The sequence below is a fragment of the Mus musculus genome, chromosome X, assembly GCF_000001635.26.
Source record: "Mus musculus strain C57BL/6J chromosome X, GRCm38.p6 C57BL/6J".
NCBI lineage: Eukaryota > Metazoa > Chordata > Mammalia > Rodentia > Muridae > Mus > Mus musculus.
The window spans coordinates 168,784,935-169,677,571 of record NC_000086.7 but is presented as its reverse complement, the minus strand read 5'-3'; the positions used below and the strand labels follow the sequence as shown (position 1 = coordinate 169,677,571).

Sequence of the window (892,637 nt, the reverse complement as noted above, 5' to 3'; positions counted from 1 at the left end):
CCAAAGACTAACATCTCTCAAGCACTCCTTCAGGCCTGTTGGCCCAGATCTGGACTGGTGAAACATCCAGCCTTGTAGACAGGGTAGCTATCAGGTTCTCAGCCTCTCCACATATTGCTGAAGTACCAACCAATACCATATAAGCCAATCCCTTAAATATTGCTGGTTCCAAGATAGGAGAAAGACCTACAATCCAAGGAATCTGGGTCATTTTTAAAATCTTGCAAAGGCCAGGGACCAAATTTCCTCCTAGAAGAAAACTCACACAAGAAACAGAGAGCAGCTGACACATTGACTTTAATCCAGTGAAACTTGTGTTGGATTTCTGATCCTGACAACTGTAAGGTAATATAATTGGTCTGTTTTGAACCACTAAATGTGTAATGTGTCATTACAGTGGCCATAACAATGATTGATCAGCTATTTTCATTGCTAACACCTCAAACTTAAGGTTCAATGCAAATGTCTTCTCCAGTATTGCCTACCATGTTAACCATTACTGACTTGATTTTCCATTCTAACTCAGCTTCCATATAAGTTTTCCCATTAGACATCCCCTTATACCTCTGACCACTGTATACCTTCAACAGAGTTAATTCATAGATAAGCAAAACCAAAAACCAAAAGCAAAAAGAAAAAAAAATAAAGAAAAAAAAGGAAGAAAGAAATCAAACCTCAAATCCACCTAAACAAAAAGTAGAAAATAATGACAAACTTAAAAAATAAAATAAAGTAAATATGGTGGTCATTTTGTATGCCTTGGGTCAGGAATGTTGGAAAAAGAACCAGGTTTGAATTAAGTAAAGACCGTTTGTGTTGGATGAAAAGAAATTTTTGACGGTAGTTGGAGAAATTGCACAAGGAAACACGCTGCCAGGAAGGGCCATAGAGGCCTAGATTGTGGCAACACTCACAACAGAGATTAGATAATGCAAGTCAGAAGAGTAAGTGGAGCTCAGCCTGCAGCATTTACTGCACGACCTGCTTGTTCTTCCTCCAGCTTAAAAATGTATGTAGCACAAAGCAATGAATCACAGGACAACATCTGCATGTAATTGCATTTCTGTTCCAATAATAAATGTTTCAACTGCTACGCTATTTACAAAAGCTGTTATCATAAAGAGCCAAGTGGGGGAAATTTGAAACACAAATGCTTATCTTAAGAAACCTTTCCTTGGCAATCGTGTGTCTGAGCACCCAGTGCCAAATTTACTGTAGTGTTTGAATTGTCAGGAGGAATTTATCTTTTAAATTCTCTTTTAAATTCATTTTCAGGTGTTTGATTCCATGCAAAAGCCCCTCTTGTCAGTCATGGTTTTCATTATGATTTTTTTAAACCAAATGACGACAAAGTACTAGAAATTGTACATAGCTCTTGCATGAACCAGTCATTGAGACCTACTGCCACTCTTAGAGAGAAGGTGATCTACATATTCTGTTTTTGAAGTTTTGGATTTTCACATGTATCTATGTATCTATCTATGTATCTATGTATCTATCTTTCTATGATCTATCTTTTATTTATTTATCCATTGTGTATGTGAGAGAGAGGGAGAGAGAGAGAGAGAGAGAGAGAGATAGGGAGCGAGAGAGAGCGAGAGAGAGCGCGAGAGCGAGAGAGAGAGCGAGAGAGAGAGCTAGAGCGAGAGAGTGAGAGAGAGAGAGAGGGAGAGAGAGAGGGAGAGGGAGAGGGAGAGAGAGAGAGAGAGAGGGAGAGAGAGAGAGAGTTAGTTTTATGTGAAGGTGCATGTGTGGATGTCAAGAGACAATTTAAGGTAGCTTTTTTCCTTCTACCCTGTGGTTTCTGGAGATGAAACTCTGGTTCTCAGACTTGGTGGCAAGCTCTTTTAGCCTCTGATCCCTACAAGTTCCTTTTAGTGAACAATTATCAAGACAAAGAACTAACATGACATTTTCTTTCCTTCCTTCAGAAGGAGTATAAAATGATGACAAATGCAGAAAACAATAGGAACTAAGAGAAATTGATGTTTTCTCAGGTCAGCCTTATGCTCCTTAGCATCCTATAGTGGTGGGAAAGCAATTTGGGGTTTTAACCCATTCACTTATAATAATTATAATAATAATAATAATTATTATTATTTATATAAAAGTCACTCAGGTGAGGAAAGCATAAAATTTCTTTAAACTACACACATACAAAGAATGAAATTATAACTCTTAAATGATTCCCTCTTTCCATTTGCCTAAGCAGATGTTTCAAGATGAAGTTGAAGTTGAGAGCTTTTTAAAAAATAAGAGAGCAAAAGAATAAGAAGGCAAATTATGACAGCAGAAAAAAATATTCAAACAACAAAAGAAAGGAATAATTTTCTCATGGTAATTCTAAAGCACATGGCCATTTCCCAAGGTCTGTATATCCTATCTCCTAATACTTTGTTCTCACCACGTTAATATTGTTTAAAACATCACAGTTGAATATTAAAACCAAATGAAAACTTAGAATGGTCAGAGACATATTCGGGAGGGCAAGAGGTTTTTGAGATAGGGAAGACTTCTTTGTAGCTCTGCTTATTGTTGAGTTCACTATCCTGCTTTAGTCTGAATACTTCTGTGATTACAGAAATGAACTACCAAGTTCAAGCCCTCAGAGATATCATAAACTTTACCATTTATTTATTGTGCTTCTGTGTATATGTTTGGGCATGTGTATCATTGCATTGATGTAGAGTCAGAAGATAACCTGTAAGAGTTGCTTCTCTCTTTCCACTATATAGATTCTGGGGACCAAACTCTAGTTACTAGGCTTGAGGGGCAAGTATCTTTACCAGCTGAGCTCTCTAAAGTTATAATTAGTGAACTGTTTATATTTTTAATATCTAAACATTTGTTGAACTATCAAATGATTATCTTCTAGACAGTATACAATTTCTTTATCCCACCCAGGTACCCTTATCCATATAGTATATCTTAGAGTAGAGCTAGATAAAAAGATAGCTCTCTCTTCATCAAAGAATATTGGGTAAATTTTTGTGTTCCAGACACAGTCGTAGATCAAAGCAACTTAAGTAAAGGTTGGATGAATTGAAGAAACATAAGGCATCTCATCTTCTCCTTTTTTGAATTAGAGACAATGTAAATTTCATAGTATTGAAACACATGGATATGTCGTGAGTAACAAATGATTTGCATAGCATGCGTCCCTTTATCATATAATAAAAAAGACACGTATCCTCCCTAGAATATTGTTTCAATACTATGGTCCCAATCTAATCATGCAAGAACAACAAAAATAATCTACAAAATACCTGACCAATCCTGCTCAGAACTAGCATGGTCTTACAAAGTCAAAGGAAGAAAGAGGCATATTGTCATGGTTCTGCAGGGAATGTGAAAAATGTGATGGCTAAATACACAGTGTATTGCTTTGCATGGGATCCTAGAACAGAAAGAGGACAATTGTTTGGAAACTGTAGAAATCCAAATAAAGTCCAACATTGAGCTAGAAGTAATAAAGTAACAGACTTGGATTTCTTAAATTCTTAAATTTTGAAATATGTATGATGTAATGCAAGATGCTGGCATTAGTAATAGCTAGGTGAAGAAATATCGAATTTTCTGTACATTCTTGCTAAAATTTTCAGTAATTTAACATTATTCAAACATTAAAAAGAAAAGAAATACAGCCAAACTCTATGCAGTAAGCAGCAGTTATGACTTACAATGAATCAGTTCAGGAATTTGGCTACATGATTGCACAAAGCACTATGCATTCCATAGAAACCATTCTTACAGTTGAGAGTTGTGGGCTTTTCCTAGACTAAGGAAATATGGTAGGATCCCTGACATTCCTACCCGTGGTGTGTGTGTGTGTGTGTGTGTGTGTGTGTGTGTGTGTGATGGTTGTGTTGTGAACATGTGGTATATGGACTTATTGCAGTGAGTGTAGGCATGTGTGCATACAATTGTGGGTGCATATTTGTATATGAATGTAGAGGGTCAGAAGTCTGTTGGTATTTCCAACCCCCCTTTGTTTTTTGAGACAAGATATCTCACTGAATCTGAAATACACCAATTTCACTAGGTAAGTTAGAGAGTGATTTGTAGCTATCTGTCAGTCTCTACTCAGTCATCTATCTTTCTAGGCAATACTGATTTATTCTTAGTAAATTCAGAGAACTGTAGTCCCTAATGAGCCACATGATCAAGAGGGTGAACAATGTATATTCTACTACATTCTGTAAAGCTAAGCTCTTTGATAATGGGTGTGTGATAGTTAAAGCTTATGATGATTTCATCAGCAAATAACCCTGTTATAAGCCAAGGAGCATCTGCATCACATTAATTTTACATTGTGGTCAGAGAAAGAAAAACAAAGTGGAGGATAATCCATCAGAAGGCAAGAAGGACAAAGACACATAAGCAGAAACAGGCAAAGTGAATCAGACAGAAATAGAAATAGACTAATGGCTTCCTTGATTGTGTCAGAGCTTAGTGGCTTAGTTATAGGACTTCCTGATATTGTCTTATACTAAAGGTCAGAAAGGGATGGCTTTAAACACTAAGCAATTTAACATAGACTCAAAGCATACAAAAAAGTACAGAAAGTTTTTCGTCTGAGTTACTTACTTTCAAATTTGAGTACTATTTTTCTACATGATTCTGATGGTTTTGCATGCTTTGTGACTATACAGCTTTTGTTTAGCAAGTTTCTAGGGAGACTTGAAGAGATTGGTTACCAAACTTTTGATAATGAAAGCTGTCATGTGCCATACAGTTGTTCTCTGAGAAACTTCCATTTTCTATTGTCCAATTCCAGCAGGATAAAATATAGACTTGACCTTGATTTCTTTCTAACAAGTAATTCTATTTAGAAATCTGTCTAGTTTTCCTCTGTTTAATATACCCTGGAATAGATATAATAAAAGATACTTGTTTTTTTCTGTACAAGAAGTTAAAGTTTCATACTTACATAAATATATACATATTATACAATATGTGTGTGTTTGTATGTGTGTGTATACATTATCCATATATTACATAACCTTTGTGGGGGAGCTCTGAGACCAACATGTGTATTTATACACTCACACATTTCAGAGTAAACTGCTTTACAGAAGAGACTTGAAACACTCTTAAACATAAAAGAGGATAGTCTTTATGAGGCTGTGAGTTGTTAGTGGCCAATCAAAGGGATTCAATTGAGGTATCGCATAAGTAAGTTTAAACATGTACTTCATGGATAAGTCACATCTCATATCCAGAACTCTAAATTTTTCATGTTTCAAGGAACAAACTCACACATAATACAAAATAAATTCTTTATCTAGAAATTGAAATTGTTGGTAATAGATGATGAGTTGGAATGAGAAGAATGAGATAAATCTGTGAAGACAGAGACGTGACAGATAGATGCTAATTGTCCCTGTGTAACTTCTATTGTAAATACAGAGTTCATATCATCTGGAATTTAATCTTTAAGGCAGCCAATTACATAGACTCTTTAGTAAGGGCTAAAGTTCTAAATTGCCCCTTTCCACTGATACAGCATACCAAATAAGAGTCTAATTAAGCCTTTTGAATTTGTTATCACTATTAAGAACTATGTATTCTGTCCAGAAAATTAACTGCACTTAGGAATTTATGTTTTGATGGTTTTTCTACAAAAACAAATGATGACTACAAAGGCAACAAATCTGTAAAACAAACAAACTTCATTTCTTCCTGATAAAGAATTGGTTTCCCTGTAAGCTGAAAACAAAGTTAGGAATCTAAGGTATGACAATGCACACAGTGAGTTTTACACCTAATTAAACTGTTCATGGTGCATTGTCCTGGCTCTTCTCTGCCAAGCATGGTGTTTAGTATTTAGATAATATCCAACATTATTTCTATAGCTTCAAGCTTCTCACCACTAATATTATTAACATTCTAGATCCCATATTTCTTTTTTGAGTATGTTTTGATAGAAGCATGTTCTGTGTATTGCAAGATGTTCTGCAGTATCCCTGTGTTCCACTCATTGTAGGCAAACAGTACCTCTACTCACACATACTTTTTAATAATAAGCAAATATATCTCCAGACAATTCCAATTGTTCCATGGGCTACAGAACTCCATCTGTTAATAACCACTATTTTCTGGCTGGCACAGAGAGTAAAGATATTTTCCTTCTAAGTCTGACAACCTGAGTTTTATCCTATATGGTAGAAAGAGAGAATTGATGTCTGCAAACAGTTCTCTGAGCTCCACGTGCATGCATGCCATGCTACATGTGTGCCTTCTTGTCCTATAGTAAACAAATACATGTAAAAAAAGAACCAAGAAAACACTGGTATCTCTTTATGTATCTATATCTGTTAATATGCCTCCCTATAAATGGAATACACAAATAAGTTGATTTTGTAGTAAAACATTCATGTTTCCATTGGGCATGACCAAGTGGACACATGAGAAATATGAGTGAGTCTTATTATATATTAACACATATGTTATTAATGCACAGTAAAAACAAGAAAATCTTTTGACACCAATCATGCATCTCCATGCCTTATATGTTTTATTTTCCTGCCTCCCAGAGAGCAATATGCTTTTTCTGTATACAGTTTTCAGATATTCCTTGGGATACAGAAGTGAATTGTTTTGATGATTTGAGTTTGGAAATACATAACTGATCATATATAATATTGCTGGATATATAAGAACCCACATTGTTTTAGAGGAAAACTAGATGATTTCTTAATGTAAAAAAGGTTTTCTTTAAATATCAAGACACAGAACCCTAGTTGGTTCAGACTACAAAAGTGTGAAAAATGAGATTTGGTTTCTGAAAGTCAAGAGAGGTAGGTTCTATTTCCAGTCTGAGATGCTGAGAAGAGTTAGACTTGTAGGGTACTCTGTCTCATTATAGGGTATCCAGAATGAAACAGAAACAGAGGAAAGATTTCAGCTGGCTGGCCTCAAGTTTTTCTTGGCTACTCGTTGATGAGGAGGAAATTGGAGATATTCCTGTGTCACCAAGAGTGCTATGGATGGAGTGGCTGGAATTTGAGAGCTGGAAACATGCTAAGAATTATGTGTGGTGTAACTCTAGAAAAGTGGTACTATGCCAAATGCTGCTATGAGGGGGGCATTACAGGCTGGGAGAAATGAAAGGATGAGGCTAAAGGTCAAGAGTATTGCCAGCGCTACCCTTATAGATGCTCTGCCAATAAATTAGCCTTCCTCACTGTCTTCTCACAGTAAGACTACTCTTTTAAGATAATTTAACTGGTCATTAAAAAATAAATTCTCAAGTAGGTTTGGTTTGAAGTCTAAATAGATCATATTCTGAATAAAAATTAGCCTTTCTTGTTGAATGAACAAAGAATTCTTATGCTAAATAGAAACATGGGCTATAGTTGAGTTGACTTTATGGGAGAGATTTTTCACATTAAGGATGTGATAACTTTCAAACTTCCTACAAGTACAGATTTTATTAGAGTAGACATGTTCAAAAAATGTTAGAGAATAACATATACAAAAGATAATTCAGGTAGATACATTATATCCTAAAGCACCTAAAAAACTGGTAATCTGGAATATTTTGATTAATTTTTTAAAATGAAGGCACAGTTGGTAAGAGTAATCAGATGAACTGAGTTAATTACTTTTGTTTATTTCTTTCTTTACTGTTCATTTCCATACTGTCTGTGCATGTGTGAGTGTGTGTGTGTGTGTGTGTGTGTACATGCATAGGTATACAGAAGTCATAGGTCAACTTCCACTATTGTTTTTTTTGAGACAGAATCACTAGAATCTTGGACTAATTAAGAAAGAAAGGAGGGCTGATTTTGGATATCAATATGGCAATTTCTCAGAAAATTGGAAATCAGTCTACCAGCTACACCACTACTGGCCTTACATCCAAAGGATGCTCCACCACACCACAAGGATACTTGCTCAATTTTGTTCCTAGCAGCTTTATTCTAATAGTCAGAAACTGGAAACAACTTACATGTCCCTCAAGCAAACAATAGATAAAGAAAATGTGGTGCATTTACACAATGGAATACTGCTCAGCTATTAAAAACAAGGACACCATGAAATTTGCTTGCAAAGGAATGGAGCTAGAAAATACATCCTGAGTGAGATAAGCCAGATGCAGAAAGACAAGAATGGTATGTACTCAAGTGGATATTAGCCATAAAGTAAAGGATAATTATGCAATAATCTACAGGCTAAAAGAAGCTAAGTAACAAAAGGGGTTCAATAGAGGGACAGGTAAATCTCAGTGACAAGGGGAAACAGAATAGACATAAATAGAAGATGAGAAGAGGGAACTGGGCATGACTGGGGGTGGGGATGGGAACAGGAAGGATCAGGGATTGGAAGGACAGAGGAAGAATGTATCAGGAGTGTAACTGGAATTGAAGCAGGGGCATCTCTGGGACAAACTAGAAATGTAGGGCAATGGAAACTCCTAGGGATCTATGAGGGTGAACATAGCTAAGACTCCAAGAATTGGGAAGTGGGGGTGTTGCGGAACCTGAAATAGTTCGTCCCCTCCTGTAACCAAGCAAGACTTCCAGTGGAGGGATTGGTACAGCAAACCAGCTACAAAACCATCAACCTACAATTTGTCCTACCTCCAAGATGTGCTGAGGTAAAGGTGGTGCAGAAGTGTGCAACTAGCTAACCAATGACTGCTTCAGATTAAGACCCACACCAAGCCAGGAGGGCTCTGCCAGAGCAGGTGGGGGAGCTATCTTGGTTCCCAGATCCCTCAGAGACTAGTCTGGGCAGATGAGAGTGCTGAGTACAGAAGCTACACAGCTTCTGGGACAGACCCCATTTCGGGCTCCAGACATCCGGGCACATTCCTCACCAGAGGAGAGGTGTCCACCTGGGAGGGCTCTACCTGAGCACCTATGGGAGCCATCTTGGGTCCCTAATCCCTCAGAGAATAGTCTGGGCAGGTGAGAGTGCTGAGTACAGAAGCTACACAGCTTCTGAGACAGGCAGAAGCTACACAGCTTCTGGGACAGGCCCTGTTTTGGGCCTTCATCTACAGCCAGGAGGCAGGTCCGAACGCCAGATATCTGTGCACCTTCCCTGTAATAGTAGAGCTTGCCTGCAGAGACTACTCTGACCACTGAGACTCAGGAAAGATCTAGACTCCCAGGTCTGCTGACAGAGGCTAACAGAATCACAGGAGGAACAAGCTTCAACCAGAGACAACTATAACAACTAACTCCCGAGATTACCAGATGGTGAAAGGCAAACGTAAGAATCTTACTAACAGAAACTAAGACCACTCGCCATCAACAGAAGCCAGCACTCTGACCTCAGCTAGTCCTGGATACCTCAACACACCCGAAAAGCAAGACTCAGATTTAAAATCATATCTCATGATGCTGGTAGAGTACATCAAGAAGGACTTTAATAACTCACTTAAAGAAATCCAGGAAGAACACTGCTAAAGAGATACAAGTCCTTAAAGAAAAACAGGAAAACATATCCAAACAGGTGATGGAATTGAACAAAACCGTACAAGACCTAAAAAGGGAAGTAGACACAATAAAGAAAACCCAAAGTGAGACAATGCTGGAGATAGAAACCCTAGGAAAGAAATCTGGAACCATAGATGTGAACATCAGCAACAGAATACAAGAGATGAAAGAGAGAATCTCAGGTGCAGAAGATTCCATGGAGAACATGGGCACAACAATCAAAGAAAATGCAAAATGCAAAAAGATCCTAACTCAAAACATCCAGGAAATCCAGGACACAATGAGAAGACTAAACCTACAGATAATAGGAGTAGATGAGAATGAAGATTCTCAACTTAAAGAGCCAGCAAATATCTTCAACAAAATTATAGAAGAAAACTTCCCAAACCTAAAGAAAGAGATGCCCATGAACATACAAGAAGCCTACAGAACTCCAAATAGACTGGACCAGAAAAGAAATTCCTCCTGACACAGACACATAAAAATCAGAACAACAAATGCACTAAATAAAGATAGAATATTAAAAGCAGTGAGGGAAAAAGGTCAAGTAACATATAAAGGCAGGGCTATTACAATTACACTAGATTTCTCACCAGAGACTATGAAAGCCAGAAAATCCTGGACAGAGGTTATGCACACCGTAAGAGAATACAAATGCCAGCCCAGGCTATTATACCCAGCAAAACTCTCAATTAACATAACTGGAGAAACCAAAGTATTCCATGATAAAACCAAATTCACACAATAACTTTCCACGAATCCAGCCCTTCAAAGGATAATAAAGATAAAACACCAACACAAGGACAGAAACTACACCCTAGAAAAAGCAAGAAAGTAATCCTTCAACAAACCTAAAAGAAGACAGCCTCAAGTACAGAATCCCAACTTTAACAACAAAAATAACAGGAAGCAACAATTACTTTTCTTTAATTTCTCTTAACATCATTGTACTCAATTCCCCAATAAAAAGACATAGAATAATAGACTGGCTACACAAACAGGACCCAAAATTTTGATGCTTACAGGAAACCCACCTCAGGGAAAAGGACAGACACTACCTCAGAGTGAAAAGTTGGAAAACTATTTTTCAAGCAAATGGTCTGAAGAAACAAGCTGGAGTAGCCATTCTAATATCGGATAAAATCGACTTCCAACCCAAAGTTATCAAAAAATACAAGGAGGGGCACTTCATACTCATCAGAGGTAAAATCTACTAAGACGAACCCTCAATTCTGAATATCTATGCTCCAAATACAAGGGCAGTCACATTCATTAAAGAAACTTTAGTAAAGCTCAAAGCATACATTGCACCTAACACAATAATAGTGGGAGATTTCAACACCCCACTCTCACCAGTGGACAGATCCTGGAAACAGAAACTAGAGACACATGGACACTAACAGAAGTTATGAAACAAATGGATTTAACTGATATTTACAGAATATTTTATCCTAAAACAAAAGGATATAACTTCTTCTCAGTGCCACATGGAACCTCCTCCAAAATTGACCATATAATTGGTCACAAAACAGGCCTCAACAGATACAAAAATATTGAAATTATCCCATGCATTCTATCTGATTACCATGGACTAAGGCTGATCTTCAATAACAACATAAATAATGAAAAGCCAACATTCACATGGAAACTGAACAATACTCTACTCAATGATTCCTTGGTCAAGGATAAAATAAAGAAAGAAATTAAAGCCTTTTTATAGTTAAATGAAAATGAAGCACAACATACCCAAACTTATGGGACAAAATGAAGGCAGTCTTAAGAGGAAAACTCATAGCCCCGAGTGCCTCCAAAAACAAGCTAGAGAGAGCATGCACTAGCAATCTGACAGCACACCTAGAAGCTCTAGAACTAAAGGAAGCAAATTCACCCAAGAGGAGTAGATGGCTGGAAATAATCACTCAGGGGCGAAATCAACCAAGTGGAAACAAGAAGAACTATTCAAAGAATCAACAAAACCAGGAGCTGATTCTTTGAGAAAATCAACAAGATAGTTAAACCCTTAGCCAGACTAACTAGAGGGCACAGGGACAGTATCCTAATTAACAAAATAAAAAATGAATAAGGAGACATAACAACAGAAATCCATCAATGTAATCCACTATATAAACAAACTCAAAGAGAAAAACCACATGATCATCTCGTTAGATGCTGAGAAAGCATTTGACAAAAATCCAACACCCCTTCATGATAAAAGTTTTGGAAATATCAGGAATTCAAGGCCCATACCTAAACATGATAAAAGCAATCTACAGCAAACCAGTAGCCAACATCAAACAAAATGGAGAGAAGCTGGAAGCAATCCCACTAAAATCAGGGACTAGACAAGGCTGCCCACTTTTTCCCTACCTATTCAATATGGTACTTGAAGTTCTAGCCAGAGCAATTCGAAAACAAAAGGACATCAAGGGGATAAAATTGGAAAGGAAGAAGTCAAAATATCACTATTTGCAGATGATATGATAGTATATATAAGTGACCCCCAAAATTCCACCACAGAACTCCTAATCCTGATAAACAGCTTCAGTGCAGTAGCTGGATATAAAATTAACTCAAAGAAATCAATGGCCTTTCTCTACACAAAGGATAAACTGAGAAAGAAGTTGGGGAAACAGCATCCTTCACAATAGTCACAAATAATATAAAATACCTTGGTTTGACTCTAAGGAAGGGAAAGTTCTGTATGATAAGGACTTCAAGTGTCTGAAGAAAGAAATTGAAGAAGATCTCAGAAGATGGAAAGATCTCCCATGTTCCTGGATTGGCAGGATTAATATAGTAAAAATGGCTATCTTGCTGAGAGCAATCTACAGATTCAATGCAATCCCCATCAAAATTCCAACTCAATTCTTCACTGAGATAGAAAGTGTAATTTGAAAATTCATCTGGGAAAAAAAAACCTAGGATAGTGTCTTAGTCAACATTTCTATTCCTCTACAAATATCATGACCAAGAAGCAGTTGGGGAGGAAAGGGTCAGCTTACATTTCCACATTGCTGTTCATCACTGAAAGAAGTCAGGACTGGAACTCAAGCAGGTCAGGAAGCAGGAGCTGATGCAGAGGCCATGGAGGAATGTTCTTTACTGACTTGCTTCCCCTGGCTTGCTCAGCCTGCTCTCTTATAGAACCAAGATTACCAGCCCAGAGATGGTCGTACCCACAAGGGGCCTTTCCCCCTTGATCACTAATTGAGAAAATGCCATGCAGTTGGATCTCATGGAGCCATTTCCTCAACTGAAGCTCCTTTTCCTGTGATAACTCCAGCTGTGTCAAGTTGACACAAAAGTAGCCAGTACAGATAGCAAAAACTATTCTCAACAATAAAAGAACCTTTGGTGGAATCACCATGCCTGACATTAAGCTGTACTACAGAGCAATTATGATAAAAAACTGCATGGTACTGGTACAGTGACAGACAGGTAGATCAATGGAATTGAATCAAAGACCCAGAAATGAATCAACACACCTATGGTCACTTGATTTTTGACAAGGGGGTTAAAACCATCCAGTGGAAAAAAAAGACAGCATTTTCAACAAAATGTGCTGGCACAACTGGCGGTTATCATGTAGAGGAATGCGAGTTGATCCATTCTTATCCCCTTGTACAAAGCTCAAGTCTAAGTGGATCAAAGACCTCCACATAAAATGAGAGACACTGAAATTAATAGAGGAGAAAGTGGGGAAAACCCTCGAAGAAATGGACACAGGAGGGAAAATTTCTAAACAGAACAACATTGGCTTGTGCTGTAAGATCAAGAATTGACAAATGGGACCTCATAAAATTGCAAAGCTTCTGTAAGGTAAAAGACACTGTCAATAAGACAGAAAAGGCCACCAACAAATCGGGAAAGGATTTTTACCAATGCTAAATCTGATAGGGGACTAAAATGCAATATATACAAAGAGCTCAAGAATCTGGATTCCAGAAAATCAAATAACCCTATTAAAAAATGGGGTACAGAGCTAAACAAAGAATTCCCAACTGAGGAATACCAAATGGCTGGGAAGCACCTGAAAAAATGTTCAACATCCTCAATCATCAGGGGAATGCAATTCAAAACAACCTTGAGATTCCACCTTACACCAGTCAGAATGGCTAAGATAAAAAATTCAGGTGACAGCAGATGCTGGTGCGGATGCGGAGAAAGAGGAACACTCTTCCACTGCTGGTGGGATTGCAAGCTTGTACAGCCAGTCTGGAAGTCAGTGTGGAAGTTCCTCAGAAAAAAATGCACATAATACTACCTGAAGATCCAGCAATACCTGTCCTGGGCATATACCCAGAAGAAGTTCCAACTGGTAATAAGAACACATGCTCCACTATGTTCATAGCAGCTTTATTTATAATAGCCAGAAGCTGCAAAGAACCCAGATGTCCCTCAACAGAAGAATGGATACAGAAAATGTGGTACATTTACACAATGGAGTACTACTCAGCTATTAAAAAGGATGAATTTATGAAATTCCTAGGCAAATGGATGGACCTGGAGGACATCATCCTGAGTGAGGTAACCCAATCACAAAAGAACTCACATGATATGTACTCACTGATAAGTGGATATTAACCCAGAAACATAGAACACCCAGGATACAATTTGCAAAACACAAGAAAATCAAAAAGAGGGAAGACCAATGGGTGGATACTTCATTCTTCCTTAGAAAACGGAGCAAAATACCCATGAAAGGAGTTACAGAGACAAAGTTTGGAGCTAAGAGGAAAGGATGGACCATCCAAAGACTACCCCACCTGGGGATCCATTCCATAATCAGTCACCAAACCCAGACACTATTGCATATGCCAGAAAGGTTTTGCTGAAGGGACCCTGTTATAGCTGTCTCGTATGAGGCTACGCCAGTGCCTGGCAAATACAGAAGTGGATGCTCACAGTCATCTATAAGATGGAACACAGGGCCTCCAATGGAGAAGATAGAGAAAGCACCCAAAGAGATAAAGGTATCTGCAACCCTATAGGTGGAACAACAATATGAACTAACCAGTACCCCCAGAGCTTGTGTCTCTAGCTGCATATGTAGCAGACGATGGCCTAGTCGGCCATCACTGGGAATAGAGGTCCCTTGGTCTTGCAACTTTATTTGTCCCTGTACAAGGCAATGCCAGGGCCAAGAAATTTGAGTGGGTGGGTAGGGGAGCAGGGACGGGGAATGGTATAGGGAACTTTCGCGATAGCATTTGAAATGTATATAAAGAAAATGTCTAAAAATAATAAATAAATAAAAGGACACACACCGAAATACAGAGCCTACCCCTGACACTAGCTACCCCATGGCTGGTTGATATCCAACCAGGCTAGCCATTTTCTGAGGAGATACAGAGGAGGAGTGGAAAGGAGGTGGGTTGGGGAGGGGAGGTATTGGGGGACTGGAGGACAGGAAAAGTGGGAAAACTTTGTTTGAAATGTAAAGTAAATAAATATGGAAAAAGAAAATAAATGACAGGAAGGCTGGCCAGGAAGACCCATGGATAGAGTTTTGTCTATTCCTCCAAAACACTGGAATTTTCAGTATATATTACCATCCTGGCTTTTTAAATGGAAGAAAGAAAGAAAGAAAGAAAGAAAGAAAGAAAGAAAGAAAGAAAGAAAGAAAGGAAAGAAAGATTGATTCTAGGGACCTAATATGGTTTTTATTTTTCATAACAAGCATGTTACACATGAAGCTACTTCTCCTGCCCCTCATTCCAGAATTTTCAACAAGTCACTTAATGGCTCTGAAGCTTAGTTTCTTCATTTAAAAATGCAAATCATATCTACCTCCAGAAATATTATGGGGATGAAATAAGACTATGGAAAATATTCATTTTTTCAGATTACAGACAGAACATACATAAACATATCATTTCAAGTAAGTCCGAAGGCAGATGTGACTGTATGCCCCTTTATTTTTAGCTACTGGGGAGGATGAGGTAGAAGGATTATGAACTGGGCTACAAAGTGAGACATTGAATCTAGAAAATAATCATGAATTTTAAAGAATGCTTGACTGGTACTTTTAATCCTGACATCTTAAGCAAATTCATTATTTAAATAACTTTGTTATATCTCTTTGAATCAAAACTTCTGAGTTCATATTTTCATTACATAGATCAGATTCCTTGGTTCCATTAGTGTCATCTAATGAGTAGAACATAGATATCAGACTCTGATGTAGACAAATGACCTTGGCTAGGATGCCCATTAAAATTTGTTGTGAGTTTTTAAAATTTTATCATTTTAAAAAAGATGTTAATTTGTACATCTCATGCTTTTTTTCCTGAGGATGAAATGGCTTAAGTAGAGCAAGTGTCTTATCATTACTTTTTGTTATGTATTTGTTATTTGTCATATCATCAGCCAAAATCAGGAAAAAACTATTTGTTTCAAGTTGCTCTGGCTTTCCAAACCTTATAAGTCCTTGCTTAATGTAGAGAACATGACATACTTGACTGTTCCTTTCTACACTAGGTGACTTCTATGAGCTTGATCCCTGGTTTAAATAATCTTATGACTTTATTTAATCATTCCATTGTTTATTTGGTCAGCCATCCACTAATAAACTATATTTAAAGTGTAGTTACACAGCAACGTGGAGTCTTGTGGGAGATCCAAGAATTGTTTGGGGACTCATTAAGTCATCAAACATACTAGAACTTGAACAGGAAAGAAGGTACATGTAGTTAGCAAATAGATTTGTACTATATAATGATTACCTTTATGCATATACTTATGCATATATAGAAGATAATCAAGACAAGAAGAATACAAGTAAAATGTTCTTAAAATTAAATAAGAAAGTGATTACAAATAATGTACTCTCATTGAAAGGATTTTTGAGCTAGTCTGAGCATAAAGAGAAAGTGGCTATGCATATATTCATTCTAAGAATTTAAGTTGCATATATATACATATATGTTTAATTACAAAATATTTTGGCAGATATCAATGTAAATCAATACATTTCTCAAGTTGGCACTGAAGTCTGTGCTCTTTTGCGTATTCTGAAATGTGATATCTGAAATACATATTTTAATTAGGCTAACAAAATTATTTTGTCAAACCATCCTAACAATAATTGGGCACACTGATAAAAGGGAAAACTGAGAGGGATTCATCCATCTAAGTCATCGAAAACCCTGAAACCAAGATAATTTTCTTAAAGAAATAGAATCTGTACCTCTCTGTCTGTATTCTTTGACTCAGTATTTCCTCCTATAACATATGGATAATATTATTCATCCCCCAGAGGTGTGTGGTTATTACTGGAGATTCTAGGGCAATTTGTTCAAGTACTTTAATGAGTTGAGTGCATTTGAAATCAGTTCAGAAGATATTTCTTCCATGGGCAAGCAGACCAAGAGTTCAAGGCCCAGTTAATTCATCACAGCACAAAGGATCTTAGCAGAATCTACAAATGGGTGGAGGGTGACCTCTTTATGCACAGTCCTTTGAGGGAAATTGGCAATGGATTGTAGAATGGCTTAGAGGGCTAGGGACAACTGTGTGAAGAATAGGGAAAGAAAATTGAAGTATGATATATTACAGAGGAAGTCAGGGGTGGGGACAAGAAGTAAGAAAAATGTTGAATTGGAAGATGGAAGGTAAGAGATTAAGAATCAGAAGATCTAGGGGTTAACCCTAAATTGTATAGATTTGTATATCCTATATATGTTTCAAAATAAGTGATACAAACAAAATACAGCCAATTAAATAAAGATAACAGAGAAAAAGAAAGCAAAGTGTAGCAGAGTGGTTAGAACCGAGCATAGTGTTTACCTCCAAGAGTCATAATAACCAAGGTCAAAAGGAAAACAAGTTAAATAGTTTCCATGATACACGGAAATAAAGAAACCACTTTAGTACCACCAATCCACAGCTATGGTTTCAATTAGTGGTCATTCCATTATGAAGAATTATATCCCTCTTGTGATGATCTTGATTGTTAACTTGATAGGATTTGGAATAGAAACAAATCTCTAGGTATTTCAATGAGGTGTTATCTATATTGGATTAACTGAATTGGAAAGACATTGTGTGAGTCAGGTACAGGCTGGTGTCCCAGAAAGTATAAAGAGGAGAAAGTGAGCTGAGCACTAACATTCTTCCCTCTCTGTGCTTCCTGATAACTAGTCTCCTCAAGATCTTCAAGATCCGTGAGTCATGCCTTCTGTGCTGTGTGCTTCCTGATAACTAGTCTCCTCAAGATCGTCAAGATCTGCGACTCATGCCTTCTGTGCTATGATGGAATGTATCCCTTTAAACTTTAAACCAAATGAAACCTCTTCCCCCTAAAATAGCTTTTGTTGGATAACTAATGGTACAAAGAAGACAAATGCCTTTTAGCTCTACCAAAAACATTCATCTCCTAATATTCAAATCTGTGAATATGACCCTACATGACAAAAAACGTTTTCACAGATATTAAGAATCTTAAGATGGAACCATTGTCCTAAATTATTATCACAGCACTGGTGTCATTACAGTGCTAGAAGCTCCTGCTGTAACCAGTGCCCCAGAGACAAGAGAGCTCCTGCCTTGATACTTGTTTGGTCTAACCCTAGGTTGGATTAACAAGCTGGTTTGGATATAAAGAATAACATATTCTGGAATGCTCAGCCCTGAACAGGACAACTATATCGTCCCTCCCTACCCCTGCAAGCCTCAGGGATCATTGCAAAAGAAGCAGGTGAAAGATGGCAAGAGCCAAAGACAGTGGCTAACTGAAAGAAACAGCATTTATGGACACAGCAGGGCAGTTGCACATATGAACTCTCAGTAGTTGAAACAGCATGCACAAGTCATGTGAAGGCACAAGCCAGGAGAAAAATCCAACACTGGAGGGGAGTGCCAGCCACTAGCCGAGGAGCAAATGGAGACAGGTAGCTACTAGGAGATTCACTCTTCTAAAAAGGTGCAGGCCCTGGTAGATTGACAATACTCAAGTGAAGGGCACACACCTAAGGGTATACAGGCAGCACAAATTGGACTTCATGAATTAAAAATAGAGAGAACACAAAGAAAGAGTTATTAAGGGGTAAATACAATCATAACACATTACATGGATTTCACAAAGAACTAAAAATAATAAAAAAAGAGGATGTCTGTGATACTTGTGGCAATGTTTATATTTTATTTACAAAACCATATGAATCTATATGTTAAGTTAAAGAAAGTATAAATTCCAAAACAATGTCCCTGCATAGGAAAAAACATTGATTACACATGTTAAAGGTGAATATTTCAGCTCGGAAACATTCTTATTCCAAAACATAAATGTGCTCAATTAGTGAATTTACTATGCAACATGTATATTTTTAAAATATTGTTTGTCAATTAAATCACATCTGGATTTTCACAAAATAATCACACTATATGGTAGTGGCTAGGCGTAGTTTCAAGAACAATAACAAAACACATATAAATGAAAGCTGAAATTCTATATCCAAACTTCCCAGTGTTATCATTGCCCATGAAGTCCTCTCAACATATCATTCTATACTTATCTTCTCTTAATAATTCCCTAATAAGTTGATTTGGAACCAAGACATATTATTTCAGGCTCCAAGATCTTCAAACCCAGCATGAGAAAGCGGAGTTGGCTTTCATCTGCCTCTTAACTCTCCTCTCTAATACACATCCAGTAATCCAATTTTACTCAGTGTTTTAACATGAGGTATGGAATGTATCCTGTTCCCTTGCTACCCAGGTGTCCAGCGTCAGAAATGTCTTCTTATTTTCAACAGTATGTGTGTGGGTGTATAGGGGGGTGTGACTTGAAGTAATTAAAGGAAAAGGAAAAAATGAGATTCTATTCAATCTACTATGCCATATTTCAGTTTGTCTTATTTAAAAGGAAGCAGAATGAGACTCTTTTTGCAATGCAAAGTAGAATTTTAAAAATCTATGTAGAGTCTGAAAAGATGGCTCAGCCATTAAGAGTAAACACTCTTAATTGTTCTTACAGAGGACACCCAGGTTTGATTCCCAACCGTTATGCAGTGGTTCACAACTGTCTGTAACTCCAGTTCCACGGGTCCTTTTCTGACCTCAGCAGGAATTAGGCATGCACATAGTACACAGACATACTTGCAGGAAAAGCATTCATACACATAAAAAAATAAGTCTAATAAAAACATATTTAAAGAAGGAATTTTCTGAGTTCAAAAATTGACTGTAAAGGGGCTATCATGGGATATTTCAGAGAGAATATCTTAATTTAGTAATTAAGTGGAAAAGTCCTCGCCATGCTCACTTTCTTGTACTATCTCACAGTAAATGGTACCTTAGAGAGCAGCATATATTTGCCCCTTTTCCACATAACTCTTAGCTTAGATAGGTAAGTCCAAACATCTCCCTCAATATAATTTAACAGAAGGAAATATCTTCCTTTAAATTACATGTCCCTTGTCTCTGCTTAGAATCAAGAACGTGCTATGGAGCAGAACTTCATTCCATCTACCTATCAGCTTCCAGAAACATATACACATTGATCAAATTTTGTATCAGAAAGGTACACAATTCTGAATGCTTAGAAGAGAAAAGGAAACAGAAATCTGTCAAGAGTGAAACAATGCCTAAAGAGTGTTCCCTTTTTTATCCTGCTCTAAATGCCCCCTAGTCCTGTTTTAAATTCTTAAGTTACCTTCTAATTCTGGACTCCCAAGTTTAGCCTTCTCATGTTCTTGTTGTGGCTTCTGACCTTCCAGCCGATCTACTGATAACCCAGCATAAGACAGCTTAGCTAACCATATGCTGAAAGGTTCAACCATCCCTTAGGGGGTATTGTGCTACTTGGAAAACTCCATGTCCTAGAAGGGAAAATACAGTCTGACTGAAATTTCTTATCACTCCTTGTATTTCACAGGTCTGAGAAAACTGGATCTTCTTACTTGTTTTACCAAATTCCATCAAAACAAGACTAGGTGTCACCTAAACAACTAATCAAAGTGGGGTTTTATTGTGACTCAAGGGGGAAAGCAAAAAGAGCACTGACATTTTCTTGGCACTAAAGATGCCTTAGGGGTCCTTCCAACCCAAACATTCTCCAAGGGATACCAAATGTCACAATATTAGATATTGAAAAAGTATTAACTCTAGAATGCAAATATACTTAGTATTATTTTTACAAAGATTGACAAACATGAAGAGCATCCCATTTAACAGATTGCGGCATACCTGTTCTTGGCATCTTCATAAAGTTCTATTGAGGTAGTTTTCAAAGGCTCTGTTCTGATCCCAGAAAATTTGCAAACGCTCTCTGCATTCACATCACCAGGAAGCTACTCTTTAGTCTGAAGCCACTGTCACCACCTCTTCCAAACTTGGAGATCTTTTTTTCCCAACTGAACAAACATTAAGTAACAAGACAGCAAAGGTGGCCAAGCTGAAGAATTTTACCGTCATCACAGCCAACTACAATGGCATCAACAGTTTCAATCATGTCTCTAGTTTTCATCCTCAATGTACTTTTCTTTGGTTGCAGCCAGCATTCTATGTTTCTTACATTACCACAGTAGGCTTTTTAATGCCATTACCTAGGCAACATATAGTCTATACATATTTGTCTCTTCTGGATATTTTGTAGATGGAATTCTATATTAAATAACTTCCTGTGACCAGCTTCTTTAGTTAGAATGATCCCTTTGAGTCTAATCTGCAATATAATTTGGCACTTTACTCTTTTTATGGCCAAGTAATATTCTACCATACAGATATACCACATTTTTATTTATCAATATACCCACTGATAGACATTTAGGGATGTTTATACTCTTAGTTATTTTGAATAATACTTGTTTATATATGTTATTTTTAGCATTAGAATTTCTGGATCCTATGGTAAATGTATATGGTCTCTTAATCATTTTACTTTACAGCATATAGCATCTTAACCATTTTATTTGTGTCACACCTTGCACGACTTTAGCATTGCCTTTCTCCTGCCGTTAGAATTTAGGCTTAATTTTGCATGGTGAAAATGCTTTGGCAGCCTCCTATAAACTTCAAATTAAATCCAAAACTTTTCATCACTGTTTATAGGAAGTTGCAAAGTATGTTTTCACCTCTTCAATCTCATTTTCTATATCAACCAGAGTAAAAATTTACTTTAATGACTACACGTCATTTTCTCTCTACTGAGAAGTTTCCTATATTTAGTATAGATGTTTACAAGGCAAACGAAAGTATTTGCATCCCCATCATTTAGCATATAAAATGGCCATTTAACTGTTATTATAAATCCAGGTGTGTGGTAGTGCATATCTTTAATCCCAGCACTTGGAAGACAGGTGAATCTGAGTTCAAGGTCAGCCCTGGTCTACAGATGAAACCTTATCTGGAGGTCTACAAGACACCAGAGTTATACAGAGAAATCCTGTTTCAAAACAACAGAATAACAAAAACAAAACCAATCAAATAAACTAAAACTAGGAAAGACATGTTTTTATTTGTTTGGGTGTGTGTGTGTGTGTGTGTGTGTGTGTGTGTGTGTGTGTGTGTGTGCAGTACTCATTAAGGCCAGAAAGGAGCATTGGATCCCTAGAGTTGAGGTTACAAGCGGTTGTGAGCTGCCTAAGTTGGTTCTAGAAACCCAACCTCAGGTACTCTTAAAGAGCAACAAACACTCTTTACTGCAGAGCCATTATTACAGCCAGAGCATGGCAGTAAAAATAGAAATAGAATTGAAATATGTCCACAGTCTTCAGGTCCCATCCATTCTTATCCTATTTTGGCCAGTTGTCTCTCATAGAGGGACCTCCATTGAATGTTGCATCTTCCTAGATGATTTACTAGTAGTGTTAAGAAGTTTTACTCTATTTATGTAAAAAGAGACTGAGGTAAGAGATAGATGGGCAATGAGAAAGAGTGATGGGTAGTAATTATCTTTGTCATCCCTCTGTGCCTTGGTTTTGCCTGTGGCTACATTGCTGAAGTTTTGTCAGGACCACACATTTCTGTAGTTCCCACTTTGTAATGTCAGTAAGGATATAGTGTTCCCTTGTTTCTATAGACCTAGCAGTTTCCCACTGTTGTTAATCCTTTTGTGCTCTCCCATCCTATGTCAATCTTTAACTGTGTCCATCCATCTGTAAAACATTCATTTATTGCTCTCCATGTTAACTCATTTGGATGTGCCATCTGTTTCCTGTTGAGACCCAAACAGGTACAATGACTGAGCATACTTACTGCTTCGGAGTTCACATTCCTGCTATAGGCCTCAAGTAGTAACAAGGGTCTACTATATTTTTTTCTGAAGAGGTGGTAGTGGAAAATAAAATGTTTTCACTATTAAAATAGCTTGATATGTTTACAGTTCTTATTTTATATGTATACATGTCTGTTACCATATGCCAAGGATGCATTGTTGCCAATGATTTCCATATGGGTTCTTTGTAAGGCATTTTGCTGCAGGATCATTCTTTCCAGTGTAGTATCCACTGAAGATTGGGTAGTACTACTTGACTTATTAATAGAAAAATTATAGTCCTTCGAAAGCACTAAGACTCTGCAAGTATCATAGTTCTTTCTACTTTTGTGTGGTGATATATCTCCTAAGTTATTATTTTTAAGTCTATTTGAGAAACAATACTGGACTTATGATTACGTACATTCTATTTCAGAAGGAAGTTTCATACCAGAATCTGAAAACAGGAAATAGCCTAATGTTCAAAGTCCATGCATGTACATCTGGGTCTTTTGTGTTGTTGAGTCAACATGCATTTGGCATATACTCCTTATATAGCATGGTCATCTTTGCTGTGTTCTTATGACAAAGGAGAATAATAAGACAACCTTTAGTGTATTCTAACATCGCTGTTGCTTTGTGTCATATGAATGAAGAGATACAAACAATCTTCATCTATGAGACCATGACATTGTTATTCAATAGATGTTTTGAATTTTTTCTATAGATGTTTCTATGAATGAATGTTTTCTATAGATATTTTTTCTTCTGATGCCATAAAATCATTGGACATATTCTGCTACATTCAAGACATACTATATTTTCTTGAGATAGAAATTAACCCAACCACTTAAGAGGGTTTTTTTTTTTAATTTTAAGTGGCCAAGATAAGTAGAATGTTGAAGGTAGAGAAAGTGATCAAAATAGTTCTCTATACATTGCATGTGACTTTATATGTACTTTAAAACACTAGAAAAATAAATATTTAAATACCAGTAATTACAGTGGTTAATCATTAAGATGTCATTTTGTGATTTGAAGGGCTGCATGAAATATTTTCATAGTCTATATCTTCTCATCTTCAAACTTAATTTAGGAGAGACACATTTTTTGAGCCTACAGGTAATTTTTTTGTTACATAATATTGGGCCATTTTTCTATAGCCTATAAACTAGAATGATCTGTGGTACAAGTTGGCAATTCTTTCCCAAGTTCACAACCCACCCATTATGGTGTTGCCTGTCAACTTGAGAGAATCTAGAATCACCTGGGAGATAGGACTCTAGTATGATAGGCTTTATCACTTGACCAAGGTAGGAAAGTCTGCTCCACTGTGGGTAGAACCCTTCCTTCCGCCTGATATAGCCAGACTGCACAAGCAGAGGAAAAGAACTGAGCAGTAGCTTGCATTCATCCATCTCTGTTTTTTCCATTGTCTTTAACGTCACTACTGTATGAGCTAAAGTAAACTCTTTCTCCCTTAAGTTGCCCTTGTCAGTGTGCATGTATGTATATATACTTGTTCAGTTGTACTCATCAATATGAAAGACACAAAGTGACCCCCGACTTCTGTGGCCTTCTTTGGGCTCATTGTAATTTCATCAGATGCTTTTGAGGTACTCTGATGCTTGCTTAGTTTAACATATTTTTAAGAAAAAGGTTGCTACATTATTTGGCCAATATCCAATGAAATTCATAATATAATCACATGTATGCTTACAAGAAGACTTAAATGTATTTTAAATGTTTTTTTTATTGTAGGTGGTATTGTGTTTGTCCTTAGGCATAGATAGTTTATGCAGCAAGTTCTCAGATGTTCCAATTCTACCTGTTGCCTATGGTAACTAAAAACTGATAATTGTGAGCAATTTCTTAGTGACTTAGGCTGAAGATAATCATATATGAATAACAAAATGTGTTCCCAGAGGTAAGAGACAGTGGAGGTTGAAAGGTACCTTAGAGCTTTCTCCCTTTCTCCATATTCCTTTTCAGTTATTATACTTTCCTGGAGAGGGAGAGGGAGAGGGAGAGGGAGAGAGAGAGAGAGAGAGAGAGAGAGAGAGAGAGAGAGAGAGAGAGAGAGAGAGAGAGAGAGAGAATATACACTTTGGAATATAGAGACACTTGTGAGACACTTGTTCAAGAAACATGAACATGACAGGGATAACATCATCATTATGGAGATTCAACCTGACAATTCTCATATTTGTTATATTTTATTATAATTTTTTCTTAATTTCTTTACCATTGTATGCTTTGAAGTCTAATGTTAAGTAGAGAATGCTATAAGACTTGACATACTGCTTATTGGGTAAGAGCCCTTGTAACACAAGCATGGGGATATGAGTTCAATTTCCCAGAATATGCAGAAAAACTGGGTGTGGCCACACATAACTGTAACTCAAATGTCATCGAGGGGTAGAGAAAGGAGAATCTCTAGAACTTTTAGGCTGTCACCCTAAATCCAAGTTAAGTGAGAAACACTAACTCAGGAAATTAAATAATTAAGTACACATGTGAGTACATGTTTCACAATTCAGCACACACAGACAGACAGACAGACACACACACACATCGCTAATGAAAGCATCCTGTGTATGTGTGTGTGTAAATTATGGTGTACAATCTTTTTAAAGAGATAGATAACTTTATGGAATCCTAAGAAAGATCTTTTTCATTAAGATAACTTCATGGTGTCCTAAGAAACGTACTGGTCTGCTCACTGAGGAGTGGTCATGGTAGTGTATGCATGGATCTATTTATATGTATTTGCATCCATTCATTCATATTGGCTAAGAGAAAGGGAATAAGTTTTCATAGAAAGTCAACTTCCTCATACGGTGGGAAAAGAAGATATGTTAAAAGTCCGTTGAATTACTGTTTATAATATTTATTTAAGTGCCACTTGAGAGCCCATACTAGACATGAGGAACTTATGAAAGTGGCCTGAATGAGCTATGAAAAGTATACATTTGGATCTGATTAATTGTTCCTTGGAGTTTTTCCTATCCCTTTCTTACTTTTCCTAAGTCTGCCCTGAAGGCAAATTCTGGGTTGAAGGTTTGAGAGATCTATTAGTTCCAAATTTATTTTAATAAAAACATTTCTGGTTCTAAGCAATTTGGAGTCAATGAAAAGACAATCCCCATCTGGGTGATGTGGTTGGTTCAGGATGGGACAATGCTGACTTGACCAGTGGTAGAAAGACAAAGGGTGGTGAAGAAGCCTATTAGTTAATTTGTCCTATTTCTTTTTCTTAGAGACCACATTGTCACTTCCTTCACTGTTTTTTGAAGTCCAAGTATACCTCATTCAGAGAGGACAACTTCCTAAAGGATGTCCAAAGTCAATGTCTTAAAAGATAACCATGGAAATGCAAGTAACCTGCTCCCTACCATGTAATCACAGTGCATATGTACCCTAATAATTTCTTTTGAATATAGATGATTTTTTAAGACAGGGACCCATGCAGCTTAATGTCTATGGCCTTGAACTTGCTGTGTAATGGAGGATGACCTTGAACTTATGGTCCTCCTGCCTCTATCTCTTTAGTGCTGGAATTAAAGGCATATGCCACCACACCCAGTTTATGTGGTTTTTGAGATTCAACTTAGACCCTCATGCACTTTAGGCAAGCCCTCTGACAACCGACTTCTATTTCTAACTTCTTATGGAAGACATTACATTTAAAGTTGACTGTGTACACAAGTTCACACACAGGCAGTTTATGATGAGGTGGCTATGTCATAGAGCACAAATATTTCAAGTGGATCGAAGATTGGAAAGCAATTTTTATATAAAGAAGAGCTGGCCTACAAATGGTAGATCCTTGGGAATTTAAGATCCCAAAAAGATAAAGGATGCCTAGCATGCTATTCTCATAATAATAATAATAATAATAATAATAATAATAATAATAATAATAATAAAATACTACCATAAGAAAAGCCTACATATCTGTCCTCTAGCTTAATCTGTTTAGACAAAATAGCAGTCTGGAAATCATTGGAACAGAGTGTTTGTTATCTGAAGGTAAGCTTTTTAAAAAACTGAGTATTTCTCTACTTTTTGATCTTTCTCTCAGATCACATACTGGCTTGATTCCTTTTGATCATAATTCAAGGGTTTTTTTTTTTTAAGTTTCTGAAACAATCAGTCTCAGGTACCTCATTTTTCTGAATGAAACTCCTTTTCTCCTGCCTAGACTAGTCTCACAACTTCTGGCTTCCCAGGGAGCCCAAATCTGTTAAAACTTGCTCCTCTTTCACGACCAAGAATTTGATATGGCAATTAGAAAATGTCTATAGAGAGAATAATCATGTTTTTTCACAAGTATAATTTTTTCACAAATATAATGCTGTAATAGTACATACCAAGACTATGTAAAATTGACCCTACTTTGATTTTGACACTATTGACAGGAATATCACAACAGAATATATTTCAAGAAAGCCAAAAATTTATAATTTTACTGACTGGAGAGATGGCTTAGCAGTTAAGAATAGTTGTTGGTCTTTCAGAGGACCTGAGTTCAGTTTTCAACACTCACATCAGGAGCCTCACAACTTCCTGTCACTCTAGTTCCAGGGGATTGAACCACCTCTTCTTGCTCCAAGGGCATCTGTATGTATGGGGGGCATACAAACTTACACTCAGGTACATACACATAAACATAAAATAACTCACTGAAGAAAAAAAGTTTTGCCATATTATGTTGACAGCAGTGTTTCAGAGTTGTGGTTGCTCCAAATACATGGTAGTATTTGAAATAATCAGTTGGGGTGTGCGCTTTGATAGTTTTTTTCTCTTAGTGTGTATGTGGCAAATTGTATTAGTTATGAGACGCCAAACCTACTCCATCTTGGAACTCAAGTTACACCCAAGTACCAAGAAGGACCCTATGGCTTGTCCTTGGCCCATACTCCAGAGTTACTCCCTAGCTATGTCCTAACAACAGTCAGTCAAAGATTAGTCTGATTGTTTCAGACCATTTGTGACTGTTCATGGTTTTGCTGCCGAGCACCCACCCATCAGCTTACAATAGTCATACAATTAGATGCTTGCCAGACTGGACACCATCTCACTTGCTCTGATTCCCTAAAAGATCTCATCCTGATCGTGGCTATGGGATGTTCCACTTTCCCATCTTGCTGTGGGTTGACAGAGAGCCCAAGATCGAGCTTGTAATAAAGAGACCCTAATGTGATTACACCGGAGTCTTCTTGGTGGTATTTCCGGGTTCATGTTGTACCCTTCCTAGCACAACAGTTACACGAATAAATATTTCTTCTCACTCACTTGCACCTTCATTCTTACCAGCAAGCTAGTAGTGTGTTCTTGGTCTATGTGTACCACATATTTTACAATTCTACTCAGTGAGGTGTAAACCAAAGTCAACTGGGGCCTCTTGAAGTTAGGATTTTCTTTATACGATAAAGAGACTAGTATGCTAGCACTCTTTCCTCCCTTTGATCCTTGCTCAATGCTGATGAAAGCGGATCTGGATGCTGGTGCTTTGGGTGCAGCTTACCAGTGAGAGGGAAAAGTCAAGAGGACCGTAACAGACAATGACAGCACTGAGCCACCAAATTATTAATGGCCTAGGTGTGAAATTTAAATTTGTGAGAAAGGAAAACCTTTGCTTACTTAAGCCACCATATTCCACAAATTCTCTCTATAGAATCAACTAAACAATCTCAATTCCTATCATTTACACAACATGAAAGAGGCCTGATAGTGGGCACCTTTCATGAATGAGAATGTCTATTGCTCTCATGCCCTCATTTTGTCTAATATGCTCTGTGATTTTAATGTAAAAACTAAACTTTGTTAGTTTAACATTCAAGCCTTAATTCTGACTGTGACTATAACCTCATTTGGCTAAAAGCTACTTAATGTTTTGGGGAGTAGTATTGTTCAATAAAAATTATTTTATTTTAATTCAATAGTTATCATCTAATACTACAAGAAAAAAATTTTGTTTTTAGTATAGCATATTTAGATGTGAGATATTCTATGTTCAAATGCTGTTTTCCACCCCCATTAGTTTCTGTGTTTCAGGATATATTCTTCCACTAAACTTATAGGTGAACATTATTTCTAGGGTTCTTTAATGATAAATTAATTAAAACATACACTATTACCTATGTGTAACAAGCATATAAATGTGAGGTTGCCTCTATTTTAATTTATGATGGTGATATTTATGACAATATCAGGGTCAAATTGTATCCATCTAAATCTTTTAGAAGAGTCCAAGTGTTGTTGTGAAATCTACTTTAATTATAAAACTGGGTTTAAAACATCTTAAACCTTTGTGTATGTGTTCTCTCTCTCTCTCTCTCTCTCTCTCTCTCTCTCTGTGTGTGTGTGTGTGTGTGTGTGTGTGTGTGTGACTTCGGGGTGTATGTGTGCATGTGCTTGTTCATATTTTGGGGCGTGGTTGTAAATTCCAGCACTTGGGAGGCAGAGGCAGGCAGATTTCTGAGTTCAAGGCCAGCCTGGTCTACAGAGTGAGTTCCAGGACAGCTAGGGGTACACAGAACCTGTTTCAAAACAAAACAAAAACAAAACAAAAGTCAGCTTTTGCATATATGGTTTTTCCTTTTGTCCTTGTCTGAAACAAGGTTCTGTGAAGGCAGGAAAGCTTTTAGAAGTGCTTTTCTCTGCCTTCTATTTCCTGTAGATCTGCTGCAATTAGAGGCTTGAACTTCTGCATCCACCTTTGTTTTGGGTTTGGAGTATCCAAACTCGAGTGCCAGGCTAATGTGGCAAGTGCTTTATGCACTGTACTACACCATCTCTCCAGTCCTCTTCTCTTTTGCAATATTGCTTTCTATTGTTTATAAAGGTTGTTAGGACTACCATAGGAAGATTTTTGTTGCAGTTGAACAGAGAAATAAATGGCAAAAAGTATAAAGAATCAGGGATTTTTTTGGGGGGGTGGTGGTGGCGGGAGATATAGAGTAGGGACAGATGTAGAAAATGGTTTTATCTGAAATTTTTGTAGATGATTGGACTAGCATGAAACACATGAAGCTCAAGGATTTTGTGTGTGTGTGTGTGTGTGTGTGTGTGTGTGTGTGTGTGTGTGTGTGAGAGAGAGAGAGAGAGAGAGAGAGAGAGAGAGAGACCAAGGTATATTCTTGAGTAGGAGATGTTAATACAAAAAGTCTTGAGAGGTGTTTGTTTCTTCTTGTAAGCTGTATGTGTACATGCTATGGAGTCTTTATAAGGAGGCATGCATACCCTGGATATGCACCTATATAGCTGTATAATCTAAGGACCAAACAGTGGAAAGGTCAAAGTCATGTGGATATAAATGAATATTCATAATTAGAAATCTTCAGCAACTAGTTTGTTAATATTTATTAAGAATATATTCCTTTCACTGCAATCCCCATCAAAATTCCAACTCAGTTCTTCACAGAGTTAGAAAGGGCAATTTGAAAATTCATCTGGAATAACAAGGAGTTATAGAGACAAAGTGTGGAGCAGAGACTGGAGGAATGGCCATCCAGAGACTGCCCCACCTGGTGATCCATCCTATATACAACTCCCAAACCCAGACACTATTGTGGATGTCAACAAGAGCATGCTGACAGGAGCCTGATATAGCTGTCTCCTGGGAGGCTCTGCCAGTGCCTGACTAATACAGAAGTGGATGCCCCCAGCCATCCATTGGACTGAGCACTGGTTCCCCAGTGAAGGAGCTAGAGAAAGTACCCAAGGAGCTGAAGGGGTTTGCAGCCCCATAGGAGGAAGAACAATATGAACTAACCAGTACCCACAGAGCTCCCTGGGACTAAACCAGCAACCAAAGAAAATACATGGTGAGACTCATGTATATGTAGCAGAGGATGCCTAGTTGGTCATCAATGGGAGGAGAGGCCCTTGGTCCTATGAAGGTTCTATGCCCCAGTATAGGGGAATGTCAGGGCCAGGAAGCGGGAGTGAGTGGTCTGGGGAGGAGGGCAGGGGGGAGGGTATAGGGGACTTTCAGAGAGGAAACTAGGGAAGGGGATAACATTTGAAATGTATGTAAAGAAAATATCTAATAAAAACAATAAAAAGAATATATTCCTATGCAATCATTTGTTTGTGAATTCAAGTCTCAGCTTCTCCACATCATATGTTACATTACTATGAGAGATTATTTACTATCAATGAGGGCATTTTCTCCACTGTGAAACTGGGGAACTATGATGAGTGTCAAATGCAGTGTACTTAGCATAGTGTTAATCTTGGGTATGTGCTAAGCATCTGTAGTGATTTGAAGAGGATTGGCCCCTATAGACTCACGTGCTTGAATGCTTTTCCCCCAGATACTGACATTGTTAGGGGGTGTTGCCTTGTTGGAATAGCTGTGGCCTTGTTGAAGGAAGTGCGTCACTGTGGGGATGGATTTTGATGTCCTATGCTTAAGCTCTACCCAGTGTAGAACAGACCTTCCTCCTGGATGCCTGAGGAAGATAATCTCCTACTGGTTGCCTCTGTTGAACTCTCAGGTCTTTCTTCCAGTACCAAGTCTCCCTGCATGACACCATGCTTCCTATCTTGATAGTATGTGACTGAACCTTTAAACCTGTAAGCCAGCCCCAAATTCAATGTTTGCCTTTATAAGAGTTGCCTTGATCATGTGTCAATGAAGCCCTAACTTAGACAGTATCCAAAAATTACTATTATTATCCACACAGAAACTCCAGGTGGATATTACTTATCTCTTTGTATGGACAAAGAGAGTACAGTTAGTAGAATGGTTTTCAAGGGCTTATTGTGTCAAAAATTGAATCCAGGTCCACTTGACTCTAAACTCCATGCCTGTTCTGCTCTATATTGAAGTATCTCTAACTCCCTGTTTATTTACTGCTTCTTGGTTTATAGCTATACATGATATATGATGCATTTCTGTTAGAGAAATCAAAGTGTGGTTGTAGACAGACTGGCTTTCTTTAATATTCACACATCTGATCTTTATGGCAACTTGCATCTCCTATGACTTCATCTGTACATTTGGAGTAGATATGTGGATCATCATTCCAACCGAAATACAATGGTGGGGAGGTGTGGGGCAATGGGATATACACAGTCAACTGAGGACATGAACCCCAGTACCTGATGGTGCTAATTCACCTACATGGGATGGTAGGTGTTCCCTCGCATCTCCTGGACTCCTGGCTCCTGTCGAAGTTACTGCCCTCACAGCCTCCACAGGAGAAGTTGTGGCTAGTAGTCACATAGACAATGTCCCAAGCTTCTGACCTTCAGGCTAAACTCCTCCCAGTTACCTAGCAACAGCAAGATAATACAATGCCACTATAAGAGGGACTGCTTGGCCCCTCCTCAATCTCTTTTTTTTTATTCTAGCATTTTTTATTAGATATTTTCTTCATTTACATTTCAAATGCTATCCCGAAGGTCTCCTATACCCTCCCCCAGCCCTGCTGCCCTACCCACCGACTCCCACTTCTTGGCCCTGACATTCCCCTGTACTGGGGCATACAAAGTAAGCAAGACCAAGGGGCCTCTTTTCCCAATGATGGCTGACTAGGCCATCTTCTGCTACATATGCAGCTAGAGACACGAGCTCTGGGGGTACTGGTTAGTTCATATTGTTGTTCCACCTGTAGGGTTGCAGACCCCTTCAGCTCCTTGGGTACGTTTTCTAGCTCCTTCACTGGGGGCCCTGTGTTCCATCCAATAGCTGACTGTGAGCATTCACTTCTGTATTTACCAGGCACTGGCATAGCCTCACAAGAGACAGCTATACCAGGGTCCTTTCAGAAAAATCTTGTTGGCATATGCAACAGTGTCTAGATTTGATGGCTGATTATGGGATGGATTCCCAGTTGGGGCAGTCTCTGGATGGTCCATGCTTTGATCTCAGCTCCAAACTTTGTCTCTGTAACTCCTTCCATGAGTATTTTGTTCCATATTCTAAGGAGGAATGACGTATCCAAACTTTGGTCTTTCTTCTTCTTGATTTTCTTGTGTTTTGCATATTGTATCTACAGAGCAATTGTGATAAAAACTGCATGGTACTCATACAGCGACAAACAGGTAGATCAACAGACTAGAATTGAAGACCCAGAAATGAACCCACATACCTATGGTCACTTGATATTTGACAAGGGAGCTAAAACCATCCAGGGGAAAAAACACAGCATTTTCAACAAAATGTGCTGGCACAACTGGTGGTTATCATGTAGAAGAAAGCTAATTGATCCATTCTTACCTCCTTGTACAAAGCTCAAGTCTAAGTAGATCAAGGAACTCCACATAAAACCAGAGACACTGAAGTTTATAGAGAAGTGGGGAAAATCCTAGAAGATATGGAAACAGGGGGAAAAAATTCCTGAACAGAACAGCAATGGCTTGTGCTGTAAGAACAAGAATCGACAAATAGGACCTCATAAATTTGCAAAGCTTCTGTAAGGTATAAGATACTGTCAATAAGACAAAAAGGCCACCAACAGAGTGGGAAAGGATTTTTACCAATGCTGTATCTGATAGGGGACTAATATCCAATATATACAAAGAGCTCAAGAAGCTGGACTCCAGAAAATCAAATAACCCCATTTAAAAATAGGGTACAGAGCTAAACAGAATTCTCAACTGAGGAATAAAAAAATAGCTAAGAAGCACCTGAAAAAATGTTCAGCTTCCCTAATCATCAGGGAAATGCAAAACAAAACACCCTGAGATTCCACCTCACACCAGTCAGAATGGCTAAGATCAAAAGTTCAGGTAACAGCAGATGCTGGCAAGGATGTGGAGAAAGAGGAACACTCCTCCATTGCTGTTGGGATTGCAAGCTTGGACAACCACTCTGGAAATCAGTCTGGCAGTTCCTCAGAAAGTTGGACATAGTACTACCAGAATATCTAGCAATACCTCTCCTGGGCATATACCTAGAAGATATTCCAACTTGTAATAAGGACACATGCTCCACTATGTTCATAGCAGCCTTATTTATAATAGCCAGAAGCTGGAAAGAACCCAGATGTCCCTCAACAGAGGAATGGATGCAGAAAATGTGTTACATTTACCCAATGGAGTACTACTCAGCTATTAAAAACAATGAATTTATGAAATTCTTAGGCAAATGGATGTATCTAAAAGATATCATCCTGAGTGAGGCAACCCAATCACAAAAGAACTCACTTGATATGCTCTCACTGATGTGTGGATATTAGCCCAGAAACTTAGAGTACCTCCTCACTCTATTACTCTCATTCTCCTTACTGTCTTAAGCTTTTACTTTCCTTAATCTCCATCTTACTTTCTTTCCTTGCTCTTTCTCTAACCTCTTATTCTTTAGCCTTTCCTCTTTCTCTCTTTCCCCCTTCCCTCCTCTTGGCCGTGGCCAGTCTCTCCCTCTCTTTCTACCTTTTCTCTTTCCCCCTGCCTTTCCACAATAAAGCTCTAAAACCATAGACTGTCTCTGCTCATCAAGGCCTGCTGTGCTTGGATGATGGGATAGGCTTTCTCCTAATGAGCCATTTCTAATCTCCTGTCACAAGGCCTTCATGTGCTTCAGCCAAGGACCGGACTAAGGACTCTCACATGCATGTGAACCTCTCTCCCTCTGCCCCTCTGCCCTCTCTCTCATAACTCCTGGGCCAAGGGTGTTGCCCTGGGGCCCCTAGTATCAGGGGCTGCCCCTTGTCTACCCCCTGCAGTGTGGGTCAGTGGCTTCACACAGCCTGATGCCCACCCTGGGCCGAGTGGAATGTGTTTGGCAGTCCTCCGGTGTCTGCCTGCCCAGAGTACAGGAACTCTGGCCGGATGCGGGCATTCTCTCCCTCCCCACTCTTTCCCCCACACCCCACAGCCCCACACGGAGGGCACTGGCTCTTGTTGGTTTATGGAAAAATGGTACTTACGTTACTAAGATTTTGTAAAATTGTGGCTGCTCTTTGACTCCATATCTAGGATCATAGTTCATGTATAATAGACACATATTGTATTCTCCAAGCAAAATGCAGTTCTGTTTTGATGTTCTCTACTAAAATAATTTAGTTTATGAAATCTTCTAAGGTCATCACCAATTAATTTCAAATTTGTTACAACATAAATTAACAAAAATGTAGAAATTCTTAAATCTGCATAGTTTGTGCTTGTCTTTATTCTTGATGGTCATATAAGAGTGGTAGTTTTATTTTTTCAATTATATAAAATTAGAATTTCACACTATGCACCAAACAAAATTAACCTTTTCTGTGGAATTAGACACAAAGTTCCACCCCTAAAAAAGAAGCCATATACAAGTAATATTTGAATGGAAAGGGAATATCAGTCTTCTTTAATGAAATGTTACTGGGTATATCAACCACATGATAGAGCAGGTCCCAGTTGATTAATACAATTGGACCCTGTTTTGGTGTGTGTGTGTGTATACTTTTTAGTTTTGTTATTTTTTGTCTTCATGTTTTGTTTCCTTTTATTTTGAGGCACAAACACACACACACACACACACACATACACACACACACACACACACACACACACACACACACAGAGAGAGAGAGAGAGAGAGAGAGAGAGAGAGAGAGAGAGAATAAATTTTGTGGAGAGGGAGGTTAAAGGATCTAGGAGTTGTGGCAGGTAGAATATAAAGAATATACTGTATGAAAAAATTTAAATAAAAATTAGCCTTTTCCTCAATCTTATACATTTTAGACTGTCATTTTCTTTTGACATACATTTGAAAACGGTTGACATTTAAAGATGGCATTTTATCCTTTTTTTGCATCTAGATGTTCCCAAATGGCTTTTTCATATACTAAAATTGTAATTCAGTAGTGCTGAATTTACCTTGGCAGTTTTATTCCTTGTAATTTAGTTATGCCATGATATACTGAAATATATGTATAAAATGTTTATTTATTGTACATGTGTGGAAATGTGAGTGGGCAAGAGGTATAAGGATGGTCTGTCATACTGTTAATTTTAAACAACAACAACAACAACAACAACAACAACAAAAAAGAGTGGAAGGTACTAAACAAAAGTAACGTTAAGAGAGGGCAAACCAAGTGTAAATTTCCAGGTTAAGTGTTGACAATATGGTAGTTCAATCCTTTCATTTTTAATGGAGAATAAGCAACATTCTTTTATGTGTTCAGTATTTAATTTTCAGAAAAATACATTCTGTTAAATCAACAACTGGGTATTCCTACCAGCTATTCTGTGTCAATTTAATTCTTACACATTTGAAATAATGTAACTGCTACCCATGATCTCTAACAGAGGATGACTCCATCCCTTCCTTTGAAAGTAACTAGGAATGTTATTGGCCAGTCAAGAGTGACCATTCTACCATTTTGTTTGAGCATAAGAGTATGGTAAGATGACCAATTATTCTATTAGCTTGGGATTGAAAAGTTTCCAAGAGATGGGACTTTCAGTACCCTAAGAAAGTCTCGACAAACCACAATGAGTTGGTTAGCCTAGAGCAGGGAAATTTGTCATGAGTGTTACAAATTACACCCATCTGGGTTTGATATTCAAACACATAACCATTCTCCAAGTGCCCAGAACTGAGATCATCCCTGGAAATGTGCACAGGATCTAAATGGAGGAAAGAATCATGAAACCACAGCAAAATCCAAAAGGTTTTAAATGGTTAAATTGTATATATTTATTGCTCAGCTCGATTTCTACAAAATAGCCAGGCTATTGATGTGAAAACAAGGAATAAACCAAATTCAGTAAGCAAAAACCAACTCCCAGTAAGATAAGTGTCAAATTTAATACACGCACCAACCTAATGATTTACAAAAACGTAAACAGGAAGTTTACAGTATAGTATATATAGGTGACACTGCAATCCTGTGTTCAGAAATCAAATTAGAAAGGAGCTTTTATCATCATGAGCATTGCATTCTCTGAAATGACCAAATACCCATTTTATGTGAAAAATCAACCATGACTAATATTCTGTAGGGAACTTAACAAGAACTTGTTAACAAACCTGTCTGAAACTGTTTATCATTGCCCACATTCAGCTACAAGCAAAATTGGGAATCATTTGCAATGACATCTGTAGGCAAGCAATCAGCTCTAAATGGCTGGGGTTTGGTTGCACACGCCTTTGATTCCAGCATTTGGGAGGCAGAGGCAGGCGGATTTCTGAGTTCGAGGCCAGCCTGGTCTACAAAGTGAGTTCCAGGACAGCCAGGGCTACACAGAGAAACCCTGTCTCGAAAAACAAAAACAAAACAAAAACAAAAACAAAAAAAAGGAAGAAGAAGTAAGCTCTAAATGGAAGATATTTACTATTACAGACAAAATCTTAAGAATTTTCAAAAACAACCAATGACCCTCACTATCAGTCATTTTTGTAGAAAGGGTTTTGCGTGAGAGCTTTATAGTCTACTTTTGAATTGATAGCACTAACTGAATAATGTATAGAGAATGAGAGACTGGCTACAACTTTCTGATCAACTTGCAGGCAGTTCAATATGTGTGAGAAACCTACAGTGATGAAAGCTCCTCCAACCTCTGCTCTTTTCTGCTTCTATAACCCTGGGTAGGGATTCTATCAGTGTTTTCTCCAACATGTAAAGTTTACTTCTTGATGTTCATAAGCATCCAGTTTTTCCTCGTCTTAGTTTGGATTTCTATTGCTATGATGAAACATCGTGAACCAATGGCAAATTGTAGAAAAAGGAGGTTTATTTGGCTTACACTTCTTTATTGCTACCATCAAAGAAGGAAGTTAGGACAGGAGCTCAAACAGGGCAGGAACTTGGAGGCAGGAGCAGATGCCGAGTCTCTGGAGGGCGCTGCTTACTGGCTGGTTCTTTATAAATTGTTCAGCCTGCTTTCCTATAGAACTGAGGACCACCAGCCCAGGGATGGCAACACCCACAAGCTGGGCCCTCTCTCAATTATCACTAATTAAGAACCCCCCAGTATAGAACTCAACCCCCCAAAATAAACTCAAAAAACAACAACAAAAAATAAAATTGCCTACAAGAGTGCCTGCAGCTGTATCTTAATGGAGGCATTTTTTTCAATGGAGGTTCCCTTCTCTCAGATGACTAGCTTGTGTCCAACAGAGATATGTTTTACTTGCAGAAGAACTGGCAATCTAACACTCCACTCCTATCGCCTCACACTTAATAGAAGTCTCTCTAATACTTTTGTATTATATATAAAAATAAATATACTATCCACAATGGAAGAAATCAGGAGATGCTTATTTGTCTCGGTCTATATCATGCTTAATATGATGATATCTAGTCCCATTCACTTTCATGCAAATAACAAGATCTTGTTCCATATATATACAATTCCACTTTTGACATATAACTAAATCTTACTTATTTATCTGTTGAAGGGCCTTGAGACTGATTCCATCGTGTGGCTATTGTGAGTAGTGTCATGTAAAACATGCAACATAGGTACTGTTTTAGGTATTGACTTTGTTTTGTGGTATATGTCTGGATCATATGGCAATTCTATTTTTAGTATTTTAATCATTGTTCAAATTGATTTACATAGTGGATGAAATAATTTACACTGCCAGCCTTTGGCACTTATGGTGGCCTCCATGCCCCCTCATCCTTATCAGCACTTGATATCTCTTTTCTTTTTGATAATAGCCATTTCCAATAGGGTAAGATAGCACTCTTAATGTAGATATGGGGAAAGCTTTTTCAGATACTGCCAATTTGAACTTGTGTTGAGAAATGTCAGTTCAAGTCACATGCCCATGTGATGATTGGGTTACTTGTTCATTTGGTGCTCAATTTGGGGATTATTGGCAGATTTATATATTCTAGATGTTAGTCTTCTGTCAGATGTAAAACATGGCAAATCATTGTCATTTCTTCCATTACTGTTGTTTCCTTCACTCTACAGAAACTTTGAGTTTCACCCAATTCCACATGTCAATTTTGTTTTTCCTGAGCTCTTTGACTCCTATTCAGGAAATTATTGTCTGAGCCAATATCTTGAAATGTTTCTCCTATGTTTGCCCCTAGTAGCTTCAGAATTCCAGGTCTTATATTTTAAGATACTTGATTCATTGACTGTTGATTTTTTTTAACAACAAGAAAAACAGATTTAGTTGAACTTTTATAGATGTGAATATCTGGTTTTGCCTGCATCATTTGTTAAAGAATCTATTTTTAAAAACTATCTAATTTATTATTTTTCAATGATTGTTTTTATTTATTGAATCACCCCCTCATTCCTCTTTCCTATCCTCCCTCTAGACCCTCCCATATGCTCCTCTTTGCTTTTGTTCAAAAATATTTCTCCTGCTCTCAACCCTTTTTAGTTGCCTGTAGTTCTTTGACTAAGGTTGAGGGTTCATGCCCTTTCCCTTGCCCAAGCTAATACATCCACGTTGTTGTCCTTTTTAGCTCATTTGTAAGCAACCATGCTGGTAAGACATTGTGGGTATAGATTCTGACATCCCTAGGTGACACAATCTCATATCAAATTCCTTGATCCTTTGGCTCTTAAAATATTTCTGGCCCTTCTTTACACAGTAATCCACGAACCTTTGGTATGGGAACTGTTTTGCAGATATATCAATTGGAAGTGGATTCCATGACTGTTTTTGTTGACTGAGGATTTCTGTAGTCACCTTTCTGTGTCTGTTGCAATGTAAAGTTTTCTTGATGGGGATAAGGATTACACTGACCTATGGGAATAAAGATGAATACTGAGAATGTAGTTACAGATTGGGGTGGTTTACTCGAGTAGTGTTTTTAGGTTCTTTTCCAAGATCCATGACTTCAATTAGCACAGAGTTGTTGATTTGGTATTCAGCACCAGGCATGCTTTTACTCTTGCTAGTGGCTCTTAAGTGCAATTAGAGACCACCAAGATATAAGTGTCATTACTGCACCCTTAAGGTTATCCAGGCATGCTAGTCATTTTGGTTCATAGGCATCATAGCCCAGTAGTCATGTTGGTTGCTTTCTTCCTTTGGAAGGGCATCTTCTGATTCATAAAGCCACTACCTAGGGAGGAGGCTTAAAATATTTTCTCATGCAAAATTGCTCAGTAATTTTTTAGCAACATACTCTAGTCAACAAAATCTCTACTAATTTATCATTCTATCTTTTCCCAGAATATAATAATAATAAATAAAGAACCTCAAAAAGGGGGTAAGAGAATGTGGCTAACCCAAGGCCATGATTCACATTAGAAATGTACCTCCATTCAACCATAGCTAAAGTTGATTTTAAAATATTAAATTCTAGTCTCTTAAAACCTCAAATTGGATCATTCAGAAGGAAGTCAGAAGACAAAATGGAAGAGCAAACAAGCCTGTCTTAAGTATTTGAAACCTTAAGAATAAAACTGCTGCCACACCCTGACTATTTCAGCCTAATATCCAATGTGTCAGTAAGGTTCTTCGACATAAAAATGCTGAGTTTAAACAGTGCTTTCTACAAAGAGGATTATAGAGTAGATTACATTATAGTTCTTGATGCAAATGATAGCCTACTACCCACAATTGATTGTAAATATATTTACTGCTCTTTTCTCCAAGGCTTAAAATTACTCAGTTGTTGGCCCAGGGGGGTTCTATCTGTTGTGTAAACAGTTTGTTTTTGATAACAGAGCAGGACACTAATCCCAAAGAAGTTGAAAGGTGGTAACACTAAGAAGAAATCAGAAGATCAGTTATACTCTTTTACCAGGTTGTTCTAAGTATTTTTCAACATGTTCAAATGGGTTAGAACGTTACAGGTGTTTAAACAGATGTGGCTTGTCAATTTATACCATAGAGTGTTTACCTAGGATCCAAACTGAATATATTATGTCTCAAGGATAAACAGCTGGTACTTGTGAAATTTTTAAATACTATAATGTAGTCATGTGTTTCTCCAACTGGAAATCTGATCTATCAACACCTTATGGATGTTGGGCATGGCTCAGTGGAATGTTCTAATACTTGTATAAGTCAAAATGTGGAAATAAAAATCAAAACAAAAATTGGGGAGTAGGTAAGGCTTCACACCAGAATCCCTTTGTCATAGACACGAAGTAACATGTGCTCATTATTTTCATGTCCCTAAAAACCCAGAAATGCATTTTAAGTTTAAGTATAATTGAATTTAAAACCCCTATGACAATTCTAAGCCAAATACCCAGGTATAACGGTGAGCATATGTTTTTACAGCTTTATTCATCACACTCAAAAAGAAGAAGAAAGAAGACCAACTATGAAAGAAGTATGTGTGTTTGTGGGATACATTCACTAACAGTTTTAAAAACTTACTATACTAGTGGTATACCAGTGCCTTTAAAAAACAATGAACTGATACAAATTAAATGGCAATATATTAAAAGGATAATATATATCATGTTCACTCATGATTGATCTCAGAAATGTAGGCTGTCATAAAGTATAAAAATAAATTAATATAATCCACTGTATTAACAAACTTAAAAACGAAAAGAACTATTTGATTACCATAACGTGCACAGAGAAATTATGTTGGAAAACTCAACATCTATATCTGAAAAAAAATCCTTCCAGCAAATAGGAATAGATGGAAACTTTTTCAATGTTATAGTGGGTATCTTTGTAAATCTATAGCTACAATTGTATTTTTCATTGTGAAAGAGTGGAAATTTTATAAAATAAAAAAACAAATTAAGGGCATCTATTTTATCACCAGTGTGTAACATGGCATAGGAAACTGGAGACAGAGAAAAAAAAAAAGAGTAGAGGTATCCATGTTAAAAGGATGCTTGTATCCCAGATGCCATAGCAGCTTGATACAGAAAAATTCAAATCCACTGAAATATATGTTAGAAGCTTCTGGGAACTATTGAGTGAGCTGAATAAAGTTTCAGGTTACAACAAGAATATCATACAAAAAATTAATTGTACTATGTATTGGCATGCAACAAAATAAATTAAAATAAATAATCTAGAATAGAATAATCATATGAAATGCTTAGGGATGGATTGGAAAATGTGATGGCTTAAAGGTGAAATAACCACCACATCTGATGTGCTGAATCTTGGTCTCAAGTCAGTGACACTGTTTTGTGAAATTCTAAAAACTTTAAGGTCTTTGACTTGACCGAAAGATATAGTTATGTTTGTCTCTCCTTGTGGGTTGTTTCTTGTCTTGTTCTTCTCGCCTCCTCACCTATTTTCTCTTTCTTTTTTCTCCTCTGCTTTCCACTCTTCTCTTCCCCTCTTTCCAATGTTTCCTGTAGTACAGGAGCTAAGAGTAGTCTCTATTGCATATCACTGCCACGTTGCCCTGAATCAGCAAAGACTCAAGAACCAATTAAAGCAAGGGCTATGACCTGAACCTCTGCAAGACTGAGAGCTTCCTCAATCTTTCCTCCCATTATTTGTTTCTGTTAGGTACTTTTGTCATAGCAACATAAATATAACTAATATAGACACCCTATATGTAAGATATGCTCCAATAACATGAAAACTTTCCTAAGATAATCACCTACATAAATGTTATAGAATTTTCAAGGTTTAACAAGTTAAGATCATTTAACCCTTTAAAGTGGTTTATAGATATAATACAATTCTAATAAAAAAAATCCCAGTAGAAAGTTGGGATTTGAAACTCCAGCATCCACATGAAAGGTTGAGCATGAAAACATACAACTGTATCCAGTGTGGAGACAAGAGAATTGTTGGGACTATGAGCTGCCAGTCTAGCTCCAGTTTTGTTAAGAGACTCTATCTCAATAGGTGGAGATTAATAGAAAACAATGCACATCATCCTCTGGTCTCATCTCTTCTCTCTCTCTCTCTCTCTCTCTCTCTCTCTCTCTCTCTCTCTCTCTCTCTCTTTCTCTTTGATATAGTACTTGAAGTTCTAGCCAGAGGAACAAGAAAACTAAAAGAGATAAAGGGGATAAAAATTGGAAAAGAAGAACTATTGCTATTTATGGTTGATATGATAGTATACATAAGTGATCCCAAAAATTCTACCAGAGAACTTCCACAACATCCACAAAGTGGCTGCATACAAAACTGACTCAAGGACATCAGTAGTCCTCCTTTATACAAATGATAACCTGTCCTAGAAAGAAATTAGGGAAACAACAACCTTTATAATAACTACAAATAATAAAAAAAAATCTTGATATAAATCTAACCAAGCAAGAGTAAGATCTGTATGAAAAGACTGTCAAGCCCCAGAAGAAAGAAATTGAAGAATATGTCAGATGATGGAAAGTTATCTCATGCTCATAGATAGGTAGAATTAACATAGTGAAAATGGCCAACTACCAACAGCAGTCTATAGACTCAATGCAAGCCCCATATAAATCCCAACACAATATTTTACAGACTCTAAAGAATCGCTTTAGAAAGAAGAATTCTCAAATTCATCTGGAAAAATAAAAAACCTAGGATAGTGAAAGCAATCCTAAACAATAAAAGATCTTCAGGTGGAATTACCACCCCTGACCACAAGTTGTACTATAGAGCAGTAGTGATAAAAATCTGTGTGGTATTGGTACAGAAAAAGACTTGTTAAGCAGTGGAATCTAATTGAAGACCCAGAAATAAACCTACATACCTATGGATACTTGATTTTTGATAAAGAAGCCAGAACCATACAAAGGAAAATAGAAAGCATCCTCAACAAATGGTACTGGTGTAATTGGATGGCTGCATGTAGAAGAATGAAAATAAATCCATGTTTATCACCCTGCATGAAACTCAAGTCCAAGTTGATCAAAACCTCAACATAAAACCTGGTACACTAAATTTCATAGAAGAAGGTGGGAAATACCCTTGAATGCTACTTGTATAGGAGACAACTTCCTGAGCAGAACACTAATGGTTCAGGCTCTGAGATCAACAATTGATAAATGGGACCTCATGAAACTGCAAAGCTTCTGTAAGGCAAAGAACATTGTCAACAGGACAAAAGAGCAGCCAAAAAAGTAGGAAAGGATATTCACCAACTCTACATCTGACAGAGGGCTAATATCTAAAATTTATAAAGAGTTCAGAAAGTTACACACAAACCAACCAAATAACCCTGTGAAAAATGGTGTACAGAGCCAAACAGAGAATTCTAAACAGAGAAATATCAAATGGCTGTGAAGCACTTAAAGACATGTTCAAAGTCCTTAGTCATCAGGGAAATGCAAATCAAAACAACTCTGTGATTCCATCTTACACCTTTCAGAGTAACTAAGATAAATAACTCAAGATACTTCTTTGTTGAAGATTAAGTGTGTGTGTGTGTGTGTGTGTGTGTGTGTGTGTGTGTGTGTGTGGTTTTATTTCTGGGTCTTCAATTCTATTCCATTAATCAACACATCTGTCCCTATACCATGCAGTTTTTTTCTGCTCTGTAATATAGCTTGAAATCAGGGATTGTGATTCCCCCAGAAGTTCTTTAATTGTTAAGAATTGTTTTCACTATTCTGGGTTTTTGCCTTTCCAGATGAATTTGAGAATTGCTCTTTCTATATCTTTGAAGACTTGTGTTGAGATTTTGATCTTTAACAAAGAAGCCAAAAATATACAATGGAAAAAATAAAGTATCTTCAATAAACTATGCTGGTCTTGAAAGAAAGATGAAATTTCAAGACTTGTAAGTCATATAAAGTACTCAGAAATTGCTAGTTGTTTGTGAGCCTAGAGGCTGCCTGTGGCTGAGAAAAAAGAAAAACAAACCTGGGTATGCCCCTTAGTTAAAACATTCCTGGGAACAGCTTGACCATAAGATAAAGAGGAATGTAAAGGCATAACAGGGCTATCTGAATTGAGTAAAAAACTCACAGAACTCTGACACCCTGCACGTACATGTAATTTTTCTGCTGATGTTTGAATAAGCCAATAATGTGTCGCTATGCTAAATTCCACACCACTAAGCTCCTTACACCATAAAAACCCCTAGCTTTCGAGCCTTGTGGCTGACATCCGTTATCTCCTGTATGGGATGCATGTCGGTCCAGAACTCTGTAATTAAAGACCTCATGTAATTACATCAAGATGGTCCTTCGTGATTTTTTTGGGTGCACGCCGAATCGGGAATTGAGTGGGGGTTTCCCCACTAGGTTTTATCAGTCTAACTGGCTGTCTGTGTGTATAAAAATGAAAATGGACCCATATTTGTCACCTTTTACAAAGTTCAAGTCCAAGTGGATAAAGGACAGCAACATAAAACCAGATACACTCAATCTACTGGAAGAGAAAGTGGGAAAGAGCCTTTAACTCATTGGCACAAGGGGAAATTTCCTAACCATAACTAATGGATCATACTATAAGATCAAGAATTGATAAATGGGACCTCATGAAACCGGAAAGCTTCTCTAAGACAAAGGACATAGTCAATAAGACAAATAGGCAACCTACAGATTGGGAAAAAAAATCTTTACTAACTCCACATCTGATAGAGGTCTAATATCCGAAATATATAAAGAACTCAAGAAGCTAACCACCAAAAAAAACAAAAAAAAAACAAAAAAAAAAAAAACAAAAAAAAAAAAAACAAAAACCAAACAACTCAATCAAAAAATGGGGTATAGCACTAAATAGAGAATTCACAACAGAAGACTCTCAAGTGGCTGAAAAGTACATAAAGAAATGTTTAATGTCCTTAGTGATCAGAGAAATGCAAATCAAAATGACTCTGAGATTTCACCTTACACTAATCAGAATGGCTAAGATCAAAACCTCAGGCAACAGCACATGTTGGCAAGGATGTGGAGAAAGAGGAACACTCCTCCATTGCTGGTGGGATTGCAAACTGCTACAACCACTCTAGAAATCAATCTGGAAATTTCTCAAAAAATTGCAAATATATCTACCTGAAGAGCCATCTATACCACTTTTGGGTATATACCTAAAAGATGTGCCACCATGCCACAGGGGCACATATTCCACTGTGTTCATAGTGGCCTTGTTTGTGATAGTCAGAAGCTGGAAACAACCCAGATGTCCCATGACATAAGAATGGATACAGAAAACGTGGTTCATTTACACAGTGGAATACTACTCAGCTATTAAGGACGAGGACATCCGAGTTTTACAGGCAAATGAATGGAACTAGAAAATATCATCCTGAGTGAGGTAACTCAGACCCAAAAGGAAATTCATGGAATGTACTCACTAATAAGCAGATATTAGCCAAGAAAAAGTACAGAGTTCCCAAGATACAGTCCACAGATCTCAAAAAGGTCAACAAGCTGAAAGGCCCAAGTGAGGACACCTCAGTCCTACTTGGGAGGGAGAAGAAAGCAATAACAAGTGGTGAGGGAGGGAGGGAGGGACTTGGGTGGGAAAGAGGAGAGTTAGGGGAAGAGGAGAACAATCATGTTCTGGGTGGAAGAAAAGGACTGAAGCCTTGAGGGGCAGCAGAAAGAGTGGAAACAGGCAACCTCAGGAAACAGGAGGTTGGGAGCCCCCGAGAATGCACCAGAGACCTGGGAGGTGAGAGACTATTAGGATGCAAAGGGAGGGACCTTAGATGAAATGCCCTACAGTGGGGAGAAGGAACTTGTAGAGCCCACCTTCAGCAGAAAGACAGGGCATCGAGTGAGGGGTGGGATTGCCATCCCACAGTCAAAACTCTGACCCCTAAGTGTTCCTGTCTGAAAGAACTGCAGGGATAGAAATGGAGAGGAGACTAAGGAAAAGGAAGTCCAGCAACAGGCACAAAGTGGGATCCTGCTAAAAGGGAAGCCCCAAGGCCTGACGCTATTACTGAGTCTGTGGAACACTCACAAAAAGGGACCTATCATGACTGCCCTCCAAAACACCCAACAAGCAACTGAAAGAGTCAGATGCAGATATTTGCACCCAATCAAAGGACCCTGTGGTTGAATTAGGGAAAATCTGGAAGGAGCTGAAGAGGAGGGCATCCCTGTGGGAGGACCATCAGTCTCAATTAACGTGGAATCCCAAGATCTCTCAGACACTGGACCACCAACCAGGCAGCATACATCAGCTGATATGAGGCCCCCAACGCATATACAGCAGATGCTGGGTCTGGGTTCATTCAGAAAAGATCACCTAATGCTCGAGAGACTGGAGGCCCCAGGGAGTTTAAGGATCTGGTGGATGAGAGTTAGAGACATCCTCAAGGATACACAATCTTACTTAGAAGGAAGAATAAAATAGGTTTAAGAGGAAGATGGAGGGGGAGGTGTTAAGGAGGGAAGTAGAGGGGTTCAGGATCAGGTGTATTGAGGATAGGAGGAATGTCCAGATGGTCATAAGAATGAATAGAAATCTGCAACTCATGGGAGTAGGGAATTTGGGGCATCTCCAGGATGAAACAGAGATCTAAGATAAGGGAAGTACCCAAGAGTCAATGGGGATCCCTCAAGCTGAGACTCAGAGCACTGGGGACATGGAACTTGAAGAGTCCACCTCCTCTAGGCAGGCAGGAACCACAGTGGAGTGATCTGGATCACCAACTCCTCCACACAACTTTTGACACAAAATTTATCCTGTCTACAAGAAATGCAGCCATAGAGGATGGAGCAGAGACTGGGAATAGCTGACCAATAACCTGCCAAACTTGAGAGCCATCCCATGTGCAAGTACCAATCCCTGATACTATTAATGATAATGTTATGCTTGCAGCCAGGAAGTTGTCCTCTGAGTTCAACCCAACAGCTGACTCAGACAGATTCAGACATGCAGAGCCAAACAGTAGATGTAGCTTAGGGACTCTGATGGAAAAATAGCAGGGAGGATTGCAGCCCCAAAGGGGATAGGAACTCCAGGAAGGCCAATAGAATCAACTAACCTAGACCCTTGGGCCTCTCAGATACTGAACCACCAAAGAACATACATGGTCTGGACCTAAGCCTCCATGCACATATGTCGCAGATGTTCAGTTTGGTCTGCATGTAGGTCCTGAACAACTGGAGTGGGAGCCATCCCATAAAGTTGTTTTTTTGTCTGTGGATATGTTTTTCTAGCTTAGCTGCCTTGTCTGGCCTCAGTGGGAGAGGATGAGCCTAGCCTAGCAAAAACATGATGTGCCAGGGTGGGGAGATACCCAGGATTCCCCACCTGCTCAGTGGAGAAGGGGAGGGGCATGGGGGAAAATGATAGGAAGAGATGATCCTGAGGGTTGCAGTGAGCAGGATGTAAAGCGAATAAGGAAAATAAATAGATGAATGAATGAATGAATGAATGAATAACAAAAAATTCACTTGAAATAAGAAAAGACCCCAGATGGCCACAACAATTTTAAGCAAAAAGAACAATGCTGGGAGAATTCCTGATGTTAAGATAATTTTCAGAGTTATAGTAATAAAAAGCAATATTGCACAGGCACAAAAACAGACATAGAGACCAATGGAACGAAATAAAAGACCCAAACATGAGTACAAATAAATTCGGGTATTTAATGTTGGCAAATAAACCAAAAACATAAAAAAAGAAACAATAAACACTTCAACAAATGGTTTTGGAGAAACTAGATATATACGTGCACAAGAATAAAATTAGAGTAGTTTCTATTACCTTGGGAAAAAAAGATAACTTCAAAGGGATCAAAGACCTAAGAATGAAACCCAAAACACTGAAAGTATTAGAAGAAAATATAGGCAGCGCCCTACATGATTTTGTGTCAGAAAGAAATTTCTGAATAGAACTTCTTTTCACTAAGAATTAAGGGTAACAACTGACAAGCAGGACTTCATACAACAAAGGCTTCTGCAAATCTAAAGAAATAATCATTCTGGTGAAGTGGAAGACCAGAGAATGAGAAATTTTATTTGTTAGCTGTACATTAGACAGGGGATTAATATTAGGAATAAAGAACTAAAACTAAAAATTAAAAAAAAAAAAACGACAAACCATTTTAAGTCACAATACCCAGAGGGTCCTCAGGTGCAACTGGCCTGAAAGCCTCCTATCAAAGAATTAGCTCTCATCTTACTTGAAAGCACCATGTAAGTTTCCATAAAAGAAAAACAACAACATCTGCTACTGAGCTATACATCCTATGAACCACAATATCAACCATCACTAAAGAAAAACCCTAGAGACAAAGTAGTGACATGCATACCTTAACATCAACCAACAGCTCATTAATTGCACTAAGGACTCACTAACAAGAGGGAAATCATCCCTGGTACTGGAAACCCAGTCAACAAAACTGAGCTAGGGATCTCATGGGTCTTGAAGGGAAACCTATAAATACCACTCTATTAAACAAGAACAATCACTAACTATATTCTAAATACCTGTACTTGTCTTTTATTTATTTTAAAATTTATTTATTTATTTATATTAGATATTTCCATCATTTACATTTCAAATGTTGTCCCCTTTCCTAGTTTCCTCTCTGAAAATCCCCTATACCCTCCCCCCCCCTTGCTCCCCAACCCACCCACTTCTGCTTCCTGGCCCTGGAATTCCCCTGTATTGGGCATATAATCTTCACAAGGCCAAGGGCCTCTCCTCCCACTGATGGCTTACTAGGCCATCTTCTGCTACATATGCAAGTAGAGACACAAGCTCGGGGGGGGGGGGGTACTGGTTAGTTCATATAGTTGTTCCTCCTATAGGGTTGCAGACCCCTTTAGCTCCTTGGGTACTTTCTATAGCTCCTCCATTGGGGGCCCTGTGTTCCATCCAATAAATGACAGTGAGCATCCACTTCTGTATTTGCCAGGCTCTGACATAACCTCACAAGAGACAGCTATATCAGGGTCCTGTCAGCAAAATCTTGCTGGCATATGCAATAGTGTCTGGGTTTGGGGGCTTTTTATGGGATGGATTCCCTGGGTGTGACAGTCTCTGGATGGTCCTTCCTTCTGTCTCAGCTCTGAAATTTGTCTCTGTAACTCCTTCCATGGGTGTTTTGTTCCCCATTCTAAGAAGGAATGAAGTATCCACACTTAGGTCTTCCTTCTTCTTGAGTTTCATGTGTTTTGCAAATTGTATCTTAGGTATTCTAAGTTTCTGGGCTAATATCCACTTATCAGTGAGTGCATATCATGTGAGTTCTTTTGTGATTGGGTTACCTCACTCAAGATGATATCCTCCAGATACATCCATTTGCCTAAAAATTTCATAAATTCATTGTTTTTTAAGTCGAGTAGTACTCCATTGTGTAAATGTACCACATTTTCTGTATCCATTCCTCTGTTAAGGGACATCTGGGTTCTTCCCAGCTTCTGGCTATTATAAATAGGCTACTATGTGCATAGTGGAGTATGTGTCCTTCTTACCAGTTGGAACATCTTCTGGATATATCCCAGGAGAGGTATTGCTGGATCTTCCAGTAGTACTGTGTCCAATTTTCTGAGGAACCGCCAGACTGATTTCCAGAGTGGTTGTACAAGCCTGCAATCCCACCAACAATGGAGGAGTGTTCCTCTTTCTCCACATCCTCGCCAGCATCTGCTGTCACCTGAATTTTTGATCTTAGCCATTCTGACTGGTGTGAGGTAGAATCTCAGGGTTGTCTTGATTTTCATTTCCCTGATGATAAAGGATGCTGAACATTTTTTCAGGTGCTTCTCAGCCATTCGGTATTCCTCAGGTGAGAATTCCTTGTTTAGCACTGAGCCCCATTTTTTTAATAGGGTTATTTGATTTTGTGGATTCCACCTTCTTGAGTTCTTTATATATATTGGATATTAGTCCCCTATCTGATTTAGTATAGGTAAAGATCCTTTCCCAAACTCTTGGTGGCCTTTTTATCATATTGACAGTGTCTTTTGCCTTACAAAAGCTTTGTAATGTTCTGAGGTCCCATTTGTCAATTCTCGATCTTTCAGCACAAGCCATGCTGCTCTATTCAGGAATTTTTCCCTTGTGCCCATATCTTCAAGGCTTTTCCCCAATTTCTTCTCTATAGGTTTCAGTGTCTCTCGTTTTATGTGGAGTTCCTTAATCCACTTAGACTTGACCTTAGTACAAGGAGATAGGAATGGATCAATTCACATTCTTCTACATGATCACCGCCAGTTGTGCCAGCACCATTTGTTGAAAATGCTGTCATTTTTCCCACTGGATGGTTTTAGCTCCCTTGTCAAAGATCAAGTGACCATAGGTGTGTGGGTTCATTTCTGGGTCTTCAATTCTGTTCCATTGGTCTACTTGTCTGTCACTATACCAGTACCATGCAGTTTTTATCAAAATTGCTCTGTAGTAAAGCTTTAGTTTAGGCATGGTGATTCCACCAGAGGTTCTTTTATCCTTGAGAAGAGTTTTTGCTATCCTAGGTTTTTTGTTATTCCAGATGAATTTGCAGGTTGCTCTTTCTAATTCGTTGAAGAATTGAGATGGAATTTTGATGGGAATTGCATTGAATCTGTAGATTGCTTTTGGCAAGATATCCATTTTTACTCTATTGATCCTGACAATCCATGAGCATGGGAGATCTTCCATCTTCTGAGATCTTCTTTAATTTCTTTCTTCAGAGACTTGAAGTTCTTATTATACAGATCTTTCACTTCCTTAGTTAGAGTCACGCCAAGGTATTTTATATTATTTGTGACTATTGAGAAGGGTGTTGTTTCCCTAATTAATTTTTCAGCCTGCTTCTCCTTTGTGTAGAGAAAGGCTATTGACTTGTTTGAGTTAATTTTATATCCAGCTACTTCACTGAACCTGTTTATCAGGTTTAGGAGTTCTCTGGTGGAATTTTTAGGGTCACTTATATATACTATCATATCATCTGCAAAAAGTGATATTTTGACTTTTTCCTTTCCAATTTTTTATCCCCTTGATCTCCTTTTCTAGTCGAATTGCTCTGGCTAGGACTTCAAGTACTATATTGATTGGGTAGGGTGAGAGTGGACAGCCTTGTCTAGTCCCTGATTTTAGTGGGATTGCTTCCAGCTTCTCACCATTTACTTTGATGTTGGCTACTGGTTTGCTGTAGATTGCTTTTATCATGTTTAGGTATGGGCCTTGAATTCCTGATCATTCCAAGACTTTTATCATGAATGGGTGTTGGACTTTCTCAGCATCTAACAAGATGATCATGTGGTTTTTGTCTTTGAGTTTGTTTATATAATTGACTACATTGATGGATTTCCATATACTAAACCAACCCTGCATCACTGGAATGAAACCTACTTGGTCATCATGGATGATTGTTTTGATGTGTACTTGGATTCCGTTAGCAAGAATATTATTGGGTATTTTTGCATTGATATTCATAAGGGAAATTGGTCTGAAGTTCTCTATCTTTGTTGGGTCTTTTTGTGGTTTAGGTATCAGAGTAATAGTGGCTTCATAGAATGAATTGTGTAGAGGACCTTCTGCTTCTATTTTGTGGAATAGTTTATGAAGAACTGGAATTAGATCTTCTTTGAAGGTCTGATAGAACTCTGCACTAAACCCATCTGGACCTGGGCTTTTTTTTGGTTGGGTGGCTATTAATGACTGCTTCTATTTCTTTAGGGGATATAGCACTGTTTAGATCATTAAAATGATACTGATTTAACTGTGGTACCTGGTATCTGTCTAGAAATTTTTCCATTTCATCCAGGTTCTCCAGTTTTGTTGAGTATAGCCTTTTGTAGAAGAATCTGATGGTGTTTTGGATCTCTTCAGGATCTGTTGTATGTCTCCCTTTTCATTTCTGATTTTGTTAATTAAGATGCTGTCCCTGTGCCCTCTAGTGAGTCTGGCTAAGGGTTTATCTATCTTGTTGATTTTCTCAAAGAACCAGCTCTTACTTTGGTTGGTTATTTGAATAGTTCTTATTGTTTCCACTTGGTTGATTTCACCCCTGAGTTTGATTATTTCCCACAGTCTACTCCTCTTGGGTGAATTTGCTTCCTTTTGTTCTAGAGCTTTTTGGTGTGTTGTCAAGCTGCTAGTGTGTGCTCTCTCTAGTTTCTTTTTGGAGGCACTCAGAGCTATGAGTTTTCCTCTTAGAAATGCTTTCATTGTGTCCCATAAGTTTGGGTATGTTGTGGCTTCATTTCCATTAAATTCTAAAAAGTCTGTAATTTCTTTCTTTATTCCTTCCTTGACCAAGGTATCATTGAGAAGAGTGTTGTTCATTTTCCACTTGAATGTTGGCTTTCTAACATTTATGTTGTTATTGAAGATCAGCCTAAGTCCATGGTGATCTGATAGGATGCATGGGACAATTTCAACATTTTTGTATCTGTTGAGGCCTGTTTTGTGACCAATTATATGTTCAATTTTTGGAGAAGGTACCATGAGGTGCTGAGAAGAAGGTATATCCTTTTGTTTTGGGATAAAATGTTCTGTAGATATCTGTTAAGTCCATTTGTTTAACTTCTGATAGTTTCACTGTGCCCCTGTTTAGTTTCTGTTTCTGTGATCTGTCCATTGATGAAAGTGGTGTGTTGAAGTCTCCCACTATTATTGTGTGAGGTGCAATGTGTGCTTTGAGCTTTACTAAAGTTTCTTTAATGAATGTGGCTGCCCTTGCATTTGGAGCATAGGTATTCAGAATTGAGTGTTCCTCTTGGAAGATTTTACTTTTGATGAATATGAAGTGTTCCTCCTTGTCTTTTTTGATGACTTTGGGTTGGAAGTCGATTTTATTAGATATTAGAATGGCTACTCCAGCTTGTTTCTTCAGACTATTTACTTGGAAAAAATTTTTCCAGCTTTTCATTCTGAGGTAGTGTCTGTCTTTTTCCCTGAGATAGGTGTCCTGTAAGCAGCAGAATGTTGGGTCTTGTTTGTGTAGCCAGTCTGTTAGCCTATGTCTTTTTATTGGGGAGTTGAGTCCATTGATATTAATAGATATTAAGGAAAAGTAATTTTTGCTTCCTTTTATTTTTGTTGTTAGAGTTGGCATTCTGTTCTTGTGGCTGTCTTCTTTTAGATTTGTTAAAGGATTACTTTCTTGCTTTTTCTAGGACATGGTTTCCTTCCTTGTATTTTTTTTTCTGTTATTATCTTTTAGTCTGCTGGATACGTGGAAAGATAATGTGTGAATTTGGTTTTGTCGTGAAATACGTTGGTTTCTCCATCTATGGTAATTGAGAGTTTGGCTGGGTATAGTAGCCTGGGATGGAATTTGTGTTCTCTTAGTGTCTGTATAACATCTCTCCAGGATCTTCTGGCATTCATAGTCTCTCGTGAAAAATCTGGTGTAATTCTGACAGGCCTGCCTTTATATGTTACTTGATCCTTTTCCCTTACTGTTTTTAATATTCTATCTTTAGTTAGTGCATTTGTTGTTCTTATTATTATGTGTCAGGAGAAATTTCTTTTCTGATCCAGTCTATTTGGAGTTCTGTAGGCTTCTTGTATGTTCATGGGCATGTCATTCTTTAGGTTTGGGAAGTTTTCTTCTATAATTTTGTTGAATATATTTGCTGGCCCTTTAAGTTGAGAATCTTCATTCTCATGTACTCCTATTATCTGTAGGTTTGGTCTTCTCATTGTGTCCTGGATTTCGTGGATGTTTTGAGTTAGGATCTTTTTGCATTTTCCATTTTCTTTGATTGTTGTGCTGATGTTCTCTATGGAATCTTCTGAACCTGAGATTTTCTCTTCCATCTCTTGTATTCTGTTGCTGATGCTGGCATCTATGGTTCCAGATTTCTTTCCTAGGATTTCTATCTCCAGCATTGCCTCACTTTGGGTTTTCTTTATTGTGTCTACTTCCCTTTTTAGGTCTAGTATTGTTTTGTTCATTTCCATCACCTGTTTGGATGTGTTTTCCTTTTTTCTTTAAGGACTTCTACCTGTTTGGTTGTGTTTTCTTGTTTTTCTTTATGGACTTGTAACTCTTTAGCAGTGTTCTCCTGTATTTCTTTAATTGAGTTATTAAAGTCCTTCTTGATGTCCTCTACCATCATCATGATATATGCCTTTAAATCCGGGTCTAGCTTTTCGGGTGTGTTGCGGTGCCCAGGACTGGCTGAGGTGGGAGTGCTGAGTTCTGATGATGGTGAGTGTTCTTGGTTTCTGTTAGTAAGATTCTTAAGTCTGCCTTTTGCCATCTGGTAATCTCTGGAGTCAGTTGTTATAGTTGTCTCTAGTTAGAGCTTGTTCTTTATGTGATTCTGTTAGCCTATACCAGCAGACCTGGGAGACTAACTATCTCCTGAGATTCAGTGGTTAGAGCACTCTCTGCAGGCAAGCTCTCCTCTTGCAGAGAAGGTGCACAGATATATGGCATTTGGACTTCCCTCCTGGCAGAAGATGAAGGCCCAAAACAGGGCTGTCGGAGAAGCTGTTAGCTTCTGTAGTCCACACTCTCACCTGTGCAGAGTAGTCTTCATGGGATCCTGGAATAAAGATGTCTCTGGAAGATGCTCTGGCAATCCCCTCCCAGGCCGAGAGGACACCTCTCCTCTGGCAGGGAAGGTACCCGGATGTCTGGAGCCTGAAATGGGGTCTGCCTCAGAAGCTCTGCGGCTCCCGTCTGTCCCAGAAGCTGTTAGCTTCTGTAGTCCACACTCTCACCTGTGCAGACTAGTCTTTGTGGGGTCCAGGAACCAAGATGGCTCCTCTTGAAGTTCTTATCATACAGATCTTTCACTTCCTTTGTTAGAGTCACGCCAAGGTATTTTATATTATTTGTGACTATTGAGAAGGGTGTTGTTTCCCTAATTTCTTTCTCAGCCTGTTTTTCCTTTTTGTAGAGAAAGGCCATTGACTTGTTTGAGTTAATTTTATATCCAACTACTTCATTGAAGCTGTTTATCAGGTTTAGGAGTTCTCTTGTGGAATTTTTAGGGTCACTTATATATACTATCATATCATCTGCAAAAAGTGATATTTTGACTTCTTCCTTTAAAATTTGTATCCCCTTGATCTCCTTTTGTTGTCGAATTGCTTTGGATAGGACTTCAAGTACAATGTTGAATTGGTAGGGAGAAAGTGGGCAGCCTTCTCAATTCCCTGATTTTAGTGGGAATGATTCCAGCTTCTCACCATTTATTTTGATGTTGGCTGCTGGTTAAGGAACACTCCTCCACTGTTGGTGGGATTGCAAGCTTGTACAACCACTCTGGAAATCAGTCTGGCGGTTCCTCAGAAAATTGGACATAGTACTACCGGAGGATCCCACAATATATCTCCTGGGCATATATCCAGAAGATGTTCCAACCAGTAAGAAGGACACATGCTCCACTATGTTCATAGCAGCCTTATTTATAGTAGCCAGAAGCTGGAAAGAACCCAGATGCCCCTCAACAGAGGAATGGATACAGAAAATGTGATACTCCATTTACACAATGGAGTACTACTCAGCTCTTAAAAAGAATGACTTAATGAAATTCCTAGGCAAATGGATGGACCTGGAAGGCATCATCCTGAGTGAGGTAACCCAATCACAAAAGAACTCACATGATATGTACTCACTGATAAGTGGATATTAGCCCAGACACTTAGAATACCCAAGATATAAGATACACTTTGTGAAATACATGAAACTCAAGAAGAATGAAGACCAAAGTGTGGACACTTTGCCCCTTCTTAGAATTGGGAACAAAACACCCATGGAAGGAGTTACAGAGACAAAGTTTGAGCTGAGACAAAAGGATCGACCATCTCGAGACTGCCATATTTGGGGATCCATACCATAATCAGCCTCCAAACGGTGACACCATTGCATACACTAGCAAGATTTTGCTGAAAGGACCCTGACATAGCTGTCTCTTTTGAGACTATTCCGGGGCCTAGCAAACATAGAAGTGGATGCTCACAGTCAGCTATTGGATGGATCACAGGGCCCCCAATGGAGGAGCTAGAGAAAGTACCCAAGGAGCTAAAGGGATCTGCAATCCTATAGGTGGAACAACATTATGAACTAACCAGTACCCCTCGGAGCTCCTGTCTCTAGCTGCATATGTATCAGAAGATGGCCTAGTCGGTCATTGTGGAAAGATAGGCCCATTGGTCGTGCAAATTTTATATGCCTCAGTACAAGGGAATGCCAGGGCCAAGAAGTGGGTGTGTAGGGGAGTGGGGGGAGGAGGGTATGGGGGACTTTTGGGATAGCACTGGAAATGTAAATGTAGAAAATACCTAATTAACAAAATGAATAGTAACAAATTTCGTGAATACATCATGTTTAGGTACCTGGATTATTTCTTTCATTGCTCTGCTCTACTCCACAGTTACACGTGAGCCAACAGAAATATGATTTCTATCCTTACCCCACTTTCATGGCATCATCTTTTTTTCTTTTTTTTTTTATTACTTTTTTTTTTTTTTTTTTTTACAGTTCACCCTGGTCCCATTCCTGGTCCATCCTCCTACATTTCCTCATCCCATTCCTCCTTGCCCCTATCTCCAAAAGGATGTCCCCAACCCCACCCTACCCCACTAGACCTCCCCACTCCCTGGAGGCCTCAAGTCTCTCAAGTATTCAGTAACATACATCTATCACTGAGGCCAGAGCAGGCGTTATATGTTTCAGGGGCCTTGGACCAGCTGGTGTATGCTGCTTGGTTGGTGGTTCAGTGCTTGGGAGATCTCACAGGTCTGAGTTAGTTGAGAGTGCTGGTCTTCTTATGGGATTGCTCTCCTCCTCAGCTTCTTTCAGCCTTTCCCCAATTCAACCACAGGGGTTTTTGTCTATTGGTTGGGTGTAAGTATCTGTTTCTGTCTCAGTCAGCTGCTTGTTGGGACTCTTGGAGGGCAGCCATGTCTTTAAGTACATCATAGCATCAGTAACAGTGTCAGGACTTGGGCCTCCCCTTGAGCCTGATCCCATTTTGCGCCTGTCACTGGATCTTCTTTCCCTCAGTATCTTCTCCATTTTTATCCCTGCAGTTCTTTTTGACAGGGACAATTCGGAATCATAGTTTTTGACTGTGGGATAGCAGCCCAATCCCTTCACTTGATGGCCTGTCTTTCTACTGGATGCGGATTCTACAAGTTCCCTCTCCCCACTGTTTGGCATTTCATTTAAGGTCCCTCCCTTTGAGTCTTGACGTTACCTCAGCATCTGTATCTCTGGTACATTCTAGAGGGTCACCCCACCTCCCACCCCACCTGCAGAGGTTGCATATTTTCATTCATTCTTCTGTCCCTCAGGGCTTCTCTCTTGTTCTCCACCCCCAATACCTGATCATGTTTCCCTTTTCCCCTCCCCTTGAATCTCCCATCCAGGTCCCTCCTTTCCTCTGTGTCCTCTCCCCTGCCACCCATGATTGCTTTCTTCTCTCTCCCAAGTGGAATTGACGCATCCTCACTTGGGCCTTTCTTTGGCTTGTTAAACTTCTTGAGTTCTGTGGATTGCATTGGAAGAAACATGACACTGTTAATCTTAGGGTTCTATATGACTTAGTCTGTCTCTTGGAAAACACTCACAAGACTAGACACTACCCTAGACTAGTCTTTTGTATGAGGTGGCTGGGGTTTGGGTCAAAATATGTTTTTTCTGTCTATTGCTGGCTATCTTAGAACTTGCTTTGTGGACCAGGCTGCCTCCAAACTCAAGAAATCTGCCTGCTTTACCTCCAGAGTGCAGAATGTGGGGATCAAAAACTTTAGACTAGTCTTAATGTATATTTGACAAGTCACTTGTTTTAAATATCAGCCAACATTTGCAAGAACACAGAAGAGTCCAATTTCAAATCACCCAAATCAAAAAGAAAGAAAAAATGCTTAGAAAAATTGATGAGCAAATTAATCAATAGATAACCTTGAAATCAAGGTTTGTATGCTGTCCGTGTCTCAACATCCTCCTTTGTATAATGACAGGGTTTCAAATTCTCACTTTGGCATTGCCTCCTGAAAAGTTGTATCACTGTGTTTTGTGTAAAAAGGTTATTTTATTTAGAAACCAACTATCATAAGAGTAAAATAAAATGATTTGGTAAAAATTGTCTTTAGGTATCCATGAATATATTGATAAGTAGTAAAAAGAATTGTTTGATTTGTTAAAATCATTTTTGATTAGCTCCTCCAAAGACAAACTTATCAAACCTCTGAAAAAAAATCACATTTTTAAACTTGGCAAATGGCATTCCAAAACTTTCTCAGAAGATCTGATGCCTAGAATCATAGATTTTTTTTTCTCCTATACAAAAATGATATGATGCTTCAATGTACTCTAATTCTGCAATCAGTCTAATGGAACCATGGTTTTACTTCATCCTGTTTTTATTTTCAGTTTTGTTTTAATTTACTGAAGTTCTTTTATATCTGGCGAATGTCTTTATGTTCCAAAGAAGAGGGAAGAGGATGAAATCAGAAGAGGGAAATTAATTTGGTACTGAAGGAGGAAGGTTGGGATGAGTTCCAGAAATATTTTCCACGCAAGTTTCCATAGTAAGGCGATGGTAATGAGGACTCACTAACACACTAAATACTGGGTGGGCATACATGGCACCATGCTAGCTGGACATCAAGGAGAGAGCCATGAAACACAACAGCTTGGCAGATGCTCCTCACTGAAAACTCCATTTACACCAGCTTGAGAGAGCTTCTTTTCCCCTGGGGAGGCTTTGGCATGGCTAGAAGAAAACATCAAAGATGTTTCAGACTTCAAATTTCCTCCAAGGGTACAGTCAGCAGGACAGGAAATGGGAAAATCACCCTAGGAAGGCTTTGGAAGGGAGGGGGTTGATCCAAGGATGCTCAAAACCCTGTAAATGAACTCGTATGTTGTGGGTATTCAATAGATGTGATATAGTGGACAGCTTGGCACCCAGTCAGTAGCAAGCCTTGCCTTAGCCTCATGCTGAGAAACTGCATAACAAAGGCTACACAAGAAAAGATAATTCAATAAAGATGTTTTATCTTTTTCACAGATAACCTAATATTTTGAAAGGATATCATAAAAACAGAAGCCTACATTCTAAAACAGAAGCATAAATACATTTCCAAAGATAGATGTACAAAGGCCTATAGGGTGCAACTAGAATTTGCCTAAAATGATATCTGACCCGCTAGACAAGAACTCCTAGTAACCCAGCAGGGTCTCCTCAGACTTATAAATACCTCAGTGTGACTGAGGGAACAAGAGTTGCCAACAAACACAAGGAAAGGCCCTTGAGTCTGTGTCACTGGCAACTAATAACAGATTATAAAATCCATACATGCTTAGAACCAAAATAAAACTGAAATTTCACATGTAGCCTGCCACTGAAGTTAGAAAGCAGAAATGAATATCGACAAATTTTGCTAAAGCAGCAAAGAATTGTTACATAAACAAGACAGGAGCTTCTATGAAGAGGTAGAAATGAAAAACAAATGTATAGTAGTGATACGTTGATTTTTGTATATATTGCATGTGTGTTGGTGGAAATAATATACTACATGTGTATGTGTGTATCCACACATAGACATTTAATATTTAGCAAAGATGGGAACTTTTATAATGAATCAGATGCATAGATACCTGTTACGTTGCTGAGCTATGTGGCTAAGGTTTCGTAATTCAGACTCACAGTACCACAGCACTTACCTTATATGAGCATGTACAAAGTGAGAAAAGAGATACAAAGCATGCACTAGAAGTTCAGTAACTATTCAATATTAATATAAAATTCTATGATAGCCTTTTGTCTGTATATTTAATAAATCTTGATTGTTTTATTTAGAAACTAGAGGTGCATACTTCATTTGATGTCATAAATTCTACACAACATTTTATATGTGTGACATATAAAATGGGTGATTTCTTTCCTTCCTACATAGTTATTTCTGCCAGGTAGTAAGAGCATTTTAAAATTGTATATAATTTTCCAAGTTGAATTTCAGCTTCTTACAACAAAGTAAATGTCTGTTTCTTGTTATCAGTATTTAATTTCACAAATGTGCATTCTGTAAACAGAAAATAATAACATTAAAACAGTGTTCCTTAAGATTTCTCCAAGGACCAGACTCTCCAGATGAATAGGTATTTCTAGTTATTTCTGTTTTTAAAACATTTGGAATTACTTTGAAAACTGTGGTTAAGCTATGTTAATCAGACATGTAGGAGGTCTTACCAAAGTCTAGATAGTCTGTGTGCTGTTTATCTGTAAGTGATGTACATAAAATGCTGCCCCCACAATTGCTTTCACACACAACGATTACTCTTCTTAAGGAATAATCTCTCTTGCAAACTTCTGATCTTCAAATGAAACAATTACTTCCTGGTAAGCATTTTGGCAAGCTTATATTATAGGGGTGACATGAGATCTATTTATTTTAACCTGCAAGGGGACTCACCATCTTAAGGAAGCACAATCACTTTCTTGCTTCTATGCACTGTATAGAAAGAAATGATTGCCAGAAAATATCAGTACCCAAATTTCAACTCTTGTTCTGGATACTTTGACTGATTGGGTCAGTGTTCCTATCCATTTGTACCATTCCATGTATAGGTCCCTCCTGCATCTACAAGCTCAGAAAGGCCAAATTATTCAGAAGATAAAGTTGGAACTGTTCAATCAAATTTATTGTTTGTTCTAGGGGCATGTAAGGTCGAATGTGGCATCAGTGGACACAATGGGCAATAAGAAATTATGCAATTACATTATGCTTTCCATAGTCTTTTGTTTGTTCAATGATCCTATCCAGAACTATATTTTGTATTAACTTAACATGTCTCCTTAGACTCTTCTGATTTCTGAGGGTTTGCCATTTTTTTCCCTATGTCTTTCAGCATCTTGATAGTTTTGAAGTGTATCAGCTACTTCTTTGGAGAATGACCTTCAATTTAGTTTGGTTATATATTCTGCCATGTCCATTTTAGGTATGCATTTGGGGTAAGAAAACTACAGAAGAAAATACTTTGCAGTATATCATATCTGAGGGACTTGATGTTCATAGCCACTACTAGTAATACCAAGACTGCCCACTTGGCTAAGGTAATGCCTACTAGGATTCTTCAATATTAGTTTACCATCTTGAAATGAATATATAGGTTGGGAGGGATACTATTTAAACCAATATCCTATTCTAAAACCCAGTGGTATTTCAAGATGACTTTTTCCTGAGACAATAATAGTATTGACATTATAACTCTGATGGAAGCAGTTATTTCCACCCATTATCACATTACCTCCAGTAACAGCATTCTTACTCTAATTTAATTTTTCAGCTATTCAATTTTGAAATATTTACATCATATCTACTTTTATCCATTGTAATCCATGGTGGAAGAGCTTTTTGCTTCTTCCTCATCTTAGAGAAGAAATTGAAATAGTAGAAACATGCTACATAACTTAAAATACATCAGTAGGACAGCATTGATCACTAAGAAATTGATGCCTTACCACTATTTCTGATGGTACTTTACTTTAAAAACAAACAAAAAAATGCATAAACATACATAGAGAGTAAGGATGAAGCTAATAGACAAAGAGGTTGTTCTTCCTCTTGCTCATTAAGTAATGTGGAACTGACAGCCAAGGACAAATAATTTCTGGACATCAGAGAGCATATGTACAGAATCGGCTAAAAAGAAATTGGAAATTTGGTATTTACCAAAAAGATTAACTGGCGAGAATATAGCTTAGTGAAAGTGGGCTGGCCTAACATTCACAATGCCGAGGGTCCAGTCCCCATCCTTCGAAATTATCAAGCCACTGCCAAAAGGGTAGAAGGAAAAGCAGGCAGGGTTCATTAGAACAATCCTAGAAAGATCATAAGACAACCATCTCAAGGGGATTAGAACTGAGTGCAGAGTCCGAGCGAAAGCAACATAAATGTGAAATATTTAAAAATTAAAACGATTGGTTGGTATCCACAGAACTATTGTGTATGAAAAGCCAAAGAGTAAGTAGTTCGATCTGTGTAGACTTTACAGTCTCTGGTCACTAGGTCAAATCTGGAACAGTCTCTTACTGGAGATATACACAGAGGAATAAGCATGCTGAATCCATGGTAGTGGACCTTAGTCTGCCAAGTCTGAAACAAAGTGCTTTGTTGGCCTCACTTCGCTATTATATCCAGATTACCTCCTGTCTTGTCTTATATGCCTATGAAGAGACCGAGAAAAACACTGAGCATAGTAATTTATAACAAAGCAAAGCAATCTGGGAATGCTGGTTAAGAATTGATAGGTCTTTGGTTCTCTTTAGTTATCTTTTTTTTTTCCTAGATAGAAATGTAAGCATTAATTTGGAGGTTAACTAAGTAATTGTTTATAACTTATTTCCCTAACAAGCATATTATACATTTATTTAGAAGTACTTTATATGAAGTTTTTTTTTCAGATGGCTTGATCCAAACTGATAACAACCCACTGTTATTAAATGTCCTCTTAACTTGGAATTTTATGGCATGGGAAATTTGAACCCAGTTCTTGCTTTGAATTATTTTAGTAAGTTGTTGTAAAGTAAACACTAGCATTCTCTTCATCTTTTGATACATCTCTGGCCTGCCTTTTTGTGTAATGTTCTCCTTAATATTTTACCTTTGAAATATAAACTTCTAACATTGAATTATGGCTAAATAGAAGAGGATGAACCAGGGGGAGAACTTCAAATAACTTGATTCCAAGAAAAAAAATATATATATGCGAGTGAAGTATCAATTTTATTTTTCTTTTACCCTCTGGGTTTTTCTTGAATCTTTGAAATCTTTTGACTAGAATTGGAATCCTTGTGAAGATATTTCTGTGTATTTATTCTCAAGTAGCATTAAAAACACTTTAGAACTCTTTGTTAACTTAATAAGATATTTTACAATTTTAACAAACTTGGAAGTGATATAGTTGTAAGCAAAATGCAAGATAGGCAAAAATCTGTGGTTATTAACTACAGGATGAACGAAAAGAGAAAAATAATTGAATATTTTCAGTGCCCACAATGTCCTATCAGGTGTCTGGAAATTCATTTTCAATCCATGCCACATTTTATATAGATTTGATTTGAAGTAAAGGAATCAGTTTCAATAAAATATCAAATAGCTGCTTTCATATTTTATATTTCATTAGAGTAAATATTGGTGTAAGATGTACAGGATCCATGTCTTAATGTACTATTTTTCAATATTGGAATTCACATATTAAGTAAAATTGTTTTTCATCTGAGAATTTTGTTAGCAATTTGCTTCTACCTTGTGAAAAATAAAAGGCTTTTACCACCAAGCAGGAAACAGACTAGAGAATCATATACTGATGATGAGATTCATGCATTCCTTTGGGCAGAAATTAAATAAGCCACAGGGCAGATTTGGTGAGTGGCCACAGCAAACCTTATGGTTCAGCAAATGTGGTTGTAAGATGTGGCTTTACTGAAAAATATTCACCACTAAGCAATTTGAGGACTCTCAGGATTTGGCTTAAAAACCTGGATTTTAAATACAAAAGTAGTAGGGTTCTCATCATACTGGTTTGGGGTACAGAGATATTCAGTTGTCTCAAATAAGCCATTATGTGAATGAAGAGTTTTTCAAATTATAAGATTTTTACTAATCTGGAATTCATAGGCTGAGAAAAGTTTTAGAACATGCAATGAGTGTGTTTTCATTTTGTTTTGCTGACTTTTTGTAAGGTGGTATTTGGAGTGAAATCCAGAGCCATTTGTCTACTAGACAAGTACTATACCACTGTGCTACAATTTCAGTTAAACATATAACATCTGTCAGGTTGTCACATTACAGTCTAACATTTCCATTAAATGGAGGTGCATTGCTGACAACGTAAAATGACTAACATTTGCAAAGAAAATATCAGAAGCTGGATGGAAGAACTCTGTCTTCATTGTGACTGCTTCCTGAGATTGGAGCTAACTCTAGCTGAGTGAAACACCTCAGTCTCTTGAGTGGTGGAAGTTTCAGATTTACAGTCTTGTGGAATACTCTCAATTTTGATTACTGGTTCTTTTTGCTCGGACACTTTCAATGCGTAGTCACAGTATTCATTTTTAAATGTTTCTATCTATATTTAGTGTCATTGAATACCAAAGTATGAAACCCACTTTACTCATAAAGATGATGAATGAAGACCAGGAAGATGGAAGTCTTATTTCCATTGTCTAACAGTTGTCTCTGTTGTTTCATTAAACTCTATGCTCCACAAGGGACAGTATCATCAGTATTGGTAAAGTCGTTTGCACATAGTATATGAAATCAATAAGTGTTTTGATTTTATCTGGGGCTATCAGCTAGTATTCCTGGTGTTTCTTCTATTATGGGTTGCCATTTACAATTGTTTTTCAATTAGGCAGCATTAGTGTTATTTTATAAAGTCCTAAGGTCACACAGCAAGAGAACAAAAGAATTGAGACTAGAACCCATGGCTTTTTCTTACAAATTCATACTCCTACTTTTATCAGTTGATTGAAGGAATATCCATAAGAAATGAATAGGCTCAAAATCTTTTCTTACTTCAGAAAATAAAAGTTTCTGTTTCTGTGTATTTCTTCCCCTCTCCTTATCTTTCACCTAGATGTTTAATACAGGAAATCCTTCCCTTGATCACAGAAAGCCAAGAATTTTGAGATTCATTGTCTGTGTTTGTGTTTTTGTTTTTTTATTTGTTTGTTTTGTTTTTCAATTGTGAAGGAACAGAAAAGGCCTCTCAATCCTCATTTAGTGTTCTCCCAATCACGTTCCTGGTTGAAACATAGACACTGAATTTGGAACCTGGAGCCCATTTCCTGTCTAAAATGGGCTTCATTCCTTCAATACAAACACTTGTTTTTTATTGAAAAGTTGTTTATAAAGCTGAACTGCTGGAATAGATTTCTTTTAATGAACAAGAGTGATGGAATATTTAGCTGGAAGAAATTCACAGAGAGTTGCATGTAACTAACAAATAGTTTTAAGATGAAAAGAAAAATCCGTTTGAATGCAGGCTTTGATTCCAAACTGGAAGAACACACAGGTAATACCTTTGAATGAAATAATCGAAAAATAATAAAAAAAAAAGTTTGACAATCTCTTTCAACTGCATTGCTTCCTGTCATCCCCATTGCTTCCTGTCATCCCCAAGAATTATTCAGTCAGTATTAAGAAATAGCAACACTATAAGTATTCAAGATTCAAAGTGGTCTACACCCCTCACCTAAAAGATCATTATTACTTTGTATTTTCATAAAGTGGCAAATAACTATTATTCATCTTATTTAAATTTTATTAATATCTATTAATTATGCCAATTAATGAAAGTTACTCTGACATTACCATACATGCAGAGACTGACTGTGCTAATCTCCCCTTCTTACCCATAAAGCCTTTTTCCCAGCAGCCTTCCCAGTCCCTAATAGTTCCTCTTCATTTCTTTCTGTATCCTTACCGTTCCATCTCAAATGTTCAGTCCTCCATTTTGTATGTTACATGATTGATACTGGTTTCCATACATGAAAGACAACATGGGTTATTTCTCTTCCTGTGTGTCAGGTGTCTCATTCAACGTAATATTGTTATCCAGATCCATCCATGCTATTATAAATTATAAGACTTCCTTTAGCCCTAAGGCTTATTAAAATCTCCTTCCATTTGTATACCAAATTTTATTTAATTTTATTGATATTTTTTTAATGTAGATACCTGAATGCATGTCTGTGCACCACATTCTTGCAATATCTCAGCATACACAAAAATTCATTCTCATTATTCTGCATATCTGTATTCATTTTTCCTTTACAGCATGTTCTTGGAGTCTTATTAAAAATCAGTTGGCTGGATGAGCATGAATTAATTTCCAGACTCTCTGTTTTGTTCTATTTATATGAGTGTCTGCTGCCATATTTATAGCATGATATTTCAGTAACTGTAGCTTTGCTGCCTTTATTCTTTTTAAGTTTATTGTTTGCTCAGGATTTCTTTGGTTTCTGTGACCCTTCTGTAGTTTCTTCTCAGTTTTAAGAAAGTCATTGTAATTTTAGGGGAATAACATTGAATCTAGAGAATTTTTTGAGTACTATGTCTTTTTAACAATGTTGATACTTCTAATACATGAACATTGATTGTATTTCTACTTTTGTGTGCCTTACAACATATCTCACCCAGCTTTCTGGCTTTTACTACAAAAGACTTTCACTTTCTTGGTAATTTTTTTCCTAAACATTTTTAGATATTTTCTAACTGTCCATCAGACTGGTTTCATTTCTTGATTAGAGTTTCCACTCCCTCTACTATTACTAGCTCCTTCTGCCAGTTTTGTGCATGTGTCATTAAGGATTATGGTTCCTGATTATTGCATTTATAAAACTATAGTAGTGGATCATCAGTTCTCTCAGCTCCGGATACATGAACAATGATCTTATTGTAAAGACTGTTGTTCTGAGGCTGGAGATGCAGAGTTACCTTTCTTAGAATGCACCAGTAAAGACAGATACTTCCAAATCACTGATTTTAAACAGAAATATCTTCTTGGTTCCCCAGAATCTCAGCCTGGGCGTTCTGCCCCTTCCTTACCAAGGTCTCCTTTTAGTTATCATACTTGATTTTTGTGTGATCATAAAATTTAATTTTTTTCTGGATGAGTGCCAAAAAGTGATACAGTTGATAATTTCATATTTAAATATATAAGAAACTGCTAAAATGTTTTAAAGATGCCCCACTCTTTTGGATTCTCAATAACAATATTTAAACTTTCCAGGTGTTTTGCATTCTGGCCAATATTTAATATCCAGTTTTGTGGCAGGTCCTTTCTTTGGGATTTAGATATTTTGTATAATATTATGGTATTATTATTCCTTTAATAAAATTAAGTTATATTTTATTTCTTTCATCTGTGTGTGTGTGTGTGTGTGTGTGTTGGGGGTGTATGTGTGTGTATGTGTGTGTGTGTGAGCAAGTGTGCACACTTGCATGCATCCATAGCATAAATGTAGAGATCAGAGAAAAATTGGGGGGACTTGGCTCTTTCTTTACTCAACCGTCCCAGTGCCAATCCTCCATTCAAGTTTTAATTATTCAAACTATTCTAGATTGGTTTTAGTCTTATGTTTTTTTTTTCTAGAAAATAATTCAATTTGATATTATTTTTATTTCAAACACATATGCAGAAATAGAAAAGGCATAATGCATTAGTGAAAACTGAACAGTTTAAATGATTATCAGTGTTAATCGATTTATTTCATGAAGCATCTCCACCTGTTATTATTTGTTTTTGCTGTAACCCTTTAAAGCATATCTTGGTCCAGTAGTATAGCTCAGTAGTAAAGCACTTGTCCAGTATGTGCCAGACGTTGGCGTTGGGTTCAACGCCTAGTACCACAGCATATACATAAATACCTCACACTTTTTAATTCACTAGTAAATATTTAAGTATGAATCTACAAAAAGACTTTAAAACTAAAGAAAATTTAATCACGTATACAAAATAATAATATTTTATCAGTGTCCTCTGATACTCTATGATCCAATATCTTCAATTACAACAAACGCATCTTTTAAAATATTGCTTTGTTTAAATTTAATTTGCTCATGACATGAAGTGGAAGCTAAAATTCCAAGGTTCTGCTTTTCTCAAATGTTTGTGGTTACACTCAATTTTCAGAAAGGGATTGAAGTTAATTCAAATTTTATTCAAGCTATAGTTTATCTATCACGAATTATATTTTTATTACACAGCAGCATTTGAGAATTATAAGGCTGATATTAAGAATACTGAGTTGGCATATCATCTAACCCACAAGTCAAAATATGTAAAAGATGTCTGTTATGATTGGACAGTGTAGCCAATTGGATCTATTGGCAGCAAATGCATAGCTTGGCACTACCAGCCTAGGGTAGCAGAGAGAGGACAAATTCAGAGGTAGGGAATGGAGGAATTCTTTTTGGATTACCAGACAGATGGACTTGCTTCTTCTGCTTGGCATTCTTCCTAACATATATCCTTCATAGTAGCTCCCCAATGTAACTATGAAATGTATAAAACATGTTTTTGTGTGTTGTGCTTGTCTCTCTGTGAATTGTCCTAGGGGGTCCAGCCAAATTAAATTTGAAGTTTATTTTACATAAAGGAATTTTTTTATTTTCATTTCACTGTACTTAGGAGGAAGACACGATTTTATTTTAAAGAGACTCACATCTTTATTCAATAGTTAATTCATAGTTAAGTCGCATGGCATGATGAAATTAATTTTCAGGTTTGAAGATCAGCAGATTGGTGTTTTCTAATTTTTCACATTGATGGTTCAGTGTGAATTTCTGCTTGAGTCTAAACCTTAGTCATGTGTTACATGGATCCCTCTAGCTTGTGGGCCAATTTTCAACATTGGCACAAATGCATTTGCTTGCTCTATTACGACTGAGTGCAGATAACAAGGCTCAAGCAAATGTGGACTGCACAAAAAGAATATAATCACTGTTGAAAATCAACTTCAGAGCAGGTCAACATGGCATAATCTGCTGTCCAAATGATCTGTAATTTGCCTCTCCAGATAGTAATCTTTGCCCTGGCATAGTTTAAAAGGTAGTGGCTGCCAAAAACTGTTAACCATTAAACAAAGATTTGCTTTTCTTTTATGTGGCAGGAACAAAGGTGCACTTCTGAGTCTAAAAATTACATTGGTTTTCAACTCAGTCCTCTTTACCAGCCTTGTTTTGGTTTCCAGGGAGATCTTTTTTAAAGTGTTTAGACAAGGGGTCTTTTGGTGTATGCTGTTGTTGTTGCCTTGGTATTCTTTCTGCCTTCATCGAATGACTTGTGCCAAAGAATATGAGTTTTATCCCTAGAGGCAAATTTGATATAAAGAAAACTTGGAAAATCCACAGTCCTAAAAGGAAAATGCATTAAATTGGAATGTAGTTCATCTGTTGGCAGGGTACTTATGAACAATGCATCATCATGGAGAATAGCCCTTTTCTGAGGATACTCATAATGTTTCCACCAGAAGTATGCCAATCTCCTATTGAGCCACAGTGCAACTTAGCAATGTGCTTACTTGCCTTTTAGAGCAGCTAAAAGGAATAGAATATTAGCATTTCTTGCTTCTTTTCAATTTTATAAAGATGTTTACTGCAGTTGCTTCAAGCTTCATAGAGTTCTGTACTTTTTCTTTTCAGGCAATTCCAGAAAATGCAGCATGTTAAGTACCATGGAACTCAAGATGCATATACACTCAGCATCTCATGGATTCAATTAGGCACCATTTGAAGCAGAAGGTCCAAGATTCTACTTAGATATCTGTTCTCAAGGCAGGTTTCTCCCAAGGCAGTGGGTCTTTTCATAATTACATTTTGTCTTTGCCAAGTTCTCCTTTTAGGATTCAGAATGTCTATTTCAACTTTCACTGGTAAAAGGACAATGCCAGGTTTTTCATTAGAGTAATTCACCCATGTACCAAAGCCAATGAGCTATCATGTTACTTGTCAAATTTTTTGGAGTAAACCATGTTTGCAAAAATACTGCTTTCTTCTAAGTATTAGTGTGTTTTCCTGACAGATGAAAGAGGGAAAAGATACATATAGTAATCCTTTCCTTTCTTTATTTTCCTTTTCTATCCTCCTTTGCTGTTATTATACTTCAATTTCTTCCATTTTTTAATGAATTTTTATTACTTTATTTATTCACTTTATGTCCCAATAGTACCCTATTTACTCCTTCCTGTCTGCAAACATAGCAGAGTACCATTAATAGTGTCAAGAGCTGGCTCTTGCCCATGAGATGGGTTTCAAGTTGGGCTGGTTATTGGGTGGCCATTTCCTCTGTTTCTGCTCTACCTTTGCCCCACACATCTTGTAGGAAGGATACATTTTGGGTTGAAGGTTTTGTGGGTGTTTTACTGTCCTTATTCTTCCACTAAGAGTCCTACCTGACTACAGGAAATGGCTACTTCAAGATCCATATCCCCTACTGCTAGGAATCTCAGCTAGAATCACCCCCATAGATAACTTGGGGCCTTCACCCTCTCCCCATCCTAGGTCTCTGACACATCCTAGAGGTGCCCCCTCACAAATTTCTCCCCTGCTCTCTCTGCACCTGAGTTCTCCCCACCCTAATGTCCTCCCCTTCCCTCTCCTATTCAGCTCCCTCCCTCCTTCTACCTCTGAAATCTACTTTATTTCCCCCTTTGAGTAAGATTCAACCATCCTATTGGGCCCTTCTTGTTATTTGGCTTCTTTGAGTCTGGGGATTGTAGCTTGGATATCCTGTACTTTATAGCTAATATCCACTTATTAGTGAGTACATATGCATGTCATTTTGGGTCTGGGTTACCTCACTCAGAATGATATTTTCCAGTTCCATCCATTTGCCTGCATGGTTTCTGTTGTTGTTGTTTTTGTCTTTTGTTTTTGTTTGTTGTTGTTGTTGTTTTGGTTTGCTTTTTGTTGTTTTTTGCTGCTACCACCTCCACTTGGTGATGTTTTTTAAATTACTTTTATTTTTTTTTACAGTCGAATCATTACCTGCTCCCAGTCTGCCCTCCCCACATCCCATCCCTCCTCCCCACTGTCCCCAAGATGATGTCCCCACTCTCCAAGCCTCCATGGGGCCTCAAATCTCTCAAGGGTTAGGTGCATCTTCTCTCACTGAGACCAGACCAGGCAATCCTCTGCTCTATATGTGTCAGGGGGAGGGGAGTTTAGACCAGCTAGTGTATGTTGCCTGATTGGTGGCTCAGTGTTTAAGAGATCTCAAGGGTTTAAGTTAGTGCTGGTCTTCCTATGGGGTCACTCTCCTCCTCAGCTTCTTCTAGCCTTTCTCTAATTCAAGCACAGGGATCCCCAACTTCAGTCCAATGGTTTGGTGTAAATATCTGCTTCTGCCTCAGTCAGCTGCTTGTTGGGCCTCTCGGAGGGCAGCCATGTTAAACCTCTGTCTATAAGCACATCATAGCATCAGTAATAGTGTCAGACCTTGGTGCCTCCCCTTGAGATAGTCATACTGAGTTTCCTAGGTGAACCTGGAACTTGCTAAATAGTGTAGGCTAATCTGAAAATTGTGGTTTTCCTTCCTCTGCCTCCTGAGTGCTGGCATTATAGGTGTGTATAACAATGCCCATCTGGATCACCGGGCCCCCAATAGAGGAGCTAGAGAAAGTAGCCAAGGAGCTAAAGGGATCTGCAACCCTATAGGTGGAACAACATTATGAACTAACCAGTACCCCTGAGCTCTTGACTCTAGCTGCATATGTATCAAAAGATGGCCTAGTCGGCCATCACTGGAAAGAGAGGCCCATTGGACTTGCAAACTTTATATGCCCCAGTACAGGGGAACACCAGGGCCAAAAAGTCTGAGTGAGTGGGTAGGGGGGTGGGGGTGGGTATGGGGGACTTTTGGGATAGCATTGGAAATGTAAATGAGGAAAGTACCTAATTAAAAAAGCAATGCCCATCTGAAATTATATGATATAGTGTGCGATTTTCATCATTTCTCTGAACATTTAGATCTGAATAATTATTTGCTGTATATGAGGCATCTTGTTACGTGGTGTTTAGTAGCATTTCTGGCCTCTAATACTTACATGCCATAGAGATCTCAGGTCACAGCAACCACAAATACCTTTAGACATTGCCAAGTTTCCCATGACTGTCATAATTTTCTCCTAAAATATTTTATAAATAGCAAGTCGGGTATTTATATAAATATATTTGTTAATACATTATCCAGTGTTGTGAAACAAGTGGTACTTGGCATGTTAGATATGATATTTGGGTTTGGGATGTGATCAGTTGTAAAGCACATATTTAACATGCATGTGGCTCTGAGATTCCATCCCAAGCAATACATAAACACACACAGGCTCTGTTAGTACATGTATGCACAGTCAATTTCTAGATAGGATTCCTACACAATGGATGGACTCACAGATCTTAACTTGAAAGTTCATGGTGCAACCTCATTTAATGTTTCTAGTAAAAGCACTGAAGTAACCCAATATAGGTGAGGACCCATTCTATGAACTCCCATTTGTTTGGTCTCATAAAGTCTCCCCCCCACCCCAGCTTTTTCCCAAATATCCAAAACAGAATACATATGCAGCTTCACTCAAAGTTTCTTGAGGGGTGATCCCACACTTTTGAGCTCTCTAGGGAATTTGTACTTTTATCTATTTCCTAGTTTATAGATATTATGCATAATTTATCATTTTCATATTTCTAATAGCCTTTTTGTGTAAAGATGCTTGGATGGCTGCCCAGATGGCTGGTTGAGTTGATTATTGTGGAATAATTTGGCAATAAAACTAAAAGTGATTGGAGACATTTTAAAATATGAGAATGATACAACTGATTACTTAGTAATGTTATCCATGATTGTCCTGAAAAGACTTGGATAATGGAAAGCCTGAAGCCAAAGATGCAATAATGAAATTATTTTATAGTCTTCCTAAGGATCAGTAAAACATAATACTACAACAGTAGCAATGTTAATGAGAAACAAAGGAATAAAAGGGAGAATCGTTTCATAGAAACAGTAAGATTTTGAAAAAGGAAAACAAACATTGCAGAATATTTTAAAGTTAAAGGAACTCTAACTTTAGAGCACAAGGGTTGAGCAATGTGGTTTTTTCCATCATATACAAATAAACAATATGAACATTAGTGAAAAAATATTCTAGTATACTGCAGCTAACATTCTTCATGCGCATTTCTTTACTTGAAAAATAATACTCATGATCTTTTTACTCTAACTTTGAGTTCAGCATCCAAAGGATGCAGAACGAATCACTTTTGGGTAAAGAGAATATGTAGAAAGAATGAATAAAGCAATAAAATGTGAGTAAAAAAGGTGAGAATCATAGTTCATATAACTTGGATGCCAAGACAATCAGTGAGAAGCCTCACATGACATTATTCACCTCTCCACACAGGAAAAAAAATGGCATATTAGAAGTGTTTCTTATGATGTAATAATTTTATAAAAGTTTATTATAGTGTTGCATTGCTCATTACCAATATTCAGGTAAAGACTTTCTATGCAGAATTACCAGTTAGGGCTCTGACTCCGGGACACAGGTGAAAGCACCATCTTGTATCCTGGGTCTCAGAGACCAGTCCACGCATGAGAGCTCATGGGCCACAGAAGCAACAGAGCTTCTTGGATTGGGTCCCTTTGGGCCTTCATCTTCAACCAGGGGGCAGGGCTGAGACCCAGACATCTGGACACCTTCCCTGCAAAAGGAGAGCTTACATGCAGAGAGTGCTCTGACCACTGGGACTCAAGAGAGAGTTGGACTCACAGGAGTGATGACACAGGCTAACAGAATCACAGGAGGAACAAGCTCCAGCCAGAGACAGCTAGAGCATCTAACACCAGAGATTAAAAGGCTGCCAACTTTCTCCCTACCTATTGAATATAGTACCTGAAGTCCTAGCCAGAGCAATTGGACAACAAAAGGAGATCAAGGGCATACAAATTGGAAAGGAAGAAGTCAAAATATCACTATTTGCAGATGATATGATAGTATATAGAAGTGACCACAAAAATTCCACCAGAGAACTCCTAAACCTGATAAACAGCTTCAGTGAAGTAGCTGGATATAAAATTAACTCAAACAAATCAGTGGCCTTTCTCTACACAAAGGATAAACAGGCTGAGAAAGAAATTAGGGAAACAATACCCTTCAGAATAGTCACAAATAATATAAAATACCTTGGTGTGACTCTAACTGAGGAAGTGAAAGACCTGTATGATAAGAACTTCAAGTCTCTGAAGAAAGAAATTAAAGATCTCAGAAGATGGAAAGAACTCCCATGTTCATGGATTGTCAGGATTAATATAGTAAAAATGGCTATCTTGCCAAAAGCAATCTAAAGATTCAATTCAATCCCCATCAAAATTCCAACTCAATTCTTCACAGAGTTAGAAAGGGCAATTTGAAAATTCATCTGGAATAACAAAAAAACTAGGATAGCAAAAAATATTCTCAACAATAAAAGAAACTTTGGAGGAACCACTATCCCTAACCTCAAGCTGTACTACAGAGCAATTGTGATAAAAACTGCATGGTACTGGTAGAGAGACAGGTAGATCAATGGAATAGAATTGAAGACTCAGAAATGAACCCATACAACTATGGTCACTTGATCTTTGACAAGGTAGCTGGAATAATTCAGTGGAAAAAAGACAGCATTTTCAACAAATGGTGCTGTCTCAACTGGCAGTTAGCATGTAGAAGAATTCGAATTTATCCATTCTTATCTCCTTGTACTAAGCTCAAGTCTAAGTGGATCAAGGAACTCCACATAAAACCAGAGACACGGAAACTTATAGAGGAGAAAGTGGGGAAAAGCCTCAAAGATATGGGCACAAGGGAAAATTTCCTGAACAGAACAGCAATGGCTTGTATTGTAAGATTGAGAATTGATAAATGGGACCTCATAAAATTGCAAAGCTTCTGTAAGGCAAAAGACACCGTCAATAAGACAAAAGGGCCACCACCAGATTGGGAAAGGATGTTTACCAATCATAAATCTGATAGGGGACTAATATCCAATATATATAAAGAACTCAAGAAGCTGGACTCCAGAAAATCAAATAACCTCATTAAAAAATGAGGTACAGAGCTAAAAAAAGAATTCTCACCTGAGGAATACAGAATGGCTGACAAGCACCTGAAAAAATGTTCAACATCGTCAATCATCAGGGAAATGCAAATCAAAACAACCCTGAGATTCTACCTCACACCAGTCAGAATGGCTAAGATCAAAAATTCAGGTGACAGCAGATGCTGGCGAGAATGTGGAGAAAGAGGAACACTCCTCCATTGTTGGTGGGATTGCAAGCTTGTACAACCACTCTGGAAATGAGTCTGCCGGTTCCTCAGAAAACTGGACTTAGTATTACTGGAATATCCAGCAATACCTCTCCTGGGCATATTCCCAGAAGATACTCCAACTGGTAAGAAGTACACGTGCTCCACTATGTTCATAGCAGCCTTATTTACAATAGCCAGAAGCCGGAAAGAACCCAGATATCACTCAACAGAGGAATGGATACAGAAAATATGGTACATTTACAATTTGGAGTACTACTCAGCTATTAAAAACAACGAATTTATTAAATTCTTAGGCAAATGGATGGATTTGGAGGATATAATCCTGAGTGAGGTAACCCAATCACAAAAGAACTCACATGATATGCACTCACTGATAAGTAGATATTAGCCCAGAAACAGAATATCCAAGATACAATTTGCAAAACACTTGAAACTCAAGAAGAAGGATGGCAAAAGTGTGGATACTTCAGTCCTTCTTAGAATGGGGAACAAAATACCCATGGAAGGAATTACAGAGACAAAGTTTGGAGCTTCAACAAAAGAAAGGACCATCCAGAGATTGCCCCTCCCAGGGATCCATCCCATAAAAAGCCACCAAACCCAGACACTATTGCATATGCCAGCAAGATTTGCTGACAGGACCTTGATATAGCTATCTCTTGTGAGGCTATGCTAGTGCTTGGCAAATACAGAAGTGGATGCTCACCATCATCTATTGGATGGAACACAGGGCCCCCAGTGGAGGAGCTAGAGAAATTACCCAAGGAGCTGAAGGAGTCTGCATTTTATAGGAAGAACAACAATATGAACTAACCAGTACCCCTAGAGTTCATGTCTCTAGCTGCATATGTAGCAGAAGATGGCCTAGTTGGCTATCATTGGGAGAAGAGGCCCTTGGTCTTGTAAAGATTGTATGCCCCAGTACAGGGGAATGCCAGGGCCAGGAAGCTTGTTGATGAATTTAGAGCAGGGTGGGGTGGGGGGAGGAGGATATAGGGGACTTTCAGAGAGGAAACTAGGAAAGGGGATAGCATTTGAAATGTAAATGAAAAAAATATGTAATAAAAAATTAACATTAAAAAAAGAAGAAATTACCAAAAAACAAACAAACAAACAAACAAACAAAAAAGAATTACCAGTTAGTAATTTTAAGTAAATACTTAGTGAATGAATATAGACACATTTTTAGACCCTAGTAATACAGTAGCTAATGAATAAAAAGATGCAATTTCTATCTTTATGGAGTATGCATTCTGGTAAAAGTGGTAGTAAACAGATGAAGGAGTGAAGTTGTGTCACAGCGATGTGAGTGCAGTGAAGAAAACTGAAGCACTCTGAAAGGACTGGGGACAACTGAAGTGTTATTTTCGATCAAAGAAGTGATATGTGAGTAAAGACAAGAAAGAGATTAGAAAGCCAGTCAGACAAGTGACCTGAAGAGGATCATTCTACACTAAACAATCCCAGCAGGTGCTAGGGACTATTGGGCCCTTTGGGAAAGTGTATGAGAGGTCAGGTGGATGCAGCAGCATGAGTTACAAGGGGGAGCAGAAAGGAAATCCATTGAGGGTTTTAGAAACAATGGAATAAACAAGTTTTTCCCCCTAACAGGATAGTAAAAAAAAAAGAAAAAATGAAAGATTTTGTGCAGTTGAGTCAAGGAAATTTTTTATTTATATAAAAGCATACAAATTTATCTTCACGGCCTCTATAATTAGAAAGTAAGCTAGAGTGATCTAAAAGAAGTGTGATATAAGTCAACTTGCTGTTTTTGCCTCATTAAGGCACTGTGACACAGTTGGTATTGCATTTTTTTAATATAAAGCAGGGAGGAGAGAAGGATAGCTGATGGGATGAGCCCAATGCATCACAATATTTAAATGTCTAGTAAGGTGAGTAAATAAGATCAAGTGGCAGGGAGAACCAGAAAAGGGATGTGTCCTAGAAACCAAACCACAAATGTTTTCCAGGGATTAATTGACCATCATTGAATGGTGATTTTAGATCAACTGAGGACAGAAAACTAACCACAAACTACTGAATCTGAAAATATGGAAGTCATTCATTATTATGAACAGAAAGAGGTTAATGAAATTATTAGAATGGATGCAGCATGCTTTAGGAGAGAGTGAAGTAGAGACTAACTATTTTTTAAATGGATAAAAATATGGTCTGAGGAATTGGAAATGTAAATAAAGAAAGCCTCTCTCAAATGTGATAAGATGGCCAGATTTCTGTCACTATTTCAAGGATGCCTAAGAAAAGACAATTAACAGGAGTAAATATTTCCTTTGGTTTATGATTTCAAAGACTTTACCTAAGGGTTTCTTGTTCACACTTTTTTGTAGGTTTGGGTTGATATATTACATAGTGAAGAAGACACAGTAGAACAGAGGCAAAGAGAAAAACAAAGGGACCAGGCAATGTAGGCCCTACCTCCTAAATATCTACCACCAATAAGGCGTTAAACTTGAATATATGAATGGTTTAATTCAAAGAGGAATTCAAATCCATAATTCAATCATTTGCAAAAGTCTCATTCTGAATACTGCTGTATTTAGATCTAACACACAGCAAGGAGAGATTTGAAAATTAATATATGAAGCTTAAGCATTAAGAGACGGGTATAACAAAACCACATTTTCAACCAATTTAATTAAGTTGTATTTCAAAACTTCTTTCCTTCACAGAAGCTGCTTGGTTTCCTGATCTTTGCAAATATTGTATTTTTAACCATTGGCTCCAATCATTTGAAAGGTCCTCATGGGAATGCCAGGGGATGTCTGGTTATCAGCTCATTGACCTCTGAATGACACAAAGATTTTCATCCTTTTGCAACTAAGATCCCTGGTACTATTCAAGGTTCTCCTAAAACACCCCTCATTTTAACTTTGCCTAACTTTGATAAAACAAGCTTCATCAGAAAATACACTCTGTTATCCATAAGAGCTGAGCAAGGAAAGTGTTAGAATCTGAAGTTGATTTAATAACATATATTTCATTACCTGCTGAGGCACAACTAAAATGAAAGCAGAATAACCACTTCCACTTGCCTCTCTCTACTCCACTAAAGAGGCCACATTTGGAGAATTAAGTGATTTGGTTCCATTTAATACATTTTCATTTCCTTTATATTTGACAGTTCATGTACAACAAGTTCTTTTATTTATTGTACAACAAATTCTTCAAGTCTTTCGCTTGGAATCTCTATCTTTTCAGGAAATATTTTTAGTTATATCATCTTGCCTAAGGAGATTAGGTTATTGCTATTACACATCAGAGAAGATTTTAAAACATGACAGTAATTTGGCAACTTTAGGAGTATGTACTCATTTGGGGGGTTAAAGTCAATGAGATTTTTCTATTTATAAAATAATGTCGTCTACGAAGAGTCCAACTTCCTTTATAATCTGGATTTTTTTTTCTTTCTCTATTGTTCTGTCTAGGGTTTCCAGCAATGTGTAGAAGAGATGGGGACAGTGGGCATATTTGTTTTGTTTCTAACCTCAGAAGAAAAGCTTTCAGTTGCACACCACTGTGTCTTTGGTGAAATGTGGGCTGGCCATATAGAGCATTTACTATTTTGATATAAAGTATTTCCATACTCAATTTATTAAGTTTTACAAGGACAGAATGCTTTACTTTTAGTTCATCCTCTTCATATATTGCTTTTATCATTTATTCTGCTAGTGTAGTACATTTCCTGTATTGATTTGGTATGTTGAATTGTCCTTTCATCCTTCTGACTAATTCCATTTACTTCATCATCATATACGCTGTATATGATGATATTCATGTACTGTTAAATTTGTGTTACTAATATTTTGCATATATTTTCAATTCCATTGCATTTGTGTAAGCTAATTCTTATGACCCAGAATAAGGTCTATAAGTATATTCATCATACTGATCATACTCATTTTATATATATATATATATATATTCATGTGATCAATGTCTAGAGCTACTTCTGACTTTGCCATGTTTCATAAACAGTACAGGCATCATACACAGTACAACATTCCTAAGGTCAGAACAACTGTGAACTTTAAATACACATGGTAATGTTGAGAAAAAGAGATGAAAAGATAGAGACCTTGATTCTCATCCTTTGGCCAAAGTTAGAAGTGCCCTGACTCTGTCCTAGCCAGCAGCCAGACAGAAATGCTAGATGCGTTTACTGGTTCAAGTTGCTGGTTTGAAAGTACCCACTATAATCTTCTTCGTCATTAATTAATTTATTTACTCCTTTTACATTCCAATATCATTCTCCCCCTCTCCTTCTAGTCCCCCCTCACACAGCAGCTCTCCCAATCCCCCTCTCCCTTACTTCTCTGAGAAGGGAAGGCCCCATGGATATCACCCCACCCTGGGAATTCAAGTCCTTCTAGTCCCCCCTCACACAGCAGCTCTCCCAATCCCCCTCTCCCTTACTTCTCTGAGAAGGGAAGGCCCCATGGATATCACCCCACCCTGGGAGTTCAAGTCCTTCTAGTCCCCCCTCACACAGCAGCTCTCCCAATCCCCCTCTCCCTTACTTCTCTGAGAGGGGAAGGCCCCATGGATATCACCCCACCCTGGGAGTTCAAGTCCTTCTAGTCCCCCCTCACACAGCAGCTCTCCCAATCCCCCTCTCCCTTACTTCTCTGAGAGGAGAAGGCCCCATGGATATCACCCCACCCTGGGAGTTCAAGTCCTTCTAGTCCCCCCTCACACAGCAGCTCTCCCAATCCCCCTCTCCCTTACTTCTCTGAGAGGGGAAGGCCCCATGGATATCACCCCACCCTGGGAGTTCAAGTCCTTCTAGTCCCCCCTCACACAGCAGCTCTCCCAATCCCCCTCTCCCTTACTTCTCTGAGAGGGGAAGGCCCCATGGATATCACCCCACCCTGGGAGTTCAAGTCCTTCTAGTCCCCCCTCACACAGCAGCTCTCCCAATTCCCCTCTCCCTTACTTCTCTGAGAAGGGAAGGCCCCATGGATATCACCCCACCCTGGGAGTTCACGTCCCAGCATTACTGTGCACTTCCTTTCCCACTGAGGCCAGAACAAGGCTGCCCAGTTAGGGGAACGGGATCAACAACCAGGCCACAGATCCATGGACAGACCCTGCTCCAGTTGTTGGGGGGCCCACATGAAGACCAAGTTACACATATACTACATATGTGCAGGGGGCTTAGGTCCAGTCCTTGCTCACCCTTTGATTGGACATTCAGTCTCTAGGGGCCCCCAATCAATAAATGGGACATCATGATACTAAAAAGCTTCTAAACTAAACTAAAAAGTCAAAGGACACTTTCAGTAGGACAAAATGACAGCCTACAGATTGGGAAAAGATCTTCACCAATCCTACATCTAAAAGAAAGCTAATATCCAAAATATAAATAACTCAAGACGTTAGACACCAAGAAACCAGATAATCCAATTTAAAATGGGGTACAGAACTAAACATAAAATTTTAAACAGAGAAATCTCTAATGTACAAAAAGCACTTAAAGAAATGTTCAGTGTCCTTAATCATCAAGAAAATGCAAATCAAAACAACTCTGAAGTTCTACTGTGTACCAACTATAATCTTAGTAGCAATGTTATTAATCTTAAATTTAACTTCTGTCTTACTTTTATCTCCCAATTACAGTTGATTCCCACTTAAATGTCTTACCATAATCTAGTTCTATCTGTCTGGGTCCTCTTAATAATTCTCTAAGGTATGAAGTCAGCAAGATTAGGCATCCTAAATTATTCTGTTCTTCAGTTTCACTCCATTTCCAAAATTATTTCAACACCCCAGATCTGGAGGAAGAATGTTACGAAGCTAGATAAGTATTATCTAATTTGGAGTTCAGTGAAGACAGCCCCCTCCCTCATATATCATCCGCTTCTCTGGCAACCTACAGTCTGTGTCATAGCAGCTGTCGTTGAATATTTTGATTACCATGTGAAAAGGTAGAGATTTGAAGGCTTAGTTGAGGACCATTAAGGGAAATCCACTTCCTCTTAGTCAAAATAATAGAATCTGGAGTCTACTTCTAGTCTTGAGAAGAGGCATGACATCTGATCTGCTCCAAAGAGTAAAGTACTGCATACTATTGTCTCTTCTCTTAAGAGTTAATCCATTCCATATACAGTGACCAAACCCAGACACTATTGCGGATGCCAAGAAGTGCTTGCTGACAGGAGCCTGATATATGTGCCACAGCCTGACAAATACAGAGGTGGATGCTCAAAGTCAACCATTGGACTGATCATGGGGTCCCCAAAGGAGGAGTTAGAGAAAGGACTGAAGATACTGAAGGGGGGTGCAACCCCATAAGAAGAACAACAATATCAACCAACGAGACCCTCCAGAGCTCTCAGGGACTAAATCACCAACCAAAGTGTACACGTGGAGAAGCCCATGGCTCCAGCTGAATATGCAGCAGAAGATAGCCTTCTCCGGCATCAATGGGAGGAGAGGCCCCTTGGTCCTGTGGAGCCTCCATGCCCCAGGGAATGCCAGGGTGGGGAGGCAGGAGTGGGTGGGTGGGTGAGGGAATACTCATAGAAGCACAAGGAGGGGAAATGGAATATGTGTTTTCTGGGGTTTGGGGGAGGAACCGGGAAAGGGAGAAACGTAAATAAAGAAAATATCCAATAAAAAGAGTTAAGCTTTTAACACAGATCAATAAGAAAGAGTTAAGTTACCATTCCTTGATGAATCATAGAACAGTATAAAAGAGTTAAGCTTATTTTTTAGCACAGAACAGCAAGATAGAGTTAAGTAGTAAATTAAAGCATAGGAAGTTATAGAAAAAAGAAGCCAGCAGTTATCAGTCACAGAATGAGAGAGTGAGGAAGAAAGTCTCCAGAAGCTATCAGCTCTAACATCTACCATAGTTATCAGCTTCCAAACGCTGACACCATTGCATACACTAGCAAGATTTTGCTGAAAGGACCCAGATAGAGCTGTCTCTTGTGAGACTAGGCCGGGGCCTAGCAAACACAGAAGTGGATGCTCACAGTCAGCTATTGGATGGATCACAGGGCCCCCAATGGAGGAGCTAGAGAAAGTACCCAAGGAGCTAAAGGGATCTGCAACCCTATAGGTGGAACAACAATATGAACTAACCAGTACCCCCCTGGAGCTCGTGTCTCTAGATGCATATGAATCAGAAAATGGCCTAGTCGGCCATCAGTGGAAAGAGAGGCCCATTCGTCATGCAAACTTTATATGCCTCAGTACAGGGGAATGACAGGGCCAAGAAGTGGGAGTGGGTGGGTGGGGGAGTGGGTGGGGGAGGATGTGGGGGACTTTTGGGATAGCATTGGAAATATAAATGAAATAAATACCCCCCCCCCCAAAAAAAGGGAAAAAATAAGAAAGTTACAAGGCCAGAGATCATGAAATTTTTGACCTGCATCCGTACAACATCTGAGCCTGAAAGTCCCCCTGAAACGGGAGGGACCCTCACTCAAGCCCTGGGATGACGCAACACCCAAGAACTCACAAGAGACCGCTCTTAATGCAAACAGCAAGAGGTTTAATCGGGAAAGGCCAGTGCACTGGGAACAACTCATATCCCATGCAGGGGTAGAGGAGTCGACCCTGAGCTCAAAGGGTAAGGGGTTTATAAAGGCAGAAACCGCAAACACCTGGCATGGGGCTATAGCATTTGGCAAGCATAACGGGTTCAAGAAAGGGTTGGAGTATTCTGTACGAACATTTCCTAAAACAATGGAGCAAGTTAAACTTCTACTTTGTGGTTAGTACATCCTGGAACAATGGGGCAAGTTAAACTTTTACTCCATGCCACTAGTGAGGTCTATTCTGGACCCAAGTCTAGGGGCTAACATAATTTTTCACTCTTCCCCTTCAGGATCTTTCAAGCCCACTTCAGCTTCTTCCCCTAAGACCAGGCAGAAGCACCCAGAAAGACTCTGTCTCAGAAACAAAACAAAACTTAAACAAAACAACCTCAAATTAAAAAAAAAAAATAGGTGAGGGAAATCATTGACATTCAAAGGTAGAAGTCAGGTCTTTGCTTAACATCCCTTAGTACACAGAGGACACACACACACACACACACACACAGACACACACACACACACACAGACACACACACACACACACACACACACACACACACACACACACACACACACACACACACACGTCATCCAAAGATGGCAAGCATTGAGATTGATGAACCTAGTCTAGCCTGTACGGTAATGAAGGAGCTAGAATTGGAGCAGCTTGTCAGAGGAAGTGGTACTTGATCTAAGTGGATCTAAGTTCATTTTTGTATATGGGTGAGAGGTCTGGTTTCATTCTTCTGTGCACAGATATATGTGTTTTGTTGAAAGAGGCTCACTTTTCTCCAATGTATTCTTTTTACTTCCCTGTTGTGGATAGCCCTGGGGCTAATTACATTTGATGTTAATTCCATTCTCCTGTGAGTGGTTGTGAACAAGGAATGAGTCAGCACTCAGGTGATTTCCTGTAAACTTGCTTCCCACCTTAATTTGTAAAATAAAGGAGAGCTGGTGATTGGGCAGATAAAAAGGGAAGGTGGAGCAGAAGGTGGGAGGGAAAAGAAGGAGAAAATGGAAGAGAGAGAGGATGCAGAGGAAGAGGGAGAAGAAGAGCAGAGCAGAAACACATGGCCTGGAGAAACCGCAAGTTCTAAGGGGTCTCATAGATGTGGAAGATGGTAGTATAGTGGTAGATTTGCCCAATCTAGGCGTATAGTATGTAATCATATTAACTGTGCTGTGTTTTCATTGCTGGGGCACATTTGGGAGGAGATTTACCACAACACTTCCCTGTCAAAGATCAATGGTTAGGGGCTGGAGAGATGGCCTAGCGGTTAAAAGAACTGGCTGTTTTTAAAGAGAGCCAAAGTTCAAGTCTCAGCACCCACATGGTGGTTTACAATCATGTACAACTCCAATTCAGCAGATGCGAAGCTGCTTTCTAGCCTATGCAAGCAGGATTATCTCATGTGCACAAACATACATGCAGGCAAAAAAAAAAATACACACAAAATAAATATTTAAATTAAAAAAAAGTGTTAATCCCAGCTGGACTTGTCATTTGCCTGGCCAGGAGACCACCCATAAAAAAGCTGATTCAACTGAAGACATGCTAAAAAGAGGAGAGGAATAATTATTCTCCAAGTGAATTCTAACTAAAAAAACAAACAAACAAACAAACAAAACAAAATCAAAATCAAAACCATGGTTTTTCCTTTCTCATCTTTTTATCATTTTTTTCTTTTGGATATTAAAACATAAATTCCTCAACATTCTGGTCTTTCCTCCTTCATTATCTGATGCCCTCCTCCCCCTGCCATATAGTTGCTTGTAGGTCTCCATTCCTGAGTCTGTCTTCTATGGACCCAAAGTCAAAAGGAATTACTTTATCTCTCCCTCTTCCCAATCTCCCTCCTCTCTAGCAGATGCTGATATTTACAGTTTGCCTGTCCTGTTGATTTTCTTTCAAGCTCCAAGAAAATGGTCTTGGAACTTCCTTCCAACTATGTTCCTAAATTATTTTATTAATGACACTAAGAATTCATAAAGGAACTCCATTTTCCTCAAAGCTTTTGAAATAAGAATCCTTGGCTTTATTATTATCTTTGTGATCCAGAATGTTACATATTTTTGAGATGATCAACAGCAAAAAAACATATAAATTTTAAGACATTCCTGGGAAATGTGGTGGTTTGAATGAAAATGGCCCCTATAGGCTCATAGAAGTGGCACTATTAGGAGTTGTGGCATTGGTGGAGTAGATGTGTCCTTGTTGGAGAAAGTGAGTCACTAAGGCTGGTCTCTAAGGTTTCAGAAGCTCAAAATAGGCAAATGGCTCACTCTTTCTCTCTCTCCCTACTGCCTGCCAATCCAGATATAAAACTCTTATTCTCTTCTCTAACACCATGTCTGCCTGTGTGCTGCCATACTTCCTGACATGTTGATAATGTACTGGTAAGTCAACCCCAACAAAATGTCTTCCTTTATAAGAGTTGCCATTGTCATGGTGATTCTCCACAACAAAAGAAACTGTAAGAAAGGAGAATTCAGAGATTCTAATGAATACTTTTATGGAACATGAAGTTCATGGTTTCTAGTATAAAAAAAAAAGCAACAATGATCAATTTATAATGTAGTAATGCTTTTTCTATGCTATAGCTGTTTTTCCTCAGCAAAGATGTCTTTTGAAATGCTATATTAGCTTTCAGGCAAGCTTGGTTGGCACTGTGTGTGTGTGTATGTGTGTGTGTGTGTGTACCCACGCACACACACATGCAGAGGGAGGTGGTGAAGCAGGACGGGGTGAAGCGGGAAGGAATATGATCAGAACTGTCATAAGTAATTTTCCTGCTTTTCTGTGATGATTACCAAAGTTTTCATGGAAATCCTTAAGGGCATGGTAAATATCAGTTCCATTTATATCAGAAATCTCTTGCTTATGGCTTTCCCATAATTGTGTGTTGGAACTAAAAAATTTGTTATTGAAACAAAAAATGTTGGCAGGTTTAGGAGAATGTATATCAACACCATTCTGAATTTTTGGTAATGAACAGGAGGCTCATTTAAATGTACTTATAGTTATAAACTTTAGCTTAGACTTAAATAAATTATACTGCTCTTTATAAAATTTATTTAATGAACGGATCTATCAACAGGGTCTCTATTTTACTGAAAGGAGAAAATGCCTCATAATCAGTTATTAGGAATGGAATTAATATATTCCATAGATATTGTGAGGGCCGGCCAAATGTTCTCTCAGCAGAAAGGCAAGAAACAGAGAGACAAAATTCTGTCATAATTTAAATATTTCAACTACAGAGCAATTGCGATAAAAACTGCATGGTACTGGTATAGTGACAGACAAGTAGACCAATGGAATAGAATTGAAGACCCAGAAATGAGCCCACACATCTATGATCACTTGATCTTCGACAAGGGAGCTAAAACCATCCAGTGGAAGAAAGACAGCATTTTCAACAAATGGTGCTGGCAACAACTGGTTGTTATCATGTAGAAGAATACAAATCGATCCATTCCTATCTCCTTGTACTAAGGTCAAATCTAAGTGGATCAAGGAACTTCACATAAAACCAGAGACACTGAAACTTATAGAGGAGAAAGTGGGGAAAAGCCTTGAAGATATGGGCACAGGGGAAAAATTCCTGAACAGAACAGCAATGGCTTGTACTGTAAGATCGAGAATTGACAAATGGGACCTCGTGAAACTGCAAAGCTTCTGCAAGGCAAAAGACACCGTCAATAAGACAAAAAGACCACCAACAGATTGGGAAAGGATCTTTACCTATCCTAAATCAGATAGGGAACTAATATCCAATATATATAAAGAACTCAAGAAGGTGGACTGCAAAAAATCAAATAACCCCATTAAAAAATGGGGCTCAGGACTGAACAAAGAATTCACACCTGAGGAATACCGAATGGCAGAGAAGCACCTGAAAAAATGTTCAACATCCTTAATCATCAGGGAAATGCAGATCAAAACAACCCTGAGATTCTACCTCACACCAGTCAGAATGGCTAAGATCAAAAATTCAGGTGACAGCAGATGCTGGCAAGGATGTGAAGAAAGAAGAACACTCCTCCATTGTTGGTGGGATTGCAAGCTTGTACAACCACTCTGGAAATCAGTCTGGCGGTTACTCAGAAAATTGGACATAGTACTACAGGAGGATCCAGCAATACCTCTCCTGGGCATATATCCAGAAGATGCCCCAACCGGTATGAAGGACACATGCTCTACTATGTTCATAGCAGCCTTATTTATAATAGCCAGAAGCTGGAAAGAACCCAGATGCCCCTCAACAGAGGAATGGATACAGAAAATGTGGTACATTTACACAATGGAGTACTACTCAGCTATTAAAAAGAATGAATTTATGAAATTCCTAGGCAAATGGATGGACCTGGAGGGCATCATCCTGAGTGAGGTAACCCAATCAGAAAGGAACTCACACAATATGTACTCACTGATAAGTGGATATTAGCCCAAAACTTAGGATACCCAAGATATAAGATACAATTTGCTAAATGCATGAAACTCAAGAAGAATGAAGACCAAAGTGTGGACACTGCCTCTTCTTAGAATTGGGAACAAATCACCCAGGGAAGGAGTTACAGAGACAAAGTTTGGAGCTGTGACGAAAGGATGGACCATCTAGAGACTGCCATATCCAGGGGTCCACCCCATAATCAGCTTGCAAATGCTGACACCATTGCATACACTAGCAAGGTTTTGCTGTAAGGACTCAGATATAGCTGTCTCTTGTGAGACTATGCCAGGGCCTAGCAAACACAGAAGTAGATGCTCACAGTCAGCTATTGGATGGATCACAGAGCTCCCAATGGAGGAGCTAAAGAAAGTACTCAAGGAACTAAAGGGATCTGCAACCCTATAGGTGAAACAACATTATGAACTAACCAGTACCCCCGGAGCTCTTGACTCTAGCTGCATATGTATCAAAAGATGGCCTAGTCGGCCATCACTGGAAAGAGAGGCCCATTGGACACACAAACTTTATATGCCCCAGTACAGGGGAACGCCAGGGCCAAAAAAAAAAAAAAAAATTGGAATGGGTGGGTAGGGAAGTGGGGGGGAGGGTATGGGGGACTTTTGGGATAGCATTGGAAATGTAATTGAGGAAAATACGTAATAAAAAAATACTGAAAAAAAAAAAGAATTTGGAATGGGAACAGATAGACCAGTGGGAAACTGCCTGTATATCAGAAAGTTTGATCTCGCAATTACTCTGCTACATTTTCGACTTTACATTGCTCAGAATCTAAGAGTTTCACCCAAGAGAATGTTAAATGTGACTCTTACTTGAATTGAGTGTTGATTATGTGCTGCTTCTCCTCTAGAGTCTGGTGATGCTTCATGTTAATTGAAAAAGGTGATGTGGTTAGGCTTTGAAGTTGAATCTCATGATCTGCCTTGGATTTCTCCTAATGAAGAAAACATACAGGAAGCCATAGGAATCTATACGAAGGACTAGTAACAGAAGCCTCATTTCAGAGCTCTGTGCAGTATATGCGACAGGTATCAGTTCCTCCAATATTACAGTGCTTCCAACACACACTTTGAAATCAAGGAATTATTACATGGAAAGTGTATAAAACTAATATTACATCTTTTGACCGGGAGCTTACTTCATCTTGTATTTTACCTAAGTTTTAAAACAGCAGCAATGACTACATCAACATTTTCAAAAACAAAAAACAAACAAAAAAAAAAAACCAAAAAACAAAAAAAAACCTGTTACTAAACCCAGCCATTTTTCAGAGAGATGACACAGAAAGTCCTGTTCTCATTCCCTTCTTACTTTAAATTTCAGAAACATATTTACTGCTCTGCCTCAGTTTCCTTCTCCATGTGTCTGATGCACAATGGAAGTTTTGCTGAGTAAGTAGGAGGTATGCACAGAATGCTTTAAAGAGGGGAAAGGTCAAGTCAAGTCAGTGCTAGAGGCAGTCAAGAGGGAAATCCTAAGTCCCCGGAGAAAGCAAGCTGAGCATGCTCCGGCCTGTGCTGTAGCAAGTGGCTGCTTTCGGTGAAAGCAAAAACCAACTCCGCAAACTGAACTGTGCACCTGGATGCTCTAGAAAGTGCTCTTTATTTCTTTTTCCTTCAAAAACCAGGTAAAATAATAGAACATATGGGATTCATTTAGTTCTTTCGTGCTCACCGCAAAAACTAAGAGCATGGTGAAGAGTGAAGATCTCTTGGCTGTCTCTGTTGCTTTCCTTTAATCTTACTTTATTTACTAAGAGCTAATAAAAATCTGAAGTGCTTAACTCTTAAGTGTTGCTTTTCTTTTGGGCATTAGTATTTGATTTGTTCCTTGGCTTAAGCTCCATCCCCTTTTAACCATGATACGTGCCATTATTAACAAATATCACTTTTAATGTTATGTGCATTCTCTCTCTCTCTCTCTCTCTCTCTCTCTCTCTCTCTCACACACACACAACACACACACACACACACACACACACACACATTGGTTTTTTTTAGATTAGTTTGTAATTTGTTGTTATTTTAAACATTATTTGTTATATTTATTTTGCAGGCACACAGTATATTTTGACTATATTTACCCATTGCTTTCCCTCTCTCCAGGTCCCCTGGGACCTTATAACCAAAACATCTCCTCCTCACTTCATGTCTTCTTCTATTTTTATTATACAAGTAGTGCTTTCCATATATATGTGAGTGTAGGCCATGCACTGGAAAATGAATAACCTCTTAGTATTCACATCCCAACCCCCACTGCCCTGCTAAATGCCCTTACCCCAGCAACATCAACTGCTAATATCACTCAGCAAAAGTTATGACCTCAGGAGCATCTTTCCTGTCCATTGAGGAATTTTGACTGAATCGATCTTGTGCAGGTCTTATGAGTTCATGAATGTAATGGTCACATGTCATGTCCAGGAGAAAGTGTTTTATAGAATTCCACCCCACCTTCTGGCTCTCACATTCTTTCTGTCCCCTCTTTCAAGATGTTCTTTGAATCTTGGATAGAAGGTTATATGCTGATATCCCATTTAGGGCTGAGCACTTATATTCACTCATTCTCAGTACTTTTAACAATTCTGAGTCTGCATTAACTGAGTGAGACTCATGGCAGAAAGAAACATCTCTGAGCAAAGAAGAGAGCACCAGAGATCTTCCTCAACACTTTTCTCCCCCAACATTTCTTGAATTTTTTTAAACTTTTTAGATATGATGTCCTTTTCCTTTGTGGTTTAAATCATCCTAATTTTATCATACAACTATATTGGGTTTATAAAATGAAACCATATAATTATAAAGGTAATATTTCACAATTTGACAAATAAAAAAATTTTGATCTTATTTCACAATTGCAATAGCTCTTTATTCTCCTTTAATATGTACTATATAATCAATTCTGATAGTGTTCAAGATTTTCACTAAAACTGTCTTTGATCCCCTCTACCTAGAAACATGGTTTCCATGTTCACTTACATGGCTTTGTAATTATTAGATTGAATGTTCTAGTCAGTGGCATTGCCTCAGTTTACTTAACCATCTTACCATCAATTTGGCATTTAAATAGGTAATAAGACCCTGAAAGGCTATGTTATCATTAACAGGATTTTTTCCCAATTTTTTTATTAGGTATTTTCTTTATTTATATTTCAAACGCTATCCCGAAAGTCCCCTATACCCTCCCCCGCCCCCCGCTCTCCTACCCACCCACTCCCACTTCTTGGTCCTGGTGTTCCCCTGTACTGGGGCATATAAAGTTTGTAAATTCAAGGGGCCTCTCTTCCCAATGATGGCCGACTAGGCCATCTTCTGCTACATATGCAACTAGAGACACGAGCTCTGGGGGTACTGGTTAGTTCATATTGTTGTTCCACGTATAGGGTTGCATACCCCTTCAGTTCCTTGGGTACTTTCTCTAGTTCCTCCATTGGGGGCCCTGTATACCACCCTATACCTGACTGTGAGCATCCACTTCTGTATTTGCCAGGCACTGGCAAAGCCTCACAGGAGACAGCTATATCAGGGTCCCTTCAGCAAAATCTTGCTGGCGTATGCAATAGTGTCTGCGTTTGGTGGCTGATTATGGGATGGATCCCCAACTTGCACAAAATTCACATGTAAAGGCTACCTATTAATTAGTCTTTGAATAAGATAATGTTGACAAGTTGAGGAAAAAACTTTGTGGCATTTAATTCAACTGAAAAAACAAAAAACAAACAAACAAAAAAACCAAAACAAAACAAAAAAAACTTTCTCCTTGCTCCTTTTCCAAGCACACAGAATGGCAGTCTGAGGAAGTGAGCATAGACATAACTTGAGTATCAGCATTCTTTTATAGACACTAAGAATATTTGCTATAAATACTTATGGAATTTATTGGCTGCCATATTTTCTCCACAATATATCTTTGAAAATATGATGCTTTGTATACTCAATCTCCAAGTCAAATTTCTTATTTCTTTATCAAAACCTTTAATTTTTATACAAGATAAATGTTTTCTTATGAAATGCTTAAAGATTTCAGGGAGCTTGCTGTGAGTTTGTGACTCTAAGTAACACCAGAAGCTATAATGTCTCACCAATATGACTCCTTAAACAATAAAAAATAATGAAAAAAAGAGGCCACAAATTTGAAAAATAGCAAGAACTGGGTATATGGGAGATTTTGGAGGGAGAAAAAGGAAATGAGGAATATTATCATTATAATCTAAAAAGTAAGGAAATAATTAAAAAATGATTGATGAGAGCCTTTTCAATGTACTGCAGCAGTCTAATATCCACACAATATACTGTTGTATTTGAAATTTTCTAAAATTTTAAATTCTATGTTAGAGAGTTTACAATTCTATGTAGATGCTATAATCTGAAAAATCAACAATTAATAAACCCTAGTTCCTGGATATACTAAAGTCTTTCTTCTATTATAATCTGAGAACTGAAAAATACAAAGCATGCTATTTATCATTTGTATTTTATCTACTGAACTGTGTCATATACAATGTTATGTTTCTTACTCAGACTGAATAGCAATTTTCATTCTTTGAAGGACTCTCATAATTTGTTAATGAATGTTTGAACCATATAGAAATCCTGAGACTTTTGCTGCAGTTATTTTCTAGTCAAACAGATCTGACTGATACACAAACTCTTTAGTAGTTTTCTTTATTCATGATTTTAGTATATCTTCCATTTTAATATATTTTTGTTAAATTTGCTTTCATTCATTAACATGTCTGTTTGGCAAATAGATCCTCTTCTGGCTATCATTTCTAACCCTTTTATTTTAAAATATTTTGTTCATTTTGTTTCAGGCATTTGTCTTCTCCGTAGAATGTGGAGACCTTTTATTTTTATCCAATAAATTTTGCAATTGTATTAATTTTCCATTATTTTTACTTGTAAAATTAAGTTATTTGTACCATGTTTGTCTCATTTATTTTATTATTTTGTATGAATGGGTATTTTCCTACATATTTGTCTGCACACTATATGCATAGAGTGGTGATGTTGTCTAGAAGAGTCTAGAATCCCCTGGAACTGGGTTACAGATAGTTGCAAGCCATGATTTGGGTGATGGGAATCAAACGCAGGGCCTATGGAAGATCAGTCAGTGCTCTTGCTTTTCTCCTGTGTTGGGGGTATCTGGGGCTTAATATGGAGGAAGAACTGGGTTCTGATGTTGCCAAGTAGCCTAAATTTTTGTTGCTTATGTTCTTGCCCTTGCCTCTTGCCATATGGTTATATCTGGTGTTAGCTGGTCTTGCTGTCTCTGACTGTGACTTGTCCCTCCTGCAAGCCTGTATGTCAGAACTCCTGGGAGACCAGTTCTCTCCAGGAGCAATTTGGGTATGGAGAACTGTGGCACAGGGTCAGCTCCGGCTTGTAAACAGAAACTAGGATTCTGTCCCAGGCTGCTCCTCAGTTCCTGTAAACTGAGGGCTCCGGGAAGGTCCCTCTGTGCAGAAGTGGTGGGCTTACCTATGCTCACAGGCTTGTCAGCACTCCTGGGAGACCAGCTCTCTCACAGCATGAGAGAGCTGGTCTCTGGGTAAGGAGCATTGTGGCACAGGGTCAGGAGCAGTTAGTGCTCTTAATCACCAAGCAATCTTTTCAGCCATTTTTTTCCTTTACCATTTTTTCTATGTTACTACTCAAGTTTTATTTTCCTGATTTTTGTAGGGTTATTAACTTATAAAACCATCCTTTTGAAAAGATGAACATTTACTTATATTAGTTTAGTAGATACTCATACATGATAGTATACATAAAAAACTTAAATGTTTCTTCTATATAATTAGTCTTCATTAATAAAAGAAAAAAGAAAAAAAAACACACAAAATGAAGTCCATATAACATTAAGGTTATTTTATAGCACCATCTTTCTCTAGGCTATGGGACAGAATTAATTCTTTAAAATTTTTTAACCCTCTTAGAAACTTCTACATTCTCTCTTATTATTAATGTCTATAATTTCATTTTCATTTTTTACACAAAAATAAATTTCATGTCAGATTTATGCTTATTTCCTTTCCTTTTCTAATGCTAGGGCCTCATGCATGCAAAGTAGGTACTTTACTGATGAACTATACATCCAACCATTACTTCCATTTTTATTAATCTTATGCTTTCTATTGTTTCTTATATATTTGTGGGTCAGTTGCATATTTACTTTAACATGAGTTCTTTTCTATCTTTTAGTTTACTCACTGTTAAGTAACAGTTAACACTATATTTCAAAGTGAATTTTCAAGGTTATTTTAATAGAAAATTTAATCACCTTTGGAAATACAGGAAATAGTTTTTTTTTTTTACGATAACCAGCTGCTCTTCATTCTCCTGCTGCCTCCCCTGCACCTCCATCAGACTCTTAAATCACACAGGTAAGCTTCCCTGCTGGTTGAACCCTCAGGGCCAAGGCAAGCTTCACTGAACAGCCTGCCATCCCAGTGGGAGCTCCATTATCCTGCTGTGTCTTCTCCACCCCTATCAGACTCCTGAATCATACAGGTAAGCTTCCCTGCCCCCACGCATCTTCCCCCGCTGACTGAGCCCTGTGGGCCAAGCAAAGCTTCACTGAGCAGCCTGCCATAGTAAGGGACATCCACTCCCCTGCCACCTCTCTGGCCACCTTCATTGGGCATGAGGATCCTGAACCATACAAAACTGCAGATCCAGAGCCAAAGGATATCCATGATAGGCCTGTCACACTAGAACCATCGAAGTTCGCCCCCTTGCAATACTACAACAAGAACATCCAGGGACTAAAACCATCTAGATGGCTAAAGGCCCTCAAAAAAATATATAAGAGCCAGGGCAACATGATAAATCCAAAGCACAGCAAGCCCTGGATATCCTAACAACAGAAACACAAGAAAATGACCTTAAATCCAATCTTATAAAGAGGAAATGAATAAATCCCTTTAAAAATACAGGAAAATACAGTTTAAAAAAGATAGAGGTCTTTAAAGAGAAAACAAGTAAACCCCTTAAAGACATACAGGGATAATAATTAAACAGGTGAAGGAAATAACTAAAACTGTAAAAGACCTGAAAGTTGAAATAGAAGCAATAACAAAAACACAAACTGATGAATTCCTGAAAATGGAAAACCTAGGAAAGAAAACAGGGACAACAGAAACAAGCATAATCAACAGAATACAGGAGATGGAAGAGAGAATTTCAGGCTTAGAAGATAAAGTCAAGAAAATGTTTAAGCTAAAAAAACTTCCTGACCAAAAAAAAAAAAAAAAAAAAAAAAAACAAAAAAAAAACAAAAAAAAAAAAAACAAAAAAAAAAAAACGAGGAAATGTGGGATGCCATGAAAAGACTTAATCTAAAAATAATAGGATTAGAAGATGTTGAAGAGTCCCAGCTCCAAGGCCCAGAAAATATTCTCAACAAAATCATAGACAAAAAAATCTCCCAACCTAAAGTAATTCCTATTATGGATGCAACAGAGATTGAGAGACTTGGCCAACCAATAACTGGCCCAACTTGAGATTCATCCCATGGGCAAGTACCATCCCTAACACTAGTAATGATAGTCAGTAATGCTTGCAGACAGAAGCATGTTGTCCTCTGAGAGGCTCCACCCAGCAGCTGTCTCAGACAGACACAGACACCCACAGCCAAACAGTAATGGAGCTTGGGGATTCTTAGGGAAAAATAGGAGGAGGGATTGTGGGTCCTGAAGGGGATATGAACTGCACAGGAAGACAGAGTCAAGTAACTTGGACCATTGGGGCTTTCAGAGTCTGAGCCACCAACCAAAAAATATACATAGGCTGGACATAGGTCTCCCAACTCAGGTGTAGCAGTTGTGCAGCTTGACCTTTTTGTGGGTCCTGAACAATTAGAACATAGGCTAGCCCAAAAGCTGTTGCCTGTGCATGGGATATGTTCTTCTAGCTGGGCTGCCTTGTCTGGCCTCAGTGGGAGAGGAAGCACCTAGCCTCTCAGAGATTTGAAGTGCAAGGGTGAAGGGCAGACTGGGGGAGGGGTGCCTGTGCAGAGGAAAAAGGAAGGGAGAAGGGGAAAAGGTTGTGGGAGCAGGATTTAAAGTGAATAAATAGAAAATTAAATTAAAGATAACATGCTGCAAAACCTCAAATTGGCTGAGATTAAGTTAATTTCATAATATAAACCCATTTAAGATGATATCATATATTTAGTAGATATTTTGATACATAATTATGTAGGTCCCATATTCTCCTTCACCTTACCTCATCATTCAAGAATAGATAGAGCATAACATTATGTTAGTTGTTATCTAGTATCATTGGGCTAATGTAAATTAAAAGTATGATCTGATTAAGCTAACTTTCTTGTAAGCTCTTTTTCTAGACTGATCACAATCTCATATTCCTTTGCTTAGTTGTCTTTATTCTTATTGTAAATTCTTTCTATATCCTAAAATATGACAATTTAAAATTAATCCATTTGATCAGATCTTCCAGTTCATATTTCGGTTAACATTTTCTTCCCTAATATCTTCCTTCTTCATGTTCCATTAGGGCAAGTTGGTTTTCTTGAATCTCTAATCATTGCTTTTTCAAAACATTTATTTACTATTGCTTTGGGAAGTTGTTCCTTCTGTGTTTGACCTACTGTTTCAAATCCGTATTTCTTTCATGATCCACTATAATGCTGCTCATGTTCCAGGGATTCACTCTCATTCTTAGTGAATAGGACAGCTGATATAGGATTCTTAGTTGGCAATTATTTTCCTATACAGTGTTTGGAAGATATTGTTCTATCTCCTTCCAGAAACAGAGTTGATAAAAATGGTTTTATCCCTTGTAGTGGCTATTCCTGGTTGTCAACTTGACTATATTTGGAATGAACTACAATCCAGAATTGGAAGGCTCACCAGTGACCCTAATCTGGAGGCTGGGAGATACAAGTTTCTGACCTGGATCTTGATATGGAGATCTTGAAGACAGGGAGATCTCCGAGTTCAAGGTCATCTTGGATTAAAAGTTTGGTGGCACACACCTTTAATCTGGGCTACACGTTCTGCTGGAGACCATATAAGGACATTGGAAGAAGGGAGTTGTGCTCTCGCTCCTTCGCCTGCTTGCCATGTGGGACTGAGTAACTGCTAGATTCTTGGACTTCCATTCACAGCTACTACTGAGCCATTGTTGGGAATTGGACTGTAGACTGTAAGTCATCAATAAATTCCTTTACTATATAGATACTATCCATAAGTTCTGTGACTCTAGAGAACCCTGAATAATACAGCCCTCATCTTTATTTTTTATTTAATTTTCTCACTTAACATCCCAATATCAACCCCTCCTTTCCTACCAATCACTCCCTCTCCCAGATCCTTTCCCCATTCCCCACTCTCATTCTCCTCTTAGAAGGGGGAGCTCCCCCATTACTCCCCAGTTCCCACCCACTCCTGTACACTTATCACTTACTGCAGGACTAGGAGCGTCTTCTCTCACTGAGGCCAAACAAGGTGATCACGTTAGGGGAATAGGATCCATAGGCTGACAACATATTCAGGGACAGACCCTGCTCCAGTTCTTGGGGAACTTGCATAAAGATCAAGCTGCATATCTTCTATATATGTCCGGGGTGGGGGCTAGGTCCAGTCCATGTTCACTCTTTGGTTGGTGGTTCAGTCTCTGGGAGCCCCCTGAGGTCCAGGTTAGTTGACTCTGTTGCTCTTCCTATGGAGGCCCTATCCTCTTTGGGTCCCTCAATCCCCCCCCCCCAACTCTTCCAAAACACTACCAGAGTTCCATCTTATGTGTATCTGTGGGTCTCTGAATCTGTTTGAGCCAATTTGTGGGGTGGAGTCTCTTAGAGGACAGTTATGCTAGAATCCTGTCTGGAAGCATAATGGAGTATTATTAATAGTGTCAGGGATTGGTTTTTCCTGATGGGATGGATCTCAATTTAGGGCAGTCATTGGTTGGCCATTCCCTCTGTCTCTGCTCTAGCTTTGTCCTTGCACATCTTGTAGGCAGGACACATTCTAGGTTGAAGGTTTTGTGGGTGGGTTGCTGTCCTTATCCCTTGACTTGGAGTTCAGCCTGACTACAGGAAGGGGACACTTCAGGATACATATGAGTTTCAGGTAAGGTTACTCCTATAGCCACCCTGGGGCACCCACACCCAGGTACTTCCTAGAGACACACCCCCACTGCTTATTTATGTTTTCTCTCCCTTGCTCTACCTATACTTGACCACCCCCTAACCAGTTTTCTCCCTCCATCCACCTCTGATATCAACTTTATTTCCCCTTCTGAAAACAGATTCAAACCACTTCCGTTGGGTCCTCCTAGGTATTTGGGTTCTTTGTGTCTATGGATTAGGAGTGGTTATCCTGTACTTCATGGCTGATATACACTTATCAGTGAGTATATACCATGCATGTTCTTTTGGGTCTATGTTACCTCACTAAGGATGATATTTTCTAGTTCCATCCATTTGAATTCAAAATTCATAATGTTCCTTTATTAAAATAGCTGAGTTGTATTCCATTGTGTAAATGAGCTATATTTTCTTTATCCACTCTTCAGTTGAGGGACATCTAGGTTGTTTCCAGTTTCTGGATATTATGAGTAAAGCTGCTATGAACATAGTTGAACAAGCTGTGGGATGATAGAGCATATTTTGGGTATATGCTCAGGGGTGTGTTATCTCTGGGTCTTGAAGTAGAGCAAGTTCCAATTTTCTGAGAAACCACCAAATTGATTTCCAAAGTGATTGCACTAGTTTGCACTCCCACCACTAATGAAAAAGTGTTCCCCTTGCTTCATTGCTTCCCGTCCTTTTTCTGTTTGTTTGTTTGTTTGTTTTTAGCCGTTCTGATGGGTATGAGGTAGAATATCAGAGTTGCTTTGATTTGCGTTTCTCTGATGACTGAGTACTTTGATCATTTCTTTAAGTGTTTATCGAACATTAGAGAATTGTGTTTAGCTCTGTACCCCATTTTACTTGGGTTATTTGGGTTGTTAACTTCTCGAGTTCTCTATATATTTTGGATTTTAGCCCTCTGTCAGATGCTGTCACTCATCTTTCATATTGGAGTTGATTTTGCTTTCTAAAAGACATTTGAATCATGTTTTTATAACCATCTAAGTTCTGTTATATCACAATTATATATCATGATATATATTTTTATTAGTTGAATAATGTTGTACATCTTTTCATTTTGGAGATCATGTACTTGAATTCTAGAGATCATCTTCATTCACGTAGCAGAGACACCTGAACTCCCATTGAAATTTGTTTTCTCCTTCCTAAGTTTAGTCCTTCAGGCCCTACACCTTGTGTCCAGTTAAGCAAATAGGTGAACAGAAACAATATGTTTTCATCTGGTCTAAGGCAGTAAGGTCATAAATGAATAAATTTTCTTTCTTTCTTCCCCTTTCAGGATAAATTCATGAATGTCAACATGTAGGGATTGTAGAGAAAGAGATTATCCAGATGATGGCTCCTTTAGTCATATGAAAAGGAGCCTTATAGAAAGTACAAAAAAAAAAAGGTTGTGAATTTTGATAGGCTACTGATGTTTAAAGTATTCTATGACTGATTTATTTCTTTAAAATATCTTTCTAGTTGCTATCTTTATTCTATATTTTCTGCAGTGTTCATCATTGCAATATTAGAGATTCGAGATTAATTTTCTATGTTATTTTTTCTGTCATGATATCTATCGCCAACTTTTTTCCCCTTTCAAATAAGAGTGTTTTGAAATTTTTATACAGAGTCTGGGGAAATGGCTCTGTGGTTGATAGCATGTGTTGCTCTTGCAGAGAACCAATGTTTCATTCCCAGCGCCTACATGGCAGCTCACAACTTTCTATAACTGCAGTTCCAGGTGATCTGATGCCAACTTCTGACTGCCACAGGCACTAGGCACACATGTGGTATACATACATACATACATACATACATATATGTAGGGAAAACAGCTGCACACATAAAATACCTTAAAAGAAAGTTTCATATAGCCATTTTTCAAACAAAATGAAAGAAAAGGCAAAGACTTATCATTTATTTTGTTTTCCAACGATATTTTCCTTGATTCTTCTCTTTTTATAATTTATATTTCTCATTTGATTGACTCAATATTTTGTTTATCTCTGAGATGATTTTTAGATGATTTTTTGTTTATCTCTGAGAATGCAGAATTAAGTGGGCTAAATGCTGGTGGATAGTGCTCTCATCATTTAAGGTATACTCATACTGTACCATCAGCTCTATTTTAAAGCACGAGGTGTACCTTAATGTCATGAGCTTCTCTAGCTTAGTATATAAAAACAATATGACCATTGGCATTATTACAGGATTTGAGGATAAAAATGTTTCCTAGATTTAAAAATAAATGGTATGGGTGGGCTCTAGAAGTTAAGCAGTTGTAACTGACTGGGACACTGCAGGGTTTTGTGGAAAAATTGTATGTTCATAGGTCCTTGCCCCAAGACATGGGAACATGGAGAAACAGAAAGTGGCATTTGATTTTGGCTTGCATCTAATTAGTCTCCCAACAAGGTAACAAAACAAAACAAACAAACAAACAAAAGCCCTGGCAATAAATGAAAGTAACACAGAGTTAAGCTTTGGGATTCCTCAAGAAAGAACTTGAGGCAATAAGTTGTTGAGTGATACTGTTTGTGAGACTGTACTGGAAACAAACAAACAAACAAACAAACAAACAAACAAACAAATAAATAAAGGTGGAGACTAGTGGTGGAAAAGGGGGTCACTCTTTGGTCAGTAACATCCTTCTCATACTTGAGGGCAATAATTGTTTAAGGCCTAAAGTGTCTTCTGCTGCTCTGGAGAAATTCTCACATACCTGACCAAAGAGACGCTGAGTCCGAAATGTGGAATTCAGGTAGAATGTATGAAATGTCTAACCATCCAAGTTGTGCTCATATCAGTTATAGTAAGTTATGTAGTGAATGACACTATGAGAAGATAGTAGGACATGCTAACACATGTGACCAAATAGAAAAGAAGCACTTGCCTAGGAGGATCAAAGTCAGGGATTGGATCAAAGGGTATCAAGGGAACCTCAAAATCCATGACAAAGGATACCTTCCAGCATAGAGAAGGAAAAGCAAGTGGTTCCTCAAACAACTACATTCTTTCCCAAGTACCTCAGTTTTAATTGGTTCAACTGAAGTACTGGAAAATTGGAATAAAGGAGAAATCCAAGTTCATGCCCCAGTATTCTGGAAGATTCATGCTTGGTAAATTGTCTACATTTATCATTTATATCTTAGGCTAGAGTAAGATTTATGAACTGAGACTTTGCAACTGTCTATAACCACAAGAATTACATTCTACATAAGAATGAGCAGAATAAAATTTTATTAGACTAGGAATGTTTAACCCTTCCTCATAAAATTCCATCAGGAATGTGAGCAGTAAGAAATAATGGTGCATTGTGGTAGTTATACTGGTTTTCCTTATTTGATTTATATGTATCTTCCACATTCCCTTTCCCTGGCAGATAATATTTTCCAAAATGAAACAAAAATATGATGAAGAAAGGAATAGTCAAAAATATCTGGATGGAGGCTATAAGAATTAATCTGAACCTTTTGCCAGCAGTCATTTGACCTGAATCCTGTTGTCGTCCTAATTGTGTGGCCTTTTTTCTTCACATTCTGCAGTGTGGCAGGAGGAAGATTCCATTCCTCCCTGCAGAATACCTTCACATGCCCATGGTATTATGTTTTATCCTTTTTCTTCCCTCTCATTTTGTTCTTTTCTAACTACTTAGTATTCACTAGTTCTCAGCTTAACTATGGCATCCTTCAGAAATGTCCATGAAGCAAACAAGCTTATATTACACATTCTGACATAATTCACTGTGCTCTGTAACCTGAAGCACATTATTATTTTATTTATCTGTTCATTTTCCAGTATACTTCCTATCTATTTCATAATATCTGATACAGTGTGTCAAGTTCATGTCTGCACATCCACAATCTTGCATATAGTAGAATGTAATGTTAAATGAATTAATTTGTATGTGTATGCACATAAAATATCTGATAGATATGTATAAGATAAGTTAAATATTTCCAGTGGGTGTTTGTGTGCATGTATTTGTGTGGGCGTGCTCCTATGCATATGTGAGCATATGTGTATAAAGGCCAGATATGAGCAACCACAAATATCATTGCTCAGGCATGGGCCATCTTGCCTTTTAACGAGAGGGCTTCTTCTTGGCCTTGGAGTTGCCATGTACCATAGGGTAGCCAGCCAGCAAGACCCATGGACTCACATATCTCAACTTCCCCAATACTGCCTACCACAACCTGGAACTTTTATTTGTATTCTGGGGATTAAACTCATATCCTAGTGCTTGGAAGGCACCTTGCCAACTGGACTACCTTGTCAACTTTATAGAAGAAAATGACAAGGTCTTAAAATTTTATGATTTTTGATGACCATAAAATATACATCACTTAAGGAAATATTTCTCAAAGTGTAATTTTTGAAGTGGTATGATAATTCTGGGAGTTTGTTGAAAATATAAATGAATTGCATAGCATACAACACCACTCAAAAACTGTGATGGGGGGGGCAAGCATCTGTACTCTACAAACCATTCAGGTCATGATCAAGCTTATGAATCATTATTCTAATACATGAAATGCCTCCTTGAATCTAGCAAGGAGCTTAAGTCATTCTTAGGAGAAGATGCTATATCAGTTAAGCATGCCAGGAAATTAAGACCCATATGACCCCTTTCTTCCTAACATTCAAGAAAACCATCCAGAACTAAAGACTGGCCAACACAGTCCATTACAAGAGGACTCTGCTGGAAAGGATTTCGAATGAACACTACTGTCAACATCTACAGTCTCCAGGTGTGTGTATCTGATAATTCTGGCTAGGAAATCATAGGATTACTTGCTTCATTTAGTTTTACATTTTAACAGTCTGATATTTTAAACTTCATAGCTGTATTTTTAATCAGACTGGATGATTTCTGTGCCTATCTTTGTACAATAATTTACTTTGTAGGAAGTTTGAATTACCAAAGGTGTTAAGCTCAGTGTTTCAGCAAGGAAAGGGGAAATGATACTTAACATGTATGGTCAATCCTCATGGCATCTGAGATCAAAATCTTCTGTTTAGACAGGGGCAGTGGAGAGCCACAGAGAAATTATCTAGAAACTTCAATTAGTATTTGTTGATCCCTTCACCCATGGAAGTAGTATATTCTTAAATTTCTATCAAGCTAAAGAATAAGGGACATCTTAGACCATAATGCATCTATATTGTCTATTAGATTCACCAATAGGATCAAGGAGACAGATAAAAAACACAAGAGGAAACATGTTTTTCTAATTAAGGAAGATAGCAACAAAAAAAATCAAGAAGGGCCAGTCAATTAGACTAACAAAAGTACTAAATAATAAACCAATTTAGATCACCAGCCACGAGAGAGAGGCAGGATGAAGAATGATGACTAACAGGACCATCACCTAGGTGCTAAAGGCTGTACGCTCATCCTTGGGAATAACTAAGTATCTGCAATAAGGGGGCTTCTAGCTACACGAGAATACTGAAATCAACATCAAGAAAGGTTTAAAAAAATAAAATTTCAGTGCCCAGACCACATATTAATTGCTCAATGGCCACATGTGGCTTCCATATTGAAGAGAGTAGATTCAAATATTCTCATCATTATTAAAAATATTACTGGATCATGCTGCTCTAAGATCAAACATACTTTTCTGTACAGTTACAAGAATATTTAAATTCCAGAAAATGGGCAATAAAAAGGTAAGTAGTCAGTGTGCACATAATTTTTCCTTGCTTATAAATTACAACCCCCCATGAGAATCAATATGGCTCTGCTCAGCTTTATATTTTTATATACTTCTCATGCACTTATTCAACATAAACATTGTTACATGCCTGCTCAGAGGAAACACTTACTGTGGGTCATGAATCATGGATGCCTAAAAAGTATGTGTGTATATATATATATATATATATATATATATATATATATATATATAGAGAGAGAGAGAGAGAGAGAGAGAGAGAAGAGGTAGATGGGGGATGTATTTGTCATATCCTAAAGTCCAAGACAAAACAAAGATATGAAATGAAAAAAATGGTATGTTAGGAAAGGTATAAATTAAGGCATATGTCTCCAGTTTTAATCTTTATATATTTGCATAGACACAAAATATGATATCCAAAGAGCAAAACCAATTGATAGCTTCTGGCAGAGGAAGAGTTTTTTTTTTTTCTTTTTTTTAAGTGTAGCCTCTGGTAAGGTGACCACACTTCACTGAAAGGTGATATGTCCAATACATATGAGCAGTACAAATTGGACTTGATGGGTATTAAAAACAGAAAGAAAGACAAATGAAGGTATGAAGATAGGTGGATGGTAAAGGAAGATGTATTTGAAAAGAGTTGAGGCAAGGGTGAAAATGATCAAAGCATTGTACAAAATTCTCAGAGAATTAATAAAGTATTTTAATTAAAAAAATACAAGTACTCCAAACCTATCTCCAGGCAAATGTATTTGTTGGCTTTACAGGAGGATCCTAACATTAGGCTTAAACATCCTTAATAAAGGACATATACTTGTAAGGTATCTATTAACTATGAAAACATAGAGCAGCATAAATGAATGACCTGCTCTAAGATCTATATGATTGTGATATGAAGATAAAGAGTAGAAAAATTTATAAACTACCCCTGGTTTTAAAAAATATGTATATTGCTGGTCAAACCACTTCAGCCTCTTAAACAGCAACTTTTATAAAATGGCTGGTTCTACATGCTCCACTATGTTCATAGCAGCCTTTGTTTATAATAGCCAGAAGCTGGAAAGAACCCAGATGCCCCTCAACAGAGGAATGGATACAGAAAATGTGGTACATTTATACAATGGAATACTACTCAGCTATTAAAAAATGAATTTATGAAATTCCTAGGCAAATGGATGGACCTGGAGGGCATCATCCTGAGTGAGGTAACACAATCACAACGAAACTCACACAATATGTACTCACTGATAAGTGGATATTAGCCCAGAAACTTAGGATACCCAAGATATAAGATACAACTTGCCAAATGCATGAAATTCAAGAAGAACGAAGACCAAAGTGTGGACACTTTGCCCTTTCTTAGAAATGGGAACAAAACACCCATAGAAGGAGTTACAGAGACAAAATTTGGAGCTGTGACGAAAGGATGGACCATCTAGTGATTGCCATATGCAGGGATCCCATAATCAGCTTCCAAATGCTGACACCATTGCATACACTAGCAAGATTTCGCTGAAAGGACCCAGTTATAGCTGTCTCCTGTGAAACTATGCCGGGGCCTAGCAAACACAGAAGTGGATGATCACAGTCAGCTATTGAATGGGTCACACGGCCCCTAATGGAGGAGCTAGAGAAATTACCCAAGGAGCTAAAGGGAACTGCAACCCTATAGGTGGAACAACAATATGAACTAACCAGTACCCGGGAGCTCTTGTCTTTAGCTGCATATGTATCAAAAGATGGCCTAGTCGGTCATCACTGGAAAGAGAGGCCCATTGGACTTGCAAACTTTATATGCCCCAGTACAGGGGAACGCCAGGGCCAAAAAGGGGGAGTGGGTAGGTAGGGGATTGGGGGGGGGGTGGGTATGGGGGACCTTTGGGATAGCATTGAAAATGTAAACGAGGAAAATACCTAATTTAAAAAAAAAGAGTTGGGAACAAAACACCCATGGGAGGAGTTACAGAGACAAAGTTTGGAGCTGAGACAAAAGGATGGACCATCTAGAGACTGCCATATCCAGGGATCCACCCCATAATCAGCTTCCAAACGCTGCCACCATTGCATACACTAGCAAGATTTTATCGAAAGGACCCAGATGTAGCTGTCTCTTGTGAGACTATGCCGGGGCCTAGCAAACACAGAAGTGGATGTTCACAGTCAGCTATTGGATGGATCACAGGGCTCCCAATGGAGGAGCTAGAGAAAGTAGCCAAGGAGCTAAAGGGATCTGCAACCCTATAGGTGGAACAACATTATGAACTAACCAGTACCCCGGAGCTCTTGACTCTAGCTGCATATGTATCAAAAGATGGCCTAGTCGGCCATCACTGGAAAGAGAGGCCCATTGGACACGCAAACTGTATATACCCCAGTACAGGGGAACGCCAGGGCCAAAAAAAAATGGGAATGGGTGGGTAGGGAAGTGGGGGGGGTATGGGGGACTTTTGGGATAGCATTGGAAATGTAATTGAGGAAAATATGTAATAAAAAATATTTAAAAAAAGATGCTTGTAAAAAAAAATGGCTGGTTCTAGTCTAGCATGGAAGGTCAGGGCCTCATTTCTCTGCCAGAGTAGATATAGCCAGATAATGGCATCTAGGGAAGAAACCGATGGTTCTCGTTAAGGGTGCGTTCCACACCCAGAAGTATATGGACAGTACAACTAGGACTCAGTAAGTTATTCAAATAAAGATGGCCTGAAGTCAGGAGAGGTGAGTACATGGGGGTGGATCTGGGAAGAATGGGGAGAGAATATGACGTAAATACATTGTATGAAATTCTCAACAAATTAATAAAATTATTAGATCACAAAATAAAATGGTTAGCTATAATTTACTTTAAAATATCCAAGTGCTAAAAGACTAAAGCATTGAATAGAAAAATAAACTCAGGGGTTTGTAAGATCTCAACTGAATTAATTGAAAAACCAAATCTAAAGTCATTAACATTATTTAAAAACCTAAATCCAGATTTGACTACAGTATGGAGAATTCCTTGAGCATACATGAGTCATTTGTTATATACTTTAATCTACTAATCAAAATAAATCAGTAGCCATTAAGGGTAAGACATAGTTTTATAGGTAGAACAACTTTGGAGCACAGAAAAATCATTCTTGGGAATATAATAGAAGGCTGACAGTTGCTGAAAAAAAATCCCAAAATGTTGTATTTATTAGTAAACCATAGAGCAGCAGTCTGAACTATGAATAACTTCCTAATCCCACACCGTCAATACTATCTCCTAGATCATCTCCTTGCACATAACCAATTGACTTCATCTACACTTCTACTGGTTTGGTAAAAGTCAGAGAAATTGGCCTTACATTTATAGGCTGCATCCATAACACTGTAGCCTAAAAACAATTAAATATAAAAATCTGAACTATATTCTCAAGTTTCAATATATTTTTATTATTTACATATTTATTTTTCCATGTGTCTGTGTGTGCATGTGTGCGTGTATGTGTGTGTGTGTGTGTGTGTGTGTGTGTGTGTGTGTGTGCGCGCGTGTACAGGTTTGTATATGTTTGTGTGTGCGTGTGTGTCTATTTTAGGATATTGCAAGTTTTATTTCTCTCTTCCTCCCTTCTTTGTTCTTCCCCTTGCATCCCCTCCTTTCTTTATGTGTGTGTGTTCATGTGTGCATGTGTGCATGGTTTATGTATGTGTGTATAAAATGTATTTTTAAAGAGTGTGGTAAAGAAGATAATGTACTAATTTCCTTTTTATTTTTAGTTTTTGTTCACTACCATCAGAAAATATTCTCTCATGACAATTTCCTGCTGTTTCAGATTCCAAAACATTAAACCTCAGCAAGAGCCATGCAAGTGTTAGATTGGTAAGTTACATGCAGTTTTCTAAGGAATTTTTATTGAGTTTTATTGAATATGCAGGCTAAAATGCCATTTCTGTATTTTATTATGCACCAGAAAGTCTGTATTTCAACTAACTCACCAAAGAAAAATTTGGTTGCAACACATAGCAGATGGGAGGAATGCTATCATGTAAGACTGTGTCAGTTGTACAATATACAATTACAAGAAAAAGCATCTACAAAGCCTTGAATGTGATTAGTATCTCCTAGAATTATATTGCTCAACTACTCATGATCACCATAAGAAAAATGATTCTATATAATTGTTTTATATTATTTGTTCATGAAAATAAGTATTTATTGCTTGCTGATCATAGGCAAGGATCTGTGCAACGGGCTGGTAAGTTATACGGATAAAACTTTTGTCCTTGTGGTGTTAAGACTATATTAGGTGATAAAAATAGGCAAGTATTCATCATAAAACATAATAGGTATGATGACACAACAAATACATAATGAAATGAAGTACATAGAATATCATTTAGAGAGGAACCAGGTGAGATTCCTAAAAGAATTGACAGTTAACTTGAAATATTCAAAGTTAATGGGAATTAGGTCAATTAACTGATATAATGGATATAGTGAAGAGATATAGAGAAGAAAGTTGAAATTGTTGCAGTCAGAACAAGAACAAAGTATCTTTGTTCTTGCCAAAGACTCAACCATGGTGAAATATTGAGTTATCATCTATTTCCTAACATGATAAAATTGGATACTAGTATACTTATATTAATGCCCATGTCAGAACTACTCCTAGGTCTTACCTGGAAAAGATGTCATCTTTTTTACTTTGCACCTGCTTGGTGAAAACTGTCCCTAATATTTATGTTTTGTTTCAAAGTAATTGGAGTATTTTATACCCTACTCAATGGTGGAAGCCCAATTAAAACAGGGTATGTATTTTATGCTGTCTTTGAATTTGGTAGATATCCAAAACTATTGATAGGAAATAATGAAATAGACATCTATCACAAAGTAAATTAATGTTAGGAAAAGATTATGGATGTTCCTCTCTTTTTATAACCTTTCAAGAAGTGAAAATATGGACTTCCAAGCCATGCTGACTTTGAGACTTTTCCCCTTCATTTCAGTTATGTTATTACTGAACATATATGGAATGATTCCCTGATATTGTAATGTGACAGAAAAAGACATTTAGGCAAATAGTATTTTCAGCTAAAGACCCATGATAAAGTGTTTTGATTCCAATTATATAAACAGTTAAAAGTAGCTTTTCAGCTATCTTGGAATAACTCTGAAAGGTGTAGTTTTCTGCAATTGGTGGAAAGAGATATCTTGTTCCAACAAAAGCCCTTTACACGTATGTAACATTTGTACAGCTTGGTCTTCATGTGGGAGTCCTAACAGCAGGAGCAGGAACTGGCTTGGATTCTGTTGCCTGCTTATGGATCCCTTTCTCTAACTGGGCTGCCTGTCTAGCTTTAATAGTGGAAGATTTGCTTAGTCCTATTTCAAATTGATATGCCAAGGTGGGTTGATATCCATGGGAGGCCTCCCATTTTCTAAGGAAAAAAGGAGGGGTGGGGGAGGAAAAGTCAGAGTGGGGAACTGGAAGGAGAGGAAGGTCAGGAAACTTGAAATGAAAAGTAAGTTTATTAATTAATTAATAAAAATGTTTCAGACTTGCATTAAATCACGTTCATCCTTCAGAATGTAACATTAGGTGATCAGTTTGGGTATAGCATTTGGTAATTTAATTGAGACACTATGTGCAGTTGCCATAGCCTATGTATCTACCCACAGTTCCAAAGGCAGCTCGATATTAAAACAGAATGTGACAATGGCATGCAGTTTCAAACAGTAACTTACCAATGAAAATGACCATTGCCTTTGACACTGTGGATGTAACTTTTGTGAAATTTCATAAAATACCTTCATTTCCCCATTGAAAAGTTTATAGTGGGAGTGGAGGGAGTTCTGAAGTTAATTTATTTGGTTTAAGCATTGTGTGTGTGTTACTCTTAAAACAGCATCTCATGTAGCCCAAGTGGTCTGGGAACTGTGTACAGGATGACCTCAGCCTGCTGATCTTCCTGCCTCCTTCCATGTTAGGCTTACAAGTGTACACTACTACAGCACCCAGTTTATGTGGTGGCAGAGAATGAACGCAGAGCTTCATCTATGCTAAGTGTGCACTTGCCCCTTAAACTGTTCAAATAAATTTGATTGTAAGAATGCACACTGTTGGTCTTCCTGCGGAATCCCTGTCCTCTTCAGGTCCCTCAATCCTTCTCCCAACCCTTCTACAAAACTCCCTGAGCTTCCAGAGACTGATACAATACCAAAGAGTGAGCATTGGCTGGACCTAGAACCCTCATACACATGTAACAGATGTGCACTTTGGTTTTCATACAGACCCCGAACAACTAGAGTTGGGGCTGTCCCTGAATCTGTTGTCTGCCTGTGGATTCTCTCCCCCTAACTGCCCTGCCTTGTCTGGCCTCAGTGGCAGAGGATGCACTTAGTCCTGTTGTGACTTGATGTAGCAATATAGGAAGGGGAAGGGGGAGGAGCTATGTGGGGGGAGGAATGGAAGGAGGGGGTAGATTTTAGGATGCAAAGTGAATAAATAAAGAAATGAATAAGTAAATGCATGAAAAAAAACCACACACACCTAATTCAGTAGTGCCCTTTCTTCCTCATACTGGTGAACAATAAGGTGGAAGGACGGGGAGCGAATATTGAGATATAAAGTGAATAGATTAATGAAAAAGTGCACATTCACCTAACTCAGTAGAGCGCTTCCATCTTCTTATTGGTGAGCAATAATGCAACCAGAAAAGTGAAAAGTAACCTAAATGAGTGGCTTTTGATAATTTGGCTCCTATTTTTGGCTTGCATTTAAATCAGAAAGTTTTTACTTTGAATTTTCTCCTGGCTTTTGGAACATTGTAATTTGCTAAAGGCTCTGGTTCCAGAATAATTGTGACAGACTTGATCATTCCTGACAACAGAGTTATTACTTATAGAAATAGAACAAATGGAGATTTAATTTGTTTCTAGTGCTTCCGATGATCCATATTTCTTCAGGGATATATCTTAGAATCTTTGTTTTTGATTATAGGGATATTAAATAAAAATGGATACACTCCACTTTAGAGCCATTCATATTCTCTTGACTTTAAATTTTATGATCTTGGATTGTATTTGGTCATTCTAATACTCAATTTTCATTGTTTCTTGATACTTCAAACAAGACAAACAGTTCATAGGTACAAATAATGATATGTTATAGAGCAGATGTATACCACTTTACCATTGAACATCATCCTACAATTGGTTTGCATATAATTGCCCAATGAGGTTTTTCTGCAAAAATGAGTATTTCTATAAATACTAGGTTAGCCAAAATATTATGGTCAGATTGGGACTTGTATAATTTTCAAATAACATACTTCCAATTAAAAACAGCAGTTTAACCTACTTAGCAATTCCAGTCCTCATAGATCTCTTTGGTTCTTTCTTTTGCTAGTCCAGCACCCAGAAATGGCCACCTCCGTTGATTTCCCCATTCTCTAAGCTAAGTATATGCTATCATGAAGCTTCAAATTAAATCCTTTCTCTTCCACGACTGAACCACCATGTATCTTTCACTATAACTAAAAGATGAATTGTATACTAGTGTCTAGACTCAACTTTGATCTCCAGTGAGAAGATTTAAGGATATCTGGATTAATCTTTAGAACATCATTTCATACCTTTGGGCTGTCACTTTGGTTGTGATTTCATCCTTAGTTCTGTAACTTCATTTCTTCTTTGTGTTCAGTATGGATAGCTCCCAGATCATAGGTTGTTTGAAATCTGTACTCTTGAATCAACACAGCCTCCTAAGAACTATTTATTATTCATCCAGCCAACAACCTTCAACCGATCTCCTACCATCCTGCTGCTGATAATGCACTTGCATCATTTACTAGTATTTCCCCTATTTTTATACACTCCACTGTATGGCCATTTATACTCCCTGTCATGGTTTGAATATGGCTAGCCCAAGCAGTGGCACTATTTGGAGGGGTGGCTTTGTTGGAATAGGTGTGTCACTGTGGGAATGGGCTTTAAGATCCTCATCCTAGCTGCCTGCAATGGAATATTCTGCTAGCAGCCTTCAGGTGAAGATGTAAAACTCTCAGTTCTGCCTATACTATGCCTTCCTGGACACTGCCATTCTCCCACCTTGATGATAATGGACTGAACCTATGAACCTGTAAGTCAGCCTCAGTTAAATGTTTGCTTTATAAGAGTTGCCTTGGTGTCTGTCACAGCAGACACTCCCATTTTCTATGTTTCTATGTTTGCTTATTGTTATCTATATCCATTAGTTCACATTCTCTCAGAAGCAGATGCCATAAGTATATGAGAAATAAAGACGCACACCTACACAAACAGAACTAGAATTGGAAATGGAGAGGGCTGATAATTCATTCAGTTGTAATGCACACTGATTTCCAATGTAAGAGAGGAAAAGGAGTATGATTCTAGACTTTCACTTAGCCTGAAGATTGTACCCAAAATACACCAGGGTAAGTAAAAGTAGTCCATTAAAGGATGCCATGGTTCCTGAGGATAAGCCAGCCTCAGAATCTTCCCATCACATTAGGTATCATCAGGGAGTACTCTGGGAAGCAGGTCTTGGTGAAAACCCAGAAATTAACTTTAAAATACAGGGAATCTTTGGCCAGTTATGCCGTTACAAAGCAGCAAATTTGCCAGGTACACATATGCATGCACACAAACACACACCCTACACCACTTGGTGCACATGGCTTTCACAACATATAAAGCTCTCTTCTACACAAAAGGAGGGTCTAAGCCCCACAAACCTTATTCTACTCAAATGTGACAATTTGTCTCCAGATTCCAGTCTTTCTACCTTATCCAGCAAAGTCAGTAGAGAGTCAGGCCAAGCCTTACCACAAACAGTATTTTCCACCTCCTCAAATTCTTAAGTTAATTTATATGTAGCTTTTAAAATTATTTTGTAGTGCTAGGGATCAAACTTATGCTTATGCTTGCTAGGTCAAAATTCCATAAATGAAGCATAACCCCAGCTCTATGCAGTTAAATTCTTGGAAAATAAATTGAGACATCCAGGAAATGAGAAAAGCTGTTATAATTTTCCTCCGCAAATTAAAACAGAACAGTCTACATAGAGACAGAACAGATTTGGAAGAAGCCACTGACACAAAGCCAAAAGCAAAAGCATGGAATTCTGAAACAGAGACTCAAAAGTCAAGGTCAGGAGAGCCAGAATCAGGACCGAAGTTCAAAAATGATCATGGGTGAGTCAGTCAGCCCTGTTCATAGCTGTTCTCATCATACATGAATGAGTTCATGGCAAAGAAAATAAATCTTTAAAGTGCCTAGCATTCTTCATTCAATGTCAAGATACTACTGACCAATTGATTCCTGGTGATGTCTGTCTAACTTCATGTCTTGCAGATGGCCAACTTTGTACTATGGCCTCACATAGTCTGGAGGGTGGGAAGGAAAAAGGAAGAAAGAGAGTAAGCTTGAGTATGTATGTGTGTGCTTTGTTTTGCTTTTTATCTTTTCTTATAACAGCACTCATCCTAACATGAGGACCCCACCTTATGACCTCATCTTAGATAATCACCTCTTAAGAGCTTACTAAAAAACATAACATGGAGGTTAAGACTACAACATGTAAATTTTATAAAGAACCAAAGACTTACTCCTAAACATCCAATTGTCGAGAGACCACAAGCATCTCACAGGAAAAAGGGGGTGGGTTCCAATAAGGAAAGAGTGACTGAACAACTTCTACCTCTCTACTTAGTACTTCTTATTCCTCTTTATGCATATAGTATCTTCAGTGAGCCCCTCTCTGAGACAGGGGGCAAGTTATGAGGAGAGCACAGATTTCCATGTATTAAGAACAGATTTTGTACAGGCATTTCATAACTTCAATTTCATCTGGCCAGCATCTCTTTTGTGAGCCTCTCTTCTGTTTTACTGAAGAGAGACATTGGAGCTTCCACTGGTTATAATAATTCACATGCTCAGGTCAAATGTTTTAAGCAAGGGCTAGGCCTAGTTTTCTTCATGATAAAATTCACATACTGTAAAATTCAATGTTCTGAAGCATATACTTCAGTGGTTTTTAATATAGTCAGCAATTTGTATGACCATATCTACTGTCAAATTATGGAACATTTACATTACCCTTGATAGAATCCCATACCTACCCACTATCAGTCACACCCATCAGCTTATACCTAAAGTGATTCCAGATACTAATATGCTTTCTGCATCTATGAAAATATTTGGGGATGTTTTACATCAATTTATACAATATTTGATCTTTTGTGCACTTAGCATTATGTTCAAAGTCCATCCATGTTATAGCATGAATCACTACTTCATTCCTGTTTATCGTTAAATAATATTCTGTCATATGATAAATATATCATATCCCATTTACCATTCACCAAATTCTCATTATTTCTGTCATCTTTAATCTTATGAAAAATGCCATAGCTAACATGTTTCATTTACTTGAGAACATATCTAGGAATAGAACTCTGCAGTTATATATATACCTGTGTTGAACTTTCGGAGAAATTCCCTATAGACATAGTTTCAACTAATTTGTATCTAAGTTAATAGCCATCACACAGGTATCACAACCCTTAAAAGGTTTTGGTTCAAATCAACTACAACCCTTAAAAATATATGGGTACCCATGTGTTTTATTTTTGAGTTTTGAACTTAATTGGTAGAAAGTAAGGCTCAAGCATAGACATCTCAAAGCTCAGAGTGGATTCAACACAGAAGCCACAAATGAGAAGACCTACAATCCCACCCCTCAGAAGTATGAAGCAGGATGACTGAAATGAGTCTGAGGCTAGACAGTACTACATAGTGATTTTCTGGGTAGAAACACTGTTTCTAAAGAGGGAGGGAGAGACAAGGATGGCTCATGGGGGAAAGGTTCCTGGTAACCTGAGCCCAATCCCAAGAACAGTGAAAGAACAAAGCCAACTGCTGCAAGTTTTCTTCTGACTTCTACATGTACTCTATTGTGCATGTACATATGCATGTGTACAAGCACATATATAAACACACACAACTATGTAAAATAATAAACAGAAATATAATAAACAGAAATTTTAAAACTCGAAAAGAAAATGAAAAGGATGTATCTCATTTTGCTTTGTGTTTTTCAGCTCTATGGAGCTTTCAACTGAGCTTGGAAGAGAAAACGTCCCAGCTATCAGAGACTGATCAACTGTGAGTTCTCTCTTAGCCACATTATAATTGAACAGAATAAAGATTGTCAGGTCCATTACAGAGCATTATAGTTATCTCTGAAGCATAATAAAAACAGAATATGCCAGCAGCCCCCTGTTGCCTCATGTATATCCCTAGAGCTAAGTGTTCATTTGTTTTCTTGACTTAATGTTATAGAATACTGAAAGACACTATCATATGCTAATTCACAACTCTCTAAGCTAATAATAACCATGACCACTATTTTATAGAAATATATTCAAATATCATCTAACCCTAATCTCAACGATCTGTGGCATTCAGCCCTTTCTAATAACTAAAATACCTCAGTTTTAATGCAGATTAGGTGAGGTTTCCATATTAGGGACTTGATCTACAATGTGGAGATGATGGAAAGTTTATGAGGTATAAATAAATGAGATGTCCTTAGGATCTTAGAAGTGTTGCCCTCAGAATGAAATTTTGTTTGCTGCAAGTGAGAGCTCTGGTATAAAAAAAAAACCCAAGCCTGACTCATGAACCCCTCTGAAGCTTCTTATTAGCCAATGTGATATTTGCTTATGGTGATATCATATTCTTGACTCTCCAAAACTGTAATCAAAATACCTTTCTTGCCTTAATAAAGTTAGCCTGTATCAAGTCTTTCATTACAGTGATATAAAACAACTGTTATACAACTTTAACAATGACAGGAAACATTTCTTCATCTTATTTACTCTAAAAATATCACAAAATGCAGTGCTCTAGATAATGAAAATACTAATAAAAATACTAATAAATAAATTCTGAGGATTTGGATTATAATAATGTCTTATACATAACATAACCCCTCCTGAGTCTAGAAGGACCTTCCAATGTTGTAAAAAATTCAAACTTGACCATGGAAAAAATTACCAAAAAACTCAAACTTGACCATGGAAATAACTAATAATATAAGATTATTTCAGATGCTCTTGATGTAAAGCTTATATTTGGAACATGAGCCTAGAATCTAGGGTATATTTTGTCTGTATGAATTATAGACATATTTAGTTTTTTATCTTTGTTCTGAGGATTTGGATTATAATAATATCTTATACATAACATAACCCCTCCTGAGTCTAGAAGGACCTTCCAATGTTGTAAAGCTTGCTAGAAGTTCTCTATTACAGTATGGACTGCTTTGCCTTCTCTGTCCACAACAAAGCCCTATCAGTTTCTAAACCATCATTCTTTGTTACCTCTGCTTTTATTTAGTTTACTGGCCTTGGAATTTGATAAGTTCTTGACTAGGCTTCACACTCTCTCACCTCCTTGTAATTTCCATATTCTCTTTCAGCTTTTGTTTCTTTAACATTTCTAACAATACAGGGGAGGGGGGATTCCTTAAGACTTTTATCTCTGCAATGCCTTGAAAACATGGAGTCAAACACAGACATGTACTCTTACTTGGGGATATCATTTGGGACAATAAATTCACAGTGAGAAAGACTGACAACAGGCAACTGCAAAACGAATGTAAACATTACGTTGTATCTGTCATATGGTATAACGTAAATCTGTGAATGATGCCCATTGCACATACTGCAGATTCCAAGGAAGACATTATACTGTAGTTTGTATGATATGACATGTAAAGAAGAAGGTATTCCAAAAGGCAAGTAGATGTCCTCAAGATATCAGATTGTTAGAGTAGACAGGATTTGGGCATAAATTCTTTTTTGGAATTCAACTGATGTCATAAAAATAACTAATCTGTACATGGTTTTACTATGTACAATATGTAGGACTTTCCTTGTAATCATATCCATTAATTCTACTCCCTGGGTGGTAAGAATTGCCATTTTCTTATTTAAAAGGTAAGAAAACTAAGAAAGAATGAGTGCTCAATAAGGTATAAAACTAGGGATTTGAAATAAGGTACCTTCACCTAAAGTCAACATTTTTTTTGGGAGTGGGGAGGAGAGGAAAGGGTTTATTCAGCTTACACTTCCACATTTCTGTTCATTACCAAAGGAAGTCAGGACTGGAATTCAAGCAGGTCAGAAAGCAGGAGCTGATGCAGAGGCCATGGAGGGACGTTACTTACTGGCTTGCTTACCCTGCCTTGCTCATCTTGCTTTCTTATAGAACCCAGGACTGCCAGCCCAAGGATGGCACCACCCCCAATGGGCCCTCCTACCATTGATCACTATTTGAGAAAATGCTCATCTTGCTTTCTTATAGAACCCAGGACTGCCAGCCCAAGGATGGCACCACCCCCAATGGGCCCTCCTACCGTTGATCACTAGTTGAGAAAATGCCTTACAGCTGGATCTTATGGAGGCATTTTTTCAAGGCAGGCTTCTTTCTCTGTGATAACTCCAGCTTGTGTCAAATTGGCACACAAAGCCAGCTAGTGCACATCATTAAGCCCTTTATTTGTGCTCTTTCTGAATTTTTTCAATGTAGTTGTAAGATTGCTTTTAATGTACTCTAGACAATTTAATCCCAGCAAAATGGCAGAGTATGAATTAGACTACGAATAACTTTGCAGTCCATAGTATTCAAGCATCCATTCCTTTATTCATTCAGTGCTACCAAGCTCACCAACATAGAAGACAATACAGATAGAGCTTAAATTCTATCCTCAAGCAATGGTATAGGCAGGACAATGGTGATTCATCATTTGATTAAGATGCAAATGGAATAAAAGACATATGGACAATGTCTTCTGGGTTCCCAAAGTCTAACAAAGAAAGAATACTGGAAGCATAGAAACTATTTCAACAGATCATTTCTTTCAAAAACAATGAAAGTAACTTAAGTCTTGCCATTGGTTCTAATAAAGGTAAATTTCATAATGTATAAATGGGCTAAAATTAAAAAAAATATTTATTGATAAAGAAGTGTAAGGGATGAGGTTCAAAGATGCCTGGTATAACAGTAAAGGTAATATGATTTGCCATTAAGAATGACACAGGATTAAAGACAGGGCAAACTTGCTAGACTAACACATGGCACCCAAAGTACCAGAATACTCGAGTCTCTGTCTGAACTCATCTTGACTTCTCTTGGAGCATCTGAGGATGCTGCCAATACATACTAACATCTGGAAGCCAGGCTTGAAAATCCTGTCCTTTCCGGATGACCAAAGAAAAGTACTGAGCTAATGGAACATAATTATGAATTCTCTCATGAACATACCCAATTCATATACTCCAGCCTCAAATGATAATGATTTCAGCAGACTAGGCAGAAAACATGTGATCTCATCAATGCCTGACAGACTGACTTGCTTCCAAATGAACCTTCTTTGACCTCACCCTCCTCTTAAATTTGTCAGTGACAGAACAGATGAAACTATCGAGTTAGAATGCTTTCCTCTAAAATTAAAAAGAAATGAAAGAAAGGAAGGAAAGAAAAGGAAAGGAAAGGAAGAAAAAATGTTTTGAAACCTACTTTCTGAACTCACACTGTGACAACACTTTGGGAAACAATTTCCAAAGCAATTTTTTTTCCTGCTTGACCAAAGGTATAATTTTTCCTCCAGGAAGTTAAGGCACCTCATGCTGGTGTAATTGAGTTTCCCTGGGAAGAAGCTGTTGGCCCCTGGGTGGTCACTACTGTTGAAAAATTAAAAGCAGATGTTTGGCAGGTTTACTCCCCATGCATCACACTCTATGCTTTTCCTATTTTAGACTGAGGAAAGTGGATGCAGGACATCCTTAATGCTAGGTCTCCATATTCATCATACTCTTGTGTCCATGCAGTATGCTTTTAATTGAAACTCAGAAAACAAACCGCACATACAAAGAATTATTTAGCTACCATAGTATTGTTTATCCTTTCATCCTGCCATTGATATGACCAAGGCCCATAACAAACATAATGGAGGGATTTTCATTGAAACAACAATTGGGCAAATGAAGATTTTTACAAGTGTGTTCATGTTAATATCTTAGAAAACAAATATCTCTGATTTTAATCTTTCAAATGAAGGTGGAAACCAAAGATAATCTTTGTTTCCTTTGCATGATACTATTAGATGAGGATAATCTGTATTCATGTGTTAGTGCATTCATCTACTAACAGTGTTTAAGAAACTATGCATTTGGAAGAGAGTAGGTAAACATTTTACACTATTTCTTCTAATTTTAAAATACATATTTACTTCAATTTCAATTTAGCTACTACATGCTTGGCTTCTAGTCATCTATAACAGAACTCTTCTAAAGAACTGTTAATGTTCCTTGGCTCAAGTTCTCCTTCTCTTTGTATTTTGGAGCTCCTTGAATTTCTTTCTCTTGCAATAAAAATTGGGTTTCATTTGCACTAAAACACTCTCAGTAAACATATACACATGCTTTTTCTAGCCCATCTCACTACCTTTAGAGTAGGCTTGTGCATCACTTCAAGCTGGTTCCTTTTATTATCTCTATGTTCTTCAAAAGTTTCTCTTTAAAGAAGTTAGCAGAAACCAAACTATAACTTCATTCTATAACAAAAAGTATTAATGTGCTATATTAAATTTGTATTTGTAGGTAGCAGTATTTATAGGCAGAAATATTCCCTAATACCAACAAGCTTTTCTAAATAGGATACTTAGCCAAGAACCAACCATGATACACAATTAATGTGTTTCAAAGAATGGATCTAGAAAAGATCATCCTAAGGTAGTTACCCCAGACCTAGGAAGACATTCATGATACCTACTCACTTATAAGTAGATATTGTCCATAAAGTACACATTAGCCATGTTATAATCCACAAACCCAAAGAAGCTCAGTAGCAAAGAGGGGTCAAAGGAAGATGCTTGAATCTCACTGAGAAGGGGAAATAAAATTGGCATAGGGGTGGAAGGGATGGATGGAGGGAACTGGATTTGGGAGAAGATGTTGGAAGGGAAACAGGAGGGATCAAGTGTGGGGAGAATGGAGAGAGAAAAGAACACAGAAAGAAAACTGGAATAGGTGGTAGAATGCATCTCTAGGATGGTCTAGAAACCTGGAACAATGTAAACTCCCTGGAAGTTATGAGGATGACCCTAACTAAAACTCCCAGCAATAGGAGATATGGAACCTAAAATGGTCACCTTCTATAACAAGGCAATTCTTCCAGTAGTGGGATTGGAACACCAACCCAGCCACAAACCTTTAGACCCACAATTTGTCCTGCCTACAAGATATTCAGGGATAAAGTTGGAGAAGAAAGGGAGAAGGGGCAAAATAACCTTCTGTTTTGAATATGATTTCAAAGATTTGAGTTATTCTTCCCTGTATCCCAAAATTAGGCAAACGTTACTGACAGTGGGAGGACTGAGAGGTAAGGAGGGAGAGGAAGCTGTGATCAGGCTGTGAAGTAAATATATAAATTAATTCATGGAAAAATTAATGTGTTTCTTCCCACTTTACACAAGGTTAATAAATACAGTACAAGTGAATGCATGCTCTGTGTACATATTAAGTATTGAAATATCACTTGATAATCTTGCAGTTCTATAATTATGCTTAGTTGATGTCTTGCTTCCTTAAATGATAATTGTAGGCTAGGTGATGGATTGATTTGCAAGAATAATCAGTCTTCAACGGTAAACCCTGTCAGCAACTTTTGACTAATTATTGGATACAGGGAAGAATAAATCAAAGCTTTGAAATCATATTAAAAACAGGAAGTTATTTTGTCTCTTATTCTTTCCTTCTCTAGATCCTGCTGTATCATTATAAGTCCATTTACACGACTCTTCCAAGTGCCCTCCCTCCTTCCTGTTTCCAGTTTTGATTTTTTTTTTTTGGGTTGTTCCACACAGTCTCAGCAGAAATCTGTTCTAATAAGGGTCTACTTACATCTATACATTACTAAATACAATGGTTTTAGTCCAGGCTTCTTTTGAATGCCTGGAGTTAAATGAGATTCTTATCTCATCCCCTCAACATGTTGGAGTGATAGACACTCACCACTATGCCCAGTTTTAAGATGCAACTTATATTAATTACTGTTCTGCTGTTTTGATAAAAATAAAATGACTAAAACCAAGGAAAAGAATAGTTTATTTGGGTGTATGGTACCAAAGACTATATGTCTACAATGGTGGAAAAGGCATGATAACAGGAGAATTAAACTAAGAGTTTAAATTCTAACCACACTTAATGCCTTAGTAGCTGTTCTATTGCTATGTAGATACACCATGACCAAAGCAATTCTATTTTTTCTTTTTTAAGATTTATTTATTATTACACATAAGTACACTGTAGCTATCTTCTGACACACAAGAAGAGGGCACCATATCTATTTACAGATGGTTGTGAGCCACCATGTGGTTGCTGGGATTTGAACTCAGGACATTCAGAAGAGCAGTCAGTGCTCTTAACTGCTGAACTATCTCACCAGCCCTGACCAAAGCAATTCTTATAAGAGAAAGTATTTAATTGGAACCTCACATGCTGTTTCACATGGTGGTATGCAGGCGTGCATAGTTGTAAAGAGCAGTAAGCAGTTTAGAGGTACTGTGCAGGCAGAGGGAGGGAGAGAGAGAGAGAGAGAGAGAGAGAGAGAGAGAGAGACTGACTACTGTGTCTGGCATGAGCTTTTGAAAGCTGAAAGTCCATCCCCAGTGACATCATTCCTCCAATAAGGCCACACCAACTCCAACAACGTCCCACCTACTCCAACAAGGCTACACCTCCTAATCCTTCTCAAGCAGTTCCACTCCCTGGAGTCTAAGCACTCAAATATATGAGCCTATGGTGACCATTCTTATTTAAACCACCACACTCAAGAAGTCAAGAACATAAACTAGAGGTGGGATACAGCTACAAAAATGTTAAATCCTGCCCCTAGTAACACACTTCCTCGAGCAAAGCCCCATATCCTAAACTTATATAGCACTGCAAACTGGGAATCAAGTGTTCAAATTCTAGGAAGAAATTTCTCATATAAAGTACAATATTCTTTTCCTTATCCTCCCCCATGTGCCATTTGCTGCCATTCCTTTTCCCCAGCATTCTGCTCCATTGCATTTAGTGAGATCTCTCCATTTAATCAAAAGTTCTTCTGCTGAAGAACTTGGATACATCCAGGACTTGTCCCATATTTACATTTGACAAACTAAAAAAACCTGTCATCTCTTCTTGTAACCTCCTCCTTCTTTATCAGTCAGGTCTAAAGTACAATGTCTCTATATGGATGATCACATTGGTCCTAACTAGTCTTTCTGATTCTGCCAAGGATCACAAACACACATACACACACACACACACACACACAAATAATAAGATAAACTTTTAACATCCAAACATAAATTCCTTTGGTCTTTATATATTTTTAGGTATTTTCACAAATTATTGTCATGTATCTTATAATTTTCTTACAGACAGAAGTAGTTTGGAGAAAGCTCTATCACAATATCAGTTACTAGAACTTCTCTTCCCAAATGAAGTAATTGTGCCCAAACTGACTTTGGTGTATTTTATTTATTTTTAAATGTACTAATTTTCTACATTTATTTTTCCTCGATTCTAATACTATAAGGGGAAACTGGCATGAATTAAGATCCTTTGGTCTACCTCCAAAGGAAAGGAACAAGTTCTTTCTCTAATCTTGATAGTAACCTCTCCTCATCTATTTTAACTTATAGGCTAACTCTTAATTACCTGTCCAACTTCTACTCCACATTTGCAAAATGATTCCATGTTGCCTAAATATTTTAAAAAGCAACAACTTAACCACACTCACAAAATAGAGTTCAAGATGTCAGCACTAAAATGTAAGTCAGAGTTAAATTAGCAATTAGAATTAAACTATTTTTGTCAACTGTATGATTATACCACCATTATATTCAAGAAAACAAATGTTATGATGTAAAATCATCAATAACTTACTTTGCCATGAAACAGTGATTTTGAACTGGGGTGAGGTTTGCAATTCTCCCGATTAGGCTCATTTGGAAATACCTAGACACATGTTTTTATATGTTAAGATGAGGGTAGTGGTGCTACTGGAATCTAGTGATTAAAAACAAAGACCATTGCTAGGTGTCCTATAGTACTTAGGACAATGTAACAACAAAACATTAAATTATCTAGTTCCAAATGTCAAGTATTTCAAGGCTGAGACTCTCTTAATAGTATTATATTTATCATTCTGTGGGTTTATAGATGTTAATATAAGTCCTAAGCTTTAAAATTTATAGACTTTTTGATATCTCCATTGAAAGTGCAGCTTTGTTTTCTTATTTCTGAAAATGTTATACATATTAACATATGTCATTTAAGTGACACCCAGATAGCATTAAACTGACTTCTAGAACAGTCTGACAATCAAGCAATGGCAACTAAATTCTCCTAACATCAAACTGATATCTTAGAGGTTATTCTTATAGCATGAAGCAAAGTACAATGTATAAAGGATGTATAGGCAGAGAGTGTGTGGTTAGTTACTGACTCCAACTCCAAGTACGTTTGTAAGTATGGCTTCTAAAATGGTTTGTTAAAATGATTTTTAATAATAGGTTTCTCTATTTGATGTATTCAATCCATTTTGTGTCGAATATGGTCCTATGACTTCTGTAATTAAAGGTGATGTAAGATAACTTAGAAAGCTTTCATTCCCAAACACTCAACTCTCAAGGCCTAGGAGTATATTTAAGTTCTGGCTCCCTGATAGAACACTTGTCTGGCATGAATAAAGCTCTGAATATAATACTAAACACCACATACAGAAACGTCTCTTTCTGACCTTGTGTTACATGTATAAGCAAGTTTTAGTACAATTTGTAGTCAGTGGGGTCATATCAAATTAGAAATCCCACATGTATTGTAGTCTCCACTTTAAGAGACTAAACAAAACATTAGCTTCATAGAACATGGATATTTAGACTTTAATGAGTATCTACTGTAACCATTCCCTTTCTACTACAAATGAGGAATGAGTCCTCCCTGAGGACATGTGACTTTTCTAAGGCCACAGAGCTGGTTAGCAGCCAATCCTGGATAACAGCTTTGTTCTTTGGTTAGACTACTCTGGGATTTTTCCAACAGACTAATCTTTCTTTGCTTGACTTATTTGGAGTCAGTTGTTCCAAAACTGCCGTGTAAAGTTGTGTTGGCTAATTTATTATGGGTATATAAACTTGGCCTACATCCCTGAGCACATTATTTACTTCCATCCTTTTGTCTGAAATGAAAGTCTTTCCATTAAGCAAACAGTACCATGCTCTCTAAAGTAAGCTGAAAATTATTTACACTACATACTTAAAAAGAATACTATATAATACATAATATCTAATATATAATGCTGTGTAGTAAATAACTCTTTTCGTAACAGTTTTGAAAAAGTTACATCATTTTTCTACAATTCACTTTTTTTTCTCCAGAATATGAAAATGTCCATTCTAAAACACAACAATACATAATAAGTGATTTGTCAAGTTCATCAATTTAAGCAAACACATACTTGACAAATGTACCTCATAGAATTGGTCAAAGACTATGATGATATGTAACAAATTTCATGTGTGCCATGTTTGGATGAACCTAAAGAATCTTGCTTGGTCCTTTTGCCAGGCAGAAAGGGATAAAAATGTTGATGGCTGTTGACCATATGTGTGATTTTCTTATTTTGAAATATAATCACATTTAACTTTAATGTTTATCCCAGAGCATATTTCTGTGTTATAACTTTGTTGTGAATAATACAGACATAAGCTTTAAATGATGAAAATTTACAATCAAAAATAGGTTGTCAAAAATAAATGTCATAACAAAGCTTTATAACATATTTTGGTTCAAAGTCCATATTATTCACCTATTCAATATATATCTAATCTAGTCAGTGAAACCTAGTTATAATTAAATAACTTTAGAAAGGAATTAAGGAAAGTAACATGAGATTTTTCTCTTATAGTTTACTAGCTATGTGCCCACCATACCCGTCCAATGGATTAGCCCTCCTTAGACCCTGTAGAACTAATTATTAGAACATTGCATTCCAGATCTTTCCTTATTGTATTTTCCTATCTTCCATTTATATCTTTTCTTGTGAGCTAGACACTGAAATATTGTAACAGATACTTCAAAAATGCCTGGAGTCAGGCATGCAGCTTTATTAGAAGACTCTGGCTGGAGCACTTTGCAATGAAAACCAAATAATTCTGGGTTCAAATGCAAATGGAAATATTTCATCTTGAATTATCTTTACAAGATAATTCCAGCTCTTACATATGAAAATAACAGTGGAGATTTTTATCTGTAAATTTCTCAGGAGCTCCATTTTCAGACTATGTGGTCTATTTTAAACACACCATATGGATTATGTACTCTAAGATCTACTTTCAACTAAAAAAAAAATCTGTGCAAACACAAACCACCCAGCTCTAAAGTCCCAGCTAGCACTTCTGTTACCCATAAGTGCTCTTTTGTGTTTATGTTTCTTACACCCATATGTATATATGTTTGCAGTAGGAATCCTTCACCCTTGTCTTTTAAAAATTCCTTGAGTAACAAGGCAGCCCAGAGCAGGGCTCTGCTCCATATCTCAAATCACTGAAAAGGCCAACTGCACAGGGAAAGGCCTACTGTGAGTATGAAGTCCAGCATTCTCTCCTTTCCCTTTTCTATATGAATTTTCTTCTCTTATATTTTGTTTCCCTGAATCCGAATTTTTCTTTTGTAGATGCCTTTTTTGTTTGTTTGTTTGTTTGGTTGGTTGTTTTTGTTTTTGTTTTTCGAGACAGGGTTTATCTGTATAGACTTGGCTGTCCTGGAACTCACTTTATAGACCAGGCTGGCCTCGAACTCAGAAATCTGCCTGCCTCTGCCTCCTGAGTGCTGGGATTAAAGGAGTGTGCCACCACGCCCGGTTTGTAGATGTCATTTTAAGCCAGCATTTCCCCCCAAACACATATCCCTTACTGTCCTTCAAGAAAAAGTCTCATGGATTAAGGTTGAGAAGTCAAAACTTCTTTTAGAAATTTTTATAAACAGCTTTCTTCATGTTAAGGTACATGAGAAAATATGAGAGTTGAGAAATTATAGTTCATTTCTCTTTCAATGTGTTGAATTACCAAAAAAATCTAATTTTTCTGAGTTTCCTCTAGAAAGAATACATCCCAGGACTCATTTGGACAACTACTACTAATTTTAGTGTCATAAAATTCCTTTTCAATACTAATATAACATTACCTAGTTGTGGTTACTTCAGTAGTATTTTCTGATTTCTTGGGTGACCACTCTGGAGGCTTGTATATATTAAGTAGAACAATGGGTAAAGGTGATGGGTAATTTTACCTCTGATAATAGACGATTGACACAGTTACATTATTACACATTTAGAAGCAGAAATAATTATTTTTAAGGATAATTAACTACATGCCAGGCAATGCAGAAAATAGATGGAACTTTTGTTAGTATCATTTAGAGTTGATGAATTGCCAATATTAAAAATACTTTTGTTTTCCCACCACATAATCCATTGTTCTGAGAATTTGGTGAATTGGTGATTATCAGATTTGGGCCTTGAATTAATTTTCTCTTTCTCCAATTTCAATAAGCATTTCCACAGATGATCATATGAATCTGCCAGTATGAGACCCAAGGAAAACATCTGGTTGATTATATGTTCTTAGTCTGAAAGCTGCCTATATTAGGCATTAGTTAATGAATATCACTTTTACTTTAAAATCTCCAGTCAAAATTGCTTCAAAATAACCCTAGTATCATATCCCCCAAAATGGATAGACATTACCAGGAAAATAATCTTTATTCATAATTTATATCTATGCACTGCTGAAAGGCATCAGAGAAATGGCAGCTACTTCCCTGAACATATCAGCACTAAGGATGTTTTGCCAAACCTTCACAAAAACATCAAATCATAAGTTTTTGCTGTTACATGAACAGGTAAAAGAAATTCACTGAAATCAAATTTCCATTCTCATTTTAAGAAATGTATGTCTATTACTGGGGGAAAAGCAACATCTTCAATTAATAGTGCTGGTCAAATTGTATAGCTGCCTGTAGAAGAATCAAAATAGATTCATACTTATCACCTTTTAGAAAACTCAACTCTGAATGGATCAAAGAATTCAAAATAAGTCCAGATACACTGAACTTAGTAAAAAAGAAAGTGGGAAATGGCCTTCAACTCATTGGTGCATGCAAAGACTTTCTCAACAGAATACTGCTAATACAGTTAATAAATGAAAGCTCATGAAACAGAAAAGCTTCCATTAGGTAAAGGACACTGTCATTCAGACTAAGTGGCAGCCTACAGAATGGCAAGATTGGTATTTATTTTACCACTACACATCCAATAGATGTATAATAACCCAAATATAGAAAGAACTTAAAAACACTAGATATCAAAAAATAAATAACCCAAATAAATATGAGGCATCAGGGAAATGCAAATCAAGACTATTTTGAAATTTCACCTATGCCTTTCTGAATGACTAAGATCAACAAAACAAGTGACACCTCAAATTGACAAGGTTGTGGAGTAAGAGGAACACTCATACATTGTTGGTGAGACCATAAACCAATACAGCCACTCACTATAGAAATCAGTGTGGTGGTGGTGTGGATAGCCCTGGGGCTAATTATATTTGATGTCAATTCCATTCTCCTGTAAGTGGCTGAGAACAAGGAATGAGTCATCACTCAGGTGATTTCCTGTCATCCTGCTTCCCACCTTAAATTGTAAAATAGAGGAGAGTTGATGATTGGGCTGATAAAAGGGAAGATGGATCAGAAGATGAGAGAGAGAAGAAGGAGAAAATGGAAGAGGGAGAAGACGCAGAGGAGGAGGAGGAAGAAGAAAAGCAGAGCAGAAGCACATGGCCTAGGGAATCTGTAAGTTATAAGGGGTCTCATAGATGTGGAAGATGGTAGTATAGCGGTAAATCTGCCCAATCTAGGCACACAGCATGTATTCATATTAATTGAGTCGTATTTTCATTGCGGGGGCATATTTGGGATGGAGAGATTTACTGCAAAGTTGAGAAGTAAGAGGAACACTCATACATGCTGGTAGGACCATAAACTAATTCAGCCACTATAGAAATCAATGTGGTGGTTCCACATGAAGACAGGAATCAATCTATGTTAAGATCCAACTATACCAATCTTTGACATCTAGCCAAAGGATGTGTCACCCTACCACAGAGACATTTGCTCAACCATGTTTACTGGTGCTCTATTCATAATGGCCAGACATTGGAAACAACTTATATGTTCCTCGACAGCAAAATGAATAAAGATAATGTGGTAATTAACACAATAGAGTATTGCTCATCCATTTAAAAAATGGCATCATGAAATCTGCAGACAAATGGATGGAACTAGAAAAAAAATCAGCCTGAGTGAGATTTCCCAGACTCAGAAAGATGAATATGGTATATATTCACTTATATGTGGATGTTAGCTATGAAGGCATTGATAACCAAGCTACAGTCTGTAGAACCACAGAGGGTAGGCATAGAGTAACAGACTAGAGGGGACATGTTGATCTTGATAGAAAAGGAAAATAAAATATATAACTAAGCATAGATGGGGGCTGGAATGGAAAGATCAAGTGGGGAGTGTGAAGGATAACAGGATGGCTTATGAGAGGAAATACAGGGAGAGATGGCTAAAATTAGGAGGTATTTGAGGGTTAGTATGCAAACCTAATATAGTAAAAACTTACTGAAATATATGCATAAATGAAAGTGTTCTAAATGAAATTGAAAAATAATGGTGAAGACAGAGTCTGTTTTCGTCAGGGTTTCTATTCCTGAACAAAACATCATGACCAAGAAGCAAGTTGGGGAGGAAAGGGTTTATTCAGCTTACACTTCCACATTGCTGTTCATCACCAAGGAAGTCAGGACTGGAACTCAAGCAGGTCAGGAAGCAGGAGCTGATGCAGAGGCCATGGAGGGATGTTCTTTACTGGCTTGCTTCCCCTGGCTTGCTCAGCCTGCTCTCTTATAGAACCAAGACTACCAGCCCAGAGATGGCACCACCCACAAGGGGACCTCTCACCCTGATCACTAATTGAGGAAATGCCTTAGAGCTGGATCTCATGGAGGCATTTCCTCAACTGAAGCTCCTTTCTCTGTGATAACCCCAGCTGTGTCAAGCTGACACAAAACTAGCCAGTGAATATATCTTGTCACTATGACAACATTCAGTACTGGGAATGGTTTACATCTAATCGAATTGTTGACTAAAGGGGCCCAACAGGTATCTCTAAATACCTAGGTTATTGCAAAGACTATAGGTTGTTCTCTACAAACTGACAGCAACCCATTGTTGAAGACAATACTTACACAACTCATTAAACATGGAGATATTGAATCAGTGTCTAAATAAAGTCATCACTATATTTCAGTGGCTTTGGTATAGGAAGGCACTTTATGTACACTCAAAAGAGAAAGATAAACACCAAGCCATCAACAAACCTTTACCTCCAATTGTGTACTGCCTGCAAGTTATACAATGTGGCACAAAGCTTGTGGGAGTAACCAACCAATAGCTGATTTGACTTAAGAGCCATTCCACAAGATGGAACCCACACTTGACACTTTGAGTAACCAATTCCTGACACTAGATAGCCCAGGGACAAAAGGTAAAAGCAAACAATGCTGATCTAAAAAAAAGAAAAGAAAAGAAAGAAAGAAAGAAAGAAAGAAAGAAAGAAAGAAAGAAAGAAAGAAAGAAAGAAGGAAGGAAAGAAGGAAAGAAATGTAAGGATGCAACTCTTAATCATATTCTGCTGACTTGTAGATCAGTGTCTTAGTGATCTATGAACGATGTAGTACCCCCCAGTAGTGGATGGGAGCAAATATATAGACCCACAGTCAGAAATTATACAGAGACTGAGAGAACTTGGAACACTCAACCCTACCCGGGATGTCTCCATCAAATCTCTCTGCTCAGAGTTCACAGAATCCCACAGAGGAGGATTTAGAAAGAATATAAAAGCCACAGGGCATGGAGAACAGTAAGAGTATAAAGCTCTCTATATCACCATGATCAAAGCTCATGAACTCATGGATGTTGAGGCAGCATACATAGCACTTGCACAGGTTTATATCAGGCCCTCTGTACCTGTGTTATGGCTTTGTGTTTAGTGTTTTTATGAGATTCCTGAGTGTGCAAACACATGGATCTCTGATTCTTGAGTCTTCTCTAGGGCACTTTTCCTTTTCTTTAGTTTTCTTGTCCAATTCCAAGGTGATAGTTTTGTTTTCTTTTATATTTTATGTTGTTATATTTAAAATTAATTATTTAATAATTCATAGCTGTTGCTTTTTATCTTTAGATATGGTTTTATTTTGTTTTGGGGGGCATTATTATTATAGAGCTTTTGTGTTTTTTTGATAACTTAAAATTGTGTAGGTAGGGAGGAGGAGAGCATCTGGAAGGACTTAGGGTAGGGGAAGAAGATGATCAAAATATATTTTAATTTGAAAATTATTTTAAATAATAAAAATACAATAAAAACAAAAAAATGCATTAATATGTGTGTGTGTGCTATAACATTGTTGAATCATATAGCTTCATCAGTTTAGTCATATTGTGTTCTTGTTCTATAAACTTTGCTCACTTTCCTGCTCAGTGAACTAAATGTATACTGTTTCTAAAATAATGCTCAGATATATTGCAACTTCTCCGAATTACCATATCGTTCAGCCTTTATTTTCTCTTATACATTAGGAAACAAAGCATTGTGTATACGTTTCAAAGGTTCCATCCAGTATCTGTATGGTACTTTTTATTTTTTAAAATATTTTTTCATATATTATTTAATGTCTGCAACAATTTATTGGACTACTCACACTTGGTCTGTCTATATATATCTGACGTCATATTGAATGGTAAACAGTGAGCTCAATGTTCTACAGCTAGTACTTTCTCTGTCCACTTATTATGCTTCTCTATACAGTTCTTTCTTTCTTCTATGTGTATTATGACATTAGATATTTTTAAGGTAAAAATTAAAGAATAGCTAAAAAGAAAATGTTAAACTTTGTCTGTACCATTAGTAAAGTCATATGCATTTATTAATAAATATTAATATTTGAGATCTGCAAAACATTAGCATCTACTGGTAAAAAAAACAAAGGTAAGTACATCCTACTTAAAACTAGTTAATTAATACTACAAAAAATATTTACTCCCTAATTACTAAGGGCATATTGACAGGAATGTTTTCCATGGAAAATTTCTGACATTCTCTAATGGTTTGGAGTGACTAAAACTGCCTGCTGGGTGAATAGATTTGTCCCTGCTTTCCCCCAAGCATAGGATATATTTTCCAATGCGTCAAGTTGTTAAACCTTGTCCAACCTACAAGCTTCATCTCATTTCTCCTTTCCCTGTAGCTTGCTGTTAAATTTCTCTTAGACAATTCCGCAAACTCTCTACTAAATTATGGCTACTAAAATAAATAGCCTCCACCATTAGATAATCATGCATTCATTCGCTAAATTAATAATAAACTTTTAGTATTACTACCATGTTGAACACTCATCATGGTTCCAAGATAATAAGAAACATCTCGCGTCAAAAGTACAGTCTTAGATGAGAAGCTATCATGTCGTGGTGTTAACTACAGCAATGAATAGTGTTGCTATATGTGAACAGGCATATCTTATATTGAACTCCAATGTTAGATAATGCTATTTACTTTCATCTCTTTAGTATGGACTGTAGTTATAAATACACCAGAAAGAAACTTAGCATTTCAGTGTCTCATGTGGCATTTAATAGCTTAATGTGCTTCAAACAGACTGTTGCTTCTACTGAGAAAGAGATATGATCAGACCCATGTAATTTTAATTATACAGCTCAAAGTTGTGATATTTGTAGAGAAGTCTGCCACATCCACAGTTCTTTTAAAGTAACAAAATATGGTAATTTAAATATGCTTGTCTACAGGAAGTGGCACTAATAGGAGGTGTGGCCTTGTTGGAGGAAGTACATCTCTGGGGAGGCGGGCTGGAGCAGGCCTTGAAGCTCTGCCCACTGCTGAAGAGACACTCTTCCAGCCTGTCTTCATATCAAGACATAAAACTCTCAGCCCCTTCTTCAGCACCACACCTGCCTGGAAGTTGCCATGCTTTCTGCTGTGATGATAATGGACAGCCCCAATTAAATGTTGTCCTTTATAAGAGATACTTTGGTCATGGTGTTTCTTCATAGCAATAAACCCTAAGATACAAACTAGTTTATATTGTAATTTATATGGAAATGAATTAATTTTACAAAGTATACTAGTTGAAGATAAAAAATATCCATACACATTTTCTTTTCAGTTCTTTCTTTCTTCCTTCCTTCCTTTCTTTCTTTCTTTCTTTCTTTCTTTCTTTCTTTCTTTCTTTCTTTCTTTCTTTCTTTCTTTCTTTCTTTCTTTCTTTCTTTCTTTTTTGTATCTTTTTTTGAGACATTTCTCCATGTAGCTGTTGCAGTCCTGTAGGATGCTCTGTACACCAGGCTGGCCTCAAATTCACAGAGATCCATCTGCCTCTGCCTCCAGAGTTCTGGGATTAAGGGCATGCCCCACCACCACCTGGCCATGGCATCTTTAACAATTCAAAGCAATTGTTTGCATGCTTGGTGTTAATTCTAATTGTCATTCATCATTTATGTAATAACGTTTTCGAAGTTCTCTTTCTAAACCCATCACAAACTACATGCTAACTAACAGTTGAACAAAGAACAAGACATCTTTCAAGTAGAATAGTACGTACTCTATCCACTTTATGTTTTGTCCATTTTTTCCAAGTATTTTTGAGACAGTTTACAAGTGAAAACACACATTTCAAATAAACTAAAAAGAAAGGTGGAGTGAAGTAAAGACAAAATGTGTACAATACTTTTATTGAAACTAAACAGTAAGGTTAATGTGGAGCTTCCAGTTGGCCAAAGCCAAGAAGCATTCCTAGTAGTTGAAATCTGTCTAGCAGAAAAGAATGTGTTTGTGTGTGTGTGTGTTTCCTCTTAGAAGTTGTATGGCAGTTTACTCATCTAAGAAGCTAGAGAGATGATTGCTCCGTGGTTAAAAGCACTGGGTCCTCCTCTAAAGGGCCCAGGTTCAAGTTCCAGAACCGAACTTGCCTCTTAGTGTATAAACTGGAACTCCCTTTCCTAGTAGAAGTTTATGTTTCATTAAATGTTACAAATCTACTTATGTAATTGGAGATAGCATTGTTTTACTAGCTAACAACAGCGGCTATTGTCTTGCCTCCTGATCTTCTTAATTCCTTCTTTAGAGAAAAAACTGTCTATCCTCACAAACATATCAGAGCAGTTCTCTCCTACACCCATCCCCTTTTCATGACATTCCATTGCATAAATTCTAGATTTCTATAGCTTGTCTCCCAAGAACCAAGAAAATCTGACCTCTATCATAGTATCCTTCATCTTTGAACAATTCTGCCTTAAACACTATTGAAATTTCTTGTTTAGGGAATACATAAGTTTATTTTCTCCTGTATGTCTAAGCTCTTGATCTCACTTCTATATAGAAAACTTCTGCTTTTCACATAACTTCTCTTTCATATGATCCAATTTAGTACAAATATTACTCAAAAAGTACTCTCCTGACTACAATGGGACTATTCTGTGTACCACTTTTTAATCACACCACTCTGCCTTACTTTCTCTAGTCTGCCTCATGAAGAGATTTGGTTCCTGTCTTTGTTTGCTACTTTGTCGATATCATGGCACTAGCATAGAAAGCCACAGAAATGACAGGTATTCTTTAAATCCCTCCACAGATGTTCTTGGCATGTGAGATATCAAATAAAGCCATGATGAAGGCTATTACATATAAACAAATTTTAACATAAAATGTACAAAATGAAAGAGAAATATACATCTATCCTATTTAATTCCCTTATCATATTATATGGTTAATGTATAAACCTGTGCACTCATTTAGCATAGGACTTAGCAAACTTCCTGTAAAGGGTTAGAGAGTAAATATTTTGGACTTTGCACACCATATGGTCCCACTTTCTATTCCTAAAACCTGCCCTAGTTCAAAGCAACAATACACATATGCTGTAAACACATAGGGGTGTCTATGCTTAAAAACAATGTTCCTTTTTCCCATAATTTTTTAAATTTAATTTTGAAGAGTCCCGAGCCCTAAAATTAAAGTAAAGAGGACTAAGTTGCAAGCACCAGATTACTCTAGGCTCCAGGTCTGAAGTGTGACTTCTACCATGACAATGAGCTACCATGAAACCTAAAAACACAAGATGCTCTTCTTGCTCAGCTGTGAGTCATTTTGTGAAGCAGTCAGCAATCTTCTCTGCATTCAAAGCCAGAAGGGATTTGGTTTAAAGTTGCCTTTTTTTTCTGTCAGCCTCTCCTGCCTGGAGACTTCTCAAAATGCTGGTGGGAATCTGCAAGTCCACACATCAGTGTTGCCAACAGCCACTAAGGACATTTGTCTTCCCTCTGTATGTGTTAAGACAGTTGTTTCCATACGGGCGAGTGAACAAATATTATTTGACTTGAATTCTTTCCTTTTATTTTTATTAGATATTTTCTTTATTTACATTTTTATTTACATTTAAATGTTATCCCCATTCCTGTTTTCCCCTCCGTAAAAACCCTTATACCCTCCCCCCTCCCTCTGCTCAGCAACCCAACCACACTTGCTTCCTGGCCCTGGCATTCCCATACACTGTGGCATAAAGCCTTCACTCAGCTAAGCACCTCTCCTCTCATTGATGAACTACAGGCCATCCTCTGTTACATATGCAGCTGAAGCCATGGTTCCCTCCATGTGAACTCTTTGGTTGGTGGTTTAGTCCCTGGGAGCTAGGGGGTACTGACTGGTTCATATTGTTGTTCCTCCTATGGGGCTGCAAACCTCTTCAGCTCCTTGGGTCCTTTCTCTAGTTCGATTGGCGACCCTGTGCTCAGTCCAATTGTTGGCTAAAAGCATCCGCCTCTGTATTTGTCAGGCACTGGTAGAGGCGCTCAGGAGACAGCTGTACCAGGCTCCTGTCAGCAAGCACTTGTTGGTATCCACAATAGTGTCTAGGTTTGGTCACTGTATATGGGATGGATACCCAGGTTAGTCAGTCTCTGGATGATCCTTCCTTCAGTCTCAGCTCCAAGATTTGTCTCTGTAACTCCTTCCATGGGTATTTTGTTCCCCATTCTAAGAAGGAATGAAGTATCCACACTTTGCTCTTCTTTCTTCTTGAGTTTCATGTGTTTTGCAAATTGTATCTTGAGTAGTCTAAGTTTCTGGGCTAATATCCACTTATCAGTGAATGCATATCATGTGTATTCTTTTGTGATTGGGTTACCTCACTCAGAATGATATCCTCCAGATACATCCATTTGCCTAGGAATTTCATAAATTCATTGTTTTTAATAGCTGAGTAGTACTCCGTTGTGTAAATGTACCACATTTTCTGTATCCATTCCTCTGTTGAGGAACATCTGGGTTGTTTCCAGCTTCCGGCTATTATAAATAAGGCTGCTATGAACATAGTGGAGCATGTGTTCTTGTTATATGTTGGAGCATCTTTTGGATATATGCCTCAGGTAGTACTATGTACAATTTTCTGAGGAACTGCCAAACTGATTTCCAGAGTGAAGGTACCAGCTTGCAACCCCACCAGCAAAAGAGGAGTGTTCCTCTTTCTCCACATCCTTGCCAGCATCTGCTGTCACCTGAGATTTTGATCTTAGCCATTCTGACTGGTGTGAGGTTGAATCCCAGGGTTGTTTTGATTGGCATTTCCCTGATGACTAAGGATGTTCAACATTTCTTTAGGTGTTTCTTGGCGGGGTTTCCTCAGATGAGAATTCTTCATTTAGCTGTGTACCCATTTTTGAATAGGGTTATGTGGTTCTCTGTTGTCTAACTTCTTGAGTTCTTTGTATATATTGGATGTTAGATGTAGGATTGGTAAAGATCTTTTCCCAATCTGTTGGTTGCCATTTTGTCCTACTGACAATGTCCTTTGCCTTACAGAAGCTTTACGATTTTATGAGGTCTCATTTGTCAATTCTTGATCTTAGAACATAAGCCATTGCTGTTCTGATCAGGAACCTTTCCTTTGTGCCCATGCCCTTGAGTCTCTTCCCACTGTCTTTTCTATTAGTTTCAGTGTATCTGATTTTATGTGGAGGTCCTTGATCCACTTGGACTTGAGCTTTGTACAAGGAGATAAGAATTGATTGATTTGCATTCTTCTACATGTTGACCACCAGTTGAACCAGCACAGTTTGTTGAAAATGCTGTCTTTTTTCCACTGGATTGTTTTAGCTCCCAGGTCAAAGGTCAAGTGATCATAGGTGTGTGGGTTCTTTTCTGGGTCTTCAATTCTATTCCATTGATCTACCTGCCTGTTCCTGTACCAATACCATGCAGTTTTTTATCACAAATTCTCTGTAGTACAACTTGAGGTCAGGGATGGTGATTCTACCAGAAGTTCTTTTATTATTAAGAATAGTTTTCACTGTCCAGGATTTTTGATATTCCAGACGATTTTGCAAATTGCTCTTTCTAACTATGAAGAATTGAGTTGGAAATTTGATGGGGATTGCATTGAATCTGTATATTGCTTTTGGCAAAATGGCCATTTTTTACTATATTAATTCTGCCAATCCATGAGCATTGGAGATCTTTCCATCTTCTGAGATCTTCTTAGATCTCTTTCTTCAGAGACTTGCTCTTATCACACAGATCTTTCACTTGATTAGTTAGAGTAATACCTAAGTATTTTATATTATTTGTGACTATTGTGAAGGATATTGTTTCCCTAATTTTTTTTCTCAGCTTGTTTGTCCTTTGAGTAGAGGAAGGCTACTGATTTGTTTGAGTTAATTTTACATCCAGCTACTTTTCTGAAGTTATCAGGTTTAGTAGTTCTCTGGTGGAATTATTTGGGGACACTTATGTATACTATTGTACCATCTGCAAATAGTGAGAGTTTGACTTCTTCCTTTTCAATTTTTATCTCTTTGACCTCCTTTTGTTGTCTAATTGCTCTAGCTAGGATATCTGTAGTGATATCTCTAGTAATATATGTAGTACACTATTATTGGACTATTTATTAAAGCTTGAGTGGACCTTCAGGAGCAACATCCCTAAAGAAAATGGACTCTTCCTTCTCCACAACTATCAATAGCTTCTTATCCAGAGGTATAACTTCCTGAGCCATTTCCTGAGCCATAAAAGTATTTTATTTAGCTTTGTCTTATGAAAGTCCGTTATCCTTATTTTATAACAAAAAACAAAAACAAAAACAAAAAATAAACAGAGGGAAAAAGAAGTGGCCTGGATAGACTAGTAAGTAGTAACAACAAACCTGGCATCAGGAATTGTGTGAATGTGAGTTCTAATTGTGATTTGAGTACCAACTAGAAAGAACATTTCCTGATCAGGTACATCTTTATGACCTCAAGGAAAAGTAGATTCAGAATTTATAGCTCTACATAATATTTATATAAATCATTTTTTAAAAAGATTCTTTTGGGGCTCTGCCTTAGAATAATTAAGTAAAGACCCAAAAGGGTGTGGAACTTGGAAAGCATCAATTTTTAAATATTCCAAATTATCAACATATTAGAGAAGAACAGTACTCTAGTACAAGAGTTGACAAATATTTTCTGCATAGGACAAGCTAGTCATCAACTTTATGCTTTGATGGATATATGGTCTATCATACTATTCAGCTGTGCTATTACTGGCTAAAGCAGCAAATAGGCATGACTGTGTGCCAATAATACTGTGATTATAAAAGCAGGCAATGGACTTCATTTGACCTGAAGGCTGTGCTTTGCCAACTCCCAATGTTTTAGAGCCATTGTACCAATAAAAGGCCTGGAGACAGTAATTATTTTGTCAAGACATCACTGTTCATCAATGACTAAGTCAGTGTTAAATTGTATGCTTGTGCTTACTGGCCTGCTGAGGTTTCTTTAGCTCTTCTCAGTCCTGTAGACTTTGGACATACTATATTCTATGTTCCACAAGCTTATGGCATTAGTTTGGAATAGAACAAGTCTGACATCGATTTCGTCAACTCCACTCTCCTAAATATGGTTGCTAGAATAAGCATCTAAATCTAGCGCTAGTTTTCACTGAGCATAAAAGATAATATTGCAAAGATTGGAGCTGAGACAAAAGGATGGACCATCTAGAGACTGCCATATCTGGGGATCCATCCCATAATCAGCCCCCAAACGCTGACACCATTGCACATACTAGCAAGATGTTGCTGAAAGGACCCAGATATAGCTGTCTCTTGTGAGACTATGCCGGGGCCTAGCAAACACATAAATGGAGGCTCACAGTCAGCTATTGGATGGATCACAGGGCCCCCAATGGAGGAGCTAGAGAAAGTACCCAAGGAACTAAAGGGATCTGCAACCCTATAGGTGGAACAACAATATGAACTAACCAGTACCCCTGGAGCTCGTGTCTCTAGCTGCATATGTAGCAGAAGATGACCTAGTCGGCCATCAGTGGAAAGAGAGGCCCATTGGTCTTGCAAACATTATATGCCTCAGTACAGGGGAATGCCAGGGCCAAGAAGTGGAAGTGGGGTGGGGGAGTGGGGGGGAGGGTTTGGGGGACTTATGGGGTAGCATTGGAAATGTAAATGAAGAAAATACCTAATTAATAAAAAAAATAATGTTGGTCAAAGCATAACTTCAGGGTTCAATGGACAGTGCAATACTTACACTAGTACATTAGTGTTAGTGAAATTTTTTACTTTTTCATGGGCTCTAGGTTCAACATCAAGCCACCACTGATATCATAGTCTTGTCATCTTTGATTCAATGAAGAATGGGCATATGACTGTATTGGAGCCAATTAGAGATGAGATGAAATAAGGTAATGGCTTCTGTTAAAGATTTACTAGTTCTAAAAGAGCAACAAACAACGTCATCTCTTCTTTTTCTTTAGAAAGCATAATGTCAGGCTTTAACACACCCATGTAAAAATTTTTTGTGGTATATGCTTACACTCTCAGTGCTGAGGGACAGATAAAGTAGGATTCCTGGAGCTCACTGGCCAGTGGCTCTAACAGTATGCTCCAGGTTCAGTGATAGACCCTGTCTCATAAGAGAACGAAAGTAGAAGACATTTAAATTCACTTCTATCCTTCTAATGCATGTGCACATACATACACATGCACCCTCACACACATGTATGTACAACTTCCCATACACACACACATGTAAATGTTTATGGAGATACAAAAGGAAAGCATTCCATCTACAGGTGATACCTAGATCCATCAGCTTGACTAAAACTAATCTAATAACTCAGCATTTCCTTCCAATGAACCTTTTCTTTGAGTAAGCACCCCTCCCTTGGTTTAAACCAGCTTGATTGAGGATGCTGCAATTCCCATGCAGATTTTCAATGAGTTTTATTTGATGTCACTTCTGAGTTATATTGATCTCCCAGCACTTGTAAACTTTTTGCAAGTTGTTATTTCAAAGTATAAAATGCATTTGGTAACCTAATGCTTCATAAGGAATGTAAGCAACGTGGCATTGTGGAGGGTAGCAGAAATATGATCATTATTAATAAATTTCTACAGGAAAATCTCACAGATGGATAGCAGAACACATGGAGATAATAATCATTGCCTTTGGAGCCCAGACAACTTGAATACATTAATGTTGATCAATCTTGTACACAACTCAGAGAATCTAGGCTTTAATCCACCAGTTCTAATTATTATCAAATGTTTTTTCAGGGCATTCAAATGAAAGAAACACATTTATAGCTTCAAAATAATACAAATTATAAATTATTTTGCTCATCCTAGTATTTTTATTTCTTGTATTTAATCACCCCATAAATACTGAGCTCATACAATGTGTTAGATGTATACAATATAGACATAAATTCACAATCAGTCCCTTTAGAGAATCAGAGGCCATTTCTCCATAGGAACTACTCAGGATGATATTTTCTAGTTCCTTCCATTCACCTAAGAATTTCATGAAGTCATTGTTTTTAATAGGTGAGTAGTATTTTATTGGATAAATATACCACATTTTCTGTACTCATTCCTCTGTTGAAGGACATCTGGGTTGTTTCCAGCTTCAGGATATTATAAACAAGGCTGCTATGAACATAGTGGAGCATGTGTCCTTGTTATATGTTGGAGCAATGAGTTTTCTAATTGCTCACTCCACACTTAATCCAAAAATATTTTATGTGCAGCATATTTAAATTAAATAATACTGTGAAGAACACGTGCTAATTTAAGCTAAAAACTGCTGAATTTTGGCCAAGTGCCTACTATCTCCAAAATAATTTTTATTTGAACTCGATCAGTGCACATCTCCCTGCCTATTCTAAACAATAATTTTCAAATTGTTCAAAATATATATTTGAAAAATCATGCTTCTGGTACAAAACAGTAAGTGTACCACATACTTTCAGAGCTCTGAGTTCTTTCTGAAGTCATGAGGCCTACTCTCCTCTAAATCACAACAGAAGTGATGACCTTCATAAATTTATTCCAGGATATAGGTTCTATCATGCTGTTATAAGGTGGATCTTGTATGAGATGTAGACATCTAGTGATGATGTAGAGTGTATATAGTGAGAAGGAGAAAGAATTGTTCATTCTGAAAAGAGATTCATTCAAACAGCAAAGTGAAATGATGGCTGAAAAGTGGGAAGCCACTGATAAACTGTGACAGCTAAAAATCTTAGTCAGGGAGTGAAAGAAGCCCAGGGTTCCTGACACAAAGTGACAGTTACAGATTTAAGAGAGAGAACACAAGATGGAAGCTGCCAATGGACTCAGACTTGAAGATCCTGATAGTCCCCAATAGAAAATAACTGTTTCAGTTCTCAAGTGGGAACAGTAAAGTAGCTTCCACCAACCACAGAGAAAAAGGAGAGATCCTGTAGGTTCCAGATACAAAGTCTGAGACTGGAAAGGAGCATTACAACCGCCCATAGTGAGAGTACAGGTACCTAGAGACTGGGCAAAAACTCACAGATGGATAGCAACAGAGAAATACCAGCCACAAACAGAAAAGAACAAAATGACAAACTTTACTAAAACAGTCAACCTTTCCCATCCAGGGGTTGGGAGGGCCCTCATCAGTAGGACTTCCTTTGGGGCCTATGGGTACAACTTTTTATAGACTTCTGGGTGCCCTGTATGCTCCTGACTTCTTCTCATTCCTGATTGATTGTTCCTGCCCTGGGAGTTTACTCTCTGCTCAGCCCAACATTTTATAACAGTTGCAATGGAAAGCGAGTTAGGGACACCAGAGCAAGGAGCAGCAGCCCTTTTAAAGGGACCAACGCTTATTTCCTTGATCAGCTCAAGATCCTCTTCAATGCCCTCTATTGTTCCTACACACACATTTTGTTTTTCCACCAAAGAAAGGTGCTTAAAAATAGTTGAGTTTCTAAGCAAAATGGGCTTCAAAGCCTGATAGGTGTGGAGTAGGGAGAAAAGATGTAAACAGAAACACTACAGACAGCGCTTCTGATAGTTAGCGGAACCTGGTAAGTGCTGAAACTCGGGAGGATGAAAAGGCTTGAGACAAAGGTGAGGACACACAAGTATCAAGTTGGAAACACGTGAAATTCTGTAACATAGTCAATATCCAAACTTTAGAGTAGATACTGGAAAATGTGTGTGGCCCTTAGTATAAAATCATGGAGGATGAGGTTATACCTCTTTTAAAGGTAGGGTGAGAGTTTTCTGGATTTGAAAGGCTATGAGAATGAAAATGTGAAGGTCAGTGATAAAGAATTTAGAGACCTCACTGAAAGATGCAAGGAAGAACAAAACAAGGTGTAAGAGACAACAGAGAGAGTAACCATGCAAACAAACTGAAATGATGTTCACAGGAGTATCTTCATCTTAGAAGAACCTACAAAGCCTAAATGGCTGAGACATTTAGTTTAAGCAGAGAGATGGAACAAGAATGGATGGCAAATTTCAGTCCTCAGTTTCCCAATGAAAAAGTGGAAGTTATAATCCTAGAAACTTTCTTCAAACAGAGAAGTATGAAGCTAAGGTTAAGCCCACAGTCAGTTAAGATCTTTTAGAATTATATTTCTGTACTTTCCTGACTATGGGACTTAGAGATATCAAATTACCTTTCTGTTCCTCAGTTTCCTCATCATTCTCTAGTAACTACATTCCCTGAATGAAGCAAATTATTATTTATAATGTATGGATGAGACAGTTAAAGTGACAGAAAATGAGAAATGATCTTTCCTAGCTAGAGTTCTTAAAGACTCAAATGATTGACATTTAATACCAAAGCGTCACACATAAGGAAGAAAATTATCCCTGCTGTTTGGTTTTTCCTAGGGAAATGTATGACAGTTATTCTCTCCAGATAGGGCATTGCCAACAGATGAAAAAAAAATTCCACCCAATTCTATCTTGGTGATCTAGTTTATCAGGGTTACTTACAGGACTCTAGATAGGAGATAAGAATGGGTGGCTAAAAGGCATCTGAGTCACCAAAACAAACAAACAAACAAACATCATGCAGCTGGGGTTGATGACTCCTGAAAGCTACATCAATGGAGCTTACTGTCTAGCTTTCAGTCAACTCCACTGAAAAGCATCTTCTTTCTTAGCAACTGTTTACTCCTTATACCAATTTGAAAAGGGACCTTGCTAATCTTGAAACTTTCTATGCTCTTTGTGTCTTGTATATTTTGTGATCTTTCTGAGCGTTATGAATCACCTTCCTTCCTTACTTCGAGAAGTAATGCTTTGATTCAAGGAAAATAATTGCCCCAGGATCTAAGCACCTAGGTTTGGCTATGTCAGTGGAAAAATAGGAATTTGAAATTATAGCTTGAACCTTCTGGAGTCTTTGTTGGACTATGATGACAATACCAAAAGGATGGCAAGGAAGCATGAGGAAGAAAATAATATTCATGACTTAAAGATATTCCATGTTGCTTTCTGTATCAAAATCCTAAAAGAGTACACAGTAGCTTGCATGCCTACTTTATATTATTTTAGATTTTTTCATTGAACTGGGAAAACTCTGCTTCGAGGAAGGATAGAATTACCATTCTGATTGGCTTTAGTCTGGCAGTATTTTATATACTCATTTTCTAGCTTAAAGAGTTATTCCCCATATATTTCCATATTCATTTTGAAATGTGCAGAACTGCATACCCCCCTTCCTAACAACATGTCATTATAATATATGCCATTTCATCCCTTTACCAATTGGAAAATGGTTTTCTGGAACCCAGTCTCTTGGCAATTGATGCACTATGTTTTTTTTATATTAAAAAGAATATCCGTGAATTCACTAAGAATTAAAGCTGCAAAGTGGTTGGTAATCATCTCTGGTTGCTTGTCAAGAAGCATTTCTGGCTGAACATGAAAATATAATATTAATATATATGATTTATACACATTTTACTAGTTCTTAATTTTTTCCAGCAATGCAGAGGAATTTTGTCTCATATCTACGTTCTAAGACAGATGCTCACTGTATTTGTTCTTTTCTGGAGGTACATCTTCTAAGTCTGACATAGGAAAAGGCAAATACAAAAATGATCCAAGTAATCCATCTAGCTCCATCATTTTTTTACAATGTATTTTTATTAGATATGTTCTTCATTTATATTTCAAATGCTATCACCTTTCATAATTTCCTCTCCAGAAATCACCTATAACCTCCCCTCAAACCTTGCTCCCCAACTCACACACTTCCGCTTACTGGCCATGGCGTTCCCCTATATTGAGGCATATAATCATCACAAGACCAAGGGCCCCTCCTCCCATTGATGGCCAACTAGGCTATCCTCTGTTACATATGCAACTAGAGACACGAGCTCTGGGGGTACTGGTTAGTTCACATTGTAGTTCCTCCTATAGGGCTGCAGACCCCTTCAGGTCCTTGGGTGCTTTCTCTAGCTCCTTCACTGGGGACCCTGTACTCCATCCAATAGATGATTGTGAGCATCCACTTCTGTGTTTGCCAGGCACTGGCATAGCCTCACAGGAGACAGCTACATCAGGGTCCTGTCAGCAAAATACTGTTGGCACATGCAATAGTGTCTGGGTTTTGTGTAGTTTATGGGATGGATCCACAGGAGGAGCAGTCTCTGGATGGTCCTTCCTTCAGTCTCAGCTCTGAGATTTGTCTCTGTAACTCCTTCCATGGGTATTTTGTTCCCCATTCTAAGAAGGAACAAAGAATCCACACTTTGCTCTTCTTTCTTCTTGAGTTTCATGTGTTTTGCAAATTGTATCATGGGTAGTCTAAGTTTCTGGGCCAATATTCACTTATCACTGAGTGCATATCATCTGTGGTTTTGTGATTGGGTTACCTCACTCAGGATGATATCCTCCAGATTCGTCTATTTGCCTAAGAATTTCATAAATTCATTGTTTTTAATAGCTGAGCAGTACTCCGTTGTGTAAATGTACCATATTTTCTGGATCCATTCCTCTGTTGAGGGACATTTGGGTTCTTTCCAGCTTCTGGCTATTATAAAGAGGGCTGCTATGAACATGGTAGAGCATGTGTCCTAATTACAAGTTGGAACATCTTCTGGGTATATGCTCAGGAGAGGTATTGCTGGATCTTCCAGAAGTACTAAGTCCAATTTACTGAGGAACTGCCAAACTGATTTTAAGATTGGTTGTACCAGCTTGCAATCCCACCAGCAAAAGAGGAGTGTTCCTCTTTCTCCACATCCTTTCCAGCATCTGCTGTCACCTGAGTTTTGATCTTAGCCATTTTGACTTGTGTGAGGTGGAATCTCAGGGTTGTTTTGATTTGCATTTCCCTGATAATTAAGGATGTTGAACATTTTTTCAGGTGATTCTCAGCCATTCAGTATTCCTCAGTTGAGAATTCTTTGTGTAGCTCTGAACCCCATTTTTAATAGGGTTATTTGGTTTTCTAGTGTCCAACTTCTTCAATTCTTTATATATATTGGATATTAGTCCCTTATCAGATTTAGGATTGATAAAGATCTTTTCCCAATCTGTTGGTGAACTTTTTGTCTTATTGACAGTGTCCTTTGCCTTACAAAAGCTTTGCAATTTTATGAGATCCCATTGTCAATTCTTGATCTTACAGCACATGCCATTGCTGTTTTGTTCAGGAATTTTCCTCCTGTGCCCCTATCTTTGAGACTCTTCCCCATGCTTTACTCAATATGTTTCAGTATCTGTGGTTTTATGTGGAGTTCCTTGATCAACTTAGACTTGAGATTTGTACAAGGAGATCCGAATGAATCAATTTGCATTCTTCTACATGCTAACTGCCAGTTGAGACAGTACCATTTCTTGAAAATGCTGTCTTTTTTCCACTAGATGGTTTTAGCTCCCTTGTCAAAGATCAAGTGACCATAGGCGTGTGAGTTCATTTCTGGGTCTTCAGTTCTATTCCATTGATCTACCTGTTTGTCACTGTACCAGTACAATGCAGTTGTTTTTTTGTTTTTGTTTTTTACAATTGCTCAGTAGTACAGCTTGAGGTCAGGCATGGTGATTCCCCCAGAGATTCTTTTATTGTTGAGAATAGTTTTTGCTATACTAGGTTTTTTGTTATTCCAGATGAATTTGCAAATTGCCCTTTCTAACTTGGTGAAGAATTCAGTTGGAATTTTGATGGGGATTGCATTAAATCAGTAGATTGCTTTCAGCAAGATAGACATTTTTACTATATTAATCCTGCCAATCCATGAGCATGGGTGATCTTTCCATCTTCTGAGATCTTCATTGATTTCTTTCTTCAGAGACTTGAAGTTCTTATCATACATATCTTTCACTTCCTTGGTTTGAAACACAGCAAGGCATTTTATATTATTTGCGACTATTGTGAAGGGTGTTATTTCTCTAATTTCTTTCTCAGCCTGTTATCCTTTGTATAGAAAAAGGCAACTGATGTGTTTGAGTTAATTTTATATGCAGCTATTGCACTGAAGTTGTTTATCAGGTTTAGGAGATCTGTGGTGGAATTTTTAGGGTTAATTTTATATTCTATTATATCATTGGCAAATAGTGATATTTTCACTTCTTCCTTTCCAATTTGTATCCCTTTGATCTCCTTTTGTTGACTAATTGCTCTGGCTAGGACTTCAGGTACTATATTGAATAGATAGGGAGAAAGTGGGCAGGCTTTTCTAGTCCCTGATTTTAGTGGGATTGCTTCAAGTTTCTCACCATTTAGTTTTATGTTGGCTACTGGTTTGCTGTATATTGATTTTTATTATGTTTATGTATGGGCCTTGAATTCCTGATCATTCCAAGACTTTTTATCATGAATGGGTGTTGTATTTTATCAAATGCTTTCTCAGCATCTAATGAAATGATCATGTGGGTTTGTCTTTGAGTTTGTTTATATAGTGGGTTACATTGATGAATTTCTGTTTATTAAACCATCCCTGCATCCCTGGGATGAAGCCTACTTGATCATGATGGATGATTGTTTTGATGTGTTCTTGGATTCTGTTAGCTAGAATTTTATTGAGTATCTTTGCATTGATATTCATAAGGGAAATTGGTCTGAAGTTCTCTTTCTTTGTTGGATCTTTGTGTGGTTTAGGTATCAGAATAATTGTGGCTTCATAGAATGAGTTGGGTAGAGTACCTTCTGTTTCTATTTTGTGGAATAGTTTGAAGAGAATTAGAATTAAGTCTTTGAAGATCCGATAAAACTCTGCACTAAACCCATCTGGTCCTAGGCTTTTTTTTTTTTTTTTTTTTTTTTTTTTGGTCGGGAGACCATTAATGAATGCTTCTATTTCTTTAGTGGATATGGGACTGTTTAGATAGTTAATCTGATCCTGATTTAACTTTGGTACTTGGTATCTATCTAGGATATTGTCCATTTCGACCAGGTTTTCCAGTTTTGTTGAGTATAAGCTTTGGTAGTAGGATCTGATGATGATTGGTATTTCCTCAGGTTCTGTTGTAATGGTTCCCTTTTCATTTCTGATTTTGTTAATTAGGATACTGTCCCTTTGCCCTCTAGTTAGACTGGCTAATGGTTTATCTATCTTGTTGATTTTCTCAAAGAACCAGCTCCTGTTTTTGCTGATTCTTTGTATAGTTCTTTTGTGTCCACTTGGTTGATTTCAGCCCTGAGTTTGATTATTTCCTGCCATTTACTCTTCTTGCCTGAATCGGCTTCCTTTTCTTCTAGAGCTTTCAGGTGTGCTGTCAAGCTGCTAATGCTCATTATAGCTTCTTTGTGGAGGCACTCAGAGCTATGAGTTTTCCTCTTAGGGCAGCTTTCATTGTGTCCCATAAGTTTGGTTATGTTGTCGCTTCATTTTCATTAAACTCTAAAAAGTCTTTAATTTCATTCTTTATTTCCTCCTTGACTGAGTTGTTATTAAGTAGATTGTTGTTCAGCTTCCAGGTCTATGTGGGTTTTCTATTATTTATATTGTTATTGAAGACCAGCCTTAGTCCATGGTGATCTGATAAGGTGCATGGGATTATTTCAATATTTTTATATCTCCTGAGGCCTGTTTTATGACTGAATATATGGTCAATTTTGGAGAAGGTACCATGAGGTGCTGTGAAGTAGATATTTCCTTTTGTTGTAGAATAGAATTGTCTGTAGATATCTGTTAAATCCATTTGGTTCATAACTTTTGTTCATTTCAATGTGTCTGTTTAGTTTCTGTTTCCAGGATCTGTGCATTGGTGAGAGTGGTGTGTTGAACTTTCCCACTATTATTGTGTGAGGTGCAATCTGTGCTTTGAGCTTTACTAAAGTTTCTTTAATGAATGTGGATGCCCTTTCATTTGGAGCATAGATGTTCAGAATTGAGAATTCATCTTGGTAGATTTTACCTTTAATGAGTATGAAGTGTCCCTCCTTGTCTTTTTTGATAACTTTGGGTTGAAAGTCGATTTATTTCGATATTAGATATTAGGCTACTCCACCATGTTTCTCCGGACAATTTGCTTGGAAAATTATTTTCCATCCATTTTCTCTGAGGTTGTATCTGTCTTTGTTCCTAAAGTGGGTTTCCTGTATGCAGCAAAATGTTGGGTTCTGTTTGTGTAGCCAGTCTGTTAGTCTATGTCTTTTTATTGGGGAATTGAGTCCATTGATATTAAGAGATATTAAGGAAACGTAATTGTTGCTTCCTGTTATTTTTGTTGTTAGTTGGGATTTTGTTCTTGCAGCTGTCTTCTTTTAGGTTTGTTGAAGGATTACTTTCTTGCTTTTTCTAGGATGTCATTTCCTTCCTTGTGTTGGAGTTTTCCCTTTATTATCTTTTGAAGTGCTGGATTGATGGAAAGATATTGTGTGAATTTGGTTTTGTCATGGTTTGGTTACTCCATCTATGGTAATTGAGAGTTTTGCTGGGTATAGTAGCCTGGGCTGGCATTTGTGTTCCCTTAGAGTCTATATGACATCTGCCCAGGATCTTCTGGCTTTCATAGTCTCTGGTGAGGAGTTGAGTGTAATTCTGATAGGTCTGCCTTTATATGTTACTTGACCTTTTTCCCTTATTGTTTTTAATACTCTTTTTTTTTATTTAGTGCATTTGTTGTCCTTATTATTATGTGTCAGGAGGAATTTCTTTTCTGGTCCAGTCTATTTTGAATCCTGTAGGCTTCTTGCATGTTCATTGGCATCTCTTTCTCTGGGTTAGTGAAGCTTTCTTCTATAATTTTGTTAAAGATATTTACGGGCCCTTTAAGTTGAAAATCTTCATTCTCATCCACTCCTATTAGCCATGGGTTTGGTCTTCTCATTCTGTACTGGATTTCCTGGATGTTTTGAGTTAGGATCTTTTTGCATTGTGCATTTTCTTTGATTGTTGTATCCATGTTTTTTTTAAATTTATTTTAATTAGGTATTTCCTTCATTTACATTTCCAATGCTATCCCAAAAGTCTCCCATACCCTCCCCGCCCCCCACTCCCTAACCACCCACTCCCACTTCTTGGCCTCTCTTACCACTGATGGCTGACTAGGCCATCTTCTGATACATATGCAGCTAGAGACACAAGCTCCGGGGGGTACTGGTTAGTTCATATTGTTGTTCCACCTATAGGCTTGCAGACCCCTTTAGCTCCTTGAGTACTTTCTCTAGCTCCTCCATTGGGGTCACTGTGATCTATCCAATAGCTGACTCTTGCGCGCGCCAGCTGGCCAGGAAGAACGATGCTGCAACAGGATCCTTCTGCACACGTTTATTCAGTCCTGTTTCTTCTTGTTTATATCTCCCTTGTTTATATCTCCCCTGAACCCTGGGCCTCTCACTCTTTTATACTCTCAGTTCCCATCCACGCACAGCAGGCCACACCACCTCACCAGGCACGCAGCTTCAGCTAATCAGGGCAGCAGGGGCATATCTTCATCAAAATGGATTCACCAGTATCCTGGTACACCTGCGCAGCTCTCAAGATGTTTGTGGCTTATATGAGGAAGTCAGGTACAAGTCATACGACTTAGCTGCAGTCCCTGGTGCCTTTGGGACTGCTGCCACACCTGCTCCTCACAGCTGACTGTGAGCATCCACTTCTAGACAGCTATATCTGGGTCCTTTCAGCAAAATCTGGCTAGTGTATGCAATGGTGCCAGCATTTGGAGGCTGATTATGGGATGGATCCCCGGGTATGGCAGTCTCTGGATGGTGCATCCTTTAGTCTCAGCTCCAAACTTTGTCTCTGTAACTCCTTCCATGGGTGTTTTATTCCCAATTCTAAGAAGGTGGAAAGAACCCAGATGCCCCTCAACAGAGGAATGGATACAGAAAACGTGGTACATTTACAAAATGCAGTACTACTCAGCTATTAAAACCAACGAATTTATGAAATTCCTAGGCAAATGGATGGATCTGGAGGGCATCATCCTGAGTGAGGTAACCCAATAAGAAAAGAACTCACATGATATGTACTCATTGATAAGTGGATATTAGCCCTGAAACTTAGAATACCCAAGGTATAAGATACAATTTGCAAAACACATGAAACTCAAGAAGAAGGAAGACCAAAGTGTGGACACTTTGCCCCTTCTTAGAATTGTGTCCATGTTTTCTATGGAATGTTCTGCATCTGAGATTCTCTCTTCCATCTCTTATATTCTGTTGGTGATGCTCACGTCCATGGCTCCTGATCTCCTTCCTAGGATTTCTATCTCCAGAGTTGTCTCCCCTTGTGTTTTCTCCATTGTTTCTACTTCCATTTTTAGATCTTGGATGGTTTTGTTCAATTCCATTACCTGTTTTGTTGTGTTTTCTATTAATTCTTTAAGGGATTTTTGTGTTTCCTGTTTAACGACTTCTACCTGTTTAGCAGTGTTCTCCTGTACCTCTTTAAGGGAGTTATTATTGTACTTCTTAAAATCCTCTACCAGCATCAGGAGATATGGTTTTTAAATCCAAATCTTGCTTTTCGGATGTGTTGGGGCATCCAAAACTCGCTGTGGTGGGAGTACTGGGAGTGGGATTCTTACAAGACCAATGGGCCTCTCTTTCCACTGATGGCCGACTAGGCTATCTTCTGATACATATGCAGCTAGAAACAGGAGCTCCGGGGGTACTGGTTAGTTCATATTGTTGTTCCACCTATAGGGTTGCAGATCCCTTTAGCTCCTTAGGTACATTCTCTAGCTCCTCCATTGGGGGCCCTGTGATCCATCCAATAGCTGACTGTGAGCATCCACTTCTGTGTTTGCTAGGCCCTGGCATAGCCTCAGAAGAGATAGCTGTATCAGGGTCCTTTCAGCAATATCTTACTAGTGTAGGTAATGGTGTCAGCGTTTGGAGGCTGATTATGGGATGGATCCCCGGGTATGGTTGCCTCTAGATGGTCCATTCTTTCGTCTCAGCTCCAAACTTTGTCTCTGTAACTCCTTCCATGGGGAATGCCAGGGCCAAGAAGTGGGAGTGGGTGGGTAGGGGAGTGGGGGGGGGGTATGGGGGACTTTTGGAATAGCATTGGAAATGTAAATGAAGAAGATACCAAAAAAAAAAGCCCATAGCCAACAACTATGGAAGACATCTCATTCAAATCACTATATTCCCCTTGCTGGCCCTTATCATTTTACTGCTATATTATACTGTAAATGTACTCAGTACAAATTCAAACATTTCCAGGGTCTTTCAGTCTCAACACTATTTAAAAGCCCATAGTCTGAAGTATCTCAGCTCTTAATTATAATCTCATGTAAAATAAAGTGAATTTTATATTGTCAAAGAAAAAAAAAAGATTCTTACATTTGCCTTTCACCATCTGGCATTCTCTGGTGTTAGATGTTCTAGCTGTCTCTGGCCAGAGCTTGTTCCTCCTGTGAGTCAGTTAGCCTCTGTCAGCACTCCTGGGAGACCAGCTCTATCCTAAGCCCTGGGTGTCAGAGCACTCCCTGGAGGCCAACTCTCCCCTGGCCAGAAAGGTGCATAGAGGATTGAGGATCAGCTCCACCTTCCAACTGAGGATGAAGGCCCGAAGGGACCCTGTCCAAGAAGCTCTATTGCTTCTGCAGCCCTCGTACTCTCCTGTGTGAACCTACCTCAGAGAGATCACAGATAGAAAATGGTGATCTCACCTTATCTCCATCACTTTTTAACTCTGATTAACTACAAGGCTGAAAGTATTCATAACTCGTTGAGCTAAAAAAACTCATTCCTAAAAAATGTAAATAAATTATTGACAGATAAATCTAAAATTCCCCCAGAGTAGTCAACATAAATGTCAGCAGAATAATTGATCTGAAGTAAAAATATTTTCTTAAAAAGCACCCAAAACTCATCTGAGGAATTCTCCCATAATCTTAGATAGTATTTAATTTGTTTCAAACTAATTACAAACAAAACAAAACAAAAAGACCATGTAAAACACTCTGGGTTTTTTTTTTTTTATTGGTGGTGGTGGTAAGTTTTCATTTGTTTGTTTTGTTTTGTTTTGTTTTGTTTTGTTTTGCTATTATTTACCACCCTTCATTTTACATGTATTTAAGAGATTTAAACACTGGGCTAACAGCTTCTCAAAATCCCACTAAACATTAGTAATTAAAGGAAATCATTCATATACATAAAAATAATTAAACACGTATGATAGGTATATAATTATCACTATTCACAATATCTAAGTTAAGAATCTAGAGAGGGAGCAATGCATTACTTCCATTTTGTCCATCTGAACTTCCATTTAGTTGGCCAAAGTACAGACTCAATTATACCAAAATTTTTAAATGAGGGCACCTTAATATGAAATGGTTGTAATTTCTGTGCTTCTATTTAAAGAGCTCTAAATCGAACATACACATATACACAGAAACACACACACACACACAGAGAAAGAGACAGACAGACAGAGTCAAAGACAGAGAGACAGAGAGACAGAGAGACAGAAACAGAGACAGAGACAGAGACAGAGACACAAAGAGACTCCACAGCAGAAACACTGGTAAATCACTTTGTACTTTCAGGATCATGTAGGGATTGCTTCAGCTCTTTTTCTTAGGAACATTGCCTGCCTTTCTGTTACTTGGCTCTCCAGAATTTCAGCATCAATACCACATGAAAAATTTCTCAGTCAACTCTTTTCCAGTTTACCACAATGTGAAGAACAAATCAACACACTGTCAATAATTTTTTTTCTTCTGATGCTTTGTGTTATCGTTTTCATACTGCCTTCTAAGCTTAAAAATTATCATAAACGCCTTCTATCCCTTTGTGTTTAAAACCAAATTTTAAATTATCTAGTGCTTTAACAAACTTCTTTTATTTTACTAATACACCCTTCATATGTGCTGTCCTATTTAGCACATTCTCCTTCCTGGAATTGGTGGGGGAGGGTATACTTAGATTATGAAAATTGGGGATCTGCACAATTCTGCCATTTCTTTTTTGGTCATGTGGCCTGTAGCTGTCCTGGAATCTTTCTCAGCCTAGTGGTCTTATCTGTAAAACAATAATCCTAATAATACCTGTTCAATTAACTAGTGGTCTGTTCAAAGAAACTCTTTAAGTACCAAAAGTCTATGCAAATTCCTTTCAAAAACATCTTTGTTTCCAACATTTGGCCAAAGCATGCACTGGGTTTAACTACTCTCTAGGAAAATAAACAAGCAAACCAACCAACCAACAAACAAACAAATAAAAAAGTTTTCTCAGATGTCAGCACTTTGTTCCAGACAAATTCATGTCTTCCTTCAGATAGCCAAAACAATTCCTTTTTTGTAATTAAAAACAATGCCAGGGCTGCCTCCCAAAATCTAACTCTATTGTTAATAATTTAAAGTCCATGACTACTGATAACATTTCTTTATGATTTCATATATTCTAACTCCTTTGCCCCCTACCCCTGTTCATCCTTGACTATTACTGATCCTCCAGCCTTTACATTTCTTTTTGACCTTGACAAATAAAGATAGATACCTTTTTACACATCCCATGTTTTGGGAATAGTTAGAAAATGAATAAGAGAAACTGAGTACTTGTCTATCTGTGTATGCTGTACATATGTATATCTAGGTGTATGTAGGTATGGATACCCCTATAAACACATGTAGAATCCAAAGGCCAAAGTCACATTTCTTCCTTTATTGTTTCCCATGTTATTTTTTTAATTTAAAGAAAATTCATACCATGTATTTTGGTTGTGTATTGCGTTTTCTCCTCTCCATTTACCTCCAGAGCCTCCTTACTGCCCTAATTACCCTACTCTCTCTCTCTCTCTCTCTCTCTCTCTCTCTCTCTCTCTCTCTAACAGAAAAAAAGATATATACATGCAAAAACCCCACAAACACAAAAATGGAAATCAAAATAAACAATAATGAGGAAAGCCTCAGATAACATTAAATGAGACAAAAGCTCACAAAAATAGCATTAAATTCATTCTCTGTTGTTTAATTACTGTTGGCCAAGGGGGCTGCCATTAAATGTGGTTAATATACCCAATAAGACTTTGTTAGAATGAATAAATAAATAAATAAATAAATAAATAGACTCCATTAGGAGAAAACCCCGATTTTTCCTTTACCAGCATGTTACAGTTACAGATAGCTTCTTGGTTAGCAGTGGGATCCCATGTCCACGTCTCCCTCTCAGTACTGGAACTCCATCTGTACTGATCTTTGTAGGCCTTGTGCATGCTGCCACACAGCCCTCATCAGAAAAGCTTCTTCATGCAGTAGATGGCAGTTAACACAACGGCACAGAACATGGCAAAATGCAGAGTGACAGTGCTCAATACTAAATGGGAGAGACTTTGCCTTCGTGGTAAGGATCCTTCTATCACTATCCCAGGAAATTTGTGAGTCAATAATATTCTAATTAACATTTAATTTTTATTATGTGGTTTCCCATTTGGAAACAATTATATATTCTTTATTGCTGACATTAGCATATGCTTGCCATGGGCCTCAGCAAACCTCACATTCAACTATTTTTCTTGGCATTTGAAGTTCCCTAGATGAAGATAACAGGCATATAAGTAACAAAATATATTTTGTGAATATATACATATATATCTTACATGTATATAAATGCATGTATATATACATATATGTAATGTGTAGATAGCTAATATGTGAATGTTAAATATGTAAACATTTTTAAAATGGCTTAAACTGTCAAATATTTTAGTCAGTGTCAAATATTATTTTAGGAAAATAAAGAATAAAATTCTTGCAGATATATAATCCTTGTAGAAAATAGATGTAAGTTTTTCATATCACTACTTTCTTTGGTTTAAAGTAATTTTTATGTATATCAAACTCACAGAAATACTATGTTTTAAAGTGTATTAAGTACACTTATCATCTCAAAATTTATATTTTTAATCTATAAACTTAAATATATATGAATTGAATATATGAGCTTCCAGGATCATTCCTGTCCCCATCTATGCCCCAGAGCTAAGGTTGTCCCACAGACCTCCTTACCCAAATCCTCCCCGGAGAGAGTTGGTCTCCCAAGGAGTGCTGACATACCTAAGAAAACAAGCTTACGGGCACACAGGAGGGAAAAGCTCCAGTCAGAGACAATAAGACCAACTAACACCAGAGATGAGAGGCAAGCACAAGAAACTAAGCAAGAAAAACTAAGGCTACTTGGCATCATCATAATCTAGTTCTTCCACCACAACAAGTCCTGGATATGCCAACACACTAGAAAGGCAAGATTCTGATTTAAAATCACATCTCATGATGATGATAGAGGACTTTAAGAAGGACATAAATAAATCCCTTAAAGAAATACAGGAGAAAACAAGGAAAGATGTAGAAGCTCTTGAAGAGGAAACACAAAAATCCCATTAAAAATTAAAGGAAAATACAACCAAACCAGTGAAGGAATTGAACAAAACAGTACAGGATCTAAAAATGGAAATAGAAACAATAAAGAAATCACAAAGGGAGACAACCTTGGAGACAGAAAACCTAGGAAAGAGATGAGGAGTCATAGATGTAAGTATCACCAACAAAATATAAGATATAAGAAGAGAGAATCTCAGGTGCAGAACAGACCATAGAAAGCACTGAAACAACAAAGAAAAGGCAAAATGCAAAAAGATCTTAACCCAAAAGGTGTAGGAAATCCAGGACACAATGAGAAAACCAAACCTAAGGATAATAGGTATAGAACAGACTGAAGATTTCCAACTTAAAGGGTCAGTAAATATCTTCAACAAAATTATAGAAGAAAACTTCCCTAACCCAAAGAAAGAGATGCCCATGAACATGCAAGAAGCCTACAGGACTCCAAATAGACTGGACCAGAAAAAAATTCCTCCTGTCACATAATAGTCAAAACACCAAATGCACAAAACAACATTAAAAGCAGTAAGGAAAAAAGGTCAAATAACATATAAAGGCAGACCTATCAGAAATACATCAGACTTCTTACCAGAGACTATAAAAGCAAGAGATCCTGGACAGATGTCATAAAGACCCTAAGAGAACACAAATGCCAGCCCAGACTACTATACCCAGCAAAACTCTCAATTACCAGAGATGGAGAAACCAAGATATTTCATGAAAAAAAAATTTACACACTATCTTTCCACAAATGCAGTCCTACAAAGAGGATAATAAATGTAAAACTCCAGCACAAGGAGGAAAACTGCACCCTTGAAAAAGCAAGAAAGTAATCTTCTTTCAATAAGCCCAAAAGAAGATAGTCACACAAACATAATTCCACCTCTAACAACAAAAATAACAGGAAGAAATAATCATGATTCCTTAAATCTCTTAATATCAATGGACTCAAATAAAAAGTCATAGACTAACAGACTACATACATAAACAGGACACAGCATTTTGCTGCATACAGGAAATGCACATCAGTGACAAAGATAGACACTACCCCAGAGTAAAAGGCTGGGAAAATTTTTCAAGCAAATGGTCCCAAGAAACAAGCTGGAGTAGCCATTCTAATATCAGATAATATCGACTTTCAACCAAAAGTCATCAAAAAAGATAAGGAAGGACACTTCATACACATTGAAGGAAAACTCACCTGAGAAGAACTTTCAATTCTGAATATCTATGCTCCAAATGCAAAGGCACCCACATTCATAAAAGAAACTTTACTCAAGCTCAAAGCACACATTGCACCTCACACAATAATAGTGGGATACTTCAACACCCCACTCTCACCAATGGACAGATCATGGAAACAGAAACTAAATAGAAACACAGTGAAACTAACAAGTTAGGAGGCAGATGGAATATATATATAAACATTTCATCCTAAAACAAAAGAATATACCTTTTCCTCGGCACCTCATGGTACCTTCCTCAAAATTGACAATATAATCTGTCACATAACAGGCCTCAAAATATACAAGAAGATTGAAATAATCCTATGCATCATATCAGATCACCACAGACTAAGGATGGTATTCAATAACAACAAAAACAACAGAAAATCTACATGCACATGAAAGCTGAACAACACTCTACTCAATGATAACTTGGTCAAGGAAGAAATAAAGAAAGGAATCAAAGACTGTTTAGAATTTAATGAAAATAAAAACACATCATGCCAAAACTACTTATGGGACACAATGAAAGCAATGCTAACAAAAAAAAAAAAACAAAAAAACAAACAAAAAAAAACCCTCATGTCAATGAGTGCCTCCAAAAAGAAACTGGAGCGAGCATACACTAGCAGCTTGACAGCACACCTGAAAGCTCTAGAACAAAAAGAAGCAAATATACAAAAGAGGAATAGACAACAGGAAATAGTCAAACTCAGGGCTGAAATAAAAAAAAAGTAGAAACAAAAAGAACTATTCAAAGAATCAACCAAACCAGGAGCTAGTTCTTTAAAACAAAAAAATCAACAAGATAGCTAAACCCTTAGCCAGACTAACCAGAGGGCACAGAGACAGTACCCAAATTAACAAAATTAGAAATTAAAAGGGAGATATAACAACAGAAACTGAGGAAATGCAAAAATTCATTACATTCTACTATAAAAGCCTATACTCTACAAAACTGGAAAATCTGGATAAAGTGGACAATTTTCTAGACAGATACCAGGTACCAAGGTTAAGTCAGAATCAGATAAGGCATCTAAACTATTCCCTAACCCCTAAAGAAATAGAAGCAGTCATTAAAAGTCTCCCAACCAAAAAAAGACCAGGACCAGATAGGTTTAGTACAGAATTGTATCAGACCTTCACAAAAGACTATTACACAAAAATAGAAACATAAGGAACACTATCTAATTTATTCTAAGAAGCCACAATTATGCTTTATACTTAAACAACACAACAACCCTACAAAGAAAGATAATTTCAGACCAATTTCCATTATGAATATCGATGCAAAAATACTCAATAAAATTCTCACTAACCAAATCTAAAAACACGTGAAAAGGATCATCCATCATGATCAACTAGGCTTCAACCCAGGGAAGCAGGTGTGGTTCGACATACAGAAATCGATCAATATGATTCACTATATAAACAAATTCAAAGAAAAAAGCCACATAATAATTTCATTACATTCTGAGAAAACATTTGACAAAATTCAACACCCCTTCATAGTAAAAGTATTGGAAAGGTTAGGAATTAAGGGCTATACCAAAATATAGTAAAAGGAATATATTGCAAACCAATATCCAACATCAAACTAAATGGAGAGAAACTTGAAAGAATCCCACTAAAATCAAGGACTAGACAAGGCTACCCACACTCTCTATCTATTCAATATAGTACTCAAAGTCCTAGCTAGAGCAATTAGAAAACTAAAGGGGGTCAATGGAATACAAATCGAAAAAGAAGAAGTCAAAATATGACTGTTTTCAGATGATATAATAGTAATAGTATATTTAAGGAACACCAAAATTCCACCAGAGAACTTCTAAACCTAATAAACAAATTCAGCAAAATGGCTGGACATAAAATTTACTCAAATAAATCAGTAGCCTTTCTCTACTCAAAGGATAAATTGGCTTAGAAAGAAATTAGGGAAACAACACCCTTCACAATAGACACAAATAATATTGAACAACTTGGTGTGACTCTAACCAAACAAGTGAAAGATCTGTATGACAAGAACTTCAAGTCTCTGAAGAAAGAAATCAAAGAAGATCTCAGAAGACAGAAAGATCTCCCTTGCTCATGGATTGGCAGGATTAATAGAGTAAAAATGGCCGTCATGCCAAAAGCAATCCACAGATTCAATGCAAAACCCATCAGAACTACAACTCAATTCTTCATAGATTGAACCATTTTCAAATTCATTTGGAATAACAAAAAACCGTAGGATAGCAAAAACTATTCTCAAAATAAAAGAACTTCTGTGGAAATCACCAAGCTATACTACAGAGCAAAAGTGATAAAAACATGCATGGTATTGGTAGAAAGACAAGCAGATAGATCAATGGAATAGAATTGAAGACCCAGAAATGAACCCACACTATTATGATCGTTTGATTTTTGACAAAGGATCTAAAACAATCCAGTAGAAAAAAGACAGAATTTTCAACAAATGGTGCTGCTTCAACTGGCAGTCGTCATGTAGAATGCAAATTAATCCATTCTTATCTCCTTGTACAAATCTCAAGTCCAAGTGGATCAAGGACCTCTGCATAAAACCAGATACACTAAAACTAATAGAAAAGATAGTGGGGAAGAGCCTTGAACACATGGGCACAGGGGAAAAGTTCATGAAAAGAATAACCATGGCTTATATTCTAAGATCAACAGTTGACAAATGAGACCTCATGAAATTGCAAAGCTTCTGTAAGACAAAGGACACCATCAATAATACAAAATGGCATCCTACTGTTTGGGAAAATATCTTTTAAAAATCCTACATCCAGTAGAGGGCTAATACTCAAAATATACAAAGAACTCAAGAAGTCAAGAAGTTAGACCAAAACACCAAATAAACCTATTACAAAATGGGTACAGAGCTAAACAAAGAATTCTTAACTGAGGAATATCGAATGGCCAAGAAGCACCTAAAGAAATGTTCAATCTGGTTCCAGGACTCTGCCGATAGTAGTCTGGCATCGGTGAGAGTGTGGACTACAGAAGCTAACAGCTTCTGGGACAGGCGGGAGCCACAGAGCTTCTGAGGCAGCCCCCTTTTTGGGCTCCAGACATCCAGGCACCTTCCCGGCCAGAAGATAGGTGTCTGCCCAACCCGGGAGGGCTTTGCCTGAGCATCGGCAGCAGGCACCTTGGTTCCTGGACTCCGCTGAGAGTGGTATGCACAGGTGAGAGTGTGGACTACAGAAGCTAACAGCTTCTGGGACAGGCCAAAGCAACACAGCTTCTGGGAAAGGTCCTGTTTTGGGCCTTCATCTTCGGCCAGGAGAGAGGTCTGAACTCCAGATATCTGTGCACCTTCCCTGTAAGAGGAGAGCTTGCCTGCAGAGAGTGCTCTGAACACTGAAACTCAGAGGAGAGAGCTAGTCTCCCAGGTCTGCTAGTAGAGGCTAACAGAATCAGGAGAGGAACGATCTCTAACTAGAGACAACTATATCAACTAACTCCAGAGATTACCAGATGGCAAAAGGTAAACATAAGAATCTTACTAACAGAAACCAAGACCACACACCATCATCAGAACCCAGCACTCCCACCTCGACCATTCCAGGGCACCCCAACACACCCGGAAAGTTAGACCCGGATTTAAAATTGTATCTCATGATGATGGTAGAGGACATCAAGAAGGACTTTAATAACTCACTCAAAGAAATACAGGAGAACACTACTAAACAGATAGAAGACCTTAAAGAGGAAGCACAAAAATCCCTTAAAGAATTGCAGGAAAACAAGACCAAACAGGTGATGGAATTGAATAAAACCATCCAAGACCTAAAAAGGGAAGTAGACACAATAAAGAAAACCCAAAGTAAGGCAAAGCTGGAGATAGAAACCCTAGGAAAGAAATCTGGAACCATACATGCAAGCATCAGCAACAGAATACAAAAGATGGAAGAGAGAATCTCAGGTGCAGAAGATTCCATAGAGAACATTGGCACAACAATCAAAGAAAATAAAAAATGCAAAAAGATCCTAACTCAAAACATCCAGGAAATCCAGGACACAATGAGAAAACCAAACCTATGGATAATAGGAGTAAATGAGAATGAAGATTTTCAACTCAAAGGGCCAGAAAATATCTTCAACAAAATTATAGAAGAAAACTTCCCAAACCTAAAGAAAGACGTGCCCATGAACACACAAGAAGCCTACAGAACTCCAAATAGACTGGACCAGAAAAGAAATTCCTCCCAACACATAAAAATCAGAACAACAAATGCACTAAATAAAGATAGAATATTAAAAGCAGTAAGGGAAAAAGGTCAAGTAAAATACAAAGACAAGCCTATCAGAATTACACCAGATTTTTCACCAGAGACTATGAAAGCCAGAAGATCCTGGACAGATGTTATACAGACACGAAGAGAACACAAATGCCAGGCCAGGCTACTATACCCAGCCAAACTTTCAATTACCTTAGATGGAGAAACAAAAGTATTCGACAACAGAACCAAATTCACACATTATCTTTCCATGAATCCCGCCCTTCAAAGGATAATAACAGAAAAAAAACAATACAAGGACAGAAACCATGTGCTAGAAAAAGCAAGAAGGTCTGAAGAAATAAGCCATTCTAATATCTAATAAAATCGACTTCCAGCCCAAAGTCATCAAAGAAGACAAGGAGGGGCACTTCATACACATCAAAGGTAAAATCCTCCAGGAGGAACTCTCAATTCTGAATATCTATGCTCCAAATACAGGGGCAGCCACATTCATTAAAGAAACTTTAGTAAAGCTCAAAGCACACACTGCACCTCACACAACATTACAATATTAGTGGGGGACTTCAACACACCACTTTTACCAGTGGACAGATCATGGAAACAGAAACTAAACAGGGACACAGTAAAACTAACAAAAGTTATGAAACAAATGGATCTAACAGATATCTACAGAACATTTTATCCTAAAACAAAAGGATGTAACTTCTTCTCAGCACCTCATGGAACCTTCTCCAAAACTGACCACATAATTGGTCACAAAACAAGCCTCAACATATACAAAAATATCGAAATTGTCCCATGCAGCCTATCAGATCACCATGGACTAAGGTTGATCTTCAATAACAACAGAAATAATAGAAAGCCAATATTCACATGGAAACTGAACAACACTCTTCTCAATGATACCTTGGTCAAGGAAGGAATAAAGAAAGAAATTACAGACTTTTTGGAGTTTAATGAAAATGAAGCCACAACATACCCGAACTTATGGGACACAATGAAAGGATTTCTAAGAGGAAAACTCATAGATTTGAGTGCCTCCAAAAAGAAACTAGAGAGAGCACACATTATCAGCTTGACAACACACCTAAACGCTCTAGAACAAAAGGAAGCAAATTCACCCAAGAGGAATAGACGGCAGGAAATAATCAAACTCAGGGGCAAAATCAACCAAGTCCAAACACGAAGAACTATTCAAAGAATCAACCAAAGCAGGAGCTGGTTCTTTGAGAAAATCAACAAGATAGATAAACCCTTAACCAGACTCACTAGAGGGCACAGGAAAAGCATCCTAATTAACAAAATCAGAAATGAAAAGGGAGACATAACAGCAGATCCTGAAGAAATCCAAAACACCATCAGATCTTTTTACAAAAGGTTATACTCAACAAAACTGGAGAACCTGAATGAAATGGACAAGTTTCTAGACAGGTACCAAAGTTAAACCAAGATCAGGTTAATGATTTAAACACTCCTATATCCCCTAAAGAAATAGAAGCAGTCATTAATAGTCTCCCAACTAAAAAAAAAAAAAAACCCAGGACCAGATGTGTTTAGTGCAGTTCTATCAGACCTTCAAAGAAGATCTAATCCAAGTTCTACTAAACTATTCCACAAAATAGAAACAGAAGGTACTTTACCCAACTCATTCTATGAAGCCACAATTACTCTGATACCTAAACGACAAAAAGACCCTACAAAGATAGAGAACTTCAGACCAATTTCCCTTATGAATATCGATGCAAAAATCCTCAATAAAGTTCTCGCTAACTGAATCCTAGAACACAACAAAACAATCATCCATTCTGACCAAGTAGGTTTCACCCCAGGGATGCAGGGATGGTTCAAAACACAGAAATCCATCAACGTAATCCAGTATATAAACAAACTCAAAGACAAAAACCACATGATCATCTCCTTAGATGCAGAAAAAGCATTTGAAAAAATCCAACTCCCAATCATGATAAAAGTCTTGGAAAGATCAGGAATTCAAGGCCCATACCTAAACATGATAAAAGCAATCTACATCAGACCAGTAGCCAACATCAAAGAAAATGGTGAGAAGCTTGAAGCAAGTCAATGGCCTTTCTCTACACAAAGGATAAACAGGCTGAGAAAGAAATTAGGGAAACAACAACCTTCTCAATAGTCACAAATAATATGAAATACCTTGGCATGACTCTAACTAAGGAGGTGAATGATCTGTATGATAAGAACTTCAAGTCTCTGAAGAAATTAAAGAATATCTCAGAAGATGGAAAGATCTCCCATGCTCATGGATTGGCAGGATCAATATAGTAAAAATTACTATCTTGCCAAAAGCAATCTACAGATTCAATGCAATCCTCATCAAAATTCCAACTCAATTCTTCAACGAATTAGAAAGAGCAATCTGCAAATTCATCTGAAATAACTAAAAACCTAGGATAGCAAAAACTCTTTTCAAGGATAAAAGAACCTCTGGTGGAATCACCATGCCTGACCTAAAGCTGTACTACAGAGCAATTGTGATAAAAACTGTATGGTACTGGTATAGTGACAGACAAGTAGACCAATGGAATAGAATTGAAGACCCAGAAATGAACCCTCACACCCATGGTCACTTGATCTTTGACAAGGGAACTAAAACAATCCAGTGGAAAAAAAGACAGCATTTTCAACAAATGGTGCTGGCACAACTGGCAGTTATTATGTAGAAGAATGCAAATTGATCCATTCCTATCTCCTCGTACTAAGGTCAAATCTAAGTGGATTAAGGAACTCCACATTAAACCAGAGACAGTGAAACTTATAGAGGAGAAAGCGGGAAAAGCCTCGAAGATATGGGTACAGGGGAAAATTCCTGAATAGAACAGCAATGGCTTGTGCTGTAAGATCGAGAATTGACAAATGGGACCTCATAAAATTGCAAAGCTTCTGAAAGGCAAAAGACACCGTCAATAAGACAAAAAGGCCAACAACAGATTGGGAAAGTGTCTTTACCTATCCTAAATCACATAGGGACTAATATCCAATATATATAAATAACTCAAGAAGGTGGACTCCAGAAAATCAAATAACCCCATTAAAAAATGGGGCTCAGAGCTAAACAAAAAATTCTTACCTGAGGAATACTGAATGGCTCAGAACACCTGAAAAAATGTTCAGCATCCTTAATTATCAGGGAAATGCAAATCAAAACAACTCTGAGATGCCTTCTAACACCAGTCAAAATTGCTAAGATCAAAAATTCAGGTGACAGCAGATGCTAAAGAGGATGTGGAGAAAGAGGAATACTCCTCCATTGTTGGTGGGATTGCAAGCTTGTACAACCACTCTGGAAATCAGTTTGGAGTTTCCTCAGAAAATTGGACATAATACTAGAGGAGGATCCAGCAATACCTCTCCTGGGCATATATCCAAAAGATGTTCCAACCGTTAAGAAAGAGAGATGCTCCATTGTGTTCATAGCAGCCTTATTTATAATAGCCAGAAGCTGGAAAGAACCCAGATGCCCCTCAACAGAGGAATGGATACAGAAAATGTGGTACATTTACACAATGGAGTACTAGTCAGCTATTTAAAAGAATGAATTTATGAAATTCCTAGGCAAATGGATGGACCTGGAGGGCCTCATCCTGAGTGAGGTACCTCAATCACAAAAGAGCTCACGTGATATGTACTCACTGATAAGCGGCTATTAGCCCAGAAACTTAGAATACCCAAGATACAAGATACAATTTGCAAAATACATGAAACTCAAGAAGAACGAAGTCCAAAGTGTGGACACTTTGCCCCATCTTAGAATTAGGAACAAAACACTCATGGAAGGAGTTACAGAGACAAAATTTAGAGCTGAGATGAAAGGATGGACCATCTAGAGACTGCCATACTCGGGGATCCATCCCATAATCAGCCTCCAAACGCTGACACCATTGCATATACTAACAAGATTTTGATGAAAGGACCCAGATATAGCTGTCTCTTGTGAGGCTATTCTGGGACCTAGCCAACACAGAAGTGGATGCTCACAGTCAGCTATTGGATGGATCACAGGGCCCCCAATGGAGGAGCTAGAGAAAGTACCCAAGGAGCTAAAGAGATCTGCAACCCTATAGGTGGAACAACAATATGAACTAACCAGTACCCCGGAGCCCTTGTCTCTAGCTGCATATGTATCAAAAGATGGCCTAGTCAGCCATCACTGGAAAGAGAGGCCCACTGGACACACAAACTTTATATGCCCCAGTACAGGGGAACGCCAAGGCCATAAAGTGGGAGTGGGTGGGAAGAGAATTGGGGGGGAGGGTATGGGGACTTTTGGGATGGCATTGGGAATGTAAATGAGGAAATTACCTAATAAAAAATTTTTAAAAATTAAAAGCAATGTACAGCAAATCAGTAGCCAACATCAAAGTAAATGGAGAGAAGCTGGAAACAATCCCTCTAAAATCAGGGATTAGACATGGTTGCCCACTTTCTTCATACCTATTCAATATTGTATTTGAAGTCCTAGCCAGAGAAATTAGACAACAAAAGGAGGTCAAGGGGATATAAATCAGAAAAAAGAAGTCAAAATATCTCTATTTGCCCATGATATGATAGAATATAAAAGTGACCCTAAAAATTCTACCAAAGAACTCCTAAACCTGGTAAACAGCTTCAGTGAATTAGCTGGATATAAAATGAACTCAAACAAGTCAATTGCCTTTCTCTACACAAAGGATAAACAGGCTGAGAAAGAAATTAAGGAAACAACAACTTTCTCAATAGTCACAAATAATGTAAAATACCTTGGCATGACTCTAACTAAGGAAGTGGAAGATCTGTATGATAAGAACTTCAAGTCTCTGAAGAAAGAAATTAAAGAAGATCTCAGAAAATGGAAAGATCTCCCATGCTCATGGATTGGCAGGATCAATATAGTAAAAATGGCTATCTTGCCAAAAGCAATCTACAGATTCAATGCAATCCCCATCAAAATTCCAACTCAATTCTTCAACGAATTTTAACAGGCAATTTGTAAATTCATCTGGAATAACAAAAACCCTAGGATAGCAAAAACTCTTCTCAATGATAAAAGAAATTCTGGTGGAATCACCATGGCTGACCTAAAGCTGTACTACAGAGCAATTGTGATAAAAACTGCATGGTACTGGTATAGTGACAGACAAGTAGACCAATGGAATAGAATTGAAGACCCAGAAATGAACCCACACACCTATGGTCACTTGATCTTTGACAAGGGACCTAAAACCATACAATGGAAAAAAGACAGCATTTTCAACACATGGTGCTGGCATAACTGGTAGTTATCATGTAGAAGAATGTGAATTGATCCATTCTTATCTCCTTCTACTCAGGTCAAGTCTCAGTGGATCAAGGTACTCCACATAAAACCAGAAAGAATGAAACTTATAGAGAAAGTGGGGAAAAGCCTTGAAGATATGGGCACAGGGGAAAAAATTCCTGAACAGAACAGCAATGGCTTGTGATGTAAGATTGAGAATTGACAAATGTGATATCATAAAATTGCAAAGCTTCTGTAAGGCAAAAGACACAGTCAATAAGACAAAAAGGCCACCAACAGATTGGAAAAGGATCTTTACCAATCCCAAATCAGATAGGGGACTAATATTCAATATATATAAAGAACTCAAGAAGATGGACTCCAGAAAATCAAATAACCCCATTAAAAAATGGGGCACAGAGCTAAACAAAGAATTCTCAACTGAGGAATACCAAAGGGCTAAGAAGCACCTGAAAAATTGTTCAACATCCTTAATCATCAGGAAAATGCAAATCAAAACAACCCCGAGGCTCCACCTCACACCAGTCAGAATGGCTAAGGTCAAATATTCATGTGACAGCAGATGCTGGTAAGGATGTGGAGAAAGAGCAACACTCCTCCATTTTTGGTGGGATTGCAAGCTTGTACAACCAGTCTGGAATTCAGTCTGGAGGTTCCTCAGAAATTTGGACATAGTACTACTGGAGTATCCAACAATAGCTCTCCTGGGCATATATCCAGAAGATATTCCAACTGGTAATAAAAACACATGCTCCTCTATGTTCATAGCAGCCTTATTTATAATAGTCACAAGCTGGAAAGAACCCAGATGTCCCTCAACAAAGGAATGCATACAGAAAATGTGGTATATTTACACAATGATGTACTACTCAGCTTTTAAAAACAATGAATTTATGAAATTCTTAGGCCAATGGATGGATCTGGAGGGTATCATCCTGAGTGAGTTAACCCAATCACAGAAGAACTCACATGGTATTCACTCACTGATAAGTGGATATTAGCCCAAAAACTTAGAATACCCAAGATACAATTTGCAAAACACATGAAACTCAAGAAGAATGTAGACCAAAGTGTGGACCCTTTGCCCCTTCTTAGAATTGGAAAGAAAACACTAATGGAAGGGGTTACAGAGACAAAGTTTAGAGCTGAGACGAAAGGATGGACCATCTAGAGACTATGACACCTGGGGATCCATCCTATAATCAGCCACCAAATGCAGACACTATTGCATACGCCAGCAAGGCTTTGCTGAAAGGACACTGGCATAACTGTCTCTTGTGAGGCTATGCCAGTGCCTGGTAAATACAGAAGTGGATGCTCACAGTCAGCTATTGGATGGAACACAGGGTCCCCAATGGAGAAGCTAGAAAAAGTACCCAAGGAGCTAAAGGGATCTGCAACCCTATAGGTGGAACAACAATATGAACTAACCAGTACCCCCCGGAGCTTGTGTCTCTAGCTGCATATGTAGCAGAAGATGGCCCAGTTGGCAGTCATTGGGAAGAGAGGCCCTTAGGTCTTCCAAAGTTTATATGCTCCAGTATAGGAGAATACCAGGGCCAAGAATTGGGAGTGGATGGGTAGGGAAGTAGTGGGGGTAGGTTATAGGGGACTTTTGGGATAGCATTTGAAATGTAAATGAAGAGAATACCTAATAAAAATTGGAAAAAGAAAAAGAAAAAGAAAAGAAAAATCCAGTCCTGAACTCAATAGGGCTAAGGTTAAGAAATATAGACCTAGATTTAAACCTATGTTTAGGACTGAGAGTGAGTTTAGAATGTGCTATCATCTAGGGTCTCTACATGAACCCTTTCTTGGAGGTGTTTTCACTTTAAATATGGCTTACTGTCAAAGGCCTGGGGTTAACCCATACCTCACAGCATTTATTGGCATCTGGGTGGGGCACTAAGACAATTAGGGCCTAAAAAAATCAGGATTTTTTTTTGCCATTTTGAATATATATATATATATATATATATATATATGTATATATATATATATATTCTGAAATGGAGATATAACAGAGAATCAAGTTAATAATATTACACAATAAGAAAATATAATCTGTTCTAGGAAATGGAGAATGATGCATTAAAAGATTAAGAGATCAATAGATTTTAAGATAAGATTAATGGATACTGGGGCAATAGCTCAGTGAGAAAAATGCTTGCTTTGCATAAGGACCGGAGTTCCATATTCAGAACTCATCTAAAAAGAGCCAGGCATGAAACTGCACATGTATAATCACATTTTTTGAGGAAACAGAGACAGGAGTATTCTAATAACCTAATTGGTGAGCTCCAGGCAAGTGAGGGAACCTGTCTCAAAAGAGGTTAATGCCATTCCCGAGGATGGAAACCAAGGTTTTCATCTGGCCACTGCACACATATGCACTCACAAATCCATGGAAACTCACACTCATAGGTGTATCTACATATATACAAACACATTCATATATACACTAGAAAGAGACAATTAGATGAAACATTAGAAAACCAGTCCTGAACTTCTGTGAATTTCTAATTCAGTAACAACGAATGGTGGGAACCTGTTTTTTTGTTTTGTTTTGTTTTGTTTTTGCTAGATCTTTCCTCATTGATAATGTGAGAAGCCAAAGCCATGTATTTCACAATCTTTCTCAATGTCAATATGCAATTATTTGATAGGAACCCACATATTCTACTTTAAAAAGTAATTTCATTACCTTCCAAATATTTGTGACAGTATAATGAATAAGATAATATAAAATCGTTTATGTAAGTTACTGTGTTTTATTTCTTTAAGCTCTTAACTTGTCTGCCAAATGCAAGACGCACTGTTGTCTTTATTATAACACCAAAATATGTCTTTCTAAATTGTTGATTTAACTGTTTGGCAAAATATGTTCCAGGTAAAAGATAATAACCACACAGAGATGTTTAACATTTGTTCCTAATGTTAACTTTCAAACTTTGCTTAGAAAAATAATTCTGTTCAGAAATTTGATCTCTTTGCTTTTCTTTTGTATTACTTTTGGCTCTTCGAGAACTTCAGAAATGTCAATTTGTTATTCATGTTGGCCTTTGCTAATCCTTCTAAAGAATGTGAAAAGGCTCAGGCCTTTATATTCGGAAATACCTGTGATTAAAATGGATTGTCTGAATGCCTTTCTCTTGATCCATGCTGAAGTAAGGAGTGTTATGGCAGTATTTATGAAGGCAATGGGGTTTATGCGCTAAGCAATCATTTCTTTGTGTGAACATTCAGTGTGGGCATTGATACAGTTAGGCCTGGAGACTTACTTCAATTTAAATGCCAAGATCCCACAGTGTTCTTGCAAAGTGTGGAATTAAGTGGTAGATGGGAAAGGATGAGAAACAGAAATGCATATAAAGTTAAAGAATGATCAGACATGGCTATGGGCAAGTATAACCAGTTAGGGAGTGTTTGATGGTGAAAAAGTCCTAAAGTGTGCATGTGTTAAAGAATTGGTAGTAGAAGTATTCATATGGATATTTTCTATATTGTGCTATTGTTTTGACAAAGTATGACAGAATAACCTCTTCTTCTATTGAAGGTGCTACAGAATTCAAACTACGCAGATAGCATATACTTTATCTTCCAATAATTTCAAAGAAAATAATTTTCTTACCACATCTTTTCGTGTACACCTATTTAGGATAAGACACTATGGTACAGGGTCAAGTCAACCAAACTACAGGAATTAAAACACATGTGTCATTAGGCTGCATTTGTATCCCCAAGCAGATATATTGGAGACTTTAGGGAGAGTATATATCATGTTACATGCTAGTTTTCACTCCACTATATTATCCAACCCAAACCTAAGATAGTGTGGATACCCAAATCTCTCAAAGATAGGGAAAACATGTTCCCTTCTTAGAGACTAGATAAAGAATGCCCCTTGTCCACAGAAAAATAGAAAAAGTATTATTGATTCCTCAGTTGCACTTCCCCCAGTGGAAAAGATTTTGCTTTGATAACTGATGTCTTTTGCCTCATAGTGACTTGCCAGCTTACATCCATTTCAGGGAGCAGTCATAGAAATTGTACCATGTTATGGTTTGATTGGGTAACTTCCCCCCATGGGCTCATGTGTTAACCTCTAGCCAATGACACTGTTTGAGGAAGTTGTCAAACTTTTTGGACTTGGGACTTAGCATAGGGCTGTCAGGGGCAAGGCTTGAGGGTTGTAGATGGCTATGCTTTCTCTCCAGGCTCTGCTTCCTAGCCAGTGGCAAGTTCCCATTGTCATAACCTACAACCATGCCTTTCTCACCAAGATGGACTGTATCCCCTGAAAGATGAGCCAAAATATGTCCCTTCCTTCCTTCCTTCTTTCCTTCCTTCCTTCCTTCCTGCCTGCCTGCCTGCCTGCCTTCCCCTCCTACCTTCAACTTTTTTTGTCAGGTGAGGTCTGCTGGAGCAAAATGAGAAAATATAACACAAAAATACTATGAGGGGCTGCTAGGGCCCGGGAGAGGAGGCTTTTGTTTTGTGAAGAGGCAGCTTTTCAAGCTTGGTAATATGGTTTACAATCCACCATGGAGGAAACAGGAAACCAAGTGAATTATCTTTTATGGTTTATGCAAAGAAATAATTGTAATGCCAAATTAATGGTAAAGGCTCTACTGGGAATATCAGACTTGAACTTCTCTATACCATTGAAAAATCAGCTAGAGAGTGTGCAAAGCAATCAGTTGTCTCTTCTCAGTGTCTATGTAACCAATGGTCTTTTTTTTCCCCCCGCATCTCTTTCATTTCACTTGTCTAATTGTTGAGATGTTATTATCTTTTATTTCATGGCTAGTACATTAACTGAATTTTACAATTCAGTAGAAGAGCAAGGGGAAGAGCATCTAATCTCTCTCTCTCTCTCTCTCTCTCTCTCTCTCTCTCTCTCTCTCTCTCTCTCTCTCTGTGTGTGTGTGTGTGTGTGTGTGTGTGTGCCCCCACAGACACAGAGGCTAGAGCAGACTGTTGAGTTCTATCGCTTACCGTTGACTTATTGCATTGAGACAGACTCTCTCACTGCACCAAAATCTTGTCTTTTTATCAGGGTAGGTAGCTAATGAGGTCTTGGAAGTTGCTTGTGTTTTCTTTCAGTGCTAGAATTACAGGTGTGGGCAATCATATATGGATTTTTTACATGGGTGCTGAATATTTGGACTCATATCTTTGTTGCTTGTATGACAAATACTCTTACCTACTAAGCCATCTTCATTGTTCCCACTTTTTACTGAACAAGTTATACCTTACTTTATTTATATTACTTTTTCTTCCTCAATTGTCCCTACTTTATTTCTTAATTTTGAGATTATAGTTTAAATGCAACATTTCTCCCTTCCCTTTCCTCCCTCCAAACCATCTCATACTTCAAATGTGTGGCCTCTTTTATTTTTACTAATTGTTATTGTACACACACACACACACACACACACACACACACACACACATTCCTAAATATAACCTGGTCAGTCTGTATTATTTTACTTACATGTATATTTTCAGGACTGACTGTCTGGTACTGGATACCCATTTGGTGTGCTCTCATTTCCAGATTTTCTCAGTTTCCTATAGTTCTTTGGATAGGTTGGAGATTTTAGTGCACTTTCTCCATCCAGTTTGGCATATCCATTGGTGTCATCATTATTCAGTTCACATTTTAGCAGTCATGGTAGTAAGACATTATGCATGTTGCTTCTGATATTTCTGGGAGACAGCAAACTCCTCGATCCTTTGACTTACAAACGTTCTGCCTCCTCTTCTGGAAGGTTTCTCTGAGCATTAGGTGTGGAAGTCTTTTGTGGATGTCTCCACTGGCTCTAGGCTCCAGAACTGTGCATTTTTATTGGTTGTGGTTTTCTGTAGTAGTCTCTGCTTTGTTGCAAAGAAAGATTCTTTGATGAGGCATGAAGAGTACACTTATCTGTGGGTTATATCTTACTTTAAATAAATAAATAAATAAATAAATAAATAAATAAATAAATAAATAAATAGAGTGCTTTGGGTCTAGAATGCCTCACAAAGAGTCACTAGTCTTGCTATTTCAGAGAAGATTTTGCCTGATATTTTAGGGCCTGATTGGTAGGCATTTGAAAGACTTGGCTCTCAGTGTAACAAATTTCAAAGGTGGGACCTTTGAAATAGTATTGGATTACTAGAGTGCATCAACTGATTTATTTATAATTAAATGTAAAATTAGGAGATGAGACCTCATTCAAGGGAAATGGATTTTTAGGAAAGCTTTGGGGGCTATATTTTGACCTTGGCTTATTACTATTTCTTTGCCTCCTAGCTATCAGGAGGTACTCATCTTTGTTCAACCACATCCTCCCTTCTGTGACATTCTGCCTGGCCATAGTCAAGAAACAATGGAGCCAATGGATTATGAGTTTTGAAACTGTGAGCCAAAACAAATCTTTCTTCTATTAAGTTGATTTTGTTGGATATTTTGTCATAACAATGACAAGTTAACTATGGCATTTTAAAAAGCCCATTTAAATGTTACAATAGGTTACAGCATACAAATTTTTTATTGCTATTTCAGAGAAGGGTTTGCATGATGTTTTAGGGCCTTGTTGGTAGTTATTTATCAGCATAATCATATGTTCCACACTTTCCTGTCATAAGCTTAAAAAGAAAACAAATTAAATGCAGACAGAGAAGGTAGTATTTATTCCTGATACTTCAAACCATGAAATTTTCTCTAATATCAATTCACTTAAGGCTTGTATTTAGGAATTGTCTGTAATATGTTTTTATGATAGCATTGCCTTTTCTTAGCTCTCACGCAATGCTCCAGCCCCATGACAGTACATTTGGTTGGCCAAGTTCTATTTAAAAATAACTCTGTCTTTATTTTTGTGACATGTAATTATTTTTCTTTTAGAATTTTTTGATTAGTTGGTTTTTCCCTCTCTTTTTACACCTATCTCCCTTTTGGTCATTGTCCTCCCTCCCTCTCTTAGTGATTCTGTGTAATATAACATTTACTGCCATCCTTAAATAGAAAACCCCTATCTTCTTTATTATTTATCTATGTCTAGATCCTTTTAGACAAGGATTTCTCAACCTTATTTGGGGGCTAACCTCTATCTACGCAGATGTCAATAGCAATTAGCAGTGTGGCAGCCAAAAACATCTCTCCAGATGTCATCATGTACATCCAAGAACTACTCTAATAGATATTGATCAGCAATGGATACAAAAAAGTGAACACAGGACTTAAAGAGATGACTTAAAATTAAGTATATTTTATTCAACAATTATATTAATTGGTAAGTCCTCTCTTTATTAACAAACATAACTCTTTTGTTTTCTAACTAATTAGGAAAGACATCTTTGTCATTTTTTTCACAGAAGATAGTCAGTGTTAAAAGATTTTGTTTCATATACTTATTTGGCTACTAAAAGATAAATTATAATGAAAATAACTGCTGTCCTCAGAACTTTTATATTATTTTTATATTAAAGAACATTTGTTTGACTTTTTCCATGTAAGAACAATACATTCATTAGAAAAATTCTGGAACATGCCCAGTACCAAAGAAAGAATCGGGTGGTTTAAAGGTTAGACAGAGTACAGAGTTAAATTTTAGACATTCTAGTTAATCAAGGCTAACATTCTCCTTTGATCCAAATGTCTGTTTTGATCTCATCAATTTATTTTTTTTAGTTTTATCTAACTTTATGTGTGTTAAAGAAACCATGTTGATATGCAAGTATTATCTGTATATAGTGAAGGCTTTTGGGTTATGGGTCAGTGACAACTAGGAAAGTAAAATTATCATTCAGTTCTAACAGATAGCCTTTCTACCTAGGGGATTTATTTTATTTTAAATCATAATTTTCAACATTAAATTATTTATGTATAGGTATATAAAACAAAACTGGTATGAACTTTCAACTGTTTTTATTCCAAAGATAAACCCTATTTTCAACTAGCTTAGCATATTCTATTTGGATTTTCACTAGTTTTAAAACTATTTGTTATAAAAGTAAATATTACTAAGCTACTCATACAGTTACTGGGTTCCCGTTGCTGCTGGAATGTGTTGCCAAGGGCATGGAATAGAATAGCCCAGAAGTCTCCAGCTCTGTAGTAAAGAAGCTGAAGTCAGCATGTCTGTTTTTCTTGCTTATCAGATGACAAAGCTGAAATCAAGTTGTCAGCCAACTGGGTTCTCCTTGGGAAGGTTTGGAAGAATCTACTAGCTTATTTGAGTTGTCCAATTCTGTTCCATGTGTTTGGAGGCTCGAGGCCTCTTTTTGTAGTGGAAAGCAAGTTATACCATTCTCTAACTGCCTGTGATATTGTGTGTCCTCTGCGACCCTTTAATATAGTGCCTCATGAGTAGGGGCCTCCCTCCGAACCATAAAATTATTTGCATTGCTATTTCATAACTGTATTTTTGCTACTGTTTTGAATTATAGCATAAATATTTTTGTAGAGAGAGGTTTGCCAATGGGGTCATGACAGGTTGAGAACATCTGCTATGTGACCTTCGGCTCTATGGTTGAGTTAAGCCCCTCTTACTTTCAGAATCTCTTTACCTTCTCTTTCTTACATTTCTATAGACTCAATGTTTGTCTATTCAAATTCTTATTTTAAACCCCAAGACCAGGTTGAAAGGCAGGCTCAAATAATTATGCCTTATAGATATTTTTAAACCAATCTTAGCATGAAAATTTGTTGTTTTAATTTGTATATTCTAAAGAAAAAAATTAACTTTATGGCCACAGGTTTTGCTAAATAGTATAATGTTTTAAAATATTTTTTTATATAATAGGATATTACTTAGCCATAAAAGGAACAAAGTACTGCTACATGCTGTGACATGGGTAAACATTAAAAATGTTATGCTAAATGAAAAAAGCCAGTCCCAAAGAATCACAGATTATATGAATATATTTATATGAACACAATTAAATAGCTAAATTTATACAGATGTGAAGTAGATTAGTGGATTCTTTTATCCTTGCAACATCCCTTCTGAAAACTTCACTTCCCTTTTACAAAAGAAACACATTTGGGGGTCAGTCAGAATCTATAACTCATATCCTCACATCACCCAAATTGTAAAGATTAGACACAGACTGTTTTTAACAGGTGTAATTTATGCACCATATATAATCTGTCTACAGTACACGGAAGTGTTTTGCTCTTCTTCACTTACTCTCCATATTCCAGAGGAAGGTCTTATGAGAACGCTAATGATATAGTTCCTACATGGAAATAAATAGAGGTATGGAGAAAGGGTGGGCATTGTCTAGTTTCAGTTTCCCAGGGGATTCTTCCTGTGAGCTAGTTCTGCTCTCAGAAAAAAACCATGCTAGAATAGAATCTTAAGTAACTCTTCAGAGGGATAGCTTGTTCATGTAAGTTCAAGTATTTGACATTTTTACAGCAATAACAGCTAAAATGAGATATGTTCCAATTAAATATGGTTACTTTTCTTTTTAGCCATATATTTAAAAAGCCTCCATAACAGACAATAATGTAAAAGAAATTCAAAATGTGATGTTCTTTTTCCTTTCCCCCCAAAACCTCCTATCCCATCCCCTATCCCTCTGCTTTTATGAGGGTTGCTCCCCCAAGCATCCATTCACTCCTGCCTCCCTGCCCTAGCATTCCCCTAAACTGGGGCATAGAGCCTTCACAAGACCATCCTCTCCTCCCATTGATGCCCAACAAGGCCATCCTCTGTTACATATGTGACTGGAGCCATGGGTCTCTCCATATGTACTCTTTGGTTGGTGGCTTAGTCCATGGGAACTCTGGGGGGCCTGGTTGGTTGATATTGTTGTCCTTTTCCTATGGGGTTGCAAACCCCTTCAGCTCCTTTAGTTCTTTCTCTACCTCCCCCATTGGACCAGGTGCTCATTCCAATTATTGGCTGCGAGCATGAGTCTCTGTATTTGTCAGGCTCTGGCAGAGCCTCTGAGGAGATAGCTATATCAGGCTCTTGTCAACAAGCACTTTTTTTTTCCTGCTTAAAATTCTTTTTTTTTTAATTCTTTTTTTTTTATTTTATTATTAGGTATTTTCCTCATTTACATTTTCAATGCTATCCCAAAGGTCCCCCATACCCACCCACTCCCCTTTTTTGGCCCTGGCGTTCCCCTGTACTGGGGCATATAAAGTTTACAAGTCCAATGGGCCTCTCTTTGCAGTGATGGCCGACTAGGCCATCTTTTGATACATATGCAGCTAAAGACAAGAGCTCCCGGGTACTGGTTAGTTCATATTGTTGTTCCACCTATAGGGTTGCAGTTCCCTTTAGCTCCTTGGGTAATTTCTCTAGCTCCTCCATTGGGGGCCCTGTGACCCATCCAATAGCTGACTGTGATCATCCACTTCTGTGTTTGCTAGGCCCCGGCAATAGTCTCACAAGAGCTATATCTGGGTCCTTTCAGCAAAATCTTGCTAGTGTATGCAATGGTGTCAGCATTTGGAAGCTGATTATGGGATGGATCCCTGCATATGGCAATCACTAGATGATCCATCCTTTCGTCACAGCTCCAAATTTTGTCTCTGTAACTCCTTCCATGGGTGTTTTGTTCCCAAATGGGGCTCAGAGCTGAACAAAGAATTCTCACCTGAGGAATACCGAATGGCAGAGAAGCACCTGAAAAAATGTTCAACATCCTTAATCATCAGGGAAATGCAAATCAAAACAACACTGAGATTCCACTTCACTCCAGTCAGAATGGCTAAGATCAAAAACTCAGGTGACAGCAGATGCTGGCGAGGATGTGGAGAAAGAGGAACACTCCTCCATTGTTGGTGGGATTGCAAGCTTGTACAACCACTCTGGAAATCAGTCTGGCGATTCCTCAGAAAATTGGACATAGTACTACCGGAGGATCCTGCAATACCTCTCCTGGGCATATATCCAGAAGATGTCCCAACCGGTAAGAAGGACACATGCTCCACTATGTTCATAGCAGCCTTGTTTATAATAGCCAGAAGCTGGAAAGAACCCAGATGCCCCTCAACAGAGGAATGGATACAGAAAATGTGGTACATTTACACAATGGAATACTACTCAGCTATTAAAAAAAGTGAATTTATGAAATTCCTAGGCAAATGGATGGACCTGGAGGGTATCATCCTGAGTGAAGTAACCCAATCACAAAGGAACTCGCACAATATGTACTCACTGATAAGTGGATATTAGCCCAGAAACTTAGGATACCCAAGATATAAGATACAACTTGCCAAACGCATGAAATTCAAGAAGAACGAAGACCAAAGTGTGGACACTTTACCCTTTCTTAGAAATGGGAACAAAACAAGCACTTAACATCTGTAATAATGCCTGGGTTTGGTGTCAGTATATGGGATGGATCCCCACATTGGGCAGTCTCTAGGTGGCCTTTCCTTCAGTCTCTGCTCCATACTTTCTCTATATATTTTTTCCCCTTGAGTATTTTGTTCCCTTTTCTAAGAAGGACTAAAGTATCCACACTTTGGTCTTTTTCTTCAGCTTCATGCAATCTGTGAATTATATCTTGGGTATTCAGAGCTTTTGGGCTAATATCCACTTTACAGTGAGTGCATAACATATGTGTTCCTCTGTGACTGAGTTACCTCATTCAGGATGATACTTTCTAGTTAATTTGCCTAAGAATTTTATGAAGTCATTGTTTTTTAGTAGCTGAGTAGAACTCCATTGTGTAAATGTACCACATTTTCTGTATCTATTCCTCTGTTGAAGGACATCTGGGTTGTTTCCAGCTTCTGGCTATTATAAATATGGCTGCTATGAACATACTGGAGCATGTGTCCTTGTTATATGTTGGAGAATCTTTTGGATATATGCCCAGGAATGGTATAGCTGGGTCCTCAGGAAGTACTATGTCCAATTTTTTTTGAGGAACCTCCAGACTAATTTCCAGAGTAGCTGTACCAGCTTACGATCCCACCTACAATGAAGAAGTGTTGCTCTTTCTCCACATCCTTGCAAGCACCTGCTGTCACCTGAGAGTTTTTATTTTTTAATTTTTATTTTAGGAGCTTTTCATTCAGTTTATTTTTGTCTGTAATATTAAAGGGATATTTTATTAAGAAATTGAAGATAAAAAACAAAAGTATCACAATGCTAGGAAAGAAGAGTAAAATTCATTGAAGATATTCAATATCTTGAGTAACAGGAAATTCAAACTGTAAAATTTTATTTATTATAGCTTATTTTGATTTGCTTTGGTTGTTTTGACTTTTTCTTTCTTTCTCTTTTAAGACTGAGTATCAATGTGCAGCCCAGTCTGGCTTAGGATTTAGGATCCATCCATCTGAGCTTCCCAAGTCACCTGGCTTGATTCATCTTACTAGTAAGTGTGGCTGCATGTATATTTAACAATTATTCTTTCCTGATGTATAAACTCTATAAGTATGAACCATTGTAATATAATTATCTAAAAGAGGGAAATTTGTCCCACTCTTGTGTAGCTAGTACATGCCACACTGAAAAGTTTGGTGTCCTTTTGTTATTTTTTTCTCTGTCCATATCTGTGTCACTTCTATGCATGGGTGGGTGTGTTCCCATTGTTAGAAGTTTTGCAGCAAAGAATCACAATGCCTCGAAAATGCTGCTTGTTTATATTACTATCATGGGTGCTGGGTATGCACTGATGTATAACTTACAGAGGTCACATGAGATTTTGATTTTGGCCATCCTGATTTGGTGTGAGGTAAAATCTCAGGTTTATTTTGATTTGAATTTTCCTGATGATTAAGGATGTTGAACATTTCTTTTTTTTAAAAATTGGGTACTAAAGCTGTACTACAGAGCAATTGTGATAAAAACTGCATGGTACTGGTATAGTGACAGACAAGTAGACCAATGGAACAGAATTGAAGACCCAGAGATGAACCCACACACCTATGGTCGCTTGATCTTTGACAAGGGAGCTAAAACCATCCAGTGGAAAAAAGACAGCATTTTCAACAAATGGTACTGGCACAACTGGCAGTTATCATGTAGAAAAATACTAATTGATCCATTTCTATCTCCTTGTACTAAGGTCAAATCTAAGTGGATTAAGGAACTCCACATAAAACCAGAGACACTGAAACTTATAGAGGAGAAAGTAGGGAAAAGCCTCGAAGATATGGGTACAGGGCAGAAATTCCTGAATAGAACAGCAATGGCTTGTGCTGTAAGATTGAGAACCGATAAATGGGACCTCATAAAATTACAAAGCTCCTGTAAGGCAAAAGACACCGTCAATAAGACAAAAAGGCCAACAACAGATTGGGAAAGAATCTTTACCTGTCCCAAATCGGATAGGGGACTATATCCAATATATAAAAATAACTCAAGAAGGTGGACTCCAGAAAATCAAATAACCCCATTAAAAAATGGGGCTCAGAGCTGAACAAAGAATTCTCACCTGAGGAATACCGAATGGCTGAGAAGCACCTGAAAAAAATGTTCAACATCCTTAATCATCAAGGAAATGCAAATCAAAACAATGCTGAGATTCCACCTCACACCAGTCAGAATGGCTAAGATCAAAAATTCAGGTGACAGCAGATGCTAGCGAGGATGTGGAGAAAGAGGAACACTCCTCCATTGTTGGTGGGATTGCAAGCTTGTACAACTACTCTGGAAATCAGTCTGGCGGTTCCTCAGAAAATTGGACATAGTACTACCGGAGGATCCCGCAATACCTCTCCTGGGCATATATCCAGAAGATGTCCCAACCGGTAAGAAGGACACATGCTCCACTATGTTCATAGCAGCCTTATTTATAATAGCCAGAAGCTACAAAGAACCCAGATGCCCCTCAACAGAGGAATGGATACAGAAAATGTGGTACATTTACACAATGGAATACTACTCAGCTATTAAAAAAATAAATTTATGAAATTCCTAGGCAAATGGATGGACCTGGAGGGCATCATCCTGAGTGAGGTAACCCAATCACAAAGGAACTTGCACAATATGTACTCACTGATAAGTGGATATTAGCCCAGAAACTTAGGATACCCAATTATAAGATACAATTTGCTAAACGCATGAAATTCTAGAAGAACGAAGACCAAAGTGTGGACACTTTGCCCCTTCTTAGAAATTGGACGTGTTACTACCGGAGGATCCAGCAATACCTCTCCTGGGCATATATCCAGAAGATGTCCCAACCGGTAAGAAGAACACATGCTCCACTATGTTCATAGCAGCCTTATTTATAATAGCCAGAAGCTGGAAAGAACCCAGATGCCCCTCAACAGAGGAATGGATACAGAAAATATGGTACATTTACACAATGGAATACTACTCAGCTATTAAAAGGAATGAATTTATGAAATTCCTAGCCAAATGGATGGACCTGGAGGGCATCATCTTGAGTGAGGTAACACATTCACAAAGGAACTCACACAATATGTACTCACTGATAAGTGGATATTAGCCCAAAATCTAGGATACCCAAGATATAAGATACAATTTGCTAAACACATGAAACTCAAGAAGAATGAAGACTGAAGTGTGGACACTATGCCCCTCCTTAGAAGTGGGAACAAAACACCCATGGAAGGAGTTACAGAGACAAAGTTTGGAGCTGTGACGAAAAGATGGACCATCTAGAGACTGCCATATCCAGGGATCCACCCCATAATTAGCTTCCAAACGCTGACACCATTGCATGCACTAGCAAGATTTTATCGAAAGGACCCAGATGTAGCTGTCTCTTGTGAGACTATGCCTGGGCCTAGCAAACACAGAAGTGGATGCTCACAGTCAGCTAATGGATGGATCACAGGGCCCCCAATGGAGGAGCTAGAGAAAGTACCCAAGGAGCTAAAGGGATCTGCAACCCTATAGGTGGAACAACATTATGAACTAACCAGTACCCCGGAGCTCTTGACTCTAGCTGCATATGTATCAAAAGATGGCCTAGTTGGCCATCACTGGAAAGAGAGGCCCACTAGACACACAAACTTTGTATGCCCCAGTACAGGGGAACGCCAGGGCCAAAAAGTGGGAGTGGGTGAGTAGGAGAGTAGGGGGAGGGTATGGGGGACTTTTGGGATAGTATTGGAAATGTAATTGAGGAAAATATTTAATAAAAAATATTTTTAAAAAAAGAAATGGGAGCAAAACACCCATGGAAGGAGTGTTGCTTGGGCAACATAGCATATAAGGTCAGCCAGGGCTGAATAGCAAGATCCTGATTCAGAGACAAGCATGGGAAAGGAATTAAGGTTGTACTTTTGTCATAGTTTGTATTACCTCCTTGAATATACCTATGATTACCATACTGTTTTAACAGAATTGCTTAATAGAATTTTATAAATTACGATATAATGCTATGATAAAATCCTCAAATCTGAAGTATAAAGCTTTATGGCTTTTACATGTGCATATGCTTGTGCTACCATCTCTAATAAGATATCAAAGACATCTCTCATTTAAAATGTTTTCCTTGTTTTAATTTGCATTTCCCTGATAACAAAGGATGTTGAACATTTCATTGGGTGCTTCTTGGCCATTCAGGGTTGCTGAGTTGAGAATTCTCCATTTAGCTCTGCACCCCATTTTAATTGGGTTATTTGGTTCTCTGAAGTCTAACTTCTTGAATTATTTGTATATATACTGGCTGTAGGATTGGTAAAGTCCTTTCCCAATCTGCTGGTTGCTATTTTGTCCTATTGACAGTGTCCTTTAACTTACAGAAGCTTTACAATTTTATGAGGTCACATCTGTTGATCGTTGATCTTAGAGCATACACACTGGTGTTCTGTTCAGGAACTTTTCCCCTGTGCCCATGTGTTAGAGACTTTTCTCTACTTTATCTTCTATTAGATTCATTATCTGGTTTTATGTGGGGTGTCCTTGATCCACTTGGGCTTGAGCTATGTACAAGGAGATAAGAATTAATCAATTTGCATTCTTCTACTTGTTGACCACCAGTTGAACCTACACCATTTGTTGAAAATGCTGTCTTTTTTCCACTGGATGGTTTTAGCTCCCTTGTCAAAGATCAAGTGACCATAGGTGTGTCGGTTGATTTCAGGGTCTTCAACTCTATTCCACTGATCTACCTGTCTGTCTATGTACCAGTACCATGCAGTTTTTATCACTATTGCTCTGTAGTACAGTTTGAGGTCAGGGATGGTGATTCCCTTAGAAGTTCTTTTATTGTTGAGAATTGTTTTTGCTATCCTGGGTTTTTTGTTATTCCAAATGAATTTCCAAATTGATCTTGCTAACTCTATGAAGAGTTGAGTTGGAATTTTTATGGAGATTGCACTGAATCTGTAGATTGCTTTTGGCAAGATGGCCATTTTTAATCTATTAATCCTGCCAATGCACGAGTATGAGAAATCTTTCCATCTTCTGGGGTCTTCTTCAATTACTTTCTTCAGAGACTTGAAATTCTCGTTGTACAGACCTTTCATTTGTTTAGTTAGAGTCACACCAAGATATTTATTTTGTTTGTGACTATTGTAAAGGGTATCATTTCCCTAATTTCTTTCTCAGCCCATTTATTCTTTGAGTATAGGAAGGCTACTGATATATACATACATACATACATACATACATACATACATACATATATATATATTATAATTAATATAATTTTATATTTGGCCACTTTTCTGAAGTTGTATATCAGTTGTAGGAGCCCTCTGGTGGACCTTACACCAGTCAGAATGTCTACGATCAAAAACTCTAGTAACAGCAGATGCTGGTGAGGATGTGGAGAAAGAAGAACACTCCTCCATTGCTGGTGGGATTGCAAGCTGGTACAACTACTTGGGGAATCTGTCTGGTGGTCCCTCAGACATAGTACTACCTGAGAAAATAGCTATCTCACTCCTGATATAGTTAGGTATGTATGGCATATACCCAGAAGGTGCTCCAACATGAAATAAGGACACATGCTCCACCATGTCATAGCAGCAATATTTATATTAGCCAGAAGCTGGAAACAATCCAGATGTCCCTCAACAAAAGAATGGATATAGAAAATGTGGTACATTTATACAATGGAATACTACCCTGCTTTTAAAAACAATGACTTCATGAAATTTGCAGGTAAATGGATGGAACTTGAAAATATCATCCTGAGTGAGGTAACTCAGTCACAAAAGAATTTACATGGACTGTATTCACTGATAAGTGGATAGTAGCCCAAAAGTTCGGACTACCCATCATTCAATTCACAGACCATATGAAGCCCAAGAAGAAGACCAAAATGTGGATGCTAAAGTGCTTCTTAGAAGGGGGAACAAAATACTCACAGGAGGAAATATGGAATCAAAGTGTGGAGCAGAGACTGAAGGAAAGGTCATCCAGAGACTGCCTCACATGGGCATCCATCCCATATACAGTTACCAAACCCGGATGCTATTGTGGATGCCAGGAAGTGCTTGCTGATGGAAGCCTGATATGGCTGCCTCCTCAGAGGCTCTGCCAAATCTATCTGGTGGTTCAGAGATGGATGCTCGCTGCCAACCATGGACTGAGCACAGGGTCTCTGATGGAGAAGTTGGAAAAGGGACTAAAGGAACTGAGGGGGTTTGCAGCACTGTAGGGGGAGCAACAGTGTCAACCGGCCAGGACCCTGCCCCTGGAGTTCCCAGGGACTGGATCACCAACCAAATACTACACATGGAGGAACCCATGGCTCCAGCCACATATGTGGCAGAGGATAGCCTTGTTGGACATCAGTGGGAGGTGCACCCCCTTAGCCTGAGGGTGTTCGATGCCCCAGTGTATGGAAATGCTATGGTGGGAATAGGGAAGTGAGTGGGCAGGTAGGGGAGTACCCTCACAGAGGCAGAGGAGGGGGAATGGGATAGGGGGTTTCCAAAAGGGAGACCTGAAAAGGGAAAAACATTTGAATGTAAATAAAGAAAATATCAAATAAAAATAAAAAAAATTTAAAAATAAATGTTTTCCTTGTGCGGCCCAACTTAGCTAATATCTCTTTCATCACTCAAAGCAAACTATTCTATGATTTCAGCAAAGAGGATTAGTTTGTTCTGTTTCTTGGTCTATACTTAAGTTGCACAATATATACTCTTTGCATAATTTTATTCAATGTTGCTAAAGTTCATTTGTGTGTACTTTCATATCAGCAGGTTGTTATTTTGTGTTTATATCCTATTTTTCTTCATAAAACACAGACTTTTGTCAATAGATGTATTCATGGACTGTTATGAATAAAACTACAATGAAAAACATTGTACAAATCATTGTATGAACATTTGTAGCTATTTTTCCTAGCTATATAACAAGATTAAAATTCTAATATTAAATAACAGGCTATATTAACTATCAAAATGATATTTTTATTTGCTGAAAGACTTGAAGGACACAATGATATCTTCTCATTTATTTTACACAAAAGAACAAGAAATAGATGAAATGTTTGTTAATTATTTATAGGCCAGCACAGCTTAGCATTAAGCCAAAAGTATAATTTCTTTTGAAACTGGGAGATTTTCATATAGAAAGTGGTACTTTTAACATTTACACTGGAGCTACTTAACCTGGATTTGCTGAGAAAACTGGTTCTTCCAGCTATTCTTTGGAGCTCTGACTGAGAAGACAGAATCTGGGGCCATAGATCTAATCCCAGCATCAGTACTAAATTGTTTTTTGACCTTGGCCAAATTGTTTAAACTCTTGTCTTCTAATCGAGACATTGGTCAGAATCTTCTCCACTGAAATTTTATAGGGGTTCCATAAATGGCAAGCCATAAATCCTAAGATTGCAAGCCAATAAAGCTGTCAGGGAAGGATTGAGAGCTAGAGTGCAGACTCCAGAGTTGAGATGTATGCTTACAAGAGCCAGGCTATACCTGCATCTAAAATGCCACCAAATTAATTTATGAGGTTCTCTCTTCCCTTTCATTTTCCCTTCCAGTTCTGAATACATTCTGACTTACAATAACTCTCAGCTAGCCACATATGCTCTATGTTATTTCATTAAAAAGAAGTGAGCTGCAAATTACATCAGCGGTTGTGACACATTTGGCAATATCTTTCTTCTTCATGTTTCAGTCACTGGACTGGCTATGTGATGAGAATCCCAGAAGTCCAGTACCACAATCCTTGAAATTTTATCTAAGCCAAATACTATAAAATTATTTCACATAGCTGAATCTCAACATTGGGTAGCCTTCATAAGCGAGTTTTCTTAAATTCGTGATAGAGCACATTTTTTTTATTTCTGCCATATTTAAATGCTTAAAAGCAAGATATGACAATAACAATTGAGTAGAAACGCTTTTGAAATAGGAAAGACTGATTATTTTGAAGGCATTTAAAACAATATTCATCACTAATCTGGGAAAGTAAAGTAGAAGAAAGAAGAAATGAAAGAAAGATGAAAAACAACATGTATTGTCTATTTTACCACATCCTGACACCATTTTTTAAATATTTAATTGCACAGGAATGTTCAACTTAGGCAAACTAATGATAAGGTGCTCCAGAGGATAGTGTTTCCTACCTCAGGCATTCACATGAATTCACCAGGAGCCATACTGTATCACACAATTATAGGTTAAGACAGAGACTAGAAGTACAGTATAAAATTTGAAAACTATTATAACCTTTATAACATGAATTTTATGGAAAAAAACTTGTTTTGTAGAACTATCATCACTGTAATGTTACTTAACTACTTTGCGATGGATCTATACCATCTGGCTAATATTTAACAATTAGCTAATGTACTAACACTTTGAATTTTTTAAAAAAATCTACACCCAAACTAAAGTATAATCCAGTAACCACACTTTCAGTCAGTAATTTAAACAAAAATAAAAGTGAAAGTCTACATATGCATTTTTATATAAATGTTCATAGTAGTTTTAATTGTACCAGTTAAAAAGTGACAACAGCCCCTCCATTCATCACCTGATGAACAGATAAAGTGTGACATATCAACACTATGGAATACATCCGGGAAATAAAAGGTAACAAACTCTTAATGCCAACAACCATTTGGATGGCTATCCATGGAAATATGCTGAGTATTAAAAAAAGGTCATCTTGAAAGGTCATAAACAAATATGATTTCATTTCTATGGAGAATTTTAATGCATTTATACTACTATTACAACATAACTGGTGTTAGGTAATCGTTGACAAACAGAAATGTCTTTCATCATAGCTCTGATCAAGGTATTAGCTTGTTTGGTGTCTGGTAAGAGCTCTGATCTCTATTTACAAAGTTTTCCTTGAACACAGTATTCTAAAAAGAAAAAGGAATAAGAGGGGAAAAGATCATGAAAATGTTTTTTATGTGGTACAAGAGCAGAACATGAGCCCATTCCCCAAAGTCCTTCTACAAGAATCCTAACCCCATCTGTGAGCACTCTGCCCTTATAACTTAATTATCTCCTAAAGGCCCCACCTCTTGATTCTGCCATGGTAGCAGTAAAATTTCATTCTAAGAACTTGGGAGACCCCATTCAGACTGAAGCCTAAAGTTGCCAAAATAACAAAATATGAGATAGAGTAAAAGTTAATAAAAAGAATGAATTTATGAAATTCCTAGGCAAATGGATGGACCTGGAGGGCATCATCCTGAGCGAGGTAACCCAATCACAAAGGAACTCACACAATATGTACTCACTGATAGTGGATATTAGCCCAAAACCTAGGATACCCAAGATATAAGATACAATTTGCCAAATACATGAAACTCTAGAAGAATGAAGACCAAAGTATGGACACTGTGCCCCTTCTTAGAATTAGGAAAAAATCACCCATGGAAGGAGTTACAGAGACAAAGTTTGGAGCTGTGACAAAAGGATGGACCATCTAGAGACTGCCATATCTAGGGATCCACCCCATAATCAGCTTCCAAACGCTGACACCATTGCATACACTAGCAAGATTTTGCTGAAAGGACCCAGATATAGCTGTCTCTTGAGAGACTATGCCGGGGCCTAGCAAACACAGATGTGGATGCGCACAGTCAGCTATTGGATGGATCACAGGGCTCCCAATGGAGGAGCTAGAGAAAGTACCCAAGGAGCTAAAGGGATCTGCAACCCTATAGATGGAACAACATTATGAACTAACCAGTACCCCGGAGCTCTTGACTCTAGCTACATATGTATCAAAAGATGGCCTAGTCGGCCATCACTGGAAAGAGAGGCCCATTGGACACACAAACTTTATATGCCCCAGTACAGGGGAACACCAGGGCCAAAAAAATGGGAATGGGTGGGTAGGGAATTGTGGGGGGGGAGGGTATGGGGGACTTTTGGGATAGCATTGGAAATGTAATTGAGGAAAATATGTAATAAATAAAAAAAATTAGAGGTTGTTAAGACTTGAGACCATATTATGTAACACATGTATGTGATAATAACCAGTACCCGCCCCCCAGAGCTTGTGTCTCTAGTTGCATACATAGCAGAGGATGGCCTAGTAGGCCTTCAGTGGGAGGAGAGGCCCTTGGTCTTGCAAAGATTATATGCCCCAATACAGGGGAATGCAAGGGCCAGGAAGTAGGAGTGGGTGGGTTGGGGAGCAGAGCAGAGGGGAGGGGGTATAGGTGACTTTTGGGATAGCATTGGAAATGTAAATGAAGAAAATATCTAATAAAAAAAAGAAAAAGAAAAAAAACATGAGGGAGTTTTGTGATAGAACAGTTTTATATATTATTATAGTGGTAGTTACACATTTATAGGTGAAAAAATAAAAATAAATGGATACATTATACCATTGTCAATTCCCTGGATTTTATCATATTTTGTGTAAATTAGAGTACATGGAATCTCATATTTTAGCAACTGCCTATACATCTACAATTACTTTAAATTAAGGATTTTTTTAAAGCTCTATGTCTTTATTAACCTCTAAAGACACACACATATCACTCAGAAACATAAATATACACACACAGGAAAGCAACTTTCTAATTTTATTTTCCTTTTCCTTCTTTTTTCCCTTTGAGACAGAATCTCACTGTGCAGTCTTGGCTGGCCTCGATCTCTATAGACCAGCCTAGCCTCAAACTCACAGACACATGTCTATCCCTGCCTCCCAAGTGGTAGGATTTATCTACCTTCTGAAAAAGTGTGCTTCATAAAATAATTAATTTTCATAAAGAAAATATGAAATCATTATTGATATGGAAGGAAGTTTTTTTAAAGTAACATCCAGTCACATTAACATGAAAACATTGATTTCAATATTTGTTTTGTGTATGTGTACATATACATGTTGATGCATGTATGTGTGTGGACATATATATCTGTAAGCCAGAGTTTTACATTAGGCATCTATTTTTTTACTGTACATTATTTTTTTCCAGGCAGGGTCTATTCACTTTCAGAAGGGTTAACTGCCCAAGAAGTTTGAAGCATCCTCCTGTCTTTATTTCTCTAGCACAAGGATTATAGATACAGAGTATTACATAACATTTTACATTAGAGCTAGGGATCTCAACTAAAGTCCCTGTGTTTGCAAATCTAACACAAGTTGTTACAATAAAACAAAGAAATGGCACCTTGTTTAATCATTAACATGAATACCTTTTGCCTATGTTCCATGTTATTCATTATTCTGAAAATTATGTGTCCTACATGGCCTATGGCCATAGTACATTCATTAGACCTTCAATAATTTATCTTTTTTTCAATTTTTATTAGATATTTTCTTCATTTACATTTCAAATACTATCCTGAGAGTCCTCTATACCCTCCCCTGCCCCCCCCCCTGCTCCCCTACCCACCCACTCCCACTTCTTGGCCTGGTGTTTCCCCTGTACTGGGGCATATAAAGTTTGCAAGACCAAGGGGCCTCTCTCCCCAATGATGGCCAACTAGGCCATCTTCTGCTACATATGCAGCTAGAGACATGAGCTCTGGGAGTACTGGTTAGTTCATATTGTTGTTCCACCTATAGTGTTGCAGACCCCTTCAGCTCCTTGGGTGCTTTCTCTAGCTTCTCCATTGGGGGCCCTGTGTTCCATCTTATAGATGACTGTGAGCATCCACTTCTGTATTTGCCAGGCACTGGCTTAGCCTCACATGAGAAGGCTATATCAGAGACCTTCAATAATTTCAAACTGCCCATTTAATTAAAAGTAAAACAATAATAATAAAACTATATGTGATTAACATGAAAATGGTGCTTAGGATCATCATTGTTCACAACATGAACTAACTAGTACCCCCAGAGCTTGTGTCTCTAGCTGCATATGTAGCAGAAGGTGGCCTAGTCAGCCATCATTGGGAAGAGAGGCCCCTTGGTCTCACAAACTTTATATGCCTCAGTACAGGGGAACACCAGGGCCAAGAAGTGGGAGTGGGTGGGTAGGGGAGCAGGGGAGGGTATAGGAGACTTTTGGGATAGCATGTGAAATGTAAATGAAGAAAATACCTAATAAAAAATCAGAAAAAAATCATCATGGTTCAAAACTAGCTAACTCAGAGTTCTATTTGACAAGACATTTGTTGCTATGAAACCAATAATTACACCATCAAAAACATTAGTCACTCATATATTTGTGCCATCTGATAAGCAAGCAAATTCCCTTTCGCCTATCTCCACTTAACTGAAATCATCAAGACTCGATTGCTCTTGTCTGATGTCCTTTAAAGGCAGTCCAGCAGACACAGGAGTGCTGTCTGCAGAGGTTAGTGAGGACCTCATCAGAGATGAGGTGTGTTCTGAAGCTGTTCCACACTAAGAGTTGTCTAGATAAGGCAATAGAGTAGAGGAACAAAAATATACTGTTTTAGTTGAAGCAAAAAGATCACTCTTTGTGTTAAACACATGTGTCTGTGTGTGCTCTGATGCATCTAATTACAGTTATCAAATGCTGCCACGACTTTGGCTGAGCTAAGAGAGTTTTCATTGGAAGGGAGTAAAGCCAATGTAAAAGACGTACCACTTCCTGTGATACAAAAATTTTACCTCACCAGGAAGTGTTTCCTTTTGCCTAGGATTACTAAAATCTTTAAGAAGTGGCAAAGTAGGAAAAAGGTAAGGGACATAGGAAACCCAGGGCTAAGATGTCACAGTAATTTCGGATAAAAAGTCCAAACCCATGGAGGATAGGAATGAGATAGGGTCAATAGCAGACATGCTTTTACATGTTTCTCTTTCTCTTTCTCTCTCTCTCTCTCTCTCTCTCTCTCTCTCTCTCTCTCTCTCTCTGGCTAGAGAGGGAAGAATCAGAAAGGAAGGCACTAGAGTAGCGTCTGCTCATTTCCAGAGGTTTCTGACATTCATCTCCTTTGGGCAAGTGGGTCATACTACAGGCCTTTATTTTTATTTACACTTAATCACAAATCTCTGAATCCAGATATTGATATGACAGTATAACTGTAGTACATGACAAGAAAGCAGTAGTGGAGCAGAGTAGAGTAAAATAGTCATCTATGGTGAGATGACTTGGACTAGAATTCTTCAATCAGTGATTTCCAGGCAAGGATAATATCATCACTAGGCAATATAGAATAGAGTGTGGTGCTATCTTTGATTTGAGCTGTCAGAACTCAGCAAAACTAGGGGGAGATATCACTGGTTTCTACTAAATAGGAACTCTGATAAAAAACACAAAAACAGCCGGGCATGGTGGCACACGCCTTTAATCCCAGCACTCGGGAGGCAGAGGCAGGCAGATTTCTGAGTTCGAGGCCAGAATGGTCTACAAAGTGAGTTCCAGGACAGCCAGGGCTATACAGAGAAACCCTGTCTCGAAAAACAAAAAACAAAAACAAAAAAACAACAACAACAACAAAAACCCATAATCCGAGCCAGGTGGTGCATGTCTTTGATTCCAGTACTCTGGAGGCAGAGGCACATGGATCTCAGTGAGGTCAAGGCCAGCCTGGTTTACAGAGAAATTTCCAGGACAGCCAGAGTTACACAAACAAACCCGTCTCAAAAAACAAAAAACAAAAACAAAACAAAAGAAATCAGTAAATACATGCATACATATATGCATACATACATACATACATACTCCCAATTGAGCATAGTGGCACATGCTTGTTTTCCTAGCTTTAAGGACATGGGAGCAAGAATATCAAAATTTGAAAGTCATCCTTCCAGCCTGTATCTCTGCCTGGGGCAAAGTCAGCAGTGTTCCAGACAACCTTCCATACCCAGAGACAGTTTGACTCCCAAGACATCCATCATAACCAGTCACACAGGTGAGCCAACTTCCTTGCCATTATACCTGGCCTAATGGGAACCCACACAGGGCCCAGAGGATGCAGGACCTATCTCCTCTGCAGGGGAAACATCATACTTCAGATCCACAACTGCTCTTGGGGGCAGATCGGATGCTCCAGCACCCTACCATGCCGATCCAGAAACAGCTTGACTCTCAGCTGGTCTGTCATAACCAGCCTCTTGGGTGAGACACCTATCCAGCCCAGTATCTGGTCTAACTGGGATTCCCATGGGGTTCAGTGGAAGCAGGACCTGATGGAGATACATCTTCCTTCCTTCCAGTCCACAACTGTGCCCTGGGGTAGATCAGATGCTGCAGCACCCCCTTACACACACACTCATCGACATCTTGACTCCCAGGAGGTCCATCATAACCCGGTTCTAATATTGGGAGCTCCAGACCCCTTCCACACACTGACTCAAGGTGGTCTATCATAACCAGACTCACAGTAGGAACAGGCTCCAGTCAGATACATCAAGGCCAGTCAACACCAGAGAAAACCAGATGGGAGGAAGCAAGCTCAAGAACATAAGCAAAAGAAACCAGTGCCACTTGGCACCCTAACACACATAAAAAGCAAGATAATTAACTAAAATTCCATCTCATGAAGATAATAGAGGACCTTAAGGAGGATATAAATAACTCACTTAAAGAAATACAGGAGAACACAGGTAAACAGGTAGAAGTCCTTAAAGAAGAAACACATAAATCCCTTAAGGAAATACAGGAAAACAAATCAAACAGATGAAGGGATTGAACAAAAAATGTACAGGATCAAATTTGGAAATAGAAACAAGAAAGAAATCACAATGGGAAGCAATCCTGGAGATGGGAAACCTAGAAAAGAGGTCAAGAGTTACAAATGCAAACATAACCAACAGAACATAACAGATAAAAGAGAAAATCTCAGGCTGAGAAGATACCTCAGAAGATATTGACACAACAATCAAGGAAAACACAAAGAACACAAATCACCTAACCCAAAACATCCGGGGAGTTCAGGACAATGAAAAGACAAAACCTAAGAAAAAAGAGACTGAAGATTCCCAATTCAAAGGGCCAGACATCTTTAACAAAATCCTAGGAGAAAATTTCCCTAACTTAAAGAAAGAGATGGCCATAAATTTACAAGAAGTCTACAGAACATCAAATAGATTGGATCAGAAAAGAAATTCCTCCCATCACATGATAATCAAAACACTAAATACACAGGAAAAAAAAGACTTGTAAAAGCTGTAATGGGAAAAGACCAAGTAACATGTAAAGGCCAATCTATCAGAATTACACAAGAAGCTTGGAAGTGTTGGTGCATGCCTTTCATCCCAGGACTTGGAAGGCAACTGCAGGCAGATTTCTGAGATCAAGGTCTACAGAGTAAGTTCCAGGACAGCCAGGGCTACACAGAGAAATCCTGCCTTGGGAAAAAAAAATATACCAAAATTCTCAACAGAGACTCTAAAAGCCAGAAGATCCTTAGTAGATGTCATGCAGATCCTAAGAGAACACAAATTCAAGCCCAGGCAACTATACCCAGCAAACCTCTCAACACAGATGGAGAAATCAAGTTCCATGACAAAACCAAATTTAAACATCTTTCCACTAATCCAGCCCTACAGAAGATAACAGAAGGAAAAATCCAACGCAAGGAGAGAAACTACACTGAAGGAAAACCAAGAAAGTAATCATCTTGCAACAAACCCAAAAGAAGAGAACCACATAAACATAACTCCACCTCTCACAACAAAAATAACAGGAAGCAACAATCATTGGTGTTTAATATCTCACAACATCAATGGACTCAATTCTCCCCCTCCCCCCCAAAAAAGGTGTAGGCTAACAGACTGTATACTTAAACAGGACCCAGCATTTTGCTGCATACAAACACACCTCAGTGACAAAGACAGACACTCCCTCAGACTAAAAGGATGGAAAATATTTTTCCAAGTAAATGGTCCCAAGAAGCAAGCTGGAGTCACCATTCTAATATTGAATAAAATAGACTTTCAACCAAAAGTTATTTAAGGAGATGGAGAAGGACACTTTGTACTCATCATCTACATTGTCAGGAAATCAGCAGTTCAGTTCACAGGTCAGCAGTGGCAGCTCGATCCACTCTCAAACACTTCTCAGATATATCAGCAGTCCAGTTCAGTAGTGTCAGGATAGCAGCAGTGGTGGCATAACTAAAAAGACCAGCTACGCCGCAGTGGAATCAGCATGAGTCAGCAGGAGGGATTCGAACCAGGAGACGTTCTCTCAGAGAAGCAAAGATCAGTGGCGACTCAAGCCCAACAAGCCTGATGAGCATTGCACAGCTAGCTCTACCAGCAAGCAAGCTCCCCTTACAATCCTTTGAGTCCTATTTATACTCCCTCAAAACATCAGATGTCCTCCATGGGTCTTGCCTCACCATGTGTCTTGTCTCAGCACGTGAGTCTGTTTCAACTGACAACAAAATCCCCCAAGAGGATCTCTCAATTCTGAACATCGATGCTCCAAATGCAAGGACACACCCACATTTGTAAAAGAAATGTTACTAAAACTCAAAACACACATTGAACCTCACACAGTAATAGTGGAAGACTTCAACACTATGCTCTCACCAATGGACAGGTCATTGAAACAGAGACATAGTAAAACTAATAGAGGTTATGAACCAAATGGATTTAACAGATATCTGTAGAACATTTCATTCTAAAACAAAAGAGTATACCTTCTCAGCACCTCATGGTACCTTCTCCAAAATTGACTATATAATCAGACACAAAACAAATTTCAACAAATACAAGAAGATTGAAATAATCCTATGCATTCTATCAGATCCCCAGGGACTAATAACAACATAAACAACAGAAAGTCCACATACTCCAGGAAACTTAATAACTCGCTACTCAGTGATAACTTAGAAAAAATTAAAGACTTTATAGAATTCAATGTAAATGAAGGCATAGCATACCCAGTCTTATGGAATACAGTAAAAGCAGTGCTAAGAGGAAAATTCATAGCTCAAGGTGCCTTCATAAAGAAATTGGAGAGATCCTGCACTAGCAACTTAACAGAACACCTAAAAGCTCTAGAACAAAAAGAAGCAAACACACCAAAGAGGAGTAGACAGCAGAAAATAATCAAACTCAGGGCTGAAATCAATCAAGTAGAAACAAAAAGAACTATACAAAGAATCAACAACCAGGAGTTGGTTCTTTAAGAAAATCAACAAGATAGATAAACCTTTAGCCAAATTAACTAGGGGGCACAGAGCCAGTATCCAAATTAACAAAATCAGAAACAAAAAGGGAGACATAACAATAGAAACTGAGAAAATTCCAAAAATCATCAGATCCTATTATAAAAGTCTATACTCAACAAAACTGGAAAATCTGGATGAAATGGACAATTTTTTAGACAGATACCAGATACCAAAGTTAAATCAGGACGAGATAAATTGTCTAAACAGTCTTATAACCCCTAAGGAAACAGAAGCAGTCCGAAGTCTCCCAACCAAAGAAGAAGAAGAAGAAAAAGAAGAAGAAGAAGAAGAAGAAGAAGAAGAAGAAGAAGAAGAAGAAGAAGAAGAAGAAGAAGAAGAAGAAGAAACAAAAAATAATACCTAATTTGTTCTATGAAACCACAGTTACACTGATACCTAAGCCACACAAATACCCAGCAAAGTAGGAGAACTTCAGACCAATTTTGCTTATGAATATTAATGCAAAAATACTCAGAAACATTCTTACAAACAGAATCCAAAGATTAACAAGAAGATAGGCAAAGTGTGGATGCTTCAATCCCAATTTGAAGAGGGAACAAAATAATCATGGGAGGCAAAGGAAGGGACCCCCAGAGCATTTCCATTCACATGTCATGCTCCTCATGACCTCTTCAATGAAAATTAAAAAGCAGAGAAAGCAAAGGGATTAGCTGATCTTCCCAAAGCCCAAAATTCTGCAGGTGCCTTGGACCTTTTTTGTCTTTTATTTTTCTTTCTGCTCCAGAAGAAGTGAGACATTCAATCCATCAGTAGTCATGGACTTTCAAAAGGCTTGAAGTAACCCCCCTCCTTTTTTTACATGGTTCTCCCCACCCCCACTCCCGAGAAATAAAGTACTACCTGGAATCTATGAACTAAGGGATTTAACTCTTGGGACATTGTTTACCCTGAGAAGACAAAAGGTCAACAGAAAATGCATACTTCAAACAGCAGGCAGTCTTTAAAGATAAGAGTAATTCTAAGCATACCATAAATCTTGTCCTTAGAACTGCTCCCTCAGTCACATCAATTCACTCTAAGCCTTTGCAAAAGTAAGCATTAATGAATGCATATCCAAAAATCCCTAATGTTTGACATGAAAAACCCAATGGCTAATAAAAGCACAAAAATCAGTAGATCTGTAATTATGTAAAAGGAGATTCTGACATTAGTAGAAACATTGGTAACTAGTGCACCAAATTAATTTTGGTAAGCAGGCTAATGGTATAGTGATCTCTACACATCTCATACTCTTGATAGTGAACACTGGCTACAGCTACAACAGCAATATCCTCACAAAACTCCAGTAGTATAAGTAGTATTTTGGAGGTACTAAAAGCAATCAAATCCTATCCAACAAAGTCCCAGAGAATGGGAGGAGAGAGATGGCATGTGACTCACACACCCACAGTACTGAGAAAAAACCATGGTAACAAAAAGAGTCTATATCCCAAGAATTTCCAATATTATGCAGAAATAACTTGAATAGTAAAGACAAAACAGCTAGAGAAATACTTTTGTGGGTCATTATGTGACACATCTTTTTTTAATATATTTTTTATTAGGTATTTTCCTCATTTACATTTATGTGACACATCTTAAAACAGGTATAACCAAGATTACATTATAAAGAGTAAACAGCTATTAGTCCAAAATATCTCATAGGTATACCTCTGTGTTGTCACAAAATATGGATGGTGTGCTTCAACTGTAACATTGGAACATGTGTTAAGTCCCTAGAGCCATTTAAATTCTAAATAGTCTAAACCTACATTTGCAAATCTTTGACAGGCCAGGTCCATCATAGTGCTGGGTGGCCTTGAAAGTGGGATATAAAGAGTTACTACTCTACTAGCCTTATTGAGACTGTTGATTTTTCTGCTACTTCATCCTTACTTCCTCACTTTAGTTAAGAAAACATATCAAATCCAGATCTTTCAGCTTTGGAAACAAAAACTAAGGCCATTCAACTTGCTTTACAGGGTGCTAAAAGGCATGTACTAACACACCTTGCTCACCTCACCCTTGCTGTTGTTCATGGTTTCCCTCCAAATGAGACAGCATGGATTATACACACTGTATATAAATATGTAAAGAAACATGAGCCCTGGATCTCTGCCATATTATTGTTGCATGTACAGTATTAGACCTAAGGCTTTCAGGATAAAATGCCCATGTTCCTTTATTCTAACCTGGAGCTCCTTTTTTTTTCATTTTTGTTTTGTTTTGATTTGGTTTGGTTTGGTTTGGTTTTTGATGTTTTTGTTTGTTTTTGTTGTTTTGTATGTGTGTGTGTGTGTGTTTGTGTGTGTGTGTGAGTGTTTGCAGACAAATGTTTATGTTAAATCAAGATTGCAAAACTAACATAGTTAAAAATACGTTCATAAAGCCAGGCATAGTGGCGCATGCCTTTAATCCCAGCACTTGGGAGGCAGAGGCAGGCAGATTTCTGAGTTCGAGGTCAGCCTGGTCTACAAAGTGAGTTCCAGGGCAGCCAGGGCTACACAGAGAAACCCTGTCTCAAAAAAAAAAAAAAAAAAAAAACAAAAAACAAAAAACAAAAAACAACAACAACAAAAAAAAGCTCATGCTCAGCAAACAGGTTTGACAATTCAAGTCATTTTTTTTAAATAAACTTTTCAATGTGATTCAATAAATATGGCTTCAAGTTCCTAATTCAGTTCTCAGTAGGTACTACAATGCTTCTAATGGACAACAGTACTTTAGTTGAAGTCTCTTACTCTGTAGTTGTTAGCCACCAGGCACCTTCATGTTCAGCCCAGCAACCACAAGACAAGTCACCATTAGCTTCCCAGGGGCACCGCATTCCTATTCTTGCTTCTGACTCATGTTCTCCTGTGCATGCTCCATGGCCAATAAAAAGCCATGCTTACCCCCCCCACACACACACACACCTTCCTTTATTCCCTTTCTCCACCCAGTTGTGCTCCCTTACCCCCCCCTCCTGTTAATAAATCTTCCATCTGAGACCTGCTGCACTCTGTGATTTTGTCAGAATCCTCTGCTTAGTTCCATCAGAAGTATTTCGTGACAGTTTAATTACACTTTAAAAAACCATATTTTCTTTTTTAATTATTAAAAATACAATATATTTTGGTTATGTTTTCCCTTCCCCAATTCCTACCATCTCTTCCCCAATGCTCTACCCACCCAACTTTTTGTCCTTTTTCTTTCTTTTTTTAAAGTTCTTTTTTATTTATTATTTTATTTATATACTTTTTAAATGCTATCCCGAAAGTTCCTTATACCCTCCCCCTGCCCTACTCCCCTACCCACCCACTCCCACTTCTTGGCCCTGGCGTTCCCCTGTACTGGGGCATATAAAGTTTTCAAGACCCAGGGGCCTCTCTTCCCACTGATGGCCAACTAGGCCACCTTCTGATTCATATGCAGCTAGACACATGAGCTCCGAGGGGTACTGGTTAGTTCATATTGTTGTTCCACCTATAGGGTTGCAGACCCCTTTAGCTCCTTGGGTACTTTCTCTAGCTCCTCCATTGGGGGCCCTGTGTTCCATCCAATAGCTGACTGTGAGCATCCATTTCTGTGTTTGCCAGACATTGGCATAGCCTCAAGTCCCTTCTGGTTGGCACCAGCACTGGGTCACCTTGTGCGTGGAGTCGGCAGACACCCCCAAGGTCCCTAGAGGACTCTCCTTGCGCTCTTAGGACCACTGACCAGACAGCTCCACGCTCCTCAAAGGAGACACCACTTCCAGGCTCTGTAACATGCCCGGGATCTTTGACAACAGGATCCCAGGATAAAGAGCTTGGTCACACCAGTATTTCAGGGTCTCAGAGGAACTTGACTGCCAAGAACTCTGACACACCCAGAATCGCAGGTTCACAGGAGCCCACAAGCAAAGGGTCACAGAGAAAGCTGGACACTGAGGAGTCCTGAATCAACTGGGATTATAGGAAAGACAGGCTCCAATCAGATATATTGAGGACAGCAAATACTTGAGATAATCAGATGGCAGGAGGCAAGCATAAGAACAGAAACAACAGAAACCAAGGTTACTTGGCATCATCAGAAACAAACTCTCCCAGCATAACAAGTCCTGGATACACCATCACACCAGAAAAGCAAGACATGGATCTAAAGTCACTTCTTATGATGATGACAGAGGACTTTATGAAGGAAATACAGGAAAACACAGGCAAACAGCTAAAGCCTTTACAGAGGAAACACAAAAATGCCTTAGAGAGCTGTCCTTTTTCTTTTTCTCTATTTAAAAACATAAAAATGAAAATCAAAGCAAGCAAAAAACCAATTAGATTTTTCTTTTTTTCTTTTTTTCTTTTTATAGACCAATTAGATTTTCAAACATGCTAAACAAAGAAAATTGAAACAAAAAGTTTACAAAAAAATACCACTGAGTTTGGTTTTTGTTAGCCCACCACTCCTGGTTATGGGGTCTGCCCTCAAGTGTAATTCATATTCCCAGTGAGAATCCACTGGAAAAATCTGATCTTTCCTTTTGCCAGCAGGTATTAATTACAGATAGCTTTCTGTTTCGGGATGAGACTTTGTGTCCCCTTTCCCTTTTTAGTGCTGGAATCCTAGCTGGCTTGAGCCTGCATAGATCCTTGCATGCTGATATAGTTTTTGTGAGTGCATATGTGTGTATTAGTCCTGTTGTATACAGAAGCCACTGTTTCTTTGGAATCATTCATCATGTCTGGCTCTTAAAAACTTTCTGCTTCCTTACCCACATAGATACCATAAACCTTAAAGGTAGGACTTTGATGAAAATGTCCAATTTAGGACTGAGTCCTGTGAAGTCTCTCACTCTCTGCATGTTGTTTCAGTTATGACTCTGTACTAATTCCCATCTACTGCAAGAAGGTGCTTCTATAATGTGTATTGATTGAGGCACTAACTCTATGGGCTTAGCAGTATTTCCTTAGGAATCATTTTTTTTCAATGTTCCTTTAGTAGAAAAGTAGTAGGAGGTTTCACCCTACACTCATGATGTACCTAGTCTTAAGTTCTTGGCCTCTTTAGCAGTGTCAGGTATAGGTTCTATTTAATGAAGTGTGTCTTAAATCCAGTCGAACAATAATTCTTTACTTCCACACCTGTGCCTCCATAGCAACAGAACATCCTGCAGGCAGCTCATTGTTGTAGGTCACAGGGTTTGCAGCTAGGTGATGCTTAGTTTTGTTTGTTTGTTTGGTTTGTTTTGTTACTTTTATCCTCCAGTAGCATGCAAAATAACTTCCAGTATAGTGAATGTTGCTCAGTTGGGGTGAAGCCACTAATTAGGTACCAGCTTGACTTCTCTGTGTTCAATGGCATAAGTGTTATTTTCAGTAACCCAGAATTAGGTTGTAGATAATAGCCAATAGTCTTGACAACAGTCTGTGTAAGAGCTTTTCATGGGCTCTTTGTCCAAGGACTACATTTGATGTAACCCACTCCTGACACTGGAGTTTTTACTAAGTAATATCAGATGTCTATTTAGGTCCTTATCTCCTCTATTATTTGGTAGTTCCACTTAGAGCCATTCAGTATATGTATACATTTAGGAAAGGTCTTCAGTAGTAGTTTTCATTTTGTCAAATAGCCTTTAATGTTAGTTCTTTTCTGTATTCCCTCCTTTACCTTTTTCTCCAGTCCTATTCCCTACTTAATCCTCTTACCCTAATTTCCATGCCTTAGCTTTCCATTATTCTATATTCTATTTCCCCTTCCTTGGGAGATTCTCTCCCCTCCCCTGAGTCCTTTACTACATATTTAATCTCCATGGTTATTCAGCGTATAGCACATATATCAAAAATTTAAAAGCTAACATTCATATATAAGATAAAATGTACAGTATTTTTCTTTTGGAATTTGTGTCATTTCATTTACGGTGATTTTTTTTCTAGCTCCATTCATCTATCTGTGAATTCCATAATTTAATTTTCTTGGTAGCTTCATTGTGAAAATGTACCACATTTTCATTATCCATTCATCAGTTGATGGGCAACTAGGATGTTTTCAATCTTTGACTATTTTGAATAGAGCAACAATGAATAGTATGAACAAGTATCTCTGTAGTAGGATGTAGATCCTTTCAGTATATGGCCAGGACTTGTATAGTTAGTTCTTGAGGTGGTTCTATTTCCAGCTTCCAGGGGAACAACCAGACTGTACCAGTTTGCAGTTCTACCCTCAATGAACAAGATTCTAACCTTCTATCAGATGCATAATTGGCAATGATCTTTTCCCATTATGTAGAAGGTCACTTTGTGCAAATGATGAGCCTTACATACCATAGAATCTAAAATATATAAAGAAAAAAACCCCAAAAAACTGAATATTAAGAAAACAAGCCATGTGAAAGACAAAGACCAGAGATAAGCAGAGAATTCTCAAAAGAAGAAAGACTCACACAATATGTACTCACTGATAAGTGGATATTAGCCCCAAACCTAGGATACCCAAGATATAAAATACAATTTGCTAAACACATGAAACTCAAGAAGAATGAAGACTGAAGTGTGGACACTATGCCCCTCCTTAGAATTGGGAACAAAACACCCATGGAAGGAGTTACAGAGACAAAGTTTGGAGCTGAGATGAAAGGATGGACCATGTAGAGACTGCCATATCCAGGGATCCACCCCATAATCAGCATCCAAACGCTGACACCATTGCATATACTAGCAAGATTTTATCGAAAGGACCCAGATGTAGCTGTCTCTTGTGAGACTATGCGGGGCCTAGCAAACACAGAAGTGGATGCTCACAGTCAGCTAATGGTTGGATCACAGGGCTCCCAATGGAGGAGCTAGAGAAAGTATCCAAGGAGCTAAAGGGATCTGCAACCCTATAGGTAGAACAACATTATGAACTAACCAGTACCCCGGAGCTCTTGACTCTAGCTGCATATGTATCAAAAGATGGCCTAGTCGGCCATCACTGGAAAGAGAGGCCCATTGGACTTGCAAACTTTATATGCCCCAGTACAGGGGAACGCCAGGGCCAAAAAGGGGGAGTGGGTGGGTAGGGGAGTGGGGGTGGGTGGGTATGGGGGGCTTTTGGTATAGCATTGGAAATGTAAATGAGCTAAATACCTAATAAAAAATGGAAAAAAACCAAAAAAACAAAAACAAAATAAAAAAAAAGAAGAAGAAAGACAAATGGGTAAGAAACACTTAAAGAAGTGTTCAACATCCTTAGCAATCAGGGAAATGCAAATTTAAAGATCAATGTTTCAACTCCTTTCCCTGCATCCTTAGCAACACATGCTGTCATTTGTTTTGTTGATCTTGGCCATTCTGACTAGTGTAACACAAAATCTCAAAGTAGTTTAAATAAATCATTGTAAATCATGAAAAGGTCACTGGAGTCCAGTAGTTATAGAATCTTCCTCAACAGATGCTTAAGATGTCACTAAATTATATTTGATTGGTCTGAATCTTCAGCCATAAATGAAATTATGCAATACATGCCACATATGCTAGACTTGCATATTTCTTGACACAATTTTTGGCAGACCCTTCTCTAACAAAATTTTCTATCAGTTTAGAAAAATGGTTTCCAACCTTCATAATGCTGCAACCCATTAATATTGTCCATCATGTTGTGATAACCTTCAGCCATAAATTTATTTTTGTTGTTACTTTATAACTGTAATTTTGCTACTGTTATGAATTGCAATGTAACCATTTTTGGAGGAAGAGGTTTGCCAAAGGGGTTGCTACCCACAGGTTGAGGAGCACTGATCTAGAAAGAGGTTGTATTTCTGAGTCACCCAAAAGTATCATATGAGCTAACAGTAGCCTTGCCTCAAGGTGTACTGACCCAATACATGGCTATAGAAACAATGGTAGGAGGCCAGCTCTCAATGACTCAGGTGACCGTCATTCTGTCCATGTAGCAACATTGGATACTTGCTTTTCTTCTGCTGTCAGAGTCTGAATGTCCTCATTCAGCAAAATGAAATGTGGTTCTAGCTGATGGTTCAGTTCATTGGCTATGTTATATACTTCGTTACCTCTGGCTTTACTCACATGCAATTGCTTCTACTTGGAATGTTTGAACTTTCCTTGTCACAGGCTGGCCTTCCATACCCATCAGGTTTTAGCATAAATATCAAATCTTCTGGAAGGTTTTCATTTCTATCTTGACAGGTCTTTTCCAGAGGATTTCTGTGAACTGTACTCTATCCACCATAAAAATTCACAACACATTTCACTGGAGTTATTATTTCAAGGTTTATTTGTCCCACTAGCCTTTGAACAGCACAGGGGCAGGAAGCATTTCTATGTTGTTTAGTATTTGGTCTAAGGATCTCAGTATCTATGAAGAGAAGCTGTGAATGATTTCAAAATGCATATGGAAATCAGTGAGTCTCAGTTGTGATTTTTTTCTGAATTTTGTATAAGTTTATAAAAATTAACCATCTCCTGTTTTTAAAGCTCAAGATCTGAATCTTGACTTATCTCTACATATTTCTCTATAATAAAAGTGGTATACAGCTATAAATACATTTCTCCAATGGTATGCATGTTTTTAATATGTAGAAATTAATTTCCATGATAATTGTAGTCAATAAATCAAAGGAATGAAGCCATAAGCAATACCTATTTAATAAATTCTGACAGATTATAATTCTGTTACCATCAAAGAATGTGATCCTGATTTTGACAGTGGAAATTAGGGAATCCAAGCTTATTGATGTGGAACAATCTTGACCTTTTAATTTTCAGTGACAAAATGAAGATAAAGAGCATTAGAGGTGTTATTTGTATGGATGCCAACAAGATCAGAGAAAATTCTCACAGCCCAGTCTTCTGATCTTCTGACCTTGTGCTCGGCGGTCTTCTCTTGGGAAACCAGAACTGTGGTATTAGAAGGGAGTAGACAGATTAGACCATTTAAATCTTCCTAAGAGCCCAGACACTATTTAGACACTATTTAGACACTATGTCCTCACAGGAGGAAGAAGTCTCTCTGTCGGTGGCAAAAGCTACGTAAGTACATAAACCCTGAAACTGGATGCCCTGGGCTCTAGCTCCACCTCTTCCTACCTGGAAAAATCTTAAAGAAGTCAGCCTTCTGATGCCCTAGCTCCTTCATCTGAAAAATGGAGAGTGGACGTTACTATATTCTAGGACAAAACAATGTCATACTTTCAAGGTACTGGAAAAACCCTATGTGATCAATATTTGATTTTTAAAAAAGAAATTCTTTAACTCCATATTCAATAGCAGTGGCAAGAAAGAAGTTGTGTTTGAAAAGTATACATTACACAAGATTTCTCTAATCTAGCTGGAGGCAATTGGCAAAATAAATGAAGCTGTGAAATTCCTTTGGGTGGGGAAGCCAAAAGACCTACTTAGCTGAGGTTCCTTAGAGGCCAGACTATAATCCCTTTGGGATTCTCCAAATTCCCTGTCTTTGATGCAGGTAGTGGCAGTAAGGGACAAGCAGGATGAAAGTACCAGTTATCATACCATGGGTGACAGAATGGGAAAACAACACTAGGCCAAGTGCAGATGTGGAAAATGTCAGGAGATCACAAGACTCCTTCTCAAATGATTCTCAGGCTTTCCTTTTAGATGCCTCCAGGACAACAGGATTACAAGCGCCTTGTAGGAGAGAACATATAGAACTCTAAGCCTGGATAGCTGTCCAGTATTTCTTTAGCCCAATAAAGAAAATCCTCTTAGAAAATTAAAAATGATACAAGTACTGTTACTCCCTAATGGTGCTTCCTAGAATTGTACAATACAGGCACTGAGCTGGGAATCCATAAATTGTAGTTCTACATCAGTAAGTCAATTTTGAGCCTTGTTCTCATCTTGCTGATTCTATGCAATTCTTTTCACAAAATAACAGAAACTAACTTTCACCTGAAAAGTCTTAACACTTTTGAATTTAGAAGCTACTGACTCATCACCAAGTTCTCAAACGGAAGATGTACATAAAGCCTTCTAAAGCCATTTAGAGGAAGACATGAATACTCACACCATTTATAGCGGGTGATCTATCACACTGTTTGGCTTTTCTCACAAGCATCCAGAATTTTGTTGAAACTTGTCATTAAGTCACTTGGCAGAGGTTCTATCTCAGATTTTTGTCTGGCAATGGTTTCTTACTGCCCTGTTTTCAATCTCCACAAGCTATAACCTAACATTGTGACTGGGCTTGCATATGTAATTAGAGCTGTGTCTCTCTGCCAGGTGGTTTCTCCCTCCTCAGCTAATTAGTCTAGTTTTCCCTGTAAGGCATGTAGGAACTATCAGTTAAGTTACAAGAAAACAATAGGTCGGTGATGTCACTTTTTGAAACTGTTGATTGCTTTCCATGTTATATCATATGGTCATGAGGATTCTTCTATACATATGGGTAAATTATTCAGTTACTCATTAATACAGTTCAGACATGTCAAGACTCATCCTGGTTTAAATGACCTGTTAAGCCATGTGACATGGACAAAGTTCATTCTTCTCAACGAGGTGCTAAGTTGATAGAGTAAAGTAAAACCTTCCTATGCAAGTGGGTTTTTGTAATCATTTTTCTCACAGCTTAACAGTTCCAACATGAGGGTTTGAAACAAAACAATCATGGTATTGGAGGTCATGCTTCTCCACTCTAACACTGGTCCATTTTTTCAAGGATTTTTTTTTTTTTTGCTTTTTTTTTAATGTAAACTCCTAGTGCTGGCTTTTTTTTTAAGATTTATTTATTTTATGTATATGAGTACACCATTGCTCTCTTCAGACACACCAGAAGAAGGTATAAGATCCCATTACAGATGGTTGTGAGCCAGCCATGTGGTTGCTGGGAATTGAACTCAGGACCTCTGGAAGAGCAGTCGGTGCTCTTAACCACTGAGTCATCTCTCTAGCTCCCTTTTCAATGATTTTTAAAAAGGGAATAATGAAAGATTCATCAGCTTCCTGGTAGTCATGGGGGATGATCCAACACTTCCAACATTACTGCAGATTCAATGGAGATCTTAGTAGAAGGACTAGTGGATTCAGATATTGGTCATTGTGGCATTTGACACTTCTTTCTTTAAAAGGTCTCAAAAACTGGTCCAGAGGAAAGAGCATCAATATTGCCCAGAAACTGGTGAGGCATATTTTTATGACTTACCTCAGAAACTGTAGGTTGGTAGTCAGCAAACTGAGCTTCAAAAACTGTCTTGCTGATTCTGGTTCATCTGTACCAGATGAAGCTCTACTGCTAAGCATATGTCCATCTAAAAAGATATGAGCAAAGCCTATATAGAAAGATTTCAGCCAAATTCTTAAGGCTGAGCCCATTATCAAGAATCTCAGGTCACAGAAAACAGTGTTAGGATCATTGCTACTTCTGTGAAGGAGGAAAAAAATGCACCAATTTCCTGGTAAATTTCCCCAATGGTTTTAACAATCTTTACCATATGCAAAATATAATGTTCTCAAAGATTAAATACCACTCCTGGGACTTAAAGAAAAGAGGAATAGAAGAACATATTTGGGAAAAGAAATCTCTTTCCTGCTATGGAAGAAATATAACACTTATTATTGGGTCATTCTGAAATCTGTTACATTGATTTTCAGACAAAGAAACTTTGTAGTCAGAGTGGCCAAGATGAATGAGAATAGCTTTCCCAGTGACTTTCCCAGTGTTAACACACAAGCATAACAAAAAATTTTCCTGAAGAGATTAAGCTAATCACTAAACTTCTCTTTACTTCAGTCACAAAGAGGAATGGAGTTCAGGTGAAATTGCCTTCAAATCAGAGTCCCAGACTCTTCCACATTCTTGACATTCATAGAATTCTTGAGACCATCAGGAGACCACCCCTAAAGACAGAGAAAAGAAGCCTGCCTGGAGCAGCTCAAATAGCAATTATCAACTCTATTTCCAAGTGGATATTCTAAGGAAACACTTTGCTTTACAGACACTAAGTAGCACTAGAGATAAATGAGGGTCTGCCAACCAATGGACACAGGAGAACGGAGTTAGCTTGTTTCTAAACTTGTCTGCAAGAGTAGCTGAAGATGCCTGGGCACTGAAGTCACCAATACTCTAATGCACTTTGGCCTGTCCTGTTTACACCCACTTTATGATGCTTGGAGGAAATCAGGATAAGTTGTTATGTTAAGTAAAGTTATATGACCAGAACTAGCCAGATAATTTAACTTGGAGGTAGAGACATGAGTCCAGTAAAAATATTATCACAAATTTATCACTAGAAGACTCTGGAGAGAAATGGATAATAATTGTTAGGTTTTACTATTCCACGTTTTGGGTATGAATTTTTAATTTGAAAAATAAATTAGAAATAGTTTATATTTTCATACCTTCTTCAGGAAACCACCAATCCAGCATGTAAACATTATATTTTGCTTTACACTGAAGATTAAAAAGAGAACAGTCAGAGTTAAGGAGACAGCTCAATGGGTAAAGCGCTTGCTTAAGCATGAAGACATGGACCTGATCTCCAGAAGTCCATTAAACAACAGTAAAGCAAGCATGGTGAGATGTACAGGAAGATCCCTGGGGCTTACAAGGTAGCCAGCCAGCCCAACTGAAAACTGAAGCCTTGAGTCTCAGTGAGGGAACTTGTTCCCCAAACTGAGATACATCAATAGCTCCTGAGAAACAACATTCTAAGGTTGGACTCTGGCCTCCACCTGCTTACATGCACACACACACACACACACACACACACACACACACACACACACACACACGATAAAGCAAACCAAAAGTTTCTATGAACAGCAGAGGATTTGGATTTCTTCACTTAATGTATTTTTGTGTGTGTGCACAGATATACTCATGAGTGCACATGTAAGTGCAGATGCCCGTTTATGCTCATGAATGCACACTCATGTGTGTGTGTGTGTGTGTGTGTGTGTGTGTTTAGGAACCAGTACTTTAAGCCCATTCAAAAAGCTGAATCTTCAATAATACCTGTGTGTCTGAGGAATGAGAGACAAGTGAAATCGACACAAACAGTATTAACATTGAAACTATTAGAAGACATATCTTATAGCTCTTTTTAAACCAACATTTTAAAGGGCCAAAGTCACAGATCCAGTGATGTAGATGACTTGTTCTAGGTCACCAAGGTAGCCCTGCACTCATCCTCATTTCTTTCAGCTACCACTGAACCTCTCCCGAAGAAGCACCGCCAGCTGAGGCAGCTGTGCTAGGGCCCAGGGCCAGGCCAATTAAGATTCATTATGTCACATCAAGGAAAGAATTCCAAACACTGGCCCTCCACCAAGAATGCAGTATCCTTACCCTTCCACTTCAAGCCCAGAGATGTTCTCAGTAAAAATAACCTTAGCTAATCATAACTGCTGGGGAAGCTAGAGATAATCTTCATAAGGTCACAAAGAGCTTTAAAAAATGTCTTTAGAGATCAAACAACTCTTACTAAGAAAGGGTTAGAAAATTCAGGGTACACTCATTTATCCTCCCCCTCCCCATGCCCCTCAGACAAATGAGATGCTGAGAGGCTGGGATAAAGCTCAAGCAGCATACTCAATCAATTCCTACTTCCACACTGACTAAAGACCTTATTTTAGGGTCCTTGGTAAATTAGTAGTATGAAGCTAAATAACTCAAAACAGACAATCATCATAGTGACAGACTTATAAAAGGCAGTTGCAGGAAATTGCACAAAATAAGCAGAATAAATAATTCTGGGGAGAATTGGATGCTTTTTCCAACAACCACCTGACAGCCTAACTTTCTTTCAAATTTTACGTCTACTCCCTTCTCTTCTTTGCCAGATGAATGTGCTTCCAGCTGGACTTAGGAGAGGCAATGGTGTCAACCAATGACTCGTTAAAAAATACACACCTGTCATAAATGCAAGGCTCTCTCAAGGGATATATTAAATTGCATTCCTTGCTTTCTATGAAAAGGTGCAATGAAAAAAAATGAGTTAACTATCAACTACCAGATGTTTCTAGCATCTCTATTAGTTTGAGTAAGATGGAAGGAACAATTGCTACATTGTACAGATGTTAACTAACATAAACATCAGCATTTAGGACTTGGATGGGAGGAGGTTCAACTAAATGTATCTTGGGAATAAATGATATTTTCTGTTTGGCAGTGCTCATAACAACAGGAAGAATCCCCTTTTTACACTGACGCATTTTTAACAACAGTAAGAATAAGTTGGCATATTTTTAAAATTGCAAACCAAACTTATGGATGTCCACTTTTGTTTGTCATTGTTTCATGGTATCCACTATAATGATAATTATATCAAACTTCCCAGAGATACTCATATATGTGCACTTCAGGATTTGAATGCATTCTGGTTATAGAAAATTCTAAATATTACAAACCATATTCTATAGACAAGAATGGAGTAAAAGGAAGTAGTAGAGCAATAATATAGGAAAATATAGAGCCACTGACACTATAAAATATTAAGAATAAATACGTACAAATTGTTTGCATTACTCCCGACTTTGCAATAAAATGCTTAATGTTCAAGTACATAGAGTATTCATCAACATGTCCACAGAACATAGCAGGACTTCTGAAACTTTGTCTCCTTTTACATGAGAAATGTTTATACAATCTGAGGTATAAAGACACATAAAATAGGAACACAAATGAAATATTTGCTGATAACAAATCATAAATAAATTTTCTTAAAACTATTACTTGGTAAATATAAGTTTCACATTATTAAAAGCAAAAACAAACTTGCATCTTAATGGTTGCATTCATTTATTTTGAACACTGTATGAATACATAGTACAAAATAATACAAGTATGTCTATGGCCATTTCAAAAATTGTTGAAAATTTTGCCCTGGTTACAATTCAAAATTTCCTTTAGTGATTTTTCTTATGTAACTCAATTGAGCAACTAATATGGCAATTTTAAAACGAATATTCTAACATAATACAATCTAAAATATATTATTTGGACACATATGATGAGGAACGAAAGCAGAAAAACGTTAAAATTAGTTTTTCATTATGAAATCATGATTTTTGAATAAAGCAGAAAAAATTTATGTATCATAAAAACATTGCAATTATAAATAATCTCATTGGCAGTATGTGGTGTAACAGCATGAGCCATGCAAAGGGAGCAAGTCGTGAGTTTAACAACAAGGTTTCAGAGAAGCAGTGCAAAGCAACATAGGGATGTACTGAGAGAAACATCTCAAATTCATTAACATTTGGTTTTCCATTCATAACTGGTCATTGAAAATTATGAAACCTCTTACTATTGCTAAAAAGAAATTATGATGATCTACATTTCAAGGAACTATTCTATATGACAGCAAGCATCTCAAATGAACATGTCTTTGGATTCAGCTCTCTCTCACACCAATACCACAGGAGAACCCTAGAATGGAAGGTGGGGTAAAGACACCATTTTGTGCTTTGTCATACAGGCCTCATAAATATTCTTTTGCTCCCATGATACATCTGATGAGCTTTTCCAAGGGGGCTCCTGAGACCATTCGGGAGGATTTTGACAGGCTATATCTAAGGTTTTACAGAAAGGGGAATGAAGTCTATTAAAAACAATTGCTAATACTTCAGAGAGAAATATGCCACAGCTCATGTGCAAGAATATTCCAGTTCAAAGGTCTAGTAAGAGAGTTAGTTCTGAGTTCAACTACGCTGAGGCTCAAAAACTATAGTTTCATTACTTGAATCCATTTTACACTGGGGAATTTATCCAGCTTCCTTAAGATTCTGTTTCTGCTCTTTCCTCACAGAAAACTAAATAATATTAACTCAGAAAATATCAAATGAAATAAATACATGTAAAGAGTTTCACTGGTTATGTACCACTAAGAGTCACAAGAATGACAACTGTGACTATCACAGTAACAATCCCTCAAATAGTAAGAGAAAAAAATCAGTAACTATCTGATAGAAATGGCAATAGTACTAAAAGCAATAACAACAGAAATGGTTTAAAGACTTAGACCTCAAATTTTCCCTTTGTGACTAGATATGGGGGAGAAGGAGAGGGAAAGAGGGAGAGAAAGGGAAGGTGGGAGGGAGGGAAGGTCAGAGGAAAGGAAGGTGGGAGGAAGGGAAAGTAGATTGAGAGAGAAAGGGACAGAGAGATAAAGAGACAGAAATTGAAGAAAGTGCTCTGAATTGATTCCTTTTTCTCTCCTTAATTTATTTTTGTATTCAGATTACATCCCATGGCAGCCCCCTTCCCTTTCTCCTTCCTGTCCCACCCTTACAAATCCCTTTCTCCAATACCATCTCCCCTTCTCCTCAGAGAAGGGGAAGCTCCCCTTGTATACCACCCCACCCTGGAACAGATATATAGTTCCAGCAGAACTAAGCACATACTCTCCCACTGAGGCATAAGCAGGCAGTCTAACTAGGGGAAGAGTATCCAGTGCCAAGCAACAGAGTCAGAGACAGTCCCTGCTCCAATATTTAGGGAACCTACATGAAGACCAAGCTGCGCATCTGTTACAAATGTGTGGGGGACCTAGGTCCAGCTGCTGCATGGTCTTTGATTGGTAGTTCAGTCTCTGTGAGCTCCCATGGGCCCAGGTTAGTTAATTCTGTGGTCTTCTTGTAGAGTCCTTGACCCCTTTGGCTTGCTCAACTATATCCCCTTCTTTTCCACAAGACTTCTCAAGCTCCACCTGATGTTTGAATTGATTCTTATTGACCAAGTAAACTGAAATCATAAGCCACAACTGCAGCATTGGAGTTTATAGCCCAAAGGCAACTGTTCTTTGGTTGAGGTGACTTCCTAAGCCCCTGAGATCTTTCTTGTATCACAGGAGTCACATCTATTGATGCAACATAGTACAGGGATAAGGAAAGTACCTTTACCAAGTAAAATATGATCAAATAAACAGATGAAGCAATAAAAGATAGTCAGGGAGTATTAACAAATTCTTTAAAAGGTAAATTTTTAAAAATGGAGTCATAGAAAACATCTCTTCTCTCTGATACTGGCAATATGAATCTATATCCTGAAGGGATATAGCTCCAAAAGCTACTTATCCTATAGCAGAGGGGAGGGAGGGATGATGGAGCTGGTGAGTACTCAGATGATTCTGGGAATAGAGGTGATGGCTTTGTGCCCTATGGGTATTGAGGGTGCCTATTATAGAAGAATACATTTGAACAGGGGATCAGAGATGGCAGATGCTTTAGAAACAGTTGTGTTCCCATTAGAGCATTGTTCTGTTAGACAAATGGCCAGCCTCCAAACCAATAGTGGCAGAGTGGGGAGATTACAAGAGGGAGGAGCAGAAAAGAATTTTAAAGAGCATTGCTGGTGGAATAATAAAAGAAAAACAGCTATAGATCATGGACTTTTATTCCTGGAATAAACCTTCAAAATCATTTAATCCAACCTCATTACTTACAGATGAAGAAATGTGTATCTTATGAATAACAGACCTGAGGAAATAACTTATTAAAACCAGGAGTTATTGGAGAGAGGGAGAGACTCCAGAATTGGGCATGCAAACTGAAGAGTCTAGGCTCATGCTGTAATTGAAATCCTATATGATGAAACAATCAAATGTATTACAGTGAACAGTTGCATTTTAGCTTCCAAGCAAAGCTTGTTGAAAGTGACACACTTTCAACTAGAATAGCCAAATAGGTACCATCCAAAAGTAGAGTACCACTTTGTTCAAACATTGTGAATAAATGAAGAAATTATACATTTATATTTTAACAGGTTTTTGCATATAAACCTTAATTATTTTCATAACTAACTAGTGTTTTCCACTGGGATGAATTCCACCCCACCCCACCCCAAACACTATTAAGAAAATAAAGCATGCCCAAATGTATACTGTAGAAGACTATTTGGTTAAAGTTGTAGCAATATAAAGAACAAAACTGAATATTAAAAAAAATTGAGAAAGGTCATGTGATGAACAATGAAGGTACTTAGATAAAAGGAAGAGTTAAATGTTTAATATTCAAGATATTAAGTATAACAACATTTTAAAATCAAAACTATGCGCATTAAGATAGGATTTTTAATAACACAACTATAATATCAGATAACTCCAATAAAAATTATGAAATGCAAATATCAGGTGTGCATGGAATACATTAAAACAAAAAGTTCATGATTTCATATTCCATGGAATTTATCTGTATAACTGACAAGTAGCGATGCATAAGCAACACATGTTTTTTTAAATTTGATAATAACCATTTAATAAAAATATATCAGTATTTCTAGAGGCAAAACAGCCCAGGAAATGACTAATAACACTTATGAGAGCCTACTATGCACCAGGCACATTCAAAGCGTCTATTCACAGAGCCCTTTCAATTACTCTATGTCATGGAGACTATTTTTATCCCCGTTTTCAAATTTTATAAAGAAGGACCCGTAGGCACAAAGAATTTAACAGTTCCTGATTCTTAACATGCTCAAATGGGATCTGTGCCCAGGCAGGCATATGCTTGAACTTATGTTTTTAACTAATATTCTACACATGGATCACAAGATGAAAACCAATGCAACAATAGGAAAATGGTTTTACAAACCAAAGATCAAGATATCAAAAGATCAAACATATTACAATAAAAACAATCATGGATTTATTAAACTCATTTTAAAAATAGTTCAGTAATAGATTCATATATTATTTATAGGAAACAATAGGAAAAATCAACTTATTTAAAAATATTAAAGGTAAAGGCTGGAGGGTCAGACATGAAGGTATCCTAGAATTTAGAAAGCAGAAGCTGTGAGTTCAAGACCAGTATGATCTATACCCATTCTAGGCCAGACAGTGTTACATATTGAGACCTTGTCTTAAAAACTGGGAAGAAACTCAAGCCTTGATTAAAGTACTTGATTAAAGCACTTCTTGAATAATTCTGATGACCTAAATTCAAGTGCCTAGCATATAGGTAAAATTACAAGGCAATAGCTGTACTGACGCTGATAACAGAAAGAAGTAGAGAACCTTGATGAAAACTACAACAATATGAAATATTTTATCTACTTCTGCTTATAACATATTAGTACAAATGTCATAGTTACTATTGAAGGAATACTGGATAGAATCTTAATATGAGGTATAATTAAGTTCTTAAAATAGATTATGAAATATAAAATATTTGGAAACATGAAAGGCATTCTGTTTTGTGAGATGGAAAGAGTATTTATATGGTAAAATATTCCCCAGTAAGATTGTAATTCCAGTTAAAATCCCATAAGAACACATGAGAAGTCTTTAACAATCATATGAAGATTAAATAGTATTTTTGAAGAAGATATTATCAGACAACTACTAAAAATACCATCCATTTGTTACTAAATTAATAAATATACAAACTGATTTTATACTTATTTTAAAATTAAATTTAGTGTATATCACGGCACATTCACGTCAATGGCAAACAACCATTAAATAGTACTAATAGTTAAAAACACAAATTATAACTTCTTGACATATATTCTCAAATTAAATGTGTAGTGTACATATATAAATTGTATAGATATATGATTTGAGTATCGGGCTCATTAAGTACAGTACTTTCTTTCTTTCCATTCATGAGGACTGGACTTCAATCCCCAGAAGCCCCAAAATGCTCGAGGTGGTGGTATCTACTTTTCATTCCAGCAACAGAGAGTAGAAAATAGGAGATCTCTAGGGTTTACTGGCCAGCCACACTAGTCTAATTGAACCCAAGCCAATATGAAATCCTGTCTCAAAGGAAATGGTGCTCCTAAGCATGATACCCTATGTGGTCTTCTGGTCTCTATATACACATGCATGTAGGTATATTTACACACACATGTTCTCTCTCTCTCTCTCTCTATCACACACACATACATTAAAAAGAAAATATTTATACTTTATTTACCTAAAATTAATATTTTATATATATATAAAACTTTATTTTTGAACCATATAGGTTCAAATATATACATTGTATATCTATGTATATGTATACATAATATATGTGTATATAGATAATATACATATATTTGAACACACATATGTATGTATTTGAACATATATAGTTCAAATGAAGTTATCCCACCTGGGCCTATAATACTCCCCACAAGAGTCATAGACTATCTAACAAAAATATTAACATGGGAAATCTCTTTTTGAGTTATTGGTCAAGAGGGTCTGAGAGAGTCTGAAAGCAATATAAGCTATTCTTGTAGATATTTGTTGTCTCCCAGATATTGTAGGTAAGCCCCTTTTACTGAAGACACCATATATTTTAGACATAAGACCCAAAGAACCAGAACTGGATCTGACCTGAAAACCTACTCACTGAAGATAAGTTTCCATAATACCAGAAGGTTCTATGCCAGATTCCAAGGAAGGGAAGCAGCCAATAGTTCTATACAGCTGTAATACTTATGAACCACAATTATGACCAGCATGGCATGATAACTTTAAGAATGCAATAGTGGCACTCATATCTTGGTAGGAAACAACATCTGATTAATTGAAATCAAGGCCTGCTCAACAGGAAGGAAATCACACCTGATACTGAAAACCCAGCCAACATCAGACAATAGGGAAGTGTGGAACAAAAACTTCAGAAAGGCATTTGTATCTGCAGAGACTGATTAGATGATTAAAATTTCAATACTATGGAAATATTGAAATGCTGTAGGTCCAGAAGCTAATTACCTAATTTTGGGCTAAGTTCTGGACCTACACTGCATCAGAACTAATAATAGATTAAAGCCTTTGTATAATCTATTAATTTAGCCCACCACTAGCTTCCCCCAACCCAAAAGCTAAGAATGTCATCAGATAGCATTTTAAGCCTATAAAAAAAGCTCCCCACATCTCTCTGTACCCACCTCTATGATGGATGTTCTGTAAAACTATAAAAACTTCATAAAACTGCTTCCATGTTGGAACATGGAACCTGGGGTAACCTAACTCTGTGCCCCTAGGCCTTGGCCACTGAAAATGGCTCCAGAATTGGCTATCTCTTATTTCATTTTAAGATGATAGCTATGGTTTTGTGCATTGACAAAGGTCATGGATCTCAAAAAAGAACCTACCATACCATACTAAACCAGAACAATTCCTAAGTGCATTCTAAATTTATATCCTTATATCCACAGATAAGTGTAGCTCTTAACCCTCATCAAAGAACAGTAAAAGTAATACTAAAGGAACTAAACAGATTGTATTCATAGATCTAGGTGTATATACACAAACACACTTCTTTATGTGTGTGTGTGTGCATATGCACATATGTTTGTGCAAGTAATGTTGGTAACAATAATAACTAAAGAAAAAAGATGCCATTATTTCAAAAAAGAGCAAGATAAAGGAAGGGCACAAGGGAAGCGGTGAAAGGAAAGGAAAAGGGAAAACTGACAAATTATGTTTTTTTTTTCAATTTTAAAGATTTAAGTATAGAAAACTTCTAGTTACTGTAGCATCAAAGTAGTATTCTCAAACATCAATAAATTATGATAAACTCAGTAAACATTTTAATTTCTAAGCCAACTTTGAAAAAATGTAAAGGAAGAAAGGAGAGAAAAAGAATTTCCAGGTAATAGACAACAAGAACTAAAAGACTAAAGCAAACTGAGAGTGCACAATCTGAAGAAAGCACAGACTGTGATGAACCAGAGTGGAATCTGGCCAACCTTCTATGCTGCTCTCTAAGATGTTCTTTTCCAAACATCCATTTAGAAATCTAGAGTTATTGATTAGCTCTTTTCTATGCAGAAAGTGAAGGATCCTTAAAGTATCAAGAAACCCTTACCATGAAAATCATACCAATATAAAAAGTGATTACATAACAAAGAAGAACTAAAAAAAACAACTTTCAATAAACTACAGAAATATGAAAATACAGTCAATGAAGACAAATAACTTGTTACAATTTTTTAAAGAATAAAGGGACAATATTATAGAAACTATAATAATGATAATAGAACTTTGGAATAAGAGGATTAAAAGTTGAAATTAAAAACATTGTTTAAGAGGGGTGATGGTATTTCATGCCTTAGATCCTAGCACTCTGGAATCAGAGGCAGTTAGATCCCTAGACCAGCCTGGTCTACAGAGCAAGTTTCAGGACAAAGACATCCAGGACTACACAGAGAAATCCTGTCTCAGAAAATTATCCAAATGTAAAGCAAAATTAGATAAAGAAAAGCATTAGCGATAAGATTAGGAAGTTTAAAATTTACATTCTTAGAACATTCAGGAAGAAAGAAGACAATATTTTTAAGGCATTTTTTTTTTTGCATTTACTATGGTTTTGTTTAAGTGTCTCCCAAGGGTCCATGTCTTAAAGACTTGGTTATTAGTCTATGGAACAATTGGGAGATGCTAAAACTCATAGGAGGTAGGAACTAAAGGGAAGAAGTGAGATCATTAGACTATATGTCCTTAAAAGAATATTGAAATCCCTTCATTTTCTTCTCTATTAGACTTCTGGCTACTATAAGGTAAACACATTCCTCTGTCATATGTTCCTGTTATGTGCTGTTTTGCCCTAGGTCAAAATGCAAAAGGACCAAGCAATCATGGACTAAACCCCCAAAACTGAAGAAAAATAAACCTTTACTCATAATTTGATTATTTTCGTCATGTTAACAGAAAGTTAATTAACACAATCTAGAATCAGGATACATGAAAGAGCAGCCCAGGTATCTCTCTGTCAATAGGGGATCAACTTCCCTTTATTCCCATGCATCTTTGTGTCAACAGTTCTAGAAATTCTCTGCTATTACAAAACCCCAAGGTACTAATCTGTACATTCAGAAAGATTAAATGCAAAGCAAAAGCCAGTAACAATTTCAACATGAATAGGGGAGGGCTTCCAAAAGCCCTGTGTTTATTGGGGTAATATTTGGGAAACCTTCTGAGGAAAAGTCACTCTTTAAGAAATTGGCCACAGGTAGGTTACTCATGCCCTAATGGATAGTCACATACTCATGTGTATTTAGGCAGCACTAATAGGGCTCAGTGAATTATAAAGAACAAAAAATTATTACTAATAAAAGAGAACAGGAAACTGGGTCAGAAATGGGATAGGGCACCAGAGAGAGTTTGAAGGAGGTAGTGGTGAATAGATATGATCAATAAACTTTGTATGTATGGAACTTTCAAAGAACAAAAATTATTCAATTTGTTATAATGTATATTTTGCCACAATCAAAATTTTAAAAATGGGCTCCCAAGATCTCTCAGAAGGTATATATTCAATATTATATGGTGGAAGGAAAAAATTGACTTCTACAAGTTGTCTACTCACCTCCATACATATCCTGTGGAACATATACTCCCCACATAGAAACATACACACATAATTAATAAATTAAAATCTAAGTAAATGTTAAAAGATTTAAAATAAAATAAAATTGTTAGGTAATTATTTTAAAATAAAACATTTAAACTGTTTCTATTCTTTTAAAAATGAACAAATGAAAAACCAAACATACTTTGTATGTATATATGCACTAATATACACACATATAAATGCACATGTGTGCTTTTTATTCAATATTTAACATTGTATCTACACTTTAGAATAACCTACAGTACACAGGATTTTATGCAGATAATCATGGGACTAGCTGCGTTAAGTTGGGCTATAATTTTACTAAAATGTCTTTAAGTTTAGAGTTGTCACAATTATACTTAACCTAGCATCATTTCTCTTCCAATTATATGTCCCAACATAAATTACTAATGTACAGAAATTAAACATGAAAATAATAGCACTTGGGTGGTCTTAGGGGCATTGCATCCTTTAAGGAGAATGTGTCCAGGATGTTAATTTTACAACAGCATATGTTTAGAATACAAATCAATGAAAGAATGTGTCCTGCAGTTTTCTGTGATGAATGACTCTTCTTATCTTTTCCCTGTCCTGCTGGTATCCTCTTATCAGGTTTAAAGGAAATATAAAAAGTTATCTTCAAATCTATCTCAGCCTTGAAAGAGGGCTGGTATTCAACAGTTGGTGAGGATGCATCTATTTACGGCCTTTAAGTAGAGTTTATGAGATCCCTGATAACACAGGTCTCTACTGGCTATCTTCTGCTCTTAAGTAATCAAAGTTCTTTACTTTTTTTGTGGGGGTGGGTGAGGCGCTTGGCCTTAAATGGAAAAGGAAACAACTGAAATCTGTGTCTTAGGTTTCAACCACTGTTTGCTTTCCTCATGGAAGAAATAAGTTAAAACCTTTAAAGCTTAAAGCGCCATTGTTTTATTATTGTGAAATTGTAGAAATGGCAAAACTTTAATTGTATTAAGAGGTCCAACAGTAGTCTGGAGCCAGAGAGATGTGATTCATTTTCAAAGGTCACAAGATAAATTTGTAAACGGGAGTTGTAATGGATTATATATAATACTACAGTTCCCCAAGCTATACACTAAAAAGGGATGCATATTATATTTTTTTTCAAAAGTGCTCTTTTCAGAGGGTATAAATTCAATCAAGTGATAGGAATTATTTCAGGGTTATGATTGTTTAGCCATTTATATAGGGTTAGTCACATTTGCTGCCAGCAATTATTTTGTTATATAAATGTTACTGATGAGAAGGTTTTTTTGTTTTTTGTCTTGTTTTGTTTTGGTTTTTTTTTTTTTTTTTTTTTTTTTTTTTTTTTGGTTTCTTTTCGAGACAGGGTTTCTCTGTGTAGCCCTGGCTGTCCTGGAATTCACTGTGTAGAGCAGGCTGGCCCAGAACTCAGAAATCTTCCTGCCTCTGCCTCCCAAGAGCTGGGATTAAATGGGATTAAAGGCGTGTGCTACCACTGCCCAGCTATGAGAATTTTTTTTATCCCCTTCATAATTCAAAACTGTTTGGGGATACAGTTCCAGAAAGATAATATTTGACCAAATAACATAGACACTAAGTGCACTAGCCAAAGCTGATTCTTATTTTAAAAGTCATATTAACTTACATTATCTCTAGCATTAATTAATGTCCTTCTCATGTCTCTAGAACTGAATATTACTATTATATTAATCTAAGTGATTTTATAATGACCTCTTCTTACAACCTTTCATCTTCCTTCATATTTTTTCAATCTATGACATAATACTTATTCCTTTTTTGTTTCCTTCATTCCTCATTTTTCATTTACCCCCTCCTTCTCTTCCTTCATTCTTTCTCTCACCCTCCCTCTCTCCCTTTCCTCATTTCAACGGCCATGGATGTTTTCTTCTTTATCAGGTGGAACATTTAGTACAATATACATTTGAAAAAGGAGGATTCCCTTTGATTCAAGCAAGCAAAACTCAAAACACTAGAATAACAGTACTCTTTTCTAGGAACATGGTGTTTGAAAGTCAGCATCATATCTGGGAGACTAGAGATGTGTCTATCATAGCAATAGGGAGCCTGCCAAGAAAGCAGGAACAGTTTACATTGGAACAGTTGAGAATGAAGATAGTCAAAGTCATTGGCTACTGTGACAGGGCAAAACATTGAAAAGATTCCTTCATTTTGTATTTTTCCTGAGACCATTTCAAGTTTAAATGAAATTTGATATTCTTGATGGAGACTCCCATAGAAAATTACCCCACCCTATTCTAGGAACCTAAGGTCAGAATGTCTTAGTTAAATTCTGTTAAAACTGCATTTTTTTGTTTAGCTCTGAGCCCCATTTTTAATGGGGTTATTTGATTTTCAGGAGTCCACCTTCTTGACTTCTTTATATGTATTGGATATTAGTCCCCTATCTGATTTAGGATAAATAAAGATCCTTTCCCAATCTGTTGGTGGCCTTTTTGTCATATTGACAGTGTCTTTTGCCTTACAAAAGCTTTGCAATTTTATGAGGTCCCATTTGTCAATTCTCGATCTTACAGCACAAGCCACTGCTGTTCTATTCAGGAATTTTTCCCCTGTACCCAAATCTTCGAGGCTTTTCCCCACTTTCTCCTCTATAAGTTTCAGTGTCTCTGGTTTTATGTGGAGTTCCTTAATTCAATAAGATTTCACCTTAGTACAAGGAGATAGGAATGGATTTCCCATTCTTCTGCATGATAATCGCCAGTTGTACCAGCACCATTTGTTGAAAATGCTGTCTTTCTTCCACTGGATGGTTTTAGCTCCCTTGTCAAAGATCAAGTGACCATAGGTGTGTGGGTTCATTTCTGGGTCTTCAATTCTATTCTATTGGTTTACTTGTCTGTCTCTATACCAGTACCATGCAGTTTTTATCACAATTGCTCTGTAGTACAGCTTTAGGTCAGGCATGGTGATTCCACCAGAGGTTCTTTTATCCTTGAGAAGAGTTTTTGCTATCCTAGGTTTTTTGTTATTCCAGATGAATTTGGAGATTGCCCTTTCCAATTCGTTGAAGAATTGAGTTGGAATTTTGATGGGGATTGAATTGAATCTATATATTGCTTTTGGCAAGATAGCCATTTTTACTATATTGATCCTGCCAATCCATGAGCATGGGAGATCTTTCCATCTTCTGAGATCTTTAATTTCTTTCTTCAGAGACTTGAAGTTCTTATCATACAGATCTTTCACTTTCTTAGTTAGAGTCACACCAAGGTTACCTGAGGAATACCGAATGGCAGAGAAGCACCTGAAAAAATGTTCAGCATCCTTAATCATCAGGGAAATGCAAATCAAAACAACCCTGAGATTCCACCTCACACCAGTCAGAATGGCTAAGATCAAAAATTCAGGTGACAGCAGATGCTGGCGAGGATGTGGAGAAAGAAGAATACTCCTCCATTGTTGGTGGGATTGCAAGCTTGTACAACCACTCTGGAAATCAGTCTGGTGGTTCCTCAGAAAATTGGACATAGTACTACCAGAGGATCCCACAATACCTCTCCTGGGCATATATCCAGAAAATGTTCCAACAAGTAAGAAGGACACATGCTCCACTATGTTCATAGCAGCCTTATTTATAATAACCAGAAGCTGGAGAGAACCCAGATGCCCCTCAACAGAGAAATGGATACAGAAAATGTAGTACATTTACACAATGGAGTCCACTACACAACTCAGCTATTAAAAAGAATGAATTTATGAAATTCCTAGGCAAATGGATGGACTGGAGGGCTTCATCTTGAGTGACATAACTCAATCACAAAAGAACTCATATGATATGTACTCACTGATAAGTGGATATTAGCCCAGAAACTTAGAATACCCAAGATATAAGATATAATTTGTGAAACACAGGAAGCTCAGGAAGAATGAAGACCAAGGTGTGGATACTTTGCCCCTTCTTGGAATTGGGAGCAAGGTACCCATGGAAGGAGCTACAGAGACAGAGTTTGGAGCTGAGACAAAAGGATGGACCATCTAGAGACTGCCATACCCAGGGATTCATCCCATAATCAGCCTCCAAACGCTGACACCATTGCATACACTAGCAAGATTTTGCTGAAAGGAACCAGATATAGCTGTCTCTTGTGACACTATGCCCGGGCCTAGCAAACACAGAAGTGGATGCTCACAGTCAGCTATTGGATGGATCACAGGGCTCCCAATGGAGGAGCTAGAGAAAGTACCCAGGGAGCTGGTGGGGATCTGCAACCCTATAGGTGGAACACCAATATGAACTAACCAGTACCCCCACCCCCCACCCCTCAGAGCTCGCATCTCTAGCTGCATATGTAGCAGAAGATGGCCTGGTCGGCCATCAGTAAAAAGAGAGGCCCATTGGTCGTCCAGGCCTTATATGCCTCAGTACAGGGGAATGCCAGAGCCAAGAGGTGGGAGTGGGTATGTGGGGGAGTGGGTGTGGGAGGGTGTGGGGGACTTTTGGGATAGCATTGGAAATATAAATGAAATAAATACCTAATAATAAAAAAATAAAAAAACCTGCCTTTTTGTATGGAACCCTTCTTTCCAACTTGCTATTTATCTAAGCTCCTGTCAAAACTGCCTCTAAGAAATCCACTCCAACTAACAGTTTATCTTAGTTTCTGTTAAAACTGCCTGGTTGTATGTATGGTTGTATGTAGTATGGAACCCTGTCCAACTAACCACTTATATTAGTGCCTATTAAAACTGCTTACTTCAAGGTGTTTGGTTCAAACTGCTTATTCTGCAAATACCCCCCTCCCAACACACACACACACACACACACACACACACACACACACACACACACACATCTGTCCAGGTAGATGCCAGGATTTGGTTCCTTCCTTTAAAGACCTCATGTTCTATAGACTGAGGACCACACCTAGGTCCCAAAGCACTTACTTGGGTGTGGTCCCAGTCATTTGGAATATAGACTTTCAATTGGCTATAAACTGAGTGGTCATCTCTGGTGGACTACCAGTAACATTTTAGCACCTCTATTTTAACATTTAAATAGTAACATTATAGTTAAATAGTAACATTATATTAAATGTTAACATTTAACACCTCTATTTTATTTCTGACTTGAAGTCACTCCTTTAAAAGCTCTAAAATGAATTTGTACACATTTGCTTTTCTGAAACCCTGCCTCCATCTGTAAAATACCATTCTTGTCCTTATTTCAAAGAAGAAGAAGAAGAAGAAGAAGAAGGAAGAAGAAGAAGAAGAAGAAGAAGAAGAAGAAGAAGAAGAAGAAGAAGAAGAAGAAGAAGAAGAAGAAGAAGAAGAAGAAGAAACAACAAAATCTTTAGGAAGGAAGAAAACTTTGGTAGAAAAAAGAGCTTTAAAAGAAAAAAGAGAACCTTGGTAGAAAACAGAAATGTAATAATCATCTAAAGAAAGAAACATTTTCCACTAATAATTTGACTTCAAAGTTACTCATTTCAATGGCTCTCCCAGAATGTTCCAATTTATATTCCCTGACATCTCTTGCCACACTCTAACCTACAGTCTTCCTCTTTATATTGTCTGCCAGTAATATGATGCAGAACCAAACATAGCTCTATTTTCATTCTTCCTTACCATATTCAATGTCACAATATCCTACCAATTCTCTCTCATTAAAATTCTCACAAATTCAAACTTCCACAGGACTAAGGGCCACCCCTCCCAGTGATGTCAGGCAAGGCCATTCTCTGCTACATATGTGTCTGGAGTCATGGATCCCTCCAAGTACACTCCTTGGTTGGTGGTCTAGTCCCTGGGGTGGGAGTGGGTGGGTGGGTAAGTGAGGCAAAGGGACAGGGGGGAGAGGGCAGGTGGGATTGGGGTGATGTGGAGGGGTAACCAGGAAGAGGGATATTTGAGATGTAAATAAATGGAATGATTAATAAATAAATTCTCACAAATTCATTTTTCAATGGCAATTTTACTCCATTGTCCTCACAGTCTCTGTCTTGCTAATACCTCCATTATCTGTCAAAACAAGTATGGTAGCATCCTCTAAACAGCTCTTCTCACTAGCACTTCTTCAGTTGCATTTCCCTTTGCCATCTTGCTTCCACTTAAAGACACAAACTGCACCTTTCCTGTGGAAAACCTTTCAATGGGTCATCATTGTTTATGGGGTGAAGTGTAGATGGTTTACAACTATAACCTACTGACTCCTTAACCTGAGACTTTTCTTAATCTCATCTCCTCCTTACATGGCTTGCTTCCTATTCACTGGCCATACCAAAAGCATCACTATTGTGCAGCAAACTTGCTCCACTCCTTTACCATCCCCTTCCTTTTTATAAATTCTTTAATCTAACTAAATCAGATCATAAATTCCTATGTATTTCTATCAGACAAGGTCCTCTGGTCTAAATTATTCCCACCACAGGAGGCATTAAAGGACATCAATGGCCCATACAACATACTGATTGTTGTAGGGGACTCTATAAAACCTCCAGAAGATCTAGGAACCGGCTTATATACTCCAGCCTCCACCACAAGACCCCAGTGTTGCAGCTTTACTCACCTCTGCATACCTCACTGTAAAGCTCTGCCTCTATAATCAGAAGCAAAACTCACACAGTTTCTGCCTAAATTGTTTCTGATACATCGGTATTTCGTACAGGAACCTCTGTCTGGAGGAATCTAGGTCACAGAGAGGTATTGAGCTCTAAATGACACTGGAAATGAAGACATTTAAGTTCAGTATTATGGAGTGAAAGAAATTTTCTAATGAGTTAAAGAAAATTCAAAGAGTCTAGGCAGATAGAAAATGTGTTAACCATGCACTATGTTCTTGTGTTTTTTCTTTTTCTTTTATTTATGAGAGGGAGTCTTAAGAGGTTAGCCCATGTTGGTCTTCAGCTTCTTACGCTCCTGCCTCTGCCTCTTCAGTGTTAGCATTATAAGGATGATTTTTCCTTCCTCTTTGTGGACTCAATTCATAATTTCCTTCAGAATTTATCAGTGGATTCTCAAGCATTCAGCTCAAAATTTCACAAAGTATATTCCTACCACAGACCTTAACATATTCTACTGCAGTTCTGCAACTGCATTTCCTTCATAAACTCCACAAAATGCTTAATTATCATGGTCGCGTCTGTGTTTCTTTGCGTTATTCTCTTCTCACATGTAGCCAGTGCCTGGCACATGTCAGAGAATTAATAAACATTCTTTGAGGAGGTGGGTAGGTAACACTTAAGGAAGCACTAATTTAAATGGTCTTTATAAATATTTTAGAAATATAAATTTAGATTAATTTTTGTTCCATAGCCCCCAAGACAAGGGAGAATTAACTTCTATTCCAGTAATACAATAATGTATAGCATACTTAACCAATATTAAATGCTTTTAAATAGAATGTGTTTTTCTAAAATGGGCAAGGGAAATTGGAGCTCTACCATGATTCTTCCCAAGACTTACTATAAAACATCAGGATTCCACGGTGATGGTAAGAAAGATGTAACTTTGAAATGGAAACAGTAGAGAAGACATCAGAGTAGAAACCTCAACTGTAAAAGTCATTTTAAATGAACTTTGTATGTTTTCTTAATAACCATGGGATTCACATTGATATTATTTTCCTTTTACTTGGCTATTATAAAATGGTCTCTATGGATTTGCTGACAGCTTCATGAGCTGACTGTGACAATAGACTATGTCCAATGAAAAGGAATAGGCAAGTAGGGAATACATATCTTTTAACATGAACACAAAGAGAATAGTCAATAATTAAGTTCCCTTTCAATCCTGAAAAATATATGTTTAAGTTATTGAAAGAGCATTTGGTCATCCAGAGCCAATTCTAATGATTTAACATCTGTACATGCTAGCCACTCAGAATTGGGTTTTTTAAAGAAGATATTCCACTAGAAGGCTGATAAAGATGAGTTGGAGGGCAGGGGTACTTATTGGCTAGCCTGCTGACCTAAGTATGATTTCCCAGGACACAAATGGTAGAAGGAGAGCTAACTCCTATAGTCCATCTTCTAATCTCCACATGTGAGGTTGGCATGTACACACCCAGATACACAAAAATAAATAAAATACACATTTTACTAAGTTTCAAAAAGATGTTCTACAATTGAACCCTTTCACTCAACATGTTTTTAGACGTGCATGGGTACACAGATATGTAAAGTGAATGAAAATGAAAATATTACCAGTAATAAATCATAAAGAAATTCATTTTAAAAGAATAATCATTGTACAGATAATTTTACCATATTTTAAAGATGAAGGCAAATTTGCATACCATTGAGGTTGTTTTTATTTTTAAAAATAAGGAAATCATGTGTGAAAATTTGATGATAAAAGTTATAGAGCATCTTCAGTGTTTTTTCCATATTTGATTAATATTCTGCTTTAGGATCATCAATATGAAGAACACTACTTTGTATAAATACCAAACAAGAAATGACAGAAATATATTGAAAGCCATTTTAGCAATTATTAGAAATTCTGTCCTAATCCTCTCAATCCTAAGAAAAAAATACACTGAACTATTTTTGCGGTAAAACTAAAGTTAGTAAACTTTAAAATCAAACATACCAATACAATTCAACTGATAGACATGCCATTTAGATACTTACATGAAGAGAAACCGTGGTGTTCAAATATTAAAATTATTTCCTCCATAGCTAAACACTATGCTTTCATAAGTGAAAAAAATCATTGTATATGCAATAAAACAATATAATTCATAAATATATTTGTTTCAAATCTAAGGATTTATGCCACATTCATTCTAGTTGTATGTTATGAGCTTCTCTTGGTTTCTTTTCTGCTGCTGTGATAAGAATATTCACAAAAACAGTGCAAGAGAGAATGGGTATATTCTAGCTCATAGTTCCAATTCATCATGATGGGAAAGATAAGTCATCAAGAATTTGTTGTTCATACAATGTCCACAGTTAAAAGAAAGCAATGAATGCATGGATGATAGTGTTCAGGTTTATTTTCTCTACTCTTACGCAATCAAGGATCCCCTGTTTGGGAAATGGCCCCACCCACAGTTAAGACAGACCTTCCCACATCGATTAACATGGTGAATACAATTCCTCCTTTATAGACATTTTAAGATGCTAACCATAATCTATTTTACCCCTCACATATATGCATTGACATGCCTCCTCTGTCTCAGGGTGACAGCTAGTCCTGTCAATTACAGACAGCATGCATAATCAAAAGTGTCTCTTGTAAGTTCAGAACCAAGCATGCAATGCAAGAGAGATGGATGGTTCCAGAAACATGTAAGATTCATTATACATTTGATTTTGAGCTAAAATTTGGGGTTGTCCATCACGAAATATTTCACTATTGTCCAACTTTTCTGTCACTCCAGCCTGAGCCCAAAGACACACAGGTGAAAAAAATTGTGACTTAGAAAGCAATAGAGGAATATTATAAAATTCTATGGGGACAACAATTTATGTGGAGCCTATGTAGTAATGAGCCCTACTCACCATGGTCTCTCAAGCAGTCCTTGTCTTTGCAGTCTTAGAGAGAGGGGACAGTGAATAAGGATGAAGGAGAGAAAGGATAACATAGAAAATGTTGAATTAATTAGAAAGTACTGGCATGAGAAAGATACATCTTGGGTACAAATTGATCACCGACAAGAAGGTAGAACAAAGTCAATTTTCATATTCAAATCTACTCTTCCTTCCACATTTCAAAGACTGAAACAATTAAAAGAATATGGAAAACTTGATGCTGAACATAGATCGTTCATTTCCTCTCAAGTAATGAACCTTCTATAACTTAAAGAAAGTCATATGAACTTCCCCAGGCTAAGGTATTTACTATATTCATGAGTTTCTCATTAAAGAGCAAAAAAGGAATCCAGTTTGAAATTCTTGCAATGGTATGTTTAGTGTTGCAGGTAGCATGCAGAGCTACCTTAAACATATGGAGAACATTTCTTTACAGTAGAGGTCACTTAGTTTTCAATTATAAAAGTTTCAATTTGATTTCATGAAAGACTTGGTCAGAGAAGAAGGATAAACTAGTAGTCATTGGTGGTCTCAGGACAGGTCTTAATTTCACAAAGGACAAGCAATAAAGGATTATTAGTTAAAAATAAAAAGAAAAAAACCCAAAACCAAAAAATCAAAACTGTACAAAAGATGGTTATTTATTTAATTAGATTAATATTTTCATTATCTGTCATCAGACTATCTAAATGAGGTTATCTCCATTAACTGAAAGAAAGAGGGCATTTTAGAAATATCTATACTTCCAAATGTTAAGCTGAAATTCAAGCACTTACAAAATTTTACAATGTTAGTATTGTCATTTAAAAATAATCATTTTCATCTTCTTTTTTTTTCCTCCTAAAATGATTGGAAAGAAAGGGAGGAAAAATTGCAGTTGGGATATAATATGTGAGAATAAACAAATACAGCAATGAACATATTTTTTTTAAAAAATGTATTGTTCCCAGGAGACCTCCATTCTCTCACCACGTGCTCTCCCACACTCATCAGACATGCTGAGCCTGAACCGTACAGGTTAGTTTCCCTTCCGCAACCTACTTCCCTGCTCACTGAGTCCTCTGGGCAAACAAAGCTTCTGTGAGCAGCTGTTATCCCTGGGGAACCTCCACTCTCCTGCCACCTCTCCTCTCACCTTCATCAGAGCTGCTGACCTTGAACCACACAGGTTAGCTTCCCTTCCCCCACCCATCTTTCCTGCTCTCTGAGTCCTCTAAGCACACCAAGAGGTGCTGAGCAGCCTACTATGTCCCCTGGACCTGCATCCTCCTGCCACCTCTCCTCCTCATTTCATCAGACTGGAGACTCCTGAACCATACAGGTTAGCTTCCCTTCCCCCACCCATCTTCCCTGCTCACTGAGTCCTCTGGGACATGCCAAGCTGCCCTGAGTAGCCTCCTAGCCCAGGCAGACGTCCAATCTTCTGCCAGCTCTCCCTCCACCTTCTTCAGATATGTTAATCCTGAACCATACACCTGAGGATACTGAAACATACAGCCCAGTAGATCTGGAACCATATAGCCCAAGGATACCCATCAGAGACCTGCCACACCAGGAGCATCAAGGTTAACTCCCCTCTTAATATCTACTACAACAGGAACATACCGTGATCAAAGCAATCCAGATAGCAAAAGGCCTTCAAAACAACACAATCAACAAAAGCCAGGGTAATATGATACTTTTAGAGCACAGGTACCCTACTACAGCAAGCACTGGATACCCTAACACAACCTAAACAAAGAAAAATGACCTTAAATCCAGTTTTATAAAGATGATAGAGGCCTTTAAAGAGGAAATGAATAAATCCCTTAAATAAATACAGGCAAATACAATCAAAGAGGTAGAGGTCTTTAATGAAGACACAAATAGATCCTTTAAAGATATACAGGAAAATACAATTAAACAGGTGAAGGAAATAAATAAAACTGTTCAAGATCTGGTGGAAATAAAAGCAATAAAGAAAACACAAACTGAGGGAATCCTAGGGATTGAAAACCCAGGGAAGAGAACAAGAACAACAGATGCACGCATCACCAAAATAATACAGGAGATGGAAAAGAGATTCTCAGGCCTAGAGATACAATATAAGTAATTGTAACATCAGTGAAAGAAAATCTAAAAAATTCCTGACACAAAACATCCGGGAAATCTGGGAGGCCATGAAAAGACCTAATCTAAGAATCACAGGATTAGAAGGTGATGAAGAGTCCTAGCTTCAAAGCACAGAAAATATTTTCAACAAAATCATAAAAGAAACTTTTCCCAGTCTAAGAATGATGCCTATAAACATACAATAAGGTTATAGAGCACAATTAGACTGGACCAGAAAAGAAAATACTTCTGGCACATGATAATAAAATCACAAAATCTAAAGAACAAAGAAAGAATATTAAAAGTGGCAAGGGAAAAAGGACTGGCAACGTACAAAGGCAGAACTATCAGAATTACACCCAACTTCTCAACAGAGACTCTAAAAGCTAGAAGGGCTTGGACAGCTATCTTGAGACAAAACAAATCAAAACAAAACAAAACAAAACAAACAAACAAAAACACAGTTGCCAATCTATACTACTATACCCAGCAAAACTCTCAATCATCATAGAGGAAAAAACAAGATATTTTAAGGCAAATCCAAGATCAAAACATATCTGCCCACAAATCTAGCCCTACAGAAAATACTGCAAGGGAAATGTCAACCCAAAGAGGATACATCCAAGAAAAGGCAGGAAATAAGTAATTGATAATAGCAAAAACAAGGAATACACACACACACACAAACACACACACACACACACACACACACACACACAAACACCACTATCACCAAAATAACAGGAAATAACAATCACTGGTCATTAATATCTCTCAATATCAGTGGATTCAGTTCACCATTAAAAAGACACAGGATAACAGAATGGATGTGAAAACTGGATCCAGCATTCTGCTGCAAATAAGAAATATACCTCAGCAATAAAGGAAAACATCATCTCAGGGTAAAGAGTGGAAAAACAGTTTTCCAAACAATTATCCAAGGAGCAAGCTGGAGAAGACATTCTAATATCTAATAAAATAAACTTTTAACCAAAATGAATCAAAAGAGACAGGGAAGGACACTTCATACTCATAAAAGGAAGAAACTTCCAAGATGATTCCCCAATTCTGAACAACTATGTCCCAAATGCAAAGGCTTTATGAGAGAAACATTGCTAAAGCATAAATCACTTATTGAATCCCACACCTTAATAGTGGAAGACCTCAACACTTCATTCTCACCAATTGACAGGTCATCCAGAAAAAAAAAACTAAAGAGAGAACTAATGAAACTAATAAACAGTATGAATCCAAAGGACATAACAGACACCTATAGAATATTTCATTCAAACACAAAAGAATATGCCTTCTTATCAGCACCTCATAGATCCTTCTCCAAGACTGACCGTATAGTCAGTTACAAAGCAAGCCTTAACCAATACAAGAAAATGGAAAGTATGCCTTGTATTTTTTCAGACCACCATGGATTAAAGCTGGACTTCAACAACAGAAACACTGGAAATTCTACACACACATGAAAATTGAAGAACTCCCTACTCGATGAGAAATAAAGAAACTAAAGACTTCCTAGAATTCAATGAAGATGAAGGTACAACATATTCAAGTTCATGGGGCACAATGAAAAGAATGCTAAGAGAAAAGTTTATAGCACAAAGCGCCTCCGTAAAGAAATTAGAAGCTGGAAAGAACCCAGATGTCCCTCAACAGAGGAACGGATACAGAAAAGGTGATACATTTACACAATGGAGTAATACTCAGCTATTAAAAACAATGAATTTATGAAATTCTTAGGCAAATAGATGGATCTGGAGTATATCATCCTGAGTGAGGTAACCCAATCACAAAAGAATACACATAATATGCACTCACTGATGAGTGGATAGTAGCCCAGAAGCCCAGAAGCTCAGAATACCCAAGATACAATTCACAAACCACATAAAACTCAAGAAGAAGGAAGACCATAGTGTGGATACGTCTATCCATTTTAGAAGAGGGGAACAAAACACCATGGAAGGAGTTACAAAGACAAAGTGTGGAGTAGAGACTGAAGAAATGACCATCTAGAGACTGACTCACCTGGGGATCCATCCCATTTACAGTCACCAAACCCAGACACTGTTGTGGATGCCAACAAGTGCTTGCTGACAGGAGCCTGATATAGCTCTCTCCTGAGAGGCTCTACCAGTGCCTCACAAATACAGAGGTGAATGCTCACAGCCATCCATTGGACTGAGCATAGGATCCCCAAGGAAGGAGCTAGAGAAAGGACCCAAGGAGCTGAAGGGGTTTGCCAGGCCCATAGGAGGAACAACAATATGAACTAGCCAGTACCCACAGAGCTCCCAGGGACTAAACCACCAACCAAAGAGCACACATGGTGGGACTAATGGCTCCAGCTGCATGTGCAGCAGAGGATGGCCTAGTTGGATATCAGTGGGAGGAGAGGTCCTTTTGTCATATGAAGGCTGTATGCCTCAGTGTGGGGGAATGCCAGGCCCAGAAAGCAGAAGTGGTGAGGGGCGGGGGGGGGGGGGGTACGGGGAGGGTTTTTTTCAAAGGCGAAACCAGGAAAGGGGATAACATTTGAAATGTAAATAAAGAAAATATCCAGTTAAAGAAGAAAAAAAAAAAGAGAGAGAGAACTGAAAAAAAAGAAAGAAAGAAATTAGAAAGGTCTCATTCCAGCAATTTAAAACTACACCTGAAAGCTCTTGAAGAAAAAAAGCAAACACTCAAATGAGGAGTGGAACTCAGGAAATAATCAAGATCAAGGCTGAAATCAATCATTTAGAAACAAAGAAAATAATTCAAAGAGTCAATGAACCCAAAAGCTGTTTCTTTGAGAAAAACAAGATAGACAGACCCTTAGCCAAGCTAATGAAAAGACAGAGAGATGGTATCCAAATATGCAAAACAAGAAAGAAAAAGGGAGACATGATAACAGATACTGAGGAAATTCAAAGAATCATGAGGTCTTACTTCAAAAGCCTGTACTCCACAAAATTGGAAAATCTTAATGAAATGAACGATTTTCTACACAGATGCCACTTACCAAAGTTTAATGAAGATCAGGTAAACTATTTTAAAAGCCTGATGACCCTAAAGAAATAGAAGCAATCATTTAAAGTCTCCTAACCAAAAATAGCCCAGGGCCAGATGCTTTTAGTGCAGAATTCTCCCAGTCTTTCAAAGAACTAGTACCAATACTCCTCAAACTATTCCACAGACTATAAAGGAAGGGAACTCTGTGAAACTCATTTTCTGAACCCAACTTACCCTGATACCTAAACCACACAAAGATTCAACAAAGAAAAAGAACTTCAGAGCAATTTCCCTTATGAAAATTGATGCAAAAATATTAAACAATATACTTGCAAACTGAATCCTGGAACACATAAAAAGCACCACTCATTATGATCAAGTAGAATTCATCCTAGAGATGCGGTATCCCATACTCATGGATATCATAGTGAAAATGATATGGTTATCATAGTGAAAATGGCTATCTTACCGAAAGCAATCTACAGATTCAATGCAGTCCCCTTCAAAAATCACAACACAGCTTTGTATAAACTTTGAAAGTGCAATTCTCAACTTCATATGGAAAAACAAAACAAACAAACAAAAAAATCGTGATAGTCAAAACAATCCTGAACAATAAAAACAAAAAACAAAACAAAAACAAAAACAAAAACAAAAACCTTCAGGAAGACTCACTATCCCTGATGTTAAGCTATACTACAGAGCAACAGTGATTAAAAACTGCATGGTATTGGTACAGAAACAGACAGGTCGTTCAACACAATAGAATAAACAACCTAGAAATAAATCTATCCACCTCTGGATACATCAGTTTTTATAAAGAAGCCAAAAACATACAATGGACAAAAGAAAGCACCTCAATAAATGGTGCTACACTGATCGTATGTCTACATGTAAAAAAATTAATATATATCAGTATTTATCACCCTTCACAAAACCCATGTCCAAGTGTAACAAGGACCTCAACATAAAACCAGATACTCTAAATTTCATAGAAAAGAAACTGGGAAATACCCTTGAATGCATTGGTACAGGAGACAAGTTCCTGAACAGAACACCAATGGCTCAGGCTCTAAGATCAACAATTGATAAATGGACCCTTATGAAACTGCAAAGCTTCTGTAAACCAAAGGACACTGTCAATAGGACAAATCAGCAGCCTACAGACTGTGAAATGATCTTCACCACCCCTACATCTGACAGAAGGCTAATATCCAAAATGTATAGAGAACTCAAGAATTTAGATAACAACAACCCAAATAACACAATTAAAAATGGGGTACATATCTAAAAGGAGAATTCTCAACAGAGGAATCTCAAATGGCCAAGAAGCATTGAAAGAAATATTCAAAGTCCTTTTTAATCAGGGTAATATAAATCAAAACCACCCTGAGGTTCCATAGAATGGCTAAGATAAAAAACTCAAGAGACAGCACATGATGGCAAAGATGTTGAGCAAGGAGAAAACTCCTCCATTGCTAGTAGGAATGTGAACATGTACAATCAATCACTTTGGAAATCAATGTGGTGGTTTCTCAGAAAACTGGGAAGAGTAATACCTCGAGACCCATCTGTACCATTCCTGGGCATACCCAAAATATGTTCCACCATCCCACAGACACTTGCTCAATTATATTCATAACAGCTTTATTCATAATGGCCAGAAACTGGAAACAACCTAGGTATCCCTAAACTGAAGAATGGATAAAGAAAATTTGGTACATATACACAGCTATTAAAAACAAAGACATCATGAATTTTGCAGGCAAATGAATGGGATTTGATAATATCACCCTGAGTGAGTTAACCAGTCCCAAAAGGACATGCATGGTATATATTTACTTATAAGTGGATATTAGCCATAAAAAACAGGATAACTATGCTAGCCTCCACAGACCCAAAGAAACTAAACACGAAAAGTTACATGTGAGCATGCTTGAATCTCACTTAGAAGTGGTAAAACCCTACTGATTCTTGGGTGCCATCTATCTGGCAGGAACTGGGAGGGAGAGCGGGTAGGGATGCGGATGGGGGGGGGGTTCATGATCAGGTTTCATGGGGAAGATAAGAGAGATGGCCAGATTATAATAAGAATGAATGGAAATATGCAACTGATTGGTGTGGGCTGATGGGTGAGGGGATCTCCAGGATGAGACAAAGAGACCTGTGATAAGGTAGGCACCCAAGAATCAGTAGGGTTGACTTTAGCACTGACTTAGAGCACTGGGGATAGTGGAGTGATATGGCCACCTACTAACCTACAAAACTTTCAACCCAAATTTATCTTGTCTATAAGAAATACAGTCATGGGGAATGGAGCACAGACTAAGGGAATGGCTGACCAATAACCAGCCAAATTTGAGACCCATCTCATGGGAAAAACCAGTCCCTGACATTATTAATGATACTCTGTTATTCTTGCAGACAGGAGTTTGGCATGGCTCTCCTTGGAGAGGATCCACCCACAACTGAACAATGGATGGAGCTTGGGGACTCTTATGGAATAATAAGAGGAAGGATTATAGGCCCGGAAGGGGATAGGAACTTTACAGGAAGACCAACAGAGTCAACTAACCTGGACCCTTGGGGCTCTCAGAGACTGAGCCACCAACCAAAGAGTGTATAGGGGCTGTACCTAGGCCTCCCACACATATATAGATGTGCAGCTTGGTCTTCATGTGGGTTCTGAACTACTGGTACGTGGGCTATCCAAAAGGCTGTTGCCCTTATGTGGGATATGTTCTTCTAACTGGGCTGCCTTGTCTGGCCTCAGTGGGAGAGGATGTGCATAGACTTGCAAAGACTTAATATTCCAGGGTAGGGGGATACCCAGGGGGCCCTCACCTGCTCAGAGGAGATGGGAGGGGGATGGAAGGAAGGATTATGGAATGGGATAACCAGGAGGGGGTCAGTGAGCAGAATGTAAAGTGAATAAGTAAAAAAGTAAAAATAAAAAAAAAGTATTAACATTGAATTCTGATAGCATGTTTACCTATTGCTCAGGGAAAAAATGTTAAGTAAAAAGTACATAGCCATAGGGAATGGTCAGTAATTAAGGGTGCTTGCTCCTATGTATAAGACTTTCACAAGTTCAAAACAGACAAGAAAATCTGCACTAAAAGGGGTAAGTAGTTATGGAACCCACGCCTAGCAAAAAGCTTTCTGAAATTGATACCTGCTCCCAAAGGGAGGTTTTTCCAATGGAGTCCCACTGGGTGTATCAACCACACTCTAGGGAAGGACATATTCCCACAAGCAGTTGACCAACACAAAGGAACTCTGTATTCTTTTTTTTTCCATTTTTTATTAGGTATTTAGCTCATTTACATTTCCAATGCTATACCAAAAGTCCCCCATACCCACCCACCCCCACTCCCCTACCCACCCACTCCCCCTTTTTGGCCCTGGCGTTCCCCTGTACTGGGGCATACAAAGTTTACGTGTCCAATGGGCCTCTCTTTCCAGTGATGGCCGACTAGGCCATCTTTTGATACATATGCAGCTAGAGTCAAGAGCTCCGGGGTACTGGTTAGTTCATAATGTTGTTCCACCTATAGGGTTGCAGATCCCTTTAGCTCCTTGGGTACTTTCTCTAGCTCCTCCATTGGGAGCCCTGTGATCCATCCATTAGCTGACTGTGAGCATCCACTTCTGTGTTTGCTAGGCCCCGGCATAGTCTCACAAGAGACAGCTACATCTGGGTCCTTTCAATAAAATCTTGCTAGTGTATGCAATGGTGTCAGCGTTTGGATGCTGATTATGGGGTGGATCCCTGGATATGGCAGTCTCTACATGGTCCATCCTTTCATCTCAGCTCCAAACTTTGTCTCTGTAACTCCTTCCATGGGTGTTTTGTTCCCAATTCTAAGGAGGGGCATAGTGTCCACACTTCAGTCTTCATTCTTCTTGAGTTTCATGTGTTTAGCAAATTGTACCTTATATCTTGGGAATCCTAGGTTTGGGGCTAATATCCACTTATCAGTGAGTACATATTGTGTGAGTTCCTTTGTGAATGTGTTACCTCACTCAGGATGATGCCCTCCAGGTCCATCCATTTGGCTAGGAATTTCATAATTTCATTCTTTTTAATAGCTGAGTAGTACTCCATTGTGTAAATGTACCACATTTTCTGTATCCATTCCTCTGTTGAGGGGCATCTGGGTTCTTTCCAGCTTCTGGCTATTATAAATAAGGCTGCTATGAACATAGTGGAGCATGTGTCCTTCTTACCAGTTGGGGCATCTTCTGGATAAATGCCCAGGAGAGGTATTGCTGGATCCTCCGGTAGTACTATGTCCAATTTTCTGAGGAACTGCCAGACTGATTTCCAGAGTGGTTGTACAAGCCTGCAATCCCACCAACAATGAAGGAGTGTTCCTCTTTCTCCACATCCACGCCAGCATCTGCTGTCACCTGAATTTTTGATCTTAGCCATTCTGACTGGTGTGAGGTGGAATCTCAGGGTTGTTTTGATTTGCATTTCCCTGATGATTAAGGATGTTGAACATTTTTTCAGGTGCTTCTCTGCCATTCGGTATTCCTCAGGTGAGAATTCTTTGTTCAGTTCTGAGCCCCATTTTTTTTTCCATTTTTTATTAGGTATTTAGCTCATTTACATTTCCAATGCTATACCAAAAGTCCCCCTTACCCACCCACCCCCACTCCCCTACCCACCCACTCCCCCCCTTTGGCCCTGGCGTTCCCCTGTACCGGGGCACACAAAGTCTGCGTGTCCAATGGGCCTCTCTTTCCAGTGATGGCCGACTAGGCCATCTTTTGATACATATGCAGCTAGAGTCAAGAGCTCAGGGGTACTGGTTAGTTCATAATGTTGTTCCACCTATAGGGTTGAAGATCCCTTTAGCTCCTTGGGTACTTTCTCTAGCTCCTCCATTGGGAGCCCTGTGATCCATCCATTAGCTGACTGTGAGCATCCACTTCTGTGTTTGCTAGGCCCCGGCATAGTCTCACAAGAGACAGCTACATCTGGGTCCTTTCGATAAAATCTTGCTAGTATATGCAATGGTGTCAGCGTTTGGATGCTGATTATGGGGTGGATCCCTGGATATGGCAGTCTCTACATGGTCCATCCTTTCATCTCACTGAGCCCCATTTTTTAATGGGTTTATTTGATTTTCTGAAGTCCACCTTCTTGAGTTCTTTATATATGTTGGATATTAGCCCCCTATCTGATTTAGGATAGGTAAAGATCTTTTCCCAATCTGTTGGTGGTCTTTTTGTCTTGTTGACGGTGTCTTTTGCCTTGCAGAAACTTTGGAGTTTCATTAGGTCCCATTTGTCAATTCTCGATCTTACAGCACATGCCATTGCTGTTCTGTTCAGGAATTTTTCCCCTGTGCCCATATCTTCAAGGCTTTTCCCCACTTTCTCCTCTATAAGTTTCAGTGTCTCTGGTTTTATATGAAGTTCTTTGATCCACTTAGATTTGACCTTAGTACAAGGAACTCTGTATTCTTTGCTTTACTTGTTTTTGTTTATTTTGTGCACTTTTGTTTCAGCATTTTGTTTTGTCTTCTTGGGATTTATTTGTTTTGATTTTCTTTGTTTGTTTGTTTGTTTGTTTGAGAAAGTAAAATATAGGGGGGCAGGGGAAGAAAGAGAGAACCTAAATTTGAGTAGGTAGAGAAATAGAAAGGACCTGAAAGGAGTAGGAGAGTGGGGAAACATGATCAAATATATTTCATGAAAAGATTAATTTTAAAAAAGGAGCACTTGTTCATGCAGAGGACTAGAGTTCAGCTTTTACTACCAATACCACATAGCTCACAACCACCTGTCCAACATCTCCAGTTCCAACACTGTCTTCTGGACTTTAGAGGTATAAAGACACACACACACATACACACACACACCACAAACACATGTGCACACATTAAGAAAAATATTACATCTTTCTTTTAAAGTAAATAATAAAATTACGTAGCAACTTAATTTATTTTATTTTATTTTGTTTTGTTTTATTCTATTGCAATCTGATTAAGACACATGTCTAAAGAATTTTCAGGTCAAAGAATTTTAATTTCTCTAGGATAGTTTCTTATTTTTTAACCCATGGAAATTAAAAGTAAATACTATGCCACCAAAATATCTGTTTAAAGCCTAAACTTCAGAACAGGAAACTCCAAAGTTTCTGCAGCCTTATTATATGGGCTTTAGCCTGAATATAATTTTTTTATTGTTTTTTCAATTATTGAATTTATATAGTCAATTCAATTCTGTTTATGTGATTAAAACGGCATCACAATTTCCCCAGGATATGTAATGTGGCCATGCTCTCCCTGCTTCTAAGATTCTTAATGAGGCATTTCCTGACTCTGTGTTTCTCACCCCTCAAACAATTTTGCATTGATGTACACCATACAAAATATCTGCTTGAGAGAGGAAAAGAAAACAAAGATTAGGACATGTATAAATATATGACATCTGCAAAACACAGTTCAATATGTCCAGGTCTGTTGTTTGAACAAATATGCTTTTTAGGGAAGTGAGTTTGTTCTTGTAAGTATGGTGAAAGGAAGAGAAAGACAACTCTTTAGTATACATAAAAGCTGTGCTATGCTCACCTCATTTATCATTCAGCCACAAAATAAAAACTTGGCTCTCTATTCACTTACAACTTTTTTTTTCCTAGCAAGCACATGCATACATTTAAACAACTCTTTTTTTCCCTAGAGGTCTATATGAAGCCTTTACTTTTTATAATTCAGAAAGCAATTCAACAATGTGAAGAAGCAATTTAATTAAATAATGGCTATCTACAAAGAGATTAGAAATTTAGAGTCATAAATGTCATTTAAAATAAAATCAGCTCTAATAAAGAACAAAGTAAAATGGATATTTATATAATTAGTTAATATTATCATTGACAATACATTTCTCCCTCAAGTGTAGGAAAGTATTATTGATGTCTAATAGGAGGGGCTTTCCCTCATTTCTTCACCCTCATACTGAGGATGGACAAGGTAACCAGGTAGCAGTAAAAGGGTCCTAAAAGCTGGCCAAAGAGTCAGGAACATCCCCTGCTCCCACTGTTAAAAGTTCCACAAGAAGGCCACACTACACAACTATAACATGTGTGCAGAGTGCCTATGTCAGTCCCATATAAGCTCCCTGTCTGTTGGTTCTGTCTCTATGAGCCAATAATGAGCCATGGTTAGTTGATTCTGTGGCTTTTCTAGTGGTGTCTTTAAGGCCCTTGGTTCCTACAAAGGATTCCCCAAGCTCCACCTAATGTTGGTATCTGCTACAAGCAGTTCTTGTTTGAATACTCTCTGGTGACGATTGTGCTAGGTTCCAGGCTACAAGTATATCAGAGTAGCATTACCAGTCATTTCACTGATTTTTTTTTCTGGACTTGTTTGGTTCTATTCTATGTCTCTGAGCTATCTAGACTCAGGTTCCTGGACCTCCAGGCAGTGTAAGGCATGAGCTCCCTCTGGTGGGAGCATGGGTCTCAAGATGGACCAGTCATTGGTTGGCCACTTCCACAAGTTCTCTTCCACCTTTATCCTAGCACATCTTGCAGGCAGGAAAAAATCATAGGTCAAAGGTTTTGTGACTGCATTGGTAACTCAGTTCCTCCACTGGAAGCCTTGCCTCATTGCAGAAGATGGCTAGCTCAGGCTCAGTGTCCCCCATTACTAGAGTCTTCACTAGGATCAACCTCATAGCTTCTTGAGAGTTTCCATTGTACTAAGTTTCTCACTTGCCCCCCCCCCCACCAAATGTCCTCCAATTACAATTGTCTCTCCCAGTGTATCCACACACCTGTCCCATACTGTTCCCATTCCCACCTACTCTCAGTCCATACTCAACCGTGAGCCTTACTTGTTACTGGGTGTTGATTTTTAACATTATCTTTTACTTTTCAGGTAATATCCACTTAATAAGTGAATACATAGCATGTTTGTCTTTCTGGCTCTGGGTTACCTCAGGATGCTTTTTGTCTAGTTCCATCCATTTGCCAGCAATTTTCATAATGTCATTTTTTAACAGCTGAGTAATACTCCATTGTGTAAATTACCATTTTTTAAATCCATTCATCAGTTGAGGAACATCTATGTTGTTTCCAGTTTCTGACTATTATGAACAAAGATGTTATGGACATAGCTGAACAAGTCTCTTTGTGGTAGAATGCAGCATCATTTGGGTATGTGTCCAGGAGTGATATAGCTGAGTCTTGAGGTAGAACCAGTCTCATTTTCTGAGAAACCACCAAATTGATTTTCAAAACTGGAGTACAGTTTTGCATTCCCATCAGCAATGGAAGAGTGTTCCCCTGGTCAGCATTAGCTGTCACTTGTATTTTTGATCTAGGTCATTTCGAGAGAGAGAATCTCAGTGTTGTTTTTGAGTTGCATTTCTGTGATGGCTAAGGATATTGTGCATTTCTTTAAGTATTTGTTGAGATTACTCTGTTGAGAATTATCAATTTAGATATGTACCCATTTTTAATTGGATTCTTTGGTTTGTTGATGTATAGTTTTTGAGTTCTTCACATATTTTGGATATTAGCTCTTTATCAGTGTGTAGTTGGGAATAGGAAAATCTTTTTCCATTCTGTAGGCTGCCGCTTTGAATGGTGATATCTTGCCTTGCAGAAGCGTCTCAGCTTCATAAGGTCCTCTTTATTATTTGTTGAACTTAGTGACTGTGCTAACAGTGTTCTGTTTCTGTGTCATTAAGTTCAAGGCTAATCCCCTCTTTCTCTTATATCTGGCTCACTGTATCTGGATTTTTTGTTGAGGATTTTGATGCACTTGAAATTGAGTTTTGTGGAAGGTGGTAAATATGGATCTATTTGGATTCTTCTACATGCAGTCAGACCAGCACTTTTGTTGAAGATGATGTCTGCTTTCCTTTGTGTGTTTCTGGCCTTGTTATCAAAACTCAGGTGTTTATAGGTGTGTAGGTTCATAGGTATCTGAGTCGTCAATTCATTTCCACTGATCAGTATGCCAGTTTTGTGCCAATGTCATGCTGGTTTTATTAGTATAGTTTTAGAGTACAACTTGAAATTGGTGATGGTGATACCTCCAGCAGTTCTTTTCTTATTCAGCATTGTTTGTTTTTCCATATGAAGTTGAGTATTTTTCTTTCAACGTTTGTAAAGAACTGTGTTGGAATTTTGGGGAATTGTGTTGAATCTGTAGATTGCTTTTAATAACATGACCATTTTTAATCGATTCCAATTCGTGAGCATGAGAGACATTTTGGTCTTCTGATATCTTCCTCAACTTCTTTCTTCAGAGACTTGAAGTTCTTGTCATACAGGTCTTACACTTTCTTCTTTAGAGTTACTCATGATATTTTGCATTATTTGTGGCAATTTTGAAGGGTGTTGTTTCCCTGATTTCTTTCTCAGCTCACTAAAACACCAGAGAGAGAGAGAGAGAGAGGGAGAGGGAGAGGGAGAGGGAGAGGGAGAGGGAGAGGGAGAGGGAGAGGGATACACAAGTAAAGATGACTGAGTGGGAAAGGTGTGAATTACAGAACCATTATTATACTCTCTTTTGTTTCCTTTATCAGTCTAAATACTAAATGAATTAAGTGTATATAAAGGTTGAATGTTAGTATGCCTCCTTATTCTGTGTTTCGAGTAATAACCATGTGTGTGGTAATATATTTTTGTAGATAAGCTTAAATTATTATTATTTTTTGCTGAGAGAGAATTAGAAATAATTGACCAACTATACACAGTTTCTCTATAATGTTGCTGAAGGGCTTGGAGAATTAGGATACAATTCTGAGTGAAATTCAGTTTAATTATTTTTCTAGCTGTACATATTTGGCATATAATTTTTTTCTTAATTATAGATTCAAGTATATGAAAAAAGGTTGTAAATCACTTGCTTTACAGGATTAATTAAATTCTGAGTGGTAGTAGTAGCTAATGCTTGTTTACATCTTGCTTTTTGCTAGTTATTTTGCTAGTTATTTGTGTTTCTAAGCTTTTTGCCTTTTTTGCAAGCCACTCAAAAGTCCTAAGTTAGAGGAGCAAGTGCTATTTTAGATGAAAATGGAATCCTCTGCTTAACAGTGTTTAATAACTTACATAATAAAAGTGTATAATGGCAAAAGTGCACACTGCTGCTCTTGACTGTCTTCTAGCATATTACTGTAAAATATGATTCAGTCACAGGCCCTAGAGGAGAACCGACTACTGCTACTTTCCTAAACCAGCATAATTCCCAACTGCATTCTAAATACATATTCTTACATCTACAGATAAATGTAGATGTCACACCTCATCAAAGACACTTCTTTTGTCAGCAGGACAGAGACCATTGAAGAAATCAGCAATGTGTCAAAATGCAGATAAGAACTGACCATGAGGCACATATTCCCAATTGATACTTCTAAACTACAGCCTCTACACCAAAGGCTTGGGAGACATCTCAGAATAGGAAGTGGTAAGATTGTAAAAACCCGAGGATCAAGATATTTGTTATGAGAATAGAGTATTCCAGGGAAGCTGCACCCATGAAATCTTAGCAATATTGTAGCCTAAACCAGACATGCACAATGACACCAATTGATGTCCCAATTTGGATTGGGGAAATCTACCACTAGATGCAAATCTATAGACAATTAATTACTGCTGAGAGATAGAGAACCACTATTCTCCAGAGACTAAGCCCCTGATAGGTGATCCAATCACAAGATGTTAGCATTAAACGTGTATACATATAAGCAATTATAAATAGACTCAGCAGATTGGGTTTATATATACATGTCTCTGTGTGTATATATGAGAGAAACAGAGAGAAGAAGGGAAGGAGGGAGGAAGGAAGAGAGGGATGGAGGGAGAGAGGGAAAGAGAGGTCATGAATTTGAGGAGGAGTGGAGGGTTACTAGAGTTAAAATAGGGAGAATGTGGGGTGAAAATGATGGAAACACACTATTTATGTATGAAATTCCCAAAACAATGAAATAAATGTTAAAAAAGAAAATAGGGACACAGTCATGAAACAAAAATCCTACTTAAATTGTCATTCAATCTGTGGATTAGAATATATGATAAGAATTCACATTAAGTGCCAGCTACTCCAATTGAGAAGTTGGTTGCTGAAGAAACAAACACTGAGCTTTTTAGTCTTTTACAGAGGGTTGCTAATATGGCAAAACTATTTTAATTACTCCCATGGATTTGGGCAGGCAGAAAACGCACAATCACTTTAGAATGTGCTAAAAACTTAGAAATGGCAGCGCTTGTTTATGTGATAAGGTTATTTTCTGAAGGCCATTTTTTCCCTGAAGCTTATTTTGTAAGTGACTTGGACTAAGAAAAGAACATTGTTTTCTTTTATGTCATGTTATCACACATGCAATAAACTAATTAAATCTTACAGTGTATGATCTTGTTCATTTATAAATACCCACTAATGAAGAAGGACTTGAAAATGTGATTAAATGAAAATCCCATCTCGAGAATAAATCTTCAGTATATTTAATTTAAATATACTTAACCTATTGAACTTTGAATTCTTTCAACTCATTTTGATTACTTACATGTTCATGAAGTGTTCTTATTATTTGCATGTGTGTGAGAGAGGGGGAGGGAGGGAGGGAGGGAGGGCACAAGAGAGGAGAGAGAGAGAACATGATTGTGCGTGTGCTTGCCACGATCCTTGTGTACATGTCCAAGAAAACTTTTGTGGCATCAGTTCTCTCCTTTGACCTTCTCATGGGTCCTTGGGGTCAAATTCAGTTTACCATGTTTCCATGAAAATACCTTGATTCACAGAATCACTTTGCCAGCCCTCACACTCATGTATTTTAAAAAGTTGAGTACTACAAGATGTTAGCAAGAAATAAAAGAAGAATTAGCTCACTAATTTGAGTGTTTTCCTCCACAGAGACACGATGATATATATATATATATATATATATATTACTTCTCCTGAACCTTTCTATATTTCAGAGTATAAAGATCCTCTTCATTTCTCTGCCCACATATACACCTCCCTTCTCCATCGTCCCACTATATTCATTAGACTTTTGTCTTTTGTTTTTTTTTTCATTATAGTGACTCAGTACATTCTATTTCCATGCATCATTTTATTTTTTCTTATAGTTAGTCATGGTCTTGTATTTGATTGCTTAGTTTTGGTATTCTTGCTAAACCAACCTATTTCCCAATTGTCTTCAAGTTGTATGCATTTCTCAAGACATTAGGACAATTTCATAAGTCTGGATAAATTTCTTCAGAGTCTCTTGATCTGCTGCAATCTGGCTCATTAGCCATCCCCACCTGCATTAACATTCTATTGTCACAATTTAGGGGCTTAAAACAGCACACATTAATTATTTCACAATTTTCCTCAGTCAGGAATTCAGGCACAGCAGAACTGAATTCTCAATTTAGACTCTCACTGGGATGAAATCAAGGTACTAGCCAAGGCTCAGTTCTCAAATGAAGCACTGTGCCTTTGGCCAAGTTCACAGGTTCTGGAAGGATTCAGGTCCTTCAGTTATGATTGTGGTACTGAGGTTCTAAACTTCACTACTAGCCCTACAAGCTGCTGTCTTCTCCTTGAAGTTGAGTAGGATGAAATCTTTGATGCCTAACTTCTTCCCTTACCATACTTTGTAAAAACCAAACAAAATAACAACAAAACAAACCCAAACAAAACATATTAGAAATCTAAGAATAGATTCATACAGTATTTTTTAGTTTACTGCATTTGTTTTGAAATTTTAATTATCAATTGGCTGTGATTTTTGTGGTTATGTTATTATTATTCCTCTGGGAGAGAGGTCAAGCTAAAAGGTTTTTTCTGGTTACTGGCTCAAGGATATGCTATTTTGGGAGAAAGGCTGTAGTTTTGTTGACAGAAAAGGAGATTAGGCTCTGGACCCCATATGGATCAGAGTTGGCAGAGAGAGACCCTTGAAGAACTAGAAAAATTCAAGAGAATCAAACAGGACAGGTAAAGGTTATTTGTGCCATCTTTCACGTGGCATAAATGAAGACTTATGATTGGATATTATTAAAATTGGTTCATAAAACAGACAGCTGTCTTTCACATGCTCAAACATGGAGCAGAATTTCATCCTTAGCTAGTCTGTGCACCCTGAACAGACTAACACAATCCATGCAGATATCTTGTTGGTACTTAAATATGTTTTGAGATTTCTATATTTCAGAGGGTACAGGTTTGCTGAGATTCCTCCTCAAAGATGCTGAATTGACCTTCTTGGACTCCCTTCTTGGGTCATGGCTTCCAGGTCTTCTTGCCTCATTCAATCTTTTAGACAGATCCAGTCAGAACTTCAGTAAAGCCCTGAGGCTTTTCGGCATCAGTGACTGGATAACAATTGCTGGCTTGGCTTTCTTAAGGCCTAACCAAATCTCCTATTTTTCCTACCCTTCTCCCCCCTTTAAAGATATTTCCTTGCTCCAGTTCACCCGGAAGAAGTTATGAAGTGTCATCAGCCTAATTCCCTGCACTTGGAGGTCTGGTAATGGTTATTTTACAAATTAAAGTATTTGGTAATGGTAATAATTTTGAACACGGAGAATATAGGTAGAATCAATTGTTCAGCCATAATCTTAATTGGTAGAAATCTTTATAATTGATGGAAAGTTCAAGTTATATTTTTCTTACATTGGTACAGAATTTATTTTGATACAGATTTAATGATTTCATTGGTATGATTTTTTTTTTTTTGGTTTGGTTTTTCGAGACAGGGTTTCTCTGTATTAGCTCTGGCTATCCTGGAACTCACTCTGTAGACCAGGCTGGCCTCGAACTCAGAAATCTGCCTGCCTCTGCCTCCTGAGTGCTGGGATTAAGGCATGTGCCACCACCACCCGGCTTGGTATGAATTTCTTATATTGATACAAAGATTGGGATTAATATTGTTGCTCTCAGACAGGCATTGTGCCTATCCAACTCATTCAAGAGTACGAAGCTTAGATGGAGTCTTTCTATGACTGCTATTACAGTTTTCAGAAGATTGAGCAATATGAGTTAAGGGCCAGATAACAAACTAGTGATTCTGAGTTAATTATAAAATGGTGGTTTTGAGATATTTCAATTAGAAATAGCTAAGAGAGCCGGGCATGGTGGCGCACGCCTTTAATCTCAGCACTTGGGAGGCAGAGGCAGGCAGATTTCTGTGTTCGAGGCCAGCCTGGTCTACAGAGTGAGTTCCAGGACAGCCAGGACTATACAGAAAAACCCTGTCTTGAAACCCCCACCCCAAAAAAAAGAAAGAAAGAAAGAGGTGAGAGTAGTCAAGGTTTAACAGTTCTTCAAAAATGGCAGAAATCTATAGAATGTGATATTTAATGTTATTTAATTATTTGACAGCGAGACAAACCTGTTCCAGGTAGTACCTCCTTCTTGGTTCAAAAAAGATATTGAGTATCTTCACCTCCAGGCAAGGTTGCTTATTGTGGCAAGGTACACTGGGAAGAAATTGCCCATTTCATCTACAGACAATACTGTCCAGAGAAGGACACATTTTTAAAGACTACTAGCTTTGTTGAGTCAGGGTCAGCGGCCCTTCAAATAATTCTGCATTATAAGTCTGTCAGATAGATGATCCTTGGAAAGAAGGCCAAAAACAGATGGTCCTAGATTTTGAAGAATGGGAGACTATCCAGGTCATCAACTGTCTCTACAGTGTGGCTAAGTTTTGGAAGCTATGTTCAATCATTCTTGGATTTCTGGTGGAGTTGAAGACTAGTTTTAGTCTCATAATCAAATTCAAGTTAACATTGAGAGGGGTAGGGAGAGGGAGAGTTTATAGAGTGGATGACATAGTTTTCAAGTGTTATCATGATGTTACAGGTTAAAAATCTAAACATAAGCCAGGGATAAAATCATAATTCTTTCAGTTAGAAAATATGGTACATTGTCTAATTGACAAATTAATGGACTGGATGCCATTTGTACCTCATACTGTGTAATTTATTTAATTTTTATGGCTTCGTTCAACTTATATCTGAGAGAAGAGTCCTTTTATATTTTATTAGATAGAAAAGGTGAAATGTAGAGGGAGGAGCTGATACTAAAATATGGTTCCCTAATTGGCTCTTGATTTGGTCAATAAAGAAGGCAGAGGGTAAAGATGAGACTTCTGGCTAGCAGGGGAAAGAAGGGAGGTCAGGAAAAGGAAAGGGCTTTTGCAGTCATGCATTGGAAAGAGAGGAGAGCAGCAGTCGTGTCAGGCCTCAGAGCACCCAGGTCCTGCAGTCTCTGCCTGCAGCAGGGACCCAGGAGGTTGGTGGGAGCTAGCTGATAGCTGATAAGATTAGAGTAGAGTATTCTGTGCCCAGCAATTGTGCTAGCAGGCAAATTCTAAAATAATAGGGCTGAGTGTGTGTTTTTTATCCTCAAATTCAAAGGTCTCAGGTGGGACTAGTAATGAAGACATCTGGAAAGGAACTAGCTGGCCATTGGCAGATCTAAGCAAGGAGGAACAGAGAAGTCAGGTGTAGGACCTGTGGTAGCAGATGTCAGAGCCAAGCCAGGAGCAAGGTCTGTGGTTCCAGGCAAAGGAGAAAGTATGGGTTTTAAAATTACATGCAACAAACAAACAAACAAACAAACAAACAAAAACCACATTAATTTGTTTAGGTCAGGCCAGAAAAGATAAGCTACTCTAAAAAAAACAAAAAACAAAAACAAACAAACAACAACAAAAAAAACCTTAAAGTCAATTATTTCAGGATTTATCCTCAAAACTTCTTCATCACTACTGTACCACACAATCATGGAAATGCTATCCTATCACATTTACAGGCCCTACACATACTTAGGGAGGTAGTGGAATATTGGAATCTATTTAGCCACTATACCTAATAACTAGAAACCACCCATGAATCCCTCTTTGCTATTATCATGGAGATTCACTCAACCTTTCTCTGAAGTTGTATTCCTAGTTCCTAAAACCCATGTTTATTTTCTTGGTTTACAGCAAGTTTGTATAGCTTGGTCTCCCATGGCTTCCTAAAGTGTTCTATTTTGGGTTTATTAGACATTGAATAAGGAAGTGTTGATTTAAAGTTATTTTCCTCCTCAGAATTCTGAACACTTCACTCTCCACTAGCCTTCACTATTGATATTAAATCTGTTATCTAATGCTTGATGCTTTTCGTGAAACTAGTCCCCCCCACCCCCACCCTGAGGGTTTATAGAATGCATTTCCCTATCCCCAGCTTTGTGAATTCTTTTGGTATTTAGACTTGGAGGTTGTCTCCTTCATCTATTGTTCTTAGCACCTAGCAATGTTGGGTTAATGGGTGTCCTGTGTCCACTCTGCCACAGGGCTCAGGCCACTGGTGGAGGTAGGATTCAGGAGTTTTGACTACACTTATGCTACCCCCGCCGGGCAGGTGTCGGGCTATGAGAAGCAGCTGGACACTGCTCTGGGGGTGGAAGAGTGCAGTCTGAGGTGTCCAGAACAGCCAAAGCTAGCTCGGGGTCCCCGGGGCCTACAAGGAGGCTTGGGCCGTCAGCTTCTCAGACTCTTGGGCACTCAGGTGCTGCTGGGAGCTGCGGAAGAGCAGAGAATGGAGTGGGGGCTGCAGGCTGGATCTAGCATGATGTGAAGGGGAAAAGAGGAGAGAGCTTCAGCTGGATTCCACAGGAAGGAGAGTCCTTGGTTTGTTTGGTGGGCAGCTTGACTTGGTGGACACCATGGCTGGGAGCACTGAGAGGCTTTCTGCAGGAGGTTAAGACGCTGGCTCTTTACACTAAGGCCTACTCCATTGCTCCCCATGGAGGATCCCAATGAAAAGAGACAGTCCATGGTTTTAAGACATTTATTTTTATGGTGGAGAGTGGCAATGAGTAAAACTGTACCCCAGTTTCTCAGGGCAGGCCTGAAGTTAAGTGCCTTTTGCAGGGAGGAGTGTCTGTGAAGGGGAGTTTACTGGCTAAACCTCCAAGCCTTTAGGTACCTCATTAAAATGGAGATCTGTCTTGAGGCTACTTGACCTGTGGTCACATCCTCTGTGTGTGGAGGGGCTTGGGGCATTGCCCTTACGTGACTAATGGCCACAAACCTATGGAAAGCTGTGGCCTCATGCTAGGAGCCTGGTGTCCAGGAGCATAGCAAAATGTCTACCTTTGCTTGTAGGGTTATCCCCTGCAGGGTCACCAGGGTTTCAAGCTTTAGCTCAACCAGAAGCCAAGGTTGCCTTTCATGGTCCAACATTGCAACTTCTTTCACTCAAGACATACATATTCTTCATAAATTCTAGAAAAAAAAACTTAAAGAATTATTTTATGGGTGATTTCCTTCCTTAGATATTCTTTGTCTGTGTATTCATAAGAATTTTAATTAATTTACATTCTACATGTGTCCATTGTTTCCAATACTGTCTATCAGGAGATTCACTATTTTAATTTTTAATAAGTTTTTGGTTTGGATTTTTGAGACAGAATCTCTCTGTGTAGCCCTGTCTGTCATGAAACTGACTATGTAGACAAGAAAGACTTCAAACTCAGAAATCTGCCTGCCTCTGCTTCCTGAGTGCTGGTATTAAACTATATAGAACCACAGCAGTTCTATTTTAGCAAAGTTTTTAATCTTTGAAAAATCTATACATGTATGCAATGAAATATGGTCCTGTCCACTTCTCATTTATTCCCTTTAATTTCCTCATGTCAGCTCAACACATCCTCTAGCACATTGTGTTATTTCAATTTATAAAATGTTATGTTCATTAAATACTTTTCAATATATTATCTTTATTCTATGTATATATGTGAGTGCCTATATATGCATATATACACCACATGTGTGTCTGATATTTATGGAGTCCTGATGAGAACTTTGAGTCCCTGGGAACTGGAGTTCCATATGGTTGTGGGCCACATGATATGGAAACTGAATTGGTATTTTCTAGAAGAGTAGCAACTACTATTAAATGTTGAATCATCTTTATAGACCCTTCACCAAAGGTTTCTCTTTTGCAACCTCTATTTCTTACTTGAGATTCTTATTTTCTCTGTTAACTATGAAGTTTTATTCCCATCTCTATGGCATTTCATATTAGATTTTTTTCCTACAAAATTTCAGGTGTCCTTAGGTGGAACACTAAAGAGATGACATGAGGTTGGGAGAAGGCAGCACCTGTTAACTCTATGCTCTTTAAGATGGTATGTGATAAGTCTCTTGTCTGAGTTGTCTTTAACTCATTTATCTTAGAAGTCAGATTCTACAGTGAAAATTTTGACATCATGCATAAAAGTTGCATCTCTTAACTAACATTCTTGAGCCATATGAGAAAAGACTAAAGATCTCAAGTACTATATGAGAAGTTCCCCATATTATTTTTTTAATACTTTTTATTAGGTATTTTCCTCATTTACATTTCCAATGCTATCCCAAAAGTCCACCATACCCTCCAACCCACTCCCCTACCCACCCACTCCCACGTTTTGGCCCTGGCATTCCCCTGCACTGGGGCATATAAAGTTTGCAAGTCCAATGGGCCTCTCTTTCCAGTGATGGCCAACTAGGCCATCTTTTGATACATATGCAGCTAGAGACAAGAGCTCTGGGGTACTGGTTAGTTCATAATGTTGTTCCACCTATAGGGTTGCAGTTCCCTTTAGCTCCTTGGGTACTTTCTCTAGCTCCTCCATTGGGAGCCCTGTGATCCATCCAATAGCTGACTGTGAGCATCTGAGAAGTTCCCCACATTAATCTCCATGTCTTCTGTTTGGTGCCTCTGTTTTATATTAGAAAAGATAACTAAAGATGTCATGTAGAGGGTATTATAAGAACTATATAGAAGTTCTCCATATTAGTCCCCATGTCTTCTGTTTGATTCCTTTGTTTTAGCTAAGCCCAATACTGCTATACTTAGAGATGCTCATATAACGTTTAAGGAATTGACTTCCAGTCTACAGATAGAATGGTGGATGAATGTCTATTCACATGCCTCAATTTGGAATGAAGATGTGAGGGACTAAATTCTAAAGTATTCTAAAATATGTAAAACTCTTCTGCCTAATTTTTAAAAATCCCCCTTTTTGGAATATTCTGTACAATAGGATATTTCCCCTTCCCAACTTTTTTTTTCATTTTTTATTAGGTATTTAGCTCATTTACATTTCCAATGCTATACCAAAAGTCCCCCATACCCACCCACTCCCACGTTTTGGCCCTGGCATTCCCCTGTACTGGGGCATATAAAGTTTGCATGTCCAATGGGCCTCTCTTTCCAGTGATGGCCAACTAGGCCATCTTTTGATACATATGCAGCTAGAGTCAAGAGCTCTGGGGTACTGGTTAGTTCAAAATGTTGTTCCATCTATATGGTTGCAGATCTCTTTAGCTCCTTGGGTACTTTCTCTAGCTCCTCCATTGGGAGCCCTGTGATCCATCCATTAGCTGACTGTGAGCTGGCACAACTGGTTGTTATCATGTAGAAGAATGCGAATCGACCCTTCCCAACTTTTAAATGAATAATTAGTTTTCTTCAGCCTGCTAAGTCATTTAACTCTCATATATTTGCCTAGTATTCAGAAATTTTATTCATTTTTCTTTAAGTTAGCTTACAAAGTAGTGGCTTTCATTATGGCATTTTGAAACATACTTTTTATTGGTCTTCCTTCCTCATCCTCCTATACCCCTCCTGCCAGTCCTCCTCATCTCTCCCAATAGCTGTCTTCCTGATTTCATGTAAAATGCCCATTACCTACCCTTTAAGATAGTTTCCTATTCCTTTCTCATAATCTCATTTCTAGAATCATTTTGTGATCGTCATCTGCTATCTCCTGCTTTGTCTTTGTATATTTATGTCATTCTTTTTTATAGTAGGCATCATTATACATTCCTAGATTTCACTAAGTATCCCAGGGTGGCCTCAAAAACACAGTAATTATCCTGCCTCAGCTTCTGAATATTGAGATTATAGGATGAGCCAGTATGTTTCTATCTTTTTAAAGCACTATTTTTTTTTCTCATGAAGCAAACACCTTGAAGAAAGAGGCCCCATGTATTTTTATGTTCTTTCTGCCATTCTTAACTATTTATAGGGAAGACAATACCAACCTAAGGGGGAAACTCAAACAAATGAATTCACCATCTACTTGTAAGAATATACTTGAGAAAAAGCTAAGCTCTATAAAATATAAACACAAACTTTTTCTTACAAGTTATTATACAATATATTAAATTTATAACAACTAAAACTAAATCATTTTGGCAAACAGATTAATGGAGCAGAACAAATATGCAAATTATTGAATATAAAATAATAAAATAGTTCAAGTTAGTAAAAATGGACTAATATGTTAATTAGCTCACTGATAAATAATAATAGAGTAAATGGCTAACTACTTTGAAGATATGCTTATAGGTGTATCAGAACAAAGTATAAGGGTCATTGCATTTTATAATCAGACAAGAATACATATTGCACATTTAACAATATCTCAGAAACTCAAGGCTACTCAAAGGTTAAGGTCTGGTATCTTAGGGTTACTATTGCTGTGGTGTAGGGTTACTGTACTGTGGTGTACTGTTACCAAAGAAAACATGGGCATTTCCCTTCAATCACTAATTAAGAAAACACTTTACAGATGGGTCTTTCGAAAGTATTTTCTCAATTGAGGTTCCCTCCTTTCTGATGACTCTAGCTTGTGTCAAGTTGATGTAAAACTATTAAGGAGAACTGGAATAATGAACTAAGAAAATATTTAAATAGCTCATAAAAATATTTAAATAGCTCAGTAATACTACAGATAGCTGATCCTGGTTGTTGGTCAGCTAGTGGTATCAGTCACAGCATATCTGTTCTCCTCACATGGCTGAGGTTTCCTAGTTCTTAGTTATTAATGTCCCTGAAATAGAGAGCCAACCAAAGGACAATCACTTTACACTGGATTCTAATGGTTGACTGAGTCCCAAAGTACCACTAAAGTTCGAGTGAAGAGATATGGATTCTATCTCTTGATGGAAGCATGGTGTGATTCTGGTGCAACGTTTGGGACTGAATAAAGAGCAGCAGCAAGTTTTAGAAACTATAATCTGCCACACTTGTTTTTCTACATTAAAAAGAAGAAAGGCCATTGAAAATGTTCAGTGGATAAAAACACTTGATAAAAGCACATGGTGACCTGAATTAAATTTCCTGATGTCATGGTAAAAAGAGAAACAACTCTTCCACGTTGTCCAAATTGTTTGGTGATCTTCAAATATATATATCATTGTGTTTCTCCCCCAACACACAACTGCAACAACAAGAACAACAAAAACAACAATAATAATAATAGAGAAAGAGGAAGAGGAAGGAGGAGGAAGTTTCTATTATTTGAGTGTAAAACCAAAACCAAACCCCAGGATAACAAAAAAGGAAAGAGGAGGAGGAGGAGGAGGAGGAGGAGGAGGAGGAGGAGGAGGAGGAGGAGGAGGAGGAGGAGGACAACAACGACAACTATGACAAGAACGACAAGAGCCAGGAGGAGAAAAAGGGAGTGGGACCCTAACCCTTCTTTCCCTCTCCCACTCCCTTTTTCTCCTCCTGGCTCTTGTTGTTCTTGTCATAGTTGTGTGAAAGAAGGAGAGAGGGGGAGGGGGGAAGGGGAGGGGGAAGGGGTGAGCGAACGAACAAGCAGCTAATCTCTTGGTCAGGCTAAGATGACCATATGGGTTCATAGCTGAGAGACAAGTGTTAATGAAACCATTGATTTATCAATTAGCTTTTATTTAGTTTAAGGTAATGGATAAAATCTCCAAATCACCAACAAGTTCAACCAGAACCCTTCTTCTTACCACCATCAAAATAAAAAAAGTGACTAGTGTGAAGGCATTTTCATTAGCATATTCTCTACTAAAAGTACATCATTAACATCTCCTGTGGTAAACATACTAACAAAACAAAACAGGGCAATCTATAAACATATGAGTGACAGCACACAGTATTATTTTGGTTTCACTTCAAATAAATCATTTTGCATTATTTCTCTACTGAAGTAATGTATCGAAGACCAGTTCATTTGTTGTTTTAACTAAACATAAAACCCATTATTAAGATGCGCCACTATTTGTCCCTCAGCTGTACTCTGCTATATATTTGTAGTAGCACTTTATTTTTTATTATCATTATTATACTTTGAACATTCATGGTCATGAACTTTTAGCGATTGCATGTCCATTTTTTTTCTCCAGGAGATGAGGACTCTGCTTATAGAATCTTGACACTTAGAATAACTTCACTTCCATTAGATATTATATGATAGGTATTTGATGACCCAATGCAAATTCTAGCTATTTAGTAAAGTACATATCAAAAGTAGTATAAAAGCAGTTTCATGGATGATGCATTTGCATCCAAGAAAGAGTTTCAAGCAAATGTTGCTTGAAAAAATGGCTTCCTGAAAGGCTGACTTAGAGCTTTGCCTGTTCCAAAGAAGATTTGAACTAAGTAAGCAAGCTTTGTACAATTAATTGAACAGATCATTTTTTCCCTTAAGAAAATAAAATAATTTAGTGATGGCCTCACATCTGCTGGGAATAAGAAACACGGCAAATTTAATTCTAAAATCTGACTTTGGCTAATGAAATGCCCTGGAAGATTTATTAGAAAAAGCAACTCCTAGATCTTCCCTTAAAATTGTAAACAGTCTCACAGAACTAACTAAGCAGGGCTGCATGGGTCTGACCAAGGCCCTCTGCATATATGTTAGAATTGTGTACTTTGAACTTGTGGGACTCCTAAACATGGGGACAGGATCTGTCTTTGACTCTTTTGCCTGCTTTTGGAACACTTTTACTTCTTTTTTTTTCTTTTTTTTTTATTACGTATTTTCTTCAATTACATTTCCAATGCTATTCCAAAAGTCCCCCACCCCCCCCAACTCCCCTACCCACCCATTCCCATTTTTTGGCCCTGGCATTCCCCTGTACTGGGGCATATAACGTTTGCCTGACCAATGGGCCTCTCTTTCCAGTGATGGCCGACTAGGTCATCTTTTGATACATATGCAGCTAGAGTCAAGAGCTTCTCCACCCTTGATTATGAGGGTTTGTACTTAGTTTTATTGTCAACTTACAATGCCGTTTGGTAGATATTCTGGGGAGGCCTCCTTATTTGTTTGTTTGTTTGCTTGTTTGTTTATTGCAAACAGTGGATTAGATCTGGGGAAAAGAAAAGTTGGGAGAGGGACATGGAGGTGTCAAACAAGGGGAAACTGCAATTGCAATAAGGGTATAATGTATGACAGAATAACAAAAAATTTAAAGATCTGGGGAAGCATCTTATAATTTATATTTTTTTAGGAGGGCAGTGTTGAAAGAAGCCCTCATTTGGTAGCCCATGCTGGTCTGGAACTCAGTGTATTTTATAGGCTGGCCTCAAACTCATGACAATATTTTTGTTATCATACCAGGCTTAGAATTTGCATTTTCACAATGGCCCTGTGTGTAGCTAATTACAAAGGATTCAATAGTCCAGATAAAGTTTTTCTAATTTGAATAATTTAATAGATAACCCTATACCTATGTAAAGTAAACATTCATTAACTCATTTAGTCCTCAACTAATGATGAAAGTATTATCATCCATGCAGTTTATTATAAACATTATAGATAAATACATAAATAAATATTACAAACAAGGAACCTAAAACCACAGAGAGGTCAAGGACTCAGAAGTGAACTAGGTAGTCTGGCTCCAAAGTCTATATTCTTCTGACTTTTGAGAGATGTAAATCACAACCATGAAAATAAAGTCTTTAGAACTATAGAGTTGGTCTTTGGTAGCAACTACAAGTTGTAAGTGCCATTCTTTTCAAGCCCTTTGCTCTAGGAGTTATCATTGTAGTTTCAATGTAATTGAACTATCTTACAAAAAAAGAATAAATATATCACACCAAATTCCACAACCAAGAAAGAACAATACTACTCAACTGATCTCACAATTTTCATCATGGAAATCATCTTTACAATACAAGTTTTCTACCAACACTGTTGGAAGCCTTCTTATGATATCCATAATAATGGGTAATAAGCCACCCATTGGTTCTTGGCAATATTGTGTCTGAATGAGATGGGTGCCATTTCCCACATATCCACAACTAATGTCAAGGAGGGGTTCTTCTATAAGGGCTTATCATCTACTACCATAAATAATTATCACTCCTGTGCTTATCCCTCTGACTCAGCAACTAGACCACATTTCTGGAGATATAATCACTGTCTAGAACCAAACAAGTATCTTTTCTAGGCTTAATGTTTTCAGCTTCATACCTCAGAGTACCTGAAATCTAGCAATGAGAGAATCTATTCCACAGGATTGCTTTATGGAGACAATTCTATATCCTAGTATTTATTTATTTTTATTAGATATTTTCTTCATTTACATTTCAAATGCTAGCCCCTTTCCTAGTTTCCTCTCCAAAAATTCCCTACACCCTCACCCCAGAAACAAGTTGATATTTCACATAACCATACTTAAATTTACCTCACCTAATATTTTTGTTTCTTTCTCTGCAGATGAAAATGAGTTCCAACTAAAAGTTTACATAGAAATAATTTATGATGTATTTGAATTACTCATTTTCAACTTTTACCTTAAATGCATTGCAACTGTCAGATCTCGCCAGCTGGCTTTAGAAGTTTAACTCCACAAACTGACTTCATATAAAATATTAATAAGCATTAGAGATGTATTACTGAAGGAAAGTTCATGATGACCCTACTTGCTCATCATAGGTTACATTAGGAAAGTAGGACCCATTCTTAGTTGTTAGCATGAAATATGAATAGGTAACAGGAGAAATGTTTTATTTTCAGACACTTGACTCATCCAAAATTAATTGATATTGTGTGTTTTTTTTTCTATTTTTTTTTGTACAACTGTATGTATGTACCATAGAAAATGTCACAAGGAATGTCAATTATTCATTCTTAAAACAAATGAAAATTTGAAGAGAAAGATAACATGTCAAGGTCTTATGATGAAACTGGAAAATACCATCTTAGGAGTTGGAGCTATAAAAGCAGAAATTAAGCTCTGTATGTCCAAGTTACTTAGCTTTTCACAGCTGAGTACAAGTTCATGTTCTTACTGCCAGTATAGAAGCTGAGATATAAATAAGACTAACTAAAGAAGTTGCTGGTATGCTTAAAATATGCCTTGAATCTTACAAAGGAATGAATCAGGTGCATACTATGTGGATTTTCCCAAATGTCTGATTTTATTTTGGAATTCAATGGTATGTGATAAGCTTAATTGGGTAGTTTTAATATTTGCTATAATTTCAGGTGAACAAAAGGGAGACTGACTTTGCTATTATTGTTAAATGATTACACAGTTTGGTTTATATTCCCTGCCATAGTCCATCAAAAAGTCAGTGTGAAGTAAACAGGTGCCATGGGTACAAGTTGTAAACTCAAATAATTGACTCCACTGGCTTAAAGGTCCAGATGTGGACCTCCGAGGTACACCAGGAATGAGAAATGTGTTAGATTTAAAAAAAAAATCATTGAGAGAGCCATTTAGACAGATACTCTAGAGGTGAAAGCTAGAATGATGAAACTAAGGATCCTAGTAGTAACTCAATTTGGAAGACTCAACTTCTCTCCTAGTACTTGAGTTTTAAGTTCTATCTTAAGATCACACATTTTCACTTTATATCTACTCAAGTACCTGACTTTTGGTCAACGGTCAACAGAAAAAGACCTGTCTACCTAACCGACACCCTCTCTATCATGCCTTTCCTTCTCAGCTCTGTCAGTTTCTTCTAACAGATGAATTTTTCCTTCCAGAAGTTTTCCAGGACAGATTTGGTTTTACTTCCTGTTGGTCTATTTATGCTTTATTCTCCATTTTTCTCCTCAAACTTCTAAATTATTTATGCTTTTATAGACATTTCACTACTTGTCCTGCTTCAAACTTTGACCAACTTGTTGAGAATGTTTCAAATTTATAAATTCCTTGTACACACATAATCCCACTTTCCCACAAAATGACACACTACGTTTCCCTTTTGCTAGTTGACTTAACCCAAAAATACCAACCCAACCTATATCACTTAAGATGCCTATGCTCAAAAACTTAATATTTCTTCTGATATTTTCTTTTCATTCACCATCATACAGAGTCTAAGTGCTGTACAGTTGGTCTCTCCAGGACTTCTATATATGTGCCATTTATCCAGTCTTTCCAGATTGACTCTTTCTTTTTCTTGCCACCAAACCTCATGCCCAGAACAAATATATCCCAAGAGAAATACAGACCAAGGGGGCTAGGAGGTCAGATGACAATGTTAGTTCATGAAAGGATTATTCATATGAATGTTCCATATGGCACAAACTAAGAAAATATGGAATAATTACCATTCTGTTAAAAAAAATCACCTCAAAGGGTCCCGAAAGACTAAAATGAATGTTATATCTTAAATAGAAGCTAATTCATATGGCAAGAGTGATATTTACATAGATGGGGATCTTTTTAAAAATAGAAAAAGGAAGAGGAAAAACCAACAACTTCTTCCCTCTTTTCACTGGTCAATATATGGTAACAATGTGATAGCACCATAAGCATGTGTACAGCAAAATAAATGGCCTAGAAAATTGCATCATGATATAAAACACAAGTACTTTTTGATACCTGTTTATATTTTTAAATATTTTGTATTTATATAATAAAAGTAATGTATGATTTTTAAAGCAAAGTTATTTCTCTCTCTCTCTCTCTCTCTTTCTTTCTCTCTCTCTCTCTGGATTTCTGGATTTTTGCTGAAATCTGTCAAGTATTAACTGAGATAAATTATTTCAAATAATTAAGAAAAATCCATAAAAGGAGAAGATATTGAGACAGAACTTAACCATATATTTTCAAAACTACTATTGAACTCAAGGGGAACCTAAATAATCTAATAGCTTTTTTATTTAAGAAGTTTTCAAAATTCCAGATGTGTAGGAAAAAGATAATAAAATTATAATACCATTGTTATTTAAAAACTTGAGTTCTCTTGCTAATAGTTAAGGATGCTGATTTCTTTAAAACATAACAGTTTCTGCTTCATAACAACATCTATATCATTTTACATTTTTATTGGCAACTTCCACTGTACCCTGGTGATTTCTAGAAATCCTCATACTTTCCTGCTGGTTAGAGTTTCCAAAAAATAATAAACAAATGATTATTAACTATGATCTTTTTATTCTATGACCATGTACTCCAGAAGAAGCATTTTTAAAGTCTGAGCTATTAATTTGGGGGGAAATTAGGTCCATACACCAGATCTCAACTGCAGAGATATTTTGTTAGGTAGACAGACCATCTAGCATGGATAGTAAAACACCCACCATAAATATATTGTACCCAAGAGAGAGCCTCAGCATCTGGACTTCCACTAATATTATATACAGTTCTTGTGGAATGTGCATTGTTCACAGAGAAGCTGCTGTTGTGGGTGGTGTTGCCTGCTGTTAAAAGACACATCCAGGAGTTCTTAGCTCAGGGTGATTTAGATTCCCGTGGAACATAGTAATGACTAGAGATAGTTTTGGCTATCACATCTTGAGGATTACCTAGTGAGTAGAGCTAAAAAAATCTTTTAAAAAAGAATACAACAATATGAATTAACCAGTACCCCCCTCCCCCCAGAGTTGTGTCTCTAGTTGCATATGTAGCAGAGGCTGGCCTAGTTGGCCAACAATGGGAGGAGAGGCCCTTGGTCTTGTGAAGATCATATATGTCCCATTACAGGGGAATGCTAGGGCCAGAAAGTGGGAGTGGGTGGGTTGGGGAACAGGGCGGGGGGGAGGGTATAGGGGGCTTTGGGGATAGCATTTGAAATGCAAATGAAGAAAATATCTAATGAAAAAAATATATATATACATATATATATATATATGTATATATATATATATATATACAAAGCACCAGACAGCCTCCTCACCAAGGAATCTTAATGTCCAAAATGTCAGTAGTGCCCAGGTCAAGAAGCCCTATACTAAGTTCATAGATCCTAAGTTGGTGCCAGGGCAGTACGGACATTTTTTTTTTTTTTTTTTTTTCCATTTTTTATTAGGTATTTAGCTCATTTACATTTCCAATGCTATACCAAAAGTCCCCCTTACCCACCCACCCCCACTCCCCTACCCACCCACTCCCCCCCTTTGGCCCTGGCGTTCCCCTGTACCGGGGCACACAAAGTCTGCGTGTCCAATGGGCCTCTCTTTCCAGTGATGGCCGACTAGGCCATCTTTTGATACATATGCAGCTAGAGTCAAGAGCTCAGGGGTACTGGTTAGTTCATAATGTTGTTCCACCTATAGGGTTGAAGATCCCTTTAGCTCCTTGGATACTTTCTCTAGCTCCTCCATTGGGAGCCCTGTGATCCATCCATTAGCTGACTGTGAGCATCCACTTCTGTGTTTGCTAGGCCCCGGCATAGTCTCACAAGAGACAGCTACATCTGGGTCCTTTCGATAAAATCTTGCTAGTATATGCAATGGTGTCAGCGTTTGGATGCTGATTATGGGGTGGATCCCTGGATATGGCAGTCTCTACATGGTCCATCCTTTCATCTCAGCTCCAAACTTTGTTTCTCCTTCCATGGGTGTTTTGTTCCCACTTCTAAGGAGGGGCATAGTGTCCACACTTCAGTCTTCATTTTTCTTGAGTTTCATGTGTTTAGGAAATTTTATCTTATATCGTGGGTATCCTAGGTTTTGGGCTAGTATCCACTTATCAGTGAGTACATATTGTGTGAGTTCCTTTGTGATTGTGTTACCTCACTCAGGATGATGCTCTCCAGGTCCATCCATTTGGCTAGGAATTTCATAAATTCATTCTTTTTAATAGCTGAGTAGTACTCCATTGTGTAGATGTACCACATTTTCTGTATCCATTCCTCTGTTGAGGGGCATCTGGGTTCTTTCCAGTTTCTGGCTATTATAAATAAGGCTGCTATGAACATAGTGGAGCATGTGTCCTTCTTACCAGTTGGGGCTTCTTCTGGATATATGCCCAGGAGAGGTATTGCTGGATCCTCCGGTAGTACTATGTCCAATTTTCTGAGGAACCGCCAGACTGATTTCCAGAGTGGTTGTACAAGCCTGCAATCCCACCAACAATGGAGGAGTGTTCCTCTTTCTCCACATCCTCGCCAGCATCTGCTGTCACCTGAATTTTTGATCTTAGCCATTCTCACTGGTGTGAGGTGGAATCTCAGGGTTGTTTTGATTTGCATTTCCCTGATGATTAAGGATGTTGAACATTTTTTCAGGTGCTTCTCTGCCATTCGGTATTCCTCAGGTGAGAATTCTTTGTTCAGTTCTGAGCCCCATTTTTTAAGGGGGTTATTTGATTTTCTGAGGTCCACCTTCTTGAGTTCTTTATATATGTTGGATATTAGTCCCCTATCTGATTTAGGATAGGTAAAGATCCTTTCCCAGTCTGTTGGTGGTCTTTTTGTCTTATAGACAGTGTCTTTTGCCTTGCAGAAACTTTGGAGTTTCATTAGGTCCCATTTGTCAATTCTCGATCTTACAGCACAAGCCATTGCTGTTCTGTTCAGGAATTTTTCCCCTGTGTCCATATCTTCAAGGCTTTTCCCCACTTTCTCCTCTATAAGTTTCAGTGTCTCTGGTTTTATGTGAAGTTCCTTGATCCACTTAGATTTGACCTTAGTACAAGGAGATAAGTATGGATCGATTCGCATTCTTCTACATGATAACAACCAGTTGTGCCAGCACCAATTGTTGAAAATGCTGTCTTTCTTCCACTGGATGGTTTTGGCTCCCTTGTCGAAGATCAAGTGACCATAGGTGTGTGGGTTCATTTCTGGGTCTTCAATTCTATTCCATTGGTCCACTTGTCTGTCTCTATACCAGTACCATGCAGTTTTTATCACAATTGCTCTGTAGTAAAGCTTTAGGTCAGGCATGGTGATTCCACCAGAGGTTCTTTTATCCTTGAGAAGAGTTTTTGCTATCCTCGGTTTTTTGTTATTCCAGATGAATTTGCAAATTGCTCCTTCTAATTCGTTGAAGAATTGAGTTGGAATTTTAATGGGGATTGCATTGAATCTGTAGATTGCTTTTGGCAAGATAGCCATTTTTACAATGTTGGTCCTGCCAATCCATGAGCATGGGAGATCTTTCCATCTTCTGAGATCTTCTTTAATTTCTTTCTTCAGGGACTTGAAGTTTTTATCATACAGATCTTTCACTTCCTTCGTTAGAGTCACGCCGAGATATTTTATATTATTTGTGGCTATTGAGAAGGGTGTTGTTTCCCTAATTTCTTTCTCAGCCTGTTTATTCTTTGTGTAGAGAAAGGCCATTGACTTGTTTGAGTTAATTTTATATCCAGCTACTTCACCGAAGCTGTTTATCAGGTTTAGGAGTTCTCTGTTGGAATTTTTAGGGTCACTTATATATACTATCATATCATCTGCAAAAAGTGATATTTTGACTTCCTCTTTTCCAATTTGTATCCCCTTGATCTCCTTTTGTTGTCGAATTGCTCTGGCTAATACTTCAAGTACTATGTTGAAAAGGTAGGGAGAAAGTGGGCAGCCTTGTCTAGTCCCTGATTTTAGTGGGATTGCTTCCAGCTTCTCTCCATTTACTTTGATGTTGGCTACTGGTTTGCTGTAGATTGCTTTTATCATGTTTAGGTATTGGCCTTGAATTCCTGATCTTTCCAGAACTTTTATCATGAATGGGTGTTGGATCTTGTCAAATGCTTTTTCTGCATCTAACGAGATGATCATGTGGTTTTTGTCTTTGAGTTTGTTTATATAATGGATTACATTGATGGATTTTCGTATATTAAACCATCCCTGCATCCCTGGAATAAAACCTACTTGGTCAGGATGGATGATTGCTTTAATGTGTTCTTGGATTCGGTTAGCGAGAATTTTATTAAGGATTTTTGCATCGATGTTCATAAGAGAAATTGGTCTGAAGTTCTCTATCTTTGTTGGATCTTTCTGTGGTTTAGGTATCAGAGTAATAGTGGCTTCATAAAATGAGTTGGGTAGAATACCTTCTACTTCTATCTTGTGAAAAAGTTTGTGCAGAACTGGAGTTAGATCTTCTTTGAAGGTCTGATAGAACTCTGTACTAAACCCGTCTGGTCCTGGGCTTTTTTTGGCTGGGAGACTATTAATAACTGCTTCTATTTCTTTAGGGGATATGGGACTGTTTAGAAGGTCAACTTGATCCTGATTCAACTTTGGTACCTGGTATCTGTCCAGAAATTTGTCCATTTCGTCCAGGTTTTCCAGTTTTGTTGAGTATAGCCTTTTGTAGAAGGATCTGATGGTGTTTTGGATTTCTTCAGGATCTGTTGTTATGTCTCCCTTTTCATTTCTGATTTTGTTAATTAGGATTTTGTCCCTGTGCCCTTTAGTGAGTCTAGCTAAGGGTTTATCTATCTTGTTGATTTTCTCAAAGAACCAACTCCTCGTTTGGTTAATTCTTTGAATAGTTCTTCTTGTTTCCACTTGGTTGATTTCACCCCTGAGTTTGATTATTTCCTGCCGTCTACTCCTCTTGGGTGAATTTGCTTCCTTTTTTTCTAGAGCTTTTAGATGTGTTGTCAAGCTGCTAGTATGTGCTCTCTCCCGTTTTTTCTTGAAGGCACTCATAGCTATGAGTTTCCCTCTTAGAAATGCTTTCATTGTGTCCCAAAGGTTTGGGTACGTTGTGGCTTCATTTTCATTAAACTCTAAAAAGTCTTTAATTTCTTTCTTTATTCCTTCCTTGACCAAGGTATCATTGAGAAGAGTGTTGTTCAGTTTCCATGTGAATGTTGGCTTTCTGTTATTTATTTTGTTATTGAAGATCAGCCTTAGTGCATGGTGATCTGATAGGATACATGGGACAATTTCAATATTTTTGAATCTGTTGAGGCCTGATTTGTGACCTATTATGTGGTCAATTTTGGAGAAGGTACCATGAGGTGCTGAGAAGAAGGTATATCCTTTTGTTTTAGGGTAAAATGTTCTGTAGATATCTGTCAGATCCATTTGTTTCATCACTTCTGTTAGTTTCAGTGTGTCCCTGTTTAGTTTCTGTTTCCATGATCTGTCCATTGGTGAAAGTGGTGTGTTGAAGTCTCCCACTATTATTGTGTGAGGCGCAATGTGTGCTTTGAGCTTTACTAAAGTTTCTTTAGTGAATGTGGCTGCTCTTGTATTTGGAGCATAGATATTCAGAATTGAGAGTTCCTCTTGGAGGATTTTACCTTTGATGAGAATGAAGTGTCCCTCCTTGTCTTTTTTGATGACTTTGGGTTGGAAGTCAATCTTATCAGATATTAGGATGGCTACTCCTGCTTGTTTCTTCATACCATTTGCTTGGAAAATTGTTTTCCAGCCTTTCATTCTGAGGTAGTGTCTATCTTTTTCTCTGAGATGAGTTTCCTGTAAGCAGCAAAATGTTGGGTCTTGTTTGTGTAGCCAGTTTGTTAGTCTATGTCTTTTTATTGGCGAGTTGAGACCATTGATGTTAAGAGATATTAAGGAAAAGTAATTGTTGCTTCCTGTTATTTTAGTTGTTAAAGGTGGCATTCTGTTCTTGTGGCTGTCTTCTTTTAGGTTTGTTGAGGGATTACCTTCTTGTTTTTTCTAGGGCGTTGTTCCCATTCTTGTATTGGTTTTTTTCTGTTATTATCCTTTGAAGGGCTGGATTCGTGGAGAGATAATGCGTGAATTTGGTTTTGTCGTGGAATACTTTGGTTTCTCCCTCTATGATAATTGAGAGTTTGGCTGGGTATAGTAGCCTGGGCTGCAGTTTGTGTTCTCTTAGTGTCTGTATAACATCTGTCCAGGCTCTTCTGGCTTTCATAGTCTCTGGTGAAAAATCTGGTGTAATTCTGATAGGCTTGCCTTTATATGTTACTTGACCTTTTTCCCTTACTGCTTTTAGTATTCTATCTTTATTTAGTGCATTTGATGTTCTGATTATTATGTGTCGGGAGGAATTTCTTTTCTGGTCCAGTCTATTTGGAGTTCTGTAGGCTTCTTGTATGTTCATATGCATCTCATTCTTTAGATTTGGGAAGTTTTCTTCAATAATTTTGTTGAAGATGTTTGCTGGACCTTTGAGTTGAAAATCTTCATTCTCATCCACTCCTATTATCCGTACGTTTGGTCTTCTTATTGTGTCCTGGATTTCCTGGATATTTTGAGTTAGGATCTTTTTGCATTTTCCATTTTCTTTGATTGTTGTGCCGATGTTCTCTATGGAATCTTCTGCACCTGAGATTCTCTCTTCCATCTCTTGTATTCTGTTGCTGATGCTCAAATCTATGGTTCCAGATTTCTTTCCTAGGGTTTCTATCTCTAGTGTTGCCTCGCTTTGAGTTTTCTTTATTGTGTCTACTTCCCTTTTTAGGTCTAGTATGGTTTTGTTCATTTCCATCACCTGTTTGTATGTTTTTTCCTCTTTTTCTGTAAGGACTTCTACCTGTTTGATTGTGTTTTCCTGTTTTTCTTTAAGGACTTGTAACTCTTTAGCAGTGTTCTCCTGTATTTCTTTAAGTGATTTATTAAAGTCCTTCTTGATGTCCTCTACCATCATCATGAGATATGCTTTTAAATCTAGGTCTAGGTTCTCAGGTGTGTTGGGGTTCCCTGGACTGGGCGAAGTGGGTGTGCTGGGTTCTGGTGATGGTGAGTGGTCTTGGTTCCTGTTAGTAAGATTCCTCCGTTTACCTTTCGCCATCTGGTAATCTCTGGAGTTAGTAGTTATAGTTGACTCTGTTTAGAGATTGTTCTTCTGGTGATTCTGTTACTGTCTATCAGCAGACCTGGGAGACAGATTCTCTCCTCTGAGTTTCAGTGCTCAGAGCACTCTCTGCTGGCAAGCTCTCTTACAGGGAAGGTGCGCAGATATCTTGTATTTGGACCTCCTCCTGGCCGAAGAAGAAGGCCCAAAACAGGACCTTTCTCATACACTGTGTTGCTTTGGCAGTTCCCAGGTGGTACAGACTCTCACCTAAGCAGACTAAATTCCTAAGTTCCTTGGAGTCCCGGGACCAAGATGGCGACCGCTGCTGCTGTGGCTTAGGTCGCCTCCCCAGCCCGGCGGGCACCTGTCCTCTGGTCCGGAAGGTGGCCGGCTGTCCCCGGCCCACACAGGGTGCTGCCTCAGCGCCTCTGTGCTTCTGCCTGTTCCAGAAGCTGTCAGGTTCTCTGGCGCACCCTCTCACCTGTTCAGACTAATTTCCTAAGTTCGGCGGGTCCCGGACCAAGATGGCGACCGCTGCTGCTGTGGCTTAGGCCGCCTCCCCAGCCGGGTGGGCACCTGTCCTCTGGTCCGGAAGGTGGCCGGCTGTCCCCGGCCCACGCAGGGTGCTGCCTCAGCGCCTCTGTGCTTCCGCCTGTTCCAGAAGCTGTCAGGTTCTCTGGCGCACCCTCTCACCTGTTCAGACTAATTTCCTAAGTTCGGCGGGTCCCGGACCAAGATGGCGACCGCTGCTGCTGTGGCTTAGGTCGCCTCCCCAGCCGGGCGGGCACCTGTCCTCCGGTCCGGAAGGTGGCCGGCTGTCCCCGGCCCACACAGGGTGCTGCCTCAGCGCCTCTGTGCTTCTGCCTGTTCCAGAGGCTGTCAGGTTCTCTGGCGCACCCTCTCACCTGTTCAGACTAATTTCCTAAGTTCGGCAGGTCCCGGACCAAGATGGCGACCGCTGCTGCTGTGGCTTAGGTCGCCTCCCCAGCCGGGCGGGCACCTGTCCTCTGGTCCGGAAGGTGGCCGGCTGTCCCCGGCCCACACAGGGTGCTGCCTCAGCACCTCTGTGCTTCCGCCTGTTCCAGAAGCTGTCAGGTTCTCTGGCGCACCCTCTCACCTGATCAGACTAATTTCCTAAGTTCGGCGGGTCCCGGACCAAGGTGGCGACCGCTGCTGCTGTGGCTTCCAGTACGGACATTTTGCACAGAAATATCTATTTTATGATCTTTTATCTAGGGAAATGAAACTACAGAGGGGGAAATAATCCATGCTGATAGCCCTTGGGAAAGATACTGTATCTTCTGGGCAGGTGGCAGCTCAAGTCACTGCATATTGGTAAAGTAAGGGTTCCTCCATTTACTTTGCCTTGTAGTATCTCACCCAGCATGTTCGCACTGAAACTCATTTGATATCCCTGAAACATCTCACCACTCACCCTCTAACAAGAATTGCTCCCAAAGTCTTTAACCATATAGTAGTTTATATGATTCCTATAAAAATTTTTAAAATGTTACCTAATGAAAATGGACTTTTTCTTTCTTTTTTTTTTAAATTGATCTTAATTCTCTTTTATTGATTATTTTATTTATTTACATTCCAAATGTTGTCCCCCTCCCTGGTCTCCCCTCAACAAACCCCACATCCCATTCCCCTTCTCTTTGCCTCTAAGAGAGTATTCCCCCACCCATCCACCCACTCCTACCTCACCCGTCTTGCAGTCCCCTTTGCTGGAGAAACAAGCCTCTACATGATCAAGTGCCTCCCCTCCCACCAATGCAAGATAAGGCCATCCTCTGCTAAATATATAATGGGAACCATAGATACTCATGTATAGTCTTTGGTTGGTGGTTTAGTCCCTGGGAGCTTTGAAGCATCTGCTTAGTTGATATTGTTGTTCTTCCTATGGGGTTGCAATCCCCTTCAGCTTCTCCAGTCCTTCCCTAGCTCTTCCTTTGGGGTCCCTGGGCTCAGCCCAATGGTTGGTTGTGAGCATCTGCATCTGTCTTAGTCAGGTGCTGACAGAGCCTCTCAGGGATCAGCCATACTAGGCTCCTGTCTGCAAGCACTTCTTGGCATCAGCAATAGTGTCTGGTTTGGTGTCTGTGGATGGGATGGATCCCAAGGTGGGGCAGTGTCTGGATGGCCTTTCCTTCAGTTTCTGCTCCATGTTTTGTCCTTCTGTTTCTTTTAGACAAGAACAATTCTGTATTAAAATTTTTGAGATGGATGAGTGGCCCCTTCCCTGAAATGGGGGCCATACCTATCTACTAGGAGTGGTCTCTGTAGGTTCTATCTCCCCTCTGTTGGGTTTTTTAGGCTAATGTCATCCCCATTGGGTCTTAGGAGCCTCTTACATCCCTAACAAACTGGAACTTTCTAGTGGTTCCCCCAGTTTACCATCCCCTACTGCTACATATTTCTATTCATTCTCCTGGCCCTCAGGACTTCTCTCCTGTCTCTTCCCATATCTGAACCTGCTCCCCCATTTTCCTTCCTCCAAATATTGAACTTTTATTTTTTTTAAATATTTTTGAATATTTTGAATTCATATATATATGAATGAAATATATGAGTACACTGTAACTATCTTCAGACACAACAGAAGAGGGTATTAGATCTCATACAGATGGTTGTGAGCCACCATGTGGTTGCTGGGAATTGAACTCAGAACCCCTGGAATAGCAGTCAGTGCTTGTAACCACTGGGCCATCTCTCCAGCTCCCCAAATTGAGTTTTTCATTTGACCTTGATTCAATCTAGATTAAAGAATCATCTTGGGATTGGAGACTATTTGAGGTTATTAGGGACCTTCTATGTCATAACAGGCCCAAATGAATGTTATCAGAAACAGTACTATGATCTTATCAAATTCTGTTTTCTTGTCATTGTGGGAACAATTTGATAAATGTCTTGACCTCCTCTTGATGCAAGCAGGCCATATCACTGATTTTGTTCCACATGTGTATATCTTGCACTCTTATGCATAATTCTTACCACTCTCCCACATATATCTTCATATACATTTTCCTTATGCTTGGAAATGTAATTGATGTAATTGAATTCTGAAGCATCAAGTATAGAGTCACCATATGAATGGAGCAGGTTGCCTGAAAGTGTGAATGTCATAGGATCTTCCTCTATACTCTATCAACTTTACTTACCTTATGTCTTTGGTATTCCTTGGAATTTCAAATATTAATGCCTACCTTAATGTATTGAATCTAGCTTCATTTAAATGATCTCATAAGAACAAGATTTATAAGAAATTTCCTAAACAGTTTAGGAACTCTGACTTTGTGAAACTACATATAAGAGTATCCTAGAGAATTTGGGAATGAGAAAAGACTTCTCTACTATTATAGGCATAGCAAATAGAGACAATTTAATCAAAGGCATAACCACTTACAAATCAACAAACAACTGGCACCGTGCATTTAGCTATGGAAGCTATAAATGGGTCATGTAATTGTATTCACCCTTACCCATTATACACACCACTGATTATGTGTTAATGTGTTTTGATTTTGTTTCAAAAACAAAATATACTGCCAGAATGCTCTGGGTAAACAGATGCTTGGCCAAAATGATGAACAATGTCTTGGAGGAGAGAAAAAAAACTTAAGCAAGATACAATAATATTTCCAACTTGAAAGCAAAATAATGCAAAAGATATAAAACTGGTTAGATAAATAGAGAAGTTATACATACATACATACATACATACATACAGGAACTTTAAGAAGCATATATTATAAAGGCCAGCATAAGCCAAACCTGCTGAATATTACCTTGCTTTCCAGATGCTTCTATTCCATATTTGGAAGTGAAAGTGATGAAGTGAAACAGGATGAAGTTGCTTTTTGCTGTTAAGTGATTTTTTTCCCCTATGTTGAGGGATTTGGCTACACTTCAGTTCTCTGGAGAAACTCTATTAAAAGAAAACAACATTTTTTTAAATCTTTGAAACCACAAAGGGCTGAAATTTGAAGTCTTAAGAAACATTGGTTTCAAACCTAGTAACGCATCTGATTTTATTTTATTTTAAATTTTATCCTCAAGGAGCACATTACACATTTTCAGACATTCTTGAAGACAGCTTCCAAAAATCTTTCAGTTCATAGGAGTATTTGCTAGACTGCAACATTTTTCATCTACAAGGAATCTTGCATTTATCTTCACTGTTTTCATAACAGAGCCTGTATCATTAATTTTACTATTTGCAACAGAAATGAGATTTTATGTGAACTAACAATGACCCTCTTGTTTTGCAACAGAGCTGTGAATGAACTTCTGCTCCATGGAATCACATATGTTACTTTTTTCTCATTGCTAATAATAGTCATTAATCTATCATGATATAGACTAACATACAAATAAGTACAACAAAAGGAAACGTGTGATTCTTCATCTTATTTCTCATTATCTCAGCCTGAACGAAACTGGAATTTCCTATCACAAAGAGAAATGGAAATATAAGGTGTGAAGAAAAGAACTATTAAAATACACACAAGAAATTAATCTAACATGCTATCTGCTAAGGGAACCCAAGTCATACCCATTCCATAAGGCATCCTTAAAATAATTTTTAAATGCTTATATATCTCACCACTAGTGTTCAGTTGAGATTGAGAGAATATAAGCTGATATCTTAAGTTCAAGAAGAAATTTATAAAATTTCACTAATCTTACTAGGAAAATAAAGCCTGTTGAGATACTACTCCTTGGTGAATTTTCATTTAGAGTCATAAATGTTCTAGCATAAGTAGTATATTAATGAGAGTATTGATATGTGCCCTGGCTCAGGAATTGCTATAACATTAAACAGTGTGATACATTCCTTTATAATAGGGAAGTCCACTCTGGGCTAGAATCCAAGGGTTCTGGAGTAACTTATTCTCGTAGAACTTATGATCTATGGAACAGAAAACTGCATGAGGGGACACAACATGATGTGACTTCTTATTACCACTGAGGACTGACAGAGACTTTCATAGTATAAAGTAACAGTGAAACCAGAACAATCTGGGATGTGAAAGTAAAGGTAAGATTCAGTATCTTTCTCTGAAAAGTATGGAAAGACTTGGATAACACAACAAAAACTGGCATAATGTTTGGAGGGCAAAAGATGTTATCACCTTGAATCAGGGTAATGGCTAGGAAGATGGTTAGATGAGCAGAAATTGGGGAAGTGTTTTAGAATTAGTATCTACTGGGGTTTGGTGATTGACTTGTCTGTGTTGGAAGAAGACATAAAGAACTAATTTTACTTCTTAGAATGAGAGATGTGAATATTATGAAAGTGGCAAAACAGGTGAAGAGGCAAGGATCTGTGCATATCTATGAGGGACTGACTAGATTAGTTTATTTAAAGTAGGAAGATCCAACTTAGATATGAGCAATAATATCCCACAGTACCAGTCTTTGGGTTCCAGACTGAATAATATGAGCTGAGGACTAGTCAGTAATTCTCATATCTAACCCCCTCCTCCACACTCTGTCATCTCTCTTCTCTTCTCTTCTCTTCTCTTCTCTTCTCTTCTCTTCTCTTCTCTTCTCTTCTCTTCTCTTCTCTTCTCTTCTCTTCTCTTCCCCCTGTCTTTTTCCCATGACTGGCCCTGTCACTGACTGTAAATGCAATTTAACAGATGTTTCAAGGTTCTGCTGCCATGACATCCCCTTAAATATGTAGTAGGTTCTGATGATTTTTGAATCTCCTCAGTGTATGTTGATATGTCTTCCGTTTCCTTTCTGATTGTGTTAATTTGGATACTGTTTCTGTGCCCTTTAGTTAGTTTGGCTAAGGGTTTATCTATCTGTTGATTTTCTTAAAGAACCAGGTTCTGGTTTTCTTGATTTTTTTGTATTGTTCTCTTTGTTTCTATTTGGTTGATTTCAGTCATGGAACTGATTATTTTCTGCCTTCTGCTACTCTTGAGTGTGCTGGCTTCGTTCTATTCTAGTGCTTCAGGCGTGCTGTTAAATTGCCTGTATAGGATCTTTCCAGTTTCTTTAAGAAGGCTCTTAGTGCTATGAGTTTTCTTTTTAACACTGCTTTCATTGTGTCCTATAGGCTTGAGTATGATGTATCTTCATTTTCACTGAATTCCATAAAATTTTTGATTTATTTCTTTTCTTACCAAGTTATCATTGAACAGAGAGTTGTTCAGTTTCCATGAGTATGTGGGCTTTCTGTTATTTTTGTTGTTATTGAAGTCTAGCCTTAGGCCGTGGTGATCTGATAGAATGCATGGGATTATTCTGACCTTCTTCTATCTGTTGAGGCTTGTTTTATATCCAAGTATATAGTGCCTTGAATTTCCTGTATATTTTGGCCTTGGAGCTTCTTACACTGTGTTTTTGGGTTTTTTTGTTTGTTTGTTTTGTTTTGTTTTGTTTTTACTGATATGCTAATATCCTCTATGGTATCTTCTAAGCCAAGATTCTTTCTTCAATCTCTTCTATTCTGTTGCTGATGCTTGTATCTGTAGCTCCTGATCTCTTTCCTAAATTGTTCATCTCTAGGGTTGCCCCACTTTGTGTTTTCTTTATCATTTCTATTTTCACTTTTAGTTCTTAGACAACTTTATTCCTTTACCTGCTTGATTGTATTTTCCTGTATTTCTTTAAGGGATTTGTTTGTGTCTTCTTTAAGGGCCTTTACCTGTTTGCCTGTGTTTTCCTGTATTTTTAAAAAGTGAGTTCTTTATATGCTCCTTAAAGGCCTCTATCATCTCCATGAGATGGGATTTTAGGTCATTATCTTCCTTTTCAGGCATGTTAGGTTGTCCAGGGCTTGGTCTGGTGGGAGAATCTAGTTCTGATGGTACCAAGTTGCATTGGGTTCTGTCATTTATGGTCTTGCGTTTTCCTCTGGCCATATGGTTCTCTCTGATGTTAACTGGCCTTGGTGACTCCGTGTTCTGAATTAGAGCTGGCGTCCTTGGAGGTAGGCAGTATTGTCTCTGGTTAGGATGGGCCTCCTGTCTCTCTGGTTAGAACAGGCATCCTGTGTCCCTGGTTACTGCAGACCTCATGTGTCCTTGGATACTGTGGATCTCCAGTGGGGTTCACAGGCTGTAGCATTTGGGCAGGTATCAGGCCCACTGATCTTGTCTGGGTGGGTAAGTGGGTTAGAAGGAAGGTGGAGTTCAGTGGATAGAATAGGGGGAAGTGGGTCCTGCATCAGATGGGCTCTATGGTTGTCCCAGATGGTGTGGGTATTTGGGCAAGAGTCTCACCTGTGTTTTGGCTTCTGCAGACCTCCTGGGAGCCAAGTAGACTGTAGACGACATTAGGCTGTGGAAGTTGGTTCCAGAGAAGGTGGAGCTAATAGCAGGGGTGGGGGTGGGTAGGTCTCTAATCAGCTGGGTTGTGTGGGCGTTACAGCTGACATGGGTATTTGGGCAAGATTTTCACCTGTGTCTTTGGTTTCTGTGGACCTCCTGGGAAGTACGCAGGATTTAGTGTTTGGGCAATTATCAGATCATTGATCTGACCCAGGTGGGGAAGTGGGCCAGAAGTCTCTAGACTCTTTTTTTTTAACTTCAATTAATTGTCAAATAGCTCAAATTAAAGAATGGCCCCACGTTCATAAAACCCTTGAAGAATATGTTTATGTGTAATAATCAATCCTATAACTTAATGACACTCTTTGCTGCCTTATAACTAAGATACAAATACAACTTTATATGTTTATATTATTAGCTGCATTGCCTATGACTTCAGTTTATGTTCCTAAAGTACAAACTCTTAAGACAGGCAAAAAGGATTACCACATTTAACTACCTTTTTTTCTGTAAGCAAAAATTTTTATACCAAAAATAAGCAGAGGCATACAAAATTAAACCTATAAATCTCATGGGCTACTACTTTAAAGAGCCACATATTTGCTGAAGGACCAGGAGAACTTGCCTAACAGACAACAAGTCCTGGAATTTCTCTCTAAAAGTCATTTATTTCTGTCAATATTATTTTCCAATTTAAACACATTAATTCACATGTATTTAAGGTCCTTTAGATAGTTGACTTTAACGTTTTACTTCTGATGTACAGAGTCAATATCATTAATAAAAGAGCATTAAAGACATTAAGACAACTTTTCTCTTTAAATCTACATTTCTTTTTTTTTTTAATTAGGTATTTTCCTCGTTTACATTTCCAATGCTATCCCAAAAGTCCCCCATACCCACCCCCACAATCCCCTACCCACTCACTCCCCCTTTTTGGCCCTGGCGTTCCCCTGTACTGGGGCATATAAAGTTTGCAAGTCCAATGGGCCTCTCTTCGCAGTGATGGCCAACTAGGCCATCTTTTGATACATATGCAGCTAGAGACAAGAGCTCCGGGGTACTGGTTAGTTCATATTGTTGTTCCACCTATAGGGTTGCAGATCCCTTTAGCTCCTTGGGTAATTTCTCTAGCTCCTCCATTGGGGGCCGTGTGACATCCAATAGCTGACTGTGATCATCCACTTCTGTGTTTGCTAGGCCCCGGCATAGTCTCACAAGAGACAGCTATATCTGGGTCCTTTCAGCAAAATCTTGCTAGTGTATGCAATGGTGTCAGCGTTTGGAAGCTGATTATGGGATGGATCCCTGGATATGGCAATCACTAGATGGTCCATCATTTCGTCTCAGCTCCAAATTTTGTCTCTGTAACTCCTTCCATGGGTTTTTTGTTCTTTTTTTATGCTAAATCTACATTTCTTACACAAATCTCACTCTAAATGTTAAAATATCTGATAATATTTCTTTTGAGGTATTTACTAAAATATTCTAAATAATGTATTATATATATAACGCATATACCAAACTTGTGGGATATCTGGTTTATTTTAAATGTGTTTTCTTTCAAAAGAGTCCTTAATTTTTTGACAATGTATGCTTTTTTATCATAAATTTATTTTATGGTAATGAGGCTTGAAATTAGGCATTAAACATACAAAGCTATAGCACTGAACTACATTCAAGATCCCTACACAATCATCTTTGACAAATACTTATTAAATGGCTACTTTTGTGGGTGGACATGCTAGTGCATCTCAATGCCTATTATTGCAGGAGCATATTTTCGAAAAAATAACACAACAGAAAAATAATGACTCTTGCCTTTAATAGAAGTGCCCCCATAGACCCATGCATTTGAATGCTTAGCCCATAAAGAGTGACACTATTAGGAGGTGTGGACTTTCTAGAGTAAGTGTGTCCTTGTTGGAGGAAGTGTGTTACTGTGGGAACAGGCTTTGAGATCTCATATGGTTAAGGTACTCACAGTGTGTCATTCACTTCTGCTGTCTACAGATCAAGATGTAGAACTCTTAGCTATTTTTCCAGAATCATGTCTGTCTGTGTGACACCATGCTTCCCACTAGGACAATAGTGGACTAAACATCTGAACTGTAAGCCAGCTCTAATTGAATATTTTTCTTTATAAGAGTTGTTGTGGTCATGGTGTTTCTTCACAGCAATGGAAACCTTAAGACAATGACATTACATAACCTCAAAGCCAAACATGCAAGCAGACAATATTTTATATTTCTAGTTTACTTAAGGTGACAACTAAGAACAAAAAATACACTGTACAATGTTTGGTATCTGGTGAACCATAGCAAGAATTGTCCATTCTCCAGGCTTTATAATCCATTCTCCACAGATTTGTGATTATCATCCTTAACAAATAGAAACTGTGCCCAACCAATACTACAAGTCAAGTAATTTTATATCCTAGGCTATTACTGAGTGCCCAGAAAGTCTCACATTATTTATATTTTCTGTAAAATAATCATGAGTTCCCACCAGGAATCAACTTTATATTAAATGATGTAACTGCACTTTGGGATATAGATCCCATTAGTATATATCATATTAGTATATTACCCCTAATTTGAAAATCTCATCTGTTAGTTTAAAGTAAAGCTTCACTTTCTGCTCACTTATAACTTACAAAAAGACATGTTGAACAAGTTAGTTATGTCAATACATGTCTGTTAAGCCCATGAGCTGCATTCCAAAAGGACTGAAAGAATTTTTTAAATGCTCTGCTTACACTGCTGCTCTGTTAGGATCATTGACCCAATTAAAAACATGCATGGACAGATCAGTAACAGTCTGTGATTTAAATGACAAGTGGAAGGAAAGGGGCCACACTGGGTGTTTCAATGTTTCAGGAGTGACATCTTCCATTAGAGTATGTGTAATTCATCAACAACTCAGAGTGATCTGTCTAGAAGACCTGGCTTGAAAAATCCCAAGAATAAGAAAGATAATGGGCACATGGTTTCTCCAGAAGAAAGTTTCTTTTTCTGTAGTTGTCTTGCAAGTTTGGGGGTTAACAACTTTTACTCATTCCTATTAATGACCTTAGAACTTGCCATTGGCAGCCTATAACCTACCAAAGTGCCATACCCCAAAAGACAGAACTCTGACTCTCCTTTTACCATCCACTAAAACATCAAAGGAACACCCACTTGTTGAGTTTACTGCTTAGTTCCTGTACCATCTCTTGCTTTCCTCATCTCTACTTCCCATCTCCTGCCTCTAGTTTAATACCTGTTCTTTGAATACATTGGCTCCTTGAATACCTTGTACTGTGTCCTAAGTATAATTCAAATGCATTCTGGTACTCATACTTGGGTCTGCCCCTCCACAGAGACTTTAGGCTCCATGAGTTCTCTGCTTAGCCAGTGTATTCACCTGACTTAACCATGTTGGTCTGGAGTAGAAAAGTCAAGGGTCAAAGGTATGCCCTGAAGGTACTCTATGCCAGTTGTGGATGTTTAATTTATCAATGGCTCCAAACCAAAGTTTTTGTTTTGGCTGATTCTACTTATCTACAATAGATGTTCTGGATTGCTCCAAAGTACCTTCTTTCACAGGCTCTCCTCCTCTTGGGACATCACAGGCTGATAGGAAAGAGGAAGGAAGTGTGGCACACTGTAAACGAACTCTTTTTTTCCAACATAATATTTTTATTGACGATTTGGGAATTTCACATCATGAATCCTTATCACATCCACTTCCCAGTTCTCCCAGGTATGGCCCTACCCTTGTGAACCACTCTAAAAAGAAACAAATCCAATTTTTGTTGCCCATATACTCACTGGAGCAAGATCAAACTCCCAGTGACCAGTTCCTTAAAGAAAAGTGAGTCCTTCCCCACCCCAGCATCCCTGCCAGAAGCCATCAGTTATGAAGAGCTACACTTCAGCATCGTTATCACAATCGTTAAAAAAAGTTATCTTCAATAGCTTCCTGTCTCATATCTTAATTTTATTTATTTATTTATTTATTTATTTATTCTTACTTACTTATTTAATGTGTGTGAGTACACTGTCACTCTCTTCAGACATACCAGCCAGTGGGCCTAGGACAGGCCTTATTCAGTAAAGACAAGTTGCAGGTGCTCCAGGCCTCCACTCAACACCTGTCTTCCCTGGCCACCCTTCAGCATAAGACATATGAATTATGACATATCTTAATGAGCTTGTAGGCTTTGAGCAGCAGTAGGACCAGTGCTTTCTGTCTCCCAGCAGGGCAAACAGCACAGGCTGCAAGAGTGAAAGCTCCCCATACTCATTGACCTGTGTCTGAGGAAGCATCCATCTACTGCATATCTCCCTGTCATAGTGCAGGCTGCACCATGGCTCATCAGGCAAGATCTCTATGCTTGCAGTCTGCTGGCTGAGAAGGGGGAGCTAAGGGTATAGAATTGTCATCTGCTGCCACATGAAATTTCTCTGCTGCCATCTTTTTTCCTGATTTATTGACCCCCTCCCCCCCCTTTAAAAGTACCGTTCCATAAGACTTGCCTTTTTCTTTAAACTTGTTCTGGAGCTGAGGGTTCTGGAGTCTCTGGTTCCACTGTCACATTACCCTTTGCAGCCTCAATGGATGTCTCAGACTCCTCAGAGCTCTGTGGTGGGTGCTGTAGGGCACCATTTTTGTTGGCCAAAATGTAAACCAACTCTTAGTGCTTTGCCTAAAAGAGATAGTCACATTGCAAGTCACATGGCCATGCTTCCTGTAAAGGGAGCACAGGAGACAGCCCAACTCAGTGGCTTGTAAAAAGAAGAGACAGTCCCAAACAGTATTAACAATTCACTGGCATCAACTATAAAACCCGAATTTTCTGAGCTTTTTACTCATGACATTGGCTACTGACTACAATATTGATCTATATTTGTCAATATTCACCAGTATCTTGAAAAGACTTTAATTTTAAGTCAGACATATAATCAATTGGCTGAGAAATAAACCCTTAATACATAAACATTGTCTGCTGAAATACTGTCAATAATAATGTATCTTTACTGATAAAAGTTAATGTTTCATTCATGATGATTTTCATTATCTACCAGTCACATCTCTAAATGCTTTACATATATTTAATCATTGAATCATCCAGCGCTATGATATAAATAACAATTTATCCCCATTTTATAGACAAAAAATTAGCTACTGTGATGTTTAGATAGTGTTGAAAGGCAACAGTTCTCACAGTTTATTTATTTCTATCACCCTTTAGGTTATTATTTTCTCTCTGAATCTGTTGTCCGATTTATTTTTGTCTTTTTATAGAATATTTCAAGATATAGATCACTGACCCATGTCAGGAATGTCATTTACAAATACCTTCTGAAAGTTCACAGCTTGTCTTTCCAGTCTTTAAACAATACCTTTGAACAAGCAAAGTATTTAAATTTTTATTAAAGTCATGCTCTTAATGTCACATGTCACATATATCAGGGTTTTTTTTAAATATATTTGTATTTTTGTCAAGAATTTCAAGGACTTAGTTGAACTAAACTAAACTAGAACTACTGGCATGTAATTCTATAATCAACCATGCAGTTATTTTCGTATATGTATGTAAGTTAAGTGGCTTCTTTTTTTATGCATCAGCAGGTGGTCAACAGAAAAAAACTCAATGGCATTTTCAGAAGTTTATTTTCTCATAATATATCAGGGCTCTTTCTTTTTTCAATTTTACCTTATTTTATTATCAGTTTTTGCCCTTTAAGTTATTATAAAAATATAATCACTTTGGTTCTTCTGGTAACTTCAGGTCTTCTGTTGGATTATTGTGAGTCCTTGGTCTGTAATATTTAAAGAAATGTCTCTGTGCAGGCTTAGGTGGATGCCACTTCAGGAAAGCTCAGAAAGAAAAAAAAAGTTGCTAGAAATATACTAGACTTCTGCTTCTTGCTAGAATACAATATATGAAATGAGAACATTATTTTCACCTAACCACAAATACAACCTTGAAAAGGTACAAAATCAAGTTTTACAAAACCCATGTGAGAAAGGAAATGAAAACCCTTCAATGAACCAAGTTCCATAAAGCTGCAAGTTATCAGAGGGAAAAAGAGCCTCACCTGTCCCAGGTCGGAGCCGAATGGAAAAAAGGGAAAGAATCTAAGCCTGAAGAGAAAGTACAGAAATTCTAATAACTGTTTATGGGCTCTAATGTGGTGTGGTATGACCAATAAAATTACTATTGTGCATTGGAGAGATAGCTCAGTCAATAAAGTATTTGTTGTGAGGACTTGAATTGACCTCCAGAACCTACATTTAAAAAATACGAGTATGGTAGTATGTTCTTGCAATTGGCATGCTGGAGAGTTGATAGAGACCCTTGGGGCTTACTTTATAGCCAACCTGGACTACTTGGCAAGCTTCACAACAGTGAGAGACCCCATCTCAAAAAGCAAGATGCACATAAACACGTAACACATCCATGTGTGAGCACGTACACAGAAACACACATACACACACACTGCTAAGAAATTCAGCTACAGAACAAGTCTTCAATGACATATTAAAACAAATTATTCATGGATTGTCAATAAGAACACAAGAAATTGTGCCAAAGTGTGTTTTGGGCAGAAATGGATGTTCTCTTTAGTTAATTGGAGTCTTTCCCATGTTCATGTTCTCCAAAAGCAGAACTGAGAGAAATGTTCCTGAGGCACACTGGGTTTTGAGGCACTGTAGGCCTGAAGCTTGTAACATAAGCTAAGATAAACCTGTCTTACTCTCCTAAAGTCAACAGTAAAAAAGAAGCAGTACAAGAGAAATGCTAATTTAACAAAATATTAAAGGACAAAAATATCAAATACTGTTAGAAAATCAAAAGTAACTATAATTTGAAAACATATTTAGTCCGAATACAAAATTAGACAAGCAGTTTCAGAAACTGTTGGACAGTTTTCTGATTGTTAAACATTCATGTTTTCTCTGAGTCAGAAACTTCACTCTTATGTAATCATTTAAGATAAATGAACAGTGCATGCTCACAAAACAAATGGTAAATGACCATAGAGCCATATCCTATTCATCACTGAGAACATCCATATATGCTCAGAAATATAGAATTGAATAAAGTGGTGTAGGTTCATATAAGCAATTCCTATTCAGACATTAAAATATGATTGGCATAGAAGCATGGGTTATTCTCAGTAACTCTATGTGGATTGAAAGAATACAAGGGGTACATAGCCATAAATTCATTCATATGAAGTACTGAAATGGGAAAATTCACAGGTGATACAAAAATCAAAATAGTAGTTGAATTAAACTGAATAGAGTACAAGAGAGCTTTCCAAAATGATAGAAATGACATTTTATTTTATTTTGGATGGATAGTATGTAGAATTGTCTAAATATATTTGAAACAAGGATCGGTGGTAACTTTTTTATATATAATACCTCAATATAAAAATACATCATCACATATCTCTAAGTCAGAATATTGAAAACAACTCAGCTCTAATTTTAGGTCATGACACAGAGTAAGAAGCCAGGTCCTGCAGGCCACCCAGTGTTAATATTAAAAAATTAAATCACAGTTCACTGAATTTAACTGTTAACTGGAGACATGACAAGGCTGGGTACTACAAAGGCACAATTCCACACCCAACAAGAGATCCTCTCCTTTCATCTGTCTGTACGGTGTTATCTCATACTCATTAGTTCAAACCTGTCGATGTGTCACTGCGATAATCTCTCAGTGTCAGACATAATTGCTTAGGGTCAATACTGAGAACATTGGAGGCCCCCATGCAATTCACTGAGCTTATCAAGTGCATAGCTTGCTAGAGCTGTAACCAGGAACTGCTCAGTTGGTTCCATTATTACCAATGCTGATATTATGGTCTCTTTGAAAGTCTCTGCAAAGAGTGTCCCTTAAGATTCCTTGAAAGTTTAATGAAGCCACTATGGGTGACTAAGTGGGGGAAATAAAAACACATCTTCAAATGTTAACATTGAAATAGGACCTCTCATATTTTAATGTGCATACAAATCACCAAGGAATCTTGTCAAACTGCAGACTGTGATTCAGAAACTCTGCAGTAGAGCTCAGTTTTCTGTGTTCTTAGTAGACTCTTAAGCTATGATAAGTTGCTCTTACTTGGCGAATACTGTGAGGTTTTTTTTATTAGGTATTTTCCTCATTTACATTTCCAATGCTATCCCAAAAGTCCCCCATACCCTCCCCCCCCACTATACTGTGAGTTTTAAGGAACTGATATTTTTCTTTATGACTATGTGGTCTCTAGAAACCACATTTCTGTTATAATCCAGGTTTGGACAGTCGACAGTTTCAGAGTCAAAACATAAAAGCTGGGTTTCCAGCAGTGAGTAAAGGATCTTCATTGTCAACTTCATATTTAGAGTCAGAGAAGTAGGAGGTACCACTTTGCATGTTTCCAAGGGTGTTTCCAGAGAGGTACAGGGTACAGCTTATGTATATGCATAAATACATATGTGTACACATAATATACATATTAATAATATATACATATATATGTGTGTATGTATATATCGTGTTTGGTCTGCATGTAAGTGTACTACTTGCTTGCCTGTTACCCATGATGGTCCAAATAGGGTACCAGATCCTCTAGAAATGGAGTTACAACCAGGAATAAGCCACAATGTGGGTCCTTGGAAGCAAACCTGAGCCCCTTACAAGAATAGAAAGGACTCCAAACCATGTAGCCTTGCCTCTAGCCCCTCACTTTTGCATCTTGACTACAAATTCAATGTGAGCTGCTGATATGCCTTTCCACCATGGTGAACTGTATACCCCCAATGCATGAGTCAAAACAAATCCATCCTTTCTTAAGTTGCTTTTGTGAGTCATTTAGTCCAAGCAAAAAGTGAAGTAATTAATCCATCATTTGAAGCCGAAAATCAGCATTTTGTAAAGACAATCTAGAGTTCACTAAGTTTCTATCTCTGCTCTATGTCCATCAGTTTATGGATTATCACTGAGCAACACATAAAGGGCTGAATAATGACTTTTCAGAATTATCTGAGACCTTGGCAGTTGGACATCAGCCCACATATGGAAGCAGAAACAAACTGAGTGGCAGCTGAAGAACAATGCTGCTCCCAAAGACTCTGTCCAGAATGGTCTGAAATTGGTTTCCATAAGCAGATGGCAAAAGTATTTCCCAATATTTCTGTTAGGAACACTATTGCTCTTTTAAAAGACACCAGAAAATAAAACATTTTCCCTAAACTAACTTTTGTGTGATAACACTATAAAAATGATAAGATTGTAATGACAATATGACATTTGATACTTTATAGGAAAATATTTTGAAAGACTTAACTCTTTGTGTAAATTATCAAGCAACTGAAAAACTGTCTCTGTGCAAGAACTTTTGGCCTTCATCTCAAGAAAAAAGCACTTTAATTGTTGAATGGAAGTAATTTAGAATATTCATAACCCCAACTATTTTAAGCAGTGAAACTTGGGGAAAGAAAAAATACCATATAAATATATAAAAGCATAAAAATAGTATAATAATCTAATACTAACAGATAGAGGGTGATTACTTTTTGGAGAAGAAAAAAAGGATAGAGTGAGTCATGGCCTTGTGGAATGTTTGCATTTTTGACGGAAGAATGTATTCATCATAAATTTATAGGAAACAAACCAAGTGCCTGAAAAGTACTCTTAAGATTTGTGTGACAATCTAATATCTTGCAGATGGTAGCAATTTTTCTCAATGCTTAAAAAAAAAAAAAAACCCTGATAGGAAGTAACTTAAAGTGGGAAGGTTTATTTGGAATCACAGTCTGAGAACATACAGTCCACTACGGTGGAGAAAGAAGGGTGGCTGGAGCATGAGAGAAATGATCATTTGGCTTCTGCAGCCAGGAAGCAAAGAACTGGAAAGAATTGCTTATGGTCAGCTCGCTTTTTTCCTGTTTATTCAGTTATGGATCCAAGCCCATAGAATGATGCCATTCATATTCAGGTTAGATCTTGCCCACTTAATCTCAGGAAATGGCCCCTCTCTTTCTTCTTCTTCTTCTTCTTCTTCTTCTTCTTCTTCTTCTTCTTCTTCTTCTTCTTCTTCTTCTTCTTCTTCTTCTTCTTTCTTTCTGTCTCACTCTCTCTCTCTCTTACACACACACACACACACACACACACACACACACACACACACACACAAATAATATTGAGCTTCCTAAGCGATTCCACCTCAACTCAGAAATAACGATAAACCACTAAATTATATATATTGTAATGTTGTTTACAAAGACTTTCACATTTCTGCTGATCACTTTCCTGTAACTTTGAGTTTCACATACTGAGATTGAGAAAATTTATTTATTTTGTCCACAGAAAACTAAATTCAATTTAAACACTCCATTTCAAGCAGTACTTATTTCAAAGAAACACAGAAAAGAAGTTGTAGAGATTTTTCCCACACACCAATGAAAAAATGATTTTCTTAGAAGAAATGATGGGAACCCATGTAAATGAGTGAAAGAATGTACTACTAGAATTTTTTTAATTTTATTTTAATTAGGTATTTTTTCATTTACATTTCCAATGCTTTCCCAAAAGTCCCCCAGACCCCCCCCCCCCACACACACACGCCTCTACCGCCGCACTCCCACTTCTTGGCCCTGGTGTTCCCCTGTACTGAGGCATATAAAATTTGCAAAACCAATGTACCTCTCTTTCCACTGATGGCTGACAAGGCCGTCTTCTGATTCATATGCAGCTAGAGACACAAGCTCCGGGATGTACTGGTTAGTTCATATTGTTGTTCCACCTATAGGGTTGCAGATCCCTTTAGCTCCTTGGGTACTTTCTCTAGCTCCTCCATTGGGGGCCCTGTGCTCCATCCAATAGCTGACTGTGAGCATCCACTTCTGTGTTTGCCAGGCCCTGGCATAGCCTCACAAGAGACAGCTATATCAGGGTCCTTTCAGCAAAATCTTGCTAGTGTGTGCAATGGTGTCAGCAATTGGAGGCTGATTATGGGATGGATCCTGGGTATGGCAGTCTCTAGATGGTGCATCCTTTAGTCTCAGCTCCAAACTTTGTAACTCCTTCCATGGGTGTTTTGTTCCCAATTCTAAGAAGGGGCAAAGTGTCCACACTTTTGTCTTTGTTCTTGTTGAGTTTCATGTGTTTTGCAAATTGTATCATATCTTTGGTATCCTAAGTTTCTAGACTGATATCCACTCATCAGTGAGTACATATCATGTGAGTTCTTTTGTGATTGGGTTACCTCACTCAGGATGATGTCCTCCAGGTCCATCCATTTGCCTAGGAATTTCATAAATTCATTCTTTTTAATAGCTGAGTAGTACTCCATTGTGTAAATGTACCACATTTTCTGTATACATTCCTCTATTGAGGGACATCTGGGTTCTTTCCAGTCTCTGGCAATTATAAATATGGCTGCTATGAACATAGTGGACCATGTGTCCTTATTTCCGGTTGGAACATCTTCTAGATATATGCCCAGGAGAGGTATTGCGGGATCCTCCGGTAGTACTATGTCCAATTTTCTGAGGAACTGCCAGACTGATTTCCAGAGTGGTTGTACAAGCTTTCAATTCAACCATCAATGGAGCAGTGTTCCTATTTCTCCACATCCTTGCCAGCATCTGCTGTCACCTGAGTTTTTGATCTTAGCCATTCTGACTGGTGTGAGGTGGAATCTCAGGGTTGTTTTGATTTGCATTTCCCTGATGATTAAGGATGCTGAATATTTTTTTCAGGTGCTTCTCAGCCATTCAGGATTCCTCAGATGAGAATTCTTTGTTTAGCTATGAGCCCCAATTTTTAATGGGGTTATTTGATTTTCTGGAGTCTGACTTCTTGAGTTTTTTATATATATTGGATATTTGTCCCCTATCTGATTTAGGATAGGTAAAGACCCTTTCCCAATCTGTTGGTGGCCTTTTTGTCTTATTGACGGTGTCTTTTGCCTTACAGAAGCTTTGCAATTTTATGAGGTCCCATTTGTTGATTCTCTATCTTACAGCACAAGCCATTGCTGTTCTCTTCAGGAATTTTTCCCCTGTGCCCATATCTTCAAGGCTTTTCCCCACTTTCCCTTCTATAAGTTTCTCTCTCTCTGGTTTTATGTGGAGTTCCTTGATCCACTTAGATTTGACCTTAGTACAAGGAGATAGGAATGGATCAATTCACATTCTTCTACATGATAACTGCCAGTTGAGACAGCACCATTTGTTGAAAATGCTGCCTTTTTTCCACTGGATGGTTTTAGCTTCTTTGTCGAAGATCAAGTGACCAAAGGTGTATGGATTCATCTCTGGGTCTTCAATTCTCTTCCATTGGTCTACTTGTCTGTCGCTATACCAGTACCATGCAGTTTTTATCACAATTGCTCTGTAGTACAGCTTTAGGTCAGGCATGATGATTCCACCAGAGGTTCTTTTATCCTTGAGAAGAGTTTTTGCTATCCTAGATTTTTTGTTATTCTAGATAAATTTGCAGATTGCCCTTTCTAATTCGTTGAAGGATTGAGTTGGGATTTTGATGGGGATTTCATTGAATCTGTAGATTGCTTTTGGCAAGATAGTCATTTTTACTATATTGATCCTGCCCATCCATGACCATGGTAGATCTTTCCATCTTCTGAGATCTTCTTTAATTTCTTTCTTCAGAGACTTGAAGTTCTTATCATACAGATCTTTCATTTCCTTAGTTAGAGTCAAGCCAAGGTGTTTTATATTATTTGTGGCCCATTGAGAAGGGTGTTGTTTCCCTAATTTCTTTCTCAGCCTGTTTATCCTTTGTGTACAGAAAGGCCATTCATTTGTTTGAGTTAATTTTATATCCAGCTACTTCACAGAAGCTCTTTATCAGGGTTAGGGGTTCTCTGGTGGAAATTTTAGAGTCACTTATATATACTATCATATCATCTGCAAAAAAGTGATATTTTAACTTCTTCCTTTCCAATTTGTATCCCCTTGATCTCCTTTTGTTGTCTAATTGCTCTGGCTAGGACTTCAAGTACAATGTTGAATAGGTAGGGAAAAAGTGGACAGCCTTGTCTAGTCCCTGATTTTAGTGGGATTGCTTCCAGCTTCTCACCATTTACTTTGATGTTGGCTACTGGTTTGCTGTAGATTGTTTTTATCATGTTTAGGTATGGGTCTTGAATTCCTGATCTTTCCAAGACTTTTATCATGAATGGGTGTTGGATTTTGTCAAATGCTTTCTCGGCATCTAACGAGATGATCATGTGGTTTTTGTCTTTGAGTTTGTTTATATAATGGATTATGTTGATGGATTTTCGTATATTAAACCATCCCTGCATCCCTGGAATGAAACCTACTTGGTCAGGTTGGATGATTGTTTTGATGTGTTCTTGGATTTGGTTAGCGAGAATTTATTGAGGATTTTTGCATCAATATTCATAAGGGAAATTGGTCTGAAGTTCTCTATCTTTATTGGATCTTTCTGTGGTTTAGGTATCAGAGTAATTGTGGCTTCATAGAATGAATTGGGTAGAGTACCTTCTGCTTCTATTTTGTGGAACATTTTGTGAAGAACTGGAATTAGATCTTCTTTGAAGGTCTGATAGAACTCTGCACTAAACCCATCTGGTCTTGGGCATTTTTTGGTTGGGAGACTATTAATGACTGCTTCCTATCCTTTAGGGGATATAGGACTGTTTAGATCATTAACCTGATCCTGATTTAACTTTGGTACCTGGTATCGGCCTAGAAATTTGTTCATTTCATCCAGGTTTTCCAGTTTTGTTGAGTATAGCCTTTTGTAGAAGGATCTGATGGTTGTTTAGATTTCTTCAGGATCTGTTGTTATGTCTCCCTTTTCATTTCTGATATTGTTAATTAGGATTCTGTCCCTGTGCCCTCTAGTGAATCTGGCTAAGGGTTTATCTATCTTGTTGATTTTCTCAAAGAACCAGCTCCTCCTTTGGTTGATATTTTGAATAGTTCTTCTTGTTTCCACTTGAATGATTTCGCCCCTGAGTTTGATTATTTCCTGCTGTCTATTCCTCTTGGGTGAATTTGTTTCCCTTTGTTCTAGAGCTTTTAGGTATGTTGTCAAGCTGCTAGTGTGTGTTCGGTCTAGTTTCTTTTTGGAGGCACTCATAGCTATGAGTTTTTCTCTTAGAATGCTTTTAGTGTGTCCCATAAGTTTGGGTATGTTGTGGCTTCATTTTCATTAAACTCTAAAAATGTCTTTAATTTCTTTCTTTATTCTTTCCTTGACCAAGGTATCATTGAGAAGAGTGCTGTTCAGTTTCCACGTGAATGTTGGCTTTCTATTATTTATGTTGTTGATGAAGATCAGCCTTAGTCCATGGTGATCTGATAGGATGCATGGGACAATTTCAATATTTTTGTATCAGTTGAGGCCTGTTTTGTGACCAGTTATATGGTTGATTTTGGAGAAGGTACCATGAGGTGCTGAGAAGAAGGTATGTCCTTTTGTTTTAGGATAAAATGTTCTGTAGATATCTGTTAAATCCATTTGTTTCATAACTTCTGTTAGTTTCACTGTGTCCCTGTTTAGTTTCTGTTTCCAGGATATGTCCATTGATGAAAGTGGTGTGTTGAAGTCTCCCACTATTATTGATTGAGGTTCAATGTGAGCTTTGAGCTTTACTAAAGTTTCTTTAATGAATGTGGCTGCCTTTGCATTTGGAGCATAGACATTCAGAATTGAGAGTTTCTTTTCAAAGATTTTAACTTTGATGAGTATGAAGTGCCCCTCCTTATCTTTTTTGATAACTTTGGTTTGGAAGTCGATTTTATTAGATATTAGAATGGCTACTCCAGCTTGTTTCTTCAGACCATTTGCTTGAAAAAATGTTTTCCAGCCTTTCACACTGAGGTAGTGTGTGTCTTTTTCCCTGAGATGGGTTCCCTGTAAGCAGCAAAATGTTGGGTCCTGTTTGTGTAGCCAGTCTGTTAGTCTATGTCTTTTTATTGGGAAATTGAGCCCATTGATATTAAGAGATATTAAGGAAAAGTAATTGTTGCTTCCTATTATTTTTGTTGTTAGAGTTTGCATTCTGTTCTTGTGGCTCTCTTCTTTTAGGTTTGTTGAAGGATTACTCTCTTGCTTTTTCTGGGACATGGTTTCCATCCTTGTATTGCTTTTTTTCCTGTTATTATCCTTTGAAGGGCTGGATTTGTGGAAAGATAATGTGTGAATTTGGTTTTGTCATGGAATACTTTGGTTTCTCCATCTATGGTAATTGAGAGTTTGGCTGGGTATAGTAGCCTGGGCTGGCATTTGTGTTCTCTTAGTGTCTGTATAACATCTGTCCAGGCTCTTCTGGCTTTCATAGTCTCTGGTGAAAAGTCTGGTGTAATTCTGATAGACCTGCCTTTATATGTTACTTGACCTTTTTCCCTTACTGCTTTTAATATTCTATCTTTATTTAGTGCATTTGTTCTTCTGATTATTATGTGTCAGGAGGAATTTCTTTTCTGGTCCAGTCTATTTGGAGTTCTGTAGGCTTCTTGTATGTTTATGGGCATCTCTTTCTTTAGGTTTGGGAAGTTTTCTTCTATGATTTTGTTGAAGATATTTGCTGGCCCTTGAAGTTGAAAATCTTCATTCTCATATACTCCTATTATCTATAGGTTTGGTCTTCACATTGTGTCCTGGATTTCCTGGATGTTTTGAGTTAAGATCTTTTTGCATTTTGCATTTTTTTAATTGTTGTGCTGATGTTCTCTATGGAATCTTCTGCACCTGAGATTCTCTCTTCCATTTCTTGTATTCTGTTGCTGATGCTGGCATCTATGGTTCCAGATTTCTTTCCTAGGATTTCTATCTACAGTGTTGCCTCACTTTGAGTTTTCTTTATTGTGTCTACTTCCCTTTTTAGGTCTAGTATGGTTTTGTTCATTTCCATCACCTGTTTGGATGTGTTTTCCTGTTTTCCTTTAAGGACTTCTACCTGTTTGGTTGTGTTTTCCTGTTTTGTTTTGTTTTGTTTTTCTTTAAGGACTTGTAACTCTTTAGCAGTGTTCTCCTTTATTTCTTTAAGTGAGTTATTAAGGTCCTTCTTGATGTCCTCTACCATCTTCATGAGATATCCTTTTAAATCCGGGTCTAGCTCTTCGGGTGTGTTGGGGTGCCCAGGACTGGCTGAGGTGGGAGTGCTGGGTTCTGATAATGGTGAGTGGTCTTAGTTTCTGTTAGTAAGATGCTTACATTTGCCTTTCACCATCTGGTAATCTCTAGAGTTAGTTGTTATAGTTGTCTCTGGTTAGAGCTTGTTCCTCTTATGATTCTGTTAGCCTCTATCAGCAGACCTGGGAGATTAGATCTCTCCTGAATTTCAGTGGTTAGAGCACTCTCTGGTGGCAAGCTCTCCTCTTGCAGGGAAGGTGCACAGATATCTGGTGTTCTGACCTGCCTCCTGGCAGAAGATGAACGCCTGAAACAGGGCCTGTCCCAGAAGCTGTTAGCTTATGTAATGCACTCTCACCTGTGCATACTAGTCTCAGCGGGATCTGGGAACCAAGATGGCTCCCCCAGGTGCTGTGGCAAAGCCCTCACAGGTGGGGCAGACCCCTCTTCTCTGGCAGGGAAGGTGCCTGGATGTCTGGAGCCTGAAACATGGTCTGCTTCATAAGCTCTGTGTCTTCCACCTGCCCCAGAAGCTGTTAGCTTCTGTAGTCCACACTCTCACCTGCACAGACTAGTTTCAGCAGAATCTGGGAACCAAGATGGCTCGAGAATTTTTTAACATTGGTTGAAATTGGATTCTGATAGCTATTCTGTTGTTTGTCCACATGTATGTTTATTGTATATTTTCATTATCAAGATTCAGGATGATTAACAAAAAGTTTTGTTAACTGGAACAATTGGAAATCTATAATAGTAACACCAAAATATCTCCCTTGGCTTTTCCCTCTTGGTTGCAAAATAGCTTCTGCAATTCTAACCAAACACCATATCATGACAAGGCAGCAGTCCAAGATGATGGGGATTTTTTTAAAATTTATACATGTCATTAAGGAGGTTTATTTTCCTTAGCCTCCACAAATTTCCTCTTACACTGACGTGACCAGACCCAGATTACATGTCCACTATCAAATCAGTCACTAGAAAAGAGGTGGAAAATTTACACCTGACCATGTTTTATTCTTTTAGGCTGGGCCTCCTTCTGCCAACACAGAAAAGCTAGATTGCAAGTTAACAAAATAAGAGGAAAATAAATCATCACCCAACTTCCAAACAGCTAAATATGCTTTAATTAGTAATTATCAACTAAAGACACAGTCAAATGACATGCCTTCACAATTACTTGCAATATAAGATGACATCGCCAGTGTCAAGCACTGGGTTTCCCTAACTGTTGAATGAATACCAAATTTCCTTTTTAATGAATACCAAATTTCCTTTTTTATCTTTCTCTTCAATAACTCAAGCATGTTTCATTCTGAAACAATCATTACACTAGAAGGAATAGAAAAGAGATTTAGATGTGGAGTTCTCTCTATTGAAGAAGATCGATCCTTCTGAAGCAGTGGTTCCCAATCTTTTATGTGGATTTCAGAAACTGGAGTGCTTGGCAAGCCACATATTTTTGGGACAACCCCTAATAGGTCTGAAGTAGACTGCAAGAGCATGCATTTCTAAAAAGCTCTGTAGTGTGCTGAGGACATTATTCAGAATAACTCTTCCAGAACCACTGCCCCAGAGTAATGCATAATCCAGGAGAATAATACATAAGCCATGAGCATGATGCATGAGCTATGAGCATAATGCATGAACCGTAGGCTTAAATGATAGCACCATTTGCTCACTGAATGCCCATCAGTGAACTCAGGTTCAGTCCAACCAAATGACCCCAAAGACCAGATCTGTAAGATGTATAGCATTTCTCAAATTTAGATTATTTCCAGGTTGCAGAGCCTCAAACAGACAAGCTTCCTTCAGAGGTAGATCCTCACAGGTAAACCTGAGAGAATAGGAAGACCAGCCACTCCAAGTAACTAGTTACCATTATCTCACCTGCCAATGCCCCAACAAAGGGAAAGTGAAATAGCATTCATTCGCATTTGAAATGCTTTTACAGGCTTAAAAGTATTACAAGTAAACCATCCTTCCTTTCTCCTGTGCCTGATAAAACCATTTAAACACAGACCCCAAGCACTTAGAGCTCTTTTACTTCTTTGCCAAAGGACAATTCTCCTTGATTGGTCTCTATCACAAAATCCAGAGCATGGCCTAGACAAACTGGCTAGACAGGTCTGCTGTCAATTGCTTTGCCAACAGTGGACCAAAGAACTAGGCTGGAAACTTTTTTTTCTGTAATTCAATGCAACATTTTTTTTCAAAGCAATATTTTAATTTGCATAGCAAGCCAATTTCTCTCTCAGAGGAGGGATAGAACACATTCCATTGTGTAAGACAATACTCACTCATTCCCATATAGTGATGTCAGTACTCAACAAGCAATGCTCTTTCTAACATTCTTTGTCTGGCTTGTAAAGTTCCTATTATAAAATGTGAACCACTTCAGAATCAAGCAAGATGTTGCAAATATTTCTGTTATCATTTTTGTAAAACCCAAAAAGACAAGGCTGTCACCACCTGCCTAGTTCACAACTATTTAATGACTTTTCCCTCTTGGTATGAATAGGATTTCTGAAATCTATCTTTGCTTCCCAGGACTTTCTTCTCACAGGAATTCTGATTTGGCTAGTTTATTTTTGCCAGCTTTTAACAGCCAAGGAGAAATCTCATTGTTTACTAAGATAAGAGGAGGCATGCCAAGGTTGTAAGACTGAATGTTAGGAGGAATTCTGAGGTTAATGGAAAACATACTGGGCATTTCATTAGGAGTACAGGGAAGATCAAGGACAAAATACACTCCAACATATAAATGATGGAACATGGCATGGTGAAGCACAGCTCATCTTGGGCATTTTGACAAGAACTTATTTTTAATATTTCTCAAAAGCAAGGTAAAATAAAAGAACTTATAAATCTCTATCTGCTGGTGTGCATATATACTGTGAAAAGTCAGAATAAATGAAGAATTCTGGCCAGGCATGGTGGCCTGTGTACCCAGGAGTCAGAAGCAGCTTAATTTCTGCGAGTTTAATGCCAGTCTGAGCTACATAGTGAGTTCCAAGACAAGCAGAGCTATATAATAGAGAGAATGTGTCTCAAAAATAAGTAAATAAAAATATAAAACCAAAAAGGAATAAACAATAATTGACTTCCCACTGAACTATACACATGTCCTAATGTATTCACTGGATAGGGTTTTAAAAACAAAGCAGTAAAGAAAATATAGCCCAACCTGCCTAAATTAATGGTTTATATTTAGTCGCTTTGATTAGCAAATACTAAAACTAAAAAACGTAAGTACAACAAAATAGAAATACCCTTAATTCTTTCTATGTTCATTTGTTTCTTACTACTTAATTTTATTTAATCTTCCAAATATTTTATGATTTTTATCCCCAAGCCTTATAGAAATACTCTTGTATACTTCTCTAAGAACTGCATGATACTTTTGCAAAGTACTTACAATTCTATAGTTTGATTGTTGGCATTGTATGGTAATTTAGAGCCATTATATTTGGAACCTATCTACCTAGGTACATATAGTTCTAGAATAATTTTAAAATACTGATAGTGGTATAACACACAATTCTAAGACAATACTACAATTTATCTTTTTGTCAGTTGATTAAGACATTGGATGTTTTCCATTTTTCAGGCTCACTGTAATGGCCATGCTTCATGAGTCATTAATGACATGATTTTTCCTTGGACAGTTCTGTGGCGTCCTAAGTCCTAACATTTGCATATTTTTAGCCCTTGAGATATCCTCAAACTGCTCTTCCCAGAGGACAGTAATTATTGTTCTGAATAGGCAAGTGTGAAATTGTTTTCTTTCATTCTCATCAAATCTCCATCTCTATGTTTCCTCTCCTCCAAGCATCCCTTAAAAAACATGAAAAATAAAAATTTGGCATAGACATAGAATGATACTATAGTGGTTATCCCTCTTCCTACCAACATCCCCATTTCTTGAAATACTGCATCTATTTTCCTTTATTTACACTCCATATTTTATTTCCCCCACCCCTGTTCACCCTCCGACTGTTCCAGATCCCATACTTCCTCTCTAACCCCTGTCTCCATGAGGATGTCCCCACACCCAGCCCCCCTAACCTCTAAACTCCCTGGGGCCTCCAGTCTCTTGAGGGCTAGGTACATCATCTCTGAATGAACATAGACCTGGAAGTCCTCTACTGTATGTGTGTTGGGGGCCTCATATCAGCTGGTATATGCTGCCTGTTTGGTGGTCCAGTGTTTGAGAGATATCAGGGGTCCAAATTAAATGAGACTGCTGGTCCTCCTACAGTATCTTCCTACTCCTCAGCTTCTATCAGCCTTCCCTAATTCAACAACAGGGATCAGCTGCTTCTGTCCATTGGTTGGGTGCAAATATCTGCATCTGACTCTTTCAGCTGCTTGTTGGGTCTTTCAGAGGGCAGCCATGCTAGGTCCCTTTTTGTGAGTGCTCCATAGCCTCATTAATAATGTCAGGCCTTGGGACTTCCCCTTGAGCTGGATCCAACTTTAGACCTGTCGCTGGACATTCTTTTCCTCAGGTTCCTCTCCATTTCCATCCCTGTAATTCTTTCAGACAGGAACATTTATGGATCAGAGTTGTGACTGTGGGATGGCCCCCCTCTCCCTCTTTTGATGCCCTGTCTTCCTGCCTGAGGTGGGCTCTTTAAGTTCCCTCTCCCTACTGTCTGGCATTTCATCTAAGGTCCCTCCCTTTGAGTCCTGAGAGTCTCTCATCCCCCAGGTCTCTGGTGCATTCTTCATTCTTGTTTTTGTTTGTTTGTTTGTTTGTTTGTTTTGTTTTGTATTTTTTTGGGGGGGTTGTTTTGTTTTGTTTTGTTTTTTCGAGACAGGATTTCTCTGTATAGCCCTGGCTGTCCTGGAACTCACTTTGTAAACCAGGCTGGCCTCGAACTCAGAGATCCAAAATATATAACTGCCTCTGCCTCCTGAGTGCTGGGATCAAAGGCGTGAGCCACCACGCCCGGCTGTTTGTTTGTTTTGTTTTGTTTTTTGGATGTCTTCATTCTTAATAGCTGAGTTAGTATTCCATTGTGTAAATGAACCACATTTTCTGTATCCATCCATTCTTCTGTTGTGGGACATCTGGCATGTTTCCAGCTTCTGGCTATCACAAATAAGGCCACTATGAACATAGTGGAACACATGCCCCTGTAGCATGGTGGGGCATCTTTTGTGTATATTCCCAAGAGTCGTATATCTGGGTCTTCAGGTAGATCTATTTCCAATTTTCTGAGGAACCTCAAGATTGATTTCCAGAATGGTTGCACCAGTTTGCAAAGCCACCAGCAATGGAGGAATGTTCCTCTTTCTACACATCCTCTCCAACATGTGTTGTCACCTGAGGTTTTGATCTTAGCCATTCTGATTTGTGTAAGGGGGAATCTCAGGGTTGTTTTGATTTGCATTTTCCTGATCACTAAGGACTTTGAATATTTCTTTAGGTGCTTCTTAGCCATTTGAGATTCCTCAGTTGTGAAATCTCGGATTAGTTCTATACCCCATTTTTTTATTGGCTTTTTGGTGATTAACTTCTTGAGTTCTTTATATATTTTGGATAGTAGCCCTCTATCGGATGTGGGGTTAGTGAAGTTTTTTTTCCCAATCTGTAGGTTGCTGATTTGTATTATTGGCTGTCCTTTGCCTTACAGAAGCTTTCCAGTTTCATGAGGTCTCATTTATCAATTCTTGATCTTAGAGCAAGAGCCATTGGAGTTCTGTTTAGTAAATTTCCCCCTGTCCTAATGAGTTCCAGGTTCTTTCCCACTTTCTCTTCTATTAGATTCAGTGTATCTGGTTTCATGTTGAGGTCCTTGATCCACTTGGAATTGAGCTGTGTACATGGTGACAAATATGGGCCTATTTTCATTTTTCTACATACAGACATCCAGTTAGACGAGCACAATTTATTGAACATGCTTTTTTTTTCCATTGTATATTTTTTGGCTTCTTTGTCAAAGATCAAGTGTCCATAAGTATGTGGTTTTATTTCTGGGTCTTCAATTCGATTCCATTGATCAACCTGTCTGTCTCTGTACCAATACCATGCAGTTTTTATCACTCTTGCTCTGTAGTAAAGCTTGAGGTCAGGAATGGTGATTCCTCCCGTTGTTCTTTTATTGTTAAGAACTGTTTCCGCTATTCTGGGTTTTTTGCCTTTCCAGCTGAATTTGAGAATTGCTCTTTCCTTGTCTTTGAAGAATTGTGTTGGGATTTTGATGGGTATTGCATTGAATCTACAGATTGCCTTTGGTAGGATGGCCATTTTTACTATGTTAATTCTGCCAATATATGAGCATGGGAGATCTCTCCATTTTCTGAGATCTTCTTCGAATTCTTTCTTGAGAGACTTGAAGAGAGGTTAGAAAAGTTGATCTATTTGGGCTTAGAGTTTGAAAGCACAGTACATTATGGTCATAAAATCCTGGTGACAGGAGATTGAATCAACAAGTCACATTCCATCTATAATCGAGAAGCAGAAAACAATGAATGCTACTGCTCGACTCATTCTTTTTTATTCAATTTGTGGACCTAACCATAGGGAATCATGCCACCCACATTTAGGTTGGGCTTCGATACCTCAACCTAGTCAAGATAAGACATTGGAGGCATAAGAGACTTGTTCTAAGGAAATCTAAATCTAAATCTTGTTGCCAATAATAACCATTACATCCAGAACAGCCAAAAGATAGAAACCACAAATGCCCACCAAAAAAATCAACAAATTCAAAAAAAAAATCCCATACACACATAATAGACTTTTGTTCAATCAAATAAAGAAATAAATTACTGGAACCTTTTTTAGTGTGGGTGAATATTTTTTTAAATTATCTTTAAACTTTTTTCACAGTCCAGTCATTATCCTCCTCTCATTCTGCCCTCCAACTGTTCCTCACCCCATTCCTCCTCTTGAGTTTCCAAGAGGAAGTTCTCAAACCCCCACACCCTCAACACTCCGCCAAGCCTCCCCATTCCCTGGGGCCTCAAGTCTCTCAAGGATTAGGTGCATCTTCTCATGGAGGCCAGACCAGGCAGTCCTCTGCTGTGTATGTGTCAGGAGCCTCTGACTAGCAAGTGTATGCTGCCTGGTTGGTGGCTGTACTGACTGGTTTTCTGTGTCAACTTGACACAAGCTGGAGTTATCACAGAGAAAGGAGCCTGAGTTGAGGAAATACCTCCATGAGATCCAGCTGGAAGACATTTTTTCAATTAGTGATCAAGAGAGGAGGGCCCATTGTGGGTGGTGCAATCCTTGGGCTGGTAATCTTGGGTTCTATAAGAAGGCAAGCTGAGCAAGGCAGGGGAAGCAAGCCAGTAAGTAACATCCCTCCATGGCCTCTGCATCAGCTCCTGCTTCCTGATCTGCTTGAGTTCAAGTACTGACTTCCTTTGGTGATAAACAGTAATGTGGACGTGTAAGCTGAATAAATCATTTCCTCCACAACTTACTTCTTGGCTGTGATGTTCGTGCAGGAATAGAAACCCTGACTAAGACAGTGGCTCAGTGTCTGAGAGATCTCAGTGGTCTGAGTTAGTTGAGACTGCTGGTCTTCTTATGGGGCCACCCTCCTCCTTAGCTTCTTCTAGCCTTTCCCTAATTCAATCACAGGGGTCCCTGGCTTCTGTCCATTGGTTGGCTGTAAGTATCTGCTTCCATCTCAATCATCTGCTTGTTGGATCTCTTGGAAGGCAGCCATGCTAGGCTCCTCTCTTGAAATATATCATAGCATCAGTAATAGTGTTAGGCCTTGGAACCTCACCTTGAGATGGGTCAGTGGATAGACCTCTTTTTCCTTAGTCTCTTCTCTGTTTTTGTTCCTATCCTTTTACTGGGGATGGATTCTACAAGTTTCTTCTTGCATTCCATCTAAGGTCCCTCCCTTTGGGTCTTGAGATTATCTCACCTCCAGGGTCTCTGGTGCATTCTAGAGGGTCCCCCTGCCACCACCCAAGATTGTATATTTCCATTCATTCTGCTGGCCCTCAGGGCTTCACTCCTAGTCCCCTCCAAATACCCGATCATGTTCCCCTTCCCCCCTGCTTCTTCTCCTTTCCCACCCAGTTCCCTCCCTCCCTCTATATCCCCAATGCTTTCAAAGAATCAATCAAATCTTATTATAATCCACTGGAGGAGGGTAGTAAAAGCTGTCAATACCTTGAATGAATAGGATAATTCCTTAAGTCTATTTTGCTGCTTGCTAACCAAAACTTTGTCAGATTTATGTTATTGTGTTAAGAAATGAGTGATATGTAAAAGATGATAGATGTGAAAGAGAATCCACAATGATGAGAAGATAGTAGAAGTGGTATTCATTCTAATACCAAAGAGTAAAAGAAACTATCCTAACTCCTAAGATAAACATAATTCTCTCATTGAAAACACTAATCTTTATTCAGAGCATGTTGATCCTTCCCAAGTTTCATCATTTCTCTCGAAAGAACCAACAATTCATATTTTCTTACTTTTTAATAAATACATGTTTGTTGCTACTCTATTTGCAATAGCTACAAAATGGAAACAACCTAAATACCTGTCAACTGATGAAGAGATAGTGAAATTGTGGTGCATATGGAATACTATACAGCTGTAAAGAAAAAAATGAAATCATGAAATTTGCAGGTAAGTGGATGGAACTAGAAAATATTACAGTGAGTGAGGTGACCCAGAAGAACAAGGACAAACCCTGCCTGTTCTTTTGTATTTGTCAACCCTACCTGAGAACCTCTAGATAACCTGGAATAACTGCAGAAACCTGAAAAGTAAAAGCTATCATGGTTGGATCTCTAGAGAGGAGACTACTAGGATACAGGTGCTATAAAAGTGAAAATGGGAAGAACATGGGGAAAGAGATAGAATGAAGGAATACACACACACACACACACACACACACACACACACACACACACACACACATATATATATATATATGTTTCCATGAGAGTTATAGACTGTCTAGCAAATACTACAGTGTCAGACATGTAAAATATCTCTTTGAGTTGTTAGTCAGAGGTCTCGAAGAGACTTCCAAAACAATATAGGCTATTGCAATTGTCTTTGGTTGCCTCTCAATAGTTGAAGGTGATGCCATATTACTAGAGACATTATACACTTCAGGCACATGCCTTGGGAGAATAAAGGAAGAAATGATCTCATTGTATCTAAAGTTGTTAGGCAATCTGACAAGACAAAGGCTCAGTTAAAAACTCTAGTTTAAAGCATTTAAAAAAAAACATAATTTAAAATAGGCATTGAAAAACATTAAAGTTACAGGTAAGTGTAATGTTCACTCCTCATCAAAGAAACTTCATTGGCAGTAGGCATACACATCACAAAATCCATAAATGTTGAAAATGTAGACAACCCTAAAGCCTAAGGACCACAATGACCAGAAGAGCAAAATACTCCCAAGTGAGTAGCAGTGATACTTCTATCTTGAGCATAACCAATATCTCCTGATTGAACTAAGGCCCATTCAATAGAAAAAATATGAAGTTTTCTACTGTAAATCTGGCTGACTACCTTCAGCTGGTAAAGACATGAAATAAAAGAAAACCAACTACTTCCACTTTTCTAAACAATATAATTCCCAACTGCTTTCTAAATATATAGGTGAGTCCAGGGGAATCTTAAGGATTCTTTGGAAAGTCAGTTGTGTTGGATGATATTTTGCTGGGGCAAACACATGAAGTGTTTTTCTAAAGTAGACACAGGTGAAAGACTAAGGCAGATTTGTGAAGGAATGTTTTGCTGAAGCAGATACAGGAGAAAGGATGATACACTAAAGCAAGAATGTGAAAGGACATATGAGGAAGCATTCTTCACTAACATTATTCATGTAATGGTCTGCCTTGCATGTCGGGACTCCATAGAGAGAAAGTTCTGATGCTGTGCCTCAGCTACTTGCCACTTCCATAGACTTGAGCTGATTGGCAGAGTGATGTCAGCTGAGAGATGCACATGCTGAGGCATGTGGAGGACATGTGATGTTTGCAAATATAAAAAGTATAAAAAGCAGTAACAGAGGCTGAGCTTGGCTTGCTGGTATAGCTGGTTGTGAAATGCTTGTTGGTCTCCAGGCTTTGCTGATCTTTGCTTTGCCGAGAGAGGCACAGTCAGAACTTCTCCTGGAATTTCTGTTGACCTTGAATCCCTCCTGCTGACTTGTGCAGAGGATGAGGCCTGGCTGTGTTTGTGAGGGAGTTCTACTGCTACTGATTTGTGTTTGCTATCCTGGTTACCGAACTGGACTGCTGATATAGCTATGAAGTGTTTGAGAGTAGATAAAATGCTGTTGCTGACCTGTGAACTAAACTGCTGATTTCTAGACAACACAGATGGGATTTGCTCCTAAGAACCTTTCTAAACAGATGTACTTCCCCCATATCCTTTCTTTTCCACTACCTCTGGTGGGTAGTGGGCTAAAAAGGAGGTTAAAGCCTTTAAAAAAAAAAATCATACCAGTACCCCGGAGCTCTTGACTCTAGCTGCATATGTATCAAAAGATGGCCTAGTCGGCCATCACTGGAAAGAGAGGCCCATTGGACACGCAAACTTTATATGCCCCAGTACAGGGGAACGCCAGGGCCAAAAAGGGGGAGTGGGTGGGTAGGGGAGTGGGGGTGGGTGGGTACGGGGGACTTTTGGTATAGCATTGGAAATGTAAATGAGATAAATACCTAATAAAAAATGGAAAAGAAAAAAAAACAAAAACAAAAAAAAAAACAAAAAAAAATCATTTAAAATAGTGGGGGGGAGGGTAAGGGGGACTTTTGGGATAGTATTGGAAATGTAATTGAGGAAAATATGTAATAAAAATATTTTAAAAAATAGGCATTGAAAAAATTAAAGTTACAGGTAAATGTAATTTTCATTCCTCATCAAAGAAACTTCATTCACAGTTAGATATATATCATCACAAAATCCACAAATGTTCAAAATTTAGACAACTGACTATAGGACCATCTACAACTGACACATCTACAACACAACACTTAGGGAACATTTCAAAAGATGGGAGAAAAGGTTTTAAGATCCAGAGGACTAGGACATCTGCCATGCCACAGTGCCTTCTGTACACTACAGTTAGGCTATGCTCGTGAATTCTTAACAATATGGTTGTAGCAGAATTTTCCCCCAATTAATTTAAATACTAATACAATAAGAAGCCTGTGATTGGACAGGGAAAATGGAGGCAGTGCTAAGAGTTTCAGAGACAGGGAGAGAGGGAGGATAGGAGAAAGGAGGAAGGAAGGGAGATGGAGAAAGACCAAGATGATCCAGATTCCTCATGGCTTTAAATAGTCACCGGTAGCTATGAATATCTTATAAGGGATGGATAACTACAGGACAATATGTCTTACCTAGGTGGGTGTACTGGCTGGTTTTATGTGTCAACTTGACACAAGCTGGAGTTATCACAGAGAAAGGAGCTTCAGTTGGGGAAGTGCCTCCATGAGATCCAGATGTGGGGTATTTTCTCAATTAGTGGTCAAGGGGGAAAGGCCCCTTGTGGGTGGGACCATCTCTGGGCTGGCAGTCTTGGGTTCTATAAGAGAGCAGGCTGAGCAAGCTAGGGGAGGAAAGCCAGTAAAGAACATCCCTCCATGGCCTCTGCATTAGCTCCTGCTTCCTGACCTGCTTAGGTCCTAGTCCTGAATTCCTGGGTGATGAACAGCAGTATCGAAATGTAAGCCAAATAAACCCTTTCCTCCCCAACTTGCTTCTTGGTCATGATGTTTGTGCAGGAATAGAAACCCTGACTAAGACAGTGGGAGATTTATATCAATATTGATTAGCTCTGAGTTCATTGTGTGGGCATATTGTAAGGTGAGAATTTACTGATATGAATCTGACTTATAAATTACAAGCCTCTAGAGTTTTGATTTTACCAGGCTACTGGAATTTGGGACCACTGACCACAGGGATTGGATGGCTGGGAATGTGAACAGAATCCACAGCAAGAGAACCTCGATTGGTTGCTATATGGGGCTAGCCTAGAGTAGCTGGGTATAGTGCGGATGGTGCCATTTTTTAATACTTCCTGCAACATATGGTTGTCTAAACAAGCCCTCCACAATAAATGAAATCATTAGTTGACATACCAACATAGGAGAAATCTCCTGAGGCCCCATCCATAGATGACGAGCTACAGGTAATTAATGGCTGCTGAGAGAGTGAGAATCAGTCATCTCTAGGGACAATCCCCCAATAGGTTATCCAATCCTATGTGTAAGCTCTAAGTACATATACGTATGGGCAACACTAAATAGACCAAGTAAATTGTATTCATATGAAATATAACAAAGATGATGTCATGAACTATAATTGGAGTAGTGGGGCACAAGAAGAGTAGAAGTGGGTGGAGTTGGGTGGAAATGATGTAAACATAGTACTTACATATGGAATTCTAAAAAAAAATTAAGTGGAACAAAAATAAATTAAGGCATGTCATCTTCATTTTATCTGCCTTTTACTATCATGGTCCTAATGGAATTGGGAAAAGAGAAAGGAAAGGAAAAGAACTCCCTTTTGATTTTTCTGTAGTTTTGTAGTTTGACATTTCTAAATTTAGCAACAACAAAAAAAGAAAATATTGATAGATTAAAATGTTTTTAAGAGTTGTGAAGTTAGATGGGCAATTTTATCTTTTAATATGTCTATGAGAACAATCATAATCTGAATCCAACAGTCATTTCTTGGAAATTATATGTTACATCTAGCTAACTAGCCAATACTCTTTCTCATGTTTATGGTTTAGGATGAAACAAAATATAGATCCAGTCTATTTGCAAAGAGACAAGTCATAAGCTTAAAAGTATTTATTGTAGAATTTCCTTAAGGATTTAAATGTGAGTAGTGGACAACAAAATAGTAGAGATGTAGCAGTCTTGAGCCAGGGGGTGGTGATACATGCCTTTAATCCCAGCACTCGAGGTAGAGGCATGTAGATCTCTGAGAACTCATGACCATCCTGGCCTACAGAGCAAGTTCCAGGACATTGTGGGCTGCATGGAGAAACCCTGTCTTGAAAAACAAAAACAAACAAACAAACAAAAACAAAACAAACCAAAACAAACAGTAACAGCAAAACCCCAAATTACAACCAAGAAATATAGCAGTCTTCAAGACAAGTTAAAAAAAATAAGAATCTTGAGTGAATGCAATAAAAAATAAAAACTATCACTTACAGTTTACTCAGGTAACTTAGGGCAATGCTTTCAGAGTGATCAAATTCAAAAGTATACTAGATAGATGTAGTGGCTATTCCTGGTTGTCAACTTAACTATACCTGGAATGAAGTACAATCCAGAATTGGAAGGCTCACCTGTGATCCTAATCTGGAGGCTGGGAGATACAAGTTTCTGACCTGGATCTTGGCATGAAGAACTTGAGGCATAGTAGCTATGAATCGGAGAGGATTAAGACAGGGAGATCTCTGAGTTCAAGGTCATCTGGGTTTAAAGGCGTGGTGGCACACACCTTTAATCTGGGCCACACCTTCTGCTGGAGACTACATAAGGACATTGGAAGAAGGAAGATTTACTCTCTCTCTTCTTCACCTGCTTGCCTTGTGGGACTGAGCAACTGCTAGACCTTTGGACTTCCATTCACAGCGGCTGCTGACCATTGTTGGGAGCTGGCCTACAGACTTTAAGTCATCAACAAATTCCCTTACTATATAGACACTACCCATAAGTTCTGTGACTCTAGAGAACCCTGACTAATACAGAAGTTGTTACCAGGAGTGGTTCTAGAGGAGTAGAAGTATAAGAATAAATCTTTTAAAAATCTGGAGTTGGTTGGATAATTCACCAGCACCTTCAACTACTGAAACCTCTCCAGATTCTCTCCCTCATGGGAGCTCAGAGAATATTGAAGACCTGTGGTTGAAACTATATCTCAAGCTTAAAGAAGCTAATGCCTTTAATTATCTTGATGAATTAGGTGATTTGGTGTACAAAACTTTCTACACGCCGGGGGGAAAAATCAGAAAATGATTTTGCTGGCTGGTTGTTCTTAGCATCTCAGAAAAAAAATGATGAAGGAAAAGGAGTTGTATGATAAAACTGAATGGCTCCAGACGCAAGTAAACAATCTAAAAGTTTCTAAACGTATCCTTGAATAAAATCTTCTCTACAGCAGCCATAGAGCTCAAGTTGCAGAAAATCAAACTGAAGCCCTCATAAGGTAAGCTGAATTACAACAAAATTTCAAGTCTCAGTCCCAGAGGGTGTCAGCAGTTAAAGTAAGGGCATTACTTGGCAAATGATGGTGGGATCCTATAACTTGGGATGGGGATGAGTGAGAAGACCCTGTTGAAGCTAAGAATTTTGGATCTTCAGATTCTCATGGGTTTGCCCCACCTGCGGAAGTAGTACCCTCAGTCCCACCCCTTGAAATAATGTGTTCCCTACATGAGAAAATTAATTCCTCAGAGTCTATAAACCAGCAGTGACTTTTGATGAAGAAAATGCCAGACAAGACAATACTGATGTTTCTCAAGGCCCACCAAGTTTCTTCTAGGCCTATAACCAGTCTCAAGGCAAAGCAGGTCCCTAGAGGGGATGTAGAAAGTGTAGTCCATGAGGAAATGTGCTGCATGGCTAAGTAGCTTAATGAGTTTGCTAATTCATTCAAGCAGAAGTCTGGGGAATATGTGTGGGAATGGATTTTAAGGGTGTGGGATAATGGTGGAAGGAACATAAATCTAGAGCATGCTGGGTTTATTGACATGGGTCCTCTGAGTGGCGATTCTAGGTTTAATATGGAAGCACGAACAGTTAAAAAAGGTGTCAGAAGTTTGTTTGAATGGTTGGCTGAAGTGTTTATCAAAAGATGGCCTACTGAAAAGGAGTTGGAGATGCCTGAGATCCCTCGGTTTAGCGTTGCACGAGCTTAGGGAAATGCAATTCTAGAGTGGATACGTCGTGTAAAACCTAATCTCCCACAATGGGGAGGTCCAGAAGATATGCCCCCTTCACCAGCCCTATAAGACACAAACTGATGAGCAGGACACAAGCACATTTGAAGAGATTTGTTCTTGCCCTTTTCCTTGTGCCAGACCTTAGGTTTGGAGATGCTGCTGCTCAATTAGATGAATTAAATTCAATGGGTTTAATTGGGCCCCGAGGTAAAAAGGGCCAGGTAGCAGCACTGAATTGCCAGACAAGGTGGTCATAGTTGTTATAATGGACAGTGTAGACATTGTTTATAATCACATACCCCATAATAGTCATCACAGGAGAGGTGAAATTTATAATGGCATGACTCGTTTGGACCTTTGGTACTGGCTAATCAATCATGGTGTTTCCAAGCATGAAATAGATAGGAAGCCTACTTATTGCATATCTGTTTGATCTGTATAAGCAGAAAAACTCTCAAATTAAAGAAAGGCTACATTGGATCATGGCAAAAGACAATCTGGGCCAGTGAATCAACTTCCAGACTTGAGCCAGTTTGCAGATCCAGAACCCCTTGAATGAAGGGGTGGCCAGGTTCCCCTGAGAGGAAGGATATTGATAAGACACCTAAAAGTTTTGCTGTTAGCCTTTCTCCGATTCTTTCCCAGAGGGAGCTATGGCCTTTTACATGGGTAACTGTACACTGGGGTAGAGGACTGTACACCAGGGGGTTCTGAATTGACACTGATCCCAGGAGATCCCAAGAAAGATTGTGGCCCTCCAGTTAAAGTAGGGGCTTATGGAGGACAGGTGATTAATAGTGTTTTGGCTGATGTCTGACTCACAGTAGGTCCAGTAGGTCCCAGAACACATCCTGTGGTTATTTCCCCAGTTCCAGAATGTATAATTGGGATAGATATACTCAGAAATTGGCAGAATTCTCATTGGTTCCCTGACCTGTGGAGGGAGGGCTATTATGGTTGGAAAAGCTAAATGGAACCCTTTAGAGTTACCTCTGCCAAAGAAAATAGTGAATCAAAACCAGTATCATATTCCTAAGAAATTGCAGAAATTACTGCCACTATCAAGGACTTAACTATATCTGGAATGAAATACAATCCAGAATTGGAAGGCTCACATAAGAGACCTACATAAGGACATTGGAAGAAGGAAGATTTACTCTCTCTCTCTTCTTCACCTGCTTGCCTTGTGGGACTGAGCAACTGCTAGCTAGACCTTTGGACTTCCATTCACAGCTGCTGCTGACCATTGTTGGGAGTTGGACTACAGACTTTAAGTCATCAACAAATTATATAGACTACCCATAAGTTCTGTGACTCTAGAGAACCCTGACTAATATAGCAGACTATAATAAATATTAAGTCCTGTTCCACATGCAAAGAAAACTGCAACAAGAAGGTAGGAAATGTATACTGCCATATCATTAAAGTGGAAATACTTCCCCCATGTTTCATTTGATTGGCTCTAAAATAGCTCAGTAAAACTGTAAGGAGTGGAGGATTAAAGAAGCTAAGGTTCTCCCAGAAAAAAGATCATTTTCAACACTCATTTATAAATGATTCTCAGCATCATCTAGCTTAGTCCTTTTTCATTTCCTCAAATTGCTGATGTGGGTCCTTTTCATGCCTAATTTTCCTAAGCAAGACATTATGAAATATGCAGCATTATACTAATAACAGGGTGTGGAGACACACCACACAGAAGAGCTCACATTTCAAATATTAGTACAAGGAGCTTCTTGAATTGTGTAACATTTCCAGTTCTGAGAAGGAACAGTTGGGATCACTGATAAAAGGAGACAACACACATGGACTATAATGTACAGTCCATTCCTTGTAACACAATCAGGAAAATGAGCTGATATTTCTACTTCACACACCCATGTGGGTTTTCAGTATGTTTCACGAATTGAATGAATAACACCATAGAGGGAATAATTATTTGGCAGAAAACAAAGGACAAAGAGAGAAGGAATAATTGACAGAGAATGTCATTTGATATTATCAGTAAAGCTCGAGTTGGGGTTTTGAGGATAATTCCAAACAAAATCCCAGACATTGGTTGGGAAAGTGTTTCTACCATCTATGTTCTACTTTTATGGCGTTCCAATGAATGGTCTCTTAAATTATAAACATTTTCTTCAAACTGAAGTCTCTGCAAGTTGGCAACAATTGTAGCTTAATTGGGAGAAAATCTGACTAATATTGAAGAGAAGGTATTAATAAATGAGCTATACTTATGGATACTTCATTGTATACAGATCTGTGATATGATTAAGGGCTCATCTACATAATGACATTTCCCTTGTAATTTGAGCTATAATAATTAGAGATGTCATTGGAAGTTGGAGTTTTTATTCAAATATCCATTTTCTCCAGCTGGTCCTCTTGATATATGTCTGTTCTCTCAGCACTGAGGAGCTGAGGCAGGAAGATTGAAGAGTTTGATATCAGCCTGGGCTACAGAGTGAGGCACTCTCTGAAAAAGTAAATATGTTTAGTTTTGGTTTTTGTTTGGCTTTCCTAGAGAGATTTTTCCAGATAGCAACAAGTTTGTCATTATACTTTGTCTCCCACCCCAACTGTACTCCCATTCCCTCTGTCTCATTATCACTTTAATGACTACAGCAGCTAGAACTTAATAATTGAAGTACTACAGTATATAACTGAGCGCCCTATTTCCCCATTCCCCTTCTACCTCTCATCCCACCTCAATGAACTACGAGAAGAGGCCGGAAGTGAGTGAGAGGCCCTAACTGTCCCTTCACTTAGTGGCTCATTCGTCATGTGCAGGTAGCTGTACTGTCATGTGGCCCGTTCTCTCTCATTCAGTCCCTGAAAGCCAGACTTCCTTTGTGTCTGGGTGGCAAATTCTATGCACAAATTCTTCACATAGTTCCTTCCTTTGCCCTGATGTTCTGCCTTTCCTCTCCAGACCTATAGGCCACCAGTGCTTTATTAAACCAATCAGAAGGTGATGGAGAAGAATGTTTACAAACTATGAAGGTGCTGATCAATTAGAATAACAATACCAAAGTCACAACAGTACTCAGCACTCTGCTGGTACAGAAATCAACATCTGAATACAAAGACAACCTTTACATGGTATTCAAGATTATCCTAGAACATCATGGAAGACTATAGAATATGAGTTAAATACAGGAAGGTGCTTCCCAGAATGTGGGGCAGTGGACTGTGAGAGGTAGCCTGGTTACTGGTCGAGCACAGGTGACCCTGAAGTGACTAAAGGCGAAGGTGTTTTGCCATTCTCCTGGGCCCCTGACTCCTGTTATATAGTTATAGCCCCCCACAGCCCCAACCCCCCATATAGAGGCCTGTGTCCACCAGTCACATAGGAGCAGCATCCCAAGCCCTCTCATATGTAGATAAGGTATCCCTAAGCCTTATATCCCATTTGCCTGAACCCTCGCATCCTGATGAGCTAGAGATCTCCTTGGAGAGCCTCTAGTACACAGGTCCACACAAGAACTGCTTTTTTTTGAACATTAAAATAACTTAACATTATTTTTGAAGGGAGTAAGTGTATGAAGATAGAGTAGAATATTCTACACATAGGGAAAAATTCTAATGAAGACCAAGCCAATAGGAAGTACCTGTTGTCAGACCCTGACCCATTGCAAAATTGTATATAAGAATCCTATCTAGAAGGAATAAAGGTGTGTGAGAATTACTCTGTTGTCTGAGAGCTTGTGTCATAAGAGCTGTAGCACTGATGCTTGGAATGAGATCTGCTCTTTTGAAATGCCATCAGAAGCCCTCCTGCCCTCCTCAACACTCTTCCCTGGCTAGTTGGTCTCTCACTGACTCTGCCCAGGCCTGACTCAGTGTAGGGCAACAGGCTTAGTGTCTTGGAGCATCTGAGGCAGCAATGGAGGTGGAGGCAGCTGCAGCAGCAGAGGCGATTCCCCTCCCTGCTCCCACTCTCTCCCATTTGCCTGAACCCTCGCATCCTGATGAGCTAGAGATCTCCTTGGAGAGCCTCTAGTACACAGGTCCACACAAGAACTGCTTTTTTTTGAACATTAAAATAACTTAACATTATTTTTGAAGGGAGTAAGTGTATGAAGATAGAGTAGAATATTCTACACATAGGGAAAAATTCTAATGAAGACACTTGAAAAGTTATTGTAGATGTTTATTATTGGAAATGCATCCAGCTGTCAAAGTATTTTTCTTCATCACAAAATAGTAAGGATTTACACAATCCAAGGAGAAAAGAACCAAAAAAATTTTTTTGACCTGTGTACTACTTCTTAAAAGGGTCTCCGAAATCTTGAGAATTATCATACTCAGTAATGAAACAGTTGAGTTCTTCAACACAGCGCTCACTCATTTCCTGTAAATTTTGTCTCAGTGCAAACTGGATAGACTTTTGTAATGAGGGGTCTTTGTCAAGCAGCATTTTCACCACTATTGCAAAAGTCTCACAATATTGTAGGTAAACCTCCTCGATCTGTTTGGTCTTCGATATGATGGCTTTAGTGCGGCTGCTAAGTTGGCTGTCTTCATTCATTGCTATGGCATTTTCTGTATTTGACTTGGGTCCTTCTGTCTGATCAATAACTAGGGGTGCCATGGATCTCACCTGAAACTTAGAAATTTCAGTCAAGTGATTTTTGTTGGACTGCTCTAGTGTTTCGTTAGCCCACTTGCTTTCAGCCTCAGCAAGTTCCTTCTCAGTTAGCTTGATGGTTTTGTCTAACATCTTGGATGAAGAAACTGCTGATGATCTTGGGGATGAATTATCTCTTGAAATTTTCAAAGATTGCTTGGATCCATCTTTAAGTGTATTCTGAGACTTAGGAGATAAATGTGTCTTACTTTGCTCCAGAGCATAGCTTCTACCACTGATAATGGAGCCAGATCTGTTGTGTTGGGAGTTCTTCCACCCTGCAGTTGATTCTCTGACGAAAGGAGCATCCCTTTTATGGGGAGACCGATCTCTTGCATAATGAGAAGACCGATCTCTTGCATAATGGGAAGACCTATCTCTTGCATACTGGGAAGACCGATCTCTTGCATACTGGGGAGACCGATCTCTTGCATAATGAGAAGACCGATCTCTTGCATAATGGGGAGACCGATCTCTTGCATAATGGGGAGACCTATCTCTTGCATAATGGGGAGACCGATCTCTTGCATAATGGGAAGACCGATCTCTTGCATACTGGGGAGACCGATCTCTTGCATACTGGGAAGACCGATCTCTTGCATACTGGGAAGACCGATCTCTTGCATACTGGGAAGACCGATCTCTTGCATACTGGGAAGACCGATCTCTTGCATACTGGGAAGACCGATCTCTTGCATACTGGGAAGACCGATCTCTTGCATACTGGGGAGACCGATCTCTTGCATAATGGGGAGACCGATCTCTTGCATACTGGGGAGACCGATCTCTTGCATACTGGGGAGACCGATCTCTTGCATACTGGGAAGACCGATCTCTTGCATACTGGGGAGGCCGATCTCTTGCATAATGGGGAGACCGATCTCTTGCATAATGGGGAGACCGATCTCTTGCATAATGGGAAGATCGATCTCTTGGATGATGGGAAGAGAAGGTTTTTCTTCTAAGACCACCTCTCCTGTTCCTGTAGTTAGGCTGCCAGCTTGCAGAATGATAATTTCTTCTTGATCTTCTCTGATCACGAAAAAAACTCTGACCCTCATCACACACTCGGAAGGCATCATGACTGTAATATCCGTCACCAGGTCTGGCTAGCAGAGGTGGTATGTTGTCAAACAGAGGAGGTGGTTTCTTTGGCACATTAACTACTTGAGGTGGTATCTTGTCCAGCAGAGGTGGTTTCTTTGGCACATTAACTACTTGAGGTGGTATCTTGTCCAGCAGAGGTGGTTTCTTTGGCACATTAACTACTCGAGGTGGTATCTTGTCCAGCAGAGGTGGTCTCTTTGGCACATTCACTACTTGAGGTGGTATCTTGTCCAGCAGAGGTGGTCTCTTTGGCACATTAACTACTTTATGGTAGCCATCACTGGGATGGTTTTGAGGTGGTACTCGTTCTCTCTGAAACTGTCCGTAGCCATATCGAACTCCAGACCACATTTCTTCTTTTGGGGAAGCTACTACTTTCCACTTCTGGGATGCAGTCAATGATGCAGTCGCTTCTCTGTAGAGATCTACAAAAGAGGAAACAAATTAAAACCTTAAAAATATACAGAAATATACAATTAAACAGGTGAAGGAAATAAATAAAACTGCAATACCTGGAAGCAGAAATAGAAGCAATAAAGGAAACAAAAACTAGGGAATCCTACAGATAGAAAACCTAGTGAACACCCATGGAAGGAGTTACAGAGACAAAGTTTGGAGCTGAGATGAAATGATGGACCATCTAGAGACTACCATATCCGGGGATCCATCCCATAATCAGCCTCCAAACGCTGACACCATTGCACACACTTGCAAGACTTTGCTGAAAGGACCCAGATATGGCTGTCTCTTGTGAGACTATGCCGGGGCCTAGCAAACACAGAAGTGAATGCTCACAGTCAGCTATTAGATGGATCACAGGGCCCCAATGGAGGAGCTAGAGAAAGTACCCAAGGAGCTGAAGGGATCTGCAATCCTATAGGTGGAACAACAATATGAACTAATCAATACCCGCCTAGAGCTCGTGTGTCTAGCTGCATATGAATCAGAAGATGGCCTAGTCGGCCATCAATGGAAAGAGAGGCCCATTGGTCGTGCAAACTTTATATGCCTCGGTACAGGGGAACGCCAGGGCCAAGAAGGGGGAGTGGGTGGGGGAGCATGTGGGGGACTTTTGGGATAGCATTGGAAATGTAAATGAAATAAATACCCAATTAAAAATACAAGAGAAAAAAAAAAGAAAACCTAGTGAAGATAACAGGAGAAACAGATGCAAGCAACACCAAAATAATATAAGAAACAGAAAAGAGAACTTCAGTTATAGAAGATACAATAGATGAAATTAATACATCAGTCAAAGAAAATTGTAAATCTAAAAATTTCCTGTCATAAAAAAATTCAGGAAATCAGATACTATGAAAAGACCTAACCGAAGAATAATCGGAATACTGGTTAGTTCATATTGTTGTTCCTCCTATAGGGTTGCACAACCCTTTAGCTCTTTGGGTACTTTCTCTAGCTGCTTCATTTGGGACCCTGTGTTCCATCTAATAGATGACTGTGAGCATCCACTTCTGTATTTGCCAGGCATTGGCATAGCCTCACAAGAGGGAACTATGTCAGAGTCCTGTCAGCAAAATCTTTCTGGCATATGCAATAGAGTCTGGGTTTGGTGGTTGTATACGGGATGGATCCCCAGGTGGGGCAGTCTCTGGATGGTCTTTCCTTCTATCTCAGCTCCGAACTTTGTCTCTGTAACTCCTTCCATGGGTATTTTGTAAGTATCCACACTTTGGTCTTTCTTCTTCTTGAGTTTCATGTGTTTTGCAAATTTTATCTTGGATATTCTAAGTTTCTGGGCTAATATCCACTTATTAGTGAATGCATATCATGTGTGTTCTTTTGTGATTGGGTTACCTCACTCAGGATGATATCCTCCAGATCCATTCATTTGCCTAAGAATTTCATAAATTCATTGTTTTTAATTGCTGAGTAGTACTCCATTGTGTAAATGTACCACATTTTCTGTATCCAAGCTGTGTCTCTAGTTGCATATGTAGCAGAGGATGGCCTAGTCAGCCAGCAATGGGAGAAGAGGCCTTGACATTGTGAAGATTATATGCCCCAGTACAGGGGAATGCCAGGGCCAGGAACCTAGAGTGGGTGAGTTGGGGGGCAGAGCGGGGGGGGGGGGAGGGTATAGGGGGCTTTGGGGATAGCATTTAAAATGTAAATGAAGAAAATATCTAAGGAAAAACTCATTTAATTTTAAGGAATTCTTACTACCATAAAAATTTTGTAATGATTTTATGATTTTATGAAAAAAAAAAAAAAGAATAGTCGGAATAGAAGAAGGTGAAGCGGCCCTGCTCTGAGGCCCAGAAAATATTTTCAACAAAATCATAGAAAACTTCCCCAACCCAAAGAAAGAGATGCCTACAAACATACAATAAGCTTATAAAACACGATTTAGACTGGACCACATGATAATCAAAACACAACTCTACAGAACAAAGAAAGAATATTAAAAGCATCAAGGGAAAAAGGCCAGGTAACTTACCAAGGCAGACCTGTCAGAATTACATCTGACTTTCCAGAGAGACTCAAAAAGCTATAAGGTCCTGGAAACAGTTCTTGCTGCTTCTTAAAAACCCACCTAGACTACCACACAAAGCAAAATTCTCAGTTACCATAGATGGAGAAATCAAGATTTCAAAACAAATCTGAATTCAAAAAAATATATATCCACAAATACAGCCCTATAGAAAATACTAAAAGGAAAAGTCCACCCCAAGAAGGATAACTACATCCAAGAAAACACATGAAATAAGTAATTCCATACCAGCAAAAACAAGGAAAGTATGTGTGCATGCAGAAGTGCTTGCACACACACACACACACACACACTTAATTCAAAAGCCTGTATTCCACCTAATTGGAAAATCTTAGAGAAATGGAGGGTTTTCTAGACAGATACCAATTACCAAAGTTAAATCAAGATCAGGCACGCTATTTAACTGGCCTTGTAACTCCTAAAGAAATAGAAGCAGGGAAATGCAAATCAAAACAATTCTCAGGTTCCATCTTACGCTGGTCAGAATGGCTAATATCAAATACTCTAGTGACAGCACATGCTGGTGAAGATGTGGACCAAGAGAAACATTCCTCCATTGCTGATGGGAGTACAAACTTATACAACAACTTTGGAAATCAATTTGGCAGTTTCTCAGAAAACTGGGAATAGTTCTACCTCAAGACCCAGCTATACCACTCCTGAGAATACACACACACACACACACACACACACACACACACACACACACACACACACAATGTTCCACCATCCCATAAAGACACTTGCTCAAATATCTTTATAGCAACTTTATTTGTAATGGACAGAAACTGGAAACAACCTATATGTCCCTCAACTGAAGAAGGAATAAAGAAATTGTGGTACATCTACACAATGGAACTATTAAAAACAAAGGCATCATGAATTTTGCAGCCAAATGGATGGATCTTGAAAATATCATCCTGACTGAGGTACCCCTGTGTTCACTTATAAGTGGATATTAGCCATAAAATACAAGATGCACATGCCATACTCCACAGACCCAAGGAGGCTTGACAGGAAGAAGGATTCATGTAAGATTATTGAGTACTACTTGTAATGGTCATTGTAACTGGCACAGAGTCAGGTGTGGGGAGGGGTAGGGAGATGGCCAGATGGCCATGAGAATGAATAGAAACCCACAATGACAGGGGCTGGGGGAGTTAGGGGGCATCTTCTGGGAAAGACAGAGACCTGGGATAGGTGAGGTATCCAAGAATCAATGGGGGTCTCCTTAGCTGTGACTCACAGCATTGGGAATATATAGCCTGGGAAGGCTGCCTCCTGTGGCCAGGCAGGAACCTCAGTGATGTAATAGGGATACCAACACACCCACAAAACTTTCAACCCAAAACCTATCCTATCTAAAAGAAATGCAGGGATTGGGGGTGGAGCAGTGAATGGCCAAACCAATAACTGACCCAACTTGACATGCATCCCATGGGCAAGCACTAATCTATAACAGTTAATGATACTCTCTGTTATGCTTGCAGACAGGAGTCTATCATGGGTGCCAACTGAGAGGCTTCCCCCAGCAGCTGACTCAAGACAGATGCAGACACCCACAGCCAAACATTGGATGGAGCTTGGGGACTCTTACAGAAGAATAGGAGGAAGGATTACAGCCCCTAAGAGGATAGGAACTCCACAGGAAGACCAACAGAGTCAACTAACCTGAATCCTTGGGGCTCTCAGAGACTGAATCACCAACCAAAGAATATACATGGGCTGGACCTAGGCCGCCCAACACATATGTAGGAGATGTACAGCTTTGTCTTCATGTGGGTCCTAAACAACTGGAATGGGGGCTATCTCAAAAGCTGTTGCCTATACGTGGGATATGTTCTAGCTGCACTGCCTTGTCTGGTCCCAGTGGGAGAGGAAGCACCTAGACTAGCAGAGACTTGAAGTGGCAGGGTGTGGGGGATACCGGGGGGGGGGGGAAGCCTCCATACACTCAGAGGTAAAAGGGAGAGAGGATAGATGGAAGCATTGTGGGAGCAGATGACCAGAAGGGGACAGTAAGCGGGATGTAAAGTGACTAAGTTAAAAATAACTATATGAATAGAAAGTATTCTAATCCCTTTGAAATCCTACAGCTTTTCCTAGCAATTTGTTACTAATTTTTATAGTCTTTATAGACTCATTGTATTTTTACTTGAAACTGGGATTATATTACTCAATATTTTACTTTTATCATTTACTGGTAAATTGTACACAATCTTCTTGTTGCATTATTATATTTAGTGTTTATGCATTTCATGACAGTGTTACTATAGTGATTAAATGCCTCATAGAAAAATAGTTTGAACAGAAAATTCTGCTTTCATAAGTATCTTATCAATTTCTAATAATTCTCTTCTATAAATGATATAACAACTATTCTTCTAGTTTGTACTGGCATATTTATTTCTCTAGAATCATGTCTCTAAATTAGGAACAAACATAGATGTCTATGTTTAATTGGATATCGACCAAATCAATACTATTTTATGCTTAGCTTAATATAGATATGTATGTTCATGTATGAAAATATCTATAGGTAGATGCACACACATCGTTCAATCTATAAACATAACTTTCCTTTTTCTAGTAACTGAGGGAGTTCAGTAGCATTAAGCTCACTTGGCACCTAGATATAAGTTTCTTTTTATTTTTATTATTAGTATTATTACTACTATTATTAATTATCTTATTTATTTACATCCCAAATATTGTCCCCCTTTTAGGTCCCCTTTCTCACACTTTCCCCCCTACTCCCTCAGTCTTGCCTCTGAGAGAGTGCCCTACTGGGCCTTCCCCGTCCCTAGGGCACCAAATCTCTACAGGACTAGGCACATATACTTTCACTGCTATATTTGTGTCAGGGCCTCAGATCAGCCTGAGTATGTGCTTTGGTACCTGGCGGCTTAGTATTGGGAGCCCCCAGGGGTCCAGGTTAGTTGACACTCAGGATAGCTGACTGTGACAAATGCAGATACTCACAGCTAAGCATTAGAATGAGGCTGGAGACCCCTATGGAAGAGTTAGGGGAAGGATTGTATACAGAGGGCATTGTTCAAAAGATTTAGCCTAGGTATGGGATAGACAGTTATAGAAGGAGCCTGGAATACTTATCAGTAAGAAAATACTAGTAATAAAAACCAGTCATAATTATGAGAGCGTGTCACAGGGACATAGATGTTAATGGAAAGACCTCCTCCAAGTATTCATAGGTAAAACTGTATAAGCAAAAACATACAGGAAACAGTTTTGGATTATAGCTCTAAGGAAAAAAATATCTGTGACTCTATATTGATATGAACAAATGACTGATTGAAAAGTAAGAGAACAAAAATCTCTTCCATGTAGAAAATTTAAAATAATTCATATACATCAGTCATACTATAGAGATAATTCCTCACTCCTTAAATGAGATTTATATATAATAACTTCTCAATAGTATCTGGAAAGGTATAGAACAATTACCCGTAGAGTAGAGAAATATGGCAAATATAATACAGCCTGGTAGTCAAGCCCAATAGCAATACTGTGACAATGTTCCAGGCTTCAGTACAGGATATTCACCTAGACAATCATTAAATCTTAACCACAACTATGAGTTTGGTATTTTTTTATCAGTAGGTTATTATAATTTTTATTAACATTTATTCTTGTTTAATCTTGTAATAATGCCTACACTGCTGATAGAAAATATTTTATTTTATAATATATAATCAAGAAGTAATCATGTTAATGGTGTTATAAAATATTTTCTACGAAAGATAATTAGAAAAAAAGTACAAAGCAGATACTATTTGACTTGATAATTAAAACATTTCATAAGGCTTAAAAATATACATCTGGAGGCTGGAGAGATGGCAAAAATAAATCCTTAGGTTCCTAGACTTTGGCATAAAGTCAGTTTTCCATTACAAATCAATATTTCTTGGAAAGATGTCCAGTTCCAGACCTGGTACAGGGCTCTGCGATACTATGTAGGAGTAAAATCAAAACAAAATGTCGAAGGCAAACTGGACTCACTCAAAAAAGATACTAGGTAGTCTGGTCTTTAGTATATAAAAACATGAACATTCACAAGAATAATTACAGTTAAACATCCCCATTCCAGAAATAGTCATTACAAAAGAAAATGTGGTGGTTAAAATGAAAATGGTTCCCATAGGCTCATAGAAATTGGCACTATTAGGAGGTATGAGTAGGAGCGGCCTTGCTGAAGAAAGTGTGTCACTGGGAGTGGGCTTTGAGGTTTTAGAAATTCAAGTCAGGCCCAGTGGATCACTTGCTCTTCCTGTTGGCTACCAATCTAGATGTAGAACTCTCAGCTACCTTTCCAGTACCACGTCTGCCTGCATGCTGCCATGAACACTGTCATGATGACAATGGACTAACCTCTGACTGTAAGTCAGACTCAAATGTTTTTCTTATAAGAGTTGCTATGGCCATGGGTCTTTTCACACCAATAGAAACCCTAGCTAACACATAAATAAAGAAAAAGAAAGAAGTCACGGAAGGAAAGGAGAGAAGGATCACTGCAAACCTCAGAGCAAAACAAGGTCAAGGATTTGGTCTAAGTAGCTCAGCATATGTAAGCTTTCATGTCTGTGTTGATTCTAAACCAATGCTTCTACCATGCATGAGACTTCCTGGTAAAAGCAATATTTAACTGAAGTAAAATGTGTGGAAGAGAGGAAGGAAGAAAAGCTATATAGAAGCCCATACCCTATTAGTGGAGAGAAGTGGGAGAGAGAAAAAGAAATAAACAGTGAAATTACTTTATGAGATGAGAACATCCCTACTAGACATCACAGGCTAAGAAGTAAAAGTTCAGTGCTAGGAATAGATAACCTCCTTTGGTAATTGTCCAATGAGGTCCCATAGACTCCTAAACATTACATAGTCTTTCCAATGTTCTCAGATGCCTTCCATACCTTTACAGTAAGATCCAATTGCTGAGGAATCCATGAACTTGAATCACAGGAACATATCAAACTGGTACTAATCTTTTGGCTAGATTTCAGAGTGCTGGAAGTTGCTGTTCATCCTACCAAGGAAAAAAGCAATAGTTAGTCTTACACAGCTGTAAATTCTATAAAGTACACATCATCTTGCCTAGTAAGATATATCTGCTGGTGCAACAGTAGCATAAATATCATGGAAGTAACCAACCACTTTTCAAATTGGATTTAAACTACCACTCCACAAGATTAAACCTATACCTTGCACCACTCTCAGGCCAAAACCCTGAAGCTTGACAAGCCATAGACTCTAAGGAGAGAACCTACTAGTGTACTTCTGTTAAGTGGACATAGTATTAAATCAACGGCTAATGACTTATCATATCCATACATTAATGCAGCCCTTACTGGAGAATCTTCTGTTTTCAATAGATGGTGATTAATAAAAAAGATCTAGAGCTGGCCAAAGAACAGAAAATGAGTAACTGCAGAATAGGATACTTATATTTTCCCATCCCAAGGCTCGTGGACCATTTCTGTAAGAGCCAGAAGTGGCAGTGGGTAAATACAAACAGTAGTCTGAGGACACAACAAGGCACCTCCACATATGAACTTACAGTGGTTATGACACCACACAAAAGCCCTAGGTAAACTCAAGCCAGACCAAATCCCAGAATGGAGAGGGGGATGAACATGAACACACAGAGCTATTAAGAATTGATAACTTCTGGGGGGCATAAGTTTTCAATTGACCAGTGAAAAGCCACACATTCAAAAATCCGAGGGAAAAAACACAAATTGGCCTTGATTGATGGATTTAAAAAAATGAGTACACAAAGTTCGGTGGGTAGGAAATTTGTAGCTGAGATGAATATGACCAAAACACACTATAAAATTCTCAAAAAAAAACAATAAAGATTTTTAATGTGGTAGTGATAAAGCAACTATGGAAATCAAAACTTGACTTTTTATAAGGAAGAATTTTTTCTAGTAATTAGCCCCATTAAACAGAAAAAAGTGTGACACAATGCATATATATGTTATGTATATATGTAATTATTATATATGTAATATATATTATATATAATATATATCTCCATACCCATCCTAGTAACAGATAAAATGATCTATTAGAGAAACAAGTCCTGTCATGGTATTAATATCCAAATGTGTGTGCAGGTGTTGGATCCTTCTTGAACTGGAGTAATGGTCAATTGAGAGCCACCTGACATATGTACTGGTAATTGAACTTGGGTCCACTAGACGAACAGCATTTGTTCATAACCTGTTAATCATCTCTCCAGTCCCCAAATGCTTTTACTTTTTGGTAGAACATGCTTTTAACATTCTACACAGTTAGATTTCTGTCTGTTCCATGCCCATAGTATGCCCTTCTCTCCGGGTATATCTAATAAAGGCCTCATTGACTGTTCTATAAGTTGGTTCTGGCACTGTTGTGGTTACCTTCAGCCATGTCATAAAATGTTTTTCTATCTTGTAACTGTTATCATCAGTCTTCAACAACTATTTTCAGTTTGACCTCCTATTGGGACATGGGTATTCTCATGACATCATGGCACAAAGCTCTGTCATGACCAGATGGTAGATTTTAACCATAGTTTATATACCATGTGAAGACTAAAAACAAAACAGTAGTAATGTAGAAGGGAAAATAAAGCCTGATAGTGGCCACCATGTTGCAGAACTGAATCTCCCTATCCTGATACCTACATAGCCTGGTACGATTTGGGGGCCTTGTCTTCCCCATACCCAAACTCTTCTAAAACCTTAAAACAGGAAATCAAAGTTTATCACTGATTCTCAGCCTAGGGCTTCCTGTGTTAAGGATACATCTCTAGTATATATGGAAGACTTATTGTATAGATGTGTAGATTGTGTTATCATGGGCTACAGATTCAAACATGTATCTGCACCAACAAAATAAACCACAGTGATTCAATATTAGTATGTCCTTTTTTTCTACCAAGGATCAAGTATCCAGGGACCAATTTCTGTAATTAAGAACCAGGATTAAAATTCCAAAGATTCCTTTCATCCTGATTCAGAAGTCTCAGTGAAAGGTATGCTGTCCCTAAGCATGTGACCTATGATGAAAAGATCACCCTTGATATGGAAGGACAGGAGAATAAGGGGAGCAACCAAACATGATACCCTTTGCATTTCCAGAGCAAACACCAAGGGATACTTTACACTCCAACTTTTGCTACCCAATTCAAATTGTCCAATTTGACCGGAGAATTCCATTTTATCCTGTGTTTCATCTTGAAAGCTTAGAAGGCACACTGATGTACTGTGACCTCAAGGTAGGGTAGAGCATAGACAGGCAAAGTATTCTCAGCTCTCATCTGAAAAATATTCTCCTAATTTCCTCCAGCCATCACAGGCTGCCCACTGGGTTGCTGTTTGTGTAAGATAGATAGTTCCCCTCTTTCTCTTTCTCCCCTCTCTTTCCCTCCCTCTTTCTCTCTGTCTCCTATTCTGCCCATCTGCCTACTGTTAACTTCAGCTTTAACTTGATCCAGGATTCAGTCAAGGACAGGCTTGGACCATGTCCCTGTACCTATGTTGACAGCATACTACCTACTTTCATATACTCTACAACAGAGGCAGTAAGGAGAATGAGTGAACTAGAGATGTCTCCACTATCGTAGATTCAGGGTTGTTTCCACCAGGCTCCATTGTTGAACAAAGGGCCTATCCCAGTTAATTGGCAATCATGACTGAGTTCTCTTCATCTTAGGTCTTAGAATGTGCCCTCTGCCCTCTACCCTTTAGGTCATTCCCACAGCCTGGGGTAATATCTTTTAGAGGTCTACATACCTTTGGAAATAGATGGTTTAGCTGAGTTTCTTCAAATTACTCAGTGAGAATGTTCCAGTACACCATGACTCATACGTATGCTTCTAAAGGTTCTACATTAAGATATAGTGGCAAGGATTTACACATCTATTGTATGGCTGTCTTCTTGAGGCACGTTGCCCTGTACTTAGGAGAACCTTCTGGATTCTCAGACAGCAATGTCTGTGACCTAACACGGCCTTTCATCTGACTCATTTTCCTTGATGCTTTCAGTACCATTCTCACTCTGTGCTTACCTTATAGTTAATATTCTCCAGAGACGTTGCTTAATAACTCTCTGGCTTTGTTAAAATTCCTCTGGCTCCCTCAAGCCTTTTCTAGATTGCTTTTCCTCTGCCTCTAGACCCCTGAGGAGAAACTGACCATTTTCCAGCAATGCTTCTTATCAAAGGATTCATTATGCAGTTTAGACCTCATGTCTAGAAAAATCTGTTTCGTTCATTAACACTATTTCATTTTAAGGGATAATCCCATGTCTTTACACTCTAAATGAGAATAGTGCTGAGATTAGAACAGAGGTGCTCAACAAACTACTGAGTGACTTCATTATAAAAGTTAGCATTATTTCATAGCCTAAATGAGCTCAGCCAAGACTTCACGCTGGACAGTCCTTCTGGTTGAGCACACTATTGTATCTAAAAGTGCACTGGGATATAACTGTGAATCATTAGTTTATGCTGCCTTGATTACTTAACGGCTCATATATGATAGATGGCTTGGATACAAAATCCTAGCACAAGCAGCAACAAGCTTTTTCTGAGAACATACTTCAACAAGGAAAGGTAGCCAGTTAGACCCTGGCAGCTACAGACGATAACTCTGCTCTGCATCATAGATTCCAAATTCCTATCTTGCTCCTAAGTGATGAGGAATTTCAAGTCTCCAAGGAAAGCATGTAACATGAGAAAACTCAGTCAGGAAACTGCAGGGCCCTAGGGCCAGAGGTTAGAAAACACTTATGCAGCTGAGGCAGTTTTCAAGAAGTTTTGACTGTATAAATTCCTCTTTGTCAGAGTTACCACATATTAGTCCAAGACAGTTATTATATTTTCTTCCTATAAGCATTCATGGTGTTCTGCATCTGGTACATTTGTCAAATTGTAGATTTATTCCTATTTCTATACATCTGTTAAAAGAATGTGTGTTCCATCTCATCAGGGAGTTACTTGAAGTCACAGGTTGCTAATTCCAAATGAATAGAAACAGTGATTAATCTGGGAGATATCACTATTCATGTAACAGATGTCCATTTTGATGAGTTACACATTTGTTCCATGTTTACACTAGAATATAAAAAGAAGATTCAAGTATTTTGTAAAAGAAAAGGAAAAGAAAAATGGGGGTGGAAAGGTAGGGAGTTACAAAATACTTGAAAATGTTTATTCAGGTGCCAAGTTAGATGCGACAGAGACTAGCAGTATGTCTGGAAGGTGGCAGATAAAGAGTTGAGAGAAGGTTGAGATCTAGGGGAGAGAGGGAGAAAGAGGAATCTGTATTCCTGGCTTCATTTCAGGGTGTGGATATTAGCTCAGTCCATCTCACTTGGCTGACAGAAGCACTAATGCCAAAACTGGCAATTTCATCAGCATCAGTTACACAGAAGATGGGATTTCAGAGGAAGGCACGAGAATACGGAGAACGATGCATGTGATTCTATTCAAATAATTAAAAACAAAGTTGGCAGTCTATCTTCCTGTCAAGAATAATAAATATCAGACTATGGACTTGGAAGGAGAAGTGCAAGTGGCCTCCTGCTGCTCCATATTAACTTTGGTCCAATACAAACTTCACACACACAATCTCCATTTTAAATGATCTGCATATATGTTTCTCTAGTTAACTCTGTGAGCAGAACAATAAGTTAAGAGGCTACCAGCCTAAGGTAAATGGTATAAGAGGACACATGTCTGGGTACCACTAAAGTTATTCACTTGGATAGTAAAAATAAAGTGTTTGTACACCCAAGTTTCTTCTTCATAGCTGACGAAAGGTTTCTAATATTGTTCTATTTCTCATTATTTGCATCTTGTTCTCATAAGCTCAGGAACTAAAGTGCACCCTTAAAAAAATAGATGATAGACAGACCAGATGCAAGTATATAAAGACCCAAAATTTAATTAATGAAGATGGGCTGAAATTAATGAATGAGATGTTCACAGAGATTGATATTATTAACGAATATGTTTTTTATCCTGTGTATATTCTGTACTCATTGACAGCTTTTATCATCAATGTGACCAAATGCATTAAAGAAGTAAATGTCTATTTCAGCTCATGGTTCCGGTGGACTCAGCAAATGATTAATTTCCCTTTGTACATGGACAGAATATCCTGGTATACAGGATGTGCAGAGAGGGTAAAGACTGAGAATATAGTATAACTTTGAAGGCATATACTCCTATTTACTACATTTTTCTTGCTAGGATTCAACCCTCAAAATTTTCACCAATTTCCAAGCAAATGACACAGGTAGATAGCCAAGCATACAACATATAAGCCTGCGTGGCATATTTATATTCACACCACAACATTCTGTCTTAGGTCTTAAAAGGCCATGGCTATCTCTGTGCATTTAGTCTATTTCCATGAAGCCCCAAAGTCTTAGCAGTTCTCACACGGTTTAAAAGCTGAAGCCCAGTCTCTTCTGAGTCTCACAGCAAGCTTGTAGCTATAAGGCTCTGTTAATAAACAAAGGAAAAGAAGGAGGCAAAGAAAACAAAAAACAAACAAACAAAAAACAAAACAAACCAACCAACCAAACGAACGAACAAAAAAACCCAGGTTGGTCTAATAGAATAATTTCAAGTTGCATACATATTGAAATATCAGATGGTAGAAGGTTAAGAAACAGGGTTACTCATAATTGGAGAGACAGATGCTGACTATCTGTGTGGCACAACAATGGGGATTGATGATCAAAAGCAGTACAGAAAACTACTCCAATTGCCACGAATCTCTGACAAACCTTTCATCAAGTGTTTTAGCAGGCACAAACAGAGGAGGTTTCTCAAGACCTCCCTAAAAGGCCTCCTCCACATGTAGCTAAATCTGAGTAAACATAAGATTTCATTTCTCACTTGAAAAGAATAGTTTGTATTATCCTTATTGAAAAACTCAAGGCCATAAAGGGAAGGGGATTGAAGGCATACTGTGTCCCAATCCTCCTCTCTAATACATAAGGGCTCTCAGAAGTAGACAGTAGTGACTGACTGACTGACAATGCATAACATAGTAGCAGTTCACCCTTGTCCAGACTACATCCATACGTAGTGAGTTATTTTAAAGTTGCTTATAAAGTGAATAGTATCACACTGCTGTCCTATGTGATGTAACTATTTCTCACACATCCCGAATTCATTCTTCCCGCACTGCAAACAGGATCACAAAATCGATTAGTTTTCCTATAACTCGTTCGTGCGTGTTTCTTTGTTTTTACTTCACCACAACAACTCACCGCTATACTTCAACTTAACTGTTCAATATTGCGTTAGCTGACCCCTTATAATGCATACTGGGCAAAGGAAGGAGAACAAATCTTATGAATGTAAATATGTATGTCCTTACCCAAACAAGCAAGAAAATATAAATACCTCAACCCACACTTTGACAATGGATTGGGTGGCAATGCTTAGTGCTTATAACTGCCTTGTCCAGTATGCATAGAGATTACAAACATACCCAATACCCAAGCAGGGCCATCATCCATTTACAATATCAAACTCATATCTACTACCACCATTACTAGGTCACCCCTTGTGTACAGTGTTTCAGTTCAGAATTCTCCGATATTGTGAATCTGTAACAGAGACCCAAGCTACTCCAAGCCACTCATTACTCGGTGTCCTCTTTGACTCAGGATGCAAGCAGATTAGATATAAGGGTGGCAAAGAGGTGAACACAACCCATCCATGTTATGCTATCTTATCTATGTTTTCTTTCTATTTCCTACCTACCCGTACTTTAATCTTTACAACTAAGTCTCAGGCATTCTGGTGGGCATAAAATTTAACTTTACCTTCAACTGATATCTCTATCTGTCTCTGTTTCCCTGCCCCCTTCCATCTTTCCCTCCCTTACACGCACTCCAATAGAGTTTAACAGGAATAATCTACATTCGAATTATACCTAAAGGGCATGCCTTAACTTTCTTTGATCTAAGTCGGGTAGGTTAGTTGATTACAGATTAGGGTTGGTGGGTTTAGAGTCTTCATGAACACATTTTGTTTTGGACTAAGGAAAAGCCTATTTTCAGGAACATCAGTCTAACCCCTCCCAGCCAGTTAGTTCACAAGGTGTGGTGCTTGTCAATGGCAAGAATAATATGTATGATCGTTCCATTTCTCCTTTAATGACAGTCTTTACCTTGTAAAGGAACATTAAATTCTTTTTTATTAACAAGACAAATATGCTGAAGATGTTAATGTAATTTATATAAGCCTTATTAAAACATTCTAGAAAGTGGTAACTACCTTGTAGAAAGGTTTTCATCTTGTATGCAGGTGCACATCACACACACACACACACACACACACACACACACACACACTTAACCTTAATACAATGACAATCTCTAGATACTGTTGGCAAGATCTTTGGAATGTCAAGTAAAGCATTTAGGGGTCAGTGTTCCTCAGGCTCCTTTACTGATAACAAACATCAGTGACTGTGTGTGTGTGTGTGTGTGTGTGTGTGTGTGTGTGTGTGTGTGTGTAAATTTTAGAAGCCTTCTTGAGAATCTTTGACTGACTGGGAAGGAAGCAATTAGGAGCTTCTATAGAAGAATTTTAGGGAAACAGACATATGTCTGGGCCCCCAATCCAGACACATCAACTTTCTACGACAGGGTTAAAGAGACTGTAGGTCTAAAATGTTCTTTTGGGTATTAAAAAAATTTAAACTAACCAATTTAGAGTTTGCAGTTACAGAAGCAAACAAGATTTCAGGATTAGTTGCTACGATTCATAAGCAAAAAGTAATACAAATACAAAGGCAGTTTAAGTTGTACTTCTCAATAGGTGAGCTCACAATTAAATAATGATAGAGAAACATTGAAGTCAGACATAGGATAATTAATTCTACCTTTTGTAAAATTCCCTCCTATCTTTTTCAAGCTGGCAATAATCCTATTAGATTATCTAAATCATCAACTAGAGCGTCAAACACTTCCCTTAACCAATTAGCCAGTTACTTACTTCCCCTGGAGATGTCATTTTCAATTTTCTAAAGATAAACATGGCATTTTTTTCTTGATACTTTATTTTGACTTTTCAAATTTCAGAAATTTTACAAGAATGGCAAAATAAAATTCCATATGCCCACAATCACCCCTTGCGAATATTTTGTTTCTCCCCAACCCTGCCTTCTCTTTTGCTTTCTTACATAGTTTGGAGTAAGCTGAGGCTGACACCAAAGTCCTAAATAGTATAGCAGGTATCTCTTAGGAATGTCACCTCATTACCATTTTCACACCAAGAAATTTGAGACTGACAAAGCAACAATATTTTATACTATACTAAATATTTAAATGCCACAGTATTTAAATACAAGCCTGCATTCATCCAAATTTTGTCCTTTATATCTGCTTTAAAAAATCACCCAGGATTCAGTAAAGTGTTACTAATCATGTTTTGACATTAAGTGATGGAATCTTAGAGGCCATTTTTGTATTCTAATTACCACAAAGAACATAATTGCTCCCTTGTAATTCTCTGCCATGAAATCTAGTTTTCCTAAGATGAATGTAGTCATTCCAGCTTCCTTTTGATTAATTTTATTTTTAATCCATTCACTGTGACACTCCTTATAACCTTTAGATTTCAAGCAAGTCAATTGCAGGCAGCATATATAGATGAAATTTGTATTTATATCCACTCTATTAATCTCTGATGTTTTCCTGAGTATCCATCAATGGATAAGTGGGTAAAAATATAATATTCGGTCTTTGCTTTGAGGAATATAGACTGCTTTTGCAGAGGTCTCCAGTTTTTCTTCCATTAACCCTGCTAGTGGTTCCCAACTCTGTGAGGAGCAAAAGACTTCCTAAGTGTGTGAAGTCCTGAGTGAATATGTTTATTGTTAACATGAGCCAGCAGTGTCCAGTACCCTAGCATCAGATCCATGGGAAAATGTCAAAGCCTTCCTACCCCTCAATGGTAAAGCTTGGAGTGATGGCAAAACCTTCCTCTGATCTGAGTTAGAATGTTGACTGTGTGTGCAAAATAAAATAAAAACTATTAAAAATGTTCACTGTAGCTTCCTCTCCCTGAATATTAATGGCCTGAAGACTGCTAATCTACAGAGATTTGCTAAACTTGCCATCTTGGTCTTGTTTATCTATATTATATTAAACCTGCCTTTGTTAAGCTGTATATAATACCTCTTTTTCTTGTTTATCTGTCTGCAATAACTCCAACTTTCTGCTCACCTGTATATAATGAACACACAGAGCTTACAAGTGCTGCTCTTTCTTCATGATAGAGCCCAGTCTACCCAAACCCAGGTTTTCTCTGTGTCTCTTTGTCTGGTATTTCTTCATGCCCTCATAGCCCCAAATCAGACCCATCCCTGGAGCTATACTGTATGTAATAAAACTCCTTATAACTTTGGCTACAGGGGACCTGATACTACTTTCCTCTCACCTTTCCGGGCAACTTTACTCAGATGTGTATATCCACACACAGGCACACATACAAATACATAATTAAAAATAAAATGAAGCCTCTGGTTTCCACGTGCGCCCAAGAACTGAACCTGTGCCACAGCGCTCCATACCCAAATACCTACAGAAGAGAGCTAGTCACCCAGGAGTGCCAACACACCTGTGAGCACAGGTAAGACCACCACTTCTGCTCAAATTCCTGGCCCAAGTAGGACCCACCCAGAGCCATCAGGACACAGGAACCAAGGAACAGCTAGGGACAGGATCCTTCCTATTTCCATCTGCATCCCAGAGCTGACCCAGTACCACCGTTCTCCATATCTAAATTCCTTCCAGAGAAAACTGGTCTCCCAGTAGTACTGACACACAGGATTGCAGGAGGGACAAGCCACAGTCAGAGACAGTAAGACCAGCAAACACCAGAGATAACCAGATGGCAAGACACAAGGGCAAGAACATAAGAACAGAAACCAAGGCTGCATGGCATCATCAAAACCCAGTTCTCCCACCACAGTGAGTCCTGGATACCCCAACACACCAGAAAAGCAAGATTCTGATTTAAAATCACATCTCATGATGATAGAAGACTTTAAAAAGGTCATAAATAACTCCATTAAAGAAATACAGAACACAGGTAAATAGTTAGAAAACCTTAAAGAGGAAACACAAAAATCCCTTAAAGAATTACAGGAAAACACAACCAAACAGGTGAAGGAAATGAACAAAACCATAACAGGATCAAAAACTGGAAATAGAAACAATAAAGAAATCACAAAGGGAGACAACCCAAGAGATAGAAAACCTAGGAAAGAGATCAGGAGTCACAGATAATATAAGAGATAGAAGAGAGAATCTCAGGTGCAGAAGATACCATAGAAAACATTGACACAACAGTCAAAGAAAATGCAAAATGTACAAAGCTCCTAACCCCAAGCATTCAGGGAATCCAGGACACAATGAGAAGGCCAAAACTAAGGATAATAGGTATAGATGAGAATCAAGATTTACAACCTAAAGGGCCAGGAAATATCTTCAACAAAATTATAGAAGAAAACTTCCCTAACCTAAAGAAAAAGATGCCCAGGCATATACAAGAAGCCGACAGAACCCCAAATAAATTGGAACAGAAAAGAAAGTCCTCTTGTCACATAATAGTCAAAACACCAAAATGCAAAAAAAAAAAAAAAAAAAAAAAACGAACATTAAAAGCAGTAAGAGAAAAAGGTCAAGTAACATATAAAGGTCAGAGACTATTAAAGCTAGAAGATCTTGGGCAGATGTCACACAGACTGTAAGAGAACACAAAGGCCAGCAAAACTCTCAATTACCATAGGTGGAGAAACCAAGATATTTCATGACTAAACCAAATCTACATAATATCTTTCTACAAATCCAGCCCAACAAAGGATAGTGGATGGAAAACTCTAACACAAGGAGGGAAACTACACCCTAGAAGAAGCAAGAAAGTAATCTTTCAACAAATCTAAAATAAGATAGCCACACAAACATAATTCTACCTCTAACAACAAAAATATCAGGAAGCAGTCTCCCAGCCAAAAAAAGCCCAGGACCAGACGGGTTTAGTGCAGAGTTCTATCAGACCTTCAAAGAAGATCTAATTCCAGTTCTGCACAAACTTTTTCACAAGATAGAAGTAGAAAGTACTCTACCCAACTCATTTTATGAAGCCACTATTACTCTGATACCTAAACCACAGAAAGATCCAACAAAGATAGAGAACTTCAGACCAATTTCTCTTATGAATATCGATGCAAAAATCCTCAATAAAATTCTCGCTAACCGAATCCAAGAACACATTAAAGCAATCATCCATCCTGACCAAGTAGGTTTTATTCCAGGAATGCAGGGATGGTTTAATATACGAAAATCCATCAATGTAATCCACTATATAAACAAACTCAAAGACAAAAACCACATGATCATCTCGTTGGATGCAGAAAAAGCATTTGACAAGATCCAACACCCATTCATGATAAAAGTTCTGGAAAGATCAGGAATTCAAGGCCCATACCTAAACACGATAAAAGCAATCTACAGCAAACCAGTAGCCAACATCAAAGTAAATGGAGAGAAGCTGGAAGCAATCCCACTAAAATCAGGGACTAGACAAGGCGGCCCACTTTCTCCCTACCTTTTCAACATAGTACTTGAAGTATTAGCCAGAGCAATTCGACAACAAAAGGAGATCAAGGGGATACAAATTGGAAAGGAGGAAGTCAAAATATCACTTTTTGCAGATGATATGATAGTATATATAAGTGACCCTAAAAATTCCACCAGAGAACTCCTAAACCTGATAAACAGCTTCGGTGAAGTAGCTGGATATAAAATTAACTCAAACAAGTCAATGGCCTTTCTCTACACAAAGAATAAACAGGTTGAGAAAGAAATTAGGGAAACAACACCCTTCTCAACAGTCACAAATAGTATAAAATATCTTGGCGTAACGCTAACTAACGAAGTGAAAGATCTGTATGATAAAAACTTCAAGTCTCTGAAGAAAGAAATTAAAGAAGATCTCAGAAGATGGAAAGATCTCCCTTGCTCATGGATTGGCAGGATCAATATTGTAAAAATGGCTATCTTGCCAAAAGCAATCTACAGATTCAATGCAATCCCCATCAAAATTCCAACTCAATTCTTCAACGAATTAGAAGGAGCAATTTGCAAATTCATCTGGAATAACAAAAAACCTAGGATAGCAAAAACTCTTCTCAAGGATAAAAGAACCTCTGGTGGAATCACCATGCCTGACCTAAAGCTTTACTACAGAGCAATTGTGGTAAAAACTGCATGGTACTGGTATAGAGACAGACAAGTAGACCAATGGAATAGAATTGAAGACCCAGAAATGAACCCACACACCTATGGTCACTTGATCTTCGACAAGGGAGCTAAAACCATCCAGTGGAAGAAAGACAGCATTTTCAACAAATGGTGCTGGCACAACTGGTGGTTATCATGTAGAAGAATGTGAATCGATCCATACTTATCTCCTTGTACTAAGGTCAAATCTAAATGGATCAAAGAACTTCACATAAAACCAGAGACACTGAAACTTATAGAGGAGAAAGTGGGGAAAAGCCTTGAAGATATGGGCACAGGGGAAAAATTCCTGAACAGAACAGCAATGGCTTGTGCTGTAAGATCGAGAATTGACAAATGGGACCTAATGAAACTCCAAAGTTTCTGCAAGGCAAAAGACACCTTCAATAAGACAAAGAGACCACCAACAGATCGGGAAAGGATCTTTACCTATCCTAAATCAGATAGGGGACTAATATCCAACATATATAAAGAACTCAAGAAGGTGGACTTCAGAAAATCAAACAACCCCATTAAAAAATGGGGCTCAGAACTGAACAAAGAATTCTCACCTGAGGAATACCGAATGGCAGAGAAGCACCTGAAAAAATGTTCAACATCCTTAATCATCAGGGAAATTCAAATCAAAACAACCCTGAGATTCTACCTCACACCAGTCAGAATGGCTAAGATCAAAAATTCAGGTGACAGCAGATGCTGGCGAGGATGTGGAGAAAGAGGAACACTCCTCCATTGTTGGTGGGATTGCAGGCTTGTACAACCACTCTGGAAATCAGTCTGGCGGTTCCTCAGAAAATTGGACATAGTACTACCGGAGGATCCAGCAATACCTTTCCTGGGCATATATCCAGAAGTTGTCCCAACTGGTAAGAAGGACACATGCTCCACTATGTTCATAGCAGCCTTATTTATAATAGCCAGAAGCTGGAAAGAACCCAGATGCCCCTCAACAGAGGAATGGATACAGAAAATGTGGTACATCTACACAATGGAGTACTACTCAGCTATTAAAAAGAATGAATTTATGAAATTCCTAGCCAAATGGATGGACCTGGAGGGCATCATCCTGAGTGAGGTAACACATTTACAAAGGAACTCACACAATATGTACTCACTGATAAGTGGATATTAGCCCAAAACCTAGGATACCCAAGATATAAGATACAATTTCCTAAACACATGAAACTCAAGAAAAATGAAGACTGAAGTGTGGACACTATGCCCCTCCTTAGAAGTGGGAACAAAACACCCTTGGAAGGAGTTACAGAGACAAAGTTTGGAGCTGAGATGAAAGGATGGACCATGTAGAGACTGCCTTATCCAGGGATCCACCCCATAATCAGCATCCAAACGCTGACACCATTGCATACACTAGCAAGATTTTATCAAAAGGACCCAGATGTAGCTGTCTCTTGTGAGACTATGCCGGGGCCTAGCAAACACAGAAGTGGATGCCCACAGTCAGCTAATGGATGGATCACAGGGCTCCCAATGGAGGAGCTAGAGAAAGTACCCAAGGAGCTAAAGGGATCTGCAACCCTATAGGTGGATCAACATTATGAACTAACCAGTACCCTGGAGCTCTTGACTCTAGCTGCATATGTATCAAAAGATGGCCTAGTCGGCCATCACTGGAAAGAGAGGCCCATTGGACACACAAACTTTATATGCCCCAGAACAGGGGAACGCCAGGGCCAAAAAGGGGGAGTGGGCGGGTAGGGGAGTAGGAGTGGGTGGGTATGGGGGACTTTTGGTATAGCATTGGAAATGTAAATGAGCTAAATACCTAATAAAAAATGGAAAGAAAAAAAAATAACAGGAAGCAACAATCACTCTTCCTTACTATCTCTTAACATCAATGGACTCAATTCCCCAATAAAGAGACACAGATGAACAGATGGATATGGAAACAGGACCCAGCATTTTGCTGCAAACAGGAAACGCACCTCAGTGTCAAAGACCGACACTATCTCAGAGTAAAGGGCTGGGAAACAATTTTCCAAGCAAATGGTCCCAATATACAAGCTGGAGTAGCCATTCTAATATTGGATAAAATCTACTTTCAACCAAAAGTTATTAAAAAAGTTAAGGAAGGACAGGTCATTCTCATCAAAGGAAAAATCTACTGAGAAGAATTCTCAATTCTGAACATCTATGCTCCAAATTAATAGGCATCCACATTCATAAAAGAAACTTTACTAAAGCTCAAAGCACACATTGATTGCACCTCACACAATAATAGTGGGAGACTTCAACATACCACTCTCATCAATGGACAGATCCTGGAAACAGAAATTAAATAGAGACACAGTGAAACATATATCTATCGAACATTTCCTCTTTTGAAAGAATATACTTTCTTATCAACACCTTCTCCAAAACTGACCATATAATTGGTCACAAAACAGGCCTCAACAGATGCAAGCAGATTGAAATAATCCGATGTATCCCATAAGATTACCATGGCCTAAGGCTGGTCTTCAATAGCAACAAAAACAACAGAAAGCCCACATTCACATGGAAGCTGAACAATGCCCTACTCAATAACTTAGTCAAGGAAGAAATAAAAAAGAAATTAAAGACTTTTTTGAATTCAGTGAAAATGATGGCACAACATACGCAAACTTATGGAACACAATGAAACCAGTTCTAAGAGGAAAACTCAGCTCTGAGTGCCTCAAAAAAAAAAAAAAAAAAAAAACCAAATAACCAACCAAACAAAAAACAAAAACAAAACTGGAGAGAGCATATACTAGCAGCTTAACAGCACACCTGAAAGCTCTAAAACAAAAAGAAGCAAATACGCCTAAGAGGAGTAGATGGCAGGAAATAATCAAACTCAAAGCTGAAGTCAACCCAGCAGTAACAAGAACTATACAAAGAATCAATCAAACCAGGAGCTGGTTCTTTGAGAAAAATCAACAAGATAGATAAACCCTTAGCCAGACTAACTAGAGGGCAGAGACAGTATCCAAATTAACAAAATCAGAAATGGAAAGGGATATATAACAACAGAAACTGAAGAAATTCAAAGCCATCAGATCCTACTACAAAAGCCTATACTCAACAAAACTGAAAATCTGGATCAAATGGACAATTTTCTAGATAGATAATGTTAAATCAGGACCAGATAAACCATCTAAACAGTCCCATAACCCCTAAAGAAATAGAAGCAGAAAATGTACTGTTTTTCCTAGCTTGATTTAGTTTCTTCCTACTTTGCTGAAGTTTCTGCGAGATCTAAGTTTTCTAGTGATGTCCTTAGCAGCTTTTAAGTATAGGATAAGATTAAATATAAAAAGATAATTTAATTATTCTCTCCTTTGTATCTCCTTTTCTTTACTAAAAACTCTGGTTAATTCTTCAAATCCTATAGTTTCAGAGTTTTTTTTTTTTTTTTAAAAAGGCAGGTAGGATTCACTCTGTAGCCCAGGCTGGCCTTGAAATTGAACTTATTCCTCATCTCAGCTTTCCAAGTACTGGATCTATATGTGTTTGCTACTCTTCATGAATTTCCACAACTACTGGGAGAACTTTTATAACTTCCCATTCTCCCATACCCCATGCCTCTCCTACATCAAATCTACTTTCTTTTCTGTCTTTACAAGTTTATCTCCCCTAAATAGTGCATAGGATTGAAATCCCATCAAATCTGTCTTTATGCTCCAAGATTATGTAAATTAGCATATTTTCTTGATTCATCCTCTTTCAACATGTATCATATCCACATTCCTGTTTGCTGGGTATTGTAAACCAAAACTATATTTTGTGTGCAATCTGTCCATGAATATTGAGTAACTTTTTTCTATTGATACTTCAAGAATTGTGTAATGAACCAGGGTGTTCAAGTATCTGTTTAATTCCCTTGTTTCAAAACTTATTGGTATATAGCTAGGCTTTTACTTATTTAACTTAATAAAATCATATCAAGATAAAAATAAAAATAAAAAATGAAATTTTTATAATAAAGGTTTTGCTTTTTGTTGGACCATGTAGTCTGTTTATCTTAGATATAATTATTAGTGTGATTTGGTTATGTCCCTTCTAGTCTTTCTTTCACCAGCATTTTGGTTATTTGTTATAATTTTATTTTATTGCCTTAATTGGTACATTAACTAAAACATGTTGCTTTAAGATTTGTATGTTACATTTGTGACCAGTCTAATCTAAAAGATATTAATTTCTTGTATAGCATAAAAACTTCCAGTAGTACATTTCCATTTTCCCTTGAATTCTTGATGATCAAACAATGTGATGCATTTATTTATTTCTGTAATACACATTTGACATTGTAACTACTTTTGTTTAAATACTCAATGATCTTTAAAAATACTTAAATAGTAAGAAAAACATGTATTTATTCATACAGAGATCATTTCCAATTGCATTTTCCTTTGTGAATTTGTAATTCCAATTGGCATAAGCTTCCTTCTTTAACTTTTATTATGGTCTGAGAACACTAGAGATAAGTTGTTTCAGATTTTGTAAGTTTAAAAAGTATTTTTAAAATCCTCATTGGGTATAGAATTTAAAGTAGATAAGTTCTTTGTTTCCTTAATACTTTACATATTAAAATTCATTATTTTATTGTTCACATTGTTTGAAGTAAGAAAGCTATCACCAGTATTTTCATTCATATCTATTTTTTCTGGAAGCATCAATAAGTTTCTCCATAACAGGTATACAGACAGTAAATTTTAGTGACATTTTCTACATGTTTCTTAAACTCTGAATTTACTAACTACTTAGGCATATATGATTATTGATTCATCAAAATTAGAAATATTTTGGTCATTTTTATTGAAACATTTTCCCGTAATGTCCCCATTTGGGAACACAAACAGGTTTGGCTACATGTATTAACCCAGATCATTGACATTCTATTCACTGAAAGTAGTTTTTCCTCTACTTTTCATTTTATATAAATTCTATCATATGTCTTCACATTCACTAATATTTATTCTGCAGTATCTACTCTGCCATTTCTCAGCAGTCTATTTTTCACACAAATATTGTAGGTTTATTGTAAAGATGTTTTAATGAAGTCTTTCTGTATGTTCCATTTTTATGTACTGTTTATGTACTGTTCAATTTTCTTGTCTTGTGCTTAAGATATACTAGGTAGGAGCAGAGCTGTATTTAGTTTAGGAATAGCTATGCACCACTCCTGAAGCAAGACCGTCCTGAAGAGTCTATGCAATACTCTGAGGAATGAAGTTTCCCCGAGTTCTGTGATTTCCACCCTTGCTTACGTAAGTGACACATCTACTTTCTGTACATTTTCAGATGCTTCTTCCTTTGGACCTGGCAACTTCCTCTGCTGCACACACGGAATAGTACTGAGGAGTCTACAGATCTCCAGGGCTCTTTCCCTGGAAAATGCTCTTCTTTTTCAGGAATGTCAGCACCACTTCCTCAATCCAATCAGTTCATTGTACAAAACTGCACTGTACCTTGCTTCTCCTTCCTGAATGGTGGCCTGGAAATTCTCTCAAAGCAGTAAGCTTGAAAAAAATCCTCAGGCTTCCACAAGTCACTTCCCATCTCTTAAGAATCACTGTCTTAAATTGTCTGATATCAGTTTCTTGTAAACCACTGCCTGATATATTTTATGCAAGAATTTTTTTATTATTTCTGACAAGAGTATAAATCTTGTCCAGGCTATTCTACATTAGTCTGGACTACATTAGTCTGAAGTACAAGTCTACCATTTCTTATCTTGTTTTATTTTAAACAATAAACACAGAAAATCTTTTGAGGACCTTTACTGCACAATCATATTTTAACATTCATAATACTGACCCGTATTCTTTAAGAAAAACCTATAAATACATTTTAAAATGTCTATTAGTCAGATTTTTTAAAATTGTTGAGTGGTTCTTACGTTAATTGGTCACAATGGTGAAGTTTTGCTCTAATACTTCATATAAGCCCATGTTGAATGAGAAATAATATCTTGATAAAACAAGTCAATTACAAATAAATCATGCATTTGTACTACAAAATTATACATGTATACAATTATAAAAAAGAAGGATACAGTGAATTAATTTAACATATAAGATCCCCAAAATGAATAGTCTAGCTGCCACACAACTTTTGGTGTCTATTTCAAAAGAGGCTGAATTCACTACAAATAGCATCATTAAATTTAAGAGGTGGGAGCTAAAAAAAATTCAAATATTTCTGGATCTTTCTCAGCTTTCTTCCCTCAAGCCTCTTCAAGTCACTGCTGCCAAAGTCAATCTTTCTCTTTCATTTTTAGCCCAAGACATATCTTGCCTAGAGTCTATCTTTGGCCTAACTTTCTACACTTTGAGTCTTTTTATGGTCTGGTTTGACTGCATGGAATGAACCAGCTCTCTAGTATAAGCATGTTTATAAAAATAAATAAAACAATGAAATTCATGATCAGAAAAAAATTACTATTACTGATACCATCATACAATAATAATTGTATAGTGAAAACTTTTGTCTATCTCAAATGCTGATCTGATTTCATTTAAGCAGTGTGTAGTACAAACAAACACACAAATAAAATGTCATGGGGAAGCTAGATATGAATTTTTAACTAGTAGAAGAGAGTCATTGAAAGTAAGCATCAGAAATACCTGTGTTCTACTTTTTCTCTGTAATTCTATGATAGCATTATTATGCCATTTGCCATTTGAAAGCATCAATTTCCTCATTAGTAAAATGTAGATAATTAAAACTTTTTAAAGAACACTTATCATTGTTTGGGATAAAGTAGAACTGTGTGTTAGTAGATGACCTATCTAAAAATTACTTCATTATCTAGAATATATACTAATGATTTGACTTTCTGTTTTATGTGTAATTAGAATTCAGATGATCTGGGTCAATATAAATTCAGAATTGTACTCAGTAGAAAGCCAATTCTGAAAGGCTGTCATTTTATTGCTCTGAAAAATATTAATAAATTTTGACTGCTTCTTCAAAAGCTTTTTGCCAAAACCTTTATTCATCAAAATGCCTAAAATACCAAACTCCTCAAAATGCTCCTGGAATGAGCATATAAGGTTTATAGTTCTCAACCTTAATGACCTGGATAAATGTCTGACATGTGTTCGTGTTCAATTTGTATTTGTAGAATATTTATATTTTTAACTCCTTCCCCAATATCTATGAGGTTTTATATCTATAAATTTGACCAACTATGAGTTAAAAAAAATGCATGTGTTCTGAAAACACATGGATGTTTTGTCATTATAGCACGTTTTAGCTATTATTAGGTATATACATTGCTGAAAATATGGGGAAGGATGTATGTTTGCTACATGCAAATGTGACTCCATTTGATATTAGAGATGAACATCTACAGATTTTGACATCCATGGGAATTTTTTTTTTTTTTTTTTTTTTTGGTTTTTTCAAGACAGGGTTTCTCTGTATAGCCCTGGCTGTCCTGGAACTCACTTTGTAGACCAGGCTGGCCTCGAACTCAGAGATCCACCTGCCTCTGCCTCCCAAGTGCTGGGATTAAAGGCGTGCGAAACCACGCCTGGCCCATGGGAATTTTGGATGCGTATGTAAATACATTTCTCTATAGTCATGGGAGGTTTATAGAATCATAATTATGTCTGAGATCATTAAAACCTTTTTTGAACCACACATATTATTTGTTGCTTTTTAAAACTTCATCTTACTCTCCATTGGTTCCCTGGGACTGAACAATAGCTCAATGTTTTTAACCCGATTTTAACCCCCTACATTCTTGTGTGTGTGTGTGTGTGTGTGTGTGTGTGTGTGTGTGTGTGGTTTTTCAAGACAGGGTTTCTCTGTATAGCCCTGGCTGTCCAGGAACTCACTCTGTAGACCAGGCTGGCCTCGAACTCAGAAATCCACCTGCCTCTGCCTCCCAAGTGCTGGGATTAGAGGCATGTGCCACCACAGCCTAGCCAACCCCCTACATTCTTTGGTTTGCCTTTTGACCTTTTGAAATAAGTACAATAGGTTCCTGCATTGTATACTTCAAAGTTTGAGACATTTGAAAACTATTTGATGACCCAGGCTCTCTGTGGTTTTATGCACTGTGCAGAATAAATACAAGTTCCACTTAAATTTTAAGTTCCAGTACTTGTATTATTTTTTCCCCTGTGGATGCTTTTTTTTTTTTTTTTTTTTTGTATTTGAGACAGGGTTTCTCTGTATAGCCCTGGCTGTCCTGTAACTCACTCTGTAGACCTGGCCTCAAACTCAGAAATCCTCCTGCCTCTGCCTCCCAAGTGCTGGGATTAAAGGCATGCGCCACCACTGCCTGGCCCGTGGATGATTTTTAAAAAGAATTACCTTCAGACATTGGTATGGAAAGAAATTGCTTCTGAAATGCTGTTTCAACATTTATTCAATTATTCAATTGATTCCTTTGTGCCAAAGCTTATTTTATTCCTTTGCTACTTTCTATAAAACAAACTTAGAATATAATCAGCACCAGAATGCTAATGAGATTAGGGACAGTGGTAACACTTCCTTTTTATCCTTTCAGGAGGTGTGTTTTTTTTTAAATATGAATTTAATTTTGTGTGTGGACCTGAGTGAGACAGTCGTTAACTGACAGGTTGGCTCTAGGATCTGACTCTGGGTCGTCTAGTGAGAGCAATAAACACACTTAACAACCGAGCCATCTCTTCTGCCAAGAGCAGTGTTTTTGTTTTGTTTTGTTTTATTTTCTTTTGCTTTGCTTTGTTTTGTTTTGAAGAAAGTCATCAGTGCTTTCAGTCATTGTTAAAAAATCTCATGAAGGAAGATAAAATACATTTTTACATTCCAAGTTTAAATTTAACAACTAATATTCAATTCAGCTATCAGGGCATTTTTAAACATATTTGGAACAATTTGGAAATACGAATATAAGGTTTTTTGTTAGTATGTTTTGATTTTCAAATTTTGATTTTTGTTTGTTTTATGTAAAATTAGAAAGAGAAAGAACATGAAGTAGAGTGGGTAGAGAGGCTGGGAGGATCTGGGAAGGGAAGGGAAAAACATGATCAAGAGATATTGATTAAAAAAATTTAATTAAAAAAGACATATGGCTAGTGTTATTTGGGTGGAGTCTGGTGTGTTAGTACACTTCCTCAGCTTCAGACAGAATCCAACACACCCAACCACCTAACCAGATAAAAACTGACCTCTAGAAACTGGTCCCAGTTCCTTTAGTAATACATCTCCTTATCTGACACAGTAGATCTCAGTTGCTTAGATATTTAGAATAGTCTTCTTTGCACTTAGTATAAAAGAAAATTGCTCAACCCTAGCAAGTCACACAGTGAGGTGACTACCTGTTCTGGTTTGCGCAACACTCTCATAGTTTTGGTTTTTGAACAAAATAATCTTGTAAATTGGGCAGGTGCCATCCAATTTAAGGGAAGTGAATTTCTAATAAGCAGTCCAACTGATACTTGAAAGTAGTCAGAGGAACACTCTCTATAATGTTCACTAAATATTTTCTAGTGATGTTTTTCCTACATTAACAAACTGTCCTTCCCACAAATAGCCAATAAAGTTACAGGGTTAACCAGTTCAGCACCTGGCTAGGCACATTAATTTACTTAGATATATCATCAAATTCTTTCAATCCACTTACATAAATGAAACAAAGAGACTGCTCTGGTAATCCTAGAGGAAATGTTTACAATGTCTGAAATTTAACAGATATTAGGGAGACAACATAAGTATGTGGCACATTATGCTAGTCCTGAGTTTAAATCAGGGTTTGAATCTGCTATTTGCTGCCTGACTTTGGGAGAGTTCCTTAATCTCTCTGTGCCTAAATGTTTTCATATATTTACAATCAAAAGTAGCCATGAGGATGAGTAATGATGCACTCCATCTGACAAATCTTAGTTAGGGGTAGTCTTCAATGGAACTGGCCAAACTGCCATTGTCATTAGAAACAAAGAAAGTTAAAAACAAAAAGCAAAAAAACTGTCAACACTGAGAAAAGCCTAAAGAGACATGATAATCAAGAATAATGTGACATATTAGATCAAATTTCTGTTAGTTATAAGCAAACTATTCAGGAGAACAACAGAGAGTTAGGAGAAGTTTACTTTGGCTCACATCTTCATAACTGTCAGCTCACAGTCTTGTCTCCATTACATCTGGTCTTAGGGTAAAAAAAAACACCATGGTTGTGGGCAGGGGCCAAATTCTAGTCATTTCCTAGTGACCAGGAAACAGAGAAAGCAAACACAACTAGGGACAAGGCACAACCTCTAAAAGAAAGTCCCAATGATGTCCTTTACCCCCTAGGCCTCACTTCCTTAAATATCTTCCCCCAAGTAGTGACATCACCTAGGGACCAAGCGTTCTCAGATTAGCCTCTGGGGAACACTGCGTGTTCAAATCATAATGAGGGTCCTACAACAGAAAAAGACTATTGGGATAAAATATATAGAAACCCATATGTAGTACGGATAGTATATCAAAAACTTTACTGCAGGCTGGGAAACATGGACTGCATCTGATTTGCAGATGTGAAAGCCCAAGTTACATCCCCATGTTGCAAAATAACAAAGAAATAATTAAAAAGAAAACAAATTTAGTTATTTCTTGAAACACATGTAGTATAGTAATGCAAATAATTAAAAATATAGACAAAATTGTGTAAGTATAAGGGAACTTTCTGTGTATCTGTACCTTCCCTGTAAACTATTCTGCAACCAAAAGCTTTTGCAAAAATAAAATGCTTTGAATAGTAATGCCCAGCCCAGAACTACAAAGTCAATGAGAAGTGTTAGGATTGTTGTAAAGTGTACATTATAGATGACACAGACATCATATTCATTTATTGATTCAAGATGTTCAGGAGATTCTGGGAGCTGAAAGCCACAGATTTAGAGTAGAGCAAAGAGTCTAGAAGGGAAGTTGACAAAGGCATGTTGGCTGTCACTTTGTCTGCAGCCTGCAAGCCTTTTACTTCTGTCATGTGACCCTGTCAGTTTCCTCTCTAGCATTGTTCATGTTCTGTAAGGATTTTATTCATTTTGAATTCTTTGTTTAAAGCCCAACTTTTCCTGCCATTACTGTTACACATCAGCACCATGGCAGTAGAGACTGTATCTCTTCTCTTCTCTTCTCTTCTCTTCTCTTCTCTTCTCTTCTCTTCTCTTCTCTTCTCTTCCTCTTCCTCTTCCTCTTCCTCTCCTCTCCCTTCCCTTTCTTCTCTTCTCTTCTCTTCTCTTCTCTTTTCTTCTTTTCTTTTCTTACATTTTGCTGTTTTTTAATGACTTTATTTTTATTTTATGTACATTAGTGCTTTGCCTACATGTATATCTGTGTAAGGGTATCTAGTCCCCTGGAACTGGAGTTACAGACTGCTGTGAGCTGCCATATGGGTACTGAGAATTGAACACAGTCCTCTGGAGGGGCAACCAGTGCTCTTAAGAACTGAGCCATCTCTCCAGCCCTGTTGTTCTCATTTCTTTATCCACCCTAACTGCTCATAGCACTGGCATCGCACAGAAGCTATGTGAGTTTATCAACTGCATAAATGACCAGCAAAATCAGAGAGAAAATACTCCATTTACAGCAAAGCTGGAATATTTTCTTGTGTCACCTGTAACATGTTTACTCCCCTGCTCTTCTCCATGGTTCCCTGCCTCTCAAAAGAATAGAAGAAAGCAAGCAAGCAAATAAGCACATACATCACTCTATGACCAAGTAACAAGCCTTAGCATAAAAGAGTCTTAGACCCAGGATTACTTTTTTCCATAGTAGATAATATCTACAAATACAAGATATAGTTTAGTAGAACTATCTTACTAATTATTTCTACTTTATCACACCACATACTTTCTACTTATTTTAAGCCTAAGAATTTTGTTATTAAGGTAGGGTAGCTGTTTCCTTTTTCATAGTAGCCAGAAACTGGAAACAACCTAGATGTTCCTCAACTGAAGAATAGTTAAAAGAAAATCTACACAATGGAATACTATTCAGCTATTAAAAATAATGCCATCATGAAATTTTCATGGAACTAGAAAATATCATCTTGAGTGAGGTAACCCAGACCCAGAAAGACACATATGATGTGTAGTTACTTATAAGTAGATATTAGCCATATAGTACAGGATAACCATGCTACAATCCAGAGATCCAAAGAAACTAAGTAATAAGGGCTCAAGGGGGGGATGCATGAATCTCACTCAGAAGGGAAAACAAAATAGTCAATGGAGATGGATGGAAGGAGGGAATCAGATGGGAGGGGGGATGAGAAGGGGAACCTGGATGTGGGTGTGGGTTGGGGGGGGTGAGGAATGGCTGTGAGTGAGAATGGAAATCTGTAGGGGAGGCATCTCTAGGACTTGCTAAAACAATTTTTTTTAAAAGAAGAAAACGTAAAAAAGAAAAAAAAACTTAGTGGTCTCAGAATCCATACAACTATTGAAGGACTGTACAAGAGGTACTAAAACTAAGTGTATTAAAGACAGAGATGTATCATCTCAAGAGCTGTAGGAGCAGCTTGGTGTTGGTGGTGCACGCCTTTAATCCCAGCACTTGGGAGGCAGAGGCAGGCGATTTCTGAGTTCGAAGCCAGCCTGGTCTACAAAGTGAGTTCCAGGACAGCCAGGGCTATACAGAGAAACCCTGTCTCAAAAACAAAACAAAATAAAGAGTTGTAGGAGCTCAAAGTCTAAGAACAAGGCATAAGAAAAGTTTCTTTCTGGTGTAGGCTGACTCTTAAGCTCACTATGTCCTTACATATCTTCTCTCTATATGTACATAGAGAGTGACAGACACATGAATATCTAAAAGCACTGTCTCTGGCTTCTCCTCTTCTTCTTCTTCTTCTTCTTCCTTCTTCCTTCTTCCTTCTTCCTTCTTCTTCTCCTCCTCCTCCTCCTCCTCCTCCTCCTCCTCCTCCTCCTCCTCCTCCTCCTCTTCTTCTTCTTCTTCTTCTTCTTCTTCTTCTTCTGTGTACACCAATCCTATGGCCTCATTTAACTTAAATTAACTACTTAAATACCAAATCAAAATCCAGTCACCTTAAGGGTTATTCCTTTGTCATGTAAAGTGGAATGGGGTCACAGATGGCTATTTCTAGGAATGTTCTCTGACAAGGGGTAAGGTTAACTTGAGAAGAGCTAACCACTACATAAAGACCAAAAATAGTGTAACCTCCCTGCCAAATGTAGGGGCTATTTTTATTTGTAAATATGCTTTCATCAAAGCAAAACCATATTGATGTATTATGTTACTCTGTGCCTGTTCATCTGCAACAATGAGAGAACTGGGCGGCTTCTTCTGAAACAATGATTCCCAAAGCTCAAAAGATTCGGTCGCCCTGCATGGAAAGGCTGGGGGTGGGGGTGCAGTTTGTGAAGTACATCAATGTGTGATTGTCTCTTTTATCCTCAAGACAACGTGATGAGCTCAGTGTCCTGGTCACTTCACTGATATGGAACAATGCAATAGCCACATCCACATAGCTAGCAGGAGGAAAACCCAGAGCAACATAATGATCTGAAAGGGTGCCCCTCCTGGCCCCAACAGGAGGCCTATGGCTTTTCTCCGAGGGCTCGAATTGTATATGATTGCTGCTGTCAAGCCTGAGGAAGGCATTTGCTCTACATGATAGCTTCTTACAGTTATCCTAGCCTTGAAGGTCAACTACTGTCACTCAAGCCAGCACATCCCACAGTCATCTTCACACATTATCACGTTCACACCTTTATCAGAGCAGGAACTATAATTACTATAGGTCCTAAAGTTCTTGAAAATTTGTTTCATTTCCTTTTGTGTTTTATGCCAGGGCATGTGTTTTATATGACTAGGATTTACACAGAAATCAGAGCACTTACATTAAGGGAGCCTTGCAAATAATTATGTAGACCTTAAGGGATTTCCAGGGATCAGCCTGAGAGTCTTAGCCCCAAATGTGACTATTGGTCCTTTTCTTTATTGCATAGCATGTTCCCTTCTTAGCACTCAGTACTGAAATCACAGTACTTTTCCTAGTGTAGGGATAAAAGTGGCATGTGGCCGCAATGAAGGTTTCTATTTATAAGCATTGCTAACAAATGAATCTTTCCAGGACCTTTTTTAGATTAGTAGAGGAATTTCTCCAATTATTTACATAAAACCCAGAACCTTCTAATTAGGCCTAAGGAAGCAAAACTGCGATTTTATTATTAACTAATGGATTACTCATTGGACGGCAAGTTTATCTTCCTGTCCATACAGACCTGGGTGTTTAATCTTGATTGTCATCCTGTTTAGATTGGGAGGCACCTAGGAGATCAGTGAAGTGCATATCTGGGTGTGTTTTTCACACACACACACACACACACACACACACACACACAGTATTAACTAGTAGGACAAGAGTAGTTCTGACTGTGGACAGCACCATTCCATAGACTGGGGCCCAAATGAAATAATGGGAGAAAGGAAATAGAGCTAGCAAAAGCCTTCTCTTTCTGCTGCCTGGCAGCCATGATGTGACTGATATTCTTTGTCATGCCTTTCCCATTATTATGAATGGAAACCTCTAAAATCATAAGCCAAAAATAAATACTTTTTCATTTAAGTCATTTTTAAAGGCGATTTATCATACCAACAAAATTTGTAACACAGAGACAAAGTATTTGCCTACGGATTCCAGGTGCTTCAGTCTAGCCAGCATCAGTTCCTGTGAGGAACATCTTCTGTTATTTCATGTAACACTTAATGCATTATCAATCACAATGCTCACATTTTACTATTTCTATTGCTCTTGATGTTCCATAAATGCAGTAACTGACATGGTAGAGGAAAAAAATGTAGCATGATTAGTGAAGCATGCAGAATGTTTAAAATGCTGGGAAAGAGGCCCCCGTATAGAGAGTGGCATTGAGCTGATACAGGCAAAACGTCTGGACTCAGCCTTTCCTGAGACACTACCCACAGACAGATGGTCAGGGATATGAATGGGACATTCCTTTTCTCTTTTTAAAGGTACTGTAGCTGAATTCTTTAATTAAACCCAAAATGTATGACATAGTATAGGTTATCTAAGTAGCCCTTAGCAATACGTAAAAATAGATTCTAGAAGACATAAAACACTAAGCACAGGATCCATGGGCCTTCATCTTAGGTGCTATCTTTGAATCCCTAGATCATCCTTTGCCAGGACACTAAGAAATGGAGATCCTGGGATGCACCATAATACCTTGAATCTATGCATGCACAATAGTACATTCTGGACTTCATTCTATATCTGTCTGTTTCATCCCTTCTAGGAGTAGAATCAGGACAAATCCTTGTGCTGACACTTTCCTACATGAAAATCTTAAGGAAAATAAGACCAAGCATGGTTATTAATTGGCCTCTGACACTGATATTTGATTGAGTATTATGGCTAAAACTGAGTGCCAGGGCTAGACTGCAATTATGATAGCAGTTCCCAGAACCACTGAGTAAATGACGAAGGTGAAATTAAGTTCTCAAGAGTGTGTCAAGTGGCCAAAAAATTATTCCTGCAGTGAAGATGGATATTTTAAAACATTTTGTTTATGCATGTGTGTGTGAGCCTGAGTGCACCACATGATATACAGATGCAGACCAGAAGACAAATTTCAAGAGCTGGATGGCTCCTATTCTGTGGGTCTTGGGGACTAAATGCAAGTTGTTGGATTGGCAAGCAATTTTCTTTAACCATGTAGCCACCTTGCCAGTCCCCTAATTTTTCTTTGTTTTCCCTGGGACGCTTTTCTGAACCTGTCTAAATTACCCTTATCAGAAATTTTAAGTGTGCCTTCAAGTGTTAATGACCATTCAGACTTCCTTGAGATAAACTCTGCCACTTCCCCAGCTTTTCCAGGAAAGTTACTAACTGAGGTCCACCCACAGCAACTAAAGTTCTGATCCAAGTGCCTACGAGCTATCTTAAAGCCATTCCCATGTGTTTTCCAGCACCCTTCTGTATTCGCTTACTTCTCTGAAGTTTAACATGAGTTCCCTTGTTTCAGACTGAAGGGAATAGAAGCAAATTCTGGAAACACTCAGGTAAAGCAAGGGCTCTGCGTGTGTGTGTGTGTGTGTGTGTGTGTGTGTGTGTGTTGAAGGTGGTCTAGCAAGGTGCTAATTCTAGCCCTGGTACATTTCTCCCCCACCTCTGCCCCCTGGACTCTGCTTCTCATCCAGGAATTTCCCAGTGTGAATAAGTAAGCAGGCTGAAGTGCTTACTTGCCTGAAGATGCAGAGCAGTTTCTGAACTTTCATCGCCCCCCAGTGGCAATTTCATCAGTGTCTTTGTTGGAGAATTTTCTTACCACTAAAATTTAGGTTATCTGTCTCCCTAAACTTGTCCTTTCTTTTTCTTTCGAATTTTTACACTAGACATGAAGTGTTTGTGTGGAGGTATGTCAGTAATGGGATGACCATCTGTTGACTAATGAGTGGATCAGATGTAGTATCTACTTTCACGGTTTGCAATGTGAAAGCATTTTAATCTGGACTCCATTGTGAGACTCAAGCCTCAGTAAAGGGTCAAAAAAAATATCAAATAATTAAGTCCTTAAAACTATTAGTAGCATGAAGGGAACCTATAAAGCCACCATGTATAGAGTAGAAGTGCAAAGTCCACCTGCCATAACTATTCAGTGTCTTCTTGGCAAGATAAAACAGACATTGTGTAGGAATCCAAGAATATAAAGCATGAACTACATGTTGAGCAAGTGAGTGTTTTGTGTGCAATCTACTCAGAAAACACTTTTATGGTGTAAGAAATTCGCAAACCCATGTTAAATAAAATAATGAGTTTTTGTAGGAGTAGAATTCCAGAAGTCCACAGAAAACAATTCGGGAATAAAAAGTTTATCTTCAGCTACAAAAATGAAAAGTCTTCACCATCCAGCCCACAATAGGGTTGATATTTAGGTGTATTTTTCCATTATAGCAAATCCCCTTGGTTCACCACCTGCTATGCTCTACTCCCACACGCTGCTTAAATAACAAACTTGTAGTCTTTGAAATAGTTGTAACCAAGCTCTAAACATTTGCCTGCACACCAAGTAGTCTGCCCAATGCTAAATCCTAAGGGGAAGCATGTGTCTTGTGCCTTCCTTTATTCCAATCTTGACACTTTTCCTGCTTCTGATGCTGCCTACTCTTCTCTGGAAATCATTTTTGTTGTTGTTGCAACTGTTGCTGAGATGGAATCTCACTATGCTCTACCAGCTGGTCTAAAAACCCTAGGCTCACAAATGTTTGGGAGCACAGACAGAGAGCCAGGCCTATAGTTCTTTTTCTTCTACTGTGTGTGTGATAGCACAATAGCTTACATCCTGAAAAATCTTACATCACAGAAAGGAAAGGATAAGAGCCAGCAAATCAAGAAAGATGGAAAGAAATAGAAAGAACACAAAAAGAGAAAGAGATTAAATACAAAATGTGATACAGAAGTGAAAGAGCTGAAGAAAAGGGTTTTTTTTTTATAAGAACCTGATATGCTCTAATAAATACTAATAGGAAAATGTTCATGTTCTTCCTTAACATATGCCCTAAATTTTCTAAAGCTCTTTATCAGGATTTTTCTTAAACTAACAGATGTAACCTATTACAGTCAACGCCTCTCATAGTCCTTCCTATGATATTTTAAAAGACTAACCTTCCCATGACTAAAATCGTCAACTTTTAGAAAGATGGAAAGAGAAATCACAGAGAGACTGTAGTGGTTTGAATATGTTTGGCCCAGGGAGTGGCACTATTTGGGGGTGTGGCCTAGGAGTAGGTGTGTCACTATGGGTCCGCATAGGCTTTAGGAACCTCAGAACAAGAGGTGGAACTCTCAGCTCCTCCTGCACCACGCCTGCCTGGATGCTGCCATGTTCCTGCCTTGATGATAAGGACTGAAACTCTGCACCTGTAAGCCAGCCCCAATTAAACGTTGTCATTATAAAGTTACCTTGGTCATGGTCTCTGTTCACAGCAGCAAAATCCTAACGAAGACAGAGGTGTTCTTCAGTCCCTGCTAAAAATGAATGTCACTAGAAAGTCAAAGGATAACAAATATTGGTATGTACAGAAAAGAAAACCTGAGTGTACTATCAGAAAATATAAATAAATTAATTCAATCATTATGAAAAATAGAGGCTCCTCAAAATGATATTTTAAATTTAAAACATTTAAAGAAAAAAAAAGAATTGTTACATGATCAAACTATTTCATAACTAGATGTATAGTCAAAACAAATTAATATTTCAAAGCAAACTCCCTCATATTCACTGAAGTGCTGTTCATGACAACCAAGATGAGGTTATTACTCATGTATTCATTGATGAACACATACATATATTATTGGTTCACTTACACATCAGAATACTGTTAAGCTTTCAAAAATAACAATTCCCCCAATTTGTGACAATTCAGATGAAACTGAAGGACATTATGTCAATTGAAATAGGCATAGTGAAAAAAATACTGCATGATCTCACTTAGGTGAAGAATCACTAAAATCAGGAAGAGTAAAGGAGTGATTATCTGAAGTCAAAGGGTAAATGAGATGGGAAGACATTCATCAAATGGTACAAACTTCCATTATAAGAGGAGTCAGTAGCTAGGAATGATAGTATATGCCTATAATTCCAGCACCCTAGATATGAGGCAGGAGGAATACTTCCAATTCAAGACTACCTTGGCACATAATGACTCACTGCCATATCATACATTAGCTATATAGTGAAAATCTGTCCCCTAGCAGAAATGATTCAGGGAATTTTATGTATAGTATGGTGGCTAATTAATCCCCATATGTGGCATACTTGAAAAGAAACTACTTGAGGTGATGGATATGCTAATTATATTATCATGGTAATCATCTCACAGTGTATGCACATATCAATCATCTTTTGTAACCCTCAAATATATTCCTATTCTGTCAATCAGATTTCAGTTAACCAGAGGAAAGTCACAACAGAAAAGATAAAATTTAATATATAACAAACTACTAACAAAAACTACTTGTGCCCCTTGAGCCAGTCGTCTCAGTATTGCACTCATTGGTGTGTTGATAGTACAATAGTCTTTGTGCTATTGTTCGTAAAAAGCACTCTGTTGCAGGATATTTAATCAGACTGTGAAACTCAAGATTGTGTTATTTACAGTAAAAAAACGTTTCTAGTTGTGGTGAGGTTCACCCTTAGCACACACCTTTAAACCCTCTGGCTGGAATATAAACACACCCTAGTACACACTTTTCATCTCAAACAATGAAGGTAAAGTTAGTTTGCAGAAGAAAGCACCATTGTTTGAAAGTGATGTCTAGCAGGGCCTGTGCCCCGAGCAGACTTTGGGCATGAACTCTGCAGCCAGTCCAACATCACCCAGAGAAAGCTCCACTCCCAGGCACACTAACATGCCCAGGATCATAGGATCAGAGGTAAGGAGGATACAACATCTGCCCCAACACCTGGAGTAACTGGGATCATTGGAACCCAGGCATCTAGGCACTCCACCGGAGCAGTTTCCTTCTGGTCTGAGCCAGTGCCCTGAGCAGACCTTGCAGACTCTGCAGCCAGCCTCACAATACCCAAAAGAAGCTGCAGTCCCAGGTGTTCTAACATGCCGAGAACCACAGAGTCTCAGGATCACAGGATCACAGGAACTTGGTCACACCAGGATCTCAGGGTCCCAGAAGCAGCTTGACTCCCAGGAGCTCTGACAGTTCCAGGAACTCAGGATCACAGGATCCCAGAATCATAGAGACAGCTGAACTCTGAGGAGTTCTGATTCAACCAAGATCACAGGCAGGACAGGCCCCAGTCAGATATAGGGAAGGCAGGTAGCACTAGAGATAATCAGATGGCAGGAGGCAAGCATAAGAACATAAGCCAACAGAAACCAAGGTTACTTGGCATCATCAGAACCCAGTTCTCTCACCATAACATGTCCTGGATACACCATCACACCAGAAAAGAAAGATTCTGATCTAAAATCACTTCTCATGATGGTGATAGAGGACTTTAAGAAGGTCATAAATAACTCCTTTAAAGAGATACAGGAGAACACAGGTAAACAGCTAGAACTTAAAGAGGGAACACAAAAATCCCTTAAAGAATTACAGGAAAACACAACCAAAGGAAATGAACAAAACCATCCAAGATCTAAAAATGGAAGTAGAAACAATAAATCAACAATCACAAAGGGAGACAACCCTGGAGATAGAAAACCTACGAAAGAGATTAGGAGCCACAGCTAATACAAGAGATAGAAGAGAGAATCTCAGGTGCAGAAAATACCAGAGAAAACACTGACATGACAGTCAAAGAAAATGCAAAAAGCTCCTAACTCAAAACATCAAGAAAATCCAGGACACAATGGAAGACCAAACCTAAGGATAATAGGTATAGAAGAGAGTGAAGATTCCCAACTTAAAAGGCCAGTAAGTATCTTCAACAAAATTATAGTAGAAAACTTCCCTAACCCCCCAAAAAGAGATGCCTCAAAACATACAAGAAGCCTACAGAACTCCAAATAGACTGGACCAGAAAAGAAATTCCTCCTGTCACATAATAGTCAAAACAACAAATGCACTAAATAAAGATAGAATACTAAAAGCAGTAAGGGAAAAAGGTCAAATAACATATAAAGGCAAGCCTATCAGAATTACACCAGATTTTTCACCAGAAACTATGAAAGCCAGAAGATCCTGGAGAGATGTTATACAGACCCTAGAGAACACAAAAGCCAGCCCAGACTACTATACCCAGCCAAACTCTCAATTACCATACGTGGAGAAACCAAGATATTCCATGACAAAACCAAATTTACACAGTATCTTCCCATAAACCCAGCCTTACAAAGGATAGTAGATGGAAAACACCAACACAAGGAGGGAAACTACACCCTAGAAAAAGCAAAAAGGTAATCTTTCAACAAATCCACAAGAAGATAGCCACACAAACATAATTCTACCTCTAACAACAAAAATAACAGGAAGTAACAATCACTTTTCCTTAATATCTCTTAACATCAATGGACTCAATTCCTCAAAAAAGACATAAACTAACAGACTGGATATGTAAACAGGACCCAGCATTGTGATGCATACAGGAAATGCACCTCAGTGACAAAAGCAGACACTACCTCAGAATAAATGGTTGGAAAATAATTTTTCCAAGCAAATGGTCGCAAGAAACAACCTAGAGTAGCCATTCTAATAAAGGATAAAATCAACTTCCAACCAAAAGTTATCAAAAAAGATAAGGAAGAACACTTTATACTCATCAAAAGAAAAATCTACCAATATGAACTCTCAATTCTGAATATCTATGCTCCAAATGCAAGGGCACCCACATTTATAAAAGAAACTTTACTAAAACTCAAAGCACACATCGCACCCCACACAATAATAGTGTGAGACTTTAACACCCCACCCTCAGCAACGGACAGATCGTGGAAACAGAGACTGAACAGAGACACAGTAAAACTAGCAGAAGTTCTGAATCAAATGGGATCGAACAGATATTTGTGGACCATTTCATCCTAAAGCAAGTGAGCATACCTTCTCAGCACCTCACGGTGCTGACTTCTCCAAAACTGACCATATAATTGGTTGCAAAGCAGGCCTCAACAAACACAAGAAGGTTGAGATAATCCCATGCACCCCATCAGATCACCATGGACTGAGGCTGTGTTGAATACTAACAAAAGCAACAGAAACCACACATACACATGGAAGCTGAACAACACTCTACTCAATGATAACTTGGTCAAGGAAGAAATAAAGCAAGAATTTAAAGGTTTTTAGAATTTAATGAAAATGAAGACACATCATACCAAAATTTATGGGACACAATGAAATCAGTGCTAAGAGGAAAACTCATAGCTCTGAGTGCCTCCAGAAAGAAACTGCAGAGAGCTTACACTACAGCTTGACAACACACCTGAAGGCAGCAGGTGCACCCAGCAGGAGCAGACAGCAGGAGATAATCAAACTCAGGGCTGAAATCAACCAAATAGAAACAAAAAGAACTATACAAAGAATCAACAAACCCAGTAGCTGGTTCCTGGAGAAAATCAACAAGATAGATAAACCTTTAGCCAGACTAACCAGAGGGCATAGAGACAGTATCCAAATTAATAAAATCAGAAATGAAAATGGAGACATAAAAAGGAAATATATCTCAAAATAATTATTGTTTGTTGAATATTAACAGCTGGAAATATTAAAATCATGTTCTACAAACAAACAGAAAGTGATGTCTAAATTGAGAGGCAGACAAAGTGAGGAATTAGAGAAAGATGTGACAGAATAAGATCTGCCCAACTCTCATGAGAAGAGAGGGAAGTTACTTAAGAGAGCAGTGCCAACAGAGAGAGAAAAATGAAAGAGGCAATCTTACCAGGAGAGTTTTACAGAGACAGGTTAAAGACAAACAAGCTAGACACAGGTGAAGACAGAACAAGTCAGAGAAGGAGCTAAAATATTAGAACACATTGTCAAAGTGATTATGAGGCCAAGCAGAGCAATTCAGAAGCAGAGAGAAGCCAGACTGATTCAGTTGGCATGGGGAGGAATTTGAGCCAGAACAGCTGAATCGGCCAACCAGCCAGATATCACAATAACTAGAAAGAGGAAGCTTAGTTAGCCGCAAGTTTCAGAGGCTGAAAACATTCTAGACCTAGATTAGGTTGTATGGAGGCTAGAAACTTTCAGGACAAGTCCTAGGTTAGCAGACTGAAGTAATAAGCCTTGGAGACAATTAAATCGGGTAAATAAAAGATAATTTTACAGTACTGGAAGTTCAATAGTAAGAGGCCAGCTATGAAAGAATAATAATTAAAATTATACACTGGCACAGCATTTATTTATTAAATACAAATGAAAAGGAACAGCACATGTACTAAAATAAAAGATTTATAAAATATTTTAAGTAAAAAACAGCAATGCTAAAATGCTGTCATTCAGGGTTTTTTTTTTTTCTTTAATTATTCCTGGAAGACAGTAGCTCTAGACAGTAGCTCTATAGCATCTAGAAATGTTTATTATCCAGGAATAACCCTTGAGTTAGCTGGCAGATTCTAGATTAATTATGGTGGTTACATTAAGAGTGTGGCTGTTCTTAGAGCCACGTTGCTTTAAAAACAAAAACTGCAGCTGTTCAAATTTTCCCAAATGAAGATTCAGGAGCCAGATGCTGTGGTGAAAGCCCCATAGCTTAGAGAAGCAGAAAAATCACCTAGCCTGAACTTCCTCCTCTACTGATGAGCTGGAAGAAGAAAACGTTCTCCTCCTCCATGCTGTCTTAAATCCCCTTTAACTAATGGCCCTTCTTTCTCTTCACCCGTGTTCACTACCTATGAGCTGGTTGCTGGCTCAGCCTCTTGACTTTTGCTTGACTTTATTTAGCTCTTGGGTTAAACGTGTGTGCTAGGGCTGAGCCACACCACAGGTCCTTGTCTATAGTAAACCAAAAACTGCAAGATCAAAGGCCACACAACAATTAGAAAGAGATGCTTAAAAAAGGTTCACAATCTCACGTTTCACAATGTGATCAAATATCCTGCAATAGAGCCACTAAATTGTTCACTCATTATGGTAAAACTCTAAAATAAAAATCAAAAAGGCATGAACTTAGTGCACAGACATGTATGTGTTCAGTCAAATGACCCAAATGCATAAAATAAACATGAACAAATCTATTTAAATACAAATTCAAATTCATCCACAACTGAATGACAGAAATTCTTTTTCTATACTACCATATCTTTATAAATCAACTATCATAGATGAAAATATGTGATGCTGTGCCTGTCTTGCAACCCAGAGTATTGATGGGTAGCAGGGAACATCATCCATATATACTCTGGCTTCAGAGAATAGAACCACATCTAGCACATGACAAGAGCATAGAAGAGCTTTGTCTCCCAGTCTGCCTAATATATTTACATTTTCCAGCCCCCATAATGGCTTAAGCCAATTCCCTAAAATGTATTTTAAAATACTTGCATGCACATATGCATTTACACATATACATATTCACACACAAATGGTTCCAAAGAACCCTGAAGCAGTTGATAAGGCAGAGATCTGGAGATAAGAGAGTGTTCCTAAGATAACTCCATGGACCATACTTAAATAGCATTGTTACCTCAGCTTCAGGAGTCCCTAGACAAGAACTATTTGGCAAATATAGTACAAACTTTCCAGAACAGAGGGGAAGCTAAGATGTTTTTAGCATTTCTTATAGTCATCTCCTGAATTATAATTTATAGTATATTAGTTGGGGTATAAAGTGCTTTATTACCATCACTACAGTATATGTGTTTGAGAGAGGAGATGGGAAGCGGGATAGAGAGAGGACATTTACTATGCTTTTTTATTATACTTTCCAAATATTTGTGCCAATAACTCTTCACTTAGATTTTATATATCAATGTGTTTTCCCCGACAGAGAATGTGCACAATATAATAATATCACAAACATCTGTACTTGCTAAGATTCAAGCCTTAAAATATGAATTTCAATATCCCCCAAAGGTCATTTCTTAGGAAGGCACATTTCATGTGGTGGTGGCAGAGAATAACTTGTCATCTTGTCTTCTGTGGCTTCAATCCTTCGAGCTCACTTTAGAGTGCCACCAAACCACAGGAGCGCCTTCCCCTCTTTCCTTTACAGCAGATTTTACCTTCTCAATTTTCCTCCTTTCTTATCTCTTTTTTCCAGTTAATTAATTCACAACACTTACAACAAGAAATAAAAGTACCGGAGAAAAAGGAATATATTTAGGTTAGCTGGTGATACATTTTGAGAAACCAAACTGAAGTCACAAGTTCCTTGGTTATATCAAATAAAAGCAAAGAAGACCAAAACCTTGAAGGACAGAACCATCCACTCTTGTAGCTTTAGCATCAAACCATACCAATGACTTAATGTTTCCTTTATCTGCAACCAGCTGGGTTTTTTAAATTTTGAATTCCAAAGGATATCCTGAATTGCTCTTGCTATTATTATTTTTTGCAACAACTACAATTACAACTCTCATGTACTACTCCAACCTGAGCTCAACTAAGTCATGGAGAGCATAGTGTGCGCCAAGGTAGCAGTCCTTTACTTTGCTCCTCCCACCTGCTTTCACCTTAGCGTTCTCATCTTTTCAGTCAATTGTACTGTAGCATGTTTCTTCACTTCATAAGAATAAGTAAGCCTCCTGGGAGGGAGCCACTGCAAACTCACAATCCTGACATTGACCCCTTTATCATCATGAGTAGTATCAAACCTGATCCACCACTAAGCGTATCCTCAGAGAAGACGGACTCTCTAGTCCTCTGGGCAAAACACAACTATTCTTTTGCACTTGAGGCAAGGCGAGCTTCAGTGGCTCTTTAGGGTTCTTCCTCAAGCAATGCAACTCATCCAGTTTTACCAGTCCTATCATGTTTTTCCGCTTATCATATTAAAAGCACCCACCCCTAAAAGGCCCACATGCAGCAACAAATGAGTCATTAACTTAATCATAGTAGCATCACTATTAATAATACTATTAATAAGCTACACACTGGTTATTGATCATTTCCACTTCATGATAACTGTTGCTTTCACGTAGAAAGAGGTAGAAATCAATTATCCCAATGTAGTTACCTAGCTCCTTCTCCGGCTTCTTCTCCCCACCGAACTGTTACACGCAGAACAAAGGGGAAGAATGGGGCTGAAGTGTCTTTGTGGTCCACAGTTGGCACTGCTAGGAATAACCAGTGATTAGTCAGTTAAAGCGTGCTAGGTGATTCATAAACACCTTTTTTTTTTCTGAGATGATGTTCTCACTATGTAGCCTAGCTTGCTTGGTACTCACTATAAAAACTAGACCAGGCTGGCCTTGAGCTCACAGAAACTCACATACCTCTGCCTCCTGTAGGCTGGGATCAAATGCTTGCTCTTACCACACAGGGCAATAAATATTTCTTATCAAGGGTCTTTCACGATGGTCAGGAATCTAAGAAAACAAGTTGTAGAAAGTTATTTCGATTCTGGAATGCTAATTGCTTAGGAAACCCCCATCATCTAACAAAGCTGGGGGAACTTTTCAAAGCACCATGGTCATGGCTAACAGACACATAAAACCAAATATTTCTTTGTTACAAGACCTTTTCTGTACAAATCTGTAGTGAAACCTGAATGTATTTGAAATAGCTCCAAACAGAAATTTCTTCTTCAATCAAGTTTTCACTATCAGTCTCCCCCCCATCAATCTCTATCAAATAATGTTTAAAATCAAACATGATTTAGAGTATCTCTTTAGATGAAGTGTACTGTTAGTTGATCTTTAAATTATTTGAATACAGATTCCCAAAGAACAAAGCCTTCGTTCAGCACTTTTGTATTCCCAGCAGTATCTAAAATACCTGGTATGTTATATGTTCTCTGACCCGCTGTGGAACTAGTGATATTGTCTTTATACCCAAGGCATACCAATTCTCTGTTCTCTGGCCGTGATCCTGAGAGAGAGAGACCTCCTACTGCCTCCGATCTTGGAAAACCTTAGAATCTCAGGAACAAGAAAGGTATGATTCTTCTAATCAATTATATTAAAAAGTGAGAACTGTGGGAGATAACCGGAAATGGTTATGAGGATCTCTATGAGAGAAGGCAGAGTGTAAGAGAAGCAATAATTGTGGGATAGAATGGATAATTGTGACACAATAAAGAATTTTGAGGAAGGATATAGAATTTAGAAAGGGCCAAAGGGCCGGGGAAAAGAATTAAATATTTTAAAAGTGGAGACAACATGAACATGTTGAACGAGAGAAGAATTGTAGAACACATAGGAAAATTTAAAAAAAATGTATAACACAAATTTTAAAATGTTTTAACACAAATAGATAATATATATTATGCAATTACGTTGTTACCTGTGAAATCATAGACGCAGAAACATCAAAACAGAATTAACAGACTAGATTTATGTATTCCCAACCTATGGCTCACGATCTGTAAATCAGATATTTACATTATTATTCATAACAGTAACAAAATTATAGTTATGTAGTGGTAACAATAATTTTATACTTGCGAGGATCATCAGAACATGAAGATCTGTATTAAAGGGTTGGAGCTTTGAGAGGTTAGAACCACTGCCTTAGAAGAAGTTGTACCACTTGGACCGACAATGCTCCCCACAAGAACCAAAGACTAGCAAAAAACCAGACTATCACTGAAGAGGGGGCATAACACTTTAAGATCCAGAGTACCAGGAAGTCTGCTGTGGACCAACGCTCCTAGAAATGTCTTCATAAAGAAGACCTAAACAATGGTCACATTAATATGAAAGGGGGCCATTTTCATGGGGTCCCACAGAACTCAAAGCAGGAACCTGAAGCCACCAAGGAATCAAAAGCCATGGAGGCCATGGAGGTACACCACATACTGGCTTGCTTGGTCCCATGGCTCACTTTGCTTTCTTAATATAAGCTAGCCCATCGGTGGTACCGGATACAGATATGGAGAAAATGTCCCCATAGGCTTGCCCACTGGGCCGTCTGATGAAGACAGTGACTCCATTCAAGTTAACAAAAACCTAACCAATACAATAACCATCTCCTATCTGCTGGTTTACCCTACACAAGTAATATAAAAACGTACTTTGTGTAATATGAAATATACTACTTAGATGAAGGCTGTGAATTCCATGGAGTACACTCACAACGGTTGCCAGAGTCCTTGAAAGGACTAGGCGGTGGAAGTTTAAGTGCGTCTACTTAATTATAGCACTTTATTCCACAAATAAGCACAAATATCGCTTGTTCATTAAAAAATACAAGTTGAGCGGGCGGTGGTGGCGCACGCCTTTAATCCCAGCCTTCAGGAGGCAGAGGCAGAGGCAGGCGGATTTCTGAGTTCGAGGCCAGCCTGGTCTACACAGTGAGTTCCAGGACAGCCAGGGCTACACAGAGAAACCCTGTCTCGAAAAACCAAAAAAGAAAAAATACAAGTTGACCTTTCAAGAACCTAAGGAGATGACTTAGAAAAACACAGCGACGTGCCTTACCCCTCGGAAGCGACACCCCGCGGTTCCCTAACTTCTCACCCTGAGCGGCTTACCGGCCGGCCGGCGGAGTTAAAAAACACCGCCTGGCCCGTAGGGGCGGAGACGGAGAGAAGGCTCGGGCGCCTATAGGCCGCGGAGCGAGAAGGGGTGGACCGACCCGCCCTTAAACACACCGCCCCGCACGTAGGGGCGGAGACGGAGAGAAGGCTCGGGCGGCTCGAGGCCTCGGAGCGGAAGGGGGTGGGAGCGATCCGCCCGACCTGACGACCGTTCCTCTCCTCAGCGCGAGCTTGCCTCGTGCTCCCGGAAGTCCCGCCTTCGGAACAGGAAGTAACGGCGCCCGAGAACGCCGGCTGTGACCGGACGTTAGCGGTGACCCCGCGTGAGGAAAAACCGCGGGTGCAGCCGAGCGACTTCGGCTGGGCGGTTCGACGCGCTCGCGGCCGCGCCGCGCGGGACAAGTCGGAGCGGAGACTTGGGGGCAGGGCGGCGCCCGGGTTCGGCTGGAGCCGGCGGCTGCCGAGTGAGTTCGGCTGGGCAGGTTGACGCGCTCGGGGCCGCGCGGCGCGGGACAGTCGGCGAGGTGACTTGGGGACAGGACGGCGTCCGGGTCCGGCTGGAGCCGGTGCACTGTGCAGACCGCGGTGCCGGTGGGACGCGCATAGACGGGAAGGCAACACTGGTGGCTTCCTGCCCTTCGCCGCTCCTTGCCTCCCGTTTTGGTGACTTTTTTTTTTTTAACCTTCCTATTTTCCCTGAGGCGCCTGCCCTACTGGGAACACGGGTTCGAGGCTAGTTCAGTGTATTTTCCCTTGGACCCCACCATCAAGACTACACCCGTCTTCACGACGTGGTTGCATCTTACAAGTTTCCAGACTCTGGCACGGGTCCCCAAATGGTGGCATAGGCTTCAAGGTATTTTCCCAATGGAGGCACTGTTTTCAAAGTGTCCCCTCACCACCCCCCACCCCCACCCCCGAACCAGTGCCCTACCTCTTACTCTCCCAAGGGATGGTGAAAAAAAGCCAGGGCCAGCCAGGATCAGAATAACAAGGGGATATCAACTGTTTAGCCTCCACGTTTTAATCTGATTTCTTGCTTTGGCAGCTGGGTATTTTAGATTGGGAGTGACCCCTGTGATTCCAGCCATGGGTGCCTCAGCATCTTCTCCTGCTACTGCAGTAAACGCCTCGAATGCTTCAGATGGTCAGCCAGCTTCACCACCTTCAGGATGCCCGATGCATAAAGGGCAAAGGAAAGGTAACTTGCCTGTCTCGAAAATTAAAAGAAAGCTAGTGATTCTAGAGCGGTGGTTCTCAAACCTTCCTAATGCTGGACCCTTTGACCCAGTTCTGCACGTTGTGGTGACTCAACCACAACATTATTTTCCTTTCAACGTCATTACTGTAAGTTTGCTTCTGTTCTGACTCGTCATGGAAATATTGTTGGAGATAGTGCGTTGCCAGAGGGGTCAACCCACAGGCTGAGAGCCACAGTTCTAGAGTTGTAGCTTGGTAGTGAGGCTTGCAAAGCGGGACTAAGGCACTCTGGGGCTGGTCCAATTTGGCTGCTCACTAGATATTATCATAAACAATTTTTTTTATATCTCACAGTCTGTCATCTATGCAATTTTTCCTTAAATCAGCCTTGTCTTTCCAAAGTTTACCAGTGCCTACATCAGTGGCTTTCAGCTATGCATGTAAAGAGCCATCATTGAATACATATTTTGGTTCTCACAACTGAGAGGAAATGGTTCTGCTGACATAGACTGGGGTGGTATTAGATAGTGCTAAATAGACATCATACAGCCTCAGACATGGAGTCTTTGGTCCATAAATAGTAAGGGTGCCAGAGCTGAATAAACCTCGGTGTAGCTGTTTGAAATACACTACTCCCATATCTGTTAAGGTCTTCATCTAGGTCAAAATCAGCCTTCACCAAGTGAATTTATAGAGCATTATGTCAGTGCTAGGCTGGAAACAAAACAGTTCTTTAATGAGTGCATGTCTGCTGTAGACAGTTGAGACCGGGACAGTGTTGTATGCTTACTGAATGTGCATGTTGTTGGGTCCTCATGCTTCCAGTGTCACCATTCCTCTTTCTCTCCTCGAGCCAACTTTCTCCAAGAGGTCAGCACTTATCCTGTGACAAGCATTGCTGGGTTTTGTTTCTTCACTGAGAGAGAAGTAGATATAGTAGACAAAAATTCTTTGCCCAGGAGAGTTTACATTATCATGTCTATAAACCAGTGTGACTGTTTTATAGCCAAGGAAAGAAACTAAAGCTCAGAGTAATTTATGTACTTCAAGTCATGTAGCTAGTAAGTGGCAAAGTTGGTGAAAATTCTGTGACCTTGGACAAGGACAGATCCCATGGTCTCCTAGTATTTCTCCTAGAAGTTGAGACAAATCAGACAAAGCACGTGTGTCTTTGCTCTGAGCTTCTTTCCTCAAGTAGTTCTCTGCATGATTTATATTTTATCTATTTTAAAGACTTGTCATCCTGGTTTATTTGCATTAGTAAGAATGTGAGTGTTTGTAGGAGACTAAAGGGCTTCCTGGTTATATGATGTGGAAACTGTAACGCTGTTTTCTTTCTAATAGCCATCTGGGATGGATGCTCTAGGAAGATTGGTGCTTTTAATGATGCAGAGGGAGATAGAGCAGCTGTGTTCTCGCTCCTAAAGTGAACAGCTGCGTGCAGTTTTGGGAATAAGGCCTGGTAGAAGAGGCCAAAGGAGTAAATAGAAATTTGTCTTTCTATATAATAGTATTCATGATATTCATAATTTCCTCTTGGTCCCTGGAAAAAGGAAGGATTTCATAACAGAAGTGGCTTTTTATTCTGGGACACAGATCTTTAAGTACCTTCCCATTCACCTGCTGCTTAGACCGGCTTCTTGGTCTCCACACCTGCCTGGATTAGTACCCTAGGAGCTTGGGCATTAACTTGGGATTGACTCAAGGAGACTATCATGGGCCATTTTCTTTAAAAATTGCCTTTTCTTGGTGCACTTTATCTGCTTACAAGGACTAGCACCTCAGATGAGTGGTAAATTTTTGGTGGCTTACTTGAGTTCTGGAAAAAACCATGAGCATAGTGGGATTTACATTTTTCTTTGAGTGTATATAAAATCTGCTTTTTTTGAAGGAATAGATTAACAATAGATGCTTACTTAGATAGTGGCTGCTACCTCATTGGGGCTGGACTTGTATGGAACTAATGGCTGGAAGTCAGAGAGAGACCTTGTGAAGTATGGCCAGTTCTCCCTTTGTTTTTTTTGGGGTTTTTTTTTTGTTTGTTTGTTTTTTTCTCTTTTTTTTTTCTTTTAAAGGGAAAGTCCATTTATAGCATCTTATTTTTAGGATTTTAGAAAGTTAAGTAGCTTAGTTCATGCTATCTTGAAGTAGAAGAAATTTAGTTTTCCAGTTGTGTTGGTCCGAACTTTAGCTCTTTAAGGTCCCCACTAAGAGGACCCCTTCCGCTGTATCTTAGTATGGTATGATATGGCATTTAGCAGTAACAGTGTTTTAATACTTGATAATTTCAGGCTGTCCAGTGACTGCAGCAACATCTGACCTGACCAGTGAGAGCAAAGCACACACTGTGCCTGCTCACCAAGACCGGGCCTATGATTATGTGGAATGCCCTGTTACTGGTGCTAGAGCTAAGGATAAGGAGAGCCTCGATCCTTCAAACCTGGTAATCCACCCTCATGTCTTGCCAGGGCATTTTTGTACCTGTGCATTCTCTACCATGGCCATGTGTCTCCTCAGACTAAAAGCTAGAATAAATCTTCCCCTAAACCCCTTCTTGCTGATTGTTTTCTTGGAGCAGCAACAAAAAAGTGGTATGACCAAAATAGCAGAGGTGTAAAACACTGGTGTCATTGATTGAATGGGAACTTGGGCTTCTTGTATGGAGAATTGCTTTCCAGGGTGTACTATTTTATAGTTTAGACCATAGTGCTAACATTCAGACACAATCCACTGATATTCTATAGATGCCACCACCTAATCAGACACCATCCCCAGATCAGCCATTTACTTTGTCTACCTCAAGAGAGGAGTCATCAATTCCAAGAGCTGACTCTGAGAAAAAGTGGGTTTACCCTTCTGAACAGATGTTCTGGAATGCCATGTTACGGAAAGGGTGAGTGAACATTATTTAGAAGATAATTTCCTTGCCACATTTACCTCAGAATTAAATGTTAAAGAGCTTTTGTTTAGCCTCCAAAATGTAAAGTATTTCTTTAGTGACTTAAACAGTTTATAATAGAATATTAATTTATCAGAATGTAAGTTCAAGACCAGTATTTAAGGTAAGGATTTTCTAGAAACAAATGGAACTAACAGGGCATGGGGTTGAGGGGTGATCGGGAAAACATTTGTTATAAGAAAGTGCTTCCCATTATCATTTAAGTCAGCAGCAAGTCCCAAGAGCTGCAGCCAGCAAGTGGCCACTGATTTGAGTAGCCACTCTGAGACCCCAGGAACCAGTAGAAGTCCTGGCCTGAATGAAAATTGGGAAGCTTGAAATCCAGAAAGACCTGATGTTTAAGTTCTGGTTGAAAATTAGGTGATGCCTAATGTTATAGCTCCAGCAAACATGTAGGAATTGTGTTTGATTGTGGAAAGGACAGCAGCCCTTTTGTTAATACTTAGACCTATAACTGATTGGATGAGATTTACCTGTATCTCACCGCATTTTTATTTTTAGAAATAAAAAAAACAAAACACATAAAATGACTAGGAAAAATTGGCAAATTATTTCTCAGTGCTTCTAAATACCACCTTAAAAATAGATGGTTGTATAAGGATGGCTTTTGGGGATTCCGTGAAACTAGATTAACATGAACCTTCAATTTCTAATTTTAGTGTATGTAAGCTTTTATAAAAATGTATATCTATGTATGGATTAACTTTTTGACTTTAATCAATAATATTTGTCAAGTTTTACTACATGTTCTTTCTTAGGTGGAAGTGGAAAGATGATGATATTAGTCAGAAAGATATGTACAATATCATTAGAATTCACAATCAGAATAATGAGCAAGCGTGGAAGGAGATTTTAAAATGGGAAGCCCTTCATGCTCAGTAAGTATGTTTAAGCTCTTTTAAAACTTGTTCCTTCAGCAGGATTTGGAATCCCTGTAAGGATTGACTTTAAAGATCTGTCTTCACATTGGGTCCCTTTTCTCAAAGAGAATAGGCCAGTTGAAAGAGCAAGTGTTTGTTCGCATCACCTGGCAGGTTTGTTGCCACTCTAAATGCTAGGCTCCCTTACAGGACGCCTGTCCCAGGTTTGGTTTATGGAGTGATGTGACATTACTGGTTTTACATCTCCTCTTCCAGAGGTGGATGAGGAAGGAGTATCCTTATAAAGAACTAGGTCCTATCACCATCTGGTTTACATTTCAAATTTCTTCCAGTGCGTGAGGAGTAAGCTTCTTGAAGAAAAACTACACTGATTTATTTTTAAGTTCATCTTCTGGTTTTGGTATTTGCATTGAACATTTCCGTATTAGCACTACTTGAGTGTCACTAGCTGGATTGTAGGTATAGGATGGGTGTACTTTTCCTTTCAGTAATCCCTGACCTAGAAGAAAGACCTGGCTGGCCAACTTGTAGTGTGATTTTAAAAGCAAAGAATTAAGAGCAGCAGGCAATTTCATTTTGCCAGTTTCAACACCACTGGTTATTTTTGCAGATTTCTGGCAAAATTAGCTAGGTCCTAAAAGACTTCACTAATGTTTCTGTTGTACTCTTGGATATGGAATCTTTTCTCCCTTACATAATAGGAATATAGCTTGTCTTATGAAGCAGCTGTCAAGATAGTGGCTCCTGTCTTAATGAGCCAGTCTTCCAGTCCATAAGAGCAATTGGTTTGTGTCTTTCAGGGGTAGCCTCCTTGTTCCTGGTGCCAGTAGAAGACAGTCCCCTAAGGTCTTTAATTAGGATCCTACCAGTGTTCAGGTTAATTAAAAAAGCAAGTTCAATACTACTTACAGTTAGTTCCTTGGAGTCAGCCCCCATTATTTTTTCCAGTTAAGACTGCTAATGGTTTCTAATGAAGCAATAAAGTCCTCCCACAATATTCTTTGATTGTTCTAGGACATCAAGGGTAACAAAAGCCAGGGATACTGAAAGTGCCTCATATTATAATTTCATTGCATTTGCATACAGTATGTGTACATCTTCCTACATATTTTAGACAGTCACTTATAATGACTAAAAACAGTATAAATGTTTTGTGAATATTCGATATACTGTTTTACTTAAGGAACAATGAAATGAAATAAAAATCAGATATGCTCAGTGCAAGTGCAGAGTTTTGTGTTTTACGTTTGTTACCACTTTGTTTTTGATACAGTGTTGTCTCAAAAACAACCCCTGAATAACCTAAAGATAACCTTGAACTTGTGATCTCCCTTACCTTCACCTTCTAAGTGTTAAAGCTACATATGTACGTCACAATACTTGATTTTTGTGGTACTAAGCATGGAACCCAGAGCTTTATGTATGGCAGGAAAGTACCATACCAACTGAGCTATATACCCCAGTCCTCAGCTACAGTGTTTGTCCAAGTCCTTACAGTGTACAGTTGGTTGAATCTGTGAAAATGGAGCTCATAGACTCAGAGGGCTGACTATATAGCAGTTTCTGTTGTTTCTCTGCAGAAACACTAAGTGCTTTTTGCAAAAGAGAAAGAAGATACACAGTATATAGCACTTTTTCTCTGAGAGTATGCCTGTGTCCTTGTCCCAAATGAGAAGGTCTTGCTTCCTGAATCTGGCAAGAAAGCCAAGCAGACGCCTACAAAGAGACACACATAATCCGAAAGGAAAGAAAAAGGTCTCTAACAAATAGGATTTATTTGAACTTTGTTAGAAGTTATTCTCTGTAAATGTGATAGTATAACAAATAAATGTAGAAAAGAAGACTTTACTCAAAAACAAAAATATCATCCTATCAAATGAAAGAAAATGTTTTTAATAGACTATTCTTATTTGGGCATTTTCAGTGAGTGTCCTTGTGGCCCATCGTTGGTCCGATTTGGAGGTAAAGCAAGAGAGTATTCACCAAGAGCAAGAATTCGTTCCTGGATGGGGTAAGTGTCAGTGTAGAACTGCTGTTGATATTCCTTAAGCCATGGTTAGCATTCCTATCACCTAAAACAGTGTAGGAAAAGCAATTCCATCTTCCACATCTCCAGTATCCAGCCTATGTTTCTTTCATATCCTTGAGTTTACTCATAGATGGGCAGAATTATAAAGGTTGGGTTGCTGGTTTCATGCTTCACTCTGGAAGGATTGAATTGTTCTTTTTTTTTGGTGTCTTCAGAACTGTCTTTTTACTCCTCTTGTGCTCTTTGTCTTGCCTTACTCCTCCCTTGTCTTATAGTGTAATAGGACTATTAAGTACATTTGATTTCTCCAGCTTTCTACCTAGCCTGGCCTGGCCCTCTTTACCATGAACCTATTCCTTTATAGACATGGATTCATCATAGTTCTTAATCACCATATTCTCTAAACACCATGGACTGATTGACTAAGGCTCATCTCCTCTGCTAGATATTTGCAAATGAGTATGTGCTGTTTTTCACTCTGTCTTTCTGCTACCACCAAGACAGACAGAATACAGACCTGCATTTTAGCAAACTGTTTTCATTACAGGTATGAATTGCCTTTTGACCGCCATGACTGGATCATCAATCGTTGTGGCACAGAAGTTAGATATGTGATTGATTACTATGATGGTGGTGAGGTGAACAAGGAGTACCAGTTCACTATCCTGGATGTGCGTCCTGCCTTTGATTCATTCTCTGCAGTATGGGACAGAATGAAGGTTGCTTGGTGGCGCTGGACTTCGTAACTGTTATTTTGTTTGTTATGAAAAAAGTGAAACTTTTTTCCTGAGAAAGCTGTTAAAACTATTTTCCCCAAACTAAATGCACTCATAATGTCATTGAGGGTACTTTTCGAGTGAGTGATCATATTTGATCTTGTATTTAACAAAGATGCCATGCTCCTTTAAATTTTGAATCACATTTTCCATTGCAGATGATAGGTCAGTTTAATTTTTTTCCCTATTTGGTATAAGTTCCTTAGTTTTCCCACTAAGTCCAGTATTTCATGTTATTTTCTTTAGACATCTTAACAATCTCTGAAAAAGAGGTTTTAAAAGCATAAAAAGTTGTTTTTATTCTTACTGTTTCCTCAGGAGTATTTGAGATATAAAACCTGAAAGTGTGTGATGCTTTTACCTGCCAAATAATTTAACTATATTCATTATAAATAAGAAGCACTTGTTCTTGTTTTAAAAGTAACTAATATTTCTAAAATCCCTTTGGTCTGAACAAAATATACAAGTATATACCGAATGAAGTCTGCAAGACTGATATGTCTATGTTTAAATGTGATTTCAGATTTGACCCTGATAGAAATTTCAACTTGATACATAAAAATTTCAAAATACTTGTTTTTTCAATTCTGTCCCAATATGTAACTATCAATGAAAAGCTGATCACACCATCCCTAGAAGATGACAAATTATCTTATCTCATCCCATTCCCTCTTCCTACTTGGAGCTTGCCACCAGTCGTGTAATGTAAACCTTGAGAGCCGGGCTCCAATCACAGTGCCAGAAGTGTTTCTTTGACGAATAAGATTATATTTGGCTAAGTGTTAGAATTCACAAGAAGTGCATTTTTTTTCAGATATGAAATGTTTGCACCAATTCACCATCATTTTGATGTTTTAAGCATGTGCTGAGTTTGCTGTTGAAAACTGGTTGTTTTGCTGGGCAGTAGTAGCACAAGCCTTTAACCCCAGCATTCCATAGATCTCTGAGTTTGAGACTAGCCTGGTCTACAGAGTGAGTTCCATGACAGCCAGAAAAATCCTCTCTCTAAAAAAACAAAAGAAAAAGAAAAGAAAACTGGTTGTTTTTATTTTAATTATAGCAACACCTTAGAAATAGCTTTTTCTTAAATGTTGATAATATGAAAAATATTTAATTTATCTTAAATACTGTAACATTTAGTGGACAGAATTTGTGTTTTTGAGTTATTTGACGTAGATTTCTTTGTTGTATGATGCTTTAAAAATCTAACATGTGAAAATATTTGTATTTTTTAAATAAAGCTGACAGTTAAAAGGTTCTGAAACTTCTTAGAGTGATTTTTGTAGTTACTTAATTTTTGAGATAAAAATTTATCTTTACTAAATGCAGCAGTGGTCTCATCTGTTAATCACATAATTTTAAACTGCATAAGAATGTAATCTCTTTTGGCCCTTCTCAGGTCACAACTGGATTAGGACTGGAAAGTAAATTAAAGTGTATAGTGACAGGGTATTGTGAAAGTCAACTGTCGTATAAACTCAATTATTAAGATCAACAATTTTTCCTATGCCCTTTCACCACTTCTAGAAAAGATACCTGCTGAGTACTGAGTTGCTTTGTGGCTAGGTTACTGAGTACTCAGGATTGCTTCGTGGCTCGATTCTACTTCAGTCTGCCTAGGGAGTAAAACTTCACTGCTCTGATGGCTTTTATATAAGTTGAAATGCATTCTGGATCACCTCCCACATTTTAAACTTAAGTTTTATCTGTGGAGATGACGTCATTCAGAATCAGTTTTGGCAGTAAAGGTATGTGCAAACTGAGTTACATGTTAGCTCTTAGTATTTCTCTGAACTCATTAGCTGTCATTTGTGAGATGCTGATGTTCACTTTGCATCATACTCAGGACAGAAGATGGCCAACGATCATCCCCTGCCTACAGAAACACAACCTTTCAGAGCTCAGTCCGTAAACAAAATTACAGTACTGTAGAATTCATATTTTAAAAACTCTAAGGTAATGATGGGGGGTAGGGATACATATAAGTACATTTCAATATAACTACTGTGATTAGTCAGGTTGACAGGATTCAAATGACATGGGAAGTGGAACTTGGTGTGCCTGTGGGGGACGATCTTGATTACTTTTAACTGAGGTGGGACTATTCAGCCACCTTGGGCTGCACCATTCATATCCTGTACTACATAATTGAAGAAAGTGAGCTGAACACTGGAAACCAAGTATGCACCTCTCTGTTTCTGGACTGTGGGCATAAGGTAACTGGCTGCTTCAGGCTCTTACTGCTTTGACTTCCCCACCAGGATGAATGGCCTTGAACTGTGAGCCAAAACCCTTTCTCAAGTTGCTTTATCAGGCTATTTTATCACAACAGGAAAGGAAACCGACATTTGCCAATATTTTTGGTCCCTGATATGTTCACCCTCTAGTGGAGTTATTGCTCCCCATTGAAAGTGAAGTGCTCTGTATTTATTTCCTTTCTTGTCCTTGTCATGACTGTCAAGCCATGTTCAATCATTGCTATTGCTAAAGGTTTGAGGCGCTTTGTGATTAAGAGGGCATACCCTGAAGACTGGTGGTTTGTTCCAGTTTTTGCTTTACTTGCTCAGTGACATTTTTCTTCTGGGCCTCTGATTTCATGGTTGTAAAATGAGAAAATGAGCAGACAGTTGGTTTACAAGTTCTGTGAAGTGATCTGTGTGCTTTTGGGGCAGACTCCTGGGTAGAAAAAGCTTAACAGCCATCCACACGGTTGACAGTGGCCGTCACAGAGAGATTGTGAAGCAAGGCTAGAAGTCAGAAGTGCTGAGACATTCCACAGGACGAGTCTGGAAAGATCAGGAGGTTCTTCTGATTTGTGTCAATTTTAAGTATTACTGGGTACTCAAAGTATTACAATAGATGCTAAGCAACCTCATGTTATCTTTAAAAAGGCTAAGGGGAATAAAGGATGCGTAGACATAAATTGATAGTTAATATGCAAGTCCTACCTGACAAAGGTAATTAAGTGCCTGGATTTCCTAATCTAAAACATTAAGCAGTGCACGACACAGAAACCAGCTTCATAAATAGAATTTAGGTAAAGCCCATTAGCCATCAAGAATGTTGTCATGAAGCTGGCAACAACTGGAGAGGGGATCAGAAATTCAAGTTCTTTCACCGCTCTCCAGGGTTTTCTTAAACATTCTTGCTATAAAAATGGACTGAAATTAAAGATGGTATATCCTGTGTGTGGGTGACATAAGGAATAAACGATTGCTGGCACACATCACCTGGGAAAGCCAGTGGCCTTTGCTCCTTGTCCAACTAGTGACCGATGAGCTTTATGGCCTGTCAGTTAAAATCTAACATGGAATCCCTTTACAATTTCATTTTAGCTGCGTTTTTAAAGCAGGGTATGGAATTGTGTAAGGAGATTAGTGTATGAGGGCATTCTTGGAGATTTTGCTGCCTCTCTCACCTCGTCTGTGTTTGCTTTACCAAAGGCACTTCTTAAATGTTTTACAGATCAGACTTCTCTGGAAGTCTTGGTAAAATGCAGATGACTGACTTCCCATGGAGGGCCCGTCATCTTGTAGGCCTAGAACAGCTGGGACTTTATGTTTTAACAAGCTCCCAGAAGATACTGATGCTATTGGTCCAGTCACCATGTGGACCTCATTTTTCCCTGGCATCTTTTGGCCATCCACCCACTACTAACTTTGCAACAGTGTTCCCAATTGCTGCAAATTCCTATGGTCATGACTGTGGTCAAGTAGGAGATATAAAAGCAAAGGTTAAATGGAAATATAAATTTCCCAGTTTGCTTATTCCTCATTTCTTCCCCAAAGCCTCTCTTTTCTCAGTTCTGAATGGTGCTCCACTTATCCAAGTTCAATTTTAATAACAAAAACTTTTTCTTGGAAGGTTGATTTCCCATGACTTCTCTAGGTGGTCAGGAAGGATTACAGTGGTTGAAGGCAGTGTCCCAGATTGACTGAGAAAGTTCCTTTTGTAAACTGTGCTGCTTCTATGTGGATTGCCGGTAGCCACTCCCTTGGGCAGGTGAGTGAGGTTTTTGCTCTGAGTTATCTCTGATATATTGACCTTTGCTCACCATCTTAGTTTGCCAGGTGGCCATAACTAAGTGCCACAGATGGAATCACTTCAACAAAAGAACTTTATTCTCGTGATTCCGGAGGCCAAAAGTCCAACACCATGGTTAAGTTCCCTCTAGCAAAAGATGTGATCCATACCCTGCTTTGAGTTTCTGAATATTCCTTGGCCTGTAGAAGGACAACACCTGTCTTCGTATGTTAGCTCTCTTCCTCTCCTTCTTCCCTCCCCCTTATACTACATCCCTCCCTTGCTCCTTCTCTCCTGTCTCTTGTGCTTGCTTGCATGGATGAGGGGCTACTTATATCATTCAGGTGACCCCACCTCCGTAAACAGCTGTACCGCCAGAAAGACTTACTTCATTTATTGATGATAACTTCCCCATAGCTGTTTAGACAGAGTTACACACTTAGCTATCTCACTAGACCTTAGTGTATTTTGGGAACAGAGAGGAGGCATCGTGGGCTGCTCTTTTTCACTGTGCCATAGAACACAGAGATGGGGTGACAAGAGTCTTTGTATGGCAGTGGTACGTAGAAGACAGTGTCTCTGCTTGGCAATCCCTTCTACAACCCTTTTGTTTAGAAACTGTATACTTGTGTCTGCATTTACAAGGAGGTGATGGCCTTGCATGGTTTCCTATTGCACATGGCAAGTGACTTGATTAAAATGCCTATATTCAGAATACACTTATCAAATGAATCCCAAATTGGTGTCCTATCTCTCTGTGTCCAGTATAAAAGGTATTAAACTCACAAAGCCCCTAACCTAACATAAAAGGCCTCCAGCTAAAGCTACAGACAGTAACAGTAATGCGTAGTAATGCCTATCAAGGCGCCTGAATCCTCCTCAAAGAACCAGAAGGAGCTTCTATTGGGGTGTTAGCATAAGAGAAGATTGAAGCTAATTATTTTCAGAAAATACCATTGTGCCCTGTATGTAGAAGAGGGAGTTTGTTCTACATAACCAGATTATGGACGCCTATACTACAAAGAGGCAAGAGGCCAAATGATGAACGAGACTGAACTGTGGAGGGTGCTGTTGCCATGGAGTAGATTTTTGTTTGTAGACTGGAGGAGAAGGTAAGTCCTTACTGGCAGTGACTGCCTTTGTCAGAACTAAAGGGAGAGTAGTTGGTGGTGAGAGGAGAGGTAGAGATGTCAGGCTGGTACCGTTATCCAAGAGGGAGGGGATAAGACAATGAAGATGGATGCATGTGCACTCGAAGGCAAACAAACCTTGGTTACGATACATAGTAGGCCTTTTCATGGTCAATTTGACTAGGTGAAAGATGTGTGGAATCCGAAGAGAAACAGGAATGTGTAACTGGATTTCGAATCACCTAGGAGATGCTTGGTCACACCTCCGGGTATGTCTCTGAGCGCATTACCAGAACGGAGTCACTGAGCAGGAAGGCCTACCCTGAATGTGAATGCCACCAGTTCAGGAAATGGGAGAGCTGGCAGAATACAGAGGGACAGGAGAAGGCTAGTATAGCACCAGCATTCCCATTTCTGCAGCCAAGGTGTAAGGAGGCCTGTCCACATAGCCTTCAGACTACTCTACCACGCGCTCCCTCCATAATGCAGTGTTTCCACTGAAACCATAAACTCAAATAGGTCTTTTCTCTCTTAAATTTTCTTTGCGTAGTGTTTTGTCACAGTGAAGGGAAACATGCCCAATACACCAGGGGAGACCTCAGGAACGCAGGAGCTCCCTAGCCAAAGATGTGAGGTGATATAATGTGAAATCGGGTTTCAGCATAGCAGTAAAGACCTATATAGAGCTTGCCCTTCGGGACTGTTGAGGCACTATGGGACATTCAGTAAAAATTTCAAGCACGGCATTGAAAGCCAAGTGTGATATTAAGGCTAGAGATTAGGGTTGCCAGATTTAGCAAGTATATGCCAGATAAACAAAGACTATCTTTTTAATAATAACCATATCTCATACAGTACTTCAGAGGATGAACTATAATTTTAGTATAAGTATATCCCAGATTTTACATGGGGCATAGTAAGACTAACATGTGGTCTGTTGTTAAGTTTTCAGGCACTGTATCTTATTTAGTATTTGTACTTGAGAAGTACTAAGATCAAATGTCCGATATCCTCATCCCAACTAGCTGTGCTTGGTTATTGCTAAACGTGTCCCAGCTGCAGCAAACTAGACTAACTTGGTCACTGTAGACTAAGGGGACAGTAGCTGGCTTGAACTGACTGAGAATTGGCTGATTGACCCTTCTCCCCCTATGGTAGATTGAGGACTATTTTAGGTAGGTATACTGAATGCCCGTTCAAAATATCCAGGCTGCCATCCTTGATTAGAACTTTCCTTTGGCTTGTAGGTAGTTCTTGTTTGTTTGTTTCTTTGTTTTTCCTTTCGTTTTGCTTTGCTTTTTTTGTCTTGAAGAACATTAGCTGCTGTTTTATAATTCTGTCTGGTCAACACATCCTGTTTTCATCTCTGTGTGACTCTTCTGCAGACAACTCCTTTCTTCTTAGTTCAGTAAAATCTACCTCCTGCTGTTTGCTTATCAGACCAAGAGACAGTGTGGGCCTCTACTTTGTTCCAGTATCGCTTTATATTTAATCCCAGGACTGTTTCTCTGCCAAGCAGATGTGTATTAAAATATGCATAAGAAAAGAAGCAAGCTGGACTTATTTATAAATTTCCTCAATTTGTACCCCCCATGGGCATATGATGGTTGTTTTTTTCTATCAAAGCCCACAAGAAACATATGCTAATAGGTACTTCGAGTGATCAAGACAAGTGTGTATTTGGCTGTTTCTGTCATCACTACTCTGGCCCTTTGGCCAGAGATCCAAAAAGGAAGTGATTAAGTCTTCATAGACATCTTTGGAGAGCTTATGCGTGTGTGAAAAGCACTACCTTTGCAATGTGATAAAGACAGAGAAGAAACAAACTCTCCCCAGAGCTTAAACGGGCAAAGAAATAGAGGGCATGGGCATCCAGCTGATTTCTCTGTTCAATTTAGATCTAGTCACATGGATATACCTTCCACTCATATCTATCATTTGATTCATTTAATTTAAAAGATTTAAATAACACAGTAAATATGGTGAGAGGGAGGTCCAGAATATCAGGAGGTTCAGAGGAGGAGAAAGAATTTTTCAGACCGTGGTCAAATTCAAGGGACTGGGATAAAGATGAGTGGCATAGAAAAGCCACCTGAGTGCTCAACCACTGTGAGTCTTGTAGGTCCATATACTTGTGGTCCATATACCTGTGGTCCATATACCTGTGGTCCATATACCTGTGGTCCATATACCTGTGGTCTGAGTGGGTCCATATACCTGTGGTCCATATACCTGTGGTCCATATACCTGTGGTCCATATACCTGTGGTCCATATACCTGTGGTCCATATACCTGTGGTCCATATACCTGTGGTCCATATACCTGTGGTCTGAGTGGGTCCATATACCTGTGGTCCATATACCTGTGGTCCATATACCTGTGGTCCATATACCTGTGGTCCATATACCTGTGGTCTGAGTGGGTCCATAAGGCAGAACTGAGTGAGGGCTTCAGACAAATTGTCCATATTCAGAGCCAATATCAGAAGTATTGAGCCTAGTGAGAGCCCAAAGATCACCCAACTAGTTCCCAAGTACGAAGCACTACAGTCCATACCTAGAGCCAGTCCGGCATGTTGAGGCCTATGGAACAGACACAATTTTCAACGACTGTTTTGAGTGACACCTGGCCAAGAGGCATGAACCCTGAGTTTCTGTTAGGCGTCAAATCACTTCCTTTTTTTTTTTAATTTTTTAAACTTTTTTTAAAATTATTTTTATTTATTTTTATTACATATTTTCCTCAATTACATTTCCAATGCTATCCCAAAAGTTCCCCATACCCTCCCCCCCACTTCCCTACCCACTCATTCCCATTTTTTTTTTTTTTTGGCCCTGGCGTTCCCCTGTACTGGGGCATATACAGTTTGCGTGTCCAATGGGCCTCTCTTTCCAGTGATGGCCGACTAGGCCATCTTTTGATACATATGCAGCTAGAGTCAACTAGTCAAATCACTTTCTAAGTGACAAAAAACCAGCCTTTCGTTGCAACAGATCATTGTGGATTTCTACATATTTAAGTAGCACTGACTTGAGGTCCCCAAGCCCCAAGCTACTGGCTATTTTAAAATCTAGCTCTCCAACTGTATGTGTATATTTATGGAATTGCAAACAGGTAATATAGTTGAATTTGGGAGTAGCGAATTATCTATGTAGAATGGGATGTGACTTCCTTCGTTAGATTTAAAGACGGACAACAAATCTTTGCTTAACATTTTATTCATTGTGGCACAAGATAGAATTTTAAGAAACACCACTGAAAAATTTCATTGCCAACATGAAAACTAAGAGCTGACAACAAATCTTTACTTAACATTTTACTCATCATGGCACAAGGTAGAATTTTAATAAACACCACTGAAAAATTTCACTGCCAACATGAAGATTAAGAGTAACACGTCATATATATCCCACTTAGTATATAATACACTGACCCTTCTGATTTGAAAAACAAAACAAAACAATGGAAAATACTGAAGCAAACTGCCACCTGCTGGTCAAAAGTGGTTTTGCAGTTGTAACACTTGAAATTGTTGAAGTACTGTTTACTGTAGTAACACATACGTTACAATACACACAATATTACTGAAGATACTCAAGACACATTTCCTCAGCCTTTGGTACAATGTAAGCGCAAAGATGTAGCTTTTTTGCTCCCCCCCCATAGGATTTACTTTACAAGGAATTGCTTGTAATTGAGCTAATATTGATAACTGGGCAGATGGGGGAAATGATCTATAATTTGAATGTGTATTTGGATTTTAAAGCTTTTTAAAATTGGATTTCAGTTGGTAGCTTTGAAAAATACATAAAAGTAATCCATTATAAATATATATTATTAGTGGCCTATATAAAATTAAATTTGACCTAGAGTGGAATAGAAACTCTCTTAAGTACTCTTGGGTCCCACCTGTCTCTGATTTGATTTTCTGAGTCCTTTCTAAACAGATTCTAAAAATATATTTCACAATGTATCAAATTTAATATTTCCTTAAAACATACTTGCTATGAAAAAGCATTCAGTGACTACAACTTTTGTGTCTCAATACTATATAAAAATATGGCTTCTCATTTTCTCTCTTGTTTGGTTAGTATTTCCTTAGGCATTGAAGGGAGGGGCTGCCCCCAGTTAAAAGGTGATGGCAAAAAGCACAGATACCCGCTTGTGCATATTCCAGAGCATATAGAATCTGGTTGCTTAATATATCTCAGTGTGTAATATAAGTGCAGTGATTTTTAATTGTTCTGTCTTCTCTGTGAATATATCATATTGATATACATAATTTGTTACAGAATATACAATAGTCAAAATTGAAGACACAAATACAATTAAGCTATAACGAAGCAAGAGTTTCTTACATAGAGCCAATGTGGGTTGTTTTGAGCTTGGGAATTGTCATGTTTGTTGGTTTATTTGTTTTTTTCCTAAGGCTGGCTATGCAATAGAATCTTACCATAAATGGCAGGGGTAGAAGTGAATCAATAAGTGGACTTTCTTTTGTGTTGCTTTTTCAAAGTGTGGAAAAACAAAAAAGAAAAACAAGTAAGTGTCCAATTGTCCATAGGCAAGGTTTCCGGGTCTGGACCGGAAGATGTGTTTTGGAAGGGTGGGCTCCAGCTGCTGGCGGGCTTATACTAGGGTTTCCGGGAGGGCGTCGGGGTTATCAGTTGATAGAAGCTCCCAGATCTGCCACCGCTCTCGCTGCCAGTCGAGCCAGCTGGCTTCCCCTAAGTTCTGTTTGTCCTGCTCGCTGGCTGAGAGGGAGTAGGCGCTGCTCAGTTTTTTTGGCCTGGTCTGATGCTCCCCTGAGGCCTGCTGGCCTCCTTCCACAGCTGTTTCTGAACCTTCTTCATGCCTCTGGAGCCTCCACAGGGGAGGCTCTAGTGGCAGCTGGGCAGAGGTTGTGGCAGGCTTCCCTGACCCCGGGTAAGGAGGAGGGGGGCGCCTGTCATCTTTTCCACTCTCCTGAGGTCTCTGGTACACAGGTCGGGCCTGGCTTTGCAGCCAGGCAACATCCTCCTTGCCCTCAGCTAGATCTTCTGTGCTGTTTAGGGACAAAAATGGATCAGAGCTGGCTGCAGGCCGCCTGGTCCCCCTGCTGCCGTCCTGGATGTGGGGAGTGCTGCAGACACGTGACACCGGAAGGTGGACACTGCACTGCTCCACGGTGGCCGCCGTCTGAGTCCTCCGAATTACCTGAGTGCCACTGTCCAGCCCTGTCGGGCTCCCTTGACACCGAGGCCAGTTCAGGGAAAGGTTCCCTTGAGAAAGAGAACAAGGCCTCGGTCGGAGGGAGCTGCTTTCAAAAATGTCGCCATAAGAGCCTGGAACCGGAAAGGCAAGGTCTGGGGTTAGTTTGGACAAGTGCCTTGGGGATTCGCTGCTTGTTCTTTTCTCTCTTTTTTTCTTTTGTTAATACTTCCTTCTGTAGCTGAAACTGTACAGCATGCTCTCAGCTATTAACTACCTGAAAAGAAAATTTCCCTAGCAACAGTGATGGCAGTTCTCTCTGATAGTAGAACCATTTATGTGGCCACTCTAGACACATACCTAGATTCTCACAGGCTTAGATTAGCTGCCAAGCCACATAAACTGCCATGTAACCGAGGCTTTAGGGAAAGAGCAGCAGTGAACTGCTGTCTAATATTGAGGATGAAAGCCCAAAGAACTGCTGTCCCCTTCTTCTCTTTTCAGTCTTTTCTGAACAATGGTTGACAAGCAGCTACCTTATACAACAGCAAGGAAGAGAGAGGGAAAATATGTTTTTAAAGGTAAGGCAAATAATTTTAAAAATGGCATTTCACCTGTCATTCCTGGGTCTTTGGATCCACTTTTTAATGTTGAATGCCAAGTTCCCCAGATATTGAAAGGCTCCTCTGACATTTCTAGGAAAGACAGATAAAGGGGTTCACAACAGAGATCGTTAAGAATGAAACCAATAAATATCATTACATTTCTTTGGCATAAAATATAGTATTCAAGGTTTACTAGAGGCAAAACAATACTATTTGGATGTGTTCTTCAAGAAATTTGTTGGATTGGAGATAGACCAAAAGTGCTCTTTCTATAACACGTTTCTGAGAAACAGAATTAATATACAGTAAATGTGTGTCATGACCCCAAGAATTCAGAACTTCAAAGGATGAACTTTGCGTATGCCCCTGGTTCTGGAGGTTAAGTGACTCTCCTCAAGGACCCAGATAGTTCTGATATCATCCAAAGGGCAGGAGGGAGGCAAAAGAAAAGATGCTGTTCTGTTGGTAGCTTCAGACATGAAAGAAACAGCCATGGCACTAGGCCTGCAGGAGCTCGGAAGGCCCTGCAATGTATTGTCCCCTAGATCCTCTAGAACAGAAGGCACCCATCTGATTTCTGACTTCCCAAACCACAAGAGCGCTAACCTGTGTGTTGCTTCCATTGTGAGTGATAACAGTAGTAGGACACTCACACAAGGGGACAGCTGGTAATGCCCACATGGACTCCAGCTACAGGAACACAGAGAAAGACAATACTTCTGGATTCTGAACTTCCCTCGGGGACACTGCCCTACTGCCACCAGCAGTTTCTTTCTCCTCCCTTCTCCCAACAGGTAGAGAATAACTGCCTTAGAGGGTATCAGAAGATCATAAGGCAGACTAAGACATTCAAAGTAAGAAGAGACCAGAAGTGCCTACAAGAGTACATGACACAGATTAGCCAGGATGTATTCCATGGTAAGTGTTGCAATAATGACTACTTGTAGATTCACTGATGAGCCAATACATGGAACATTCATACCGTTCTTAGTTATCCCATCAGGAGTCCATGGGCCTCTGTGGAACTTAGTTATTCCTTTGACATCCTGATAGCTGGAATTGGCATAACATCATTGTGATACCCAGGCTAGTGCTTTTTGTCCCTGGATGCTGACATTGTCTGGTTTTGGTACATTGCATTGTTATATGGTAGATTAAGCACCTTTGCTTTATGAAAAATTGAGTGACATCTTAGACTAGCAACTAAGCAATGCAAACCCTCTGGATACCTTAAAAGGTCATTTGGGAAAATGAGTTGCTGTTTGGGGCATACACTCAATTCACAGGTATTTGAGAATCAGAGGTTGAAAGGACCTTCTGAGTCAATGCCTTGGGGTTACCATCCCTTCCTCCCATCTTTTGTATTTAGCAGATACTCAGTAAATGTTCTTCGAATTGCAGAAACAATAAACAAGGGCCTGATGAAGAAGGTCCAATATGGCCCACCCATGTTGCATCCACAGGCAGGTGATTAAGCAATTGGGCTGTCCCAGCCAGGCTTCAGTTACCTTTTCCAAGCCTTGGTCCAGGAGAACTTTCTCTTGACTTTGACTTTGGCGATGACAAGTGGCCCACCAGTGTATACTGCTCTGGCACTTTATAAAGCTTCTCCGAGCCCCCCCGGGCCCTGTCCTCTTGCATAGCCAGCAGGGAGCGCTCAGACAATACTGGGGAGTTGTTGTCATAAGGGGAGATGTCTCCACTGGAGGCTTTGTTGGAATCTGTAGATGAATGCCTCCCTCCCATGGAAAAGGAAACTTCCGTCTGAAGTATGTCAGGGCTCCTGGCATAAGATAATACAGGTGTGTAAGTATGATCAGATTCAGATATTACACAATTGCCAATGGAATATTTCGAAGACATGGACATGGAGGCTGAAATAAAAAGACCTTTTGAGCAATGGTCCAACAAACACATCCTTACCAGTAATGCGAAAGCATTTTCCATAAAATGATCACAAGATGGCAGGAAAACACAACAAATGTAACAAGACGTGGCAGCTGGTGAAGGATGTGACAGAGGAGAAAATCAAGTTCTGCTGTAGTTGCCAGTGTTAAACCAGCAGAGAGCAGTAAATCCACACAAATGTCATAAAGCATGGGTCAACTGGAAGGGAGATGAACCCACACATGCCTGTGTTCCACAATGCTGCCCACTGGCAGAGAGGAGTAAAACCTAAGAGGTTTAACGAAAACAGGACGTAAATACAGATGGATCCCTGTCACCACCTTGCATTGCTGGAGTGCCTCATGGACTGATGCCTGATTATATTTAAAGGTGAAAGCCTTGGGGGCGGGGGTCACTATTAAGCAAGGAAAAGAAAACGATGACTTTTTTTTTTCCTTCCTCAGTCTTCTGAATTAAAACTAATCTAGACTAGACAGGGACAATTCTGAGTTAAAGGAAATTTGGGGACTAAAATGGAGCAGAGGCTGTAGGAAAGGCCATCCAGAGACTGCCCTACTGTGTGATCCATTCCATTTGAAAACACCAAACCCCAATACTATTGCTATTGCCAAGATGTGCTTGCAGATAAGAGCCTGGTGTGGCTGTCCTCTGAGAGGCTCTACCAGCACCTAAGACATACAGATGCTCACAGCCAACCACTGCACTGAACCTAGAGACCCCAGTGGAAAAGTTAGAGGAAGGACTGAAGGAGCTGAAGGGGAGCCCCATAGGAAGAACAACAGTATCAACTAACCAGACCCCTCAGAGCTCCCAGGGACTGAACCACCAACTAAAACGTATACATTGGCAGTCCATGGCTCCTGCTACATATGTATCAGGGGACTGCCTTATCTGGCATCAGTGGGAGGGGAGGTGCTTGGTCCTGTGGAGGCTTGATGCCCCAGAGAGGGGGGATGCTAGAGGGTTGAGGTAGAAGTAGGTGTGTGGGCAAAGGGGAGGGGGAGGGGTGGGAGATATGTGGAGGAAAGACCAGAAAGGCAGATAACATTTGAAATGTAAACAAATAAAATGATTAATAAAGGAATAAAAATAAAAGTCTCCCCCTAAAATAATAAACCCAACTTACAGTTCATTGTTGCTTTGGGGTAAACTTTTCTTTTCCCTCTGTACACTTAGCAAATTAATTTATACTTCCTGTGATGAAGACAATGGTGCTACGGGTGGAAATATCTATGTATGAAGAGGTGGCTAAACTGGTAAATAAATTAGTTTATTAAAGACCCGAGTGTATGTAAATACATAGAACATGAAGTTGCAAGGCATTGTTTTGCTGTGTAAACTATAGCATTATCTCACATACCATTAGCATCCATACTTATGAGTTGTCATAGCAACAGAAATAACAGAAAATGTAAATGAAGCAGGAAAATGAGAATACCAGGAATGTCAGGACTGGGCAAAGTCTTACCTGGAAACATCTTTATTTTCTACCTTCCTCAAAACAGTGACCCTGACATCTTAAAGGGAAATGATCAAAGGTTGATTAAATGTTTCACAATGTGCTTCTGCCTCCCCACACCCTTACCCAATTTGCTTCTCTTTACTGGTCTTTGGTTTCCATTTGTTGCAGTTTTCAAAACAAATCCTTTGTGGTTTCAAAGAAGGTAAACATACACAGAGCAATCCTCTCCCAGCCAAATGGATTTTGGCATGCAAAATGAAGGAAGTGGATTCATTGGGGCCCTAGCTTTATCTCAGGTTTCCAGCAAGGATTAGTACCCAGGGGAAAACGTCCTGGCATTTGTGATATGCCATGCCTGTCAGAGGCAGCCTGGACTCTAGCTCTTTTGATGAGGATATTTCCTACCCACATAGAATAACTAAGATCTTTGCTTGCCTCGTCTTTGAACTGATATCACACAATCTTATAGGCAGGAGCCAAAGGACAGCCATGGGGATGATTTTCCAGACATGAATTTGCTGCCAGTGAATTTGAAGGAAATAAAATCAAGAAAAAGCTAACAGCTTCTGCTGGAAATGGGTGAGGAAACTCACCACCATATCTAATTAAAGGCAAAAATCTTCTTCTTAATTCTAGGTAGGGAGACACAAATTCATACAAATGGGTAGTTGCCTATTGTTGTGGGATGCGGCTCTTCTGGAGAGAGGTTTATTATGAACACTGAAAGAAATGACTGTATTAGATTCAGAAGCACAAGGGCCACGGATCTGATTATTGGGCTGATTTTAGTAGTTTCCCCTTCTTAGGTGACATTTTCTTTCCAGTCATTAATGGAAATGTCTTAGTTCTACCCCATAAGACTAAGTCATGGTTATATGTCTAGTGTTGGGAAACCATAGCCTTATTGTATGGAAGAGTCTAAGTCATTGCCCAATTCATGAGCCCATCTGAAACAATTCATAGTTTGGATTTAGCCTCCTTTTATTGGTGGAATGGTGGGTTGGAGGTGGTTCACAGGCACCATGGTAATTTTAGCTTATGTGTTGCACATTTCTTCTTACCAGAAATGTAGAAGACAAACATCCAGGGCAATGGTCTAAATGTACATTCAGCCAGGAGTTATGAGCATAAATGAGAGACTTCAGGGAAGAAAAATTTCTCTCAAGACTTCATATTGGGAACATTTAAGGTTTCTATAGAAGGAGTAGATTTTTATTTTTACCCAGTGCTATGAAGAGCTCTGTAATAAATAATGCACGTCTCTCTGCTATGAGGGCTAGAAGGCTCAAAGGGCATGGAGCCCTGTGTGACCTGTTGCATAGATGCTTATGTGGCATCTCTATATTTTGCACCCCAAACTCAGCTTACCACTCTAATCATTGTTTTCCTTCTTCCCCCCGCTAACATTACTTCCCATGACACTGCTCTACTACACATACTTTTTCAAGATGATTCAGACACTTCTAATGGTGCTGGCGTACAGAGGGGAATTGTACTTACATTAGTTGTTGGGAAAATGCAGAACAGGCAATGTCATGTTTAGTGGTTTGGTGAAAAGGAAACAAAACAAGGGCAATCAAGAATAATTGAAGCATGAAGTCCCATCACTCTCCTAGTTTCTTCCATTCTCATTGCTCACATTGGATCACCCAGATCAAGAGGAGAGAGGGGCCTTGTCCCTTTCCTCTTTCCTCCAAGTTGACTTTGCAAAAGTTCATTTAGCAGCTGAGAGACCATACTCTCCCTAATATTAGTACTACATCTCCATCATTTGGAAATATGCATTCGCAAGCTCCACTCTGGACTTTGAACTGGCTGAATCAGTCATGGATCCTGCTGCAAACTAAGCATGTGATGAGACACCATGCTAAACATGAAAGATTTCAAGGTGGCATTATGAGGTTGCTACAACCGAACAGGGATCCTTTTGAGTGCCAAGATGTTGCCTTGGAAGCCATTTTTGCCCGTTGAAATGGAAACCTTGGGGAAGGGTCAGGACATTGTGTTTATAGAAGATTCAGATACATGAAGGAGTTTAAGGGTCTCTTATAATCAAACCTCCCTTCCCATCCAAATCCATATATATGGGAGTGGGCTAAAGATCTGCTAAGAGCCAAGAAAGTACCAATGAAGATCAAGCTGTAGTGTTGAGTCCACTAGAAGTGAATTTAATGATTGTGACCTTGACATGGATGGGGCTCAACTAGAGAAAGGAGAGTAGTATACCCATCACAGACAACAATTAAGCCTCCTCTAGCCTCCATATGTAGGACTCAGAAAATGGAATGAAGTCTGGTTGTGGGGACGTAAGAATTAGGGAAGTGGTTGACGATAAATTTTGGATATAGAAGCACACAAATTGTTTTAAAGTTCAGGGCTCCAGGTAGCTAGGGACAGAGACAGTGACATTTAATGACAGGTGATACTTTCCCTTTTTGCTTTCCCCCATTGCTATATTCCAGCTATGGAAATGGGTACAATATGGGTACACATGGGAAGCAGCTTGAAAAATATGTGGAATGCTGCTTTGGACTGTAATAATACTGACAGCTATTAAAGTTCATTATATGATAGGACTTGCACTAAGCTAGTCTGGAATATTTTTGCTTGTGACCTAAGATTAGAAATGCCCAAGAAAAACAGGAAGTTGGTTAAAATACCTTATTTGTCTAGTAGTCCAAGTAGTAAGGTTTAGACTCCCTGTAAAATGTATTAAGCACATGTACTTGGTGTGGTAATACTAAAAGGCTATACTTTTAACTTATAGTTAATTGCCACTTAAAATGTTTAAAACATCCCGTTCAGTTTGTTTTCTCAGCAGAGATGAGAGGTATAGCCAAATTTGCTTATGAACCCATTTCAAAAGAATTCCCTGATGGAGACAAATATCCTCCTCTCCAGAATCTCTAACGTAGGTCTCACAAGTGTTCCTTCTGATATGCACATAGGATCCCCACCTTTAACAAGGTTGTCCTAAGTGAGCATTAAGATATTGGAGTACTTGCTTACAGAAGTACTTGACTTTGATGAGGGTAGCAGTAGCTGAGGCACGGTCTCTAAAGCTTGATGTGATCTTTCTGTGATTTTGGGGTCTTAACAGAATGTTAGCTGGTTAGGTTCCTAAGTCATTGTGTTTTGAGTCTAAATGTGCCTAGCTTCTGCACTTTTCATACTCAGTGTTCAGTGGATCATTGAGTAGATGGGCTGCCAGACAACATGGGGTTATCTCTAAGCAGGGAGGGTAACTTGTTAGATTCTTAAACCCCAGGACCATCCCCAGCATGCATGGCCAGTCCTAGCTAACCAAACATGAGATGGCATGGAGAGTGAATCAACATTCTCACCCTTAGCTGGTCTCTCCAGGTCAGGGTGTAAAGTCGCTGGCAGGGCTCTGTGAGCAAGCCTGCCCTGCGGCCGGCAATACAGAACTGGTTCTGTGAATAAATGAAGAACTCCAATTCAACTCTTAGTGTTACTGGCCCAGCCCATTGCTGAGCTATCTAGCTGAGAAAGACAACAGTTTCAAAAGTGTGTTGTCTTTGTCTTTGGCTCAATCACTCAATCGATAAACTTCAGTCTGCTGGAATGCAAAGGTTGTCATTATCTTCTGCACTATTAATTGCACCAGGAAGTAATCCATTGTCATAGCAGCCCTGGAATTATGGAGATTCCCACATTAATCATGCATGGGATGGCAAAGCTTCCCTTAGGAGATTTCTGAGGAATAAAACACCTCTCCAAAGAGGTGCTTCTGTGAATCTCACCTCTGCTCCAGATGATAAAACCAATACAAGATGTAGGCCAAAATTGCAACCTATTATATAGCAGCCAACAGAGTGGTAAAAGATGCCTTTAATTGTGAGCATTGATAGATTAGAATGAATAAGTACATTTTTGATAAGCTGAACAAAATACTACTAAATTACAAGAAAGCTGTCACCCTTTCATATTACAGAAAGTTGATTTATGATAGGGGTAGAGTTCTATCTATAAAGAACAAAGCTCTTATAGTTCCTAACTTGCTTTTGGGAACGAATAGAGGTCTTTATCCATAATCTTGATGCCCTGGGGTCACAGGTGTTCCTATTGTTTTTCTTTTATAATTTCAGCAAAAACGTTGTGAAGGTCACTAAAAAACTTAATTACATTAAAACTTAAAGGTACATACTATGGATTTGGTGCATTTCTGTCTACTTCCTCCCAAAATACAGTTAAATTTGTTTCCACATGTGAGTAGGAATGAATGCTCGGTCTAGTTTAGTTCAATTTCTATTATATTTCTGGGGCAACTATGAGAATTGATTGAAAAAAAAAGGCAATTTTTCTTTAATGTGTTTTTGTTGTTTATTGTTTTGTGACAAGGTCTCATGCTCTCTATGGTGGCCTCAAACTTAACTATGTAGGTAGGACTGGCCTCCAAGCTCCCAACTCCATAGTGCTTTGATTCCATGCCTGACTCCTTAGGTTTTCTAAAGCCCACATTTGAAAATTACGAGAACTATTATTAGAATTAGCTTCCATGCCATAGATAATCAAGAACTCCTCTGGATTCCATCTCCCCAGCTGTAGATTTATGCATCGTGTTCACACTGGATTATGTTCAGTTATACCAGGCATTTCTTTTATTTTTTAAGTTTTTTTATTAGATATTTTCTTTATATACGTTTCAAATGCTATCCTGAAAGTTCCCTATACACTCCCCCTGCCCTGCTCCCCTACCCACCCACTCCCACTTCTTGGCCCTGGCATTGCCCTGTACTGGGGCATATAAAGTTTGCAAGTCCAATGGGCCTCTCTTTCCAGTGATGGCCAACTAGGCTATCCTCTGCTACATATGCAGCTAGAGATATGAACTTTGAGGGTACTGGTTAGTTCATATTGTTGTTCCATCTATAGGGTTGCAGATCCCTTTAGCTCCTTGGGTACTTTCTCTAGCTCCTCCATTGGGGGCCCTGTGATCCATCCAATAAATGACTGTGAGCATCCACTTCTGTATTTGCCAGGCACTGGCGTAGCCTCACAAGAGACAGCTATACCAGGGTCACTTCATCAAAATCTTGCTGGCATAGGCAATAGTGTCTGAGTTTGGTGGCTGATTATGGGATGGATCCCCGGGCATTTCTTGTGCAGAGTTCTAGGGCCCTGAAGCATCTTAGTGAAAAAAGAAAACTGTGCATTTCAATATTAATTATTTTTAGGTAAGGGTCATTTCTCGCCCTGTGCAGAAGCAAAAAAATTACTAAAAAAAATGAAAAATAAGTATATTGGCACCTTTCACACTGAATCAAGCTTCAATGCATCATTTATATGCAACTATGTTATCATTATCTAATCTCAGGTAAACTTAACTAAAAACCATTTCAAATTGTCACTTGGTCAACAGAAACTGTCACACTTAGTAAGTGAATTTAAAAGAGACAAAGGGGAGGTTGTGAAAACATGTTTGATGGGCTGCTTCCATTTAGGATAGGCCCACACATTTTATCATCAGTTTGACATCGTGGGTGGCTGAATAAGGTATTGGTGTTTAAAAAATGTTTTCACTTTTGCTTCTCATTGTCTAGAGGGAATCAAATTTGATTTTCTAAAATATTGTATTACAATGGTGTGTTCGTGACTGGGTTATTTCCTTCAATTTTGTGCCTAGTTATGTGTTTCCTTTGCCTCACCCTAGGCCTGATGCTGCTCTAACGCTTTTGTTTCGCTTTAAAGGTCTTCATTCAACCTTCACGGTCCTCTTAGATTAGCATGTCGTCATCCTCCCCCATATTCTAACATATGTTCTGAATCAAAGAGAGGGCAGTGTGTCTTAGGAACTTCTGAAGAAAAGAGCACATAATTCTAGCAAGTAGACCGGACAAGTTGTTCAAAAGTGGGAAGTCTAGCAACTTTGGTACTGAAAAATCTCTTCTGATCCGCCTCTAGCAGGCCACTTTCCTTGAAGCTAAACACCGAAGCGCATGAGCTCAGGAAAAGACAATAAATTCTCTTTGCTCTCACCCAATTCAGATTTTGTACACAAAAGGGAAAAACCCAAATCACCAGATTACCAAATATCACAAAATATTAGTGCTTTCAAAACAGAAATAATAATAATAATAATAATGATAAATTGTCTCATTTTGGATTTTACAGTCGTTTTAAAACTCATTTCATTCCCCCCACAACTAAATCTTGGGGCATCTCCTCTTGGCCATAAAGAGATCTCAAGCTTTACTTACGTATGTGAACTGGGGAATGGAGGGTTCCGGGGAACGAAAAGTCAAAAGTGAATAAGGAGCCGTGCTTTTAGAACCGATGAGATCACTTTCTCATGGGCCATATTTTGTGGCCATCTGTTATCTCATAGTTCTTACAATGCCTCTTATACAAGCAGGTAGTTGTCATGAACCATAGGTGAAGTTCAGAGTAACCCAGTAGTAACTTTAATCTCCAGTTACTACATGAGAAAATGAAGTCAGAGTCATCAATAAACATACGTTATAGAACAAATCTAATAGCAATAGAGTTGAATTTGGACATAAGGAGATCTCAATCGCAACTTGAAGCTTGCAAGCACTTTCTTTTTTTTTTTTTTTTTTCTTTTTTTTTTTTTTTTTTTCCATTTTTTATTAGGTATTTCGCTCATTTACATTTGCAATGCTATACCAAAAGTCCCCCATAGCCACCCACCCCCTCTCCCCTACCCACCCACTCCCCTCCCATGGCCCTGGCGTTCCCCTGTACTGGGGCATACAAAGTTTGCGTGTCCAATGGGCCTCTCTTTCCAGTGATGGCCGACCAGGCCATCCTTTGATGCATATGCAGCTAGAGTCAAGAGCTCCGGGGTACTGGTTAGTTCATAATGTTGTTCCACCTATAGGGTTGCAGATCCCTTTAGCTTCTTTGGTACTTTCTCTAGCTCCTTCATTGGGGGCCATGTGATCCATCCAATAGCCGACTGTGAGCATCCACTTCTATGTTTGCTAGGCCCAGGCATACTCTGACAAGAGACAGCTATATCAGGGTCCTTTCAGCATAATCTTGCTAGTGTATGCAATGGTGTCAGCATTTGGAAGCTGATTATGGGATGGATCCCCGGATATGGTAGTGTCTACATGGTCCATACTTTTATCTCAACTCCAAACTTTGTCTCTGTAACTCCTTCCAAGGGTGTTTTGCTCCCACTTCTAAGGAGGGGCATAGTGTTCACACTTCAGTCTTCATTTTTCTTGAGTTTCATGTGTTTAGGAAATTGTATCTTATATCTTGGGTATCTTAGGTTTTGGGCTAATATCCACTTATCAGTGAGTACATATTGTGTGGGTTCCTTTGTGAATGTGTTACCTCACTCAGGATGATGCCCTCCAGGTCCATCCATTTGGCCAGGAATTTCATAAATTCATTCTTTTTAATAGCTGAGTAGTACTCCATTGTGTAGATGTACCACATCTTCTGTATCCATTCCTCTGTTGAGGGGCATCTGGGTTCCTTCCAGCTTCTGGCTATTATAAATAAGGCTGCTATGAACATAGTGGAGCATGTGTCCTTCTTACCAGTTGGGGCATCTTCTGGATATATGCCCAGGAGAGGTATTGCTGGATCCTCCGGTAGTACTATATCCAGTTTTCTGAGGAACCGCCAGACTGATCTCCAGAGTGGTTGTACAAGCCTGCAATCCCACCAACAATGGAGGAGTGTTCCTCTTTCTCCACATCCACGCCAGCATCTGCTGTCACCTGAATTTTTGATCTTAGCCATTCTGACTGGTGTGAGGTGGAATCTCAGGGTTGTTTTGATTTGCATTTCCCTGATGATTAAGGATGTTGAGCATTTTTTCAGGTGCTTCTCTGCCATTCGGTATTCCTCAGGTGAGAATTCTTTGTTCAGTTCTGAGCCCCATTTTTTAATGGGGTTATTTGATTTTCTGAAGTCCACCTTCTTGAGTTCTTTATATATGTTGGATATTAGTCCCCTATCTGATTTAGGATAGGTAAAGATCCTTTCCCAATCTGTTGGTGGTCTTTTTGTCCTATTGACGGTGTCTTTTGCCTTGCAGAAACTTTGGAGTTTCATTAGGTCCCATTTGTCAATTCTCGATCTTACAGAGCAAGCCATTGCTGTTCTGTTCAGGAATCTTTCCCCTGTACCCATATCTTCAAGGCTTTTCCCCACTTTCTCCTCTATAAGTTTCAGTGTCTCTGGTTTTATGTGAAGTTCCTTGATCCACTTAGATTTGACCTTAGTACAAGGAGATAAGTATGGATCGATTCGCATTCTTCTACATGATAACAACCAGTTGTGCCAGCACCAATTGTTGAAAATGCTGTCTTTCTTCCACTGGATGGTTTTAGCTCCCTTGTCGAAGATCAAGTGACCATAGGTGTGTGGGTTCATTTCTGGGTCTTCAATTCTATTCCATTGGTCTACTTGTCTGTCTCTATACCAGTACCATGCAGTTTTTATCACAATTGCCCTGTAGTAAAGCTTTAGGTCAGGCATGGTGATTCCACCAGAGGTTCTTTTATCCTTGAGAAGAGTTTTTGCTATCCTAGGTTTTTTGTTATTCCAGATGAATTTGCAAATTGCTCCTTCTAATTCGTTGAAGAATTGAGTTGGAATTTTGATGGGGATTGCATTGAATCTGTAGATTGCTTTTGGCAAGATAGCCATTTTTACAATGTTGATCCTGCCAATCCATGAGCATGGGAGATCTTTCCATCTTCTGAGATCTTCTTTAATTTCTTTCTTCAGAGACTTGAAGTTTTTATCATACAGATCTTTTACTTCCTTAGTTAGAGTCACGCCGAGATATTTTATATTATTTGTGACTATTGAGAACGGTGTTGTTTCCCTAATTTCTTTCTCAGCCTGTTTATTCTTTGTGTAGAGAAAGGCCATTGACTTGTTTGAGTTAATTTTATATCCAGCTACTTCACCAAAGCTGTTTATCAGGTTTAGGAGTTCTCTGGTGGAATTTTTAGGGTCACTTATATATACTATCATATCATCTGCAAAAAGTGATATTTTGACTTCCTCTTTTCCAATTTGTATCCCCTTGATCTCCTTTTGTTGTCGAATTGCTCTGGCTAATACTTCAAGTACTATGTTGAAAAGGTAGGGAGAAAGTGGGCAGCCTTGTCTAGTCCCTGATTTTAGTGGGATTGCTTCCAGCTTCTCTCCATTTACTTTGATGTTGGCTACTGGTTTGCTGTAGATTGCTTTTATTATGTTTAGGTATGGGCCTTGAATTCCTGATCTTTCCAAAACTTTTATCATGAATGGGTGTTGGATCTTGTCAAATGCTTTTTCTGCATCTAACGAGATGATCATGTGGTTTTTGTCTTTGAGTTTGTTTATATAATGGATTACATTGATGGATTTTCGTATATTAAACCATCCCTGCATCCCTGGAATAAAACCTACTTGGTCAGGATGGATGATTTCTTTAATGTGTTCTTGGATTCGGTTAGCGAGAATTTTATTAAGGATTTTTGCATCGATATTCATAAGAGAAATTGGTCTGAAGTTCTCTATCTTTGTTGGATCTTTCTGTGGTTTAGGTATCAGAGTAATAGTGGCTTCATAAAATGAGTTGGGTAGAGTACCTTCTACTTCTATCTTGTGAAATAGTTTGTGCAGAACTGGAATTAGATCTTCTTTGAAGGTCTGATAGAACTCTGCACTAAACCCATCTGGTCCTGGGCTTTTTTTGGTTGGGAGACTATTAATAACTGCTTCTATTTCTTTAGGGGATATGGGACTGTTTAGAAGGTCAACTTGATCCTGATTCAACTTTGGTACCTGGTATCTGTCCAGAAATTTGTCCATTTCGTCCAGGTTTTCCAGTTTTGTTGAGTATAAGCTTTTGTAGAAGGATCTGATGGTGTTTTGGATTTCTTCAGGATCTGTTGTTATGTCTCCCTTTTCATTTCTGATTTTGTTGATTAGGATTTTGTCCCTTTGCCCTCTAGTGAGTCTAGCTAAGGGTTTATCTATCTTGTTGATTTTCTCAAAGAACCAACTCCTCGTTTGGTTAATTCTTTGAATAGTTCTTCTTGTTTCCACTTGGTTAATTTCACCCCTGAGTTTGATTATTTCCTGCCGTCTACTCCTCTTGGGTGAATTTGCTTCCTTTTTTTCTAGAGCTTTTAGATGTGTTGTCAAGCTGCTAGTATGTGCTCTCTCCCGTTTCTTCTTGGAGGTACTCAGAGCTATGAGTTTCCCTCTTAGAAATGCTTTCATTGTGTCCCAAAGGTTTGGGTACGTTGTGGCTTCATTTTCATTAAACTCTAAAAAGTCTTTAATTTCTTTCTTTATTCCTTCATTGACCAAGGTATCATTGAGAAGAGTGTTGTTCAGTTTCCACGTGAATGTTGGCTTTCCATTCTTAATGTTGTTATTGAAGATCAGTCTTAGGCCATGGTGGTCTGATAGGATACATGGGACAATTTCAATATTTTTGTATCTGTTGAGGCTTATTTTGTGACCAATTATATGGTCAATTTTGGAGCAGGTCCCGTGAGGTGCTGAGAAGAAGGTATATCCTTTTGTTTTAGGATTAAATATTCTGTAGATATCGGTCAGGTCCATTTGTTTCATAACTTCTGTTAGTTTCACTGTGTCCCTGTTTAGTTTCTGTTTCCACGATCTGTCCATTGATGAAAGTGGTGTGTTGAGGTCTCCCACTATTATTGTGTGAGGTGCAATGTGTGCTTTGAGCTTTACTAAAGTGTCTTTAATGAATGTGGCTGCCCTTGCATTTGGAGCGTAGATATTCAGAATTGAGAGTTCCTCTTGGAGGATTTTACCTTTGATGAGTATGAAGTGTCCCTCCTTGTCTTTTTTGATAACTTTGGGTTGGAAGTCGATTTTATCCGATATTAGAATGGCTACTCCAGCCTGTTTCTTCAGACCATTTGCTTGGAAAATTGTTTTCCAGCCTTTCACTCTGAGGTAGTGTCTGTCTTTTTCCCTGAGATGGGTTTCCTGTAAGCAGCAGAATGTTGGGTCCTGTTTGTGTAGCCAGTCTGTTAGTCTATGTCTTTTTATTGGGGAATTGAGTCCATTGATATTAAGAGATATTAAGGAAAGGTAATTGTTGCTTCCTGTTATTTTTGTTGTTAAAGTTGGCATTCTGTTCTTGTGGTTGTCTTATTTTAGGTTTGTTGATGGATTATCTTCTTGTTTTTTCTAGGGCGTGGTTCCCGTCCTTGTATTGTTTTTTTTCTGTTATTATCCTTTGAAGGGCTGGATTCGTGGAGAGATAATGGGTGAATTTAGTTTTGTCGTGGAATACTTTGGTTTCTCCATCTATGGTAATTGAGAGTTTGGCTGGGTATAGTAGCCTGGGCTGGCATTTATGTTCTCTTAGTGTCTGTATAACATCTGACCAGGCTCTTCTGGCTTTCATAGTCTCTGGTGAAAAATCTGGTGTAATTCTGATAGGCTTGCCTTTATATGTTACTTGACCTTTTTCCCTTACTGCTTTTAGTATTCTATCTTTATTTAGTGCATTTGGTGTTCTGATTATTATGTGTCGGGAGGAATTTCTTTTCTGGTCCAGTCTATTTGGAGTTCTGTAGGCTTCTTGTATGTTCATGGGCATCTCTTTCTTTAGATTTGGGAAGTTTTCTTCAATAATTTTGTTGAAGATGTTTGCTGGTCCTTTGAGTTGAAAATCTTCATTCTCATCCACTCCTATTATCCGTAGGTTTGGTCTTCTCATTGTGTCCTGGATTTCCTGGATGTTTTGAGTTAGGATCTTTTTGCATTTTCCATTTTCTTTGATTGTTGTGCCGATGTTCTCTATGGAGTCTTCTGCACCTGAGATTCTCTCTTCCATCTCTTGTATTCTGTTGCTGATGCTGGCATCTATGGTTCCAGATTTCTTTCCTAGGGTTTCTATCTCCAGCGTCGCCTCACTTTGGGTTTTCTTTATTGTGTCTACTTCCCTTTTTAGGTCTAGTATGGTTTTGTTCATTTCCATCACCTGTTTGGATGTGTTTTCCTGTTTTTCTATAAGGACTTCTACCTGTTTGGTTGTGTTTTCCTGTTTTTCTTTAAGGACTTGTAACTCTTTAGCAGTGTTTTCCTGTTTTTCTTTAAGGACTTGTAACTCTTTAGCAGTGTTCTCCTGTATTTCTTTAAGTGAGTTGTTGAATTCCTTCTTTATGTCCTCTACCATCATCATGAGATATGCTTTTAAATCCAGGTCTACCTTTTCAGGTGTGTTAGGGTGTCCTGGATTGGGCGAAGTGGGCGTTCTGGGTTCTGATGATGGTGAGTGGTCCTGGCTTCTGTTAGTAGGATTCTTACGTTTACCTTTCGCCATCTGGCAATCTCTGGAGTTAGTTGTTATAGTTGTCTTTGTTAAAAGATTGTTCCTCTGTTGATTTTGTTACCCTCTATCAGCAGGCGTGGGAGACAAGCTCTCTTCTCTGAGTTTCAGTGGTCAGAGCAGTCTCTGTAGGCAAGCTCTCCTCTCTCAGGGAAGGTGTACAGTTATCTGGTGTTTGGACCTCCTCCTGGCTGAAGGTGAAGGCCCAAAACAGGATCTTTCCCAGAAGCTGTGTTGCTTTGGCCAGGAAGGTGGCCAGTTGTCTGGAGTCGAAGATGTCGCAGCCTCAGAAGCTCTGTGGCTCTTGCCGGGAAGGTGGCTGGTTGTCTGGAGCTGAGGATGGTGCCGCCCCAGAATCTCTGCGACTCTCTCGCCCGTCCCAGAAACGGCTGGCACTCTGTATTCCACACGGTCACCTGTGCAGCCTGCCCTCCGCGGAGTCCCGGAGCCAAGAAGGCTCCCGCCGGCGCCTGTGCCACAAACCTCTCAGGCCAGGCAGACCCCGTGCTCTCACCAGGAAGGTGGCCGGCTGTCTGGAGCTAAAGATGGCGCCGCCCAGAAGCTCTGCGACTCTCTCGCCCGTCCCAGAAACAGCTGGCACTCTGTATTCCACACGGTCACCCGTGCAGCCTGCCCTCCGCGGAGTCCCGGAGCCAAGAAGGCTCCCGCCGGCGCCTGTGCCACAAACCTCTCAGGCCAGGCAGACCCCCGTGCTCTCACCAGGAAGGTGGCCGGCTGTCTGGAGCTGAAGATGGCGCCGCCCAGAAGCTCTGCGACTCTCTCGCCCGTCCCAGAAACAGCTGGCACTCTGTATTCCACACGGTCACCCGTGCAGCCTGCCCTCCGCGGAGTCCCGGAGCCAAGAAGGCTCCCGCCGGCGCCTGTGCCACAAACCTCTCAGGCCAGGCAGACCCCGTGCTCTCACCAGGAAGGTGGCCGGCTGTCTGGAGCTGAAGATCGCAAGCACTTTCATAAATAACACAGACATAGCTGATTGGTGGTTAATTGACATGAGTACCACTGTAGACAGCACCATCTGTCAGTTTGGGGTACTGTAATTTATAATCACTATAAATCCATAATTATAGTGATATTTTGTCTCTGTATTCCTTTATCACTACTTTCCGATTTTAATGTCACCCCACCTACCTTAGCCTGCTATTTTAGGACACACCTGCCCACGTTCATTATAGTATCTCCAGACAGATGACAACTTTGCAGTTTTGATGAAGTCCAGGACTAGTTAGTCATTTGAACACCCAGACCCAGTCACATCTTTACTGAGGTTCGAAGTGTACTACATGTTCTTCTTTTCCCCAGAAGCCATTATGAGCCTGCAAATCATACCTTTTTGTTCCCTACAAGCCCCAGGTGGATTTATAAGCCAGGATATTTGTGCTACTCCTTCATCAAGCCAAGGAGAAGTATTGAAGATCACAACTTACACCACCCAAATCTCCATGATATTTTAAATATAGAGAATCATAGGTGTATATCTCAGTCAGTTCTTTGGAGTTTGGGCTGCTTATTAGAATCATGTGGGGAGCTTTGAAAATCCCAATACCTGGATTCCAATTCAGACTTAGCAATCATCATGGAGCCATTCTTTACAATCTCCAGGGGTTTGGAACGAGCACAGGTAAGTCTGAGACTATGTCTAAGCACTGGTCACCTGGAATTCTGTTACATACTGAATAATATACCTCTCCCACCAGTTCTGAATGTACATACAGTCAAGAAAATGCCTTGGCATTTTAAGCTTCCTAGATCCCAGATGTAAATCATGGACAAGTAGCAACAACAGGGGAGCTTGTTGGAAAAGCAGAAACTCAATCCTCTCTAATCAAAAGCACCTTCCCAAGGTTTGAAGTGCTCCATTTATACCAGGAGTCTGGGAAGCATATGTTCATGGTCCAAAATGACCACCAACTTCTCAAGCCTCAGCAGGCCACTAAAATCAAATATTATTTGCACAAATATCTACGTTTTACTTCATGGCATTAATGGTGGCTTTCTGGACTGTTCTTTGCCTGTGCCGAGAGGAAAACAAACCAAAAGAAAAAAAAATCTTCCTTCTCTTTTCCCTAAAGAATCACTCATCCAAGGATTGGAAACAAAAGAGAGAACAATTACACAGCTTGGTGTGGGCTTAATATGTGCACTTGGTCCTTCCTAAGAGCAGAGAATGAAAGATTCTGTTCTTACCTTGGCATTTATATGCCAAAAGCATTCATGAAAACCACACTGCATTCATGTCAACGGTTCTTTTAAAAATCAAATGAATACAGCCACACAAAAGAAATTTGGACAGTCAACAGTCCTTTTTTTTTCTTTTAGGTTAATGCTTTTTAGATTTCCTACCATATAGCAACAGAATGTTAAAATGAAGATTAACTAGGGAGTTACAAATAGAAACATCACTGTTTTTGTTTTCTTGCCCACAGTAGAGAAACAAGTGAGATTTTTAAAATGCTGGGAGCATATGGTTTGTTAGAGAGAAATAAGAATTTACACCTTGATGGGAGTTAGAAATCTGGGAAAAAATTAAGTGCAGTTCCAATTCTCTGATATGAAAACAAGACCCTGAAATGCAGAATCATGTGTACTTTTTATAGATTTATATTTACTTGTGCTTCTTGGAACTCGAATCCAAGCAGAACATCTTACTTGAACCAGAAATTTCCTTGATATTGATTGGCACAGAAATTAGTTTTTCTTACAGTGCATTTGAAAGGGTGATCTGATTACAAGCCCTTTCCTGTACTGCTGGAATGGGAGGGAAGCTGAATTTATCTAAGCTATTAATGTATTAGCTTGGGAAGAAGGAGATTAAACAATGTAGAATTTCTTTTCATTGAATTTCCCTAAATAGTATCATTTTATTATCACCTGAAATAATTTGAAATGAAAAGTAATCAAATTTGACAATTAGCCATGAGAAATAGCTGAAATGTCTCATTTCTAAGTTATATCCAAATAAACCCTATCTTTAAAAGAAACCTATGACTGAAAAAGAAAGAATATATTTATATAAATTAGGCTAAGGCATGTCATTGGTTCTAGGATTAAGGCCACTTTTGAAGACAATAGATCATGGGCGAATGTATCCTAGACTTATGGATGAAAAGCATAGCACAGTATCAGTGATATCCTCAGGAGAGAACACAGTCAACTCTTCCTGTCCTAAATTTAAGGCTGGGTGTTTGTATGGTGATGGTGCTTCTGGTTAATGTACCTGTATCTGGGCTTTCCCAGATGTTTAGCACCTCCAAAAAACTCTGCCTCTGTAGCAGCTTCTGGGATTAAACATAAAATCTGAACAAGGAACCCATTTCTGCGCTCCTATCAAGGCAACATGGTAGCAAGCCATAACTTAGAGCACACCTTGCATTCTCCATAGTGTACATTTTCATGAAGTCAATACAAGCTATACATAATGACAGAGCTAGAAAAGTATACACTTCTCGTTGCAAAGGGGCACTTAGGTCTTAGCAAAGGTTGCTCTTGTGGTTTGGAAATGGATTGTTCCCACCTGTAAAGTTGCATAAGGAAGACCCCCCAACCCCCAGAAAGCCAACAGGGCATTAACCATCTATCAAGGCTCCTAACAGACATTCCCAGATATTTGACATTACAACACAAAATTGTCACTGACAAAGAGTTACAAAGATGTAAGTCTGTGGTTTCCTATTGGGCTAAATTCTTAGCTATACTGAGGCACACACAGCCGGAGGACACAAGTTGGACATGCCTGCTAGAATCATTTATGCACATTATCTTCCTTTGAGCTTCTTGCCAGTGATTCAGCACTCCCTCACCCCACACTCCTGTGAACACAATCAGAAGTTTCTGAACATGCTAGAGAAAGTTGAAAACAAACAAGAAATATCTGGGAAAGTGGCTTGGAATTTGGTAAGTCGATAAGACTAAGATAACCTGTTTAGGTAGTTTGATCAGAATGGCAAAAAAAAAAGTTGTCAAAATACTACTTGTGTCACTCTGCACGCAAATATGGCTACCGTTTAAATTCTATAGATATAGAATGAAAAATTAAAATCCCCAATGTGGCTCAAGTATCTGGGAAATGTGCATACTCACGAGGATTGGGAAGCCTTTCTTCTGAGCAAGTAGTCCACAACATCTGGATCTGTCTCTAGAAGGCTGATCAGCACTTCATTCTGGAGATCTGGGGGAACCTGGAAGAGCCAAATGTTGAGGCATAAGCAAAAACCTGCCAAAGATCCAAAGCATGGCCTCAGTAACTTTATGTCAGCACACACCAAGGCTTGGGATTCCTAAGAAAGCAGATTGACTTACTGGTTTAAACCAAAGCTTATACTAACTTGAACAACATGTTTAATTCTCAGGACAAACTAAAATATTATCTTGTTACCACACACCCTCCAAAATGCCATATGCCTGGAAAGCCTGTCTAGTTATTTGGATGCTTGTGCCGCACAGACTAGATTTTCCTGGCTTTGAGTAAGCAAACCATCATAGGTAAGAGGAATGGTGTTCATGATTTATGTCTAAGTGAGAACACTTTCTAGAGTTCATGTGTTGAACTATGCTGAGAGAATGGGCATAAATTATGATTGTCTTGAGATGTTCTGGAACATATAGTCAGCTGATTAAGTTTTCATGTCCTTGAGCCACATGGTCTAGCATTTTAGTTGTAAGACTTTTATCATTGTACATTAACAAGGACCTGTTTGTCTCAGTTTACCCATCTGTAAAGTGGGAATAACGGTCATAACACAAATAGTTTCTAATGTAAATGACTCATTTTGTATTGACAGTTTGCAACAAACAATACATGGTCAATGATAAACATTCCAAAACACCAAAACCATCCTCTCTGTACAGGCTATGATGATTCAACTGCTGCCCTTCCTCATTTCTTGTTCCCAACTCCTACTGAATATTTCCTGCATCACTATTTCATGGGCACCAACAGGAACATTATACACGAGTACCCCACTTCTCCCAGCCTAAACCACAGTGCATTTAAAGACAGTCTTTTTAAAAATAATTTTATTAGGTATTTTCCTCATTTACATTTCCAATGCTATCCCAGAAGTCCCCCATACCCCCCCCACTCCCCTACCCACCCACTCCCAATTTTTGGCCCTGGCATTACCCTGTACTGGGGCATATAAAGTTTGCATGTCCAATGGGCCTCTCTTTCCAGTGATGGCTGACTAGGCCATCTTTTGATACATATGCAGCTAGAGTCAAGAGCTCCGGGGTACTGGTTAGTTCATAATGTTGTTCCACCTATAGGGTTGCAGATCTCTTTAGCTCCTTAGGTACATTCTCTAGCTCCTCCATTGGGGGCCCTGTGATCCATCCAATAGCTGACTGTGAGCATCCACTTCTGTGTTTGCTAGGCCCTGGCATAGTCTCACAAGAGAGAGCTCTATCTGGGTCCTTTCGCAAAATATTGCTAGTGTGTGCAATGGTGTCACCGTTTGGAAGCTGATTATGGGGTGGATCCCCGGATATTGCAGTCTCTAGATGGTCCATCCTTTCGTCACAGCTCCAAACTTTGTCTCTGTAACTCCTTCCATGGGTGTTTTGTTCCCAATTCTAAGAAGGGGCAAAGTGTCCACACTTTGGTCTTCGTTCTTCTTGAGTTTCATGTGTTTAGCAAATTGTATCTTATATTTTGGGTATCCTAAGTTTCTGGGCTAATATCCACTTATCAGTGAGTACATATTGTGTGAGTTCCTTTGTGATTGGGTTACCTCATTCAGGATGATGCCCTCCAGGTCCATCCATTTGCCTAGGAATTTCATAAATTCATTCTTTTTAATAGCTGAGTAGTACTCCATTGTGTAAATGTACCACATTTTCTGTATCCATTCCTCTGTTGAGGGGCATCTGGGTTCTTTCCAGCTTCTGGCTATTATAAATAAGGTTGCTATGAACATAGTGGAGCATGTGTCCTTCTTACCGGTTGGGACCTCTTCTGGATATATGCCCAGGAGAGATATTGCGGGATCCTCCGGTAGTACTATGTCCAATTTTCTGAGGAACCGCCAGACTGATTTCCAGAGTGGTTGTACAAGCCTGCAATCCCACCAACAATGGAGGAGTGTTCCTCTTTCTCCACATCTGCTGTCACCTGAATTTTTGATCTTAGCCATTCTGACTGGTGTGAGATGGAATCTCAGGGTTGTTTTGATTTGCATTTCCTTGATGATTAAGGATGTTGAACATTTTTTCAGGTGCTTCACTGCCATTCGGTATTCCTCAGGTGAGAATTCTTTGTTCAGCTCTGAGCCCCATTTTTTTAATGGGTTTATTTGATTTTCTGGAGCCCACCTTCTTGAGTTCTTTATATATATTGGATATTAGTCCCCTATCTGATTTAGGATAGGTAAAGATCCTTTCCAAATCTGTTGGTGGTCTTTTTGTCTTGTTGACAGTGTCTTTTGCCTTGCAGAAGCTTTGCAACTTTATGAGGTCCCATTTATCGATTCTCGATCTTACTTCACAAGCCATTGCTGTTCTATTCAGGAATTTTTTCCCCTGTACCCATATCTTCGAGGCTTTTCCCTACTTTCTCCTCTATAAGTTTCAGTGTCTCTGGTTTTATGTGGAGTTCCTTAATCCACTTAGATTTGACCTTAGTACAAGGAGATAGGAATGGATCAATTCGAATTCTTCTACATGATAACTGCCAGTTGTGCCAGCACCATTTGTTGAAAATGCTGTCTTTTTTCCACTGGATGGTTTTGGCTCCCTTGTCAAAGATCAAGTGACCATAGGTGTGTGGGTTCATCTCTGGTTCTTCAATTCTGTTCCATTGGTCTACTTGTCTGTCGCTATACCAGTCCTTGAGAAGAGTTTTTGCTATCCTAGTTTTTTTGTTATTCCAGATGAATTCGCAGATTGCTCTTTCTAATTTGTTGACGAATTGAGTTGGAATTGTGATGGGGATTGCATTGAATCTGTAGATTGCTTTTGGCAAGATAGCCATTTTTACAATGTTGATCCTGCCAATCCATGAGCATGGGAGATCTTTCCATCTTCTGAGATCTTCTTTAATTTCTTTTTTCAGAGACTTGAAGTTCTTATCATACAGATTTTTCACTTCCTTAGTTAGAGTCACGCCAAGGTATTTTATATTATTTGTGACTATTGAGAAGGGTGTTGTTTCCCTAATTTTTTTCTCAGCCTGTTTATCCTTAAAGACAGTCTTAAGACAGTCATGTGGAAATGTTCTATGGAACACGATTGAACCCAGCTCTGACTTGCAGTTTTCTTTTCTTTTCTTTTCTTTCCTTTTCTTTTCTTTTCTTTTCTTTTCTTTTCCTTTTCCTTTTCCTTTTCCTTTTCCTTTTCCTTTTCCTTTTCCTTTTCCTTTTTCTTTCCTTTCCTTTCCTTCCTCTCCTTTCCTCTCCTCTCCTCTCCTCTCCTCTCCTCTCCTCTCCTCTCCTCTCCTCTCCTCTCCTCTCCTCTCCTCTTCTTTTCTTTTCTTTTCTTTTTATTAGATATTTTCTTTATTTACATTTCAAATGCTATCCCCTTTCCTAGTTTCCTCTTCGAATATCCCCTATACCCCCCTCTCCCTGCTCCCCAACCCACTCACTCCAGCTTCATGGCCCTGACATTCCCCTATAATGGGGCATAGAACCTTCACAGGACCAAGGGCCTCTCCTCCCACTGATGACTTTCTAGGCCACCCTCTGATACATATGCAGCTAGAGACATGAGTTTTCTACTCCATAGATCCTTCTAGCTCAAGCAGAAGCAACTCAGACTACTGGGAGAAAATACGTTTCTCACATGTAAATGCCAAGAGAAGAGTTTTCAAAACCACAGGGACAAGTCTTCTGAGAATAAGTGGTTGAAGGAAAAATTTGCCTTCTGCCTCTTGCACTACTCAATTGTTCTTGAGTTTAGAGAAGCTGGAAACAATCTTATTAACAAAAACAGAGATGAGAAAGGAAGAGAATGCCTTCCTTCTCTCATAAATCTTGTCCTCCTACTTCATCCTGAAACCCCATGAATGAAATCGCCAAATTCTAGCCACATAGCTCAAAATCTCCAAGGTGAGTCCAAGCCTATGTCTTGTCTACTCCCAGTCATAGCCAGGAGTTCAGCTTGACTTCCTGTGTTTGTTACTTCTTCCCTCCCCTTCCATTCCAACAGCAGTGTCTAAAGTTCAAGCTTTCATTACCCCTTTGTAGTGTTCATCTGTTAGCCATTAGCACCCTCCATTTCCCTCTTCTTAGAAAAGTTATATCCTAGTCCTCCCGGAGAAGCAGCTACTCTCCAAACCTTGGCTCATGGGTGAGGTGTACCTTCATTTAAGTTGACCAACCATTCCATTCCCAGAGCTGCACATCTGCCTGGGAAATAGGCATGTGGCTCTACTAGAGACAACACAAAACCACCAGACAAGAGACAGTCTCCAGCTTCATGTAGCCTAAGCATTGTGCTGGCATTTCAACAAATAATGTCGTGGTGGTGGTGGGGGGGGCAGTGGATAGATCTCGAAATCATTTGTAGTGTGGGTGAAGTATGCCGGATATCACATTCAACTTTGAACTCTCCAGTTGTCTGAACCCTCAAATTCCATAAAATAGTTTGTGTTTCTAGAGGAAAAGGAATATATATATACAGTTGATGAGCCTTTTAAGTGATAGCTTGCTAACTTTAACCCAGTTTCCTTAAAATATGCATCAAAGTCCTCCACATGGTTGGAAGATATTCACTAAAAACTCTTTTTATCCTTACAGCTGAAACTATATCTTGCTGAAACTACATATGGCTTGCTCTCCTAAGTAGGTAGTTCCTATCTTCTCCTCTACCAGTGGTTCAGATACCATCTAGTTCAGAACCACTATGGTTCTCTCTCTGGCTCTCTTCTACGTCCAGTCTTTTCATTCATTGCATCGATATTTGGTCAATGCTTACAGAGTGAATACCAGGAGTGGAATTTTAAGGGTTCAGCTACAAACCAAACAGACAAGAATCACTGTCTTTATGGATCTGGCAACAAATCTAGGGAAATGGGCATTGAACAAATACTCAAGAGGACCATAACATGAGTTCTGTAGAGAATAGCAAACAAGGGTGACGAGAAATGCTGAAAGAGATGTAGAATTAAATGGGATGATCATGTCTTGGGAAAATGACACTTTAGGGGAAAAAAGTAAAGTTGGAGAATATTACACCAGGCAGAAGGAAGAAATTAATGTCAAAAGTCCTGAGTCTGGAACAGGGAGGCTCTAGCAAGATAGTAAGAGTGAGGAAGAAGTGGGTGGTAAGGGGGAAGCAGGTAGCCAGGGCCAGATGTTGCAGAGTCCTTTTGATCATGATTCAGATGTCTGCTTTTGTTCAAAGTGAGTGGGAGCTATTAGAGATCTCGATATGATGACTAACACAATTGTTATCAGTCTGGTTTCTCAGTGGAAAGTAGATTGAATGGAAAGCCAGGGTTGAAGCAAGAAAAATTAACAGGTGCAACTGATGAGTTCCAACCAGGAACTATGTGGTGCTGAACCAGAATGACAAGATGCTGAGAAATATTAAGATCTTAAACATGATGGTAATAATGGTGACAATTTAAGTTAATTTATTGAAAGGAAAGGATGATAATGAGAGACAGACAGAACATATGCTTTCAAGTTTTTCAGCTTGGGTGACAAGATAAAGAGCCTATTGATTGAGATGCTAAGGGAGAAGAAGGTTGGGTGGAGTTCAGGGGTTTGGCTTTGATAAGATAATGTTGATAGGTCTGTGAGATATCTAAGTGGAAGTATCTAGTAGGCAGCCAGAAATGAGGACTTGAAATTCAGTTTATAGGTCTGTCTGAGCATAGAAATATGAAAGACACATACAGATGGTATTTAAAGCTTTATGATAAAAAACAAACAAACAATGATCTGAGAACTAAAAGGGAATGAGAGGAAAAAGTGTGTGTATTATAGAAAAATGATAGATTGTATTCTCTTACAATATTAGATATATTAAGCAATTAAAACCTTATCAAGTTTATGCTTAAGTGCGTAAATCATTTATGTCCATTTAAAAGGTAACACATAAGAATGAGAAATATTTTATTAGTTATTTATTCCTTTACTATGCTATCCCCAAAGCCCCCTATAACCACCCCCAGCCCTGCTCCCCAACCCACCCACTCCTGCTTCCTGGCCCTGGCATTCCCCTGTACTGGGGCATACAATCTTCCCAAGACCAAGGGCCTCTCCTCCCATTGATGGCCGAATAGGCCATCCTCTGCTACATATGCAACTAGAGACACAGCTCTGGGGTTTACTGGTTAGTTCATATCATTGTTCCTCCTATAGGGTTGCAGACCCCTTCAGCTCCTTGGGTACTGAGAAATATTTTTATTATTTTCTATATTCATGTATTTGATGTGAGTGTGCACGTGGAGGTCAGAGGACAAGTTGTGGGAGCTGGTTGTCTCCTTCCACTACGTGGGTAATGAGATTTGTGTTATAAAACAACTTTATTCACTGAGCCATCCTGTTGGCCGCAAGAGAGATTGAAACAAAAACAAAAACAAAAACAAAAACAAAAAACACATCTGGGCATTGTGGCATGCATGCATTTGTAGGGCTGATGGAGAAGGCATAAGTGTGAGGCCACATGTGGGCTACATATTAAAACTCCAAGTCAAGGGAGCAAGAGGTGGAGCTGCTCAGTGGAAGAGTGTGTGCTCTGATGGGTAAGACCCTAAGTTTGATTCCCAGCACTGGAAAAAAAAAGATGAGCAAAGCAAAAATAATATAAGCTAAAAATGTATATCTTGAACTAATTTTTATAAATACATCTAGAGGCAAATTAGGAACATGTTCACATATTCATAGTTAATTCAATTTAAAATGTTTTATGCTTAGCTATGTAGTACATAGTTTTGTTCCAAGCACCAATCTGTTCCCACTGAAAAATAAACAAGAGTGCATGCATGGCCTTCAGAGTGACACAAGCACTGCAGTCCAAGTCCCTGAGACTATGTGGTTTGTCTAATGACAGATTATCAGTGTGGAGGATCAGAATAACCTGGACTATTATAATATGATACAGGAAGTGTCATTATTAAAAGATAACGTGCAGTCATTTGGTTGTACTATCCTGCATTTTTTTGAGTTTTTACTCAATCAACTAGGCTTGACTGCCAAGCAATTATAATTGTTGAGGGTTATTTTATGTAGGAGACGTGACTTTTCCTTGGTAACAAATGCACATAAAATGGGACAGGACTATAAATCTATATATAGGTTCTCTCTGAATGTCCCAAGATAGTATTTTGGCTTGGAGAAAGGATTTACATATACATACAGTGATATAGTTAAGGATGTGGCTCTACAACTTACAGAGCTGACAGTGTTTTCTTATGTAGTCTGCAGAACTAATGAGTACATAGAATTGATTAACTATTATTACCTTTAAATCCAATTTCTTTTTGTTACAGAGTGTTATAAAGAAACTTCTAGAACTCATAAGAAAAGAAACATTTTTTTTAGATGAATGGTGAAAAAAAAAATGGATCCAGTGGGGGAACAAACGTAAGGAGATGGAATTGATGCCCTGAATGGATTTTCAAATGCTCACATCATAAGCTGCAACTGCCATCCTTTCCAGTGACTTCTCGTTTTCTGTATTTGTACCTTTCACTTAATCAAAATATATTTAAACTACAGGCTCAATTACATTGGATAAGCATTAATTTGCCATTAATTTAGGGACTTCATAGGGAAGCAAAACCCGAGTAAATAAACTAGCAGGCAACAGCAGCTTCAAAGAACAGTGTGATACCTAGCTGCCTCACCCTTGGAAAGGTATGCACAAGTGTTTCCTAGCAGGGTTTTTTTTTTTAAACTGGATTTCTGTTCATTTATTAAGTCCCTAAATTAATAGTAAATGAATGTGTCTGCTCACTCTCACAGGGGTGGAGTTGCTGTCTAAGAAGTATCTGACTCCACAGCTTTTGAGGTCTGTTTCTGGTTGTGCTGCTTATAATTAAGGCAAACTGGGACATGTCAAGTGCTTTCCCGTGCTTGCATCTGCAATCCAGTGTGCTTGCCCTACTCATCCCATTTTCCTTTAGAACAAGTTATCACAAAGGTTAACACATCTGAAAACGCCATATTTATTGAAAGGAGGGCTAGTAGTGAAAAAGCTTCATGAGAAATATATCCATTGCTGTGATAAAACACTATGACCAAATTCAACTTTTGGAGGAAAAGGGTTATTTTGGCATACAGCACTCAGGTTACAGCATCACTGAAGAAAGTTAAGGCAGGAATTCACAGATGACACTTAGAGGCAGGGACTGAAGCAGGAGCCATGGAGGAGTGTTTCTCACTGTCTTCCTAGCCTGGCTGGGAATAACATTCAGGCCCACCTGCCCAGAAGTAGCATTTTTTTCCAGTTGGACTAAGCCCCTTCCACATCAATTATTAATCAAAAAAATGCCCCACAGGCCATCCCATAGGTCAATCTGGTGAGGATGTTTTCTCAAAGTGGTTTCTTCTTTCCCAAAGACAATGTGTGTCAAGTTGACAAAAAAATTAACCACATCAGACTTCATGCCTTCTTACTGGGACATCCTAGAAGGCATGTCTCCTGAAGGGAGGGATAGTATCAGATGTAGAATTGGACTGTGATAGGCTTTGCTAGTTACTCTTGCTTAACAGTAGGGCAAGATCATATGTGTAATCTTGATTAAACTCCTCAAGGCACCAAGCTTATGGGAAAAGGCTTTCCTTTATATTGAAAAGGGAAACACAAGGAAAAAAAAAACAGACTTCTTCATCAAACTACTCCATGTGTTGAAATGAAAACAGCACAAACAAACAAACAAAAACCCAACTGGTTCAAAATGATCCTTCACTGAATTCATTGTTTGCCATCAAAATCTCAATTGGATTTTAGTCAAGGATTTGGTAATTTTAGCCATTTTCTAGGGGTACCATTTATGGCTGTGTTTATCAGGAGACTCAACTCCTTAGATTTTAATGTGTTCTTTCAACGCATAATGTTATTCCAAAAATCAGAAGAACTTTGTACTCCCTTGCTTCAGAGGAAAAAAAAATGTAAACACTGCAAATATGAAGGAATAAAACTGTCACAATTAAAATCTACCCTATCAAATTAAAAATGAAACCTTGAATGATTGCCTAGAGTCTAACTGCTATGAGGTAGTTTATTCCATAAACCAGCAAGAGGGAAAAAGTTTTCTCTCTAACAAACCATTAGGTGCTCCCTGAACAGCAGTTCCCAGGACCCAGCCCTGCCATATACACCACTGGGTGTTCCACAGCAATCCAGCCCTTTGCACTTGACCAAGAAGAATGCTTTGGCATTTCAAATTCTTAACACTCCCCAGCAAAAGTAAATGCCACTGGAAGTCATGATTGGTACATTTTAGCTAACAAGCTGAAAGGAATCACTTTGGCTGTTAAGGATTGCAAAAGCTCAAATAAGGTCAAAATCAATGTGAAACATTTTGTGTGACTCTCTTGTGACAAGCGGTTCATTATTTTAGAAGCATCTGGATGTAGGTGGAGGTAAAGGAGGAGCTCAATTTGGTAATTATTTCTTTGCTTTTGTTTTTAAAAACAGGTTCTCAGACTGTATGTACCTCAGACCTGGAACTCACCATAGTGCCCAAGGTGTCCTCAAACTCAAAAGAATCCTCCTGACTCGGTCTCCTGAATGTTGGTATTAAAGGTATGATCTATAACACCCTGACTTCAATGAATATTTCTAGAAGGTGTTTTTTTATTCTGAGCAATTGAAGAACCTTAGTGAACAAACATAGTGAAAGATTCAAAGAATTTGTTCAAGGATGATGAAAAGAAAGAAAGAAAGAAAGAAAGAAAGAAAGAAAGAAAGAAAGAAAGACAGAAAGAAAAGAAAGGAAGAAAGGAAGGAAGGAAGGAAGAGAGAGAGAGAGAGAGAGAGAGAGAGAGAGAGAGAAAGAAAGAAAGAAAGAAAGAAAGAAAGAAAGAAAGAAAGAAAGAAAGAAAGAAAGAAAGAAAGAAAGAAAGAAAGAAAAAGTTAGCTCCATGGCAACAGGTGAAAGGCAATCGAAACGCTCAGGAGTAATGGTTTCTTCTCTCTTCCTGGATATGATGTCAACAGAAAAAGTGTTGTGTCTTTGCAGACAAGGACAGGTGAGCAAAGCCCCAGCAGGAACTCAGACTGGCTACTGGACATACCTGCTGGCTTAAACATGAAGTAGGAAGATGCTTTGACTAGCTTGGAGATATTGAGGAAGATTGTTAAAGATCTCCTGGCTCTACCCTCCTTCTTTGCCAACAATAAGCTTCTTTATCCAAGATTCTGAATCAAAGTTCCTCTCTTACTTTTTCCCCGTGGCAAGGCATTATGCTTTGGAAATAGACTACTTAGTCATGGCATTGCTTAGGCGTACAGACTTGCCTTACTCCTTATGGAATGCTGGTAATATCTAGAGAAGCTGATGTTGACTCATAGCTCAACCTGGGACATACAACTGGTGGGTAACTTTACTCTCTTGGTATGGAAACAGAAAGCATATACAGTCAGAGGGATGCATTGCCTGGGGTGGTTTCATGTTTGATAACTTAGAAGACAGCCTTTCAATGGCACACAAAGAGAGTCTAGAGAAATGCAATCCACGCTGAGGAATGAAAAGAACACAAAGCACAATTTGTCTCCCAGCTGAGCTTGTGGGAACCTCACTATAGCTTCTGACCTTTGTTAAACTAAATTTTTTTTTCATAAAATATACTTTAAAATATGGATTGCTTCATAAATTTGCATGTCTTCTGACCTTTGCTGCCAGTTGTGTGCATTTAAAATTTCCCAAGTGCCCTTATTGCTTCTCCAGCTTGGGCTGACAAGCAATGAAATGAGAATATGTTTCTTTTCCACATTTCCACTGTATTTAGGATGTCTCCAGTGCATCTTCTCTTCCTTGCCCTTTCCTAAAAACGTCCATGTAATATCAGCCCTTAGCGCAAACCTAGAGCTTCTCCAGTCCACTCTGAGACTCTCCTTAATTCCCAGAGTCAGGAGTTACATTCACTGGGCTCCATCTCTCACAGGAGCATCAGCTGCAGACCAGATAGCGAGCGTGTCAGTGATTTCCTCTGTGAATGCCTTTCACTTGGGATACCAACAATCCTTTCTGCAAACAAATGATTCTCATCTTCTATTTCTGGTGTTTTCAGAAAGTACCATTTTATGTTAACCAATTTTTAAATAGCTGTTGACAGACACAGAGACTCATGATTTAAAAGTATAGGGATTGTGGGGGTAGGGCACTGGACCAAAAGAGTAATAAAAATACATTTTCTTTTCCTGGCAGTAGAGTCACAGTATTCAAGACATAATTACTGAATGCTATCTTCTGCCAAGTACTTTCTAGATGCTGTGGGTGTCAGAACAACCTAAAATCTCTCTTTTCATTGGGCCTAATGGTGCATGCCTGAACTCTTAGCACTGGAAAGGATAAGGCAGAAGAAATGTAAGCTTAAGGCTAACCTGGAGTATATGGGGATACCATGTATTAACAAGGAAACAAAATACATGCCATAGTAAGATTTGTATTCTATTTGGTTTCAATGAACCCATAAATAAGTTAATTATGGAATGACTAAAAAAGCTATCAATGTGGCCAAGTGGTGGTGGTGTACACCTTTAATCCCAGCACAAGGGAGGCACAGGCAGGAGGATCTCTGCGAATTCAAGGCCAGTCTGGTCTATAGAGGGAGTTCCCAGACAGCTAAGACTACACAGAGAAACACGGTCTCAACAAAACAATAGAAAAAGTTATCAATGCTATGGAAAGAAAAATAAAAGAAGCATGGGGAAGGGAATAGGAATATGCATACATGCTAGCAGGTGACAGTATTTTTTGCAATGGCCAGTTGGCTTTTTTCCAAGGCAGCATCTGAATGTGCATGATAACTAGATGCCATATTACTTGTCATAACAGCAGTACTTTGATTTTTGAGCCCAATATATGTCAGTCTTGTGATACATACCTTTTCTAAATGACATGTCCTTCAAAAAAGTCATGCAAAGTAAGCCCTTTAATCTAATTTTTTTTTACAGGAGATGAAGGCTTAGAGAAGTTAATTATAGGGTCAGAGGTTATATTACACACACACACACACACACACACACACACACACACACACAGAGAGAGCTTGGAGGCAATCTGAATTTTGATAACTAACCCCAAAGGTCATGGTCTTTCCACCCAATCTGTATTTCCCAATATGTGGTTTCCCTAGGCATGATAGGAATCTCTCCTGAAGGGATTCATTAGAAAGTACTGATTCCTGGGCCCTGTGATATTTAATTCTATCTTCTAAAAAGTAGCCTAGGAATATGAATGTCTAACAAGATTCCTTGCAAATTCTACACAACAGTGAAGTTTGAGTACTACTATTATAATCTTTGCTGACATAGAGTCTTAAACAATAACCTGGGCTGTCATGGAATTCACTCTATAACTGAGACTGGCAGCTAGCAGCCTGAGAATGTGTTTGACTCAGTCCCCTAGGCAGTAATATTATAAACATAAGCTACTATATTACACTTTGCCCGTGACCTTGAAGACTGTTAGCAGGACCTGTTTCTGAAGACTTAAAAACATGTGGCTAATCTGACTCCTAAAACAAACAAACAAACAAACAAACAAACAAACAAAACCCCATATTCTTGTGGCTTGAGGGGACAGAATCCAAGACCCCGTACATACAGGGTAAGGACTCTGTCACTTAGGTATAACCGCAGATGCTAGTCTTGAATCACAATATCTTCTGAATTTAGATGTCTCTTTAATACTGTGACTCAAAGCTATGTTCTTTCCTTTTCTCATTTCCCATTTCCTCATATTCGGGTCACATAGGAAACATGCTCAGCATTAGAAAATGAAGGACATTCAGAACAGCATTTAGAAGGTAGATTTCTTGGGGTTTCTAGATCTTTTCCACCAGTTCTGTGGAATGCCTGCTTGCAGGGTGTTTTGTGCTTTTAAGGAAAAGCTCACAGCACTCTCTCTCTGCTAATAAACTTGCATTTCTAATGTCAATGATAGCAGTTTATACCTTTCCCAGCTCATAAACCTTGCCAGGGACTATGAAGAGTCAGCTGACAGGTTCTGTCTGTGTAGCTCCATCACTATTTGGGGGTAGCGATTACCCTAAAATAATTTTTTAAAAATCAAAATACCAGACAAAATTGTATGCTTGAATATTATGTTGAATATTTATCCACTCAAATGTATGAACTTCCATGATCCTTGGTATAACTGAAAGCATTCTGAAAGACAGTGAATGGCAAGAGAATTTAAAATATGTGATGAAATTAATTTTCTTTCTAGGCTTTTAAGAAATATAAAAGGAGAAGTCAGTTCTGGAGCACCAAACAACATAGATGTTAGACCTAAAAAAAGGACGTGGCTAGCATTCATTTAACACTAGTTCGTGATAACTAAAGAAAAAGAAACCAAAGATGAGGTCATGTAACAGAGCAGAGACAGGACTGCAGTCAAGCTTTCTGGTTTCATTTTATTTTTACAGACCCTGATTTGGGATCTATGCCCTTCTCCCCTTCCATTTCTCCCACTGTCCTTTTCATTTTCAGTTTATTTTCCATAGTCCATCTAAGGATATCAGACATGATTATACCAATGGTTAACTTACATTAAGACAAGTATACTTAATTTTTGCATGCCAAAACTTTTCCCACATGTATGAGTAAGGACTTGAGAGAAAGAAATCATACATCACACAGCTACTATCAAGTCACTCATGAACCTAATAAGTGTTTATCTTATTTCTTCGACGCCATTGGCACAGCAGTAATAACTACATGGACCAGAAAACATTGCAACTTAGTGAGGATAAGCACAGCAAAAGAGAAAAATGAGCGATGTTCTGTATTACTGGTGGGGACTTCTAAGGAGATAAAGAAGAGGGTGAATATGAAGTCAGGGTGGTCTGTGTGTGTGTATGTGTGTGTGTTTCTATCTCTGTCTGTCTCTGCCTGTCTCTGTCTATCTCTCTGTCTCTTTTGTCTCTTTCTCTCTCTGTCTCTGTCTGTCTGTCTGTCTGTCTCTCTTGTGTGTGTGTGTGTGTGTGTGTGTTAGCAATAGGCAGAGGAGTCATAGCAGGAATAGTGGAGTGAGGGTGGAGGGATTGGATTTTAGATAAGCTCATAAGATGAGTTTCTTTAAGAAACAGAAACCATAACTTGTGCACATAAAATATTCATTAATGCTCAAGAGAATCTCAACACTAATCTCTGCAGAAAATGATAAAAACAACGACAGGTTTGGGAAGCATCACAAGAGACAGAATCCTGATGTTTTGCTGATGTCCTGACCTTGCAGGTGGCAGGAAGTAGAGAAAAGAGGGATGACATAATTACAATGGCCTCCGCCTTTCAAGGAGATCAGGAAGGATTTGGTTAGTGTCTGAGGTGAAAAAAATTCCATGGTTTGTGGTTTCATATAAAGGAAAACTTCACTTAGAATACAGAATTTAGAGACTAGAATTAAGATTGATGAGAGATATTATTTTGTTAAAAAAAAAAAAAAAGTCCAGAGAACATGAAGTAATGCCAAGACAACTTGGCAAGATGATCTGTGACTTAAAACTTGATGAAAATATTGAGAAGTTCAGACATTTGATTCATCCAAATATGTAATTAATTATGAGGTTTTGGACCGAAGTGTGAAATTTATATAGTTGATGACTAATTCAACATTTTTGAGAGCTTTCCATGTGCAACACAGAGACAATGCTTCAGAATCACAATGGGGAGTAAGATGCCACTGTTATTCACTGTGGTAAATGTATTTCCTCTTCCATCTGTGCTTCTATCCCAAGTACAACTCCCAACTTCCCTTGCAGTTAAATATAATCTGTGGGTAAGTTCTGGCCAATAGAATTGAGTGCATATGATGGACACTCCTTTTAAATATACTTTAAAAGCCTAGATATAACAGAATCTTGCAGTACAGGATGTGGGGTTCCCAAGTCACCTTCTATGAGGCAGTCTACCAAGTGTGTGATAAAACATTATGATACATATGTCTCTAGTGCTAAAATACTGAGATTCTAAGCCATCTCATGTTATCAAACAAATATTAATTATTAATTAGCAATTGGACTGAAATTTACAGTCTGTGTAATTCTTTCTCAGAGCAAATGATTCTGGCCATAATTTTAAGAATTAGATTGTTTTCCCATTACACATGAGTTTAATTAATGCTTATGGGGTACTGAATAACTTGCTCTCAATCACACAGGTAAGACAAATAGGGAAGCTATTCCAAATCACTGGCATTTAAATATCCAGAATAAATGGGTATAAGACAAACATGGTGATAAAGCAACTCTTAAGCATGTAAGTATAGATCAATTCTTCAGGAGATTTAGAGGAGGTAGCTAGCATTCTAAATTGAAGGGACCACAAAGGGCCCTAGTGCAATGATCATCAACCTTCCTCAAGCTGTGACCCTTCAGTATAGCTCTTCATGCTGTGGTGACCTCCAACCATAAAATTATTTTGTTGCTACTTCACAACTGTAATTTTGCTGCTGTTATGAATTGTAATGTAAATATTTGTGTTTTCCAGTGGTCTTTGGTGACCCCAAAGGGGTTGCAACTTCCCAGGTTAAGAACTACTTTTCTAGTGGAATAGGCAGGCTTTATTTCATTTACAAATGATAAGAGAAATGGCAAAAAAAAAATGGAGAACATTCCTGTAAAAATTGACATGCAGTCTGAGTAGAGAACAGAAATAGAAGAAAATTGCTTTTGTTCTGATGTTTCAAGGGTTGTGTGAGCAAGCAATGAACTTTTATGAAGGAAAATAGGAACATGTAATTCAATACAAATCAAAAAGAAATTATTCACTGAGTGTCTAACAGAGGAAGGACCTTCGAAAAGTGTACAGAGGATACAGAGAGGAGATAACAAGGACACAGTCCTTGCTGTGAATACACTTATAATCTACTAGAGGAAATGGCCATACATGACTGCAACACAATGCTGAGCAAGATAAACATAAATAAAAATGGTAAATGGGCTTCGGGGGACAGATAAGTGGCATGGGAAGTGACATGGGAAGTGACATAGAAAGAAAGGTGTCATTTCATACAGGAGGTGCCATGTCAAGATTGACCTTGGAGAAATCATGTCAGCATGGTTGGTTATGGACAGATAAATTCACAGAGATAACATAACTTCAAAAGGAGTGTTTTACTAATATTTTGAGCAAGAACTACTGTTTTGTCAGTGGCTAAATCTTTACATGTGATTATTATATAAGGGGCAATGAAATGAAGTTTATACTTCCTATGCGATGGCTAGGACATGGAAACAAACTTTTGTAGTGACACCAGAGTAATAGAAATTTCTGTTTGAGCAAAACTGCCTAACATACAATGATTTACTCATAGCCAGCACAGCGAAACAGAAAGCGAAAAACCTGAGTTCCATTTCTACCACCACAGGCAACTAATAATCAAATCACTGAGATGTATCGCCACTGAAAGTCCACTTACCATGAACAAGGCTTCATAATTTTCAATCATCTTCTGTACCACAGCTATGATGGCTGTGCTCTCCTCAGCTCTGGCTGAGCTCTGAACAGAATATTCTTTGTCTGATGACTTCTGCTTGTGGAGCAGGTTGGGTCCAAATATAGTGGCTAAGTTCAGAGATGTCATTTTGTTCCCAGTAACCTATGGGTGAAGAAAACAAAAAGATTATCAAATTTTATGTTGCCCTTTAAAATTCTGGGTGGTTAAATAAGCTATGACATATTTTCATTAGTAATTTTTCCTTGCATGAAAATATCACCTTTGTCTAAATCAAAAAGGGAATGATAATATTCCATTTGATTCCTAATTTGGGTTGAGGATAAAATTTCAATGGTCATATTAATAGCACATTAATTAAAATGTTGCAATTCTTAAGTGTTTATTGTAAAACTTCCTATTCAACATCGCCAATCCATTTGTCCTTAAAAATATTGATGTTCCCTCCCAGAGCTCCTAGGGACTAAACCACCAACCAAAGAGTACATGTGGAGGGACCCATGGCTTCAGATACATATGTAGCAGAGGTGGCCTTATCAGGCATTAATGGGAAGGGAGGCCCTAGATCCTGTGAAGTCTTAATGCCTTACCCAGTGTAGGGGAATGTTAGGGCAGTGAGGCAGGAGTGGATGGGTGGGTGAGTACCCTCATAGAAGCAGGAGGAGGGAGGATGGTAGGGGGGTTGTGGAGGTGAAACCGGGAAAGGGGATAACGTTTGAAATGTAAATAAATAAAAAAAACAGTAAAAAAAATATTGATATTCAGCAATCATCTATCAACGTGTCTCTTTATCTGTCCCTTTGTCAATCCATACCTTCTTCACTGATCCATCTGCTCAGCATATTCCTACCCTAGGTTTGACATTTTTCTTTGGTCAGACTTATTTTCAACATTTATAGCAACCATTATAGCACAGTCCTCATTTTAGAAGGCTCACATTCTAGAAAGAAAATTATCTTGTCATTCCCAGGTATTGAGTACAAAAGTGAATCTTATCAACTCCAGAGACCCCAGGACATTCACACACACACACACACACACACACACACACACACACACACACACACACACAGAGAGAGAGAGAGAGAGAGAGAGAGAGAGAGACAGAGACAGAGACAGAGACAGAGAGAGAGAGAGAGAGTCTGTAAAAGAGGAAAGAGTTATTTCTGGTGAAAAGAAGAGTCTCTTGGGTAAGAAACATTTTCACAGTGGAGCACACAAAAGCGCAGTGGACATATTTGCCTGTTTGAAAGAGCGATCTATTGCCTTAGAAACAGCATTGGGGAGAGATCACGTGGGACCTTGTACTCGCACTGGAGGTGAGGATTCCACACTTAAGTCACAGTAACAGAAACAGATCAAAAATAGGCAAGGAATATGGAGGGATCCATTAGACCTAAACACCCTTAAGGGGCATCTGATATAAAACAACCAAGAATGAGATAGATATTTGGAAAATAAGAGAAACGGGCTGGGAAGGAATGTGAGATTAGTTTCAAGTGTGATCTCCTGTGACAGATGTTCACCATGCCGTTCTCTTCACTTCCCTTTGGACTAGGTTTGCGTGTGCTTCTGGGGGTTTAGATCAGAGCATTTGCAGGGTTGCAGCTAAAACAGTCAGTGCAGATGCTTCTTCAAACACTCTCGAAGCAGAGACAAAAAAGGAAGACACAGGGTGAGTAGGGGTTGCACTATCAAGGAAGCCCAGAATGAAGGCAGCAAACTACTCTTTAGGTACAAAAGTACTTTTTTAATAAAAACAAACTCATGTTCCACGTGTTGATAAGTAGAGAGCTAGGGCAAGCATGTAGAAACGAAGTAATCTTCATTCCACCAATCTCCAGATCTAGTTGTTCAAATGCTTTCCTAAGTTCCTGTTGGCACAGACAGCCATGGTGTAGTTATTGGGTTTTTTCCCCTGAAAGCTAGAGTCTCACTATGTAGCCTATTTTGTAACTGGCTTGTTGTCTCTTACTAACATGTTGCATCAATCTCCCAATTTCAAACAATTTTCCTTCTTCCTTTTTTTCTGGGCCGTAAGCATCCCATTGCACAAAACTGATCATGATTTCTTTTAACCACAGCCAAGTGATACGCCTTTCTGTCATTTTTAGTCTTCTGTTACTATAAATAAGGTACAGAAATATCTACAAAAAGACATATTATGTGTTTGGCTGAGCACTGTCTTCGGAGTCATTTCTCTATGTTAAATTATTACAATCAGGAATATGAGCATTTTTAAAAGCTTGGTAATCCTTTTACTTACTTGCCTTTTTTTTTTCCTAAATGGGAAGGAAAGTCTAAATATCTCTAATTGAGTGTTTATCTATCATGGCAGTAGTGAAATTTACTGAAAGACTGTTCTTTGCTTCGGGTACTGTCCTATGCATGGTAGGCTATTGAGTTAGAACATTAAATCCTAGTAGCTTCCCTTCACCTTTAGTTGTGCCAACCACAGGTGTTTCCACATGGGGATTTGTGTACCTGTAGGGCAAATTTCCCCTAGTGAGAACTATTGGTCTCTGAATGTTCATTTCTCTCGTTAACATCGGCTGAAAATGCTGATTATTGTCAGGATAAAGATGCAACTCCAACCCCAGTAAGATCCATACTGTACCTTCTGCGGTTGCCCTGCATAGGAATCAGGAATCCTCATGGAGCCCTGGGTCTTCCCATGTGAAGCATTGAACTGGTGGAAGTACTGTGCAGCAAGCTCACCACAGAACTCAGAGTGCTTTATTTTTAGAAGGCAAGGTCTTCAGGCAAACAAGTCACCACCAAGGAAAAGTATTCCCTGTGGTAAACTTCACAAAATCAAAGAGGCAATGCCTTTTCTCTGGGACCTTTAGCTTCTTGGTCTTTGTTTTATTTCACTGGCATGAAGCCTCATAAGTTTTCATTCTAGTTTTCAATCCTCTTCTTGGAAATTCATGGTTAAGGAGAAAATAAAATACGTGTCATTTTCCAGTTTCTCCTTTCAGAACTTGGAGGCATCAGGAAAGCTTTCCCATCCCTCTTAAAAGTAAAATTTGGGGTTCCCCCGCCTCTCTCTCAACATGAAGAAACTGAAGATTTTGTTTTCATTTGAAAGAATGTTTAGTACAAGGACAATCCAGAGCTCTGTTTCCGCTCTCTCCTTCTCTGGTTGCTATTCTGGGAATGCAATACTATCCATCTGTAAAACTGCACATGGATTCCAGCTGCAGCCCCAGCTGCTGTGGTTTGTTCTCCCCATTTTATGTTTTGTTTTGCTGTTTTTGAAACTGTGAGGGAGACTTGCTTTTGGTTATCTCCAACCTTTGCTCCCCATATTTTAATATGTACTCATATGCACATTACTTACTTACTAAATTAAAATATATATGGTCTCTGTAGGTAATAGGAACACTAAAAAATAGGTTATTATTGCATGATTTAGTTAGCTAGCCAATTCCAGGAAATCTTCTATCTTCACTAAGTAAGCATCCCAGATCATTTCTAAGCACCATATAAATAGCTCACATGTATTAAAAGTCCAGTGTGTCCAGACATCATATCTAGGGGCTTTCTACAGACATACTCAGCTCTTTCTCTAGATAAGCTTATGTGTAAAGCAGCTGTGCTGTGGTCATTATTTTATAGATAATGGGACAGTAAATCTGAGAGTCAGGAGTAGGTGGAACTATAGGGAGTGAAACCACACAGCTGTGCTTATGCCAGCCTTTTGTACATCATGAGTGTACTTTGCCCTATCCAATTTCTGTGACAGACTCTGTGACATCATGGGCAGAAGGGAAAATGAGCTTTAAGGCAACACTAGAGGAGGTTGAGGCAAGGGAGGCCGAATCTTGCTGATGTTCCAAAGCCAACTTTTCATGTTCTAGAAGCAAACACCTCCTCAAAGATCAATAAGTATAGCTCTAAAATGGTTCTTGTTGCTTTTTATACAGTTCCTCTAAGAACCTGATGCCACCTATCACCTGACCAAACAAATGCCTAGTCATAACACATTTTATTCCTACTATAATATTTTTTAAAGGGAAATGAAATGTTTCTTAAACCTGAAAATTTCTTTTTTTCCCCTAAGTGGCAAAGAGAATACCAAACCTAACAGAATGGAATAAAACAAAATTAACACAAGAGAACAAATTAAATAAAATACCGCCATTTTCCCCAACATAGCATCAATGGGTAGACCAGCAATTTTCTCAATATATACACGTACATTTTAGTATATTATCTTCATGATACTACCAACGAAGAGTACACTGAATTTTAAGCACATCTTAAAAAGGACATGATGTTTCACATTGCAGATGAGGAAGTGTTGGCCTTCCCCAGCCTTGTCTCTGCTTTTCCTCCTCTTCCTCTTTCACAAAGATGGGGCTATGACAAAGTGTTGTGAGCCTCCAGACTTTTTTTTTTTTTAAAAATGGCTAACACAAACTAACAAATAGGTAGAAGAGATAGACAAATGCTCTGTCCTTTGACCCCAATTTACAGTGTGGTAGTTTGCCCTCCTATTTGCTTCTGCCCATTCTGGTTCCCTACCTGTTCATTCAACAATAGTCTAAGCAAAGAACTTCTCCTATGTTCCTCTACCCCTACCCTTACTAACTTTTATTCCTATGCCATGCTTACATGGCCCAACTTCTCAATTTCCCATAAGCTATTTAAAATGTGGCTTTTACACAGCCTTCTCCAAGAACCCATTCGCAGGTCTTCTAGGTCATGACTATACCTTTGCTCAGTGTCTGATGAGATTTGATACTACATTCCTTGATTTTGTTTATCTTCTGTCCTCTGTCCTCCACCTTCTAGACTCCTGTTTTCTCTATTGCCTTTGATATAGAAGCTTCCTAAAACTCATCTTTCCTCTCCTATCTCTCTGTCTCTCTCTCTCTTCTCTCTCTCTCTTTCTCTTTCCTCCTCCCCCCTCTCTGTGTGTGACATTAATCTACAGCAAAAATTATATCATCTGTTTCATAATGCTATCAAATTTCATATCTTAGCAGAATGGAGAATCTGCCCACAGAAGCATTCAGAACTAATCTGCTAAACCTGTCCAAGGAAGTGATGTTGCCCTTCAGTTTTTCCTGCTTTTTAAAAATTCAGTAACTTAGACTGACTATAGTTAAAGACAGCTGGACATTCACTAGTTGCAAAATCCATCTGATCATCAACCATTATTACTTCATATAGATGACTGAAAGAGATCCTTCTGCAAGAGCTTTTTTCTGTTACTTACTGGGGTATTGTCTTAAAAACGCTGCAAATCTACAGGGTATATGGCACATCTACAGAGTTGTAAACTATACAAATGTGCCACTTATATTACCATAAGTGGAAGTTCCCTGGAGGACATGGGCTAAGTTACCTAGCCATTGTCTCTCAGTTTCCACCCCTGAAAAGTGGGCACAATGGTATTTATCTTGCCTATTATAAGGATTAAGTACTTTGGCACAAAACCAAAATATTATGGGGGAGTCATAAATAGTAGCTATGATCCTAGCAGGTTAAAATTAATCTATATTTTCATTTATATTCTAATCTATAATAATCTATATTTCAATCTATATTGTCTTCTTTGCGACATGAATAATGGAGTCTTGTTGAGCTTTGAACTGAAAACTGTGTGACTGAAAATTATTTTTAAAAGGTAATATAGTAGCAAGTTGGACTTGACTTTTTGCTTTCCTCCATGACTTCTCAATCACCCAAGACCCAGCTTTTTTCTTCTCACATAGTACTTAAGGAACACCGGAGAGGCAATTGGCATACCTTCCAATTAGGGTTCTGTTTCCACTCAGCCTCTAGACTCTATGGCTTCCATTATCTCTGTAGTCCATAAAGGCTGACACCCAGACGGATAATGTAACTATGCAACAATTATGAGAATTATAGTATAGCCATGGAAGAGCTGTGTATGCTGAAATAAGGTGTCAGGACCATATGATGAAACCTGAAGCCAGTGGGGGTTTCACTAATTACAACTTTTACAGAGAAAAATGGCTACCTCTGGAAAGTTCTGTTCTCATACTCCTGGTGAGAAGGAGGTATGGTGAAAAAAATTCACGTGTCCATGCCCCATGGGAACAAAATCTGACAAGCATGGATCTGAGTTCCTAATATGGCTGAGATCTGCTTAATAAGGACATAAACAACAGCACATATGGTTAAGATTGGAATGCCCCTGGCTCCCTTTTGTTGATTTACAGTGCATGATAACCTATAAATGGGTTTGAGGCCTCAAGGGAAAACCAAAGTTAGAGAGAAGTGTGACTGTGTGAAAACAAATAAGGAAGCAGGCTCTCCTATGAGGGTGAGAATTTAATAGGGTCTCAGTCAGCAGGCAGCATGCCTTTAGACCAATGGTGAAACTATAAATCTCCTGAAAGTATGAGTGTAACCAAAGAGAAACACAACCCCCAACATTTCATATGGAAGGAGGGACCATACTAGTCCTGAATAGGGACCAGTTCCCACTAGAATATGCCTAAATCATCCATAGGACTTTTGCAAATGTGCCTTTAATAGTTGACTTCATGTGGCACTGCCTTAAAAGTGCCAAGACCACCCTAAAGAAGGAGCTAGAGAAAGTAACCAAGGAGCTAAAGAGGTCGGCAAACCTATAGGAGGATCAACAATATGAACTAACTAACCAGTTCCCCACAGAGCTGTGTCTCTAGTTGCATATGTAGCAGAGGATAGATGGCCTAGTTGGCTATCAATGGTAGGAGAGGCCCTTGGTCTTTAAGATCATATGCCCCAATACAGAGGAATGCCAGGGCCAGGAAGCAGGAGTGGGTGGGTTGGGGAGCAGGGCCAGGGAGGGTATAGGGGACTTTGGGGATAACATTTGAAATGTAAATGAAGAGAATATCTAATTTAAAAAGAGGTGAAAAAAAAGAACTAAGGATCAAAAAAAAAAAAAAAAAAAACGAACTAAGAATCAAAAAAAAAAAAAAAAAAGTGCCAAGACCAGAACCTCCACTCCTCGCCATACCCCCCATTTAAAAGCAGAATAGAAGGCCCATCTCATTCAGCAAATGCCAGTTTTGGAGGCATGGTTTAAGGAGTGAAAGGTCTTCTCTGCAGTAATGTTGTTGAGATAAGAGGGGATGCCATGCTTTGGTTCCAAGTCAGCTGAACAGGTCAAGCCAGTTAGTTACAAGAATAGAATTTTTCTCACTCCCACATCCTAATTTTACACATTTCCAACTCTTCTATAGCTAATTGTTTATGTTCCCATCACAAAGGGAAGTTTAGTACTGGATAAAGCATCTTTAAGGAAAAGGGCAGCCTCATCTGGAGACATCATTGAAACAGCAAGGAGTTCGGCAATTTATGTGTTTTCAGATACTGTCCCCTGGGTGAAGGCACTGGGCAGCACTATTACATATCTTTTGGCATGTTAGTGATGTGTAATCTACATTAGATGGAGGTGGGACAATTCACTCTAAATGAGGTTGGTATCATTCAGTCCCCACTGAATAAAATGCAGAAAGCAAGCTGACTGTCAGCAGTCACCTGTCTCCTCTTTCTTACTATAGACACCCTGTGACTGCCTGCTTCTTTTTCCTGTAACCATGTCTTGCTTGTATGATGAACAGACCCCTCCTTTCTTAAGTTCCTTATGTTGGGTTTTTGGTTGAATTTAGGAGACAAGTAATTAATGCAAATGTTGGGTTGGCCCGATTCTCAGTTGAAATGTATGGTCATATTGAACAGTAACAGAAGCATGGGTGAACAATCCAAAGGAAGACACTCTCTTTATAGCAGCATACCTCTTGTCCATCTTTGCTGACATTATCATCAGCATGCCTGGCCACAATGGAGAGGAACTGTAGGAGGCGGTGGAGGGTGTCGCAGTTGCAGGGAGGTAGAAGGTAAATGAGGAGTTGCAAGGTGCCCAGTTGTTCCTCAGGCTCCAACACTACAGAAGGAAGAGAGAGGTACTCTAAGTAAGACCAAGAGGAGCTGACACTGTTTGGGCACTGAGGACAGTTTTCCTTTCTGCTACATTAAGAAAGAGGTTACCTAGGCCAGCCCCACTCAGTGTCTCCACAATTTTTTCCTACTACTTTAGTAGAAGAGCTACAAAACCCTATGAAAAATATAGAGACAAGGTTGACATCTAGGTAAATCGTGAAAAAGTTAATACCATTTGCCTTATTTCCATTACCAAACTTTTCCCTATTCATTACTCAGACTAACTTAGTGGGCTTTAGTGCACACAGATAAATACCTACTAAGTGTGGTTGGGAATTGGTTAATGTTCCAAGATCTTTTATAATGTATTTAAGGGTCTTTGTTCTTCTTATACAAGGAACAATATACAAGAAACAGACTTTTCTTGGCCACACCCAAGACATTTATGTCTTCTTTGTCAGCCACAATCTCATCAGAATTGCTGTCTTGAAAGAAGGGATGTATGAAGGATAACACATCTCTGGTACTGCCCTTTTCCTCCCCATCCTTTCTCCTTATCTGGTGTCTGTGTGCATAGCCAGATACAGCTATTTTGAAAGCAGGGGTAGTGACTGAACTGTGTCATTTTGCTTCCACTGAAATGCTCACTGCTCTCTTACTCTGAATTCTTTGGCTCCCTCCTTCCTCATATCAGAAGCCATGATTCATTTTTAGGCACTGACTCAATGCAAACTCTTGCCAGTACTTCAAAGCATCAACTTATAGGACTTTCTACTTTCCTGGGGTAATTTGAAAACATCTGAAATTCTTCTTGGCTTTTCCCATTTGTTTTAGTCCAGCTTTCTTCTTAGTAGTTCTCCCTAGGGTTTATCTCAGAAAATTCCCCAAATAGCCCATTCATTAGAGACCAATAAAGGCAAAACCAGTTATCGGAAAACACATGAAGAAGATTTTCATGAGTGAGCTGGACACCCTGGTATTCCAGAATACTTTCCCGCAAATCTGGTTCTATTACGTACGGAGAGTGTTGATAAATGCAGTGTATAGCTCCCTTGTGAGAAGGGGGTCAGGCATGTCTCTAAGGAACTCCTTTAACAAGGCTGCCACATCGTGAACACTATGCTCCTCTTCCAGACAGACATCAACCCCACGGTCAAATTCTTCACGCAACTGAAAAATCAATGGTACAAGAGACAGTTATATAAGATTCATAAGGCTAATTTAACAAGAAGAGTCATGTAGCAATGATATCTTAGAACCGTCTAATCTTAGTGTTCAGTGTTTGTCAAAGAGAAGTATTTTCATGGACAGTGTCTGGCATTAAGTCTCCATAGGACAAAAAAAAAAGTAAAAGAAAGTAAGCTATAGACTTTATTCATATTAGTTATGAATACCTATCTATATATATCTTTATAAATATGAATGTGTTATTACAAAAGTCATTGTGTATGTGTTATCAGTGATATTTTCAGGGAAGTAGGTAATAATAATCAGGAAGTTGTAAGTAAGGGCTGAGGGTTAAAAGAGAATTTAGGTCAAGTGTAAATGTGAGAGAACTATTACACAACACTTGGGCATGTCACCAAACAGATCATATTGGAATTTGGATAGTTTACTAGAATACCAACAAAAAATTCAAGATTATTTGACAAGTCATAAAACTAATAATGTAGATGAGATATGAATGATGAAGGCTTAATAGGTCGCACATTGAAATAAAACTTATCTCTAGTTTATTAGCGTAGCTTTCTGAGCAGTTAACAGAAAGATTCTTTGCCTCAATTACTATACAAAGCCTCTTAACATGGATAGCAGCACAAAAACATGGTAACAATGTGACAGAAATGATAATAATATTATGCTCTGCTTTTCATCTCTGACAGCTTGGTGTCCCTTATGCATTGTTCTCTGTCATTCATTCATTCATTCATTCACTCATTCATTCATTCATTCATTCATTCTTCCATCTAGGATTCATTACATTTTGCTGGATTTCAAGCCCTATTATAGGTCCTCAAAGTACATTTGTAAATAAAGAGACAAAGTCCTTATGCCTCCTTGATTTGGTAGACTAGTAGAGATACAAGGTAAGCTGGTAACAGCACAAATGACAAGTCCTTACTTTAAACATTCATATGCCCCGCCTTCCCTCTGTGGGTACAGGAGATATAGAGGTCAGGGAATGATGTTGGGTGTTTTCCTTTATCACTGAAATTCTTACTCCCTTTAGACAAACTCATTCACTGAATTGAACCTGGAGAGTTTGGCATTTTGTTGCAATAAGCTAGGAGGCCACTGAGCTCAAGGGATCCTCTGTCTGTGCTTATGCTTGTGTACCCCTAGTGCTGAGGTTATACACATATGGCCATACCATGCTTTTTATGTGGGTGCTGGGGATCTGAACTCCAGCCCTCCTGCTTACACACCAAGAGCCATTTCCCAAGCCCTTGCTCTTTTTGAAAAAAAAAAGTTCAGGGTATGGAGAAGTAGCATAAAAACATAAAATAGTGACTTAAAGCATATGTCATACTCAAATATAGTCCTAAGTTACCACTAATTGCATCTCATTGAGTGAGTAATTCTTAAGTAAATCCCTGCACAAAGACTTTTCACCATTTTTATGCATCCAAAATTGTTAAAGAATAATTTCTGGCAATCATCATCTGTCTACCTGGTAAAAATACTCATCACTGTCCTCAACTGCTCATTTATTCAAGACAACTTTACATCAGCATTTACAAGACAGCCAGAATGAAGAGGATGCCCATAGCACTACTGCAATTAAGATAGTTGAGGTACACCATGATACTGTCTGAACACACACATATCACACACACACATATCACACACACACACACACACACACACACCTACCCAACCCCCAGGAGAGAGAGAGTATGAGAGATGGCAGAAAGGTGAGCAGTAGAAAGAATTTAGTGAATCATGTTATCTTGAATCAAATTTCTAAATCTCTATAAGGCTACAGAAAAGAGCCTTTACCTATAAGAAAGGGTGAAGAGGACTACAGCTGGATAGGTTATTCAATGAGACATTATTAATAAAGGTATTCCTTAAATTTACATAGGTGTGAGGCCTAGAAGATGTTGCTGAACAATTAATTTTCCATTTTACAAGTGTGGGGGTTAAATGTTAAATGTTCATTCATCTTGTGTGATTATTAAAAATACAAATAAACCAGTCAGGAAAAAAGAAAAACCTTTATCTTAACAATGAAAAGGTACATGATAGGGTATTTACTTCAACATATGAATAAATAATTTTTAGCTTCATCCAACTGAAATTTTTACTTGGCTTAGCTTTTAAATTGTGTTCCTTATTTCCTTCTCTTGCAATCAATAGGAGAAAACAGAATTATAACTGCCCTTTGTCAGCAAATGAGTTGTGCTAAAGAATGGCTTGCCTTTTATAAAGCCATCATAACCCCAAATACCTTTCTGATCAAAAGAAGATTTCTTTAACAATCTAATATCAAATTTCCACCACAAGAATGTAGTGTGAGACTGGAAAAAATAAGGAATAGTCTTATCATAAAAAATGAACCATGGACCAATGCTTCCATAGAGTCTTATAAAGCATTTATTTCTGCAAAAGTAATGGCATAAATGTAGCATCAGAGTGGATAAGAAAGTATAAGGCATTTTCCTATCATATTTTGGTAAAATTGGCCAATACCATGTTATTTTCTATTTATTACCACTTCCTGATTAGTTAGGCATCTTTTGAGTCTCCCATTTTCCTGCTTCAGAGACATTTTTATCAAATAGTTTCCTTTAGTTAAGCACAGAATGGACATATCCAGACATTTTCTTTCAGTTGTTTCATCCCAACTCCATCTTTCCAAGCTTCTGAGTGGTGTTTCATCTCCTGGGTCTTAATTATATTATAGTTGGCAAGAGGGTAAGGAAAAGATCATCAGAAGAGAATCTATATAAATTTGAACTTTCTATCTAGTAATTCCATGAAATGTCATCTAAATCAGAGAACATTCAGTGTTCACTTACTTGTCTTACTCTCTTCTTTGAGCTTCCAACTCGGAATATCCCCACTGTCTGGAGGCCTATAAATAAGCAAATAAAATCAAAATTCTTTTCTTTTTATGCTTGAGATTCTAAATAAAATCAATGTAGACACAGTGCTGAATGTTTGCCCAGAGCTGTGACCTGCAGACCAGCAGTGACTGCACAGTATTCAGTGACGTCCTATTCATCTTCTCCAGATACATAGTTCGACCTTTAAACATCAGAGTTATTTTCCACTAAATGAGATGATATTTTCCCCTGTGTGATTATTGATGTTATAGGTCAGAGAGATCTTTATTGGCAACAGCCCTAAAATTATGCATATATATCATGGGTCTAAAATGATAAAATATGTAAACAAAGATACGCACACAGGGTGGTTCAGAATAGGACTATAAGAGAAAGCAAGCTTATGAACTTGGAGTTAATTTGGGTATCTAATTTGGGATGTACTATCCTGCATCCATTTTAAATGACATTTACAAGAAAATTGTATATACATAAAAACTCTGTCTTACCATCAAAGGAGAGCAGTGGCATTCTCTGTATATATCTATGTATCTATGTATCTATCTACCTATATCATCTGTATATCATCTATCTATACCTATCTGAAGGTATCCTCTACATATACCTGCATGCACATGTTATACAAGGATAACCTCAGACCCACACAAAGATATAAAATAAAGTATAATAAAATCTCTTTAAAAATTTGATCTTCAAATAATCCAACAATCTCACTAGCACAAATTGGAAATTTCAGCAATAGTCATTTAATGGAATTGAGTTTTCAGGCAATAGCCACATCAGGTTCACAAATTGTGAATCTTAATCTGTGTTTTCTTCTTCCACTATTTTTTCAAAATCCCTACAATATTGATCTGGTGAAGAAATAGTATTGAGTTACCCTTGGAGATATTCCCACTGTCTAGATTTGAATATTTTATGATGCCATTTATATGGGTCCCTTCTTCCCTTAACTCCCCAATAACATGAGAGTTAAATAAAGCACAGGGTTTTAATGGCCAGGTGTGATTATCAGGGGTAAGAATATTATATAAGATATATCATAGTCTTCCTTCAGAAACACAGGTGTTTCTCCATTTTTTTTTCTTTCTTTTCGATGCAGGGTATCACTATGTGGACCAGGCTGATCTCTAACTCCCAAAGATCCACCAATCTCTGCCTCCTCAATGCTGGAATTAAAAGCATATGACCCCATAGGTGGCTTCCATTTTCTTGAGGACACTTCATCATCACTATTGAGGAGTATCATCTAACTTTTTTTTTAATTTTTACTGTTAGTCCATTTTCTCTTCATAATCAGGTATGACAGTGGTGCTAGATTGCAAGTGCTAGTGGTCATTTGAAATCATATGAAAATAGTTGATCTAAGAGTATAGTTAGTAAATAGGGAGCCCTCATAGTATTACTTGAATCTTGCATTCAGACTCTCAGCATATAAATAAGGCTTGCAGGGTATTGGATCAGGCAGGGGGACATTCTTTTTAATCTACTTTCACCTGATTTTCTTTCATCTGTGACTGAAAGAATTATCACTAGTACAATATATCCTTAAATGGAAAAATTTTAAATGTTATAGCCTTACTTCTTTCTGTCCAGAAACAATAATGTAAATGTTTGGTGGGTTTCTTCATAGGGCCTTTATGTACGTCGTAGGCATTCTGTATGTATCATTTACATTAATATTAATTATTTTATTATTACATGGTATCAATGATTCTTGATTTATCTCAAAATAATAATTTTCTTTGCATTTTGATATTAAGTATTACCACCTTTATTTTATGTGCTTATTTTGCCTCCATACATATGTGGCACCACTTCCTTGGTATCTGGAAAGACCAGAAGAGGTAGTCACATCTTATGAACCTGGAGTTTAGGATGGCTGTGAGCTACATTGTGGGAACTGGCAACAATTGATCCCAGATTCTCTGTAATAGCAGCATATGCTCTTACTACTGAGCATCTACCGAGCCATCTCTCCAACCCTAAGTATTAACCCTTTTTAGTTGGATTTCCAAGGGATTTTTACTTTTTACTTTTTTTTTTTTTTTTTTTTTTGGAAATACAACATAGCATAAACATCTCATTTATCAGTTATGTTTCCTAAAAGTGTCATTCTGAATTTCCAGATGATTTGAGAGAATTGTATCATGTGGCTGGTTACTGCTGATTTACATGTGTACTAAGGACACTTTGCTTGGGGGTAAGGAGTCTACTCCATTTCCTTATTACTGTTATTAATTTGCTTCCTAACTGAGACCAACACCCAACCTAATTTATATTTCCTGCTTCTTTGGGAAACTTAGAAATGAGACTCAATCCAGAATAGGATACAGCACCATATTTTTTCCTCTATAAAATGATGTTTGTACTGATTTAATTAGTGCATACAGAATACTTATAATAATCTGGTATGTGCTTTTATTTATAGAAAGACAAGTTATGAATTGACTCAATGACTCTTCTCTATGCAAAATAGAAAACATAACATGTCAATTTATAAATATTGTCTTCAGCTAAGTTTATATTTCTTATTCTTTGATGGCTTCTGAATACCTGAATTTCTATAAACTCAAGATATCATGGGGAAGCTGTCATACAGGTAGGACTGTTCATCTAGGTAGATTTCCCCAACTATTCAGAAGTGCCTATTTCTGAGATTATTCCTTCAATCATAACAATTTCCTACTGGGTAATAATTCTTGTGTGCCTTAATCAATTCTAATATGTTTTGATTTTTGAATTGCATTTAATTTTTAAAGGTAGAACAAATGACCGCCTTTGGATAGATAATGCTTTTTTTTCCTTTCATAAACTTACAACGATTTTCCTCGCAGACACAACCATAGTTTAGCTATTGCATAACCAGGACTTAAGTCAGTCACTGAAAAAGAAAAGGGTAGACACTGAAGAAGATATTGATTTCACAAAGAACTGTGACTTTGCTGATTCCTGTCCCAGGAACTGATGTGACCATCTTTCTTTTGTTTTCATCAGAAACTGAAATGGAAACTAGACCCAGAAGTACCTGAATCTCAGGCTTAGAGATGTCATGAAATGAGGACAGGCACAATAAACAGTGGGTCTGACCCCGAACTCAGTCTGAATCCCAAAATCATCTAACTCCCAATTAATCTTTTGGCTGTCCTTTGGAAGCTTCTAGAAAATTGAGATGCTTAAGGAAATTTGAATTAAGGATAGAGAAGTCATTTAAAATGAATAAGTGAAGCATGGTTGGGTACATAAATGTAGATGGAGCTAATAAAAATTATCAAGAACAATTTTGGAGAGGGTGGGAAAATGGTCTTTGATAAATATTTAAAAGACTAAAGTGACACATGTCCTCTACTAGGTATTTCAAAATCAAGCAAATAAAGTATTATGGAAGAAATGATTTTTAAAGTGGTGTTTGTCTTATTTTGTTTTGAGACAGGGTCATATAGTAAGATAAAAACAACATCTAAAATACTATACAAAGCCCTTTACTTTTTGAAGGGTGTTTTTCTTTGTTTGTTTTTTGAGACAGGGTTTCTCTGTATAGCCCTGGTTATCCTGGAACTCACTTTGTAGACCAGGCTGGCCTCAAACTCAGAAATCCGCCTGCCTCTAACTCCCAAGTGCTAGGTAGGATTAAAGGTATGTGCCACCACTACCTGGCCTTTTTGAAGTTTTAAAGTTTGGCATTTTTGCTATTTGTTTGGAGTATTCAAGTCAATATCTATTTGAATTTGAATGTGTATCCTATTATTCTATATTCATCTGATAGAAATACTATGAGCACCTGGAATACAGACAGAACCTTGCATAGTTGATCATCTTAAGTCTTACCTTTAGGTCAAAACTATATATCAAATATTCTCTTCTGTAAATAAAACCTAATGTTTAAATATATTTATTTAAGTCATTTCTTTATCCAGTGATTTTTACACATACTGACTTGATTAAACAATTTAAATACCTCTTTAATAGTTTTCTATGATAATCTGTTTTTATAATTAGGAAATAAATGACAATGTTCACACTTTGTTTTATACTTCCTTCTTTTCCTCTTTTTCTTTCTTTCTTGTAGGACTGAGAATTTAACCTAGGGCATTGTGCATTCTGGGGAAGTGCTACACCACTGAGAAGCATCCAAAATTCTCTTTTTAGCTTTCATTTTTAGATAGAATTTCACAAGGTTTCCCAGGCAAGCCTTGAACTCACTCTATAACACAGGAAGACACAGGAAGATCTTGAACTTGAAATTTTCCTGCCCAGCCTCCTATGTATCTGGGATTGAATGTCTATACCAAGAGGCCAAGGAAACACTTGTTCATTTTGCTTTACAAAATTATAATATGTTATCTTTAAAATAAATAAGCAATTAAGGACATTTTTCCAGGTCCATGGTGTGTGGTAAATCTATAGCAAATAAACATGTGATGGATATCTAAATTTTAAAAACCAATTAAAGAACCATTCATCATATTAAAATCATCCTGTTAATGGGAATTAATTTGCAAAGGGATGGCTGGAGACGATAACAATAGATATTTATAAAAGGCAAAACTTTCTTTTTGCCAAAAGAAACGTAAATAAACTCAATGTCTAAGAACATGCATGTGACTGTGCTCTCTTTGAAGGATGTCTTAGTCTAGCACAAGTGATCCTTTCACTAAAATGATTACTTAGAGACTTTTGTGAGGACTATTAGGGTTGGAGGATTTCAAATAGCATCACACCTCCTAGTCTTGTTGATCCCAGTAACTTCTTAAACCAACACTTACATTGGTACACTTTATTTATCAAAGGTTTGTCTAGCACTTGCTCAAAGGAACACAAAATTGAATATAGGAATGATGCTTGGATCACTGATGGCTGATGACAAGTCTTACCATGTTTTTCCAGATGTTGACAGCAGCTGTCCACCAGCCTGGGGACCTGCCTGTAAATAGGATTCAGACTCAGCTTCTTATCTCTGGCCTTTTCTTTTTTACTCTGAGCCTCAGCAGGCAAGGAGAGTTGTAAAGCTTCTAGGAGTCGAGACTGGTTGTCATCCAGATCAGTGATGGAATCCACGGACATGGCGCCCTGGAAGTGATGCATAGACTTGAAGAAGAGGAAAGGCAACAGAAGAAAAAACATCTACCACCCAATAAAATTTCATGGAGGACCATAACTCTCAAAAGATAATTCTGCTTGATGTAGTTATTTTTTTATTGCTGATATACTTGCTTATTGCTGAAATATTAAGAGGAAAAACAAAATGCATTTTGAATGAGTTAGGAAATATCTACAACACAGGGTAAGTATTGTTAGTTAGGATTTCAATTCACAGACTTTTCCAAGTGGAAGACAAGAGATGGGAAACATATAATTAAAATATTTTGATTCAACCACTTCATTTTTTGAAACATGAAATACATACTCAATGAATGAGGTAAAGTTATAGAAGTCTTGTGAATTAAAAAAAAATCCTCAACTATGCCTCTAGGAAGTACATTTTAAACATAAGAAGATTCAAACTGGTTATTGTGGTATATGCCTGTAACCCCAGTGTATAGGAGAGTACAGCTATCCATCCTGGATGAAGAGTGTTATAGAAAGGAGTTAGCCATTAGAGTCCAGATAGGGCCTGTACAGAGAAAGGGGCATTTAGGAAGTCCACTGCCTAGGTCATAGGTTCCCCCCAAAAATCTCTATTTTAGAGTTTTTGGTGCTGCTGTTATTTGGATTTATAAACAGTCTAAGACAATTGCAGGCTTAGAAGAACAAATTCATCTGGAAAATTTAAATATTCCATAATTTTGTCAGTTTTTCCTCTATGAATCAGTCAATACCATAAAAAATATAGTAGGGTCTTGGGTCTTCCTAAACTTTGGGACAGCTCTGAAATGTTAGTAGCTGATTAAAACAATGTGAGTTATAAATGGAAGTCTGCTTGTATATTTAACTAGGGCAGTCTTCACTGATGGGAGGTAGGAAGTACTCCCAGCCCAACGCTTAAGGGAAAGGGAAAGACCTCTCAGGGATATGGTAGGAACTATGTAGTAGTTATGTATATATGTAGTAACTATGCTGCTTACCACCCAAGTGGCTTGGTAAACTCAGACTGGTAGGTTTGCAATTAACAGGCTAGGAGCCCAGAGCCTAGAATGTAGTCACTGGCACCATATCAATTCATCGTGGATTTCAACAAGACTGCATAGAATTGTACAGCTGTATTTAAGGGAACACAAATTCTATTGATGAGAAAAATTTAAATATCTCCCTGATTTTTGAAATTTTGTGGCTAATTCATTGATCCAGGTACATCCTAACAATAATAGTGAAAAAATTAACAGAAACACTGGACCCTGGCCTCAAGACTCTGCATTTAGCATAGAGGTGGTGTAATCTGCAGCTCATAAATACTTTATAAAGTTTATGTTCAAGAACTACATACCTGAGTTACAGAACAAAATGGTCAAAGCAATTTTCATAATGTTTAAAATAATTTTATGGATTTGTATTTTGGCATATTCATAGCTAACCTTGTATGCATGTGTCCCAAGATTGCAGAGTATACTTGTCTGATTGAGCAGAAAGTCTAGCAAGATAGTAGGAGACAACAAATTACCAGCATCAATGTCAGTAGTGCTGAATATTTGGGTACAAAGTTAACCAGGAGGGAAGGGGAGTGTTAGATGCCACATGGACACTACTGGTTATTCCCTAGTGCAAGAGATCTATAATGTGTCCAGTTTTCATGGTGGAAGAGATTCAAAGGTCAACCTTATTCATTTTCAATTTTTGCAGAATCAGAGGAGATCCTGACCAACTCACCCTTCTCCTGGCCCGAGGAGCTGGTTCTGGAGTATTCGGTGATGTAGACTCATTTGGTGTTTCTGAGGTTGAGCTGAGAGATGAGTTACTGCTTGAGAGTTCTTTGTTTTGTTTTTTATTCCCAAATGGGAGGAGGGAAGACACAAAATCCGATGATGCATCCTTCTGCTCCTCCCTCTGCAAGTCTTGCTTCAGTTTATATGCCCGGTCATTAGCAATGACTTGGGATAAGGGCATTCCAAATGCCTGTGGGATGAATTCTGCAAGGAAAAAAAAATCAAATATTTATGTTTATGGAAGGTCCATCCAGACAGGAGAGCATGTTCATTCATAGCTCATCCAGAAAAGCAGACAGACCTAGTCAAATTATTGCTTTCCAACCAATTGATTCATCAATCAGCATACTGGAATGACTTTGTATTGTTGAGCAGTGAAAGATGCGAGTAAGTACAAATACACATTTTAGAAATGTAGGTCTCTAATATTCTTCAGGTACTCAAGTCTGTTTGAAAGGAAATAATTTTACTAAGAAGTGTGACGTTTGAGCAGGATATAAACAGTGCTTCATGCTCACAAGCATACAACTATATAAACTGTTACTCTTCAATTTATATGCTTTAGAAGTTTTTGAAGGCATAAGAAAACCACAACAAACACTGATTGACACCTACTATTTGCTATGTCAAGTTTCACAATTTGGGGGGTGGGTTGATGGGTGTGTGCTGTAAAGGATCTCAGGTACTTTTTCAGGAGGGCTTCTGAGGTTGAGAGGAGATGTGCAGAATCAGACGTAAATAATTATAAGATATTGACTCTCATGTGAATAATAGAGAAATGAATGAATTCTCAGTTGAAAATCAGTCGATATTAAGGTATACCATAAGGCAATGTAGGAAATAATGACCTAAGGATTAGAAATGCAATTCGGAACACTTTAAGAAGTTTGCTTTTTCTCCCTTTTAATCCTGTGTCCCTACCTCCTACTGTTACCCACTGGGTTACAGCAGTCCCTTTATGATCTATACGAAAAGTTGATGATCACATGCAGAAGTGGACTTGTCCATAATATAGCTTGTAGGAGTCCCAGAATACATTTGGAATTCTTTACTAGGGATCATTTGGGAAAGAGGCACAGTAGAGAACTCTTTGGCTTCATTTGGCAATATATATATACAGTTATTGTCTATCAATCCATGTGCATTCATGTACCCAGAGATAAACAATTTATTAGTAGCATTTTAGATTTATATGGAAAGTATTAATATTCAATTAAGTACATTATTCTTGTTAGACTCAAAATTACATCTCTTAGCAGCCTCAGCAAATTGGAACCTAGGAGAGCCCTGTTTTTTTTTTTTTTTTGTTTTGTTTTTTTTAAGCCCTGCAATTGAAACTGCAATGATCAAGGGAAAATAACTCTAAGGTTATTTGTTCTTTTAGCAAAAAGCTAACATTAAACCAGGTGGAAAGAGCCTTTAAAAGGTTTTCCTGCTTGATCCATGGTAACATTTTAAACTAGGCTAATAGCCAAGTCTCCATTAAGAACAGAAATGGTACTTGAAAGTCGTATACCTCTGATCCCATCAAAAGGTGCAACTTGTTTTGAAGTAAAATATCCTAAGTTCATCTGGGGATTTTTTTCCAAAGAGCTTGCTCTATCAGTGAACTATGGGGCATATGCCAATCAAAAGTGTTATGCCTTTCTTTTTTGAGGTAAGACTATTACTACATAACTATCACCAACAAAACTAGAGGCAAAGATCAGTGTGTACTTGGAGGATTTCGTATAATAAGCAGATATTCTTCACAAAGTTTGGACAGCCACATAGAACATGCAGGTATGACTTGGGAATGGAAACAACAAAGAGGATTTTGATATAGATCATGTGACATGGGTCTGTTAATGTAGGCATGACAGAGACTTGTTCTACAACGGGAGCTCTCATAAACATTTTTCCATTTAAGGAAACCCAATCAGACTTACTTAGTGATTTCTAGTATCTTTGTAAAGAAAGGCATTTTACTTTGGAGCCTACAGTTTGTCTACTTGTAGGTGTGTGCATGTGCATGCCAGTGTTCACAGAGGCCAGAAGAGTGCATTGGATCATCTGGAGCTGGATTTACATGTAGTTGTGAGCCACCATGTGGGCTATGGAAACTGGAATTGAATCTTCTGAAAGAGCAGTTCATGCTCTTAACCACGGAGCTTCTCTCCAGCTCTACTAATCTAATGTTTTTAGTATCTAAAAGTATATCACTGTGTTTGTAAATTGTAATAATTGAATACAAATTAAACAAGAAACAATTCACGTCATTTTCTCCTGATATTTACTCTTCCCTTGATCTCATTTGAAAGATATAGCATTAACTGACCCCAAAAACTCCATCAGAGAACTCCTAAACTTGATAAACAACTTCAGCAAAGTAGCTGGATATAAAATTAACTCAAACAAATCAGTGGCCTTCCTCTACACAAAGGATAAACAGGCTGAGAAATAAACTAGTGAAACAACACCCTTCAAAATAGTCACAAATAATATAAAATACCTTGGTCTGACTTTAAATAAGCAAGTGAGAGATCTGTATGATAAAAAAAACTTCAAGTCTCTGAAGAAATAAATCAAAGAAGATCTCAAAAGATGGAAAGATTTCCCATGCTCATGGATTGGCAGGATTAATATAGTAAAAATGGCCATCTTGCCAAAAGCAATCTACAGATTCAGTGCAATCCCCATCAAAATTCCAGCTCAATTTTTCATAGACTTAGAAAGAGCAATTTGGAAATTCATAGACTTAGAAAGAGCAATTTGGAAATTCATTTGGAATAACAAAAAACCCAGGATAGCAAAAACAATTTTCAACAATAAAAGAACTTCTGAGGGAATCACCATCCCTGACCTCAAGCTGTACTACAGAGCAATTGTGATAAAAACTACATGGTATTGGTACAGTGACAGGCAGGTAGATCAATGGAATAGAATTGAAGACCCAGAAATGAACCCACACACCTATGGTCACTTGATCTTTTACAAAGTATCTAAAACCATTCAATGGAAAAAAGACAGCATTTTCAACAACCGGTGCTGGCTCAACTGTCTGTTAGCATGTAGAAGAATGCAAATTGATCCATTCTTATCTCCTTGTACGAAGCTCAAGTTCCAGTGGATCAAGGACCTCCACATAAAACCAGATACACTGAAACTTATAGAGGAGGAAGTGGGGAAGAACCTCAAACATATGGGCACAGGGGAAAAGTTCCTGAACAGAACACAAATGGCTTGTGCTGTAAGATCGAGAATCGACAAATGGGACCTCATAAACTTGCAAAATTTCTATAAGGCAAAGAACACTGTCAATAAGACAAAAAGGCAACCAACAGATTGGGAAAAGATTTTCATCACTCCTACATTCAATAGAGAGCTAATATCCAATATATACAAAGAATTCAAAAGTTAGACTCCAGAGAAACAAATAACCCTATTAAAAATGGGGTACAGAGATAAAGAATTCTCAACTGAGGAATATCGAATGGCTGAGAAGCACCTAAAAAATGTTCAACATCCCTAGTCATCAGGGAAATGCAAATCAAAACTACCCTGAGATTCCACCTCACACCAGTCAGAATGGCTAAGATCAAAAACTCAGGTGACAGCAGATGCTGGTGAGGATGTGGAGAAAGAGGAACACTCCTCCATTGCTGGTGGGATTGTAACCTGGCACAACCACTCTGGAAGTCAGTCTGGAGGTTCCTCAGAAAATTGGACGTAGTACTACTGGAAGATCCAGCAATACCTCTCCTGGGCATATACCCAGAAGATATTCCAACTGGTAATTAGGACACATGCTCCACTATGTTCATAGCAGCCTTATTTATAATAGCCAGAAGATGGAAAGAACCCAGATGTCCCTCAACAGAGGAGTGGATACAAAAAATGTAGTACATTTACACAATGGAGTACTACTCAGCTATTAAAAAGAATATATTTATGAAATTCCTAGGCAAATGGATGAATCTGGATGATATCATCCTGAGTGAGGTAACACAATCACAAAAGAACACACATGATATGCACTCACTGATAAGTGGATATTAGCCCAGAAGCTCAGAATAGCCAAGATACACTTGACTATCCACATGAGACTCAAGAAGAAGGAAGACCAAAGTGTGAATACTTTGATCCTTCTTAGAAGGGGGAACAAATACTCACGAAAGGAGTCTAATTTAAAGTGCCATGAAGTCACTTCTTCTTTAGTAGATTTGATGATGTCTCAATGTTGTTATCATGTAGACCAAAAGAAGTGCTGTAGTTCAGAAAGTTCTCTGAGCTAGCCTGAGCTGCTTCCTTTCTTTCTCTGGAACTATATACATCCTTTTCATTGTCATCTCTAGTAATTGCTTGTGTGTGTGTGCATGAGCGTGTGTGTGCGTGTGTGTGTGTGTCTGTGTGCATGCATGTGTCTGTGTCAGTGTGTCTGTGTACATTTTGTGTCCATGTTCTTGCGGTTTTCAATTTGCATATGCACATGAGGAGATCAGAAAATATTGATTTCCCTCCTCAGTTCCTTAGCCCCTTTTATTTGAAACCTGATGTCTGTCTGGCTTGGAAATTACTAAGTTTTTTGGGGGGTAGTTGGGTAGTAAGCTTCTAGGGAATCTACCCCACCTCCTATCTCATACTTTCTGGGGTTACAGGCATGCACTGCCTAATCTGGCTTTTATAATGTAGGCTCTGACATTCTGATTCAGACTCTCACTCTTGTGTGGCAACCACTTTACCTTTTGAGTGATGTTAATAGCCTGTACAGATGGCTTTTAATGACAGTATTACATCCATTTCCTTGGAGAATTTCTTTTTTTATTATTGGTTATTTTATTTGTTTACACTTCAAATGTTATCCCCTTCCTGGTTTCACCTCTGCAACCCCCTATCCCATTCCCCCCCATCCCTCCTGCTTCTATGAGGGTGCTCACCCACCCACCCACCCACCCTCTCCTGCCTGCACACCCTAGCAATTCCATATGCTGGGACACTAATCCTTCACAGGATACTTGGAGAATGTCTATATGTAATTAAGTCTTACATTTTGTATTAATACTTAATGTGAAGCAAAAATAGAAACTGCAGCAAATAATCTTTTATAAGTTTTGTTTCACAGTGCACGTATAGTGATCCAGACAGTGAGTAACCATAAAGTATTACAGAATTTGATTTTGGTACAAGAAAAAAAAAGATACAATCACCCATGGAAGGAGTTACAGAGACAAAGTTTGGAGCTGAGACAAAAGGATGGACCATCTAGAGACTGCCATATCCAGGGATCCATCCCATAATTAGCCTCCAAACGATGACACCATTGCATACACTAGCAAGCCTTTGTTGCAAGGATGGTGATATAGCTGTCCCTTGTGAGACTAGGCCGGGGCCTAGCAAACACAGAAGTGGATGCTCACAGTCAGCTATTGGATGGATCACAGGGCCCCCAATGGAGGAGCTAGAGAAAGTATCCAAGGAGCTAAAGAGATCTGCAATCCTATCAGTGGAACAACATTATGAACTAATCAGTACCCCAGAGCTCTTGACTCTAGCTGCATATGTATCAAAAGATGACCTAGTCGGCCATCACTGGAAAGAGAGGCCCATTGGTCAGGCAAACTTTATATGCCCCAGTACAGGGGAATGCCAGGGCCCCAAAATGGGAATGGGTGGGTAGGGGAGTTGGGGGGGTGGGGGACTTTTGGAATAGCATTGGAAATGTAATTGAAGAAAATACGTAATAAAAAAAAAGAAAAAAAAGATACCACAAGATCTTTTTGTGTTGATACTCAGTGCCCCATGGGCAATTATGCCATAGTAATACCTAGCCCCCATGTGCCTTGATTAGGCAAACTTAGAAACTGGATTAAAGTATGTTTTTCTTCTATAAAAATGATTTACTTATTTATTTAGCTCTCTCAAAATCTGGGTTTTTCTTGAGACAAGAAAGAAATAGTCTGAATTTCTGAAATTTCTTTTGTTTGCCAAATAATTAAACTATAAGAGATTAGGTACTTGGAAATCTTCTGTATGAAATTATGTTTTGCAAATCAATGTCAACCTTAAATTAGTTTCCATATAGAAACCAAAAGTTAGATGGACTTTTTTATAAGTTGCAGTGTTGATGCTGGTATGTCATATGATTTATTGTATATTTTTATATCAAGCAATTAAATATCACACAGGACATGATTCATGCTGATGGAATCGATTAATATAGTAGCATATCAAATATTTGTGAATCACTTCTTTTTTTATTGGAAGAGCAGGTCATCTGTGAAGAGCTGCTCCTCTTTATTTTTAGATGGCTTAACCCAAGAGGTCATTCAGAGCTTCCTGTTTTCCTTCTTTCCCTCTTGAATTTCAGTGATGATCATTTTTCACATGTGCATCTGTTATTAACCCAAACACTAATACTCAAAGGGAAGGAAATAACGTGAACTGATTACAAATATGCCACATCAGCACACAGTCATCCCGAGGTTATGTTTCCCAAGATAGCCAGGCAATGGCTTCCAGGGTCAATATGGACAAGGCTTTATGTTTTGAAGAGCTGCATGGAGTAATTCTTCCGTTAATTCTAGAATTCCTTGTTTTTAAACACCAAAGCTAACTCATAGAGCAAACTTCTTACAGTTAAATTTGGTACTCTTCTCCTTAGCTAGATGGATGATGGGCCCTTTCTTTGGAACCATCAAGAGCTATCTCCACTCAGCTTCTTGTATGTCAATACAGAATACCGTCAAGCTTTTAGTGAGTCTACACACACACACACACACACACACACACACACACACACACACACACACACAAACACACACATACATATACATACTTTGAGAATGCAACCATCAATCTCTCCATGCTCCCTCCCCAATCTAATCCTTCCTAGAAAAGTTTGAAAGGGTACTTTCTAAATAACCACCTAACATCTTCATTGTGTGTCAATTTCAACATCAGTAACATTATCTAAAGCAAAGTCAAACAATAATCAATTGTTCATATAGTTCTGTTCACTTTTCAGTATTATAATAATTGGGTTATTAATGGTTAATTTTGTTAATCTTCTACTCTGACTAATTAATAAAGTATACTTTAACATAAGTATGCATGTATAGACAGGGAAGCATACACATAGGTTTGATATTAGCCACAATTTGTGTCATTGATAGAATGTCTTTGTAATATGTCCCCCCATGAATGGTGATGGTTCTATTGTATGTAATTGCTAAAGCAATTATAAGTCATCTATATTATTCCTCTAAAGCTTAGTGGACACTGAGGGAGATGGAGTGGAAAGAGTGTAGGATCTACAGGGTGGGAAATAATTATGTGAGATGCTGTCTTTTTCATATGGCATGTCCATTGTACTCATGAACACATAGCATCTGGGCCTACCTGTATAAAACTTGCACAAATAAAAGACATGAACAGAGGAAGAGGACCAGTTCGGAAAAAGGAGGGATCAGCTGGAGAGGATGAGAGAAGGTAAGGGCAATGAATATTATCATAATATACTATAATATATACTTGTGAAATTATAAAAGATAAAATACAAAAATAAGGGCAATAAATCATCAAATATATAATAAATATAGTTAAAATTTATCAGACAATGGCTAGCCCAACCTTTGTCTTCATCATTCTAGTAGCAAATTCTGTTGAATTAGTTCACATCCCACTGAGTATTCTGGTGAGTATGATCACAGTTCTCCTGCTAAAATTTATACATTGGAAGTTTGTAAAAAGGAAAAAAATTAAGCTCTTGCCTGAGACATCCTTGCATATCAATGCACTTAGATTTATTGCTGCTGGATCTGGCCATTAAGTGTTCTTTGGTTTGTATTTGGGGGGATTCTGGGCATAGAACACTTGGTCTTGTGCATGCAAGACAAGTATTCTACTACTGAGCTTCATCCCTATGCCTTGGGCCATAGACTATTTGTTATAGACATGATTTTATCTTTCAGTTACAGGTATGGATTACTAATATACTTTTATCTCATTTTGTCTAGCTTGAGGTTCACATTTAGAAGCCTGAGCACAATCTGTCTACAGGAAGTGTTGCTAGCTCTTAGTTAGAAGAGTCCAATGATACTCGGCTAAACATCTCACACTGCATAGTACAACATTTGCCACAATGTTTTTCCAGTCTACATTGTTTCTAGCACCAAGGAAGAGAGACCACACTCTAAGTGAAGCAAAACAGTGATGTTTATTCTTTAGCATACTTTGTATCCAAATGTCATGAACCAAATATCCAACCCTTAAAGTACAGGTTAAGATATGTGTGTATGGAATGGTATGCATTTTAGAAATAAGGCTCATCAAATGCAATTTGTAATGCATTTATTTTTTAAAAATCATTGCTTTCCACTATGAGCATAAATGCAATTATTATAGATGAGAACTTCAAAGTGAGACATATGCCTTTCTTCACTTAACATTCATTCATTGTGGCACATAAAGTGAACATATGTTTCCACAATTATACCATTTAACAATCAGTTCACATAAGACTATAAGAACAAGTCATAAAGTAATAGACTATAGTAATGGGGTCTAGGTGACCTTTACAACTAGAGTGAAAACTCAAATTGTCCACAAATATGTCTGAAAGAATGGTTCAAGTGTCATTTCCCTAAATAGCTGTGGAAATGGACACAAATCAGTATGATGAAAGTCAGTAATTGCTGAAAACATGTGGGGCCCAAAACAAGCATCCTGTGATCTAACAAAATTGCTGAGCATGGCCTACCTTTAGTAATCCATGAGATGAAGACTGTTTCTTTTCTGTAGTTATAGTAGGTGAATCCAAACTTTCTCATTTAATTATTCCTGCTTAATTGTCTGTATTTGCCAAACAGCTGGTTAGTATTAGGCATGCTATCCATGGCTACTCAAAGCAGGTCCTCTTTAAGCATAGCTGATTGGACAGATTAATTGGAACCACAACCTTGGCTGTGGTCACCAACTGCTCAAACCAGCTGAACTCATCAGTTCAGCGCAGAGATACTCAAACACAGAAAAGTAGATAGAAACGTCTCTCAATGACATTCTGTTATGCAAATGTAGTTGACATAATAGAGCCCAACCACATAAATCTATGCAATTCAAAGTCTCAACCCAATCCAACAAGCATGCTCCCTACAAAATGCATTTGATTTAGTTATTTGGTCCTTTACCTTTGTCTTTGTTCTTTTCCTTCCCTAGTGAATCCAGTTTCTTTCTCAAAGATTTCTTTCTCTTTTGTCCATCTGTGAATAGAAAAAGAACAAGAAATTGAAAAAAAAAGTATTCATTTGATTTTTCACGTTACAAGTAGAGTTGACATTTTACCTCGGTCATAGAATTCAGCACTGTAAATGGGAATAAGCTGAGAATACCTGAAAAATCCTCAATGTGTAGCCCATGTAACCAGCCTTGAAATATGGTCTTAAATGTTCTTTTCATCATGGGTTGAGCTACAAACAGTTCTCTTTCATATGTAATTCAGCTTTGACATCCAGATGTGTTTGTTTTTACTATTATGTAAGTCTTTTCCTTTTCTCCATGTTTACACAAGTCACTGTTCATCTTGAATAAAATCTCCACAGCAGAATCAAGTAAACAAGCATACAGCATTGACTTTTATAAGCTACTACAGTGTGACTGGAAAAGGAAATCAATTTGTTGGCTGACAGAATTCAGGCCTTACTATTACCATCCCATTTACAACCTGCAGAATTTTGCATAAGTCTCAATGATCATACCTAAATAGCAAGAATTGCATGGTTCTGTTGTGAGAATTTAATGAAACAATGTGTATAAAATGCTTAATGTGAATTCGGATGCATGTCCATAAATTCAGATATACTTTCTGTCTGGAGCTTTCATGTTATTCTACAGTATGTGCCTATGCCATAATTTAATTATCCATTCATTGATGAATATTGCTGTTTCAAATGTGTTACTGTAAGTAGGGGAATAGCCCCTTTTAGCATAATGTACTTAGTATTCTCTTTATCTCACCAAATAGTAAAGAGACAACTCACATTGGTTGGCAGCTGCAGTCGAATTCCTGGGATGTCATTGTAAAATACTGGTATTTATTGTTGCCAGAACATGTTTTGTGATTATTCAGCTCACCACACAAGAAGTATGGCTCAGGAGTCCACACTGGGCTCAAATAATAAAGATGGAGTTCATACCCAAGGGTACTGTTTAAAAGTGGATTAAGAATTTTGTCTTGCAGGACATACTAAAACATGTAGTAAAACGTGATACCACCCAATAAAATTTATAAAACAAGCCGCTGATAGCAGGAAATAACAGAATAAGCACTCTGAATGTAATGAGCTTTCCTGGGATCCTCTTGGGGTTACAGATGTTCCCAATTCCTTCACCTCTGTGAGTTTTTAAAAGTGAAGGAACACCACAATGTAGTTAATAGGCACATTTAATACCTTTTCCCTTCCAAAATATACCCCAAATATTTTCTTCCCACAAAAAGAAAACAGTAGGACTTTTGATCTCTGGAGTCATAAGATTTGTATAAGGGGGGGGGGCATGTAAATCAGTTGTACTGTGGCCAAGAGCCATTGATCACTTTTATCCCTGATGTGTTCTTATCTTAAACATCTAAGAGTTGATCTAGCTACTATGGACTACTGTGACTTATAATAATTGTGACAGATAATAAAATGCACTTACTACACAAGATTTTAATTTGTTCTCCAAATATGTTTACTGGTGGTTTTACTTTGTAATGCTTTCTTTAATGCTAGTTCACATCACCAAATGTATTTGGGCCAGTAATAAAATTTCTTTCTAAAAATCCTTTAATTCCTCAGTTTGCACAATTGACTAAAGAGAGTAACTATACTGTCCACCTATTAAAGCCTAGGAGATTGTTCTGTGATGCTAAGGTTGGAGCCCCGGATCTTGCACATGCCAACCTAGTATTCTATCACTGACCTCAGGATGAGAAGCCACAAGTTTTTTCTTTTTACTTTTAATTTTTATAGTGTTTTTAGGTTAATATATAGACTAATGGATTTCACTATGAAGTTCATATACATATGTTTCATTATAGTTTGTTTTCAACCATTCTCCTCTTCCACTGCTCTATCTCATGAACACAACCCTTCTAGCTGGTTATCTTCCTTTCTCATTACGGGCACCCATAAGAGAATATATTCTTAAGCATATTCCTTAAAATTAGCCTTACTTGGAAAGTGCATAAATTTGACTTCAAATCTAAGTCCCACTGCCTTTCCTTTCTCTTGCCTGGGGAGTTTTGTGCTTTAACTTTTGGATTTTTAGTTCTGGAAACTGTAAGGTGAATAGATTTTCTGTGGATTGCATGTGGATGCATATTAGATTATATTAAAAAGTACAAAGTTTAGTGTCATATCAACAATTACTTATGCTAATCTTCATGAATACTTAGAGGTTAATATTGCTGTATAACTCCCCCTGCCCCTACATGCACCTCTTTCTCTAATTTTGTATTACCTTGGGTATGTCAAGATATATGCCTAGTCTCACAGGAACATCTGGCAGCTGGGCACTATATTTTCTTCCCCTACCACCTAGGCAAAGATGGAGAATACTAGCTTTGACACTAGAGAGTTCTGTATACAGGTTCTGAATTTACCACTTCCCACAGACAAGTTACTTAATCTGTCCAAACCTCAATTTCCTTACCTATAAAATGGGAGACATAATAGGCTTGAATGTAAGTAATGCTGTGTGGGTAAAACAAAGCTGCAGATGCCATGTACTTAGATTATGATATATGTTCAGTAGGTACTGATTATTCATGTACATCATTGATCAGATCATGAATATCAGAGATAAAATGCATGTATATGTACTGTGTATCTATGTATGTCATTGATCAGATCATGTATATCAGAGATAAAATATGTACTGTGTACATTCCTGATGTCCACCTACAGAAGAGCGTTATGATCCTTTGGGATTATATGTAGTTTTGAACCACATATGCAAGTGTGGTAACTAACTCTGGGTCCTGTGCATAGTAACAGCTGCTCTGAACTGCTGTGCCATCTCCTGGCCCCACTTGGATATTTACTAACACAAGAGAAGAGATTCCACACACTTAATGCTGAAATGAACACAAAGAAAGAATTAGTAGTTGCCTGCTTGCTGGGCCAAATCTCTCATTTGGTTGTACTACAGACATGGGCATGAATATAGCCCAAGGAAGAACAAAACAGCCATATCCAGTCCACTCCTGCTCAGGTAAAGATCAATGTACAATGATTTATAACAGTTGAGAACTGATGTCAAGTCTTGCTTATTTCACACACAGATCTTGAGTGTGAGCTTTTCAAGAAACACAGAAGAGCTGAAAGTCAGAAGTCTCAGCTTTGTCAGGGTCATCTCAAGTCAGCAGAGGCACTGGATCCTGCACTGCAACACCCACTGATAATATCTGACAGACATTAGAGTTTGTAAACCCACCTGAGCCTGAAAGGGAGGTTCTAACTTGTTCAATCCTTTAAAAAAGTATCCTGCTGAGAAAAATTTGGCAGAATGATTTTGGCACCACCTCCTCTGTTTCCTAGCCACAGCTGCCCCACTATTTAGTAGAACCAGAAAAAATAGACTCTCAGAGAAGGCAAACCAAAGGAATTCATAGGAAATGTGGAGAACTTAGTGAAAAAAGTGAGGAAAAACATATAAAGAGACTTGTGTGTGGTAGAATAGGAATTAGCCCTTTACAAACTACACACACTTTATACCATGAGTTCTCAATCTGGGCACTAGTGATATATAAAGCTAAGTAATTCTTTATTATGGTCGATTGCCCTGTGTGCTTTAGGCTACATAGCCACATCCCTTGCTTTAATTTCCGAGGTGCCAGAGCATCCACTTATATTCTGTTGCCACTACTAATGATGTTTCTGGGCATTACCAAATATCTGCAGGAAACAAAATTTCTGTGGGTGAGAACCACTGCTTTCTGCATAACTCTATGTAGAGAACACAACAATGGGCACAAGCCATGTGACTAAAACCTTCACATCTTTCCCTCCAATTTATACCCAGTAACCACTTGTGTTTTAGACAGAATAGTATCAAAATGTTCACAAGTTATTAAGATTTTAAGTACTGCATTTCATTTTAGGAAGAAGAACAATTTCCTTCAATTTTTCAAGGACTAAGAGTCTGTATATAGCTAGTAATCTTTGTAACAAATGTTCACCACTACAGATTTCAGGATTAGGATGTGCACTGGGAGGAAACAGCTTTCTGCCCCCCTTCCCCATGGAAGGTTTTCTTCCTTACTTGGGTGGTAAGATGAAAACAATGTGTGAAACACATTGTGATGAGTGGCAGAATGAATGGATGGTGAGCCCCCATGGAAGATACCAATGTTATTTCTTTTAAACAAGGAATGCTATCTACAGAAGCAAAGTGGACTGAGAAAAAAATTTTTTTCAGAAGAAAGGAAAAGATGTCCAACTCAACAAAACACAGTGTCCTGGATTAGAACCTAAAACAATGTGAGGACATTAGTAGGAAATTGATGCAAATATGAATCAAGTCTATCATTTTGTTGATGGCAATACATGTAATTGGGGAAACATGGGGAGCCTTACAAGGAAATGGTGTATCATTCCCGTAACTTTATAGTTAATCTAAAATTATTCAAAAATTGAAAATGACCTTTAAAAGCTGCTTTTCCGTTGTACCAACTCTATTTGAATAAATGTTGAAAACTCATCTGTTAAGTGTAAGAAAATGGAGGCCTGGGCTGCTTCTTGAGGTGTTTCACAGAATCTGAAACTCCAATTTGTGGCATGAAGGGAGATGACTCACAGAATCATAGTTTCTGACCTGGTTGAAACAATGGAAATAATCTACTATTGCCATCTCCCTCATCTGAAGAAAAACACATGTCCAAACTGACACCAAACATTTGTTGTGCCTGCTGTTTTGGTGGAGCATACTTATTAAAGAGGGAGTAGCCAGCTAAGAATCTCAGTCAGTTTTATTTTTACCACCATGGTGATAGTTTCATAGGTGGGTAATTAAATCATCTTAGAGTTGTGGTGTCTCTAAATCCTTTTCTGCACAAATTATTCAAATCTCATATTTTTACTTGTATCTGAGAACACAAATTTCTACACAACTTTATTTGTAAGCATCTCACATCTATGCTGATAAAATAAAGTATTTCCTTAAATATAGATAACATATAATCATGTATACATGCATATGTATAATTACTTATCAAGCAAGTTAAAAATCTATGAATATATTATAAAATGTGCAATGCAGGCAGGGTGTGGTGATGCACACCTTTAGTTACAGGACTAGTGAGGCCAAGGCAAGTATAGATCTATGAGTTTGAGGCCAGCCTGGTAGAAAAAAATAAGATCTGTCTCAAAATATTTTTTACACTATTTTATTTCTTACTAAGGTGAAATGAAAATTCATTATTTCTTCTTTGCAGGCTGTCACTCTCTAAAAACTAAGGTAAGGACAAGGCTAAATTCTGTATTTTATTTCTAGTTTTGAGCTGGAGTATTGCTAGAGATGTAATTATATTACTAATGGTCTCTGCCATTAGGGAACTATTCATTGTATCCTCGCTTAACATCTGCTACTTTCCAATGATTAACCTTATCCATGCAAGTTAAATTTGCCTGGTAAGTTCACCCTGGAAAACAGAGAATGTCTAATAAGAGCAGGACAGCCAAAACCCCAATCAAAGCCAGAAAAATGAGACAGTATAATGAATTCCAAGCTGGCCCTTGTTCTTTGAGTTTCCTGCTCTGCATTTAAAGTCCATCTAAAGAAATGGAAGGAGAGCATCCCTAGCAGCAAAAGGAAGTATCTGCCTATGGATGGGAGATCCATGGGACCACTGCAATTCTATGGCAGCAGAGACAGAATGGAGTAAAGTCTAGATATTTAGGAAAAGAACTAGCGTAGAGGTATCTTTTCTATTCTAACACAAAGATTTATTTTATTTTCTCCAGGCTTATTCTATCATAGCGCATGACTATTCTCCTTGGCTTGGGAAGATTATTTATATTATAACACTTATCTGTTTACATATCATCTTCTTTCTAGAAAGTGGATTCATCACCCATCTTTCCAGTTGCCTATCCATTTATCCACCTGTCCACCCAACAGTGATTAATCACACATTGTTGGGGAAAGTAAGTGACACGTTTTAAGCTTAGATGAGCAGGCACTATCTGTTAACTCAGAGGGACTCATGAGTTCAGTGTTAGAGATAGATCTGGGAAAAGCTGATTAAAAGCAAACAAAGACATGTCTTTGTGACCATTTTACTAGGTGTTAGAACAGATGAGCAAAGAATGACCCCAACTATGCTTTAAAAAGCTAATGTTTAGTAGAGGCTTCAGGGGATAAAGTTGTTCTTCTTAGGACCCTTAGAATTATGGTGGCGTTTTCCTCAATAATTCATATGATGACTACAGGATTTAGGAAATCCTTTCTTCCTGCTCTCCCACCCCAGAATGTTTTAGTTTTGGTAAAACATCTTATTGCAGAGGTTCTCAAGCTTCCTAGTGCTATAGCCCTTTAATTCGCTTCCTCATGTTGTGGTGACCCACAACCATAAAATCCTATTCATTGCTATTTCATAACTCTAAGTTTGCTACTGTTATGTATTATAGTGTGAGTATCTGATATGTGGGATATCTGATATGCAATCCCTATGAAAGAGTTGTTCAATTCCTGCAAAGGAACGTGACCCACAAGTTGAGAGCTGCTGCTTTATTGGCTAAAAGTTCTATTGGTGAACAAGCATGGCAGATTCCAGCGTGGAGTAATTGCTTTGTCAGTGGGAAGCAGAGTTTCAGAGAGTGAAAATAAAAATTCTGGAAAATAAAAACAGCCTACATTAAAAATATGAAAAAAATTATTCAAGCCCAACATAGCCCTATCATTTATTCACCATTGGCTGTCAATTAATTGTGTGTGTTTATATGTGCACAGATCTGTCATCATGTTTTGTATTATTGATTGTTGAATATTTCACCCAATTCACAAGACATCTATTTTTCTATCATCATATCTCCAGAATTTCTTCCCCTAATTATAATTTACACAGAAGAAGTTGTGTAGGATGTGGGCATCCTGTCATTTCTCTGGGCACCAATCCCATTGAATTAATCTGTGTTTCTTCATTCTTATGGCACCATGTGGACTCAGATTTCCAGAATCCTTTTTCATAGTATCTCTATTTCCCTGGAAAAGGAAATGTTTTATGGTATTCTTAAGCAATAAAGATGCCTCTTCTTAGAGTGCATGATCCCCAAAGTACTTGTGAAATGTACTAATCCTGATAGTTTACAGGCTGAAGTGGTGGTAAAATTAACAAAACTGTGGTCACAACATTAGAACATTCTGTTAGTTTCTCACTGCTGTAATGAGACTCAGCTATTGGAGGTTACCATCCTGGTAGTTCAATTAAACACGAAGAAAAGAAATCCTCTTCTGTTTTGTGTAAATTACTTTCTCAGGGCAATTAGTTCTAAAAATTTTCTTTGTGATATTCAAGAGAGACAAATAACTCCCACGGATTCTTTTTTTTTTTTTTTTTTTTTTTTTTTTTTAATTTGGATTCCTGAGTCTCAAAGCAAGTGTTTTCCTATTTCAGAAAAATCGTTAAGATATTTGATTTATTAAACATGTCTCCTCATTCAGTCACAATGTAATCACTTCTTGCTTCAACAAGTGGTTGTGATCACCCTTGAAAGATATTTTACTAGCTGACATTTTTCCACATGTAAGTTCTATGAGTTAAAACATTGGGAATTTAAAAACAACAACAACAGCAGCAGCACATATCCTAAGGGAGCTGGCTTGCTGCTGTCCTTTCTAAATCTGGGCTCTAGCTTATTCTTCTAGGCTTCTTTATTTGCTGCTTTCATCTCCTGACCCTTACAGGGAGGATGATACCGATTACTTCACCTAAGTAGACAGTTTCCAGATAGAGAAGTTTGTAAACATTAAACCAGAAAGATGAGCTTTTATAAAATCATTTCTTTTGGCTTTACTTCTCTGCTGCATTTTGAAAGAAAAGAAGTGGGCAGGAGAACATAAATCAGAAATATCACACTCATCTCAAAAACACCTTGCATTGTTAACTTGAGAGAATCATCCCCAGGCATAGGGTTCGGAGAGGTAGCTTAGTTGCTGAAGTGTCTGTGGCTTGCATTCAGGGAGCTCTGGGTTTGATCTCTAGCAGGTATAAAACCAGAGGTGTTGACACATACCCTGCAATATGAGTACTTGTGAATGGATGATCAGAAATTCAATGTCATCTTTGGCTATGGAGGGAGAGAGGAAACCCTGAGCTACATGAGACTCTTTGTTTCCAAAAGAAAGAAAGAAAGAAAGAACAAAAGAAAGAAAGAAAGAAAGAAAGAAAGAAAGAAAGAAAGAAAGAAAGAAAGACAGGCAGACAGACAGGAAGGAAGGAAGGAAGGAAGGAAGGAAGGAAGGAAGGAAGGAAGGAAGGAAGGAGAGAGAATAAAAGGAAAAAAGACCAAACTCTAAAAGGAAAAAAATATATACCCAAATTATAGAATTTCATCACTACTTGTTACAAAGCCTATAGTTCATACTAGAAAGATACAGTCTGACAGTTGTGTCCCTGTGGAGTGTGATTTTTTTGATCTATAGAAGAGACTGATTTATATCTACTTTGCTTTTTGTTTTATAATGAACAAGCCAAATAGATATCTATAAGACATGAACTTTAAATCCTGGCAACTTGTAAAAATTTCTGTCAGTTGCTCACATAAAAATAGCTCTCTTACACACAGTGACTGGGAAGATGACACACGTGGATGAAAACTTAGAATACATTCTTCCCTATTACCTGCGTGCAGAACTACATGGTGCCATTGACAAAGCCAACTCTACCTTCTATCTTCCACCCACTCACTCTAATTCACCCTGGCCCGATTTTGTTACTTTATGCCCCCTGGGATGATTTTTCACCCCAGCTTTGGCAAAGTACTCTATGCTAATCCCTGTGATTTATTCTTGGTTGCCAGTACTCATTTAGGCACTGGTAGTCATTCTAATTCTAGAGAATGAAAACAGAGATAAGTGTACTAGGAGAGAGTAGTAGAAATGCTTCTCCTTCTTTTTAAAACTAGGTATTTTCTTCATTTACATTTCCAATGCTACCCCAAAAGTCCCCCATACCCCCCCCCCACTCCCCTACCCACCCACTCCTACTTCTTTGCTCTGGCGTTCCCCTGTACTGAGGCATATAAAGTTTGTAAGACCAATGGGCCTCTCTTTCCAATGATGGCCGACCAGGCCATCTTCTGATACATATGCAGCTAGAGACACGGGCTCTGGGGGGTACTGGTTAGTTCATATTGTTGTTACACCTATAGGGTTGCAGACCCCTTTAGCTCCTTGGGTAATTTCTCTAGCTCCTCCACTGGGGGCCCTGTGATCCATCCAATAGCTGACTGTGAGCATCCACTTCTGTGTTTGTTGGCCCCGGCATAGCCTCACAAGAGACAGCTATATCTGGGTCCTTTCAGCAAAATCTTGCTAGTGTATGCAATGGTGTCAGCGTTTGGAGGCTGATTATGGGATGGATCCCCGGGTATCAATTCTCCAATAAAAAGTCATAGACTAACAGACTGGCTACACAGACAGGACCCAACATTTTGCTGCTTACAGGAAACCCATCTCAGGGAAAAAGACAGACACTACCTCAGAATGAAAGGCTGGAAAACAATTTTCCAAGCAAATGGTCTGAAGAAACAAGCTGGAGTAGCCATTCTAATATCTAATAAAATTGACTTCCAACCCAAAGTTATCTCCTTTCTTACAAAACTGCTGGAAAATTAGTACTCTTCCCTGTCTCTTGATGCTCCTATAAGCTTAACAATGCCAAGGGTTGCTGCAGCCATTCCATGATGAAGAAGAAAGCCAGAAAACAGCAAGAGACTACATTGATATAATAGCAAAGTCAGATAGAAATCGACTGAAATCAGGGAAATAGTTTATACCTGGACTCTACATGAAGTAATTTTAATTGAATTTTGTGACTTGTAGTAAATTAGTATTAATAGTGGATGATCTAAAACTGCTGTGTGATTTTTTTAATTTTAGGTCCACCAGACATGTTATACTAGGTATTCTTAAGAAACGATATCCATAGACATTTTGAAACTACGTGTTTAAGATTGGGTGGGTAGAAGGAAAGAGGTCAAATAGCCAAGAACTGTATAATCCATTAATAAATAGGTCTTTGAAGATAAATGTTGCTAATTTGTCAATCATCAAGCTAGATAGTAATAATAAAGTTATACTTAACCTATACTGGAGATTATTTTATTAAAATCATTCATTAAATGCACTATTTATATATCTATAAATATATGGTATATTGCTTTATAGAATACTACTTATTATATATTAATGACTATATATTGTGAGGTTAGTTGTTAAGAACTTCATAAAATGTTACTTATCTTTCTTGTTTAGTTCTCCCACTGAATTGACTCTCATATGGAAAAAATATTTATTCACATGTATAGGCACTAAAACCTGAGGATTATAAACTTCTGATCATTAAAAAAAAACCACTACAAAATTGCAATTATTAAATTTACTTTAGGCAGTGATCCCAATGGGGAGCACAGGTAGTCATAAAATATTTGAAAGATGCCAGAATATTTTAGAAACTGCAGTGATGAGAACTTTGCTCAATATTTCAAAACCTTGTTCAGTAGTGGCTAGTGGTCAAACACACATATATAAATGTGTGTCACTGTCACCTTGGATGGAAAACTATACTGCCTCAGAACATGAAATACTATTTGTGGACATTGAATCAGAAAGCATGTGACATAAAGAATTGGGCATCTGTTCTGCACTAGGACTGAATCATACAGAAACACACACATGAGAACTATACACTATACAAGTCATCAGCTCCTAAGGGAAGCATTCAAGAAGAAAGGTACAAAAGCAACTGTAATAAAGTATCTGTCATTCTTGGCTTTTACTGGAGAAGATGGATGAGGCATCTTCTTCCTACAGGGCAACTGGAATGATTTCATCTTTGACTACAATTTATATATTTGTATTTTTGTCTGTTGAGTGACCTGGGACAAGTAGAGGATATGGATAGCTTTTGACATGGCTAGACATATAGGAATATGAAAATGAACCTAAGGCTAGAACTGTACCTTAAACATCTAGGGTCAATCTCTTTGAGCCGCCATTTAACATATTCTGCTTCACTGCTCTCTTTAGCAATATCAAGGTGCATACATTGTCTGCAGAAGCTAGGTAAAACACACATGCAAAGATGTCTTTTACCCTCCCTATCTTAAACACACACACACATGCACACACACAAGCACACCTTCAAATACTGAGCACATACCGATCCAGAACTTCTATGTAATGCCAGATACATATATATCTGGCATTACCTGACATGTCTGATGAATCTAGAAGTAGAAAAACACATTGTAGAGCAGAGTTTGTATTACTCATTGTTAAGATACATTTGACTGAAAACTATAAACGTTTAATAGAAATGGCTGACATAAAAACTCTTCATCTTACTTTATCAGTAATACAGAAGAAGTAGGGTAGTTGTATGGCTCCTTTATTCAGTGGATTTCCACCTTTTCTCTATGATATCTTCAGTGCATTACATATCTATCTTCCGTGGGTGGTGCATCAAACTTGTTCTTACTAATGAGCAGGACAGCTATATAGAATCCTCCCAGGTGTGCCTCTCATTGAGGGTATAGTTGTAGCCCTAGCATCATCTCTCTAAACATACAGGAAAAACAAACGTTCCTTTTCACTTACAAAATCCCCTAGAGCCTCAGCAAAGAACATTTAAAAGTTATTCATACTGATTTTTTGTTATTTTCCTCTTGATTGTCTTCCAAGAATGTGTGATGGTAAAATTGTAGGGCATACATCTACTATTGAACCAGGAAGATATAGTAGGTCAAGGAAAAGTGTTTTAGAAAAAAAACAGAATTAAACAGAAGTGGGTATTTGAGAGTGCTGTAGTAAGTAAGTTTAACTCTGACAAGAGAACACCGTTTGGTTCACATGTTTCCCAGACTGAGATGTAAGGTATAATTTATTTCTCAGTATAAATTTTAGATATATTTTAAAACCTACTGTTCCAAGAACATAGACTTAAATAAGTGGTGCATTGGTTTACGTTGGTACATTATTATGGACTGTTAAGTAAATGGATTTGTTCTTTATATTTTATATAGTATAAAATATTGCAACAGTGATAAAGGTAAGCTGCAGGAAACTTTGAGAATTTTTTTTCTCCAATATAGGAGTAAGCTCTGTGGCTTATGATTACTCTGGTGGTTTTAGGTATGATAGAACAGTGAAGACGTCCTGAATTGAAGACAGCAAAAGGAGGCTCATGGTTTATAATTAAGATGAGATAAAGAGTTGAGGAAAGACGCATGGACAAGTGATATAGCAATGATGACAATGATAATTATCATGTTGCTGGAGATGGATAGCTTTTATGGAGAATGTATGAGATGTCAGTAGATGCTTTAAACTCATTATGGTTGTTACTACACTTAAACCTCACATTAACCCATAAGACCATCAATTAAAGCTGGAAAATGAGTACAGGGTGAAGCTAGAGGAAATCATTAAGGTAACTTCAAACCCAATCCTGGAGATACTGGGGAAGATGTGAGAAAGATGATCAATATTTTTTGCAAGGTTAGGAAAGAGCAAAGGGGAAGTTTAACTTTAAAGGAGTATACTTATGCTTTCATTCATTTCTGACAGGCTTACTGGTGTATTGAGCCTTGTACCTGGTGTTCTAGTTCCAGAGGCAAATGATACATAACCCTGTCCCATGGAAAGTCATGATCCTCTGTGGGAGGACCAAGGAAATTGTGGTGGACACAAAGAAGGTGACATTAGTTTCAGAGCTCCTACACTAGAGTCCCTCTTTGAGGCCTTACAAGCCTAGAAATCATACATAATTAGCATTACTTGATTCCTATTGGCATTTCCAGAAGACTGTGGATTCTGCTCCACATTACAGTTTGATTCTGATGTTTACCAAAAATTCTACAAAGAGATCTAGCACATTACACCTGGACGTTTCCAGTAAGGATAGCACAAACACAGGACAGCAACCTTTGCTACGTAGCCTAAGTTGACCTTGAACTCACAATCTTCCTCCCTCAGTGTTGAGATTTCCAACCATAGCCAACACTCTATTCAGATCCAACTTAAACTCTGTTGTCTTTCGTTTTAATTATTACATTGTATGCTATTTCGGTTTGCTAATACTGCTGTAACAAAGTATTGCAAACTTAGAAACCAACAGCTCTAACTTTTTACTTTGCAATGCTGGAAGTAAATGCCTGAAATGGATCTCAGTGGGCTAAAATAAAGGTGTCAGAGATGGGTCCTTTAGAGGCACTTCATAAAAGAATCTATTCCATTGACTTTTTTTTAAATCTCCCAGGGCCACATGTATTCTTTTTTTTACAGCCCTTTTGTTCCATCTTCAAATCCAGCAGCATTGTATCTCTCTGGCCATCCTTACAGTTACAACCACTTGTGTGATTAGTCTGGGCCCTTTCAGACAATGTAGAATAATTGCTCTATCTCAAAGATATTAGTGTATCACATTTGCAAGATTCTTTCTGTTCTGTGAGCTAATGTGTTATCAAAGGATTAAGATGTAGTTATCTTGTAGTGTCATTCTGCAGACTAAGGACACATATTAAATTAGTTATGGACCTCTCTCCTTTCATTAAACTTCATTCTAATATAAATTGAAGGGGACTTTGATTAACCAGGACTAAGGAATTTAAAGTAAAAATTAAGTGGTTTTTTTTTTCTAACAGTGCTTAACTGCCAGGAAGTTTATTTTACATTCTAAACTCTCAGCTACAATTTCCAGATGGATATTCAACTGCCCTGAAATCCAACATTACTCCTAGTACATTAGATCTCTTCTTCCATTTTTCTTCTCAAACATCTAAGACATCTCCTAAGATGCCTTCTTAGACCTTTATTCCTAAATAAAACTGCATCTGACATCACTGGAAATTCAGAAACAATATGAACTGAACTTCCATATGGTCCCCTCTAATCTACCTCACCTGAACCCTTGCCCAAATAACCAATTTCTAGTTGTTATCACTCCAGGCAAGGTAAAATTCTCCACGATCATTTATTCTAGGAAATTATCTCAGTGAATTCCCTGAACTTCAATTCTTCCCTCTCTCTGATGAATTTTGAAGCTGTGGAGTACGCCAGAGTATCTTTATCTAAATCCAGGAAGCCCCAGTCTCCACAAATCAGCCTACACAATCATCCCCAAGTGATGGGAAATGCAAATGTTTGTTTGATTGTTTTCATTTCCAGTGAGTCTCCTATCTTATCAGGAATAGTATCATTTCTTTAGGTTCTAGACCCTGGATGTTGTGCTTATCTCCCTCAGGGAAATTACTTTCCCAGTGAATATAACGCTATTTAGAATGTCTACTTTGGGGTATGCATGGGGATTAAGTGGCCACATCGGTCTATAGCTGCTATTATAGTGTGTGGCACTTGTCACACATTCAAACAAGCTCAGCCGATATTCCACATCTATAAATCACCTACCCCAAACAATGTTTCCAGAAATTCTAACCCTTTACAACTTTTTCCCTCTTCCATAAATAATAAAACTTATTTGTAAACTGTTAAATCCTATTTTGATAGAAAGTATGGAAATATCCCACATGCCCTGGCAAAATTTTGTAACAGCTCAGTATTATGAATCATTCCTTGAGGGGATTTGGAACCACATAGTTATAGACAAAGCCTCTAGCCGACAAGTTTTATAGCAGTTCTATTAGGTAATGGTATTTACTTTAATGGCCTCTTTCAAAATCAGGAACAAGGAAACACATCAAATTAACTAGATTTTAAAGTAATGCTATAAAGAATAATCTCTTTCCTGATAGCTTATCTCATGTGCATTAAATTCAAAGCCTTTTCAAAGTTATCATGTCCTTCAGTATAAACTCTGTTTGCTAAAATTTCCACTTTCTTAGGAATGCAAAGAATGTTTGTGTTCATGAAAAGGAGATAGTCCTATTGGTGATGATTACATAGGGCACTTGTGAGCTAAGTGGGTGGGAAAAAGATAAGCTTCTCCTATACCCTCCGAAAGCAAGGCCAGGAAAGACAAGAAAGCCTGGCTGTAAATGAAACAGTAGCATGACATTATCATCTCTAGTACAGGTTCTGCAAGTACAGGAGAACGTCTCATCAGTGTGGAGGGTATCTATGTGTGAGATTCATGTGAAATGGATTGACAGAGAATGGGAATGATAACTACAAATGTCGTGGCAATGGGGGAGAAGAAAAAAGCAAAACAACCATGACTTCTGTTACTGACATCTACATTCTGCCCATCAGTAGACACCCTCTAGATTGGTTATGAACTCTGTCACATCCTCCAACAGAGTATCAGAGATTTCAGCCTAAAGAAAAAGCAAAGCATGGCTCAGAGACTCACTATCCAATGTCAAACTCTGTATTCCAAAATTTGTCCTATTTGTAGCGTCAATAACCAACTTTTCTATTGCAAAGGTAATTGCCTAAGTTCAAATGGCTAGTGTGAGAATGGAGGGATGATAAGATGGGTACTTAGGTTCTAGACTTTAGACTCCTAAACTAGTACACCCAAGTCAAAAAGCAAAACAAAATAAACAAAAACAAAGCCTAGACCCATCACCACCATGAATGAAAGAATATTGAGCATATGCTTGTATGTAAGGTGAAATGGCTTAGCCTAGGTCCTGAATATTTGGGACCTGATAATGACAGTGAAGGAAGGTTGTCATATGTATTATAGGTGATTTATCAATATTTCTGACTTGAACCCACTTGATGACAATAGAACCTTCTCCCAAAGTATGACAGCCAAATGGATGGCCAGAAATTGGCAGATGTCCTCTGGGAGATGAAAGGCAAGATCAGCTCTACTTGAGAACCACATTGTACATGCATGCACGTGCACCTGTGCATGTGCACACACACACACACACACACACACACATACACATACACATACACATACACATTATATATTATGATAGTTGTTTTTCTGTTAATGTATGGATACAACTAAATATCCGAGATAAACAATTTAAAAGGCATACATATATATGGTGTTACAAGTTTTAGTCCATGGTCACTTGGATCCCCTGTTTCTGGGCTTATTTTGAGGCACGTTGTGGTAGAACAAAACTGCATGGTTTATGATGGCAAGTAGGCAGACTGTCAGAGAGGAGGCCTTGCTTGGACTAGACTCAGTTTCTTCCCTCTAAGTACCATCCCCTCCAGTTTTCACCACCTCCAGACAATCCACTCCTTCATGCATTTTGTCAGTGGGTTAACCTATTGATAAAAGTCAGAGCCCCTGGAATCCCGTGGCGTCCCTAAAGCCTTACCTCAGCAATACAGATAAAGCCTTCTACACAGGAACCTATGAGGAATTTTGAGATGAAGTAGAATATGCATGTATTCATGTACTTATCTGATGAATAAATATTAATAACATGTCTACCTTCCAGACACTTGCCTACATTCTTCTGCTTTCATTTTTTGTTTTAAGCCCACTGGTCAAAACTCTTTATGAACAAGTTTACTATAGTTTCAATAATAAATTACAGTTTTTTTCATTCTGCCTCAAGTTAGTTTTCTCTGTCATGCAATTATAAAAACTGCCTTTGCAGATGACAGTAATCATTCAGAGACAGCTTTCTATGGACTAAATGAATTCAGGTCCCTTCTTCTCAGGTCTGTGGGAATCAGGCCTTGTGTTAAAGTACCAGGAAAGCAGTGTGCCTGGACTCAAGTGTCACAGTAACAAAATACTACCGAGACTGGCTACAAATGAAGTTCTTGGCAATAATGTTTCAGATTCTCAGTGTGTAAGGGATCAAACCTGCAAGCTTAATAACAGATCTGAGACATTCTTCCTAGATAGTTATTTTGAAATCAAGTTGTCTCAGCTTTTCTTCCAAACTTTTTAGTTGACCTTTCTATAAGCATTCTTCTTGGTTGATGTGAATCCATGAAAACTTTTGAGTTATGCCTGGCTTTCCTCCCCCAACCCCCAGTTAACCTTTTTAAAAAATATTTAGCCAGCATGTACATTGTCTTGTTTGTACATGTCTTTCAAAATGGGCAGGGATGCCAGCTATCCACTAAGAAGCTGTAGTTTCCACTCTGTGTTAATGCTAGCCGTGAGAATAATGTGCAGCCTGTGGCTTTGGCAGAACAGGTGGCTGGCAGACCCCCCACAGAAAGGCAGATCATGCAAACAGGGCCTTACCTTTGGGGATGGTGATCTGACAGCCCAGGTCACAGTCCTGCTGCAACTGATAAAAAGCCACTTCCTGCAGTCGTGCCCGCTCCAGCTCTGAGAGGCTCTGGATGGGGACTGACCTCAGGCGCACGCTACGACCAGACATGCTGTTCCAGGTGAAGTCACCCTGCCGGCCAAGGGAAAAACAAGAAGCGTTACACAGTTCACTCATTTGTCACAAACTTCCTTCTCTCTTAGGCAGAAACAGAGGCAAACAGATTTCACATTTGTGTTCCATAGTTGGCTCTCTAGTCCTCAAACCAAATCCTGTCTTAGTTTAGTATGCATTTTCTTAGTCCGTTGCAAAAAATCAAAACATAACCTGGCTTCTGGGTTAAAAGTTCTCATTTGATGGCGCATGCATAGGTTAAGGAAAACCATGTGCTTGTGAGGAACCTACTTCCTCTATATATGTATGTATATATATATATATATATATATATGGGAAATATATTTTTGTGTGTATTTTCATAACAGGAAAAACTGTGCTAGTACTTTCTATTATGTGCATTTCATAGAGGGAACAATTTTTTTTTTTTGCGAGAGTACGGTGTATCATTGTTTGTGCTGTATGCTTTTTTATTCGTCTAGCAACTCGTTGAGGTGATCAGCATTTTTTTACATTACCAATATCATAATTGTAGCATTGAATAAATTATATTGCAAAATTATACTATATAACAATATGATTTTATTTAGTATCCTAGGGGATCTATTTTAGGAGTCCCTGCAGATATTAAAATATATACGTGCTCAAGACTTTGTGATTTGCATTTTTCCCTGGATAAGAAACAATAAATATGTTTGTAACTTTAAATTTTGTTTAATTTTTGTTTATTTGGGGGTATGTGTGCAGGCACAGTTGTGTCACAGTACACTTATGGAGATCAGAGGACAACTTGACACAATACGTTTTTTTTTTTTCTTGTGTTCTGGAATTCCTGGAATTAAACTCATATCCCTGACACTAGTTTACTCAGTGATCCATCTTGCTAGCCCGTTTTCATCTTTAAGATATGAAATTTGAATATTTAAGGAAGCTCTTTTTTGTTATCTAAGTGTAAAAATAAAATTACATATCCCTTTGAAAAAGTATTTAAAAAGCTGTTCTATAGAGGATTCTACTACCTTTTAGCTGATATTGGCAGCCTCTGTTTTTACCAAGGGTCATAGAGTAATATTTCATTCCTTGTGGGCCCTCTTGATCCTGTTTCAATAACCTAACTGCCTCTGGGACATTCAAGTAGCCATAGATAATTTATAAAAGAATTATGTTGTGGCTTATTTGATAAAACAATTTACAAAACTATATAGCGGGCTACATTTGGCTAGTGGTCTACATACATTCTCCCAATCTCAAAACTATAATTTATGAATGAAATTAACTGATTCATAACATTCCTACCATGTTTTTATTATTCTATCCTCATGGCTAATTCAAACAATATTCAATAGTACGTACCTCATAGTAAGCACTGTAGTAGGCCTGAGATTATTCAGATAACAGTATAGCCTCTGTCCTTAAAGTGTTACCTTTCAGGTAGCAAGAACACAATCTAGAAACTAGACATATTATGATCTTAGAAACATGTGTCAAATGCAATGGCTGCCTAGAAGACAGAGCGTTACCATCTGTCTGTAGATCAATGAAGGCATTGTAGAGAAGGTAATGTTTTGATGGAGACTTGAAAATTGACTAAGAAAGATAAGGGTTTTCCCAGCACAAATGAGGAAACAGACTTATTCTATACATCTGGAAAGATAGAAATAGCAGCGAGCAAAACAAAGCACAAGTCTAGGCCAGACTCCTTAAAGTTTTCTGTGTAAGCAATGCAAAGTAGATTTTCGTTTTTTTTTCTCAATAAATACCAGTATATGAGGAACACTGACTAAAAGAGGAACACAATCAGATCTGAAAAGGAAAGAGGGGTGCTAAGAAATGTCTTAAAACACTCAGGGGGAGAACACATTGAAAATAAAGAGATAAGAAGTGCAGAAATATTGGGCAGCAGGGCATGATGGTGTATATATGTGAGCTCAGTACTGGGGACTCAGAGCCTAGAGGATCTTGGGTGTGAGGATACCCTGGGCTATGTAAACTCTATCTGAAAAAGCCCCCCCCCCACAGAGAGAGAGAGAGAGAGAGAGGGGGGGGGGATAGAGAGAGAGACACACAGAGACAGAGACAGAGAGACAAAGAGAGACAGAATGAATCATTCATAAATTATAGTTTTGAGATTGGGAGAATGTATGTAGACCACTAGCCAAATGTAGCCTGCTATATAGTTTTGTAAATTGTTTTATCAAATAAGCCAGAGACAGAAAGACAGAGACTAATCATTTTGACTCAAACTTGGAAAGATATTCCAATGAGAAATGAAGAGAGAGGAAGAGAAACAGAGGAAGGCAGAGACAGAGACAGAGACAGAAATCTGGAGAGAGGGGGCTGGACACAATGAACTGTCTTATAATGCATGAAGCATTTCTGCACTGTAAATGTCTATCTGATTCAAAATACTAATATTTCAGAGGATGAGGAACCCTGACAGGGTATATATTAGATCTGCTGTTAAGCTCGAATATGGAGAATCCCCTTAAAATAATGGTGCCAGGAAATCTTATCATTTATACATTTTGTTATCAGAGGCATGAACTATGTATTTTACGAATATCATTTAGGATTCTTTATGTTATGCACATAAGAAAAATCCTAAGAGCTATTTTTGAACCAGCTTCAAGAAACACAAATACCACAAAATAATACATAATAAACAAACAAAAACCTCAATAAAATAGAGTTTTGTTTAACTGGAGAGGACCTCACCAACAATGTCAACTAAAGAGATTTCTTTCCCATCAAAAGTCTATGTATCCACATTTAGTTAAAAGAATTAAAAGGCAAACCCAAAACTCAATGTCTATGTTTTATTTAGAAAGGTAATTCTTTTGGGCTGATCTGCAAATCTTTACAAACAGATTTGAGTTTACCATGAAATAAAATTGATTGAAATAATTTTGGTTGAGCCTACAGCAAGCTGTTTTGTTATGTGTTTAGGGCTTCTCTATAATTGGAGTATCTCTTTAACCACACCCAATAATAAACTGGCCAATCCAAGAGGGCCAGGAAGGGATTGATATAGTTCTTGTCAAACTATTTTCTGTCAACTCAGTATGTCAGAATCATGGTGGGGAAATTATTGCTGTCAAACATGCACATTTTTGATTTAACATGGACTTCCAAATTTAAAGTACCACACCTCTGGTCCAATTATATGTGAACTTTTTGACAAGATTCTGAACATCTTTGAGTCTCAGATTCCTCAGTAGTACATGCAGAAAGAGGAAGAATTAACTCTCAGGCATGTGTGGATCACACACGACAATGAAAATGAATTTCTCGTGGAGGGCTTATTAGCTCCTGACAGGATGTGAATAAGTGATAATTTAAGTTATAATTAATATTAATCATCACTCTAAATTTGTACGTCCTTCTGAAGCATGGCTCTTTCAGTGACATGTAAAACTCTTAAAGAAACGTGTGCTGAAGTTTTGAATAAATAGTTCCACTATGTGTTGGAGTAGATTTCTTTTTTTCTAGGTGCCAGTTGGATCAGGGTTTTTTGAAGGCAAGAAGCACAAGGTAAATAGCTTAGAGACTAAAGAATGGTCTGTCATTTAGATCATAAATGTCACAAGTACTAATGATATATAATAATAATTAGTAAAGGCATGCTTCCCATATAGTCATATGCACTACTGAAGCATAGTATACATTGAAATACCAAGCCACACAATAAACATTTCTGCCTTGGTCTTTCTCGCTCCAAAATAAATATGTGACAATCACAGGAAACTTCCTTCTTTGTGAGCTTCTGGGGAAAGCTGAGTGTCTATGTGGCTGTCACACCACTATGTGTCTCACTGGCTGGACTCATCAAAGAGACAGTTCCTTTCTGCACTCAACAGGAAACCAGTTTTCAATTGTCCTCTCTTGACTCCTTACTCCTCAGTATACTTTATGAGGATTTAATACCTCTTCTATGTCATATACTTTCAGAAATCCATTGACTCTGGACTTTGTAATTTTAAAAAAGTAGTTCTATTTTATCTTGAGCATGGATTTCAGAAGATTAGACATAGTTTCTAGGGATGTTAGCCTACTTTGAACTTTCACCTTCATATAGAACTGCTACTTGAAGAGTGTCCAAATCCAAACATGCAAAGGCCTATCTTGTTTATTCAACAAGTATTGGATGAGGGTGTTCTACAGGCCAGGAGCTCTTCAAAGTACTTAAGACTCATTAGTGAACAAAAGAGAAAGCAGATAAAAACACAGGATGGCCAAGTATCTCACAGGAAGTTACACGATGACAAGCACTGGCAACGCATATAGAACAGGGCAGAGGAAGAAGGATTACTGTGGGGGCTTTGTGGACAGCCCTTACAGAAATGATTGACAAGCCATGCAGAATTCAAGAGCCAAGGATCCCACTGGCTGACATGGAGTAGTTGCTAAAAGCAACAACTTCCTCGATTTGGGTCCTGGCACCGCTATTTGTCAGCCAGTTGGGTTTTTAACAAGCTAATACTTCACTTTCATCATCTGTGAAATGGGAACGATGAGTATTTTTCTTATAATATCTTGACTAGAACAGGAATCAACAAGCTGCTGCCCATGAGCCAAATCTTGAAGTTGTATTGGAGCACAGTTACAATCACTCCTGTGGACACTGCCTGTGGCTGTGTTCACACTTCAGCAGTAGAGCTACAACAGCTTGCAACAAAGTCTGCCTGGCCCACAGAGTGGAACCATTTTAGTATCTGGCCCTTGCAGAAAATATTTTCTGACCTTTGCACCAGTTTAAAAATACTAAGGCAAATTTATATTTACAATTAACCCTTTAGAGTAACTTTTCTTGTCTCCAAGATTGTGCCTCTTTGGAATATATCCTGAAGAGCCCATAAAGAGTCTGTATAAAATGGCAATGTGATAATTGAGATGTCGGAAACATAGATGGTAGGGTGAAATATAAATTGTTTTCTAGGGACCTTGAGCTGATGAAATATCTCAGTTGCCAAGGGGATTTGTTTCCAAGCTTGAAGAGCTGATCTCAGTCATTCTGAATTCATATGGTATAAGGAGAGAACTAACTCTGACTGCTTGTCTTCTGACCTCAGGCATACCGTGCCACATACAAGAACATGAAGGTGCCCACATATATAAATAAAAATGTGAAAAAAGTTAAAAGAAATGGTTATGTGAAAATGGCTCATATATGTGTGAATTATTGATAGACCTAAAAGAAAAAAAGAATATTGTCAAACCTGGAAACCTGCTAACACCATCTGGGAAAATAAATGACATGTACATATTTTCTTACAGGAAAGTCCTTGCTAATGGTTATCACAGAGATGACACATCCACATGTTCAATGTCTTTAAGTGAAAAAGATGTGAGGCTGAAAGGCCATTTTCTCTTTTGAATTTCTCCAGTTGAGCCATGAACTTTTCTAGTATCCTTATATTCAATTCTTAGTTTTAAGCTTTGCTCAAATTATGGACGCAAAATAGTCTACATGGAGCCCATGATGTATAAAGTTGAAAAAAATTGCATGGATAAATGGGATGGGGAGTTTCCGGAGGGGAGACCTAGAAAGGGGATAATACTTGAAATGTAAATAAAGAAAATATCCAATAAAAGAAAAAAATCTTAAAAGAAAAAGGAAATGTCTCGGTGACAGGGATAATCTGTGTGCCTTTCTATAATTAAATCTGTTCACTAAAATTAGAAGAATTGGCCCTTAGTAATGGATGAGGCCTTGAAAATTCTGCTCACATTATAAATTGTTCAGTGTCAACTAGTTAACACCCTATGATCATTATTTATATTATCCCAGACAATGGTTGCCATATCCTTGAGGATAATGACATCATTATTATCTTTGTATTTGCAGATGGAGAAACTGAGGCACAAACTTTATGTAACTTTCCCAGATTATAAAATGAGTGAACATTAGAGTTGGGATTTGAAATCAGGTTTTGGGCTCTAGAATTTAATCTCATAACCACTACTACACACACATGCGAACATCTCTCAGGAGATACAAGCCCAAATCCCTCACCTTACAAATAAGCAAAGCAACAGCTATGAGTAAAGTCACCCTTACAGCAGCAAAGGAGGACCCTGAACATGAGAGTGAAATTGCACTTCTTTTCACCACTAAGCCATGTCAACAGCAGATTCTTTACAGTTAGGTAAGCCAGAATGTGTTTCTAAACATAGTAGCTTAAGACCTTTCCTTTTGGTGCATTACCCTTGTCTCTGTATAAGTTGCTTTCCAAATCCTGTATCTGTTCCTGAAACCACAGGCAACATGTTGCAGCACATGGAAGAAGTTGAGAGAGGAAGGTAAAACCTTTGACTCTGAGACCTCCAATCAACCGGTTCCTGAGTCTTGCAGCAATCAAAGGAATAATGCTGCTCCTGTTAATTGCAGAGCACGCCTTCCTGCTGTGGATTGCACATTTCCCGCTGCTTCAGCATCATCAATCAGTCTGGAAACGAGCTGTGCTCATAAATCTCTATCGGCGCAAGCAGTTTTAGCAGCCACACACCCCACATGCTGATTGTTCACTTTTCTTCCCAAATCACAAGCTAGGTATGACAGAATTACATTTCTTATCACAATCACCTTCTGTAAGAGAAATAGGAGTATAGGTATATAGACACGGTGCTTACCCATGAATTCTATTCTCGGTGTCTTTGCTGTCTTCTCTAATCTAACTGAACTTAGCTTGGACTAGGAACTTGACTCTGCTTTTTTAAAAAATATTTTTTTTTTTGGTGAAAAATGAAACTTGAAACAGAAAATCTTATCAGGTGTGAGAGAAATGTCCCAGATGGCTCAACTATGACTCCAGGATACTTTTTGCTGCAATCTTTTTACCAGACCAATGAGAAGTTAGTTCCTGTCCCTTTTGAACACTGGCAAAATATGTCATTGAGTGAGTGAGTGAGTTTAAGAAAGAAATGAGGAGGGAAAGAGGGAGGGAGGGAGAAAGAGAGACAGACAGACAGACAGAGAGACAGAGAGAGACAGAGAGAGAACAGGCTGGGGAGGAAGTGGGAAGTGGGAGGGCAGAACAAAAAGAGAAATTGAAACTGGATTTTTCTGCTTCATATTTAATAAGATTTTTAAAAAAAAAAAATATATATATATATATATATATATATATATATATATATACTGGAATTAAGAAAGGATTCTACTTTTAAACAGTCTCATGTCCACAGGGATCTACAAATAGTAATTGAATTGAATCGTAACTGCAATGTGCCCTTATTAGGAATCCATCAAAGAATGTTGGATGCCTCTGGTAAACCCGTGGGAGCCTGATAAAGCCCAATAAAGCCCATAGGATACTTTCTCCACTTAGAAAAGCCTCACAGTTAGTAAGCTGTATTATGAAACCACTGATTTCTTAAAAAAAAACATTGCATTAAAAACCAGGACAGATTTATTCTTCTTTATGATAAACCATATCACACGCTTCTTCATTTTATTCTTTGTGGAAACAACACTCCCTGAGAAATGGTTCATTTTCTGAGCAAAGGGATTGGAGTCCAAGTGAATAGCCATGTGACTATGTTTAAGAGAGTTCAAAAGCAAGTAGAGGTGTGGTGTAAAATCAATGGAGGGCAGCAAGAAAATAAAAATTTAAACAGGTTATGCATATAAGAACAATCATTTAAAAAGAGACCATAAGTTTAAAAGAACATGAAGGGGTACATGGAGAGAGAAATAGGAAGGATGATATAATTATTTTCTAATCTCAAAAAGAGGAGAAAAAAGAAAACATTGTCCTTGTCATTCAGTATCATTATTTCTGTGAATTCCATATGGCAATAGGACAAATACAATTCAAAAACACATTTTTGTTTCACTGTCAATATGATGTTATAATTCTCTCGTGGGTCTCAAGTGAATTTAGACAAAATAATTACTGTGGTTATAATGGACTGAGCAATGATTTTATGGAAACTCATACTGATTTCTAAGATTCAGTATGATTTTCTATGGGATTAATCATGAAAGGTACACAGTCTCTGTTCATGATATGTGTTTAACATGAGGGAAAAAAATCTTAAAAACAACAAAATGCCACATGGTGTTACTAGAGTGATGAAAGAGAAAACCAGAGTAAAAGTTACCTGCTACTGTACATACATCTACCTATATCAACCTCAAATCTCCAATATTGAAAGTGCTTGGGAAAATAACCAATATGGTTCAAATAATGCCAGATAATCATTCATAGATGTAAGATGCACATTTAAAGTTATTTGATATTGTCACTTCACATAAAACCAATAAATGCAATTATATTTTTCACCATTAGTTACTTTAGAAATACTTGGTAATATTTAATTCATATGGTGTCATACCTTTTTCTAAGTATTTTATGGGTACTGACTCATTTACTTGTGAAAAAATTTTTAAGTAATAAGTTAGTGATACTTTCATCTCTCCACTACAGACAAAAAAGAAATAGGATCTTTGAGACATTAAGTAACTTGCCCAAAGATTCACAACTCTTGAGTGGTGCAGCTGTGATCACAATCCCCATAGAATTACAAACTAATCAAAAGAAACCCACAGTCCACAATCATTACCTGTTTATCAATGTTCATATGAAAGAGATCATATTAAGTAATATCCAGTATTTAAGGAAGGATTTCTCTTCTAATCTCTTATTATAAATTTACATGTATGAGTATTTACACAAATGCATTTGTGTGCACTACATTTATGCAGCATCCATAGAGTCCAGAAAGGGGCATCTGATCTTCTTGAGCTGGAATTACTGGCAGTTGTGACTCCATGTGGGTGCTGAGAACTAAACCCAGATCATCATCAGCAAGAGTAGCAAGTGTTCTTAGCCACTGAACAATCTCCCCAGTGCTGAAGTCACCATATAGACTAGACTGACTTCAAACTCATAGATATTTATCTGCCTATGCCTCCTAAATGCTGGTCTTAAAGCCATTCACCACCATGCCTGGCCAATTATTATTATTATTTTAATAATGAAATCAGAAAATTCAATTTATTCAGTGTGGATATATTGGGACATAGGACAAAGATACCCAATCGTGTCCTCCTTCCAAGCCCAGTTTCATGACCTAACAAGAAGTTATTTTGAAATATGTATATGTAATGCCAGTAAATATGTCATCATAAAGTCACTACTTCTTGAATTGAATAATCTTAACCTCAAGAAACAATGTCTTGAAACTCAAAAGTTTATGAGTAAAATCAAATCAAGCCTTCAAAGGAAATAGAGAAATGATGGGAAAGTTGGGTACTTGGTGTACTTTGGAAAATACATTTAAGCCAGAAAAAGGGTGAAGATAAGGAAGCCTCGTTAAGATTTAGATATCAGCCATTGGAGTAGAACCACTAAGGGACCCAAAAGTCCTCCAAACAACACTGGAACAAAGAGCTTTATTGGAGAGACTTTTGCTAACCAAAAAAATATGTTGTGGATACAACAGTCTTCTTCCAAATACCCAATCCTTAATCATGAAGGGTGGCAAATGTGTTAGCATTCATACTCCCTTCTAGACTTTGCTTTCGTTTATAAATGTGATATTTTACACATTTATGAAAAATACTGTAGAACAACTTTCTCAAGTTTTTTGAGTGAACATGTTTCTGATTGTGTTGCTCTTTGGCTTAAACTAAGTTCCTTATTATGACAGCCAAATCAATGTGTGTTGACTTAAATAGAATAAAACCAAATAGTCACTACATAATAGTAAGTAAGTGTCATGATAATGGAAATTAACCAAGTGTACATTATGTGCTAACCAATTTATATGTGCCACAGATTCCCTTACACAATTTCATTTGGCAGAAGTGACACGAAGTCTACACTCAGGAAAAGAGTGGCTGCTCAGAAAGTCTTAGCCTTGAATTCATGGGCATTCCATTAGCCTTCACTTCGCAGTCTCCCTTGTGGTTAATGGTTAGTTGGATGAATGGGCTTGAGCCACTGGAATGTGATAGATTTTATTTTTAGACCTGCCTTGTCCATAAAACCTGGGCAGAACACAATGGCATGTGTTGTATTCCCAGGTATGGGCCACACCCTGCAGTATTTGTGCTTACCCTTTTGCCCTTTAGTCCTGGTTGGCTTTGAGATTTTTCTATACCTGGATACAGTAGGAGGTGGTATTGTGACAAATCTGAGCCTAAGACATAGAATTCTTGACGACTACTTTTTCTTTCTAGTGTCCCTTGCCCCCTCCTCAAAGAAATCTAACTACTGTGTTGGAGAGATTGTCTATAGAAAGAGACATGAACAGTCCACATGGGAAACAGCAAAGGCTTGCTTGTCCCAATGTCTCAGCTAAACTCCTCCTTAACTAATCTCCCAGATGAATGAAGTCTTCTAATTGAACACTATCAAGTTCAGAAGCACTAACTAGTTGAATTTATCCCATGTTAGAGGTCCAGTCGTGATTGCTTTAAATCCACTAAGGTTTGGAATGGTTTGTTTGTTAAACATTCCTATGTAACCAAGTCACAACAATCTCTTGTGTTAAAAGTGGTAGATCCAGCCTTCTTATTTATCTCCCCCATGGGACTCTGGCATAGCTCATTCCTTCTCTTTTCATGTTTCCTTGGAAAGAGAGGAAGGTGATCAAGTGGATAGTAAAATAAAAAAACAATGATCTTTATGTATTGATTCACTGAGCATGTGGAAAGTCCTTCAGTGACAGAGCAGATAAATGTATTTTGGCATCCTTCATTTTAAATAGTATAAACCCAAATATTAGAAATAGATAATGCTGTTATTTTTTAGAACTAGAACTGCATCCCAAGATAGTATGATGACATTTCACTTAGATACCTATCATTACTGATAGATTTTTTTTTTTTTTTGGTCTGCTTAACCTCCTTTGACAGGCATCACTGAGTTGCCATTTAGACCTGAATTAATAAGACTATACATAAAATTACAAATTGTGAAGGATATTTCCACTCATCTATTCCTTTAAGGAGCTCAGTGCAAATGTGACATCTTTTCGGTTAATCCTCGGATTGCTAAGCAGTCAAGAGACTTTGAGACCAGCAAAAGCATGGGGAGATTCTGCTTTGTCTCAAAGCCACCACTTGTTTTTTCAACTATATACCTGCTACTCCTCTTTGCATTATAGGCACCCTGGCCTTGATCATCTTACTAGTATCCTCCTGTGGCAATTTGTGACATGTCTTCAGGAAGAAGAGTGGTTAGATATTTCAGATACAAAATATGCCACTATTGTAAACCATTAGGTAACTAGAATACTATTCAAGATCATGAAGCTGAAAGTCAAAACCACAGTAAACAAACACTAACATTAATGACGGTTTACCACATTCATGAATATTCTGTACTGGAGGCAGTGATCTTGCAATCAGAGCAAGCGGTGGGGGTCATCTCATCTTAGGAAGTCAGTTTTTTGCCCAAATAGATTGGCATCCGAGAAAGCCAGAATGCCTTGTTATATTGGTTCATTTGAAAAAGAAAAAAAATAATTATTGATTTTTAGTAAAAGGCTAATAGTTAATTTAGTAAAACATTTCTTGGCAGACCAAGTGAACAAGTGAAAATATAAAGCCACTGTATTTCTAAACAGCAAAGCAGTGTAACTTCTTAAAAACTTTACTTGTGTATTTTATGTGGGTGGGAGTTTTGTCTGCATGTATATCTGTGCACCATGTGTGTGTGCCTGGGTTCCCACAGAGGACAAAAGAGAGTATTAGATGCCTTAAGGCTGCAGTGAGAGATGGAACACTGACCCTTTGGATGCTCTTAACCACTGAGACATCTCTTTAGCCCTAATGTTTAGCTTTAAGAATGTTCTCAAAAGAACTCTCCAAAGCAAAATTAGTTAGGCCAGAAATAATGACATACTTTTTCAGAAGAAATAAGAAATGCATGCTTTATCTTATATATCTGGGGGGGGGTTATATCTAAATAAGGTCATTGTCTCCTGGTTCTCACAGAGAAACTCGAATGTGCTATCATTAGTTTTGATAAGGTGTAGAAAAGAACACTATTTTTTTCTGCAACTGCTCTTTTTGATCATTACTTCCAAAATGAAGAACACTAGATTATAAGATTGGTTGCTGCTGGTTTTTTTTTTTGGGGGGGGGGTGATGATACCCAATGAAACGCAATGATACCCCAATTCGAGTAAAATGTCACATGAACTCTCTACAGGGCAGGGCACTTATTCTGAAATGAGCAATTTCATTTCTCTCTGAGAAAAGAATAAGGTTGGGAAAAGACTAAGAAATACAAAAATGCTGAAATTCTATTATTTCAAACTGAAGAACCAAATTCCAAATCCGATATTGACAAATCAGCATGCAATTAAACAAGCCCTGAGCATGGGCACATATCATATCTGGGAGATAAAAGCTTACCCTGAATAATTTCAAACAGAACAAAACAGACAAAACCAAAATAACCAGCACAGGGCATTCTCCACCCTTTCTTTCCAGCGCTATTTTATGGTATTTTGCTTCCTCAACTGCCCTTACTGCTTTGCAAACCTCCTCCTCCCAAAAAGATTTCTTCTGTAATAAAAAGTAAACTATTTTTTCAAATTTACAGAAGACTTGATGGACTTACTCCATTAACAAGTTAATTACAAGTATCACCAGAAATATGAACTTCTATTAGTTCTAATTTGTTGCCTGTGAGATGCTGGACAATAGGTCTCGTAGCTTCTGTTTAGGATCATTTATCTTATTAAGCAGTATTAATAATTAACTCGCAACCAGCATAAATCATAACACTTTATTTGAAGTAAGGAAAGGCAACATATGCATTTTCAGTCAAAGGTTGACAATTTATCTAAACTTCTACTTGTAGAATAATTGATCGAATAAGCTTTTTCTTCATTAGTTAAATTAGTTCTTTAAGTTTCAAAAATGTATATTATACATTCACTACTTTCTTCTTCCCATCTTTCTTCCCTCTTTCACCTCTGTCCAATACCCTTCTCCTCTTTGCCTATCCCTTTCTTAGATTCATGACTTTTGATTTTCTTGTGTGATCTATTTGATTTAACCAAAGCCATCTGTGTGACTAATGGAGCCTGGTTGGGTCATTAGTAGGTATACCACTGAAGGCAGTAACTCCCTCTCTCCCTTAGCCTTTCAGTAGGAAATAATTCTGCAGCCAAGAGTAGGGCACCTTGAGCTCATCTTTAATCCATGTCTGGCTGCTGCTGTTCCAAGTTGTATGTAAGACCAGTGCACACATCCACAGTTATTATTAACTTACGATTACAATGTCTGAATTTTGGCCAAAAAATCACCTTTCACAGATATTTTTCCTATTGTTGGGCTTATATCTGCACTCCCCAGCCCCATCCTCCAGAATATTGTGGTCCAATAGAACTTTATATGTTCTATAACCAATATGGAAATATTGGTTATGCCTACTGTCTGACAAGGTGATCATTGCTTACACATGGCTGATGTGCATTTGAGATGTGGCCAGTAGAAATGATTAACTAAATTTAAACCTTTGATTAAACTTAATTGCTTTCTAATCGAAATAGCTCTTGTGATGAACAACACAGATATAGATAAAATCAACCAGACTCCTTGGAGTTGGGAAATCAGGCAATAATAGATATACAAAGCTCTCTTGTAGTTGGCAATCCAAGTTGAGAACCACTGTAACGGCTTAGGGACACAATGATATGGCCAAGTGACATGAATTCCATAAACTTTTTCTAGGAAGTGGTAACTTTTCCCCCAGATTTCATCAAACATTTGTTCTCAACTTTGGATTCTCTGTGTCCAGCCTCTCCTACTAATTTCTTGCGCCTGTCCATTCTCACGTGATGCATGACCTGTCTTTATGCTTTCACTGCCTGATCTTGGCAAATTTCCCCCATGCTGTAGGCATAATATGACTGACCTCATCTTGAACTTGAAAGCCAGATACTCTTTTATCTCTGCCACAGGCAGCAGAAATAATCTAATAATGCTACTGATTAAGACAAGTCTCTAAACTTATCTACTCTTAATTTAAAATTCTTTTTCACATCCACAGGATTGCTCCAGCTGCCTTAAGGTGGAGACCATTTTTAATGGTATAAGTTAAGCAGCTGCCAATCTGCTCCTTTTAATTCCCTTTTACTTCTTCTTCAAAATGGTGCTGGATTGGTACTGCATAGCAGAGTGCATGCTACCCTCACCTGCTCCTTCTGTGCTTCTCACTTGAGTTGAACTGATTTGTAGAATTGTAGTTTCAAAGAGGGCTGCGAGGCCGCAGTGGTCAGCTTTGAATTCTACCTCTGTCTTTTCTGATTTACCAACCATTCTAAGTGTCACTTACTAGCTACATAAAATGAGATGAAAATGTAAAAAGGAACATAATTTTATGGTAAGTGAAATGGAGCCACATATTCTCCTCAGCCCAGATTTTTATGTCTCTCACACATATGTGCAAAAAGTAAGTAAATAAATTAATAAATTAACGCTATCTTAGAATAAAAAATTTAGTAAGACTCAGAATCTAGAAGCATCCATAATGGTCTACATTTAGGCATACCATTATTCTATTGACTTACTGATAATTACAACTGTTGCCACCTAATATGTCCCCATCATCACCACTGATTCGTGCACTTGTATCTTCTCTTTAGTGATGTTTGATGCCTTTCCCCTTGTTAACAATTCATCTACAGGTACACTTTTTTCATGTAAAGAACTATAAAATGACCAGCCATTAGCACCATGAGAGTTTAAAGGCAGCACAGCTATTCATAGTACACAGTGAGGATTTTTCATCAGTAGCTCACAGAAAGGATAAAACAAGCAGAGAGCTGTGTGTATTTCCAGGGGTCAAGATTTCTGGGGCAATAAGAAATATCTAGTGGATAGAACTTGTACCTACTATTATCCCTAGCCTTTACAGCTTTGACCACAAGTCTTTTTTTTTTTAAACAAGGAATGTATTAACATTCTCTCTCCCATCTCTTGCTCGTGTGTGTGTGTGTGTGTGTGTGTGTGTGTGTGTGTGTGTGTGTGTGTGTGTGTGTGTTTACAGATGAAGAAATTGGGGCAAAGGAAAAAAAAAAAAGAAACTTGTCCCCTGATAGACTGAAAGGGGCTTGGATTCAAGTGTAGGGATCTTATGCTACTATTCTGTGCTGCCTTTCCACACTTCTTTCCTAATCAAGACAGTTTTTAGAATGACTACAAGTGCACAGCAGCTTTACACTCCTTTTCAAGCCTCTCTTCTTCAATTTTCTTGTAAAGTCAAGTTTTAAAGTTTGTAACTTACCTATAATGAGAAATATGTCCAGCACATATACAGCGGCATTCCTTGAATTTGGGATGGCAACTGTTCCACAGTTTAGCAAGCTACAATCCTGGCCATATTCATCCCAAATTTTGTTTGCTTGTTTTTCTCTTTGTTTGTTTGTAAATCAAGTTTTATTGGAATACAGACATATCCAGTCATGTCTGTATTGCCTTGACTGTTTTCCTAATATAATGACATTGTTCAGTTCACAATAAAGTCTGTATGATTTGCAAAGTTTTGCTTCCTTTTTTTTGCTGAAAAACTATCTAAAAAAATCACCAGACATATGACAGAGAAGATGGATACTAATGTTTCATGGAGTGTTTTACTCTTCTAAAAGCAAAATAAAGTTATCTTTTTAAATTAGTTATATTATTTACTTACATTTCAAATGTTATCCCCCCTTCCCAATTTTCCCCTTCACAAACTCCCTATCCCCTTCCGCCAACCCCTGCCTCAATGAGGGTGCTCCCCCGACTCACTCCTGTCTCAGTGCCCTAGCATTCCCCTACTCTGGATCATCTATCATCCTCAGGACCAAGAGGATTCCCTACTATTTGTGCCAGAAAAGCCAATTCTCTGCTACATATCCAGCTGGAGACATGGGTTCCCTCATGTGTACTCTTTGATTGATATTTTAGACCCTAGGGGCTTTGAGGGGTATGATTGGTTCATATTGTTGTTCTTCCTATGGGGTTGCAAACCTCTTCATCTCTAAAGTTTTATTTTAAAACATCTATGCACATAAAAGGATACAGTTTCATATCATCACAGGCTTGGGTATTTCATATTATACTCATTAGGAATCAGCAGGTTTCATGAGTGGCCACCTATGCTGGAGTGGGCATTTCAGCAATATAGATGCTTTTGAGTTACTATAATTAACCCCAACAAACAGAGTGGTTCACCATGCTTGTCTAGGGAAGAACAATTTCATTGGTATATTGTTAGTGCCTTATCTAAGATAAAAAGATATTTGTTCATGTCTCCCCAGGAAAAGTCATGCAATATCCCTATATAGGGACATTACTAATGAAACAGAACAGAGAATCAAATAAACAAGTAAGTAAAACCTTCTAAAATAAAATTATATGTTTCCTATGGATGCTATATGGAATGAGATAAAACATGGCCATGGGAAATCTATTTTGTGTTAAAGAAAAAAAAAACTGGTTCTTTGAAAGTCTCGAGTAACCTAGACACTTGACATACGTAGACAATCACAGGGGATGTCTAACTTAGGGAGGGGAGTGGAGGGGTAGGGATGTTTAAATGTCAGCTCATTTCCCAGAAAAGTCTAACGTCATAGATACCACCTCCTATGTAACCATCACATTCACTCTCCATCTCTCACATTTCAGCTATTTGTTTGGCTTTTTAAACACTGGAATGGTATTTGACTCTCCTAATTTGTGCCTTTGCTATCTGGTCAGAATGTAGACTTCCAAGGCCAGAGATAATGCCTAGTAGAGAACAGCTTTTACATTTTGTGCCTTTGTGTATTTGTTGGTTGAAAGGTAGTTTGGAGGAAAGCAGCAATTCTGCATCTACACAGAAAGCTATTTGTTCCTGTTACGTGGAAACAAGAGCAGCAGGGAATATTTATATTGAGGACATTTGTTTTAAAGTAGCTAAAACCACTTCCAGTAAAAAATGAAAAAAAAAGAAACTTGCTTCCCAGCTTCTCTTATTAAGTGGCAAACATGTAAAGGGGGGAAATTGAAAAGGGAGAAAGCAATTTACAGAGTCACACCAGGTAAGACATAAAAACAGGCTGTCTTGTTCTTTTAGTTGCTGCTTTTTAGGGGGGTGTTTTTACTCAATATACTATTTTTACAATAATACATCAAAAGGTGTTTCATAGCGCTCCCTAGGAACTTATGTTTTGATGCATATGTGTCCTCTGAGCAATGGAATACATAGAAACCTAGGTTTTAAAAAGCAACTTGTAAAAATAATAGAGGGACTTGATGGATTGTAATGAAACTAATAGAAGTAACTTTTTGAAGTAAAATTGAACATTTTTAAGTGTGGAATTTACTGATTTGTTGGGCATATTTAAATTCTATAGCCCCCTCATCACTTTAGGGACAAAGTCCATACCCATTATTAATGACAACTTATGTTTCTATCACCCCAATACTTGAAAAACAGTAGTACTGCACTGTCACTAGGCATCCACCTAACCTGGCATTGACTATATGTGAAGTCATACAATGAGTGGCCAATTTATGTCTGGTTTCTTAAAGATTACATGATTTCAAGATGTCTCAGTGTTCCAGCATTTATCATCCCCTAATTCTTATAGTAAAATAATATATAGTACATTTATATGTTTCTACTCTTTAGCCATTATGAAAAAGCTCTTGTGAATACTCACAAACAAGTTCTTGTGTGAACATCATTTTAATTCTCTCTCTCTCTCTCTCTCTCTCTCTCTCTCTCTCTCTCTCTCTCTTTCTCTTTGTGTGTGTGTGTGTGTGTGTGTGTGTTTTAAATATATAAGGGTGTCATTGTTGGATCACATATTAACTATATCTACATGCAAAAACAAAATGAAAAAAAATTTAACCAACATGACTCTAAAGATTAAGAATTGGAAATACATTTTCTTTCTTACTGTTTTATTTTATTTTTTTTTGTATTTCATGTCACAATTTTATTTATTTATTTACTATTTCTTTTTTATTAGATATTTTCTTTGCTTACATTTCAAATGCTATCCTGAAAGTCCCCTATACTCTCCCCCTGCCCTGCTCCCAAACCTACCCACTCCTGTTTCCTGGCCCTGGCAGGAAAAACATTTTCTATAGCATTTCTTGAAATAGAGATATTATCAAGTATGGAAAAATCCATAATATCTATGCTTCATATACATTGGCCACTAGAGCTATGGCCAAGCTAAGAAAATGTACAAAATACTTCTGTTTCCATTTGATTTCATATACCAATGTTCATGAATGACTTGAAATTTTAAAAAAATTTCTAGGGCTAATTTTTTTAAAAGTGAACCTTATCCTAGGTACAACAAAAAGCAGGTAAACTATATTTTAATATCAATAAGTTGTTAATATTTAGCACAGAGATTTATATGTTAAAATACAGTTCATCTTTAGCTGAGATATTGATATTGTTCCCTACATGGTGAAATAATCTAGAAACAAAGTACTGCACAGAATGGCTCAGAAGCCTTGTTTTAATTACTCTCATGCCCTTTGGATGTATTGCTCTTTGAATGAATTCAGAAGAACTTAATATCACTTACAAGATAATTATTCTATAGATTGTGGGCTGTTAGAAACAGAGTCAAGCAAGAAGGATGACCATGGGATGTCTTTCTGGCTTTGTGTATTATCACAAATGTTGAGAAATGATGAAAAACCAATGAGACAAATAGTGCAGAAGATACCAATGCATGGATTCCTAGAACCTAGAAATCTATGAATATAGGAATATGTTACCTTGCCTAACAAAGGGAACTTTATATATTTCTTTACATTTGCAACTTTGACATGTGACAAATCTGCTAGTTTATCCAGATGTACTCACTCTAACTACATGAGTAAACCTTTTCCAGCAGAACAGAGAGAGGAAAATGGTACCACTGAAGAAGGCTCAGAGAGATGTGGTATTGGCTTTGAAGAGCAAAGAAGTTTATAAGTCAGGGAAAGGATGTTCCAGAAGCAATCTACATTACTTGGTTTCCTAGTACCTGATCTTATCAAAGTTAGACCTCTAGTGGGAGACTAAGGTATCAAGTACACTACATCCCAATACAACTCCTAAAGGTAACATAAAAATATGGTTTCTTCAGCATTGAATATACATTATCTTTTAGAGTAAAAGTATTTGGCTGTTTATTAGCTTTCTATTACTAGAAAGAGTAGTATAATAAAAATATTTTCTACAGTGGTTGAGACTCTTCCAGGCACCACCTAAGTTTGCTATTGAATACCATTTTCTATTACTTCCTGTTTCTATAAATTCTATTGTGAGAAAAAATAAATGTAAATAAATACTGCTGTCTGTCTGAAAATAATACTGAATAATAATGTTTTATTTATATCCCACACTGGAAATTTCAAAGCTCTGAGCACATTATCCTATGGACATTTTTAAACACACATTTTTCAAATCATTTCTCTAATACATGAATATATTTAACTCTTCAGCTCTTCAGTCTTTTAATAAGGATAAGGTTACAACTAACAAAGCTAACAGTTTTGAATACTTATCTCATGCCATTCCATGTTTTATATATATATATATATATATATATATATATATATATATATATATATATATATAAACAGCAATTAATTTTGAGAAAGGCTATTGATTAGAAAGACAGCAAGGGATATATAGGAGAGGGTTTGGAGGGATGAAAAGGAAGAAAAAATATAATTAAATAATAATCTCAAAAGAAGTCTATAAATCAGGGAAGGTAATAATGTTTTTGAAAAAGAAATGATATTTTAAAAAAGAAACTCATTTATTGGCTGGAGCACAGGGCCTGGTTTAGTTCAGCCACCCACGTGGTGGCACACAACTACCTGTAACTCTATGTCCAACCCCATTTGCCATCTAAATGTACATAGGGAAAATCTTACGATGTCCTACACTTAGATGAATGACTACAAGCACAAGTAATAACTATCTATAGAAGGAGTATTAATTCTCCCCCCACCAGGGTGAGCACTACCCCCTCAACTGGTTATCCAATACCAAGTAGTTGGCCCTAAAAGTATGCATGTATGATCATCACTGAATAGATTCAGCAGGTTGTATATATTTATTTTTATAAGTATTGTAACAATAGTTGCTAAAGAAGAGGGGGACACAAATTTAGGACAGAGAGGGAGGCATGTTTGGGAGGGGTAGGAGAGAAGGAAGGGATAGGGAAATGATGTAATTATGTTTAATTTAATAAAAGGAAAAAAATAGGCTGGCACTTTCTTCCTATGCCCCAGCATCCTAGATGAATCATTAGGTTGTTCTTGATTTTTGTGTTTTAGGACACTTCAGAGAGGCACTATTTCATTGGAATCTGTCTGAAATGTCACAGAAAGAATATTATGGTTTTCTTTAGCTTTGGCCATTACTTCAGAAGTCACATGGCACCACACCCATGCCACAGACTATTTTAATAATAAAGAGACATAGCTACAATCAATTGTTAGAGCTGCAGGCCTACCTTAAAATTTAAGATATTTCAGGTAGCAGTTTTGGTGTACTTACTCAAAATGTAACTCTGAACAGCTTCAGCCTCCCGAGCACTGGGCACTCTGTGTCCATAGACCCAGTGAGGCTTAAACCAAGCTGCCAGCTAGATCCCAAAAAACACAACTGTACCACCTTCCATGCCAAGAAAGACATAACTAATCAATCTCTGTCCTGTAGAGTCCAAGCAGGGCCTCTCAGCACGCTACTGATGCCAATTAAGAGTGGCTGCAATTGAAAATGCTGTCTTTTTTCCACTGTATATGCCAGCAAGATTTTGCCAAAAGGACCCTGATATAGCTGTCTCCAATGAGACTATGCCGGGGCCTGGCAAACACAGAAGTGGATGCTCACAGTCAGCTATTGGATGGAGCACAGGGCCCCCAATGGAGGAGCTAGAGAAAGTATCCAAGGAGCTAAAGGGATCTGCAACCCAATAGGTGGAACAACATTATGAACTAACCAGTACCCCGGAGCTCTTGACTCTAGCTGCATATGTAGCAGAAGATGGCCTAGTCGGCCATCACTGGAAAGAGAGGCCCCTTGGTATTACAAACTTTATATGCCCCAATACAGGGGAATGCCAGGGTCAAGAAGTGGGAGTGGGTGGATAGGGGAGCAGGGAGCGGGGAGGGTATAGGAAACTTTTGGGATAGCATTTGAAATGTAAATAAAGATAATATGTAAAAAAATAAAATAAAAAGTGGCTGCAATTACACGTGTGCACCACCACATTCACCAATTCTAAACATTCCAGCTATAAGACTACTTATAAAATGTGCAAGTTATATTTACAAAGGTATTCACTTGAGAGCCAACAAGATGGTCCAGAGTATAAAAGGAGTTGAGGTTTAGGCCTGATACCCTGAGTTTGATGTCCATACTCTACAGAGTAAAGATAGAACTTACTCCTAAAAGTTATCTTCTGATGCCCTCACATGGGCTGTACCAAACATGTACAAAACTAACAGACATGCCTCTCTCTCTCTCTCTCTCTCTCTCTCTCTCTCTCTCTCTCTCTCTCTCTCCCTCCCTCCCTCTCTCTCTCTCTTTCTCACACACACACACACACATATGAAAGAAAAAAATAAGATTCTAGCTTCAACATCATCTTCAGTCGTCAAAATATCAACAATAGGCTAGGTGTTGTACCCACTTCCAATCATAGTATGCAAAAACAGTCCTAAAATCATCATTAATTTGCTATCAGAGTCAGATATCTAGTGAGATATTCAAACAAAACCAACAACAAAATAGAAAACCCTTCTAAAGAAACAGAAATATATGCATATATTCACCACAAGATATATGGCAAAATGTTCATAGCATCATTATTCTCAATGTTCACAAACCATAAATAGTAAAATGTCCATTGAAACAGAAAGGATATATTGTTGCTTATTCACATAATGGAAAGCTACAGGACAATGAGGATGAAAAAAGATAAACTTCTCCAACCACTTAAATCAATACATATGAATCCCATTGATATCACATTGACACAAAAGCCAGCATATCATCCCATCAATGCAAATTTGCAAAACAAGATAAATCGGTCTTAAGGGTGAAAAGTCAGAATAGGTGGTGTTTTGAGGGGTGAAGCAACTAGAAAAACTTCAGGGTCTTAGGTTGCCTCTACTTTTGGCACACATAGTTTCATTTTGTAGATATTATTTAGTTGTAAAATTGCATAGCATATGTACTTTATTACAGACATATTAAGTGTTACTAGTAACTAAATATAACATTAAAACATGTTATAAATAACCATATCATATTTAATTATATGATGAGTGATATTAAAAACCTAGGTGTCTATCAAGGTGCAATTGACTGTGAATTCTGGGATATCTATTCAATCTAATTCTGTATAGGCATGGAGGAAAAAGGATGCAGCTATTCTGGTATAAACTTGAAGAGTTGCCAACTATACATAAAGCTAATAAAGTTGCAGACCAGTATAAGGTGTCTTATTTCTCACAAAGATCAGAAAATATCTTCCTAGATATAAATAGTGGTTTTGACTTGATGGTGAGATTCTTAAGGGCATTCTGCCACATATATATCTGTTATGGAAAGTCTATTTAAAAACATGGGTTATGTTTGTACTAAGAAATAAAAGAACCCCCCCAATTTTGAAGAACAAAAATGTCCTAAGTTTGAGATTCTTATTGTCTTATTTGTGAGGATTGGAGCTTTTGATGGATGGAGGAAATGATAATGGAATAAACATAGTGCCTTGCCTTCAGGGTTACTAAGTGAACCCACGGATGGAGGTCACATTGGTTGGTTGCTGGCAATCTTAGCAATTGATTCAAATTAGCACTTGTTTGCTCCACATTCAAATCTAGTTGTGGTGTGGTCACCGCAAACAGGATTCTTGGCCACACAAAGAATGTGTCTACAAAATGGCAAAACAACTGGATTTGTTTGATTAAATGAGCAAAACCATATACTCAGAGAGAGGGAACAAAAATCAAAACAGCTACACCCAAAGTAACCCAGTCAGATGGGTGTTCACAAAATGAACCATTTCATTGAATCAACATGTTAGCAGCCTCACATGGACTCTGAGAAACACAGTTTCAAAGACATGTTTGTAAATAAACCAAGAGGCTATGAAAGACACATTTTACCCATCATCAGCAAATGTTCTCTGAGTGTTTGTTAGAGGTCTGAAGATATGACACTACTTTCATAATCAGTAATGATGTTTTGTTGGTTACTCTTACTATAACTCATGACACTGAATAATAATCTTCAAAGAAGAAAAAAAAACATTGACTTGGGTAGAAGTGATTAAAACATAGCTTTCCTTATGAAGTAAAGATTTAACAGACAAGTAGAACAGCTTGTTCATAATAAGTCACCTTTATGGATCTCAACTCTGGCTACACATTATATTCAACAGAAACAAAAGTTCTAGAAATAGCACCTAGTCATCAATACTTTTCCAAGCTCCTCTGGTCACTGAAAATCACAGAACAGATGAAAACTTTGTTTGGTCTAATTAAATGAGAAACTGAGTGGGTGGAAAGTAACCCAGACATAAATGTCTTCAGAAGCTCCCCAAATGATTCTTAAAGGTAATGAGCACTAAATATCACTGCTTCTAAATAGAAGTTGAGGGTAACCCTTCAAGCAGTGCTCTGTAGATATTCAGTGCTACCAGACATACCTTTGTGTCCAGTTTCAGTAGATATTCAATCACGTTATGCCTTCATGTAATATGCAAGTTACATACAAATGTTCAACATAAAATGTGGTTATATTCTCATGAGTTTATCGTAATGTAAAAGCATCATAAGTCAAAAGAATTGGTACACATAATCTGTACAATATCCTTGCCCACCATACCTTAAGGATGTTTTAAAAACCATCTCCAGCTGAAGCCTACTGGCTCATTTTGCTTTTTTTTTTTTTTGCATGATTTTAAGGATATGACTCCTGAGGTTGTTCAGTAGTAGAGCCCTTATACAACATGCTTGATGCCCTAGGTTCTATCTGCAACATGCTTGATGCCCTAGGTTCTATCTGCAACATGCTTGATGCCCTAGGTTCTATCTGCAACATGCTTGATGCCCTAGGTTCTATCTGCTAGTGACATTACAGAAATAGAAAGAGGAGAGGAAGAAAGGGAGGGGAAGGGAGAGAAAGCAAAGAGAAAGAAAGGAAAGAGGATAAAAGGAATACTATTAAAGTGGGTGAGGAGAAGAGGGGAGAGAAGAGGAAGGGGAGGAGAGGACAATGACAAAGAATTAATGTCATGTTCACGCACTGACTTTATAGAATTTCTAAGGCCCAGTACTTCCTCTCTGTCTTCCACTCCCGAGACTGTTAGATTAGCAGGGTATGATCAAACAGTGATTGCCTACTTGTTTTCATTAGCCACGGTATAAATCAAATCTCATGCTTCCTTTTGCTGTTCAAGGAGTGTTTATAGCCCGCAGAATGATTTTAAAGCTGACTTACGTTAAACTCCTAGAGAACTATTAACATATTCTTATGGCTGTAGCATGGGAAAGCTCACATTTAAACTTAGACATTTTACATGCTGTTCATACCATAGTTCCAGCCTTTTAAGTGAAGATAAAACCACTGGCATAGATTTCTACTTCACTTTATTTTAAAATAGCAATGTATTTGTATAATTTATTCATTTAAAATTGCATTAGACTTTTTGTTTATTGTTTTACTTTGTGTGTCCATGGATGAATTGCGTGTCAGTGTACATTGGTAGGTCAGAGAACAACCTGTTGGAGGTAGTTCTGCTTTCCAACATGTGGGTTCGTGGGGATAGGGCTGAGATCCTCAGCCTTGGTAAAGTGCCTTTACCTGATCAGCCATCTCATCATCTCATCATCTCATCAGCCACGATTTACTTGTCCTTTTAACTTGTTTCCTATATGTCATTTTTTTAAAAAAAAACTTAGTAGTTGACTATTTCATCCATGTATATAATGCATTCTGATCACATTCATGTCTCACTCTTTCTTATGCTCCCCCATCCTCTACCAATACCCAAACCCCCCTCACAAAAATTGACCTGTTTTTTTTTCAGCAAACTGAAAATTACATAATTTAATCTTCCAGTTATTTCATGAACTTTCATCTCCAAGATAATTTTCATTTGAATAATTCTTTGTTTTCCCCATTTATCCATCTAGTCTTATTTTAAATGATAGAGTATCTGTTATTTACTTTTTTGATAATTCCATACATGAAAACCATTGATTGATTATTTCCTTTTAAATGAGTCAGAATATTAGAAATGAAGATAGGAAGTGAGGAGTTTCAGAGACCCTTTGTAGTAACACAGGGGTCTAGGACCCCAGTCGTCTACATACCACCTAATATATAGCTCAGTTCATCTTAGAACTACAGTTCTTCACTCAGGACAATTTGTCTCTTTTGGACATGTGTCATATTTTGGTGGATGGGATTGAGATGATGTTGCTGCGGAAATATGGTGAGAAGAGGCCACAGATGCTGCCAAATATACCACAGTGAATGATTGGCTAACCCCAAATATCAAGTGTGCCAGAAATTTTCAGAGATCTGGTTTTCAAGCATACGTTGTATGACTCCATACATTAAATATTAAAAGCAGAAAAATCCATAGACACTGAAAATCCATAGAGAATGAAAGTAGGAGGTTTCCTGGGAATCAGGAGTCGAGGCAAAATGACTGTTTGCAGATAATGAAAATGTTTGAAAATTAGATGATGTTGATGATTAGAAAGTGGTCGGCAACCCTATAGGTGGAACAACATTATGAACTAACCAGTACCCCCCAGAGCTCGTGTCTCTAGCTGCATATGTAGCAGAAGGTGGCCTAGTCAGCCATCAGTGGGAAGAGAGGCCCCTTGGTCTTGCAGACTTTATATGCCCCAGTATAGGGGAACACCAGGGCCAAGAAGTGGGAGTGGGTGGGTAGGGGAGCAGGGCGGAGGGAGGGTATAGGGGACTTTTGGGATAGCATTTGAAATGTAAATGAGGAAAATACCTAATAAAAATAAATAAATATTTTTAAAATTAGAATAACTCCAATAATATTTTACTGAGTACTTCCTATGTGCTAGATTTATTTTTTAAAAAAAGTCCATCAAGATACTAAGACTATTAGAAACCATTCAATTGCAGATTCTGAAGTCAATTTCATGGTATGTAAATTATGTAACAATAAAATGATTTTCATCTTTTTCACATGTTTCATTTATTTTTGTTCTTTACTACACCAGAACTCATTTCATGCAGTAATATCTAGTTTGCTCTGGACAGTAATCTCTAGTAACAGATCTTATTTGCAGCCTGATATTTTCTATGAAAGTTATTAGGTATGTTCTTTACTTTTTATACACATGTGTTATCACTTTGTCTAAGACCCTTAGATATGCAAAATATATATGATATGCCATTTTTGTCCAAGAACAATAGGAAAAACTCTATATATTAAAATATGGATGGAAATTTCCAACCTTTTGACTGTATTTTTCCTTTTCTTTCATTCAATTTTCTACTTTTAATTTTCCTAGAATTATTAAAATTGTTACTCTAGAAGAGGGCAGATGTCTTTTAATTCTAGTACTAGAGGGAAGACTCTGATGCTAACTTGAACTATTTATCAAGTTCCAATCTCACCAGTAGTACTACAAAGTTAGACCTTGACTTGAGAAAACAAAACAAAACAAATTGTCACTTTTTAGCTGGAAGAAGCTGAGGAGGATGGCAACCCTGTAGGAGGAAGAGCAGTCCCAACTAACCAGGACCCCTGAGATGACTCAGACAATGGACCACCAACCAGGCAGCATACACTAGCTGATATGAGTCCCCAGACACACATACAGCAGAGGACTGTTGGGTCTGGGTTCAGTCAGAGAAGATGGACCTAACCCTCAAGAGACTAGAGGCCCCAGGGAGTGAAAAGGTCTGGTAGGGTGGGGGTTGGGGGTTGGGGACATGCTTGTGGAGACTGGGGAGTGGGGCAGAGGAGGTATGGGATGTGGAACAGTCAGAGGGTGGACCTGGAGGGAGATAAAATCAGGAGTGTAGAAAAAAAAGATTAAATAAAATTATTTAAAAATTTAAAAAAGCATATTTGAGATTGAATACTATAAGCAACCTCTTATTTAGTAATTCTCACTTTCCAATCACTATGGCAAATGTGCAAAGGACTCAGGTACATGGGCCAAAGTCAGGCACAATGGATCCATGGCCCAGTCATAATTCTGACCTAGTCTATTCTCTGCCAAAGAGCAAGTTTGTCCCTGCCCTTGACATCATAGAAACTACTGGTCAATGTATGTGTGTATTGGGCAGAAATAGAAAAGAAAAATGTATTTTGTTGTATTGTGTGTCCAATAAACAGAAATTTTACAAAGCTTATTTTTCACTACTATTTTACCTCTGTTAACTCAGGTATAACATTTTCACACTTGACAATTACCAGCTAATTATAACCCAAACAACATCCTCCTATCTGCATATAATTTCCTTCATTGAATGTTATTCCACCAGATACTTAGCAAATGCCTGCAGACTTTCCAAATTACAAGCTATATGAATTCTTTCTGTGGGTATTTATATTATTAAGGTATTATCTACATGTAATCAAAAAGGGTTTTCTCATTTTAAAGGTACTGTGTTTTTATCTGATTTTTCATTTAACCTTTCCCCACTCCAAAGGAGCATTAAATAAACCTAGAGTCTATGAAAGATTGGGTATATTATGTTCTCATCAATCCTGCTGAACAGGAATGAAAAAATGCTATGCACCAAATGTCTTTTATTCTTTTGTGGTTTATAGAATACACAGATCACTTTAAAGGATGAAATGGAATCCCGGGAAGCAGAGGTGTTCAGAAATGAGTTTCTTACATAACTACTGTTATTTTTTTCTTAGTAAACATCTGCATAAATTGAGATAAGGAGGAACAGAGGGAGGTTTGAGGTAGGAAGGTCTATGAAGATAGGCGATCTTTCCTAGCTAGTCAAGTACCTCGCTTAAATTACTGCAGCATTTGCCTATGAAGAATTCACACTAAGCCACTCATGGATAGCTTTTCTTTAACCAGTATCTACTATCTTGTATCTACTTTATATAAGTTATCAAAAAATCCTCCAAGGTAGTATAAGATACAGTACACTCCAAGGTTTGCAATGGAGGAAAAGTAGTCAATGTTTGCCAGAATCAGTAAGTGGTGATGTACCTAAATGCTGACAAGGGTACAACTTCAATTATATCCCAGAAAATATCCTTCCCTGAAAATTATATTTTCTATTTTTTGGAAATGAGAGTTTTGAGTATTTCCCACCACCTATCCTCCCAACTCTTGTGTTTCCCAAACCATGTGCTCTCTAATTCTTGAGTTAGTCCAGTATTTGCATGAGCTTAGGGCTGACTTTTTTTTTTCTTTTTCTTTTCTTAGATATTTTCTTCATTTACATTTCAAATGCTATCCCCAAATTCCCCTATACCCTCCCCCTGCCCTGCTCCCCAACATACCCACTCTCGCATCCTGGCCCTGGCATTCCCCTGTACTGGGGCATATGATCTTTGTAAGACCAAGGGCCTCTCTTTCCATTGATGGCTGACTAGGCCATCTTCTGCTACATATACAGCTAGAGACACCAGCTCTGGGGGGTACTGGTTAGTTCATATTGTTGTTCCACATATAGGGTTGCAGACCCCTTCAGCTCTTTGGGTACTTTCTCTAGTCCCTCCATTAGGAGCCCTGTGTTCCATCCAATAGATGACTGTGAGCATCCACTTCTGTATTTGCCAGGCATTGGCATAGCCTCACAAGCGATAGCTATATCAGGGTCCTTTCAGCAAAATCTTTCTGGCATATGTAATAGTGTCTGGGTTTGGTGGTTGTATATGAGATGGCTTCTTAGAATTGGGTTATACCTTTAAAAAAAGGGGGAAAAAACATGGCTCTCTCTCCTTTTGTACCCATTGTCATTGTTTGTAGCTCTTCACCTAGTGATGGGGTCTTTTGAATTTTCTTCTATCCATGGGGACATTGCATTTTCTTATGAGTAGATGTCTACAAAGTGGGCATTTAAAAGCTCACTTTGGTTCCAATTACCTAAAAATAGTTAATCTTGTAACAATTCTAGAATATTTGACAATCAATCATGTGTCTGCTTTAAGAGAAAGGTTGAGATTTGAGGTGTTATACAGCTGACATAAAAGGTCTGCAGTATTCATTCACAATACCTATTTCTCCAAGGACCATTCTCATATATCAAAAGCTGTTGAGACTCAGAAAGTAAGCCAGAAGACAGAATCCTAAAGCGACAATAGAAAACACCCTCCCAGAAGTCACCATCCAATGTTGTATTCTTCAGCATTTCTCACAGGTCACCCCCTTATCCCTCATGAGCAGGCCATGCTTGCTGAGAATATTTCCTTGCTTGCAGTTGACAGATATCTCTAGCTAACTTGAGCCTATGGTTTCTTAGCAAACCCTAAATCAGAATCAGCTAATTAAAAGGGGGAAACTTGCTAGCATAAGCAAAACTTGTTAAGTTGCAATCAAAGAAAGGAATAACAACAACTAAAAAGGGCAAAGGAATTATTGTAATTTAGAAGGGCATTTATTCACTGATCACTTCCAAAGAGAGTGTTTAGAAGTAGTAATAAATTCATGTATTATTTGTTCTCTATTATAACAAGAACAGCCTGCAGTTCATATGTATTCAACACATATATATGCACAAACAGATATTTGGAATGAATATATAACCAAATAAAGACATATTTGGATTTCATATCCTTACACTTGTCTCAGAGATATCACAATACAGAAAAATAAATTTATGCTTAAAATAGTGACTTAAAAAGAACAAAGATATACTCAACTTCAAAAGGCAAGAGTAAAAAGAATATTCTGGAAATGTTATTGATTCTGTAACAAAATAAATAATTTATTAATTTATTAAATAAATAATTTGTGTTTTCCAAAGCCAACTTATAAAAATTAAATAATTACTTGTTGATAAAATATTAATTGAAATATTCTTTTTTCTAAAACCCTTGGTAATCTTTGTGTATTGAGAGTAGAATGAATCAGTATGCATGTTATTGGAATACAGTGTGGTATGAAGCACTACATGACCAGCATGCACTGATCAGTAATTAGCATTTTCTTTTCCTAATAATTTCTTTATGGTTTAAGCCTTTGAGGTCCTCTCTCCAAGTACATAAAACATATATAGGTGATGTGAACTATTATTATCCTATTGTTCTGTGAAGCACCAAAATTTTATTTCCTCTATCTAATTGTGTTTTGGTATATGCTATCTAACATTCCCATTCCTGCCTAGCTTCTAGGAATCAGTATTCGGCATTCAAATTAATATTTATAGCTTCTTCTATAGTTGACTTATTTCACTTAACAGGATTTCGCTTTTTAAAACATTTTTATTAGATATATTCTTTATATACATTTCAAATGCTATCCCGAAAGTTACCTATACCCTCCCCCTGCCCTGCTCCCCTACCCACCCATTGCCACTTCTTGGCCCTGGCATTCCCTTGTACTGGGGCATATAAAGTTTGCAATACCAAGGGGCCTCTCTTCCCAGTGATGGCCGACTAGCCCATCTTCTGCATATGTTGCAGACCCTTTCAGCTCCTTGGGTACTTTCTCTAGCTTCTCCATTGTGGGCCCTTTGTTCCATCTTATAGATTACTGTGAGCATCAACTTCTGTATTTGCCAGGCACTGGCATAGCCTCAAACGAGACAGCTATACCAGGGTCCCTTCAGCAATATCTTACTGGCATATGCAATAGTGTCTGTGTTTGGTGGCTGATTATGGGATGGATCCCCGGGTGACTGCCTTTTAGTTCCATTCTCTTTTTCTGTTGTAAATGGCATGATTTCACTCTTCATTATGATACATTGTGTACATATACTTTATTAATCCATTCATCTGTTGATAAACATCTATGCTGCCTCTATATCATGAGCATTATAAATAGTGCCACAAAAACACCTGGAAGTGCAGTTGTATCTTTGAATTAATGAAATTATTTTCTTTGGATATATGCACAGGTGTGTAAATATGGATCACAGAAAAGGTCCATTTTCAGTGTTCTTTCCACCCTTTACAGACTTTGCTGCTTCTTATCCCCTTTCAACTTTACTTCTGATATATATGTTTCAGCAATAAACATATTCACAAATAAATGCGAACCTTGGACACATTGAATTTTTAGAGACATATTCTGTGTTCACTTTCCTGTGTACATTTGACTTATTATGTCCTTTTACTACTACTCTCCCAAACTGAATGATGTACCTTTCATAATGACGTTCAGCTGTCCTTACTAATGTATTCTCAAAGATAATATTAGAACTTAGACCACATTAGATCTTACTATTAGCATCCTTTAAATACTTGTCACTTTCAGGGGCATAGAGGTGTGGAATGGTCAATGAAGAGCTTTCAATTCCCCTGCCTACATCTCTCACCTAATTTTTATACCCATCTTCTTAGGTAGATTGTATTATCATCCCTGTCCTACACATAAGGAAATTGTGGTGAATCCGGAGTCAGAATTAACATTGCCTAAGTTCGATATTGTCATGAAAATTATGCATTACACAATTTAATAATGTTCCTGTATTATCAATTTGAAGAATCTGTAGAAAGTATGTATATATGTAGCTAAAGAAAAGTGTGCATATTTATATAAATGTATAAACTCAGTTTTTCAAAAGATCCAACTCTATCACCAGTTACTGCAGTAATTCAGTATTGACGCAAAACCTAGTAGTTCCTGTCAATAATTATAAATTTATTTCTTAAATGATGAAATTGCAGAATAAAGTAAAACCAACCCATGCTTTATTACAGTAAAGAGGTAACAATACATGTAAACTGAGTAGCTAAATCAGAGGTCCCTGCAGGTGAACTGACTTGGTCAATGTTGCTTAAACAAAGCAGAGCCTGCTGAAAACATGGGGCAATTCTTTGAAATGTGAAGGGAATTTCAGTTTGCAATATAAGAATCTGGCATTGGTATGGTCTAGAAAAGACTTGAGCAGTGGTTCTCCGTCTTTCTAATGCTGAGACCCTCTAATATGTTTCCCCATGCTGTGGTAACCCCCAACCATAAAATTATTTTTGTTGTTATGTCATAACTGTAATTTTGCTGCTGATATGAAATGTAATGTAAATATCTGTGTTTTCCAATGGTCTTAGGTGACCTGTGTCAAAGGGTCATTTGACCTCCCCAACGGGTCATGACCGACCAACAGTTTGGGAACGACTGGATTAGAGAGAAGCCAAATAGCTCTGTAGTAAAATCAGGGTGATATTTCCTGTAGCACGCTTGTAAGTATTCAAGTAGATTTTCAAGCACATTGTATGGTATATGACATTTGTTAACTTTGTCTTTTATGGCATTAGAGTAAGTGTTGCTACTGTAATAGTCTTGAGGTCGTGGCTGTTTGCATGACAGGTGGTTTTCTAGACCAGAGTGGTAATGGAGGACAGAAGGGACAGAGAAAATATCTGTGTCAGAAGCAGAGAAAGAACACCAGCGATTGTGGAATTTTGGGCGAACTTTGGATTTTTACAAGAATGGGGATTCAATCCATGCAGCTTGATATGAAAAGTCTGGAGAACCTTAAGTGACTGTTTTGAGTACACTGGAGAAACTTGACCATTCACTTAAAAAAAAAAAAAAGTAACGTTAATTGCTAGAACTGAGACGTCGACAATGGCATAGCACTTTCTTAAAAATGAATTCAAATATATCAGCATATGCAGTCAACTAATTTGCTGACTTGAAGACAGCTTCCCAAACCTATTATTGCCTGTAATGAACGACTATATGCACTAATCACAACATGCAGTCTTGACAGTGCTCACGGCATCTAAAAAAATCATGATACAGGGATTTTTCTTTAGACTCAACACATTTTTCATTCAGAAACCTGATTGGCTGTTCAAAGTGCCCTGCATGATATAAATTGGGGCACAGAGTTGGAAGAAACCATCGGATCAAGCATCCCTGAGCTTCAGACAGAAACTCACTGAGCATACACTCAAAGGTATGTGGATTTCATTCATGATTTACCATCTCCACTGTGGTCATTTCTTTCTCTGAATTTCATGTTTCAAATGTGTGAATGAATTGCACATTTCTAATTCTTTGTGCCATCTACACCATATGTACTTCTTTAGTTTTACTATAATGAAATTATAGACTTAAATCATTGAAAAGAAGTTTTAACTTTATAGTACAGTAATGTATGTACTTCTGTAAATTTTAGGTCAAGCATTCCAAAGCCTTTTGGGAGCCAGATTTGATACAAAAATGTGTATTTGCTTTTTAGTTAAGATGCTGTTTTAACAGGCTGAGGGCTACTTCTTTACAAAATCTTGTTAAATCTTGTGAATCCTTTTTCTTATTACCTCAACCTTTGGGGGGAAAAGGTTTAGATGTTAGAAATCCTCAATGTATTTTTCATAGGTAACACCAATGCATTTTACATTCATGTCCTAAATTTACTTTCAAGGTGTTGTCCAAAACCAATGGCATATTTTAGGATAGGTAGTTCTTGCTTCATGTTTCAAAGGCCTTAATATGTAGAAGGAATACAGTATAGTTGACAAGCAAGAAGAGGGTGCTACTGGCTTAAGACAGAACTCTTTACGTAGAAACCATTCCACAACCCTTAAAGAAGCTTAGAATGGTAGCACTATTCTCTTTCTTTGGATTAAGCATGCCTTCTGCTTCAAACCTGGAGTTTAAAGGCATTATGAGAGATTCTTGCCTAAAATTCTACAAGTGGACCTAAACCCACTCTGCCATTAATCCATTCTGTAAAATTATTCAATATTTTCTCAAATAATTACTCTATGTATTTAACAGTAGCAATGCTCAAGTGGGTTATGCCCCCCAAAAGAAAAACAACATTTCTATCTTTTCTTGTTACCAAAGTATAAAACCATGTTCATTTGATTATCTCTCCAACTGTTATACTCAACCCGATTCTTTTAATCAGTTTTATTGTTTCCATCTAGCTTCTAGGCATCCTTAGGCTGTATAGCATAGAAAATGGTTTGCAGCATCATTCTTGTAGATCACTTTTGGTCCTCTAACTCGTTAACCTTCAGCTTCAGCTTAGTTTTTAAACAAATAAACACATTGCAATATTAGTACTCCAGAAGCAATGATAATTCCATATGAATGTCACTTTACAATAAGGGCCGCACCTTCTTTTTGATTAGCAAGACATTAATGTGGATTATATACATGTATGAAGCATAATTATATTCATGCTTTTAAAAGTTTTTAAATGGTTGGTATTGATTTACATTTCAGAACCATCAAGAAATGGGGACCTGGATTTTGTTTGCCTGCCTCCTGGGAGCAGCTTTTGCTATGCCCGTGAGTAAAACAATCCATTTACTAATTGCATCCAATTGAATAATCTTGGAACTAGAAATCTGCTCCCATAGTTGGTAATTTTCACTGTGTAACACAGTGCAAGATCTTATATCCCCAAGTATCTAATAGGTGTTGAAGAAATCATTTTTGAGTTTGTTAAAAAGAAAATCAGGAAAGTCTCCACCTTAGACTGTGATTCAGTTCAGCTGAAGTGGGACCAAGCACTCAAGATTTTAACAAGCATTTGACCCCTAGGAGATCTTCCTGTAACGATTAGCTTGTAAACAACACTGCCCATCTCTACAAGTAGTTATCTATTTGAAGGGACCCTTGAAAGGCTTCCAGAGAGTGTTTACTTGTTTTAGGCAAATATAACAGCCCCCCCCCAAAAAAAATCTCTAAGGCTTAATTACTCAGAAGTTCCAAAATTTCTTCTTGCCCTCCAGATGCCACTGCTGTTGTCTTAAGGGGGTAATATTTATACATTAAAAATTCTCTTCTTGTGCCACTTCAATGAAGCCCTCTACCTTTGGTGGATCTGGTTACTCCTTATATAGGATTTGGCAGTAGCAAGATACTGTAATCCTGCCTGCCTGTGCCAAATACACATTGACAGCATGCAAATACAGTACCAGATTTGCACAAAAGACCAGGAAGTTTGGTCCATTCTCTAGACAAAAGTACAAAATGGCAGAAGGCTTAGATCACATGCGAGCAATACTCTTCAATGGTATAAAGAGCAGTTGATTCTACTCCTGTATACATGTAAGCTTGTATATCAGCCACACTTCTCTCACACATAAAACCAAGATTGTGTGCTCTGCATTCCTGAAATCCTAGTCCTCCAAGGTGCTCCTGCATTTACAAACTCAACCCTCTCAATACAAAACTCTCAGAGAACTTATATCAATACAGTTTAGGGAAAACAGTTACCCAACTGATGCAATTAACATTCAGATGAGAGTGAATAAATTCGTTTGCAAAACATGAGCATTTTGAAACAGTAAAGTTGAAGTGACCCTTAAGCAGCTTTGTGACTGAGGGAGGTTTTCAGCTTTATGCTCACAGCTTTCTGTCTCCTGCCCCCATCACCAGGGGAGGGCATAAGAAACTCCATAAAACAGGCACTAGTCAGGCCCCTACTTTGGGAAGCACAGAGAGTCCTGGTTTAGAAAATTGTTGAGGTTGCTTTTTATTTGGAACTTCTAAATTTCTGCCATAAATAATTGACAATAATAAAAAGGGTTGGCCTTGAACTTCAATAAATCAATTATTTTATTGTCCAGGGGATGGATTTAGAATATTTATATTTTATTAGTCTCGTCTTGTTCTCACATTGAACAATGGAGTTAGTGTATTATTTACTTACTTTGCATGTTAATTACTGGGAATCCCTTTGATTCTTGAACATTTAACCAGCTGATCTATAAAACAACCGTCTGTGAAACAATTCCTGGCTTATTGTTCATTTTAAATTGTGCCACAGAAACAGACCTCTTTTTTTTTAACACGGAGTTTGATCAACAAGTAAATGGGTGGGCACAACAGGGAGGGGTCCTTTGATAGTTGATGGGTTTAACCCAGTGATCTCTGGAGGTGAAATGTATGATGCTTTCTGCATCTAGATCTCCCTAGAAGACTCTGGACCATGGGGTTCCTCCTTCACAGCATACATGCTCAGACTAAAAGTAGACCTCAAATACACTCTGCAAACTTTGTGTATATATATATATATATATTAAAATAGCTTTAGACACCTTAATATGAACAATTGCATATTGACTTAACCTCTTTCTTTCTCTTCCTCTTTCTCCTTCTCCCTCCCTTTCTCTTTCACTTTGCCTTCTCTCCTTTCTAAAAAAGCTACCACCTCATCCTGGAAGCCCTGGTTATATCAACTTAAGCTATGAGGTAATTTTTCTATTTACTAATTTTGACTATTATTTGAGTTAAAGATTCCCTGAGTTCTGTAAAGAGTGGTGTATTGATTCTTCATTCAAGATGTTTCTCAAATGGTCACACTTTTTCAGTTCCCACCAGCAGCTTTAAGCCCTGACTGATGTCCTCAAACCTGCATTTCTCCGCACCTTCCTACCTGGTCACTCTGACTCAACCTCTACTTTTAAACCTAGTTATAAATGTATCCACCATGAACTACCACTCAGGAAGGCTCCATGATAGGGCAGAGAGTGAACTCAGCTTCAACAGTCTTGTTCTATGCCAGCCTATAAAATTCAAGGAGTAAGTAAGATGTTAAAATCTTTTCTAGCTGGAAAAAAATTGCTGATTCAAAGACATCCACACACTGTGTGTGTTTCTCATTGGCTATGCTAAGTGATCAATGAAAAGTGGTTTACCAAAGTCTCTACAGAGTGATGGAACACAGAAATGTTCTAGAAACAGGATTTGGGGTTCTCCTAAACTGCCTGCAAACTATATGACCCTGGGAAAATCAGTTCCCCACTCTGTAACTTTGGCTTCCTCACCTAAACAAGGGAAACAATGATAAGAACATTTCCAAAAAAATATCATCCAGAAGAGCTTGAAAAGTGCTGTGTCACTCATAACTTGAGTAAGGTTAATAGCTTTTTGATGTATTGGTTAAATGATGTACTATATGAAAGAGCTATCTGAGACTAATTAATAAGACTATACTGTCCAGAAGGAATGAAACTCTTTACTTATCTCATGGGATCAGATAAAAAAAAACCTAAGTCTGTTAACTAGTATATACAGAAGAAAAATATCATAAGGATCTGAGGCAAATTTTAGTGTTTTATCTGAAAAGGTTGATTGATATATTTGACCAAGAAATCTATGTCTGAAGGATGAAAGACAATGTTTCTACCTCATTTTTCCATTGTGATATCAAATAAACAAGTAATGATTATTATATCACATTATTATAAGTTTTCAATTGTTTTGCTCTTGCAATGAAGAGGATTAAACTGAATTACTGCTTTTGTTACTTCAGCTGAGTGAATGAACCTACCTGAGTTTTCATAACATTACCTATAAAAGTGAAGGTGATACCTGCCTCCAATCATGCGAGAAAGCATGAAAAGTGTATGGGATGGATGTAACACAGTGCCTGACACATAGAAAGCATCCTACAAATGTTTACCTTCTTCTTTCTTTTGTAGAAGTCACATTCTCAGGCTATCAATACTGACAGGACTGCATTAGTGAGTCTATATTTCATACTGCATTAGTGAGTTTAGTATTTAGTTCATATGTAATTAAACTGAATCAAATGCATCCTAATGTCTCTTTCTCTTAAGGTGCTTACCCCTTTGAAGTGGTACCAGAGCATGATAAGGCAGCCGGTATGTAAACATTTTGTTCTTCCTTCCCTTAAGAGAATAGACATGTGTTTTAAGTCCCTTTTTAACTGAAATATCATATCTACTCCACCTTCAAACACTAATGGGAATTTTAGTTTGTAAAAGGTCATATCTGTGTACACTGTTAGAAATTCTTGCAAAGGAAAAATGACTAAAATATTCATAAGGTCATAATAACAAACACTACTGCTACTTCTCCAGTTAGAAATCAACTGAGCCAATGGTAAACCTGACTCTTTGTTTCTCACCAGTATCCTTCCTATGGTTACGAACCCATGGGTGGATGGCTGCACCACCAAATCATCCCTGTGCTGTCTCAACAGCATCCCCCGAGTCACACCCTTCAGCCTCATCACCACCTTCCCGTGGTGCCAGCTCAACAGCCCGTGGCCCCCCAGCAACCAATGATGCCAGTTCCTGGCCACCACTCCATGACTCCAACCCAACACCATCAGCCAAACATCCCTCCATCCGCCCAGCAGCCCTTCCAGCAGCCCTTCCAGCCCCAGGCCATTCCACCCCAGTCTCATCAGCCCATGCAGCCCCAGTCACCTCTGCATCCCATGCAGCCCCTGGCACCACAGCCACCTCTGCCTCCACTGTTCTCCATGCAGCCCCTGTCCCCCATTCTTCCTGAGCTGCCTCTGGAAGCTTGGCCAGCGACAGACAAGACCAAGCGGGAAGAAGTGGTGAGTATACCTTGAAACCAGCAAAAGACAAATCCTTGGAAAGTGACTTAACAGAATTGGTCCCAGAGTTCTAAGTTTCAAAATGAATCAGAGCCCAGAATTGCAGAAACCATAGATCTTTGCCTTTCTTGATCCAAGCATACATTATATCTGTTTGGTTTTTACAAATGAATTTGGTGACATGGCTTCATAATTAACACTATAGGTCTTATGGCATATTTAAATTCTAATTATAGAATTCTTACCAGTATATGTATTACTGAAATGCACCCATTTTAAGAGTAACAGAAGATGTTAAAATCATGTTACACACACACACACACACACACACACACACACACACACACATACACATCAAAGGCTTGAGTAGTTGCTAAAACTGCAGGAAGAATATAAAAGGAGTAGTTTTGAGAGTAAGGAGGACAGATATTTCAACAAGCTGAAAGAGGTAGATGGAAACTATCTTTCAAGACATAAAGGGCGATTGCCTGTCTAAAGTGATCATTCAATTTGAAAGTGGCTATAGGCAATGCTGTTAGGTTCCTTTTCATTACTAGGATTCCATAGACTAAGCATTTGACAAGAGTTTCTCAGAATTTAGCATTAAATACTCCTATGTTACAGAAAGCTCTTATTGACCAAGGGAAAAGTAGTTAATAAAATTATCCTTATGCACACACACTCACTCACACACACACACAAGTAACATATAAGAAATAATTTGATTATACTATGCACTTGCACCCAAATATGATTCCATTTTTTAGGTGCTATTAGTGATTTGCTACTCAGAATCAGAAAGGAGTGAGGGAGGCATGCCCTAGCTTGTCCTTAGAACCAGGGCATCTAGGTTCTAGCCCTAGCTTTTCCCTCAAAAAAAAAAAAAAAAAAAAAAAAAGAGATGGTAAGGTGCCATGTTACTTCCATCTTGAGGGTGTTTTCCCTCTTTAAGGTAAGAAAAGGGGGAAAAACAGATAACTTCTAAAACTTAGAATTAATGCCAGCATTTCCTTATACACTGTCATGAATGTCTTCACAATTGTAAGCCTGTTTATGGAAATGAGGCAAAGCTTTGGAGAATTGACTAGAATTGAATGACTTGGTAGCTAGTACAGATTATCCTAGACTAAGGTACATGCTCTATGTTTGCATGCAAAGTGGGTTTATTTGTGTCTTTACTAACGATTAACACTGTAGATTTGATCATGGGTTTTATCTTGCCAAACATATTTGTGGAAAAGTGAATTTGGGTAGGTAGTTTGATCATTTTAAACTCAGTATCCTCCTGTTTAAAATTAGAGTAAAATTATTGATGATTGCCTAGAGTTGCCCTATGGAAAATAAAATAAAGTAATGACATTATAGCAGGCAACAATTGATGCAAGGTGGCAGCTACTAATATATTATTAATATGCCTTAGTGATTTCAACAGAGAGAGCTTCTATTTAATGACAAGACAAGAAACTTCAGAAATTACAAAATCAAGTTAATGGTTATACATTGTTTTGAAAAAACTGAAGCCATAACTTATTATTGTAAATGGTATTCACTAGGAATGTTTGTAAATTATGTTAATTGTTCCTTTTGCTATATTTTTTCAGGATTAAAAAATTCAGAAAATGAGAGAACCGAAGTGGATACTTTGGTTGTTTTTAGGAATAACTCAAGAACACAATGATTTGTGCCTACAATCACTTAGTAAATTCTGTAACTAAAAATAAGTATCATTAGCAGATAATAAAATGTTTGAAAAATCATTCATGTCTTTGTGTTGAATTAAATTTAAATTTTCCTATCACTTGAGAGAAGAACTTATAAGTGAATAATATAGGGACTGGTCATTTGCTCCTACAAATTGACCATTTAGCAGGCAAATCATGACTATATCTTCTTAGAGAACTTTTATATTATCTGTAATGTTTTCTTAAAATAGAAATTTGTACATCATAAACAATAGCTGAGAAAGTTAACAGAAATAGTTAAGCATGGATAGTCACTGAACCTGAACCAAATGAAGGCAAGTTTAGAAGAAATATTCTTTACATTGAAAAAGATAAACTTTAAGGAATGTTTATATTCTAAATCAAATTAAGACTTGGAACTTTAGCTTTATTCTTCACACCACATCAGTAACCAAAATCTGGTCTTTTGATCTCATTCTATAGAAAAATATTTTGAGTGAAATTATGTGATATATATGGTAATTCACTGAAATTTAAATTATTAAAATAATTATTTTTCCTAAGAAAATTAATAACGGAGCCTCAAACAGAGAATTGCAGTGATTTTATACACAAGTCATTTCTTTCACCTCATAATCTTTAAGCTGATTAAGTCTACCACATGGTCTTCAAAACGCTAACAGATGCGTAAAATGGACTCAAAACAAGTTTTCTTTCCCACTCATATTTATATTTGAATCATTTTTCCTCTTACACCCACACAAAATTGTAAACAGTCTTTGCAGGATTTATGTTACACAGCACCCACAGTAACTTTATTCCAGTACCTTCATGATTAAGGTCTCTCTTAATCATTTTCTGGAATGAATAAACATAGCTTTCTCTGAGAAGATATCAATATGCAAACAAATTAGTTGATTTTAAAGAACTAAAATGCAGTAATAAAGGTAAAAATAAAGCATTTAATGAATTAGCATAGGCCACTTCTAATCAACTGAGTAAATATTTCTCAAGCACTCACTAGACTGGGTATTACTGTATGTGATAGTGAAAACAGTAATTCCTTATCCTTAGGGTTCTAGAATCCACCAAAGGGATACAATAACCTAGCCATCAAAAGGAAAGGATGTTCAAATGGCATTAATCCTATGGCATAAGTAAAGTCAAAATTCTATGGCACATAGCAGTCACTATTAATAGCTGTTCATCAGCTTGCTCACAACTTATTCCTCACTGGTAGAGCTGGAACTGATCCCAGCATGTGGCCTTTCACCTACTTGGGATTGAGATGTGCCCTCTCCACTACCCAGGGAGTGGAGGTCCATTCTTCCACACTAACTATGACATCAGTTTCCATACTTCTTTTCTGTTATTAGTTGACGGATAGGTTGTGGTCGACCATGAATATAGAATGAGGGCAAAGGACAAGTTTCCTGGGGAAAAAAAAATCTTAGGGATTAGTCTTCCCTTTTCTTAAAGGATGTATGGATATACCCTAGAGAAAAAAAAAACTGATGTTCTTTTGATCATTTGTTTGAATTGTGATTCATGAAGCTGTGTCTGCTGTCTTGTGATCAAAAGCTGGAAGTAGAAAAATACAAACTCGTGGGGATCTTGGTGGAATCATTGTGTCCTGAAATTCCCCATCCCTGTGACCACTTAGAGCTCCATGCTTTCCGATTTCAATGAGAAGCATGAACTGTGGAGCATAAAAAGAATTCCCATTTTTATAGCCCTGTTGCATAATGTGACTCTAACTCTTCATGACTCTTTCTAAAAGATGAGGGTATTTGTGCTTGCCTCAGATCATGGACAACTTATGGAATGTGCTGCAATATTAGTGACACAATACTTGACATAGGAGCCTTGGACTTGTGTTTAGCTGCTCTCTTTTGTAGAAGTCACATTCTCAGGCTATCAATACTGACAGGACTGCATTAGTGAGTCTATATTTCATACTGCATTAGTGAGTTTAGCATTCAGTTCATATGAAACAAAACTAAATCAACTGCATTCTAATGTCTCTTTCTCTTAAGGCGTTTTCTCCTATGAAGTGGTACCAGGGCATGACAAGGCATCCGGTATGTAGACAATTTGCTTTTTATTACTTTAAGTTAACAAGCATGCATTTCAAATATCCGTATTAATTCAAATATGTTTATTCCAATGTATACACTTAAGACTAACACTACTTATATTCTGTTGGAGGTGAAATGGTTTCAAAGGCCATAGAATTCACAGGCATATTATAATATCTATGTGGTAAACCTGCAAAACTTGAGGGTTTACAATAACTTTTGATATTAATGAACATCCAACTTCAATAAATGCCTAAAATATTGCTCACATTAACCTTCCAACCTTTACTTTTGGGCTTCTATGTACTTTTTTGTATGCTTCATAATATTGGGTTTGTACCATACTGAAGAGTTCAACTTCTATAAATGATTCTAATTGATAGAATTGTGCATAGCTCTTATATTAGAAAATAAAATGGAAGATATAACCTAATAATCTAATTTCAACTGATATTTCTATAAATATTCATCTTTTTAGCAGAAATTGAGGATGGATATTTTTAAAAATTCTGGAAGTAACTATCATTTATCAAAGTGGTTGCCATACTACTATACTCAAAATGTAGATACATAGGATCAAAAGGCAATAGAATGTTTAAACCAGAGCTATATATTAAGTGGTAATTAGGTTTTATACCAGTGATGTCCAACACATTAGTCATGTGTTGGCATTTATATCTTAATGAACTAAAAAGGAATAAAATGTATAACTTAGATTTTTTACTATAGTTGATATATTCTAAATGCTCAGGACCCACACTAGGCAAATAACTGCCACATTGGACAACACTGCTAATAGTACTGAGAGTTTTATCACTGTTTCTCTATACACTACTTTCTGAGTCAGACAAAGCATATTTATTAATTCCAAGATTTGAAACCAAAGATGACACAAAACAGATTAACAGATTGGTTAAATGTGAAACTTTTTAGTTCTCCATAAGATGTTATTTCCTAAGCATGTCAGTAATCATTGTCATGAAAGAGGATTTTCCTAAGAACTAGAGTATTCTTTTGCTTTCTTTTGTCAAACCATATACACTATGATGGTTTCTCCTCTAGTTCCCTTCCAAAACAGGCAAATCTGGAATTGAAATAAATTCATTTCCCTGTTTGTAATAGAATTGTTTAGCACCAAATGAATGGTGTTTCAGACTTTGAACCAGCCACATCTGGACTGGAGGTATGTTAGGTCTGACCTTGACCTGCAGCTTTACTGGCAAGAGGTTAAGTTTAAGCTGATTAAAAAAACCTGAAACCACCACATTTTTTTTACTCAATTCTGACATAGATTTATTGGCTGTAACTGCTAGAAAATTTTGCATTCGCTTTTGTTTCATTGTTCAAAAATTACAGCATTATTAGGGCACACACATGTTTGCACATACACATGTCCATTGGGTTTACCTATAAAAAAAGCACATGTGTGGAGACAGGTAATATTTGAGCAACTTGAAATTTTAAATGTCTTTTCCTCATTCCAACCACTTAGAGAATATATAGGGATGACATTATCTATTACTAACAAGACATATTACAGTTTAATAAAATTTTGGGAAATAAATCAAGTTGCTCATTTTTCCCCATGAAACATGTTTATATCTACTTTTGTAACTCCATACAAAATGTATCTATAGACTTTCACCATAAACCTGATGTCTGCCCCTTGGTAGGACACAATAGCAGGAAACACCAAGTTTGAATGCAAATACAAAACTTTAAAAGGTATGTGAAATACTAAATAATTGTGTTGATTATAAAAGTAATATGATGTTCTACTTATCTTAACAGCTTAACATGGAAAGCACAACAGAAAAATGATTCCAACCACTCTCCTACCTTCCCAGAACATAATGGCATGTAGTAGTGTTCAATATTGCCTTAATAAAATTCTCATCGGCTTACATTCGTTGTGGATTTCTTATTACTTGGAGGATTTCTTTTGGGGAGATTTAGTTTCTAACCAATCTCTGTTCAAAAACAAAACAAAACAAAAACAACAACAACAAAAAAAACAAACTGTAACCTTATCAATAAGGGTTATTGGCTGAAATTAGTTATTCAAAAAGCTTCCTGTGAAGAGTCCACATGAGATTCGTGTAAAACACCTGACACTTACAAAAGATAAATAACAATTGAGGCTTATAGGAGAGAAAGGGTAAAAGCTAAATAATATCCACCTCCTTTGTTTACAAAACCAAACTCAGTACTCAGCACTCCTACCAATGTCCCTGTCCTTTAATGGAAAAGTGAAAGGAAAGAGGGAATGAAGAGAGGGAAGAAACCACTGTGGGGTTTAAAATATGTATCTTTTTCTTATGAGTTAAAAATACCTCAAACAATATCAAATTACTTCAACACCATAAAACATCCACAATCCTAATCCATTATCCTGTATTTGGGTGTGGAATGTGAGTACGCTGGGGCTATTCAAGTGTCCACCCAAATTCAATGATGGTTTCCAGTGGAGTGACTTTACAAGCAGAGCTTCTGAGTCATAATTATGACCATAGCTGTGGAAAGTTGGATAAATCTCTTGTCCCTGTGTCTCAATTTCTTCACCTATCAAATGTGCTCATATCTTTCTTTCAGTCTTTTTTTTTTGGTGGAGGGGGATAGAATCTTCCCTCATACAATACATCCTGAGCACAGTTTCCCCTCACTCCACTTCTCCTAGCTCATGCAACCTCCCCTCTCCTCCAGATCTCCTTCCCTTCTGTTTCCCTTTAGAAAGGAGCAGGCCTTCAAGAAACAACAACTAAACATAACTAAATAAAATGCAACGAGACAAGGTGAAATCCCTCATATTGAGGCTAGACAAGGCAACCGAGTAGAGGAAAAGAATCCTAAGAGCAGGCAAAAGAGTCAGCAGCGCACTGCATCTCACTATTAGAGAAGTCTCATAAAAACAGAAAGCTAACAGCCATAATGTCCACTAAATTCAATCCCTGCTGGATGCAATTAATGTAGGGGTGTGTGTGTGTGTGTGTGTGTGTGTGTGTGTGTATGTGCATGAATGTGTCTGTATATGTAGCATGTGTATGTGCATGTGCAAATGTGTGCACATTTATATGAATATATTTATATTTATACATTTTCCTTACTCACTGTGACCTTTCATGATCTCCACCACATCTGATCTTCCAGATGCTGTTTTGTCTACCCCCAATGCCAACCTCACTTTCGATTCCCCACCCTAGGGTATGGTATAAATTCATCATGTGTACATAGTGATCAATTTCTGATTATTTTTCTATGTGGACCCCAAGCTTATCATTGAATGGGGAAACCATGGTATTTGTTTGATATAGAAGTATTCACAACACATCTTGTGAAAGATCTCTGCTGAGAATTAAAGTTCCCATTGATGAGAGGGCTGATGCACAAGGATGAATGCTCTCCTGATACATGGTACATGGAGACAAGTAGAAAGGATGTTAATTTCATTTTCAGGAGTATCTTGAGTTATGCATAGGCCCCCATCTTTCTCGATTCCAGTGGATAAACTGTAAACTTATGCAAGGCCAGTCTCAAAGGAAATAAAAGGAACCATCTTTCATTGGTTAGTTCTGAGAACACTACAGTGTGAAATAAGTATGTCTTTTTGAAAATATATCATTGCCACTTTCCAGTCTTCCTTCTGCAGTCATGTACAGCACATACTTAAAGGCTTTTAAGAGATTCTAAGAAATGCACCAGGATGTGCATAATGAAAATACCATTGAAATGTTCCTAGCATGACAGTGAATCAGAACTAATTGGCTAATATATTCTCTCTACTTGAAATTTAAATGCTCAGAAAGGAATATAAGAAAAAAGTTCAAATATCTAGTTAGCACACACACACACACACACACACACACACACACACACACACACACACACACAGAGAGAGAGAGAGAGAGAGAGAGAGAGAGAGAGAGAGAGAGAGAGAGAGAGAGAGAGCGCCTTTGACTTTGTTTATTGCTTTGCAGCCTCCACAAATGTTAGCTAGTGGGGCAATGGTCCAAACTGGCTCCTTCCACAGGGTTCTGACTGAAGAAGGAAAGGAGGAAATGTTTGCAAGTTTGCACAGCTGCATGCAATAACAAACTCAGGCTCTACAGGTTTACAAAAATCTCATTTTCTGCCTGTGATGAGGAACTTGGCCTCAACCTGGTTTCCACCAATGATTTTTTTTTTACATCCAAAAATAGGTACAACAGAAAACTTCAAAACCTATTTCCTTTTTTCCCTTAAGACAGCACTTAGTTTTCAAATACTTATAATATATTGCTACTAAAAGGTGCAGTTTCTGTCCACAGGATTTATAGATATAGTTAGAAATTAAAAACGTTTTTCTGCCTTTGTGGCTCATTCAGGTAGAAAACAAATATTTCCAACAAAGAATAATCAGAAACCAGGAAATCAAGTTCACAAGGTGAGTCAATTGATGTCTGTTATTATCAGTAATCAGAAACAGAATATAAAACCTTTCTTGGCAAATGGAATCATTCAACAACCTGCAACCAATATCAGACTTGTAAGAGCAGAGAATTTTATTCAGAAACAACTTGTCATTTAATAACCTACATTGTACATATGTAAAGTATACCTATAGTATAGTGGTCTGTGCACATGCTAAGAAAAATGAAACTATACGAGAATGAATTGAAATGAAATGCTCACATTGTTTGATATCATACATAACTGATCGTTAGAAAAGCTTGTGATTTTTAACATGATGGTGTTTAAAAAATCCAACAAACAAATATTTGCTGTTACTTCAGGAGTCATAGAAATGTGTGTGTGTGTGTGTGTGATAAAAGCAAGAATTTTTAGCTTATTGAATATTTTGGTAATGTTCTAAACTATCTAAGAAAATACTACGTTTTTAGATTTTCTCTGAACTCAGAAAATAGGGCATATGAAAATGAGAAACAGTAAGGTATGTTCCAAAGGCTGCCTCTATCACATACACAAGGTTTTCTGAATCAACCATCTGCTTTTCTTCATGAAGTGGGCACAAGGAAGGTGACAGGCCACATTTTATGGTTAGCGTCAGAATACAGTGAAAGTTTATGATGTCACAAAATCAGCAGCACCTGTGGCAACACTTTCTCTTGTAACCTATTATCATTATTATACAGTAGTCAAACACAGAAACTCAAAAGTTCTCAGCAGCCATGATACTTAGTGTCACTTCTGTTATGGACTGTTCAGGTGACACTGCCAAATCTGATCATTAGGACTCTGTTTACTTATTTATGACTGAAAACGATTAAACTAGAAGACCATTGGGGCATTCACAATATAGTGAAGCACTATGTATTTGAAAGTCAAATATGGACAAGTTTCAAATGCTGAAGAAATAACTCAGAAGAGAAATGGAGAATCCTTCTTAAGATTTGTTGACATTCCATTCCAGTTAGCCTTGCTTGAAAACCCCAGACCTTAGTTTAGAGCAGCAGTTCTGAACCTGTGGGTAGCAGCCCCTTGGTCAAACGATCCTTTCAGAGGACTCACATAACAGATATCCTGCATATCACATATCTACATTATGATTTATAACAGTAACAAGATTACCATTATGAAATAGCAGTAAAAATAATTTTTTGGTTGTGGGTCACCACAACATGGGGAATTGTATTAAATTGTTGCAGCATTAGAAACATTGAGTTCCTCGTATGAGACAGCTATAACAGGGTCCCTTCAGCAAAATCTTTCTGGCATTGGGTAATAGTGTCTGGGTTTGGTGGCTGATTATGGGATGGATCCCCGGGTGTGGTAGTTTCTGGATAGTCCATCCTTTAGTCTTAGCTCCAAACTTTGTAACTCCTTTCATGGGTATTTTGTTCCCTATTCTAAGGAGGAATGAAGTATCCACCCATTGGTCTTCCCTCTTCTTGATTTTCTTGTGTTTTGCAAATTGTATCTTGGGTGTTCCATGTTTCTGGGCTAATATTCACTTATCAGTGAGTGCATGCCTGGCAAATACAGAAGTGGATGCTCACAGTGGATGCTACAAGATGGAACACAGGGCCCCCAATGGAGAAGCTAGAGAAAGCACCCAAGAAGTTGAAGGGGTCTGAAACCCTATAGGTGGAACAACAATATGAACTAACCAGTAACCCCAGAGCTCATATCTCTAGCTGCATATGTAGCAGAAGATGGCCTAGTTGGCCATCATTGGAAAGAGAGGCCCCTTGATATTGCAAACTTTATATGCTCCAGTACAGGGGAACGCCAGGGCCAAGAAGTGGGAGTGAGTGGGTAGGGGAGAAGGGCAGAGTGAGGGTATAGGGAACTTTCGGGATAGCATTTGAAATGTATATAAAGAAAATATCTATTAAGAAAGAAAGAAAGAAAGAAAGAAAGAAAGAAAGAAAGAAAGGAAGAAAGAAAGAAAGAAAGACTGAGTTCCACTGTTCTAAAGCAACAGGAAGAGAGAAATCTGAACAGTCATCAAAACCTTCTGAACCTAGAACTTAGAGGAGATGCAAATGCTGGATGGAGTGAGCTAATTCAAGATAATCCTTCCAGTATAATTGCATCTCTCTTTTCCCACTTTATCTCCTTTCTTCTATGGGATCCTTACTTCATGAAGACTTCCATATAATGCTGGCTTTGGACTTTGTTTTTCACAGGAGGTACAACACAAAGACTCTGAAACACACATGCCACATCTTCTTACTTCTTTGGGGTCTTTACATCTCAGCAGCTCCAGACAGAAATGACTTCCCCATACTCTCCACACAGAGTTCCTGTCCAGTGTGGGGCAGAGAAGGAAACAGGAGGCAAGGGTATTGCTCAGTGCTAAAGGAGCCAGCCAGCCAGGCTCCCAGGCTGGAATGCATGGCAAGAGGCCCTGGGAGAGAGAAGGCCTTGGGTCACTGTGATCCTCTGAGTCAGAAACCCTGGGGATCTTTCAGCTCTGAAAGGCCTTCCTAGGCATAAGAAGCCAATAGATCCAGAAGAACATCTAAATGTTAAAATCTTGAAGCAAGTGATTTAATAAACGTATGGTTATTTAGAGGAGACCCTAGAAACGCAATATGAATGTTGGATGAAGAACAAACCATTTAGATGAAATGCTTGCACACATACATAAGGGATTCCCATTCAGAACACATAAAATCACTCTTGCAACTGAGAAAGCGTCAAAGGGCTTAAAGAAAATGGGAGAAGGATCTAAACTGGCATTCCTCTGAAGAAAATGCACAGGTAGCCAATAAGCTCAGGAAAAGGTGTTCAGCATCAGGAGCTATCAAAATCATGAGAGATAACCCACACACACACTGAAATTATTTACAAAAGAATTGGTGAGGATATGACACTCTTAGACTGCACTGCTAGTGGGAATGTAAAATGCTTTAGAAAACAGTTTGGTGGCTTCTCAAAATATTCAACAGAATTCTGTGACTCAACAGTTAGCTCTAGGGTATAAACTCAACAGGGCTGAGGATGTAGATTTGTATCAAAACAAGTATGTGTGTGAACAGTAGAGTAGCATCATGCATAATAGCCCTACAGGGAAACAATCAAAATATTCATCAACTAATGAATGGATAGATAAATTGTGGCATGGATTATACATATATATGTATATGATCTATGTATATATAATGGAGTATCATTAGGCCATTATGGGAAATTAGGGCTGAAATAGGCTACAATGTAGACCAGCCTTGACAACATAATGTTGATTGAAAAGTGTCAGGCCCAAAACATCAGATTGCGTGATTCCATTTCCAAGAAATTTTCAAAGCAGGTACATTTATAGTGACAGGTCAATGGTTGCTAGGGATTCACGGAATGGGCAGAAGACAGTGATGATGGACAGATGCAGCTCTTTTTTAGAAGTAATGAAATTGTTCTACAATAGAGTGTGGCAGCGATCTTGTGGATATAACAATGAGTTATTCAGTTTAAATGGGTAAGTTGTATGATATGTCAATTTTATTTTGATAAAGCTGTTTCATTTAAAAAACAAAGAATGAAATGCTTTCTGATTCCCTCACAACAACCCTTGCCTAATGATGTGAGGCTATTCAGAAATTCCCAGTGCTCCTGCAAATTCAAGGACCACAAAAGCAGGCTTCTATTTGATGATAGAGAACTACAACAACTTGCACTGAGAAGTAGGGATTGGAGGCCTTCTTCTCAGTCACTGAGAATAAGGATTCTGCTTCAGCTCCATCGTTCATCCCTGCCTCTTCCTGATGCCTCCAACCATGAACACCATCTCCCATTCTGCATGCACACAGCTTCATCGATAAGAGTCCTATAGAACATACAGTTATTCATGATTTTTTTTAATTTGTGGATTGAATGACATTTAGTTCCAGTGGAACAGCTCAGTGTTGAAATTGAGCAACTTATTATTTTGCCTTACATTATATTTACCTATTAGTAAGGAAAGAATCTACTTTTTAAACCTTGTTTAAATTGATTTTGTATATGCTTGCATGTGTGTGTGTGTGTGTGTGTGTGTGTGTGTGTGTGTGTGTGTATTTGTTTAGGTGAGAAGGCATCTCTGGTTGTCAGTTTTTTTTTTCCACTACATATATCCCTTTGGTCAAACTCAATCATCAGGCTAGGCATCAAGCACCTTTATCTTCTGATCCATCTCACAAACCCCATGAATCTACTCTTTCAAACATTTTTTTTAAGGTAGAGCATTGCCTCCAGGAGCCAGTGTCTATGTTAACAATTTTAAATTGCAAAGAAACTAGCAAGAGGTAACAATGAAGAGAGCAGTCACTGAGTTCAGAAAAACCCTGGCATCCTTATTTAAGTCTATCATTCACTGGAACTACAGCTGAGTTTATGAAACATTTATTAAGATTACATTCATTTCCATTATATTTATTAGTATTATTTTTTGCTTTTTATCTCTCCAAGTGATTCTTGGGCATACAGGATTACTACTTATAAATATGAGTTTCTTAGTGCTACCTTGTCCATTCTAACTTGCAGTGCAGATTTTGTTTAAAAGTATCTTCTACTAATAGGGTTAGCACCTCAAGGGAACAGCTTCCTAGTCACTTCGGTTAACCATAAGGCATGGCTTCAGGAATTTATCACATTTGTGCAATAGCACAAATATGTAACTTTTACCTATTCTGGATCAGTCTTCAATGTTTCCACCATAATGGCCCTTGATATTATCTGTCTTTTGAAAGATGATTCCACTGCCTTATAAAAGATATTGTTGGATGGAAAAAGTATACTTTTCCTTGAGGAGAGGCTATAAAAAACAAGTGTTGCCGAGACAGTTCCTCTGTGTCCCTGTTTTTACTGAAGCAACCATACAAGCTTTTTCTCAAGCAAAGCAAAGTGTTGTATAGATGCTGAACAACAAACCTCTGAGGCTCTTACTTTTTAGGGCAAAAAAAGCGAAAATCAAAGAGTTTAATAATTTTATTCATTGGCATATATTCAGTGAGTCAGAAAATTTGGCCAGTTCTCAAGTTTGAAATTTTCTATGGAAAATGAGCTGTGTTTGGCTAGCTTCACAAAATGTGAGATTGATAAAAATGTTTCATGCTTTCTCAAGACCTTATGCCACTAACTGTGTGGGATTGGAAAAATATTGTTTAAATGTCCATTTAAACACCATCAATAAACAATTTTCTTTATCTGTAAAAATTAATGAAATTCTGTTTATTTCAAAGCATAACTTGAACTAAGCTTCTTTGAACTTAGATTAGGAGATAGTATTTCACAGACTCCACAGACATGGATCAATCTAGTTCAAAAGAGTTCATGTCAAAGTCAAAAGTGTTGATAGAGTACTTTATTTTACATTGTGGAGAATTTTAACTGGAAATTCCATTGATACTTAGGTTGTTAGGTCATGAACTAACAAGAAAAGATGAAATCAAAAGAGATAAAAATATTATTGTAACTTCCCGAACCGTTATATAAAGGAACATGATGATGAATTCCACTGCAAAGTTCATGACTCTTAAATATTATCACCTCTAAGTCAATCATCTCTTTTTTTTTAATGGAATTGTCTATCCAACTGCATTCTTGACCCTCCCACCTGGTATCTCAGGTCATATCAAACTCCTTTCTTTGCTTTCTTGCAAATTTCTTTATACCTCACCCTCCCACATCTTGAGAAGTGTTGATTGTTGATGAAGCATTTATCACTATTCCTGGCTTGTAGTACCTTATCAAGAATAGTTACAGTTGTTGATGGTAATGACTATCACTGAAGATAAAATGATGTTGATTCTCAAGCTTTTACAACATAACAATAGGCAAGGAGGGAAAGAATCAATGGGTTTCTATTGCACTTAGAACAAAATTCATCCATACAGAGCCTCCCTGTACAAAAACATCTGGCTACCTTCTTCACCCTTTTGTCTGTTGCTGATCTTTCCCCTTATTCTTTTTCTTTATTAATTAATTATTTTATTTATTTACATCTCAACTGTCGCCTTCCCTCCTGGTCCCCCATCTCAGAGTTCTTTCCACCTTTCCCATCTCCTCTGACAGGGTCTCCCCCCAGGTATCTCTCTTCCCCTGGGGCATTAAGTCTCTACAGGATTAGGCAAGTCCTCTCCCTCTGAGGCCAAACAAGGAAGCCCTGTTATGCCAGGGGCCTCCGAACAGCCCATGCATGTTCTTTGGTTGTTGGCTCAGTCTCTGGGAGCTTCCAGGGATTGAGGCTAATTGACACTGTTGGTCTTCCTATGGGGTTGCCATCCCCTCCAGTTCATTCAATCCTTCCCCTAACCCTTCCGTAGGGGTCCCTGACATCTGACCCTGACATCTTGGTTTGTGAGTATTTGCATCTCTCATTCAGGTGTTGGTAGAGCCTCTCAGAAGACAGCTATGTTAGGCTCCTGTATGGAAGCACAGCATAGCATCAGTAATAACATTGTAATAAGTGTTAGGGTTTGGTGTGCACACATGGGATGGATCCCAAGGTGGGCCAGTCACTGGTGTGCCTTTTTCAGTCACTTTTCCATTTTTGACCCTGAATTTCTTTTAGGCAGGAACAATTTTTGGTCAAAAAATTTGAAGGTGGGTTGGTGTCCTTACCCCCCACTGGGGGGCCTGTCTAACTACTGGAGGTGGTCTCTTCAGTTTCCATATCCCTATTGTTGGGCATTTCAGCTAAGGTCACCCACATTGAGTCCTGGGAGACTCTCACATCTCAGGTTTCTAAGACTTTCTAGAGGTTCCCCTAATCCCAGTAGCTGCATATTTCCATTCAGTCTCCTGGCCCTCTGGGCTTCTCTCCTGTCTCCCCAACCTGACAAATACATGATCTTACCCTTCCCCCATTTTCCCTCCCCCCTCCTCTCTCCCACCCATTTCCCTCCCACCCATTGCCTCCCAAGACCATATTTCCCTTTTCTAAGTGGGATTCCTTCTTATTTAACTTCAAGAGTCTATGAGGTATATTCTGTACTTTTTGGCTAATATCAACTTATCAGTGAGTACATACCTACATGTCCTTTTGGGTCTGGGTCACTTCACTCAGGATGATATTTTCTAGTTCTATCCACTTGCCTGCAAAACTCATGATGTCCTTGTTTTTAATGGCTGAATAGTATCCCATTGTGTAAATGAACCACATTTTCTGTATCTATTCTTTTTTTTTTTCCATTTTTTATTAGGTATTTAGCTCATTTACATTTCCAATGCTATACCAAAAGTCCCCCTTACCCACCCACCCCCACTCCCCTACCCACCCACTCCCCCCTTTGGCCCTGGCGTTCCCCTGTACCGGGGCACACAAAGTCTGCGTGTCCAATGGGCCTCTCTTTCCAGTGATGGCCGACTAGGCCATCTTTTGATACATATGCAGCTAGAGTCAAGAGCTCAGGGGTACTGGTTAGTTCATAATGTTGTTCCACCTATAGGGTTGAAGATCCCTTTAGCTCCTTGGGTACTTTCTCTAGCTCCTCCATTGGGAGCCCTGTGATCCATCCATTAGCTGACTGTGAGCATCCACTTCTGTGTTTGCTAGGCCCCGGCATAGTCTCACAAGAGACAGCTACATCTGGGTCCTTTCGATAAAATCTTGCTAGTATATGCAATGGTGTCAGCGTTTGGATGCTGATTATGGGGTGGATCCCTGGATATGGCAGTCTCTACATGGTCCATCCTTTCATCTCAGCTCCAAACTTTGTTTCTGTAACTCCTTCCATGGGTGTTTTGTTCCCACTTCTAAGGAGGGGCATAGTGTCCACACTTCAGTCTTCATTTTTCTTGAGTTTCATGTGTTTAGGAAATTGTATCTTATATCGTGGGTATCCTAGGTTTTGGGCTAGTATCCACTTATCAGTGAGTACATATTGTGTGAGTTCCTTTGTGATTGTGTTACCTCACTCAGGATGATGCTCTCCAGGTCCATCCATTTGGCTAGGAATTTCATAAATTCATTCTTTTTAATAGCTGAGTAGTACTCCATTGTGTAGATGTACCACATTTTCTGTATCCATTCCTCTGTTGAGGGGCATCTGGGTTCTTTCCAGTTTCTGGCTATTATAAATAAGGCTGCTATGAACATAGTGGAGCATGTGTCCTTCTTACCAGTTGGGGCTTCTTCTGGATATATGCCCAGGAGAGGTATTGCTGGATCCTCCGGTAGTACTATGTCCAATTTTCTGAGGAACCGCCAGACTGATTTCCAGAGTGGTTGTACAAGCCTGCAATCCCACCAACAATGGAGGAGTGTTCCTCTTTCTCCACATCCTCGCCAGCATCTGCTGTCACCTGAATTTTTGATCTTAGCCATTCTCACTGGTGTGAGGTGGAATCTCAGGGTTGTTTTGATTTGCATTTCCCTGATGATTAAGGATGTTGAACATTTTTTCAGGTGCTTCTCTGCCATTCGGTATTCCTCAGGTGAGAATTCTTTGTTCAGTTCTGAGCCCCATTTTTTAAGGGGGTTATTTGATTTTCTGAGGTCCACCTTCTTGAGTTCTTTATATATGTTGGATATTAGTCCCCTATCTGATTTAGGATAGGTAAAGATCCTTTCCCAGTCTGTTGGTGGTCTTTTTGTCTTATAGACAGTGTCTTTTGCCTTGCAGAAACTTTGGAGTTTCATTAGGTCCCATTTGTCAATTCTCGATCTTACAGCACAAGCCATTGCTGTTCTGTTCAGGAATTTTTCCCCTGTGCCCATATCTTCAAGGCTTTTCCCCACTTTCTCCTCTATAAGTTTCAGTGTCTCTGGTTTTATGTGAAGTTCCTTGATCCACTTAGATTTGACCTTAGTACAAGGAGATAAGTATGGATCGATTCGCATTCTTCTACATGATAACAACCAGTTGTGCCAGCACCAATTGTTGAAAATGCTGTCTTTCTTCCACTGGATGGTTTTGGCTCCCTTGTCGAAGATCAAGTGACCATAGGTGTGTGGGTTCATTTCTGGGTCTTCAATTCTATTCCATTGGTCCACTTGTCTGTCTCTATACCAGTACCATGCAGTTTTTATCACAATTGCTCTGTAGTAAAGCTTTAGGTCAGGCATGGTGATTCCACCAGAGGTTCTTTTATCCTTGAGAAGAGTTTTTGCTATCCTCGGTTTTTTGTTATTCCAGATGAATTTGCAAATTGCTCCTTCTAATTCGTTGAAGAATTGAGTTGGAATTTTAATGGGGATTGCATTGAATCTGTAGATTGCTTTTGGCAAGATAGCCATTTTTACAATGTTGGTCCTGCCAATCCATGAGCATGGGAGATCTTTCCATCTTCTGAGATCTTCTTTAATTTCTTTCTTCAGGGACTTGAAGTTTTTATCATACAGATCTTTCACTTCCTTCGTTAGAGTCACGCCGAGATATTTTATATTATTTGTGGCTATTGAGAAGGGTGTTGTTTCCCTAATTTCTTTCTCAGCCTGTTTATTCTTTGTGTAGAGAAAGGCCATTGACTTGTTTGAGTTAATTTTATATCCAGCTACTTCACCGAAGCTGTTTATCAGGTTTAGGAGTTCTCTGTTGGAATTTTTAGGGTCACTTATATATACTATCATATCATCTGCAAAAAGTGATATTTTGACTTCCTCTTTTCCAATTTGTATCCCCTTGATCTCCTTTTGTTGTCGAATTGCTCTGGCTAATACTTCAAGTACTATGTTGAAAAGGTAGGGAGAAAGTGGGCAGCCTTGTCTAGTCCCTGATTTTAGTGGGATTGCTTCCAGCTTCTCTCCATTTACTTTGATGTTGGCTACTGGTTTGCTGTAGATTGCTTTTATCATGTTTAGGTATTGGCCTTGAATTCCTGATCTTTCCAGAACTTTTATCATGAATGGGTGTTGGATCTTGTCAAATGCTTTTTCTGCATCTAACGAGATGATCATGTGGTTTTTGTCTTTGAGTTTGTTTATATAATGGATTACATTGATGGATTTTCGTATATTAAACCATCCCTGCATCCCTGGAATAAAACCTACTTGGTCAGGATGGATGATTGCTTTAATGTGTTCTTGGATTCGGTTAGCGAGAATTTTATTAAGGATTTTTGCATCGATGTTCATAAGAGAAATTGGTCTGAAGTTCTCTATCTTTGTTGGATCTTTCTGTGGTTTAGGTATCAGAGTAATAGTGGCTTCATAAAATGAGTTGGGTAGAATACCTTCTACTTCTATCTTGTGAAAAAGTTTGTGCAGAACTGGAGTTAGATCTTCTTTGAAGGTCTGATAGAACTCTGCACTAAACCCGTCTGGTCCTGGGCTTTTTTTGGCTGGGAGACTATTAATAACTGCTTCTATTTCTTTAGGGGATATGGGACTGTTTAGAAGGTCAACTTGATCCTGATTCAACTTTGGTACCTGGTATCTGTCCAGAAATTTGTCCATTTCGTCCAGGTTTTCCAGTTTTGTTGAGTATAGCCTTTTGTAGAAGGATCTGATGGTGTTTTGGATTTCTTCAGGATCTGTTGTTATGTCTCCCTTTTCATTTCTGATTTTGTTAATTAGGATTTTGTCCCTGTGCCCTTTAGTGAGTGTAGCTAAGGGTTTATCTATCTTGTTGATTTTCTCAAAGAACCAACTCCTCGTTTGGTTAATTCTTTGAATAGTTCTTCTTGTTTCCACTTGGTTGATTTCACCCCTGAGTTTGATTATTTCTTGCCGTCTACTCCTCTTGGGTGAATTTGCTTCCTTTTTTTCTAGAGCTTTTAGATGTGTTGTCAAGCTGCTAGTATGTGCTCTCTCCCGTTTTTTCTTGAAGGCACTCATAGCTATGAGTTTCCCTCTTAGAAATGCTTTCATTGTGTCCCAAAGGTTTGGGTACGTTGTGGCTTCATTTTCATTAAACTCTAAAAAGTCTTTAATTTCTTTCTTTATTCCTTCCTTGACCAAGGTATCATTGAGAAGAGTGTTGTTCAGTTTCCATGTGAATGTTGGCTTTCTGTTATTTATTTTGTTATTGAAGATCAGCCTTAGTGCATGGTGATCTGATAGGATACATGGGACAATTTCAATATTTTTGAATCTGTTGAGGCCTGATTTGTGACCTATTATGTGGTCAATTTTGGAGAAGGTACCATGAGGTGCTGAGAAGAAGGTATATCCTTTTGTTTTAGGGTAAAATGTTCTGTAGATATCTGTCAGATCCATTTGTTTCATCACTTCTGTTAGTTTCAGTGTGTCCCTGTTTAGTTTCTGTTTCCATGATCTGTCCATTGGTGAAAGTGGTGTGTTGAAGTCTCCCACTATTATTGTGTGAGGCGCAATGTGTGCTTTGAGCTTTACTAAAGTTTCTTTAGTGAATGTGGCTGCTCTTGTATTTGGAGCATAGATATTCAGAATTGAGAGTTCCTCTTGGAGGATTTTACCTTTGATGAGAATGAAGTGTCCCTCCTTGTCTTTTTTGATGACTTTGGGTTGGAAGTCAATCTTATCAGATATTAGGATGGCTACTCCTGCTTGTTTCTTCATACCATTTGCTTGGAAAATTGTTTTCCAGCCTTTCATTCTGAGGTAGTGTCTATCTTTTTCTCTGAGATGAGTTTCCTGTAAGCAGCAAAATGTTGGGTCTTGTTTGTGTAGCCAGTTTGTTAGTCTATGTCTTTTTATTGGCGAGTTGAGACCATTGATGTTAAGAGATATTAAGGAAAAGTAATTGTTGCTTCCTGTTATTTTAGTTGTTAAAGGTGGCATTCTGTTCTTGTGGCTGTCTTCTTTTAGGTTTGTTGAGGGATTACCTTCTTGTTTTTTCTAGGGCGTTGTTCCCGTTCTTGTATTGGTTTTTTTCTGTTATTATCCTTTGAAGGGCTGGATTCGTGGAGAGATAATGCGTGAATTTGGTTTTGTCGTGGAATACTTTGGTTTCTCCCTCTATGATAATTGAGAGTTTGGCTGGGTATAGTAGCCTGGGCTGCAGTTTGTGTTCTCTTAGTGTCTGTATAACATCTGTCCAGGCTCTTCTGGCTTTCATAGTCTCTGGTGAAAAATCTGGTGTAATTCTGATAGGCTTGCCTTTATATGTTACTTGACCTTTTTCCCTTACTGCTTTTAGTATTCTATCTTTATTTAGTGCATTTGATGTTCTGATTATTATGTGTCGGGAGGAATTTCTTTTCTGGTCCAGTCTATTTGGAGTTCTGTAGGCTTCTTGTATGTTCATATGCATCTCATTCTTTAGATTTGGGAAGTTTTCTTCAATAATTTTGTTGAAGATGTTTGCTGGACCTTTGAGTTGAAAATCTTCATTCTCATCCACTCCTATTATCCGTACGTTTGGTCTTCTTATTGTGTCCTGGATTTCCTGGATATTTTGAGTTAGGATCTTTTTGCATTTTCCATTTTCTTTGATTGTTGTGCCGATGTTCTCTATGGAATCTTCTGCACCTGAGATTCTCTCTTCCATCTCTTGTATTCTGTTGCTGATGCTCAAATCTATGGTTCCAGATTTCTTTCCTAGGGTTTCTATCTCTAGTGTTGCCTCGCTTTGAGTTTTCTTTATTGTGTCTACTTCCCTTTTTAGGTCTAGTATGGTTTTGTTCATTTCCATCACCTGTTTGTATGTTTTTTCCTCTTTTTCTGTAAGGACTTCTACCTGTTTGATTGTGTTTTCCTGTTTTTCTTTAAGGACTTGTAACTCTTTAGCAGTGTTCTCCTGTATTTCTTTAAGTGATTTATTAAAGTCCTTCTTGATGTCCTCTACCATCATCATGAGATATGCTTTTAAATCTAGGTCTAGGTTCTCAGGTGTGTTGGGGTTCCCTGGACTGGGCGAAGTGGGTGTGCTGGGTTCTGGTGATGGTGAGTGGTCTTGGTTCCTGTTAGTAAGATTCCTCCGTTTACCTTTCGCCATCTGGTAATCTCTGGAGTTAGTAGTTATAGTTGACTCTGTTTAGAGATTGTTCTTCTGGTGATTCTGTTACCGTCTATCAGCAGACCTGGGAGACAGATTCTCTCCTCTGAGTTTCAGTGCTCAGAGCACTCTCTGCTGGCAAGCTCTCTTACAGGGAAGGTGCGCAGATATCTTGTATTTGGATCTCCTCCTGGCCGAAGAAGAAGGCCCAAAACAGGACCTTTCTCAGACACTGTGTTGCTTTGGCAGTTCCCAGGTGGTACAGACTCTCACCTAAGCAGACTAAATTCCTAAGTTCCTTGGAGTCCCGGGACCAAGATGGCGACCGCTGCTGCTGTGGCTTAGGTCGCCTCCCCAGCCGGGCGGGCACCTGTCCTCTGGTCCGGAAGGTGGCCGGCTGTCCCCGGCCCACACAGGGTGCTGCCTCAGCGCCTCTGTGCTTCTGCCTGTTCCAGAGGCTGTCAGGTTCTCTGGCGCACCCTCTCACCTGTTCAGACTAATTTCCTAAGTTCGGCGGGTCCCGGACCAAGATGGCGACCGCTGCTGCTGTGGCTTAGGTCGCCTCCCCAGCCGGGCGGGCACCTGTCCTCCGGTCCGGAAGGTGGCCGGCTGTCCCCGGCCCACACAGGGTGCTGCCTCAGCGCCTCTGTGCTTCTGCCTGTTCCAGAGGCTGTCAGGTTCTCTGGCGCACCCTCTCACCTGTTCAGACTAATTTCCTAAGTTCGGCGGGTCTCGGACCAAGATGGCGACCGCTGCTGCTGTGGCTTAGGTCGCCTCCCCAGCCGGGCGGGCACCTGACCTCCGGTCCGGACGGTGGCTGGCTGTCCCCGGCCCACAAAGGGTGCTGCCTCAGTGCCTCTGTGCTTCCGCCTGTTCCAGAAGCTGTCAGGTTCTCTGGCGCACCCTCTCACCTGTTCAGACTAATTTCCTAAGTTCGGCAGGTCCCGGACCAAGATCTGTATCTATTCTTAAAGCACTTGGTTAGGGCCAACACAAGTTCTGGCCTGCTTAGGGATTTCCTCTTTCCTTGCTTCCTATGTCTAGGCTGCCTTTTCATGACATTTTCCCATGGCTGGTTCCTCTTTCATTACATCTCTGCTTAAATCTCAAGAAAGCATTCTCTGACCTTCCTAATCTGAAGTCAATGCTCCCAGATTTTTCAATCTCAACCTTTTGTTCATTTCTTACTAGCACTTATCTCAACTTATAATTGCTTTTGGTGATTGTACTTAATTTATTGCTTTCCCATTGGCTTGAAAGCTTCACAATGAAAAAGAGTCTCACCTCACTGTATGTTTACCCTGTAGCATTCTGTTTTATAAAGAATTGGTATTGAGAATTTTGAGAAATAACTCAATGAGCAGAAGAATATTTTGGTGATAGGAAATATCTACATAGACTCAAGGTTCTCCAAAGGTAGACAGAGGTTGGACACAATCAACCTGGTTAAGGTCTACATCCCTAAGCTAAGCACTTTTGAAGCCATCACTTTGTTTCTCCAAAAATTTGTACAATCTTGGTTTTAAGATGATTCAGCAACAATTAATTTATTGGATACTAGATTGGTCATAGTTTTTAAGTAGACATTATGTGTGTGCAGGAATACTGGCTAATGGAACAGAATGTACACTATTATATTCCAAAAATATGCTATTTTGAAAATACTAGTAACAGTGAAACTGATATATATATATATATATATATATATATATATATATATATATATATATATATATATAAAATGATTTTAAATATGCAGGTATACATTTACATTAATTAAAAGAGAAGACAGGAAATATCCTCCCAGCTTTCCAGCTTTATGAAGAAGACAATGTTTTGTTTTTGCTTCTTCTCTCTCTCTCTCTCTCTCTCTCTCTCTCTCTCTCTCTCTCTCTGTTTTTTGAGACAGGGTTTCTCTGTGTAGCCCTGGCTGTCCTGGAACTCACTTTGTAGACCAGGCTGGCCTCGAATTCAGAAATCCGCCTACCTCTGCCTCCCAAGGGCTGGAATTAAAGGCATGTGCCACCATGCCCGGCTTTGCTTTCTCTTTTAGGGAAGTAACTCACATTTCAAAATATGAGATAAGAGCTTAAGCTAAAAGTAAACGAACAAGAGAACAAATAGTCATCTCTTTGAAGTCACAAAAGTATCACTTACGTGTTCAAAGAACAAAGCTATCTCATGAGAACTTGTTGTTTCCATTTTTCTATATGTTCCCTTATCTTCCCCAACACCTGCAGATCTTTCAACCCGAAACTCATTTAACACTAACACAAGCTTGAGAACTGTTCTTCTGTAATTTTTGGTGATGTTCATGCCATCAAGTAACTTCCATAACTGCTCAGCACTTGGCAGGTCTATCATGCCTCTCAGTAAAATATTGCAGGCTTTCTACGGCTTGAACCCAAACCACCATTCAAACTGTATTTAATGATCTTCCTCCAGGAAACCTACATTCCAGCCAAACAGAAGTTCACATTCTGCAGATTCTCATCTCACTTTTCTTTCTTGTCCAACTGTGAATTTCCCTCTCTTAAATCACCCATCTAGGAAGTTTCTCCTCTTTTAAAAAAAAAAAAAAACAATTTTTATTAGCTATTTTCTTATAATACCTATACCCTCCCTCTGCCCTGTTCCTCTACCTACCCACTCCTGCTTCCTGGTCCTGGTGTTCCCCTGTACTAGGGAATATAATCTTTGCAAGACCAAGAGCCTCTCCTCCCAATGATGGCCGACTAGGCTATCTTCTGATACATATACAGCTAGAGACATGAGCCCTGGGGGTATTGGTTAGTTCATATTGCTGTCCCTCCTATAGGATTACAGACCCTTTCAATTCCTTGGGTACTTTCTCTAGCTGCTCCAATGGGGGCCCTGTGTTCCATCCAATAGATGACAGTGAGCATCTACTTCTGTATTTGCCAGGCACTGGCATAGCCTCACAAGACACAGCTCTACCAGGGTCATGTCAGCAAATCTTGCTGGTATATGCAATAGTGTCTGTGTTTGGTGGCTGATTATGATATGGATTCCTGGATGGGGCAGTCTCTGGATAGTCTGTCCTTCCGTCTCAGCTCAAAACTTTGTCTCTGTAACTCCTTCCATGGGTAATTTGTTCCCCATTCTAAGGACGGACAAAGTATCCACACTCTGTTCTTCCTTCTTCTTGAGTTTCATGTGTTTTGCAAATTGTATCTTGGGTATTCTAAGTTTTTGGGCTAATATCCACTTATCAGTGAGTGCATATATTGTGAATTCTTTTGTGATTGGGTTACCTCACTCAGCATGATATCCTCCAGATCCATCCATTTGCCTAAACCATCCAGTGGAAAAAAGACAGCATTTTCAACAAATGGTGCCAGCTTAACTGGAGGTTATCACATAGAAGAATTCGAATTGATCCATTCTTATCTCCTTGTACCAAGCTCAAGTCTAAGTGGATCAAGTAACTCCACATAAAACCAGAGACACTAAAACTTATAGAGAAGAAAGTGGGGGAAAGCCTCGAAGATATGGGCACAGGAGGAAAAATTCCTGAACAAAACAGCAATGGCTTGTGATGTAAGATCGAGAATCAACAAATGAGACCTCATAAAATTGGAAAGCTTCTGTAAGGCAAAGGACATTGTCAATAAGACAAAAAGGTCACCAACAGATTGGGAAAGGATCTTTACCTATCCTAAATCTGATAGGGGACTAATATCCAATATATACAAATAACTCAAGAAGCTGGATTCCAGAAAATCAAATAACCCCATTAAAAAATGGGGCTCAGAGCTAGACAAAGAATTCTGAACTGAGGAATACCAAATGGCTGAGAAGCACCTGAAAAAATGTTCAACATCCTTAATCATCAGGGAAATACAAATCAAAACAACCCTTAAATTCCACCTCAAACCAGTCAGAATGGCTAAGATCAAAAATTCAGGTGAGAGCAGATGCTGGCGAGGATGTGGAGAAAGAAGAACACTCCTAAAATTGCTAGTGGGATTGCAAGCTTGTACAACCACTCTGGAAATCAGTCAGTTCATCAGAAAATTAGACATAGTACTACTGTAGGATCCAGCAATACCTCTCCTGACCATATACCCAGAAGATGTTCCAACTGGTAATAAGAACACATGCTCCATTATGTTCATAGCAGCCTTATTTATAATAGCCCAAAGCTGGAAAGAACCCAGATGTCCCTCAACAGAGGAATGGATACAGAAAATGTGGTACAATGGAGTACTACTAAAAACAATGAATTTATGAAGTTTTTAGGCAAATGCATGGATCTGGAAGTTTCCCCTCTATTCCCTCATTAACATAGAACAGCTTGTCTAATATTAGATGTTGAACTCCCAATGCCTTCTTTTCCCTTTTAATTACTCAGGGACATCCATATCTCAAGCTGTTTTGTTCTGCACCATACATATTCTCACTTCAAATGAACTGGCTTATCAGCATTAAGATATGTTGTGCAATACTCTATCATACAAAATCTCTTCAAAAGCTCTTGTTCACTTTCAGACCTGCCACCCCATTTTACTCTTTTACACAGTTAATGTCCTTTTAAAAATTTTGACACACACACACACACACACACACACACACACACACACACACACCTTCCACATCCATTCTTCTGATTCTTTTACCTCCACCACTCATTCCTTTCTTTCCTTCCTTCTCTGTCTCTCTCTCTGTTTCTCTCCCTTCCTTCCTTCCTTCCTTCCTTCCTTCCTTCCTTCCTTCCTTCCTTCCTTCCTCTCTCTCTCTCTCTCTCTCTCTCTCTTTCTTTCTTTCTTTTGCATTACAGAGAAATTTAAATTTGGTACTCATGCATGCAGGCAAACTTTTTACCAATGACACAACCTCAGCCTCACCCTTACCTTATTAAGGTTACCAAGTAACCTCCACATTACTAACTCCAAGCCATTCTCAAGCTGCCACCTACTTTACCCAAAATCAGGGTAACTACATAATTTTTGCAAATCAGAATTCTACAAAGAATGGAAATAAATGTTACTGATAATTATATTAATTTGTAACTATGCATTATCTTGGACTATATTTGGCCAACTGAGGCATACTTCCACCTACCCACTGAAATCACAGGTAATTGTTTACTCCATTTAAAATGTTGTCATCAGCTTGCTATCTGAGTGGCCACTCAGTGATACTCATTCTCCTTCTGCTATCCTGCCTCCTTAAAGTCTCTGAATGTAGTGTAGTATAGTGTTAGAATTTTTTCACGTCTTTAGATTTTCTTTACCTAAATAAGTGGCAACTCAAACCTCCTAGTTTCATCATGTTTCTAATCATATTACACAGGTAATCTGCCAATAAATTCCATTGTGCTGCCTTCAAGCCATACCTACATCTGACCTTTTCTCATCTAGCTCTTCTCTTTTTTTGCAGCATGGTCTATCCTGCTATTCCTCACCCCAATTTGTCATAAAAGCAAGGAAGGAATGACTCAATATATGCAGAAGCTGCAAAAATCTTTGGTTTAAAAGTTGCCATTTCTCCTACTTGAATATGATTTGTCATGAAAAAATTATCCCAATAAACAACTTGAGTCACCATTTAGTCTACAAAGGTCTTGAGGCGGATAAGACAGAAAAATACAGGAGCAGAAAGGCTACACAAAATTCCACAGGAAGAACTTGAAATGCTAATTAACAGAGTGTTTATTCTTTGGTGGTTAACAATGCTGTTAATGATACCCAAATTCTCCTTTCTCAATCATAAAGGAAGTAGTATGAGTATATAATGGTCTATTGCTGTTCTTATTGACAGAGTATAGAACAGCTAAACCCCAGGCATTTGGGAACTAAGAAAGCTAATCTTGAAATTATTGCCTTTTCTGTCCACAATTAACCCCCAAATCATGGTTTAAGGCCATCAGACCTCTCTTGTCACCTGGAGCCCACAGCCCATAGGAGAATGATGGTTGGAGGTTTCTAGAAAATTAAACCTAAGCAATCAATTCGGAAAATGTCACATTTCTTTCTCTATGCCAGAATTCTTCAGTCTCACTAATATATGCATGTTTACACTTTGATGGTTATTTCTCTGTGGGTGTTATCTTAAGCATTGTAGAATATTTACAAGCATTTGTATTCTCAGACAACAAATTACATTAATATCTTTATTGGTTGTGGATTGAAAAATTCTCCAAATATTTGCTAGATATAACATGTTAGAATTACCCCCATAATTGCTGACCAGGACATTGACAGTTTTCTTCAAACTGTCTCACCTTCTCTTGATATTAGCCTAGAGAAAACATTTAGAAGAATATTTGAAGAAGTAAAAAAAAATGGGCAAAGCTACGAGTTCTCAATAGCACATAGATCTAAATCCCTAATTAAGCTAGTTTCATTTATTCTTCTGTTATCAGCTAGGGGCATTAGAGTGATTCAGGACAACTCACAACTCAGGGTTCATGAACATTTAATAGCTTAGAGAGAAATGATCAAGGCAGACCATTACAGGGAAAGTTTTATGTGAGAGATGCCAAATAAAGTAGATCAACTTTCACTTGATAATTATTGATCATCCATGCTTATTTAGGATTTTCAGAATTGTAGAGCCAGACAGAATTGCATGGGGGAAAAAGAGAAGGTAACACAATTGACTGTTTTTTATCATCAGAAATAAGGAGGCCTTCAAAATAGTTTCAAGCCTCATGCCTCTGAATATTAGGGAAACTGCCATTATCCACCACTAAACACTTCCTGAGCATGACCAATTACCATAATCTTGGGTTAAAATAAAGACAAACATTTCCTTAAAGCTATAAACCTTAAACAGTGCCTCCTCCTTAAATGGAAACTCTGTGTGGTTTAATAGCAATCATCTATTTTCAGCAGGCTCTCTCTCTGTCCAAATGGTAGTCACCATTTAATTATACTACCACCATGAAATGCTGTTTTTAATGTAAAAACTAGTGAAAAGGGCGCCAGTCTAACATGTAGACTAGTAAATTCAGAATTTAGTGTGAAAACTGAGAAAATAAAAATTTATAATCCATTGATTTTTATTATCTCTATCATTTCACAGTTCTTAATTTGTACTGCCTTTGGTTATTGTAAGAGCAATGCAAGCAATAGGATCAATATCAAGACCAGCCCTTATTTAAGAATCAAAAGCCTAGTGAATGTTTTTATTTTAATTTTGAAATTTCCTTCCAAATTATTAACTTACTACTTTATGATGTATTTAATTGTGTCTCTCATGTATTTAGTGATGGCTCAGGCATCTCCATTATAAATAGTGCTTGATATGAATGGTAGGCTGAAAGTAAATTATACATGTTTAAAAACAAAAATAAAGCAGTGGTGGGGGAACCAACATAATGGTATTCAAACAACATGAACCAAGATATAGTATTCTAGCCTATATATCCAGTTATCAAAACTGCCAGACCTATCAACCAATGGAGCAAGGACACAGAGCAGCAGCACTGACTGTGACCCAAATAAAAGATGAGACCAGTGCTACAGAGACAAAACTGTCCCAGCAGCAAACTTGATGGAGAAACAGTTAAGTGACCCTAATTGGGAGGCAATTAACAAATAAATCCTAAACCTGTTTATAAGTTCTCAGTATATAAGTCACAAACCCATTGCCTGAGAAAATAATAGGTTTTATCTAGCCATATAATAAGTTCAAAATAGTTTGCTCCTCCACAAAAATCTGAAATAATAATTCTAAATATCCATCTAGTTATATACCTATATCTGTATTTGTAGTGACATATGGTTTGATCCATATAACTCCTCCTAAATATACACTTGTAGCTGACCCATGCCTCACCTATTCATCTGCTCATCTATTCATTCATGTTGAAGTGGTTCTCAAGTAGGAACGTGAAACCAAATCCCCTAGAGGGCTTAAAATCCAAGATCTGTTTCAGAATTTTTGATTCTGTCTATAGGTACAAGTATAAGCATGTAACCTGTAACTTTATCACTAATTACAATTTTCTATCTTCCATCAGATCACTTATGTATTATGCACAATAGTGTCACATAGTACCCAAAGTCAATATCATAGCTTTTTGAAATTTCTCCTCTCTGGAATGCACATAGCCCTACAGAGACTTGATGTACCAGGGTGAGGGCGACTCAGGGAGGTCCCCAGCTGCTCAGAGGAGAAGGGGAGGGAGATGGAGGGAAGGATTGTGGGAGGGGGTGACTGAGAGGGGTCAGTGAGTGAGATGTAAAGTGAATAAGTTAAGAAATTAAAATGTACAACCTACAAAAAAGAGAGATTTCTCCTCTCTTAATAATAAAAACTAAAAGATGAAAAAATATAACCATGTATTTTCCATTCAGGACAATAGTGAAATTTGCGACCATCTTTTGATTGTACTTGGTTTCATTACCATTTGCTTTTAGGTTGATGCGTTTATGTCTTAACCACATTGAGATATATTTTACAAACACTAACATGAAACAGGGACGACTCAAAGGCAGCTTCATTTTGAAATTGGCTAGAATTTTGTAAACATGCTTTTGACAGAGCAATTTATGATTCTCTAAACAGCTGTGGGGATATCACACAGAAAAGCAGATGTTAGTCTTCTAACTTTGCTGTTTAGGGGTCTACAATCATTCTCTACAGCACTGTATTCGCTGCATCACTTAATGTGAATGTTAGTTTTTCTAGATTTCAACCACATTACCCATATGGGGGACCTAGGCCATAGAACAAAGCTTTATAGAGACAGCTCTGCATCTTGTTTTCTCATGTTAGTTTGACAGCGCTTGGTTTAAAGACTGTGCTGGTTCATATTTGCAGTGTGTAGAGGAACACTATTTAACAGATGGCAACACTAACCTAAATAAAGGCGAGAGTCAATTTTAAAATGTGAACTGTACTGTCTCAGAACATAGTGAGTTCTAATCAGTGAGAGACAAGCCAGGAACACAAGGGGATGCTATCAGTGATTTTAATGAATGAAAAGCTAGAGTGCTGACTGGGGACGGTAAAGGGGGTCAGTTTGCATGGTGCGATGGAGGAAACTTTATATTACATTTCTCAAATCTTCAAGAACTGAAGTAATTTCTCTAGAAAGCAAAGAGCAGACACCGAAATCAAAGATACATTTTTACAAATGGAGTGAAAACAAAGACCACCTGGACCTAGGAGTTAATGAGTGACTAGCAGAGGAATGGTGTTCATGGAGGATCAAATGCACTACTTAGATGATTATAAACCACAGCTTCTTACAACCCATTATAGAGCAAATTGTTTTCATGGTATCAGAGCAGAACAGGGAGGACAAGGAAAAGAACACAAACAAGACAAGACAAGACAAAACAAAACAAACAAACTCTGCTCATTCCCTACTGGAGAAAGAAAAACTGTATATTTTGGCCAAATCAAAGAAAATGTCTCCTTCCTCCTTGACTATGTACACTACATTCACAGAGAATATGGAATAATTCCAATTTATATATAAGGTCTCTTTGTTCATAGCAACATTACCACTAAGTGCAAATATTTCAACTAATGGACATTGAATGAATGATATAGTCAAAAATATTGAGATAAAGCTTTCCTTTTAAGATTCACAGACCAAAAAAAAAAAAAAATGTTGCCACCATTTAAAAAGACCTGCACTTAAGTATAAATTTATTTTATTTGATTTGGGTGCTAAGTATACATCTAACATGATCAATATATTTTTCAAATTGTGCCCCAATGGCAACTTATTGCAAAGCAATATAATAGGATAACTGAGCACTGTGGTCTGTGATTCTATGCAGTTAATGGTTTTATTTAATTAGGCCTAGGTTTGGTGGCTCAAAATTGTAATCCCAAACACTGGGAAGCAAAGACATTGGGATCAGTGTCAAGTTTCAGGCCAGTTGAGCTAAATAGCAATTTCCAAGTGAATCTGGGATTATGTGTGAGGCTGTGTCTAAAGAAGTGGAGGGGGGTTGTGAGAGGAGGTGGTTGTGGAGGAGGAAAGTAAGGAGGAGGAGAGTGAGGAAGAAGAGAGTGAGGAAGAGGGGAGTGAGAAGGAGGGGATTGAGAAGGAGGGAGAGGAGAAGGGAGAGTAACAGGGTGAGGAGGAGTGGTTGAGGAGGAAGAGGATGAGGCAGAGGTGGAAGAGGAAGATGATGAGGAGAGATAAACAAGAGGAAAATGTTCAACTGAACACAAATTTTATTGCAGAAGTGAAATCTGATATAAAGTATCATAAATACAGGAAATGTGAACTCAGAATGAATATTTTTTTTGTTTTCAATTATACGCTAGACACAAAGAAAAGTACCAGACTGCTGGCCTGGCCTCTGGTGGGGTAAGAGGCTTCTGCTGAAGGTGTGGGCTGGGATATGGTGGAGAAAGTGGACATCAACCAAACAAAATAGCCCAATTTAAATCTAGGTACAAATATAAACAGAGAATTCTCAACAGAGGAATCTGAAATGGTTGGGAAACACTTAAAGAAATGTTAACGAAATACCTAATAAAAAATGGAAAAAAAAAAAAAAAAAAAAAAGAAATGTTCTACATCCCTAGCCAGCAGGGAAATACAGATAAAACACCTTGGAAGGTCCATCTGATACACATCAGAATGGCTAAGACGAAAAACTCATGCTGGTGAGGATGAGGAGCAAGGGAAACACTCCTCCATTGCGGGTGGGAATGTAAACTTATACAGCTACTTTGGAAATAAATATGGAGGTTTTACTTAGAAAATTGACAATTGATCTACATAAATATCTAGCCATACCACTCCTGGGCATAAACACAAAGGATGCTTCATCCTTCCAAAAGGACACTTGTTCACCCATGTTCATAGCAGCTTTATTCATGATACCAGAAACTGGAAACAACGTAGATGTCCCTTAACTGAAGAATAAATTTATTAAAAAAATGTTGTATATTTACACAATGGAGTATTACTCACATGTTAAAATAAATGACATCGTAAAAATTGCTGGCAAATGAATGGAACTAGAAAAAAATCGCCCTGACAGGGGTAACTGAGACCCAGGAAGAAAAAAAATTCTATGCACTTACTTATAAGTAAAAGATAGCCATGCTACAATCCATAGACTCGGGTAAGCAGAGAAGCAAGGAGGCCTTAAGGACTTCCCTGGGAAGGGAAAATAGAATAGATTTTGATGGCTGATTGGTGGTGGGTAGGGATGGGAACAGGAGTAATCAGGTAGCGGGTAGGGGGAGGGGGAGAGAACACCAGAATTGGGGTGGGGGGAGGACTTCAAGGGCAAGGTAGAAATCTAGTCCAATGGAAATTTTATAGAATATATGAGGGTGGAACTAGCAAAGACTCCTAGTAATGTGGGACATGGACAGAACCTAAACCAGCCATCCTCTGTAACCAGAGAAGGCCACAAGTAGAGGACACCAACCCAGAAAGAAAACCTCTGACCTATAGTTTGTCATGCCTGCAGGATGTGCTAAGAACAGAGGCAAGCATACTAGTCATCAGAAACACCAGAGAGATTCATCCAGCAATTGATGGGAGCTGATGCAGAGTCCCAGAGCCAAACATTAGGGGAAGCTTGGGGAGTCCTATGGAGGATGGGGAGGAAGGATTTCAAGAACCAGAGGGGTGAGGGACACCACAAGAACAAATTGGGATGTAAAGTGAATAAATAAATGTATTTAAAAAATAAATCATACATTTTTGTGTGCTACAATAAGACATATGCATTATTTAGTATGATGGTTGACATGCCACTGAAATAGTGTTGGAGACATAATAGTTAAAAATTGTCTTAGGTTACAAGAACATCTCAAGAACAGAAGAATAAAGAGTAAATTTTAATTAAAAAACAAAATGTCCCAAAATCCCTGCACAGTATTCTAAAATACAGTAAAATCCTACCAAGAGTATTCATTATACACATCACTGGCATGCAATGTTTCCTTCAGTGAGAGGAAAGGTTCTGCAGAAGTTTCAACATAATTTTCCTCTGTGTTGTCTGGTTTTAGAAGTTCTTATTGAAAGGAAGGCACTAAGGCACAGAGAAAAAGAGACTGGCATGAAGTCAGACTGCAAGAAACACACAAAAAGGGCACAGAAATCCATCGCTCCTCTCTTTATGTAATTTATGATCGACACCTTAAACTCCTATCACTGCTTTCTATGATATTATAAATGAGATGTTTACAAACAACCTATTCATGTTATTTAAATATAATATTGGAGTAATATTGCTAAGCATAGTAGGCCACACAATTCTGATGTGTGATAATAGCTATCTGAATAATCTAGATCGATATTGGTATTTTCTATTAACCACTCAAGAATTAACTGGAAAACTTTGTAGGATATTCTAGCTTTTTATCTGTTGCTGTGATAGAATACCTTTACAAAGGGGTACTTTTGGGAAAAGAGTTTATTTTAGCTCTCAAATCCGTCACTGATGAGACGTCAAAGCCAGGAGCTTGAATCAGCATATACACAGGCCTACTACTACTGACCGCACATTTTCCATTCTTCTACCATTCAGGATCCAACCCAGGATCCAACCCAGGAACTACTGTTAAGTAAGATTTGTTACTTTCAAAACTTAGTAGGACTTTCAAGCAAACAGAACAAAATAACGCGTGAAAAACAAAAGGTAGCTAGCCAAACTTACAATATTGGATTTTTGAGACAATAGTCCTTTGTGTAGCCCAGCTTGACTTAGAATACCCAAGATATAAGATACAATTTGCAAAACACATGAAACTCAAGAAGAACAAAGACCAAAGTGTGGATACTTTGCCCCTTCTTAGAATTGGGAACAAAACACCCATGGAAGGAGTTACAGAGACAAAGTTTGGAGCTGAGACAAAAGGATGGACCATCTAGAGACTGCCATATCCGGGGATCCATCCCATAATCAGCCTCCAAACGCTGACACCATTGCATACACTAGCAAGATTTTGCTGAAAGGACCCAGATGTAGCTGTCTCTTGTGAGACTATGCCGGGGCCTAGCAAACACAGAAGTGGATGCTCACAGTCAGCTATTGGATGGATCACAGGGCTCCCAATGGAGGAGCTAGAGAAATTACCCAAGGAGCTAAAGGGGTCTGCAACCCTATAGGTGGATCAACATTATGAACTAACCAGTACCCGGGAGCTCTTGTCTCTAGCTGCATATGAATCAGAAGATGGTCTAGTCGGCCATCAGTGGAAAGCCCATTGGTCGTGCAATCTTTATATGCCTCAGTACAGGGTAATGCCAGGGCCAAGAAGGGGGAGTGGGTGGGTAGGGGAGTGGGGGGGGAGGGTATGGGGGACTTTTGGGATAGCACTGGAAATGTAAATCAAGAAAATACCTAATAAAAAAAGAAAGAAAAAGAAATCAGTGTCTAGCTAACTTAGCATCTCGACTGCTGGCATAATAAGTGTACACCTTCAGGTGGGAAAACTGACAATATTAAAATCTAAAATATTAATACTACAAACCAGGAAAATAGGCACAATTTCTCTGTTGTCTGTTTTGAAATGTGATTGCATTGTTTAATGATAATGGAACTCTGAAAATTACAGTGCATTTACAGACAACACAGAGGAATTATTCAAATTACTCAAGAAATGTTGGAAAATTTTAAGTCTAATTATTGAGCAAGTCAAATGGGAGCAACAAGCTTACTTAAATAATACAGAATCAAATATGAAAACTATTATTATTTTTCTCAATTGTTCATTCCTTTGTATAATTGTCTAATAAAGATGATTCATTTATCATTAAATGTAATCGTATTATCATACCACAAGAACATATTTCATAGAAATAAATGCACAAATCTATAAATGATAGAAATTATTATGTCAAAAATAATGACATTGTGTTATTTATACTCCTATGCAGATAACTATGTGAAATCTAAAGTTTTTGGCTTCTGCAAATTATTTACTCATAATTGAAATTATAGTTATCTCAAAAATGCATCATTTAAAAGAGAAATGTATTTTACATCAAAGTCTTTCGTAAAATAGTTATGGTTTTCTTGATAGATTATATGTTCTCAACTAGGGATGACTTTGCATGTACTAGGGAGCTTAGAGATGCCTGGAAGGAAGTATTTTCCTTTACTGCTGGAGGGAGGGCGTCATTGACACTGAGTTGATGACAACTAGAACCATGGCTAATGGTCCTGCAATATCTAGGACAGAAAAGAATGATTAGGATCCAAATGTCAATTGAGATGACATAGAGATCTCTTTTATGCTAAAAAAAAAGTGCCCCAGTTAAACATGCACAACAAGCCATGAACCATCCAATTCCAGTTAGTACATCAAAAGCTTCCATTTAGATACATATTTTATCAGAGGGATGTTTGTTCTTCCATGGCTAGTTGAATTTAAAAGCACTCCTTCGTGTTCTTTTTGGCAGTTCAGGGAAAAAATGCAATGGATGGCTGAAGCATAACACATTACTTTGATATTGAGTCAAAGTAACACCCTTACTGCAAAATAGCAATCACTTGACATGCTATGAAAAACCCATCATACAAATCAATACAGCTCAATCTAGAGCAACAAGGTTGACTAATCCTTTTTTTTTTTTTAATGTCAAACACAAAGATAGTCTGTTTCGCTTGGGAGGTACTAGGAAAACAGAGTTTTAAAAAGGAATTATTTATTTACACATTTATTTTCCATAAAACTAAGTCAAGGCAGAGTAATGAACATTTATACTGTGAATGCCTTGCTCTGAATTAACAGAGTTATTAAATTTGGATCAGATTTCTCTTTAGTGACTTGCAGTATCATTTCCAAATAGGACTTTTTAAATATTTCATTAAAGAAAGCCAAAGTAGATCACTTTATTTATTTATTTATTTATTTATTTATTTATTTATTTATTTATTTATTTATTATTGTATTCAGGTAACATGTTGGACACAAATAATACATGGATCACATGGTAATCATACATCAGACAAATCCCACATTACTCAATATAAATTGCCTTATAATTTTTATTAGGGACTAGCATTGTGCAAATTATTTGTGATTTACTAAACCACAAAATAAAGTTGAAAACGTCATGTTAGGGGGAAAAAACCCACTATTTTCTGTGTATATAATTCTCCATGTTTCTACTCATGATTTTGTTTACTTATATATTATTAACATTTCAGAAATGTCAAGATTCTAGAGTGGAGCACATTTACAGATGTGCTAGTGGGATAACCAGATTCTGCTTCTTTAGTATTTTTTATTTTGAAAGGGCTTTAACCAGGAACTCTCAAAGATCTGCCTACTCCTGCATCCTGAGCTCTGGGATTAAATGCATGCACATCTGACCAGAACTTGGATTCTAATCTTGTTACATCATTTTTTAAAATAATGTGAGAAAAAGTTATGTGTTTGCTATGGCTTTCATTTGTATGAAGAATAAGTTCTATGTGAATGCATGCATAGGACTTAGAAACAAATAACAACAGGTAACTGATTATTTGTGTCTGAGCACCAATCTTTTCTATCAAGAGTCAGTATATTCTGCCTTATTGGCTAAAATCTAAGGGATGCTCAACAATTCAGTCAAGGTCTAATGATAAGCAAGTGTCTAACCCATAGAAATTCTAGTCCCTCTTCACTATTCTTGAGTATTTATGAGAAAATGTTCATTTTTATAGTTTTGTGATATTTTATTTCTTTATCAATAAAGATTTTTGAGAAACTCATTTCTATGTTTAGAGCAGTGGTTTTCAACCTCCCTAATGCTGCAACCCTAAGATGCAATCCCTCATGTTGTGGTACTCCCTCAACCATAAAGATATTTTCATTGCTACTTCACAATCATAATGTTTCTACTGTTATAAATCATAATGTGGATTTATGTTATGAAGGATATCTTATATGTGAAAGGACCATTCAACCCCCAAAGAGGTTAGGAACCAGCAGATGAGAACCTTTGGTCTATATCATTGCCTCAATGTTACTAAAAGACACCAGAGACATTGGGATATGAAATTCTAACTCAGTTCAATTTTCAGTGTGTTCAATCCTAAGAATATTATTCCTCACAGGCTGAGTATTTTGAAACTAAGTGTAAAGATTTAAAATTTGTCATGTTATGAAATAGCTAATTTTACAATCATAGAGGCATTCCAGTGACTCATTAGAAGAGGCAATAATTCGAAATGAGCTTTCCCTCTAAATGCCAGCTTCATCATCTTCACAATTCTTCTGATACCATTACATCTACATGGGAACAGATTCCAAACTTTACTATGTAATGAACTTCATGGAGGCTGAGAAGCCTGGGACATATGAGCCTCAGAATTATGAGATGATTATGGGAAGTCCCTGGAGTTGATGATAGGAAGTGATTCTTTGGCTTTCAATGAGATGGTAAAGATCAACAGGCCCACCCTGAAGCAATCATCTACTGATATTTTGAATGTTTGATTGGAGTATTCCATAACTAAACATTATAAGTAGCAGGAACCACTTGTTTAGCACATGATAACTAATAAGAGAGAAAACCAGAAAATTTTAAGTCAGTTTTTCCATAAGCTAGATAAAATTAAGAAATAAAAAGATGGTAACTGTTTCAGTAAGTTATCTGATTAAATTAAACTAGCCAACTCTAATCTCTGTCATCAACATCCATATACTTCCAACAAATTGATCAAGAAACATATTTTTCTGTTAAAGTGTATTCACAAGCACACCCTGATCATCATTTTATGATAACATTAGTACAAACTCAACCACAACTTACGAAATGAAAACTGACCATTATTTAGAACTTCTTAAGCAACAGCTATTGTTCTACACACATACCATAATGTTCTATCACTCTGATTAAAGTAAGCTTGGGGGATTGGGCCAACATCAGTCAAACATCAGAGCCTCAGTGTTTTATACAGATCTGTTGCACAAGACAGTAAATATAGCTAACAATCAAGTAGTGTACATTTCAAAATAAGTAAGAGTAAATTTCAGTGTTCACAAAAGATAAATAATTGACATGATCAGTATGTTTCCTACCTTAAGTCCATCATTCCCCTATTGTATTCAAACTTGTTATACCAACTTGTGCGTTAAGCATGTATCTAATTACAATTGCCAATGTGTGAGTTTTAGAAACTATCCCATTGGGTGTATTAGATACTTATATCACCTCTATGATTGAAATATCTAAGAAGAAACAATTTGAAGGTGGGAGAGATTTATTTTCCATCTCAGTTTAAATAAATAAAGCCTATCATAGTAGGGGAGATATTGCACTAAATGAATTCACGACTGCATGGTGCCTTGCTCACATTTTGGTGGACCAGGATGCAGAGAGAGATGAATGCTGACTCTAGGCTCATTTCCTCAATTTTCATCTTTCATTTCATGTAAAGAAAGACCATGCCATGGCCTTTCTTCTAAGTAAATTCTTTCTGAAGTAGCCACATAACATCCTGAGAGGTATTCCTCAATCTCCTAGGTGATCCTAAATTCATTCCAGTTGATAATGAAAATTAAGCGCCACAGAGCAGCTACCAGATTTCTTAATGATTAATGAGACACTTGTGAGTCATAAAATGCTTGCCCTCTTGACATCTCTGAAGACAGTGATCTCAAATTGGAAGCCAAATAAACTAGTTCCTTTATTTAATCTCTAAATATTAACGAAAAGGTCTTTTGGTATCAGGCACAAGGCTCTGTCTGTGCTCTATATGTACCCACTCATTATATCTTCACAGCAGCACTGTAATTTCCATCTAATAACGAAGCAGGTGGAGAAATTTGCCTAGAGACCCATAGTAAGATAGCAAAATAAAATAAGAGACTTAAAACTTAGGAAATCATTCTGACTCATGCAAAGAAAACTCGCATCATACAGGCATCAGATGCTTCAAAATCCTATCTCCTCTCTGGGTGCCTCTGTATTCCTGTCCAATTTTCTTGAAGGATATTTTCCCTTATTTTTCTCTGTTCTCATAGTCTTATCTTGGCCAAAGCCCATATATACTTTAAAAATACATTGCACGTATCAAATTCACTTAACATAAAACTAACCATTTGAAGATGTACAAATGAGTGGCATTTAGTTCAATCACACTGTTAAGCAACCTCTGCTTCTATCTCGTTGCAGAATAGTCTATCATATTAAAATGGATGCTGGATACCATTAATAAGTCTTTAACCATCCATTCTCTCTGCTTCCAGTCCTTGGTAACCACTGACTTACTTTTTGTCTCCATTTTCCTATTCTGGATATTTCTTCCACATGTGATATGTGAACTTTCATGTCTTTCACTTAGCAGAATGTGTTTATGGATCTGTGCAAGTTATATAATGTACAGTGCTTATATTAGGCATTATTTCACTAATGGGCACGTAGGCTGCTTTCAGTTTCTAGCTTATAACCAACAAAAGCCAGAAGTTACCATTCCCAAAGAAGCAATTTCTGATTACTTGCTTTCAAAACATATAGCTAGGAGAATTGCTTCTTTTTGAGGATATGCTGAGAAATGAGATCATTAGGGCATGCAACAAGTTTATGCTTCACTTTTTATGTGAGGTAATACATGAAATCTCAGACCTCATGCACACTAGGCAGGTACTCAATTGTTGATCCACACCACTAGACACATACATAGTTTTCTGAGAAAGTCTTTGTAAGGTTTTATAAAGACTTGTGTGATAAGATGATTTTCTTGCCCAAAATCTTCCCTTCTCTATTCATTACTGTTCCCTGACAAGATCATCTTTCATAATCAGAATTTTCACAATGCCATTCCCCTAGTAATATATTTGTAGTAGTTCCTCAGTGTATACAAGGGCACTCAAAAATCTCTACAGGGTTTCACAGAGCTCCACAGATTTAATGTAATGTAATAGTATATATATATATATATACTGAGATTCTTTCTTCTCCCGCTCTCCCACATCTTCTTTCCTACTTTCCCAATTTGGATGGCATACACTCTTTCATGAATAGGAACCAATTAGACCAACTAGCTATGCCGTCCTGATACATCTATGAGATTTCTTCCAATACTATCCCTTAAAGGCAGCACTTCCCAATACTCCTATCCTTTCCCTAACTGGAGAGAAAGCCCCCCTGTGTCTGCTCTTACCTAGATATTTCATCTGTGCCACTTTGGGCACATTTCCCTTCTTTGTGTACAGTTCTCATTTTCCTCATATCATGTTCCTTCCTTTCTTGAGTGTTTGAATCTTCTCTCATGATGTTTTAAACAAACATGGTTTCCACTTAAAGAATGTTTGCTAAAAGGACTTAGGGAAGGCATGTAGCCAGTTGATATTGCCATTATGTCAGATGTATTTCCTTTGTTTTGTGACTCAGCTTCATCAAGTAGGTCTGCCTTAGGACCCTAGCCAAACACATAGGAATATTGGATCAGAAAAACTGCTGACTGCAAACTGATCTTGAAAAGCTTTGGGAAAAGAGCTCATCCTTTCTTAGCCTCAGCTTCCTGACCTGTAAAGTTAAAAGATCCCGACAAAGAGTAAAAAATTATTTAAGCCCCTAGACCTGTGTCCAAAATAGCCCCATTGTTCCAGGATGCCAGGTGTTTGCGGTTTTTGTGTCTTTATAAACCCCTTACCCCTTGAGCTGGTCGTCCTCAACTCCTCTACTCCTTCGTGGGATATGAGTTGTCCCCAGCGCACTGATCTTCCCCAATAAACCTCTTGCAGATTGCATCAATACCAATTCTCATGAGTGATTTGTGGTGTTGACTCTCCTGAGTCAGAACGTGGGGAGTCCTCACGTTGTGGGTCTTTCATTTGGTGCGTTGGCCGGATCACCCCTCACACCTGAGAATTGACTTGGAGGTATGAGATCCCCTCTGGAATGTGTGCGTGCCAGCCAGTGTTTCTGTTCTGAGTGTCTGTTTTCTATTTTCTGAACATGCGCTTGTTGTTTTGGTTTGTTTACCTGTGTTTTGTCTGTTGGTTTGTTTACCTGTGTTTTGTCTGGGATATCGCGACCACCCTCGTCTCTGAAGACCCACTTGGAGGTGAGATTTCTTGTCTGAAACTGTTTCTGTGTGCTGGCGAAGTTTGGAAGTTTCTGCTTGCAGTCATGATGTCTCACGGGAGATGGAGGCCCGAGTCTCGAGAAGAGACCAGGAGTGTGATAGGCAGACATGCTAGGATCACCAACTGCCGCTCTGGGGGATGCCTTGGAGCAAGGGGAAAGGACTCCAGGAGTCCAACTGGGACAGGGGTGAGGACTAGCCCGACCTTCTGCATCTTTGAATTGGTTTTGTATATTTGTCAGTCTTTGTGTGGGTATCTCTTGTGTCTGTTTTATGTTTATTATGACTTGGACGATGGAAAAGACTGTGACATCCCCTCTAAGTTTGACCTTAGATCACTGGACTGAAGTTAGGTCAAGAGCCCATAACCTTTCAGTGGAAATTAAGAAGGAACCTTGGCAGACATTTTGTGCTTCCGAGTGGCCAACATTTGACGTGGTCTGGCCACCAGGGGGTCTTTTGACTTGACTGTAATCTTTGAAATTAAAGCCTTTGTCCTTCAGGATGAACCTGGGTCCCACCTGGACCAGCAGCCCTACATAACTGTGTGGCCAGACCTCATCCAGAATCCACCCCCATGGGTCAAACTGTGGATCCTGTCGCAGAAGCCAGGCTCCCAAGCCCTGGCTCTCCAAGGACCAAAAGTGAAACTGAAGGTTCCTCCCAAAATGGAGCCTTTGCCTCGGCCCTCAGCTCACCCCAAGATCTATCTTGAGATTGAGGGGCCTCCAGAGTGGCCAGAACCTCCTCCTCCTCCGTATCCCTTGCCCCCTCCAGTTCTTGTGCCTCCAAGACATCTAGAGGCCGCCCCTGGGGCTGGTGGTGGCACAGTTGGAGGACTGGCAACTGGGACTCGAAGCCATCGTGTGGCGTCCATTTGCAGATGAGGTTCCTGACACCACATCTGCCTTTCCTTTGTGCTCAGTGGGGCCATCTGCGGACTCTCTACAGACTCTTCAGTACTGGCCATTCTAGTCAGTTGATCTCTATAACAGGATGTTCTTTCATCAACCCACTTGGAATGATTGCCAACAGCTTCTGCAGGATCTTTTCACCACAGAAGAGAAGGAAAGAATTCTCCTAGAGGCCTGGAAGAACGTCCCAGGGATTAACAGGGCTCCGACCAATTGGCCCAACGAGATAAATGCAGGGTTCCCTCTCGACAGACTCGACTGGAACTACAACACAGCTCAAGGTAGGGAGAGGTTGACAGTTTACCGCCGGGCTCTGGTGGCAGGTCTCAAGGGAGTGGCAAGATGCCCCACCAATTTGGCAAAGGTAAGAGAAGTAATGCAAGGGCCAACTGAGCCCCCGTCTGTTTTTCTAGAGAGGTTAATGGAGGCTTACAGACGCTGCACTCCCTTTGACCCGACCTCTGAGGGTCAATAAGCCGTGGTAGCTATGGGTTTTAAAGGGCAGTCAGCATCAGACATTAAAAGAAAGTTACAGAGACTGGAAGGGCTACATGCCATGGCTTTACAGGATTTAGTTAGAGAGGCAGCGAAAGTGTTTAACCAGAGAGAGACCGAGGAAGAAAAGAAAGAGAGGGAAAAGTGCAAGGAAGAAGAAAGGGAAAATAGGAGAGATCGAAGGCAGGAGAGAAACTTAAGCAGGATTCTGGCCACAGTAGTAGGAGAGCATGAGGGAAGAGGTAGATCTGAAAATAAATGGACAGGCTACCTGGGCAACAGGGAATCTAAACCTGGTGGAAGAAGACCCATTCAGAAAACTTTGGAAAAAGACCTATGTGCATACTGCAAAGAGAAAGGACACTGGGCACGAGAATGCCCTAAGAAGAAGGGGAAGGCCCCTAAATTCCTGGCTCTAGAGGATGATGATGTCTAGGGGAGACATGTAATGCTGACTGTGGAGGGAACCCCTATGGACTTTCTAGTAGACACCGGGGCAGAACACTCCGTGTTGAAACAACCATTGGGAAAACTCAAAAACAACAACAACAACAACAAAAACATAGTAATTGGAGCCACAGGCCAGACACAATACCCTTAGACCACTGCACGTACTGTAGACTTAGGCAAAGGACAAGTGAGTCACTCTTTCTTTGACACCACTTCTGGGGAGAGACCTTTTGACTCAACTGAAGGCCCAGATCAGATTCACTCAAAAAGGGCCAAGAGTAAGTTGGAAATTTCCTGCCTCCATGATCCTGGCCCTACAACTTGAGGAAGAGTATTGCCTGCATGAATGTACAAAGCAAGCAGGGGGGCCAGACCTAAGAGACTGGCTGAATGCCTTCCCTAGGGCATGGGTAGAGACTGGGGGCATGGGGATGGCTGTCAAAGTACCCCCCATGGTTGTGGGACTGGAGATGGATGCTACCCCTACCCTTATTGTTCTTTAGAGGTTAGCTTCAATTACACCCCAAAAGATTATCAACAAGTGAATAAATTATGCTTCAAGTTTGAAAATCCATATGGCCTGAGAGAATCTAAAGATGGAAAAGTGATTTTGCCCCCCAAAAAAGGACATCAATTAACCCATCTAGGGGCCAAGCATCTACAGACTTTGGTTAAGTCTTCCAACTATTATGTTTTAGGACTCTCCAATGTGGCAGAGGCTGTACTCAGAAATTGTGAAACGTGTGCCATGACTAATGCAGGACATTCAAGACACCCTCTAGGAAGAAGACTATGAGAGACCATCCTGGAGCCTATTGGGGGAAAAAAAAAGGAACTGCCAATGTCGTGGTCAAGAAGATCTTGAAGGAATTTTTTCCACGATTCAGGATTCCCAAGGTAATAGGGTGTGACAACGGACCTGAATTTGTTGCCCAAGTAAGTCAAGGACTGGCCACCCTACTGGGAATTAATTGGAAATTACATTGTGCTTATAGACCCCAGAGTTCAGGACAGCTAGAGAGGATGAATAGAACCTCAAAAGAGACCTTAACCGAATTAACCATAGAGACCAGTGGGAATGACTGGATAGCTCTCCTTCCCTTCACCTTGTTCCGTGTTAGGTACATCCCAGGAAAGTTTAAGCTCACTCCCTATGAAATCCTTTATGGAGTGCCTCCCCTACTCATGGAGGCAGGGGGAGTGTTAGAATTTAACCCTAGTCCTTCATTGTTTGCACATATGAAAGCCCTAGAAGCCCCAGAAGTGGTCAGAAATATGGCCTGGGAGCAGCTCAAAGACGCTTATGAACCAGGAGATTTGATGGTGCCAAGCGTGACAACCCGCATCAGCCTATGACTCTCACTTTGCAGGTACTATCCCTATTAGGGAAAATAATTTTTGCCACTTCAAAAACGGAACCCCCGGGAGCGTGGTGGCTGAAGGCCTCTTTAATAACCACCCTCATTTCCACTTTGATGGGATCTTTTTGCTGCTAACGTTTGGACCGCTGATTCTTAATAGGTTAGTGACCTTTTTAAGAGAAAGGATTAGTGCAGTACAGATGTTGGTGCTGAGACAACAGTACCAGTCTCTGCAGAACCTTGAAGAAGAGATTGAAGTGTAGTTCTAAGATTAGAACTAGTAACTAGAAGAAATGGGGAATAAAAGATCCTGACAGAGAGTAAAAAATTATTTAAGCCCCTAGACCTGTGTCCAAAATAGCTCCATTGTTCCAGGATGCTAGGTGTTTGTGGTTTTTGCCAGGTGTTTGTGTGTTTTGCTTTTCTACAGCCCAATGTCAGGTGTTTGCGTTTTTTGTGCCTTTATAAACCTCTTACCCCTTGAGCTCAGTCGTCCACGACTCCTCTACTCCCTCGTGGGATATGAGTCGTCCCCAGTGCACTGATCTTCCCCGAATAAACCTCTTGTAGTTTGCACCAATACCGATTTTTGTGAGTGATTTGGGCTGTCACCTCTCCTGAGTCAGAAAGTGTGGGAGTCCTCACGCTGTGGGTCTTTCAAAGTAAAACCAATACAGGTTTGTTCTGAGGATAAAAATGAGCTAACAAAAATATCCCATATGCAGCTCTTAGAATAAATAATCATGGCATTTGTTCTGGATGTTTAAGTTTGTTAAATAAAAATTTAAAGAAATGAACTGACTGCACAGAATAATTGAGTAAATTCATGCTTAAAATATGCAAACAAAACCCATAACTCTATAAGCTGCAAAACTGAAAGCATTCATTCAGGTACTGGGTTGGTTAATTTTCATCCCTAGCTTGATTGGATTCAGGTAGATCTCTATCTATCTATCTGTCTGTATCTATATCATCTATCTATCTATCTATCTATCTATCTATCTATCTATCACACTTCCATCTATCTCTATCTATATTTATCTATATCTATCTATCATATATCTGTCAATGTGTGTGTTAGTGTTTCTAGAGAGCATTGGCTAAGGGGAGAGGGGCAACATTGAATGAGCTGAGATCCTCAAATGAATAATATAAAGGAAAGAAGAAAGCTAATGAGCACACACCATCTCTCTGCTATGTTTTCCAATCCACCTAGGTGTGAGTAAGTAGCTACATACTGCTGCTACCATAGCTACAAACCTCTCAAGCTACCATGGATTCCCATTCATAAAGGACCATATCCCTTCAAATCATGAACCAAAACAAATTCTCCTTCTCTTAAAAAAAAAGTTGTTTTGACTTATGCCAGCACTGGGTCACCTTGAACGTGGAGTTGCCAGACACCCCCAAGGTCCCCAGAGGACTCTCCATGGGATCTTAGGAACTCTGGTGAGTGGAACACAACTTCTGTTCCAATCCAATCACGTGGGACCTGAGACAGCATTAATTAGGGAAGCAGAAAACCCAGGGTCACAAGTTCCTTCCAGTTGGCGCCAGCACCAGGTCACCTTGGGTTCGGAGTCATCAGACAACCCCACGTCCCTAGAGGAGTCTCCAAGCCATCTTAGGACCTCTGGTGAGTGGAAGAGTTCTGCCAGGAGGTAGGTTCGAAAGCCAAATACCTGGGCACCTTCCCTGCAAGAGGAGAGCTTGCCTGCAGAGAGTACTTTGAACAATGAAACTCAGGAGAGAGCTAGTCTTCCAGGTCTGCTGATAGAGGCTAACATAATCACCAGAGGAACAAGCTCTAACCAGAGACAACTATAACAACTTACTCCAGAGATTGCCAGATGGCAAAGGCAAACGAAAGAATCTTACTAACAGAAACCAAGACCACTCACCATCATCAGAACGCAGCACTCCCACCTCGCCAAGTGCTGGACACCCCAACACACCCAAAAAGCTAGACCCAGATTTAAAAGCATAGCTCATAATGATGGTAGAGGACATCAAGAAGTACTTTAATAACTCACTTAAAGAAATACAGGAGAACACTGCTAAAGAGTTACAAGTCCTTAAAGAAAAACATGAAAACACAACCAAACAGGTAGAAGTCCTTAAAGAAAACAGGAAAACACATCCAAATGGGTGATGGAAATGAACAAAACCATACTAAACCTAAAAAGGGAAGTAGACACAATAAAGAAAACCCAAAGTGAGGCAACGCTAGAGATAGAAAACCTAGGAAAGAAATCTGGAACCATAGATGCAAGCATCAGCAACAGAATAGAAGAGATGGAAGAGAGAATCTCAGTTGCAGAGATTCCATAGAGAACATGGGCACAACAATCAAAGAAAATGCAAAATTCAAAAAGATCCTAACTCAAAACATCCAGGATATCCAGGGCACAATGAGAAGACCAAACCTACAGATAATAGGAGTAAATGAGAATGAAGATTTTCAACTTAAAGGGCCAGCAAATATCTTCAACAAAATTATAGAAGAAAACTTCCCAAAACTAAAGAAAGACATTCCCATGAACATACAAGAAGTCTACAGAGAACAGGTGAGAGGGTGCACCACAGAACCGGACAGCTTCTGGGACAGGCAGAGGCACAGAGCCGCTGAGGCAGCACCCTTTGCGGGCCACAGACAGCCAGCCACCATCCGGACCAGAGGACAGGTGTCCGCCTGGCTCGGAAGGCCTCAGCCTCAGGAGCAGCGGGCATCACCTTGGTTCCGGGACTCCACCAAACTTAGGAATTTAGCCTGCACAGGTGAGAGTCTGCACCACAGAAGCTGACAGCTTCTAGGACCTGCCAAAGCAACACAGCTTCTGAGAAAGGCCCTGTTTTGGGCCTTCTTCTTCGGCCAGGAGGAGGTCCAAACACAAGATATCTGCGCACCTTCCCTGTAAGAGAGCTTGCCAGCAGAGAGTGCTCTGAGCACTGAAACTCAGAGGAGAGAATCTGTCTCCCAGGTCTGCTGATAGACGGTAACAGAATCACCAGAAGAACAATCTCTAAACAGAGTCAACTATAACAACTAACTCCAGAGATTACCAGATGGCGAAAGTTAAATGTAGGAATCTTACTAACAGGAACCAAGACCACTCACCATCATCAGAACCTAGCACTCCCACTTTGCCCAGTCCAGGGCACCCCAACACACCCGAAAACCTAGACGCAGATTTAAAAGCATATCTCATGATGATGGTAAAGGACATCAAGAAGGTCTTTAATAACTCACTTAAAGAAATACAGGAGAACACTGCTAAAGAGTTACAAGTCCTTAAAGAAAAACAGGAATACACAACCAAACAGGTAGAAGTCCTTACAGAAAAAGAGGAAAAAAACACAAACAGGTGATGGAAATGAACAAAACCATACTAGACCTAAAAAGGGAAGTAGACACAATAAAGAAAACTCAAAGTGAGGCAACACTGGAGATAGAAAACCTAGGAAAGAAATCTGGAACCATAGATTTGAGCATCAGCAACAGAATACAAGAGATGGAAGAGAGAATCTCAGTTGCAGAGATTCCATAGAGAACATGGGCACAACAATCAAAGAAAATGGAAAATGCAAAAAGATCCTAACTCAAAATATCCAGGAAATCCAGGACATAATGAGAAGACCAAACCTACGGATAATAGGAGTGGATGAGAATGAAGATTTTCAACTTAAAGGACCAGCAAACATCTTCAACCAAATTATTGAAGAAAACTTCCCAAATCTAAAGAAAGAGATGCCCATGAACATACAAGAAGCCTACAGAACTCCAAATAGACTGGACCAGAAAAGAAATTCCTCCCGACACATAATAATCAGAACATCAAATGCACTAAATAAAGATAGACTACTAAAAGCAGTAGGGGAAAAAGGTCAAGTAACATATAAAGGCAAGCCTATCAGAATTACACCAGATTTTTCACCAGAGACTATGAAAGCCAGAAGAGCCTGGACAGATGTTATACAGACATTAAGAGAACACAAATTCCAGCCCAGGCTACTATACCCAGCCAAACTCTCAATTACCATAGATGGAGAAACCAAAATATTCCACAACAAAACCAAATTCACACATTATCTCTCCACAAATCTAGCCCTTCAAAGGATAATAACAGAAAAAAACCAATACAAGAACGGGAACAATGCCCTAGAAAAAGCAAGAAGGTAATCCCTTAACAAACCTAAAAGAAGACAGCCACAAGAACAGAATGCCAACTTTAACAACAAAAATAACAGGAAGCAACAATTACTTTTTCTTAATATCTCTTAATATCAATGGTCTCAACTCCCCAATAAAAAGACATAGACTAACAAACTGGCTTCACAAACAAGACCAAACATTTTGCTGCTTACAGGAAACTCATCTCAGAGTAAAAGATAGACACTACCTCAGAATGAAAGTCTGGAAAACAATTTTCCAAGCAAATGGTATGAAGAAACAAGCTGGAGTAGCCATCCTAATATCTGATAAGATTGACTTCCAACCCAAAGTCATCAAAAAAGACAAGGAGCGGCACTTCATTCTCATCAAAGGTAAAATCCTCCAAGAGAAACTATCAATTCTGAATATCTATCCTCCAAATACAAGGGCAGCCACATTCATTAAAGAAACTTTAGTAAATCTCAAAGCATACATTGCACCTCAAACAATAATAGTGGGAGACTTCAACACACTGCTTTCACCAATGGACAGATCATGGAAACAGAAACTAAACAGGGACACAGTGAAACTAACAGAAGTTATGAAACAAATGGATCTGACAGATATCTACAGAACATTTTATCCTAAAACAAAAGGATATACCTTCTTCTCAGCACCTCATGGTACCTTCTCCAAAATTGACCACATAAGAGGTCACAAAACAGGCCTCAACAGATTCAAAAATATTGAAATTGTCCCATGCATCCTATCAGATCACCATGCACTAAGGTTGATCTTCAATAACAAAATAAATAATAGAAAGCCAACATTCACGTGGAAACTGAACAACACTCTTCTCAATGATACCTTGGTCAAGGAAGGAATAAAGAAAGAAATTAAGGACTTCTTAGAGTTCAATGAATATGAAGCCACTTCATACCCAAACTTATGGGACAAAATGAAAGCATTTCTAAGAGGAAAACTCATAGCTCTGAGTGCCTCCAAAAAGAAACTAGAGAGAGCATACATTAGCAGCTTGACAACACAACTAAAAGCTCTAGAACAAAAGGAAGCAAATTCACCCAAGAGGAGTAGACGGCAGGAAATAATCAAACTCAGGGGCGAAATCAACCAAGTGGAAACAAGAACTATTCAGAGAATCAACCAATCGAGGAGCTGGTTCTTTGAGAAAATCAACAAGATAGACAAACCCTTAGCCAGACTCACTAGAGGGCACAGGGAAAGCATTCTAATTAACAAAATCAGAACTGAAAAGGGAGACATAACAACAGATCCTGAAGAAATCCAAAACACCATCAGATCCTTCTACAAAAAGCTATACTCAACAAAACTGGAAAACCTGGATGAAATGGACAAATTTCTAGACAGATACCAGGTACCAAAGTTCAATCATGATCAGGTTAATGACCTAAACTGTCCTATATCCCCTAAAGAAATAGAAGCAGTCATTAATAGTCTCCCAACCAAAAAATGCCCAGGACCAGATGGGTTTAGTGCAGAGTTGTATCAGACCTTAGAAGAAGATCTAATTCCAGTTCTGCACAAATTATTCCACAAAATAGAAGCAGAAGGTACTCTACACAATTCATTCTATGAAGCCACAGTTACTCTGATACCTAAACCACAGAAAGATCCAACAAAGATAGAAAACTGCAGACCAAATTCCCTTATGAATATCGATGCAAAAATACTCAATAAATTTCTCGCTAACTGAATCCAAAAACACATTAAAACAGTCATCCACCCTGACCAAGTTGGTTTTATTCCAGGGATGCAGGGATGGTTTAATATATGGAAATCCATCAACATAATCCATTATGTAAACAAACTCAAAGACAAAAACCACATGATCATCTCGTTAGACTTGGAGAAAGCATTTGACAAAATCCAACACCCATTCATGATAAAAGTCTTGGAAAGATCAGGAATTCAAGGCCCATACCTAAATATGATAAAAGCAATCTACAGCAAACCAGTAGCCAACATCAAAGTAAATGGAGAGAAGCTGGAAGCAATCCCACTAAAATCAGGGACTAGACAAGGATGCCCACTTTCTCTCTACCTATTCAACATTGTACTTGAAGTCCTAGCTAGAGCAATTCGACAACAAAAAGAGATCAAGGGGATACAAATTGGAAAGGAAGAAGTCAAAATATCACTTTTTGCAGATGATATGATAGTATATATAAGTGACCCTAAAAATTACATCAGAGAACTCCTAAACCTGATAAACAGCTTCGGGGAAGTAGCTGGATATAAAATTAACTCAAACAAGTCAATGGCCTTTTTCTACACTAAGAATAAATAGGCTGAGAAAGAAATTATGGAAACAACACCTTTGTCAATAGTCACAAATAATATAAAATACCTTGACGTGACTCTAACTAAGGAAGTGAAAGATCTGTATGATAAGAACTTCAAGTCTCAGTCTGGGCTGTTCCCTGTTAATTAGTAAACAATAAATAAATAAACAAACAAACAAAAAGAACTTCAAGTCTCTGAAGAAAGAAATTAAAGATCTCAGAAGATGGAAAGATCTCCCATGCTCATGGATTGGCAGGATTAACATTGTAAAAATGGCTATCTTGCCAAAAGCAATCTACAGATTCAATGCAATCCCCATCAAAATTCCAACTCAATTCTTCACCGAATTAGAAAGAGAAATCTGCAAATTCATCTGGAATAACAAAAAGCCTAGGATAGCAAAAACTCTTCTCAAGAATAAAAGAACCTCTGGTGGAATCACCATGCCTGACCTAAAGCTGTACTACAGAGCAATTGTGATAAAAACTGCATGGTACTGGTATAATGACAGACAAGTAGACCTATGGAATAGAATTGAAGACCCAGAAATGAACCCACACTCCTATGGTCACTTGATCTTTGACAAGGGAGCTAAAACCATCCAGTGGGAAAAAAAGACAGCATTTTCAACAAATAGTGCTGGCACAACTCGAGGTTATCATGTAGAAGAATGCGAATTGATCCATTCCTATCTCCTTGTACTAAGGTCAAATCTAAGTGGATTAAGGAACTCCACATAAAACCAGAGACACTGAAACTTATAGAGGGGAAAGTGGGGAAAATCCTCGAAGAGATAGGCACAAGGGAAAAATTCTTGAATAGAACAGCAGTGGCTTGTTCTGTAAGATCGAGAATTGACAAATAGGACCTCATAAAATTGCAAAGCTTCTGTAAGGCAAAAGACAATGTCAATAAGACAAAAAGGCCACCAACAGATTGGGAAAGGATCTTTACCTATCCTAAATCAGATAGGGGACTAATATCCTATATATATAAAGAATTCAAGAAGGTGGACTCCAGAGAATCAAATAACCCCATTTAAAAATGGGGCTCAGAGCTAAACAAAGAATTCTCACCTGAGGAATACTGAATGGCTGAGAAGGACCTGAAAAAATGTTCAGCATCCTTAATCATCAGGGAAATGCAAATCAAAACAACCCTGAGATTCCATCTCACACCAGCCCGAATGGCTAAGATCAAAAACTCAGGTGACAGCAGATGCTGGCGTGGATGTGGAGAAAGAGGAACACTCCTCCATTGTTGGTGGGATTGCAAACTTGTACAACCACTCTGGAAATCAGTCTGGTGGTTCCTCAGATAATTGGACATAGTACTACCGGAGGATCCCGTAATACCTCTCCTGGGCATATACCCAGAAGATGTTCCAAGTGGTAAGAAGGACACAGGCTCAACTATGTTCATAGCAGCCTTATTTATAATAGCCAGAAGCTGGAAAGAACCCAGATGCTCCTCAACAGAGGAATGGATACAGAAAATATGGTGCATTTACACAATGGAGTACTACTCAGCTATTAAAAAGAATGAATTTATGAAATTTCTAGGCAAATGGATGGACCTGGAGGGCATCATCCTGATTGAGGCAATCCAATCACAAATGAACTCACATAATATGTACTCACTGATAAGTGGATATTAGCCTAGAAAGTTAGAATACCCAAGATATAAGATACAGTTTGGGAAAATCATGAAACACAAGAAGAATGAAGACCAAAGTGTGGATACTTTGCCCCTTCTTAGAATTGGGAACAAAACACCCATGGAAGGAATTACAGAGACAAAGTCTGGAGCTGAGACAAAAGCATCTAGAGACTGCTATACCTGGGGATCCATCCCATAATCAGCCCCCAAACGCTGACAGCATTGCATACACAAGCAAGATTTTGCTGAAAGGACGCAGATATAGCTGTCTCTTGTGAGACTATGCTGGGGCCTAGCAAACACAGAAGTGGATGCTCACAGTCAGCTATTGGATGGATCACAGGGCTCCCAATGGAGGAGCTAGAGAAAGTACCCAAGGAGATAAAGGGATCTGCAACCCTATAGGTGGAACAACAATATGAACTAACCAGTACCCCCCGGAGCTCGTGTCTCTAGCTGCATATGTATCAGAAGATGGCCTAGTCGGCCATCACTGGAAAGAGAGGCACATTGGTTGTGCAAACTTTATATGCCTCTGGACAGGGGAACGCTGGGGCCAAGAAGTGTGAGTGGGTGGGTAGGGGAGTTGGAGTGGGACGGTATGGGGGACGTTTGGGATAGCATTGGAAATGTAAACGACGAAAATACCTAATAAAAATTAATAAAAAAAAACAGAAAAAAAAGTTGTTTCTTGTCCAGCATTTTGTTACAGTGATGGCATATGGCACAAGGATTCACTAAAATCCTTCATATGAAGTCAGTATTGTTACTGATTTACTACATGTTACTCTTATGTTATCTAGGAAGACCTTGAAGACAGCCCAAAGTGGTTCTTTCAGTCTAGTGCTGGCATCTCAGTTCATGCAATGATACATGAGTATGATAACTCATAACTATTTGTTGACTGGGCTTCCCTAGATAAGTGGAAGTGAATAGAAAAATCATAGCCTTATCTTCCTCTGCATATTTAATAATTAACCATGAAGCTATGTGTAAACAACCAACAAAACTGAGCAAATTGCTCAACTGATGAAAGTGAAGTACCTAAGAATGAGAATATTTTTAAGTGATACATTTATTATCACACACTAATCTCTTCACTTCCTTTATTAAATTTTAAAGACTTAGCTACAGTGCTTTTCAAGAATGAAACTCCATGTTCATACTCAGTGACCCTTTTTATGCTACTTTCATTCTCAAGAAAAATGTTCCTCTCAGATCCATCTCTTAGAAACACGCCTTCTTAGAATAAATTCAAATTATCTAGTTCCCTTTTTTGTATACTTCATTCACAGCTTCCCAAGACATTTATTTTAGTACAGATGAATCTTAGCTGTGGGGTTATATTTATTCATCTTCATTTGCAATATTTTTCTCCTGGTAACAAACATAAGGCAAGAACACAAAATGTAGATAATTTGGAATTAAGCTTAAGTAGTTCATGGGCACAAGGTGGACAAATATCAGAAAGCCACTGAAACTCTATGTGACTGGGCTTGTGGCACAACTGGTGATGTCTATCATTTTTGTACCTACTTATGAGTGTGTTAACCAGATAAGTACTCAACCTGGACTATTTAAATTCCAAATTAACCCTACAATTTAAAAAAATGCTATTTTTTAGACATAGATTACCTCCCTGTGAAGAAATTGGTGGAAATTGAATGTAATCACTGATCATAATATTGAGACTTTTATCTTTTGAATATTACCCTCCTTAAAAACCAGTATAAGAATTCAGACAAACTGTAATTTTGGCAAGGGGCCCTAATGCTTTGTCTGCATTTTACAGCTTCCTTTGCACCTGGGAGTAGATATTTTAGGACTGTCTAGACAACTACCCCAGCTTGAAAGGTCTTTTCCTTTCTCTTTCCACAGTTACTGCATAGGAGGTGAAAATTAGATGATGTTGTCACTCTCTTGTCCAAGACACTATTCAAACAGAGACAGAAATAAGAATATTTTTGATTTGTCACAAAATTAAGAAGGTTTAAGGGATATCCCTAGACTTTGCAGACTGTTCAAGTTGCAAACCCATCTACCGGGAAACTCTTCCTCCAGTCATTTTCCTGTAGAACATGGGTAGGAAATCGTCCTTTTTTTTTAATTATTGAACTGAGTGAAATGGCTACTATGACAGATTTGGGCTGATAAAATTGGCAATCTCAAATGATTCCAATTAAGAGATTTGAGGAGGAAAATTGGGATAGTCTGCTTTCATTCCCCAAATTCAGTTTCCAGACAGGCAACATTCATCTGAGCTAAAACAATGAGTGATGAAACTCCTCTGAGCCAAGCCATTTTAGGATTTTGCTCCCTTTCAAAAGATCACCCTAGATGAGGGTTTTTTTTTTAAGTTTATTCCTTACATAGAGGGATAGAGTAGGGTATGATTTTCTCATCTGAGTATCTAGTTATTCCTGACCATCTTGCAAATCTGCACATCCCATAGGGGAGGGGCTAAAATACATACAGGTTTGTGAAGACTCTAGCAGGTACTCCACGTATGCTGCTACTGAGGAGCTCTCATCCGTGCTGGGTAAAGCTTTCCTGGCGTGGCTAATTGGAGGATTGCTCACACCCTTTACCAATTCTCACTAAAAAAAAATCTAATAAAATAATAGTTTCTCTAGAGTGAACTATGGTGAAATCATGCTTCCATTTGTCATTGGGATCTTAGGATAAATAATAGACAGTGCTTTTGTCACTTCTTTGGGGAGGAATTTTGACAAAAATGACCCACTTCTGCAAGTCACTTTTGTCACTGCATGGTGAAAAATAATGCAACCTAGCAAGATTACCAATCCAAGGATATTCCTCATGCGCTTGCCATCAGTAACTGTACTGCATTGTTAAACAACATCCTGGGAAGATGTACATGGAAAACTTGTGTAAAACTTTTTTTTCAAGAGGTAACAGACAAATCTCTACAGGACTGCTAGGGTCAACTTGTCCCCAAATTATTCAATGAGTTCTGAGAATCCTTTCTGATCACTAATCATTTTGGGAATCTTTATGTTGGGAAAGTATGAGAGTAAAATACTTTTTGGAGGAATTAACATCCATGTGCACATACATACATACATACATACAGAGAGACAGAGATAGAGAGACAGTGAGACAGGGGAAGAATTTCATATAAGGACACTCATGAAAGAGAATTTTGCCTGTGTCAGGTTCAGGCTAACTATAATGTAGTGAAAGGAATAATGCATAGACTAGAACCTCCATCTCTATACAAGCACATTGTAATACTGTAGAGGAAAAAAGCTATAGAACTAAGTGGGGCAAACTATTGTGAAGATATGAATTCAAAATCAAGGTAACAAAGACCACTAACATTGCAAGGCAATCAGTTACTTAACTGTCCCCATTTTCCTCCCTCTTGAAAATGAGTTAATAATATTTCTGATCTGACTTTTGTTTGCACTTGCCATGATGAGATGCATATTGAAAATTATATGTCACATGGAGCATGATTGTCAAATTTTGAAATGATCAATAACACACATTACATTTAGTGATTGCTCCTTTTGTTCTTATACTTCCTTGTACTGTGAGCAATTTTGATCTTGTATGGTATTATCATTTTCTCCTTTTTGATGAATACATTAGGCTCTAAGAAGCTAATCTCACCACTTTCAGAAGACTCTTTGCTACAGAACAAACAGCTACATTCAGAAAAATAACTAGGTCCCATGCTGAAGGTAAAATTTTCCAGTTGAAAATTTCTCAATTTCCAATTGCTAATGCCTTATCTATGTGATTTTCTACTTCATAGCCATCTTTTTACCATAACCCAATCTGTTTTCTAATTTCAATATTCAGATTGGTTAAAATCGCTAAAACTGTCGCATTTGTTTTCTACTCAATTCCTGACGCACCATTAAATTGAGTTCATTATTCAGTTTGCTATCTTGACTCTGCTACATCACAGTTTTTACTATTTGCTTAAACTTCATTTCTTTGAACTTTACTGGTCATTTTCTATAGGGTCTTTGCCACTCTGCTTTGACACTTAGACTTCCAAGTGTTCCTTACAACCCAATATCAGGTCAACATCTCTTCATCATTCTTTCTCATGATGTGACTTTCAAAGATCTTTGAATCTCTTAAAGCAGACCCATGAAGGGAAGCAATTTTCCATATAAACCACTGAATTCCTATTTCTAGAATTCTAATCCTCAATGTGTTTAATATGTATTCATCAATAAAATGCATTGACTGGAATGGTTGTTAAAATACATGCTGAAGTTCTAAGTCAGAATCACTGCCCATCTGAATGTCTCATGGGCTCCGTCCAATGGATGGCTGTGAGCATCCACCTCTGCATTTGTAAGGCGCTGGCAGAGCCTTTCAGGAGACAGCTATATCAGGCTCCTCTCGGCAAGCACTTGTTGGTATCCACAACAGTGTTTGGGTTTGGTGACTGTAAATGGGATGGATCCCCAGGTGAGTCAGTCTCTAGATGGTCATTTATTCAGTTTCTGCTCCATAGTTTTTCTCTGTAACTCCTTCCATGGGTTTCCCCCCCCCCCCACCCTTCTAAGATGGATAAGTATCCACACTTTGGTTGTCCTTCTTGAGTTTCATGTGGTTTGTGAATTGTGTCTTGCCTCATTTCATTTTGTTTGCCATTTCATCACTAGATTTGCATATAGGAATCTTAGTGAACAGCTATTTCATGAATGAGTTTAGTGGAAAACACGGGAAATAGTAAAAGCTATATTAAGATCATTTTTAACAGCTCAAATGATTGCCAGCAGCCAAAGCGGATGGGGGTTGACAATAAAGAGGCATCGTGAGGGAATATGGAGTCTATGATAAAACTCTTCTGGATCCTGACCAGTGGTGTATAGTATCAGTTCTATGTACTTATCAAAAATCACTGAATGGGGTCAGTGAGCTGGCTTAGCAATTGCTGCCAAGCCAGATGAAATGAGCTGAGGTGGACCCACGGAATCTGTATGGTAGGAGACACCCATAGCCTGCAAGGTGTTTTTAAATTTTGCACATCTACCATGGTGTGTACACAAATATGTATACACATGCTCACGCGTGTGCACACACACACACACAAAAGTGAATGTAGTAAAAAATTCTTTAAAAATCATGGGATTGTGTCCTTCAAAAAAGTTCTTTAAGAACAAGTAAATAAAATTGTTACGATTCTCTAACTCATGTCAACCCCAAACCTAGAATCTATGGTTCACAGGTTTGCTTTTGTATACTTTTGGCAGGGTGGGTGGGTGGGGGGTTGGGGGGGGAGAATGGGTTGGAGTCAGTTAACTTCCCGTATTCATGGTCAAGTACTGACTCAAAACTTACTTCCCCATTTTTAATTTATCAGTTAAAAGAAAGGAAATGGGAAACAAAATAAAGATGTGAAAGATAAACAATGTAAGAAAAGACATGGTGGTAAAATAATATTGAAAATCGTCATGTGATAAAATGTCAGCATTTATTTGTGACATTTGGCTCTGTTTGTGTTGGATCACCTCACTGCTGCAGTGGCTGATGGTTGATTTCATAACGGTACCTCCCACAGATACACCCACAGTTGACCTCTGTTTTGTGTGGTTGGTAATGACTAAACTGCACATATTATGCTGGCAAAATCTACCCCTTCCTTGGAGGGCTGTTACACACAGGGAATTCATAGGGAGTTTCATAGCTGAACAATGTTTCTTTCTCAAAATGCATCACGATCAACTTCATTAGAACAAAGTTATATGGGCTGATAAATTGCTGTCTTTTGCCAAAGTATTACTCATCACTGTATATTCGCCCAGCATATGCCACTGAGAAACCCCATCCGATCAGGGGAAAGAAGGATGTGGGGATATTATTAGATTCTTTAAACACAAGTTGCATTGTCTCTGGCAAGCACATGATATACACATTGCATCTTATGATTTCCCCCCACCCACCCCCACAGCTGACTTTCATCCATTAGAACATGTTGATGGATATACCATTTCAAAATGAAATATTTGGATGTCTGACTCTGATTTAGGGAAAGGGAAATGGTGAGCTAATTTCCTCTTTTATCAAGCTGAATCACTCAGTTCACTCTGTTGCCATGCACGCACAAGTAATGTCATAGCAACCTCTGGGCTTGCTCTTAAACACACAACAGTAGAACCACATTCACAGGCACTTTTTTTTTTAAATCTAAGATTTAAATTCTTTGAGAAGTTTAAATTTTATGCCATGTTCTATGGTATAGGCTCATTTAGTTCCTCTTTGAGAGTCTTCTTGCTGACCACCATCTTTATCAACATCACTGCAACTGAAAGGCTTAGATGTAAAATTCTTCTGGTAGCTCATTTCTTTATTTTCAACCTGTAAACTCATAGCTGAAACTTTGAACATTGGCAGCACAGTTTGGATGATCTCTATAATGATGCTAAGTTTATTTTTAATAACTTTAAAATTTTCTGTGTGTATTTTCTTTTTTGTTACTTCTTTTATTTTTTGAGAAGATAGTATAATTAGATTTCTTACCTTTCCTCCCTTCCAACCCTCTCATACACTCTTCCTTGCTCTCTTTCAAATTCATGGCCTCTTTCTTGATTAATTGTTGTATATGTATATACATATATGTACATATACCTGGCCTGTATGTATTGCATATTTATATGCCAACATGTGTGCACATGTGCGCGCACACACACACACACACACACACACACTTTTTTTCAGGTCTGAGCACTTAGTATTGGATGAGCATCTGGTGTGCTCTTTTCAAGGGAGTACTATTTCTCCCACTATGGTATTTCTTAGTTGACTGGAGTTCTTTATGTAAGGTTGACATTTAGTGGTCTTTTGATTTATTTTATTTGTATAAATATTTTGTCTGCATATATATATATATGTGTGTGTGTGTGTGTGTGTGTGTGTGTGTGTGTGTGTGTGTATGTGTATATATGTGTATATATGTGTGTGTATATATATATATGTGTGTGTGTGTGTGTGTGTGCCTGATACCTATGAAGGTCAAAAATGGTGCAAGCTATGCTGTAACAGGAGTTAGAGATGATTGTGAGCTAACATATAGGTACTGAGAATTAAGACCAGGTCCTCAACAAGATCAAGTGCTCTTAACCCCTGAGCTATCTCTCTAGCTCCTAATTCTAAATTAAATTTGATTTTAATATATGACTTTAGTGTCATGGACTATAGAAATACATACATTTCTTATTTACCTATAGTTAGAATCTTTTCTGTTGCTATGACACAACACTTGAGTCAGGGTAATTTATAAAAATTATTGTTATTTCACTAGTGGTTATCATTGCAAGAGTTTCTGTTTAGCTGAAGTCTCTTTTCTTGTAAAGTCATTAATGTTCTCACTGGTACTCTAGCTTCAAATATCATTGATACACAAATTTGGGGATTAAATTTCTAATATAGAAACTGTTATAGAACTCAAACCATAGCAGTTATTTAAGTTAAATTCTGATAAAATATAAGTATTACTTGACACTGAGTAAGATGTATATCAAAGTTGTAGAAAGAAGTGGCAAATTGTCATTATTCAGATTTATGAACAGATTATACGTCAGAGATAAAAATATAGTTTTCTCCATACTCTTCTTGCCTTAAGAATAATGGGGTGGGTACTAGATTACCAGATAATCATGTAGAAGACACCTCTAGTTATGTCTAAAGAGTGTTTCAAGAAAGTTTTGACTGAGGAGGGAAGAGCAGCCATAGATACGTGTTGTTGCATCCCATATTTCAGAGTCTCAGATTGAACAAATAGTAAGATAGAAGAACACAGGCCAAGTACCAGCATTCATGCCTTCAGATGGAATGTGATCAGTTCCTTCATGCTCCTGCCACCTCACCTAGAGCTATTCTCACTACCATGTCCTCTCCACTATGAATGACACTCCCTCACACTATGAGCCCAAGGAAACCAGTCTTTTCTAGACTACCTTTTTTTGCAATGTATTGTCACAGCATTGAGGAAAGTTAACTGATACACATACCAATATCTGAGTATACTAACTTGCTTTCACAACACATCATCTCAGTCACTGTTGTTTGTTGTCAATGGCCAACTGACTTGATTTTGAAATGCCAGATGCAAGTTTCATATTTTACTATTGTTCTTCCACCTTAGCCAACATTTTGGTCCATTGGAAATATAATATGTGACATGTTTTAAAGAGGGAAAACATTTCACTGAAATTTAAGTATATCATTTATCCTTTGATAGCCATATGTTAATCAATTCAAATCTAAGAGGAGTTTTTTGTGGACCATTTCTCAATTAAGCATCTACTTACAAATATGGATCATACCTTTTCAGTACTATAGAAAATAACAACTTTTCTTACTGAATGGGAATGTCTCATTAAACTAGCATTGTTGCATTTTCGATCAGATGGAAAGCTGTCCATTTTCAATACTAGACTTGTTTTTACATAAAGTTTTTAACAGTTGGTCTTAGAAGTGAGACCAAAGGGCTTGATATCATAGGCTTCTTCTGATTACAGTTGCATCACTTCAGGGCCCTCTGTGCTTCTTTTTTAAGAATCATATTTCAAGTTGTTCCTGTATTATGATAAAGTATGTTTTGTATCCTATTAACTTGAAGTATTCACAAATGCTTCCTAGGGTTAATATTTCACTGAAAATCTAATTGGGATACATTCTTCATATCACTGATTATCAAATTGTGGTCTCTAAGCTAGACATGTATGCCTATCTGGAAATTGTAGAAATACGAGTGTTTGAAATCTAATTCAGGCTCATGGATAGGGATGAGGTCTATGGTTTCTACAAGTTCTGCTGAACCTTTCAGTGGGTATCTTTTAAGAACTATCTACATATTTAAAAAGATACATATATTTAAGTTGAGAAATGAAAACCTTTCTTCTCAATATTGCTGCCTTTGTCTGTTTTGTTGTTTTGTGTTACATTTGATATTTGTAGAAGGGTAACAAAAATATTTAATATATAAATGTCTGGTAATCCTTACATGGTTGTAATACATAACACAAGTTTTGGTAAAATGAAAAGCCATTTTCAACATTTTAGATTTGACGAGCAAGCTGTTTAAAATTAATTTTAATAGTGTACATCAATAAGACATTGACTTATTTGAATTTAGAGTTAGAAAAACTTCAGTTCATTATTTGTCAGCCAAATCCGAGTTCCTCAGCTGCAGCATCCTTGAGTCTGGTGGCCAGTTAATTCAATGATGCTGTAGAGTACTTAGCAGCATCCATGGCTTCTTTTCAGTATATGTCTGTAATTCCCTTTCTCCATTTGGGGAAATCAAAATTTCCAGTGTTCAAATGTTTTCTGGGAGATGAATAGCCTTCAGTTGAGAACAATGGGGTTCAATGGTTTAGACAAGGTCCACTGATTCATTGGGGTTTTCAACCTCAATCACACAGTAGAATCATTTAAATATACTGTTGCTAATAGTCTATTTCAACACTGTGTATCAACTCTTTGTGGGGCTCAGGAATGGTACTTTTATAAATCTTGTTGGGAGGTGCTAAGGTGAATCTAAGATTAACAAGAACTATACAGACAACAAAATGCCTTAATTTCTTTATGTGGGAGATATTATAATACCACTTATTCTAACCACCACTCAGGATGAATAGATACAGCATTCTGGAAAGCATCTGAACAACAAACTAATGACTGTGTTAGAGGCGGCAGAGAAAAGAATGCATTTTTTAAAGTTACCATGGAAATCTTTAAAAAGCTGCATTTAGCCCTTGATTATGAATTAGGATGATTTGTATTCATTGTGCCATAAAAGAACATGCCATTCCCAATATGGAGAAGATATAGGGCATTGTCAAAGGCTCTTCTGAGTGTGGGCTCATGGTAATATTTAAACCTCAGTGAAAGAAAGTCACATAGATAATACCAAATCAGTTACAATGAACAACAAAAAAATACTCTAGATTCAGCAAATATAAAATATAATTTATTATATCTTGATTCTCAGCAATTCATGTTAATAAGTGGAAAACAAAAGTAGACCCTGAATATATTATTAGAATTGGAAAAAATTTTATATGGCAAAGGTTTAATCTATATCTATAATGTACTTTTAAAAAGTATGAAAATAAAGAAGGTAAATAATAGTAAATGCTAATCCTTACTCAATCTGACTAACTAATTAACTAATATATACATATATTTATATATACATGCACACACATTAGTTTTTCTATATCTTCCTTTTTGTACTTTTCTATACTTCCTTTTGTACTATATGATTATACTTAGGATATTGAAGTCCACTTGGACCAAACACAAGAGAATATGCCCCAGGAAGAAGGAAGCATTTACTCTTTAGTTTGAAGTGAGTATAGGTCCCTATATGAATGAAGAGTTAGTAGGGGCAAAGTTCTTCCATCCCATAGTGTCTTATTTATACTCTGGGTTTATGTAAAATTGGCATTAGAACTTGGACACCCAAAAGTTGCTCTAATTTTCTCTTCTTTTTTGGGGGGGGTGGTTTTTTTTTTGAGACAGGGTTTCTCTGTATAGCCCTGGCTGTCCTGGAACTCACTTTATAGACCAGGCTGGCCTTGAACTCAGAAATCCGCCTGCCTCTGCTTCCCTGGTGCTGGGATAAAAGGTGTGCGCCACCACTCCTGGCTCATAATTTTCTCTTCTTAAAGGAAATCTCAGAATTAGATTTCTCAGATATTCTAGCAGCTTTTAAATAAAGAAACTTAATTCTGAAGTATCTGCCTTTCTAATTAATGAGTCAAGAAATGTATGTAACCTCTGCATTTTCTTTCAATAGAAAGCAATATGGTATCAAATAGGACCTTTTCAAAAAAGACAGTATGAGTGGATAGTTTTCAGGCACTTGTTTTCAAATAATGCATTTGCCTGAAGCCTTACACTTTTGGGGACTGAGGGGAGGTGTAAGCAGATTAAATGCACCAAAATACTTTTCTTCCAGATTAGGAGCTCATCCACTATAGCCCACTGACTCAGTATCTGTTTCTGTGACCAATTTAATACATTCTGGTCATAATCATATGCCCATGTTACATAAAGTTGTCAAAAACTATTCTTCCCAATAACTTATTACGAAGATTCTATTTGGAAGGTTTGATGCATTAATATGTAAGAAGAGCTACGGGACATTTTTGGTAATGGGACAAAGGCTTTTAGGGTTTTGTCACAACCATTCAAAGTGAAATACATACTATATTTTGCTTTTAATATAAAAAAGTATAGAACCCAATTAATATACCTTTGATCCCATGAAGCAGATGTGATCTAGAAGAAACCCTAATATAGCACGTGTTACTAATATTTGAACATCATGCTTTGAATCAGAAATGTCCAGCTATTCCACTCTTGATCATATACCCAAAGGATGCTTCATCCTACCACAGAAACACTCAGTCAGGTTTATTGCTGCCATATTCATAGTAGCCAGAAATTGCGAAGAACTTATATGTTCCTCTACAGAATAGATAAAAATGTGGTACATTTACTTACATAATTGAGTATTATTCAGCTATTTTAAAATTGTAATCATAAGATTCACAGGCAAATGGATGGATCTAGAAGTAAACACACACACACACAAAAGACAAAAAAAAAACAAACCAAAAAACAACAACAAAAAAAAATACATGCCAAGTAAGGTAGCTCTGATCAAGAAAGAGAAACATGGTATGAATTCAGGTGTATGTGGATATTAGCTGTTAAGATAATGATATAAAATGTTATAATTCATAGAACCACAAAGGTTGGGTATAAAGAATGAGACTAGGGGAGACAGAAACGAGAAAGAAAAGAAAAATAGAAAAGATAGTTATATATGCATAAGGGTGAGGATGGAACAGGAGAATCAATTAAGGGCCATTTGAGGGGTAAAACGGAAACCTAATACAGTATGTATTCCTAAAATATATGCATATCTGGAGATGATAGAAATGAAACTATCAAATAATTGGTCAGACTGAGCACCAATTAGCCATCTTTTGCCATCAAATAAAGCTTCTAATCAAAAGATTGGATTACATCTAATTGAGTTGTTGGTCAAAGGAGTCCCATGAGAATACCCAGACAGCCAAGGCTGTTGCCAAGACTGTAGGTTGCTCTGCCAAGTGACAACAAGGACCCATTGCTGAAGACAACATCTAAAGGACTCATTGAAAATGGAGAAGTCAAGCTGATGCCTACATAGAGCCTTCACCTTATGTTCCAATGTCTTTGGCACAAAAAAGTACTCTGCCCACTACCAAAAGAGAAATGTAAAGACCAACCCAACTACAAACACTTGGATCTACAATGGTGTCCTGTCTTCAAGATATGCTCCATCAAAGGAGGCACAGAACTTGTGGGTAACCAACGAAAGTCTGATTTGACTTAATGCCCACTCCACAAGGTAACAGCCACACACAACATTGCTTTGGTGACCAAGAACCTGAGATTAGATATCCCAGGGATCTAAGGTCAAACAAACTACTACTGTTCTTTAAAAGCAAAACAAAAAAATGTAGTATTAAAATGACTCCTAATGACATTCTGCTATACTGAGATCAGTGCTTTGCTTCCTCCTATAGCAGATAGAAATACAGAGACCCATAGTCAGATATTATGCAGAGAGTGAGAGACCTTGGAACACTCAGTTCTAAACGGGATATCTCCATTGAATCCCTCCCCTCACAACTCTTTCGAGAAGTCTACAGAAGTTGAGGCAGAAATTAAGAGCAAGAGGTGATGGAGGACATTAAGAAAACAAGGTCCTCTGAGTCAACATGAGCAATGCACATTTTTTAAATCACAGAGACAAAAGCCTGTGAATGTGTAGGGCCTGAATGGTTCTACCCCAGCTTATCTCTGGTGTGTGTGTGTGTCTGTGACAGCTTTCCAATTCAGTTTTTTAAAAGTGATTTCTGAGTGTGCAAACCAATGAAAGTATCTCTGTGCCTTGTGCCTTTTGGGCACTTTCTCTTCTGTGTGTTTGTTTTGTCCAATTCCAATGTGCTAGCTTTTGATATATCCTATTGTATTGTATGGTATTATATTATATTATATTTGATTATCATTTCTTAGAACACTGTTTTTTGCTATAGTGAGAAACAGAGAGTTGATCCTGACTTTTCATTTTGTCTTTTTTATCCCCTTTGAAGGCTGTGAACCCTTCAAGAGGTGGAACCTGGATGATAGATATAGTTCAGTAGAGAAAGACCTTGAAAGTTACATCAACTCATGGTTTCTTAGCATGCTATTCAGCTGTCTTCACACCCTCCTTGTTCTGATGAACTATGAACCTCTGAAGCCATGAGCAAAAATAACCCTTTCTGCCCTAAAGTTGCTTCTGTCAGGTATTTTGGTCCCAGTGGTGAGAAAAGCAACTAACATAGAAAATAAAAATTAAATACTGCAGAGAATCGATCAATCTGGTCATTTCCCAGAATAAACCTATTTTTTTGGTATACATATTGGTACTGAATAACTGTATTTCAAACAAAAATACTTTAAAAATTACTCACCCCAAATCTTCCCCTTTAAAGAAAGCCAAAATCCATATTTTATGCATAAGAAAAATATCAAAAATCTTTTTTACTCTTTTAAAACTAATTAGCTCTACAGAGAGCCCAAATATTTAAATTTGATTCAGTAATAGCCTATTTTTACATTGCTTCTTATATCTGAATGTTCCAGCATTTCAGGAAAATTTAAGAAAAGAAGATGATTTTATAACTATATAAAATTGTATCATTCCCAGCTGCCTCAATACATCATATTTTGAAAGTGATATTTTAATGATATTTCCCCTCTGTTTCTCCTCCAAATGATACTAAAATAAGAAAACAGTAAGCAATAAAACAAAGCAAGTGCAGAGCTATAGTTGCTAAGGTAACCATAATCCTATTTTCTTAAACTGTGGTAGAGCAGCTACTGTAGTTCAATTTAAGTTCATGTTTTCTTCGTAAGCTTATATATGTTCAAAGTACTTGTTGTACACAACAGTATCACTCCAACCAAACAGGTGAAAATGGGAGTGAAACAGACATATTCACAACATTCAGATTATTAAAGAGAAATAGGAAATAATACTTGCTAAAATTTGAGATGCCATGAAAATATCTAATAAAAATGCAATATATATGTATATATGATGTATATAAAAGAAAACAGTTGCCTCACTTCTACGTCACTTGGCCTAGAAGCTGCAAAAAGAAATTGATACTCACCTTTATGGCACTGTGTTGATTCTAACATTAATGAGCTTTACTCGGAGTTGATGCAGTAAACACAGGTTAAGTGAACTGCAATCCTCTAAAACAGACCTCACCCTCAGAATATGTAAAAAAAAAAAAAAACAATGTAGTATGGGCATTCTATGAACTAACATTTTTATGACTAAAATGGCTCATGTTTATGATGATTAGTTTGTCTTCCTTCTAAAGAAACATACCATTTTTCATGCATGTTTGAAGATACCACCATCATTAACTTGTATCTTATTTCATGTTGCCCTTGGGACTGACAGGAGTTTTACCCCCAAAGGTTTTCCAATATCTTAGAGATGGCCAGAAGAGGTAGTCATATTGAGCCATACATGATTTTTGCTCAGATTTTCTAACTCAGTTACTCCTTACGTATGGTTTAATAATGGAGAATCCACATTCATTTTTCCCACAGAAACGACACATTGTGGTTTCACAGGCCATCTCATGTAGAACCATTTCAACCATGATCCATTTAAAAGACAAATAGTATAAAAATGAATGTAAATGAGAACTACATTTTTACTCTTTTGAGATCATGGAAAGAATGGAGACACCAAGTCATGGGATAGAGGAATAAATGCTGGGTTGGAATCAAAGATTCTATATCAGTTTCTTCTGGAAGCTTCTTGGCCAGAAATCATTTCATAGGAGGCTCCACAGAGTCTGTTTGATCAAGCTCAGTAGCCTGACTCAGCATAGGAACAAAATTCATCATTTACTGAACCAATGAAACAATAAGCCTATGAAGTCTGGGTAGTGATTTCAGTACTTCAGACCCTCCATCACCTCCTCTAGTTGAAAGAAGAACAGGCCAAGTGACACGATTGGTTGGTTTTTTTTTTTTTTTTTTTTGGTCCAACATTATTGGCCTTAGATCCATGTAGAACTCCTAGTAGTCATGTTTTCTTTTGTATAATAAGGATGACATGGGCTTCAAAAGAATGGTGTGGGAGGCAGAGCTGAAAAGATGAAATAGTTGAAAGACAATTTTAATTTCATGTTGAAATCATCCTTTTGTGTTTATGACTAAGTCCTAAAATAGAATCCTAGAAAAAGAAATGTGTATTTTAGAAACACGAAGAGATCTCTCAACAATTCAGCACTTAAGGTGATGTATAATTTTAATTCATCATTCTTTTCTAAATTTCTGCATTTTATTTCCACAGACAGCATGAACTTCACAATGCATAACTCATAAAAAAAGGAAAAATATTTAATTATTTTACACCCTGTAAGACAACTTTAATGCAGCTCTTACATAACAGGGGATTTAGTATCAAAATTATTTACTAGTTTTCAATTTACAAATTAATTTTATAGAATTTTAAGTATAAGTCAACTAACTAGTGAGGTTGGGGATATGGCATAGTGGCAGAGAACTTGCCTAGCATATGCTAGTCCCCAGGAACTCTAAGGTCAAATTTAAAATGAAGAGCTTCTTGAGAAGAAAAGTGTTTTCATTCTCATGTTCCTTTATACATCACTTAAATATTTCTAAATAGATACGTGAAAAATATCTTCCAATTGCCAACATAGTCTTTAATTTCTAAAATCATATCTTGATGTGAACAACACACGTCAGAGAGAGGGGGGAATAGAGAGGGGGAGAGAGAGAGAGAGAGAGAGGGAGAGAGAGAGAATGTTTGTGTTTTAGAGAGAGAAAACTCCACTCACTTGTCTAAGTACCTCCCCTATAAAGAGAATAGAACCTTTTGCTGCAACTGTGCACACCCTATTTGCATAAAATAATAGTTTTAAAACATTAAAGAAGCACATGAGCAATTCAAGCTGAAATGATTCAAAGTGGATTTTAAAAATCTAAAACATCAGACTTAAATTCTAATATTTTTTACCTAAACAAAGAGACAATATTATAAATATCCACAACACATAGTTCAATACAGGTGACCTAGAAACACCCAACTTACAAATATTTTGTACATGGGACCAGTCAATCCGACACAATCAGATCAGCAACAGAGCAGGCTCTCTCTAGATTTCAAGTTGAGGGATGTGGTCCCCTAGGAGTCACCCTGGTCTCTTCTCACTGGATACTGGAGTTGGTAATGATTAGATTGAAAACAGAAAATAGGAAGTCATATTCCTCTGCTACTGCTGGACGCTCTTCCCACCATTCTCACCAAGGAGTCCATTTCCCATAAGTGTTACAAAGACTGCCTTGGTTCCCAGGCCGGCCCATCAGAAGTCCACTGGGCCTGCAGTTCAGCTGGAACTGTGCTATTAATACTAGGCTGACTTCCCACTTGGAAACTAATGCTAGCCCTGACAGTGCTGCTGGTCAGCTCTGTTATGGTTAAATGGATTTGTGGGCGGTCCTGGGAGCCTGCCAGTTAGAACATCCTTTCTGTGGGAAAATTCCTTTCGAGGCCTAAACAACTCACTGTCAAACATGGGTTTCAGCCACAAGTTGGGAAGGGCCTCAGGCATTGACAAATCAATCCTCACCTTTCTTTTTCTGGAAATGTTTGGATAAGCATTGCAGTAAAATAACACAGACAAGCGTAAAGTAAATTCAAAACTGAACACACAATATGCTCCATGGTAAAGAGTGGATATATTTTACTGACAATGGTAATGTAGAAATATATCAGCTCGACACACACACAGACACACACACACACACACACACACACACACAGACACACAGACACACACACATGCACACACACATAAACACACACAATGCATAACTGTACACTTCATCATATGATGCAAAAGTATTGTCCTTAATGCAGAATTGGTATCTTTATGTAAAAAAGATTTAACTATGACTCAGGCCCCACTTCTATGCTATAACTTCTATTCTCATCTGGGTGTTGATTTAAACTCATTCTCAAGTCTCAATTGGCTCAGACAAAAATGACATCAGTACAATAACTTGATAAAATTTGGGTGAAAAAGTTGTAACTAGCAATATAGCCTTGGGCCTTAGGAACATCATATTTAAATCAGCCAAGAGATTCACTAATAATATAAAAGTCTTCCTAAATGTATGGGACAAATGTCTACAAAGGATGTTGTTCTCATCAATAGCAAATAGATCATTTGGTACAACTTGGTGATCTGTAGATTCCAATAGTTTTCCCACACAAACAATAATAATGATGAAACAGAGACAATACTGATGTTAGGATAGCAGATTGTAATTTGGTAGGAGATATCTGCTGCCTAGGAAACTGAAAACAGCACTGTTAACAAAGGCAAATAAAGCAATGGTCATAGTGAATCTATCCCATGTAGGAAAGCATCAGTGCATTCAGCAGGAGCAGGACAACTTTTCCAAATTAATTTAAAGACAGCACAAAAAGAAGTGCAGACAAGAGTACTGAATGAATAATATATCAGCTTGGCACTCTAGCTTTCCTAGTTAATCATTCCCAAGTATAAAATAGTCCAGGACCCACGGGAAATCTGAAATCAAGTAATAGAAGATTTGAGTGGGTTCCTTAAAATAAATGCCTGAGAATGATCTTTCCATTGGCCTATAAAATATAGACTCACTCATAGGAAGACAGTATCATCTATAAATACTTGTTAGAATATGGTAGTTTAAACTCCATGTCATATAGGTCAAAGAAACTGACTAAATTAGTGATGTTAGTGTGGTGGTTGAATAGGAATGGTCCTCACAGACTCAAGTGTTTGAACGCTTGGCCCATAGGAAATGACACTCCTAGGAGGTATGGCCTTAGTGGAGTAGGTGTGGCCTTGCTGGAGGAAGTGGGCCACTGTTCGGAGGTCTTTGAGGTTTGATATTCACAAGCTAGCCTTTTATGGCACAGAGTCCCCTTCTGCAGCCTTCAGATCATGATGAGGGACTCTCAGCTACTTCTCCAGCACCATGTCTGCCATTCTTCCCAACATGACAGTAATTTACTAAACTCTGAACCTGTAAACCAGCTCCAATTAATTGTTTTCCTCCTTCTAAGAGTTGCCATGGTCATGGTGTCTCTTCAAAGCAATATAAACCCTAATTAAGACAGTCTGAAAAAAATAATATTTCTGTGAAAACATTTTTTTTCCATTCAGGAATGCATAATTACTCAGTTCACCCATGAGAAGAAGAGATTTCATTAAATCATAAGGGAAAGAGGAAATTATATTTACTTGACATATTAATCCTGTAAATTATATTGTAATTCTATAAAAATTGAAGATAACCCAAACAATTTCACTTTGTTTATACATTTTGTCAATAATTCATTTAATCTATAATAAGATTTATTAACATGTATATCAGTACCAAGTCTGTTATCAGTATATTGCAATTCATTGGTTATGATTAAATTAGCTTAACTTATGTTAGACAGTGTAGTATTGTTTTGGCTTCACCCTCAAAACTACATGTGCACTTTTGTCTTTAACATGCATGGCCTTCCACTGATCTTACAGGTTCCAGATTTGTCTTCTTTCTCTTGCTTCCTTTAGCACCTATAAAACGGTTTCATTAAATCCAGTTATCTATTTACTACTCAGTTACATGGATACTATTTGCCATTGAATTCTATGTATTTATATGTATTTAATGATAACTGTTTCCCTTCAATATCTCACTTTGAATATCTATTGAAACAAGAAAAAATGCATGCCATCTGTATGTACAGTCTTCTGTGTGTGAATGTGAGTGCCCACGAAGGTTAGAAGTGGCTGCTGGACTCCTTGGAGCTAGAGTTATGGGCAGTTAAACTACCTTATGTGGATAGTGGGAGATGAACTCATGCCCACTGGAAGAGCAGTGTATGATCCTACTAATTAATGAGCTGCCTCTGAAGCTCACTGTTTGCTTTTCTAAGATGGCTGCTCGATGCTACAATAATAAGGCCAATCAAAATGCTTGAACCAAAGCACTTTGAAATCAAAATGCTTAACACTATCTTCTAGAGTAAGTTAAGGGAAGTGAAACTTCTTGGGTCATCACTCATTTGATGTTAACAAGAAAACCCACATGCGTGCTGCACTAGAGCTTGTTTATTAGATTGGATTCTGTTGTGACGAATACATGCTATTTCAATTTTTAGCTCAGACAAGCAAATTTTCTCACACCATTACACACAGCCAAATATATAACTTTCAGATGGCTTTCTCAACACTCTTTATTCAAAGTGAGGATAATATTTACTTAAAGGATTCTTACCAAATACAAAAAGCTACTGGCCATTTGCATGTTTGGATGAAGGAATTAATAAAGTGATGCACGTGTGGCAGTTGGTTTATTATCACAGAGACACATAACATTTTATCAATCAAATGTTGACTAAGCTTGGTTTATAACGATTTTTCCATTACCCAGATGCAGCCAAAGAAATATGAGCAAATTTCCTGAATTTTCCTTTCAAGAAAAAAAAATTAAGAAGGAATGACTTGCATATCTTCCTGTGTTCATTGTCACATCTCAATGTGGTTGTCTAAAACTAATCCAGCCCCTCACGCCACCAGCCTGAGCATAGCATGAAAAGAACACACAGAAGGATAGATCCTCACAGCCTATATATAGATTCTCTTACATGCTCTACTTTGGCTTCTGTTACATTTCAATTTTCAGGCTGATTAATCTCCTGAGAGGGTGAAATGTTCTCTTACTTGCAGATGAATAGCCCCTAATACATTTGGCCCATCTAATCAAGCTTCCAATTTTAAAGACAGGAAATTCCACTACCACCCTTGTTATATGATGCTACAAGTTAAAATTTTTAGAATTGTGAATGGACAACAAATTGTATATGTATATGTACACACACACACACACATATATATATATATATATATATATATATATATATATATGATGTGTGTGTTCGTATGTGCAGCATGCATGCCAGCTACAATACACTCTTGCAGGTAACAAGACAGCATTTGGAATCAGTTCTTTTCTTCCACTGTGAATTCCAGGGATAAAACTGAGATATAAAAATTCAGCCTTGACTAGGCTTGTCTATGGAACCATCTCACCCCACCCCCCAATCGCTATTTAATCACTTTAGTCGGTACATATCTCAATGACTGTCTTTAGAATATTAAGCAATGTGGATTACTAGAATGATGTATTGTTATCTTTGGGCCCAAAATAAAAAGTAGTAAAACAATTACAAAATTCATTGCATATATTAGATTCCCAATCATTAAAAGACCTTTGTTCATTTATATCGAATGTAGAAAGTCACATTGCATTTCTCCATTAGGTAGTCAAAATAAACAATTACAATGGTTTTGATTATTGTTTTTGTCATTTACTGGAACTGTGATATACAGCAAACAATTCACACTGAAAGATCAGCTTCTTTTTATATTAGGGGCAATAAGCTGGATAGATTACCCAGGAGTTAAGGATACATACTGCTGTTGTAAAAGACTCAAGATTAGTTCAAGGACCCATAGTGGGCGATTCAAAACCACCTATATTGCCCCATTCAAAGGACCTGGTGCCTGCTCTCTGTGGGCACATTCACTCATGTATACATACCCACAAATAGATACAAAGACCTACACAGAATTAAAAATACAATTTTGAAAAGGTAGAAATGTAAGAAGGAGGGATACTTTTTTCCTTAGCTTCTTAAGTTACCACAACAAGTAACATTGAGTGGCTTGCTTGGTTTAAATGATAAGCCATGGATTTCTCACAGTTCTCTAAACTGAAATCCTGAGATCAAGGTATTAGTATAGTCAAATTTTAGTGAAGACACTTTCTGATGTACAGACAGCTGCCTGTCCTCTGTGTCTAAACATGGCAGAAAAACTCTGCGTTATTCTAAGAACACTCAGCTCATTATGATCACACCCTCCTTACCACAATCTAAACCAAATCACCTGTTGTATGCTCCATCTAAAATCTCACCACATTCAGAGACAGAATTACAGAATTTCAGGAAGGTGCACAAGTATTCAGTTCCTTACACCATCTTTTCTAAGGTGTATGTGAAGGTTAAAGGCAACATAAAGGGTAATGGTAAGTGTTATAACATTTTACTTAATAAGTGGCACTGGTTGTGTCACTAGCAACCATTGAGGACATAAAGAAGTCAAAGTATATAACTGAAATGTTCATTCATCACTCCATTCAGATATATAGATAAGCCTCCAAATTTCAAAAACACTAAAGGCAAAATGAAATTTATAGCAGTCTTCTAAGCTGAAGAATAAAGGGTACATGCCAAAGAACGATAAAGTAGAAACTAGCACACAACAGATGATACAACTATACAGAAACCAGGGAAGAAGGGGTTGCGGGGAAACAAGACTAGAGTGAAGTAGGACGTTGAGAGAGTTTTAAAAGTTAAGTGTTTATCAGTGAGCTATGCCTTGGAGTACTGTGTGCAATGGTATTTCATTTTTCACAAAAGCTAAAATGTGATTTTTCTCTTACATTCTTTCCCTTGTACTTTTACAATGGTGTTGTCATGCTTGAAATAGTGAAGCCTGACTGTAGCATTGAAACTGCAGTCACTGACAGGGTGAAATAAATGCATCTACTATGACAGGATAGGAGATCTGTGATGGAAATGTGCTTAAGAAGCAGATGAGAAATCTAATGCTTGCAGGGACGACCACAACATAGTGTTTAGAAAGATAAGAGTAGAAATAAAAGGAAGCTGTGGGGATAAAAAGGAACAAAGTTTGACAGAAAGAAGCATTTGCAGGTTGGAGAGATGGCTCAGTGGTTAAGAGCACTGGCTCATCTTCCTAAAGAACCTGGGTTCAAGTCCCAACACCCACATTGCAGCGTATAACTGTAACTCCAGTAACCACTGCACAGAGACAGACATTCAGGCAAAACATCAGTGCTCATAAAAAATAAATACATTTGTTTAAAAAAAATATTTTGAAGAAGCAGAAGAAGGAGCAGCAGCAGAGGCATTTGGCTTGAAAGGCTACAGAGTTTAAATGCAGTAAGAACTGAGCATATGACTTTGCAGGTGATGGCTCCCACAAACTGGAGAAAAAGAGACACAAAAGAATGACGATACACAAGCTACCTTGGCAGAGGGCTGAAGAAAAGACAAAGATCATATATGAGCCATCCTTAATAGATATACAGTTGTAAAAGAGAATGGGTTTTAGAAGAGGATTTTGTTTGTTTGTTTGTTTGTTTGTGTGGTTGGTTGGTTTTTTGGTTTGTTTGTTTGTTTAACAAGGCAGAGACTTAACATGATATAACAGCAAAGAAGAACAATTTTGAAGCTACAGGTACAATTGGATGATAGGAAGCAGGACTATATAGAATTTGAATAAAATGACATACATTGTCCTCTGAGATCAGAGGAATTGAGATCTGTAGTTCCTGTGTTTGATTCATATATGATAACTCTTTTATTATAATGACAAATTGACCCAGTACGTTCATCTGCAACTAAAAGAATAGAATAGAAAGGCGGTCAAAAAACGTGTTTTAACGTTACAAAGCATGTACTACATCAAGGTTATAGCTTTTAATAATTTGCCATGAGTTGTTGCACTTTCTGGATCTTGAACCCATTATCACAAGAGCATTGATGTGGCTGAGCTTCTGGAAGTGACTGACAGATCTTGTGCTCATAGCTGGTTAATGAATCACCCAGGAAGCACGAGAGGCCAGGATGTTACCTCCTCCAGACCTGGGGCTTTCAGGCATCTGCCCTATCAGGCAGGCACATCTGCTTCTCCACAAGAAGGAAACAAAGCTAGAAGAGAGGGTTAGCTGGCAAAGCCACAAGGTCAAGCCTTGGCCTCTCCTTCCTGACTTCCCGCATTGACCTGGACTGAGCTACATGACCTGACTTGTAGCAACTCTGCATACTGCAAAAGAACTAAATCAGGAGCCACTGTAAGTTCCTCTTTCCAAACTTGCAGAATGTCCTCTGATTCACTTACTCACAAACCTCAGTTGGCCTCCTCCTATGTGTCAGACACTGCCCTAGGCTCAGAAAAAAGTATAGTGGTTACAGAAAAACTTTTCTGTGTAGTATTGATCGCCACAGTTCTTGCACAAGGACTAATTATTAATAAGGCCTCTGACTGTTTATCTAAATGGATGCATCTGTAACCCTTGCGTAGCATATTGGATTACTGTTTACAGAGGGTGAGCTTGCTGTTTATTTCTCAGCATGGAAGATACACATGTTGTACTTTTCATTTACAAGGTACAGCTCAGAGAAAACAAAGCCCCAGAATAAATCCTTCTTTCTAAAATCCACAGAGGATGATGAGCTCTGAAACTGACAAGTGTTCTAATTTTTACTATGCCCATTCAGTTCAGGCTTCCAAACCTCTTAGAATATCCATGTGAGGTATAAGGGAGAGTAATTTTATTGTGACATTACCTCGAATTGCATTCTCATGCCTCCTTTATTACCTTTCCAATTTGTCTTGTTACCATATTTGGATTTGTCTTTTAGGAATTCATTTAAAGTTGTCTTCAAGTTTGTACATTTTACTTGAAGTGTAATTAGGGTATCACACAGAAAACATGGTTATTAACACTGCCTTTGACATTTCTGATCTTAAGCTAAATACATTGATAAAACAAAGCATGTTAATATTTTATCTATTGAATTGAAATCATGAATTTTAGAATGCTTTACAAATATTGTACAGAATTGCTTTATTTTTTACTTTATAAGCTTTTATCCACTTAGATGTCTCTGTGCTAGTTTTAAAAAACCCCAAAGCATGTGGTTTGAACAGGTATTTTCTAACTTGCATGTACAGGTATTTCGCCTTATTTTTTAAATGTGTTATATCAAAAGCAATAAAGCACACAGATTTTAGAAACAGGTAGAAAGCACAAGAAGTAAATTGCCTACAATAATTTAAATTAACCATAAGGTCTTTTAATTTTTTCTTGCTTTTATTAATGTTGTACTGTCCACAGATCATGGTGCTATTTCCATAATTTAAAATAATAACTGGATAACCATCTCTTAATTCAAGCATACACATTTTAAAGCAAATGATTTTTATCAGAGTTTTAGATGATCAAATTTGATACAAAGATACATAGATAGAATTCTTGGCTTTAAAAGTGTGTGAATTTTAAATTTATATATTATATCACTTCCAAAGATACAGGATACAAATACAAGCCAGATGTTCACATAATGCATGGCTTCCATTATGTTAACTATTATTTTCTAGTAATGTTTCCTAACACACATTGGACATCCCTATTCAGAAAATCTCAAATCACAAAATGCTCTGAACTTTAAAAAGTCTATATATACCATCAAACAAGACATACATAGTGTGCATTGCTATAGTCAAACTTATACTCCCATATTCTATCCTGTATACTTCTCTATTCTTGTACCTTCTGAAATAAATAGTAAAGGAGGAAGGCCTTTAGTAAATATTTGCATAGAAAAATAACAAAATGTCTCCAACATTTGGATGAGAGAGAGCTGGTGGGCTGGCCAACCCAGCTACCGCCCAGGCCCAGATCCAGGCTTTGAACTGGCCTACCCCAACATCTACCCCATTTATGAGCTGCAGGAGCACGTGAAGGGGCTGATGCTGCTGAACCAAAGCTGCAGGATCTCCATTACTCAGTCTGACAACAGGATATCAGAGAAGAGTCCTGGGAAGGATCCAGAATTAAAATTGTGTTATACCAATTATAAATGTGTTATATCAAAAGCAATAAAGCACACAGATTTTAGAAACAGGTAGAAAGCACAAGAAGTAAATTGCCTACAATAATTTAAATTAACCATAAGGTCTTTTAATTTTTTCTTGCTTTTATTAATGTTGTACTGTCCACAGATCATGGTGCTATTTCCATAATTTAAAATAATAACTGGATAACCATCTCTTAATTCAAGCATACACATTTTAAAGCAAATGATTTTTATCAGAGTCTTAGATGATCAAATTTGATACAAAGGTATATACATGGAATTCTTGGCTTTAAAAAGTGTGTGCATTTTAAAATGGGAAGCTATGCAATGAATGAAAATTTCCCAAAGTATCAATGACTTGTTCATGCAAAAAAAGGGTATACTGCTTGACACATTGCAGCTTCCCATGCCAGCATGAGAAACAATGTGACAGAAGGGTGGGGGAAGTGGAAAAGCAGAATAATACATGTACAACAGAAGGAGAGATTCCTGTGATGGGGTTTAGAGAAGGCTATGGTTCATAGAGGAGCTGGTCATTGCCCAGAAGGGTCAGTGAGATAGGACTTTTGTTGTTGCTTTTTAATTTTTTTTTTCAAAAAGTTTTGGGATGTGGTTACAAGGAAGAAGAGTAGATATGGAAGGACCGGAAAATGAGCGGCATTGATGCATGATGTGATATTCCCAAAATATCAATAAAAAGTATGTTTTAAAAAATAGCAAAATGTAATTGTCACCCTCTAATTTCTGTAAACTTTCAATTTCCCATCAACTTGTGTTCGGATGTTCTATAGACTCCTGAATCCTGTTCTTTGAGAACTTCTCACCAAATAGGAATGTATTATCACTTCCTGCTCAAGTGTCTTTACTGAGATCAAAATATAGATTTCAGGAGGAGAGAAGTCCCTGTCTACAGAGCATTGTGGCAGTTCCTGTTTATCTTGCCTCCCAGTCCCCTTTTTTGATGTTTAACTGTTTCTATGACTCTTCAGGCTACTGACCAGGACAAATGTGAAGAGCATAGAACTGTGCTTTGTAAATACCAGCGTGCTTATGATGCCAAGAAATCATTTTCTGTTCAGCATGTCTGGAAGAAAGATACTGGTACAGCGGCTCTCAGAGCTAAACATTGAATAGTGTCTGTAAGTTTTCCTACTTAGTCATGACTTAGAACCCAGGTATGATGATATACTACCACTCAAACACCAAGTAGAAGGCTCAGCACTGAGGTCAAATCTTAATCGCATCAGTTATTTTCAGTACAATTTAAGGTATAGAAGTAACAACTATCTAAAATTCATGATGTAAGGATTAAATGAGGTACTAAATATAAAATACTACTTTCCTTATCCACTATAAATATTTTTAAAATGATGGTAGTTGAAATTGCTATCAATGTAATCTCTAGAGTGCATTTTGATTTCTTCTCTTTTCCATTTGATTCAGTACATCCCTGCCATTTCCCCCATTTCCTTTAAAGCAGAAAATGTTATTTAGATAAACATCACAGAGTAGTGAGCAGAAGCCCATTATGACAAGTAGCTCAAAAGAGTGAATGTGCTAAATTGTAATGTGTTAGGTACATGTACAAATACCAGTCAAGGTTGAGGCAGATTCACAGGCAAAACAAGGGCAAGCCTCTTGCCTGAGGGTTGCTGACAAACTATTGACTGTTCATAGATGTTTATCTCTTAGCTAGATTCAATTCCCTGGGCAAAGGCTGCCTCTCATACTTTGCATGTGACAGTCACTGTTGCTAAAAGCAACTCAACTGCGTCTACCATTAGAAACCACAGTGCTACCTGCAGAAAAAAATCAGGATAAGTATTAGGAAAACAGGGATATTGAGCAGTGTCTCCTCTTTTCCTAATTGAGTGTCATGTAGCAAAATCTATTTCAATTTTACTTCCTTTCCTTCAACCTTTCAGAAGGACCTTTGTTTCAACTTACATAAAATAACAGTATTCAAAGAGCATCTTATAAGAAGTAGTGAGAACTAAGTATGCGGGATCAAAATCATTACTATTGCTATCATTATTGTAATCTTCCTCCTCATGTTAAAGGAAATTTCAAGCTATAATATTTCTCTTTCTTGTGATGTCAGTTTTTATGTCAGACCTGAGTTTTTTCCCCAGTATAGTTAATAGAAGAGGAAAAGTAAAATTAGAAACTTGGAACATATTTCTTACCAGAAAATTAATCTTCCTACCCTGTATTTCCTTCTGATACCCATTTTTTATAACTGTCCGGTTAATATTCTTCCAACATAACCTCCAGGAACCTGATCCTGTCTAGAATCAGCCCAGCTCTAAGAACCCAGAGAGTAGCCACCATCTTAAAACAAAGTGGTGGATGGGCAATGGTGGGTAGAGGGATGCTAGGAAGAGAGGGGTGAGGTTTTTGAGTCAAGGCCATTTAGACATGGGAATCCACTGAGGATGCCAAACAACAGTTTTTTTTCCCACCTGCTTCATCTCTCAGCCTCAGGAGAGGTATTAACTGTATTATCTCCATTTCTTGCCTCCCAGCTGTCCTGAGCCAAATCTGCCATTGGAGGTATCATCTCTGTATTATTCCTCCTTGTTCCAAGCCATGGCGCATGGGGGAGGAAGGGTAGATCCTTGGTCTCTGAATGTCCAAAAACAGTCCCAATTCCCACTCAACCTCCAAACTTGGAAAGATGTGCTTCCACTTGGGTGTTTGAACTGCTCCGCAGAGGGCAGGTTACACCTTTGCCTCTTCCACTTTTCCCCTGCCCTTTGTTTGTTCATTTCCTACCTTTCTATTTTGTGTTGAACTTGTTTTTTGTTGTTGTTGATCACATTGAAAAGATGACATTGCCCCAAGAGCCAAAAATAAGTGAAAATTGGAGGAAAGGGGTGATTAATCCTAGGGGCGTGACTCAGTTGGCAAAGTTCTTGCTTCATAAGCACAAAGACCTGAGTTCAGACACCTAGCACTCACAAAAATACCTGGTGTACACACACTTGTAATCTCAGTCCTGGGAAAGCAAGACAGGAGAATCCCTGTGGTTATATTATTATATCATCACTTTTTTATTATTATATTATAAAAAATCAGCCTCTGATATCAGAAATTTAAAGTAAGAATTCATTATGTGTTGATTTCTATAATTCAAAGTTCACTACAGACTAAAACTTCTATTGACACTTCCATTGAATTATATAAACATCTGCTTAGACAATAGTACTTTCAGCAATGAATATGAGGAGATGAATCACTTAGATTAGAGATCATGGAACTCTATTGGAGAGTGTTTCCCCATGTTTATCACGAGCTATAGGACATGGCTCCACCATGCATTAAATATGGTAATATTTTTCAACTGGATATCTGACCATTCACAAAGTATGCCTAAAATGTGTTAGGAATAAAGATTGGCCATACTGTCATCTAATAGAGGAAAGAGACTATTTGTATAGAAAATATAACAGACTTTTTTTTTCTGCTAAGTTTGCATCTTACACTGACACATCTCATTTGGTAGATAAATCTCAAAATTCTTTAGCAAAGGAGAAAATAACAAGCAAATTCCACTACCTGAATGGAGTGGTTCTTGTTTTCTAGAAAATATGCATCCAGGACGTGAGTAGCATTAAAATGAACCTGCTACCTCATGTGTATCTTTCATCAAATTGGTTCAACAAGTAAACAGGCATTTATCCTCTAAGCCAAAGGTCAGCACACTATAACCCACAGATCAAGCCCATGTCTTGTTAGTGTACATAAAGTGTTAATGGAATCACACAAATACATTCATTCATATATCATCTATGTGCAAAGATGTTGGTGTTTTGAAAAAGACTATATAATTGTAAAAGCATAAAATATTTTACAACCAATCTAATCAAACTAAAATGTACATCACAAACACACACAAAAATCCACCCCACAATAACAACCATAAGAAAATATACTTGCCTTGAAATTTAACTAATTCATTTTGACATTTTCATAACTTAGAATTATATAAACCTTAATAGTGGCATATGGAGATGACACAAAGAGGTTATTACTGGATATATTTATTCAAAATCTCTTTAATGCATGCTTAGTCACTGACAAATAAATTAAATATTATCTATCAGAAACAGAATTCTTAGTTTTGCACATTTGCATTTATGGTATAATAAATGTACATAGAGAAGCAATGTTTCTTATCTCCACTAGTATATCATAAAGGAAATGTTAGTACTTCTGCTTCTGTTCAACTCTGAAGTACCTACATAATAATTAGGAGCAAGTGAACTGAACCAAAAGACTTTCCTGTAAGTACCACAAGAATTGTCTCCATAAAAGTATATTATTACCTTGACTTAGACTTAATGTACCTCATTATATATGTTAAGCAATAAAAAAATAGGTAATCTTTTGAAGACCTAAATCAGATAAAGAAAATTATATTTAACCTGAGAATGGACTCGTCTTTGTGTTCTGCTCTAGTTGATTATAAGATGTGAATATTTACATTAAAACAAAAGGAGAAAAAAGCCATCTGCTGTCATCAGTTGTGCAACTTATCTTCATACTACATTCTATCATAGAATCTCTCTTCTCCTTCAAAGTTTTTTAGGTATCATCTTTGGTTTTATTACTACAAAGTATTGGCATATATAATTATAATCAAATGACAAATTCAACAATATTTTCCATAATTAGCAAAGTACTGCTGAATATATATGCTTAAATTTTCCCCACTTTGTATTAACATGCAAAAGTTGACATTTCTTTTTTACAAATATTTCTGATCAAGTGATTTACTATATATCAAGTGGATAAGGAATAATTATATTCTAAGAAAATTTCAACTTCACATTATATTTAGTACTTTGAGCTTACATTTCTCATTTCCTGTATGTTTAAATTAATAGCTCAAAGTAATTAGTGACAATTAATTAGTAATTAATCGGAACAATAGTTTACCATTGCTGCTATGTTAAAATGGCAAAAACTATTTTGGAAATTCAAAAGCCAAAATATTAGTAAAGGACCACTTAACACGTAAATTTTGAAAATGTTTATATAAATGCTATAAAGCATAGAGACTCTAATAATCCTGAAATGTTTAACATTAACATTCATAAAATGTTCAACTTTATTTTACATGTATGGATGTGTTCTGCTTTTCTGTCTTTTAACACAGAGACCAGAAAAGTGTATCCGATCTTCTGGGAATTGGAGTTACAGAGAATTGTGAGGCTGCCATGTTAGTGCTGGGAATTGAACACAAGTCCTTTGCAAGAATGGTAAGTGCTTTTAACCAGTAAGCAATCCCTTTAGTTCCAAATCTCTAATTTTGATACCCCTTTTTTTACTGAAAAATGTTTTCGACAATCTCATACATGTATATAATGTGTTATTACCCTCACTCCCACCCTTTCTTACCTTCTCTCCACCCTTTAGTACCTCCCCTCCTTTAGGTCACATTTTCTATATTCGTATTTTGTTATTTTGTTCTGTGACCCACTGATATTTAACCAGAACTGTCAGTATGACCATGGGGTTTTGAACTATACACTGGAGCCAAGGGGGTTCCCTGCAAACAATTACTGTTCCTCCCTCACGATACATCAGTAACCAATAACTCAAGAGGAAGAAGTAGGGCCCCTTGAGCCCCTTCCAGACCCATACTTGCCTTTAATAGGCCCAGTTCTTTTCAGCCCTAGTGCAGTTGTTACGACGTCATGATTACAGTGCCTGTGCCCTTCTCTGACGTCATCTCATAACCCTTCTTCCTATCTTCTGGCTCTTAGATTCTTTCCACAACCTCTTCTGCAATCTTCCATGAACCTTACAGGAGGTGGATTAAATGTTCTATTTAGGGTTTTTTTTTAAACAGTTCTTAATAAAAATTAGGATTTAAAACTCTGCCTGTCTTCATTAGTCTTTTAAAAAGCTTATGATTGCCAATACTCAATCTGAAAATACACAGATGGAAGTAGGTGACATAACAGCCCAGCAAATTCCTGTGTGCTGAGTACAATGAAAAGTAAACTATGAAATAAGAAAGCTTGTTTTCTCCACTTTGGGGAAAAATAACCTTCTAACGTTCATAGCAAACACAAAGATTCATGTGGATCCCTAACAACTGGAGTGGGGGCTATCCCAAAAGCTGTTGCCTGTCCCTGGGATATGTTCTAGCTGGGCTCTGCCTTTTCTGGCCTCAGTGGGAGAGGAAGTGACTAGCCTCACAAAGACTTGATGTGCCAGGGCAGCGGGGGTGGGGGTGGGGGATGGGGGTACCCAGGAGGGTCTCACCTGCACAGAGGAGAAAGGGAAGAGGGGATAGGGTGGGGATGGGATGAGGGAGTGTGCAGGAGGGGAGCAGTGATGGGAATATAAAGTGAACAAGAGAAAAGAAGCGAAGGGAGAAGAGGTAAGGGGAGGGGAAGGTTGGGAGGAAGCAGGAGGTTGAGATTTACCCAGATAGTTTTACTGAAAAGCTACCTAACTTAAAAAATCACTGCCTATATGGACTTGGAAAATGGAAGGTTTAAGTTTCAACCATAAAAATACTACACGGGAATGATCTTCAGTTTGCAAAATGACTCAAATCCAAAACGGTAACATTCTAAAGGACATACTTTCCGGACGGAAGTTGAGCAAAGCATAAAGATTGCGCAGATCTCCTTACTTGGCTTCATTGGACTGGAATGATTTAACAGGTGTGAACAACTAGGTAACATGGCCACAGCCAGGCTTAGAGAAGTCGGCCTGCTTGTGATTTTATTGTCCTTGGGACACTAGGTGCTAAAAAAAATAAAACATTGTTTATAATCAAATGTGTTCAAAATTCGATTTAATCTATCATTGCTCTACACAAATATTAACATCCCAATTTGGAAGCTGTTTCTTATTGAGATCAAGAAATTATCACACTTTTGGCTATATAACATATAACAATAGTGTTATAACTAAAAACGTATCTAATGTAAAGATGCAAACACAACCTAAAAAGACTGTATCGTTAGGTCTGCTGATTCTAAGGACTATAGTTCTTAAGCAGAGTGAGATACAGTTGTGCTCTTCGTGAGAGTAGGCATGTAGTGGTAGTAAGAATGCCGTGTTTTGAAAATTCATAAAAATATTCAGCAAGGCTGTAACTTACTCTTACAGGTACATGGAAGGTTTTAGCTTCTGGGAATAAAACTGAGGCCTAGTTTATGCTAGGTAAACACACTGATGCTGAGTCATAGTCCCACTGTAATTTTGATTGTAAGGAAGTCTTAGATAGTCATTCCTTCACTGGTGGTAGCCTTTAGGGTATTGATTCAGTCTTTGGTCCTTGGCACATTCAAGAAACAGAGGCTGGGTGGTCATAAAAGAAAATCTTGACTCTTTCCAGGGAAGCAGGTCAGAGCCTTACTCAGCTATCATCACAGAGGGTTCCTCCTTTAGCTGATGTGAACAAATAGTGAGGCCCACAGCTAGACATTATGCAGAGAATAAGAGATTATAGAACACTCAGCCCTAATATAGATATCTCTATCAAATTCCTACCCTCAAGGACTTAGGGAACCCTACTGAAGATTATAAGATGCAGAGGAGATGGAGGGCACCAAGAAGACCAGGCCCTATAAATCAATAGGATTGTGATACATATGAACTCACAGAGGCTGAGGCAACATGCAAAAGGCCTGCAAGGGTCAGTAGCACATGGTGTTCTAGAGCTGAAAGGAAAAGTGGGCACATGTCCCTGTCCCTAACTGAGAGATGTCTCCAGTTGATATCCACTTGCAAATAGACTTCATATGTCTCCAATGGAGTCTCACCAGGAAAACAAACTACTCATAAGGTTAGGCTGCATGCTCAGCAGTAAATGGACAACAGAAAACAAACTTAATAGCATCTATGGAGTTTCCTTGGCTCATAACGTTGGGGATCCTTTATCATCATCATGATCATGAATTTTTAGTTATTTTAATTTAATTTAATTTTACTTTTGTTTATGTCTCTATTTACCCTATAAGTTTGTTTTGTGTATATATATTATGGCTTCCAGTTTCATGTTTTTATGGGATTCCTGAGTATGCAAATAAGATGGTCCATGCTGCTATTTTCCTTCTGTTTAGTCCTGTTCCATGTGTTAGTTTTAATTTTATCATATCATATCATAATATAATTATCCCTTAGAAGACATTATTTTCTAATGAGAGACAGAAAGGGGGTAGATCTAGATGAGAGGGAAGTCTGGAGGAACTGGGAGAAATAGAGGGAAGGGGAGCCATAACCATGATACAGAATATAAAAAAAAAATCTGTTTTCAATACAATAAAAATAAATTTTAGCATTTCAGAAAAATTTCAAAGGAGGGTTAATAAGGACAAGGTGCTCATTAAGTATCTCTAGCACCATGAAACTTTATAGTTGGACAATGGTGTCTTAGTGAGAATCCATTAAACTGTAAGGAGTTAGCATTTTACAAGAGCTTCTTTTTTTTAAGTAGGTCTACAATCATTTATTCCCTTAACTCCTTAGGCATGGGCAATCTAATACCACTTTTAGAGCTTCTAATTTAATAGATAATTGTATGTTTGTTTAGTCCAATTGGAAAAAACAAACAAATCTGAATGTTTGTGTTCCCTACAATGTGCTAATTTCTAGTTACTTCTGGCTCTGCACAAAACCTTACACTAAAACCAAACCAGTTCTTCACATTAACTGACAAAAGGGCTTTGTCTGACTATCTAAATTGACTTCCCACACAGGAACCTAAGTGATAGCAAGCTGTTAACAGCAGTTGACTCATCCTTTAAATATCAGCTTCCTGCTTAAGTCATATCTCTGATGAAATGTCACCTCTGAGAAAGCTTCTTAACAATTCAAACAACTCCCCTGCATCATTCTAGTCTATCTTCTTTATTGCCAGCTGAAATACTACATATCCATCAGTGTGTGATACTCCCAATTTTACAGTGTGGTTTCTTTCAGGAGAACTAATTATTTTACCAATGTATCTAGCATGTCAAGAACAATGTCTATATTTTATTAACTTTTTGTATGCTTAATAAATGCTTCTAGAATGAATTTATAAAGAAAAATCCAAAAGCTAAATGCCATATTTTATACACACACACACACACACACACACACACACACACACACACACACACATATTCTTTGAGAAGAAAATGTACTAGATTATATTGTGAACACATTATTAGGTCTGTGTTATACACAAATATAACCCATTATCAATCTCATTATCTTTCCATTATCAATAAGCTTATTTCCTGCAAAGTTGCTAAATGAAAATTCTGTAAAAATGCTCATTAAAATTTTGATAAAACACGCCTTTTGTTAGAATCAGAAAATATATACATAATATGAGACAGCAATGATTTAGAGTACTTACATTTTGAATACTTAGTTATTAGTAACTGATTTTTTGTCAGAAAATTGACACAAAAAGACTCCATTCATATTGGATCATTTTATTATATCAGATTTGATTTGACTAATTGTTATTTAAGGCGTCTTTGAGTTTATATAGGTATGATTAATGAATGTGTACCTTTCTGGTTTCAAGGCTTCCTGATGAGATGTTAGTGGAGGTTCAAAAGATGTAAAGTTTGGTTGTGGAGTGCAGAGTCTTCTCAGGTGGACCTCAACAAGAATGGCTGTGATAATCAGCACCAGTAGTTTGTTTTACTACGTATAATATCATGGCTTCTTTGCTCACCAAACTATTAACTGCACAGTCAAGGCTGAAATAACCACAAAAGTTAAACAATGTCTGCCTGGAGAGATAAGAATTCTGGATGCGAATGAGGGTTAAAAGGGGAAGCTGGGAAAGGACAGAAAAAGACATTGGTTAATTCTGGGTTAAAAAAAAAAGTTCAAATTGCCTCAAAGGAAAGTGATTAAACAAATTCAACTACAGAAAAAAGAACAAGATGATAAAAAAGAAGTTCAAAACAGGTCCCAAATGCCAACTAATGTGGATTACAAAGAAAATGTGAAAGAGAGAGAGAAAAAAAGAGTAAAATAAAAAGGTATTAAACCACACAATAGGAGGAAAACATAAAATAAAAGAGGTATACATATAGAAGAGAAAAATAGACTTGATCATATAGTCACAGAGTGGGGAACAGTGCAGGAGAGAAAGACCTCAAACTTGTGTGTTGGCAACCATGGTGTGGCGGTCACAATAACGGTTCCCAAAGATATCAATATACCAATCCCTAAAACGCAGAAAAATGTTGCCCTGTATTGTAATAGTTGTAATAGTTCCCAACCTTCCTAATGCTGAGGCCCTAAATTTAGTACAGTTCCTCATGCTGTGATGACCCAAACCAGAAATTTTTTTTCAGTGCTACTTCATAACTGTAACTGTTATGGATTGTGATGTAAATATTTTTGGAGATAGAAGTTTGCCAAAGGAGTTGAGTTTCCTATAGCCTGACAACTCCTGTAGCAGGGGCTTTGCCTGTGTAACTTAATGCATGGACCCTAAAGGGTGGGTGTTCAGGACTATCCAGATGGGGCCACTCTAATCCAATGGGTCTTTAAAGGAGAAAAATTGTCCCATTGGAATCTTCCAGAGAGATAAAAATAAATGCACAAAGGCTGACAGACCATACAGCTCAATGGCTGAATACACACACACACACACACACACACACACACACACACACTCACACACTCACACATAGACTTTTATTACTAAATAAACTTGTTATTCAAAGATAATATTGATAGAACTCAGCCTTCTTTGATTTCCTTTGGATGAGAATTCATCTACAAAGTTTCAACTCCACAGTTCTCATGGGAACAAAAAACTCTTAGTGTGTTTCTTTCAAAATTTGTCACATATTTGACATTATTTTTCCCAAGAAAAACTCATTGCCTTATCTCTCTCCTCCCACCACTGTGTCCTTTCTCTCTCTTAAACTTTCTTCCTGGACCCAAATATCTAAACAGATGATTCTGTTAAAAAATATGTTTTAAATTCTTATAGTGAATATTTATATGCAATCATATTGTTATTCTCTTTAAATATTAAAAGAAATTGTTTTTCTACTTAATATACAACATTAAAATTAAAGGATAAAGAAAATGAGGAAAATAATATAAAGAAATGTTAATACAGTTTTATTAATGCTACTAGTATCATGAAGATGATAACTAAATCAGTTGATTAGGATGAGCAATTAATTTTTATAAGGTGAAAAAGTTATGAAAATCAGTATTTTTAAGTCAAGATGTCAGATTAGATACATGTATCTACCTTCCTTCTTTCCCATGTACAATCAATCAATCAAAAACATTTTCAGGAAGGGTGAAATCAGAAGACCAGGAATTCCAAGAAGAAAGAACATTTAATGATGAAGCCACAGAATCCTGAGAGGTTCACTAGGCTTCAAAAGGGAAGACACAAAGAAATTTCAGTGATATATGTGTTTAACACTAAGGCAAGACATGGACCTGGAGCAATTGGAAGAGTTCTGAATGAATTACATACAGAAGAGCTGAGTTTCTTGTATGTCCTGCTCAACACTCTCCTGTGTATACAAAAAAATCTAGCAGTATTAGCTCTTATGTGAAACTAAAACTCTTGGCTTATTGAATGTGGGCATTGGAATCTTAATTAAAAGATATGGGTATCAGACTGTTACTGAGACAATGGGTAGCTATCTACAAACTGACAGCAAGGCCCCACTGTTGAAGACAACACCTATTCAACTCATTGAACATGGGTAGGTCAGTGGGTGCCTACATAGAATCTTTACCCTAATGTTCTAGTGTCTATGACATGGAAAGGTACTCTGTAGTTTACCCAAAGTGAAAAGAGGACATCAATCCAACCATTAACCCTTTGATCAACAATTTATCCTACCTGCAAAATATGTCACGGCAATAGTGGCACAAACCCTGTGGGAGTTACTAACTGATGTTTTATTTTACTTAGGCCCATGAGCTCTAACCTATACTTGACACTGCTTGGGTTACCAAGCACCAGAGCTTAGAGCAAACCCAAATACTACTGGTTTAAAAAATAGTAACAAGAAAAAGACTCCTAATGATATTGTTATATTCATACATTGGCACCTTATTCAGCCATCATCAGAGAGGCTTCCTTGTGCAGCAGATGGAACACAGAGATCCACAGCCATTATACAGACATGTTCTCTCTCTCTCTCTCTCTCTCTCTCACACACACACACACACACACACACACACACGGGGGGGGGGAGCAGAGAGAGAAAAAAGAGAGCAGAGAGACAGAGACAAAGACAAGGAGAGTCCTTGGAACATACAGCTCTAAATGAGATGTCTTTATCAAATCCCAAAAGTCAGAGTCCAGAGAACCCCGTGGAATAGGAGACAGAAGGAGCTGGGCAGAATAAGGCCCTCTAAAACAACTGAGAAAAGCTCATATGCACTCACAGAGACTGAAGCAGAAGTCACAGGGCTTGCATGGGCCTACACCAGGTAGGTCCTCTGCATATATACTTCATATATAGCTTTCAGTTAGTACTCGGGATCCTGAGTATGTTAACAAGTGGGTCTCTGATTCTTGTGTTTCTCTTGGGGCTTATTTTTCCATTGGACCAGCTTGTCCAACTTCAATATGATGATTTTCATTTTATTATAATTTATTTTGTTATGTTTTCTTGTTATGCCTTAGAAGCTTGTACTTCCTAATGAGAGACAGAAAGGGGGTGGGTGCATCCATATGAGAAAGGAAGTGGGGAGGAATTGGGAAGAGTAGAAGGAGGGAAACCTGTATTCAGATTACATTCTATGGGAAAACCATCTATAGTTAATAAAAGGATAAAAACAGCAAAACACAATGCTTCAGAAAATCAAATCCATTTAAAAAGCACATTCTTCACATTGGATAATGAAGGCATTCTCATCCTTTCAAAAAAAAAAAACTTTATCTTTAAGTTCTGTGTGGATGTGCATGTCCATGTCTATGCTTGTGCATGTGAATGTCAATAAATTCTTTTTGTTCTTTAAAAGGATATAGTTATGAAGAAACTAGAGTAAAAAATAATGAGGAAAAATCTACAGAGATATTAGATTTCTTTCCTTCAAATGACACATTATTTAGTAGATCTTATTTAGCCCAGGCAGAGCCATTAGGATATTCATCCCCAATTTCAAGTTTCCTGGTCCAGGCTTGCTCTTCAAAGGTACAAGAGGCTGTAGCAGTACAAATAATCCATCAGGCACTGGAATGGAAGTGTTATGCTTATGGTTTCTGTGGACAATAAAGTTAGAGTAGAGAGAATATTGATGGGGAGTCCACAGCCTGCTAACATCTTTAACAAAAGGCTCCAAAGCCTGAATGATAATTGCAGTGGCTCTCTGTACAAATGGACTGAGCTTCAAACTTTATTATATCCATCCCTAATTTGCTATTGACCTCAGCAAGTCACTCAGTTCTTTTATTAACCATTTATTCACATAGAATATATGAAATATAACTAATCCCAAATCATATTGGTATATCAAAAAGGATCTTACTACTCAGTGATTACAACCCAGTTTCTGGCACTTCAGTAAAACCATATTCACGTGACAGAATTTTATTAGCACCAGAGTCCTTTCATTTTGCCTCCATATGCTTATGTGCCCTTCTTCTAAGATAAATTCACCTGGGAACCACAAATACATGTTATCTCCAAGTTCTTGCTGCCTTCAACATTGGTATTTGCTTCATGCAACTCTTCAACTGCCAGCATTAAATAATGTTAAGGTTGTCCTCCTTTGAGAACAAAAAGAAGGAAATAATATGTAAATCAGAAATCTTTACTATACCCATAACAGATGGCTCAGTTGGCCAAGTAGTGCTTGCTGTCAAGCATGAGAATCTGAGTTTGGATCCCCAGAACCCATGTAAAAATCCAAAGATGGAGGCAAACATCTGCAATGCTAGTATTGAGAAATCAACAATAGAATACCGGAACCTTTGGGGCCAGCTAGTCTTACTGAATTGTTGAGTTCAATGTTTCATGAGAATCTACGTCTCAAAATTAAGGTGGAGAGAAATGAGACAAAGAAGACATGCCAACCATTGGCCTCCTCACACAGAAGTGAATGTTCATCTCACACACACACACACACACACACAGAGAGAGAGAGAGACAGAGACAGACAGAGACAGAGAGAGAGACAGAGAGACAGAGAGAGACAGAGAGACAGAGAGAGAGGATTAACATTTGTCAATAAAATTAAAAGAACATTGAAGCCTACTTTATTTTATGGTTTCAGAAAGTGAGGGCAAAAATGAATCAAAGGCTTTCTTTCTTCTGTTATTTTTCTGAGGTTACAAGATGGTGCAACCCCCCTCTCTTCTCCTAATATCTTTTCTATTAACTGGTGTTACAACTGCCCTTTTCTCCATTTCACCGAATAGAAATAGTTGTGTGTTATATGAGTATATAGTGCAGACAGTCCTTCCATCCACAAAATAATCTTGCCACTAGTCACTGTGTCTAAGTCTGTCACTGGTGTTCTACTCACTTAACTAAATAAAATTTCCTGCTGCTGAAATAATAAAACCATAGCTGTGATGCATGACTTTGAACCCCTCCCATTAAGAAATGAGTAAGCCAGTTGTTAGACTCAGCTGTTTTAAATTGTATTATCCAGAGGCACTGTAGACAGACCTTTACTATAGATCAATAATCATTACTAATGAGTAAGCACTGCATTTCTGGCCCCTTAAAGTACAAAAGGAGTTGCTGATATCCAGTGAATTATTTGTGGAAAAAAATATGCCCTTAAAAAATAAAGGCAATGATGATTTTTATAAAAATAAGAAAACACCCAGCTATTTTTCTTTTAAAATATGCATTGCTATGAATTATCATTCTTAAAACATGCACCGTGTGAGTAGAAATGACATAAAAACAATGGTTCCATCACAGTGCTCATGACAAATTCCATTCTCCATGGCAAACAGACTTTGCCTCTAAAGGTGAACATAAGAGGTATTAAAAAGCTTCAGAGAAGTCCCATTTCATTACCACAATTTCTTCCATTCAATGTGCTATTTATGCACCGAAATACTCTGTATTTTTCTCTATTTTGCCATTTGGGTTCCCTTGCATTGTTTCTTGGTCACTGTTGCACTTGGCATTGGAAAGGGTAAAGCGTTCCAGAAGCTGGAATCTACCCTTCAAAGATGACAAGAAGGAATCTGCAAACAAATTATGTTCTTGAGAGTGTGGAATTCTATGAACTCACACCAGCTATAAAAATATGTGCCATGAGATTTCACAAATAAAATCCTTTAGCAACAAATGGCAATATTTATATCTTCAAGCCCTTTAAAAGTTGGGTCAAAAATGTCTCCATTTAATTCAGTTGCCTGCTATTTAGTGACTTTAAGTATCCAGAATATGATTTTAAAACCGGAAGTAACACTGAACTTTTCTCATGAACTTTCCTCCCAAGATAGGGAAGTTCTGGGACAACCACCCCCCCAGGGCCACAGTTAATGGGTTTCAAGTTGTGTTTATAACTAAGGTTATTTAATGAGCTGGTTATCTAGTTTCCTGTGGTAGCCTTCAATTTTGCCTTCAGTTAGAGCCAAGAGCAGGAATCTGGGAGCTGGGATAGTAAAAAAAGAAGAATGTACGTAAATGGGACTCAGCAAATATCCCTACACATGTTCATGCTGTCTGAAAGACTCCCTATTCAGCAGTTTTCCTAAGTAACTTCCTCCATAGGTAAGGCTCATATACATAAAGGAGGCTCCATCTCCATCTTGATTCAGAAGGAGCAAAACTGTTGTGAATCCGGAACCCTCAAACTCACCCAGACTGAGTCCTGCCCCACCGCCTGCAGAGCTTCTGGATCAGCAATGGCAGAATGTGGGCTACAAGTAGGAGTCAGTCTTGGCTGCAGTCAACCCTGAGATAGATGTGCAACTTGTATTTCTTAAATAGGTACTTCACTTCCTGTGAAATATTCTTTTGGATTTCTATGCTAATAATTTTGAGGAAAATGGAATGCAGCCTTAAAGACAAGGATTTTAATTATCATGAAAACTGTTACAGCCATTTTCCTGGGAGTCTCTTCTCACTGAAGACTCATTCTGGAACACATTTACTTCATTACTCCTATCTTCAAATTCTCAGGCAGGGAAGTGAGTTGACTTTTCTGGTTTCATCTAGTTGAATCGTAGCGCCATGCACAGAGGAGAATAAGCAGACTGCTTAAGTTCTTGTCGCATTTCTGCATACGTTACTTATACTTCTGATTACTTAGCAGAATGAAATATTTACATAAAATTTCTGCCATAAAATGATTAAATCATAATTAAGATGAATCCATTTAATTTTTATATTAAAAAGTTACAAATGCTGGGCTAAACTTGGCATTTTTTTAAAACCAGCATTACTGTGCATCCCAGTAATTTGGGATCCCAGTATAAAAGGCCATTCATTGGGCCTATCTCTCCTTAAAAGATGATTGGATATTAATAGTTGTTGTGGAGGGAGATTGTCATTCTCTTCAGTGATATAGACATAGATAAATTGTCCTTGCTCCAGTAAACAATCTTCCATGCTCAGATAGGAAATGAATTAAACTCAGCAAGTGGGCTACATTAAAGAGATTACATGAAAGATAGGAGGAGAATGACTGAAGTGAATGGAGGGTGAAATAACTAAATTTCACTATACAAATGAATTAAAATTTAACAATATAAAAGTTCAAAAGCTGCACAAATACAGAAGATATGTATGAGATCTATTTGGGTGTTGTTCGTAATTCAGAAAATCAATGTGATTTTTCAAATTTAATATTCAGTAGCCCTGTCCTCTGGGACTTTATAAAATTCAATATTAAGGTTAATTTTCAGTAAAATTCAAACCAAACTTGTGTATGCATTGAAATTTGTGAGCCTAGATTGAGTTTCTAAGACTTCTCTACTGCTGTAGAGAAAACAAGAAGAAAAAGATTTTCCCTTCCTAGATTTTCATTTGGGCGTGGTTCCTGGATTTGTAATTACACTGATTTCCCCATGAGTCACACTTGTTCCTAATATATGCCAGACTTTCCTCTCTTGGATGCTTGAAGAGAAACTTCTATGTAATAATGGAACACTGAATAGTGATGAGGAAACCATCAAGAGTGCCCAGCTCAAGCAGACACTCAGACACAAGGCAGCCTGGCATTTTAGAGTAGAGATTCTTTGGTGTGCATGTATGGGAAGGACCTGAGGGACTTGTAAAACATATCTTCCTGGGGGCCATTCCTTAAGAGTTGTGGGTTCACTGGGGGTTTGATGGGGCTTGTGATTGAATATGTGTTGCAGATGCTGCTGCTTCCTGGACCAACCATGTTTGCAACAGCATTGGCCTCTCAGCCTTAACACTACAGTCTTTTGCACTCAGGAAAGTCTTCATTATAGTAGCATTAATTCAGTAACATCCCATTATTGCTGAGCACTAGATGCTCCAAGCATCACCCTTTAAAATGCTTCCACACTTATTCCAATGCCCTCTGGGAACCAAACTGTTTTTGCTGAGAGTTTCTGGCTCAGTGACTTAGAGTACAGACTCCAAAAAGGAGGGAGGATAATCTAAAGAAGAATGTGTTCTCACCATTATGCTACCACTGTAGTTCTGTATAGCAGGATACCTTCTGTTAAGGTAAGGGTGTTATTGTTCATTGCCCATAGAACTAGTAGAAGCACAGATTAAATGAGATATATTTAATCGTGTGGCTTGGACTTTGGATGCCAGACTTTTCCCTCTTGGATGCTTGGAGAAAAACTTTGTATTTTCTGTATTTGTATAGGTTTTAACTTTTTTATTGCTGGCCACTTCACTCACTTATATATTGAAATTTCCCCTAGCTAATCTCCTTCCTACTTTCATGTCTTCTTTTTGTATGTGGCCTACGCACCAAGTTTAATTCATTTCTTATCTGAGTGTGGGTGACTTTCCTCATTTAGATGCTTGGATTTCCCAAACCAGCATTAGATCAGAATTTGTGAATGTTGAGTCAAAAACAGTCCTTAAATGACTCTACTCTCTAGATTTTGTGACCATAGACAGATAATCTTCTAGCCATTGGTTAGAAGTAAAACAACACGAAACTTAAGTATGTCTCTAGGATTTAGAATTTCTATCAGTGGCAATAAGATAAACCCAGTATATACTTCTGTTATCAAAAATTCTAAAACCCAGTTTCATGGCTAAGATGTAGAACATGTGATTATCCTGAAACTTTTGATTGTAAGACATAGATATATTTTTCTAGTTGTCTGTAAAACCATGTGCTATGCCATTTTTCTAATATCTTTTATCAAAACCACACTAGATGATAAGAGTCATATGCTATTCAAAAAACAAAAGCTAAGGAGCCAAGGAGCCAAGGAGCCATGAAATTTTTCGAAAAACTGGCCAAAAGGTTAAGGCAACATTTATCCCAAATCTTATCAATAGCCTCCAATAAGGAGCACCACTGTTAGTTTGACACTTTGCCACCAGGGGGAGCACGGAACGTTCTCACATAGGCACGGAACACTTATCAGATGGGAATTAAGGAGACTGACTGATTAGAGTTGAATAAATCGTTTAGTTACTTCCTAACAGGATAAAAATATCTGATAGCATGAATTCAGGAGCAAAGGCTGTACCAATCACTTCTGTATACAAAGTTTTTTTAAGTTTTTTTATTCCAAACACTGCGGCAACAGCTACTTTTGATCCTGGAAGACAACAGATGACAAAGTTAACTGTCTTGGTTTTCTGTCTTCCTGTTGTAAGATGAAACAAGTAAAAATTGTTGTGTAAGATAAAGGTCTGAAATTTGGACAGCACAAAACTATATGATCAGTAACCAACAGGTGTTTGTTGCAAGGAAGAGGACAAACTAGTGTGACTTGACAGAATAGAAATAAGTATCCATTTAGCTTCTTCAAACCAAATATTAAATAATGACAAGGAAAATGAAAACAATGATAATGACAATAATGGTTGATGAAACGAAGGAGTTGGTTGGTGTTGTTATGGCAATAATGAAGATGGTGATGAGGACATCGAGGTGGCTTAATCAAACTCTCCTATAATAAAATGGATCATAGGCTGTGCTATTTGCAGTAGTAGCTAATAAAAAAATATCACCTTCACTGTTAAAAGTATAGAGATCATCTTAACTTCATTCTAGATGTATTTTTAAATGTTACAATTGGTCTCAAAAGCCTTTCAATGTGTATCATGGCAAAGATAAGCAAAGAGGTAGGTATGTTGTTGTTAACAACATATTAATGCTTATTTCATAGAAAATGCTTTTATGTTCAGACACACCTCCAAAAAGCTATATTGATGAAAGCTGCTTCTACATTTGATGAGTTTTGGTCCATTTTCACTGACATCTGGAAAGAGTAAGCCAAGAATACATATACTATATGGATGGCTTCATGTCATACACTAGGGTATATTTATTATCACTCACTACGTATAATTCTTTCTATGATTGGAGACCTTCTCACAGTCAACAACCTAGCTTTGACATGGTAGAACTAAAGATGTGGCTGCTCAGGACATGCCCAGAATAAATACTATCCACACCTACAAGTTCAAAATATAGAATCTGTATTTGCTAAACTATTAAATCACAGGAATCACTGAGATCTCACCCAAGCAAGTCAAAATACAAATGAAACCATCACCAACAAAAACCAAAAAAAAAGAAAATTCACCTATATTGAATGTCAAATCTAGCAAGACCAAAGCAGGTTATGTTGATATCACATTTGCCTTAGATTCACTGGCTAGAAATATACCTGAATGGAGGAGTGTATACAGAGCCTTTAGTCACATTACTACCAATGATAATTATGTTTGTGTCTAGATATGTAAACTTGATGTTGTTTATTAGATATCATGGTTTCTCTTGGCAAACATCACTCTGAGCCTTTAGCCAAAGTCTCCTCTACATAAATGACATCAGTTGGAATAGCATTCACCAGAACATTCCAAAATCAATAAGGCTTGTCATTTTATGAGCCTTTTTGCAGGATATCTTTAGATCAGCCAATGAATTTCTAAGGAGCAGGAACGGAAGTCCCACAAGAAAGCATCAGGCTTCACAGTTCCCTGTGGAGAAAAAAATCTGAAAACTCTAATGGCTAATGGTATTCTTTATCTAAAGTGAGTTAATAGGCCCAGAACTGGCTCAGTATGGGCAATGGTTCCATGGGTAAAGGCATTTGCCATGCAAGCCTGACAACTTGACTTCCATCCTCATGACCCACAGTCAAAGCAGAGAATCAGTCCCCAAATGTTGTCCTCCGACATGCATGACTGAATGCATGCAACACATACAATAATTATATATGATTTAAAAACAACAGCAAAATCAAAGGATCCCAAAGAGGAGCAATCCTGGGATTGCAAGGGCTTGCCTGGTGCCTTCTTAAATTGGATGCTCCAACTAAGAAGAGAGAGATCTAAGATTAAGCTGATTAGCTGGGTCGCCTTGTCTGTTTATCCATTACCTGCCTCTGCACACCAGTTGAGGAGAAACACAAACCTTACAAAGAGTAATAGTTATTACCCAGGTTTTAGATTGAGTCTTGCCCTGTGCTACTTGCCATAAGTAGCTTTCTTGTTTGGATATGAATATCAGATCCAGACACTGAATTTTACACACAAATTTTCAGCCACTATAATTGTGGGGAAAGTGGTTCTTCTCGTATTGCTCTGCCCCTCTGAAAATGACATCAAGCATCACTTAATTCTCATTTCACTTTGGGTTAAAAATGAAGTTGGTTTTTGGCTTATGAAGCAGTAGGCTAAGGAGTGAGGACAAGTCAGAAATGCGAGAATGGCAAAATGATGCAACAGCAAAAGGAAATAGAGTTGGAACCTGAGAAAGAGAATAGGATCTTTCTACTTGCTTTTGAGCATAAACTAGAAAAACTATTAAAACATGAACTGTAGACACATAGTTATCCTATTTCACAGCTCAGAATGAGACTAAGAGTAAGTAAAGAGATCCTGGAAATTTAATGATTAGAAAAATGCAAAGACTAGTTCAATAAAAAAAAAATTCAGTTTAAAGGATAAAAATCTCTTAGAAGGACAAAGAGATGCATAAAATTATGTAAATGAACTCCAAACTTCAGTTTCAGACAAGATTAGGAGTCCAAGTTCTCCTTCTACCAATAACCTGATATGTCTCTACTCATATACACAGCCAAAATGTATGGATATAAATAGAACTTTTTCTAATAAAGAGGAGAAGAGGCTGTGGGCAGTGTTCACTTACTAGACTGCTTGTCTAACATGCAGAACATCCTGGGTTTTATCCCCAGCACCACATAAATGATACTTTGTCAAAAAAATTAAAATAAATAAGAATATTGTACCTGGGTAGTGGTGGGGTGGTGATGGTGGTGGTGATGGTACATGCCTTATTCCTATATTCCAGCATGTAAGAGGCAGATGCAGGAGGATCTGTGTGAGTTCGAGGCCAGCCTGGTCTATAGACAGAGCAAGTTCCAGGACAGCCAGCACTACACAGAGAATCCCTGCCCTGAAAAACTGAGAGAGAGAGAGAGAGAGAGAGAGAGAGAGAGAGAGAGAGAGAGAGAGGGATAGAGAGAGAGGAGAAAAAGAAGAAGAAGAAGAAGAAGAAGAAGAAGAAGAAGAAGAAGAAGAAGAAGAAGAAGAAGAAGAAGAAGAAGAAGAAGAAGAAGAAGAAGAAAGTTACAGAGAGAAAGAGACAGAAACACAGAGAGAATAACAAGGAATTTCCAGAAATCATTTTGCAATGATTGTGATAGCCAATATTGGAGAAAATGCCATGGGTTTTAGTAATGAGATGATTTATTATTTTTCCTCTGATAAATTGACAGAAGAAACCTTTTTCTGCAGCATCACAGACATACACACAAGGATACTAAAGGGTCAAAGGGTACACAGGGCTTGGGGAAAGCCAGCAAGGTAGTTAGAGGGCAGGTGAGTAGCTCATCTTGCAGGATGGTGAAAGGTGAATCCAGACATGATGAGATGCCTAAGGCCTGGGAGGGTTTGCCACGCCCAGATCCACTGACCATAATAGGAACCTTGGAGCTGTGCAGACATGAGGTGTCACATGTTAATACTCAGGTTTGGCCACAGGGCCCTTTTAAATAACACACAAACCAAGTTTGTGATTCTGAAGAGAAAAATAACAGGCAGATGGGGACCAAAAAGAGCAAACAGATCATGGTCAAGGAAATAAAATAGACTCTGCCGGACTCTCTTCTGACAATCTTGAAGCACACTTAAGGATTCACAAAATGTGAGCATGTCATGTAAGGATGGAAAAATCAATAGGAGGAAGCACAAAGAAAAAGAAAATCTATAAATAGCAATAAGGAAAAAATAGACATGAGTGGTGATGGGAAGTGAGGATAATAATCTGCTGGCAGAGGAATAAATACCTATTCAAAAACAATCAAGGTGTTTTGCCAGGTGGAATGAGGTTAACAGTTGTCATGTAGGATTGTAAGTAGGTAACAAGCAAAATAAGGCCAAGAATGAAGTGGACTAGCTTGCACCAGTAGCTTTCTTAAAGGCTTAGATATAACTAAAAGAAAAACACTTGTTGAAAACATTTGCTTCAAAAAAATGAAAAATAATCTGAAAGAATAGGCTGGAGTCTGATGAGCATGCTCCGAAGAAAGCAGTCTGTAGGTGAATGGGGGAAGGTATCAACAAAGGGTAAGGCATTACAGCTAGTCATACCTCCCGCAGTACCCTGAAGCTCAATATTTACCTGTTCCCCACCCTGCACAAATAAAGCTGGCCTTTCTGGGGCTTGGATTTGAGAATTAGGTCACTTATAATCCCACATGATTTCAATGTATAACCGAGTCTCCCATAACCCACTGTTTTGTACATCCAGAAGGAAAACTTAAAATCACACATCAGTAGAATAGTAGGCCCAAGCAGCTGCTTGCATATGAAGAGTCTCCAATCACTGCAGCCAGTAATTTTCTTATTTGACCTTGGTAGATAAATGACTCATTTTCCACCTTGCTTAAAGAACTTTAAAATGCAGAAAGAAAATACTTTCTTAACTCAGAAAGAAAGGGGGGAGGGAATATGTTTGTGTACTTTGTAAAGAGGCAATTATTTTAAACATTCAAAACCATCTTTAAATAGAAATCCAATGTACCATGCTTTTCAAGCTTACTGCAATTCACACAGGCACGAGAATTAGTGACAATAGAAGCTGTGACAGTTTGGATATGAAATGTCACCTAGAGTCTCAAACTAGGTCCACAGTTGTTTGGGGAGGATGCTGGACATCTGGTTGCTGGGAATCTGTCTGGCCAAAGTAGGCCACTAAGAAGGACCTTGAAGGCTGTATTAGTGATGTGAAGAGCCCTGGCCTTATGCTCCCACTGCCCATGATGGAGCTGCCTTGCCCACTATATCTTCCCAGGCAAGATAAAATGAAATCCCTATAAAATCATCATCCAAAGTACATCTTTCCTAAAATGAGTTGTTCTGTCAGGTGGCCATGGTGACAAAGAATGACACCAAAATGAAGAGTGCCTTGCTTAGACAGGAACACAGGGGCAGATTTGTTTTCTGTTTCCATCTAGTCTCAGGATCAGGAGCAATCAACTGGAGGCAATTTTGTTCTCTCAAAGGACATTTGACAATATCTCAGACATTTTCTATTGTTATAAATAGGGGTTTGGACTGGCGCCTAATGGGTAGAATCCAGGGACATATTAAATAAACATTCTATAATACATCAGTTATGCCTCAAAACAAATAATTATCTAGCTCAAATGTTAATGGTACCTTGGATGATAAACCCTGCTCTAGATAATATGGTTAATGTTTTTGCAGATAATAATAGATACTCCCTGCCTTTCAATTGGAATATGAATAAAATAAGCTTCTCTGTGTACAATTTGTATTCTGATTTCAGGAAAAATGAAAATGCCTCTCGCTGAAAACAAAATTGCTAAGAACATTTTCTTGTGGGTTTACAAAAATTCAAAATTGAGAACTTCAGAATTAGAACCTTGGGCTGCCAACATAAAGCAGTAAAAATTACATATGAAATTCAATTAAATTATTGAAATTAAATTCATCTCAGATAACTTGAGAATTCTTTAAATGATGTCTAAATAGAGTACTTTATCACCAATATTAAACAAATAATGTTATAGTAAAATAGCCATTTGAATAATATATCTTAAAATTCCTTAATCATATATTTGTAGAAAAAAACACATGCTTTGCAAATTGTCCAATTATATTCATTGCTTCCAAGATACTTACATTTTCATGCTTTATAGAAATCAAATTAAACCTGGGATATTAAGATGTTTTTCAAAGTTGTCCTGCACATGTATGCAAGGAATAATAGGACTCTCAGCATGACAACATGCGTGAGTTAGGGTTCCCCCAAGAGTCTTATCTAGTTTAGAAAAACAAAGAAAACTAATCATCCAAATACTTGATCTGTGGTGAGCCATGTTAAACGGGTACTAGAGAACGATTTTAAGGAAATATTTCACATTATTGAGACTATTAATTCTAAGCCAGGCAACAGTTAAATATGAGTCCAGATTCTAAAACATGCAATTTAGACAACTATTTTCTATGTTTTGATAGTTATCAGTGATTGGGGACCTAAGTGTAGGAAGAAGCAAGCTACTGACCAGGAAACCTGGCTGCATATTCTGATCAATTAATAATCAACAGCATCACAACATTATGCCTCAGCCTCTTTCCCAGACCAAATAACTCAAAGTTTCTAGAACTTAGCCTGATCTTGCCCCAGTACTATAGCACATTGCAGGTGTTTCTAGAACTTAGCCTGATCTTGCCCCAGTACTATAGCACATTGCAGGTGTTTCTAGAACTTAGCCTGATCTTGCCCCAGTACTATAGCACATTGCAGGTGCTACCTTGGGGTGTTGTCTGAAATGTGGATTCAGATTGAACAGTTCTGGGATTAGCTTGCACTCTACATCACTGGATGTCAGCAGTGATGGTCTAAAGATCATACTTTGAATAGTGAGGTATGAAAATGGATGATTCAAATATGCAGTTAGCACTGAGAAATAGCAGTGTCCAAGCACCTATTTGTTGGTTACGGGGTATGTGAGCATAGAAACAAAATAGAAAATGTCCTCAAAGAAGATATTATACAACCCCAAAACACTGCCATGCAGTGCGCATGTCTTTGGTTAACGTCCACAAGAAAATGGAAAGATCAGGTTTTTCTAATAGGAACAAATTTTAGCCTGGTTACTCTTTTAGAAGCAGACATCGATTGATCTTCAATTTGCTCTTTTATCAGTGAGGACAACGCAGCCTGGCATTAGCCTTTATTGTTCTTTTTTCTGTAAGATTTTTTTCAACAGTGCTCTATAGGGCTGGCTCCATCTTTCTGGTCATTCAGGGCTCTTCCTGTGTTACCACTCACAACATCCACCTTCCACTTCCATTTCCATAGCTTAGGTTTTTTTTTTTTTTTTCATTTTATCATGACTTAATTTATTGATAACAGTGATTGAATACTGAGCTCATCAAAACCTAGCCAGACTCTCAGGAGAGAAATCAGAAGGGATGCATTGTGGAAAATTATTGTAATAAAAATTATACTGGCTGACATTTAGTAGACTCTTTACATTCTGAGACTAATCTCACACCAATTATCTCGTTTGCCACTCTAGATAAAATTAATAAAGCACAGTGGAAAATGTCCCCATTCTTAAGACAGGAAAAAAATGAGTTTTTAAAATTTAAAAGTGAGCCAGGCGTGGTGGCACACACCTTTAATCCCAGCACTCGGGAGGCAGAAGCAGGCGGATTTCTGAGTTTGAGGCCAGCCTGGTATAAAAGGTGAGTTCCAGGACAGCCATGGCTATACAGAGAAACCCTGTCTCAAAAAAAAAAAAATGAGTTTTTAAAAGTACAAACAAGGCAGACCTCTGGATCCAAAGTCTAATGTCTTCTAATAGTTCTTCTAATAGTTTCCTTTGTTTTTACAATGTAATCTTAGAAACAAAACAAAACAAAACAAAACAAACAAATACAAAAAACCAAACAAAAAACCAAATCCCTAGTATATATATATATATCTCACCTTGATATTCTGAGAGAAAACTTAACACATCACAGTCTACAATAGGAAAGTAAAGGTCTACAGGCTTTTGGTAAGTTTGTTTCAGTTGTATTCCTAAGTTTCTCTCTGTTGTTTTTAGGGTGGTTCCTTTGTCATTATGCAGATAGGCAGCTCAATGGAAATCCTTAAGAAAACATGGCCAAATTTAAGAATTAATCAATTTATATCATGTGTGGTTGATAAAGAGATTTTTTTATTACAGGGAAATAAGTTAATATTTTATTAATTCTAAGAATTATCAATATTAATCTATGAGGTTACTTAATAATGATTAGAAATCTACTGAGTTAAAATTAGAAGTACTATATTGGAAGAAAAAGAAATAAACCAGATACAAGTGGTACCAATTATCTCTGGTTATTGATTATCTGGTCTTATGCCTAGAAAACTCACCATTCCTGACCAAAAGACTCAAAGAAATACTATCAGTGAAGAAGCAGAATTAAAACAACATACATTAAATTTGCTAAGAAAGCAATCAGAACAACAATCCCATTCACAATATCATTTAAAAATTAACAAAATAATGACTTCATAGTGAAAACTACAGGACAATAAAGGAGAAATCTAAAGAAAACTTTTGAAAGATCTCCACTTTCAAGGATTGGCAATTAATATGGTGATGGTGATTATATTACCCAAAAGAATTAAGATCTTGAATAATGAAATATCCATTCAAATTCTAATGAAATTCCTCACAGGACTTGAAAACTTAATCCTTAAATTCATGTAAAAACACAAAAGATTCCAAATAATCAAAGGAATCTTGCACAAAGAAGCAAAAAATGCTGGAGGCATCACAATATCCTATTTCACAGTATACTGCAGAGATGATAGCTTAAAATAGCATAATATTTTCACAAAACAGACACATAGGCTGATGGAATAGAACACAGTACTCAGAAATAAAACCACACAGCTCCAGCCAACTGATTTTTCCCAAATTCTAAACACATACAAAAGATAAAATGTGTCTTTTTCAACACTTCAGCCAGTACTGGGAAAGCTGGATGTCCACGTGCTGGAGAAGGAAACTCAGTCCTTAACTCTTCCTCTGCACAAAGTCATCTCCATTGGGGATGGAGCATGATGAGGGTGAAAAGAAGGAGCAGAGAGAGGGAATGGAGACCAGGGAAGATGATGTAATTATATACTTATTACTTCCAAATACAATATTTTACATAGAAAATGTGGCATATATCCACGGTGGATTTGTCTTCAGCATGAAAAATGAAATTATGCTATTTTTAGAAAAATGGATAGAACCAGAAAATGAAAATAGCCTAAATGAGTGAATGGATGATAACAATATTGGGACATTTGCACAAGAAAATATCAAACAGCTGTTAGGAAAAATGAAATTATGAAAGTTGCAGGTTTATGGATGAAGCTAGAATCCATCATTTTGGGTGATATAATACAGACTCAAAATGTTAGCTTTGAATCATTAGATAAGTGTGTTTTATTTGCAATACTCACATAGGTCAGGAAATGAATATGGAGCAATGGGAAAACAAGGCTTTTAAGAGATGGGAGAGAGAACCCTGGGATATAAAGAAAGAAAGAAGAAATTATGGAATAAGAAAGTTAAATGAGGTGGAGGATTGGGATACATGGTAAAGGAGGAGTCAGGAAAAAAGACCTTGTGAAAACCACTAGTGCAGAAGCTTCCTAAAATATAGCACATACATATATAAAAGGACGTTAAATGTAATTGTCCCTGTATTGGACAACAATGCCCTTACTAAAAACAACCACAGCCTATCAAATAAAAATTCCAAAGTTGGGAATTGGTTACCTCCTTTTGACTTGTATGCCAGTTAGGTCCCATAGAACCCCTAAATACATCAATCTATTGCCACTGACTACTTTTGGTTACCCACCAGAATTTGGTGGCAAGACCTGATTTCAGACAGTATCAGATACTTGATTCATTGGGAAGAGAGGCCCCTTGGTCTTGCAAACTTTACGTGCCCCAGTTCAGGGGAATGCCAGGGCCAAGTAGCAGGAGTGCGTGGGTTGGGGAGCAGGGCAGGGGGAGAGTATATGAGACTTTTGGGATGGCATTTGAAATGTAAATGAAGAAAATATCTAATAAAAAATTTTTTAAAAGAAAAATTTTCATAGAAAAATCAAACTGGTATTGAGCTGTGAGCTTCATTTTTACTGGCTAGATTTCACAGTGCTGGAAGGTACTATGCATATAACTGGGGAAGAAAAAATAATTGCCAATCATACTCAGCTGTGAACCCTGCCAACTATATAATAATGACCTGCCTGTCAGGACCTGCACACTGGTACAGTCTTGGCATGGATGCTATTTTATATTGTATAATTTCTATTTAAAACTTTTGCCTTCATCAAAAACATTTCTTTGTGCAGTGGGCAGTAGAAACTCACAACTCATCAAAATGCAGAGTATACTTGTCAGGAGTACTCAGCCACAAATGAGACATCTCTATCACACCTCCCAAGGCTTGGGTATCATTGAGAAAAAGGAGTTGACAGGAAAAAAAAAAGAATGTAAGGACCAGAGATCAGGGAAGTATGCAGAGATACAGCATCTTCTGGACATGACAGGACCATTGAACTCAGCTGCTGTTGTGGTTGCCTGCAAAAGTTCAACCCTGTCAATATTCTTGCAAGGAAGAGGAAAGGTTCATAAGCCCCGACACATTACCAAGGTGCTATTGATATATGATGGCATTTAAGGAAGGTAGAGATGATTTTCTTTAAGGTTGTAGCCCTAGTAGATTGAACACTCCCACTGGATGGACCATATACCTGCGAGTAAAAGGGCAGCACAGATTGTACTTAGTGAGCTATTTAAACAAAAGGAGAACATGGGAATGCGGGGCTAGATCTCAGAAGAATTAGGGGAAGTGATGAGGGAGGAGTATGATCAAAAAAATTTATGAAATTTTCAAAGAATTAATATATGCTATTAAAACTCTATATTTTTATACATTTATATAATTCATTCTGGCTATTCCCCTGACCCTTTCTTATCTCCCTTCCATCCCTATTATCCACAACCTCTTCCCTACAAATATATTTCCCACATTAATGACTGTTTGTTGTTCTGTTTAATGTCACACTGAGGTTGACCCTAGCCATCTGCATGACCATTGGCTTGGAACTATCGATTGGAGCCTGGTGGCTCACCAGCAGCTACAGGATGCAACACTACACCTCCCCCTCTGCTAGAATCTGTTGGTTGGCAATAGTTAAACAGTACACAATAGGGCCTCATGAATGCCTCCTCTAAACACAGACAACTCTTGACCAGGCCAGTCTTGTGTAGGTCCAGTGCCAGGAGGCACAATTATTGTGAGCTATGACCACAGCTTACTTGGAAGATGGCATGCCACAGCCGTTCTCTCTATCTTCCGACTCTTACATTCTTTCTCTCTTTTTTTAAAACTATCTCTCAGCCTTAATGGCTAGACAAAGCTAGTTCTAAAAACAATGGCTCCCTAAACAAAATCTCCAATGCCAAGTGAGAAATAACACCATAGAAGTTATTGCTTAGGAGGCTGCAGAGGTCCCCCAAACCAATTCAGACTCTTACAATTACTTTGAGTTGCTAAGGAGAATTACTTAACCTGACCTGTTGCTGAAGACTCCACATATTGGATTGTAATACTTTTAAGTCCCATATCAAGCTGCGAATATAACTCAATGGTAGAGTGCTTGCTTAATGTTTAAGGTCCTGAGTTCAGTCCCCAGTACCATAAAAATACTAAACAAAGTATGAATTCGCATTCATAAGACAATAAAAGAGTCCTGACCTGTAAATGTAGAATTAACCTACATTCAAACTTAGTGCCTAATATTATAACTTTTTTTCTTGCACTGATTCCTTGAAGGAATAGAAATATAATAAATGGGAAAAGACATCATCTTTCAAGTCGTTATTCAAAATTCTCTGAGATCTAAGAAAGTATCCATCTGTGGTTAATACAGCAACATCTCACTGGTCTAAAAATTGGACTTCTAAAACATTCAACTCTCTAAAATCAGAAGGAAAAAAAGAAGACATCCGAATAACAATGAGAATTCGCAACTGAACTTGGGGTTGAATTCCTAAGCAAAAGGAATAAGCAGGGTCTAGGGCCCAACAAACATCAAGAAATTCAGGATAGCCATATCTAAGCAACTGCACAGGACAACTGTCTGCAAAACTGGCAACTGAAGTATCTGCCACAAAAGTTCAAACCATGGCCATGAGCTGTATGTAAAAACCTTATTCTCTACAAGAGGTATTCATATGCTGATAAGTTGTTTTAACTGTGGTTCTCTATAGAAAAAGTACAGTTTGGAGCATTTGTCAATTTTCATGATATTTTATGGCCGATTTCAAGGACATGGACCATGGGCCTTTGAAGAGATTTACACAATTGGTTTTCCAGGCAGTGCAATCTGAAATGAGGAAAACATTAGTTGTTACAGGAAATACAAGGCAGGCCTGAGGCCCAGGAGGAGAAATAAATTTCCCTTATAAAACATTTTGTTCCAAGGATTAGCAAAGACAGAAGGTAACTGTTGCTATGTGCTAAAATAAGATATTAATTCCAGTGGCAAAATCACCTTGGATAATCAAAAACTGAGTACATAACTATTTCCCTTGTCATTTTCTTCCAAAAATAATTATATGACTAATTTCACTATTAATGACTACATATTATATATATATACTTGTTTTTAAAAGGGAAGGCATGTCCAAGTAGAAAATATTTCCTTTCTCTTCTCATACCCTCATGATTTAGCCTATGACTCACCCTGTAGGTGTGTTGTCATCCCAGAAAACTGGAATCTGTATTCTTTATAGTAAAAGTACAAAACTTCACTAGGGATTCTATTGCTTTCCCTAGAAAGGAACATATATGTGGAAGTGTAATTTGTTCAGATCACCACAGTACAGTCTGAGAAACCCTAACCCAAACAATAGCTCTCATTTTCAAACCTCTCAAAAGTGAAGCAGTCAGCTAGATTCTAGCTATCATCAATGGCACTAGGGAAGGGCCTTCCTAGATGTTTTCTAAAGTAGCAGACATCGTGTTTACTCAGTATGGTATGAATTTCAAAACTCCTCTTCAATTATCCTTCTTTTACCTAGAGGCAAAATAAAGAATTTGAGATGACTGTGTGTACTCACTCCCTACTCTCAAATAGGTAAAAGGTAAAGTTACCCTTTTGCACTATAAAACCTGTATACTTTTAAAATGGTATTCAACCACTTTATTTTTCCAAAGGTATTTACAGAGTGCTTACAATATCCAAGAGTATTTTATTATTCTTGTTAAATATGAAACATAATTCTGACCTAGTACTTTATGTTGTGACTACAGCATAGCCTATTTATAAATAAATTCTAAAATAAATTCCAAGATAAGATACATTATTTTAAATTAACTAAAGCCTATATAATATGTATTATCCTTGTTACATTTGCTTTTTATAAGGTTACATTTTAAAACAATATCTCAGAGCCAATTTGGAGATGTTTAGTTTTAAGACAGTATATTTTCTGACTTTATACCTTACTGGTATAAGCACGTGTAATGCTCTACTAAATTTAAAATAATCAAGGAAGTCTAAAAATTTATTAGAATCCACTACTTTATACCATTAAACACACATTTTACACACACACACGTGCACACACACACACATGCGCACACACACATGCGCACACACACTATTATAATAAACTGACACTGCTAGAATGGATTTGGAAGATTGCTTCATTGCTACTGTGCAGACATAAGGATATGAGTTTGATTCCCAGCGCCTACCGAAAAGCATACACACCAGGTGCTGTGGGAATCTGGAACTAGTGCTGAGGAAATGAGACAAGCAAATGGCTGAAGTTACTTGAGAATTTCGAAGCCCTAGACTCAGTGAGAGACCTTTTTTGAGAGAAAATGAGGAATATATCCAACATTAATGCCTGGCCTTGACAGATACACGCGGCATACAGATTCACAAAGAGAGAAAAGAAGAGAAGAGAAGAGAGGAGAGGAGAGGAGAGGAGAGGAGAGGAGAGGAGAGGAGAGGAGAGGAGAGGAGAGGAGAGGAGAGGAGAGGAGAGGAGAGGAGAAGAGAAGAGAAGAGAAGAGAAGAGAAGAGAAGAGAAGAGAAGAGAAGAGAAGAGAAGAGATAAGAAAAACGAAAAATACTATGGGATATCCATCCCTATAACAATGTGCATAGGAAACTCCATTTGGCTGAAGTTGCTGTCAGTACAGTGTCAAGATGCAAAGCCATGGATATGTGTGTAGACTTTAAGTTTTCCTTCCATGGGCCATCTATGGTATTTGGATACAGCATTATATGGTTAGCCTTTCAGTAGCTGCCTCATGAAGAAGGAAGGATAATAACTTCCTGGAAAGCTAATAGCTTTGCAGTTCCTGGAAATCTAAGAGAGAGAAGCAGGGATGGTGTGCACACATTACCCAAGCTATGAAAAAGCACAGAAACAATAAAGCATTCATGTACAATACGTGCATATAAGTGGATAGGTGCATGCCATACAGTACTCTCATAATATAAAAATATTCTGTAAAGATATGACCCATGATTCATAATATTAGGTTATAGACAATCCATTATATAGACCAACAGTTCTCAACTTATGAGTTGTAACACCTTTGGGAGTTGAGTGACCCTTTCACGGGGATCACATATCAAATATCCTGCATATAAGATATTTATTTACATTATGATTCATAGCAGTAGCAAACTTATAGGTTTTAAATAACAATAAAAATAATTTTATGATTGGGGTCACCAAAACATGAGAGACTTCATTAAAGGGTTGCAGCATGAGGAAGATTGAGAACCACTGATATGGGGCATAGACCATGTAAGTTACAATGTGTACTTTCACTACTCACACTTAATTTCATTACTGTCCTAAGCTGTGTGAAAACCCTGCAGAAAAGTTTCTTCAGAAATCTGGAATAATAGCAGCCCTTCAAAACTCCAAATTGGTCTAAATTCAAAGACATCTCTCTTTGGGAGAGATAAGAGCAGTCATCGTGACACCAAATGGCAAGTAGTTACACTAACATTCTGGTTAATCTCAGGGAAATAACTAAAACACTTAGGTCCTTAATCTTCAAAATGAAGATAGCCGTTACCCAAGTCCCCTAGGGTTGAACCTTCAAGAAGTCAGGATTGGTCCCATTCTAAACCCAGTGCTGGGCAAGCTTCAAGCTCTACATAAGTGCTATAAAAGCAATGACAGGGGAACAGTGTGTTGTTCTGTGGTGGTCACAGAAGCAATAAGACTTTCCTTCCTCTTACGTAATATGAACACAACTCACCCTCAGCTTTTTCTTTAACATAAACTTCTTTCAAAGTTCGACCAAGCTATAGAACTTTTAATTATTAAAACTCATGTGACTTACACCGTGGAATAACAAATGCCATTCTGGTGATTGTATAAGGTATCAATGAGTTACTTCCCTAAATACACACCTGCTCTGGGATGAAAGTTGTTGCTAATTTTATGTTAAACAGTTAAGCACTCAGAGGAAAACAAGTTAATGCCGTTGTTAAATCACTTAGAAAGAAGAATATGAAGTGTGTTAATAATCATATTCCTATGTTTACAGAATTATATCTTCGGGTGGTATAGCTGGGCTTTCATTTTATGTTTGTAACTCACTGCAGGTTATTATCCACATGACTTTGGGTTTCAAAAATACCAAGTGAGAGTTGCAGAAATACAAATACAAAATGATGTCACCTGAAGAGAAACACAACATATGGACAGTGTGGTTTTGAATCCTTGAGATGAACGTTCTAAGAGGTGCCTGTTCTCTGTTAACCTAGCGCTTCAAACAGGTTTTCAATCCACAGATCAACAGCTTAGCCCCCTTGATGACGCACTGCTTTAGAGCAATTCCCACTAGAACTCCAAAGCCACTGTTCAAAATGTTGCTACCGTTTATTTCCTTAAGAATATTTGCTAAGTGGTATTGAAACACAAAAGCTCAAGAAAAATCAGAGCTTGTCCATTTGGACTTAAAAGAGGACACACACAGAGATCTGTTCTTTCTCTAAAGTAGGATTTATTAAATAGTAGGCTAGAGTGATGTTTGTAAGTACAGCATTGTGGGAGGGAGACAATCAATATGAATTCTGGGAAGCCACGGCTGTACCTTGAATAGGCTGTCATTATTGCACCTGCCACTCACAAATAGGCTGCTGCGAACTGCATGTGCCTCCCCCGCTTAATGGACTGTTTTCATATTCATTGCTTTGACACTTTGTAAGTCTTACCATAGAGTAGGCGATCAAGAAACATGGTAAAATAAAGAGCAAATAAATTCACCATTGTCCTAAGTTGCTTATGGTCTAAATTGAGTGGTAAGACTAATATATGTGGTATAGTTAATCTTCAGAACAATAGTGACATCAAGAGTCTTGTGCAGAACAAAATGTCAAAGAGCATGTAGAAAAATTGAAACCTTTGTATGCCACTTCGATAAATGTAAAATGGCAGCACCACTTTGGAAAAAGAGTCTACAGAGTCCTCAAAAAAAAAAAAATGTTAAAGTTGGGTTGCTGTGTGAGCCAGCAATTCTAGTCCTAACTACACTTTATTACATGAAAAAATAAAAATTGGTTTATGTAAAAATTCAAACTTGTTATGCTTGCAGACAGGAGCCTAGTATAACTATCCTCTGAGATGCTCTACTCAGCATCTAACCAAAATAGATACAGAGACCCACAGCCAAACATTAGCTGGAGCTCAGGGAGTCTGTGGAAGAGTTGGGGAAATGACTGGGGGACAAAATGAGGACAGGGAATCCACAAAAAGACCAACAGAGTCAACTAACCTGGACCCTTGGGGATTCCCAGAGATTGAACCAAAAACCAAAGAGCATACATGGGCTGGACCTACCCCTGCCCCCCACCCCCCTCCCCCACACACATCACATCACATCACAGATGTGCAGTTCAGTCTTTTTTTTTTCTTTTTTATTAAATATTTTCTTTATTTACATTTCAAATATTATCCCCTTTCCTAGTTTTCCCTCTGAAAATCCCCTATCCCCTCCCCTCTTCCCCTGCTCCCCAACCCACGAACTCCTGCTTCCTAACCCTGGCATTCCCCTATACTGAGGCATAGAACCTTCACAGGACCAAGGGTCTCTCCTCCCACTAATGACCGACTAGGCCATCCTCTGCTACATATGCAACTAGAACCATGAGTCCCACCATATACTTTCTTTGATTGGTGGTTTAGTCCCAGGGAGCTGTGGGAGCACTGGTAAGTTCATATTGTGGTTCCTCCTATGGGGCTGCAAACCCCTTCAGCTCTTTGGGTCCTTTCTCTAGCTCCTTCATTGGGGACCCTGTGCTCAGTCCCATGGATGGCTGTGAGCATCCACTTCTGTATTTGTCAGGCACTTGGCAGAGCCTCTCAGGAGACAGCTATATCAGGCTCCTGTCAACAAGCTCTTGTTGGTATCCGCAGTAGTATCTGGGTTTGGTGGTTGTATATGGGATGGGTCCACTCCAGAAAACCAAATAACCCTATTTTAAAAATGAGGTACAGAGCTAAACAAAGAATTCTCAACTGAGGAAAACAAAGAATTCTCAACTGAGGAATACTGAATGTCTGAGAAGCACCTGAAAAAATGTTCAACATCCTCAATCATCAGGGAAATGCAAATCAAAACAACCCTGAGATTCCACCTCACACCAGTCAGAATGGCTAAGATCAAAAATTCAGGTGACAGCAGATGCTGGCGAGGATGTGGAGAAAGAGGAACACTCCTCCATTGTTGGTGGGATTGCAAGCTTGTACAACCACTCTGGAAATCAGTCTGGCGGTTCCTCAGAAAATTGGACACAGTACTACCAGAGGATCCCGCAATACCTCTCCTGGGCATATATCCAGAAGATGTCCCAACCGGTAAGAAGGACACATGCTCCACTATGTTCATAGCAGCCTTATTTAAAATAGCCAGGAGCTGGAAAGAACCCAGATGTCCCTCAACAGAGGAATGGATACAGAAAATGTGGTACATTTACACAATGGAGTACTACGCAGCTACTAAAAACAATGAATTTATAAAATTCTTAGACAAATGGATGGATCTGGAGTATATCATCCTGAGTGAGGCAACCCAATCACAAAAGAAGTCATCTGATATGCACTCGCTGATAAGTGGATATTAGCCCAGAAGCTCAGAATACCCAAGATACAATTTGCAAAACACATGTAACTCAAGAAGATGGAAGGCTCCAGTGTGGATATTTCAGTTCTTCTTAGAAGGGGGAACAAATTACCCATGGAAGGAGTTACAGAGACAAAGATCAGAGCAGTTCAGTCTTCGTGTGGGTTCCCGAACCACTGCATTAGGGGATGTCCCTGTCCTTGTTGCCTGCCTGTGGATTCTGTTTCCCTAGCTGGGCTGCTTTTGCTGGTCTCAATGGGAGAGTATGTGTCTGGTCCTGCAGTGCCTTGATGTGTCAGGGTAGGTTGGTAACCAGGGAGTGCTCTGCCTTCTCAGAGGAGAGGGGAGCCAGGAATGGAAAGGGGCTGTGTGAGGTGGCACTGTGAGTAAGGGGGCCTGCAAGCTGGATGTAAAGTGAACAAATGAGTAAAGTAATGGAAAAATTCAGACATGAATCTTCACAGCAGCATTACTCAAGTGGCTCAAACATGGATAGCAGCCTATGTCTTATAACTAATGAGTACATCAATCAAATATGACATATCTATACAATGGATTATTAGGTCACCAATGAAAGCAGAACAATGAAGCCCCAATAGTTTTAGCCATAATGTGGATGAACCTGAAGAAACTACTAAATTGTACACTTTAAAATGGAAAATTTAACGTTTGCGAATTGCATCTCAATAAAAGTAACATACCAAAGAGTAGTTACTTCAGGGGTTCAGTAGAAAAAGGATGATAAATTATTAATCCATTTAGGAGGCATTTAGAGACTTCCACAAAGAGGTGAGACCTGAAATATGTTCTCGGGATGCAAAGTGGAAAATAAAAATAGACACAAAATGTCACAAATCAAATTAACTGCCCATTAAAGGTAAAGCTACGGAAGCAGAGGTGGCTTTCCTCTAGATTATCTGCTAATGGCTATAATAACTCTGTGAGTATGCTAAAACAAACCGCTAAATTGTACACTTTCAAATGGGAACTTTAATGTATGTGAATTGCATCTCAATTAAAGTCACATACTAAGGAGTAGTTACTTCAGGGGGTCAGTAGAAAGAGGATGGTTAATTAATTATTAACAAATTTAGGAGGCATTTAGAGATTTCCACAAAGCGGTGAGACCTGAAATAGGTTTCGAGGGGTGTCCTGGGCTTAAGTATTTCAGCTGTGAGAAAGGTGACAAAGTGAGCAGGATCACAGCTCCCATTGCATAGAGGACCACCTAAGCTGAAACGGCCATTCACTCTCCAATGCTTACAAGCAAGCATGGTTGTCTGCCTCGACTTCAGGTTGAACTCACAGCGAAAGAGCAAGTAACCAAACTGCAAACCATCCCAGATTCCATTAATTACCAACAACAATTCATAAAGTAACAGTTTTCTGATTTCCAGCCCACCAGACTTCACTGAAAGAAATCCCACATGGGGCATCGATTTATCCAGAGACGTGATCTCTACTGAACATTCATCAGGTGATGCTTATCCCATGACCATGAAGTATTTTATTTGATACAATGAATTTCAAGAAGGGGGTCACCTATGTATCTAGAAGAATATGGAATAATCATAGGAGTTTCTAGCCGTATCTTTTCTGGAAATCATTAGTGACATTTCTCTTGATAAGTTTTCCATAGCTCACTATATGAGGTGTTAGACATCCTATCTCCATTTGGAACCAGCTTCATTCAGGAGGTTTCATGATGCTGCACATCAGACTGTGATTTTAAAAGAATGTTCTCAGCACATTCATTAGCATTCAAAGAACACTCTGCTTGGCTCTGGTGATAGGATCTGAGGAAAAGCTAGCAGTGGTAAATATTTTGAGGATATTTTTGCTGATACACAGTGCTAAGGAAATAAAAGGAAAGCATAGGCTTCCTGGAATTAGAAGGACATCTTAAGAGTGAGTAATCCATCTATTCACTGCCCATCAACCAGATTCCCTGAAATGCTCCTCCTCAGGATTTTAGCACAGCTTCATGCCCAACCAACTTATGACTGTACAGTTTTTATCTTGACAGTCCTTATGGCTTGGCCAGAACCACAAACAAAAACAGATATCATAAACCCTAAAAAATGCGTACTATCAAGACCATGCTTCTCACCCTAACACTATAAACATCTGAGGCTGGATAACTTCCTGCTAAAGGGGATATGTTGTTCACTGTGGGATGACTAGATACCACTAGCACTGTATTTCAGTTGTGTTGAGCAAAATTGTCTCCAGATAGTTCCCAATGTGCCTGGGGAATGTGTATTAGGGAGGGTAAAAGAACCTCCAATAGAGGCATAAAATGTTAAGCGCAACAAAAAGAAATGTATCATTTAATCATTAATTGACAGAAATGTATTCTTCATACTCCAATAACAAGTTCATTGTCATTATCTAAATTTAGAAAATGTTTGTCAACTTGAATGAAAATATGGCAGTACCTATTTCCTATTTTAGGTTGAGAATAATTAAGTTAAACAGTTACAGCATTATATATTTTCAGTATATATGGTGAATATATTATATATAGTGAAAATATATAATACAATGACATATAATCGAAAGGTGTCTGATAACATGTTAAAGATTAAAACTGTAATGCTCTTTAGTCAGGCTTTCCTTCATTGCAAGTACTTTATCTACACTTTCCTACTTCATTTTGACCTCAGCTCAGAAGGGACGTTTGCTGATGTGATCATGAGTTGATAATACTAGGGTTCACAAAGCACTGATTGAAAGCTTCTCTGTTAATCAGTAGCCAAGTCCAGAGACCCTGCACAATTACAAAAGAAAAAGAGCAGTGCCTTGAAATTTTGGATTTGTTCACCAAGCCCTTGGCCAAAAGAGTATATTGTACACGATTAGCCCATGTCTGTGGCATCTTAAGGAATTATAAATATGAATGAGAACAACTCAAATACACATGAATTTTTTCATCCATTTTGGATCCACCTTCACTGGATATTTTCAAAACATGAAAGACTGTGACTAAGCCACTCTTCGAGCCCATGCCTAATTTAAGCAAGATTTTGCATCACAGGCTAATTAACGAAGTACAAGGTTGCTCTGTGCTTCACATGCAGAAGAGTATAGTAGCTCATGTTGACAAGCTTTGTCATGCAAGAGTCACTTATCTTCAAGCCTGGCTTTGGCTATAATTTTGATTGTATAGAGAAATCTACAAATCTTTACTTCTTGCAGCTGAGCAAGATACTGTGCTGACAGCATCAAAGCATGTTTGCAATGTAACAAACTTTGTATATAGAAGCAAAAAAAGAACCCTGTCCCTAAACGCACAAGAACGACATTTGAAATTTCTACTCCACATTTGTCTTCCACTTCTTTCTTCCCTGAGCCCTGTTACATAAAGGTTTAGGTGTTCTGGGGAATAATTGGGCATCAAGTATGGCAGGGTGTGGGAGGATACTTAGTTACCTCCATTATTACACACTTTATTTAGGAGGTGGGCAATTTCTATTTATATCACCTCAGATCAAGATACACCCCAGCAATTTGGGAGGGGGAGAGCACCAAAACAAGTGGATAATTTCATTTGAACACCTTGTACTGAGTACAAATCTGATTAGTACATTCATCTTCTTATAAAAGAACAGGTAGCATTGCAAACAATGGTTTGTGTTGGCTGCTAAGTGTAGGACAGGCAATGGGTTAAATTTAAAGCTGAGTAGAACATAGCCACAGAAAATAGCAAGTGAACTGCAATGTGAACATGTGGCTACACACTTAACCCACGTATGAAAATGTAGCAGCTTAGTTTAGGAGTCAAAGAAAGCAGGGCTAGGAAGGGGAATCATATAGACAGGCAACCATTTCATTAATTTATATGAAAATTCCCTGAACATATAAAATATGTTCTTTGTTTTATTTCTAATTTACTCCTCTCTAGCCATGGTGTCAAATATTACATGGCTATTGAGTTCCAGATATGTAGCTAGTTGAAATTGAGACATACTATAAAAGCAAAATACACACTCATACTTTAATACTTGGTAATCAAGAAATATATGTAATGTATTGTATTACTAAATTTTCTAATACTCGCATAACAAAGTAATATTTCAGATAAATCAGGTAAAATAAAACATATTTTATTTTACAATTTTAATATTATTTAAGCATGACTATTAGAAAATTTCAAATTCTATATGTGGTTTAGTTCACATATCTACTAGACAATGCTGGTCTGAAGACTGAAAGTCACTTTAAGGCCTGATTTATGTGGAATTTGAAGGCATTTCCATGCAAAAGTGTTGCTTGATTGAATTTGGCTCCTGCACTACAAATATTAACTTTAAACATACTTGAAAACTAAAATTTCATTCACTAACATCGTGGCAAAATCTGTTAAATAAACAAATCTTTTATGCTTCTGAGACATGAAAAAGCAACTATATTTTCCCCCTTTGCAGATTTACTTAAACCATGTTAACCTCAAGATGAAACCAACTATAATATTAAAAATAGTGTGATAATTAGGTGTGATGTCTAAAATCCTGTAATGACATAAAGAGACACATGAATGGAGAAAGGCCAGGACTGCACAAAATGTGAGGGGAAATGTTACTTATAAGAGCACACACATTGCCAACACCTAAGTTTAAACACTCAGCACTTTCCCGGGGCTCTTATTTGTTTTTTAGTTTTTTAGTTTTTATATTTCTTCTCCATCTTCACTACTTTCACCTGGTGATTCACATCTGAGTCGCAAGGCTAAAGCCATCCTTCCCACCTCTTGGTGAAGAGGTCTACAGTCTCTGCATCACCAAAATCTAATTAGTCATGAACCTTACCTATGAAATCCATTCTGAACATTTGACTGAAACTATGTCGTGGTAATGAACAACCTTCAGATTTACATTAATGCCAGCCTTGCATAAAGCTTTAAAATTCAACTCCACCTATGACTATTAATCCATAAAGTTCATGATGAGAATGATAACACTAATAGAAGCCAATGAAGCCGACCCTCAGTCCTCATATTGGAATATACAAAGCAAAATTTAAATATACCTCATATTGGAATATACAAAGCAAAATTTAAAAGCAGAAGCCAATACCGTCTGTAAAAAAAAAGGCAAGTAAAGTAAAACAAGAAAGTATAAAGCTAACCTCTTCCATTGCCTTTGCTTAATCCTTCTAAAAATTATTCCATGTCCTTAGAACTCAGAGGAAATAAGAATCTCTGCCCACAGAGACCAAGTTTTCTTTTCAGTTCATAACTTTTGTGCCCCCCTAAGCCTCATCTTAAGAAGTGTTGTGTTTGTGGGTGGTTATGGACTTTTTATGATCTAGAGCTCAAAGAAAATGAGGTCAAAGAATACTGCTGTGGGTAACCACAGGAATAAAAAATGTCTACAAAAATATTAAAAAGAAAAGAGCATGTCATACTTCTTAAGGCAGGCCCAGAACAGTAAATCCTCAACCATTTGGGAATGAGTCACTCTAGATAAGCACACATCCTGCTCAGCCCAGGGTTAATACTCTAACCACCTTCTATAAGAGTTTTCATTTTTAATGGAGATCCATCCATGGCTTTTTGAAAGTGCTGAACCAATTAGTTTTATAGTTGTAATTGTAGTTGAAATGCAGATCAGATGAATGGCTGAGTGAATTCTTAAAAGCAATACCATATGAAGTGAATATGTCTCCACCCAGCAACATTGGCAATTCATTAGCATTGATATGCCTTGATGTGCTGATGGTCTAGATGTGAGGAATCTCTAGCTACCTCTCCAGAAAGGGTTAAAGGAGTTCCTGTCCTCAATGTTGTTCTCTCATGCCAACAGTACGGGCATATCATTATTCCTCAGTAGATTATAACTTCTAGAACCAAATGGTCATGGGTTCCTTTCCCAGAGTCCCAGAATGCCTAAATGCTGTCTCCATCACTACTCTGCTCTCTTATGCTTTTGATACATGCTCTTTTCAAAATGAGCTCATGTATCTACCACCTGTCTCCTATAAGACACATCTGTGATGAAAGCCCTGGATGCAGAGCATATCTGGATCCTAATTCTATATCTAAGGAGAATTCCCCCTTTTTATTTAATAAAAGAACAACCCTAGTCATTCTATTGGTTGTATTCTGGGTCTTCCTCCATGTTTTTTCTCACATATCCCCTGTTTGCTTTCACTGAATCCCTTTGGGATAGAGGAGAGGAAATAACTCCAATCTATGGTTTAGATGGTCTATAGATAGAAAATCTATAGATGATCTAAGGGTCTACCATATGGTTATTATAGTCTCACAAAAGTACAAACAAGGCTTTTAAATTTTAAATGCTGAATCACTGACAAAAAAAATCAGCAACCCTATGTTAGTAAACTAAACACTGATCTATTTTGCAACCAAATTCTGGTCAATTAAAAATGTCTCCTTCTCTTTCATTAACGATTAAACTTAAGTCATACCAAAGAGTAAAGTTAGTAATTTCTCCTTGGGAAGATGACCAAAAACAAACAAACAAACAAACAAAACAAAACAAACAAAAAAACACAATGTAAAATGGTAGAGCCTGAAGACGGTCTTACACTCACATATGAGTTCCAAACATAAGTTCAATTCCATCACATAAGAAAGTTAGGAACTTTAGGAACTTAGGAAAGTTGCTTAGCCTCTATGAGACTCAGTTTCATGAACAGGAAAATAAAATGATTGGATTCACTAGAAAATTGCTGTAAGGCTTAGCTGGTATGCATGCAAGGCATTGAATGAAATGTTTGATATAGACTGAGTCTAGGGACAGTGAAAATAGGACTCCGTTTACCAGAATTTCTGATATTCTGGCAACAGAAAATTACATTGAGCTTTGTCTAGGTAAAGCAATGTTTGAATAATTGAAAGCATTCAAGAATTTATTCTCCAAGATATTGATCTTTTCCCCCTTTGAAGTTCATAGTATGATTTTTGCCTAAAGCAGTCTGACTGAGCTTGCTGCAAACACCCACCCACACCCCACACCCCCCAACCCCCACTGCCCACATGCCCACACACACACACACACACACACACGAGAGAGAGACACACAGAGAGACACAGAGAGAGAGAGACAGAGAGAGAGAGAGAGAGATCTCCCACAAACACCACTACCAGGACTAAAATCACCACAGCAGCCACCATGACTACTAGCTAGTTAAATAGATCACAGTACATTTAGTTACAAATGCACGTGCAAAATGCATCCTTACTTCCTGTGGTTGGCAGCTGTGGTTGTTCCCAGCATGCTAGTCCTGATTAATGTGTGGGATTTGTGGGTTCAGGAGCCTTAAAATATGCCCCAGACTCCAGCAAAAGGCTAGACTATACTCACTTAAACAACCATAACTCATTCTGTTTTGGTTTCCCAGGACATAAAATAAACTGGCTGTCAAATTCATATTGTAGGTAAACCAAAAAGTGCTTTAGGTACATATACGGCAAAGCATCACATAACAGCATAACTGGGGAGCTTTTGTTTCATAAGTAATTGTGAATAAGAAGACCTTACAGAAAAGAGGCCATTTAATTCTATCACTGGTTGCCTTTATTTTTACAAAAAATTACAAAATATTTGACCTTATTTTACAATGATTATATTGATATATAAGTCACCTATATAAAATTCACACATTCCAAGTGTCAGTTCACTGGTTGCTTATATATTCAGGATTGTACAACCTTCACAACAACAAATTTCAGAATATATTTTTCAACTTGAAAAGAAACTCTAAGCACCTTGTATCAGTTTGTTTGCTATGGACGTATTCTCAAAACAGAATTTTATATCATGTGACTTTTCATAATGGACTTCTTTCACTTAGCATAGTATTTTCAAGGCTAATCTATGTCATAGAATATATTAGTACTTCAACTCTCTTATTGATGAATAATGTTCTCTTTTGGGATTAAACTATACTTTTTCTATTCATAGGTTGATGGAGACTTAAGCTGTTTTCTTTTTTACTGCTATCAGTAATGTATTTATATTCATACACATATTTCTCTTGTACATGTCCCTAGGACATACACAATCCCATATAGTCACTCTATGCTTAAGTTATTGTGGAACTGAGAGACTATTTTCCAAACTGGCTGCCTCATTGAAATTCTTAGCAGCAGCTTAGGAGGGTTCTAATTTCTTCAAACCCTAGCCACTACTTTTTATTATCTTTTTCATTGTCACCAGCCTAGTGGTTACAAACTAGTATTTCTTGTAATTTTCATTTATATTTCCCTGATGAATAATTATTTGATTTTGTGAATGTTTATATGTTCTCTTGGTGAGTTGTATGTTTATATGAGCTTATTGGCCACTTTAGAAGTGAATGTGGAGGACCTATTATGGAATTCAACAGAGTAGCCAAGGAATCAGTTATAGGAATGGCATTGTACAGATCAAAATATTTTGTTCTGCTAGCACAATGAACACCCTAAGGGATGTTTGAATAGTTTTAATCTTGAGAGTGGACTTTGTGAGCTATCAACCTCTTAACTGAAATATGATGGAATTATATTCAACAAAACACTGAAAATAGAACTATATGTGTTCATTGTTCAAAGTTCTTATCACTGGCTTCTGAGTCAAAAATTAAGAACTCATTCTGGTAGCCTATTAAGCAGCAAAGGATGTGTGCATGTTTGTACGTGACTAGGATCAGGGAAAATAGAATGGTTTAATGACAAAAATGGCAACCAAGTTCTTAAAGCATGATATCTTATAAGTATTGGTGCAAGAACTATATAACATTTGGCTAACAATTCTCCTCATAATTCTGCAAGGGTCCTTTAATTATTGTTCTTAATAAAAGTTTGTTTTTCTGTAACAGAGAAAAGAAACAAAGACCTTTCCACAATCATGGTCACCCCATGTTATAGTTAGCAGCCATAGAGATTTCTTAAGCATAAAACTTCACCCAAATATTATAGAACCATCTCTAGTATTGGCTAATTGTCCTAGGGAATGTTTCAGAAGTAATCCAATGGTCCCCATGCAACAGGCTTGCTGTTGTTCAAATTGAAATAATAGTATTCTCTTTTAGATAGTTAAGTGAGAGCTAAAACAATTGCTAACTTGACCTCTGTTGCCTGCCTTTGGATCCCTTTCCCCAGCTGGCATGCCTAGTCTGGCCTTAATAGGAGAAGATGCACTAAGTCCTGATGAGACTTGATGTGTCAGAGCAGGTTGATCTGTGGGAAGGGGTAGGGGAGTCTGCTTCTCTGAGGGGGGGAGGGGATATAAGAAGAGATGGAAGAGTGAGACTTGGGAGAGAGGAGGAAGGGGCTGTGGTTGGGATATAAAGTGAATAAATAAATAAAACAAAATAAAAACTACAACAAGGAATTGCTGTTCAATGAACAGAGGCAGCCAAGAGCAGAGAGGCAAGCAGGTTTATAGAAAGTAGCACCTCACAACAGGCATCCATTACTTTTTCTGATGATGGTTGAGATGATAACCAAATTTGGAGATTGCATGGATATCCCAGCAATATAAAGACATCGTATACTGAGTGCCTTCAATTTCATAATATGAGAAAACTGCTCAGTACACACAAACAAACACACTTCAAGCCAGTTAGATATTTCACATCTTCCCTTTGTTCCTAGGTTCCAATACAGTCTTCATCCTCTGAAGCATCCAAGACTGTCATTCTTTTTACCCACTCTAACACATCTCTCCAAAGGCCGAGTCCTTTACTCACTGCTTTTCCTACTTTTCTTCCATCTTCTATGCCTTTTGGCTCCTTGAGTTCTTTTCACAAATTTCTTCCTAGAGAGCATTCCTTTGTCTTCACTTGTCTACTGTGCCCTAGCAGAGGGCTCAGGTGGAAAAATCACTTTTATAAGCATAAAAGGCACTATAAGCACCACAGTAAAGTTTAAGTGACTCTATGGTCTGCAGTGAAGTGGCTAGATCTTGCCTTAAAATATGTCCCATGATTCAGTGGCTATCTATGCCAAGTGTTCACAAAGGAGCACAAGTCGGAGCCTGTGGCCATATGCCCTCTGACCTCTCAGAGTGTTAAGGCTACACTGAAACAGAATTCTTGCCATTACCCCGTAAGTGATACAAAGGTACAGCAGGGAATCCATGTTCAGGTATATATTCAAGGATTTGAATAAGAGGAAAGGGGATCTATTTACTTCGTGAAATGGTTACTGGTAGAATATTTTAGCATTTTTTTTTAAAAAGAGAATCACAGGAAATGGGGTTGTAGAGCAAATGATCTCCTTCTAATGTGCTTTATTTCCTCCAATGAGAAAAAAAAAGCTAGAAGTTCACAAACAACTAGGATGGCTAGGATCAAAAAGACAAAGTGTCAGCATTTGTTGTTGAGAATGTGGAAAAACTGGACCTGTTGAGAAAGTGTAAAATGATGTAGTCAGTTAGAGAAAGCAGCCTGACAGCTTCTCAAATGGGTGAGCGGAGTCACCATGATGACCCAGACAGTCCAGTCTTAAAGAAATTAAACCATGCATCTACACAAAACACATAAATGTTCATAGCAGAAAGAAGGAAAGTGGAAGCAAGACAATTGCCTGTCACTTTATGAAAGTATTAAAAAATGTGTCATATCTATAAAATGGAAGATCAGGGTTAGGGATGTGACTCAGTCTCTAGAGTGCTTGTCTAGCATGCACTGAAAGCCCTGGATTCCTTCCTCAGAATCACAGAAAACCAGGCATGATGGCACATACCTGTGATCCCAATTCTCAGGACACGGAGGCAGGAGGATAAGAATATATATATATGTAACCTGGCCATAAAAAGAAATTACTGGCTAATAGCATGGTCCAGCATGCATCATGCTAACTGAAAGGAGTCACTGGGAAAGGATCATGTAAAATATGGGCCCATTATATAAATTAAGCAGGGGAGAGACAAAAAGCAAATTATTATCTTTCAATGGCCTGAATTGCTAGTCATCATGGAGATGAATAATAATTGCTAATAATATGGAGTTACCTTGAGGAAGGCAAAAGTACACTAAAGTTTGTCAGTTGATATAGTTTCATAGCACTAAATATATATTCTAAAAATTACTGTATTGTACATGAAGAAATGAACTGTATTGTTGGGAATTATCTCTCAATGCAGCTGTTAAAAGGTGATTCATCCTTGGATTGACAAATGAATATATCTCAATATTATTTTGTTTGTTGATGATGGATTACTGAGCACTCAGTTCTAATTACCAGAAGGCAGTCTTACTAATTGTTATGAAAGTACAAATCCATATGAATGGAATGACAGAGCTGAATCACCTTGGTCATGGTCAAGGAAATGGGAAATGGAAATTAGAAAAGAAAAAGAAGAAAGGAAGCAAGAAAAAAAACAACATTAGAATGAAGTTTTATCACTGTGAAAGAAGAAAAGGAAAAAAAAGTGTTTGAGTCTGTTTTCAGAAGAATCCTTTTAAATATACAGGAAGATATTAACAGGCCTAAGAAAACATTACTGTCATAAGATCAAAGCCAAAACGTGCCATATAAAGTCAGTAAGAGAGAATCGTGGCTCTGTATCTATGACTTCATTTTGTAGAATATGGATATTGGCCTGTGTCACAAACAGGTTATATACATAAAAGAGAAGTTCCCAAGTATCTGTGTATATATGCATATCTGCGCAACATACATAAATGTAAAAATACATATACAAACACTTGCATTTACAAGTTAATTTATCTTAAGTTTACAGTTCCATGCTTTTTAGAAAGTTTATCAAATTGTGAAAAGCATAAGTATAATTCCGTTTTAAAACACTTTTGTCAAATCATGTAGACTATCCTTATGGTTGCTCAGATGTCTCTCTGAATTGGATTTTACAAAGCTGAACTTTTTAGAAGGCTGGTGTCTATTTCAGTGCAATGTTTCTGTGTTAACCACAGATGGGTGCTTGCTCAGATTGCTGCAAAACCTGAATAATTATCACAACATGTTTCCTTCATTTATTACATTTTTATTTTCCTAAGAGAGTGTTCAAGAGTGGAAAGGGATATATTGTTATTAATGTATTTGATTGCGTAAGATCAACTCCAACACTTCATTTCTAGTACATTTTCTAGAAGAGTTTATACTTAAAGTATTATAAGATAATGGGTTTTGTTGTGATATTTTCATATATATACACATACATATATATATATATAAATATATATACTCTCCCCTATTCCTCTCCTTTACTTCTTGTTAGACATCTAATTTTCCTATTAATACATCCAGTAAAACAATTTGATGTGCAATTTTCAGGTGACAAACCTCCCCTGTAAGTTGCCTTTGCAACAGTTAGTTATTCAGTTCTAGGACATTTCTATCACCACAGTCACACCCTAGTTCCCCTTCTCAAACCCAGCCCCAGACAGTCATGAAACTTTATGTCAGTCTTAATTTACAGAAAACATTATATTTTCACACAGAAAAATATTCATATCAAAAATACATATTTCTATTAACAGAGTCCTATTACTACACTAAGATGTTCATAGCTTCTGAAAAGCTTTCGAAGAACAATTCTGAAAATTAATGTTTCTCCTCTGAAATGGATACTTGAACACTTGGGGGAACCAACTCATCATTACTCAGAATTTTATCGTCACAGAAAGCCCAAAATTCCAATTCTGCACTATTCTAGACTGTACCCCATAAAACCAAAATCCATTAGAGTACATATTCCTTCTTTTCTTTGTGCATCAAAATTTCAAGACAGGGTTAATCACCCTAAAGTTTGCACCACAGGCTACAGTGAACAAAGGAAATTTCTCACCATGACATAGTTCCACAGTTTTTCAAGGGCCCTGGAAAACAAACACTCTGTCCAGGTACTCTGGAATTATGTCCTACCAGTCCTCCTAGGAAACTCATACTAGTACATGTTTTCAACTATTATTTTACAACTTTTAAAATAAATAGATAAAGATATTAAAAACTGGTTTTTGTTGTTGTTGTTGTTGTGTTTTGTTTTGTTTTGTTTTGTTTTTCGAGACAGGGTTTCTCTGTATAGCCCTAGCTGTCCTGGAACTCACTTTGTACACCAGGCTGGCCTCGAACTCAGAAATCCACCTGCCTCTGCCTCCCGAGTGCTGGGATTAAAGCCATGCGCCACCACACCCAGCAAAAGCTGTTATTTTTAAGAAACTGGAATCAACTGAAGTCCTTTTTTGTTGAACTAACAAAAGAGCCATTTTGCTCCTTAACAATCAGTGAAAAAAAAATGCTTTTAAAGGTATATTGGAAGTTATTCACTATTCGGTCAAAATTTTTCTCTCACTCTCTGTCTCTCTTGTTTCTGTCTCTGTCTCTGCTTCTCTTGCTGTGTGTGTGTGTGTGTGTGTGTGTGTGTGATACACTCACATGCATCATATTTCTAAAGAAAATGCTATTCTCCGATTGTATTCTATCTTAAAGAAATAACCATGGTCAGCATGACACTACATGAAATTGAGTCATTTCCACATTACTATGCAGAATGGCACAAGTGTGAAAGGAGATAAATGTCTTTCAGTTCGGGTTTGTACCACTCAGTTACCATGCTAAAACAAAACCCCCTTTCTAGAGCAATCCACAGACTTCTAAGAGCAACCTTCAAACCACAGGTTGCCAGTTTCAAGTAGAGCATGCTATGGTTCTCACAAGGGTGCTGACCTGGTTTCTATTTTCAACTGGAATTTCCTCCTCTAGGGTCATTTGATTCCTGCCCTCAGGGGCATTTTTTCTAGTTCCCTGTTCCCGCCCCACCTAGCCCCTTGCTTGGAATCCAAGAGAATTCCAAGCTCAGAGTCCAGCGCAATCCAATGTGAAGACTCATGGTCATTATGCTTTAACACTTGGGGGAACTAAAACCGTGAGCCTATGGAGGGACATCCTCTTAGAAGGCACCAAGGTGAAATTTACTCAGGAAGCTGCTGAGATCTAAGGCAAGACCTGCAGGAAATGATAGCAGGGGGCCATGTTGTAGAGCAAACGCTGTGAAGACGCCTCCATTCAAAGGGTCACAGGAATGTGAAAAAGTCAGCCAAAAGAAACAGCAGAGAGTAGAAGAGCAGGCCACATCACTTGGCAAAACACAGGCTGCACTGGCAAAACCATGAGCTCACTTACACACACATCCAGCTCTGGGGCCAAGCTGCTCTGTAAGCTAGCTATGCAGAGTTGAAAGCACAGAACATTTGCTGTGTTTATAGTGAGCATTTAGAAGCTCTTTATAATCGCTCTCTTAGAGAAGCTCTGGATATATTGATGTTAACTCTCAAATGTGTAAACAAGAAGACTGACCTTCTAAATCAACAAAAGAATGACAGTTCTCAGAGATTAATTCTCCTCTTTGACAAGATGAAAAACAGCAACCCTTTAAAATTATTTTGCCTAGTATATTTACCTAGTTAGCCATGAAAAATCCCTACTGTGTTATTTCATACTCACATTTATTTTTAACATCAATTTTGTTTATGTGAAGTGGTACTTTTTTTAAAAAAAAATGTAGCAATTGTTAATGTAACAGATTTTTATACAAAAGGGATAGTGAAAGTATCTTAAGTTCAGCAAACACATTTACCTGCTGGTCAGTTTCTTTATGAGTCAAATCTGATTTAAACTTTTAGAAATCTCACTGCTTAAGGAGTCCTTTAGTATACTATTATAAACAAACAATCATAGCTATAATATGTATAATTCTAATATGGTATTTATAAAATTCTGTGTCTCTAGGATTTCAGCTCAAAAGAGTTACCCTTTATAGTACCTAAAACGTTTTTATAAAGTTTTATGTAGTTTTAATATTACAATGTATCTTTTACACTTCTTATTTTTAATTGTATGCATATGTGTGTTTCTGTGTTCCAGTTTGCATATGAATGCAGTACACACAGGGGCATTGGAGAAGTACACACAGAAGGCATTGGAGCTCCTGGATTACTGGCAGTTGTGAGCCAATTTGTCTGCAAGGAACTCAACTCAGGTCCTCCAGGAGAACAAATGGACTCCTAACCACTGAGCAATCTGCCTGGGCCCCAAAGTTAGGATGGTTTTGTTGTTGTTGCTTTGTTTTGTTTTGGGGGTTTTTTGTTTGTTTTTAGGTTTATTTGTTTGTTTGTTTGTTTGTTTTCTTGAGACAAGATCTCCGTGTGTAACCATGACTAACATGGAACTGTCTGTGTAGATCAGGCTGGTCTTGAAACTCATAGACATTTGCCTGCTTCAACCTTCTAAATGCTGAGATGAAATGTGTGTAGTACCACAGCAAGCCTTGATTCTAATTTTTAAATTACTGTTTTTTTTTTATCTTAAATCCAAAGGATTTTCCAGTGATATAGAAATTAAGGATGGGCCAGGCGGTGGTGGCGCATGCCTTTAATCCCAGCACTTGGGAGGCAGAGGCAGAGGCAGAGGCAGAGGCAGAGGCAGAGGCAGAGGCAGAGGCAGAGGCAGAGGCAGAGGCAGAGGCAGAGGCAGAGGCAGAGGCAGAGGCAGAGGCAGAGGCAGAGGCAGAGGCAGAGGCAGAGGCAGAGGCAGAGGCAGAGGCAGAGGCAGAGGCAGGCAGATTTCTGAGTTCGAGGCCAGCCTGGTCTACAAAGTGAGTTCCAGGTCAGCCAGGACTACACAGAGAAACCCTGTCTCGAAAAAGCCAAAAAAGCCAAAAAAATAAAAAATAAATAAATAAAAAGAAAAAAATTAAGGATGTGAGATTAGATTTTCATACTTCAGCCTATGTATATATGTGCATTATTTTTAATGCAAATATGACTTTATTTTTTACTTTGTACTTACATAACATTAGAACTGTCTACGGAATCTATGGTAATTTAGACTAGAAATAAACTTTTGTGCTAAAGAGTCAGATAGCAAATATTCAAGTCTGCTTTTGCAGCCACAGACAATATGTAAATACATGGATGTGGCTGAGTCCTAATAAAACTTTATTTATGGACCCCAAAATATTATACGATATAATTCTCACATTACCCTAAATATTCTGATTTCTTTTTCAACCATGTAAAAATGTAAAACTTGGTCTGGAGAAATGAATTGATGGCTAAGAGCATTGGCTGTTATTTATAATAGCCAGAAGCTGGAAAGAACCCAGATGTCCTTCAACAGAGGAATGAATACAGAAAATTGGTACATTTACACACAGGAATACTACTCAGCTATTAAAAACAATGAATTTATGAAATTCTTTGGCAAATGGATGGATCTGGAGGATATCATCCTGAGTGAGGTAATCCAATCACTAAAGCACTCACATGATATGCACTCACTGATAAGTGGATATTAACCCAGAAACTTAGAATACCGAAGATAAAATTTGCAAAACACATGAAACTCAAGAATAAGGAAGAGCAAAGTGTGGATACTTCGTTCCTCCTTAGAATAGGAAACAAAATACCCATGTAAGGAGTTACAGAGACAAAGTTTGGAGCTGTGACAGAAAGAAGGACCATCCAGAGACTGCCCCACCCGGGGATCCATCCCATAATCAGCCACTAAACCCAGACACCATTGCATATGCCAGGAAGATTTTGTTGACAGGACCCTGATATAGCTGTCTCTTGTGAGGCTATGCTAGTGCCTGGAAAACACAGAAGTGAATGCTCACAGTCAGCTATTGGATGGAACACAGGGCCCCTAATGGAGGAGCTAGAGAAAATACCCAAGGAGCTGAAGGGGTCTATAACCCTATAGGAAGAACAGCAATATGAACTAACCAGTACCCCTCAGAGCTTGTGTCTCCAGTTGCATATGTAGCAGAAGATGGCCTAGTCGGTCATCATTGGGAGGAGAGGCCTTTGGTCTTGCGAAGATTATATGCCCCAGTACAGGAGAACTCTGGGACCAGGAAGTGGGAGTGGGTGGGTTGGGGAGCAGGGCAGGGTGAGGGTACAGTGGACTTTAGGGATAGCATTTGAAATGTAAATGAAGAAATTATCTAATAAAATTGTTTAAAAAGTTGTTTTTGAAAAAAACTTAGTATCAAAATTGTATAATGATATTTATATGCTAATGAAACTATGCAGAAATTATCAATGATATATCATTCACTTTACCTGAATCTAGTTTTCAGAATATTTTATTTGTATACAGTTTCAACATATTTGATTTGTATACAATTTCAAAATATTTGATTTGTACAACATATAGGTTTATATAAGATTAATAACTTTTCATCATTTTTATTTTAATGGTTTTATGAGAGAATTCATGGTCCACGTTTTCATGAAAAGCCATTGCATACAACTGACACTGATTTATACTTGTTGGTTTTAAAGAAAAATGTTATTGTCATGTCAAAGAAAATGCATGTGTTCTCACTTGATAGGTATCAATACCACTGATCTAATCTAATCTAGATGACATTCAATGGACTGCTTAGATAATACATGTTTGAACACTTCAAGCAGTTATATTTAAAAAAACAAAATTTCAAACTTTATACAACATAAAATTTTCAAAATTTAATGATTAAAAGTCCATTATTATTATTGTATTACACAATATATCATTAATAATATTAAAAAAGAGCATTGGCTGGTCCTATATAGAGGAGCCCGGTTTAATTCTCGGCATTCACATAGCCTCTCACAACCATCTCTAACTCCAGTTCCAGGGAACCTGTCTTCCTCGAATACCAGGCACACACACATTACACAGACATACATGCAGTCAAAACACACATACATATGAAAGGGTAAATAAATAAAACTGTAAAACTTAGTTCACGAGACATATATGAAGGAGGCAGTGGTCTGGACCTGCCCAGAGCCATAGTTTGTTTGATTGAAAAACTAATACTGTAGTAACAAAGGCATGAGCTGGCAGCAGTGCAATTTAAGTTGATTTAATGAAGGAAGACAAGACAAATTTTCTTATACTTAGGAGACGAGATTTTTATGTGTCTGTTTTATTTTTAATTTACCTTATTCATTTTACATGTCAGGCTGGGTAGTAAATAGTCATTTTAAAATAATACCTTTTTCCAACTGTAAATCACCTCATTTGTAATTGCTTCTAGATTTTAAAACAGACATTAAGGTTATAAAAACTGCTACGTGACACTAATAAATAGAAGTAAATATAAAAATCTCCTGGGAGTTGTTGGTCAAAGGACACACATTTTCAGCTAAACAAGAGAAGCGTTTAAAATTTTTATTGTTAGTACTAAGTGAAGAAAAAACTATTTTGTATTTGGAAAGTGCTAACAGATAAGATGCAGTGTTCTTGCGACAAAACAAGTGTAGGTCATAGCTCTGATAGCTTTATGTATCCATTCTAGAATGCAGACATACTTAAAGTCATATTGTATATCATAAACATATTTTTTTGCCAATTAGAATAAATTTTGAGGGGGTGGAGAAGTGGCTCAGTGGTTAAGAACACTTCTGTAGGATCCAGGTTCAATTTACAGCACCCATATATTTTCACCTAACAGTTTCTAACTCCAGTTCCAAAGGATCTGACACCCTCTCCTGGCCTCCATGGGTATTACACACATGGTTCATAGACATGCATGCAAGCAAAACACCCATACAGATCAAATAAAAATAAGTCTATATATTAAAAGGAAGAAAACTTTAACCAGATGTGTTGGTACACATCTATAATTCTAGTACTCAAGGGGCAGAGGCAGAGGAATGCCATGAGTCTGAGAGAAGACTAAGCCAGATAGTGATTTCCAGAGCAGTGCAGGCTACAGAGTGAGTCTCCATCTCATTGCTCATAGTGAAATTATACATGGATGGATGAATAGATGATATAGATATGTATGTATAGATAAATGATGATTATGAAGATAGATAGATAAAAACAATAAAAAGAATTTGTTGACTCTCCAAGGAAGTAATTATAAATACCTCCATTTTGCTAGTCTGAGGAACCAGAGTTACTAAAAACAAAGAAACCAGGGAAAACTGTAGCAAATCTACTTAAACATGAACATGTTTTTATAATATTCTTTTAAAATGTATTCCTATACTATTGCTGTGGGCTTGGGGTAACTGTAAGGAAATGTAAGGAAGATGAAATTCTACCTCTCCTAAAAGAATTAACTGACAAAATTGAAAGAAAAATGGGATAGATGTATTTCTATCTTCTTAAAAATATTAGTGCTCTCAGATATTTGATTAAACATCTCTCTTTCTCTGTCTCTCCGTCTCTGTCTCTCCCTGTCTCTCTCTGTGTATGTGTGTGTGTGTGTGTGTGTGTGTGTGTGTGTGTGTGTGTGTGTGTGTGTGTAGTGAGTGCATTCCTACATTTCTTAACTTTCTTCCCTCACCTTTTTGGCAGCTCCATCTTGAAAGGAAAGCATTTTCCTTACCCAAGATAACAGTAGCTTTGTAAATGTGGTTTGCTCTGGCCAATGAATGGGAAGTAAGAGAAAACAGCAATGTGCTAACCTGCATATGCCTTGAGAGTATGAAGTTGGTTGTACTTGTCTTCTTGTGCTTCTACTTCTGTGGCTCTCCTAGGTAAACCTCATCTCACGATCCTGAACTCCAGAATAGATACACATGCAGCAAGAGCTCTCAACAGAGCAATGTTTGCTGGGACTGATTTACGGACCTCCAATTAAATAGCTGAGCTCTACCTATATAAGCCAGTCCAGGTGACCCACTGATCCATGAAGATTGATGGTGGTATTTGATACCACTGAATGTCAGAGTAGTCTGTCAAACAGCATTAGTATGACAATAGTTAACTGATACAAACACAATTCTACATTCATATAACACACTATAAAGTAAGTGTTATTACCACCAATCCTTTATATTGATACTGCATTTAATAAAAAAGTACAGAGAGTACAGCAGTTCTCAACCTGTGGGTTATGACCCCTTTGAGATTCCAATGATCTTTTCATAAGTGTCACCTAAGACCGTTAGAAAACACAGATATTTACATTATGAATTACAGCAGTAGAAAATTTAGAGTTATTAAGTAGCAATGAAAATAACTTTGAGGTCACCACAACATGAGGAACTGTATTAAAGCTTTAGGAAGGTTGAGAACCACTGTCCTAGAAGATCCCATAGTTCTTCAAATCGAAGATGTCCTTAGACTCTCAAGAAGAGCCTATTATTCTTTTACAAATATTTGCAATGCATGATGTTAAGGAGTTCTGGCAATGTAGTCTTAGTTGCCTACCTTACTGAAAGTAGAAGGCTAGTTCCCATATGTCTAGGTTGTAAAAATAATCTCCCTTTCCAATATGCATCAAAGCATAATCATATAGTGAAACATCCCTAACTGAAGTAAAAGTGTGCTATGTTTGCAGAATCAGATAGCATCAGCACTTGTGACACCTTTTTAAAAAAAATGGTGAGAACCAAATAAATGCAGGAAGTCTTTATGGCTGTGTCCTAATGATAAGGTTTCACTCTGCAGCCATCCTGAAAGAAAAAACAGCAATTACAGGGTTTTTAAGCCAGTTAATCTTGATAAGGGACAATCTTTTCCCCAGGAGAGGTCTGCGAACTGCCACTCCCTTTAAACCAAGTGAGTAAGAATGCATGTGTGCCATGAGTGCCAGTGTTTACATGACGACTGTGCTGCCCAGAGCCACTGCAAATACACGAGGAGCTTGAGTTTGTCCTTGTTCATAAATACTTTTGGAAAACTGATGAAGAACAGCTGCCAGTTCACATGCACCTTTTCTAGGTGGCAGGGAGTTCAACCATGCCCTGTGGTGTCTTTCCTGAAACGGATGTTCCATTAGAACACTCACGTAAAGAAAACAAGAGACACATTCAGGCAGGGTTGAATTTTGCCATGTTTCAATCAAAATTACTTTTCTGGTGAGAATTATAATATCACAACAGTTAGCCAAATATATCAAAAAGAATGTCATTCATTTCTGGTTGTGGTGGCGGTGGTAGTTGTGGTGGTTGTTAACCAGAATATCAAAATACTGCTTACCTCTTATCAATTTACTTTCTTTTCCCTGTTATTCCTGATCAATGAGCAATGGGATCAGGAATGTTGCCAATATGGGAAGGATAGAGAGAATAATTTAAGAGATGCCATTTTATAGGGAGTAGTTCAGTACATAGATTATAAAGGTGTCTTTTAAAGGATTAAGTGAAATGATATAGGTAGGCTATTAATTTTTAAAGGCAAGTATTCAACAAATATTGGCTATCATCATGACTACGGTCAAACTAAATATTTCTAAAAGATAAAAACATAAAACTATTGATTAATTTCTTTGACAGTAATGCATGTATCAAGCATACATCAGGCACATGCTTCAAGTGGCCAAGAAAGCAGAGTCAGGATATGGTCCATGGTTCTGGCCTCTGCATCTTTCTTCATATGTTCCAATGTTTTTTGTATGTTATATTCAAAGAAACAATTAAAAGCAAGAAAGATATCATAAATATATGTGTGTGTGTTTTAAGCTATTTGTTTTTCTAATTTGATCTGACACAAACTTATATAGCCATTTTCCTGCAGTTGTTATTATTGTGCCTTTTTGAAGCTGCATAAAATTCCATTGTATATGTGTACCTCATTTTTGGTATCCATTTCTGGCTATTGTGAATGATGCAACAAGAAGCATAGATATTCAAGTGTCTACTTGCTATGTCAACATCACATAGTAATTCTAGTTTTGACTTTTTTCTTTTTCCTTTTTTCAGAAGGCTCCATGCACATTCCCACAGTAGCTCTATCGGTTCATTTTCCCACTGTAAGTTCGTAACGGTTGTTCCTTCTCTACAGTCTCACGAACATTTGTTGGCCTTTGTCTTTTCTGTTGCTTGTTTTTGTTATGATAAGCTATTCTGAATACAGTAAAATGGAGTCTCAAAGCAATTTTAGTTTTTATTTCCATGATAGCTAAAGCTCTTGACCCTGTCTCTCCCTTTGAGCATTTATTGGCCATTTGTATTTTTTTCTTCTTAGAACTATTGAGTTCATTAGCCCATTTACTAACTGGATCATTTTGTGTTTAATTTTACAGTCTTCATATACACTAAGTGTCAACTCTCTGTCTGATATATAATTGGCATATATATATCTTGCATTGTAAAGAAAATCATTACAAAATGAAAAGGCCAGCTCACAGAATGAGGTAAAAGATCTCAGAAATTGTAATTTTCCCTTTGCCAAATTAACTAGGTTACAAGGGGGGGCCAACTGCAGTCTTTGGCTGCAACTAGTCCATAACTGAAAGACATAAGTAACAATACTTTAAAGCTAAAAACTAAAACTATACTTCTCAATTAGAAAAGACTAAATTAATTCTTTGTTTTCCACTGTTTAGAAAACACAATACATTAGACTAGTGTCATGAGCTTAGAGGGAAAATGGTCCATTTTAGTTTTGTTTTTATTAGTAAAATTTGTTCAGAGCACTCTTGATAGTGTTCTTCTAAGTTTTATATATATTTGTGTGTATATATATATATACATATATATATATATATATATATATATATATATAAAATTTCATAACATAAGTGAATATTAGATCCTTAAATGAATACTTACTGGGATATATAGTGTAGGTCAGTGGAGTTTGCGTAATACATGAATAGTTTAAACATTCTAATTAACACTTTAAGAAACTTTGAAGCCCTCTGAAAGAATAATGGATCTTTCACAAGTAAGTAACTCCTAAGGCATCATACACTCAGGCTGGTTATCTCTGTTTGCCAACAAGTTCCCCCCCCCCCCCCACAACAAAAGAAAATAAAACATCTACTCTCTGTTGGGGGGGTGTTCTTCCTTAGACACACATCTCAGTAGGATATTTGGGCTGTTTCAAGAAGGAGATAGGAAAATGAAAAACCAAGATGTCAGGGTTTGAATGGATTATTTCCCTCTGCTTTTGCTTCTCCAGATTTTGCCTTGTGAACACATTGGTAGTATCTCTTCCAATCAGTGCTAAGTCAGGTTCTCATACTGCTGCTCCTTCCATGACAAGTGCTCCACATAGCTTATTACTGAGTGCCTTGCCACCCTTCATTGCCTGCCTCACTTCTGCCAACATGTCAAAAATAGTTCACTCCTCAAGTTGAGCATTCTGAGTTCCTTTCTGTTTGGATCTTAACACTATGATTTCCTTTATGATTCAATAGCTTAAAGTAAGAGGAAAAGTGTCATTTCTTTTGAAATGAAAGTCAAGGCTTTTTTGTTCAGACCATCATTTGACATTTTGTTCAGACCATCAACACCAAGATCATAGCACCTAGTAGACATCTGAAAGTCGTATGCATATATACAGAAATAACACTGAGTGTCACTGCTTCAAATTATTATGCAAACTCAACATTCCATCTCTTTGCTACAGTGGTAACGCCATAATAGGGATCTCTTGTATTATACAGGGCTTTGTGCCTATTATGAGGCAATGCCCACCTAACACAAAGTTGTTCAGGAAACACAGAGCCAGACACTCTCCATGCTAACAAGATGCCTTTATTACTTGTACTTAGGCAATTTCTTCACCCGATATTTCACTCAACTGTGTAAAGGGGTCATTAAAAAAATATTGTTAGAGTTAATCTTCAAGAGTTCTGTTGGTGTTCCCATAGCAACTTTCCTCCCAATTCTGAAAATTCATGCTAGAAATCTAGTTTATTTGACACCGCAAATGCTCACATTTTATTATAATTTGTTAATTAGAAAGTTCTAAGAATATATCAGTGAAGAAGGAAAGGAAATCCTGGATGATTTTTATTTCAAAGGGTCATGGCACCTTTTAAGAAAAGCAAAGAAGTCAAGCCATATTTCAGTGAACAAAGATCATATTTGAACTGATCAAATTCCTGGTAGTATGCCATAGCCCTTATTCATATAAAGTAATATGGATATAACTCAATGGGTGGAGTGGCAGCCTACCTACCATACCACATTCACAGCAAAGCAACCTGCCTCAACCTTCATAGAGAAAGAACTACCATATATACAGTGATAACAATACTTGTTCTTTTTGTCCTATTTGTTTAAAAAGAGAAAATGTGTGCTTGGGACAACTGGTGACTGCAGTGCAAAATTCAACAAGTTGATAGTAACTTGATTTGTTACTTGCCCAATCATTTAGGAGCTTACAGTATGAGACAAGTCATGCTAATTATCATTAAGTGATATGGCCAGAAGTTTAGAAAAGTTCCCTAGAATCATCTCAATGGCAGAAAAGATAAATCACCAACCACGGGGTAGCCAGTGGTTGTTCAGATGAAATTGAGGAAGAAGATTTGGAAGCCACAGTCTCCCCCCTCCTTCCTTTTGTTCCTTTCAGTGCCTCTTGCTTTAGTTCATAGCAAAGGGTCTACAGCACAACCCCAGCCACTGGACAAAACAAAAAACAAAACAAACAAACAAACAAAAAACAGCACAGCCTCATGTCTTGTTTTCAGACTGTTGCAGGTCTGTTGTCCACCAATAAAGGTTTTCTGCGAACACTTCACATCTTTTCACAATTATACCTTCAAATTTTAGACACAGACTTACAAAATTTGAGCAACTGACACTCTTCTAAGTCCAGACAAAGGCAACATACCAGGTAAGGCTGATAGATGTTAATGCATAAAGAAGATAGCTACAGAAAATATCTTTTAATCTCAGAATCTGAAAGAACATTGGTACTGAGAAATCAAGAAGTAAAAGTCCCAAGGTATCAAGATATCTATTATGACAATACTCTTTTCAGTATCAGCACTTTATAGCATAAAAATATGCTATTGATAGTGGTTACTGAGTCTAGCCAGCCAACTCTTATCTTTCATTTTGTCAATACTGACTATTAAAAAGCAGAGAAATCTGCAGATATTTTGAGGTATGTCATACAAAATGTTTCTCCAAACACATTAAAGACTTTGATTTCTCTATAAGAACATCTTAGCTGGGGCTGCAGGTTCTCAGCAGAATTGACACTTGGAACTGGGCTGTGCATCATTAGGATACATACCTGTACCTCATATCTCTACATATTACACACCAAGAGAAACTCCTGCTAGTAGTGAGCAAAAAATGCCTTGAGACGTTATCAGGTCCCTCTTAGAGAACTACTGACATAAATTAAAATGAAAACTGAGGGATATATTAGTATTCTGCAGTTTTTAGAGAAAGGCACATTTCTATGTCCCCAATATCTTTAGAGGGTTTGGCTGAAATGAACACTAGGGTCTAAAGCCAGGTACCTCTCTGGAAAGCTGTACTCTAGTACTTTGAAGTCACATTAATAATAATACTGTACTGTCTAGAGCTGCCTAGATCTTGAGTCCTAGCTTTTAACAGATTTGAATTTTTGCTTGCTTCAGGAGTAAGTGGTGAGCTAAGTGAGTCAGTACCAATAGTTTCCAAACATGGCTGATACCAGAGTCACCCCTAAATATTTTCTCAGTATTAACTTCAAGTCTGGTTCTTGGCGAAGCTCATTTAGTAGGAATTGGGCAAAAAGATGAAGGGAACATTTTTTTCCAGTATTCTCTCTACCCCTAACCCACTAAATAACCAACGAAGAGTTAACTTTGGAAAGTCCTGTTATAGTCTATGTAAAAACAGAATTCAACTTGTGCCACTGCCTACTCTAGGCAGTAAAGATATGATGGGAAATGTATTTTTGGATGCCTGTCCTGAACAAGCTTCCACATCAGCTTAGGAAAATAAGCGCTGAATATAAAATATAATAAGTTCAATAAAACTCATGTGATATGATCAATGGTAACTGAGTACAGTCAAAAACACTTTGAAGAGAGTCATCAGAGAAGGTGACTCTCCCCTACCATGTGAGGGATGCAGACTAATGTGCTACATGAAGAACATACTAGACATAAATGACAAACAAAATGCCTCTGCAGAAATAAAATGGTCAGTTTTGTAGATCTTTGTAGATGATAAAAGATTACAGCTAGACTGGGGAAGGGTGATAAGAATCAGAGAAGAGCATGAAAGAGGACTTAAATGGTTGAAGTCAAGGATGAATATTACTCTACATGCAATAGAGACAAACGATAGAACTTCAAGCACTAAAATTTCACTGTACCATTTTATTATTAAAGGATTCTTCTCAATACATGGCAATGCAATGGCAGAGTCTGGAAACTATCCAGGGGGAAATTAGGAACCAAGAATACAGCAAAGAATTATTATGATTGGATCATACACTTACAACCAATTTGAAAATAAAACCCATTCAGTACAGGCTTATCACATTATGAGGGAAGAAGTATGCCCCCCCAAAAATGCAAAATAAAATTAAGCAACATGTGGTAAATGTTTCAAAATGATTGGTTGATATCTTTACTATACAGCACCCAATGGGAACCTGGTTGTCGAATAACAGTGATGCTTAATGAGAAATTAGAAAAATGAAAAGTGTGACTTCTTTAAAAAGTAGCTTTTCCAAACTAAATAGGCCCCATCCAAGAAAGAGTATCACAGAAAAACTCAATTTGGGAAGACATGAGATTAGAAAGGATGTTTATAATTAGAGGAGTGTTCATTGGGAGGATTTAGTGAGCTCTTGTTTATTTCTAAGTTGAAGAAATTTTATTTGTATGGTTGGTTGATTGGTTGGTTGGATTTTGTTTTTTGCTTCTATTGAGAGATAGATGAAAACCAAATGGTAATATCTGCTCAATTTCTTAGCTGATCTCACTGGCAGCATTGATGGATAATGACTGATTCCTGTCTGTAAAGAAGCTCAGGCTCTGATATCTTTGGAATTGTCAAAGAGTATCCTGTATTCAACATTACTAAATCATGAAACAACCCTAATTACTTCTAAGTCTATGGAACGTGAACGTTTCTGGAGGGACCAAATGGAACATTTTGTACTGAGACCTCCACCATTCTGTGTGAAGAGAAGGCTCATTGTGAAGTAAAAGGCTTAATCCTTTGGGTGGGCTCCTTAGGACAGTGTTAAGTGGAACTGGATATAGTCAACATTTGATTACAAGGTTGTAGTCAAAAGTATAGATGGCAGAGCAGGCATACCAAACAGGAAGTGAGGTCAGCAGCAAACGTGCTAAGAAGTCTTCTGAGTGAAATGGAAGAGAATGAGAGGCTTGGAAGGACTAAAATTAGGTCTCACCTACTGGATTCATGCAGCCCAGCATGTTCAACAAGCACTTACTGAACCCGAGCACTGTGCTTGCTACTGGTATGACAGCAGGGGTGAGATACACCCAATCCTCCACAGAGCTTTCTTTCCTTTTGTTTCCATAATATTTTTATTGGGTATTTATTTCATTTACATTTCCAATGCTATCCCAAAAGTCCCCCACACGCTCCCCCACCCACTCCCCTACCCACCCACTCCCACTTCTTGGCCCTGGCGTTCCCCTGTACTGGGGCATATAAAGTTTGCAAGTCCAATGGGCCTCTCTTTCCAGTGATGGCCAACTAGGCCATCTTTTGATACATATGCAGCTAGAGTCAAGAGCTCCGGGGTACTGGTTAGTCCATATTGTTGTTCCACCTATAGGGTTGCAGATCCCTTTAGCTCCTTGGATACTTTCTCTAGATCCTCCATTGGGGGCCCTGTGATCCATCCAATAGCTGACTGTGAGCATCCACTTCTGTGTTTGCCAGGCCCCGGCTTAGTCTCACAAGAGACAGCTATATCCTGGTTCCACAGAACTTTCTACTTGCCAGTGAAACAGAAAAGAATGTTCTCAGTTCAGGGGCCTTTCATGCTGGCTATACTAAGCATTTTATCTGTCTTTCTTTGTCCTGCTCAAGGGGAACACAGCTTGAGGGGTCAACAAAGAAAAATAAACATGGAGAGAGCTCTGAAAAGTCAGAGAAGTAATTTTCAATCAGATCTTTTTCTAATGTATTTTGGGGGATATTTAAAATTTGGAATTTTGTCTCTACTGGTCAGATTATGGCGGTATTGGACCATGTGATTTCCCAATACGGGCGAGCATAGCAAATTACTAAAAGCCTCATATTTTATTGTTAGATCATTACCTGAACAGATGGAGATGGAAAGAGGAATAATTGAGGTTAACTGTTCCAACTATTTAAATGACACAGAAGAATTTTGTCAATTAAGGGCACCTGGGTAATGTCTTGGTTCTGTCACTATTTCTGTACCACCTTCAATTTTCCTACCTGTCCTTTGGATTTCTTTAATCCAGAGATAGAAAAAAAAACTTTGCCTAGTCCACCAGTCAGATTTAAGTCTGAAGTTGACTCAGATTATCGCCAATCACATTGAAATTTGAATAAGGTATGATGATCCTTTTTTTTTTTTTTCAGATACTAGAAGAGGGCATCGGTTCTGTTACAGATGGTTGTGAGCCACCATGTGGTAGCTGGGACTTGAACTCAGGACCTTCGGAAGAACAGACAGTGCTCTTAACCACTGAACCATCTCTCCAGCCAGGTATGATGATTCCATGATAGCCTGTAGTTTCTTCAGTATTGTGACCAAAAAAAAAATGTTGGTTCATTAATTATATCCTTGTTACTTATACTCTATTTCCTACAAACCCCATCCAAACTAAGTCTGATAGGTCTGATTTCCTAAGCCGCTCTGCAATACATCAACTGTTTGCTACATCCTTCCTAGCTATGGACAATACAGCTCAACTCTCCCATCTACGTTAGAATAAACGATGCATTTAAGATATACCTTGTTCTGACTTCAATTTGGAGCCAGAGCAAGTATCTCAAAATCTGATCAAGTCACCAAGAGGTATCAAGGACAACACGCAGGTGGAATTACGGGATAGCCAAAAACTGAATGTGGGAAAACCACAGAAGGAACACTTTGAATAAAAACATAAACTGCTATCACCTTCTACTGTGAAGATAAAGAAAAACATTGTGGTAACATACTTTGAAAATGATACTATACATGTTCGATGTTCTTATTAATTAGGCATTTTTCTCAGTGATGCTTAAAAGTGAATTTTAAGAGGCAAATGCAGTGTCCTGTGTCTGGGAAATTGCTCAAATACCTATCACACAATAGACACTCCACATATGTTTATTTTTTCCTGAGCAAATAAATGGTAAACACTTGTTTAGTATATGGAGTCTACTTTGGACAGAAAATAAAAAGCTCTGAAAAAAGTATATTAACTATTTATCTCCTGTGCTTTATTTCAGGGGAGTGTGAGTGAAGAGGTACTAAAGACAGATAGAAAGGAATTATTTTCCATAAAAGCCATAGAGCAGCGAAATCACATAAAGCAAAGCAAGAGTATTTGAGCTGAAGGACAAAACCAAGCCTAGAATTATTGGAAATTCAAATTAGTAAGGTACATAGAGTCCATCCCTGACTCTTAAGCCATTAATGGTCTTGCTAGTATGAAAAGCCACAGGTTGTACTTTATAAGGAACATTTTTCCACCTACGATGCTTTTGAGGCTCCTGAATACAACTGCTTTATCATTATAAAGGATATATAGAAATATTTAGAGCCCAGTTGATTTCTCACAGTAGATTCTTTCTAAAATGTTCCCCTTTCTTGTCTTAATACAAAATATATGTGCATGGTGACCTATGCTAGTACAAAGGGCTGTTTACTAGCAAATACTCAGAGCCTTAGAGAAAACATTACTAGGAGGTTGAGCATGAGTTTATTATTTTAGGAGAGAGATGAATTAAAATAACAATATAAAATTCTTGGGCTGCGTTAATATATTTGTATATGGAGTGAAAACCCATTCATTGAATGGTTATATAGGTTGTTAAGTAAGGAGCCAGTTGTCACCTTTCCTCCCCTCGCCTGCTCTCTAAGTAGGGCCTCAAAACAACCTGTAATCACAAATCAAAAGGCACCAGGATATAACTCAAAATATGAAAACTATGGGGAAGCCAGATGATGAGAGAGCACAAATAACGATTGCAGAAACCTGATTATCCTTACGACCACTTTAAAAGGTCAATCTTGGAGTGGCCAGTGTCTCTGCAGAAATAAACAAGCATCAGTAACTGAACAAGAGTCTCACTTGACTTTTCCAGACAAACAACTACAGCTAAACCAGAGAAAGAACTGTTTCTTGTTCCTTGAACCTTGGCTTTGGAAAGAAACTTAACAATTTCCTAGCTCAGAGCCTCCCCTTTCCATTGGAGGAAAGTGGCATTCGAGACATACTCGATTTGCCCTGATGGCTGATCCAGGACCAGCTCAGGAAGCTTCTGAACCTCTGAGCCTACCGCTCATATCCACATCAAATCCTTCCTTTAAATAAAAAATATATGTAGTTTTAATATAGAAAGTGGATTGGGAAGATGTGAATTCTAGACAGCTAACTGCCTTTGCCTTACTATGAATATTGATTTTGTTTTACTTGTCAGCTCTCTGTCTTGTCTGTATCTCTCCAGTTTTTTGTTTGTTTGTTTGTTTGTTTGTTTTAATTGGCAGTCAAATGCTCGATCTCAACAGTGAAAAGCATGTCAGGAAAAGCTCAGTAAAGTAGCAGAGAGCAGAACAACAGTGATGTTTCACCTCAAAACTACTGATTTTCAAAATTGAAAATAAAATATCCAAAACCTGCTGCCTGTCCCCCTCCTGGCAATCTTCAGAAGTAGTGCTCATTCGTCAAATACCTTTGTAATTCCCTCTTGCTTGCTTTCCTTCCTCTCCAAAAAAAAAAAAAAAAAAAAAAAAAAAAAAAATTAAGCTTAATCTAGAATCTTGTTTGGTTAGCCATTAACGTAAAACCTTGACTCCTTCAAAGGACACAAGCTCAATGAGATTTCTGTCTAGCACATATGCTGGGGTAGGTACCTACAGACCCTAGAACAATGTTCAGCACAAAATAAGTCCTCAATAAATATTTGTGGGACACTTAAGTCAACAGAGGGAAGAGAGATCACCGTGAGATAAAAGAAGACTCCAACAGAGGACTCGCTGGTATTAAGCAGATAGTTGGCAACCTTCTGTCCCTTTGCAAACTCCTAAGGAAATGCACAAACTCCTTCCAAGGAGTAAACTCGGTGCACTCAAAGCTCCCTGCGACATTTCTTCAGCAACTCCACTGTGTTCAGATCAGTGGGCAGCCTTTACTTCTTTTTAGCTCGATTCTAGTCCTTGCATTAAATCTGACCGAAGGCTAGCCACGCCCCAGAAGACCTACATTTTAGTCCTAAACAGCGAGGTAGTAAAGAGGTCCAGGCCCAGGTAGTGGACTAAGTGACCACTGCTCAAGTCACAGGAACAGGGACACTCAGCACACAGACTCTTACTCAGGGATTTTGAGAAGCATGGTTGACTTAGTTCTGGAGCAGGTGGCACTCCTGGGTGAGGTACCCGGCACACCCAATTCCCGAGCCCTGTTCCCAAGCCAAAAGACCTCTGAGAACAAGAATCCCATCACCTCCACACAGTATCCTTTTTGCCAGCCAAGTGGCGCCCCCTTTCGTCTCCTCGCCGGTCGGGACACTCACTTACCGCGTAGTGCAGACGGGGTTTCTCGCTGTAGGACGGGTCCCCCATGTCCCCTACTGGAGGAGCAGCAGGCTCTCCAGCTCAGCTTAGGGTCCTGGCGTCTATCAAGTGGTCCCCTTACTTCACTGCCATCTCAGAGAAAGCCCTGGGCGTCAGCCCTGCTGTGCTCTGAGCGCTCTGAGCCTGAGCTTGGCTCCTAGCGTAGCTGGCACTGAGTCCTGCGGCAGAGCCTGTGGGGACCGGGAGGAGGAGGCAGCGAGCAGGGGGGAGGGAGAGGAGGAGGAGGGAGCGGCCAAGTCTGATGAGATGGGCGGGCGTTTAATTCCTTCCGCTCCTGGCGGGCCCCTGCTGAGGCAGTGGCCGCTGCCAGCTGTTGGAGGCTGCAGTCACAGAGGTCGCCCAAGACAGGTGTCAGGCTGGCCAATGTCCCGCCACCTAGCACTCAGTTCCTCCCGCTGGCCCTGACAATCAACACTGGGGCTTCAATACCTGTAGAGAGAAGAGCTTTTCGAGAGATATTTTTGAGTAACTTTGAAGAAGCTGGGTTTCTGCCACTGGAAGGCGATTCCCACCCTTCTCAAGGGAGGGTGGAGTTGAAGGTTTTGGAAAGTCTTGATCTGAGTCTCAAAGTGCTGAGACTCTTCGAGATCTCAGGTGTTTGAGAAGGATGTAAGTATTACTGTCCCCCCAGGACCTGTTGAAGCTAGGAGATCCGGAAAGAGTGGTGGCTAAGGGAGCTTACACTAGCCAAGCAGTGTAGGGAAACCTGCTGAAGGGCTAGTCCTAGAGGATTTGTTACAACAGGAGTGAGTTCACACCCTAACTGGATCTGGGCATACACTGTAGGGTAGGTAAGCGGCAGCATTGAACAAGGAGTTATAAAGAGGATAACTAATGGCAAACACTGCCAGGTAAACCAACTCGTTTTTAGCACACACACTGGAGCTTCAAAATAACTCATACAATTGGCTTCTGCTGTAAAATCCCTCCATGGAAAGCTGTCCTTTAAAACACCTCATTAAAAAAAATGTCAGCAAGTTTCCTCAGAAAGAAATGCAGAAGAGGTATAGGGCATGGGGTAGGGTGGCAGAAGAATCTGGAGACTGTGTGGAGACTCTAGAACCATGCAGTGAACCTATTCAGGCCCCAGATGGGTAGCTATGGCATGGGAAGTGGTCCTTCAGTGCCCCATTATATTAAACCGCAGAAATACCCTCTGACAGAATCTTTTTGGAGGCAAGGAGAGGAAAGTAGGATTGTGACCCCTGTGAAATCCATTTGGACAAGCTCATCCACCAACAGACATCTAATTATTTGAAAACAACTGGCAGCCTACATATCACAAACAGTGTAAGTGTGAGCACAAAGTTCAGGAATTCTGGAGATAGCTACCTGGATAATTTGACAGTGGTCCAATTACCTGGAAAACTGCATAGTTCTATATACTGAAGCTAACTGCATGTCTGCCTTCTCATCCAACAATTCCATTTGTGATTATACATAGAATAATTTAAATGACCACATCATATACAACAGTACTCATAATGCCTCCAAACATAGTTACTCATAGTAAAAACAGTCCAAACATATGTAAAGCAAAGCATATAAATCATCTGTGGGCTTTGGACACAGTAGACTACTACTCAATGGAGATAAAAAAAAAAAGGACACTGCACAATGCTACCAAAGCATACAGTGTGAATCCATTCCTCAAACTTTATATGGGAGGAGGAAGTCACAGGGATCCATATTATAACATTCCATTTATTTATTCTGCAACTGAAATGCAAATATTGAACTGGAATAGACATATGTGATGCATGGTGACAGAGATCACAATGACAGTTAGCAAGGTTGGGAATGTGGTCTAGACTAGGAAGGTAGCCTATAAGAATTCATGTACTAGAGTGCTATAGATGGTCTGTATATTTATATGTAAAAATCCATTGCATCAAGAGTTTAGCTGATTGGTGCAGCTTATACTCTTTTCTATGTGTATTTTACACTGTCATAAAATATAACAAATAAACTTAAAAGTCAAACCTCTCCTCAAACAGAAATTTGCAGCCAGAATGTTGCCTGTCTTATAAACAAGACCCAGATATTCATCTGGGTCTCTCATTCTCCCTGCAGTCTACTTTGCTCAAGTCCCCTATCCCTTGGCTATGAGGGAGGACAGAGGCAACCCCATTCACTTTAGAGACTTCACTGTTCAAGCATGACCAGGCAGGTCTGAGAAAAGGATGCATTCAAGTTTCCTCCTTTTACTTTCATTCTCCTCTGCTGCTGAAAAATAACCCTTAGAAGGAAGTCTTCAAAGAAAATGGAGAACTACTGCCCACTTGACAAGCTTAGACCCTTCTGAGACTTGCAACTGCCAGAGCCTGGGGAGGATGCGTACATAAAAATGAGATATGATGGACTGACCATGACATGCCTGGTTTATAAATCTTTGCTGCACTACTGTCTACCCAGATGACCTCTAAAGCAGGACATGCTTATAATCTCAGCTTTAGGGAGGCTGAGGCAGGAGGATTGCCAGAAACTTGAGGCTATCCTCAGAAATACAGCAGGGCTCTGTTTCTTTCTCTCTTTTTTTAAAAATTAGATATTTTCTTTATTTACATTTCAAATGTTATCACCTTTCCTAGTTTCCCCTCAGAAAATCCCTTATTCCCCCCCCTCCCACTCTGCTCCCCAACCCACCCACTCCTGCTTCCTGGCCCTGGCATTCCCCTATTCTGGGGCATAGAGCGTTCACAGGATCAAGGGACTCTCCTCCCATTGATGACCAACTAGGCCATCCTCTGCCACATATGCAGCTAGAGCAATGAATCCCACCATGTGTTTTCTTTGATTGGTGGTTTAGTCCCAGGGAGCTCTGGGGGTACTGGTTAGTGTATATTGTTGCTCCTCCTATGGGGCTGCAGACCCCTTCATCTCCTTGGGTATTTTCTCTAGCTCCTTTATACAAACAAACATGAACTCCCTGGTTTCAGGAATTTCTCTTTTGTCATATAAGCTTGGAGTTTGAGTTAAGCCCCTATTTTTATGAGGAATGTTACATTATCAATACATACAAGCAAGAAGCAAGTTACTGTTTTTATAAAACTTCTTCAACACAGTCTTTTGATTATTACTTCTGAGCAAGATACTTTTTAAAACTGGGCTGCCCCAGAATTTGCTTTAATTATGACCTTTAAAAAGTAGCCATACGGCCGGGCGTGGTGGCGCACGCCTTTAATCCCAGCACTCAGGAGGCAGAAGCAGGTGGATTTCTGAGTTCGAGGCCAGCCTGGTCTACAAAGTGAGTTCCAGGACAGCCAGAGCTATAAAGAGAAAAGAGAAACCCTGTCTCAAAAAACAAACAAACAAAAAAAAAGTAGCCATAAAAGAACCAGTGCTTGCCAATCTGTGCACTTACATTTTATTCATGATTTCTGTCTTCTAGAATATTCCTTGCTAAAGTGCTCTTATTAAGTTGCCATGAAGCTTTCAAATATGATGGCTCCCCAACCCCATAGTAGATGAGTTTAGTGATATAGGACAAACATTTAAGAAAATTAATGGTTTATACCCCAGGGGGAAAAAAACTCATAAAAATAAAATATCTTGCTCATTCAAACCTCAGCTCATGTGTTCAAGGTTCAAGTCACAAAGAGGGACCTTAAAAGGTTGTCCCGAACCCTTAGAGGTCTGCTCATAAATAATAATTTAGATTCATGAATTATTTCTACTTAAGTACATTTTTAAGGTCTATTTTTAATCTCTACTCACGGTGAGTATTTTTCCCATTGTTCACTTTTTCAGATGTGATAGATTATTTTGTGTATTCAATGGATTAACCCTTATGCCTTGCTATTGCTCTGGGTGAGCTGAATTGTATTTTATTGTGTCATGAAGCTTCAAAGTTCAGATTTGATCATTTAGAATAATGGGGGAGACAGGAGGAAACAAGAAACCTTTGTGCTGGGCTCAAACTTCAATCGACTACTTAGTTAAGGGGCGTTAGGCTAATACTCCCTTTTCTTCTTTTATTGTGGTACTGGAATGGAACCCAGGGCTCTGTGCATAGTAGGCAAGAATTTTTCCCTGTGCTTTATCCTCAGGCCTGGTTCCATTTAAAAATAAAGTTCTCTATATTTATAATTCTTTCCAGAGGGCACTCAAAAATAATCTCGGAGTTACTCTAACAGCATCATCTCTGAGAGAAACTGCGTGTGCCATGCTAATAGTAGAATGCCTGTGCATTTCTGTCTCCAAACTTCATGGTACTGTTAAGACTGAATTTTATGTCCGAGATAATTTAACTTAAAATGGAGTCTGCCTGCCTATAGTTTAAGGTACGCATTCCCATATTTGCTGAAAACTCATAGATGGTTGCCTTTGCTCAGGAAAACTTCAGTTACATTTGTGAAAGAAAATTAACTGCAGAGTTTTAAAGGCACAAACAACACCCCTGACTGTGCTTCACTCCATCCCTGTTGTTGGTGGCTAAGGGATCTGCTTGGGCAGGGAACTCCTGCCCCCAAATTCAGTATTTCCACTCTTCCATCCTATTATCATAACTACACAGTCCTTTAAAATAGTTTAACATTTTTGAAACAAACATATTGTATAATGAGCAACTCACTAACTTTTACAGAACATTCCTCCATCTACCCTTCATCCAAGCCAAAGAATGGAGTGCTAATAACACTCCAGAAACCCAGTCTCTTGGATTCATAGTCATACCTTCTTCCTGAAGTGGAAGATATCCTCCTATTTTTTATGATTGGTTTATTTTCATTTTATGATGTGCATAGGTGTTTTACCTGCATGGATCTCTGTATAATATGTGTGTACAGTGTTGACAGGAGCCAGAAGAGGATCTACCATACCCTGGAACTGAAGTATAGACAGCTGTTAACTGTCATGTGGATGCTGGGAACATGTGTTCTTAACCATTGATCTATTTCTCCAACATTATCCTTTTTTTTTTGTTTGGGTTTATTTTCTGGCTTCCCACATGGTTTCTCAAGTACAGTGTCACTGCCTTTGGGGGACTCTTATTCTTTGTTGTGGAGCAGCCTTGTGGCCTATAGCATGTTTAGCAGCACCTTGATCTTTACTACTAGATACCAGTATTATTTGTTCTCTTCCAATTATGACAACCTCAAACTGCCTCCAAATATTGCCAAAGTTCCTTGGTTTAGTAGGAAGCAAAATCACACCTGGTGGAAAACAACTATATTTTATTAAGTAAAGTACCTAAAAATATTAGAACCTTTTCCTAACTTTACACATATTAATGCATAGATATATTTTATTGCATCTAGCTGTTTTTGTTTGAAGGTTCACCCATATTGGAAATGTCACTGTAGCCTATCACTGCCATTGCTGTGTGGCATTCCATTGCTTGTGGTTACCATTGTTTATGTTTTTAACTGCTAATGAACATTTATGGTAGTTCAGATTTAGAACTGGTGAAACCCACATAGTTTGAGCATCTTTATGCATATCCACATATGCACTTGTTCGTGCCTTTTTACAGGGTAAGAAACTGCAAATAGAGTTGCTGGACTATAGGCATGCCTGAGTTTAGTGTTACTGGATAGTGCTCCACAGTTTCCCAAATGGATTGTATTAATTAAAATCTTTATTTACCCTACCATATAAATAGACTGAACATAGTTTATATAAAGGCTGAACATAGTTTAGAGTTGACTCTCTTTTAGGTTTTCTCACAAAGCTACAAAAATGAAATTAAAGAAACCAAATGCCAGAATAAGGAAGGATCGCTAGGCAGTAGCTCCATGACCCACTTTCCCCAAATCATGTCTTCTGGAATTAAAGGAGGGCCCCCCAGCTGACCCTGGTGTCAATAATACCATTGCTGATTTCACATACTCACAGGCAGGAATAAATGATACACTTGGTGTTCTTTAGAGGGAGGACATTTCATTTGGTATAAGTTCGATTTTCTTGGAGGGGTGGCAATCTCAATGAGCAAATTGTAAACATGTGTGGCACTTCAGGAATGATCAGTTTATTCTATAGTCACAATTCCTTACTTCACTTCCTAAATCCCTAGGAGGGATCCAAAGAAGAACAAAAGGCCCTTGTTCCTTTGTCCAACTCAGTAAATGATACAACCCTCAGCCTGAAAGCAGATCTAAAGTCAAGACTAGTGCCTGAAGAATCTCTGGTGGTCTCAAGAGTATCTCTTGGAGCTGCAATCACACAGGAGAGATTAGAGAGAGGGATATGGCTTTGACACAGCCTCATGGTACTGACTATGATTCTAATCTTCAGCACAAAGAATGTCAGAGTTATGTGTCAACTATGGATAGGAACATAATGACCTGAGAATGCTGGGGAGAAAGGAAGCGAGGGAGAGTTGGGGTAAAGCAACCATTACAATAGGTCCCATTAAGGTACCATTGGTTTTACTCTTCTTGTCATCTGATATGTTCACTGAAGAATTACTACCGTGTGCCAAGGATCCCGGGAGAGTGCCCTTAAAAAGAACCCACAGAGAGATGGTTCTAAAATAAATGTTCTATTCAAGGGTCATTAATCAAAAAAGGAGAGGCTATAACCCTCCAGCTGTGCCTTTCCAAACTGCAGCTTGAGAATTAAGAAATGACATGGCTATTGAACTCTTGAACTAACAGCAACTTCAATTACCTGCCCATAATCTGCATAAGACTGTATCTGTGGGCACACTATCAAGGAGAGGGAAGGGACTCATGAAGTTCAACCTCTCCCTGGAGATCTATAGGTGATTAATGGTTCCTAGGAGAGGGAAAGACAATCTAATTAATGGTAAAGCAACTGATAAATTGCCCATACTTTTTATTTATTTTTCTTCTTGTATAATGTTACTTTTTGAAATTATAATAGAATTTCTTTACTTATTTCTTCCCTTTCTTCCATTCAAACCCTCCTTCATAGTTCACCTAGCTTTCTTTTTTTTCGCCTAGCTTTCTTAAATTCAGGACCTCTCTCTCTCTCTCTCTCTCTCTCTCTCTCTCTCTCTCTCTCTCTCTCTCTCTCTCTCTCTCCCTCTCTCTTTTTTTCTCTCTCTCTTTTTGGTTATTTGAGACAGGGTTTCTCTGTATAGCCCTGGCTGTCCTGGAACTCACTTTATAGACTAGGCTGGCCTCAAACTCAGAAATCTGCCTGCCTCTGCCTCCAGAGTGCACATCTCTCTCTTTAATATATATTAAATATATATAATAAAAACGTAAATAATAAATTATTTTAAATATAATATATATATATTCCTAAATACATAAACAAAACCAACTCAGTCTGCATAATATTACTTGTATGTATGTTTCCATAGCTGATATCATTTGGTATTAGATTACCAATTGTTGTGCTTTTCCCTGTAGAAGATTATTTCTCCTACTCTCAGCAGTCCTTGTTGACTATAGTCCTTTGTCTACAGTTGAGGCCTTATGAGCTTTCTCCTTACTGTGTTAGTATGTTCTTTAAAATATTCATTCACCTATTGGTTTACAGAAGAAGAGAAGGAGGAAGAGGAGGAACAGGAACAAGAAAAACATGAGGAAGAGGGAAGAAAGAAAAACAAAAGCAGAAAGAAAGATATGAAAGCACAAATAGAAATAGAAAGGAGATCGTCAGGAGTGAATGTGATTAAAACACTGTATGTACTTGTATGAAAGTCATAGTGAAACCATTATTTTATATAATTAATATAAACTGATGAAAAGGAAATGACTTCTCATTTATAGCCAGAATAAACTGGTATTCCTTTCTCTAATTCCACCCTACCTTTATCTGCATGACAGCTTGAGTACCCATACTTTGCAGAGTGTCCAAGACTGTGACACTACTACAAGTGGTAGGAGGAATATTCTAAATTATATTGTTTCCACTGTTGATTGAGCAAGTAAGTCAGGGAGCTCTGTGGAAATAAAAAACTAGTATCTCTATTACATTGATATGAGGAAAATATGATCATTTTCATTTGATTTCGAAGGAGAGTTTTCTTGTTGTACATACATAATATATGATACATATGAAATATAAATAGAAAGTTGGACACAAAAGAATTTACACAGTAATCAATCAGGTTTCAAAGTAAAGGCTCCTTCTTGCTATTATTCATGCTCCTCCATTGAATTACCAGAATCTCTATCCATATCTCTTTGGTCAGTGATTCCCAACTGAAGATGATTTTACTCCTAGGGAGAAATTTAGCAATACCTAGTGTTTCCATATCCTGTTATAACTTGGGAGAACTGGCCCTTGAATCTAGTAAGTGGACAACAGAAATGGTACTAAATATTTTTCAAGTGTTAGAAGGATAACTACCATCACAAAGAATGATCTGGCCTCTAATACCAAGATTTCCAGGTTGTGAACCCTTTCATAGCCATAAGGAAATCGATCTTCAAGAATGCCTACATAGAGTGCTTACACCAAGAACGTTGTTCTTCTCAGTACAGTATATTTTGTAGCACCTGATGATAAAGCTCAATACTTCAAAAGCGAAGAAATGAGCTGACTTCTGGGAACCAAGCAACATGGCAGGTTGTTGGAATGCCAGCAGATTGACTGGCCATTTGTGGCAGCATTTTAAAGCACTTGACTATTAATCTAAACAAACCAATTTTGGAAGCTCAAAATCTCCTTACTTTCGAGGCTCAACAGTAGTATAAATGGTGACACTGTGTTGCTGTGGTGACTGTAGTTTTCAAAACATTTTCACATGTAGCAGGACTCCCCCAATAAATCTATCTTGTGATAAATCTATCTTCATGATAAAGAGGATAATATATGAGGCCAACCTTAAATTTTTTTGTTGTCAAGCATCCAATAAAATGAGGACAATAAAACAAAATCTCCCTCTCCTGCCAAGACACTTAACCTATCTGGAGCTCTTAAGCCCACAAATATGATAAGCCAGAGTGTTCCTCAATCCTGAGGGATGCCTAATGCACAGGGTCAGAGCACTAACAGTTTAGCAGCCTTGCAGTATAACAAAAATGAAACAAAGGAAATTGTCCCCAACATAATTTCTTGAATTTTTTTCTGAACGACTACATTATAGAAGGGTGGTTCCCACCACATTATCATTTAATGTGTGCACTGCCCTGGACACATTTGGTAATATGGAGAAGCAGCTAGCATGGTTGCAAACTGGAAGCAAGGAGAACTGCTACTGGCATCTTGTATGCACAGGGGAGAAATATTGTCTAGTGTCCTATAATAAATACAGGAAACAGTATCACACACATAGAAAAATTTGGCCTGCCTGAAAATATCCAGAGTACATATGTTGAGAGATTCTAGTTTATATAGAAATTCTTCTGGTGAAAGAAACTCTAATAAATCAGGATCTAGACTAGAACTTTTTCTTTATTTTTATTTTGGCTGTCTTTTTTTTGTATTCACATGCAGTAAAAATGGAAAAAAATACATGAGGATATTAGATTTTTCTTCCCCTTTAGCAGAAGATGGTACAAAAGGGAAGAGGCCAAACAGAAATAGCTAATTAGTAATCAAAAGAATGGTCCTCAGGGTGACAGGCATCAGTATACAGTTAGATGTAGGCTTTAAATTATTATTGTGAAGAAAGTCCTCAAAACACACTGATCAGAATTACTTTACCCACCAGCTCAGGACTGACATTTTAAACAAGATCTCTATGTACAACACGACTTGAGAACTGCAGAAATGGTAATGAGATGCAGAAACTGATGCTTACAAAGGCTTGTCCTTGGTCAAGAGACTTATGCAAGGTCAAGCCGGTAATATGAGACAATACTTGAAGCTATCTTAAGCACTGGACTTCATATTTCAAAAGATGTAAAAATATGCCTAGGTATATGACTAACCAGCAAGAATCAGATGGTAATGAAAAGCAATGAACCTTGCAATTAAGCCTATTCTATAGATCTCTGAGCCTACACAATAACTTGCTTTTTTCCCCCCCTTTAACATCATCAAGTTCTCTGCCTATTGTCTTCAGGCCACATGATTTCTTTCAAAGTTCTCAAGAGAGTGGTTTATTTGTTTTCTTTTAAAGAAACAAAGAATTTTTTCACATTAACATGTTAAATGACAAATCTGTATATGAGATTGACCAGTTCTTGTGATTTTCCAAAGGGAAAACCCCTTTCACATCCATTGTAAAGTCTTCCTACCCAGAAAACGATTTTTTTCTCTCTAATCTGGGAAGATGAAAAATTATCTGCTACTGATTGACTGTTGTTGACGGGAAAGCATTACCTTTGGAACAAATGCAAGCTGTTTTGTACATCATAACAGATATTAGAACAACTTCAAAGCTTTTTGTTTTCATTCCTGTAAGTACCATCTCTGTGCTTGCAATGATTAGAAGAGAAGAGCGTCAACCTGCAAAAGTTAGGGAAAGGCATGAAGGCAATGATGAATGATTTGAAGGGATGTCATGTGCAAGGAAGGAAAGTCTTTGTTCATTTTTCTAAAGAAGCTTGGACAAAAATCAAGGGTAGAAGCTGTGAAGACTTGGCTTTTGGCTGCAGGTATGAACAAGATCGGTGTAGCCAGTGCTATCAATTATAAGAGAAATGAAAGCACACATCTTCAAAAAATCTTGTATGTAAGTGGTCAGAGCAAAATTAGTCATAATGCTCAGATGTTTATCAGCTGGTGAATACATAAAGAAACTGTCAATTTGATTGAAGGCTATTTTGCCATAAAAGGGATGAGGTGCTGTAACAAGGTACAATCTAAATACATCTTGAGATATTGACGGCGATGGAAAGAAGTCCATCAGAAAAGATCACATGCTGTATGATTCTATTTACATGAAATATGCAGAGCAAGTAAATCTAAGCAAACTAAGAGTTCATTTGTTGCTGCCTAGAACTTGTCCACTGAGTAGTCAATAAGTAGTTGTGTGGTTAGTAAGTTAGTAAGCTGAAGAATACTGTGTTTCTCTTAGTGTACATGATAATTTTCTAAAATGGGCTATATACATGATCATTCAGTTTAAGTGAGTGAATTGCATGACATATGGAGTCTACAGAAGAAAGGTGGAGAGAGGGAAAGAAGATAAGATGTAGTGTTCTTTTTCCCTGGTAATATTTACATTGAGCTTAGAAGACAAATGGAGATGCTGCACTATACCCTAGAGGATTAACAGCTATAAGATCTCTCAGGCTTTTCTCCCTTTGCTGTTTCCCTAGCCCAGCCTGAGTGGCCCAAGGCTAAAACTGGCTCCTATTATGCACAGAGGACATTTTTTATATACTCTTTTCATGATAACTGAAGGCAAGGTACTGAGTTATTTTTTAGCATAGTAATACTATTGCTTATTGCCTGAGGTGAAGTTCCCCAGCAACATAATTGGACAAGGACTGACATGGGGGTGATTTTCAAAGACTGTGCTCCCAAAAGAAACTTGCAAGGATAGAAACAGGGCTGGGAAATGAAAGAAGTAAATTACTGGAACAATTTCTAAGGGTATCCAAGCCTCAGTCTGATCCTGATCAGAGCGATCTGGAGTATAAAGAAATCCCAGAATTTGTTCTCCTTCATGCCAAGGGACCTCTGACTTCATAATTTCCCTCCCACCAGCCATGGTCTATGGGATGTCCCAGGATGACAGAAACTCCCAGGCATTTCCTGTTCCTTGTGGGTACAGGAAAACTGCTCCAGAACCTCACAGGAAATCCTCTGGAGACATTCAAGTATTGTTCACTAGAAACTACAGAAGAATACAGACAATTGGTGTGTGTTTCAGATATATATATATACATTCATATGTAAATATATATATATACCATATATATATCATGTGGGGAAATAGGTACATATGTGCGTGCACATGTAGAAGCTGCAGGTCAACAGTATCAGGTGATTTCCTGAATCATCTGCTTTGGTTTTTGATACAGGTTATTTTGCTGAACCTATAACTCTCCAGTTCAGCTAGGCTGGCTGGACATAGAGCTCTAATGATCTGCCTGTCTCTGTCTGCCCAGCACCAGAATTACAGGCATATATAGTCAAACCTGGCTCTTTATACGGGTGCTGGGGGATCTGAACTCATGCATTCATGCTTCTACAGCAAGCACTTTTGCCAACAGAAGCATCTTCCTAGGTCCTCCCTAGAAATGTAGGAATTGGTTCAAATAAAAAGATCTGACATGTTCTGAGCAGAACTCCAAAAAGCATCAGTACATATGTGCCTTAAATATTTAAGATGTTTTAAAAAGTAAACTATACAAGCTGTTTATTATTCTGAATCTATAGCAGGCCCTGACCATGGTAGGAGCTTGGAGCATCTAGATGCATCTCCAGATTATGTGGCTCAAGCCTCCCAGGCTTGGCCTCTATATTTCTTCCATCCTTGCTAATGAATGCTTTATCTGGCATCTTTGCCCACATCATACTTGTTCCATTTCAGAGACTGGAAATCTTCTGAAGTAACAGACAGAGCTGCTGGCTCACACTTCAGGCATTTCTGAGCAGCTTCAGCAACCTTATTTACCATTTCACCACTTAGTTTGAGGTCAGACAGATTCCAAAGCTGCAAACCCATAGAAACATGTATGCCTGACTTGAATTCTCTTGAATTAACACAAAATAGGCCTAAGATACTGACCATGTCACCACATACTCAAAGTCTGACTGTTTCATCATTTTATCAGTCATCATGTTAAAGTTGTTACTGAAAATTTCGCCCAGAGTCTTATACATGTTATACATGCTAGGCAAGCACTCCACCAGTGAGCAATATTCCAAGCCTAACATTATTTTGGTGGTGATTATTATAATGTTTTCAGTATGTATATATAAAAAATCTCAAATATTTCCTGTGCCTTCTGTGTATAGGAAAACTACTCTAAAACACCATAAGTCATTCTTTGCAAAAGTTCAAATCCTATTCACTAGAAGCAACACAATGCACAGATGTAGAATTGCTGTGTATGGTGGTGGCTGTGAAGGTATGTGGTATATATTGTATAGCCATGCCAAAGTGGACAAGGGAAAACTTATGAGACCTCAACCCTACACAAAGAATTGCAGGAAACTAAATGATGCTGGTAGTGGGAAAAATAGTCTTTCTCAGAGCAGAGCACACAGATTGGTTGTCCAGTGCCAAATCTTCATCTCCCTCCATATATATGTACAGGTAACCATATATAGACTGAGCAGGTTGTATTTAGAGGTGTGTGTGTGTGTGTGTGTGTGTGTGTGTGTGTGTGTGTGCATGAAATATTGTGCATGTAATAACAATTCATGGAAAAAGAGGCTGTGAATTTGCAAGAGAGCAAATGGAGGGAGGAAAAGAGGGAGATATATGGATGGAGGAAAGGGAAGAATAAGTGGGGTAATTATATTATAAAATCTCAAAATAAAAAGCAATACTCATTAAATAGAAATAATACATTCAGTTTCAAAGTCTTTTCTTTGGCTAGCAATATGTAGTACAATAAACTCTTAATTAAGGTCAGCTAGCAGCAGCAAACAACAGCTTCTGGTCATTCTTAGGTCATGAGACAAAAGGAGCAAAAAAAACTGCACAGTGTAGCATGCTGCTTAGCGAGAGGGGCTAGCAGGTTAAATGTATGTGTGACTTGTGTTTTCAATCCACAATGGGTTTATTAAGATATACATATACACTAAAACACTGCCGAGTACATGAAAGTTCTCTCTAGAAGTCTTTCTAATTAAAGGCATGTACCTTCTCACAAGCTCCATGAGAGCATCTTTGCCCTGAAAATTGTTTTGTCAACAGAGCATGCCAGGTTTTCTGAGATATCTCAATTTTTACAAGTTGTTTCTACCTCCTGTTAGTCCTTACTGTACTCTTTCTCCTTATGCCCCATGAGGTTATCACAGAAGATGAGGTTTAACCAAAAATGCACTAACTACCTAATGGACTGAATAAATGAGAAATAAAAGACCTAAGGGAGCAGAAATAAAAAGAGCTCGCAGAAACTCTTGATGCATATTTGGGAGGCAAGGAGGGAGCCAGAGGGCTTTGCTCCAGAGTCTGGTTTTGTTTGTATCTATGAAAGTGCACGAGTTGAAATTCCATAAATAGAGGAGCTTCTGTACCACGTCCTATTGCTAATATTTTCTTTTCCTCTGACGTCTGTCCTCAGCATTTCAGTTCACAGTGAGTGCTTAATAAATGTATGACGACTGGTGTTGGAAAGTGTCACAGGCACAAAAAGCATGCAAGAGAAACCTAGAAAAATACCGAAGGGGGGGTTGGGGAAATCATCATTCAATAAATTCTCCCAAACTTAAAAAGGGCAAGGATGTTGCTTTTTAACCAGGAGTCTCGGAAAGAGCAGGCTTGTGGGGAGATGTTTGTCTCGAATTTAGCACAGGAGTGAGTTCATTTTTCAGATGGTTTGGAAAAAAATCAAAGGACTGTTATTACACGACGTGTGAAAATTATTTGAAATTCAAATTCTTGCCCTGTAAATAAAGACTTCTTAGAGGGCAAACTTGCCGATTGAGTTAAGCCTTATCTATGCTACTTACTCCTTAAACTGGGGGTGCTGAGCAGCTGTTAAGGGGATTCATGAAATGGCCCACTGGATCTGGTCCTTTACTGAAAACGTTCACTGAGCCTCAGATGTAAAAAGTGAAAAGACACTTTCTTTCCTTTTCTCTCTTTTTCCTACTTTAGACTTTCATTTTCTCTGTTCTGTGCTTTACAAGTCCCAAGAAGAGGGTCATATTCATTTCTATGAGCATCCCAATTGTTTGTATCAGACTTATGTTCCAGCCTCATATCTTCTAGAACAACACAAATGAAAATCAACCACATAAAACAAATGTTTAAATGATTTTTTGCTGCATTTATGTTTCTAATCCAAAGCATTTGGCAAAGTCTCATTGGTTCCTGTTTGAAGCTTTGCTTGTGCCTTTGTTCACCTTGAAACTCTTATTTTGCTTTTGAACACATACTGGTCCCTTGGTGCTGAACCAGGTTTGTTACTTACCTGTGTTGGACTGAACTGCACAACAAGCTGTTTTGAGACTAAAATAGCTGAAGGTTTGAGTGCACACATGCCTTACTTAGTCCTTGGAGTCCTATGGTTTCACCTTGTCCTTTAAACCCTAGGACACTCTCAGGATCTCATTTTTTAACATTTATTTTCATGGGATAAATAATTTGAATAGGCAGGCAGTGACTTTAGAGGAAGGTCATGCTGTTTAGATAAATTATACATTGTGTGTATGTATTTCAAACTAGTCAAGATTCTGGGAGGTATCCTGAAATCCAACTCACTTTCCATAACTAACTCAATGCACATGGTATCCTCCGTTGCTGTGAATATTCTACAATGTGGCCATGCACCTTCTTGTCTTTTCCTACTCTGCAAGTCAAGGTCACATGTTAAACAGGACTCCTTGCATATAAAAGGAAATTTCTCTCAGTTTATTATATCCCTCTTCCACCATAACATCCATCACCTCCTTCCCCTTCCACTTTTTCCTTTTCCCCTTGGCTACTACGGCTCTGAATAGCTTCTCTGGGGTTCCTGGAGGGACAATTCCTGACTCACATCATCAGGCTGCTATAGGAATCTCTGAAGGCTTTGTACTGGCACCTTTGATAGGATCTTATTTATTTTGTTTGCTATATATTCCAAAACACCATTCTCCTCAAATCAGAGACGTCATATTAATCATTTTTTGTTTGTTAGTTAAATTCAGGAGCTTGATCCCCTTCTTGGTGTGTAAAAATAACTTGAAGAATATTTGTTGAAAACTTTTCTTTAACTACGACTGACTGCAGGAGACGAGAATACCATGACTGTTTACAGCTCCAACAAATCTAGAATGAATCTGGACCAGATTTAACTGCAATTGCAGCACTTGCTCCTTTGGAGTGGCCTGGTGATGATTACAGCAGAAACATTCCTTGGGCCCACACTTGATAGATACACATATGGTTTGATCATTGCAGATAGCTAGCAAATCTCTTTCAGACACTGTGATGCGGTGTTTCAAAGGAAAAACCTTCTAACCTCAGAATTATGTTCCTTTGGAAATAATAAATCATTTATTCAAAAAAGGAAATCACAGGACCTTAGTTGTCGTGGAGCTACCATTTTTGGTTATGGAGTAAATGTATTAAAGGGTCACCAACAAAGGAACTCAATGGCTCTAGGAGGTAAAGGCTGTAGCTTCCCACTCACACGCTAATGTATATACCATTCAGTAACCAAGACTCTGTGATTTTACTACCCACAGTATACTGACTCAGTACAATCGATGAAACCCCTTTCCAAAGGGCACTTGATAATTCTGAGGTCAGGACTTTGGTATTTGTGAGTGGTATATTTAGCCCTGTGCAACTCTGTCATCAGAAATGAAGCTCTGACTCCCTTCAATTCCACTCTGAGGGGTCACCATGGTGCAGAGTAACATAAAGTAACATTATCCACATGCTTTGGTTCATAAACCAAGAATTCTACTTAGCCTCAGAACATAGGAATTTTGCAACAGGATTGATATTCCAATAGCCTCAATTCACTCAAACATCTGAATGGCTATCACTTCATTCCTTACTACTAGATCTCAATATTCATAAAAATGTTAATCATACAGTATTCTCCTAAACTAGGTGTATTTCTCTGAATACATAGTTCTTGAGTTGCTGCAACTGAATTGAGAGGCTTTACATAGATTATCTAAATATTCTGAGAATCTAAGAAATAATAGCTTCAGTTTCTACTCATCACTTTTTAGGTAGCTGTTAGAATATATCTCTTGTGAGGCTATGCTAGTGCCTGGCAAATACAGAAGTGGATGCTCACAGTCAGCTATTGGATGTATCACAGGGCTCCCAATGGAGGAGCTAGAGAAAGTACCCAAGGAGCTGAAGGGGTCTGCAACCCTATAGGAGGAACAACAATATGAACTAACCAGTATGGTTCCCCCAGAGCTGTGTCTCTAGCTGCATATGTAGCAGAGGATGGCCTAGTCAGCCATCAATGCTCAGAGGAGAGGCCTTTGGTCTTGCAAAGATCATATGCCCTAGTACTGGGGAATGCCAGGGCCAGGAAGTGGGAGTGGGTGGGTTGAGGAGCAGGGTAGGGGGAGAGTATAGGGGACTTTCAGGATAGCATTTGAAATGTAAATGAAGAAAATATCTAATAAAAAAAGAATATACCAGTTCTAGAAACTGTATGCATTTCTCTGTGTGTGTGTGTATGTGTGTGTATTAGTTGTACATTTATACATGTGTTCATATTTACAATATATAATTATAAATATAAATATTATGGATTATATTATAAAATATGATATAAATATATTTTATAATTATAAAATATAAAATATTATATAATGTATACTATATGTATATAAAATACTTATATTTATATAATGTGCATATTGTATAATCTATAGCATGTCTTATATAATATATAATATATTTCTATAATTATAGTTCATATGTGTATATATTTATACATATGTTTATATAATTTATATATTGTTATATTATATATAAAATATATTTACATATTTATATACATTTATATATATTATATGAATATTTTACATGTACTGTACATGTGCAATAATTTATATATATAACACATGCATATACATGTGTAATATATTATACGTTGTATATAATGTATATAATATGTGTATATTTTATTAACTATAAATATATATAGTGTGTGTATGAACACTTCTGTAAATGTACAGATAGTCTCAGTAAGAAAAGTATTACATTTTTAAGTAAAAGATTTTGAATTATCAAAAGTTACTATATATTATACATATACACATATATACATAAGCTTTTATATTGAGTATCTATATTTATTTACAGTTACTTAATTTTAGTTTATGGATGTGTTATTTTTAAGAATGGCCATTAATCACTCTAATGCCTGGGTTATAACATCCATATCATTCATTTTTAGAATTTAATGTTTTTCTTTCTTTTTTTTTAATAACTCCTGACTGGCATTCATGGGGTGGGATGAATTTAACTCAATATGTCAGCCAATTATATTTGAGTGACTCTTTTTAAGCACCAAGTTATTTCTTCTGGCCTTCCTCCTTTTAAAAAAAAAAAAACTGTTTCAATTTCTCCTTGGGGAGCAATAACACTTAAATCCTTTTGTAAAATCTAAAATTGATTTCTTTGAGAAGTGCACACATTCTATCCTGACTCCCACAAAAGACTGGGCATTCCGCCAGAATTTAAGAGTGCAATTGAGGCAGACAACATTTTGCATACAAACAGCTCCCCCAGTCTCCAGTATCGCTTTAAAGTTTCAACAAGTTAAGACTAAACAGAAGTGGAAAGACACTCTCTTTACAGATTTCCTTCTCAGGCTCCATCAATCCCGACATGCAGCTCTCTTGGAAGCTTCACTGTCTCCTTTGTGGGAGCAAGACTGCAAACATGAGATGTGCTTAGAGGTTTCATCACACATGTTTGAAGCTCCACCTTTTTAGGTTTGCCATAGGATACATAGAGCTGGGAACACCGGGTCTGCCATAGTTAAGTGGTGGAGACAATCTAATGAAAAAATCTGGAAACAATAAATATTCTATTTGTGACTGGGAGTAGAGTCAAAACCCAGTCCTAACTACAGGTATAAGCTTGTTGTATAGACCCACATGATTATTTTATGAGGTATACTCCATAAGTAGCATTTGTAGTAAACTGGCTGAGTACAGTGCTACCAGCACTCCAACATTAGAAAGATGCCTGTTCTTTTTCTTATCTTTAGTTCTGTATTTGGAGTTTTATTGCAATCTGGTATACAAGCAGATGAGTGATGAAGGAAGTACACATATCAGTACATTTTTCCAGTCTCTTCCCAATCTCAACCCCTAAATGTCACCATATACTGATTCTCAGTCCTGTTGGCTAGCTAGTCTGGCTCTGAGTTAAAACTCATTTAGAATCACACAGTATACAGTAGACAGTTTTCTTAATTAGGTGTTTTTTTGCCCATACATATTACACGTTGTGATATATAATCATACTTCATATTTTCTTCTGAGAGGTATTTCATTGTATGAACAAAGCATGCCTGTCAATAGATATCAGGTTGATATCAGTTGGGAAGAACATTCTAGCAAACGCCCTTTGGTGAACATTTCCTGGTAGTTCTGTTTGGGTGTATGGCTGAAAGTGGAGCTGTTCCTTCAGAGAAAATACACATGCACCTTTTTAGAGGTATTGTGCTACAATTTTCTACATCTTCATACCAACCTATGCAGCTACCAACATACACACAGATCATAAGTAAACACAAATAAATACATACATAAATAATGAAGACCATCCTTCTTTGGGTAAAAGTGTCATCATGTTTTAGATTAGAAAGACAGTTAAAGCATGTAAACATTAGGGTAGGTTCTATAGGCAAAGGATGAAACTGGGCACCATCTTCAGTATAGTACTGCAAAACCAGTACTTTAAAATTTGAAAATGGATACCAAGGCCTCCAGGCCTGCATAGCATCTTTGTGTCTTTGACATACTAGTGAGAGACTGATTGATCTGACATTTTCAGTACGTTTATAATAAAGGTTTAGGTGAAAGTAGACTGCTATCTCTTACAAACCAGAATAAAGGGATAATGTTTCTTGATTGCGATCCTTGAAGTCATATAGAACTGGACCTTCACCTCCTGAAAATTCTGCTTCCTAAGATACTATTCTAGATAACAGAAAACTAGAAAATATTCTTCCCAAAGTAGAATCCAACTCAGCAATTTTATAACAGCCACTTCTTGAATATTATCCATAGCCTGCCTGATAGTTTTTTGAGCCAATGACAATATTGCAGTCAATTATTTTATTTGAGAAAAAAATGGACAGGGACCATCAGGAAATAGTACATCTGCTGAATTTTATTGCAAAGCCAGATGGAAGGGCAACAAGAAATGAGGATGAAACAAAGAAATGCTTCATGATACAGGTATAAATAAGGAAATTCCAAATAGCTAAGAAAATAGTAGCAAGAATTCAGCAATAGAATCTCATGAAATTAAAATAGTCTACTATTAGCAATTACCAGCACCAGGAAGAGGGAGAGTACACTTTCCTCAAGAGTATGAGACCTAATGACCACACTCTAGTAGATGCCCACACATCTATAAGTATATGGGTAGCACAAATTAGACTTGATGGGTTTTTAAAAAGGAAGACACAAAATTGGGTCAAGTGGGGGATGCATCTGGGAGGATGTACAGGGTAAATAAGATAAAAATTATATGAAATTCTTAGATGATTAATTAAAAGATTAATAATAAAATTAACAGAATGTAGATGATTGACATCAGGCTGAATGTGAGGACACTTTGCTGGATAGTCATCTGCTCTAGTTTGGGTTTTTATTGCTCTGATGAAACACTATGATAAAACCAACATGGAGATATTATTTGGATATATTACAGTTCATCATTCATGGAAGTCAGGACAAGAATTTTAACAGGGCAGAAACCTAGAGCAAGAGCTGATGGAAAGGCCATGGAGGAATGTTGCTTAATGATTTGTTCAACATGGCTTGCTCAGCCTACTTTCTTATAGAATGCAGAGCCATCAGCCCAGGGATGGTACCATGTACAATGGCTGAGCCCTCTCCTAATAATCACTAATTAAGAACACCATCTGACTAGGTATTAAGATACAGATACATGGGCTGAAGAGATGGCTTTGTGGTAAACAGCATTGGGCGCTCTTCCAGAGAACCTGGGTTCAATTCCTAACACCCATATGGCAGTTCACAACTCTTTGTAACTCCAAATATTGAGGATCCATTACCCTCTCACATACATAATGCAGGCAAATCACCAAAGCACATAAAATAAAAGAAAAAAATTTTAGAATACAGAAAGAACACATAAATGTAACTGCCCCAAGTAATCCAACAGGTTCTCAATATTAGAAATTTAATTGTAATTGAAGATATGAGAAACAAGTTCATCATTTTTAGCCATCAGTGTGACACAAGTCACATTTCACTGTTATTCCATCTGATCTCTATCAGAATGGCTATTGATAAGAAAATAGATGATGACAGGCACTGATGAGGATGTGGGGCTGGGGGTAGGAAAGCTTATTCCTATTAGAAGAAATGTAATGTAGTCAGTCACTATGGACCTTAGTATAGAGGTTATTAAAAAAGCTAAAACTAAAGCTATAATAATGTGATCCAGCCAATATTCAGTATTAAATATATACCTAAAGAAATCTATGCCAGCAGGCCACAGAGATTCTTGCACATTCATGTACATTGCTGCACTATTCTCAATAGTCAGAAAATGGAACCAACCAAAATGTCCAACAACAGATGCATGTACACACACACACACACACACACACACACACACACACACACACACACACAGAGAGAGAGAGAGAGAGAGAGAGAGAGAGATAAAGACACAGAGACTGTTAAATTTGTCGACTATAAAGGAGAGCATAATTATAACTTTTGCTGGAAAATGAATAATACTGGATATTTTAAGTTAAGTGAGATAAGCCAGACTCATAGAGATATGTATCATTTATTTTCTCTCATATACAAAAATCTAGATTTAAACGTATATGACATAAAAATAAATGCTTTCATTTCAAATGAAGCATTTGATGAGACAGTGAAAGGAGGAAAGAGATTCCAAAATTGATGGGAGATGAATATGAGTAAAGAATGGAAACCAAAAAAACAATGTGAAGGTAAAGGCATGTGTTTGAGGAAAGTTTTAGAGATAGCATCCATGATAACTGTCATTCCATGCGAACACAGGTAGAAAATATTGCAATATGAAGGGAAAGAGATTGGGGCAAAAATTTATCAGTTGTGGCAACCAGTCAGCCTTGAGTTTTCTGAAAGAGATCTTCAACCTCAGTTCTCCAGACCAGGGCCTTGGTTCAAAGATCAGGGAAAGACCCTCAGCTGCTGACAAAGAAAATGGTGGAGACGATGGTAAATTGTATGTGCAACATTTTTCAAATGGATTCCATGAACTTTAAAAGCCAAATATGAGACAGTCACCGAGATGTAGATTTTGAAATTAATTCTAGCTCTTTGCACATGGTTGACCCTTACATTATCTTAGCTTTTCTCAAGGCTGAACAAACATCTTGTCTTCACATTTCTAAGTGACAGGCTGATTCCGATTACAGGTCCAAGTGTACATTTCTACCTGGAGGATATTTTTGTATGCAGATTTTCATAAAGACACATGCCAGTAAGCAACACAATGCAAATGTCCACTTCCAACCTTAATGAACAGTCTCTACAACACATGACAGGATTTAATGAGAAAGGAAAACATTTTTCTCCTATTCTTAACACCAAAAGAAAATGATTGTTTTTTCAAATTACCACCTGCTTTCCTCAGCTCTCTTGTCAGGCAGCCTAGTCTGTTCTAAACGTTTAAATTTTTCCAGGCAGGAAGCCTGAGTCCAGTAATAACATAATTGTAAAAGAAAATATAAGAGCCATCATAAACTCTACAGCAATTTCTTCTTACTTAGAACTTTAGAATCTTTTTTTTTTAATTGGGCAAAGATCATTTATTTTAAAACACTGTTCTTTCCCTTATTGTCTAAGTTCATACTGCCAAATTTGAACAAAAACTAAACCCTCCAACAAAGTGTTAAGGCTCAGAATTTGTGTTTGTAGTCTACACAGCATGGAATGGTGACATTTTCAGACTTCCATTGCAAGAGAGGAAGATGCCAAAAATTTCTGTAGAATAAAAGAGATTGTATGATTTCTTAATATTCTTCCCTATTTCCAAAAGCCAAAAGGAGACCAGATAATTTTCATCTTTCCCTGGACATCCTTCAGGGTTGTTCTATTTCATAATTACATTAGGGTGACAGGCACAAACATTATTGTCCTAGACAAAACTAGAAGCGTGGGTACTATACACATGTTGCCTCTTTCTCCTTATGCTGTATATAAAGTTGAGATCAAGTATGCAGAGAGAATCTAGGGGGGATCCATATGGCTGCCAGTGTTGTTTTGTTTTTCAGGATATCAGTTAAATGACATCAAACCCAATACTGGATTATCTAGAAAACTAGCTTCAACTAACATGATTCTGTCCAATGACACTGAACAGAATCTGGAGACATTTGGTTGTTGTGATTTACTTGAGTTAAGGAAGGAGACACTATTGGCATCTAGGGGGCAAAACTCAGGGATACTGCTAAACATCTTACTGTGAGGACAGTCCTTACAATTAAGAATCACCCAGCCACAAAAATCAGCAATTCTAAGGCTGGGAAACCCTGAATGAGAACAAGCAGAAGCTACAACAGTAGGTAGGATGGGGCTTATGCCCATGCCAAAGTACATTTGCAGAGTAGGTACTCTGATTCCTGATGAGTGATGGTTCTGATTCCTGATGATAGGTATTCCTGATGAGTGAAGCAAGAGAGACTCAGTCTCACAAGTTGGGCAAACTGAATGTGCCATTGCACCCTAGTTGCTACTGGACAAAGACATCAGTATCAGACTCTTATAAGTGTATGTGTTCAAATTACATCTCTAAATGGTTTGGACGATTTCCTTCTGTGATTTATTACTCTCAACTAACTGAGTTATTGATGTAAATGTGGGAGAGAAGGAACCTTTGGACATTACTTCTTAATGTTCCACTATCTGTCTACTCTGATGAGCATTTCTACATGTGAAGTGAGAAAAGCAACACATGACTTCTGGTATCTTCATTTAAAAGGTGACTTTAATGTAGTCTATCCCATTCAGACACATTGTCAAATGAAAAGTTTAGGAACTTGTCTCTCTGGTGTACAAAAAGAGGATTGGTGTTTCTATATACAGCCCACCTGCAAATATGCACAGACATGGATGCAAAAAGCTTTGTTTATCCTCAACAACTGCTTTTTAATTAATACTTTCTTCAGATAAATTGTCTATGTGACTCATGTTGAAGAGAGAGGAGAGAGGGAGAGGGGGGGGGAGAGAGAAACTTCTTGCAGCCAAAAAGTTGTTGGCAGAAAGCTAACATTCCATTCCATTCCTGGTTGACCAGCCTACACAGAAATTTAACTCCAAAAGGTGACTGGTGACTTCAAAATCCTCTCCCAGTCCTGACTGAAGCATTAAACCACATCAGAGTGGCAACTGAAATGGTATATATTAAATAGGTCCTAATATTAAATACATAAATCAGGATACATTAAAACCATATAATTTTGATTAAATATTTTATTTGTAGATAAGTATCTTCCCACTTCAGTATTTCATATAAACCATAAGAACTACATTGATTCTTTCTTGACATGTTGTCAGAGATTATTTTGGTTAGGGCAAATTTTTACCATAAAAAGATAAATATTTATTAAAAGCTGGGAACAGATTTTTCAGATCAATGTCAGTAGTTTTCTATAGTACCCTGAATTTTCAACAAGATGCTCTTTTGTCTATCAATTACACAGATGAAGAAAATGATACTTCAGTATAAGATACTCTCCCTTCATCAGAGATTAAGGAAGAACTATGTAGATCATCAGGGGATAATGTTAGTAGGCAAGCTGATGCCTACGACTTTAGACCATTGGGACCTCTTCAATTTACACAAACTTATCAGGAATTAGAAATATCCATGTGTCATCACCATTTACATGTTACTTCATTACTATAACAAATTACAACATATATATTTTAAAGCCAAAATTAAACAGGCAAATTTATTAAAATGTAGACTTGATTTTCCCACAAAATCATACAATCCACTAGAGTATTTTATTATCTTAGCATTCAAAAATCTGTACCCTTTTGGATCAAGCATAGCCTACTGACTGTTTTGACAAAGTTTTATTAACACACAGCCACAACTCATTTGGGTATTGTCTGCACCCTTCCGGATCAAACAAAGCCCATTGCCTGTTTTGACAAACAAAATTTTTTTGGCACACAGTTACAACTCATTCATGTATTGTTTATCAGCTTTTAACCTAAAAGTAGAGTAGAGTAAATATGGCAGATTATCTCTTCTGAAAAGCTGAAACTATTTATTCTTGGAACATTTATAGAAGTACTTTACTGACCCTTGCCTTAGATCTCTGGACCTCTTTTAATAGACATTTTTATACAGGAACATTTGTGTGTGTATATATATGTGTGTGTGTGTGTGTGTGTGTGTGTGTGTGTGTGTGTGTGTGTGTTGAAGCCAAAAATTAAACAGGCAAATTTATTAAAATATAGACTTGATTTTCCCACAAAATCATAAATGTTTTTCAGATGTAGCAACAAAATATGCAAACAATCAAAAAGCAAAATCTCACAATTTTAGCAAACATATTTTTAAAATATGCCAACTCTACAAATCCTTAACTTAATACACTGCTATGTGCATAAACAACCTCATTTGCTATGAAGAGTTTAGATGGTATGTACATTTCTTGAAGCAAAGGTGTTTTGATTTGCTATGATGAGTATTTGTAAACACTGGAGATAAAATAATATACTGAGCTAAAGTACTTGTAATCACTGTACAACAGCCTCCATGTCAAAAATTTTATCTATAACCAAAGTAGATTACCATAACAAAGTAATACATAGAGAAGGAATATATACTTCTCTACATTTATTATTTCAAATCAATTGGAATGCCTTTGATCTCCATGCTAATTTGGCCAATCTCTCCCATATGTCTATTCGTTCATTGCAACATTTAATCTTCAATTCAAATATTCCGGTCTATGAATTTAACCTTCAACCATTCCTGTCTTAATTATCTAGCAGATACTCAAGCTCTGTCTTGAATCTTATGACTTTTCTATCTAGCCTGGATGCTAAGGTTAGCTCACAGAAACAATTCTAGCCATCTGTTTGATGGCAATGACTATTGCCAATCAATATCAAACCACACTCCCCTTCCTCATGATAGATGTGAAGACATTGGCATAGAATGTACGAATATGCATACTGGACAAAAGCACAGAGAGACTTCAGGAACTTCCACTTTTGGTTTAGACTCCATTCTTCTTCCTAAATCGTGTGTTCAATCTGCACCAATTGATGCTACCTCATCTCCCATAGGGAAACCTACCATAGAGTTTCATGAGAATGCATTTTTATGTCACCATGGGTCTAGGGATGATCTGGGAATTTAACTCTTAAAGGTATTCTATGAGTATCTCAAACTTCCATGTGAAATACCAAACACTGCCTCTACTAACATTTTACTGTCTGCCATGCCTTTTCCACTGAGACATCTAACCTTTATCCAATTTTCTAATCCACAAGCCAGTTGATGACTCAAGAATTTGAAATATACCCTATTGAAAACTAGCGAACAGATTAGCTTGAGTTAGCTTATATGATTATCTTGGGTGATAAGAAACAAGATGCTTATGAAAAAAATTGAGAAATTGTATCCTCCACCAGTCTTCCTTTACTTCTGTCAATCAACCTATCAGTATCATGACCTTATCTATAAAGGCTCAACATCAATGTGTCTATGTCAGAAGTCTCCCAAATTTATTACTTCCCTTTAATTGTTACCAGTAGTTTCTTCACTAGTCATCCTGCCCCCCCAACTCTACCTTCCCCAAGCACAAACAGTGAATTCTCTCTCCATTAATAAAACCAGCCTATCTCAAAGGATGTTTCAATTAAACACATCTTATCAGAAGTGGAATGATGACATTCTAACACCCACTGGATGGTTTTTTATGAGCCATTTGAGTACCTCCACAGTAGTCAATTTTTAGATATGTAATTCCCTCTTCTTTTTACTTCCTTTGTCATATTTGCCTTTATGGGTAAGCACTAAGTCACATCTCATCTGATGAAGCCTCCCCTAACACATAGAATCCTATGTGTACTTCCAGCCCTGAGAAGTTGCTGGATATGTAGGTTCTTGGTTAAACTGTTGGTTTTTTCCGTGTGTATTCCTCCCTTTCTTCTGAAAGCAGGGAAAACTACTCCTTAAACTGCAGATCTACAGCTGTTGTCACATGTAGCGTTCATCAGGAGTTATGGAGAACATGTCTTCATGATAGGAGAATGGAAGTCCAGGGGTTCACAATTTCAGCATGGTTTATCACTGGTTGACATGAGTGAGCACTTGTGCTTTGGGAAGATCTTTGACAAAATAATTCTGGGCCAACATGACATGAAGGCTCAGCTTAGAGAAAGGAAAACAGAAACAGACAGGTTGTTAAGTTCCACAGTGTCAGTGGGAAGCACTGGAAGACACATACACAATTTTAATATCACTTCCTTATGGCAGGTGAGGAATTCACCCTGACAGCAACAGGTGCTGAATGAGCATATTCTAGATCTGTGTAGTCTCAGGGTTGTCATTAGAATGCTCCAGATACCAAGAAGGCAGTTTCTTCTTGTTCCTTCGTGGATATCTTTCTAGAATAATAATAATAAAGTACCAATATGTAGGTGAGATTTGCATAGAAAATGGTGATTTATGCTGAAAGTACCCTTGGTAGAACAAATTGTGTGTGTGTGTGGTATATTTTATTTTGTTATCTCTTGTGTGTTTAATCCCAAGTTGATGAAAAGGGTAGGATTCTACTTTTTTTTTAAAAAAAACTTACTTGTCTGGAAGTCACATTTACATATGGTGCTCAAACTAAGTGCACATGTACCATTTAGATGTGCTCTACTAACCTAGACTAAATTCTAAACAAGTACTATAAAGTGGAGCAAAAGGTTTTTCTTCTTGAAATTAGGCACCTCATCCTGTCAAGGTTAATGTGCAAAGTGACCCCTTCCTGGCCAAGATCTTGCTTGTCCCATGAGTCATTTGTAAATTACATTCTTCCAAGATGGACTATGAAATGCCTCAAAAATCACAGAAAACTTAGCCTAAAGAAATCTCTTTTACAGCATCATATCATATACAACTCTGCTATTACTGAGTTCTAGTTGTTCCTAAACATGAAGATCATGGTCTAAGGATTTTTTTCTCATTTTTAGCACTATGAATATTTGGGTCTCAATCACTAAGTGGAGTGGTAGGGCTCATTCTAAACATTACAAGGTTAGTGGCAAATCTGTCCTCCACTTTCTCTATATCATTAGTACTCCTACAACATTTGTGACAGCAAAGATGTCTAAAAGAATTACAAATGTCCCATAGGGAGACAAAAATTCTCCTCCACCTTTTCACCACTCACTGAGAACCATTGGTCCAAAGGTTGGCATTTCACTGGAATCCCAGTAAAGGCACTCATACATTCCCACTAGTGGAATTGTATATACAACAGAGTTCATTCAATAAAATCACCTAACCCACATAACACGCACTTTGCCTTCCACACACATTAAATGTAGTCCTAAAACAAAGGTGACATGAAGTCTCAAGGAAGATTTATCCCAGTAAATTCCCTTACAAGAGACTGTCAAACAGTAGGCCAAATACCATGGCACTTCCTTCATTTCTTTCTTCTTTTTGTTCGCAATTATCCAAATGGAAAGCATAACTATCCTGGAACCAAAACGCAGAACCACTTGTTGCCATAGCAACAGAGCCAGAGTGTATTTCCTCTACCCTTGTGAGTTCACAGTGCAGGCTCCTAGTGCCACCTGACTTGGTTTTCTAATTGCCTGAACAGAGGAATCCAAGCGTCCAAGCACTGAAGTTAAGGAAAGAAATCCTTGATCACTAACGACGATAAGCATGTAAATACATACAGACTCTGCACGCTAAAGTGGGCTTTGTATTTAAAGAACATGGTGCATGAGGGAGCCGAGTGGCGCACTAACCCTGGGGGCTCTTTGTAGATAGCCCAAGTCATTTTGTGATGAAAGTGGATCTAGTAATACAAGTAAAGGTTATCAAAAGGGAAATGCAGGGATGTCACAAATCCACTCCTCTGGAGCCTCAGCTCCACTTTCCTCAGCCTCTGTTTGTAGTATCTTCCACATTCTGTGCCATGTTACCTCTCCGACTCCCTTTCTCCGGGATCCAGTATCAGCTTGTTAATAATTCCTTTATGTATCTAAGTGTGTTGACTGACTGGAGATTCCAGTCGATGGAAGTGAGAAAACCACTTCCAGTTGACTTGAGAGGATTTTTGTCAGTTGACACTTTAAAGGAACAAAATCAAAGCATAAGAGAAGAAACTCACACAAAAATTTAGAAAAGCAAGAAAATACAAATTATCCCCAAATCCAGACTTTCTGGGTGGAGTTTGAAGTTTAGGATACACACAGTCTGAAGTCCTACATGTCCCATTGATACAGTTGCCTATGGAATTCATTCACTAAAAAAATACTGTCTACTCTGTGCAGGTAGGTATATAGCAGGTTATAACAGCACACCATTTTCTATGTTAATCAGTCTACGTAAAAATTTTGTATGCATAACCTAATCAAAGAAATATCCAGAAATGTGTTCAGGTGTTAAATGTCCTAAAACATAAAAGTGACTGATCTGACTTTAATTTCTGATATAGATTATTTATGGATATTTTACAACCACTTCCATTTAGAAAGATACCTCAGAAGAGCACATGCCTCTAAACAAACCATTTAAAATTCTAGTTTTTAAATGTTCAATGTTGCACTCACTCAAGAAGCATGCTGGTGAATCAGAGTTTTACTCCAGGGAGATTTTTGTCATGGAAGCAGGCGTTTCCACATAAAGACCCTCCCCCTATGACTAGTTCTTTGGGGACTGTCCAAGGCAAGAAGCATTCTGAGTTGTTAAGTTGTTGAAATAGCAAACCAAACCACATAGAAGATCTCTAAAGTTACTCCTCACTGGAACACTCCAAAGTTAATGTTAGAGACACTTCTATGTAGGTACCAACAAAGCACACTCAGGCAGGAACAAATGAACATACACATGTGTTTTACAAAATTTAAGGATGTTTCTAGATACTCCCCTTTTCAAATTAGTGAATGTCTTTTGGCTGGATCAGCTTCAGTATGCTCTTGCTTTCATGGGGAACTCAGCCATGCAAAACTGTTTGATATTTCTAAGCACTTGAGAGATGCTTGGGATTTGGTCACAGAGGTTGAGGGTGGTGGTAGATGGGAAAGGAAAATAACACTGTGTGCAGTATTTTGTGTGTGTGTGAACATTTTGATGTCCTGTAGAAGTTTATATAGAGGACTTGACTTTATTCAAAACTGCTTGTGGTGGAATCAGTAGTTTTCAACTCTTCAAAACTAAGCTACATGAGTTACATGATATACTCCCAAGCCTTAAAAGTATATGGCCCATAAATCTACTTATTTTGTGTATTTCTAAGAAAAGTAAGCAAAGTTATATGTCAGCTCTTAGTTTTAGTAATGTTTATATTTCAAGACAGGTTAATCGTATGTCTTCCTGACAAATCTCTTATGGTGCTTGCACCCCAGGTATTATTTCATCTTCTTTCCTTGGCTCTGCCTCACACAGTTCCAGAAACCAAAAGAGCCATTTCTTGAAGGTTCATTTCAGGAATTGACAGTCTCACATGTAGCTTTCCAAAATGAAGCTCATTTTCTATAAAAGCACTTTTGAACTAGAAGCGATAAAACATTTTCTTCAGAGAAGCAGTAGTAAAGAAAAAAAAAGACAAGGGGCATCTAATACTCTTGTCTTCAAATAAGTAAAGAATATAATATTTCCTAAAGACAATAACTACCTGATTTTTTTAAAGTATTTTCCCCCTTGAGGAGGCTTTCCAACAATCTGGCATTTTATTTCAGTAGAGGCTTTCCTATAGTGAGTTTGCACGTGGGCTTGTGCTGGCAAGAATCACAGAATGTGGTTTTTCAGTTTTTGGAGTTGATTAGGCTGATGCTGTTTCATTTACTGATGGGATAGCCACTCACAGCGGGAAGTCCTACTTGTAAAGCCTCAGTCTCCATTTCCATGAGAAACAGATGGTTCTATGTTGGAGTAACTTAGGAAGTGAGCTCTTCTTAGTCTACCTTGCCATGGGAAGGACTTCAAGGCACAGGCCAGAAATTATGTAAAATGTTTGTTATGTATGTCAGTATGTAGCCCTCGACCCAGTTTTTTTCATTGCTGGAACCATCTCATGTTATGGGTCAATAGTGAATTAACCTTGTTTGGAATAGAAACTGATTGTCTTCTTATACACATTGTTTTTAAAACACAATAGAGATTCATCAGATCGTTATTATAAATGTGGACAACAATACTTGCTCTGCCATAAGTTTTCCTGGACTTTATTTCCTGATTGCCCACTGGACAAAATCCAATATATTGACTGGACATTGAAGATGAACCCCACTCACCAAGGTGGTGGAAGAAATTCCTGTTTACCAAATGGAAATTCCATTATTTGCTTTCCAGGTCATCTTTTGAAAATAACCACAGAAAGAAATGTGATACATTCTTACCAGATCCAAAATCTAAAGTACTTTAGCAGATTCTGCAGAATGAAAACAAAAGAAATTGTGCTCTTCCACTGGAAATAATGGCTGCTATAAACAGGACTAGACTCTCTGGTGACCTATTTGTCATCCTACAAAGGTATTGTGAGACATAGGATGATTACTGATATGAGTTCCTGCTCCTTACAAAATGACTATCCAAAACAGTAGCAGGTAATGCGATCACACTCATACAAATATCACCAATGACTTCCTTACATCAGTAGCAATGGGACAAAACTGAGATGGTAAAGTTTATAAACAGAGCAGTGATGGAGAGATTTGCAACTTGGAAAAAATGAAAAATGCATTTAAAAGTCCCTATGGCTAATAAATCAAGACTTGGCAGATTTGTGCTATTTTGATGATCACATGGCAACTGAAATTATTTTCCTCTTTTCCACCTACCTTCCTAATACTATCATCTCTCTAATTGTAGTTTTCACCTCCTTTTTAAGGATGGTGGTTCTTGGAGGCAGCAGGTTGTGTGAATTAAGAGTATAGAAGCCTAAATTCTTCTACATGGATGTATGTATATATGAATGGTATGTATGAGAGGTCACTTAAAATTTTTGGCTGTATTTTCTAACTTCTAAAATATGCATATCTCTTGTTTTGGAAGACTGAAATGAAGTGATATATGTGAAACTCTTTAAAAGTTCTAACATGTAGTCATGATTTACAGACAGTACAGGAGTTAACACTCAAGTGCAGTCATTTCAATTTACAAAAGCCACAATTTGTATAAACTTTCAAATGCCAGTAATAAAGTATAATATCAGAAATTATGCCATTGATAATTGGGGAATCATGTGTGATGTGTTTTTTAAAATATCAAAATAGTCAAGACTTTTAATAGGGAATTCAGACATTTTGACTGTTAAAAGACACCCAGGAAATGAAATAAGAAGTATACTTTGTTCCTGCATATGAATAGTACAAAAATAGTAAGGATGTCAATCAATTCTCCTTAGTTTTTTTTTATATTTGGTAAAATTTAATCAAATTTTCAATTAATTTTTGGTCATGGAAGTAAATTAGAAAAGATCAAGAATGGACAAGATTTTCTTGAAAGAAAGCAAAAATAGGTAGATTAGAATTGTACTATCTAGAAACTGTGACAAAGATAATGGAAAAGACAAAGAAAACTTCAAAGCAAGTCAGAATTTACTTACAGACCTTGACATCTTGGAATGAAGAACTTCAACTACTCTGTCAAGTTGACTAGTGGCAGAGGAAACAGCCCAGAAACCTATACCCAAATGACCATCTGTTGCCTGCCACAAAGCATAAAGGCATTGCTTGAAAATGGAAACTTGTCTATTGTCATGGCATGGTTTGGAAACTCTATACCAAGATAAAGAAATAGATCTGGCCTACATTTCTAGTGTTCATGACTGACATTTTTACTATGTGATAGAGTTTGCACCAATGATGGAATGAAACAGTATTTGGTATGGAACATTTTAGTATGAAATCACCAACCTCAAACTCCTAACACAAATTCCAAACCTGAACATTTCCTAACTATTTGGCATAATTTAATAAAAGTAATTGTTGTGCTCATTATGTCCAATTATTACACCATGTATATTACATCCAATGTTACATCTGAAAACGGAAAAGCTTTCTGGGGGTTGAAAAATGAAAGGCATAATGAGGATTAAGTGAACAATAAGTGTATATGTGCACAGAGACTCCCTTTACCAAATATTTTGTTCTTCTTATTCTTAAGATGAGCTTAGCAGAATGCAGTAATAAGCTTTGATGTTCATCCAAACATATAAGATAATATAGAGATTTGACAATAGCAGGGTGATATTGTTATTAACAGGGAGAAACAATGGCTATAGGAAGCACTGCTAGAAAACCCTTCCACAGCCCCTGGGTCTGCTGTACATGTCTCCCAAAAATGAAGGGTCTGACATTTTACCCTCCTTGCAAGGCAACATGTCATCCTGTCACAGTTTCACAGATAATGGAAAAGACATGATACACCTGACTCAGAGATAAAAGGACAATTACTCACAGCAATGCCCAGCAGCCTGAGGTTTATCATTTTCTCCATTTTCTACAAGGTGACCTAAAGATCTGGCAAGAGCTGCTCACATGCTCATGGATTTCATTACAAGTGATGAATCCTGACGTTATGGAACTGAAATCTTATAACAGGTGGTAGCCCTGCCTAACCTTTGTCCCCAGGGGAGGCATTCACTTTTATTAAAGTGGATAGCAAACAAACCTACCTTAAGTCATCTTTAGTTCTGTGTCTGGCCGAAGGAGTGGGCTGGATCCCCTGGACAGAGTAGGTTAGAAGTGCAGAGCACAGGAAAGATTACAGAAGGTGGCATAAATGCCCCTGCCTCACCATTTCTCAAAGATATATGTTCAGCATACATTTTCTGAAGACTCAGTAGAACTGAGACTCAGTTACTCACAGACCACTGGCTCACTAAGAACTTTATTGGCTTTTTCCTATGTCTTTCTCATCCCCATATTCCCCCAGTGTGCTACTAGTATTGTCTCCCAAACAAGATGCCTGCATTTAAATTTTGTTGTTATGTATGATTGTGGAAAACCTGTAACAAGACAAATAAAGAAATGAATCCATGTTGAATTTCCAGTGTCCATGACTGGAAATTTTATGATATGAAGGTAGAATTGGCTTCAAAAATGGAAGAAATCATATTTGATATGAGATATCATAGTAGGAAAACATAATCTTGGGCTGGAAAGATAGATCGAAAGGTTAAAAGCTTGCTGCTGCATCTGAAGATTTGAATTCAATCCCCAGGACAGATGTGGTGAAAAGAACTGACTTAATGCAAACTGTTATTATCTGGTCTCCATGCATGTGTATACCTCCAGACATACATAGACATACACACACATACACACAGGTAAATACGATAAGTAAAATTGAATTTTAAAATGTTAACAAAAATTAAACACAATCTTTTCCCTTGCAAAATGGTTCCTGATTCAGTGTTATTTCAATAACTCAAATCTTGACTCGTCTGGTTTCCTACTTGGCTTAAAACAAGATAACCATAAACGTGACGGTGTCCAACCTTCTGCAATAGATTCAATAGATTTACTGAAGACTTTAGCAAGGCTGCAGGCCAGAAAATGAGCTCATTCTTCAGAAATATGCTTCAGCAGCCTGCCACTCTCATACTTTAAAATGCAACAGGGCAAAAAATAAGGAATTGGCTTGGCATAAGCCAATGTATCTAAAACCCAATGTGGATAAACATACAAATTGCTTGTGGGTTACTAGTGCTGGGCAATAATTCCTGATTCAGCACATCTGCCTTTGGAAGGCCCCATATAGCAACCTATAGACAAAACTGTGTGTCTTTTGGAAAGCTACAACATCTCTTAAAATTTGCTTTCTTCATTAAATGGCAGTGATGCTATCTACATCTCAGGATTTTATTGTAAGGGTTCTGTATGGGTGTATATATAAAAATACTATGCCATAGGTGGAGATGTGTTTCTTTAAGCAAGTATTTAGTGAACATTGATTATGTGTTATACTTTGTTTTAAGAGTTCAAGATACAACCAAAACAATATTACATAACAATTCATAGTCCCATGGAGGTTACATGATGGAAAAAGGAAACAGATAAGGGTAAGTGATATGTAAATATTTTGGATGTCAGGCAGTGATAAATACTAAGGGGAAAAAAAGCAGAACAGGATGTTGAAGCACCAGAAGGAAGTGGGATGAAGAGTCAGGACAAGTAGTGTCAAATGGAGTCACCAGAGTAGATCTCCATGAGGTTGAGATCGAAAGGGATGTAGACATATCTGACAGTTATTATGGGTTTCATTTGTTGCCATTGCGATAAAGTAAGTATAATGGTAAAGTCAATTATGATATCTTTAATTTCCCAGTGCACATACAACTTCAAGATATAGTGTAGTATAGTCTATTATGGGTCAATAGCATTATGGATGAAACAAAAACATAAATATATAATTTTAAAAGGCATTATTGGTAGATAGAAAGAAAGAAAGAAAGAAAGAAAGAAAGAAAGAAAGAAAGAAAGAAAGAAAGCCAATGGCTGTCTGAGCTGAGGGAGAAATGATACTTGTTCAACACCAGATTACCATAGTCTTTCAATTTGAAAGACGGGAAAACATTATCTGCAAAGCAAGATCAAATAAAACATATGGCATAAGATGTACCAAAAAATCAACTCACAGAGAAGAAGGACATTGGAACATGGCGGGAGGGGGTGGAGAGTGCTACAGAAAGAGATACCAATATAATTCCACACACATTATTTACAACTAGCCATCTGCAAATTTACTTTATAATTTGAGTAAATTACACTGTTGATAAAAAGAAGAATATGTGTCAAGTGGCACTTAGGTTTATTTTGTTAAGCTGTATTTTTATTAATTTAAATTGTGTGTAGGTGAATGTGTCTGCATGTGTATATGTCCCCGTGAGTGCAGGAGCCTGTGAAGGCCAGAGCTGTCATATCCCCTGGATCTGGAGCTGAAGTTCTAGATTGTTGTGAGCCAGTTAACTTGTGTGTTGGGAACTGAACTTGGGTTATCTGTAAAAGCAACATATCCTCCTAACTATGGATCTATCTCTTCAGACCGTGTTTATTGAATACTAATGAAATTGAATATCAATGACTTTTTTGATATGTACTAGCTTGTCTTTTAAAAAGATAAAATGCAAGTAAAGTAAAATTAGTAAATGATCCATGCATTATTTTGTTTGCTTTATTGTATAATGAAATTACATGCTAAATTTGTCTTCCTGTTTAATTAAAGATTATTGGGGGGATATTAGCATGCAAAATAATTAGTTCTATTGTAAGATTTTTTTCACACTCATCATTGTACACTCTCCAATCTCACCTCACTGGTCTCCACTCTCTTCAATAAATCATTTCCCTTCTGATTTCATGTCACATATATGTGTACACTCATGCATGCTTGTATAAATCATTTAAATTCTAAAAATGGGACAAAACTTTGTATTTTGTCTTCTTCTTCCAATTATCCTCTGTCACCTCCATTTGACCTCTTCCTTCAGATTCCCCCTTCTATTTTCATGTAATATATTTTTATATTTAAATCTAGATTCTCCATAAAAAAGAAAAATGACATTTTTCTTCCTATATATGACATATTTTCCTTAAAATGGTTATCTTCAGTTCCTTCTATTTCCCAATAAGTGACAGGATTTTGCTCTACTTCCTACCTAGTTTTAGTTTTCTGAGAAGCCTCCATACTAGTGGTAATAGAATGCTTCATTCCCACTAAGACTATGTAGAATTCTTCCTCTATTCCCATCCTTGCTAACATTTTGTTTTGATGTGATTGTTTGTTTCTCTGCTTGCTTGATTGCTTGCTTGGTTGATTTGTTAATAATATGATACATTGAAAGGGAATCTTAAAGAAGTTTTGGGTTATATTTCCCTGATAGCTGATGATATTGAACACATTTTTATATAGTGGCCTCTGTTCATTTCCTTTGCTTATTTATTGATTGAATAATTTGTATTTTTGTGGATTGGATTTTTCATATATACTACATATTCGTCCCTTGTCAGACATATACCTAATAAATTTTTCTCCCTTTTTGTAGGCTGCATCTTATTCTCTGCTTCATTTACTGTTCAAAACCTTTTAATTTCATTTAACTGCATCTATCAATTCTTATTTCCCTAGCCGGTAGAAATATTTCCAGAGATTTCTTGCCTGTACCTTTATCTTGAAGTGTTTCTATATGTCTTCCTGGAGCAATTTTAAAGCTTCAGGCCTATTGCCAAAGTCATTGATTCATTTTGATATGTTTTTTATATAAAGTAAGAACTGAGTATTCACTTTCATTTTTTAACATGTGTGTATTCAGTTTTCTCAACACCATTTGTTAAAAGAGGTTGTCCTTTCGCTAATATACATTGTTCATACCTTCATAAAATCAAATGGCTCTACAGGTGTGGGTTACTTTTTGAATCTTTTCTCCTAGTGTCTTTTCTTGAAGTATTATAACAAAACTCAGCACCTTTTCTACGTACTAATAATGAAAATGGTGAAAAAGTAATCAGGTAAACAATCACAGTCCCATGAGCTTCAAAAACCCAGTAAAACCCATAAGAATAAACCTAACCAAAGAACCAAAGACCTCTACAATAGACACCAAAAGAGACACTAGAATATGGAGATTTCGCATGTTCATAAATGGGCAGAATTAATATTATGGAAATGGCTATATTATCTAAAGTGATCTACATATTCAAACTGATTCCCCCATTAAAAAATCCAGTGACAATCCTCACAGAAGTAGGAAAAGAATACTAAATTTCAAATGGAAGTACAAATGACCTCAAATATACAAAATAACCCCAAATAGAACAATCAGGAATTGTCATAATACCTAATTTTGACCTGCACATATGTTTATGTTTAACCGCATTCCCAAATCATGGTAACCACAATTTTTGTGATTTGTCTTTAGTTCCTCATTTTTCCTTGATATGTAACTTATATAGAATATTCAATTATTCCCTCCAGAGACTTCAAATCTGTTCTACATTGATTGAGTGAGTATTCAATGAATTTGACTAAGGATAAGGTATAACAACTTTGTTCACTGGTTGTGGTGAGCAGAATTATAAATTGACCCACAAGATGCCCACCTTTTAGTATACTGTTATTACCTCTTTTCTACAATTTTGATATTTCATGGAATAAAGAGGACAGCCTCTTTCTTAACTGAGATACCTTATATTGCCAAAGTTATGGAATGCTATTCCCATAACGATGTCATATTATCCAGGACAGACTCTTCCTTAACTGAGATACTTTATATGGCCAAAGTTATGAAATGCTATTCTCATAATGATGTCATATTATACAAAATCGACAGCTGACCTGAGAGAATCTCCTAATAGATTTGGAGAAGTAAATTTCCATATTCTAAGAGAAACTGTGACATAGCGACATGGCAATGAATGTTGAGTTCCTCTAGAGGTTTAGCAAACCCATAGCTCACAGCTTATAAGAAAGGGAGACTTAGGAAAAGGGGCATTAACTTAAGTTCTACAATGCTAAAGAACTAAATTTAGCCATCGTTATTATTCTTGCAAAAGGATGCTGAGCTAAAGTCCTCAATGTTGCCATCTTTGTGGTCTTGTAAAATCCTGAGTGGGGATACAGTTAGGTGTCCCTGAATTTCTGACCAAGAAACTATGGAAAAATGCATGCATGCCATTTTAATCCACTTGCTGCGGTACTCTGCTGTTTAACCATGGAAACTGAATACACTACTATGATATTATGCTGTATTTATCACCACAGCGAAGATTCTCCATGCTGAAAGTTTTCACTGTACTTCTGTTGTATTAATCTAATTATTTTACATGCTTCCCATCTGTGTTTCCCATGCAACTTACCATGGTGATTAGAACACAATCGTAAGAGCTACGTTATCTGAGCTTGACTCTCAATGCTGCTTCTCACCATAGTTACATAGTTACATGTTTCATAGGAAACAGTAAGGCATTACTTCAATAGGGCACAGTGACTTCATTTCTAAAATGGAGGTGATAAAAGTTTCTCCTATTATTGGATTGTTTTATCAGAGTCAGTTAAGTTCAACTGTGGTGATAGATCCTTGGCCATGAAACTTTGGTGGCTTCATACAACAAAAGTATCTTTTTAGTGTTGCTGCAGATTTTAACTAGATCTGGGGAGGGGGGGGTTCTGCTTCTTTTAGTTGTCCATGTACTGTCACTGATGGAGAACACATCCAAATTGAGATGTCTCATAGAACACTTAAATAAAGCTGGAGCATCATTTACTACCTTGGCCAAAAAGTAATATACATAGCTGCTTTTTAGACACTGAGCTGCAAAACTGATCAAATGATTCAATCTAGTGTGCGTGGGTCAGGAAACACACAGAGAAGAGATTGCCATGTGGAAATCTTCCCAGTTACTAGTCATCAGACTTTTAGGAAGAGTAAAAAAAAAAAAAAAAAAAAAAAAACTCAAGTGGAATAGTTGGGGATGAGTAAGTATAAGAGTTTCAGGAAAAAAAAAACATTGGGAAAATAGTGGATGTGGTCATGAAATGAGAGAGACAGAAAGTACAGTCTAGACTGCTCTCTGCCTATTACCTGGGTGAATGCAGGACATACCTGTGCTTTTTATATCTATATCCTAAATGAATAGCACATTTTCTAAGCACATAGCAGCAGCTCAAAGATGTCTTGCTTATGAAATACTAAAGAGGTGATAGGGTGGACAAACTTACTCTTTCCCTAGACCTTTCCAAAGTACGGGTTGCTTCTTTAATATCACCGCCAGGCTTTGAAAGTACATTTGAAGGATGATGAAATAAATAAATTATCTTGTGTACAGGACAGCTCAGCAGAACCTTATCAAGAAAACAACATTCCTGTCTTATAGGTGAGGGATGACGCTGAAAGATGTGATTGTAGTTTAGATTCCTGAAGCCACCAAAGTCTCCTTAATGCAGGCTCTGTTGGACAAGAACCAGAAAGCCCTGTCAAAGAGAAATAGATCAGGTCTAACCAGAAGGTGCCAGGAAAGACACCTTTTAGAGAGAGAGAGCACAACTCAGGGCCAGAAGGGAGGCTGGAGGTGGGACAGTAACATCTCTAGGTGTCAAAATATTTTCTCTATTCAGTTGCTAACTTGCAAGGAAGGAAATTAACACAAAGCTGCTTTCTTAATTTATGGTGACCATTTTCCATATTTTCTTTAAAATCTATTATTTATGACACACAAAAGGAACTAGGGTCATACAGAAAGTCTCCTGGCCTTTTAGCAGATGGAACATTTCCTTCTTGGGCTTTTAGAAAAAGGTTGTTGTTGCTGTTTTTAAAGACACCCCAGTGTGTAAAATTGCACACATTTAATTCTTTCTGAGATTTGAGGTCAAGATATGTGACCTGAGCTGAGTCATATCCGGGTCATCTCTCCACCAGAAACAGCAGTGCTTTCTTCATATATATATATATATATATATATATATATATATATATATATATATGTGTGTGTGTGTGTGTGTGTGTGTGTGTGTGTGTGTATCCATCTGTGTTTGATATCCAACTGTGTTTGTCCCAGATTAACATCAAGCCTCGGGATGATGTGTGAAAATGACCTTTGCTTTATTTGTTCGGAGTAGTAATGGCACCCTTGTGTTTCCTCCTTCCCAACCATCTGAAATCGCTTTCCAAATTTATCTCAGCAATGATAAAGGAGAATGTAGCAGTGATTTTTTTTCATGTAGTGAATCAATCAAGAAGAAAACGCTACAGCTATGTTGCTTGATGATTTAGTACAAATGGATCAATTGGGTTTTTCTAATGAGATGTGACATTCTGATTGCCCAGGTCTCAAATGAAATACAGTTTGTAATTATACAGGATTCCTGTTTCGAAGCTGTGCAGTAAGAGCTGTATAATTCATTTACTTCCAAGTTTTACATTTTGACTGATGTGTATTCACTGTATATAGCAATGGATTTCATGAAGACATTTTTTATTCAAATGTGTGTACTTTGACCATATTTACCATCGTATACTCTCTATTTCTCTCCCTTCTACTTGGTTTCTTTCTTCTCTCTAGACAATCTCACTTCTGATTCTAACACAAACACACACACACACACACACACACACACACACACACACACACACACACACCAAGGACTCATAAGTGAAAGAAAATATGTACTGTTTGTCTTTCTGAGTCTGACTTACTTTGATTAATCTAATAATGTTCATAATGCCTAGTTTTACCCATTTACCAGAAAATGGCACAATTTCTTTCTTCTGTATGTCTGCATAAAGTGCCACTGCGCATACGTAATACATTTTCTCTAGCCATTCTGCTGCTGATGGACATGTAAGGTGGTACTGAATCTTGACAATTGTTAAGATTGTTATAGTAGGCACGGATATACAAGTATCGCTATGGTATGCTGATCTGAAGTCCTTCAGGCCAAGAATGATATACATGGTTCATATGATGGCTCTAATTTCCATTGTTTGGAGAAACCTCCATGTTGATATCAACAGTGTCTGAACTAATTTACATTCCTTCCAACTGTAAATAAGTGTTCCTCTTTCCCTTCACCAGAATTTATTTATTTACACAATGATAGGCATTCTGACTACAGCTAAGACTAAATCACAAAATAGTTTTAATTTGCACTCCTCAGATAGTTAAGGATGTTACACATTTTTCATGTTTCTTGTCTGTTAGAACTTTATCTTTTAGAAAGTGTTTGTTCATTTCATTACCACACTTATTGACAGTATATTTGTTTTAGGTAATTAGGATAGTTTTACTTTCTATATTATAGATATTAACTTGCATCAGATATAAAGATTGCCTCCACTTCTGTAAGCTTTCAGTTCACTTGTTTATTGTTTCACTTGCTGTGCAGAAACATCTTTACTTTATGTAATATCATTTATAAATTCCTGGTATTGTTTCTTTAGCTACTGGAGTGTTTTTTCAGAAAGCCTTTGTCTGTGCCTACATCTTGCAGTGTTTCCCTTACACAGTGCTTAAATCATTCCTGTATTTCAGGACCTAAATTAAGATTTTTTGATAGATTTGAATTGATTTTTGTACAGTATGAGAGATGGGTTTGCTTCCATTTTTCAACAAAATATTTTTTGCCAACGTGGCTATCACCAGCCAAAGTTCAACTCCTGAGTGCTTTGTTAGACGTTCCTAGATACGTACTTCCAGAAAAGTCATGGATGACTAAAACAACTTATACAGTGCAGAAGTGAAGTCCATGACAATGTATGTGATGGCTCCTCCACTGCTTTCCTCTGCTTTGTCCTCAGCATTAATGCAGGCCCTAAGATTAGCAATTAATAAGTGGGACTTCATGAAACTGAAGAGCTTCTGTAAGGCAAAGGGCACCGTCAATAGGATAAAACAGCAACCTACAGAACAGGAAAAGGTTTTCACCAACTATACATCTGACAGAGAGCTAATCTGCAAAATGTATAAGGAACTCAAGAAACTAGATATCAAAAAAAGGCTCTTGCCTTCCTGCTCTCATCTTCTCCCCATTCCCTTCCCCACTCTCTTTCCATGTGCTCATGGCCATGAGGCATTCCAGACTCTGAATGAAAAATATGCTATGCACTGACTTACATGCTGATATTAGCTATTAAGTCAGTGATAACCAAGCTACAGTCCATAGTACCACAGAGGGTAGATATAGAGTGAGGGACTAGAGGGAAAAGACAGTCTTAAGAAAGGGATATGAAATAGATAGCTATGGATGTACCGCCGAGGCTGGAATGGAAAGATAAAGTTGTGAGAGGAGAAGGGCTTGTGTGAGGGAATACAGAGAGAGACATAAAATTGAGACATTTGTGGAATAGTATGGAAACCTAATACAGGAGAAACATACTACAATATATACATATATGAAGGCAATCTAAATGAAATCACTAATAAGACAGAGTCCCAACTGGCCATTGCTTGTCTCCAAATGAAGCTTCCAGTACCAAAATTGTGTGACATCAAATTGCTGTTTAGTGGTTGCTCAGAAAAATAAAATGAGAGTCAGCAATGTGGGCAGAGTATGGATTCAGGGTGATCAGCAATATGTGCATTTATATAGGACTATTGCTTGCTCAAAGAACCTGTATTTTTTCTTGGTCAGAGAATTCTGGTATTATTTGGGGAAGACAACATGTTTAACCAAAGTATATTCATTTTGATTAAAAACCATGATCAAAAGCAATTTGGGGAGGAAAGTATTTATTTGGTTTGCTTTCTACATGATGGTCTGTTATTGAAGGAAATCAGGACAGGAACTCAAACAGTGCAGGGACCTGGAGGAAGAGGCTGATGCATGGCCATTGAGGAGTGCTGCTTACTGACTTGCTCCTCATGGCTTGCTCAGCCTGCTTTCTTATAGAATACAGTCCAGGGATGGCACCACCCACAATGGGGTGGGCCCTCCTGAATCAATTGCTAATTCAGAAAATGCTCTATGGCTTTGCCTCCTGAATGATCTTCTGGAGGCATATATATATTGGGAAGTTGCTCTTGGTGGAGGGTATTGTTTACTGGTTCCAGGGAAGACGGCATGGGGAGGGAGAAAAGAGAGAAAAGCTTGTGCAGAGACGAGAGAGGGCTGGAGGCATCTTTCTTCTTAATTAAGGTTCCCTCCTCTTAGATGACTTTAATTGTTTTGAGTTGACAGAAAACTATTCAACACACCCAGCTAATGGTTCTGGCTAGTAAATCATGAGCAATGATGTGAGTGGGTTTCTGAAAAAGCTCCTATGCTGGACCTTTAAGGGAGCTTCTCAGAAATCCATCAGAACTGTCATTTTCTCCATTGCCTCTGATATGGCTGTGATGGCTGCCATAGCAACAGCCATCTTGGACCATAAAATGCCCTGGATGTGAAAGGTATGTTCCAGGAAGAGGAGCAAATTTCATTCCAAAGCAGATATTTGCAAAGCTCCAAGTCAGCAGGGAGTATTAACTTCTCTATTTTAAAACAAATTGCTATGGAGCCAATACTAACGCATCTTGCTGAGCTTTTCTTGTTCAGCACATTAAGATCATGGGATTAATTTTACTGGGAGTCTAAAGCACACAGGCATAAAAATGGAAACTAAATCACAAGTGAAAACAAAATGTACACATCACAACATATCAAAAGGCAAAGAAACAGATGTCCTAACCCTCAAACAAATACCCACAAACTCTAATTAGAGAGGAGAAGGCACAGGATGTTCTTACCTGTTTATAAAATGAACAACTCTTGGCCAAAGCCTCCTCATTTCTTATCTTCAGTAATTGCCAAACAAGTTCGACTGAAAAGCCAAAGAATTTTCTAGTCTCTTTTTCAATTCTGTTTCTCCTTTTACTTACTGTTCATTTTCTTTAATATGAAGAAGACTTAGGAGTTCCTTAGACTTCACTTTAGAAAATTGCCCCTTTTACTTTAACCACAGAAAGGATTGTGTACAGAAAAACACCAACATTTATGGGTAATTTCCCTTCCACTTCTTCCTACCAATCTCTCTCTCTCAAAAAAAAAAAAAAAAAAAAAAAACCTTGGCTGAAAAGAACTGGAGCGGCCATCTCTTACAGATATGTAATTCTGCAGATGCTGAAAAGAGGCATTCACATCTGAAGCTAGTCAGGAGAATACAGCACAGTTCGAACAGCCTGCCAAGCCTAGAACAGTTTCTTGGCTTCAATACTCCTAGCATTCACCTGTCTTCTTTCTCAATCTTGTTTGCCAGTGCATCACACAACCATCTTTAGAGTTCGCCAATGTTCAGAACTGTCATTCTTATAACCATCTTTGTTAACTATTGTTGTAAAAGTCAACCAAATATAGGGTCTCTGCCTCTTTTATACACAGTTGTTTCTATGTCTTTAAATATAAGTATCAAAATGTAGTTATTAAGCTATTTGTTACTGAGATAACATGATCTTTTCATGAAATTCCAAAATTGTCCTGTCAGTGCCAGGATGAAGGAAGATACATAGGAAATAATCAATTTTTAGCTGAGAGAAATTAAATAGCTTGCAAAATTTTCCCAAGACAGCCTCACTATAGGATCTGAATTTGTCTCTAGAGTAGCACTGTCCAACAGAAGTATGATACAAGCTACATATATAATTTAAAATGTTTATAATGTTTCCACAGCCAACATGAAAGCATAAAAAGGTGTTTCTTTCATTTAATTCAAATATCCCAAATACTATCATTTTGACATAAAATCAGTATAAGAAAACTACTCACTGAAAATATATTTTAATTGCTATAGCATATTTCAATTGAGATAATCAATTTTCATCGAAAATACTTCATTTCATCTTTCTTGGCCTTTTGGCTAATAAAATATGTAGAAATATGTGTCCTTGATTTTGATTCATAAAATGTATACTTGAAGACACAGATTCCCATAGACAATGTGTTCTCAAAAGGGAATATAGTATCAGTTTCCTGTGTTTAAAGTTTTCCTTATTACACTTACATATAATTAAAATCTGTTCAATAGTTGTAATTGAGGAACCACATACTCAACGGTCACATGGAGTCAGTGACTGCCATGTTTGACATTAAAAGTCTGTATCTATAAATGGAGCTTCCAAACAAACTCAACCACTTCTATGAATTCATGCAAAAAGCATGGACCCTCTTCATTCTCCATAAAAACAGCTGGTCACTGTCCATTTGCCAAGAACCAGCTCAGATGTCTTTTGCAGTTTTGAGCTTTTCCTTCTCCATACGAAAGTAAGACAGCTTCTCTAGCTCTGAAGTTGAAGAATGCTTTCACTGAGCCTCTCAAATTCTAACAATTGTATTTCCCTTGGTATAATAGGCATTTCTTTCCATTGACATATCATCCCATCCCTTTTCTCCTGCTCTCACATTGTTGGAAAGCTATAAAGCCCTACTTTAACCCTGTATGAAAAGTAGCTCCTCAAAAATAGTTTATATGAATCAGCCAAGATGATTTCTGGGAGAAGAATTAAAAAAAAAACAGTCAAATTCAAGATTTTGAAATAAAATATTGACTCTCCCCAAACAAAACCATAAGAAAACTACTTTCATAAAAATTATTATCTCTTATAGAAAATCTAAAACAGAGTGAAATCTCAACAGTATGATTATTTAAACAAGACCTGTATAATAACATACCAATGTGGATTGTGAAAATTCCTCAAGGCCCCACCTCTAGATGAAAAGCAACAGGCAGTCAATGATTTCAAGGAAAGTGAATCAGTTCTCCCAGTAGTCAGTTCACTTGGTCAGTACACAGTACACACGAGCAACACTACATCGCCTCAGTACGTTGTAACAATAATTATAGCGAGGCCATTAGTTCGTGAGAAAGTTGGTGGGGGAAGGAGTTGGAGGGAATAAAAAGATGAATAAAAATTATGTAAATACTATACTCATATGAAATTCTAAAAACATAAAATTAAAGAAAGAATACAGAGGAATAAACATTAGTGTGCTTCTTTTGATATTGTTGTATATGAGACGAATTGATCTCACAGATGAATGAACATTTTATTAAAACTACAATGTTTCTTGCAGTGAGACAGAATAAATAACCTGACTAATCTTCAAAGGAAAACAACTAAGAATGCTAGATAGGATATTTTATAACTCTATTGAAGGTACACATGAGGGAGTGAGAGCATTGAGAAACACTTAGGTCTCAGAATATTCAGAAAGCACATTGCAGCTCTACAGCTATTTGAGCTACTGCACCTACTATTGCATCTACTGAACCTAGGGTTGAGCTTTCTTGGCATAACAGGACTAGTAAGGACAAAATACAAACTTCAAGTTTATCCAAAGTGGCAAGATGAACAGGACATTTTCTCCTAATATATATTCCAAGAATATATATTCTATAGTAAGGAAACCAAATTCTGGAAAATTTCCTACCTCAACACCAACTGTGAAAACAACTCTAAATTTCATCCACAGCAGAATGAGCATATTGTGGGATACAAAGTGATCAATGCCACAACGCAACAAAAAGCAATGCATTTAAGTGCAGCATTGGATTGAAATTCCCTCCGCAGGGTAAACAAAAGAAGTAAACACATTACTCTCCAGTTATATAAAGTATAAAAATGAGCAAAGCTAATCTATAGTGATAGATGATGTTACTATATCAACTTGTCTTGGACAGGGAGGGTATAGGTTTTCAGGATTAGGCTCTCAAGAAATTTACAGGGTACCAGAATGTAATCATCAGGATGGTAGTCACATGTATGTTGTTATTTTGTAAAAATTCTTTAAGCTGAACACATAACTTTTATGCCTTTGTATAGATGATGCATTGTAGTAATACTATAAAAAATAGGCAAAAAACCTAATAAACAACTTTGAAAACAAGTTAAGTATAGTTAAATCAAGCATTGGAAGGCTGACTTGAAAAAAATTATCCAAAATGCAGCTTTGTTTCTGTTACTGTATTTTACAATAGTCTTCCAAAATTCTGTAACCTTCTTTCATTGGCTTCGGATCCATCTGTTCCTTGACTCTTATGTCTTCTCATGCCCTGCTCATGCCTTCTCCCTCTCTTAACCATCAATTTCACTTGGTAACTGGTGAGTATTTACTAATAGTGGTAGTTTGAAAAGATAGTTATCTGGGATAAACAGGTTTAGTTTAAAGAAAAAAAAACTAATCAAACTGTCCATATTTACTAGCAGAAATATTGAAAAATCTGAAATGATCTATAGTAAACATTTTCAAATTATCATTTATTTTGCAGTTTGAGATCATTTTTCTCCCCCTAACAAAATCCAAAATATGGAACTGATGCTAAATATATCATAGTGCTATTATAAAATGAATAGTTCTGTCCCTTCAAACTGCATGTGTTAAAGCACCAATACACAACATGATATTTGAATGTGGGACCTTTGGGAGGTAGCTGGACCATGTGAATGCAGCCTTATGGATGATATTGCAACCTTTGAAAGAAGAGACAAACAAGAGACAACTAAGCTTGTAGAGGTGATATCTTTTATATGACTGTATCATCATTCTTTGAATAGGATCTGGATGTCTGCAAGACAGCATTTTATTCTTCAGTAGGAAAAAAGATTAAAATATGATGATGTTAAGGATAAACAATTCAATTCTATCTCTATATTTTAAACTTTCAGTTTTTTCTCTTCTAATGTTTTCTATGCAAATCCAAACCAATTTGATGAAAAATACAAACATCACAATGTTTTGAAATGCATTTATACCTGCATATATCTGTCTTACTCATCCATGAAATGTTGAAATAATCATCTCCAGGGTTACTCAGCTCAAATGTAGCAACTTGAATCCAGTAAAATACAGCCTTTAATTCCAAGTACAATTACTTCTTTGCAACTCAGAAACTAAGGTCAAGAGTTGTGGGTGTAAAGTATTAGGTATCTATGTAATTGCACACAATGCCAATATACATGGAATAAAATAAATGCAGAACAAGGCTGACCTGGTGACATTTTCTGTTAGTGAAAGTCAGCTCATAGAAGCCAGTGGAAAAACTACCTGTGACTCAAAAGAGGCAGATAAGCACATCTCTTTTACCTTATCTGTCACTGTCCTATATAGTACAGCCAGTATCTATTTTGTATATATAGAAAGAAGCATTTTCAGATCCAGTACAGAAGGTAAGGGAAGCTCTGTATACACCATAGACCATAAACGCATAGCTATATGACTAGCACAGCTAAGCAAATACTGACTGGACACTGTGCCATCAAATTTCAAAATTCAGTCTGTTGCAGGTTGGTAAGTAAGTGGTGAATGAAGGTAAATCATTTCCCAGTTGTGTATTTTTCAGATACTTCCAAAGTCCCAATTAGCTATGATTTATCACAGAGGATTACTTCATGAATCCTTTTACAATTTCAAAAAAAAAAATGACCAGCTGATGAGTTCTCTTGTGTAAGTAAGTGCCCCATTTGGACAAGTTAAATGGGTAAACCTGGTTAAGAAAGTATAGTCACCAAAAGCCTTTCGGGAATAAGGTACAGATCCCAAGAGCTCAAGCATTCTTGGCTACTTATAAGTATTACTGGAAGATGCTCAAAACAAACACTCTGTTTGCCTGATCTTCAGCAAAGAAAACATCAGCCTGTATGAGCTAATGTGGATATTATTTTAGAATTAGCTGTGCTGCCATTTCAAGGTAGTTAATAGCATTGTCCTCAACTCAAAGGCTTTTGGACTAAAATGTAGAAGGAAGCAAGTTACAGAGTTTGTGATTTTGAGTGCTCTAGGAAAAAAAAAACTCACATAAGAGCAGAGACCGTCAAAAAAAAAAATCTGAAGTGAACACAAATACAAATAGGCTCAAATGCAATCAGGAAAAAAAAAACGCATGTGTGGCAATGGAGACAGAGATTAGAGTAGCCAAGGATTATCATGGATGTGAAAGAGCTAATAAAAGCTAGGAGGTGATGGGAAGGAGCCGCTCCTCTGGGCTTCAGAAGGAGCATAATCCAACACAGACTATCATTTTAAATATTTGACCACTATAATCAAAGAGCGTAATATTTTCATGTTTTAAATTACCCAGTTTGTGGCCATTTATTTTTTGATCCCTAGAAAACTAATATAGCCGGGTGTGGTGGCGCACGCCTTTAATCCCAGCACTCGGGAGGCAGAGGCAAGCAGATTTCTGAGTTCGAGGCCAGTCTGGTCTACAAAGTGAGTTCCAGGACAGCCAGGGCTATACAGAGAAACCCTGTCTCGAAAAAACAAAAAAAAACAAAAAACAAAAAACAAAAAAAACAAAAAACAAAAAAAAGAAAGAAAAGAAAACTAATATAATACTCATTTGGACAGTTTAGCCAGATAGAAAGATAGAGATAGAGATAGAGATATAGAGATAGAGATGAGATAGAGATAATGTTACTTTTTTATGAATGCTCAGTTAAAAGCTATAACACAGAGAACTTGAATGAGACAGTTTAATGAGAGGGAGAATATCAGCAGTTTGACCTTCAGAATTAATTTGATTCCATGAATATCAGTCCTAACGATGCTGCCTTCTCAGCACTCCCTGTTGCTATTCAACTGATCCAACAGTTCAAAGTCTTTGGGACATAGACTCTTTTGTGTGGTTCTTAGCTCAATGAAGATCGACGTGTACTCTCTAGTTCTTAAATCCCAAGGACAGTAGTTTTGGAGGTACAGGAATAGCTGACAGAATTGTTGCAGGTTCTGATGATGCTTCCCTATGAGTGGCAGGCATGCACTGCTCAAAAAAGACTTGGAAAAGTCTTTCCCCACTACAGTCTGCTTTGACAAAATGCCAGGAAGTATACAATGTTTGAATCTTCTAGTTCAACTGGAGTCTTGTCTATGGGTGCTTCTCTAAGTCTACATAGCTCCTTGAGAGTCAATGAATGTTATCTATCTGAATATATGAATATGAATAAATGACCCAAATCATTGATGCTCCAATAATAGAATGCTGAATAGTGAGAAAACTATTCTGCATGGTAGCAGAATAGTCTTCTAATAGTCTTCCAACTCCTAATTTCTTTTTTTTTTCTCCCTTTCAGGTGGTGTCACATAAAGCTGAGGTTAGCCTTTAACCAGGTATGTAGTTGAGACTAACCTTGAACTCCTGACCCATGTTTTACATCTCAGTGTTGGGATTACAAATTTATAGGGAACCAATATCCAAATAAGCTCAGTATTTTAATGTTTATGTAAGTAACTACATACTAATTTTCTTAGACAGTAAAATAGACTTGTGAAATTAAAGTGAAAATATTTAGTATAAAGATACTGTGATTTTTGAAAATTTTTATGGCATATTTGCATGTCTTCTGTCATCTGCAAGGGTATAAAGGTCACATCTATTGGTAATTTTCCTCAAGATTTCCTGTTTCTCATACTCATTCTTCTAATGTCAAAAATCTTACATTTTGCATCTTGAAAAACATGTTCATTGTATGAAACTGGACAGAAAAACTCACTTATGTAGGATAAATTATATCCATTTTGTTTCTGGAGAGAGATCAAAAGACAATCAACTAAGAAATTTAACTTTATAAATCCCCTTTTAGAATATTAACAAATACTATGCTAATATGCTAATGAATATTCTCCAAGGTTATCTTCAGTCATTAGTCTTCCATGTCAGTGCTAATTGGTAACTTCACCAATTGGCTCTTACATGCTATTTCTGTTTTCACTTCCCTTTACTTTATTTAAAAGACAAAAAGAAGGCAGTGGTAACAAACCCTTGAAGCTTAATTTGGCACAGAACTGATATTATTTCCATGGAATAACTTTTTGAATGTGTCCCTGTGGGACTTCCAGAATTCTTTTTAAAGCTTTCAATAGCTACTGCTTGGTTTTCTACTGTTATATTTCCCTGCTACCCAAGCCAAAAGACTGGGCCCATGGGAATCTGCAGTGCACATCTATTGCTCACTCAATCTAAACAGCAAAATTATAAATTGTACATTTTCAACGTTACTAAATATACTTATGAAAATGTGAACAAGGTATGTGAATATAATGTGGGTTAAGGGAACTATATATACATCAGTATATAAAGCTTTTTAAATCAACATAACAGTAAGAGCTAAAACTTAACAATTCTAGAAGAAAACAACAGAAGAAGTCTGAATTCAATATTTACTATAAAGCAGAAGCAATCAAGAGAAGGTAATATTTACATTTTAAGATACCTAGAACATGGGAGCTGGAAAGATTGCTCAGTGGTTATGAGAACCAACTGCTCCTGTAAAGGACTTGAGTTTGTTTCTTGGCACCAATGTCAGACAGCTTACAACCATTCAACCCCAGCTCCAGAGGACTCTAGGACCTCTTCTGCCTTCTGAAGTAATATAAATTCATATACAAAAGTGTACAAGCACACACACACACACACACACACACACACACACACTCACTCACTCACTCACATCCACACTTTTTTTTTAAATAAAAAAGACCTGAAATACTTAAATACAATAGAGAATCAACCAAATCCTGTAATAGTCAACTGATCTGAACCATCTAGTAAAAGTACCTTAGTGAGTTGAGAAAGTCATGAGGCTGGAGAGATGGGTCAGTGGTTAAGAGTAGGTGCTGAGTGCTCCATACTCAAATACTGCCTGGAGAGAGCTGGTCTCACAGGAGTGCAGGCACACTTGTGATCAGAGGTAAGACCACCACTTCTGCTCCGTGGGACCCACCCAGAGACCTCAGGACACAGGAAGCAATGAGCAGCCTGGGACAGGATCCTTTTGGTTTCCTTCTGCACCTGGAGCTGATCCTGTCCCACAGCACTCCATACCCAAATTCATCCTGGAAAGAACTGATCTTTCAGGAGTACTAACACACCTGTGAGTACAGGTAACACCACCACTTCTGCTCAAATTCCTGGCCCAAGAGAGACCAGCCCAGAGTCATTAGGGCACAGGAACCAAGGAACAGCATGTTTCACGATCCTTCAGGTTTCTGTCTGTGTCCTGGAGCTGATCCTGTGCCACAGCTTTCCATACCCAAATTTATCCTGGAGAGAACTGGTCTTCCAGGCGTACTGTCATACAGGCTTGCAGGAGGGACAAGCCACAGTCAGAGACAGTAAGATCAGCAAACATCAGAGATAACCAGATGGCGAGAGGCAAGGGCAAGAACATAAGCAACAGAAAGCAAGGCTCTCATCAGAGCCCAATTCTCTCAACACAGTGAAACCTGTATACCCCCAAAATACCAAAAAAGTAAGACTCAGATTTAAAGTCACACCTCATCATAGAGGACTTTAAGAAGGGCATAAATAACTCTCTTAAAGAAATACAGGAGAAGACAGGTTAACAAGCAGAAGACCTTAAAGACGAAACACAAAAATCCCTTAAAGAATTATAGGAAAACACAACCAAACAGGTAAAGGAACTGAACAAAACCATCCAGTATCTAAAAAATGGAAACAATAAAGAAATAAAAAATGAATACAACCCTGGCGATAGAAAACCTAGGAAAGAGATCAGGAGTCATAGATGCAAGCATCACCAACAGAATAAAAGAGAAGAGATAATCTCAGGTGCAGAAGATACCATAGAAAACATTGACAAAACAATCAAAGAAAATGCAAAATTCAAAAAGCACTTAATCCAAAACATCCAGGAACTCCAGGACAGAATGAGAAGACCAAACCTAAGGATAATAGATATAGAAGAGAGTGAAGATTTCCAACTTAAATTGTCAGTAAATATCTTCAACAAAAGTATAGAAGAAAACTTCCCTAACATAAAGAAAGAGATGCCCATAAACATACAAGAAGCCTACAGAACTCCAAATAGACTGGACCAGAAAAGAAATTCTTCCCGTCACATAATAGTCAAAATACCAAATGAACAAAACAGAAATAATATTAAAGGCAGTAAGAGGAAAAGGTCAAGTAATATATAATGATGGCAGACCTATCAAAATTATACCATACTTCTCACCAGAGACTATGAAAGCTAGAAGAACCTGGGAAGATGTCATACAGACCCTAAGAGAACACAAATGCCAGCCCAGGATACTATATCCAGCAAAACTCTCAATTACCATAGATGGAGAAACTAAGATATTTCATTGACCAAAACAAATTTACACAGTATCTTTCCACAAATCTAGCCCTACAAAGTATAATAGATAAAAAACACCAATGCAAGGAGGGAAACTACTAGGTAACAAAGCAATAAACTAACGATGCATACAACACATACAAGTTTCAGGAATACTGTGTTAAGTGGAAGACACAGAGACTATATATATGGCCAGAGAGATAGCTCAAAAAATAGATGTGAATTTCAAAGGGAAACGTGTTAAAAGGATATGGGGTGTGGTGGTTTGAATAAGAATGGCCTGCATAGGCTCATATATTTCCTTAGTCAGCAGGGACTGATACTATTTGAAAAGTTTCAGAAGGATTTGGAGGTGTGGCTTTGGAGAACTTATGACATAATTGGAGGAGGTATATCACTGGGAGTGGGCTTGGAGTTTAAAAAAAATTCAGGGTCAGAGTCTCTGTCTCAGTCTCTCTCTGTCTCTGACTCTGTCTAACTTGATCCTCTCTCTGTCTCTCTGTCTCCCCTCTTTTCTACCTTTAGATCAGGAAATAGTGCTCTCAGCTACTTCTCTATGTCTGCATACCCTCATGCTCCCCACCATGATGATGATGGACTAAACTTCTGAAACTCGCAGTAAACCCCCATATAAATGCTCTATTTTATGAGTTGTCTTGGCCATGCTGTCTCTTCAAAGCAATAGAACAATGACTAAAACATGGGGAAAGGTAGAAGAGAAAACTATAGGATGGTTATGATCAAATTTCTTTATATACATGTGAAATTCTCAAGAACAAGGAAAAACGTGATTTTAAAAAGATAATAAACAAAAGAAAGCAGAATACATATAGGGTCAGAGAGATGGTGCAAGTCTAAAAATCTAGATCCAATCATCAGATAGAATAATATTAACTACAGAAAATTGTCCTCAGACCTACATGCATGCATCCATATTCACACACATATATAAGAATAGTGAATAAATAAATAAATAAATAAATAAATAAATAAATAAATAGGGCTTACAGTATGATTCTATTTAGGAGGATTTCAGAAACAGGCAATACTATTCTATACAGTTAGAAACCAAAATGTTGGTAGTCTCTAGGTAGGGTAACTAATGAAAAGAGAATACAAGACAACTTTGTAGAATGATGAAAATGTTTTACATCCTAATCTGGGTATTGAGCATGTGCATTTGTAAAGATTCATCAAACTATATACTTTGTTGAATTTCCTGACATATGCATGATCTCACAAAAATTAAATTCGAAGAAGAAAGATGTGAGATGAAGAGTTATAAGATTTTGGGTTCATTTGTACTTATTTTCTCATCTTCCTAGATTTTTCAAAGATACTATCAAAAATACCCTTTACCAACATGGAGCTCCAGTCCTCTGAGGACACAAAGAAAGAAAAACAGAGCCTGCTGAGATGTAGATGCTCAGATTCTTTGAACTCACAAAATACAAGAGTCTAAATTGGGAACTCAAATATTTTCTGTTTGCTAGCAGAAATGTTCGTGCATACACCACTTCAGGAAGGCAATGGGCTATTGAAATGGCAATCTGACCATCACAGTTGTCTAAGAAGTATTTGAATCTACTCATTTCCCACTTTAAACAAATGTGGCTTTCTCCCAGAGTTACTCATAACAACCCATGTACCCTGTGGTCACAGTTAATCTGACTTGCGGGGTCCTGAGCTTGAGAGCTGTATATTTCAGAAGGTTTCTCATAGGCTTTTGAACAAACACTGCTTACCACACAAGAAGCAATACATCTCGCATAGCATTTTATTGTTGCAGTCGTCATAAAATTTGGAGTGATGTTTTGGAGGACCCATCCAAACCAGGGAAACAGCCCAATTCAACTCATCAGAACACAGCCCAAAAGAAACATAATATTGGAGACACCAAGTGGCATATTCATTTCTGAAAAGTAGCATCCCTGTAGTCCATGGGCCATGGTATGTATTCAGTTGCTTAGGAAGGATCTGAAAATATAAAAATTTGACTAAATTCTGGTATGCTGTGGAAGGTATAATTTCAAAATTCACAGATGCCAAAATCTTTTGGGGGCTCCCATTCTGTGCAGGAAACCTGTAAAAATGGCCCCTGCTCATATCTGCACTTGGTTGAATCCTCAGTTCTTACCATCCTCTTGGAATTCTGCTTTTCAAAAGGCGTTTTCTGCTTTCTGTATCCACCTAAGTCCTTCCAATTATATAGTCAGCCTTATGATGAAGGTTTGACTTACTCATATTTTGAGACTAAAGAGAACTTTGGTTACAATGATTTGATACAGAATCAATCTATATATTTATTTGGTTTTAAATCATTGCAAGATGTTGTGGTAGAAGAATCCATGTACCAGAGCCCCTTTATTATCAAATCTGCCAGTTAACCAGACTTCCAATTTGGATTGACAAAAATCTTTATTTTGAAATACATTAACAGTGAAAGTAGCTAGATAAGGTAAAGAAGAACAGGAAGCTGGGAAAGACTAAAGAGAGGCATGAAAAAAGGAAAAGGAAACAGACATCTAAAAGTTGAGTGTCTAATTCTTCCTTGGCTTCCTGCAGCTTGTCTGAGAGTGATTTCCCTGCCCTTTTTTGCCTCTCTAACCACCCATCCCCCACCTCACTGCCACAATGGTATTTCTAATATGCAGATTTAAGAATGCCTCTCCCATTTGAAGTCCTCACAAAATTCTCTACTGAACCCAGATACAATGCTGATAACATTCTACACCAGACCTCTTGCACATACCCTTCTGGTATTCTGAGCCTCTTGTCTCTACCACTTCAGTCACACTGAATGCTTTCATAGTGCAGGGACCAGCCCCCTGCTCTCAAGGATCCTTCAACATTTACATAAGAGAAACCAACCTTAGTCCCGGAAGTTTCTTATTTGTTAGCCTACTCAACTGTTCTTCAGAAATGATTCAGGCACTAATGACTAAGGCCTTAGGACGTTCTTTCTGAATCTGTAGGCCACTATCTCTGACATGAGAATTGTAGGTCAAACTAATGATAGCATGTCACACCTGGTTGACAGGTACATATTCTATTTGGTATTACATCTATAAATGTATATTAAATGGCATAGAGTTTCCTTCCTTCTTATGAAAATACTCAGATTAGATCAAGAAATTTCCCATAAGCATCTTGGAGGTAGAAGTTGTATCAGTATTAACAAGCTAACTTTTTTGGAGGACCTACCATGTTGCAGTCAATGAAATAAATGCTTTGCATGTCTTAAATCATTTAATAGTCCTATAGGCCTTAAATCATTGTAGTCCCACACAAATACAAACATCCAAACCAGCTATCACACTACTTGAAATATATAGCCAACAGGAATGCACTTCGTATAATCACAGAGATACCTACAGTCCTGGGTTCACTGCAGCACTACTTACAATCTTCAAATGAGGAAGGAAACCAGAATGTCTACTGCTCCAATTTCATTTTTGTTGCTGTGATAAAATGTCCTGACCAAAAAAAAAAAAAAAAAAAAAAAAAAGCAACTTCAAGAAAAAAGGGATTGTTTAGTTTACAAAACCAGGGTACAGTCCATCACTGAAAAGCCATTAAAAGATAGGTAAATTATATCACAAATAAGCCAAAACAATGTTGAAACGATAATTAAAACTGGGGACTGGGAAAAATGTCTCAGTGGTTGAATTAATTGCTGTGAAAACATGAGGAAGAAAGTTCAGATCCCCAGCATCCACAGAAATGCTAGGTGGACATAGTGGCCCACTTGAGTTTGCAGCTCACAGAAGACAGAGACAGGTAATCTCCAGAGCAAGCTAGATGAGTAGTCTACCCAAAAGAGATGAGCTCTGGGTTCAGCAAGAAGCCCTATCTCAATAAGGTGGAGAGTGATTGAGGAAAACATCTGACGTCAACTTCAGGTCTATATACCCACACCCCTGGGCATGCATATATATCTACACACATGTATGTACACACACACATATACATGCACATGCCCTCACATACACACACCACACATATGCAAATAATAATAGTTAAAGTTACAATATGCTAGATTAGTTGTTTCCCACTAACATCCCCAATATTTTTTAGTTAAATGAACCAAGATATGCCAAGAAAAATCAGCCATACATATACACATCCTTCTCCCTGGGCCACTAAACAAATAACTCTAAGAGTTATTAGATTCCCTTGCATGGCTTTGGGTTCCCATAGTTCTTCCCCTCATAGCTTTGTTGTCATTGTCTTTGTTACCAAACAGTCAACCACATCCTTTCTGCCTCACAATTAGCAAATCTCTTGTTTTTCTTATGTGAAGGTTCATTTTACTCAAACAACTCAAAAGTCAACTCTTCTTTTAAGGCATATTAATAATCAAAATATTTTAGAAAATCCTGCTGGAGCTTAGCAATGTGGCTCAGATCTCTAATCCTAGAGCTTGGGAGGCTGAGGCAAGTGAATCATGTGTCCAGGGCCAACCTAGAATATACAGTGAAAACTTGTTTCAAAAAGAAAAAAGAAAAAGAAAAACATGAGTTTTGAAGGTTAACCTTTTTGTTCTAGTCTTAAGGAGAAACTACTGGGGCTGGGAAAGTAGATAACCAGTTAGGAATGTGTAATGCTTTTTCAGAGTCCAGTTCCAAGTACATGTGTGATGAAGCTTATAACCTCCTGAAACTCCAGCTTCAGAATATCGGACATCCTTTTCTGGCCTCTGAAGATACACACACACACACACACACACACAAACACACACACAAACACACACACAGTAGATGCTGTAGAGATGCCTCAGAAGTTAAGAGTACTTGCTGCTTTTAACTGGCAATAATTGGACCTGGGTTGATTGCTGACACCAACATAATGGCTTGCAACTATCTATAACTTCAGTTCCAGTGGCTCTCATGCCCTCTCCTGACCTCTGCAGACACTAGGCACAAGGAAGATTCACATACATCCATGTAGGCAAAACATGCATACACATAAAATAAATCTTTTTAAAGAGTGAATAACATTTTAAGTACAAACCACTAAGACATGCCCTGGGTGATTGGTTATTATTTACAGAAAAATTTCCTTTCCCTTAACATTTTCATGCCTATCCTGGCTGGGGGCTGTCAAAAGAGGGACTACTGTGGAATGTTGAAGAATTCCTTCCCCAGAAACTTTTGAAGCTAGATTACTCAGTTATTCCATTTCCATGAGCTTCTCTTCAAAGACAGTAGTAGTTTTTTTTTCTCATACACTTGCATACCCACAGACAACTGCTTCATATCTTAACCAAGATCATATGATCAACATAGGGACGGAAAGGCACAAAGCTCAAGAACCAAAAAGACAGGGAGCATGGGAAGTAGCAGCAATGTTTAGAGTGCTGTCATGGAAACGCACCAAGCTGTGGGGCTGTGGTGAGTGGTAAAAGCTAATCAGGCCACAGAGGGAGTATGCTGTGGTTGAAGAATAAACTGAGCACACCAGGACACTCCAGAATTTAGTCATGGCAGGCATTTCCATAATGAAGTCCCTAGAGAAAGAACACATTCCATTCCAAGCGCTGTTGCCAAACAAACCACATGACACCCAGTTCAAATCTAAATTTCAGATAAAACAGGTATACTTTCATGTTGTCTTTCTTAAATATTACACAGGATAGATCTATACTGAAAAAAATATTGGGTTTTATTGGAATTCAAAGTTAACTAGACATCAAACATTTGTGTTTCCAAGCCTAATTTCAAAAGGAGAAAGCTGGGCATAATAGATGTGGTGGTTTGAATGAAAATGGGTCCCATAGGCTTATATAATTTAATACCTGGTACCCAACTGGTGGAACTTTTTTGGGAAGGATTAAGTGGTATGGCCTTGTTGGTGGAAGTGTGTCACTTGGGACAGGCTTTCAGGTTTCAAAATGTGTTCTCTGACTCTTGCTTGTGAGATGTAAGCTGTCAGCTGTTCCTGTTACCATGCCTTTTGGTCTGTGATCATGGACTCTTAATAGTCTAGAGTCATAAGACAAATTAAATGTCTTCTTTTATAAGTTGCTTTGCTAATATGCAATGTTTATCATAGCAATAGAAAGGTAACTAAGACAACAAGTAAATGTGAAAAAAAGCAGAAACTTTACATGGCCATTTTACTCTTCACTCCCCTAGCATAGCAGAGAGAAGACATAAATGCCAAACTCATTCACTAAATAACACAGAAGAAAAGAATTATGGCTTATCTGATAAGTTTCCAGAAAGATCGTAAGTTCCACAGTATGGAAGGTATTTTCTTCAGTTGAATAGCTGAAAACTTAGTATCCAGAGTTGTAGGAGGTAAGTGTTGTGAGCTAGCAGTTCTCAGTCAGAGACAATTTTGAAAGGCCTGTGGAACATATATCATAAGTGGTTTGTGCGTACATTAACAACAAGTTGGTAAAGGCCATACTATTAACATACTTTCTGTCTTTTCCCTGGCAAAAACCTGCTAGATATAAACAGGAGGAGAACAAAAAAAGAAAATCAGAAAAGGACAAAGGATTGTGAGGAAAATGAAGGGTGATAAAGATGAGAGAAAGTAGAATCTATACTTTACTTTGGAAGCTGAGACAGAAGATCTTTCAAGTTTGAAGCCAGCCTGGGCTACAAACTGAGTTTAAATCAGCCTGAACTACAGAGTAAGATTGTGTCTCAAGAAGAAAGGAAAAGAAAAGCAGAAAGATAAAGAAAAAATGGTCTATTTGATCGGAATTCCAAAAAGCATCATGGAATTTACATTCTCTGTTGAAGCCCAATCCATTTCTGAAATATAGCTACAATATCCTATTTACTGTCATAAAAAATTATTTAACAGCGCATATGCAGTATTAAGATTAACATCCAGTAAAGTAAACAAACTGATATTAAGTAGGGTCTCTTGTTACCCCTAGTTTCTATTTGAGAAAACAAAAGCTCAGAAAAATTAGATCAGCAGCCCAGAGTGACCCTGCTAAGTAGGCAGGAACTCATCCGAAGTATGCCTAAGAACAACACAATCCTGCAATCAGTAACCCATTTGCAAAGTTCCAGTGTAGGCTACCTGTTTCAAATGATAGCATGTAGTTGTATGTGTCACAATCTAAGTAGTGCTATCACCCAAATTCTTTACACTTGATATCTTTAGCATAGGTGCAAGCAAATTAAATGTATCATTCCAATTTGAAAGTGTATGGTGGCCTATAGACCATAGACATAGACCAGTGAGCAACTACTGTTCTTTCATAAACTCAGTGGAGAACTCTTGCAAATATCATAGAAAAGATGTTCTTCATGGCTGGTTTCCCAGGATGAGTGAGAATTTATCAGGGATGAAAAGAAAAGAATTGCTTCCAAAAGGTGTGCCAGGCACAAGGTATTTTGAGAAAGGTGAACAGCTGACTGCATTAGAAGTAAAATTGTAGGAAATGCCATTTAACTTCCCAAAATATTCTGAGCCTACATAATGTTCATCTCACTTCTCAGCCCCCATGGCAATTCTTAGTCATAGAATAAACATATTTTGAGAGTTATCATCCACTTTTGTCTCACTTCCACACACATAACTAGGATGAACTTTAAAACTGTGCAGTATTTGGTTGCAATCTCCCATGATTTTTTTTAAATCAATTCCACTAAGTGCTAAATGAATGTAATTTTGTATTCTCTTGACACACATTGCTCATTTTTCTTGTGACGACTGGAGAGGGCAATGAGCCCAGCTGCTACATCCTCCCAATTTTCAGGTTTGCAGGGAGATTTTTCTCACAAGATTTTCAATACATGGTGAAAGGAGAACACTGGGCCCTGCAGCTTCTGATTTTCTAACAGTCTCTTTCTTTCTGACTCATCTGTGCCAACTGCAGAAGTAATCCACAATTCTTCCTTTCATGTGTGGAAGAATCTTTACTGAGCAGATATGTCATTTGATAACCTAAGAAGAGGCAGCTGCTTTTGATCTCAGCCTATAGCAATCTCTGTCAGACATAGGATTAAATCTGCACAGGGGATGGTAGCAGAAAGCTGGAAAGCATGAAATGCAAGCTCTACACAAAAATCACAAGATACTTCCTAATAAGGAAAAATGATGCTTTGGCCATTCTCTTGCAAGGAAAAAGAGAGAGAGAGAGAGAGAGAGAGAGAGAGAGAGAGAGAGACTGGGTTATAGTGACCTGAAAATAAACTTTTCTAGATGTCATGCTAGGTCAGGTAGTGAACGCAAAACAGCCATTGAATTATCAGGGACAATTTTAGATGGAAGGTTGAATGAGTTCAAGGGCAAAAAGGATAAAAATAACAAAGCAGTTAAGATTTACTTTCAAAAATACAGATACCTGAGGTTTTTCATGAATCTGGCCATCTGTTTGTTCATTCACTTATCCATTCATACTTTATTGATCTCTGAGTGCCTATTGTAAGGCAGGCTCTGTTCTGATAATATAGGAGTGACTGAGCCAAGTCAAAGAAAAGTAAAGAGTCAATAAATAAATTAAGCAACATCTCCCCATGAGGAGAAATACACGAGTCCTTTCCTCTCCTGAACAATTCAGTCTAAGGGCCTTAAATGACTTATAACAGATTGAAGCAATGTAAAGAAAGATACATGACATGTGTCATCTTAGACTAAGCCATTTTTATTTTTTTATTTATTTTATTTATTTATTTTTTTTTGGTTTTTCGAGGCAGGGTTTTTCTGTGTAGCCCTGGCTGTCCTGGAACTCACTTTGTACACCAGGCTGGCCTCGAACTCAGAAATCCACCTGCCTCTGCCTCCCAAGTGCTGGGATCAAAGGCGTGCACCACCACGCCTGGCAACTAAGTCATTTTAATAATAATAATAATAATAATAATAATAATAATAAAAGACTACAGAGAAAGCAGATAACCCCTGCAGGGCACGCAGACTAAATGATAGTCATATACTAATATTAATTTCCTAACTTTAGCCAAATATATTGACTTAGCCCTGTAATGCCAGCACCCTAGCAGCTGACACAGAAGGATTTCTACAACTAACAATTCAGTATAGACTACAGAGTAAGGCCTCCTTTCAAATGGACTCAATGAGTTTTATTCTTTGAACTACAATACTGTATTTAAAAGAAAAAAAAGGAAACACAAAGTAAGGTGGATAGAGAGCTGAGCATGGATTCAGAAAAAAGTGGGCAAAGGGTGATCAAAATATATTATATGAAAATCCACAAGAATCAAAGAAAATTTAAAAATGAAACAGTTCTTTATATTGGCCATTGTGCTGGTGTCATTGTCTAGAGGAGTATGATGTTAGCCAACTACTACTAATCCCAGCACTTCAGAGGCAGAGGCAGGCAGATCTCCAAGTTCAAAGCCAGTTTGGTCAATAGATTCCCAGGACATCCAGAGCTACACAGAGAAACTATCTCTTGAAAAAACATTTATTATTGTTGTTGTTATATTAATGAACAGCTCCATTTTAATAGAAAAATCATTTTACACGTAGCCCTATCAACAGTCTCTACTCTCCATATGTCTTTGACCAGTTTAACCCAATACAAAGTATACAACATAATTTCTGTGTTCAATGTGCTGCAATCTGCAGAATATCCAGGATTTATGCATGGTAAAAGATAAGTACTAACAAGACAATTTATAAGAAGTACTAAATGAGTCACATATCTGAACTACACCAAACCGGGGAAAGTCTTTAAGCTAAGTGTTTACTTTCAGCCTGTACAGCAAAGATTTGGCTTCTATTGAAGAGCAGGAAGAAAGCCTACGGAGAAGAGCCTCTGACATTCAGACAGCAGCAAAATACCAAAGGACTTTAAAGCAGAAAAAAGAAAAAATGCCTAGCTGTTGGATCCCAGTTAGAGAGTGGTTCTGTCATCTCAGATACATGCTAACAAGAGCAATCAAAGAAAAAAATGAAGGTAGGGATAAAGGCTCCTAGCATTTTATATGAACAAAAATGAGCTTGATCCTCTTTGTTAGAAAGCACAGGTTGACATGTGGAAAGAATCAGATGCTAAGTATGTTCAGTGTTGTACATTAGACAGTTTCTATAGGAGCCACCAAATTCTGTCACTGTCTTCCAAGATAAGCTATAGAGACCACTTAAATATCCATGACTGTTTGCTAAAGAAACTTGATTTGAAATAGCAGGCATGTGGATCAGATGTGACCCATGGGTCAGAGTTTGCCAATCCTCACTTTAGAGAATTCCAACCTAGCTCTATGGTTTTGACTTCTGATGACAGGAAAAATGGATGTGCTGCTGAGGATAAAAGCCATCAGGGGCGTTTGACATAACAGCTTTACTGTTGTTTTGACATGTTGCATTTGAGCTTCAAGAGGAGGCAGCTAAGCAACTCAAGACATTGATGGTTTGTCCACAAAGAAGATATAGAAGGATGCATTTTGTGAAGATGTTTGCCAGTATAGAGTACAGTTGGAGCTATCTCTGTCCTTTGAAGTGCACAAATTTTGAAACACTTCAGTTATTCCTGTATTTTTCTCTTTTCTTGTTGCTTTTCAAGGAGTGTGCGAAGGTGGAAAGAAACCATACCAGGGTTACTTAATCACAAGTTTGACTTTATTGTGGATAATAAGATCTACTCATAGTACAACAGCATCAAGGCTTCAGACAAAAAAACCCTAACCATTTTATAAAAAAGAAAAATATGTTGACATTGTAACGCCAAAGATAACAGTGAAGAATAGGGATGAAACAGTTGAGAGGTCAGAAGTAAAATGGGCATCATATTATTCTTCACCCGTCCTCGCCTCGTCTGAGGAATGTCAACAGTGTAAAAGCAAGCCAGTAACAGACAGCAGAAGAATTTAGACTTGTCTCCAGTTCTTGGAAAACAGAACACAAGTTGCAGTGGATCATTTTAACTGCCCTCGTTACTTAACAGTGCAATAATAAACAGAACAAATCAACAAGTCCTTAATAGACAATTCAGGAGAATTGAAAATCAAACACTCTAGAGCTGGACCTGAATTACTATATTAGAAAAAATAATAACTAAAACAAAGAAGTCACATTCAGCCAATAAAAGAACATTAATGCATATTGTTCAAGTCCTATATATGGTGAGCATTTAGCCAGAAGTTAAACAGAATGAAGGATCCTAAAATACAACTTAAAAATATTTATACACTTGCCTCTAAGAGTAAAGAATACACAACGATTGCACTAGAGTTGAAATAGCTATTTCTAAAGTGCCATACATTTTTTTATCCAGTAACAAGGGCAATATATTCAAGGCAAAGAAAACTTTTGTATAATGAAGTTTTATTTGGGTATTTGGGGGATATTAGACAATTAGGGCCAGGCGGTGGTGGCATATGCCTTTAATCCTAGCACTTGGGAGGCAGAGGCAGGCGGACTTCTGAGTTCGAGGCCAACCTGGTCTACAGAGTGAGTTCCAGAGCAGCCAGGGCTATACAGAGAAACCCTGTGTTGAAAAACAAAAACAAAAACAAAAACAAAAACAAACAAACAAAAGACAATTAGGTAACTATACACTAAAATTTGTCGTTATAGATTAACTACCAGCCCCTCCTTTAGACACATGTATATGTACATAAATTCTTTCACAATACTTTCCCTTAAGTCAAGATGAACACTTTCATGTTCTGTTAGATGTTTTTATGACATGAAATGAAGGCCATCAGGTCAGGGTCACAAGGTAGGACAGGGTCCAAAAGAGAAACAATCTCATTATTATTTCAGTCACTGAATCATGAGGCCTCTTTCTATAGCTTATCAAGTTTAACTTACAGGTATATTATCAGAGAGAAAATACAACTCATGATCTATATGCCTGTATATTCATGGAACATGTTTGTAAAGATATTCAACAAATTTTTCAGAGTTGTCTCTGAAGAACCAACATGACAATGAAAAGTCAAAATTATTGGGCAGAGTCAAAGAATAATAGTAATGAATCCCTTAGGCTTGAGCCCATCCTAGTCATACGAAATAGGATTTCCTAACTGGGTGCTTCTAAACAGCACTTTAAGTCTGTCAGAATTATATAGAAGGGGGTGTAGAGGTAGCAGAGGAATTAGGAGCCCTTGCTGCTCTTAGAGAGGACTCATGTTTGACTCCCAGAGCCCACACTGTGTCATTACCATCTGTAACTCCAGCTCTAGAGGATCCTACATCATCTTTTGGCCTCTGTGGGTACTGTGTGCCCATAGAGCCCATATATCCATGCAGGTATAACAGTACTACATAGAAAGTAAAAGGAAATAAATCTTTTCAAAAACTGATATATGATAGTAAGATATATTCACCAAGGTTACAATGGTGCTGAGAGTCAAGTAGGAGTTATAACAAGTGTCCATACCTAAATATCCCTGGGTATGACTATTCAAGATTCCATCTGCCAGTGGCTAGGGCTATGGCAAACAGTGTCACTTCTTTAGGATAGCACAGAGAAATTAGAATTATTCATTGTGTGATAATGTCAGTGAAAGTCCAGCAAGAGTGGTGACAAGTGTCTATAGTTATCTATTGGTTGATTGTGCTTGGGTTCTCAACTGCCATTGGCTTTGGATATGAAAGTTGGAAGAAGATTCCTGAGACTCTCTGAATCACAGATGAGTTGGTAAAAGGCTGCTCATCTGTAGGATTCAGGTACAATAACCAAAAGAATTTCATGGTGGAGAAATAGGAAAAATATATGAAAATTTAGAAATATTTAGAATGTACATTCAAATGAAAATATATTTCATAGAAAGTCCTAAGAATTGACAGGAAAGTTTTCATCTTCCTTATAAAACTGGATAGCAAGGTGTTTTTTTTATCCCTATCCTACTGAAATTGTCCTTCCCAACAAGCTCCAATCAACTTTGATAGACTCCATTTTATCTCCCCCCACACACGTAATTTAATTATAGTTGCCCATTTTCTTCAGTGGTGGAGTCACTGACAAGTTGTCCATGCTCCAAGGAATACTACCATCACCTATACTCACAGACAATATTTCCTCAATGTGTGTTTCTGAACTTTATAGGTTGAATCGTTTTGATTGCAGGGATGACTATATACTGTGCACTGTAGAGTATTTCTCAGAATCTTTGGAGTGGATCCACCATATGCTGGTAGTATACCCCATGACTTTCTTCACTGTGACAATCATAACCATTTTCAGATGTTGCCAGATGACCTGGGTAGGTAGGAAATCATTCTTCACCAAAACTGTGGACCACTGTACTGAAGAAACTAAGTTAAAAAATAAATCACCACCTTCCCTCAAACTGATTTTCTTTTGAAATCCCACAAATTGATCAGAAAATTTGGGGTTATCGAATTGTTTTGGCTCAGTTGGGTGATATGCCTAGATAGACTTTACACACTTGTGGCTAACACAGGGTAGAACATTACAGAATTAAAAACGATTATAGAAACAAGGTTCCAGGCATTGCATCAAATGGACCTAATAAGTAAGATCCATTTGAAAAGAATAAAGATTTTTTTCCAACTTATTCCCTTCCAACTAGATGCCCAGCAGCAAATTATAGGATGAGAAAGTAATAATTTCCCACCTGAAAGTGGGAAAGAACTTTGGTAACAAAACACAATATGGCTGCTTACAAGAACAGGTCCACTCAGATCACTGTAACACTGAAGTCTGGCAAACCCATGGTGACTAGTAGTAGGTTCAGCTAGGGGAGTTGATTTTAAGTCTTAGAATAACTTGGGGGGACAGCAGGAAGCACCATAGAGCAAGGCACCAAAGAGAACAGTTCCTTTTGTGATTACAGGGAGATATTCTGTTGTGTTGTTTTGTTTTGTTTTTTAAACCAACCTTTGAATACTTTCCTGGAAACAGTTTCTAAAAACCCTCATACTGATATTTATTTTCCTGATTATCTTTGCATGTCTGAAGAAATAGATTGATTTAGATGTTTATAAGTTAATGATCCATAAAAGAGCCCATGTTTTTTGTTGTTCTATTCTTCTCTTTTGTTTTTTTTTTTGTTTTTTGGTTTTTTTTGTTTGTTTGTTTGTTTTTGAGACTTATTCTCTCTACACAGATCTGGGTGTCCTGAAAATCACTATGTAGACCAGGCTGTCCTCAAACTCAGAGAGATTCACCCCCCTCTGTTTCTCAAGTGCTAGGATTAAAGGCATGTCCCAGCCCAGCAATAGATCAAGTCTGCCAGTTTTTTTTTACTCGATGAAGCATATAGATAGGTAGATAGATAGATAGATAGATAGATAGATAGATAGATAGATAGACAGACATATAGATGGATGAAATTAGATGAAGATTTACACATAAAATGCTTAGAGGGTTTTTTTTTTCAGTATTGGAACTTAAACCTAGGTTCATATACATGCCAGACAAGCACTACCACTAAGCTATATGCACAGCCCTAGACTAAGGGTACTCTTTTTACAATATCATAGTTGTATACAGTATGCTGATCACATTCACTCCGCACTACCTTGCTTAATCGCACTCCCATCCCTGTCTAACTCCATTTTCCCAGTTAGTGCCTATCTGACCAGTAAGCACTTTATAAGTACCATAATAACTTTACTTTATGTAGTAAATATTGGAAGAAAATAATAACTATGATAGAGAAATTCAAGAAGCTCCAGGACCTAAGTTGGAATTTTTGAGTCATACAAAAACTCAATGTTATCATAAGAGACTATATGAGTGACCACCTCAAGCAAGAACAGAGACAGAAATCACAGTAGTTAGCTGTTATATAGGCAATTGCTCCTGGAAAAAAAAGCTTATCCCTTAGTTATTGGTGGTAGTGTTGCATTTCTTTTCCTCTACAGTAAATTCCCAACCTCTGTCCTATTCACACTCATTTTTCATTGTGGACAGATACTCACACTCTGCTGAGTATTAAAAAAAAAAAGCCACATCCTTATCCTTACATTCCTACACTCACAGTACTGTTAATACTGCTTACTGTTAATACTGGCCACATGAGGAGATTTTAACAGAGGGCTCCTAAAAAGAAATTTGTAAGAGGATGTTTGGAAAAGGAGTTCTTTAAAATATCACAGGTAAGCATACCCTCTTATCTTCCCATGAGTTCAACCTTGTCTTCACACACAGCATTCAACAGTACCAGAGGCACTCTTAGTATTGAGGGAGACATCCCTGATCTAGATTAGAGAGGTGGACTACATCTGGATTTTTAGTATAATTATACCCTGAACTGGGTTTGAGTCTACGCTATGTTGATGCTAAAGTGACACCAAAGATCCCCACACCCTGATACTGATTGCCTTTTCTACTCATTTGAATATGAGCTAGTCTATCCTTATGCTTTTAACAAGTAAACTATAGTCCAGGTGATAGGACATCCCTTCCAATACTGCAAACTTTGCTCTAGTAGCTGACTTTCCTATTGTCTTAGCAACTCTTATTGTCAACCCTTAGCTTGCTGGGTTTGACGAAGTAAGCTAGGGTATTGGAAAAGGCCATGTGGCAAGAGATTGAGAGTAGATTCCAGCAAAGTTCCAGTGATAAAATGAGACCTGCTTCCAGATGCCATTTGAATGATTAAATTCTAACAGGAACCAGAGTGCCTCAGTAACACTTTCCTTCTCTAGCCAATCTTCAGATAAGACCCTAGCCTCAGGCTTCTACGTTGATTGCAGCCTCATCTCAACCCTGAAACATGGGGATCTACTAAGATGTGTTGAAACTCTTGAGACATAGAGATTGTGAGCTAACAACTACATACACTTCAAGGACAAAATGTCAGTGATAATATGTTGCATGGTAGTAGACAATAAAGGTAAATCCTTAATGAAACTAAAGATTTCCTTCCTGCTTAAGAGACTTGCACTCATCTTTTTGTTTACATGCATCCAAAAGCACTGTAGCTCATTGTAGCAAGCTTTCTTGTATAAATAATATCCTTTTATACAGACAATATTTAATTTGCAAAATAATAATCCCCTGCTTATTATAAGATTTATTTTCTTATATACCTGCTATTATAAGATTTCAAAGAGTTCTACTGTATTAACTTTATATACAAAAGAACAAGAGAGATTTTGCAGAATTACCATTAGCATTGACATTTGAGGGTGATTCATTTTGCTTAAATGAATTCTAATTATCTTGGACTAGCAAAAAGAATTATTATACTTATTAATAACATTTCTGTTCAAATGCAAACAGACTTTTTTTTTCATTTTATTTTCTCATTAAAATCAAAGCATGGAGTTGGGCAAAATTCTTTCTTTTTCAACAATAAATCTATCACTGGATTTTAGTAAAGCCAAATCAGTCATCAAATTGAGTTAATTTTGCTAATGCACTGGTTATTGTAAATAGTGTTTGTTTGATTTAGAAACTGGTAATTATAATGTAGAAAAACATCACACAAAACCATTATCATCTAATAAATAAATCCTGTAATTCTTTATTTGAGAGCATCACAGAGCTGCCTAGTTTGAGAAGTCCTTTTATACTTTGGTCCTGTAATTTTATTTATTTATTTATTTTTGGTTATTTTTTGTTTTCTTTTATTATTATTATTAGGTATTTATTTCATTTACATTTCCAATGCTATCCCAAAAGTCCCCCACACCCTCCCACACCCACTCCCCCACCCACCTACTCCCACCTCTTGGCCCTCTATCTTTGTTGGGTCTTTATGTGGTTTAGGTATCAGAGTAATTGTGGCTTCATAGAATGAGTTGGGTAGAGTACATTCTGCTTCTATTTTGTAGAATAGTTTGTGAAGAACTGGAATTAGACTTTGAAGGTCTGATAGAACTCTGCACTAAACCCATCTGGTCCTGGGCTTTTTTAGTTGGGAGACTATTAATGACTGCTTCTATTTCTTTAGGGGATATAGGACTGTTTAGATCATTAATGTCATCCTGATTTAACTTTGGTACCTGGTATCTGTCTAGAAATTTGTCCATTGCATCCAGGTTCTCCAGTTTTATTGAGTATAGCCTTTTGTAGAAGGATCTGATGGTGTTTTGGATTTCTTCAGGATCTGTTGTTATGTCTCCTGTTTCATTTCTGATTTTGTTAATTAGGATGCTGTCCCTGTGCCCTTTAGTGAGTCTAGCTAAGGATTTATCTATCTTGTTGATTTTCTCAAAGAACCAGCTCCTTGTTTGGTTGATTCTTTGAATAGTTCTTCTTGTTTCCACTTGGTTGATTTTGCCCCTGAGTTTGATTATTTCCTGCCATCTACTCCTCTTGGGTGAATTTGCTTCCTTTTTTTTTCTAGAGCTTCTAGGTGTGTGGTCAAGCTGCTAGTGTGTGCTCTCTCTAGTTTCTTTTTGGAGGCACTCAGAGCTATGAGTTTTCCTCTTAGAAATACTTTCATTGTGTCCCATAAGTTTGGGTATGTTGTGGCTTCATTTTCATTAAACTCCAAAAAGTCCTTAATTTCTTTCTTTATTCCTCCTTGACCAAGGTATCATTGAGAAGAGTGTTGTTCAGTTTCCACGTGAATGTTGGCTTTCTATTATTTATTTTGTTATTGAAGATCAGCCTTAGTCCATGGTGATCTGAAAGGATGCATGAGACAATTTCAATATTTTTGTATCTGTTGAGGCCTGTTTTGTGAGCAATTATGTGGTCAATTTTGGAGAAGGTACCATGGGGTGCTGAGAAGAAGGTATATCCTTTTGCTTTAGGATAGAATGTTCTGTAGATATCAGTTAGATCCATTTGTTTCATAACTTCTGTTAGTTTCTCTGTGTCCTTGTTTAGTTTCTGCTTCCACGATCTGTCCATTGATGAAAGTGGTGTGTTGAAGTCTCCCACTATTATTGTGTGAGGTGCAATGTGTGCTTTGAGCTTTCCTAAAGTTTCTTTAATGAATGTGGCTGCCCTTGCATTCGGAGCATAGATATTCAGAATTGAGAGTTCCTCTTTGAATATTTTACCCTTGATGATTATGAAGTGCCCCTCCTTGTCTTTTTTGATGACTTTGGATTGGAAGTCGATTTTATTAGATATTATAATGGCTACTCCAGACCATTTGCTTGGAAAATTCTTTTCCAGCCTTTCATTCTGAGGTAGTGTCTGTCTTTTTCCCTGCGATGGGTTTCCTGTAAGCAGCAAAATGTTGGGTCCTGTTTGTGTAGCCAGTCTGTTAGCCTATGTCTTTTTATTGGGGAGTTGAATCCATTGATATTAAGAGATATTAAGGAAAAGTAATTGTTGCTATCTATTATTGTTGTTGTTAAAGTTGGTATTCTGTTTTTGTGGCTGCCTTTTTTTAGGTTTGTTGAAGGATTACTTTTTTGCTTTTTCTAGGACGTGGTTTCCGTCCTTGTATTGGTTTTTTTCTGTTATTACCCTTTGAAGGGTTGGATACATGGAAATATAATGTGTGAATTTGGTTTTGTCGTGGAATACTTTGGTTTCTCCATCTATGGTAACTGTAAGTTTGGCTGGGTATAGTAGCCTGGGCTGGCATTTGTGTTCTCTTAGTGTCTGTATAACATCTGTCCAGGATCTTCTGGCTTTCATAGTCTCTGGTGAAAAGTCTGGTGTAATTCTGATAGGCCTGCCTTTATATGTTACTTGACCCTTTTCCCTTACTGCTTTTAATATTCTATCTTTATTTAGTGCATTTGTTGTTCTTATTATTATGTGTCAGGAGGAATTTCTTTTCTGGTCCAGTCTATTTGGAGTTCTGTAGGCTTCTTGTATGTTCATGGGCATCTCTTTCTTTAGGTTTGGGAAGTTTTCTTCTATGATTTTGTTGAAGATATTTGCTGGCCCTTTAAGTTGAAAATCTTCATTCTCATCTACTCCTATTATCCGTAGTTTTGGTCTTCTCATTGTGTCCTAGATTTCCTGGATGTTTTGAGTTAGGATCTTTTTGCATTTTGCATTTTCTTTGATTGTTGTGCTGATGTTCTCTATGGAATCTGCACCTGAGATTCTCTCTTCCATCTCTTGTATTCTGTTGCTGATGCTCGCATCTATGGTTCCAGATATCTTTCCTAGGGTTTTTATCTCCAGTGTTGCCTCACTTTGGGTTTTCTTTATTGTGTCCACTTCCCTTTTTAGGTCTAGTATGGTTTTGTTCATTTCCATCACCTGTTTGGATGTGTTTTCCTCTTTTTCTTTAAGGACTTGTAACTTTTTAGCAGTGTTCTCCTGTATTTTATAAGTGAGTTATTAAATACCTTCTTGATGTCCTCTACCATCATCATGAGATATGCCTTTAAATCCGGGTCTAGCTTTTCAGGTGTGTTGGGGTACCCAGGACTAGCTGAGGTGGGAGTGCTGGGTTCTGATGATGGTGAGTGGTCTTGGTTTCTGTTAGTAAGATTCTTATGTCTGCCTTTCGCCATCTGGTAATCTCTGGAGTCAGTTGTTATAGTTGTCTCTGGTTAGAGCTTGTTCCTTTCATGATTCTATTAGCCTCTACCAGCAGACCTGGGAGACTAGCTCTCTCCTGAGTTTCAGTGGTTAGAGCACTCTCTGCAGGCAAGCTCTCCTCTTGCAGAGAAGGTGCACAGATATCTGTTGTTCCGGTTTGCCTCCTGGCAGAAGATGAAGGCCAGAAACAGGGCCTGTACCAGAAGCTGTTATCTTCTGTAGTCCACCCTCTCACCTGTGCAGACTAGTCTTGGCAGGATCCGGAACCAAGATGGCTCCCGCAGATGCTCTGGCAAAGCCCTCCCAGGTGGGGTAGACACCTCTCCTCTGGCAGGAAAGGTTCCCGGATGTCTGGAGCCTGTGCAGACTAGTCTTGACAGGATCTTGGAACCAAGATGTCTCCAGCAGATGCTCAGAGAAAGTCCTCCCGGGCCGGGTGGACTCCTCTCCTCTGGCAGGGACGGATGTCTGGAGCCCAAAATGGGGCCTGCCTTAGAAGCTCTGTGGCTCCCCCCTGACCCAGAAGCTGTTAGTTTCTGTAGTCCACACTCTCACCTGTGCAGAGTAGTCTTGCCAGGTCCTGTAATTCTAAAAGATTACTTTGGGTATTATCGTCCAGGATACATACTTTAAAGCTTATTTTTGTGTTCTGTGCTACAGGTACATGGATCTTGACAGTGAATGATCACAAACTTCTCTTTCTTCTACATCAACTTCTCTGGAAGATGATGAATTAACCTAAGGACTTTTCCTATGGGTTATGAAAGTGAATTCAATGTGTGCCAAGAGGCCTATATTTTAAGTCAGGTCACCACATATATAACTGTTATCTAACCCATCCAATTGTGTTGGTATGATTATAACTGAAACAGCTGGGTCATAGATAAACGTTTTTTAAAATAACAACTTTGTCCTTAGTTTAATATTTAACTACAGTAAAGACTAGAGTAAGTCAACATAGAGAGTCTGTCTTAAATTTAATGTTTTTGTCCCTATCCCAAATTTATATGTTAATGCTCTACCATACCCTCCCATGTGATAGCATTTGCACACAGGAACTTTGGGAAATGATTAAGATTAAGTAACACCAATAGGGTGAAGTGTGTGTGGTAAGATTTGTGCTGTATGCTTAAAAGAAAATAAACCAGAATGCACACTTTTCCACCCCCAGCCCTATGTGAGGCTATACCAAGAAGGTGTCCATGTGCAAGCCAGGATGAAAAGCTTTACCAAAAATCAAATATGCCAACATCTTAATCTTGTACTCCGAAAGCTCCAAAATGATGAGAAATAAATTTCCATTGTTTAATCCAAAAGGTCAGTGGTATCTTATTATAGCAGCTTGAGGGTTCTTTTTCTTTCTTTCTTTCTTTCTTTCTTTCTTTCTTTCTTTCTTTCTTTCTTTCTTTCTTTTTCTCTCTCTCTCTCTCTCTCTCTCTCTTTCTTGCAAGAGCTTATGAAAATTTTCCCTTACCATTAGCCACAATTTGAATAAAAACTTTTAGAGTGATAGTTCCTGTTGCAGGATATTATATTATTTACTGGAAAAACTATTTCTAGATGTGGTGCCACTCAGCCTTTAGCACACACATTTAATTCCAAACAATGAAGGTAGAGTTAGTTTTTAGAAGAAGTACCCATGTTTGAAAGTGATGTCTAAGTGAGAGGCAGACGAAGTGGTGAATCAAAGAAAGATTTGACAGAATAGGGTATGCCCAACTCTCATGAGAAGAGAGAAAAAAAGGAAACTACATAATACAGACCAGAAGGTTTGTTGAAGAGAGAACAAGCTAGACACAGGTGAAGACAGAGTGATCCAGAGAATGAGAAGAAAGGAGATTAGCACATATTTCTAGAGTTAGTATGAGGCCAAGCAGATCAATTAAGGAGAGACCAGGAGAGAAAAGGCAGATTGAATCGGTCAGCCTGGAGTGGAGTTTGAATAGATGAGTTGAACCAGCCAACCAGATATCAGAAAGACAAAAGAAAGGATGAGCTTATTTGGCAGTAATTCTCAGAGACTGACAACATTCTAGTCCTAGATAATATTGTGTGGAGGTTATAAGTTTCCAGGACTAGGCCTAGGTTAGCAGACTGAGACAGTAAGTTTCAGAGACAATTATATTGGGAGAACAAAAATATTGTACAGGCTCCCAATCTTTTGTTATCGTTTTTTCTTTCCACATAGGAAACAGTGATGGATGTCTTATCCATGATATTCTCTGATGAAAGGATAATCCCTAAGGTCATATACAATCAGCTCTAACCTTTTCATCATTCAAGGAAGAAAACATATCAAAATATGTTAAAGTATCATTATTGTTCGTGGAACATTGAAGGATCTTCTATTTAAATATTAAATTCTAGCAAAATTTGAGACTCATCCATGTTGATATAATTTAGCCTACTTCATTTATTTTTAATTGAACAAGATCATCTCATAATCAATTTGTGTATTCACATATGAGGCAAGCACTTTATTATTTTCTTCCATCTCCAATAGTACTACAATGAACATTCTCATGAAAGTGGGCAAGAGTCTCTCTAAAGTAGACAGTCCATCCTTAATATGGATAATAAATGGTGCTAGCACTCTCTTCCCCCAGGATTCCAAAATCTGTGAAGAATCAATTCCTTGAATATGGTGGTGTAGGAATCGTGAATTACCTATGAAGCACATTTCTACATCTTCAAATTATTTATAATAGTGAATGCTTTTAAAATGCTTTGCAAATAATTGTGATTCTGTATCAGTAGGGAAGAAGCAAGAAAAATCTGTATAGATACAATTTTTGCCAAATTTTTTTGCCCCAAAGTTGATTTAATCCATAAGTGGAAAATCAGTGGATGCAGAGAGCCAACTGTATATACAGAAGTGGAATTCAAGAGACAAGCATTGCTTTAACTTTCCCAGATACTCTACACAGAGGTGCTAACAATTTAATGCATATTTATATACATATGCATATACAGTGGATAAGAATTTCTTTTGCTGCTGAGATTTGTGGTACACACTTTTAATCACAGCACTTAGGAGGCAGAAGATAATGAATCTCTGAGTTCAAGGCAAATTCTAAGATAGCCAGAGAAACCTTGTATCTAAAAGACCAAACAACAACAATAACAACAACAGCAACATATTTCCTTTGCATGTACAAAATAATACTATTTATATGGATTTTCTTTTATTCCAAAATGTTCCTATGGCTGTTGTTAAATGAGAGAAATATATATTGTAACTATTCAAACATTCATTTCTTTCTCATTCCACTTGTCATTTATTTCCCACAGACAGACTTAAGTAGACTTAAATTGGGGTCCCATTGTGTGCTCAGATCAATGGGGGTGTCAGAGAAAAAGACTTTGAAGGTCTAAATGAAGATTTGTGAATCCTCTCCCTCCTCAAGACCTCAGACCACATATTTCACTTTTCTGAACTTGTTTCATCGTAATCAAAGCAGGTTAACACTCATCTTCCTGGGCAAACAGTCAAAAGTTAACTACGGTTTGATTACATAGAAACATTTGTAGGGAGGAAGAATTTTTAAAAGAACAAAATAATGGCCAAGTTCTCAGTAACACTTTTGTTGAACTAAAGCAATTATATCCACATACAGGAAAGAAAACTAACTTGCCCTGCCTGCCCACACTTTCAAACCATTTGGCAAAAGATCAATCTCTGTGAGGATTTTATATAGTATAAATTCTTTTAAGTTTATTTATGTTATGTACAATTATTTGTAAAACATGTATAAAGAATTAGCTATTAAAACATGAAGGTGTTTCCTATGCATGTATGTATATACAACCACATCTGTGCCTAATGTTCACACAAGTCAGACTAGATAGCATGACATCCCTTGAAACTGGAGTTATGGACCACCATAGGAATACTGAGAAAACCCAGGTTCCCTACAAGAGAAATAAGTGCTCCTAACCACTGAGCCACCTGGTGCCCCTTCAGCCACATTTTAACAACAACAACAAAAAAATGCTTTATTTGATCAAGTTCTCTGGTAACTTACTCCAAAGATAAAAGTCAGGGGCATCCATGCAACTGAATTATAATGAAGAAAAGACTTCAGGCTTCCCCTTCATGTCTGCTGCTCCATCACCAAAGTGCCATCCCTGAGCTAGGTGTTTATGCTGTTGTAATATTTTCTGGCTGTGCCTAGGAAATGCCAAAACAAATGAGAGCAAAAGATGCTCAGGCAAAACAGGTACTTGGCACTTTGAGAATTGGTTGTTTTATTGACTTAATCTTTGCTCCCTCATAATTGAGTCAAGCTGACTTTTGTGTGTAGACATAACTTCAGTGTTTATAGTTGAATTGCAGGTCATTCATCTTTAGTCAGTCATGCGTTTGATCTGAAGATATTTGCAAAGTTTACATTTATGAAAATGTTTTTCTCCACTTTTGGCAGGCAGGGTATTTTTTTTCCCTTCTAAACACGTCACAGGACATTTTTTTCTATGAATTCATTTATCTTCCAGATAGTTAGTTGTCCTGTGATCCTCCACTCTTTGCTTTAATAAACAAAATGGCGTCTCCTCATTCCTGCTCCCGATATTCTTCTAGAGGCCTCTAATAAGAGTCACGGGTTTTCGGAGGTTGTGATGGTTTGTATATCCTTGGACCAGGGAGTGGCACCATCTGGAGGTGTGGCCTTGTTGGAATAGGTATGACCTGGTTGGAATGGGTGTGTCACTGTGGGTGTGGGCATAAGATCCTCACCATAGTTGCCTGGAAGTCAGTCTTCCACTAGCAGCCTTTGGATGAAGACGTAGAACTCTCAGCTCTACCTGCGCCATGCCTGCCTGGATATTGCCATGCTCCCACCTTGATGATAATGGACTAAACCTCTGAATCTGTAAGCCAGCCCCAATTAAATGTTGTTTTACTAAGACTTGCCTTGGTCATGGTGTCTGTTCACAGCAGTAAAACCCTAACTAAGACAAATTGGTACCAGCATAGTGGGGTATTCCTGTGACAACCTGACCATGTTTTGGGGAGGACTGTGGAAGGACTTTGGAACTTTGAGCTAGAAGATCTATTCAGTGTTAAGAGCCCTGTCAGATGTTGTGTAGGAATTTGGAAGATAATGTTGAGAACAGTGCAGAAGATGGAGGCCTGGCTTGTGAAATTTCAGAGGGAAAATTAAAGACTCTTTTCAGGGCCATTGTTATTTTGGAGTTTGATTATTCTGTGGTTCTGGTTAGCTGGGGATGAAGAATCAGCTGTGATTAACAAGATACCTGAACTACTAAAGCAAAACCTTTGCATTACTGGGACTATTGATGCTGGTTAGCTGGAGCTAAGAAATTAGCGGTGATTAAGAAGAGACCAGTATCATTGAGGTGACATCTTCTGGGAAGTATTTTCTGAAAGCACAAAGAGGCTGTGTTCCAGAGATAGCCAAGGTTGTACTCCTGCTGCATCGGGACTTGGTATTGTGTAAGGGTCACTGTAGCCTCCTCTCCCCCAGCCTTAATGGTTCCACTGTTTACACCTGGATGGAGCTTGCCCGCCCAATCGTTCTGCCACACCCACTGCTGGAACCTGCAGCTTTGCTGTTCGGAGCCGTACACGTGGTCACCCTGCTATTGGACTCCAAGATTAATTGGCGGGAATCGGGTCCCTCCCCCTTCCTTTATAATGGAGTGCCGGAATAGTAAAAATTGAACCTTGAGCAGAGACCTTTGTCTTGGTTCCTTCGGTATCTCACGCAGCCCAGCGCCTCTTCTCTTCCAGGTTTCCAAAATGCCTTTCCAGGCTAGAACCCAAACCTGTGATCTGCTGGCCGGACATAACAGGTCACTCAGGTGGTACTGGTTTTGAAGGCATGAAGGGGTCATGCAGAGCAGCTGAGGCTCAGCATTGTGAGAGGCCATGAAAGGCCATTGGTGAAGGTGCAGCCTCAGTTGCAATTGATGGCCCAGGCATGAAGGGGTCATGAAGTGTTTTTGAGATGCCAGTACCATGAGATGACCACCAAGAGCAGCAGTAGCAGTGAAGTACAGGTATCTGGAGCCTAGAGGACAATGTGTGTGCTACAAAGTGCATGGCTGGAGAAGTGACCCAAGCCCTTGGAGGAGCCCAGAAGATCGTGAGTTGGATCCCAGACATTGAATGGTTGGAGATTGATTTTTGCTTTTGATTGTGACTGTGCCCTGATATTTTCCCTCTTGAAGGAAGAAACTATTTTAGTAGTTAAGAGACTTTTAATTGTAAAAAGACTTTAGATTTTAAAAGAGATGGATTCCCTCTTGAAGGAAGAAACTATTTTAGTGGAGCCCACAATTAAGAGACTTTTAATTGTAAAAAGACTTTGGATTTTAAAAGAGATGGATATTTTAAAGAGATTGAAATTTTAAGAATATGTAAAGACTGTGGGACGTTTAAAGTTATTTAGACCTTGGGGATGAATAAGAATGTAAGTGTTGAGGCTTACTAGTGATGTGTTTGTCAAGTTGACAAGGGGTCAATTGTACTGGCTAGTTTTGTGTCAACTTGACACAGCTGGAATTATCACAGAGAAAGGAGCTTCAGTTGAGGAAATGCCTCCATGAGATCCAACTGTAAGGCATTTTCTCAATTAGTGATCAAGGGGGAAAGCCCCTTGTGGGTGGGATCATCTCTGGGCTGGTAGTCTTGGTTCTATAAGAAAGCAGGCTGAGCAATCCAGGGGAAGCAAGCCAGTAAAGAACATCCCTCCATGGCCTCTGCATCAGCTCCTGCTTCCTGACCTGCTTGAGTTCCAGTCCTGACTTCCTTTGGTGATGAATAGCAATGTGGAAGTGTAAGCTGAATAAACCCTTTCCTCCCCAACTGCTTTTTGGTCATGGTGTTTGTGCAGGAATAGAAACCCTGACTAAGACAGAGGTTTTTGGTGCTTCAGTAATTTGTCTCTAGCAAAATTTTCTCTCACCTTTAGGTATTTATACAAATGACTTGTCTCACACCTCCTTGCTACTCTATGTTCCAGGTTGCCAGTTACCTTCCCAGTTTTATTATTCTCACTCACCTCCCGTTCCATTCCTTCTGCCTAAAGGATCCCCATCCCAATCACTCCTAGGCAATAGTGGATTCAAACAGGAAAAGAAAGGAACAACAGAGAACTCTGCTTCTAGATAAGTATCATCTTTACTGAGGAATCCCAATTCGTCAAGGGTGGCTACAGCTGGAAACCATCCTGAAGCAGTAAGACTCACAGAGTCTTACTTGGTTTGTTAGTGTCACAGCAATGTTCTCCCCAAGCGTGGATTCAGACCCTTAAGTTGTTGTAGACTGCTCTGTGTAGTTACTTAATGATCTATTGCTATTTTCCAACAGTCTTCAGCACTGTAGGCTACCTGAGAAAGGGGGCAGAACTGCTTAACTGCATGTTTTAAAAATTCCCTAGGCCGGGCAGTGGTGGCGCATGCCTTTAATCCCAGCACTTGGGAGACAGAGGCAGGTGGACTTCTGAGTTCGAAGCCAGCCTAGTCTATAGAGTGAGTTCCAGGACAGCCAGGGCTACACAGAGAAAACCTGTCTCGAAAAACAAAAACAAAAAACAAACAAACAAAAATCCCTATGTGTGATATTACAAAATGAGAAAGTTAGAAAAAGTATTGAGTAACCTAGCCCACCTCTGTCTTGTGTGGTAGTTAGTAGATACATTGAGACCCTTCATTTCTATGGAACATACTTTCCAAGGTATTCTATCACCTACGCACCTCTTCTCCTTGACTCTGAGCTACACTGAGTATCAAATATTTGTTCCCAAACAAGTTTCCAAAACTTTTTACTAAAACCTATCAATTCACACATGAGGCAAATAAAAAAAAAAAACCTTTTCCCCCTAAATGAAGTTACTATTATAGACTGTCTATAACATGTAAATGTTTAACTTATGGCATTTTTTTAATTTCCAAAAGGCAATGTTACTTAGAATCCAGAAACATTTTAAATTGCACATTTTGCTCTTTCCCTAGCCTTGTAATATGTGGTCAGAATCTATGTCACTATAGTGAGCAACTCCCAAGCAGTCATGTGATCACAAGGAGAAACAACAAGATACTTTACAGTGTGCCATATTGATTATTAAGCAACTAAATGCAATTCTACTGAAGATGTATTCAACTTTTGACAGATCCATTGAAATTATAACATTGTAACTTGAGAATTATTATATGCATACATTATAGAAAAAAGTATTGTGTGTAAAATAATCATATCTTTGGGATGGCATGTAGTTCAGTGGCTGAGCACTCTCTTAGCATGCACAAGACCCTGGCTTCCATTGCCAACACCAATAAAAAGAAACATCAAACCCTGTCAGGGAGTGTTATCCAATTTCATGTTGGATGCCAGATGAAACATAATAATGACAACTCTCTCCTAGGTGTCAAGATTCTGATGTACTAAAGATTTCCATAAGGAAATGTATATGGATAACATACCACGATGTATGTAAGATCCATGAGAATAACCATAAGAATAACCGAGGTGACACAGCAGGCAACATGTATAAATGTTAACAAGACTGTGAAATATCTCTAAAATTCTAACACAAGAATCTGCATCCTCATTCTATGAAGGGCTAGATTAGTAAATGTTTTTAGCTTTGTAGGCCATGCACTATCCTTTTGCACCTACTCCATTCTGTCTTTGTCTCAGGAAAACAGACACAGAGGATAAATACAATCTGTGTTCCACTGATACCACTTATAAACACAGGCCTCTTTCTGCGCCATCATTTGCCAATTTCTGCTCAAATGCACTGTCAGCAAGGAGAAAATTTTGTTCAAGCAGCTTGAAAAGTAAGGCTAAAATTGCATGCATATGTTTGTGTTAATTAGCATGTACACCCAGTCTCAGCATTTCAATATCTAAGGAGATGACAGGAACATATAAATGAGGTCATTGGGGAAACATATATAAGGATGCACATACAAGTACGACTTCTAATAGCCCCCAATTGGAAATGATGTGTATACTCTTCAATAATAGAATAGATAAACTGTGGTATATCATGAATATGAATGTTGCAAGGGAGATTTTTTTTGGGGGGGTGAGGGGTGAGTTAGATTAGGAGTCAGCAAGATGGCTCAATGGGTGAAAACACTTGCTGCCCAGCTTGATGACCCAGAATCCTGCAAGTTCTTCTATCAATCATCTTTGCAATCACCTTTCTTTTCTATAGTGCTTTAGTGTAGTACAGCATATACTATGATGATATGATAATGTCCTGAACCTGGAAGCGGGTAGTAAAGTCTGCATTTTAAAGGGAAAATGAGTTTCCAAAAATTGTCTAGAAGCTGTAACTCCAAACAGGGACCTGTGTCATTATGTGGCATGGTCTTAAATTAGGAGGCAGTGTATGAGCATGGCAGCACTGATTGGCAACAAACCACTAGAGGGCATGCCTGAATGAAAAGTTTCTACAAGGGCACTCTGCTCAAGTGACAGTGACTTATCTCTTAAGTTTTGCTTCTTTCTATGACATGAAAAGATGCCCATGGGTCATATAAATGGAACATAGCTCCTTCCAATACACTTTTCCCTGTGTGAATTCTAACCTACATGTTAGAAATTCCATCCCTACTTTGTAAGAGAGAATTCAAGGTTCATAATGGAATGACCTTCCTGAAGTCATTCTGCCAGATGACGACAGCAGGCAATCTGATTCTCATTGTAGAACAGTGGCTCTCATTTGGGGACAACTGTGGCTCCCAGGTTGACATGGCATGGTTCAGACAGAATGAAATAGTAACTTTTATTCACTTGAAGTAATTGTCTTTTCTGATGCTTACTGCCTCTGCCTGCTAACCTAGGCCTTGTCCTGGAAACTTCTATTCTCCCTACAATATTATCTAGGTCTAGAATGTCTTTAGCCTCTGAGACTTGCTGCTGAATAAACCCCTACCTTCTTAGTTCTTTCTGGTCTCTGACTGGCTTTTTCAACTCAGCTGCTCTGGATCCAACTCCTCTCCCAGCTGGCTGATTCAATTTGGCTTCTCTCTCTTGGTCTCTTCTGAATTGCTCTACTTGGCCTCATACTAACTTTGGAAATATGTTCTAATCTTCTGACTCCTTCTCATTCACTTTCTCATTCTGTCTTTATCTGTAGCTAGTGTATTCTCTTCATTCTGTCTCTGTACAATTCTCCTGGTAAACTGCCTCCTCCCTCCCTCTGTGTTGTTCTCTCTTACGTCACCTCTCTTTTCTCTGGGTTCTCCTGGGAGTTGAGCATATCCTATTCTGTCAAATATTTTCTGATTCATCAGTTTTTCTGCCACTCAGTTAGTCATCACTTTCCAACATGGGAGCTTCCTTCTACACCTTAAGTTTACTTCCACTGTTTGGGATTGAAGGTTTGTACTAAGGGCATGTCTGTATTCCAACCAGAGGGATTAAAGGGGTCTGTTAAGAGTTGAGCTACCCTACTAGAAACAGGTTTTTTTTTTCCCAGTAAATATCACAAATCTTGGTGATAACATTGTGATCAAATATCCTGCAGCATCAGAGGGTGCTACTAGCAGAGCCAATAAATACTGCTAACCCATAATGTGTAAGGTAATGCTAGAAGAGGTACGTGGCTTGAAGTATATAAGGAATGCTGAGGTTGAGCAAATGTTGGACTGTGTGCTTACTCTTTCTCCTCTCCCCAACCACCTCTCTTATACAACACACACACACACACACACACACACACACAGAGAGAGAGAGAGAGAGAGAGAGAGAGAGAGAGAGAGAGAGAGAGTATAGAATGGAATAACTATCTTCTCCATATAAAACAACCGATTTTGCCTTGTGACCACATCCTGAAGAGTGACTTAGAAGAGTTGTAAACTGATTATGCTTTCTCAGGATGTGTAAACCCTAAGCCAACATGGGCCACTACTCCAAATGAGTGTGGAATGACAGGAGTCTTGATCAATAATTATCTAAAAGGCCCTCAGGTGAAATTCTTTCACTCTATGTGAGCGGCCACTGATTTCCCAATCTTGGGATCTTTGAATATGTAAAGTCATGAAGGTGTTCTTAGACAAATCTCAATGACTTAATAATTATTTCCTCCCTTTCCCAATACTCTTAATTGAGACTACCTTAGGACAATAATGAGTTAAGCTTCTTTTTTTCCCATTTTTTATTAGGTATTTAGCTCATTTACATTTCCAATGCTATACCAAAAGTCCCCCATACCCACCCACCCCCACTCCCCTACCCACCCACTCCCCCTTTTTGGCCCTTGCATTCCCCTATACTGGGGCATATAAAGTTTGCAAGTCCAATGGGCCTCTCTTTCCAGTGATGGCTGACTAGGCCATCTTTTGATACATATGCAGCTAGAGTCAAGAGCTCCGGGAGGTACTGGTTAGTTCATAATGTTGTTCCACCTATAGGGTTGCAGATCCCTTTAGCTCCTTGGCTACTTTCTCTAGCTCCTCCTTTGGGAGCCCTGTGATCCATCCATTAGCTGACTGTGGGCATCCACTTCTGTGTTTGCTAGGCCCCGGCATAGTCTCACAAGAGACAGCTACATCTGGGTCCTTTCGATAAAATCTTGCTAGTGTATGCAATGGTGTCAGCGTTTGGATGCTGATTATGGGGTGGATCCCTTTATATGGAAGTCTCTACATGGTCCACCCTTTAATCTCAGCTCCAAACTTTGTCTCTGTAACTCCTTCCATGGGTGTTTTGTTCCCAATTCTAAGAAGGGGCATAGTGTCCACACTTCAGTCTTCATTTTTCTTGAGTTTCATGTGTTTAGGAAATTGTATCTTATATTTTGGGTATCCTAGGTTTTGGGCTAATATCCACTTATCAGTGAGTACATATTGTGTGAGTTCCTTTGTGAATGTGTTACCTCACTCAGGATGATGCCCTCCAGGTCCATCCATTTGGCTAGGAATTTCATAAATTCATTCTTTTTAATAGCTGAGTAGTACTTGATGGCGAGAGTTAAGCTTCTTAATCTAGCACCTCTCTCTATTTCCAACATTTGGCATTGTTTCTTCTTGTCATCAGTTTAAAGAAGACCTTCCTATTGAAGCATAAACAGTGATACAGTGTTTCCCAATTGCTTTTAGAACATCTCTTTCTTGACTAGTTCTAGAATCATGCATAATTGTAAGTGAGTTTATGTCTAAAGCCCCCTTCAAGAGGAAGGTGTTTGCATGCAAAGTCTGAGCTGGTCTCATTTTTCTGAGCTTTTGTTTTCTCAAATGTAAAATATGAATAAGAGACTAATATTTTCTTGTTTTGTTTTCTTTCTGTGTGTGAATCATAATAGTGCATGTGTGCTATTTAACAAGTTCCCAGGTGTCTCATCCTATGATAGTTCTTAACTTCCTGGAAGAAACAGTGAGATTTTCACTGAATTCCTCTGCTCACATATACAAATTACCACAGAAACTCCAAATACGCCTAACTCTTTTTTCTAGACAAATTGTGTTTACATGTGCTTATAGTCCCCTTCCTGCTTACTTTTATTCTACCTATCAAACAGTAAGCTCATGTTCAATGGGTATGTTATAGGGTTCTGGATGCTTTACAAATGGTAATTCATTGCAAATAACAACCTAGTAAGGCACATGTGATGATCTCCCACTTTTTTATAGACTGGGTCACAGAACGATCAGGCAGTTTTCCAGAGTCACACAGCCAAGGAGAAGAAAGGCAGAGATTTGTTGGGCCTAGGCTCTGTGGCCAGGGTCTCCTTGCTCTTTCAACCACCTCTGAATGATTTGCTACTAAACATAAAGAGAGTTATCCATTTATGTGGCTATAAATATTATCTAGATCAAAAAAAAGGAAGGAAAGTGCATTTTCTGCTGGTTCTAATCCAATATTGTGATCATGAAGATACTCAGCACCAAACACAGTTCCTGCTGTTTTTAATTATGAGAATAATAGTAAGTTAAGGAATATAATTCCTGTCTAGGCACGTTTGATCCCCACTTCCTTATAACTGTCTTTACTGACATAACCCTAGCCTTTATTGTACACTTGAATTTTAGCCAGAAGCCCCTGAGATACCATCTCATGGAAAGTAGTCCCATTGTTCATAAAGCAGTATTTCCTCATTCAACAAATAGTTCTTGAACACAAGCTACATTTTTGCACATATGATTGCTCTAGGGGAAGTGAGTTGTTAAATGAAGAAGTATTCAGAAGAAATAAAGTTTGAAGAGAAAATGGTATAGTGCTTACCTACCATGAGTGCAGGATGAGTAAGTTTGCCATATTTGGTAATATAAGGCAGAAGATCCAGCTAAATTTGAATTTTATATAAATAATTTTTACCATAAAACCCATATATATATTATATATATAGTGTATGCTAACAAAGTTATTATAATATTTATCTGAATAAAATTTGACCCCATCTCCTGTCCTTTCTTATACTGGAGAAGAGGGTAATGGTTGTGGTTGCAGACATAAAAATGTGCCCCAGCCTTAACCCCCAACTCCTTACTCCATACCACTAACCATCTACTTCATCAACTCTTTACTTCAACCACATACCATCACTTCATCTCTCATTTTCTTTCTAATTCACATTCTATTCAGCCCTTTAGCCCAATAAACTCATTCTCCTCAAAGATTCCATGAGCCTTTGAGTCACTCAGGTATTGAAGTTGTGGCACGATATATTTTCAACTCATTTCCTAATGATCTGTTTTATGTACCTTCTGTGTATGTCATATCCTTGAAGTAAGAAAACATCTCTGTAGCAATCTCGCTAGTTACACCAAATGCCTGAGCCTACTTACATTACACACACACACACACCTACAGCCCTGGTGTTTTTGTTCTTGTTGTTTAGTTTAGTTTAGTTTAGTTTAGTTTAGTTTAGTTTAGTTTAATTTTGTTCTTCTTTGCTTTATTTCTGAGCTAATCAAACCCAAGATGACCCGACACTCCCCATATAGCTCAGGCTGGCTCCAAACTCCTGATCCTTCTGCCTTAGCTCCCAAGTGCTGGGATCACAGATGTGCCACCATCCCAGGCTAATGATAAGATAGTTTAAGCAAGACAGTTCACTCCCTACAATGTCAAGCAACAGTACTTATTATACTCTGAAATTTCCCTCCTATTCTTGGATCACTAGTCATCATATATTTAAAGGACCCTCAAAAACTCAGTTATTACCAAGTAAAGAAAATTAAATTTAAGTATTTTGTGTGGAAGGACAGAAAGTGATGAGGATAGCCTTGGATTCAAAAGTTTCATCCTACACAATGATGATAGAAATATTTTAATTGAATCTCAACTTCTCTCCTGAAATTTGCTTTTATGTTTTTGTTTGTTTGTTCGTTTGTTTGCTTTTGTGGAATTACAAGATCATACCACTTACAAGGATGGACTGACTTTTCTTTTTAGGTGCACATCCTGCAGCCTTGTAGAGAGCTAATTTCTCTCCATGCCTAATAGATGGACCTTGCATCTTCTTTGTCTTACCTGCTATTTGCTGTACAAAGATGACTGTTCACTGATTGATCTGATTGACGACTTTAAGGTATATACATGCTTTAAAGACCATGACCATCCTTTTGTAGTGATCATACTGTGGCCATCATTTGGAGGCCATTATTCAGTGGCTATCACATAGTGTCCCTTACTCATTGTCCCTCAAATTGTGGCCATCACAACTTGACCATCATACAGTGACAATCACATAGTGTCCATCACACAGTGACCACTATAAAGTAGGCAGTTACACTATGAGCATCTCAAAATGGCCATCACACCATAGCCATAAAAGGGTGTCATTAACACTTTGACCATCACAATGGCTACCACACAATGACCATCACACAGTGGCCATCATATAGTAGCCATCACACACTGACCATGCTTTAAAGAAATATATATTTTATTTTTTGGTTTTTGTTTTTTGTTTTTTGCGGGTTTTTTGGGGGGAGGGTTGTTTTTGTTTTTTCGAGACAGGGTTTCTCTCTGTAGCCCTGACTGTCCTGGAACTCACTCTGTAGATCAGGCTGGCCTCAAACTCAGAAATCCACCTTCCTCTGCCTCCCAAGTGCTGGGATTAAAGGTGTGTGCCACCACTGCCCCAGAAATACATATTTTAAAGAAACAGTGCATTGTTTTGAGAAATACCCTGGGTTATAAGCCACATGTCTAAAATCCAGAAGGTTTTCAGAAAAGAGTTCCAGAAAGTGAGAGAAATTAGGTAAACATAAGACACTTTGTCTTCTGCTAAAAGTTACATCAACGAGCAGTGAATGGAAGGAATGTGGTTTAAGGCAAGAAAAGCTATGTTAAACAGTCATCACTCAGTGACGTGAGTACAGCCACTGTCAGGATAGGGTCCAGTAATCTCATTGACTTTGCTTCCAGGAATAACTCTTCTCACGTCCCTATGATGAGAATGAGAGAGCCTCTAGAGTAACAAGGAGCCTGTAGATTTCAAATAATGAATATGCCCAGGCAGCAGCAGTTGATGGCTCAACATTCTCTCAAGGAAAATACTGAGTATATCAGATTAATTTAAGGAATGTTCAGCCCAGACATATAATGTTTACTTTTTCACCCCAGACATATAGAAAGGGGGCAGACTTTGAAATAGTGCTTTTCCTGCAAATGACTGAAAGTAATAATCACACCCGTTATTCTTGCTGGCAAAATGAACTTTCCATTCCCTCTTTTCTTTAAAATGTTGGGGTAAAGATAGAATTGAAATCATTATATCTTTCAATAAAGAAAACAAGACCAAGACCTGACACTATTACTGAGGCTATTGGGTGCTCATAAAATAGGAACCTATCATGAATGCCCTCTAAAAGACCTCACAAAGCACCTGAAAGAGTCAGATACAGATATTCCCACCCAACCAATAGCAGAAGCTGCTGACCCCTGTAATTGAATTAGGAGAAAGCTGGAAGAAACTGAGGAGGAGGACAACCCTATAGGAGGACCAGAAGTCTCAACCTGGACCCCTGAGATCTCTCAGACACAGGACCACCAACCAGGTAGCATACACCAGCTGATATGAGGCCCCCAACTCACATTCAACAGAGGACTGCCGAGTCTGGGTTTAGTCAGAAAAGATGCACCTAATCCTCAAGAGACTGGAAACCCCAGGGAGTTTAGAGATTTGGGGGGTGGGGATGGGGACATCCTTGTGGAGTCAGGCGGGCTGGGAGGACGTAAGGGATGTGGAACAATCAGTCAGAGGGTAGATCGGGAGGGGAATAAAATCTGGAGTTTAAAGTTAATTAACTAATTAATTAACTTTAAAAATACAAGACATGAGAATTGAGGGTGACATTAATGGTCCCCATTCTTCACTATTTTCCGAAGTCATTAAAAGAATAGAAAAATGAAAGTAGAGAGGATCTATAGGTTTCTGAATGGACAACACAAGCTGCCTAGTTTATCTGATTGTTAGGGATCCTTGAAGAAATCGTTCCATGTGCTTTGGTGGATCCAATGACTAAAATGGAAGAGGCATATCTGCCATTTCTGTGACCCTAGAAGACTAGAATTTGCCTCCTTTCCTTATATCTGACTTCATAGTGGATGATTCTGCACTCAAAGAGGAGATGGAAATCAGTAGGTGAAAGTGCCTTCCTTAATCCCTGTCAACATTCGGGCCATGCTTTCTATATCCTTATCATTTCCTGCAAGAGTCTTGTGTGGTTCTAGAAAAATTGAAAGTACTTGAAAATGCATGCTCATTGGCAATATATTTGTAAAGGGAAAAATTTTCTGGAAAGCAATTAGGATTCAAAATTTACAGGCATGGCTTCTATCCCAGATACTACAATGAAGGAATGAGATCCCGTGAAAGTCCTCATTCTTTTAGACCATTCTTGATCATCCTATGTGGCCCGAGATCAGGCTTCTCAACCACCAGCAGTCTTGTCTTCCTAGCCTAGTGTGGCAAGATTCCAAGTATATTCTGGATACGCCATGACATGCAATTTGTTAAGGTACACCTGGGGCAAGCTAAGTCAGGATTTACCTTTATATAGAAAGTATCATAATCTGACAGATATTGTTAAAACACAGAGGTTGCAATATGATTTAAAGTAATTTTTCTCTAAAATAATATAATAAAAATCACATAGAAACTGTTCTATGACTGTTGTTAGTTGCTTTGTGTATCATACCTATTACCTATTCCATTATTTGGAAATGAAAAAAAAAAAAAACATGTCTCCTAGGTAAGTACCTTGTACTGATTGCATCTAGGTAGAATCCTGGAACTAATTCATCTCAAAGGAATATGAGTGAAAAGGAGATACTCTTCCTCACAAATTCAGTCTTTCTCCTCCTGTGTTTTTTACATTGTCTAGACCAGCAGATCTCAAACCTATGGGTCACAAGCCCTTTGAAGGTCTAATGACCATTTCATAGGGGTAACATATCAGGTATCTTGCATATCAGATATTTACATTACAATTCATAACAGTAGCAAAATTACAGTTATGAAGTAGCAATGAAAATAATGAAAATAATGACTGGACATGAGGAACTGTATTAAAGGGTCACATCAGAACCTCTTGTCTAGACATTAAAGATAGTGGCTTTGCATGGAGAAATTGTATGAATTCCAGGTTGGCTACTTGAATGAGAATTTCATCTAAAACACTTGTTTGTGTCTTTTCACATGATAGAGTCTTGGTAAGTCACAGAGATTTAGTGACTACTCATTATAACCCTTAATACAAGCAGCTTGGACAAGATAATTCATTATTGTTGGAGATTTGTCTGTGCATCATTGCAGTTAGCAGCATTTCTGGCCTCCATCACCAGACACTAACAATAACCTCTGACCCCACTTGTAGCCACCAAGAGTATCCTCAGACATTTCTATATGTCCCCTCTGCCAAATTCCCTCCATTTGAGGCTTATTAGCCTATGATGACTATGATAACTAGCACATTTCTTTCTTTTCTTTTTTTTTTTTTTTTTTTTTTTTTTTTGGTGTTTTGAGACGAGTTTTCTCTGTATAGCCCTGGCTGTCCTGGAACTCACTTTGTAGACCAGACTGGCCTCGAACTCAGAAATCTGCCTGCCTCTACCTCCCGAGTGCTGGGATTAAAGGCGTGCGCCACCACGCCCGGCAACTAGCACATTTCTGATTTATCTGATATGACCAGGCATCTCTTTATTTAGTGTGTGGAACAATTCTCTGCTCTTATCGTGGTATAATGTTATATGTGATTCTTCAGATCTTCTTAATGGAACATAACCTTTTCCAAAGTTCGTAATAATTACCCTCCAATATAACTACTAACTACCCTCAACGTATTTCTCCTTTCTGTCACCACTCACAGTTACATATGTACCTCCTGTGGGGGTAAACAACAGGTTTCATCTGACAGAATAAAAACCTTTAAGTAACTAACAGGGGCTGCTTGGAACACTGAAAAGTTAAGGCTACATACTCATGTGGTACCATGTTGAAATCACTAAGTAACTTCAACTAGGGACCTGAAATATCATGGCATCATCTAAGCCATCATAGACTCAGATTAGCTCACTTGACGCTGTCTGTGGACTTTCCCCAAGTCTGTTAGAATTTCTTTAAAAGCAGGACCTGTATTTCTCCCTGAAGATAAATTGCTAATATATAGGTCATTCAGGCCACAGAGAACTTTCTGAAATCAGTCCAATACCTGTTACTAATACACTAATCAAGCGTAAATGTTGCCTCCTGACACAGTCATTCCCATGAGTCTGGGTCAATTACACTGTCATGTTTGCTTTCTTTCAATTATCAGTTTGGATAGTAACTGGGGCATAAAAGGATCCTCCCCCGTTTTTTAGCAACCAAACTTCTCTTCAATAATCTTGCCCAAAAATCTGAACAGGGCTTTTAAACTACAGTGCATGGAAATGTATGCCTTATAAAATGCTTTTTGGATATTTGCCTCCTAAATGTTTCCCTTTTATTTTTTTTCTTTTCAAATATATTTTGTATTAAAAGAACCAAATGTGTCATTGTCGTGGGCACAAAACCATCTTGTTTATTACAAAGTGATTCATACAAATTAGTAATGGAAGAATTCTGTCCTTTTCAGAACAGTAAACAATCTCCATAAAGCACTCTCTAGAATTTCCTGGAGCTTTATCTGAAGACCTTATTGCTCTGTGAAAAGGCATTGCTATTTCAAGAAACAAACAAACAAACAAAAAGAAGATTAAAATCTTAGGATGGAATCCAAAGACCCCACGAAATCTCTGCAATGCCAAACCTGAGATCTCCAATGGTGACTCACAACTTTCTTGTTGAAGTTGACTGTTGTTAAGTACATATAAGTCATCAGGGTTTCCTGTCAATGAAATGTGGCTAGTTCTGTTCCTAGGCACTGCTCTCATCCCTCTATTCTTAACATATTCAGTAATAAAAACAGTTATAAGTATGTCTCAGACCCAATACTCACTGGTAGAGAAACAGTCTTGTATTTTTATTTCCAAAGAGTTCTATTTTACATAATTTAATTATTCGTCTTCTTTGTCTTTTCCTTTGTGTTTCTTTAATTAGAACAATGGTTCTCAACCATTCTAATGTTGTGACCCTTTAATACAGTTCCTCATGTTGTGGTGACCCCCAACCATAAAAGTATTTTGTTGTTACTTTACAAGTGTAATGTGCTCCTGTTATGAATTATAATACAAATACATGATACCCAGCATATCTGATATTTGACCTATGTGGAGGCGGAGACCCACAGGTTGAGAAGCCCTTATTAATAGTGCCATATTTAGAACAGGAGATCTACCATTTTTAACCATTTTTATGTGTGCAAACCAGTGGCAGTAACTGCATTCGCATTGTTGTGCCATCTTTAGGATATTTTCATCTTCCCCAAATGAGATTCTGTCCCCATTAAACAACATCCCTCTACTCCTTCCTCCCCCAGTCATTTTCTGCCTATTTTTTTCTCTTGAGAAGCATCCTTTTATACTTAAAAAGCCTCACCAAGTGTCTGAGCCAGAGGATGCAAGCAGTATTTCAGTCATCATACATACTGAATCTTTTAGACAACATCTAACATCTATTGAGCACTCTGCTATACTACATTAACATCTACTGCAACAAGTGCACGTTTTACTCAAAATAATATGTAACATAGGTCCTACTTTCTGCCATTTAGCAGATGAGAAAACTGAGGCAGAGGAAATGTCAACCTCTTGCTCAAAGCCACATTGCTTGTAATAAATAAAAATGACATTTAAACACAGGTTTTCCAGTTCCAAAGATCATGGCTTTGTTTTGTTTTCCTGTACTGTAGCTTGCTTTCTTTGTCATCTTCTCCACTCTTCCTCAGAAGCACAGATGTAAACACTTCCAGATTATACTGTCCAACAGGGTCTCCTATTCACATTCAAGCTTCAGCTTCTATTCTCCTATTCACATTCAAGCTTCAGCTTCTATTCTCCTAGCCATGGTCTTCAATGCATTTTTCTCTCCAAAATTCAAAATTTATGACATATAACAATATGAACAAAAGAAAAACATGACATTTCAGGGACATATCACACTAAAACAGTGGGCATTAGGTTAGTTCACCCGTCTCCAAGTCGCTTGGGGCTAGATGATCTAGCTGGGCCATCCTCTGCATATTACTCATCCTCCACTCAAGAACGTGAGTTAGTCCAGGCAACTCTTTCTTGGCAGAGTCTCAAGAGAACAAGCAGACTCCAGGCAAGGCCTCTTAGTGCTTAGCCTTGAAACCAGCAGGCTGCCACATCTGTCTTATCTACTCGCCAAAGCAAGTCAAGGGGCAAGGAATTCAGTATTGTTCTTATCAGGAGTAGAAATTCAGTGTCTCCAAAGGTGTGGATCCAGCAAGGGTGATGAATTCACACTGATAGCAAGATTGAAGTCATTAATTTATCTTCTTCCCATCCCCTTTCCTATAACTTGCATTATCACAAATCCTAAGCATCTACTTATCTTCAAATGAAGATAATACCCAAAAGCATATCTGCAGTCAATGAATGAACATCACCTAGCCCTTCCCTCCACTGTCTTATCCTATCATTTTCAAATCTAAAATAGGTGTTACTTGTCTCACTTATCCATAACAAAAACCAATTCTTCTTGCTATCAGAGAGTGTGCACAGGACATCTATTATGTAGGAGTCTTTTCTACAGTCTTTCAGTGTTCAGAATGATAGCTTCCCAACAACAGAGAATTATCCAGCCCCAAATATCACTGGTGTCATCCATTCAAAATAAGGTAGGGAACCCAAGTTGTAGCAACCAAAAATAACTACACCCAGTTTTATCACCTCAGAGGTGAGACATACCACTTCTCCTGCCCTGTCCTGCAGGATATTCAGAATGCAGAAGTATTCAGATCTCTGTATGACCTCTTCTTCTTTCAGGAGTAAGGGAAACTAAGTAAGAAATCTTAATATATTGAAAAGGGTTCATAATCTTCTATCCATTCCTTTTCTACAATTAACACCTGGGTCTTTTATTGGTTATTGGTATCAGAAATATTTAATGGTAGCTGGATTCTGAGAGAAAAAAATGAACAAGAACTACTCGAAGTTGTACAGAAATCAGGGCATCCAGCCACTAATTTTCTACTCTGTAATTTCTGGCCTGAGACTGAGTGGATACATTGTTCTGTTTAATTATTACATAACTTTCTCAAAAAATAAAATAATCCTATTTATCTTTCATAGTTTAGGTCAAGGAGAATGACAAAAATGCTGTGCAGAAAGCAGCGAAGGACATCAGTTACTCATGATAAACTGTACAGGAAAAAAAAAAATCTGTCAATCCTTTATTTACAATGTCTAAAATTTACAGGGAAAAATCTGCACAAGAATAATTAATCAATGTCAGGCTCTATTTACCACTGTTGTTAGTAACTAAATGGGGCCTTCTGTCAAGAGCTGATATTACTCAGGCTCACCAAGCTGCTAAATCGCCAAAGGCTGAACTGATCTCAAGGCACAAAGTATCAGAAAGGGAATTGAAAGTTCATTGCTTCTAGTACTGGCATCTATGATGAAGCACAAAATATAAAAAGCCTTCCTGGACTATATTTTACCATTTCCTTCTCTCAGAAGCAGAAGGAAGATGGAAAATTGGCAAGCAAAGACTTTGAGGGCTGACCCAGAGACATATTAGAAAAGTATGGACGTCAGCGTATCCACAGGCAAGTGGACGACTGTGGCTCAATCCTGTAGTGACGTCATCTTCCAAGGGTCAGGGAAACTAGGTGAGTTAAGTGCACCTACCTGGGTCTGCCTTCCTGCCATTATCAGATTGTTCTGCTATTCTGCTAAGGGCTGACAATGAAGATGACTAAGGAGGGTCAGCAGAGAAATCTCTGAGTCACGATTTTAATGATTTCACATGGTGATCAGACAATCAATACATTTATGAAGAAGAGAAAAGATCCTCTAGAAGAGCCTCAAATGACCCAAAGCAGAACCACTTGTCTTCCATGTCCCTTGCTCTTAACTTTCCCTCAATCTCTCTAGTTCCTTTTCTTTTAAGCTCCTTTCTGTATTCAGAGAAAGGAATTGTTTTTATCTTGAGTCTATCCTTGGAAGTTGATTGCTTTAGTATAGAGGGTCACCACAAATGGTATATACAGATATTAGAGAGCACTGTTGCTTGGGGTCTCCTCCAATTCTATCCTTTTTACATGAATTCTCATCTGACAAACTCCTTCTGGAAGAACTCAATGGTCAGACAACATTTTATACTCTGAACCTTACTATAGGTTCCAGTATCTGAAAATATGCACACTATATTCTTATTTTGATATCTAATACATGGAAAATAAGTTCATCATAGCAGGTGGGTGAGCTGATATCAGGAACCATGATTTCAATTATTTATCTCAATATACATATTTTACTGTCTCTCATGTGATACTTTGATACTATTGTGTAAAATCATTTTAACTCATTTGAAAATCATGTAATGTATTAATAATTCCCACCATTGTGTAGATTTTTGACAATAGACTACACCTAGGAAATTGATTCATGAGAGATTAGAATGTCAGCTTCCTTAACAAAAAGTTCCTAAAAATAATTTTACACAAGTGTGTGTGTGTGTGTGTGTGTGTGTGTGTGTGTGTTTGTGTGTGTGTGTGTGTCCTGTAGTCCATCTGCTTCTAAAGCATTCTGAAATGCCATATGGACTATATTTAGCTATTTATTAAGCAAACTATGTTCCTAATAGACTAAGAATATAGTTTCTTCTGAGGCTTATTTATATAAAGTATTATACTCATTATCCCTTCAGCACAGAGGGAGATGAATTCTTTTTAGAGAGGTGCAATCTAAGTAGAGTACACTTCCAAGGTCATTCAGTCGCACACAGGTCCTCATTATTACAAAAGCATACGCTGACCCTCATGTCTCACTGGATAGGTTTTGGAAGGAGGGCTGCCTAGCAGGGCTCACTGAGTTTCTTAGCAAAACTAGAGAAGTTGTGTGCTATCTAGTTTTAAGTCACTGAAAGGAAGGAATCTCAATGGAGGAATTGCTTCTGTATATAGACAAGCTTATAGGGCATTTTCTTAGTTATCTGTGGAACAGGGCCCAGCTCATTGTGGGTGGGGCCACTCATGGCCTGGTCGTTCTGGGTTCTATTAAAAAAAAAAAAGCAGGCTTAGCAAACCATATGGAACAACCCAGTAAGCAGCCCTCCTCCATGGTCTCTGCGTCAGTTCCGGTTTCCAGGTTCCTGCCCTGTTCCAGTTCCTATCCTGACTACCCTCTGTGATGAACAGTGATATGGAAATGCAAGCCAAGTAAACCCTTCACTCCCCAAGTGGCTTTGGTCATGGAGTTTCATCAGAGAAATAGCAACCCTTACTAGGACAGGTTGTCTGTCCTTTTAATCTCTAGAATGTTATGAACACAGATTCTTCAGATGCTTTGAAGGCTTCTAGCAAACATCTTTACCAAGCTTCCCTAATACAGAATCACTCTAGCCAGATCTTCATGCAACAGAACCCAAGTATGGAGCCCTTCATGGATCTCTGCCTATACACCAGTCAAGCATGGCAGGTCTCTTAAAGCCAAAGCTTCTATTTAGGTTTGTGGACAAGTTAAGTGAACAAATCCCTGGGAACTCTTCACCTTCCCTATTTCCATCCAAGTCTGATCTAGACAGTTTCAGTTATCAAAACATTACAAAAATTAATCCAGTAATGAAAGAGAGTAACTATTCAAATCAGCAAATTAGCAATGGAATGTCTGGCATTGTGCCAGCCCAAAGAGAACTATGCCTGAAAGAAGTGTGGCAAAACCACCATCTCCATACCCCAGTGCCTTGTGCTTTTCCCAGCTCCTTGCTCTAGAGGAAAACTGCCAAGTATTTAGCATAATGTTTGGAACATAAGCACTCAATCAATGTCAGCTGTGAACACTATCAACAGAGATTGCCATCTGAAGTATGGCTTCAAGTGAAGTGTCTCCTGGATTTCAGACATTGGAGAACCTTTAAGACTGTCCTAATAAATCTTTCAAAAGAGAAAATAGAGACATTTACACTAGAATATGATTAATTTAATCAATGTGTTGACAATATCTGGCTCTTTTCTTAATGAAATAATTCTCTGGTAAGCCAAAATTTGAAAATTTATCTAGCAATATTTTCCTCAGGAGGACCCCTCAAGTATTTAGGCAAATGTTCAAACCTATATTTTCCACAGGACACAGAGTGTCAACAAGTAAACTTGTCTGATAAAGAAATACAACGTACTTGTGTTGTAAATACTGTAAGCGGCCTAGAAGTGATGACTTGGTAGGTAAAAGCCCTTTATGGGCAAGCATAAGAATCTGAATTTAGGGCATTCTAAATTCAGAATTTCTTTAATGCCTGGTTTAGCCTTCTTTTGTATACAGAAAGCTTCCACTTTTGTCAGCAGGTAGGTAGGTCGGTAAGTCTATAGGTTGGTAGGTTGGTCAGTCGGTAGGTAGGTAGGTAGGTTATTTGTTTTTAAGACAAATTGCAAATTCCCAAATGCCCACAGGAAAAGCTGAGCATGGATATGAATGCTGCAATCCCAGGACTGTGTGGATTCCGATAGCTCTAGCTAACCAGCATAGCCTAACTTATAAGCTTCAGATTCAATGAGAGACCCTGTCTTCAGGCAACAAGGCATAAAGCTATAATTGACATGTCTCTCTAGCCTCTGCATGTGGGCACATGAATGTGCACCCAAAAATCATGCATGAATATCACAGAGAGAGAGGGGGAGAGAGAGAGAGAGGGAGAGAGAGAGAGAGAGAGAGAGAGAGAGAGAGAGAGAAAATATGACGTTGTGAAAGCACAATATGGGCCATGCAGACAGGTATAAAAATTTGTTCTAGGCTTGGACAAGCAAAACAAATTCCCAAAGAAGTAGAGAACTTGTTGAATATAAAGAAAACTTGAGAGTTTTGGGTAGTTAGAAAGAGAATAAGTAAAGGGACAGTGGGGGAGGAGGGGACAACAGGGCAGCACTGTCCTCTGGAAATTCAAGTCAAGCCTTACTACCTACCATGCTGTTTGAATGTCAATTACAGCCCAGCTATGCTACATTTAGGCAATCTGTAATAGGTTATTGGAAAAATGAGTATGTAACATTCATCCCAGAGTCTCTGAATCAAGTACTAGAACATATTAGTGAATTGATGTCCAATGAATGAATGAATGAATCCACAACTTTCCCAAACATTTTTCTACATTTAGTCCTTTGTCATGTTTAAAAGAGGAAGGTCTAGTAGTATTGCATCAATATCACAGATCTATCAATTTGCCTGCAGAGTGAATTTGCAAGGACATTCTAAATTCAGGATTTCTTTAACGCCTTGTTTTGCCCTCTTTTGTATACAGGAAGCTTTCATTTTGGTCAACAAGTACGTAGGTAGGTAGTCAGGTAGGTTATTTATTTTTAAGGCGAAGTGCAAACATGCCATTTCTTGTATGAGCCCTTGCTGCCCTCTGCTGGCAAGGTGAGTGGAATAAGAAGCAAAAAAAAAAAAAAGGGGGGGGGGGCTTTTTGTAGTTGTCAAAATCTCTGGATGAACTTTCCTCAGTTTCACTTCATTTCAAGGTTCGTGTATTTTTAACTCTAATATTTCTTTCTTAATCCTGGACTGCATCACATGCTAAATATCAATATTTGAAATTTGCTTCTTTAAAATTCATTACAGCGGCCAGAGAGATGACTCAACAGATAAAAGGTACTTGCTGTAGAACGTAACAACCTGAGTTCAGCCTCCATGACTCCACCCTGTGGATCTCACCTGCTACTTGTCTTCTGACCTCTACATATGAACTAGTGTTCATATGCACCCACATACACATTGGTGTGCATGCACGCACATATACACTATAAACAAAATACTTTAATTTTTGGTTCATACTATATTAAGCATTGAGCTTTATCCTGGCATTGCAATCGTTAAAGTCAGGTGCATCTACACAGTCTGGACCTAGGTCCCCTGCACATATGTAGCAGATGTGCAGCTTGGTCTTCATGTAGGTCCTGCACAACTGGAGTGGGGACTGTCCCTAAAACTGTTACCTGACTTCATAATCCATTCCCCAACAGGGCTGCCTTGTCTGGCCTCAGTGGAAGAGAATGTGCCTAGCCCTATAGAGACTTGATGTGTCAGGGTCAGGGATACCCAGGGTGGGGCTCCACCCTCTCAGAGGAGAAGGGGAAGGGGGATGGAGGGAGGGACTGTGAGAGAGGCAACTGGGATGGACTACAACAATCAGAATATAAAGTGAATAAATAAAAGAACAAAAGCCAGGTGCATCTAAAATGAGAGGCGGACAAACTTGATCTTGCTCTAATTGACACACATATGTGTGTATATATATATATATATACATACACACATATGTACATATGTGTATATATTGGACAGAGTCCCCTCTGTGGGTCAGGATGACCTGACGCTTACAGAAATCCCCTACCTTGACCTGCTGGGTACAGTATTCTAACACTTAATCCTCCTTGTGCGCTCCCTTAAGCAGCAAAAGCAGAATCTAATACTACGCACCCCTCCAGGATTGTACCCATGCTCTCCCTTGAGAAAGTTAGTTCCAACCAAGAACAGCACTGAGGCAATAAGATCCCTAAACTAATCCATCCAAAGATACAATCTCTCATACAGTTTACATGATTTCATCAAAAATCCATTTCTTTTTTGTTCACTAATATGCTCCCTGTAATTGTCATTTCTTAGTCATGTGCCTTTGTTATTTACAACCTAAACATATTACTGAACTTGAAAACTTTGAGTTTAAAAACGCAATACCTATAAAAAAAAGATTATGAAGAGTACAGTATTCACAAAATGGCATCAACTAATCATGAATACGTAAATTCAGTTATATTGTGGAGCATATTGTTTGCTTGCTTGTTTGGTGGTTTCGCATGACCTGGAGCTCATTATGCAGCTCAGGCTGAACTTGACCATGGTCATCCTCCTGCCTCAGCCTCCCGATAGCTAGGACTCATGACCGATGGCACCATTCTCAACAGAAGCTGTGCTTTGGGAGTCACAGTGTATAACTTACTGGGGTCTATGATTACCAACCTTTCCTTCTCCCTCCCGACTATAGGCATGCTACAGAGTTCTGGCCAGTGGAGTGTCTTTTCCAAGCTATCTGAGAAATTTCTCCTGATTTGTTATTCAGACCATTGCAGTAAGGAAAGGGTGCCAGACCTCAAGAGTAGGAGTAAACTCTAACCTGAACACACACACACACACACACACACACACACACACACACGATTTTTACAATTAAATAGTTGAAGAACATTCTGAAGTGAAGGAAATTTCATGGAAATCATATGAAACTCAGATCTTAGCATTTGAAATTCAAGTTTTACTGACACACAACCACACTTATTCATTTACATATTGTCTACAGTTGTTTTTCACACTATATCAGCATAGATGAAATAGTTGGGATAGAGACTGGATAGGAAACAAATGCTGAAATGTTTTTAATCTAGCCATGAAAAAAAAAAAGTGAGATGGCCCTTGCCCTCACTCTTGGCTGTCAGTAAGCTGGGAGAAGCCTGGGCAGCTGGGTCACTAAAAAGAGCTTCTACCAAAGAGACTCACTTGTTGAGAACTTATGTAGAAACGGAAGCATTTTGCCTATGGTCATACCTCTCAGAGCATACCTGACCTAGAAAGATAAGTAGGGTCCGCCTTGGTTAATACTTGGAAGGGAGAGTATGTTATTCCTAGTCTCCTCCTCCCAGGTTTGAGTTACCCAACTAATACCAACAGTCTTATTATTATATGATGTCCATAGTAAAGGGGAAATGGTAAACTAAGTAAAGAAGATGTGAGGAAATATATATTTTTTAAAACATCATTTAGTGCTTTGCATTCACAGTTTTTAAGAAATCCCGTGTTTTAAAATACACTGGGCGAAATATCAGCTTTTAACCAACAGGTGGCGACAAAATGCTGGCTCATTAAACTAGAACCACCCAGACTCACTGTATGAAAATACCCAAGAGATATAAGTTAGAAGCCCTCCAAAGAATTGGCCATTTGTATATTTAAAGCTAAAATAACATAACTATTCTTGTCTAACCTCCAAATTAAATCTTCTTATTTCAATAAACATAATGTTGGTTTGATAATTATTTCAAGTTGGAGAAATGTGAGCTTTAACCTTTAACCTCTAAGCTCTCTCTCTCTCTCTCTCCAGCTCTTGTTCATTATTTAAACCATAGAAAATGTGTTCTACCCATATAATCATGTCCTGCTCTACTCAGACAAAATAAGATCCTAAAAATCTTGATAGACATATTGACAGATCAGCACTTCTGTCAAGGCCTCACACAACTTTTCTACTTAACAGTCACCTTAGAGTCATTCTGTGATTCTTGCCCTACTTTGAGTATATAAATCAGACATCCTTAACAAAAATGCACTAACTGTGGATCAGAGAGTGAGCAATGTATTCTGCAGTTACGAAAGAAATAGGAACGGTTTGGGTGACTTGAAAAGATTGGTGTGGTGTGGACAAAGAACTGAAGGATTGAAGTGATGAAAGCAGTGATGAAAACATAGCCTGGTTTGGAAGTAATGGACTCGGGAGGCATGAGGATGACAACCCCTGTCTCTGCGATGAGTAAAGCTTTTCACTGGCTCAGAAATCAGCTGTCATGTGTTTAAATATGTGATGCCCTCAAGCTAGACAGTCACAACTGCACTTCCTCGCTGTCTTTCTGAGCTCTCTTTTGAGCTGCGATTTCCACCAGGTGGCTATGGATCATGCAAAATAGCTCCAAGTTTTTGTCAGCATGAAAATCTTCTTCTTCATCTAGATGTCGAGCTTTCTTCATTGTGTATTCATGCACGGATTTTGCCCACATCCTTTTCAGGCCCTGCTTCAGCTGCTTTTCCTTTCCCTATGTACATTTTATCATCCCATAAGGTAATGGATCTTGGTGGGATACAGTGTAGTGAGTGAAGTGAGACAACCACGGGCATATAAAGTGAAAGGGACACAGTCAACAACCCTCCAATCTTTTCAGTACTCATAGAGCTAGTGAGTTCCAATGCCATTCTACTGCACGCATGTGCACACACACACACACACACACACAAGCACATGTGCACATGAGGAGAGCGGAAGCCCTGGTTAGAGGCTTTTGGAGCTGGGCAGGGTGACGCACTCCTTTAATCCCAGCACTTGGGAGGCAGAGGTAGGTGAATTTCTGAGTTTGAGACCAGCCTGGTCTACAGAGTGAGTTCCAGGACAGCCAGGGACACAGAGAAACCCTGTCTCGAAAAAACAAAACAAAACAAAACAAAACAAAACAAAACAAAACAAAATAAAATAAAACAAAACAAAACAAAACAAAGAGGCTTTTGGTTCATTAGAGAACAAACGCACAGGCCAGAAATCCTAAGGAGTTCTTGCCCATAGATATGGCCATGACGCAAAAGTACACAGAAGTGTGTGGGAATAAATATCTTAGCAGCTCTGACTTCTGGATGGGATAACTCTGCAGCCTGTCCTATCTATACTGGCTCCCAGGACCTCCTAATGGGATTAGAGCCCATTGCCTAAGGAGATGCGCATCACAGTGACAGCTGTTACTGCACCTTTCCCTCCACTGCTCCACCTTTACTCCTCTATTTGTACCAGCAAAATAAACTCCTTGTACTTGATTCCTGGATTCAGACCACACTTTGGGGAAGATCTCACCCAGATCTTGCTAACTTTTAAAGATAAATGCTTTCTTTCCTTTGTGAACAATAGGTTTGAAGAAAGATAATAAAACCTTAATGAAAGTTGGAAAGACAATTGAGTCTGTTCTGGGAAACTATTTACCAAAGATACCCACCATATTTATGAACCCAAAAGATGTTTCTGAGAAAGCAAGGATCCCATATACTTGTTTTCATGCTTATCTTTGCTATTTGAAGTTCTACTGTGTGATACTTGTTGAGGGTAAATGCTATTTGTGGACTCTCTTAAACAATAGCACAATAGGATTTCAGAGGAAAACAAATGAAATTTCCATGGAGAACTCTTTTTTTTTCTCCAATAATTTATTTATTCACTTTACAACCTGTTCACAGCCTGCGTCTTCCTCGTCTCCTAGTCCCATCCTTATACACCCTTTTCCCATTCACCTCTCCCCTTCTTCTCAGAGAAGGGCAGACCCACCATGGGTACTGAACCATCCTGGCACATCAAGTCACAGCAGGACTAAGTGCCTCCTCTCCCACTGAAGGCAGACAAGGCAGCTTGGCTATGGGAAAGTGATCCAAGGGCCCACAGCAGACTCAGAGACAGCTCCCGCTTCAATTGTTAGGGGACCCATGTGAAGAACAAGCTGAACATCTGCTACAATGTGTAAGGGGACTAGATTCAGCCTATACATACTCTTTGGTTGATGGTTCAGTCTCTGTAAGCACTCAGTGCCCAGGTTTCTTGACTCTGTAGGTCTTCCTGTAGTGTCCTTGACCACTTTGGCTCCTTCACCCCCCCCATCACTTCCACAAGACTCTCCTATAATTTGGCTATGGGTTTCTGTATATCTTTCCATCAACTGCTGCATGAAGCCTCTCAGGGGATGGTTATGATAGGCTCCTGTCTGCAAGAATAGCAGAAAATTATTAATCTTGTCAAGTGTTGGCTCTCTCCTATGGGATGGGTTGCAAGTTGGGTTAGTCATTGGTTGGCCATTCCCTCATTCTCTGCTCCATTTTTGTCCCTGTGCTTCTTGTAGGCATGACAAAACAACTCTGAGATTCATTAGAATGACTAAGAGCAAAAATTCAAGTGACAGCACATGCTGGTGAGGATGTAGAAAAAGGGGAACACTCCTCCATCGCTGGTAAGAATGCAAAATTGTACATCCACTTTGGAAATCAACCCAGTGGTTTCTCAGAATATTGTGAATAGCTCTATCTCAAGACCCAGCCATAACACTCCTGGGAATATATCCAAAAGATGTTTCACCATCCCACAAGGACATGTGATCAACTGTGTTCATAACAGTGTTATTTGTAATAACCATGAAACAGCCTAGATGTCCCTCAACAGAAAAATGGATTAAAAAAATGTGATACATTTACACAATGGAATACTAACCAGCTATTAAAAATGAGGACTTCATGAAATTTGCAAGCAAATGGTTGGAACTAGAAAATATCATCCTGAGTAAGGTAAGCTAAGACAGGCATGGTATGTACTCACTTATAAGTGGATATTAGTCATAAGATACAGGATAACCATGCTACAATCCACAGAACCAAAGAAACTAAGGAATAAGGAGGGCTCAAGGGAGAATGCATGAATCTCCCTCAGAAGGGGAAATAAAATGGACAGCTGAAATAGATGGCGGGAAAGAACTAGATGGGAGAGGTGGTAGGGAGGGGAATGGGGTGAAGATCAGGTGTGGAGTCAGGGAGAGCCCTGAAAGAGAACAGAGATCTGTGTTGGGGATGTGGGGAGATTCCCAGGAGACTTTGGGGGTAACCCTAGTTGAGACTCATAGGAGCAGAAGATATGGAGCCTAGAGAAGCCACTTCCTATAGCTAGGCTGGACTTCCAGTGGAGGGGGACATCAACCCACCCACAAATAAATTGCTTTCAATGGAAGAGCCTCCAAATGTCCATACCCAAACACATCAGTAAAATCCAATGACTTGTCTCTGTTCTTCTGGAGCAGATAAAATGTGCTATCACCACCACAAATATTTCAGACATAGATTCTCTTTTCCCAAAGGAACTGCCCTCAAATACCTGTTCTCTTCTGCCACAAAAACAGGACATTATATTTTGGCTGGCATCAACCTACCTCGAATAAATATTATTGTTGCCCAGCCTGTTTATAGTTACAAATGACTATGTGACAAAAGCCAGGACTATGGCCTGTTACAAGCAACATAATCTGATTTAAGAGATAGTCTCAATTAGGCTGTTTACCAACAACCAGATTTTTAGCAATACCTTGATACATTTTCTCTTGTTGCAACTAGGGATTGTTATTGACATTAGGTGCGAAGAGAGCCATGACTCTGAGTCACCAGACTTTTGAGTTCAAGGCCATATTGGACTAGCTTCCCAAGAGCTAGGATTATGAGGATGTGCTGCTATGCCCAACTAAAAACACTTTTACTTCAAGAAACTTCTAGAACCAACAAATCCCCAAGTGTTCCTCAGACCACATTTTGAGAACTGCAGTACTAATGTTACCGGGTTAAAGGCCCAGCTATTAGAGAATATTCTGGTCCTCTTTGTGATTAAATAAAAGGGGTGTGTATGTCTCTTCTTCATGTAAGCATTATTCATTGCAGGGTATAGTAGCTCTTGTACTGTCTCAGTACCTAGAATGCTGAGGCTGAGGCAGGAGGACATGAATTCAAGGTTTAAGGCCAGTCTGGGGTACCTGTCTCAAACACACACACACACACACACACACACACTTTATAAAATAATGTACCAGTATTCTCTCTTATAGCTTTTCTACAGCACAAAAATCATACAAATAAGAAAAAGAAAATTCTCTCTTATGATAGCAGTGAATTTTTAATTTTTTTTTCAATATTGAATACATGAGCTGAATCATCATATTGGTCCTGGAGATCATTTTTGTAAAGTGCTCATTTTCTTTTTCCTCTCATCTGAGTCCTTCATAGCTACCAGAAGATATTGATTTGGTGTCTCATGAGCACAAACCCTAGTAAGTCTGGCAGGAAAAAGTCGTTGACATCTTAAATTGTCTTTCTCTCATTGCTTTCCCTCACTCTTCACAGTTGGACACTTGCCAATAAAATTTCCATCTGAGAGAAGAGCAATACATGCTCTCCTCCTAAAAACCAGTTGTTCAGTGAGGAACATCAAAATGGCCTTTTTTTTTTTTTTCTTTCCTAGTAATTTCAGGAGCAATTCGGTGTTTCTGTAATTTTTGTAATTTATCCTATAATTGATTTTTAAAAATCAAAATCCAAAACCCAAATAAATCAAATCCCAAAATGTGTATAATAATACCCAAATATCAAATCTCTCATATATAAAAGTAGGTACTAGTATAGACTACCACTCTCCAAGCATGACAGCCATTATCTTTTACATCAAAGCAGCTACAATTGCTCACAAGAGAGCCTCAAGATGTTCCTTCTTGATGCTCCCACACAAAAGGAGGGAAGAAGGAGGTCGTTTGACTTTCAGCTGAGATTTCAGCCCATCCCTTCCCCACCTCCCTGATGGTTCTATTTAATTTGGCCTAGACTGTAAGTCCTCGGAGCAGTACTGAAGCATATAAAATGTGGGAGATTTGTTTAAGGGGGGGGGGATCCATCTATGCAGGTATGGAGAAGCTGTTACTTATGCTGAGGTGATACTTTCTAGTGATGCATCTGATTGCTGTTACCCACACTCCTATAAGTAACCCTTTCCCAAGCTTTTGGAAGTAACAGCTAATCTACATTCCTGTAAGTAACCCCTCACCCATGTTCTTGTAAATGAGCCCAATAAACTCAGAGGTTCACTGAGCTGAACTTGGGTGGAACTGTTTCTTTTGTCTGTCATTTGGTCCCTGAGTAAACATCTGAGTACACATTTTTTTTACATCCTCTTCAAGAAAAGATCATGCAACACATCCAGTCTTGAGATTAAGTAGAAGCCAGTGGGCCTCTCAAGTAATCATTTTATTTTTTAATATTTAATATTATAAACACTGAAAGCTATAAAGATCATTTCCAACATCATTTTCTCTACTAACTTTTCTACACTTAGTTTTAGCATAAATTCCTTGAAACTAGTTGTTAGGGTTTGAATGTGAAGTGTCCTGCACAGGCTCACATGGTTGAACAAGGAGTCTCCTGTAGGTGGAATCTTTGAGAGGGAAGGCACAACTGATGGAGATTGGTCAAGAGGATTGCTCGTGTGAGTGTCATAGACTGCTCCATTTTATGGCCCCAGCTCTCTGCTTTCTGGTCCAGAGCATGTGTGACAGGTTCAGAAAGGAATGTGAGGTCACTTTATTTTCCCTTGGGGAGTCTTCTGTCACTCAGTACCATATTATTTTTTTTATATACTAAAGTGGTTTGTTCTGAGTTGTGACAATCAAAATAGTCTCTAGGCTTTGCAAAATTAGCCTTGCTTGAAACTCACTGATAGCTCCATCCAATTATGATTCAACTTTCTGAAAAATTGATTATTGAGGCAAATAGCTTGAGAAAAACACACACTCTGTCTCTGCTTTTTGGCTAGAACCTCATAGCAGCTTCTTCCATTATTAGGAATCAGATTTAACACTGTTACAAAAAAATACACAGGGAAAGGAAAATCCCTTGACTGTGCAGAACTGCCCATCAGCGACAGATGCTAACCCCTTAGCCATCCTTAGTGGCATCAGCTCAGACACTTGGGGGTAAATAAGTGTCCCCATCCTCTCAGCAAATTCATCCCCGGGCTCCCAGCTGAGAATTCCCACTTATTAACCAGACTAAGCAATGTAATGTCAAAAAGTGTCCACACCAAAAATGTTTTAGCGGAGGGCCTAGCCACAGCCTCACACTATTTTCAGGATTCTGGGGATGGAAAAGTAAAGGTAACTTTGTTCCTGGATGTGGAGAACACAGATCTCTAAATCCCAGTGATGCTACCCCCCCCCCATTCTATTGTCAGGTATATAGTCCTATGCAGGCCCTTTTGCAACTATGTAGAATGAGCCTCATTAAGCTTAGTGGACATAACTGACCAGGATAGATCAATTAGCTGTAAGCTTACTTGAGTAACACAACTGCAATATTTAAAATAATTACCTTTTAAAAGTCGTCACAAGGATTGATAGTGTAGCGTCAGTGAGCAGCTAGTGGGAAGAGGAGCAGGGTCTACATAAAGAATTCTCAAATGTCCTCCCATTCTTCATTCTAGAATCTTCTTTTCAAGAATCATGGCGATCTTCAGCTCCAGACAGCCAGCCACCTTCCTGGTGAGAGCACGGGGGTCTGCCTGGCCTGAGAGGTTTGTGGCACAGGCGCCGGCGGGAGCCTTCTTGGCTCCAGGACTCCGCGGAGGGCAGGCTGCACGGGTGACCGTGTGGAATACACAGTGCCAGCCGTTTCTGGGACGGGCGAGAGTCGCAGAGCTTCTGGGCGGCGCCATCTTCAGCTCCAGATAGCCGGCCACCTTCCTGGTGAGAGCACGGGGGTCTGCCCGGCCTGAGAGGTTTGTGGCACAGGCGCCGGCGGGAGCCTTCTTGGCTCCGGGACTCCGCGGAGGGCAGGCTGCATGGGTGACCGTGTGGAATACAGAGTGCCAGCCGTTTCTGGGACGGGCGAGAGTCGCAGAGCTTCTGGGCGGCGCCATCTTCAGCTCCAGACAACCAGCCACCTTCCCGGCAAGAGCCACAGAGCTTCTGAGGCAGCGCCATCCTCAGCTCCAGACGGCCGGCCTCCTTCCGGACAAGAGCCACAGAGCTTCTCAGGCAGCGACATCTTCGACTCCAGACAACTGGCCACCTTCCTGGCCAAAGCAACACAGCTTCTGGGAAAGATCCTGTTTTGGGCCTTCACCTTCAGCCAGGAGGAGGTCCAAACACCAGATAACTGTACACCTTCCCTGAAAGAGGAGAGCTTGCCTACAGAGACTGCTCTGACCACTGAAACTCAGAGAAGAGAGCTTGTCTCCCACGCCTGCTGATAGAGGGTAACAAAATCAACAGAGGAACAATCTCTTAACAAAGACAACTATAACAACTAACTCCAGAGATTGCCAGATGGCGAAAGGTAAACGTAAGAATCCTACTAACAGAAGCCAGGACCACTCACCATCATCAGAACCCAGAACGCCCACTTCGCCCAATCCAGGACACCCTAACACACCTGAAAAGGTAGACCTGGATTTAAAAGCATATCTCATGATGATGGTAGAGGACATAAAGAAGGAATTCAATAACTCACTTAAAGAAATACAGGAGAACACTGCTAAAGAGATACAAGTCCTTAAAGAAAAACAGGAAAACACTGCTAAAGAGTTACAAGTCCTTAAAGAAAAACAGGAAAACACAACCAAACAGGTAGAAGTCCTTATAGAAAAACAGGAAAACACATCCAAACAGGTGATGGAAATGAACAAAACCATACTAGACCTAAAAAGGGAAGTAGACACAATAAAGAAAACCCAAAGTGAGGCGACGCTGGAGATAGAAACCCTAGGAAAGAAATCTGGAACCATAGATGCCAGCATCAGCAACAGAATACAAGAGATGGAAGAGAGAATCTCAGGTGCAGAAGACTCCATAGAGAACATCGGCACAACAATCAAAGAAAATGGAAAATGCAAAAAGATCCTAACTCAAAACATCCAGGAAATCCAGGACACAATGAGAAGACCAAACCTACGGATAATAGGAGTGGATGAGAATGAAGATTTTCAACTCAAAGGACCAGCAAACATCTTCAACAAAATTATTGAAGAAAACTTCCCAAATCTAAAGAAAGAGATGCCCATGAACATACAAGAAGCCTACAGAACTCCAAATAGACTGGACCAGAAAAGAAATTCCTCCCGACACATAATAATCAGAACACCAAATGCACTAAATAAAGATAGAATACTAAAAGCAGTAAGGGAAAAAGGTCAAGTAACATATAAAGGCAAGCCTATCAGAATTACACCAGATTTTTCACCAGAGACTATGAAAGCCAGAAGAGCCTGGACAGATGTTATACAGACACTAAGAGAACACAAATGCCAGCCCAGGCTACTATACCCAGCCAAACTCTCAATTACCATAGATGGAGAAACCAAAGTATTCCACGACAAAACTAAATTCACCCATTATCTCTCCACGAATCCAGCCCTTCAAAGGATAATAACAGAAAAAAACCAATACAAGGACGGGAACCACGCCCTAGAAAAAACAAGAAGATAATCCCTCAACAAACCTAAAAGAAGACAGCCACAAGAACAGAATGCCAACTTTAACAACAAAAATAACAGGAAGCAACAATTACCTTTCCTTAATATCTCTTAATATCAATGGACTCAATTCCCCAATAAAAAGACATAGACTAACAGACTGGCTACACAAACAGGACCCAACATTCTGCTGCTTACAGGAAACCCATCTCAGGGAAAAAGACAGACACTACCTCAGAGTGAAAGGCTGGAAAACAATTTTCCAAGCAAATGGTCTGAAGAAACAGGCTGGAGTAGCCATTCTAATATCGGATAAAATCGACTTCCAACCCAAAGTTATCAAAAAAGACAAGGAGGGACACTTCATACTCATCAAAGGTAAAATCCTCCAAGAGGAACTCTCAATTCTGAATATCTACGCTCCAAATGCAAGGGCAGCCACATTCATTAAAGAAACTTTAGGAAAGCTCAAAGCACACATTGCACCTCACACAGTAATAGTGGGAGACTTCAACACACCACTTTCATCAATGGACAGATCGTGGAAACAGAAACTAAACAGGGACACAGTGAAACTAACAGAAGTTATGAAACAAATGGACCTGACAGATATCTACAGAATATTTAATCCTAAAACAAAAGGATATACCTTCTTCTCAGCACCTCACGGGACCTTCTCCAAAATTGACCATATAATTGGTCACAAAATAGGCCTCAACAGATACAAAAATATTGAAATTGTCCCATGTATCCTATCAGACCACCATGGCCTAAGACTGATCTTCAATAACAACATTAAGAATGGAAAGCCAACATTCACGTGGAAACTGAACAACACTCTTCTCAATGATACCTTGGTCAAGGAAGGAATAAAGAAAGAAATTAAAGACTTTTTAGAGTTTAATGAAAATGAAGCCACAACGTACCCAAACCTTTGGGACACAATGAAAGCATTTCTAAGAGGGAAACTCATAGCCCTGAGTACCTCCAAGAAGAAACGGGAGAGAGCACATACTAGCAGCTTGACAACACATCTAAAAGCTCTAGAAAAAAAGGAAGCAAATTCACCCAAGAGGAGTAGACGGCAGGAAATAATCAAACTCAGGGGTGAAATTAACCAAGTGGAAACAAGAAGAACTATTCAAAGAATTAACCAAACGAGGAGTTGGTTCTTTGAGAAAATCAACAAGATAGATAAGCCCTTAGCTAGACTCACTAGAGGGCAAAGGGACAAAATCCTAATCAACAAAATCAGAAATGAAAAGGGAGACATAACAACAGATCCTGAAGAAATCCAAAACACCATCAGATCCTTCTACAAAAGCTTATACTCAACAAAACTGGAAAACCTCGACGAAATGGACAAATTTCTGGACAGATACCAGGTACCAAAGTTGAATCAGGATCAAGTTGACCTTCTAAACAGTCCCATATCCCCTAAAGAAATAGAAGCAGTTATTAATAGTCTCCCAGCCAAAAAAAGCCCAGGACCAGATGGGTTTAGTGCAGAGTTCTATCAGACCTTCAAAGAAGATCTAATTCCAGTTCTGCACAAACTATTTCACAAGATAGAAGTAGAAGGTACTCTACCCAACTCATTTTATGAAGCCACTATTACTCTGATACCTAAACCACAGAAAGATCCAACAAAGATAGAGAACTTCAGACCAATTTCTCTTATGAATATCGATGCAAAAATCCTTAATAAAATTCTCGCTAACCGAATCCAAGAACACATTAAAGAAATCATCCATCCTGACCAAGTAGGTTTTATTCCAGGGATGCAGGGATGGTTTAATATACGAAAATCCATCAATGTAATCCATTATATAAACAAACTCAAAGACAAAAACCACATGATCATCTCGTTAGATGCAGAAAAAGCATTTGACAAGATCCAACACCCATTCATGATAAAAGTTTTGGAAAGATCAGGAATTCAAGGCCCATACCTAAACATAATAAAAGCAATCTACAGCAAACCAGTAGCCAACATCAAAGTAAATGGAGAGAAGCTGGAAGCAATCCCACTAAAATCAGGGACTAGACAAGGTTGCCCACTTTCTCCCTACCTTTTCAACATAGTACTTGAAGTATTAGCCAGAGCAATTCGACAACAAAAGGAGATCAAGGGGATACAAATTGGAAAAGAGGAAGTCAAAATATCACTTTTTGCAGATGATATGATAGTATATATAAGTGACCCTAAAAATTCCACCAGAGAACTCCTAAACCTGATAAACAGCTTTGGTGAAGTAGCTGGATATAAAATTAACTCAAACAAGTCAATGGCCTTTCTCTACACAAAGAATAAACAGGTTGAGAAAGAAATTAGGGAAACAACACCCTTCTCAATAGTCACAAATAATATAAAATATCTCGGCGTGACTCTAACTAAGGAAGTAAAAGATCTGTATGATAAAAACTTCAAGTCTCTGAAGAAAGAAATTAAAGAAGATCTCAGAAGATGGAAAGATCTCCCATGCTCATGGATTGGCAGGATCAACATTGTAAAAATGGCTATCTTGCCAAAAGCAATCTACAGATTCAATGCAATCCCCATCAAAATTCCAACTCAATTCTTCAACGAATTAGAAGGAGCAATTTGCAAATTCATCTGGAATAACAAAAAACCTAGGATAGCAAAAACTCTTCTCAAGGATAAAAGAACCTCTGGTGGAATCACCATGCCTGACCTAAAGCTTTACTACAGGGCAATTGTGATAAAAACTGCATGGTACTGGTATAGAGACAGACAAGTAGACCAATGGAATAGAATTGAAGACCCAGAAATGAACCCACACACCTATGGTCACTTGATCTTCGACAAGGGAGCTAAAACCATCCAGTGGAAGAAAGACAGCATTTTCAACAATTGGTGCTGGCACAACTGGTTGTTATCATGTAGAAGAATGGGAATCGATCCATACTTATCTCCTTGTACTAAGGTCAAATCTAAGTGGATCAAGGAACTTCACATAAAACCAGAGACACTGAAACTTATAGAGGAGAAAGTGGGGAAAAGCCTTGAAGATATGGGTACAGGGGAAAAATTCCTGAACAGAACAGCAATGGCTTGCTCTGTAAGATCGAGAATTGACAAATGGGACCTAATGAAACTCCAAAGTTTCTGCAAGGCAAAAGACACCGTCAATAAGACAAAAAGACCACCAACAGATTGGGAAAGGATCTTTACCTATCCTAAATCAGATAGGGAACTAATATCCAACATATATAAAGAACTCAAGAAGGTGGACTTCAGAAAATCAAATAACCCCATTAAAAAATGGGGCTCAGACCTGAACAAAGAATTCTCACCTGAGGAATACCGAATGGCAGAGAAGCACCTGAAAAAATGCTCAACATCCTTAATCATCAGGGAAATGCAAATCAAAACAACCCTGAGATTCCACCTCACACCAGTCAGAATGGCTAAGATCAAAAATTCAGGTGACAGCAGATGCTGGCGTGGATGTGGAGAAAGAGGAACACTCCTCCATTGTTGGTGGGATTGCAGGCTTGTACAACCACTATGGAAATCAGTCTGACGGTTCCTCAGAAAACTGGATATAGTACTACCGGAGGATCCAGCAATACCTCTCCTGGGCATATATCCAGAAGATGCCCCAACTGGTAAGAAGGACACATGCTCCACTATGTTCATAGCAGCCTTATTTATAATAGCCAGAAGCTGGAAGGAACCCAGATGCCCCTCAACAGAGGAATGGATACAGAAAATGTGGTACATCTACACAATGGAGTACTACTCAGCTATTAAAAAGAATGAATTTATGAAATTCCTAGCCAAATGGATCGGCCTGGAGGGCATCATCCTGAGTGAGGTAACACATTCACAAAGGAACTCACACAATATGTACTCACTGATAAGTGGATATTAGCCCAAAACCTAAGATACCCAAGATATAAGATACAATTTCCTAAACACATGAAACTCAAGAAAAATGAAGACTGAAGTGTGAACACTATGCCCCTCCTTAGAAGAGGGAACAAAACACCCTTGGAAGGAGTTACAGAGACAAAGTTTGGAGCTGAGATAAAAGGATGGACCATGTAGACACTAGCATATCCGGGGATCCATCCCATAATCAGCTTCCAAATGCTGACACCATTGCATACACTAGCAAGATTATGCTGAAAGGACCCTGATATAGCTGTCTCTTGTCAGAGTATGCCTGGGCCTAGCAAACATAGAAGTGGATGCTCACAGTCGGCTATTGGATGGATCACATGGCCCCCAATGAAGGAGCTAGAGAAAGTACCAAAGAAGCTAAAGGGATCTGCAACCCTATAGGTGGAACAACATTATGAACTAACCAGTACCCCGGAGCTCTTGACTCTAGCTGCATATGCATCAAAAGATGGCCTAGTCGGCCATCACTGGAAAGAGAGGCCCATTGGACACGCAAACTTTATATGCCCCAGTACAGGGGAACGCCAGGGCCATAAAAGGGGAGTGGGTGGGTAGGGGAGAGGGGGTGGGTGGCTATGGGGGACTTTTGGTATAGCATTGCAAATGTAAATGAGCGAAATACCTAATAAAAATGGAAAAAAAAATCAAACAATCAGATCCAAAAAAAAAAAAAAAAAAGATTAAAAAAAAAAAAAAAAGAATCATGGCAAATCATCACCTTTGGGAGGAAATCTTACAAGCTAAATTACCCACTGGACAAATGACCATCTTTCCTTGGCCAAATACTAATCATCCTAATGTCTGTATGCTTAAAAGAGTCTTCAAAAAATGACTGAATCTCATCCACTACCAATGACCTTGTGGCATGAGATGGCCCATTATCATGCCTCTGACCTTGAGGGAATTCATAGGAAATACTATAGAAAAATGTCTTTTTCAGCAACAGCACAGAGGCTGGAGCTGCAGCTCTCATGGTAAAGTTCCTGTATAACATGCCAAAAGCCCCAGATTCAATCACCAGCAGCAAATAACCCAGATATGGTGGCCAACACTTACAAAATCAGCACTTGGGAGGTATATGCAGGAGAATCAGAATCTCAAGGTTGTCTTTGGCTATATAGTGAGTGGAAAACTAGCCTGGACTACATATACCCCTTTGGGTTTTTTGTTGTTCATGATGATATTGTTGTTGTTGTTGTTGTTGTTGTTAAGTGGGGGTGAATGGGGTCAATAATGTTTCTCAAAGAAAGGAGAGAGAAATTGTGGTATTGCAAGTGGTTTATAAGAAATACTCTTTGAGTAGTCTGATTCTGCTGAGCCACAATTTAAGAACAGCTTACAAGTCATCACACACACCAGGCCACAAGAGAGAAAAACAGACTCTTTTGGAACTGTGGCAAAAGACTTGTATTTTGTGACACAGTGCAGCACAGCTCTGATCTGCTTAAAACAGTGTGTACCTTGGGTCCTCTGCTGAGCACCTGTGTGAAACTATAGCAATGCAACTGTTTCTAAATATAGCTGTTGCTGTTATTCATGTTTGATCAGGCTAACAACAGATCTGCAGCCAACTGACTCTGAAAACAGAACTTGTTGCTCCCAATTTCCAGCGGGAGGAGGCATGCCATATCAAGTAAGGCCAAAAGGAGGTGCAAGAGAAAACCAAGAGCAAGAAGACTGTTGAGATTTCCCTGGAAAGGAATGGGCCTGGATCTGGAATGGATAAACAGGTTTAAGATTGTGTTGTTGGACATTGCGGAGGGGCCTGGAGTGGAGGAGATATATCTATTGTCTGCTCTGTGTCCTGGGGTAGGTTAGGCACAGGGAACAGTGGCTTAGTACTTGAAAGCTCTCTGAGAACCTGGAAAAGAAGTGACTAGGGTTTGGCTAGCCCTTGAATATATATGGGTCAGTACCAGGTATGCAAAAGACATGTCATTAGGAGTCATTGCCTATCTCTAGGAATTAGCTAGCCCTAAAGGAGCAGTCCCTCCAGGGTCAGCAAAGCTTCATGTGTGATAACCGGATAGCCCTTGTTCATCACATATGCCATTAACCATTTAGCTAGCATTTTAGACATCCATCCTTCAAAACTGTCATTTTTACCTAGAGCTTAACACACCTTTGTGGTTGCTCAGTTTATTTCTCTCTTACCACATACTAGCAGCATGACTTAGACCCCTCATTTAACCCCACTATGCCTCAATTTCTTTATCAGTGGAGGGGAATAACAGAAAACAATTCTTTTAGTTTACAAGCTGCATGCAGTTGATACAGGGAATTGAAGTAGTTAATATTTGGAAAATACATTGTAAACACCATGTGAACATTTGGTTGTCCAAATGTCAGCTGAACTGAAGGGGGCATAATTACCCCCTGGATTGGGAATAAAGAGCTATAGTGGCTCGTGTTCCCATCCTAATTGTGTTATCCAAAACACCTGTTTGCAGCATCCCCACAGCACATAGGCTAAAGGAAGCCTGTGCCCAGTCGGCTCTGATTGGGAAATAAAGTTGTCACCAGCCAATGGCTGGGCAGGGAGACAGAGGTGGGACTTTTAGATTTCCCAGACAAGGGATGAAGGGGAGAGGAAGGAGAGAGTCTCCGTGACTGGGAAGCAGAAAGATCAGATTTAAAGGTCCAGCAAAGAGGCCCAGGGGTCACTCCCCCATTGGGTCTGGGGTAGCAGAGATAAAATATAAATTTAGCTGCAGGAAGATTTGGAAGTGCCCAACCTTGAGCTAGTTAAGCATATTAAAATATAAAGTGTGTGTGTGTGTGTGTGTGTGTGTGTGTGTGTGTGTGTGTGTGTTTCCATTCAGGAACCCAGAGAGCTCTGGCAGGTGGCTAGAAGTGGATTAAAAATTCACCACTACTAAGAGCTTTGTGGCCTTGGAATCAGAAAGAAAAGAATGGGAAAGATATGAGTGGAAAAACTTTCGATGGTTTATGGAAAGAGCATGCCTATGACTGTGTCCCTAATCCTCTAGTGAAGACCATCAGCCTAACTTCAAGTCTGAATTTAGGAGTGATTCAGAAAAGCAAGAAAACTATCCCCAGTTACTAACAATGAGTTTTCTGACTTCCTTATCTTCTCACCCCCTACCCCAGGTACATACATGTAGTCTATCATTTCTTGCATCTGCTGATGTGACAGGCCCCTTTGAGAGTCAGTCTGTTGCAGTAAATCTCCAACCCAAATATGCCCCAGCAATGAAAACAGAACTCAATTAATATGAATACATGCTGTGCGTCTAGATTGGGCAGAGGTACCTCTACACTACCATCTTCCACATCTATGAGACCCTTAGAACTTGGAGTTTCTCCAGGGTTTTCTTCTTCCTCCTTCTCCTCAGTGTCCTCTCCCTCTTCCATTTTCTCCTTCTTCTCTTTCCCACCTTCCATTCCATCTTCCCTTTTATTTGCCCAACCATCAGCTCTCCTTTATTTTATAAATTAAGGTGGAAAGCAGGTCAAATTAAGGTGGAAAGCAGGTTTACAGGAAATCACCTGAGTGCTGACTCATTTCTTGTCCACAGCCTCTCACAGGAGAATGGGATTATCAAATATGATTAGCCCCAGAGCTATCCACACATGAGTCTGGGAACTGAGATGTGAAGTGAGAAACCCCTCCAGGCTTGATAAGTTACACAAGGTAAAGCTACAGATCCCCTGTCACACATTAATCTTCTTAGCCAGCAGCTTCAACACAGAAGTCAATCAACACAGAGACAAATAAGGATACAGGGGAGGAAGAGCATCTCCAGGTTAGAAAAGGAATTTCGCTGGTGGGAATAAACAAAAGAATGACTTTCACAACTGGAAATTTCAAATGAGAGCTGGAGCAATGATCTGAGAAACAGAGTTGGGGGGATTACATAAGGATGATTTCTTTTAGACACTAACAACTTTTGGAGAACAATAAACATAGACAGGAGACCCTCAGGGGAATTCTCTGTCAGCTGTCTACAACTGCTCAGCTTAAATGTCCTATAGGGCTGACTTGTTTTTCACCTTCTCTTCAGAGTCTTAAGTTGTCTACCAAACTCTGGGCTTTATCAAATAAAAGTGGTACAGTTGTCCTCTCAATAGCCACCATCTGTCAGTATGGGACTGCAAACTGAATGATGGAATCATCTAATGATGTTCTTCTTAATGTAGCCCCTTCACCAAACAACATCAGAGTCTATTATCTGTGATTTTAGAATGGTGGCCTTCAGTTTGGGGAGACTAAACCACAGGGAACACTTTTTAGGACATACATTAGTTAGTTTGGTTGTTATAATACTAACTTGAGTTTAGATGGTGCAACAACCCCAGAGTGCAGACCTGACATTGATTCCATAGCTTGTAGTTCCACACAGTATGCTCTATATATGGCCAAGATATTCTGTAAATTACCTTACATGTGACAATGAGTGTGTATGTAGGGAAAGAGTGGAGAGATTTTTTTAAATGCTAGCTCTAATTATATGTGGGCAACAGAGAAGTGCTGCAGGTACTTCCTATACAGTGTATACTTCCTATACAGATGCATTATTTTACTTTCAAAGATCACAAATAGAAAAAATAATCCCCTTAATATTAACATTATACTTAGTGTCATTCAATCTTTGGCTACTTAGATGGTACTTTTTCCCTTAAGAATTCCTGCAGGACATTATCTTCTGGCTCTTATTTCTGCCCTTTCTTTCTCTCTCTGTCTCTGTCTCTCTCTCTCTCTCTCTCTCTCTCTCTCTCCCTTTCTTTAATGTTTTCTCTCTGTTTTTCATTTGTTCCTTTGCTTGAGACATGGACTGACCTTGAACTCAAGATCCTCCTGCCCCAGTTTCACTAGTGCTGGGATTATAGACATGTGCCACCACACCTTGACTCCAAGAGTATTTTTCTAATTCCTAGACTAGTTCAAGGGATGTTGGCAAGGTAGTTAATACTTTACAAGAGATAAACACAAACAAAACAGAAGTAAAACAAAAATCAGTACATGTCTACAAAATCTAAACAAATACTTGGTGTCTATGGACCTAATATGTATTTGGCCTACATAGTATGTTTGAAAGATTAAAATGCATGGTATTAGGGTTTTTTTGTTTGTTTGTTTGTTTGTTTGTTTTAGCGGGGAGGGTTGTTGGGGTTTTTTGTTTTGTTTTGTTTTGTTTTTGCCTTTCTGTTACAAAACCGTTTTACAAGAAGCAGATTAAAGACTAAAAGGTTTGTTTTGGCTTATGGTTTTAGGGTGTATGGTTCAACATTGCATAAGAGATGGAGTGTCAGGAACCTAAGACCACTGATCACACTGCAACCACAACCAGGAAGCTGGAAGAAAGAACCTAAATTGGCCAATTCTATAAGCTTTCAAAGCTGACCTCCAGTTATGTATTTTCTCCAGCCAAGCTCCACCTCTTACTGGCTCCATAACCTTCTCAAACAATGTCACCAGCTGGGGGCCAAGGGTTCAAACATATGAAACGATGGGGGACATTTCTCATTTGAACCACAATATCCACATATGAAAACAGATTCACTTGTGATTCCTTAGTGACAAACTGCATATTTACTGTGTTTGCAGTAAGATGGCAAATGGTTAAACTGTACCAGAAATCTGAGTGGCTTTAAGAACATGACCAAAAGTCCAATCAATTGTCAAAACTGTAGGGTTATGACTACATTTTGAAATTAGTTGTATAATAATTTCATTTTTGAGGCTGAAAAAAAGTGATACCTTTTGCATCATTGTTATGCTTATTAGCATCATATGTGGAACAGAGTTTATTTGTTTCACGTGGGGTCAATCCTGGCATCGTGGGTTCACTGGTGGGCACCCTGACATCTTGATCACTCAAATATTTTGGTTTCTGGATTATAAATAAATTGCTTCCCTATTAGACTTTCAGAACCCAGTCTGGTCTTATTCAGAGGTTAGGTGATCAGACATCCCAGTAAACAAAGGATATTATAAACATACTAAACTCACAAATTATAACTATACCAACAAATTTGATGCTATTTGGAAGAAATTAAAACATAATTCTCAACAAACAAAATCTTGAGGCAATGATCTCCCTCTAAATCTCCCCCCTCCAAATATGTAGCTAGATAGGAATTTTGCTTAAGGTTCAGGTGGAGATCTATCACAGTTTGATCACAACTCAAGGAGAATTCATCAGACAGGGAGTGTCCTTGTGAGTCAAAACCAGCCCTTTCTTTATCTAAATACCTTGGCTATAAAATGAAGGTGTTTGGCCTTGTTCTTCCTCTGAGCACAAATGGTTCTGAGAAAGTTCTCCAAAATATAAGGGGAAACATTCTTGACAAAACAATATTTTAAAGATTTAATATTTAACTATTAAAGTGATGTTGCATTTCTTTGAAGTACAAATGTACAAATTCTGATCACCCTGGATTTAAAATCACAAAACTTGAGGTAGCTCAAGAGCAGTGATTCTCAGCATGCTAGTCATGTCCCCTTTGCAGTGAATCCAAGAACTTTTCACAGGGGTCACACATCATATATCCTGCATATCAAATATTTTCATTATGATTCATAACAGCAGCAAAACTACTGTTATGAAGTAGCAATGAAAATAATTTTATGGTTGTGGTCACCACAACATGAAAAAATGTATTAAAGGGTCACAGCCTTAGGAAGGTTGAGAACCACCACAACCTAGAGAATATTTCCTTCAAAGTTTTTATACAACAGAGACTAAATATTACAGCTGATGGTATCTGCCTTCACACACACACACACACACACACACACACACACACACACAAGACAGAAAGCACTAGTGTGTTTAAAGAAGCCTATGAAATACCTCCAAATTGAACCACGAAATATGTATTATCCTACTCACACAGTCCAATATCGATTCAGTAGCAGCACATTTTCTACCAGCTAAAAACTGAACTGAAACAAAATGAGTATGAGTGGCATTTTTGTGAAAGGATGTAAAACTTCCCCCATGTAGGAAGGTGAATGCTGATGACACGTGTGGATACGTGAGAATGCGGCTGTTGTGTTTTGTGCAACCCCTGACCTTCTAGTTTCCTTCCTTTCTTTCTTCCTTCTTTTCTTTCTTTCTTTCATTCTTTCTTCCTTCTTTTTCTCTTTCTCAATGTCCTGCCTTAAAAATAATTTTAAAGACATGAAAAGGGAGCTTTCTCCTACTGGAAGAATTAAGAAACCAAGTACAATTTAATGTTGCTTTCTTGTTTTCTAAGGGTTGCTTCCTCATTTGCTGTTCAGAATATTTTAGCTCTTCTAAACTGGGGAATTATCATATTTATGTTTATAGCCATAATTCCTGTCACTTACTGGATTTGCAAGAAAGGATGGATAATTGTGTACATAAACATCTTTCTCTATCCCATAAGCCATCTTAAATCATTATACTGAAGATAATTTAATTATGAACTCTTTATATTCTACATCTTTAGAGTAGTACAAATATTATTATAGAGGAAAAGATTAGGGAAGTATTAACCCTAAACTCATAGCTACTCTTCCTCATATTTCATTAGATTTTTGTGAAGCAAGTGGTAAGGACATACATTTGAAATGCACTTTCAGTTAATTCTCATGGGTTTAAGTAATTTCCTTCTCAATAGTGCTTTGTTCATTGAAGAAACACATGTGTGTTGCTGTTTAGTTTTTACATTTTCTCTTTCGAGCTCAATGGACTGTCTTTGACGACTGCCTACCTAATTGGTAAGCACTTTCTAGTTTATTCCTAATTCCTCTAACAAAAATGAAGAAACTTGGAGTTTAGGTTGTATCTTAGTGGTAGACGTCTTGCCTCACATGCATGATGCTCTAAGTTCAATCCCCAGTCCTGCCAGTACAAACACACTCAACACTCATATGTGTGTATTCTTCATAAACATATTCCTATGTATTTCTCCATATTCATATTTCCTCCCATACACATTTTACACACACATATGTCAGTTTCAATCATGCAATCCTTTTACAGGTGTATATTCCATAGTCTTCCTCACCTCAGATTTCTAGAGTTGGAAATGACCATGTTATGTGTGTTGAATCAATTTTGTAGTCTATTCCTTTGATAAAATAGTGTTAGGAAATGTGATGTTTCTTTGCAGAGGAGAAGAGAAAAATCACAACCTACTACTCCATGGGATAGGAGATACATGATTCTCATCAGCTAGCAAAAGAACAGCTGACCTCAACAGTAGATTCCTAACACACATTTTAGAAAAGCAAGAGTTATGAGGAAATTTGAGATGCATCAGATGCACATTTTTTCAAGTCATTTGGAAAGTGGAATTTTGGCATGTGCAGAAAAACAAAAATTAGTTTTATGGCTCCACATGATGGCATGTAGGTACTGGGTTTCAGATAAAACATGTCCCAACACTTCCACTGTAATGCCAAAATGGTTTTTGAATGGTCAAGTGAAGAATATTCCCAGACTCTTCATGGATTCCCTTTGTGGCAAATTTACCTTTTGTGGCAGCAAAAGAAAGTCATGGGTCTCAAAATTATCAAAGAAATCCCTGCTTATCTCAAACTATTGCTTCTCAAACTTCATCGTGCATAGCAATTACCTGCACACACTAATGCTTCTCTACCCTCCGCCTAGTACCCAGCTTTCTGCATTTCTAATTTAGGTAGCTTTTTGATGCAGTAGCTGGCCCATGACTCACACTTGGAGCAAGATAGTGGAGCATTTCCCTTTAAAAAAAATACCATCATTATTTGTGTGTGCTTATGCTCACATGCTGGACCAGAATTTAACATTTTGCTATTAGTTCTCCCCATCTTCACATGGATGCCAGAGATTGATCTCAGGTCACAGAGTTGTGCAGCAAGTGCCTGATGATCCATATCACCAATCCCAACAATGGAGTATTTCTAAATGAGGTCTGGTTGTCAATCATTCTTCTTTGATTAGTCAGTTGGCTGACTGAGCAATCAATTCACACCAGCAGAAATTGAGACACTAATGAGTATTTACAGGAGAGCAAATATAAGGAGCTACCTCTTGTACTGATAGTCCTCCTACATCTATGTTCCTCTATTATCTGGGGGATGGGGGGAGCTACCCAGTACAAGTTCCTCATTCTTACAAGATGAATTTGCCAGGGCCATTTTAAGACAGGCTGGCAAAGAGTGTTTGCAGACACTTTTTCCCCCCAGGGGGAGAGAGAGCAGAAGAAATGGCAAACAAACAGCAGCTGGTCAATGAGCAACAGGAGCCATCTACCCTTGCTATACTTCCCTGATGGTACCAACTCAAGTATTAAAACAGTACCATGGAGATGCACCATTCAATTTCATAAACTGTCATACAACCAGAAGTGGAAAGCTGAAACTGCCCAGCAAGTTACAGCTAAGAAATGATCAGAAAGAAATGCTAAGTGAGCATCTATCTGAGAACCTGAGATGATCTGAGTATTAGAACCATGGATGGGCTGGCTATTTCTAAGGGCTTTGTGAACAACAACAATGATGCCTGGGCACCATCTCCCCAGAGATTTTTACTTTAGTGTTTTGGGATACAGTTTGGGCCTAGAATTATTTTTAACTAGAAACTTCTAAATCTTATCTGGTTTTCAAACCACTTTTAAGATTAGAGAAAAAAAAAAAAAGTAAGCCAAGCATGGAGAGTACTTGCCTAGAATCCCTATAGTTTTCAGGCTAATGCAAGTGTATAAAAAGTTTGGAGACAGTATGATCTATACAAGAGACCTTTTCTCAGATAGATAGATAGATAGATAGATAGATAGATAGATAGATAGATAGGAAGAAAAGAGGAGAAAGTTGTTCAAAAAAGTAAACATTTTGAAATAATTAATACAATTAAGCTTAATAACACTTCCATCGTTTCATGCCGTTGTTACAGGGGAGTTAAGAACCCCAAAGATCTCTCTTCACAGCAAATTTAAAATATACAACACTATATTTCTTGCCATAGCCACCAGACTGTGTATTTTGATCCCCAGAAATTATCCATCTGTCATAACTGGAAGTCCTTCTTTTCACAGACCTCTCCCTGTTTCCCAACCCTCACCCTTAGCAACAGCCATTCTCCTCTATGCACCAGTGAGTTGAGTTTTTGAAGACTACATATAAGTGAAATCATGTAGCATTTGTCCTTTTGTATCTGACTTAATTTCCTTAGCTCAGTGACCTGATTTATCCTTCTTATCCACAGTGGAAACACTGCCTTCTTTTTTAAGGCTGAATATTTTCATGGGAATGTAATTCTTTAAAGGTTAGCTTTTTGACAGTTTCATGTATGTAAGTAATAGTCTGTTTTACACCCCCAATCTCTCTCATCCCCTTCTAATTTCTGCAAACTCTCTTATTCTTTCCAAACTAGTTCCATTCAAATCTCATATCTCCCCACTTATCTTTCTCCTTCCTTCCTTCCTTCCTTCCTTCCTTCCTTCCTTCCTTCCTTCCTTCCTTCCTTCCTCCCTTCCTTCTTTCCTTCTTTCTTTCCCTCCTTCCTTTTTTCATGCCCTCTACTCTCTGTCTCTCCTGCCATCTTTCCCTGCTTCTTTGCTATTTTGCCTTGTTCAGGTAGTCTCTGCTGCTATGTGTTCATGATTGTATCACCCACATCATAGACAGAACACAGTGCTTCATACCACTCCTCCCTAACTCTCTGGCTCCCACAGTCCTTCCACTCCTTATTCTGAAATGATCTCTGGGACTTGGATAGGGTGGCATGGGTGTTCTATTTAAGGATGACCTTTCAATGTTCACTTTTGCTCAGAATTTTAACTAGTTGTGAGTTATCACTTCGCCAGTCCAAATGGCAGAACTATTAAAACTCTCACATTAATTCCAATAGGAGAAACAGGATAAGGGCACTGCCATAAAGTGATGCTTCTTGAACTATAATATACACACAAAACATCTAGGGATCTAATTAAAATTGCTAATCATGATCCAATAGACCTGCTAGGGTCTGAGTTCCTGCTTTTTTTTGTTTTGTTTTTTTGTTTGTTTGTTTGGTTTTTTGTTGTTGTTGTTGTTGTTGTTTTTCAAATTTTGCTTGGGATGCCAATGCTTCTGGGTTCCAAATCCTACTTTCTCTGCCAAGGATCTGAACGAGAGGTGTTCAAAGTATTGTTCAGGGACCAATATGGTTTCAAAGCTACCTAATTTTACAAAGAAACTGCAACACTTAGTTGGAAGATTTTGATGCACTTTGACCTTGCTAGGATGCCTACATATGGAGTTTTGTGTTTAAAAAAAAATAAAAGAGATTAGAATAAAATTTATCAGTACAGATAACTTATAAAAAACTTGTATATAAGAACATTCTTGACACAGACATGCAAAATTAAGGAAGCACATATTAACTAGTAAATGTCCAGTTCTGTGACGAAAGCATGCTGAGGAAATGTTGGTTGAGTGACTGAATGTCTAACAGGCCAATTTGACATTGAAACTCAATGTTGTCATCTACAAAGTTCATGATCAAGAACTACATGATCATTTTGCACACAAAAATTTCATGTTTTAAGTATATTTTTTATGTTGGGCTGTATCCTCAGGTCGAGTTAGACATGCCTGAAACATTAACCAAAATTGAAGTAGGAGGATTGCCATGGGTTCGAAGGCAGTTTGGCCACATAATGAGTTCCAGGCCAGCCTAGGCTACAAATTTATCACCCTGATATACAAAAGACAGACCAAATGTATCACCAGTTTTCAGTAAGTCAGCATCTTGTCCTGGTTCATACCTACTGAAACACAAGCTATTCTTCATTGCTCTTCCAGAGGACTTGGGTTCAATTACCAGCACCCATATGGCACCCACATTGTCTATAACTCCAAGATCTGATACCCTCACCCATGCATACATGCAGACAAAGCACCAATGCACGTAAATTTTTTTTAAAAAAATGAAAACCCAACACTTTTAAAAAAGAATCTGCTCTGGAAGAACTGGATTGGTGTTCCCATTTCAATCAGAATAAATGGCTCTCAATTCCAACTGAATATGCCCATCTCCTAAAGTAAGACCAGGGTAGTAGCAGTGTGTATGTCTCTCTGGCTCATTCAATGAGCATGCAAAGCTGAGAAAACTAGGTTGGTGGATCTAATGGGTATACACAGGCTCTCATTAAACAGGCAGTAAAGGCAAGGTCTTGGAAAATACTGAGCAAGAAACTGCAGTATCAGAATTATTCACTGGAAAGATGATCAAAAGAACTACATATCCATTACATAGGATATAGACTAGCCAAGGAAAGAGATACTTAGGAGGCCATCACAATACTGATCACCAGAATTCTCTTCTTTTGGTGAATTCGCTCACTTTGTGAAATGACTAAAGAGCTGGTGTAGAGAATTATTGGCACTGGCAACTGATGTCCAAGAGTTGCCTAAAATTTGAACCAGAGGGAGCCAGTATAGTTTATCTTAATTTTAAACAAATTCTTTTGCAGAACTAAATAGATAAATACAGAAGACAAATACAAATGTCCAAAAGTGGGTGGTAGAAGCAACATTTCTGGAACTAGAAGAGACCCAGACAAGTGTCTTAGACAACATCACAGTTTTGTGATTTTGCCATGATACACAGGCAGGTCTATGAAACACATGAGGATCCAGATGACAGTTTCAAAGTCAAAAGAAAAACTAAACTATCAGTATTTTAATATGTATATTTTACTGGAAGATTCCTAGTGAATGTCTCACAATGCCATCTTCATTCTAACTGTTGGTAAATGAAAAAAAAAAGTTTGTTAGGGATTTTTAACCTAATTAGAAGAAGCATCGTTTTATCTAAAGAGTCAAAGTAAAACATGTGGAGGAAAGAGAACTCATCATTAAACCATGTCAATAACATTATAATGAAACACCATCTTATTACCACATTCCACAGTTCTGAATATGAGCATTGTGGGTAAATCATGTTCCCCCATCAAGTTCCAGAAATTCCAAATCTGACCTTACTTGGAAGTAGGGTCTATACAAAGAAAGCATTAAGGTGGATCTTAACCTAATATTATGGTATCCTTATAAAATATATAAACTTGAACACAAAAACTGCCAAGGATATAAGGAAGATGACATATGAAAATGAAGGAATTGTTTAGGGAGATAGATCTACAAGCTAGCTTACCATCATCCATCAGAAAGAGAGATAGGACAGTCAATGCTAGTGAAGATTTAGATCACAAAACAGACTTCTAATCCACTGGTGGAAAGGCGAATTAGTATAGTCATTACAGAAAATAGTGTAGATGGGTACCCTCAAAAAATTAAGTGCTATATAATCCAGTAATCATGTGGCTCATAGAATGCACAAGGAAAATGAAATCAGTATGCTTGTTACAGTACTACTCACAAGAGTCAACATATGAAACCAAAGGCCTCCATGAGTTGAAAACAATACATCTCAAAATAAAGAAAGAGAGTAAAACAGGGGTCTAGAAAGCTCTTCCACAAGATACAACATTAGCATAATAAATAAACCAAGTTGGCAAGTAGGAAGGCGGAAACACACACACACATACACATATCTATGTACCTCATACATTAACACACCAACAAAAGTTCTCTAGATAGAACCTTCTGAAGCAACTGGCACAGATGCAGAGGTATTCCAGAGTACCTGAAGATAACTTATAGGTCATTATGTACTAAAACATACACCCCTGGCTAGAAATTTAAATGCTAAGATGACATATGATACCTGAAGTTATACATGGAACTAAACAACACAGCATTTTCAAGAAAGCTGTTCCTAAGCAAATGAGCCACAAAGCTTGAGTTATCTAACATAACAACCCTATTCTTTGCATAATAGGATCCCTGGAGCTACTGACCATTCTCTCTTTGTTCCAGGTTTCTTCTTCCTTTTGAAATGTATCTTTTGCAAGTAAACCGACTTCTTCTTTTGAAACTGTGTATCTCTGCTCCATTCTTTGTTCCAAGATAAGAAACCCTGGAACCCTCCAGCCATACCCACTGAACCCCTAGCATCAGTTACTATCAGGATGTTAGTATGCTAAGTAAGAGGTAAAAGGAGACAGGGCAAGGAATATATATATATATATATATATATATATATATATATATATATATAATACAAAAGGGCTATTTCACACAAGGAGTAGAACTGTAATTTTGAGGGGCTAAAAATACAGGAAGAATATTTGGGAAATGGTAATCAAAGCATATATGATGTCAGAAAGAACAATAATTTTAAGATATTTATGGTGCATGCAGTGACTATAGTTAAGAGCAATGTGTTATGTGCTTGAAGATCTTGAACTGAATAGATTTTAAATATTGTCATATGAAAAAAAGGAAAATTGACTATTTGAAGTAATGTAGAGTATTTAGCTTGATTTATTCATTTCACTGTATATTTGGAATTTCAGGTATAAAAGGAATATTTGCTATACAGTTGAGATGGTGGTGCTTAGTTAAAAATATATTCTGTGAAGAAAGCTTTACGAACATGTTTGTTTAAAGTTTAATCACAAGGAAGGATTGAAAGGTAGAAAAGTCAATATTAAATGATTAAGAAAGAAAATACTTGCTTCAAATAGTTTTCTCTTCGTGATGGTTTTGGCTGGGGAGAGCTGTTTGTTTAGTCTTTAAGACAAAGTCAGATGGACCATCCCCCACTAGCCTTCAAGTCACTAGGACCTTAAATGATCCTCCTGACTCTACCTCTGCAGTTTGAGATTAAAGTTATAGCAGAGTCCTGCTTGGTTTTGCAGGTTGCTGGGGATTGAACCCAGGGCCTCCTGAATGCTAGACAATCACTCTGCCAACTGAGTTACATTCATAGATCTTGAATCTTTGTAAAGAAAACTGTTGGCTAGGAGTGAGATCTCAGAACCAATAGTAACAATCCTTTCTCATTAGAAATGCAGAGCCTTTACAAGCCTGAAGCAATTCAGCACTAAGTTACTAGAGCCTAGAATGGCTTCCCAAATTCCAAGGGTGGGGGAGGGGGAATAAAGGGAGAGTCAGTGTCCGGTGGGGGAAAGGAAAAAGGATCCAAATGGATGAATAAGGAAAGGAAGAACAAGAAGATCAACATGTATTGTGCAATTAGTTCCTGAAAAAAAATGTGTCAGCAAGTCACGGGCCAGCTGCAACTGGCAAGGAACTTGCCTCCATCCTCTGGGTAAGGGAGGCAGTGACAGGGAGCCAAAGGTGAATAGCAACATTGATTTAACTATTTCAGAAAGGATCATCAAGAGCATCAAGTTCATAACATGCACCATATTCAAACACTCCTACAAACACGCCAAACCATAATCTAACCAGAATAGCTTGAATGTAATCAACAAAAAGTTGCTTGTAAGAATTATTTTGTTTGATCTTTTGAAGTTCAGGATTTGTTTCTTTTTATAGAGAACCTGCATTTCATCAAAAGTAGGAAAAAAAATACTCGGGCTTTTATAGCCGTTTTGGTACTTGGTCTTTGGTGTTATTAGTATGAATAATACAAGGTTAACTTGCATTCTCTGAGTGGAGAAAGAATTGCTTTTGTCTATGCTTTCCAAAGATGTTTAATGCACAAGAAAGCCCTCTGTGTGATGACATTCCAACAAAGCAAGATGGGAAAGAAACAGGCTGGAAACTGGTGAGGCAAAGCCAGGAAGAAGAGCCATCCCATTATACTGTGCCTTTTAGATAAGATAGCAACAAACAGGCATCCATTGAGCAACCACAATGTGCGTGAGTCTGGCTGGTCTCCACTTGGCATAAGGAGCTGATAAAATGTATGTCCTCCATTGGTCTATACAATTCACAGGGTGATAAGACATGATAGATTGGAAGGAACGACCTGGAAATACAAGCCAGAACTGGACACATGTCTTCTAGAGGTAGAAACAATTCATTGATCCCATTCAAAGTTGCATCTTTGCACCATATAGTCTTCTCTGATCTTGAAGAATAACTGAAGAAAATAAAGGCATTAACCTCAGGAAGTGATCCCTTAGCAACAGTGAGTCAAGGGTTCACAATGGACACATACATTAAGGCATGAAAATAAGTTACAGGAAAGGGAAGGAGGCAAGGGGAAAAGAAAGAACAAAGGTGCTCCTCTGAGAAGTGAATCAAGATTTAAGTGTAAGTTAAAGGAAGTAAAGATGTGAGTCTCATTGATGCTCTTGGGGAAAGCACTCGAGGGAGATTGAAGAATGCATGCAGAAACTCTGAGATTGGAATGTGAGGGAAGGAGCATTGCAAGAAAAGCAAGTCAGCAAAGAGAGATACTATCAGAGGAGGGCCGAGTACACCTGCCAAAGCAAGAAATATGGGTGCTATGCTGAGGAAGCAAAAGCCGGCTGTGGAGTGATGGAGATGAGGGTCAGTGTCCCCTATGTCACATTTAAGTGGGAAATAGTGAGTATTCACTACATTGTCAATATGCCTTTTAAAATCCTCACTTTTGTGCTAAATACTAATCACACAAAAGTAAGAGGCAGGCTCTGTTTCATTATTATTGTTATTATAATTAAGATCACTGGTACCTGGGACTAGAGAGATTTCTCAGTGGTTAAGAGGACTGGCTTCCCTCCCAAAGGGCCAGGGTTCAATTCCCACTACACACACTCAAATATTTTCATCTCCAGTTGCAGGAAATCTGACACCTTCTTCTGGCCTCCATAGGCCATGGATGCAATGTGGTACACAGACATAAATGCAGGCAGAACATTCACATTCATTAACATAAAATAAAAATTAAATAAATATTTTTAAATTACTTTTAGAAGATCATTAGCAGCTATGAAAATATCACTATAAACATCATGACCACTACCACAATCTTCAATACCATTATGACCATCATCGCCATCATCACCATGACCGTTTTCAAAATGTTGCTATTTTCAACAATGACCAATGTTCATTCTTGAGGAGTAAGCCATAATCCAAAATCACTTTCTTCTAAGGGAGAACTGGGTGTATGCAGTCAGAGTCGGGAGAACATCTGATTTCTGTGCAGTTTGGTAGGGCTTGCAAGGCAACTTGACCTATGAAAGGAGCTCCTTCCCAGACTATAGACAGCTTCCTATTGGGTCAAGCTATTGGAGTTCATTATGTTACGATCTGATTATTAGGTTGTCCTCATTTTGGCAAATTTAAATCTTAAAATCTGAAATTCCTCCTCTGATATACAAATAATTTCACTTCCTTGTCTTTGGCACTTTAGAGCATACTGTTTATTGTTTCTTATGTGACTGTCTCCCTATTCACTGGGTTCTAAAATTCACAAACATAGAGACCATGTCTCATCCATATCTGTACGCTCATATTTTGCTCAGTAAATTCAATTCTCACTGAAAGAAGTTGATATTTTCTTTTTCTCTCTCCTACAGTAAATATATTGCCTACCATCAGGCATTGGTAAGGAAGGGTACAAAGACACGGTGATCCTAAGGCAACATAAAGGTGTTGAAAATGGAGTTCTTGATCTTTAACAAACAAGGAAGGAATGAGGAAGAGGAGAGATTGGTAACTGAAAAATGGCTCCTTCCAAGAAGGTAATACCTCTATAAATCCTTCCACCCATGTCAAAGTCCTTTCTGGAAGCTGATCAAAGTTTTCCAGACAGTATGACAGCTATGAATAGAACGCAGCATGAATGTACCATTACTCATGATGAGAAAAGATAGCAGTCCCAACACGGCAACAGAAATAATATGCCAAGAGTTTGTATGGGTTGCAAATGGCTCCAAAAGCCTGCACGATTAACAAAATCTCTCAAATTGCAAGTTTCTTTTTATTTGTACTGAAAAGGTTTTTTTTTTTTTTTAAGGCACAATGAAAAATTCCATGAAAAGAGATATTATGGGAGCTGACTCATAAACAGTATCATTTCAAGACCAACCCTTTTGAAATATAACGGGAGGGGCACTGCCTCTCTCCAACGATGAGCCTCCTGAGTCATTTCAGTTTTAGTTATCATGAAAAACCCTGAAAGCACAAGGAACTTGATCAAGCAACTATTCCCATGGTAAGGAACATCATGCCAGTTCTACATAGAATAAATATTACAGATGCCACAACGTAAATTGGGACTTTGGAATCAAATCTCAAGAAAGACAGCTTCTCACCTACAACCCGTTAACAAAACCTAGGCTAACTTTGGAACACATCCTAATCTCCAATTTATGATGAAGGCTAATTAACAGGCCTTCTAATTACTTATATAGATGGAAAAGAACCTAGACTAAGGCTAGACTCTCTAAATTCCCCCACACAGAAGAGGAGGGTAGACCCAACACAAGACATGCCGAATGACCAAGTTAGAATCTGGATGGAGCTACCATTCACAAGGCTCCATGCTCTGTAACATTCAGTGCCAAAATGAAAATCCAAGCAATCTGCTTGGGAAATGATGAAACCTGACCGTCATGGCACTTTGGAGGGGGCCCCAGCTTGACCTTGAGGCATTATTTATTATTGGTGTTTGCTTACTCCCCACCCCCAAGCCTGTGGTTTATCCATAACATCTGGGCTTCATCATTGACTGGAAAGCATGAGCGTCTTAGTGCTGAGTGAGGCAATGGAAACAGCAAAGGATGTCGGAAGATTGTCAACAGGCATTCAGACACTGCCAAATGTCATGTTCTTTTCCAAGGAACATTCAGGATGCAAATAAAAATCATATAACACTTCTCTCTGGCAAAGGAATGGGCAGAATTTGCTTTTTGTTTTCTTTTCTCTTGGTTTGAACTCTATCTGGCTGCAGAGGATCAGGAGGACACTATCAAATCGTGTTACCCTTCTAAGAAAAAGGCATTTCACTTGAGTTTGAAAAGCAGAAGTTTTCTCCACTCTTATGAAGATGTTCCCCCACTTACTACCATAGAGATTTCTGGGGGAAAATAACACAAATCTCTCCACCTGTTTTGGGGATTTAGGAGGACCTGTTATTCTTGATCTGGCAACTTGTCTGCTGACCCCATAGATCATTTCAGCCTATATGACAGGAGATCACAGATAGTATTAGTTCCTCCAACAGCAGCTACTCCAGCAACAGCTACTTTAGAAGATCAGAGTCTTACATACTGCTCTAGCAATCTCTAGCTTATGGACACTCGGTGCTCTCTATTTGTATGGAAGGATGAGGTAATACTACTTGAACCTTTTAAGTCCTCTTGATTCCTCATGAAGAAGCCCCATTGTTCTCTGTTGTCCATATTTATATTGCTACCGTCTGTTTAAAGGGACTTAAGAGCTTAACACCATAATACCTGCTAAGTGTACCCTCTGCCTACCCAGAATACTTTCTTTTTATCCAACTTTTTCGAAACTTTATTTTCCCTATGCTGGCAAGTCTTTCTTGTCCCTCAACATAATGTTCTCCCACAACAGTCTCTCTTACGCCTTCTTTCTTTGTAATCACTGATTTATTTATGTGTGTCAACCACTAGCTGACACATTCATTGTTTTGTTTTTGTTCCTCTTTTTTTAACAGCAGAAAATGCTTTTGCTTTTGTAGTCCTAGGCTTAAACAGGACTGGTGTTCATTTACTGTCTGCTCAATGAACAATCTGTATTAGAAGGTCAAATCCATCCAACAACCATATGTGTTCTTAAAATGCTAAGGGTTGGCTAATTTTAGAGTCTACATTCTGGAAAGTAATAATACAAACCCCTCCACAACTTCAGAAAGGAAGGCACCAAATCCCCAAAGTTGGAGAGGAAGCACTATAATCTGTAAAGAAGGGCTGGGCAGATGATTCTGTAAAAGATAAGGCAGGAGATATCTAGTGTTTATACAAGTCCTGTCTATTCAACTGTTTAAGTCTACTGCTGTACTTCGATTGTACAACAAAGGGCATGATGATGTTGCAAACAAAATAAAACAAAACAAAACAACAGCAGCACTCATATAATTTCCCAAAACAAGCAATGAGATGCATTCAGTCCCTAGTCATTAGTGTCTAATGAAAATGGTTGTCTTGTACACTGAAATCTAGGACTCATAATTAGTGTCACACGGAGGTTAAAGCTTGTGTGGGACACTTTTCAGTGGATATGCAGGAGGAAATGTTCAAACTTCAGAAAACTGCCAGTTATTCAAAACCAAATAGCATTAGCACTACCCAGTTTGCTGGGAGAAATCAGCTTTCCTGGTAAAAACAGGTGGGCCATAGGACAGCTTGGAAATTGTCAGAGTGATACTTGAGAACATGTTAGTAGCAACACTCATCCTTGTTCCATTGTATAACTTTCTTCATTGTTCTCTACACTTCAAAATGAAATCAAAGAACCATCTCTGGATAAAAAATTTAACAGCAAAACGTAGATCACACTTAAATTCACTCATTTTCCATCTACCACACGCTTTCATATCACTGTCTTTTCAAAGCTTTTTGTTGTTTGGCATTCTTTTCTCAGAAAATAACCCATCAATCACTCAACAAGTATCTATTAAGCATTTCCTGCAAGCCAGCCACTGTGCTAGGAGCTGTGACAATGCTTCTCAAAATTGTTTGATCATCCAAAGAGTGGCCACCTTTGGACTGCTGCCTATTTGTGTAAATAACATTTTGTTGGCACACAGCCTTATCAAGCCACTTATGTATTATATGTGGCTGCTTTTCAGAGCCTACAAAGAATCCAATGGTGCACACTGATGTGTTTATACAATGATAAAGAGGTAGAGATATGTTCTATGAGGGTGTGGTGAGGTATGGAGAAAGGGATGCCTAAGGAAGCCCATGCCAAGGCAGCTTTCTCCTGAGCGTCCAGCCACATGATGGCATAGTATAGAATAATGTTTATCTGGGGCATGGGGAGGGCAGTTAAGAGAGTAGTAAAGGCAGAGAAAGGCAGAGAGAGGGAGAGAGTAGAGAAATAGAGGCTGGCCATGACCACATGGAGAGAAGGGGGAAGGGAATGGGGAGAGATGGGGAGCAAGAGGGAGCAATAGAGCAAGAGGCAAGAGAGAGTGAGGATGGGGCAAGCAGCCCCTTTCATAGTGCTCCAGGCCTACCTGGCTGTTGCCAGGTAACTGTGGGGTGGAGCTTAGACAGAATGCTAATACACACTACAGAAATGTTTGTCAATTTTTGATCAAAGCAAAGAACTCAAAACAATATACATGCTGATCAATTGGGGGGGGCAGGTTAGATTAATTAAGGAATCACTACTGTACAACTGATTTCCACTAAAAAAAAATTACTATGAAGTCCTGACCAAAGAAAGGTAGGGGATGGATATACATACCCAAATATATGAAACTATCTTCAGTATATGCTAAATGTAAGAAATTGTATATACATAACTGATCAAAATACAGAGAATAAGTGACCATATGGTACCCAGCCACAACTGACCCATCCATAACATAACTCCTACACCTATGGCTCAGGGATCATAAAGGAAGAGGGGGGCAAAAGGTTTATAAATGCCAGAGAAGCAGGAAGTTTTGAGTAGGATTTCACCTCCTGGAAATGTCAGAGAAGCCACACAATGAAGTCTCATCATCTTGCCTAGCTAAATAAGACCGGAACAAGGGTGACATCAATAGATTTGTTAACATGGAAGAGGGAAATCTAATGGGGCTTCAACACCATACAAAGAACTATAGACAACTAAAGACTGCTCAATGCGGAAGAAATAGTCTTCCCTAGGGAAGAACACGTCAATTGTTTATATAATACCAAATGATAAACTCAGAAATTACACATATAAGTAACATTATGCAGACTGGGAAGGTTGGTAAGTTGTACTTATATATTAAGAATATATGTGGTGTGTGTGCTTGTGGTATGAGTGTGTGTGTGTGTGTGTGTGTATGACACGAATTGTTTTAAATGAAAATGGGCTTTCAAAGCTGTCCATATGGCATAGTCCTTTGGGGAATGATCTCAGATCTGCATTAGTAGTCAATGAAGCTTGAGTCCAATAGCTTTTAACAAAAGTGGCATTATCAATCCATGGAGATTTTTTAAAAAATTATTAATTCTTTAAGATTATACAAATGCATTGCTGGTTATAGTCATCCCTAATTCCTCCTAAATTTACCACCATCTCTCTAACCTCACCCAATCTTGGGTCCTTCTTTTTTCCTAAATCACCCCCTGATCAGAAGAGTGATTTCTAAGATCCTGTTGTTATCACTGACATCCAAAAGGCAGTGATCTCACACCAACCAAGTCCTGTCAGTAATGGGAATCATTTCTTTTCAAAATGAAAACATCATTTCTGGAATGTTAGGAAGATATAAGTAGCATTAAAATCCTTAATACAGAAAGGTTAAGAGAGTGAGGGGTGTTTTGCTTTTGTTTTGTTTTGTTTTGTTTTGTTTTGTTCTTATAAAGCAAACTTCCAAATCGAAGGTTGTTTCACATTCATATTCCCACAAAAGAAATGATTACTTTATGGCATCATAAAGTACAAATCTCAAAACAGAGTAGCAAGCACTAACCCAAACTGATTTCAAAGTGAAATCCCTTCTTTGTTGTTATTCCAATACCAAGAGCGACCTTCCCTCTGGCTCCCACCTTTGAAATACAATGTCACTCAAGGTTCACTGGCTATTTTGAGAATAAGCAAATCTAATTACCCAAGACTTTTGCAAACTCACGAAGCCCAGGACAAGTTAATACCTTTATGTTAATTCTAATCACTTTCTATTTTTGGCATTTTATTATTTTGAACATGTGCCAACTGTTATATTTCTAATTTAATCACGTAGTTGTGAAAAATCCCATACCATGCGGGTTGGACTTACTTCAGCTTTGAGGAGAAAATCCCCAAGAAATAAAAGTTATAGTGTAAAAGAACATTGAGCACTTGAGATAAATGCATAATTATGGTCACAGATTAATACCAGTGTTTAAAAGCTTTGAGTTGTAGAAAAAGGAAGAGAAAAATATACTTGTTTGAACACTCATAATAAAACCAAAATTTATATAGAATAAATTTGAAATAAGTAATATTTTCAATATTAAAACTCCTTGAAGGCATAAACTATCAGCTATAATTATTGAGTTACATGTTGGAATACCTACTTATAAAAGAACATAAAGGAGCACAATTTAATAATGATTTTTTCAAGTTCATATCCATAAATAACTTAGACCAGACAGCAGCCATAATGGAAACATCCTAAAAAAGAAAAAAAAAAAACCTGAGTATGTTATTCTTCCTGGGTAATTTCAAGTTGTATGAAATGCACCCCCCCCCACACACACACACACACATCTACACAACTACAAGGCTATATCCTCTGACTAGTCAAAAAGATTCTACCAGGAGTCAAAACACAAGCCAGAAGAGCACATTTATGAAAAGACAAGAAATATTAATAGTAGTTAAGATTTCATCATTACTAACAGTTCCTAAATTTGCTTCTCAACTGAGTTATACAAGGAACTGGCATGGATTTGTGTTTCTGTTTACATTTTAAATCAAGTCAAAGTTCAATTCTGGAACACACACTGATACTCCTGGTCTCTCCTAGAATGTGAAACATAATCCCTTTGATAAGATGTTGTTGATTAACAGAGTGATCTCATGTTGGCTTTGCTTTCCATAATAGATCTTTTGTAGTAGTCTTTATTTTTTGGAATTGTCATATTTTTATTGGCCCAGAGGCCTTCAGCATTGTGGGTTAAAGGTCATAAAGGGTTAGATGTACCCAACAAGTTTATTCTCTTATAAAACACATTGGATTCATTAAAATGCATATAAAGTTTTAAAAGTACCAATATTCTAAGAGAACAATTGAATATGTTGTGATAGCCAGAATAGATTATGTATTCATAGCAATGAAGAGAGATTAACAGGATGTGGTCAACGGTGTTGTCAACTTGGAATCTAGAATCAACTGGAAGATGAGCCTCTTCTCTGGGCATGTTTCTGTGGTATTATCTTGGGATTGAGGTAAGAACCCACTATCAGTGGTGCCATTTCCTCAGTGGGGTTCATGCATGAAAATGGGGAGCAGTGCTTCAGTGCACACTCATAGATCTCTGCTGTCTAATAGTGAATGCAATGTGACCTGTTGCTCCAAGCTCCTGCAACCTTGACTTTCTTGCAGTGATGGTTTCTACCCTCATGAAGTCGATTTTATGTATGCTCTAAGTGTCCAGTTTTGTACTCCAGCCAAAAGCACAAGCTTCTGAAATTAAACATTGTCAATCAGATGGAAAGTAGAAGATGCCACTGCCAACAACCCTAACAATAGTTCTATCATTCCTGGCCAGCTCCCATGCCTAGTTTGGTAGAACAGACATCCAAAGATAACTTTGCGGGCAATCCTCACTCCCTCCCAAGGGCTGCTTACAAGTCTGTCTTTAGAGGAGTAGCCTTACCCCTTGGCCTACAGGAGTAGAGAAGACACCCAGCCAATCAACTCACAGCAGAAATGGGACCTCCAAAAGGCTCATTGTTAGAAGCCTTGTACCCAGGTGGTGGTAGTTATTTGAGGTTTCAGAATGTTTGGGGGACAGGAATATATCACATGGAAAAGACTCATGGGTCTATCACCCCAGTGTGCGCCTCTCTCTCTCTCTCTCTCTCTCTCTCTCTCTCTCTCTCTCCTACCTATCTGCCATAAGTAGCTACTACTACAAGCTCCTACCACCATGAGGTCATAAACTATTCATTGAACCTCACAACAAAGATTTTCTTCTTTAATTTGTTTATGCCACCTATTTTGTCTCACTGATGAGAAATGTAACTAATACAGTGTAGTAAAATCAGGGTTGCCCAAATTTCTTGGTATATTTGTCTTGTAAGGGTCCATGATTTGAGGATTCACCAAAGAATGACACCACAGACTCAAACAGTATGTAAACCCACAAAGTGTTTTATTCTGCAGAACTACAGCATGCTGGGGTCTCCCATTACCAAGATAGAGAGAGAAACAAGTGGGCTCACAAGCCTGATTGAAAGGACATTAGCAGATTCTGGGATAGGTGACCTTTATCTTGTTCCATCTCTAGGAACATTTCATTATGGGGAGGGGGGCTGGAAACTCTTGCTGGGAAGGTATGGAAACTGTTGCTAAGGAAGTAGCTGAGGATGTCTGGAAATTGCTGCTGAGCCATTGTCCTTGCCTCAGATCAGGTGGCAGGGCAACTTCTGAGGCCTGGACTTGCCTGGACTTGCCTAGGTCTGGAAAAGAGAGAGTTTAGGCTTTGTCTCCTGAACTGCCAATTTGAAGTCTGTCATGGAGTCAGCCAAGCCTTCTCAGTATATAGCAAAGGTCCCCATCTCCTTCTATTTAATATCAACAACTTAAACTATTAATAGGAATCATCACACCTATCTATCACTATAACAGAAATAGTCTAGGTTTCATCTTCATTTTATCCACCCTCAGTTGCTATACTCCCTGATAGTATCAGCAATGTCCTCTTTTCAAACCTAATGTCTTTTGGTTTTCAGTTTCCTTGAGTACTCCAGTTTCAGACAATGTCTTAGTTATTTCTCTATTGCTGTAATAAATCATTCAGACCAATACAACTTATAAAGGAAAGTGTTTAATGTGGTGCTTATGGCTTCAGAGAATTAGTCCATGAATATCATGGCTGTTAACATAGCAGCAAGAACAGGTAAGATCCAAAAGTACAGAGTAGAGGGAGAGGCATTGGGAATTGTCTGAGTCTTTTTGAAACTTCAAAGCTCACCTCTAATGACAAACCTCCTTCCACATGGCCTCTCAACCTTCCCAAATAGTTTCACCTATTAGGGACCAAGCATTCAAACATATGAACTTGTGTGGCCATTCTCAGTCAAACCAGCACAAACATATTAGAGATAGATGATAACCTGAATTAAGTACTCATGGCCATGTACCCTAGGATCTAGGGAACTACATTTTTCATACTGTTTCTCATCAAAATTTAAGATAAGACCATACAAAAAAGATGCATTCACAGGCAAATGAGGATGCAAAGCAGGTGCAAGTGTTTTGGCAGATGGCTAATGGGAGGTGTATTTCAGTGGCATTAAATACAGCACACAGCTGAGGGATCCTGCTGTGCTGTCCTGCTGTCTTCCTCACTTTCTGAATACTAATTTCTCTCCTTTGCAATTCCTCAGTAACTCTCCTCTACTAAATCTTGTTCTTCTTGAAATATGCCCATTTTTTGTATTCTCAAATCATTCTTTGTATAGAATACCTTAGTCCTAATTCAGGCTTCCTATTGGTGGAAGAACCAAAGACAACCATCTGGCATCAACAGAAGCAACTCAGTTGCCAAAGGCAGAGAGATTGAGTTCAATATCAGGGATGGTAGCTGTCAAAAGGGACACTGACTCAGTGTTTTAAAGGCAAGAAAAGCAGGCATGCTGGTACACACCTACAATCCCAGTACCTGAGGTAAGAAGTTCATGAGTTCCAGACCAGTCTGGGCTACATAGTGAGTTTCAGGCCAGCCTGGGCTACATAGTGAGTTTCAGGCCAGCCTAATTACACTGCTTTATGGGGAATGATCTTCCACTGGAGAGTGCCAGCAGGAGTATAGGAGAGCACCTAGAAAGAAAACATGAAGAAAATGCTGTTTTCATCCCTGACTCACAAGTGTTTATGACAGTGATAGCAACTAGACTGCGTATATTATTTCATAAGGATATAGTGAGTCAACAGACCTTGATTCAAACCATATCTGGGATCCGTAGCATTGATTCTCAAGCACCTTACAGCTTTGTTAATCTATACCGCATGCTTCCCTTGGAAATCCCGCTCTTCCTTTTTGTTCCTTTGCAAATTCTTTTTTTTTATTTTTCAAGATTTTATTAGATATTTTCTTCATTTACATTTCCAATGCTATACCAAAAGTCCCCCATACCCACCCACCCCCACTCCCCTATCCACCCACTCCCACTTCTTGGCCCTGGCGTTCCCCTGTACTGGGGCATATAAAGTTTGCAATACAAAGGGGCCTCTCTTCCCAGTGATGGCCGACTAGGCCATCTTTTGATACATATACAGCTAGAGTCAAGAGCTCTGGAGTACTGGTTAGTTGATAATGTTGTTGCACCTATAGGGTTGCAGACCCCTTCAGCTCCTTAGATACTTTCTCTAGCTCCTACATTAGGGGCCCTGTGTTCCATCCAAAGATGACTGTGAGCATCCACTTCTGTTCCTTTGCAAATTCTTGATCACCTTAATAAGACTTGTGTTCAATTTCTTTTAATCAATAGCATGATGAATGTGCCAAAGAGAAACTTCTTTAAAATTATCCATAAGGTAGACATGGTGGATGTAATGATATAATACCTGTAATTCCAACTCTCAAGATTGAAGCTAGACCAAGGAACTATATAAACACACACACACCCCTCTCTCTCATGTGCACACACACACACACACACACACACACACACAGACACACACACAGACACACACACAGACACAGACACAGTGTGTCTGTGTGTGTGTCTGTGTGTGTGTGCAATGTGTCTGGATCTCTTAAAACTATACAGCACATACAGGCTTACCCCAGAGTCACTATAATAAAGAGACTAGGAAAATGGGACACCTAATTACCAAAATGCCTTTATCAGTGATGGAGGCCTCATGGCCATTATTTATGCTGCCCAACTGGTACTTCCCATTGTCAGAGGAGAAGAACCCCCTAAGAGGTGGAGTTTCCTAGAGGACAGAGGATGCTAAGGGAACACTGGAGAGACACTGGGTATGCCTCTTAGGCATATATATTATAAATTAAATTCCAAGAAGGGCTCAGAAAAAAATCTATCAATATTAGGCAAAATAACTTGAGTCTATGACAAAAATGATATGATGTAAAAACATGCAGACAGGTTCAATATGTCTGGGTCTCTTAACAGCTATTGTAGTCCAAAACATGTTTGAGATATTTAATACAGAAATCTATTCAGTAGAGATGTATGCTTGGCTCAGTCAGTAAACTGCTTACTGATCTTTTTTACATTGGCAATATTTATTATCACAGGGACCAAAAAATTCTTCATGTTGAGTTTGCCTCTGTTTATTGTAGGTTAGTAGCCTCATTTTCTCTTCCAACTAGATCTAAAAATGCCTATCTTAATCTGGATTAACAACAACAAAGAAATATCTTCAGGCATTTTTGCCTGCTTTTTGAGAGTCAGAACTGTCTGTACTTGAGAACTACTGGTTTTAGATCACTTCTGTCCTATACTCCACTACTATTTTCTCTCTCTCTCTCTCTCTCTCTCTCTCTCTCTCTCTCTCTCTCTCTCTCTCCATTTATTCTCAAATTGATTAAATCAGGTAAACTCTCTTGAATTACCCTACCCTACCTAATACCAGGTTTGGAGTATAAGTCGAACATTGTCTGGGGACACCCTGCTCTGTAGTTCTTTTTTAATTACTTTTATTTTATAACTCAGCTCAGTGGTCATCTAGTTGGATCTAGAATAATGGCTCTCAACCCTCCTAATGCTGCAACCCTTTAATACAGTTCCTTATGTTGTAGTGACCCACAACCAGAAAAGTATTTTCATTGCTACTTTATAATTGTAATTTTGCTGGTGTTATGAATTGTAATGTAAATATCTGATAATGTAAATGGTCCTAGGCAACCTCTGTGAAAGGATCATTTAACTCCCAAAGGTGTTGAAAGCCACAGATTGAAAACCACTGATCTGGAATCACTGAAGATAGAAGACTCTGGGTATGTCTGTGCAGTAGTTTGTATGCTGGGTTGATTGAGGTGGGAAAGCCCACCCTAACTATGGGCAGTGCCATCTATGGCTGGAGTCCTGAACTATATAAAAAAGAAAGTGAGCTGAATACCAACATTTATCTCTCTACTTCTGATCTCATACAGAATGTTATAGTTGCTGCTATAACTTCTCTGTCATAATGAACTATACACTCAAACCATGAGACAAAATAAACTTTTAATTAGTTATTATTATAAAGTATTTTGCTGAAACAGCACATAAAATAACTAATGTAGACTTTAATGTCAGAAGGTTTTGTTGGACATCATCAAAGTCATTTGAAAAACTTTCCTCATAAAACCCAATACTATATGTAGTGAATACATGCTAAGATTATACTCTTTTCTCTAGTTTATAATTTAATAACATAGATGATTTGTATAAGGTAATTTTCTAAAGCAAAAATAAAACTTGCAACTCTAATGTCAAATGAGCATTTATGAAGCGATAATTCATTAATCTGCTCTAAACTTCCCATGGGTATGCGCGCACACACACTGTACAAGCTCCTCCCTACCCACCCAAATGTTTTGGATTCACAAATCAAAGACATACACACTCAGCCTTCTATTTTAATATGCCTTAAACAACACAATGGTTGGGCACTTCCAAATCTCCCTGTGGCTAACACATTCTCCTCTCTGTTATTTCTGAATTATTACTTATTAAAATCTATATTCTATCTTGACCACCATGGACACAGGCTTATAGTTCTCATGGGCCATGATCTCGACTCTTACATGTTGGCAGTGTCTCTGTCTCTCTCACCTACACTTCTCAGTCTTGGACCTTCTCTTTTCCTGGCAATGGTGATTCAATCCCCCTGCCTTCCTATCATTCCCTTACCCGGGAAATTAAAGTCCTGCCCAGCCATTAGCCACCAGCAACTTTATTTATCAATTAGAGCCAACTGGAGTAGATGTGTGATTTTGAGAACCGAATTAATACAAATAGCATTAGAACATATCCACAAAGCATTTATCCCTGACTTCTACAGAAGGTGGGATGGATACAGATAAGCAGCATGATAGCTACTTCTAAGTACATTCTTTATCCTAATTCAGTTCTGGGGAGGCCCAGAGTTTCTTGAGAATACACTGAAAGCAGACAAGAAGAATGTCCTTGGTACCTCTGTCCTTCATATATCTTCATTCAACTTTCTGCTTAACTAACCTAGGGCTTTTCTGCTTCCCTCCATAGAGGACCCAGCAGGCATTTTGGTTGGCTTCCACAAAGCCTTCCTGCTGTGGCATTTCTTTTTCTCACACTTAAAAAGTTGGCTTAGTAGAAGCATAGGAATGTGGTGAAATGTAAAAAGAGAAAAGCTCTAAATAAAATGCAGAGGCAAAAAAAAAATGACCTAAAAATAAATTTCTGGTTAGTATCATACTTAAGTCTAGAGGGAAATGAAACATGTGTTAGAGACTTTCTAATAATGGATCTTAATAAAAAGGAAGGAGAGGAACTAGAGAGGAAAGCACTAAAGGTGATGTTGAGTGTCATGAACAACATAGGAAAACACCTACTGTACTGACTGAATTAGAATCAAATAGACAGTCTTTATATTACAGGACGAGCAAGTAAAAAAATGTACCCTCCTTATTTATTTCTGAGTCTTCTGAAAAGTATACTTACTAAAGCACAGTGAGATTTTAGAGGCTGATACAAGCTAAAACAATATCAGAGGAAAATTATGTGTTCACTTGATAAATTAACATGATTTATCTTTATGTTATAAATATAAATTTTTAAAATATTTGATTCTATGTTAGTAGATAACATCTGCCTGAGCTAGTAGTCAGAGATGGTGACAACATGTTGCTAATGATAGCAATAAGACCTATTAGTAACTACTGAGAACTTCCAGTACTGCACATGCTTGGAATTTCAGCACTAGGGAAGCTGAAACATGAATATTGTCACAAGCTCAAAACTAGGCTAAGCACCTGGGCTACATGCATATAATTGATACAGTGATAGATAAATAGATAATCAATTGATAGATCAATTGATAAATATATTCCAAAATAGATTCATACAGAGATGGATGGGTAGATGGATGCATGGATGGACAGATAAATGGATGGATAGATAAGTGCCTGGACATAGAAATAGTGTATGGCTGTAATGCTCAGAAATTATGATAGTGACTGCATAAATGTTATTATTTTGTTCTCCCAATTAAACTCTAACACAGTGCAGAAACTGATATTTGGTAAATCAGAATTTGTCTTCATAGACCACACTCATATTCTGGTGGCGGCATTTTAGAAAGGGCTAGCATGATTTTTATCCATAATTTAAAAATATTAAGCCTATAATTTTAATGTAGCAGTTATTTAAATTGTACGTCTTGTTAGATGTTGAATGTGTGCTGCCTTTAGAGTTCAGGTTAAAACTCAAAGAAGGAGCTCTTCGCAAAAAAAGTGAAGTCACAAGGACAGAGTCATGGGTTTGAGGGTATTGCTTAGGCCCCTTTTTGGTTCCTTAAGACCCTGTTACTATGTAAGGATAGACCAGAGACTGCTCCTTAGGAGATGCTAGTGTGATGTCTACACTTCACAGAAGGAACTTTATGCTCTCGATCTCTGAAGCTTGAGAAATACATATTTCTATTGTTTATAAACTACTTAGTCTGTGGCATTCTCCTATAATATTACAAATGTGCTAATGTATGCTTCTAGGTTAGGAACTGGGGTTGATCTTTTTGTTGTAGGACATTCTCTTGAGGTAAGGTCAAGCATTCATTTTTTTTTTGTAGATTAATAACCTGCTAGATAGAAAACATACATTGTGATGCCTGTTAAATGTAGCCTTTGCTTCTCTATAGCTACACGCACTCAATTAGCCTAGTTCCTGTAGCAGCAAAACTCTTAAGGTAGCCTCCAAAGCTCCCCATCCCATAATTACTAAAGCAAAGGAGTGTTGATCAAGATGCTGCTGTTAAGCTTCCGACTATGAAGAGGGTCTAGTTAGACCTATGGTAATCACTTGGCCCTTTAAAAGGAAGACATCAGACAGATCGAAAGGATGAGAATGATTTGACTCAGCAGGGCTGTCTTTGAATATGGCAAGGCTACGAGCCAAAAAATGTTGGTAGCCCCTCAAAACCGAGAAAAGCCTGCAGCCAATTGCCAACAAGGGAACAGGAGCCACATTTGTACAGCCATAAGTAATTCAGTCATGCTGCCAATCGGAATGCATTTGGAAGCAGACCTCTCACTACCAGCGCCAAGTGCCTCCATCACAGAACATGTACTTTACACTTGTGATTATTTTACATTAGCAAATTAGCAATCAAAACCAAACATATTTATCCTCTTTATGTTTGTTACTAAATAAGCAAGGAGAACATTCTAACCCTCTATATTGAGCTCTTCTATGCCTGAAGATCTAACCAAGCATGAACCAAAGCTATGTTTAAGTGGTATATATCCCAGGGCTGTGGAGTGGTTAAGGCATGAAGACCTGAATTTGAATCCTATCACCAATAGAAAATGTTGACCATGGTACAGTACTCCTGGAATCCCAGTGATGATAGTTGGAAACAAAAGGATCCCTGGGGTATACTGTCCAGCTTGTCCATCCAAGCAGTGAGTTCCAGGTTCAATGAGACATTCTGTCTCCAAACAAAAGTGGAGGGCAATAAAAAGGACACCTGATATCAATTTATGAATATCAGTCTCTGGCCTTCACATATGCACACATGCATATAACACATAAACACATATTTGTACTTAAAAGTAGTGGCTTCAAAATATGTATACACTTTTTCTTTCTGGCATTATTGCTTAAGCAATATAGTATACTGAGTACTTACATAGTATTTACATTCTATTAATTATTATAAGAGGTCTACACTTGATCTAAAGCATATGCGAATACTATTTCACTTTATATAAAGGACTTTAGCATCTAAGGATTTGGTATCTTTTGAAATCTTGGGTCAGTCTTTAGTGCATACCAGGGACTAACTGTGAAATTTTTAAAGAGTTAACAAAGGCTTAAGGTGAAGACGATTAATTAAAAATTCCTATAGTATATTGCTTTAACACAGAGAATAATGTCCATACATGTCATTAAGAACTTTGGAAACAAAGTTGAGGAGAATTTGATTATATCTTCAATATAGACATGAAGTTAACATTAACTCAAGAGCCAAATATAAATCTGATTTATAGTTTAAATATGGACTATGATAAAGTAGAAGTAAAATCAAAATAAACATGTATTACACCAAGATTTTTAAAAAAAGTTCCAAATACTGATTTTAAGCTCTAGAGTTATAGAGACATAGTCCTATATGAGCAATGCTAAGATCAAATGATTCTGGGACTGGTAGTGCATGTGGGCCTGTCGTTACAGATACTCAAGAGGCCACAGCAGGGAGACTGCATGTTCAAGGCCTGACTGAACTAATGAGTTGATGGCTAACTTGGGCTAAATTAATAAGACTCCATCTTAAAAGAGAAAGTAAAACGAGATCTGGGGATATGGCTCATTTATGGAGTACTTGCCCAGTTTATTCAAGACTCTGGTTTTGATCCCCGTTACCACCAGAAAGGACAAGGTTAGTAATAGTTAAGTCCAGTAAATCAAGTGCTTATATGAACTATCACAAGAAGACAATGGCAGTGGACAACAAACTTTCTTTGAACATTTTAAGGTAAAGGGAACTCTTGCATTTAATTTGCATTTTTATCCCACAAAGTAGTGTTTTAAATAAGCATGAAGAGGAAAGTCAACTGCTGAGAACCAAGAAATGGTTCTAAGTCAAGATTTCCCCTGATTCCCTTGCAGCTAGGATGGGGGTCAGAAGTTTGAATTCTAGCCAATGTAATAGTCAACATTCTGGTCAAAGGCAGGAGAGGTGTGTAACATATCCAGGTCAGGCTCATGGGATCTGCGTTTCTAGTGCCATTCCATTGAACATATATATATTGAACCTAGAGGCTCCTTAAAATGGAAGAAACCTGAGTCCTTGAGTTCCTCAGTGTACTCTACAAACACCTTGCCCAAGTCCAGTGCAAAGACAACTCAACTTGTATCATATTAAACTTCAGAAGTATTCAGGTTATTTATTACGGACATTTGCCTACCACCATAGAGAAATTTGAAACTTAAAGTGAGACATTGTGGTCATCAAGACTGAATAATAGATTCAGAACTGATTAAGCCATCATGTAACAAGCAGAGAAGATTAGAGGGTACCTAGATGATTCACTTTATGCAGCAATGAAGCACTTGCTAAAACATTCATCTCTGACAACCTAGAAACAAGTGCCTTTAGAATCAAAGAGGTGGCATGTATTGGCTGCTCTTGACCATATTTAGCAAGGGATTGCAAGGAAGGGGAGGGAAGATTGAAGACAATTTGGCCATTTTGCAGTTGGAAGTGAAAGGCACAGATTCCAGAATTTGAGCCTAAAAGCTTGGCAGAACTTCCTCTCCTAGATGCCCAATGAAACAAAACAGAGAAAAGCATGAGACTGGAGTATGTCCTGACCTCCAGCAGCTGATTGATCTTTGAAGCTCCTGTAACTATTGTCATGTACCAGTGGCAGTGGCAGTGCAGAACAGTAAAATTTTTGTCTGAAGGAACATAATTTTATGAGGTGACAAACCTGAGAACTGAACTCATATCTTATGAATCTGACCTCAATTTTCTCTTAGTATAGTTCACAGCCAAAAGTCTGCATCACATTGCCAGTTTTTCAAATTCACTAATGGTTCAGGGTCTAAACAACAGAGAATTTCCTTGGGAACAAAATAAACTTTCCAAGCTTTTGATGGGACTCTAGAAGGTAAAATCGGTTCTGCACTTCCCTAAAAAGGGATCCCTAATTGAGTTCTCTTCAAACTCCTTATTATCCATTTTTTCTCACTAACAAAAATGAAACTAGCTTTCTAAAGGGTGATGTTGTTTATTAAAAACTAAATTTGTGACCTTCTGTGTTATTTATGATAACACAATTTTTGACATCTTTGTTTCATCTATATTTGTGAAGATAATACTCTCATCACGTTTCACAATAGATACTAGACTAAGACAGTTTCTACTGAGACTATAGTGGCAGATATTATAAGGTTTGTGGCATCAATTCTCTTCGTGCAGGAAAGGGCTGAATGCATTTACTCTTTCTGACTATCTTTAGAGAATATGTACGATAATTCATTCCTTTTGATCCTTTGGAAAACACTGGCATTTTAGTTGAGATGGAAATAAGTTTACACATCAGAATGGGGAGTATCTTAATTTGGGTTCCCTCAGAAGCAGATATTGAAGTAAAGTTTTGTGGATACACTGTTTCTTTACAAGTAGCAATTCCCTACTGGTGTGCAATAAATGCCACAAATTCAGTGTAAGAAAAAAAAGGAATTGAGAATCCATATGGCTTTCACCATGCTAAAATAAAAATGTGGACAAGGATGTGTTTCTTCCAGAACGTCTAAGAAAGAATCTCTGTCTTAGAGTTTCCCAGCTTTAAGAAGAACCTGCATAGCAGGGCTTGTGGCCCGTTCTTCGATCTTCAAGCTTAGCAAAATAGCATCTTCCAGGCTCTTTCTGTTTCTGTCATCTTACCTCCATCTCTGAATTAGCCTCCCTCTGTGTTCTCCTGTTTAAGGATTCATGTTATAGTCCTCATCTCAAGAGAGTAATGTTCCAATACCTGATGAATTTTTTAAACAAACACCCTATCACTGCTACATCCCACAGCACCCAGCATGATTGAATGCAGCAATTAATAAAAGAAGGAGAAAACCAGGAATGAGGCAAAGGGATCACTTCTACATTCGCTGTTGTTGCTGCTGTTGCTGTGGTTACTGCTGTGAGAAACCTATTACAGGGTCTTACTTTGTAGCTCAGGCTAGTCTGAAACTCACTATGTAGCCCATGCTGGACATAAACTCATAATTCTCTTGCTTCAGACTTTTGAGTGCTAAAATTACAAGTTGTTGCAGTAAATCTCCTCCAAATATGCCCCAGCCATGAAAACACAACACAGTTAACTTGATTACTTGCTGTGCGCCTAGAATGGGCAGATCTACCGCTACACTACCATCTTCCATAGCTTATGAGACTCCTTAGAACTTGCTCTTTCTCCTGGCCATGTGTTTCTGCTCTGCTTTTCTCCTTCTTCCTCCTCTGCATCCTCTCACTCTTCCATTTTCTTCTTCTTCTCTCCCCCACCTCCTGCTCCACCTTCCCTTTTATCTGCCCAATCATCAGCTCTCCTTTATTTTACAAATTATGGTGGGAAACAGGTTTACACGAAATCACCTGAGTGCTGTCTCATTCCTAGTTCACAACCACTCACAGGAGAATGGAATTAATATCAAATATAATTAGCCTCAAGGCTATCCATAACAACATGTAGCCATCACCTCACTCAAGTGCAAAAGGAGCATCAATGCAGAGGTACATTAAGGATGTTCTCAGGAAAGACAGAGTCCTAGGTTCCCAGCAGCCAGTTACATGAGCACATCTAATTTGACTTCCTAAGGCACAAAGCAGTGGTAGACTAATGGAATATTATTTCCTAATAGGCTGGGCCATTTCTTTTTACTTTTAAGATCAAAGAGGCTACTTCTGTCTATTCAAGGGAATTTTCCTTAAATTTAGACCATATTTAACCCATTGAATAAAACTGAACAGTTTCAAGGGCAGATTAAAGAACATTTCTAATTGCCTACTTTAAGAGGGATACAGAAGGTAACAAATGTTACCTACAGTATTTCCTGTGTTGATTACTATAGCATTACTGCACTATAATGTTATAAATAATAACTACTATTTAAGCAAAAAATAAAATCACCATCATTTGCTTCAAAGTAACTTCTTTCAAAGTGGCTGTATGATAAATGTGGACTATTAAAAGGTCTAAGAAATAGGATCTTGATAAAATGTCAATAAATCCATTTCCCTCTTACTGTGAGATTTTTCAAGGGCCATTAATTTGCAGACAAAGCTCTTTCATCCTGTCTAACTTCCAAAAATGCATAATCCAGAAATGTCCGGGGGGCTTAGATGCCTGAAAGGTATCTAAGTGAATTATGATGATTCTTCACAGCTTGGGAGTTCACTGTATTTTCTAAAGGAAATCTCAAATTCCAAAAGGGATGATTTCATCAGGGCAAATATTTTACTGTAAAAGGTACAGGACTCAGCACTTCTGAAAGTCTCATTTAAAACTGTGCCAGGAGACAAAATCTCCATTAGGAAGAGGAGGGGAGATGTTGACAGGCCCACAGTGAGCTGTAACCATGTATGTGCATCACAGGAGAAATCATTTCTGGGTGCATATTTTCCATTTTAAGGTCTCAACAACAGACTTGAAGGCATCTAAGAATTATATCACCACCCAGTACAAGTAGCATAAACTACTGCTATCTCATTAATTGTCAAAAAAATCCCCTTGACTATAAAACAGTCTCTGGAAGTAATAGAATTAGATTTTATCTGGCTATTGTTGGGGCCTCAGCCACATACATTTATGACATATAGGCTAGCTGCAGCTTCTCTTCTAGTTAGCTCACTGTAGTCTTGTCCCATTTCTACCTGTCTCACTCCACTCACTGTATGTGCCCCTGCAAGTACCTTCAAGAAAAATATACTAATTTTCATGGAAAGCTGCTCTTTGACTGAGAGAAAAGTTTTCCTTTGGTTTATGTTTTGAAAAAGACAACACACACACACACATACACACCATCATATAAGGTATGATGTGATTTTCATTGATGCTGTAATATGTATTTCCCTGATTACTAAAAAGATAGCAACCATCTTCTGTGATGGTATAAATATATATCTATAGATCTATATAAATATCTATTATCTATCTGTTTATCTATATTTTGAGATAGATAATCAAAATGTATAAATACTCTAAAGGATGAGTGGATAAAAAATATATTCACATTGCAGAATATTAGTCATACATGAAGTATTGATACATGAAATACAGGGATAAACCCTTAACACATGAAAGAAGCTAATTACAAATGGCCAAGTATAGTAAAACCACATACCCATGTAACTTCCAGAACTGGGTGAAAGAAATATACAGATACAGACAATAAACTCTTGATGAGTTAGGGTAATCTAGGTGGATAGGAGGAAGAAAGGGGAAAATGTATAAGCTTCCTTACTGAGGTACCAATTATTATTGTGATTATGTGTGTGTCTATCCAAAAACTTACTAAATTGTTAAAAAAGAAAAACATAGCCAAGCAGTGGTGGTGCACGCCTTTATTCCCAGCACTCTGGAGGCAGAGGCAGGTGGATTGCTGAGTTTGAGGCCAGCCTGGTCTACAGAGTGAGTTTCAGGACAACCAGGGCTACACAGAGAAACCCTGTCTTGAAAAGAAAAACAACAAAAAAAAAAAAAAAAAGAAAGAAAGAAAAGAAAAGAAAAACATATACACATAATAAATTCCCTCCAACGCTTGCAGCTGTAACATGCTTGTGGCCTTACTTGCGTTATGAAGGCTTAGTAATTAGACCAAAGAAATTTACTGGCAACCTGTGATTTTTACTAAATGCCACTTTACTGATAGGCAGCTATTTTAAGGTTCAGGGTTCTATATCAATTCTGCCCAGAAATTACCCCTAATAATTATCCTGATAAATGGTGAGATGATTCATAGTCTTATGCCATTTTATAGATTATGATAGTAGGAAGTTGGAAATATACCCAAGTCCATGTGCCTCATGAACAGTGGTAAAGGCATGGGTCTAAGGCTTCTAAGAACAACCTGTATGCAATCTCCATCCCCAGAGTCCTCTTGTGTTGATATTTGGATATAAATGCTTCCTCAAACATTCCTCAAACCTTGAACACCATGTGTTCAAGGTTTACACCTCAGCCTTCAGGAAGTTCTGTTTAGTGGTAATTGCATCACTTGGTTAGTGCACTGATGAGCTCATAGCTGACTGAGCTCCTGGGAGGTAGTAGAAATTACATAAGATATGTCTATTTCAAGGAACTTGTTTACTGGGAACAGGTCATGAGAAGTTGTATCTTACAACTACAACTCTCCCCCCACCCCCTCCCCCAGCACACACATATTTCCTGGCTACAATTACATGTCAGCCCTCTTGTAATTACATGCATTTGCCGTGGTGTTTCTATCTTGCCATAAGCCTGAAATCAACAAGACCAGCTGACCCTGGTCTGAGCTATTGTAATCCATGTGATCAAACAAATCTCTCCTCTTTATGAGTTGTGTATGTGGAGCATTCTGTCACAGTAAAGGAAAGGCCATCGCTACAATACATTTTGCTATTTATTAACTAAAGGTACATATATTTGGATATTTGGTCTCCCAAAGAGTGGTCATATCTTCGGCGGCTCTGGAATCTTTTGTAAAAGTGGCCTGTTTGGCATATATACAGTCAGTAGGAGTACGCTTTGTAATTTAGGTCTGCTTCTAACTGAAGCCCATTCTTCCTTCTTCCAAATCCAACTGCCATGTTAGGGGATAAGGCACACGTCCCCACTGTCACAAAGCTACTCTGGCAAGCCTTCCCCTGAATCATGGACCAAAATCCTTGTGAAACCATGAGCCATATAAACTCATCTGCCTTTAAGTCACTTGCCAGTATGTTGTCATGGCAATGAGAATAGTCTTTAGATTGGTACCAGAGAAATGGGCCTGTTCTTCAGATAAACCTGATCACAATGGCTCACAGGCATTAAAAACCGAGTCATGACAGAAATTTAGAAGGCTTTACCAAAGCTATGGCCAAAGAATCCTGTAATGGTTTGTTCTGGTAGAAACTTATAAACTACAATGCTAACAGCACACAACACAGTAGGGATTGTGACCATGAAATTTCAGGAATCTATTAGAACCCTATCAAGAACTAACCTAAATATCATGTTACACTCTGGCAATGAATGTCAGGTGACATTCTGCCCACGACGTTCTGAAATTTTGAATGAAGCTGAATCCATACCCAGTGAACTAATGAAGTCAGTAGAGAGAAAGCCAAGATATCACACCACTTCGGCTGTGGCAAGGTTAATGATGGGCATGTGTAGTCACGTTCATAGTAGAATACAGAGCAAAAAGATGAGCACGTACATAGGAAATGTCTACTTTGACAAAGGAAAGGAGAACAGGTGCAATCAAGATCAAGGCCAGTTTGGATGAAATGGCTGTAACTGGCAAAGAGATTAACACAATTAAAGAAAAGCTGGGAGAAACCAGAAAGGAGAACTGGAAGAAACAGGCTGTAAATTTGAGGGACTTAATACATTTGAAAAGAGTGCTGCCTGGGATCCCTTCTGAGAAATAGCAGCCTAGGAAAATGGTTTCCTAATGCTAGCATCACAGTCACTTGGATGTACAAGAGGGCCCAAGAATATTGCAAGCTGGCACATTAATTTGGTGTCGTGGAGTGATGAGGTATACAGAATTCAAGAGTTATGGGATACCAATGGCTTTCCCCAAGGTTCTAGAGAATAAAACCTGTGAGTTGATGCAATGTGTAATGGTGTCAGATGGCCCTGCAGGGAAGCCCCAGAGAACAGATGCATGTAACTTTGAAGGTGAAGCCTAGGTTGCCACAGCAACTTCATAATGTCAGACACAGAATACTTGCCAATGGAAAGTGCAAGCACTAAGTGGAGACAATCAACAAGGCTGTGTGCAGAGTCCTAGGGGAAGGCATTCTCAAGCACACTAGAGCTCAGATTATGTTGTGTCCTGGATGTAAGACATGGAATTCCAAGAAAAACCTGCTAGGCTTTGGTCCAGCTTTAACCTAATCTTTCCTTGCTATGCTATCATTCCTTCCTTTTGGAATAACAGTGTTTAGTCTGTACCGTTGTACACTGGAGGAATGTGACTTGATTCCTTTAGTTTTACAAGGAGTTCATGGGTAAGTGTCTGCCATGAGTTCTGAGATGACACCGTTGTGTTGAGGAGAGGAGTTGTGAAATTGGGCTGAATGCATTTTGCATGGTGATGGCCATGAGCCTATGTGGGGATGAAATCCAAGATCTTTGATTTGAATGCATTTCAATACTCATTCCCCCATTGGTGATGCAGTTTTGGGAAACTGTGAGACCTCTGGGACATGGGACCTAGCTGATGAAAGGTAAGACAGTAGAAGAAAGATCCAAAGATTACACCTGCTTGTCTTCTTCATTCATACTCTGTTACTAGTCTATCTACCACGTGAGGCATTCTACCATGTACCATGTCACTGGTGAGTTTTATATATAGAAAGAAGTATAAAAATGAACAAACTACATTCAAGTAAGAATATAAATAATTCACACACCTATCACATATAAGATGTAATTTATTGAGCACTATGCTTAAACTTTTTAAAATTTATTTTATAATTTTGAGTATATGCATATTTTTTCTGCATGTATATCTGTGTGTCATATATATTCTGGGTACTTAAAGAGGTGTTAAGACTCCCTGTGGGCACTAAGAATCAAACCCAGATCCTTTGCAAGAACAAGTGCTCTAAACTACTGAGCCAACTCTCCAGGCCATTATTGAGCACAATTTTGATGTATATTTTCTCATATAATGTTCATAACAATGCATGAGAAACTTTAAATAGTATCATTTCTTAATGGCAAAGTGAATTTCTAGGGTTTATGGATAGCTATCATCTGTGCTCAGAAAGTAAGTCACATAGTTTCTGTTCTCAACCACAACTTAGTAACCACTTTCTAGGATGATCAACAGGGGAAAAGGCTACTATTGCCTCTGAGACTAGAGACTGCCTGGCAAAGGTTAGGATATTTATATCAAGTCCACTTCACAGATACAATTATCCCCACAGATCCCCAATAGAATTTCCACAGTACTAATGTGTGTTTTCTCTTAGGGACTCTTGAACAGGTTATTTAAGTGTACAAAATAAGCCACAGTACTATACAACATTACATACCTGCTGAATTACCAAAATAGATATTGCCTTCACAACTAGGAACCGCTTCCTTCTCATATTAAATTCTGTTGCTCATATCAACATAAAATGGAATTATTTAGAAAACTGACAATTTGTAACTTCAAAAGACTTGAGGGTTCATTAGACATTTTGGTATACTCCGTCGATAAATGTTTTATGGAGAATGATTACAAGATAAGTAAATAAAGAACCTCGTAATAATAAATCATGATCAAGTAGGTTTAATCCCAGGAATTCAAGGAAGTTCAACATTAGGAAAGATATGAATGGAATTCCCTTTATACTAAAGGGAAAGGGAAAATGATCAGTCATCTCTACAAACGCTAAGATAGGTTTTACAAAGTTTCAAAAGGATGTGAAAGACACAATAGAAGGTGGCTAATTTATCATGGTCAACTTAGATTTTAAATGATGCCTATGTTTAGTATCATGCTTGAAGTTTCCAATGACATGCAAGATGAGAAAGTGCAAAAGATCCCTAAACATAGAAAAGAATAATGCCAAACCATGAATAGTAGATAAATGAAATCCTGTCTACAAATTTAACCTTTTCAGTTTTAAGTTTTTAAAAACTAATACAAAAGTAATAAGGTCACTGGAATAGGACCAATGCAAGACCAAAATATACAAGGTAATAGGTATAGGCCATCAATAACCATATGTAATACATATTGAAGAACTGTATTACATATAGCTAAGAAAACACACACACACACACACACACACACACACACACACACACAGAGGAAACTTGTACTGTACTGGGGAACAATGGCCAGCCCATAAGCAGTTGGGTATTATAAACTGACCTACTGATTGAAACAATATAAGCACCTTCTTTTATTGTAATGGTATCTGTTCAAACCATTTTGCTATCAAAATACCCTTAAGGCGACAAATGCCTGTATTCGGTTGTTTATCTCTTGATTGTAATAAGCACTGATGCAACATCAAAGCATAACATTTTACATAAATTATAAACTAATGTTTTTACTTATCCATATGAAGAATGAATAAGTTTAAAAGGAAAAACAACTCAACTTAAGTTGGATCACAGAGCTAATCTTGGAGACGATCCTCAAGTTCAAACTGGTTTAAGGGTTTCAAGAGATAAGAATAGGATTGGTATACGATGAAAGCATTCATATGACTGTGCATTCTCAGTAATTTAAAGCAGGTTAAGATCCTCAGATGTCTGTGCTCAGAATAGCTGTCACAAAGAAAACAAATAATTGAAAATAGTGCCCAGAATGTGGTCAAAAGAAACCCTTATTCTCTGAAGATTGAAATATAAGCCATCCACTCCAGAAATAAGTAAAAAGGCTCCTCGAAAACTAACCAGATCTACCATATGATCCAGCTATATAATTCACAAACGACTCTTCAACCTATCATAGACATCAATGTTTACTGCAACTTTTAGATAGATAGATACAAAGATACATAAATATGGATTGGATATAGATATAGATGATAGAGATAGAAATAGACACATAGTAACTAAGATTTAGAACCAACATAGAGCCAGGAGTGGTGACACATGCCTTAAATCTCGGAACTCACGAGGCAGAGGCAGAGGCAGGTGAGTTCTGAGTTCTGAGAGGTTTCTGAGTTCAAGGCCAGCCTGGTCTATAAATCATGTTCTAGGACAGTCCAGGGTATGGCTACACAGAGAAACCTTGTCTCAAAAATAAAACAAACAAACAAGCAAACAAACAAACAAAAAGCAAGCAAACAAGGTTAGGTGTCCAGCAACACAGAAGTGGATAAAGAATAGAGTATATTCAGCTGTAAAGAAAAGTGAAGTTACGTGATTTGCAGAAAAATGGATGCATTTGGAGATCACCACATTAGTTAAATTAAGTCAATCTCAGAAAGATAAATGCTGCATTTTTGGAGTCTAGGACTTTTATAAAGCTACATGAATTAATATATGTACAGATGAATTCAAAGTAGAAACAAAACTGCCTATGGGAAAGGGGGGGACTAATGAGAAGGATGAATGGGAAAGGGGAAGGGTAGTAGGGTTTGGGAGCAATATGCTCAAAGTACAGTGCATAGTTGCATGAAAGTGGACCTACTTAAATCTGTATGATAAAAGGGTGACATCTAGAGAGAAGACTCAGCAAGTAAAGTGCTTGCTATGCAAGCCTGAAGACACGAGTTCGATTCCCAAGACCCACACAAAGATGAAAAGAGAAAACCGACTCTACAAAGTTATTCTCTAACCACTACCACAATACAAGCACCATAGTGTGTTCTCTATGCATGTGCACACACAAATCAAGCAATCAATAGCTTAAAGTAAAAAAAAAATACAGAAAAGAGGACATCAAGAAAGTTTAAACTCTAAAGATTAAGCCATGATGCTGTCACAGGATTGGCTCTTGGAAAAAAGATTGCTAGAAATAGTGACAGCAGGTGTGCTCTGATACTGAGGGATTAGAAATGTGAGCTTCTCAACAAAATTTCAGGGAATTACCTAATTTGCTGCAAGATGGATACCATTGTAAAAAAAAAAAAATCTGTGACACAAAGGATTCTTCACCTGATACACAAAAGGTTCATACAGGGAAGAGTTAACCTTGTTTAGTAGAATAAGTACTCATCTTAGCATAATATTTTCTGGTTTTGTTTGTTTCATTGTTTCTTTGCTTGAGGTGCCATGGATGGAACATACAGCATGCTAAGAAAGGTCTAGACCAAGAAATCTATAACGTCTCTAGCCCCAGTGTGATGTTTTCTATACATTGAAGCTTTTGCTCTGATTTCTACAGTAATGTGTGACTACTGTAAAATGAACTGATATTTTCTATTGTTAAGAGTTATGTTTAAATATTTTTTTCTAGTTATAGGTTTGCTCTTAGGTTTGAGGAGTTTGACATAGATACACTCCTCACTGAGGTTCAAACCCTTTCACTGGAAATTCTTAAAGGATCCAAGAGAGCTTCACTTCTAGATGAGAACTGTTTAGCTTATGAGCTCAGAGAACAGTGTAGCCTTTTGGCCACACTTCTAACATACAAATGCAAGCAATCACTACATGAAAAATTGCTGGAAGGTTTCTCAGAAACTTAAAATGGTAGTTATCAAATGACTGAGTCCAGGAGAGATGAAAACATATGTCTATAACAAAACTTCCTCTTCTTTTTTATTATATTTTTATTATTTACAATTTTAATTTAAATACGTTTTAAAGACCTTCTTCCCACTCCTCAAGTCTTTCTGGTCCTTTTATCCTCTTTATCCACCCAAATTTAAGTTCTTTCTTAAAAAACCAAACAAAAGCCCAATACCCCCTGAACCAAGAAAATGAAACAACAAACATGAAAGAAAAAATCTTCAAACTGTAAACAAATGAAAGCATGCAAAAACTGTGCAGCCCATCTGTAGTGGCTATTCCTGGTTGTCAATTTGACTATATCTGGAATGAACTACAATACAGAATTGGAAGGCTCACCAGGAATGGTGTGGCACACACCTTTAATCTGGGCTACAACTTCTGCTGGAGACTATATAAGGACATTGGAAGAAGGCAGGCTCACTTGCTCTCCCTCTCCCTCTCCCCCTCCCCCTCTCCCTCCCCCTCCCCCTCTCTCTCTCTCTCCTTTGCCTGCTTGCTGTGTGGGACTGAGCAACTGCAAGATCCTTGGACTTCCATTTACAGCTGTTACTGACCATTGTTGGGAGTTGGACTGCAGAGTGTAAGTCATCAATAAATTCCTTTACTATATAGAGACTACCCATAAATTCTGTGACTCTAGAGAACCCTGACTAATACACCATCATATATTGGTTGACTAGTCCTGAATATGAGGCCACACCTGGAGTGGTTAATATGCTTAGTGTCACTTCACTGGAGAAAACTGATTTTCCCTCTCCCAGCAGGCATAAAGAACAGTTATCTTAGTGGCTAGGTTTTCAATCATTCATTTATTTATTCATTTTAAAATACATACAATATAATAAGGTAAAACAAAAACTACCACATTGGAGTTAAAGAGGACAAACCAACAGAAGTAAAGATCCCCCCCCCCCAAGAGAAGGAACATGAATCAGAGCCCACTCATTCACACACTCAGGAATCCCATACAGATTCTAAACTGGAAGCCATAATGCATACACAGAAGACCTGGTGAAGACCTATGCAGGCCCTGTGCATGTTGCTTCAGCTTCTATGAGTTCATGTGAGCTTTGATCATGTTGATTTAGATGGCCTTGTTTTCTTGGCGTCCTCCATCACCTATGGCTCTTACACTCTTTCTGCCTCCTTTTCTGTAGGGTTCCCTGAGCTCTGACGGGATAGATTTGATGGACACATCCTAATTGGGGCTTAGTGTTCTAAGGTCTCTCAGTCTATGTAATGTCTGGTTGTGGGTCTCTATATTTGTTACTATTTGATGCAGGAGGAAGCTGCTTTGATCATGAACAAACAACACTGATCTATGAGTATAGGAAATATTAGGAGTACGTTTTACTGTATTTTTCCTCTCGTTTCTTTTCTATCTTTCACTTTTCTTTTTCTTTTTTCTTTTTCTTTTTTTAAAGAACAGTAGTAGTTGGTTTTACCCTAGCTTCCTTGACTATCTAGTCCATGGTTCTTGGTCATATGGACAGTGTAAGGTATGGGTTCCATCTTGTGGAGTAGGCCTTCAGTTAAGTCAGTTATTGATTGGTTACTCCTACAAGGTTTGTGTCACAATTGTAGTAGCATATCATGCAGGCAGTACATTATTGTAGATTATAGGTTGTGTGGCTGGCATGGTGTTTACATTTTTGTTTTTGTTGGATGCAGAGTACTTCCCTGTACCAAAGACACTGGAATGTAGGGGTAGAGGCTCTATATACATACAAGCTTGGCATCCCCATATTCAAAGCAATGTGTAGGTATGGTCTTCAGCAACAGTGCCTTGCTTTGAATTTGTGGAGAAAAAATTATAGCCTTGGTAACAGCCTTTTCTATAGCAAAACTTGCACATAAATGTCATAACAATATTATTTATATGAGCCAAAATGGTAGAAACAATATCAGTGGATAAAAGCATAAACACACTGTGGAGTGGTCATAGATCTGATTATTTTGCAACAAAAGGAAATGAAGTACGGATTCTATTAATTCTTAAGACATTAAAGTAAATAAAAGAAACCAGTCACAGAAGACCATGGGTTTCAAGTTTTCATTTGTTTCCAGAATAGGCAAATGGGCAAATGTGAAGACACAGATAGTACTTTAGCCAATTTGAGAAGGTTGAAAAATATTAAAAGAAGGATGAGTGGGTGCTAAAGGACGCAGGATTTATAAGGGAAGAACAATGACAGTATTCTAACTCATACAAGATCAGTCATATTCACTATGATATGCTTATAGAGGAAACATTCCAAAATAGATCATGATATTAGTTTAATGAAGTCATAAATACACTAAAACATAGATTACAAAGTTGAAGAGGCTGAACTAGTGTGTGTAAATTATAAAACTAAAAAGACTGTTATTGAAAATAATTCTTAGTTCTAAAGAGATAACTTGTTGGTTTAGAGTGCTTTCCACTCTTGTGGAAGACAGGGTACGGTTCCTCCAGCACATAGCAGCTCACAAACAGGTTTAGGAGCACCAACACCCTCTTCTGACTTCCACAGGCACCAGAGAGACATATGGTGCTCAGGCATACATGTAATCACAACACTCATACACATAAAATAAAAACAAATAAATCTTATTCTAAAATTCTCTATTCTAGGGGTTTGTCTGTAAATCGACTGTCACTATTTTAATACTAGATAATGAAATACATTTGTCTAGAACAATAGCATTTAAATTAAGTGGTCAACAACACATTTTAATAGTGAAGAACATTCACCAATCAAATGTAACCGTTGTTGTATGTTCTCGTACAAAGGAGGTAGAAGACGAAGACTGCATACCAAGAGACACACTAAGCTGCTAGAAGTTTGTGGAGTTGAGATTAAGCTATAAAAAGCCTGAGAAAATGAACTCACTTGGAAAGTGTGCCTTTCAGAAGCCCTTCAGCAAGCTCTTAATGTTTTCTATAAAAACAAGGCGCTTTTCTTGAGTGGAGGAAAGAAGGTGTTCAGCTACTATCTTCTGGAATGCTGAGTTGAAGAAAATTATCTAGTGGAGAAACTGATAGACTGGTTTGAAGGGAAAGGCTGATAGAGAAGAGTGACAAAATCCAGACCAGCTCACTCATGTGCTGATGTTTCCTTAAGAGACTTGTGGAAGAAAATTGACCTCATTGCAAAAACGTTTGCCCACACTTCCCAAGTCTCCCTTCATCTGAGTGAGCTTATCAGTAGCCCAGAAGAGCCCAGAAACAGAGCAATGTCACACATCCATGAATGCTCTTGTTTGACTCCAACCAGCAATTAGGCAGCTGCTGTTGAGCAGGAAAACTAAAAAAAAAAAAAAAAAAAAAAAAAAAAAAAAAAACCAACTAATTAGCCATGTTTTCAAACATCAGATTTCTGTTCCAAAAAACAGAGCAGTTGAGAAAGAAAAAGAATGAGAATAACAGGAGAGAGGAGAGAGAGAGAGAGAGAGAGAGAGAAAGAGAGAGAGAGAGAGAGAGAGAGAGAGAGAGAGAGAGAGAGAGAGAGAGAGAGAGGAGAAAATATAAATCCAACTGGATTTGTTTTAATACTTTTGTTTATTTATTTATTGAAGGGCAGGACATTGTATATGTTGACCACCATTCTTGTTGAAAATAGATGTACCTTTCATTCTTGGAAGACTTCAGCAATGATGCAAATAAGTCTGAAATTTTACCACACAGAAAGTAACTGTCTGGATGAAAGGATGTATACTGCCTATATCTAGTCAGCTAACAGTATTCTGAGAAGTTGTCTCTTTAGGATTTGGAAGGAACAACCAGTCAGTTGATAATATCTAGCAAACCAGTAGGTGCCTTGAACTAATTGGAAAATGCAATATAACCAAGAGATATGAGAATTAAAAATCTCAACCAGATCTTGTGATGCACATGCTTTTAATTCTAGCAGTATGGAGGCAAAGGCAGACAGATCTCTGAGTTCATGGCCAGTTTTGTCTATATAGCAACTTCTAGGCCAGTAAAAGCTACAAAGTGGGAGAGCAACATAGTGTCCCAAAAATCATTATTCCATGCCTATTTCTTGTCATGGCTGAAAAATATCACTAACGGTGGCATGCTTGTCTTCCAACCTTCTAAAAATGATGGCGCTGCTACTCTCCTGTTCTTGTCATTATTTCAAAAAAAGACAAGTGACCCTGGCTCTCACCCTGTGGCCTCTAGGATCATCCAAATCTAGGAAGTTGAAAACAAGTCAATGAGGAACCAACCTAAAAATCCTGTGTATCATGTAACTCTAGCAGACAGCATTCTAAAAGACAGAAACAGATCATTCATTGTCAACGCCTAGGAGAAAATGAATAAATAAATAGGTAGAACACAGAAAATTAATTGTTAAGTCAATGGCTTATAGTATTTGACAATATAATGGGGGATACACAGTATTGTTCCTTTTTCTAAACACATACGTTCTACAACACCAGAATTGAACCAATGTAGGTACCATATCCTTTTCCAAAACTCCAAGCTAAATAAACCTTTAGAAATTTTGCATTTGCATTACAAGGTAAGAATATGTTTATCTAAATAGCCTTCAGAAAGCTAACAACCTTTGCTACTTCATTACCAAAATGGCAAGCTCACTAACATCATCACCCAGTCAGCTCGGTTCGGCTTCAGTTCTCACAGATGATCCCAGATGCCACGCTCTACCACCTTAGAACAGCCTTACGGTTCTAGAATCTTCCACACTGCCCTTGTCTCAGAGCCTTTACATATACTCTATGAGTTATGGAAACTTTTTTTTTCTAACAAGCCCACAATTAACTGAAAATAATCCCAAGATATGCATGTATTTTATCCACCTAACCTAGCTAGCGTTGCAGCTTAGCAACACAGCATGCTGCAGGTTTCAGTCCACTTGAGGAAAATAGTTTAATGTTATTCAAAATACTATTTAATTTAGAAAAGAAAAATACATTTTAATGCAAAAGGTGATTATTTTGTCTAAATAACCATCATCATCATCGCCATCATCATTCTCTCTCTCTCTCTGTCTCTCTCTCTCTCCCTCTCTCTCTCTCTCTCTCTCTCCCTCTCTCTCTCTCTCTGTGTGTGTGTTTATGTATGTCTATGTGTATGCATGTCAATTTATGCATGTGGAGGTCAGAGTACAACGTTGTGGAATTGGCTCTCTCCTTCTACCTCAAAAGTAAGAACTCTTACCCAGTGAGCCATCTCACTAATCCATGCCCATGACATTGTTTATTTTTTATACCTTTATTTTAAAGCCTGAGATGGTGCTGTCTTTCTTAACTTTTATTTTCTTTTTTCATGGGTGTGGGTATATACCTGAATACATACTTGTGTACCACTTGTCTATCTGATGCTTGAGGAGGCCAGAAAAAGGTGTTGAATCTCCTGGAATTAGAGTTACAGATAGCCACATGCAGCCATGGGAACAGAAAGTGGGTCCTCTATAAGCAGAGCCCATGCTCTTAACTGTTATGTTCTAGTTTCAGTGACACTGATTAAATGAGCACAGTTTCAGGCAGATTCCTCTGTTATCTTAAAAATAAAAGATATAAGAAAAGATACAACTTCTATAATGACAATATTTTGAAAAAAGGTTTATTTATTTTTATTTTATGTGTATGAACATTTTGCCTGTTTGTGTAGCCATACACCATATACATGTGGTAGTTTCAGAGGTTAGATGGCAGTGCCAGATCCTCAGGAACTGGAGTTAAAACCTGTTGTTAACATATTGGTGCTAGGAACTAAACTTGGGTCCTCTCTAAGTAACAAGCGCTCTTAACTGCTGGGCCATCTGTCTAGCCCTAAAAACATCATTATTATGATCTTGCAATTTTTATTAAACATGTCTAAACTAATGCCAATTTAGTACCAAATCCATTAGAAAATAAAGCCTACCGACAAGGTTGACATTTGAATGGGGTTCAAGTCTAGATTTCTCATAGATTTTGGCCATGTTTAAGTCTAGGGAATCTGTTGACAATGCATCTTTGTTCATGCCATTTTCCTAGCTTATAATTGTTTTCACATCTCTTCTTTATTCATCTAATGAAAGCACTTAATAAATGACTTTTATTAAAAAATGGATCTATGGCAGTTTTCATAAAGCAATTCATGTTATTAAATTATTATCTAACTACTGTGATCAACTAGTCCTGATTTTCCTCAGTCTAGCTTCTGGCCTTTCCATTGAAAGTCTTGCATCTCATGACTCCTCTCCTCATCCCCATCTTCAGTTGGAAGCACAGTGGGAGGACTGCTCCTCCTTTCTACTTGGACACAAAGGATGGCTTATCTATGTCCTTCACGGGCTTAACACGGGGCTTTAAGACTAACATTCACTCAGAAGTGCTTTGATTAATTTCAGCTACATGCATTTATTTTTGGTCACTGAACTTTTAAGCCACTTCTAAACCACAGTTTTCTGTGTATTTATCATAAAGTCCAGACACTGTTATAATTAGACAAAATGGTCTACTGGTTCCTGGCAACCTAGACATGAAAAGAAAAATAAAAAGTGTTCAAAGGCAAAATGTTAATAGCTTTTATAAAATACAGTAGAGCTAGAACCATCCTCAAGGGATGAGTGTATATCTGTCTGTAACCATGGAGGAAGTAGTATGGAGTTTATGACCAGATGAATTGAAACGAACACTAACATCTACACTAACACTGTTTTATTCTAGGCAGAGATGATCAGATGCTGAATCTCTCTTTTCTTCTTTGTTAAATGTGCTGCCTTAAAAATTATGTTGAATCCCTATGAGGGAAGCAAATATCATTCTGTAAGCTGTGAGGAATTATGGAGTTTATCATTGTTAATATAAAAAGCAAAGCCAAAATCAACATTTTTAATCAAAAACTGACAGCAGGTCAGGGCTTGAACTTGGCTCTTGAGAAACACAAGCAATCAAGACTTCAATAATGTTCTAAACAGAGGGAAGAGTATGAGCAAAGACACAAAAGAAAGACCAAAGGGTATATTTGAGGAGTTGAGTTTATTTTCCATTTGAAAGAATTTGAGATGAAAGATAATTGGGGCCAGCGTTAAAGAAAGAGAGGTAGAGTAAGATCCCATAGGACCCTACAAACAAGACCAAGCAGTTAGATTAGACTAAATGCTCAGCACTACACAACCATCAAATAGTTCATGTAAAAGTAGATGGTAGAGTTTCATTTTCCACATATCTCCTCATCGACAACAGGAAAGTATACATTCTTTATAGGTCAAATGGAATGCAAAGAAGCAAGTCTTAAGCCTACAATAAGTGACCATGGCATCTAATAAGTAACCCTACAAGTTTATCCCAAATGGAAGACAGCTCACTCGATTAGTTAGTAGAGTTAAAGTGTGGAGAGACAAATGCTACAACTGAAACTTCGGTAATTTCAGTACTTAGTGGAAGTAGTGTGCCTCCTTTACAACTATGGGAACTCTAGATGAGGGATGGGTGGGCTTTAGGGGAGAAAAACAATTCAACCATCTCATACCCTGACCCACAAATTGACAAAAATCTAAAGTTTACAAAAAGCACTGGCTTACATTGTCATGTCTGTAATTCATATAGCTCCCAATGTCCTTCCTTCAGGTTAAGAAATACTTCATTGTATGTGTAGGCCATGCTGTCTTTATCTATTCATTTGCCTATAGACATTTCTATGTATTAGCTAATGTGAACAATAATACACCAAATATAAGAGAACGGGTAACTCATTGAATACATGATTTCATTTCATTTGAGTAAATACCTGGAAGTGAGATTGTTGGTTAGGATAGTAAGTTTAATTTCAATTTTTTGAGGAATAACCACATCGAATGGGCTATATATAATTCAGATACAGAAAGACTATGATGGTTATAGACAAAACACATGAACATATATGCAAACACATGTGAAGTATGGATATGATAATCATCCATACTATAATGATGATTGCAAAATATCTGTGTCTATCAAATAAAAAACAAGAAATGAAACTGAGCAGAGTAATCAAATGAATCATTTCAAAACAAAGGGCACCAGATATACAACATAAAGAACACAAGGTAGAACCACCATCGATTTGTAATAAAACTGGACTTTCAATTATAAACCACCCAATGGTCTAGTATACTGCTCATATGTATCATTGCTGTGACCAAATATCTGACAAAAGGCAACTTTTTAAAAAAAAAGTGTTTATAGCTGGGTGGATGGTACACACCTTTAATCCAAGAACTTAGGAGGCAAAGGCAGGTGTATCTCTGTAAGTTCAAAGCCAGGCTGGTATACACAATGAGTTCCAGACCCTGTCTCAAAAACAAAGAAAGAAAGAAAGAAAGAAAGAAAGAAAGAAAGAAAGAAAGAAAGAAAGAAAGAAAAAAGGGAAGAAAGAAAGAAAGAAAGAAAGAAAGAAAGAAAGAAAGAAAGAAAGAAAGAAAAAGAAAGAAAGGAAGAAAGAAAAGAGTTTATTTTGACTCATACTTTGAGGGTGTGGGAAAAGGCACAGTGGCAGGGGCTTGAGGCATTTGGTCACAGGAAGCAGGCTGATGGAGAGGAAATTGGGCTCTAAAATCTACATAGAGAATCAAGATGCGTTCAGAAAATGAGCCCAGGGTGCATAGATTCCTGGGAAGCCAAAGCAACCTCAAAGAAAATGTTTTCCAGGAAGAGTGTGGTAACTCAGCCTATACAGTACTTTAAGGGTCTATTTGGGAGATAAAACACCAGTTCGACCAGATTATCCAGATCCAAATGGGGAGTCGGGGGAGGGGCGGACAGTGCTGGAATTCTACTTCAAAGACTCCAAACCTAGAAGTGGGGATGGGGTGGGGGTGGAGGCAGTTCAGTTACTGTGATGTAGCAACATCTTTTATAAAATGAAACTATGTACAGCGCATATTGTTGAAGCTTCACCCTTGACCCTCACTTCTGCTCCTTGAAGCTTGCATGCTGCAAACACGTGTAAATCTCTGCCTAGGGCCTTTTTCTTTTCTGGCTGAAAGAGCAAGACATCTTTATGAAGGGCTACCTGAAAGTACCAGAAAGTCAATGCTCCCTTACCTGTGACAAAAAAAAAAAAAAAAAAAAAAAAAATGGGGTCGGGGTGGGGTAGGGTGGGATATCAGCCTTCCCTCCCCTGGCTGGGATATTTCAGAAGACAATGTTTTATAATCTCTCCACCCTGTAGAATGGATCCCAGTCATCAGTACTGGGCAAGGCTATGAATGCATGCAGTGTAGTTTGGTGGTGTTCCCAGGAAACACTAATAGAGGAGTGTGAACTGAAATGGAGAAGGGAAGAGAGCCAGTAGCACCGATTACCACTATGGGCAACTGGGTTTTAAGCCTGCTGGGCACCTTGAGAAACTATGTAGAATATGCCTCAGTTCTCTGAACAGAATTAGGGAAGTCAGTTTATTTATGCACCCATGCCTGTTGGGCATGGGTTGTGGATTGATCCTGACAAATGAAGACTGCTTGGCCAGGCCACCTTACCGTCTGCAAAAGCAAATCCAGAGAGGATCCTGTGCTAGGCTGCAGAGGAATGGTGAATGCCAAAGGCTCCCAACAGCACACTGCAGAGACGCACAAATACTGAAGGGACTGGCAGCCTGTGGCTCCTAGCAACTGATAGAAGTTTTGAAAGACAAATAAGAGTTAGTGGAATTCAGGAGAAGGCTGTGAAAGAGAGTGCAGTGCAGTAGATGGGAAAGAGTTGATTTACTACACAGAAGGTTGTTGGACCTATTCAAGAAGGCACGGGTGCAGGCATAATGCCATGGAAAAGAAGAGTTGGTGAGGGGACCTAAAGAGTGATATGAAGTAAATAATCATAGCAAAGAGGGTGAGAGCTACCTCAAGAGTCCATGTAACTGTACTATTCATTGTGCTAGGGACTCAGACAGATGTATCATTCACGCCTCTGAGGGAGCATTAGTCTCTTTCTCATCACTTTGACAAAATACCTGAGAAGAAACCAATTAAGGGAAGGAAGCTTTATGCTGTTTCCCAGTTCAGAGAAATGCAGCCCATTGTGATTGGAAACACTCAGGGGTTGGAGCGTGAGGTGGTTGCAGCAGCTGGAGCTTGTTGTTGGAGCTTGGTGAACTGAGAATCAGAGCTAAGAATTGTTGGTACTCAGCTGGCTCTCTCTCTCTCTTCCCTTTTTATTCAGTCCAAGATCCTAGACCATGGCATGGTACCACTTACATGCAGTTTGGGCCTCCCCCTCCTCATTTAATTCTCTCTGGAATTGCCCTCTCAGATATATTCAAAGGTTTGTCTCCTGGTTGACAGTGAAGATTAACCATCACAAGGATGGGTATCCAAGACGAAATATATTGTACACATTGCTAGTGGAGAATCCAGAAGCAACAGGTGCCAAAATCTGACCTGAAATAATCAGATTATATGAAGCAAAACTGATTCAAAAGATTTTTTTATGTCTTCTGTATACCAGGTTCCATGGCTCATTACCATACCATAAATGTTGGCAGAACCACGGTAACTGACAATACAGGTGGTCTAGGAGAGAATAAATCTTAAAAACAGAGGAGCTTCAAGCCATCCCAGTGTTTCATGGTCAACCAGAAGAAGAAAACATTTTATAATGAACTAAGAAAAAAATTGCAAGAGCTCTTTTTAAGACTCAAAGTAATCTAGAAGAACTGGGTGCTTTTATAGTCGCTGTTACATGAGTTGAAGTAGCAGGGGCCAGTTAACAGCCATGTAAATGTACTGTATTCTAGAAAAAGATTAAAGATGTATAGGAACTAAGGTTGTTTTATCATCTAGGCATCATAAATATTCCCTACAACTAGACAATAAAATATAAGGCTCAACTTGGATCCTTCATAAATATTCCTTGCTTGTTCCCTTGATTCTGATATCTCAGTAAGAAAAGTGCTTTCAAGTTTACCACATAAGATGTATCTCTGGGAACCTGCCAGGTTACTTGGTTAAAAGTAACAGAAATCTGATTCTAAGTTAAAATAATTGAAGTGTATTGTAGAGATACCAACATTTTCTAGCAGTCATACTTGGAAGCCCCACAAGGGTCAAAGGCAATAGGTAATAAAAGTGTGCTTCCTAGATACTTGGCACAGCATCATGGATCACAGAGGTCAACTCTCCCTTGCCATAGATTCCCAGACATCTGATTCTCTATAACACATTGGGTGAAGTTAGGCCACATGTCCTGGCTTTGTCCATCTGAGGACTGGAGAGAAAGCATCCCTCACCCCCTCACCTACCACAATAATGTCCTACAGAGGAAGATGGGTTTTGGTTTGCATCCCAACTCACAATGGAGGGGAGACTAGTTTCCTGTGAGGCATTGCTAGGAACATTATCTTGCTTCTGAAATAGTTGGTTGAATTTCTACCCTGTAAAATAACACCAAGAAGGGTGAAACTACAAATCTTCAAAAGAAATTCTCAGACATGTTGGTCTCCTCAGAATATAATTTTTGTCTTTAGAAATAGCAAATGCTATTCAGATGAAGAGAGTGGATAGATGAGAACATTCAGGTCTTATTTTTTAAGTTGTTTTCAACCAACAGTGCTTTAATAGAAACGTCTCTTTTCTCCAAACATAAAACAAGGTAAAAAATAATGTTCTTGAGTGAGCGTGCTTCCCGTCACTTTCTGCTTTGGCTTAAAGATCTATGAGTAACTATGTGTGTGATATTTATAAACATGGGGGGTGTGTAGGAGTTGCGGGTGGCAGGTAATGTTTTCTAAAACATAAAACAAGGTAAAAAATAATGTTCTTGAGTGAGCGTGCTTCCCGTCACTTTCTGCTTTGGCTTAAAGATCTATGAGTAACTATGTGTGTGATATTTATAAACATGGGGTGTGTGTAGGAGTTGCGGGTGGCAGGTAATGTTTTCTAAAACAGCTTAGAGAGGTCAAAGTGTCTGTGGCTTCTTGACTTGATTATTTTATATAGACTTTATTATTTCAGTATTTCATTGTTGGTGAGTTGTTAATGGGAATTTTTGCTTTATTCGTGTAATGGGAAAAGGATTATATTTCTGAATATGGTTTACCAAGAAAAATGAAGCAACTTTACACTTCAAGAAGAAAACAGGACTGTGGAGAGAAAAGGCTTAGGTTTATATATGAAGAACAAAATCTTAAAAGTTCTCTTTTTTGGTTAAAAAAGATAGTTCAGCCAGTAATTATTTGCCACACAAGTACGGGGACTTGAGTTTAGTCTCCAACACTCATGTGAAATGCCAATCAGGGTGGCACACATTTGTAACCCCAGTGTAAGAAGGTAAAAAAAAAATCTGAGAGTCGGGGGGCTTGCTGGCTGGCCAACCTAGGTAAACTGGTGAGACTCATGTCCCAAGATAAATAGCACCTTATGAGAAACATCTGGCATTGACTGTGGCCTCCCAAGGTATGTGGCCATGTGTGCACACATACACATACATGCACATATACATACTCCTATAGAGAGAAAAATGTGTACTTTTCTAATCTGTACATATGGACTTCCAGTTTAATATAAGAAGAAAATATAATCAATCAATATGGAAATGAAAGAGTTCACTATTTTTTTGGTATGTGAACCTACTACAAATATTAACCCTAGTTATTGACTATGTACAACCAGTGGTGGCTAGGCCCACTCAAATCTATTTAGTGGCTCTTTTTTTTTTTTCAGGCTGCACTAAGCTGTAATTTTTTTCCAGGTCTCAGTATAGTCCCTGTTTTGTTTCACACATCTGGGATGAAAGGAGAAGAGACAACTGGGGTATGCTCTAATCGTTAATTGTAGAAAACCAGGGTCTAAGCTTCACTATACAAGCATGAAGAACACTTGTACTTGTATCAGAGATGCTAACTTTCTATTGGTTATAGAAAGTCACATGGCCAAAACCAACACTGATGGCTGCCTGGGAATATCCTAGACACTCTAGAGTAAGAGAAGATCCTTCTACAATGGAAGGTGAAGAACTGAGGACAAAAAAACAACCCATCACACTGTACAAAGAGCTCATTACTATGACCTCAAAAGAGCACAGCTCAAGTACCCAAAGTACATTTGATGAGGAATGTTTGTGTAGAAGATAGACATGGTTCCTTTGTCGATGAACTAAACCACAAAGCAAGCCCACATTTCTTGTGAGGGTTAAGAGGCTATGTTCTTCCAACTTCTGAAAAGATCCAACAGCCACATATTCTTTGCCACAAATACCTGTTTTGTTTTTTATTATTATGATTATTAAGATTTAAAAAAAAGATACTAAACTCAAAGCCTAGCCTATTTGGAGCTTCTTCTAAGACTCCTCAAATACAATCTTAAATTTGATTCTTGGGAAACTGATCGAGCCACTGAGGTACATATGGAAGGTTTTTGGAAAACTTTCAAGAGAAGTAGTTTATGAGGCAATGAACAGGGCATGATAGGCACAAAGAAGAATTGATTAATTCTCAATTATAAGGGAGGTGCAGCTGTTTCATCAGGTAGCTCTGGGGCTTTGAAAGCAATTTCCAGACAAATATTCCTAAATCAACCTGTCAATGGCAATGAAGGAACCAGCCAGTCCTCTTCAAGGGAATCTAACCTTAGGATCATCAGTTCCATGATGCTAAGGACAATTCCAACAAACAGCACAGTAGTTGCCAATCAGAAGATACCAGTCCCAGTAGTGAGAATTCAGTTGTTTGGCCTTAAAGAAGGGCCTGGACTAAGTTGCATAACATCTATGCATTTGCTTGAGAAACTATACCACATAGTCGGAGTCAGAAAGCATTATCACACACACACACACACACACACACACACACACACACACCTGTCTCCTCATGTCCTTGGTACTTAAGTACACATCCATAAGATTTGGTTTGAGTTCATTGCTTAAGCATCTGGATTTCTATAAGAGATGCAAGCACATAAGCAGACTTGAAGTGACAAAGCTGAACAGCTGTTCACTCTTGCCAACTTATATAGGGAAGCCAACACCTTGCAGAAGACCAGGAATTTGGTTACACCTGGTGACAGAGATGCACCTGAAGTGCAGAACTTAAGATGCAGTAGCTTTGAGTACTTGGCATTATGGTTAGTTTGTCAACTCAACAAAACTAAAATGACATGTGAAGTAAGTACCAATGAGAGACTGTCTAGAGCAAGTTGGCCAGTAGACACATTGTCAGAGATTGCATCAATTGAAATTGGTCACCACCATTCTCTGCTGTGGCGTGGACTGTATAAAAGGAGAGACAGTGAGATGAGCACTAGATACATGTGTACATACTTTGCCTCCGTTCTTGGAATCCCTTCCTTGACTTCCCTACCATGATGGACAGTAATCTGGAATTATGAGCTAGCAGAAACCCTTTCTCCTCTGTGTGACTCATGCAGAATGTCTCTGCTCACCCTTCAAATGGCAAGGGCACTGTAAAAAGTTTGTTTATATGCAGAAATCACAGGTATGTAGGCACCTGGGCATCGGATACTTTCTATTAAATGACGTAAGGTAAGGTAACCTTGAAGTTCAAGTGTATATCATTGAATCCAGATATGTCATCTTGAGAAATCTAAGGTTATATCTTCCAGACATACTCCATAAAACTAATATGACAGGGTAGACATAATAATAACATTAGAATAATTGCAGTTACCCCCTACCAGTCTCCAAGAAAATAGTCTCTGTCTCTATCTACCTCTTTCTGTGTATCTTTCCCTCTCTCCCTCCAGTGCTGACAATTAAAACCAGACAGATCAGTGTTCTGATACCATTTTATAACTACAGGCTGGTGGGGGTCTCTTTTGATTGCAGAGTACACAATCTCGCCTTTATTGATATTATCTACTATTGACTGAAAAGGTGACCTGGAAAAGCCCAGAGAAGATAGAATCACTGTTATGAAGCCAAGAGCAACTGTACCTTGGGGAAAAAAGACCTGATCCAGAAAGGAACCTGGGGACAAGTGCTGAGATAGACAAGATCCTGAGTGGGCTGATTAAGGAGAGGAAAGGAACTGAACAGAGAGAAGGAAGGAGCAAGAGAGAAGAAAAAAACCTTTGCAAATCCACATCATAGAAGACTTGCAGGGTGACTTTCTGTGTACTGTGTAATCTGACCTTGCTTTAAAGACATATGAAACAAAGATTTAATTTGTCTTTCCACTTTTGAAGATTACTGAATTTGTGTTTATTTAGCTTTGGCATTCACTTTGTCCAGACTAGTTAGCTGTCCCAAAATTAAGCTCTATGCTGTATTGAGTGTGTGTGTGTGTGTGTGTGTGTGTGTGTGTGTGTGTGAAACCCAAAGGCCTTTTTTTTTTTACTTCCAGTGGCATTTATTCATATTGTATACATGACTTATAACCTCTTTAAATGTAAGAGCTATCGATGGAGAGACTAGGGCCTTACCAGTTCATTCAAAGCACAAGATCAGTAAATGAAGCCTTTGAGAATAAGAGTAAATACTGAGAGCAGATGCAGAAACCCACAACCAAACATTTAGGCCCATAGATGAAGGAAAGGGAAGCCCATAGATGAAGGGAAGGAAGGATTGTAGTAGCCAGGAGAACACAGCCCAGAGAATCAACTAAGCAAAGCTCATAGGTGCTCAGAGAGACTGAAGCAGCAATTACAGAGCCTGTATGTGTCTGAGCTAGGCCCTCCATATATACATTCTGGTTGTGTGTTGGGTGTTCTTATGGTACTTCTAAAGGTGAGAATAAGGATATCTTCAAACTTTTGCCTGTTCGTGGGACCCTTTTCCTCCTGCTGAGTTGCCTTGTGTGGCCTTGATGATAGGAATGTCCCTACTCTCATTGAATCTTGTTAGGCCTTGGCTCAGGTCCCTGAAAGATCTGCTGTTTTCGGAAGGGGATAGGAGGAGGAGTGAATCTGGAAATGAGCAGAGGCGAGGGGGCGAGGATTGGAGGGTGGGGGGAAGAAACTGTGTCTGGAAAATGATGTATGAGAAAATAACTTTTTAAATATGAAAAAAAAATATGACAGTATCCTATGATTAGTAAGAGTTAAATCAATGGCAAGCCTCCAGGGAATCAAACCTCTAGGAACTGTCTCTTGAGGCTCAGATTTATTTTGGTCAGTCTGAAATTCTCTACCAGGATCCTAAAGATAAGTCGATTCACTGTTAAATATCAGCACTATTTGCACTTTCAAGTTAAGTGTGACAGGAGTAATTTACAAGCTGAAATGGGTTAGAAAGTCCCTTAGAGAAATCCTGCTCAAAATACAGTGTGAATGCCACACAGAAAAATCACCTAGCTGAGCAAAGTGGCACCTGCCTTTATGTAATCCCAGCACTCCAGAAGCAGGAGGTGAATCTCTGTGAGTTTATAGTTAGAATTCTAGGCCAGCCAGGTCTATAGACAGTCAGGACCCATCTCAGAAACAAACCCGCCTCATTAGTTGCTTAGTTTTCTCTAGTGTATTTCTCATGGCCTTTCCTCAATTACTTCCTAAATACGTATTGATTTTGTTAAATCAAATTTGTGCTTACAGTTGTTAATTCACAAACTATATTCATAGTTCCTGTTCATTTTATATTAAATACACTGAAAGCATCTTGACTATAATCTTTGAATATTTAGACATGAAAATGGTAACGATGGGGGCTAGAAAGATGGCTCAATGGTTAAGCGCACATACTCTTCTTGCAGAGGACCGAGCTCAGTTCCCAGCACCTCCCAGTCAGGAGGCTCACAACCACCTGTAACTTCAACTCCATATGCACCTGCGCTGATGTGCATGCACATAATTAAAAATAAGACTTCTTTAAAAGATGGTAAATACATTGGTTATCCAACACCACATGGTTATTCCGAGAAGCATATACATGCAGACAATATGAAATGAACTCAGCAGATTTTATTTATGTTTGTATTTCCATCAATGATATGTAATAACAATGATTAAAGCAAAGAAGGCTATAAATTTGGAAGGGGTGAACATGGGAGTGGTAGAAAGAAGAGGGAGTGGAAATGATATTTTAATTTAATAATAATTTTTAAAAGATGGTTAAAAACATGTAAACATCCACACAGACCTATTCCTGGTAGATAATACACTCTCCTGGCTTTTGCCCTTTTACACTTTGAAATACTTACTTCTATTTGCAGTTAATACTATGTTGTGGAAAACTCACCCACTCTTGTCATCATTTCTGTCTTCTCAGTAGTGCAAGGCAAGCACATCCAATTGATGAAGCTTATCCATAGGCAGCGTTTTATGGCTAGAGTTCCATTAAGAAGCCAAGCCTAGAATGAATGGCTAGAAAAGTATTGATTGTACATAGGTACAGTATGGTGGTTGGTTCTAGTCTTGTTTGTTTTATTAAAAGAAAGCTAAGATGGTATTCTTCTGTTCAGGTACAGGTAAAACTGTCTGAGTTGGTCAGAGGTAAATACAGGCAAAGTAACTGAGAATTAGAAGTTATGTTATTGATTTTATAACTCTATTTTCAGGACCCAAATGGTCTAGGAAATACCAACAACCAATAAATGGAACCTCGTGGAATTAAACAGTATCTCTATAGCAAAGGGATTGACTGAAATGGCTGCCTACAGAATGAGACAGACTCATTGTGAGTCACTCATCTGACAGAAGATACAGTTAGAATATATAAAGAACTAAAGACATTGAACAACAAAAATCAAACAAATCAAACAGAACAGGCTAATGAATACACAATAAATGATACAAATATCCACTAACCATATGAATGAGCTTGCTAGTTATCAGAAGACTGTAAATCAAAACTATATTGAGATTCCATCTTACTGCTTGACTGTCAGTCATAAGAAAATGAACAACAAAGGCTTGAAGGGATAAAGACAAAAGGCTTCCATATTGCTAATGGGAAAACCAAATGGGGTTCCAGGAGAATCATGTTCATCCCTTCCAAGAGCACTGTCTTCAATGACTGAATTACCTTATTTTAAGCCCCTGACCTTAAAGATACCAAATTCCAAAGTTGCTACACGGAAAATCAAATTTCCAACACTCTAGCTGCATCAGCTCTGATTTGGAATAACATGTAGTTCTTACTGCTCAGTTCTTTCTTACTGTTATTTTATTTATTTTTTATTTTTCTCTGCATAGTCTTGGCTGTCCTGGAGCTTACTCTATAGACCAGGCAGGGGTCAAACTCAGAGATTTGCATGCCTCTGCCTTCTGAGCACTGGGATTAAAGGCATGTGCCACCACCACCAGCTATCTTACTTTAGCTTGTCCTAGTGAACCTATAGTCTACTTCAATTTATTCGTATATTGAAGTTTTAGTTTCATTTACCTCAAAATAGTTTTCATTCTTCGAAATGCTTTACATGCATATAATACAGTTGGAACAAATCCTCTCCCCTCCAATTTCTTCCCTATCCCCAGAAACGCTTTTCCCTTCCAACTTCATATGGTCTCTCTTTTTTTTTTTTTTCTAGTTTTAAAGCAATTTAATCTTATTTACACAATTGAGAAACAGGTGATACATTTTCATGAGTTAGAAACTGATCTTTCTATAATAAAATAGATTTTAATTCAGTGTCATTATTACTGTTTATCGTCAGGATACTTCCAAAAAATGTTGAGTGATCCGATGCAAAAAACTTAATGGCACAGCTAACATGGGGAGATATAATGAGAAGTAGAAAAGTAAGAGAAATAAACATATTTTGATCTCCTTTTCCAGTGTTTCATTCAAGGACACTGTTTTGAGAAGTGTGGTAATAAGCTATGTAATTATATCTGTCTACATAGTGATTTTTAAAGAAATTTTGTTCTTTTTACCTGGAAAAAAATATATAAGCCTGGTATTCATTAATAACCCATTGACTATCAATTAATAAATACACCTCAGTTTTATACAGGGTTATTTACTGGTATAATTGTATAGTATATGAACCTAGATTAAAACTCAGTAGGGGGGGGCGCAGAGTCTGCAGACACCCCCAAGGTCCCCTAGAGGATTCTCCAGTTGATCTTAGGACCACCGTTGAGTGGAACACAACTTCTTTTCCAATTCAATGGCCCAGGACCTGAGACAGCATTAGGGAAGCAGAAAACCCGGCCTGACCAGGGTCATAAGTCCCTTCCGGTTGGCACCAGCACTGGGTCACCTTGGGTATGGAGTCAGTGGACACCCCCAAGGTCCCTAGAGGACTCTCCACTCGATCTTAGGACCTCTGGTGAGTGGAACACAACTTCTGTTCCAATCCAATCATGCTGGACCAGAGCCAGCATTAGGGAAGCAGAAAACCCGGCTGAACCAGGGTCACAAGCCCCTTCCTGTCAGCACCAGCACCAGGTCATATGGGCGTGGAGTTGGCAGACACCCCCAAGGTCCCTAGAGGACAGCTTCTGAGGCAGACCCCATTTTGGGCTCCAGACATCCGGGCACCTTCCCTGCTAGAGAAGAGGTGTAGGCCCTGCCCGGGAGGACTTTGCCAGAGCACCTGGGGGAGCCATCTTGGTTCCCAGATCCCTCCAAGACTAGTCTCTGCACAGGTGAGAGTGTGGACTAACAGAAACAGCTTCTGTGACAGGCCAAAGCAACACAGCTTTTAAGACAGGCCCTGTTTTAGACCTTCATCTTCTGCCAGGAGGCAGGTTCAAACGCCAGATATCAGTACACCTTCCCTGTAAGAGGAGAGCTTGCCTGCAGAGAGTGCTCTGACCTGGATTTAAAAGCATATCTCATGATGATGGTAGAGGACATCAAGAAGGACTTTAATAACTCACTTAAAAAATACAGGAGAACACTGCTAAAGAGTTACAAGTCCTTAAAGAAAAACAGGAAAACACAACCAAACAGGTAAAAGTCCTTAAAGAAAAACAGGAAAACAGAACCAAACAGGTTATGGAAATGAACAAAACAATACTAGACCTAAAAAGGGAAGTGGACACAATAAAGAAAACCCAAAGTGAGGCAACACTGGAGATAGAAACCCTAAGAAAGGAATCTGGAACCATAGATGCAAGCATCAGCAAGAGATACAAGAGATGGAAGAGAGAATCTCAGGTGCAGAAGATTCCATAGAGAACATCGGCACAACAAAGAAAATGCAAAATACAAAAAGATCATAACTCAAAACATCCAGAAAATCCAGGACACAATGAGAAGACCAAACTTATGGATAATAGGAGTAGATGAGAATGAAGATATTCAACTTAAAGGGCCAGCAAATATCTTCAACAAATTATAGAAGAAAACTTCCCAAACCTAAAGAAAGAAATGCCCATGAACATACAAGAAGCCTACAGAACTCCAAATAGACTGGACCAGAAAAGAAATTCCTCCCGACATATAATAATCACAACAACAAATGCACTAAATAAAGATAGAATATTAAAACCAGTAAGGGGAAAGAGTCAAGTAATATATAAAGGCAGGCCTATCAGAATTACACCAGACTTTTCACCAGAGACTATGAAAGCCAGAAGATCCTGGACAGATGTTATACAGACACTAAAAGAAAACAAATGCCAGCCCAGGCTACTATACCCAGCCAAACTTTCAATTACCATAGATGGAGAAACCAAAGTATTCCATGACAAAACCAAATCCACACCTTATCTTTTCACGAATCTAGCCCTTCAAAGGATAATAACAGAAAAAAAATACAAGGACGGAAACCACGCCCCTAGAAAAAGCAAGAAAGTAATACTTCAAGAAACCTAAAAGAAGACGGCCACAAGAACAGAATGCCAACTCTAAAAACAAAAATAATAGGAAGCAACAATTACTTTTCCTTAATATCTCTTAATATCAATAGACTCAATTCCCCAGTAAAAAGACATACACTAACAGACTGGCTACACAAACAGGACCCAATATTTTGCTGCTTACAGGAAACCCACCTCAGGGAAAAAGACAGACACTACCTCAGAATGAAAGGCTAGAAAACAAATTTCCAAGCAAATAGTCTGAAGAAACAAGCTGGAGTAGCCATTCTAATATCTAATAAAATCGACTTCCAACCCAAAGTTATCAAAAAAAAAAAAGGAGGGACACTTCATACTCATCAAAGGTAAAATCTTCCAAGAGGAACTGTCAATTGTGAATATTGATGATCCAAATGCAAGGGCAGCAACATATATTAAAGAAACTTTAGTAAAGCTCAAAGCACACATTGCACCTCACACAATAATAGTGGGAGACTTCAACACACCACTTTCATCAATGGACAGATCATGGAAACAGAAACTAAAGAGGGACACAGTGAAACTAACAGAAGTCACGAAGCAAATGGATTTAACAAATATCTACAGAACATTTTATTCCTAAAACAAAAGGATATACCTTCTTCTCAGCACTTCATGGTACCTTCTCCAAAATTGAATCTATAATTGCTCACAAAACAGGCCACAACATATACAAAAATATTGAAATTGTCACATGCATCCTATCAGATCACCATGGACTAAGGTTGATCTTCAATATCAACATAAATAATAGAAAGCCAACATTCACGTGGAAACTGAACAACACTCTTCTCAATGATACCTTGGTCAAGGAAGGAATAAAGAAAGAAATTAAAGACATTTTAGAGTTTAATGAAAATGAAGCCACAATATACCCAAACTTATGGGACACAATGAAAGCATTCCTGAGAGGAAAACTCATAGCTCTGAGTGCCTCCAAATAGAAACTAGACAGAGCATACACTAGCAGCTGGACAGGACACGTATAAGCTCTAGAACAAAAAGGAAGCAAATTCACCCAGGAGCGACTGCAGGAAATGATCAAACTCAGGGTTGAAATCAACCAAGTGGAAACAAGAAGAACTATTCAAAGAATCAACCAAACGAGGAGCTACTTCTTTGAGAAAATCAACAAGATAGATAAACCATTGGCCAGACTCACTAGAGGGCACAAGGACAGCATCCTAATTAACAAAATCAGAAATGAAAAGGAAGACATAACAACAGATCCTGTAGAAATCCAAAACACCATCAGATCCTTCTACAAAAGGCTATACTCAACAAAACTGGAGAACCTGGATGAAATGGATAAGTTTCTAGACAGATACCAGGTACCAAAGATAAATCAAGATCAGGTTAATGATCTAAATAGTGCTATATACCCTTAAGAAATAGAAGCAGTCATTAATAGTCTCCCAACCAAAAAAGCCCAGAACCAGATGGGTTTAGTGCAGAATTCTATCAGACCTTCAAAGACGATCTAATTCCAGTTCTTTACAAACTATTCCACAAAATAAAAGCAGAAGGTACTCTACCCATCTCATTCTATGAAGCCACAATTACTCTGATACCTAAACCACACAAAGACCCAACAAAGATAGAGAACTTCAGACCAATTTCCCTTATCAATATCGATGCAAAAATAATCAATAAAATTCTCACTACACGAATCCAAGAACACATTAAAACAATCATCCATTCTGACCAAGTAGGTTTCATTCCAGGGATGCAGGGATGGTTTATTATATGGAAATCCATCAATGTAATCCATTATAGAAACAAACTCAAAGACAAAACAAAAACAAAAACAAAACAAAAAAAAAAAAACACAGGATCATTTCTTTAGATGCAGAGAAAGCATTTGACCAAATCCAACACCCATTCATGATAAAAGACTTGGAAAGATCAGGAATTCGAGGCCCATACCTAAACATGATAAAAGCAATCTACAGCAACCCAGTAGCCAACATCAAAGTAAATGTTGAGAAGCTGGAAGCAATCACACTAAAATCAGGGACTAGACAAGGCTGCCCACTCTCTCCCTACCTATTCAACATTATACTTGAAGTCCTAACCAGAGCAATTAGACAACAGAAGAAGATCAAGGGGATACACATTGGAAAGGAAGAAGTCAAAATATCACTTTTTGCAGATGATATGATAGTATATATAAGTGACCCTAAAAATTCTACCAGAGAACTCCTAAACCTGATAAACAGCTTCAGTGAAGTAGCTCAATATAAAATTAGCTCAAACAAGTCAATGGCTTTTCTCTACACACAGGATAATCAGGCTGAAAAAGAAATTAGGGAAACAATACCCTTCACAATAGTCACAAATTATATAAAATACCTTGGCATGACACTAACTAAAGAAGTGAAAGGTCTGTATGATAAGAACTTCAAGTCTCTGAAGAAAGAAATTAAAGAAGATCTCAGAAGATGGAAAGATCTCCCATGCTCATGGATTGGCAGGATCAATATAGTAAAAATGGCTATCTTGCCAAAAGCAATCTACAGATTCAATGCAATCCCCATCAAAATTCCAACTCAATCCTTCAACGAATTAGAAAGGGCAATTTGCAAATTCATCTGGAATAATAAAAAACCTAGGATAGCAAAAACTCTTCTCAAGGATAAAAGAACCTCTGGTTGAATCACCATGCCCAACCTAAAACTGTACTATGAAGCAATTGTGATAAACACTGCATGGTATTGGTATAGCGACAGACAAGTAGACCAATGGAATAGAATAGAAGACCCAGAAATGAACCCATACACCTATGATCACTTGATCGTTGACAAGGGAGCTAAAGCCATCCAGTGGAAAAAAGACAGCATTTTCAACAATTGGTGCTGGCACAACTGGTTGTTATCGTGTAGAAGAATGCGAATCGATCCATACTTATCTCCTTGTACTAAGGTCAAATCTAAGTGGACCAAGGAACTCCACAGAAAACCAGAGACAGTGAAACTTATAGAGGAGAAAGTGGGGGAAAGCCTTGAAGATATGGGCACAGGGGAAAAATTCCTGAAGAGAAGAGCAATGGCTTGTTCAGTAAGATTGAGAATGGACAAATGGGACCTCATAAAATTGCAAAGCTTCTGTAAGGCAAAAGACACCATCAATAAGACAAAAAGGCCACCAACAGATTTGGAAAGGACCTTTACCTGTCCTTAGTCAGATAGGGGACTAATATCCAATATATATAAATAATTTTAAAAAATGGACTCCAGAAAAACAAATAACCCCATTAAAATGTGGGGCTCAGAGCTAAACAAAGAATTCTCACTTGAGGAATACTGAATGTATGAGAAGCACCTGAAAAAATGTTCAGCATCCTTAATCATCAGGGAAATGCAAACCAAAGCAACCCTGAGACTCCACCTCACACTAGTCACAATGGCTAAGATCAAAAGTTCAGGTGACAGCAGATGCTGGTGAGGATGTGGAGAAAGAGGAACACTTCTCCATTGTTGGTGTGATTTCAAGTTTGTACAACCACTCTGGAAATCAGTCTGGTGATTCCTCAGAAAATTGGACATAGTACTACTGGAGGATCCAGCAATACCTCTCCTGGGCATATATCCAGAAGATGTTCCAACTGGTAAGAAAGACACATGTTCACCTATGTTCATAGCAGCCTTATTTATAATAGGCAGAAACTGAAAAGGACCCAGATGTCCCTCAACAGAGGAATGGATACATAAAATGTGGTACATTTACACAATGGAGTACTACTCAGCTATTAAAATAATGAATTTTTGAAATTCCTAGGCAAATGGATAGACCTGGAGGGCATCATCCTGAGTGAGGTAACCCAATCACAAAAGAACTCACATGATATGTACTCACTGATAAGTGGATATTAGCTCAGAAACTTAGAATACCCAAGATACAAGATACAATTTGCAAAGCACATGAAACTCAAGAATGAAGACCAAAGTGTGGACACTTTGCCCCGTCTTAGAATTGGGAACAAAACACCCATGGAAGGAGTTAGAGACAAAGTTTGGAGCTGAGATGAAAGGATGGACCATCTAGAGACTGCCATACCCTGGGATCCATCCCATAAATAGCATCCAAACGCTGACAGCATTGCATACACTAGCAAGATTTTGCTGAAAGGACCCTGATATAGCTGACTCTTTTGAGACTATGCTGGGGCCCAGCAAACACAGACGTGGATGCTCACAGTCAGCTATTGGATGGATCACAGGGTCCCCAATGGAGGAGCTAGAGAAAGTACCAAGTATCTAAAGGGGTCTGCAACCCTATAGGTGGAATAACAATATGAACTAACCAGTACCCTCCGGAGCTCGTGTCTTTAGCTGCATATGTATCAGAACATGGCCTAGTTGCCCATCATTGGAAAGAGAGGCCCATTGGTCTTACAAACTTTATATGCCTTCGTACAGGGGAACAAGGAGTGGGAGTGGGTGTGTAGGGGAGGGGGGTGAGCGTATGGGGGACTTTTGGGATAGCATTGGAAATGTAAATTAAGAAAATACCTAAAAAAAAAAAAGAATAAAATATCAGAGACTTTGAAATCAGAGGCCATTGGCTTCTGATGACTTGTGTATTATTGGGGAAGACTTAAACACATCACAGTGACTCATAGATCTTCAGTGTTTGCATCTAGTAAGGTAGCTGCTTTCGTCTGTTGTTCAGGCACTAGAGATGACATATATAAAATGATTCAATAATTCTCAACTCAAAAAAAAAAAAACTCAGTAGGATTTTGTGAGGACAGAGGCTGGAATGATTTTCAACCTTCAAACACAAGTAAAGTATCAGTAATACAATCAGGGAGAAAATAATGATTCTGAAAGATGGGAAAATATTTGGTCTTTTTTGTAAAATTGGATTATGTCATGTGTCCAATCTGAGTATGAGGCCAGGATACATTGCACATTCCTAGGCTTAAGATAAACATCATAAAACTTTGATCTTCAAAACCACAACCATCAACAAGAAGGATATTCTCATCATCAACATCAGAACCACCAGAGATAAGCTGGAAGTTTGAAGACATAGGATTCACCCTTTGATGTGGGACAACTCTGGCTCTGTGACACCAGAATGTGTCCTTTTAGCTATGTGACCATCTTTGTTGATTTTCCTGCCCCTATGATATAATACTATGATCAAAGAAACTTAATGGAGAAAAGGTTTATTTTGGCTCTAACTCCTAGAGGAATACAGTTTATTATGGGATGGAAAGCAAGGTGGCAGGAGCAAAAACCTAGCTGGCCCCACTGTATCTATGCTCAGTAAGCAGAACATAAACCGGAAATGGGACTGGGGTATAAGGAAAAAAGTCCCTCCCCCCAGTGACCAGGTTCTACAATATTCCCAAACAGCTCCACCATCTGGGAACTAAAGTGTTCAAACATGCAAACCTGAGGGGAGCATTTTTCATTCCTACCATAGCAGTAGCGTTGACCCACCTTAGACAGGCTAGGAAACTGCATAATACCGTGAATGAGAGAGTCTATCATACTTAAGAAACTAACAACTAGCTGGTAATATCAGGCTACGCAATATCCCGAAGACAGAATGTTTTGTGGCCCTACAGAACCAACATGCAATCCTAGCTCCCCCATATGTCTGTGGGACAAGATCAAGTTCTCCAAGTTCACCCAATCCTTGATTTTCCATGAGAAATTATCTGACTTAATTTGGGTTCTATCAAAAGAAAGTGCCTGGAAAGGTGGAAGATGTGGAAAATATATGTGATAGAGATTATCCAGAAGTTCAAAAGAAAGACTAGGAAAATGAAGCAGAGAAGATAACTCAACAAAAACTGCATCAGTCAGTAGATTTCAGGTATGGACAGGTGGAATCATTCCTTTCTAGAACTCAGAGAAACCACAACAAACACAACTCAGAATCACTCATTAGAAGAGGTAAAAACTGTGGTATTTTTCTCCGTCCCTCTGGTATTGATAGGGGTCTCTCTTCTGAGGTGTCAATTCCATGACATGTCCAGGAAATAAAGATAGCTCCACAGTTGCAAGAGGAAGCCCTTGCACAGTTTGTTTCACGCTTTTTGTTCTGCTTGAGATAAGGTTTCACTAAGTAGCCTAGGCTAGCCTTGAATTTATTCCCATGTATCCCATGTATCTTGAGTTTCTTAGTAATCCCTCTGCTGTAGTCTCCAGGGTACTGAGGTTACATATGTGGACCACTACACTCTGTTTCTGGAATAGATTTTAAGGAGGAGGAAAATCAGAGGGAAGAGAAGGCCAATATGTGTAGAAAGGAGGAGACAATTGTGGTGTGACACTTGCTATCTCAAAGACGGTGATGTCAGGCTCTTTCAGATGGAATGTGCCAGCATCACTCTTGGGCAAAACCAGGTACATAGCAAAATGCAGAAATGGTGTCAGCAGGATCTGCTACACTCAGGGCAGCACTATTCATCTTTCCAGGAGATTTTGACTGTCAGAAAGAAGGTAAATCACCTTGTCCATAACAGGAACTCAACAAATGACATCAATGACAACAAACATGTCCAAGGACAAAAGCTGAACACCCCAAAGTTCAGACACCTGTTAGAACCCATTCTGGTCAATCTATCAGTCTTCCTTGCCACCACATATACACAGATGATCTGTTCTATGCAGGTTCCCTATATGCTCATAAAGTGCTGGCACAATTTTACCTGTGACATATTTCAGAGCCAACTGTGAAAGAAGAGAAGGCCACAAAACAAGTCCAAGTTGTTTCAGATTTATCCTACCCAGATGGAAAAAATTGCTTCTTTTTATTTTTGCATTTACCACCATGGGCATGAGCAGCTACGAAACCCAAACACCTAAAATACATTACCCATTTTATCATCTAATTGTCATAAGTCGTACATTTTAAACAAGAAGTACAATGTTATGAGACAATATACTAGTACTGAAATAGCAATACTTTAATTCAAGTACTATGATAAGTAAATTATAAACAATGCTAAGCCCCTCTTGCAACATATCTTTAGTTTACACAGGTTTTTATCTGTATTGTTTCTGTTGGGTCTCAAGGTGCCAAAGCAATAACTGACCCATTTTAAAGAGGATTAAAAAATATTTAAAGTTTAAATGGCTTCTTGAAGTTCACAACTAGAATGTATAAAGAACAGACTACAAAACAAAGCCTTTTTGTCCCTAGTGTGGTCCTCAGTCATGTACATTTTTGTCCCCACAAAGGACATGGAATAAAACCTAAAAACATTTTGGTTGTCATAATGGGGGGGCAGTCAGAGGAAAGAGCTGTTACAGGCATCAGAGATCCTGTCAAACATCCTACAGTGCAGAGAACACCCCTCAACCATCCAGAACTATCTGGTATCAAATGGCAATGATGCTGAGGTTCACAAGCCCCACTCTGACCACCAACATATCACTGAATGAACAGACTAACTCATAATAAAACTCAGTTGTTACAGTACTTGCCTAGCATGCTTGTAGCCCTGGTATGAAGCCCAAGTCACTCATAACTGGGCATGAAAGCACAGGTTTATGATACCAGCACTCAGGAGGTTGAGGCAAGAAATCGTGAAGTTTAATGTCATTCATCTTCAATTACATAGCAAGTCAAAGGAAAGCCTGAAATACCTGATGTCTTGTCTCAAAAGGAAAAAAGAAAGAAAGAAAGAAAGGAAGGAAGGAAGGAAGGAAGGAAGGAAGGAAGGAAGGAAGAAAGAAAGAAAGAAAGAAAGAAAGAAAGAAAGAAAGAAAGAAAGAAAGAAAGAAAGAAAGAAAGGAAAACCACTTTAGTAACTGATGCTGAGCAACTAGCTAGCTTTGGCACTGAAATGTTGGGTTATGCTACAAATGTAGGAGACGTCCCGACTAAAACATAGTACAAAATAAAGCAGGTGAACATCTGACTAACATTTTACACTGACTACACACTGACCAGATGTTATTTTATATCCACAGAATTGGAGTGTATTAGAGAATTAAAGTCAATTTTATCTGACTCCTTTTGCTAAGAAAAATGTGGCTAGTAGAAAATTTAAAGTTCCAGTATGGCTCAAAGTTATGGTTAGCATTATATTTCTATGGCCATAGATACTATAGAGATTACTGCTATGTTTAGGGCCAACAAGATGGCATTTGATATGCTAGACTGCTAACCAAGGTTCAATCCCCAGAACAAATGAAAAGGTGGAAGGGAAATTACAACTCCACAATTCTGTTCTTAACACTCACATGCTTGTCATGGCATGCACTCACCCCACACACATAATGTGCATATGTATATGCAAACATACTATAATGATAGTCACCAGGGCATAATGGTGAATGCCTTTAGTCTCAGTACTCTGAAGGCAGATGTAGGAAGATCTCTGAGTTCAAGGCCAGTCTAGTGTAGAGAGCAAGTTCCAGGAGAGCTAGGGCTGATACACAGAGAAACCCTATCTCTAATAATAGTAGTCATAATAATAAGATACAAATACTTAAGTAACATATATCCTATCCATTACACAAACTAAAATAAAGACAGGTAAGAGTTATAATCTATCATACATGTTGTGATTATGTTTCCCCTCATTCAAGTTTTCTGGATTCTTTCAACTTCCTCACTCACCTGCCTTATGGCCTTATGTTCTATTTCTCCCCTCATCTCAAAAACATCAACAAAGAACCAAGAAAAAAACACACAAAAATGAAACTCAAAACAAACAGGCAAAAACCAAATAAAACAAAAACAAACAAACAAAAGCAAAAAACCCAAAACAACAACAACAACAACAAAACCCCAAAAACCAGAACAGTAAAGAAACTGCCAAAACAAAGTGAAAGGAAACAAACTTCCTGAAAAATATCATTGATTTTTTTTTCTGTGTTGATTACACACTTCTGGGCATGGGGCCTATTCTGGAATGTGGTTGATATATCCAGTGGTGCTTCATTGGAGAGAACTGAAGTCCAATTTGCTAGCAGGTATCAATTACACATAACCTCTTGGTCAGTGATGGAACCTTGTCCCCATGTCCCCTCTCAGTGCTAGGACCCTGTCTGGCTTGAATCTGTACAAGTTTTTTTGCATGCTGCCACAGTTTCTGTGGGTTTGCATGTACATCAGTCCTATTGTGCCTTGAAGATGCTGTTTCCATGGAGAAATCCACCCCTTCTGAGTCTGACACTTTTTCCACTTCCTCTTTTGCATAGATCCCTAGGCCTTGAGGGTATGTGTGTGTGTGTGAGATGCAGACTCTCATTTAGGATTGAGTACTCTAAAGTCTCTCACTTTCTTCACATGAGGAGAGGCTACTTTTAAAACAGTTTTGGCCTCCTAAAGGGTGATGCACATGTGATTAGTTGTATACTTTGGGAAGGAGCAATGAATCTTGATTATCTATGCAGGCTTAATAACATAACAATAAGATCATTAATGGGAAACAGGAACAAGAGTGCCAGAGGAACTGAGATGACAAGAGCAATGTTGGAGATAAAGTAGAGGATGGTATGCTGAGGGCTCTGAAAGTAAAAGAGCTACAATCCACAGAAGGGAAACAGCTTCTAGAAATAGTAGTAAGCAAAGGAACAAATTTTCTGGACTCTCCAGAAGAAACACAGTAGTGCTGGCACCTAAACTATAGCCTAGTAAAACCTTTTGCATACATCAGACTTCCAGAACTGTAATGTAATAAATTTGTGTGGAAAGATTGTGAGAGCCAGAGGATTGGAGAGTTTGCTGTGAGTTTGTGTCTCCCAGTGCCATTAGAAGTTGCACCCGTAAAGTTTTAGCAACATGTCTTCCCAAATATGGCCTGGATCATGATGACACCAATGAACATGCTAAAGAGGATGGATGAAAGATCACGAGGCTTCAGCTCTACACAAGCAACTGTAGGCAATTGAGTAAAGCTGAGTGTGAGAGGTGGTCTTCCCCATTAGTTGTCTAGTGACCACAGTCAGTACTTTATTATAGAAAATTTCATACATGTATACAATGTATTATGATTATAGTTGCCCTGCGTTATCCTATTGTGCCCCTTTACTTCCCCTCTAAACTCTTTCTTTCCCCCTAGTTCCCATAACTAAACTGTTAGAGAAAATAGAACCTTCTCCTCTAGCACCTGCTAACCATATTTAGCTGTGCACAAAAACATAGCAACTCGTGGGGGCAGCTCCTCTATCCAAGATGGAAAGTTGAAGGGCCCAGTCTAGTACAGGCATCCATAGATGCTGTGTGCTCATAGTTGCAATGGCAATGTTTTGTGACATTCTTCTCTCATCCTCACTCTCTTATTTCCACCATAGCACCTGTGCCTTGGTGGGGGAAGTGGTGATACACAAGTCCCATTTAAGGATGGTATTTTCCAAATCTACTAAGCACACAATAGTTTGTTGCCATAGCAACAGGGAATTAATACATATGTACATATCAGTTATGGCATACACCATTTATTCATCAAGATTGAAGACTATCAACATGCATATGATTCCATTTTAACAAGTAGAAATGGAAATAATCGTGATAACAGATCCTCAGTGATAACTGTTATGTGCTGGGGTCAAATCATCTCCACATTTTTTTCTCATGCATTACATCCCATAGATTCTCCTCCCACTACTCCTCCTAATGCCCCCCGCCGCCACCTCCCAGATCCACTCCTCCTTCTTTTCCCTTCAGAAATGAACAGACATATCAACAGAACACAGCATAACAAGTTCCAGTAAGACTAAACAAAATCCCTCATATCAAAGCTGGAAGATGCAACCTAGTATAACTAAAAAGTTCCCAAGAGCAGACAAAATATAATATCTTCCATAAAATATTTTATCCAATGAAAACTGGACTCATTTGTACCACACTGAATTGAACAAATAGAATCATTAAAGAGAAAGACAAGAAGCTAAGAATAAAATACGGTCCTGATGTAACAGGAGTTCCATCACACACAATATCATGTCGCACAGATACATAAATGGGCGGTTGTTGTCCAGTTTATGCTATTGTGATGCTACAGAAGCATGTTGACATGTGTTAATGGTCATGTGTAGAGGAGAAAATGTTTTATCCAGCTTCTATATAAATCAGACGTTGCTCTCCTTTGCCTTCTGTGTTTTGGATGCATAGCTGGCAAGTTAATCCTTTAGAAAAACATCACCCTTCAAAACAGTGGGTTTCCATTTTTTTAAAAAAATGTTATAAAGTAGGGTAATTAATAATACATTACTCAGCCTAATAACTGCAGTTAATTTATGAGAACTCTAAATTTTGATCTGTTTCAAATTTACATGTTAAGAATATAATACTTATAAGCAGATTAATGTATTTATGGCTAGGAACTCACATTAAAGTGAACTGTCTTACAGGCAGAAGTAGTAAAGGCAAAGATTTAGTTCCCGATCTAAGTGGAGGTATTGTATGGCCTTAAGCAAGTTCATTACATCCTCTGATATTCATTTTATCCTCTGTAATACTAAAACATTGAAGTCACTAGGGAAATCTAAGGCTTTTTACAGCTCAAAAACAGTCGATGCTTAAGTCTGAACTCAAGCCTGTTTTATTAATCTCATGTTGGTAACAATAAAAATCTAACTCATAAAAACATTTAAATTTTTGGTTATGTCTTTAACAAGTAGAGAGGACTAGACGAAAAAGGGCAGAATGATTTGCCGAATAGTTTAGTCAACATTTAGGGATTTGATGTCTTCACTTGGCTGGTAATGAAAATGTTGACATGGATTTTTGGCCCCCCCAGTAAAACTAATTTTATTGTGTTTGGCAAGAAATGTGTGTAGCAAACATCAAGGTTCAAACAACAGACATGTCGGCTTCTGCTGCTTTGCCCTCCACCCCCCTACCCTCCTGCAGTCCCCTCTCTCTTTCCTACCTCTGTCCAACAGCATTAATCAAAAGCCAGGCTTAACTATAAATAGGCACTGGAATTGACTTTAACATAGTGGGAAAGGACTGGGGTAAGTTCCAGCTTGGCTGCATTTCACTTCATGCCTGAAGATTATCCAGCAAGGTCTAAGCCTCTAGCTGCTCTCCTCTTCTCAGTATTCACCATCCTTCACAATGCAGCTACAGGCAGCACCTTCCTTTGCTTTCATTTCAGACAGTTCCCTCACTATTTTCAATTGCCACATGCCTATTCTTGGTGCCAAAAGATGCTTGAGTCATAAAGAGGTATCTCTAAACAGCATTCAAATGTACCTAGAGGTTTGAGTGTGATCAGTCTCCCAAATAAACATTTCACTAGGATCAAAACAGGTTTGTAGAGATTTTTGTTGTATAAATACAAGAAGAGGGTAAGGAGGAAGAGGAAGAAGAGGAGAAAAGATGAAGAAGATAATGAAGAGGAGAGGATAATGCAGAAGAGGATGGGGAAGAGAGGCTATAAGGAGCAAAGGGAAGGAGGAGGAAGAAAGAAGATAGAATGCAAATTAGGAAGAAAAGGAAGAGATGAAAAGAATGAGAATAGACAACATAAGAGAAAAAGGAGAAAAGAATGAGACAAACAAGGAAGAGGTAAAAGAAGGAAGAAAAGAAGGGAAGGGGAGAAAGAATGAGAAGAGGAGGAGGAGTAGGAACAGGAGATAGGAGGTAGAAAAGAGAAAGAGCAGAAGGACAAGTGTGGGGGTAGGGACACAGAAGTGTGGGAGGAGGACTTACCAGTGTTAAGTTAAAAAATATCAAGGAGGCATTTAACAGTCAAGAATAATGACAAGTTCATTTTATGTAAAACTTGTGATTCATAAAGTTTTAATCTCATGGGTCTTGTCCATTCTGCTCTAAACATGGAGTTGTAACTATGATCTAATATAGAAATACCAAAAATATCATACTGCTAACAGATTAAAAATTAATCTATATATTCTTATGTATTTATAAGGACAGGCAGATCCAATGTGTGCTGAGTCTAGAGGTCACAGAAGGCAGTGTGCCTCAACTTTTCTTTTCCATTGGGTAATTTCCAGTCATTTGGGGTTTTTGTCGCTGTTTGTTATAGTTTGTTTTGTTTTATGCCTAATATCAAGGATGGAAACCAAGACCTAATTTTAAATGTAGACTAGATTTATGACACTATACTTGGAAAAGGAAGCTAAAACCAGGTATTGTCAACTGATTGCAGGATTTCCAGCTTTTACCATTGTTTAATAAGAGGCAGAATGTCACTATTTTCCAAAGAATGTCTTACAATTCTAGAAAGAGCACTGGTTTTCATAACTATAGGTAAGCTAATGGCACTTATATCTAGTGAGTATGTGCCAGGGATGCAACTAAATACCCTAGAGTATACTAGTACCCTATTGAGAAACCCTGAGTTATGTGTGACTGAGTCCTTAGTGAAGGAGGAGGTTTCAATACATTTTTCTAGACAGAAATATGAGCCCAGGTTCTACTGGTTATACATTGCTTCCAATTAACTACAGGGAAGTCACCCCAAATATCACACTAGATATGTTGGTGTTGAAGTCAGCTGAAAAATTCTAGATATAAAGAGATGCTAAGAGGGAGGGAAGGAAGCAGGAAGGGTAGAAGAGAAGGAGGTACATGGGAAGGGAGCAAGAGGGAAACAGAATGAAAATGAATCAAAAGAAAAGAACAAGGTGAGGTAGAAAAACAAACTGGCTGAACTGAATCTCCAGAATCTATGTAAGACTGGGTCCTGAAGGGTATATTTATAATCTCAGTGCTTGATGGAGACTGATTTTCCAAAATCTCATGGGCCAGGAAGACTTGTATATGCAACAATGACCAATAAAGCAATGTGGAAGTCAAGGATCAAAGCCTAGGATTGTTGTTGAAATTCTATGGCCCTCCATACATCACATATGCATTTATATATGCATCATATACACATTCATATACCATATACACAATATATAGTATATAGACATACATATATGCATTATAAACACATATACACTGTACACACACACACACACACATATAATATACATATTCACAGGCATATATATCATATACACTTATGCATGTACATAATAATCATACACTGTACAAGCACATACATAAATACATATATACATATCACACATACATATACAACATACATATATAAATATACTTCACACATAAGCATACATCATACATAAACACACACACTCTACACACATACATGTATACATATACATCATGCACACTCAGTTAATGTACACACATATGCTTATACACTGTAAGCATATATACCCTACATATACATCACACATACAAAGTTTGAAAAAGGAAAGAAAACCAGACACACACACACACACACACACACACACACACACATACAATCTACTTAGAATTAGCCTACACTTGCTGCAGATGTTCACCTTTCGCTCCATTCCTCCAAGCCCAATTCCTCAGATTTGCAGCAAAACACCTGTGGAAGCTTCCTCTACTTCATCTCTAGTGAAGCCCACATATGTTCCCCTCCTAAGCTTCCTCCCTCACTCCTTGCTTTATCCCAGCCTTCAACCCCAAGGGAACTCACACACCACTATGGCCATGGAAGCACGGGGGCTAAGTGCAGAAGTTTACTTCCCCTTATTCTCCAAATCAAATCCTCTAGTCTCATCCCTAGCTTTGCAGCTGACCTTCGCTCCCTACCCCCTTATCCAGTGGATCACACAGATTTTCCCCTCCAAACCTCCTTGTCCCCATCAATTGCTGTGTCCAAGTACCCAAATCAAGCAGGCATTCCCTGGGACTCCATAGACCACTCTGGTCAGGGAAGCAAATAGGTTAACTGCAGATTTTTACTTCTTCTTCCAAATCCAATCCCCCCAGTGTCATTCCCAGTTTTTTAGCAGACCTTCCCCTGTGGCCTCTCCCCATTCTCAGCCCCGTTCCGAGGGGACTGACTAACCAGATTCTGGTGAAACATCCTGCTCCCACTCTTGTGAATTCCCTCCACTGCCCCAGCCCATCCCTAGTCCTTAGTGCCAGGTCCAAATACTCAGAAACACATTTACTTAGAGGTTCCAGGCCCCACACCTATCAGGACACCAGAAGATTTTCCTACTAAGCAACACACAGCCACCACACTCTTCTAGTAACCAGAAAGAAAACAGAAGCCAAGGAACAAAACACCCACTCAACAAAGACAAGAACATGTATCAGCACCTAGAATTACAATCTTCCCAAACCCAGATGACTAGATGCATAAAACACAGCCAATATCAGCCAGGACAGTGTGTCTCGACTAGAGCCCAACAACCCTCCCACAGCAGGCCCTGAGTGTGGCATCATAGCTGAAGTGCAAGGAAAAAAACTTTAAATCATCCTTATGCATATGACAGAGGACCTTAAAGAATAAATTAATAAAATTGTTGAAGACCTGAAAGTAGAAACCGAGGAAATTCCAGAAATGAAAAATTTAGGAATTCCAACCGACATTACAGAGATAAGCTTCATCATCAGATATAAGAGAAGGAAGAGAGAATCTTAGGTGTTCAAGAAACAATAGAAAAAATAGATAAACCAGTCAAAGAAGTGTTAAAGCTAAAAAGTTCTTGACATAAAACATCTAGGTATTGTGGGACAGTATAAAAAGACCAAACTGAAGCAAATAGTAATAGAAGGAGAAGATTCCAAGCTCAAAGGCCCAGAAAATAATTTCAAAGAAATCATGAGAGAAAATTTTCCTAACCTAAAGAATGAGATACCTATAAAAGTACAAGAAACATATAAAACACCAACTAGATTGGACTCGAAAGGTCTCCTCATCACATAATAATCAAAACACTACACATTCAGAACAAAAAAAGAATACTAATAGCCGCACGAGGAAAAGAAAAAAAAAACAAAAACCAAGTAAAGTATAAAGATGGACCTATCAGAATTACACCCAACTTCTCAGTGGAGATTGTAAAAGCCAGAAGAGCTTGGGCAGATGTCCTGTAGACTCTAAGAGACCACAAGATACTAGCCCAGAATACTGTACACAGGAAAACTTTCAATCACCGTAGAAGAAGCAAACAAGATATTCCGTGACAAAAATCAAAGTTTAAAAATATCTACCCACAAATTCAGCCCTATAGAAGTTACTAGAAGGAAGTAAATAAATAATCTCACACCAACAAAACCAAAAGAAGGGAAACAAACACACACAGAGAGAAGGGAGGGAGGGAGGGAGGGAGGGAGGGAGGGAGGGAGAAAGCTACAAAGACCTACCACCACCACCAGAAGCAGCAGCAGCATGATCTCCACCAAAATAACAGGAATTACCCATCATTGGTCATTAATATATATATATGTGTGTGTGTGTGTGTGTGTGTGTGTGTGTGTGTGTGTATAATTACTATAATTATTATTATTATTATTTTGGTTTTCGAGACAGGGTTTCTCTGTATAGTCCTGGCAACTCACTTTGTAGACCAGGCTGGCCTCAAACTCAGGAATCTGCCTGCCTCTGCCTCCCAAGTGCTGGGACTAAAGGCGTGCATCACCACTGCCCAGCTAATATATCTAAATATTAATGGACTCAATTCACCCATAAAAAGACACAGGCTAACAGAATAGCCGTGGTAACAGGATCCATCCTTCTGCTGCATAGAAGAAATGCAACCCCGTGAAGCTGAAAAACTTCTGCACATCAAAGAACTCCATCAATCAGACAAAGTAGTCTACAGAATGGGAAAGGATTTTTGTCAACTATGTACTTGATTGGGGGCAAATACCGAAATTATGTAAAGAATTCATGAAACTTATTTCAAGAAAACAATCAAATTTAAAAATGAGTTACAGTTTTAAACAGAATTCTCAATAGTGGAAATGCAAATGGCTGAGAAACAGCTAATGAAATGATCAACATTGCTAGTTATCAAAGAAATGAAAATCAAAATTATGTTGAGATTCCATCTTATATCAAGAGTGGCTAAGATCAGTAATATAAGTGACAGCTCGTGCTGCTAAGGATGTGGAACAAGGGAAACATTCCTTCATTGATGGTGGGAGGGCAGCCATTATGAAAATTAGTGTGGCCATTCCTCAGGGTGATGGGAATTGATCTACCTCAAGATCTGGCTATACCACTCTTGGGCTTACACCCAAAGGACACTTCACCCTACCACAGAGACAGTTGTTCAACCAGAAACTAGATAGCCCAGTAACGCATAGTAAAACCAAATACTACTGCTCTAAGAAAAGAACATAGCAACAAAATGACCCCTAATGACATTCTGCTTTGCTCATATAGATCAGTGCCTTTCTCAGACTTCATCAGAGAAGCTTCAGCTCGCACCAGATGGGCACTAATATAGAGAGCCACAGACAGAGTTCACATAGAAAGTGGGAGACTTTCACTCAGCCCTAAACGGAATGCCTTCATCAAATCTTTCTCTGTGAAGGAGGAGGCAGAAAGAGTGTAAGAGCCAGAGGGGATGGAGGACACCAGGAGAATAAGGCCCCCTAAACCAACATGATCAAAGCTTTTAGGATCCCACAGAGACTGAGGTAGAATGCACAGGACCTGCACGGGTCTGCATCAGGTCCACTGCATATATCTTATGGCTTCCCCTTTAGAGTTTTTATGGGATATACCTCAGTATGTGAACAAGATAGCCTCTGATTCTTGTGCCTTTTCTTAGGTCTTTTCCTTCTATTTGTTTTCCTTGTCCAACATTGATATGATAGTTTTTGTCTTGCCTTATTACTTTTTATTTTGTTATATTTTTAATAAATGAATGAAGGAATGAAGGAAATGAACTAATGAATGAAGACCTAACCATTAGGGTAAAGATTAACAACCTAACTGTCATTTACACCTTATGAGAGAGGGAAAATCAGTTTCTCCAATGGAGTGTCATTGGGTATATCAACTACTTCAAGTCAGGCCTCATGCTCAGGAGTAGCTGACCAATATATAATAGACTGCAGGTTTTTTTTTTTATGTATGCTTTTCTTTGGTTATAGTTTAGTCATTTGTTTTTTAATTTTTTTGTTTTGTTTTGATTTTCTGTTTGAATGCTATTTGATTTTGTTGTCTTGGTTTCGGGGTTATTATATTGTTTTTTTTTCCTTTTTTCTTTTTTTATTGGTTGGTTTAAGACAAAAAATAAAGTTGGGTGGATAGAGAGGGGGAGGGGATCTGAAAAGACTTGAGGGAGGGGACCAATATGATCAAACTAAAACTTAGTGTTTGAAATTTTCATAGATCAGTAGTAAATTCACATCATTGCTACTCTTCTCTGACTCTTCAACTCATCCTGCGTTACCTCCATCTCAGATGCATGACCACTTCTCTGATTAGTATTTTTATACACACACACACACACACACACACACACACACACACACACACACTACTGAATCCATTTAGCATTGCTAGTAGACATACATAAGATCAACACCAACAGCAACTGAAATACCAATATGGATGGAAGAAATTTCACAAGATCATACACCTAGATGAAAAGTTACTCTCTATCAATGGCTACTAAGAGTGGAAGAGTGTGTTTTCTCCAGTGCTGAGGCCCTGATAGTTTATCCAATCTCAAGATCTTTTTAGTGAAACATTCCACAAACTGGTATTATAATTATTTACCCCCCAGTTCAGCATAATATTCTGCTTTTAGTTTTATTATGGGAGAAAACTTTATTTTCATACCTAGGATTTTTTTAAGTAGCAAAGAGATAGATAATAATCAATACCGATTTCCACAACTGAGAAATAAGAGTAAGAGACTTCAGAATGCTCAGCCCTGTTTAGAACATATACCCCACCCTGAAAAGATTAAGGGCTCACTGGAGAAGAGAAAGCAGAGAGCCTGTACAGGTAAACATCGTCTAGATCCAGCAGCTGCACCAAAGGATTCACAGTGGTTGTGAGAGCAAGCATAAAACCTGTGCAAGCCTAAGCTGGCCAGGATTCTAGCACGGAGAAGGGAATTAGGCAGGATATCCAACCCCTAAGCCAGGAACTTGTGACAATTGACAGTAGCTAGAAGAGGAAGGTTCCGTTTTCTCCAACACTGTAGGCCCTGAGGAGTAAATCAGACTCTAATGGAAGACCATACGTCCAAGAATAGTGAGGTAGCAAAAACTGGCCTTGATGGGGGAAAAAATGACACAGGATTAGGTGAAAGGGGAAAGGAGGAGATCTGGGAAGAGTTAGGGGAACAATTCAAACACAGTGCATAAAATTTGCAAAAAACTACCAAAAATGTTTCTTTAAAAGGAACAAGGATAAAGGATTAGAGACTCACAAAAACATTAAGTTACAAGAAAAAAATCACCCCCACACAGTGAAAAACAGTGTACCAAAGAAACAGAGAGATCATGCCAAGAAAGAGTTATCAAAACACAAGGGAAATGGCTTAGATGTTAATCTACAAATAAGGCATTAGAGGAATTGATGCCTTTCATTCTTTTTTTTTTTTTTTGGTTGGTTGTTTTTTTGTTTGTTTGTTTGTTTGTTTGTTTTGTTTTTTGTTTGAGACAGGGTTTCTCTGTGTAGCCCTGGCTGTCCGGAAACTCATTTTGTAGACCAGGCTGGCCTTAAACTCAGAAATTCGCCTGCCTCTGCCTCCCGAGTGCTGGGATTAAAGGCATGTGCCACCTCGCCCAGTGATGCCTTTTATTCTTGTAGGAAGATTTTACTTACTCTAAAATATGGCTGAAGTATACTTATCTAGCGGTTGTAGCTGTAAAATCTTAGCCCTAAAATATGGAACGTGTATTACACGTTAAAGTTTTCTCAGAAAATATTTTGCATTGCTCAATGGCTCAAGTTCAAAATCCTCAGAGTAGATGTTCAACAAAACTGTGAAAACAAAATCAGAAAGTTATCAACAATCCAGGCAAAATCTTAATATTTATAAACCAGAGAAGCCTGTTGTACATTACCTTTAACATTTGTTGATAAAATTGCAAAAGAATCATTGAATTGTTAATCCTGCAATTTTTAAAGTTTGAGATTAGCTCTATGCCAGACTTTAAACAGTGCCTGGCTTACAGCATATCCTCAACATATTTTCATGAATAAATAAAATAAAAAATTGTAAAAAAAAAAAAAAGAGAAAAAACCTAATGAAATAAAAAACAAGACTTATTAGTGGTATGTTGACTCAACAGCTAACTTTTTTCAAACAATTGAACTGAAAATAATGGCAAAATGTATACAAGATATGCCAGGAGAACATATGTACAATATTTGCAGTCAATTATTCACAAAAGAAAATACAAACATAATGCAGTGACATTTAAATTTTAAGTAAGATATATCATTTCCCAAAAAACATGCAAATGATACTGCTCATAAGGAAACATAAGACCAGAAGACACCAATTAGTATCAAAGAAATGGAGTTGGGAGTTCGCAAACTGATAGTCAGGCCCACAGGGTTTGACAGTTTGCACAAACTATTTCAGAAGATGAGGGTGAAAGTCCTGTACAAATCTAGAACATTCTTTATATCAATTTCATATGTAGGAAAATTTAAAATTAGAGATCTACCCCCGACAATGAACACAGCCATCAAAGTTGGAAAGAAAACACAGATCCCCCCCACACACTATGTATATCAATGCAAGTACTCCAAAGTCCTAAGTCTGGGAAGGGATTGGAGTGAAAAAAGAGGCTGAGCAAAAGGATTGGAATGCATAATATACATGAATGAAATTGACAAATACACTTAAAGTTTTAAAAATTCAATATGGAAATATATCATTTTTTCAAAGAAAAAAATCTAAAACTATAGTATAGCACCACACTAATTCAAAGACAGAAAGTCATGCCTTCAAGGTTAGCCTATCTCTCCTCAGTGATGAGCTGGAGTTGTAAGCTAAAATAAGCCCCCTTTCTCCCTTAAGGTGTTTTTGGTGAGAGTGTTTTATCTCGGCTATAGAAATGGAACTAGAAAAGGGACAAAATGCCTTTAGCTTTATCAACCACTCAGTGCCTGGCTTGGGAAGTGGTAACCTCTCATTAATTCATAGGAACCACTTCCCTTGTAGCGTTCAGAGGCCACGGCATTTGAAACCTCCATGCAACAGCCAGAATCATATTGTTTCCACAAGACTCATAACCCCATGACTACTTTACCAGTCAACTTGTTGTTTCTGTCTCTCTGTTTAAAGCTGCAGGAGAGCTTCCATTATCAAAATCATAGGAAAGTATATATTTAGCATCACTACATTGGAAGAAGCATACATGGGATATTTTATTCTCAACAAATCACTTTACTGGCCAAGTGCTTTCTGAGGTGCAACTTTTTAAAGGGCCTGTTTTGTGTAGTATTTGATATTGCAGAGGAAAACAAAATGTACTAGGTGGAACCAACTGTCATGTCAAATGCTCGACAGAGGGAAAATATTTATGATCGTGGTGTCAGGAGTAAGCTTCTGAAATAGAAATCATAAAATGATTTCACAGAAGGTTGTTTGGAAGCTACAGGGAAAAAAATGCATTGCTCTTATGCGTGAAAAGCAACTGACGCCCAACACCAAATTCTGATTTGGTAAAAATAGAAAAGAGCCTGCAAAAGAAGGATTGCATTATCCCTGCCTGAAGATTTGAAGTGTTTCTTATTCAAAACCTAGTAGTCTCCTTTAACCAAAACTTCACTTTTAAATAGCTATATTCTCTGTACCTTTGCATCTTTGCTAGTAGAAACAAGAGTATATTCTTCTCTGATACTTCCTAGACCAGTGGTACTCAACCTTCCTTATGCTGGGACCCTTTAATACAGTTCCTCATGTTGTGATGACCTCCCACCCATAAAATTATTTTTGTTGCTACTTCACAACTGTAATTTTACTACTGTTATGAACAATTATGTAAATATCTAATATGCATGATACCTGAAATGTGACCCCTGTGAGATGGTTATTCTATCCCCAAAGGGGTCCTGACCCACAAGTTGAGAATAACTGTTACAAGTTTGAATGTGAGGACAGATCGAAAGTCTAACCATATAACTTTAGGCACTGCTGTGATCTGGGGTGATAAAAACTAAAACAAAATAAAACAAACAAAACCTTCATCCAGGGCTTCCCTACAACCAAAACAAGATGGCAATGAACAGATCAACTCTTCTTCCTTACTATGTGGCCTTTTTCGTAACATGAATATAAAGAACATAAAGGTAGGATATGGCTCAGGTAGATAAAAGTGCAGTATGACCTGACAACCTGTATTGATCACCTGGAATGCATGTAAAAGCTAGAGGTGGTGGCATGCATCTGTAATCTCAGCTCTCTTTCAGAGAGATGGGAAACAGACACAGGAAACTCAGCTGAAGATCCTAGACCAGTTAGCCTGGAACACACAGTGCAATGGCAAAGATAACAAGAGAAACCCTGTGTGATAGTTTGTATATGATTGGCCCAGGGAGTGGCACTATTAGGAGATGTCACCTTGTTGGAGTCGGTGTGCCGCTTTGGGTGTAGGCTATAAAACACTCATCCTTGTTGCCTGGAAGTCAGTTTCTGCTAGCTGCCTTCAGAAGAAGAGGTGGAACTCTCAGCAACTCTGGCCCCACATATCCCTGGACACTGCCATGCTCCAGCCTTGATGATAATGGACTGAACCTCTGAAACTGTATACCAGTCCCAATTAAATTTTATTCTCTTACGAGTTTCATTGGTCATGGTTTCTGTTCATAGCAGTAAAACTTGAAGGCATCCGGCCTCAAAGCAAAGTAGGAAGAGAGGGAAGAGAGAACTGGTTCCTGAAAAATTGTTCACTGACTTCCACACAAGCACTGAGAGATGGCTCATTTGTTAATGTACTTAAGGAACAAGCATGAAGACCTGAGTTCAAATTCCCAACATCCACATAAGAAGCCAAGCATGGCAGCACACACCTGGAATTCCAGTGCTGAGGAGGCAGGGACAGGTCAATCTCTAGAGATTAACATCCACCCAACCTCACCCAATAGTGAATTCTGGGCTCAGTGGGTGTACAGCCTGGTTTTGTGTCAACTTGACACAGCTGGAGTTATCACAGAGAAAGGTCCTTCAGTTGAGGAAATGCGATCCAACTGTAAGGCATTTTCTCAATTAGTAGTGATCAAGGGGGGAAGGCCCCTTGTGGGTGGGACCATCTCTGGGCTGGTAGTCTTGGTTCCATAAGAAAGCAGGCTGAGCAATCCAGGGGAAAGCAAGCCAGTAAAGAACATCCCTCCATGGCCTCTGCATCAGCTCCTGCTTCCTGACCTGCTTGAGTTCCAGTCCTGACTTCCTTTGGTGATGAACAGCTGTATCGAAGTGTAAACCGAATAAACCCTTTCCTCCCCAACTTACTTCTTGGTCATGATGTTTTGTGCAGGAATAGAAACCCTGACTAAGACAGTGAGAGTCCCTGCTGCAGAAATAAGGTAGAGAGTGATTGATCAAGATACCCAAAGTCAACCTCTGACCTAAACACACACACACACACACACACACACACACACACACACACACACACATTAATTTTAAATAAAGGACAGTTGGCAATCAGTGACATAGCTCAGCTGGTGAAAGACTTGTCTCAGGTTACACCTGAGATAGCTCAGGTATAACCTGAGTTCTACTGTAGGAATTCCCATGGTAGAAGCAGAGAAACTAATTCCACACGGTGTTCATTGATCTCCACGTGTGTGGATCTCCATAAAATATGGTATGTGCCTCCACACACAAATGAGTAAAATGTATATTAGCTTCTTTTGCTGTGATAAAACACCTTGACCGAGGTAAACTACAGAAGATGAGATTTATTTTGGATCATGGTTGCCATCATGGAAGCAAATCAAGGCTGTGAGGGGTAGGCATGGCAATAGGTGCAGGAAGCTGAGAGCTCACAACTTCCAACAAAAGCACGAAGCAGAGAGCAGGCAGGAATTGACCCAAACTATCAAAATTACAGCCCAACCTCAGTAACATATTCTCTCCAGTTAGACTCCACCTACCTAAAACTCCACAGCCTCCCCAAAACAGTACCAACTGTGGAGCAAGAGTTCACATACTATAGGGGGCACATTTCTCATTCAAACCACAACAAATATAGTATTTTTAAAAATAAAAGAATGCCTTGGCAAATTTTTCTTCGTATTTCTAGTGAGTATAAATATTTGCTTGTTTGATACTACTAGGAAATAATTATGTATACTGGCTGTTCCATTGTTTCCATTCCTACTTAACTTTGGTCATCTATCTAAAAGAAGTGCTTAATCACTATTGTCATGTAATTGTCCAAATCTTTTAGATTTACTTGGATAGATTGAAAGTCAAGTCCTGCAAGTGTTCTAACTTTGTACATATATACTAAATTACCTATTTTGTTTCAAGAAAGTGCTAGAAAATGTGGGTGCTTTCCTACCTTGCCCTGTTTTAAGGTCCTTCTGCTGTGATCTTTGTGGGATTCAATGCCAGAGAATCTCATAACCTCCAAGCTCCACAACTTCCTCAGGCCCAGGACAACTTTGTACTGATTTCAGTGCTGCTGTGAATGAGTTTGGTAACTTCATTTTAGATATTTATCATCATTTGGAAGTGCTTGACCTAGAAGTGTTCTTTGACCACTAAGTTCTAGTTTTCAATGTAACATATGTCCTGGATCTTCACAAATCTGGTTTGTTTGCCACATCTAATTCATTCATTAAAAAAAAAAACATATTTTTATTTATGCCAAGCTTGAAACTGAGAAAAATAATTGTCAAGACCAATAACAAAACCATTATGTTTATGTATTCTTGGTACAGGTACATATAAATTCTATTTGCAGTGTGAAACTAAGTCCTGCTTTTAAAAGTTCTGCGAGCTACACCAAATACCTTAGAGCTGCAGAACATTTTGAAAGCACCCATATGCACAATCTGGATGGCAAAGGCACTCCTCCCATACCCAGGAATCAGCTGTCCTGTAAGGCACCTCATGACTACAGGAGAGCTGGCCTGAGACTCGTCTTCGAACACCCTGAAGGGCTCTCTGCCAAACCTGACCTCATGTTTCAACCGCAAGCACACAGCTAATAATAACTTCAGCTCTTAACTTACAAAATACAATTCTTAAAGGCAAGTTTTGAGAACTGGCCAGATATCCGAAAGACAAATTTACAAAGCCTAATGAGTAACTACTAGCAAAATAAAACTTCTCCCAGTAGGCACATGACACTTCCAAGTTTTCCCAGTAGAGTCGTCAAAAAAGAATCCAAAGTTCTTCAGCTAGCATGTGCATCTGTTCACCCTAAAGGTCAAGTCTATTAATTACCCCCTAGTCAGCTTCTGTTCTCTCGAAGCAGTAAGTAGGAGGTAAAGATATTCTGGGACTGGATCAATGGAGAAGAGTTTACCATGTAAGCACACAGCTTATACACATATGTGTTCATATGTGATTGTTAATGAGAATTGATATGTGCTTAGTGGCACTGAAAGTCATATTTATAAATGTGAGATTCCACTTTTGAAAGTTGCTGCCTTGCATATTTTTATCATTCAATTAAATACTTGAATTCTAGCATCTTCATTCTAATATTCAAACTACTTGTAAAAACAAAGCGTTCAAGATGTCCAATCCAAGAGGGGTTCCATAGGAAAAATTGCAAACCTTGTAGACATCAACACCCCCTCCTATATAATAGTGACTGATGGCCACAAACCCCTAGGCACATAAAATTAAGGCTCTGTTTGTCTCTGTCAGGGGAAAAAGTATACAAACATCTATTGAAGCAAGGGCCATGTCTCTTCAGCTAACAACTATATGCCTGTTGCTTATGCTGTTAGCATGATAAAATGTTCGATAAACACCCTATGTTTGTTTAAATCAATGATGAAAAAGAAGGCAGGAGAGATGTATGGATAGATGGTAGGTGAACAATTAGATGGACAGACAGACGTGCTGATGTTTTTCTCTATCTGAATGAGTAGAGTAGTGTCAAGGTTGGCAGAGATGAGTAAATTACCTAGGAACCTATTACTGAGCCATGCCTAACACCCTTCCTTTGCCAATAAGTCACAATGCTTTAAGCTAAGGCTTAAAGTTAGATGAATAAAAGTATAGATCACCTCTGATTGCTAATGTAATGTTAAATGTAAAACATTCTACCTTTAGAGGCCATTTCCTTCTCACTAAGGTTGAAAAATAAAATGCATTTTTAGGAATCAGTCACAGGTTGGATGAGGTAATAATGAGAAGAGCAGACAAAGGAGCAACTTTTAATATTGTTTCTCAAAACACCAGAAGGAATTCATTTGGCCCAAGTTGATGACTGTTTCTTCATTAAAGGACTGCCACTTACAAGTTATGGAAACAGTACTTCGGATAATACAAGGTCCTGGAAGTAACTAATCCCTTCAAATTGGCATGCAGATCTCCTATGATTTCTGTGACAAAGCAGTGTGCCCTTAATTACAGTGCAATCCAAGCCAGGTGTGTTGGCACTCACCTATAACCTCAGCCCTCAGAGAGCTGAGGCAAAAGGATCTTTGCAAGTTTAAGGCCAGTGTAGGTGTGTGAAACCCAGTCTTAAACTTTTTTTTTTAATTTGAAGCAAAATAAACCTTAATCAACTTCTCCCAAAAGTTAACGTGGCTTTTGAAGTAAAATAACCCTTCATCCACTCTTCTCCCAAAATGTAAAGTGGAATTAACGTTTAGTGTGTCTGTAGTGGGGTCTTCCATGTTTCACACACTCTAATGGTATCTTAAAATATCAGAGATTTGGGCGGGTGAGATGGCTGGCTCAGCAGGTAAGGGCATTTGATGTGCAAACCTGACAATGTCAGTTTAATCCCCAGATCTCAGGGTGGAGGAGAGAACTGACTTTTGACAGTTGGACTTTCCTGATATGAAACAGCACTCACACACCCACATTCAGACACTTAGAGTAATAAATTAAAACTGAATTTAAAAAATCTCAAAATATGCACAATAACAATCATAAAATTTCAATACAGAGGACAGCAAACATTCTGTAAAGGATCAAGTGGTTAATCATATTAGGATTTCAAAGCCATACAATTTCTGTCACCCCTACTCAACTCTGGCTGTATGCACTAAAGCAGTCAGATAATTAAAAAATAAATGGGTAGGACTGTATTCTGACAAAACTTTATTTTGAAATCTGAATTTAGTGTAACTCCACACATCATAAGGAATCCTTCATTTTGTTGCATTTAAGTACTTAAAAATATAAGACATACATTTCTACATCATGGGACAGATAAAAATGAATGAAAGGTAAGAAGAAGCCCAAGCTTGGAATTAACCACCCTCAACCTAAAGCTAGTTGCTTCCACACCTGTTGCACATGCTAATAATAGTATGATTCTGAAGTGTTTGCTTTAAATATGGATGGTATATATGTTTTCCTGCTGATCAATGGCAACAGATAAGAAGATCTGTAATGTTTTACTGGGAAATGAAGAAGTGCTATGAGAAACTACTGTGTTTACAAAGTTTGGAAGTACTTAGAACAGGGGACAGATGAGGCCTTAGCTACAATTTCTAGCAAAGACATTTATTTGCGAATGTAAAGAAACAGATTTGCTTCTGGTTCTGATTTAATTGGTTGTGAAGAGCTTTGAGAGATGACGACTGGAAAGGCATGTTTCATTTACTAATAAAAAATAACTACTTGCTATCCTGCTGCTAGAAAACCACTGAGATTTCTATTTCTGTGACTTCATTATGGGGACAGAGAATTGAAATGTCATCCCCAGAACTTAGCCAATTCCATTTGTAGGGCTCCAATTTGACTTGAAAACTAATACTGTGAATTGGAGACTTAGAAATATTTTTTATTTCCTCTTAGAAAATGGCATTCTTTAAAGAGTCCTAATTCTAATGGCCATGAATTCTTATACGTGATTATAGTACAAAGAACGTAGTATTCTCTGGACTTCACTAGAACATTGCAACTAAATCTCCAGTTTTGAAGGTATATGGTTTTTTTTAATGTATTGTCTATAGTCTGGATCATACTACAGTGGCCATTGCTGATGCCTACCATGATCCCTTTCCCAGCTTTGGTGTGCTCTGCTACCAACAATTGGCACCTATGCTCTTGGTTGTTGACAATAGTTCATCCCATCCAGAAATTCCTGGGACACACAGCCGTTGACACTCTGGTGACGGTGTGCTAAGAGTCTGAATCTCAAGGCAGGACAAACTCTGAAATGTATTTTGCCCACCTGAGCACCAGTGGAATCAAGCTTTGCCTGGGACGTAGATCTTTGTTTCTTTCCCTGTTGCTGTGATGAAATGCTCTGACAAAAATATTACTTTAGCTCACAGTTCAAGGGGAAGTCAAGGCAACAGCTTGAAGCAGCCAGTCAAAAAGCATGGAACAATACATGCGTTCTACTACGCAAGTCCCCTTGTTTATCTATACAGTCCAGGATCCCAAGAAAGGGAGGGTGGACACATGCAGCTGGCCTGTCTCCATCCACCTGAGTTAACACAACCAAGATAATTTCCTACAGGAATGCCTTTCAGGCCTGTCTCCCAGGTGTTTCTAGATTCCATTAACAATTAACATTTTCTATCACAAGTGTCCAACAAAATCGTATCTTTGTCTGCCTTCTTTCCAGGCCCTACCCCTGTTCTGGCATCGTTCTGAGGCTCTTCGCCAGTAAATCATTGACATCTGAATCCTTGGCTTTCTGGAAACCTTAACTTATGATAAGTGTATCTTTTTCAACCATACCAGTGACAACTACAGTTACCTCAACAAATATGTCTGGCTCTTTTGGGAAGTAGAATGGATTCCTCCATAATACTGGCCATGTACAGACCCCTTCCCTAACCAAATCCCATGAATATTTTTCACAGAGACAGATATCAGCTCACCAATGAATATGTTCTATTTAAACTTGTCCATGCTCTCTCTGCTGTCCTCAAAGCAGTCTTCAAATCTTCTTCGTGTGGGTTACTGGGAGGCTTCTTGTGACCCTTCAAGATAGGTCATTTTTAGCTTCACCCTACCATATATGTTCTTGCCAATTCACAGACATTCTGGTACAAACTCAAATTGCACGTTGCAATGACTTGGAATTCACCCAAGTTCCATTTACTAAGCATCTACCTTGTGTATTCAGTCCTTACAGGATATGTGAAATGGAAAATAAAACTGGGGCTGACCAGCACCTTTGGCTCTAAATCACACTATGAAGCAGTTGTGTGACCTCCAGCTACTTGCTAGAGATGATGCACTGGATGTCATTCTCATGATTCATAAGGAAGGAGTGACAAGATCTTTAGTGTTCATTGAGTGATGTGTCTTGCTTGTGATGCCAACTACTAAATGAGTAGCCAAGAGCATGTCTTTACCTTTCTGCTCAGTCATGGGCTGGCTGTAGTCTGCAAAACTTGCTTTTTGCCACTTTAGCAAAATGGTGACTATGCAGTGCTTGTCATGAAGCTGCCTTGGGAGCAAATTAGTTAATATTTATAAAATGAATATGAGACAGTTGATCAATGCTACTGATTAGCACCTGCTAACATACATATTTAACTATAGAGCTAGTGGTTTGAGCTTTGTACTACCCTAATTATTTTATTTAAATATTTTTAAGTTTAAGCCAATTGTCATGTAAAATATATTAAAAATTAACAAGTTGCAATAGCAAAGGGTAACCATTTCTAAAATTGGCTAATGTTTTAACTATTTACTGTTGTCAAGGATCCTGTGAAACACTTAGAAGCACAATGGCCTAAACTTTCTGAAAACTGAATTAATGAGATTCTTAAATCTTTGGAATTAATCATGCACTTCACTTCATTTATTCCTCGTACAGTAACAAATCTTCTTGGAATAAGATGCACGCAGCAAACAATCGGCTATGAAGATATTCACTGTAAAACTCCTTATGGCAGCCAGTAATTAGAAATAATCTAAGCAACATGAGATAAGAATAAGATATGGCCCTATTCAATATAGTACATGAAGTCCTAGCCAGAGCAATTAAACAACAAAAGGAGGTCAAGGGGATACAAATTGGAAAGGAAGAAGTCAAAAATAACACTATTTGCTGATGATACGATAGATATATAAGTGATCCTAAAAATTCCACTAGAGAACTCCTAAACCTGATAAAAAGCTTCAGTGAAGTAGCTGGATATAAAACTAACTCAAACAAACCAGTGGCCTTTCTCTAGACAAAGGATAAACAGGCTGAGAAAGAAATTAGGGAAACAACACCCTTCATAATAGTCACAAATAATATAAAATACCTTGGTAGGACTCTAACTAAGAAAGTTAAAGATCTGTATGATAAGAACTTCAAGTCTCCAGAGCTCGTGTCTCTAGCTGCATATGTAGCAGAAGATGGTCTAGTCGGCCATCATTGGGAAGAAAGACCCCTTGGTCTTACAAACTTTATATGCCTCAGTAAAGGGGACTGCCAGGCCCAAGAAGTAGGAGTGGGTGGGTAGGGGAATGGGGGGTTATCGGGGACTTTGGGGATAGCATTTGAAATGTAAATGAAGAAAATACCTAATTTTAAAAATTTGGAAATGAAAAAAAGAAAATATTAAATCTTTTTATGAACATATAAAAAAAAAAAGAAAGAAAGAAAGAAATCAAAGAAGATCTCAGAAGATAGAAAGATCTCCCATGCTCATGGATTGGCAGGATCAATAAAGTAAAAATGGCTATCCTGCCGAAAGCAATCTACAGATTCAATGCAATCCCCATCAAAATTCCAACTCAATTCTTAAACGAATTAGAAAGGGCAAATTCATTGGGAATAACAAAAAACCTAGGAGAGCAAAAACTCTTCTTAATGATAAAAGAAACTCTGGCGGAATGACCATGCCTGACCTAAAGCTGTACTACAGAGCAAAGATATGGCCCTATTCAAAAACAAAAACAAAAAACAAAAAACAAACAAACAACAACAACAACAACAAAAACTGCATGGTACTGGTACAGCGACAGACAGGTAGACCAATGGAATAGAATTGAAGACCCAGAAATGAACCCACACAAGTATGGTCAATTGATCTTTGACAAGGGAGCTAAAAACATCCAGTGGAAAAAAGACAGCATTTTCAGTGCTGGTACAACTGGCAGTTATCATGTAGAAGAATGAGAATTGATCCATTCTTATCTCCTTTTACTAAGGCCAAGTCTAAATGGATCAGGGAACTCCACATAAAACCAGAGACACTGAAACTTATAGAGGAGAAAGTGGGGGAAAGCCTCGAAGATATGGGCATAGGGGAGAAATTCCTGAACAGAACAGCAATGGCTTGTGCTGTAAGATTGAGAATTGACAAATGGGACCTCATAAAATTGCAAAGCTTCTGGAAGGCAAAAGACACTGTCAATAAGACAAAAAGACCGCCAACAGATTGGAAAGGATCTTTACCAATCCTAAATCAGATAGGGAAATAGGGAAATAATATCCAATATATATAAATAACTCAAGAAGCTGGACTCCAGAAAATCAAATAACCCTATTAAAAAATGGGGTACAGAGCTAAACAAAGAATTCTCAACTGAGGAATGCTGAATGGCTGAGAAGCACCTGAAAAAATGTTCAACATCCTTAATCATCAGGGAAATGCAAATCAAAACAACCCTGAGATTCCATCTCACACCACTCAGAATGGCTAAGATGAAAAATTCAGGTGACAGCAGATGCTGACAAGGATGTGGAGAAAGAGAGAAACTCCTCCATTGTTGGTGGGATTGCAAGCTTGTACAACCACTCTGGAAATCAGTCTGGTGGTTCCTCAGAATATTAGACATAGTACTACTGGAAGATCCAGCAATTCCTCTCCTGGGCATATATCCAGAAGATGTTCCAACTGGTAAGAAGGACACATGCTCCATTATGTTCATAGCAGCCTTATTTATAATAGAAGCTGGAAAGAGCCCAGATGTCCCTCAACAGCCCCACCTGGGGGTCCATCCCATATACAACCACCAAACCCAGACCTATCGCATATGCTGACAGGACCCTGACATAGATCTCTCTTGTGAGGCTATACCAATGCCTGGCAAATACAGAAGTGGATGCTCACAGCCATCTATTGGATGGAACACAGGGCCCCTAATGAAAGAGCTAGAGAAAGTACCCAAGGAGTTAAAGGGGTCTGCAACCCTATAGGAGGAACAACAATATGAACTAACCAGTACCCACCCCTGAAAGCTGTGTCTCTAGTTGCATATGTAGCAGAGGATGGCCTAGTCGGTCATCAATGGGAGGAGAGGCCCTTGGTATTGTGAAGATCATATAGCCCAGTACAGGGGAATGCCAGGGCCAGGAAGCAGGAGTGGGTGGGTTGGGGAGCAGGGCAGGGGGAGGGAAAAGGGGGCTTTGGGGGTAGCATTTGAAATGTAAATGAAGTAAACGTAAATGAAATGTAAATGAAATAAAAAAAGAAAACAACAACAACAAAAAAGAATAAGATATGGCTTGATTCCATTAATATGATTATCTACAGTTGCATCCATTTGCCAATAAATGATATAACTTCATTCTTTTAATCCTGAAAAAATTACATTGTGTATATAAACCACATTTCCTCATCTGTTTTCTGGTTGACCTATTACTTTGGTGAATTCTATAACTTAGTTATTGTGAATAGCATTGCAAACAAAAAATAAATGTCTACAGCTCTCCCTGTTATACTTGGCTTCAGCTTCTGCTAAATACTCATTAGTGACATAGTTTCATCGTATGGAAGATATAGTTTAATTTTTTTAAGAAACCTACATACTGATTTCCATAACAAGATTGTGTGCTTACTATAAATTGTGATTCCAATATGTTATATAGATCCATAAAACCTATATGTACATATGACATGAAAGTTGAAGCAATGGGGCTGAAGTGATGTCTCAGCAGTTAAGAGCACTGGATGCTCTTCTAAAAAAACATAGGTTTTATTCCTAGCACACATATGACAGCTCATGTCTGTCTGAAACTCCAGTTTTAGGGTGATCTGATCCCCTCTTTTGGTCTTTAAGAGAAGTGTATGCATATGGTACACTTACGTGCATTCAAAACACCCATAAACAAATGTATAAATAAATATTTTTAAAGGAACAAAAGTGAAAGTGAAATTGCCTAGGAAAACAAGGCAGGCTAACAGGAAGGAAAGTGAGACTAAAAAGAGGAAGGAAGTAGGAAATGTGGAAAATAGCAACCTCATAGGAAGAAAGACCAACAGTGTCAACTCGCCTGGACTCCTGGGAGCTCCCAGAGACTGAGCTACCAACTGTAGAGCATTCATGGCTTCTCTGAGGTGCCTGGCACATATGTAGCAGAAGACTGCTTTGTTGAGCCCCAGTGGGAAAGGATGCACCTAATCCTATAGAGACTTGATGCCCTGGGGTGGGGGTGGGGGGTGGATACCCTGGGTATCACCCTCTCAGAGGTGAAGAAAAAGGGGAGAAAAACTCTGCAAGGGGAGACTGGCAGGGGAGGCAGCATCTGGGATGTAAATAAATAAAATAATTAATTAGTAAAAATAATTTAAAATATAATGGCAAAATTGAAATGAAAATAAGAATAGAAAATGTGCTGTCCTGGAAAAAAATGTCCTTAAGCAACCCAGTACCATATGCAATGAAAATAAATCGTAGGGCAAAACAATTAGAACATTTGGGGGGAGGGGAAGGCCTTTACTTACTTGTGTTTTTTTCCCACCAAAAAATATCACATTTTCAATAATTATTGACATCATGTATTTTCAGTGGAGAATATTAAGTAAAAATATTAGAAAACCATAAATGAGATATTCTTAAACAGTGTTAGTTCCCTAGTGCTCTGTGATAAAATACTTGAAACTTGGCAGCCTGAACAGCACACACTAGTTATCTCCCTGGATTTGTGGGTGAGGAATCAGGCTCGGCTTAGTTCTGTGTTCTGTTCAAGCTCTCACAGTCAATGATCAAAGCATCACTGAAGCTGGGTCTCTTCTAAGGCTAAACCAGAGAAGGATTTCCCTTCAACTTCACCCTCAAGGTCACCGGCAGCATTCAGTTCCTCGAAGGTTGTAAGACTTATAGCTATACGTTCTTGCTGGCTGTTGACAAGAGTCAACCCTCACTTCTTTGCCATGAGGACTCTCTGCTTTTCTATCAAAATATGCAAAAGATATTCAGCTACCAAGACCAAACTGATAATGTTTGGTAACCTAATCATCAGAGTGGCAGCCTCTCAAAGTTGCTATCTTATGTTGAGTGCAAGCAAGTTATTCACAGATAGGTGGTAACATATATGTATGGTGTCCAGAACATAGTGATCATAGAGGCTATCTTAGAAATTGCCTTCCATGCATTCAAATGTCTGTATAATGTATAAATGAGAAGGGGTAAGTATAACAAGGATATATGCCCAAATATTCCAAATACTTGTTTCTAAAAATGAAGAATAATGGATAATATCAATGTGTGCCTACATTTTAATGAGTTTTTTTTACAATGAATATATACTACTTTTATGGCTAGAAAAAGCATTCATTTTATCTTGTGGTAATAAACACTTGGTAAATTTAATTATAATTTTTGTACAGAAGTGATACAGTTGTGATGTTCTCAATAATCCTTTTTTCTGAAAAGGCCTGGTTTGACTAAATACCTAAATTCAATACTTTCAAACATCTGGAAACTAAAAGGGTACTTAGGCCACAATTAACTATATTTGGCTTGATTCTTGCCCCTTCTTACCTCATAAGATTACAAACTCCGGAGATTCACATTCAAATGACCAGTCTGGGGGCTGCTGAAATCACTCAGTGGGTCAAAGCAAGCCTAGTGACCTGAGCTGATCTTTGAAACTCACACAGTGGAAGGAGATGACTGAAGCCAGCAGGTTTTCCTATGACCTCTACATATGGGCCATGACACATGCACATGTGTGCACAGCTATACACACAGGTAAAGAAACAAGCAAACAAACAAATAAATAAGTTAAAAATGCCAGCCTTTGGCATCAATTGACACTCACATACTTATAATCACAAAGAGAAAGATTACTATGAACCACTTGGCAGCAATCTATATTCTCTGTTCACTTTGGGCATTGCAGTGTTCTTAGAGCATTAAGAAGGCAGAGCAGTCTAAGACAGATTCCCTGTGACTAAGACAGTTTACATTCTCATTGGTAAGAGGGTGCAAATACAGCTCAAATAACATCACTCAAATGTTTCTTAAGGTATAAAGCACAGTTTAATATGCTTGTCCTACTGATGCCTTAATAATTCAGGTATAAGATTGCTAAGTAGCCCAGACATAGTTCTTCAAGGATACGTGATTTTTTTTTTCTCAATATAGATGGGTCTCCACAACTATTTGTGGCAGAGAAGAGAACAAAATATCTGAGGTGTAGTTGTACAGGGACAAGGCACATTATGACAGTTATTCTGTTAGGATCACTAACAGTATCCCTTTTCACTTTCCAAAGTCTTACAATTTTGATGATAATACATAGTAACACCTTAAGTAGTGCGCATTCACGTTCACTCAGAGGAAGCAGCCTGCTCAGTAAGTAATAACTTCTGTCAGTGTAAGCAAAACCCATTTGTCCATTTTGAATATCTGTTCCCTTATTTAATGTGATTTTAACTTGGAATGGTAAATTGTTAGCATGTCTTGGGTAATAGAGAAGAAAGCCAATGATAGCATCTGGAATACTTGGAGTGTGTTTAAAAGCATGGTTTTTGTTGGTTTTTTTTAAACCTCTCTCTCTCTCTCTCTCTCTCTCTCTCTCTCTCTCTCTCTCTCTCGCACTTGTGTGTGTGTGTGTGTGTGTGTGTGTTCATGAGTGCATTTGAATTGTGAGTGTGGGTACAAATGATCAAAGGATAGCTGCTCATGTGCATTCGGGAAATCATATTCAGGTTGTCAGGCTTATATAGTAATTGTTTTTAACTCTCTGAACCCTATGGTCTGCCCATCTTTTTCTATTATACAGCCATCTGGATACTAGAGCTGGTACCAGAAAGAATGCTAAAAGCCTATAGTAACAGGTATATTTAGATTCTCTAGACTGAATGAAGTCCCCCAATGACTTATGAAATGAGGTTGTGTAACTTTCTTAGAATTCTCCAGAACAGAAATGGAAATGGGGCATCTTCTCCAGATTTCTCCTAAGAAACAAAGCTCAAGACTCAAAATATGAAATGACTTGCTTGTCAGTAGTCAACTGGGGCTCTGGCAAAAGCTGCCATCTCCACGGTCAGCAGGTCAGACATCAGCTGGGCATGTTCACTTCTCAGTACAATCTGAAACTGGAACTATTAAATCATATAAAATGGCTGGCACTAGATAAAAGCCATAGTCTTTCAGAATTCTTGCCATGACAAGAAAAGCACAACTTGTCAAAGGGAATTTTCTGGGAACCACAGAATATGAAAACCAAATTTTGGTCGGGCCAAAATTTAACAACTTCAGTTGAACAAACATGTTGTAGCAAGTCCTATGCCATGGTTATGTGGAGGCTTAATGCCCCCAGAGAAGGGGGATGCTAAAGGGGTGAGGAGGGAGTGGGTGGGTGGGTGCAGGAGTACCCTCTTAGAAACAAAGGGGAGGGGGAGAGAGAAGGGGGTTCATGAAGGGGAGACCAGGAAGCGGGATAACATTTGAAATTTAAATAAACAAAATGATTAATAAATACATAAATGATCAAGTTAATATTTAGGGCAAGTCCACTAGAATCTGGCAACAGGAAACTCATCCAGTTCACAAACAAGCCCTTGACATCCCCAAGGTTGTGCTGGCATCATATCAACTGACTGTAACCATTCCCCAACTTCCATAAAGCACTGTCTTATCTACAGATGCCTGCTGGTAATTCCAACTCTCTGAAGGTAGAGTCTGAAGGATCGGAAGGTCAAGGTCATCCTTTAGGTACAAATCTAGGTCTAGGTCACTCTGAGCCACATTAAACAATGGCTCCAAAACAATGTTCCCTTTGAAACTTTGCTTTACTTGGTTTCTATGTGGATTGTTCCTCTGACAACCAACAGAAGCAAAAACTCTCAGCCTAATTATTGGCCCTCCCATTCTATCCTATCATACTACTAGAAAAGAAAAGTAAGACCTGCTGTAAACAGTAGAAACTGAACACAAGTGTCTCTCAGTGAAAAGCGCAAGGAGTCTCTCCAGTGGGTAAAAGTTTTACACCTCAATTTCTTTCCAACACTAATTAAATTTTTCAGTAATTGTTTTTTTTCTTTCCTCTGAAGAGTCAACAGACAGAAATAAATGCAAATTTTGATAATGTTCTGTTGACATTTTAGAAATCTTTTTGTTAAATTACCAGTGATTAGGTGGCTTAAATGAAAATAATTCTTGTGGGAGTCTCTGAAATTAGTTTCTAAGTGGTTCGGTAGGTGTTCTGTTCATAAAACTAATGATGGGCTTCTCCTTGCAGAGAAAGAAAAATGTTCTTTGGAGGAAAAGATGTGTTCAGGCTGTTTTCTTTTCAAAACAACATGCCCAGAGCCAAAATAATGACAAATTTTCTGAAGAAACTATTCTTACAATAAGTCCATTAGGAATCAAAGCAGGGGCTTAGGCAGCTAGAAGTGCTAATCATCTCTGCGGCATGAGGTGCTGGGAGACAATTTGATAGCAGAATGCAAACAAGTACCAGGAAAAGAAACAAACGTGGGAAAAGAGATTTTTCTTAGGAGTTTGGTATCTAGGGAGACACACTTCACTGTAAAATCAATTCTGATAATTGTTTACGTTTGTACTGAGAGAAATGGAAAATTCAAGAAAAAGCAAGGAGCCAGACAGGTCGGTGCATGTCTGTAGTCCCAGCCCTTGAGGAGGGGGAGGCATTAGGATCAGGAGTTCAAGCCTAGCTTCAGCTACACAGTGATTTCAAGGCTGAGCTAGAGAAGACTCTGCCTCAACACGTCAAAACAAAAAGAAGTGAAGAAACCCATACCTGGCACCATTATCCAGCCAGGAATATATGGCTACAACACATCATAAGCCTTAGCGAAGTATGTACGATTACATTGCTAAATGGGCATAGTTTGAAATGCAAAATATAATTACCATCATATAATATGTGATGCCAGTCCAGATGTATTTGTTGGCTAAGACAAATGGAATTACTTTTAAAAGAATGAGTAAGGGTAATGGTGAAGAAAAAAAAAAAAAAGACCAGAATCAATGCAGATTTAGTCTCAGAGATCAATCTGAATGACCTATATCTTTGAAACTTGCCAGGATGTTGGCATACATTAAAAAACCAGAGTGGTCTACTGACTGCTGAGAGAAGCAGGATTAATCTTCCCCAGGGACGAGCTACCTAATTGGTTATCTAATACCAAGTGCTCAGCCATAGATCATGTACATAGGAATAAGAGTAAATGGACTCAGGAGGTTGTAATGTGTGTGTGTGTGTGTGTGTGTGTGTGTGTGTGTGTGTGTGTGTAACCACAGAAATAGAGGAAATATTTTTGACAGGGAGTCAGGGCATGGGAGGGGTTGAAGGAAAAGGACAAGAGAGGAGTTAAAAGGAGAAAAGGGAAGTAGTTAACGACAAGAGAAAGCAGCTAAATTGAAACAGGTTAGATTTAAACTTTACTCTCCAACCTAAAAGAAGAAAACGTTCATGTCTAGCAGATAAAAAGGAACCACATAAAGCTCAAGGTAATGTATCAATTTAAAATTCCCAGATTAGGACAATTAAATGTTTATTAGCTGTCGAGAAAGGGTGGTCCAAGTTGTATCTTCGAGTAAGTAAGAGCCATTGGATGAAATAAATGTTAGGCTGCAGAGGTTGCCACACTTGTAAATAGGAAAGTTGATGATTTAGCTAATCAGAAAATTAGAGGTTTCAGGAAGCATGAATTGAGTCACATATCTGAAGGGATATGTGGCAGGCAAAAGTAAAAAGAAAAAAAAAAAAGGAAAGCCAGAGTCTAAGGAATATGAATGGCTAAGAGAAAAAGAAGCCATCCTAAAGAAGTGGGAAGAAGAAAGAACCTAAGTCGGATACGCAGGACATTTGCGGCAGATTATGAAAGACCTTTAAAGACTTTGCTTAAATAGTCCTTTAAGATTAAACAATGGTACTATCCTATGACTTCCTAATATATTTTCATGGTGTGTGTGTATGTGCATGTGTGTGTATGTGTGTATGTGCATGTGTGTGTGAGTGTGTGTGTGTGTGTGTGTGTGTGTAAGAGATAAGCAACAGAGAACCAAACATGGGGTCACAGAGCTTTAATCCTGACACTTGGGAAGGAGAGGCAGGTAGATCTCTGGAAGTTCAATGTCAGTCTAGTTGATAGAGTAAGTTCCAGGCCAGCAAGAGCTAAATATTGCACCTCTGTCTCAAGAAAAAAGAGAGGAAGACAAAGATTGATTTAGAGAAATCATTATACCAACCTCATTTTAAATTCCCATCAACTCCTAAGCTCAAGGACCCTGTCCATGTTGAACTTTAAAAAAAACTTATAAACAAAAAACAATTAACATTTTTAAAGCCTCCTTTTAAGTTTGAGCCAAATTTTATTAAAATGATAAGTGATTCTTAGTAAGCAAGCAGGTCATTCCACAGCTGTGATTTCATGGCAGAAATAGTAAGTGTTGGGATGACTGCTGGTGCAGATAAAGGAAAGAGTCTGCTCTCTACTATCTGCTTCAGTGTGTTTACTCACAGTCACATCTGCACCAGTTTCGATTCTTGAAATCAAGAACATTGCAATGGGTATGTAAGAGCAATATCTTTGAGAAAAGAGGGAGATGAACATTTTACCATCACCCCTAAATTTTCCTCTAGTCAAGGTGTCTGCTTTTCACTCTAGAATTTTGACATTTGCACTATTTTCTAGGCTTGTTCTACATTTTGCCTCCCCCATGAAATTTAAAAGAAAAAAAAAAACTGGTACAGAGTATGATATCACACACCTCTAATGCCAGCACTCTGAAGGCAGAGGCAAAAAGATCTCTGTGAGTTGGAGGCTATCCTGGATTACATAGGGCATTCCAGGACAGCCAGTGCTCCATAGCGAGACCCTGTCTAAAACAATCTTTTAAAATCCATACTGGTATGAGTTAGTGAGATGGCTCACTGAGTAAAGGTGCTTGCTACTAGATCTGACAACCTGAGTTCAATCCTCAGAACTCATGTGGTAGAAAGACAGGTGGTTGTTCTCTGACCTACACACAGAAAGAGAGAGGGAAAGATGGAGACAGAAAGAGAGACAGAAGAAGGCAGAGACACATAACAAGCCCTTGACATCCCCAAGGTTGTGCTGGCATCATATCAACTGACTGTAACCATTCCCCAACTTCCATAAAGCACTGTCTTATCTACAGATGCCTGCTGGTAATTCCAACTCTCTGAAGGTAGAGTCTGAAGGATCGGAAGGTCAAGGTCATCCTTTAGGTACAAATCTAGGTCTAGGTCACTCTGAGCCACATTAAACAATGGCTCCAAAACAATGTTCCCTTTGAAACTTTGCTTTACTTGGTTTCTATGTGGATTGTTCCTCTGGCTGCATTGGAAAAGGTCCTTAATGTCAAGTCTGCCTGCCTGATTTCAGTCCCTCACAAACCCATGTGCTGAAATGGAAGACCTGACTCCTGCAAATTAGACCCTAATCTCCACATCCCTATTGTGGTATGCGTGCATTGACAAAAAGTTATAAACTCCATCCCCGAATAGTACATTTTACAATTCATAGTCTCAAAAGTACAGACAAGTTAACCTCCTAATGTATTAAAATGTAAAATTCTTGTTATTTGGGAAGAAATGTCAGTGCCATCCATACACAGGAAAAGAGCCAACGTCTTTTCAAGCATGTAAGATACTTTATTAAGTTTTTGCAACCATTTATTAATTTACACAACTAATACCTGTTTATTGTGAAAGAAATAAAAGAGTAAAAATGCAAAAGAGAGTTGAAGTTAACCTAAAGACACCATAATTTAATGAGTGAATATAATTCTTTCTGTATTTCCTTTGATGTACACACACTTTGAGACTTCAAGTTACTTACATATGAAGAAAATGGATTATGGAATTGGTACCTAGCAATGTGGTGGAAATTTCTACTAGTAAATAAGACTATTCATGATCCTCTTTGAATTTGGATTAGCCCCATGGTTTGATCAATAGATGACACCAGAGATAGTTTTATATATCCCAGCCAGTGTCTAAAAAGACTTAGAACATCTTCTTCCACTGTTTCAAACTTCCATCCACCATTAGTAGAAGCCTGATCTTACTTATTGGAGAATTAAGGACTACATGAAACCAAGGTACCAGGTGAGAACATGTGCACCACGAGAAAGCATAGAAGAGAATAGGCATTCTGCTGACACCAACTGAAGTACTCCAACCTACAAATCTGTGTATCTAAATAGAAGCTACAATGAAGTCTAGCTTTGTGGTTATGTCTGACAGCTTTATCAAGGCCAAAGGTAACTGATCAGTATATACTTTGATGTTGTTGTTGTCTTTGATGATGTTGTGAAATTGGCTCCAACTAGCGAAAACAAAAGGTTGAGGCAATATTGATCAGCTAACAGCATCACAGAGAAGCTCAAAACCAAGCTTCCCCAAAGCGCATCTTGCCTGTGAGCTGGCGATTGTGAAGAACTTGGTCTTCCTCAAACTTCCATTTGTTTTCAAAGCCTGGAGCATAACTCTGAATATCAAAGGTGATATCTGAGAAGTGCAAGGAAGAAGTCTGGCGATAGTGACAAGACCAGGCAAGGTGTGCAATCAAGAAGACCCACTAAGAAAGGATGGGCAGGATGGAGAGGAGAGGCCTGACTGACAGCCAAAACAAAGGGACTTTACAACAGGAAATCAAATGATGGGATTTGTGCTTTGGGGAAAGGAAGCATGGATGACAACAAAGCATCAGCCAGGAAACTATTTAGGAATCCCAGGTTGAAAGTTGAAGCTAAGTGCAGGGAACTAGTAAGAAAAGGCTGAATATGAACCTATAGTTGAAGGGGACTCACATTAGGAGGACCAATTGAGGATCAATTATCAAATATCATTTTAGAGTTCTGAGACTGTGAAAATGATTATCACAGGGAAGTTTATTCAATGGTTTAGTTTCCCGTTATTGGAAGAAAGATTCACTGGTCATTTTTAACAGTTAGTTTGAAGCAATGGTGGAATCTGTAGGTATTGTGTGGACACATATAAAGATAGGATGCAACTGGGATGGGACATAACAACTTGTACCTCTCAAGGACAGAAATGATAGTTGAAGGAAAGTAAAACATGATATAAAGATAGAAGCCAGATGAACAAAATTGTTGAGAAAATCCATTTGTTCCATTTAACTAGAAGTATTTTGACAAACATGAGTATCTGATTCAATCCACAAATTCCTGCTCTGAAAGTACATTATAAACATCTGTTTTGGTATTCCTCCATCTTAAAGGAGACGTTATGTTAGATGTACCTTTCTACAAGGTATTTAGTTCATGAACATTATACAAAATAATGACACCAACATTGACCGACCAAGAGAAATATTTAAGTTAAAATTGAGCTTATCAGTGGCAGCATCAGAATAGTCTTGGAATATAACAGAAGCCAGACCCATTTTTCCTACTGTTTGCAAAGCACATCCTAAACTCCATAGTTTGTTCAGTAGAGATATTAACTAACTGCTGATAAAGCTGGCCAGTGGTATTTCCCCCCCAAGTGGTACTTATTATGAAACAATCCTGGAAAACGAAAGAAAGCAGCACACACTGCTAATATTTTGGTAGAATTATGTGTTTATTCTAGCACTGTTAACAAGAGAGAAATAAGCATCCCACGAACACAGAGGAATGCTGCTGATATAAATGAATATTTATTCAATATTCAGTCCTTTCTTCTTTCCAATAGGGAAATGACAAAAAGCACTCTGATCTTATATTCTACCAGCTTAATAAACTAACACATGTTGTTGGGAGCAAGGAAAGACAAAGTGATCGATTAAAAAGGAAAAAATAATTCTTTTCATTGAAACAGAGAGAAGGGCATGCAAATCCAGATTGAACAACAGCAACAACAACAACAACAAAAGAATATTGTCAAATAGTTGCTGAAGTCAGATGGTTACAAGTTGCACAGCTATAAAATGATTTTGTTCCTTTAGCTGCATTTCTATGCCTTCAATATGACACCTTCCCAACAAGCATATGGTTATGCTACCTGGCATAAAGGGCAAGATGACTCTCATCTAATCTCATCTTATCTGCGCTAAAAAAGTCACCATTAACAGAAGCATAACTTTTCACTAAACTCAGTAAACAGTGACACTGGTATTCAAATTGTGTCTTTGTGTACTCTTCCCATCATCCTAGTCTAATCATGGAACAGAAAATCAGAAAAAAACAAACAAACAAACAAACAAAAACAGAATGGAAGGACATTCTTCTAACCAACCAACCAAATGCTTTTCAAGGATGTCAAAATCGTAAAAGACAAAGAAGCCATGTGAATCAAATGCAAGTTGAGATCCAGGATTAGAAAAGGAACAGAATATCCTGGAGCAGAAAAGGAACAATAATGGGATGACGAGCAAAATCCAAGTAAATTCTGCATTTGAGTAATATCACACACACACACACACACACACACACACACACAGAGAGAGAGAGAGAGAGAGAGAGAGAGAGAGAGAGAGAGAGAGAGAGAATGGAAAAAAAATCTTAAAATATGCCCAGAGCAACCTCAGCAACCTAGGAACCTGTTTCTAGGAATGTATCATGGTTATGTAGCATCTGGAGATGTGACGTAAAGAATACTTTCTGTACTTTCTTTGTTGGTCTTTCATTCACTAAAAATTATTTCAAAATGAAGAGCTTAAAAGATGTTAAAATTTTGATAGTTGCTTAGGTAGTACATTACCTCATGCAAATCCATTCCAAAATGTATGGCTCAACCTTCCAGTTGTGCCATACAATGTGTCTGGCTAACTGATGCCTAAGAACCTTTGCTCATTTTGCTCCTCTATATCTCCCTTGGTCACTAGCCACACATATTCATCATTTTAGTACTGTCCACAATTTCTCCTTGCTTCCCAAGGCAAAATGAGTCATGCCCTGTACCCAATTCTTAGACTTCCTTCTGCAAATCCCTGAATTTGAAAAGGTACTGAAGACAATCTGTGCAGAGTGGTGATTCCAAGCAAGAGGTCTAAAACCAGGCTATCATAGTTGACATCTCAGACCCAACTCTTATCAGCTGTGTAATCTTGAGCAAATTATTTAAATCTCAAATTTCCCTCTTTCAGAAAATGGAACTAATGAGAACTTAAGACACTGTTATGAAAACTAAACAAATTCTTGCAAATAAATAATTCTAAGAAAGCCTTGGCTGCTATAAGTGATCAACAATTATTAGATATTAGTATAGTAGTCAGACGTCTTTAGACTGGGGATGGCAGAACCAAACACCATCCATAATTATTTTTCTGGACAAAAATTCCCAGATCTGAATTCAAATCTTAGCTTTTCTCTTTCTTGATGTTGGCACACTTGGATAGTTATAGAGATTTAATTATCCCTAGCCTTTTAAAAACATATTGTAGAGTGACTGGTACAAGGCAAGTAGTCAATAAATATTAGTCATTATCATGACTACTTGGCAAACTTTAGAGTTGGGACGTGTATGTTGCGTTCTTTAATGAATGAGTGAGTGAATTAATCAATCAGAATGATGGGTTATCAGTACCAACTAATGATAGTACAAACATGACTTATTCTTTTGCCACCTCTGCCATGTCGTTTTGGCATACCAATTTGAAGGAAACATGATTGGTTTTGTTACTTGGTTTGGTTCATCTCCAGCCTTCTGGAAGCATCTTTTGGGAGGAGATGGAAAAGTTCTAAGGATAAGCAGCTTTGCACAATGATGCTTTTATGGTAAATGAGCTCTGCCTGAGCTATAGGTACAACTGAAGGATATGCTTAAATTCTGAAAAAGACAAGATAAATAAATAAAAACTCTCATTCAGTGAGCAACTGCTCCAGAATGGGGTATATAGTCTTTTTTAAATATTAGTTTTATTTTTTATTTATGGATGTATGAAAATCTCTCTCTCTCTCTCTCTCTCTCTCTCTCTCTCTCTCTCTCTGTGTGTGTGTGTGTGTGTGTGTGTGTGTGTGTGTGTGTGTGTGTGTGTGTGTAATGCTTTTGGAAGCCAGAAGAGAGCGACAGATCACATATACCTGTAGTTCTGGGCAGTTGTGAGTCACTCAGTATGGTGCTGGGAAGTGAAATTATGTCCTCTGACAGAACAGTCCCAAGATGCTGAGTCCTAATTATTTCTTTGTTCTAATTCTGTCACTAAAGAATGTCTTATTTTTCAATTTATTCACAGACACATACATCTGAAAAAAAATCAGATAGCATTCATTTTAATAAAACTACAAATCCAGTACTTGAGCTTTAAATTTTAGAGGAAAAACTGCACTGCATTGTAGTTCCTTAACGACTACATCTTTTCCAACAATTTACAAAACCAAAATTGTATCTTGCAGTAGTTATTTACATTTACCATAGCACTGTGGCTTTTTCACTCCAGAAATATGATAAAATCTACTTGCGTCTCCCTACAAAAACAATTCAGAATAAATTATATTAAGTAATTAAAACAGACACTTGTGCACAACTTCTCATACTTCATCTTCCCAACTACATTATCCAGCTGATTTAATGGCTGTCTATAAAGTCAGTGCTGTTCTATTCCCCTTGCACAGTTAATAGGTTGAGGGAATTGAAAGTTAGAATTTATACATAGTGATACTGGAATTTGATCCCAAGCTAGACATCTCTAAGGGCTCTAGTTATTTTGTCTATTTGCTATGCTTTTGGTTAGTGAGGATTTTGAGAAACTGCTTCTAAATGTTATTTGTTAACCTATGTTAACATGTTTCAGGGGTCTGCTATAACTGTGCAGGGCAGCTTTGTACAAGGTCAGGCAGATCTTGTGCTGCTGGTGATCCATCTGTAATGCACTTTCTGTCACGTGACCCCAAAATTCATGCTAGTCAATCTTAATCCACAGCAGGTAGAAACCACTGCAGATATTCTCCAGTGTCATGTTCTTTAGCTTACAGCAAACAACAACAACAACAACAACAACAACAACAACAACAAAAACAAGACCTTATTTCTCATTTCCCCTATCAAAAGGAATAATCTATTTCTCTTGCCTTTTTGTTGCCTAATCCTGTCACTCTTTGACCAAATATCTGGGATTAGTCATACAGTAGGAAAACCCAAGGCATATGGAGAAACATTCAGATACCAGACAGTAAACCAAGCCACAGTAAACTTTCCACACCTCCCAGATCCAAGAAGAAAGTAGACAAGTAGATGAGCCTAGCTCACACCACTGAAAACAGAACCCCCCAGCTAACCCAGAATCAAATTCCTGACACAAATACATCCACACTACTCAGGTCTAGGCTGACTTGTAACGCAATAGTCCATGGCAGTGCTTCTCAATCTTGCTAATGTTGCAACCCGTTCTTGCAGTTCCTTAAATTGTGGTGGCTCCCCACCACATAATTGTTTCTGTTGCTACTTCACAAGTCGAATTTTGTTACTGTTATGTATCATAATGTCAGGATATCTGATATATGACCCCTGTGAAAGGTTCATTCAATTCCTAAAAGGGTCACAAGCCACAGGTTGAGAACTGCTGGTCTATGAAAATAGCTAACTGAAACACAGGTGGATCATCCTGAGAGGGAGTCTGTACTTCCCAATGGTTCTGGCAGAACTTTAGCCAGCCCCCTGGCCACAGCTACACCTGTTGTGACATAGCTTCATGATGCTATTTCCTTCCTTTCTGTTTCAGTCTGTCTTCTTCCTTCCTGCTTCCTGATGTCACCTTCCAACTCCACTGTATCTACCCACATCCTGTCTTTGAGGAAATTCAAATGAAGACACAGAACTTTGGCCTCTTCTATATTTTTGCACAATTTTTAAAAAATATCCATCTTCATAGAATAGGTTATCCCAATTGCTTCCAATAAAACCAAACTTTCATTTTTATTTCTAAACTACGATGTAACTGTGAAGGTTAAAACTGTACATATATTAAACAAAACATATTTTTAAAAAGTTGCACATATATCTTAAAGCAGCACATATATCTTAAAATGACACTGGTAATTGTCATAACAGTAGCAAAACAACAAATTCTGCAGAGTTTTTTTTTTTTTTAGTACAGTGAAAATAGTAAACTTTTGTGCTATAAAAATATCTCATAGGCACATTCAACTAATTAACTGAAAGGAATCTTTGTGTACTGGGTTAATTTTCTCTTTAATTATCCAACTTTCTTGTTCAATGAATTTGTCTATAAATTCACTTTATAGAATGGTTTTAGTTGAGTCAGTGAACATTCAAATGAGCTATAATCTACTATAGCTTTACATAACTTAGAAAGCTAATGAGGAGAAAGAGATACACAGCAGAACTTTAAATATATTTCTATAAAAAGGGCACTTTTACATGAGAAAAAACTAAAACCACCATGACTTATTAACTCCCCTGAATTCAGCTGCCACCAGAGAGAACCAAATTCACATTAATATTTAAAAGAGAAACAAAGGATTCTGCCTTTTTAAAACTCATAACTCTGAATGCGTAATTTCAACTTAGAAAACTCTGATCATGAAGCTCAATACTTGATCATTTCTCTAACACTTTTCACCATATGAGAAAATGTAATCAAGGTCTAGGGATGTTTCTCAGTTGGTAGAATGCTCTCATTTAGGTTCCATCCCCAGCCCTATACAAGTCAGTTATGGTAGCTGGTAGCTCATGCCTGTAATTCCAGGACTTGAGAAGTAGACATCAGAGAATCAGAAATTTAAGGTCAGATGCTCAATGTCATCCTTGGCAATGTAGCAAGTTCCAGGGCAGTCTATGATATGGGAAGTTATATGTAGAGAATGGGAGGAACAATGTATTTCCAATTTAATTATAAGGTAAAAGGTTAGGACTGGGATATACAGACTTCTTTCCTAGTATGCATGAAGCCCTGGGTACAGTTGCAAGCACTGAAAATAATAAATCAATAAACCAATCAAAGAACAATTATTCCAGCAGAATAGTAACTATATTTGCTGAGTGTAAGCCTCAGAACTTCTAGAACCAATGTTCACCTTCAAGTCCAAGGACCATCTCTATGCCACCTTTTGTGTCTATTCTTTCAGTATTTTGACAAATAAACACAAGTTTATTGAGCAAGTATATTAGTGTTAAGGCCAGACTCTGCACACCTCTTTATAGGTTTGCTAAGACTAAGAGTAGTCTTCTCATACACTGTGAATGCTATATTTTTCATTGAGCTTTGATACAATTAATTGAAAGAAGTCTGACTCATGGTGTTGACTCCAAGAACTTCAAGATACTCAGTTTTGATCTTATATTTCTATAAATAATTTGCAAAATATCTTTGGATCAGTATTTTTCAGTTTCAAGTTTTCTTAAATCCTAGTTTTAATAAATTCACAAAAGGAAACCATGACAAAGCCTTTGTGTTGATGCTCACCCATCTGTATTCCTAATAATAACTCTAGATTCGTGGTTAGTTGTATAACAGGAGAGAGAGAATTTGTTCATAGCCTGACGAATGTCACAGGAACACTGTTCTGGTAGCTTGAAAGAGAAATAACGCCCATAGACTTGGGTCTTTGAAAACTTGCTCTCCCACTGGGGGGTGCTGTTTTGGGAGGTTATGGCAAAGTGCAGCCTTGCTGGAAGATGTACATATTTGGAAGCAGGGTTTGAGAGCTTAAAGCCTTACCCCACTTCCAGTTTATTCCCTCTGGTTTGTTTATGGATGAAGATGTGATCAATTCTGCACTGCCTACCTGCTTGTCATGCCTCCTGCCATGATTAACTTTTACCCTTCTTGTAAGCCTACATAAACTCTCCCTTCCTTCTATAAATTTCTCTTGGTTAGAGTGTTCTATCATAGCCACAACTAACATAACTATCCTTTTAACACAATACCAGGAGGTGGGTCTGGGTGCGATACCATCTAAACTGCCAGGACAAACACAAAGTCCTTCATCTTGGCTGTAGGTTAGAAGGCATAAAGCTAAAGTACCACAGACAGAATTTAAGTACCACATAGATATCTGGACAGGAGAGAAGACCTTTACAAAATTTCCCTTCAAGTAGAGAATATGAAACTCTGTCTAGAAATGCTAGTAGGAATCACTGTCAGATATTTTATGAACAACTGTCTTTGCATATATCATCTAATTGCTTCCAAAACTTATTTTTTTAGACAAAATTACCTGGTAATCAAACATTGAGGACCTGTCAACATACACACACCTGACTCATAGTCTCAAAATCAAGGCTTTCTGCTAGAGTATATTAAGAACTTTACTCTCAGGACCTTCTAACACTTTATATGAGCACCCAATTGGCCTAGATACAACCATCTTTTATCATTGTTATTATTATAAATTATTATTTATTGTTATACAATACATCCTGAATGCAGTTTCCCCTCCCTCTACTCCTCTCAGCACCCTCTCACCTCCACTCCTCCCCAGACCCATCCCTTTCCCTCTGTTCCCCTTCAGAAAAGATCAGACCTGCCAGGGATAGCAACTGGACAGGACATAAGCTACAATAAGACTAGCCCTCATATCAAGGCTGGATGAGGCAACCCAGTAGGAGGACTTTAAGCAACAGTGTCTCAGCTGAGTGAATCTGCCTGCCTTTTATTCTAGAGATGTTGGTAAGATGAGCTACAAAACAGACAGCTTCATCTCATGTGATCATAATAACATGAGGAAATGAAAACACAATAGCCCTGAAGACAAAACACACTGCCATTTCCAAGTAGAGCTTCTCTGACGATTCTCCACTTTCCAACCTTTGAAGTATAGTACAGCAAACAAATGTCCAATGAGATAAGGTTTCTGTGTGTTGGAATGAAGGCTGCCCCTTGGCCTATTGGCATGTGTTGGGTTACACCAAATCCACAGTGCAAGTGTGTCAAATTCCTGTGTTCCAACCCACTAAGCCAAAATGCCTGGGGTGACAGCTTGTTCTTGCTCCAGTGCTGACCATGAAAACTATACCTTACTTACCAACTTATAAAATAAATTTCCAATCAACTTCTGCCATTTCCCTATGCAGCTGTACCTACTCATTCGTTTGTTGATTACCACTTCTTCTCCAGTCATGATAGCAAGACCAAATTCTCAGTACATGAAGTCGACATAGTACTACCGGAGGATCCAGCAATACCTCTTCTGGGCATATATCCAGAAGATGTCCCAACCGGTATGAAGGACACATGCTCCACTATGTTCATAGCAGCCTTATTTATAATAGCCAGAAGCTGGAAAGAACCCAGATGACCCTCAACAGAGGAATGGATACAGAAAATGTGGTACATTTACACAATGGAGTACTACTCAGCTATTAAAAAGAATGAATTTATGAAATTCCTAGGCAAATGGATGGACCTGGAGGGCATCATCCTGAGTGAGGTAACCCAATCACAAAGGAACTCACACAATATGTACTCACTGATAAGTGGATACTAGCCCAAAACTTAGTATACCCAAGATATAAGATACAATTTGCCAAATGCATGAAACTCTAGAAGAATGAAGACCAAAGTGTGGACACTGTGCCCCTTCTTAGAATTGGGAACAAAACACCCATGGAAGGAGTTACAGAGACAAAGTTTGGAGCTGCGACAAAAGGATGGACCATCTAGAGACTGCCTTATCTAGGGATCCACCCCATAATCAGCTTCTAAACGCTGACACCACTGCATACACTAGCAGGATTTTGCTGAATTTTTTTTAACTAAATCAACTCCTTAGAGCTTGTTCTACAGTTTGTTGTTTATTTTGGGGAGGGTGAATGTGTTGTTATTGTTATTGCTTTGCTTCCTAACTGGGTGGGCAGGTATGTCTTCAATTTTATTCTATTTTGGCTTGTTTTCCTTTTTGTGTCCTGATCACTGGATTAGAATACAAGCCTTTTTGGATCTATCCACTTCATCCCTTCTCCAACTAAATCTGGTTTCCTCTTAATCTGAGCCTCAGAATCATCATCTGGAACATCCATGCTGATACCATCACCGTCCCCAAGAGTTACTGGTGCTCACCCTCCAAACACTACTAATACTAATTTCCCTTTTACTTACCATTATTATCATTCACCATCAACTGCCATTCAACTGCAGGAAACAAGGCACCAATGTAAAGTTTTAACTGAAGAAGAATTGGACTATGTTCAAAACCCAAAATACCAGGCAACCAAGACCAAGATTCCCCTGGCTCAAAAGATTGGCTAAAGCAGATGTCTTACTGTAATAAAGCTTAAGTTGTCATAGCTATTGTCACCTAAGGCTCCTCTTTTCCCTTCTCCTCTCTATCTTGTTCTCAAAATACTTGCTAGTAAAACTGAACGATGAAGTTATCAGAGTTGCAACCTGAGAATTGATCCAATTTGCACTTCAGCTCTTGTTTGCATGAGTGATCCAGAGCTATGGGGAAAAAAAAACACATTACTTTGTTGTTCCATAAGGCAACATAACTCAGTTCACTCCTCCTCTCCAAAGACTTCCTGGGCTCAGTGTTCTGCTCTTGGGTCCATCAATATGATTACTTAAGAAGTAGCTGCTTCTCAAATTCCTTTTAGTTCTAATACTTCCTGAAGGTCTTTGACTGTTTAATGGCTCTGATGAGATATGGCCAGGATATTTTCACAGTTGTATGTATTTGTGGTGCTTTTAAAAAAAATAGCTGCCATTTCTGAAATGCAATCATTTTAATAGCTTCTCTGTGCTTGGTTCCAAAGTTAATAAGAACTGTGTAGAATTTCCATGGTAACCAATCTCAGAAAATCCCAGAAGTAGCTGCTGACTCGTCTACTGAATCTTTCAAAGCTGTTACTACTTCCCTTATGGCATCTTCAAAGAAAGCATGCAAAACACTCTTTTCCTACATTTGTGCTTATTCCTATTGCAAACATGACATAGCAGCAAAACTTAGTGTGCTTTCTGGAACTAATGAGCCCCTCCCTTTTTCTTCAACTGTAGTTCAATTCACAGATCATACCATTAGACTTTATGAAGTGTACATTGGATGATTTTTATTTCATCAACAAGGTTGTATAGCCATCACCTATATCTAGTTTGAGATCACATTCATTATCCTAAAAGAAGATACCCATTAACACTATATCCTCATCGCCTGCCTCCTCTCGCCCACCCGCCCCAGCAACTTATAACCACTACTAATCTACTTTCTATCTGTATTTGCCTATATACAATCATATAGATGGATATCCAAAACCAGTGGGCTTTTGCAGTGGACTCCTTCTATTTCTCATGATGTTTTCAAGACTCACTCCTATGTAGCATGCATCGGTACTTCATGTACTTCGTTACTGAATAATCTCCCCCTGTGTGGCTAGATCATGTTTTGTTTGCCATTCGTCAACCAGCTGATAAATGGTTGGGATGGTTCCACCATTCTACTCATATGAATAATACTGCTCTGATACTCAAGGTTTGGATGGGACATGCTTTCATTTCTCTTGGGTACACAACCAGGAGCAGAATTGCTGAGTCATAGGGTAATGCTCTCTGACATGTTAAACAACTGTCAAATGACTTTAAAAACCACTGCGTCGTTCTACATTTCTGCTAGTGGCACAGAAGCATGCTAATTTTTTCACATCTTGTCAACACTTCCTGTTATTGCTCATTTCAATTCTAGCTGTCCTAGTGGTATAGTCTTAGAATAGTCTTGATGTGCATCACCCTAATGGCTAATGAAAACATTATTCTTTACCAGATAATATAATAACTAATTTCAATTTTTACACACTACATTACAGGTGTTTCTTCCATATTATGACCTGGTTGTAATTGTAACCCCACTCTATTTAAGTAATGGTTTAGCACAGATGCAGTAAACTTTAGAACAGGATGTAATGTTCCCAAAAGCATGCCTCCAGGATCTAGGAGATTCACGGTCAACACAGACTTTCTCAGTTCTTGAACATATTTTGCTATGAACCATAAGAATCAGGAGTTCACCATGGAAAAATAAGTTCTTAATTTTACAGATTCTGATTATATTAGGAAATACACCAGAGTCTATGTTTATTCATATGAACAAAGTAACTATTAACTAGTTGAGTCCTACAGCACAAATATATACTTTTCAGATAGACCTGGAACTAAGTTACCAAAACTAAAGGGGATTAAGATAGACATAACATCTTCAAGGAACTATCAATTTGTCTTAGTTAGGGTTTCCAATGCTAAAAAGAAACACTATGACCAAGGAAGCTCTCATAAGGGACAGAATTTAATTGTGGCTAGCTTACAGGCTCAGAAGTTCAGTCCATTATCATCATGACCAGAAGCATGGCAGCATACAGGTAGGCATGGTGCTGAAGATGAAGTCAAGAGTTCTACATCTTTTGCCAAAGGCAAACAGGAAAAGACTGCTGTCTTTCAGGCAGCTAGGAGGAACATATCAAAGCCCACCCCTACAGTGACACACTTCCTCCAATAAGTACACACCTACTCTAACATGGCCATACCTCCTAATAGCACCACTCCCTGGGCCAAGCATATTCAAACCACCACATTGTTAAATGATGAAATCAACATCACAGAGCTCAAAGTCCAGTCAGACCTATCCATCATTCTACTCCAGACAGATTTCTCTAAGTCTTTCAAACATACTATATCTCCTCTTTTTATGCTCCTGTGTGCTAATTCTTGTGTATACAGATGCACAGCCAGCCATGTGGAAGTCAGAGAACCACCTCCGTGTCAGCATCAGGAATGGCATTCACCTTTAACACAGGGATTCTCACTGGCCTACAGCTCACCAAGTAGACTGGAGCCAGGGAACCCAGTCATGGTCCGTCTCCACCTTCCCAGTGTTTGGATTAGAGGTACACACCACTCCATTTAGCATTTCCATTTGTGTTCTGTGGATTCAAACTCAGGTCCAGGTGCTTAAGAGGCAAGAGCGAGGCTGTGTGTTCCACATATAGGGTTCACTACAAAGCTGACACCAAATAAATATTTAATGAGGCCCTAACTACATTGCCAGATTGGTTTTGCTAGAACATAGTTGCTGAAGGAGAGGAAGAGAACTAAGATTAAATTGTAAAAAGGCACAGAAATGACTAGCTGAGAAATTATTATTACCAGAAGTAATGACACACTTTTTTGTTTTTGTTTTTTGTTTTGGTTTGGTTTTAATTCCAGCACTATGGAGGCAGAGGCAATAGAGCTCTGTGAGTTCCAAGCCAACCAGGCTACACAGTGAGAGACTGTCTCCAAAGCTCCATTCCATACACACTGAGCTGTCATATGTGCCTCATAAGAGGCCAACATAATTATAATGGCATTATTGGAATATGAAACCAATATAAGAACAGATTCAACTGACTGCAAGATGAGCAAGCAGGAGAACACAGTGGCAATGGAAGGAGAGGGGGAAGACAGAAAAGAGGCAGTGACAATAAGAAGAAAAAACCTGAGAAAGATGTAAGGATTCTCTTTAGATATCCTCACACACATCCCTCAGATCCTTTCTACAATGGGAGAAGTAAACATCTCAAGAGGAGAGGGGAGTGGGGGAAGGGGCAAAGCAGAGAGGAAGGAAGGGGAGAGGAGGGGAGAAGAGGGGAGAGCGCAAAGAGGAGAGGAGGGAGGAGAGAGGAAGAGAAAATTGGGTAGGTACTAAAGACCTCCTGGCCACATAACTATAAGCAAGTAGGAAAGTGTTAATGGCAACGAAAATAACTGACAGAGCTAACACTGTGTTCAGAGGAAAGAGAATCTATCATTGTGCTCCAGGTTTTTAGAACCTGAGCTGTTCAGTGGCCATCCTGAGAAGATTTCTCTTGGGAAATTAGAAAATATATGTCCACTCGCTTGCAGTGATGAGCACCCTTGGGTGATCTAAAACTCTGGAACATAGGCTAGTTTTAGGAATATAAAGACGAGTGGGAGTTCTGTTTTCAGGCACTTCAACAGCTGCAAGAAAACAACTGGCTAAAATGGAGGGTAAGAAATACAGAAGTTTTTACAGTAATGGGCCTATATCAACTTTCATTTGTTTACAGGATGCTTAGCATGATAGACCCATGTGTACCTGTGTTCCTGTGATTCTATATATGCTTCTCTAGATATCAGAGTCATGTCTCTAAAATACTTAATTATTTGTGTTATACCCTCAGGCTTCAAAACTCCCAAGTTCTCCCATTCTTGGCAGCAGAGTTCTTCAGCTATCTTTGTGTGATGATTCTTATTCATAGGACTTCCCTGAACACTGCAGGGTGTTTAGCCACTTCCCTGGATTCCCAAATAGTTGTCCCTAGCAGAAACCACCCTGGAGTAGACATCATAATGTCCTGCCAAAGATGCCCATGCCTAAATTCCTGGAACCTCTTAGTACACCATAGAAAAGGGGAATTCGAGTTTCAAAAGCAATTAAAGTTTGCTGATCAGATGTCCTTAAAATAGTGAGATTACCCTGGATTACCCGGATGATCCCAATGTAAGCATAAGTGTTTTGAAGAAAGTCAGATGGAGAAATGACTAGAGAAGAAGGATCAAAAAGATAATAACATGGCTAGCTTTGAAGATAAAGGGGAAAGTGCTGTTGGAAAAGGAAAGACTGCAGATCTTAGCAGGCTTTAGAAAGAACACAGATCCTCAGGCATCTTAAGTGTAGTGAGATTCACAGGAACTGATCTCCAGAAAGAGAATTTATATTACTTTAAGCCACTAAATTTGTGATCAGAAAACTGAGAGAGCAGCACTACCTAGATATAACATCCCAAACATCTTCATGATTTTCCAAAAGTCCCTTAAGGACAAATCCACTGCCAGGTAAAGAGTCCCTGGCTTTTAGTTTTGGACCACAGGACAAGGAACTGAGATGTATATATTATATATCAAGGCAAACCTGGCCTACAAGTTCTTCCAGTATCCCTCAGTTCTTACTTGGCATACCCTGCCCCCACCCCTGAACTTTCCAGACCAGGGGCTGGGCTGCCCTTCCCCCAGAGGCTCTTCCCTATATAATCCAGATATTTTGCTCTCTCTCTCCTCTCTCTCTCTCTCTCTCTCTCTCTCTCTCTCTCTCTCTCTCTCTCTCCCTCCCTCCCCTATGCTTTCTCCATGGTGACTTCCCTGGCCTCAGTCCTTGGGGCCAGTGAACTCACCAGCCTGAGAGCAACTTCCCAATAAACCTGCCTTTAATATAATGCAATCTGGCTTGAATTGGCTCATTTCACCAGTGATGAAGAAATAATCTATCACTTGGTTCTAAATAATGGGGTCCAAATTCCTCAGACTCACATTGTAGGGCTCTTAATAATAAACACTACCCTGTCTCCTGAACAAGATCACCCAAGAGAAAATGAGATACTACTACCCCACCTTAACGGCACATTTCACCAACAGGCTCCTGGGAGAGGACAGAGACCATGCTTCGACTCTCATGTCATTTCTATCTATGTTTGTAGATATTCCTCCACAATGTGCCTGATTGCTGTTTTCAACACATTACTATATCAAAAGCTTTGTGGTTGGTACATGTACTAGGTTGGAGGTATCCTAACCATCCCATCTCAAACATGTTATTGTGCTTAACTCCCTGTCATTCTTCTTTCTGTAACTCTGGTGTTCCATCCCAATGCATTCTCACTGTTTTCTTCTGCAGGAAAAAAATCCACCACCACCATGGCGCATGCAGGGGGTGGGGGGGTGCTGATGAGGTGGCTTATCATTTGAGTATGAGAACCTCAGTCTGAATCCCCAAAACATACATAAGTCTGCTCACAGTATGTGCATCTGTAGTCTCATGCTTTAAAATAGGAGGTAGAGAGGGGAGAATTCAAAGCTCTTAGGCCATCCAGACTGGCCTATGGACTACAAACAACAAAAATACCCTGTTTCAAACAAAGTGGGAGGCAAAAACTGACACATGAGGTTGTTTTGTGAACTCCACACACATACCCTTCACATAGACACATAAATACACGCAAGAAATGACTTTATATCTCCTTGCATGTTATCTTTAAGTCATACTTAAAGGTCAAATTCAAGTATTGTCAGAACTGTGAAAACCTCCAAGATCCTGTTCAAAAGACAGTGAATCGATTCTGTTCCCTCATAATGCTAATCTTTTTATGCCATGCCCTCATTAACAACTGACCCCAGGGCTGGTGAGATGGCTCAGTGGGTAAGAGCACCCGACTGCTCTTCCGAAGGTCCGGAGTTCAAATCCCAGCAACCACATGGTGGCTCACAACCATCGGTAACGAGATCTGACTCCCTCTTCTGGAGTGTCTGAAGACAGCTACAGTGTACTTACATATAAAATAAATAAATCTTTAAAAAAAAAATAAAAAAGAACTGACCCCATATTGGGAGTTGTCTGCACTCATGGTGTGCAGAGAAATAAATGTTTTCAACAGAAATGAAGAAAAGAATAGAAGACACAGCTACAGAAAGTATTGGGATTCCGAGTTATACAAGCTGGCAATTGCCCAGTAGCATATGGGCACAATTTCAAGTCCGGTTCACAAGAATCAAGGGGATTCCAAGTTTGAAGGAACAGGTGGTATTCTCCTATCAGAGGCAGGGGCAAAGTTTAGCTGCTAAAAACACGAGTTGGTAAACATGTGGTGAGTGCATCACCATACTATGTGGCCATGAATCTGACTTGGGTAAAGTAATCCTGAAACACATAGTAAGAGAATGTTAACAGAGTCATTCCTGATTTTGTCTAATATGTCCCAGGTTTACACCAAACAAACAAACAAACAAACAAACAAACAAACAAAACCCAGCCATTAGTAGTGAACATGGAGTGACCACAAGTAATAGAATTGTGGGCATTTATGAGAATCTTGAGAGTGGAAACTGTTGTGTGCCCAATTTGGTTTAAAATCACAAAATCTTTTGCAAGTGGATGTGATCCATCACTTACTAGATCTGAAAGTAAATTCTCAGATATTCATGTGGCCTTAGAGGAATAGATACATATATATGAAGAAACCATAAGAGGATGTGGAGTCTGCAAACATGGCTCCAGGGGGATCTTTGTGGATTAAGAGGCAGAGGAAGGCCCCAGTGATACATTAGATTAGCTCACAACTCTTCTGTAGGTAGTTAATAGATACCCAGCTTCCTGTGCAACACTCAACATCACAAATGCGATGGTTCTCAGCTAGGGTGCATCTGCCCCTAAAAGTATTTGGCATGATCAATAGTTTTTGTTGTCAGTTTGGAATAAAGAGGTGCTGGGATGGCTAGTTTTATGTCAAGTTGACACAAACCAGAGTTATCTCAAAGGAGAGAACATCAATTTAGAAAATGCCTCCATAGCATTTTCTTAATTAGTTATTGATGAGGGAGAAAGCAGCCCTTTGTAAGTAATGCCATCCTTGGGCTGTTGGTACAGGGGTCTATAAAAGAAAGTCACTTTAACCACACCATGTGGAGCAAAGTAATAAGCATCAGCCCTCCATAGCTTCTGCTTCAGCCCCTGGCTCAAGGTTACTGTACTGTTCGCGTTCTTGTCCTGACTTCTCAGTGATAGACTACAATGTAGAAGAATATGCTAAAATAAACCCTCTTCTCCTCAACTTGCTTTTTGATCATGGTGTTTCATCACAGCAATAGGGTCCCCAAACTAAGACAGGTGCTCCAGGGCACAGAGTGGGCAGAGGACAGAGATACTATGCAACACTGCAACATTCATGGCAGAGGACCTTTGAACCTCAGATAACAATAGTGCTAAGGCTGAGAAACCCTGAGGGAGAACAACCAGGAATAGTGCAAAAACCAAATATTTGTGAACCAAAGCTCACTTCTGAAGCCTCTGGGTAATCATGCAGGGTGCTCACTTGCTGGAGTTTTGCCATTATTAGTAAAGTTTCTCTCTTAGGATAAAGGACACAGCTTGCGTACAAGCAAGAAAGACAGGCAGTGCCCAATGGGATGAATTTTCCTGGGGTTTGAAAGGGTTCCAGGACATTCAATCTTTGAAAGGTAACCCAGACCATTAAATTCCAGATTTAGGGGTTACATTAGGATAGCTTGACCCCTACTGAGCCAAACCAGCATTGGACTTACATGCCAGGATTCTACCCAATCACCCCATATATGCCTCAAGCATAAAAGGATCCCCACCCTTACCTACCCTCTTACATATTTAAACCTCTTATTAGAAAAGTTTGTTCTTTGCTATATGGAAATGTACTGTTTTAACCATTACAACGGGATGAAAGTTATGGTAGATGAGTTCTGTGCAGACTGCCCACACACTCTGAAATGGACAGAAGCCATCTAGTATCACTGAAGTTCAAATTCTCTAATCTTAAACATTGGTTTGCTTTTGATATCTCTCCTCTCCCCCTTCCCTCCCTCCCTCCCTCTTTCACTCCCTCCCTCCTTTCTGTTCCTTCTATAGATTAATCTGCTAATGTGTGCTTCTGCACCTGAAAAGGAATTTAGCCTCTCTTCTTCCCAAATGCCAAGCCGGTTGTTTTGGGTATAATGTGCCTCAACATTTCTTTCCACTATCTCCATGATCCAGTCAGCAATGTTTTTGTTCATTTTTTACAATCTATATATCATGCAACAGCAACAGTTACTTTAACTCAGTCACTAACATTAACAATATGTAATGTTATTATTACGGTCAATAATGCTAATTTTGTAGGGTAATATACTAAAACTGAAATCTAGCAGTTATCTTATGCTAACAGAGCCGAGAGGCTATTTTCAAGCTGTTTGGCTTGGTTGCATTTCCTTTATTTAACCTAAATCTCCAGCAATTACATAGTATTTCATTTCATTTCTGTAATGCTAACTGTGCTTTAAGATATTTAATTACAATTGATGAGATCTCCCTTCCTTTATGGAAACAAATCCCAGGCAATCCTATAGAGCCTGTGGAGTAAACTCGGAAGGAGTTGGTCATTTTTTAACCAACTACTATTTATTCTTTAAAAGTGTGCTGCTTTCCAAGTCCCCATCAACCACAGTTTCCCAATGGCTCTATTCCCCATTCATAACCAGAGAGCAAACGTTTAAAGGAAATCAGATAGCTCCCTCTGAGTTTCCTATTTATTATTGATTCCTGATCCATGCCTATTCTAGTAACTACTAATTGTCCTTAGTGGAATTTGGGCGGATTTCCATGATATTTCAGACCCTTAAGCACCAAAAGTATTCAGTACCATAGATTTCTGAAATTACACCTTTAGGGAAAAGAAATCAAAACTAGAGAATTATAATAGTTATTCTATCATGCCACCCGAATACATACACACACACACACACACACACACACACACACACACACACAGAGTCAACATCCTTCAGAATAGTTTCTGAACTCTCAATCTAGTGGTAGATGTATATCATGTAATATTTCATCAAATCAGGTTTGATGAAGAGATTAGATGACCCTTTGATTGAAGTATCAAAAAGAAATCAGAACACCATTTCTTCCCTCAAGTCCTGGGGCCATTCCTCCTTCAGACACACTCATACGGTGGCCCCTTAGAATGGTCACATTCTGGCACCATCTAAACAACCAGAGTCAAGCATCTAAGGCTGGCGCCTCACTCTGTACGTGGGACGGACTTAAAGACCTGGAACTGCCTGGGGCAGCTTTGGGACTGTGAGACACATGGCGCTGGTCCCTACCTCGGACCTCCACACGACGTAAGGGTGACTGCGACTGTTAGGTGGAGGCTGGAACTTCCTCTGCTGGAGCCATCTCCTAGGAGAAGAGAAGATGCCATTGGGGCCTCCCCCGGAGGAACTGAGGATGCTTGCGGGACTGCGGCTACTAGCGGACCCGGACCCGGCCAGGACAGAAGGCAAGTCCCAGGCCATGCTCTTCTTGAGACCACTGCGACTCAGTGGGACCTCGTAGTCAAAGTGGAAGCTGCCAGAAGGCGACTTTTCTTGCGGGGTACTTGGTGTGGAAAAAGACGAGCACAGAGGTCTCGGAGTCTGGAACCGGGTAGCCCGAAGGTGCTGACTCCGGGGAGAAGAAGCTAAGCGGGAACCGAGACCCTCTGCTAAGAGCTGTGGAGAATGGAGGCGGCTTACTGTGGAGCCCCGCAGGCCGCCCTCGGCGCCCATCTCGCTCCCGCAGCCACCGATCAGAGCTGGGTCCAGGCTGCGCGTCTGGCGCAGCTTCCTTTTGGAGAATCCCTTGGCCGAGGCCGTGCCGCCCGACGCGGGCGAGGAGCAGGAGAAGACACTGTGCAGCAGGCTCTGCGCGGACATCTCGGCAGGGCTGGGTCTGAAGGCCACCTTCTTGTCTTCCCTCCTAGATAGCGGGAGACTGTGACCTGAGAAAACAAGTGGCCAAAGTAGAGTAGGGGAAAACTGCCAGGCGGGGCTCGCCGAGGAAGGTAGAAAGCAGTGCCCCGTTCACGCGCCACCAGCGCACTCCAAGTGTCCCTGCGGAGGCAGAAACAGGAGCTCCATCCCCAGCCTTTTGGGAAACAAGAGGTCCAGGTCCCTTTACCGTCTCTAGAATCTTCCTCAGGAGTCCAAGTCTCAAAGAGGCTAAGGAAGAGGAGGAAGGAGGTCAGTGACTAGCTGAGATCTCAGCTCCAACCCGCCAGCGCCACTCCCCCTTCCCAGCTGAAGGCGGGAGACACTGCGCTTCGGCTCTCTGGCTCCGGACAGCCTCGAAATCACCAGCAAGCTCCTCCTCGTGGCCTGAGGACAATCCCGAGGGCTAGGGAGGAGGCTGCCTGAGAGTCCGCCCTGAGCGGATCCTTGGTGCTCCCGGCGCAGTGAAAAGTCCTCTGGAGCACCCCAGCTCAGCTGTCCGGCTGCGCCCCCAGTGCACCTTCTTGGTAACTTGGGGACCGCGGCTGTGCTTTGGGGGATCAGCTGGGTTGCTAAGTCCCCCTTTCTGATTGACGAGGCTCCAAAGTGTCTCCAAGTTCACGTTCCCGCGCAGTCCCGCTGTTGACTCAGTGGGACACCATATGTGCTGCGTCCCGGGCCTTCCAAGCACTGAGCGACAACGGTGTCAAAGAACTCCCCCGCTGCGCTCAGCACTACTCAGAAAGGTCTGCGCTCAGAAGACAGTCTCTGAAGCGAGTATCCGTGTTCCTCTAGAAGAGCGACACTTGATATTTGCTGCCAACCTTGGTTGGGCCCAGAGCTGGCTCAGAGATGTCCCAGCACCCTCGCGCCAGAGGCAGCGGGGAAAGGGGTGGCCCGTCCCGGGTAAGGCCAGAAGAACGCAGGGTCTGGAGCCGGGGCGGAGCCAGAAGCAGGAGAATGCAGAACGTGAACTTTTCCAGGCGCCAAACCTGGGAAGTAGCTCAGAGAGCCAGCAGCTGGTCTCTGATACCCGGCCTCTAGGGAGAAAGTCTTGAGGACGGAAGTGCGGACCTACTCCCCCCCCCCCCGACTCCCCTCCCCCCAAGCCAGGGGCTCGCGGTCTCCACACACGTTTCTGCAAAAGGAAGGGGAGTGTCAGATTGCACCCCACCCACTGGTGTCAGACCCGCAGCTCTGGACGGTTTTTCTGAACTTAGAGTTAAATCCCCTGCTTTCTTTTCTCCCACCCACAACCCCGCCTTTTTATTTTTTATTTTTTGGTGGAGAGTCCTCGCGTGTCAGGGTCCTGCGCACGTGTGTAGATATGTTCTATGTAGGAGAGGTGAACAGAGCTTGGTCCGGGTGGAGACTGACACCAACTAAAGTTAACTGGCCTCCGGGGTCGCCCCAGAAAGCTCCTGAGCACAGGGCTCAGCTGCCAAATCTTGGGTAACTGATAAACACAGAAGTCATAGTCAGCAGTCCAGGCTTGGAAACGGACCTGAAGCAGTTTCTCTCACTTGCCCACTCATGGAATCTATAAATCTATAAAGCCTTGCCTGCCTCTCCTGGGGCTTTCTGATGTCACACTTAAATTTTGCTAGGCATCTTAAAATCATCTCTGCAGGGACTGCAGGGATTGGTCCGAATGTTGGAAATAAGTGACTTCTTGTGGTTCTGTTTGTTCAAAACCAAAATATGTGGGAGTGATGATAACTGACTACAAATAAAAAATGAAACGTCATTTCTTTTAAAAGCGTATAACGGAGTTATTAATACGAGTGTTTGACACAAGCCTTGTGTAAATACCAGCAACTGCTCAAGTTTTATTTATAGAAGCGCTTATACCTTTGATGCTGGATGCAGAGGTGGGTTACTTTACTGTGCCTTTTGACAATGCCACCTTGAACTTCCTAGGTGATTTACTATCCACTACTCAATAGTTTGTATTTATTGATTAGGAGAAGGCAGGTCATGGAATCTAATTAGCAGGAAAATTTATCACCTACACAAAAGTATGGGACATCCTACTCTGATTCCTCCTGTAGCCTGTATTTCTCTTTGCGAATGCAGGAGGCAGCACTCCTGTGTTAGCTTGAATGGAAATAACCTTCTGGGTAAAGATGATTTGTTTAAGGGTTTGTTTGTTTGTTTCGTTGGGTGTTTTGTGGTGTGTGTGTCTGTGGGGGGAGGGCAGTAGGGGGTGACTGTCCTGGCTAGTTTTATGTTAATTTGATATAAGCTAGAGTCATCAGAGAGGAAAAATCCTCAGTTGAGAGCAAATGAGAAAATGCCCCCATGAGATTGGGCTGTAGGCAAGACTGTGGGGCATTTTTTTATTTAGTGATTGATTCTGGAGCACCATGCCCCACTCCCACCCCCTGCTCCACCCTCCCTCCTTCTGCCTGCTGATTGTGGTCAGGGAGATAGATCTCTAGGCTGGTAGTTCTGGGTGCTATAAGCAAGCAGGCTGAGCAAGCCATGTAGAGCAAGCTAGTAAGCAGCACCCTTTCATGGCATCTGAATCAGCTCGTACCTCTACCTCCTGTTTGCTGCCCTACTTGAGTTCCTGCCCAGACTTCCTTTGATAATGGACTATGACCTATATTGCTTTGGGTCACTAAGACAGTGCCTATTGTTATTTTAAATTTGGTCAGGCCCCAGCTGGCCTGAAATTTGCTGAATTCCCTAGAGATCTTCCTTCCTCTGTCTCCCCCATCTTGGAATTTAAGGTGTAGGCCATCCTGACTGGCTCTGCTGCCTGAAAATAGAATGTGAGATTAAAAATTCCTATCTCTGGGCTGTTGCCTCTTCTGGTTCCTTGGCATATCTCAAGCATTTTCTGCAGTCGTCAATGAGCTATTCTGAAAGAGGCTACAACACTTAAAATCACTTGACGGCCTACTAACAAAAGTATACCGAATCACCTTTGGGAGTTGGTAAGATTAACTATCTTCAGCCTCCTTAAAGAATTTCAGTACAAGTAAATGTGGGTGGGTCTTGCATGCCCTTTCTTTGGTAACAATGTCTCATAACATTTCACTTAGGCTGGAAACACCTACCTGAAATAGTCCCCAGCATTAAGATAACACTGCATAGTTATGCTTCATTGCATGGTTATGCCTCATTGAGTCTTGGCATTCAGAGTAGATGGTTAACAGAGTCACACTTTATGGGGACCCCTTGTGACTCCAGGCAGCTGTGAATGTAATGTCTAATTCATATATATGTTCTGGTTGTCTAAGCTCCTGGGATGACTGTGAGGTTGAAAATGTACCCCACCAGGACTGCTGGCTGAATAGAAGTGTCATATAGGTGCAACGGCATTTCTCGTCATGGATGGAGAGCCAACAAGTAGAACGACTCTTTTTCTATCACCACTTCTAGGGCTTAGAGCAGACAACAGGCCCTGACCTACCATTAACCTGGAAGTTGCTTCACACTTGGGAACAGTAAGTTCTTTTAAATATATTCATTGGTGGCTTACCAGTGGACATGGGTTAAGAAGTGGTTTGTAATTGTGTGGACACCATAGAGTGTATGCAGACATAAATGGTATAAATTGGTCAATTGAAATGGCATCTTGGGGCAACCGAGAAATGTGATAAATTTGTAATGTGTGAGGCTGCTGCCAATGTAACATGACATCTTGATATATAACATGACATCTTGATTTATAGTAAACATTTTATTTTTATTTAATTAAAGAATAATGTAGTAAATGCACAATTCCTTATCATTGGAAAGTATGGTATATAAAGGTAGTGAACATAATTTGGTATGTTCAACTGGGGATTGTTGGTTTTGTTTTTATTGGGGGGACAAGGTCGTGTGTAGCCCAGGCTAGTCCCTAATCTTCAGTCCTCTGCTCTTTGCCTCCCAAGTGCTGAACTATATCCATATGACCATACACAATCAAATGAGGAATTGCACAGTAGCATCAATGCAGTAATCAATGTTTTCAGCTCCATTAATATCTTATAGAATGTTATACATAGGATCCATCTTTGGCCAAAATGTTTTTGTTTGGTGAGTAGCTATATTCATTAATGTGGAGCTCCTTGGGGAAAGTTAGCTAGTGTGTTTATTTGTGCTTTCAAAACACAGGAACAAATGCAATGGTTCTATAATGAAATATTTTTGTAAGATAACCATTTATATTTTTTGATATTAAAAATATTTTGTGGTGGTACTTACCCCTAAGAAGAAGGAGCAGGAGCAGGAGGAGCAGGAGGAGGGGGAGACTATAACAGAGTTGGCAAGACACTAAAAAAGCCACTAGCATTAATTAATTAACCCTCTTCTATGACTCTGACTTTTTGCCTGTATTTGACCCATCTCTGTCATCTGTTACCCGTTTGCGGTCTCTTTCCTACATGTTATTGGAAATAACACTTAGTTCTTAACATATATGCACTTAGTTCTTAACATATAAACATGTATAGTTTCTAGGCTAGGATCTGCATGAGGGGGAACATGCATTTTTTTCTTCTGAGCTTAGGTCACCTAAATTAAGATTATACATTCTAAGCCAATTCATTTTCTTATAACTATTATTATTTCATTTTACTTAACAGTATATTAGCCCATTTTTATATGCACACATTTTCATTGGCACATAACTCAATAAGAAAAATATAATTAATAATAAAAGTAGAAAACCTGATTGTCTAGCTCTGGCCTGGCTCCTTAGTCTGGAACAGCCATGCTGGACTCCAAGATCCTCCTGTCCACCTACCCATGGAAACCTTCAAGGTCTCCAACTAACAAGCTGGTGTGCCCGGGACAGCAGGCAGAGACAGGACCTTAGCATAGCAGCCCTTTGAGAGATGTAGATACACACGGTTAAACATTTGTCAGAGGTCGGGGATCCCCATGGAAAAATTAGGGGAAGGATTGAACCAACAGCGCCAACTAACCTGGATTCCTGGGAGCTCCCAGAGACTGAGCTCCAACTGAAGAGCACACACACCAGCTGGTTCAAGGTCCCAACACATAGGTAGCAGACAGAGGGCTGTCATGTCTGACCTCGGTGGGAGAGGATGCAACTAATCCTGTAGAGACTTGATACACTATGTTGGGGGAATACGGGGGGGGGGTTGCTGGGGGGATCTGCCCTCTTAGAGGTGAAAGGGAGGGGAAAAGGGGAAGGAATTCTTCGAGGGTTGACAGGGAGGAGGCAACAGTTGGAATGGATGTAAATAAATAAACAAATAAATAACCCTAAGGGAAGATTCCTACCTTTAGAATGGTCGTTCTGAGTGTATAGAGTTCACCACTGGAACCTTAATCTAGTGTGTGGTGTTTTTGTTAGTTCAGTATAGTAAGTGTGATTGCTATGGTATTCTATATCTTTACTTCCAGCACTCAGGAGGCAGAGGCAGATGGATCATTTTGGGTTCCAGACCTGCTAGGGAGACACAGTGAGACCCTGTCTTAACAACAATAACTGGTAATAATACATTTGTTAAAAGAGTATTTTTAAATATGTTCTTTTCTACCTGAGTATTAAGTTTGTGTTGCAGTCCTCATAAAGTATGGTATCATCATTCTTACTCAGAGCATACAATTTTTCTCTTCTGACTCTTTTTGCTCATCCAGTCTCAAGTCCTATTGCCCACTCTGGTTAAATGCCCATTTATTCTATACTTGATGAAGGACAAGATGCTGACCATTGGCTAATTTCATAAAGAAGTGAATATATTAAATTAATCCTCAGACTCTTTTAAAAATTTTTTAAAATTTTTTTCTCTTCTTTTTTTGAATGTTTTGCCTACATCTATGTCTGTGCACTTCATATAAGCAGTGACTAAATGGGACAGAAGAGGGAGACAAATCACCTAGAACTGAAGTTACAGTTGTGAACTGCCCTGTGGGTGCTGGGAACCAAATCCTGGTCCTGTGGAAGAGCAGCTTTCAAACTACTCAACCATCTCTCTAACCACCAGACTCTCCCTTAGAATTAATTCATCAGCTAACTATTAAGAAAAAAAAAAGACAGTAGAAAAAAGAATGGTTTTCAATGTATATTTACTTTCAAAAGCAGATCTAAGACATTGTTCCATACCAGTAATTGGTATTGAAAGTGGCACCATGCTTGTTTGTGTTTGTTTTCTTTTCACATAGCCTTAACTAAAACCTTAATATACATTTTATTTAAAAGGAGAACAGTCTGTTCATTATTCATTCTTATTACAATTATGAAAGAAATTTGAGGTTTAAAGAATTGCTATTTCATCTGGTCATGGCACAAGACTATTGTAGTGAAAGTTCTAGAATCCTTGGTCTGACATCAAGGTATGCTCTTATCAAGGATCTCAGAAAAAATATCAGTTTTTTTATTCCCTTAAAAATTGTTGTATAAACACATCTTATTATCAGAGGACATCTTCTCATATTTAACCTAAATTTCCTTTTCTTTATTCTAACTTTATCCCTTGAAACATTTCATTCCTCCAGTCAAAATTCCTCTTTACCCTTGCTGTTCAGCCCCTTGAGCTATTTGTAGATTTGTATCAGGCCCCTTGGGTCTGATTGTGTGGTTTGGCTACACTAAAAAGTTAATATTTTATTTGAAAACCATCACCATTGATGATCTTCTTTGGGTTGTTTCCAGTCACTTATTTCTTTTTAGTTCCCCAGTCTGATATTCCCAGTTAGAGCATCCTATTTTGCCCTTGTTTGTTATATAATCCCATTTATTAAAGAGACCCAAATCACACTAAACTTTTAGATTGAGCATCATATAATATTTCAAATGTGTATCTGATTGGCTTCCAACTCTTAGTCAGCATTGCTGATTTTGTTTCATCTTGCCCATGTCTCCCAAACTGATTATGATCCCTCTGATATCATTTACATGTTCTCAGTGAGTAAAAAGTTCATGGTATCTCATTCATCCATAGAAATCAAGGGTTCTGCATCTAAGGTCCTGAAACAGGAAGAAGGAACATGATTTTAATCTGTGTGTTGTGAAATATATGAGAAGTGTGTGGATAATTTTGACAGAATGTGAGAATGCCAATTGTTGTCAGAAGCCAGACGGCCCTATGCCTAACCTGTTTTATTGGAAGCTAGGAATATTTGTGCCAAAACTAAGAATGCTTATTTAGACTACTGTGCTTGTTTTTGAATGTATTCATCCTATATACATGTACCTTTTTCTGTGTGTGTGCTCCTATGTGTGCAGATATGCATGGAAGGTAAAGGTCAATGTCAGATGCTTTCCTCTATCACACTCCATCTTATTACAGGAGCTAGGGCCTCTCACTGAATTTCAAACCCACCAATGATCAGGCTACTCAGCCAACTCCATGATCCATCTGGCTGTGTGTTGGGATCTCAGATGTACATCACCATGCCTGTTTTTTTTTTTTTCCTCCTGGGTACTAGGCATTCAAACTCAGGCTAACATGCTTGTGAAACAAGCACATTACCCACCAAATCATCCCTTCAGACCACTCTTTAATTTCTTATTTAAGAATACCTTTGAAAGAACATAATTATTGAGGAATTGAAATTATAAATGATCAGTGCTTGTGATGATAATTCTACAGTCTTTGAATACAGGAGAGATTTTGTTATGTATTACATTTATATATCAACATAAAAGCATTTGGGCTCAGTATTCGGATCAATTTCATATTGCCCCAACGTTGGAATAATAAATCCTCCAGGCACCCAGTTGTGGTTCTTTTTTTTTTAAATAATGTTAGTTTTTACATTGTTCTTTTTTTTTTAAGATTTATTTATTTATTATATGTAAGTACACTGTAGTTGTCTTCAGACACTCCAGAAGAGAGCATCAGATTTCATTACGGATGGTTGTGAGCCACCATGTAATTGCTGGGATTTGAACTCGGGAACTTCAGAAGAGCAGTCAGCATTCCTAACCACTGAGCCATCTTGACAGTCCCCCCAGTTGTGGTTCTTATAGTCATCTAGTTGACATGGAGATGTGTGACAATAAAGAGACACATGAAAGGGAGGGCTAAAGTCCATAGCTCGGTGGTAAATTATGCAATTAGTTTGTACAATGCCCTAGGATAGGAGCAGGAATAGAAGAAAGGCATGGAAGGAGCAAAAGAGGGGAAAAATAAAGCTGAGGAAACAAAGGACAACATGCAGAGAATGAGAGAATTTGGAACTCTCAGTTCTAAATGGTATGTCTTCAACAAACGTCTCCAGTCAGGGCTCAGGGAGCTATGCAGAAGAAGTGGAAAGAGACCAAGGAGGTCTAGACACAGCAGGACTGACAGACACATGAACTCACAGAGACTGTTGTAGCATGCACAGGGCCTATAGAAGTTGAAGGCGGACAAGTTCCCAGTGTTGACAGATGATATAGACATGGGCTATCATTCCTAACCAAAAAGCTATTTGCAATTCACATTCTCTTGTGATAAAAAGTAGTTTTCTCCAAAGTAGTCTCATTGGCTATTTTAAGGAGACTTGAGGGTAAGTCTCATGACCAGTGAGAGCTAGATGGTCAATACAACATGAACTCAATGATATTTTTGAATACTTTTTTGTCTCATATTGCATTGTTTAGTCATTTTTTGTCTTAGTGGTCTTTGCTTGTATACTATGATTTCTGATTTTATGTTTTTATGGGTTTTATTTTATGTGTGTGTGTGTTTCTTGCTGTTTTTTGTTTCTAATTATGGTTTGTTTCATTTTTCTGTTTTCTAAAGAAAGAAAAGAAAGGGAGAAAGAAAGAAAGAAAGAAAGAAAGAAAGAAAGAAAGAAAGAAAGAAAGAAAGAGAGAGAGAGAGAAAGAGAGAGAGGGAGGGAGGGAGGGAGGGAGGAAGGAAGGAAGGAAGGAAGGAAGGAAGGAAGGAAGGAAGAAAGAAAGAAAGAAAGAAAGAAAGAAAGAAAGAAAGAAAGAAAGAAAGAAAGGGCATAAAACTGGGTGGGTAGTGAAGTAGGAAGGAGTTGGAAGTAGAAGTAGAAGGGAGGAGTTGGGGAAGGGAAAAATCATGATAATTCTATATTGTATGGAAAATTAATTTAAATATTTTTAAACTAATTAAAATGTTAAATATGTACAAATATGTTGATTAAAGCAAGTTTAAGCCTTTAAGAAGCTTCTAGAGGACAGCTTTCCATAGGATATTTTAGGAATGCTTTGGAGGATGAATAACTGTGTGGCAATATAAACAATGGTAATATTTTGTTCATTATTCTACAATGTTCGTAACATAAACATTGTTAATATGTCCAACTTTTGAAAATAATGAAATAATATGGAAGTTTTCCCTCTGATTTTTAAATGTTTTCTTCCAAATCTCTAACACTGCATGGAAATGGGATGATATAAGCAATCCTGTCTTCATGAGTGAGTTAGTGAGTGCATGTGTGCATACCAGTGTCTGTGTCTGTCTGTATGAATTCATCAACTTAAGTGAGAAAACATTTATGTTTGTATATAACAAACTGTGTGGTTGAATTTTGACAGCTGCCCATGTCTATGAAGCCATTGTCCCAATCAGTGAAGATACAGAACACTCCATCTCCTCTTAGTAATGTTTGATGAACATCAACAGCTTACTTTTTCTACAGTTTACTGGTTATATTATTCCAATCAATTTAGAAAGGGGCAAGGGGAGAAGAGAAGGAAGAAGAGAAGGTAAGGAAAGATAAGGTAAAACACAGAGCAAGCTGACAGACATGGTGTCTCACTCTTATAATCCCACCACTGGAAGAATGGAGCCAGGAAGATTATTGCGATTTTGAAATGAGCCTGGACTACATAGTGACATCCAGGGTTCAGGACTGCAGAATGAAACATCGTGTGGAAAAGCAACATTCATGCTAGAGAGATGGCACAGTATTTAAAAGTACTTGCTTTCCAAGCATGAGAATTCAGATTTGCATCCACATAAACGGCCAGACACAGAACTGGGGAGGTGGCTCAGGGGTTAGGGGCATGCACTGCTTTTGCAAAGTGCTCAAGTTTGGTTGATACCATATATATTAGGCAGCTCACATTCACTCGTAATCCACCTCTAGGAAAACCAGTACACTCTTCTGGACTTTGAGGGTACCTACATTTACATGTGCATGTACCTACATATGCACTCACATGAATACACATAATTAATACATAATTGAAAATAAAATCTTTTTTAAAAAAAGGAATGGTAGCATGTTACTGTAACCTCAGCATTGGGGAGAGGAGCAGAGAGAAAGTATTCTAGGATGTACTCTAAATCAAGTGTATTTCTGAAAGAATAGAGAAGGCAATGTGGATAAAGACACATGCTTGGTGGGGAGGAGGAGAGTCTGAAGATGGAGGCAGAAATTAGAATGATATAGATATCAGCCAAGAAGCAAGAACTGCTAACAACCCCAGAAGCTGAGAGAGAATCTAAACATATCCTCCCTCAGAGCCTTAAGGAGAAATCCTCTCTGCTGACACCTTGAGTTCGGACTTATGCATCCAGAACTGTGATCAAACAAATGTCTGTTGTTTTAAGCCACCCACTTTGTAGTAATTTGTTAAGACAACCCTTAGGAAAATTACCCATTTCTAAAGCACGGCAAACCACAGCTTGGTTTGCCTTCTTTCAAACAATTTAATGAAACCCAGAGCCAAGGAATTCATTGAACAAAAAGGCAATTCCGAAGAATTTTTCAATTAGGCAGGAGCATGGGTAACGAATGAAAGCTCATTGGTGTTTCATTTTCAAAGAAAGAAACATGATGCATTGGACGCCGTGCTCAGTGCTAAGCATGGTATTATGCCACGCTTCTGAGCTGTGCTTAACCGGCTTAGTTCTCTGTAGAGTGGAGTCCTCCTTTCCAGTGGAGAATCTCTATGCCTTTTTAAGCATTTGTTTTCAGAAAGTTGTTACCAAAAAAAGGTGGGTTTTTTGTTTTGTTTTGTTTTCTGTTGTTTTTTGTTGTTGTTTGTTTTTTTTTATGATTGATCAGCATTCTGTGAAAGTATATTCCAGCTCTAACCAGAAAGAGCCTCAAGATGGTACAGCCCTGGGAACACACTTGCAGGACTGATGGTCTGAGTTCTATCCCCAGCACCCGAGATAGAAGAGAACTAACCCCTGAATGTAGCTTGACGCCCACCGTCATGCTGTGGCACGTATTCACCTGCACATAAACCCAACACACACAGAATACAAGTTTAAATGCAGAGCTCTGTGAGGATGCTTTAGTTTGCCATTTTGTGGTGTTTGCTCCACTCCACATGTAAAGTGCCGAGGGCATAAC

The 892,637-nt window shown here is 38.3% G+C and overlaps 4 protein-coding genes and 1 long non-coding RNA gene across 22 annotated transcripts; 2 read left to right on the top strand and 3 right to left on the bottom strand.

The window, feature by feature from the left end:
- Window positions 1-201,658: 201,658 nt before the first annotated feature.
- Gm15245 (predicted gene 15245) lies at window positions 201,659-229,742 on the bottom strand. Its single transcript, NR_166846.1, has 6 exons — window positions 229,609-229,742; window positions 207,875-208,011; window positions 205,763-205,814; window positions 205,150-205,261; window positions 204,567-204,672; window positions 201,659-202,303 (listed from the first exon to the last, which is right to left on the bottom strand). It is a non-coding gene; the product is annotated as a predicted gene 15245 (long non-coding RNA).
- Window positions 229,743-307,430: 77,688 nt separating this feature from the next.
- On the bottom strand, window positions 307,431-357,193 carry Gm15246 (predicted gene 15246). 7 transcript variants are annotated; one of them, XM_030251177.1, is made up of 7 exons: window positions 356,928-357,155; window positions 355,739-355,817; window positions 354,730-354,822; window positions 354,471-354,570; window positions 346,793-346,874; window positions 316,473-316,585; window positions 307,431-309,457 (listed from the first exon to the last, which is right to left on the bottom strand). In XM_030251177.1, exons 6-7 carry the CDS (start codon window positions 316,504-316,506, stop codon window positions 307,560-307,562), a joined length of 1,932 nt encoding a protein of 643 aa, XP_030107037.1. In that variant the 5' UTR covers window positions 316,507-316,585; window positions 346,793-346,874; window positions 354,471-354,570; window positions 354,730-354,822; window positions 355,739-355,817; window positions 356,928-357,155; the 3' UTR covers window positions 307,431-307,559. The 7 variants fall into 7 exon arrangements, with proteins under 7 accessions (XP_030107037.1, XP_030107038.1, XP_011246189.1 ...); XM_030251178.1 differs by having other exon boundaries at window positions 354,471-354,567; window positions 356,928-357,136; XM_011247887.3 differs by lacking the exon at window positions 355,739-355,817 and having other exon boundaries at window positions 354,471-354,567; window positions 356,875-357,193.
- Window positions 357,194-357,197: 4 nt separating this feature from the next.
- Hccs (holocytochrome c synthetase) lies at window positions 357,198-366,042 on the top strand. 4 transcript variants are annotated; one of them, XM_006528705.2, is made up of 7 exons: window positions 357,198-357,789; window positions 357,982-358,134; window positions 360,425-360,576; window positions 360,878-361,026; window positions 361,851-361,970; window positions 363,898-363,984; window positions 364,550-366,042. In XM_006528705.2, the coding sequence occupies exons 2-7, from the start codon at window positions 358,023-358,025 to the stop codon at window positions 364,746-364,748; spliced, it is 819 nt and encodes a 272-aa protein (XP_006528768.1). In that variant the 5' UTR covers window positions 357,198-357,789; window positions 357,982-358,022; the 3' UTR covers window positions 364,749-366,042. The 4 variants fall into 4 exon arrangements, with proteins under 4 accessions (XP_006528768.1, NP_001317979.1, NP_032248.3 ...); NM_001331050.1 differs by having other exon boundaries at window positions 357,200-357,397; NM_008222.5 differs by having other exon boundaries at window positions 357,200-357,457.
- Window positions 366,043-373,131: 7,089 nt separating this feature from the next.
- Window positions 373,132-882,478, bottom strand: Arhgap6 (Rho GTPase activating protein 6). Of its 7 annotated transcripts, none has more exons than XR_003952996.1 (15): window positions 880,761-882,478; window positions 457,215-457,374; window positions 440,011-440,082; window positions 430,791-431,050; window positions 428,861-429,056; window positions 423,939-423,994; window positions 420,936-421,086; window positions 419,772-419,920; window positions 411,970-412,149; window positions 395,514-395,611; window positions 382,441-382,530; window positions 379,103-379,151; window positions 377,235-377,509; window positions 375,736-375,816; window positions 373,132-375,255 (listed from the first exon to the last, which is right to left on the bottom strand). XR_003952996.1 is itself a non-coding variant. In XM_006528694.1 (14 exons), exons 2-14 carry the CDS (start codon window positions 881,349-881,351, stop codon window positions 374,561-374,563), a joined length of 2,964 nt encoding a protein of 987 aa, XP_006528757.1. In that variant the 5' UTR covers window positions 881,352-881,416; window positions 881,596-882,478; the 3' UTR covers window positions 373,132-374,560. The 7 variants fall into 7 exon arrangements, 5 of the variants coding, with proteins under 5 accessions (XP_006528757.1, NP_033837.2, NP_848869.1 ...); NR_109847.1 differs by lacking the exon at window positions 880,761-882,478 and adding an exon at window positions 640,706-640,961; XM_006528694.1 differs by lacking the exons at window positions 379,103-379,151; window positions 382,441-382,530 and having other exon boundaries at window positions 880,761-881,416; window positions 881,596-882,478.
- Window positions 490,363-501,458, top strand: Amelx (amelogenin, X-linked). Of its 3 annotated transcripts, NM_001081978.2 has the most exons (7): window positions 490,363-490,418; window positions 491,696-491,761; window positions 493,625-493,672; window positions 495,043-495,087; window positions 495,357-495,794; window positions 499,513-499,557; window positions 501,346-501,458. In NM_001081978.2, the coding sequence occupies exons 2-7, from the start codon at window positions 491,708-491,710 to the stop codon at window positions 501,373-501,375; spliced, it is 660 nt and encodes a 219-aa protein (NP_001075447.1). In that variant the 5' UTR covers window positions 490,363-490,418; window positions 491,696-491,707; the 3' UTR covers window positions 501,376-501,458. The 3 variants fall into 3 exon arrangements, with proteins under 3 accessions (NP_001075447.1, NP_001277300.1, NP_033796.1); NM_001290371.1 differs by lacking the exons at window positions 499,513-499,557; window positions 501,346-501,458 and adding an exon at window positions 497,396-497,551 and having other exon boundaries at window positions 495,429-495,794; NM_009666.4 differs by lacking the exons at window positions 499,513-499,557; window positions 501,346-501,458 and adding an exon at window positions 497,396-497,551.
- Window positions 882,479-892,637: the final 10,159 nt, after the last annotated feature.

Excerpts from the sequence above, each read along its gene's own strand:
- Gm15246 (XM_011247887.3), bottom strand. The coding sequence starts at position 316,506 with ATGGATTCCTCAGCAATTGGATCTTACTGTAAAG. Across the intron at positions 309,458-316,472 it reads AATTGGATCTTACTGTAAAG|ATCTCTACAGAGAAGCGACT; the intron begins GTATGGAAGGCA and ends CCTCTTTTGTAG.
- Hccs (XM_006528705.2), top strand. The coding sequence starts at position 358,023 with ATGGGTGCCTCAGCATCTTCTCCTGCTACTGCAGTAAACGCCTCGAAT. Across the intron at positions 360,577-360,877 it reads GCCTCGATCCTTCAAACCTG|ATGCCACCACCTAATCAGAC; the intron begins GTAATCCACCCT and ends GATATTCTATAG. Across the intron at positions 363,985-364,549 it reads AGAATTCGTTCCTGGATGGG|GTATGAATTGCCTTTTGACC; the intron begins GTAAGTGTCAGT and ends TTTTCATTACAG.
- Amelx (NM_001081978.2), top strand. The coding sequence starts at position 491,708 with ATGGGGACCTGGATTTTGTTTGCCTGCCTCCTGGGAGCAGCTTTTGCT. Across the intron at positions 491,762-493,624 it reads GAGCAGCTTTTGCTATGCCC|CTACCACCTCATCCTGGAAG; the intron begins GTGAGTAAAACA and ends TTTCTAAAAAAG. Across the intron at positions 495,795-499,512 it reads AGACCAAGCGGGAAGAAGTG|GCGTTTTCTCCTATGAAGTG; the intron begins GTGAGTATACCT and ends CTTTCTCTTAAG.
- Arhgap6 (XM_006528694.1), bottom strand. The coding sequence starts at position 881,351 with ATGTCCGCGCAGAGCCTGCTGCACAGTGTCTTCTCCTGCTCCTCGCCC. Across the intron at positions 395,612-411,969 it reads ATTATGAAGCCTTGTTCATG|GTTCCCCCAGATCTCCAGAA; the intron begins GTAAGTGGACTT and ends TGGCTCTTCCAG. Across the intron at positions 375,817-377,234 it reads TGGACCAAGGCTTGGAAAAG|AAATGTCAGAGGAGCCTTTC; the intron begins GTAACTGAAGCC and ends TGTCTTTCCTAG.